The sequence below is a fragment of the Muntiacus reevesi genome, chromosome X (genome assembly GCF_963930625.1).
Source record: "Muntiacus reevesi chromosome X, mMunRee1.1, whole genome shotgun sequence".
Classification (NCBI taxonomy): Eukaryota; Metazoa; Chordata; class Mammalia; order Artiodactyla; family Cervidae; genus Muntiacus; species Muntiacus reevesi.
Window position 1 is genome coordinate 117,608,591 of NC_089271.1, and position 1,153,433 is coordinate 118,762,023.

The 1,153,433-nt window shown below is 40.9% G+C and overlaps 6 protein-coding genes, 1 long non-coding RNA gene, 2 other non-coding genes and 3 pseudogenes across 11 annotated transcripts in view; 8 read left to right on the forward strand and 4 right to left on the reverse strand.

The window, feature by feature from the left end:
* The first annotated feature begins 16,254 nt into the window (after positions 1 to 16,254).
* Positions 16,255 to 585,653, forward strand: GPC3 (glypican 3). 2 transcript variants are annotated; one of them, XM_065916257.1, is made up of 8 exons: positions 16,255 to 16,424; positions 175,217 to 175,378; positions 376,454 to 377,148; positions 431,563 to 431,696; positions 442,427 to 442,552; positions 473,071 to 473,191; positions 524,425 to 524,584; positions 585,150 to 585,653. In XM_065916257.1, exons 2-8 carry the CDS (start codon positions 175,270 to 175,272, stop codon positions 585,317 to 585,319), a joined length of 1,515 nt encoding a protein of 504 aa, XP_065772329.1. In that variant the 5' UTR covers positions 16,255 to 16,424; positions 175,217 to 175,269; the 3' UTR covers positions 585,320 to 585,653. The 2 variants fall into 2 exon arrangements, with proteins under 2 accessions (XP_065772329.1, XP_065772328.1); XM_065916256.1 differs by lacking the exon at positions 16,255 to 16,424 and adding an exon at positions 143,533 to 143,884.
* On the reverse strand, positions 570,116 to 570,219 carry LOC136154890 (U6 spliceosomal RNA). The gene has a single exon (XR_010660595.1). It is a non-coding gene; the product is annotated as a U6 spliceosomal RNA (small nuclear RNA).
* A 48,098-nt stretch (positions 585,654 to 633,751) lies between the features above and the next one.
* On the forward strand, positions 633,752 to 633,870 carry LOC136154814 (5S ribosomal RNA; annotated as a pseudogene).
* Positions 633,871 to 689,169: 55,299 nt separating this feature from the next.
* Positions 689,170 to 796,513, forward strand: GPC4 (glypican 4). Its single transcript, XM_065915765.1, has 9 exons — positions 689,170 to 689,468; positions 761,235 to 761,393; positions 774,930 to 775,321; positions 786,929 to 787,094; positions 792,211 to 792,341; positions 792,426 to 792,572; positions 793,265 to 793,401; positions 793,783 to 793,958; positions 794,064 to 796,513. Exons 1-9 carry the CDS (start codon positions 689,309 to 689,311, stop codon positions 794,264 to 794,266), a joined length of 1,671 nt encoding a protein of 556 aa, XP_065771837.1. The 5' UTR covers positions 689,170 to 689,308; the 3' UTR covers positions 794,267 to 796,513.
* Positions 796,514 to 845,381: 48,868 nt separating this feature from the next.
* On the reverse strand, positions 845,382 to 845,453 carry TRNAP-UGG (transfer RNA proline (anticodon UGG)). The gene has a single exon. It is a non-coding gene; the product is annotated as a tRNA-Pro (tRNA).
* A 27,987-nt stretch (positions 845,454 to 873,440) lies between these two features.
* Positions 873,441 to 874,665, reverse strand: LOC136153644 (aldo-keto reductase family 1 member B1-like). Its single transcript, XM_065915666.1, has one exon. The coding sequence runs from the start codon at positions 874,658 to 874,660 to the stop codon at positions 873,710 to 873,712; it is 951 nt and encodes a 316-aa protein (XP_065771738.1). The 5' UTR covers positions 874,661 to 874,665; the 3' UTR covers positions 873,441 to 873,709.
* Positions 874,666 to 938,150: 63,485 nt separating this feature from the next.
* Positions 938,151 to 938,624, forward strand: LOC136154238 (chromobox protein homolog 3-like). 2 transcript variants are annotated; one of them, XM_065916509.1, is made up of 2 exons: positions 938,151 to 938,316; positions 938,390 to 938,529. In XM_065916509.1, exons 1-2 carry the CDS (start codon positions 938,151 to 938,153, stop codon positions 938,527 to 938,529), a joined length of 306 nt encoding a protein of 101 aa, XP_065772581.1. The 2 variants fall into 2 exon arrangements, with proteins under 2 accessions (XP_065772581.1, XP_065772580.1); XM_065916508.1 differs by having other exon boundaries at positions 938,151 to 938,624.
* A 72,998-nt stretch (positions 938,625 to 1,011,622) lies between these two features.
* On the forward strand, positions 1,011,623 to 1,014,271 carry USP26 (ubiquitin specific peptidase 26). Its single transcript, XM_065916864.1, has one exon. The coding sequence runs from the start codon at positions 1,011,623 to 1,011,625 to the stop codon at positions 1,014,269 to 1,014,271; it is 2,649 nt and encodes an 882-aa protein (XP_065772936.1).
* A 41,146-nt stretch (positions 1,014,272 to 1,055,417) lies between these two features.
* On the reverse strand, positions 1,055,418 to 1,055,516 carry LOC136154996 (U2 spliceosomal RNA; annotated as a pseudogene).
* A 25,130-nt stretch (positions 1,055,517 to 1,080,646) lies between these two features.
* Positions 1,080,647 to 1,153,433, forward strand: part of HS6ST2 (heparan sulfate 6-O-sulfotransferase 2) — a 329,391-nt gene continuing 256,604 nt past the window's right edge. The window contains exons 1-2 of the mRNA XM_065915179.1: positions 1,080,647 to 1,081,074; positions 1,081,930 to 1,082,448. Coding sequence (XP_065771251.1) covers positions 1,080,647 to 1,081,074; positions 1,081,930 to 1,082,448 — 947 coding nt within the window. The remainder of the gene's footprint in view (positions 1,081,075 to 1,081,929; positions 1,082,449 to 1,153,433) is intronic.
* On the forward strand, positions 1,083,153 to 1,128,103 carry LOC136153849 (N-alpha-acetyltransferase 20-like; annotated as a pseudogene).
* Positions 1,147,110 to 1,153,433, forward strand: part of LOC136153394 (uncharacterized) — a 175,720-nt gene continuing 169,396 nt past the window's right edge. The window contains exon 1 of the long non-coding RNA XR_010660391.1: positions 1,147,110 to 1,147,229. This is a non-coding gene — a long non-coding RNA (uncharacterized lncRNA). The remainder of the gene's footprint in view (positions 1,147,230 to 1,153,433) is intronic.

The following is a 1,153,433-nucleotide window of genomic DNA, read 5'->3' on the forward strand; positions in this document are numbered from 1 at the left end:
TGAGAAGAAAAAGCCAGATAATTGCACCGTATCTTCCTTGCATTTGTGCGTGTACTCGGTGGCTGCTACCGTTAACGATGCCTGCCAAGAAAGCCTGATTTACTGGGTGAGGGGGGCTCCTGGCAAAGGCGAGAGCCTCCCAACAGTAGCACAAGGTGCCAGAGGTTAGAACTTTCACATGTGCGCAGAGTGAATATGCTGTGTCTGTATTTCTTTCCTCCTGGGGCCTTAGAAACACTTTCAATCTAGCGGCGAGGTGGCGCGCATGCGCGCGCCGGGTGGGGGACACCCCGGTCCCACGGCTCCGTGGGCCTCGTCGTCTGTCTCCGGTGGGGGGATGGGGCGAGCGCCGCGGGAGCGGGGCCGGACGAGGTGGTGGCGAGTGCGCCCTCCTGGGCTCGCCGCCAGTGGCACCGGCTCTAGCACCAGACGCCGCCCGCCCGCGTCGGAGGTGCGCCTTTAATTAAAAGAGTTCGGCTCGCGGGAAAGAGGGGAAAATGCCGACTGCGCTCGGCCCGTGGGTAACTGGGACTCGGTGGGGTTTTCGCTTTGGCGGGGTGGGGGTTCCGTTTCCTAATTCCTGTGCGGGCCGGGTGGGCGGGGGCGGGCTTTTTCCCTGGGCTATTAAAGGCAGAGGGGCGGGCTTTTCCCAGGGATAGAGCGTCGGACGGAGGGCCGAGGGGACGGAGCGCTCCTCGAGTGGTGACGGGACGGCTGGTGGCCCCGCGTCGTGCTGGCCCCGGGCGCTTGGGGTGAGGCGGGCTCTCGCGGCCCCGATTAATTTCCTGAACGCCGCTTCTTGCTTCTCTTCCTCCTCGGGCTTTCCGCGGGAGGCTGCGCTCGCGCCGGGTCCGCGGAGCGCTCGGGTGGCGCACGCCGCCCAGGGCGTGTGGTGGGGGGACGGGAAGAGGGGGTGGCCGCTGAGGGATCGCCGCGCGCGCCACCTGCGAGGGGCGGGCGCCGGTCGGGTCCCGTGCCGGGGTGGCCCGGGCCGGCGGCCGCAGCAGAAGGGGCGAACCTTCGTTAGGACAGCTCTGATGGGGAGAGTTGACTGGCTGGGTGGGAGGGGACGGCGCGGGCGGGACTTGAGGAAAGCAAAGTACCCTAGTGCAGTTGAGGGGTAGCGGGGAGCGCGCGGGAAACGACTCGCCTTTTCTTTTCCATCACTGACCTTTAGGTTCCAGGAGAACTTTGGGGGTGCGGGATGAGGGGGTGCACGTGGAGGGGGGAAAAGGACTCCCCTCCCCCTTGGCTCGTCTCCCACCAACCCGGGAATGGAGGGGGAGGTAGGCGTGGGCTTGGCGCGTTTTTGGGGCTTTGAATGGAGAACTCCGTTTCCCATGATGCTTTGTTTCTTTCTCTTTAATCGCGGCGGCGGCTGCAGCACGCGGACGGGAGCGCGTGGTGTGAGCCCCTGGAGCACACCCTGGGCGCGCGGGCGGCTCCCGGGCTTCAACGGCAGCGCTAGGTACGTGCGTGAGAGGCGCGGGAGAACCCGAGGGATGCACAAAGGCGAAGGCGGAGGCTTTCTTCGTGGGGGGGCGGGGAGTGTTTTCTTTTTACGTTTTAAAGAAGTGCGAGAGTGGCTGTCCAGGACGGGCGAGGTATACCAGATGAACGGCTCATTAAAGAATGATGTTAACTGGCAGGCTTTCTCTCCGACCCGAGTGGGGCTCAGTGTTGCCAGGTTGAATCAAATACAGTACATTTTTTAGTCCCTTTAGGAGTATTTTTTTTAAGGGGGAAAAAGTACAGGCAGAAAGAAATCTAATTTAAGAGGAAACATGGTTCTCGTTCTCTACTAATTTTAGTCTTCTTTCTCAATAGAATTTAGATTTTTAGATTTAAGTGTAGTTTTTATGCATCAGTTTAAGGAGTTTTCTTATTAAAAACTAGTTTAGTGGTCTGGGGTACCGTGAAGGAAGCCCAACAATTAAAATTCCCTGACTAGTTAAACATAGTACGGATTCTGAGTCTGAATTTTTCTTTTCCTTTTTTGACAAAACTTAACCCATCATGGAAGAGGTAGAGTAACCTTGTGAACCCTTTTCAAATAAGGGCTCATTTCCTTGCTGCATGTTCTTAGGTAAGATAAGCACTTGGGAATGGAGACGGTTTGCTTATGGACGATAATGACATGAAGGGAAGAGAAGCTAATCTGCCTTCTTTGGGTTTAATGGAGAAAATGGGTCCATAAATGTTTAAACAGAACAAGAGCCCTTTGAAATAGATCAAAATGTGACATCTCTAGGCCATCTGTGCATTATGTGAAGAGCGTGGAAGGCTGTGTTTCTTAAACCAGCTTTAAAATTTCTCTCATAGTCTATTAATGGAGTGGGGGCAGGGAATGTTCATTTTATCTAAATCATTTTTTTGTATGGAGCCCTACCTCAAGAAGTGGATAGTCACTCTGATTTTTATATGCTTCTTTCTCTAGATAAACCTCTTCTAAAATCAGGGCGGGGGGGAGGTAATGGACCTGCACATTTTCTGGGATGCAGATACCAAGTTTTCTTAGATGGAGAGGGGAAGTCCAAAATCCGCTTATACATAAGAATTAAACTTTTGAAATTGCCAGTGTTATTTGTGTTCAACTCTGTGTAAATAATTCAGAGTATTAATATTTCTCAGGACTTGGCTGAAACTCCAAAACCTAGCTGGGACTCTCTTAAGTCAAAGAAAAGCTTGTTTCAGGAATATTGACTAGTAGTTTACTTGTTCAGTATCTAATTTCTTTTTTTTGTTTTTGAACCAGGTGAGTCTGAATAGATGAGTAAGGATGGAAAAGAAGAGCTCATGAAAGACACTTTTGCTTTTGTGCTTCAGGAATAGGCCTTGGCCATGTAAAAGTGCTTACAGTGCAGGTAGCTTTTTGAGATCTACTGCAATGCAAGCACTTCTTACATTACCATGGTGATTTAATCAATGGCTACTGAGACCTGTACTTTGTGCATAATGAAGCTGTTGGTGCTTTGGAGCTGTTTCCCATAATGTGTCTCTTGTGTTAAGGTGCATCTAGTGCAGTTAGTGAAGCAGCTTAGAATCTACTGCCCTAAATGCTCCTTCTGGCACAGGCTGCCTGACACACAGCATTGGAAAATATGCCTTGACTAATAATTTGCACAGGACGCCTTTCAAAGGTTTATCTTTGGTTTTGTCCTTGTTTGTTGGGAGCAGAGGGGTGAGGGTTGTGTGCAGCATACTGTTTTTTGCACCAAAGCATAAGATCAGGTCCCAGTAGTACCAAAGTGCTCACAGTGCAGGTAGTTTTGGCAACACTCTACTGTAGTGTGGGCACTTCCAGTACTCTTGGATAACGGCTCTTGCTGATGCTGAGAACATTCAAAGACACTGCTACTTACAGTTAGTTTTGCTGGTTTGTATTTCAGCGTGTCTATATATGGCTGTGCAAATCCATGCAAAACTGATTGTGATACTGTGTTTCTTCTGCGGCCCTGTACTACCTTCTCACGAATCTCCAGTCTTCACACCCATTCATCTATGGGTGGGGATTTGTTGCACTACTTGTGTTACATATAAAGTATTGCACTTGTCCCGGCCTGTGGAAGAAAGGAGGAATTTATCGTCTTCTTTTAATGTTTAAAGGTTGTATGTTCTGATATTTGATCATTGTAAAATGACCTGTTTTGCTGTTGTCGGGTGGATCACGATGCAATTTTGATTAGTATAATAGGAGAAAAATTGCACGGTATCCATCTGCGAACCGCAGGACCCTTGTTGACAACAGTCTGTCGGTACTTAAGTAAAATGTCCTTTCTCTAATTAACTGCAGTTAAAAAATGTTCTGAAACACATCTGGAGTTTTAAAAATGATAACAGTTTTTAAAATAAAATATTTGAAATCATGAAGGTGTATTTTGGCAGTTGGGTGAAGGAGCAGATTGTTACTGAATGTAAATGGACATTTAAATGTAAATTTGCAAAATAAATGATATTTATAGATCTGAAAAAATTTGACTCTTTTTTTCCAAACAAAAATGCTGGTACATTGAAGAAAAAAAAAAATCTCATGGTTGGATGAGATGGGGTCCTAAAGGGAAACTTGTACGTATCTGCTTTTCAAGTGTGCATCTACAGAAAGCAGCAAGACACCTATTTTGGGGGATTTTATGATGCAGACACATATCTGGACAAAATGTGCTCATTTTAAGTACCCGTGCTTATCCATATGAGGGAGATGCAAAGTTATAGATCAACGAAACGCCTACCCTTGAGGAAGTGGGCACACTTGAGAATTAACAAGGTAGAGGGAGCTTGTTGATCCACTCACTTTGGGGTTGTCAGAGGACATCATTTGGTGGAAGGGCCACTGAGATGGAGAAATACTGCCTTGCTTTGGAGACTAGTGAATGTTAGAAACAACGTGGACTTATTAGAATTTGGGGCCCAGGGGTTCTATAGGGTGACTAACCTTGAGCAGAAATTACCCATGTTAGCTGTGTGAGACAGATCACATGGTAGAAAAAGTGAATATTGACTAATAACACAATAAAAGTGCTAAGTTTATTCAGCCAGTCGCCACCCCAAATAAGGCAGCTGGGATCCTGTAGTGCTTCTTGAACGTTAGCACTTGTTAAAATACAGATCCCCAGCCTTACCTCCAAAGATTGATTCAGTAGGTCTGGAGTGAGGCCTGAGGGTTTGCATTTCTAACCCAGGTTAGATGGCTGGAGACCACACTTGGAGAACTACTCAAAACCAATGAAAGACCTGTTTCTAGGACACACGAAGTCAGTTTCTAGTCAACAAAGTGAAAGTGAAGTTGCTCAGTTGTGTCTGACTCTTGCGACCCCATGGACCATATATATATATATATATACATATATATACATATATATATATATATATATACATATAGCTCCTCCATCCATGGGATTCTCCAGGCAGGATTACTGGAGTGGGGTTGCCATGTCCTTCTCCAGGGGATCTTCCCAACCCAGGGATCGAACCCCGGTCTCCTGCACTGTGGGCAGACGCTTTTACCCTCTGAGCCACCAAGGAAGACCTATCAACAAAGGAAGGTGTCTATTTGAAATGTCATATTTTAGTCTTTATTTCTAAGCAAAGAGAGATAAGGACAACCAAAAGGTGGTGTATATGTGTGTCATTCCTGTTGCCATGGAATTTTTGAATTTTCAAACCATTTAAATGTTCCCTTATAACAGTCCAGTTTTATCAAGAAGAGGAGCTCTTACTGAATTGCACTTAGCCTTGAGCTAGTTGCCTAAGGCTTTTGTTTCCTCATAAGAGGAAATAATGATAACCTTGGTCTACCTCAAGGATATGTGGGTTCAGTATATTTTCTTTGGTGGTAGTGGTTTAGGGAATGGATTTTAATTCTTGGTGGTGAAGTGAAATCTTAATGAAAAGAGACTTGGTAGTAAATTCTCTCTTCCATTATTAAGTAAGTGTGTGATTTTTTTAAAAGTGACTAATGCTTGAGGCAATTATACAAGCATAAAGAACTCTACAGATATTTCCTGTGCTGTCTAATGCTTACTACTTTGTTGGTGCCTAATCATAGTTAAGTTTGATGTGGCAGCAAAGCAAAGGTCTCCCTCCCCCCTAATAAAGTAGCTCAGTAAAAGAGGGGATTAAAGCTTATTTGTTATAATCCTTAACACCACCAAACCTCTGCTTTAATAATGCAAGTTTATTGTCTCTAGTGGTTCACTGGTGCTTTAGCAAAGGTGGCTATATGCAGACAGTTATTGCATTTTCCACTTTTAATGGGCATGTGTGGAGGGGCTGTGTTCCTGAGGGGTAAACCACTTGGCCTCTTTGGAGTCTCAGTTCCTTCATCTAAAATCAGGGCAGATCTGGGTGATTCTAGCTTCAAATATTCTGATCTACCTTTGGAGGAGAAATGTCAAATGGCATCCCATGTATGCAGAATCTAAAAGGAAATGATGTGATGCGTATAAACTTATTACAAAACAGAAACAGACTCAGAGAAAAAAACTGGTTGCTGGTTGCTGGAGGAGAAGGATGAGGGGAAGAGATAGTGAGTTCGGGATGGATATGTACACACTGCTATCTTTAAAATGGACAACCAACAAGGACCTATTGTATAGTACGTGGAACTCAATGTTATATGGCAGCTTGGACAGGAGGGGAGTTTCAGGAAGAATGGATACATGTATATGTATGGCCAAGTCCACCTGAACTATCACTATCAGTTGCTGTCCACCTGAAGCTATCACAACATTGTTAATGGACTATACCCCAATATAAAATAAAAAGTTTAAAAAATAAAAATAATCTCTGTTAAAGTTCAGTTCAATTCAGTCACTCAGTTGTGTCCGACTCTTTGCGACCCCATGGACCGCACCATGCCAGGCTTCCCTGTCTATCACCAACTCCCGCAGCTTGTTAATGAACTATATTCCAATATAAAATTAAAACTTTAAAAAATAAAAATAATCTGTCTTTGTTAAAGTTAGACATCTCCAATAATTCTAAAAGTGCTTTGCATTTAAGTCATTTGTTTAGAATTTGAGGGGAAATAGGTCACTTAAATCGGTAGTTATGGAGAAAATTTGTAGAAGGAAATGGCAACCCACTCCAGTATTTTTGCCTGGAGAATCCCATGGACAGAGGAGCCTGGCAGACTACACTCCATGGGGTCAAAAGAGTCAGACACGATTTAGCAACTAAACCACCACAGGGGGAAAATGAGTAACATACCACATACAGCTTACTTATTTCTAAAGATTTACAATAAGTTCAGGAGAAGCACTACAGTATGATTTGCCTTTGATTCAGTTTTTTTTTCCCCAAGGTCATCAGTGTGGGCATTTATTTTCCCCAGACAGAAGAGTCAATGTGGCATCAGTTTAATTAGCACAAACATATGTTGACTGAGAAGTTGTCTATTTGGCAATTCTGTTACATTAGCTTTGAAACAAGGGACTGCATACAATTTAAGCTGAAAGAATCATACTTTATACATCACTGTTGTTATTGTTCAGTCGCTCAGTTGTGTACGACTCTTTGCAACCCTATGGACTATAGCACGCAGGGCTTCACCGTCCTTCACCATCACCCGGAGCTTGCTAAAACTCATGTCCATTGAGTTGGTGATGCCATCCAACCATCTCATCCTCTGTCGTCCCCTTCTCCTCCTGCCTTCAATCTTTGCTTGCATCAGGATTTTTTCTAATGAGTCAGCTCTTTGCATCAGATGGCCAAAGTATTGGGTCTTCAGCTTCATCATCAGTCCTTCCAATGAATATTCAGGGTTGATTTCCTTTAGGACTGACTGGTTTAATCTTGCAATCCAAGGGACTCTCAAGAGTCTTCTCCAACACCACAGTTCATAAGCATCAATTCTTCGACACTCAGCCTTCTTTATGGTCCAACACTCACATCCATACATGACTGACTACTGGAAAAACCATAGCTTTGACTAGATGGACCTTTGTCAGCAAAGTAATGTCTTTGCTTTTTAATAGACTGTATAGGTTTGTCATAGCTTTTCTTCCAAGGAGCAGGTGTCTTAATTTCATGGCTGCAGTCACCATCTGCAGTGATTTTGGAGTCCAAGAAAATAAAAAGTCTGTCACTGTTTTCATTGTTTCCCCATCTATTTGCCATGAAGTGATGGGATCGGATGCCATTGGTCTTTGTTTTTTGAATGTTTAGTTTTAAGCCAGCATTTTCACTCTCCTCTTTCACCTTCATCAAGAGGCTCTTTAGTTCCTCTTCACTTTCTGCCATGAGGGTGATGTCATCTGCATATCTCAGGTTATTGATATTTCTCCCTTTAATCTTGATTCCAGCTTGTGCTTCATCCAGCCTGGTGTTTCTCATGATGTACTCTGAATATAAATTAAATAAGCTGAGTGACAATATGCAGCCTAGATATACTCCTTTCCCAATTTGGAACCAGTCTGTCATTCCATGTCCGGTTCTAACTGTTGCTTCTTGACCTTCATACAGGTTTCTAAGGAGGCAGGTGAGATGATCTGGTATTCCCATCTCTTTAAGAATTTTCCACAGTTTGTTGTGATCCACACAGTCAAAGGCTTTAGCATAGTCAATAAAGCAGAAGTACATATTTTTTCTGGAATTCTCTTGCTTTTTCGATGATCCAGTGGATGTTGGCAATTTGATCTCTGGTTTCTCTGCCTTTTCTAAACCCAGCTTGAACATCTGAAAGTTCTTGGTTCAGGTACTATTGAAGCCTGGCTTGGAGAATTTTGAGCATTACTTTGCTAGTATGTGAGATGAGTGCAATTGTGTGGTAGTTTGAACATTGTTTGGCATTGCCTTTCTTTGGGAGTGGAATGAAAACTGACCTTTTCCTGTCCTGTGGCCACTACTGAGTTTTCCAAATTTACTAGCATATAGATCATAGTCCAGCTTTATTCTTAAGTGGGAAGACTGAAGCTCAGGAAGAAGTGACTTGCTCAAGGTTTTGATAAATAAGCAATTAGGGACCAATATGTTGAGTGCCAGGCTAGATGTCCAGAGGCAGGGAAGAGGACATGAAAGCCAGTCTGGATCAGGAAGTTCTTCCCAGGGGGCCTCAGGAAAGGGGGCCTGCGGGGAGGTAAGCAAGAAGGTCAGTGGAGGGTCTTTTTAGGCAGAGTGGTTTATGTAAAAAGATGAGAGCAGATGGAGGTTCTTCTAAAGAACTATACTTGGTTCAGAATGGCTGGCCTATGTGAGGAGAGAAGTGAGTTGGGGCCAGATCATGGAACCTTGTCCTGAATGGAAAGGGAAGTCATTTAAGAGTTTTAAGCAGAGAAATGACCCACATTTGCCCCCTTAGTAAGACCTCTCTGACAGCAGCGTAGAGACTGGCTTGGAGAGCACTGGGCCCAAAGCCAGCTAGGAGGCTAAGTGGGAGGTGCAGATGTGAATCAGGGCAGCAGCCCCAGCACAGAAGTAGCGGCAGCTTTCTCCTATAAATACATGGATAAATTTAACACAGTTCCAACCAACTTCCAAACTTCATGATGATTCTGAAGTTCATCTGTAAGAATACACAGGGAAGACATAGGTACCCCAATGTTTACTGAAGCACTGTTTACAATAGATAGGACATGGAAGCATGTCCATCAGCAGACAAATGGATAAGGAAGTTGTGGTACATATACACAATGGAATATTACTCAGCTATAAAAAAAGAGCACATTTGAGTCAGTTCTAATGTGGTGGATGAAACTGGTGCCTATTATATAAAGTGAAGAAAGTCAGAAAGAGAAACACCAATACAGTACATTAAAGCATATATATGGAATTTGGAAAGTCGGTAATGGTAACCCTATATGCAAGACAGCAAAACAAACATAGATGTAAAGAACAGATTTTTGGACTCTGTGGGAGAAGGCGAGGGTGGGACGATTTGAGAGAATAACATTGAAACATGTATATTACCATATGTAAAATAGATGACCAGTGCAAGTTTGATGCATGAAGCAGGGCACTCAAAGCTGGTGCTCTGGGCCAACCCAGAGGGATAGGATGGGGAGAGTGAGAGGGGGGTTCGGAATGGGGGGACACATGTACACCTGTGGCTGATTCATGTCGATGTATGACAAAACCAGCACAATATTGTAAAGTAATTATCCTCCAATTAAAATAAATAAATAAATATTTTTTAAAAAGAAAAATGGTGAGGAGGAAAAGGAGTCATGAAGTAGAAATTAACAGATATTAAAACTTATAAAGCAGCATTTTAAAAGTGATGCTAGGAAAAAATAAAAGTGATGGTAAGATAAAAATAGATGCCTGTTGCTGAAATTTCTCTGCTGTTCTACGGATTGAAATATATATAGGTATTTAGATGGTCATTAGGGTGTCATTTCAAATTGGGAAAGAATAGATAGGTTAGTCAGTAAAAGTTGGTTAATTATTTTGAGAAAACCTGAAATGAAATAACAGCTAAAACACTCATCCCACTCATCAGAATAAACCCCAGATGGATAAAGGGCTGAATATAAAAAATGAAACTGCACATTATCTAATTCTCCCTACTTTTCTTTATATTTCAATTTTTTATAACAAATAAAACAAGAATTAAACTATAAAGTACTAAGAGGAAAATAAGGTAACTATATGATTATGAGATTGAGAAAAGCTGTTTTAAGAATAATATTGATGACAAAGAACCACTAAAAAAGATGAATTTGGACACAAAACTTCACATAAAAAACCATCTTAAAATTAAAAAGCAAAAGATAAACTCATAATGTTCAATGTTTAACTATTATATATGAATAGTAAACCAACTTTCTCCTTCCCTACTTACCTCCCTCCTTCCTCCTTCCTTCCATGAATGTTTATTGAGGATCTATTATGTCAGATACCCTCTTAGTGCTAGGGAATCACTATGAACAAAACAAAGTACCTCTTCCCTGGTGGTCCAGTGATTAGGAATCTGCCTTGCAATGCAAAGGATGTGGGTTCTATCCCTTGTTGGAGAATTAAGATCCCAGATGTCTCAGGGCATCTAAGCCTGTGCGCCACATTGAGAAAGATCTCACGAGTCATAACTAAGACCTGACACAGACAAATAAAATTAATAAATATTGAAAAAGTCCCTGCTCTAATGGATCCTTTACTTTAGTCAGGGAAATGGATAATAAACAAAATAAATAATTATTATATCAGGTGGCAAGTGCTATGCAGAAAAATAAGTGAATTTGTTCATTTGCTAGGGCTGCTGTAACAAACTCGGTGGCTTAAAACCACAGAAATTTATTCTCTCATAGTTCTAAAGGCTAGAAGTCCAAAATCAAAGTGTTGACAAGCCCTCTGAAGGCTCCAGGGGGTGATCCTTCCTTGTCTGTTCCTGGTTTCTGGTGGTTGCCCTCAGTCCTTGGTTTGTAGACACATCACTCCAATCTCTGCCTCTATTGTTGCATGATACTGTTCCTGTGTGTTTCTATGTGTCTCTGTCTCTTACAAGAATACCAGTCATTGGACTTAGGGTCTACCCTAATGCAGTGTGACCTGATTTCAACTTGACTACATCTGCAAAGATTCTATTTCCAAAAAAAGTCACATTTACAGGTATAGGTGTTAGGACTTGAACATATCTTTTGAAGGAACACAATTCAACTCAGTACAGCAAGATAGGGGAAACAGTGTTGGGGTTGGTTGCTGTGTTAAAATATGACTATCAAGGGAGTTGTCACTGATGAGGTGACAATTGAGTAGAGAGGAGGAGTTCATGAGGGAATGAGCTATGTGGGTATGGAAGGAAGAGCACAGTAATTATTCTTAATCCACAAAGAAACACTTGATAATAATAGCTGATACTCATTGAACAATTTCTGTGTCTTGGACACTGTAATTATAAATGATTTAGGTGTAGTATCTCATAATTTTCATAATGCTATAAGGTATTAATATTCTACAAGATAAATCAATTATTATGTCCATATTAGAGATGAAGAAACTGAAGCTCAGGAAGGTCAAGTAATTTGTCCAAGTTTGTACATCTGGTAAACTAAGAACCAAGTCCATACCCTACTGTCTGCAGAGTCTAAGCCAACAGAATAATGAATATAAAAGAACCCCCAAGTGATAACTTTTTAGGAGTTCATCCTCAGTAGTAATTAGTGCAAATCAGAACAACAGGGAGATTTTTTTGACATCAACTTTACCACTATTAAAAAGATTGAGGATAAGAGTACCTCCTGTATTACTCTATTCATATGACATTCTAGAATAGATTAAACTAACCTCTGACAAGGAAGAAAAAAAATCAGAGCAGTGACTGCCTTTTGAAAGGGTAGGGGCATCCCAAGTATGAAACGGCATGAGACAACTTTCTAGGGTGATGCAAGTGTTCTATATTTTGACAGGGGTTTGGGTTATACAGGTATGTGCATTTGTCAAAACTCATCAAAGTACATACACTTAAGATTCATTCATTTCACTACATGTTCATTTTATCTAAAAAAGGAATTAAATATTAAATTCTAGTTAATGACAAGCATGCTAAAGCATTTAGGGATAGAGTTAACTGAAGCTGCAACTTACTTTGAAGTGCTTAAAAAGTTAAGATGGACTGATGGATGGATGGATCGATAGATATGCAATAAAGTCAATATAGCCCACTGTTAACAATAGTGGAACTTAGGTGACAAGGATGTGCATGTTCAATGTACAAATCTTTGAGCTTTTCTTTATGTTCAGGAGTTTTTACAAGAAAATATTCGAAGAAGAACATGATTGGTTGAGGGAAAAATGTAGATAACTAAAATAATGACTAATATTTACTGAGTGCTTACTATGTACCGGGCCTATATATCTCTTTATCTCTGTCTTACAGATGAAGAAAATCAGGCCCATAAAAGTTAGATAACTTGCCCAAGGTGACACAGCTTGCAAGTAGGTGATCTAGGCTGTGAATCCAGCCTGATTATAGTGCCCCAGACTGTATATGGAATTAGTAAGTGGGAGAAAAAAAATCTACTTCTGCTTTATTGACTAGGCCAAAACTTTTGACTGTGTGGATCACAACAAACTGTGGAAAATTCTTAAAGAGATGGGAATGCCAGACCACCTGATCAGCCTCATGAGAAATCTGTATTCAGGTCAGGAAGCAACAGTTAGAACTGGACATGAAACAACAGACTGGTTCCAAATCAGGAAAGGAGTATGTCAAGGCTGTACTTTGTTACCCTGCTTATTTAATTTATATGTAGAGTATATCATGAAAAATGCCGGGCTGGATGAAGCACAAGCTGGAATCAAGATTGCCGGAAGAAATATCGATAACCTCATATATGCAGATAACACCACCCTTATGGCAAAAAGCGAAGAACTAAAGAGCCTCTTGGTGAAAGTGAAAGAGGAGAGTGAAAAAGTTGGTTTAAAGCTCAGTTCAGAAAACTAAGATCATGGCATCTGGTGCCATCACTTTATGGCAAATAGACGGGGAAACAATGGAAACAGTGAGAAACTTTATTTTGGGGGGCTCCAAAATCACTGCAGATGGTGACTGCAGCCATGAAATTAAAAGATGCTTACTCCTTGGAAGAAAAGTTATGACCAACATAGACAGCATTTTAAGAAGCAGAGACATTACTTTACCAACAAAGGTCCATCTAGTCAAAGCTATGGTTTTTCCAGTAGTCATGTATGGATGAGAGAGTTGAACTATAAGGAAAGCTGAGTGCCGAAGAATTGATGCTTTTGAACTGTGGTGTTGGAGAAGACTCTTGACAGTTCCTTGGACAGCAAGGAGATCGAACTAGTCCATCCTAAAGGAGATCAATCCTGAGTATTCATTGGAAGGATTGATGCTGAATCTGAAACTCCAATACTTTGGTCACCTGATGCGAAGAACTGACTTGTTTGAAAAGACCCTGATGCTGGGAAAGATTGAAGGCAGGAGGAGAAGGAGATGACCGAGGATGATATGGTTGGATGGCATCACCGACTCAATGGACATGAGTTTGAGTAAGCTCTGGGAGTTGGTGATGAACAAGGAAGCCTGGCGGGCTGCAGTCCATGGGGTCACAGAGTCAGGCACGATTGAGTGACTGAACTGAACTGAAGTGGGAGAATCTTGCTGATAGTTTATCTAATTAGAATGTGGCTGCCCCTGGAGTAGCCTAGATCCAAAGTCCACATACTTTATCCCTACTTCTTGCATTTTCTTTGGAGTGGCTCCCGAAATTTTGGCAAGCACAGCTGAAATACAGAGGAACAGCAGGTAGTGGCAATAGGTAAAAGGTTGTGGGAAATGATGTGGGGCTGGTGGACATGATGGAGAAAGACAACGAGGTCACTTTTGTACAAGTGAGTTTAGGAGGTTTTTGGGACATCCAGGGAGAGATGGGGACAGCAGGACTAGAGCAGAGGACACAGATCTGGTTCTGCTTGTCCATTAACGCCTTAGGAATGAGAAGAGCAGAAAGTGCTGAGGACAGAAATTTATTTAAAGAGCTGATGAAAAAAGAGCATGCAGCCAAGCTGAGGGTCGAAGAAAAAGCAGAAGAAAGTGGTGTCATAGAGATCAACATTTGTCATGTATCCCAATTTCACACCATTTTCACTTAAGAACATCTGGTATTGTGTTGGAAAATACCCAAACAGCTTTATGTAGCCTGTCTTCTATAGGAACATATGAGAAAATATCCTCGTGACTTATATTCACCATATTTTTTTAACAAGACAAAGGAAAAGCAAGTTCACTTTAGGAACCATAACATTGTTTCATGGTTAAGTGCAGGTTCTTTCATATTCCAGTAATTCCTCTTTTTCTCCAAGATTTTTTCTAGCCTTAGATTACTTTGACTATAAACCAGAACACTTTGAATGCTTTAGAAGAAGCAAAGTGTCAAAGGCATCTGTTTTACAGTGACTTCTGTTCTTTTGTTGCTTTGAGTAATTTATGTAAAATTGTGCTTAAAGGACAATCCTACTTAGGCACTCTATGTTGGAGGTCTGGGATGGTTTTTCAACTGACTTGTTGGAAGCAATTATAATTACTATCTATAATATCGGTTTTTAAAGTGTATCAAATTTGATTTTAGTACAGTCATTTGACAAAAGCTTAAGCATCTCTAATTTGCTTAAATTGCTTTGGCTACCAAACCCGGGATATTACTAGTGCTATTTCTAGGAGCTGCTCAAAAGCATCAACTTGGGAAACACTGTTACAGCCATTGCTTCTAATTTGTTTCAAGCATACTCCATGGCTATCTGCATTGAATAATTTGAAAACAGCCATAGTTTAACTTAATGCATAAGTACGCTATTTTAATTTTGACAGGGCTCTTAAATTTTAGGTTGGAGACTGACTGTATTGAAAAGAATTGGAAATAAGTATACCTGTTTTGGGCTTCCCAGGTGGCACTAGTGTAAAGAACCTGCCTGCCAATGCAAGAGATGTAAGAGACATGGGTTCGATCCCTGGTTCTGGAAGATCCCCTGGAAGCGAGCATGACAATCCAGTCTGGTATTCTTGCCAAGAGAATCCCATGGACAGAGGAGCCTGGCAGGCTACAGTCCATGGGGTTGCAAAAAGTTGGACACAGCTGAAGTGACTTAGCACGCATGCATGCACTGTTACCATATAAGGTGCACTGAACTAGGAGACATATTATTCCCACAGGAAAGCTGTGCCTCTAGACTGTGTGCATCGAGCCAGGATAGTGATTACCCTCTGGAGAAGACTTGTTTAAGGGTAAAAGCATATCATCAGTGATTTTTCTAAAGACGAAGACTTCATAATGTCCCCAGGGTTTTAGGTGCTGATTTATGTTATACCATGGTTGATTCAGACAAAATTTAAGTTAGAGATTTATCCTCTTTAATATTGATCATTGGAAGCAGTATTTGAATAAATAGCAATTCTTTCTTGAATAAGAAAAAGATCTTAAATCAGAAACCAAGAACATTGTTTTTGCTTTGTCAGGTTGAGCAACTTTCACCTCCTTTCTTCCTGGCCCAACAGTGTGATCTTCCCCACATTTCAGGCTGTAACTGAAACATGGTTTAAACTTTTACTTGTAGGTACATTATTAACAATAAGCACTTCTTTAAAAAAGTTTGACCCTTGGTGGTGGTGGTGGTGGTGGTGGTGGTGGTGGTGGTGGTGGTGGTGGTGTGTGTGTGTGTGTGTGTGTGTGTGTAGCACTGTGTTTTTAAAGTGTGGTCAAATGAGGTTCTACCAACTGAACTTCAGGGGACTGGCCTATTGTATAATAATCTTCATCTTAGCTCTAAGTACAGATTCTGTAAGATAGTGTCAGCCGCAAATCATCACATCATTCTTAACAAAACCAACATCGCTCTGTCAATTAATGTGTGTGTGTCTTGTGATGGGATAACCAGTCAGTAGGGGTTTTAGCTCTGCTGAATTGATTTTTTAATCATCACCCTAGGCAAGGACTAGTCTAAGCAAGAAAATAATGGCAAAGCCACTATTGAATTCTGGTCTGAGCTTGCTAGTAAATTTGCTATGTGACCTTGGGCATTAAATTAAACTCTGCTAGACCTTCACCTGTAAGAGGTGAGAACCACAGCCTCCTTTCCCTATTAAAGGTTTGTTTCACCCTACAGAGAAATCAAGGAGCCCAGATCCTTGGGCAGTACAAGTATCCAGTAGTGGATATCTCCCCTAACTTTTTGTTGAAGGTTAAATCAGTGATAGGGAAGTCTGGCTGGAGCCAGTTTGGAAAGTTACAGGACATTAATTCACTGCTTGGAGAGCTGATTATTTATTTATTTATTTATTTTTGTCTGCACAGCATACAAGATCCTAGTTCTCTGGCCAGGGATGGAAGGCACAGTCCCCTGCATTAGAAGCATGAAGTCTCAACCACCGGACCACCAAGGAAGTCTCAGACAGCTGGTTATTTTAGAGGAAGGATTATCCAGACTTCATGATGGGGAGACCCTAAATTGAAAGCGTCTAGATTCAATCGTAAAGTGTAAGTGCATATTATTTTTGCAAATTTTTGGGGTGTCTTGGTTTGTCCACTGAAATCCTGACAATTGAACTAGATAGGTAAATACATGCCAAAGCAGATTGTGTGATCTTAAGCAGTTTTCAGGATAGAAAATATCAATTGCTCAAGCTAGAAGGGAAAAGGAATGAACATTCATAGGTGCTCACTATTTGCTGGTTTTTTTATACATATTATCTTATTGGATCATCACAAGAATCCTGGGAAGTAGGAGTTATACCCATTGAGATTCAGAGCAGTTACCTATTGTATTTTTTTAGCTTACTGTAATTTTGGCCAAGGTCACAAATCTATTAAAGTAATAAAAAATTAAATGCCACCTTTTTTTTTTTTGCTTTTCAATTTTTATTTTTATTTAATTTTTAAAATTTTATTTTATTGAAGCATAGTTAATCTACAATGTTGTGTTAGTTTCTGGTGTATAACAAAGTGATTCAGTTATACATATATATGTATTATTTTTCATAATCTTTTACATTATGGTTCATTACAGGTTATTGAGTATAATTCCCTCTGCTATATTGTAGGGCTTTGTTGCTTATCTATTCTACATATACTAGTTTGCATCTACTAATCCTGAACTCCCAGTCCATCCCTCCTCCAAACCCCTCTTGGCAACCACAAATCTGTTCTCTACGTTTGTGAGTCTGTTTCTGTTTCATAGATAAGTTCATTTTAGATTCCACATATAAGTGATATCATATGGTATTTGTCTTTCTCTGTCAACTTACTTCACTTTGTATGATAATCACTAGGTCCATCCATGTTGTTGCAATTGGCATTATTTCATTCCTTTTTGTGGCTGAGTAGTATTCTCTTGATCTTTAACCATTCAGCTGTTGATGGACACTTAGGCTGTTTCTTGTCTTGGCTGTTATAAATAGTGTTGCCATGAACACAGGGGTGCACATATCTTTTCAAATTATAGTTTTGTCTGGATTTATGCCCAGGAGTGGGATTGCTGGATCATGTGGCAACTCTATTTTTAGTTAGTTTTTTTTTTTTTTTTTGGCCATGCCTCATGACTTGTGAGATCTTAGTCCCTCAACTAGGGATTGAATCCACTCCCTTGGCAGTGAAAGCGCAAAGTTCTTACCATGGACCCCCAGGGAATTCTTTATTTTTAGTTTTTTAAGGAATCTCCATACTGTTTTCCATAGTGGCTGCACCAGTTCACATTCCTACCAACAGTGTAGGAGGCTTCCCTTTTCTCCACACTCATCAGAGTTTGTTGTTTGTGAATTTCTAATGATGGCTATTCTGACTGGTGTGAGTTGGTACCTCATTGTAGTTTTGATTTGCATTAAATGCCACTTGAGGGAAACTTTACTTGATATTCTGTGAAAAGTAAACTTGCCCCTACCCCCATCTCTACACACTACTTCTATCACAGTGGTTACTGTGTGACACTTATCCAAATTTATATTATTTATATTTATATTTATATTATTTGTTTATTTGCTCTTCCCTTGTCTATTTTCCCAACTAGAATGCAAACTTTGTAAGGGCTGGGACAACCCCAATATCAGCCTTGTTCATCTCTCTGTCTCCAGTGACTGGCTTGGTGACTGACACAGAGTGGACACTCCATAAATATTGCTTTAGTGAATGAATGAGTTGAAAAAGCTTGTCTGACGCAGAACTCTTTTTCTTTCTACAACATAGCACTGACTCATACGTTTAGAAATGGAAAATTTGAGACTCAGAGATGTTGAAGAACTTGCCCAGGAGGTCTGATATAGGTCAAACCATGAAAGCTGATTGTGGTCCAAAGACCTAGGATTATATTAATCACAGTATCAACTCACACTGGCCCGAAGTTGCGTGTTTGGTTTGCTCTAGAACCATCAAATACTCAGTACAAAGTGTGTGGGATCAAGGACATAAGTGAGGGAGTGGATACAGTTTCCATTCTTGCACAATAGGTCTGGTGGTCAAGGAAGTCCTCCAAGGGTGAGAAACCTGCCAAGTGGGAAGAGCCCTGGGGCCAGACTTGCAACCTTCTGTAGCACTCTGCTGGGAGTAGCCACATCCTTCCTCAAGGGGCTTCCCACTACAGTAGGCAATTCTTGGCTGCATTATTGGTGCCATGCTGAAGCCTTCTCTGTCCTACTGGGTTTTGGGGCTCCCCAAATGTGACAGCTGGTTAGTGGCAGGACAAGTTCAGCTCTCTTGGCTGAAAGCCAGACTCACGTCACAGTGCATACTGATATAGTTTGCTATTACTGCCCAACATAGTAGGAGATGATGTGATCATTATCTGGTAAATATCCACATAGGAGAAGAAGGGAAGAGTGGGTTGTGGGGCTGCAAGAATAAAGTCAGAATCATGAGGTTATGGTCCAGAAATGACCCACAATGGAAGAAAGTGTGTGACCTTGCGGAATTTACTTAACCTCTCTGTGACCCGGTATCCTTATCTATACAATGAGAATATGGGACAGTTTTTAACACCCTTAGTTTCAGCTCATTTTTCCATTAAGTGGAGATAATGAGGGCTAATGTGAAGTTTTCATGAATAATAAGACAGAAAAATTTAGCAAATTCTTGGTCCATAGCAAGCACTCAATAAATGTTAGTTGTTATTATGAATACTAAAAAATAAAAAGGAGTGATTGATGAAAATTAAATGAGTTAATATCTGTAAAGCACTTAGAATAGTATCTGACACATAGTAAACTAGATATTTGAACCTGTTAAATAAGACAAATAAAAATGAAATAGGATACCAAAAAAGAGAGTTTTGGGCAAAGTGGCTTAATCTATTTTGATACCTTTTATCATTTTGGGTCCTTAAATGTCAACTGGGATTTTTCCCTCAATGAAAATATATCTCAGATTTTTATCATTTTCTTCGTAGGTTGCTAAAATCAACTTTATAGGAGCATACTTTATAGTCAGCTTTGTTAAAAACAAAGCAATTTCTTCTAACTCTCACACCAGAAAGGTTCAAAGAGGCCCAGGGAGCCCAAGAGTTAAATGTCAGAAAATCTTTCACGAGAACAAGGAAAAGCTAGAATTATATGTTTCAACAGGTGTTTTATGATGGAAACTCATTAAACTATATGAACACGTGAAAATAATACCCTGCACTTGTATGACACTTTTCACTATTTCCTTCAAAGTGCTTTCATGTCTAGTATTTCAATTGTCCTTGTAAGGTTTTCATGTGGTATGGAGAGCAGGTACTCTCATTTGACATAAGAAGAAACTGAATCCAGAAACTCAACCAGCATTTACTGAGCCCTTGCACTGTGTGAGGCATTTGTGATACAAAGATGGATAAAACATAGTTGTTCTTGTTCAGTTGCTCAGTTGTGTCTGACTCTTTGCGACCCCATGGACTGCAGCACGTCAGGCTTCCCTGTCCTTCACCATCTCCCAGAGTTTGCTCAAACATATGTCCATTGAGTCAGTAATGCCATCCAACCATCTCATCCTCTGTTGTCCCCTTCTCCTCCTGCTTTCAATCTTTCCCAGCATCAGGGTCTTTTCCAATGAGTTAATTTTTCACATCAGGTGGCCAAAGTATTGGAGTTTCAGCTTCAGCATCAGTTATTCCAATGAATATTCAGGACTGATTTCCTTTAGGATGAACTGGTTGGATCTCCTTGCAGTCCAAGGGACTCTTAAGAGTCTTTTCCAACACCACAGTTCAGAAGCATCAGTTCTTTGGTGCTCAGCCTTCTTTATGGTCCAACTCTCACATCCATACATGACTACTGGAAGAACATAGTACCTGCCTTTAATTAAACCAACTCTTGAAATAGAGTATGTTAAAATGCTATCATGGGGTGTATGAGGGGTATGGTGATCAATTGGTATGTGTGTGTGTGTGTGTTTGTGTGCATGTGTGTGCACATGTGCATGTAAGGAGGAGAGAATCAGGGCAGGCTGCACAGAGGTGCTCCTTGAGTTGGGTTATAACATTGGTGTGCTGGTAAATACTTAACAATGGGCTCTCTAGGGAAAACCAAGTCTTGACTTGTGGCATTTGCTTATTTCTGTGCTGTAAATACTCCCACCCTCTTAAAGCTATCAATGTGAAGTCCATGAATGCAGAGCTGGGAAGAGATGTACTGTAGTACATATTTATAGAATATTTCCACCACATAGATGCAATGGATGGAGATAGCATCACAAACACAGATAACAAAAAAATGTGGAAAAATAATTAGGAAGTGATGAGTTTTGAGTATTTATTACCTTTACTTTTGATATAGTTTACTTAATTGGAAATTTATTTAATTAAACTTTGAATAATGGCTGTGTTTAACAACCAGTTCACAAAATTATTGTTTAAAAATCAGCTCTCTTGAGCCTGTGATCTGGTTCCAGCACACCACTGGCAAAGCACGAATTGCTAAGTAAAAGTGGGGAAGGAACATTTCAAGAGGGAGACACATGTGTCAAGGTAGCAAGCATATGAAGCAGCATGGTGCTTTTACCAAACTGGTGAGTCTTCTTAGAAATTGATTTTCTGTGATGCTAATGAATTTTAAGCTTCAGGGTTCCTCACTTGCAGAACCTGCCCCACCCTCCCCCAGAGTCTCCTACCTAATTTTGTATTCTTTTTCTTAAAGAGACCTCATTAGTGGTATAAACTTCAGATGCTGAATTAACTCAATCCCTGAGTGCCCTGTTTAAGAAAGAGCAAAGCCAGAGCTGAGGTTGTTGAGGATAATAGAGAATCTTTTACGTCACATAAAAAGTGGACTTGATCTTTTAGGCACTGATGGAAGTTACCTGCTCTGACTTGTGCTTTACTAGCAGCATCTCTGGCTGTATGTGGAGAATGAGGAGTTCAAACAAACATGCGGAAGTTAGTTAGCAGTCCAGGTGGTTTGGACTAGAGAGGTGGTGGTGGAGATAGAAGGAGGTGGATTGATTCAAAGATATTATGAGGTAAAATCAGCAGGACTTGGTAATGGAGTAGATTATATTGCATGGGGAGAGGTAGTGAGGAAGAAGAGATGAGGATAACTCTCAGGTTTCTGGTTTAGGTAACATGGTGAATGGTGGTTCCACTGAGCAGGACAGAGCCTTGTAAGTAAGGCATACAAAATTCCAAAATTATCAAAGGGCACTCATGAATGGAGGATGGGATTTTCAGTCAGCCAGACTTAGGCTCAAATCCCAGCCCTGACGATTGTAGCAGACCTGGAAACTGAGCAAGTTGTGTAAACAGAGCCTCAGTTTTCTCACCTCTAAAATTTGAGTGTTCTTATGTAAATTAAGTTTGTAAAATAAGGCTCAATACATTGGAAGAAGACTAAATAGGAGGTGGGGAGGAGAATGAGCTGGACAAATCTGTTGTGTTGGATCTGAAGGGCTTGTGGGATAGCCAAGTGGAGAGGTCCAGTATGGCGACAGAGTCCTGGAGATATGACTATTTTAAAGGGCAGTTGAAGAAAGAAGTTTCAATAAAAGAGACTGTAAATGAATGACCATGAAGACAGAAAGAGAACTAGGATATAGTGATGTCATGGAAATCACTGCTGAACCTCTTAGCACTACAACCTCACAGTTAATTGACTTCAACTTTGCCTACTTCCAACCTCCACCACCACCCTACCTTTGCACTATCATTTTTTCCAAAATCCTGATCTTTACCATTGAATCTAGTATCCGTGGTCCATCCTTTCAACATCTGTCATGCCATACTACTACCTCCTTTGTCCTTGTCCTGATACAATACTCATTATACAAAATCCCAACTGTGGCTCAGTACAATAGCTCTCCTTTCCCTGCTCCTGCACCTGGCTGGCTGGACACTGCCAGAGAACATGACATGCCCAAGTGGGGATTGATGTCTTCATGATCTCAGAGGAGTTCACAATGCTGCTATTTTACTGTCCATATTCTGATACTCCCAATTTTCTCACAGCACTAGCTTGTGAGAATGTTAGGGAACTGGTAACCAAAACAGTCCACCTTGACAAGGCATGATGATAACCACTTGTATGAGTTGTCTCACAAAAGGAGGTCCCAATAAGGAACATGGTGCTGCCACCAAAAACTAATTGGGAAAAAAATTAATTGGGAGAATTTGGGAGGGGCCAAAAAGAGGGAGGAGATTCCAGCCCATAATATGTCTTATAAAACTAACCGGAAGTATTCGGGAGGGGTCAAAAGGAGGCAGGAGATGCCAGCCCATAATATTGCCCTGCCAACCTCCCAGAATCCTTTTCACTGGAATCCATCTTGGCTGCAAGATGTACGCACCACCAGGAAGGACCCTGAGTCAGACCAAATGTGGGCACAAGCATGATGACTGACCAGAGACAACCCAGAACCTAAGCCCATTACAATAAAACCTGAGACTGTGAGGCATGTGGCAGAGCAGTTCCCCTGGGTTCCCTCACCCAGGTGCCCCTTCTCAATAAAGTCTCTTGCTTTGTCAGCACACGTGTCTCCTCGGACAATTCATTTCTGAATGTTAGACAAGAGTCCACTCTCGGGCCCTGGAAGGGGGTCTCCCTTCCTGCAAAAAAAAACAGCTGAATTTTCCTGTAACCTCTAAGAAGGCACTGAAGTTATCTGAGAAATAGAGGAAACTGGCAGATTGGAAGAAGGCTACCATCGCTTCTCGGCCTTTTGGCTAAGATCAAGTGTGGAAGAAGGCTGCCAGTCACAACTGTATGCATTCAGGGCATGACTGTTAGGCTGGGAATAAGATGAGCCTGGGCTTATCTCAGTGGCTCAATGTGGAGGAGGGACATTAGCCCAGATCCAGTGGAATAATGCAGTCAGCATCAGAGGCTGATATACCCTGAAGCCATTGAAGTTTCAACTTCAGGGCCCCTTATTTGCACAGACAAATTCCAAGGCCTGTACTTAATGTTTATTCACAATTCTTTAAAAAAAACTCTCCAGGGATTTCCCTGGCTGTCCAGTGGTTAAGACTCACTCCATGCTTCCAAAACAGGCGGTATGGGTTTGATCCCTGGTCAGGTAACTAAGACCCTGCATGCCATATAGCATGGCCAAAAAAGAAAAAAAGGCTCTCCAAATTGTGTAAATAGGGCCCCATCAACCTGAATCCACCTCCGATCTAAGTGTATCAAAGCTGAATAGCTGCTTCTTACTGCAGTCACTGGGCTTCCTTGGTGACTCAGATGGTAAAGAATCTGCCTGCAATGCAAGAGATCTGGGTTCGATCCTTGGGTGGGGAAGATCTTCTGGAGAAGAAGGGAATAGCAACCCAAATGCAGTACTCTTGCCTGGAAAATTCTATGGACAAAGGACCCTGGTGGACTACAGGCCATGGGTTCACAAACAGTCAGACACGACTGAGTGACTAACATTTTCAGTTTTTCAATGCAGCCTCTGGGCTGTTCAAGCCTGCTAGAACTGAGATGCCAGCCCAGGAAGAAGGAGGATGAAGGAAAAATCCTCAACTGATGAAGTTTTATTTATTTAAGTGATATTTTTTAAGGCAAAATATGTAGATTGTAGATCATCTTCAATTCAATAAGCATTGCCTATCCCTTCTCCAGCGGATCTTCCCAACCCAAGAATTGAACCGAGATCTCCTGCATTGCAGGCTGAGCTACCAGGGAATCCCCAAAGAATATGCAAGTCTCCTTCTCAGCTCCCCATTCTTTCTCAAGGCATATACACTAGTTTCTTGTGTATTCTTTTTAGAGATAGATGCACACGTACAAATATGCATGTATATTCTTTGATTTGGCTTCTCCTTTTTTACATACATTTATAGCATGCTATACCCAATGTTCTTCAACATGTTTTTTCACTTTGTAATATGTTTTGGTGTTCATTCCACATCAATCCAAAGAGAGCTACCTAATTCTTTTTAGCAGTCGTAGGCTGTTCCACTGTGGAAATGGACTATAATTTATTTGATGAATCCCTTATGCTGGACATTTTGTTTGCTTTCAACCTGTTGCTATTGTTATCACAAACAATATAGACAGAACTGAAATAGGATTATAACTTGAGATAGAGACTGAACTCATTGAAATAATAATAAAGTTACTTATTTTTTGGCTATGCTGTGCAACTTGCAGGATCTTAGTTCCCAGGGAACTGAGGAATTGAACCTGTGCCCCTTGCAGTGGAAGTGCGGCATCTTAACCACCGGACCACCGGGGAGTTCTCTAAAGTCCTTTCTTGTGCACAGCTGAGCACAACTTAAAACTTGTACTCTTTACAATACTGACCTTGAGGTGTTACAGTGATTAGGTTAGATATATTTATAAAGCACTTAGTATCTAGAATGTGTTCAGCCAATGTTAGTTCTTGTCCCCTTCCTTAGGGCTCACAGAATGAGAAGTGTCTGTTCCTAACTAGAGCCCATCCCTGCCTCTGTGTCCCAGGTCTCCATCCCTTCCATGCCCTCATTAACCTTGTCTGTCAACTGGGTCTGCTATCTCCCTTTCTACTGACTCCTTTCTCTAGCTATAAACATTATCTTATCTCTCCCATCCTAAAGAAAGCCACATTTTATATTTCTTAGGATTAGACTGGGCTGTGAGTAACAGAAAAACCTGACCGAACAATGGCTTAAACAAAATTGAAGTTTCTTGCTCATGTGAAGGGTGTGAGGAGGGCAATCCAAGGCTGATGTGACGATTGTATAGTTATCTGGGACTCGAGTTTCTTCCAGCTTTCTGCTCTGCCATTCCCAGAGTGTGGCTCTCTTCCTCAGGGACCAAGAGGAGGTACCAACCATTGTATCAATATTCCAAGCAGTAAGAAGGAGGACGGGGTAGGAAGAGGCAAGGGGCACACATCAATGATCTTTTCAAGGAAATACGCAAAATTCTACCACACAACATTTCCGCTTATATCCCACTGGCCATGTAGAGTTTCAAGAAAGTCAGGAAATATAGACTTTATTCCAATTTAGATGATCATGTGCCCAGTGGAAGCCAGTCTTTTACAGGGGACAATGAATATTGGTTAGGGAACTAGCGATCTCTGTAACATCTTCTCTCAGCCTTCCTTTCTTCCTTCCCCACCACCCCCATTTTTTCATGGTTTATACTCATCTTCTCCATTTACTCCCCCTTCAGTTGTTTTTTAGCCTTTTGGAAAAAAATTTACTCTTGAATGTGCTTTTCCAAGGTCACTATTTGTTTATCAGTTGAGTTCAGTTCAGTCGCTCAGCCGTGTCTGACTCTGCAACCCCATGGACTGGAGCATGCCAGGCTTCCCTGTCCATCACCAATTCCTGGAGCTTGCTCAAACTCATGTTCATCAAGTCGGTGATGCCATCCAACCATCTCATCCTCTGTCATCCCCATCTCCTCCTGCCCTCATCTTTCCCAGCATCAGGGTCTTTTCCAATGAGTCAGTTCTTTGCATCAAGCATCCAAAGTATTCAGTTTCAACATCAGTCCTTCCAATGAATATTCAGGACTGATTTCCTTTAGGATGGACTGGTTGAATCTCATTGCAGTCCAAGGGACTCTCAAGAGGCTTCTCCAACACCACAGTTCAAAAGCATCAATTCTTTGGTGCTCAGTTTTCTTTACGGTCCAACTCTCACACCCATACGTGACTATTGAAAAAACCATAGCTTTGACTAGATGGACCTTTGTCGGCAAAGTAATGTCTCTGCTTTTTAATATGCTGTCTAGGTTTGTCATAGCTTTTCTTATTTGTTCATAAGTTTATGTATTAATAACTTATTCAATAGACATTTATTGATGCCTAGTATGCATCAGGTACTGGGCTAAATATCGGTGACAGAGATAAATAAATCAAAGTTGTCCTTACCTTACAGAACTCTCATGGTTTCATGAAAGGAACAGAAAATAAACAGAATGATTAAAATATAGACTAGTATGTGACATGATAGGGAAGGCATGAAAATATCTGGAAGCACAAAGGCAGCTAGGATGGTGAAAGTGAAGAAAATATTAGAAAATGACACTTAAACTTGCTATCTAAAATAGGCAGTAGTAAGTCAAGTGGATGAAGAAATCAAGGGTTTCTTGGAAGAGAGTGTCATGGGTAAGGACATATAGCATTCTTAGAATTGCAGGTAGACTAAAATGGTTAGAGTGAGGGTTCATAGGAGGCAGTGAGGAGACGAGATCAGCTGGAGATAGATTACAAAGGCCTTGATGTATATGTAATGCCCCCAAGCTCACTGGGCTTTTTACACATGTTTATGGAGCCCTGTCTTTAACTTTCTCCTGGGTGTAAGGTGCAATGTGGAAAGCTGATGAGCAGAAAGACCTGATTAGATTTCTGTTTGGATAGATGACTGTAGCTACTTGCTGGAGGGTGGAGAGTAGGACAAGATTAGAAGAAATGAGGTCAGCTAGCAGTCTACAACTCTAGTCCAAGTGAGAGACAATGCTCACCTGCACTGAGAGAGAGAGAGAGAATTTGATGGGTTTGAAAGAAATTTAGTGGGGAGAAGGGTAGAATTCAGTGACTAGGTTGCTGCATGGGTACATGAAAAGTCAAGAATGATTTTTGGCTTGGGCATGTAGGCTGATGATGGTACCAGTACTGAGTAAGGGAAGGCTAAGAGGAAGAGTTTGGGTTGGGAGGATAATTAAGAATTCCAATTTGGTCATGTTAAAATTATGAGATGCCTAAGAGACCAATAAGCAGATAAGTTAAGTAGCTAGTCATTTATGGAAGAATAGAGCTAGCAATGTCTAAAATACATGGCTAGAGATATAATTTTGGGCAACATTGGGATCTGGAAACTGAATTCCTTGGTCATTCATGAGATCTCCTTAGAAGAATGCAGATTAAAAAAAGAAGAGAGCATAAGACCAAATCTTTTGGATCTTCAATATCTAATTGTTTGATAGAAGAAGATGAACTTGAGAGGGATCGGCCAGAGAAAACAATGAGACTATAGTTTCATGGAGGCCAAGAGAAAGAGCTCAAATGAAGAGACTGCTAAAAGAAGGAAAGAGTTTCCAGTGCTGAATGTGTGGAAGATGATAACAAAAAGCATGTCCTGTAGACTTGAAGTAATGTAGATCATTTGTGATCCTAATGAGAGATGGTTTTATAGAGTTATGGGTAAGGAGGGTTGATTAGTTGAGCGGAGAAGTGAGTAGAGGGTGAAAAATGGAGACTTTTGGTATAGATAACACTTTTAAGAAATTTGGCTTATGATTGGGAAGATAGTAACAGTAGGACTTGTAAGGAAATGGAAGGATTTAGTGGAAAGGAAGCCATTGCATATATTTAGAAGGAAAAGATAGTTGAGAGTGTAAGTTTCCTGAGAAAGTAGGAGAGGTGAGGTCAGTGGTTCTCAGGTGTGGTCCCTTGACCACTATCACTTGGAGCTGCTTAGAAAGGCAGATTCTTGCACCTCATTTCAGACTAACTGAATCAGAAACTTGAGGTAGGGCTGTATTTTAACAAGTTGTAGTTTAGAGTTCTGTATTTTAACAAGCCTTCCAGGGAATTCTGATATGCACTCAAGTTTGAGGTTCACTGTACCGTAGATAAAAGGGAGAATATCTTTTTCACTGTTACAGGAGAGAATGAGAATCAGAAAAAATACAGATATAGACAGATGTATCAATTTGGTTTGGGGAAGTTCATTCATTCAGCAAATATTCATTAAGTATATAACATGTTCCAGGCACTAAGGATACAGACCAACAAATTTCTGACTTCATGCAATTTACTTTCTAGTAGTAGGAGACATGGGCTTCCTAGGTGGTGCTAGTGGTAAAGAACCTGCTTGCCAATGCAGGAGACACGAGAGATGTGGGTTTGATCCCTGGGTTGGGAAGATTCCCTGGAGGAGGACATGGCAACACACTCCAGTGTTCTTGCCTGGGATCCCATGAACAGAGAAGTCAGGCAGGCTACAGTCCACCGGGTCACAAAGAGACAGACATGACTGAAGCGACTTAGCACGCACGCATGCAGCAGGAGACACAATAAGCTAATAAATAAAGAAATCTATCATAATAAGGACTTCAGATATTCTGAGTGAGCAGGGAAGTCATTACTAGAATGTAAGTTCCGTGAAGGTAGGAATTTTTATCTGTTTTGTTCAGTGCTGTGTCTCATGGCCTTGAAGGATACATTGATTATGTTTGTTGAATGAAAAAATTAAAGAGTTTTGAACTGACATGATTTGGTTTACATTTTTTAAACTCTCAGTATATTGAGAATAGACGTTTGAGATCAACAGTGGGAGCAATGCACCAGTTACAAGCAGCTGTAATATACCAAGCAAGAGTTGATCATGGGAGTTAGTACACAGTGCTAGTGGTGGAAATGGTAAGAAGTAGTCAGTTTCTGAATATAATTAGAGTAGAAGCAGAAAGATTTTCTGACATACTAGATGTAGGGTTGGAGAAAAAGGAGAGTCAGTGATGACTGGACAGGTTGAGGCCTGATAAGCTTGAAGGTTGGAGTTGCCATTGGTTAGGAGAGGCAGGACTATCAGACACATGTGGTGGAGCAGGAGTGGTGCAGGAATGAACACAAGGAGCAGAGGTAGGTTAACTGTAAAGCTAGTGAAGCTTAGCTCTCTCATTTGCTCTGGCTCTAGCAATATGTTAAGAAGTATTTTTAAGTTCTTCTTCCTAAGGAAGGAACTCTGCATTGTATCGGTTTCAGGAACCAAACATTTGGATTTACCCAGATCAGAAGTTCCATTTTGGATACATTAAGGTTGAGATGTCTATAAGACATCTATTATGGACTGAAATGTGTCCCTCCCAAATCATATGTTAAAACCCTAATCCCCAGTGTGGTAGTATGTGAATATAGGGCCTTTAGGGAGGTAATGAAGGCTAAATGAAGTCAAAAGAAGGGAGCCCAAATTCGACAGGATTGGTATCCTTGTAAAAGAGAAAGATGCACCAGAGAATTCTCTTTCTCTCCATGAGCACACAGAAGAAAAACTTGGGCTTTCCTGGTGGTCTAATGGTTAATAATCTACCTCTCAATGCAGGGGACATGGGTTTGATCTCTGGTCCTGGAAGAGTCCATGTGCCAAGGAGCAACGAAGCCCATGCTCCACAACTACTGAGCCTGAGTTCTAGAGCCTGGGAGCCACAACTATTGAAGCCTGGGAGCCTAGAGACCATGCTCTGCAACAAAAGAAGCCACTGCAATGAGAAGTCTGTGCACTGCAGCTAGAGAGTAACCCCCACTTGCCACAACTAGAGAAAGCCAGTGTGTAGCAACAAAGACCCAGAGCTGCCAAAAATAAATAAATCTTTTTTTTAAAGAAAAACTATGTGAGGTCACAGCAAGAAGGTGGTTATATACAAACCAGGAAGCAGTCTCACCAGACACCGAACATGACAACAACTTTCTCTTGGACTTCCGGCCTCCAGAACTGTGAAAAAGTAAATGTCTGTCGTTTAAGGCATCCAATCTGTGGGGATATCTAGTGGGCAGCAGAATATGGGTCTGGAATTCAGGAGAGAGGTCTAGACTAAAGATATAAACTTGGTATCATCAATGTATAGATAGTCATGAAACTATGCATTCATCAAGGAAGTAAAGTAGATGACAACAGAAGAGGTCCAAGGACAGAGCTGTGGTGCTCTCAAATATTAAAAGTTGACTTGATGATGAGAAACCAGCAATGGAGGGTGAAGAAGAGCTGCCACTAAGGGAAAAAGGGAAGCAAGGGATTGTAGTATCTAGAAACCAAGGAATGAAAGTGTCTCAAGGAGAGGGAATGACTCTATCAAATGCTGCCAGAAAGGGATAGAAAGGGGAGGACAGAACATCCTGACAGATTCATCAACACTGTGTGATGGTTTTGCCTCTGATAGCTTCAATTTACTCTGTGAAGTAGGTCAACCCTTGAGAGGCAGCTGTGGAGTGGGGAGTGCTGAGGAGATAGCAAGTGGGGGAGATTTAAGAAGAATGAGGACAGTTTGAGAACATCTTCGGGGAAAATGAAAACACAAGCTGACCTGAGGGAATGAGTAGGATTGTTGGGCAGTGCGGAGTGCCGGTTGGAGACATTCGAAAGGCCGCTGGCTTCACACTTGCTGGAGGGGAAAAGACTGTTAAGGGTTAATAAAGTTTTTTTTCCACCTATTTAAAAATGATAACAGCAGATCCTTGTTTAGGGCCTCAAAGACAGTTTCAAGATAAGAAAGAACAGGATGCTGACAGTCTAGCAGGGGCCACTTGAACCTCAGGGGGTGTCACGTAGCAATGTACAGCTGTAAGAAATCACACAGCTCGAGCTCACTGAGCCAGCTTTCATCCCCGCACTAAGAGCTGCCCCTGGAGCTCTTTGACACTGGGCAGCACCAGGCGACGTTTGGTGTCCTAATGTTGTTCCCACTTCCTGGCTGGCCTCAAGGAGCATGTATACATGTATCTGGTATACGGCAAGGGAAATCGGGAATGAGACCCAGATGACTGTGCTCTGACAGGCTCACAGACGCATCCCGTGCCTTGCTGAGGAGAGAGCACTCGCACGAATATTTCATCCTTTTGGAGCACCGTTCGAAGGGTTAGACATGTCCACTTAGTGAATGTCCAGAGAGAACTGAGGCTCTGAGACGTCAAGTAACTTGCCATTAGACACACCAGCAGGAAGCAGGAGAGCCAGAATCCAGCCCCAGGAAGACTGACCAACACAGTATAAAACAGAGTGAGTGTTTGCCATGTCGGTGCCAGGCCATGCACTAAGCACTTCATTTGGATTATCTCATTTCATCCTCACTACAACCTATTAAGGTTGACACCATTATTAATCTCATTTTACTAATGAGGTCAAGTAACTGAAGCCAGATCACATAGCTGAGAAGTGATAGAGGGCACTTTTGAACTCAGCAGAGGGGTTAGGATCAGGAGAGCTAGTCCCAGTGTAGATAGATGTGCAAAGAAATGGATGTTTCTTGTAAGCATGTGGGTTTTCTCTTAAAGGGCCCTTAGCCCCAGCAGTAATAAGGGCTCTGTAGTCCACAGTGGGAAGAAGGCAATGGCATCCCACTCCAGTACTCTTGCCTGGAAAATCCCATGGACGGAGGAACCTGGTAGGCTGCAGTCCATCGGGTTGCTACGAGTCGGACACATCTGAGCGACTTCGCTTTGCACTTTCACACATTGGAGAAGGAAATGGCAACCCACTCTAGTGTTCTTGCCTTGAAAATCCCAGGGACAGGGGAGCCTGGTGGGCTGCCATCTATGGGGTTGCACAGGGTCGGACACGACTGAAGTGACTTAGCAGTCCACAGTGGAGGACCAGGCTGGAGACCTGAGAGCAGAAAGAAATTTGCACTGGGTGGGGGTGTGGGGAGGGAAATCAGCGGGACGTGAGAAAGTGGAGACAATGAGCCCAGACCACTCTCTGAAGAAGCTTGACTGTGAAAGGAAAGACAGATGTGATTTAGAGCCAAGAGAGAAAGAAAAGTTTTTAAGATGGGGGAGATCTGGGCATGTGTATATCCTGAGGCAGTGGGGCAGGAAAGGGGGATGATACAGGTGAGAAAAGGGGTGGATTGAGGGAGTATCTGATTCAAGGGAGGGACCAGCTTGGGTAAAGAGGAGTGGCCCCTCTTTCTCGAAGACTAGATGCAAGTTAGTGCAGGTGGGTGCCAGTCAAGTTTGTAGATTCACGACAGCTCCCCATCTTCCCCATACCTTATGCCTTCTCTTTTCCCTGTGAGATAAGGTGGTTTGTTTAGAGTGAGGGAAATGCAGATGGTGTCGGGTGCCAGAAAAGTGGCAATAAATGAGCTATGTATATGAATGACCTGCAGTGTGCCAGGCCATTTATGTGCATACATGTCATTCTTCACAACAGCCCGCAGGATAGATATGATCACTCCAGCTTGTCCATGAGGAAGCAGAGATACTCAGAGGCATAGGAGGTTGGGAAGAGCTGAAGGATGACAAAGAGAGGTAGCTGATGCAGGACAGGTGAAAGCCAAAGGAAAGCTCTGGGGCCTGAGCTGAACTGGGCTCTCTTAAATGTGGTCTGGTCCCTGTCTCTCCCGCTGTGCCACTTGCTTCAGCTGTGGTCATCCTCTTGGAAGGGGTGGGGGATGCTGACTGATGATCAGACTGAGGCAGAGTTGGGGGCCAGGCCCACAGACAGAGGCCAAGGAGTTCAGGTGCTGGCGAAATGCAGTTCAAGTGGTCACGTGAGGCCTCAGGGTGAGGGAAGGATGTGAAGTCGGGAGAGGGTGGATAGGCAGGGAAAAGAGGGGTGGGTCACGGTTCTGAAAGTCTGCTGGAAGTGAAAAGAATAGTCTCAGTGGGAAGGCGGGAAAGTGGGGAGAACAGAAAGTCATGGTCCAGTCTGAGAGTGAGATTTTGGAGTTGGACATGTCAGAAGAGGAGGTGTACCCAGAGATGGCAAAGCCAAAGTTATATACATGGGCATGTGTGTGAGGTTGTGAGTGAGACCCTGGAGGAATCATGAGCCTGGTGTTTGGGCGGTGCCCACTTAGATACTGGAATCACTTTGGATGATGGCAACCTCATCCGTTTTTGTTCTCACAGTTGGAGAACCGTGCATTGGGGAAGAGGACCAGGAAGGTTAATGATCAGGAAAGTCGTGCAAACCAGGCTTTCCTCACATCCAAGGTCACCATGGTGGGTTTTAAATTTTTTAATCAATTTGGCCATGCCACGTGGCTTGTGGGATCTCAGTTCCCTGACCAAGGATTGAACTCTGGCCATGGCAGGGAGAGCACTGAATCCTAACCACCAGGCCATCAGGGAACTCCCCGCATGGTGGTTTTTTTAACTGACAACATTGAAATAGTACTTTACCATCTAGAAAGCGTGTCTCGATTGAAATATTCTACTGCATGAATTTTAGGCAGTCTCTTAACGTATTTTCACACCCAAATAGCTTGGAAACAGATTATGTTGGTTTGCACAGAGTTACAAATGCGTTTCAAATCATTTTAAAAAGCTATTTTAACAATACTCTCCTGGTATCTGAGACATAAAGCCTATTCATCTTTTGTTCATTCCTCTCCTGTCCCTCACCTGCATAAACAAACAAACACACACACATCCTCCTTTTCAGATTACATGCCTCTGTGGTGCCTGTTGTCCCAATGAGCTGAAAGACCAGATTTAAGGCTTCTGGCCTAATACTTTTTTCCTACCACATGAGGGCAGACTTTTTAACAAAAAAAGAGGAAACAACTGTTTACCTTATACTATATAGAACTGAAACAGTGCTGGGGATGTATTGTACAATGTGATGACTATAGCCAACAATGCGGTTTTGTATATTTGAACATTGCTAAGAGGGTAGAACTGAAAAGTTCTCACCACCAGAAAAAAGAATTGTAACTACGTGAGTTGATGGATGTTAATTTTTTTTTTTACCGTGGTGACCATGTCCCAATAACCACATATATCACATTATTATGTTGTACACCTTCAACTTAGACAGTGTTATATATCAATTCTATTTAAATAAAACTGGAGGAAAAGGGAAGAAGAAAGAAAATAATGAGAAGTTATATTAAATCCAGATTTTCTGTGGTTTCTAGGCCTTGACAAATCTAGCGGTTTCCTCAAGCCTGCAACACTTCCTGCGCACACTCCATCAGGGGATGAACTGGCTCCTTTCTTCCCTGCCTTGCTTCTTTTCTTCTTTCCTCTATCATTCCCTTACTCCAATAAACAGCTGTTGAACATTTACTCTTAGTAGGGTTGCCAGACAAAATACAGGATGCCCAGTTAAATTTGAACTGCCGATAAATGACAAAAATTTTGTAGTATAAGGATGCCCCATGTGTATACTTGGGGAGTCCTTATACTATAAAATATTTGTTGCTCAGGAAATACAAAGTTAACTGGATAACTTGTGTTTTTGTTTGTTTTTGGCCACACCTCACAGCTTCTGAGATCTTAGTCTCCTCGCCAGGAAACGAACCCATACACTTGGCACTGAAAGTGAGGAATTCTAACCACTGGACCGTCAGAGAATCCCCAACCTGTGTTTTTTGTTAAATCTGGTGACCCTAACTCTGGACCAAGAGCAGTGATGGAAGCTGCAGGGTGGGGCTAGGTCTAAAGGTTGGGGCTCCTGGTGGAGGCACGCCTAAGATATTGAGCGGTGCAGTGCAAAAGCCATGGGTCCATCCAGGAAGATGACCTCAGTAACCTCACCTTCAATGCTGCCTCTTATCTCTTCAGCCTGCAAAAGCCCAACTTGAGGATCTCTTCCCTGGGACAGCTGTCACCTCAATGCCTTGTATCCACACCACTATGATTTACATTTCTGTCTCATTCACCAGACTATCAGGGAACTAGACATCAGAGGTTTTTGTTGTTGTTCACCTCTGTTTCCCAGTGGCTTAACACAGTGCCTGGCACAGAATAAGCATGGAGTGTTGTGGGACCGCAGACAAGGGGCATCTTATTCAGATGGGGGTCATCTAAGCTGAGCCCAAAGGGTGAGTAGGACTTAACCAGGTTAAGTCAGGGTGTGTGTGTGACTGGGGTGGGTATGCAGGTTGTAAGCAGTATTGGAGGTAGGAATAAACATCATGTGCAAAGATCTAGAAGGGAGAGAGTAAGTGTGGCTAGCTTTGGGGAGTGCTACATCTCCTAAGATTTCAGTGCGAACTCTGAAACTCCCATCTTTCCCAAAGCTTTCTACATTTGATCTGACCGCATCTAGGCCTTTAAGTTCTTTCTATGCTTCAAAGCTCTCTCCGCCTTGCCTTCCCCTGCCCCCACACCCATCACCATCCCACTCTCTTGGTTATGCTCACTTTCCAACTAAGCTTATGTTCAGTCACACCAGAATTGAACTCTGAGGTCCTCTGGCCAATCCCAGGCTTTGGGGAAACTGCACACCTCCAACTCTCAAGTAAAAGTCAGGCACTGGCTAATTTTCTTATTTCCTGCTAATCTTGGCCAAGCCTTGACTGTATGATATATGGCAAGAACCTGAGCTGTAGAATCATACAAACATGGGTTTGAATCCTGACTCCTCTTACCATCACTATGACCTTGGACAAGGTCCTCATCATTGAAAATTTGTTTCTTCTTCTGTGAAATAGGAATACCAATACTATCTACCATCAAAAGTTGTTGAGAAAATTCAAATAATATAGGCAGGGACTTCCCCCCTGGTCCAGTAATTAAGACTTTGCACTTCCACTGCAGAGGGCTTGAGGTCAATCCCTGGTTGGAGAACTAAGATTCCACATGCCACGTGGCATGGTAATAATAATAGTAATAATAATAGGCAAAGAACAATAAACTCAAAATGGATCAGGGACCTAAGCAAGACCTAAAACAATAAAACTCTTAGAAGACATGAGACAGAAACTTCTCAACATTGGATTTGGTAATGATTTCTTGGATATGACATCAAAGGCATGGGTAACAATAGGAAGAAATAGACAAATTGGGCTTCAATGAAAAATTTAAAATTAGTGCATCAAAAGATACTATCCACAGAATAAAAAGGCAACCCACATAATGGGAGAAAATATTTGAAAATCATATATCTGATATTTAGAATATAAAGAGAACTTCAAAGACTCAACAATAAAGAAAACAAGCAACCCGATTCAAAAATGGGCAAAGAATCTGAATAGACATTTCTCCAAAGAAAAATACAAATGGCAATAAACATAAAAGATGCTCAACATCACTAATCATTAGGGAAATGCAAATCAAAACTACAAGGAGATACTACTTCTCACCCATTAGGATGGCTACTATAGTGCTTGGGCCTGGTGCACTGGGAGGACCCAGAGGAGTCGGGTGGAGAGGGAGGTGGGAGGGGGGATTGGGATGGGGAATACGTGTAACTCTATGGCTGATTCGTGTCAATGTATGACAAAACCCACTGAAATGTTGTGAAGTAATTGGCCTCCAACTAATAAAATAAAATTAAAAAAAAAAAAAAACAAATCCAGAAAATAACAGGTGTTGGTGAAAATGTGAAGAAATTCGGACCCTTGGGCACTGTTGGAAGAAATGTAAAATGGTACAACTGCTGTAGAATACAGTATGGCAGCTCCTCAAAAAAAATTAAAAATAAAATTGCCATATGATCCAGCAATGCCACGTTTGGGTATATACCCAAAATAATTGAAAGCAGTGTCTCAAAGAGTTATTTGTGCACGCATGCTCACAGCAACATTATTCACAACAGCTAAATCATGGAGGCAAACCAAGTGTCCTTCAGTGGATGAATGGACAAGCAAAATGTGGTTGTAAAGAGGAAAAACCTAGTAGCCTCTCCTTTACTCTCACACTTCTACTAGTTCATAATACTTTTGACACCTGATGTGGTGGTAGGGTGATTTCCCCACTAAGCACTTCTCTGATGCCTCAGTTGGGTATCTTATAATTTCACTCAATTCTGACACTATCTACCTGGAGATAGAGTCAGACCCCACAGGTTAAGTACTCAGTCCCAAGAAACTGCCCCCACCCCCACTTCAGATGCCAATTGCCAAGTAGTAGATCCCTGGGCTACCCACAACTTCTATCCAACATGGCTACAGACTGAAGGATCCCTTGACCCCCTCCTGAAGTTTTATTAATAATTTGCTTTAACGGCTCAGAGAATTCAGGGAAACAATTATGTTTACCACTTTATTAAGGGATATGATAAAAGGCACAGAACAACCAGATGAAGAGATACCCATAGGGCAAATTCTGGGAGGGTCACAAGTACAGGAGCTTCTGTCGCTGCAGAATTTGGGTTCATCATCCTCCTGGTACATGGAAGTGTTCACCAACCTGGAAGCTCTCTTTACCACCTATTATTGGGATTTTGGGGCTTCCTAGGTGGTGCTAGTGGTAATGAGCCTGCCTCCCAATGCAGGAGACGTTAAGAGATACGGGTTTGATCCCTGGGTCTGGAAGATCTCCCAGAGGAGGGCATGGCAATCCACTCCAGTATTTTTGCCTGAAGAATACCATAGACAGAGGAGCCTGGTGGGCTATGGTCCATAGGGCAGCACAGAGTTGGACATGACTGAGCAGCTTAGCACACACACACTGGGATTTTTATGAAAGTTTCATCACGTAGGCATAATCAATTATTAACTCTATTTCCAGCCTTTCTCCCCTCTCTAGAGAAGTGGAGTTGGGGCTGAAAGTTCCAAGCTTCTAATCATGATGAAGTATTTCTGGTGACCAGCCTCCATCCAGGAGCTCACCCAGAGTTACTGCTCATCAGAACAAATGATGCTCCTACCACCTAGGAAATTCCAGGGGGTTTAGGAGTCTTGAGTCAGGGACCAGGGTCAAAAACCAAATATTAGAACACAAGATGTTCCTTGTGCTCTTATCACTTAGGAGTTTGCAAGGTTTTCTGGGGCCCTGTGCCAGGAGCTAGGGGCAGAGACCAATATATATATTTTCTATGACCTTACAGTGGTATATGCATATGATGGAATATTATTGAGCCTTAAAAAGGAAGGCAAGTCTATGACATACTACAATCAGGATGAATCTTGGGGACACTATGCTAAGTGAAATGACCAGTCACAAAAAGACAAATATTGTATGATTCCATAACTATGTGATACTTAGTCAAAATCATAAGTACAGAAAGTGTAATAATGGTTGCTAGGAGCTGAGGGGAGGGGGGAATGGTGAGTTAATATTTAATAGATTTAGAGTTTCAGTTTTGCAAGATGAAAAGAGTTATGGCGGTGGATGGTGATAATGGTTACACAACAAAATGAACATGTTTAATGCTGCTGAACTGTACACTTAAGAATAGTTGAGATGGTAAATATTATGTTGTGTAGATTCTACCATGATAAAAACAATGATCCAGGCAAAGTTCTTGTCACAGTGCCTGCTGCTTAATAGGTGCTGAATAGCTGGAAGCTGCCTGGAGGGCTACAGTCCGTGGGGGTGGCAAAGAGTTGGACACAACTTAGCAACTAAATAATGATAACAAAGCTGGAAGCTTTCTTTATTATCTACCTCTTTTTTATCACTAGGTGAATCCCCACAGTTTTATTTAGAGGACCTACTCCAAACTTTTTCACTTTCCTCAGCCTTCAGTTCTCACTTTCTTTCCTTGCCTTCTATGTTCTTGGTTCTCCTTTTACTTCTTTGACAGTCTCTTGTGTTGCCTTTACTGGCTCATCTTCCTTTTCTTTATTTCCTAAATGTAGATATGGCCTCAAAATCTCATGCTCAAAATTCTTGTTCTGCTTTCTCTCTCTTAGTAATTTCATTTCAGGCTTACGTGAATGACTTCTAAATGTGTATCTCTGGTTCCAATTTTCCACTTGAACTCCAGACCTGATTTCCAGGCTCCCAACTTGGCCATCTTCACCTGGATATCTCAAAGGCCCCGCACATTTAGTATATGCCAATGTTATCATTTCCAATTCTGCTACCCACCCCCACCTCACACCTGTCCTTTTGAATATTTTACGTCTGTTAATGGCATTATCATATTTTCAGGCCCTAAGCTTAAACTCTTGACCTCTCAGAGCTCTAAGGAATTGTCATGCAATCTTTATATTTCCATTCTCACTGTTGTCAGCCAGTTTTATACTTCAGCATCTTGTCCTCCAATAGAGGTAATCACTTTTCCATAAATAGGATGTTTGAGTACTGTCTTATGTAAAGTACTCCCTTTTCCTGATATCAAAATTGTTGAGAGATACAATTCACGAATCTGCTTGGTGAGCAAGGACTTAAAATAAATTGAAGGGAATAGTCTTGAGGGACATTTTATTCCAGCTATGATGGAGCCCGAAGAACTGTCTCTGCTTTGCAGCAAATGGTACCTAAGTTCAACTTTTCACTCCCTCATAAGGTGCAAGATACATGTTGCCAAACTATGCTCATGGAACACTTTTTTCAATGCTGAGTTCTACGAAGAGACATTATTGAGTGTTGTTAACACCATTGGCTGAGTGACAGTGAAGTTGACAGTCTCCTTCCATTTTGAGTTGCTGTAATCAGCTGACATCTCAAAAAAGCAGTCTTAATCCTTGGATCATGGCCTTGCCTTGGCAAAGGGGCTTGCATAACTCAATGAAGCTATGAGCCATGCCATGCAGGGCTACTCAGTATGGATGGGTCATAGGGAAGAGTTCTGACAAAATGTGGTCCACCTGAGGAGGAAATGGCAACCTATTCCAGTATTCTTTCCAGGAGAGTCCTATGAACAGTATGAAAAAGCAAAAAGATATTACACCAGAAGACCATCCCACCAGGTCAGGAAGTGGCCAATATGCTACTGAGGAAGAGTAGAGAGCAATTATTAATAGCTCCAGAAAGATTGAAGCAACTGGGCCAAAGTGGAAATGATGCTCAGTTGTGGCTGTGTTTGGTGATGAAAGTAAAGTCCAATGCTGTAAAAAACAATACTGCACAGGAACCTGGAATGTTAAGTCCATGAATCAAGGTAAATTGGACATAGTCAAGTAGGAGATGGCAAGATTGAACATAGATATCTTAGTAATCAGTGAACTAAAATGGACAGGAATGGGTGAATTTAATTCAGATGACCACTATATCTACTACTGTGGGCAAGAATCCCTTAGAAGAAATGGAGTAGCCACTCATAGTCAACAAGAGAGTCTGAAATGCAGTACTTAGGTGCAAGCTCAAAAACAACAGAATGATTTCTGTTCATTTTCAAGGCAAACCACTTCAATATCACAGTAATCCAAGCCTATGCCCTAATCACTGATGCTGAAGAAGCTGAAGTTGACCAGTTCTATGAAGACTTACAACACCTTCTAGGACTAAAACAAACACACAAAAAGATGTCCTTTTCATCATAGGGGATTGGAATGCAAAAGTAGGAAGTCAAGAGACACCTGGAAACTCTTGGTATCTCAAGGCAAGTTTGGCCTTGGAGTACAAAATGAACCAGGGCAAAGACTAACATAAATGTGTGTTCTTTCAAGAGAACACACTGGTCATAGTAAACACACCTTTCCAACAAGACAAGAGACGACTCTGCACACGAACATCACTAGGTGGTCAATACCGAAATCAGATTGATTATGTTCTTTGCAGCCAAAGATGGAGAAGCTCTATACAGTCACCAAAAACAAGACCTAGAGCTGACTGTGGCTCAGATTGTGAGCTCCATATTGCAGAATTCAGACTTAAATTTAAGAAAGTAGGGAAAACCACTAGGCCATTCAGGTATGACCTAAATAAAATCCCTTATGATTTTACAGGTGTGGGTGATGAATAGATTCATGAGATTAGATCTGGTAGACAGAGTGTCCGAAGAAATATGGATGGAGGTTCATAAATTTTACAGGAGGCAGTGACCAAAACCATCCCCAAGAAAAAGAAATGCAAGAAGGCAAAGTGGTTGTCTGAGGAGGTTTTACAAATAGCTGAGGACAGAACAGAAGCAAAAGGCATGGGAGGAAAGAAATATTCAAATTAATGTAGAGTTCCAGAGAATAGCATGGAGAAATAAGAAGGTCTTCTTAAGTAAACATTGCAAAACTGGGCCAAAGAACTAAACAGACATTTCTCCAAAGAAGACATACAGATGGCTAACAAACACATGAAAAGATGCTCAACATCACTCATTATCAGAGAAATGCAAATCAAAACCACAGTGAGGTACCATCACACGCCAGTCAGGATGGCTGCTATCCAAAAGTCTACAAGCAATAAACGCTGAGAGGGTGTGGAGAAAAGGGAACCCTCTTACACTGTTGGTGGGAATGCAAACAGTACAGCCACTGTGGAGAACAGTGTGGAGAGTCCTTAAAAAACTGGAAATAGAACTGCCATATGACCCAGCAATCCCACTCCTGGGCATACACACCGAGCAAACTAGATCTGAAAGAGACACGTGCACCCCAATGTTCATCGCAGAACTGTTTACAATAGCCAGGACATGGAAGCAACCTAGATGCCCATCAGCAGATGAATGGATAAGGAAGCTATGGTACATATACACAGTGGAATATTACCCAGCCATTAAAAAGAATTCATTTGAATCAGTTCTAATGAGATGGATGAAACTGAAGCCCATTATACAGAGTGAAGTGAGCCAGAAAGATAAACACCAATACAGTATACTAATGCATATATATGGAATTTAAAAAGATGGTAAAAATAACCCTATATGCAAAACAGAAAAAGAGACACAGATGTACAGAACAGACTTTGGGACCCTGTGGGAGAAGGCGAGGGTGGGATGTTCTGAGAGAATAGCATTGAAACAAGTATACTATCAAGGGTGAAACAGATCACTAGCCCAGGTTGGATGCATGAGACAAGTGCCCTGGGTGCACTGGAAGACCCAGAGGGATGGGATGGGGAGGGAGGTGGGAGGGGGATCGGGATGGGGAACACATGTAAATCCATGACTGATTCATGTCAATGTATGGCGAAAACCACTACAATATTATAAAGTAATTAGATTCCAACTAATAAAAATAAATGAAAATAACTTTTTTAAAAAGGTAAACATTGCAAAGAAATAGAGGAAAACAACAGAATGGGAAAGACTAGAGATCTCTTCAAGAAAATTGGACATACTAAAAGAACATTTCATGGAAGGATGGGCATGATAAAGGACAGAAACGACAAGGACCTAACAACAGAAGAAGAGGAGGCAAGAATACACGGAAGAACTATACAAAAAAGATCATAACGACCTGGATAACCATGATGGTGTGATCACTCATCTAGAGCCAGATATCCTGGAATGCAAAGTCAAGTGGGCCTTAGGAAGGATCACTACGAACAAAGCTAGTGGAGGTGACAGAATTCTAGCTGAACTATTTCAAATCCTGGGCTACCCTGGTGGCTCAGATGGTAAAGAAACCACCTGAAATGTGGGAGACACAGGTTTGATCCCTGGGTTGGGAAAATCCCCTGGATGAGGGCATGGCAACCCACTCCAGTATTCTTGCCTGGAGAATCCCATGGACAGAGGAGCTTGGTGGGCTACAGTCCAAGGGGTCACAAAGAGTTGGACATGACTAAGTGACTAAGCAGAGCAGAAAAACCCCACAAAACTATTTAAAAATCCTAAAAGATGATGCTGTTAAAGTGCTACACTTAATATGTCACCAAATTTGGAAAACTCAGCAATGACCATAGGATTGGAAAAGGTCAGTTTTCATTCCAGTCCCAAAGAAGGGCAATGCCAAAAAATGTTGAAGCTACTGTACCTTGGGCTCATTTCATGCTAGCAAAGTTATGCTCCATATCCTTCAAGTTAGGCTTCAGCAGTACATGAAATGAGAATTTCCAGATGTACAAGCTGGGTTTAGAAAAGGCAAAGGAACCAGAGATCAAATTGCCAACATCCGTTGGATCGTAGAAAAGGCAAGGGAATTCCAGAAAAACATCTACTTCTGCTTCATTGACTATGCCAAAGCCCTTGACTGTGTGGAGCACAACAAACTGTGGAAAACTCTTTGAGATGGAAGTACCAGACCACTTTACCTGTCTCCTGAGAAACCTGTATGCAGGTCAAAAGCAACAGTTAGAACTGGATATGGAATAACTGACTGGTTCCAAATTGGGAAAGGGGTATGACAAGGCTGAATATTGTCACCCATTCCAGCTTATTTAACTTATATTCAGAGTACATTGTGTGAAATTCTGGGCTGGATGAATCAAAACTGGAATCGAGACTGCTGGGAGAACTATCAACAACCTCAGGTATGCAGATGATACCATTCTAATGGCATAAAGTGAAGAGGTATGAAACAGTTTCTTGATGAGGGTGAAAGAAGTGAGTGAAAAAGCTGATTTAAAACTCAACATTAAAAAAACTAAGATCATGGTGTCTGGTTCCATCACTTCATGGCAAATAGAAAGGGGAAAAATGGAAGTAGTGTCAGATTTTATCTTCTTGAGTTTCAAAATCACTGTGGACAGTGACTGCAACCACGTAATTAAAAGACACTTGCTCCTTGGAAGGAAAGGTACAACAAACCTAGACAGTATATTAAAAAGCAGAGATATCACTTTGCTGACAAAGGTCCACATAGTCAAAGCTATGGTTTTTAACGGGAATCATGTATAGATGTGAGAGTTGGACCATACAGAAGGCTGAGCACTGCAGAATTGATGCTTTTGAACTGCGGTGCTGTAGAAGACTCTTGAGAGTCCTTTGGACTGGAAGGAGACCAAACCAGTCAATCATAAAGGAAATCAACCCTGAATATTCATGAGAAGGACTGATGCTGAAGCTGAAGCTCCAGTAATTTGGCCACCTGATGCAAAGAGCCAACTCACTGCAAAAGCCTCTGATGCTGGGAAAGATTGAAGCCAAAAGGAGAATGGGGTGGCAGAGGATAAGATGGTTAGATAACACCACCAACTCAATGGACATGAATTTGAGTAAACACTGGGAGATAGCAGAGAACAAAGGAATCTGGCATGATGCAGTCCATGGGGTTGCAAAGAGTAGGACATGACTTTGTGAGTGAACGACAACAGCAACAATCCTACACTTAAATTCTACTCTTAAGCCATTTAGTTCAGTTCTGTTGCTCAGTTGTGCTTGACTCTTTGCAACCCCATGGATTGCAGCATGCCAGGCTTCCCTGTCAATCGCCAACTCCCAGAGCTTGCTCAAACTCAAGTTCATTGAGTTGGTGATGCCATCCAATCATCTCATCCTCTTCTTCTCCTGCCTTCAATCTTTCCCAGCATCAGGGTCTTTTCCAATGAGTCAGTTCTTCACATCAGGTGGCCAAATTATTGAAGTTTCAGCTTCAGCATGAGTCCTTCCAATGAATATTCAGGACTGATTTCCTTTAGGATTGACTGGTTGGATCACTTTGCAGTCCAAGGGACTCTTCAAGAGTCTTCTCCAACACCACAGTTCAAAAGCATCAGTTCTTCTGCACTCAGCTTTCTTTATAGTCCCAACCCTCACATCTATACATGACTACTGGAAAAACCATAGCTTTGACTAGACAGACATTTGTCAGCAAAGTAATGTCTCTGCTTTTTAATATGCTGTGTAGGTTGGTCATAGTTTTTCTTCCAAGGAGTTTGAACATTCTTTGGCATTGCCTTTCTTTGGGAAAGAAAGATGGAATGGAATGGAAAGAAAGATGGAATGAAAACTGACCTTTTCTTTCTTTTAATTTCATGAATACAGTCACCATCTGCAGTGATTTTGGAGTCCAAAAAAATAAAGTCTCTTTCTGATTCCATTGTTTCCCCATCTATTTGCCATGAAGTGATGGGACTGGATGCCATGATCTTAGTTGTCTGAACGATCAGTTTTAAGCCAGCCTTTTCACTCTCCTCTTTCACTTTCATTGAAAGGCTCTTTAGTTCTTCACTTTCTGCCATAAGGGTGGTGTCATCTGCATATCTGAGGTTATTGATATTTCTTCCAGCAATCTTGATTCCAGCTTGTGCTTCCTCCAGTCCGGCATTTCTCATGATGTACTCTGTATATAAGTTAAATAAGCAGAGTGACAACGTACAGCCTTGACATACTCCTTTCCCGATTTGGAAACCAGTCTGTTGTTCCATGTCCAGTTCTAACTGTGCTTCCTGATCTGCATAGAGATTTCTCAGGAGGCAGGTCAGGTGGTCTGGTATTACTATCTCTTTAAGAATTTTCCAGTTTGTTGTGATCCACACAGTCAAAAGCTTCAGTGTAGTCAATAAAGCAGAAGTAGAAGTTTTCTGGTATTGTCTTGCTTTATCTATGATCTATGATGTTTATCTAGGATGTTGGTAATTTGATCTTTGGTTCCTCTTCCTTTTCTATTTTTTTTTCTAGTTAGCAATATTTTATTGTCCATCTGAAATTTGCCAAGAGAATAGATCTGAAAAGTTCTCATCATAAGAAGAAAATAATAGCAATGTGTGGTGATGGATGTTAATTAAATTCACAATAGGTACATAGAGCAAATAATTACATTGTACATTTACAATGAATGCAGTGTTATATGTAAAGTTACATCTCAATTTTAAAAAGAGATCAATATAAACACGGTGGTTGAAGTAGTCTCTGGAGTCACCTGCCCTGAGTTCAGGCCTTGGCTCTGTCACTTACTTGCTGTGTGACATTTCAGGCACACTCACTTGACTTGTAAAACAGGGAAAGTAGTTTTACCTACCGCATGGGTTGTTGTGAGGATTAAGGTAGTTACGCATGCATGCTGAGTCACTTCAGTAGTGTCTGATTTTCTTTTTTGACTCCATGGACTGTATACTGCCAAGCTCATGTGTCCATGGGATTCTCCAGGCAGGAATACTGGAGTGGGTTGCCATACTCTTCTCCAGGGGATCTTTTGGACCCAGGGATCTAACCCACATCTGTTACATCTCCTGCACTGGCAGGCAGGTTCTTTACCACTAGCATCACCTGGAAAGACCCACCACTAGAGCCATCTATATGTAAATCATCTAGGACAGTAATTTTGCACACAGCAGAAGTTATGTGCCATCTGTTAGGATCATTGTTAGGGGGTATGTATGGCGAAGAGGCCTACCTGACATTTTAGGAGTGTTGCCTTTTTCATTTTAATTTTTACTTTATTTTGAACTATAGTTGCTTTATAATGTTGTGTTGGTTTCTGCTGTACAGCAGTGACTCAGTTATACATATTCATGTGTCTATTCCTTTTCAGAATTGTTTCCCACATAGGTTATCAGAGTGTTGGGCAGAGTTCTCTGTGCTATACAAATACAGTAGGTCCTTGTTGATTATTTTATTTTAAATGTTCATATTTATTTTTGGCTGTGCTATTTCTTCCCGGTGGCATGAAGTCTTTCTCTAGTTGCGGCTCCTCTGCCTTTTCTAAATCCAGCTTGAACATCTGGAAATTCATAGTTCATGTACTGTTGAAGCCTGGCTTGGAGAATTTTAAGCATTACTTTGCTAGTGTGTGAGATAAGTGCAATTGTGCAGTAGTTTGAACATTCTTTGGCACTGCCTATCTTTGGGATTGGAATGAAAACTGACATTTTCCAGTCCTAGGAAAACCCTTGCGTCTATGCTCAAAAGACATGTAAATGATTACTTTTAGTAGCAAGCTGCCCCAAACTGAAGGCAACATAAACATTCATCAGTTGCATAAATTATATCTATGGTTGTATGCTGCTGCTGCTGCTGCTGCGTCACTTCAGTCGTGTCTGACCCTGTGCGACCCCATAGACGGCAGCCCACCAGGCTCCCCCGTCCCTGGGATTCTCCAGGCAAGAACACTGGAGTGGGTTGCCATTTCCTTCTCCAATGCATGAAAGTGAAAATGAAAGTGAAGTCGCTCAGTCGTGTCTGACTCTTCGTGACCCCATGGACTGCAGCCCTCCAGGCTCCTCCATCCATGAATTTTCCAGGTAAGAGTACTAGAGTGGGGTGCCATTGTTTTCTCCACTATGGTTGTATAAATATGACATATTCATAAAACGGAATACCAAAACAAAAGAATAATCTGCAGTTACCAAAAAAGAATCACAGATAAATCTCGAAAATGTTGAACAAAGTAAGTCAGAGAACACATGCAGTAAAATTTCATTACTTTGAAGTTCAAAAACAGGTAAAACTAAGTAATATCTTATTGGTTTGTGGTTATGGAGGTAAACACATGTGATAAAAACTCTAAAGATAAACGAGGAATAAATAGCACAAAATTCAGCAGAGTGGCTAGCTCTTGCAGGTGGTGAGAAGGGGATGTTAGGTTGAGAAGTGGCATGGAAGGTTTTAAAGGCATTCTTAAGCTCGGTGGTATATCACAGATTTGCATTGTATTTTTATTCTTTAAACTGTGTATTTGCCTTAAATACACTATTACACGCATGGTATACTTCACAGGTTTTATTTTTTTTCCATTAATTTTTATTAGTTGGAGGCTAATTACTTTACAATATTGTAGTGGTTTTTGCCATACATTGACATGAATCAGCCATGGATTTACATGTGTTCCCCATCCCGATTCCCCCTCCCACCTCCCTCCCCATCCCATCCCTCTGGGTCTTCCAGTGCACCCAGGGCACTTGTCTCATGCATTCAACCTGGGCTGGTGATCTGTTTCACCCTTGATAGTATACTTGTTTCAATGCTATTCTCTCAGAACATCCCACCCTCGCCTTCTCCCACAGAGTCCCAAAGTCTGTTCTGTACATCTGTGTCTCTTTTTCTGTTTTGCATATAGGGTTATTTTTACCATCTTTTTAAATTCCATATATATGCATTAGTATACTGTATTGGTGTTTATCTTTCTGGCTCACTTCACTCTGTATAATGGGCTTCAGTTTCATCCATCTCATTAGAACTGATTCAAATGAATTCTTTTTAATGGCTGGGTAATATTCCACTGTGTATATGTACCATAGCTTCCTTATCCATTCATCTGCTGATGGGCATCTAGGTTGCTTCCATGTCCTGGCTATTGTAAACAGTTCTGCGATGAACATTGGGGTGCACGTGTCTCTTTCAGATCTAGTTTGCTCGGTGTGTATGCCCAGGAGTGGGATTGCTGGGTCATATGGCAGTTCTATTTCCAGTTTTTTAAGGACTCTCCACACTGTTCTCCACAGTGGCTGTACTGTTTGCATTCCCACCAACAGTGTAAGAGGGTTCCCTTTTCTCCACACCCTCTCAGCGTTTATTGCTTGTAGACTTTTGGATAGCAGCCATCCTGACTGGCGTGTGATGGTACCTCACTGTGGTTTTGATTTGCATTTCTCTGATAATGAGTGATGTTGAGCATCTTTTCATGTGTTTGTTAGCCATCTGTATGTCTTCTTTGGAGAAATGTCTGTTTAGTTCTTTGGCCCATTTTTTGATTGGGTCATTTATTTTTCTGGAATTGAGCTGCAGGAGCTGCTTGTATATTTTTGAGATTAATCCTTTGTTGCTTTGTTTGCTATTATTTTCTCCCATTCTGAAGGCTATCTTTTCACCTTGCTTATAGTTTCCTTTGTTGTGCAGAGCTTTTAATTTTAATTAGGTCCCATTTTGTTTATTTTTGCTTTTATTTCCAATATTCTGGGAGGTGGATCATAGAGGATCCTGCTGTGATTTATGTCAGAGAGTGTTTTGCCTATGTTCTCCTCTAGGAGTTTTATAGTTTCTGGCCTTACATTTAGATCTTTAATCCATTTTGAGTTTATTTCTGTGTATGATGTTAGAAAGTGTTCTAGTTTCATTCTTTTACAAGTGGTTGTCCAGTTTTCCCAGCACTGCTTGTTAAAAAGGTTGTTTTTTTTCCATTGTATATCCTTGCCTCCTTTGTCAAAGATAGGGTGTCCATAGGTACGTGGATTTATCTCTGGGCTTTCTATTCTGTTCCATTGATCTATATTTCTGTCTTTGTGCCAGTACCATACTGTCTTGATGACTGTGGCTTTGTAGTATAGTCTGAAGTCAGGCAGGTTGATTCCTCCAGTTCGATTCTTCTTTCTCAAGATTTCTTTGGCTATTCAAGGTTTTTTGTATTTCCATACAAATTGTGAATTTATTTGTTCTAGTTCTGTGAAAAATACCGTTGGTAGCTTGATAGGGATTGCATTGAATCTATAGATTGCTTTGGGTAGTATAGTAATTTTCACAATATTGATTCTTCCAATCAATGAACACGGTATATTTCTCCATCTATTTGTGTCCTCTTTGATTTCTTTCATCAGTGTTTCATAGTTTTCTATATATAGATCTTTCATTTCTTTAGGTAGATATACTCCTAAGTATTTTATTCATTTTGTTGCAATGGTGAATGGAATTGTTTCCTTAATTTCTCTTTCTGTTTTCTCATTATTAGTGTATAGGAATGCAAGGGATTTCTCTGTGTTAATTTTATATCCTGCAACATTACTGTATTCATTGATTAGCTCTAGTAATTTTCTGGTAGAGTCTTTAGGGTTTTCTATGTAGAGGATCATGTCGTCTGCAAACAGTGAATAGAAGATCTTAACAGACCCACCACAAGCATGGAAATCGAAACTCTAATCAGAAATCTTCCAGCAAACAAAAGCCCAGGACCAGATGGCTTCACAGCTAAGTTCTACCAAAAATTTAGAGAAGAGATAACACCTATCTTACTCAAACTCTTCCAGAAAATTGCAGAAGAAGGCAAACTTCCAAACTCATTCTATGAGGCCACCATCACCCTAATACCAAAACCAGACAAAGATGCCACAAAAAAAGAAAACTACAGGCCAATATCACTGATGAACATAGATGCAAGAATCCTTAACAAAATTCTAGCAAACAGAATCCAACAACATATTAAAAAGATCATACATCATGACCAAGTGGGCTTTATCCCAGGAATGCAAGGATTCTTTAATATCCACAAATCAATCAATGTAATACACCACATTAACAAATTGAAAGATAAAAACCATATGATTATCTCAATAGATGCAGAAAAAGGCTTTGACAAAATTCAACATCCATTTATGATAAAAACTCTCCAGAAAGCAGGCATAGAAGGAACATACCTCAACATAATAAAAGCTATATATGACAAACCCACAGCAAACACTATCCTCAATGGTGAAAAATTGAAAGCATTTCCCTTAAAGTCAGGAACAAGACAAGGGTGCCCACTCTCACCACTACTATTCAACATAGTTTTGGAAGTGTTGGCCACAGCAATCAGAGCAGAAAAAGAAATAAAAGGAATCCAGATAGGAAAAGAAGAAGTATTTTTTTTAAGGTACTTTTATTTTTAAGTTCTTTGAAATGAGAGGATGGCATTTTTTTTTCCAGCTAGATAGCTCTTGTCCACCTTCAAAACTCACTTAAACTTTCCTTTGGGAAGCTTCCTCTGACTCCCTAAGATGAGTTATTTAATATGGAATATTTCAAACATACACAAAAGTAAAGAGAATAATATGATGAACTACCATGTAACTGTCTCCTAGCTTCAAAAATTTTTAACATATAGTCAATTATGTTTATTCTAAAGCCTGCCACATTCTCTGCCCCCCTGTTAGATCATTTGAAAGCAAATCTCTACCATCCTATCACTTCATCTGTAAATACTTTGCTAAGAGTCTCTAAGAGATAAGAATTCAAAAAAAGGCACAACTCCAATACGATTTTCCACTTAAAAAAAATTGACAATGACTCCTTAATATCAAATATCCAGATAGTGTTAAATTTTTGATGGCTGGGTAGTTTTTGATTTGTTTGAATAAAGATCTAGGCAAACTTCACACATTACATTTGATTATTATGGTTTTTAAATCTCTTTAAATGTAAGATTTCTGCTCCCCCCACCTTGGAATTTATTTGTTGACAAAATGAGAAGTGGTCAATTTCGTGCATTCTGGATTTCTGGCTGATTTAGCTATCCTCTGCTCATTTCATAAGCCTCTCTATCTTTCCTTTTCCTACCATTTTCTACTTTCATCTATACATTTTGGGGAAATAGATGAGAAAGGATGCCAGGAGGGAATAGAATGAAGATGGGAGTAACCTCTACGTGGATACACCCTAGGGTTCCTTACACTTGATTGGAATCATGAGTTAATTTGCCCATCTCCTTCCAACATACCTCTTGGGGGCCAACATCAGTGTCTTCTTTGATTCTGTATCCTCTATGTTTACACAAAATTTTACACATAGTAGGTACTAAATACATGCTTATTGAATGAATGAATGATGTTGCTCTCTTGTACTGCTATGTGCTACACCTTCTTTTCTAACTTTGTAGGAAGATTAAGAATTTGTGAAAACTTTGATTTCAACCCCCTGGGGTAAGGTATTATGCAAAATTCTTTTGATAGTTACTTTTCTCGAAAAGTATGACAAATTTCATTGTGAAGAGCACTTTATTTATTGTACTTTCCTTTGTTGCCTATTTCCTGAACCACCGTGGTCTTGATAAGCTTGTTTGAATTTAAACACAAAAGTCCCTGCTCTGTAACTTGATAGGAGATTGAGGGGGACTCCCAGCAGACTTGTCTTCAGGGGGAATTGTGGGTTAACGGCTTCTGAGTAATGCATTACTCACCACAGCTTCTTAGAAACTTCTGAACCAAATTGTTACTTTCTGAGATCATTGCTCTGTTCCTTGAATTTCATGGGCCATCCCCTCTTGTAGATTTTCTGACTTCACTCTATGAAAAACAAGCTTCCTTCTCTGCACTTGCTCTAGTATTTCCTCCTGATTTATGGTTGAGGCATATGTACTCTCCAGGGCACATGGCTAAATGTCCCTTCTGTTAGCTGTGTAGCAGGTACTTGGACTTGTATTTATTGTCTGTTTTACTTTGTCACAAACACAAAACGTACCAGTCCCACCAAATAAGGACACTTTTCTATCTGCTATTGGATTTGATAATATTGTACTCATCCATCTGATCCTGTGAATACCATTGATGTCTTTAGAATTCTTTTAGAAATACTTCCTGTTTTCCTAATTCTAGGTAATGAATTTGGTTCATGGGACTTGAACTGTAGTTTTTGTAAAACTGTTATATATTGAACTCGATAATTTAAAATCCAACCAAACTAATCATGCTGTAGCTCTGAGTGTGTAGGGTTTATGAAATTATGTTTGAAATGGTAGGTGATGAAGTCCCTCCCTCATTATTTTTTAATGCAGCAGTTAGATAATAGTGAATTAAGATTTCCTGGAGAGGCAATTTTAAGCCATAAACTGACAGTGAAAGATGAACAAAGACTGGATGATATATTGAAATTATACCTAGTACATAAACTTATATCAAACACTTCTAATCTGGTAAACAATGCAGTGAGTGACAGCAGATGCAATAAAACAGAAACCTAGATCAGTTATCTTAGAAAGATTGCAGTCAGCGGATAAAAATGGGACTGTGGAGTCTTCTGAATTAACTAGCACTGAGAACATGAATCAGTCTTTCATCTTTTATTATTTCATCCTTTTCCTTTGAAGTAAACTTAAAAATAATCTTTTTGCCAACTCCTGAAAATGAAATATTCACTATATCACACTTACTCCTTATTAAAAACTAGTATTAGCATGCCTTTATACTGAAGACATCAAAGAAACTATGGAATATACTTGTATAAACATAAGGAAGCCTGAAGTATATTGTTTATTTATCTATGGAATAAATGCAAAATCATGATACTTCATTGTTGTGCATTTATTGAATCCTACTTGGATTTTTGGAAAGAAATTTTCCTTCCTATTTTGATCCGATCTTTGTTGAATGGATGAAATATGTGGTAATTTATTTATAGCATTTTGAGATCAGCTCCACTTTTCATCCATGATCATGTCCACCAACTAGACCACCGCATTAGTTTTTCCAATGGGCTTGGGTTTTAATAGTTTATTCAACTGCCAAATAGTATCTAACTATATATAATCATGCAAGTACATCTGGATGTTATCTGTTCATCCCACATTTTAAAGTGTCAGTATATCCTGGTACATGTTGCAGACACCATTGACTGCCTTCCATCACCACCTCTTCCACGATAACAGAACCCCAACTTGTACTGTAGGCACTGTAGGTTTCAACAGAGGCTTGTTCCCTTCTAGCTCAGTCTGTAACCCAGCTAAGCTGGCCTTGGTAAATGTTTTAATTAAAACTTATTTTGTTAGAGCAGTTTTAGATTTGTTATTGACTCTCTCTAGCTGGGCTCCAACAACGGTCTTCCTGCTCAGTGCCCCTGGAGCCAACAGAAGGAGACCAAGTTCAGTTAAGAGGCAAAGAAAGCAAAGGAATGCTCTCATCAGAGTGGAGAGGTGCGAGCTTGTACTGTAGAGCACACGTCTGTGGGCAGGGATGCTTTATAGCGCTTTGTCAGCGGGCAAGGGCCAGGATTTCTCACGAGTGGGGCATAGTTGTGCTGCTCATAGCACTCAATCCAGATCCAAGTGCTGGGCGCAATGCTTCTGCACTTGGCCTGCCACCGCCATCTTGGATTGCAGTGTCGTGTGCAACATTATCGGCATCTAGTCTGCTGCCACCATCTTGGGTTGCAACGTCATGTACAGCGCTTCTGCACAGGGCCCACCAAGCTGAGGCATCAGGCACAGCCATTTCACACTAGGACTCTGTTCTGAAGTGCCGGATGCAAGGCAACCCCCCAGGAACAGGTGAAACTAGACTAAGCACAAAGGACAAGAGAAGAAAAAAAGGGCTAGACTTCATTTTATTACCTAGATTCTATTTTTATTTCCTGGAAATTGTTAATGGCCTTTGCCAGTGACAGATTCACTGCAATAGGTACAGAGATTTTTTTGTTTACCTCTGTTCCCACCTATGCACAGCCTCCCTCCCACTCCTCCCCTGTTACCCACATCCCTTCCAGCATGGTACATTTGCTACAATTGTTGAACCTATGTTGTCACATCATTATCAGCTAAAGTCCATAGTTTACATTACCATTCACTCTTGGTGTTGAACATTCTGTGCATTTGGACAAATGCTTAATGACATATATCCATAATCATGGTATCATATAGAGTATTTTCACTGCCCTAAAAATCTTCTGTGCTCTGCCTAGTCATCCCTCTCTGATCCCCAACTCTTGGCAACTACTGACTGATCTTTGTAATATCTTCGTAGGTTTCCTTTCTCCAGAATGTCACATAATTAGCATCATCCGGTATGTAGCCTTTTCAGAGTGTTTTCACTTAGCAATATGCATCTGAGTTTCCTCCATGTCTGCTCATGACCTGATCATTTATTACTTTTTAGCATCACATAGTCCAATGTCTAGATGAACCACGGTTTATGCATCCATTCATCTACCAAAGGACATCCTGGTTATTTCCAAGTTTTGGCAATTAGGAGGCAAGTTGCTATAAATATCGTACAGAAGTTTTTGTGTGGACAAAAATTTTCAACTCCTTTGGGTGAATATCAAGCGGGGAGATTGCTAGATTTTATGGCAACAAAGAGTATGTTTCGTTTTATAAGAAATCATCAATATGCAGGGCAGAAGAAGAGACGCAGAAGTACAGAACAGACTTTTGAACTCTGTGGGAGAAGGTAAGGGTGGGATGTTTCGAAAGAACAGCGTGTATATTATCTATGATGAAACAGACCACCAGCCCAGGTGGGATGCATGAGTCAAGTGCTCGAGCCTGGTGGGCTGGGAAGCCCCAGAGGAATCGGGTGGAGAGGGAGGTGGGAGGGGGGATTGGGATGGGGAATACGTGTAACTCTATGGCTGATTCATATCAATGTATGACAAAACCCACTGAAAAATAAAAAATTAATTAAAAAAAAAAAAGAAATCATCAAAATGGCTATACCATTTTACATTTCCCTCAGCTGTGAATGAGAGTTCCTATTGTTCCACATCCTGGCCAGCACTGGGTGTTGTCAGTGTTCTGGATTTTGGCTGTTCTAATAAGAGTGTACTGGTATCTTGTTGTTTTAATTTAACATTTCCCTGAATACATATGCTGTGGAGCATCTTTTCATATGCTTACTTGCCATCTGTATATCTTCTTTGTTGAGGTGCCTGTTAAGGTCTTTGACCTTCTTTTTTTTTTTTTTTTTTTTACAGGTTGCTTGTTTTCTTATTGAGTTGTAAGTGTTCATCATATATTTGATATAATAGTCCTTTTTTATCAGATGTGTCTTTTGCAAATATTTTCCCCATTCTGCAGCCATGAGAATTCCATTATCCTTGTTAATGACAGCCTTATGCAAGGACATGTGATTTAATTCTGATAATGACACAAATGGAAAAGTCTGTTGGTGACCTTTTGGGAAGTCTTTATCTCAGTCTTAGAAAGAGGCACCAGAAAAGAATGCCCTCTTTCCTGGCCTTTGGAAATTGTTTGAGGACATAGTGTCTGGAGGTATTGTAACCATTCTGCAGCTATGAGAACAGTAGTAGACAAAGAGAACTTCAGAGTAGGAAAATGGAAAGAATGAATACTTGATAGTATTGTTGAACCTGTGAATTGCTGACAGTGCTTTATCTCTGTTTTCCTTGTCATATGATTTAATAAGCTGACAATTGTTGAAGCCAGTTTGGGTTCAGTTTTCTATTAGTCACATCCAGACATCCTACATAAAGTTGATGGTTCCTATATTGCATTAGGTGAAGTCGCTCTCTCGGTTTCCAAGCACTGCACTAAAATTTCACAGCTTCAGTCCCATTAGGGCTGAATATCAACATGAAATAATTAAAACTGAATTACAGGGTATGCTTTCCTATTGTCATTACTTTTATTTTATTCATTAAATGTGTAGCTATCAAAGAAATAGTTGATGTCATAGAAAATTAGGAATTTAAAAAATTTTTTTCTTTTTGAAATTGCAGAATTATTGGAGAAGGTGTGTTTAGCAAATTTGTAATTATACAAAGATAGGAGAGCACCATATGACAGGATTCAGAACTAGTTCAACAGGCTGTAATGATAAGCCACAAACAAGTGAAATGTAAAAGAGAGAAATGTATGTTTTTTTGCATTGAGGTTAATGAGATGTGGGCTAAGGTTGTTTAGGATGTCTGCTTATATGACAAGCATCTGGTGATTTCAGTTCACTGTTATTTCTGTAAGTGCCAAGATTAGGACAAGGCCAAAAAATTACTAAAAGAGTAAATATATAAATCCTTCCTTCATTCAACAAGAATTTATTAAACACACATTCCAGAAATGCATATTAAGAACTGATTGAGAGAAAGGGCTTTGGACATCAACTGGTCTCAGCTTGAACTCTGTGATCTTAGTTAAGCAAGTTACTTCTTGGTGCCTCCATTTTTGTTATTTGTAAAATATGACTAATAATAATGCATGATAATTGAGACAACCAAAATAATACATGTAAAGAGCCTGGAAAAGTATTTAGTAGCAATAATACATTTTTAGCATTTAGCCTTGTTCTAGATCAGCTATGGTAACTGTTCCACACTAATCTGCTTTGTTCAGTTTATATCTGGAGAACTTTGGTTTTGTATCATATTTTGAGAGACTAGGGAGCAACCAAGTAAGCATGAAAAGAGGATCTCTGGAAACAATATCAGACAAGGAATAATACCAGGAATTAAATATTTGACCTCAAAAGGCTTCTTATATTTAAAAGGGAGCCATATAAATCGGGTAATAAATTTATTTTGAGTTGTTCCAAAGGGAACCCTGGGCACAATAAGGAGAAGCAGAATTCAGCTTAATACACTGACAACTTCTAGCTATAACTGCTATGCAACAATTGCATGGCCTAATTGGAAAAGCAGTGACCTCCCTATCATTGGAAGTACTTGGGCAGAGGCCAGATGAGCATCTGTCAGGGATGATACAGGGAATTCAATGAATCCTGCAATTTCTGCAGTTGTGTATTTGACTTGAATCCTTTTTAGCAATGAGGTTCTGATTGAATTTTCATTCATATATCCTTGGAAGGTTTTTTAACCTACAAGAAATATTAATACACCAACAAGAAAACCATTTTGCAGAATTAAAAATTTCAGAACTGAAATGTCCTTCAGAGACTAAATAAATACATTTCTCAATTACTAGTTCCTGAATTAATTGGTAAGGGAATTAAAAATTTGTTCTTATTTTTACATTTTATTAATTTCCTTTCATTATAAAAGAGACACATTAAATAAAATGGTAGAAGAGAAAGAAAAAATCAGTTTCATCACATTATTTTTATGCATAGTTGAACATATATGATTTGAATTTATATATACAAATATAAATATATTACAAAATATATAACATATAAATATATTTTTGCTATTTTAATTGTATAAGGGTTTTATTAGCTTTCTGTGTTGGAGGAAGACTTTTGAGAGTCCCTTGGACTGCAAGGAGATCCAACCAGTCCATCCTATAGAAGATCAGTCCTGGGTGTTCATTGGAAGGACCGATGCTGAAGCTGAAACTGCAATACTTGGGCCATCTGATGCGAAGAGCTAACTCATTGGAAAAGACCCTGATGCTGGGAAAGATTGAGGGTGGGAGGAGAAGGGAATGACAGAGGACGAGATGGTTGGATGGCATCGCCGACGCAATGGACATGGGTTTGGGTAGACTCCAGCAGTTGGTGATGGACAGGCAGGCCTGGCGTGCTGCAATTCATGGGGTCACAAAGAGTTGGACAGGACTGAGTGACTAAACTGAACTGAGGGCTTACATAACAAAATACCATAAATTAGGTGGTTTAAACAGCAAAAATTTAATTTTCCCCTTTCCTAAGAATGCTAGTCATATTGGATTCGGAGCCCACCATACTCCAGCATCATGTCATCCTAACTTAACTAATTGCATCTGCAACAATCTTATTTCCATATATAAGGCTACATTAAGGGTGAGGATTTCAATGTATGAATTTTAGGGGTACACGGTTCAACCCACAACAAGGATCAAACCAATTATAGTGCCATCTATGATGTATAAGAGCACTGTTTTTCTGTATCCTCGATGACATTTAAGCTTTATTATTTATTTATTTATTTTTAAATTAATTAATTTATTTAATTGGAGGCTAATTAATTTACAATGTTGCAGTGGCTTTTGCCATACATCGACATGAATCAGCCATAGGCTAAGTTTTATTTTTAAAAGAAGTTGTTTTGCCAATTAGGTGAAGAATTGCACTGCAGTGATGTTTTAATATATATTCTTTTTCTAGTGAGTGCAAATTTTTTTTATGTTTGCTTACTAGTTGAATTTCCTCTTTTGTGAAATGTCTATTCCTGTCTACTGCCTCTATTTTTTTAATTATGAAAATAATATATTACAAAAGATTTGAAAAACAGAAAAAATAAAAACCGCCCATAATGCCACTATTCCAACACAGCTATTATTATTTTTATTGATTTTTAGGCTATTTTCATATGCATATTTTACCCTTTTGTAGTTGTAGTATACATGTAGTCTTATCTCCTGCTTTCTTTTTTACCTAACAATGTAATATAATATGGAAATGGGTTAATCCTCAGTGCACCAGAATAGCTCATTCAACAATTATGAATTTGAACTAGGCTTTTAGTATTAGACAAATAGAAACTTTTTTCAAGGATATACTATCTGGCCATTAATGGGGTACAAAATAAGAGTATTCCTGATTGCAAGAAAGTTAAAATTATATTTCCGTACCATGGCCTAGCTTTGGGTATCTGGTGCTCGGGTGTCCAATACATGTTAAATGAATGAATAGTCAAGTTATTAGACATCATTTTTATTCATTTTTTTGGTTTGACTTCTCCATTTTCAGAATTTTCTTCATTCTAGGCTCATGCATGAAATACAGCATTAAGACTATACAGCATAAGCATTAATGCATTATCAATCATGCATTTAAGAATCAGCATCATACTGGACAAAACAGAAGTTAAACTAGTATAAGATTCACCATTTAAAAAACATATTTTAAAAGCCATAGTGCAAGGAGGATTTTACAAAATGTCTTTCAAAGTAAACTTGTGTGTATCAAGAATTATGGTTCACAAAAACAAATTTATTTGGTGGACAAAATCCAAACATGGGATTCCTTTTTATCCCTTGTAATAAAAAAACTTCACATTAGAACCAAGTGATGTTACAAGTTGTCATTGACCTATTGTCTGAGATATACTGAGCTAAAATAAATATCTGATGGTGTCTATAATGCTGTGGGTGTATATCGACAATATACACCAAAGATTTATTTCTTTTTTCTTTCTTCTCTTTCCTCTAATTTCATTGGAAATATTTTGCACATATTGTCACTTGTATTTCAGTCTTTATAATTAAACAATAAAATGGAACAGAGTAGAGGTCTCTTCAAGAAAATTAGAGATACCAAGGGAACATTTCATGTAAAGATAGGCACAAAAAAAGGACAGAAATGGTATGGACCTAACAGAAGGAGAAGATATTAAGAAGAGGTGGCAAGAACACAGATCTATACAAAAAAGATCTTAATGATCCAGATAACCATAATGGTGTGATCGCTCACCTAGAGCCAGACATCCTGGAGTGTGAAGTCAAGTGGGCCTTAGGAAGCATCACTACAAACAAAGCTAGTGGAGGTGATGGAATTCCAGCTGAGCTATTTCAAATCAAAAGATGATGCTGTGAAAATGCTGCCCTCAATATGCCAGCAAATTTGTAAAACTCAGCAGTGACCACAGGACTGGGAAAGGTCGGTTTTCATTCCGATTCCAAAGAAAGTCAGTGCCAAAGAATGTTCAAACTACCACACAATTGCACTCATTTCACATGCTAGCAAAGTAATGTTCAAAATCCTTCAATATAGGTTTCAATAGTATGTGAACCAAGAACTTCCAGATGTACAAGCTAGATTTAGAATAGGCAGAGAAACAAGAGACCAAATTGCCAACATCTATTGGACCACAGAAAATGCAAGAGAATTCCAGAAAAACATTTTCTGCTTCATTGATTATGCTAAAGCCTTTGACTGTGTGGATCACAACAAACTGTGGAAAATTCTTAAAGACTTGAGAATACCAGACCACCTTACCTGCCTCCTATGAAGCCTATATGCAGGTCAAGAAGCAATAGTTAGAACTGGACATGGAACAATGGATTGGTTCAAAATTGGCAAAGGAGTACATCAAGCCTGTATATTGTCACCCTGTTTATTTAACTGATATGCAGAGTACAGAATAAGAAATGCTGGACTAGAGGAAGCACAAATTGGAATCAAGATTGCCGGGAGAAATATCAATAACCTCAGATATGCAGATAACACCACCCTTATGGGAGAAAGTGAAGGGGAACTAAAGAGCCTCTTGATGAAGGTAAAAGAGGAGAGTGAAAAAGCTGGCTTAAAACTCAACATTCAGAAAACTAAGATCATGGCATCTGGTCCCATCACTTCATGGCAAATCGATGGGGAAACAATGGAAACAGTGACAGACTTTATTTTCTTGGGCTCTCAAATCATTGCAAATGGTGACTGCAACCATGAAATGAAAAGATGCTTGCTCCTTGGAAGAAAAGCAATGAGAAATCTAGACAGCATATGAAAAAGCAGAGACATTACTTTGCCTACAAAGTCCATATAGTCAAAACTATAGCTGTTCTAGTAGTCATGTACAGATGTGAAAGATGGACAATAAAAAAAGGTTTAGCACCAAAGAATTGATGCTTTTGAACTGTGGTGTTGGTGAAGACTCTTGTGAGTCCCTTGGACAGCAAGATCAAACCAGTCAGTCATAAAGGAAATAAGTCCTGGATTTTCATTGGAAGGACTGATGTTGAAGCTGAAGCTCCAATATGTTTGCCACCTGATATGAAAAGCTGACTTATTGGAAAAGACCCTGATGCTGGGTAAGACTGAAGGTAGGAGGAGAAGGGGATGACAGAGGATGAGATGATTGGATAGCATCCCCAGTTCAATGGACATGAGTTTGAGCAAACTCCAGGAGATGGTAATGGACCAGGAAGCCTGACGTGCTGCAGTCCATGAGCTTGGAAAGAGTGGGACATGACCGAGCGACCAAACAACAACAAATTAAACTATAAAAAGTGACGTCAAACTTAACCTCAAAAGGTTCACACCTTTCTTCTCTGCCATCTTGTCTTCTCAAAAGCTTCCAATTAAAAAAAAGTGATATAAAAATACTGCTTCTCAAAATATGTGGTGAAGGACATTTCTAAATATTTCCAAATTGTAGTGAACTAATACTTTTATAAAATACAATAAAAACAAACTATTAGAAGAATTAAAAAATCAATGTCATAGATAATAAAAATCCAAAAAAATGTAAAGATTCTATAGACATGAAAATTATCTTGTCAAGTTTCTGTAAATAATTTAAAATGCTTAATCTTAATTCCTGTACTTGTCTAGCTATGGACTGGTAATATAGAGTCCACACACTACACTTTGAGTAACATTGATATAAAGCAAAGACCCTCTCCTTAAGGAGTTGAGAATCTTGTTAGGGTGAACACTATGAAAGTAAAAAATTGTATTACAATTTGTAATTGTAATTTTATATAATACAAAATTGTATTATAATCTATGCTATCCCAGGCCACACCAGCCTGGAGTGACATAAAAGACATGCTCACAGTGAGACAGCAGAAAAATTTTATCTTGGTCTCTTTCCTGGTTACTGGTATAAGGCTCCTAAAACCCAAGTCATGTTCTGGGTGATAGAAGTATCTTTTGTTCTATTGAGGCAACTCTAGGGGTAAAGGGGCTCCTGGATGTCTCCTGGATGAAGGCTGGTCACCAGAAAGACCAAGCCATGATTAAGTTCAGTTCAGTTCAGTCACTCAGTCGTGTCTGACTCTTTGCGACCCCATGAATTGCAGCTCGCCAGGCCTCCCTGTTCATCACCAACTCCCGGAGTCTACCCAAACCCATGCCCATCGAGTCGGTGATGCCATCCAGCCATCTCATCCTCTGTCATCCCCTTCTCCTCCTGCCCCCAATTCCTCCCAGCATCAGGGTCTTTTCCAATGAGTCAACTCTTCACATGAGGTGAAGTATTGGAGTTTCAGCCTCAGCATCAGTCCTTCCAATGAACACCCAGAACTGATCTCCTTTAGGATGGACTGGTTGGATCTCCTTGCAGTCCAAGGGACTTTCAAGAGTCTTCTCCAACACCACAGTTCAAAAGCATCAATTTTTTGGTGCTCAGCTTTCTTCACAGTCCAACTCTCACATCCGTACATGACCACTGGAAAAACCATAGCCTTGACCAGACGGACCTTTGTTGGCAAAGTAATGTCTCTGCTTTTTAATATGCTGTCTAGGTTGGGCATAACTTTCCTTCCAAGGAGTAAGCGTCTTTTAATTTCATGACTGCAGTCACCATCTGCAGTGATGATTCGTGGCTTGCAATTTTCAGCCCTGCCCCCTTTCTTTTGAGAAGGGAGAAGGGCTGGTACTGGAGTTAATGGTCAGTCATAAGGTGACATATACCAACCTCATGGGGACAGAAGCTCCTGTTCTCAGGACCCTCTCAGATCTTGCCCTGTGTATCTTTTCATCTGGTGGTTCATCTGTGTCTTTTATCATACCCTTTAATAAACTGGTAAATGTAAGTAAATGTCTTCGTGAGTTCTGCGAGCCACTCTAACAAATTAATCAAACCTGAAGAGAGAGTCCTTGGAATTTCTGATCTATAGCCAATTGGTCAGACAGGTTATAATCTGGACTTGTGACTGACATCTAAAATGTGTGTGTGTGCACGCATGTGTGAGTATGTTTGTGTTGAGGGGAGCAGGGGGCAGTCTTGTGGGACTGAGCTCACCTGTGGGATCTGACATGTCTCCAGATAGATCCTATTGGAATTGAGTTAAGTCTTAGGACAGCCAGCTGGTGGCACAGAGAATTTACTTGGTGGGAGAAAATCTCCACACATCTGGTGCCAGAAGTGTGAGTACAGTAGTAGTGAGAATAAAAGAGATACATAGGAGGAGGACTGAGGTTTTTCCTTCTCATCTTAAAGGTAAAGATGGGTACAACATTGATAGGGGAGCACATATCTACATACACAGAGGTACAAAAAATGTTAATAGTTAGAAGAAGTAAGATGGTCAAAAATATATCAAAACAGCTGTATAAATTATAAAACATAAATCATGATTCTTTCAGCTGCATGACTGTAAAATTCACAGATTTCATGGAAAAAAATGCCATTATCATGTTTAAATAATCACAATATGGTCAGAGTGTCACACTCATCAATTCTCTGGGTTTGCTTGAGTTCCTTCTTGTGGCGTCTCCAGTTTCTCTCCACATCAAAACTGAACCACATTATTTCTTGGAACTCCCAGGAATAAAATCTCATTCATACTCACAGCTTTCAAGTGGTCTTCTTCATACTTTTTCCATTGTCTGGTGACCTGCTGCCAAGACTTTCGATGTAATGAAGTTGTCATTACTGCCAGAGTTTATCAAAGATACTACTGTCCTTATCTTCTAAGTTTCAACTATGGGAAACAAAGGTTTGTCAATGGACCATTAGGTTTAATGATTCATGAGAGGTGCCAGTAACCTTTTTGACTTCTTGGTTCCCAGTCCCATGTATTCGGACAATGAAAGAAATAGCATTATATGTACTATTGACTGACTCAGAGTGATTCCACATCCTGTAGCAGCATCCCAACCTTGAAAGGTGTTAGTTTCCTAGGTGGTACCATAACTGAGTCTTCAGTAACCTCTCCAACGATCTATGAGACCTGCACCTTCGGTGATGGTGTACATAACACCAGTGAATCTCATGGACTTCAACCCAGTTTATCAGCAGCAACACACATTGAGCCCCTGGTAAAGTACCATACTTTGGGGTGACTCGCCATAACCTTAGGGAAGGTTGATTGCATTAGACCATACTTTGGGGTGACTAGCCATAACCTTAGGGAAGGTTGATTACATTAGACCCCTTCCTTTATGGATGGGTTAGCAACTTCCCTCACTAAAGTAGAAACTGTTTCTATATTCACTCTCTCTCTGACACTGCTGGTACAATACTTATGCAATGGAGACTAAGGCCTTTTAGCATGTGTTCTACTTGAGACATGAAAGTTCTCATTCTCGAGCCCCATTCTGAAGACTTAACCATTTTGTCTTTTAAAGCTTTTTAAAAGCTTTGATAGTCTGGTAAAGCTCATGAACCCATTCTCAGAGTAGTATTTTTAAGTGCAACACATCAAATATATAAGATTATTAAGGAAACCAGGATTATATAATATTATATTGTTCCATCTTCCAGCCACTTAGGATTCTGTGAACCCAAAATTAAGAGGCTAATCTAGTTACCAATTTTCTACTTTCATGTTTTCCGAATCCATAACAACAAATCAAGCCATTAGATTCTGCCAGTGAATTGTATAGATAAGAGGCTGGTAAACTTCAGTTTATTAACTACTCTTATGAATAAAGTTTTATTGAAATACATATTCTTCTATTTACATATTATCTGTGGTCATTTTTGTGCTACAGGGGTAAAATTAAGTAGTTGCAACAAGATCATATGTGGCCTAAAAGCTGAAAATATTTAGTACCTAGCTGTTTAGAGAAAAAGTTTGCCAACCACTGGTATAGATCCTGGCCTAAAGGCCAAGCAAGCAAAGTGGACCTGAAGTTGTACTCCTTGAAGTTCTGCGCACTGGAAGGACTTAACTTCTCCACTGTTCTTCTGGGATAGCTCTCAAGGCTGTAATGCTGGAACAATTCACTTCTGGCTGTTGCAGGCATATTATGCAGAACCAGTTTTAAATAAGCCTTGAACTTCCCATGAGGTTGTAGGTATTGCAAAAATAGCTATGAAGCAGGAATAGATATGCTGGGACTTGTAGCTTCAATATCTACTCAGGCCACACTCTGAATATATACTCGATAGCTTCCATTGAAGAGGAAATGCTTCAGGGTACATCTAAGGTTATAGCTAGGCAGCTGACTCTTAGCGTTGAATTCATGATGGGCAGTTGGGTTATAATTAGTCACTTGAAGATCTGTGTTAGAAACTCAACCAGAAACTAAAAGCAACCAGAAACTAGAAGTAAGACATGGGGTGGTTTTAAAGGAGAAAAGTTGCTTCCTTAAGGGAACATCAGTTTGTTTAAGAACTCCAGGGACTCCTTGCTGTGATTCTTGGGTATGGACTTTCCATAAGCTATCATAACATCCCAATCTGCCACAAATGTTTCTGGTACCATTGGGTTTAATGGGTTATAGTGGCCAAGTGGTAGAACCACTCCTTGGATTAGGTGGAGCACCATCCCTTACTCTATGTTCTCTCAAAGATGGAAGATTACAGCATTGTAGGCCAGTAAATGAAAAGAAGCAACCAGTCAAACACGACCTGTGTTATCTACAAAATCCGTCAAAATTCTTTAAATGATAGGGAGTCAAAGATGCAACAACTTTTTATTTACTTTAGGAAGGATATTCAGTATGTCCCAAATCCTGGATGTACCTGCCCCTTCCCACCAAAATTTTACTGATATGTCAGAAGAACCTTGTATTTTGGGGAGAACTATTGCCCATTTTCTAGCATCTGAGGCACCTGTTAATTTTTGCTTTCTGTGTTTAGTCAATATGATGTTATCAGTGGTAAACTAGCATAATGACAGGGGCTTCCCTGGTGGCTCACCGGTAAAGAAACTGCCTAAAATGCAGGAGACCCGGGTTTTATCCCTGGGTTGGGAAGATCCCCTGTAGGAGAGCATGGCAACCCACTCCGGTACCCTTGCCTAGAGAATCCCACAGACACAGGAGCCTGGCGGGCTGCAGTCCATAGCGTCACAAGAGTCGGACACATCTGAAGTGACTCAGCAGCAGCAGAAGCAGCACAATGATGTGCTGTGGGATGGTGAGATGATCAGTGCTCCCTGCAAATTAGTAGCACATGGTTGAAGAATTGACATGATCTGTGGTATTCTGCTTCTGCTATTCTCTATTGCTAACCTTGTCTCTGTTTAAAATTTTGCTATTTTGTATGTCATGGGTTTTTGCATTAGTTTTAGTTTTGTAAAATATTGGATTAAAATATTATTTATCTTGGTTACTGATTTTGAGGGGAGTCCCTTAAATTTTGTGCCAGAGACAACTGCTTCACTCACCTCACCCTAATCTTTGTCCTGATTGATATATAGAGAAAGTGCTTTCATTAGATCAGTAGCTACTTGCCAACTGTATACAAGATCACATCTGGAACAGTAGCCAGATTTAGAGTTGACATACAATTAATGATAATTTAAGGTCACTTTCAGACTCACCTGACTTTTAAAGTAGCCAAATATGAATTAAATCATCACTTCTATATCTCCTATGTTGATTTGAAAGTCACTCAGTCATGTCTGATTCTTTGCGAGCCCATGAACTGTAGCCCCCCAGGCTCTTCTGTCCATGGAATTCTCCAGGCAAGAATACTGGAGTGGGTAGCCATTCCTTTCTCGAGGGAATTTTCCCAATCCAGGGATCAAACCCAGGTCTCATACCTTGCAGGTGGATTCTTTACCATCTGAGCCACTATGGTAACATTTATCTCTACTATTCTACCAGGGAGGCAATATTGCTTCCTTGTTAGGGAGGTGGAGTTCCAAGACTCTATACTTGGCCCTTTCTTCCATAATAGTCTCAAAAGTCCTATCTCTGTGGCTCAAGAAGTCCAGTGGGAATTTTGTCATTTGCTGAGGATATGCATTTCATTTATACCTTTAGGAACTGGGAATATTTTCATTGAATTGGGCTTGGTGGTTTAATTGGGCCTATGGTGAGACTGCCTAGGGTCAAAACTATACTTATATTCTGTCAATCCTTACCCTAAAAGTCTATGGCTGGTGGCCATAGTGTTCTGACAGTCCAGAAAATAGTGTTAACTCAAAATTAGGATCTACTGTTCTCCAAAATGTGGATATTCCCTTTCTGTAGGGAAAATGGCTTCAGTGTCACTGGGGAGAAAATGAGGAGGAAAATGTATACATACTTGTGGTATTCTTCTTTATGGGTACTTGGACTCCTTTTCATTTATGAGATCGTAAATCTATAAACTGACTCAGATATGGTAATGGGGTGAAAGGTCATAACTCTCTATTGTGGTAGATCAAGTCATGTTTCCCTTCACTAAACCAGGAATTTTGTTGTAGAAGGACCTCAGTGGGCTGCACATCTACATGTCCCTAGGGTACCTACTTAGTTATATAATGCCAAAGGACCAGTGAACTACAATTTCTGATTACTCATAAAGGCCCTGCTACCTATCCTGGTAGTTCCCCCCACCACACCATATTATCCTCATTGAGACCAACAGGCTGGTTTTGACTGCAGTATGTCATACTAGCTTCTCCACCTAGAAAGGACCATCAATAAAGCTGTTTTAAAATATGAGTCCTTGCGTATTGAATGGTAATTGTAGAGGGAGCACTGGAGCTGGGAAATCATCATTTTTCAACCATCATAGTAAAGACTGATATAAGCAGGAATCATCAATTGATGCTAAGCCAAAGGGAAATTTTTGATGAGGATCAGAATACTTACACTGTTCTTAAAATATCTCCACAGACTACTTATTAGTTGTTAGAGAAAAAAATATTAAGTGTAAAATGGAAAAATCAGAAAACAACCTGATTGGATGATCAAAATTTACATCACCCATGGAGGTCAAATAAACATCTTATGACTCAATATTAAACCCTATGAATGACACAGCAGCAAGTATGTAGTTTTCTAGCCAGGAATATATAACATGGATCTAAATATGAGGAAATACTAGATAAACTCCAAATGAGGAGCAGTCTATTAAAACAAAAGGAATGAAAGCTTTATTCTTCAAAAAATCTCAATGTCATAAAAGAAAGACTGTGTGCATGCTCCAAACTAAAGAGATGTGACAAATAAATGCAATATCTGATCTTAGACTGGATCCTGTGCTAAATGATAATAAATGCTGTAAAGAATATTACTAATCAATTGACAGAATTGTACTATGGAGGTTGGATCATATATACATATACATATGTGACAGAATTTCCCAATTAAATACTCTACTTCAATGTGGGTAAGTGATATACACATTAATACATAAAAAGACAAGGATCCTGTCTTACACAGAAGTTTTATGCTGGTTTGTGAAAGAAAGTGAAGTCACACAGTCGTGTTCCACTCTTTTTGACCCTATGCACTGTAGCCCACCAGGTTCCTCTGTCCAAGGGGATTCCCCAAGCAAGAATACTGGAGTGGGTTGCCATTTCCTTCTCCAGAGGATTTTCCCGACCTAGGGATCGAACCCGAGTCTCCCACATTGCAGGCAGACTCTTTACCATCTGAGCCACCAGTGAAGCCCAAATGCATGTGATAATCTGTGATTCTGTTACCTATTCAATTCCTAAAAAGCTGCACAAGTTGATCTAACAACATTTGGTACAAAGGAGGAGGAAGTAGTGGAGGTTAAAAACTCAGATCTAGATGACTTCAAGAAAGATGAAATGAGGAACTCTGAAAACCCTCCCTTCTGTAAAAACAATGAAAACACTAGCCAAAAATTGTCAAAAGGAACTTTTCCAGTGTTCCAGAAAATAACTGAAAGCTTCCAAAAATCCAGAGAGCATTTCTTCAAGCAAGTGACTTAATCTTGATAAGAACAGTAAGCTTTGTGTTATTAGAATGTCCCTCTGTTTCCATGCTCCCTCCCCAGTCCTGAGGTAGCCTTAAAAATCAACAGCCCCCAACCACAGTGAAAACCAGCAACTAAGCAGCCACCAGAGGGATCAGAAGGACAAAGAATGTGAACTTTACACTTCCTGATTTCAAAACTTACTATTAAACTACTTTAATGAAGGCAGTGTGATACTGGCCTAAAGACATATAGATCAGTGGAGTAAGAAAGAAAGTCCACAAATAAACCCTCATTTCTAAGGTCAATTGATTTTCAACAAGGGTGCCAGGACCATTCTATGGGGAAAGAATAGTCTTTTCAACAAAAGGTACTGAGATAAATGTATATTTTCATGCAAAAGAGGGAAGTTACCTCACACCATATACCAAAAAATTAATTTTAAATGGACCAAAGAGCTAACACTATCAAACTTTCAGAAGGAAAATAGGTGTAAATCTTCATGACCTAGATTAGAGAATCTAGGCACTTTTTAGATAAGACACCAAAAGCACAAGCAACCAAAACAAAAAACAGATAATTTCATGAATATTAAAACTTTTATACTTCAAAGGGTGCCATCAAGAAAGTGGTGAAACAACCCACAGAATGGGAGAAAACATTTGCAGATCACATATATGATATGTCTTACATACAAAATATATAAAGAACTCTTACAGCTCAACGATAAAAAGGCATTCCAATTAGAAAATGGGCAATGGGGATTTCCCTGGCAGTCCAGTGGTTAAGACTCTTCTTTGACTTCCCTTGTAGCTCAGTCAGTAAATAATCTGCCTGCAGTGCAGGAGACCCGGGTTCGATCCTTGGGTTGGGAAGATCCCCTGGAGAAAGAAATGGCAACCCACTCCAGTATCCTTGCCTGGAAAATATCACGGACAGAGGAGCCTGGTGGGCTGCAGTCCATGGGGTCACGAAGAGTCGGGCACGACGAAGCGACTAACACTTACTTACTTACTTACTTTCCACTGCAAGGGGTGCAGGCTCAACCCCTTGTAGGGGAACTAAGGTCCCACATGCTATGGGGTGTGACTAAATTTTTTTTTTAAAAAAAGAGAATGGGCAATGAATTTGAATATACACTTTCCCAAAGATGATACACAAATGGTTAAAAAGCAGCTGAAAAGATGCTCAAAATCATTAGTCATTAAGGAAATACAAATCAAAACATGATGAGATACCACTTCATACCCACTAGAGTAGCTATAATGGCTAGGGTATTATATAAATATATAAAGGCAGACAATATTAAATGTTGGTGAAAGGAGAACACTGACTCACGCTAGTGATAGTATAAGGTGGTGCAGTCACTATGGAATACAGACTGGCAATTCCTTTAGTGGTTAAGCATAGAGTTATCATATATTCAAGGAACTCCACTCCTAGGTATGTATCCAAGGGAAATGAAAACTGATATCCACACAAAAACTAGTATACAAATGTTCATAGAAGCATTATTCATAGTAGCCCCAAAGTGGAAAGAACTCAAAAGTCCACCAACTGATGAATTGAATAAGTAAAACGTGGTATATACAGACAATGGAATAGTATTTGGCAATTAAAAGTAATGAGGCAACTCAGTAACATGAATGGACCTAGAAATCATCATACTAAGTGAGTCAGACAAAGATAAATATCACATGATATCATTCATATGTGGAATCTAATTTTAAAATACAAATGAACTTATTTACAAAAGAGAAACAAGATTATAGATATAAAAAACAAATCTATGGTTACCAAAAGTGAAATATGGTGGGGCAGGGGAGGAATAAATCGGGAGCCTGAGATTAATATATACACGCTACTATATGTTGTTGTTTAGTCACTCAGTCATGTCCAACTCTTGTGCAACCCCATGGACTGTAGCCTGCCAGGCTCCTCTGTCCATGGGATTTCCCAGGCAGGAATACTGGAATGCGTTGCCATTTCTTTCTCTAGGGGATCTTCCCTGGCCCAGGGATCAAACCCATGTCTTCTGCATTGGCAGGCAGATTCTTTACCACTGAGCCACCAGGGAAGCCTCACTACTGTATGTAAGGTAAACAAACAACAAGGACCTACTGTATAGCACAGGGAATTCTACTCAATATTCTGTGATAATCTATATGGGAAAAGAATTTGAAAACTAATGAATATATGTATATGTATAATTGAATTACTTTGCTGTACATCTGAAACTAACACATTGGATTAACCATAATCCAATAAAAATTTTAAAAAGTAATGAAGCACTGATACTTGCTACATCATTGATAGACCTTGAAAATATGCTTCATGAAAACACCCAGTCAGAAAGACCATGTATTGTTTGATTCCTTTCATATGAGATGTCCAGAATAGGAAAATCCATAAAGGCAGAAAGTACATTAGTGGCTGTCATTGGCTGGTGGGAAGGAGGAGAGGGGAGTGACTGCTACTGCGTGTGGGGTTTCTTTTTGGGGTGATCAAAATTTTCTGGATTTAAGGAGTGGTGAGGCTTGCACAACCTTTTAAATATACTAAAAACCACTGAATCGCATACTTTAAAATGGTGAAGTTTTTGGTACGTAAATTAAATCTCAGTGAAAATATCAGACCTTTAAAACTGCTTGGTACTTCTTTGCAAACAAATATAATGATCTAGAATTCCACTTATCAAATTAGGGACTGAGATGTAAATGCAACTCACTTGTTTGGATTCCCAGCATGAGGCAAAAAAGCTAAGTCTTGTTGTGTCTTAAAAGTATACTCTTTTCTACAAATGAAATTCAAATGGATTGTTGAGAATATGTTTAAATATTGCTTCCAACTTTGCCATTCCTCTTCTCACGTAAGAAAACTATGTAACTCTCTTCAAAACAATTTTGTATGTTTAAGATATGTTTAAAAATAGCAAATTTCAAAAATGGAAAAACCTCTTCACTAGGAGCTGCAATTACTTAAAAATTGTCAGTGCCTACATATTTGAGAATTTTCATTGCATGTTAAAGGCTGATTCATCATAAAGAAAATGGAAACAGAAGAGTGAATAGTACAGGAAGGAAAGACAACAGGAGCTTCCTACATGGAGTCATGGTTTCTTCGGTAATCATGTTCTGATTTTACAAAAACCATTACAGGATCTTAGGCTTTTGGGGTGAAAGAAGGGCAGTATGTTACATTATCCATCTTTCTTCCTTCAAGTTTTGATTAGCGTAGACAAAGAAGTAGATGGAAAGTCGATTGACATTATGGAGAAATACAAACACCCCTCTAGTGAAAACTGTGCTTTCACCTTTAAAGCATTATCATATAGTAGAGTGGTAATAAAAAGTTTCTGGAAGACCATTCCTTTGGGAGCATCTATATGCTCTCAAAGCAGGAAACATAAATCAAACACCTTAATCAGTTCATCTTGCTCTAGCCTACTGCTTGAATTAACACCACTACAGAGGTTCAGCAGGAAGACTTTGAACACACTCCATCTGAGACAACCATAGTGAGGGAAGGCTAACAACTTGCTGAGAAACAGAGAAGTCTATTGGTAAGAAAACCCAAATATTTGGAAGATAAATAATAACAAATATTGGTAAAGACATGAAGAAAATATCCAAGTGAATTGAAAACATACATCTACACAAAAACTTGTATATAAATGTTTCCAGCAACACTGTTCATGAAAGCTAAAAAGTGGAAACAATACAAATGCCCATCAGCTGACTAATGGATAAACAAATGTTGTATATTCATAAAATGGAGTATTACTCAGTCATAAAAAAGAATGAAATCCTTATTCAACATGGAGGAAACTAGAAAGCATTATGCTAAGTGAAAGAAACCAGACACAAAAGGACAAATATCATATGATTACCCTTATGTGAAATGTCCAAAATAGGCAAATATATAGAGACAGAAAGTAGAATAGTGGTTGCCAAAGGCTGGAGGGTGGAGAGTAGAGAATGGGGAATGACTACATAGGTATAGGGTTTCTTTTTTGGGTGGGTGAAAATATTCTGGAATTAGAGAATGGCGATTGTTGCATGCTGTTTTTCAGTCAGTAAGTCGTGTCTGATTCTTTGCACCCCATGGACTGCAGCACGCCAGGCTCCTCTGTCCTCCACTATCTCCTGAAGTTTGCTCAAATTCATGCCCATAGAGTCAGTGATGCTATCTAACAATCTCATCCTCTGCCACCCTCTTCTCCCCCTGCCTTCAATCTTTCCCAGCATCAGGGTCCTTTCTAATGAGTCAGCTCTCAGCATCAGGTGGCCAAAGTATTGGAACTTCAGCTTCAGCATCAGTCCTTCCCATAAATATTCAGGGTTGATTTTCTTTAAGACTGACTGGCTTGATCTCCTTGTAGTCCAAGGGATTGTCAAGAGTCTTCTCCAGCACCACAATTTGAAAGCATCAGTTCTTCAGCCCTCTGCTTTCTTTATGGTCCAACTCTTACATCTGTACATGACTCCTGGAAAAAATGTAGCTTTGACTAGATGGACCTTTGTAGGCAAAGTGATGTCTCTGCCATTTAATACGTTGTCTAGGTTTGTCATAGCTTTTCTTCCAAAGAGCAAGTGTCTTTTAATTTCATGGCAGCAGTCACTGTCCACAATGATTTTGGAGCCCAAGAAAATAGTCTCTCACTGTTTTCATTTTTTCTTCTTTTATTTGCCATAAAGTGATGGGACCAAATGCCATGATCTTAGTGTTTGGAATGTTGAGTTTCAAGCTAGCTTTTTCATGCTCCTCTTTCACCCTCATCAAGAAGCTCTTTAGTTCCTCTTTACTTTCTGTCATTAAAGTGATATCATCTGCATATCTGAGGTTTGATATTTCTCCCATTGAGTACTAATCAAGTTCTGAGATCAGAGAAAATCAGGTACATTCAGGGTAGTGTGACTGTAGGACTGTTACATAGGCTTGCAAATATACTAAAAGACATTAAATTGAAAGAATACATATAAACAAAAACTTGTACACTGATTTTCATAACAACATTATTTATAATAGCTAAGAAGTGAAAACAACTCAAATGTCCATCCACTTTTGAGTGGATGGATATCCACTCACTTTTGAGTGAATGGATGAACAAAATGTGGTATATTAATACAACTAGCTATCATTCATTAAAAAACAAATATAAAACTCTAGATAAAAGAAAGCAGACACAAATAAATGGAGAAATATCCCATGTCCATGGATGAGAAGTATTAGTATTGTTAAAAGGTCCATATTGCCCGAAGCCATCTACAGATTCAATGCAATCTCTATCAAAACCCAATGGCATTTTTTAGAAAAATAGAAAAACAATCATAAAATTCATATAGAACCACAAAAACCCCAAATAAACAAAGAACTTTTGTGTAAGAAAACAAAGTTGGAGGCATCCCATATCCTGATTTCAAAATATATTACAAAGATACAGTAAACAAAACATCATGGCACTGGCATAAAAACAGACACATAGACCAAAGGTACAGCCTAGAGAGTCCAGAAATAAACCAACACAAATATAGCCAACTGATCTTCAATAAGACTGTCAAGACCATTGAATGGGGAAAGGACAGTCCTTCAACAAACAGTGCTGGGAAAACTGGATGTCCACATGCAAAAGAATGAAATATGGACCCTTATCTTACATAATATACAAAAAGCAACAAAAAATGAATTAAAAACTTAAATGAGACTCAAATCCATAGAAACCCTAGAAGGAAAAAGGGGGAAAATCTTCTTGACATTGATCTTGGCAATGATTTCTTAAATATGATGCTGAATGCACAGCCAACAAAGGCATAAATAGACAAATGTTACTATGTAAATTTAAAAGTTCTGAACAGCGAATGAGACCATCAACAAAATAAAAGGCAACCTATGAACTGAGAGAAAAATATTTGGAACTCCCAAATGAGTGAGTTTTATGGTATATTAATTATATCTTAGTACAGTTGGTTTTTTTACGAACAGAGAAGACACAAATAAATGGAAAACATCTTGTGTTCGTGGATTAGAAAACTTAATATTGTTAAGATGTCAATGGTACCCAAAGTAATCTACAGATTTAAAAGTATTTTTTGTGGAAACAGAAAGATCCATCCAGAACTTCCCTGGTGGTACAGTGGTTGAGAGTCCACCTGCAAGTGCAGGGGGCATGGGTTCAATCCCTGGTCTTGGAAGACTCCACATGCCATTGAACAACTAGGTCTGTGTGCCACAACTACTAAGTCCATGCTCTAGGGCCCACGAGCCACAACTCCTGAGCCTGCATGCTGCAACTACTGAAGCCCATGTGCCTAGAGTCTGTGCTCTGCAATAAGAGAAGCGACCACAATAAGAAGTCCCATGCATTGCAACTAGAGAAAGCTCATAGGAAGCAACAATGACCCAGAACAACAACAACAAAAATTTTTTTTAAATAAAGAAAGAAAGAAAAGAAAGATCCATCTAAAATTCATATAGAATCTTCAGGGACTCTGAATAGCTCAAGACAATCTTTGGAAAAAAAGAATGAGATTGGAGGTCTCACACTTGCTGATTTCAAAACTTATTATAAACCTACAGTTATGCAAATAGTGTTGTACTGTCATAAAGACAGACCTACAGATCTTTGGAATAGAACAGAGACCTTAGAAATAAATTTTCATATATATAGGCAATTTTTTTTTACAAGGCTGTCAAGACCATGAATCTCAAAAGGGAAAAAAATCCTCTTAAACAAATGGTGCTGAAACAACTGCATATCCATATGCAAACAAACCAAGTTTGACACTTACTTTATAGCATGTATGAAAATTAACTCAATATGGATCAAAGATCTAAATGTAGAACCTTCATGACATTGGATTTTTCAAAGATTTCCTAGTTGTGATACCAAAAGTACAGGTAACAAAAATGAAAATAGAGAAATACAGCTATGTTAAAATTTAAAACTTCTGTGCATAAAAGGACACAATGAACAGAGTTAAAAAGTAACCTATATAATGGTAGAAAAGATTTGCAAATCCTATGTCTGATGAGGAGGTAATATCCAGAATATATAAAGAACTTCTACAATTGAACAACAGGAAAACAAACAATACAATTAAAAAATGGACAAAAAAATTGAATAGACATTTCTCAAAGATATATACAAATGGCCAACCATGCTCAACGCCATTAGTCACTAGGGAAATGTAAATCTAAACCACAAAGAGATACCAAGTCACATCCCACTAGGATGGCTACTATAAAAAAGAACAGAAAATAAGATGTGGAGAAATTGAAACCTTGGTAGAAGGCACTGATAGTAGAAATGAAAAATGGTACAGATGCTATGGATCTGTATGGTGATTGCTCAAAAAATTAAAAATAGAATTACTATATGATCCATCAATCCCATGATTGGATATAGGTCCTGAACAGTTGAAGTCAGGATCTTGCAGAGATACTTGCACACCCATGTCCATAACAGCATTATTTACAACAGCTAAGAGGCAGAAGAAAGCCCAGTGCTCATGGTGGCACAGTGGTAAAGAAGCCGCTTGCCAATGAAGGAGATACAGGTTCTATCCCTGGGTCAGGAAGATTGCCTGGAGTAGGAAATGGCAGCCCACTCTAGTATTTTTGTCAGAAAAATTCCATGGACAGAGGAGCCTGGCAGACTACAGTCCATAGGGTCACAATGAGTCAGACGTGACTGAGCGACAGAACACACACACACACACACCATCAGTGGATGAGTGGATAAACAAAGTGTGGTATATGCATACAATGGAATATTATTCACCCTTAAAAAGGAAGGAAATCCTGTCACATGATATAACATTGGATGAACTTTGAGTCATCATGTTCAGTGAAATAAGCCAGCCACAAAAAGACAAACAAATATGGTATGATTCCATCTATATGAAGTACCTCAAATGATCAAATTCATAGAAACAAAATAAAATGGTATTTGTCAGGAGCTGAGTTGGAGAGGGGAAGGGGGAGGTGTTGTTTAATGGGTATAATTTCAGTTTTGCAAGACAAAAAAGTTTTAGAGATTGGTTGCACAACCATGTGAATATACTTAACACTACTGAACAGGACACTTAGAAAGTGTTAAGAAGGTAAATTTTATGTTAAGTGTGTTTTTTTAACCACAATAAAAATATTTTAAAAAGAAAAAAAAGTTGGAGGTGCTACTTAACAGCATAGGCAGCAGATTTATTAGCCATTCAAGAGCTGGTATTGGTTCATATAGTTCATAAATTTGAGAAAAGTTTTAGCACAATTATAAGTGATAACATTAAAATGGATTTTTAGCAGAATTTGGGATGTTTCTGTGAAATCATCATTAACAAGGGATTATTAGGCTATCAAAAAACCCAGCTTATAGTACATGGAAAAGAGAGACTTCTGGCCTGAATGGACCACTACTCTGATAGAATGAGACTATTATTATGTTCCAATAAAATTTAATGCCTAAGTGTGCTTGTTTAATTACTCAGCTGCTTAAATAGTAGTAAAGTGATACTGCACAGAGCTTTGTGAAACAACCAAACCCAAACGGTGGTATATATTTTAAAAAAACCAGAAAGGGTCCTTAATCATTATTTTATAGTTCTATATTTTCATGGCAGATGTTGACATTTTACCATTGTTCCAGAATCAAATGTCAAGTTATTCCTGTTCAGAATTTTCCATTTCCATTTGCAAAGAATTCCATCTGCAGCTGTATTTATAAGTGAACTCTCTGCTTGCAAAAGCCCAGCATTTCTAAGCAGGTTTGTAAATAGGTTTTGAAGGAGGACATGCAAGCACTAGAGACCTGCCTGGGTTAATTAATTCTCTTTTCAAGCACTAGAACCTACACAAGTAGGCCAGCTGGAGGTGAATGTTTCCTTTGAAAGAGATAATTATATGCCCTACCAATTGTTTGCTTTTCTACATCTCCCCCAGTCAGATTTCCCAGAATTCATAAACTGTCAGGAGAGGTTTTTCCCTTCCTGGGAAACTGAACATGTAGATAAGTTGAGTTAATTGTGGATAATACAGATAGTTTGAAGGTCCGGATGATGCGTACAAATAATTAAAGAAGAAACTGTGAGCTTCTGTTAAATATACTATATAGAAACTGCTTTGGCTCTATAAAAACAGGACGGTGCTTCAGTTCACGTTTTCTTTCTTTTACTTCTTCTGAGATGCTCTTCCTCTGTTCCACACTATCCACTTTCTTTCCAGCAGAGCGCTGTGCAAAATAGTTCTCTGCCTCACCTGGCAAGAGTAGGGGGACCCTTCCATCCTGGGGGAAGGGAGAGCACGTGACCCCGGCACCAGCAGGGGGCAGCGAGGACTCTGGGATCCCCTCGCACAACTAACTGGCCTTGCCCCTCCAAAGCCCACTTCATCCAGGAGCTGGATTTCCTGAGCAGTTTGCCAGACCAAAGTTCTCATTCTTCCTCCCAGTGTGGAATTTAAGCACACCCGAGAAACTCTCAGAGGCAGGCAGGCTGCTTTTTCAAGTGGTGTGAGTTGGGGAGAAGGTTCTGTGTCCCAGGCTGCCTATTTGGGTGACTGCGTGGACTTAGATGCCAGTCTGAATCTTACTCCCAATACTCTTTTCTTTACAGCTATTTAGTACATGAGCTGTAAAGGTTACAAGTTTCACGTGTTCCTCTTCTGTCATGCCTAAAACCTTGTTTGTTCTACAGTATTGGGCTAGTGGGACTTTATAAAGCTAGAGGACTTGATGTCTTCCCTCTTCCAGCTTTATCTTCACTCAAGGGAAGGAATATATGGGGAACAGGTCAAGAGTGACCTCAGCTTCCTTTGGAGGAATAGGAGGGGCCAGGAGGGGGTTTGTCTGGTAGCACCTGAGACACAAGTTAACGACTTTCTCCACAGAAAAAACAGCAGGGACAAGGGAGCAGATCACATCTGCCTCAGCTTCACAGGTCAGTGCTGCTCTGAGCCTCAGGCTCATGGAGATTTCCTTTTTCATTTAACCAGACCTGCTGCATTAGTGCCACTCTAGAGGCAAGGAGCTCATGGTGTCTAATGTCTTCACCCCTGTCTTGCCATTCAGGGGCAAAGTGTGTGGTGGTTCATAAAAGGGATAGATCAACAAAGACACCAGACTTGCTGGTTGGAGTGGAAGTTAGTCCAAAGGGAGAAACAGTGGGAGGCCCTGACAGGGGCCTCTGGTCTTACTCCATGATGTGGCAGATGAAGGGTGAAGGCCGACCTGACTTATCACACTGGCTCCTTCGTCATGAGTCTCTCATCCTGTGGATCCCAACCTATCACTCAGTTACAGAACTAGAGGCTGGGAGTTCCTGGTGGCTTCCTTTTTCCTTTATTTTTTTATTCTTTTTTTTTTCATTAGTACTTTTTATTTTATTTTTTTTTTCATTCTTATATGATGTACTTTATTTTTTTTTCATTTATTTTTATTAGTTGGAGGCTAGTTACTTTACAATATTGTAGTGGTTTTTGTCATATATTGACATGAATCAGCCATGGATTTACATGTATTTACATGTATTTTTTTATTCTTATAGGCAAGGAACATCTGTAAAAAGGGGGAATTGAGGATGACTGAATCTTGTCATAATTAGTAGAATGAAAGTTTCACAGAGTGAAATGTGTGGGAGCAGGTACCCAAAGAGTGATGCCATCTATGCTGATTTGGAAGCAAGATAGAAGCTGCTCTGTAAAGTTTTCTTATTTAACACCAACATCTCCTTCATAAACCTCTATGGCCTGGGCCTATGAGCTTTAGAAAACTTGCTCCCTCTCCTTTTGAGAGAGTGAAAAAGGGCAGCTGTATGAATGCTTTTTACAGAGACTGCGGACTGGAAACACCATCAGATTTTCCATTTTCCTGGTCCATAATCTATTTCCAATAGAAACAACTGTGTGGCGGCTCCAAGGGAGCTGGATCAGGAGTGATCCACACCTTGCTCCATATGTTGGAAGGCAGCCCAAAAGGAGACTTAGCGGGAGCTCTGTTATATGTCTCCAGAGAGGAAGTAGTGGTGGAGGAAATGTTGCTGCCCTGGGAAGTCTAGAACATTGAATGCTGGCCTCTGCTACCCTGTACCTTTGGGCTTGGCTACTTTTCCTCTATTTTCGTTAAAATAGACTTTTAATTTTAGAGTAGTTTAGATGTATAGAAAAGTTGTACTATCGTTGGATAGTACAGAGAACTCCTGTGTTGCCCACACCCAGTTTCCACTATTATCGACGTATTATTCTAGTCTATTTGCCATAACTAATGAACCCAAACTGGTATATTACTATTAACTAAATTCCACACTTATTCACATTTCATTGGTTTCCCCCTAATATCCTCTTTCTGTTTCAGGATCCCATCCAGGATACCACCTGTATTAGTCTGCTCAGGCTACCATAATAAAATTTCCCACACAGAGCAGCTTGAAAAACAGAAATTCATTTTTTCCGCAGTTCTGTAGGCTGCAAATGTAACATTAAAGTGTTGACAGGTTTGGTTTCTCCCGAGGCCTCTCTTTGTGGTTTGCAGATGGTTGTCTTCTTTCTGTGTCCACACATGGCCTTCACTCTAGGTACATATGCTGTTGGTGCCTCCTCCTTATCAGGACACCAGTACTATTCGGCCCCCACCCTAATGACCTCTGTGCTGTGCTTAGTCACTCAATCGTGTCCAACTCTTTGCAACCCCATGGGCTGTAGCCCACCAAGCTCCTCTGTCTATGGGGATTCTCTAGGCAAGAATACTGGAGTGGGTTACTGTGCCCTCCTCCAGGGGATCTTCCCAATCCAGGGATCAAACCCAGGTTTCCTGCACTGCAGGTGGATTCTTTACCATCTGAGCCCCCAGGGAAGCCCAAGAATACTGGAGTGGGTAGTCTATCCCTTCTCCAGTGGATCTTCTCGACCCGGGAACTGAACCGGGGTCTCCTGCATTGCAGTCAGAGTCTTTACCAGCTGAGCTACCAGGGAAGCCCAAATGACCTCATTTAACCCTAATTATCTCTTAAAGGTCCATCTAGTCAAGGCTATGGTTTTTCCAGTAGTCATGTATGGATGTGAGAGTTGGACTATAAAGAAAGCTGAGCACCGAAGAATTGATGCTTTTGAACTGTGGTGTTGGAGAAGATTCTTGAGAATCCCTTGGACTGCAAGGAAATCAAACCAGTCCATCCTAAAGGAGATCAGTACTGGGTGTTCATTGTATAGACTGATGTTGAAGCTGAAACTCCAATACTTTGGCCACCTGATGCAAAGAGCTGACTCACTTGAAAAGACCCTGATGCCAGGAAAGATTGAAGCCGGGAGGAGAAGGGGACAACAGAGGATAAGATGGTTGGATGGCATCACCAACTCAATGGACATGAGTTTGACTAATCTCTGGGAGTTGGTGATGGACAGGGAGGCCTGGTGTGCTGTAGTCCATGGGGTCGCAAAGAGTCGAACACGACTGAGCAATTGAACTGAACTGATCTCTTGAACCCTAATTACCTCTTTAAAGGCCCTATATTCAAATGCAGTCACAATGGGGATTTGAGATTCAACATGAATTTTGTGGGGATACAATTCAGACCACAACACCACCTCTCCTCTCTTTTTCATTAATAAAAACTTTTATTTTGTACTGGAGTATATTTGATTGACAATGTTGTGATCGTTTCAAGTGAACAGTGAATGAACTCAGCCATACCTGTTCATGTATGTATCCATTCTCCCCCAAACACCCCTCCCATCCAGGCTGCCATATAACATTGAGCAGAGTTCTATGTGCTATACAGTAGGTCCTTGTTAATTAACCACTTAAAACATAGCAATGTAAAAAAAATAAATAAATAAAACATAGCAATGTGTACATGTCCACCCCAAACTCCACTTTTTAATAAATCCCAGTTATTAAAGTCCCACTCCTATCTTTTTAATAAGTTGAGACTGAGCAACCATGTTTCTGCTATTATGGTGGTTGGAAACTGGAATGACTGTCAGATTTTTCATTTTCCCAGAAGTATTTTTTTTATTTAACTATAATTGATTATAGTTAAACAAACAATATCGTGTTAGTTTCAGGAGTATAGTTTCAGGTTATTTTTTCCATATAGGTTTTTTTTTTTAATTGAATATAGTTTCCTGTACTATATAGTAAATCCTTGTTGTTTATCTATTTTTATATAGCGGTGTTTATCTATTAATCCCAGCTTCCTAATTATATCCCTCAAGTTCCCCTTTGGCAACCATAAACTTGTTTTCTATATGTGTGACTCTAATTCTGTTTTGTGACTAAGTTTATTTGTACTCATTTTTAGAAGCCACATATAAGTGATATCAAATGATATTTATCTTTCTCTGTCTGCCTTACTTCAGTCAGTAAGACAGTCTCTAGCTTCATTCATGTTATTGCACATGGTATTATTTTGTTCTTTTGTGTAATTATCAATTGCATACATTAATATGTAACACAACTTTATCCATTCATCTGTCAATGGGCATTTAGGTTGTTTCCATGTCTTGGACATTGTAAAGAGTGCTGCTATGAATACTGGGAACATATATCTTTTTGAATTATAGTTTTCTCCATACATATGCCCAAGAGTGGGAATACTGTATCATATGCTATTCTATTTTTAGTTGTTTTTTTTTAAGTTTCTTAAGGAATCTCCATACTGTTTTCAATAGTGGCTGCACCAATTTACATTCCTATCAACAGTGTAGAAGGTTTCCCTTTTCTCCACCATTTACTATTTGTAGACTTTTTGATGATGGTCATTCTGGCCAGTGTGATATCTTATTACAGTTTTTTTTAAATCACTTAAACATTTTTTTTGGCCACACCATGCAACTTGTGGGATTTTAGCTTCCCAATCAGGGACTGAACCCGGGGCCTCTGCAATGAGAACATGGATTTCTAAACACTGGACCTCCAGAGAATTCACTACCTCATTGTGATTTTGATTTTCATTTCTCTAATAATTAGTGATGTGGAGCATCTTTTCATGTGCCTATTGGCCATCTGTGTGTCTTCTTTGGAGAGAAGTTCATTTTTCTTTTGTTTTCTTTTTGTTGTTGTTGTTATTAAATTGTGTGAGCTGTTTCTATATTTTGGAAATTAAACTCTTGTTGGTTGTGCCATTTTCTAATATTTTCTCTCAGTCCATAGGTTGTCCTTTTGTTTTGTTTATGGTTACCTTTGCTGTGCAAAAACTTATTAAATTTGGCTGGATACCAATCATTTATTATTGCTTTTATTTCTATTGTCATGGAAAAGTGACCTAAGAAAATATTGGTACAATGATTTACGTCAATTTATGTCAGAGAATGTTTTTCTTATGTTCTCTTTAGGAGTTTTATGGTGTCATGTCTTATATTCAAGTCTTTAAACAATTTTGAGTTTATTTTTGTCTATGGTGAGAGAATGCATTCTAACTTCATTGATTTACATGAAGCTGTCCAGCTTTCTCAATACAATTTGCTGAAGAGACTGTTTTTTTCCACATTGTATATTCCTGCATCCTTTGTCAAAGGTTAATTTGACCATAGGTGTGTGGGTTTATTTATGGGCTCTGTATTCTACTCCATTGATCTATACGTCTGCTTTTGTGCCAATTGGATTACTGTAACTTTGTGGTAATGTCTGAAGTCTGGGAGGGTTATTCTTCCTGTTTTGTCCTTTTTCCTCAGGATTGCTTTGGCAATTCTGTCTTTTATGATTCCATATAAATTTTAGGATTATTTGTTCTAGTTCTGTGAAAAATGTCATAGATAATTTCATAGTTCAGTTGAGTTCAGGCACTCAGTTGTGCCCAACTCTTTGCGACCCCATGAACTGCAGCACGCCAGGCCTCCCTGTCCATAACCAATTCCCGGAGTTTACCCAAACTCATGTCCATTGAGTTGGTGATGCCATCCAACCATCTCATCCTCTGTTGTCCCCCTCTCCTCCCGCCTCAGTCATTCCCAGCATCAGGGTCTTTTCAAATGAGTCAGCTCTTCGCATCAGGTGGCCAAAGTACTGGAGTTTCAGCTTCAACATCACTCCCTCCAGTGAACACTCAGGACTCCTTTAGATCTCCTTTAGAATGGACTGGTTGGATCTCCTTGCAGTCCAAGGAACTCTCAAGAGTCTTCTCCAACACCACAGTTCAAAACCATCAATTCTTCGGCACTCAGTTTTCTTTATAGTCCAACTCTCACATCCATACATGACTATTGGAAAAACCAGAGCTTGACTAGATGGACCTTTGTTGGCAAAGTAATGTCTCTGCTTTTTAATATGATGTCTAGGTTGGTCATAACTTTCCTTCCAAGGAGTACGTGTCTTTTAATTTCATGGCTGCAATCACCATCTGCAGTGATTTTGGAGCCCCCAAAAATAAAGTCTCCCACTGTTTCCCCATCTATTTGCCATGAAGTGATGGAACTGGATGCCATGATCTTAGTTTTCTGAATGGTGAGCTTTAAGCCAACTTTTTCACTCTCCTCTTTCACTTTCATCAAGAGGCTGTTTAGTTCCTCTTCGCTTTCTGCCATAAGGGTGGTGTCATCTGCATATCTGAGGTTATTGATATTTCTCCCAGAAATCTTTATTCCAGCTTGTGCTTCATCCAGCCAAGCGTTTCTCATGATGTACTCTATGTATAAGTTAAATAAGCACGGTGACAACATACAGCCTTGATGTACTCCTTTTCCTGTTTGGAACCAGTCTGTTGTTCCATGTCCAGTTCTGTTGCTTCCTGACCTGCATACAGGTTTCTCAAGAGGCAGGTCAGGTAGTCTGGTATTCCCATCTCTTTCAGAATTTTCCACAGTTTATTGTGATCCACACAGTCAAAGGCTTTGGCATAGTTAATAAAGCAGAAAGAGATGTTTTTCTGGTACTCTCTTGCTTTTTCTATGATCCAATGGATGTGGCAATTTGATCTCTGGTTCCTCTACCTTTTCTAAAACCAGCTTGGACATCTGGAAGTTCATGGCTCATGTATTGTTCAAGCCTGGCTTTGAGATTTTGAGCATTACTTTACTAGCATGTGAGATGAGTGCAACTGTGCAGTAGTTTGAACATTCTTTGGTATTGCCTTTCTTAGGGACTGGAATGAAAATTGACCTTTTCCAGTCCTGTGGCCACTGCTGAGTTTTCCAAATTTACTGACATATTGAGTGCAGTACTTTCACAAAATCATCTTTTAGGATTTGAAATAGCTCAACTGGAATTCTATCACCTCCACTAGCTTTGTTTGCAGTGATGCTTCCTAAGGCCTACGTGACTTCACATTCCAGGATGTCTGGTTCTAGGTAAGTGATCACACCATCGTAATTATCTGGGTCGTGATGATCTTTTTTGTACAGTTCTTCTGTGTATTCTTGCCACCTCTTCTTAATATCTTCTGATTCTGTTAGGTCCGTATTATTTCTGTCCTTTACTGAGCCCATCTTTGCATGAAATGTTCCCTTGGTATCTCTAATTTTCTTAAAGAAATCTCGGGTCTTTCCCATTTTATTGTTTTCCTCTATTTCTTTGTACTGATCACTGAGGAAGACTTTCTTATATCTCCTTGTTATTCTTTGGAACTCTGCATTCAAATGGGTATATCTTTCCTTTTCTCCTTTAATTTCATTGGGATCACATTAAATCTGTAGATTGCTTTGGGTTGTGTGCCCATTTTGATAATATTAATTCCTCCAATCCGAGAATATGGGATATCTTTGAATCATCTTCAACTTCCTTTATCAGTGTTTTATAGTTCTCAGTGTATGTCTTTCACCTTTCAGTCAACCAAGAATTCTAAATACATTGAAACTATACTTCGTAAAAGAATAGGCAGCTAAGACATTCCCAGAAGAATAAAAGCAAATAATTCTTTGCTTTTCTTGAAGGACCTGCCCTCCAAGTAATACTAAAGGGAGCTCTTTAGCCTGAAGTGAAAGGATACTCACTAGACAGTAACTTGAACCCACATGAATAAATAAAGAGCACCAGAAAAGTTAGCTACATAGATAAAGATAAAAGACTGTATATAGGTATATAAGCGTATGTATGCATGTACATATATATATATATATAGTTTGTAACTTTGTTTTTCTACCTGATTTAAAAAGACAGCTACATAAAGTAATGATTTTAAATCTGTGTTCATGGACATACAATGTATAATATGTAAAGCAAAAAGGAAGGGAGAAGGAATGGAGTTTTAGGAAAGCATCCTTTTTGTAAACTATTAAAACTAAATTGATTTTAATAAAAACTAGACTATTAAGATTAAGATGTTAATTGTAATCACCAACACAACCACTCAATGTTACTATGCCACAAGATGTTAGTTTATTCTCTTTACATTTATCTGCTCTTTGCCTGTAGCATGATTTGCTCTCTCTTACTCAGTTCCCTGTGTTTTTCCTCCAGTGCTATCAAGTTACAATTTTTACAGAACTGGGGGTGTAGAGTGAGAGAGACATGGTTTATTCTGTTTTATGCATATCTAAGGTAAAATAATTCATTACATCCAATTCTGTATTAGTCACAGGCTATTTTCATCCAAAGTGAATTTTAGTGAAAATAATACTTTTGTGGAATTATCTTTGATTGGTGAAGCAGTTCCAGCTGGAAGCCTTGCCTTTCTGGGCACTCTCTCCGCCTTATTCAGGCTGGCCACAGGCAGACCACATGCAAATGATGTGTCTATAGTCTCAATGGACTTCCACTGTGGCTCAGTCAGTAAAGAATTCGCCTGCAGTGTGGGAGACCTGGGTTGGATCCCTGGCTTGGGAAGATCCCCTGCAGGAGGGCATGGCGACCCACTCCAGTATTCTTGCCTGGAGAATTTCGATGGCAGAGGAACCTGGAGGTCTACAGTCCATGGGGTCACAAAGAGTCGGACACGACTGAGCGACTAAACAGAGAGCAGCACATAGTCTCTCTATATAGTTTGTAGCATGTTTATGAATGTAGGCATTCACTTGATGGAGCCTGGGGACTAAAGAGGGATTTTCAGAGACAGTTTCGGTATACCTACTGAGTCACAGTACAGCTGAGAAGGATCAAATGAATTCATGAAAAGATGACAGTCTGAACATTACACATGAACTTCTCTTTCACAGGTCTTAGCTGCTTTGTGCCAAAAACCTTTGTTGATCCCTCTGCATTTGATGTCCCTTTTTTAAACTTTGCTTTCCTCTTTGCCCTTCTGCAGGTGCTGGGTTAGTGGTTTGGTGTTTTGTTTCCTCTAAAATAAATGCACTTTTTACCCCAATCTTGTCGTGCTCACATGCTGCCCTACATTTTGAAGAGAAAGGAAAAATGTTTATTGGATTCCCTATCTTCCTTCTCTGCCTTCCTTCCCTTCTCTTCAGGCTTGAGAGGTTATCTCCATCCCTAGAACAATGGGCCGTGGCTCATATTTTGTCTGTGAGGATCGGAGGAGTACCTCGAGGGAATCACACTGGGATAGACAGGGCCCAAGACCACCAGGAAGCAGGTAACATTGGAAAGTGTTTGATGTAAAGGCTTCTGTTTTTTCTTTGCTAGAGATCAGGTGCAAAGGCCAGACCAACAGGCAAAATGTGACCACAATAGTCAATCAGTGGTGGGGGTAGGAGTTGTGCTCCATGTCTGTGGCCAAAGAAGTGGAAGTGCCACCAGACAAGCAAGGAATCTGGTTAGATGACATGAGAAATCATGGTAGGTTGACAGGGGGAAACTGTGAACATGTATCGAAGTCTGGATGTGAATGGGATTTCAGTTGTAGGAGGGAAGATAGCAAGGCTGGTGTTGTGGGATTAGAAGTTTAGGTAGGACACCAGAGTGAAGGTTTTGGCTCAGGAGGAGGCATACATCCAGTGACCAGAATTGGAGCACAAGTAGGGCCTGGACCTTAGGACAAGGTGTGTGCAGAGCAGTAAAGAGCACAACTTGGTAAGCTTTCATTCATCCTGCACTTCTACCACGTACCAGGTGCAAGCACTGGGCTAGGTATTTAATGATGACTAAGACAGGATGATTCCAGCCTTGCAAAGTTGGGGAATAAAATGACTTTCCTACTAGCTGTGTGACCTTTGACAAGTCACCGAACTACCTTGCACCCCAGTTTTCTCTACTGTAAAGTGTTTTGAGGGTATGGCAGCTCCCGAATTTCCAGTCTGGGTAGAAGAAGCAGAGGCATGGTAGACTAAGGAACTGGTTTTGAGGACGCTTTCATACAAAAGCAGAGTTTGTTTTTTCTCCAACACTGTATTTGAAGCTTTCAAATGTTTAAAAAGTTGAAAGAAGTAGAGCAAACACCAGACACCCACCACCTAAATTCAGCAGGGATTAACATTTTACTCTATTTGCTTTACCACATATCTGTCCATCCAGCCATTCATCAATCAAGGTAAGTTGCAGACATTGGTACCCTTCACCCCTAAATGCTTCAGCATGTATCAAAATGTCATTAACTATAATTCAGTATTTATTTATGGTACTTTTTCTTTTTGAGGTAAATCTCAAGTGTACTATTAGCTGAGGTGTGACAAACGGATATATGCATATAACCCAAGCCCCTATCAAAATATAGAACTTTTTTACCCTAGAAAGTTCCCTAAAGCTTCTTTCCAGCCAGTTCCCACTTCACCCACCTCGTATTAGTTTCCTACTGTAACAAGTTATTACAAGCTGGATGTCTTAAAACAACAGAAACTTATTCTCTCACATTTCTGGAGGGTTCAGTTCAGTCACTCAGTCATGTCCAACTCTTTGCGACCCCATGGACTATAGCACGCCAGGCTTCCCTGTCCATCACCAACTCTCAGAGCTTGCTCAATCTCATGTCCGTTGAGTCGGTATTGCTATCCAACCATCTCATCCTCTTTCGTCCCCTTCTCCTCCTGCCTTCAATCTTTCCCAGCATCACAGTCTTATCAAATGAGTCAGTTCATCGCATCAGTTGGCCAAAGTATTGGAGTTTCAGCTTTAGCATCAGTCCTTCCAATGTACCCAAATCAGGGCATCCAGAGACACACTCTCTCTGAGGGGTCTAGGAAAGAATCCATTCGATTCCCTTGTTTTTGCTTCTGGTCTTCCTGTCTGTACTTGGTGTTTCTTGGCTTATAGATACACCACTATAACCTCTGTCTCTGTCGTCACATGGCATTCTCCTTGTGGGCTTCTGTCTTTGTCTCTCTTATGAGACACTGGCCATATTGGATTAGGACCCACTCTAATCAAATTATTTAAATTTGATTCTATCTGCAAAGACCCTGTTTCTAAATAAGGTCGCATTCACAGGTATTGAGGATTAGGACTTCAATATATATTTTGGGGGGACATAATTCAGGTGGTGCTAGTGATAAAGAACCCACCTGCCAATGCAGGAAACATAAGAGACTCGAGTTTGCTCCCTGGGTTGGAAAGATCCCCTACAGGAGCGCATGACAATCCACTCCAGTGTTCTTGCCTGGAGAACCCCTATGGACAGAGGAGCCTGCTGGGCTACAGTCCATAGCATCAGAAAGAGTCGGACATGACTGAATCAACTGACAGGCCTAATTCAAACCATAACACATCCCAGATGCAACTACTATTCTGATTTTTTCCACCATTGATTTTGCCTGTTCTAGAATTTCATGTAAATGGAATTATGCAGTATATGTTTTGTGTCTAGCTTCTTGTACTCAGCATGTTTTCATAATTCATTCATTTCATTGCATGTATCAGTTGTATTTACCTTCTATTGCTGAGTAGTATTCTATTGTATGAAATCACCCTGGTGGCTCAGACAGTAAAGAATCTGCCTGCAATGCAGGAGACCTGGGTTCAATCCTTGGGTTGGGAAGATCCCCTGGAGGAGGAAATGACAACCCACTCCAGTATTCATGCCTGGAGAATTCCATGGACAGAGGAGGCTGGTGGGCTACAGTCCATGGGGTCCCAAAGAGTTGGATATGACTGAGTGACTAGCACTTTCAACACTTCTTTCCATTGTATGGATGTACTACAGTTTATCCACTCTTCTGTTGATGGACATTTGGGCTGTTTCTAGATTTTTAGCTATTAAAAATAAAGTTGCTTTGAATATTGATATTCAAGTCTTTTTGTAGACATGTTTTCATTTCTCTTGGGCAAAAACCTAGAGGTGGAATTGCTGGATGATAGGGAGGAAGGAAGGAGGAGCGGGAGGAAAGGAAGAAGGGAAGGGAATTCCATTTTAACAAACTGGGCTACGAGAACAGAACTTGAAGCAAGTTGACATTGAGTCTTAAGAGTTTTGGAGTGGACCTTCTTAAAGCTCTGCTGACAGAACTGTGTCTGTGGCTAGCAATAAGCCTGTAGCTGGGATCAAATTGATGTCTTAACTATGGGTAAAGGAGCTCTTGGAGACTGAAATCAGACCCTTGTGAATGACCTTAGAGATAGGGTCAGGAATTAAGGTTAAATTGTCATGTGTATATTCTATCAGCCCCTTACTGATATTTATGGATAAAAGCTGTAGTGACTGGGATCCATGTGTTTCACATTTTTTTCCCTTTGGCCAGCTGTGCCACTTGCAGGATCTTAGTTCCCTGACCAGGGATTGAACCCATGCCCCCTGCTGTGGAAGTATGGAGTTCTAACCACTGGACCAGGGAAGTCCCTGAGGTTTGTTTTTTTAACATCAGTTGCTGTTTCTTTGTCTAATATATATTTTAATCAAAGATCCTAGAGACTTAGGATAAATCATATTCTGGTTTCTAAATGTTATATTAGTGGCCCTGTTGTGGCCGTGTTTTCACAGAAGAAAGGAGATGGAATGAAGCAGAATTGGAGAGTCCAGTCCTCTAGGAACCACCCCTTGATACTTTCTGGCCACGCTAGAGTTAACTGGTCCTGCCAGACTGCTGGAATGGCTATCCTATGCAGCTGGCTGGGATCCAGTTTTTTGGCTGCAGCCAGCCCTTGCTTCAGACCATGTTTAGTTCATCTCTATGTCTGGTATTTCTCTGACTCTACTCCTGGATTTATTCCAAGTGGGTATCTTTCTTGTTCTTAATGATTTCCAGGGCAGAAGATTCCTCAGCCTCCTCTGACAGCTTATATCATAGAGCTTTATAACACTGTCAAGAAATGCCTATTTCTACTACAACTCATTTCATCCTTTTATGAATTAGTGAAAATAGAGATGAGGCCACCACTGCCTTCTTTCATGGTAGCCCTTATGTTCTGTGCTCTTGTAAAGGAAATTTAGTGCATTAGCTTTCAGACATGTCTGGTTCTCTCATGTCTTCTGCATTGGCAGGCGCGTTCTTTACCACTAGTGCTAACTGGGAAGCCCTATGTTACCTATGAAAGGTTATTCATAGTAGATTTCCTTTAGGATTGACTGGTTTGATCTCCTTGCTGTCCAAGGGACTCTCAAGAGTCTTCAGCACCACAATTCAAAAGCATCAATTCTTCAGCGCTCAGCCTTCTTTATGGTTCAACTCTCACATCCCTACATGACTACTGAAAAAATCATAGCTTTGACTAGATGGATCTTTGTCAGCAAAGTGATGTCTCTGTTTTTTAATATTCTGTCTTGGTTTGTCCTAGCTTTCCTTCCAAGGGACAAGTGTCTTAATTTCATGACTGCAGTCACCATCCGCAGTGATTTTGGAGCCCAAGAAAATAAAATCTGTCAGTGCTTCCACTTTTTCCCCTTCTATTTGCCATGAAGTGATGGGACTGGATGCCATGATTTTAGTTTCTTTTTTCCAATTTTATTAAGATATAATCGAGAACAGCACTGTAAAACTTTAAGATGCAGAGCATAATGATATGATTTTCATACATCATAAAATGATTATCACAATAAATTTAGTGAACATTCATCATCTCATATAGATACAAAATTAAAGAAATACAAAAAGAACTTTTTCTTGTGATGAGAACTCTTAAGCTTTACTCTCTTAACAACTTTCATATATAACATAAGAAGTGTTCATTATATTTATCATGTTGTACATTACATCTCCAATACTTATATATCTATTCTTTCCTTTAAAAACGTTTTAAATTGTAGGACAATTACAACATTGTGATGATTTTTGCCATATATCAACGTGAAATGGCTGTAGGTATACTATGTCCCCTCCCTCTTATACCCCCCTCTCACCTCCCTCACCTTTCCACCCCTCTAGGTTGTCACAAAGCACAAGCTTTGGGTTCCCTGCATCATACATCAAAGTCCCACTTTCTATCTATTTTACATATGATAATATTGTGTAAAGACTTAAACGAAAGACCAAAAACTATAAAACTCTTAGAGGAAAACATAGGCAGGACACTCTCTGACATAGATTACAGCAAGATCCTCTAAGACTTGCCTCCTAGAATAATGGAAATAAAAACAAAAATAAACAAATGGGACCTAATTAAACTTAAAAGCTTTTGCACAGTGAAGGAAACTATAAGCAAGGTGAAAAGACACCCCTCAGAATGGGAGAAAATAACAGCAAATCAAACAACTGACAAAGAATTAATCTCCAAAATATACAAGCAGCTCATGCAGTTCAATACCAGAAAAACAAACAACCCAGTCAAACAGTGGACAGAAGACCTAAAGAGACATTTTTCCAATGATCTTAATTTTTTAATGCTAAGTTTCAAGCCAATTTTTTCACTCTCCTCTTTCACTGTGAATAGAATTTTATGGAAGTATAGTTGATTTACAATGCTGTGTTAGTTTATGCTGGACAGAAAAGTGATTCAGTTATACATATATACACATTCTTTTCATGTTCTTTTCCATTATGGTTTATCACAAGATATTGAATATAATTCTCTGTGCTATACAGTAGGACCTCATTGTTTATTCTATGTATAAAAGCTTACATCTGCTAACCCCAACCTCCCAATCCTTCCCTCCCCGACCCCTACTCTCCCTTGGCAATCACAGTCTATTCTGAATAGACAACATTTCTTTCCAGAGGAAATATTTTAAATTTTTGTTGAATATGTTGGAAGTAAGAATGAAAGAATTGGAGTCTAAAAACATTTTTTATAAGGTTTCTTGCAGAATATAAAGTTTCTTGTAGCCTCAAGTCTTGTTACTCAAATTGCCGTCCAGCAAGATGAACACCACCTGGGAACTTGTTAGAAATGCAGAATCATGGGTCCCAGGGAGACTCACTGAATCAGAATCTGCATTTTAACAAGATCCGCAGGTGTTTGGCATGCACATTACAGTCTGAGAGCACTAGCCTGAAGGTTAGCAGGATGACTTCATGACACTTTAATTTGCCCTGTAATCAGTCTGTAAGTGAGATGGTGACAGCATATTTAATATTGTATTATGTTGAATATTCTCTATATAGATTAATCATAGATGTAAACACAATCTTAAAAATTGAAGCTGAGTCCATTTTAGTATGATTTCTGCCCTTACTTATAATATTACCTTTCACAGCTCTTTGTAAAATCCTATGATACATTTCTTTTCAATGATAATATTTCAGTGGTAATTTGTCATTAAAATGGTTAATGTTTGCACATTCCAAGAAGACACATCTGGTTAGTATACTTTTTAAAAATTCTTGGAATTTTAAATTAAAAGTATGGGTACAATGATAACTTCCAGTTTTTAAGTGAAACTCAGTAGTAAGGAAAACTATTTAGTATTTAGTGTATTATTTGCTTAGTATGCCAAGTAGGTACTTTATACTACTTAGTTAAAAGCTGTTCATTTTCAAAGGATTGTTGTGTCCTTGTTAAATTGCTAAATCACATTTTCAATTTTATGGGACTGCTCCTTCATTCATGTAGAAATTAAGATAAAACGACAGACTGGTTTCACAAATGTTAGGTACATTAATTTGAGCAATATTCAGTAACTATATATTGTATATATTTTGGAGGAGGGACAATATAGTAAACTTTGAAATCATTTTTGAGATATCAACCATATATACGCATTTTGTAAAATCCAAATAATTCTTTTCTTGCCTTCCTATAGCAATATTATGTTCTTTAAAACGTAATATTTTTTATTATGTTTTAAATAATAAAACATATTATTATTATTATTATTATGATAAAAAGGATCCCTTGATTTTACTATATTGCTGGGGATTTTGTTTTGCAATTCAACTGAAAAATCTCTCAAGAGTGATCATTATTAATCCTTGTGTAGGCCAGAACTCATTAGCCAAAGCAGCAGCTGTGTGCCATGTTGTTGTTTTTTAGTTGCTAAATTGTATCCAACTCTTTTGCTGTCCTGTGGACTGTAGCCTGCCAGGTTCCTCTGTCCATGAGGTTTCCCATGGCAGGAATACTGGAGTGGGCTGCCACTTCCTTCTTCAGGGGAATCGTCCCGACTCAGGTGGTGCAGTGGTAAAGAATCTGCTTGCCAATGTAGGAGATGTGGCTTGGACCCCTGGGTTGGGAAGATCCCCTGGAATAGGAAATGGCAGTCCACTCCAGTATTCTTGCCTGGAAAATTCCCTGAACCAGAGAAGACTGGTGGGCAGGTTATAATCCATTGGATCCCAAAGAGTTGCACATGACAGAGTGACAGAGTACACATGCAGGCCAGAACCTGTGTTCATTTTCTTCCTAAGTCATTGTGGCATAAATAGAATGTAGTTTATTTGTGGTTTAAGTATCCTTCATTAACATTGTTTGATAGTATATATGGCCCCATTTCTTCTTGCCTTTGCTCTCTTCTGGCCCATTATTTATAGAAGAATAAGGACAACTTGTTTTTATGCAGTCAGTAAGTCATGTCCAACTCTTTGCAGCCTCATGGACTGCAGCACGCCAGGCTTCATTGTCCTTCACTATCTCCCGGAGTTTACTCAAACTCATGGCCTTTAATGACAACTTACTCTTTAAGAATTACTCTGTTGGGGTAATCCATGGAGATTGCGAGGGAAGGTATAAGGTTTGAAAGAGAATGGTCTTTCTGGTAAGAATGTGGTCAGAGCTGCCCACTAGTATTTTATTGTTGAAAACAGATTTGAGTATTAAGTGCATGGTAAAGGCCAAAATTCTTCACATGATCTGCAAAGCCCTGCATCATCTGGCCCCTTCCTCACTCACTGAGAAGAAACTCTAGAAATATTATAGCTATTTTATTTTACCTGTTGTTCAGTTGCTCAGTCATGTCTGACTCTTTGCAACCCCATAGACTGCAGCATGCCAGACTTTCCTGTCCTTTACCATCTCCCGGAGTTTGCTCAAACTCATATCCACTGAGTCAATGATGCCATTCAATCATCTCATCCTCAGTTGCCCCCTTCTCCTCTTGCCTTCAACCTTTCCTAGCATCAGGGTCCTTTCCAATGAGTCAGCTCTCCACATCAGGTGGCCAAATTATTGGAGCTTCAGTTTCAGCATCAGTCCTTCCCATGAATATTCAGCATCAGTCCTTCCCATGAATATTCCCATGATTTCCCTTAGGATTGTGTGGTTTGATCTCCTTACTGTCCAAGGGACTCTCAAGAGTCTTCTCCAGCACCACAGTTCGAAAGCATCAATTCTTCAGTGCTCAGCCTTCTTTATGGTCCAACTCTCACATCCATACATGACTACTGGAGAAACCATAGCTTTGACTATACAGACCTTTGTCAGCAAAGTGATGTCTGAGCTTTTTAATATGCTGTCTAGGTTGGTCATAGCTTTTCTTCCTACGAGCAAGTGTCTTTTAATTTGATGTCTGCAGTGATTTTGGAGCTCAAGAAAATAAAATATGTCACTGTTTTAATTTTTTCCCCATCTATTTGCCATGAAGTGATGGGACCAGATGCCATGATCTTAGTTTTCTGAACATTGAGTTTTAAGCCAGCTTTTTTACTCACCTCTTTCACCTTCATCAGGAGGCTCTTAGCTTTCTGCCATAAAGGTGATGTCATCTGCATATCTGAGGTTATTGATATTTCTCCCAGCAATCTTGATTCCAGCTTGTGATTCATCCAGTCTGGCATTTTGCATTATTTTGCTTGGTCTATATCTAAAGTTTAAATAAGTTCTTTCAGTAAACACAGAGTAAGAATTCCAAATGAAAAGAAAGCATCAAGTTTTTTGTTTGAATGGCAGTGTTTATCTTTTCTTAGTATTACATGAAATAACAATGTGTCTTATAATCATTGGTGGCTTAGATTCACTGAAACTTAGTACTTGTGATTATTATGTACATCTTAGTGAGTTTTCCTATTCAGTTACCTCAGCCTGGAATCTTTTTCCCCTTTCTATGCATACTACAAACTCTCCAATCTTTCAAGCCCCAGGAGCTGCATCACCTCCTCTGTGAAGACTCTCCTAATATCATCAGCTTGAAGTAATCTATTGCCTTGAATTTGTGTATCATTTAGTCCTATTTATGTACTTCTTATTTTCATCATTTTATTATGGTTATTTGTATACAGGCCTATCCCTTTTTCTAGTCTGTAATTTTTATTCATATTTATATCTCTCACAATGTCTTGAATTTAGTAATTAAATAAACATTTGGATAATAGACACTTGACAGCTACTGGAAGGCCTCTTCTCTTCCATCTTCAAAATGGACCCTTATTTTTCATTTCCAAAATTGAACTGAATCAAAGCATCAGTTCTCATCTCTTTATCTCTTTACACTGAGCTTTGTGCACCCCGCCTCAACTTTGTAAGTCCTCCCACAAGAGAGCCTAAATGTTAATGAGTTTCTAAGATCTTTTTTACCTTGACTGACAATTCCAGGAAACACAGAGATCAGTGGAGGAGGGGATGCAAAAACAGGAAAAGGAAACCAAATAAGAAAAGGGGTATTTGGTGATGATGACAGCCCAACATATTGAAGAGCAGCTCTGCCCAGGATTTGATGGAGCCACTGGCTTAACCTAGAATCTGACTTCATTGTTAGAGTACACATGCTTCTCAGGAATATCTCAGTTATTGGATTTTAAATAAAATCCAAGTTTCTCTTTGATTTTAAAATCTATTGTTAGGACAAAATTAAAGGCAATTTTAGAAGGAAAACAATCACCTTTAAATCTCATACCTAAATACGACTCTTTTGGGGACTTCCCTGGCGGTCCAGTGGTTAAGACTCTGTGCTCCCAATGCAGGGGACATGGGTTTGATCTCTGGTTAAGGAACTAGGATCCTGCATACTGCATGGGCACAGACAAATAGATAAACAAATACTCATCAGCTTAAAAAATGACTCTTTTTAACTTTTCATGTTCTGTTCCACTATTTGTATATACAGAATTTTGTATTCAATTTTTTATATTATATATGTATATGATGTAAGAATATTTATATGTCTTAATGTCATTACAGTATCTTTGTAATTATTACCCTTAATGCTGCTGCTGCACCTGCTGCTAAGTCACTTCAATCATGTCTGACTCTGTGTGACCCCATAGATGGCAGCCCACCAGGCTCCCCCGTCCCTGGGATACTCCAGGCAAGGCAACACTGGAGTAGGTTGCCATTTCCTTCTCCAATGCATGAAAGTGGAAAACTCAGTTGTGTCCGACTCTTTGCGACCCCACGGACTGCAGTCTACCAGGCTCCTCTGCCCATGGAATTTTCCAGGCAAGAGTACTGGAGTGGGTTGCCATTGCCGTCTATCAATTTATATTGCTACTATTTGAACTGAAACTTCATTGAGCATTTTAAACTGCTGATTTGTCTTAATCCCTTTTTATTTGAATATTTTTTCCATGTTTGCTTCCTACTTTTATTTTCTCATGTGAATTGATTGTCCCTTATTCATTTATATACTCATTCACTTGTTCATTCATTCATTCATTTAGCACATTTTCCTTGCCTGATATTATGAGCTTAGTCTTAATGTCATTTTTATAAATTCAGACAAATTCTTTATCTAGAAGAACCATTAAGCTTTTGCTTATCATGTTTGATGGAATTTTTCTATGGTATAATCTTAACCTCAGATATGCAGATGACACAACCCTTATGGCAGAGAGTGAAGAGGAACTAAAAAGTCTCTTGATGAAAGTGAAAGAGGAGAGTGAAAAAGTTGGCTTAAAGCTTAGCATTCAGAAAACTAAGATCATGGCATCTGGTCCCATCACCTCATGGGAAATAGATGGGGAAACAGTGGAAACAGTGTCAGACTTTATTTTTTTGGACTCCAAAATCACTGCAGATGGTGACTGCAGCCATGAAATTAAAAGATGCTTACTCCTTGGAAGGAAAGTTATGACCAACCTAGATAACATATTAAAAAGCAGAGACATTACTTTGCCAACAAAGGCCTGTCTGGTCAAGGCTATGGTTTTTCCAGTGGTCATGTATGGATGAGAGAGTTGGACTGTGAAGAAATTAGGGTGCTGAAAAATTGATGCTTTTGAACTGTGGTGTTGGAGAAGACTCTTGAGAGTCCCTTGGACTGCAAGGAGATCCAACCAGTCCATCCTAAAGGAGATCAGCCCTGGGTGTTCATTGGAAGGACTGATGCTGAAGCTGAAACTCCAGTACTTTGGCCACCTCATGTGAAGAGTTGACTCATTGGAAAAGACCCTGATGCTGGGAGGAATTGGGGGCAGGAGGAGAAGGGGACGACAAAGGATGAGATGGCTGGATGGCATCACTGACTCGATGGGCATGACTTTGAGTAAACTCTGGGAGCTGGTGATGGACAGGGTGGCCTGACATGCTGTGATTCATGGGGTTGCAAACAGTCAGACATGACGGAGTGACTGAACTGAACTGAACTGAACTCTTATTTTAGTCTTTTGTTCATTCATTTAACAAATATTTATTGAGCTCTACTATACGTCAGGTTTTATTTCAGGCCCCATGTGTATAGCAATAGAGAAATCAAATTTTTTTTTGCCTTCACAGTCCTTAAATTCTAGTATGGTCAATAATTCAGAAATAAATAAACAAGTAAATTTATAATATGTTAAAGGATAATAAATGCTATAGTTCAAGAAAAATAATGGTCAGTAATGAGGACAAAGAGTGTTGGGTGGAGGCATTGTTATTGCACATAGGGTGTTATGGGACATTTGAACATGTGTGTATCTGAGTAGACAGCATTCCAGGCAGAGGAAAATAGCAAGTACAAAGCTCAGAAGAAGGACCATACATGGTATGTTCAAGGAAGCCAGCATGTTTAGGCAGAGTGAGTAGCTGAGGTCAGAGAGACACTAGATATCCAGATTATATAGATCTTTGCAGATTATCATAAGAATTTTTTCAATGGTGAAAAATTGAAAGCATTTCCCCTAAAGTCAGAAACAAGACAAGAGTGCCCACTGTCACCACTATATTCAACATAGTTTTGGAAGTTTTGGCCACAGCAATCAGAGAAGCAAAAGAAATAAAAGGGATCCAAATTGGAAAAGAAGAGGTAAAACTGTCACTGTTTGGAGATGACATGATCCTCTACATAGAAAACCCTAAAGTCTCCACCAGAAAATTACTAGAGTTAATCAGTGAATATAGTAAAGTTGCAGGATATAAAACTAGCACACAGAAATCCCTTGCATTCCTATACACTAACAATGAAAAAACAGAAAGAGAAATTAAGGAAACAATACCATTCACCATTGCAACAAAAAGAATAAAATACTTAGGAATAAATCTACCTAAAGAAACAAAAGACCTATATATAGAAAACTATAAAACACTGATGAAAGAAATCAAAGAGAACACAAATAGATGGAGAAATATACCGTGTTCATGGATCAGAAGAATCAATATAGTGAAAGAGTATACTACCCAAAGCAATCTATAGATTCAATGCAATCCCTATCAAGCTACAAATGGTATTTTTCAGAGAAGTAGAACAAATCATTTCACAATTTGTATGGAAATACAAAAACCCTCGAATAACCAAAGCAATCTTGAGAAAGAAGAATGGAACTGGAGGAATCAACCTGCCTGACTTCAGACTATACTACAAAGCTACAGTCATCAAGACAGCATGGTACTGGCACAAAGACAGAAATATAGATCAATGGAACAAAATAGAAAGCCCAGAGATAAATCCACACACCTATAGACACCTTATCTTTGACAAAGGAGGCAAGAATATACAATGGAGAAAAGACGATCTCTTTAACAAGTGGTGCTGGGAAAACCGGTCAACCACTTGTAAAAGAATGAACCTCGGGTACTTTCTAACACCATACACAAAAATAAACTCAAAATGGATTAAAGATCTAAATGTAAGAACAGAAACTATAAAACTCCTAGAGGAGAACATAGGCAAAACACTCTCTGAGATACATCACAGCAGGATCCTCTATGACCCACCTCCCAGAGTAATGGAAATAAAAGCAAAAATAAACAAATGGGACCTAATTAAACCTAAAAGCTTTTGCAAAATGAAGGAAACTGTAAGCAAGGTGAAAAGACAGCCTTCAGAATGGGAGAAAATAATAGCAAATGAAGCAAATGACAAAGAATTAATCTCAAAAATATACAAGCAGTTCCTGCAGCTCAATTCCAGAAAAATAAATGACCCAATCAAAAAATGGGCCAAAGAACTAAACAGACATTTCTCCAAAGAAGACATACAGATGGCTAACACACACATGAAAAGATGCTCAACATCACTCATTATCAGAGAAATGCAAATCAAAACCACAATGAGGTACCATCTAACGCCAGTCAGAATGGCTGCTATCAAAAAGTCTACAAACAATAAATGCTGGAGAGGGTGCAGAGAAAAAGGAACCCTCTTACACTGTTGGTGGGAACACAAACTAGTACAGCCACTATGGAGAACAGTGTGGAGATTCCTTAAAAAGCTGGAAATAGAACTGCCACACGGCCCAGCAATCCCACTGCTGGGCATACACACCGAGGAAACCAGAACTGAAAGAGACACGTGCACACCAATATTCATCACAGCACTGTTTATAATAGCCAGGACATGGAAGCAACCTAGATGTCCATCAGCAGTCGAATGGATAAGAAAGCTGTGGTACATATACACAATGGAATATTACTCAGCTATTAAAAAGAAGGCATTTGAATCAGTTCTAATGAGTTGGATGAAACTGGAGTCTATTATATAGAGCGAAGTAAGTCAGGAAAAAAAACACCAATAGAGTATATTAATGCACATATATGGAATTTAGAAAGATGGTAATGATGACCCTATATGTGAGATAGCAAAAGAGACACAGATGTAAAGAACAGACTGTTGGACTCTGTGTGAGAAGGCGAGGGTGGGATGATTTGAGAGAATAACATTGAAACATGTATATTATCATATATGAAATAGATCACCAGTCCAGGTTCAATGCATGAGGCAGGGTGCTCAGGGCTGTTGCACTGAAATGACCCTGAGAGATGGAATGGGGAAGGAGGAGGGAGGGAGGGTCAGGATGGGGAACACATGTACACCTATGGCTGATTCTTGTCAATATATGGCAAAACAACTACAATAATTAGCCTCCAATTAAAATAAATTACTTAGTTTAAAAAAAGAATAAAAAAAGAATTTTCTTTATTGCTTAGAAGTTTACTTTTTAAAACAGTGCAGTCATAAAAGTTCATCATTTCCTTTTAAATTTCTTTTCCTTGAAAATATCTTTCCAAAGATATAACATGTGTTGTTTCCTAAACCCAGTTTGTTTTTCATTAACTCAATTTTCAATATTTTATCCATCCAAAATTTATGTTGCCTAATGTAAGGAATGTAATTCAACCAAATTTCCCCCCCAAAGTGGCTATAGTTATCCTAGCACTATTACATAAATATTTCTTTCCCAGTGTTTGACAGTGCTTACCTCATTTGCATAGTAAATTCTTATATTTAAATGATTTCTTTCTGTATTGCTTTCCTTTTCTACTAGTTCTCTTTATTTTTCTGTTTTATATTAGTACTGGGTTGTTTTGATTATTATTATTTTATGTTGTGTTCCAACATTTGGCAAGGTTGTACCTTCTCCTTTTTAATCCTTTGCAAAATATTCTTTTGATATTATTGATGTTTATTTTTTCCAAATGAATTTTGGAATCATTTTGTTGAGTGTCATAGCAAACATTTTGGGATTTAGATTAGGAATTTATCAAATCTGATACATTATCATTGAGGAATGGTCTAGTACAATGGGAAAAATAATTTTAGTTGTATTAATATACAACTAACTGTATTTTTACTTGGTCTGGGGACTTGTTCAAATGGTGATTTTACTTTTTGTGGGAATAAGTTAGTGTCAATTAACTTTGTTAATTCGGGGGTTTAGTTAAATTTTGGGGATTTAAAATTTTTAAATGAGTAATAAGTATTTAATTTTAATTTGTTTGGAGATTAATGGCAGGGGAGGGTGTGGCACACCACAAGGTAAAATTGAGAATGTTGTTATTTATACATTCAAATAAAATTTTTGAATGCCTCCTGTTGTGCTAGGTTTGGGGAGCACAACAGAATAGAAAACAAACCCAAATCCCTGCCTTCCTGGAGTTGACAATCTAATCATAGAGTGTTTAATGATCAGTGGTGACAACTGAAATACTAGCTTCCAGGCTACAGAAGATTTTACTGAGAAATGCTAGGAGATTCCTTGTCCAAAATTTAGTGTGCTTTCTGCTTGCTTCATTTAGAACTGGTTCTGAGGTTTTGCCAAGGATGGCTGGGAAAGACTTGTAATGATATTGGGTAATATCCAGAATGTAATATGAACATTGAACCATCACTGAAATATGCTACCCCTGCACCTGGATTGCAGCTGTATCCATGAATCTTTATTCTGAGAGGAATGGGTTTCTTGTTTGGCTTTAGATGAGTTTTGTGATCTCATGCTCAGTGACCCAGGCACTGTTGTGAATGTTGCATTGGGCTTATGTGATTTTTTGGTATATTTCTCTTAACTGTTCTTAATATTTGATTTGATTCTTTATGAGGCTTCCCAGGTGGCTCAGTGGTAAAGAATCTGCCTGCCAATGTAGGAGATGCGGGTTCTATCCCTGGGTTTGGAAGATCCCCTGGAGGAGGAAATGGCAACCCACTCCAGTATTCTTGCTTGGGAAATCCCACGGACAGAGGAGCCTACAGTTCATGGGGTCTCAAAGAGTTGGACAAAACTGACCACGCACACACGCAGTGATTTAGTCTGATATTCTTGATTGGCTATCTACTCAGGGACTTGGAGGGAGTTGAAAATAAAGGACAAAATGCAAAGGCAAATATTAAAAGCCTTTATGGGAGGGATTTTAAGAACAGATGGCATCAGTATGTAGTGGTAGCTGGCATGGGGACGTGGGAAGTTTGAGGGAAGATGGCAAAAACGTCCAAAGTAAGGTAAATGAAGGTTTGTAGAAATCTCCCGGTCACTGAGGAAGTTAGATTTGGCCTCGAAATTAATTAGGCCATGCTCAGTGGTCTGAAAGAATTTCTTTTGGCATGGGTCTAATCTGAGCAGTTTGAATTTCTCAAAAACAACAGTTGTGGTAGAACAGCTGTTATTTTACATCTGCAAATCTCCATAGGACAAACCCTATGCCTTATATTTGGCTATTTTTCATTAATAGGGCTAGAATCCCTGGAAGAGAAAGCAATCTTGGGTCTTGGGATTGAGAGAGTACTGAGCCTTGACACTCTGGAGTTTTAACAGCAGCTTGCAAAAGGGCATTTGGCAGGGAGGGATGTTTGAAGAGGCAGTAAGAGAAGTCAAAGAAGAGGGGAGGGAATCAACAGTAAAGCTGCCTGTGACAAAAGGATAAGCAATTGGATCAGTGCAGAAAAACATGAAAGAAGTCATCTTGGGGTTCTGGCAGAGGAGGCAGAGTTTATTAATATATGTAATTGTCAACAGTGTAACAGTTACCTTATACATGTTATCTCATTTAATCCTCACAGCAATTCTCTGAAGTAGTTATTATCATTACCCCCATTTTACTAATAAGGAAACTAAGGAACACAGAGGTGAAGGGACTTAGCTAAAGTTATCCAGGTAGTAAGTGGCAGAGTCGGGATTCTAGTCTCAGCAGTTTGGTCTTGAGTCTATTCTCTCAACTACTACACTTACACAGTCTCTCTCAGACTAGATGGAATCAGAGCAGGATTTTGACATCATCCCAAGCTCATTTTTTTTTTTTTTAGTTATTACTAATCTGTGTTCAGTGTATGAGGATTTATTTTGTGATTTGGGATGCTTTGGGGGTCCTCTTTAAGCGAAGGTTAATTTTGCTTTTTTTTCCTTCAGAGTGCCCAGTGGAGAAGAGTTGAATCTCTGTATTTCTGAACAAATGCCAGGGTTAAATCCAGGATCACTGGGCTGGCCCATGCTTTTAATGCTCTAAGTGTTTTATTTGTGAACCCCTTCCATTCTTGAAGCAGCTCAATCTTGGATGATCTAATGAGCTTCTATTCGTTCATATAAAAGCAACAAGCTTATAAAGCAAAACAAAAAATAGGAATGTTGAAGTGATTATAAAAGGGGAAAATGAGTCTTGAGGAGAAAAAGTCTTGAGAAAAGATGGAGAAAGCAAAATCAAAACACTCAAGAGTCTTTAGATTACACTCCTGTCTCTTAGGAAGGAGGGAGCTAAAAGTGGGTGAGGGTCTTAATAATGGTCAAGTATAAGGGTCTTCTTGTGTTCTGAGAATCTCTGGCATGAAGTTACCAGGGGAGATACTAGAGCTATAGAACTCTATACTTTAAACAGGGTTGAAGAAGACACCCCAGTGGACTTCGAGGTATCTCTCTTAAGGGCATCAAGTAAAATATATTAATAAATATATCCAAAGACTCTCTTTTCATAAGCTATCTAGATTCTGTGCATCTCTGGATTTACTTTTACTCTAGTATGTGGCACTTAAAAATAACAACTGATTCAAGGAGAATTTATATCCTTATAACATTTAAGGTTTCCATCTAAAGGAAAACATCTACCTTTGTTAATTAAATTAAGCCTAGAACCCTTAACTCTTGTCCTCAGCAAATTGTCTTTCCCTAGGGGTCTTTTGAAGTAGGTAGCAGCAAAGAACAGGCGTTTGAAGTTGGACAGAGCTGTGTTCTGCCATTTTCCTTGCTGTATAATTTTGATGCATCACTACACTTTTCTGAGTTTCAGTTTTTTCATCTGTAAATTGAGGTTTAAGAAGTATCCACCTCCCTGGTTTGTGGAGAGGTTTAAATGAGATTATGTGTGAATTCCCTGGCGGTCTAGTGGTTAGGACTTCATGCTTTCACTGCCAAAGGCAGGGGTTCAATCTCTGGTTGGGGAACCAAGATCTCAAGGCCTAAATAAATAAATAAATATAATGAGATTATGTAAAGCAGTGCCTAGTTCAAGCACTCAAATACCTATGTAATTACCCACAACCCATGACTGCCAATCTATGAAAGAAGAGATTCTGCTCCCCTATGAGCACTTCGGTCTAAATGTGGCTACATTAACTTTACCTGAATACTTTCTAGCATAGTTGAGATAAGGTTGGAACATTTAACAAAATTGTTCTAAAGGCTAGGGAATAACAATAGATCAATAAACACAGAGAATAATAGAAACCAGATCATTGTACTTTACAAAAGACTTACTTTTCAGAACCCCACTTTATCCTTGATCCACAACTATTTCTACAAGATGGGTACCGTCTTAGCAACCCACCACCCAGGAGCATAAGGAGAGAACATCTGGATCTAAGAGCTCAAGACTGACTTAAAGAAAGACAAGCAGTTCATTTCCTTGCATTCATTCAATACCTGTCTTCTTAGTTTTACATTCTTGTCTTTTCGCTCAGGTGATTGATAACTTGGAATAAGCACTGTTTTCTAGGGATACTCTATTCATGTTTTGCCCATAGGAGTGTGTCCTTACCATGCAGACATAACTTGACAACAATTTTAGAAAATAACATAAAATATCATTCATTCATACTAAAAACACATATGTGGTTGGTTGAAGGTGGAGGCTTTTTGTTACATCTTCCAATAGTTTTTATAGTTTTATTTACATGGGTTATATAAATTGTCTTGTGTATTCTTTTTTTAAAAAAATTTATGTGAACCATTTTTTAAAGTCTTTGTTGAATTTATTACAATATTGCTTCTGTTATATATAAATATACATGTATATATATATTTTTTTGTATATATATATTTTTGGCTGCAAGGCATGTGGGATCTTAGTTCTTTGACTAGATATTGAACCTGTACACCCTGCATTGGAAGGTGAGGTCCTAACCACTGGACTGCTAAGGAAGTCCCTCTCTTGTTTATTCTTAAATTTCTTATATTTTGTATTTTCCGTCATAATTTATTTAATACTTGTATCTTATTTTTTTATATCTTATTGAATTGATCAGAAGTTCTAAAATAATATTGAAAATGATAGAAGATATCTTTTTTCTTTTTTTTTTAAAAAGGAAATACTGTTAATAATCTTCAGCAAATATTATTATGCTTCATGTTTAAAATAGATGTTCTGGGACTTCCCTGGTGTTCCAGTAGTTAAGATTCTGTGCACCCAGTGTAGGGAAATAGATCCCACATGCCACAACTAAAGATCCTGCATACTGGAACTGAGAACCAGTGCAGTCAAATAAATAAATATTTAAAAATAAAGTAGATATTCCTTGTCATATTATCATTTTCAAATATATCCTTAGCATATTCATCATTCTATTCCTAATTTTACAGAATGCATATTAAATATTATTATTTGCTCTTTTGGTTTTTCTTGGAATTAAATCTTGATCCATCTGACAAGCACTTATTAAGGTTCTACTCTGTGTCAGGCACTATATGAGGGTGCTGGAGAGACAAAGATGACTAGTATCACAGACTAGTCATAAGGACAAGATGCCAACCATTACGATACAGGGCGCTAAGTCCTAAAAGAGACCAAGAGTGCAGACTAATCCAGATCTTCCCAAGTGATTCACAGGACGGATTGGGTCTGGGATGCAGACAGAGCTTATATTCAACTGGTCCTCACTAAAACAATTGGATCATTTAAAATATTGAAATACTTCCATAGTAAAGCACTGTTGCCTTAAGCACACAGAGCACTCACTCACTGACCCAGCTGTTTCCTGGAACTCACCCCAGCCCAGAACTCCTGGGAATTTACCAACTAAAGGAGTAACACCTGCTACAGTATGACACCACAAGGACCCAGATTTAATGCTACCACCCAGAATCCAAGTACATTCTGATTGGTCAATTCTTGTACCTTATCACTTGATAAATACTGTGAATAGCACCCTTGGTTATGGATGTAACAATATATCCATCCTCTCGACTCTCCAGATGACCAGTGATTTGGGACAGCCAGAGACCCCTTCTCCTCTCCTCCAGATAGGAGCAGCCTCATCTGCATACCCCAATGACCCATACAAATATTTTTATTTTCTATCTATGCTATGAAAAAAGTTGGCAAGCACTGATTTAACCTATTTGTTGTTGTTGTTGTTTAGTTGCCAAGTCATGTCCGACTCTTTTATGACCCCATGGGCTGTACACCAGGCTCCTCTGCCCATGGGATTTCCCAGACAAGAATACTAGATTGGGTTGCCATTTCCTTCTCTAGGGAATCTTCCTGATCCAGGGACTGAACGCGAGCCTCTTGCATTGCAGGCAGATTCTTTACCATTGGGCCACCAGACCTATATAGATAGTCTTATACTAATAGACTGCATTAGTCTCAACCATTGTTGCTTTCCTAGAATCAGTCCTTTATGATTGTGAAGTTTTGCTCCTTTTAAGCTTTGCTATATCATGACTGCTAGGATCTTCAAGATTTTTTCCTTATATTCAGTGTTTATACGGGGCTCTGATTTTCATGTTTTATTTTATCTTTGTCAGATTTTAGGATCAGGACTAGATTTATCATGGAATAAATTAGGTATATCCTAACTTTTTCCATACTTTCTTCCTTGGAAATTTGAAAATACTTATTTATTAGTTTTAAGAACTTCATGTGGTGACAGTTTCTTGATTTATTCCTCAATTATTAATTTATTCAAATTTTCTACTTGTAGTATGAATTTTAGTATTTTATATTTTTAAGAAAAAACCATCCATTGCATTATATTTTAAAATGTATTAGCATACAGTTGTGCATAGCATTTCTTTACAATTAAAAATATTGTTTATCCTGGTTGTTATAGTCCCTCTCTCATTTTTAATTTTATGTGTATGCTTTTCTTACATAGGTTTGCCAGAGGTTCATGTACTTTATTAGCCCTTTCAAGCAACCAGCTCTTGAATTTACTTATTAATTCCACTGTTTTTACATCCTCTAATTAATTTTTTTGCTTTTATCTTTATTATTTCCTTCCTCCTATTTTCTCATGCAATATTTTGCTCTTTTTCTAAAATGTTTCATTTATTTTATTGGCCTTAAATTTTAACAGTGAGAGGTGAAGATGATGCTATTATACATCTGTCAGAAATTCTTTTCTCTGAGCTAGACAGGTGTTGGAGGAAATGGAAAATGGGGGCTGCTAGAAACCCAAAACCAGAGACTACAACAAGTATATTTCTTCGCTTTCCTGAAAGCGTTTCTCCACAGTGGGGCAGTAGGGAGTAAGAAGTGTTGGACCTGGCTTTCAAGAGAGGAAAAGGTTTCCTTCTGTGCTATGAGACCTGGGCATGTTTGTGCTAGGAGCCCTCCACCCAGCCTGCCTGCCGTTGGTGCAGAGGCCGTGCTTGTAACTCTCGTCCCCAGTGTTTGCTTTCTCTGAGTCTTGCTTTCCCTCCTGCTCACCATAGTAGTTAGGAAGCTCACCCTCTAGACTGATGTTTTAACCAAACTAAAATGGTTTGAATCTCTCCAGGAGTCAAGCAGAAGAAACCCTAGAGCTTTGAGCTCAGGCTGGGATGTGGCTGCTGCAGTGTCACCATCATTCCCTCTTATTTGACTCCAGGGTTTCAGCATTAGAGGCTCAGGCACAGCTTGGCTGTCTCATGGCGTCAGGAGGAGTTGAAGGATATGGCTTGCATGCTTAAATTGTTTAGAGATGTGTGTGGAGGAGGAGGCAGAAGGAGGGTAAAAAAAATGGGAGGAGGCTACAGAGATAGGCATTCCCAGGGAACAGAGGAAGCAGGTGCAGGGAAGACCCATGCTTTCCTTCCTGAGCCCATGGATCTTGCCTCTGAATATCCCCCTACATAAATGTGTTTCTTTCAGCCTGGCTCTTGTTATGAATCAGTAGGGGGCAGCAGTCCCAATCCTAAGTGTAGGTACAAACGGAGGTGCCCAGGGCCTGCACAGTCCTGTAAGATCTGACATCTACCAGTCACCCCTTTGCTTCCTGTGCTCTGCCCACACTAGCCCTCTCTTCTGTTCTTTAATGTGCCAAACACTTTCTTAGCTCCTGGCTCCTATACATCCTGGCTCATCTGCCTGAAACATGCTTCTTCTGGCTCTTACCATGGTTGACTCTTTCTCATCATTTAAGTTGCAGCTCAAATGAATCATCACTTACTTAGAGAAGTCTTCCCTGACCACCTACCTTAGTCTCATAAAGCACTGCCCACCTCCACCCCAAGCTACTGTTAGTTCCATTTTCTTGCTTCATTTTCTTCATAGAAAAATCTTGGTTTTTTACTTGCCTGTCTCCGTCACCTGAGTGTAAACTCCATTAGGCCAGGGGTCTTACTGCCTTATTCACAATCAGTGTTTAGTATCTAGTACACACTCAATAGATCTGTTTTGAAGGAATGAATGAACCAATGTACTAAGCATTATGCTAGGTGCTGGTGGCACAAACCCAGAGGGAGCTTATAGCACAGTGGGAGAGGAAGATATGTAAATGAATAATTACTAATGGAAGGCAAGTGTACTGTACCATCATAAGCCATGCCTCTGCATTTGGACAGGTCTGGTTTAAATCTTGGCTCTATCATTTACTGGATGCATGATTTTGGGTGGTTGCTCAAGCTCTCTGTGGCTCAGTTTCCTTATTTGTAAAATGAGGATAATAATAATAATACTTATTCCATGGGATTGTTATGAACATTATACTATGTTATAAAGAGTCAGTATGGTGTTTGATAAATGGGAGTTAGTATATTGAAGCCGTAGACTGTGTTTATAGATGGAGTGTGCTGTGCTTCTAAATTTTTTTGTTGCTTTTGACAATTTTAGCTCTAGTTGCTCTAGTGGAGAGCAGTCTAGACTGAGAAGGAGCCACAGTGATATTCATTAACAGCAAGCCCACTCAGAAGAGCTCAATCCTGGCTGATGGAGCTGGGAAATTCTTCTCTGAGAGAGAGCAGTACTTCCTACTTTCTATTCCATCTTACAAAGCCAGGCCAGTGGAGGGAAATTAAATGCTGATAAATGCAGAGGCACGTACTACTAAAAATTCAATCAAGTGTTAAGATAGAACTGATTAAAAGAGGATTCAGAAGCTTCTAGCTGATGGAGGCTGTAGTTCTTAACCTATCTAATGTAAGATATTATTTTAAATTTTTTGTTTATTTGACACCAGTAAATGCTACATTGCTAATACTTTAAAGGGGAAAAAAGCAATATTTTGTACAGTGCCACTTTGTATTAATTTGAGAGAAATGTACTTTTATTGCATTTGGTTTCCTTTTGGCTCTCCTTCACAATTATGACTAAACATATCAGTTCAGTTCAGTCATTCAGTCATGTCCCACTCTTTGCGACCCCATGAACTGCAGCACACTAGGCTTCCCTGTCCATCACCAACTCCCAGAACTTACTCAAACTCATGTCCATCGAGTCAGTAATGCCATCCAACCATCTCATTCTCTGTCGTCCCCTTCTCCTCCCACCTTCAATCTTTCCCAGCATCAGGGTCTTTTCAAATGAGTCAGTTCTTCTCATCAGGTGGCCAAAGTATTGGAGTTTCAGCTACAGCATCAGTCCTTCCAATGAATATTCAGGGCTGATTTCCTTTAGGATGGACTGGTTGGATCTCCTTGCAGTCCAAGGGACTCTCAAGAGTCTTCTCCAACACCACAGTTCAAAAGCATCAATTCTTCAGCACTCAGCTTTCTTTATAGTCCAACTCTTATATCCGTACATGACTACTGCAAAAGCCATAGCTTTGACTAGACAGGCCTTTGTTGGAAAAGTAATATCTCTGCTTTTTAAAATGCTGGCTAGGTTGGTCATAGCTTTTCTTCCAAGGAGCAAGCATCTTCATTTTCATTTTTTCATTTCATTTCATTTTCATTAAATTCATGGCTGCAATCACCATCTGCAGTGATTTTGGAGCCCCCCAAAATAAAGTCTGTCACTGTTTCCATTGTTTCCACATCTATTTGCCATGAAGTGATGGGACCAGACGCCATGATCTTAGTTTTCTGAATGTTGAGCTTTAAGCCAACATTTTAACTCTCCTCTTTCACTTTCATCAAGAGGCTCTTTAGTTCTTCATTTTCTGCCTTAAGGGTGGTGTCATCTGCATATCTGAGGTTATTGATATTTCTCCCAGCAATCTTGATTCCAGCTTGTGCTTCCTCCAGCCCAGCATTTCTCATGATGTACTCTGCATATAAGTTCAATAAGCAGGGTGACAATATACAGCCTTGATGTACTCCTTTTCCTATTTGGAACCAGTCTGTTGTTCCATGTCCAGGTCTAACTGTTGCTTCCTGACCTGCATACAGATTTCTCAAGAGGCAGGTCAGGTGGTCTGGTATTCCCATCTCTTTCAGAATTTTCCACAATTTGTTGTGATCCACACAAAGACTCTGGTATAGTCAATAAAGCAGAAGTTTTTCTGGAACTGTTTTAGTTTTTCGATGTTGCAACGGATGTTGGCAATTTGATCTTTGGTTCCTCTGCCTTTTCTGAGTCCAGCTTGAACATCTGAAATTTCATGGTTCACATACTGTTGAAGCCTGGCTTGGAGAATTTTAAGTATTACTTTGCTAGCATGTGAAATGAGTGCAATTGTGTGGTAGTTTGAACATTCTTTGGCATTGCCTTTCTTTGGGATTGGAATGAAAACTGATCTTTTCCAGTCCTGTGGCCACTGCTGAGTTTTCCAAATTTTCTGGCATATTGAGTGCAACACTTTCACAGCATCTCTTTTAAGGATTCAAAATAGCTGAACTGGAATTCTGTCACCTCCACCAGCTTTGTTCGTAGTGATGCTTCCTAAGGCTCACTTGACTTTGCATTCCAGGATGTCTGGCTCTAGGTGAGTGATCACACCATCGTGGTTATCTGGGTCATGAAGACCTTTTTGTATAGTTCTGTGTATTGTTGCCACCTCTTCTTAATATCTTCTGCTTCTGTTAGGTCCATACCATTTCTGTCCTTTATTGTGCCCATCTTTGCATGAAATGTTCCCTTGGTATCTCTAATCTTCTTGAAGGGATCTCTAGTCTTTCCCATTCTATTGTTTTCCTCTATTTCTTTGCACTGATCACTGAGTAAGGCTTTCTTATCTCTCCTTGCTATTCTTTGGAACTCTGCATTCAAGTTACAAGTATTGCTGATACTTGAAAGCAGTCAGTGTCTGAACTGAAAGAAACTGTAGGGATTATTCAGGTGAATGCTTCATTTTGTAGAGGAAAGACTGAGGCCCAACATCTTGCATGAGGACATTAGGTTTGAAAAAAGCAGTGTTTTAGAAAGTTTCATCTAGTAACACAGCGAAAAACCTCCTGTTGGTCTGCTACCAATAAAACGTCCAATTTTCTGTTCTGGGCCAGCTTCTCATATTCCTGTTTCATTAATTCAACAAAGTAATTCAGTGGGTCCTATGTGCCACACACTGCTGGTGCTGGGTACAAGCAACATACACACAGCCCACCATACTGTTCAGCTGGCCAACTGAGAGAAATACAGACAAAAAACAAGTAAGAAGGGATGCACAGGATATTGGGGGAGCACCTAGGAAGCTTGCCTAATTCAGGCCGGAGCAGGAGGGGATGTGGAAGAGGGCTGTCATCAAAGGCTTCTAGGGGGACATTTTATCATTCCATCTAAATTGAGAACTGAAGTTTTAACTGGGAGTTAGCCATGTGAATCGAGGTGGAGGGCAGCTATATGTTACTACCAGAGGGGATACCAAGCACAAAGGTCAGTGAAAGAACGCATGGTATGGCCATACACAAGGAATGAAGTACTGATATATGCTACCACATGGAGAAACGTTGACAACATGATGCTAAGTGAAAGAAGTCAGACACAAAAGGCCACATATTGCATGATTCCACTTATATGAAAAGTCCAGAATAGGTAAATCCACGGAGACAGAAAGTAGATTAATTAGTGGTTTCCTAGAGCTAGGGCAGAGGGAGGTGGCTGGGGTTGAAGACTAAGGGGTGTGGGACTTCTTTGGGGGGTGATGAAAATATCCTAAAATTGAGTGCAATGATGGATGCATAATTCTACGAATATACTAGAAGCCATTGAATAGTGCACTTAAAAAAGGGAGAATGTGTTATGCTGTAGAAACTAAAAGACATAATATGACTAGAGGATAGAGAAACAGGGGAAAAAATAGCAAGAGCTAAGGTTGAAGAGATAATATTACTATGAGAAGCTAACAGTTATAGGGCACTATTTGAAAACTATGCATATATTAACAAAGTATTAAAAAACAGCTCTAGAATGTAGGTACTGTAATTACCTCATTTTACAGATGAGAAAACTAAGACAAAGGGAAGTTAACTTGGTTGAAGTTAAACAGCTACTAAAAATGGTAAAGCTGAGATATAAACCCAGCCAGTTTTCTCCCGAGTGTAACTGTTACACTTAACTGTGAAAGCAAGATCTGATCATGAAGGGCTTTGGAAATCACATTCAGTGCTCGGTCGTGTCCGACTCTTTGCAACTCCATGGACTATAGCCCGCCAGCCTCCTCTGTCCATAGAATTCTCCAGGCAAGAATGCTGGAGTGGGTTGCCATTTCCTCCTCCAGAGGATCTTCCTAACCTAGGGATTGAACGTGCATTGGCAGATGGATTCTTTACCACTGGGCCACCTGGGAAGCCCGGAAATCATGCTAAAGAGTATTAATTTTTTTATTGAGGTCCTCTTGAAGTGTTTTAAGCAGAGGTGATAAGATCAGACCTGTGCTGGAAAAGACCAATTGCATTCCTGTTGCAATGTGACCAAATGGATTGGGCACGGGCAGGGGGAGGCGTAGCAAGATCAGAGGTGGTGAGTTCTGTAAGGAGTTGATCTGAACTGAGGACTGTGAAATAAGAATGGCAGTAGCAATGAGGATGAAGGATGAAGAGAAGATAGATTTCAGAAATATTTAGGAGAATTAATTGACAGAATGTGATGATTGACGGTAGAGAGAGTCGAGGTTGACTCAAAGGGTTTTCACTTGGGCAGCTGGCTTGCTGATGATGCTGTTTTCTGAGCTCATAGAAAGATGAATTCAGATTTTTGTATGTTGAATATGTGCTGTGCTGTGCTTAGTCGCTCAGTCATGTCTGACTCTTTGTGACCCTCTGAACTGTAGCCTGCCAGGCTCCTCTGTCCATTGGGATTCTCCAGGCAAGTATACTGGAATGGGTTGCCCTGCCCTCCTCCAGGGATCTTCCTGACCCAGGGATCAAATCCAGGTCTCCTGCATTGCAGGCAGATTCTTTACCACTGAGCCACTGGAGAAGCCCATGTTGAGTATAAGTTCAATTTTAAATGTTGAGTAGGATGTTGGATATTAAGGTCCAAAAATCAAGGGGACATACCACACCAGGAATATAGATTTGGGGAGTTATCAGCCTACAGACGGTATTCAAAGTCATGGGAGTGGGTGAGTGCTCAGAATAATGTGTCAGGTGAGAAGAGAAGAAGGCCTAGGACACATTCTCAAGGTATACCACTATTTAAGTATTGACAATCTGAGGAGATTGAGCTGGAGAAACCAAAGAAGTAGGACCAAAATCAGGAGAACCTGATTTTGTAGAAGGCAAACGAACAGAATGCTTCAAGAACGAGGGAGTGTTGACTGCGTCAGATAATATCTGAGAGCTAATGACGGGAAAGTGCCCATTGAGTTTTGCAATAAGGGATCAGTCCATTGGTGAGTGCAATTTCAGTGGAGAATGGGGAGAGGAAGACTGATTATAGTCATTGAGAGTGATTCATAAGAAACTTGCTTTTTGTCTTTTTTCCACAGATCCCACTAGCTGATTTTTCTACTTGAGTTCCTCTCTGCCTTGTCCAGTCTCTCCAGGGTTTTACTGCACTCTAATCTTGGTAGCTCCTATTGAACACTCAGGTTCCTTTACCTTTAAAGCTCCATTTTACTGGTGATAACTAAATGGAAATAGGCAGCAGATAAAAAAAAAAATCTAAGGAAGGGATTTAAGGCTTCTAGAAATCTGATAACTTTCTTATCATGGTTATTTCCTAGACCAGTATTTTTCTAAAATATTTCCCACAGATATTAGATGATAAAAGGGTTCTGTGATTAAGCATGTTTCTTTTCTATCTGACATTTGAAAGCCTTTAATATGCTTATATACCTTCTGAATCTGTGGGTGCACTGAGTGTAGAATTAATGATGCTGTGTTTCTCAAACTTACTTGACCATGGAACCTTTTGTTGAGAAGCATTCATGAGATTAGTGTTCCCCAGTATACACTTTGGGCAAGTCTACTCATGTTTATAATTCCAAATAACACTCTTCTGATGGCTCTAGAAGTTTTAAAACCCTCTTACTATTACTCTTCCACTCTTGAGGGTGGAGGTCCTACTCCTTCACCACCTCTTCAGAGTCTACATTCTCTTTCTCTTACCACCACCTGAATGAACCCTAATACAGAGGTGCATACAGGATTGGAGAGATTGGAATCTGAAAGCCCAGCCAGGATCCCATTGCAAATGTCTAGTGTTTCATTTATTTATCCATCCATCCATTCATTCAGAGACTAACTAAGCACCTACTGTGTGCCAGACACTGTACATGGTCCTGGAGATATTTCAATGAATTTGACAGCAAAAAAACACAAACCTGCTCTCACGGAACTTATATTCATATTAGCAGGTGACAGACGGTAATCAAGTAGACAAAAATATAGAATGATTTCAGGCATGAAAGGGTGAACTCCTAAACCAAGTAAGGTAGAGGGAATAAGAATAGATTAGTTAAGTCTCAGGAGCAGGTATAGGGCATAGGGAGAGAAAATTCAGTTTGGCAAAGCTGAATGAATGAAACCCAGTCCAGAGCTTGGCATTGCCAGTCCTTTTTTTGCTTACATCTTTCTCCCATAGAGACGCTCTGGGCAGCATTTTCTCTGCTTACTTAAAAAACCAATTGTCTTTCTTCACATCTATTGCCTGGGTAAGGATGTTAAGGAAAGCATAGAACATTCTGAAGGGCTTCAGAGGGGTAGTTTTAGACCTCCTAACTTGACACAAGTTGAAGTAATAACTTACCTTGTGTTTGTAGTTTTCAAAATGCTTTTTCATACAAGGTAGAATTTATTAGCCCCATTATACAGAAAAAGACATTGAAACTTATAGTCCGACTTGCTGAAGATTGTATAGCTGTTCATCCTTGGGATTGGGTCTTGAATTCAAGTCTAGCTGGCAGAACATCTAAACGTTGGTTATATTATTGCAGATTTAAAATTTCTCATGCTCATGAACACGTCTGGATTATTCTTGTGTGTGGGGGGGGCAGTGGTAAGGAGTGGAGAGGGTAGAGAGGAGGAGGTGGAGTAATGATTAACTCTCCTTGAGGGGAAAATGGTCCCTGTTAATGCATTTGGATTGAATGAAAGAGTTGTCAGGGCAAGGGCCAAATAGCGATTAGATCTTTTTCCCTCCGAGTAATCTCCATTCAAGGCCACATAAATTAGAATCCTGAGGGGAGGAACTGCAAAGCAACAAACCCTTTAGTCTCTCTCCCAACTAGTCAGACACTTTGAATGGGAGAATCTGGATGGAGTTCATGTGAAGGTTTAGGTTTGTAGCTTAAAGGCAGATGTGGTGAACTTGAAGAAGGCTCAGAGGAGCTGATAAAAGGAGTGCAGAATAGAGGTTGAATTAAAAAGACTGAAAGAAAAAAAAAAATAAAAAGACTGAAAGGATTGGAATTGTTCTTTGAGACTTGCCTACCTCTCGCATCATCCCTCATAACTTCCTGCTTGCAGTTTGTGTTTCTGAGGTACTGAAATGCTTATAGCATTTCACGTCCCTCCCCACATTTCTACGGCATTTCTCACACCATATCTGTGTATCATGTTGTCCAGTTTGCTCAGGATGTCCTTTCTCCACATACCCAGCCTTTACTAAGAGTCTGCACTTAACCAACTCTTACTTGGTATCTAGGACTGTGCTAAATATTTTAGAGGCAGTGATTCATTTCATCCTCATAGAAACCTTCTGAGGTAGACAGTGTTGCCTCCATCTTCCATACAAGTGAACGGGGTTCAGAGAAGTGTGGTAACTTGCCCAAGGTCACACAGTTGAATCCAGATATTTCTGATGCCAGAGTCTGGCTGCCTATGTTAGTCTGGGTCTTCTGAGAAGCAGAAACCAGTATGGGATTAAAAGTGCAAAAATCTCATTAAGGAAGACCAGTATGAAAGAAACTGGGGAAGTTGCTGGAGAAGGCTGAGAGCTATCAGACTGAGATATAAATCTGAGCCCTGTTGGAAAGAGAGGGAAAGATCTGGTAGGAATATCCTAGATTGCCAGGTAGTCAAAGAAAGATTCAGAGAGGCCTTCACTGTTTTCTTGAGCCAAAGTCTGGTGTTGGTGGATTTTTTCATCTCCCCCACAACAGGTCTGTCTTACTGTTTCTGATGGCCTTAGTCTCTTTGCTAGAGATAGCTTGTGGAAGTGCAGCCTTGTGCACATTCAGAGATGAATTTCAGACTACAGCACCTCAGGCCTTTGATCAAATTATGCTCCTTGTAGTTTAACATCACCTGGGCTAACTTTGTCCCTCCAGGGGACATTTGACAACACCTGGGACATTTTTGATTGCCACAAGTTGGGGGAGGGTGCTCCTGACATCCAGTGGGTAGAGGCCAGGGAGGCTGTTCCACACCCTGCAATGCACAGCACAGCCCCTACAGCAAAGAATGATGTAGTCTAAAATATCAATAGTGTTGAGGTTGAGAAAGGCTGCTTAGTGAGAAGCCTGCAAGGACCATTCTCTTGGCCTCTGTGATTCTTCCCCTCTCCATCATATTGCCTCTGTTGTTGTCATGTCTGACTCTTTTGCAACCCCATGGACTATAGCCCTCCAGGCTCCTCTGTCGATGGGATTCTTCAAGCAAGAATACTGGAGTGGGTGGCCATTTTCTTTTTCAGGGGATCTTCCCGACCCAGGGACTGAACTCACATTTCCTGTATTAGCGGGTGAATTCTTTACCACTGAGCCACAGGGAAGCCCCATATTGCCTCTGCTAGCAAGCTTTCTCTGCCTTTCTGCCTTACCCTCACTCCTTTAGGTGCTCTTCCTCTCCTGCTCTTATGCATTCTTCAGACATGCATCATAGTGCTTATCAAACTGCATTATTGTTGCAGGTTTACTCATCTGTCTCCCTCTGTGGACTGTGAGAACCTTGAAGGCTCTGAGCTGTTTAGTGGCAAATGCAGTAGTATATGACAGAATGTCACATAGCTCCTTTTCAGAACCCATTTACCCTAGTAGCTCCCATAATTCTCTGCTTAATGCTCACCAATATGGCAAATCCCCTTCTGAACGTTTTCACTTGAATGTCCTATAGTAGCTCAAACTCAACATACAGTAATAAAATGTATGCTGCTGCTGCTTAGTCAATTCAGTCATGTCTGAGTCTGTGTGACCCTATGGATTGTAGCCCAGCTCTGTCCATGGGATTCTCTGGGCAAGAACACTGGAGTGGGTTGCCATGTCCTCCTCCAGGGGATCTTCCCAACCCAGGGTTTGAACCTAGGTCTCCTGCATTGCAGGCAGATTCTTTACCAGGGAAGCCCAATAAAATGTATAGGCCTCCTCAAACCTGATTTTCTTCTTATGTTTTCTTCATCTGTGAATGGCCCTATAATGTATCCAACTATTGAAACTAGAAACTTCGGAGTCATATCTTTTTCTTCATCTCCCCACTATCCCTAAATCACTAAATCCTCCCCCAAATTTTACTTTTATTCATATCTCTCAAATCTTCCCCCTTTTCTCCATTCCCAGAGCCATTGCCTAAACATTGACTCTCATCACTTCCTTTCTGCATGATTGCAAGAGTCTTTGAACTCATCACCCTGCTTCCACTCTTTCCACACATCCCCTTCAAATTTACACTCGACACTGCTGCCAGAGTGATAAGTCTTGCATATCTGAGCACATTATCTTCTGGCTTGAAATACTTCAAGGGCTTCTTGTGATCTTCAGGGTAAAGTCCAAACTTCTTATCACAGTGCCCATGACTTTCATGACCTGGACCCCTGCCTGGCCTTCCAATCTTGTTTCCCATCACTTCCTCACACAAACCTTTGCCTCTAACTGTTTCTCAACGGGGAGTGATTTTGCCCCCTGAGGAACATCTGGCAATAACTGCAGACATTTTTGGTTGTTGCAACTCAGGGAAGCGAGGTGCTACTCAAGTAGTAGGTCAGATCTAGAGCTATTGCTGCTCAACATCCTACAATGCACAGGACAGCCTCCCACAACAGTGAATTATCCAGGCCAAAATGTCAATAGTAACTGTATCAACTGGGCTTCCCAGGTGGCTCAATGATAAAGAATCCACCTGCCAATGCAGGAGACACGGGTTCGATCCCTGGGTTGGGAAGATCCCCTGGAGGAGGAAAGGGCAACCCACTCCAGTATTCTTGCCTGGGAAATCCCACAGATGGAGGAGCCTGGTGGGTTACAGTCCATGGGGTCACAATGAATTGGAGATGACTTAGTGATTAAACAACAAGAACAAACTATCAACTACTTACAGTTCCTTGGAAATAGCATGCTGGTTTCACCAGTCTGTGTCTAAAACATGCCTTTCTCTTTTTCATCTTGGCTAACTTCCACCTGCCCTACAAAACTCCAGTTAATTCTCACCTCTCCTGGGAAGCCTTTCCTGACCTCTCGGCCTAAATTAGATGTGCCTCCTTTGTGCTGCCACGGCCCTTGGTGCCTATCCCCTCAAGCACTTATAAGATAGCATTGCAATTATTTTATTGTCTATTCCCTAGACAGATTGAATTCCTTGACAGCCAGTACCACAGTTTATTTATGTTTGTATTTCCTGCACTTGGCACAAGGTACGTTTCAATAAATGTTTATTGCATGAATGAACGACCACATGATCTAAATACATGACTGCTCAGATCCAAAACAGAATAGAAGCTATTCCGTGTTATCATCCTTACCATTTGTCTTTATGAGATGCCTAAAATATTGACTGTGATATTTGGCCAGCAAACTTATTAGAAGTTGACCTGAAAGGATTCCTTCATTTATTAATCATTGTTTCATTGGTTATCTAGTAGGTGCCAGACACAGACACTAAGTGAAAGTGTTAGTTTTAGTTACTCTCGTCTTCGACTCTTTGGGACCCCATGGATTATAGCCTACCAGGTTGCTCTGTCCACGGAATTCTCCAGGCAAGAATACTGGAGTGGGTTGCCATTTCCTTCTCCAGGGGATCTTCCTGACCCAGGGATTGAGCCCAGGTCTCCTGCATTGCAGGCAGATTCTTTTTCATCTGAGCCGTCAGAGAAGCACTACTAAAAGACTTATTTTGATCACGACTGGCAAAAAATGCTACAGGAAAGGTAAGTGTTAAACTCCAGCATATGATAGAATGGAAGGGACAGTATCCTCCAGATGCCCAGAGCAATTTCCAATTGACATAACCTTGGGAGTTATTATGGAGTCTTTGGGCGTCAGAGGAAACCTCCGCTTTCATCCATTTAACAAATATTTATTGAGCACATACTATACATCAGGCACCATGCTGTGTGCTAGAGATGCTGCAATGGAGGGGGCGGTAAGACAAAAATCCCTGACCTGGTGGAGTTTACATACCATTGCGTAAACATTTGGTGAACAAAGATAAGCTGCTCTGTGTGTGTGGGAGAATTCCTGCTGGGTTTATGTTCACCCTTTCTCCTCACCCCTTTGTCCCCCTCCCCCAGGAAGGGCTAGTAATTCTTTTACAGATTCTGTAACTTTGGGGGGAACTGAACTAGATGGATATAACAAATCATTGATGAAACTGTCTTGACCCTTGGGTATAATTGGAGTTTTCCCTTAAACACTTACCTTGCCTTTCAGAACTTTACTGCTATAAATGGAATCATTCTGGTTCTCAGGATCCATGATTAAGCTCCTCTGTTTGCATGTTCAAATCTTGAGGGTGCCCCTTGGGCATTTGGAGAGCATTTAGCACACTCAGCAGCCTCTGCAACAGAAGCCAAAGTGGCAGCGGGAGTGCATTCCATAAAAGCAGCTCTCTTCCTAGAGCCCATAATTAGAATGTGTTAACTACATCCTCTTTGCATCTGGTACAGAGCAATTGAAGGGTGACAGAGGCAGAATGGAAATGGTACCCATAAAAATGTCTCACTATCTGTAAAGGTAAGAAGTTGGTCTTTATTCTCACTTGTCCACTGGCAGTTAGGTTTTTTTTTCCTGCCCTAGATTAGACACCTATGGAATCCGCACTATTTTCAGAGCAAAGCATTCTATGCTAAACACCACAGTTCCTGGCACATCATAAGAATTAAAAAAAAACACAAAAAAACACGACAGCTATCATCATCATTGTCATCATCATCATGTTAGCAGAGAATAAGATAACTAGAAGTAAACACATTGGATTGAGAGGAGTTCAGGTCTGTGATCTGATTTTGTCACTAAATAGTCTTGGGGTGTCTCGGATGCCATGATAAGAAGTGGAGTCTGGCGTATGGAATAGGGAGGAAGGAGGAAGTGGAAGGAATCTGCTCTCAGGAGCAGATTGGGGCTAGGGAGGAAATAATCAAGTTGCACAGTGTTACTAGATACGCAGATCCGCCCTTCACCCTGCTCTGTGCCACAGGAGGCGGATCCATCTGGATTGCATTAATGGGCTCCCTTGCCTCCTGACTTCTGGTTGTGTTTGGCACCAACTGGAGATCAGAGGGTGGACGGAGAGTGAAGTTGGAGTATTTATTCCCCAGGCTCTCTTCTGATGGGCCGTGTACTGGCAGCAGCTGCTTCCCTCTGCTGAAGGCCACAGGTCCTATAAAGCCACACTCTTCATACTGTTCCCTCTCCTTAGCCCTTCAGGTGGGTAACAGCTCCCTGCTACTACTATCTCCTGGGTACCACCCAGTCTCTTGTGAGGTTCCTACACTCTACTTATACCTTTATAAATAACCTCTTTATGAAATTCTCCCAACGTTACTCAATTTGAGTATGCCATCTGTTTCCTGCCCAGACCTTAACTGATAAACCTGGGTGATTCTTGTACTATATCCCCAAACCCAAGGCATTAGCATCATCACATCAGAAGATGTCCCTCCTTTTGGTCCCTCAAACCCCTAGCACAGTGCCTGGCAAATAGAAAGCACATGGTGAAGATTAGTTAAATGAATAAATTAATGGACTTTAGTGGGGAGAGCTGGGTGGTCCAAAGTAGAGAGTTAACTAACTCAGGTATAGTTCTGGTCATCAGGAGTTCTCAAAGGGCCGATCTGGCAAAAGGAGCTGCCTTATGGTGGGGGCATAGGATTTAGGGAGAGCAGAATCCAGCTCTTAGAATAAGGTTGGCAGAAACCGAGCAAGAATAGTTTCTAAGACCCTAGTCGCTGCCTGAGGTTCAAGATAGGGCCCAGATATGGGTGTTTAAGGACAGAAAAAGCAGCACTGCAGACTTAGACTTAATCACTGGAGTTCTGGAGGAGAGTGTCCTGATTGATTGATTTATAGGCCTGGAATCTATTGAGTAGGAGTGAAAGAGTAATTCACTAGGCTGGCATAGTTTGAGGACTCTTAACTAGTCATCCATGAAAGGTATTTATTGGGCTCCTTATTCTGATTTTGACACTTACCAAACAATCTTCAAGACTTAACTCAGTTTTCATTATCTTCCTTCTTGAAGAGAGTGCACAAAGTAGCCAACAAGTACCATTTTTCAGTTTAAAATAATGAGTGATGGTGGGTGTAAGGTTAGGAACATGGGCATTAGAATCAGATAGATTTTTATTAATATAAGAATCCTAACTTGTCCAGCTTGGGTAAGTCCTAACTTTTCTGAGTCTTCTTTGTTTATTTACTTTAAAAATGAAGGTGGCGGTGGTAGTTTTCTCATAGTGTTGCTATGACTGTTAAATAAGATAATTCATATAAAGCACTTAGAACACTTCTTGGCATATAGTAAATACATAGTAAAGTAATTTTAGCACATCATTTATATTAGTACTTGACTTTCTTGTTTATCAGTCCCTTGGAGTTTGATTGGCCCTAGAGCAACTCATAAAAATACATTTCTGAATCTGCAATACTGAGGCCTGTGGCCAATCTTCATGATGCCAGCGCAGCCATTCCTTAGCTCAGTTCTATGTCAGTCACTAGCATTGGCCAGAGGAGAACAGTTCTCTCTCCTCTGGGTTCTCTCAGCTTTCGGTTTGTGCTTCTGTCATAGTGAGCCATGTGAGTGCAGGGTGAGGCACAAGAGTATGAGCTCAGATACACTTTTTGAAGAGTTTTAAAATAAAATTTCATTTGTAATACATCATCCTAGGATGTCAACCTCTTCTGAAGAGTAAGTTGGGCACTTTCAGCATATGAGGGCACCTGCTTCTCCCCTCTTGTTCCAATCCCTGTTCCTTCCACTCCCAGACACCTGCCTCCTGCTCTGAACAAGTGTTGGAAAGCAAATATGGCCGAAATAAATACCATTCAAGCAGTGCCTACCCTGCAGGGAGCCCATAAAAGGAGAAGGCCCCTCTAAACTGGAGATCTGTTTATTTTGCAATTAACAAAAGGTCAGGAGGCCTGGCATAGAATCCAAGTGTTACTCTGCTGTGTTAGCAAGAATTGTGGAGTTTGAAAGTTATTGCTGGGGGTTTGGTATTTTTATTATGAATTCTGGGAAGCCAAAGGTTTCTGGGTAATATGTAAATCACAGCAAAGTATTCTGCCATGGTTTGACCCAAAGTTAGCTCCTTTTTGGTGATATAAAAGGTCAATAGGTCATGGGAGCTCCTCTGTGTTACCTTAAAATGACCCCTCTTGAGGATGTAACAGATTATTAATCAGGAGCCATATCAAGGAGCTATGGCTAAGGAGGAGCCAGCTTTCAACCTTTGATTTAGGACCTGGGAATTTACAGTTCTCTTTCTTCCGCAGGGCCCTAAATTGGCTTGACATAAGTTTAATGGGAACGTTTATTTAGCTGTGGTTCTTTTCATCACAGAGTATTATGGGATATCATCCATGCAAAAAAACTTTTGAGCACCTATTATGCACTAAGTACTGAATTAGAGTGATGAACACACACAAAAGAATCAGAGGACCTTGTCCTCAAAGTACTTGAAGTCCAGTGGGGACACAGACATAAAAACAGAAATGCAGTAAGTTGTTGTGGGTGATGTGATGGAGTGTGTACCAGGGCACAGTGAGACCAAAAGGAAAGAAAGTGAAGTTGCTCAAGTCATGTTCGACTCTTTGCGACCCCATGGGCTGTAGCCTACCACACTCCTCTGTCCATGGGATTTTCCAGGCAAGAATACTGGAGTGGGTTGCCATTTCCTTCTCCAGAGGATCTTCCCATGTTACGGGCAGAGGCTTTACCGTCTGAGCTACCAGGGAAGTCCAACCAAAAGGAAAGAGTGGCCCAATGTAGCCAGGGGAAGAGTGGGGGACAGGAAAGACTTCATAGAGGAGGTAGTATTTTTCAATTGTATGAGCATCTTTTTAAGTGAGAAAAGTGCCTCCCTAAGATTTGCTTCATTGTTGCATTGGCCACAGCATCACTGATCCTGCATTTACTTTAGCCCTCTTCTATTGGCTTGTATCTACTTGTACTTTGAAAATTGGTTTTGAAGTCTTAATTGTAAGATTGTGCATTTCAAATTCGTTGACTTTGCCTTTGAAGCTGAAGTGCTTATGCTCCTCTATCCCTCGGTGAATGCATATATTACGTTGGTTAACAATGAAACATTTCTGTACTACATGTGTCATCTCAGGCCGGAAACGTCTTGGAAGAGGAATCCCTTTGTTGGTATAAGCTGCCTGCCTCATAAGCTTTTAAAGCTTATTACACGAGGTGCATGCTGGGTGGTAAGGGATGATAAAGTATTTGGGCTACAAAACCCAGTTCAGAATACTTTCCTCTTAGCACCAAACTACCTCAAACCCTCAGTCACATGTCTTACCTGCTGCTAGCCAGGTAAGCTCCTATCACCAAGCCTTAACACTCCCTTTCTATTGATGAGACTCAGAACCAGAGCAGCATCATTGCTTCTTTTTTATTCCTGGGGCTCTCAAAATGCTTTTTCAACAGCAAGTCATAATTCCTGTCATATAGGAAACAAATATCAATACAATTATCAATTGACATGTGGTGTGTATGTATGTGTGTATACACACATATAAAACCAAAGACCTATGTAAAACTTCTGAACCTGGCTTAATGCCTACCTGGGAAACTCCAGCTACTGCACACAGACTAGAACTCTTGGCATGATAGGCTCCCACAGGCTTTAGAGATGAAGTGCTCTTAATATGATTAGAAAAATGAAATTCTTATTTAAATATTCTCTTTACACACATTCCTTAAGTGACTTATGGCTCACTTTTTTTGAGCATGCACTTTATAGCTTGATGATCTTAGAAAATATTGTTCAAAAGTAACACATCACAGGTGTCATTGCAATCCAAAGAGATGTCTCAAAGGGAGTGACCGGCCAGAGCATCTTCTAGGATACCTCTAAGTTATCTTATTGATGAGCATTTGAGCTTCATGTTTGAAGCCCAAATGCTTGAAAGCTAACTTAACTTGACATTAGCTTAATAATGTTCAGGAAACCAAAGAAGAAAAACAAAGTTGTTTGGCACTTGGCAAGAAAGTCAGTGCTCATTCTTGTTGTAACACAACTTTCTAGTGAGAACCAAGGTAAATAACAAGTTGGGGAAAATGGTCACCTATTGATCCTAATAGTGAGATGTCAAACCGTGTGTCTCAAATTAAGAGAGAGGGTGAGAGAAAACTCTTCTTCCTTACAACTTGCAAACTACTTGAAAATCTGCCTCAGTAAAATCTCATCTATTTGGACTAATGGGGGTGGGGGCAGGCAGAGCAATCTGAATTAGTGACAGGTTGGAATTCTGGAATGTCTTAAAACATGCCCTTTTATTAGTTGAAGTCTATGTGTACAATAACTCAAACTAACTGCTCACAATGGTTCCCAAGAGAGATTCTCAGAGACTTGCTTTCTAGAATAGATAAGACCCATTTGTTATTAGCAGTTTCCCTTGACTCATAAACCATGTGCTGAAGTCCTTAAAAAGTTTGTTCCTTTAAGGAGATAGAAATGCATTTGCAGTGTGATTTAAAGAATCCTGCCCAGCAAACTTTTTCTTCATGGGGAATACAAAGAGATCTCTCCCTAGAATCTCTCACACACAGTTGCTTGTGGGGTGAGGTAAAGGAGGTTAAGAGAAGCAGAGAATGTAGAGTTGGGAGAAACACCCCTTCCCCACCCCAGCCTCTGTTTGAGTCCTTCTGGTCACAGGAATGGAGATCACTACCTCAGGAAGCTGATCAGTGCTAATGTTTAGAAATGGTGTTCCTTTCCTCTCCATTATTTGAGGGGAGGACAGCTCCTCAAAGCCTCTGTGAGGGTGGATTTGTCACATGAGTATCTTTTGCCTCCCTGCCTCCTTCACTTGGGTGTAAAAGTGGAAAGCTGATCTTGGTTGCCCACCCATCTCCTGTCCTCCCCCACTGCTTCTCATCCTGGAGCCCTGTAATAAAAAACAGGAAACAAACTGTTAGCTGAAAACCAGTCGTGTCCCTTCTTGGGTTATTTGCCTACTCATTAGGAGTTGTGGAAGATCCTAATCCTTCAAGATTTGAAAAAAGGACTATAATTTTGGAATGCATGACAGGCGGTGGCGTTGATATATTTTTGAGAAATGTATTGGGAGCAGCATCTAGTCAAATTACCCTGTATGGACAGCCTGCCTTCCTTCCATCCCAAAATGCACTCACCTTTGCTCTGTTGGGTAATGTAAATACCCAGCTGCCTCTCCATATCTGGGCTGAATGTTTGTGTTCTCTTGTCTGTGTGGCCTTGACACGCCTGACCACATCATGAAGGGTCTGTATTACAATGTAAACTTCAGCAAAGGGTTTGTGTTTGTTAATCTTTGAACAACGCTCACAAAAACAGGTTTAATAAGTGTTCAAATTTTTTTAAATTGTGGTGAAATACACTTAACAGAAACTTTACCATCACAATCATTGTTAAGTATACAGCTCAGTAATATTAAGTATATTCATGTTGTTGTGCTACAGACCTCTAGAACTTTTTCATCTTGCTAAACTGAAACTCTATACTTGTTAACGTGAGAAACTCTCCATTCCTCCCTCTTCCGAGCCCCTGGCAGCCAACAATTCTACTTTCTGGTGTTTTTGTGGCTGGTTTAATTCACTCAGCATAATGTCCTCAAGGTCTATCCAGTTATGCCATGTATCAGAATTTCCTTCCTTTAAATGTTGAATAATATTCTATTTGTATGCATAAATGCTGCTATGAGCACGGGTATACAAATAGCTGCCAAAGCTTCTCCTTCCAGTTCTTTTGGACATATACATAGGAATGAAATGACTGGATCATATGGTAATTATATTCTTAATTTTTTGAGGATAATAAGTTTTTTTTAATGAGACTGAGGAGGCAGAGAAACATAAAGTAGATGCATTATTATATTAGAGTCTCCCCATTTCACCACACATCTATTGGGTACTCACCATGTGCTCAGTGCTGTGTCTGATATAACTTGAGACCTTATGGTTCCTTCTTTTCTCTCACTACAATGTCATCTCCATAAAGGTGAGGATTTTTGCTTATTTTCTTCTTCTTTGCTGCTGAATGCCTGGAACCTAGGATAGCACCTGACATTCACTAATTTTTTTCAGCAAATACTACTGAATATCTAGTATGTATCAAGTACAAAATGATCATGAAAGTCAGTGAGGAAAGCGATGTTTCCCGTCTTCTTGACTCGTGAGCAGAGTGGATGAAAGGAGGCAACAGGGTCTTTCCCCATGACTCTGTACTAAACACTGTCGATACCCTACTTGCGAAGGGAGGAAGGGGTGAATTTAAGACCAAGAGAGAGCAGCTCAACTAGAAATAAAGATCAGTGGAGACAGAAGCTTTTTGTGTTCCTAGACAGACAGCTGCCCATTCACAATACTGAAGCCATATTGAATTAGGAAGAGAGCAGAGAGCAGTACTTGATTATCCAAATCAACTGCTTATCTTGGCAGGGCACAATGAGCTCTTGTCTGAAAAGAATTTTATTTTACTTTTGCATCCAATCAAAGTGAGGAGTTGGGGAGCTGCTATGGCCCAAGCAGTGCTTTCAAATTAGGGGATTTAAGATGTTACCTCATACCTAGTCAGTTCCACGGACAGAAGATTACAGAATATTCCCAGAGTTCTCTGGCGTTCACAAAATGGCACGTTCACATAACAATGCCCATTCAAGGTCCCTCCCCTAAGTTAGCATGAGATATACCATTGCAAAAGTTTGTCTGGTAGGGAAATACCTAGGGTTCTTCACAAAGCCCTCAGAGGATTTGGCAGTCCTGTGCTGGTTCCAGGTATGCAGCATTTCTGATCACTTCTGTGAGCCTCAGAGATTTTCCTTGTCTATTTTCTACTTTTAAAACCACCACCACCACTTATTCCATTCCCTAGGGTCCTTTTCACTTCCTTTGGGGTAGGCTGTACTCTCTCCCGTTATCCTCTTCTTGCGGTAATCCCAGTGCTGATACTTCAAGGGAATAAGAAAGTCACAAATACAGAGAGGAGTTACACAAACTCAAGCCATTTCACAAAGTTCTTGTAATTAGTTCCTGCTTCCTTTCCTCGAAGGTACCCAGAAGCCCCAGTGGTCTGTTTTCTTTTATCTGTGAGGGTGGCACTCCTTCTTGCTTATAGGATAAGGCAACACTAATTAGCCTAGCATTCAAGGTCCTTTATAAGCAGACTAAGGTCTAGCGCTCCATTATTATCTTCCACTTGTCTTCCAGTCTACACAAACTGTCTGCTCCCGTCAAATGGTCTCCCTAATTGTTTCCCCCCAAACTATTTTCATTCCTGTTTCCTGGCCTTTGTTCACATTAATTCTCTCAGGCTCTCTGCTACTCTTTCCTCAGGGCTTGGAGTCTTACCTTTTGTGACCACCTGGGCCCTTTGGGGAGAATTGTTCCTTCCTTGGAATTCCAGTAATCCTTCTAGTGTGAGTCACATCTCTGGATTTAGCACATGGGAGTACATATGTGTACAGGTGTGCTTAAAGGCAGGTGGTTATTCCATCTCTAGGGTTAACAGTACTATGCACTGAGTAGGTACTCAGTAAACATTTATTTTTAATGATGATGTCATGTTCTTGAAGCCTATTCTTTCTTTCCCTAGGTAATGTTTACTAACGTGAATGAAGTGCTGCTGAGACTTGCTCATGTTTTTAAAAAGATGAGGATGGTGATGACTCAGTGGCAAGATCTTTTGGCAGAGAATTCATCTTGAAATACTTGTATTATCCTAGCAACACACATGTAACAAGGGGAAACAGCCCAACAGTCTTAAGATAAAGCAGGAAAGATTTTTAGGATTTTAGTAAGCAAGACTTTCTCTCTTTCTTTCTTTTTCTTTCTTTCTTTCATCAAAGTAATTAAACATTGGAATGAGCTACAGAGGTAGATTATTAAGAAAATTTGGAGGGCTGGACAATTTATTCATTCATTCAAAGGAAAACTGGGAGGCAAAATAAAGGAAGGGGGGAAAAGTTTAAGTATGAAGGATTTGGCATTTATCCATGGAAAACAGAGGAAGGCGGATACAATTTTTTTGTTGTTGTTGCACTTTTTGGTCTTTCAACTATGTATGGCTTCCCCAGCAGGATGAAGAGCCTTGTGGTGGGTGGGGCTCCTTCTTCACTGGGTTGTAGAGCCATCAAGCAGGCCAATAAAATTAAAAAGGCAGCAGATGTTTTTCTCCCCAAAGAAGGGGTTGAAATGGTTATTGAGTAACTGTATTTGTGATAATGTCCATATATATTTAATCACAAAAGGATACAAACAAATGACAATTGTAGCTCTGATATACTTCACCCAAAGAAGTGTTGGAGGTGAGGGGTAGAAAAACCTGCTAGTACAACGAAGGGGCATCAGGAGTTGGAAAAAAGATAGGCTCACACATATAGCAGGATAGGAAGTAAAAGAGTAAAAAGAAATACAAAAAGTCACTGAACGGAAAGCACGAAAACAAAAATAAGACGTTAGTGAGATACTCACTACTAGATAGCAAGTTTGGAAGTTTGCAATTAGATTCTTGGAATTCTAAATTGGATTCAAATTCTTGGAGGAATTTGGCATGTATTACACAAAAAACTGGTGATCAAATCCAATATAGAATATATCAGTCCCAGAAACGTCAGATCTTGGACTGCTCATTGACACAGTAATTTCAGGTGTCCAAGAGTAGGAATCTGTGTTTTTAATAAGTGATTTTGTTGATTGTTGTTGTTATTAAGTTGCTCACTCATGTCCAACTCTTTGCAACTCGATGAACTGCAGCATGTCAGGCTTCCTTGTCCTTCACTGTCTCCCTGAGTTTGGTCAAACTCATGTCCATCAAGTCAGTGACGCCATCCCACCATTTCATCTTCTGTTGCCCATTTATCCTCTTGCCCTCAATCTTTCCAAGCATCAGGGTCTTTTCCAATAAGATCAAAGAAGTTTGGGGAGCACTCTCCTGTAACGTAGTAGGAGTTTCATCAAAGTGTGAAACATCAAATGATTTCACTTGAAAAATAATTCATACAGAAGACATAAGGAGAAGTGGGATAAAAGATTGAAAATTTGATTTGAGGAATAATTATTTTTTTTGCCCTTCTTGCTCCCGAAATGATTAAAGGTAACATAGTTATTAATAATGGATACTATGTGCTTGGCACTATACATGTATTTTATTATTTAATTCCCTACAACAACCCCATGAGGGAGAAGCTACAATTGTTATCTCCATTTTACAGATGAGGAAACTGAGACTCAGGTTAAACTATGAAAGGGTGGAGCTAGGATTCAGAACCTCCGCTGCTCTTGTTTCACGAAACTGTTTACAAACATCAAAACAGACCAATCTAGAAATCCCAGAAACAATAGCAAAAAACACAACTAAGTGAAGAAATTTGGATGAAGAGACAGCAAAGGAAGGAAAGTGGGTGAAGCTGAGATAGGGTCCTGTTTATTGATTCTACATTTGGCTCTGAGCTTTCCAAGGGTCAAAGGGAAAGAGGCAGCATCTCTTGATTCAAAGTATCCATAAGATGAAAGTAAACCTGCTTTTTAGGAGAAACATAAGGATCTCTGGTAGAATTTCCTGAGAGAAGTGTCCCATGTGGGTCCTCAGAGGAGAAATGCTTCTATTGAAAGAATTTTTTTCAAAGGAGAAAGGAAACTTTACTGTATTAATTTTTAAAGCTTGGGAAAGCAAATGTTTAAAAAAGGAAATAATTTGAAGATGGATTATAATATTATTCCCTTGTAAATATGTTTTACAGTTCACACTTTTTATAATAAAAGAACTACATATGGAGTTCTTGTCTTTGGAGATCTTAAAGAGAAAGGTGGCTATTCCTCTGGCGTGGATGCCTGAAGGCAAGGACTGGCTTAATGGGGCCCCCTCCAACTCAGGGGCTGTGATTCTATACCTCTGTCGCTGTGCAAACACTTCTACCTGGGGCAGCTTAACCAGTCTTAAACCTAAAGACTCAGCCACAGCCATGGCAATGAATGCTTCCATTGTGAGTATCCTTTCTGATAAAATAAATGTGTTTTTTTTTTTAAAAAAAACACACACACACATACACACACACACACACACACAATAAAACAAAACCTCCACAACATTCAGGATTAAGACACACCCAAGTAAGACATTTGCAGTAACAAAAAGTTTCACTTAGTAAATGCTTGTCACTGGCGATGGAGAGTCAGCACTTAAGCACCACTAGTTTAACTCTGAGCATTTGCTGAAGTCCTTTGTGTCTTAGATGTCAAAGAAATCTTTTCTAAGGGAGCCATCAGCACCACCTCAGGGGTGATGTTTTAAGCCTAATGTGAAAAAGAGAGCTTCTCTAAAACTTCTTATATGATTAACACAGTTGAATGCCCTTTATGACAAAGCGTGGGGAGTGCAAATAAAATTCTCTTCAGGAGGAGACCTTCGTCCCTGCTTTTTTCTTAAATCATTTCTTAGCAATGTAACACTGGGAAAGAACTTTCATATTTCAGGGGGAGAAAAGCTCAGGGACATATAGCTGTGCGGTTTAAACTGACTCAACTCCTCACGAATCGGGTCAAATGGCTCAGAAGAGGCTTCCTGGCTGTATGCAGTGAGACTGAAACCTGTAAAAGAAGAGAGACAATCGAGTTACCATCATCGTGTGTGGGGGGAAATGTGTTATGTGGCAATAGTTAACCCAATAGCATTTGCCTTTGAGGGTCTGTTTGAATCTTTGGTCTTCCGTGTAGTGTGGCATGTCCAGGAAGAAGTGCACAGGAGGTTTCTCTAAAAAAAGAATGAGATGCTTGCTTCTGCAAAGAGAAGGGTATGGTTATGCTGCTGTCAAATGAAAGACTTCAGCCTTCCAACAGAAGGTGTCACCCTCTGGAGTGCTTGATGGACTGCGACCCTAACAGGTTTCCCCTTTATAAACAGAGTCCAGCCGCTTTGGCCTTATCTACTTGATTCCGAAATAGCTCGTCAATTTAATAGCATTCAGGTTGTTTATGCACACACAAGGCCCTTTGAAAATAACCCTTTTCATGTCGCCAAACAGGCATTTTGAAATCAACTAATTGGATGGTTGTCTGAATTCAACTCGTTGTTTTAAAAATAACCAGTTGTTCCACTGAATTACATTTTTTTTACCCCCAAGCCAATTGGTGTGTGTAGACAGAGTTTGAGTCAATCCAGATGGCTGGCTGCATTTTTGACTTGAACTGACTGGATGTTTTGTGGTCAGATATATACAGCTCTTGATAGCCACTGGGGAAATGGAGTAGAAGGGAAGGAAGGTGTAGGAAAGTTAGGAGAAATTATATCAACAAAAGTTTCCATCTTGAGTGCTGTGGATCCAGACATTTTCTGCAATCAATCCTCCCTCCCCCTCAACACACATGCACACGCACACGTGCACGCACACACACACACACATGCACACACACACATAGTTAAGAAAACAGAAATAAAGTAATAACATCCCTCCCAGCTGGCTCTGCTCACGGCTGTGGGTCTTTTCTTTCTTTATTTCTCTCCATGAATTTCTTCACCGCTTGGGTGGCCTGTGGAGGGATTCTGGCAACTCAGCATCATCGGTTTAGCTCCCTCTTAGGCTAACTTTTCCTTACTGTGGGGAGCTCTCCTTTGAGGGACTTAGTGCTTCTCTTAGTCCGTAAAAGCAAGGCAGGAAGAAGAGGGCTTCAGGCAGACCTGAAACCCTAATTCCAAGCATGAGGCCTGACTCTGACCCATGGAACCACTTTTCCTGAGGGAAACTGAATTTCCTGTAATGAATGTAACCAGTTCTCCCTGCTCAGGCATTACTACTACATTTTGAGAAATTCTGAGTTTTGTATCATCTACGGACTCCATAATTAGCTGTCAAATTCTGCTGGCAGGAGGAAGTGCAGTTCAGATGCTTTCAAAGTCTACTTCAGACTTAATTTAATTTCTTCATCTGCCTTTCTGATAACATGATGACAGTAGAACAGGGACAGCCTTCCCCTGAACCTCCTTACAAGGAAGAAAAGGTTCTTCAAACATTTAAAATCAAACTGCAGGGGCAATTTCCAAAATGCCTTCCACTTTTTTCCCCACAAACTTTGAGTGAATTATATGATACAAACTCACTTTTCTACTGCCAACATGGTGCCTTTTCTACCTTGTGCTAATGTCATTGTTTGCAGTGAATTGAAGAGCAAAAGAAATATTCTGTTTGAAACCTGGCTCTGTCTCTCTTGTCCCCAACTTCTCTCTCTCATTTAGTAAATCTCAAATTGGCGTGCCTCTCAGAACATGTCATTTTTCATGCCTGGCTCTTGAAGGTGCGTACTGAATCCTGTGAGGCTTTCAGAGACATCTGGATAACATTCAAAAGTTTTTGCCTATGACATTTAGGTTTTAAACCACTGCCACATGGCTTGTTGGGATTTTGTAGTATGGGAGGTATTAGAGGTATCTGACTCTCGTTATGGCCCTGTCTTCATTGCTGACCTGCTATCTATGTGACCTTGGGAACATCACTTTACTCTCTGAATCTTAGAGGTTTTTTTTCTCATCAATATTATGGGGGCAATAATATTTGCATGCCTGATCTATCTCAGAGGGCTGTTGGGAAGAACAATCCAGATAAGGTACAGAGAAGCCCTTTGTAAGAAGAATGAAGTCTTAAACAAATGTAAGATTCTCAAAGGAGACAATTTAACTGGGATTATTACTTAATAGGTAGTCCTGAAAACTCGGCCCTGCTTTCCCAGATCAAGAGGTTTGTTGTCAGCTCACAAAATTGCACTGTGTGCTACCATTACTTTAATTCCTGTTTGTTGAATTTTTAAAAATAACCCAAAGTTCAAATTCTAAGGAAAAATGGTATGAGTAGATATATTGCCTCAGTTTTCAGAGTCCATAATAATATTAGCATAGGTTTAAGGAAACTTGGCAGGCTTAAAGTTTTTTTTTATTATTAATGACACTAAATATAATGACTATGTTAAAGTAATCAGTAACATTACAAGTTCTGTTTGCAGCAAAACTAAAGTGAGAAAGTGAATTTCTCCCTGGATTTCAGATTCAGTTCTGCTTCAGTTGTGAACACAACTGCTCATAGAAAGGTAACCTGCTGTTCTTCTCATTTTAGAAGCAAGAACTAAGCCATATCTGTGAAAATATACAAAAGGACAACAGGCACATCCATCCTTTATTCTTTGATGTTTCTGTTTAACCGTCTCAGGGTTTCCCATCCTTGAGTGGTGTAGGGGCAGCTGATAAAGCCCTGATGATTTAGAAGCACACAGAATCCTGCTTTATATTATCATCTTGTCTAGCTGCTCCCATGTGATTAAATGACCTTTTTGCCATAGGAGCAGTTATACTGAGGAAGATGAACTTTCCCTTCCATCTGTGTGTGAAATGTTGTTCCTGCACATGCAGACTATCAGCCAAGAGAATGGCATTCTTTCCGGTTGTCAGGATATCATTGGCCTTTTTCCTCTGAAGAAGAGTCAATTCATAGCCTAGTATCAAGCAGAGAAAAAAGAAAAATAAATATATCATGATGTTTCTGTACAATGGTATGTTAGAAATGATATGAGTATATGTGAGTTTGACTATGAAGTTTAAAACTAGGGTAGATCTGGCTGCAAGCTTAAGTTTGAAAACTTTTTTTCAGAGGTGAATTTGAGCTCCTGTAGTTACATCCAGGAAATACGAGCCATTACTAAGGCTGGGAATTGAGGGTAAGGCCAAAAAAAAAAAAAGGTCTGGAAATGTAATTGTAATTGGGGAGGCCAAACGACAGAGGTTAAGCCCTGGGAAATGGAATGGCAAATCGGTGTCTGAGAATTCCTGGGCCTGTGGCAGGTCTCTTGCTGGACTCTGGCCATCAGTGAACACTGCTTAGCTCTCATACTCTCCACATGGACCTGTTTTAAGGGAGGTTGAAGGAGGACTGAGCAGCAGCCAAGTTTGTGAAGCTCAAGGAGACCCTCTGAGAGCATATGCCTCCTTCAAACTGACGAATCAGGTAAAACCTTGATAATCTGGCTGTCCCAGTGCTGCCATTGAGGTAAGCCTGGCAGTGAACTGAAAACTGAAGATGCCTGCTCACTCAGATGGTTAAAACGTACATGAGGGCAAAAATTTTGCCCTCATCACTATATCACCAGTGCCTAGAACATAGTGACTCTTCTATAAATGTTGGTAATAAAAATATTAATGTTTATTACAAATAAACAAACAAACCTGGCTTTGATGGCCTTTAGAAGAAATAGCCTTAAAGTTCATAGGATAATATGAATACCTACAACATGCCAGAAGCTTTACCTATTTTATCTCTAGTCTCTCAAAGACCTTGCAAGGTTATATTTTTCCTAACAGACAGAAAAGCTGAAAGAATATTATAGTGGACACTAGTATTCTGACTGCCTATATTCTATAAGTAGCATTGTGTTCTATTTGTATTATCACATGGATCTATCTATTCACCCATTCATCAACTGAGGTTAAGTGTTTAATCCTCACTTTGTAAATGAAGTCTCAACCAGGTAAGGCGGCTTATCCAAGGTCCCCCAGCTAGTAAGTAATAGAGCTGAAATTTGGACTTCGAACTATTGAACTGCATAACCTATGCCCACTCCACCATGCTGTGTGGACTTTTGTGATCACTGTGTTGCAACATAAGTTAAAGCAAGTAAACTGGAGGGTGGGTTGAAATCGACTGAGAGGTTGAAGGTACTAGTGCTGAAATCAGATGAACATCCTAGGAAGGGCTAACTTAGCCTTTGACTTCAGAATTACAATGTGTAAATAGCAGACTAATGCAGGAGGGCAAGGATCTATACATTCTAGATCATATGTTAAAGAGGAAGGGATAAATCATTACAGGGCATTCTTTTTAAAAATTAATTAATTGTTTTTCGCTGTGCTGAATCTTTGTTGCTTCATGTGGGCTTTCTCTAGGTGCAGAGAGTGGGGGCTACTCTCTAGTTGTGGTGCATAGACCTCTCATTGTAGGGGTTTCTCTTTTGTGGAGCACGGGTTCTAGGCACCGCGGATTCATTAGTTGTTGCTTAGTGGTCCCGCAGGATGTGGGATCCTCTCAGACCAAGGATCGAACCTGTGTCCCCTGCATTGGCAGGTGAATTCTTATCCACTGTGCCACCAGGGAAGTCCTCCTACAGGGATTCTTGTTATTGTTTTTAAGAAAGCAAGTTTCATGCCATGCTGTAGATCCAGCATAGACTCAGCTTACTGTCTCACCATTTCTGTAGATTCATAGCATAGTATAAAAATTGAATATGATAGAACGTCAAGAATAGATTAGATTAGATTGCATATACTTTGTTTACTAAGGCAGGGAAATATGTAATACAGTTTAGACAGATTTCCATAGAAAGGATTGACACAGGTTTTCAACAGGGAAAAATGAATACTAACCCCCCCTAAAAGTTTATTAGCATAATTTCCAAACAACAAAGTAATTTGTTAGACCCCTGTATACTGAGATTTAGGTAAACAGAGTCTCTTACCTGTAGTACTTTACAGTCTTAAAGAGTCAACATCGAAGCCTCAGTTATTTAAAAATTTTAATGACTCAATTACAAAAATCTCTAATTTAGATTTTTGGAGATAAAGAAAACACAAAAGAAGTATGTCTGTTTATATTTCCACTCTTGCAATATTGCTTACAACAAGCATTACTGTGCTGCTCATTAGGAGAAAAATTAGATTTTAAATGTTGTACACAATATTTTGATTAAAGAGAGTGCTAAGGAATCAACAAATATTCCTTGAGGATCTCCTATGAAGCCATTTCTGGGGTCTGTGCTGTGGATGCATTCAGCCTTTCATTCAGTAAATAGGTACTAGGGGCCTACTATATCCTAGGCACTGCTCTAGATTTTGGGTACAGAAGTGTAAGAACTCTTCCTTCAAGGAGTTCACAATCATAGAGACATAGACTGTCAGAGGTAGAAGGAAGCTTAGAGAGCATGAAGTCGGCCATCCTCAATTTACAGTTAAGGAGGATGTGATTCAGAGATGTTGAGTTGCATATTCAGGGTCACAATGCTCAGAGAGGCAGGATAAGAAGGAGAAACCAGCGCTTTTGACTGCTGCCCCTCTGCTCCTTCGACTATTCCAATCTATTTGGGAAGAGAGGGTACTCTCACATGAAACAACTTCAGAACGATATGAGACAAAAAGCTGCTAACAAACCATATGGAATTAAGCATAAGTTTAACAGCAGTTAGGGAAGGACTGGAGACATCCAACAGAGCTTAAATCTTCTGAGTAATGACATGCAATTTATTTATGGCAGGGGAGACTTGCTGTACTTCTGACATGAGAATGAATGAGATGAAGGCATTCCAAGGAAGCCTACTTCCCTCTGGATCTTATCATCTTGTTTTGTTTTGGTATGTTTGCTATGTTTTGGTACACAGGCAAGCATCTCTTTCATTTACAACAGAAAACATGACATAAATTAGGGGGGAAATAATGGATATAATAAAACATGAAGGTTGTAGAGATCAACCTCCATCCTGTAATTTACACCAAGTTCTACTGAGAGGCAAAATCTCATGCAAACCATATTTCCTGTCTTTTGAGTATTACTTGAATAAGAGTGAGCCAAAGAAGAGTCTTCCTATGGGATAATTTTTGTAGGAGAAATCTTTTAGTTACACATTTATCCTCACATGGGCTACCTATTATTGGAAAGTTTTTATGCCCTGTGAATAGGAATTCCCTATAATTAGGGAATGTGGGAATTTATTTTTGTAAAGAAAAGCATTTCAGAGCTTTATTTAAAAACATTTACTCAGTGACTACCATGGGCCAAGGCACAGTGCATATACTTAGCATAATGCTTCTCAAACAGTTTGGAGTGAAGGGTCAATTTATTTAATATTATTTTTATTTTCTGATATTAATGTGAACTCCTGATCATCTAAAGCTCAAAAGTCATGACAGAGACAAAAAGGTAAACACACATTTACCCAGTTTGGTAAATGCAGTGGTCACCCCAGGTTTTGGTACAGCAAGTGTAGCAACCTCTGGGCTTGGTTGGTAGGGGATGGAACCATCTAGCACTTCTCCTCCCCTCCTTTGGCTGCAGGTCCCAACCAAACTGCCTCTGAACAACACAGTTTCTAATGGATAGACTTTACAGTGACTATAGAGTTACCAGTAGGGTGATGGCCTTTTCTTATGAGATGCTACTGTTGAAATTCCCCTAGACTTGGTACTGTGGGTGAGGCTTGGGAAGTCAGATGGACGAGGCCACTGAAAGTATGAATTGCTCTCCTTGGTGGCTGTTGACTCCCTCCCATATGTTATTGGGAACTCAGGGAGCTCTGGGGGTGGGAAAAGGCCTTGAGAGAAGCAAACATGTGAGCGGGCAGTGGTTAGAGGTCAACTATTGACCCAGGTTCCAGAGCAAAAAGACCCAGAAAAAACTTAACAAATTTACTTACAGATTCTACACAGCATACATCCAAGTAAACATATTACATTACCTAAACCATTGAGTTTTGGGGGACACAATAATTCAAAGCAAAACAAAGTATTCATGAATTGCCATGTGGCACCTAAAGCCATGCCTCAGGCGTCACCAGTCTTTCCATTTAAAGCTACCATCTTCTCAATCACCTAACTACAAGCTCCTTAAATTTTAGTAGAAAATTGATTATCTTATGCAATAGAGACAAAATGTTAGATATACATTTATCTGCCCAATCAAAAAAAAATCAATGAACTAGGGGTATGAAGAAATATGTTAGGAATCTAGATCAATATCCTTTATACATATGAAGACAGAATGGAATAATTTCTTATTTGCAGCAATCAACATGATGCCACAAATAAAAATCTCAATAGTTTTTTTCAAAGTTTTGAACTCTAACTTACAAGAACCTCAGGATATTTTGTGGATTTAGTGAGGGCAAAGTATAGTCCTGGTCTGGGGAGAGGCTATCCATCCACAACTCATAATGCAGGCATCTCAGCTGGGTCTATTAATTTTCCACACACATGGAGCCAAATTCTGCCTAGGATTATTATGCAATTTTCAAAATGGCTTTAAGTCTTTCAACTTACAAAGTTACCATTTACATTGCGCTGGCCTGCTGGCTGGGATGAATGAATGAACACTCTTTCCCAAAGGACCATAATTCATTCTCTGATCATAGCTTATACATTTGGGAGAATTGGGATCAGTGTGCCTGGCGCCTCCCCTCCCCTCCGCCCCACAAAGGAGTCATACACTGCAAGAGAAGGAGACAAAGTGGCTGTGTGCCATGGAGCGCAGAGGTGTGGCTAGGGAGGTGTTGACTGTGAGCAGCACCAGTCTAACATATAAGCAACCGTCTACATGATGTGATTTCAGGTGTACCAAAAAAGGCCTCATTGCCCCTCAGTTTAAACACTCCCTTCCCACTGGCAAATGCCTCGAATTCCACAGTTTTTAGAGCCCTGTTCCTTTGGTTTAAAGCTTTGATCCCTGTGAAAATACCCCCTACCCTGGGTGGGCAGCCCCATTGTATCCCATCAACCATATACACCGGGATGAGTTTTAAAATTTCTTCTCAGAAAGGAGGTTTTGAGGGTGGTGTGAAGGGGAGAAGATCCTGTGTACCTCAGGGGAATGGGGAGGGGAGAGCATCCCCTTGGGGGGGGGTGGTGGCAAGGGGAACTGGGCCCAAGACAAACCATGTGTGCGTGTGTGGCCGTATGCATGGCTATATATGAGCCCCTCCCATGGCGGCAGCTGTTGAACACCCTTTCTTAACCCTCTCCCAGAAACCTTGATTTATGCTGCTTTTGGAGTCATAGAACCAGACTCTCCTCCCAGCTACAGCAAGATAATAGCTGCCGGCTACAGCTGGGAATTCTCGAATTCTTTCAAACTGGAGACTAGGAACGAAAGGTGAAGAAAAGTTCTTCTGGGCCTGCTGTGCTAGGTAGCCTTCCTCTGAGGCCCAAAGAGGAAAATGGGGCCCAATGGTGTTATCTAAATGCTTCCAACTGGGCCTGAAAGCACAGAGCCATGAATTGTGGAAAGTGAACACCGGTGCTCAATCAGCACATCCTTTTGTGTTTCTAGACTGATTGTTTCTCTTTGTCTCTTCCAGCTGAAGAGTAAGGATGAGTCATTGGCCTGACTCCAAAAATGAGGAAGGGGGCCCTGAAAAGTAAGATGGCTGTTTATGTAAAAAGAAAAATAAAACCCAATCTTAATTCATAGTCACCCATCTTGGCAGTTTATGGCAGATAAAGTAACAGCTTTAACACTTTGGTAAAGGAACGGGATTGTGTCAGTAAAACTCCACACACTGTAAACTGGCAGAATGGACAGTTGTCCAGAGTGTCCCTGCAGTCCGCCCTGACCAAAAGCCTATTCTTCAGTGCCTATTCCAGGGCCTGAAATCCCACTGGCAGAGTCTTAGCTCGGGGACTGAAACGTTAGGAAGTCTTTGGGAGTCACTTATTAAAAAAAATGCAACCATTCCTTAAGCCTAGCAAGTTTTATTAACTCCTACCTTAGGTTGGCTTAAAGCCCTCAAGTAACTGCTTGTAGGGGGAGCAGAAGCTTTAAGGCCAAAACCTTAAATATTTGCCAAAACCTCAGGGTGAGTTTGCTTATGACCGAAGTCCAAATTCTACTCTTTCACATAGCACCACACAAGTTTTGCTAAATCCTCATATTCTCAGTACTATTAAAAAATTTTAAAGCTAACTCACAGTTTTATTTAAGTTAATTTATCATAGTATTGTCTACTAACTTTGTCTTAATGAAATCATTGCGTTGGATGTACTACTATGCATGTTCATACATTTCTGATCCACATTACAACAAAAATTTATTAAAGAAAAACAAACCAAAACTTCACTGGTCCACATACCACCAGAGATTCACACACCTCACTTAGGGAAGCACTGCTCTGGCTCATATAAAGTATATTAGATATAAAAGTATATATTAAAAATAAGTTGTAGTCCCTCTCTTCAAGGTACTCAATACCCAGTAGTTGAAAACAACTGTTGCCTTTGTAGTTAGTTGCATGAGCTCTGGAAGATCATGAATTTATGGGAGGTCATGTCTTCCTCTGCGAGGTCATGAAATTCAATCAATGCTTGCCTTCCAATCTGCCCTTTGGTCACAGGGCTCCACAGGTGGAACATATCAAACTCACCAGCCAAATTATGACTCTTAATTGGTGTTTCTTTTAAAGTGGATATGTCATTTGTCAAATGTTCAATGCAGGCGCAGGCCTAGCCCCAGGCAAAATTATGAAGTAGGAGAAAAATGCCAGAGACATAGGCTGCACTCAAATGTTTGTTGAAAAAAGAATGAATGAGCCCTCCGTCCTTGAATCCCTCTCTCCCAACCCCCGCATCCACTCGGTGCCTTTTTAAATTCTATCTCCTAAATATCTCCAGTAGTGTTTTCCCTTTCCAAGTCTCCTCCGCCACAGGACTTTATCATTTCTTGTCTGGATTATTTTCACAGCCTCTTAACTTGCTTCCAATCTGCTTCCTTCTCCAAGTCATTCCCCACAATGTTGCTGTAGAGATATTTTCATAGGGCAAACAAGATCATATCACCCCTCTGCTTAGAAGTTCCTTCAGTGCTTCCCCAGGCTCCTTTGCATGGTGTGGGGACTCATAATCTGACCCTTGCTTACCTCTGCTGTTTTAGCTTCCGTAACTCCCCAGCTTGAGACCCTTACTTGCACCTCCCATCATCCAACTGGGTCATGCTCTCTCCCATCAGAATCTTTGTTCATGTTGCTTCTTTTCCCCTGGCACCCTCCCCCCATTTTCTTTTCTCACCTCAATTCCTACTGGTCTTTCAAGCCTGAATTTAGGATATCACCTCTTCTGGGAATCTTTCTGTGACTTGCCTTCTCACCCCTCAGAACTTTGCATTTGCCCCCATGTTAGCAATTACCACATGCTGGGTTGACATTTTTCTATTTGGTTGTCTTTCCCACAAGACCTGCAGATCTTTGAGGTCAGGTACCATAGGTTAATCTTTGTATCTCATGGTTTGTACCTCACAGTGTCTGGCACGTAGCAGCAATTCAAATATTTGTTATTTAATGAATGAATGAGCCCCTCAGTCACCTACCTTTCCTTTGCCTCTCTTCTCAGCCCACAAGTTATGGCACACAACCTCCTCCTCCATGGCCTGGCACTCACTGCAGAATTCCTGGGGTGCAGGCTCTTCTTTTCCTTTCTTATCTGAACCTGATTCTCCCTAGATCAGAGACAACAGGATCAGATGGTCAACTAATTCACACTGAGGTGTTAAGTCATTTCATTATACAAATACATATTGAGTTCCTACTATGTGCCAGGCATTGTGCTAAGGTGTGTGTGAGCCACTAGAAAGAATATGGGAGTTAAAGATCCTACTTAGTTAAAGATCCCTACTTATGGGTAATGACTAAATGCATTTCTCCTCTGAGAGGTATTTGATTTTCAAAGAACTGGATTTCAAATGATTAAATTTAAGCAGGAGAGGTGGGATTTGGGGTAGGAGACCTCTCAAACAGGCTAGCTCTGGCCCAATGAGTTTGCTGTGTGAAACGGTTTTCTAATGAATTAGGCTGACTTTAAGCCTCAGGTTATCTTGTCGTCACCAGTTCTGCTTTGCTTCATGAAGGGTCACCAGGGGCTACCTTACAGGAGATGTTCTTTTAACATCCTGGGATCAGGTGCCTTCTCTGACTTTGTTTGCCTCTATTAAGTTAAACCCCACGGGCTGTCAGATTTTTAGCTACAGTATTCAAAGATGAGGCAGGAGTGAACCTCCCCCCCCACCCCACCCCTCAGCCAGCGGTCCCCAGCTGCCTTGAATGTGACTATTTGTGGGGTAGGTTTGTGAGCTGCGTTGGGAAAAAGAATCTAGGGAAGCCCCTCAGAGAGCAGGAAGAAGAGGTGGATTTTGTGCGGAGGAGGAAGACCTCTTGGGAGGTTCTGGTGGCCAGAGATGAGCTGGACCTGGCTGGGAGGAGAGGTACCGAGGCCAGGGACCTCCATGCTCCCCAAGGAAGGACGGAGAGGTTGCAAAAATCCTAAAGGGAAAAGCCCACTCGGCTATAGGCCAATGAGCGGCGGGAAGGAGGAGTGAGGCTGGGGAACTTCTCCCAGAGCCAGTCAGAGGGGACGGCTGCTGGGAAGCCAATCAGCGCGCCCGAGCCTGCCGCCCCTCTGCAGTAGTTATGCCAGAGCGCCCTGTGTAGAGCGGCGGCGAGCCGGCAGCTGGGCTGGGCGGCCAGGAGCCACCGCACGCGCTCCGCGTCCTCCTCTCGCGCGGCTCCTGCGGGATCCCAACACTGCGGTACCCCAGCAGTTCCCTCAGCCCCGCGCCCGCAGGCTGACCGCGCGGCCGCCGCCGCCCCCTGGCCGCGCAGTTCGCCTCGCCCCGCCCCGCCCGGTCCCTCCTCGCCCCGCCCCAATCCGGTCAGCCCCGCCCCGCCCCGAGCCACCAAGCAGTTCCCGCCCTCGCCCAGCGCCCAGGTAGCTGCGAGGAAACTTTTGCAGCGGCTGGGTAGCGGCACGTCTCCAGCTCCTTAGGGCCACTGCCAGGCTTGCCGAGTCCTGGGACCTCTCTCGTCCCCGCTGCCACTCTCCCACTCTCTTCTCGCTCCCCGCCAAGCAGGATGGCAGGGACCGTGCGCACCGCGTGCTTGGTGGTGGCGATGCTGCTCAGCTTGGACTGCCCGGGACAGGCGCAGCCCCCGCCGCCGCCGCCGGACGCCACCTGTCAGCAGGTCCGCTCCTTCTTCCAGAGACTGCAGCCCGGACTCAAGTGGGTGCCCGAAACCCCGGTGCCAGGTGAGGAGTCGTCCCTCGCGCGTTCCCCGCGCCGGGCGGTGAGCCAAGGGGCGCATGGTGGCCGTAACCCGAGCGCGCTAGCCCCGCGGGGCCGCGATCGTGAGCCCAGCGGCTGAGTACCTGGGAGTGGTCCCCGCACTCGAGCCCCGGCCGAGTTTCCCGAGGAAGAGAAGGGTATATGTGGACCGTGTCCGCATCTCCCAGGCTTGCTGGGCTGTCAGCGAAGATGCGAGTGGTTGAAACGGCGAGCATGGCCTTCTAGTGGGCGCCCATTTTTGGGGGAGGGGGGCAGGGCGGGAAGGCTGGAGTTGGTTCTCCCAGCCTCGGCGAACTGGCGCCGCACATCTGAGCTGGTGCCTCGGGAATTTGCCACCCTCGCTCGCACTTACATGCCAGAATTTCAGCCTCGGCTGGACCGAGGCTCCAGCCATTCTTTCCCCAACCTTCCCTCACGCCCTCCTTTCTGCAGCCTGGGCTCCCGAGGCTCGCGGGCCCAAGTGCAAGCAAAGTTGAGGACAGATCTCCGAATCCGCAGTGACAGGTAAAGACACGCAGAGGGAAACTTTTGAGTAGGAGGGTCCCCCACATGAGGAGGACTGAGCTTTTCCCCTTCAAAACAGCGTCTCTTCTCTAGGCTGGCAAAATCGTTTCCAAAACCATGCTGCTGGCCGGGGGAGCAAGAGTCCAAAGATGATTTAACTCCTCCCCTTCTCAAATTCATCTGCCTTCTTGACAGACTGGACCCTGAAAGGAAGATGATTTTAGGTGGAGGAAAGTTTCTGAACGCTTGCCTTTTGTTTGGCACAATCAGATCGTGTTGTAAAGGCATATTTTAACCTTCCCTGAGCGCTGCCGCTGTCAACAGATGAATATTAATGGCCTTGTGTGATTGACTGTCCCACGGTTGGAGTCCTAAAAGCTTGCCTTAGAATCCAATTAGGACAAGTTGCTACACTGACAATGCAGGCAAGAAGAGTCGGTTTCAAACAGGTTAATTTATCAGAGGTGCGCTCGAAGAAACGGCTGGTTGTATTCACAAACCGTAAAACGTTTGTGGCCTCCGGGGTCTCTTCACCACCCATGCATCCACCAAGGCGCGCGTCCCGCGCTTCCGAGGGATCGGGGAGCAGCCCTCGCCAAAACTTGGCTCGTGGCTCTCAACAAGTCAGGGAGGCGGGCCTGCTGGTTGGGCCAAGTTGTGAATGCGATGCGCGCCCTGTGGGCGCTGCCGGCGAGCGTTCATTAGCGGGAGGTTACCTAGGCAGCCAGCGCGCCCTCAGCCTTTTCTTTAGGTGGATGAAAAGAGCCAAGCGAGCCTGCTGTTTAGTTGCAAAGGTAATTGGTCACCCTTTTTGGTGACTGAAATGCATTTGCGCATATGTTAAATATTGCTTTGCAGGATTTTGCTCTACGGGAGGGTAAAACTACCTCTTCCACTGTTAAGTGTTAATAACATACCACGTGGGCGTGTGCAGGAGCTCTAAGGGGCAACCTATGAATCAGTTCCACAGAGCTGAAACAGCGGGCGAATCTCTCTCCCCTCGAAGTGCCGTGGTAATTAGATTGCTAAGGCCAGAGACATGTTTTTGTTGATAATGTAAAAATTGGTCCTCGCAGGATGAGCCCCCACAAGATGAATGGGTCCAAGGTTGGGGCTGGGGCCACACTGGGCGAATTTGAAGCCAAGGAGTAAAGATTGTACTTAAAAGAGGAAAAAAAGACCAGAGGGAATGTACAGATACTCACTCATTTAGCAACCCCCCCTCTACAGAGACTCAAACAGGCCCTCCCTTGCCCTCCCCCAGCTCTCTGGCTGCCTGCCTCTTTGCAGCATCTGTATAAAAGTATTGAGAGGGCCCACACACCGTGTGTATGAGATTTGGTCTGGGCTCCCTCCTTCCAAGTTCCCTTACTCCTGGCCTAAGGATGGCCGTATTCCATGTAGAGAACAGGGACTTGTGATGGAGATTTTTCATTTTCCTCAATTATCTCCCAAACTCTATAGGAAAATCATATTCCGAGCGTCTTTACCATATAAACCCAGCGTTCTCTACTTCATTTCTATTTAACAAACATATGCCCTGTTGAGCACTTTCTGTATGGCAGGCACTGTTCCGACTCGCCCTGGAGCAAAGCCAAACTTCAAATATGGTGGATGATACCCACACAGCTACCATATAGCCTGGATTTTCTGGGGGCAGTGCAGATTTCCAGTACCCCTGGCATGAAACCATGTGTCCCAAATGTTAGTTGGGCAAATTCGGTCTTTGTAGATACAGAAAGCATGGTGGAAATCCTAATGTCTGTGTGTGGAAAGAGCTCATCAGTGTTTCAGAGAAGAGGTGATAATGGTGGACTTATATACAATAGCAAGTGCATAATTTCAAAAGGAATAAATGTGTGACTTGCTGCTGTTATTCGGTGGTTGGAAATAGAAAAAGAGCTGCAAATTACTTGATAGTTATGAACCGTCATGATGACCGCTTGACATTTTTTTCCCCTATCTATATTTTAAGCCATCTTCAGTTTGCCCGCTCCACTGTATTAACTGCATTAAAGCTTTCTTTGTCCCAGATAAAATGAGATTTGGTCACAGTAAGGAGAAATCCTCAAGAATGTCCTGTGTCACTTAAGGGGAGCATTTGGGATTGACTGCTAACTTTGACCATTAGCAGAATTGGGTTAGAGTGGAGAAGGTACATTTCTTATGCTAATATGGATGAGACTAAATAGCATTTGAAATCGGCCAGCCTAAATAAATCACTGGTGCTGAAGTACTACACTAGACTTCCACAAAGCTGATCTAAAGCCTTACAATCTCATGTTGCCATTTTTTTTAGTGTTCAAACACACAGGATAGCAATTCTAAATGGCATGTCCCCCAAATCCATAGATCTTTTCATACCCTACTTTTTTTTTTTTTTTTAAAGGATTTGTAACTTGGAAAGCACCACAGATGGAAACCAGGCACACAGTTAGCATTTGGCAGAAAAATCCATATAACTGACTTTCAGTGCAGCTCTTTTGCCCTTATTTAATTTAGAAAAATTCAGAAAAAAGCCAATGAGCTCATAAGTCTAGATGTTTATTTTGTTTTGCTTAACCTACCCACAGGCGCAATCAAGAATGGATACAATTTTAGGCAAGGAAAGTGAGCTAGTAATCAGACAATGATGTTTCCAATTGTCTCAAGGGAATGTTACAGAAGTCTGAAAAAAAATTCCTCTAAACAAAAATCAAGTGTAATTCACTTTATGAATGCCATACACCACTTTTGGGGGGGGGGGTGGTGATGGTGAAGGGAATGGATGGAAATGAGAAAAACAAACCGTGGTAGTGTTGCAACTCCCAGAAGATTGAGGAATCTTGCCTTAGAGGGCCTTGGAAAGTGCAAGAACCAATCCAGAAGGCCAAATGCCTGTATGGGTAAAAGGCAGCCTTGAAGAGCCAAAATCGACTTGGAGTTTCTCAAAATAGATGAAACAACATAAAAATAAAAATCAACATTCTTGAAAAAAGAGAGAGTTTGGTATTCGTTGCTGTTGTTTTAAAGTATGAGAACTAGCAATCTCATCCGGGTTGCCAGCTGTAGCTCCCCAATTAGTTGGAAGCTGTTAGTAGTGCTAAAGCCGGGAGAGAGAATAAGAGGCATGGGAGGGTTTCTCTCCCCTGAGATTGCATTAGACATTTGAATGAGCAGGTGATTTGTTGAAACTTTGGAAAAGTCGTATTACCACGTGCTAACTTGGACTAGTTTGGAGAACTTGCTCAGATGTGGTCTGAATATATTTATTATGCTAATCCTGATGCTTGGTACCAAGATGTACTTAGAGGGAAACATCAATCTGATTGAAGAGATGGCTGCTGATCGGAGGAGCACCTTGGCTTGAAAGGAGTCTCAGAGTGCCTGCTCCTTGGCGCAGGCTCTCTGTTAGGTGTTGGGGGGTGCCCAGAGGAAGAAGACATAGTCCCTTTTGTCAAGGCGCTCACAGTCTAGTGGGGGAGCATACGCGTAAACAGTCTTCTCAGGAAACTTGTAGGATTAAATAGGGTGAAAAGGGCTAGAAAATACCTTCAGGAAATTGGCTGAAATGGTCACAATAGCCAGCCTGGTCAATGGAAAAAGAAACTGAAGAGATGAAGTGGGAGATAGGAAGAAGTCGCTTAATAGGGCCGCCATCTTAAACAGAGTTTTCTTAATTCTTGGAGCAAATTCTGTTTGTGAGCATTAGCAAATACAGGCATAAGAAGATTTCGATGGATGTTAGCTGACACAGATGGTATCAGCTTGGCAATGTGGTTTTTTTCTTATGGGCTGGTAGGTTGTATCCAATGTTTTGATGCAATATTTTTGAGCATTCTGCTGCTTCCATCTTATAGTTGCAATGTTTGCTGTTCACTGTAGCCTAGAAAGAGGCTGCTTATTACCAACCTGGGAGAAAAGAGGTCCGGATTTGTCTGCTATGAGACAAGACAGAAAATATGTTTTCTCCTTAAATGGCAGCTATCAATAGGACCACGCCAACTCTAGTGTTTGATGCATATACAAAAGCATGGGTTTTAAGAGGTATCTTATTACTCATTTCTAAGAAAATTGAAGATAATCACTTATAACTTGTGCACATGATACATCATTTGGAAAGAATTTCACTGGGGATCATATTGCTCAACTGAAAAGTTCTGGCATGCTGAATTTGTACATTTTTGTGAATGCTTCCTTTTACTCTGATCTCTAGCTTTTTTCCTGCATATGGTTATTTGTATGTTTTAGATTATAAGCTCCTTAAAGGGAAAGCACTGCATTTGATGCAGTGTGGAGCCCAATGCTACGAGTACCATAGCATGTTTCGTAAATAATAGATAATAGCATTTCTAGATCATTATGTAGTCTTTGATGAAACTCTCAAATCCTTTCTTAAGCTATATGTCATCTTACTTAAAGTCTAAGTCCAAATTTTTATGAGACATATTGAGGTATGTGGACAAACTTCAAGCTGCATATATTTTGACTGGAGACTGATTCAGGCTTACCTCAGTTAGCTGGCGACTCTTACCGTCAGGCAGGGCTTATTAAGGTTGAGATTAAGGTTGAGTATTCAGAGAACAAATTGAAATTAGCAACATTGTTATGACTGGCTTAGTATCATTAAAGATCAACAGTTATTATAGCACATAAATTGTAAGACATCTCTTAAATCAAACTCTCTTTGATTTAATGTCAGCTAGACCTTTCTCACTAATGTTGACATTACCATATTTGGGAGTTGAGCTATAACACATGCATGAACCTGTTGAAGTACCTCACAGGTTTCTGTAACCTGGAATCAGAATTTGTGCACAGCCTCAATTCCAGAGATCACACCAGGAGCCAGCATCTCGTCAGCCCTAGCTGAACTTCTAAGCGGGTTCGGTGTTTTTTTGTTAATCTAAGGTCTAATGGAAAGTGTGGGCTGAAAAATCCCCCCCTCTTCTGCCCATGTTTAGCAAGTTGTCAGGCTTGAAACAGGATCCCGAGCACTCCATTAAGAAATGAGTACCGGAAAATAAGAGTCCAAGTCATGGGCCCCCAACTGGCTTTAGAAAGAGCATAAAGTAATGGAAATTTATCTCCTGAAACGTAATGACAGTAAAAATGTGATTCACAAAGCATCCTGAAGGTGAGCATTATCAGCAGAGAAAACGTGCCTTTTGAAATGCTGTGTGTGAGCGGAAAACGCTCACCGGAACATTATAGTCTTACTTGAATGCCTGTTCAACAGACAATGTAAAGATTTAGTTCTCTTCTTCAGATTAGGCCAATTGAATATTAATTATCCAAGTGCTAATTATTAGAAATACTCGTTTGCCATTTTTAAATAAAAATGAATCTAGATTGATTAACAGGGAACGCACTTCCATGTTACAGCCTTATTTGAGAGTTTGTATTTTTTTCTCATGAATAAAAAGGAGTCAATGTTAGGACCAAAATGCGTTGCTGGTGTTCTGAACAGTTAATTACGTCTAGTAGCTGAAATTGCATTTATATGCTAGATTAGTAAATCTACTAAGCTCTTTGAAGTATACTTAATAGGCTTATATTGATAAATAATTGATAGGAAGATAGATAAAATACAAGCGAAAGTGGCAGTAAAAAGGGACAGAGAAGTTAAAGCGATTGTAAATGAAACTTCCACCCACTGGATTCCAACCATTCACCTGAAAGTTGAAAGATGTACATTTCTCAGAAGTGGAAATTTTGAGAGTTTTCAGTATTTTTCAAAATTTACATAATGAAGCATGCATTTATTTCTTAAAAATTCAGCAAAACGTTAGAATTTTAATTGGCTTTTTTGAATCTGCCTTTGAATATAAGTTTATTACTGGAAAATTAGAAATCCTGATTATGGTATCTTTAAGGTATGTGTTTGTAATTATTTATATATCCTTATTAGATTGTGATTTTCTCAGGGTTATAGGGGCTGTGTTTTATGTTTGTATCCCCAGTGTCTAGCATAGTGCATAGTAACAAATAACAGGTATGCAACAAAATTTGTAGGCTAAATAAATAAATGGAATTATAAATGTATTATAACCATAAACTTTCCATAAAACCATTATTTAAGTAGTTGATTCATTTTTACTAATATACTAAAATTTCTAAAAAAGGAACTACTTTTTCAGGTCAAAAATTCATTTGTTGCCTATAGGTAAGTGATAAAGGACATTGGTTTAATGCATTTGGCTGTATATAACTCCCTGGGAAAAGTAGAATAGCCAAGACTTACAAGAGGTAAGTAGTTTGTACTTGTTTACAAGGTTATTTTAAGAAGTTAAAAATAAATTTAATATGTCTACATGTACATAAATGCATATTACATCAATGCATACATTTAACTTCACTTTACAGATCTGTATTATTTAGTGTGAAAATAATGCAACTGGTGTCAGTTACAGAATACTAAATATATATATATATATATACACACATATACATATACTAAATGTATATCAGTTTTTCTTCAGTGTTCGTTGTTCCTTACTTATAACATCAAGCTTCATAAATGTACATTTAAAAGGACATAATTCAAAGTGGATTTTCAGCCATGGGAATTTTATTGAAGTAGTATAAAGGGCCTTATGAAAGTCCTCTTAATTTCTGTATGCATTAGGGCATACTTTTAAAGTTGGCTAGCAATGTTCTTGCAGATACAGACCCAAGTAGTAAAGAGGGGAAAAGAGAAAAAGATTATGATTGTTTAAAAATAATATTAGATTTGAATAGTTTCCTTCTTAATTATGATTCTGTTCTCTGTCTCCCAAACTCTGCATACTGGTACTTCCAGTATGTATCATGGCATCCTGGGATTCTCCATTGCTCGTTGTCAAATTTTGGTTTGGGTGATTGAAGCTGAGGAAAACATGGCGAAGACAGGAAAAGTTAGGGTGACAGATACAGGGAGTAGGTAAAAAGTCCTCCCTCTAGTATGTATCAGAAAGTTAGCTCACACATAACAGACTAAAAGGATCGGGAAACATTTGAACATGGAAATTAACATGTGTGCAGAGACAATACAGAGGTATGCCCCAATTACATTCAGCTCCCAGAATTACCTTATTTGTACTTCTTACTTAGTATCCATGATTTTGAAGTTCATTGTTTATGCATAGCCTCTGACAGACCCTGTGCTCATTGAATGTAGGAGTCATGTTTGACTGTCACAGTATCCTCTAGAGTGGTGAGCAGAGTGCCTTGTACAGAGTTATTATTAAAAGTCAAAATGAATGTAAGAATAAACACATAAAGACATAGTTTGGAGGACTTTATCACTGTCATGTGACATCCTAGGATGCCATGTGTGCTAAGTTTCTCAGCCGTGTCTGACTCTTTGTGACACCATGGACCATAGCCCACCAGGCTCCTCTGTCCATGGGATTCTCCAGGCAAGAATTCTGGAGTGGCTGGCCATGCCCTCCTCCAGGGGATCTTCCTGGCCCAGGGATTGAACCCAAGTCTCTTAAGTCTCCTCAATTGGCAGGTGGGTTCTTTACCACTAGTGCCACCCAGGAAGCCCTCAGGATGCTATGTATCTAGAGAAAGGCTGATTTTCTGAATGCATCATTTTCTAAATTGATTTGTAGCAGAGACTGAGGAAGGGGAGTGGTGAAGTTGAAGCATATTTTTCTATTCTTTGTGACCCTGGGAGCCTTGTTGCCCCTCTTGAAAAACTGAAGTTTGACAAGTAGAGAGATTTTAGCTGCAGCTTTATCTGAATGTGGTATTTGTATATGTTTTATGTATATATTAATAGATTATATATGTATAAATAAATGTTTCTGTTATTTTGATAGCAACAATTAATAATTATGTGTTATTTAAACTGTTTGAAAGTTGTGAGTTGCTACTCTTTGCAGTGGGTGGTCTTTCACAATCATACCTTACATTTGTGTCATGAAAGCTTTGCTTTTATATCTTATGTACAAACAATGCAACCACTCATAAGGTGTCTTCAGGTTCTGAGCTCCACAGATCTGCTTGGTTCCAACAGCCCTCATACATATGTGTATACTTGTACATACACACATGTAAAATATCCCTATAACTGCCTACCCTTAATATAGCTTTTCAGCACCTAAGTAAACCATTTTCAGTTGGATTCACCCAAAGTGTTACAGACCTAATTGTCACTGATATAGAACTACTGCTCATTTATTGAGTTCCATCATTTCCCTAAGTACAGAGATATGACCCTTGTTTAAGTTGTAATGGTTAACCCGTACTGTGAATTTGGCTCATTTTGGAGAACTACGTCTAGCGCTGGCTGGATTGCATGTTGAGCTCTCTGGAAATGAGATTATGACCCAAGAGATACTTTTCAAGTTAGGTTACATGGAGTGATTTTATTGGGGAACCACATTTAACTATTTTGAAAAACAGATGGAAATTCTCAGAAAATGAACCTATTAATAATGAACTTTGTATGCTGCTGCATAGTCGCTTCAGTCGTGTCCGACTCTGTGCGATCCCATAGACGGCAGCCCACCAGGCTCCGCCATCCCTGGGGTTCTCCAGGGAAGAACACTGGAATGAGTTGCCATTTCCTTCTCCAAGGCATGAAAGTGAAAAGTGAAAGTGAAGTCGCTCAGTCGTGTCTGACTCTTCATGACCCCATGGGCTGCAGCCTACCAGGTTCCTCCGTCCATGGGATTTTCTAGGCAAGAGTACTGGAGTGGGGTGCCATTGCCTTCTCCGACTTTGTATGCTATCTCTGAATAAATATTACAAGTTTTTCATTCATTCTTCAACCAACATTTATTGAGCACTGATTCTATGCCAGGTACTGAGCTAGGAGCTGATGAATAAGATAAAACCACTGCTTAGGGAGGGAGCCAGTAAGGAAAACTATGGATGTCAAGGCAGCGTGATGAGCTGGGTGCCCTGTGCAGATCTGGTCGCTGTTGAATTATGGAAGAGGGTAACCAGTTGCCTTAAGTGGGCTGTCCTGTAAAGGTATGTGGAAAGGTCCAGAGTTACTAGACAAAATGAGACATTTGTTGTATTGGACTAGTTTGGGTTGTTTGGAGTGCAGATGTGGGGAAAGTAGAGGAAGGATGAACAAGAGAAGTATGTAGGAAATGCTAAGGAGTTTTGATGAACTGTATCCAAGGATGATGAGGAGCCATGAAAACATTTTAAGAAGAGGAAACACCATTCAGTATGGAGGATAACTGGAGAGGGAGTGGTGGCAGGGAGTTTTAATAATGCAGATGAAAAGGCAGGGCAGTAAATAGGAATAGAGGAAGTAGAATAGACATGACTTGTTGACTGGATATGAGGATAGAAGGGTGAGTCTAGAACTTCTAGTTTTGCTGGGTGGTGGGGCCACAGCAGATAATAGGTGCTCAGTAAATATTTGCTGAATGAATGAGTGAAACATAGGAGGAACATGTTTTTGAGGGGTAAAATAATGAGTTTGATTTTGAACAGGTTGAGTCTGAGGGGTCCTTTGATTATTGGGGCAGAAATGCCTGGTAGGTAGTTGAGGTTGTGTTTTGGACCATAGAAGAGAGAGCAGTCAGGGCTGGAGGTGTTTATTTGGACATTATCAGCATGTAGATAGTAACTTAAAACTGGGGATAGATAAATGAGATCTCGGGGAAAGAGTGTATATATTTTTCTGGAGTTCCGGAGAAGCAGGATTGCGAGTCATTAGCATATAGGCTCAAGTTGGAACTCATGGGTGTGGATGATATTTTCCAGGCTTTTGCATGTGACATGTCTTAAAATGTGTTTTGCCAACATCTGGTGATTTTTCAGGAAAAAAAAAAAAGACCAGCCAAAGACTTTAAGAACTCACTTGATTAAAAGTATGAGTATATGTTGTCATAGTACAAGACTTTGCAAAAAAGATAATGTCCTCCAACATACACACACACAAACCTCTGTGTAGAAAAATACATTAGAAGCAACGGATCAGACTTCTATTATTTTCGATAGCAATAATTAATAATTATGTGTGTCATTTAAACTGTTTGAAAGTTGTTGTTAACTCTTAGCGGTGGGTGGTCTTTTGCAGTCATACCTTACATTTACGTTGGTAAAGCCTTGTTTTTATATATCTTATGTGCAAACAATTCAGCCACTCATAAAATGTCAGCAGGTTCTGAGTTCCACAGATCTGCTTGGTTCCGACGTGGAGGTCCCTCTGGCTCTCCTGCTTTGGAGAGAAAGAAAGCTCTAACTGTGTGTAGCTTTGGAGCTCTGGTCTCTATTCCATTTTAGACTGGGCCCTGCTGACGAGTCTTTGAAACATGTGGTTTCAGGCAAATACTAGGAATACTTATGTAATTGGGTTGGTCTTTTCCTTTTTTCTTTCTTTATTTTTAATTGGAGGATAATTGCTTCACAATATTGTGTTGGCTTCTGCCATACAACACCATGAATCAGTCACAAGCATACATATTTCCCTTCCCTCCTGAACCTTCCCCCCGAAGTGTCTACGGAGATGGGAATTTTTTTGGTTGGGGGGGGGGGGTGGAAAGGATTGTATACTTTTCTGTTTCTCTGGCAAAATGGTTTCTTTAATTTCTCTGTTGTTGCTGAGGTTACCATTTTCATTAAACATAAGCTTGAAACTCCTTGTTTTTCAGTAGATTTTTTTGAGTCCTCTTTCTTTGATGGACTAGTTTGGAAGGGCACAGGAGAAGAGCATGGAGACTACAATTCAGAGTGCCTACTGGATGTCACTTGTTTTATGTTTAATCTCTCATGTAATCTACACAGCAAAGTCAAAAGGTAGATGCTGTCATCTCCGTTTTACAGATGAAGAAACTGAGGCCTGGAAATGTTTCCTTTCCCCAAGGTTGTTTAAGTAGTGGAGCCAGGATTTACATCCAGATTAGTCTCACTCCATAGCTCATGCTCTTTCCAGTATTCACATTGTATTATGAGGGGAAAGAATATGGCCTGGATGGATGTAAAGTTTTTGGCCTAAATTCCCACCCTCCTTTGACTTTTGTTATACTGTACACTCTGGCTTCCCCTCCTAATTGTACAACTGATTGTGTCTGTGCTTGTTTATGCTCTTCCTCCCACCCTTTATTAGACACAAGTGTTCCAGGCGGGTTTGTCCTTTGCCCTTTCTTTTCTCTTTGTTCATTCCCACAACCATTCCCATGACTTCATTATCTTCACTGCTTGAATGACTCCCCCATCTCTTTCCAGCCTGACCTCTTCCTTGCTGTCCAATTCAGTATTTCCCAGTTGCCTGTTGGATATCTCCATCCAGAAGTCCTACCAGTGTTTCACTTTCAACACAGTAAAAACTTAGTCCATCATTTTCTTTTTTACCTGCACAAACCTGCCTCTCTCCAGCATTCTTATTTCTGGTGATGGCATCTCTGCATGGTACGCAACTTGAAACCTTGAAATCATCTTTGACTTCTCTTTTTCTACATCTCACATCCAAATCAGATGGCTGAGTCCTGTAAGTCTGCCTCCATCTTGCCTCTCACTGTTATCCTGTTGACATGTGTGCCCTCTATTTAAGCATAACAGGCCGCTGACTCATTACTGAGAGGATCCTGTAGTTGTCTGCCTTCAAGCCTTTACTTATAGACCACCTGACTGTCTTCCTCTCTTTGGTGCCTGTGGCCGTCTTACCCATTTTTCAAGGTGTCAGTGCAATGTCATGTTCTTCATGAATCATTTTATGATTCCCCAAGACTAGATGTGATTGTCCCTTTGAACCGTGTGATCAATGAACTTTTATGGCCTTGGTTCTTCTTTGCTCTTGTAATTATTTATATGCTTGTTTCTTCTTACTAGATCCTTGCTCATTAATGTGTGGCCCTTGGACCAGCAGCATCAGCAGCATCTGGGAGCTTGTAAGAAAATGTAGAATCTGGGTTTCAAAACAGAAAGAAAAAAGCAGAATCTCAGGTGCCACCCCAGATCTACTGAAGCCGAATTTCTATTTTTTTTTTAAAACAGGATTCCCCCCAGGTTACTTGTATGCATATATGAACTCCTTGAGGGTAAGAACCTTGGAGCACTTAAGAGAGTGTCTTGCATATAATAGATCATTGTTCTTTTGACTTCTCCAGTTTGTGCTCTGCTCCAGCTGTTTATTCACTGATGTGAATGGTGGGGTGAGGGTGGAAAGGAGGGTGGGAGGAGGGGGAAGGAGAGAGAGATTCAGAGAGCGTTGGGGGAGAGGGAGAGAATGTAGGGGTTTAAGAAAGTGAGAAGGCGTAGCCTACGGGATCTTTGCTCATTTGCTAATAACTTTACAACTAGTTTGGAAAATAGTCTTTGCTCCCCTATAGTCTAGGCCTTGGCTTAATTTAACATGGCCAGAGGCAGTATCTCTTGTGTTCATTTTGCTCTTACTCTAGGGAACTAGGAACTTCCCTGTAGTTCTTAAGAATCTGCTTGCAATGCAGGAGACCCAGGTTCGACCCCTGGGTCGGGAAGATCCTCTGGCGAAGGGAATGGCAACCCACACCAGTCTTCTTGCCTGGAGAATCTAGGGCTTCCCAGTTGGCATGGTGGTAAAGAATCCTCCTGCCCATGCAGGAGACACAGGTTCCATCGCTGGGTCAGGAAAATGCCCTGAAGGAGGAAATAGCAATCCACTCCAGTTTTCTTACCTGGGAAATCCCAAGGACAGAGGAGCCTGGTGGGCTACAGTCCACGGGGTTGCAGAGTTGGACACAACTGAGCCCATGCACACGCACTAGGGAAGTAATGGTTTCCCACGTTCTCTTTTGCTGCATTCTGGGGTGTGTCTTCTCTGGCCAACTCCCGAAGTCAGAGCGGAGCCTGTGAGGAGTTGCAAAGAGCCACAGGAGAACTGTGCTGTGTTTCAAATAGTCCCTTCTGTTTTCAGGAACAGATTTTCTGCTTTGTTTTCAAACTTCAAAGTCTGTTTCTGAAATAAGGTTTATTTTCCCCCACGGAATTCTGAAGGTTTTATACAAGTGTTAATTTCTAAAACCCAAGTCATTTCTTGCCTTTGAAACTTCAGTGCTGTGGGTCAATTTAATAACGTTGCCTGAAGGTTCTTTTGGCCTTCAAAAGCTGTCAGATTGCCTTTTTTGTTCTTTGAGAAAGTGAGGTTGCCTCATTCACAATGCCTGAAGGTGATGTTGGAATCAACATTTATTCAGTTATTTAGAGTCTCCCCCCACCCCTCAACGATATTCAGTTTTATTTTCAAGTGAGGTCTTGGTGGCCGCAAGATGTTTTACCAACTAACAAATTCCCCAAAGCTCAGGAGCATTCCCTAGAGGACTGATAAGTAGCCCAAGTCCCTCTGACACCCACAGTAAGGGGAAGAGTGAGTGTTCTGTGTGCTCTTGTCTTCCTTTTTTGCCTTCGTCTTTCCCACCCGCACATTCTTTCAAGTGGTGATAGTTTAGAACAGAAGGTGTTTTATGGTTTGCTATATTTATTGAATGGTTTTGTGTTTCTTGTTCTCTTAAAAAGATGAGTGGAATGCTTTGTATTTCCCTCGCTATTTTTAAAGTGGCGTTTCCTTTTCCTATTGCTTCTGATTTTTTCTCCCCTCTTTCCCCCTGTCTTCCTCTGCCGCCTCCACATCCGCTTGCCCTCAGTAATTCTGGAGAGAAAACAGGCTTTGCATTTCTGCCCACATATTGGGTTGGGGCACCTGGTTACTTCTCTTGGGATATTGTGAAATTCACTTCCTTAGTTTGGAAATGAAGAGGTCTAAAATGTGCACTGATGAATTTACACTCCACTTTCTAAGAACTCTTGAGTAGTTAAGAGGCTTCTTGTATAGATAGAACAAGGCTAAATATATCTGACTTGAATACCTCTGATCGTTGCAATATAGTTTACATTCGTTCTTACTTTGTCATAATTCTCAATGAATGCAAATTGCATCTCTGTTCTTCAAAATCTCTTTTCTTACACGGAATGCCTTTCCTTTTTCTCGGGTAAAGGGAGCCCCTTTGAAACACTGCTAACGTGGGGTAAAACTGCCACCTACCTTGTAGGCTAACCAAACTAGTCTGCTTTTCCGTGATGAAGGGATCACATTTCAGGACATTGTTTCACTTGTAGGATTTTAGTGGCCTAGTTTCAAATTTGACTGCAGGTTAGAGAGTGTATTCCAATTGGAGTATTCTGTGGTATTTTTTTTCTTTGTGTTTACACTTTGGGGATCTTGGGTTTGTCCTATATCTATTATCTCTTCCAAGCCTGGCCAAGGTTGTTAGGTTATGCAGTTATGTATAAATATTTAACAAGATAAGTTAGACAAAATGTGCTTAAAGATACTTTAGCCCTCCCCCCAACCTCCTCACCACCGCGGGCCCCAGCTCGGTTTTTGTGTGAACTCACAGATGGTTGCTTTATCTCACATGTTTAGATTTGGAAGACATTCCTTTGCACTTTGCTTGATGGACACAGTGAAATGGAAGCTTTTCAGTCAATCTTGACTACCAAAATGGTAGCACGAAGGAACAGATAACATTAGGCTCCTCTTCCTTTTTTTTTTTCCTGACCAGTTATCCAAACTCCCCTAAGCCAGACGAGTTTTAAGCATGAGATTGTATGTTTTTTAAGAAAATATTTTGGATAAAGACTAATGCTCTCAAGTCCGGAATAACAATTAGTACCATTCATTAATCAGGGGCATGTTTTGACTTTGAGTCCTGGCGAGGAAATATAAACTGTGAAAGTCACACATATATATGAACCTCAGGCAAATTTATGACTTGTCAACCTTTTAAGGTTAAATTCTTAACCCCAAATCGGGGCTGGCTTTATATGTGGAGTTTGACACATTCCTCTGGGCCACTGAACACCCGCCTCCCTGAGCCCTTTGCCTAACAGCAGCTAATGGCCTAATGAGCAAGAAGGATTTCTGCCTCTTATCAGCTGCCTAAACAGCAACAGGAAGGCTGATATACAGAGTATAGGTCAAAACCTGAGTTCTTAAACCAAAAAAACCACAAGGTCAGTTTAAAACTCTGGATATATGGCATCGCTATAGTCATCAATACTTGTCAGTAAAGGAGCTGGACACTTGAGTTCAAACACATAGTTAATAGTTGTCAAAAGCATGAACAGTCTAATTAATTTTGCTAGTAGTCCTCTCCTTTGTTTAGTTCTTCTATAAATAGCCTTCATATAGTCTTTAATGAGCTTTTAGTTTGTGCCTGGAAGTTGTTGTGGTCATGCGGCAGGAGTGTTTGTTTGTCAGATGGTGATGATGATGGAGGCAAGGGTATTTCTATTTTGGCCCCGATTTTGAAAGGGGCTGCCAGATAAAGGTAAATAGATCTCTACTACTACTTTTCTTCCTTTTCGAAATGGAGTTTTTGAATAAATACACACTCAACTTGCCACAGAGTCAGAGAAACCTTTGTGATTCTTCATATTGTACTCAGACCTTTTTAAGGAGAAAAAGAGTCATGGCTTGTTTCTTAGATCCACTTGGAATCCAGGCTCAGACTCGCATAGGATAAATATTTTAGGGGATTCAGTGCCCATCATAGTGAAAGCCCCTTGACTTTCATCTTCCGCATTTGCATTTTTTCAGAGACAATAATGAAAACATTTTTTTTCAGATTCCGTTCCGTTATTGAAAATCCTATTTACATAAACAGGCATTGTTGTGGCTTAGGGAAGAATGTGGGGTCCCATTCTTTAGCTCCTTGTATATCTTTGCTAAGGCTTGTCTAAATAGAAGTAATGACGCTTTAGTCTAAGCAGCTTTTCTCATTTAGGTAAGCAGGGTGGTTTGAAATTTCAGTTTACTAGATAATTGAGTTTCTTCTTCTTAATTATTTCAGGCATGCAGGTTGCTCTCTTGATAGCAAAGACCTTAAAAATCTAGTAATCTCCTCCGGCATCCGTTGGGTAATAAAATCCTGTGCATTTTCAGGGGTTAATTTTCATGACAATTGTGTATCCCCTCCCCACCCACGACCCAACCCCCTCCCCTGAAGAAATTCTGCTATCTATTAGGGCTTTGATCTCCTCACATTTGCAAAAAGCACACTTAAAAAATATGTAAGGATGATGCTGGAATAACTGGATCTAGAGGAAATTTAAATATATTCAGATTCATGCTCATTACACAACTTTCATTTAGGGTTTATAATAGCCTTGTCATATTCTTCAGAAAATCATCTGCCTGACTTTGCCAGACTTGGTTTTCTGCCCTGAATGAAAAACTGAAGATCAGCAAAACTGGAGCCTAACTATCCCCTATTCTATCCTATTTCTCGAAAAAAAGAAAAGAAAGGAAAAAAAATGAAAGAAAAAGAAAAGTTCTCGCAGGTCATCTAGTGCATAGTGAGGTGAGGAAAACCTTTAAAAAAAAAAAAGCTCAGGCTGCCTTCACATCTGCTATTCATTCCCACTGGTGTGACTTCAATTCAGCAAGTTTTTATTGAGCACCTGTGCTGGGGGCGGTGCTAATAATCATTAACATTTATTGAGCCAGGCACTGTGCTAAGCCCTTTATGGGCAACATCCCATTTAATCTTTACAATAGAACTACCAGGTGGGTATGATTTCTCCCATTTTACAGATAAGGAAATAGAGGCTTACAGAGGTTTAGTGACTTGTCCAAATTTGAATAACCACGAAATGAATTAAATCTGCTTAGGCTGGTTTCAGAGCCATGTTTCTAATCACTACTCTTGTGGTGGGCTCAGCATTTCTGGGAATTATTTTTGAAACCAGTTTTGAGAATCCAGTATATGTCAGATACTAGGGGTTTGAAGTAAAACAACAACTCTACTCTCTGTTCTTGATGGGGGAGGCAGACATGGAGACTGATGAGGACCAGGCTTGGAGGGGTCTCTGTATCTGTTGAGGGTAAGGAGGAGGGCATGGGAAGAGCGAAGGCTTGCATCTGTGGGAATGCTGCATCCCAAATGTAGCTCAGCAGACAGGGGTCATGGGCATTTGATTTTCCTGTTCAGTGAAGGTTATCATCTCTGGGTTGATCTGCCTCAGTGATTGCATCAAATGGTTTCCATCACTGCCCTCGTTGCCTGTAGCATCAGCTACCTTGAACCGCTATACTCTTTAGATATACATGCAGGGTCAGCATAGTTTGGGGAGAATTGGCCCCATAGTTCCCATATTGTTTCTACTTTATTTCAGTTCTTTCTTTTAAAAAAGTAAAAATTAAATGAGGCAGATATTCCCGAATCAAATTACTGTGGTCTCAAGAGCTGGTGGCTTTCTGAAGGCAGGTCATTTAAGACTAGCAGCTCGCAGGGAGGTCCTAGATCCAGGCTTAGTTCCTTCAGCTTGATCTGGAGCCCTCCTGGCACTGCCTCTTGGAGCCCACACTGGGCTCTGGAGAGCTCTGTATTTGAATCATCCTTAGCTAGACAGGAGAATGAAGTTACTATTAGCATTTTGAGTTTTTCAGTGAAATCCTGGGATGGGAAGGCAAATCTCCAAATCACCTGTTTGGGTAATTTATTTTTGTTTTTAGTAGCTCCTCAAGAAAGCAAGGAGGAAAAAAGTCACTACTGAGCATCACAGAACCATCTTTTATGTGTTGCAGTAATAACTTAAAATTTCCTCAATTTTTGGAAACATTTGGTTCAGGGCAAAGTGAATTCACCAACGTGTGTGTGTGTGTGTGTGTGTGTTTGAAACAATATTCTTTAGTTTCCAATCTCAGCTTGCCCCACCTCATGTCTCCAAGTTTCTTATAGCTGCTTTGCTTGCCAACTCCTCTCCCATGCACTTTCTCCTTCATTAAATCTCTTCCACAGAAGGTTGCCACCAAGTCTAGACTTCAGTAACACACAAGAGGAGGGCCAATTAGTGAAGATTTTGATTCATATTACATGAGAGTCGGGGGAGGAGGAGGAGGAGGAGGAAAATCTGTCCTTCCCAGTCCTTCAGATACTAAAGTTCTAACACAACAGTATGCTGAAGATGTATAAAGTTACTGGAGCATTTACACAGCTATTCCCCAAGATGACATAAATGCCACAGCACTAGAGCATGTCAGTGTAGACACTCAGATCAGCTGAAGGATAGGAAAAAGGAAAAGATCAATAACATTGCTTCTCACTAAGGGATCAAGAGTGAGGGTTTGATTTTCTTTTGGTTGCATTTTGCTCAGGTGCAATGTGTCTGTTGTACTAACAAGGCAACTGGCTCCCCTTTCCACAGGTTCCTATCATAGGGAAAGTGGAAAGATAAAATAGAGGGCACAGATTATTTACAGTGGCTGAGAAAGTAATTACAAGGTGCAATGGCTTGAAACTGAAATTTAGGTTAGCCATTAGAGCCGGGAGAAGCATCTTAACAGTAAGGGCAATTGGGCATCGGAAAGATTTGCTTGGGAGCTGGTTAAACAGCATCTCCAGAAGTGCTGTAAGACTAGGGTACCTATAAGAAAGACATTGGGATATGCCAGCTCTCTTTGTGGTTGTTCAGTTGCTAATAGCTTAAAACTCTTTTTTTTTTCTTGTATATGAAATACATCTAATTTATCAGACTTAAGAAAACAAACAGGGATTTCCCTGGAGGTCCAGTGGCCAAGACTCTGCACTCCCCATACAGGGTGCCCAGGTTCAATCCCTGGTCAGGTAGCTACATCCCACGCTCAGCAACTAAAGAGCCTGCACGCTGCAATGAAGACTGAGGATGCAGAGCGGTATAAGGAAGACCTGGTGCAGCTAAATAAATAAATACTTAAAAAAGATAACAAACACATTTGAGCACTGAGAATGAGGCATTTGGATTAGTCTGAGCACCCTTCTAACAACTTTTCTGGAATACAAGCCAAGGACTAAGGCAATATTATTTTTTGCTTCTGCAAGACGTCTGTTTTATGGCTTGGGACTAATGCTGTTAAAGTGACATTTGGGCTTTGTCAGTAGGACTTTCTCAAGGCTGAACATAGATAAAATTTGGTTTTTGTCCCTTTTGATCTTTTTTAAAACTTTCACTTTAACTGTCCACGTGTTCTGGGTTAACTCCCACCACCTCTTTCCTGTGCTGAAGGAAGCTCCCACATAAACTCTTTAGGTTTGAAGTAAGAGAATTACTCAAGAAATGTTGCACTTTAAGACAACACCTGATGAAATTGCTTAATCAAAGTAGTAACTCATTCATGATGAAACACTGAGACATTACTAGGCAGAGACTTGGGGACTTCCCTGGTGGCTCAGTGGGTAAAGAAACCGCCTGCAATGCAGGAGATGCAGGTTTGATCCCTGGGTCGGGAAGATCCGCTGGGGAAGGAAATGGCAACCAACTCCAGTATTCTTGCCGGGGAAATCCCATGGACAGAGGGGCCTGGTGGGCTACAGTTCACGGGGTTGCAAAAAGTCAGACATGACCACACACGCATAGGCAGATACTTGTAGGTGGTAGAGAGGAGGGTGTATTAGTTTCCTTGGGCCGTCATAATAAATTACCTCAAATTTTGTGGCTTAAAACAAGTGAGTTTATTATCTCATAGTTCTGGAGGCCAGAAGTACAAAATCAAAGTATCAGCTGAATTCCCTCTATAGGCTGTAAGAGAATCCTCCCTGGCCTCTTCCAGCTTGTGTTGACTCCAAGCCTTTCTTGGCTTGTGGCTGCATCAATCCAGTCCTTGCCTCTGTCTTCACATGGCCTTCTGTTCTTCCTGTATCTCCTCTGTGTGTGTGTTGTTCATAAGGACGTGTCATTGGATTTAGCGCCCACCTAGATAATCCAGGATGACCTCATCTCGAGATCTTTAGTTTAATCACATCTTCAAGACCCATTTTCCCAAATAAGATCACATTCACTGGTTCTAGGGGTTAGGAGGTGGACATCATCCATCATCTTTTTAGGGGTACCATTCAATCCACTATAGAAGAGAACTTTCAGGGCCTCTCGAATCATACCAATTTACCAGAGCTTTCTACTCTACAGGTAACTTGTTCTAGGGAAGCTTAAATTTGGTTGTAACATTTCAGTGTGTTTCGTGAAGGGGATGTGGGTGGCAACTGCTGTTAACCCACTTTCTAAACGGGAGTGAAATGACTTACCTAGTCACGCTGGATCAGAAGAAGAGTTCTGAAACAGAGTAGGCTATCATATTATTATTCAGCATGGACTTGGTGTCTTAACTCTTGGCCTTATTGGATTGGATTTTTTTCTTATAAAAATATATCTTTTTCTAAAGACTTTAACCATAAGAAGGCAATCATTGCTTATTAGCCACTTGAAAAACATTTCAGATCCTTCTCAGGGGATCTGTAGGGTCAAGGTGGTTGGTGTGTTTTCAACCTAGTTTTTGTGGTTTGCAGAAACATCAGGTACAGGGATTTTACAAACCAGAGACATCTGTGAAGCAAAAGGTTGCTTCTTTAGGGTCAGGTATACTGAATCTTGGTCTTTCCTGTGGCTCAGTGGTAAAGAATCTGCCTGCAATGCAGGAGCTTCAGGAGACACAGGTTCAATCCCTGGGTCGGGAAGATCCCAAAGAGAAGGGAATGGCAACCCACTCCAGTATTCTTGCCTGGAGAATTCCATGGATAGAGGAGCCTGGCAGGATATAGTCCATGGAGTTGCAAAGAGTTGGACATGACTGAGTGACTAAACAACAATTCCTTTTCTAGAATGGGCTCAGTGGTTATCAATTAACCTATAGTTGGAAACAGACTCTCAGACTGGAAATTATCTATGCAGTCATCTAGTGAAGCCCAGATTTGAAAAGGCTTTTGGTTGAGTTGTCCTTGGTAGCAGAGCAGATAATAATACTTTAGTCTTGATACACAAGTGTTCTTTCTCCCCCCCTGCCCCAATGTGATTTCATACACAGGGGGAATGGCCTAGCACTTAGATTGGGCCTAGGTTGTTGAAATTCTCAGCTATGCTTCAGGTCTACATGTTTGAAGATTGTATCTGAAAAATAAAAATTGCGCATCTCCTAAAATATGGGATCTCTGCTCCTTATCTGAGTAGAATAGCAATTAGTCAAAGAGCGACTTGGGGAGACAGGAAAATTGCCTTGGTTTAGTTCTGGCAGATTTCTAAAAGATTCTTTATCCCAAGTGGCATATCCTCCAACCCTATTTTGTTTTTATTAGGGTTTTCCCCTGTTGAAGTAATATATGTGGGTGGGAGGGGGGTGGAGGGAAGAGAAGAGGGGAAAAGAGGAGGAGGAGAGAGAGATCTCCATTTTGGGCTCTGAGCACTCTTCATTTTCCCTGGATACTGTTCTACAAGTTGCTCTAGTAACATCAATTGGTCTGATCTAGTTCCTTTAAAATTGAACTCTCTTGAAGTTCTGGCATTGGTTCCAAGTCAAAGGGGAGGGCATGAAGTCCAAACCTCAGTGAGCCCCTTGAGATACAAAGATGAATCAGTTAAGGGTCTTTCCATCAAGGAACTTAAATCTAGCAAAGATAAGGCATGCAAATATAACCATGATGCAAGTTACAGAGTGAGAAATGTCTGTATAAAGGATGTGGAGTGCTGTGGGAATTCAAAGGGTAGACAGCTTGTGGAGGATGGAGGACATCTCTGCTTCCATGAACACTCTTTCCTGTGAGAAGCCAATCCAAAGATAACTCAGAGTCAGTGATACCTCAGTAAAGCTGGAAAAAGTATTTAAAAAGACAACAAAATGAAAAGTAGCCAAAGATAACTAGGAATCATCTTGTGGCAGGGCTCATATCACTCCTCTTCATCTGGCCCCAACCACTTTCCACCAGCTCACTTTTGCCTCTAGCCTTACCAGTTTCCTCAGCAATGCCTGAATATGCCACCCCTTTCACACCCCTATGCACTTGCTCTGTTTTAAGAAGGAGAAGGATGCAGATATATATGTTAGTAACACATCTCTACGGCTTAGATGGAAGAGCGTGTAGAGGCAGGAAGGCCAGTTTGGAGGCTGTAATAGTTTTCCAAGTGAGAAGAGGTGAGGTGATGAGGCAGAGATGGAAAGAAGGGGAATGATGAGGGATATTTAAAAAAGCAGAATCAGTAAGAGCGGGCTTTCCTTGTAGCTCAGTTGGGAAAGAACCTGCCTACAATGCAGGAGACCCAGGTTCGAGTCCTAGGTCGGGAAGATCCCCTGGAGAAGGAAATGGAAACCCACTCCAATATTCTTGCCTGGAAAATCTCATGGACAGAGGAGCGGGATACAATTTGTGGGGTCGCAAGAGTTGGACACGACTTAGCTATAACCAGTGATAGTTGGCTCTAGGGGCTAAAGGTGAATGAGGTGTCCTGAGTGATCTAGAGGTTTCCTGTTAGTTTGGGAGTCCATTTCCTGGACCAGTCTGTGAACTCCAGGGCAGGGACTATGTCCTGTTCATTATTGTATTCCTTGGTTTGGGCAGAGACCCTAGCACAGAGTAGGCATTCAGTAAATGTTGGATGAATGAATTGTTCACCACTTTGGCAGGCTGCATGTAATCAGTGAATTTGTATTCCCAGAGCACATGTTGATGGCTGGTTGGCAATGTGGTCCAGAAAGAACCTCTTTGTGGGAGAGTGTAGCGATCAAGGGATTCAGCCTTTACTGGGCATGAAATGATACGCAATTAATTGACAGTTGGCAGTAGAGATAAAGGTAATTCATTCTTTAATTCTCAGGCTTAGAGAATGGCTTATCTCCAGGGTTGCTTTAAACTCCCAGTACTCCAGTGTGGTAGCAACATTTTTGGCCTGCCTTTTACAGAGGCAGAATCTGTGGCGGCCCCAGGCATGATCTTTGATTTAAAGTCTGAGCTCGTGATACTCAGGTGTGCCCTCTGCAAGGTCATGGTCTTTCAGGCTAAATAATAGAAGAGTAACCTTCATCTGGGTTCCCTAAGACAATTTCTTCTACCAGCAATTCTCACTTCCCCATTGGTTTCAAATGCAGCCATTTCTTTCATCTGTATTCCTATCTTGATTAGTAAGAAATTAATGAGCGTGTAAGATTTGATTTAGATAATGATTAATTAGGGGAAAAGGCACCGTTCTAACAGCAAGTCACTATTATATGCTAAGGAAATTAGTTAATATTTTTGGATGGCAAATTGACTTGTCCTCTGTTTAAAAAAAAAAAAAAACTTTTAAAAATCGTTGATTTTTTTTTTTTTTTTGTTCATTAATAGAGCAATCTGCACTTAATCCTTTGGATAATTCTAATAGACATCTATTATTTTCCCAATAAGTCATGAAGCAACCAGTTTTGGATATCATTCATTTCTTTGCTTACTATTACTTTAATGGTAATATTGCAATATTATTTTTAGCACAACATACCTTTGTTAGCAAAAACATCTGCTGTTCATAAAGCAGACCTTGGCAATAAAATATGTCAAATCATCATCACACACACACACACACACATATATGGAAAAGATTTCAATTTTCACTGTTACTGAGCCCTGACGATTTATTCTCTTCTGTTGCTGTTTGAATATGTTCTATCTGCTTTTAGAAAAGTATGAGGATAAAGGTCCACATTAATATTTCTTCTGTTCTTTAGTGTGTTTTTAAATGTGATTTTTGACAATTTATGGCCATTAGCTAAAATTACAGTGTAGTAAAATAACCAACATGTAGAACATAATAAAGGTAATTAGAGAATCAGATGACTGGAAGTGACCTTGAGGGTTTATTTCGCCCATTTCCCAATTTCAAGCTTTAAGACTAATCTTCCTAGACAGCACCCTTCATCATATTATGCCTCTGCTTGAGACTCAACTGGGGTTCTTTATTGTCTGTACAGTCAAGCTCATAGTCTTTTAACTCCATTCCAGGCCTTTCAGAGTTTGGCCCCTCTTGTCTGGTAAGCTAGCTACACCCCAGATTCTAGCTTTTCTCCAGACAGGTTAGTCTTGCCCCACTATTCCACTGGTGCCAAACACATTTCGCCCATTGGCCTCATCTTTGACTGTTTAGTTTAAGCCCCACCTCCTCCTGGAAGTCTTGTTTGACCCCTAGAGCCTCTGGTGAGCATTTACTTATATAGCAAATGTTGTCTGTATTTCATATTTTAAAAAATCAACTGTATTGAAATATAATTTACAAATAACAGAGTACATTTTGAGTGAAGAATTTTCTGAGTTTTGACAAATTTATATACCCATGTAACTGCCACCCCGATTAAAATATAGAGTATTTCCATTCCCTCAGAAAATATACTGCATATTTTTTCACCTAACCATATATCAGCTTTAACTGTTCTCTAGCTATTTTTGTGTGTGAAAGTCTGGTCTCTTAGCATGAATTTATTTTTTGTTTATTTTAATTTTACTTAACATATATTGAATATTTACCTTGTACCCAGTAGGCTAAGAGCTTCATATGCATAGTGTTACTCAGTCCTTGCAACAACTTCGCAGGGTAAGTGCTGTTGATAATAAGGATTGAAAAACCATGTATAGGTTAAATAATCCATCTTTGCTTGCAAGCTGGTAAATGGTGGGGCTAGGACTAAATTGTAAACTACTTGACCAGAGGGGCCGTAAGTGTTTTGCTCTTTCCTGCCTACTAGTGTCTTACAATGATGTAAGGCCGTTAAAACTTACTGACTTAGAATAAAATCCAATAGAACAGATGCATTTAAACAGCCTCATACACAGTGTTCACTGTCCCCTTCCAATTAGGGACCAGGCTCAGGCCTGGTATGGGGTCTCCAAGTGAATGTGTGTTGACGTCCCAGTACTGGCAGAGGTGGCTAAGGGAATCCAGAGCAGGCTAAAATGTCACGTCTTTGAATGGAGCTAAAGAAAGACCAAGAACTAGGCCTGAAGGAAAGAGTCTGTGTTCTGGGTCAAGAAGGTAAGGCTGGGGAACTTCACTGCTGGTCCAGTAACTAAGACTCCTTGCTCCCAATGCAGGGAATCTGGGTTCAGTCCCTAGTCGGGGAATTAGATTCCACATGCCACAACTAAGAGTTCGTATGCTACAATTAGAGATCCTGAATGTAACTAAGACCCAGAACAGCCAGATAAATAAATAAAAGAATGCAAGGCCATAGGTAGCCAAACCTAAGAGATCACTTTACACAAGAGTACACAGGAGGGAACCTGCTGTGGACCTCTTGTGATTTAGCCACTGGAAGGGGAAGCAACTGGTAAAGGTGCCCAGCTTGAATACACTTGGGAATAATCCTCCAGAGAAGAGCTTCTATAACTCAAATATCCCTTCTCAGTTGGAAGACCCAGAGCCAGACCCAATATGCAAGCAAGACATTGTCTCAAAATAACTGGAAATAAATTAATTCATAGTTCCTTCAAGTGAAGCATCTATTTGTGAATCTTCAAGGTGTTTAGAAATTGATTTTTGTTGTATTTTAGAATATTTTTCAAAGATCAAAGTTAAGAATACAGATGTAACATTTTCAGGGTTGTCTATCTCCACTCCTCCTTTTTCAATCAGACAGTTCTTTACTAGCGCTCTCAGTCTGCAGCCCTCATTAATCACTGCTACATGCACAGGGCTGGCTGAGATCGACAGAGCATCCCAAAGGAGATGGGAGTCATTCTCTGCTCTTCAGGAACTCAAAATCTAGGAAAGGAGATTATAGTATGAAGGTACTTTTTAATCCTCCAAAATAAATGGGAACTAGCAGCCCCATAATGACTTTAATTTTTTTTTTTTTAGCATCTGGGAATGCAAGTTATTAAGCCCTAAAGAGTTGAACCTTTGTGACTTATTTGAATAGTCAATTGCTAAGTCTTCTCCTTATCTCCATCCCAGGCTATACTGCTTGTCTCTAGCCCCATTTCCCAGCTGAATTCCATTTTTAAAAAAAAAAAAAAATGAGCACCTCTTTGACCAGTGTGGCCTACGATTACTTTTCTTTCCCACCTAATAAAGGAGCACTTTTCCCTTAACCTTTTTTTGTTCCTGACATGCTTAAAGAATGCTTTGCTACTTACTCTGTCTTTTGTAGGTTGCATCTTATTTCTTGAATTGGCCTTTCTGCTTTTATTCACACAAGTGTGTACCAGTTCTGTGTGCCTCCTTAGTCATCTGCCCTGGGTTTTACTTTTTATTCAGCCCACTTGGCATTTGGTTCCCAGAGTAATTCTTTGTTTTGTTGATGAGGATTCCTCTCTAAATTCTTTCTGTATTTTCCATCTGTTTTGTGCATTCTTTCTGTCTTGTTTCTTTCCTGTGTTTGTTCATGCATTAAAATGGTCATATTTCATTGTTGTCATTTAATTTAGGTATGTCTAGCTCTCCTGGCCCACTGTTCCTTATGCTATCGTGTGCTGAGGCTTATTTTAACCTGGCCTGTGAGTTACATGAAATTTACTTAAAAGAAAATGTTTTTCCCTTTGGCATTTATTTCTCTCCTTCATGGTTTGGAAATCTTGAATTCCTATCAGTTTATAGATGTTTTATTTCCTCAAATCTATAGCTCACTCTTAGCCCCCAGATCAATTGTACTGGTTTATTGATTAACCAGGCAGTGATAAGTTGGAGGATAAATATTGCTATATATACATTTCTTATATTTGGATATAATAAGTACCTTTCTTCATGACATCATGACCATAAGTTCTCATTTAAGTCCTTTAAAGATTTTGGCTAAACAAATTCTTGAGGTAGTGGGAGTCTGTACAATGATGAGACTTGATCAACTCAGGGAACAGTTACTCCTATGCTTGCTCTAAGCTACTTTGTGAATTATCATATTAAGGCAAACCAAATTGGGGTCATGGTAATTTAAAGAGCCATTCCTGGGCTTCTGTTGGTACATCGAGTGGCAGTTTGTTACCTTCTAGTAAGGCGCTCAGGGCACTTCACAAAGAAAAACTATGAGCCCTATTATTTTATGACTCCCACTGGTTAGAGCTGGTGGGAGAAAAAGCAGTACTAACAGCCACCCTGCCAAATAAACTCCACCATTCTTGAAAACTGAAAATCTTCACCAGTGATGAAACACCAGTTTCGAAACACAAAGAGTTTATCTATAACATTTAATTTTAAGAATGTATGCAAATAAAGGTATTTTAAACACACACTACTTAGGTATCAGTTTACTAAGAAAATAAATTAAACCTTGCTAAATGGACAGGAACTTGGTGTACGGAAATTGGCTGCTATGTAGGATTTTTCATATCTACACATCTGTCTCAACTACCCTTGTTTAAATCTAGATTAACCACATGTCCCCAAGGGGACTCTTTCCTTCCTTGGTCCAGTAAACTGCATGAGTTTCCACTTTTAGAAAAGCATTACACTTTGTAACTTCTTATAGAAGGAACACCATGAGCTAGAGAGCTCTGTTTTTTTTTTTCCTGAAGATAATAATAAAGCCTTTGAGCTTAGACCCTATTTAAAATTGGTTTAAGGCTTGTATATGAGATTGACATTTATAGGAGATAAATCTGAACTCTGTGTCTCCAGACCCCAAATTGTATTTTGACACATTAAATATCACCTTTCCATCCAGTACTATAAATCGCAGTGCTGGATTAGGTTCGGTGATACATATTATCTGTGCTCTCCTTCACTACTTTTGTCAGCAGCTCCCTTGAGGAGGGGGAAGTGGAGAGGTTGAAGTCAATATTGTGAACTCCAACAGTGATGTTATGTGAGGTTGAACTTGATTAATTTCATTCCTAAATTAACAAAACTTGGACACATACATTAAGGCCATGATTAACTAGACTTCATAGGGAAATGAGACATTGTAATAATCAATTTTCTGATAACTTATGGCTAATTAATCCCCCCTACCAAAAACAACACCTCAGGTATTGAAAAACTGTCTAAAATGTCTGAATATGGGGACTTCCTTGGTGGTCCAGTGGCTAAGACTCTGCACTCCCAGTGCAGGGGGCCCAGGTTCAATCCCTGGTCGGAGAACTAGATTCCACATGTCACAACTAAAGATCCCACATGCTGCAGTGAAGATCAAAGATCCCACGTGCAGCAACTAAGACCCAGTGTAGCTAAATAAAAAATAAATATTTTTTTTTAAATGTTTGAATACAGTTTCTAGCCTCACTTCAGTAAGATTTGATGTTTATTATGAAACTTTACTTTGCCAGGGCTTCCCAGGTGGCACAGTGGTAAAGAACTGGCCTGCCAATGCAGGAGATGGCAGAGGCATAGGTATGGTCCCTGGGTTGGGGAGATCCCCTGGAGAAGGGAATGGCAACCCACTCCAGTGTTCTTGCCTGGTGAATCCCATGGTCAGAGGAGCCTGGTGAGCTACAACCCATGGGTTTGCAAAGAGTTGAACACAACTGAACACACCTGCACTTAGGTTACTTTGCCAACCACTTCATGGAACTTTGGGGGTGTCCCCCCTCTGGGGGATATCCCATATACATATTTTGTCAACCGAGCTAATGATGTTGCTTTATTGCACTCATTTATATGCACTAGGTATTCATCTCTTAATCCCTTTAGACAGTCCACGTTTCTCTTGTTGAAAGCTGTACCTATGTAGCACAGTGCTTGGCACACAGGAGATATGTTAGCCTAGGTCCTCTGAGAAGCAGATGTCAACTAGATGTGCAAGAAATTTATTGGGGAAAACACTGGGGAAGGAAATGAGCAGGGAGTTGAAGGATGCTGGAGAAGCCATTTGACTGTGGTGTAGGTCTGACCCCTGTAGAGGAGAGAGGGAAGGAAGGAGGATTGAGTAGAAAGAATGTAAACTGCAGGGCAGTTTTAAGGAAGTTTTGTCAAGGTCAGTGGGGAGTCCTGAAGCCAAAATGCCTGTCAGCACTTTGCCATGCTCAGTCCTTGACTGGGAGCAGCCCCTAAGGATCGTGGCCTAGGTATAATGTGGCAGTCAATGCAGAGTGCAGCAGCTGGGGTCGTTAGTCGGTTATACACCCTGCGGCAGGAGGTCTGAGATGCCCGTGTTCATGGCCACTACAGAAGGAGCTTGACAGATGCTTGTTGAAGGGAAAGTTTGAGTAAAACAGGAATTACAGAAGAAGGGGATTAGACTTAAATATTCATTGAGCCCTAATACTTGCTAGTAGTGGTAGAGGATATAAAATCATGGGACTTCCTCCTGTTTCTCGCTTCTCCTCAAACGTCACCTTGTGAAAGAAACCACCCCTGATTATCCTATATAAATAGAGTCATCCCTGCAGCTACCATATCCCCTATGTCCCTTAGTTTGTTTCTTAAACATTAAAAAGATCAGCAGCTGTATTGAGGTTTAATTGACATACCACAAATATTTTAAGGGTACCCTTTGACAATTTGACATATGCCTACAGCCATGAAACAGTCAATCACAATAAAAATAACGAGCATACCAATCACTCTCCCAAATTTCCTCACTCTCACTTCCTCCTTGCCCTCCATCTTCCCCAACAACCACTGAACTGCTTTCTGTTACTATGAATTTTCACTTTCTAGATGGAACCATACAGTAGGTAATATTAAAATCAGGTTTCTTTCACCTAGCATAATGTTTTGGGGGTTCATCCGTGTGGTGGCATGTATCAATAGTTTATTTCTTTTTATGGCTGAGTAGTATTCCATTGTATGTATATACCACAGTTTGTTTTCCCTTTACTTAGTTTTTTTAAAAATCTGTGGCATTTATCACTACTTGACCTTACATATGCAGTTTGTTGTCTCTCAGAATATAACTCCACAGGGGCAGGGTTGTTACAGGACTGCTATATATCTACAGTGCTTGGCACATAGTAGATACCCAATAAAACATTTGTTGAATGACTCTTACTCCCATGGCTTCAATTTTCTTTCATATACTGATGACTTCTGGAACATACAGGAATGTGTTGAGTCACCAGTGAAGAGCAGAAAACAGCAAAAGGGGTTTTTATCATTGGGAAACTTGGTAGATGGTAATTGTTAACTGAGATACAGAATACAGGAGACTTTGTGTCTGTGCTTCTGGGATATATTGAGTTCAGTTTGGGGTATGCTGAATTTGAGATTCCCATAGAGTAGTTTGAAAATGTGGGATTTGGGAGCTGAGAAGAGAGGTAAAGTCAGGATTAGAGAGTTCAGCAATCATAAGAGTTATAACAGATCATCAGGGTTGAGAGAACTGGAGAATGAGAAGGGGAGTCAACAACATTTATGTGTTAGAAGAATAGGAAGCAAGAAAAGACAGATAAGAGTAGCCATAGCAGTAGGGGGGTGTATGTGGGTGTATGGGGATGTGTGGGGTCAGAGTAGGTTCACTAAAGCAAGGGATGGGGAGAATTTTAAATAGGGATTGGTTTACTGTGAGGACTGCAAAGTGTCACATTGAATAAGGACTGAGAAGAAAAGGTTCTGATTCCCTAATTTTGGAATAATCGAGATGATGATTCATTTGGAAAATCTTTATCAAGATACCAAACTAAAAAAGCATTCTGCATCCTTTGGGAGGCGGTGAAGAGATGGCTCAGAAATTCAGAGGAACAAGAGTTTGGCATTTGTGATAGAGCTAGAATTGTTGGGGTTGTAAGGCATTTTGGTGATTGTCTGCATGTTAATATTAGCAACATGGGATTGGCCACACATACATTTCACTTGGAAATCATAACTGGAAGTTTGAAAATTGCTTCTTGGTTGTGTTCTCATTCATAAATTATAGTCATGAAAAAGAAATTGTAGGAGTGAAGACTGATCTTTTAACAGACAAATTAAATATTGGTGTTCAATGACGTATACTTTGTGCTATAAATTAGTTTATGCAGAATTTATGAGTCAAACCTAGGCAATTAGGCAATAAGTTCTCATGGTTATTCAAAAAGATTCAGTCATAAGGATAACTGGGAGAAATCAGGGGTTATTTAAGATAAACTGTAATTTTAAATAATCAAAATTTTACTGTATTTTAAAAGAAATGCATTGTTTTGCTGTATTTGCCTTGTGTGTGTGACATTCTGCTTACTGAAACATGAAAATCTTATTGGTTTCAGGATCAGATTTGCAAGTGTGTCTCCCCAAAGGCCCAACATGCTGCTCAAGAAAGATGGAAGAAAAGTATCAACTAACAGCACGACTGAACATGGAACAACTGCTTCAGTCTGCAAGTATGGAGCTCAAGTTCTTAATTATTCAGAATGCTGCAGTTTTCCAAGGTGAGTTCTGGGCATCATTTGAGATGTGCTGTGCAATGGCATCATTATTTGGGCACTGGGCTTTTCACATGGTAAGTATAATTTAGAAATTACCATTCCAGTATTAATACTTGATATAAAAACCTCCCAGTGAGAGATTCTGGTTAACGAAAAGCATGGTTTTTAGAGAAGCCACATTACAACCTTTGGGAAGGTGGGTATTGTCAAAAATCATGGTCCAAGGACATTCTGTTTACCTGTATGGAAAGGATGTAGATCTCTGAAGAAAGAGTAAATGGTACTTTTTCTCCACTAGCGCATTAAACTTGTTTAAAACACAAAAAAGTTTACTTAAATACCAGTTTTCTGCACAAGTTAGTTGGCTATTTGTGGAACATGCACAAACTCTTTCTGACCACTGGGACTATTTTCATTTAAGAGGGAGAAACTGGCTTAATGGCTCCACATTTTCTCATCTGTGTGAGTGGCTATCTTTCCTCTCTTTCTGAGTCTCAGTACTTACTATGTCTGTATATGACTGTAAAGGACAGCTAGGAGGATGATGATAGTGGTGATAGCAAATATGTGTGTAGCATTATGTGCCAGGTACTCTTTTAAGTGTTTTACATATATTAACTCATTTAATCCTCACAGTAAACCCTATGAAGTAAGTAGTGGTATTAGTTTCCCCATTTTATGGATGAAAACTCAAGGCACAGAGTGGTTAAGTAACTTGCCCAAGGTCACACAACTAATAAATGGGGAAAGTAGGATTTGAACCTAGACAGCCTGACTCTCTGAGCGTTTGCTTTTAGCTGCTTCATTACATCAACTTTCTGTGAAGGAAAATTAATTATGGATATTGGAGGTTTCTTCTATCCTTCCTTAAGCAGATGGAATGAGCTGCCTTCTTGTCCCACAAGGAGAGAATTGGGGTCAGGTGAAAAAGAAAACCACTTCTGACTACTTGACATTAAAAATCTTTTGATTTATAGTACCTTTATAAGAATTAACCTGTTTGAATTGTAAGGTGGGCTGATTATAGCTTATTTTGTCTGTTGTAGCAAAATACTTATAATTAGCTAAGAAAATTATTCAAATTAGCTAATAAAACATACATTCACAAGAGTTTCTTGGGTTAAAGCCTCAGGGGACATTGGGCTGATTATATGAAGTATAATACAGAAACTTGAAGTATTTGTTAAAGCTATTTATGCAGTCAGATTCTTGTGAAGAGTTTGTTGAGACTAACAATTTGGCAAAAGAATGAATAATTTAAGCTCATTTTAAAAATACATGTACCATTCATGTACTTCTTAGATTAGTTTTGGAGCTGATCCGTTGGGTGAAAGTGGGGTGATGAGGAGTGATGTGACACCGACAATCAAGTCGAAGTAAGGCTGAATCTTACTCTGTGGGGTGTCAAGGTGCTTTTCTAGAATGTAGTATTTGTGATTTGTTTCATTCCCGGAGAAACCAAGCTCACAGATGTTATCTTGCTACCTTTTCCTGACTGGAGCAGGGTGGTGGCGTGATCACACTGGTATTGTAGTGCAGAGTAAGATGATGCGGCTGTCCATCTGAGGACCTTGTATGTCAGCATTCATATCTCCATCCAGTTCTGCATTTTGCATGTTGTGTTTTCTACTTCTGGAACAGCGCAAGTGGAGGAGAGAAAGTTTTGACAAGATTTTGGATTAGCATCCAACCATGACTGCTTTAGAATGCAAGTTGAACACTTGTCATGTGAATAGATGGTAGAGACGGGGGGACAATCCCTATTAGTTGTCCTCTGTCTCTCTCTCTGTCTCTCTCTCTGTCTCTCTCTCTCTCTCTCTCTCACACACACACACACACACACAGCATTTCTCAAATTGTGGGGACAGACAGAAGGACAACCCTAGCAAAAGAACCTGGAGACAACTGATGTGTAAATTCATTGCTGATGCCGCCTTCTCAAGGCTGGTGCCTTGTTACCATGTGTACTCATTTGGTATCTGTTTCATCCTGTCTTCTTATTCCTTTCCTGCTTATTTTTTCTTAGGAAAAATAAACCCCAAAAGAAAAAGTAAAATTTGGTCCTAGACCTCAAGGCAATTATACCATGCTTGTAGAGACATTGCCCCAAATCCTTTCTGTAAGATTGTCCCCTTGTTTGGAGAGACAAGACTACAATCAGGGACTGCTACAAGATGATGTATTATTAATTACTGAGAAAAAGAGTATCTCCTTTTTTTCTTATAACTACTTAGTATTCCAGTTAATTTAAATTGGGAGCACAGTTGCTCTTTCTCTAAAATACACCCCGTCCCCGAGATTCTGGTAGAACAATTTATTGAGAAAATTGCTCCAATACTTCACTCCTGTGAAATTTGATGTGAGCTGTTTTCACCACATGAAGTTGAAGAAAGGGCATCTTGATCTTGGCCTACATCCACAATCTCTTTAGGATTCCTTCACTAGTCCACATTGGGGGTATTAAGCAGTGAGTGCGTTCTGCAAATATGTGCACAGTTCCACGAGCAATCCTTACTGCCTCGATTTGGAGTTTATGTCTTCTTTTGTAGGAAGCCTTTGCCCTCATAAATGAGCCTGGGGCCCTTTGCTACAGTGGTTGGAATGCTCTACTGCTAATGTTGTTTGGATAATGATTGAAGCATTAAAAAAGTTGTTCTTTATTTTCAATCTTTGCATTGCCTCGTTTCCTAAATTTAATTTACTTTGATGTGCTAAGTAAAATGGGGCAGCACAATCGTTTTTTGTTTCTGCTTAATTAATTCTTTTTGAAAAACCCCTTCACTTAAAGTAGATTTCCTTTTCTTTTTTTCTTCACTACCTAATAATGAGGATGATGATGATGATAATGATAATAATAATAGCGATAGTGACAGTTTGTTAAGTGCCTACTATATGACGCTTACTTTTACATAATTATCTCTCATTCAATTTTCCCAGCAGCCCTATGAAGTTCATACTGTAATCATCTCCATTTTACAGATGAGGAAGCTCATTGATGCCCAGCTTTTTCCAAGCCATCATGTGACATGGTTTTCCTTGTTCTTAGTGTGCTTGAGGTAAAACAAAATTAAGAAGTTGTAGGATTTGTGGTCCTTGAGAAGAAAAATGGGATAGAATTCGGAATTTTTCATTATATCTCCACCACCTCTATACCTTCAAGCCTTGAGTTCTGCTTTCTTTGTAGAATTTTAAACTTGTATGGGAAGATCCCCTGGAGGAGGGTATGGCAACCCACTCTAGTAGTCTTGCATGGAGAATCCCGTGGACTAAGGAGCCTGGCAGGCTGCAGTCCATGGGGCTGCAGAGAGTTGGACACAGCTGAAGTGACTGAGCACACATGCACCATCAGGAAATATTTGGGGTATGTCCAGGTGTTTTCTGTAGGTTAGAGGATTCCAGTCTTCCCCAAGCTACCACTGACTTGGAGTGAGAATACTCTTCAGAATGTAGCAACACTTTGCTTTTCTGGAAGTTGCCTCTCTCACAACTGAAAGTCTCTCTACCGGAGAGGAGAAATGGTGGGTAAGCAGAAAACATCTCTGTGCACCTAAAATGAAGCTCCTGCTTATGTAGTTGACTTATCTGCGAGCTCCTGGGTCCTTGTTGAGAGCTTACTACTGTTCTGCATTTATGCACAGAAAAACTTGATTTTCTAGCTTTCTAGTCACTAGTAGATAAGCAGTTAACTAGAAGGGTTTTTTGAAAGACTGCCAGAGGGAAGTACATATGAGGAGCAAGACGTTAACGAATGACAGGAAGAGAAGAGGACATAAAAGTGACTCTGGCACTCATTGAATGTGGCAGCTGGGAGCATCTTATAAAGGGTTATATTGCTACGTGCCTCATAGCCCCTAGATTATAGTAGATCCAACAACTAATGTCCCTAGTGATGGCTATGAATTGATACGGAAAGATCAAGTTATGTTCATTTGTTTTTCCCCTGAATATTTCCATTTTGAATGGCTAAAAATACTTTTGGTGCTGAAAGGCAAAGGAGGACATGCTGGACTTGGAGTCAGAAAAATCTAAATTCTGGTTCTATGTTTATGGGCTTTATGACTTTGAGTGGTTATTTAGACTCTAATAGCCTCAGTTTTCTTATCTGCAAAATGGAGACATTAATTACAGTCCTGCTTCCCTCAGGAGTAGAGGTAATGTATGCGAAAATGTCTTGAAAACTGTAAAACACTATATACATGCAATATTATCTAGACAGCTCGTTTTTGTGGCTGCTTCACCCCACACGGGCCAGATAAATGATGCATTATTATTGCAGACAGTAACCTAGATAAAGATGGAGTTCCTGATGTAATTCAGCAACTTTTGCAGGTGTAGGTGATGCTGAAGCAGCTCTAGTGCACAGGAGACAGAGCACTTAGGCAAAGCACCCTTTGAAAGAGAGATTTATTTTATGCATTCATAGATATGAAGCTGCGCTGTTTGAAATGCCAATACTTCCATGAGCAATCCTTTTCTTCAGCTTCTGAAATCTTCTCAGAAGGCCCCTACCTGGTATATTTTACACACAAATGAGAGGCTAGATCACAAAGGCATTGTTGTGTTCAGGTCATGTTTTCATTGCATTTTCTGGTCCATTCTACCAGGGCAGAGAGGAAGAAAAGTGCTGTCTTCATCCAGTGTTGGAAGGCTTTCTCCTACCTGCTTTCCATGGAAGAGATGAATGGGGCGGGGGCAGTGCTCTGCACTTCTTTTCTTTCTCTGCTCCCTTATTTTCCATTTCCATCTGCTCTTTTTTTTTCCTGTCAGATTCCTGTCTCTCCCACTCCCCCCTAAATAAAATTGTCCTTGGTTAGAACACCCTTTTCCATCAGCTCAGAGCAATTTCTCCAGTCATTTCTGCTTGAAATAACTGTTTAGAGACATTATTCAAGCAAAGCTTTTTTCCTTCACAGTTAATATGTGACTAAATAATTGCTTGAATGTTGATAAACATGTTTTTGAGATTCAATCATTTGTTAATTTAGTTTTTATAACGTGGGGGTTTTAAGTGAGTACTGAGCAATTTTTCTCCATTTCACACTTTTTTTCCTCCTGCTTAGCCTGACAATTCTCATGCCCATGCTGAGCTGCAGTGAGTCCTCGGCACAAACCGCGAGCCATTCTGTCACAACCCTTTCTTTTTCGAAAACAACATACAGGAGAGAATAATTACACTGATGTCTAATCAGGACTTAATTCATTTGCCAGGACCAAATAGAATAACACTGAACTGAATTGGAGAATTTTAGGAACGCAGGACCATGACCATGAGTGAGGTTATATATCCTCAAAAATGTAAATTATTAATCAAACCACTCATCTGTACAGCAAAGCTCTAGTAATCCCATTATAAAAGGGTGACTTTCTCATCAGAGGCCAGAAGATGCTGGCTTTAATTAGTGAACTTTTATGGTGCTGACTCAAAGAGATATTTTGGTTATAAAGTTTTTAAGAATGTGATTAATTATTAGTACTATTGGAAGAACAATTGGAAACTGGGTGTTTAAAGTTATTTTGGGTTTAAACTAAGAACTTTTTGGATTTAATTCAGTTTCAAAATTCTGTGGCTGTAGCAGAGCCAGAGACGGTGCGGGGTGAAGGGAGGGCGGTGTGTGTGTGTGGGTAGAGTTGTAAACCTTTCCTGTGCCCTCTATTGATTTAGAAGTCAGTCATTAGACTGAAAACTGTTTAATAAAAGGAGCTGAGAAATATGACTCAGTGGGCAGGTGGGGACTGTTCCTGGGCCAATAGTGGGGTGAGGAGATTATGCAGATTAACCCTTTACCCTAGCCTGTGCCCCTTGGTTCTGAACTCCCCCCTGGAGCTGCCATCATCACTGCCCACCTTCTCACTAGTGGGCCTGACAAAGCAAATTAAAGGAAATTGTCCCTGCCCTCTAGAAGCTTCCAGGAAAAATACCCCTTTTGCCTGGAGTGATTACTCCCTCCCCTCCCCTACTGGGATTTGTTTACTTTCTGAAAACATATGTTCCTCCTCCTCTTTCTGTCTCACTGAGTTGTACTACCTGATAGCAGAGTAATGAAGCATATGTTCCAGAGATTTGAATTCTCCTGTCAGTTGAGTGGAGGTAGAAACAATTTTCCTTTAAACTCGAAGTGGTATCACAGAAATGAAAAACACCTTTCCTTCTATTGACTGTGAGATGCTTCCAGGGGCTGCTGCACACTGTGGTACTCCTCCTTTTGCTGTCTGCTCTTTCATTCAGTCATCACGTCTTGCTGCTGCTTCCATACTTCCTCCCATCTTTTCCCCACATTCTGTTCCCCTTTGCCTTCCCTAGGTCTCAGTCATATCATTAATCACATACCATTGCCTTCTAGCTCTGTTTCTCTGATTTTAGTTTTAGGCTCCATCAGCTCACATCCAGGCCACCTGCAAAAGCTGAACTGGGTTTCATGTCTTTGATCTCCTCCCTTGTTTCTCAGTTCAGCAGTGGAGTGTAAGTTCAAGATGGCAGGCTCTGGGATCACTTGGGCTGGGTTTGAATGAGTCTAGGTGGCAGAGCGGAGAAGACAATGGCACCCCACTCCAGTACTCTTGCCTGGAAAATCCAATGGATGGAGGAGCCTGGTGGGCTGCCGTCTATGGGGTCGCACAGAGTCGGACACGCCTGAAGCGACTTAGCAGCAGCAGCAGCAGCAGGTGGCAGAGGTAGGAGATGTGGAGGAGAGAAAGTTGAAGGCTTGCAGTAAGAATCAGAAACCTCCTATCTGAATATGTATTTAAGTCAGTGAGAGATGAATGAAAAATTTCCTGTTCTAAAATGTTTTACTTATATTATCTCATTTAGACCTCACACCAACCCTGCGAAGTTGGTACTGTTCATTATTAGCCTCATTTTATTGCTGAGGAAGTAGAGGCTTAGAGAGATTAAGTAACTTGTCTAAAGTTGCATACCCAATAAATAAATGGAACAGACAGTCGTTGAACCCTGGACATACAGCTCCAGAGCCTGTGCCCTTAATCACCACATGTTTTATAGCCACTGGTGTATTTTGTTTCATGGTCAAGGACAATCTCCCCAGTTCTAGCTTTCTTGCATGGGAATTCTATTATATTTAACTAAGTAACATTTGCTGAGCAAGTATCTAGCACATCTGAAGGCAGGCAGGTGTAGGGAATTCAAAGATAAAGACTACTTCATGCCTACTTTCAAATAGCTCAAACTTCAGAAACCAAGACTTTTATACATGAGTGATTTGGGTACAAGGCATCCTATGAGAAATTCAGTAAGAAAAATGTTAGCAGGTTTCTCTATAGGGGCTAGGAGTGGATCCCGGTTTTTTAAGGCTCAAAGCTTACAGAATTTGAAGACCCTCTTAGAAAAAGGAGACAAATGTGCAAAAACAAAATGCCTGTGGTTCTTCTAGAAGGAGGCTTGCAAGTGCGGGTCCCTGTAGTTTGTTTCATTAACTTCATAGGAAATTCACCTCTGTATGGGGCTGTGGGGTTGGAAGAGATTAATTTCAACCAGAGGGCAGAGATTCTTGGAAGAGATTACTTGTATGAATTCTTCAGACAGATGTAGCTCTTGATCAAAGAGAAGGGCCAGTGAGGGAGTTAGGTAAATCAGTACACATCTTTCTGTAAATTTAAGCTAAACTTTAAACATTATTAATTGCCTATTAGATACAAGTCTTTCTGAACTTCCTAGCTAGCCCTTTGGAAAGTAGTTATCCCTTTGGAAAGGGCAAAACACCTAGGCTAGAAGCAGGGGGTGGGGACGTAATGAGACGGGCATGTGCTCTGGCTTCAGGCAGACTGGAATCTCAGTCCCAGCTCTTCTACCTCCTCTCTTTGTAACCAAGGGCAAGTCACTTCTCTCTGAGCATTGAATTAAAGAGGGTTAAATCTAGTGAGGACAGAAGAACAAACCTCTGTGCTGGTCTATAGGAACCAAATGCATGGTAGCCATTGTTTTTGTTATTCCTTCTCATACATTTATAAGCATAATTGTGTATGAAATATAATACCTGTTTTGCAGTATTGAATGTCACATACCTGGCACATATACATTAGAAATGCTTTTCATGTTATAATATCATTTAATTAATATGCAATGCTCTAATATACCCACTCATAATCTTGTCATTCAGAGAAAACTATATTTTCTGAAAATAGCATTTCTGTGTTTTCATTCTTTCTCTGTGTGTATGTGTATACTTAAGACTAAAGAGTATATGTTTTCTCCATGGTCCCCTAGTGGTCTGAATGAGTTAATGTAGCCTCTCGATCTAAGTAGCAATGACAGACTCTGATTTCATTGGGTTGATAGGAGAGGAAGGAGAACAAAAATGATGAAATTAGGATGTTTATCTTGCTTCCCACCTTTGGTTGAAGTTCTTTAGCATTAGTACTGGACTTGATTAACTGAAATGTAATTATCAGATTAGACCAAGTTCTACTGTATTCCCTCTCCTGGGATCCTATGTTTTTTCTTTCTAGCACTTACCGAGTTGATAGTGATATATGATGGTTATTTTATTAACATGAATCTTCTTTACTAGAGAATAACCTCTCTGAAGGTGGGGCTTATGTGTATTCTACCTCAACCCTGTATCCCCCAATGAGATAGTGGACACTCAGTAAATATTTCAGAAACATACACATACACACACAATTAAAATAAGTATTATTAGTAGAAGCAGGTTGCTGTCTTTTCCACTTCCTCTGCAATCACTACCACGATGGCCAGATGGACAGAAAAGTATAAGCTATTGCCTACAGCATTTACTCCAAGGTTTTGTAGTCTACTCAGATGTAAGATCTTAAAAGTCTAGACAGTGGATTGATGCTTTCCCATGGAGATGGAATGTCTTATGTTTACCTGAGCCTCTGCCTCTGCCTCTGGCCTCACCATTCCCTGGCTGGTCTTTTCCTCCAGCCTAACCTCTTCATGGAGAACTGTGAACAAAGTGCAAAGCCAAAGGTGTACATCTTGTGACCAAGAATAACAAGAATGGTGGCATCTATCAGCTTTTCCAGATACACTCTTATATGTCATTCTTGATTACTGTGGGCACTTTAAAGTAATACACCAAACTTTGAGAATATTCTTTTTTTAAAATAACTTTTTAGTATACAAATGAATATACATGTTTATTAGATAAAATGAAATAAAAAGACAAAGAAATGAAACAGTAGAAAATAAAATGACCCACATTCTATCCTCCAGAGGATAACTACTATTAATGTTTTAGTATATAATTTAACATACTTTTGTTCAGTATTGTACAGATATAGGTATGTATATATTTAAAAAATGGATTACACTGCTCTTTCAAGTAATGCAATATAGCCATCTTTCCCTGTAAATATTTCTATAATATAATAGCAATAGAATATTTAGAGGCTACCTAGTACTTAGTCATGCTGTTTTCACATATGTTATTAATCCAACTCTGTCTATTGTTAGAAATTTAGGTTGCTTTCGGTTGACCATAGTAAAATAATGTCCATGTAAGTAAGTATTTATGCATATCTTTATTTCCTTAGGATAAATTCTTAGAACTGGAATTGCTGAGTCAGGGGCTTATGCAGTTTTTAAGGTTTCTCACATTTTCCTGTCCATTTTCCTGACCATTTGCCCTTTTAGAATAACCCCAGTTTAGGTAAAGAAATAGTACTCTTTTCTTATTAGGAAACTTTGTTGATCATTTGTACTTTTTATTTTGTGATTTCTCTCATTAATATTCTTTCATGTTTTAAAAAATTTAGCTATTCATTGTTCTTATTGAAATGCCCTTATTGATTTTAAGAGCTCTTTATATATTCAGGATCATAACCCATTTTATATGTTATAAATTGATTTTACTGATTTGTTAATTCAATATTCATTTTTTATGGTGCTTTGAAAACACTTCCAGTCAAATGTATCAATATCTTCCTTAGGCTTTCAATATAGCCTTTTGATTTTGCCTAATTGATATTAGCCTTAGATGAATCAAAGACATGTTCTATTTCCTATTCTGACAGTAGCTGTGTAAAAATTGGTAAGTAATTTAAAGTGTCTGAATTTGTTTTCTTATGTGTGTGATAACACCCGATCTACCAACTTGCCAGAGCTTTGGAGGACCAAAAGAGGTAATGTATATAAAAATGCTTTGAAAAGTTTAAAGAATTATTGTTGTTATTATTCAGTTATCTTTAACACTGACCATTAGTCTGGATGAGTTCCTGTTTATAATACTGCTATCTGCATTGCCTTTTTTTCCCTGCGAATTTGAGACCTTTCTAACCATTACTAGGATATAATCTTGGTCTAGAATTGCACTGGAGTCTGTGCTCTGGTAGCTGGAAAGGCCCTGGGAGGGTGGTGAAATGTTGCCTGCCACCAGTCTCGGCCTGGAGCATGGATTCTGGGCATCCTTCCCACCTTCCCAGCTGGGAAAATGGGCGCTGGAACTATTCTTTGAAGTAGTATGCGTGTTTACTCCCACATGCCCAGCCCATGATGGGTAGCTAAAGAAACTCATTCAGTGAGGCCAAAGTGCCTGTTCCTGTCCAGCAGAGCAGTAGGTGGGAGAAAACTCAAAGCCTTCTGTCCACACTCATATTCCCTGGGGACTGGAAAAACAGTACTCTTTCTAGCAATTAACATTTGAAACAGACACACTAGCCTATCAGATAAATCAGCAGTTTAGCATTGTTTTGTGGTACATATTCTGGAAAGAGTTGTTTATTAGGAAAACCTTTTTTTTTTTTTTTTTAATAATTATGAAATGACCAGAATTCTCCCTCTCTAAATGCCTCTCTAAATGCTTAAAAAAATCAGAGGCAGGAAAAACAATTAAGTTATCTCATGCATCAAAGTAATCATTAGTAGAAAAACAAAGTATGTTCTTTCTGGCAATCTCTGCCAGATGGTTGAGATGGGAGATAGTGGAAGAAGAGGCTTAAATGATACGCATATTATTTCCAATATAACCTTGAAGGCTTTTGTTTGTATTTTGATGGGAGGGGAAGATAGTGTATACTTGCATAACTTAAGCCTTCTTGAAGGTCAGAGGCCTCTGGATAGCTGGTGAGGTTAGACATTTGAACTCATCTGGGTCACTTACATGAAGGAGAAGCAAGGTTAACTAAGTTTACTGAAAATCTGTGTGCTAGGTTTGATTAATCTTCCTTATGGTAGTGATATGGCTAGGTATTATTATCCCCATTTCACAGACACGGAAACTGGAGTTCAGAGCCATTAAGCAATCTGCCCAAGGCCACATAACCAGTAAGTGGCAGCATTAAGTTTCTAACTTCAAAGTCATTGCTCTTTTCATTGAGCCACACTGTCTCCCTTGGAGGTAGAAGATAAAAATAAGATTTATGAAGTGATAAAAATGATTGTAGAGAGTTTTGAGAAATAGAAAGTGCTGTTAGGAATCTGTACAGTAATGGAGAAATAAACAAAATGCCCCAAGAATGGCCCCCAAATTTTATTTGGCATAAGGCTTCAAATTCCATTGATGTGAAACGATTCTCTGTAGGGACATACTCTGGCGAGTTAATTGTACCCCGAGTATTCTATGGCAGCGCGGCAGCCTTTCCTATTGCCTCATAAAGAATCGCACACACCCCCTTCAGAGTTCATTTTAGTACTTTTCAGGCTGACATCTAAAGGGGCTGCTACTCTGACAAACACAATCTGGCCAGATGTTATTATTTTGCACTACATTTAATTTCTTCCTGCCAAAGATTTAGACTTCTTTTCCCTGATAAAGATCAGGGGAAATTGTCTGGTATTTACAAAATCCCATCCAGGCGTATCTGTTACAATGTTCACTTAGCAAAGTTTATTAGATTATTAGGGCTTTAAACCCTTGGGCTCTTTCGGTATTGAAATTAAAAAAAGAAAAACCCAAACATCTTCAACAAATTTAAGTGGCATAATTAGACCCTGGGCTTGTCTTACAGGCATTTTAGAATTATGAAAATGATTTAAATAGTATTTGCTTCCTGAGAAACTTGCTGAGTTTGACAGGGATGAAAGGAAGGCGGTTATGCTCCTTTGGTCTCCTGAGTTAATGGGGAAAGTGATATCTGGAACTGAAATAAATTTGCTATAGTTGTATGGTGAAATCACTCCCATAAGTAGTTAGCCATACCACACAGGGCCTCTCTTTCTTGGCCCAGTTAAAATGTGGGCTCTACAGTGTTAGAGAAACATGGGGGTCTGTCATTTCTTTGCTCATAAAATCTACTTAGAGGAAACACTTACTTGGACTCCTTGAACTCGAATTCTCTGCTCATATCTTCTATACTAGGCATATTAAGACTATAATAGAAATAGTCAATATTTTAAAGGTATGGTTTGTACACACTTTTCCTCAAGAGATCTCAATGTGCTTTATGTGCACTGATTATATTTTCAAGCATTTCCAGTTGAAGCTTCATGGCACTCTTGTTATTTTTTCTTTTGTGTGAATGTAGACATGGGAGAGTTGAGAGGGTGACCTGTATTCATCAAAATAAGGAACTCAGAACTGATCTGAAGCTTTGCCTATATGATGTACATGGGAGAGAGAGACAGAAGCAGTCTAATTATGCTTATTTGTTTGGGGAGTGGGGTGGACTGGTACTAATTTAGGCACCAGAATTCTGGGCCATCAGACTTGGCATAACAAAGAGAGAGGACTGTTTAAGAACATTGAATGCAAGTGTTAATTACATATGCCAACTTGGGCATTTTCTTCTATTGTATATTTCTTTGGCATTAGACTAGGTTTTTAGCAAATTATTAAAGCATAGTTCTTTAGAGAGTATGTTAGAAATGTCTAACAAATAAAGCAGGACCACAGTTGGGCTTTTCCTCTTTATTTTGAAGGTGGTTAGATGCCCATTATATGAAAACTGTAATAATGCAAACATATGTCTGTACAGTGCTGTAAGTGTAACTGTAAGTGTAGCAGTAAGTGCTGAAATGGCAGAAGTGAAGGCAAGGCAGGAGGTAAATATTTTGTAAAAATTAATGATCTGGAGTGAACTCTCATTAACTTTTGGCTCTGTTAATTTGAATATTGTGATAATTTGACTTGGACTGAAGTTTATGAAAGAATCTGCTAAACAAATTAATAGTGTATATAAGATTTGTGGGAAGGCATGTTTAATTTGCTTGAAGGACTTGAGCAAGCCCATTAATTGAGGCTGCTAATTATAATGAGCTTTGCTTATTAAAGCAAACCTGATAGAAACTCTACTTGGAAACACTTTATTAGCAGTGATTTAGAGTTACTCCAGGTATGGAAAAAAATAATAAAAAGTAGTGTAGTGTTTAAGAGAATAGATTCTGGAATAAATTGACTTTGAGCTTGAATCTTGTTACCTAGGGGAACCCACTTAACCTCTCTAAGCCTCAATTTCCTTAAACAGGGATAATAAATAATAGGACCCAACCGCACACGGTTGTTGTGAGAAGTAAATGATATGATGCTTGTAAAACTTAACTTAGAATAGTGCCTAGTATACAGCAAGTGCTCAGTAAATGTTAGCTGACGTTTGTTATTCTTGGAAAGTAGTTGTTAATCACACTTAACTAACTTAAACTATCCTTTCCTTTATCAGATCAATTTAGTGAAGATGTTCCAGGACAACATCCTGCTTGTTGAGCTAGCCACTCCTAAATTTAAATAAGAGGCCCTCTAGGGACAGTAACTTAATAAATTGCTTTCCATATTCTATAGACCAAACGTACACATGGAAGGGGATGATGGCCAGATTCAAAGGCTTTTTAGTTTCCCAGGAAGGAAATTCTAATTGAGCATATTTTATGTTATAAGCCTAGTTGATCATGAGTTGAGATTGTGAAGTTGTTTTGGAGCCTGAAAAATACCAAGAGTTTATATGTCTGAATATTGTAACATTTCTAATATTATTCCTTTTCTGCTCTCCCGTTGATACTACATAAATTATAGGTGTCTGTTTTGAAAGAAAAGTTGGTAAATATTGGTAAATATAGAATATAAATACCACCCAGAGTCCTAACACCTAGAGATGACCATAAGTTTTCTGGCTTTCTCTCTGCATATATTGAAATACACATATGTAGATTTTCTTACAAAAATGGAATCATACTGCACTCATTAAAAGCAATGCTAGTGATAAAGCAGAGAGCGTACACATTATTTTCAGGTATGCCTTAAAATAGGGCATTAATTGGTAATCATGAGGTGGACTTGAACTTGAAAAATTGCATTTAATTTTACATCTGAGAGTCCTTGATCTGTTTCTGTTGAGACCAATAGAAATTCAGCACAGAGAATATGGACTCAATTATCTTTATAGGTCCATTATTATTCATATTTGATGTCTGTGTGTATAAGTGTGTGTGTGTGTGTGTGTGAGAGAGAGAGAGAGAGAGAGAGGGAGGGAGGGAGGGAGGCAGGCAGGCTGGCTGGCTGCCTGCCTGTGTATCCTGGGTGGAGATTTTTCCCTGTTGTGTGGTCTAGTGACAAGAGCATTGGACTCGGGATAAGAAGATAGCAGCTTGTAGCTCTGACTCCATCATGACTCACTGGATGACCTTAGGCAATTAATTTCATTTCTCTAGGCCTTTGTTCATTTTCTCATATATGAAATGTGGGGTTAGACCAGATAATTTCTACAGCTGCTTGCAGCTCAGAGAATCTGAGTTTTTTTGTTTTTAAGTCAAAGTTGCCTGTTTGCCTGGAAGAACCCGAGGCTCTATGGAGATCTTCCTAAAGAGAGGACAGTGATGAATTTCAACAGTTTCTTTGGTGCCAGATAGACCAAAGCTGTAATTTTTAGCCTATCAGGCATTTGACTTTTGAAAGTGCTAAATCCTCCATTAGGAATAAATGTGGAAGCTTCAGGTTATTTATTGTTATTTACACTTTCCATTCATAACTGTCAGTGTCACAGGCTCTGTCGACATAACTGCGTCAATGAGGTTAGCTTTAATCAGTTTAGTGGCGGCTAAGTCACAAATATATCAAATAGCCAATCATAATGCAGGAGTCCTCTAAAGCCTGACTGAATTATTTATTTTGTTATGATGAAAATGTCTGGGCTTTATTGGTTTTTTTTTTTTAAGAACTTGATTCAGCTTGAAGTCTAGAAGATAAAAGATCAGTGATTGTCTCTTAGATTTTTATTCTGCCTTCCTTCAAGGCTTTTCATTTTTCACAAGTCGTTGTTAACACTTTTAAGTCAAGGTGAGAGAGCTGTGATATTTTTTATCCTAGGGGTTTAAGCATATGTGAAAAACTTTTACCTTTGATTTCTTGTCCCATTTCTGTCATGTGGAAGCTGTGTGACCTTGAACTAGCTGCTTAACCTGTTTGAGCCTCATTTTCTTTGTCTGTAAAATGGGGATAATCTTAGTCTTCTCTAAATCTCAAATTGTTATGAGACACAAATAAGATAATGCTTTAGTAGTCATACAAATGTATGATAAACTTATGATTATCATTAAGTTTAGTGTTATCATTTAGGCCCTCAGTGTGTAGGTCTGACTTGATATAATAGATATTTGCGTGTGTTCATATCAGTCATGTCTGACTGTTTGCAACCCCTTGGACTGTAGCCCACCAGGCTCCTCTGTCCATGGGATTTCCCAGGCAAGAATACTGGAGTGGGTTGCCATTTCCTTCTCTAAAGGGTCTTCCTGACATGGGTATTGAACCCGTGTCATGCTGAAAAATTATATGGAAGCCAATTTTATTTTTTTATTTTTATTTTTTTCCATTTATTTTTATTTGTTGGAGGCTAATTACTTTACAATATTGTAGTGGTTTTTGCCATACATTGACATGAATCAGCCATGGATTTACATGTATTCCCCATCCCGACCCCCTCCCACCTCCCTCCTCACCCCATCCCTCTGGGTCTTCCCAGTGCACCAACCAGATCTGAAAGAGACACGTGCACCCCAATATTCATCACAGCACTGTTTATAACAACCAGGACATGGAAGCAACCTAGATGCCCATCAGCAGATGAATGGATAAGGAAGCTGTGGTACATATACACTATGGAAGCCAACTTTAAAAACTCTTTTTCTGTTTTGCATATAGGGTTATCGTTACCATCTTTCTAAATTCCATATATATGTGTTAGTATGCTGTACTGTTCTTTATCTTTCTGGCTTACTTCACTCTGTATAATGACTTTTGAACTCTGTGGGAGAAGGTGAGGGTGGGATGCTTCAAAAGAACAGCATGTATATTATCTATGGTGAAACAGATCACTAGCCCGGGTGAGATGAATGAGACGAGTGCTCGGGCCTGGTGCACTGGGAGGACCCAGAGGAGTCGGGTGGAGAGGGAGGTGGGAGGGGGGATCGGGATGGGGAATACGTATAACTCTATGGCTGATTCGTGTTAATGTATGACAAAACCCACTGAAATGTGAAGTAATTGGCCTCCAACTAATAAAATAAAATAAAACAAAAAACAAACAAACAAACAAAAAAAACTCTTCTATGTCTTACATTGTATTGTGATAATATTACCCACAGAAAATTTAAAGGTCATTAAAAAAATTAAAGGATTCAACAAACTTAAAATATACTCAGTACTGAAAAATGAGCAATATTCAAATTAAACATGTGTACTGCAAATCATATTAAATACAGTGCTACAAATATAGCTCCAGAGACTCTGAAAAGGGAAATAATTCATCATGATTCAAAAATGCTCAGGACATTTTAGGGGATGGGTTGAGAAGGATTGGGGAATGGGCCACTGGCAGTGGGAGGTCAGGGAGAGAAGACAAGAAGAAAAACATTTAAAATATAGCTGAACAATCCTCTCTGTGTCAACCCATGCAGCTATTACCAACCCCCACTACACACTTATTATTCTTTTTCCAGACATCTTTAATACAGACAGTGAAACTATAGTAGAAATGTGGCTTTGTATTTAGAATGCAGTTGTATGGGCTCTCTAAGAATCACTTTTGTTTTCTTTTTTTCTACCCAGCCATTCAGAGGCCCTGATTACCAGCATAATAGCAAAGAAAAGAGAAATAGTTAGAGCCAAAGCAAAATACAAAGGAAGCAAGATTAGAAAATGAAGAAGCATGGAGGGAGAACATCTGAGTATAGTAACATGGTCACTCATAGGAAGAAACTGTTTCAGGTTTACATACTTCATTATCTCATGTTTAAGTTGAATCATGGCTAATTAATTTTCCTGTGCTAAAGCAGATTTGCAGGTCCTTAGCATGTACTGAGAGTGACACTTACTGAGAATTGAAGAGTTAGGTGGATTTATTCCTGATGGGACTGAAGCTGTGCTCCCCGGAATGATTTTCCAGCCTCAGCTGATTTCAAAGTCCTTGGGAAGCTCATCCCATGGGGAAGTACCAGCCTTAGGACCCAAACATATAGGTTCCAATTCCACCTTGGTCATTCTTCTAGCTTTGGGACCTGCAACCAGCACAGATCTTTTGTCAGACTTGCAGGTCTCTCTGCCACCTTGCTCAGGCCTGCCTGCTCCATGCTCCCTTCCTGTATCCTGTGCTGTGCTGTGCGCTAAGTCACTCAGTCGTGTCTGACTCTTTGTGACCCCATAGACTGTAACCCACCAGGCTCATCTGTCCATGGGATTCTCCAGGCAAGCATACTGTGGTGGTTTGTCATGCCCTTGTCCAGGGGATTGTCCCAACCCGGGGGTTGAACTTGCGTCTCCTGTATCTCCTGCTATCGCCACCTGGTCAAACTAGAAATGATGTGCTTTGAACGAAGGAGGATTTCTGTCCCCTTCACTGAACTGAAGCTCCTCGAGGATCTTCTTTGAGCCCATCTTTGTATCTCTACCTCCTAACTGAGTGTTGGTGGGTAGATGTACATAATAGATTTTCAACACATGTTGGTGAAGCGTTAATATCGCTAAACCTTGGGTTCTCATCTATAAAATGGAGCAGCTGCTTTTCCAATCTATCTTATTTAGGAGAATATGAAGATGTGTATATAAAATTGCATATTAAACCAAACAGCACTATACACTCATTCATGTAAGGGGCTATTACAAATTAGAGTTGTTACGTGTAATTCACATTTTAAAATTCAGGGCTATTTTCTTAATGGAACTTGATCAAATTAACCTTTCTGAAGTGCAGATTGTTTGTCCAAAGAGGTGAGTAGATAACCACATTGGTCTTTTAACTGGATAGGTTGCAGGGGATCCACAAAGCCCCGAAATTGTATATAAAATGTTTTGTATGTGTGACTTTTTTTGGAAGAGAGAGCACATATCTCAAATCATTTGTGGGAGTCTATGTACCCCCACACAGTTAAGAACCACAAGGCTAACTAATCTCTAGATTTCATTCTGCTCTAATCTGATTCTATGAAGAATCCTAGTCTGAATAAATAGATTCAAATTTCTGATTATTTAATGGACTTAAGTAAGTAGCCTCAGTTATTTTAACGGCAGGATTCCCAGATTTAATAATGCCCATTTCAGTACTGATTGTTGGTATATTCTGCTACCACTCAGATGCCAACTTGGTTTGAGGGAAGAACTATTATTTCAAATGTTGCCTCCCATCTACTTTCTCAAGTGTAGTTACTTTGTCCTCACCTATGTTGCTTTTTAAGAGGGGCTGTATTTTGGTCTGTAAAATTAGAAGCTTTACTCTTGTTTGTCAACTGAGTGCAGTAAACATCCCTTAAAGAAATAAAATAGTAAAAGCAAAACTAAAGCCCAGGAGAGGCATTGGAGGAGTTGCACCATTTAGGAGCCCAGCTATGTTTGTTCTGATCATAATGAAGCTACTGTGTACCATTTAATTCTCTTGGGAAGTGATACAGTTAAAGTCCCAACATCTGTAGAAATAGCAAGGTGGATTCAACTTTGTTATGTACACTGAGCTTTCTATTTTCATGAAGAGAGATGGGAGAAAAACTATCAGATTAGGAAGTATGGGCAGTTTTTACACTGAGTAGACGTGGTCTTCCAGTCTGTTTTAGAATCTTATTCATTGCTGGTACTGGAAGGAGAAGACTGCTAACTATGTGGGTGATCTCACCGTAATCTTTGGGAGGAGAGCATCTCTAGCCAATCACTTGGAATGATATAGTGGGAAGAAAAAAAAAACAACCATTGACTAGGATGCTGAAAATAAGAGTTTTTGTTTATGGCTGTGCCACTAAGCGAATAGTGTATCATTGGGCAAGTCTCTCCCTGATCCTGAGCCTCTTGGCCTAGTTATCATCTAGGGGCCTGTTCCAGTGTCAGTTGCTCAGTCGTGTCCGACTCTTTGTGACCCTAAGGACTGTAGCCCACCAGATTCCTCTGTCCATGGAATTCTCCAGGCAAGAAAACTGGAGTGGGTAGCCATTCTCTTCTCCAGGGGATCGTCCCTACCCAGGGATCGAACCTGGGTCTCCTGCATTGCAGGCAGATTCTTTACCATCTGAGCCAATGCTGTAATTATTTTTAATAATAATTATAATAATAGAGTTTCCATTTAATTGTCTACTGGGTGCAACTATGTTAGTGTTAGTAGATCAGTCGTGTCTGAGTCTTTGTGGCCCCATGGGCTATAACCTGCCAGGTTCCACTGTCCATGGAATTCTCCAGGCAAGAATATTAGAATCTGTTGCCGTTCCCTTCTCCAGGGGATCTTCTTGACCAAGGGATCAAACCCATGTCTCCTGAATTGCAGGCAGATTCTTTACTGCCTGAGCCACCAGGGAAGTCCCCACTATATTATGGGTTTTAAAATAAAATTGATTTTCTTACAGTAATCCTGTTAGGTAGGTGGTATTATTTCCATTTTATGGATGAGGAAAACTGAGGTCTAGAGAGGATAAGCAACTTGCTCAAGTGCTGGCATCTGCCCACTCCTTCCTGATTTCTCTTCCCTGCAGCCAATCACCACCAAGTCCTGCTAGTTATTCCTCTTCACTGTCTCTACCATCACTGCCCTGGTTTCAATGCTTAGCTCTAGTCTGGACTTTTAAACCATTTCCTAACTAATGTCTCTGCCTCCAGTTTTATATCCTTCCTCTAGTGTCTATCAGGTTTTAAGAAGTAACTCAGGTATCATTTCTTTTAAGAAACCTTCCCTGTCTACCCCCTCCACTGGATTATGTTACCTTCTTCTGTGTCCCATAGTACCTTGTTTATCTCTGGTCTGCTTCATTAACAATATAATACTAGCCAATATTTAATTATTTAATTTAAATATTTAGTAGGTGTCTACTATCTACCAAGTATAATACTATTCTAAGCTCATTATATCCATTAAGTCACTAAATCCTTACAACAACCATATGAAGTGTAGATACTATTAATAGCATGTTTTACAGATGTTCAGTAAGTTGCCCATGATCACAAAGTATTGTGTACCAGAGCTGGAATTTCAAACCCAGACACACTTGAGAGCCTGGGTTCTTAGTCTCTGCTATATACTGTCTTCTGTCTCAAGTACTGCCTTCACCAGGGAACCTTCTATGGCTCTTTTTAAAATTACTTTAAAAAATAATTTGGATTTCATGAAGTCGAAATTAAAGTTTGAAGCTGAAAATGAACCATTGTCAGGCTCTTTTGATAGACTTCGGGGCTTCCCTGATTGCTCAGTTGGTAAAGAATCCGCCTGCAATGCGGGAGACCCCAGTTCGATTCTCGGGTCGGGAAAATACCCTGGAGAAGGGATAGGCTACCCACTCCAGTATTCTTGGGCTTCCTTTATGGCTCATCTGGTAAAGAATCTGCCTGTAATGTGGGAGACCTGGGTTTGATCCCTGGATTGGGAAGATCCCCTGGAGAAGGGAAAGGCTACCCACTCCAGTATTCTGGCCTAGAGAATTCCGTGGACTATGTTGTATAGTCCATGGGGTCACAAAGAGTCGGACATGACTGAGTGACTCACTTCCACTTTGATAGACTTGAAGCACTAAATTGACCCCAGGATCAGATAATTCTTTATTTATATAAAGCTAAACACTTCAAAACATTTATACTTTCAGGAGATACATGGTTCCTATTTTCCAGGTAACAAAATTGAGGATAGAGTTGTCTTCCATTCATATTCTGATGAGGAAGACCTTGGTCTAGGAGGTGCTTTTTCACATTAACCTTTTCTTTCATGAAGCACAGAAAGTGTTTGGTGTCTAACCAAAGAGGCACTCGCGAGTGATTTACAGGGGCGCTTTGTTGATTCAATCTAGTTATTTGATGCTGTCTCATTTTCTTTTCCTAAACAACTTGTGCATGAGCGTGTCTGAGAGGATTGGATAGAAAAGAACATGCATATCAAGGTTTTATTGCCTGGAGGCTTATGTGAATCAGCACCTTCATTTTACTGAGTTTCTTTTGGCCTCAAGTGCCAGATTTTCTCCATCTTTCTTCGACAATGTCAAGTAGCTTGGTAGGTGCATTAAATAATTTTCATAGTGAGCGCTGCTGTCGTTTATTACGAGAAGACTTTGAGAAAGGGTTCTAATGAGACAGGATTGTTGATTCTCCCTGGGTTTTGACTTTCTAAGAAAGTCACTTATTCAGAAATTGTCCCTCCACTTGGGACTATGCACCACCCTGAGAACATGTCTCCGTTGAAACCCCTCACCCCCAAGAGAGTGTGAGAATGACTTGAGTGGAGCAGGGAAGGTAAATGGGTCTGGCTAGACCCCTTCACCATGGCGCTCTGTGAAGTCCCTGGAGGCTTGGCGAGAGCTTGAGTCCTTAGTTTTTGATATTTTTTCAAATTATGCATGTAATTTTATGAGATGGAAAAGTGTGTGTAGTATTGAGATGTGCCTAATGCAAAAAAAAAAAAAAAAAGCAATACAGAAATATCTATAGAGTAAAAAGTGAAAATAGGAAAGTTCCAAGTCCCCCCTTTGTCCATCTCCCTCTGTCTGACTGGCTATGCTGACTGGAAATACTGGACAGATTGATGTGTGTGTCCTTCCTAAACCATTTCCCATGCCTTTGTGTATATACATACACACTCACTAGTCACTCCTAATTTTTTCCCTATGTAAATGTGACCGTACCATATGTGCTGTTTTGCAATATAAATTTTCACTTCATATATCTTATGATGTCTTTCAAAATAAGTACTGAAAGGTTTAGTCCTTTTTAAAAACAGTTGTGGAGAAGGAAATGGCAACCCACTCCAGTATTCTTGCCTGGAGAATCCCAGGGATGGGGAAGCCTGGTGGGCTGCTGTCTATGGGGTCGCACAGAGTCGGACACGACGGAAGCAGCAGAATGCAAAAGTGTCAGTGAAACAAAGTGAAGACCCAGCAGTGTAAAACCCTGGTTTGGATTCCAGTGAGACCACAAATGAACGGAATGATTAGGGCAAGTTACATAAGTACTCTTGCCTTCAATTACCCATGCACCTTCCAGCAACAAAGAATCTTCAAGGCAGTTGAAAATTAAGTTTCTGGTCTCTATTTTAGGAGAATAGTTATTTGGCTCTTAGTTCTGCTCTGGTAATTCTGTGACTCAATCAAGGGTTAAATCTTGGAAACGTTCAATCCAAGGAGTAGTTGAAAAGCAACTGTTGCTAGGTGTATTCTGGTAGCTGATTTTTTTCCCTCCCTAGGTAACTGAATCCTTCATTGCCTGTGATCACTTCTCTGCTTCAACTCACTTTTTCCTGCCTGTTTCCATGTCTGGGCTAGATTGGTACTCCCTTCTTCCTCTTCTATGTTCCTTTCAGTCAACTATCTGCTGTTAACCTCTTCCCTCTGAGATGTTCATAACAGAAATAAATCCTTTTAAAAATAATAATAATAAATAAATAAAAACAGTTGTGTAATGTTCCTATCCATCCCCTCTCCTGTTGGCACCCACTTGGGTTTGTTATTTGCTTTTTCTCTCTGACACACAGTGCTGAAGGGAATGTGTTTAGTCATATCTTTTCATGCACTTGAAAAGTTATACCTGGAGCAGAAGCCGTCTAGGCTATCCCTAGAAGGAGGACTTTTGGGTCCAAGGCAGCATTTCCAGAGGCAACAGGCCAGCTTTACATTCTGTGTTACCTCCAAACATGCAGAGAGACTCAGCATTTTCCATATGTCACTGGGGAAGCACCTAACTTATTGCTCCAGAGGACTGACCCTGAGCAATCTGCCTAGGAGACTGTCCTCTTTTCAGTGACCCAGAAGTCAAGGAACAGCAAGGACAACTTAACACGGCCGAGCCCTCTTGTCTCAAGTAGAAGACTGTCTTCTAAATCCTGCTGTCATACTATAGGCTGGAATTTTTGGGGAAGTTTTTGGTTAAATGCCTCAAAAACTTTACTTCTCTGTTTTTGTTAGCCAGTCAACAACTATTCAGGAGCGTCTACTGTATGCCATGTACTGCAGTGCATTTTTAGACATGCACATGGGATTATGCAGCTGTATTCCTCAAAAACGTAGTCTTGTCTGCTTATGGATATGTTCTCCATTATTTTTTATGTCTTAATTAAGGGCTCATAGAAGAGATTCTTTGACTTAGATGGAATTTCAGTTGCATTTCACAAATAATATTCTTAAAGTGGGTTAGTTTGTTGTTTGGGTTTTCTTTTTTGTTTTTGTTTTTTGTCTGTTTTCATATAAATCACTCTGTCTATAGAAAAGCATCAAACTGTTTTCACAGAAGGCAGGGAAATAAGTTGTTTACACATCACCATTTGACTGTCTTTACCCTCATCCTCATTAGAAACATCTCAACCACCCAAGTGAAGTTAGTTTAAACCTCCAAGCTATCCATGCAAACAAGACCCCTACAGCTAAGGAGTTTGGAGCAAGAAAGCATGGGGATTGTCTGCTATTTTTGTAGTCTCTCTTCTGAGTTCAGAATATTTTTTCCTGTGTTAATTAACTACCAAGAGGTTTGGTTTTAGTTCTGTGTCCTTTTTCAGTTCTATAAATTAAGGAAGGTGGTTCCATCATGTCACAGTATCTCAGAGTTGACAGGGAGCATTAGAGATCCATCAAATGCAGCCTTCCTGCCTTCATGTGACTCCTCTGTACAATGTATTCTGAGCCAGTGATCATTTGGTCTTGGAGTGAAAACCTCCTCTAATGAAGGAATCCTGCCCTTTAAGAAGCAGCCCATTTCATTTTTGGTCAGCTTTAATTGCTAAATTTTATGTGAGTTCAGGCCAAAGTCAATCTCCTTGTAACTCTTTTGCCATACTGGCCACTCATGTGGATAAGCTTCTATTTGGTGATTAGTCCTCTAAATTGCAGTGCCCGGAATTGCCCAATACAGAGTGCAGAGTAGACTTCACCTCCTATAGTCTACATACGATTCTTTTATTGAGGCAGCCAGCCTGACACTAACTATTGAGTCAATGAGTGTTGATCTTAAAGTCAAGCAAAATTCTCCAAACTGATGTCACCAGCCTTCATCCCATGTTTGGGGTGTTGGTCTTATATGATAATAACATCTTGTCAAATTTCAGCTAAAACTGTAGCCTGTTGAGATCACTAGGGTTTCAAAATGAGTTAATTGTGCCTTCCAGCTTCATGCAGTTTGTAAATTTGATCAGTGTACCATTACGCCATCATACTAGCCATTGATAAAAATGCTGAGCAGAGCAGATCATGTAGGTTCCCCATCAGAAATTTCCTTTTGGATTGACATTAGTCTACTAACTAGCACCTTTGGATACAGCCATTAAAGCAGCAAAGGAACCAACCAGCAGTATTCTTTTCAATCTCTAATAGTCTGTCTTAGACATGACTGTTTCACTTTGTTCTCAACCCTCTTGAAACCCAGAAGCAGTATATCCACTGTTTTCCCTTAGTTTTCAGTCCAATACTCCCATCATAAAAGGAAATGAGGTTACTCTGGCATGACTTGTTCTTGTAAAACTATGCCAGCTTCTTGTGATTGCTTATTTCTTTGCTCACAAATCTGCTTGATGCTGTGTTCTGAAATCCTGCTTGAGACTGATTTAGACTGATGGGATTATTATCTGTGACAGCCACCTACTTTTCCACTTTAAGGAATATGGGAACCAGAGGGGCTTTGTTTTCTGGTTCCCCCTCACCAGTGTTTCCCAAATACTCCTTTCTTTGTCATCTTTTCCTACGCTGGGCTGACTCTCCTTCCCATTCCATCAGAACACTGCCCTCAGTTTTCCTAGGTGACACCTACTTAGTATGCTAATGGGTGCTAATGGACTAAAATGTATTCAACAATGAGTAATCTGTTTGCTTTCTGAGCAGGGCCTAAATCCCAACATGTGATTAGGATGGTGGTAATTTTGGGCATCATGGCAGTTATTAATGTAGTGTGGGAGGCTAAAACCTTTTGTTTCCTCTCAAATAGGTGACTGCCATTTAAACTCCATGTATGGCTTTCTGCCAATTGTTTTGGGGGCAATTTGAAGCGAAATTGATTGGCTAATTGCTTGTGGTCATCCGGCTTTTCAGCTGCCTATGTAGCATCCCTGGAGGTAATTAGCACTTCCAGAATTGGGGGTGAATTGGAGTTATTCATGGTCATGGCTTCTGTTGTGGGAGCTAGGGCAGCAGTAGCTTAGTTATGAGTGAATCAGTTTTACTTTAAAATGATTACTGAGGATTGATGAGTTTCTTTAACAATTTTAAAAAATCCATTATGGAGGAGTTTGATATACAATTGCCTTCTAGAGTCATTTAAAGTGGCCAGTTGGGTTCTATATATTGTGTGATAAACTCATTGGTAGGAAATAGCTTCAAAAATGTTGAGCATTTTCCAAAAGTGACTGGAATTTCAATTGCAGCCCTGTAACAGCACACATAGTGGAATATTTTTCAGCCAGTGTTATGCTAAACAGTATAGAATATATTTTTCATTAAGAATGTCTTCATATGTAAATGTCATGTAAAAAACCACCGATATCTGTCTGCGATCCCCAAATTTAGAATCATCAGCACTTCAAGGTGATTGCTCTCTTTTAAAAACAATGTTCCTGGGCAATTTACAAGGACAGAGAATACCCAAGCAGAGCATCTCAGGATTCTGCCATTTCCCCCCAAACCTGGCATTTGTCAGTGTCAATCAGCATTGAAATTCTACCTGTGGCAGTAGAGGAAAGCCCAGAGTCATCTGCTTATTTCGATTGTTCCTTTTTCATAATTAAATGGGAACCAATGTTATCATCTTTGGAAGATCCAGCTTGAGGGTGATATGCCTTTGCAATGCAGAGAAACAGTGGGTTTGTGTCAATGCAGAGCCTAGGGCTGGGAAGCCTTGGCCCAACCAGCTGTTGTGTTCCAGATGTCCCCATGCTCTTCAGCATGGTCCCCTAGTCCCTCGACCTGCTGGTTGTGGTGTACAGCCCTCCTCTTAGGAATTCTAACTTTCCCCATTTCTGTCTTGGATTCCCAGCCTTAACTGATGCTGGAATTCAGGGAAGGCTAGAAGAAAAGGCAATAATTCCTTTCTTGTGTCTTCCCAACGATCAGACAAGCCCTACCCTGTATTTCAGGATGAGGTTGTAAGAGAGGACGTGACTTAGACTATTCTCTTCCACATTCTTGTTTTAAAGCATCTCACAAATGAGGAACCAGTGCCTGACATCTACTGTGTTCCATCTCTGGTCACAGCTTCCAGCCTGCTTTCTCTACTTCCTGTTTTCAGCAAGTTTGATTTTTTACTTTCACTTGCTTGTCTCTTCTCAGGCTGTCTTCTCTCCCTGACTAAATTGGTCAGATTTTGTTTCCTAAAAGGAGATTACATTGCTCTTTGCTGGAAAAGACAGTCACTGGCATGGTGGGAGTAGGTGTGCATGCGTGCGTGTGTGTGTGCGTGTGTGTGTGTGTGTGTGTGTGTGTGTTGGCAAGGGGTGCTGTGACAGGGTGCATAAGGCTTCTTTTCTAAAGTCTGTTTTTAATCCTAATGACTCTCTTAGTTCTAAGACTCTGAGTTCTAATCCTAGTTTGCCTCTCTGTGATCTTGGGAGATGTTTCCTTAGTGCTTCAGTTTCCCCATCTTTAAAATGGGTGGTAGAAGACTCTATCTCATACACTTCTACTGTGGACCAAGTGAATAAACTCATGTAAGCTTACATTGATGGTTTCTAAAAAGGTCAGAGGAAAAGGTGGGAAGAGGGTAGTGGTGGTGGTACCTTTGTATTCACCCCCCTTCTCTCCCATCAACAGATGGCACTCGGGAAAGTCACTGGTTTCTCCTGAGGGTTCCCTGTTTGACCCAGAGGAAATTGCACAACCCATCTATCCCCAAACCGTTTCTGTCCCCAGAGTACAAGCTAGATCTTCTGCCGGGGGATCAATCAACGAGCTGTCTTTGGCAAGGGGAAGTGTCATGAGAATAAACAGCTGCTCTCTCCGCCCCACAACCCCTCCTGCTGCTAAATGACTCTAGGAAAGAGGAAACCAGTCATCAAAGGCTTCTGCCACCTGTGCACAGCTGGTAGTTCCTGAGGTCACTTGGTAGTGACTGGAGGAGTTTAGAAAGTATCCACGGAGCTAAGTCACTGATATATCCCTTTCCCTAAGGCTCAAAGACTTGCCGTCTTCTCTGTCCTTCATTCCCAGAGTGGGGAACTCCTTTGTAAGCTGGAATACACTAGACTGAGATTGCCCTAGGTCTTCCCTAGTGCTGTTTTGTGAATAGCATCCTTTGAGTGATTCTCAGTGTGAAGAAAAGGAGCAGGACTAGGCTTTCTTGTCTTTCTTCTTCAGCCATCTGTAAAAAAAGTAAGACTAGGAAGTCATTTCCTTTGAGCTACTTGCTGCCAAGTGTCTCTCAGCTAGACTTCCCTTTTCCTGTCTCCAAGGTTACCAAGCCATCTGGCAGAGTACAGGGCCCAAAGGTAAAGCTAGTCCCGTGTTCCAGATGGGGCAGAGTGGCTGGTGACTGCTAGAGGGCAGCAGAGGGCCAGGAGCAGGTCTTTTAACGGCCAGAATGGCCACCAGACTGGCTGACAGAGCAAAGGTCACCAGAGGCCCCTCATCGTTGGGGACAGGCAGGATGGTCCCCAACTAGGCAGATCTGGAAAGCTTTAACAGAACATGACTGAGACACACTACAGAGGGGTCAACCTGGTTGGTATATAAACAGCATGTCTGAGCAGGTAAGGCCAAGGTTTAGTGAAAGGGGAAGGAAGGCACATGGCCACAAATATCAAATCAGTACCAGCGCTGGGTCAGAGTTCTATTCAAGGTTGGAATAGTCAGGGTTTAACAACTAGAACTGGACTGATTCGGCTCCATCATTTATTGAGAGTTTCTCAAGGAGGAACAATAAGACAATCAAGAACATGGATTTAGAGTCACAGAGGAACTAGGGTTAGAATCACTGCTCTGCCATCTATTAACTAATAAGACTTTTGTGGAGTTACTCAGCCTCTCTGCACCACTCTGAAACAGCACACATGATGCTAAAAATGATTTTATGTATAGATGCTAAAGAAATGTTTGTTTAGTGAATCATTTTTATCCAGAGGTTATTTCTAGCAAGATAGAGGTTATTGATGTAGCTCCCTACCTTAAAATTCTACTCCATTCAGTTTAGTACTTGTTCTGTGTCTGAGATGGTGCTGCCCTAGTGCTCAGCCACCTGGGGCCTGATCATTAGGGGAATGTGAAACCAGTTAACAGGGATTCAGGGACCACAGGAGAGGGAAAACACAAAATTCTCTGGGAAGAATTCTGAAATAAATTCATGTGAAAATCAGGAAAACAGATTATTTTTACTTATTTTAAAATGATATCTTTTTTATACTTTCATGGCTCTTCAGTAGAAATGGCGTAAGCTAAAGGAAAACTTAATTAAATGAATAGAAAATTTATGAGTCTTGGGTGAGGCGCAAATTTGAATTCTCTTGTTAAAATTAAGTGACCAACTAAATGCAATGTGGTATCTTGAATTAGAGCTTGGAACAGATAAAAGACATTAGTGGAAAACCTGGGGAAATCTGAGTAAAGGCTATAGTTTGGTCAATAGCATTGTACCAATGTTAACATTTTAATTTTGACAAATGGCCCATGGTTATTTAAGATGTTACTATTAGGGGAAACCAAGTGAAACTAGCTTTGTAACTCTACTGTAAATCTAAAATTATTGCAAGATAAAAATGTTATTTTTTTTAAATTAAGTGGTCAAACTCTCTTACTTTCAATGGCGATAAGCTCTGCTTTTTTAAAAAAATTGAAATGTAATTGAATTACAATGTTATATAAATTTCAGGCATAATGATTCATTATTTTTACAAATTATACTCCGTTAACCGTTATTACAAGATAATGGCTATAATTCCCTGTGCTATATGATATTTGCTTGTTGCTTATCTATTTTATATGTAGTAGTTTGTATCTCATACCCCTAATTTGCCCCATCCCCCTCCATCTCCCCAGTGGTAACCAGTAAGTAGTTTGTTATCTAGATCTGCATGTCTGTTTCTCTTTTGTATGTACATTCATTTGTACTATATTTTAGGTTCTACATATAAGTGATATCATATAGTATTTGTCTTTCTTTGTCTGACATTTCAGTAAGCACAACATTCTCTAGTTTCATCCCTGTCTCTGCTTTTTTGTTTTCTTTTTTTTTTTCATGCACTTTGTTTGAAGATGTTTTTGAAATTACATGGAATTGGGATGGGGGCACTAGGATGCTTGCTTCTACTACATAGAGTTTTGAACTCTGCCCTTTTCCTTAACAATATATACATGCATTTTCACATGTCATTAGAAGTTCATGTTAAGTGTGATTGTTAATATGCATAATGTATTTAACCACCTCCTTACTGACGTACATTTAGGTTGTTTCCAATTTCATGTTGTTTATACCATGTTGTTAAACATACTGGTGTTGCAGTGAACATTTGTGTACATATAACTTTGTGCTGATTTCTGATGTTTCCTTGAGCTAGAGACCTAAGGAAAGTGCATCAAAGAATATAAACTTTTAGTAAGATCTAGATACTTAATACTGTATCACTTTCCAGAAGTTTTATCAATCTATACACCCAGCAGCAGTGTGTAAGTGCCCGTCTCACTACATCCTAATCAACATTGAGTCTTACTATTAAGAACAAGCATCTTTTCTGCATGCACTTGCTTTAACTTGGCTCCCTGCTTAGAATCTGAGTGTCAACCTGTGGTTTAAGAATGACCAAACTTGGCCCCTCCCCCACTCATCCTTTTACCATTTTTGTATATAATTCCTTAACATGGTAGCTAACTGGGACATGATATTTTTAAAGACAATATTGTATTGACAAGTAACTGGAGAGTCTCTTTCTTTTTAACCTTGTTTCCAGGAATATTGTGAAATTCACAGACAAACCTTTTGATTCTTGTTGATGTTTACATGCACACCCACACTTTAATACCACTGAATGATAGGGGTGGGGAAAACAAAAAGTTATCCCTTAGGGAGTCACTGCATACCTGGGATTTGGAGAATACCGACTTGGCATGGCCTAGGTTTGCTAAATGCACCTTTGCCTAGCACTGTATGCTCCTCGCATATAGTAAGCAGCTTCTCAATCAGCAGGACTAATGACTACATTCTGCCTGTTTAACCTGCCGAAGTATAATGGAGGCAGAAGGCATAGAATGTTCTTGGTGGTGGCAGTGTCGTTTCTGCTCCTATCTTGCTGTGTTGGGTCACAGTTGAGCTCAGGGACTTTCTTTGACACCAGTCATTCAGGGGGAGCGCACCCTAGCCCGCAAGCCGGCCTCCTGTTCTGCTATAGGGACTGCTCTCAGAAAACGAGCTGCCATCGCTGGGCAAGTAGTTCTTTCCGCTTCTGTCGCCCTTCACAGTCTTAGCTCCTCTCGTATTTATAAGACTGCTTTAATAGTCTTGTCTTGTAATTACATCTGGAGACAGGAGACAGCATCTTTTGATAGTTCAAGTCCTAACGCATTTAAATTGCTCTCCTAATGCTATAAAAGAGTCAAATTATATATTCTGGTTTGCACTAGACAGCAATAAACGTCAAGGTGCCATCCACTCTGGTATTTAACTCCTTGATGCTATCTGTTTTCGTGCACCTCGCACTGACGGTACACTAGTGTTTGCCCATCTCCAGGCTCGAAAGGATCAAGTTGGGGAGATAAATTTCACTATTCAAAATATATTAAAAGGCAGAGGAAGTTTGTAAACATTACTTTGGAGAGCTAAGCAAAGCAATCAAGTCAAGGACAGGAACCTGATTCAGTAAAGGAAACATTTCACAAGATTGTCATCTACTTTATTTTTAAAGCTGCAATAAGATGTAACGATAAAAAGGCCAATGATGCATTTCAGCCAAGTGATATGAACTCTTGCTAAACCAATTAAACTGTCAGTATACTATGGTTTCACGTTTTCTATAACATACTAGGTCACCTTAGGACACTTAGTCACTTATGACTTTTTACCACTGATGCAAAATCAATTTGGCAATTTATAATCTTACATTTCATTGTGAAAGTATATTATTCTGTAAGAAAGCTGCTGGAAAAATAAGAGGTTTCTGAAGCCCATTCATTCCTCTCCTGTTCAGGTGATGTCATAAAAGAATAAAATCAATCATATTATCTGGTGTTTTGAGACTTCTAGTAGTTTTTGATTTATATGGTTTTTAAAGAAGATGTACCAAGTATACAATTCTAACCCAGGATGCAATTCTGAATGTTAGATAAAATTGCAGACATTAAAAAGTGAGAATTTTGACTGAAGAGCTCATTTTTCATCTACCTCTTTAAAATGTTTGAGTGTATGGATTGAAAGAACCCTTTTGCTTAAGTATCCATATGCCAGAGGGCGGGCTTTTTTGTTTTCCTGTATTTGGAGTTCCTGCTCTTCTCAAAGAGATGGCACAGATGGTTGTTCATATTTAATACCATCACATTTCTCAGTTTATTTTTTGGAAATTGTGAGTTACAGAATGATACACCAGCTTATTTGAGAGTGAGGTGGAAAAAAGAAAGAGGAAGAGTTGGAGGCTTATTATTATTTAACTCTCATTTGGAAATACCTTCCTTTTTTCTCTCTAGGACAAACATGACACCGCTTTTGGGAAAAAACCAATGGCAGTAATAAAATGCACATGACGGATCCTGAGTTTTAGGTGCTCATTAGCACAGAAGCAGACAGAACTTTTCTCATAAGATCATATGGCTAACAAGAGCATAATCAACATTGACTGTACATATAGCCCTTTTCTTCTGTTATGAAGTCAACAAGAGTTTCCTTTAACCTTCCCTTATGACTATTAACCACACTTGTTAATACATCTCCCCATTCCCAAAGCTCAAATCAGATGTGTGCCTCTGGCAATGACAGCTGCAGTAACACTGGATCATTTAAATATGAGATTTAAACCTGAGGTTCTATTCTTTTTTGGTTTAGGTCAGGGTTACAGGGTAGGTAGGGGCAAGGAACTGCATTAATTTTGATTCTGCTTGTGATCAAGCATCTCACGATACAAGGACTGTGTGGTACTCAGCTATCTGTCTACTCCCATTGTCTCAGGTATTTCCACTCTCACTGGCATCTCTCCTGTTTGTGTGTTCTTTTTTATATTCCACTCTGAACACAGAAGGACACATTGAATGAAAAGAGAAACACAGAGTAGAAATTGAATAATTATAATGAGAGTCACTTTGCACTTTCTATCTTGCTGAGAAAGGTATTGGAACTAGGTTTAACTGAGTTTCTGTTGACCAGGTATAGGAAGAAGCACTTACACCTGCACTGTCTCATTTCAGCTCACTACAACCCTGTGAGGTAGATGATATATTCCCTACTTTAGAGATGAGGGCTGTGGTTCCGGGAGATTAAGCAATTTGCCAAGGGCATAATGTTAGGAACAGGTTGAGTTTAGTTTCCAGTTCAAGACTTAGTTTCTAATTCCAGTATTCTATTGGCTCCATCATGGTTATTTATTATTCTTGATATAATTAAGTCTTGACAAGCCAGAATACATAGGGAATGATAGCACACACCGTAATAGGGGTTTAGAATATGAATGAATGTACAATTTTGGCTTTTTTAAAAGTAAGTATAATTCATTGGTATGATACCTGGTAACGTTAGAAAATGCATCTATGTAGGTAAGATAGTGAAGCAAACAATTCACTCGTGATACTAAGACCTATTAACAGTTTGGCTAGTAGACTTTTGTTTTTTAGATCTTTAAATTATATGTATACATTACAAGGGATGGTTAGAAAACATCACCGAATCAGTGGACATGAGTTTCAGCAAACTCTAGGAGACAGTGAAGGACAGAGGAGCCTGCCTGGTGTGCTGCAGTCTGTGGGGTCACAGAGAGTCAGACACAACTTAGCGACTAAACAAAAACAAACATACATACCATTTTATACCCTGCTTTTTAAAAAAACCTAACTATTTTCAGAGCATTTTCTTGTATTATTACATAGATGTCAACATGATTTTAATGGCTATGCAGTACTCTACTGTCTGGATATCCCATAAAATATTTAAGCAATCTATCTTGGATATCTTAATGAGAACCAGTCCTCTAGTTTGATAATGCTCCTCTGATGTCACAAAATACATGGTAATGTGTTTTGTTAAAATGTTCAGGATATGTATTTTATTATTAGTTAGCTATGGTTAAATGTACATCATATTGCATCTTTTTCGAGCTAGTGGTTGCCTTGGACATGGCCCCAAAGTCTAACTTTCAAAGCTTCTGCTTAGACATATGCAGGTAACACTAAAGCCAGTAACCCCTGACAAAGATGGCTGGATGCTTGGGGGCTGAACATGAGGTGTAATTTAAGGTAAACAGAAACTCTTCCCTGGATTTCTCATTGGAAGAATCCTCTGGGTTGAGCTACAGAGGACTATGGTGAAAAGTCAATTGTTTCTGTTTAATCAGTGTTGTGTCTATTAAATTAGTTATGGTGAATTTATTCAATGGAATATTATGAAGCTGTTAACACTGATATTTCCAAAGAATATTTTATGATATATGTTAACACTTTGTAAAGAATGGGATATGTATATGTGTGTGTGTGTGTGTGTGTGTGTGTGTCTGTGTATAATATATAATATATATATAAAATTCCAGTTTGGTGGAAAAAACACATATACATATATGCTGAAATATCTCGGGGCCTATTTTTGGATGGTGGGAATGATAGTTCATTTTTTTCTCTATATTTTTCTGAATTTAAAAAATATAGATTGTTTATTATTCACTATGTGCTAGGCACTGTACTAGTATCTCAGTCTTCACAACAACACTGAAGTTACGATGATTGTCTGTTTGGCTAAGACCACACAGATTGCTTGGGGCCAGAGCCAGGATATGAACTTGGGGTCTTGTTTAGTCGCTAAGACATGTCTGACTCTTCCGTGACCCCACGGACTGTAACTTGCCAGGCTCCTCTGTTCATGGGATTTCCCAGGCAAGAATACTGGAGTGGGTTGTCATTTCCTTCTCTAGGGGATCTTTCCAACTCAGGGATCAAACCCGTGTCTCCTGCATTGACAGGTAGATTCTTTACCACTGAGCCACCAGGGAAGCCCAACTTGGGGTCTGTTTATTTCCAAAACCCATATGACATCAGATAGAAAAGGGAGAAGATATATTTTTAAATTTTTTCTTAATAGTTGAAAACCAAGCAGTCAAAGCAGTACTGGGACAAGAAAATACAGGTCCATGGCCAGACGATAGGGCATTTATGCTGGTGAATCCTGGGAGGTCCTTTGGCAACAGGGGTTAGCCTAAGGGCTCTGCATCCCTGGGGTTAATAATATCTAACCTCTTAGAGCTATTGTGAGGATTAAATGAGGCACTGCAGTGTAAAAGGCACATGGTACATGCTTGCTCAATAATGGTAGCTAGTATTATTATTTCTCTTATTTAGGACCTTGCTTGTTATAGGGATTAGAGACTCCAAGAAGCCTGAGGTATGTTTACCTAGGGAATCCTGTCACATCTTAATAGTCCTCAAACATTCCTGACCAGTTGAAATACCTTTTATTTGAAACTTTCAAATAAATAAGTCCTAATCAGCTTTGTGGACTCTACCAGCTTTCCCCGAAAACTACTCTGCTTTTTGGGGAGTTATTTATTTACTCAATGAAAATAGGGACTTTGTGTAACACAAGGGAAGCAGGAAGTGATTGGTTTGGAGTTAATAGGCAAGCCTTTTCTTTTCCCTTTAACCTGAGGAGGCTTGATTGGGTTATGTTCCTTAAGAGTCTCGGAGGGTCTGGGAATTTTGAGAACAAAAGCTCTGCAGGGAGGCCACCTAAGAGAGAAGGCTCTTCACAAATCTTTGTACATTCTTAGATTTTTCATTCTGTTTTCTCCTCTCTCAGTCCCTAGAATTGAGTGGCATTATCTTGAAGCCATGGAGATTTAAGAAACAACCAAGGTTGGCCTTTCTTTGTTGAGCTTATGAAAGCCATATTTAGTTTTAGTAGGAATGTGTTTTTCCCTTGGGAGGCCCCTCTATACCTGCAGCCATCAGAAATTCCATATTAAAATCCCACATTTAAGTCTTTATGGCTAAAGTCTGTTCTTGCGTGTCTGGACCAAGTCCAGCTGTCAGACTGCAATATTATTGACTTTCTCTTCTCAAGTGAGTGCTTTATATCTGCTGGCTCCATTTCTTTACCACTCATTCTGAAACACCTTGTAATCTGGCTTCTGCCACTGCCTCTTTAGTAAAATTGCTCCCCTGCAGGTTACCAATGACGAACTTTTTACTGAATTCATTGGGGCTTATTTTTCTTTCTCCCCCTTGAATGTTTTTCTTCCCTTGGCTTGTGGCAGTACATGTATCTGTTTCCCTCCCACCTCTCTGAGCATTCCTTCTCTCCTTTTTGATGACAAATCTATCTCTTCCATTCAAATGGGACTATTCTTGAAAGGGGATGTCTTTAGTCTCCCTTCCCCCTCTTCACTCATTTTCATGGCTTCAACTGCTATCTCAATATCATTAATTCTCCAGTTCTCACTTCTTACCAGTGTCCCAGTCCTATAGATCTTAGGGACTAATAATAAAGTTTTCTTTTGTTGTTGCTGTTCCGTTGCTCAGTCGAGGTTGACTCTTTGCGACACCATGGACTGCAGCACTTCAGGCTTCCCTGTCCTTCACCATTTCCCAGAGCTTGCTCAAACTCATGTCCATTGAGTCGGTGATGCCATCCAACCATCTTGTTCTCTGTCATCCCTGTCTCCTCCTGTCTTCAATCTTTCCCAGCATCAGTGAGTCAGTTCTTCGCATCAGGTGGCCAAAGTATTGGAGCTTCAGCATCAGCCCTTCCAATGAATATTCAGGATTGATCTCCTTTAGAATTGACTGGTTTGATCTCCTTGCAGTCCAAGGGACTCTCAAGAGTCTTCTGCAACACCACAGTTCAAAAGCATCAATTCTTCGGCGCTCAGTCTTCTTTATGGTCCAACACTCATATCCATACATGACTACCGCAAAAACCAGAGCTTTGACTAGATGGACCTTTGTTGGCAAAGTGATGTCTCTGGTTTTTAATATGCTGTCTAGGTTGATCACAGCTTTTCTTCCAAGGAGCAAGCATCTTTTAATTTCATGGCTGCAGTCACCATCTGCAGTGATTTTGGAGCACAAGAAAATAAAGTCTGTCATTGTTTCCTCATCTGTTTGTCAGGAAATGATGGGTCAGATGTCATGATCTTCATTTTTTGAAAGTTGAGTTTTAAGTCAGCTTTTTACTGTCCTCTCTCACCTTCATCAAGAGGCTCTTCAATGCCTCTTCGCTTCCTGCCATAAGGGTGGTGTTATCTGCATATCTGAGGTTATTGATATTTCTCCCAGCAATCTTGATTGTACTTCCTCCAGTCCAGCATTTCGCATGATGTACTCTGCAAATAAGTTAGATAAGCATGGTGACAATATACAGCCTTGACCTATTCCTTTCCCAATTTGGAACCAGTCCATTGTTTCATATCCGGTTCTAACTGTTGCTTCTTGACCTGCATACAGGTTTCTCAGGAGGCAGGTCAGGTGGTCTGGTATTCCCATCTCTTTAAGAATTTTCCACAGTTTGTTGTGATCCACACAGTCACTTTGGTGTACTCAATGAAGCAGAAGTAGATGTTTTTCTGGAATTCTCTTGCTTTTTCTATGTCCCAATGGATGTTGGCAATTTGATCTCTGGTTCCTCTGCCTTTTCTAAATCCAGCTTGAACATCTGGAATTTCTTGGTTCACATACTGGCTTGGAGAGTTTTGAGCACTACTTTGCTAGCATGGGAAATGAGTGCAGTTGTGCAGTAGTTTGAACATTGTTTGGCATTGCCCTTCTTTGGGATTAGAATGAAAACTGATCTTTTCCTGTCCTGTGGCCCCTGCTAAAAGAGTTATCCAGATTTGCTGGCATATTGAGTGCAGCACTTTCACAGCATCATCTTTTAGGATTTGAAATAGCTCAACTGGAATTCCATCACCTCCACTACCTTTGTCACTTGACTTCGCGCTCTAGGATGTCTGGCTCTAGGTGAGTGATCACACCATCGTGATTATCTGGGTCATGAAGATCTTTTTTGTACAGTTCTTCTGTGTATTCTTGCCACCTCTTCTTAATATCTTCTGCTTCTGTTAGGTCCATACCATTTCTGTCCTTTATTGTGCCCATCTTTGCATGAAATATTCCCTTGGTTTCTCCGATTTTCTTGAAGAGATCTCTAGTTTTCCCCATTCTATTGTTTTCCTCTATTTCTTTGCATTGATCACTGAGGAAGGCTTTCTTATCTCTCCTTGCTATTCTTTGGAACTCTACATTCAGATGGGTATATCCTTCCTTTTCTCCTTTGTCTTTCGCTTCAACTAAAAGTTGTCTTTTAGAGTCAGGCATTGTGCTCTGTACTTATTTATGGTATCTCTAATTCTCATAACATTCTTCAAGGCAGATAGTCTTAAGTCCATTTTACATAAGAGGAAACCAGCTCAAATAAGATACACGTGTTTGTATTTTTCCATTCAGTCTCCTACCATCAACTGAAACTCAGCAGGTCCAAAAGAGAATTCCTTCTCTGGCTCCAAACTCCTTCTGACTTTAAGTCAGTGACACTCTCCCACTTTCTGTTATATCACTTGCAGGCTGAGAGAGTTGAAAATCAGACAGGTATTTGCTTTGGAATATTGCCCTCCCTCTCCAATAAAACAACACCCTCAAAATCCCCCAAGCCCAAATTATTACAGCTTCATATCTTGAAAATTAAAGTTTAGGCTATCCTACAGATGAGCAGTTCCCAACTATTAGGAGAGCTAAGTCTCATAACTTTCCAATACTGCATGTTCTGGGCTGCCTAGAGTTAAACTTAATTCTCAGCCCCAGGTGTGTTTTCTAGAGTCCTCAAGATACACCTCCCAAGTAGGTCCCTCCCATAGGTGGGGCTAGCCTGGCCTTTGCGCACTTCCCAGTGTACCAGCGGTAATCCCGCCCCTTTCTTCTCTCTTGGACTGGAAAGCCTACTGGAATGTGAGTGATTTAGTGATGGTATTTCTGTAGTATAGGAACAGCTTTCAATGTACTATTTTTTAAAAAGAAAATTACTTACAAATGTTGGTAGTTCAGTATTAGTAACAGCTGATGCAAAACATATTCACAGCTGATCTGTACATACCGATGTGTTGAGACCATGAGTTTGAAAACACACAGATTACCAGGGAAGGTCCAAATGCCCATTGGTGAGGACCAGCTTTCTTCTGCATGTGGTGTATTTGCCTAATATGACAACATTTTAAACTTGATACTACTTAAGAATCAGAGAAGTGAGAAACTCCACATCTTTTTGAAGTCCACTAATAGGATCACCAGGTGACAAGACCTTATTGCAGATTCTTTATGTGCCATTCTTTACTTGGGCTGTTTTTACTAGTACAGCTAGCATCTCTGTGACCATTTCATTTAAAAACAGAAATCTGCCATAGCTGCTACCATTTTTTTATGGGAGCAGTACAGAAGGTCAAAAGTTCACTTATGTTTCGTTCTTATGAAGTCAGGCTAAAGGAAAGCGTAGACCCATTGAGAAATTTTGGTTATCTGTTCCTTACTTCAGTTTCTTCTGTTAGTAAGGAATGGGAATCTGGAATTACAGCGGCATGACTCTTTAATCAGACCTGATCAGGATGGTAGTAACATGTATCAAAAGAGAAACATACTCAGATTAGCCTTTGGTGAATGATCTTCTTAATAAGGAACTTGGAGCATAACTTTTAAAAAATTGGAGAAGCTGGGTGTTTAATCACTGTCATGAAAAGATTAAAAAACTGATGGTGTTTTCCAGGATTGTAACCTATATATAGTTGAACAAACTAGCGACTAGTGGGATCTAGCATGTACTTGGGGTTCAGTGAGCACTTGTGGAATGAATTTGTTACTTTAGCATAAAGAAGATTAAAACGTTCTGAATTATTATGACATTCCCTGTGGTCGTTAGCATAAATTAAAGTTTGATAGGAGTAAAATCTACTTTGAAAAAAATCACTGAAATACTTAGGTTGTAAGAAAAGCTTTATCCTAGGATGTAAAATATCAGTGATATCTCACCAGGCTGCTTTTTCCTTCTTGGACTGTAGGGTGCTTTTCATCTTTGACTTAATATATACTATTCAGGCCAAGGGCAGTAGAGAGGTGATGAAGTTGAGAGGAGGGATCACTTGGAAGCATCAGTCCATCTAGCCAGGGTCTACCATGGAGGACCTTGCATCAGATTTACTTGGGGGGGTGTCAATATTTTCCCAGTCATCCTTGTAAATTTTTATGTTTTATAAGCAAAGAGTTTGGCCTGATGGTTACAGTCTGACCAGCAACCAAGGTTGCCTCTGGTGTCATATGCTCTTCAGAGAAAAATTATTGAATAGAAGCCTAATTATAGCCAGTTTAGCTCACAAATGGGAAATCAGTTCAATTGAAAAATGGTAAGTGCTGACTACGGGTCCAGATTGTGTGTTGCCTTCTGTAGAAATATGAGGTGTGGTCCTTGACCCAGGGATGCTTAAAGGCAAGATAATTACAAGTGAAATAGTAATAACAGTACCAGGCATCTGAGAATCATAGCTTGAGAAAGAACTATGAAGATCATTTAGCCCAAACTTTCCAGTTACAAGGAAGACAGACTCAGATTAGGAATAGAATTTCCCAAGGTCTGCCAAATGATTGGTAGAAATCATAAATATATGCTCAGATCTTCTAATTCTCAGGTACTTCTTTCATTCCATCATTTAGGTAGTTATATGGCATTTGGACAAACTTGCTTTGATCAGTTCTTTTGATGCTGGGAACTTTTTGACAAGACCATTTTAACATGGGCGGGGAGGGGGGACTTCTGCAAAAACCTACAAAACAAACTAGTAAAATGTCCAGCCACTTTTTAAAAATTACCATGTAATGTGCAAAACAGGCATCCTCACCCCATCCCTCAGCTTCACCTCATCCCTTCGCCTGGAGGGTGGAGATCAGGGACGAGGTAGGAGAGGAGGTCAAAGATGGAATGGGTGTCATGGATGGGGTAAAGCTCCAAAAAGGGATGAAGGATGGGGGGGAGGTCAGGCACCATCTGGCAGGCAAAGCACACATTGCCAGGAGTCATGTGTTTCCCACACTTGCTCATCTTTGAAAGGCCATTAATCATGCTGGGCACATTATCTGCTCATTCTCTGAGAATTCTTTTATTTCTTAAACAGTCTGTTTCTTAAAATCTCTGATTCCAAACTTTCAAGGGACAGGAATGGAGTGGGGAAGGATATTTGGGTGACAATATAGTCCTATAGTCTCAGACCCAGGCTTCACTGTTGCCTTAAGTCACTGTCTGTCAGTTCTCTCATTAATATTCCATGTAAAATACTATATGTTTCTACCATTTTAAAAATTGTAAACTTTGATAGGTTCTTTTGAAGGAATAGGACTGTGTAGGCTGTTTTGAGATTTATCCTCTCAAAAGCTAAAGCTAATAAACCTAAATATACATCTAGTTTTTTTTAATAAAAAATGTATGAGTTTCTCACTTTGTCAGTGCAGTTTTTAATGTAAAATTATTTTTAAAAAATTGCCTCTCTAATGTAAAGAACCTAAAGGCATACAAGGACTGAATATTCAAGAATACTCATATAGGAGAAAGTAGAAAATGGAAGTTCCCCCGTAATGTGGGTAAGGATTGAGGAGAAAGTGTCAGGGAGGGAAATGATAAACAGCCCTTAGTAGTCTGTTTTTTTCATGGCTGCATCGTGCTGTCTGCATCCTAACAACTGTGCCAGAATGTCAAACATAAATACAGGATGTCTGGATTTTAGCAAAACATTCGAAAGTTTTCTGTAATATCTTGTGCATAAGATTGTGAAATTTGACTGCATAACCAGTAATTAGGCAAATTCACAGCTAGTTGAGCAACAGATTCAGCGTCAACCTGGAGGAAGATGTTTTAGTGAAGGGCCACAGGACTGTTTTAGCTCTGCCTGGGCATTTGTTCACGCAACAAATACTGAGCACCTACTGTGTTTAAGGCACCCTACTTAGTACTGTGAGGGCTACAAAGGTGTCCGTATCATGGCCCCCACCTTAATGGAGCAAAGTCTTGATTACAATTGATGACAAAGACCGGCTTTTCACTTTGCAGATAACGTAAAGCTGGGTGGCATAGTTTAATATAAAGGATGACAGAATCCAGATTTAAAATGACCTCAGCTTGTAGGAACTCTAGGTCAAAACCTACAAGATGAAATTTAACAGTGATAGATGTAAAGTCTTGAATTTAGGTTTAAAAAATTGCATATGTACAGGATATGAGAGATGTGACTTGGCAGCAGTTTATGTAAAAAGTTCTTGGGGATTTAGCTGATCACAAGTTTAATATGAGCCAACAATGTGGTGTAGCTTATTTTTTTTAAAGCCAAACAATTTTAGGCTGTATTAGAAGCATGTGTGCTGATCAGACCACATCTGGAGTATTATGTTCAAGTATAGTCACCACATTTTACGAACATTGACAAAGTTGAGTATATCCAGAAGACAGTGACCAGGATGGGTCTGAAAATCCTATCACATGAGAAATGGTTGAAAGAAAGACCTGAAGGGTGGGGTGGGGGAGTGTCAGCTTTTGCTTTAAGCCTCAGCTTAGACCCTTCAAGTCTTGGTTAGGTTTCATGGCTGTGTACTTCCACATTCCTCTGGACAACCCCCTTGCCTTTTGCACTAGACTAGGGTTTTGTTAGACCAGGATTCAGTCTTTGTTCACTGTGACATCAGTTGGTCCAGCACTGTGTTTGATGATAAGGTCTGTCCCCAGCAATGCTTACAGAATGATGGAGTTAAATTTCCAAGTGTGACACCTTATGTACAGCTGGGGAAAATGGATAAAGAACTATAATGCCTGGCATCTATAGTCATTAAATGAACAGAAAAGGAATGTCAAAGTTCCTAAAAGTTTTTGAATGATTCTCCTTTAGTCATTTTCTTTTGCCTTCTGCTAGGATCTAATACTAGATTTGCATGTCTGTTGTAACAGAAATCCTGAAAATGCATTCTCTCCAAAAGGAGCATTTTCAAAACCAAGTTACAGTTCAGGCACTAGTATCAAGGAGATACAAATGAAAACAATGAGATATCATTTTTTCACTTGCAGATTAGGGGAAGAATCCATGGTGGTCTTTCCATGGCATTGGTTGAAAAGAGTCAGACATGACTGAGCGACTGAACAACAACAAAGGAAAGAGTGGATAAAAAATAATATGCACTGCCAGTGAGGGTTTAGTTAAATGGACACAGTCATGCATTTCTGGTACAACCCTTTTGGAACAGCAATTTGGCAATTTGTATTATCAAGGGCCTGAAAATATTCATAGTTTGATCCAACAGTTCTACTTCTGGGACTTTCTCCTATGAAAACCATCCTGAATACAGGAAAAAAAAGCCTTATGAACAGAGGTGTTTTCTGATAACAAAAATATTGGAAACAACAAAGTATTTAATAACAGAGAAGTGAATGGTTATATAAAATGTGATATGTCCCTTTGATACAAGGTTATAAAGCCATTAAAGTTTATAGTTTCCACAGGATGTATAGCTGTGCATATAATATGATACAAGCTCATGAAAATAAATAAAACTAAACTTATATGGAGAAAAATCCTGGAAAGTCTTATACTAAAATATCAAAAGTGGCTGTTGTTCAATGTGGGATTATCAGACTGAAATTACTTTTGCATTTGTCTTCTTTTTTGCATTTTCTAAATTTCTTTTTTAAAAATCATTTTTATATCAAAGAGAATTTATAATGAGTCCTATAATATCTAGGAATAGATCCATAGAGTCTAGGCCTTCAGTCTTCCTGCATGTCACCAGTTATATCAAGGGCATTCAGAAACTGTGAGGAAAAAGCAAATCCAAACAACTTCAAAGCAAAATTGATTTTAATTCTAAATTTAATTAAAATTAATTTTAATTCACTTTCATTCAAAGTACATAAATGTACATATATGCTAGGCACACTTGGATCGAGGGTGTGTTAATGAACTTTACAAATAAAAGATGATACAATTCTTACAAAGGAAATAATCAGCATCTCAGATTCTAAAGAGTCAGGTACCTTTTGTAAATGGACATGAAAAAGTGCCTTGTAGTAACAGGCACTTAATAAAGTCTTGAATGACTGGCTCCTGGATGTGAGGAGGGAAGAATGAGAGATTGATTGCAAATGGATAAGATTGAATGGCTTGATGTGTACTGGAAGAATCTAGATATCAGGTATTATCTTGTTAAATCAAAATCTGTTCTAATGGATATTTATATATTGCTCAGATGTATGAAAGTTCAAGCTGTCAGACCTCTGTATACTGTAAAAATGCATCCATTACAAGTAATTTGCACTAACCCATGACTATAGACATTCAATTCAGTCCAGTTTTCCTCTATCAAAATTACTAGTAGGTTTTCCAATATCTGTTGTTTAATTTAACACATGGTTTACCTTCTACAAAGAAGACATGTTCACAGGCACGTTTGATACAGACTTTATTGTGGGCTACATATTAATGCAGCCTGGCCCTGCCTCTTCCTCTAATGAGAGTCTTGGTCCCTGAGTCTCTTGCATTATCATTTTCCCCTTCATTTCTACTTTAAAAAATGGACCATGCAGACCTCAGAAAATGAAATGGTTCTAAATTTGGTCTGTAATATTGGTGGTTGTGGGTGGCAGGGATCAGGATTCTATCAGAGGTAAATAACAGATCCAGTTTCATTGAGGATGTTCAGAATGTTTGAAGACAGTCTAGATTTGAAGAGACAATAGAGTTTTTTTTTTTATTTTTTTTATTAGTTGGAGGCCAACCACTTCACAACATTTCAGTGGGTTTTGTCATACATTGACACGAATCAGCCATAGAGTTACACGTATTCCCCATCCCGCTCCCTCTCCACCTGACTCCTCTGGGTCCTCCCAGTGCACCAGGCCCGAGCACTTGTCTCATGCATCCCACCTGGGCTGGTGATCTGTTTCATCATAGATAATATACATGCTGTTCTTTCGAAACATCCCACCCTCACCTTGTCCCACAGAGTTCAAAAGTCTGTTCTGTACTTCTGTGTCTCTTTTTCTGTTTTGCATATAGGGTTATCGTTACCATCTTTCTAAATTCCATATATATGTGTTAGTATGCTAGAGTTTTTATACATGTTCAGATCTGATAATCCTGTTTTTTGTGTGTATGTGTCTTAGAGTTCTGCATAGCATGTATATCTATTTCTGTGGAATTAATTTTCTTCTCTGTTTTCTTGTATATTACATATTAAGAATAATGAAACACTCTTAAGCAGATGGCTTCCCAGATGGCTGTAGTGATAAAGAACCCACCTGCCAGTGCAGGAGACTTGGGAGTCCTTGGTTTGATCCCTGGGTCGGGAAGATCCCCTGGAGGAGGGCATGGCAACCCACTCCAGTATTCTTGCCTGGAGAATCCCATGGACAGAGGAACCTGGCGGGCTATGGTCCATAGGGTCACAAAGAATCAGACATGACTGAAGCGACTTAGCACACATGCGTTCAGTTCAGTTCAGTTGCTCAGTCGTGTCCGACTCTTTGCGACCCCATGAACCACAGCATGCCAGGCCTCCCTGTCTATCACCAACTCCTGGAGTTTAACCAAACTCATATCCATTGAGTCAGTGATGCCATCCAACCATTTCATCGTCTGTCGTCCCCTTCTCCTCCTGGCTTCAATCTTTCCCAGCATCAGGGTCTTTTCCAATGAGTCAACTCTTCACATGAGGTGGCCAAACTATTGGAGTTTCAGCTTCAACATTAGTCCTTCCAATGAACACCCAGGACTGATCTCCTTTAGGATGGACTGGTTGGATCTCCTTGCAGTCCAAGGGACTCTCAAGAGTCTTCTCTAACACCACTGTTCAAAAGCATCAATTCTTTGGTGCTCAGCTTTCTTTATAGTCCAACTCTCACATCCATACATGACAACGGGAAAAACCATAGTCTTGACTAGACCGACCTTTGTTGGCAAAGTAATGTCTCTGCTTTTTAATATGCTGTCTAGGTTGGTCATAACTTTCCTTCCAAGGAGTAAGTGTCTAATTTCATGGCTGCAGTCACTATCTGCAGTGATTTTGGAGCCCCCCAAAATAAAGTGTGACACTGTTTCCACTGTTTCCCCATCTATTTTCCTTGAAGTGATGGGACCAGATGCCATGATCTTAGTTTTCTGAATGTTGAGCTTTAAGGCAACTTTTTCACTCTCCATTTTCACTTTCATCAAAAGGCTTTTTAGTTCTTCTTCACTTTCTGCCATAAGGGACATGTCATCTACATATCTGAGGTTATTGATATTTCTCCAGGCAATCTTGATCCCAGCTTGTGCTTCTTCCAGCCCAGCATTTCTCATGATGTACTCTGCATATAAGTTAAATAAGCAGGGTGACAATATACAGCCTTGACATACTCCTTTTCCTATTTGGAACCAATCTGTTCTTCCATGTCCAGTTCTAAGTGTTGCTTCCTGACCTGCATACAGATTTCTCAAGAGGCAGGTCAGGTGGTCTGATATTCCCATCACTTTCAGAATTTTCCACAGTTTACTGTGATTCACACAGTCAAAGGCTTTGGCATAGTCAGTAAAGCAGGAATAGATATTTTTCTGGAACTCTCTTGCTTTTTCTATGACGCAACAGATGTTGGCAATCTGATCTCTGGTTCCTCTGCCTTTCCTAAAACCAGCTTTAACATCTGGAAGTTCATTGTTCACGTATTGCTGAAGGCTGGCTTGGAGAATTTTGAGCATTACTTTACTAGTATGTGAGATGAGTGCAATTGTGCAGTAGTTCGAGCATTCTTTGGCATTGCCTTTCTTTGGGATTGGAATGAAAACTGACCTTTTCCAGTCCTGTGGCCACTGCTGAGTTTTCCAAATTTGCTGGGCATATTGAGTGCAGCACTTTCACAGCATCATCTTTCAGGATTTGAAATAGCTGAACTGGAATTCCATCACCTCCACTGTGTTCGTAGTGATACTTCCTAAGGCCCACTTGCAGATGAATTTGATAACTTATTTCTGTTCCTTGCCTGTGTTTCGTTCTTTTTTCTCCATCTCTAGTGTTTTCCCTCCTCTTATTTAAAAATACTTTCTTCTTATTTTCTTGTATCCCCTTTTTTTCTGTCTCAGTGGGAAGCAAACTATTCTTCAGAATTGGTCACTTCCTTTTGATTTTTTTTAAACATCAAATCTCTGTTAAAAGAAAATTTTCATTCAGCATTGAATTGAGATGTCTATAGAACCCCCAAATAGAAAGTATTTAAGAATGGATTTGATATGAATTTTCTTGTAAGATGTCCTAGGTTGGTTGATACTGACAAGAGATTTTCCACTTGATAATCTGAAGCTGTGATCTAGGGATGAGTATACTTAAATGGGTATCTGGATTACTTGAAAGAACAGTATGTACTTCAAAACTCCTTTCTCGGGCCTGGTGCACTGGGAAGACCCACAGGGATCGGATAGAGAGGGAGGTGGGAGAGGGGATCGGGATGGGGAATACATGTAAATCCATGGCTGATTCATGTCAATGTATGACAAAAACCACTGCAATATTGTGAAGTAATTGGCCTCCAACTAATAAAGATAAATGAAAAAAAAAAAAAAAAAAAAAAACTCCTTTCCCTTCAACTGCAGTTAACTTTAGAGTCTTGTTGGTCTGGCAAGTGTTAATAATAGCTAGATCATTTGCCTGCAGATGACTCTATTGGAACTGTAGGTCATTTTAGTGGGGTAAGAGGAGGTGAGTCTTTGATCTCCATATAGATAGAGGATAATTCAGAAAGAATTCTATTGGAGTGATTTATGGCAGAAACAGCACAATTTTATGAATGTTTTCCCCCAGGATGTCCAAAATATGTTGGCAAAACTAAGTGGAAGATGCACTCTTTCCATTGCTCCAACTTTCCTTCGAAATGGGCTTCTTGATTATATGATTTTTCAACCCCTGTTTTTTTTTTTAATAAAATGTTTTTACGAATAAGTAAGTGTCTCCTGATAGTTAAACATGTGAAATATTGGTGCTTGGTGAGGACAGGGGAAAATTTATTTTGAAAGGAGCAGATGGTACCCCATGGGGTGAAGATGATGTGGTAAATTTGCTTTCTTTACCGTGTGCATAAGGTCATGTACAAATGGCCGGAAAGCAAATGAAAGGTACCCTGGAGGCCATTTGCACTTGGATGTCAACTTTCTTTCAGGAAAGGCTATTTTTCTTTATTTTTGTTTTTATATAGATCTAGGCCCCAATGCTGGTTGTTAGTTTCTCTTTTTTTATTGCTCCTTATTTAGTGCTGCTTCATCAAGGGCTTAGGTTTCTCTTTGAAGTATCTGGGTCCTTCCTACCTCTAGAATGCAGCCTCTTAAGACCTTTAGTGATAAACCAGATTTGAGCCAGTAGTCTAGCCAGCATATTTTGCCCAACTGCCTCCTGCCGTCTCGGCATCATTTGAGTCTGTGGGGGTAGATATGCTAGATTGATTACTGATGGGGGTGCATTCCCTCTTTGGTGGTTTTCTTAATCTTAGGAACATCTTCCCTGTCTCTGGGTAGCCAGAGACTATACATTTTCTTTGCTGTTTGCCATGTCTGACTTCTCAGAGCACTAAATTCTAGTCTGACAATAGTCTCACTGCTTCATTTTATCATTCTCTAGTCCTTCCTTGTATTTTCCTTTCTGGTTCCCAATTAGTTTGCAATGCTCTGCAAGAAGAAACCGTGTTTTACAGAATAATTCCTTTATTAACAAGCTGTATGTGGTCCGGTGACATACCTTGATGTCAAACCATTTTTGGTCAAAGGAAGAAATGCTGTAAGAAACACAGGGCTCCACAAAGTCAAAGAAAAAATTATGTCAGACAGATCAGAAAAAACAAACTGGATGTTGATGAGAGTACTAATGTTTACTTTCAGGTTCTAGTATATTGAGTTTTTTTTTCTGAAGCCCTTCAGCTGTACTTCTATTCTGTCCTCTGAATTGTGTTGGGAATTTGCACTTCAGTAATGACATGCATGCCTGCTCAGTCACTTCAGCCATGTCTGACTCATGTCTCAAAGAGACCTTATGGACTGTAGCCCACCAGGCTCCTCTGTCCATGGGATTCTCCAGGCAAGGATACTGCAGTGGGTTGCCATGCCCTTCTCCAGGGGATCTTCCCTATGGAGGGATCAAACCTGAGTCTCCTGCATCTCCTGCATTGCAGGTGGATTCTTGACTGCTGAGCCACCCCGGAAGCCCAGAGCCAGTAATGGCATGGCTATTGCCTGAGGCTAAGGGGCTATGTTGATGGAGAGCTTGTGGTCCCTTTCCCATCCTGACCCAGGCTAGGAAAAGCAGTCACTTCTTGTCTGGTGTCTAGTACTGTTCACATCACCAGCCAGAGAGTGGATTGCCCTGGGGGCCAGGTCATTGGTGCCTTCTTTTCCAGCTGCACCCTTGTGTCTGTTAGCCTGTCTCCTCAGCCACTTCTGCCCAGTGCAGCGGGGTTAGAATCACTCCGAATCCAGAGCCAGATTTAACCCAGTGAGGGAGAGGAAAACTGAATAGTAGAAAGGCAAGTAAAAAAGGGGAGGAGTGGGAATGGGGCAACTTAGCTCCCTCTTGGCTTCCCACAGGATTGCTCTTTCCTTCTAGGGCAGTGAGTTGCTGCAAGGAGATACAAGTTCAGTTGTACCTGAGATGTGCACAAAAAAAAATTGTATAGGAGTTCATTACAGCATTATTGTAATAGTGAACCATTTGGATTGGTTGTGTAGAGTACACTATGACAAAACCATTAAAATGGTGTTTTCACATATTTTTAGTTTCTGAAAAGTACTCACAAAATAATACACATGAAAAAGTAAAATATGCAATAATAGATCTGATCCCAGTTGACTATTTATAGTACACATAGAGAAAATACTATAAGGAATGTACTAAAATATTAATGGAGACTATTTTTGGTGGATTCATGAAACATTTCCTTTTTATATTATATATTCTAAAATTTCTATAATGCAGATTTATAATTCTGTACTCAGAAAAATAAAATGTTCCTTACTACCATCTTTGACCTCTAAATCCACATGCCAATATAGAGAGAATTACTCTTTCTAAGAATAAAAATTATATTTATATTATGGAAGCTTTTTTAAATATAGAAAAAATAAGGAAAAATAGCAGCAATGAAATGTCTTAAAATACCCTTAAAACTCTCTTCCTTTGAAGAGGAGCTTACTATGAAGTATCACTATAGTTTCTGTTACCTAACAAATTAGTGAGGGTTCAGATACAAGATACTTTAAAATAGGTCCTTATATTTTAGATGGCATCTTCGTACATGATTTTTAGAAACCGCAAGGATCTTATACATCCTCTGGCCCAACTCTGGGTAAAGTTAAACAGTAGATTTTGACAGTATTCTTTGCTAGGCATGGCCTAACATACCTAAACTGAGAGAGAGTCTAAATGATTTCTTTCTGGTTATACAACTAGCTCCAGAATCCTGGAGATACCCAATACTTTGCTCTATCAGTTTATTTCCAACGAGGAAAGACATTTTGATATTCCTAGGGATAGTGGCTTTCTTAAAATCATGTACCTCACATTTCTACAAAAGGAACTACCTTTTGTTTTCCTTTCAGATAAGTAGCTGTAACTCAAAAATGGAGACAAATTTAAAATATGTGTGTGTATGTGTGTTCGTATACAAATGAACAAGTTACTTGCTTTGGTGAAATAAAAAGTTGGTGCTTAAGGAAAAAGTTGGTGCCTGTTTTTAAGAATGCTTCAAAATTAAAAACCGCTCTAATATCAAGTGAGTAAATATTTGGTATAAAAATTGACTCAGATTAATGTCTTCTAAGCCTTTTTGCTATACCCTCTTTAAGAAATCTGAATTATTTGACTTATAGTTAATTTTTTATTAAAAGATAGCATTTCACATCCTTTGAATACATCTATCACAGAAATGGTTCTTTCAGCAGATTTATATTATGGTATGTTAACAGAAGGAATTGGTTTGATTCAAACAGAAACTGCTGGAAAACCTATGTGATTGTATTTATAAACAATTTAACAATATATTATTCCAAAGAAAAAGAGAGATGGACAATACAGGACATAATTTACCTTAAAAAATGTATCCCACTTTGTGAAAAAATTTCCGTTTTCCTTCTGGATGGTACTTGGTGTGCCTTTTTGTGTAAGTAGTTTGTTCTTTGACAACTTTGGCCAGTTGAAACTTGATTGGGAGCCTGCTTTGCCCAGTGCAGCAAGCTAGCAGAAGAACATGGATGGTAACTGAGCAGAGAGATCTCCATGAGAGAAGATTCCAGCAAATGGGGAACCCTTAGAGGACCTTTAAAATGGTCCTAGGTAAGATCTTATATCCTGGGATCCATTTCCTTCCTCCTCCTTGTCATTTTGTTGGAAGAGCATTCAAGAAGGAAATTGGTTTTCAGTGATGGTTGGTAAAATGTTTAAAGAAGATGAAGCCTTGTACCTCTGCTTGGTTTAATCTCTAGACCTTAACAAGGAGTGAGGTATTTTCTCAGGCCCCACCACTAGTCTGTCTGGATGGCTTTGGACTCTTAAGAACAAGTGTAGAGCTGATGCTTAGTAATTGTTACCACCACCTGATCGCATTACTTTATTGAAAACACATCCTTTTTTTTAATATAGTCTTTTTGCACAGGGCCCTGTATGTGCCAGGCAATCAATAAATATTTGACTGACTGTTATCTTTTAAATGTAAATTCAACATTTAACATTCAAATATTGAAGTTTCCCTGTGCCAAAACCCAAAGAAATCTCTGCCAGGAGAATGCCTGCTTGAATACTTGGACTAGCTCTCCATAGGTCAGTTGGCATGTGTGTGTTCTGTTTCTATGCCTTAGTCTATGAGGCGTCTAATAACCAGTAGACTGTTAGTCTATTAACTTGTTTAAGAGCCACTCAGAGAATAAGGATCTTCCAATAGCTGGTAGGCAACCTAGAATCCTGAAGTTCAAACTGTTTATTGAACATTCCTTGAACTAGGTTTGGATCATGATGGAGGATTGGAGGTAGATTTTACCTACAGTGATGGCTTGGATTTAGTCTCTATTCTCTGAGATCCTATAATACAGAGTACTGGAATTCATTAAAGAAGACTGATGATATCCAGTCTGAAGAAGACATACTTTGACAACTTAGAAGAAATGGGTGCTGGAGTTGGTTGATTGTACCTGGGAATGCCAGGCTCCTTGAGGTACTGGAACAAGGAGGAGAAAAAGGAGGTATGTGAGTGCAGGAAATAGCAAAAAAACAATGGAAGAGGGAACAGAGGATGATTATAAGAAGGTAGATGTGGCCCCAGGGAAGTAGCAGGAGGTCAATGCACACCCAGCTCCATGTCCCACACTGTGGAGACTGATGTTCATTATAATGAACCAGAGCCATTAAATAGTTTATGTTTCATGTACAGAACTCCATTTACAGATACAAACAAATGTAAGAAATAGCCATACAGCAGTGTGTAAGTATTTAAAAAGTTACTTTTCATGCAGAAGACCTTAATCTGCAAATACTTAACAAGGTCAGACATCGTGGGGGAGACAAAAAAAACATGTGTGTGCCTTTGAGCAGTTTATTTAGCTGAGAAGACCAGACATATACAAATGAAAATTTGACTCTTTCAAAGAGTAGTATAGGCCAGTTGCTTACAGATGGTGACTTCCAGCGGGCTCCAGGGGTTGGCCAGCTCCCTGGGGCCTTGAACAGTCAGGAAAAGTTTCCAGGTTCTTGAACTGGCCTTGGTGGTTGGGCAAGATTTAGGTTGAGCAAACATAATGCAACATCTGCAGAAACGTTGTCGTTTGCCCTCTGAGAAGTTGCAGTGTCTGAGCTGCTCTCATAAACGCCTCCCCAAAAAAGGCCTGTGCACTTAGCAGTAATAGATTGAACCATCAACTCCTTAAAGCACACCTGGTTGATAATTAGCTCAATCACATTGTGTTTCAGTCATTACCCTTGGATTTCCCAAGGATGAGCTTAATTCATCTCCCACATTAAAGTGAGTGCCTGCATGACCAAAACTTGACTGAATAGAATTTCTGTCTCTATTATGTCAATTTAATGCTGTGGTAGTTTTATTGCAAAATAGGTATCAGGTTACAATTTGCCACCCAAATATCTACTCGGAAATTGTTAATGTATGCTGTAAAAAGAGGTCCGATGGCAAAAGACTTTTTTTTTTCCTAAACAGTGCTTCATCTGAAGGAAGACAAAGAGGAAATGAGCTGAAACTCTGAGTTGAGGAATTTAGAGTTGATAAGATCAACTGTTGTTTATTCAAAGACTACTTACTCTGGTTTTATAGCTTATAAATGTATTGATGATGGATACAGCCCCTTGCTTCTCAGATTTTACAGAGTTTACTTTGTGTTTTAACCACACTTTCTTTGCCACTGACCTGCTGCTGGATATGAAGGGATAAACTGGTGGTGCATAGGCTATATTACCAAAGTGGGAAGGGAAGGGGTACCTTTATTATATTGGATTACTAGCCAGATGCCTGGAATGCTCAAATTTACTCACTGGTTGCTATTTAAAAGGGAAAAATACAGATCTAACCCCTTCTAGGAATGGTGCCAGGTGTCTGTACTAAGGCAACCCAACTCCAGAAGGCTATAAAAATAGCCCCCAAGTAGTAGGTTCTGATTTCCCACTGAGCTGACCAATAAATCCAACAACCAGTTAATTAAAAATGCTAGGAGGGAATGTTCGTTCTCCATTACCCACCTGTCCTGTGAATACTCATTGGTTACAAACAGGAGGCTACAACCTAGCATTTCAATGTCTGGATTAGGAAACTTGCTCTTTCCTTTTTATAGTAACCTGGAGATATAAATGGCCTTTGTGGTTGCCTGGTATTCCTGCTTAGGTGTCAAGGTTTATTTGAGGCCAAAGTGATATGGACCTTCTAAAAGATGAACCCAATTATTTTATTTGTCTCAGGGCTTCCTGGCACCATCTACAACAGCATGTTTAGATAGACTACCTCATCTCTCCCTTGTTCAGGCTGTAAGTTTTCTTATAGTCTGCCGAAACCTGAGGGGAAAACTTCCTGTCCTGACTGCTGCTATAGGCAGGATACCATCATAGTCTAATATACAAAGAAGAGTGCTAAAAGTTGGATCTTTTAGAATTTCAACCCGATAAAGCTTAAAATCAATTTGTGAAGCAAGCAAGAACGAACTTGAATCGAGTAGACCATCAATGCCATCCTAACCATCAAAGTTATTAAAAGGGACACAGAGAAAGTATCAGAGAGAATACTGGACTTGGAGTTGAAAGTTCTGGGTTTGAGTCCTGACTGTACTGTGTGGTTTCTCTGAGCTGAACTCCAGTGGTTCATCTGGAAAACGGGCCTAGTAGCACCTACTTCACTGAGTTATTATGAAGAATAAATGAGATCCTGTGTGTCAAAGTGCCTAGCACTTAGTGGATATCCAGTAAATATTATCTGAGTCTGATTTTGTTTACAAACTTAGTGTCCTCTGTTGCCTTAGGTGGATACAGGAAACACACATTTACAGGGAGCTGCTGAAAAGAGGAAAAAGTGGTGGTGGTAAGGTGGAACAGACCCAAACTCATTGCATACAACTTTGGTCACCAGGAACCTTTTTTTCCCAAGACACCACTATTAGTTGAATTATGTCTCTTGGTGTTTTTTGCAGACTTTTTTTTTTTTAAAAACTTAGATGGATTTTGATATAAAATAGAGAAAAGTCATGAAACTTGAGTTCTAGTCCGGGCTCTGCCACTTACAAGTCACTTTCCCTAAGGTCACTTTCTTCTATCTAAAAAACATAGTGGATTGGAGAAGCATTGTGATTCTCTGTTCACACCCTAAATTCATGGGGGTGATTGGCTTTTGCATCTTTAATAACTGTAACTGGAAGTTTTTATATAGAGTGAAAAGTTAGGGGAGAGAGAGACTGCTGAGTCCAAGGGTGCAGAAACTTAGCAAGGACAGAAACTTCTCTTGCCAGTGAGCAGTAATCAGGAGACCTGATTGAGATGAATATACAGATTGCTTTTTTAAAAATTCTTGCTTTTGAGTTGTACTGTGAGCGTGTATTCAGTTTCAAGACCTTGCTAAAGCTGAAGCTCTAATATGATTTACTGTACATTAGCAGGATATGAATTATTATCCTTAATAATATATACTTTATCATAAAGACCACAAACTGGGGCCCTATTATTTGAGGACCTAATGCATCCCTTTTCCGCCATCAAAATAGGTTTGTAAATTGTTATTGGGGCCCAACTATCAACCTTCTAAATAACTCTATCCGCTGCTACCTGGAATTACTTTAATAAGGAATGACAGAGGGACTCAGAGTCACATTACATGAGAAAAAGCTGAGAGACCTATAATTTTTTAGCTTGGGGAATGAGAGTTTCAGGGGGCCATGTTGGCTCAGGTGAAAAGCATGAAGTTTTCTCAAGTCCAATAGAATTAAGTGTGTGTGTGTGTGTGTGTGTGTGTGTGTACACTAGGATTGATGGAGAAGACTTATAGGGAGATACAGTGTGTGTGTGTGTGTGTGTGTGTGTGTGTGTGTGTGTGTACACTAGGATTGATGGAGAAGACTTATAGGGAGATACAGCTTTCTCAAGCCAGGCAATAACTTGCCAGCAATCTAAGCTACCCAAAAAGGGAATAATAGGCTACCTCACAGAGGTGGCAAAATTCCCATGAGCGGTTCCTATTTATAATCCTAGCTAAAGTAAAAAATGAGTCTCTTTGATTGGAAGGTCGACTGTTTTCTAGAATAGATCTGTAGGGATCCAGTGGTCTGGTGCTGTTTCCATACACTGTGACTACTTCCAGGGCTTAGACTATGTCTCATTTGTGTCCTCAGCATCTAGCGTAGGGCCTGGTCATAGAAGGAGCTCAGAAAATGTTTGTTGATTGGCTGATTGAAATTGCACTTGCAAGTAACCAAGTAGATGCTTTTGGTCCTTAGATCAAGTGTGTTAAATTGATTTCCATATAACTATGATGTCCACACTTTTCTTCAGGTGTTTCTATGCATTTCACTCACAGAAATCCACCCATTAACAGCTTGTCATTGGTAGAGAACTAAGAGAGAAGAAACATAATTTTAGCATTTTGGCTAGCCAGCTTTATGCTCAGTCATGTCCAACTCTTTGAGACCCCGTGGACTGTAGCCCACTAGGCTCCTCTGTCCTTGGGATTTCCCAGGCAAGAATACTGGAGTGGGTTGCCATTTCCTCCTACGGGGGATCTTCCTGACCCAGGGATTGAATCTGGGTCTCCTGCATTGCAGGCAGATTCTTTACCATCTGAGTCACCAGGAAGCTCAGTTTTAACATTGAATAAGCATTATTATAGTTACATGCATATATGGTAGCACAAAAATGACTACAAACTCTGGAAAGAATTTAATGCATTTTAATGATGAAAACGTTTATACAGAAAAGTAGAAGAGAGAACAATTTAAATCTTCTTTTGTTTCCTTGAGAGATAAGAGGATGTACCTTGTGATTGTCCTGTGTATACCTTGCAAGAGGCCTCTGAGCCAGTTCTGAAGGTAAGTGTTTGTAGTTCCAGTGGCCAGAGGCCCATGAATAAACAATATAAAACCAAAAGATCGAGATTTTTTTGTCAGCCCTATTATGTTCACAATGAGATAGCCTAAAGAAAGGAAGATGAGTATGCTGGGGCTCCCGCCTTCAACACTGGTTTCATCATTTTAGTCTTACATCACCTGGCGTGATTGGATACTACGTGTTCTTCCTGGATTTGTCAAACTCCATGAGGGTTAGCTCATTTGTCTGGTAAAACATCTTCCCTATCAGATGCCATTGCACGGGTGCTCTAGACCTGCCTCTCATTACTTTATTGATTGATTCTATAATTACTAGTTTGTTTTTTGTTTGTTTCTTTTTCTTCTTTTTAAACTTTTGACTGTACTGCTAGGCATGTAAGATCTTAGTTCCCTGACCAGGGATTGAACCTGCAGTGGAAGCTTGAAATCTAAGCACTGGACTGTATAATTAATAGTTTTTTTTCCATTTATTTTTATTTATTAATTAGTTGGAGGCTAATTACTTTACAATATTGTAGTGGTTTTTGCCATACATTGACGTGAATCAGCCATGGATTTACATGTATTCCCCATCCCGATCCCCACTCCCACCTCCCTCTCCACCCGATCCCTCTGGGTCTTCCCAGTACTAGTTTTTTAAATAAAGCACTTTGAACGATGCCTCATAAAAGTAAGTAAAAATCGTATTAAAGGAGTACACAGGCTAAACTTAGTGGGAAAATGCAATCTTCTTCCTCAAGTACCTCACAGGTATCACAATGACTTTAGAAACTACTGAGAAATGACAGGAACTTCAAAATATAATTTGATTAGAAACCTAGGGAAGATACTGATAGCTCTTTGAAAGACTGGCCCCTGAGAAATATTTGGGCTAGTACCTATTAAAGTAATTAAAGATGCATCTGAAGCTTTGGTTGTGTTTGCCTGATGTCTTATGACTACAACTTTTACCTAACCTAACCTGCATTCTCCTGGCAGCGATTTTCCTGACTAGCCAGTTGTGTGGACGCTTAATTCCTCTCCACGGTATGTAAAAGTTCTTCACAGGGACTTCCTAGGCATTTCTTCCCAAGTATTCATATAGGCAGCTCTCAAAGGTAGTTTATCTCCCTCTTTCCAGCTTATCTTTCCCTCTCTTTTGGTGTGGAGTGGCTTGAGGGTGTCATCATAGGAATACTACTTTTGAGCCACCCTGGTCACCATTTAGAAAAAAAAAAAACCCAAGCATCCTGTTTGGACAGATTGTAGGCTGTGACATTAGACCTTCCTGGTATGCAGAATGGCTTTCATCACTCTCCCACCCCATTCGACAAGGTTAAAGGTCTCAGGAAGGTATTTGACTTGTGGCTTAATCTTGCCCTCACTGCTGAGCAATGATGGGTCATTTTGCTTGAAGCACTTAGGAGGTGCCTGTGAGAGAAGCAAACCAGAGAGGAGAAGTGAAGAGCAAAAGTGAGTTCATTGCAGCATTTGAAATGAAGAGGGCACTGAGAGGAAAATAGAATGTACACTGAAGGCTTTGCTTGTAGCCTTTTTTTTTAAGGTTCTACTTAGGAAGTAAAATGGTGTTTAGTGGTATTTTGTTCAGAGACAGTAGAGGGAATCTGAAAAAGCACTGTAATTTATCTTAGATGAGATGACCCTTAGAGCCAGACACTAATGTCCCTTCTGCCATTTCTGTCTTGACCCAGGATCTGGCATTTTGCATGGTATCACTACAGGTAACCTTGTTGACTATTGAAAACTGTTGTATGCTTTCATGTAAAAAAAATGTGTGTGTGTTACCCAAAAAAGAATTCTATCCTTTCTGGATTTTGTAATATATAAATAAAAAAGCTATAAGTGTTCATGTTATTAATATATTTATGCCAAGGTTAAGTCCCAGTCTAGGTGATTTTCAGCTAAAATGTTTATTTCGGTGATCTTATTAGTTGTTGCACAACATTCAGAACACTCTCAAAAGACAATTAATTTTAGTTCATTTTAAATAATTTTTTAAAATCAAAAGCTTAGAATTTTTGCATAACCTTTGACCAAACAGTAACAGACCTCAGACTTTTTAACAACTATTGAGATATAGACATAATATTTTATCTCTAATAAATATTTATATCTAATATTTATTAGAGATAAAAATTGCTTTATTGAGATAAAATTCATCCCTTTAAAGTGTACAATTCAGTGTGGTTTTTTTTTTTTTAGTATATTTGCATGGTTATGCAGCTATCACTACTGTCTAATTTCAGAATATTTTCATTACCACCAAAAGAAAGCTTATATCCATTTGCAGTCCTTTCCCATTCCCAATTTCTGTCAGCCCCTGGCAACGGCATTATACTTTCTGTCTTTATGGATTTGCCTGTTTTGAACATCTTATGTAAGTGGAATCATACAGTATTTGTCCTTTCATATCTGACTTCTTTCACTTATCATGATGTTTTCGAGGTTCATCCATGTTTTAGCATATATCAGAACTTCATTCCTTTTCATGACTGAGTAATATTCCACTGGGTTTCCCTGGTGGCTAAGACAGTAAAGAATCTGCCTCCAATGCAGGAGACCTGGGTTTGATCCCTGGATTGGGAAGACACCCTGAAGGAAATGGCAACCCACTCCAATATTCTTGCTTAGGAAATGCTATGGACAGAGGAGCCTGGTGGACTATAATCCGTGGAGTGCTTAAGAGTCAGACACGACTGAGCAGACTAACAGACGCAGTGTTCCACTGTATGGATATACATAATTTATTCATCTATCATGGTTTCCCTTTTTTGCATGTCCAGGAATTTATCCTGAGGAAATAACTAAGTGGGTACATAAAGATTTAGTTATAAGGTTATTCATTGTGATATTATGCAGTTAAGAAACTGGAAATAACCTGAATCTCCAACATTTAGGGATTGGTTCAATTATGGGATATTTACTTGATGGAATATTGTACAGCTCTTAAAAATGACATAGGAAAATGTTGACAACTTATTATTAAGTGACAAAATATTGCATACAATGTGATTCCATTTTTATAAAAAATTATTCAATATGCCTGGAAATAAGGTTGGAATCACGGATAACAAGAAACAGTGATTTTCTCTAGATAATGGAATTATGGGGGTTTTACTGTCTTCTTTTTAATCTATGTTTTCTAATTTTTCTAAAATTACATCATAATTATTTATTGAGTACTTTGTACGTGCAAGACATTTTGTGGTGTACATGTATTTTGTAATAAGGAAATTAAAATCAACGTTATTATTAAAAACAATCCAAAAGGGAGTGGGGGATTATGTATTGTGTCCACTCACATGGGCATATACCAGCTTCTGGAGATGTGAAAGGATCTTATAAGCAGCGCTAGGGTGTGATGCCTGAACTCCAAACAGATTAAGATATACTGATAATGACATTTTTATCAGATAAGAAAGACACTGAGTCACTTTTTTGAAGCAGTCCTGTGCATTTCTGCTTCTCAGTGGAATGTCTAGCTATTCTTTCCCTACAGGAAGTGGTTGGAAGTGGAATGCAGAGTTTATTTCCGCCTACATGGTCTGACATTTTGACATTTCCTGAACTGCAGGATGTTGAGCACAAACAATTTGGCTTTTACTGCAAAAATTAATTATACTGCCACTTTCACATAGCGATGGGCCTTTCTTTGTAAGAGGACAAAGCTATTCAAGTGAAGAAAATGAGATGGTTAACAGGATGACGGTAACATAAAGGTCTTGAGTCTGGAGAAAAGGACCTCATTAAGCATTGATTATCAGCGTGGTGTAAACTCTTTGAGAAAGTGTTACTACATTCAGCGCCACTGTTGAGTGAGGGAATTTAAATCTGTGTTCCATTTACATCATAAATGAGATGTGTGTATTCTAATAATAGGCTGGTCTTGCCTTTTGCTGCATCAGTACACACACATTTGTTCAGTTGCTCTGACTGGTTTGTCACATCAAGCCAGTCGTTGTGTGTGTTGACATGCAACCCTTCTGACTGTCTGGAGATGAAGACAATTTGGTCCACCAGGAATATGTATCTTTGAGTTACTTTTGTGGGCAGGATGTAGCGTAGGGTAGAAATTACTGAGTACAGTCAGACCAACCTGAGTTCTAATCTCTGACAAGATCAAGACTCTGAGCCTCAATTTTCTCATCCGTGGAATGGGGATGATAATATCTGTCTCACAGAGTTGATGCACAGATTAAATGAAATTATCTTTTCAATGCACTCAACATATTGCCTGGTACATTGTAAGGGTTCAATAAACTTTTATACTTTTAATGGGTGTGCAAAGGAATTTAGGGAAGAAAGTTGAATTCCTGTTATTTTCCTTTTTTCCCTCTTCAGTACATATCAACCATATCAACTTCCTCATTCCTGTTTTTTAAATCTTTGCCTAAAGTGAATTTTTAAAAATTTCTAAACTGTAAACTTTTAAATGTAAGCTTTAAGATTACTTTATAGCCCAATGAGGAAATCCTGACACTGTCATGGAACAAAACCAAATGCACAAAGACCTATAGCACTCATACCAAACAGAGCTTATGCTTAGTAATCTCGAAGTCATATTTACTTATAGTCATCAAATTTTTGCTTTTTTCTTCTCAGCCTTAGGCCTTTCATAAGGATAAGCATATATCTAGATCTAAATAGATTTGGCCTCTTAAAATATAAGGCTTTTGTGGGGTTTTCTATAATCCTCACCAGAACACCAACCTATTAGTACATTCCTTTTCCCCTCTAACTTGCTGCTTTTAATCTGTTTGGGGCTGAACAACTAGGTTACACAACTTATCAGAACTGCAGATAAATGAAAAATATTCAGCTCTGAATGAGGACTGGGGTTGGAGAGAGAGGGATCTACATTGCTCCTGCTGAAATACATTTTCTTTGATTATATTCTGATTGTTTTTAAACTCTGGACACTGAGGATACCTATAAGGGAGATCTAAATAAGATTTCTTAGTAAAATGTGTGACCCTGTTAACATAGGAGAGGAATCTTCTTTGACTCCCTAAAAGGAGTTATTTAGGAAGCTATATGTAATGACTCTATGCCACATAACCCAAGCTGCAGTGAATTGTTACTTGGGTCAGGTATTGCCAGGGTCACCACAAATAAGCTTTCCAAAAGTGATAGGTGATGTGCAGTCAAATATCTTGGGGAAGGGGAATCTTTGAAATAAAGTCAAATGGCATGTTTACAAGAGTAAAATATTTAGTGCTGTGATAATTGTCTTCTTGATAGACAAAGGGGAAATATTTCTATCCAAAATATCTGGTTAATGTTTGACAATAGACAATAGAATGTCAGGCTAATGTTTCGAGAGTAAACTAAAATTACCAGAAAGCACCTAATTTAGATGTGAAAAAAATTTTGACTTCGTGGTTTGTGCCTTTCCTAATTTGATATGACAAATGAGCAGTTCATCTCTGATATCTTTCGATGAATTTTCTTGGGCTATAGTTTATGTTGAACATGGATTAGGCTTTTAAGTGAATGTGAGATGCAAGCTTTGACAGTTGTATATTTACATACAGATGACTTAAAATTTTCATTCAGGAAGATTCTTGTCTATTAATGTCCTCAAGTTCTCTCTGTAGATACACAGTTACAACATTGTAGCTGGGATCTTGCAGTCAGCATCTATTAGTTGTTTAATCTCAGTATCCCAGTTTCCTGATATGTATTGATATAATGGAATGGGTAACAACCCATTCAAAAGGTTGCTGTAAAGATTAAATGAGAGAATATGTGCCAAGTACCTAATACAGTGCTTGTACATCATAGAAATCCATAAGTTAATATTGTCACCTAGAGCTGGTCTTGGCTTTGATGATTGGTCAAGGAGACATCCACCAAGTGACCTAGCTGTGTCTTTTGCTTGTGATTTGTTAAATCTCTTGAAGACCCAAGGGCTTACTGCAGTCTAGAGGAATGAGGCTCTGAGAAGTGAAGACAGCTTGCTTGCAGAAAATTGCTAGGCAATCATGATAGAGTATTTTTGACTCACCAAAATGAAAACTTCTTAGGGTAATTGGTAAACGTAGTTAGAGGCTGTTTATTTCTTTTGCTAGTGAAACCTTGCTCTTCAGTGTCTCAAGTCTCTCTCTTCCTTAGGATATAGTCTTTTAGAGGAGGACCTATGGAAACTTGCCTGGGATCTCAATGAGCTTAATAAACTTCATCTAGGAATGAGCTGGAGGAGATTCCTTCATCTAGGAATAGGCAGGAGGAGAAGGGGACAACAGAGGATGAAATGGTTGGATGGCATCACCGACTCATTGGACATGAGTTTGAGCAAGCTCCAGGAGTTGGTGACGGACAGGGAAGCCTGGCGTGCTGCAGTTCATGGGGTCACAAAGAGTTGGACACGACTGAGCGACTGAACTGAACTGACTGAGGAATGAGCCATCATTACAATAATAAAGGCTCACTAATCACCGTTGAAAGCCACAGGTTAATTATTGCATAAGGGTTGTATAATGTAGTTTCAGGAACTGAATAATTAAAAAATTTAAAAGACCATTTAACATATCTTTGTTTGACACAGAGCCAGAAAGTAGAAGACAACCTTACTTTAATCATTTAACAGGGATTTAGCAACTCAGGCAACATGTATCTGAAGCAGTTATTAATAGTATATTGTGGTTGCAGTGTTGAAGAATAACATTTCCTCAGGACAATTGGAATTCAGTAATGAAAGCTAAAATTGAATACAAATGGAGGGGAGGTTACTGGGGGAAGAGTATTGGTAATGAGGACCATACAGTGTTCAGAATTTGAGTGTCTAGCTAGATTCTAGAGTATATCCCAATACACTTTTAATTTCTACTCCCATAAAGTTACTTAAAAGATTTCTTTGGCTTAATTGCCCTCTCTTTCATGCCCTTCTTTAGCTTAAATTCCTTATATTCTGTAAAAACTGACTTGAAATTCCCCTGTCTCATTCTGCGTCCTTTCAGTACATACACAGTTAAGTATATATTGCATGTAGAATCCTATAAAAGGGCAGGATGGCAATAATGGTCACATTATATCAGAGACTCATTGAAGCAAATGCCTACCACAAAACCTACAGAGTTTTGATTTGGCCATGCTAAGCTGAGTACTCTAAATGCTCTTACAAATGAAGGGATAGGGAAGATTGTACAAAAGAGGTTATTTTGTTGATTCCAGAGCAGTGGTGTTTCTAAATAAATACCTCTATAGCCTTCTACTATAATTGTATTGAAAAGCAATACAAGTGGGATCTATAAGTATTGAAAGTCCCATAATAAAGACAGTCAGAATAAAGGTATTCTTAACCTTTTGTATGTTTTAAAGTGTTTTTACTGTTCATGGGGTATGTCCAACTGAATGCAGAGTTCCAAAAAATAGCAAGTAGAGATAACAAAACCTTCTTAAGTGAACAATGCAAAGAAATAGAGGGAAACAATAGAATGGGAAACATTAGAGATGTCTTCAAGAAAATTAGAGGTACCAAAGCAACATTTCATGCAAAGATGGACACAGTAAAGGGCAGAAGTGGTAAGGACCTAACAGAAGCAGATGAGATTAAGAAAAGGTGGCATGATGAGACAAGTGCTCGGGTCTGGTGCACTGAGAAGACCCAGAGGGATCGGGTAGAGAGGGAGGTGGGAGGGGGGATCAGGATGGGGAATACATGTAAATCCATGGCTGATTCATGTCAATGTATGACAAGACCCACTACAATATTGTAAAGTAATTAGCCTCCAACTAATAAAAATAAATGAAAAAATTTAAAAAAAAAAGAAGAGGTGGCATGAATACATAGAAGAACTATACAAAAAAGATCTTAATGACCCAGATAACCACGATGGTGAGATCACTCACCTAGAGCCAAACATCCTGGAGTGTCAAGTCAAGGGGGCCTTAGGAAGAATTACTGTGAACAAAGCTAGTGGAGGTGATGGAATTCCAGCTGAGCTATTTCAAATCCTACAAGATGATAATACACTCAATATGTCAGCAAATTTGCAAAACTCGGCAGTGGTCACAGGACTGGAAAAGGTCAGTTTTCATTCCAATCCCAAAGAAAAGGCAATGTCAAAGAATGTTCAAATTACCTACAGTTGCACTCATTTCACATTCTAGGAGGGTAATGCTCAAAATCCTTCAAGCTAGGCTTCAACAGTACGTGAACCAAGAACTTCCAGATGTACAGGATGGACTTAGAAAAGGCAGAGGAACCAGAGAAATTGCCAACATCTATTGGATCATAGAGAAAGCAAGGGAATTCCAGAAGAGCTTCTACTTCTGCTCCATTGACTACGTTAAAGCCTTTGTTGACTGTGTGGATCACAGCAAACTGTGGGAAATTCTTAAAGAGATGGGAATACCAGACCACCTTACCTGCCTCCTGAGAAACCTGTATGTGGGTCAAGAAGCAACAGTTAGAACTGGACATGGAATAACTGACTTGATTTTGAACCAGGAAATTGAGAAAGGAGTACAATATACATGACTGTATATTGTCACCATGCTTATTTAACTTATATGCAGAGTGCATCATGCAAAATGATGCAGTCTGGATGAAGCACAAGCTGGAATCAAGATGGCTGGGAGAAATATCAACAACCTCAGATATGCAGATGACACCACCCTTATGGCAGAAAGTGAAGAGGAACTAAAGAGCCTCTTGATGAAAGTGAAAGAGGAGAGTTAAAAAGCTGGCTTAAAACTCAACATTTAAAAAATTAACACCTATGGCTGATTCATGTTAAAGTTTGACAAAACAACAAAATTTTGTAGAGCAATTACATTTCAATTGAAAAATAAATAAATTAAAACTAAGATCATGGCACCCTGTCCCATCACTTCATGGCAAATAGATGGGGAAAGTGGAAACAGTGACAGATTTTATTTTCTTGGGTTCCAAAATTACTGCAGATGGTGACTGCAGCCATGAAATTAAAAGATGCTTGCTCCTTGGAAGAAAAGCTATGACAAACTTTGACAGCATATTAAAAAGCAGAGACATCACTTTGCTGACAAAGGTATGGGTAGTCAAAGCTATGGTTTTTCCAGTAGTCATGTATAGATATGACAGTTGGACCATAAAGAAGGTTGAGCACTGAAGAACTGATGCTTTCAAAATGGTGCTGGAGAAGACTCGTGAGAGTCCCTTGGCCTGCAAGGAGATAAAACCAGTCAGTCCTAAACGAAATCAATCTTGAATATTCATTGGAAGGACTGATGCTGAAGCTGAAGCCCCAATACTTTGGCCACCTGATGTGAAGAGCTGATTCATTGGAAAAGACCCTGATGCTGTGAAAGACTGAGGGCAGGAGGAGAAGGGGACGACAGAGGATGGGATGGTTGGATGGCATCACCAACTCAATGGACATGAGTTTGAGCCAATTCTGGGAGATGGTGAAGGGCAGGGAAACCTGGCATGGTATGGTCCATGGGGTCGCAAAGAATTGGACATGACTTCGTGACTGCACACCAACAAATTTGTTTAAAAGGTGATTAGGGAAGGACTTTAGATACACATATTCATATATATGTATATGTGTGTGTACACACACAGGCATGTACTTATACATATGTATATTTCTAAATTTAGACTAGCAGACCGTGAAGTCGTTCTCAGCAAAGTTCAGAGCCTGTCTTTATGTAAATGATGGCTCAGCTTGAGACATTTTGTTGGACTGAGGGAACTGTTTTAGCAGAAGATGAATATTATCTTAGGCTATCTGGGGAAGGGTAAATGGGAGCAGCTGTGGAAAAATTTGAGTTATCTAGTGGGAGTCAGGTTAGAAATAAGGTTGTCAGGGGTTAGCTAGGCCTCCCTCCACGCTGTCTCCTGCCTCTGAGCAGGACATTTTTCCATTCAACCCAACTTCTGCATTGTCCCCTGCCTGTTTGCACAATTAGTGCAAGGTCACATGATGAGGTAATGGCAGAGTGAGACAGTAGTATTTCTCTGTAGGCAAAGACTTGGTGTGCAACTTTAGTCTTGTTTAGGGGCAGAGTTGGTGAGCACAATTTAGGTTTTGTAAATGCTTGCTGACTTGTACCCCACAGGCAACTCCTTGTTAATTAAATTGGCAGCTAAGCCACAAAAAGTTGTTTCAAATATCTGTGGTCATTTAAATGGAAATCAAGCAAAATTATTTGTCTTTCATTCTAGGAACAAAAAAGGATGGTGTATCTAAACACATCCAAAGGTGTAAAAAGCACATTTCTAAAGAGCAAGTCCAAATTCAAGCAGGATTTAAGGGCCATGTCGCTCAGTAGCACCTATGAACAGTTTTAGTCAAGGTCCAGATTTAAATGGTTGTTAGCCAGGTCAAGCAAGAGATTAGGAAAGGTGATAGATGAAATCAACTCAGGGTCTGGCACCAGTTACAAAAGGAAGCAGGTCATTGGGTTGTGTTTATAGAGGAAAGAGAATGGATTGTAAGATTGTTATCACTGGAATCATGGTAGGGGAGGGGAGACCCTCATTTGAAGCCTTGGCCCCCAGACTAAAGGAGCCCAGAGTGCTTTAAGGACTCACATTTAATTGGCCATACATTCCACAGGAAGAAGCTCTGCCTCTGGCTACATCCCTTTGCCTTAAAGAAAGGACAAGGAGGGGAGGGGTGGAGGAGAGCCCTCTGGCATCCTGGGAAGATGCTTTCTAAAGCATGTCCAGATTTTCCAGCCTGGTTTCAGGCTTTATACTTAACACTGGCAGATATTTACACACCGTGGTTAACAACTTGGTGAAAAATTTCTTTTACTGTTTCATCAGTAAGCAGTGACATATGGAGTTTATACAATCCGGGTTGTTTGGAGCTGGATGATCCCCTAGCCCCTTAGATGTAAATGTTTTGTACTGCTTTATAGTTTGCAGCAATACTGTCCCTAACCCTAGAGGGAGGGGAAAAAAAGAACTAAATTTTTCACTTTGAGGATCCAGGTAACAAAGTGAAAAATAGAAGTACAGTTTCATTCGCTAGAGGTCTTGGGTATAGTTCACCCTGGTGAATCATACATGATGATCAACATGAATACAAGCAGCTAAGTAGTTTTCATTAGGATCCAATTAGTAGGTGATTTGGTTGCTAAATGTGTTTGCTAATTCATTAACAATTAGGTAAATTAAATTTAATGGAGATGATTTCAATCTGAAAATAAAATGCTGTACATATTAATCTGCACTTTATAGATTAAAATCCATTTGCTGCCTCCCCCATCCCCTTCCTCCCCTCTCTCTCTTTTTAAATCGTACACAGCACACAGGCAATTAGGGCACACAGGGTAGATTGTTTTTCTCATTTAAACTATCTCTTCGCTCTGGAAATCAGTCCTCCAGTGGAGCATGTCTGTCTGTGTCTCTGGTTGAGTGTCAGCAACAAATGGTGCATGTGCACATAATACTGATGGGGATTGTTGGTGCAAGTGAGAGCAGGAAAAGCCCTTTGCAATACTGGGAGGGATTCTGGAAGGTATTTTAGAATTTGAAGGGGCTTAAGGCTTGATTCCGCTGCTGATATTGAATTGCAGCATGACCAAATGATTAACAAACTTGTCTTTCTTGAAATATCTCAGGGCAGAGAGGTTCTCAAATGATTGCAAATTGGTTAATGACTTTAAAAAGCATGGTTTCTTGCTGTAAACATGTAGCTTTGCTGGGTTTTCCTAAACAGTTGGGTATATTTAGGAGGTAGCAATAGAGATCAAGATATACCGAAATTAGAAAGGTTGTTACTTTTTTGGTAAATCTCAGAAAAAGCTCTTCAGTTCAGGATGATTCTTTGAAGACTGGTACCTTGATTTATTTTAAGTAAGTTCATTTCAGCTTTACTATCAGTGATTATAAAAGTTGCAGTGCATTTCCTATTATAACGTTTTGGGTTGTTTTCCTTGTCTTTCTGATTTTTTTCTGATCTTTGAATAGATCTCATTGACAACTTCCTGAAAAAACAACCAGTCTTTTTCCCAAAGGGGATCATATTATGTAATTTTTCCTATTATCAAATAGAAGATTGAATTATCAAAGCTAAACAGGTAGGCAAGGCAAACTTCAATGTGGATTGGTCTTTTCATTTTTAGATATCATATGCAAATGGGATGGTTGTTATTGTGTGTATTTGAAAGCAGTAAGATGCTGTAGGCCTTTGCTCTTTGGATTTCCCTGGTGGTTCAGTTGGTAAAGAATCTGCCTGCAATGTAGGAGACCCGGGTTTCATCCCTGGGTCGGGAAGATCCACTGGAGAAGGAAGTGGCAACCCACTCCAGTATCCTTGCCTGGAGAATTCCATGGACAGAGGAGCCTGGTGGGCTACAGTCCATGGGGTTGCAAAGAGTCGGACCTGACTGAGAGACTAACACTCTCACTTTTCACTTGCACTTTGATCTTTACTATGGAACATTGCGAGGAGAATATGTGACCCAGTATGGTTGGTGACTTGCCAGGGTAGGTTCACATTTCTGAGAAACTGGCTGTGGTTGTACAGTTAACATCAGTATTTTGCTTTCAACTCATGTTAATAGGTTGTTGAAAGTTCAAGTGAACATTGTTGAGGTTGAGTGAGTGAAAAAATATTTAATGGGTTCTGTTAAGTATAAGAGGAGATCATTCAGTGCTGGCTTCCATCAGGCTATCTAATTTCTCCTTGAGGGCCTGACCTGATTTTTTGTCATATGAGGGTCAGATTACTATTTACCTCAAAGTCAGCTACTGTGCTTATAAAAGTTGTGTTTATTTTCTCTCTCAGATATGTGGCCATAAATATTGGGTTAGAACCATCGTTGGATTTTTGTCCTCCTTTTACAGTGCCTTCTCTCAGTGAACTTGTCCTGTTTTCTCCCTTTTATATTCAGTTTTATGGGATTGTATAGAAAAATCTTCATAATATGAAATGGGTGATGACTTTTATCTTTTTGAAGAGTTTAAGCTATGAAAAAGGGGAGAACTTGGAGTTAAGCAAGATAGTGATAGTTGGTTCAAAAAATAATGAGGATTCAAGTAAGGATTACATTCTTATTTTTTTTTTAAATATAGATCTATTCATTGGATTGTCCTTATTGTTTCCATTCATTAACCTTGTCAAGTGATCATTTGACTGATAGACCTCTCAATATCACCAGGTTTTGAATTTTCATTTAGATGTTACAGAGATAATCACTGAGTTATTTGATTTTGCATTTGAAGCGTACTTTGTGGAAGCTTTCATTCTATATATAGATAGACTAAATCTTTACAAAGCCATAGATGGAAATTTGGGTAATTTTCTTATCCCTCAGGATGGGTGAGGGGACAGGGAGACAAAGCACTTAATCCTAAGCAGATAGTTCACTGATGTCTCAGTTTTAAAATGTCTCCCTGGTTGTCCCGTGGCCCTTTCTCTTTGAGGCTGATTCAGTCCAATAAAGCACAGTCATCAAGTGAACACATTTAAAAATTCTTTCATTTATGCCTCTAATTTCTATATTTCTTGTATATTCCCATTTTCCTATATTTTCGAAAATAAACATTCGAGTTTTGTATAGTTTTCTAGTATTACTCTCTTATCTAGCAGTTTATAGGTTGTAAGTTTGTCTTCTGGACTGGAGGCCTTGCCAGTGATGAAAGATAGATAAATGTACTGTATCCTCATTTGTCATACTAAAGAGAACACTTCTTCACTTGACTCCCACAGTCATTTGGACATTTTTGCTGTGTATCTAACTGGACAGAGTAGTGGCATATACTTTCTCACCTTAGAAAACAAAAATGTTGTATAGCTAAAATAATTCTATAGAGTTTTCAACAGCTGCTGACCCATGTTATCAGGTACCATATATAGAATGAAAAGTAAAGGTAAGAAGCACATTTAAGGTGTGAAAAGTCAAGCAAGGCCACAGAAGGAACTTTCTCAATACAATTCTTTTCAGAAACACTTTTTTTAAGTTGAATTATTTAATTTTTATCTGTTGACAGTGAAGATTTGAAATTCCCTAACAATAATAATATGATCTTACTTTTTGTAATGGGCTTCCCAGCTGGTGCTAGTGGTAAAGAACCTGCCTGCCAATTCAGGAGACAGTATGGCAAAAACCACTATGATATTGTAAAGTAATTAGCCTCCAATTAAAATAAATTTAGAAAAAAAGAAAAAGAGATGTGGGTTTTATCCTTGGATGTGGAAGATCCCCTGGAGGAGGGCATGTCAACCCACTGCAGTATTCTTGCCTGGAGAATTCCATGGGCAGAGGAGCCTGACCGGCTACAGTCCATGGGGTCACAAAGTGTCCAGCACAACTTAAGCAATGTATTATTCTTGTAATATTATCTTAGAGTTTACAAATATACTTTCACAAATATTTCATACCACCATCCAAAATAGCAGTAGACAGACAATACTACTTAAAATTCTTTTTCAGATTATAAATACAGTGCATGGTTTTTAAAGAAAATTTGAAAATGCTGAGTATAAAAAGACAATAAAAATCATCCATAATTCCTTCTAAAGATAACAATGAGTCAATAGTTCATGTTTTGGCTTATTTCACTCCAGTCTTTTTCCTTTGCAAATGTGTGTTTTTATCATAGTTTGCAATAGGTTTTATGCACTGCTTTGAAATCCACTTTTTTGCTATGTATTTATTGTGAACCTGCTAGTTCATTAAGTATTCTTCTCAATACTGCATAGTTTCTATTGTATGGATATAGCACAATTTATTTGGACTTCTTCATCTATTTAGATTGTTTCTAAATAGAAACAATAAGACTTTTTCAATAAGAATTCATGCTATGATTAACATTCTGGTACATAAATATTTGGGTGCATTTCTAGTTATTTTATTGGGATAAAATCTTGAAATTTCAGGATTACTGGGTTAAAGAACATGTATGAAGTTATAAAATTCTTTGATGTATTTTCCAAGTTACACCTTGAAAAGTTGTTTCCGTTTAGTCCCATCAGCAGTGTGTAAGGAAAGAACAATTGATGTTATCCCGAAAACTCGAGTCTAGAGAGATTCAAGACTTGCCCAGGGTCATATGACTAATATTACTTGTCCTTTGGTTTTCTGACAGTTCTAGTCTTTCCACTCCACCACTGCTGTTGTGAAGTTAGTGACAGATCTAGAGCGATTTAACTGTACAGTTTGTGAAGGGAAACCTCATGCAGCCATGGCTTTAAAATAAATTTAGTTCTATTATTATTTACAAGCTCTAATGTGTTTGGAATTTGATAAATAATGAGAAGCAAACATGAATGCATGGGTCACTTCCCAAAGGCATTCTTTTATATATGCAATATGTTTTCCGACTTACACCTAAAATATCCACTACAGAGGTTATGCTTAACTGAGAAATGATAGCCTAAAGTGATTTTGTTGTTCTTTTTTTGGTCACAAAGAGGTGGTTTAAACTACTATTCTTTATTAAGTAACAGTTTTTCCAGTTCAGCATCAAGACATTGAAAAGATTACTTCTGTCAGGATTAAATCTTCTCTCAAACCATAATAAGTAACCCTTAGCATCTACAATATGAACTGAAACTTTTGTTGACTCTCGTTTTTGGAAAAAGAAGGAAAAAAACCACATAATTTTTATGTGTTTTTTTATGTCAGGACTTCAGAATGAGATGGAATATAGCAATTAAAGATGGTTTCCCTAATTGGAATAGAACCAAACCAAATGTGGGAAGTAAAACAAACCTCTGCTCCACCACCACCAAAATAAAAACAAAACAATACTGCCAAAAGGAAAAACCACATCGGTAGCTTTTCTTTCTTTCCCATAGCATACACTCAATTCTTAGAACAGCTCGGCACCATGGCTATTTGAGGATGGCCCATTCACAATTTCTAGGTCACCAGGGAGCCATATTTGGACTCTGATGAAGGCCTTTTGCTCTTTGTCTTAGGGAATCAATGCGATGATATCAAGGTATTGGAATAGATAGCTGGGACATAACCTGAAACTAAAACATTCAGATTCTGAAAGCTGGAGTAAGGCTTTATCTTATTTCAGGCCATGTTCTCTTTAGTATCACCCTGGGGGCCCTGTGTAAGTGTTTAATAGGTACCATTGCTTCTGGAGTTAGTAGTATGTTGTTGGAAGTCTTCTTTTTGTATCATTTTATGCCTTTGAGGGGAAAAAGTTTCCCAGGTGTTAATAGGATCTATATTCTGTTTTAGGCCTTGTCATTATTATTTCAAATCATATTATCTTAATGAAATAAGAATCTATGTAATATTAATTTTGTTATGTTTGACAAAAATTAAAGATGCCTGGGAATGGTGATCATGTTACAGTAATTGCCCCAAATGTGTTAATGTTCCTTACTTCAGTTGTTTTGTGTTGGTTGAACAGCTTTCCAGGTAGATGGCAAATTTCAATGGCTTTAGTAATAAGGATCTAAATATTAATATTTCTGAATGTAGCAGTTCTTCAGTGTTTCAGGAAATGACTGTTTTTTCCAGCTTTATTGAGACATAATTGACATATTGTCTGAGTGTAAGGTGAACAGTGTAATGATTTGATATATGTATATATCCCGAAATGATTACCACAATAACGTTAGTTAACACATTCCTTACCTCACATATTATATTATGTGTGTGTATGTGCATGTGGTGAGGACTTGTTAAAATTAATTAATTTATTTGGCATGAACCCCATGGACAGAGGAGCCTGGTGGGCTACAGTCCATGTGGTCACAAAAGAGTCAGTCATGACTGAGCAAACAAACACAAAAATAATCTCCAGGTCTTAGTTGTGGCACATGAAATCTTTAGTTGTAGCATGTGGGATCTAGTTTCCTGACCAGGGGTTGAACCCAGGCCCTCTGCATCAGGAGAGCTGAGTCTTAGCCTCTGGACCACCAGGGAAGTCCTGTGGGGAGAAGTTTTAAGATTTACTCTCTTTGTAACTGTCAAATAAACAACACAGTGTTGTTAACTATGGTCACCATGTTATGTATTACATCCCTAGAACTTTTAGTCATGTTGGAACTCTCTGAGCATGTTCACCCAAGGAAATGACAATTTCTTATCAAGGTGTTTACACCGAATTCAGATAGTGATAGTAGTGGAGGTCTCTGTTGCATAACTGTTATCAGACAACAAAAACTATATTTTGTATATGTGCATCTTCTAAAGTTAGATTCTCAAGATGTCCATGTTATAGTAAGCACCTTGAGACAGATATCAGTTGACAGGTTCATTCAATCTGCAAGTATTTATTGAGCATCTACCAAGTGCCAAGTACTGTGCTAGCTACTGTGGGGGTGGTATGTCAGGTGCAATTTCTACTTTTAAGTGAGGGTTTATAGTCTAGTTGACAAAGAGGTCATGCACATACTATCCCTTTTTGAGCTAAGCCTGAATGATGGAGAGGCTATTGATGAAAGGATATGAGAGACTGTGATATGTATTGTATATATAATGGCCTGACCAAAATCTTGGAGCCAGGAAAAATGAGCCTTGTGGGTGCCAAAGTAACTATTTGGGCTGGAATAAAAGGTTCCTTAAAGGGAATAGTGTAGTGAAGGAGAAAGTTGAAAAGGCAGGCAAGGGACAGAACACCCTCATTTTCATTTCCCAGCTGTTTTCTAGGGCTATATGCCTAGAGCTCAATAAATATGAATAAATTTTAAAAAACTTGTCTAGTTTAAAGCAACACCCAAGGAACAATATCTTGAGTTAATCTGTACAACATGTGGCATTGTAAAATAACCCTTCAGGGTGTCCTACTTTAAACAGCCCCCTTTTTAGTTTCTGCATATATCATGTGGGCCACCCAATGAGACCAGTTGGAAATGAAAGACTTGGATTAGAAAATTTGCCAGAGTGGTTAACATCTCTTTGGATCAAGCTGAGCAGCTGTGTGATTTCAAACTCACTACTTTCTAGTTAAATGATGTAGTATGTATTCCTGAATGTTTGAAAGTAAAAGTTGTTGATCAAATGATCTCATATGTGAGCCCTTCATATGAGACATTCCACTAGCCAGAGGATGGCTCAGAGTCTGTCCTTGACATATTATCTGTTTTTTTTTAATTCTGTCTTGGCCACTGCCTTCATCTGACATATTATTTTAAAAGCAAGACCCTAGAAGTTTACCTTTGAAGTCAATATTCTAAGGCGAATTTTCTGATGCATTTAATTAATGGCAGTGAACCAGAAGTATGAGCAATTACAAATGGCAGATGATGAATAACTCATTTATATGAGACTTAGAAAGTCTGTTTATATTTACATTTGACTATGGGTGAGTCTGTTTTTGAAATTCACTTTCAAACTAATGAAGTCTTACTATAAAGGTCTGACTTGAGCTGCTGAGAGGCTGGCCCAATTTCCTGCAACTGCTCCATGCTGGCTAGAGAACAAAAACATCGCCTGTTGTCCAACATATTACTTACATAGCATCATTCTCAGTGTAACTGATATGACTACCTGAAAAAGTTTACTCTGTGGCTTACGGCTATTTCCTCTTAGTTTGCCCTCAACAAATATGGAAGGGAACACAATCAGAGGACTTGAAAAGTAAGATAGTTGTGTATAGGGAACTGTAGGGAAAGAAATATAAGCATAAAGTGGAAGGATTAAGATTCAGCAACATAAGCACACCTTTAGAATTTTATTTATTTATCTTTGGCTGTGCTGCTCTGAGTCTTCATTGCTGTATGGGCTTTTCTCTAGTTGTAGTGAACAGGGGCTACTCCCCAGTTGTGGAGTGAGGGCTTCCCACAGTGGTGGCTTCTCTCGTTGCACAGCACAAGCTCTGGGGTTCATAGGCTTCAGTAGTTGTGGCATGTGGACTCAGTAGTTGTGGCAAATGGGCTTAGTTTATTGGTGGCATGTGGGGTCTTCCTGGACCAGGGAACCTGTGTCTCCTGCATTGGCAAGGGGATTATTTACCAATGAGCCCCCAGGGAAGCCGAACAAATCTTTAAAAGATTGTATGAGATAAAGGAGTTGCAGCAAAACTAAGATAACGTGACATTTAATGCTCAAGTAGTTATTGGTCAAACCAAACAGAAAAAAGGTTGCTTTGAGATTTAAAAAAATTGGATGGTTTATGCACTCCCAAAATGCAATTGCAGAAGATTAAGGGATGGGGGAGATGGCTATAGAACATGGAATGGAAGGATTGTAACAGTATTCTAGAAAAACAATTGAGGATAATCATGTTCCTTAATAAGAAGGAAATGTTCATAAAAATGTCATTGTGATTTAATGATTTTTTGGGGGTACAAACAAGATCCCTAGTAAACCTTGAGAACGCTTCTTAGGTATCATAATTAGAACTGGATCATTTCTGCACTTTCAAGGAGTCTGCTTCTGAAGATCAGGTTCTATTTTGAAATTATGCTCATTCAGTAAACCATTGTGGATTTAAATCTTATGAATGTGTCTTACTCAATTTTGGGGAAACTATGTAGTTTCAGCCATTAGCTCCTCTTGGTTTGAATAATGTAATGTGTTCTCTATGTTTAAATTGGCTCCTTCCCACCATCACCCATTTTAATCTGTTTTAAGCTTAGCTTTGTTTACTTTTGAAAGTCTTCTTTATCTCTACTGTATTAGAATTTGGCAAATAAGTTCACTTCACCTCATCAATATCCATTATTATTTGACAGACTGATTATATCCTTTCTTAGCCTCGATCTATTTTGACTGAAGTGCCTGAGGTCTGTAATCTGCCTTCCTATAGCACCCCCTGAAGATATCAGCTAAATTTCTCAAGCTTTATTCTGTCTTGTCACCAGGGAGCCCAGGATAGTATGTTGCAACCCAGGTGAAAAAGAATCTTGCTTATACCCCTGGCGCCATTTTGTTCATTTTAATACTTTGTGGATGGTTTATATCTCAGCAACAGTCTTTGGATTTTTGAGGGGAGAGCATATGCAACAGGCCTAGCTAGTATTTTCTGTACTTTGTGTTGGTTGGTGTACCTGGGAACCTGCAGTGTTGTCTGTGATATTTGTTAAATGGCAAAAGAATGCCAAAGGGTAGTGTTTATGCCTGGCATCATTTTAAAATTCATTAGCCTTGCATTTTACTTTTGCAGTAAATTTCTGGGATGGCAGCCTGCCAGGGCCTATTAACTAAAGTTTAGAAGACTGCGTAGTTGAGGTTCCAGCCGCCTGTTACCTGTACAATTCCTGCCAGTTAGATGACTTTCACTAGGGCTACTTTATGAGGGTATAAAAACTTCTTAGCAAATTCAGCTTTTTATTATGTACTGCATAATTCCTATTTCAGGAAGACAGTCTATACCAGGAAATATAAGGGAAAGGAAAGACTTTTAAGTGCTCTCTGTGGGTGCCTTTTAAACATTTTAGCTACTTCGGCAGTTGGCACTGAGTGAGGGGATTAGGCAGTTGTCTTTTATTTTTATTTTTATTTTTTTTTGATAGTGGAGTGCAGTTTATTACACCGGCGGGCCCAAGGCAGAGTCACCTCTTAGCCAAGGACCTCGTCCAGCATTTGTGAAAATCTTTTATACCCCATGTGTACGTGTCCAAACCCACCACCTACCCCATGTGTACGTGTCCAAACCCACCACTTCAATTCCCTTGAGACTTACATACACAAAGGCAGGGTAAATACAACTACAATAACCCCATCATTCAGGTGGCAGTTGTCTTTTAAAGGGGATGATTTTTACATCTGTGATATGGGGACACAAAGTGAGGTGAATCCCCTAGCCATCAGGCAGTTAGGTCAGGCAGTTTTCTTCCAACATTGATGCTGTACCTACCCAAGATTTCTTTATCAATAGCTAGACCCATACTGCAAAATGGAACTGAAGGGAAAAGAGAGGCAGACTTTGAAACCAGTAGGCAAATGATTAGTTGAAGTAGCCAGGCTCACAAAAGTTGTAAAAACTTAGAAATACCATCTGTATCTTCCTTTCTTCCTCTCTTCTCATCTGTTTCCCTCCATCCTCATCCCTCTCAAGGTCCTTTCAAAAGCCCAGAGCAATACAGGAACAAAGAAAAGACAGTTGGGAGGAAGCAGAAATCATTTTAGTTTTCTCCTCTCTCCAACCTCCACTTCAACACTGTTTGTTGTATGAATAGTTTTGAACTCCAGAGGACCATGAATTATATAAACAAAATCAGGAATGTGTCTTTAACTGATGATATTAGATGTTTCAGTGCAATCAAGATACCCACAGAGGCAGTTAGGTAGCCCTCCACAGCTAGTTCTTTTTCTGTAGGAAGCTACCTTTGCATCCTTTAACATCTCCTTGGCATTTATATACCAAGGAGAATGTCTGACACTCAGAGGGAAAAAAAAATGAGGTTCATGGGTACTTGAAACAGAAAATTGCACTTTTTCTTTCTATCATGTTTCTTCAGTCTTTGGAGAAGATATTGTATGATGTGCCTAGAGACAGTTAATATAAAAGGTAACCTGTTATCATCTTCCAGTTCTTTGGATTGAAACCATTCAAGGGACAACGTCTTGTTTGGCATCCTGTGGCTCCCTCTGTAAGGGACTAAATATGTCGGCCCCATTTTCATTGTTGTATGGTTATCTTTCTCTGTGTGAGATAGCACGTTTCTACTTAATGTGTACATGCAGTTGCACTACTTGAGGATAGTGGACTGCCGCGTTATATCACCTAATCACTTCTTCCGTCCTACTTTATATGTGGTTAAAAGTGTATGATCTCTCACATGCAACTTTTTATTCAAGGCTTTTATGTGTTTAAAAGAAAATTCTTCTGGGATTGCCAGTTCCTGGTGATGGTTGTTCATAGTTGCTTGGCATCATCTGTAGGAAAATGATGGTGTATCAAACAAAGATTTATTGTTCACTTGCTATGTGAGCCATGCCGTGTAAAGCACTGAGCACCAGAGTCCCTTGCCTTGCACAGATGATGAAGATCTTAACTTGGGAAGTAGCAGTGGAGATAGGGAAAAGCTGGAGATATCTCGGGTGTGAGAAATATTGAGGAAAAGAGAACTGGTAAGACTTGATGAGTGGATGGATAGGGATGAGCGAGAGGAACGAATGAAAGGTTTTTTACTTTCAGAGCTATTAGTCACTGGGAACTAGCATGCTGATGCCCTGAGTAGAAATGGGGAGATCAGCTGAAGCAGTAAGGATTGAGCGGCAGTCACTCCAGGAGAGACGATGATAACCTTAGTAATGTGTTAAGACAGAGAGGCAAGGTATCATAGGAACTCAGAATATCTTCTGTTTAATATCTTCAGTTTTATCAGTAAAAAGAAATGCTATTTGCTAGAAGTGAAGAGGATAGGATTGGGTTTGGGACTTGGGAAACTTGGAAAGAGTAGAAAATGGGAAAGATTTAGATTGGCTGTCCTGGAAAATGCCAGGTTATCTGCTAGATATCAATAAAAGGCTTGCTTAACATCAACCAGGGCTTAGCTAAAGTTAAGCTTTATTTTATTTTTTTATTTATTTTTATTAGTTGGAGGCTAATTACTTTACAATATTGTAGAGGTTTTTGTCATACATTGACATGAATCAGCCATGGATTTACATGTATTCCCCGTCCCGATTCCCCCCTCCCACCTCCCTCTCTACCCAATCCCTCTGGGTCTTCCCAGTGCATAAGCTTTATTTTGAATGTATGCCATCAACATGGCAAAATTTCAAGATTATCTGGAGAAAGTCATGAAATTAAGAAGCGAAGCAGTGAAAGTAAATGATTTGGGAGTTGGCAAACTGATGATGGTCATTCTGTCATGATTTTGGGGGGACTACCAAGAACACTGGATATTTGGAAAAGAAAAGTGATCACTGAAATCATACATTTTCCAACCATGCATTCCTTTTGAAATGAATGAATTTAATTGTCCTTCCAAATGTTGCTTGGAAAAAAGAGGATCCCCTCCATTCCCTAACTTATTGCTGTTAGAGTGGTGATTGATACATCATCACTAAAAAAAAAAAATCAAAGTTGAATTTCCATGTGTGAGAATTCATTGAAGTTGTATGAAATGTAAAATGGTGATTTCTGTAGTTGCCCAGGACTCTTAGAACCAAAAAAACAGTTCTTCTTCCCCACCCTTTGGAAAGTTCATGTTGCTATTCTGAGCTCATTATTGAAGCAGACTGGGCCATTCCAGCTTGAAATGTGTTTGTGTTGCCATGGTGTGTGTCAATATTCTTCCCATCACGCTTCCAGTTGCTTGTGTTCAGTGAACTCCAACAGGTGTGACTTAATGTAGAATGTAAAGAAAGACGCATGAAAACATCTGTTAGTGCTAGATTCTGTGTGCACTTCAAATGAAGTTATAATCGTGACATTTACAATTACTCACACAAGTTAAATTTGCAAGGCATTCCTTCTAAAAGTCATTAGTTCTTCCTAGGCACCATGCATCTGATCTAAGATGACTATTCTTGCCCAGAAGCTATTAAACCTTGCTCATATTTTCTGAGATGTAGAGGACTGTCATGTTTCCTTCCAGAGACAGCCAGTTTCCTACCATTACATTTCCTCTTCAAGTTTTAAGTGTGTGAAAGAAAAGGATGGGAACAGGGGCGAAGAAAGGTGGGTAGTGCTGAATACCGGAAGAAGCCTTGAGCTCAGTGAAAGGAACTAGGGAAATCAGGCCTAATCTCATCTCCATTCCACTTAGGATCTGTGATAGTTGTTTCTGGAGGCTTTTTAGGTTTCTTAGAACTTCTCCGTGTGTGTTATTAAACCTTGTCTGTTCCCCTATAGTTATTAGCTGTAAAACCCTTTACAAAACCTCAAAAGGGTTTCTGGGCTTAAGTAGATACAGATGGGGAAACTATATAGCTGTGTTCTGCTTGGCAGTGAGCCCAAGAGCAAACCTGAGTCAAAGAATAAGTGCTTTGGAGAGGAGGGGCGGGAGGGAGCCAGCACCAAGGGCCTATTGAAAAGAAACTGAATGAAGGATGATTCGAAGGGCTCCAAGAGAGGGTGCCCTTTTCAAATGGCTCCTTCTTATGAGGTCCTCTCTTTTTCCTCCAGCTGGAATTCATCTTCCATTGCTCTAGACTTCATGTGTATCCCTTTAAAGCAGCAGTCCCCAAGCTTTTTGGCACTGGGGACCAGTTTCATGGAAGACAATTTTTCCACCAGCTGGGGTTGGGGGATGGTTTTGGGATGATTCAAGCGCATTATATTTGTTGTGTGCTGCTGCTGCTGCTAAGTCGCTTCGGTTGTGTCCGACTCTGTGTGACCCCATAGATAGCCCACCAGGCTCCCCCATCCCTGGGATTCTCCAGGCAAGAACACTGGAGTGTGTTGCCATTTCCTTCTCCAATGCATGAAAGTGAAAAGTAAAAGTGAAGTCACTCAGTCATGTCCGACTCGTAGCGACCCCATGGACTGCAGCCTACCAGGCTCCTCTATCCATGGGATTTTCCAGGCAGGAGTAGTTAGAGTGGGGTGCCACTGCCTTCTCTGATTTATTGTGTACTTTATTTCGATTATTATTACATCAGCTCCACCTCAGATCATCAGGCATTAGATCCTGGAGGTTGGGGACCCCTGCCTTAAAGGGATCTGTTATTTAGAATCTTGCATTTGTTGTTGTTATTATTTTGTACTTTAACAGCTAATTGTAAGCATGTCTTATCTTCCCAATTAGACCCTGAACTCCTTGAAGGAGCTTTGTCTCTCCCATGGCATCTGCTCCAGTGACTTGCCCATAGTGACTATTTAATAAAGTTTGACTGGTTGACCAAGTGAATGTGCGCTACAGTATGCCATTTCCCCCATAGATTCTGCCAGTACTTTTTGAGCATTGCCACTATGGGAATAGAGGGGATTTTCAAGATGGAGGCCTGCCCTCCCAGACTTGCCTAGCTAGGTAGGAAGACCAGACACCAAAGACTATTCTACCTGTGATTCCTTAGGCTTCATTCAGTTCTGTGCTTGCGGTGACTTGTTCAGGTGTTTTTCTCATTTCCCCAGTTGCAGCTTTAGCTAACGTTCTCTCTGCTCTGAACACTATTATCAACTCTCCTTCTGCCATTTATTTTCTGGGCCTGGGAACCTAATAATTCAGTATCTGATTCAGTGAGGACTCACTGCCAAACGTGACAGTGACAGTAACAAACTCCTTCCTGGGAGTTAGTCATTTCAAGTCACAAGAGATTCTTAGCGTAAATGATATTATTCAGGCACTAAATGCCTTGCCTAGAAGCCTGAGAGAGAATGATGGCTTCTTTCCTTAGTAGTTTCAACCCTAGAGGAGCCACTTCCATCTCTTACTTACCTATTCCCTTTTCTAGTTCTGATGATTGACTCAAGAGATTTGGGGGCTTGATCTCTAAAAAAAACATGGAAGTTCTTTGAAAATGACTTTAGTTTTATTGAAGAACATTGACGTAGCAGGTTAGTCAGGACTTTTTTTTAATAATCGGGGAAATTCCATTTCCTGTATTTGCTAAGAATATTATGAATGAGTTAACATGTTACTGTAGGTTAAGATAATCTAGAAATGTATCTGGCAAATCTATTTCAATTACCTTCTGGGTGCTTTTAGTGAAAACAATAAATTTCAAAGAATTAGGAGAGTCATAAAAATAAGTGTTATGAGGGGATGATGTCTCGTTTTTCACCTTCAAAATTAAACATGCACTGTGGAATTATGCACTGCCAGGGTCACTGCCTTGCTTGTGGGTATTAATAGCTGCCATAGGTAACTTCTGAAGGAGGTGAGGGGAACATTTCCCATAACACAGAGATTAAAGCATGCAATTTACTGAAAATCTCCTAAATAAATAGCGACCTAATGCTGGATTGTGCATTAAAAGGAATGTTGCTTCATATTTACAATTTGCATATGGATACCCTGTTGAAACTTGTATTTGCATATATAAGGTATTGATTTTGGTTAATGGAACATGAGGTCATTTCTCTTTGGTTTCTTTCAATTTAAGTATCATTTTCTTTCTCTTCTTATTGCTCAGAGAGAGGAAGGCAGAAAAATAGCTTCAGATGATTGTGTCTGGAAATACTGCACATATTCGTCTGTTTTTATTTCAATTTTTCATATTTAAATTGCCTGTATTCCTTAGTAATCTCTGTAGCTGGCCACTTCTTAAAACTAGAAATTTGCATGACAAGTAATATTTATTTTACCGAGCTGCATTAAGTGGATCTAAAATGCCCTTAGACATCCCCGTAGCATTGTCTCCTAAAACCAGTAAGGCCCAGCATCTTTGGCCCATGTGAAGTGGCTTGGTTGAGTTTTTTGTTGTACAATTCAGTAAATTGCCTGGCCCTCCTAATTGTGCTGAAGATTTAATGTCAAAATGGTGCCAGGGCTTAATTAGCTTTGGGCTTCAGGTTTTTGTAACTATTATGTTGGTTGCTTACCAATTACCACATGTTAGAAAAGATGAAAAAGGTACTCCATTTTACTGAGACAATAGAATCAGCTGATTTACATCTGCCTATACATTTTCAAGTAAGCAAACTTTATATAGGTTTTTGTTGCAGCAACCAAAACCCAAACTGATTTCTCCTTCCATGAGTGCTTTTTCCTGTGTGAGATGTTTCTTTTTCTTTCTTCCCTCCTGCTTGATTCAATAACATACACAGCTCATTATAGAGTAGGCACTCCATGGAGAGGATTGCTTGTGACTTTCCAACATGAAATGACAGCATCGATATGCAACTATTTTGTGAAAAAGTGCAAAAGGATTTTGAAACATACCATCTGTAATACTGTAAGCTCAATTACATTGTTTTGTTGGCTTATATATAGAAAAATGAGAATGACTCTTATTGCTTCTCAGTACCAAAATCGCCCAGTGTAATGTTATCTCTTTAGAATTTATGGTTTCCATGATAGGTTTGAATTTTTAACTTATACAGCAAGAAAACATTAATATTAAAATATCATTTCATTTTGTGAGGGATATAAATAAAAAGACATCCCACAGATTGCTGTAATTGAATTTTATTGAAAGAAGAGAACTTGTAAATAGAGCAACAGCTGGACATGTTAAATTAAAAAACAGAAAACACCACCACATTTAAAGTACTTACGTCTAAGAGTAAGTTTATTGTGCCCATATCACATTTTCAGTTCACGAAGATCAAGGACATCTTTTTCCCATTGGCAAGTTATAATCTGTGTAAAACACCAGGTATGTTTCCATAGGCTATATAAATGCAGGGACATTCAGAATGAAAGAAGACCCCAAATCAACAGTAGTTATTTCAGTTTCATTTCATTCACAGTTTGAGAGTTGTGTTTCACACTCATATTTGAGTAAGAAACCTTCTGGCTTCATGAATAAAAATGTTCAACAAAAAAGTTAAATCAAATGTTTGGAAATAGCAACACATTTCTCCATAAATTTTCACCAAAACTTTCGAATTGTATTCCCAAGAAGAAATATTTTTAAATTGGGCAACTTGGCCCATCTGTCAGTTACACTTGGGTTTAGAGGAGACAAGGCTGCCGGAGATGTGAGTGTTGGCTGTTCACAGAGATTAGGTATGGGGCTGAACAGCGAGCAGGGCCAGGTGGAAATGAGAGGCGATGGGAGTTGCAGCTGTTTGTATCTACCCACCATCATGCTATGCCAACAGCTGGAGAACAAATTTGGTATAAATTCCCAGGAGCTACTGTCGGTTAATGTGAGCCTTCCAGGAACACATACCAAATGATAGCCTACTTTCCTAATTCTATTATGGGAAATTTCTTCAGAGTCAATCCCTGTGAAATGGGATCAGGAAAGGTTTTAGCCAAAACCATGAAGTGAGTGCAATTTGGGTTTCCTGCCCTTTAACCTTTTCTTCAACTTTCATCCCTTCTTCTCCTTTCCCCTCCTAAGGTGTCCAGTATTTGATGCCTTTAAAATACTACCCCAACTGTCCTTAGCCCTCCCATCCCCAAACCAGCACCCTGCTGCACTCTTTCTAGAAAATAGCCCTGTGATCAAGGTTTTGAATCTATTGCCCTATGCTGTTCTCGCTCTACCTCAAGTTAGCTGGGTGTTCCTTTTCTTTCAGACACTGTCTGTGGGAAGGAAAATGTGCCAGTAATCAGAGATGCTTAATGTGTTATCTCTCTTAGGAATGTTTTCCTGTTAACTAGGAGTGTGTGTGTGTGTGTGTGTGTGTGTGTGTGGCGCAATACTGGTCGGTGACTGCACAGTGCCCTTAATAGAGAGTGATGTAACATAAATGATAGCGTTTATTAGTTGTGTGACCTTCTCAGCATTCTTCAAATTCCATCACTTGGGTGACCCTCTTCTCTGCCTGCTAACGTTATCCTGGAATAGATGTTTGCGTCCATTTATTTATTGCCTGCCAGAAATACAATTTCAAATTATCCCTGTGGCCCAGTGGAACCAAGAAAAAACTTTCAAGATTATCAAAATGTTCATTCTTACTTAGAGTGAGAGAGGGATAACATTATTCTTCAACATTCTCTTACTATGCTTAAAATATTTTTTCCTTAGAGCATTGGTCAGAGTATTGCAATCCAGATTTATGGCTATTCTATTGACAAGGGGTTATTGCACAAATGTTTTACTTGCTGTTCCTAGGGGCTTATCAAAAATAATTGACTGGATGTCATTTTCTATTTGAGACCAATTACTATTGACCCAGCTGTGCTTATTGTTTTCATTAATGTCTAATAAAGAGTGAAAATGTTGCTGTGTGTTCTTAGAATTGCCATGGGAAGAGCAGTGTTAAGAAGTGAGCAGGTATCTCTTTTGCTTTCCTAGTGCTGCTAAACAGAGCCCATATTCAGTGCCAGGAGATTGTGTGAACAAAAGCATCGCCAGTATGTAAAAATCAAAACTGCCCAAGCTATGTTTCAGGATAACTGGGAGTAGGGGTAGCAGTGGGGAAATATAGTAGACTGATATATGCAATTGTGTGGGTTATACTCTGCATATAAACATCATGGTCCATGTGCAAGGCACCCTCTAGAGTTGTGCAAGTCACAGCCATATGTGGAAGCCTGGGAGGCACTAGAATAGCTTTTGTCACTTCTGTGATTAATATTGTCTAGAAATGAGAAGGCTATAATGTATGAATTGGCACTTTATAAAGGCATGAGTTGCCTGCTATACTTTTGTTATATGGCCTTTTGGTTGGACATTAACTATATCTTCATACATCCTTGTGCTGTCATCTAGGGATGATTGTTATTTCTACGGGGGGAAGAACCTGGCAAATGATATTTTGGTATATGCTGATTAGACAGGAAACTAGATGTGACTTATTAAAAGTGTTCCATTCTTCATAGGTAGAGTGGAAAGTAAACCGTCTCAGTTAGTGAGTGGCAAAGAAATGCCCCTTTCCCCAAAATACTAAGACTATAGCCAATAAAGAGGAAATGCAAGTTTATATTCACATGTAAGACTAATTTATTTATGAGTTTGGTTTAAGAAGCTGAAAACTACACTTCTATAAATTGGGGCTTTCTCCCTTCAGTTTCTTTAAGCATCTCCAAATATATTTAGTATCATCCATGATCCAGTCCCCATTTAAACTAGTACAGAAGACATAATTTAGCTTATCCAACTTTGGGGTTGTTAATCTTATGGAAACAAGAACTCAAAGTTGAAACTTTACATAGTAGCTGGCCAGGTTTCAGTTCTTAGGATCCAAATTTCAGATATGCCTAAGTAGGTTTCATTCTTGGATTTAAATCAAATGATCCCAGTCATAGATCCTGTTTTTGAGGGCCCAGACGAGATACAGATTAGTCACTTACTATGATGAAATTATCTATAAATAAAAATTTAAGGCCCTGCAGTTTTATGCTTATTATCTATACAGTTGCCTCCTCCCAACTGGGTTAAAATGAATATTCCAATCAACATTTTTTCTTCCAGTTTTATTGAGATATAGTTGACATTCTACACTATATATATTTAAGGTATACAGCATAATGATTTGACTTACAGACATCATGAAATGATGTCCATGATAAGTTTAGTGAATATCCATCATCTCATATAGATAAAAATTTTTTTTTAATTTTTCTTGTGATAATCAAATATGGAGTCATGTGATGAACAAGGCCCCTCTCTTTTCTTTCCTGTTGAGATAGTATACATATAAGCATGCTATCAGAATTTAGTTTTTGGAAGCATCTTATCCCTACTAAACCATTCTTCCTCTTTTGGTTATTATTTGCCAATAATATTTGCTGATTTACACCAACTATTCTTATGAACTCTTTGGATTTACTCTCTTGACAACTTTCATATATCACATACAGCAGTATTAATCACAATGTACTTTACACCCTTAGTATTTATTTATTTTGTAACTGGAGTATTGTGCCTTTTCACTACCTTCATCCAATTCATCCTCCCTTCACCCCTCAAATCTGGTAACCACAGATCTCATCTCTTGTTTTCTGCGTTTGTTTTTTCAAAGTATCATTGACCTACAGCAGACACTATGTTAGTTCCTGTTACAGAACATAGTGATTCTGTGTTCATTGCATCACTATTTACAATAGCCAAAATATGGAAGCAACCTAAGTGCTCATCAGTAGATGAATGGATAAAGGAAATGCGGTATACAAATTCAATGGAAAAAGAATGAAATCTTGCCATTTGTGACAACCTAGATGGACCTAGAAAGTATTATGCTAAAAATGAAATAAGTCAAAGGAAGACACATATATGATTTTACTTATATGTGGAATTCAAAAACCAAAACAAATGAACAAATGTAACAAAACAAAGTCAGAGATACAAAGACAAATAGGTGGTTGTCAGAGGGGTGGGAGGCAGGGAGGAGAAGTAAAGAAATAGATGAGGGAGATTAAGAGGCACAAACTTCCAGTTGCAAATTAAATGAATCACAAGTATGAAATGTACAGTGTGGAGAATATAGTTGATAATGAAGTAATATCTTTGTACAGTGACACATCGTAGACTTATCATGGTGATCATTTTGAAATGTATAGAAATATCCAATTAACTTTTTAAAAAGATTTACTGTGTGTACTAGAATATGAAGCTTAAGATACTCTCAATGTTTGGTCCATAGGACCCTCTACAATTCGTAGTTAACATCTCGTGCATGTGTGCTAAGTCGCTTCAGTCATGTCCAACTCTTTGTGACCCTGTGAACTGTAGCCTGCCAGTTTCCTCTGTCCATGTAATTCTCCAGGCAAGAATATTTGAGTGGATAGTTATTCCCTTCTCCAAGGGATCTTCCCCACCCAGCGATTGAACCTGTGTTTCTGCATTGGCAGGCGGGTTCTTTACCACTAGCGCCACCTGGGAAGCCCAGTTAACAGCACATCTACTGTCAAATCAATTCGAGTTAGAATTCTGGATTTACTCGATCCTAGAGAATCCCAGGGATGGCGGAGCCTCGTGGGCTGCCGTCTATGGGGTCGCACAGAGTCGGACATGACTGAAGTGACTTAGCAGCAGCAGCAGCAGCAGATGGTCAACTCTGAAATAGTCCATCTTTCTGAGGCCTTTCCTCATTTCTAGAATAGGAATAAGGATAGACCTTTCTTCCTTGAAATGTTGTCAGGATTAAATAGTACAATATCCGTAAAGCACTTAGCACAGAGCCTAGTATTTAGTAAGCACTCATTAAGTGCTAGCCACTATCATTATTTTTAACTGTCCTGGTAGTTTTCACAATGGTCTGAGTGTCACTTATCAGCTGATCTCCCTTGTTAGGCTGTGGATTTTTCCAGGAAAGGACTATGTCTGCCTGATTCTCCTTTGTATTCCCAATGCCTAGCCCAGTGACTATTACAAAGCAAGCCCTCTGAGTCTCAGTTTCCAAGTCTAGACAAAAGGGGGGTAAGAATGGTACTTACCGTCACAGGTTTGTTATAAGGATTTAAATTATTCACTAGGATAACATATAGATGAAAGTCTCAGTGATTTACACATATATATCAATACTAGGAATTTACTTCCCTTTTAAAATATTTTTTTAATGTGGACCATTAAAAAAAAAGCCTTTACTGAATTTGTTACAATATTGCTTCTGTTTTATGTTTTGGTTTTTTGGCCATGAAACATGTGGGACCTTCGCTCAGGGATCGAACCCACACCTCCTGCATTGGAAGGCAAAGTATTAACCACTGGACCACTGGGGAAATCCCTACTTCCCCTTTTTAATTCAGAGGATTGCCAAGGGTCCAGTGAGATAATGCCGTTACCACTTTGCAAACTCAAAATCTTGACATAGAGGGTGTCTGTAAATCTGTTGAAAGTTTCTTTTTGTCAGGAACCTGGCACCTGCACAGACATGCAGTGTCTCTTTCCCAAGCCTCAGACCTTGTTTTCTAAAGTCGGTCATCATGATTGGAAGAACCCAGAGATGGTCTCCCCTTTATCTCCACCCCCACACACCCAAACCGGGTCCTGGGCTCCCTGGCAGAGCACAGTTCCTCGACAATAGCTTTTCTTCATCAGGTGCACGTCTTGGCATCCTGAGGGACACATTGAGCCAGGGGCTTCCAGTCTGCAATCATTGTTCTCTGGAAGCCCCATGCTAAGGCTCCAATAGCTCTGCTTTCAGACATCCTCTCCTCTCCAGGAAGGGTGCCTGGGGTTCGCAGAAGGGCTGTGTTCTTGGGGAGTATACTGGGAAGGAAGCCTGGAATGCGAGGAAGATGAGGCCTTCTCAGTACATTCCACGGTTTATAAGTTTGAGTAATTATGGGTGAAACAGAGCCTTATTCACTAATGTGTGATTTTAATTTCCAGGGGATACAGTAGATAGAATTTCCAAGACTCCAAGGAGTAGTTAATGGCACTACCAATGAGACTCATTCAGGTTTCCATATCCTAAAATGATATTCTTCTCATTAAGATACTGGCCGAAACCTTTAATTTTCACTCACTCAGGGATGAATCTGGTCCCAATCCAAAGCACAGTGAGAAATGACAGTAGTACCCAGTATGATTGGATCAGTGATGGAGGTCAGGGAGTCCAATGCAGGAGTGGGTGGCAGTTTGTCAGAAATTAACCTGACCTGGACTAATACTGGAGCAGAGGTGTGGAATTGGAGGTAAGGAGTAGGAGCTAAGAGCATGTGCCATCAGGGTCCCAGAGTATGCTAGATGGCAGGCTGAAGGGTACATCATGTGAGAGCTGAGACCCAGTCAGGGTATTGGTTGCCAACCATTACTTTTTTTTGGGAGGGGGGAGTCTGCCCCCAAAGGGCACTCTTTGCAATCCCTCATCATTTTTCCAGCTGGGTGAGCCAGAGAGAGTGTCGTTTGGTGCCAGAAGGTAGCCTTTTCCTATTTTGCACAAAGGCACACAATGGCCCTAAGGGTAATTACCGGAGATGGTGTGAAGGCAAGAATGTCTGTTTGGTGTTAGATGGGATGGGTGGAGGGAAGATTGGTGATTGCTGGGAATTTTCTCTGGATAATGGCGGGGCACTCCATCAGCAGTCCATTTTCCTGAACTGTCCACTTATGAGACTGTCCACATGGCCTGTTCTGTGTACCCAGATATCCATTCTTCTTGATAACAATCTGAGCTCACATCCACCATACCATCTCAGAATATTGTCTGGCAGACTAAAATATTTCCTCAGCTTTGCTCCCCCACTCTTATAACAAGACTTAGCTCCCTTTCCCCCCTTTTATCTATAAGTACTTTTTTTAAAAAAAAAAAACAAGGGCTGACAGCTTTATTGTTCAGGAATAATTGCCAAAAGGCTTAGTGGACTGTACTTGCCAGTAAAAGGTTATTTGCTGGCTTGGGATGTGGGCTCCCGTGCTGTAGACACAGTCATTCCAATTATGTTGTCACGTATTGAGCCTCTGGTTTGTGCCTTGTGCTGTTCTGGGCAAGGGCATAGTGAACAATAGAGGCAGCTCATTTATACGGTGGTATGTTCCCATTTCATATCTGTCATCTGGGCCAAATAGAACCCCGCTCCCCTGACTCTGAGGCAAGGAGTCTTGAACAGCTTTTGCAGCTGAACTCATAGAGTGAAAGGGGTGATGACATTCATATTTGAATGTTTCCTAACTTATACAATTTCCATGGATAGCTATGCCTAGCAGGAGTCAGAATGGCAATTGAAAAATAGTTCTATCAACTTCATATCCAAGTTAATTAAACAAACTTTTATTGATTCAAGAAAAACTGGTTAATCAAGTTCATGATTCGTTCATAATCAATTTAACTTGGTATGACAATATTTGTGGGTGTGAGCAAGAAATGTAGGCAAAACGAGCCAGAGAACAAGAAGAATAGGACAGAAGAAGGAGTATTTGGGGAAAAGAAACGTTTCATGGGGGTGGACAGTGGTAGACAGAAATCTGGGAGTCAATATGCACATAGATACAGAAATGACAGTGGGTGAAACTGCTGAAGATGATCTAAACAAACATTATACAGTAGAGAATTAAAATCTCCATTTCTACTTGCTGTATATCTTTCTTTCCTGAATTCAAAGCATTTCACCAATGCTATCACACTCACCATCACAGAATCCCTTTGAGGCATGCAGTAATTATTGATTTTCTAAAACAGACACGAGTTAAGTGACCTGGCCTGAACCAGAGCCAGTGGAGACAGAGCCTGAAAGTGTTGCAAAGCACCATGGCAGTAGAATGGACTCATTTAAATAACACATGGCTAGTCATGTCTGTCTTTGCTAACTCCTTGGACAATCTAGTTTTTCTTAGTTGAGTTTTAGCCCTGTAAAATTAGTACATGTTCACTCTAGAAATTTTTTTTAAAATACAGAAACCATGAAGAACATAAAACTCAGACTATCATCCTGCCATCCAAAGGAAATTGCTATTAACTTTTTAGTGTATGTTCTTCCTTTTTATATGCATTGTTATACCTTTTTATTACTACAAAGCAATAGTACTGCTACAGAAAATTTGGAAAATTCAGAGAAATATTAAAAAGAACAGTAAAATCACCTGTAATCACACTACCTGGCAATAATTACTGTGAACATTCTGGTATATTTCAGTCTTTCTTCTCTATGCATTCACAAAGAAAAATATATTTTTTTAACAAAATGTGATTAAGCTTATATTCAGTTTGATACTTGCCATATTCCCTTAATATTACATCATGAGTATTTTACCATATCATTACATATTCTCAAAAAGTTTATTTTTAATGGTTGTATAGAATTCACTTTTGTGGTTGTACCATGATTTATTATGGATGCACTATATTTACCGTTTCCACTCACAGTGTATGAGTACCCATATCACCACACTGTTGTCATTGCAGTTTATCTTTTTACATCTTTGCCAATTTGCTAGGAGAATGATAGTATTTCATTGTTTAACTTAAATTTCTTTGAGTATTAATGGGTTTAGCTTTTTTTTAAGCAGCTCAGTTTTTTGACATGTGGCTTTCAACGCCTACTGAATGTACAACTTCTAGTCAAAACCACATATACATGTTGAGGACTCGTGGCTCCAGTTGTGACAGAACAAAGATTGCCTTGCTAATATGTTTTATATAGTACTGGGCTCAGTGCCACAGCCGCTAAATAAATCATAAGCTCACTGACAACCAGGCCCATATCTTAATCATTTCTGCATCTCCCATAGCCCCCAGCCTAATGCCTGACACAGAGAAAGCCTTAATAAATGTTTGTTAAATGGCTATGGAGGTGGAGCTTTTGTGAGGGTCAATATTAGGTTACTAAAATAGTGTTTGAAGTCTTGACGTGTTAGAAAAAAAGAATCTGTGGATTTGAAATTTTAAATCATTGCCCAGGACTCAACCTATCATCTTATTTTATAAGGAACAAGGAAGAAACTGATCCTTTCATACTAGGGAACTTCTTTTTGCCAAAAGAGCTGTTTTGCAACCATAATATCAAATCTATAAACACAACACCATCATGATAGAAGAGAGTCAAAAGCAAAGCTACCAGAAATGACTAGTTGGCTGCAAGGGAAAATGAATGGATGAGAAGAATAGGAGGAAAGAAGAAATAAATGTAGAATTCGGAGCTATTTTCCCTTCACTTGCCTAGTTGGTAAAAAGTTCCAGACTTTTAAAGTCACAAGGACTAATGGAGATTGTTGACTCCTATCCGTTCATTTTTCTGATAAGGAAAATGGGCTTAAAGGGGTGAGCTGAATTGGCCAAGGTGATGCAGCTTGGATAAGAGCATAGCTAGGACTGGAACAAGTGTCTTTTTCTAAGAGATCTTCTTTGACTACTATCCTACTCCCACCCCTAGTTCCCACATCAGTATAATACAGCAGTTTGGATTTCCCCATCCTCCTTGCCAGCTTTGTATTCATAAATCTCTCACTCTCTTTGTTGAGGCATAATCAGCATACAACGCTGTCATAATTCCAGGTGTACACATAATGTTCTGTGTTTGTAAATATTGTCAAATGATCACCACTGTAAGTCTAGTTAACATCCGTCACTGTACACAGTTACAGAGTTTTTTCCTCTGTGATGAGAATCTTTAAGATCTATTTTCTTAGCAACTTGCAGTCACCATACTGTACATTGTATCATGTCTTATTTATTTTATACCTGGAAGTTTTGACCTTTTGACTTCTTTCACCCATTTACCCACCTCCACCCCCTGCCACTGACAACCACCTGTCCTTTATTTCTACGAGCTTGTTTTTTTCAGATTCCACATTTAAGTGGTATCATACAGTATTTGTCTTTCTCTGTCTTACATTTTACTAAGCATAATATTCTCTACATGTATCAACATTGGTGCAAATGCCAGAATTTCATTCTTTTATGGCTAAATAGTATTCCATCACACACACACACACCACCACCACCAGCACATCTTTATACAGTCATTTGTTGATGTGTCCTTGGGTTGCTTCCAAATCTTGGCTATTGTAAATAGTGCTGTTATGACTATCGGGGTGCATGTATCTTTTCGAATTAGTGCTTTTTCTGGATATATACCTAAGAGTGGGATTGCTGGAATGTATGGTAACTCTATTTTTAATTTTTGAGGAACCTCCATACTGTCTTCCATAGCAGCTGCACCAAATTTAATTCCCACCAACAATGTAGTAGAGTTTCCACATATCTTTATTCTTGTGCTTCTTACACTCTACTACAATTATTTGTTTTTAAGTCTGTCTCCTCCGATAGACTGATTTCTTTGAGGACCTAGCATAATGCTCTATCTAGATACTCATGATGATCACCCAAGGTGTGTTGTAACATTTTGGCATTTAAACTCAAAGTGCCTAGAAGTCTTCCGAGTCCTATAAATCTGCAAGGTATCCAGTCAGTCCCAATAGTTACTGCTAATTACTGCTGGTTTTACCATAAGGCTTCAGTTGGAAAGAATAATTATTAAAAATTCTTTATTTTATGTTGAAGTATAAATGATTAACAATGTTGTGTTAGTTTCAGGTATATAGCAAAGTGATTCAGTTATGCATATATATGTATCTGGTCATATTCTTTCTTTTTTTGTATCTGATCATTTTCAAATTCTTTTCCCATTAGGTTGTTATGTAATATTCAGCAGTGTTCCCTATGCTATGCAGTAGTCCTTGTTGGTTGTCCACTTTAGACATAGCAGTGTGTAATAACTATTGTAGAGAAATGAAAACTGGCTGTGGAAGGGGAACATGAAGGAAACAGAGGAGATCAGGGTAAACTGAAGAGGCTAGTGTGTAGAAGGAGATCCTAAGGGAAATGAACAGTTATTGTTAAGCATATGCTGTTGCACTATGTGTTTTAACATGCACACATTTCTCAAAATTGTTCTCACTGTAGTATCACACCCATTTTACAGATGAGAGAAATGAGAGATGTTAACGGTATCGCACAGGGTTACACAGTTATGAAGTAGCCGTGGTAGAATCCAAATTCTTGTTTCTCTGATTTCGAAACCTCTATTTTTCTTTAGGTTTTCTGATACTCCATGGTGCCTCTTTCTATATAGTCAGAGGTCACTAACATTTAAAGGAATAAAACATAAGATGCTTTTTTTAAAGGAGTCAAAAAATTACATGTCACATTCACCAAATATTAATGATATACCTTCTTCTTTTGAGACTTTCCCTTAAATTTCCTTGATAATTCTTAGCCCTTTGGGTTTGCTTATTTATGTAACATTACCTGTGATGTGCTTTACAAGGAAAAGTCATAGGCGACAATGATATTAATGAAAGACTATAGCAGTATTTTTTTTCTTTTTTTCCCATTTATTTTTATTAGTTCAAGGCTAATTACTTTACAATATTGTAGTGGTTTTTGCCATACATTGACATGAATCAGTATTTTAAAGCTTCAAAGCTATACGTGTTATCTTGCCTTATTATTGAAATAGCAGACTGTGTGCTGTTATCAGAAACCTGGCTACCTTGAGCCCCTTCCCACACTTTTGCCCCTCACTCGGCTCTGCCAAACTCCTACCAGCTCCATGATCCTTGTTTCAGCGTGTTGTTTATTTCTTGACTGGCAAAGTTCCTACTTGTTAGTCTCTCTCAACCAGCTGGCAGATAATTAGAAATGATATGTAGCTTGCCAGGATTTGTAAAAGTTGAGGGTGTATTTAGTCCCCTAACAATGAGGAAATCTTGCCCTGATCTTCAAAGAATTCCATTTGAGCTATGTGTTCTCAAAAGTAAAGTTAATACCCATAGCAGTTGATTGCACCTAGTTGGCTGAACGATATGCCAGACTCAGTAAATTTTCTAATAATTTCCCTCCTCTTTTCTAGAGGCAACCTAGCACCAGCTTTAAGGAAAGGCAGGAAGATGGGTCTGTCTCACCCCTTCACCCCTCAAAGACCTTATTAAATTACAGATTCCATCTATTCCCCAAGAGGAGCTCAAACTGAATAAAATATTGAGTCGTTTGGCATAATATCTTGACTTGGCTTTGTTTTAATGAATTTTATTTTCATTCTACAAGAATCTAAAAATTTTCTTAGCAAAATTAAAGACATGTAGCTGGATGAGTATATTGTGGGACCTTAGACCTTGAATAAATAAGCCCTTCAATGCAGCCATCTGCTTAGGTATCCCTACACCTAAATCATATGTGAGTTGTGGTTTTCCATCCTATTTGAAAAGATTTTGAGACATAGATTTTTGTATCTTGTTTTTCTCATGGTCTGTTTCAGTGTTTAAGTCTAAAGCTCTTTCATGGGCAAGAAGTGATTCCTAATGTTTGAATTCTCTTCTAGCTATGCGTTTAAGCCCAAATGATTTGGAGAAGTTTTGAAATCTTGGCAAGATTCATGACATTGAAATTTGCTAAAAAGTACTCAGAGTTGGATTACGGTAGAAACAATGAAAAATTGTGCCAATCTGTAGGGATGTAAACAGAAAAGGAAACGGTGTAGCTGATTTTATCATGAATTTGCATGCAGATAAGGATGAAGCCGTGTATGGGAGAAGAAAAAATAACAGGAAGGGCAAGTAGAACTTATATTAATGTTATTGGAAATGAATCAGTAGAGGAGAAAGATTTTAAAGTAGTAGTATGAAATAATTGGAGGAAATAAGGCCTACTTCACAGAGAGTAGCAAGATGTGTGGGGATAGCTTTTCAATGGAGAGAACAAGACTGATTGTGTGAAACCCATGCAATCTTGATTATAATTAGTGTACTGGGAAGCTGGAAAGTAGATAGATAAAATATTAACTGGTTTACCAGGGGGTGGGGTAGTGCTACAGTATCTAATAAGCTAAGTAATCCACTGATTTTGAAGCATAAATGAAGAAAAATTCTTTGATGCTGTAATTGGAGTGATGTGCATTATGGGGTTTTAGTTAGCAAGGATTTATGTTAAGGCCTTGGCAAAATTAGAAGTCGTGTTTGAGAAGTACCCATTTTGAACAAGTATTCATGTGTGCCAGGGTAAAGGCCTTTCTGGAGGTTAGGGGAAAATAAATGAGGAATAGGATCTTTGAGGGGTGAGTTTTGAAATAGCTCTTTTAGACAAATCAAAGTTCTCTTTTAACCCTGAATGTTATCACTGTTTCACTCCTAATTGGAGATTCTTCCCATGGAAAGAGGAAAGTGTACTAGGTGAAGACTATTCTCATTCAGAATCCGTTGTTGGGCACCTATGCTGAGGAGTTGCCATTGTTGAGGAAAGATGAACTCATCAAATACATATGTCTTGTACATGCTTGAAGGCTTCCCTGATTTCTCAGACGGTAAAGAATCTGCCTGCAATGCAGGAGACCCAGGTTCGATCCCTGGGCTGGGAAGATCCCCTGGAAAAAGGAATGGGAACCCATTCCAGTATTCTGGCCTGCAGAGTTCCATGGACAGAGGAGCCTGGTGGGCTATAGTCCATGGGGTCTCAAAGAGTTGGACACGACTGAGTGACTAACACTTTCACTTTCATACATGCTTGAAGTTACATGATCATTGCACTAGTATTTAAATGCAGCTTCCATGACTCTGCCAACTCAGCTAACATTTCTTGGTACTTAAAGTTGGAAGTTTTTGACTGAGGCCAGCAGCTATTGTAAGGATTACTGAGTAAATACCACATCTCTGTTTGGTAGAGTGATATTAGCTATTGATCTCCACCCCCCTCAGAAATTGGACAGTAGTGATCTTTTCTCATTCTTCAGGGTACATCCCGAGCTTTGGAGGTTCTGATAATTGTGTGAAGTTCTGAACCTTCACTTTTCAAATCATTTTACAAGCGACTGTGGAGAAGCTAATGAGAATCCTGTGAATTTGCTGGGTTTGAACTTTTTTTTTTTTTCATCTTAAGCTCTAAGGAAGGAGCACAGCTAGCTTTATTTAACAAAAACTCTTGTCAGACCATAAAGAAGAACATATCTGGTGAATAGAATTTTAGTATCTTAGAGTTTAATTTCGAGGCTCAAAGTAAAGATTATTGATTTTATCTATTATAATATTTTACACAATAATCCAGACTTGAAAGAAATAGACAATTAAGTAAGTTCCTGTCAGGGACCTGTTAGGTTTAAACCATGGCTTTAAACCTAGGAAAGGGCTGTAATTCAACTCATTGAATTTCAATACCCAGGCAGTTTCCTTGAAGTCATAGGGATCCTGAGATGAGTCAGTCATAATCTCTGCCCTCAAGGGATTTCTAGTCTGCTAGAAAAGAGAATATACAGCCCAGTAATAATCCAAGGTAGAATTTGTCAAATGTGCTAAGACAGGTAAACACAGAGCTCTACAAGTTTAGAAGTGATTGAGGTTACCTTTGAGTGGGGGTAAGGAGATCAAGTAAGGACTGGACCAAAGGATCATGTGACAGTTAAGTGGGTCCTGTCTCCAGCAAGGATCAGGCAGAATGAGCACAGGAAATGAGATTTCTCTGTGACTTTTTTTGCCAGATGGAAAAGATTTTGAAAGTGGATGAGGGGAGCTTACCCCCCCCCCAAAAAAAAGAAAGAGAGGTCGATGAAATGGAAATGGTTACCTCTTAAGCTGAATGCTGGTATTAAACTTTATTAGAAAGTTATGGTGAATTATGGGCATATTATTGTTATATGTTGACAGATCAGGATGGATGTTAAGTACAGTGATTGGGAAAAACATGTATCTCCAAGGTCTCTATAAAATTTGTATTTTAATTTTAGAGTACTTGCTAGAATTGATCAGAAACTGATCAGAGCCATATGGAACTTCAGTGAATTTATTTATTCTGTTGTCCAGCCTAGTTCATCTTGGTTATATGAGAATCCATGTTATTTTAAGGTATTTTCAGTTTCCCTTAGTAATTTTGGGCTTCCCTGGTAGCTCAGATGGTAAAGATGGTAAATGAGGGAGACCCAGGTTCGATCCCTGGGTTGGGAAGATCCCCTGAAGAAGGAAATGGCAACCCACTCCAGTATTCTTGCCTGGAGAACCCCATGGACAGAGGAGACTGGTGGGCTACAGTCCATGGGGTCACAAGAGTCAGACATGACTGAGGGACTAGCACTTTTCATTTTCACTTCGTAATCTGTTCAAGTATTTGACAAGTCTTCTTTATATGTAACTTGAAGTTAACCTAACTCATGTAAACAGTGTTTCATCTTGTTCTCTCTTCAGCAGAGATGGAGATCAGCCATGCCCATTCTCTTCTTCAGGGAGTCTTCTTGACCCAGGGATCAAACCCAGGTCTCCTGCATTGCAGGCAGATTCTTTACCGTCTGAGCTACCAAGGAAGCCCATAGTATCCTGGAAGACTTACGAAATGTTTTCTCCATTTTATCTAAGCATAAATAATTCCACTGTCGTTACCTTTACTTAAAAACTTAACTCCCAAACTTTTTAATGATCTTCTTTTTCTCTAAACATCTTTATTCTGTACATCCTTCCTCCCTCCCACAGATATTTAGAGAGCATGTGAGTCACTGTGCTAAGTGCTATAGCGTATCAGCCCTTCCTTTCCCTATAACACTGATGTGTACCTTGCTGGTTATGGGACCACCTGGCCCTTAGGAGGATAATATACCATAAAGGAAGGGTGTGCCTTTGAACCTCACAGTTTTAATGACTTCGCTAAAAAAAAAAAATACATCGGCATCACTGGAAACGTTGGATTTCTTGTCTGTTTCCAACTGATTTCAGTTTCCTCTAGGAATGCGATCAGCATTGATATTCTTGCAGTCTTTCGGCATGCATGCTTCAATGCTGCTTTTTGTTTGATATGACCACTTCAGTTGGTTTATGTGAAGATTGTGTATCTCCTAGTTCATCTTCCAGTCCATTACCCTTCTCCATCTGTGAGCTCAATGGGAGGAATACCACAGAATCTTTTAGGAAGCAGGTCTATGATAAATTTTTTTCAAGGTAACAAATTCTTCCTTCTGTTTGTTCCTTAATCCCCCTTGGCTCCATCCAACCTCTTCTCTCACCCCTGCCCCATATTTCTTTTCCCCCTAAAACAAGCAGAGAATCTGTGGCCATGAAGTGTCAGTGGACTCTGACTTAGGTTAGCCTGAACTAATTTTGAATTCTTGGTTGTCATGAATGTTTCTGCAGTAATTAGCAGCATCTCTTTCCACTGTTGTTTTTATTAATCCTGATTGACCTTCCTTGTTCTCTCATTTCATGTATTTGAAATGACACCCCTTTCTCTTACTTCATTGAAGTGGCAGCATTGATTTTCTATGCTTCTGTTTTCAGAAAAAACAATCAGACACACATTGTTTCTGTGAGTAGCTGTTTCTTTTGTCTCTTCTGGCTGGTATTTTTAATACAAATTTCCTTTCTTATGATCAAATTCTTTGAACATTAATAGAAGCAGGCATCAGAGAAATAAGCACATAATGTTAATTCTGATTCTGACTCCCATCCAACAAGTCAGGCACTCTGTATTGTGCTTTTTTCTCTTGAAGTGAACACAATCCTGAGTATTAACTTATTGTAGTTTGAAAAATAGTTCATTCTTATTTTTAAGTTATGAAAAATTTCCTGTTTGTAGATATCAGGTCTATGCTAACTGTTGCTGTAAAAATTCTTTATTTCAGATTCAAAAGCTGTGAGCTGGAGAACTGTCATGGAAAGTAGGCAATGGAAAAGTCTCCTCAAATTGGTCCAATTTAAGCCAACTTGTTCCATTTATAAAAACATTATATAGTCAGTTGGATTTCTACTTTCAGTGAGTGCATGTACAGTGGTATCTGAAATTGAGAGCATATGAAATCCACATTTCATATAAGATATCCTTTCTGAATAATGAAAATGAAATAAATCTTCAAGCAGGAATCAGCTTTTAAAGAGTTTTTTGAAGGTATCTATGCCCACTCTGAAGTAAAAGAGGATAAAATACCTCCTTTGGTGAGAGAAATAAAAATACTCCTTACTACAGATGGCAAATGGTAGAGAAATGCCCTATATGTGGAATCATGTGTAATTATATAGTTTTATCTTGAAACATTTTATGGGTTTTGCCTTGCTGGATGTCTATTGTCTTTATCATGTGCCATATGCATATATTCAGTGTATATATATATGTATACATATAATTTGTTTCTATAAATCCACTTAAGTTAGGTGCTTTAGGCTTTTTCTTTGCTTTGTGACTGGAAGGGTCACATATCAAAGGTTTCAAAATAGAGAATATTTAAGATGTCAATCTTTATTTTAAAATATCTGTTATGTGTCAGCTCTTATAAGGAGTAGTTTGAGTAATGGAAGCTTTAGGATGAGTTCTATAGGCACCACTAGTTTAGGTGATGAAGTTCTGTTTAATAAAATGATATTGAATCTTGTGATATCAAATCTTAGAATTATTCATCTGTAACTCATAGGCACAAAACTATACAGTATGTATTTATTAGGGCTGGTTAAACTATAAAAATAAAATATTTTGGTGGCACTTAGAGAGGAGAACATTTTTCAGGATTTCCGAAAGAACGGTTTTGTAGAACTGAGTGAGTTCTGCCTTTTCATGTTGGATATCATTCTGGGTCTCATCCAGATTGGGTCACAAGTTCAGTATCATAAATTTATGATGACTGTAAAACCAAACCATCCCTTCAGGTCTTTGGAGAGAAATATGGAAAAAGTACTGGAGAAAACAAATATGTATTTTTGTTAGCCAGATTGTGTTTAAAGGACGTAAATATTGGAGTATTTGTCATTCACTTCAAAATGGTGCCATTGGAAAGTGAATCTCTGGCAAGAATTCTTCAGTAGCTCCCAAAAGAAAAGTTATGTTTTTGAGGTCGGGTGTATCATTGGGGTGGGAGGAGAATTATTTCCATGTGTGTTAAAGTTAGCCTGTATTTAAAGTTATTTAAAAATGATCACAGTTAGACCTCATTAATTGAGAATTCTGTTAATTTGTAAACAAGATTGCCTGAGGAAGCCTTTAAACTTCCTAAGAGACTAAACTAAATTTCTCAAATACTTTAGAAGTAGCTCCTGCTATACTAATTTCAAATAGTTATTTGCATGTGAGGCAAAAATCCTTGCTAGGCCACGTTTTATTCACTTTACTCTAGGTATGGTATATATACAGTAATCCTTCCTTAAGTCTGAATTCAAAATTGCAGCCTGTAACAACTTCCACCTATGTATTTTTCTCACCATCTCAAGAATTTTGGATTAACATTACAGAAATCTCCATTTATTGTCAGTTGTTACTTAGGAAATGTTATCTAAGGACGTAGTATCAAAACATTTGGATGGAGGAAGGAAAAAATGTCTCTTAATATTTTATTTGTAACATTAGCTGCTTAGTCGTTCAGTCGTGTCTGACTCTTGGCGACCCCATGGACTGATGCCCACCAGGTTCCTCTGTCCATGGAATTTTCCAGGCAAGAATACTGGAGTGGGTTGCCATTTCCTTCTCCAGGGGATCTTCCTGACCGAGGATCAAACCCGGGTCTCCTGCATTGGCAGGTGGATTCTTTACGATGTGGGCAAGTGAATTTATAAAGATCTCACTCAAACTATTGTGGCAGAAGATCCTGGAAAGTTTGCAGTCAGCAGATAATGGTGAATAAAAGTTAATTGTATAGTACCAAATATTATTGATATTCTTTTTACTTATTGTGCTATTTTTCTTGTCTTATTTTGATGAACATTAATGGATAGTTATAAAAGTTGTCCTAGAAGTTTCCTGGCAGTCCAGTGGTTCAGACTCTGCACTTTCAATGCAGGGGGCATTGGTTTGATCCCCGCCTGGGGAACCAGGATCCTCTATGACTTGTGGTGTGTCCAAAAAATAAAATAAAATAAATTTTTTTTTGAAAAGAAGTTTTCCTAGGGTCACTTCTACCACAGTTTCCTGAACTCTAGGGAGTGTGGTAACTAAAGAGAGACTTCTGATGGAGCCTCGAAGGTACTGGGTGTTTATGTTCTGCTCCTGGGACCCACAGTGATCTCAGACTTGGATCTTCCTTTCCTGAGTATCTGAAAGGTGGGCTTTCTCTTTCTTTTTTTATTCTGTTATTCTTGTCAGATGCTGAACTCCTCTAGGCTCCTCTCATCTTGGAAGAAAGAAAAACTTCCATACAAGCCCCACCTTCTGTCCTCAGCCAGTCTAATTCTCACCATTTTAAGTCAGCAGGACTGTGCTAGTTGGTAGTTATACCCTCCACCTACTTTAGTTGGGACTTTTGTCATTTTTCTCACAGTTTTCAGCTCCTTCCAGGCCTGACTTCCCCTGTCACCTCATCTGATCTATTATTAAGTCTCAGCTTGTTGTTTCTCCTGACCAGCACCTTATCTCTTCAAAAGTAGCATATACAAACGGAGTCATTTGTCTAAGCTGGGAAGGTTGGATCCTAGCTCCAACCATGAGGAATGTGAGAGGAGTACAAAAAGGGACCTGGTATTTCTGCTCCTTCCACTGTTGCCTACAACCTACTTGCCTTCTGAGCCAGGACCCTCAGGGTTTGTCCCTGGATTAGTCATTTTTTTTCCTATAGTTTCTTCCAGTAGTCTCACTGGCTTATTTACCCATTATCTGCAGTGACTATTACTTTTTGCAGTGAATATGGTGGAGGCATGTGATGTAAATTGGGACCAAACATTTAAACATCAAAACTGTTCCTTATGTGCTGCCATTCTTGTGAGTCAGTTATATGTTTCTGTCTTTCCCTCACCTTCCAGAAGCTTAAGGGTAAAGGGGGGAGGTAGGAAAAGTGAGAGGGTTTTGTGAAATAAGTCTTGCTTCCCTTTGAATCTGAAAAATAAGTTCTGATTTTTTCCTTTTTTTTTTTTTCCTGAAGCAAAGTGGATTTACCAAATAAGGTGTCACAAATAGGTCTGCTTTGTCTTCCGTAAACCTGGGCTCCTGTACAATCATCCTTGGTGCAAGTGGTTAATTTGGCCTCCTCATACACTTTCTTTTGGAGAACAAGTTTAATCAATTTACCATGAGTGTCCAGTCACATTTCTAAGATTCTACTGGCCTTCCATGTCATGGTTAACTTGTCTTTATTTAGAAGTATATTTTGCCAGGAAGATGTTAGGATTATTATTTTAGTTTCCTTTCAATGCTTGTCTTCTGTGACATCTATTACCTAGGACTTCATCTCTTGCTAAAAGGATGTATAAGCCAAGGAATGACCCCCAGCAACAGCCATGTAGTTCATGTAGTTTTAAAATATTAGTTGACATAAAGGACAGGGGGGAAAGGGGTAATGAAATGTACCAATAATGACTGTGTGGAAGAAACTTTTCATAGCAGGAAATGTATGGTTCTGAATAAAGTGTTACAGATTTTTTAAAAAAATTGTTGATTAGATTTAGCAGAAAGAGGCATTTATACAGTTATCTATTTCTGCATGACAGATCACTCCAAACTTACTTGCTTAGAGTAGCAATGACAATTTATCTCTCATGGTTTCTGTGGATAAGAAATTGGGGAATGGCTCAGTTGAATGGTTCATAATGTGGGTTCTCTAATAGGATTGCAGTCAGATGGTGGCTGGTGCTACATTTATCTGAAGTCTTGACTGGGGCTGGAGGATATATTTCCAGGTGGCTCACTCACTTGGCTGGCAAACTGACGCTGACTGAACATGGAGAGTCTCAGTTCTTCTATATGGGCTTCTCTGTAGGTTGGCTTGAATGTCCTCCTAGCATGGTAGTTGGCTTTTCATAGGACAAATGATCCAAGAGACCAAAACAGAATCCACAATACCTGTTTTGACCTAGACATGGAAGTCCTACATCATCACTTCTACTGTATTTTGTTGCTCAAGCAGGGCCAGATCTGATTCATTTTGGAAGGAGACTCTTCTAGGGCAGAGATACCAAGAGGTATGCGTCATTGTGAGCCACCTTGGAAGCTGGCTACTGCACCATCTACATGAATAAGGAAAAGCCCTCTGAGTACTGAAAATAGGAATGATCACAACAGTGATTCTGGACTGGCATTCTTTCCTGATTGTCTTCTTTACTCTTAGACTCTATTTTGTCTATCTCTTCCTTTCAGTTTACCCTTTCAGTATGTTTCCTCGGGGGCTCATCTTTGCTTTTCCTCATTGCATACACTGTACCCGGGTGACTCACTGGCTTACTGCTGAGGACTTAAATATATTCCTAGTTTCAGCCTAGACTTCTGTCATTACAAGCAGCTATCTAAGGGCATTGCAAACTGAACATGTTCAAAACATAATTGACCACCTTCCTCTCTAAGTTTGCCCTTCCTGCATTCCCTTTCTGGATACCTCATCACTGGACTGTGAACTCCTTGAGACTAGGGCCAGTGTCTTATTACCTTTTTATTTATTTAGTTAGTTATACTAGATCTTAGTTGTGGCACGTGAGATCTTCAATTCTTGTTGTGGGATCTTTAGTTGGGGCATGCAGGATCCTTAGTTGCCTCATGAGGGTTCTTTTATTTGTGGCATACAAACTCTTGTGGCTTGTGGGATCTAGTTCCCTGACTAGGGTTCAAACCCAGGCCCCTGCATTGGGAGCATGGAGTGCAGCCTAGCCACTAGACCACCAGGGAAGTGCCATCATCACCTTTTTAATCCCATGCCTACCTGAAGTAAACATGTGAGTGTTTGCCAAATGATGGTATGCATTATGAAGTCTCTATGGGTATCTTTATGCCTTTGAGAGTAGTGGAATGTGACACTGGTAAAAATGAGTAGATAAAAATTTTAAAAGTATAGGTGATGTATTAGGATTACATGGGCTATATACATATATATATGTAATATATACAATTATAATATTTAAGGGATGTTTCAGGGGCTTATTCATGGATCAGAAGAGATGTCTGAGAGTCATTGCAAATGTTCCTTGACATCTCAATATCCAGTTGTACCAGAAGAGGCCCACTTAGACAGGCATCCTCAGGATAGGAACAAAGCTTTGCCTTTTAAAAAAATTCCCCTTTTATTGGGTACTTTGCCATGTTGCCCTTTGTAACCATTTCTTGCTCCAACTTCAGCAGAACTCTAACTTTCTCCTTTGACCCACATACCTTCCATATAATGCACTAGTTCTGAGATGCTGAGATTGAAATCTCTGTCAAAGGAGAAGGAAAGAGGGTGATGACAATCATGATGATAGTTGACAGATTCAGAATGTTTTCTAATATTCCAAGTACTGTGCTAAAGTGATCTATCTGCACTATCTCATTTAAAGTTCATAACAGCTTAATGGAAAAGATGCTACTATCTTTAACCCCATTTGAGAGATGAGGAAACAGAATCTTTCATCATACAGTGAAAGAGAGATGGATTCAGATTGGGATTGAAGACTTTCTTACTCAAGACCTTTCTGTGGCATCTTCTCCATCCCTGAGCCTTACCTTAATGGTTGCTAGCTATATGTATATATGTATCTATTATAGAGGAGATGTATGTATGTATGTATTATAGAGGAAATAATGTCATTTGTATGTATTATAGAGGAGATAATTTTGCCTAGAGTCATTGTTAGAGAGAACTCTAGGTCATATATGTTGTTTATAAATATACATATGTTGGATCAAAAACAGTATAACTTCTGTTAATACTTTGGTATCCTAATTTGAAACTCTGTACAGTTCAGTGAAGTATCTATGAAAGCTGTTATCACCATTTATGGAAGAGAAGAATGAAATAGCTATGTGACTTGTCAAATGTCATCCACTGAGCTTGGAACTGAGCTGGGACTAGAACCTAGGTCTCCGAAAATCTAGTTCATTGTTTTTTCTTCTTTTTTAGTGTTTCTAGTCATATGTCTAATCATTATTAGCCAGTAGATACACATGAATGCTTTCTGTTCTGAGTAATCTCAAAAGATATTTATTTTTAAAATTAGGGAACAAAGGACTAATATTAGTTGTGAGCTTGAGAATCACCCTCAAAGGTTTTGATGACTCATTTGCCTTCACCCAAGCACCCTCTTTATTCCTTTAACTTAGTTAAAATAAGTATATTCTCCCAGGACCCTGGATAAAAGTTAGCTCCTGGGTCTTGGCATGGGGTGTGCATTAATACAGCTTCTCCCCACAAGGGGGAGCCAAAAATGCTTCAGGGCCTTGGCGACAAGCTACTCAAATACCAAGTTCTGAAAATCCTGCTGCCTCTTGTTTATTTTCTCAGTGAGGACCTCCCAGTACCATCACCAGAAAGGAAAAGCAGATGGTGCTTATACTGATGGTGGTATGTTTGGGTATGGATGTGGGATGTGGGTGGGGGATTTTCATCTGAAGAAACTCAACTCTGAGGAATAAAGCTATTATGAGTCAGTCCTATGCTCTCCTTACCTGTTTCTCCTGCTGGAACTTTGTCCTTCAAGGCGTTCTTTGGCTACCGTACATGTGAATCACATAGCTGCCTGCTGAAGTCAGCTCCCTTAGCCCTGGATCAATAATCTTTCCATGTCATCACACTGGAGCTGTTTCTGCCACCTTCCATTAAGGGAGTTAAAGAGGACCTGGTAAAAAGGCTTCTACTGCTTTCTTCGCAGATGGTGGGTGGATGTGGGGAGGGGGCAGACCCCACAGGGTTATGCCGTTTGCTAGGCTTTAACTTTAGTACTTCAGTTAGGCCAGGAGCAAGAATAGTTGTTGTGGCTTTGACAGATACAGCAAGCATCTGAATTTGCATTTGAAGAATAAATTTGGATAACAACCAGGCATATAACGGGTGGGGAAATGAAAGTTTTTTCTTTACATAAAAAGGAAATTATTGTTTTCATTGACACCATGTGGATCTCTTTTCTATCAGAAATATTTAAGAAATTTAAGTGTGAGAATAACTTTCAACTATAATGTTTCCAAGTGTCAAGTTAATGTGTTCAGGGAACAGAAAGACTCAAATACTCAGTGTGAGTCTCACGTAACATCTGCTTCCACAAGTACTTTGGGGACCCTTTGAGGCAAAGACAGTGGGGAACCTTGACTTATTTGCCAGACATGGAAGTGGAGATGGGGACATCCCTCCCACCTCCCTTTCTTTTTGAAAATGAGGATTTCTGAACATAACCTATCATTTCAGGAGAAAACAAATTATGAGTCATTATAGTTACATATATAAAAATATTCATAAATGAAAAATGGGGTTATTTTTTAGGACAGAGAGAAGCAGGCTATTACCACAATGTATTCTGAACAGTGTAACCCCCCAGCTAAGAGGTAATTACGGAATTTTTAAAATAGTAAAGCAATAATCTAGTAATTCTAAAAAGCCACCCAGCTTTCTCTAGGCATTTAAGAATTACTGTTTGTTTTTTGGAGTGGAAGTAACATCTTTCTCAGTTATTTTTTGGAACATGGCCACTGCTGAATAAAGGGGTCCAGTTTGTACATTGTATTTCTTCTGCATAATTGCACTAAAAGAATACATTGGCATATTGTATGGTTTATAACGAGCTGGAAAAAAACCTCCAGAAACCATCCACAATGAATTAGGTATTCTGAAAACTTTTATTTTTTAAACAGTGATACTATGTTCAGTTCAGTCGCTCAGTTGTGTCTGACTCTGCGACTCCATGAACTGCAGCACGCCAGGCCTCCCTGTCCATCACCAACTCCCGGAGTTCACCCAAACCCATGTCCATTGAACTGGTGATGCCATCGAACCATCTCACCTTCTGTCGTCCCCTTCTCCTCCTGCCCTCAATCTTTCCCAGCATCAGGGTCTTCTCAAATGAGTCAGCTCTTCGCATCAGGTGGCCAAAGTATTGGAGTTTCAGCTTCAATATCAGTCTTTCCAATGAACACCCAGGACTGATCTCCTTTAGGATGGACTGGTTGGATCTCCTTGCAGTCCAAGGGACTCTCAAGAGTCTTCTCCAACACCACAGTTCAAAAGCATCAGTTCTTCGGCACTCAGCTTTTTTTATAGTCCAACTCTCACATCCATACATGACCACTGGAAAAACCATAGCTTGACTAGTCGGACTTTTGTTGATAAAGTAATATCTGTGCTTTTTAATATGCTGTTTAGGTTGGTCACAACTTTCCTTCCAAGAAGTAAGTGTCTTTTAATTTCATGGCTGCAATCACTGTCTGCAGTGATTTTGGAGCCCAGAAAAATAAAGTCAGCCACTGTTTCCACTCTTTCCCCATCTATTTGCCATGAAGTGATGGGACTGGATGCCATGATCTTAGTTTTCTGAATGTTGAGGTTTAAGCCAACTTTTTCACTCTCCTCTTTCACTTTCATCAAGAGGCTCTTTAGTTCTTCTTCACTTTCTGCCATAAGGGTGGTGTCATCTGCATATCTGAGGTTTTTGGTATTTCTCCTGGCAATCTTGATTCCAGTTTGTGCTTCCTCCAGCCCAGCATTTCTCATGATGTACTCTGCATATAAGTTACATAAGCAGGGTGAAGCAAGGTCCGATGCTGTAAAGAGCAATATTGCATAGGAACCTGGAATGTTAGGTCCATGAATCAAGGCAAATTGGAAGTGGTCAAACAGGAGATGGCAAGACTGAACATCAACATTCTCGGAATCAGCAAACTAAGATGGACTGGAATGGGTGAATTTAACTCAGGTGATACTATGTAAATTGAACAAAATGTCAAAAAAATGCTTGTTGGTATTTAGTGTTAATCACTCAGTCGTGTTTGACTCTTTGTGACCCCCTGGACTGTAGCCCACCTGGGCTCTGTCCATGGGATTTCCCAGGCAAGAATATTGGAGTGGGTTGCCATTTCCTCCTCCAGGGGATCTTCCTGACCCAGAGATCAAACCCAGCTCTCCCGCATTGCAGGCAGACTCTTTACCGACTGAGCCATCAGGGAATCCCTTTGTTGGCCTTTAGGCCGAGAGTTAAACCAAAGTTCTCCCAGATACAGAACAGGTCAGTGACTGGACTTTTGATTCTTCCAAGGAGGTCCTTCATAAGGCAGTTCAGCTTCTGTCTAAACCTGCCCTTGAAGACATGCTGGATTAGGTCTAAACCTGTCATTTTATCACTGTGGCCCCAAATCAAGCACTGGTGAGATTTTGTGACCCCATGGCCTCAGTTGCAACTAAAGTAGTTAGTTGTTAAAAACACATGAGGTTGTTTTGTGACAGTGACTATTTTGAACCACGAGCAATACTTTCACCTTTTGGCTCTAGGTTCTGTACTTTCTTCCTAATTGCTTCTGTGGATGTTATTATACGAGTCTAGTTAGGGAGTACAGATTGTTAAGAACTGTGATGGGTTGAATTTTTACCTAATTTGCTGGCAGGAGGCACAGGGTTCCTGGATCAGAGATGAAGAACAGTTCCTTATTCATAGCAGTAGTCAGAGTATTATCATTTTTGCCCTGGCCCTAGTACCTGTACCTAGTACCTAGTATCTGGTCCTAGTACCCACAGATGATGCGAAGACATTCGGGTGGTAATTGCTCACTCAGTGGGTTGAATTACAGGAGAGGAACCCTGAGTTTAGGGAGCTCAAATCTTTTATAGTGGGCAGTAAGTACACTATCCATTTGCTCCAGAGAGACATTATCTTCATTATACTGGACCACATTCAGCTATATCTTCTAAATGAACCCACTCTTTCCTTCAGAGTTAGACACTTTCTCTCTCTTTCAGGGCTGTTTGCTATACATACATCCTCGAAAAAATATTCCAGAACAAAGGCACTCAGTGTTTCTGTTCACAAGATATGTAGAAACATTAGTTGTCCATGTAGAATTGTCTCCCAACACAGACCAAAGCCAAGAGGGCCTCTGAAGAACTGTTGGGTTGCTCCATCTTTGGGAGTTCTGCTGAGAGGACAAAGCACTACGATCATCACCATTACTACTCTTTCTATTGTCTGGAAGAGTATGGTCCTGAAGGTACTTTATCTCCTAAACAAAAAGTCTGGACTCCATACCTGACTCCATGTTTGGCCAAGAGATTAGGGAGGATGTCTCTTGGTTACCATAATTTGTCTTATGATCAGAGATTGGGAACCAGTGGTCCAAAAGTTACCATGTTCCTTTGATTTACCACTGTTCCCTCACTTAAAATACAATAAACTTATCTGACTGAAGCTTTATGTAGCCCTAACTCAGAGTCACAGAGCTTTTAAAAGGAAAGACCATTCTATTGTAAGGAAAGAGGTGGAATTTGAAAGCTCAGGCCAACTCCTAGTACCTGAAGAAAAATCAATCTCCCAACATATCCTTTAATAAGCTCTGGGTCAAGAGGTTAGGAGGCCAGCCAAAAGAACTGTCTTTATATGCCATATTTTCTTCATTTAGGTGGAAATGTTATTTTTAAGCAAGCAAGATGTATAATCTGAAATTTAAAAAAATACTGAATCCTAATACAGTGTGTGTCACAGAGATCCAAAAATTATTCTGTGTCTTTAAAAATTTTTTTGCTTTAAAAAATACATTGTTTCTCTGTTGTCTGATTTTAGGTCTTCCAACCTGAGAGAGGGCTGTATTGCCAGACTGTATTTGATGGACAAAGTTGTAAGGAACCTTCCAGTCTTGTAGCTTAGCCGGACCCCTATGACTAAGTCCTTGCTCTAGCATCTTGCCAGAACTCAGATGGTAGCTGGGGCATCAGAGCTCTGTACTGGGTGGAGCCCTGGATCTCTTCTAACTTCTGCCATTGATTTGGCTATGACACTCTGTGGACAACCTGAGTCTTCTCACAGCCTAGGTGTACTCAATCTAAAGAGAGAGGCTTATAGTATTCTCCCAGCTCTGGCATGCCTCTAGGTGGGTGGGTGGAGTCATCTCTAATTTCTGGAATATGTAAATATTGGAAGTTTGCAGAAGGATGGATCTTTTCTTGATAAGAATACTAACACATGCTTATTTTAGAAAAGTAAGAATATATTGATTTACAAAAAGAATAATTTTTAACCCTATTTTCAATTTCAGTGCCATTTAATGGACCATTTTTGGTCTGTTTTTTTTTGTGTATCTGTGATTTAATTGAGATCATATTGTTGTGTAGTTTGCCTTTTAAACTTAAGCTACCATGAACATCTTACCATTGCATTTGGACTTTACCCTGAAAATGAAAACTCTTATTAAGTGGAGAGCGATTGAAGAGTTTTAAGTAGGTTTCACCAATGTAAGTCTCTCTCTTCAGATCGGAGAGAAAAGAGCCTATTCATACAATTTTGAGTTGGATTCATTCCATTCTTTATTGCTGTCTGCACAGAAAAAGAATGGCTCAGGGTTATAGGCATTAAAGATGGGAGTTATAGATTACTCTAGAGGTTTAGTTATCTTGAGATGCTATGTTATTAGCACTTGCATGTGCAAATTTATATGTTATGAAAATGAATTAGAATGGCACAGATCAAGACATTAATCACATGGAGAGTAATACACCACAATCAAAACTATCAACTACCAAATATCAAATCTCACAAGCCCCAATCAGATATGGGTAGCTATCGAGCCAGGTTTCAGTAGCATGTGTCTCAGTTGTCATCAAAAGCTTTTACTGACTATATTTAAGATTCCTTTCATTCCATGTACCTTCAAAATGATCCGAAGTAGTATATAAAATTAAAAAAAAATAAACATAGGACCTTTAAAATAGAAAAACAGAGACAAACTAAAGGAACCAGAAAGGGTGGATGCCATGAGGTATTTGAACAGGCCAATCCAATAGTCTGTTTCCTAGCAGCAAAAAGTAAACAGGAAAATACATTGGCTTGTATAGTTTGCATTGTTACTGAAGAAAAATATGTATACTTTTCACCAGACAAAATTTATCATGAAAATTATTATACAGACCCTTCTGTGAGAGATAATAGATTATAGCAGACATCTTCAACTACAGTTTTGCCAAGGAACAACAACCCTGTTGAAATGGATAATTCCTGTATCAACCTTGTACATAAAGGGTGAGAATGTGATATTAAATCATAATTCAGTTCAGGCATTTCTTTGGAGACTGAGATAATGTGGTCCAGGTACTTGGCTTTCTGATAATTTAAATTAATATGAGAATAGGACTTAGGAAACACAGGTGATCATCTTGGAACATACCCAGTCAATTTTTTGTCAAAACTTTTGAGTTTTGATTTGAGGTCAGATGCCTCAAATGAACTATTGATTGATGATAGCTTGCGTCAAAAATCATACTGGAACCCTTGGTTGGGTTATTCTAAGACTAAGGGTCTGAGTTGCTTCATGTGTTTTGAGTAGGTGAGAGATAAGGTTTTCTTGAGTGAATAACTTATCCAGGGCCCATAGCGTGGACAGAGTCTTTCCTCTCTCTTACTATTCCCTCTCTAGTAGGAACCAGCTTACCTGAATCCATTTTTTCTTTTCACAAAGTGCCCAACTTCTCTTCTTATTTATCACTGAAGAGTCTTCCACTCTTCCTTTTTCTCTTCAGCAACTGTACCCTGGGGCAGCCTGAAACCGCCGTGTTCCTGGACAACAGCTGGCACAGAATGCAAACACGATTGCATTTCAAAAATAACTCCTGGGATAATTGCAAAAATAGGAAACAATAAGTCATAAAGGACCGGTTAAATTATGAAGGAGCAATATGATGGCATCTTTGGCAGCTCTTAAAAAGATGCTGTTGGAGAAGATTTAATGATATGAATAAATAGTCATTCTATATTTTAAGTGGGAAAACCCTGAGTATGTGTGTGTGAGAGAGAGAGTGTACATATATTTCTGCCCATAGATATAAAGAGAGAGACATACCTGTCTGTCTAGAAAGAGAGACAGACAGACTGAGATGCAAAGAGAGACTATGCAGCTTTGGGTGGTGGAGGTACATTTTTTTTTAGCATTTTTTCTGTATTCTTAAAATATTGTACAGTAAACATGGATTATTTGTGTTTGAACAAAAGACATGAAATGTGAAAGTCCTTGGCATAGAATACAAAGCCCTTCAGTATGTGTTTGCTGTCTTCTTTCTTAGTGACCGCCCATCCTTTGTCGTATGCCCTGAAAACTCCAGTTACACAGCCCCAGTGGTACTTCCCCAAAGGCTTTGGGATCTTAGTGGATTGCCCAGCTCTTAGCAGGTGCTCATTGCCTGTTTGTTGAATGAATAGCAAATGTATTACTCTCCCCTCCCAGTTTTCATCCGAACCTGACTCCTCCTTCCTGGTCCCTGGTACACTTCTTCCCTCACACTTTCCAACTGCTGACAGAGTCATGCATTTGAAATATAAACGGGCAGTTTAGTTCTCAAATGGGGGACCTTAGAGCATACAGCTGGCTGGGGTATGTTAATATGGATTTGGGGAAAGTCAGAATGTGTCTGTGGTTGTTTAACAGTGAACTGATATACATTCTTGCTCTTAAACATTTTCTTACCTCTAGGCAAGCTCATTCCTTGTCTACGTCATGAAATTAGCCCTTCATTTTAGGACTTACTTTGAACATATAAAAGAAGGAAACAATCCAAAGGCATCTTAACTGTAAAAATCCGCAGGATCCATTTCCTTCCCCAAACAACATATCTGGCTCTGTTTTCCCTTCAAAATAAAATCAGTCCTTGAAGAGACAGTACAATTTACACAGCACCACCCAATTAATTTTTCTGGTCAATTTTATTTCAAAAACAATAACTAAACATGGTCCTCTATAACATCTATTCCTTCTCCCCAAGGAGAGATTTTGTGTTACTTGTTTTTGTCTTTGCTCAGCACTTTGGTGTGTGTGAGTTTTCATTAGCTATTCTGAATGTAGGCAAAGGCAGTGTGGTTGGAACAAACACAAATCAAGACCACATAAATTAATAATCTTTTTAGTACCATTGTCCTACATGCCTTTAGAAATTAATTTTAATATCAGCAAACAAGTTTAAAAAAACGTTTCCACTTCTGCAGCTAGTATAGGAAACCCAAACCTCTTTTGGCAATTTTGTGAGTGATGAAGGTTCATTTTTGTCTATGTTTAAATAGCAAGTGTCATATGGATTTATGCAAGGAGACCAAAAAAATTCATGGCAAGAAACCAGCCACCTGTGTTAATCAGTACAGTTTGTGGGAAAGTGAGATGTAAATTCTGACAGGTAGGTCTTTGGCTTCGGCTTTTTGTCTCTTCCTGACTGCTGGTTGTTTGAATTTAAATCTTAAGGACTTTCTTTAGAAAGTATCAGTTAATAAGCATCTCAAATAGGGTTATTAATGAGGAGAGAGTATCTTCTAAAGAGTGCGTAGTATAGAGCATAGACACGGTAAAGCTTCGTAGTTAACAGTGGAGACTTTGGACTTAGACTGAAGTTTGGCTTTAATCTCAGCCCCATCTCTTGTTATTTTAGACACATTATTTATGCTCAATATGTATCACTTTCCTTGTGTGTAAAATGGGGAGAATTCTAGTACTTACATCCTAGGATTACTGTTAAAATTAAATGAGTTAATATTTGTCAAATACTTAGAAAAATGCCTGGACTCTGTAAGCACAATGCACATATGTGCTCCTATTTTTAAATCTCTAGGTTGTGAAATGACAGTATTACTCACATAATTGTTATTTTATTTTATTTAAAATTAGCATACAATAAATTAGCATACGGACTCTTTTGGTGTAGAGGTTTTTTACTATTAACACATGCGTAAATGCAGGTGACCACTATTGAAATGAGGATTCAGAACAGACATCACTTCAAGAAAACTTTCTCTTGCTACTCCTTTGTAATATCCCAGTTCTGTTCTCTATAGCTCTGGTTTTACATTTTAAAGAATGTCACATAAATGGCATCCTATAATGTTGCAGCCTTTTGAGACTGACTTCCCTCACTCAGCATAATGCCTTTGAGATTCATCCAAGTTGTTGCATGTGTGAATACTGTGTCCCTTTTTACTGCCAAGTAGTATTCCATGGTTTACGTGTACTACAGTTTGTTCTTATATTCTCAAGTTAAAGGATATTTGGGTTGTTTTCAGTTTGGGGAAACTACAAATAAGGATGCTATACACAATTGAGTATAAGTTTCTGTGTTAATATAAGTTCTATAAGTTTTCATTTCTCTGGGATAAATGCCTAGATGTGGAATTTCTGGATCATATGATAAGTATATGTTTAACTTTATCAGAAACTGACAAATGGTTTTCCAGAGTAGCTGTACCATTTTGTATTACCACCAGCAATGGATGAGAGTTGCTGTCACTTCAGATCCTAGTCAGCACTTGGTATATTGTCAGCAATATTTATTTTAGTCATTTTAATAGGAGTATTATGGTATCTCAACAGTGACTTTAATTCGCATTCCTGCAGTAGCTAATGATATGAGCATCTTTTCATGTGTTTACTGGTCATATATGTATCTTTTTTAGCAAAATGTCAAGTTGTTTGCCCATTTTTAAATTGGATTGTTTGTTTTCATATTGCTGAGCTCTTTTAGTACAACTTTTAATTTTGAAAAAGTTTACAAATTACAAGAAATTACAAAAATAGTACAGAGATTTTCTATGTACCCTTCACCTAGATTGACCCAATGATAATATTTTACATAACCTTAGTACATTGTCAAAACCAGAAAACTGGCACTGGCATAGTACTGTTAACTCAGGTATAGATTTAATTAAGATTTCACTAATTTTTACACATCCTTTTTCATGTATCATTCTCTGAAATTTTAGTACATGTGTCAGTTCAGATACACATCATGAAAACCAGGATACTAAACTGTTCCATCATGAGTAAACTCCCTTGTGTTACTCTTTGATGACCATACTCTTCCCTCAACACTAGCATGTAGTAACCAGTGATCTCTCTTCTATCACTTTAATTTGGTCACCTCAAGAACATCTTATCAATGGAATTTGACAGTAACCATTTAGGATTTTTTTTTCTCTCAGGATAATGCCCTTGAAGATCTATTACACGAGGTCTCTTCATATACCGTAAATATAAATCTCTTGTAATAAATATGATTTGCAAATATTGTCTTCCACTCTGTAGCTTGTCTTTTTGTTCTCTTTAAAAGTTTCTTTCTCAGGGTTTCTCTGGTGGTTCAGTGGCTAAGACTCCTTGCACCCAAAGCACGGGGCCCAGGTTCAGTGCCTGATTGGGGAACTAGACCTACATGCTGCAACTAAAAAAAAAAAAGACAAAAAGAAATAAGAAATTCAACATGCCACAACAAAGATCCTGAGTGCCCAGCTAAGACCTGGCACAGCCAAATAAAGAAAGAAATAATAAATAAATTAAGATAAAATTTAAAAGTCTCTTTCTCAGAGCAAAAGTTTTACTTGTGATGAATCAGTCCAGTGATCATTTTTTTCTGTGATAGATAATGCCTTAGGTGTCATTTACAAGAACTCTGCCCAAACCCAGGTCAAAATATTTTCTCACATATGTTCTCTTCTAAAAGTTTTATAGTTTTGCAATTTACATTTAGATCTATTATCAATTTGTTTGATCTGTAATCAATTTTGAGTTAATTTTTGTGTAAGACATGATTTTAGGGAGAGGTTCATTATTTTTCAGTCCATGTGTGCAATTACTCCAACACCATTGCAGAAAAGACTGTTTTTGCTCCATTAAATCACCTTTGAACTCTTATCAAAACTCAATTGTTCATATTTGTGTAGATCTATTTCTGGACTCTCAGTTCTATTCCATAGATCTATATCAGTACTGTACTGTCTATACTATTAGAGCTTTAAGGAAGACTTAAAATTGTGTGCTGTGATTGCTTTCATTTCATTTTTCTTTTTCAAAATTGCTTTGCTTGTTCTAGGTATTTTGGATTTCCATAGGAATTTTAAGATCAGCTTGTCTGTGTGTACAGAGAAAATCTTAGAGAAATTTTGGTTGGAATCATGTTAAGTCTATAGATCAATTTGGGGAGAATTGACATCTTTACTATATTATGTCTTCATGTATCTTGAAGCCCTTTTGTTACGTGCATGCACATTTATAATTGATAGGCTTTCTTGGTGGATTGACTCTTGTCATTATGTAACGTGACATTCCTGATCATTCTTTTGGCTCTATAATCTACATTTTCTGGTTTTAAAATAGGCACTCCAGTTTTCTTTTGATTACTGTTGGCATGGTAAATTATTTTCTACCTTTTGCTTTTAGCTTTTTTTTCCATTTATTTTTATTAGTTGGGGGCTAATTACTTTAGTGTTGTAGTGGTTTTTGCCATACACTGACATGAATCACCCATGGATTTACATGTGTTCCCCATCCCGATCCCTCTTCCCATGTCCCTCCCCATCCCATCCCTCTGGGTCATCCCAGTGCATCAGCCGCAAGCACTTGTCTCATGCATCCAACGTGGACTGGTGATCTGTTTCACACTTGATAATATACATGTTTCAATGCTGTTCTCTCAGATCATCCCACCCTCGCCTTCTCCCATAGAGTTCAAAAGTCTGTTCTGTACATCTGTGTCTCTTTTTCTGTCTTGCATATAGGGTTACCATTACTATCTTTCTAAATTCCATATGTATGTGTTAGTATACTGTATTGGTGTTTATCTTTCTGGCTTATTTCACTCTGTATAATGGGCTCCAGTTTTATCCATCTCATACACAATGGAATATTACTCTGCCATTAAAAAGAATATCTTTTGCTTTTAATGTCCACATATTTTGTGAATTTCGCAAATTTCCTTTTGTTAATGATTTCTAATTTCACTCCATTATGGTCAGAAAATCCTGTGTATCATTTCAATCTTTGTAAAAATTGTTGTAGATTTGTGGTCTATCCTGAAGAATGCTCCATGGACACTTGTACAGATTATGTATTCTACTGTTTTTGGAGGGAGCATTGTAGAAATGTTAAGTCTGGTTGGTTTATAGTGTTGCTTGTGCCTTTGTTTCTCTGCTCATCTTCTGTCTAGTTGTGCTATATGTTGATTATTGAAAATGGGTTGTTGAAGTCTTCAACTACTGTTGAATTTTGTATTTCTTTCTTTACTTCTATCATCTTTTGTTCCATGTATTTTGGTTTCTGTTATTAGATTCAGATATGTTTGTTGATGATTATTGTTTTTGACTGCACTGGGTCTTCATTGCTTTTGTGTGGGCTTTCTCTAGTTGAAGCCAGTGGGAGTTACTCTTTGCTGTGGGCTTCTCATTGCAGTGGCTTCTCTTGTTGCAGACATGTGCTTCAGGAGTTGCAGCATTCAGCCTCATTAGTTATGGCACACATGCTCTGTAGTTGCAGCTCGCAGGCTTTAGAGCTCAGGCTCAGTAGTCGTGATGCATGGACTTCTTGGCATGTGGTATCTTCCCAGACAGAGATTGAACCCGTGTCCCCTGCATTGGCAAGTAGATTCCTATCCACTGTGTCACCAGGGAAGTCCACAAATATGTTTATAATTGTTATATCTTGTTGGATTAACTTTTTAACTTTATAAAATGTCCTTTGTGTCTAGTAACAATTTTTGATAGTGTTATTAGTGTAATAATTTAGCATAGCCACTCAAGCTCTCTTTTGATTACAGTTTTCATGGTATATCTATATCTTTTTCCATCCATTTACTTTGAAAATATTTGTTTTTTTAAATTTAAAGTGTGTCTCTTGTAGACAAAATATAGTTAGATTATTTTTTTTTAATATTATTTTATTAGTTGGAGGCCAATCACTTTACAACATTTCAGTGGGTTTTGTCATACATTGACATGAATCAGCCATATAGTTACACGTATTCCCTTTTTATATCCATTTCGTCAATCTCTGTCTTTCAATTAGTGTAACAAATTTCCATTTAATGTGATTAAGAAAGAAAGATAACACTAAGTTGTGTCCAACTCTTGCGATCCCATGACTGTAGCCCACCAGGCTCCTCTGTCCATAGGATTCTCCAGGCAAGAATACTGGAGTCGGTTGCCATTTCCTTCTCCAGGGGATCTTCCCGACCCAGGGATTGAACCCAGGTCTCCCACATTGCAGGCAGATTCTTTACCAACTGAACTATGCGGGAAGCCCCTACTAATACATTAATGTGATTACTAATTACTAATAAAAGGTATCATTTACATCTGTCATTTTATTATTAATTTTCCATGTCATATCTTTTCTTATTCTAGTATTCTTCCATCTCTGACTTGTTTTGTTTTAAATATATGTTATTTTACTATGCCATTTTAATTCCCTTGTCATTTCTGCTGTAGAGTATCTAGTTATTTTCTCAGTGCTTGTCCTATTCTTTTTTTGCTCTTTTTCTTAACAGCTTTATTGAGGTATAATTTACATACTACACAATTCACCCATTTAAAGTATACAGTTCAGTGGCGTTTAGTATTAATATATTCAGAGTTGTACATCCATAATAACAATCAATTTTAGAGTATTTTCATTACCCAAAAGAAATCTTGCACCTCCTAGCCATGACCTCCAGTGCTGCCATTCCCTCTAGTCCTAGGCAGCTACTAACTTACTTTCTGTCGCTATAGGTTTGCTTATGCTGGACATTTGTTTTCTTGGTTTTTTTTATTTTTCCCTCCATTACCAAAGGAAAAACCCTTTTATTTCTAAGGTTTTTTACTTAAAAAAATTTCATTGGCAAATAGTTGATTTACAATATTGTGTTAGTTTCAATTGTTAGTGCTTTACAATGTTGTGTTAGTACAGTAAAGTGATTCAGTTATGCGTATATATATATGCGTATATATTCATTCTTTTTCAGATTCTTTTCTCATGGAGATTATCATAGAGTTATCTTGTTAATTTTGGATGATCTAATTCAGGTTAATATCATCTTAAAATAATATATAAAAACTTCACACCTCCCTCTTCTTTATGCTATTATTTTCATAAATTATGTATTATACATTGTGTTTCCAAACACAGGTTTATAATGTTTGCTTTATGCCCTTGTTTTTTAAATAAAGTTGGAGGGAAAAATAATTATTAAAAATACATTTATATTCTTTTTTATATTTACCTATGGAGTTAGCCTTTACTGGTGTTCTGTGTTTCTTCCTGTAGATTGGGGTCACTGTTTTTTTTTTTTCCAGTCATTACTCTAGAGATTAGAAAATGCATACTCTACTTTTCACAGTTTTTACAATCCATAGTTTATCAACCTAAGCTGAATGCAGAAATCTTCCACTGTATAGATTCCTTTTATATTCTCTTTTTATATTGTATTATTTTATCCAAATATATTGAAAATCTTGCCAGACATTGCTATAATGGTTGCTTTTGATTGTGAAGCATATTTTAAAGAACTCAAGAAGAGGAAAATAGTATATTTTATTTATCTGGATATTCATTATTTTTGTGTCTCTTCAGTCTTGATTTTCCAATTTTCCTTCTGGTATCATTTCCCTTCTCTACAAAGGACTCCCTTTATAGCAGTTCAGTGGCTGTGAATTCTCATAGTTTTCCATCACCTGAGAATGTTTTTTTCTCATCTTCATTTCTTAAAAAATATTTCCACTAGATAGAGAACTATGGGTTGATAGTTCTTTTCTGCAGTTTAAAAAATGTGCTATTTTTTTTCTTACCTCCATGGTTTCACATGAGAAATCCATAGTCATTCAAATTGTTATTTCCTTGTAAGCAATATATTAGTTTTCTCTGGCCAGTTTCAAGATTTTTTTTCTTTGTCTTTAACTTCAGCAGTTTATTATGTGCCTGACTACAGATCTCTTTGGTGTTATCCAGTTCAATGTTTGCTGAGTTTCTTGAATGTGTAAATTTATGTATTCTGCCAAATTGGGGTAAATTTTTTCTTCTATTTATTTATGTTTTTCTGTACACTCTTCCTTATCTTTTTGGACTGTGATGGTACAAATATTAGACTTTGTGTTTTATCTTTCCTCCATAAGCCTATGTTCATTTTCGTTTTCAATTATTTTCCTCTCTGTTATTCAGATTGGAGAATTTATATTGCCTTAACTTTGTCATCTCCATTCTGCCATTGAATGAACCTAGTGAAGTTTTTTTGTTTCTTCAGTTTTTTTTTTTATTGTGTTGCTCAGACCTAAACTTTCTGTCTGATCTTATTTATGCCTTCTATTTCTTTGCAGAAACATACTATCTTTCCATTCCTTTCAAAAGGGTTTATCCTTATTTTTTTGCAGCATTTTTATAACTGCTTTAATATCTTTGATGACTATCATCTTTGTTATCTCAGTGTTGGTGAGATAAGATTGATCATCTTTGCCCTTGTGAGTTGTTTTGTTTTTTGCTTTAATTTAGTTTTTGTATGCTAAGTAATTTTTGATCATATCCTGGACATTTTGTATGTTATACTGTGAGACTCTGGATCTTTTAATATCCTATGGTGATTAGGTTAATTGTATCTTCTAAATATGTTTGAATGTTTGGCATGTGTTACTTATGCATGTTCTTTAGGAAGGTAAAATGCATGGTCTCTGCAGTATATAGTTACCTGTTTTCTAGGTCAAGTGATGCCAATTCATAAAAGAAGTTCTTGGTACATATACACAATGGAATATTACTCAGCCATGAAAGGAACAAAATTTGGTCATTTACAGTGATGTAGATGAACCTAGAGTCTGTCATACAGAGTGAAGTAAGTCAGAAAGAGAAAAAAACATTGTATATTAACACATATATATGGAATGTAAAAAAAATGGTACAGATGCATCTATTTGCAGAGTAGGAATAGAGATGTAGAGAATGGACATGTGAACACGAGGGGGAAGGGGAAGCTGGGCTGAATTGGGAAAGTAGGACTGACGTGCATACAATACCGTGTGTAAAATAGCTAGCTAGTGGGAACCTGCTGTATCAGAGGGAACTCAGCTCAGTGCTCTGTGATGACCTAGAGGGGTGGGAGGGAGGGGATACATGTATACATTTAGGTTATTAATGCTGCTGTACAGTAGAAGCTAACATAATGTTGTAAAGCAATTATACTACAATTAAAAATAATAATAGTGCCTATCTTAGAATTGTTACAGGGTTTAATAAAGCATTTTTTAAAGTTTAAAAAAATAAAAATGAGGAAACTATTTTAAAAATAAATAAATTCAAGGCAATCTATTTCGATAAAATGATTTTGAGGAGTGTGATAATTGTAGAATTATTATAACATTTGTTTTTAATATGCACGTCTTTCTGGCAAACAAAAACTTCCAGGGTCAACTGTTAGGTTTTTTTGAAAATTTCATCACCAAGCAACAAATGTTTCTAGGGCATCTGCTCACTGTTTGTCTGGCAGAATTTTCATGTCAGTATCAGATATAAAGATGAATAATATCTACACTGAGAGAGGTAACCTGAGTTAATATAGGTGGGGGATCTGAGGCACAGAAAGTTAGCTCATCTAGTAAGTGGTAGAACTAGGCCTTGGTCTCAGGTTTTCTGACTCTAAGTGATTTGTTTCTCTCTAGCCCCAGGTTGTCTCTATTAAGTACACAATCTAAGAAAAAAGGATGGCAGGGCTTCAAAGGAGATATAAGGTAACTCTCCATTCCACCACAATTTGAACAGAATAATCAGTGTGCTAATATTCCTGAATGATAGATACAATTGACAGTGCAAGGATTGTGACATTGCTGTTCTTCACTTATTTGGGCCAGTTAAGAATGTGTCAGGATTATATAGAAATTCAAAATATGAATAATTGGTGTAGATTTAACCAAAATTCTTTTTTCTTTCTTATGAAGTCAGAAAACATATTAGTCATTGTAGACATGTTGCTAGCTGGCAGTAATTAGTGTACATTTGCATTTCCAAAATAAGCTGTTTTGAGGTTATCCTTGGTTATTAACTTATCCTCATTTTTAATTATTATGTGTTGAAAAATATGATCTTATAAAAAATGTTGCTTTGTAGATGTGTGACTAGAAAGATCACTTTGCATACACTTGGAAATTTTCATCCTTTGGTTTTTAGGCATAATCTCTTTTGTAGGACTTAAAAAATGTGTTGAGATCCTATTGTGTGCTGGCAATTGGACTAGCTTCCTGGTATATTTTCTCAATCATAACTTTGACCACAGTCATTTTGAGACTCTATTGCCAGAGTGCCTCATCACACTTCTGTACTGTCTCCCACCTACCAGCTAGTTATTCCTGTGTCTGTTTTGCTCAGCCAGATATCTTTTCCCTCTTTGCTACTAGCTGAAGACATAACTGGTGTATTTTTTCTGTGAGAGAAAGTACTTAAGAGTAGCTGGTTCAAGCTAAGTGCCTCAAAGAATGATTTTTTTGTATGGACTTCTCCCGTTTACTCCACTCAAACACAAGTCTCCACTGCCTGCTCTGAATTCCGATGTCTGTATCTTTCTTTATCTCTGCATAATCTCTTTGGCTTCCTGGCTTTTCGGTTGTGCTAACTACTAGTATGGTTTTAGCAAACTTCGCAGTCCCATAATTTATCTGATGGCCCCAGCATTACTGTCTCTCAAAGTCCTAGCATGACATTTTATGGAAAACAAGGCATTCTATTTAGGATTACTTCACACCAGGTTGAAATAGCTGCTTCTGCTACCCCTGGCTAAACTGCATCATCTGACATCATGATCAGTAAGTATTGTACTAATTGGCAAGGAAAAACTGCATTAGCAGCACTACTGTAAAATCAAGTTCAAATAGACTAAATAAAATATATGTCTTATGCTGCCCTTTGTATTCTTGTTACAGTGTCCATTTTTTGCCCTTAGTGTTGAGACACTTGTTTCTCCACCGTTAGATATATTATTAATGGTGACATTGATAACAAACATGGCTTGAAGAAGTGAGGTTTCCATGTTTTAATTCTAAGTGTTTCCTGAGCAGGTATCTAAGTTGTCATTGACTGCTCACTCTGTAGATGGGATTATACGGTTCTGTTCTGGTTAGCTTTATGTGGCCCAAACCTGATTTCTCAGTAACCAGAGGGACAGTGAAGAAAATAACTCAGGCTTAGATTGAACTCGAAGGGCTGATGGAAGTCTTGATGGTAGCCTGATGGAAGCAGTGGTAAAAGTTGATTTTAGAACCATCTTGACCATGGTTTAAATATAAACTCTACAACTATGTATGATTTTGAGCAAGTTTAAGCTCACTGAACCAGTTTTTTCATATAAAAATGGACATAACAATCTAATAGGATTGTTATGAGGATCAAATGAGATATTATGTACAGCACACCTATTGTGCCTGCCACTGATGCACAGAGAGGCTAAGTACTTTGCCTAAGATCACACTGCTAGTAAGTTGCAGAGTCTAGTCATAGACCCAAGTCAGTTTGGTTCCAAAGACTTATGCTCTTTTTACTGTTTTTTTTCCCACTAGCAATAGGGCATGTGAGCTGTTAATACTTAGAAACATAGAACTTTAGGACTGGAAGGAATTCAGACATCATCTATTATGCCACTGATTAGATATTTGAATTCCCTTCACAACATATTTCACAAAAGCCCTCTCAAGATATCGTTGTGCTTCTCGTGAACACTTCTATTTTATCTGTAATTTATCTCATCTTTTGTTATGTAAAGTGCCTGACCATGTTTGTGTTATGTTGGAGAGGACACTATCAGAAAGATATGCAAAGAGAATAGGCACATCATTTAATGAGGAGAAGCCCCTGCCTCCTTCAGTGTTGGTAGCAAGTTTTTTTGTTTTTTTTTTTTTTTTAACTATCAGGAGAGAAAATCACCAAGGCATTCTCCATTCCAGCATTCCTTAGAGCTGGCTTTATCAGTCAATCCTAAAGGAAATCAGTTCAAATATTCATTGGAAGGACTGATGGTGAAGCTGAAACTCCAATACTTTGACCACCTGATGCAAAGAACTGACTCATTGGAAAAGACCCTGATGCTGGGGAAGATTGAAGGTGGGAGGAGAAGGGGATGACAGAGGATGAGATGGTTGAATGGCATCACCGACTCTATGGACATGAATTTGAGCAAGCTTCGGGAGTTGGTGATGGACAGGGAAGTCTGGCGTGCTGCAGTCCATGGGGTTCCAAAGAGTCAGACATGACTGAGCAACTGAACTGAACTGATGTGGGGTTGGGGTTGTGGCACATCAGTTTTAGCAAGAACTGCTTTGACTTCGACCCAGCTCCTTTTTTTTTTTTTTTTTTTTTTTGCTAAACTACCGAATCATCCCAGGTTCCCAAGGGGATTGGGCAGCCTTTTGTTGCCATAGTGGAGATAGCCATAACTTTACAACTTACCCAGATTAGATGTGGCCAACCAGTCTGTTGATCTTGTTAAGCTATTTGGGTAATCTGCTTTTAGGCTTCCTGCAACAAGTATTATATTCTGGGGAGCAACCAGTCTATTTCACTCTTCATTACCTGTCGTTCAATATCAACATCTAAGGAATTCAGGATGTTTGGTTCTGATTGTTGTTGTTTAGTCACTAAGGCATGTCCAACTCTGTGCAACCCCATGGACTGTAGCCTGCCAGGCTCCTCTGTCCATGGGATTTCCCAGGCAAGAATACTAGAGTGGGTTTCCATTTCCTTGTCCTGGAGTCCTGGTTTAAATCCTCTTTGTTGGGATTACACAGGTAAAGCAGCGCTCTGAGGTCTAGTAGTTAGGCTAACTCTGGAAATGCCCAGCTGCTTTAGACCAACATGGGGAGGGTGGGCCTCCATTCTCAGCTCATTTCAATTCCATATCTTGGGGAGGATGCTACTCTGTCTTGTTTGATGTCGTAATTTTAAACCACTTGGAATAATATTCTCCTTTGCTTTAATGTTATACATCCCTGTGCATGTTCTTCAGTAATTGAAAGGGATATCGGACAAATTTGATCTGTCTAGCTTTGACTTATGCTGTCCTTATCTTGGCCTTTGTGTCATTAAGAAAAAAATTGGTATTGATCTCAGACCATACCACTACATTGTGCTGCAATTTTTCTTCCTTGCTAGTGGAATATAAATCGATAAAAGGCAGCTGCTTTAGACGAGGGCCAGATATGGTGCTGTCATTTATATATTGTAAATCCAATGATAGCTGATCAAATCAGTGCCTCTCCTGTTCCAAACTTGACATGATTGAATTGTCAATAAAAAGGATTTTACAGTAAGGGAAGGAGAGCTGACAGTGTAAATGTCTGAAAACCCAATGAAATTCAGTGTAAAATGAAACAATGAGCTAGGATATCATTTTATAATTTCCAATGGGAAAAAATATTTAGTGAATCACAGCTGAAGTTGGGGATGATCATGGGAGGAGGGAAGCAGGAATGAAAAGCCAACTAGCTTGTATTATAATTTTTGAGAAATCTGAAATGCAAATTTGCAGATGCAAATTTTTGGAATTATGCATCATACTCACTGAGTTGTTTATTTACAGAAGTGGTTCAAATACTCTCCACCTCCTCCCTCTTCCATGCACATATTCTAGTGATAAATCCCAGTTGCTGGGGAAAAATAAGCATTTCCTTCCCCAGGAGTCCTACTGACTTCTCACATGTGATTCAGGAACAGATCTGGTAGAATTTAACCCTACATTCTTAAAGTCAAGCAGTAGAGCTCTAGTTTCACTTAATAGGTCCCTAGAAGTAGTCAAAAATTTTAAAGGAAAAAGTATAAATAAGAAGCTCCAAAAGATATAACTTTCTTGGTATGTGGCCCATCAAACTTAGTTTAGGTAACTAAGATCTGACCCCTTGAAAGCTGAAGAAACCCTGCCAGTTTTTCATGAGACCTGATTGATCTATTTGCAAATGTAGGAGCATGGGACTTACTTGTATGTTGAGAAGCATATCTGAGAGAGGCCAGGTTGGGAACTGATAAGAGGATGCTGTTTCATTTAAATCCTGCCAGAGGCATGTTTGCATGACTTTCTTGCCTCTGGACCTGATTAGAGGAGAGTTGGCTTCTGAGAGATGCTTGACTTCTGAATTTTCAACTTGAACACTGTATTCCGAGTTTGATATATTGGAGGGCTCATTTTCCACATTTTCTCGTGATGACGGTTAACTTATAAACTGTAGCAACCATGACTACCACTGCAACAAGTGTGTTCTTGTGTCATCATGAGGTACCTTATAGGAGAGGTGATTAATCCCCACTGTGCATCTTGGGAAGTATTATTTTGACCAGGAGTAAGGTGAGTCTTCTTTCCTGATTTGAACTTGAGACAATTCAAGTAGAATCTAACCTTGTTCCTTTGCTCTTGTTGAGGCACCTCACACCACTAAGAATCCTCTTCCTCCTCCTGTGATATGCTCTTCTCCTTGGGCTTCTCTAATACCGCTCTTATTTGAAACTTGCCAAAGCTTGTTCTTTGTCTCATTCAACCAATTTCTTTCTTCTGTTTTTCCCAGCTTGTTATCATGGCTACCATTTCTAGGAATGCTTGTTCTTTGTCTGATTCAATCAATGTCTTTCTTCTGTTTTTCTCAACTTATTATCATGGCTACCATTTCTAGGAGTGATATACAAACCAGGGACTGTGCCCTTCAAATTACACCTATTATTTCATTTAATATTCACAAAATCTCTATAAAAACCAACCAACTGAATCTGTACAGAGAGCAAAAGAGGGTCAAGGATATGCTAGATTCTTGGTTAACTCCCAGTTTTACTGGACAGGGAAAAGAGTAGGAGTGAAAGAAAGAAATGGAGAAGTAGTGATCAGACAGGAAGGAGGGAACCAGAAAGGGAGGATCCTGGAAGTCAAGAGAAGTTCATGTGACACCCACTATGAATGAAGCTCCCCAGTCTGCCTATCTTCATTCTCAATTTATTACTCATGGCTTAAAACAAAGGTATTGTGAGTGGATTTTGAAGAGTTGCTGGCCCTATGAACTGTGAAGCAAAATTTCAAGTACAAAGTGTACATTTTCTGTCATTGCTTGGCATTGTCTGCCATTGCTTGGCAGATTTCTTTAGTGATCCATGCATAAAACTAAGGTATATCTTCAAGCTCACACCTTCAGCTTTCCACTGGACATTTTTCATTGTTCTTTCAAAGTCAACATGTCTAAAATTTAATCTTTGTACCACCTCTCTGCAAACTACTCATTTTACCCCTCCCCTACCTTCTCCTAGGAATCTTGCGCCTTCCCCTTTGCGTCACCATTGTCTCTAGGGTTTATCCTTTCTCTGTTCTTAATTTTCACTACCTTTTCTTGGAACCTCTTCTCCTAGTTGACTGATCATTGAGGTTATTCTTAAAAAAATTTTTTTTAAATTTGTTTGACTATGCCAGGTCTTCATTACAGCATGGGGGCTCTTTAGATGTGATATGATAGATCTTGTTCCCTGACCAGGGATTGAACCTGGGCCCCCTGCATTGGGAGCATGGAGTTTTAGCCACTGGACCTCCAGGGAAGTCCCTTGTGCATGTGTGCTCAGTCACTCAGGGATACTTGACTTTTTGCAACTCCATAGACTGTAGCCCACCAGGCTCTTCTGTCTCTGGGATTTCCCAGGCAAGAATATTGGAGTGGGTTGCCATTTCCTTTTCCAGGCAATATTCCCAACCCAGGGATCGAAACTGAGTCTTCTGCATTGGTAGGCAGATGCTTTACTACTGAGCCACCTGGGAATCCCAAAGTCCCTTGAGGTTGCTCTTAACCAGTATCGTTGCTTCCTAACCCTCTCTGTTTTATAATAATGTCATACTTACTTTTTGAAAGTTACCCTTATCACATAAAGCAAGCTATTTAAGAGCACAGTGTTTATGGGCAGTGGAATCTGACATAAAGTGAAAGTGTTATTCACTCAGTCGTGTCCAACTCTTTGTGACCCCATAGACTGTATAGCCTGCCAGGCTCCTCTATCCGTAGAATTCTCCAGGCAAGAATACTGGAGTGGTTAGCTGTTCCCTTTTCCAGGGGATCATCCTAGCCCAGGGATAGAACCCTGGTCTCCCGCATTTCAGGTGGATTCCTTACTCTCTGAGTCACCAGGGAATCTGACATATCTGGGTTACAGTTCTGATTTTTCTTTTTATTCGCTGTGTAGTCCTATTCATTTTTGATCTTCATATTGCTTAATATTTCTGCTTAATATTTCTGATCTTCATTTTTCCCCCCTTTAAGAAAATAGGGGTAATGCTAGTACTACCTCCTAGGCTTATTGTGAATACTCAATGAGATAATCCATGTAAGGAGCTTAGCAGAGTGCTAGCACATTTGTAAGCTTTCAGGAGAGAGCTATTATTTTCTACCAAAGAACATAAAATGTCTCCCTAATGCTTACCTCACCACACATAAAATCTTCTGTGTGATTTTTCAGACCTACCAGAAACTGGTCCCCACTGTGACCTCTGTAACCTTGCCTGACTCCCAGAAGATGTGTACATCAAGGTTCTCTGTCCTACATGTGCTCTCATCATGCGTACCTCACTCCCACCTCTGCATTTGCACTCATGCTGTTCTCTCATCCTAAAATGTTGGAGCCCATTCATTCAGCCTTCCTTCACACTCCAGCTCCTGTCCTTTCTCTGGTCTCAATTCCCCCAATTCTCACCATATTCTAATTTCTCTTGTACTCTTGTGCTTTACTTATAGTGTTGTAAAATATGAAGCTGTTCATTTTCTTCCTGTTTTTATGTTTGTTTGTTTTTTTCTATCTTAGTACCTATGGGCAGGGATCAGGTCTTGGCTTTTTTCTTCTGTTCCATGTGACTTGTAACAGTTTCTCTGTATTTGTGCTGTATTTGTTGGGTTTTTTCCTTTCTTTTTTTTTTTTCTTTTGGTTGTTTTAATCAAACTATCAAAGTTTGGATGCAGAGGACATGTTATGTAAAACTTGCTGCCATGCCTTATTTTTTTATGAACTCAGATATCTGGAGACATGGAATCTAAAGCCAAGGTCGCTGGCTTGGGGAAAGCTGAGCACCTCCTTTCTCTCATTTCTAGAAATGTTGGGTTTTCCTGGTGGCTCAGATGGTAAAGAATCCGCCTGCAATGCAGAAGACCTGAGTTTGATCCCTGGGTTGGGAAGATCCCCTGGAGAAGGGCATGGCAACCCACTCCAGTGTTCTTGCCTGGAAAATCCCGTTGACAGAGGAGCCTGGCGGGCTACAGTCCATGGGGTGCACAAAGAGTCGGACACCACGGAGCAAGTAACACAACCAAGACCATCAGGCTGGGTGAAGTCTCTTAAGTCCTCTCTGATCTCCTAGGATTCTGGGATTCTGATAAAACTAAGAATCTGCTCCGAAGACCTTACGGCGTGACTCTCAGCCTTTGCCCTGGCTTGCTGTGGTTTTGACAGAATGTAGCATCTCAAACAAGGCTTACGTGCTGTCCTTAATTGAAACTGTTTGTCCCTCCTAGTGAGCAAACAAGCCTCAGTTGAGGAAACCACGTCAGCAGATTTCATTCCAGGGTGGGGAACTGTTTCTGACAAGGAGCCCCATAAAGTATGTGTGCTTCAGAGAAAAGGGAAAACTGGGTAAACAAATACTCCCTTTGCTGAAAGAGGATGTGGGTTGAAAATCATATTATAGAGGAGGTATCCTGGAGTGTCCTGGGTAACCAGCCAAAAATTTGATCTGGTTTCTCTTAGCATGGGGTAACTCACCACGCCAACTGACATATTTCTCCAGTGACCTCTGCATCTGAAAATGTCCCCTAAAAGCACAGCTATCAGTTCTCCATGCTCCAAGCCTCACCTTTAGCCCTAACAGCCTGCAAGATGCCATTGTGCGGGCATTTCTTCAGCATTTCTCAATACAGGGGCATGTTCGGCTCCTTTCCATTTCTGACATTTTGTGTGATTGAATCCTTCCCTAGAGAACAGGAGTGGCTTTTATATGGCCCAGGCCCTCTGTGCTTGGCAAGCCTGGGCTTAGTTCTAGCAGCATCTTACTGTTGTTCATCCGCTATTTACCCACTGCCCCGATCTGGGTCGCCAGCAAGTTGAAAGTTGCTCCCTCAGGATATTCTAGGGAGCCGAGTGGAAAGAAGAAACATTGGCATGTCCTCCAGAATTTTAACTAACCCGAGAGCTGTCTGCTGATGGGTGCTCCGTGCACCACTAGCTCCAAACCCTCACTAATTATACAAACTCATCAGGAATGTCACCTGGTGTTCTTCTATTTAATGGGTGGTTGTGCACCACACTCCTTTCATTCTGCATTGAAATTATTGACATAATATTGACATTCACGGTCAGGTTAGTTTCCTAATGATGGTCAGAAAAATCAAAGGTGTTTTTTTTTTGTATTTCCTGACTCTACCTATCTTTTCAGAAAACCTGAGAGTGTTATTAATACTTAATGATGCACACAGTGTTTGCGCCAGTACTCCTTTCCCCAGAGGTTAGTCTCAGCGTACACAGGACAGGGTAATTAGGTCTATTGATCTTTGCTACAGCCAGTGTTATCGGAATGGCTATCAACTTTATAAGTAAGATGTGGATATTCATTTTAGTTAAGGAGCTACGACAGCTCTTGCTTCTTGAACATTCTTTACCCTAACAGAGGCTTTCTTTTCCTAGGGCTGGTATTAGGAGCCAGAGTGAATAGGTGCTGTGCCGAGAATGGGAAAACCTTAAACTTAAATAGATTTGGCCTGTGGGGCAAGTTTCAGAAAGTCAAAAACTCTCTTAAGGAGTTCCTGTCCCTGCCATTTAAGTTGACAGGTGAATTCTCTGAAAGAGAGTCTCTCAGGTAAAATGTTCCATATTGAACCCGTCACAGGGGACTCTTCTTTCACTTCACTGAACTTCAAGTGGGGCAGGTAATAGCTTAGCTCATAGCTGGAGATGTCTTAAGCAAGTGGCTTTGATAATGGTATTGGAACTTCAGTTCAGTTCAGTCACTCAGTTGTGTCTGAGTCTTTGCAACCCCATGGACTGCAGCATGCCAGGCTTCCCTGTCCATCGCCAACTCTCAGAGCTTGCTCAAACTCAAGTCCATTGAGTCAGTGATGCCATCCAACCATCTCATCCTCTGTCATCCCCTTCTCCTCCTGCCTTCAGTCTTTCCCAGCATCAGGGTCTTTTCTAATGAGTCAGTTCTTTACATCAGGTGGTCAAAGTATTGGAGCTTCAGCTTCAGCATCAGTCCTTCCAATGAATATTCAGTACTGATTTCCTTGAGGACTGACTGGCTTGATCTCCTTGCAGTCCAAGGGACTCTCAAGAGTCTTCTCCAACACCACAGTTCAAAAGCATCAATTATTTGGTGCTCAGTTTTCTTTACGGTCCAACTCTCACATCCATATGTGACTATTGAAAAAAGCATAGCTTTGACTAGATGAACCTTTGTCAGCAAAGTAATGTCTCTGCTTTTTAATATGCTGTCTAGGTTGATCATAGCTTTTTTTCCAAGGAGCAAGCATCTCTTAATTTCATGGCTACAGTCACTGTTTGCAGTGATTTTGGAGCACAAGAAAATAGTCTGTCACTGTTTCCATTGTTTCCCCATCTATTTGCCATGAAGTGATGGAACCAGATGTCATGATCTTCATTTTTTGAATGTTGAGTTTTAAGCCATCTTTTTTACTCTCCTCTTTCACTTTCATCAAGAGACTCTTCAGTGCCTCTCTGCTCTCTGCCATAAGAGTGGTGTCATCTGTGTATTTGAGGTTATTGATATTTCTCCCGGCAATCTTGATTCCAGCTTGTACTTCATCCATCCTGGCATTTCGCATGATGTACTCTGCATAGATGTTAGGTAAGCAGGGTGACAATATACAGCCTTGATGTACTCCTTTCCCAATTTGGAACCAGTCTGTTCTTCCAAGTCTGGTTCTAACTGTTGCTTCTTGACCTGCATACAGGTTTCTCAGAAGGCAAGTAAAGTGGTCTGGTATTCCCATTTTTTAAGAATTTTCCAGTTTGTTGTGATCCACACAGTTAAAGGCTTTAGCGTAGTTAGTGAAGCAGAAATAGATTTTTTTGTTTGAATTCTCTTGCTTTTTCTATGATCCAGTGGATGTTGGCAATTTAATCTCTGGTTCCTCTGCCTTTTCTTAGTTCAGCTTGAACATCTGGAAGTTCTTGGTTCACGTACTTTTGAAGCCTAGCTTGGAAAATTTTGAGCATTACTTTGCTTGCATAGAGAGGTACATCAACATCTACCCAGAGGGCCAGAGAGTCTGAGTGCTGGGTACGATTGTTTCCTGGATTGTCTGGTGTATAATTGCTAGAGTCAAAGATTATGAGGTCGCTGAACCCCTGAGAATAGCTCACAGGGAGTCAGGACCCCTTGTGTTTATTGCTGACAGTAGCCACCCTATGCTACTTTCTCTTTGGTTTCCCAAGAAGGGATTGTTTTTAAAAAATGGAAGCTCAAATATTCAGGGGCAGTAGGTTCAAACATTTGTCTGACAAGAGATGTGGTGGGGGAAGATGGAGATTCTATTACCAGGCAGTCATATGCCAAGTGAGCAACAGTCTAAAACGTGAGTCACCTCCCAGGCAGCAAGATCAATTCAAAGTCAAGCTAGAAAGATCTGGACTGAGATCTCTTTATATCTCCTTGCCACCCATGTCCACCCTTCATGACCAATTTCCCATAGGGTTTATGGAAATTGTGGCCACTGCTTTCTACACACACCTGTACATCTATATACATAGCCTGAGCCAAGTATATCAAAATCCAAAATCATTTGAGTTTAAATATTAACAACATTTTGTTTCTCAAATGGCTTTGTAATTAAAAAGTAGATCCTTCTGGCTTGAATGATAAATAGTTTTTGAGATTAGACCTGTCTGCCAGGTACTTCTTCACTGGAAGTATCTAAATATTTTTTATATGATGAAGTCTGTTAGATACTCATACATATCTGCTTCTAGGTTGAAAAAAGAAGTAAAATATTTAGATTCCAATGAAATTTCAATAAGATTTAACCCAAATAGCATGAATATTTGTTGAAATTTTGTTCTATTTCATTAGTTTAGATATGGTTTTAGGTTTTTACAATAGCTTGTTGTAAACTTTTGTAATCCCATGAAAGGAAGACTTGGGAATTATTATCACTGTTTCCAACAAAACCTCTTTTCCTTATTTGGTTTTCAAAGTAAAACTTTTATGTGAGACATACATTTTAAATTAGATTTAGGTGCTTTTGAGGAATTTCTTTTAAGTAGCCTCAATATTTAAAGAAGTTATTTAAGCCTGAAATTCTCAAGACACATTTAAACTAGCACCCTAAACTCTGTGATTATTCGGATAGGAATTGTTGGTGGCTACCCGAGGGCAGATTTCAGCCTATGTGAGCAGTTATGTTGAGTTTTGTGACTTCAGAATGGCTAGTTTTTAGAATTAGACCCTTTCCCCTCAATTTAACTTATGTGCCTTGACCAATACTATATATAAATGGTGTTTGATGATAAAAGGGAGTGAGTCACACTTAAGTAGCAACATCAATGCCCATTAAGCAGAATATAAATAACCCTTTCTAGATACGCAATAGAGATTTAAAATGGTCCCATGGGAGCCGAATTATATAGGAGAATTTCCTGTGTAATTATTCTGAAACAAACAAACAAACAAAAACCATCAGTAATTTCAGTTAGAGTCCTTACGTATCTTTAGCCAAATAGAGGAAACTCAACTTTACATTCACTTTACTCACAATTATTTCTTTTTATGTCACTTGTTTTATCCTCCCTTCCTCCCTTCCTTCCTCTTTTTCCTCCTTCCTTTCTTTAGGAATGAAGCTCTGTAATTTTAAGCATGTTAGCTAGAGATGTGTAATTATCTAGAACTGTGTACCAAAGTACAAAACTTACATTTAAAAATGACTCAGAGGTAGAATGACAATGTAAATTATTGTCAAAAAGGGACACTATTGAGAGTGAAAGAAGAGCTAAAACCAACGAACAGGTTGGTTGATCTACAAGGTGTAAATGGAGACGTTAGCAGGTTTGTTGTTGTTCCATCACTAAGTTGTGTCTGACTCTTTTCAACCCCATGGACTGCAGCAGCACTTCCCTGTCCTTCACTTATCTCCATGTCCATTGAGTTGGTGATGCTGTCTAACCAACTCATCCTCTTCTGCTCCTCTCTCCTTTTGCCTTCAATCTTTCCCAGCATCAGGGTGTTTTCCAGTGGGTCAGTTCTTTGCATCAGGTGGCCAAAGTGTTGGAGCTTCAGCTTCAGCATCAGTCTTTCCGATGAATATTCGGGGTTGATTTCCTTTAAGATTTCCTTTAAGATTTAAGATTTAAGGTTTCGTCTCCTTGCTGTCCATGGGACTCTCAAGAGTCTTTTCCAGGACCACAGTTTGGAAGTATCAATTCTTTGGTGCTCGGCCTTCTTTATGGTCCAACTCTCATATCTGTATATGACTGATGGAAAAACCATAGCTTTAACTATACAGACCTTAGTCAACAAAATGATGTCTCTGCCTTTTAATATGCTGTCTAGATTGGTCATAGCTTTCCTTCCAAGGAGCAAGCATCTGAATTTCATGGCTTCAGTCACTGTCCTCGGTGATTATAGATCCCAAGAAAATTAAATCTGTCGCTGCTTCCACTTTTTCCCCATCAATTTGCCATGAAGTGATGGGACCAGATGCCATGATCTTAGTTTTTTGTATATTGAGTTTTAAGCAAGTTTTTCACTCCCCTCTTTCACCCTCATCAAGAAGTAGCAGGTTAATCAGGATATACGGTCACCTTATTCACAGGGAAGACTAGGATGTTAAGGTGTAAAAGGCTTTAGAAAGCATCTAGTGTACATTTTTTAACAGAGGAAAGTGAGACTGTGGACCCACAATGCCTGGTTCTAATCCAGGTCTTCTGGCTCTCAGCCCAGGCTTCTTTCAGTTACTCCCCCTGCCTCACCTCTCTAGCAAGATGAAAGAACAGACAGCATAGAGCCATTTCATTCTCATATTTTCTTTCCCCTAACAGATAACTTTTTAGATGTGAAATTTCTCAGACATGAGACTCACCAGCCCCTCTTCCCTCCAAATCAGTGCTTCACAGTTAATTAAGTGCACTGATTCTTACTGAACCTTCAGTACAAATTCGTTGTGATTTTTCTCTCACTTTCTTGTGGTTTAGTTAGTATGATATGTTCACAAAATCTAAGCCAGTTAGATATTATAGAAGCATTTGGATAGTTTAAATCCAAAAATACTTTTCTTTTGAGAACGGAACCAAGTGAATCCTTAATGGATTTCCAGGCATATTTTTCAGACTAGCCAACATTAGGCAATGGAGTGCAGTTTTTCCTGAAATAATGAACTTGAACTTTTGCATCTGGTTGAGAGTTAAGAATGACTAAAAATCTTTGCTGTTGGCTGACATATTTGAAACTGCACAAAATGTAACCGAAAGAAATGGGCCAGAAACTGAGATTAAAGTTATAAATGTAATACTCATTGTCTCCTCTGGCTTTTATCCTGTGTGTATTCTTTCATCCCTGTGATTGAAACACTAGATTCACTTTCCCTGGTGATAGACAGGCAGTGTAGTGATAACCTCATTAATGAAGAGGATGTGCTCCAAAGATATACTTTGTTGTCAGAAACTTCATCACCAGTGATACAGGTGACAGAGAAAATGTTCAGATGAGTTTAGGGATACACGAACAAAAAAGATATAGAATAAAAATATTGTCAGATTGTAATGGAAATCCGCATGACTGATAGAAGACCCTCAGCACTGACATCAACATCTCACTCCCCTTTTATGTAGAGCTCAGTCATCATTTGTTGACTGAATAGCATTGTTGGATGCCACCACTGAGTCTCCAAGCCAGTTGTTCTTCCTTTCATTCATTTAATGGCTCTGACTGGGCAACTTGGAAGCTGTAGCCCATCATCTCTGGGCTGGCCTGGGATGGAATATGAGGGTATCTCTAGCTCCTTCTCACTACCCCCAGTTTTTCCCTCCTGGTTGGCACTTTCAAACTAGTAAATTGATTACTTTGGAACTTCCTCTCTCATCCAGACAAACCTCTTATATTCAGGCAAGCTAGCCATTTGGCTTCACAAGTTCCAAAGTTTTAAGAAATGATTGAAAAGGAGCCCCAATACAACTAACTTCTTTGTAAGCGAATTTCCTAGAGAGTTTGATGGTGGAGGTATATGAAATCATCTCCGTGTTGCTGGGGGTTTGTCAGTTACTTTCTCGAGTCATTTGTGCATTTCTTGGTCCTTCTACCACCTAATGTCTCATCCTCCTCTCACATACTTTATAGAACTGATGTTTCTCCTCTTGGCCCTCATATTGGTTCACTTTCTAATCTTACTCTTATATGTAGCTTGCAGTTTTTTCTCCATCTTCTGTCTTTTCCTCCACATCATTGACCTTACTTAAATTCAGGGAACAAGGATTTGAGTAGGAAGATGAGAATAACCTGAAAGATACAGTGAAAAACTAACTTTTCTAATGCATTCAGAGCATAATTTCATTTAAATGCATCTTCTTTATTTGTATTTGGAAATACTGAAGCCATGAAAAGTACTATCTTTTTATTATATATTAAGTTCTTTCTGTGTGTTATGCATCTTTGTGTGTGGGAGGGTATGCAGGAATATAGTCAAAACTGTAGGTGCTGATATTATAGATTTGCAAACTTAGAACAGGTATTTGGTTGTTTCCTGGTTTTGTAATAGTTATTGTGTGACAGGTACTTTACATATATTATGTCATTTAATTCTCACTGCAATCCTGTTAATGGAGTCTTTTCTGTCATCTTATAGCTCGTAAGTGGTAGAACCAGAATTTGAATACAGATTTCTCTGCCTCCAAAGCCTCAGTCTCTTTTCATTATTATTATACTGCCTCCAAACATAAAAGATTCTGTTTTTTTTCTATTTCCTAATGTTATAGCATATAAGGACCAGGTATATTTCCCCACTGACCTGCCTGTTCTTATATTCAATTTTTTATATCCAAAAATCTGTAATTTTTTATTTACAAAGCATTCTAAGCTTTGATTTGTATTTTGGGATTGGACGACCCTTCCCTCATTTTCTTTCCCCAACACATATGGATTACTTTGAAAAATTAAACTGTCATTTGAGACTAAGAAGGAAAGGCAGAGTGTGTTAAATTTCTCCTTGTCTTGAGGGCATGTTTTTCATTAAGCTCTCTGCCTTTCTTGCAGGGAACAACTCTTTGGGGCTGGGCTTATGTTTAATTTGTTTTATGTAGACATGGTCTCCTCCCTATTCTCAGGGTCCTTTCATGATTGCTTCAGAGTAGTGTAGCCAAGTCCTGCCAATGGCAGTGCAGTGGTTTGGCCTTCAGTACTTGGCTAGTATTATTGACAGAGTTACTTTCTCTCTGTTCCACACTAAGTATCAGATATTCACCCTTCAACTACATAGTCATTCATTCCTTAGAGGTTGTGCATTTGCTGCATATAACCAGGTATGAAACACAGTGTACACCTTTCCCAGGATATACTTCTTAAAATTTTAGGCTGCAAGACATAAAATTGCTGATACTTGACTTTTTTAAACTGAAAAAATAGCAGTTTAGTATGATTCAACCCCTGGTGACTCAGTGGTAAAAAACCTACCCGCCAATGCAAGAGATGCAGGAGACACGAGGTCAATTCCTGAGTGAGGAAGGTCTGCTGGAGAAGGAAATGGCAACTCATTCCAGTATTCTTGCCTGGGAATCCCATGGGCAAAGGAGCCTGGAGGGCTATAGTCCATGGGGTCACAAAAGCGTCAGAGACAACTTAGGGACTAAACGATAACAAACCTAATACTTTCAGATAATGTAATTTTCGAATGGAAATGTAGAGTAATTCCTCAAGGTATCTAATAATGATGATAATAGGGATAAAGCTAGCATTTGCACAGGGCCTGCTATGTGCCATGTACTTTATATGTGATTTCTCATTAACTCCTCTCAACAAACATAGAAGGTATTATTAACACTGTTAGTATTCTCTTTTTATAAAGGAAGACACTGACCCTCCGAGAGGTTAAGGAATTTGCTCAAAGTCATACACAATCAGTTAGCAAAGCTGGGATCCCAACCTCGGTTTGGCTGACTTCAAAGCTTGGGCTTTTTCCAATGCACCATCACTCTTATGTTGTAATTGAGAATGTGGAATTGTGAATGGTGAGACAGAGGAGTGATAGAGTTCACTGCTGATCACATTCAAAGATAAGCCGTCTTCCATCCAGCTCTAACTTTGGCCTAGAACCTGACCTTATATGTCACTATCTCCAAATCCTAGGCTGCATCTCTTCCCTTTCACCAGTTCAATTCTTCCCTGAGGCATTATCGGAAAGGGAGTTCCAGACAAGGCACCCACTTTTATTTTCTCCCTAGTATTCGCTGGGGGTGAGGGGTAGTTGAAGAGGTGAGGGGAGGATCAAGATGACCCAGTTTGTGTCACTACCACAGCTTTCTGTGCCTAATATTTGTCCTCTTTATATTTCCCTTTGGTTGTCAAGACCAAATGATGGATCAGATAATTCTAACAAAGTTCTATTCTCATGTACTCAGCACAACTCCAGGGCCAATTTTCACCCCCGTGTGCTTGCTTTTGTGTAATCTGGTGGATAAACACTATCTCTGAAAAGCCGATGATGGAACTTGCCTCTTCTGATACTTAACTGATACTTCAATCAAGATCTATTTTAAAAGGACCCAATTTGGTGTCCCAGTAATGGTGATATTCCATGTCTGCATACAAATAATATAATAAGCTTAGTTGATTTTTGTAAATAAAACAGAATGTTTCCTAGAGTCCATTCCTTTAAAAAATATATGTGGCCCCAAGAAAACTGGCAAATAAAGGATGGTAAAAGTTTGTAACAAGTTTTTTATTTTTATTTTTTTACACGTTTTTTAATTATCAGTTTAAAAAAATAATTTTAAAGGAATATTAAGGTATAAGGTTGGGCTTGCCAGGTGACTCAGTGGTAAAAAATCCACTTGCCAATGCAGGAGAGGTGGGTTCGATCTCTGGGTTGGGAAGATCCCCTGGAGAAGGAAATGACAACCTATTCCAGTATTCTTGCTTGGGAAATCCCATGGACAGAGCCGCCTGGTGAGCTACAGTCCAGAGGGTCACAGAGAGTTGGACACGACTTAGCGACTACACAGCAACAGCAAGGTATAAGGTTGCGAGCCAGCTAGAATTCTAGTTCATAGAAGTGCAACTGATCTTGGCACTTGTCTGTTTTTCATGTTAAAAACAACCTGAAATGAGACTTAAAGAAGGAACAAGTTGGAGAGTAAAAGAGATAGACTCAGTATTTTGGCCTTAGTGCATTGGAGGTGCCCCTCAGATACGCAGAGGGCTTATCTGGAGCTCAAGAGAAAGGTCAGGGCTGAAGAGAGATAGGAGCATCCTCAGAAGAGAGCCGAGTTGATACCTGAGGATGTGATGGGTTGGTACAGATGTTTTGGAACTAGTTAAAAGTACAGATTCTTTGGCCTTGCACTTGGAGGTATTTATATGGGACCTGTGTTTGGTGTTGCCGTGGTTTTTGTTTTTGTTTTCCCTTTTGTTTAACAAGCTCCCCAGGCCATTCTGATTTGCAGCCAGGTTAGATCATTGCCTTGTCCATCACCTCAGGGCTTGGCTGCCTCTTTGTTGCCTCCAACAGGGATCATAAAACGTGAACGATTCTTCTCTTGTCCTTTCCAAAGAGGGTAGTTTCCAAAGCAAAGCAAGTTTTCGAGATATATTTAAAGGAACTATGTAGGAAGATCCCAGAGACAATGGAGTCATCTCCACTGCAATCCTGAGTTTAACTTGTTTATCTCTTTAAAGGAAAGGAAATCATTTTTGTGGACTTAGATACTGAATGGGAAGTTATGCACGTTTTCCAAAGTTGCCTAAAGAGTAATAATTTAGGAAAAAATAGGATACTGGGTTGGTTTTATTATGTTAAATAAATAGAATGTTCTTAACTTTAGTGGCTTCCACACTAAAAACATTGTTTTATTTTTTAAAAAAATAAACAGAGGTCTATAGATATGAAAGACACGTGCAGACTTTGGGGAAAATTTGTATTTGGTCAGTAATATAGGATAAATGATAGTTGTGGTTCAAATTAACCTGACTCAAGTATAGATGCCAGGCCATCTTTGAGGTTGAATATTGGATTTTTCCCCTCCAAGCATTGTCTCCAGATCTAACTGTAAGCCCTGGACACTCCAGGCTTCTTGAATCAGATCTGTTTCTCATTTGAAACAGATGGAACCATCAAAAATTTTTCCCATTTGACTGTGCCTGGGGAGAGGAGGATGCTATTCGTTTTGGGCACATTTAAGGTCAGACCAGTCAAACTGAAGGATGGAGGGAGCAGTCTCTATTTTAGGCCCCAAAGTGTCAGAAGGGGAGTTGTCTTCTCAGGTGACCTAGAAGCCCAGAATGGGATCTTTTGGATCATGGTAGGGAACCTGGAAATTTCAGTTGGTCTGAATTCTTGGTTATGGGATTAAAACAAGTTATATCTACTTTGGTTATCAACTTAGTCCAGTATTTTGTCTCGGCTGCATCCTGCTGGAGTCGTGTTTTACTTTGTGAATTTCTTCTCTTGTGACCTTGCATCTTTCACACATCTCCAAGTCTTGTGCTCTTTCTCTCCTTCTGCTCATCTAGACAGATGTTTCCCAGTGGAGCTGGACTGGTCCCTAGTCTCTGGCAGGATCTTTCATTAGATAAGAAACTTGGAAAAATTTTTGCATGCTTGATCAATCACTAGCTTGTAATATGTAGGTTGTTTTTATTGATAAAGTATTATTGTTGCATATTTGGAGGGATTTTTTTAAGAACAGTTTTATGTGTGTTATCTGCTTCTCACAATAGGCCTGTGAGTTAGAGAGGGTAGGGAAGTTTAATACCACCATTTTCCAGACTGGAAACCAAGGTTTTAGATTTATCTCAGTCCAGAGCCCTTGCCATTCAACCTTCCTGTAGATTGAAGAAGACAAGGAGTGATGGAGAAGAAAATATGGATGCATGGGCTTTGAAACAGCTTTGCAGATATGCAGGCAGGGGATCATCACAATTATTAATTTGCCCATAGGAGGAAAATTATTAAGCACATTCTTAGTAACCACACAGTTCATGTAAGACTGTTTACAGGCTAGACTGAGTCACAGATTTGGCTTTTAATTTACTACGTTGTTTTGAATATAACACCTGCTTCTTAAATACCATTAACTTTTTATCTTTTCAAATTAATTTTTATTGGAGTGTAATTGCTTAACAATGTTCTGTCAGTTTCTACTGCACAACAAAATGAATCAGCCATACATATCCGTATAACCCATCTCTTTTGGATTTCCTTCCCGTTCAGGTCACCACAGGGCATTGAGCTATATAGTAGGTTCTCATCATCTATTTTCCTGAGTTGATGAGGGTGTGCGTGTGAATGTATATAAAAAGTAGAGTTCCTGGACTTCTCCCTAGATGATGGAGACCTTTTGTGCTTAGCAATGTGCTTATTTTATATACTGTACTTCAGGTATAGAATACATGGTTCTATGAAATGCTGCTTCTATCCAGACCTTCAGAAAGTTTAATTATTCATCTTATTGTTCTGTTTGTATTGAGTCTCACATTGGGAAGGGGTTATAAGGCTTGGTATTTATGATTAAGAGTGTTAGAGTTTATAATAAGTGTGTTAGCAATGGTCATCAGAAATGGAGATGTCAGCAAGGGCTTTTTTCCCCTCTAGGCCCATTTTATGTTTCTTCATTGTATTCTCTCACTATCTTTGAACACACAGACACACACACACACACACTCACTCCCCTCTAGATGGTTAATTCATTCACGTGCAATTAAACTTAGAATGCAGACTTCCTGGAGACAAAACATAAAAAACCAAAGCTTAAGAGACCTATTAGTGAAGTTCATCTGAGTGCCTGAGGTATAAAGAGTCTTTACAGCCTTGACAAAATGTATCTGTAAGTGTTCTTTGTTTAAGCAAGATGTGCTAATACATGTTGGGTTGTATTTTAGTGTTCTTGACCTTTTAATTAAAATCCCTTGAAATGAAGACTTGAAGAGATAACTGAGATTTAGTTGAAGCTACCCAAGATTAGTATTTGTTAAGGTCATGCCAGTTTTGCTGTCAGTTTTTTAAAAACACACTAGCTATTTCTTTCCTTAGAGAAAAAGAAGTGCTTTTTCCTGCATGATTTTTTAAAATTGTACTAGCCTTTATGTGGATTTACTGGATTCTTAAGCAGAAAGATGCATACATAAGCACAGGTTAGCAAGCATATTTTTATGAAAAATTAGACTTATGAACCTCCATTTTCCAAAGTAGAAAGGAAGAAAGCTACAACGCCATTGCTTAGAATACTTTCAATTGAACCTGACAAAAAGTAGAAAATGTATTTCAAAGACCATCTCTGCATGGGCTAGTTAAAGACTGGGACCACCTATCTATCTAGTTTCTACCGCTGCTTCAGATGAAACGCTCTTGGTGGTCACATTTCTCTTTGAATTAAAAGGAACCCCCTTGGTGAACTCTGTTGCCACATTTTTTTTTCTTGTGAGATATTCCTTACAAGAAAGTTTCAGAAGTCATTGATCAATTCTGCTGTTCCTACTAACCTTGATTACTAGTGCTCAGATCTCCTAGTTCATTTACTGGGGATATTCTTGTTTATTCAATTAGTTGCTTGTAAGGGAAGATGTCATACATGAGTAGACTTCAGATGAAAGCAATAATGGCATCATTGCAGCTTAGACGATTTGAAATCGACACGTAGATGTGCTTAAACAAAAGGCTTACTTCTCCCATTAATTGGCCATTTAAGCCTTCCCCTAGGGAGAGAAGTAGAGTTCAGTTCTGTTTGGGAGTTCTCTCAGACATCGGTGGTCTTTAATGATGCTTTTTAATTTAGTCAAATTCCAAGTCTTCCTAAGTGATCAATGTAAAGAAATAGAAGAAAACAATAGAATGGGAAAGACTAGAGATCTCTTCAAGAAAATTAGAGATTAGAACATTTCATGCAAAGATGGACACAGTAAGGACAGAAACAGTATGGACCTAACAGAAGCAGAAGATATTAAGAAGAGGTGGCAAGAATACACAGAAGACCTATACAAAGAAGATCTTAATGACCCAAGATAACCACGATGGTGTGATCACTCACCTAGAGCCAGACATCCTGGAGTGAGAAGTCAAGTGTGCCTTAGGAAGCATCACTATGAACAAAGCTAGTGGAGATGATGGAATTCCAGCTGAGCTATTTCAAATCCTAAAAGATGATGCTGTGAAAGTTCTGTACTCAATATACCAGCAAATTTGGATAACTTAACAGTGGTCACAGGACTGGAAAAGGTCAGTTTTCATTCCAATCCCAAAGAAAGGCAATGTCAAAGAATGTTCCAACTGCCGCACAATTGCACTCATTTCACATGCTTGCAAAGTAATGCTCAAAATTCTCCAAGCTAGCCTTAAACAGTACGTGAACTAAGAACTTCCAGATGTACAAGCTGGATTTAGAAAAGGCAGAGGAACCAGAGATCAAATTGCCAAGATCCGTTGGATCACAGATAAAGCAAGAAAATTCCAGAAAAACATCTACTTCTGCTTCACTGACTACACTAAAGCCTTTAACTGTGTGGATCACAATAAACTGTGGAAACTTCTTCAAGTGATGGGAATACCAGATCATCTTACCTGCCTCCTGAGCAATCTATATGCAGGTCAAGAAGCAACAGTTAGAACTGGACATGGAATAATGGACTGGCTCAAAATTGGGAAAGGAGTATGTCAAGACTGTATACTGTAACTCTGCTTATTTAACTTCTAGACAGAGTGCATCATGCGAAATGCCAGACTGGATGAAGCACATGCTGGAATCAAGATTGCTGGGAGAAACATCAATAACCTCAGATATGCAGATGATACCACCCTGGAACTTCCTACTGTACACAGCTCCAATTGTTCTTTCTACAATCTTTCCATAATGCACTAGGACATTTTTCTTGCTTTTGCTTTTTAAATATACATCCTACTCTATTATTTGGAAAACCATTCACATGTGCTTTTTTCTTTTGTTTTCTTGTTTAAATAAATGAACGCCTAAACAGATTTCAGAACAAAATGAACCCCCAAAGGCTAGGTTGACAGACACCATAATAACCAGTATCTCAGAGTTCTGCATGCTTGAGTTTTATAATACAGTGGATGAACTCCGATTGAGTGTGGAACCTGGAACTGTTTGCTCAAGTCCCCAGAAATCTAAACACCCTGATTTATAATCTGTAATATCTGGGCTGGTCTATGTATTTATAAAATGTTCTCTGTGTTGAGAAGATGAACATTTCTGTGGAACATTAAGTTCTTTGGTTCTGGGGAATTCTCAGATGGTGAAGTGAAGTGAAGTGTAAGTCACTCAGTTGTCTCTGACTGTTTGCGATCTCATGGACTATACAGTCCATGGAATTCTCCAGGGTAGAATACTGGAGTGGATAGCCATTCCCTTCACCAGGTGATCATCCCAACCCGGGGATTGTCCCAACCCGGGGATCGAATCCAGGTCTCCCACATTGCAGGCAGATTCTTTACCAGCTGAGTCACCAGGAAAGCCATCTCAGATGGTAGACGTGGTCATTTGAAGCCAAAACAGCCATCTAATCATAGGGTGACATAATTATTTTTACCTGTTCCAATTTATTGAATTTGACTCTTTTTTTTTCTTATTTTGTCTGTTAGTTTTTTTTGTACAAACTCAATTTCCCCAAGGCAGTCAATCTTTGAGAGGCCAAAAAAAGAAGGGATTAGAGGTATTGCGGGTCAAAGAAAATGCAAGGTCAGTTGGCCAGCTCTGTTCAGGGTGCTGCCAATTCTAGGTGGCTCCCAGCAAACTGGTAAGAGAGCAGAACCTCTCTGTAAAGTTATTCATGTTCCTTTGGGTTGACATGCTGACCCATCAGGTCACTCTGGAAAAAGTGAAGCCTATCCTTTATCCTTTGAGGCTTCCCTGCTGACTCAGCTGGTAGAGAATCTGCCTGCAATGTGGGAGACCTGGGTTCGATCCCTGTGTGGGATCCCTGGGAAGATCCCCTGGGGAAGGGAATGGCTACCCACTCCAGTATTCTGGCCTGGAGAATTCCATGGACTACAGTCCATGGGGTCGCAAAGAGTTGGACATGACTGAATGACTTTCACTTTTACTTCATCCTTTAGACAGAGGGCTAGATAAAGTGCTAGTGGAAAATTCTGCCTTTTTTTCCCTTAGTCTCAGACTTTTGACCTTTTAGTCTCCAGGAATATGCAACCTGTACAGTCATACAGGGGATTCCCTGGTAGCTCAGCAGTGGAGAATCCACCTGCAATGCAGGAGCCACAGGAGATGTGGGCTTGATCCCTGGGTCGGGAAGATCCTCTGGAGTAGGAAATGGCAACCCACTCCAGTATTCTTGCCTGGAGAATCCCATGGACAGAGAAGCCTGGCGGCCTATAGTTCATGGGGTAAAAAAGAATTGGAACCGACTGAAGTGACTTAGCTCTCTCTCATGCACAATCATACAGAGCCCTGCGCTTAGGAGGGCATAGCTCTTAGTTAAATGTTGTCCACTTGCAATTCTTAATTTTTTAAACAAAGGGATGCCCTGCGTTTTTGTTTGCACTGTTGTGGTTTAGTCGTGAAGTTGTGTCCAACTCTTGGAACCCCATGGGCTGTAGCCCGCCAGACTCCTCTGTCCATGGGATTTTCCAAGCAAGAAGACTGGAGTGGGTTGCCATTTCCTTCTCCAGGGGATCTTCCTGACCCAGGGATCAAGCTCAGGTCTCCTATGCTGCAGGTGGTCTCCTGCATTGCAGGCAGATTTTTTTTTTTTTTAACTGCTGAGCTACTAGGGAAGCCTTGTTTGCACTGGAACCCACAAATTATGAGGACTGATCTGCTTGTACCATGTCCTGCTTTAACAAGTGTTGGCCTGAGATGAAATAAAAATATCCACCACCCTTTTTTGCACACTTTCATCTTCTATATGCCACCCCAGCTCTGTCCCAGTGAAGGAAGCACCAGATTATACTAATTTCTACCTAAGTTTAGAGGACCTAATGGCTCTCACTTCCAAGGACAATTTTCTTTCTAAAAGAAGGTAGCAAAGGGTAGTGTTCAAAGGAATGCATTTTAAGGTCGTTTTTTTGTTTGTTTTTGACCTTTTTAAAAAATATAAAGTGTTTATTGGGACTTCCCTGGTGATCCAGTGATTAGCATTCTGCGCTTCCATTCTAAGGGGTTTAGGTTTGATCCCTGATCTGGGAACTAAGATCCCAGATGCCTAACACTAACATACCTAACACTAACCCTAAGATCCCACATGCCATTCAGTCAAAACAAGTGTGTGCATATATATATTTATATGTGTGTGTATAATATAAATATGCTTATTATAGTTATGGCAAAACTAGGAACAACAGCAACAGTTGAACTTAGCTGTTTACAAAACTCATTATTGCAAATTGTTCCACATACAAAGCACAGGCAGTGTGATAGTGCCTGTGTTCTGTTCAGGAAATGTAAATAAACAAGCTAGATGGATCAGAGAAGTTCCTGAAAATAAGCACGTTCATCCTGTCTCCCATGGGGTTCAAATGCCTGTCCTCAATATCTAAGAGCCTTGGTACTGGCTGTTGGAGGACTGAGCCCTACTTCTTCTTCCCTTGCCAGCATCAATTAAGGTAGAAGTTTTGGGAACCAAAGCATCCAAAAGGGGGAGGTAGTGTCATGCTGAGGGGCCCTTTCAACATGGGCCAGCAGATCTGAAGACATATAGACCAGGATCTCCTTTCTCATGAACACCATCATTGTACCATCTATCTGACCAGCACCTCTTTTAATTATTAACAATCTGATCTTTCAGTGAAGGAAAGCTGGTTTGCTCTGTTATTTTTGCCAGATAAATATAAAATGAAGTGTACCATCTTAATGTGTTACTGAGCTCCAGCTGAATTTGAAGTTGACCTTTCTTCACCTGTGCTAAAGAAGCATTATAAAAAGGGATTTCTTGATGTTTTGACAAACTTAGTCTATTAAGAAAAGATTTGTAAACATGAGATATTGGGAAATTTCTTACAATTTTTTTTTCAGGAAGTAGGAATTTTTTTCTTAATAACATCGAGAGGTTCAAGAGAAGACTTAAGAAGAATAGAACTAAGATTTAACAATCATTTATGTACTTTAGATATAAAAACTAAGAAATTTGTCCCTAAGCCTTTAAAGAAACTCAGGAACATGGGGCTGGTGATCAGAGAAAATTCCAGAAGTTTAGCTTTATGAGGCCAGCATCAGTTCAAGTAAACGTGGCAGTAAATGATAAATATGGTAGAGGTCTGCTGATTCAGTCCTCTCTAGGCTTTCTATACGCTGCGCCTTGTGTTCAGTTCTATGGAATAAAGATGAATATAGTAAGGTCTTTGTTCTTGAGTGCAAAGTCTAGGAGGGGGGATAAACCTGTGCCCAATTGGGATATCTGATTTCAGCTGAGCCCATCTGACTCTAGTTAAGAACATGGATTTTTAATCCTTGGCTCTAAGGGCAGAACCATAAGGAGCAGCAGCAAGGGAATCCAGAAGAACTCGAGTTCTAGCCAGGAAATCAAGACAAGAACTGAGTCAGGCAAGACAGAGTGTCAAGGACAGGCGCAGGATTCCCGGAACTGACTGAGGTATATATATCTCATTGAGTTACTAAAGGCTCCCTTGCTGCAACTGGAGTAAAATGTCAGAGCAGGACTAGAAGCCCAGGGAGACTTGATGCTGTGCTTTCTACGAGCTTCCCTGGTTTCGGAGATTATCCTGAGACGAGGTAGGACTGGGCTTGTCTGTGGTCACTCAAAAGTAGCAGTGATGAAATTTAGTTAGGTTAACTGTGAAGGCAAAGTGGGCAGCATTACGGTTTCTTGAACAAAAAAGAAAAAGTTATCTCTGACAGTCTATAAATTCTACCACTTAAGCTTTTGGTAATTTGAAAAAAAATGTGTCCTCAGAAATCCTAATTTGAATGGTGACTACCCAAGTAATTGAAGCAGTGGATATTAGAGAAACCTCATCTAAATAAGCACTGAACTGATTTACAGGAATAGAGAATGTTCCAGAATTTAAGTAAGCTTCCTTCTAAGTAGTTTCTGTTTTGAATCCCAGATAAGGTATAGCCAGTTCCTAATTACCATGTTTTCACTGAAAACCATTTGTTTTCTCCCAGTGCACCCCTTTCTTGGTATTACTATGGCAAATGTCTAACCTGTCAGTACATTTGTCTTCAGGCACATTTAAGGATTTGTCATATATGGGGGAAAGTGCTATTTTTAAACTTATCCTTAAAAAACTATAAGCTTAGGGTTGATTTTGTACTTTAGCATTCAGAAATGAAAGTTTCTTGATCGTTCTGAAAATGTTTCTCATTGCATTCTTAGTTTAAAAGTATAAATTATTGAAATATCAAACTATTAAGAAATGGCTCTAGTCTATGTCCCTGAGGACTTTTGCATGGAATGTACTTGACTCCATGTACAATATAGATGATGATTGTTTATTTGAGATCCTTATGAGAGGGTTGACTCACCATTTTTCATATCACAGCAGCCCAAGGAAGTAGAATAGTATTCTAGCACATAATGTGTTTTTCAAAAGCTTCAAGATAATTTATATTACATGTAGTATAACCTTTTTAAAACAGATTTTTAGGTCCATAAGTATTTAGATACATACACAAGATAGTAAAGTTTTACTGTTTTTTTTCCTTTTGAAGATTTGAATGAAAAATTACATTTCACTGGATAGTTTTCATGACAGTCTATCTTATCGGACCAAAGCCAGGTTGTTCAGAATAGAAGCTGGAAATTTTCTCTTGTCTCACCCCACCTTGACCAGGCATTGCAACATGAATTTGGAATTGGGACCATGTGTGACCCTTATCCATTTATTTAATATTTAATCCTAGCAAAGCATAAGCAGACTCTGTGCCTTTGTAGTTTTTCATGGCTATGACCACTTTATGTGAATTACCACAAGGGGAGAACATGGTTCCTGACAGGCAGATAAAGGATAGTGTTTCTGAAGGACATTTTTCCTGAGGAATATAACAACTTTTTGAATGTTTCTTGCTTCTTTTGATTATATCAGTTGTTTTCTGGTTGGAATAATCATATACATCTTAACTACTAAGTTTTTAAAAACATTCTATGATCCACACATTAGATTATTTTCAGTTGGCAGATTTTAGGCTGAAGGCACTATTTTGTTGACTCTTGAAACAGAGCTTGATTCAGTTTAACAAATAGTTATCAAATGCCTCCTTGTGTGTCACGCTCTGAGGTAAATACTAAGACACAAAGATGAGAGAGACAAAGCCCCTAGCCTCTAAGGGTTCACAGTCCAATGGAGTAGACAGATAAATAGTTTCAGTGTATTGTGATACACTCAGATGGAGGTATGCAAAAATGTGTGACTGGATCAAGTACAAAGATATTGTTTCTGCCTCTTAAAACTTGTTGGCCTACTTGCTAGTCACCAAATTTTTACATATTCCTTAAACTAGACTAGGAAGCCAGTAGCATCTTCTACTGCTTAATAGCCAACCTTCTGTTCTATGGAAGGGCATTTACAGCAGGTGTGCTCTTGAGCTCAGGCTCTGAGATACCTGAGGCCATTGTGGAGGCATGTTTCCAACCCCAATTCAGGGTAGTTGGTTTTGGCCTTTTCCACAAGGTTGAGAAGGAACAGACAATGAGTGGAAGCAGGAGGAGGGGAAAAAATGGGGAAAGCTGGAGAAGTACTGGGAGGAAGGAGTACAGAAAATAAAGCAGCACAAATGGTAGATGCCTCCGGCCCCCCAAATCTAGGTGCCTTCAAGGCTAAAAAGGTTACTGACCGGGGTGTAGACTTTGTGTATTTTCAGTAAGCTATATTTAGCTGTCTACTCCTCCAGCTCCTTCTTAGCAACTTTCACACAAAGGAGGCCTCCTTTGTGCTTAGGGACATTCTCAAGCACTTAGGTTTTTTTCCCTGGAATTCACAGGCCCTGCTCTGTTCTGTGTTTTATTGCTTTCAGCTTACTTCCTGTTCTTTTGATTAAAACTAAAGCCTCTGTAGAAATGATAAGAAGTTTAAAAATGGAGCAGACACCAAGCAGTGCTTACTGGTGTCCACACCCTGTCCAGGTGCCGTGAATCTAGGGCAGCTGGGGTAAAAACGCTAAATGGAACCAGCTTTCCGCACATGTCTTGTGCATAGGAAAAAGGAGTGCTTTTGAAAAGGCTTCGCTTTTTTAAATTTTCTGTGGAGCTATTTATGTAAGTTTAGAGCTGTTTATTTTTTTTCTTTCATTCTGCTTTGTCGTATGTAGATGGAGGAGAAATCTCCTATATCAGCTTGGTTTAAATGATGCTAAAGGGGATACATTTGCTGAGCTATCAGGGGGCCGTCTGAAAATGATCACCTCCGACAGTCCAAGATGGACCAGCTCTTTCTTTTTACCTCCTGAGGGTTGAAACACTCTCAACTTTATTAACAGGAACTTGTAGGGACAAGCCTGCTAAGCTTATCTAGTTCCAAATGAATACTTTAATTCATCAAAAGCTTACAGCGAGGCTCTGCAGGTTTATAGAAGAAACACCATACAGAAGCCTCTCAGAGGTCCCAGGCAGTGATGTAGTTCTGAAGCTAGAGATTATTGGTTTGCCACACAAATATATAGAGGTTGTTAGTATTTTGAGCAGACTGCAGTTTGTGGCCTGAGGGCTTGTGTGTAACACTGGAGTCCATAAAAGGATGTACCCAGGGAGTAGAATTTGGATATTATGGGTTTGGTGAATTAGGGGAAAAATATGAAGAAAATCTGTTTAGGCATAAGACTTGGACTATATTTACTAAGAGCATCAAACCTGTTATTTCACAGGAAGGAATGGTTAAAATTAAATATGTACATTATAGGTGCTAAGAATTCAAAACCAATAGAATATGACATCACAATCGACATTCACATATTGAATGGTTTTGGATTTTCATTAAGGCCTTAAATTTCTTAATAGAAATTATGTACATATGCCTATACGTATTAACTGTAATAAGGTTTTCTTTATATATATTTTCCCACATACCTTTAATATTGTAGCTGGGTGCTCAATTTTTGGATTTAATTATACTCTTTAAAAAGAAAAGCCCCAGTTTATAATGGGTACAGTATTTTAATTAAAGTGCACTTTTAGCAAGTCACAATGATAAATTTCTTAGAGAGCCAAATAATCAGCTTGTAATGTCAGCTTACTTTGATGCCAGGAGTTGGCTTTTTTTCTGGGTGAGGGGGAACTCGGGAAGAGCATAAACCAAAAGATTATCATTATCATTTTATTACATTACTCTAATTAAAGAGAACACATCAAAAAGAAGATTGCATTTGGCAGCCCTTTACATAATGGGCTTTTGTTACAAGGAAACGTGGCTCTCTCCCCTAGTGTGTAGAGAGCAACCCGGGACACTTCTGGCAGCTGGCCATGGAGTCCGTCCTGGTTTTGGCAAGAACAGATGGTTTTGGGGTCTGTTGTTCACGTTTGATTTCCATGTTACAAATTTTGAATGAAGTCTTTACTGAACCCTTTGTCCTGCAGTCTACAGCTCCTCACGTCAGGGGGCAGTTAGGCGCCGTTCCTGACATGCCAATTGAACACCCGAGTCCTGCCATTTCTTCAGAACTTGGATTCTCCCTGCCTCTGGCCCTCTGCTGGATGGAAGCAGTAAGCGTGGGTCTACTGCCCTCCGGTGTCCGGCTCGGAGAGGTGCCGAATAGCCCTGCTCTGAGCTCTAGGAACCCAGGGGAGACCAATGCCTGAGCTGTCTCTCTGGCTCTTGGGAGCAGATGTGGAGTGCCTGCTTGAGTACCAAATTCTTATCAGGACATGCAGATGCCGTGGTCTGTGGACTTTCTACTTTGGGAAGGACCTTGCGTTCATCCATTTCACATCTTTAATTGTCCCACTCGATACACATTTATTGAGCATCTACTATGCTTTTAATTTTTAATTCAACAGATACTTTTGTTGTATCTGTGTGATAGGCACTTGCCCTGAAGCTAGGGCTCTAGCAGTGGAAAGGACGCAGTGATAAAGAAAAATCTCTGCCTTAATAGAACTCAAATTCTATTGGCAGGTGAGGAGATGGAGGGCAAGGAGACAGCAAACAAGGAAATGTGTCAATAAGGCAATTGAAAATTTGTGCCGAGTGCTATTATGATGTAAAGGTAAGGCAGACTCAAGTAAAAGAGTGAGGTGGGTGGTGATGAGATGTTAGATAGGGTGGTCAGAAAAACCTTTCCAATGAAGTAGTATTTGAAAGGAGAGCTGAATATGGATTTTAAAAGATGGTAACGATAACCCTATATGCAAAACAGAAAAAGAGACACAGATGTACAGAACAGACTTTTGGACTCTATGGGAGAAGGCGAGGGTGGGATGTGCTGAGAGAACAGCATTGAAACAAGTATACTATCAAGGGTGAAACAGATCACCAGCCCAGGTTGGATGCATGAGACAAGTGCTCAGGGCTGGTGCACTGGGATGACCCAGAGGGATGGGATGGGGAGGGAGGTGGGAGGGGGGATCGGGAAGGGGAACACATGTAAATCCATGGCTGATTCATGTCAATGTATGGCAAAAACCACTACAATATATTTTTTAAAAAGGGAAAAAAAAGAAAGGAGAACTGAATGAAGTGGGAGAAGACACCATTGTGAGGGTGCTAGGGAATGGAGGCCAGAGAGGGGAAGAGACTGGTCTAAAGACACAGCTTTTTTCACAGCGAACATATCACTAGAATACATGTGTTTCCCTGACTCCAAAGCAGTGATCTATCTCTGCACTGCATCCAGATAAAATAAGTGGGGAAAAAAATCGCTACTGAGCTTCTATATATTGAGAGGCCACCTGGACCCTGGCTTAAGAGGAGAGACACAAACATGAGTTAGAGTTAAGAGAGAGGCTAAATCTCTAAATGTTTGTGTCTGGCAGCTATCCTTGGCGTAGAAAAGTGTGCAGTGACCTGCATGAATGGCAGTCTTCCTGCTCCAATATCTCATTGTAATCCTGTGGTGTCTGAGAGTAGCCAGGTGAGTGCTAGGTGGCCTGTGTGCCTTAGAGGAAGGGCTTCCAGGGTAGATACCACACTAGGTCATTTGCTGTTTCTCCCCCAACCTCCTAACCATCTCCTCCCCCCAGCAGAATGGCTGCTCCTTGTATTCTCCTAGAGTGCTTGTTGGAAGAGAGGGGCTGTCTCTGCTTGCTTTAAAAGGCGCCAAGTCAGGAGAACTCTGTGGAGGAAAAGTCTCTATTATTCACAAAATGGCAGGGGTGATGCTCAAAGGTCATCAGCTTCAGAGAAAGGGGCAAAGCACTAATGAAGTGGAACCCTCATCCACACGGCAGTCTAGTCACTCAGGATGGACGGAGGAGACACTGCCTTTGTTGAGAGCCTGCCCTATGCGCACTTTCCGGCATAACCTTGGCCCTCCCTGCTTTTTACGACTTAACTCCCATTCCTTTCACGGGGTTATCCATACTGTGTGTTTTGACTTCGGATCTTTCTTTAGAAGAAATAGCCTCCTGTTCTCATTTCTTTTTACATAACGGTTCAAAGATTGGAAGGGAGGATTTTCCTAGTTGACCTTTAAGGTTTGGTTTTCATCTCTTTAAAATCTATTATCATATGTAGATATGATGTCATATCTGACAGCCTAATTGTGGACATGCCTTTGGACACACCAATAGGCGTGTAGTATAAGGGTGTAGCAAGTGACCAGCTTAACCTTTATTTACTTCTGGTTTTTCTGCTGCCAAAGGGGATTTTTTTTTTAAGTGAGCATTTTCGGACTAAAGGAATTTCTAGCAGAAAACGTGTCCTTTTGAAAGATAAGGATGTTTCATCTCCTGTAATAACATAGCCTTTTATGTCCCCCCACCTCCAACTTGGAGAATGACACATATGACAATCAAAGAAGAAGATTTTGAAATGAAATGTAATGAATATAATTGGAGGTCAGCTTTTAGAATGGTTAGTGTGAGTGTAATGAATCTCCTGAGGAAATGATCGGCCCCTCTTCCCAGGGAGAGATGCTACTTGTGGCTGGTAGGAGAGGAAGAGGTTCTTTCTTTGCCTCTGACGCTTGCTAATATCCAGGACATCTTTGCTGCACATACTTCTTTCTTGGGGCTTTATCATTCATTTTCATTCTCTCTCCCTCTCTTCCTCCTTTTTCTCTCTCATAAATCAGCTGGTATATGTGTGTGTGTGTGTGTGTGTGTGTGTATGGCTGATCTCCACTTCTATGTAATCCAGCCAATTGACTCCTCACTTATCAGTTAATAACTAATAGTGCACTGATTATCCTAGACTTCTCCCTGTCCCGTCTGGGGAGGAATCTGCCCTCGTTGACCTCATTCCATTGAATCTCTTGCATCAGCATTGTTTTGGAAATAAGTAATAGCCTTGGGGAGCTTAAATAAAAGCCATAGTTAAGCAGGAGTTCCCTTAAGCTTTTAGCTGACTGAGAATTTTTCCCTTTGGGAAATTCTTCCACCAAGTGTGCTCTGATCTCATTTACAACTTTATTTGGTAAAGTTGAAGAATAGCAATTTGATCCATTTGTGTTTTTTCAAATGATAATAGCTTGTATTTGCAGGGTCCTTTAAAAGCATTTTTGTATTTGTTTCATTTTTCTCCTGTAACAGCCCTGTGAAGGATATAGCATCATCCTGTTTGATGGTGAGGCAGCAAGGTGTAGTTGAAAGCCTTTCAGACTCAGAATCAAAGGACCTGGTCTCGGTTGGCGGTCCATGGAGGTGACAGGTGTCCCCTGAAGACTCTGAAAATAGGTTGTTCTCTGATAATTAAACTTTAAACAAGATGCAATAGATCAAAGCAGAGAGGTGTCACCGGAAGGTATTAACATTGTTAAAGAAGTGATATGTCAAGGAGAACAGAGGCTGGAGAGAGTAATTGAGGGCATTCTGCAGAGCCTATCTAGTTCTGTCTAAGGGCCAGTTCCTGTAGCAGGTTTATTTTCATTGTGGAGACGGTTCATTAGATTACAAAGACCTGATACCACTGAACAGGATTTCACTGACTCATCTGGTAATGATTCCGACTCACTAATCAATCCTCTGATTATAATTCATCTTTTCATGTAGCTTGTCAGTGGAGATATGGCCAGAAATATGAGAATCTAGTGTCACTAGTAGTAATAATTCATATTGCAAATGAATACATAGGGATTCTGGTTGCGTATGCCAGTTACTTGGGATCTTTCTTAGCATGATCAGGTGAACACTGGGACACTGACAAAATAAAATTTGTCAAAATGAAGCCTCTCCACAGTGGTTACCTGGTCATTTGGCTTTCCCTGATGACACCCGTCATTATTACTATGCACACATTCTTTTGAACATATAGGGATTTTTTTGTACTTAAAGACTGTGCAAACTTGAGCAAGTCATTCCTCTGCTCTGAACTTGGTTTCAAATCGGGAAAGGAGTATGTCAAGGCTGTATATTGTCACCCTGCTTATTTAACTTATATGCAGAGTACATCATGAGAAATGCTGGACTGGATGAAACACAAGCTGGAATCAAGATTGCCGGGAGAAATATCAATAAACTCAGATATGCAGATGATACCACCCTTAGGGCAGAAAGTGAAGAAGAACTAAAGAGCCTCTTGATGAAGGTGAAAGATGAGAGTGAAAAAGTTGGCTTAAAACTCAACATTCAGAAAACTAAGATCATGGCATCCCGTCCCATCACTTCATGGCAAATAGATGGGGAAACAGTGGAAACAGTGACAGACTGTATTTTCTTGGGCTCCCAAATCACTGCAGATGGTGACTGCAGCCATGAAATTAAAAGACACTTGCTACTTGGAAGGAAAGTTATGACCAACCTAGACAGCATATTAAAAAGCAGAGACATTACTTTGCCAACAAAGGTCTGTCTAGTCAAAACTATGGTTTTTCCAGTAGTTATGTATGGATGTGAGAGTTGGACTATAAAGAGAGCTGAGTGCCGAAGAATTGATGCTTTTGAACTGTGGTGTTGGAGAAGACTCTTGAATCCCTTGGACAGCAAGGAGATCCAAACAGTCCATCCTAAAGGAAATCAGTCCTGAGCATTCGTTGGAAGGACTGATGCTGAAGCTGAAACTCAAATACTTTGGCCACCTGATGCGAAGAGCTAACTCATTTGAAAAGACCCTGATGCTGGGAAAGATTGAAGGTGGGAGGAGAAGGGGCCGACAGAGGATGAGATGGTTGGATGGCATCACTGACTCAATGGACATGAGTTTGAGTAAACTCTGGGAGTTGATGATGGACAGGGAGGCCTGGCATGCTGCAGTCCATGGAGTCGCAAAGAGTCAGACACGACTGAGTGACTGAACTGAACTGAGCCTTGCTGTCTGCATTTTTTGAGTGCTTTGGAAACTGAAGAAATGTAAGGTGGTAGTAGAATGATGAGGAGGAAGGAAGATAACAGGTTTGAGGTTTGGCATCAAAAGTAATTTGCCTGCATATATATGGAATCTAGAAAGATGGTACTGATGAACCTATTTGTGGGGCAGGAATGGAGATGCAGACATAGAAAACAGACTTGTGGACACAATGGTGTAAGAGTGGGAGGAACTGAGAGAGTAGCATGGAAACATATACGTTACCACATGTAAAATAGATAGCCAGTCGGAATTTGCTGTATAATGTGGAGCTCAAACCCGGTGCCCTGTGACAACCTAGAGGGGTGGAATGGGGTGGCATGGGGGAGGGAGGTCCCAGAGGGAGGGGCCATGTGTATACCTATGACTGATTCATGTTTGTGTGTGGCAGAAACCAACACAACATTGTAAAGCAATTCTCTTCTAACTAAAGGAGAAAAAGGTAATTTGCCTAACATCACATATCTAGCTGACGGCAGCCATAAGTAGCATATGACCCTCACTGTATTCTAGGCACACAGGAGCAAGAGATGGGGCCAGAAACCAGATTTAGGATAGGATAGGCTAGAATCCCATGGACAGAGGAGCCTGTCAGGCTACAGTCCATGGGGTCGCAAAGCATCGGACACAACTGAAGTGACTTAGCACACACACAGCAGGATGGAATAGGACAGGGTAGGGTAGGTATAAGTTGTGAAGCAGGGGACTGGCCTTGCTTCTACATGGCATTTCAGCTTCTACCACTCTGTTTAGTCCACCTTGTTCAAAACTTCTTTGTGCTGGGGGGAAATGGTTAACTGAATTTCCAGGGGTTCTTCACCACTTGTTTAGTGTTCTTTGTGTTTAAAATCAAAGCCTGATTGCTGGAAGAACTAAAGACCAGATTTTTTTTTTTCAGAAAAAAAATTCCAAAAAGTTAGTTTCATACAGTCATTCACTCTGCCATGGAACCCTCAGAACCTAGCTGGAATCCAGGAGTGTTTCTTTTAGATGGTTTTGCTGAGAGAAAAATATGTACATTCCCATATCAGGATAATGATACACAGTTGTATATTAATCCTCATTCCTTTGATATTGATAAATGTTAGTAGCTCCAGTCTGTTCTTCCTGGGTGTAATTTTATGAGGTTCAGGTAGTTGTGGACCAGAGATTCAAATGGCCCTAGTTCATAAGGATTATAGGAAATCCTATAGAAATGGAATTCTGTTGGGAACCCACTGCTTTGTGATTATATTCTATTGCTATAAACAGTATTAAGCATCAAGTTATTGGTCATCAAACTTGATGTAGTTAAATAATCACTACAGGTAGAGACCTATGGTAATTCCCTTGTTTTTGTCCACCTACCACATGGACTGTGTATACAGTTATAAACTATTCGACTTGAAACTTTATTAGTAAAGATACATGCTTGATTGTGTTTAAAAATCCTGTTGAAACTTCACACATACTTTATAAAATATGTATTCTTTATTTTGACAGGATTGTGTTTAAAGGACTCTTTTGATGATAGACATTTATCTTTTCTAGATCTTTTGTTCCTGGCTATTTGCTGCAACTTTTATAAGTCAGAGGGCTTATTGATCTATAGATTTTATATTATGCTGTGCATGAATAGCTATTGCTATATTACTGGAGAAACTGACTGCTGTATAGTCTGGGTGAAACATATTGATTTTCATGGACTGTAGTATTCTTCACAGAAAGAACATGTTGAATTTTAATTTCCTGAGATTGTCAACTTGCCTTGCCTGTCAAGAAATTAATCTGAAGTTAGTGTTTACTGGTGTGATAGCAGTCTTTTACTTGCTCAGACATCATGTCATCTTATTACATCAGTATCTTTTATAGGCATTGCCAATCCTTGTATTCAGAATCTCATCTTTCCTTTTAATGGAAAGTAAGTAACCAGTGCATACAAAAACCTGTACCTGGCACATAATAGGCATTTAATTTGAGATATTTAATGAGATATTGCAGATACCTGCTCTAGTACCAAGTTATCTATATATTCACATCTGTCTGTCTAGCTATCTGTATCTCATTTAGTCCTTAAAATGAATCCTGTGAGGTAGACACTACTCTTTCTTTTTCACAGGTGAAAAACTGAGGCTCAGAGAGGTCATTCAAACTCGCCCATAGTCACACAACTGGGAATACATAAAAAATGGTAGAGCTATGGTTTGGACCTAGTTTACCTGATTTTAGAGTCTACTTCGCTATACTACTTCCTACAAACAGACTGGGACTGACTTTGAGACATTCAAATCTACCCTGTCTCTGACAAATAGCAAAATAAGACCCTCCCATTTCCGGAAAGAGAATTATATTTGGTGGGAAGGTCTGTACTCAAGCAGTGCTGTCTGTCAACACCTATCCATATCCAGAAGTAAAGGCCCTAAGGGAAGTTTCTCCCAAGGAAATTCTCAGGCTGGTTTGTTCAAAGACGTAAATTTTAAATGGAACCACCTCAACATTTCCTACTGATTTATTGTTTCCTGAAGGGGAAAATCCAGTGGTTACTTAAAAAACAAAATAAAAGTCAGAAACCCTAATGCAAAAAGGAATGATTGTCAAGAAGAGGCAAATCCATGCAGACAGAAAGAGTAGGGCTTGCCAGGGCTGAGAGTGGGGAGAAGGGGAATGAGAAGGGACTCCTAATGTGTCCAAGGTTTCTTTTTGGAGTGGTTAAAATGTTTTGGAATCAGATGGCAGTGATGGGTATACATCTTTGTGAATATACCAAAGCCCACTGAATTGTATACTTTAAAGGGGTGAATTTTATATTATGGGAATTATATCTCAGTACTATTTTTAAAATGGAAACGGAACATCTGCTTAGAACATCCCCTAAGTGTTCATAGTGCTCTGAGATGCCTTTTTGTGGCCTATGACTTTTGACCAAAGATCAGTGAGTTACTTTAAAATCAGCTCTGCCCAGGGGCTTGTCAGCATGGACTCTTAGTTACCAGTGGAGATTTTTAACTCTGATTACAATTTTCCTATGAAAATCAGAGTACCAGTTTGGGTCCCTGACCCTCTGCAGGATATCCAGGTAAAGGCTATGTTTTTCTCCTTAGAAAAAAAAATGTGAATAGTTAAAGTGTAACTTCCCCAAATAACATGATTTATCTTAAAGTGCAGCAATTTGCTACACGTGCGGTTTTCAGAAAGCACTAATCAATTCCAGGTCAGAATCAGTTAAAGCGCCCCACAAATTGATAGTGAGGTCTTAAAAAGGCCCAGCAGCTTTGGAACGTTAAATTTACTTGCTGTAAATTTGGAATAAGAACATAAAGAATCACTTTCCAGCAAAATGATGAAAATTCATCATGTACATTATGTGTTTCTTCAGAAGCACACTATATTAATTTTCCAGCTCAAATAAGTGGAGGAAGTAAGGTTTCTTGTTACCAAAAAGTTGCTGTGATGCTTAGAGAGGCAGACCAATTCCGTTAATGAATCCAATCTGCTCTGACTTGTGATACTGCCTAATGTGTCCTAAAAACCCTCATGTTGATAAATGTCATACAAACCAGTATTAGGCTTTTTACCCCTAAAACAAGACTGAGAAGGTGTTTATAAAACTTAGTTTCGTTTCCCAAGGATCCGAATGCTTACAGTCAGCTCTTGATTATCCAGGCCAATCGTGGAGAGCAGAGGCATGTCTCCTCTGAAAATCTCTCTTCGCCTTTGGTGTATGTGTTAGCCCTCATTTGACTCTGAGGGCTGCATAAGAATGAAAGAAGGTGGAAAATAAAAAAATAAAAAAGTCCCACTGGTCAGCATCTCTCCTCAAAACCTTCTTCAGACTTCTGTCCCAGTCTAGGCTATGCTGAAGAATTATGGCATCCCCACTCAGCCCAGAGGGGCCTTCTCCTAGCTAGATGAAAATCATGAAGTGTTTTCATGTTTAAAAGGCCTCCTGCTTGGTTGCAGGCCCACAGAGAGAAGTGAAAAGAAGAGCAAGGCAACATCAGCCATTCTTTTACCTGCTTTGCTTAACTTTGTTAATAAGCATGTGAAAGCAAGGTAATCCACCCTAGGATGCCTGAGATTTGCTGGCTTATCTTTGTTGCCCTGTCAAACACAGCTTTCCATCTCATCTTAAAGCGCCCCCAAACGCTTTGCAAATTTACGCTGTGGTCTAGAACTGCTTCACAGCTCCTGAAATGCAGTCTCTGTTGTTGTGAATGATGGCAGCTATTAAATAAATCCTGGAGATGCTGCCCTGAAACTCAGATCAGGAAAGGCTTGTTGCAGCTTGCCTTCCTGTGGTCCCAGCACCTCCAACTGTAGGATCCCTGGCTCTCTGTGGTTCCTATCTGCTTGGACTCTTCCGACCAAACTGAGTAGTACCTTGACACGTTTTTTGGCCTGATGTCTGCTATGGTGGCACAGGTCTCTTGGTCCCCTCCTTGCCCACTGATTCTTTGACATCTGCCAGACTTCTCTGGTGGCTCAGTCAGTAAAAAAAATCTGCCTGCAATGCAGGAGACTACCTGCAGTGTAGGAGACCTGGGTTCAATCCCTGCATGGGGGAGATCCCCTGGAGGAGGAAATGGCAACCCACTCCAGTATTATTGCCTGGAAAACCCCATGGACAGAGGAGCCTGGCGGGCTGCAGCCTGTGGGGTTGCAAGAGTCGGACACAAGTTAGTGACTAAACCACCGCCAGGCTCTGCAGGCCCAGCAAACTCTGAGGGCTGGCCTCTGCTAACCCATCTTTTTGCTGTCTGAGTTGAAAGCTTTGGCAGCCAGTTTGCACAGATGTGTAACACCTATTCTTGTGACAGATCTCTGTTACCATGGGAGCTAGGCACAGGAAGTCCATATACCAGACATCCAGTCTGAATTTCTATGGTCATTTCTTGGTTGTCAGTGCTAATGGAGGGAAGCAGGGGCATTGGTAATCTGATTGAGTGGATGATCCCAAATTCATTTATGTTTGATGTTGGAATGGACATGCAGAGTCCATCAGCAGCCATGGATGGATAAGCAGACTACTCTGAGTCTAATTAGGACTTCCATCCTCTAGTAAGATGCTAGGAGAGTATAGAGAAGAAGAAATGGGGAAAGGGGATGGAGAAAAACGGAGAGAGAGAGGATGGGGCAGCATGTGGAATAGGAAATGTGAAGAGATGTACTGAGAGGAGTATGTCTATGAGTTAAAGCAGGTGGAGCTCTGAGAGCTTCCCAAGGTAACTGGATGGTTCTGCTGGGCTCTCTTTTTCCTTTTGATCACTAACCAGCAACCTCAGGTTTGCATTTCTATCATGGTTTCAAGCGTGATTACTCTTAACAACTGCTTCTCAGAGAGAGAGCCACCTTTTTATTATACTTTCTGTAGAGATGAAATTTAGCAAGTGGTGGTAATTATGGTTAGGTCCCCAGCTCCTAGCAGAGAGTATGAGCTTGCAGGGTTCGTGTATGCACCATGATGTTGCTTTGGGGCTGGGCCAGGGGTTAGGGCTAATACTGTGTCTCACACAGAGAAGATGGAAGGGAAGGTCTGCCCTTTCAGTAAATAGGATTCCTATGATGACTTCTGGGGCTTCCCTGGTAGCTCAGCTGGTAAAGAATCCACCTGCAATGCAGGACACCCCAGTTCTATTCCTGGGTCGGGAAGATCCGCTGGAGAAGGGTTAGGCTACCCCCTCCAGTATTCTTTGGCTTCCCTGGTGGCTCAGACGGTAAAGAATCCGCCTGCAATGAGGGAAACCTGGGTTCAGTCCCTGAGTTGGGAAGGTCCCATGGAGAAGGGCATGGCAACCCATTCCAGTATTCTTGCCTGGAGAATCCCCATGGACAGAGGAGCCTGGCGGGCTACAGTCCATAGGGTCGCAGAGAGTCGGACATGACTGAGTGACTAGCACAGCACATGATGGCTTTTAGGGCTGTCTCTTCTTAGAGCAGTTCCTATTTTGGGAATGAGCTCTCTGATGAATCTCTCGTTTGCATGATTCAGGGAGGTCTTTGCAAATGACAGTGCTTCTGACTCAAAAGGAGTTCTTAATTTCTGTCCTCAGACATGCGTGTAACATTAAAGCCCCCAGGAAGCCTAAATAAACTGTTGATGACATTGCAGAGGTTGGATTTCACACCAGGCAAGGTCCTTCTGGACAAGACTCGCATCTGATTCTCTTTGGGGCACTTGGCACCCATAGCACAGCGCAGACCCTCACTGTACATGGGAGCAGAAGCCAAACAAGCAAAGTAGCTCTTAGCTACCTTGCATTTGCCTGGCCTCGGCCAGCTCCTCACTACCAACCTGCCTCTTCCCCACTTTCCTGTGGCATACTTACACCTAGTTTCTGCTTCATCAGCCTTGTCCAAAGGGTTTCAGAAGAGAAGTCTAGTCTAATGTATCACTTCCTCCAAGCAGTCTAGAGTTCGCCTTTGCAAATAGAAGTCTGCTAGTAAAGACAAGGGTGCAAGTTATTATTTTCTCAGTTTGTTGGAAAAGTGTTTTATTGGTCTCCTGTCATCCTGGCCTTAAAGTCATTTCGTGGAGTCCCCAGTTGCTTCATTTTGAGCTGTGACACCTGGCCCAGCTTTAGCCTCTATGATCCCGGCAGTATACCCAGCCAGCTGTGACAGTTGCCATCTGGCCTGGCCTTTCACTCCTCTTGCATCAGGATTGACTCATGTGGCAGGAAAACATTCCCATTACCTTTTTGTGGATGAGGCATACCAGTGGATTTACTTCTGTAGTGAAGGAAATGAGACCGAGAGAGATTTCCTTCTAGCCTATGTTGCCAAAGAACATCACTGTGAGGCACTTGGGAAAGAAAATATCGAGCTACCTTTGTAGATTCAGAGGATCAATTCAGAGAGAAAATAAAAAAAAACAGAATTAAAAAGAAACACTATGTAAGGCTGTAATTGGAGAAGGAAATACAATATCGCTCATACCGAGAACATCATTTCTGCAATAATTTTCAATAAGTCAGTGAGAACATTGTAATTCTACTGGGATTTGAGATATGAGAAAAATAAAGAAAATATCTGGAATAAGCCATTATGGAGAAAGGTCCCCAATGAGTTGCTTTTCACTATGACTATACTCTAATGATGCTAACACAGAAATCCTTTGGAGCCTCCTTTTTGGAAGTTTTGTTGAAGTACTGCAGTTCATTGTTCTCTTTCCCTTGTGGGGTAACAACACCCCAGGTAGACTGCAAGGGGTTTGATCAAGGTGGTGATGTTGCCTATCAATCTCTCTTTAAATCTCTGGCAACAGAACCTGCTTGTTTCCCAGGAGAAGGAACACATTTCTGAAGGGTGGCTATCACTGAGACCACAGTTCCAGTGTTGCAGAAGCAAGTTGGTCGGTAATTATATGTTCTTATATAGATTGCTTTCAGAGATAGGTAATTATTGTGAAACTGACCAGCTGGAAATCACAGTTAACTCAGGTCTAGACTTCCCAGGCTACCTGTCTTTCAGAAAGGGTAGTCTTGGACATACATTGTTTCTCTTTAATATTATAAAACAGAAAAGCAATTAAAACAAGATATGAGTGAACCCTTTAGAAAAAAGAATCTGTTATTAAAACAAAGTACAAAAGCAAATATTGTATCTTTTAAAAAGCTTCCTTGTGGAGGGACAGGTAAGAAAAGGGATTGCTCTGAAACAGTTGTGGCAGGGTTAAAGAGAAATGAACTTTACTATTGAATAGTGAGAAAGCTATAAACTGCTCTTTTAGCCTCCAAATAGCTTTCCCTTTTTCTTTTCTTTCCCACTTTTATAACTCAGAAAAATGTATTGACCCTCCATAGCTTATAAGATCAAACCTAAACTCGAGCATGGTGCCTAGGTCCCTTCTCAACCTGGCCTCAGTCTGCTTTTAGCCTCCTCTTCCATATAGTCCCCACACCCATCTCATCTCATCTATCTACATGACATTCATATAGAGGTGCCATGTACAAGACATCGCTAGGTTCGTTGTGATCTAACACACATCATTTTACTTTGGTGGGGGCTTTATTAGTTTACCATGCATCCTACATGAGCTCCATTAAAATATTATGAGGTGCTATGTACCTGGGCTGGGGTTGTAGCAATAACCTGGAGGAAAAAAAGGAGTCTCGGATGTGGTGGGAAAGGGAAGAGTTGAAACGATGAGGGAGTTTGAAAAAATACCATTAACTCACAAAAATGATGGGTATGATCTACCTCCTGTTTTTAATTTTTAGTGATTTTTTTTTCCAAACTCCTATGAACTCGTCTAAAATTATGCAAGATGAAATTGGCTAAGCCAATGAAACTTTGCATCATTACATGAAAATGTACATATGAAATAATGCTATTAATAATACTTAACATTGAGTATTAATATATTATGTGCCAGGCACTGTTCTAAGCATTTTTATAAATATTTTATCTTGTAACCCTCAGAACAACTTTCTGAGGGTTGGTACTATTATTTTCCCAATCTTACAGGTAGAGAATCCAAGGTAATGAAAGATTGAGTGACTGACTGAAGGTCACCCATCTAACCTGCAGCAGAGCCAGGATTTGAAAGTACATGTATTCTGGCTCCAGAGTTCATGCTTTTAACTACTATAATATATACGTCTCTAAATGGAAAAGAATGTCAAAAAGTATGTAAATATATCTATGCACATATAGATACATTGACAAGGACAATTCAAATGAATAGATTTAAAATTAGACTCATTCTCTGGTTGTTGTTGTTCTGTTGCATCTGACCCTCTGCGACCCCATGGACTGCATGCCAGGCTTCTCTGTCCTTTACCATCTCCTGGAACTTGCTCAAACGCATGTCCATTGAGTTGGTGATGCCATCCAATCATCTTGTCCTCTGTCGTCCCTTCTCCTGCCCTCAATCTTTCTCAGCATCAGTGTCTTTTCCAGTGAGTCAGTTCTTCACATCAGGTGGTCAAAGTATTGGCGCTTCAGCTTCAGCATTAGTCCTTCTAATGGATATTCAGGATTGATTTCCTTTAGGATTACTGGTAAAGAAGTTTAAATTCATAAGAAAAGGAAAAGAGTAAGAATGGTATAGTGTCAGAGAGGTCAAGGGAAAGCAATTTAGGAAGGAGGATATCAACAGTGTCAAATGTCAACTGAATTAGTAATTAACTGATTAACTTAATAACTTTAAGTCACTTAGGTTCCTTTGTAATTGTTTTCTCGTTGGTAAAAATTGTTGTTGCCTTACAGCTATGTTTAGAAGATTATTGAGATAATGTTTAAAAAGTCTTTGTCATTTCCTTTGATAATAAAGACTTTTTTGAAATACCCCCACACTATTGCAAACCATGTCCTAACAAATAAAGCTAACAGCAGAATATGTGTGAATTTTCCAAGTCTTGTGCAGTAGTCTGAGGTGTTTTATGGGTTCCCTGGTTTCTCATTGGTAAAGAATCTGCCTGCAGATGCAAGAGAGATGAGTTCAATCCCTGGATTGGGAAGATCCTTTGGAGAAGGAAATGGCTACCCACTCCAGTATTCTTGCCTGGGAAATCCCATGGACAGAGGAGTCTGGGGAACAACAGTCCATGGGGGTCACAAAAGAATTGGACATGTCTTAGCAACTGAACAACAACAAAAGTGTTTTATGTCCTTCACTTCTAGTTGAGTGGCAACATAACCTGAAATGACTTGATATTCGGAGGGAGTAAAAGCAAGCATATTCCTAGTTTGGTATCGTGTAGAAAAACCAATTGATTGTCTAATTTTTCGTTTTTAGCATTGTGCACAGCGTGAACCATCCATGACGTCTAGTTGACGTCCTTTGATTTTTCATTCATCTGTTAACTCATTCATCCATTCATTTAGCAAACACACATTGGGAACCAGGCTTCCCTGGTGGCTCAGTGGTAGAGACTCCACCTGCCAATGCAGGAGCTGCAGGAGACTGTGGGTTCGATCCCTGGGTTGAGAAGATCCCCTGGAGAAAGAAATGGCAACCCACTCCAGTATTCTTGCCTGGAATATCCCATGGACAGAGGAGTCTGGCAGGTTTCAGTCCATAGGGTTGCAGAGAGCTGGACATGATTGAGCAACTAAACAACAAAATTGGGAGCCTCCTATGTAACCAGAATCTATCTAGGTGCTGTAGTTAAGATGAATGAGACACATGGTTCTTGCCCTTAAGAGCACTCATATGGAGAGATAGGTTTGTAAGTGTAGACTGTCATTACACCTTAGTGAGTATGCTTTAATATAAGGAGTAAACACAATGTACTCTGGGTGCACGGAAGAGAGAGAGAGACTAAGATAGTCAGGCTTGTTCTTTTTTTTAATTTAGTTTTTTATTGAAGGATAATTGCTTTATAGAATTTTGTTGTTTTCTGTCAAACCTCAGCATGACTCAGCCATAGGTATACCTATATCCCCTCCCTTTTGAGCCTCCCTCCCATCTCTTTCCCCATCCTACCCCTCTAGGTTGATACAGAGTCCCTGTTTGAATTTCCCGAGGCAGGCTTGTTCTTATTCAGTTGCTGACTCGTGTCTAAATCTTTGCAACCCCGTGGACTGCAGCATGCCAGGCTTCCCTGTCCTTCACTATCTCCTGGAATTTGCTCAAACTCATGTTCATTGAGTTGGTGATGCCATTCAACCATCTCATCCTTTGTCACCCCCTTCTCCTGCCCTTAATCCTTCCCAGCATCGGGGTCTTTTCCAATGAGTCAGCTCTTTGCATGAGGTAGCCAAAGTATTGGAGCTTCAGCTTCAGCATCAGTCCTTCCAATGAATATTCAAAGTTGATTTCCTTTAGAATTGACTGGTTTGATCTCCTTGCTGTCCAGGCTGTTGATTCTTTTTCATTAAATTGGAAGTTTGTATAATCTTTCTCTCTTTCCAAGTGACCAAAATAGCAATAAGTTGAGAAGTAGAGAAGATAACTAAAATGTCTTAATCTTAGCAAATACACACACAGCACAGACTTCCAGACTCTAAGGTCCCGTGCCTTTGTAGGCAATTGCCATACAAATGTTCCACCACCTTTATTACATTTGCATCTGGCCAAACTCATAGCCAAATACTTTTGATGTCAGCTCTGATCACATATATAAGCCCAGTGCCTTTGTCACATCTTTATATAACTCCTTTTCCCAACTGCTATTTCTTGCAACACCCATGGGCCCTATTCTGTCATATTCAAACCAAGCTTTCAGAGGCCGTCAGGCAGTCCCAGGTCAAGAAAACAACCTGGTATTTCCAGTCGAGTCTTGCATGTCTTTGACTACTATATTTAACTAAGTTTGAAGTGATTTTTTACATTTTTACCAAGTGGGAGATCATGATAATGCTGTAATAGACATTATGGTCATCTGACCCAGGCCCAAAAGTAGTTGATTATTAACCTTAAATTCTCAGTTGTTTGTATTATCAAATAATCACATGATTGTTTCTATTAATGTTACTTGATAGGAGTTCATTATTAATTTTGTTTCCAAAATATTTATCTATAATGGGAAAAAATTCTTGTGTGAGTCTCTTCTCTTTTTTTCTTCTTTTAAAACTTTTATTTGGTGTAAAATTGTCTTACAATTTTGTGTTAGTTTCTGCTGTATGGCAAAGTTAATAAGTCATAATTTTGCGCATATATATATATATATATATATATATCCCTTCCCTCTTGAGCATCCCACCCCTCTAAGTCATCACACTGGGCTCCCTGTGTTATTCAGCAACTTCCCGCTATCTATTTTGCACATAATAGTGTATGTATGTCAATGCTACTTTCTCAGTTTGTCCTACCTTCTTCTTCCCCTTGCTTTGTCCACAAGTCTGTTCTCTACTAGGTTCATCAGTACCATTTTTCTAGATTCCACATATATGTGTGAATATGAGATACTTGTTTTTCTCTTTCTGACTTAACTTCACTCTGTATAAGAGGCTCTAGGTTCATCCACCTCACTATAAGTGACTCAAACTTGTTCCTTTTTATGACTGAGTAATATTCCATTGTATAAATGCACCACAACTTCTTTATCCATTCATCTGTCAATGGACATCTAGGTTGCTTCCATATCCTGGCTATTGTTGCAATGAACACTAGTGGACATCTGTCTTTTAGAATTGTGGTTTTCTTAGGACATGTGCCCAGTAGTGAGATTACTGGGTCATATGGTAGATTTATTCCTAGTTTTTTAAGGAATCTCCATACTGTTTTCCATACTGGCTGTATCAGTTTACATTCCCACCAGTGGTGTAGGAGGGTGTCCTTTTCTCCACATCCTTTCCAGAATTTATTGTTTGTAAATTTTTTGGTGATGGCCATTCTGACCAGTGTGAAGTGATACCTCATTGTAGTTTTGTTTTGCATCTCTCTAATAATGAGCAATGTTGAGCATCTTTTCAAGTATTTATTTGCCATCTGTATGTCTTCTTTAGAGAAATGTCTGTTCAGGTCTTCTGCCCATTTTTTTTTGTTTGTTTTGTTTTTTCCTTCATATTGAGCTGTTTGAACTGTTTATATATTTTAGAAATAAACCCTTAGTTGGTTCATCTGCAATTATTTTCTCCCATTCTGAGGGTTGTCTTTTTGTCTTGTTTATAGTTTCTTTGCTGTGCAAAAGCTTTTGAATTTTATTAGGTCTCATTTGTTTATTTTTGTTTTTATATTCATTAAACTAGGAGGTGAGTCAGAGAGAATCTTGCTGTGATTTATGTCAAAGAGTGTAATGCAAATGTTTTCCTCTAAGAGTTGTATGGTTTCTGGCCTTACATTTAAGTCTTTAATCCATTTTGAGTTTATTTTTTTATGTGATATTAGCAATTGTTTTAATTTCATTCTTTTACACGTAGCTTTCCTGTTTTCCCAGCACCACTTATTAAGACTGTTTTTTCTCCATTGTTTATTCTTGCCTCCTTTGTCAAAGATGAGGTGCCCGTGTGTGCATGGGTTTATCTCTGGGCTTTCTATAGTGTTTCATTGGTCTATATTTCTGTTTTTGTGCCAGTAACTTACTTTCTTGATGACTGTAGCTTTGTTATATAGTCTGAAGTCAGGGAGGTTGACTCCTCTAGCTCCATTTTTCTTTCTCAAGCTTGCTTTGACTATTTGGGATCTTTTGTGTTTCTATATAAATTGTGAAATTGTTTGTTCTAGTTCTGTGAAAGATGCCACTGGTAATTTGATAGGGCTTCCCTGATGGCTCAGATGGTAAAGCGTCTGCCTGCAATGCAGGAGACCCAGTTTTGATCCCTGAGTTGGGAAGATCCTCTGGAGAAGGAAATGGCAATCCACTCCAGTACTCTTGCCTGGAAAATTCCATGGACGGAGGAGCTTGGTAGGCTACGGTCCATGGGGTCGCAAAGAGTTGGACACAACTGAGCGATTTCACTTTTCAGTAAATCTATAGGTTGCTTTGGGCAGTATAGTCATTTTGAAAATATTGATTCTCCCAATCCAATAACATGGTATCTCACCATCTGTTTGTGTCATCTTTGATTTCTTTCATCAGTGTCATAGTTTTCTGCATACAGGCCTTTTGTCTATTTAGGTAGGTTTACTCCTAAATATTTTTTTCTTTTTGTTGCAATTGTGAATTGGGTCATTTACTTAATTTCTCTTTCTGATTTTTCATTGTTAGTGTATTGGAATGCAAGGGATTTCTGTGTATTGATTTTATATCCTGCAACTTTACTAAATTCACTGATTAGCTCTAGTAGTTTTTTGGTGGCATTTTTAGAGTTAGGTTGTGTGTGTAAGTTATAACTAAACTGTAAGCTAAACTGTAAGCAACTAAAGCCTAAGGCTGTCTGAAGGGCTATTAGTTCTTTCTTTCTTAGTGCTTCTTTTCCATTTTGCTTTTGGCTGTTTGGTTCTCATCCTATTGTCTTTATAAAGAAGGGGTAATAGGTAGATTAGATAGCTCATGTAATCATTCTCATATAATTCTCTTGTGCTCCAATGAAATGCTCGAACTCAACATTCTCTCCTGTTTGTGATTCATTTAAGTTTTGTGGAGGAGAAATCATAAATATTCAGGAGTTAATATGTGTCACCACGAGATGGCTGTCTTCAGTAGTGTGCAACCCTTTTAAAAGGAGGATTTTGAGAGAGTTTTCAGAGGGTTTTGAGAGACTGCAGCCATGAAATTAAAAGACGCTTACTCCTTGGAAGGAAAGTTATGACCAACCTAGACAGCATGTTAAAAAGCAGAGACAATACTTTGCCAACAAAGGTCCATCTAGTCAAGTTATGGTTTTTCCAGTAGTCATGTATGTATGTGAGAGCTGGACTATAAAGAAAGCTGAGTGCCGAAGAATTGATGCTTTTGAACTGTGGTGTTGGAGAAGACTCTTGAGTCCTTTGGACTGCAAGGAGATCCAATCAGTCCATCCTAAAGGAGATCAGTCCTGAATATTCATTGGAAGGACTGATGCTGAAGCTGAAACTCCAATACTTAGGCCACCTGATGCAAAGAGCTGACTCATTTGAAAAGACTCTGATGCTGGGAAAGATTGAAGGTGGGAGGAGAAGGGGACAACAGAGGATGAGATGGTTGGATGGCATCACTGACTCAATGGACATGAGTTTGAGTAAACTCTGGGAGTTGGTGATGGACAGGGAGGCCTGGTGTGCTGTGGTCCATGGGGTCTCAAAGAGTCAGACACGACTGAGCGACTGAACTGAACTGAACTGAGAGAGTTTAGCTGATAGGCCACTGTATTCTTTACAAACAAGTTTTTTGTGGTCATGGACATTATAACTGGCTCTTATGCAAGATAGTTTCAAATGCTTCTCCCTGCAGAAGAGACAGTAGTATGATAGAACAAAAGACGGGACTGATGAGCTTTGGGTTTTTTAGTACCTTCTCTTTAAGTTTCCTCATCTGTGAAATGACAGGCTTGATAGTTACTAGGCCCAGACCTATTTCTATACCAGACTTACTCTGGGAACTTGTTAAAATGTGAATTCTTGGAACCAATGCCTAGAAACTCAGAGTTTATGTATTTGCAGTAGGGCCTATAACAAGCACCCCAGGAAATTCTGGTATCATAGATTTCTAAACCAAAAATGTCTAGGAGACACTGAATTAGATGTAAGCAGAATTGATAAGAGGATCCTTATAGTAATATTTTCACACTAGGCTTTTGTTTTCTGGAATTAGAGTTCTCAGTGTCAGGCCTAACTAGAACATATTGGTGAGGTTGTGGGTTCAGCCAATGTGCTGGAGTCAGGGTTCCTATTTCTAACCTGGGAAGGGGAGGTGAGCACTATGATGCCATGATTTCAGGTCAAGAAATTGGCCTCCGAGGGTCTGGGGCAGATAGGAAAAAATGAAGAGAAGTAGAAGCCAACCTTTTACAGGAGTTGGTCGATTTGGAATGCAAGTAATTCGTGAATCAAGAGGAGTAGATACCAGGGAACAAGTGGAGAAAGAGAAGGTGAGACTGGAGAATAAAATCTCAGTTCTTAGAATGGCTCACGGTCCATGCATTAGTAAAGGTAGGCTGTGACTGTCGACTTTTCGCACTAATTTTGGGTATACGCATTGCTATAATGCTGTAAGAGGATGTGTGCAAGCAAGTGCATGGACTGTGGGTGGAACAGAAATGTTTTTTACGTCATAAGGTATTAGAGATGCACCTGGCTCAGTATTCTGTGCTTTGAACTATCACTGCAGGGGCTGAGGAAAATGATCAATCAGAAAGGGATGATTGCCAGACAGTGTGAGCAGAGATAGGAAGATGAAGAAGTATCAGAAGGAGCCTGGGATGTTCAGCTCAAAGGATCCAGAGAGATTTGATAACACAGAATAATGAGGAATAATGAAGGGTTCATGGCATTAGTAAATTTAAAGGACATGTTGATTTTCTATGTATAAAACAATGATATGAATAGGTAGATTTTGCTCCAGTTGAAAGCCCAGAGAATAAATGGATTATACAGTTGTTTGCCTTAATACTGGCAGTAGAACACTGTGGATCTCTGCATAGTAGGAGTGTGCCAAATGGTGTCTGAGAAAGGCTGAGGCCGGAGGGATGTGTTATGTCATACCTGGGGTGGCCAGGAGGGGGAGCAAGTCATTTGGTTGATACCTCATAATCTGTGATAAGATTCTTTGAACAGTGTTTTGATCAGAAATAGCAATAAGTTTAGTTTATAATATCTCCTCTGTTTTCTGCTATATATATATATTATGAGAATGATATATTTAGAGTAGATAAACTATAAAAATAACTCTATAATGACAACCCTAGAAGTTTAGTGTATCACAAACTGAAAAAGGCTTCTTTGATTCAATGGAAAAGGTTTCTTTGACCATTGTTCACTGGACTTACTTGATATTTGCCATGCACACCACAGTTTTCCCCTTCAGGGAGGCTTTTTAGTTTCCATTAATTTTGTGGTCTTATCCTTTCTGCAGGTAACCTTTAAAAATAGTTCTGGGCATGCATCTTTCTTTAAACCCCAAAACCAACACCCCCTTTAATTTTTTGTTTTGAAATAAATATAACTGTCATTCATCTGATATTGTGAATTATGTCTGTGAGTTTCAGAAATGTTCAGAGGTGCTTCTAAATAGGTTACTTTTCTATTTCCAAGGTATCTTTTTCGAAATGATGCCCTCAGTTTTGCTAAAGTCAGCCATGTAATTAATTGTTTATATTCAACCCTGTAATTTCCTTGTCAAAATACAAATACTTTTGCATTGTTGGGGAAAGCTTTAGTAGTCACTGACTCCTGCAAAATGCCATTTTTTGCAATCTTTTATGCTGATCTGGATTTTTCTTAACAATTAAGAGAGTTAAGCAAGCTAGACAAAGTATATGGTCTTGAATTCTGATGTTAATAAGATGGTCAGCCTTATCTACCTGTTTTTTATACCAATCTTACCATATGTGGTAATAGGTAGTTGGGGCATGACAGCAGCTTGAAGCAGCCTCCCCAAGCACCTGAAAATATTGAAAATGAAATTTCCCCCTAAGAGGTAAGCTAGGAAATCAACAAGTTATAAAGGAGAACAGAGTTATGCAAATTCCCTTTGAAGAGAGTAAATTATAAAAGAAGGGCATCATCACATATTATTTGTATAATTTTTAAAGCATACATGTAGAAGATAAGACTGGAAGCAAATTGGCAAAATTTACCTATTGTTGATAATAGTTCTCAGGAATATGGGTGATTATTATGCTGCTTCTTTGAATTTTATTTTTTAAATTTCAAAGAGAGAGAGAGAGCAATACTGAGACAGAGATAGGCGGATTTAATGGCTCCTGGGGAAAAAGACCAGACAGTAGCCTGATTGACCGTGTTAACACAGCTGAAGAAAGAATATGTCAATTACACAGTGGGAGTTAGGGGCTTTTGGTCTTGAAAGCAGAGAAAAAGGAGAAAGTCACAGAGAAAGCTAGTAGCTCTGATCAGCCCACTCTACCCAGGTGAGAGACTGCCTTGTATGGCTCTGGAGTGGGCATCACAGCAATGAAGCAGCGTGGTTATGAGTGATGTCCCATAATCAGACTGATTAGTGTTCATGTCTCATGCCTAACACTCCCTAGTTTTATGATCTTGGGCAAGTGGCTATATGTTTCAAAGTCTCAGGTTCAGTCTTTATTTTAATAATGTTTCTTATCACATAGAGCCTTTGTAAGAATAAAGGAAGATAATTTATATATTTAGCACAGTGCCTGGCACATTGTAATCCCTCAATAAATGTTAGCTATTGTTGTAACGTGTTATTATAAAATCCTAGTTATAGAGATATATCTTAACATGATGTCATTATTAAACATTCAAATCTTGTTTATTAAGCAAGTCTTAGATGATAATTTGGCTTCCCATGTTATTTACCAGGGAGATTAGTGAGGATCTGTCACGTTGTAAATTATATTTATCATTAGTAATTTATACAGTGGCATTTAGCTTTGATAGAGCAGTCTTAAGAGGGTTTGATACTATGTGTTTAATTAATTGGAGACACTGTCAAAATTAAGTTTGGAGTCTCCAAAGCCTGGGAATTTAAAAAGTTTACACACAGCCCTTTGTGAGCTTGGTTGATGTGACTCTAAACCTGAGAGTATTACTCAACTCTGGACCTAGTGAGGTTTCTTTGAAGCCAGTCTTCAGCATCCTCCAGCCAATTAACTCCCTGTGTTTCTATTAAAAAATTCCACAGAATAAAAACAAAAATCACATGCCCTCTTTTTATTGTGTGAAACTTTAGTAATAGTGAATATACCATTTCAAATTACTCTCTTCTTTCCTTCTCCAAGGAGAATCAAGTCTCCCATATTTGGCATTAGAGAGAGGTGCTTGAGAACTTTGGAACCATACAGACCTCACTCTGAATTCCAGCTATGCACCACTTACTAGCTGTGTGGGCTTGGGCAAGTTAATTTTGTTCTCTGATCCTCAGTTTTCTCATCTTATAAAATGGGAACAATAATTGTAATGCCTATATCATAAGGTGGTTGTGAGGCTTAAAATGAATTAATAAATGTAAAGGGCTTAGAATAGTGCCTAGTTCAAATGAATGTGTTAGGCAGATGTTGGGCTTCCCTGGTGGCTCAGGTGATAAAGAATCTGCCTGCAATGTGGGAGACCTGGGTTCAATCCCTGGGCTGGGAAAAACCCCTGGAGAAGGGAATGGCTGCCCATTCCAGTATCCTTGCCTGGAGAATTCCATGGACAGAGGAGCCTGGTGGACTACAGATCATGAAATCTCAAAGAGTCAAACATGACTGAGTGAATGAATGCATGCATGCAGATATTAGTTGTTGTTACTGGTGTCATTATTGTTGTTGTTGTTAGAAAATTGTCCATTAGTCGTCATTATAGAACCAGTCTGTTGTTGTTCAGTCACTAAGTTGTATCCAACTCTTTGTGACCCCATGGACTGCAGCACACTGTCCTCTACTGTCTCCTGGAATTTGCTCAAATTCATTTCCACTGAGTCAGTGATGCCATCTAACCATCTCAGGAGGTAGTAGAGGATGAGATGGTTAGAACCAGTCTGCTGACATGTTAACCAATGATACTCGACCTGGATTGTCAGTGTCAGCACTCACAGGGCTGTCATGGCATTCCTGAAATTAACTTTAATTTTAATTTAAAGAAAAAAATTCACTTGGCATTTATGGTGATAGGGTATGATCATAATATTAGCCGAAATGAGCTAATGATAGAGACACAGTTCCAGCTAGGTTGGGACCAATTATGGTGGATCTTTTCACCAGGCTGCTGTCAGCAGCATACCTTTCTCAACATTGGTATGTGCTGGCAGAACACCCAGCACCTTTCTTTGTGATCAACACTGACAAATGTCTGCTCAAATAAATTAATATTCTCATCTGGCCTAACACATTTTGTGGAAACAAGTTGGCAAGCCCAGCGTATGAGCTGACCCACAAAACCTCTTAGCTTAAAAAAAAAAAGTATTGTATATGTTGTTGTTTAATCACTGTTGTGTCCGACTCTTTGCAACCCTATGGACAGTAGCCCGCCAGGCTCCTCTGTCCATGGGATGTCCCAGGCAAGAACACTAGAGTGAGTTGCCATTTCCTCTTCCAGGGGATCTTCCCAACCCATGGATCAAACCCGCATCTCCTACATTGGCAGGCAGCTTCTTTACCACTGAGCCACCTCAGAAATACAAATATCATTGTACTTGTAGTCTAACGAGTATTGAGAAATGGCAGATAAACTTTTGTTTTTTCCTTCTGTGGCCACATTTATTGACCTCCACTTGGTGTTTTTGAGAGGCCCATAGAAAGAAAACTGAAAATTCAGTAGTGGAGGAGGAAAATATCACGGGGAAAAGGGGCATCTTATAATTTGTCAACATGAGTACTGGTCACAGGGGCATCTTATAATTTGTCAACATGAGTACTGGTCACTTGTTCCACAGTAAAAACTCAGATCCAAACAGTCCTGAAAAGCCTAAACATATAGCACATATAGCTCATAATGGGTCTATCACAGGCCCCTGCCATTGTCCATAGTCTATTCTCTATGTCTGCATCTCCATTGCTGCCCTGCAAATACATTCACCATTACCATCTTTCTAGATTCCATATATATGTTAATATATGATATTTGTTTTTCTCTTTCTGACTTACTTCACTCTGTATAATAGGCTCTAGGTTTATCCACCTCATTAGGATTGACTCAAATGTATTCCTTTTTATGGCTGAGTAATAACCCATTGTATATATGTACCACAGCCTCTTTATCCATTCATCTGTCAATGGACATCTAGGTTGCTTCCATGTTCTAGCTATTGTAAATAGAGCTGCAATGAACGTTGGGGTACATGTGTCTTTTTCAATTTTGGTTTCCTTGGGATATATGCCTAGTACTGGGATTGCTGGGTCATATGGTAGTTTTATTCCTAGTTTTTTAAGGAATCTCCACACTGTCTTCCATAGTGGCTATATCAGTTTACATTCCCACCAACAGTGCAAGAGGGTTCCCTTTTCTCTACATCCTCTCCAGCATTTATTGTCTGTGGACTTTTTGATGATAGCCATTCTGACCGGTGCGAGGTGATATCTCATTGTAGTTTTGATTTGCGTTTCACTAATAATGAGCGATGTTGAGCATCTTTTCCTGTTTATTAGCCATCTGTATGTCTTCTCTGGAGAGCAAGCTGGAATTTATAGCTCAGTTGAGGAGAGTTAGGTCAGTGGAGGAGGACACAGTGCAGTTGTGCTGTTTCTTCCTTTGCATTGGCATCGGGGCTGCCCGTACTCCTGCAAGGGGAGCCCCAAGCATGATTAAGGGAAGTGCTAAGCAACAGGATCAGAAGGTCGCATTAGAGAAAGTAACTGTAGCTTATATTTTAGAGATTGTCTTTAAAATGCCCAATCACAAGATCAGCTTTTTCCAGGCATGTTGCCAAGTTACAGCAATGGACTAGTTTTCAAATGTCCATTTAAAATCAGCTCTCTTGAATGTAGCACTGTGGCAAAGGTCCTTCTGGCAGGAAGCCACTTTAGACACCAGATCACTCCATGCATTATTTTAAAATAGTGCCCAGACCTTTTAGTAATTTAGGCACTATTTTCTTTGAATCCAGAAAATGTCAGTGTACCAGAAGCAAACCTAAGTGGTGCCGCCTGGCCGACAACTTTTTTTTGCACAGATGTTCCCTTCTTGGGGCTTGAGCCTTGGTATTTGTTTATATTGCCCCCGGTCCACCTACCCCATGGAACTATCTTGATTCAATCCTTCTCCCTATTCCCTCCTAGATTTAAAAATTAGGTTGAGTTTGTGGAGGTTTAGGAATAGAAGAGTTAAAGGGAAGGAAATGCATTGTGGCCTGTTGAGGATGACACTACTAGAATATAAAAGAAAATCATCCTGCTGTGAGGAGGTGCCTGTGCTCAGCCCCCCACCCCCTTATCTGGAAAAGGGGGGAGGGATTGCCAAAGGCTGCCAGAGAAGTTTTCCAAAGACATTTCTAAAATCATGAGCTTGGATCTTCTTTAAATAAAGACCTGCAGTTTGCTAGAAGCTCATGGACAAATGGCCAGTCAAGGTGGCCCATGTCTGGGATGCTGTAAGTAACTGAAGTACCTCTGAGTGGCTTATTTCCTGTTTTCTCACTCAGGACCTGGGATTCTCTCAGTGATTTTAATATTATTGCATATGATGGTTGCCAGAGGTACTCAGACAACACGAAACGGGAAGCTGAATCAAGCATTTATGTTTGTGGGAATGCTGCTTGTCTTTCTGAGAGGGTACCTTTCTTCTTACAGTTTGTATCGCCAGCTCTCCATTTTTATAACTCCCTGTTAAGGGCATTTTGTTAAAATAATGGGCTGTTGAAGATTGTTCGGAATGTCAGATTCCATTAGGTCCCCTCGTCCTTAGTCATTAACATTGTTCAACAGTACGACACTGACAGCCTTCGTGACTGGTGATGTCACACTTCTGTGGAAGGAGGGTGGTATACTCTTCTTGTATGCATGGCATTCAGCATATCCTTCATATATCTTAAGAAATGTGCCCTTTAAAAACAGATACAATTGTGTGTTTAATAAAACATGTTTCTGTAACTAATTTCTTTGAATATGTACTAGAAGTTTTGCCTCTTCAGATAGTTGCCAAAGCCCTCAATAACTGCTACAGACCAGAATTCAGGTAGCAGTCAGGCCTCAAAATTTAGCTCGTTTGGTGCGAATAGGTACCAATTAATAATTTATGCATGCCTAGAGAGGTGATGATGGAGGATGGGATGGTTGGACGGCATCACCGACGTAATGGACATGAGTTTGAGTAGGCTCTGGGAGTTGACGATGGACAGGGATGCCTGGCGTGCTGCAGTCCACGCGGTCACAAAGAGTCGGACACGACTGAGTGACTGAACTGAACTGAGAGAGATGAGATGACCTGCTTCATAGATCCTACTGATACTGTAGTGGCTTTTTTCCTACTGCATTTCACCATTCTAGAGGTCACTAGAACTGGTTCTTCATCCAAAGATTAAGGTGGAGAGGAGGAAGTATGGAAGAGGAAAGAAATCACAGGCAGTACTCAGTTATGTTCACATGTATTTTTGGATACATAACAATAATTTTCTTGTTAAAAAAAAGAAAGGTAATATCAAAAAAAGAGATTATCAAACATCTAATTTTAGAAGAAAGAAAAGTGATTCATGAGAATGTCCATGGAGTCACATTTACTTACTCTCAACTTTTTCCTGAAGGAAGAATTATTTCATTTAAGTCCTTGATGCTAAGTAAATTGCGAAACACTTCCCTTTTTGCATGTAAACATTTTTTGACTTTTTGAGAAGCATCCAGCATTTATCAAACCCTCCGGCAGTCAAGTCATAATTGCAAATCATAGTGGTTGCTCCAGTGCCTTGATGTCCTTGAGAATCTGAGGGAAACATAGACTACCTTGCCCAGCTTCACCAGGGATGTCTTCAGATATTACTGTAATTTTTTCCACCTGCTGGCTTTTTTTTTGGTCAGGTTCTAACCTTAATCCTATAGATCCACCGCTTCTCCTACCCTATTCTTTCACATAGACACATACCAGATGAACACACAGTGTGAGTTAGTTCTAATGTGGAGGCAGAAAGCATTTTATAAAGTTTATAGAATATAATCAGTTCAATTCAGTCGCTCAGTTGTGTCCGACTCTTTGTGACCACATGAATCGCAGCACGCCAGGCCTCCCTGTCCATCACCAACTCCCGGAGTTTACTCAAACTCGTGTCCATCGAGTCGGTGATGCCGTCCAGCCATCTCATCCTCTGTCAGCCCCTTCTTCTCCCACCTTCAATCTTTTCCAGCATCACAGTCTTTTCCAATGAGTCAGTTCTTCACATCAGGTTGGAAAGTATTCGAGTTTCAGCTTCAGCATCAGTCCTTCCAATGAACACTCAGGACTGATCTCCTTTAGGATGGACTGGTTGGATCTCCTTGCAGTCCAAGGGACTCTCAAGAGTCTTCTCCAACACCACAGTTCAAAAGCACCAATTCTTTGGCGCTCAGCTTTCTTCACAGTCCAACTCTCACATCCATACATGACCACTGGAAAAACCATAGCCTTGACTAGACGGACCTTTGTTGGCAAGGTAATATATAATAGCAGCTTGCTAAAGTGAAATATTCCCTCCTTTTAACAAGCTCAGGGGAAAGCCATGTGGTTAATCTTTGCTGGCATTCCTGGCCTTCCTCCCTACCTTTGAATTCGACTGAAGTCACTGTGGTGATTTTGACCTTCCTGCCAAGTCTTTGGCAGCTCCCAGAGCCCGAGCAGCATTCTCCCCCTGAGTTTATCAAGCCAGCCCTCACCTTCCCTGTGTTGCCTGACCTGGAGTGTCCTGCAGGAGGCTGATTCCCAAGAAACCATCAAGATCCTGGCCCTTGAATCCTGTATCTGCCAGTAGCACTTCGAAGGAATTGTGAGCTCAAGGGAGGGCCTGGCCTTTTTGCAAAGGCTAGCTTTTCAATTAAATACCATAGTTTTATGATTAGAGCTGAGAGCTCTGAGATTTCATACCCATATCAATAATCCCAAGGAAATGCATAGTATTGACCTTTTTCTCTTATTTTCTTATAATTTCCATTTCATTGTGGCTATAAGACACTGCAGGCTATGTGTTTCTGGGGAGTTATTGTTCTCTGTAAGTAGTTGGATTCATTCTGGCTTTTTCCTTGTTCTCACATCCTACTCAAGTTATGAAGTTATTTTCCTAAGATATCCTGGAAACCCAGTATAGCGAAACAGCTGAAATATTTTTTAGTGTTGAACTGAGAGGGAGAAGAAGGTAAAGCAAGCTACTCATACCTCAAGGAATTATTGCATGGTGTTTTAGTGTGTAAGCTCTGGAGTCAAAGTGCTTGAATTCAAACCTTGGCTTTTCTACTTACTGACTATATATCCTTTGGTAAGTTACTTAACCTCTCTGTGCCTCAGTTTTCTCATTTTTAAAATGGGGATAATAGTATACTCACCTCATAGGGGGGTTCTGATAATACATGAAACACTGCAGTGTTTCATATCTATGAGGTATTTTATGTTTTTCAACATATATAGTAAGAAGATGCTCATTCTTACTATACATAAAACTAATCTTTAAGTGCTATGAAATAGGTTCCTTGGAAGGAGATAGTAATAATGGCAAAAAACATTGCACAGATAGTCAGGAGTCCTATGTTTTGCTGCTGTCACCAGCTGCTGCATAGCTCCACGACTTATGGCCGGAGTTTCAGTTAATCTCATCTGTGAAAGTGGGTTAGTAATAGTTCCCTTCACTACGGTTTGCATACATGAGTGTGGGCAGCAAGGGCATGAAACACTTCAGTTATGGTGATTGTGTTGCCATGTATACTATGTATATTTAAGCTCCAATATTCTCGGAACAAAAAATTACTTTCTTATCTATAAGATATTTTATGCTTTTCAAAGAAAATAGACCATCCAGTATTTTATCACAGCTGGCTACTGCAAGCCTCTAGGGCATAAGGACCATGTTTACTTGGTATATTCACAGTGCAGCAGATAGTGTACATTTAGTTAATGTTAGGTGGAAAAAATGTAATTTTATACAAGTGCAGTTGGTCTAATGAGAGAAGTAAAATGCCTCAAAAATGGTCTTTAAATAGTTTTCTAGCAAGTGGTTATTGTTGTTGACTTCACATAATGTCAGGGGCCTGTGATAATTTAGGTTTCAAACAAGTTGAAATTTGATTCAGACACATATCTTTAGAGACTATGTTATAGCTCAGCAGGAAAAGCCATAGCCCAAGCCTCTGAGGCTTGGAAACTCCTATTCCAGATCTATCTTATCTTTCACTCGAGAGTATACTGTAGCCGTTTGACTCTATATGTGTAAAAAGTGAAAAATTGTTATAACAAGTGCTCTGTGAATACTTGTTGAGTGTATGAGTGAACAAGACCTTGGCAGAGTCTGAATAAATTTAAATCAACTCAAATTTGGTACTTCTCATTAGTGTGAGAGGAAGGAGGATGGGACTGCATCTTCCAGTAACCATGGGGAAGAGGAGTCTGTTTCTTTAATAGTCACTAAAGTGTTGGCTGTGAAGCACTTGGAGCAATATAAAGTGCTATGGAACTTCCTAATAACAGGTTACAGGCAGAACTCTTTTGTTGCATGAACTACTGACAATTAACTTTTCTTAGGTTACTCATTTAGTGTCTAAGTGGTTAAAGGAGGAAAGAAGACCAAACAAGAGTAAAACTGTATCAAACAAATACATTAACTGTCCTAATATCAACAGAAAAATCCCCTTGTTGTGCTCTTTCTTTTCAATATATAATGGTATATTGAAAAGAAATATACGTTTTTATTAGATAAAGGTACTACCAGAATCTTTGCATTTAAACCTTTAAATGCAGCTATTCCCTCTTTATGCAGCAAAATCTTTCATTCAGTAGTTCCATAAAAGACTATTTTTATTTTCCTCGTGTATGGTTAGTAACAGTAGGAAGTTCAGAAATTCTTTATCCCTGATTCATGGAATTATGGTTCAGTTCAGTCACTCAGTCCTGTCCAACTCTTTGCGACACCAGGGACTGCCGCACGCCAGGCCTCCCTGTCCATCACCAACTCCAAGAGCTTTCTTAAACTCATGTCCTTCGCGTTGGTGATGCCGTCCAACCATCTCATCCTCTGTTTTCCCCTTCTCCTCCAGCCTTCAATCTTTTCCAGCATCAGAGTCTTTTCAAGTGAGTCAGTTCTTCACATCAGGTGGCCAAAGTATTGGAGCTTCAGCTTCAACATCAGTCTTTCCAATGAATATTCAGGACGGGTTTCTTTTAGGATGGACTGGTTGGATCTCCTTGCAGTCCAAGGGACTCTCAACAGTCTTCTCCAACATCACAATTCAAGAGCATCAATTCTTCAGTGATGAATAAAGAATTCTTCAATTCTTCATCAATCCGTCTTTATAGTCCAACTCTCACATTCATACAAGACTACTGGGAAAACCATAGCTTTGACTAGATGGACCTTTCTCAGCAAAGTAATGTCTCTGCTTTTTAATATGCTGACTAGGTTGGTCATAACTTTTCTCCCAAGGAGCAAGAGTCTTTTATGTTTATGGCTGCAGTCACTATCTACAGTTTTGGAGCCAAAATAAATAAATAAATAAAGTCTGTCACTGTTTCCATTGTTTCCACATCTATTTGCCATGAAGCGATGGGACCAGATGCCATGATCTTAGTTTTCTGAATGTTGAGGTTTAAGCCAACTTTTTCACTCTCATCTTTCACTTTCATCAAGAGGCTCTTTAGTTCTTCTTTGCTTTCTGCCCTAAGGGTGGTGTCATCTGCATATCTGAGGTTATTGATATTTTTCCCAGCAATCTTGATTCCAGCTTGTGCTTCATCCAGCCTGGCATTTCTCGTGATGTACTCTGCATATAAGTTAAATAAGCAGGGTGACAATATACAGCCTTGATGTACTCCCTTCCCGATTTGGAACCAGTCTCTTGTTCCATGTCCAGTTCTAACTGTTGCTTCTTGATCTGCATACAGATTTCTTGGGAAGCAGGTCAGGTGGTCTGGTATTCCCCGCTCTTTAAAAAAATTTTCCTGTTTGTTGTGATCCAAAGGGTTTGGCGTAGTCAATAAATCAGAAGTAAATGGTTTTCTGGAACTCTCTTGCTCTTTCTATGATCCAATGGATGTTGGCAATTTGATCTCTGGTTCCTCTGCCTTTTCTAAATCCAGCTTGAACATCTGGAAGCTCATGGTTCACGTACTGTTGAAGCCTGGCTTGGAGAATTTTAAGCATTACTTTGCTAGTGTGTGAGATGAATGGAATTGTGTGGTAGTTTGAACATTCTTTGGCATTGCCTTTCTTTAGAATTGGAATGTAAACTGACCTTTTCCAGTCCTGTGTCCACTGCTGAGTTTTCAAAATTTGCTGAAATATTGAGTGCAGCACTTTTACAGCATCACCTTTTTGGATTTGAAATAGCTGAACTGGAATTCCATCACCTCCACTAACTTTGCTCGTAGTGATGCTTCCTAAGGCCCACTTGACTTCGCATTCCAGGATGTCTGGCTCTAGGTGAGTGATCACACCATCGTGGTTATCAGGGTCATTAAGATTTTTTTTTTTTTTTTGGGTATAGTTCTGTGTATTCTTGCCACCTCTTCTTAACATCTTCTGCTTCTGTTAGCTCCATACCGTTTCTGTCCTTTGTTGAGCCCATCTTTGCATGAAATGTTCCCTTGGTATCTCTAATTTTCTTAAAGAGATCTCTAGTCTTTCCCATTCTATTGTTTTTCTCTATTTCTTTGCATTGATCACTGAGGAAGGCTTTCTTATCTCTCCCTGCTATTCTTTGGAACTCTGCATTCAAATGCGTGTATCTTTCCTTTTCTCCTTTGCCTTTTGCATCTTTTCTTTTCTCAGCTAATTGTAAGGCCTCCTCGGACAACCATTTTGCCTTTTTGTGTTTCTTTTTCTTGGGGATGGTCTTGATTACTGCCTCCTGTACAGTGTGACGAACCTCTGCCCATAGTTCTTCAGGTACTCTATGAGATCTAATCCGTTGAATCTATTTGTCACAAAAAGAAAATTTCACAAGCTGAGAAGATAATAACCAAACCTAGAATGTCTTAGTGATTTTTTTTGCTTGGCTAAGACATAAGCCATTCTTGTGACTTTTTTTTTGAGCAATCCATGTCCCATAAACTCTTTGAGGGGGGAAACTTTTATTTTTACTAAAATATTTTAGTTAAGTAGAATGGTTTGGTGAGCTCTGGGGACTTTAATAAAATAATTGTGGATTCTGGGAGGAATTACATATAAAACTTGACTTCTGTGGATACTGTCAGACTTTCTATTGTAAAGAATAAACTACAAGATCTAAGAACATGACCCCGATGCCTCTTTTTGTAGGAGTCATTTATTAGCCATGGAAACCTTGAATATGTAAGAATATTTCCTAATTAATCAAAGATTGGCTTCTTTAAGTGAATACCTGGGAGACAGAAAAATGAAAAAAAGACTAAAACTTGAGTCTTAGAACTTACTCACCAAGATGAAGGGTAAGGTATGGTCTAGCATGAAAAATGCTGGGCCACGAGATTATCACATAAGAATCAGAGTTATTCTTGGTGTGTCCACAGTAAAATTATTTCCAGGAGACATTATTCTTAAAGTCAACATCTGGAATTCCCTTATATTCTTCTGTTAAGCCACTTTCCTGATTTCTCAAGGGTGGCTTGTTCCTGAGTCCAATGTGAAAGCAGACATATTCTAAGCCATGGTAAAGTCAGCCTTGTTCATGCCTACCCAATTTTAACATTGTTATATATACTTGACCAATGTTTTAAGATATAATAAAAGGGCAGAAAGGTAAAAGGTTTTGAAAGGATCACATATGCAGATTGAATCTCAGGCCCTGACAACCATAAGGAAAGACAGTGTTGGGCTGCTCATGAGCCCTGGGAAGTGTCTGGCATTTATGAACACAAATGTTTCTATCATTGCTACTAAAACTCAAACTCACGAGAATACACTGTTGAAATAATATTTTGTCTTGAAGTAGTAGGTATGGCTGCTCTTTTTCTCCTTCTCCTTATTTATCTACCTACCTATTTATTTATATCCTACCGTCTCCTGAAAAGAATTTAAAGTACTCTACAAAAGGGCACATAGTAAAAGCAAGATCGAATGCAACTAAAATACATGGGAACAATTAGGCAAAAGGAAAAATACAGGTAGGGAAGTAAGATGCAACGAGGACTAGGGTTGTGACACAAAATGCATGACATGAAGTTTACTATGCTTGATAGAGGTAGACCACAAATTTGGTCTATGCTTTCAACCAACATATGTGAAGAGAGCAAAATGATTGACTGCATGAATGTACAGAAGGTTAAAACAAAGTAGTTTTTCAGAAAAGCTAATGGAGGGTGAAGAATAAGAACTAATTGGGGCAAAAGAACTAATGGGGCAAAAGGTGGTCAACTGTTGCAAGAGTCATAAATTTCCTAGTAGCTATGGATGTTCATCTTTGTTTCTGGAGACCCTTTGAGTGAACCATTTTAATTGTCTTCTCTGGTCTGGAATAGTCTTTGGGGGAAAATTGATCGTATCTATCTACGTACCTATCTATCCATCAATCTGTGAAATGATATATATAATTGCCCTTAAATATGTTTCCTTCATGTTTTCTTTCATTTATTTCTTTATTTCCAGTTCATGTACCTTGTATTGATATTTAGAAGTCTAACATGTGAGACTTAGAATGCAAGGCTACATGCATTTACAGTCTGGTCATGGACCTGCACCAGCCAATAGTTCATGTGTAATAGCAAGTTATTTCTAAGCTTGTCAATTCTGTCTAAATTAGTGTGGAGCATACAATTCCAGAAAAGTTCAATAGAAATTATAGCAGAACTTCTAGTATCCTCTATATTAACTACTGTGAAAAATGTGGGAGCCTTTCTTACCACCTAAACTTGTATTTTTATGTGGTTGATATTTTAAAAAAATCATTCAATATTCAAAAGTAGCATTGAAATGTGTTACCTATTTGGGTATTTTGGTCCATTAACTTTTTCCAGTGGTTTTTCCAATTAAAATTACATTGATGCCATATGGCATCTATTTGTATGCTAAAACTCCCTAACTCTTGAAAGAAATGTCAACGCAGATTGAGCAGAGGGAGTGAGTTCAGTGGTTCTAGTCACTAGTTCCATCAAGTACTAATTTTCATGGTTCAGTTTTTCTCATTTGAAAGATTAGTATACTTTTTTAAAGAACAGTTTTACATTTAAACAAAAGTCAAGCAGATAATGCAGAGGTCCTATTTGCTTTCATTTCCCTGCACACAGTTTCCTCTATTATTAATATTACTAGCATTAATATGTTATATTTCTTGTAATTAGTGATTTAGTATTGATATAATTATTTACTGAAGTCCATAGTTTATGTTTTTTTCATTTATTTTTATTAGTTGGAGGCTAATTACTTTACAATATTGTAGTAGTTTTTGCCATACATTGACATGAATCAACCATGGATTTACATGTGTTCCTCATCCCGATCCCCCTCCTGCCTCCCTCCTCATCCCATCCCTCTGGGTCTTTCCAGTGCACCAGCCCTGAGCACTTGTCTCATGCATCCAACCTGGGCTGGTGATCTGTTTCACACTTGATAGTATACTTGTTTCAGTGCTACTCTCTCAGAACATCCCACCCTCGCCTTCTCCCACAGAGTCCAAAAGTCTGTTCTATACACCTGTGTCTCTTTTTCTGTTTTGCATATAGGGTTATCGTGACCATCTTTTAAAATTCCATATATATGCATTAGTATGACCAACCCAGATAGCATATTAAAAAACAGAGACATTACTTTGCCAACAAAGGTGCGTCTAGTCAAGGATATGGTTTTTCCAGTGGTCATGTATGGATGTGAGAGTTGGACTGTGAAGAAAGCTGAGCATCAAAAAATTGATGCTTTTGAACTGTGGTGTTGGAGAAGACTCTTGAGAGTCCCTTGGACTGCAAGGAGATCCAACCAGTCCATCCTAAAGGAGATCAATCCTGGGTGTTCATTGGAAGGACCGATACTGAAGCTGAAACTCCAGTACTTTGGCCACCTCATGCGAAGAGTTGACTCATTGGAAAAGACCCTGATGCTAGGAGGGATTGGGGGCAGGAGGAGAAGGGGACGACAGAGGATGAGATGGCTGGATGGCATCACTGACTCCATGGGCATGACTTTGAGTAAACTCCGGGAGCTGGTGATGGACAGGGATGCCTGGCGTGCTGCGATTCATGGGGTTGCAAAGAGTCGGACATGACTGAGCGACTGAACTGAACTGAACTGAACTGATACTGTATTGGTGTTTATCTTTCTGGCTTACTTCACTCTGTATAATGGGCTCCAGTTTCATCCATATCATTAGAACTGATTCGAATGTATTCTTTTAATGGCTGAGTAATATTCCATTGTGTATATGTACCATAACTTCCTTATCCATTTGTCTGCTGATGGGCATCTAGGTTGCTTCCATGTCCTGGCTATTATAAACAGTGCTGCGATAAACATTGGGGTGCACGTGTCTGTTTCAGATCTGGTTTCCTTGGTGTGTATGCCCAGGAGTGGGATTGCTGGGTCATATGGTAGTTGTATTTCCAGTTTTTTAAGGAATCTCCACACTGTTCTCCATAGTAGCTGTACTAGTTTCCGTTCCCACCAACAGTGTAAGAGGGTTCCCTTTTCTCCATACCCTCTCCAGCATTTATTACTTGTAGACTTTTGGATAGCAGCCATCCTGACTGGCGTGTAATGGTACCTCATTGTGGTTTTGATTTGCATTTCTCTGATAATGAGTGATGTGGAGCATCTTTTCATGTGTTTGTTAGCCATCTGTATGTCTTCTTTGGAGAAATATCTGTTTAGATCTTTGGCCCATTTTTTGATTGGGTCATTTATTTTTCTGGAATTGAGCTGCAGGAGTTGCTTGTATATTTTTGAAATTAATCCTTTGTTTCTTCATTTGCTGTTATTTTCTCCCATTCTGAAGGCTGTCTTTTCACCTTGCTTATAGTTTCCTTTGTTGTGCAAAAGCTTTTAAGTTTCATTAAGTCCCATTTGTTTATTTTTGCTTTTATTTCCAATATTCTAGGAGGTGGGTCATAGAGGATCCTGCTGTGATTTATGTCAGAGAGTGTTTTGCCTATGTTCTCCTCTAGGAGTTTGATAGTTTCTGGTCTTACATTTAGATCTTTAATACATTTTGAGTTTATTTTTGTATATGGTGTTAGAAAGTGTTCTAGTTTCATTCTTTTACAAGTGGTTGACTAGTTTTCCCAGCACTACTTCTTAAAGAGGTTGTCTTTTTTCCATTGTATATCCTTGCCTCCTTTGTCAAAGATAAGGTGTTCATAGGTACGTGGATTTATCTCTGGGCTTTCTATTCTATTCCATTGATCTATATTTCTGTCTTTGTGCCAGTACCATACTGTCTTGATGACTGTGGCTTTGTAGTAGAGTCTGAAGTCAGGCAGGTTGATTCTTCCAGTTCCATTCTTCTTTCTCAAGATTGCTTTGGCTACTCGAGATTTTTTGTATTTCCATACAAATTATGAAATTATTTGTTCTAGTTCTGTGAGAAATACCATTTGTAGCTTGATAGAGATTGCATTGAATCTTGAGATTGCTTTGGGTAGTATAGTCATTTTCACAATATTGATTCTTCCAATCCATGAACACTATATATTTCTCCATCTGTTTGTGTCCTCTTTGATTTCTTTCATCAGTGCTTCGTAGTTTTCTATATATAGATCTTTCATTTCTTTAGGTAGATATACTCGTAAATATTTTATTCTTTTTGTTTCAGTGGTGAATGGTATTGTTTCCTTAATTTCTCTTTCTGTTTTCTCATTGTTAGTGTATAGGAATGCAAGGGATTTCTGTGTGTCAATTTTATTTCCTGCAGCTTTACTATGTTCACTGATAAGCTCTAGTAATTTTCAGGTAGAGTCCTTAGGGTTTTCTATGTAGAGCATCATGTCGTCTGCAAACAGTGAGAGTTTTACTTCTTCTTTTCCTATCTGGAAAAAGGAATCCACATCATTTACTTTAAAATTTACTCTGTTTCACAGTTCTGTGGGTTTTAACAAATGCATTATGTCTTGTATCCTCTATTAGTATATCATACAGAACTCTGTTACCATCCTAATAATATTTGTGTTTTACCTATTTACTCTTTCTCCCCGCCTCTCCACCATCCTCAAATCCCTGGTTACTGATCGTAGTTTTCCAATAGATTTGCCTTTTCCAGAATGCCAAATACTTGGAATCATATAGTATACAACTTTTAAAAACTGGCTTCTTTTACTTAGCAATAAATGATCTAAACGTCTTCCAAGTCTCTTTGTGGCTTGATAGCTCATTTTTTTTTATTGCTAAATAGTATTCCATTGTGTGGATATACCACTGTTTATCCTTTGAAGGGTATCTTGCTTGTTTCTAGTTGATTATAAACAAAGACTCTGTAAACATTCATGTGTAGCTTTTTGTGTGAACTTGTTTTCAATTTGATCCAACAAATATCTAGAAGCACAATTGCAGGATCATAATTTTATTTGTAATAAACTGTCAAACTGTCTTCTAAAGTGACTTTGCTACTTTGCATTCCCATCAGCAATGTTGTGCTGCATCTTTGTCAGCATTTGGTATTGTCAGTGTTAAGGATTTTAGCCATTCTAATAGCTGTGTATTGGTATCTCATTGTTGGCTTAGTTTGCAGTTCCCTAATGGCATAAGATATTGAGCATACTTTCTTATGGTTATTTGCCATCTACATATTTTGATTGATGAGATGTTTGTTCAGATCTTTTGTCCATTTTTAAATGAATTGTTTGTTTTTTTATTGTTAAATTTTAACAGTTCTTTGTTTGTTTTGGGTATAAGTCCTTTATCAGATATATTTTGCAAATATTTTCTCACAGGCTCTGATTTGTTTTTCCATTCTCCTAACAGATGTTTGTCTCTTCATTCTTTTAACAAAACAAGTGTTCTATATTTTAATAAATTCCAGCTTGTCAGTTGTTTATTTCATGTATTATACTTTTGATATTCTATCTAAAACCTTATTGCTAAACTCAGAGTAATCAAGACCTTTTCCCATGTTATCATCTACAAGTTTTATAATTTATATTTAGGTCTACAGTCATTTTTGAGTTAATTTTTATGAAGAGTGTAAGGTCAGTATCTAAGGTTTATTTCTTTGCATATAAGTGTCTAGTTGTTTCAGAACTATTTGTTGATAAGACTCTTTTTTTCATTGAATTGCCTTTCTTTGTGCCAGTCTATTTTGAGGTTTTGTATTCAGTTCCATTGATCTATTTCTTTATTCTTTTGCTAACACTCTGTTGTCTTGGGGGCTTCCCTGGTGGCTTAGACAGTGAAGAATCTGCCTGCAATGCAGGAGACAGAAGAGACCCAGGTTCAAGCTCTGCGTTGAGAAGATCCCTGGAGGAAGTCATGACAACCCAACCAGTATTCTTGCCTGGAGAATTCCATGGACCGAGGAGTCTGGCAGGCTACAGTCCATGGGGTTGCAAAGAGTCAGACACCAGTGCATGACTAACACTTTCGCTTTATGCCGTCTTGATTTCTGTAACTTTATAAGAATTTCTTGTCCCTCTTTGAAAATTTATTTTGGTCTCAATATTTCTCATGTATCTGATTGTAGGTATAGGCAATTTGAGAAAACAATAATAATTAACAATTTGATTGTCTAGTAGTTCTTCTTTTTAAAATTTTCAATATTGTATTAGTTTCAGGTGTGGAACACAGTGATTCAGTATTTTTTTTTTCAGATTATACTCCATTATAAATTATTACCAAAGGGGAGAGGGAAGGGACACAGTACAAATTAGGGGTATGGGATTAATAGACACAGTACTATATATAAAGTAGAAAAGGAACAAGGATATACTGTATAGCACAGGGAAATATAGCCATTATCTTATAATAACCTAAAGAAATTCTTGAACTTGGGTGTCCCAGTCCTGTGATTTTGTAATTCTTCAGTGTTGTGATGTCTATTCTGGGTCTTTTGTCTTTCCATATAAATTTTAGTATCGTTATCCACAAAATAACCTGCAAGAATTTTGACTGGTATTCCATGGAATGTATAGATCATGTCTGGAAGAATTTACTTCATAATAATATTGAGCCTTTCGATTCATGAACAGAGAATATCTCTCCATTTATTCTTATACATATTTTACTAAAATTATAGCTAAGCTTTCCATTGGGGATGCTAATGTAAATGATATTGTGTTTTCCATTTGAAATGCCAGTTCATCATTGTTGGTGTATAGAAAACAATTGACTTCTGTAAATTAACTGTGTATCCTGCAGCCGTGCTATATAAGCTTATTAATTCAAGCAGAGTTTTATATCAATTCTTTGTGATGATCTATATAGACAAGCATGTCATTTTTGAACAAAGACAGTTCATTTTTCCCTATCCAATCTGTGTATATTTCATTTCTTTATCTTATTTTAATGTGTTAGGTAGGACTTTAAATACAATATTCAGTAGAAGCACTAAAAGGAACATCCTTGCCTTGTTCCCTGATCTTAAGTTAGGGGGCAAGCCTCTAATTTCTCACCATTAAGTATGATATTAGCTGTAAATTACTTTATTAAGTAGAGAAATTTCCCCTCTATTTCTAGTTAACTGAGAGTTTTTCTCAAGAATGGTGTCGGATTTTGGTAAATACTTTTTCTGTACCTATTGGTACAATCATGTGATTTTTCTTCTTTATAGCCAGTTAATATGATGGATTACATGAACTGATTTACTAATATTTTATTGTGGGTTTTTGCATTTATATTTGTGAGAAATATTGGTATCTAGCTTTCCTTTCTTATGTCTTTATCTGGTTTTGCTTTTAGGGTAATGATGGTCTCATAGAATGAATTGGGAAATGTTCTCTCTGCTTGTATTTCCTGAAGGAGATTGTATAGAGTTGGTATTCTTTCTTCCTTAAATGTTTGATAGAGTTCACCCGCAAAACCATCTGGACCTGCATTGCTTTTGGAAGTTTATTAATTGATCACTTAATTTCTCTGATGAACAGAGAATAATTCAGTTTGCCTATTTGTCATTTTCTAAGTCTTGGTGGTTTTTGTCTTTTAAGCAATTGGTGGTGCATTTTATCAAGTGTACCAAGTCCTGGGACATAGAGTTGTTCATAATATTCATATATTACCCTATTGATATCCATATGATTATTAATAATGACCCCTCTTTCATATCTAATATTAATAAATTGTATCTTTTGTTTTATTCTTGATTAGCCTGGCCAGATATTTTAAAATTTTATTTATCTTTTCAAAGGACTAGCTTTTTGTTTCATTGGATTTATCTATAGATGTTTATTTTCAATTTCACTGAATTTTGCCCTAATTTTTTATAATTTGTTTTCTTTTACTTGCTTTAGGTTTATATTGCTCTTAATTCTCTAGTTTTGTTTGGTGAAATCTTAAATTATTGATCTGAGATCTCTTTTCCTTTTCTAATAAAAGCATTCAATGCTACAAATTTCCCTCTAAACACTGCTTTTGCTACATCACACAAATTTCAGTAAGTTGTATGGTCATTTTCATTTAGTTAAACATTTTTAAAAATTTCTGTTGAAACATTTTTTGTCCCACATGTTGTACTGAAATGTGTTGTTTAATTTGCAGAGGATTGGATATTGTCCTACCTTTCTGTTACTGACTTGTAATTTAAATTCATTGGGGGCTAAGAACATTATGTGTGATTTCTGTGCTTTTAAATTTGTTAAGGTGTATTTTATGGCCAAGTGTTACAGTCTGTTTTGCTGAATGTTCCAAGTAAGCCTGAGAATGTATATTCTGCTGTTGTTGGATGAATTATCCTGTAAGTGTCAATTAGATCTAGTTCATTGATGATGCTAATCAATTCAACCATGTCTTTAGTCAGTTTCTGCATGATGGATTTATTAGGTATTGATAGATGGGTGCTAATGTCTCCAACTATAATTGGAGGTTTGTATATATAAGAATTATGAAAAAAAAATAATTATGTCTTTTTGGAGAATTGACCCTTCAGATTATGTGACACCCTTTTTTATTCTTGATGATATTCCTTCTTCCAAAGTGTGCTCTGAAACTAATTTGGCTATTCCAGTTTTTTCTATCTGGTGTTAGTATGATATGTCTTTCTTCATCCCTTTATCTATATCTTTATATTGAAGATGTGTTACCTTAGACAATCTATAGTTGGGTTTTATTTTTATGTTTATTTTGATCATCTCTATCTTTTACTTTTTGTATTTAAACCATTCACATTTAAAGTGATTAGTGAGGTAATGTGTTAATATTCACCATTTATAAATGCTTTTGTTTATTGCACATATTATTTTTTTTTTTTGGTTATTTTTAATCTTCCTCTCTTTTTTTGCCTTCTCGGGCTTTAACTGAAGCCTGAGATATATGATTCCATCTTTTTCTCCCCTTTTAGTATATCAATTATGCTTCATTTTGAAAATTTTTAGTGGTTCCTGTCAAGTTTGCAATATGCTTTCTAAACTACTTTAAGTCCACTTTCAGGTCTACACTAAATTACTTCACTGGTAGTTCGAGTGCCTTATAATATTCATTTTACTTATCCATGTACTATAATCACCGATACATTATTGCTGTTATTACTTTGAACAAAGTTATATGTTAAATCATTTTTTTTTTAAAGAAAAGGTTTTATTTTACCCTTATATAAATTTCTTTTCTGATGCTCTTCCTTTCTTTATGTCGATCTGATTTTCTGGTTTATATACTTTTCTTGAAAAACATATTTTTAACATTTTTTTGCAAGCCATGTTTACTGATGACAAATTTCTTCCATTCTTGTTTGTCTGACAAAGTTTTTTTGTTTTCCTTTTTGATGGTAATTTTGCTGGAAAGAGAATTCTAGGTGGTTGTTTTTTCTTTCAATGCAAGATATTTCCTTTTACTCTCTTCTTTCTTGCATGATTTCTGATGAGATGTTCAACGTAATTCTTATTTTGTTCCTCTATAGGTAAGATTTTTTTTTCTTCCTCTGGCTTCTTAGAAGATTTTCTCTTTGTCTTTGATTTTTTACCATTTGAATATGGTATGCCTTAGAGCAGGTACTTTGGTATTCAACCTGCTTGTAATTCTCTCTGAGTTTCATGAGTCTGTGGATGGTATCTATTATGAATTTTGTGAAATTTTTGGTATCATTTCCTCAAATATTTCTTTTGCTCTCTTTTGTCTTTCTTCTCTTTCTAGAATTGCAGTTATACATATTTTAGAGTTTTCGATTTGTCCCACAGTTCTTGGATGTTCCTTTTTGTGTCCTGTTTGTTTTTTTCTCTCCATATTTTCATCTGGGAAGTTTCTATCACCATTTCTTTAAGCTCACTGGTTCTTTCCTTGGTTGTTTCCAGTATACTGATAAGCCCATGAAAGGCATACATCATTTCTGTTCGTGTTTTTGATTGCTAGCATTTCCTTTTGATATTTCTTGGTATTTCTGTCTCTGTATTTACATTATCCATATGTTCTTGTATGTTATCCATTTATTCTGTTACAGCTCTTAACATATCAATGCTAGTTATTTTAAATTTTGTGTCTGATATTTCCAAAATCTGTGCCATATCTGAGTGTGGTTATGATAATTGCTTTGTCTCTTCAGACTGTTTTGTTTTTTTTGTTTTTTTGCATGGCTTATAATTGTTTGTTAAAAGCAGGATATAATATAGGGTAGTGGGAACTGAGATAATTAGACTTTCAGTGAGAAGTTTTATGTTAATGTGATTTGGAGTTTGGCTATTTATTGTTTGCTGTAGTCATAGATGCCAGAGACTTTAGTTTCCTCTGGTGTCTTTTTTTTTCCACCTATTTTTGGTGGGTTTCTCTAAGAACTCCTTCTTAAATAGAATCTCTGTCTTTCTGATGTTAAGGTATGGGAGGAGTTGAAGTGATGTATGATATTACAATTAATCAGTCTTTTAGTGGCCTTAAGTCCATGGACTGTAACCCTCATAATTTTTTCAGCCTTTTTTCCCTCCCTTTAGGTGTTCCAGAAAGGCTAGAGGGGACTGGAGTTGTCTAAGTGCACTTCCTCTATTTATTCGGCTCTGGTAAAGTTGTGTCCCTTGGAAAACAGGCATTTGTTATGGAGAATGCTCATGGTATATTTCTAAATTATTGCTTTTCCTCTGCCAAAAAAACAAGATTTTTCTTAGATATTAACCATGAGAACTCTGTGTGTTTTCTTGAGGTAAATCCCATGGGAATGTGGGAGACCCACAAAATTGGGTACCCAAGAGTTTTTAACTCTCAAGTCAGTTCCCGTTCAGGCTCTAGCGATTTGTCTGAATTACTGTGTGAGTCTTCTGAGTAGTTTATGACTTCAGTGGTGTCTGCTCCAGGTTAGCAAATCTCAGCTGTGGTTCGCTGTATTTGCCTCTCTTTCCAGATTTCAAGGTAACAGTTTGCCCTGTGACCTCAGTTCCCTGAGAAGTCTAAGAATAATTGGTTTTCAGTTTGTTCATTATTATCTTCTTGAGAATGGGAATGACAATTTATAATTTCCAAGCTCTTTACATGTTGTAGCCAAAACCAGAAGTCTCCCAATATCCAGTTTTCAAGACTGGAGCATGTGGAATTGGCAGGGACATTGGTGTTAAGAATGACTACATTCAAATTTAAGCCATGGTATTCATCTAGAGAGATTATCTTGTCTGAGTCACTTAATCTGTCTGAAACTCAATATCCTCACCAGTCAAAAATAGTTCTAAATACATAGGGTTGTGTTAAATTTAAATAAGAGAACATATGTGAGCAGGTTCATCATAGATCCTGGCATGTACTTTACAGGTATCTCATAAATGTCAGTTTTCTTTTTACATTAAGGTACCTGTGTTTGAAAACAAAGACTGTTTGGAGTCCAACCCATTGTGTAACATTTATCCTAGGAATTTAAAAAGTTCTTATGAAGTCTTTGCCATTCTTACAATGCTGGAAAAACTACCTTGAAAAAAGTAACTTGCCTCTATAAGATTGCTTTATTTTTAAGACCTTGAAGGGAAGTCAATGGTATTTATTCCTCTCTCCAAACTGCAAGTATACTCTCCTTTAAAAAAAAAAAAGAAGAAGAAGTCCAGTCTTCTACTGAAAAGACCCTTGAAAGCACATTTTTTTTTTGGTCTGGGTCTGAATAAAGAAACATCTGCACCAAGTACTAAGGACAGTCATTTTGCTCTGGCGATAGGATATACATCCTGGGTTGGAATAGGGGAGAAGTTATTGATTCATTTAAAGAGAGGTGATAGTTTGATTGCATACGTTATATATCAAACCATATTGGAGAGTTGTGTCCCTTTTGGAGCAACATAATTTAAGAAGGAAGTTGATAGCAGTCGAGTGTGTCCAAAAACGGTGACCAGGGTAGTGATGGGGGCATTAGTAAATCTAGAAACCTTGCTATATTTGGATGTGTATTAATTTATTAGATGTATTTATCTGTATCATCTATCTTTCTATATAGTGTTAAAAATAGAATATTTTCTGTTTGGTGCCAAATTTTTCAGAATATCTCTGATTTTACATCGTTCCAATTTTTCCTGGATATAATGCTTGACTTCTTCCCAGGAAAGAGACAGAGGAAAACCTCTGCTAGCGTTAAGTGTACATTATTATCTGACCAAAAAAAATCAGTGGGCTGGACATTTGTTGCAGTAATTCTAGCTCTTGGTTTCATTTCAGGAAACCTCAAGTTGCCAACTTCAAGCTGAGCATCACTTTTCACCTAGTGTTGGTTCCTATAAGTCCCCAAGGTGTCTTTGCTTGAGTAGTTATGATTTGGGCTATTGTCCTGTGATATAGAAGTAAGGGGGTTGGGTAAAACCCAGAGATGTGCTAAGTGGTTTCTGAGATGTGAAAGTTGGAGCAGGGAGCACATGTGAGTTTGAGGTTGAATATGAACCCCTAGCCCTTTCCCCCTGCAATATGTGTTGTTATTAGTATTTCTGGAGAAGAGTTCATGATCTTTTATAATTTTCTTTTCCTATTGATTGAGCAGTGGTAGTAACAGAAACTTAAAACAGTTATGGCATATAGTGTATGGAATTTCACTGTCATATATCTTGCACATTAGAGAATAAATTGCACTGTGCCAAAGAGGAAATTTGCCTTGTAGAGAATTCATTTTAGGGTAGCTTTGATGACTGAGATCCACAGGGTAGCATCTCAGCAGCCGTCATCCTTCTCTGACCTTGTGCAGCCCCAAGACAGAGGTGAAAGTACAATTGGCTTTAGCTGCAATTTCTCCCAGTACTTTTCCATTCGGAGAGGGGAAGCTGATAGAAATATAACGAACTTAAGAATGAACTTGACTTTCAAAGATTTTTGAGAACGTGTGTGTTTGGCCATACGGCTGAGGGCAGCTAGAGTGGGAGACAGTAGTTTGAGTTGACTACTTCTGCTTTGCATGACTGTGGGAAAGTGCTTAAATTCTGCTTGCCTCAGTTTCATCATCTATAAAGTGGGGATTGCAAAACCAAACTCAGAAGATTATGGTAAAAAGCGGATATTGTAATATACTTGGAAATGCTTTGTAAACGCTATGCATGCGTTTTCAGTTGCTCCAGTCGTGTCTGACTCTTTGTGACTCTAGGGACCATAGTCTGCCAGGCGCTCTGTCCATGGGATTCTCCAGGCAAGAATACTTGAGTGGGTTGCCATCCCCTTCTTCAGGAGATCCTCCCAACCCAGGGATCGAAGCTGCATTTCCTGTCTCCTGTGACTCCTGCATTGCAGGCGGATTCTTTACCACTGAGCTACCAGGGAAGCCCCACTTATAAGGTATATGGTATAGCATTTAAGGGCTTCCCTGGTGGCACTGAGCCACCAGTAGTCATATACAGGTGTGAAAGCTGGACCATAAAGAAGGCTGAGCATTGAAGAATTGATGCTTTTGAACTGTGGCATTGGAGAAGACTCTTGAGAGTCCCTTGGACAGCAAGGAGATCCAATCAGTCAATCCTAAAGGAAATCAACCCTGAATATTCATTGAAAGGACTGATGGTGAAGCTGAAGCTCCAGTACTTTGGCCACCCGTTGGGAAGAATTGACTCATTTGAAAAGACCCTGGTGCTGGGAAAGGTTGAAGGCAGGAGGAGAAGGGGATGACAGAGGATGAGATGGTTGGATGGCATCTCTGACTCAATGGACATGAGTTTGAGCAAGCTGCAGGAGTTGGTGATGGACAGGGAAGCCTGGTGTGCTGCAGTCCATGGGGTCACAGAGTCGTACACGACTGAGTGACTGAACAATAACAGGTGGCGCTAATGGTAAATAATCTACCTGCCAATGCGGAGTTCAATCCCCGGGTCCGGACGATCCCCTGGAGTAGGAATGGCTACCCACTACAGTATTCTTGCCTGGAGAGTCCCATGGACAGAGGAGCCTGGTGGGCTACAGTCCATGGGGTCACAAAGAGTTGAACATAACTGAGGCAACTTAGCATGCACACACATACCTTATACTTTCAAGACAAGGATAGTGTATTATTTATCTCCATCTACCTAGCACTCATATACCCCTAGTACCTAGCACAGAGTCTAGTATTAATAAAGGATTGGTAGCTAAAATTAATGATTAGTTTTAAATCTTCAAATTTCTGAGGATTTTGAAGAATTAATTGACTGGTCCTTTGGATTGCATTAGAAAATCTCTTGAGTTCATTCAGTGTTTAGATTCAAGGATTGAGAACAGTGTATGAGGTTAAGACTGTTATAGACAAGCTTTCCAAGAAGTTCTTATTATTCTAAACAACAAAAGTCACAAATGAACACTTAGCAATTGATGAAAATGAAGATTAACTTTCTCAAGTGGGCTTGGAAACCCAGTACAATTGCTTTGGCATCTGCTCAACATTGCTGCGCATGGTCATAAACCCAAGGGAAGAATCTAGTATGCATGTTCTACCTTGTGAGGGATCTGGGGCAGATGGTGGTGGAACAACCTAGAGCTCACTTCTGCCACAGATGACTGAGATGTTTGGCTAAGTGATCCCAAGGAGCAGATGGAATGCAGTCTCTCTAGGTAGTCTGAAAATGGTAATAATTTGATTTTTCAAGGCTGAAATGGCATCATTTGGGGGTACATCTGTTGTGGACCTCTGTTCTTTGGAAGGAAATGAAAGAAAGTGCTAAGTTAATTTTAAAAGTCTTGGGAAACTTGATTATTTTTGTTTTTAAACTATGTCTTATTTCTTGAAAAATATATTATTGTTGTTTTCCTTTCTCTCATAAGAAATGCAGAACTCTGATTATTTGAGATAAATTGTGTCTAGAGGGCTTCAGTTTGGAGAAAATGGGATGGTGACATTATTACTTTCTCTCTCAAACCAGTGACACTAATCAGGCCTTATGCCAAGGGTTAGGGGCAGCAGATGTAATCCTGAACCCATAGTCTCTGTAGAGTGGATAAGGCTTCCAAGCCATGTGGAAGCTGAACTTACCAAGGAAGCTTAGCTATTATCCTTCCAGATGTTCAGCTTGCAAATAGGAGAGGTGTTATTTTCAGTATCAAATGTATAGATAAGTACATACCTTGTTTTTTTCATCCTCATACCCGTTTAGGGGATAAATTCCATTTTCGGGTCTGGCAATTTGTCAGATAGCTCCGTTTAAAGTTATCTACCAAAATGATTAAATTGGTGATAGCTTTTATTCTTGGCTAAGAACTTGCCTTTCCTCCAGAGATGAACAGGCTTAAATCGTTATGTCAGTTTATATAGTATATGGTTTGTTGTCAAATATTTATCTTTGTCTAAAAATGAAATGTCTTGAAATACAATTTCTTTTTAACTGAATAAATCAATGAGAGAAAAAGAACTTCTCATTTAGCCAATTTTTAATCGATATTTTTATGAGAGGCCAGAATGTTAACTGAATCCTGACTTTTGTCATTTGAAATATAATTTGTGTATTTAAGAATTTATGTACACATCAAGGTTTGGACTTTCATGTTCAGAAAGGAAAATTGATTTATAGGAGCAAACAATTGCAGGAGTAGAGGCACTGCCAGAAGTAAACATGAGTCAATTATTTAAGGCAAATGGGACCTTAATCATCACAGCAATAGAGAAATCTCAAATTCAATTAAATACTGGATTTTCATGCTTTAATTTGTGGGCATTTCTATATCTCTTATTTTACAGAGGCCTTTGAAATTGTTGTTCGCCACGCCAAGAACTACACCAACGCCATGTTCAAGAACAACTATCCGAGCCTGACCCCACAAGCTTTTGACTTTGTGGGTGAATTTTTCACTGATGTATCTCTCTACATCCTGGGTTCTGACATCAACGTGGACGACATGGTCAATGAATTGTTTGACAGCCTGTTTCCAGTCATCTATAACCAGCTAATGAACCCAGGCCTTCCAGAGTCCACCTTAGACATCAATGAGTGCCTCCGAGGGGCAAGGCGTGACCTGAAAGTGTTTGGGAATTTCCCCAAGCTTATTATGACCCAGGTTTCCAAGTCACTGCAAGTCACTAGGATCTTCCTGCAGGCCCTGAATCTTGGAATTGAAGTGATCAACACAACCGATCACCTGAAGTTCAGTAAGGACTGTGGCCGAATGCTCACCAGAATGTGGTACTGCTCTTACTGCCAGGGACTGATGATGGTTAAGCCATGTGGTGGCTACTGCAATGTGGTCATGCAGGGCTGTATGGCAGGTGTGGTGGAGATCGACAAGTACTGGAGAGAATACATCCTGTCTCTGGAAGAACTGGTGAATGGCATGTACAGAATCTATGACATGGAGAATGTACTGCTTGGTCTCTTTTCTACCATCCATGACGCCATCCAGTATGTCCAGAAGAACGGAGGAAAGCTCACCACCACGGTGAGTACCATTCTACAGCTTTCCAGGGAATTGGATTCTATTGGGGGTGTGGTGGCATGGCCAGTAGCAGGGGCTGATGGAGAGAACTAAGAAAAATATGGGCCAGGATGATAGAGGGCCTGAATGTTCTCACAAAGCTGGGCAGTGCATTAAATCCACAGGTATGGAGTCCAAAGCCTGGCTTTGCATTTTAGCTCCATCTACTTTCTTGTTTTCGGACCTTGGTTATGAGGCTCTGAATGAGCCTCATATTGCTGATTGATAAAATAAGGATAAAACGAATATCTTCTTCATTGGGAGTAACATGGGTTACAGTTCTTCAGTAATTATTAGTTATTATTACCACTGCTGTTAGTTAACAACATTCTTGACAATCCTCTAAGGCATGAGCTATTATCTCCATTTTGTAAATGAGGGAACTGAAGCTCAGGGAAACAAACTTGACTGATAGCACCCAGCTATAGTTAATGAAAGAGCCGTGATTCACAAACTGATCAGGTGTCCTTTTAATTAGGTTATCACGAGCTTCTCTGATTCTGATTTCACTCTTGTGCTCTTCATCATATATGTCACATTACTATTTTGAGTAGTTGATTTGTGATGTTAGTTTTGATTTGCATTTGAGTAGTGACTTTAAAAGGAGGAAACCCAACTAGAACCCACTAACTAAAGCTACAAATGAATGAGGCAAAACATTCATATTTTCCAACAGTTGTTTTTGCAGCCTTGATTTATACCAGTGTAAGCCTGATGGTATTTGTATTGGGGTGGGACAGTTCTGTGAGGGAGCAGCTTGCTTGGTTTCAGTCAGATATTATTAGATACATTGTACCTGCTAAGCTAGGATACACACATTCAGAACCACAGGAGCACACACTTTTCAATACAGAAAAGTACAGCCAAGAGCTATCAGTTAGATCTCACTAAGGTTACAGTGACTGATTCCTGAATGTTGCCAGCTTTGTTGAAGGAGGTGGCAGAATCATCTAATACACTAGCCTTGTTGAGATCCTACCACATTTGAAGTGCTCTGCTGACCAGTTTACATAATATTATGTCACAATAATCCATGGGATAGATCCTAATATTATCCCCATTTTACACAGGAGTAGATGAAGCCAGCTTCAGAGCCGGCTTAAGAGTATATATTAAAAATAACTAAGGTCATGGCATCTGGCCCCATTACTGCATGGCAAATAGAAGGGGAAAAGGTGGAAGCAGTGACAGATTTCCTCTTCTTGGGCTCCAAAATCACTGTGGACAGTGAATGCAGCCATGAAATCAGAAGATGATTGCTTCTTGGCAGGAAAGCTATGACAAACCCAGACAGTGTGTTGAAAAGCAGAGACATTACTCTGCTGACAAAAGTTCATATAGTCAAGGCTACGATCTTTCCAGTGATCACGAACGGTTGTGAGAGCTGGACTGTAAAGAAGGCAGAAGGCTAAAGAATTGATGCCTTCAAACTGTGGTACTGGAGAAGACTCCTGAAAGTCCCTTGAACAGCAAGGAGTTCAAACCAGTCAATCTTAAGAGAGATCAACCCTGAATATTCACTGGAAGGACTGATGCTGAAGCTGAAACTCCAATATTGTGGTTATCTGACACTCACAGGTGACTCACTGGAAAAGTCCCTGATGCTGGAAAAGATTAAGGGCAGAAGGTGAAGAGGGTATCAGAGGATGAGATGGCTGGACAGCATCACTGATGCAATGAATATGAACTAGGGGGAACTCCGGGAGATGGTGAGGGACAAGGAGGCCTGGCGTGCTGCAGTCCATTGGGTTGCAAAGAGTCAGACACAACAGTAAGATGAAGCTTAATGGCTCAGCTGGGAAAGAATCTGCCTGCAGTGTGGGGGACCTGGGTTTGATCCCTGGGTTGGGAAGATTCCCTGGAGAAGGGAAAGGCTACCCACTCCAGTATTCTGGCCTGGAGAATTCCATGGACTGTATAGTTCACGGGGCACAAAGAGTCAGACACAACTGAGCGACTTTCACTTCACTTCAGAGAGCCTAAATACCTTGCCCAGACATCAAAGCTAGTTAAATGGCAGTAGGGAAACTGGGATTCCAACCCTGGCTTGTTGCCTCGCTTGATTTATGCTCTTACCTTCTATACAGTGCAACTGCTGTGTAGTCTGAACCATCGCTTACCCAGAATGTGGAGGGCAGATTGGGCCATTTAGCCCTGTCTTTAAGCTCTGCAAGTACGAAATGATAGGGGTAATTGGTTTCTTTGGCGAATTAAACTAGAAAGGAGAACAAAAAATGATGCAACCCACAGGATGGCTACTCACGGAGCTGCTCTAATTGTCCCATTCAGAATGTTAGCCATTTAAAACACATTTGCTGAGAAAATATTTTATAGTAAAATGAACAGAAATGTCCTAACGATAGTGTTCTTCAGTGGTTAATTATTCCTCTGATTGCTTTATAATTCAAGGCCAGATTCTTGGGCCTTAAACAAAAGTATATCTCAGAGAACTAGAAAAATGAAAAGCCGGTGCATTCATATGTTCATTTCACCTGATGTTCCTTGAGGGCCCTCTATGTGTCCGACACAAAGCAAGAGTGCCAGGGGTGTGGCAATGTCTTCAATAAGAGGAAAAATAAGAAGATAACATTAAAGACAGAGTATGGGGGTGTTTAAAGTTTTCCTCTGATATTGGGCACTTGACAGCAACATTTTGACAACTGATATTGGTCACTTTGACAGCAACATTTTGAAAACATGTTTTCTCCTCTGGTTATTTTCAACACAGAAAAATAGGGTGGGGAGCTGGTAGTGGATTGAGTCCACTATTTTGATCAGGCTCTAGACATGAAAGTTTATTTAGTGAACATTTCTTGAGCATCTGCTCTGTTCATGGCACTTTGCCAGGTGCTGGGTACTCAGTTGCCCCAGACATAGTTCTTAAGTCTTTAAAAGGTCAGTTTAGCTTTGCTGACAGACGGACGTGTAACTGAATAATTTTCAGCACAGTGAACATCTCACTATAATGTGAATGTTAGAAGGTCTGAAAGAGATTATCTAGTCCAGTCCCTTTGATTTACAAATGAAAAAATAAAGTTCAGAGAGGCTTGCCCACAGTTATATAGTTAGTGGAAGAGCCAGAAGTGGAGTCCAAGGTCTGCTGCTGCTACAGTCAAGCACTCTTTCCACTATACTGATCTGTCTCCCATAAGACCCTCCCAGATTTTCACTCAAAAAGCTCGATTAGGATTCTGCAAAGACATCATGAACTTAAATTGAATAGCTATTTGGTGGTGCCAAACCTGCTGTGTGTTAGGTGCACGTGGGCCCGTCTGTGTGTGTGCACACACAGAGGGAGTACATTTCATGCCATTATCATTCAGGAAGAAAAGCCTTGACTGTCAAGAGGTGCTCAGTGATGCAGTCAGTCCCTTTCTGTTTTGGCCATTAAGGGCCTGATTGCTCCCAGCTCCCAGCTGGTTATGAGAGCGTGAAGTCTGTCTTCCCCAGGGAATGCATAAACTAGAGCAGAAAGCGTATGTAAACTCTGCCTTGTTGCTGTTTTATGATTGCCAGCTCTAAGTAATGTATACCTAATGGTGGGGGTGGGGAATCATTGCCCAGGTGTGATCCAGCTATAACCTGTATGCACCATCAAGGGGCTGGGTCATTTATGGGTGGTGAGGGGAAGTGAGAGCTGGGTGGATTGCAGAACCCTATTCCTGTTAACAAAACTACAGAATGCCCCCAAGCCTAAGCTCCTTGAAAACTAAAGCATTAATGAGATTCTGCAGCAGCACCTTCACCTTCCGGCTGTGATCAAATGTGAGACCCAGTCAGTTGGTTCTGATTGAGGTTAAGTTGTGGTGAGAGACCTCTTTGAAAATCAGCTCTTCCAGAGCTCTGTTAGGACAGCATTTCTAGCTAGCTATAAGCTATGCATGAAGTCCACCATGGGCTTACCCAATGGCTCTATGGTAAGGAATCCACCTACAATGCAGGAGCCATGAAGTCTGCCAAGCAGGGACTTTGCTCATCTACCCCAGATCATGAAGGACATTTTGGTCTTATCTAAGTGAGTGGGGCACTGTGAATTTTTTATAATTATGGCCTATTAGTGTTTTAGTTTTCCCTAAGATATTTTTCCATTCTTCAGACTACCAAGTGAAGACACGTGAGCAAATGTTAGGATGTTGTTCCTTGCTGCAGTGCAGTACTCTTTCTACAACATGTTTCTAAGTGCCAAATGGATAGTGAGTTTTTCTTAAATTTGTTTTTAAGTGCCAGGAAGTTTCATGTTATTTTTTTTAACTATTTTATTTTATTTTATTGGAAAGGATATTTAGTAATATCCTTAGGATGCCATTTTTTTCCATTTATTTTGATTAGTTGGAGGCTAGTTACTTTACAATATTGTAGTGGTTTTTTCATGTTATTTTAACCCAAAGAAGTGAATAAAAAATAAAAAGTGAATAAAAATAAAAATAATTGTGTGTGTATATGTGTAAGAGAGAGAGAGCAGAGGTGAGAGGAAGGTAAGGAAAGAGAAAAGTTTTACTGAAAAGTATTAATGATGGAACTGTAAATAGATCCATCTTGATTCTTCATCTACATTTGTGAACTAGGTTAAATATCATGGCCCCAAGTGAGTACTGAGTAGGTCTTTAATAGTATTGGGGCATCATTTGGGTAGTATTTGAGAGTGTCATTTTAAAATTTATCGGCACATTATTGAATTCCATACCTTATGGATGTGCTCAGTCCTTCAGCTGTATCTGACTCTTTGCAACCCCATGGACAGGGTTCTCCAGGCAAGAATACTGGAGCAGTGGTTGCCATTCCCTTCTCCAGGGGATCTACCTGACCTAGGGATTGAACCCGGGTTTCCTGCATCGCAAGCAGATTCTTTACTATCTGAGCCACCAGGGAAGCCCAATAATCAGCATATTGGATGTTTATTGCTAATTCAGAAAGTTTCCCAAGAATCTCTATGATTGTACTTACTTTATTTACCCCCCTAAAGTAATTGCTCATATGTCCTCACATGGCTGTTACCACTTTTATTTTTCCATTTTTACTTACATACTTTCTTTATTGATTCATCGCAGAGTTTCTCAGCATTATTGTTTCCTCTACCACAATTTCATTACCTTGACTAGTTATATGCTTCATTGGATGTTGTCCAAAACTGCAACCTTTTCTACCTTCTCTGTTTCTCCCCTTCTTTCCTCACTTCAGTTCAGTCACTCAGTCATGTCCAACTCCTTGTGACCCCATGGACTCTTCCCTGTCCGTCACCAACTGCTGGAGCTTGCTCAGACTCATGTCCATCGAGTCAGTGATGCCATCCAACCATCTCATCCTCTATCAGCCCCTTCCCCTCCCAGCATCAATCTTGCCCAGCATCAGGGTCTTTTCCAATGAGTCAATTCTTCCCAACAGGTGGCCAAAGTATTAGAGCTTCAGCATCAGTCCTTTCAATGAATATTCAGGGTTGATTTCCTTTAGGACTGACTGGTTTGATCTTGCTGTCCAAGGGACTCTCAAGAGTCTTCTCCAACACTACAGCTCAAAAGTAACAATTCTTTGGCACTCAGTTTTCTTTATGGTCTAAATCTCACATCCATACATGACTACTGGAAAAACCATAGCCTTGACTAGATGGACCTTTGTCAGCAAAGTAATGTCTCTGCTTTTTAATATGCTGTCTATGTTGGTCATAGCTTTTCTTCCAGGGAGCAAGCATATTTTAATTTCAAGGCTGCAGTCGCCATGTGCAGTGATTTTGGAGCCCCCCACCATAAAAAGTCTGTCACTGTTTCCATTGTTTCCCCATCTATTTGCCATGAAGTGATGGGACTGGATATTAAGATCTTAGTTTTTTTAATGTTGAGTTTTAAGCCAGCTTTTTCACTCTCCTCTTTTACTTTCATCAAGAGGCTCTTTAGTTCCTCTTCACTTTCTGCCCTGAGGGTGGTGTCATCTGCATATCTGAGGTTATTGATATTTCTCCCAGCAACCTTGATTCCAGCTTGTGCTTCATCCAGCCTGGCATTTCGCATGATGTTCTCTGCATATAAGTTTAATAAGCAGGGTGACAATATACAGCCTTGATGTACTCTTATCAATTTGGAACCAGTCTTTCCTCACTATGATATTCATTTTAGCACTGTCTGAAATAGCATTCATCTCAGGGAACATTTAGTGAGTGTCCAATTGTGGAACCACTAATAGACACAGGAGGTGCAAGAAGTGGCTGGAAAGATGACAGTGACTGTTGCTGTCCTCAGAAATTGGTCAGGAGGTAGCAGAGCTGGGATTCAAAGCTGGATCTGTTGGACTCCAAAGCACATGCTTCTCACAATTTCTCTACATTGCTCTTTCAAATAGGTTCACTCTCTTCTCACCAGAATTTTCATTCCTTTCCCACAGGCTATGTGGGTCTTGATTATCTTATTTAATATCCTGTATTACTCTCTACTGTTTTTACAGCTGCACAATCATTTTGTGAATTCATTCTCCCTCCTTGGAGATTTCTCCTATACTATTCCTCAATCAAGTACTAAAAAAAATGAGATTTTTCGTCTTCACAACATTTAAAGGCACAGAATAGTTTCTAGGGGAAGAATGAATGTTTTTGTAGGTGATAGAAGACCCAGTCACATGGTGAAATGATTTTACCTAGAATCTGTATGGACTGTGCCAACGATGAGGTATAGATTATCTTGCAGCTGCAGTGTTTGGAGTCTGCCTGTTGGATCAACATACAGTTTTTAATGCATTTGTCTTTGATTCTGGACCTCAGTGCACCCAGGTCTCCATTATGGAGTCTCCTTAATATTAGTAACACTGCCTACTGAGTACCTAACATATTCCAGTATTCAGGTATATCCATTTTCTTAGGTAGAGTTTCTGAAGGTATCTTCAGTGAAGTCGGTATTTATTTATGTGTGCTAGGAAGCTCTGGGGAAGATTCTCCGTTGATCCTCGATAATAATTCATTCTATCAAATTCTTATATTTTGCTGTCTATGTGAGTGACTGTAGCTCATCAGAATTTCCAAGATTAGCCCTACGCTTTTGAAGGCTGAGGTTATTTCTCAGGTGTCAGAATGTCAGTGTTTTTCTCCTCACACCATCACTTTGGACTTTCATTTTTTAGTTTCATATAGAGATACCTTGTCTGAATTCATACAAGCTGTTGTCAGTAGCAAGTGATTTCAAAGTGATAAAAACAAGTGAATGGCTCACTGCCTAATTACTGTCTGCAGGTCAGCATCTAGAATGGTAGTAGGCAGCTTTATTTGCATGAGGTCCATTTCTGGAGAGAGAAAAATGTTTACAGGATGACATCATTTTTTCGTTCACAATAAAAATAGCTTTAGTGATTCCCATGGGGAAAATATATAGTTTTAAAACATAGAGTACCTATTTATTGACAGGCCAAATACAAATGAAAAAATCTACATCACTTTCAGGCACCTAATGTTAATTTCGGTACAAGTTTCAAACAGTGGTCACACAAGGGAAGCTCTTTATAGTGCTTCATCTTGAAACTATGTATATTATGGGTCATATTAGGGAATCTAATGGGCTCCTCACAAATCTAGAATTACTTGCCTTTGCCTTGGCAAGAGTGGCAGTGTGATTATATGTTCTGAATCTTTTGAAAGAAATCTTCCCCCCTTGCTGTGGTCTCTGGACTAATGTGGTAAGAAAATGTCCTCAAGAACTGTGAAACATCTGAGATTTTTACCCTGGTTGCAAACTAACAAGTTACGCAGCCAGTTTCATGGATGCTGGATAAGGACAGGAGCCACTGGCTCAGAGATGCAGCAGTTTCCTTCTCACAATGAGAGCAGTAGCCAGAGTATCATCATTTGTGCCAGGTCCCCAAGCCCCAGCTCCCACGGGGAAAGGTAAAGAGGACCAGATGACTCCTATGCACACAGTGAGGTGCATTACAGGAGAGGAGGCTTGAGCTTCAGTTCAGTCACTCAGTCGTGTCCGACTCTTTGTGACCCCATGGACTGCAGCACGCCAGGCCTCCCTGTCCATCACCAACTCCCGGAGTTTACTCAAACTCATGTCCATTTAGTCAGTGATGCCATCCAGCCATCTCATCCTCTGTCAGCCCCTTCCCTTGCTACCTTCAATCGTTCCCAGCATCAGGGTCTTTTCAAATGAGTTAGCTCTTTGCATCAGATGGCCAAAGTATTGGAGTTTCAGCTTCAGCATCAGTCCTTCCAATGAATATTCAGGACTGATCACCTTTAGGATGGACTGGTTGGATCTCCTTGCAGTCCAAGGGACTCTCAAGAGTCTTCAACACCACAGTTCAAAAGCATCAATTCCTCAGCACTCAGCTTTCTTTATAGTCCAACTCTCACATCCATACATGACTACTGGAAAAACCATAGCCTTGACTAGACGGACTATGTTAACAAAGTAATGTCTCTGCTTTTTAGTATGCTGTCTAGGTTGGTCATAACTTTCCTTCCAAGGAGTAAGTGTCTTTTAATTTCAATGCTGCAGTCACCATCTGCAGTGATTTTGGAGCCCAAAAATATAAAGTCTGTCACTTTTTCTATTGCTTCGTCATTTACTTGCCATGAAGTGATGGGACTGGATGCCATGATCTTAATTTTCTGAATGTTGAGTTTTAAGCCAACCTTTTCACTCTCCTCTTTCACTTTCATCAAGAGACTGTTTAGTCCTTCCCTTTCTGCCACAAGGGTGGTATCATCTGCATATCTTAGGTTATTGATATTTCTCCCAGCAATCTTTTTTTAAAATTATTTATTTTAATTGGATGCTAATTACTTTACAATACTGTGGTGGGTTTTGCCATACATTCACATGAATCAGCCATGGGTGTACATGTGTTCCCCATCCTGAACCTCCCTCCCCATCCCATCCCTCAGGGTCATCCCACTGCACTGTCTCATGCATTAAACCTGGACTGGCGATCTATTTCACATAATATACATGTTTCAATGCTTTTCTCTCAAATAATCCCACCCTTGCCTTCTCCCACAGAGTCCAAAAGTCTGTTCTTTACATCTGTGTCTCTTTTGCTGTCTGCCATATAGGGTCATCATTATCATCTTTCTAAATTCCATACTGTATTGGTGTTTTACTTTCTGACTTACTTCGCTCTGTATAATAGGCTCTAGTTTCATCCATCTCATTAGAACTGATTCAAATGCATTCTTTTTAATAACTGAGTAATATTCCATTGTGTATATATACCATCAGCTTTCCATTCGTCTGCTGATGGACATCTAGGTTGCTTCCGTATCCTGGCTATTGTAAACAGTGCTGCAATTGTCTCCCTGCAGTCTTGATTCCAGCTTGTGCTTCATCCAGTCCAGCATTTCTCATGATGTACTCTGCATATAAGTTAAATAAGCAGGGTGACAATATACAGCCTTGATCTACTCCTTTCCCGATTTGTAACCAGCCTGTTGTTCCATGTCCAGTTCTAACTATTGCTTCCTGACCTGCATATAGACTTCTCAAGAGGCAGGTCAGGTGGTCTGGTATTCCCATCTCTTTAAGAATTTTCCATAGTTTGTGGTCATCCACACAGTCAAAGGCTTTGGCATAGTCAATAAAGCAGAAATAGATGTTTCTTTAGGAACTCTGTTGCTTTTTTTGTGATCCAATGGCAATTTGATCTCTGGTTCCTCTGCCTTTTCTATTGAACATCTGGAAGTTCATAATTCATGAACTCTTGTAGCCTGGCTTGGAGAATTTTGAACACTGCTTTACTAGCTTGTGAGATGAGTGCAATTGTGCAGTAGTCTGAGCATTCTTTTGCATTGCCTCTCTTTGGGATTAGAATGAAAACTAACCTTTTCCAGTCCTGTGGCCACTGCTGAGTTTTCCAAATTTGCTGGCATATTGAGGGCAGTACTTTCACAGCATCATCTTTCAGGATTTGAAATAGCTCAGCTGGAATTCCATCACCTCCACTAGCTTTGTTTGTAGTGATGCTTCCTAAGGCCCACTTGACTTCACATTCCAGGATGTCTGGCTCTAGGTGAGTGATCACACCATCGTGATTATCTGGGTCGTAAAGATATTTTTTGTATAGTTCTTCTGTGTATTTTTGCCACCTCTTCTTAATATCTTCTGCTTCTGTTAGGTCCATACCATTTCTGTCCTTTATTGAACCCATCTTTGCCTGAAATGTTCCCTTGGTATCTCTAATTTTCTTGAAGAGATCTCTAGTCTTTCCCATTCTGTTGTTTTCCTCTATTTCTTTGCGCTGATCACTGAGGAAGGCTTTCTTATCTCTCCTTGCTATTCTTTGAACTCTGCATTCAAATGGGTATATCTTTCCTTTTCCTTTGCTTTTTGCTTCTCTTCTTTTCACAGCTATTTGTAAGGCCTCCTCAGACAGCCAACCATTTAGCTTTTTTTGCATTTCATTTTCTTGGGGATGGTCTTGATCACTGCCTCCTGTACAATGTCACAAACCTCTGTCCATAGTTCATCAAGCACTCTGTCTATCAGATCTAATCCTTTGAATCTATTTCTCATTTCCACTGTATAATCATAAGGGATTTGATTTAGGTCATACCTGAATGGTCTAGTGGTTTTCCCTACTTTCTTCAATTTCAGTCTGAATTTGGCATTAAGAAGCTCATGGTCTGAGGCACACTCAGCTCCTGGTCTTGTTTTTGCTGACTGTATAGAGCTTCTCCATGTTTGGCTGCAAAGAATATAATCAATCTGATTTTGGTATAACCATCTGGTGATGTCCATGTGTAGAGTCTTCTCTTGTGTTGTTGGAAGAGGGTGTTTGCTATGACCAGTGTGTTCTCTTGGCAAAACTCTATTAGCCTTTGCCCTGCTTCATTCTGTACTCCAAGGCCAAATTTGCCTGTTACTCCAGGTGTTTCTTGACTTCCTACTTTTGCATTCCAGTCCCCTATAATGAAAAGGACATCTTTTTTGGGTGTTAGTTCTAGAAGGTCTTGTAGGTCTTCATAGAACCCTTCAACTTCAGCTTCTTCAGCATTACTGATCAGGGCATAGACTTGGATTACCATGAATATTGAATGGTTTACCTTGAAACCAGAGATCTTTCTTTCGTTTTTTAGATTGCATCCAAGTACTGCATTTCAGACTCTTTTGTTGACTATGATGGCTACTCCATTTCTTCTAAGGAATTCTTGCCCACAGTAGTAGATATAATGATCATCTGAGTTAAATTCACCCATCCAAGTCTGTTTTAGTTCGCTTATTCCTAAAATGTCAACATTCAGTCTTGCCATCTCTTGTTTGACCACTTCCAATTTGTGTTGATTCATAGACCTAATATTCCAGGTTCCTATGCAATATTGCTCTTTACAGCATCAGACCTTGCTTCTATCCCCAGTCACATCCACAACTGGGTGTTGTTTTTGCTTTGGCTCCGTCTCTTCATTCTTTCTGGAGTTATTTCTCCACTGATCTCCAGTAGCATATTGGACACCTACTGACCTGGGGAGTTCATCTTTCAGTGTCCTATCTTTTTGCTTTTTCACACTGTTCATGGGGTTCTCAAGGCAAGAATACTGAAGTGGTTTGCCATTCCCTTCTCCAGTGAACCACATTCTGTCAGAACTCTCCACCATGACCCATCTGTCTTGGATGGCCCTACATGGCATGGCTCATAGTTTCATTGAGTTAGACAAAGCTGTGGTCCATGTGATCAGATTGGTTAGTTTTCTGTGATTGTGGTTTTCAGTCTGTCTGCCCTCTGATGGAGAAGGATAAGAGGCTTGTGGAAGCTTCCTGATGGGAGAGACTGAATGAGGGGGAAACTGGGTCTTGTTCTGATCGACGGGGCCATGCTCAGTAAATTTTTAATCCAATTTTCTGTTGATGGGTTGAGATGTGTTCCCTCACACAAACTTTTAGGGATCTCCGATCTTTTCTAATAGATACTAAGACTGTCCACTACTTTCTCTGACAGAGACACCATTACTATCTTCCAAGACTATTTGCTATAGAAAGATACTTGATACAAATAGTCTGGGGGCGGGGAGGGATGTGCCTCTGTTTATAAGACATGCAGAAACACAAGAGGACCATAGAGAATTGTCTTGCAACACATGAGTCCCCCAACCTTGGATGGCTGCCAAAACTTCTCAAGTTCATGATGCTTCTGGAGGGTCTGTCAAGGAAATAAGAAGTTGCTGAAAGACACTTAGCTCAGCCTTGACTGGTTAGTCAAAAGGCTGGATGTGTGCCAACTGTTGGAGGCTAGCAGAAGGAACATGGAAGAAGAAACGGCAGCTGTTTTCTCAGCTCTTCAGAGAATACTTTAAAAAGTATAAAAGGGGCATTTCAGTAGTTGCCTCTGGTTAGGAGTAAACTCGCCACTTTGGGCCTCCACCTACTTACTACTCGATTGCTGTCTCTTTCAGTCTCCAAGCTCTTGTTTCCTTTCTTGCTTGTTCAGGCTCTGGGTTTGGGAGTTTTGCATTGCTAAGTAGCTTACCTGAGAGTTTTCCCTTTTACTGCAGTTCTATGATGAAGCAAGTGATAACCACAGAGTAGTAAGCAGATGCTTATCCATGTCTGTGGGATTGCTGTGGAGGACAGATCTGTGCTTGGAATCAATTCAGAAAGGTTAGAAAGTCAGGAATATTTGTTCAAGTGGGCAGAAGTCTAGGATGAAGTCACCGATGACCTGATATTCAGAGAATCCGTATGTTCCCATGATGAGAATGAGGGAATCCAAAATGCCTTTTTAATGTTGGGTTGCCCGGGAATCAGAGCAGAGGGAAAGCAGCCTTCTATCTGGTGAGGGTAGTAAAGCTCTCGAATACTTGCTTCTTTTTTTTTTTTTAATTGCAAAACCTTAAACACCTCAGAAAACATGGAGTCATGTACACAGTGTGATTCCTCTGATTCTTTTTTACGCACTTGGAATAATGTTACTGTTGGCAACTGTAAGGCTACATCATTGACTCACAATAGTGCTGCAGATGGCCTCTGCTATGCATTTTGCTGTGTTTCTCAGGTCTCAGGCAGAAAATTCTTTCCACTTGGCCCATTTCTTAAAGGGCTGTCCCTTCACCCCCACATTAAAAATTAAGCATGTATTATGAACATCACAGAAGCATTTTTAAATGAACTTACACTGTAGTATAGTAATTTCCTCCAGGGAAGGGGTAGTTATAATATTTGCTGTAATAAAGAATTTCACAAAAGGCCACAGTGACAGAATTTGGGGCAGATTTCTTCCAGTGTGTTACAGCCTTCATAAGATAAAACACAAACTTTCATCATCACCAGCAGCCACAACTTTCTGAGTCCTGGTACTGGGTACTGTTCTAGGTCTTTCTGTTTGCCATTATTTTCCTTACTGGGGTGACTGCTAATAGAGTAAGACAAATAACCTTTGTTTTGGTGAAGGTACAGAGTTTTTAATGTCCTTTAAAATGTCCCTTTGGGGATAGGGATTCAGAATGCATCAGTAGTAGTGTAGTGTTAGTCACTAAGTTGTGTCTGACTCTTTGTGACCCCATGGACTGTAGCCTGCCAGGCTCCTCTGTCCATGGGGATTCTCCAGGCAAGAACACTGGAATGGGTTACCATTCCTTTCTCCAGTGGATCTTCCTGACCCGGGGATCAAACCCAGGTCTTCTGCATGGCAGGAAGATTCTTTACCATCTGAGCTACAGGGAATGCATCAGACTTCTCAAAAGGAATGATAGAATGGGCATGAGGGATCTTACTGGGGAGATGAAAATGTTGCCAAACAGGTTTGTCATGGTTGTACAACTTCATAAATTTAGTAAAAATCATTAAATTGTACACTTGAAATGGGTGAATTGTATAAATCCAAAATTACACCTGAATAACATTGTGGAAAGAAGGACTTTGTAAAATTGAAAAACTGTAGAATTAGCATATAAAGCATTTCAAATACAACAATGTATCAGCATATTATAAAAGACCTAGTAAAATGACACATGTATAAGTATTAATCATATCATTCCAATAAAGTACTCTCCTTAAAGACTTTAGCCATTTTATCCCAGTTGCCTGGCCTCAACCCCTGACCACCCTCTCTTCTAAGCCTATAAAGTAAACAAAAACAAGTAAAAGCAGTACTAGAAACTAGAAGGTAAAAAAAAATGTTTCTTTGGGAAGTGCACCCTCCATCAAGGTGGCTTTCTTGTTTTATATGGAGGGGGAGTGGGAGGTGGGGGACGGTTGAGTCTGACTTCCTATTGCCCAAATTCAAATCCTTTCTGAAGAACATTCAGAAAGTGAATTAATTTTTCCTATTTTTCATTCCACTCAGAATGCCTAAAACAGATAAAGTAGGAAACAGAGTCATTATATTTGGGTGCTGTCTATTATCATTTACTGACTGAGAGTCTATCTAAGCCTTTCTGCTTTTTGCAGATAATTAATTTTGTTCCTAAATGTAGGAAAGAGTGATTGTAATCAGTATGTTTGTACTTTCAGCCACAAATAGAGCCCATCAAAGATATGCAGTCCAAATAAACCTCATAAAATATGCAGCCCAAGCAATGCTTGAAGTGAATGTTGTATCTTTTTTTTTCCAAAGAAAAAATTTAAATGTATGGTTTTTAAAAGCCGTTCTTGGTATTCTTGTGTAGTTAGTAGATGAACCCCTCTTTTTCTAACTCAAACCTACACTGTGAATTATTTTTATCCATTAAATTTCATGAAGTAGAGCTGAAAGAGACTTTGATTTGGCCCAGAAATCACCTTGTCAGCATACACATATCTCTGAGTTCTGGGTGCAGGTTACTCTTATGCTTCTAGAAAATTATGAATAATCAGATCAAAGTTCAAGCCTCAGGTTCATGCAATAAAACCTAAGAGCGTAACGTTTGTGAATGAAGTTGAAGTCCCCTACACCCTCCTGAAAGACTTTAGCCCCTTTTCCCCAGTTGCCTGGCCTCTACCTCTGACCACCCTCTCTTCTAAACCTATCCCTCCTCCCTCTTCTTCAAAATTATACCTTTCTCAGTGTCTTGTTCATTCAGGGCCTGCATTTGGTTTAAAATTATGTTTAATCACGGTTTAGTCATCACAGGAAGTCCATTTCTACTTTTACTACTTCTCTAATGTGTTCCCTCTCCTGAGACAAACCCACTTCACTTAACAAAATTTTATATCACCAGAAAACTCTTCAAAGGGGTTTTTAAGGCTGGAGATCTCAGTCACCGTGACACAGCTGTAGGGGGGACCATTTAAATGTGTGAGAGACCCTTCAGTGCTTCTGAAATCACCTGCTATGCATCGTACAGGGGAAATAACATCAGTTCAGGAATCAGAATATTGATATAGAGTCTATGCCTTGTGCTACCACAGGAGACTGATGTTGGAAAAGCAACTTAATCTGTACAGTGAAGAATGGAATGACGATGAAAGTGATTATTTATTAAGCACTTGCCATGTGCCACACATAGTTCTAAGCCCTTTACGTGGATTAACTCATTTAATGTTTGTGACAATCCCGACAAGGAAGGAAAAATTATCCTTAGTACAATTTTTCCAGGTTAAAGAACTGAGGCAGAAAGACTGAAGTAGGTGACAGCTACAAGATTGCTTTCTCCTGCAGGAGCTTCGTAGGGTCTTCTCTTGCCCAGAGCCACAACCAGTCTTCGAATGGGAAAGTGGAGCCTGGCTCCCTCTGCAGGTGGACACAGGATGACTTATTTGGTAGAAATGAGGCAGTATGTGGAGCCAGGGAATTGCTAAGGGTCTTTCATTCCTGCCTGCTCTCTGTTATCATTCATCCTGTTTCCTATATGTGGCCTTGAAAACAGCATGGAAACCATTTTTATGGGCTTAGCTTTTATTCTCTGCATTTCCCATACTTAAATAAATCCTAATTAGATTTTTCTAAATCTGTTTAGAGCTCAGACTTCCCCCCAGGATCAGGGTCTATTCCATTTACCCTTTAAAAAAATCCATTTTTGATAAGCTTAGGTTTAAGAGATACTTTGAAAGATAATGGCACTTAAGGTTCCCCCCTTTCAGATCAGAAATCCAATGAAATGCTAAGTTCTGTGCCTTTCTTATTAAACCCTGCAATGATCTCTTTCCAAACAGGAAAAGGGATTCCATAGTAATTGGGTTTCTGATTTACTCTACTGCCCCATTCTGCTGAACAATTCTTAATGTAAAGTGAACAGGTTTCTTGACTATAGCAACCTCCTAAGCAGATTTTTGTTTTTTTAATTATGAACACTTTATATTACCCGTGGACAGTCTCTTCACAAGTTTTCTAGACAGAGTACTGTGGACAAAAGAGCAAGAAACTAAATTAGTGCCTTTACTCTGATTAAAAATAAAACAGTAATTGTGATAAATTGTCATAATCAAACTTGACAGATGGAAGTTATAGAGTGTGTGTTATATTTCCTTCCAGCATGAAAAGGATAGTAACAAGCCCTGGATCACAGAGGGTGAAAAGAATACAGTATTTATGGGAAGGTTTCCCTCACACATCTGTGTGTATCAAGTTTTAAAGTCTGTTTCTTCCTCCATCATTTCTTCTGAATCTGTAATCCATTGATTTAAAAAAAAATTAATGCATGACTCAAACTGCTCTGCTGTGAAAAGCTCCATTCAGAATTGTCTCAGCTTTGGTTATCATTGACCAAAGACTCTTTAAGAAACCAGGGATAATAAATTGCAACATTCATTTTAATGGCACCATAGAGATTTTTAAGAGCAAAGCTTTCAAGATGGAAAGCCAGGTCAATACCTTGCACAGGAATGGGCCAGCCTGGTATTGCAAGGAGCAGGGTAAAAAAAAGGTGCTGTGATGTAGTAGAAGGAACACAGGCTTCAGGAGATATGGTGTGAATCTGCTCAGCCAGCCTTTATCTTAGTGACACTGGGCATAGTGTATAATCTCCCTATTCTTAGTTGTATCATCTGTAAGATGGGGAGGAAAATGCCAACCTCTTAGAACTATTATGCAAATTAGCAGTGATGCCTAGCACCTAGTAGCACACTGTAAAATCTGACGTGCAACATGATCAATTTCACATCTGTGCTAGCAAGTGGCCTTTTCTTCCTCGGGCTTTCCTCACATGGGGGCATTCATCTTTGGGATCCTCTCATTAGCAACACCATCATTGATAAATATTTACTGAGCTCTTGTGACGAAAACCCTATGACAGAAGCTGGTAACACAAATATTAGGCTGCCGTTCAACAGATGAAACCAGTTGGGTTGGAGCAGAATTTCGGGATTCTTTTCCTAACACTAGGCTAGCTCTTTCAGGTGAGGTTGCTTTTCTAGGTACTCCACATGTCTCCTGAGGACTTGAAGTTCCTACAGGGCTTTTCATTCATTCATTCATGTGTTTCATTTGTTTGTTTGTTTTTAATTTGGACTGCGCTGGGTCTTCATTGCTGCACAGGCTTTTTTCTCTAGTTGTGGCGAGTGGGGATTGCCCTCTAGTTGTGGTGCACAGGTTGCTTATTGCAGTGGCTTCTCTTTTTGGGGAGCACAGGCTCTAGAGTGCGTGGGCTTCAGTAGTTGTGGTTCCCAGGCTCCAGAACACTGGCTCAGGAGTTGTGGCATTTGGACTTAACTGCTCTATGCCATGTGGAATCCTCCCAGACCACGGATCGGACCCATGTTCTCTGCATTGGCAGGCAGACTCCTCTCCACTGAGCCACCAGGGAAGTCCTTGGTGTGGTCTTGAACAAGTTTATTCAGCCTGTATGGCTATAGGCCTCTCCTTCCATTTGTCCAACATTTGCCACTAATAACCAGGAGGATTGATCATGTTCCCCCAGGCATTCAGGTGAGTTGATGCCCAGCCAGGCAGATCAAGTTGAACACATAAGTTTTCCAGCTGCTCAGAGAGGTCTTCACAGAAGACCCATGAATAAAGGGCAGTGTGATATGTCTAGATTCCTGATGGGGATTTCTAGCATTCATTGAATTTGCTTGGGTTTAGTGCTGAAATATTTGGGAGTGAAGGAGGACTCAAGCTGTGTTGATGGTCCCTTTGTTCTGGGGTGTATCTGGTGCAGTATGATGCTAAATTGCTTTTGCTGAGCACCACTGTTAAATGATGATTAAATTTATGTTGGTAGAAAAATAAATAGATCGGCTATACCTCAATACAAAATAAAAAGTTCAAAAGGAAAAAATGAATAGGTACCTAGTACATGTCTTTGGGATTATTTAATGATATACTCTTGTTTTAGACATTATACTTTTATGAAATCCCCCAATTTTGTCTGTTCTTATCCATCCTGCCTACTCAGAGTCTCTTCCCCCGCTTTGTAGTGAATGGCAACTACCTTTATGATTTGGGGGATTTGGGTTATCACTCTATTTCTTTGGACATAGGGAAAGGAAGAAAACAATAGGGCAGGAAGTGAAGGGATTTTTTAGGAGAGAAACAGGAACATAGGAAGTGAATCAAACCATTTGAAAATGATTTTTTCTTGGCACATGTCATTTGCAGTATTTATTTAATATAATCATTGCTCCACTCATGCTGGCACAATACAAATAAGTCATAAATTCTAGATTTAAAAAATACGGTATGTATCAACATTTTCTTGATTGCATCAGTTTTAGCATGTGACTACCATTCTCTCCTCACCTCTAATCTTACATAGGGTAGGAGTTTCATTTTTCTCTTAAATCAAGCTAAAGGGGAATGGAGTCCCTCCTTGGGATAGTGAGGAGCCATCAAAAGTATTGTTCAGTCACTAAATCACGTCATGTCTCTTTGTGACCCCATGGACTGCAGCATGCCAGGCTTCCCTGTCCTCCAGTATTTCCTGGAGATTGCTCAAACTCATATCCATTGAGTCAGTGATGCTATCTAACCACCTCATTCTTTGCTGCCCTCTTTCTCCTTTTGCCTTCAACCTTTCCCAGGATCAGTATAGAGAGCATGAATCTCCATCTACAAAATCAGAAGTATAAGAAAGTATATTTTAAATGCTTTTAAAAAAAATAGACTATTTTAAAGCACTTTTTAGGTTCACAACAAAATTGAGCAGAAAGTACCAAGATTTCTCATATATCTCTTGCCCCCTTAATATCCACAGCCTCCCCCACTATCAACATCGTGCACCCAAGTGGTACATCTGTTATAATTGATGAGCCTACACTGATATGTATCATTATCACCCAAAGTCCATCCTTTATATTAGGGTTCACTCTTGGGCTTCCCTGGTGGTTCAGAGGTAAAGAATCTGCCCGCAGTCCAGGAGACTTGGGTTCGATCCCTGGGTCAGGAAGATCCCCTGGAAAAGGAAATGGCAACCCACTCCAGTATCCTTGCCTGGAGAATTCCGTGGACAGAGGAGTCTGCTGGGCTACAGTCCATGGGGTTGCAAAGAGACACGACTGAGCGACTAACACTTTACTTGGTGTTATACATTCTATCGGTTTTGATAAATGTACAGTGACATGTATCTACCATCACATTATTACACAGAATAGTTCTACTGCCTTAAAAATTCTCTGTGCATGCCTATTCATCCCTCCTTTTTGCTCCACCCCACCCTTGAACTTCTAGCAACAGTTGTTATGTTTTACTGTCCCCATAGTTTTGCCTTTCCCAGAATGTCATGTAGTTGGAATCATACAGCATGTAGCCTTTTCAGATTGTTTCCTTTCTCTTAGTAGTATGCATTTAATCTTCCTCCATGTCTTTTTGATAGCTCATTTCATTTTAGTGCTAAATAATATCCCATTGTCTGTAGCATCTTGTATTTTTAAATCAATTTAATTTCCAGTTGAAATCCTTGTTCCCACTGAGTTAGTTAAATCCCACATCGTTACTTTTTTTTATTTATTGAGATATAATTCATATAGAATACATTGTATATTATCAAGTGTGAAACAGATTGCCAGTCCAGGTTGGATGCATGAGACAAGTGCTCGGGGCTGGTACTCTGGGATGACCCAGAGGGAGAGGATGGGGAGGGAGGTGGGAGGGGGGGTTCAGGATGGGGAACACATGTAAATCCAAGACTGATTCATGTCAATGTATGGCAAAAACCACTACAATATTGTAAAGTAATTAGCCTCCAACTGATAAAAATAAATGAAAAAAAAAAGAATAAAGAGAAATGAGCTATCAAATCACACACACAAAAAAAGAATACATTTACCAATTAACCCATTTAAAGTCTACAATTCAGTGGGTTTTAGTATATTTGTGGAGTTGTGTAACCATCACCAAAAATCAGTATTAGTTCAGTTTTATCTTTCCAAAAGAAACTCTGTACCTATAAGTTGTCACTCCCTATTCTCCCTCCCCACCACCCACCTAAGCCCCTACCCTGAAAACCACTGATCTACTTTTTGTCTCTGTGGACTTGCTTGTTCTAGACATTTCATATAAACGGAATCATGCAAGTCCAGCCTTTTTTGTCTGGTACCTTTCACATAACATAATGTATTCAAGGTTCATCCATATCGTAGAATATTTCACTACTTCTTTCCTTTTTATGCCCAAATAATACTCCATTGTATAAATATAGATGGGCTTCCCCTGTGACTCAGTGATAAAGGATCCACCTGCAATGCAAGAAATGCAAGAGACGTGGGTTAAACCCCTGGGTCGGGAAGATCCCCTGGAGGAGGAAATGACAATCTACTCCAGTATTCTTGCCAGGAAAATCCCATGGATAGGGGAGTCTAGTGGGCTACAGTCCACGGGATCTCAAAAAGTCAGACACGATTGAGTGACTGAGTACAATGATTATTGATGTTGACTAATTTTCTTGTGATTGTTGGCCAAAGAAGATGTATATCTTCTTTGGTGAAAGGGTCTATTGAGATCCTTTTTCAATTTTTAAATTGGGTTATTTGTCATTCCATTGTCGAATTATAAGGATTATTTGTATATTCTTGATATGAGACACTTATCAGATGTATGATTTGCAATTATTTTCTCCCATAGTGTGGGATGTTTCATTTTTCTAATAATATCCTTTAAAACATTAAAGTTTATAATTTTGTTGAAGTCTAATTTATATATTTTAGTGTGTATGTCATATCTAAGAATCATTGCCTAATCCAAAGTCATGATGATTTAAACTTATGGCTTCTTCTAAGAATTTTTTAGGCTTTGTTCTTACATATAGATGTAAGATCCATTTTGAGTTAATTTTCTATATTTGGTGTGAGGTAGGGGTACAACTTCATTCTTTTGCTTGTGGATATCCAGTTATCACAGCTCCATTTGTTGAAAACACTGTTTTTTCCCCATTGAATGGTCTTAACAATTTTTTCAAAAATCAATTGACCATAAACGTATGGATTGAACTTCCAGTGAAATGGCAAGAATGGACATTTCTGTCTTTTTATTAATCTTAAGAAAAAAAGTCTTCAGTCTTTCCCCACAGAAAGTTAGCTGTGAGTTTTTCATAAATGCCTTTTATTAGTTTGAGGAAGTTCCTTTGTATTACTAGTTTGTTGATTGCTTTTATTATCAAGGTATATTGATTTTTTAAATCAAATTCCTCTTCTGCATTTAATATATGTTTGTCTTTTATTCTATCAATGTAATAAGTATACTAAAGTGATAACAATAATAATAATTACACTAATTATTATACTAGATGTTATACCTCCCTTGCATCTCTGGGACAAAGATCACTTGGTTGTGATATATGATCCTTTTAATATATTGGTGGGTTTTGTTTTATACCATTTTGTTGAGGATTTTGTTATTTATCTTCATGAGAGATATTGGTCTGTAGTTTTCTTGTAGTCTTTGTCTGGTTTTGTTGTCAGAGTAATATTAGCCTCATAGAATGAGTTGAGACATGTTCCCACCTCTTATGTTTTTTCAAAAGGGTTTCATGAGGATTGGCATTATTCTTTAAATATTCGGTAGAATTTGCCAATAAGGCAAATTCTGGTCCTGGGCTTTTTTTTTTTTTTTTTATGGGAAGATTCAAATTGCTAATTCAATCTCTTTGTTATGAATTGATTCAGATTTTCTATTTCTTCTTGAGTCATTTTTGCCATTTTAGGAATTTGTCCATTTAGCATCTATGTTATATAGTTTGTTGACATACAGTTTTTCTTAGTAATTCCTTAAAACGTATTTTATTTATGTAAGACTTATACTAATGTCCCCTCTTTCATTCCTTATATAGTAATTTGACTCTTTTTTTTGGTCAACCTAACTAAAGGTAGATTGAGCTTGTTAATTTTTTTCACAGAACCAACTTTTAATTTTGTTGATTTCTTTACTTTTGTATTCTTGATTTCATTAATTTGTGCTCTAACTTACTATTTTCTTCCTTCTCTTTTGACTTGTGTATCTAGTGCATTTATATTTAATGTAGTTACAGATATGCTAGGATTTACATCTGCCATTTTGCTCTTAGTCTTCTGTATGTCTCATGTATTTTTTTGTCTGTGTTCCTCCTTTGTTTCCTTCTTTGCCATTAAATGTATATTTTTTAGTGTAACATTTTCATTTCTTTGAAGATTTTTTTCCACTTCTTTTGTTATTTTCTTAGTAGCTGTTCTAGGACTTACAGTACACAGCTTCAATTGTCAGAGTCCACTTAGATTTATACTAACAATTCCAGTGAGATATTGATATACTAGTGCTTTGGTTTTTTTCAATGCCCTGTCCACTCTGGTGGCCAAATAATTGTCTACTTGTTGTTCTAGAGTTTGAAAATGATTTGTTATCTGGAAAAGGCCCTCTCACAGTTCTACTATCAACTCTGCCAACTAATTCTGAGTCTTATTTTGCAGTCATCTACTTCTTTTGTGTTTAGTCTTCATGGAATTTTAATTTTCCTTTCTCCCTACAATTCAATATACTTTGTACTTTCCTTTGGCGACATTGTATCTCAGTGTGATTTCCAAGTTAGTACTGCTCACTAAAAGCATAATGTAAGCCACATAGTAATTTTAAATTTTCTAAAAGCCTCAGTAAAAAGAAGAAATAGGTAAAGTTAATATTTTTATTTAGCTTAGTTATGCTCCCAAATTAGCATTTTGACATATAATCAGCATTTTAAAAATTGTTAATGAGATATTTTACATTTGTTTTTCATCTCAACTTGGACTAGTCACATTTCATGTGCTCAATGGTCACATGATACAGATTGGCCAGTGTAGTTCCAACCTCCCCTCTGGGAAGGAATGCAGTGACAATGCCAGTCCCACCCCAGGAAGGCCACTTTCCACAAATAAAACTAGTTCAGTTCAGTTCACTCAGTCGTATCCAACTCTTGGTGACCCCATGGACCGCAGCACACCAGGCCTCCCTGTCCATCACCAACTCGCGGAGTTTACTCAGACTCATGTCCATTGAGTCGGTGATGCCTTCCAACCATCTCATCCTCTGTCGTCCCCTTCTCCTCCTGCCTTCAATATTTCCTAGCATCAGGGTCTTTTCAAATGAGTCAGTTCTTCCCATCAGGAGGCCAAAGTATTGGAGTTTCAGCTTCAACATCACTCCTTCCAATGAACACTCAGGACTAATCTCCTTTAGGATGGACTGGTTGGATCTCCTTGCAGTCCAAGGGACTCTCAAGAGTCTTCTCCAACACCACAGTTCAAAAGCATCAATTCCTTGGTGCTCAGCTTTCTTTATAGTCCAACTCTCACATCCATACATGACTACTGGAAAAACCATAGCCTTGACTAGACAGACCTTTGTTGGCAAAGTAATGTCTCTGCTTTTTAATATGCTATCTAGGTTGGTCATAACTTTTCTTTCAAAGAGTAAGCGTCTTTTAATTTCATGACTGCAGTCACCATCTGCAGTGATTTTGGAGCCCCCAAAAATAAAGTCAGCCACTGTTTCCCCATCTTTTTGCCATGAAGTGATGGAACTGGATGCCATGATCTTAGTTTTCTGAATGTTGAGCTTTAAACCAACTTTTTCACTTTCCTCTTTCACTTTCATCAAGAGGCTCTTTAGTTCTTCTTCACTTTGTGCCATGAGGGTGGTGTCATCTGCATATCTGAGGTTATTGATATTTCTCCCAGCAATCTTGATTCTAGCTTGTGCTTCATCTAGCCCAACGTTTCTCATGATGTACTCTTCTAAGTTGTCCTGCTGAGAAGTGCTCACAAGTAGAAGAAAGTAACTCAAAAGAAAGTGTGTGGTCTCTCTGACACACAACTTCTCATCCAAAGCATACTTGCAGGCAATGAAAAATTAATTTGTGGGAACTAGTGAATATTTCGAGGAAGGTATGGCAAACCACTCCAGTATTCTTGCCTGCAGAATCCCTGTAGACAGAGGAGCCTGGGGGGCTACAGTCCAAGGAGTTGGACATGACTGAGCAACTCAGCACAGCACAGTTAATATCTCAGTTAATGATAGTTTTTTGTGTGTATAGAAAATAAAATGTAGCAACCCCTAACATTCTGGGGTGGATACCCCATATAGGATTGAATCAGGCCTAAGCAAGGGGAAAGCCACACAGTGACTGTACAAATTTGACCCATTTCAAGTGCCATTTTGGGTGATCCAGTCCCTCCAAACACCTCTCCCTCCTGATGAGTGTATTTTTCATTGTTTTGACTGGTGTTTAGGAGGTCGTGAGATGAATAGAAACATCTGTATATTTGCCCAAATCTCTCCCTCTTTTCTTTTGTCCGATTTGGATGATTACAGGTTTCTTGTCCCTTGAATATTGCTTATTCTCAGATTACTTTTGGTTTTTAAGGAAGAGTTACCGCTTGTTCTCTCATTTAATTCTTAACTTTTCTTGTTTCATATAATTTTATTTATTTATTTTTGGCTGTGCTGAGCCTTTGTTGCTGTGTGGGCTTTTCTCTAGTTGTAGTGCATGGGCTTCCCACTGTAGTGACTTTTGTTGTGGAGCATGGGCTCTAGATGTGCATGCTTCTGTAGTTGTGGAGTACGGCCTTAGTTGCCCCATGGCATGTGAGATCTTCCTGGCCCAGGGGTTGAACCGCATTGGCAGGTGGGTTCTTTACCACTAAACCACCAGGGAAGTCCAATTCTTAACTTTTTTTAGCCATTCAATTTGATATCTACCCTTTTTGCCTTAGGTTTGGGGACAGTCCAGATAACTTTAGGCCTCTTGATTTTTTATAAGGTTTTGCATGTTCTCGCTGGCTTTGATAGTAGTGCCTTAGGATTCATGTTTCCTTTTTGTTAATTCCATCTGTCTGCCATTCAGACTCTTTGCCCAGATGCTGCTGTCTTCTTGTCTAGGTTCTGTCATCAGGTCCCTGGGCTCGTGTTTTCTAGATCCTTATCTGGATCCCTGAAACTTGTGGCCCGAATCTAGTGGCCATCAGGCTTGCCTGGATCTAAATTACTTGCCTGTTTCTCCTTCCTCCCTTCACTCCCCTCTCTTAATACAGCATCTAAATTTCCTTGCTTAGATTATTAGCCAGAAACCTCACTCCACACCCATGCCAGCCAACCCTCCTGGGCTTGGCCTTGGATTTCAAAGTGACAGAAGAAGAGGAAGAAAGAAATACTCCTTGAATGCAACTTTCAAGGAAATACACAGCTTTTAGGAAGTAACAAGTGAAGACTCTATATGGGGAGCTTAACTCTGCAAAATTAAAGACCCTATTGGATAAAAAAAGAAAGAAACCTATCAGCCCAGCAGCTACGAAGAGTTAATCATAGGGAAGACATTTCCTTGTTTTATCTGTCAAGCCAGAATGGGGAGATTTAGTTGATAGAATGTGGTAGACAAATCAGCAGGACAGAGAAGTGAGGATTAGAAGCACAGCAAAGTAAGCAAATATGATATTACTGCCTGTTGTAAAGACTGGAAAAACAAATAGTAAGTGGGTATTTTAGTAGCATCTGTAAGTTCTGGGATCAAAGGAAAAATCATAAATACTTCAAGATGTTTGCTTTGTACTATTTGGCTAATTGGCCAAATGTAATATCAACTTATAGGGGAAAGTAAAACACTGAAGTGTAGAAATATAGACAAATAGCCCAGGTTAGCACAAGCATACATGTCCATAAAAGAAGACCATAAAAACCTGGAACTTCATTCTTGGGATTGGCCTCGTGTCAGTTTTAAAAAGCTGAGGTTCTGCTCTGTCAGGGATGTCACAGGAAGTATCCTCCGAAACCACAAGCTTCCTTTACCATCTGTTCTCAAAAACATCCTTGGGAAATGCTGACTGTGGGTTAGGACTTTTGTTTCTGTTATTGAAACCTCCTGATCTCTGATCCTGGGAAAAGTTCTCACTTGGTCTATCTTCCTTCTTTGTCCTGTAGGTGGTATAAAGTTATGCATTTTTTTCAGTTATACATATATATTCTTTTTCATATTCTTTTCCATTATGGCTTATCACAGGATATTGCTTATAATCACCTGTGCTGTACGGTAGGATCTTGTTTATCCATCCTATATATATATATATATAATAGTTTGTATCTGCTAATCCCAACCTCCCAACCCCCAATCCTCTCTTGGCAACCACAAGCCTGTTCTCTATGTCTGTGAGTCTGTTTTTGTTTCATAAATATGTTCATTTGTGTTGTATTTTAGATTCCATGTATATGTGATATCATATGGTATTTGTCTTTCTCTTTCTGACTTAGTTCATTTAGTATGATAATCTCTAAGTCCATCAATGTTGCTGCATATGGTATTATTTCATTCTTTTATGGCTGAGTAGGAAATGGTAATACACTCCAGTATTCTTGCCTGGAAAATTCCATTGAGAGAGGAGCCTGGCGATCTACAGTCCATGGGGTTGCAAAGAGTTGGACACGACTGAGCACACACTCACAATATTCCATTGTATGCATATATCACACCTTCTGTATGCCTTCATCTGTCAATGGATATTTACATTGTTTCCATGTCTTGCTTATTGTAAATGGGCCTGCTTTGAACATAGGGATGTACCTTTTCAAGTTATAGTTTTGTCTCAGTATGTGACCAGGAGTGTGATTGCTGGATCACATGACAAGTCTATTTTTAGTTGGTTTTTTTTTTATTTTTTTAAGGAAAATTCATACTGTTTTCCATAGTGGCTGTACCAGTTTACATTTTCACCAACAGTGTAAAAGGATTCCTTTTTCTCCACACCCTCTGCAACATTTATTATTTCTAGACTTTTTAACAGTGGTCATTCTTTTTCTGTTATGGGGTGGTAACTTAATGTAGTTTTGATTTGCATTTCTCCAATAATTAGTGATAATGAGTATCTTTTCATGTGCCTATTGACTATCTGTATGTCTTCTTTGGAAAAATGTAAATTTAGGTCTTCTGCCCATTTTTCAATTGGGCTTTTGTTTACTTGTTATTGAATTGTACTAGTTTGTATGGTTTGGAAATTAAGCCCTTGGCAGTTGCATCATTTTCAAATACTTTCTGCCAGTCCTTTGCTTGTCTTTTATTTTGCTTATGGTTTCTTTACTGTGCAACAACTTGTAAATTTGAGTAGGTTCTATTTGTTTATTTTTGCTTTTATTTCTATTGCCTTGAAAGACAGACCTAAGAAAACATTTGTACGATTTATGTCACAGAATGTTTTGCCTTTGTTCTCTTCTAGAAGTTTTATGGTATCATGTCTTATATTTAAGCCATTTTGAGTTTATTTTTGTATATGGTGTGATGGTATGTTCTAATTTCATTGATTTGCATGTGGTTCCCTAACTGTCGTAACACCACTTGCTGAAGAGGCTATCTTTTCTCCATTCTATACTCTTTCCTCCTTTGTTGAAAAGTAATTCACATAGTTGTGTGGGTTTATTCTGTTCCATTGATCCATATGTATGTTTCTGTGCCAGTACTACACTGTTTTGATTACTATAGCTTTGTAGTATTATCTGATGTATGAGACGGTTATATCTCCTGCTTTGTTCTTTTTCTTCAGGTTTGCTTTGGCAATTCTGGATATCTTATGGTTCCATATAAATTTTAGGATAGTTAATTTGAGTTCTGTGGAAAATTTCATGGGTCATTTGATGTTGTTGTTGTTGTTTAGTTGCTAAGTTGTATCTGACTCTTTTGTGACCCCATGGAGGACCCCTTGCCAGGTTCCTCTGTTAATGGGATTTCTCAGGCAAGAATACTGAAGTGGGTTGCCATTTCCTTCTCCAGGGGATCTTTCTGTCCCAGGGATCGAACGGACATCTCCTGCATTGGCAGGCAGATTCTTTACTACTGAGCCACCAGGGAAATTTGATACAGATTGCATCAAATCTATAGAGTGCTTTGAGTTGTGGCCATCTTAACAATATTAATTCTTCCAATTCACAAGCATAGAATATCTTCCCATTTCTTTGAATCCTCTTTCATTTCCTTTATTAATGTTTTATAGTTCTCAGCATATGTCTTTCACCTCCTTGGTGAGGTTTCTAAGTATTTTAAAATGATATTTTAAAGGGGATTGTTTGCTTACACTCATTTCTGATATTTTATTGTTAGTATAAAGAAATGCAACCAATTTCTGTGTGTTAATTTTGTATACTGCTACCTTGCTGAATGTATGAGTTCTAATAATTTGTGTGGAATCCTTAGAGTTTTCGATATATAATATGTTTCTTCCCTACTAATTTCAATCCCCTTTATTTATTTTTCTTGTCTGAGTGCTATGACTAGGACTTCCAATACTGTGTTGAATTGAAGTGATGAGAGTGGGCATCCTTGTCTTACTTCAGATTTTAGAGGGAAGGCTTTCAGCTTTTCACTGATGAGTATTATATTTGCTGTGGGTTGTCATAAATAACTTTTATTGAGTTGAGATATGTTCCCACTATACCAACTTTCAAAAAAATTTTTATCATGAATGGATGTTGAATTTTATTAAATTAAAGCTTCTTTTTTAAACCAACTTTCCACTTTATATTTAGAGTCAGAAATAACCCTCAAATATCTACTCTCGTCTCCTTAATTTGAAGATGAGAATACTGAGGCATATGATTTGGGGCAGAGGATTTTCCAAAGATGAACCAGTTAATGTCAATGTAGGGTGTAAAACCTATGGTTTCTGACAAACACGCCAGTGTTCTTTCTAAAATACTATCTGATTCTTTGATAGGACATAATGAGTATGCTAACTTTCATTATTGGACATGCAAACACATTTGCATCTTTGAAAGTTCACAGCTTGAAGGTTCATATGGAGGGAACTTACTGCATATTCTCCTACCAAAAAATATTCAAAATAACATCTAAGATGCTTCTTGATTCTCTTTGTTTCTTGATTATAGGATTCCTAGACATCACAATAAATGCATTATGAGTGTGGATTTCAATGCACAGACTCTTATGAGCCTTTTCCCATATGATCTTTTTAATTTTATTTTTAATTTATTTTTTAATTTGAGGAAAATTGCTTTACAATGTTGTATTGGTTTCTGCCATACAACAACACAGATCAGCCATAATTGTATATTATGAGCATTTTTATGTGAAGAAAATTAAAATAGGCAGAGGATGAAATTTCTTGCCAAGGTATTCTGGATCTATGTGTTTATAAGTTACCTGAGAAATTCTTTATGCGGAAGGAATCAAATATAAATTTGCAGTTTAGACTTGGAGAACATCTTAAAGATGGCTTACTATATAAATAGTGAATAGAAACCATCAGTCTTGTTTCTCTTAGACTCTTGCAGAAGTTTAAGCAAATCAATATGAAAGTGTTGCTCAGAATGTGCTCCAGTTATAGCCAATTAAAGGTCAGCATATATAATTTACACAAAATAGATGAGCAAGAACAAAAGGTATCTGTTGTGCCATGAAGAATGATTCTATTTCATCTGCAGATGAGTACTACAAAGGTCATTGAAAATGCAAGATGCAAATCATTGTTTTTTTTTTTTCAATAAAACATTTGTTTTAGGTTTGGTCTTTCAGCCAGTTTTATTCTCTTGTTTGCATGCATGCCATAGTCATTAGGACAATTGAATTATAGAATGACCTACACCATTAGACTGTTAGGCTGCTTGATTGAAATTATCTTTATAATGGAAATCAGAGAACACTTTTAACCTTGTTAGAACACCACTGTACCGTTGATTAATATATAAAGCAAGTCATAAATTTCATACTGAGCTATTTATTTCCAGACTATCTTGTGAAAGCAGTTTGGGCTATATTACAGAAACTTTCTTCATACCTTTGTCTAGCTGACACTAATGATCCTGATTATTTCTAGGACTTTCAAAGCATCAGTGTTAATTAAACTAATGCTTAAAAATAGGGGTAGAAAAGAACATTTGACTGTTATATCTTCAATGTTTGACAATGTGTGTGGTACTTCTTTTGTTAGGTGGTTAATTTCAGAAAACTGACTTCATTTGATAAGGTTTTTCTCCAGAAGCAAATACTTGCCTGACTCAGTGGTAATAACCAATATTACCAAGGTCACAACTTTATCTATATATCTAATGAGTGTTTGTTGAGTACTTTAGGTATGTTCCGTACTGGACTGTGTGGTATGAATAAAAAGATTTTTTAAAAAGTTGGCTCCTGCCCTCAAAAGAGTTCATGGTCTTGTGAGGGATACAATTGATAGAAATAGAGAACATCCAATGTACAATCTAAGGACATAGGTGAAGAGGCTTCTAACCTGGCTTGGGAAGCTGTCACAGAGAACTTCCCCGTGAATGAAGGCTCTTCCAGCCAGTGAAGAGGCGAGCACCAAGTTTGTGGGGAATAGTTGATTGTTGACAAGGAGCCACAGAGGCATGGAACTTAGGTAGAGACTAAGGAATATGGAAGGAAGAGGGTCTTTCTTACCCACGTCCAGAACTCATCCTATGGCCCAGACTTCTGTCCTAAGCAGTAGCAGGCCACCCAGATCCTGAGACCTTGGATCAACTCTGGAAGAAAGGAATCTGATCTACTGTCTTTCCCCAAGGCCCACTGTAGCTGGCTCCAGCAGCAAGAGGGCAACATGGAGGCTGGGGAGGTCAGGCCTCCCACTCGGAACCAGTCACCTGCATATATGGGAGGTTTGCAAACAGGAGCTTGGACGTCTGGGTGGGCCTGGATTGTTTCCAGAAAAGAAAACAGAAAAGGTTTGTGGGGAAGGGAACTGGTCTTGTTTCTAAAAAAACCACTTCCTGTAAAATTATACCTTTGCTTTTAAAGACTCTTATTAAGGGAAGTAGGACTAATTAAGAAACCTGAACATCATCAATACTTTTTCTACTTGAGTTTTATGAGTAGTAATTTTTTTTTAAAAAGCACTCATGAAGTCACTGGTAGAAAAGCTAATGTACAGCTTTTCAGCAAATGCCCTTGAAGACTCAAGTTTTATTCAGTCATAAATTGCATACAAATAGCTAATTGCTAGCTTCCAGAATAAAATGTATTTATTGTCTCAGATTGGATACATAACTTTAAAAGTCAAGCCATAGCCAATCTTTGTTTTTAGAGAACATTGCTAAAGGAGATACCAAACCAAATGGCCTGGGTGATACCATGCTAAAACCTCTAGGCTGGGTTGGTGTACTTTTAGTTAGTGGAAGTAGAATTGGGTAAACTCATTGAGTACATGATGGTTTCAAATAAACTATGCAACAGCATAGGATGATTCCTGGTTCACTTGAGAATAATATACCCTAATAGGTAACTTTATTTCTTGTCTAATGTCCTTCATCTTCTGCTCCTTCTCTTCATTGCTTTCCTTCCCCCCCTTCCTTCTCCTTCCTCTTCCTTCTCAATTCTTCTTCATCAATAAAAATGTAATAGTGAGAACAGATTGCAATTTCCTTTTATGGGAAGACCTGCGACATGGTGTTTTATCTCCAGAGGCAGATCTTTAACTGAAGAAGTGAAGGCAGAGGACGGTCATTGCGCCACAGGCCACAGAGGCCACTGGCATAGGCGTGTAGCAGTTTGCTTCTGGGGAGAACTAGGGCTAGCCTTGTGCCTTTTTATTGCGTTTAGGACAGTTTTCAGGTCTCAAAGTGAAAACTCAATAAAACTTTCAGAAGCAAATAAATAGAACCTAGAAGGCTTGTTTCCCTGGGGATGGGGAAGCACCATATGTCAGTCTCATACTTTTAATAAAAAGGCCATGGCTTCATCTAAATCATAGTAAGTGTTTGCTTTTCAGAGATTTTCATTGAAATGACAAATGTCTAACTGTTTCTTATGTACTTTTCCCTGACCAGAGAAAAACCCAGTTCAAAATAAAATGCCCACAATAATTTCCTATTGGACAATTTCCTGTATGATGTGCTATCATTATCTAATCTATTTCTGAGGGAGTAGTTGTAACAGTTGTTTGCCCAAGAGGCATTGAAACCCAGACTGTGGTTATAGTTGTGCTGTTTGCAACCCTTCGAGCTTGTTTAGTCCATTCATATTCTTGTACCAGTGAGGAACCAGAGAACCAGACTGGAGAGGAAAGATGCATATAGAGGAGAACAGGAAGTTGGAGATGACCATGGTAAAAGGGAGTTAAGAGGAAGAACATAAAGTATGTTCAGAAGTACCCTCTGTCAGTTTTTAAAATTTTAGGTAAGATTAGAGAGTAGAGTGACAGGGTGGGCATGCAGTATGCATTGGCGGGAAGAGAATTGCTGGTTTTTGAGTCCCTTTTATATACCGAGCTTAGTGCTGGGCACTTTATATAGATTATTTCTTTTAACCCTCACCACAGTGACATAAAGTGAAACTTATTATTGTCCCTATTCTACAGATGAGGAAGCTGAGCTTGAGTGGAGTGAGATCACATTTATTTTCTTTCCATTTAAGAAAAGGCAGGGAGGGGACTTCCCTGGAGGCTCAGTGGTTAAGATTCTGTTTTTCCATGGCAAGGGGTGGAGGGGCAGGTTTGGGTTCAACCCTTGGTTCAGGAACTAAGATCCCACTTGCCATGTGGTACAGCAGAAAAGGAAAAAAAAAGACTAAGCAGGAGACTTAAGGGCTCAAATGAAGCACCTTACCTCCCGGCCCATGTTGTGAAGTCTGTAACCTGAGAGTGAATACAAAGACTGACAGGTCAGTCATGAAGTCAATAGACAGAGAGAGGCAAATCAGAGCTAAGGAATTTAGATCTGAAGGGAATTCTTGATAAGAAGAGCACCTGAGTGCCAGCATTTTCATTGGACAACATACAAGGCCACCCGGATAGGGAATGATTTCTTTGGAAGACACATTTCAGGTAAATTCCTCCTTGCAGAGTAAACAGAAAGATTTGTGCGCATGGAGGTGAGTGGGGCAATGGAGAGGAGGACTATTTGAACACATAAGAGTAAGACTAAAGACAGACAGGAGAGTGACTATCTGCTGAGAGGGGAGCCTGTGAGAAGAGGATGGCAGATTGATACATCAGAGAGGTGAGTGACCAAGAAAGTGAATGAGTAGGTGACTGCAAGCTTCCACGGAGCTCCTCATAGCTTTGTTTGCTCTTTGGACATTTGGGTAAGGACTCTTTTTATGGTGTGGTCCATAAAACTGAATGCTGACTTCATGCAGTCATTCTACTTCATGTGTTTTTCTTATGATTATTTAATTAGTTGCTTTTTAAACATTTATTTTTACTCAGTAATCTGGCTTCCCTGTCTCAGAGTTGATATTTGAGGCGGTGTCAGAAGGGAGACCTACTTAGTGACCTTTTGCAGGGGAGCTGGAACCTGCATGTCTTGTGTTCTTTTGTTGCTAAACTGCCAATGTTTGGATCAAAACAATCCACTTCTGATTCATGTATGTTATTAGCTCTGGCAGGATAGCAAGACGTGAGGCAGATATTATTTTATATGTTAGAGAAACATAGATAAGGAAACAGAATGAAGAGACTGTCTTTATTCTTTATTAGAAAAGCAATCTTTTGTGATACATCTTAGCAACAAGCAATGAGTTTTTAATAAAACTGAGCAGATAGAGCACTCATATGTCCAGCCTTGCTCCCCCTCTTTGGCTCCAGAAACATATGATTTCATGACACTAGCAAGAGGCCTGCTGATTGGTCAGTTGATCAAAAGTTGCTGAAGGCAAGTCAATACAAAAAAGCTACTCATCATCTTGCCTTTTCCCAGTAACTCTATTGGACTTCCAGTGTCCACTTGCCTGTTCTCCACAACAGTGTTACTAACACTAGTGCCTGTACCTTTGTTGTAAAGGGTGAGAATCTCATTTTGTTTCTTTTCCTCTTATTAAAAGACTGGGGGCTGACTCCTTGGAAGATCTGGAAGAATTATTATCACCAGCTATGTGTAGCAAAGGGTTGCTTTTCTTTCCTTTTTTCTTTGGTCGCTATCACAGTAATTCATTTTTTTTTTATCACGCTTGCCCTCCTCTGGACCTGTCTTAGAAGCCCTGCTCTTACTCACGGAAAATTGACTTAGAAATGAAGCAATTTGATTTTTCTTCAAGTAGACCAGTATGTTTCAGGTGTCCCCAATCTGAGTGGGTTTGCATAGCTGCCATTCATGCTGTGGAAACAGCATAATTGCCTCTACCAGTATTTTGTAATAGAAGTCACTAATTTTGTGCAGACAATTCCCACATGGGCAGAATCCGATGCTACAACAAGGATTTTTGCTAAAAAGTACCTTTCCTCCTTGGAACAAACTTGTTTTGCAATTCTCCTGTGTTATGTAGAAGCTAAATGATTTGTCTTAGGGGTCTATAGCTGACCTGAGAGTATTTCTATTAACAATAATTCTGGGTACTATCGAAGGGCCTTTGAAATCAGTGGGCTATTCTCTGTGCTCTGAACCCCAGCTGCCCAAGGTAGTATGTTCTCCTGACAGGTTGCAGACTCTCTGATCTGATGGTGCCCATCAGGAGCTCTGTGTATGCCCCTCAAACTTCTGTTTATTTTTCATTATTAGTTGTCACATCACTATGTTAAACTATGAAACCTGTTAAAAGATCATGATACAGCGAGCAAGCTTCTTGTCCAAGTCTTACTTAACTTTATTATAGCGGCTGCAAAACCATGAGGGGGGAGAAAGGCAAAATGATGGGCAAGGAAGGAGACAGTCTCTACTTTTGAAGGGAAATGACTCCTTTTTCCTGGCACCAGACCTGCTCTTAGAGTCATAGGATTTTAAGATGCCACAGTTGGGAGTGCTTATTTAATCCAATTCCCTTCATCTTGTAGATGAGAAAGCTGAGGCCCCAAGAAGCCCTTACCAAGGGTGCAAAAGTCCCATTGGCAGAGCTCGGGCTAGAATAGGCCTTGGATATTCACCCTACTAATTCAGTAACTCATAAAGAATACGAGATGGGTTTTAAAGTTCGGATCTGGGGTACCTAAGACACATTTCAAGTAAGTCCTTATTACTCTTCAGCATAAAGCAAAAATAGGTCCCATTTTTCAATCACCATGTCCAACTGGACAATGTGGGTGTCACTTGAGACCATTTTTGTTGTTAAGAAATATAGGAAACACTTGGCCAGGGTTATTTCTGTTGCTACTCGTTTTCTCCATCTTCTTGAAGACCACAGTTTCTTAAGTATTAACTTTGAACTTGGTGAATCTTTGATTCTAAGTTACTCCCAAAGAATTTCCTCAGTAGGGACTATAAAGAAGCATGTTAGAATTTGGAGTGTTAGGTCCTGGTTTAAAGGCCCTTTTTGGTCCCTTATTAGCTGTGTGGCCTTGGGCAATCACTGAACTTCTTGGAACCTCTCTTGGTAAAAATAGGCATAAGATCTTCACAGACCTGGTTATAAAGCACCCATGTCATAATGTAATATGGACAAGTGCTTTGTAAAGAGCAAAGGGCTATAACTAACCACAATGTTAGGTATTAGAATGCTTACCATACAGATTTCCTGAAACTGGTCTGGAATATCGTGCATTCTTGAATGATCTATAAGCAATAGATCCTTCAATTTCAATAATTTCTCAACTATTCACACTTTTAGGGTGGAGGAGCACAGATAATACAAAATAGCAATGCATTTCGATCCCATTTCTGTTTGAGTTTTATTGTATTTGGGAAAGCTTCTGAAATCTCTTGGCAGAAAGTGAAATTCAACCGAGATGAATTCTGTGGGCACATCCAGCACTTCTAAAAGCTGGCCATGTGTAAATCCGTGACCTTCTCTGGACCTCAGTTTCCTATCTGTAAAAGGGAGAATTGACCTAACTGATTGCATGGTGCCTGCCAACTCTGACATCCATGTGTCCATGAGTCTAAGCACATTGAAGGCAGTGGGTGAAAGCCCATTTTAGATGATGCCCAAAAGTTCTGTGGGGTGACTGGAGTTGTGCAAATACTAGGGAACAAAAGGAATCACAAGCTGACAAAACGGCACTACCTCATTAATTTTTTTTGATATATGAATTTTAAATATGTATTTATATTTGTTTTCAAATATATATTCACACCCTGATTTAGATCAATGGTTTACTCATTAGATACACATAGATAAATAGACTTTAAAATTTGAGGCTCTATATTACCTCATTAATTTCATAGGCAAGGACAGAAGCCAATCCAGGGTGTAGGAAAACCATGACTGACATTTAAGGAAGAGACCAAAAGAAGAGATTGGAGGAAAAAGTGAAAATAACATCTATAGGCAGAAAGGGTTAGAATGATAGCAGTGTTCAACGCTGCTGTCACAGAGGAAACGCGCAAGATGAGTCTCTTTGTGCTATTTCTGTTCAGAGGTCACAACTCTTCTCAATTCACCTGATTTTTTTTTCTCTCTTTTCAATCATGTCCTTTTCAAAATTCATCTCAGCAGTATTTCTGAACCCTTCTGATTATATCTTTTGCTAAAACCAATCAGCAGAGGTCTGTCTACAGTGCAGGGCAATCAGCAGAGATTCCAGGTATTGGTCAGAGACCATGTCTTTATTTAGATGGACTGTGGCTAGTGGGTTTGGCTGAAGTTACAGTAGGAGCAATCCTGGAACAGTGCCGCTGCCATCTATCAGTACATGGCTTCCCATACAATTTTAGGAGTAGTGCCTAGCAGTACAGTGGTTTTTGAATATTTGCATGAGAAATGGAGTATATAAATAATGTATGTTGTACTCTAATATTTTTCTTTTTAACCCATCTAATGCTCTACCCCTTCAGCCTCTCAGAATTTAACAACAGTGATAATCAGAGTGAGTTAAAGAAAATCCAAAATTTGGCTCTCCTGACATATTGTACTATGTGGTGGTAGCCTGTACCTGGGATAGCACGGACATTGCTGTATGTGATTTGGAGTTCTGTGACAGAGTAGTAGGTAATGTTGCATGATAGTCAGCCTCAGTTACATATTATGCATTTCCAGTTTTACATACTATGCATTCCCATTACATACTATACATCTTACATTAGACTCAAGTTTTAACTGTGCATAGTGAATAGGAAGTGAAAGCGTTAGTCGCTCAGTCATGTCCAACTCTTTGCCACCACATGAGCTGTAGCCCTCCAGGCTCCTCTGTCCATGGGATTCTCCAGGCAAGAATACTGGAGTGGATTGCCATTCCCTTCTGCAGGAAATCTTCCTGACCCAGGGATCGAACCTGGGTCTCCTGCATTGCAGGCAGATTCCTTACCCACTGAGCCACCAGGGAAGCGCAGTGAATAGGAACAGACACATGAATAGCAACAAGCTATGAGAAATGAAGATGCATAATTAGCATCAGGTAAGTGACAGACTATAAAGGGGCTAATCAGATTATATCCATGTATTTAATATTATTATTTTATTGTTGAGTCATAAGAGTTCTTTAGCACTCAGAATACTAGGTGCTTATCAGATATATGATTTGAAAATATTATCTCTCATTCTGTAGGTTTTCTTTTCACATTCTTAATAGTGTCCTTTGAGGCATGAAAGTACTTAATTTATATGAAGTCCAGATTATCTATTGTTTTCTTTTGTCACTTGTGTTTTTAGTGTCATATCTAAGAAATCATTGCCAAATAAACCCAGTGTCACAAAACTTTATGCCTATATTTTCTTCTAAAAGTTTTATATTTTTAGCACTTAAAGTTTTTATGAGGTAGGGTTCCAAATTCATGGATGTGTTACTAAATGCAGCTTGTTAGAATTTTGTTGAGGATTTTTTAGTCTATCTTCATAAGTGATATCTTTCTGTAGTTTTCTTTTCTTGTGATATCTTTGTGCAATTTTGATATCAGGCTATTACTGGCTTCATAGAATGCTCACTACCAGAGGTTCAGTCATTTTCTTGAATAAATACTCCTTGGATCTTTGCAGTCCTTTTGTTAATTTCTCGAGCTATGAAAATGTTGATGCTGACATCTTTTTGTCAGTTTTTTCACAGCTTTTTTGAAGGAGAGATTTCTCCGAGATCCATATGCATAAATTTTTGCTGATGTCCTATGATTGGTATATTAATACATATGTTATGTAACATTTTATTGCTTAATTTATTATTCATTCAACAAATATTTATTAATCACCTAATAAGTAGAGAGTTTTGCTGAGCACTGGAAACTCAGTGATGGACAAGACTGCTTTTGTCTATGTCCTTGTGAAGCTTACACCTTTGTGGACAAAGACAGCCTGAAAGAAGTAATATTACAATGCTGTGTCATAAGTACCATGATCAGGGAAGCATAGAGGGCTGTAGGAGATTATAGAATTAGATCATATCCAGACTTTTGGGGGCAGGAAAAGTTTCTGGAAGGAAGTCAAATGTAAATTGGAACCCAAAGAACAAGGGGATGGTTTCCAGGCAGAATGTGGAGCATGTGTAAAGAGCTTGTGATGCTATGAAAGAACTCAGCATAGAATGTGATGGGAGGAGGGTGACACAAAGCTGGGAGTTTTGCAGGAACAAGATCATCAAGGATATTGTAAGTGAAGGTAAGATATATATTTTATCCTAAGGGCTATGGGAAGCCACTAAGGGCTTTTAAGCTGAGTAATGACATTATCTTTGCTGTGATGCCAGCACTCAGAACACATTTTGTTGTTTTGTTGCTAAGTCATGTCCAACTCTTTGCAACCCTATGGACTGTAGCCCGCCAGACTCCTCTGTCCATGGGACTTTCCAGGTAAGAATACTGGAGTGGGTTGCCATGCCTTCTCCAGGGGATCTTCCCCACCCAGGGATTGAGCCCGCATATCCTTCATTACAGGTGAACTCCTTAGCACTGAGTTACCTGGGAAGCTCTCCAAACACAGTAGATAAATAATGCTTTATTTACTATAAATACTTTGTGATTTACTTATAAATTATTGTTTTCTGATTATTCTGGGTGTTAGTATGCAGGAAACCTTTGGTGTCAGGACTCTTTTTCACTCTTAAAAAGTATAGACGCCTCCAAAGAGACTTGCTTATGTGAATTATATCTATTGTTATTTATTGTGTTAGAAATTAAATCAGGATTTTAAAATACTTATTTACTATTTTATTTAAAGAATAACAGGGACTTCCCTGGTGGTCCAGGGGCTAAGATTTTGTGCTCCCAATGCAGGGGACCCGGGTTCGATCCCTACTTAGGGAACCGGATCCCACATGCTATAACTACAGATCCCCCATGCTGCAACTAGGAGCTAGTACAAGCCAAATAAATACAAATGATTTAAAAAAATAGTAAAGTCATCATGCTCACATATTTTTTTAAGAAAATAGATATGTTTTCCAAAACAAAATCCTTTAATGGGATGAGTGGCATTGTTTTACATTTTGTAAATCTCTTTCTTTTTACTTAATAGTAGACAGCTGGATTATCATATCTGCTTCTGCACTCAATGTGATTAAACTGATAAAAATTTGATCTCACACAGATAAACAGTTGGAAAAAGAGCAGTGTTCTAATATGCTTTTAAGATAACTAAAGCTATATTTCTCTGATATTACATAAAAATTTGACAAGTGACAGTTTCTTAAAGGTTAGCTGCAATATGGAACCTGAAACATATCAATTAACTTTTTATTTTCTGTTAAAAAAAATCTTCCTTGCAGTTGTAGTGGATCTTTAGCCATTGTGTGATTTTGTATCATTTGAAAAATGGTGGTTCACTGAGTTATGCAGATCTGCCAAAGGTTAACACACTTCACTGTACAATATCAAAATACCATATGCATTAATATCACCACAGCCTTATCAAAAGCTGTAAAGCTCATAGTGAAAGAATTAAGTTTTACCAAATCCTGATTTTTACTTGATAGTGAAAGCTTTCTTTTATTGAAAGACTTTATTGGGATTTCCCTGACAGCCCAGTGGTTAAGACTCCACACTTCCATTGCAGGGGGCGCTTGTTTGATCCCTGGTCGGGAAACTAAGATCCTGCATACTGCCCAATGCCACAAAAAAGAAAGGTTTTATTTTTTAGAGAAGTTTTAGGTTTCCAACAAAATTGAGAGGAAGGTACAAGAGATTTCTTATATGGCCCCTGACCTCACACATGCATAACTTATTTTTTTTCTTTTTAAAAAATTTTTACAAGGATGAACCTACACTGGCACATCTTTATCACCCAAAGTCCATAGTTTATGTTAGGGTTCACTAGATATTATGTGTTTTATGGCTTTGAACAAAGTATAATGACATATATCTATCAATGTAATATAATACAGAGTACTTTCACTCATCTAAAAATCCTCTATCCTCTGCCTATTCATGTCTGCTCCTACCCCCGACTCTGACAACCACTGAATTTTTTTCGTTGTCTCCATAGTTTTTCCTTTACCAGGACGTCATCTAATTAGAATCATGTAGTAAGTAGCCCCTTCATATGGGCTTTTTTCACTTACTAATATGCATGTAAGTTTCCTCCATGTTTTTCCTGGCTTGATAGCTAATTTATTTTTAGTGCTGAATTAAATCCCATTGTCTGGCTGTATCACAACTTTTTATTCATTTCACCTACTAAGGGACATCTTGATTGCTTCTGAGTTTCAGCAGTTATGGAATAAAGCTTCTATAAATATCCTTGTGTGGATTCTTGTATAGACATAAGTTTTCAGCTCCTGTAGGAAACTAGGAAGGAGTGTAATTGGTGGGTCATGTGGTAAGAGTGTGGTTAGTTTTGTAAGAAACCACCAAACTGTCTTCCCAAATGGCTGTACCATTTGTATTCCCACCAGCAATGTATGAGAATACCTGCTTCTCCACATCCTCATCAGCATTTGGTGGTGTTAGTTTTACAGATTTGGGACATTCTAAAAGCCAGAATAATTCTACAGTCCTTCTAATAGGTGTGTAGTGGTATCTCATTTTAATTTGTTTTTCTTTTATGACATATAATATGAAAGATATTTTCATATAATGTCTTTATTTAGGGGGCTTCCCCAATGGCTCAGTGGGTAAAGAATCTGCCTGCAATACTGGAGACCCAGGACCCTCCAGTTTGATCCCTGGCTTGGGAAGATCCCCTGGAGAAGGAAATGGCTACCCACTCCAGTATTCTTTTTTTTTTTTCCATTTATTTTTATTAGTTGGAGGCTAATTACTTTACAGTATTATAGTGGTTTTTGCCATACATTGACATGAATCAGCCATGGATTTACATGTGTTCCCCATCCCGATCCCCCCTCCCACCTCCCTCCCCATCCCATCCCTCTGGGTCTTCCCAGTGCACCAGCCCTGAGCACTTGTCTCATGCATCCAACCTGGGCTGGTGATCTGTTACACCCTTGATAGTATACTTGTTTCAATGCTATTCTTTCAGAACATCCCACCCTTGCCTGTATTCTTGTCTGAAAAAAAATTGCACGGACAGAGAAGCCTGGCAGGCTACAGACCATGGGGTTGCAAAGAGTTGGACATGACTGAGCACATAAGCATCTTCATGTTCATTAGCTATTTTGGTATCAGTGATTTCCTATAGCGAGTGAAGAGGAATTCCCTTTCCTTGTATCCTGTGAAAGAGATTGTAGAGAATTGGCCTAATTTCTGCTTTAAATGTTTGGTAGAATTCACCAGTGAACCCATCTGGGCCTGGTTCTTTCTGCTTTGGAAAGATATTTATCATTGATTCAATTTCTTTACTAGGTGTAGTTGTAGTCACATCATCTAATTCTTGTGTAAGTTTTGGCAGATCATGTCTTTAAAGGAATTAGTCCATTTCATATAGGCTATCAAATTGGTGGGCATAGAGTTGTTCATAGTATTCCCTTATTTCCTTTTAAATTATTTTCATTTCTGTTATTAGTAATCTGTGTCCTCTACTTTTTTCTTAGCCTGACCAGAGGATTATCAGTTAAATCAATTTTTACAAAGAACCAGCTTTTGGTTTCATTGATCTTCTCTATTGATTTCCTGTTTTCAGTTTTATTGATTTCTGCTCTAAGTCATATTATTTCTTCTCTTCTGCTTACTTGAGATTTAATTTGCTTGTCCTTTTCTAGTTTCTTAAGGTACAAACTTATGATTTTAGAACTTGCTGGTTTTTTAATTACATATTTAATTCTCTACATTTGACTCTGAGCACTACTTTCACTGCATCCCACAAATTTTGTTAAGTTGTACTTTCATCTTTTAGTCTTCTTTGACCCAAGTGTTATTTAGAAACATGTTATCTTATCTTCCAGTATTTTGGAATATTCCAGTTATGTTCCTGTTATTGATTTCCAGTTTCATTCTTTTGTGGTCAAAGGGCAGATATTATATGATTCCTTTGCTTTTAAACATTTTAAAATGTGTTTATAGCCTAGAATGTGATCCATCTTGGTGAATGTTCCATGTGTATTTGAGAAGAATACATATTCTGCTGTTGGTAGATGACATAGTCTATAGATGTCAATTATATCCAGTTGATTGATAGTGTTGTTAAGTTCCACTATGTCCTTACTGATTTTCTGCCTGCTGGAATTTGTTTATTTCTGAGAGAGGTGTGTTGAAGCCTCTAACTATGATATGGATTCATCTATTTTCCCTGGCAGTTCTATCAGTTTTTGCCTCATGTGGCTTAATGTTCTATTGTTATGTACATACATGTTAAGAATTGTTGGAGAATTGACCTCTCTATCACTGTGTAATGCCCTTTTTTATCCCTGATAAATTTTCTTACTTTGAAGTCTGCTCTATCTGAAATCAATATAGCTATTGCCTGCTATCTTTTGATTAGTGTTAGCATGGTACATTTATCTCCACCCATTTACTTTAATTTATACAGGTTTTTATATTTAAAGTAGGTTTCTTGTAGACAACATATAGTTAGGTCATGTTTTTGATCTACCCTGAAAATTTCTGTCTTTTAGTTAATTCATATAGACCACTGTCATTCAAAGTTAATATTTATGTATGTATTAATGTTTACTATCTTTGTCATTTGCCGCCCTTGTACATTGTTCTTGGTTTTGTCTTCCACTCTTCTCCTGCTTTTTGTAGTTTTAACTGAACTTTTTATGTGACTCCATTATTTTCTCCTTTCTTAGTCTATCAATTTTAGTTCTTTTAAGCTTTTTTTATTGGTTGCCCTGGAGTTTGCAATATACATTTACAACTAATCCAAGCTCACATTCAAATAACACTATACCACTTTGCAGGTAGTGTGAATACCTTATAATAACAAAATAATCCCAATTCCTTCCTCTCATTTCTTGTATTATTGCTGTCATCCATTTCATTTATATATAAACATGTATATATCTTGAACAAACTGTTATCTGTTAGTTTAGAGTAAGAAAAGAGATTTTGTTTTTATTTCATCTTCACTTATTCCTTTTTCAGTGCTCTTCTTTCTTCATATAGATCCAAGTTTCTGAGCTATATTATTTTCCATCTCTCTAAAGAACTTCTTTTAACATTTCTTGCACGGCAGGTCTACCAGCAACAAACTGTCTTAATTTTTGTTTGTCAGAGAAAGTTTTAATTTCTCCTTCACTTTTGAATGGTAATTTTTTAGATTACTCTCAACTTTCTAGATTGGTGATTTTTTTTCTCTCCACACTTTATTTTTACTCCACTCTCTTCTTGCTTGCATGGTTCCTAAGGAAATGTCAGCTATAATTATTATCTTTGTTTCTCTATAGGTAGGATATTTCCCCCATCATAGATTTCTTTCAGGAATTTTTCTTCATCTTTGATTTTCTGTATTTTGAAAACTGTATGCCTAGGTGTGGGTTTCTTTTGGGGGGGGGCGATTTATCCTGTTAGATGTTCTCCAAGCTTTCTGTATCTATGATTTGGTGTCTAACATTAATTTAGAGAATTTCTCAGTCATTACTATTTTAAATATTTCTTCTGTTCTTTCTTCTCCTTCTCATAGTCCCATTATGTATATGTTACACCTTTTGTAGTTTCCCACAGTTCTTAGATACTCTATTTTTTTTTGTCTCTTTTCTCTTTGCTTTTCTGTTTTAGAGCATTCTGTTGACATATCCTCCAGTTAGAGATTCTTTTCTCAGTTGTGTCCAATCTGCTAATAAGCCCATCAAAGGCATACTTCATTTCTGAGTAGTTTTCTGTTTAGTGTTTCTTTTTGGCTTGCTTAGAATTTCCATCTCTGTGCTTACATTGCCAATCTGTTCTTGGGTACTGTTTACTGTATCCATTATTAATAGGTCATAGTTGTTTTAAATTCCCAGTCTGATAATTCCTACATCTTGCTGTCTCTTTAATTTGTGCTTTTTGCCTTTTAGTATGCCTTGTAATTTTCTTCTTGATAGCTGGACATGATCTATTGGTTAAAAGGAACTGCTATAAATAGGCCTGTAATGATATGATAGTAAGGTGTAGGGAAGAGGAGGTAGTCTACAGTCGTATATTTAGGTCTTAGTCTTTTAATGAGCCTAAGCCTCTGGAGCATAAACCTCCTACCTCTTTCTCAGTTTTTAAAATTCCACCTCCACTATTAGGTGGGACAGGATGGCTAGAGTGGGCTGGAGTTGGGTATTTCTCTTGCCCAGGTGAGTTAGGTTCTGAAAATACCCTATAGCATTAGGCTTTAGTTAATTGGTTTCTGCTAAGGGCAAGCTTTGTTGAGAAGAACAGAGTGCTCTGGTATATTTCAAAATGCTTTCTTTCCCCTTCTCCATGCTAGAAGCATGAGGAATTTTTTTCTCAGACATTTAGTATGGGAATCTGGTCAAACTCCGGAAGGTAAAATTCACATTGTTGGGGTGCCTTTATGACTAGGTATCTCTGGAGAGTTTAATTTTCAAAGTTGTCTTTGTTGAACCTCCAGCAGTTTGCCAGTTAGTTTGTTTTACCTACTCCAACCCCGGGTTCCCAAAGCAGTTTCTGCTCCTAAGTCTGTGCTTTGTTAAGCCCTTACCCCCTGTATTTGTTATCTGTTTCTCTCATCTTGGCAGTAGTAGTTTACCATCTCTTTTCTCCTCTCTTATAGATCTGGAAAGAGTTGAATTTTTAATCTGTTTAGCTTCTTACTTGTTTTTTGGATGGAGTGGCAACTTCCAAACTCCTTATATGTGGAACTGGAAGCCCTGATAATGCAAATTTAATCATTGGTTACAAACTGTCCGTTGTTTTCTTTAAAGTAATCAGCTTATTTTGTTCCTTTCCAAGGGTGAACATTTAATAAAATTTTTACTGTTTCTTCAAGTGCATTCTTAAGTGAAATTGGCCTTTTTAAAAACTGGAAGTGCTTAGCAGTGGGAAGTACAGTGACTGCTATTAAGAGTTTGGTGCTTCTAACCAGACTCATGCTAAGCTGCCAGCAGTTTTACCTACTATATCTTTTGTATCATGAATGTAAATGCCCTCATAGTTTTTTGAAGATAAATCATGAATTTCAGCATTATTCAACACAGTATTTTCACACTGCTCATGTTTTTCCCCCAAATTCTCATAGATCTTCGATGATTAGTTATACTGGATGGATATAAGCTAAATAGCAAGTCCAGCTCATGACTGTAGATTTGTCCATTTGAAAGGCAAAAACTCAATTCTGTTGAGGAGGTATAACTCCATTTTTATGTTTGCAACTAAATCTTTAATTTGGTGAGTTACCTTCTTTTATTGGAAGGTGGTGTGATTTTTTTTTTCCTACTGAGTCTTCATCCCATAGACATTGAGCAAATATCAACCCTACGGTGTTTATTCGCTTATTCATTTCTTCACCCCATGTGTACCTCTCCAGCTACTGCAATATAACAGCTTACCCTAAACTATGCTTCAGTTGTTTTTCCATTTCTATTTTGAAAAACTCTAACAAATCATCTTGACTTTTAAAGAGCTCATAACATCTTTTAAATATTTAGCTCCTTTTTTTACTCCTTTTTCTTTAAACTGAATGATTTTCAAGATGACTACAACTTAGCTCACACTACAATCCTATTCTGAAATGTTGAATTATACACAGTAAGATGAATTGTTAATGTATATAAGGTCAAAGGAATGAGGTTTTGTTGTATTTTTGTTTATAGTTAATCTTAATACTTTTTCAAAAAGTGTTTATTATTGCAAATAAGACTACAGATTGTAGTTACTTCTGTGTTTTCACATAGATACACAGCTTCTAGATTTTAAAATTAAATGATAATGAAGTTACAAAAATTATAGTAGGCATAACCTAAGTAGATAGCCAATGAGAGCTCTAAGGACTGAGAATAAATTAACCTCTGAAATAAAATATATTTGTGCCCTAAACCTGCTATCTAGACACACATATTCCAGAGCAATGATGTCATTATACAACATGACGTCTCTGGAAAATTATCCAATATATTTGTGAGGGAATAAGAGGGAAAAGACCAAGTTAAGTCTTAGTACTATTATGATAATAGATTTGACCTCTAAGACTTCCTGAGAGGGTCTCAGAGAACTGCTGTTATAGGAATGAATTTGTTGTTGTTCAGTCGCTCAGTCGTGTCTGATGCTTTGCAACCCCATGGACTGTAGCATGTCAGGTTCCTCTGAATTGGAAGAGGTCAAAACTGGAGGTTGGGAGGCCAATTAAGAGGATGTCGGGCTCATCTGTGTACTGGTGGTTTTCCAACTTGAAGTGTATCAAAATCCCCTGGAGGATGGCCAGACTCTACTCCCAGGGTCTTTGATTCAATAGGTTTAAGGTCAGGCCTTAAAATTTGCATTTGTTAACGAGTTCCCAGGTGATACTGACCCTGCTTGTTTTGGAGCCACACTTTGAAAACCACTGCCCAAGGACCTTGCTGCTCATCCCAGACCTCACCCCAGATATACTGTGTGTGTTCGAATCTAAATGTGTAGGATTCCCAGGTGATTTGTATACATATCCAAGTTTGAGAAGCACTGCTCTAAGAGGCAGTTTCAGTTCAGTTCAGTTGCTCAGTCGTGTCCGACTCTGTGACCCCATGGACTGCAGCACGCCAGGCTTCCCTGTCCATCACCAACTCCCAGAGCTTGCTCAAACTCATGTCCATTGAGTCAGTGATGCCATCCAACCATCTCATCCTCTGGCATCTCCTTCTCTTTCCCCTTCAATTTTTCCCAGCATCAGGGTCTTTCCCAATGAGTTCTTTGCATCCGGTGGCCAAAGTATTGGAGTTTCTTGAGGCAGTTTATGGTATGGAGAAAAGCCCACAAGTTTAAAAGTTATATGAGAGAAAAAAATAAGACTTAGTGGCTGGACATATAGAAGTCAGAGAGAGAGAGAATTCACCAGAAATGCTTTCATTTCTTCTGGCTTGAGCAACTGAGTAGGTGATGATTCCTATTCGCTGGGACAGGGAACACAAGCAGATGAGTACATTTGGAGGAGTGGTGTTTGAATTCAGTACTGAGTTTATTGACTGCATGGAGTTCTCTTTTAACCCCCACAATATTGGCCATATGTGATTAAACAATAAAGTCCTAGGCTCCCGGTGCTGGGAAGGGATTGGTACTACATAAAAAACTTTAGGCACACATGCAGGGTTCTATTTCTTCTCAGAATCCACTTATGGCAGTTATAAATTAGTAAAAAAAATGCAAGTCTCTTCCACAAAATGATTTTTAAAAACCTGTCTCGCCTCCTCACAGCATTCATTCCCATGGACACAAGTAAGCAGGTTAGAGAGACAGAGTAACTGGCGAAGATCATGTACCACCCATCAATAATTGGAACCCTGAAGAACAGAAGGGGATATTCCAGGTGTCTCAAGAGCAAAACAGATCAGACCGTGATGCATGAATGTGGGCAAACTCAGTATGGCTCCCTTTCAGAGTGGGGATCCAGTCTCACCAAACAGTTTCACTAGCTCCCCAAAGTCCCCCTTTTAAAGAACTCCTCCAAATATTACTTACAGGTAGCTATGTACCTGAGCAGCTGGGCCAGGATTCTAATTCAGAAAAAGGGTTGCCTAAGGTAAGCAGTTCTGCCTTATGGAATGAATGAGTCAGTTTTCTGTCTGGATGTGGGAGACACTTCACTTTCATCCATTATTTTATTTGATCTGCACACTACTGCCAGGTACAGCAGGCATTATTATCTTCAGTTTTCAGATGAGGAAGCTGAGTTTGAAGGTGATTAAAGGACTCTAGTTCTAGAGTTATTGAAATGGTAGGAGGATGCACTGGGACTGGAACCCAGGTCTCCTGACTCCAAATTGTGTGTTCTTTTCACTGTAAGTTCTGTAGTTCAACTAAACAGCAGACTGATCTATAGGACACTAGTTCTGTTTTTTAAAATTGCAGCTTATTTAAAGAGCTGACCTGAATGAAATGTTCAAACAATGGCACCTGATTTTTTAAAATAGCTTGATTCAGAATACATTACAGATTATTAGTGAACTTTTATTTTAATGGTCAAGCAATTAATGAGGAGTCACAGCAAATCTGTGGGAGCATAAAATGCTCACATTGTCCCCAGTTCTGTTCATTATCCTCTGTACTCTCTATTCTGATCAATCAATAGCTAATTAATAATGATGTGCTTCCCGAAGTACAAGGCTATAAATTAATTTAATACTCATATGCATATATTCTGGAGGAAAAATGAGGGGAAACTGCCTGCCATGCCCATCTCATTGTAAGAAAATGTATGTAATGATTACAAGCATATAATAAGAATGGTTGGCCCAGCCAAATGTTTGTTCATTTCTGTTAATCAGTATTCATTTGAGCTACTTCCATGCAGTTCGTGGAAGCAGTGCAATCAGTTGAGTAGTGTGGCAGATTTAAATCAGTAATAAAAGCCCTGGGGAAATTAACAAGACAAAACATTAACCACAGACTAAACATTAACATATATTAGCATTTTTATTATACCTGTAGAATTGTTAAATGGGCATGGTTGCTACTGTTTAAAAGTTTATGTCGTATATCACAAAATTTCAATGTATATTTTGTTTGAAAACTTTTAAGATTTAATTAAGTGGAATTGAACAATGATATGATAGACAATTGAACAAAATGAACTGAAGTTCATTCTTTTAGTTTAACTGGAAACTTTCAGCCTTTCCACACTACCCTCTCCCCAGCGCCAAGGTTCCCTAAAACAAAGGCCACACATAATATTCCACCAGAGCGGACTGCAGGGTCAGAATCAATATTAAATTGTATAACCATATAGGGTATTTCATTTTTAATTCTTCAGAATTCTGCTACATCCATCGACAATGCAAGACTAAATTTATACAAATTATTTAGCAAGTTCTCAGAGAAACACTCCTTGGGACCACAGTCAGCAGCTGGATTCTAGCAGAATAGTTATTCTGTCATTAAATAAAGCTGAAAAGGTCCCCTAGAGGTCCTCAAGTCTTGGTGGCCTCAGGCACAGCTCTTGAGAGGAAAGAAGCTGTACTGCTCACTGAGGACAAGTCAGTGGGATATCCATCTTCCCAATTAGAAGCGGTCAGATTGCTGAGGGCAGTATATGTCGTCCCTGGCTCAGCTTCCGCCACTGACTCAGTGAAGGGAACTTTTCTCTTTTAACTTCTGCTTCTTCCTCACCTTCCTGCTCTTCCTTCTATTATGGACCATATAAGTTAAAGCGTGCATGTGCACACACACACACACACACACACACACACACGCCACCCCGCCACCCCTCCTTAGCTGCTTTTTGAAAAAGAGAATGTAAAGTCATACATCTGATGTTTAAATCAAGAGCAGTTAGCGCTAGTTAAGAGTAGGGGAGAGTCCGAGATACTCATTAATGTAGGCCATTATAGTTAAAAGCTTAAACCTCTTGAATTCTTGTAGCCATAGGATTAACCTGGAATTTCCATTTGGGGAGAAACTGTAAGGAATATACTCATGCCAGATACCAGAGCAGACCTGGGTTAAATTGTAGAAATTACAAAAGATTTTGTAGCCAATTCAAGAATCTGCCTTTAGGAGGCAGGGTCCAGGGATATCCTGCAGGCAGTAAGCAGCAGGCTAGACCTACTTGAGAACCACCTTCCCACATCCAACAGAACTTGACATTCGGTGCTTTGGTATGGTTATGAAATGAATCTTGTCTGGCAGGTCAAAGAGTTTAAATCATTCCGTGAGCCATACTTTCTGAAACTTTGCTTTAAATTGGGTATCACTTTTCTATTGATCTTTAAAAACGAGCCCTTCCTTGAAGTACAGTTTTAGAGGTTTCATAACCATTACCTTTCTGCAGTTATGGGTGGGATGTCCACATGACTATGGAACCAGGCCATACCAAGCCTCAGAGTCGATCCTTTTGATAGAAATCCATGGCATAGGGGGAAAAAGCAAAAACAGAAACATAAGTTTTAAAGTCAAGCAGATCTGGGTTCTAGTCCCCAGCTCTGCCATTTACTAGGAATTTGACTCTGTTTTAGTTCCTTAAATTTTGTGAGCCTTGGTTCCTTATCTCTAAGATAGGGTCAATAATATCTATATTATATGCCTCAGAGTACTGTGGTAGGATGCGCTGGATAGACTAGAGAATGGATGGAGAGGTTTTCTGTGAAGCACCAGGCTGGAGTGAGATACTATGTTACAAATGCAAGGCATTGGTATTGATGAGAAGCTTACAACATAGACTCTCTTTCTCTGCTCAGCTGTCTGGAGGGAAAGATCAAGTCTGAGTATTTTGTCACCTGAGAGTTCCTAGAACCAACAATGAATGGGAGCCTGAGAATGAATTTAACCAGTAGAGTATCTGCGTTTCTTGACATGTCGATTATGGGGTGTATGTGTGAATTGCATCAAACTCAAATGCTTGGCATAGTTTCAAAATCTTCGGTAAAGTACTCTACTGGGAAAGGAATCCCCACCTTTTCAAAGGAGCCTAGAATAAAATATGGCACTTCAAATACCACATCTTCTTCTTTTGAGACTAGAGTTACAGGTGGATTGAAACTATCGGAGGTCAAAAGGAAGTCCTTCTCTCAGTGACAGGTAGAAGTGGGGTTGTAGGCCACACTTCCTGATGTCCAGTCTACTGGGCTCTTACTTACAAATACCTTGCTGGGCCCAGCAGTGTATTTTCTTCATGTATGTGCAAAGCCAGTGCTTCTGGACTCTGGTTAGAGGGAAAGATCAAGTTTGAGTTTTTTGTCACCTGAGAGTTCCTAAAACCAACAATGACCTGCTGGCCTGGATATGGTCAGAGACCCTGGCTTCTTCTAACACTTCGGGTCTTATAACACTTCAGAGCACTGTTACTTTCCCTGCCACAGGTTCTGGCACATAAATAAAGGCACCATTAGGAATCACAGTTCATGGAGAACAAAAAGGTTTTATATTCCTGGGCTACTGATAGAGACACCTTCGTATCCAATAAATTCACTCCAAGTAGATTTAAAGGTAGTGGTATCCTTGACTAGGTACATTAGTCAGTGAGAAGAAATTGGACTGCACTTTTTATTTAAGAGTCTAAAACTCCTGGGCAGGATACTGATTTCTCAAATGCCACTTGGGAGGCTGACTTCTTTAGCAAGTGCAGCTAGAGAGTAAGAGCCAGGTCTCTCAGCATAGCCTGAGGTTTCCCAAGTAGGAAGCTGAAAGGACCTCTTTAATGTGAATACCACATCTCTTTGTAAATTATGTTTTCTTTTTGTGTCTACTTCTCAAAATAAGCTCATAATATTCACCTACAGCTCACACAGTGTGGAGGAGAAAGATGTGGAGAGAAGGGCCCAAAGGGGGGTCTACATTTGACAAATGCTTTGTATATGAGAAGAATTTGCTTCATGGTAGATTTGTGGAAGAAAATACAGCCTGTCTGATAAGATGTGGCAGATTTCAGATGGGGTAGTGGGGGTGTTGGCAGGATACCATTGTTTGCCCCTTACCCCACACAGAGCCTTGGGAAGTCGGCTTGATAATGCCACATTGGGTGGCTTGGGAAGAAAGGTCAGACTGCAGGCTTATTACATTCTCATTTGTTCTTAACCTTCCTACTTTTGCTTCAGCTGTCCCCCTTTCCAGTAGATTGGGAGGGACTCAAAACTTTAAAGTCTTGCTGGGGTCCAATTAGTATTCACTGATACAAAGGGCAGACTTTCAATGGCGAGGGAGATTTCACAGCTGTGGGTTGCGAGTAGGCAAGTTACTGTGCAAGATATGTGAAAGATTTTGATTTTAGTGCTGGATTTGAAACAGGTGTCGATGAAGAAAGTGTGTCCTGTGCTCCTGAATGTGCTGATTAGAATACTTGGATCTCTGAAATAAACTCTAACATTGATATGTGTTCACAGAGTCATAAACAGATATTTATGGAAGGAAAATCAAGATTTTGTTCCATGAACGTTCATCTGCAATTTAACAAAGAAATGCCTATGTGTCTAAGGACGTAATTTTATGATGCATAGTCTGCCCTCAGTTATTTGTGACTGCATTATGTAAGTTATTAGAACTTAACTCCCTGGTAGAGCCAGGCAGCCCCTACCTAAAGTACCCTACCAGACTGCCACCAAATGGGGCAAATTCAGAGAATACAGACTCTTCATTTGAAGTTAATTAGCCCAAGTCAAGTGGCATTACATAAACACATCTGAAAAATTCAGTGTCATACATTCCAAAGCCAAATGGAATGTTTTAAAATGTCTGCAACTTTTGTTTTATTCTCATTAAGATAAACTATTGAGAAAAGGTAGTCTGAATATCATACTATATAGGCGCTGTCTTTCATAAACGGAGGTGATATTACTGCGATTCTAGATTTTTTTTATACTTCAAAAATTCATTTATATATGGATAACTTTCCAAAGCTATACCAACTACATGCTATTTGTCCCTTTATTAAGAGATTGATAACTTAGTGAATATGATCAGGACCATCTTCAGAAATCCAAAAGCTGGGATTAGCACTCAGAGCCCGTGGCCTCTCGGTGGAATGGTATGCCAGATCAGATACTAGGATTTTCCTTCAATTCACTTCTATTATGTCTTTACTAAATGCCTAACAGTGTATAAAATCCAGTGTGAATTCCATGGAGGTATAGAAGTTGACAAAGATATAACCTTTGTCTTCATGAGGTTTCTCTAGTATTTTTCCTAAAGTATACAGTCTATATTTAAACCTTGTCTATGTTTTTGAGAACTGGAAGTTCTTTCTTATCACCCAAAACATAGAATGTAAGCAACTGGAAACCAGGCATCGCCTTCTTGGAAGGCGATGTTGCATTAGCTTTGAAGTCAGACATGTGCTTTCCAAGTCAGGCAGTGAATCCACTGCCTGTTTGTCTCAGGCAAGTCACATAACCTTTCTGAACCTCAATTTCCTCAGCTATAAAATGGAAAGTCTGAATCTGATTATGAATTGAAATGCTCTTTGCCACGCTAATGGTGAAGAGCTCACCTGCCAATGCAAGAGATGTAAAGAGATGTGGGTTCAATCCCTGGGTCAGGAAGATCCCCTGGAGAAGGAAATGATACCCCACTCCAGTATTCTTGCCTGGAGAATCCCCTGGACAGAGGCGCCTCATGGGCTACAGTCCATAGGGTCACAAAGATCTGGACACGACTGAAGCGACTTAGCACGCAGTGAGTTGCCCTATTAAAATAACACACAAGGAAACGAAGCTTAGCGTCTGGCACAAAGGGAAACATATGTTAATATTCATACTTACTTATACAGAAGTTTATTCAGGCTTTTGACTGAGAGTGAACAAATAACAAATCTACAGATATTTTCACCAAATAAATCATTTAGATTTGAGATAAGAAAGCTGATGCCATTTTTATCATTGCTATGAGTGTAATAGCACTAAGCTTTAAATTTGAATGCTGTTCACCTGAAATTTATATAATTTTAAAAAAAGTTAGCAAAATGCTCAGAAGAATCAGATCACTTTGTGTGCAGGAGGCTGCTCTCCTATTAACAGACTGCTCTGTACATCTCCCACACACCCCCTCATTTCCTACATCAAGCCTTCCTAAACTTGGCAGTTTCCATTTGTGCACTTCCTAGGGATAAATATCAAGTGCCATTGAAAGATATCAGTAGCATAAGTCCTGTGTAGAGGGTCCTTTCTAACGTGGGCTTCACTATAGAAATAAGGCATTTTCATCTTAGGAAATCTGTGAATAGACTGTGCTCAAAGTGCCCCCGCCAGTCTTCAGCCTTCCTTTCCACAGATGGTTCTTTGCCTTAAAAGCGTATCACCTTTTTTGACTCCAGTAATAGGTTCGTTCTGCTCTTTAAAAAGAAATTGGGGAAGAAATTGAAGTGCTTTTCAGAATTTGTTTCTACTATCATATCTGTGAAAGTATCATATAATTATATTGCATTTCTTTTTTCAGATTGGCAAGTTATGTGCCCATTCTCAGCAACGTCAATATAGATCTGCTTATTATCCTGAAGATCTATTTATTGACAAGAAGGTATTAAAAGTTGCTCGTGTAGAACGTGAAGAAACCTTATCCAGCCGAAGAAGGTGAGAGGGTTTTTTTTTTTCTTCTCTATTTCAGCATACAATTAGCAATTGTGTTTTAAGGTCAAAACCCACTGGAGTGAAGCTTCTTAAATACATGTTATTTAGTTCTTCTGAGTAGAGCATTCAATTAATTAAATTCTATCCTCTGTTAATGTTAAAAGAAAAAAGATATTGTATTATATCCAAACCATATTTAAATGTAAATTTACCATATGTAAATATCCAGTACAGCAACACGGAGTGGAATAGATTTCTCTAGATCTTTATTGATTAAACAAAACCTTTTTTATTTATGATCTGGTCTCACAATTCCATGGCTTGGTTTGTGTCTTTCCCAATTACTGACATTGAGTCTGCTGTGAGTTCACCAAAGAGAACCTGGCAAGACATTCTGATTTGTACACACAGTGTGCGCTCTACACACTCTTTTTTTTTTTCTACACACTCTTAAGAATGATAAAAAAAGGATTTGGTTTCAGTTCCTTAAGACAGCAGTTGAGGGACCAGATTAAAGTTTCTTATTCTCTTCATTCCTCCCTCCCCCATCCAGATTCCCTCCTTCCCTATTCTAGTTTCATGCTTACCAATAAAGGGTAGAAACTGGATTGGGAAGTTCAGTGCAAATCTTGAAGAATTGATTTCCCCAAAAGGACTGCACCAGTAGCCAACCCTTTGCCACTGGCTCAGGAATAACTAGACATGAGTTTAGCCTTGTGATGACTTTGAGAAGATTGAGAGAGATTGGCCTAGGGATGGAAAATTAAGAGATGAAATAAGTAACAGTCTCAGATTTGGGCTAAATTATTTCTTTCATACCCACTTACTACAGGAGATTTTGAAATGGCAGCTCTTAAGCATATATGACACAGTTTAGAGTGAGAGAGGGCGGTAAGGCCACTTGAGAGACCGTCCTCCAAAGTATTTCAGGAAGTCCCATTTTTTTGTTGACTTCCAACCTAATACATTTCTAGTTTCCCTAGAGCAGCAGTTTTGAAGTATGGTTTGAGAACTCAGGGAGTCCCAGAAACTCTTTCAGAGGTGTGTAAGATCTTCCTTTTACTAACTTCATATCTGTCTGAAGCTGGTTTTTATTCATACACTTCAGCCAAAATAATATATGTAACACAATGAATACAGAAGCCAATGCAGAAATTTAGCTGTCTCCTGTTCAGCCAGGCAGTGAAGATATTTTGCAAAACCACAAAACCTTTACTGCTTTTCGCACTTTTTTCATTAAAATGATATTTATGCTAATATATCAAGACTCGTTGTTGTTGGTTTAAAATTAATAATAAATAAATTAAAAATTTTTTCCTGAGTTTTATTTTCTAAAACAGTAGATGTCATTAAATATACATCGTGTAAACAAAAGCTCTTCGGGGTCCTCAATAATTCTTTTTATTTTTTTTTTGCATCCCCCCTCCCCCTCAATAATTCTTAAGAACCTTTTGGGTTGTGTTGGTTATCTAGGGCTATATAATAAAAAGTGACAACAAAACATAGTTATTTAAAACAACAAACATTTATTATCTCCCAGTTTCTGTCAGGACTTTGCGGGCAGCTTAGCTGGGTGCTCGTTAGTCTCAAAGAAATTTCAGTCAAGGTGTTACCTGGAGCTGCAGTCTGCTGACAGGTGAGGGGAAGCAGGAGGGTCCACCTCCAAGGGGACTCATTTACACATGGAACAAGTTAGTTGATTGGAAGGAGGCCTCCGTTTCTTACCACACGGACCTTCTGAGTGTCCTTACAACACGGCTGCTGACTTCCCCAGAATAAGTGAGCCCTGGAAGAGAGCAAGGAGAAAGCCGCAATATTTCTTACAACCTAGTCTCAGAAGTGATATACTGTCATTTCTGATGTATTTGATTTGTTAGAAACAAGTCACCAGTTCTAGTCCACATTCAAGGAGAGGGAAATTGAGCTCCACCTCTTGAATAGAGGAGTGTCAAAGATTTTGTGGACATATTTTTTATTTTGGCAGTGCCACAAGGCATGCAGGATCTTAATTCCCCAACCAGGGATCAAACCTGCGCTCCCTGCAGTGGAAGTGTGGAGTCCTAATCACTGGACCACTAAGAAAGTCCTTGGACATATTTAAAACCATCTCAGGGGTCCTGGCACCAGAGTACTCAGAACCATTTCAACATAGCAAAGGGGTTCTTTGGGAAATTTTTGTCTTTCTGGGAAGACGAAGTTAAGGCATTTTTCAAGGCCCCTTTTAGCTTCTGTCTGTCCCCTGTCCATTGTTCTTCGTTGCTTTCACTCTGCCCAAACCACCTGAGAAATTAACATTACTTGTTGATCTTTAACTAGCGGAAACCTCTTGCATATTGCACTGAAATGAGGAATTTATATAATATTATGTATTAATTATTTATAAATAATACATAAAATGAAACAGAAATTGTAATATGTTTGTTTTCGTTATATTAATTTTTATTTACAGCATAATATAAATTAAATTTATAGTACTGTGTATATATATGTGTGTGTGTTTGTATGTGCATGTATGGGTATATATATTTTTTTATTCTTGCTGCTGCTGTTCAATTCAGCAGAAATTTGGGAAACACCTATTGTGTGCCAGAATGTACATTGGGCACTGAAAGTCAAAACATAGTTTCTGCTCTCCCAAGTCAGTCTAATGTGGAAATAGACTTAAGTACCAATAATTTCAAACCAGTTTTCTAAGTGCCAAAGAATGTGCAGAGTCTATGGAGGCAGCCAACAGGGGAGGACAGAGCTGTGCCCAGGTAGAGTGGAGGTTTCATGGGAGATGTGGTATATTAATTTGTAACAGAATCACATGTAAAGCTTTTTCAAAATAGCACACTATGCCAGTCACATTTTGAGTTTACCCCGTCAGCCTAAACACACTTATAAGTAAATAGGAGGTTTATTAAGATCCTGCTGCCTTCTCTCTTGGGCTCTGTGAGATCTATTCCCTTTTGCCTCATTGGGGAGAGCTCTATGGGTGTTGATTCCTCCAGGGAAAAGAAAAAAATTGGTAAATGAGTTCCTGGCTGAGCACCCAGATTTGGCACTTTGTTTAGACTCATTTTTGACTTTGTTGCTAACCCCCAAAGAAAAGAAAGGGTAGTGAGAAAAATGGCAAAACCTGTAGACTTGAGTTAAGTTGCAGTCAGGTAGGACTCCTTGGGTGTTGGAAACATGAGTTCACCGCATAATGCTTCTTATCTTTTTTGCAAACTGAAGCATAACTGAGATGGAGCCCTTCTTTCTGAATTCTCTGCCAGAATAAGAAAAGAAAACAACAGGAGAGTGTCTGATTTCATTTAATTCTCTCAAATAGGCATTGTAAACCCTCTTAGGGAGAGTGCAGAATTGAGGGTTAAGATGCTCTCTTGCTAAATGCACTGCCCCCCTCCCTGCAATCTGATGTTATTAAGAGGGCTTGTTTGGGCAGAGTGGTAGTACCTTTGTAAATTTCTCTGTATGTAAATTTCTCTGCACAGCATTTCACACTGTCCAAAAAAATATATGTGCCTCCAGCACCGCTCACACCCATGCTCCACAGCCATCCTCTGTGGTTGAAAATCTGATAATTGGAAAGGAACCCTATTGTAGCTTTCAGTCTGTGGAGGTTGTAAGCAAGCTGTCTGAATCTGATTGTGAGTTGAAAAGCTCCATTGCCTTATTAAAATAAAAACACACAAAGAAATGCAGGATTCCTTTGGTAGCATTCAGAAATCATCCGTTTGTTTTGTCTGCCCCCAACTGGGTAGTTTGCAACACACAACTAATCTTAGAAATTGCTTAGTTCAATTTAAAGGCAATTTGATAACCCAACTGGTGGTCTAAGTATGGGATCCTTGCAGACACAAATATTGAAAATATCTGTCATCAGATTTCAACCCGTGAGGATAGGACAAGATGTACAAGTAGGACAATCAGAATAAAAGAAATGATATTTTCACAGCCCTTTCTAACTCGAATATTTTCAGCACATCTCAGATGTCAGCCTGTCCCTCCTTTGCTCTATCGAATGTCTCTTTTACCACATCCCCTATGATACTGCTTACCTTGTCATTTGCATATCCCCACAAAGTTTGGTATTTTATGACCTGAGCACTATCTCTCCCTTTTCCAAACACAAAATCTGTAGTTGAATATAGTCCACTCAGCATCTACATACCAAGCTTCTGGCTCAACTGCTAACCTGTGAGAAAGTCACACCCTCCTTAAATTACATCTATATATTCCAGCCTTCCTTGTCCTGCACTCCCCCTCCTCCCTTTTTCCTCTCTGACTTGGTCTAAAGGGGCAATGGATTAGGTGACACTAGTAAATGACCTAGAAAGGAAAGAACAAAAGCTGATCTCAGCTCCCTGGTCCAAAATCAAAGCTTACTCCCACTGCCTCTCAGATTGCTGCTCTGGTTTGACTGGGCAGCTTTGTAAGCTCGGTGGTGCCTTCCACCCTCTGAACAAAACAACAAAACATGTCTTGAATGAATCAATGAGTTTCAGGTCTGGTACAAGTCATTCTGCCCTAAATAGGACTCTGCTGCTTTTAACATTTGTCAACACCATCTATGTTGGTATAAGGATTAGGCTCTGATAAATAGGAGGAGCTCCTAGCCTAGTTAGGGAGACAGAGACACACAATTTTGATACATTGGTGGGTGAGTACCCAAACAGAGCTATGTACAAAAGAATGGCAACATCATAGATGGGAAAGTTAGCAGCTCTCTTGTGAAAAGGTAACTCTTAAGGTGGACCTTGAAAGAAGAACAGAAATTCTACAAATGAAAGAAGGAAAAGAGTGTATTCCAGGCAAAGGGAACAATATGAGAAAAACTCTGGGCTAGTTTTTGGAATGGTAGAAAATGATAGTTTAGGGTCAGACTGTGAAAGGTTCTCTGCAGCAGAATTAAGCACGATTCTGCATCATTCCAATGATAATTATTTTAGTTTGCATACTTTTTTGTGTTCTCATTTTTTTTGAGCTCATATTATTTTATATTAAGAAAAAAAATCCTTAATGATAAAGGAGAAAAGTTCAAGATCTGTATCTGGGGATGAAAGGCTGTTTTTACTTGCAGTGGTTTCCAATTAGTGCTGCTTTGATGCCTGGCCCAAGCAAATCATTGCAAGAAAGCTGAGGGAATCCCCTCCCCCACAACATAAGAAGGGGACGTTCCTCTTGAGGATGGTGGGAGACCCCAGGGAAGATCACGTGTTCCCAGCTGCAATATTTCAAAATAGTTCGTGCATGCAAAGGGGCCCTCTCCTTTAGTTCCACATCTAACACATTGAAGAGACTCTTTTTCCTGAGTAGACTGCTGTGACCAAGCATTGGGTTTGTCCCAAGCGAGAGCCTATGGCTCCACTATTTATATGTCAAATGATATGTTTGACATGTATGATTAGAATAAAGTGGAATTGGAATCAAAGAACATTCCCTTCAATTAAATTGTTTTTCCCATTCTAGGCAACTAATTGTCCAAACTTTTTTCTTTTTTTTTTTTAAGCAGAGACAGTTCAGTTGAGCAGACTGCCTTATTTCATGAGTGTAGATTTTTTTGTTGTCTGTCATGGGCTACTGGCACAAAGAAAAGAAATCTGAACTGAGTCATACATGGGTAATTAATATGTCAATTTAGTTTTAGGTATTTTTCTTTAAAGAAATGAAATATTCAGTTCATCTCCTTCTAAATTTACTAGTATAAGCAAGGAGACAGAAAGTTATTTAAGAAAAGGTAAAAGTAAAATATACTTAGTTCCCATGCCAGAACAGGTGCAGGAAGGAGTGACAAAGAAGAGGAGAAATAGATGCCCAGTAAACCCAGCAGGCAGTAAACTGCTTTTGTCCTACTCTACTACTTTGGGGGCTGTGGTGTCATCAACTCTCCATCAGTTTAGAAAGTCTTCTATCCTGAAAAATATAACATCTGGTTTTCTTTTAAAAAATCAAAGTTTCTTTGGAAACCAAGGTTTATTTTCTCAGTCTTTTGGAAGGTTTTGCATGAAGGCCTGCCCTGCACCGAAACACTGTGTGTGGGGACTCAGGAGTATTGGCCAGTTTTCTAGATGTGCTAGAGCCCTGCTCTTTGTTCTTATCAAGCGGCTACTGCCTCATCCCACAGGTCCTGGGAGTTACTTGAGAACAAGCATTTATTTCATTATTTTGATGTTCTTTGTATATCAAACCCACCCTGGATTCTTGGTGGATTCGAATGGGGGTAATATACACTGAGAACCAAAAAGAACTCAGTGGATAGCCTATCAAGAAGAATAGGTTTTAGAGAAATAAAAGTAAAACTTTTCTGGAGAGGAAAGTCTAGAAAGGAAATACATCCAAATATTAACAGTGATTATCTCTGGCTGGTAGGACTATGAATAAGAGATTTTTTTTCCCTTCTACATTTCCATGTTCTATAATATTAGCAGTGATTATCTCTAGCTGGTAGGAGTATAAATAAGAGATTTTTTTCCTTTCTGTATTTCTATATTCTATAAATTCTCAATAGTGAACATGTATTTCTTTTATAATGAGAAAAAAGCAGCAGGCTTCATTTTCTAAGATGGAAAGAAATAGATTTTAACTACTCTTTGCAGCTCTTACAAATTTCTTTTCTCACGCCTCACCCTTATCTTTTTTTCAAGTCCATCCAAACTGGCTCTTTCCCAGCTCTCCTGACTCTCTCTTTCCACTATTTCAAGGAGTATCTCTCTCTTGTAGATAAGCCCTCTCTTTCTCTAAGACATATTTCACCTAGTAGCTTTTCTGGAGTTATATCTCAATAACAGCTTTATTGAGATATAATCCACACACCATACAATTCATCCATTTAAAGTATATAATTCAGCTGTTTTTACTATATTCACAGAGTTGTACAACCCTCACCACAATCAATTTTAGAACATTTTCGTCACCTTCAGAAGAAATCCCATACCCTTTAGCTATTGTTGCCCAACCCTCATCTGCCCCAGCCCAAAGTAACCACTGATCTACCTTATGTCTCTCTACATTTACCTGTTCTGGACATTTCACATTAATGGAATCATATATTATGTGGTCTTTCATGACTGGTTTCTTTCACTTAGCATAATGTTCTCAAGGTACACATCTGTTATAGAATGTAGGAATACTTTTTTCATTTTAAGACTGAATAATATTCCATCATATAGAATATGTAATTGTTTATCTATTTATCAGTTGATGCACATCTGTCTTGTTCTGCCTTTTGCTCTTGTTAATAGTACTGCTATGAGCAGGTGTGTACATGTACTTATTAGGAATATTTGTTTTTAATTATTTTGTGTATATACCTGTTACAGTAGTGGAATTGCTGGGTCATGTGGGAAGTCTATGCATAACTTTGTGAAGAACCACCAAACTATTTTCCACAGTGGTTGCACTATTTTGCATTCCCACCAGCAATGTGTGGGAGTTCCGGTTTCTTCACTTCCTGTCTTTTTTTTATTATTATAGTCATCCTAGTGAAGTGGTATCTTACTGTGGTTTTGATTTACATTTCCCTGAGGATTAACCTACCTTTTTATCTTAAAATTTTTTTGTTTTTGAATCTCAATTCTTTTTTTAAATTGGCATATAGCTGCTTTACATTGTTCTTAGTTTCTGCTGTATAGCAAAGTGAATCAGTTATACATATACATATATACCTCATTTTTAGATTCTCTTCCTATATAGGCCATTACACAGAGTCTTGAGTAGAGTTCCCTGTGCTATATAGTTGATTCTTATCAGTTACATATTTTATGCATGGTAGTGTATATATGCCAACCCTAATCTCCCAATCCATCCCTTCCCTCCTCCCTTCCCCCCTTGGTATCCCACCTGATGATTAATGTACCTTTTAAAACTCAACATCAGGTTCTTAGACATGAATCCTTGTGAAGGCCACCACCACTTTCCTACCAAGTAAAGACCATCCAAATTGCTATACCAGATTAGTCCAGTGATTTACCCAGTCCAATAGCTAGCTAGTCTCTGGAAAAGAGTAACAGGAAAAATATTTAGGGAGAGAACATGGTTGTACTTTTTAATACCCACTTTAACAGATGAAATATTTATCTTGTGCATATAAAGTTATCTGGAACTTGAAAAAGCTTAATTATCTTGCATACATAAGTTTATCTGGAATATAATATATATTTATATAGATTATATATTTATATCCTACAGGCTCATAATAATGGAAATAAATTGCCAAATGGCTAATATTGTGGGATATTATTCTGTGCCAGGTACTATGCTAAACACTTTACATGCATTTTCTCATTTAATCATCCCAGCAACCTATCATTTGCTTTGTTTTAAAATAAAGAAACTAAGCCTCAGAGAAGTTTAGTCTGTCTAGTAAGGTTTTCCTGCTAAGTAAGTGAGGGAATAAATGGCATTCAAAACTCATATGAATCAGACTCCAAAATCAGTGCTCTTAGCTACTACTCCTAATAGGTTTTAGTGGGCTGTCCTGAGAACCCAACCATCATTATATCATAGCTCCTAGATGATACTGTGTTCTAAATTAAAAATAACTAATTCAGGAACAAGTTTTAAAAATACAGTCTCTTAGGTCCATCGTGTATGTCCTACGGAGGTAATGAGTACTATGTGAAGTAAGATGATCTTTTATTTCCCCAGGTTACCTTGTTCAAGTGTTAGAGAGATTCCCTAAGTTCTACAATTTTAAGGAGCCAGACATTATTTACATTCATTGTGGCTTTCTTAGACTTTTATCTTGACCCAACCAAGTAATATCTTTCCATACTAAAGTGGGAGGTCAGGTTTATCACAGCCCTTCGTCCCCTCAACACTTAGATAGACCCTCCCTGAATCTGCTCCAGTATGTCAATGATCTTTATGATCAGCCAAGAAAAAGACTCCAAGAGTTGGGAGGCTGGAAGCAGTTCAGAGTGTTACAATGGTTTTGCTTTTTTTTTAAACTTCTAGAGAAGTCAAATTGGAAGGCTTTGCTATGAGTTCAATTTTTCTTGCTAGCACTATGTTAGTGAGAGAGAATTTGGAGGTAGGAGGAGGCCTAAGGGAAACTTTAAAGGGAGGGCCATCACTTCTCATAGACTAATAGCCATATTCCATTTCCTCATGTAAGGAGGGGAATTACTCGGCCTCAGCCTTTAGTCTTTCAATTTCCACTCTTGGGAACCATATTATTACCTTGTAAAACGGAGCATCTCCCCTATTAGCGTTAATTGAACCCATCTTTTTCCTCTGTGAGAAACTATAATGTTGACTTTTATGTTCAGAGCCCTATACTGAGCCTCTTCACTTTGGAGATTGACGAAGTGCAGCCACCAGGAGTAGGCTATGAGAGAGTTTGAGCATAACAGGAAGTAACTCTTGGGTATCAGGAGTTATATATGTCTCAATAACCCTTCCCCAGTTGTTCTGTCCATCACCCTGGCTTTACTGTGACTCGAGCCTTTCTGAAGATGTGCCAAGTATTGTAAGCACACATTCTCTCTCTTCCTCTGAATCATTAGTTGAAATGAGTCGTCTTATGGTAATAAAATGGAAAATGGCATTAAATGCAAGAAAATAATTTCCACCAGTCTTCCTCTTTTAGCCAAATCTGAGAACAACCCCCAGAAGGCATTTCTGGGCTCTCACTAGTGTCTAAATGAGATTCAGACCTCTGGCTTCTCCAGAGGCCTATATATCAGGTCAGTCCATTCTTAGCCTGGAGACAATATTGAATAATTACTCCACTGCCAGGAAATTCCCTGGTGAGACTCTCTAAAAACTTAGTGGAGACTTAAGATAAACTTGGATATAGAGGAAGTACTCTTTAACTTCCTTTCTATTGATACTAGAAATATTGCTTTAGAAAATAGAGAGTATTTTATTTTGGTTTGTTTACTACTGGACATCTATTGCATAGATATTTTAGTATTTCTTTATAAGCATATACACTTCCCTCCAGTCTATAGTGTCTTATTTTGTATGTTCATGTATATCTGAAAGAAGACAATAGGCCAAAAATTTTGCAGGGTATTTATGGGTGTGTGTTTATACATATTTGCATATATAATATGTTCTCTCTCTCTCTGTCTCTCTCTTTCTCTCTCACACACACACACTCCTATAACATGAAAGCCAGAGCAAATATATAATAAAATATACTAGGAGCCTTCCCAACCCCCTTATAGGAACCACAATATACAAACAAAGAACAAAGAAACCTTCCTCCTCTAGCAGATGTGAGTTTCTCTGATGACATTGTCAGAATTTCATAGAGCTTATACTGCTCTGAGCACCCCGCGATTCTGATCTGCAACTAATAGCCAGAGTCTATATGGAAAGGGGCCATCTCTAGGGTAATAGCATTGAAAATTACAATCAATGCACTCAATTACACTCAGAAGCCAAAAGATATGTAGCGCTTCAATGTGCCTTGTAATCAGCACCTTTGAGAATGTAGGTAACAGCATCTGAATGAAAAATGGAAGCTGAACGTGTTAGAAAATGGATGTTAGAATTAAATCATCCTTCTGATAGGAATAGCACCTTATATGGCAGGCAACTTTTTTTTTCTAATATCATTTTATTGATTTAAAAAAAAAAACCTAAATTGTGACCTTGTAGCCAAGAATGTCTTTTAAAATCATTTATTGCTCTAATCAGCCTGGCAGAGCCTTTCTGTCATGCTGATAAGGAAATTAAACTTTCCTCATACTGGGTTTACTTGCGTCTTATGCACAGATGTTTTGTTTTTCTTTCAGGGAACTAATTCAGAAGTTAAAATCTTTCATCAGCTTCTATAGTGCTTTGCCTGGCTACATCTGCAGCCATAGCCCTGTGGCTGAAAATGACACTCTTTGCTGGAATGGACAAGAACTCGTGGAGAGGTAATCTTTTTTGAATGTTACATATAGCAGTATATGAGAAATACTCATCATGTGCTCATATCAGGCTTAGTTATGCCTTCTCTCCATTAATTTCATGAGAAAAATAATAGAAAAAAACATACACATGAACATCTATGACATGGCACATGCTGTCTATGACTTACAGCCCTCATAGGACTTACAAACTTTGAAGCATACAGAGAACTATGGATTCAGGAACATTTTACAAATTGTAAGCATAAGGCAAGTCTTTCTTCCGTGGGTCTTTGGCTTCTTCCACCTTCTCATTATGTGGGCCCTTATTGATTGATTGATTTAAAGAAATCATGTTTGTATTAATGTCTGTTATTTATGAAAATTAACTATATATCGAGCACCATGCTAAGTGCTTCTATGTGTTAACTCTCTTTATCCTTATGTCAATCCTATGAAATTGCATTATTTCCCCCTGTGTTATAGATGAAGATGGAGAATAGAAGAAAGGGGAGGGAAGGAGAAGTACCGTTTCACATCATTTTTATTGAAATGTTTGATTCTTTAAGTGTTTCTTAGTATTATCTGTACTAACATTTGTCATCTCTGAAGAATTTGCTTATCGCTGGAAAGGAAATAATATGTATTCTTTTTCAACAAATATTTACTGAGCATTTTCTAAGTGCCTCTCATGTAGAAGTAAACAGAACAGGCAAGTTTTCCTATCCTCAAGGAGCCTTCATCCTAGTGGGCTAGTGATATTCCTGACCGCCATTGCTTTGTATGTGTAAAAAATGGCTTGCAATTAAAGAATTAAATCAAGAGGGTAAAATGCTTAGGAAACTCCATAATGGGGTTGATGAACATGCTTTCAAAAATGTTTGTGCAAGGGGTAGCATATTGTAGAGGGGAGTATAGAAGAGACCTGGATGCAAGTTCTGAATCTTTCACTGACCAGTTGTTTAACCCAAGGCAAGTGACTTGAGGCAAGAACTGAGGTGGTTGGATTAAAGCACCACTAGTTCCGACAGCCTGTGTGTTTTATTTCCTTATCCATTCATTCATCCATACTGTCAACATTTATGTTTTGAGATTTATGTTTATGATTATGTTTTGAGATACTATGCATTAGGCATTGAGGTAGGTGCTAGGGGTATGAAGATGAACAAGATGACAGGCAAGGTACTTGCTTTGAGGACCTTTACATTCTTGCAGAATCCAATATCCAGACATAGGATAATTAATCATGATGCTAAATCATGATGCTTTGGAGCCAGATGAACTTGGGTTTTCATCTCAGCTCTGCTACTGACTCTGTGTGGCCTTGTGTGAGTCACTTAACCTAGAAAGTGTCAAGATCCTCTCTGTAAGGAAGGGGTATCTCCCAGTATTATTGTAACTAACAGGTGAGGTAGAGCCCCTAGAAGGCAGGCACATACTGGAAGCTTAGTTTGTGTTAGTTCTCTTCTTTCTACCTTCCCCCACCACCCCTCCTCTTCCCAGAGCAAAGTAGAACATAGGCCTGAAAACAGCTTGTTTCTCAACTAAGCTTTGTACTGACCTGGAACAATGAGAATGGGATGTATATTCATCACCCTAAAAGTTCTATCAGGTACTGAGTAGAATCATGAAAATGTATCCAACTGTTGTGACATATTCATTTAAATTATCAAAGAGAAGCAGTTGGTATTTGGCTTTATAAAAAGCAGATGCACCCATGGCAGATTCATGTCAATGTATGGCAAAACCACTACAATGTTGTAAAGTAATTAGCCTCCAATTAAAAATATACACTTATATTAAATAAATTTGAAAAATAAATATAAAGCAGATGCTTTAAAATAGGTATGCTGTTTAGTCGCTTAGTTGTGTCTGACTCTGTGCGACCCCATGGACTGTAACCTGCTAAGCTCCTTTGCCCATGGAATTCTCCAGGCAAGAATACTGGAGTGGGTTGCCATTTCCTTCTCCGTTAAAACAGATATAAATGACATCATATTTCAGAAAGAAAATTCCCACAGGTTCAGTATGTGGTTCTTGCATAAACTTGATGAGAAACCATCCCAATAACTTACCCACTGGTATATTAAGATGGTGAAACATGAACAATTTTTCACTTGTTTAGAGCAGCATAACCATGGTATTTTTTAATTAAAAAGCAAATTTTAGTTTATATTTATTTACTACTATAATCATTCATTCATTTATTTACTTACCCATTTAACAAATATTTGAGTACCTACTATGTATCAAGCACTAATATTTGTTTCCTCCTTGTTGTGATCATTTAGAGCAAATGTTGTAACCGCACTGGATATATCTTCTGATATATCAGATGATCCAGTTTTAGTTAATTCAAAAGAGTTTCTTCTTAGGCAGTCCTATGTTTTTTGAATTAGTGGGATTTTTTAAAATTGAATTTTACTCATATAAACTATTCATATTTGGTATACTTTCATGAAGGATGTTGTCCTGAAACTGAGAAAATCCTTTTCTATCAAATGGTGGAATCCAAAGTCTGCTAACTTTGAATGAGTCCAGAAGTTAACCAAGGGCACTTTTTGCACCATTAAAATAGCTCTGCTAAACAAAAACTTTTCTGTTTAATTTGTCAGCTTTTAATATCTTAGGATATTGAACAAAATAATAAATATCATAGTATGGAGGAAAGCCTTTATTTCAAGCTCTTATTTGTTACTTCTGCAAAACCTATTTTTTTCAAAGCAACTTTTATTGTTAATATATATGATGCAGAAAATGAAGGAAGGAAGAGAAAGAAGGTGGGAGGAAGGAAGGAAGTCAAATGTTATTTGTAGACAGAATACGGGTAATGTAATCCAGGAAGTGCTTCTTCCATGGTTGGCAACCTTGGCTTATCATTAACCTGTACTTTAATCACTGACCCAATGCAATGATTGGAGAGGGAAATGGCAACCCACTCCAGTATTCTTGCCTGAAGAATCCCAGGGACAGAGGAGGCTGGTGGGCTGCCGTCTATGGGGTCACACAGAGTCAGACACGACTGAAGCAACTTGGCATGCGTAGCATGCAATGCAATGATGGGAGCAGGAAATAGTCTTAAACTAGGTTTTTACCAAATTACTCAGGAATATACATTTAATAAAATGAAGTTCTGTAGCCTGAGCATATGTGTGCCCATTTATAAAGAGTAGTTTTGTGCTGCATGTATCATCTATAGTTACATCCCCTCTCTGAGGCTTTTCATTGAATTTCTCATTTAGTCTTAAGTAACAGTTGCCACTTCATATTGTAAAATGGGTTGTGACTTTGTTATCTTTATAGGTTGGGTTTGTGTTCCCTTGAAAATATTTTACTTTTAATCAAGAAAATTAATGAAAATCAAGGATCCTGAAAAAAAATAAGACTTCTCAGTGGAGACACATGATTAAAATGAAAATATTGATGTTGAAAATCCATATCAGTTGGGTTATCATAACTATTTATACCCTCCCACTGTGGATCTACCTGTTTCTCAACTTTTAAAAAGTCACTGTCTCTCTAAACAGAGCCATACCTCACATCATATCTCTTCTGAATAAAATTAATCAAACTATGCAGGAAAAGAACGTTTTCACAAATCTTGTCTCAGGGAGTATCACGTAAGCATCATTTGTCTTCTCACCTCCTCCTCCCTCCACTTCCTCCCCATCTTGGCTGGAAATAAATATTGGCTTCCAGGATTTCACAAAGACGTCTTCAAATTAGCAAGCTTGACTCATTTGAGGTATACTCCATCATGAGAGCCAGCATGTATCCTACAGGCAGAAACCTCCTACCATTGCCAAAGGCAGAAAATCCTCCATCTTTTGCCTTTGTAGAACCACAGAGAATTTCAATTAGAGAATCCCTGAGACCAAGATAAATATAAAGGTGCCCACAGAAGTAAGCTAACACGGGGTTTAAAAACAGCTAAATGTAGGCTTTGCCTGCAGTGATGCTGAAAATACCCGTATGAAGAGTGAACAATTTAGCAAATACATTCTCAAGCACCTTTTTAGAACTGTTAGGCCAACTATCTGGCTGAAATTTTCATTCTTCTTTAAAACGGTTTGATACTAGGTAAGCCCCGTTTTATTATTTAATCGTTTATTTTAAATTAGCATGCGAGAAATTATTTGAACCTATACATGTTCAAAAACCTTAGAAAAAAATGCTGTTTTTTTCCATTTAACATCTGATCATTCAGGTTCCTTCAACAAAAATTGAGCACTTAGTATGTACTAGGCCCTGTGGGGCATCAGTGATAGGTATTAGAAGCCAGTGCCTGCCCCTCCTGAGGGGTTTACAACTCAATGAGGAGAAAAATAAGGGAAAAAATCAGCCATCCTTTTTTCTCAGCGGTCCAGAGAGAGCTCCCCTCAGAGGTGTCAAAGCAGAGGCTCTACCCATCTGTATTGGGTGTCTTTTCCTGCATAGTTCAATTAAGTTTATTCACAAGAGATAAAACTGAAAGAATATGAAATATGGCCTTGTTTAGAGTGACAATCACTTGCTTGACTCTTTAAAAGTTGAGAGATCTGTGGATCCATAGCGGGAGGGTATAAATAGCTATGGCAACCCAGCTGATACTGATTGATATTTTCTTCAACATCAATATTTTCATTTTAATCAGGTGTCTCCACTGCAAATCTTATTCTTTTTCAAGATTCTTGATTTCCATAAATTTTCCTGACTAAAAGTAAGGAACTTGACTAAAAGTAAAGAATTTTCAACGGAACAAAAACCCAACCTATAAAGATAACTATGCATGCTTGTGTGTATGTGTGTGTGTGTGTGTGTAGGTGAAATTCATATAATATAAAAGTAACCATTTTACGGTATACAATTCAGTGGCATTTAGTACATTCATAGTGTTGTACAATCACCACCTCTCTCTTGTTCTAAGACTGTATCATCACCCCAGAAGAAACCTTGTACCCATTAGTGGTCATTTCCCATTCTCCCCTTCCTCCAACCTCTGGCAACTAAACACCTGCTTTCTATCTCTAGATTTGCCTATTCTGGATATTTTGTATAAATGGAACAATTCACTTAGTATAATGCCTTTTAAGGTTCATCCAAGTTGTAGCATATACCAGCACTTCTTTTCTTCTTATGGCCAATAATATTTCATTGTATGCATATAGCACATTTTGTTCATCCAGTCATCAGTTTTCCACCTTTTTTTTTTTTTTTCGGTTGCACTTTGTTGCTGTGCATGGGCTTTCTGTAGTTGTAGTGAGTGGAAACTACTCTCTAGTTGTGGTGTGCAGGCTTCTTATTGTGGTGGCTTCTCTTGTTGAGGAGTACAGGCTCAGTAGTTGTGGCATCCGGACTTAATTGCCCCATGGCATGTGAATCTTCCTGAACCAGATATCGAACCTCTGTCTCCTGCACTGATAGGCAGATTCCCATCCACTGTACCACCAGGGACGTCCCTCCATCCATTTTTATGTTAACCCTGAGCAACTACTGCTCTGGTTAGGCTTTTCCCACCACCTCTGAATCAGCTTGGCTCACCCTTAACCTTGAGGTTAAGAGAGCCAAAGCTTTAGGTCTTCCATCCCCATCATACTTGAGCAGCATTTCCGTGCTAGGCTCTCCTCCACCTAGCCTCATCTCCATATGCCTTTGCAGTCATTCTCCTCTGAGTCCTTTTCTCTCAGTGTTGTATGTCTGCTCAGCTGGCTTCTTCTACAGTCAGCATACCTCCTCCAGGAGTTTCTACTTCCCTGGAGACTTTGACATTTATCAGTTCCACATATACAATTATTTGTGCTTTGTGGCATGATGCCTTAGTTCCCTCTCTGATCCAGTCCTAGCTGGGTTTGCTGCTCCTCTGCCATGTCGTTGGCCTCCATGGGCCTGGATCTAGATGTCAGCCCCAGAATTTTGCTGTTCTCTTTTGGCTGATAGATCTGCATAGCCACTTGTATTCATTGCGTATCATTAGCCATTTTGCATTTCCTCAGTATGACGCTGGGACTCTCAGTGGAGTACATGGGGCACCTGGCATTAGAGAATAAACTCCATGAGATCCGCAGGGTCACGCTGCAGTGAAGGTACGTCCTCTGCCTCCTACATAATCTTACTTCCACTTCACCTGAGAAATTATAGACACATACTCTTACTGCACATTTTCCCTTGTTTCCACTGATCAGACAAGTCTTCCAATGTTTATAAGACCTCTCCAGGATTTCTCTGCTTAATTGGAAAGGCAGAAGCAGGAATATACAAAGCAATTATTTTAATTCTTGAGGAGTTTTGTTCTTGTCTCGAAACCTTCTGAATGCTTCAGAAAAGTAGGGTAATGAGACTATTTTTCTTCTGCTGGATTGGAGGGATAGACTGTGTCATAGCAACAAGTGGGAATGAATGTGAGAAACATTAACACTCAATTTCTGACATCTACAAAATAATTTTTTAAAATTGAGATGAACAAAATGGCTGACTTTTGCCCTATAGCAGGAAAGATGAGGGAAAATAGTTGATTCTGTTTTTATAATGCAGTTATTTAAAGAACACTGTTTTGAGGTAGGGGGAGGGGCCAATTTGTAACACTAAAAGGTTTTTCACTGGTTCACAGAGCAAAATGGAAAGACCTTCAGAATCTTCAATCTGGTAATGAATGATTAATTGCAGAGAAGACCTATGTGCGGAGTGTATAGATATTCAGACATACACATTTGCACAGCTCATTCCAGTCACATCAGGCCAGCAGTATGCAGCAGTTGCAACATATAGCTCCCATACTTTCATGCTAAAATAAGTTATTATTATTGTTTGCCTTCTGTTCGTTTAGGATTATGTTGTAGTTTTTGAAGGCTCAAGGCCGTATACATAGAATTTTAAATATGGTATAGCCAATGAAAATGTCGATGGAGAAGCAAATATAAGATTACAAGACACGGAGCCAAGAGGGAGTGGGCAGAGGAAAGAAAGTAAACAGTGGATCGTGGAAATAATATTGAATGATATTGAGACAAGTCCTAAAGTCATTTGCTTCTGAGCTGGCTTAGGCACAAGCCAGACTAAACTCTTGCTGAAGCCAGGGCTTACAGCTCTTCTCAGCAGCCCCTGTTGTGATGGTTGGAGGATTAGAATCTGAGGTGCAGTCTTCAGTATCCCAGCTCTTCTCATTGCTAGTTCTTCCTCTGCCCCCTATCCTATAGGAAGCTCTGCTTGTGAAAGGCTGGTAGGAGGGAGAGAAGGACAAATAGGGATTTGGTTCGGGTGTTTTTTTAGACCAGGAAAATTATTTTGTTTGGAGCACTGTCTACCTCCACAGCTTCTCGGTCCCCTTCAGACAGTTTTTGATTTCATTTTATTCAGTTTTCCTGGAAGCAGAAACATGACACTTCAATTTTTTCTGATTTGACTGTGTGTCCTAGAATGAAAGTACTGAGATATAGCTAGTATAGCAGCTTACATTTTCTACTTGCTTTAGGTAAACATAATTGTTCATGGAAAAGTTTTGAAGGAAAAATAGATTACATAGAAAATGGCTTAACTTGGCGTAGCATGAAATATTTGTGTCAGTGAAAAGATTTTTTATAATCCTGATAAGGTAAGATAAATTTGGCATGCACCCCCATGTAATAATTCCTCTAAGGGCTTAGATTGGCATATTCTCCATCATATATTTATTTCAAAACTTGTCTCTAGTGATAGCTATTTTTCAGGACCTACTCCATGGCAATACAGTGACATTTATCCCTTAAGATTATAGTGTCACATACAGCAGCTCAACCTGCAGAATTGAGTGAGAAAAACCCAGCTTATCCTAGTGACTAACAGCATAATATGATCTGCCACATTCAGGATGGGCTTGTCAACTGTCAAGTCTAAAGTAGTGAGAGGAGACACCCTCACGCTCAGCACAGATGTCTGTAACCACCTGTTGAAGGCTGGATGACTTATTCTTGAAGCAGAGTGTGCCCTATTAGTACTTATGCCAGGCCCACCCATGCTTAGTTGGATCATCTCATTATAAGAAGAGCATTTGGGCCTCCAAGACAGGTCCTTGCACATCCATACCCTCACCAAACCAATCTCACCACACAGCTTCCTCTTTGAAATGTGATTCTGAAGGTGAAGTTAGGCCTGTCTGCTATTACTGTCACTGCTCCATGCACTGCTCCATTTTTGCTTGGAAGGCTTAGGAGACGAATCCATGAAGGACTAAAATTGCTTTTAAGAAATTATTTATTTAACACATCAGGGCTTCTGTGTGCTTGAGGTATTATTGCCTCCTTCAGAGTAGGCAACTTTAGTAGGTCATGGACTGACTTCACTGGGGCCACCAGTCCTCAAAATATTTTTTGACATCTTCTTTAGGAAAGGGTCCCTGAGAGCTCAGTTGGTAAAGAATCCGCCTCTCAATGCAGGAGACCCTGGTTTGATCTGCTGGGGAAGGAATAGGCTACCGACTCCAGTCTTCTTGGGCTTCTCTAGTGGCTCAGCTGGTAAAGAATCTGACTGCAATGTGGGAGACCTGGGTTTGATACCTGGGTTGGGAAGATCCCCTGGAGAAAAAGCCTTGAGGGCATATGGTCAGTTTCACAGTCTGCAAGTTGTTGGTGTTCAGCCCACTGATTATCAGTGATACAGACAGAGAATTAGAGAAGGCCCTGAGAGGTTAGGATGCATGAGCCAGGTGATTGGTGCGTGTCTGGAAGAGTGAGTGCAGTCACTAGAATGATACAGGTGAAGGTTTTATTCTTGGTTTAGACATTGACTGTGTGCTTCTGGCAGGTCCTTTGACAGCACAACCTGTTCCCTTATTTTGAGGTGGGCATAATTGTACCTATTCTGCAGGACTGTTGTGAAGGGATATGCTGACACATGAGTACACAATAGCTGTTGTTGATATTGGCACACCATTAGAGTGTGGTTGAGCAGGACAGGTAAACATCCAGGGCCATTCTTCCTGTCAAGGCAAACTGGATTTGGGGTAAATATCTAAGTCTTTTGGAACCAAACTGTTGAGTGGGGAGGCTGCTTAAGCTGCGTTATACCATTTGGGATCCATTCGGGGTAAGAGGATAAAAGGAGCTGTGTATTTCTTGTGACGCTTAAACTGGTTTTACATAGACTTTCCAGAGAGGCATTCCAGAAATGTTTTAAGTAATGTCATAATCACCAATGGTACCCAACACAGCTTTGGCTGTATACATTCTGATTGATATTTATTTACAAATTTGAAGTCTGCCACTGCTTTCTATTCACCCCTCTGAGCGCACGTAAGGAAGGTGGTTTGTTTAAAACAAGGCTGCTGGGCGGGACAAGTGCCCTGGCCTTTTCTGTCTGAAGTGGACAGTCAGTCCTTGAGTGATCGCAGTGTTGCTTCATCAGAACACCTTTGACTGACAGAAGCAGAACCCACCTGAAACATTTTCATCCAGGTGCTCTGACCCAGAAGAGTTATTTCTGGCAGTCGCTGAGAATCAAGAAAATGGACTCTTGAGACTCCGAGTTTGAAGGACATTCAGAGGCCTGTTAGGGGAGCCTCTTGGGAGGCTCTTGCCAGTGGCTCTGCCCTTAGATCCCTCTGGCTGCCTTATTGTTGGGGCTGTTGTGGTCGTGCTATAGATTTTACTCTCTGCAGGAAACGATTGGCAGGTGCCCCTTCTTGACTGCCACTTGCCCCAGTTCTTGCCCTAGGGTAAGCTTTTGGGGGCTCCCTTGCAAGAAACTCAGCTCTGCGGGGGTTTTTTTTTTCCCTTTTCCTCCTATACTTAAGAAAATGTGAAATATTGCTTGCGTTTCTCTGGTGATTTTTACTGATAAAGTCAAGCAGTTAGGAATTAACAAAAAGCACCCAGAGGCAAATTGCAAAGTTATGGGGGCAATTGTAAAAAGCCATGGGGCAGTTATTTCAATGCACAGCTTTGGGGTCAGCAAGCTTGGGTTTGGATTTCTCCTCCAGTAGGTATTAGCTCTTTCTCTTCTCTGAGCCCATTTCCACATCTGCCCATTGGAGTTAATAATTTCTACCTTTAATGAATTGTTGACAGGATTCAGAGAGATTGTGAATACAGAGTACAGTGCCCGAAACACAGTAGGCCCTCAAGAAATGGCAGCTGCTATTGCTGTTCTTCAATAAAATGAGCCTATAAAGATGGTCCTTCCAGTTCTTTACTGGAAGAGAGATGGAGCCCTGTATGACTTCAATTCCCTTTAGTGATCCATTTCTGAAGTCTTTTACCAACAAAGGTCTGTCTAGTCAAAACTATGGTTTTTCTAGTAGTCATGTATGGATGTGAGAGTTGGACTATAAAGAAAGCTGAGCGCCGAAGAATTGATGCTTTTGAACTGTGGTATTAGAGAAGACTCTTGAGAGTCTCTTGGACTGCAAGGAGATCCAACCAGTCCATCCTAAAGGAAATCAGTCCTGAATATTCATTGGAAGGACTGATGCTGAAGCTGAAACTCCAGTCTTTTCCAACCTGATGTGAAGAACTGACTCATTGGAAAAGACTGTGATGCTAGGAAAGATTGAAGGCAGGCGGAGAAGGGGATAACAGGGGATAAGATGATTGGATGGCATCACTGACTTGATGGACATGAATTGGAGTAGGCTCTGGGAGTTGGTGATGGACAGGGAAGCCTGGTGTGCTACAGTCCCTGGGGTCACAAAGAGTTAGATACGACTGAGCAACTGAACTGAACTGAACAGGGAGACTGCTTTACCCACTCCTTCTCATCTTTAACTTTTTTTCTTCTCCCTTCTGCAAAAATGTTAAAATCCTCACCCTTGCCCCTGTTCATCACAGGTGGTGGGCATTTGGGTCCACTGGTGATAAAGTGAGAGTTAATTACATCTATGGATATATCCTGGACTAGACTTCCTACCTTCAATATCTTGTCTCATAGCAAAGGCCGTTTCAATGGTTCCACCTAGAACATTTTAACAGTGATGCACTCAGGTAATCTTTCTATTTTACTTACATTAGAAACCAGGAAGGGTCAGGTTGCAGAGCAAATGTAGTTGCCCAATTCTCTGAAGTCCTTTCTGTCACCCTTGGGTTAACCTTTGTGGAAAAAGAGAGAGGTCATTAAAATCAGTCGTGATTGCCCAATTTCTCAAGCCAATGAATGTTACTTTTGTACGTGAGTGTGCCTTTGATCCTTGGATTTGTCGCCTCTGTAATGAAGTTTCATTTCCCTCTGAAGGAAAATTTACTTTTATTTGTAGCTCTGGTGTCACAGGAGCTTCTACATTTTGCCTCCTGGTATTTTAGTGGTCCACGTGTCTCTGAATGGATGGACCTTAAACCACCATAGTTTGAATTACTCGATGGCCCATTTTGTCCCCCTTCTTGCTTCTTGGCACAGCTTCAGGCCCAGAGCTGGGATAAGTCCCTCTTTAAAGAGGGCCAGAGTAAGCTGATCTCACCTAAGGTCAGGGTACACCAGCCTTGGGTCAGAGGGATGTGTAGAGGGTTATGCTACAAAAGAACTCAGGCTGGGGACTTCCCTGGTAACCAGGTGGTTAAGCCTCCGAGCTGCCAGTACAGGGAGTGAGGGTTCGATCCCTGGTCAAGGAACTAAGATCCCACATGCCATGCAGTGTGCCCCCCCCCAAAAAAAAATCAGGCTGAAAAGCTTAATGACCAGGACCAAAAAGGGCCTGAAGGAGCCAGAAAAAGCTGTTGGTGTGGCCTACCCCTCCTTATCCTTGACTCAATGGCATCTCCTCTGAGGAGCCTGAATCCTCCTGCCCCAAACCCAGTCTGAGTTAAGACCCTCAGCACATAGGTGTCCCTCTGGCACATTTCCAGTGAGCATGTTTTATCTAATCTTCCACTAGAAGACAAGCCCTATGTCTTCTCTATGTATCCTCACTGTTTAGTTGTACCTGCCATAGAATTGACTCTCCATACTGTTGAAGACTGTTGAATTCAATAAATGAACCAACAAACATACTTGTTGGTAACAAACCTGAGTACCAGATCCAGCTTGCTCATGGTATATGTGTCTGCCTTTGGACAGGTTTACTTTACCTCTGTGTTTCATTTCTTCCTTCTTTGAAATGGTAAAATTAATGCTTCCCCTGCTGACCTCATAGGGTTGTTGTGAGCCTCCAATAAGCAAACACATATGAAATATCTTTGAAAATTGTGAGGCGCCCTCCATTTACTAGGTATTAATGTAGAAAAGTGCTTCCCAAGTGACTCAGTGATAAAGAATCCGCTTGCCAATGCAGGCGATGCAGGTTTGTTCCCTGGGTTGGGAAGATCCCCTGGAGAAGGGAAAGGCTACCCACTCCAGTATTCTAGTCTGGAGAATTGTATGGGCTATATAGTCCATGCAATCGCAAAGAGTTGGACACGATTGAGTGACTTTCACTTCACTTCACTTCACTTGGGGAAGATCATCTGGAGAAGGAAATGGCAACCCATTCCAGTATTCTTGCCTGGTGGGCTGCAGCCCATGGGGTCAAAAAAAGTCAGAGACAACCTAGGGACTAAACAACAAAAATGTAGAAAAGTAGATCAGACACGGAGGGAAGTTTTACCTTGAATAAATGGCATTATGTGTTGGCTAATTAGCACAGCATTACTGGACTCTCTTTATGAGCACACAGCTTTGAGCAGCTTCCTGAGTATCTCTCTCTCTACGCATCTCTCCAGAAATAGTACTTTAAAAAAATTGGGGACTTCCCTGGTGATCCAGTGGTTAAGACCTCACCTTCCCATGGAGGAGGGGTGCAGGTTCAATCCCTGGTCAGGGAGCTAGGATCCCACATGCTTTGCGGCCAAAAAACCAAAACATGACACAGAAGAATATTGTTGCAAATGTAACAAAAACTTAAAAAGTGGTCCACATCAAAAACATCTTTAAATTCCTTTTTTCCTTAAGCAAATCCGCCTATTCCCACAAACTTCTATTTTTATTTTTATTTTTTTATTATTTTTTTTTTATTTTTCAGTGGGTTTTGTCATACATTGATGTGAATCAGCCATAGAGTTACACGTATTCCCCATCCCAGTCCCCCATCAAACTTCTATTTTTAAACAAGTCATTCCACAGTGCTGAATAAACTGATTGGCCCTGCTTAAGGAGATACTTCGTGGGATTTGTAGCATCAGTTTAAATTAATGAAAAGTCTCAGTGACAGACTGTTTTAAAATAAATGAAGCTTTATTACATTCAAACACATATAACAACACCACTGGGAATAGAACTTGAAGAAAGCCTGCATCAGAGAATCAAAGTAAACAAATAGGGATCGTTGATAATGAGGCTATTGTTGTAAGAATGTCCTGCTGAAGACCAACATCCTCAAACTGGCTAACGTACCCCTGATGAAACCCATTAATTTTAGAAACTCTTCCCCTGCTCTTCATAGATTTGAAGAAAGTCCAATTAAAACCCCCTTCGCATGGCTTCTGGATAACCCAGCTTTTCTAAACCCCAGTGGATGGCATTTAGCAGGAGTGCTCTGTGCTCTGGTTATAACAAATAGTGATCCCGAACTGCAAACACCCTCTGGGCCCTATGGTGATCAGCTTGGTCAGGTTTGCCCAAGACTTTCTAATTTGGGCACAAAATGTCCCAAGTCCTGGGAAATTTCTCAGTCTCAGGCAAAAAGGGACAATTGGTCATCTCCTGGTACCTATGCCCTTAAGAAGCATAGGGAAAAGGCGCCACCATAGGAGGTTTACACTGGATGGTTGAAGTGTTGCTGGGGAACTGCAGATCTGTTGGGCTTTCAGCCTTCATGGTTTAACTTCTCTTACCTTTTCTTGCCTGAGGCATTCTGAAACCTTCTCTCTTCCCTTTGCCCCCTCTAATTCCTGTCTGAGTGTGCAGTGAAACTTGAGAAAGTAGGACTGAGTGGAGGGGGCATAGCCCAGGGGTAGAGCATTTGACTGCAGAAAGTAGGACTGAAACAGTGAAAGTCTTAATCATGAGAATGGCTAACATTTCTATAGTGCTTATCATGTGTGCATTAAGTATGTTAACTCTCACCACAGCCTTCTGATCTGGACGTGATTCTTGTTGTTCTGTCGCTCAGTTGTGTCCAAGTCTTTGCGACCTCATGGACTGCAGCATGCCAGGCTTCCCTGTCCTTCATCATCTCCCAGAGCTTGCTCAAACTTATGCCCATCGAGTCGCTGATGCCATCCAAGCATCTCATCTTCTGTCATCCCCTTCTCCTCCTGCCTTTAATCTATCCCAGCATATAGGTCTTTTCCAACAAGTCAGTTCTTCGCATCAGGTGGTCAAAGTATTGGAGCTTCAGCTTCAGCATCAATCCTTCCAATGAATATTCAGGACTGATTTCCTTTAGGATTGACTGGTTAGATCTCCTTGCTGTCCAAGAGACTCTCAAGAGTCTTATCGAGCACCACAGTTCAAAAGCATCAATTCTTCGGCGCTCAGCCTTTTTTATTGTCCAGCTCTAACATCCATACATGACTACTGGAAAAACCATAGCTTTGACTATACAGACCTTTGTCTGCAAAGTAATGTCTCTGCTTTTTAATATGCTGTCTAGGTTTGTCATTGCTTTTCTTCCAAGGAGCAAATGTCTTTTAATTTTGTGGCTACAGTCACCATCCACAGTAATTTTGGAGCCGAAGAAAATCAAGTCTGTCACTGTTTCCCCACCTTTTTGCCATGGAGTGAAGGGACTGAATGCCATGATCTTCATTTTTTGAATGTTGATGTTTAAGCCAGCTTTTCCACTCTCCTCTTTCACCTTCATCAAGAGGCTCTTTAATCCTTTTTGCTTTCTGCCATAAGGGTGGTGTCATCTGCATATCTAAGGTTATTGATAATTTTCCCTGCAACCTTGATTCCAGCTTGTGCTTCATCCAGCCCAGCATTTCGCATGATGTACTCTGCATATAAGTTAAATAAGCAGGGTGACAATATACAGCCTTGACATACTGCTTTCCCAATTTGGAACCAGTCTGTTGTTCCTTGTCTGATTCTAACTGTTGCTTCTTGACCTGCATACAGATTTCTCAGGAGGCAGGTAAGGTGGTCTGGTATTCCCATCTCTTGAAGAATTTTCCACAGTTTGTTGTGATCTACACAGACAAAGGTTTTAGTGTAGTCAATGAAGCAGAAGTAGATGTTTTTCTGAAATTCTCTTGCTTTTTCTATGATCCAATGGATGTTGGCAATTTGATCTCTGATTCCTCTGCCTTTTCTAAATCCAGCTTGAACATCTGGAAGTTCTCAGTTCAGGTACTGTTGAAGCCTAGCCTGAAGGATTTTGAGCATTCTTTGCTAGTATGTGAAATGAGTACAATTGTGCAGTGGTTTGAACATTCTTTGGCATTGCCCTTATTTGGGATTAGAATGAAAACTGAGCTTTTCTGGTCGCATGGTCACTACTGAGTGTTCCAAATTTGCTGGCATATTGAGTGCAGCAGTTTCACAGCATCGTCTTTTAGGATTTGAAATAGCTCAGCTGTAATTCCATCACCTCCACTAGCTTTGTTGATAGTAATGTTTCCTAAGGCCCACTTGACTTCACACTCCAAGATGTCTGGCTCCAGGTGAGTGATCACACTATCATGGTTATCTGGGTCATGAAGATCTTTTTTGTATAGTTTTTTTGTGTCTTCTTGCCATCTCTTCTTAGTATTTTCTGCTTCTGTTAGGTCCTTACTGTTTCTGTCCTTTATTGTGCCTGTCTTTGCATGAAATGTTCCCTTGGTATCTGTAATTTTCTAGAAGAGATCTCTTCTAGAGATTGTCTTCCTCTATTTCTTTGCATTGTTCACTGGAAAAGGCTTTCTTATCTCTCCTTGCTCTTCTTTGGACCTCTGCATTCAGATGGATATATCTTTCTTTTTCTCCTTTGCCTTTCGCTTCTCTTCTTTTCTCAGCTATTTGAGAATAGCTCAGTCAACCATTTTGCCTTTTTGCATTTCTTTTTCTTGGGGATGGCTTTGATCAGTGCCTGTTGTACAGTGTTATGAATCTCCATCCATAGTTCTTCAGGACATGATTATTACCCTCATTTATTGATGTGGCTGAAAGTGAAAGTCACTCAGTCATGTCCGACTCTTTGCAACCTCATGGACTGTACAGTCCATGGAATTCTCCAGGCCAGAATACTGGTGTGGGTAGACTTTTCCTTCTCCAGGGGATCTTCCCAACCCAGGGATCGAACTCAGGTCTCCCGCATTGCGGGCAGATTCTTTACCAGCTGAGACACAAGGGAAGCCTCAATGATAAAGTTAAATAACAACAAAAGCCACAGCACTATTAAGAGAGATGGGATCCAAAATCAGGTAGTCTATGCTCTCTTGTCCACAACACTGCCTGTCACATTCTTGGCTTCTCTTCTTCCTGTTCTTGATGGAAGCCCTGATCTAAGCTTGTTCTCCTAGTCTAGCACACTTGGGGCAGGTGTTCTGTCTGGCTTTTCTTGGCCTGTGCTGCTAAATTCTAACCTTCCCTTGGTCTCTCCCCAGTCCTGGCCCAGGAAATTGCAGTACTTTTTCTGCCTCTTGCACCATGCTTCTCAGCTTTCAGATTTTCTTAGGACTGGAAGGTGACTGGAAGGGAGAAAGAGCCAATGACCTTCACCTCCCTCAGGCCAGTCCTCCATCCCATCTCCCCTACACCATGGCTCCTATGATAACACCATTACCTATGAATGTGGAGCCCATGCAAGTAGAGAGCCCTTTAGCCCTAGACTGTAGATCCAGCTTGGCTCTTAACTCTACCACAAACTGGTCTGTGTGACCTTGGGCAAGTCACTGGCTGCCAGTCTTTTATTTGTAAAATGGAGTTAGACAAGATGACCTCTAAAGCTCTTTGCAGCTCTAACAGTCCATGAGTTTCAGTGGCAAGGGTGTTTGAGGGAGGGGGGAGTCTGAATGGAGGAGGATTGCCCTAAAGCCTCCTTGATGACATTGAATATCCAGTTCTTTCTCTGATGGCTTCCCAAACAGACCAAAGTGAAAGCAATTGAAAAAGAGCCCCGGGGTGTAATTATTCTCATTAGAACAGATCCTTCGGGTATCTTTGGGGCTACAGGGGGCAGGTAGGTTGGCTGTTTGAGATGTTGTCAGAGTTCTCAGTTTCTGATATTGGAGAGTTTGGGGTGAAATTCACATAATTAAGCCTTCAAGAAATTGCCACCCCCATAGCACCACACGACCCCTGTGGAGCTTCTGAGCCAAAGAAATGGAATTCAGTGTCTGTTGCTCCAAATAATATTTGACACAACCACCCAGAATGAAAATGAGACGCCCTCAAACCACAGAGCTCTATCAGTGTGGGGAGAGATCCATGCAGTGGCTGCCAGGGGCTGAAGGGCAGGTCAGAGCAGAGGGATACAAAGTAGCAGAGAAAACCCAAGGGAGGGAGACAGTTCTCTCTTTGCTGAGACCCTCCGGGCTAGAGAGCTAGGGTAATTTTTGACCTAGCTGTCCCTGTGTGCATTGCTGTGAGCTTTTATTAAGTATTTACGTAGCAGTTTATATTTCACCAAGTGCTTTACAGTCACTTTTATTTGGCTGAGTAAAGTTTTCCTGGAATCCCATCTACTTTATGATCAGGAGAGGCACTTCTTGTTTGCTTAGCACTGCGCTGCACACAGCTTCACACAATAGGCCCCTTGTTCCGGCAGGAGAGCAGGTGCAAAGAGTTGAGGGACCTGGAGGCACCTGCAACTACTGGGGCGGTTGGAGTAGGGGTGGTTTACACTTCAGTTCACCTTTCCTTCCCTCTGTTACTCTTGAGTGTTATTTTATTGCTGGCAACTGAGAGCAGCCATGCGAGACTTGGGCCCGCCAAGGGCAGAGCTATTCTGCTATGGGCAGTGGTAGGGCCGGTGACTCTATCCTAGTTCCTCTGGCCATGCCCACCTTGGGCACTGTCTTTCACCAGGGGAATACTGGGACACACTTCCACCAGAGTGTGTTTCCTTCTGCTCCCCAGGGCCCTGACTGCAGCCTGCATCCTGGGCTCTGGGACCGAGTTTAAGAGAAGGCAGCAGAAGTGGCAGTTCCGCTTTCTTCAGGTCAGACTTTGTGAGTGCCCTTGGGCAAGTCTAACACCTTCTTCTTGCTAGTTTCTTCTCCTTCCCATCAGCCACAGAGGCGCCCTCTGCTGGCTCTCTGGGTGTCGTGGTGGAGGCTGGTGTGTGTGTGTCCTCAGCTCTTGACGTGGTAGAGCTGCACTTGCGTTCGCAAGCATCAGTTTGCAGGGAAATCCCACACAGTCACTAGTTGAAGATTTCATTTGCTGAGGGCCAGATTTGCCAAAGAGCAAACCAGAATCTGGTCTGTGAAGTCCAAACTGGGGATAGTGGGCTTAGAACACTGGACAGTTCAGTGTCTCCACCTCCCAGGGTTCTGTGACTAAGCACGGGGCTGTGTAGATGCTTAATAGGCAAGTGCAGAATAGAAGGTGTTTGCATTCTGTACTGACGTGTGCTAAGTCGCTTCAGTCGTGTCTGACTCTGTGCAACCCCATAGACGGCAGCCCACCAGGCTCCCCCGTCCCTGGGATTCTCCAGACAAGAACACTTGGAGTGGGTTGCCGTTTCCTTCTCCAATGCGTGAAAGTGAAGTCGCTCAGTCGTGTCTGACTCTTCGCGACCCCATGGACTGCAGCCTACCAGGCTCCTCGTCCATGGGATTTTCCAGGCAAGAGTAGTGGAGTGGGCTTTGGTTAAGGTTAAGGTAGCACAAAACTCTTCTTCTTACTTCTAAGCTCAGATACCTTTTTGTCACTGGGTTGTCATTCCCTTCTCCAGGGGATCTTCCTGACCCAGGAATTGAACCCATGTCTCTTACATCTCCTGCATTGGCAGGTGGGTTCTTTACCACTAGCGCCACCTGGGAAGCCTCTGTACTGATGAAAGACAGCAAATCCTTTCTCTGACCCCCAAAACTGAGAACCTGGAAATTTCACCATCAGATGTGAAACCCTCTCAATGTTATTGCCTTGACCATAGCAAATACAACATATGAGTTCAAAGAATGGCTTTCACAACGGTAAAATCTTCTCAGAAGTGGGCCAAAGTTTACACCATTGGAATAGGATTTGTGATGCCAATTGATATTATGTACTGTGGGTGGGCTCAGTGTGGGAGCTCAGTAGTTGGTCCCAGGCGACGGGACACAGGCTGCGGGAGTGAGTGGTACTTGGGCTGTGGCAACTCTCCTGTTTGGCTGGCCCAAGTGGGCAGTGACCCACCACTTAAATGATGGTGTTCACTGGGGCCTCAGGCAGGAACTCTGCTATCCCCTACCTGGCCATTCTTTTCCAAAGTGCTGCGATCTGGAGGCTTGGGACATGGTGGCAGGTTTTTCTGGCCGGGCCCAGACAGAAGTCCAGTATAAGGCAGTTCCTCAGTCACTGGCTCCAGATTTGGGGGGAAGACCCCAGGGGAACAGACTGACAAGAGCTGGGCAGCTTTGTCTTTATCCAAAGATCAGCTTTGGATGAAGTCTTCAGTCTCAGTTCATTTCAACAGAGGTTTATTGGCTGCCTGTTGTGTGCTGGTCACTGGGTAAAGCAGAGGACTGACTCTGGGGTGAATATAAACACAGAAGCCAGGATGGAATTTGGCCATATGGCCCAGGAAAATATACCTGACAGGACAAAGCCATGCCTGAACATATAGGGTTCACAGGATCTCAGTAGGCCTAATCCCATGCACTGAAGATTTGTTGTTGTTCAGTCGCTAAGTCATGTCTGACTCTTTGTGACCCTATGGAGTGCAGCATGCCAGGCTTCCCTGACCTTCACTGTCTCCTAGAGTTTGCTCAAACTCATGTCCATTGAGTCGGTGATGCCATCCAACCATCTCATCCTCTGTCATCCCCTTCTTCTGCTTTCCATCTTTCCCAGCAGCAGGGTCTTTCCCAATGAATCGGCTCTTACCAGGTGTCCACAGTATTGGAGCTTCAGCTTCAGCATCAGTCCTTCCAATGAATATTCAGGACTGATTTCCTTTAGAATTGACTGGTTTGATCTCCCTGCAGTCCAAGGAACTCTCAAGAGTCTTATCGAGGACCACAGTTCGAAAGCATCAATTCTTCAGCACTCAGCCTTCTATATGGTCCAACTCTCACATCCATACATGACTACTGAAAAAACCATAGCTTTGACTATACGGACTTTTGTTGGCAAAGTGATGTTTGTCCTCTTTAATACTCTGTCTAGGTTTGTTATCACTTTCCTTCCAAGGAGTAAGTGTCTTTTAATTCCGTGGCTGTACTCACCATCCACAGTGATTTTGGAGCCCAAGAAAATAAAATCTGCCACTGTTTCCACTTTTTCCCCATCTATTTGCCATGAAGTGATGGGACAGGATGCCATGATCTTAGTTTTTCCAATGCTGAGTTTTAAGCCAGGTTTTTCTCTCTCCTCTTTTACCCTCATCAAGAGGCCGTTTACTTCCTCTTCACTTTATGCCATTAGAGTGGTATCATCGGCATATATGAGGTTGTCAATATTTCTCCTTTCATTCTTGATTCCAGCTTGGGATTCATCCAGCCCAGCATTTTGCATTATGTACTTTGAATATACGTTAAATAAACAGGGTGACAATATACAGCCTTGACAAACTCATTTCTCATGTATGTTGTTTCATGTCTGGTTTTAACTGTTGCTTCTTGACCTGCATACAGGTTTCTCGAGGATTAAGGGCCTGTAGAGGACTGTGTCTTAGACAAGAGAAACTGACAACAAAACAGTGACAGGAATGTTGAGCTTTCTTTTAAAGTATTTCAGTAGTACCCATTCATGTAAAAACAGCTTATCCTTTGCTCGCAACCTTTGGCAGTTCATGAAATAAGGTTCAGCAAGACATCCAAAGCAACATTTAGGAGGCTTTTCTTTGTGAAACACAATGCAAGAAAAAAATCCACAAGTTACACTCTTCTCTAACTCAGACTTGCCTCTCCCTGAAAGTGGTCTTGAGTCTGTGAAGTGTGATTGTAGGTAGAGTTTGAAAGTTCTCTTCTTCATTTTGAAGATCCTTGCATTAAAGAATAGATGTTTGTTCTGGATCCCACAGGGACCTACGACAAACAAAGCAGTGTTCTGAAGAGAAAGATTTGAAAAAGTGTGTGGGTGTTTCCAAGAGCCATCTAATTCATTACTTGTGACAGTTACATGCAAAGTGGAAGCAGAATATTTTCTGTCACAGAGAGCAGGAACATGAAATGTGGAGGGAGGGGAGAGTTAAAAGGCTTCTGACACCCAATGTTGATCACTCGGGAAACGTGGCTGTCTGCCTTGGGGCACAGGTCAACAATGTCTTCTTCAATGGACTGAAATAAATTCGGAACTGTTTGAAGTCCTAACCATAAGTTCCCTGCCTCAAATTCCCCATCCCCTGGCAGTTTTGTGAGGATCTCTCTGCTGAAGAGTAGTTCCTTTCAGTCAGGCCTGCCTTCTCAGTGCTGGCTACTCACCCAATGGAGACTCTTCCATTTCTCCAGTTCTCTCAGTACAGGGATGAGCAGACTTGAAGCTTCCCCTAAGTATTCATGGCAAGATTTATTCATTTTACTTCAGAAAATCCTTTTCCAACTAACACTTATTGAACACCTATTTTGTGTTGGATACTTTCACAAAACAATACCAGTACTCATATAAATGTATTGGGCCCTCTTCTAAAGACTTAAGCTATATTATCTTAAATTTGCTAACATTCATTCCATCAACTAATCCTCAAAACAAATGTAGGTGGCATTATCCCTATGTCAGAGATAAAGACACTCAAGTTCAGCAGAGTTTAGTTACTTGTCAAAAGTCACACAGTACCAGCCTTTGAATGTATGTCTTGATTCCAGGACCAGTGCCCTTTCCACCATATTATTCAGCCTTTCTAAAGTATACTGTCTTTGTTGTCTCAGTAAACTATGTAGACAGGACTGAATTTTAAAAATAAAATAATTATTGATCATTATTTTCAACATCAGTTATTTTCATACAATGTTCTCGTGTGTGTGACCTGTTCTTTGACCTCTTCTTCTTGGCTTTTCTATTTGGGGGAGGTTGTAGCTCTGATCACATTCCATCAGCAGTGATATCAATAATAATTTGAATGACTGTTTGGTCTCTCTGGGACTCAGTTTGCCCATCTGTAAGAAGGGTGCATTGAACTAAATGATTTCAAGGGTCCTTTACAACTCAAATATTTTTGAGTTAAAATCTAACTTTCAAAAAAAAACTAATAAAAGGTAAAGACCATTTCCTTTTGGTTTAACTCCAGTGGGACAAGAAAACATCTGGTTTCCTGGGCTACATCTCTGGGCTAGAAAGTAAAAGTCACTCAGTCATGTCTGACTCTTTGGAATTCTCCAGGCCAGAATACTGGAGTGGGTAGCCTTTCCCTTCTCCAGGGGATCTTCCCAACCCAGGGATCGAACCCAGGTTTCCCACACTGCAGGCAGATTCTTTACCAGCTGAGCCACAAGGGAAGCCCAAGAAGACTGGAGTGGGTAGCCTATGCCTTCGCCAGTGGATCTTCCTGACCCAGGAATCGAACCGGGATTTCCTGCATTGCAGGCAGACTCTTTACCAACTGAGCTATCAGGGAAGCCCACTCTCTGGACTAGAGGGACTCAGTAAATGAGTTTGGGGTGATTTAATGATAAATCACCATTGCACACCTTGCTCTGCTACATCTCCACTCCCAATTATTGAACTTTGAATTGCCTTTTTTTTTTTTTTTTTTTTTTTTTGCTGTTTTTGTAAATCTTACACTGGCTCGGACTCCTCTCCTCCTTGGTATGTTCCCCTCAAGGACACCCCTCAGAGAACCCTTCAGCAGCCCTGCCCCCCCTGGCTTGGTGTCCTGGCTGCCCGTGGTCAGGGCTCAAGGCCCACGAGGCTATTCTCACCAGCGTTCCCACACATCAGGCTCTGCCTTTGCTGCGGTTCTCACAGGAATCACTTTTGCTTCCTTATTTACTTTTCTCTCTCCTTACCTCCAGGCTCCTCTGTGGAGTTTGCCTCTTCAGACAAACATTCAGGCATTTTCTCTTTACCTCCCCATCTCTGCAGGAGGCTGCTCCCCACAGCGGGTGATATCAACGTCTCAAGCTTTCCTCACCATCTGGAAAATATTCTTTGCTTCTTGAGGTTTAAATGACTTCTTGATTATATTCCAAGACCAATCTTTTAGTCTCTCTTCACAGTGAGGTTTGAAACTAGGCTAAAAGCAGATTCTAATATAGCTATTCTCTTATATAGGTAATGTCCACTAAATGAGGTATAAACAGACTTTCAGCCTCCTGATTTCTACTCTAAATTTTGCTTCCTTTCTGTTGCAATATATCTGTAATTTCTGAAAGGCTATTGTTTGAGAATCAAAGTAGTTCTTGGAGTCTGGTGGTCATATCTGTTTCTGGTACTCTCCTGCCTGATATTTGCTCTCAAGTGGTACTGCTATACCAACAATTATGAAGACCATTTTTCTTTAGACTTGTGCATACATAAATGAGAAGCAAATTGCTGCCTTCTTTATTAAACATATTTATAAAACTCAGCAATTTTCACTTTTACTTTATTTTTCTGTTCATTTATGTAAATGAAGACTGCATCTTGGATAGAAAAAGAAATTTTCTTAGGCCTGTTGATAAGGTGGGTTTTCTACCCTGTGTTCTAGTTTGTTTTAAAAGCTATTTATGCTCTTTAAATTATGCCATTTTTTCACAGTGATTATTGCAGTTGGAGTGCTTTCCAAGGAAACAGCCTGATAAATCACTGTTTAGGCAAATGGCTACTTGCAATACTGGATCCTTTCCATAAGATGGCGCACTGAGAATGTGAGATCTGTAACTTACTTGTAGCTCATCTAAAACCCCAGCAGTAAATGAAACAAACTTCTGTGAAATTAAATATTTGGTGGGGGGAGGGTCCAAGTTGGTTTTTCTAAGACTTGCTTTCAAATACTTTCCAGTAGTCTAATGCCTAGAAGAAGGAGGAAAGTGAATTTTCTAGCAACTTCTCTCTCCTGCACCAGTACTAGCACTGTTCAAAATCACCAACGTGTATTTAAGGAACCTTTTAAAGAAGAAATTTCTTCAAAAGGTGAGAGTTGTGATACTAACTACCTGTGCTGCTGGGAAAATCCCTCCCTGGGTCTCAATTTCTTCATCTACACCATCAGTGGATTGGACAAGGGTGCTTCCTATTTGAATGTTGTGTATTTGAATCCATTGATTTCCTTCCACTCAGCTAGCACAGAACCAGGAAGAAAAGATTGCCCATTTTACACGTTCGACTCTATTCCTCTTCTACAGATGCTCTCTTTGTGTCAGTTGTCCTAACACCATCACGCCCAGATGTCCTATTTTCATTAGGTTCCTTTTCTCTTTATGGCTTTTGCAAGGTGTCCCCCTTCCATCCCTGCCCAATTTGCCTGAACAGAGACGTGTCTTCCTTTCACTTCACAAATCAAATTTGCTATTTTTGTGCTAATAAGCAGGTACCACACTGGATGGGGGAAGAAGACACCACAGGTAATGCTTTATGGGGACACTTCTAACATCACACATAACGTGTCCAGTTAAGAAGAGTTTAGATTTAGGAGGCAGGAGCTTCTCTCTGTTTTTCCTCCTCCACTGGCCAGTATTCATTGCCAGACCATGTCAAAGCTTTAGGAAAAGGCAGTGTTCTGGAGAGAGGACAGTTAATCTAATTAGAGATGAGTGTTGCTAAGCAGATAACCCATCCTTAAAATCCCCCATGGCCAACAGTGTCCCCATTCCTGACACTCTGGGCAGTCTGGGTGAGAATTGTGGCCGCAGTGGCTCAGCCTCATTCAGAACCTGTCAGGAACCATTGTACACCAGAGGCACAGAGGGAGTGAGTGAAAATAAAATGCTGGATGAATGAATTAATTAATGCAACTCTACAGAGACACCCCTAACGGAGTCCCTCTGAGCTTAAAGCTTGAAGCATGTATGTTACATAAAATTCCCTGGGGTTACATTCCATATGTTGTATTGCTACATGGCAGGGAGGCCTTCGCCAGCATTCATTTTCCTATTGTCCTTAGAGATTTCAGATCACCTTTGGTGTTTGTCTATGCGGTGGTGGTGGAGGAGGATTATTTATATGTCCAACTTCAATACCTTATCTTTCAAGAATGCAAATATTTCGCTGAATGGTGATGCAGTTGGATCTCTGTTTGGGAGAAGAAACTCCATACACAAGGCTCTCCCCAAGGGCTTTTAAAGGGCAAGCCCAGGAATCCGCTGATTAGGTAAAGAGAGCTGCTGTGGCAGGCCCTGTTGTGAGCCTCGTAGACCATCACCAGCAGTTGGCTAATTGTATCATACCATGAATTGGGCAGTGTGAAATGGAAACGTCAAATATTTAGTCAGCGTGGATTATTTCTAAGGAATGATAGCAGTGGAGCGGTTAAGAACAGAGGCAGCTAGACATAGACTCAAAAGGTCAAACTCTAGCTTTGCTCTTGAGTAGCTGTGTGACCTTCGGCAAGTGGCTTCACTTCATGCCTGGGTGTTTTTATCTGCAAGAGGGAGCTGATTATAATACTGACCATCTTGTATGGTTCTTAGGAGGACTCAGTGTGGTGATGCAGGTTGTATTTTTCCTCAGTGCTTGGAACAGTATCTGGCACAGAGAAAGCACTCATTACTGCCAGCTGGTGTTACTACATGCACTAGGAGGGGCTTTGGGTGGTACACAAGAGAATTAACCAAGCCTCTGCCTTCAAAGAGCTCGCAGACTATGCGGGCTGGCAAATGGAGTGTATGTGGAAGGAGCACAAGCCACTCAGCGTGGTATCCACAATGCATTTGGGTGCAAGAGCAACAGTTCAGAATGAATCCCAGCGAGGCCCTCAACTCCCATCAGGAGAGGACTTTAGGCATCTTCTGGGAAGGTGGGCAAGAACTTGAATGGCTTTTTTGCCTCTGTTTAGAGACAGGGTCCACATAATACACATTCAGTCACATCCTTACTGACCGTCTTTTTGAAATAGGTTAGCATTACCTCATTGAAGAGTAGGAAGCATATAGGCTGTGTTTAACCTAACAAAGTACAGTTTGTGACCTGATGATAACCATCTGAGGTGTGAAGGAATTCCAGGGTGACATTGTGTGTATTGGCCCAAACATGTGTTCTCATAAGGGATCACCTTTAAGCTGGGGTTCTAGTCATGGCTGACACAACTCTTAATTAACAAGAAGAATTTCCCAGAGGCTCTGAGTGAGGCCTAGGACTTAGACCCACTTTTTATTTTTCTTTGGTTTGTTTTTTTTGTTGTTGTTGTTGTTGTTTCATGTTGTTTTCTTTTGCCTTAAAAATAACTACTATATAAATTTTCACTCATTAAAAATTATTTTAAAGATTTTAAAGTGTAAAAGATATAGAAGGACATAAAAAAAGTAAAATTTCCCCCAATATCTTACTTACTGGAAGTAGCTGCTTTTACCATTATTTTTTTTTCTCATTAAATTTTTTAAGTGTCTCAAATTCTATGACATATTTTTAATCAAGTTGTTTCCATTAAAAAGTACTGATTTTAAAGACCAATGACTTAGAACAGCCACACAGAAAATGAATGGTCCACAAAATATTCTCCTTTCCTTCTGGAGGTTTATAATGCCCGATTACCATTAACTAGTCTTTCACTATTGAGCTTAAATGGCCAGTTGAGACAAACAGTTCTGAGGCCATTCTTCCTCCACTGATTAAGATGGCAGGTATTGAGGATGTTGTTCATTTAGCCTTCTGAGCTCTCTGGGCAGACTTGGTGACCTTGCCAGCTCCAGTTGCCTTCTTGTCTACTGCTTTGATGACACCCACAGGAACCATCTGTCTTATGTTGTGAACGGCAGAATGGCTCAGAGGAGGATAGAGAAGCTCTCAACATACATGCACTTGCCAGGAACCCTATCAATGATGATAACATCACCAGATTTCAAGCATTTGGGGCCATCTTCAGCTTTGTTCTAATTTTGTTCTTTTGATGTCCGCATAGTATTCCATTATAACACTCAAGAATTTTAAGATTCTCTTCTACATTTTGTCTGGCTAAGGAGAAAAGGGTAGAGGTGTGAGAAACAGAACATAATATTGGGGATGGGGGAGAGGTGTTCACATGCCTAAATGGATAGAGGAAGAGCAGAGTTCTTGAATAGTTTTAAAATAGTGCCACTAAATTTAAAAATAGGGCCACTAAATTTTAACAGATGTAGACATCAATCGAACCAGTACTTTTGGTTACTGCTTTGTGGAGTAAATAAAATAAAGTTTTAGGTCTAAGCCATAAGTCAGCTCTTCCCAACACTTCTGTAACCAGAAACCATGCTTAATTTACTAAGTCTTTTGAGGATTTAAATAGCACATGGATAATGCAAAATAGTGGATGCTATTTCAACTTTCAAAAAGTTTGGCAAGCTTTTAAACTCAAGGCTGTTTTTAAAAAGTTGAGTCACCATGGGATTGGGGAGCAGTGTTTACTCCTGGCTCCTTATCCAAGACTTGGAGGTAAGAAACAAAAAAATAGAGCTGAAAGGACATTTTTCTGAATGGTAGAAAATAGACAGTAGGACCACAAGGGATCAGCTATGGGACTAATTTGACTTAATATTTATAAATGATTTGGAAGGAGGAGTACAGGGCAAAGTCACTAAGTTGGCAGATGTCTTTACACTATTCCACTGAGGATAATAAACTTTAGAAGGAGACTTGTTTTGTAGGAGTGGGCAGGCTTTGATAGGAACAAGTCCAGGGACATGTCTCTAGGGACACGTTCCTAAAGTTCATTTTAGAACTGCTTATCTCTTTACCTATGAATCAGGTCTCTGTTTCAGGTATCAGTAGATATAAAGAAAAAGAAGATGGAGTTGGTGGTCATCAAGAGGGAGATGATATTTAAACAGGTAGCATTATATACAAGCACACAAAAGGAGGCTAGTGGGGAGCTGATTCTCACCAGATATATAAGCAAAGAATTTCCCATTGCATTTCTTTAACATAGCCCCCAAAGGCATTTGGTATGTGGTGGGTGATCTGTATATTCACTGGAGAAGGACATGGCAACCCACTCCAGTATTCTTACCTGGAGAATCCCTTGAACAGAGGAGCCTGGCGGGCTACAGTCTATGGGGTCACAAAGAATTGGGTGCAACTGAAGTACTTCACACACACACACACACACACTGTGTATTCACTAACTTTTAATGTTAGGTAAGCTAAATATGTTAGGCTACCATTTTATTTTTTTTCATTTATTTTTATTAGTTGGAGGCTAATTACTTTACAATATTGTAGTGGTTTTTGCCATACATTGACATGAATCAGCCATGGATTTACATGTGTTCCCCATCCCGATCCCCTCTCCCACCTCCCTCTCCACCCGATCCCTCTGGGTCTTTCCAGTGCACCAGCCCCGAGCACTTGTCTCATGCATCCAACCTGGCTATCATTTTAGAAGAAATGCATTCAAATGTTCTCTTCAACGTTCCCACAAGATATTTTCCTTCTCAGAAGATGACTTTTAATTATAAAAGTCAGACCTAGATTTCCTGACCTCCTGTGCTATCATGCATGGTAGCATCAAAGCATATCCTTAATATTGGCAGAAGTATTATATTATAAGGAAGCATCTACTAGATCAGTATCTTCTGAAGTTGTGAAATTTTCAATAATAAAGAGATAATGAGGTCTGCCCTATCTCCTCACAGTGTGGCTGAGAAGCTCAAATGAGCTGAGTGATACAAAACAGCTTTGTAAAATGCTGTGCAAAAATATAATGGTGTTAATTATTCTTTGCATGTCATAATTTGGGATTAGAAGTATAAATTGATTAAATTCTAGGAACTTACCCTTAATAGATATTCATGAAATGTACAAAGATCAACATACAAGGATGTTCTTTGCAGCATTGTTTATACTAGCAAAATATTAGAAATACCTCACTTGTTTATCAGTAAGAGATTGGATAAATAATTTGTGATCTAGCCATACAGAGGAATAAAAACAAAGCAGCTATTTATGTTCTGACACAGAAATGTATCCAAAATATATGTTAAGTGATAAGTTGCAGATTAGCATAACTAGTATAATTCCAGTTTGGGTTAGACTTGCATGTTAGTATATGCCTGTAAAGGGCTTCCCATGTGGCTCAGTGGGTAAAGAATCTTCCTGCAATGCAGGAGATGAAGGCAGATGTGAGTTCGATCCCCATGTTGGTAAGATTCCCTGGAGGAGGGCGTGGCAACTCACTCCAGTATTCTTACCAGGAGAACACCATGGACAGTGAAGCCTGGCAGGCTAGGTCGCAAAGGGTCGCAAAGAATTGGACTTGACTGAGTGGCTGAGCACGCACGCATGCACGCATATACATGTGGAAACCTCTAGAAGAATATATATCAAACTTAAAGATGATTCTCTGTCAGAAGGATAAGATGATGCAAGAACTTGTGCCGTATGCTTTATGTCTGTATATTTTAATTGTCTTCAATGAGCACTGTTATTTTTATAACTAAAAACATGAGTAAAATATATGAATTTGCCCTTAATTCAACTGCCCTATTGTAATTTTTTAAAAAGTGTATAAAGTAGGGGCAAAAGCCTTGCAAATTTTTCCATTTCTTTAAGAAAATATTCCACTATCAGGATGAGGAAAAAGGAAAAAGAAAGAGATCAAAACCTTTTCCCCCTTTGATAACAGTGTTCTGGTCTTTCTACATGAGAAAAGATAAAGGAGAAAATGAAATCTGTTTCTTGTTTTTGTTTTGTGTTTGCCTTGTTTTGAAAGATGAGTAAATGTACAGAGGTCTGGAACCATGAAGCCAACAAAGAAACCACCTCAGTAGTGAATTACTGTTCCAGTCGAAATTCACAAAGCCCCACACTGAAAGACAGCATTGCCCAGGATTGTAAATAGCCCCCATTCTTATGCTGGTGAGGATGTCCATAGATAGCTTGAAACTTCAATCTTGAAGCAAAAACCTATGTCTTATCCTGGGGGACCATGTTAAAACCTTCCCTTGAGCTGCTGGTCTGCCTCCCTGTGGAGAACAGAGATGGAAGCTGACAGGCATAATTTATGCTGCAAATGGGTTGGGAAAGCCTTGTCAGGAGGAGACGGGCTGCCCAGACCTGCAGGAAATGATGGGAGGAGGAAGTGGAGAAGGAGGAAGAAGTAAAGAACATGCAAGAGTCTTTATCCTTCAGATGACTAAAAAGCACACTCAGAATGAACGACCCTGATGTGTGCTTCCCTGGCCAAGACCTAGCCACCTTCCTTAGAGCTCTTCTGAACTCTACACTAGACGGAGGGCAAAATAAGGGCAGAGACCTTGTCTCTGTCTTGTTCATTGCCGTATCCCCAACACCGAGGAAAAAAGAAATGGTGAATACTTGTTGACTTTTGAATGAATGTTCTCCTATACAAGTAGACTCTATCTGGACTAGTCTACCTTGGTACCACGCAGTCCTCCCATGGGCTGGAAGGCTAAAGGTAGCTTGTAGTCAGCTCGACCATGTGCCAAATACAGTCAACATGCACTTTGCTTGGAACTCTCTTGTGACAAACCTTTTCTTTACCTTCATATTTCCAGATACAGCCAAAAGGCAGCGAGGAATGGAATGAAAAATCAGTTCAACCTCCATGAGCTGAAAATGAAGGGCCCTGAGCCAGTGGTCAGTCAAATTATTGACAAACTGAAGCACATTAACCAGGTATGTGTGTATCCAGCAAAAACAGATATGGCAAAAAATTGAGCGACGGGTGATGTTGAGTGTTCAAACTGTGTTCTTGGGCTTTGGGAAAGGCAGCCATGTTCATTTTCTTCAGTCTCTCCCCTAAAAAGGACTTCTGACCTTTGTTTTTCACCCCACTTTTAAATTATAAAGAAAATATTGCAACATAAGAGAAAGCTTGGAAAACAGCAGGAAAAGTGTTTGTCTCAACCCCACTAGTGCATCCTGTTTTCATTTTTACGTATTCTTTTTTAATATTTGATCAGAAAATCACACATAGACTTTTTACATAATTGGAAGTATATTAGTTATTTCTGCATCTTAAAATTAACACTGTATTGGAAACACTTTTTCATGTTGCCACAAATCTGCATACTAATCGTCTTTTGTGGCCCCAAAAGATTCCTTTGAGTGTTAATTATAATTCATTTGCTTTTGCTATGCATTCAAATTGCTTCAAATTTTTACCATTAAATAAAGTGACCTCCTGCATAGTGCTATCTCCTGATCTTAGATCAATTTCTTAACATCCTGGAGTTATGGGGTTAAAGGATATGAGCATTTTACTGCATGTTTCCAAACTGCTGTCCAATGGGGATGTGACAGCTTTCACTGCCACCAGCAAGATACGAGAGGACCAGCTTCACTGCATTCATGCCAACTTCTGACTCATTGCCATGCACAGAGCACCCACAGATTCCCTTGATTTGTACACAGTTTTTCTTCTCAGGAGTTTAGTAACTGAGACACAAATAGAAGTTAGTTGTACCATCTGCTTGTGATTGCTTTGTGACCACAGTTTTAAAAATGCCATAAAAAATGCCACCAGATACCAGAGTGGCAGTGTTCCTACCCTATGGTCCATGGGCGGGAGGGTCCTGGCACCACTGACTTCTATTCGTAGCTGAGGAAGGACTTAATGAAATTCAACTCCTTCTGCAAGGACAGAAGTTTCTGTAGGATGACATTGGCATGATTTTGTCTTTTCCTGTGAAGTTTAGCAGTGAAATCTTTATGGTTTCTAGGAAAAATGTTTGGAAGGGCTTCCTAATAGTGACGTATTTCATGGCGAGTGGCATTGTGAAAGTATTTACTACACTTTTGAGTGAGATTCCTCCAGAGCCTAATAAAGTGCTCTGCTCTCCATGAGCACTTAATAAATAGTTGTTACTGCTTCTGAGCACAGAATAGTGGCAGTATTTGCATAACAGATCCTTCTTTTTGGTGAACTCACAACCTTCCTAAGTTCTATAAAGTCTGGTTACATAGAGGATGTTTCAAAACACATCTCTGAAGAATTCAGAGCACAGCGTAAACCTCCCATTGTTGATGATGTGCTTTACCTGGGGACAACGGCAGTGTTTCTTTGAATTATTTCTAAATTATCTCAAACCAAATGTGTCTGGGTGACTCCACTCGACAGGTTAGATCCAAGCACTGGTGAGGCCAGAACCTCAGGGTCCATCTCTGTGCCCCTCATTTTAAATGAAGAATAGTGTCAGCAGATATCTTTGGTCACCAGACGTGAAAGAATACCTCCTATGTGCTCAGCCAGGTGCCAGGGAGTTTGAGGATTCAAAAGGAGTCTGGCCTATTTTCATACCTTCCTTGGAGGAGAAACACAAGCATGTTTAAGTACAAAGAAAAGGCAGCCAGTAATGAAGACGAGCTAGACAGTGATGTTGCTCATCAGTTTGGGGGTGGTTTGCTTAGGCCTGAGGTGGGCTGGGCTACTGTGAGAAGGATTTCGTAAGAAATATCAGAGAAAGACCTGTGGATGGAGCCCCACCCTGAAAAAGGGAAAGCTGCATCAGAGCATATGATCTGGCAGTCACTAAAAGTGACTATTTATAGCAAGCCCCTCAGTAAAGACTTTGGGTGTTTGATAGTAATGCTCTGGGAGACCATGTCATATAGTGAATAGAACATGGGCTTTGAATCCACATGGATCCCAATTCAACTGTGGGTCTTACTAGATAAACAACTTTGGGCAAGTCATTCAACCTCTCTGAGCTTTAGTTTTCTCATCTGTAGTATTTAGAGTTAGCAAAATAGTTCCTTACAAGGTTATTATGCGTACAAGAAATTATATCTACATATCTATGGCTATTCATATCCCATTATATAAAATTTATGTATAATTATGCATTTTACATATATGCATACACACACACACACATATACACACACAAATATATAATTGCATGTGCATGACACAGTTAAGGTGATTATTATAGTCAGGATTTCTTCTGTAGTCAGGACTTGAGTGAGTCTGAAAGAGAGCAGTATTCCAATACTTTTTCCCAGTGTAATTCTGCCACCCAAATTTTGGGTGGATCAAAGAGATCCCTTTGATACATCTTTCTCTCCCATGTTGTTTCCTTCTTTCTCGTCATTCTAACTTTCAGCCACAAAAGGTGAAGCCTCTTCACAGGTAGGGAGGTGTATATTGTCAGTGTCGGAAAAGTCACCATTATAATTACTTTCTCCTACCTTTGCCATGGACATATATGTGGACATTTTTGGTTCCCTTATAAATACCATTGAGCAACCAATTAATTCTCATTGATAGACCAGTTTTACCTGTTTAAGTTGAGCTGTTAAAATTGGTTGGGCTCCAAACACCCACGCTGGTTTTTTCTTGTCTCATCTGTATTGCTTTACATGGCCAAAACATATCTTCTTTCAGACCTTCAGTAAAATTCATATTTTGGCCATGGTTCAATCTGAAAGTGAGACACTTTAGGGAAGTCATAATGAAGAATGGGATGATGATGATAATGTGCTGTATTTGTATAGCATTGAACCATATTTCAAAGTGCTTTTATGTCCTAAAAGTCTAACTGCTCATATTGGAAAAAAAATATCAAGCCTGGAATTGTATAAGATATAGTACTGTCAAAGAATCATTCTTTTCAGGAACTCATTGTTACCCTTGGGTATTATTTCATCCTCACTGCCTCCTGGGAGTTAAGTGATAATGTTTGTCCCTTTTTTATAGCTAGGGAAACTGAGGCAGAAAGTCATTAAGGGCTGTGTGGGCATGCTGCCAAAACATCCAGTAAGTTCAGTTGAAAATTCGACCAATCATCCAGATGTTGTTTCCTATTCACTGCCAAACATCTGGATTCACTGAATGCCTGGCTACATTGACCTAAAGTTTTAGTGATGAGGAGGTAGAATCAAGTTAACTTGCCTCAGTTCACATGTAAGTGAGTGAAGAATCCAGGAGTATAATGTTATTTTCCTAAGCTCCTAGCTTGGTGCTGCAACTATTAAACTACAGTAGGATGCTCCAACACATGCAACTGTAAGTACAGAGATGCTTTTGTCTATGCATGCATGCCCAAGTGTGTCCATCCCGGTGGACTGTGGCTAGGCCATTTATGAGCACATCCCCAAAGACCTCTTCACTTTCTTCCATGGAAATTCTCAGCTGCCTCCTTTCAAGTTATGGTTGCTGTTGATAGGATTTGAAATAATATATTCACTGAGGGAATAATGTAACATTATTTCCGTATTGACAGTCCCACGATGTAACCTGGAGGGGACATGTTCAGGGTCAGGTCCGGGGCCCCTTTCCTGGGAAGGCCTGCAGGTGTGGAATGTCCTCCCCTCCTCCTTCCAAACCAGAGTTCTTGTGTAACATTCCCACGATTGGAAATGAGGACCCTTTTATTTCCTTTTCAGTTTCTAATTTGTGTGTGAGGATTTATTGTCTTGTGTTAGGAGAGGAATTGAACTCTTAAGTCCTCAATGTCAGTCCTGGACTTTGCTGGGCCATGCTGCTTTAAAAAAAAATTGTGTTTTTCTTAATATCCTGCTTCAAGCCTCCTGCATGGAGAGAAGACCCCACAAATACCAAGAATGATCATGATACACTCTTACCCACAGGCCACTGTGGCCTATGTGTCCTCTGACTCAGTTTGTTGGTAAGTTTCTCTCTAAGAGTCGCTGTGTCGTTTAGAGACCTTAAACTACTACAGAAGCTATTGTTTCCAAGAAAAACCTAGCTGTTTATTATTTTCCCTCAGTTTCAGTTCGGGTTCAAATGAAATTCCAGAAATTGTTTTCCTGCCTGTTGGAAACAGTTGAAGCCAGAGAAGTCAATACCTGCTCATTTGATGTCAGAGCTTTTCATTCAAAGTTGGATACTCTCATCTGTTTGGGATGGTTGAAATGTCCTGCTGAATGGTGGGGGTGTGGACGAGGTGGCCTCTTAAGATTCCTTCCAGCCGTGTGATTCAGTGATTTGTGGCTCAAGGTCAGGCTTTAACCCAGCACCCTCTTGTGAACAAGTCTTGTGACTTTATTCTCTGCCCTGCCACTCTTTTATAAACACCCTGTTCCCAAGTCACCCCTTTCTACTTTGTAACCTCTCATCTTTTCAGAGATTCTTCCCTTCCCACCAGTCTTCCAGCCTGGGCAGATGGAACTTAAACTTGCCCTTCCCCCTACCCAATTCTTCTGTTCTCCTGCCTTGTTCTCATGAGGCCATGAAAACATTAAACTACAAAAACACTTTTGCATTTATCACCCTCCTCCAGAACCAGATAGGTGATCTGTCTTCAGATCTTGTTAGCCATGTGACTCCATATGAATGATAATAATTCTACCATCAATTTGCACAGCACAATTCAATTTGTAAAGCTCTTTTATGAACATTACCTAAATTGATCTTCACAATGACTCAGAGAAGCAGACATTATTACCTAGATTTACCAGATGAAGAACCTATGGGCACTGGACGTCTAAGTGACCTTCATATAGTAAGTGGTCAAACTAGACCTAGAATCAAGGCGGACTGATTTCAGTCTCTGTGCTCTTTCCTTCTATGTCTTTGAAGACACAGCATGCCTTGCTATGGTTAGCATGAGCCATATATAAATGATGTGCAGAGAGAAGTACAAATAGCAGAAACTCCTTAATTTGTCTAACAATTTCCAAGTCCCTAATGTAGTAATGTCTATGATCTGAAGCTCTAAAATAGGCAGCAAAGAAAAAATAAGGATGCTGTTTACCAAGCGTCCACTGGGAAGAATCTTAGAAAACTGACCACAGTTGTATATGGTGTGGAAACTGAGGCACTTTGTGACATAGACAGCAGACAAACTTTCTATTAGCTATCTCTAACTCATAAAATGATTTTAAATGGCCAAAGAAAATTTTAAATGTAGAGCAGACAGTGGAATGTCTCCACTTCCATCCCCCTTCATAAATACCTGAGAAGTATTTTTAAGGTGCCTAACAGATTGTTTTGGTATCGTGAAAAGACACTAACTTTGAAATAGAAAGTTGCAGCTTTAATAAATTAATTAATAAAGTTGGTACATGTCAGAAAAGTACCCAGAGCATACCTTAGCATGTAAGTTTTAAAAATCTTTAAATGAATCTCAAGCATGATCAAAAATTCTTTGAGTAACTTTTTTCATAGTCTTCTCACAATAAAACCAGTGAGAGTCATAAAATGCTGGCCTATTCCAATGGTTGCTAGAAAAGCTAACACTGATCTAAAATTTCTAAACCAAAGGAGAAACCTTTTGAGAGTCAAATTTAAATAAAAGGCCTTTCCAAATGAAATTATGTCCTAGTGTTTCTCACACTTATTCACATACATATAGTGTAGCAGAACTCTAATAATTGCCATTTCCATATGGAGTCAGAATGTGTGTGTGTGTGTGTGAAAGACAGAGTATCTACAATGGCATATTAACAACAGCCAATGAATGACTTCTGAGTTATAAAAGAACAATGTGAGTTGGTCTTCAAATACCGGACCTAGACTCTGTGGAGCTAAACATGATTTCATGAAGTAAAAGGGAATTAGCTGATACATTCCAAAACACATTTATCATTAAAAAATCTTCTGTCATTTTGCTTAATAGCTTGAAAAATAATTACAGTGTCTGGTGGCTTTGGGGAGCATGTGTTTTTAATATCTTAATTACTATGTACAGTTTAATAACACTGCACCAAGATGAATTCCCAAGTATTTCATATTAAATTTCTTGAAAATGAACTATTTGCTTTTTTTTATAAGATACAGGATTAAAGGTACTTAAATTGGGTCATGTATTTTAATCTTTGCACATTAAGTTAAATTATTCAAAAACAGATGATAAGTCAAGAGTGGTAAGCCAAAATGTTGTTGATAGCAGTCTTGTGATTGTGACTTAGCAGTGAAAGGAAATACATGATCTTTTTTCATTGCAGTATTATACTCTTTTGTAAGATTTTTTTAGTACGAAGTATTGGAAGTGTTAGCTATGGAAAGACAAGTTATATATATGAAAAGGAAATTCTATTCAAACTATAAAGGCTATTGGGTTTACAAAGTTAGAAATATATTTCCGAAATATCTATGAAATCCATAGAGTCTCTTATTTACATCTACCTGCTGGCCAAATACAACACAGCAAAAATAAATGCTTACAAATGATTGCTCTCTACCCCCATAAACCTGTATTATAAGCAGTATATTGGTGTATGTATGTTCAAATACTATTTGGAAATTCAGAGACAACTTTTATACTGATATATTTATGAATATATATGTATCCTGCCTCTGGATTGTCAGCTCCTTAAGTCTGAGATCATGCATACAACTCTGTTTTCTATAACACCTAACATAGTGGCATATACAGAATAGACCCTCATATACAGTATTTTATAGATCAATTCATTTAAAGAAGTTAATCTTTGTTGCCCTAAATTTATTTCTGAACTTTGATTTAATTTGAGGTACTTTTCACATTCAATATTAACCAGTTTTTGTGCTAAAGAAGAGGGTTATGTAAGTGCACTGTTATAGTTTGCAGGGAAGTTTCGGTCATAAGGGTCTAGCCCTTTGATTTTATAGACAAAGAAATGAAAACCTAGAGAGAGAAATGACTTGTCCAAAGTCACACTGCTAGTAAATGACAAAGCTGGGCCTAGAAAACAAACAGATTGATAGTTTGTAGTGCCTTTGCTCTGCTTCCAAAGGCCCTTGTGTAATGCAAAACATGCTTGTAAACACGCAAGCACATTTTCTTATACAGAACTCCCAACCACAGCAGAAGCCCCTACTGACGCAGTTCATCTTTGGAACAAAAATGGGCCTAACAAGAGACAGGAACTTGCTAATTATTTATCTCTTGTCATATCTATTAACTAGTGTTTGGTCATAACAAGTACACTTCAGTGCCTCCTGCCTCATTAAACCCAGTGAGCAATGGTTGCACGTGGGTAGGGGCCAGGGCAGGGGCCTCTCTGCTGGGCTCACTGGACCCAAACCGGGCAGAGTCAGCAGGACCTATTGCTCGTGGTTTTATGCCCACTCACACATTCTGACTTGGGCTCCTGTCCACATTCAGGATTAGTCATTAGTCATCCTTTCACTCTCATGCTCGTATCTTAACTCCTCCACCTTCCTGGGTACCCTATAATGATTTATCCAGTGCTTCTCCCTCCTTCCAGAATGGCAGAATTAGCATCATATTAGTCAGTGGGCTTATGTGCCAGTTAGCTCAGTTGTCAAGGCAGTGTGTTCAGATTCTGTTCCACGGGGAGGAGAGATGTGGGAGACGTGCCGTGGCGGTTATTCTGCGTCCCCCATTCCTATTTTAACCAGAGTGTGTCTAAAATCTGCTTTACATATGGGTCTTCTAAATAAGATTTCACTTAAACAAAGGGCTTCAACTGCTAAAACAATAAAAAGTCTGAGTGCCCTTGAAGCTAATATTAAAGGTTTAATCCCATATGGAGTCATTTCTTCATATGAGCATTCACTCAATGAATGTACTAAGTATCTACAATACACAAGGCAGTCACAGAATGCCTTCCAATCTCCATCTGCCACTCCTAAAATGAACTGTTAATTAAAATGGAGACAACATGGAAAGTATGAATGGGTTGGTGGAGACGTTATTCCTATTGGAAATGATGTTCCCATTGGAAGGCCCATTATTCTCATATTGGTGAGCCAAAAGTATCTTCTTTGAAGCTGAAGACCAAAACAAAGTTTTCCTTGCCCATGTCATTAGGATTTTGACAAAATTCAATGGGAATAAAACTAACTTCTGAATAGAGAGTAGATACTTTTGCCCCAGGATGGCAGCCCTATATTAATTGGCTCAACCAAAAGTTTGGCCTTACTCCTTTATACACATGGTTATTGAGACCTAGGGCTTCCCCGGTGGCATTAGTGGTAAAGAACCAGCCTGCCAATGCAGGAGACTTAAGAGACATGGGTTCAATCTCTGGGTCGGGAAGATCCTGTGGAGGAGGGCATGGCAACCCACTCCAGTATCCTTGCCTGGAGAATCCTATGGACAGAGGAGCCTGGTGGGCTGCAGTCCATAGGTCGCAGAGTTGGACACAACTGAAGTGACTTAGCACACACACTGAGACCTAACCTTCAACTGTAAACTCATTTGACATATGGCCAGGGATGTTTCCATATTCTGTGTAGGCTCAGTGTTAGTATTTAGTGAATGTAAAATAATAATAATGGGGTCAGTTCTGTGTGCCTAACTATATGCTTTCTTTAGATAGCAACCACGGTAATTTTGCATAGCAATTATTGAGTGGAATATTTCCAGCAGAGTTGTAATTAATGTTCAAAGTAAAAATTGTGTTATTATTCATATGTACTTCATTTTCTTGGATAATTTCCTAATATAGTTAAAGATGGTCTTATTTGTTTAGTTGATCTGTGTTATTTACTTCATAGTCCATATCTTGCTAGTTCATCACTTTTCAAGGTAGTAACTATTCTGCACTACGGGTAAGTAGTTGACAAGACCAAAACAGCTAAGAGAATTCCCATTGTGATATGTCCTAGATAATGACGCCCAATGTCAGATCAGTTTATATCCCATGGCACTGAAGAGTTTTCTGGTTATTCTCGTGGTATCACTATTAGCAAATTTTGAGTCATCACAACAAGCAGAAGAAGAGCCAAAAGACTGGAAACAGGCACAAAGTTTTACCCTCATGTTGAATAAGGAGGGGCAGTTGGATTGTGGAAACCACACATCAGGGAACCTGGTATCACATCTTCCCCGAATTCTAGACTAGAATCTTGGAGGCTGTGAGCTTCCATACACCATGATGATAGTTACTAGGAGCCACTTTGGGCTCACTCAGAACAAATCATACCACTTCCCCATACTTACGTGTACATGTGATATTGATATGGTATACCTAGATTTCAGCAAAGTGTTTGACAGAAACTCCTATGATCGTTTTTAAACAAGTGACACAAAATGTTGGCTAAGTAATCATATGGTTTGGTGAATGTGTAGCTAATTCAGCATCATTCCTGAAGAGTGTTTTCTTAATGTGTCAGTGTTAGCCTGGAGAGAGGCTTTTAGCTCTTTGCTTTGACCTTTACTGCCTAAAGTTTTTACCAATGACTTACTACAGACAGAGAAGACATGCATTTAATATTTAGTGATGACATGAAGCTAGATGGGGTTAGCCGATGCATAGATAACACAATGAGGATCTCAAAATATCTCAGTAGGATAGAATGGCAGAAAAAACTAGCAGGGTGAAATGTTTCAGGGAAAAATGGGAAGTATTACATGAAGATGCGCAAACATGATTTAGCCACTCTTTTGATGTTGTGGCCATTATTGGGGGTTGGGGGGAATGGAGGCAGGTAAATATATACATATGTGTTGGAGTAGAGGAGGGAGAGCATGCAAGTAAGTAACTAGAGAAATACTGTCGATCCTGTTTAAAGGTTCAGAAGAACTCTTTGAGGATTGTAAGCTTCACTATTCCACATGAGTTTTTAATAAACCAATACTACCTGCTTCCGTTGTAAAGTCTTATTGGTATGGGACTTAGAGTCATAATGAGAAATTGGAGAGCCTCAACACTATATAATCTAGTTTGGGGGAAAGTACAAAGGCTTTAGAACCAAACGTAGATCTATGTTTAAGTCCCAGATGTGTCACTTTGTGATTGCCTAGCTTGTGGCTGAATTATTTAACCTCATTGTACCTCAAGTCCCCTAATCTGTGAAATAGCTATACTGCAATCTATCTTGAAGGTTTAATAGAAGTGTTAGAGATAATCCATATAGTAGCACAGTAAATCATTGGTCTCCAATCTCTTTGCCACCAGGGACCAGTTTCGTGGAAGACAGTTTTCTATGGAGCGGGGGTTTTGGGGAAATGGTTTTGAGATGATTCAAGTGCATTACATTTACTGAGCACTTTATTTCTTTTTTTAAATTAATTTATTTATTTTAATTGGAGGCTAATCACTTTACAATATTGTAGTGGTTTTTGCCATACATCAACATGAATCAGCCATGGGCGCACATGTGTTCCCCATCCAGAAGCCCCCTCCCACTTCCTTCCCCATCCCATCCCCCAGGGTCATCCCAATGAGCACTTTATTTCCAATCTAATGCTGCCACTGATATGATGGGAGGTACCAGTCTGTGGCCTGGAGGATGGGGACCCTTGCAATAAATTATAGTTACTCTCTTTCTTCATACTATGATATCTGAAGAGTTAGCATAAAGGAAAGTCACAGGTAACCTTTTAAGTAATTTGATTCACTGTGCCTCAGTTTGTCAGTTTTGGGAATGTAGAAATTATAACTTTTCTAGGTTGAATTATTGTTTAAATGATTTTAAATATAATTATCTCAACTGTAAAGATTCTTGGAAAAATATGTCTAGCCAATCCTTGACAGATTTTTTAACTATTTAAAGTTCAGTTTGACTCAAGGCAACTGAATGGAAAATGAAGATGATAAATTTAAAAATTATATATACATACATATGTATTAACATGTTCATATGTGTTTGTACACACACACACATATATGAAGGAGTGTGTGTTTAAATTAAGTTCCTTAGATTTTTCCAAGTTTGAACTCTGCCCTAAAGTGGAGGATCTATAAATAGGCAGGGTATCCTTAGAGTATAGCTTAGAGACCATGATCCAGAAGTCCGATTTTAATCTTCAGCCCCACCAGGACCTTTCATGGGAGGATGGTATCAAGTGAAAAGACTTCAGAGATATAAAGTTCAGGGCAAATTAATCTGCATTCCTTTTGAACATCTTGCTCTCTGGTTGAAGATGGTGAGTAGTTCCTATATTTAAAACCCAGCTGACATGTTATCCTTATTGGCAGATGTCTCACAGGAGGTATTTAGAATGATTTTGAGTGGCATATAATATGTTCATGAGTGTGTGTGTGTGTGTGTATTTCACATGCCGACAGACCAGAAAGAATTCACAGGGCTCGGGGCTACTGAGCTCTCTTGAGACACCATCACTTTCAGCTGTCGGGGTGATGTCACAAATGCCAGGAACACTGCCTAGGCCCAAATTCCCAAAGCTCAATTTTGCATTACAGAGTCTAAGGCAGACAAGACCCCTTCCATGGGCTCTGCCATCTAAGAACCATGGAATTTATTTGCTACAGGCTGGGACCAACCGCCACTTGTTGTCAGGCAAAAAGAGACCTGCCCCCTGCTGCCTGAGCCTTTATCCCTGCCTGGGATACCATGGAAAATGGGGAAGGAATCCAGACTCATTAATGGGCTGGTACAAAAGATTAAGCCAAGCTAGAGGCAGTTCGTTATAGCTGCATATGGATTCTTGAAGGCAGTTGAAGGATCTCCAGACTAGAATCCAGTGGTGCTGTTGCCTTTGTTCACCAGACCCAAGTATATGATAAGGGTATCCCTGTAGGGAGCAGTTTTCTTACTGCTAGTTTCTATTTTACAGAATGTCATTCCCCTGGCTAGTGTAGCAAAATTGGCTGATCAATAATTGCAATCTGATAACCCACAGTACCAATTATTGTTAAAGCTACAGGTTTTATTGTTAAGAGGCTGAGATGGAGCTCAGGTCTAAGCTTCTACTTGGATTAACAGCCTTTGTTCTTATCTGTTGTTCTTGGAAATCAGTTAAACCATGATTGCTTCTATGACTCCTTTTCAAAATGAAACTCAATCAGGACAAAAAGTAAAACATATATATAATTTATATAATATATATTTTATATATATGTATATCTCCTCACTGTTCATTTAGCACTTATTTATTGAATGCACACCTTATGTGCAATGCTGAGTCTGGTGGGCTCTATTGTTAAGATTAGAGAATCCCTCCTCCTTGTATAGACTTCTCACACATATGTGTATCATTACCATTTGAATTCATTTGTTCACTATTGAGCAGCTCTATGTACTGGAGGTAGGGGCTGTGGACAAGGATATAGCAGTAAGTTTAAGCACAATTCTTGCTTTCAAGGAGGGTGATGAAAACATACCTGCATAGCTATAATCCAACACATAGTGCAAGTGTCACTAGACAAATATAAACCAAGTACTCTGCTCACCCAGAGAGAGAAGGATTAATTTCAAGACTTCATAAATAGGTAGCCTTTAAGTCTCTATGGCCTTGAAAGATGAGGAGAATTTTGACAGATAGAGGTTGGTAGGAAGGATCTTCCTGGCAGAGAAATGTGGTATGCACAGTGGCACAAAGACATGAAAGTGCATCGATAGCCAGAGTGGAAGAGGATGTAAGTAGTGAGAGATGAGACTGAAAAGATGGTATACTGCAAAATTTGGGAGGGTCATGAATAGTATAGAGAATCTGAATTTCCCTCTGTTAGCAATGGAAGTTGGGGTAGAGAGAGAGGGGCATGCAAGTAAGTAGCTAGAGAAATACTATCTATTCTCTTTAAAGGTTCAGAAGAACTCTTTGGGGATTGTAAATTTCACTATTGCACATGAGTTTTGTGTCTTTTTTGAAGTCAAAATTGACATTTTAAAAAATTTATTTATTTTATTTTACAATATTGCATTGGTTTTGCCATACATTGACATGAATCAGCCATGGGTGTACATGTGTTCCCCATCCTGTACCCCCCTCCCACCACCCTCCCCATCCCATCCCTCTGGGTCATCCCAGTGCACCAGCCCTGAGCACTCTGTCTCTTGAGTTTTTAATAAACCAATACTACCTGTTTAATAAACCAATATTCCCTGAGCCAGTGCAGGGGCTGGAGCCAGAGTGACGAGGTCAGATCAGTGTTTTATGATGCTAACTCCACGAGAAGCATGAAGGGTGACTTGGACATCAGAAATTGGAAGCAAAGAGTTCAGTTAAGCTTGCTCAGGTTCACGAGGCGAAGATGCAAAGCTTGCTACTAAAAATCATTCACCTTCCTTTCCACTTCCTGATGGAACAGTTCAGGGGATGAAAACTGCTCTGTACCTAGTCGAGCCAGTCATCTTCTGGCTATTACCCAGGACGTGGGGAGGCTGGAGCGTGCATTGGTTCGGGCTTCAAGAGTGAAGGTAACGTGGTGTGACCTCACAGCAGACCAGTACCTTACTCAGGTCTCACAGAAGATAGATTATTTTTAATTCTGGTATTTCATTGAACCTGAAGTAGAAGTTCTCACAATAGAGTATTTAGAGTCCCTGGTGAATGTGTTAACTATTACTTTTTAATCAATTTGTTACACACTTTTTTATTCAGGATTCCAATTAAAAGTGGCTCCTTGGTTGTTGAATGTAGAGCGTCATCCATTCACTGAAGCCTCAAAAATTACCAAAACTGTGAGAAAGAGTGAGAGAGATTATAGTGGTTTTTCTTCAGCTGCCACCGTGGGTGCTTAGATGTGTTGGAGAGATGACTGTGTTTCGTGACAGCCTCACAAAGAGGAGGGGGGGACCCGAGGGAAGCGGTGACTGTTCGCCTTCTCCAACCTCCTTAAAACACATTTTCCCATTTGGTACCAACTCCTGTGTCTTTCTAATTATGGCAGCTACTTATAGTTTGTGCTGTTTCCCTAGAGCGGTCTTGGAGAACTTGATACACTTTATATATAGGGCTCTGCTTGTTCATTTTACTCAAACGTCTGCTGACAATGAGCTGACCTGACCTTTCACTGAGGCTGGCTGGCAGGCACTCGATACCACTTTTTCTCTCCACCTTAGCACTCTTGTGCCCTTGCTGGTCAGAGCAGATACAGAGAAGGCAGGCAGTGTAAAAGCTTTGTCTACAGCACTTCCACAAGGGTAGAGTCTTATCTGCCCCACTCACCACTGTATCTTCTGCTTCTAGAACAGTGCCTGGCACATCTTAGGCAATGACTTTTTATTGTGTGAATAAGTATTCTGTTGCAGCTTTTGAACCAGCTGTTTAACTCCAGTGTAGGGAGTCTGTAAGTTTTATCCTACGCCTGTTTCACCATGGAATTTTGGGAGCAGAAAACTTGCTTTCTGGTTTCACAGGTACACAGACAGAGGGGAAATTCTGACCTAGAATGGACTATGTGCAATGTCTCACTAGTACTTGATTGAGATGATGAGATTTGGGACTTTTCAGCTAAGATGATTAATGAGATTTTTGGACTTAGAGTTGAGTCTGTAATGGGTTGAGACTTTATGGAATATTGGGATAGGGCAAATGTATTTTGTTCATAGGGAGATAGTGTGCATGCATGAAAGAGAAAGCAGGGGCAATCTTTCCAGCATTAAAGAAGTTATTAAATATTACACTACAGTTTAACCTTTAAAGTATGTACAGAATATGCTAAATCTGCCAAAACCATCTAGAATAGTGCTTCCTTCAATTTAAAATTTTATTTTACTTTTTCCAGTTTTATTGAGTATAATTGACATGCAACATCGTGAAAGCTTAAGATGTACAATGTGTTGATTTGATATACTTCTATATCATAAAATGAGGACCACCATAGCATTAGCTAATATCTCCATTCAATCACATCATTACCATTTCTTTTTTATGATGAGAACATTTAAGATCTCTCTTTCTTCACTTTCTTGAGAAACATGGTGGAATTATACCATGTCCACCCATGAGTCCTCCATTTCATTCGTTCAGAAGTTCCTTAACTTGGCAGAACCTGGAAAATTCGTGATCTCACTATTCTGTCTTCCTTTGTTGCCCTTCATTTGGTGGCTATGCCATGGTTCCCATCCAGTGCAATGATTTTTGACAGAGACCCCAGGCTGTAGCCTCCTCCCTGCTACTGTGCCTACTCTGTCTCTCTAAAATACAGTTTTGAGAGGAGATGGAAAACCTACTTTATCTGCCAGAGCCTGAGTAATAGGAACTTTCATTTTCTGGCTGTTTTCTTTCTACTTCAAGCTCAGCTTGTTGAGGTTTGAAGAGCTAAGATGAAATTATAATTCATGTCCCTGTTTTATTTCTCAACTCATCTTCCTGGATTCTGAAGACTGTGATGGTTCCTGCCTCAGTTACATGTAGGAAACTTTCTTATTTGCAGGCTACAGAAGTGAATCAAGTGATCAAAATCTTTATCATCATCTATCCTGTTTACACATATTTCTTGTGCTTTTCTATAGGAAATTTCTGTGAGGGAAGACAAATGGGTCTGTGATCTTATCTACTCTCAGCATCATCTAGTCCTGCTCTCTCTTCCCTGGAGCCCGTCAATCACCAAGTGCTTTCGTGTCATTCTTTGTAACCTTCTTTGTCTGAGATCCTTTTCTATCTGTATACCATCACCCTTACTCCAGGCCTGCCTTACTTCACCGCCAATCCCCTGATGGGCACAGTGACTAGAAAAATCAATAAGACACTCACTGCCCTTGGCTTCTAGGGATGGGCAGTCTTTTTTTTTTTTTTTTAACATCTTTGTTTTCTTATAGCACTGAAGTCTCCAATATGACTTTACATTTCACTTTATATTTTTCTTTTGTTGATCCATTTGTACAGCTTCTGTCTCTACCACAAAAATACTTGCTTTCCTTTTATAAGTCCCCAAATATGGGACTTGACTCCCACTTATGCCATGCTTCCTTCTCTGAGGTGGGGAACCTCTTTGCCCACAACTGCTCATTCCTCATCTTCCTATCCACCCGCTCTCATGTTCCATATAATTTAAGATTTTTCTTATAGGTTGATTTTTTTTCTCTATGCCCTTAGTGATGATTCTGTCTTTAATAGAGAGTTAAAAAATGATTCCTAGAGAAAGACAGTGATCAAGACTATATAGCATTTATCGAGTACTTGCTGAGTGCTGGTACTACTGGGTGTTCCAAAACATCTAATAAGAAGCACCATGCTTGCTATATGCTCCTTCTAGATTTTAAAAAACTATAATCTATAAATGCTTTTGGTTTGAGAACCATACTTGCTATGTGCTCCTTTCTAGATTAAAAAAAATCCATAATCTATAAATGTTTTTGGCTAGTGATAATGAACAGCAGCACTTTTTTTTTTCAAAGCAAAAACACCAGAAGTTTGGAAAGGAATTTGCAAGTTGTGTTGTAATGCAACTGATCTCTTTCTTCCTGAGAAAGTTGGTTTCTTGCCAGAGTGTTCAATTCAGGCCCACGCAAACTGGGTGTATTTATAGAGGGCTGAAGGAGGAAGAAAACATGATAAACTTTTCTCCCCAGTACAGCAGACAATGGTAAACAATCACCAGGTGAATACCATGTAGCACACAACTTGGAGAATCAAATGCCATCTTGGTATATGGCAGCCAGACATCTACTAGGTTGAAGGGGTCCCCCTTGCCCCTGTAGGCAGACAGTCGCGGTCTGGAGACTCAGAAATGCTATTCTGGATGATGGCAAGCCTTCAGAGGTTTCTGTGAGCACTTGTAGTGTGGGGGACATCTAGGGGAATATACTCCCTAAAAGTGCCTCCAAATTCTTAATATAAAATGTTAAGAAAATCAGAATTTCTGCATTTAAAGTGCTTTAAGGGGCTTCCTTGTTGGCTCAGATGGTAAAGAATCTGCCTCCAGTGCGGGAGACCTGGATCAGGAAGACCCCCTGAAGAAGGGAATGGCAACCCACTCCAGTATTCTTGCCTGGAGAATCCCATGGACAGAGGACCCTGGTGGGTTACAGTCCATGGGGTCACAAAGAGTCAGACACAGCTGAGAGACTAACACACACAAAATGCTTTAAAGTGTATGAGGCTCTTTAATTTACATGGCCGTGTGTATTTCTCACAAATATTCTGTGAGCTGGCTATCATTCAGTTCAGTGCAGTTCAGTTGCTCAGTCGTGTCCGACTCTTTGGCACCCCCATGAATCGCAGCATGCCAGGCCTCCTTGTCCATCACCAACTCCCAGAGTCCACCCAAACCCATGTCCATTGAGTCGGTGATGCCATCCAACCATCTCATCCTCTGTCATCCCCTTCTCCTTCTGCCCTCAATCTTTCCCAGCATCAGGGTCTTTTCAAATCACACATCAGCTCTTCACATCAGGTGGCCAAAGTATTGGAGTTTCAGCTTCAACATCAGTCCTACCAATGAACATCCAGGCCTGAGCTCCTTTAGGATGGACTGGTTGGATCTCCTTGCAGTCCAAGGGACTCTTCAAAATCTTCTCCAACACCGCAGTTCAAAAGCATCAATTCTTCGGTGCTCAGCTTTCTCTATAGTCCAACTCTCACATCCATACATGACCACCGGAAAAACCATAGCCTTGACTAGACAGACCTTTTTTGGCAAAGTAATGTCTCTCCTTTTTAATATGCTGCCTAGGTTGGTCATAACTTTCCTTCCAAGGAGTAAGCGTCTTTTAATTTCATGGCTTCAGTCACCATCTGCAGTGATTTTGGAGCCCCCCAAAATAAAGTCAGCTACTGTTTCCACTGTTTCCCCATCTATCTGCCATGAAGTGATGGGACTAGATGCCATGATCTTAGTTTTCTGAATGCATTAAATATTCTCTTTTACAGATGAAGATATTGACACTCAGATTTTAAGTGACTAAAAAGGTTGCATTTACTCTAAGTTCTGTGATCTTTCTTCCACTCTTTGGAGGGAAGAAGAACCATTAAAATAGTCTCAATATATGGCAGGTCATTGGAAGTAGCCTGGAACCAGTAGCTCTACCTCTAGCAATTCTGCCAGGGCAAGAGTGTGACAGTCCATAAAGATGTGTGTATAGGATACTTCATTGGTGGTGTTTGCATGGAAAAATTAAAAGCAGCCCACATGTCTATCAATAGGAGATTTATTATGTGAACTATGCCATTTTTATACAATGGAATAATCTGCAGCCATTAAAAATATTGTTAAAATTTTGTTATGGATATACTGTGAAGTACAAAAAGCAGATGATGAGACAGTACTAAAGTACAATCCAATTTTAACAAAAAATTAGCACATGTATAAAGGTATGTACAGGGAAAGAGTCTGTAAAACTACATATCAAAACATTAGCAATAGTGGGTTAGTTTTCATTTTATTTTCTACTTCTCTGTTCTCTTCCCAAGTACTTTTTAAAAATCATCTTTAAATCTGAAAAAACAGTGTTCTGAGACACAGATTACAGTTACCCTACCCATCACAGCTATGTCCACTTCTCTCATTTTTCCCATTAACCTTCATCTTTTCAGACTCAGGGTGTCAGTGATTTTCATCTGTCATCATATGGCTTTGCCTTCTTCTCCACCTTTCATTATCTTACTTCCCCTTCTCTGGACATTTTCCTGTTACATTTTGCCTTTAATACACCATCAGCAGAAGGTAATCCCAAATATTCTGGGAATAAGGTACAGTAGCACATATATACCTCTAAAATCAGTATTGCAGCTTCGAAGCAACATCTCTCTTAGTGGGTTGCTAGGTGCAGACATTCAAAAGTTGAGCTTTCACTGGGAGAAGAGTAGTAAAGAGTTGTGGACGCTGGTTGTTTTGACTTAACTCAGAGATGTATATGTGGTCTCCATTTCATGTTGTCTGCTACATCAGCATCCAGCTAAACCCCAAACTAAGTTTGATTTGGGGAAAAAAAAAAAAAAACCTTTCAAATCTACGGAATAAATGTTGATTCCAAATATAATATCCAGACTCTATGAAATAAGACAGCCCTAATCTCTCAGAGACCAAAGATAAGGCCATCTGACAGCTTTGCAATGTCAGAGATTTTCAGTCATTCCTTTACACACATGTAAAACCTTCAGACTTTCTTGCGAAAATAATCTTTATTTCAAAAACTAGCTTTGAAGTTTGAAAATCAAAGCAGACCAGCTGTTTCTCAGCACAGAGAGGACTTTTCCGAAACTGCTAGAAAGCTAATAAGGATTTCAAAGGCCAGTGATAACTTAACTCTAACACCCAGAGTAGAGGGGGCACCAGGGGTGGGTACAAGCTGTTTACTGCAACTAACACATTAACTAGGGAGTCTGCCAAGCCTACCTCTTGTTTTCCCCTCTTTTCCTTTCTCTCGGAATCTGTTTTTCTACTTCCTTTCACAATCTCCTGGCTTCTTTCTTTTCCTTACCTTTCATTTTTTCCCTTATTTTTCCAATTTTTCTCTTATCTCTCCCTCCACATCTTTTTATTTAACCACCTTATTGCCCAAACTTGCTGTAGCATAGACCTGGACTATATTTTAACCATTTATTATATCTTTTGAATGGAGTTTTTTCCCCCATTTTTCTAGAGGAGATGAAGTGAATATTTTATATTTATTCCACAAAAACAAATAAAAACTAGACTAAATCAAGTGGTTTCTTACTTGTGTGTGGCCCCCATTGATTTTTTTCCCCTCTGTGGGTCAGTGGCCCTTGGTAGAATAAAGGTCCCCACCCTTGCACTAATGGGTCTTGCCAATTTAATTCTTCTTCAGAAAAGGAGATGAATAACAGTATGGACAATTAGTTACTGTGGGTGGGAGAAGGAATTTGACTGGAGGCCATTTTCTTTGGAAAGAGATAGGAAAGCACAAGAGGTTGCAATAGTTTTACTTGTGAAAAATAGAGGGTATGAAACAACTTGGTGGAAAGTTCAGCCGAGAACAGGAACATCTGGGGCTTATTCATGGTTTTTCAGAAGTTTTTGAAGTTTTTTTATTAGCTGGGTTGACCTCAGATTGAGGAGGAGATTTTTCAACTGTTAAACAGTTTTTTCTTTGCATTCCTAAAGTCATATTGTGCTCAGCTTGTTAATATCTGCACAGGGGGCCTTGGGCAGAGTCGCCAAGCGGCATGCTTTTGGGACATATTTCCCCAGAGCTGGTATTTCCCTTTCTTGTTGAGGATTTGCATGTGTCCCTTTCATCCATGCACACAGCAGATTCCTCCGCAAATAATTGCATTTGACATCACAGTTGTTGGAGAAGATGCAGGGGAGGGGGGGTAAAATCCCCATTTCCCCTACACTGAGACAGCTGGAGGGAGGAAGCAGGTTAGACAGGGAAATACATAAACATACCTGGAATGTAGCAGCAGGTAATTCTGTCTGTGTTAGTCATGTTAATAACTTGCGTGTTGGAATATCAACGACATAGATTCCAAGATGTCTAGAATTCAAAAAGGGGAAAAAAAAAACCACCACAAATCGACACCTAGCATCCCACTGATTTACTGGGCCTGATGCTGGAAACACTGGCAAACATGTTTAGTTAGTAACAATGGAGCATGTTCCAAGGCACTCTCCCCTAATTTTTTCTAGGGAAGGATTGTAGGTCACTTATTTGGAGCTTCTGGTAGCCACAGCAAGAATATCCTGCAGGGAGACCACCACCCACCCCACCCAGCTCCCGATAGGCTGAGGGGGAGGGGATGTCATTAGTAGAGGTTCCTATTGTTTGGGACCCTCAGAAAGGCAGACTCTCCAAAAAAAAGTGTTTGTTCAGGACATGACAGTGCTGAGAAAAGTGAAAAATAATCTATGCCCTAACACTATGACCAGAAATAACTTTCTGTGTTAGAAATTAACCAGTACTGCCTAAACAGAAGCCTTCATTCTTAATGTCTGCAAAATGTTCTGTGGCTAAAACTCTTGGAGGTAAGTCAGTGATTTTTTTTCTATTGACTGCCAGGCCCACAAAGGTTTCATGCAGGCAAAAGAATTCAAACAAATTTCCAAAAATTTGACATTTAAAAATTTGGGGAATTATTCTGACACAGATGTTCTGTGTTCTGTGTTGGGTTTGTGGTCTATGCCAGGGTCCTTGATTAACAGCTAGAAGACATAGACAGTTCAATAAATCAACACATAATTCTTGAGCTCCTATTCTAAATGCTTATTGTTTATTTAGCCACTGAGTACCAGGCACTTGGCTAGGCCCTGGGAATCTGTAGAGGCACAAAGATGAATCAGACACAGTTCCACCCTCAAAAAGTTGTTGGTCTCATAGAGGAGACAGACAGAGACACAAATAATTACAATACAAGGCAGAATGTGATTGAGTTTCAGACAGGCCCAAACAAAGTGTTGTGGGAGCACAGATGAAACAATTAGATTCAGCTACAGGAATTGGAGAAGAATCTGTGAAGGAAATGACATATGAGATGATTCTTGGAAGATACATAGCCTTGTGTAACCTCCTCAGTTAAAATTCTAAGAGCATAGCATGGACAGAGCATGGAGGTGTGAAACTGTATGGTGTATTTGGAAGACGGGGATTAGTGAAGGTACCTGGAGAGGGTTGTGAGAGTTGGGGGACTCCCTGGAAGTGTAGCTTGGGCAGTTATGAACTTGAGTTAGCAGCCTGAGAGAAAAGCCTAACCACAGATTTTTTTTTAAAAAATCTGAACCGTATCATCCCTTTGAAGCCAGGTCCCTTGGGGACAATATTAGAACTCTGCGTCTACTCTTAGGATCCACAGTTAAATTTAGATGCAAGGTTTTCATATATATCTACACTGGAAAACAGAAAGACATACATAGTATATGATACAGTATGCATGGACACCAGCTGAGGAGTGGAAGGAGGAAAGCACAAGATATATTATTGGTGATTTATTATTGTTGAGGCCAACTTGGAGCCTTGGTATATCCCCCACCCCATTCAAATATCACACCCTTCCTAGATAAACACTGCCACAAACCACAAACAGACTTCATTTATCAACACTAATGGCTGGGAAGGAAGGGAACAGAGGAGAAAAGGCTGGTGGGTGAAGGAACAATCAATTCATTTTTAGGTTGGAGAATGAGAAAATTAACTGATCATAAATTCCAAGTGATTGGTTTTTCTCCTGTTTTATCATGAATAAAGGATCTGTTCACATTTTTAAAGTAACACCTAATAGTACAAAATGGAATAAGCAGGTAGACCAGATTCCTTCTTTGTGTTTGTAAAGGTGTGAGAATAGTAGTTTGTCTAACTCACATCTGGACTCCCTAGGGGACAAAAACCCTTCTCGTCATGTAGGAATACATAAATATTTGACACTTCCTGCTGTATTGAAAATAGATTCAATTAAAATATCTAGTAATGACTCATTTTGATGACCAGGTGCTTACACATCCTTATTATTTTGCCTTAAAGAATTTAATAGATTTGAAAGACAATCCCTGGGTGAATTTATGTTGCTCCTAGTAGAGTTCCTTTCTGGGCATCATTGTGTAAGTCATCATGGATAGCCTGAGAGAGGAAGCCCTGGGGAGAGTATACTAAGAGTGAACTTCCTTACTCTCCCTTCGGATCTGGTTGGCTAAGGCATCTACTGCCTTTTAGAGCATCATTCTTCCCAGTACATTTCCATTGCCCTACACTACAAACACCAGTGCACCTGTCTTGTACTGGAAAGGAAATAAGTGTCAAAGTGAGAACAAAGTAAGGACAATTGGCTCATTCCAAGTTCATGTGGGACTGGAGTACAATTGCTCTTCCCAGCATGTTGGAGGAGTGAAAGGCAGCCACATGGGGAAGGAGTATTAAATTGTGGCTTGTGTCCAGATCCATTCCAGCTATCATCCCTTTAAATCACTCCAAAATAATGCCAAGTTCATATTTAGAAGTGAATTTTCCAAAGAGCCTACCTTCTGAATAGCAAGGGGAGATCTACTAGTAAAACCATGTAAGTCACCCCCGGCCCCCAGTCAAAATTAGATTGATGCAAATGCAAAGGGTCAGGGCTCCAGAAGTTTCTGCTTTGAATAAGAAGTGATGCCAAGGTTGCCAAGACTTTGGGGGCATTATAGGTCCCATGGCACTTCTTAAAGGAGAGTTTGTCCAGATCGCCTTGGCCAGAGTTCACATCTGGTAATTGCATCTGTTGACATTGGCTTGCCTTGTCCTCGCTCGCAGCCTGTCTCAGACCCTTGCATAGGGTTGCTATATGCTGTTAAATAGCAGTTGCATCTCACCCAGTGGGAAATGCATGTGGAAATCCTTCAGGGAAAGTGGTGCAATAGAAATGTTGGATCGACAGTGTTTTTTCTTTTGTGAGCCAGGAAGTGTTAGTCTAAGAAGCAGATTCAAATACTGTGCAGACTAACCGTTAATGTGTGCAGCAGAGTAAGAAACCACCATTTGCAAGGCCAGATATGTCAGGGATCAACAAGACCCCTTAGAGATAGGGAAATGAAAGCAATGTTTTTTGAAATAATCTTGGGGCGTGCCCTATAAGTTCAGAGTAACATCTAAAGAATTTTGGAGTTTTCTGGAAAGTAGAAAGCTTCTATTGGCATGGGTCTCTGCAATTTACAAAGTCCTTTTTATATACACAAGCACATTTAATTCCCATAACCCTCTGAGATAGGTATTACTGTTATCCTAATTTTATAGCACAGGAAACTAGGGATTTGTGAGGTTCAGAGATCTGCCGAAGGTTTCACTTCCAGTAAGTGGAGGAAACAAAGGAGATAGGAATCTAGGTCTTCAGACTCCAAATGCCTTACTCTTTGCAGTATACCATAGTGTAATGAATGTGTTGGTTGTGGTTTGATAAATCATGGGTCTGGCATATCATCTTAGGTATATTTTAAACATAGAGTTACTAAATTTATTGGGAATTCTGGAAAACCCAGATAGTTTTGACACCTCAGAGTTAGGACCAAAGTTTCAAAGTGTTAACTCTTTTTTATTTTTTTTTAAAGAAACCTTTCTAAAGTAGACTTCCTTACCTTTCATGACTACATTATACTATAGATAGAAATGCTTTAAGGTGTCGCTTCAGTGTCCAAGACTCTTCTTGGCTACCTCTGCCTTTGGTTCAAGGCTTTACCTGGTGGCTTAGTGGTAAAGAATCTGCCTGCAATGCAGGAGACACAGGCGATGCGGGTTTGATCCCTGTGTTGGGAAGATCCTCTGTAAAAGGCAAGACAACTCACTCCAGTATTCTTGCCTGGAAAATCCCATGGACAGAGGAGCCTGGCAGGGCCTCAAAGAGTCGGACATGACTAAAGCACTCACACACGCAGTGCATTTGCCTGATGCCAAGTCTTCAAGTCCTTACAGAGTAACTCAAATAAATATTGACTAGCTGGCCTATTTTCATTTTCTGGTCACTTCTGCATTGTTAGATAAATAATGATATTTTGCATCCATACAAGAGTGAGTATAGATTGGAAATCACTAGTTCTACAAGTAAGTAGCTCAGTTATCTCTTGGGATCTGTCTGTTCCAATATAAATTCATTACTATGAAATACTGACTGTAAGAGCCATGAGTATGGAATTAGGAAAGAGGAAGAGAAAAGAGCTCATGCAGACTATAGAAGGAAGAAGTGTGTATAAATTGAGCAAAACAACACATTTCCAGGGGGAACAACATAAAACAAATATTGAAAAAAACTGAAAGACATGGGATGGAAAAGGGAAATCTCAGAGGAGTAGTAATTGAGTTTTTAAAAGTATCAACTTGAACTTCCTGTAGTTAATGTGTCTCCTGGCTAATGGCATGATTACAGTGGCTGAAAGCTAGGATAAGAAAGGAGTCTGGGAAGATACTGCTGGCTTCCTATTGGGTTTTGATTCCAAGGGCAGGCATTTTCATTAAAGCTTGCTTTTCTCCTTTGTCACATTGACTGGCATTTCTCCCGTTTTTACAAAGAGATTTTTAACCACTTTAGTGAAATATAATTTACATTTAATAAAATTCACCCATTATTGTTCAGTCACTCAGTTGTGTGCAACTCTTTGAGACCCCATGGACTGCAGCACACCAGGCTTCCCTATCCTTCACCAACTCCTGGAGCCTGCTCAAACTCATGTCCATTGAGTCGGTGATGCCATCCAAGCATCTTGTCCTCTGTCGTCATCTTCTCCTGCCTTCAGTCTTTCCCAGCATCAGGGTCTTTTCTAACGAGTCAGCTCTTTGCATCAGGTGGCCAAAGTATTGGAGCTTCAGCTTCATCATCAGTTCTACCAATGAATATTCAGAATTGATTTCCTTTAGAATTGACTGGTTTGATCTCCTTGCAGCCAAAGGGACTCTCAAGAGTCTTCTCCAACACCACAGTTCAAAAGCATCAATTCTTCGGTGCTCAGTCTTCTTTACGGTCCAACTCTCACACTAATATATGACTTACTGGAAAAATCATAGCTTTGATTATACAGACCTTTGTTGGGAAAGTAATGTCTCTGCTTTTTAATATGCTGTCTAGGTTTGTCATACATACAGTCCGAAGAGTTTTACTAAATGTATACAGTTGAGCAACCATCACCCCAATCCAATTTGGAACATTTCCATCAGCCCAACAATTTCTCCATGCCTGTTTGGAGTCACTTTCCATACTCATTCCCAGCCCTAAGCAATCACTAAACTGTAGATTTACCTTTTCTGAATATTTCATATAAACACAATTATATAAAATATGGTCTTCTGTGTCTGCCTTTTGTTCACTTAGCATAATGTTTTTGAGGTTCATATATGTCGTAGCATATATCAATATTTTGTTCCTTTTTATTGCTGAGTAGTCTTTCAATGTCTGAATATACACCCCATTTTGTTTATCCATTCACCAGTTGTTGGTGAATGTTTCCAGATTTGGACTACCATAAATAATACTGCTATGAACATTCATGTAGAAGGCTTTGTATGGACATATGTGTCATGGTCTGTGTGCAGATTGGAAAAGAATTTCCAGACACAGTATTTCAGAAAGGAGTGAGTTTATGAAAAACAAAGATTAAGAGATAATCGGGGCACTGCGAGCTCAGGAGGCTGACCTCCTGACAGACCAGGGAGAGCTGACTGTTAGACAGCAGGCTGGCTCAAGGGAGAGTTGACCCGTTTCATAGGCTAGCAGCTGATTTTTATAGCTTCAAAACAAATAAAATTCCTGCTGGAAGGGTGGCATTAGGTGATTGGTTAGGGTGGGCATTTTTACCTAATATGGGGTCAGGGAGCTGGCCAGTTTAGATCAGGGTGGCTCATGGCAATGGCTGCTGTGGGGTTCAGTCATTTCCGGAGATGACCTTATTCTGGGCTCCATGTCTGTGGCCTTGGAACAAGGCCTTGCACCTGTGACCTTGGTATGGGACTGCACAATATGTTTTAATTTCTTCTGGGTAGATACCCAGGAGGGTCATATGATAAATAAATGTTTACCTTTTAAAAAAACTCTAAATTGTTTTCCAAATTGGGTGTACCATTTTATAGTCCCACAAGCAATGTAAGAGAGCTCTAATTTGTCTGCATCCTATTCAACACTTGGTATTGTCATTCTTTGAGTGTAGACTTTTAAGTAGATGTGTAGTAGTTTCTCATTGTGGTTTTAATTTGTGTTTCCCTAGTGGGTCATGGTGGTAAGCATCTTTTCATGTGTTTCTTGGCAACTTGTATATCTTCTTTAATGAAATGCCTGCTCAGTCGTTTTGCATGGATATTTTATAGTTTAAATAAGAAAGGAGAAGGGGAAAAATGTGACTATGCTAGGAGATTATACCCTCCTCTCTTCTACGTATTAATTAGCTTGTTTCTCTTTCAGTTGTTTTGGGGTTTTTGTTTGTTCTGTTTTGAATAAGTGAAGGACTAAAATGGTCCATAATAGTTCCCTGGGTTAAACAGAATTTCTGAAGACACTGATAATCTTCTAAGTAGAGTTTCTCTGTAGTGTGTGTGTGAAAATCCCTCAGTCGTATCCAACTCTTTGTGACCCCATGGACTATACAGTTCATGGGATTCTCCAGGCCAGAATACTGGAGTGGGTAGCCTTTCCCTTCTCCAAGGGATCTTCCCAACCCAGGGATCAAACCCAGGTCTCCCACATTGCAGATGGAATCTTTACCAGCTGAGCTACCAAGAAACTTACTGTAAATGACTATGGGCGACATATTACAAAATACTTTTGCATGTATCATCTCATTGATTCCTCACAGTTGCTCTATTAGGTACTATAGTCAGTCCTCTACCTGAAGTTTCCACATCTGTGGATTTGACCTACCTCAAATCAAAAGTATTCAGGAAAAAAACATTCCAGACATTTCCAAAGAGCAAAACTTGAATTTGCTGACCATGGGCAATTATTTAGAGAGCACATTACATCACATTTACAGCTGTATTAGATATTGCAAGTAATCTATACATGATTTAAAAGTATACAGAAGGATGTGCATAGGTTGTATGCAAATACTTTGCCATTTTATATAAGGGTTGTGAGCACCTGAGGATCCTGGTATCCACATGGGGAACTAGAATGAAAACCCCATAAATACAGAGGGATGACTGCATTTTAATCTGCTCATTACAGATGAGACTGATTAAGGAAGTGACTTGTACATGTGTAATCAATTGGTAAGTTGGTAGAGCTGAGTTTTGACCCCAGGTCTGGCTCCCAATCCTCTACTCTTTCCACTCTATCAGGCAACCACACATAAAGATCCACTCTGGTTTTTTTGTATCAGAATTTCAGCAAAGCCCAGATTAGTAACTTCAGGATATCACTTGTGGGAATAGCTGCTGGATAAAGTTGCAGGAAGCATTTCCTCCATTACCTGATTGAATGGTTTTGCCCATTTTCCCTTGGCCCAGATGTTTGGATTTGGGTATTATGGACAACTTGATTGTAATCTGGAAACAATGAGGACTCAGAACATCTGTTGAGAGGAGGAAAGCTAACAGATGAGATGGCATATTCTGATTGGATATTATTTTAGGAACAAGTCAGTTTACATAAAACTAATTAAACAATGTTTGATAAAATGCTAAGTTGTAGGATCAAAATATTGTCCAAAAATTAAATGGAGAAATAAGAATACTAGTGTCTATAATATTGGAGAGATTATTGTTTAATTTTTTATATTCAGTGGCCTCTAAGGTTTTAAGAATGTTTTATTGTTGGGTTTGGGTAACAGTTCTGCATCATTCAAGAGCACACTTTTAAACATTTTGTCTGTTTTGCCTCATAAATCACTGAGAATGCAACAGAATTTCAGTATTGTAATATTCATATGAAGACTCCCAAACTGATTCACGTAGTCAGATACCACATGAACACAGAGAATCACATCCTTTGTTAGATGATATGGCTTGTTAGGGTTGGAAATTGTGGTTGTTATTATTACTGGGGTATGCAAAAGAAATATAAAACACAGTGCCTTCCCCTAAAGATCTTGCAAGTATTGAAGCTGTCAATGTTCAGGCATAGAGAATAATTAGGAAATGATATAAGTCAGAACCTAAGAAACTGCTAAATGGAGCACAAGAACATAAAAATTGTGACAAGAAAAGGATCATTGGAAGCTGAGTGCTATGGCCAAAACAACTAGCACAGTACTGCACTCTAGTTATTTATCATCAAGTATACTAAAGTTTGGGTTTCCCTGGTGGGTCAGATGGTAAAGAATCTCCCTGCAGTGCAGGAGACCTTGGTTCAGTCCCTGGGTTGGGAAGATCCTCTGGAGGAGGGCATGGCTACCCACTCCAGTATTCTTGTCTGGAGATTTCCATGGACAGAGGAGCCTGGTGGGCTATCATCCATAGGGTCACAACAGAGTCAGGCACGACTGAAGCTACTAAGCAGCAGCAGCATACTAGAGTTTAAAAATTACTTAATACAGGTTAATTGTAGAAATTTAGAATTTACATAAAAGTAAAAATAAATTTAACGACTTCACTTTCACTCTTCACTTTCATGCATTGGAGAAGGAAATGGCAACCCACTCCAGTGTTCTTGCCTGGAGAATCCCAGGGACGGGGGAACCCGATGGGCTGCCGTCTATGGGGTCGCACAGAGTCGGACACGACTGAAGTGACTTAGCAGCAGCAGCAGAAATAAATTAATTTACTCCTAATCCTACCACCCAGAGATAATCACTGTTTGGACACATACTAACTGTATACGTGTTACCTTCAAACTAGTAAATATTAGCTGCTCTTTAAATAAATGGACAAAAACTCCTCTACCCTGAAAAGCAGTCATTATCATTCATCTGCTCTAGCAATATACCTCTGAGTGTGTTCCCCAGAAATTTTATTGGCGTGATTTAAAAAAAAAAACAAAAAACGTTCTTTCAACAGATGGAAAGATGCTCAAAATCACTAATCATTAGGAAAATGCAAATCAAAACCACAATGAGATCCACCTATTTGGGTGCCTTGTTGTTGTTGCTTAGTTGCTAAGTCATGTCTGACTCTTGCGACCCTGTCAGGCTCCTCTGTCCATGGGATTTCCCAGGCAAGAATACTGGAGTGGGTTGCCATTTCCTTCTCCAAGGGATATTCCTGACCCAGGGATCAAACTCTAGTCTCCTGCATTGGCAGGTGGATTCTTTACCATTGTGCCACCAGGGAAGCCCATTTAGGTGCCTACTGTCAACAAAAACAGTGAATAACAAGTGTTCTCAAGACAGTGGAGAAACTGGGATCCTTGTGCCCTGTTGATGGGAATGTAAGATGGTGCAACTACCATGGAAAACAGTATGGTGGTTCCTCAAAAAATTAAATATTAAATTACCATATGATATAGCAATTCCATTTCTGAGTATATATCCAAAAGAATTGAAAGCAGAATCTCAAAGAGATATTTGCACACCCATGTTCATAGCAGCATTATTTATAATAGTCAAGAGGTAAGAGAAACCCAAATGTCCATCAGTAGATAAATGGATAAACAAAATATAGTATGTACATGCAATGAAATATTATTCAGCCTAGGAGGAAATCTTCTCACTTGCTACAACATGGATGAACCTTGCAGGCATTATGCTAAATGAAATAAGCCAGGCACAAAAGGGCAAATACCATATTATTATACTTACATGAAGTATCTAGAGGAATCAAATTCATAGAGACAGAAAGTAGAACATTGGTTGCCAGGGGCCGGGAGAAGGGAGAAATGGGAAGTTGTTGTTTAATGGATGAGAAGTTTTAGTTTTGCAAAATGAAAATATTCTGGAAATTGGGTGCACAGCAACGTGAGCATACATAACACTAATGAACTATATATTTTTAAATGGTTAAGATGGTAAATGTTATGTGTATTGGACCACAATTTAAATTTTTTTCAGAAGCATTCCATATGCTCACATAAGGATTAAACAAAACAGTGGATGAAATCAAATTTGTTTACATCAGGACTTAGAACCTTTACTATGCTAATATGCATTATGACACTTCATGAAGAGATGTAGCATAATGTGTTTTCCCAATTTATCTGACCATGGATCTCTTTTTCCACGGTATTATGGAACAAGGGAAAATATATTAAGGATTTAACCCTAGGAAATATTGCTACAAAGTGTTGGTGAGTTAATAACTTACCTCTCCAATAGACATTTTATTTCAGGAAGATACCTGAGATGATCAATGTTTATCCCAAAGGAATGTGTCTCTGGAGTTGGAATGTCAAGCTCTGCAAGTACCTAAGAAGGAAAAGATTTGGGGATACAGTGCCACCCAGCACCTCTCAGATCTCTGCTTGTCCACAGTCAACTCTTCTGCCTGCTTGAAAGTTCAGCCCTGCAATTTGGCAGTTGAGAGAGGAGGCCATCAAGCATAGAAAGTATTCTTAGGGAGGGGACAATCTTTAGTATCTCATTATAAAGTTTCATGGTTTCATTAAGGAATCCAGTCATTCTAGTATAGACAGCAGGCCCTCCTAAGCAGGAACTTCAATGCAGTGCTGGAACCTTTGAATGAACAGGATTCAGGTTAAGGGAAAGACAATTCTCTGGGTTGAATATCTTGCTGTGTAATTCAAAACGAGAGGTTGCTAGTAGGTTTAAATGTAGTGTAGTTAAGTTAAAGGAGGATGTCATAGTTAAAAGCCAAGAATTTCCTCTAGGAACAGGTGAAAAAACAGCTGACATTCCCGATTGTTTTTCTAAGTGTTTAAAATGACTTTTCCAGACCTAAAGCCTGTAAGCATTTTATTAACATTTGATTAGCAATTATTCCTTACTGTGTTGAAGCTAAAATTAGATCAGGTTTCCTTGCATTGCCACACACACAAAAAAAATCCTGAGTCCCCAAAACTCAAGTCTCTTTCACAAAGAATCATTCCAAAATAATTTCCCCTTTTCCTGTCCTTACCTCTTCTTAACATTCTCTAAAAATCATAGCCTGTCAGAGCTAGAAAAGACTTGGAGCTCATGCAGTCCAAACCCCTCATTATATATGTGGGGAAACCAAGGCTCAGAGAAGGGAAGAGATTCCCCCAAGACCCAGAGAGTGTCAAAGCCAAGAAGACCTGCCTGTCCTTTGCGGTACACTGTGCTACCCCATTAGAAGATGATCTGCAGGGGCCCAATATAGCTATGACTCCAGATCAAACTTTTTTATAATTTATTAGACAGGCAAATAACAAGGGTTTTTATTTGAAAGCCAAAATGCAATTTCTCTTAGGTAATACAATTTGTAGGCCGAACATGAAACTTAAAACCTGAAATAAATCAGCGTTCACAGCGTGTAAGAATGTACAGTCAACTATAATGTGACATTTTGTTTTATGTGTAAACATATAGCAATTAGGTCAAATATATCCACTGGAATTACTTGGTGGCTTTGATTTGTGCAGATGCCTATAGCAGATTTATTCACATTCTGAAGGGAATTGTTATTGTGAATTATCAGGTTTTATAGGAACTCTGTATTTGTAAATGATACACAGGCTATGTAGCTTAATAAAAACCAGGAAATAGTTTACTTGATAGCAAAGTTTGGTAAGAATATAATATGGATAAAATGTATGTTGTGTAAAAAATGGGGGTGGGGTACTTTTTGGTAACCTTTGTATTCACTTGCTAATTAACATACTGGTGTGTATGTATTTAAGGTCATGTGCCATTAACCAGTTTAAGAGCTATCAACAATCAACCAGTTATTAGGATGACACTTCTCATGTCAACCTTGGGAGTCATAAGTCTGTAATCTATGGGAGTCGCACTTAGTAGTTCAGATGGTTAAGAATCTGCCTGCAATTTGGGAAAGCCAGGTTCGATCCCTGGGTTGGAAAGATCCCCTAGAGAAGGGAATGGCAACCCACTCCAGTATTCTTGCCTGGAAAATTCCATGGAAAGAAGAGCCTGGTGGGCTACAGTCCATGGGGTCACAAAGAGTCAGACATGACTGAGCAACTCACTTGGGAGTCTGATGTCAACCAGAGCTTTATTTCATTGTTCTCTTCAGGGATTCTTAGTATATTATATTAGAATAGTTAGAATTGGGACATGTGGCTTTCGATAGCTTCTTGGGAGAAGCCATGAACTACATAAACAACCTCAAAGCAGGTGTTGAGATAGGTTCAGTCTAGTTGTTTTAAGATAGCTAAACTTTATCTGTACAACCTCAGATGCAAATGTTATAAACAATAGTAACAACAACAAAAATAAAGGTGGTGTTAACTATTGTTAAAATGCCTAACCCATCACCACTAGAAGCCAATCTGATTAAGCCATATCTTCCCCTTGTCCTAGACTCCAGGTTCCTAATATGATTGACAGATGTCAATAAGGTACAGTGGTGCAAACAAGAAGCCTAGTAGGCAGCTCTTTCATAAAGAGAATTAGTAGCTTCGTAACTGTGTAGTACTTGGAATAAGTAGTACAGAATGGCTGTACTCCTACAACCAATGCCCACAGAGCAGTCTGTTAACTCAGAGCCCAGGGAGGCAATCCCCATAGAGAGATTGTCCACAGAATCATTTGTTTTCCTTATATGTTTGAAATGTATTTAGAATTTACCATTTTTCTGTTTGTGTAAAAATAGGTTCCAAAATATTACATGTGGTGTCTTAAGTTACCTATGGATTGGAACAGATAAAACTTTGAATCATCCAACCAGGTTTCGAAGTAGGCTTTTGTTGAATTTGTACTTATCAGAAAGCTAGCACTGTTAGTTTAAAGGAAAGAGTGTAGCCATGTTCCAAAAGCATCAGATGGCAATATTTCTCTTGTAAGATGAAACTGGAAATATGATGGAAATTTCAGAAATATAACAACCTCATTTGCCAAGTTTCCCACTTGGTATCCAGAGAGTCATTCGCACAGCACTATTACTATTAACAGTAGGAGTGAATTCAACTCCCCCAGGAAACCATAACTTTCCAATACATTATTCATGGTTTAGGAATCATTTTCATTTTCTACCTCAAGAATTTAGCCAAATGACAACTATTTACTGAATTCTTTTTCCCAGTGTTTCATCATGTGCTAAAACTCTACAGGCCCTTGTCATATCAGGACTAGCAATGTTGCTTCTCCTTGATGGCCCTTCTCCTCGTATGACTCGCTTTCCATGGTCTGAATGAGTACTGAAAGCAAATCCATGAGAGATTCTTGTGGAAGATTGAGGTCACTGAGACTTTGGTGTAATAAGATAATTGATATGTTGTGCTGTGCTTAGTCGCTCAGTTGTGTCCGACTCTTTGTGACCCCATGGACTGTAGCCCACTAGGCTCCTCTGTCCAAAGAGTAGAATTATTCAGTGACCTTTTCAATTCTAGCAATAGAAAGTTTATTTCTAAATTTGGGGTTGCAAATTTTTCCTAATGAGTTGTTTCCATTTTTTTTCTCTCTCTATTGAGAAATAAAATACACATATTACAAAATTTATCTTATTAAAATGTATGGTCTACTAGTTATTAGTATATTGACCAAGTTGTGCAACCATCACCACTATCTAATTCCAGAACCTTTTCATCACCCCAAAAAAGAAAACCCATATTATTAGCAGTCACTCCCCATTCTCCCCTCCCCCAACTTGTGGGAACCACTAATCTACTTTCTGTTCCTATTAATTTGCCTATTCTGAACATTTTATATAAATGGCATCATATAATGTATGATCCTTTTAACTTACTTATTTCACTTAGCGTGAAATGTGTTCAAGGTTCATTCATGTGCAGTATGTATTAGTGCTTCATTCCTTTTTCATGACTAAGTAATATTCCATTGTGTGGACACACTATATTTTATGTATCTATTAATTCACTGATGGACATTTGGGTTGTTTCTACCTTTTGTCTATTGTGAATAATACTGCTTTGAACATTTGTGTGCAGGTATCTGCCAGAATCCTTGATTTCAGTTATTTTGGGTATATACCTAGGAGTGAAATTGCTGGGTCATGTGGTAATTATATATTTATAATGTATATAATTTTATTAAGGTATATGTAACAATTTAACTTATTGAAGAACAATGAAACCATTTCAACAATGACTGTACCGTTTTACATTCCCATAAGCAATGTATAAGGATTTCCCTTTTTCTATATCCTAACTTGTTATTTTCTGATTATTATTGTTGCCATCTTAGTGGGTGTGAAGTGATAACTCATTGTGATTTTTGATTTGCATGTCAGTAATGACTCATGATGTTGAATATCTTTTAATTGACCATTTACATATCTTTAGATAAATGTTTATTCAGATAAAAATTGGTTCTCTTTTCATTTTTTACTTATGAGAGTTTATTAGATAATCTGGGTACAAGATCGTTATCAGATATGTGGTTTTCAAAGAATTTTCTCAGTCTGTGAGTTGTCTTTTCTTTTCTTTTTTTTTTTTGATAGTCTTTTTTGTCACACAAAAGTTTTTCATTTTGATGAAGTCCAATTGATTTTGTTTCTTTTGTCACTTATACTTTGCCTCACTGAAATTCACAAAGATTTACCCCTGTATTTTTTCCTAAGAGCTTTATAGTTTTAGGTCTTATATTTTGGCCTTCAGTCAGTTTGAGTTAATTGTTGTATATGAGGTAGAGATCAAAAATCATTTATATGAGGTAGGAATCAAAATCATTCTTCTGCATATGGATATCCAGTTTCCTCAGCAGCAGTTAGTTTATAATGTTAAGTCATTTATATCCTGTTGGTAATCTGTCTAGTTGCTCTTGCCATTATTTAAAATAGGATATTAATATCTATAGTTATGAATGTGCCAGTTTTTTAAATTTATTTTCTAATTGCAGGAAAATTGCTTTACAATATAATTTATTTATTTTTGGCTATGCTAGGTCTTCATTGCTGCTCAGGCTTTTCACTAGTGGCAGTGAGTGGGGACTACCCTACTAGTGGTGCATGGTCTTCTCAAAGTGGTGGCTTCTCTTGTTTTGGAGCATGGGCTGTAGGGTACGTGGGCTCAGTAGTCATGACTCCTGGACTCTAGAGCACTGGCTCAATAGTTATGCTGCATGGGCTTAGATGCTCCATGGCATGTGAGTTCTTCCCAGATCAGAGATCAAACAAGTGTCTACTGCATTGGCAGACGGATTCTTTACCACTGAGCCACCAGGGAAGCTCCTAGTCATTTTTAAATTGCTTACTTTTCCTTTCAATTCTGTCAGCTTTTACTTCATGTCTTTTCAAGTTCTGTTGTTAGATGCATATACATTTATAATTGTAAATGATTGTATTGACCCTCAATGTTTTTAAAAAATGAACTTCTTTGTCTATAGTACCAATTTTTGTCTTAAAATATTTCTTATCTGATATTAGTATAACAATTGTAGCTCTTTTTAAGTTACTCTTTGCATAGTATATTTTCTTATCTTTTTACTTTCAACCTATTTTTATCTTTGAATGTGAAGTGTGTCTCTTATAGGCAGTTTATAATTAGATCTCTGCCTTTAGATTGGAGAGTTTAATCCAATTACAGTTAATGTCATATTGATACAATAGGATTCACATCTATCATCTTGCTTGTTTTCTACATATCTTATGTCTCTTTCTCTCTATTTCTCCATTACTGCCTTTTGCATTAAATATTTTCTAGCTTGTAATTTAATTCCCTTGTCATCTGTTTTATCACATTTAAAAATTATTTTATTTGTAGTTTCCCTGTGGATTACAGTTAACATCTTAACTATAACAATTGGGCTTCCCAGGTGGCGCTTGTAGTAAAGAATCCACCTGCCAATGCAGGAGACACAAGAATCGTGGGTTTGATTCCTGAGTTGACCAATCCCTGAGTCAAGAAGATCCCTTGGAGGAGGGCATGGCAAGCCACTCAAATATTCTTGCCAAGAAAACCCCACAGACAGAGGACCCTGGTGGGTCACAGTCCATGGGGTTGCAAAGAGTCAGACATGACTAAGGGACTGAGCATGCACATTGATAGTTTGGATTAATACTAACTTAATGTTACTACTGTATAGTTTTGTTCCCTCTCTCCTCTCTGCTGTTATTACCATACACCTTATATCTTTATAAGTCCATCCATGCATAATTGTAATTATTGCTTTATGTAATTGTCCTTTAAAAGAAATAGGAGGGACTTCCCTGGTGGTCCAATCGTTAAGATTCTGCACTTCTACCCCAGGGGGTGTGGGTTCAATCCATTGTACAATTGCATGCCACATGGTACAGCCAAAGAAATAATTAATTGAAAATAAAAATAATAAAAGAAATAGGAAAAGTATTTACCAAGTAAAAATTTAATAATAATAATCTATGGAGTTACTTTTTCTAGTTTTCTTCATTTCTTCCTACAGCTTTTGGGATATTGTCTTGTATCTTTTCATTTCAGCTGAAAGGGTTCCCTTTACCATTTAATGAAGATATGTTTAATAGTGACAAACTCCTTCACTGCTTTTCCAGAAATGTCTTCAGTTTTTTGAAGGACTGTTTTGCTGGATATAGAATTTTTGCATGCATGTAAGTCATGTCTGAGTCTTTGTGACCCTATGGACTGTAGCCCCCCAGGCTCCTCTGTCCATGGGATTCTCCAAGCAAGAATACTGGAGTGGGTTGCCATTTCCTTCTCCAGGGGATCTTCCTGACCCAAGGATTGAACCCACAGTCTCCTGCAGCTCCTGCATTGGCAGGTGAATTCTTTACCATGGAGCCATCAGGGAAGTCCATAAAATTCTTGATTGACAGGGTTTTTTTTTTTTAATTTTTTTTCAGTGTTTTGAATCTCTTATCCTACCGTCTTCGGCTTCTTGGTTTTTGATGAGAAATTGGTTGTTAATCCTATTGATTATTGCTTATACATGATGAGTTGCTTCTCTCACTGCTTTCATAATTCTCCCTTTGTCTTTGATTTTAAATACAGAGCTGTTAGAAATAGTAAGTTTGGATAATTATTTAACATAGAGCTGGAAAGTGGAACTTCACAAAGCAATATAGGGAATGATTTGCTCCTCTAAAAAGAAGGTAGTATAGACAAAAGTGAAGGATCTATTTTCCCAGCTGAGCTGATAGAAAATATTTTTTCTGACTTGTGTAACTAGAATAAGAAATAGAAGTCAAGTTGGGGGTAGCCTAGACTAGGGTCATGTTTGGGAAAGGAGAAGAATTTGTTTAGCAGTAACAGAAGCTTCCTGTAAACCCCTATGGCCCTCTAGGTTTATATTACTAATTAAGGCAGTTATGCACTTGTTTTCCATGAATTAAGGTATCTGCATAAGTGTGAGTACCTAGGTGTGTAAATTTGTTGAACACTTTGTCTCTGATGTTGTGGGTGATGTATTTACAGCAGAAAGTCTCTGCACTGTTAACTGACAGATAATTATGCTGGAATTTAGTTCAAACTTGTAGAATCACTACATATAACATCACTGATGGTTACAGTACTTATTCCTGTCTCTTTCTGGAACCATGAAAGCACAAGATGTCGACCATGGTAGTCCCTAAACATAATTATTATGTTAAAATACAAAGATTATAACCAGCCTTCCAAGCCTAATCTTCGGGACAGCAACATATTTGAAGTTTCAATTTAGTTGAAAGCTACCATACCTTAGGAATTTGCCATTTATTTTTAAAAAATGCATAAGTGTAATGAGAGTAGGAAACAAAATGGAATTATGTGTAACTGAATGCAAATGCAAGGATTTCAGTATGATTAAGCCTCTCTAAGATGTTTTCAACCAGAATTATTTGGGAATAGACAGAAAGAGATGAATGGGAGAAAATAAAGAAGTACCAATACTTTGGCAGGTGAATTTATCCACCTAATTGGAAATGGATAAGATGAGGACTTCAGAAGGTATTATTCCACTGCTTTTTACACCTTCTAGAGAAGAACTGCTTTTGGACTATATACTTCTTGAAAGCAGGCTTCATGTTCTATTATTAGCTCTTACCCATGCCAACCTGGAAATTGGCTGCCAAGTTCTCAGGAGCCACGCTGTCCTCTTTGTAGCCTGTGCTTTGACTACTACTAAGGATCCAAGAGAAAGAACCTCATCGCCCTCCTTCCTGTTTTTATTTTTTATTTTTTTTTTATTTTTTTTTTTTGCGACCCCATGGACTATACAATCCGTGGAATTCTCCAGGCCAGAATACTGGAATGGGTAGCCTTTCCCTTCTCCAGGAGATCTTCCCAACCCAGGGGTCAAACCCAGGTCTCCCACATTGCAGGTGGATTCTTTACCAGCTGAGCCAAAAGGGAAGCCCCTGTTTTTAAAGTCATTTTGCAAATCACTTTGCCTCTCTCCTACCTGCTGTCAACTGATTCTCCTGTGATATCCCCAAGGATTAGGCAGCACTGGTGTGTTGAAAAGCTGTACTAACAATTGTCTGTGTGGGCTTGCTGTGCTCATCTGTAAAACGGGATTGGACCATATGATCTCTCAGGTCCTTTCGAACTCACTTACCATTCCGGGTCTATGACCTGGTTCCCTTAGTAACAGGTTGAATATAATGCTGACTACTTCAGGGTGCTCAATACGCCTAATATCTCCATTTCTTACATTGGACACCATTCTCTGAGAGGTAAGTTGTCTGCTTCCCAACCATCTCCTTACCTGTTGCATGGGCATGTGAGCTAATTTCTTCAAAGATGAAAATTACCATGGCTGTATCCAGAAATGTGTTGAATAAATAGGATGTTCAGAATGTGTGCATATTACCTGCTGTATCAAAAGAGGTTAAACATTGTGGGGGAGGGAAACAGGTGTTTATTTAACAAAATGTTAATATGACTAAAAAGAGTCTCAGAAGATGGTGGAGAAGTCCATGTTAGAACTGATAAAGCCATTCTTACGGAGCTCAATGAAGAGAAACAAATAAAGGTGAAATTATAAATATGTGTTGGCTGCAACCTGTCATAAACTGTCCTTTTCTCCTCCCACACTTACATTCTCCTATTCCTGCTACTCTACCACTACCATCATCACCAAATAGTTGTGTGAAATAGAGAAGGAACTCGGGTAAGATAGCCAGCCAAGCTCTTCAGTTCTAGTAGCAAGCAAAATGTACATACCCCATCCACCAAAGAGCCAACAAGGAAAATAATTCATCATAATCTCTGGGACATATACATCACCAAAACAGCACGGAATCAAGCTCTGCCCAACAATGAGTACAAATTAGCTGGACTTAGCTACATGGTGCTCTTCCCAAACCTTGTGGTTAAATCGTAATGAGCTTTTTAGGAAAAACAAGGGGCCTGTCTGAGAAATGGATTCCTAGGCAGAGCCAATAGGAGAAATGCTTGATGAGATTTGGAATTTAAGAATAAGAAGCAATGATTAGAGAAACCCAGACGGGGATGAAAATGATTATATCTGTACTAGACTCCAACTCTGCTTATGTACTTCAGAGAAGTGAAATTAATCTAAGATGTGCTACCAAGTGGCAAGTATTTCCATATACTAACTGAGTGAGTGTTTTATTTAGGGGATGAAAGGTGAGTGTGAAGGATTGTTTAGCCAAATGCTAAGTAGCAGTTATTTCATAAGTATATACAATCAACCCAGCAGATAATTCTGCAGGTGGAATTTCTATAAGTATTTGTGTTTTGTAAATAAGTTCATTTGTATCTTAGTTTACATTCAACATATAAATGATATCATATGATATTTGTCTTTGGGTTACTTCACTTAATATGGTAATCTATGGATTCATCTATGTTGGTGCATTTGTGTTATTTCATTCTTTTAATGACTGATATGCCTTTGTATGTATGTATGTGCATATGCATACATATGTATTACCACATCTTCTTTATCCATTCGTTTGTCAGTGGGCATTTAGGTTGCTTGCATGTCTTGGCTATTGTGAATAATGCTGCTATGAACATTGTTGAAGAGCACCATTCTTTTGATTCATTTATTTCAACCTTTAAAAGTATGTGATTAGATATGATTAATGGCATATTTAGTCACTAAAAAAATAAAAAATAAAATAATTTTACTCATGTTTTCTCTTTCCTATGGGAGCCTCCTTCCCTCTTAGGAATCTACAGCCTAAAACTTGGAAAGGGAAGAGTTTAAAGTTCTCTGATTTCCAAGGAAAGAATAACTAGAAACTCAGAATCTAGTTTCTCATCAAGTCTCAGCTAATTTACTTGTATCGGAGACACCAGGCCATTTATTACGCTTCAGAATAATACAATGAAGCCTTAATTATCTGAAGCATATTTGAAATTCATATTTTTCTAAGAGTACACCAGAGAAGGAAAATGGTTTTCACTGAAAACCTATTTATCAACCCTGATCTAGACCTCACCTTTAAAGGCAGGAAGCTCTCACAGGAAAACTAGAGGCATCTCACTAACCCTTGGTGGGCCTCCTTCTGAAAGATAGTGAACCCTCTACTCCGGCCATTGAGGTTGACTCTTAAAGCCCTGTGCTTGATGACATAGCTGCTGTGGTTCATTCATAGAGGTTATTTTTAGAGGCAAGAATTCTCATTTCCCAAAAGTATAACCACAAAATATCTATTTGGAATGAATCCCATTTATACACTCGGACAACAGTAAATGTGCAGGTCATGTCTGTGTAACCTCAGTTCTCTGAGGAAACGTGATATCCTAGTATACTCCCACCCTGGGACCTTTACCCTCCGTCAGTGGCCCTCCAACATCTAACAAGGTGATTCCTTTGGAAACCAAGTAGGGCTATGGGGTTTCACAGATGTCTTCAAAATAAGTTTTCGTTCCAGAAAAAATGATATATTTCATCCCTGAGACTTTTCGCAATTTAAAACTGACATGGAGCCAGAAAGTCACTCATCTTCAACAATGGTGGTGGCCAGGGTCAAATGCCTTCTGAGGAAAACTGGACTTGGCGGCCTGAAAGGTTACCCTGCTGGATTTGCATTTTGCGGCCACACTGGCAAATCAGCTCAATCTGGCCAGCTCCTGGAGGCTAGGCCAGCCTTGACTCCAGCCTTAGAACCAGAACTGTGTATGTGTGGCTTTTGGACCCCTAAAATGAGATTTATTCTAGTAATGCTAGAGACACTAACAGAGGTCATTACAGAGCACAGAACTGGCATCCATTAGGCCAACTAATCTAGAAACAGAAGACTCATCTGGGGATTGGAAGAGGCTCACCAGGTGGCCTTAAGGAACCATGTTCAGCCCTAGTGCTTTGGTTGGTTTTGGCTACATCCTTTCAATTACTTGGTTCATTTGCTTAAAAAGATTAATTTCCTGCCTTCCTCTTTCACTTTATCCCACTTTATCAGAGGAGGGGGCTCCCTCAGCCAGGGGGGAGCAAAGGACCTGCTGGCAGTCAGTCACTCAGTGTATCTGTACATCTGTCTAGCCTCAGTATATCCAGGGTTCCCTGGCAGGAATCAGCTAAAACCATGCGAAAGCAATAGCAATGGCTTATCAGACCAGGGTTGAAGAGAGGGAGATTGAGAGAACCAAAATTCGATGAATAAATTGCTTGTTTATTTTGTTAGCCCTTTGGTTCATTCATTCTTTCGATCACCAAGCATTTCCTAAGCACCTGTTATGTGTCAGGAACTGTGCTAGTCCCAGGGCCATACCCTTTCGAATTTAACACTGAAGTACAAAAGCCCTCCTCCCTGGCCCCGTTCCAAATCCTAACCACCTTAAAGTACCTACACTTGAACTTTTTCAAGGTAAAATGAGTACATTGCCTCACATCTCCCTCAGCTCCAAGTTCTTTATTTATAAAAATGAACCTAATAATACTTGCCCTGCTGCCTTACAGGGGTGCAGGATGGTTCCACTGAGAAAATAGAAATACCTTTAATTATAAAAACAATGAAATGCTGATAGTAATGACACAATAACTAAGATTTATTGAGAGCTTATAGGCTTCCCGGTAGTAAAGAATCTGCCTGCCAATGCAGTAGACATGGCTTCGATCCCTGGGTTGGGAAGATCCCCTGGAGAAGGGATTGGCAACCCACTCCGTTATTCTTGCCTAGACAATTCCATGGACGGGGAGCCTGGTGGGCTACAGTCCATAGTATTGCAAAGAGTCGGACATGACTGAACGACTAAACAAGTGTTCCCCAGAACAAGTCTTACCCAGGCCATAGCTGACCGTTAACTGGAGCCAAAAATTCAGAATTCATCCTCTTCAGAGATTCAGATCTTATAAATGTATTATTTTAATATAAAAGTTAATACACTATTGTATAACCACTTACTATGTGCCAGACACTAAGCTTAGTGCTTTACATGGATCACCTCATTTTATCCCCATGATAATGCAATGTAGGAGATAGGAATAGGTATTATTAAACATATTTTATAGATAAGAAATATAAGACCCAGAGAGGTGAAAGAATAACTTGCTTATAGTAACAAAGCTAGTAAATGATGAAGTCTAGATTTGAATACAAGTTTTCTTTCTCTAGAGTGAGCTTTTTAACCACCATGCTTTGCCTCCTCTTGGAAAAGTATAAAACTCTACAGTTCTAAGCTATTAGTAATATTATTTTAGATATTTTTATTTTAAGGCAGTGGACAGTTTCCTAAAACTGCAGAGAACCATTTCTACCACTGGGAGGGAGCCCCACAGGAATAGTTTTTTGTTTTGTTTTGTTTTGTTTAATTTCATCCCAAGTTTGCTTCTCTCACATCCTGGCTTGTTTTACTCTCCAGGTACTTACTGAATTGGGAGGACTTATTTTCGCACGTTTCCACTCTACATTAACAAACATCAAGTAAGAATCAGGGAAGCTAGACGTGGTAGAGAAAGCATGTGCTGTGGGTAAGAGGCAGAAGTGGAAGCAATGCCCAGGCAAGAGTGTATCCGGGTGTGGGTGGCCTTCTGACTTGACAGCACATGAGACACAGCCTCTGACAGGTCCCATTGCTATTTATTACCGCACATTTCTCTCTCTGCATGCATCCTTAGTGCACAGACCCTTATCTTCCTAGGAGCATCCAGAAGGCTTTCCCCAGACTCTTAAAAAAATTTCACCCACCCTCTCTCCTGGTGCTTCAGTATTTGACCATGGAGTGTTATTTGTTTTGCTTCACAAGCCATTTGTAATAAGCTCTTCATGGTGGCTACTGCTTCTCCTCTTCCTCCCTTTCCTCATCTTTAAGATCATCACCATCAACCTCAGCAACAGAGTTAACACGTTTGAGCCTTGCCAGGCAATGTGCTAAGCACTTTATACCCATTCTTCTATTTATTCATTCGTCCATTTAATGAATATTTAGGGAATGCTTACTTTGTACCAAACACTGCACTACACACTGGTAATCGAAACAGACGGTTGTTTCTTCTGTTAGTGGGGGTGCAACAGGGGACTATATAATTACAAACTGTGGAAAGTTCTATGAAAGAAAGATACATGGGACTGTGAAAGGTGAAAGGTGCTATTGAATTTAAATCTTCAACAGCCCTGTGAAATTAATGAATACCATTATCCTCTATTTTATAGGCATGGAAACTGAAACTCAAAGAGGTTGAGTGACTTACCCAAAGTAACACAGATAGTAAGTGCGCTGAGTAGAGATTCAGATCCATGCTGGTCAGATTCCAGAGCTCACACTCTTAAGGGCTATACTTTATTGCCTCTCCAATGTGTGAAGTGCCTATATAGCCATTCATTCTAGCCCTATGCACTTTGGTTCTGGCTTCTCCTCAAACGTGTGGAGTCACAATTGTTTCCAATTAGTTGTGGCTGTGGTTTGGTGCATTAGTTCAAAGAAACTGTGCACGCAAACAGAGGTCACGTGCCCTAGGTCTCATGGATGTGCACAACGTATAAATAATAATGGCATTCCTCCAAAGCTGGGATTCATTGGAGCCACTACATTTGTTTCCCATTAGCTTATGCTACTCAAATACAAACAGTAAAGCATGTATTTACATTGCTGTGGACATGGAAAGCCGAGCCCCCAAAGCATTCCTTGCAGGTTGTATAACGCTGAGCACCCAAATAGTTCAAAATCAGTTTTGTAAGCCCAGCTCAATAGCTTTGAAAAAGGTAACCTGGATTCCAGATATTTTGAAAAATGCCTAGAGAGAGGTATGTGAGTGGCCAAAAGAGACAAAACTAGCTAAATCCTCAAAATATGTTCCAAGCCCCATATTTGTAGTATCTACTTTGTTATTTATCCTTTATTTTTAAAATGCTAAAGTGCTTGAAGTCAAGAAAACTCTTAGCCATGTAGCAGCAGTGATGGAATTCTTCATTCTATTCTAACCAGCTGTCTGAAGCTTTTCAAAACAAACGTGTTTGTGATAAGACGGTTTGGTTCTTTAAGACGCAGGAGATGCAAGGCTGGGAAAACAGCAGGAGGTATCTGATGTCATTATCTTCCCCTCTACCCCTGTCCCCCCCAACCAGCTCTCCCAGCCAATAAAAGAAGGCTTTCCCATTACGGTATAGTTCATGGATAGTGTCTGAGAAAATGAGATTGAACTGAAAATTATCTTAGGTAAAAAAGTCAAGATGGCAGAAAATGTGAATGAAGGCCCCATTAGTTGTTGTCTTTACCTAAGAGAGCATAGGGGTTTTTTTGGTTTTTTGTTTTTGTTTTTGTTTTTGTTTTTGAAGACCTGTGGACTTGGAAGCAGAAGACTATTTTTAATGAGGACTCTATCACTTGGTGCTTGGTCTAGTCTTATCTCCTCTCTGAGCCTCCCTTGACATGGGAAATGGGGATGGCAGTCTTCCTTGTTTATACAAATTGATAGTGTGGATTTGAGGATTACATGAAAGAACATATGTTAAGTCCTAGCAAAGTGTGTGACTGATAAAGTTCATATCTTTACAATCAAGATAATTCCAAGAGGCACATTACTTATACCATATAGGCAGATCAAGAATTGCAGCTCTCTCTGGTCTAATTTCAACATATTTGATCCCCCTAAGAACAACAAGTACGTCGTTTGATCTTTGTTCTCCTGTCAACCAAGCATGAAAAGAGCTTTGGTCAAATCACACTGTCCCATGCCGCAGTGCTCTTTTGTTATCTTGAATATGGTTTTAAGAACATGAAATTGCTGTACTCTAGAAAGCCTTTTTTGCTCTTATGCTGTGGTTCTAATTTTCTTAAGTTATTATTCGAGGCTTGTTTCCTTTTATCACACAACCCTGAGTACCTGTTCCAAGGAAACTTAAATATTTCCCTTTGCAATCCTGAAGTCACTCACTTTACACAAGAGTATTTTCATTAACTACAAAGACAAAAGGTCATGATATCCATACCTAAGTATAAAGGAAATCATCAGATTTTTAATAAAATGGTTTGAAGAACATGCATTAAGGATTCAGACACCTGTGGAGCTGAGGGGACTCTTGTACAAAGATGGTTTCACTGGGTTTCTGGGAGGTGAAGTAACACCAGAGTGAAAGTGAAGTCACTCAGTCGTGTCCGACTCTTTGTGACCCCGTGGACTGTAGCCTTCCAGGCTCCTCCATCCATGGGATTTTCCAGGCAAGAGTACTGGAGTGGGTCGCCATTTCCTTCTCCAGAGTAGCCCTTCTTAAACTGTGGTCTGTGGTTCACTCACAGGAAGGTGGGGACAGGGCAGGGTGGGGCTGTGCTCCACCCCAGACCTACTCAATTAAAAGCTCTGTGGGTGGGGCCTGGAAGCTGGAGTTTTTAACAAACATCCTAGGTGATTCAGATGGAAATTGAAGACTCACTCTGATGGTGTATAAAAATGTACATACCATTTGACCCAGTAATCCTACTAATGGGAAACTAAGAAAATAATCCAAAATATGGAAAGAACAATTGAATACTCCTGATGGTCCATCTTTATTTATAGGAGCAAAAGAACCAGAAGCAATGTAATATTTTCAAAGTTAGGAAAATGGTTAGGTAGATTTTGGTAGATCCCTGGAGGGCACTGTGTAGGTGTTTTAAACACATTCGAAGAATTACACTGGTCACATTTATTCATTACAACAATTCTAGGAGACAGGCATTTTCCTCATTTTACAGATGAGGACTTTGAGGTTTAGGGAGATTAAGCAGCAAAGTTAGTAAGTGGAAAAAAAGAAGTTAATAAGGGGAAAAGCCAGGATTCTAACCCGAGTCAGTCTAATTCTAAAATGCAAGTTCAACTATGTAAAAACACAGCCATTAGAAACAAACCCTACCCTCATAAACCAAACACTGGTTCTTAAAGTTTGGAAATTGGAATTTCCCCCTTATATCCCTTTCTTTCATCTTTCTATTTTAATACTTACATAATGAAAATATGACATCATAAAATAAAAAGTGATTGTATATTTAAGCAACTGTGAAAGTTTCATGTGAGTCAACAGAGTAGCAAGGAGAGTAGAAAATAGAAAAAGCTGCACAGTGGAAAGGTCTCATGTACTTCTCACTAAGGCCGGCCGAATGATGCAAGGCAGAAATGTCAGGTTTAGTGAATGTTTCAGTGGGGTCGTGGAGCAAAATCATCAGACCAGTGTTTTAATAAGATAGTTAACATTAATAATCATTATTCTGAGCCCTGGCTTTTAAAAAGCTAATAGGATATTGTCCTTTGAAAATGGCAAACAGTTAATCAAAAGCATTAGGCACCTAAAGTTAACTGTACAAGGTCCTCATAACTTTCCTTTCATAAAGTGAGCATTCAGTCTGGAAGACATTGTAAAGAGTGAGAGAGGGAACGAAAAGGTCAATATTGTGAATTGTAATTAGCTGATTTGATTTCTGTGCCAAATTCCAGGCTGTACAAATCCACAGTCCTCACTGGCAACTCCTCATCTCTGACACATTACCCTTCTTTCAACACTCTGGCGCTTCAGAGTCCTTTAAGACTTTTGCATTAACAATAGCTTTCTAGGTTTGGATTGGTTTTGTTAATGTGTGAGGGTTAGGCTCATCAGCAACGTCTGTGTAATATGGTTGGAAAGTGTGCTGTAATCCTTCTTCAATGCTGAAGTTGTCACCCAAGTGGGAGTAATTTAAGAACTAAAGAAGTAATTTTACTGGCAAAGTTTTAAAGTTTTTTTTTTTTAATTGCACTTAAAAAAAACCTGAAATACCAGAGAATACTGGAGGCATTGTACACGAGGTTGGAAAACAGCCTCTCAAAGATTAGCTACAGATCTTAGCCAGGGTCGTCCAAAAGCCTTTAGCTATTCATTTACAAGTTTTTCTATAATTCATCTATGCTTTGGCTTTCTCTTTTTTCATGAGGTTGTGGAAGTAGCTCTTAGAGAATTAAATATGCCATGCCACTTCCTTTTGCTTCAGTTCAATAGCACTGAAATGCTATTGAGTGCCTATCATGTGCCAGGGCAGCTCAGTGGTAAAGAGCCCGCCTGCCAATGCAGGAGATGTGGGTTCGATCCCTGGGTCTGGAAAATCCCCTGGAGGAGGAAATGGCAACCCATTCCAGTATTCTTGCCTGAAGAATCCCATGGACAGAGAAGCCTGGAAATGGAAAGCTACAGTCCTTGGAGTCACAAAAGAGTTGACTACAACTTAGTGACTAAACAACAACTATGTACCAGACACTGCCTTAAATGGTATGGGGTTCAAAGATACATAAGGCATTCACTGTCTGGTGGTGGAGTGAAGCCACATGTACAATAAATAATACCAGGTTGCATTCATAAAGTGCTATTTGGGAGGTACAGATACAGGCAGCAGTGCTGGAAGAGGGAAAGGGAGAATTATAATGACCATCTGTGGTGGCCAAGAAGGCTTTATTAAGGAAGTGACATTTGAACTTGGCTTGAAAGGATGGAGTGCTTTCAATAGACGGAAATGAAAACAACTCACATTAGGTGCTCAATTAATGTTTGCTGAAGGGATTAATAAAAGGCACAGATGTGAGATGTGCTTGAGAAATAGCAAGTCCACAAAGCTGTATCTAACCACAGATTCCCCTTATGTGAACAATTCTAATTCAGGTAATCCATGACATGCATGAAAGAAGTATTTTTCAAAATTGACCCTAAAACATGTATGTCAAAAGCAGTTTTCCCGTACATTTCATAATGGTAATGGAAGAAATTAGGGTGGTTTGGTCAAACTGAAATGACATTATCGTCTAGGTTAGTAGTACTCAAATAGTTAATGAACCCTGGTAGTCCATGAAACCCAAGGATCCACACAGTCAAAATGACTTGCACAACAATACTAAATATTACTTGCCTTTTTCACTGTGCTGATATTTGCACTGATAGTACAGAAGCAGTAGTGAATACAACTGCAGTACCACAGCATGAATCAAGGCAGTGACACCAAATTATACTCATAATCATTACACTTGCAAGAAAATAAAAGGCACTCCACTTGAGAATATCATTGCTAAAGCAGTAAAAATGATTAAAATATTAAACCTTAACAATTGAGTGTACTTTAAAAAAAATTTTCTGTGTTATGACATTTGACTTAGATGTAAGGTACTTATGCTACAAACTGTGTTGATATGTGTCTCAAGGAAAAGCATCTGTGAGATTATTTAAGCCATGAGCTAAATTAGCCTTTTTTAATGACTGACAAACTATGGTTATGCAGGCTTAAGTATTTGTTAGACATTTTGTTTGAAAGGAACAAAGAGAGCCTGACAGTTAAAGGAAATACTGACAGTGCTTGTTGCCAAGGATAAAATTCAAACTTTAAAGAGTAAATTAAAATTTTGGAAAACTTGTATCTATCACCATGACCTTGAGAGCTTCCCAATGTTTCAAAGACTTTTTAAATGAGATTGGAGGTGATGTTAATGAATGTGATTTTTAAAATATCATATAATGAAAGGTGTCAACATTTGGGAGACCTGCAGAGCTCAGTGAACCAATATTTTCCAGATGATCTGTGCATGAGGAGACAAAATGGGTAAAAGGCCCATTCAAAATTCAAAACATACCAATGGATTTTAATGTAACATAACATGAAAAGTTTACTTATATGGTTTCATATTCAACATTGCAAGTAACCTTTCTCACTTGTTGAGTTTTTATGTAGTTTCAATGAAAAATATCCAGAATTATCTAAAAAGTCTACTCATAATAAAATACTTCTGTCTTTTCCCATTACATACCTGTGAGAGGCTGGATTTTCTGCAAATGTTTCAACCGAAACAACATATAGCAACAGATTGAAGAGAGAAGTAATATGATAATCCAGGTATCATATGAAGCTAGGTATTAAAGATATTTGCAAAAATGTAAAACTATGCCAGCCTTCCTTCTAATGGTTTTATGTCAGGGGAAAATATATTTCTTTTTCATTAAAAATGCTATTTATGTTAACATGTTATGGGTTTTTTGTTTGTTATGTTTAAATTAGTTTTTAAACATTTCTTTTAATTTCTCAGTTGTAATTTCTGAGATGGTAATGTTGATAGATACAACTGTATAATCAAAAGTTCCCTGATATTCCCAATAAGAGTATAAAGGGGTCCTGAAATCTAAATGTTAGAGAACTGCTGGTCCAGCTTATCCCAGCCTTTGTGTCTATATTATACATTTAGATGCGTAGGATGGGGGAAACGGTAGAGAAGGAAATGTGTTTAGAGTTTGATGGTGGAGACGGTGCTGGAGTAGAAGATGATAGAGAGGTTGACTTCACTGATACCATTAGAGGCTGTTGGCCAGGAAAGAACCAGCTTTTTGTTGTGGATTTTTCTTTGTTTGCTTAGAAAGAGAAACAAACCTGCAGAGTCACATTTCTCTATGGTATATAGCTTGTTCCAAGTAGATGATGGTGTAACAGCTAAATCACAGGTGGGGAGCAGAAAAGTATATTTTGCAGGGACAGTGAACACAGACAGTGAAAGTCACGGAAACCAAAATGTGCCTGTGCATTTCTTTTCTTGGATACCTGTTCTGCAATTCCAAAAGTCTCACTTTCTACATATCCACATCTTTTGTTGTCCATTATTTAAAATAGGAGGTGGACTGATATGTAGGACTAAACATGGATGGTGGGGCAGAAGCTACAGTAGGAATAGAGGGTATTGGAATACAACCTTGGAGAGAGATGGTGAGGAAAAATAAAATTGCCCTTAGAAGACCACACTCATGCTGTGAGCTGGGCTTCTGAGTCTGTGGTGAGTCTTTTGGGAGGTGGAAGTCACCCTAAAATTAAAAAGGCATTGACTATGTGACTGAAAGGCCAGATACTGCAGAGCAAAACAGGCATGCCTATTATTAGGTATATGATCTACAATAAAACAGAATGAATTTCAAAGCATCTTATTGAAACTGTAGAAGATGGAGATATTTTTTAAGTTTTTCAAGTGGTCAGGGCATAGTATGAAACAATCAATTATAAGTATTCATCCAAATGTATATAAAATGTCACTGCCATTTTCTTCATGTGGTGGGATGCATTTGCTGCTTTAATTAAGTGAATGTAAATATAGATATAGTGGGCTTTCATAGGCATCTTTTCTGAACTTGGTGTTCTCTCAGCCTATAAATATGCTTTGCCTATCCTGGCTTAAGTTCCTCATCAGTGACTTCTCCCACGGAGGCTTAAGACATGGGAAAGTTCTGATACAATATTCATTCTGGCTACTAGTGGTAGAAGTAGAGTGGAAGAGTAGATAATCATGTCAAATGCTATGGAAAGGTCCAGAAGTATGCAGCTCTAAAGAGTACAAGCAATGTATGTCTATATGAGTTTGAAAATGATTTTTAAAACTTTCTGTGTAGCTCTTTTTCACATTTTTTTTTTTCACATTTTAAAATGTCGGGCCTGGTGCGACCCAGAGGGATCAGGTAGAGAGGGAGGCAGGAGGGGGGATCGGGATGGGGAATACATGTAAATCCATGGCTGATTCATGTCAGTGTATGACAAAACCCACTACAATATTGTAAAGTAATTAGCCTCCAACTAATAAAAATAAATGGAAAAAAAAAGTCCAATTTAAAATGCTTCCCGTTAACAACACACTGTCTTAGACCTACCTGAGAAACATAAAAAGTTGCTGCAATCCTGGTTGTTTTCTTTCAGCTCCTGAGGACCATGTCTGTACCCAAAGGCAGAGTTCTGGATAAAAACCTTGATGAGGAAGGGCTTGAAAGTGGAGACTGTGGCGATGATGAAGATGAGTGCATCGGAGGCTCTGGCGATGGAATGATGAAAGTGAAGAACCAGCTCCGCTTCCTTGCAGGTAAGTGATTAGTGCTGGTTCAAATCTGAGCTAAAATGGTGATGCTTGGGAATGATATACCAATTGAATCTGCTCTTTATAACTTCACTAAAATCTCTGTAGCACACAATGCCATCAAGGAAAGGCGACACTTTAGAAAAATGAAGTTTTCAGGTAGCTTTTTAAAAAAATCTCTGGACCTAAAAGGGTAACTTCCCGTTTTTCATTGTCTAAAATGAACTGACTTAAATCAGTTGGCTTTGTTTCCTACTGGAAATTTCCTTGGTTCTTCTCAGTTATAAAAAGAGATGCAAAAAGAAATGCAATCTTGAGAGACTAGTGAAAAACCAACGATGGGGTAACTTTCAAAGAAAAGACATTAGGTGACCTTCTCCTCTTAGAATGTCATATTTGGTTTTTCCCACTGGTAGTTTAACACTGGTAGGCTATGCTACATAACTGTACAGCTACATGAAAACAAGTAGAAGAAAAATAGCTGATGCTGCCAAGACGGCAAAACAACCATAACAAAAAATATTTTTTCTCAAGCCACATTTGTTTCGATTAGCCCGATGTACAAAATGCTTTCATATGGATAGGCATTCTTGTTTCCATTTATACAGAGAGATAAAGTACTGTATAAATACAAGAAAATCGGGGCTCAGAGAAGAAATGAGATTCATCTAAATGAAAGAGCTAGAAATCCAACTTGGGTCTTAAGACTTCTGGTGTCCGTTCTTCCTTCTGCAATGCACAGTCTTCTCCTTGAAGTCCTATTGCCTGTGACCTCTGAGACCCTACAAGTTCCTCTTTCTGTTTCAGCCTCTTTCCTTCCCTGTTTCTTTCTAATGCTGTCCTGAAACTGAGTCTCTTCTTAAGCTTCTATGTTTTCTCACTTCTCCAGAGAAAATATGTATCTTATTTACTTTGGCGATTTCATTTTTTTTAATGATTTCTGTAAGTTTTTTTTTTTAAATTCTGGCCAAAAAAATATAACATGAAATCTACCCTCTTAACAAACTTTTTCAAATCTTTTTTTTACTGTACCAAGTCCTTAATTGCAGCACACAAGAATTTTGATCTTCATTGTGGCATGTAGGATCTTTAGTTGCTGCATGTGAACCCTTGGTTGTGGGATATAGGATCTAGTTCCCTGACCAGGGTTGGAACCTGGGCCCCCTGCCTTGGGAGCACAGAGTCTTAGCCACTGTGTCACCAGGGAAGTCCCTCATAACAAACATTTAAGGGTACAGTATTGTTATTAATAATAATATGCAGATGTACAGCAGATCTCTATACTTCTTCATTTGTATGACTGAAAATCTGTCCCCATTAAACACTAACTTCCCTTTCCCCCTCCCTCAGTCCCTGGCACCACCATTTGACTTTCGGCATCTAGTTTGGCTACTTAGCTCCCTCATAGAAGTGGAGTCATGTAGCCTTCTATGACTGGCTTATTTCACTCAGCATGATGTCCTCCAGTTTCATTCACATTATAGTGTATGACTACAGGATTTCCCTCTTTTTAAGGCTAAATAATGTTCCACTGTATGCCTGTCCTATGATTACTTTATTCCTTTAGCCATCAGTGGACATTTAGCTTGTTTCTACCTCTTGACTGTTGTGGTTAATGCTGCAGTGAACATTCTTTAAGTATTATACCACTGTGGGGATAACTCATAAAATCATTACCTCCAGTCTTCACTGGTCTCCTGAGCTACCTTGCCAGATCTCCAGCTGCTTACTAGCTTTCTTCTTCCTGACTTTCTCACCATTACCCCTAACTCTATGTATCATAAATCAAACTTAATAATAGACCATCTCAAACTGGTTCCTCCCTTAATATCATTATTTTTCTAATGCCACTACCATTATCCCAGTCACTGAGGCTTAAAGCTGAAGTCATCTTTGACTCGTCTCCTTTGCCTTTCATATACGGTTGGGCACCAAATCTCTGTAGATGATTTATCATTTTTTTCTGCTTCTCTCACTGTTTCCTTTCTATCCTCCTTTCCTCACATCCCCTACCTGTGCATATGCTAAGATCAGATCGTAAGTGGTCTCCAGGCTTCTAGGCCAAGCCAGGAGTATTGAGAGCCTTAGGCTAACAGATTAGAGAACAAAGAATCAGAGACCCAGGCAGAAGATTCCACCAAATTCACCTTGTATAGCTGCCAGGTTAATCTTTCTAAAGCATCTCCTACCTCTTCCTAGCTCAGCTACCTTCATCCTGTCCCCGTTGCCTGGAAGGTTATGCTCAGACTCCTTAGCAGAGTTCTGAGGGCTTTCTGGTCTAGCCTAAAGTATCCTTCCAGTGTCATTTCCCACCACTAGCCCCACAGCAACCCTACACTTCGGGAAGAACAAACCATACTCATCCCCCAGGAGCATGAATTGACATACTGTTCTTATTTCTGTCTTCAAATGTTCCCCACCTTTATTTCTATATACATACCCTTTTATTTTCTATTGAATTACACCCATCTCTAAAAGTGAATTTCAAGTATTATGCAGTGAAAATATTTTTAGGGGTCGAGTAAACTTGTATTTGAATTCTGGCTCTATTCCTTATGAGCTAGCAGGACCTGAGTCAGTTCTTAGCCTCCTAGCTAAATCTGCATTCTCTCATCCATCAAAAGATCCATCCATCATTAAGCAACTAGTTCAGGATCAAATCAAGGGAAGAAGTTTGTGAAGCATCTGTATCTGCAGCACACTAGGTGCTCCGTAATTGTTCGTTTCCTTCAATGAAATCTTTCACAACCATCTCATTGTATACTTATCTCTGCCCTCTGAATTACTAAAACAAATTCTGCCAATACTTTCAAGAAATAGTCTGCACTGGCTCCCAAGTTCCATTCCTAAGGCATAACATGGTCACTTAGAGCCTGGCATCCTACAGAAAGAATGTTGAGTAAACATAATAAGTAAAACCCATAGAAGGTTTTGTTTATTGGACACTTACCATGCTGCAAGTGCTGTGCCAGAAATTCACACACGTTGCCTCATGTCATTTTCACAACACCACTATTATCATTCCCACTTTACAGATGAGAAAACTGATGCTGGAAGAGGTAGAGTAATTTGCTTAAGGTCATGCAGTGGCTAAGGTCAGAGTCAGGATTCAGAGTCAGGTAGTCAGCTTTCAGAGGCCATTTATTGGACAAATCTGCTTTGCATTTTGCTCCCCCCGAAAAGCTTTTTGGTCAGCTAAAGGTTGCTTTGATGACTCAGCAAACTAGCAACTGGTCCCCATGCTGATCCTTAGTACACACCACTGTTCGTGTTTCTGCAAAAGTCCCTGTTTATCCCTCCTCTTGCTCTCCTGCCTATAAGCCACTTCCCTATCCATTTCAAAGTGCAATTCCATGATTCCATGGTGACTTAACTTTTTTAAAGAGTGTTTGGTGTGGGACCTTGTCAAGGGCCTTTTAAAAATATAAATAGATTACATCTACTGGTTTCCCTTTGTCCAAATGCACATTTATCCTCTCAAAGAATTCTAGTCAATTAGTTAGGCATGATTAACCCTAAGTGCTTTGTCAACTGTAAAATGCTACACAAATGGTGGTTAATTTAATTTACAGGAAAAATGATGCTTTACTCCCAATAGGGTACACTTGCCTAACATGTTCAGTGATCCTACCTGCCTGGAGTTCCTTGGGTCCCCTTTGAAATGCTTCTCATGAAGAGGAGACTCATTGGCAGTCTGCCAGGCTCGTGGCACAATAGCTATTTGGAACAACAAGCTATACACTTTGGTCAGCTATTACACAATTTTTACCCAAAATCTGGGTAGATGCCATCTGATCCTGGTGATTCATCAACATCCACTTAGTCAACTAGACTTGGAACACTGTGTGTACGTTTACCTCTATCTCATTTAGAGCTTCCAAATTCCTTCCTCCAAAAGACAACTTGAAAATAAAAAACAAGGCTCAGAGTATGTTCAGACTCTCTTCTGTCTCCCATTTGTCCCCAAACAGTTCTTTTGCACTCTAGCCAGCAAGCAGTCCTACTGGCTGCTTTCCCTGGCTCACTTATTCCCATCTTTTGATGCACTGGAGGAAGTGCAGGACACTGAGCTTCTATTCTTGGCTTTGCTTCTAACTCCCATGTGTCCCGGGGCAAGCCCCTTCCTCTTTTGAGAAGTCAGTTTCTCCATTTGTAAAATGAAGAGAATGCCCAGACATCTCTCGCTGGCCATGCTAGTGCCAACAGTCTGTGATGATGTTCGTATATTTGGCTTTAGTCCCTGGCAACATGCTTACTGGAGTCTTTCAGGGACACCTTCTTCTGACCATGCAGATTCCTTGTGTTCTATTCTTCTCCTGAGCTATTTACACATTAAAGCAGATCTTGTTTTCTCTACACTAGCTCCTTTGGCTTTTCCAGTCAGACAAGCCAGGCTTCTTACCAAAGGCTGCCCACACCTGGCCCCTCGGCACACTTGTAGGCCAGGATGCTCATAAGAAGTTCTGAGCAGTATCCAGGCCTTCTGTGCTATATTCACTTTTAAAAGTCTTCATCCTAAAGTTTCCCAAGTGTTCTCTTTTTTTCTATAATTCTTCTTTCTGAATTTGGAGTCTGACCCTTCTTTCCGCTAGTTGAATTTAATTGCTGCTGAGATGACCACTAAACGGTGTCTTCTTACCCACAGTTGCAGCTGACTTATTTCTTTCACTTCACAAAACAAGCCTAATATGTTTTCCTTTTGGAGGGTTACCTCCTTTCTCAGCCTGTTTCATAGTGTTGTGGCTGTTAAATAAAATAATCCATGCAAAGCACTTGGCACAGGGTCTGGACCTAGTAAACACTCCAAAAATGTTACCTACTGTTCAAGCACCTGGTATGTTGCTGTCGCTACTGACCTATGGGAACTCCAAGAGCCTGCAAATGTAGATCAGAATTAATCACCTTATTTTTTTGGTTTATTTAAGACCCATAAAAGGTAACTAAAACCAAGTAACTAAGATTCTGCAATCTCCCCTTACCCCATGCTGCTCCAAGTGGGGTCCATGAAGTCGTAGCATCTGTATCAGCTGGGAGCTTGTTAGAAATGCAGGATCTTAGGCCCCCACCTCAAAACCTACTGAATCAGAAGGTCATGCTATCACAATCCCTAGGTGATTTGTTTACAGTTGTTCAGTCAGTCAGTTCAGTCGCTCAGTCATGTCCGACTCTTTGCAACCCCATGAATCACAGCACGCCAGGCCTCCCTGTCCATCACCAACTCCCGGAGTTTACTCAAACCCATGTCCATCGGGTCAGTGTTACCACCTTCTAATTGAACTCTTGTGGCATTTAGGCTTAATACTTGAAGCATCCAAGAAGCCACTCACGTGTCCCTGCATTGGGCTAAGTATTCTAAGGAGTATGAGAGAGGCCCAAGGCCCATCATCTCTGTGATAGGTTAGGATACTTTGGTTCTAGTCCTAGCATATTTACTACAGGGGGACCTTGAGCAAGTTATGTAGCTGCTCTGAGCCTCAGTTTCTCCAGCTATAAAATGGGGATAATCATACTTGCCTACCTCAATGGATGGTTGTGAAAATCAAATGTGATAATAAGTATGTAAGTGCTTTGTAACCTATGAAGCTCTACAAATATTTATAACAACCAGAAGACTGTTGTTATTATTCCAAAGTCTCTGGAAGCTCTTTGGCTTTTTCAGCAACCCTAGTTCAGCATGTATTTTCTGAAAAGATTGAATTTAGCGAATGAGTTATAAAGCACTCGTCGCATTGAACACCCATGTTCAGACTCCCTTCCAAAGATAGATCATCCATGATGAACCTGGTGCAATAAGATAACTGTTTTGTTGCCAGGTTGCCATCAGCATTGTTCCTAGTTTTTGGCCTTGTCAAAGCTCTTATTGTAAGCTATTTGGGTAGCTGGCGACTCCCAGAGCTTTGGCTGGGGCTGATCCCTGAGAAGCTTTGCAAGCTCTGGCCATGTGTCCCTGGCCAAGACATGATGACTAAGCATCTTAAGCATCTGCTCCCTGTCCGCCAAGTCTCACCCACAGAGAAAACACACACACATGCCCATGCGCACACATGTACACACACACACACACACACACATGTAGGTATGCACATGTGCATACCTGCTGTTGGAAACACAGTTGAAAGTTATGCTCACAGAAAAACTCCCAGCAAGAAGTACCTGTCTCAGAGACATCTGTGTTACCACTCCCTCACCCCTGTTCTCCCTGGACCTCTTCTTGCTCCAGCTTGTGCTATTCTGTGGGTACAGCCAAAGCATGCTGGCGAGCCTAACATCTTTATAACAGCGAGTCAGAAAACAAAGATACTCTTGTCTCAAGCTGGGCCAAAGAATGGATACTGCGAAAGTTGATTTCTTTGGATGAGGAAAGCAGAAACAGACCATAGAATATAGGAACATTCCTTGTGGCTCCATGGGAGGCAGAGGGGCTTCAGCTGGTTGGTGGCAGCATGAGGAGAACAGGTCGTCGAACATACCTTGGGCCTAGGACTTGAACCAGTACTAAAGCCAAAGGGCAGTTTCCTGCCATACTCAACCAGCGTTTCTTGTGGAAATATTTGCCCTCAAGAAACATTCAGTCTCTTCCTGTCAGTGTGAGGACTGGAAAGAGAAAACTTGACACTTGTTCCCTGACTGGAAGTGAAGGTGAAAGCCAAGTCTCAGCAGGTCCCTTTTGCCATTCATCTCTGTCTTCCCCAACTGTTGGGAGGGACAGAAGCTGTCTGCTTCCCCACTCCTTCCAGTCACCCCTTCCCAGCAGTTCTGGAGAGAAGCTGTGAGCCCCATGAATCTCCGCACCCCATAGTCCCTCCCTATAGTTACTTTACAATCTGGAAGCAAAAGAGCAATGACTCTCCTTTTTCTAAAAACAGAGATTAGAAAATATTTTTAAGCCAATGATTTTCATTCTTTTTTTTTAAGTGGATCCTTATACTCTGATTCCTAACACGCTTGTGCACATAGAATAAGGGAAGGATGCTTCAGTGGCTTAACTGTTCTTCTGAACTGTCAAATCAAACCCTCACAAATGTGGGCTGGTAGTCACGTGTTTTAATAAATTCATTGACTGGGTGGTTTGGTGAAAAGGGTAAAATTAATGGAAGAACTCTAAAATGGGCCTTTGATCATGGGTAACATCTGCAAATTTTTCATGCTTTAGAACAAATCATATTGCCTGCTGAAGAATGAGTACAGGGTTTGTAGGAGAATGAAATGTCCTCGGATTTTTTAATGGAAAAGTGATGAAGTCCTGTTCAGAGCTCAAAATATATGCGGATTTATACCACCCTGCTGGTAACAAGCCCAGGAATAGATTATGGCAGTGTTCCCACAATGTATTCTATAGTTTGAATGACCTGATCTCACTTCCTTTGCACTCCTTGGAAACCCTGCAGTCAGATCTTTGGCACTTATGTTGAAGGTTGCTAACCATTAAGTAATCCACTTCTGCAATTCTCAGCTAAGATCCTGTAGTGACTCCCTTCAGCCTTCTTCCTTGGGATATCAGTCCCTCAACCATGAGATCTCAGCATAAGTGGACCCCCTGTCATTTACCCTGGGAGGTAGGTCCCATCTGATGGGTGAATGGGACATTCTCCTACCCTTTAGGCTGCTGAAGCTTGAGATATCACGGGAAGGAGGGCATTTCATGTATGGAGTCAGACAAACTGAGTCTCAGTTCTGCTGTTACCTCCCAGTGTTGGACTTGGACAAAGTCACTCAACTCCTCTGAGCCTCATATTCCTCACATGCAAAAATAATCAAATATTTCCTGATCTGCCCACTTCATAAAGTATTGAATGAAACACATGTGATGATGAATATAAAAATACTTTATAAACTATAAAGCAATTACCCATTTAGGGTAACATTATTAATATTATTTGGTACCATGGGGTCATAAGTGAATTTTATTCATCAAAAGCCTACAGCTAAAATTATAAATTAAATTCCCAATGTTCTGGCCAACAAATTTCACTATAATGTGCTCCCTCTTTTTTCATCCCCAGGGTAGCATTTTCAGTTGCTCATTAACTTGTTTTTAGCCCAGTAAGAAGGTATTTAAACAATGACAAATATGTCTGCTGAATTGTGCAAATAACCAGTCACAAAAGTAGTAGTCACCTACATCTTGAAAGAATCTCAGCTAGTTATGTTTTGTTTTCTTTGGTGTTAGTGGGGCAGTGAGTGCAGGGGAGGACAATGAGTTGGGTAGGGTCATGAAAGGGCCCCTGATTCTTTCCATTCTATCTTGCTCTTAGCTACAAGCAATCTGCTTTCATGCATTGATCTCCTCTTTTAGAGATCAAATGCCATAGGGAAGCTGAAGGAACCAAAGCTCACTATAATAGCACTTTTCTCCCAGACACAGACCAGGTGGTTCAGGCTAACACATGGACAAGACAGCCATTCCCACCTCACCCCAGAGCTTTGTGCAGTTCCCATGGCTCACGCAGAGGGATTTGGATGCAAACTTTCTGGCCAAGAAAGTTGACATTACTGGCCAACTGATTAAGTGTACCCAGAAAAGGGCCATCCCCATGCCTTAGTGTTGACTAGGGAATTACTTCAGGTAAGCTGGTGGAAGATGAGAATAAGGAAAGGTAAAAACTAAAGTTACCATCTTGTTATTTTAAAGGACACATGTTGGGGTTCACGTTTGTGGATCTACTGCCCTCTGAACCATTAGGCCCTGAGGCTTTTATCAGGGGAAATGCTATAATGCTTCTGCTTATTGGTAGACCTTCCATACAACTGTAAGAATTGGGGGAGTGTTGGGGATAGTGTGAGCAATTTGTGACCATTGTATTATATTTTGTCATCAATTTTCAAATTAAAAGCAAACAGTTGACTATATGAATGTGGCTAAATGGGGTGATTGATTTTCCCTAGAGGAAGCCATGTTGGCCACTTGAGTGACAGCCTCAACTAATTGCTGTGATCTGGTGTGACTAGAAAGGAATAGGAGGGGGAGGTTCAATACTTACTAGTAGAAAAGAAAGAGCAGAACCAGCAGGAAGGTGGCCAGGCCAGAGCCTCCACCTGAGCTCAGATAGAAGTGAAGGGAGCCTCACTTCATCCCCAAGGGATATGGGAGCACCAGCTGTGGGTCCTTCAGTGGGAAGTGCTTTCTGCAAGAAGAAATATCCCATCAGAGAGAGAGATTCAATGTCTAATCAAACCTGTGTGATGGCCCTGCATTCTCCTGATGAACAATGGACTCTAGAGGGAGCCAAATCAGAGGAGCCCAGGGGAGCAAGGAATCATGAGCCTGCAGAACAAGGGAGAAGCTGAGAGCACGTGGTGAGCACAGTCCCAGGGCCTGCAGGTGGAGATTAGATATGAAGCCCGACTGAGGTCCCGTTCTTAGAGGAGGGACCCAGAGTCATCAGCTGCCCTACAATCACTGACTTCCACAAAACCCCTGAAACTACATGCATGCACAAGAGTGCACACATGTTATCAAGTCTCTTTCCAATTCATTCAATGCTGTCTGTTAATTTTGTTAATATGGCGAAAAGAATAGAAGTACAGCCATCACCTCTTTCTCTCTCTGATTTGCCTGGGCCAGGGACAGGAGAGTTCCAGTTTCCTTTGGTAGGAATGACATTACTGGCAGTTTTTATTTTGTTAGTCTTTTTGAAAGGAAATCTTCTTACAGACCCTGCCTATGTACACACCCATCCAAGAGATGTTTAATGATCCAGAAAAATGATCCAAAGCACTAGTAGTTCTTGATGTTTCTAGACTTACTTACTGCCTTTTGATTTTTTTTAAAAAAACAATCCTAATGGATATAGGTGATGGTAAATAAAACCTTTAAAGATGAGAATGGGAATACCTGTGCAGACAGAATCTTAATTTGTAGCTCATTGGTGGACTTAGGCAATAATATAATTACCAAGTAAACAAAAGTGGAGTCAAGGCTATTCTGCAAATTCTGGTGTCTGAGAACAGTTTCTGTTAGAACAGGGGGCAATCTCATTAGCACATTCAGGATGGCTTTCCGAATGAAGTGGTTTCCTTGATTAATGATGTGCCTCTCAGAGGTTAGAAAGCAAGTCTTTGCCATCAGCAATCAGTCACCAACCTCTGCTTCCTTCTCCTGCCTTACCCCACAGTTGTCATTCAGTAGGTGTTTGATAAATACTTCAGTTATCCATGGGCAAGGTTTACTTGTCAGCATTTGCTTCTTTTTGCATCTTACTTGGTAGCTTTCACCCTCGCTGGTTCTTATATTGTGTGTGCACTGAGTCGCTTCAGTCATGTCCAACTCTGTGCGACCCCATGGACTGTAGTCCGCCAGGCTCCTCTGTCCATGGGATTCTCCCGGCAAGAATACTGGAGTGGGTTGTCATGCCCTCCTCCAGGGGAGCTTCCCGACCCAGGAATCAAACCCGAGTCTTTTGTCTGCTACATTGGCAGGCAGGTTCTTTACCACTAGTGCCTCCTGGGAAGCTTCTTTCATTAGCTTCCTCAAAGTATCCTTCTAGCAATGGAAGCTGTGAGCCAAGAGACATGAGATCCCTCTTCCAGTCAACACTGGGGTAGGGCCTCCTGTGAGGGGGAGGACACACTGTGTGAGACGTTGTGAGTCTGTTGCATCCTGAGGAGAGTGAGCAGGATGGAGAAGAAGCTGCAAACAGGGTCAGTGGAAGGACAACTGAAAAAAAGTCCCAACGTTCAGTCTCTATAAGAGGAGAATTAGGGAGCTCTTCTACTATTTCGAGGTCTTGCATATGGAAGATGAGAGTAGATCTAGAACCAATACTTGGAATTTATAAGGAGATATATTTTGATTGACAAAAAGGTTAAACTTTCCACTTTAAGCAATTCCTCAGTGGAATGGATTGCTCTAGGAAATCAGCTTCCTGACTCTGGAGATGTTTGACTAGAGAATAAGTAACCATATATCTGAAGCTGAAGCTCTAATACTTTGGCCACCTGATGCAAAGAGCTGACTCATTGGAAAAGACCCTGATGCTGGGAATGATTGAAGGCAAAAGGGGAAGGGGGTGGCAGAGGATGAGATGGTTGGATGGCATCACCGACTCAATGGACATGAGTTTGAGCAAACTCCGGGAGATAGTGAAGGACAGGGAAGCCTGGCATGCTGCAGTCCATGGGGTCACAGAGTCGGACACGACTGAGTGAATGAACAACCATATATCAGAAACATTGGCTTGGTGTGAGGGTAGAGTGGAGTGTCAGAAAGTGGATAGATACCTACATTAGGGGCTCTTGACTTCCATGGTCCTGAATAGCTCTGAGATGCTGTGGTTTTACGATGCAGACATGTAAGTAAAACAAAAGAGAACCAAGATGTTGGAGCAAAACAATGAGGCAATTTTTGGGGCTCTGGGAAGGAAAGAGGAGTGGAGAAGAGATTCTCTGGTTGTATTTGAGCACCTGTCACCAATTATGATTTTCTGCAACTATTTTCCTAAGCAAACGGATCCTTACAAATGGCAGACTTTTCCAGGGAGCAATTCTTTTCAACATCCTGTCTGTCACTCACAGCCTCTAGATTTGTTTTACTACTATGAGAATACAGCTCTCGTTTCTCCCCAATTATTTCCAGGCTCGTAGCTTCCTGCCTCGTGTTAGAAAAGCAAACTGGGATACGGACCCTCCTCCAGTTACAAGGCTTTATCCTTAATGACTGAATGGTCAACATCAAGGTTATCCAGTCCACCCTTATCTCCTCCACCACTCTCTCCCTTCCAACTCTGGCCTCAAAGAATAGGCCAGTACATTCAGGTTCTCTGGTGAAGAACCAGAATATTTTTTAGTTTGCTTTTTTGTTGCAATTGTTGTTCCTCCCAAATCTGTCATGGACCAGTACTTTTGTACAATATAATAAAAGGAAAGGATAAAAAGGCCTACAAAAATAAAAGCCACAGTTTTTAATTATGAGACTCAGCAGATCTAAAAAATCTGTCAAATTGCTATAAAAATGTCTAAGTGCTGATTGCAACTTCTGGACTTAGCTCCTCGCAGACTGGCAATAAAGATCAGCAGACCCCACTCTGAGCGGGAAGAAGTAACCTGCTGTCTCTGCCTCGAATCGCTCCCTACCCTTGGACCCAGAGGTGGAATAGACTCAAGCAGCAGTCTAGATGGGGGTGGGGGCAGTGGGGTACTGCTGCTGGCATGCACTGGCTCACATGAGCCAACCGTTCTTTTCAGAATTTTCATGACTCAGTTGTTTAGAATAGCTATTATTAAAAATTAAATTCTATATAGCTATAATTATATTCTATTAAAAACAAGCCATTCAAAATTCATCAGATCCTGGTTATTTTAGTACTTTTACCATTGTTGTTGTTCAGTCACTCAGTCACGTCTGACTCTTTGCGACCCCATGAACTGCAGCGTGCCAGGCTTCCCTGTCTTTCATTATCTCCCAGAGTTTGCTCAAACTCATGTCCATTGATTCGGTGATGTCATCTAACCATCTCATCCTCTGCCACCCCCTTCTTCTCTTGCCATCAATCTTCCCCAGCATTAGGGTCTTTTCCGATGAGTTGGCTCTTCATATCAGGTGGCCAAAGTATTGGAGCTTCAGCTTCAGCATCAGTCTTTCCAACAAATATTCAGGGTTGGATTCCTTTAGAATTGACTGGTTTGATATTATCTATGCCTTTTTGACATTATCTGTGTCTCCTTGTGCCTGAGTGGTAGAAGTACTCTATACTCTTCCCAACTCTGTGTGTAGTGTCTTCACATCATTAGCTTGAAATTGACCATGACAGAAATATTTACACCCCAGAAATCACTGAAAACTACAAATGAGGGCTTGACTTATTGTTTTGTTGATTGTCTAGAAACTAGAGTCAAGAAAGTGATGGGAAAAAATGTTAGCAGTGCAGATTAAACTTTAAATCGGGTTGTCTCTGTAGCTATTATGTTGTGAATAGATAGCACAATACATCGAGAAACTATCCTTCCACTATTTGAAAACTATTATCCAATTTAGCAGAAAAGTCACTCCTGTCATTGATGAAGGAGTGATGTTCCCACATAAGTCTTTGTTATTTCATTTTTGTCCTGTTCCTTAATGTAAACCAATATATCAAGTGGTGTTCTTGCAGGAAGTACACTTGCTTGTCAATTGCAACCTTGGTCTGGCTACAGATGCCAGAATCTGGCAAAAGTCAGTGAAAGCATTCTGTGAAAACCAACTGGCTTTTTTTGGAGTTTAAAGAATATTGATAGGTTTTATGATATGTAAATTGTATGACCCACATCCTTTATTCCAACAAAATTTAAAATAAGCCAACATGCATGGTTTTTTTTTTTTTTTTTTTTGAGAGAGAGCTAGTTATTAAACATTTACCAGCACATCATGGGGTAAAGGGAGTGCTTTGAAAGATTATTTTCCTTCCTTCATCTTTAAAGTTTCTAGGTTTGAATCAATAGCTCTTTCTACCACAAATGGGAGAAAATTTCTCTCTTCCAAAGTTATGCTGGCAAATAAAAGAGCCCCTCATTTTCAGTTAGTCTGAAATCTAAGATGCCTTTGGAATTCCTTAGGAATCCTAGAATTGGAAACTTGGAAACTATTAACCAGATGTATAAAGTTGTTTTTTTTTCTTCCTCAAAAGCCCTTATTCCCTGTTGAGGTTGATGGACTGCCATTGAAATCTCTCTGCTAACCAATGGAAATCTCTTCAACTCCATCCCAAATCTAGATGGGAGTCTTGTAGGCCAGATCATGGGGCACCAAAGCAAGGACCACTTTCAGAGCTGAGTCTCCCTATATTGGCTGGTATTAAGACAAATGAATACCGTGTGCTGGTATTAGCCCTGGTTTCACAGGCTGAGAGTGGAACTCCTAATATCAGGTTACATTTTGTTGGCTTGGTAATAATTTTTTTAACCACCAACCATATGGGCAGAGGTTGGAAGGAAAGCTAAATTTGGAACACACCCCCACTCTCCCTTTTAACATTTCTTTCTTGTTTGTGCCGGGAGGCAACATATTACTCATACTCACATTAACAGTACCGGTTGCTGTAGGACTGAGGAATGAGATTCTCCCACAATGCAGTTGGAGCAGGGTATTGGAGATTTTCTACCCAAGTACGCAGCAGTGCAGTCAGAACGTCTGTGCTCTGCTTCTGCAGATATCTGAACGTGTCTGTGCACACAGCACTAGAAGACTAAATCAATAATGAAAGGATTTCATGTCTATTGGCTCATAAGTGCTTTATCATTTTTAGTTGACATCCAGAGAGAGCACTTTTCTGCTCTAATATCTTTTTGACTCAGGCATTTTAGAGCATGGAGCCATGAATTCTCTCTCCGTTTAGTTTTTTGTGTTCTGGCTTTCCTTCTCTCCATCCGCCACTTCATGAAGATGGATTAGGTTTTGGTAGTGGTAATGATTTGGGCAGTATCTGTAGAAATAATGCACATTGCAGTTCCAGGGCTTTCTCAACCTGAATACATAAGGCATACTTTAACCTAAAACAGGATGTATGGATACGTCTAATAAGTAAAACAAATCAACAGGACCTGGGACTGAGTTGGCATGCTAGGAGCAGGCACCAGGAAACCCCAGGGAGATGCCATGGACAGAGTTATTTTGCTTCAAGTGGAGATTTCTAACATTGCTTAACTTGTTTTATTTTTTGCTGACAGAAGCTGATAAATTTTAAAACTTTATTAAATCCATAAAAAGAAAAAAAAATAAAACAGGAGTTTTAGCATCTCAAAGGAATTTAGAATCAGATTCAGCTTAAGGAATGGAAATTAGTCTACCTTCCTTCAAGGAGCTGTTGTAGTCTCCCTACGAGGGCAACTTGAAGTCAGAAAGGCATTCTCCTTGCTGTCCCTGGATTCCAGGAAACAATGAGCAGTCATGAAGCCAGATCTCACAGCCCAGCCTTTCTCAATCAGGCCCAGCCTCCCCCTATAATCTTGTCTCCCGCTAATCCCTACCCCACCCTATGTTCCAACTACTTTGAATTTCTCTCTGTTCCTGAACTTGCTGTTCTGCTCTTTAAGGCCTGCCTGGGCCTTTATAAACCCCTGTATTTGCGACACACATAAGCACTTAGCTCAGTGTGTGCCCCTCGGTGGGTTCTAATAAATGTTGGCTGCTAATACTCTGCACATGCTGGGTTTTTAGCCCAGAAAAGTTTCCCCTTCTTTACCTTTAAAACTCAGCTCAGATGTGCCTTCCTCCACAGTGAATCCTTGCCCTCGGCAGAGTGCTTTGTTTTGTTAATACCCATTCTAGCCGTTATGAGCTTGAAGTCATGTAATTGCTAGCGCCCGACACCTAACTGGTGCTCCGTGAGTTTTTGTTGTGTGACCCTGGCCATAGAGCTATGAATAAGCACAGTCCCTGCCCATGTAAGCACCTAGTCCAGTCGGGAGCATGGGGGACAGACACTGAACTAGATAATTATGATGTGATGTGATTAAGGTACTCGTTGCTATATGCACCTGGGGTTGTGGAAACACAAAGGAAAAGCTTCAAACCCAGACAAGATGGTCAGAAAGTAAGCTGAGTCTTAAAACAATGTGTAAGAGCCAGGGGAAAGGCAGAAGGCACTGCAAGGCAGGAGGATAATATGAGAAAAGACATGGAGGTGAGAAAGAGCATGGTGGTTCTGGGAACAATATGCAGCGTGATGGGCCACAGCAAAGAGAGGTGAGAGGTGAGGCCAGAAGATTAGTTAGGGTCAGAGCATGAAAGCCTCCTCTGCCTTGTTAAGGAGCTTGGCCTTGATCCTATAGCAGGGTCTATAAATTCACAACATATGGGTCATCAGCCTCCCCACCCCCACCCCTCTCATGGCAGACACTGATAATCAATCACAGCACCCCATTCCACTGGGCCCAGATGTGACCTCATAATCCTTCTCAACATACTACTGCGGGACACACCACCGAGAGATCAGAGGTGGCACTCTGGTCGGCTGGTGTAAGATTTTCCACCTGTGTGTGTATGAAGGTTGGGAGTTTGGGAGAGTATGAGTTACGGGAGAATTATGACATGGTCAGACTTGCATTTTGGAAATCTCTATGCACATTAAGAAGAAGAATCAACAGAGCCCAATTGTTTAGATGGGGCAAGATGAAGAAGAAAGAGTAGTCAAGAACCAGGTGATTGTTCCCACCTTGGGCAAGTGGGCAGATCCCAGTGCCATTCAGAGAAAGCATGAAGGAGGTAGTGATAGATTTGGCATGATAACAAGAGCTCACTTTTTTTGAGTGTTTACTATATACTGACTAATCATTTTATGTGAAGCAATTGATTTTCTCCTCCCAACAACCCTGTGGGGTAGGTACCGTCATTATTTCTGTTCTGCAGATGAAGAAACTGCACAGAGAGTTATAAAATATTAAAGACCTAACAAAATCAGTGACACTGAGAGAGATCATTAGGGCAAGAAAAGCTGAAAACACATCACTGAGTCATTTGGATGAATATAAATAGAGCCAATCAAGTCACCAGGCACCCATGCCAGGGTTTATCTGTTTGTCTTTAATCTTTTGGAAACCAAAGCATTTATCATTCTTGGAAAAGGACCGCTTTGATGTGTACAAATCCATCCAGCCTTCAACACATCTGTTCTACTCACAGGGCAGACTTCAGTAGGAAAGTGAACTCAGTCTGTCAGTTCAGTCGCTCAGTCATGTCCAACTCTTTGGGACTCCATGGACTGCAGCACGCCAGGCTTCCTTGTCCATCACCAACTCCCAAAGCTTACTCAAATTCATGTCCATCAAGTCGGTGATGCCATCCAACCATCTCATCCTCTGCTGTTCCCTTCTCCTCCTGCTTTCAATCTTTCCCAGCATCAGGGTCTTTTCCAATGAGTCAGTTCTTCACATCAAGTGGCCAAAGTATTGGAGCTTCAGCTTTAGCATCAGTCCTTCCAATGAATATTCAAAACTGATTTCCTTTAGAATTGACTGGTTTGAATACCTTGCAGTCCAAGGGACTCTCAAAAGCCTTCTCCAACATCACAGTTCAAAACCATCAATTCTTCAGTGCTCAGCTTTCTTTATAGTCCAACTCTCACATCCATACATGATTACTGGAAAAGCCATAGCTTTGACTAGATGGACCTTTGTTGGTAAAGTAATGTCTCTGCTTTTTAATATGCTCTCTAGGTTGGTCAGAGGTTTTCTTCCAAGGAGCAAGCAACTTTTAATTTCATTTAATCAGTCACCATCTGCAGTGATTTTGCAGTTGAAGAAAATAAAGTCTGTCACTGTTTCCATTGTTTGCCCATCTATTTGCCATGAAGTGATGGGACCAGATGCCATGATCTTAGTTTTCTGAATGTTGAGTTTCAAGCTAGCTTTTTCACTCTCCTCTTTCACTTTCATCAAGAGGCTCTTCAGTTCCTCTTTGCTTTCTTCCATAAGAGTGGTATTATCTGCATATCTGAGATTATTGATATTTCTCCCGGCAATCTTGATTCCAGCTTGTGCTTCATCCAGCCTGGCATTTCACATGATGTATTCTGCATATAAGTTAAACAAGAAGGGTGACAATATACAGCATTGATGTACTCCTTGCCCAATTTGGAACCAGTCTCTTTTTCCATGTCTGGTTTTAACTGTTGCTTCTTGATCTGCATACAGATTTCTCAGGAGGCAGGTAAGGTGGTCTGGTATTCCTGTCTCTTGAAGAAGTTTCCACAGTACTGTTGAAGCCTAGCTTAGAGAATTTTGACCATTACTTTGCTAGCATGTGAGGTGAGTACAATTGTGCAGTAGTTTAAATGTTCTTCGGCACTGCCTTTCTTCGGGCTTGGAATGAAAACTGACCTTTTCCAGTCCTGTGGCCTCTGCTGATTTTTTTTTAAATTTCTTTGCATTGATCACTGAGGAAGGCTTTCTTATCTCCCCTTGCTATTCTGCATTCAAATGGGTATATCTTTCCTTATCTCCTTTGCCTTTACTGTCTCTTCTTTTCTCAGCTATTTGTAAGAGGCAGGCAGAATGAAATCCACAATCACAGAAAACTAACTAAACTGATCACATGGATCACAGCCTTCTCTAATTCAATGAAACTATGAGCCATGCCATGTAGGGCCACCCAAGACAGACAGGTCATGGTGGAGTGTTTTGACAAAACGTGGTCCACTGGAGAAGGGAATGGCAAAACACTTCAGTGTTCTTGCCTTGAGAACCCCATGAACAGAATGAAAAGGCAAAAAGATAGACACTGAAAGATGAATTCCCCAGGTCAGTAGGTACCCAATATGCTACTAGATAAGAGTAGAGAATAAACTCCAGAAAGAAGGAAGAGACAGAGCCAAAGAGAAAACAACACCCAGTTGTGGATGTGACTGATACTGGAAGTAAAGTCTGATTCTGTAAAGAACAATATTGCCTAAGAACCTGGAATGTTAGGTGCATGAATCAAAGTAAATTGGAAGTGGTCAAACAGGAGATGGCAAGAGCAAACATCGACCTATTAGGAATCAGTGAACTAAAATGGACTGGAATGGGTGAACTTAATTCAGATGACCATTTTATCTACTACTGTGGGCAAGAATCCCTTAGAAGAAATGGAGTAGCCCTCATAGTCAATAAGAATCCAAAATGCAGTACAATCTCAAAAACGACAGAACGATCTGTTTGTTTCCAAGACAAACATTCAACAGCACAGTAATATAATTCTTTGCCCCAACCACTAATGCCAAAGAAGCTGAAGTTAAACAGTTCTATGATGACCTACAAAACCTTCTAGAATTAACACCAAAAAAGATGCCCTTTTTTTCATCATAAGGGACTGGAATGCAAAAGTAGGAAGTCAAGAGATATACCTGGAGTAACAGGCAAGTTTGGCCTTGGAGTACAAAATGAAGCAGGGCAAAGACTAACAGAGTTTTGCCAACCAAACGCACTGGTCATAGCAAACACCCCCTTCCAACAACACAAGAAACAACTCTATACATGGACATCACCAGATGTTCAATACTGAAATCAGACTGATTATAATCTTTGTGGCCAAAGATGGAGAAGGTCTATACAGTCAGCAAAACCAAGACCAAGAGTTGACTGTGGCTCAGATCATGAACTTTTTATTGCAAAATTCAGACTTAAATTGAAGAAAGTAGAGATAACCACTAGACCATTCAGGTATGACCTAAATCAAATCTCTTATAATTATACGGTGGAAATGACAAATAGGTTCAAGGGATTAGATCTGATAGGGTGCCTGAAGAACTATGGACGGAGGTTCCTGAAGAACTATGGGTGGAGCTTCATGATATTGTACAAGAGGCAGTGATCAAAACCATCCTCAAGAAAAAGAAATGCAAAAAGAAAAGTGAATTAAAACAAGCCTATCCAAATGACAACCTATATGATTTCGAAATGAATCTTCAGAAGCAAAAGGCAAATGAGAAAAGGAAAGATAGATCCATTTGAATGCAGAGTTCCAAAGAATAAGGAGGAGAGATAAGAAAGTTTTCCTCAGTGATCAATGCAAAGAAATAGAGGAAAACAATAGAATGGGAAAGACTACAGATCTCTTCAAGAAAATTAGAGATACCCAGGGAACATTTCATGTAAAGATGGACACAATAAAAGACAGAAATGAAAAAAAAAAGACAAAAGTGTTCTTAATGACCCAGATAACCACAATAGTGTGATCACTCACCTAGAGCCAGACATCTTAGAATGTGAAGTCAAGTGGGCCTTAGGAAGCATCACTACGAACAAAACTAGTAGAGGTGATGGAATTCCAATTCAGCTATTTAAAATCCTAAAAGATGATGCTGTGAGAGTGCTGCACTCAATATACCAGCAAATTTGGAAACTGCATTGGCCACAGGACTGAGCAGGTCAGTTTTCATTCCAGTCCCAAAGAAAGGCAATGCCAAAGAATGTTTAAAGTACCACACAACTGCACTCACCTCACATGCTAGCCAAGTAATGCTCAAAATTCTCTAAGCTAGGCTTCAACAGTACGTGAACTGAGAACTTCCAGATATTCAAGCTGGACTTAGAAAAGGCACGGCAATCAGAGATCAAATTGCTAACATCTGTTGGATCATAGAAAAAGCAAGGTAGTTCCAGAGAAACATTTATTTCTGCTTCATTTACTATGTTAAAGCCTTTGACTGTGTGGATCAAAACAAACTGTGGAAACTTCTTTAAGAGATTGGAATATCAGACCACCTTACCTGCCTCCTGAGAAATCTGTATGCAGGTCAGGAAGCAACAGTTAGAACTGGACATGGAACAACAGACTGGTTCCAAACCAGGAAAGAAGTACGTCAAGGCTGTATGTTGTCATCCTGCTTCTTTAACTTATATTCAGAAGGCATCATGCAAAATGCTGGGCTGGATGAAGCACAAGCTGGAATCAAGGTTGCCGGGAGAAATATCAATAACCTCAGATATGCAGATGATACCACCCTTATGGCAGAAAGCAAAGAGGAACTGAAGAGCCTCTTGATGAAAGTGAAAGAGGAGAGTGAAAAAACTGGCTTAAAACTCAGCATTCAGAAAACCAAGATCATGGCATCTGGTCCCATCACTTCATGGCAAATAGATGGGGAAGCAATGGAAACAGTGACAGACTTTATTTTCTTGAACTCCAAAATCACTGCAGACAGTGATTGCAGCCATGAAACTAAAAGATGCTTGCTCCTGGGAGAAAAGCTATGACCAACCTAGACAGCACATTAAAAAGCAGACATTACTTTGCCAACAAAGGTCCATCTAGTCAAAGCTATGGCTTTTTCAGTAGCCATGTGTGAATGAGATTTAGGCTATAAAGAAAGCTGAGCACTGAAGAATTGATGGTTTTGAACTATGGTGTTGGAGAAGACTTTTGAGAGTCCCTTGGACTGCAAGGAGATCCAACCAGTCCATCCTAAAGGAAATCAGTCCTGAATATTCATTGGAAGGACTGATGCTGAAGCTGAAACTCTAATACTTTGTGAAGGACTGACTCATTGGAAAAGACCCTGATGCTGGGAAAGATTGAAGGCAGGAGGAGAAGAGGACGACACAGCATGAGATGGTTGGATGGCATCATCGACTCTGTGGACATGAGTTTGAGTAAGCTCCTGGAGTTGGTGATGAACAGGGAAGCTTGGCGTGCTGCAGTCCATGGGGTCACAAAGAGTTAGACACCACTGAGTGACTGAACTGAACTGAGTGTTCATAAATTAAAAGAGCATGATTAGAGGGGTATTAGATTTTAAAAGAATACCTCACGATGAATTGTGCTGTGTTTTTCCAATGATTAACCTTTTCTAATTTCAATGATGATATGCAGTGTACATTTGTGTGTATGTAAATGTATGTATTTGATCCATTTGTTTAGTAACTTCTTGCCTTCCAAAGCACTTTTTCATTCCCCATTAAAGTGTTCTAACCAGGAATCTAATTGCTTTAAGGAATAGGCTATTTTGATGGGTAATAGATTTGTTGGTATTTTCATCTTAGCTTCATGTCTGGCTATCTGGGCTGCATCAGTGGCATAGTGGCAACACTACCAGGAGACAACCACTTTGTCCGGGAAGGAAAAAAATGTCCTTGTCTATGACCTGAGCAGACAGCTCTACATTGGTGTCAAATAGTAGTGAGGACTGTGCAGTCTGTATCTCCTGATCCCCAGACTAAGTTGCCTATTAACACTGAACTCAGATCATGAGACCATGGATGTGCTAATGATTCCAGTGTCATCTGGAACTTTTTATAGCTACAAGTGTCCATCTTTTGCCTGAACATACCAATCTCATTACCACCTACTTCTCTTTGATCAGATCATTCATTACATTTGCCTGTGATGCCCTCTGTTCTCCCCTCCAGTACTTAAATCCTTCTCCACAAAACTCATGTTTGATGGCCTCAGTCTTCCATGTCTCTTCCTTTTCCAAAACCCTGGATCCACCATTCTGCACAAAACAAAAATCAACTAGCAGATTGTGATTTACAAACAGCTTTCAAATTCATCATCTGATTAAACCCTCCTGACAATCCTATGTGGCTTTAATATTAGCTTGTGCAGGCTCAGAGAGTTGGATTACTGGCCCAAGGTCAGTACATGGTAAGAACTAGAATTGGAGCCCCCAGCTCTTTCTGATGACAAAAAGCATTTCTATAACTACCTTGCTATGTGACCCAGCACATGTAACTGATGAATATTTGTTGATGATGATGGTAACAGTCCTCTTATGCCAGTAAATAGCCATTGACTTTCTCCATGGACTTAATGCTCAAAATCAGAACAGCCTCAGCAGGCGTAGTTCAGGGTCTCTCCAGCCTTTAGGGACTAGGTCGTGAAGGGATGAGCAGAAAGCATGGTGCTCAGGCCAGTTTTGTTGGACTACTCTGGGCTCCCTCTCCTTTCTCTCCCTCTATAACCCAGTATCTTTCTCATGAATCACAGTTCCTCTGGGTGCCTGAGTCTGGCCCTAAAGCAGGGACCATAGAGCACATGGTGTTCGAGCAACTCCATGCTTGGGAGATCTGAGTTCACGCCTCTCCGCTCCACTTGAGACCTATAATTATTGACCCACAGCACATTCTTGTGCTCTGTGACCATCTGGCCTGAGTATGTCCTAGGCTATCATTTGCTGGGGCAGCAGTTGGTTTAGACAGCTTATCCTGAACATATCTTTGGAAACCTGCATAATCTTGGTTCTGGGAGACTGAGCAGGCAGCCAGGCTAAAGGCCCCATGTTGCTGTTCTTGGGCCCAATGCCCCAGCTAAAATAATACATTTGGAATTATTCATTATCCCTTCCATGCAACTCTAAATTTTAAATTGCATACTTGTGAGTGAGCCTGGCTTTTTGTAGGTCTTTCGTACATTAGAGAATTGCATGTTACAGAGATTCAAAATGATTGTGGGAATGAACTTCATTCTAGCAGTAACAACAACAACAATAGTCAGAAACATAGTAACACTCAACACTGGTAATTCTCTCTGTGATTACACTGGCCTGAATATTACCACATTTAATCTCTACAATATCCTATGAAAGGTTGGTGATATTATATCCCCTGTTTTACAGATGAGGAAAATGAAGCTCAGAGTAAGTAAATGTCTTAAGATTATGCAACTAATAAATGGTTGAAACCAGATTCCAACCCATGCCTTTTTGGCTCCAAAGGCCATGAAATTCTTAAGACTAACCTCTGCTCTGCCTCCTCCCTTCTTGCTTCATAGGACACTTGTCTATGCCATGTAAGCCTTCAGTTGGCAGCCCATGAGACAGGTCCACAAACAGGTCATGACCAGGATTCAGCACTAAGGTCCTGAAACTGGTCATTCTATCTATGCTGTGCTCCACAGGCCAACCCTGAGCCTCCTTGTTCTTGGTTCTCCCAATGAGAAAAGGTAGACACAAGAATGCAAATAGCGTGCATGGGAGGACCCCACTAAACTGGTCAACTTGGACTTTTGTAAAAATATAAACAAATCTGGTCTAGTATTTATTTCTCTTTTCCTTGGGCCTAGACATGCTCACAAAATCAGTCTGTTTTTCTGGCCAGCCAGAGGTTGGACGTGTTCCATGAAGAAGAGATCAGTTTTAAGCATCTACAACCTTGGCTGAAAAGTATAAATTTGTTCACAGAAACGTCTGGTAAGAAATGACAAAAAGTCTAAAATAACTTGAACCGGTGGTTATCTTTGGCTCATGATGTGGTCAATAAATATAGATAATCTCCACTTTATAAAGAATGTTGCATTTATTAATGTGGACCTCTATGGAGTTTCATTTTAAATATGAGTTGATGAACCGGTCTTTTTTTTTTTTAGTAACAGCTATTTTTAAGATATAATTAAAATACCTATATAATCAATCATTTTAAGTGTAGAATTCAGTGGTTTTTAGTATATTCAGAGAGTTGCACAACTGTTACCACAGTTTGAGAATATGTTCATTATCTGAAAAAGGAACTCCATGCCCCTTAGTCATAGCCCCTTATCCCTCCCAGCTACACCCGCCCCCCACCAACTCTAGGTAAGCACTAATCTACTTTCTGTTTCTATGAATTTGCATGTTCTTGAAATTTTGTATAGATGGAATCTTAATACATGTGGTCCTTTGTGACTGGCTTCTCTCATTCAGCATAACACTTTCAAGATTCATTCATGTTGAAGTATGTATAGTACTTCAGTTTTTTTATTGCCAAATAGTATTTCATTGTATGAATAAATCACAATGAACTGTTGATGGAAGTTTGGGTTGTTCCCACTTTTTGGCTATTATAAATAATGCTGCTATGAACAACATTTTGTGTGGATATGTTTTTGTTGCTCTTGGAAATAAAACTAGGAGTGGAATTTCTGGGTCTTATGGTAAGTCTTTGTTTGATATTTTGAGAACTGCCAGATTGTTTGTCAAAGTGACTACACCATTTTACATTGTCACCAGTGGTATGTGAATGTTTTAATTTCTCCACATCCTTTCCAACATTTATTACCTTTTCTTATTATATCCTAGTGAATGTGATGTGCTATCTCCTTGTGGTTTGGATTTGCCTTTTCCTGATAACTAATGATGTTGAGCATCTTTTCATGTGTTTATTGGCCATTTGTAGATCTTCTTTGTGGAAAAATGTCTATTCAGATCCTTTAACCATTTTAAATTATTTTCACTGTTGAGTTGTATTTATATATTCTAAATACAAAACTCCTATCAGATATATGACTTGCAAATGTATTCTCCTATTCTTGAGTTACCTTTTCACTTTAAGGTATTGTTTGCAGCACAAAAGTTTTTCTTTTTGGTAGTGTCCAATTTATTTTTTTATTTTTTCACTTGTGCTTTTCATGTCATATGTAAAGAATCTAAGGCCTAATCTCAGGTCAGAAAGATTTACACTTCTTCTAGGAGTTTTATAGTGTTAGTTCTTACATTTAGGTCTTCGATCCATTTTAATTTTGGCACATAGTGTGAGATAGGGATCCAAATTCATTCTTCTGCACATTCTTCTGGATATCCAGTTATGCCACCACGTGTTGAAAAGGCTAATCTTTCTCCATTAAATGACCTTTATACTGTCATCAAAGTCAGTTTATTACAAATGTGGAAGTTTATTTCTAGACTTTCAATTTTATTTTATTAATATATACCTTTGCCAGTTCCTCACTGTCTTGATTACTATATATGCAGTAAGGTTTTAAACATGGAAATGTGAGGCCTCCAAATTTGTTCTCCTTTTTCAAGATTGTTTTGGCTATTGTGGGTATTTTGAATTTCCTTACGAATTTTAGAATCTGCTTGTCAATTTCGAGATTTGTAGATAAATTTGGGGGAGTTGACACCTTATCAATATTAAGTCTCCCAGTCCATGAATGGGGTGACTTTTTACTTATCTAGGTCTTTAATTTTTTTCAGCAGTGTTTTATAACATTCAGAATATAGCTTTTGCCTGTCTCTTATTAAATGTATTCCTACATATTTTATTGTTTTTGATATTATTGTAAATGGAATTGTTTCCCTAATTTGATTTTCTGATTGCTCATTACGAGTGTATAGAAATACAATTGACTTTTGTATATTGATCTAGTAGTCTGCTACCTTGCTGAACTCATTTATTACTTCTAATATTTTTAGTGATTTTCTCAGAATTTTATACATGCAGAATTGTGTTGTCTGCAAATAAAGATAATTTCACTGTCTCCTTTCCAGTCTGGATACTTTTTATTTCTTTTCTGGCCTGACTACACTGGCTATAACTTCTACTACAATGTTGAATAGAAAAGGCAAGATCTGGCATCCTTCTTGTTCCTGACCTTATGGGGGAAGCTTTTATACATTCACCCTTAAATATGATGTTAGTGCTTGGTTTTTTGTGGATGCCCTTTATCATTTTGAGGAAATTTCCTACTATTCTTAAATTGTTAAGTGCTTTTATCATGAAAAAATGTTGAGTTTTGTAAAGTCCTTTTTCTGCATTTATTGAAATAAGTATGTGGTACTTGTCTTTATTCTGATAATATGGTGGTGTATTATATTGTTTACATTTTGTATGTTAAACCAACCTTGCATTCCTAGGATAAATCTCACTTGATCATGGTATATGGTCCTTTTTACATGTTACTGAATTTGCTTTGCTTATATTTTGTAAAGTTTTGTGCTTATACTTATCATGGATATTGGTCTGTGGTTTTTTTTTCCCTTTGTGTTATATTTATAGCTTTAGTATCATGGCCTCATATAATAAGTTGGTAGTGTTTCCTCTTCTGCTTTTTGGAAGAGGCATGAAGGATTGTTGTTAATTCTTCCTTCAACATTTGATAGAAAAAGCCATCTGGGCCTGGGCTTTGTCACTTTAGATTTTCTATTTCTTCTTAAGTCAGTTTTGGTAGTTTGTGTATTTCTATTAATATATCCATTTCGTCTAGGTTATCTAATGGTGTTGGTATACAGCTGTTCACAATATTTCCTTATAAATTTTTTCCCATAAGGTTAGTTGTAATGTTCCTTTTTCATTCCTAATTTTAGTAACTTTTTTCTCTTTCTTTTCCTTATTCACTTGAGCTAAATGTTGGTCAATTTTTTGATATTTCAAAGAACCAACTTTTGGTTTTGTTGATTTCGTCTATTGATTTTTCTGTTTTCTGTTACATTGATTTTGGTTAATTTCCAAATGACTTTCTTCTTTGATCTAATTTATTTATTTATTTATGTAGAAAACATAAACCTAAATAAACTATATCAAAAAAGAAATCACAAAGTAAATTAGAAAATACTTTGAGATAAATGAAAATGAAGATACAACACACTAAAACTTAATGGATTCAGGGAAAGGAGTGCTGTGCCATGACCTACCCTTCAAACTTCCCTTCAACCTTCCTTTCAAACTTCCATTCCCTTCCATTCAAGCTTTTCTCTTCCCTTGCCTATCCTTTCGTACCATTCCCTATCCTTCCCTCCCCTTCCCTATCCTTCCAGTACCTTCCCTATTCTTCCCTTCCATATACTTCCCTTCCCTATCCTTCTCTAAGTTTCCCTGTCTTTCCTTATCCTTCCCTCCCCTTGCCTCCCCATCCCTATCTTTCACTATTCTTCCCTCCCCTTCCCTATCCTTCCCTTCCCTTCCCTCCCCTTCCCTATCCTTCCATAAGTTTCCCTATCTTTCCTCATTTCCCTATCTTTCCTTGTCCTTCCCTTTCCTTCTCTCCTATTCCCTTCCCTTCCTATCCTTCCCTCCCCTTCCCTATCCTTCCCTATATTTCCCTATCTTTCCCTTCCATTCTCTATTCTTCCCTTCCCTTCCCTATCTTTCCCTATCCTTCCCTATCCTTCCTTTTCCCTTTCCCTTCAGAAGAGACTTCCTATAGGTCTGTTTTTAACCCTAAAATCAAATGGTAATTGTGAATCACATGCCCTCTTCTCAGGGACATGGAGGAAGGATCTTTGACTGAACTTTCCACTTCATGGCTTATCTAAACTTGCAGCTTTCAATCCTTCTGCCACGCCTCCCAGGCTGAAGCAACTGATGTAAACCAGCACAGAAGTGAGGGGATTTTGAGTACTTGAATGTGGTGGTTTGTTATCCTGTTGCTGAAGCCGTAAGAGCCCAGAAATACTCTATTTGACCAGTATTCTCAATCTCCTCAGTGACAAAATCAGATCAGCTGTAGAAAATGGCTATTGATACACCTGAAAAGAAGTAGACAGTCTAAATGCGTAGAACACAATGGCTGACTCTGAGTGACTGGATGAAGTCAAACGTGATGCCTAAATTGTCTGTTGCTATCATTTATGCCATTTTTAAAAGCTGGCTGTACCTCAAAAAAAATAAGTTCTGGAACTAATTTCCTATTTTAAATGGTGTTCAATATTGCCTTTTGTCAGTGAAAATTTCTCACTTGTAGATTTATAAGGTAATGCAAATAAACATCAAAGAAATAAAAATATTATGATCAACCAAGATGTGGGTTTCAAGACAAAAAGAAAGAATCCGATCTCTTTTCATTATTCTGAATTCTCATGATACTTATGCCATGCACATATGTGTAAGTTTATAAAGCTATGCAATAATAAAAATCACAGACATTCACAGTAGGTAAGTTTAAGTTTGAAACACAGGAGAACCATTTCTTATGAGATTTTTTTGGTACTTATTACATAAATGCTCTTAAAACCAACCACAAAATATCCTGTCTCTAAGTACTAAATTTGGGTACACACTGGCTACAGTAATATAAAGATGGCCAAAGACCAGATTCTCAGACCTGGACTGTATATCTAATTCTCTTTCAGTAAATCAAGCTAGTAAAGGCAGTGAATCTCATGCTGAGAAAAGACAGAAGCCCAAGCTCAGTAGGGCCTAATTCTACTGAGAGCTGAGACATTGGATGCCTTTAAGAGAATCCTTTTGTTCAACTTAAAATGAGTCATCCACAGATGTGCCCATTTCATATTACATTCACTAATATCTCTGTTTTAAAACGTTCTTTTTGATACAAATGTGTTAAAGCTGATGTTTCTAGCGTAACCAAAATTTATGTAATCTAAAATAACTTCCATCTGCTAATACTCATTATGCAATATGAAGATGGCTCTGAAGAGCTTACTGTCTGTATCTATAGGGATACTATGCAGATATGGCCACATGTGTCTCACATTTAACCATAAAATGGATACCAGCATCCATTCAGCACAGAGTAATATGAAATACAACATTTAATTCCCAAATGCTAATTTTGCTAAGAAAAATATAAAACCTTTCCAGTTGGAGAAGAATTTATCGAATCAGGCTTCAAGGCTATTATAATTGAAGTTGTATCCTTACTTCAATTAAAGTTCCCATCAACAGTGATGGTGAGGAACTAGGTTCATGGCAGTGGGCTCTCCTGTGAAGAAAGGCAACTTCTGTTCCCAGCTCCAAGGAACTGGGATCATGGTTTTCTAAGTCTCACGCGCACACATACTAGCAACACATAGTTGGTCCTAAAATCTTCCTAGTGTTTGGCTGTAGACAGAAATAGAGCAGGAACACCACAACTTTGAAAGGATTATAGCTCCAAGGTTAAAAGCTCATCTGCATTGGACAACTGCTTTAAATTTGTTCATTCATTGAAGGCGGGAGAAGGGGTCGACAGAGGATGAGATGGTCGGATGGCATTACCAACATGATGGACATGAGTTTGAGTAGGCTCCAGGAGTTGGTGATGGACAGGGAAGCCTGGTGTGCTGCAGTCCATGGGGTCACAAGGAGTCTGACATGACTGAGTGACTGGACTGAACTACTCATTTTTTTCATGGCCCTCTACAGTTTCATCCTACTCAGCCTTTCCCATCTAATCCCTTGCTTCTTCTCACTCAGTACAGCCAAATTGTTTCCTGAATATTTTCCATTTTTCCATGCCTCTGTGCCTGTCTATATACCATTCGTTTTCCATCTGAAATATTTATATCTGTCCTTCCACTTCCTCCTTCCCCTTAATCTCCACTTATCCATACCTACCCATGCTTTCCAGCCTCCTTTTCAGTGCTTCTTCCCTCATAAAATCTCCGCCACTTTAAAACATTCATACCCAACCCAGAAGTGCTCAGTTCCTCCTCTAAACTTTCTCTGTACCTGACTGAGATAATATAACATAGTAGATAAGAACATAGCCACATACAAGTTTTTTGGACAACCACGCTTCTCTGAGTCTCAGTCCCTAAATTTGTAAAATGGAGATATCACTACTTCATAGGATTCTTATGAGGGTTAAATGAAATTATGCGCGCTAAGAACCCACATGGTAGATGCTCTGTCAATTGTAGCTGGCCTTAAGGACAGGGACCATGTCTTGTTCAACTTTTGTACCCTCAGCACTTAGCACTGTTCCTGGCCCAGAGTGGGTACTATGTGAATGTTTCTGGAGTCAGTAGGCACCCCTTTAATAAAGGGAACATGGTGGAGAGGGAGGATGTGCTTTCTAGACATCTGGGAGGTAATCTACTGGGTCCGTCACTTGCCTTCCACTAGCTTCCTTGTTAGTCTACAAAAGGGAGCTGCTCACTGTGGACTGTAGCAGCTTTCTCTCTGCTAAGTTGGCCATCAGGTTGAACAATACAAATTGGGTGTTCGGTGCTTCATTCTAGCCTTCTGATTATTCTCTGAGGATTTGTTCTCCTATGTCTGACCTGGAGCTTATCCTTTGTTAAGGATTGAACTCATTCAGAATTTTGCATTGTTAGGTTTTTAAACCAATTTCAACTGGTTTGGTAGCTTGTTTATTGTTGGCCAATATGACTTCTTTTCTCTCAAAATCTCTTTGAAAAGTTCCATAAAGTTTTTGGTACATTCAAAAGAACATGAAAGGTTTTATGTGTAAATAAATGAGAAATGCTTTGGTTTCTCTTAAAGTGCTTCTCTGGTAAAGTCAAGAGGAAAACATGTGTTGTAAATGGGCCCCAGTTTTTATTTGTTGGATTTGGGCCTCTCTGCAATCCCTTTTTGACAGATACATGGAGCATGTTGAATTCCAAGTTGACTTTCAATTAAACTGCGTTTCTATATTTTCTTTTAAAAAGTATTCTTAGGGAGATGGGGGAAGATCTTTAGTGCCAGAGACACTGGTCAATAGCTTGACCACATTTTCAGGAGATAAAGGCAAAGATAAATCCAAATGAGGATAAGGAAACTCAAATGGAAGAAAAGCAAGCAACTGAAAGGGCTCTGATATGGACCATTGGTTTGACAGCCAAGGAGAATGTGAGTTTTGTCCATCACAGGCAAAATGTGCAACTCTTAATTGTGCTTTCAGAATTGGAGGATGCTACTCCAATGGGATGTGGCCATAATTTTTAGTGGTCAGAGTCTTTAGTCTGTATTGTTTCTCTTCTTAGAGCCAAGGTAAGGGTCTCATGGCAAGGCAGATTGGACATGCAGTTCTGTGCCACCATTACACACTTAGGTGCACTCTAGGAAGGGGAAAAGACTGGGTCCACCCAGGAAACTCGGCATTCAATCTACGGTATGGTACACAGTATACACTCCAAAGTACTTGAATGAAGGGAAAGAACTAGCCTGATAACAATGTGTTCCTTGCAGCTTCCTGCTGGCATCAGTGCAGGAGAAATAAGGGAAATACTGACCTTTTCTCTGCCCTTGTGACTCTTGAGCTAATTCCTGCTTGGGTGTCGCTGAATTTCAGAAAAAGGTGGAAGGAAATGGGAAGATTCCCTTTTTAATTTTATCCTATCTTTCCTGTCTCTGCTTGGAAGCTACTGACATCTGGACAGACTCAAAGGTTTTGGTTTTGTTCATTATTCATCACTTTTGTGGTCTAGAAGTCAAGCTTGAGCTAGATCACAGGGCACAGTGGTGGTTGCCTCCTTGGGCCCTGTGTACCTGGTGGTGAGAGGTAAGGTGGAGCTGAGGGGATAAGGCCCTCTCTGTAGGAAGAAGAGGCCCGAGGTCATGTTTTAACCTCATGTCTGCTCACCTTCTGTAGCATAAACCAAATTGGTGAGTATTTTATTTGCATAGGATACCTGAAGCTCTTCAGGTATGTTATATTCATTTTGATACCTCATTTTGTGGTGTTCATAGGTTTCACAGGCTTAGCTGCAGTATAGCTAAAGATTTTGGAAGAATGGAAGACTAGTGATGTCAGTGCACCTTTGACTTCCATACCACCATGTGGGTAGAGTTTGTGTGTGTGTGTTTTAATTAAAAATTGAATTCAGAATATTGTAAAGCAATTATCCTTCAATTAAAAAGAAATTTTAAAAAATCGAATTTAGTTCTCAGTCAGGAAGCCAAAAAAAAAAAAAAAAAAGTTGAAAAGCCACAATAAGTCCTAGTGCCCCATGTTACGAACAGAAGTGCCTTCATACAGGTCAGGCCCCATGTGTCCTCTCCAGAGGAGAGCCACCCTGTTGGAGCCTGGAGGCGGATGATAGTTCTTAAACTACACGTAGGAATCCCTCACTGCCACCGTCAACACCTGCACTCTAGACAAATGACTCACTCATTGTGCTAGAAGACATATCACAATCCTCAAAAGAATCCATTGGGCCAGCAAATACACATTGCGGGGTGGGTATCATCATGGAGCCTGGCAAGCTCTACATAGAAAAATGATTAAAAGGAAGCATTCTGGCCAATCCAGTTCTGAGGCTAATGGCTTTATTTGGGAAAATTAGTCATTTTTTCACTTCTTACCAACAAATATTTATTGAGATCCCACTAAATATCAAGGCTTCTATGAGGAACTTGACATAAATGCTCTCATGTAATGTGCTCAGCAGCTAGTGGGGGAGGTAATTAGGCTCCCTTTAGAGATGACAAAACCGAGGATAAAGGAAGTCAAGTGACTTGCTCAAAGTCTTACTGCTGGCGAGGGGTGGAGTTTGGATTTGCTCTCAGGTCTGTCTGTTCCTCAAAATCTCCCTTTGCTGCCTGTGGCATGCCAGGAATGCTTTCTCCTTCTTATTTCACGGTATTTCATAGATCAGTTCTCCCAAAAAGCATAAATCTGTTAAGGGCTCCATAGTTACAAAGGTTCCTTGAGGATGGGCTACTTGATGATTTTTAGTGGCCACCTTCAAAGTTTTCCAAGTCCCTTTCTGGTTAACTGTGTGCAGGTAGTTGATGGCATGGGGAAAATGCCTTCATCTGCATTAATTTGGGAAGGTGCAAGGGCTTAAGACAAGGTGCTCAGAGAGAGAGAGAGATAATTTAATTCAGCCAGTTATTTCAGCTCAACTCACACATTTTTACGACATACCTCCTCTGTACCTCACACACATTATTAGACACGATGAGGATGAAGAGGCCACATGTGATAATATGTGCTCTCCAGGAGGAAGGAAGGTATAGAAGCAAAGAGTTTGTACTTAATCCTGGGAACAGTGGGAGGCACTGGTGATTCTTGAGCAGAGATGTGACGACTGTTCCCAAGGTCTGCTTTCATTCACTCCTGCAAGGCTACCTTGGAGGTCAGGAGTAGAGCCCAGGGAACTGACAGAGCACAGGGTGGTGGGCGTTGGGAAAGCCTGACTGCACGCTACTGGGGTATTAAAGACGTGACAGTTTCTGCATCTTTGCTTAGCACCTCCCATACATGTGAAATCCCACAGTTGAGTGGAAAGGATATAAACCATCTGCAGTAACATATTTGTTTAAAAAGGAGACACCAGCATGAAGACTTAGCAACTTTGAACCAGTTGAAAGAAGAGCAGCTGCCTGATATTTTTGTAGTGGTTATATTGATTGTTCATCTTCCATTCTTCTTGTGGTTTGTGTTACTAACATATTTGTATTGGTTCTGCCAAAAGAATCCTTGAGAGAAGAAAAATTCATAAATTATTTTGGAGAGATTTAAATCTACATAAGAATTAAAGTCCCCTGTAGCTTTGGTCCACTGGTGTGCACAATTGAAGTACATAAGATTATGTGTGCATGTCTGACTCTGTGTGACACGATGGACTGTAGCCCGCCAGGTTCCTCTGTCCATGGGATTCTCCAGGCAAGAATGCTGGAGTGGGTTGCCATGCCCTCCTCCAGGTGATCTTCGTGACCCAGGGATCAAAGCCATGTCTCTTAGGTCTCCTGGATTGGCAGGCAGGTTCTTTACCACTAGCACCACCTCGGAAGATTCAGTTCAGCTCAGTCGCTCATTTGTGTCTGACTCTTTGTGACCCCATGGACTGTAGCATGCCAGGCTTCCCTTTCCATCACCAACTCCTGGAGCTTATTCAAACTCATGTCCATAGAGTCAGTGATGCAATCCGATCATCTCATCCTCTGTTGTCCCCTTTATGAGTGGCCTTTTATATCTTGAGGGCCTGGGTGAGGGGCCAGGAATCTCCCATCCCTATTTGCCTTTTTCTGGAATGTTTACATTTTGGAGGTACCCGCTCTGTGCCAGACACCATGCTAAGTATTCTCACACAACATTACAGCAACACTGTTTTACAGGTGAGGAAACTATGGTCCAGAGAAGTTATGTAACTTGCCCGAAGTCAGAGTTTAGTATATAGTTGGTTCGTTATTGACATCTCTGTTTCTGGCTCCCAGTATAGGACTCTTACCACTATAATATATTACCTTCCTCCACGATCTATCTTGCATTCCTAGAATTTACACAGTATGCATCACAGGAAAGGGATGACAGTCTCTGATTTGTTCATGAGCACTCATTGTCACTTAAACAAAACCCAGGGCTCTGCAGAAATGGGGCTTGAGACTGTTGTATTGTGATGGGGAGAGGGACATGTTAAGAGAATTGGGTACTGATGGAGCAGTGCTAACCCAGGAAAGTTGCCCTGATCTGCTACAAGACAGCATGAAGTCAGCAAATCTCTTGAGAAGACAAGGAAGGACCATGATGCAAAGGACATTAAAATGGGAAGAGATACACTTGTCTTCTCAATTTTGTCCCAGGTAGATGTGTAACAACGTGGGGCTATCTGATTTCTTCCTATTCCTTCTGCGGATCCAGGATCCATCTCCCCCAAGGAGCTTGTGGACTGGTAACAGAAATCAAGGTTAATAAATGGTCTCAAGGCCAACTAACAGTGGCAGGTCACTCGAGGGTGGGTCAAAATCTAAAGATTTGATTCTGGGATCTCTTTAAGCTCCTGAACCCCTCTATTAGGTTACAAATTCATAATTTGGCATTGTCCCAACCTCTCAGCACACTCCTCCCAAGTACTTCTAGAAAAAGTGTTGGTATGGGAAATGAAGTCTGGATAGTTGAAGTGAATAGTTGGTCAGAACCCCACCCCTACATTTTTGAGGGCTGTGACACAGGACACCCCATCTTTAGAAATGGTCATGGTACACACATAGGAAATGGGATATAGAACCGGACCTGGCTAAATTACATACTTACAGATGCCTGGGCCCAGAGTCCTGGCTTTGGAGGAATAAGATTTAGGGAAGCCTTGTCAGCAAATGAAGGGTTAAGTAGACTGAACTGCCTGCAAAGGAAAAAGGAAGTATTTGAACTTTGTTATTTCAAAAATTGTTGATGTGCTAGCCTATTGCTTTTTACCAGTAACAAAGCTATGAGGAGTGACAACTTGATTTATATCTGAAATTTAGTATCTGGCATTTCAAAACAGTCACAGGAACTTTATGCAAGAAAACATTTCATATTTTTAGTTACCTGTAACCGCCTCTTTACCTTCTCATTTGAGCAGACTTTGTGAATCAGATTATTTCTAATATATGCGACATTAAGTACAACTAATTGCATGTTCAAACTCAATCTAACTATCTAGACACAAATCAATTGGACTGACTTTCTAAAAAAGAAAGTTGAATTGTCTTGTTTCTATAGCATTGGATAGCCAGCTTGCCTCTTTGATCCTCCAGGTGTTTTGGATTCTTGTAGCTCAGCTTCACTTATTGGTTCCTAAACAAAATTTAGGAAAAGAAACGCAAAAAGGCAAAATGGTTGTCTGAGGAGGCCTTACAAATAGCTGTGAAAAGAAGAGAAGCGAAAAGGAAAGATATTCCCATTTGAACGCAGAATTCCAAAGAATAGCAAGGAGAGATAAGAAAGCATTCCTCAGAGCCCAATGCAAAGAAATAGAGGAAAACAACAGAGTGGGAAAGACTAGAGATCTCTTCAAGAAAATTAGAGATACCAAGGGAACATTTCATGCAAAGATGGGCTCAATAAAGGACAGAAATGGTATGGACCTAACAGAAGCAGAAGATATTAAGAAGAGGTGGCAAGAATACACAGAAGAACTGTACAAAAAAGATCTTCATGACCCAGATAATCACAATGGTATGATCACTCACCTAGAGCCAGATATCCTGGAATGTGAAGTCAGGTGGGCCTTAGAAAGCATCACTATGAACAAAGCTAGTAGAGGTGATGGAATTCCAGTTGAGCTATTTCAAATCCTGAAAGATGATGTTGTGAAAGTGCTGCACTCAATATGCCAGCAAATTTGGAAAACTCAGCAGTGGACACAAGACTGGGAAAGGTCAGTTTTCATTCCAATCCCAAAGAAAGGCAACCCTAAAGAATGCTCAAACTACCGCACAATTGCACTCATCTCACACGCTAGTAAACTAATGCTCAAAATTCTCCAAGCCAGGCATCAGCAATATGTGAACCATGAACTTCCAGATGTTCAAGCTGTGGTACATATACACCATGGAATATTACTCAGCCATTAAAAAGAATACATTTGAATCAGTTCTAATGAGATGGATGAAACTGGAGCCCATTATACAGAGTGAAGTAAGCCAGAAAGATAAACACCAATACAGTATATTAACACATATATATGGAATTTAGAAAGATGATAATGATAACCCTATATGCAAGACAGAAAAAGAGACACAGATGTATAGAACAGACTTTTGAACTCTATGGGAGAAGGCAAGGGTGGGATGATCTGAGAGAACAGCATCGAAACATGTATATTATCAAGTGTGAAACAGATCGCCAGTCCAGGTTGGATGCATGAGACAAGTGCTTGGGGCTGGTGCACTGGGATGACCCAGAAGGATGGGATGGGGAGGGAGGTGGGAGGGGGGTTCAGGATGGGGAACACATGTAAATCCATGGCTGATTCATATCAATGTATGGCAAAACCACTACAATATTGTAAACTAATTAGCCTCCAACTAATAAAAATAAATGAAAAAAAAAAAAAAAGCAGAGGAACCAGAGATCAAATAGCTAACATCTGCTGGATCATCGAAAAAGCAAGAGAGCTCCAGAAAAACATCTATTTCTGCTTTATTGACTATGCCAAAGCCTTTGACTGTGTGGATCACAAAAAACTGTGGAAAATTCTGAAAGAATACCAGACCACCTGACCCACCTCTTGAGAAACCTGTATGCAGGTCAGGAAGCAACAGTTAGAACTGGACATGGACCAACAGACTGGTTCCAAATAGGAAAAGGAGTACGTCAAGGCTGTATATTGTCACCCTGCTTATTTAACTTATACGCAGAGTACATCATGAGAAATGCTGGGCTGGATGAAGCACAAGTTGGAATCAAGATTGCCGTGAGAAATATCAGTAACCTCAGATATGCAGGTGACACCACCCTTATGGCAGAAAGTGAAGAGGAACTAAAAAGCCTCTTGATGAAAGTGAAAGAGGAGAGTGAAAAAGTTGGCTTAAAGCTCAACATTCAGAAAACTAAGATCATGGCATCTGATCCCATCACTTCATGGAAAATAGATGGGGAGACAGTGGAAACAGTGTCAGACTCTACTGTTTTGGGCTTCAAAATCACTGCAGATGGTGATTGCAGCCATGAAATTAAAAGAAGCTTGCTCCTTGGAAGGAAAGTTATGACCAAGCTAGATAACATATTAAAAAGCAGAGACATTACTTTGCCAACAAAGGTCCGTCTAGTCAAGGTTATGGTTTTTCCAGTGGTCATGTATGGATGTGAGAGATGGACTGTGAAGAAAGTTGAGCATTGAAGAATTGATGCTTTTGAACTGTGGTATTGGAGAAGACTCTTGAGAGTCCCTTGGACTGCAAGGAGATCCAACCAGTCCATCCTAAAGGAGATCAGCCCTGGGTGTTCATTGGAAGGACTGATGCTGAAGCTGAAACTCCAGTACTTTGGCCACCTCATGCGAAGAGTTGACTCATTGGAAAAGACCCTGATGCTCGGAGGGATTGGGGGCAGGAGGAGAAGGGGACGACAGAGGATGAGATGGCTTGATGGCATCACCGACTCGATGGGCATGAGTTTGAATAAACTCCGGGAGTTTGTGATGGACAGGGAGGCCTGGCATGCTGTGATTCATGGGGTCGCAAAGAGTTGGACATGACTGAGCAACTGAACTGAACTGAACTGAAACAAAATTTAAATAAACCCAAACTCAGCCTATTCAGGGATCAGAAACATATTTCAGTTGTCTTTTTTTGCTTTGTTCCTGACCATTTCTCTCTCTTTGGTCCACAAACTAGGACTTATGTATTATTTCAGTCAATTCCCTCGATAAACCTGTGAAGGCAGTGGTATTATGTTTGCTTTTTAGATTAGCAATCAAGAGCTCAGAGTTTTAAAAATGTGGTCACATAGCTAGTAGGTGAGGGATCTGGGAGACTGGGTTAGGAACCTGGGACCCTCAGTCTCTGACACTGCCCTTCTAGATCCTAACATTCCCAGGACAGCTTCATGATGGTGATCCTCATTTCAAACTAATCTAGTGGAAGCAGACTAGCATCTCTCCAGAATGGACCTGGCCATTCAAATTCCATCTGAGTCCTACTTTACCACATTATCTATATTGCAGATGGAGACTAAGGCACAGACATCAAGTCATTTATTCTTTGTTTTTAAATTTATTTATTTTAATTGGAGGATAATTAAAATATTGGGCATAGGCATACATGTGTCTCCTCCATCCTGAACCTCCCTCCCACCTCCTCATTTATTCTTGATCTTGGGGAAACTCAAGACTAGAACCTCAAACCTCTAACGGAAACTGAACCAGGTGGCCTTCTTATTTTAATGCTGCTTGGGAAGGTTTTCGTGACTCCTTCACCTTTTTGATTTTACACAAGTATTCCAAGATGCCCAGAAGTTTTCCAGGGCCTAATTTCATTCTTTAGAGTTCTTTTAAAGTTAAAACAGAAAGTCTATACGTGTGTGCAATGTGTATATTTTAGAACTTTGTGTTTTATGTACTATGGCTTTCAAGCCATAATATTATGAATTTATACAGGTTTTCATAATCACTCAAATGGTACAGTTCATGCTTTTGTCATCAAAAATAAACTAAATTTCCTAATGGAGAATGCACTTAGTCTGGAACAATGCCAAAAAGAGTCCAAAGAAGCCACTGAAGTTTGCTTCCCCAAATATGTGTTGATGAATTATCAGGTAGGTGTTCAATTAAAAATACAGAACTGATTTTTAATTCCTATTGAAATCGTCGCAAGTGCTCCAAGTTCTATCACTTGTGCACTTTACATGCCTTCTCCATTATTAACATAAAGAAATTAATGTCTTACAAGCTTCAATACTTGATGCCATATGCGTCCTGAGGATATTTAAAGGGAGAAGAAATGTAAATAGAATGAAATTCTTAAGCAAGATTACTGATATGACAGGACTAAAGAGCTTGGGAGTCTGTGAAAAGTGCCTCTTTTCTTCCCTTTAATAAGTCCATTACTTGCACTTGGGCATATTTTAAGGTCCTTTTCATGCTGAATCTAGAGTTGAGCATGCTTTGCATTTCAAGCTTTGTCTATGAATTGGTAGAAGCCAAAGTTATTTCTGCTTTAAAATAACAGGAGCCAGGAACAGCTAATCTCTTTTCATTCTGAGTTCTTGACATTATTTTACTGGACAAAGTTTGTGTTGGCTACAAAACAGTCCATTCATAACATCTATGAGAAGGAATTTAGGTAAGAATGAAGAGAGATTGTAGGATGTATAAAGACTCCCTCTCCTGAGGCCATTAAGAAATTCCAAATTGGTGCTGTTTTGAATAGTGACATTGCATTAGCCTTGCTAATTTCAGTCATTCAGGCTGATAGTCTGTTTACCAATCTACTTGGATGAAACCTTCCTGTAACTACCGCTTCTTACCCAAGGTGAGTTGGTATTTTTAGACAGCCGTGGGGGCGCAAGGAGGGGGTAGGTAGTGAGAGAAGTTGGAAGGTGATCAAGGCTAGCACAGTAGAGCCTCTCAGCCAGAAACTGTTTGGAAAGTGGTGTATGTGTTTAATGCCTCAGTAAGACATGTCCTACATTGTTGAAGTAAATTTACTTTCCTTTCCTTAAGGAGGAATGAGAATATGAGATTTTGTCACACCCTTGGCTCGTTGCATCCAACCTCTTTGATTATCTCTGACTTTTGTCTGTATCTCAATAATCAGGACTGGCAAAATAATCCATCCACGTGTGTTTGTTTTTAAGTGGGCATATATTTGCTCTTCAGTTCATAAAATGTGCAAATAAACTGACAGATAATTAGTGGCAAAAACTCCAGGGGATAGGGAACTCCTTTTGAAGGGAGACTACATTTAAATGACATTCTCATAAATCTCTCTGGACTAACTGGCATCTCGCATCATGCTGGAAAAATGTACACAGGGACATCTTGGGAGCCTCGCAAGCAGAGAAAGTAGAAAGATTGCTGAGTGTTTGAAAGGGTTTAGGGTTTCATTTGAAGAGCAGCTGCACCCCACCACGCCTGTGCTCAGATACACCGAACACCAGTGAAGCGGTGCGCTGGAAATCATGCAGTGACAGAGAACCTCGTGGGAGAGGGAAGGTGACCCTCCACGCCTGCTCACATCCGGCCCCAAGTTACTGACCTAGGTTTCCTGTCAGTCAGTGACTAAGACCAAAGGACAAGACAAGATCCTTCCCTGAGCTCCATGGATCATCACGCAGTAAAGATGAGAGAGAGAGAGAGAGGAGGGGTAGGGTGGGGGGTGGAAAAGCAGGAGAGATTTACTTAGGTTCTAGAGCAATGTCCCTCCAGAGAAAGGTCTAATATTTATGGTTTTCTCAAGTAACAAAAAATAACACACTTGTCGAGCACGTTAAGGTTTAGAAATCACATTTACATATCTTTTCTCATCCTTACTTAAGAAGCAGCAGCACAACTTTGGTGCTCAGTAACCAAGGATTCTCTGCTTACAGGCAGAATTGGAAAGGTGCGAGGGTCAGGCTCCACCTCTGCCCAGAACCCCTGTTGCACTCAGCTCCTGCCTTTCTTGTGGCACTTCCCCCATTCTAACCTGGATACAGTGATTTTTGTTCCTGTCTCTTCTTCCTGACAGGATAGAGAGGTCCTTGAGGCCAACGACTGAGTTTTCCTCACCTCTGTATCCCCTGTGGCACCTGGCAGAGTGTCTAGCAAACAACAGGCTCCCAGTTCATACTTCTGGTCTGCTCCTCCCCAGACGGAACTCCTGGAGGGTGGGTGCCGTCTGTGAGAACCGCCGCGCCGGGCTTGCATGGTTTTCAGGACATCAGTAAATGTTCCTAGTGCTCAGCAAGTAATTAGTTAATTACACTGGACTAACCCTAAAAACACAAACCCTTCCATTCAGCTGTGGCTGCCACTGTCCACCTCAAGGGGTTATCAGTGATATCACATTTAAAATGACATCTTTTAGAACAACTCTGGTATTTGTAACAAATATAAGGACCCAGAATTTGACACATTTTCAGTCCTATTTTCTGCCAAAAGAGCACTATGGAAACGGCAAGGGTTAGAAGAGGTTTTAGGGAAAGAGAAAAAAGTCACGAGGTAAACAAGGCAGGCTGAGAGAGACTGGGGGGTGAAGAATGCTGCCTAAGTCTGTATCCAGGGCCCCGTACCCTCTACATTCTGCCTGCCTGCCTAGGGCATGAGAAAGGTGAAGCCAAAAAAAGAAAAAAAAAAATCAAATTGAAAAGGAGGCCTCCTAAACTTGGTCTTAGGCTTAATACTAAGGGGGAAAAAAAGATTTGAGGATTACTTACCTTGTTGTTAGTCAAAAGGGGGCTTCGGATTTCTCCCCTGGGTGACCTAAGCTGTAATCTGTCTCTATAGTCCTCTGTTAATACTTCTTCCATTTGTGAGGAAATTATAGTGACTGCAGAAGCTCGACTTACTTCCTCTAATCTCTTGGCAGAGAAATTAAAAAGACAACAGAAATTGCTGTCCAACTGGAATACTGCATGACATAGGGGGAACTGATTGGGACAAATCAATGGAAGAAAACAATCTCTATTTAAGGAGAATGCATCTTTAATCATGGTAATCCCTTTAGTAAATTACTTTCTCTGGTGACATGGCATACCTAATTACAGTTTGCTCATTTTGATTCCCCCTTATAGTGTTCCTTGCTGCTAATGCGGTGGTGGATTTGCAGGCTGAGCAATGAACTTATTAGTGGCATTAAAAACTCAGCCAAGTGGGTCTCAGGACCAAGATGTCACCACTTTTAGAAGTGAATCAGAGATCACAGGACAATTTCACTTCCTCAGATATAGTTTCCATCTCCTTAATGATCTGGATTCTCTGCTCTGAGAAGTATTCTCAATATCCTTCAAAAATTGTGAAAATAAAAATGGAATACAATAGTAAAATGGGTATAACCAAAGACCATACTGACAGCTTATGTACTAGGATATGTTCCGCAATCCAGTTTATATAGTTTAGCATAATATTAGGGTTCTTTTGTGTAGCGGGGTGGTGGGGGGTACTGTGCTGCACAGCGTGTGGGATCTTAGTTCCCTAAATAGATATAGAACCTACGCCCCTTACATTGGAAGTGGGTCATTGTGACTCCCGGGTCTTCTGTGATTGTTGTGCCCAGACAGATTTGTTATAACTCAGAAGTACCTCCTTTCTTTTAAATGAATATCTGTCTGTTTTAAAAATAGCTGTTGCAATAGGGTGATAAGATGATTTTTCCCCAAAGATGCTTTAATATCATCCTATATTATTGATGGGCTTCCTAGGTGACACTAATGATAAAGAATCTGCCTGCTGATGCTAGAGATGTAAAAGATATGGGTTCTATCCCTGGGTCAGGAAAGTTCCCTGGAGGAGGGCATGGCAATCCACTCCAGCATTCTTGCCTGAAAAATCCTATGGACAGAAGAGTCTGGTGGGTTACAGTCCATAGTGTTGCAAAGAGTCAGACACAACTGAAGCCACTTAACACGCATAAACATATTATTAATATCCTCTATGAGCGACTGAACTGAACTGAATGTCATCATTTTAAGAAAAAAATAAATTAATCTCCTTACTCTCAAAATCTTCTCCAACCCAGCTTTCCCAACTTCTGTCCTACTGTCCTGCAACTTATCTCCCATGCATAACCTCCATCCCTACTTGCCAGTGTTATTCTCGGAATATTCCTGAAAGAAAGACACCATATTTTCAAAGGTGTATGTCAGAGGATGTTCACTACAGCCTTGTTCATGCTGTATAGAAATTAAAAACAAACTAAATGTCTATCAGTGGGAAAATGCCTAATAGCACCATTACATCTATTCATACTAAGGAATTTCTCACACTGATTAAAGGAATGAGGCAGTTCTCCATGTATTAACATTCAAAGATTTCCAAGACCTTGCAGCATATGCATAGAAAATGCATTTACTGGTAATTACCTCTTTGGAGTGTGGAAAGGGACATGTTGAAAAGGTGGCTGGCTTTTTTTTTTTTTTTTACTCCATATATTCAGGTATTGTTTCAGTCTTTAGCTTCAAGAATGTATTCATGTGTTGAGTACTTCAAAAATTAACAAAATAAAAGGAGTCTATCAACTGTGTGGAGGATGGTTTACATGAGAAGGAGACCAGGGGAGAGGTCAGAAGAATGTCATCTAAGCAGTAGTGGGAATAAGCAATGGCGCTGGGAAGGGGAAGAAGTCACAAAATATTAAGGAAGCAGAATTCATGGGATGTGAGAATTAATTAGACCTGGAGGATGAAAAAGGAAAAGATCTAGGGTGACTTGTGGGTTTCTGGCTTGGGCAACTGGATGGCTCAGTTCACTTCAGTCGCTCAGTCGTGTCTGACTCTTTGTGACCCCATAGACTGCAGCACGCCAGGCCTCCCTGTCCATCACCAACCCCCAGAGTTTACTCAAACACGTGTCCATTGAGTCTGTCCCCTCATCCTCTGTCGTCCCCTTCTCCTCCCGCCTTCAATCTTTCCCAGCATCAGGGTCTTTTCCAATGAGTCAGTTCTTCACATCAGGTGGCCAAAGTATTGGAGTTTCAGCTTCAGCATCAGTCCTTCCAATGAATATTCAGGACTGATCTCCTTTAGATGGACTGATTGGATCTCCTTGCAGTCCAAGGGACTCTCAAGAGTCTTCTCCAACACAACAGTTCAAAAGCATCAATTCTTCAGTGCTCAGCTTTCTTTATAGTCCAACTCTCACATCCATACAAGACTACTGGAAAAACCATAGCTTTGACTAGATAGACCTTTGTTGGCAAAGTAATGTCTCTGCTTTTTAATACGCTGTCTATGTTGGTCATAACTTTTCTTCCAAGGAGCAAGCGTCTTTTAATTTCATGGCTGCAGTTACCATCTGCAGTGATTTGAGAGCCCAAGAAAATACAGTCTGTCACTGTTTCCACTGTTTCCCCATCCATTTGCCGTGAAGTGATGGGACCAGATGAGATCTTAGTTTTCTGAATGTTGAGCTCTAAGTTAACTTTTTCACTCTCCTCTTTCACTTTCATCAAGTCTCTTTAGTTCCTCTTCACTTTCTGCCATAGGGGTGGTGTCATCTGCATATCTGAGGTTATTGATATTTCTCCAGGCAATTTTGATTCCAGCTTGTGCCTCATCCAGTTTTCACGTACTGGATGGCTAGTTGGAGCTAATCTGAACTGGGGTGAGGGTGGGGCAGCAGGGGCCCACTGGAAGAAGAGCAGCTAAGGGAATAGAAATGCTGTGTTGTTTGTGGCTTACTGAGTCTGAGTTGCCTGAAGGACATCCAAGTCAGAACAGTTCGCTTTCCAGAGATGTCTGAGCAAGAGATAGATTTGGGATTCTGGGGAAAGAGAAAACCAGGGCCACAGGTGAGAACATTCAAGAAGGCTTATCAAGTGAGAAGTGAGGAGAGTCAAAGAAGGAGAGAACACCTGTCTTTAAGAAAAACAGCCCCCAGAGCAGTCTGAGAATGATTAGAGGAGGGACCTGAAAGGAAGTAGTATCAGATAGTGAGGGGGACAGCAAGTTTCAAGACAGAGTAGCCAACTAACAGTATTGGACGATGCAGAGAGCTCAAGATGAGAAACTCAAAAAAAATCATTGAGGGATTAACTGTAAACTGGTATGAGGGACCTTATGGGTAAAGCTCCATGACTGATAAAAATGGTCTAAAATTGAATTACAATGGTTGCACACCTTGCTAAATTTACTAAAAGTCATTGAACTGTATACCTGAAATTTACTTGAAGTAGGTGATGTGGTATGTACTCAATAAATTTCTTTAAAAAGTAAAAATGAGGGGGAGGACAAAGTATCTATTGGAACTTAGTTTGAAGCAAGCTGTGATTCCAGGGAGAACTTTCCAGTCTAACCTCTTCTTCCTAATTGGTCAGAAAAAGTCCCATGAAATAAAGGCAGGAAGTGCACATTGCTGATGCCACATCCTGATCTTTCCCCAATCTCTTGCAACATCAAAAACTCCTTTATGTGTGTGATTTGCTTTTCACCAGGCAATAAATACTACCACCCTATTCCCTGTCTTCCTTCAGATGATTGCAGTATAGTTGCTGTGTTCATTATTTGACATCTAACATATTAACTTCTAGCATATATTTCCATTTTATAGTGCCAGGCTATAGGGACCTGGTTCTGATCTGTTTTTGTTGTTGTTGATTGCATTTTAGTGTCTTTAAATGTGGCTTCTTTATTGCCCCTGCAAGGCCTTTCAGTCTGAAATCTCATCGTTCATTTTCTAACACCTCTCTTATGCTTATAGCCTGATGCCTCATTCTTCTCAGTCATTTCCCTTCTTAAATTGATTTGGCCAATGAGATGTATTTGTCTTAGTTAACAGGCACATTTGCCTTATTCTGTAGACAGGTAAAAACAATATGGAAATCTTCTGCCCCTTCTTAGTTATAAGGAACTAGGGCTGCCCTTGACCCTATGTATTTTTTTAAAATATGGAACACTTCATGAATTTGCATGTCATCCTTGTTCAGGGACCATGCTAATTGTCTCTGTATCATTCCAATTTTAGTATATGTAAAGCAAGCACGACCCTATTTATTTTTTATGTATTTATTTTTTTAATTGAAGTATAGTTGATCTACAACATTTTGTTTCAGGTGAATGGCAAAGTGATTCATACACACAACACACACATACACACACACATATATATATGCATACTTTTTTTCAGGTTTTTTCCCATTATGGTTTATTTTTGTTGTTGTTCAGTCGGTAAATCATGTCCCATACTCTTGCAACCATATGGATTGCACCACGCCAGACTCCTCTGTCCTTTAGTATCTCCCAGATTTTGCTCAAATTCATATCCATTGAGTCAGTGATGCTATGGTTTATTACAAGATACTCTTTTCTTCCTGTGGATCCTGAATGATACCACTATGTGGCTGCACTGAGCTAGGTGTCTACCACCTGCAAATTACTGACAATTGTTTCCTATTGATAGGGAAAATTTTCCATGGAAACAATTCCTAAGATGCTTGCTCTGTCATCTATATAGACAGCATCCTCTTATGGCCATCCCATACCATATATGCATGTTTCATAGTGTGTGAGTTACTCAGTCATGTCCAACTCTTGCGACCCCATGGACTGTAGCCAGTTAGGCTCCTCTGTCCATGGAGTTTTCCAGGCAAGAATACTAGAGTGAGTTGCCATTTACTTTTCCAGGAATCTTCCCGACCCAGGGCCAGGGATCAAACCTGGATCATCTGCATTGCAGGCAGATTCTTTCCCGTCTGAGCCACCAGGGAGGCCCATGCCCATTTCATATTGCCTGATAAATAGTCACGTTATTTCTGAGACTTGGCCTCTATCTTAATAAGTGGGACAGATTTTGTGGGGAGTTTTCTCCTTACCCTAGGCAGGTCAGTAGTTACTCCCTTAAATTTATGTCTTGGTTGATAACTCTTTGGCAAACTTAAAGCCCTCGTCTGAGCTACTCATGGTCTCCAGAAGACACTGATCCCTTTCTTTGAAAGAGAGAATCCAAAGCAGTCTCTTTAGACTCCTCTCCAGACAGTGTCTGTATCAAAGGGAGGAATGCAAAGGTCACTTGAACCATCCCTTCACCTTTTATCCCTGCCATGAGACCTAGAAAGACCTGAATGAAACCCTAGAATCTTGGGGTTGGAAGGGTCATCAGAAGCTATTTACCTTCACCTCCTCATTCTATGTTTGAATCCCTTCACCAGTCTCTCTACCAAATGGCTGTCCAAACTCTCATGGATCACCCCCAGAGATGGATCTCACTGCCTAGGGGCAGCCTACACAATTGTCAGATTGCAGTAATTATAGAAAGTTCTTTACCTCTTTTAAGTTCAAATCATTTTCCCCTTAGAAGAAGGACAAGGCTGTGAAACAGGAGTACTAAAATGGCATGGCTATGAAGCAAGAAGAGTCTGAGATGAGAAAGAGAAGGGAAGTAACAACAGTGGTATGCCTGGTGTAGGGGAGTGGAGCAGTGGCAGATAAGTAGGTCAGTGGAGCTGGCCGGTGGGGGTGGGGCAATGAAGGAGACAGAGCTGAGAGGCAGGAACGGTGCTGAGGGTAAACAGGAAGGCCATGGATATGTTGATGGAAGATTAAGGAGATACTAGAACCTCTTCTAAAACAAATGGAACCCAGGTTAGAGTTTAAATCAAAGTGCAGAGGAGCAGAAAACATCTTTAACATTCGGAATCCATCAGAGGATTCCAACCTTGCCCTTTGCCTAAGGATATGGAAAAGATCACTGTAGAGACAGGAGAGAATGTTTAGTAGAGCAACAACTAGACAGAAGAAAAGGGAATAATTGGACAGAGGAAATGAGTTTAAAGAGCAATGGAAAGAGAAAAGAAGTGAATAGAGAAATGGAAAGGGGGGGGAATGAAAACACAGAACTTTTAGGTTAAGGAATTGTATTTCTTCTCGTGCCAGCACATAATTGTATTTTCCTGGCAGCCATTCCACAGACCTCTGCAAGGAGAAGGGGTGCTGGCACGTGTGACTATAGGGATTGAGGTCTTACTGCTCTGTGCTTTTACAGCCAAGCAAGGGACTTCATTAATGAAGATGTATTTTGATGTTGCAGGGACAGGCACTGAAATGTCAATCACCAGCAAACAGCTCCTCATTTGGGAATTGGTGGTGATGGAAAGGGCAGGGTGTGGTCCAGCGGTGGAAAGATTCTGGGGCAAAGGCAAGGGTCAAAGGTATGGGAAGCCAATGACAATGGTTCCAAGTGAGAAATAAATGGAACCTGCTCACCAGCAATCCTGTTTCCCACCCAGCGTGGCACACAGAATGCTGGCGTGTGTCCCTTGCTTACATAGTAAGGCATCGATTTCCAGACAGTGAAACAGACTAAGAAGCAAATCTTGTAGATTCCATCCACACTGAGTACAGTGAACTGATGCTGTGGGTAATGAGAACTGGCTATTGAAAGGAGGGTTTTGGTATCTAAAGGTCAGGGTTTGAACGCTGCCATGTCCTTCCTGGGCCGCCCACACTGTTGGCCCTGCCTTTTTCTTATGTTCATCATTGTTCAGTGGGACTCCTTCCACTAAGGAAATCATCAGTTGATGAAGATACACTCCTCAGGAAGTGTATCTACTAAGGAGGTAGGCTTTCACCTTCATATTCTCAGTAGAACGGGGTTACATGTTCACTTGTGTAGCCATTGATTCACTCATTCATTCATGGTTTTTCAACGTCTCTGCTAGCTCAGTACCAGGTGGGAGCTAAAGAGAGGAGTAAGATTCATTTCTTCCTTTGATGGGGCTCCAAGTCTAGCTGAGTGACTAACTCTACTGTGTATGCTACAGATTGAAATTAGCGCTATGATAGAAATACAATCCAATTAATAATCAGAGAGAGAAGTGATTCATCTGGACTGGGGTAATAAGGGAAAGAAAGCTTCCTGGAAGAAGTGCCATGTAAGTTGAAACCTGAGAGAGAGAAAAAAAAGAGATACCATCCCAAGTTGAGGGAACAGCATGAAGAAAGGCATGGGAACCTCAAAGCACTTGCCACTCTCAGCAAATGATAAATGGGGTGGTATGACCACAGTATATGGTACTTGGGGAAACATATGGGCAGTTGAAACTGGAAAGCAAGACAAGATGAGTTGAAGAAGCTCATGAATGCCCATACTAAGGAACTAGGACTTTACCCACATGCAGTAGGGAGACATCATTGGATTTTGAGCAGAGAGAAATGTGATTCAACAGGTGATTGAGAAAAAGGGTATATGTCTTATTTTTACTGTCACAGAATAGAACATATTCTTTCTTCCTGGACAGCAGTGGGCCGTTGGAGAGCAATGGACATCTTGTTTAGCTAGGGCCCTGAGGATTGTGGTGGGAGGGGAGAAAGCAGAGGGAGAGAGGCTGAGAAGAGGAGAAATGGTCACTGCCCAAAGACTGAGGAGGGGGGACTTCCCTGGCAGTCCAGTGGTTAAATCTTCATGCTTCCACTGCAGAGGGGCATGGGTTCCATCCTTGGTCAGGGAGCTAAGATCCCACGTGCCAAGCAGCTCAGTCAAAACCCTCCACATGGACACAGGAAGTGGTACCTTTGTGAATGGTGGTGTTCTGACAGTCCAGACCCAAAGATGGGAAGGGAGGAGGGAGCCAGGATGACACTGTGTTCTTCCAAGTAAATTGACAGGAAAATAGACTCAGTTCCCCAAATCCCATTAATGATGAGGGGGGCATTTCACAACTGGAGAGTTTTTAGGAAACAGCTTCAGATAGAACAACGTAGAGAGGCTTTTCATCTTTCATTTATGAGGACACCTGCCTCCTGTTGATTTCTGGCCTGTAATGTTCCTACACCCAGGCTGAGTGTTTTCAGAGACTTGAGCGATTTTGACCCATTGGCTATTGTTCTAGTAACTTTCCTTTGCTGTTGGATATTGCAAGCAGTTTAGTTCTCAGGTACATTTTTTGTAAGATCTACCATGGCTGATTAAAAATTGAAGATTACCAGATTTGGGGTTTTCCCATTCAAATCTGTCTAAAGCCCTATGCCAAATGCTATCAAAGAGTTTTTTATTAAGCATCTTGGAGCACGGGTTCCAAGGGACTATTAGGCCATTCCCTCATTCCTAACTGCTCCCTCAGCAATTTGATTTGGCTACAAAAAGTGACATTTTGTATCTTTCTTCTACATCTTCAAAGCCCAATGATGCATACCTCTGTAGCTGCATCATGTTTGAAATTTATATTATAAACAGAGCTCTGTGAATCTAAACCATTAAGTTTCTTAAAGTAATGAGGACAGAGTGTATTTACTCCTTCATTGATTTTTTTAAAAAATGCATTTGTGTGACTCACAAAAGTAAATGTAAGTTTCCTGCAGTTGTATGTACATTTCTCTTAAAATAACCTCAGATTAAAATTCTTGACAAAAATTGCCCTCTTCCTTCACTCCCAATTGAGGAGCCGTATTTGCAATTCTAAGGTAGTGCTTAAATATCCATTTAAATTTTTTGGACAACTTGAATTTCAAAACATACCTTTTGGAGGTGGGTGCTTTGGTATCAGGTATACTCACACACACTCACTCCTCTATAAAGTAAAATGCCAGAGGGATGCTGCATGCACACTCCCCTTAGGAACTAGGATGTACACGTAAATGCCATTATCTTTTGGCTTCTATAGTTTTTTAATCATGGTGAAATATATATCAGAAAACACTTGTCTTTTTAGCCATTATGTATACAATTCACAGGCATTATTTACACTTGTAATGTGTGCAACCATTACCACTATTGCCAAAATTTGCCTAGTCTGCCTAGTTATATTTATAGAAATGGAATCATATACTATGTGGTATTTAGTGGCTGGCTTCTTTCACCCACAGTGTCAGTTTCCAGGATGAAGTTGTTCTGTTCAGGTATTTAAGGTTCATATAATCTTGTAGCAGGCAGCAGTACTTCATTCCTTTCTATGGCTGAATAATATTCCATCGTATGGGTAGACCACGTTTTCTTTATCCATTAATCGATGGATAGACATTTGGGTTTCTTCCACCTCCTGGCTGCTGTGAATAATCTGCTATAAACATTGGTATACAGGTATCTGGTATCTAGTACAGGTTGTTAATGCATCAGGGATAACAAGAATACAGCATTTCCAGGACCATCTTGAATTGGATCTCTGGAGGCACCTTCTAATGAAGCTTGGTTGTACAGGTGTTTGCTGGTAGCTCTGCTACAATATACACAATACACAGTTCTGACAACAGTGCTTCATCTTACTCACTCTCAAACTTCTCCAAAGGCTAATCAGTATTGAGTGAATCCACATCATCTCCCACTCTCTTCTCAATTCAGTACTATCTGGTTTTTGGCCCAACCCAACCACCCGATTGAAAGTTCTCTCAAAAATCTTGCGTTACCTTCTTGTTGACACTTTGAGTAGCTTCTTCTCAGTCCTTACTTTCCTTGACCTTTCTATAACGTTCTGCTGTGCTTTTCCTGCTCTCACTTGCCTTCTTGAAGCCTGTTTTCTTCATCTTCTCCCCTGGCCCTGGCTGAATCATGGCTCTGTCACCAGCTTCTCATATTCCAATGAGTCTCGGGCCATTACTTCCCATGGGAAGGAAAGGCTTTGAGGAACTGTGATTCCTGTGGAGCCCTTAGGCAGCCTCAGGTGAGAAGGGTCTGAATCTCTGAGAGTAATAGTTGTGACATTCCTGTGGAAGGTGGTGATCATTCTCAGGCTGGTGGCGGAAAGCCAGCACCCACACCACCCACCCACAGTGTCAGTTTCCAGGATGAAGTTGTTCTGTTTCGGGGAATATGACTTGACTCGTGATGTACCTCAACAAGTATAGCACTGGCGCACATCATAATAAGATTCTACAGCAAAATGACAGTTTCCAAATGTATTACATGATGTTCTTCTTTGTTCCTTTCTCAGTGGATGGACACAAAAGTGAGACATAGTTAGTGGCCGAATCCCATGGACACCATTTTGTATTAGACACTAAGCTTTCTGAGCCCCGTTTAAGGGCAATTACTGTGGCATTCCTCTCCTGACAAGGAAGTTGTCATCGCAAGTTACTTTAAGTCATTAATCAGGAATATGTGGTCAGAATAGCCCAGCTTTGATAGTATACAAAGCCTGGGTGACCCAAGTGTCCCATGGTGCTCTTAAAACCAATATACTAACTACCCCATACAGCAATGAAGAGTGGTAGTGAACACGTGATTCTGAGGATCTGGGACATAACCTGAAAGTCCTAGTAAATGGGAGATACTTTATGAAATCTTAACTGAGTTTGCAAATAACACCCTTTTACTCCATCATATAGCCTTGTATGTCCCAGTATAAAATAGTGTGCTTTTCCCTCTAAATCCCTGGAAAGAAGCATGCCATGGCCTCATGTCCCCACAGCCCACTGCAGTATAATCTGAAGGTACACCCAGCCCAGATTGAGAAACAGAGCTTATAGGAAGAGAGGCCAGGCCTCTCTCCATTGTATTCTTTCAACATCCTAGCAGTGTACCTAAGGGTATTTGTAGGCTGGAATTAGCTGTAGGAAATGAAGTGGGCATCTCATTGCCCCAGCCCTCTTCCAGAAGCAGTGACTAGATTGTTCCCAGAATTTGCAGTCACTTAGTTGGTGAAATTGGCAGCTCACTTATTTGTCACGAAGGCACGTTGTGAAATGGACCCTAAAAGGAGTCCCATTAGACCAATTAAAACCAGAGGCCTCAAGTGTGCCATTTCCCTCGTCTGATCTATGAAGAAGAAAATCTCCGACTCACTCCCAGAGACCTGAGGTTCATTAACAAAGTCATTTTCCTCTGCTTTCAAGTCTTAAGTAGTCATTTCACACCTGAAAGTTCACAAAGGTGGTGGTGGGGGGCGTTGATGTGGCAGGAAGGAAGGTTGTATTGAGGGGAGGACAAGGAAAACCAAGATCAATTAGGGATTCAGAAGCCAATGGCCCAAAGGCTTCTGTGGGAAGGGGCAGCAGAGTGTGCAATAGTACAATTTCTAGTGATTTCCCCAGTTTCAGCCTCGGGGGCCTACCAAGCAGTGCACTGCTGGTTTCACATACTTATGTCCCAGGGCCCAACCATACACAGCAGATACAAGACGGGGAGAGCAGTGTTGCTCTGTTGCCATATTAGGGCCTGGATTGAAGCCTTCTGCTGGTGAAGGCTTGGCAAAGAAGACACCCCCTGTTCGGCTCAGTAGCAGCATTTGCTCCTCTGGTATTGCAATGACAGTTCTTCTCTTGGGCTGCCCCTGTGAAGTCCGCCAGTTGGGGTGGGTGAGGCCCCTTTATCAGAGACTTGCCCTGCTTGATGCCCATGCCACCAGAGGGTGAGCGTTTGAATCTTCTTATATGTTCAAGACCCCAGTGGCTCTGTAAGGGCCCAAAGGCTTGTCTCACTGGCTGACAGATTTTCCTTGGCTGCCTGTGCACGCCAGCTTGATGTACCCCAGCAACTTCTCCCCCAGGGCTTAGTGTTTACGGCCTCTAGGAGATGTCAGGGTTTAAAGAAAATAAAAACAGTCCAACATGGATTTAACTCTTGCCAAGGTCTCTTATCCACCATTAGACCAGCTTAAGGAGAAAGAGGATTCAGAATTTGGTAGCTGGTGAACATCACTAGGAAGGCTCACACCCCAGGAAAAGCAACTGATTGCATCTACTTGCTTCCAGGTGCTCTGGTGGGGCAGCCAATCTTGGCTGCTGTGGGTAGAGGAATGATGGCGGCTTGAGCAGACTGTGCTCCTCACTGGGCCCCAAGAGTCTTGGAATCAGAGAGAAATAAAACTAGAAGGAAATTTAGAGTTCATCTAGTTCAGTACCTTGATTTAGCAAACTGGGGTGACTGAGGCCCAGGAGAGGTGACTTGCCAAAGGTGAAATAGTAACTCAGAGACTGAGTCAGGTCTGGAACCCAGGGCTCCAGACTCCCAGGATGGAGGCATCTTCCTTAGGAACTCCCCTAAGAGATTCTGAATAACTAAGAATGGGGTTGGTGGTAGTGGTTTCAGTCACTCAGTCATTTCTCTTTGTGACCCCATGGACCGCAGTATGCCAGGTTTCCCTGTCCTTCACCATATCCCAGAGTTTGCTCAAACTCATGTCCATTGAATCGATGATGCCATCCAATCATCTCATCTTCTGTTGTTCCCTTCACCTCCTCCTTTCAACCTTTCCCAGCATCAGGGTTTTTTCCCAATGAGTCAGCTCTTCACATCAGGTGGCCAAAATACTGGAGCTTCAGCTTTAGCATCAGTCCTTCCAATAAATATTCAGGGTTGTACCCCAGAGTAAGTGCTTCATCCAATCCAGAAAACTTTTTCCATACAAAGCTCAGGCCTAAATGACTGATGATAATTTAAAGGGATTATCTAATCTGCAACACAAAGGACAGAAGAGCAAAATGAGAGTCGTGGCTGAGTGTGTTATTAGTACAGATTGTTGGGTCTAACCCTCTGGGTGTAGTTAAACTGATGACAAATAGAAACAGATTTTTGAATTTAGCATGAAAATCTCCTTGCTGGCCCAAAAGGTTCTCACTGACATTCAACTGCAAGACAAAAACAATTTATGTACATTCTACACTATGTACCTAACCAAACATCACTGATAAACATAAAAATATGAGTGATTTAAGAGTATGGTTTGTGGTGATCCCCATAATGCATCTGGCATGTAGCAAAATAAGATGGTCTTGGTTTGGTGTAGATTTAGCTTCTTCGTAGGTTTTTGAATTTTTTTTTTTTTTAATATTTGCTACTGGCAGATCCCCAGATACTGTTCCCACAGGCTTCTTGTTTTTCCCAAGACAAGATGTCTGACAAGTCTCTCCCACCCACTTAGGGCTGTCCTCCAAACTGTTAACAATGATCTTTCTGAAAAACACAAAACAGATTGTATGGATTCCTTACTTAAAAACCTGCAGTGGCTCCCTATTGCCCACAGAATAAAGTCTTATCTTTCTTATCTGTCAAGATCTGGCCTTTATTTTCTTGTCCTTGCTGCCTTACTCTTTATCATCCAGCAAGCAACACATGCACAAACACACACTCCACAACAATGAGCATTCACGTTGCTTCCCTCCATAGAGGCTACTGGCTCGCACTGAGTGTGCCCTCTCAGCATTCTCAGGTATTGATGATTTGACTCAAGTGCAGCCCTCTGCCTGAAATGGGTAACCATCTCATTCAGCCCGGCCACAGTCCACCCATGCTTCATGGCGCAGTTATAACCCAATTGTCCAAAGGAGCCTTCCGGTAAGCTTTTATTTGGAATTTTTCTCTCTTCCTTCTTTGTTTTTAAAATTTATATTTTGGCCGTGTTGGGTCTTCATTGCAGCACACAGGCTTTCTCGAGGTGTGGTGCAGCCTTAGTTGCACCGTGGCATGTCGGATCTTAGTTTCTTGACCCGAGGTCAAACCTGCACCCCCAGCATTGGAAGGTGGATTTCTTTTTTTTTTTTTTTTGGCAGTATAATTGCATTACAACTTTGTGTTAGTTTCTGCCGTACAACAACGTGAATCAGACATCCCCTTCCTTTTGAACCTCCCTCCCAACCCCCATCCCACCCCCTAGATCATCACAGAGCACCAGGTTTACCACTAGCTAGCTATTTTATACATGGTAGTCAAGGTACTCTCTCAGTATGTCCCACCCTCCCCTTCTCCACCCCATGTCTACACATCTATTCTCTCTGTCTGCATCTCTATTCCTGCCCTGCAAATAGGTTCATTTTTCTAGATTTCACATATATGCATTAATATATGATATTTTTCTCTTTCTGACTTACTTCACTCTGTATGACAGACTCTAGGACCATCCACATCACTACAAATGACCCAGTTTCATTCCTTTTCATGACTGAGTAATCTTCATTGTATATATGTACCATATCTTCTTTATCCACTCATCTGTCAATGGACATCTAGGTTGGGAAGGCTGACTCAACCACTAGACAAGGGAAGTCCCTTCTCTCCTTTCTAATCCCCTGGTGTTTCATTTTTGCCTTTATCTGAACCCTTTCGACTTTCTGCCAAGTGTCTTGTTGGTTTGTCTGTTGGTCTGTAATCCCACCATAGTGTGGATTCCTAAAGGCAAACTTTAAGTCTTTCTCCAATCTTCTAGCTCAATGCTTGGGACATAGTAGTCTGCTGTTCAGTTCAGTTCAGTCGCTCAGTCATGTCCGACTCTTTGCGACCCCATGAATCGCAGCACGCCAGGCTTCCCTGTCCATCACCAGCTCCCAGAGTTTACTCAAACCCATGTCCATCGAGTCGGTGATGCCATCCAGCCATCTCATCCTCTGTCGTCCCCTTCTCCTCCTGCCCCCAATCCCTCCCAGCATCAGGGTCTTTTCCAATAAGTCAGCTCTTCGCATGAGGTAGCCCAAGTATTGGAGTTTCAGCTTCAGCATCAGTCCTTCCAATGAACACCCAGAAATGATCTCCTTTAGGATGGACTGGTTGGATCTCCTTGCAGTCCAAGGGACTCTCAAGAGTCTTCTCCAATACCAAGTTTGTTGAATTAAACTGGATTATATTTCCCCTGTCCAGGAATGTCCAAGCTTATCTTAACCAAATCTCTATTTCCTCTGTGTCCCATAGTGCCTCCTTGTCATGCTAAGCTGTCCTCTTCATCTCTATTCTTCATGATGGTGGCCCAGGCTCAGAATGTATCTTTGCTGGGACCCCCATCGGTATCAGCCACAGGAGCCTGTCTATAGGACTGAGCGATAAAGCTTTACTGCTGCTGGGTGGGAAGCCTCGGGAAACCCACAGCCACAGCTTAGGAAGCACAGGAAGGTATTTTTCTGAATATTCCTAGGATCATCTGGAGGTAGGAGACTTGGCCCAGCTTTGTACCAGGTGTGTGTCTGATGGCCTTGGCCATCATTGCTGATTGCTTCAGGAAAATAGAGCTGATAATAAAAACCATTTGGGGTCCCAAAACCTAAACCTCTTTTCAGTATTTCACAAAGCTTAAGAAGGCTACTTAATCAACTATGTGCTTGGTTGTATGTGAAAACATTGACTTCTCTCATGCGCTTTTTCCTATTGATGTATAGTTGATTTACAATGTTCTGTTCCTGCTCTATAGCAAAGTGATTCAGTTATACACATATATACACCTTTTTTCTATTTTCCATTATGGTTTATCACCAGATATTGACTACAGTTCCCTGTGCTCTATAGTAGGACCTTGTTGTTTATCCATTTTATATGTAGTAGTTTGTATCTGCTAATCCCAAACTCCCATCCTACCCCTGCCCTCCCTCCTCCTTGACAACCACAAGTCTGTTCCCTATGTCTGTGAGTCTGTTTCTGTTTCATAGATAAGTTCATTTGTGTCATATTTTAGATTACACACATGTAAGTAATATCATATGGTATTTGTATTTCTCTTCCTGACTTCACTTAGTATGATAATCTCTACATCATCCATATTCCTACAAATGGCATTACTTCATTCCTTTTTATGGCTGAGCGATATTCCATATATATGTGTGTGTGTATTTATACACACACCAGATCTTTATTCATTCATTTGTGGATGAATATTTAAGTTGCTTCCATATCTTGGCAATTGTAAATAATGATGCTGTGAACACTGAGGTGCGTGTATCTTTTTGAATTATAGTTTTGTTCAGATATACACCCAGGAATGGGATTGATGGATCATATGTCAACTCTGTTTTTAGCTTTCTGGGATATCCTCCATAATGTTTTCCATAATGGCTGCACCAACTTATATTGCCACCAACAGTGTAGGAGGGTTCCCTTTTCTCCACACCCTCTCCAGCATTTGTTATTTGTAGGGTTTCTAATGATAGCCATTCTGACTGGTGTGAGGTGATATCTCATTGTGGTTTTGATTTGCATTTTTCTAATAATTAGTGATATTGAGCATCTTTTTATTGCCTGTTGGCCACCTGTATGTCTTCTTTGGAGAAATGTCTATTTAAGTCTCAGGCCCATAAGACCTAAGTTGGGTTGTTGGGGTTTTTGTTGTTGTTGCGTTGTATGAACTGTTTGTATGTTTTGGAAATTAAGCCGGTGTTGGTCACATCATTTGCAAATATTTTCTCCCAGTCTGTAAGTTGTCTTTTTTCTTCATTTATTTCATCTGGTTTTTAGTTCTCATTGGCAGGATATTTTCACTAATTGAGTTGTTTTTTTTTTTTTCCCAAGAAGGAACCCATTACTACTCAATCACTGCAGTATATTTGGTATATAAAATTTTTCAATTTGTGTATGGTATAGCTCCATGTGAGGTTCAGAGTTAGCCCTGTGTTCAAAGAACACCTCTGCCACTTACCAGATGTGTAAATATGGGCAAAAAAGTAACCTGAGCTTGAGCTTCCTCATCAGTAAAATGGGAATTATAATACCTATTTCATAACATTGCTGAGAGTGTTCAATTACATGAGATCATGTATATAAAAGGTACTTAGCACAGTGCCTGGCACACAACGAGGACTCAATAATTGGTAGTCATTTTTATAATTTCAAAACATAGATCCTAGATATAGACATAACAAAAGATGTATTGGGTGGTACAAAGATGAGAAACTGCTGGATTTAAATAATTCCTGGGTGTACCATAACTGCTATAGTAGACAAAAGTGTGTAGTGTTCATGGATTATTTGAAGAGCAAGATAAATAGTAGGGGAACTGAGTGGTCACAGTAGTAGATGTTGTTTGTTTAATCCTGATGTTGGGCAAGGGGAATATCCGGAAAATGAATCTGAAAGCACTGCTGAGAGGGCTCTCATTCAGGTCAGTCCTAAAAATACTCCTCTTCATTTAAGTTGAGAAGTTGCCGTGAGACTCAAGGCTGGGCTTTCAACAGATCCAGCCATATGTGTTCTCAATGCTGGTGAAATCTGATCAGGCCCTATAAGCCTGCACTGTCCTTGCCGACTGACAGCTGACCTCCGCCTGCTGCTCTGCACCATTCACCTTGCAGACAGAGGTCTGATTTCCAAGCAAAGCATTGCTCTTTGTTCTTTTTCTCTTTGATTTTCTTTGTATCTAGTTATTTTGGGGGGAGAAGGAATGGAGATTAGTCTGTTGATTTGCTTTTCCCTCAGTAAGAGGGTTCACGGGAAATTTTGATTTGAATTATTATCAGCAATGAAGAAGAAACACTTTCTCAGCTTCAGAAGAGCACAATGTGGTCAGATTCCTATATATTGAAAGTTAGGACATCATTTCTTTGTACAGCAATGGAAAATAATTATAGTTCATTACAAAATAGAAAAATTATTTGTATTGAATATGATAAGCAAAGGACTCAATGAAATATGCATTCAGATTAATAGGAAAAACATCAATACCAATTAGATAAGAAGGCAAAGGATATGAACTGTCCTTCATTAGAAATATAATTAGTGAACAAAAAAAACGTTCATCTATTCTAGTAATTGCACGTGTGCTCAGTCGTGTCCAACTCTTTGCGACCCCATGGACTACACCCCACCAGGCTCCTCTATCCATGGGATTCTCCAGGCAAGAATACTGGAGTGGGTTGCCATGCCCTCCTCCAGGGGATCGTCCCAATCCAGGGAATGAACCCGCATCTGTGTCTCCTGCATCGGCAGGCAGATTCTTTACCACTGCGCCACCTGGGAAGTCCATACTGGTAATCAGATACATGCAAATTAAAGAAACTGTGAGGTGTCATCTTATACAGACTACAATATCTTTTTTTATTGAGACATAGTAAACTTGGTTCCCTCATCATTGCTAGTGGCATTATAAACTGCAATAGCCCTTTGGAAAGTAGCACTGCGGACTGTGTAATCAGAGCCTTTGGCTTTGATCACCTTGACTTTGCTGTCTGCTCTCAGCAATGCCAGGTGTTAACAGCAGCCCTGGTCTTAGGCCCTGCTCTGCACACATCCTGGACCAGCTGAGTCCCCACACTTTCTTCCTGTGACTTATTGCATGTTCCATCCGCTGTAAGAGGAGCTCTTCCTTCCTCTTCCTTCCTTCCTTCTGCAGAATCCTAGTCATTTCCTCTGTGCCTGTTGCTAGGCATCTCCATGTCCCCAAGAGATCTTTCTGGCTCCATTGGCCACAGGACAGTTGGCTGCTGAAGTTGCTCACAGCACATCACCTTCACAAGATATTGAAATAGAAACATTGGTGACCGAGTCTAGAAAAGCCAAAGGAAAAGATTTGCACTCTAAATCTGGAAAAGCAAATCTAAAAGAAACTGAGCCCTGGGCCAACCGTCTTTAATTTCCTGATACACCACTATCAACTTATGGGGGACTTTTGAGTTAGGCCAACCCCGGTTTCTTTTCAGAATCATGAAGATATCTCATAAATGGTAGGCAGTCAAAGAAGGACTGTTACCCATAGGCCTCTCCTTAGTCTTAATTTACTTGATATAAGTTTAAATCCTATGCATATCATGTGTGTGTGTGTGTGTGTTGGCAGTCAGAAGTGAAAAGACCCTATAGATAAAAGAAGAAATATTTCAGAAAAATAAAACAACTTTCAATGGCAAACTACCTTACTGTCAACTCTAAGGCAAGGCTCCCAGGGGTGCAGGACACAGTAAAGGTACCCTGGGGGTTCACCACATCCCCTCCCCCACCAACACACATACACATGAGAACACGCATGTTACCCACATGGCATAGCCTTGCCACCAGCAGACATGACAAGGGCCAGTGTGCACCCCAGGGTGTGGGTGGAGCCAAAGGCAGGAGGGGAGTGGCCAGCTTGCGTGCGCCTTGCTGGTGTGCTCTCTGGCAGGAACACCACTAGCCCTCTTCCTCGGGCGGGCCCCCAACTCCACACCCATGTTTTCTTCCCATCTCCCGGCGGCCTTCCTTTCAAGGAAAGGAAGAACTCAAAGCTGTGCTAACCCAGCAGTCCAGACACGTAACTGGGCCATGAAGAGTGCACACCTGAGGCCGTTGGTGAACCTGCATTTAAAGTCTTTCTTCTCTCTCGGCAGAACTGGCTTATGATCTGGACGTGGACGATGCTCCTGGAAGCAAGCAGCATGTGAACCAGAAGGACAATGAGATAGTTGCCTCTCACAACCTTGGGAATGGCCATCCTCCCCTGAAGCTTCTCACCAGCTTGGCAATCTCTGTGCTGTGGTTTTTCCTCCTGGTGCACTGACTGCCAAGCTCACAGTATATGTGCTGCCCTTCAGCACCCTGTGGTCTCCCTCTATAAAGGGAACCACCTTTTTCTTTTTCCCTATTTTTTTATCTTCTGTACCTCCTTCAGCCATTAAGTAGAAGACTAACCCTGCGTTACGTTTTCGAAAATCACATGGCATCTCCGTAAGGAGGGCAAATTTTAGTGGTAGTATAGATTCTTTTGCAATAAAGAAAATCAAATTGTGCCAAATTATTTTCCTATGTTTGGCTGCTAGAACATGGTTGCCATGTCTTTCTCTCTGTCTTTCCCTTTGCATGAATTTCTTTGGAAAAAAAAAATAATAAACACTCAAATAAAAATGCGTTGAGTCTTTTTTGTAAGCCCTCATACATGGTGACCATGAAGTGCTTTCCTCCTCCTCACCTAGCTTTCTATTCCATATAAGAAAATCCCTCTCCCTCCCTATCTTTTGGGTGAGTATCAGTCTTGGCCCCAAGCTCCAGTCAAAGCCAATCCCTCCCAACACACACCCCATCCATAATCTCCACTTAGATAGGTTAGAAGGAATTCCCTGATAGTCCAGTGGGTAAGACTCCATGTTCCCAACACAGGGGGGCTGGGTTTGATTGCTGATCAAGGAACTAGATCCCACATGCTGCTACTAAAGCTCCCGCATGCTGCAACTAAGACCCAGCGCAGCCAAATAATTTTGAAAAATAAATGGGTTAGAGTGTCTTGCCTATGAAACTAAAGACACATCAAAATAGTCCCCCCATCTCTCTTTACAAATTTCACTTTGCTGAAAACGTTTTGCCCAACTAGAAATCCTCTGTATGGATCATGTACATTATTCTTCCTTCCCCCCTACCCAGAGAGGGGTCCCCAAGGGTACAAAGGAGTACTTCCCCCAGCTTCCTTGCTCCCTGTCACTCTTCCCCAGGGGTTGCCACATGACAAGGCCAGGAGTTGTCCTGGGTCAGGTCATAGGGGTTGTTGTCAGGAGACCCAGGATTATAGGAAGCAACGCAGCTCTTGGCCTCAGACAGGTTCCTTCAACAGTTGTCTTTTTTCACAACTAGGCCTTGCATACCTGTTGGCTGTCAGGCACTCTACCAGCTGCAAGATGATAGAAAACCAAACAGATTGGATCCCGCTCTCATGGAGTGGAAGGTCTGGCACCAATACTAATTCCAAAACCAACTTTCTGTCCATTGTAGGCCCAGTATTATCACTGAAAACTGTGTTTCACACATACACCAGCCCAATAATGATGCCGATGCTGCTCTTTGAGTGTTCTCCTGCCAAAGAACCTCAGGAATGACTGACTTGACATTGTTTCCAAGGCCTGGCTTATTGCCCATTTGCCAGATCTGGTCACCAGAAACATTGTTGACTCTTTTTATAAGTGGGACCTCAACACCCACCTGAGGGCAAGGAGAAGCAAAGCTGAAGGATGAGGAAAGAGAGGAGCTGGGCATACAGTCGGAGTGTGAGCCAAGGTCAGGGAAGGGCTGAGACATCCCCTTTGACTCTGGGAGGCGGTCCCAACCAGGAGCTCCCATTTCTGCAGGGTGACAGGAGGAAGGGGGGGGTCATTTCTCACAACTTATGGGTCAACAACACACTTTCATCAGGGTCTCCTGAGGAGCACAAGTTCCTGGTAGCCATGTTCATCCTTTGCAGAAATTTTTGCAAATACAAATTGGAAACTTCTGGTTTAGCATTTCCTTCACTTGGTTTTGGTCAAGGCAGAATCAGTGGTGTTTGTTAGCATCTTTCAATGATTTGTAGTGGTTGGTAAAACTTGAACGGGCATTATCTTTTAAACATCATTATTTCTGTATTTGAGTAAGATTTATGAGAATCATTATTCTTTGATTCATGAAACCTAAATACTGCAAAAGTTTGTTCCTTGGACTCAAGAGTATGCCAGGCTACACTACCAGCAGACCAGAAGGCTCAAAAGCCCAGTTAGCGCCTAATGGCTGTCCCTGTCACTTGACAGCAAGGTTTTAATTAATGTGGCAAAAATGTGACCCTGAGATTGGGTTTTATGCCTGCAAACAGAAGGGCACCATCTTAAAGTCCTTTTCTCCTCTCTAGGAGACGAAAGGGACTGTTTTTGAACATCTTTCACATTCACTTCCCTTCTTTAGTCCTCAGTTTCCCTCTTGTAAAAGGGACAATCCAGTCCAAATGTCTAGCTTATTTTTTGCTCTGATTTTGTGGCATCATTGGTCCCAAAAGGAAGTAAGTGCCGGTCCCTCTGCCCTGTGATGGAATTATGCATGTGCTGTTGCCACGTGCCTCTCAAGACGTTGCCAGCTTCAGGTCATATTTGATACACTTCAGTTCCCAGAACATGACCCAAGCCAGACAGTGTTTCTGTAATCTCGGTACACCACCACTACAATTCATGCCCACTGAGTGATGACCAACAGAAGACTCTATATAAAGTCCAAGGCCTTCTGGCTTCAGCTAAATGGTCGGAATTAGAATAACCACTCACACTTACAAAACATGGAAAATCCACCATCTCCTATTGACATTTTACTTTTACTCAATGGCCTGTCTCTCTCAGCATTTTATCCATGCCTTTTCCTATTTCTCTGTATTTATTCTCCTAGTTCAGAATCTAGTTTCATAGCTAGTTGCTAGTAGCTTTATAACTTTGAACTGTTTATCTTACCTTTGCTTTAAACATCCTACATGTATTCTGTTAAGATGACAGTTTTGTCCTTAGACTAAGCCTGTGTACATGTGTGCTAAGTCACTTCAGTCATGTCCGACTCTTTGTGATCCTATGCAGTGTAACCTGCTGAGCTCCTCTGTCCATGGGATTCTTCAGGCAAGAATACTGGAGAGGGTTGCCATGCCCTCCTCCAGGGAATCTTCCTGACCCAGGGATCGAACCCATATCTGTTTCCTGCATCGGTAGATGGGTTCTTTACCACTAGCACCACCTGGGAGGCCTTAGACCAGGCTCAGTAGTTGGAAAGTTGCACCATCTTGGGAGTTTTCAGGCCTCTTTCTCGTTGGATCCATGTGTGAACTTCCACCAGCTCAACTCTGATATTTTGAACAAGGTTAAATCATGTAACAACATACTGAATCCTTAGGTTGAAAAGGGCCCATTAGTTCATCCCACAACCCGTGTTTGATTAGCACCTAAGGCAGAGCTCCCACAAGGTTGCAAAGCAGACTATTTGGTTGCTGGACACCTCCAATTTTTAGAAAGTTCATTTTTTTCAAAAGAAATATACACAAGTAATCAAAATCTAATTGTACATCATCATGTAAAGTTTAAAACATGACATTTGTCTCATGATTCTATACCCCATAGTTAGTATTAAATATTGATTGAAATATTTCCACTTATTTTTCTTGCTTTGTATGTATATATTCACACACATGAGATTATAATGAATGTATAAGTCTATAATATGAATCAGTCTTTGATAGGTTGAGCCTAAATCTGCCTTCCTGTAATTTCTACCCATTGTTCTTGGCTCTTCCATAATGACCAACATGAGAGTAAAAGGATACCACTTTTCACACAGCTGTCTTTAATAATTTTCAATCAGTGACTCTTGCCTCTTCTGGGCTGGATTTCTTCAACTCATTCACCTGTTCCCTGCTCCAGTGGGTCAGTGGTCCTTTCATGCTGTTGTACTGATAGCTGAGCTCAAGGTGCAGCTGGAGCCTGTGCAGAATGGAGCATGGGTTTTCAAGTTTCAGCAAAAGCCCGAGACCTCCACCTCCTTAGAATGCAGACACTTAGAGGCCACGTCACATTCCTCATGAAGGATGGGCTTGTGGCCAACTGAAACCCCCAGGTGTTTTTGCATGAATGGCTGCCAAGCCAGGTCTCTTCCATCCCATACTCATGTAACTGATTTTTTTAAACCAAATTCCAGGGGCCTTTGATTTTACTTGTCTAGATATTGGACCAGACAGTATACACTATGTGTGTGAGAGAGAGACAGAGAACAAGAACAGGGGGAGAAATTTTTCTTCTTGCCAAGGCCATACATTTTTGGAAGTCTTCTTTTGGAATAACTGTTGAGCCAGTTTATGTACCATACAGGAAAATTAGCCTCATTTCTTTATAGTCACACCTTGTTTGGAACCAAAAATAATGTTCTTCAGCTTGATCACCCACCTCATTCACTGCCAAGTAGCTTTTAGCTGTTTCCAAAAATCAAATTTGCCTCCAAGAAACAAAGGCCTCCCTGAGAAGATTCCAAAGAATAGGCTATGGGATATGGAGGGGTTTTCCCTCGAAGAAAAGTTCTACAGTATTTGAGGACACTGTACATCTTGGAAGGACACAGCATTAGTTTGAATATAAAAGGTCTGCTAGGTTTGCCAAGGAACCGACAAAATAAGCTCATCACTTTTTATTCATTTTTATATGTTTGGAAACAAATACATTGATTTTGAAAGTTTCACATTAAAAATAGATGGAAAAGAACAAAATGGCAGAGTAGGAAGACACAGAATTCACCTCCTCCCCAACACACATCAAAAATAACTCTACATTTGGAGCAATCTCACTGAAAACTAACAAGACTAACATAAAGGCTCTTCTACAACCAAGGCTAAAAGAATCCACACAGAATCAGGTAGGAAGGGAAGAGAAGTGATGGAGTTGGGACCTTTGTCCCTGGAAGGGGACACAGAATGGGGGGAGGGGGTGAAAAATGCAGAGATCATCAGCGGGAAGGGAGCAGTTCCAGCCACACATTGGGCATGGAGGCCTGGGAAGATGAGCCCCCTTAGCTACTTTGAAAATCAGTGGGACAAACAGGAGGGCTATAAGAAACCTAGACTCCGCTAGTGAAGTGCATGCATACACTTGCTTACTCCTGAAACAAGGCAGAAAAAGAGTGAAATTGTATGAGATTCTGTCTAGTTTCCCACGACCACTCCAACGAGCACCCTAGACTGAGCCACACGTTCACTGTGCCCACTTGCTTCACAATGCAGCTCTACACTAGGGTAAAGGCTGCCATGAGAGGAGTGATCAGTCATGAGGGAATGTGCCAACCCAGACCCAGAAGAGCATCTGAACAGCACAGGGGCAGACATTACTGGTACTTACAGAGGCAGCACATCAGAAGTGGCCCCAGACTCTGACTGGTCAGGTGGCCACAGCCCAGGCCAGTAGACCCACACTATGCACCCATACCTGGCCCCTCTTCCTGTATGGAACCCTGCTCCCTCTAGGGCAAGGGTTCTGGTGCTGGGAGGAGGGAAAGCACACACTTAGAAGGAATGGAGCCAGCTTGGACACAAACTTTAGGGCTTCTGCTCCAGCAACGTGGGACCCAACCACCACTCTAATAGGGTGTTTTTTGGCCACTAAGCAAAGAAGTAGACCATATTTGGCTCTGGTTCTAGCCCCTCTATCTCCAGCCCCACCTCCCACCATGGTGATAGCTGCCAGCACACCTTGGGTGAAGACATAACTCACATGCATGTCAGATCCAGCTCTCCCACCAAAGCCACTGGGCACATGCAGACTGCAGAGGGATACTCCCACAGAAGCACACACCTTCAAGACTACAACAGGTAACTCTTTCAGTTGCCTAATTTCACAGAAACAGAGAAAGTTAAGCAAAATAAAAAGCAGAGAAATTTGTTTCAATTGACAAAACAGGAGAAAATCCCTGAAAAAAGAACAAGTGAAACAAAAATAACGTACCAGATAAAGAGTTCAAAGCAGAAGTCATAGGAATGCTAACTGAATTAAAGAAAAGAATAGATGAGCACAGCGAAAATTTTAACAAGGAACTAGAAACTGTAAAAAAAAAAAAAACAAACTCAGTCAGAAGTGAAAAATAATGTATAATAATAACAATAAATGAAGTGAAAAACATACTCTGGTGGCTCAGATGGTAAAGAAAAACACACTAGAAAGAATTAATAACAGACTAGGTGGTACAGAAGAACACATAAGTGATCTGAAAGACAGAAGAGTGGAAAGTGTTAACTGCTCAGTCAGGTCTGACTCTTGGCAACCCCATGGACTATAGCCCGCCAGGCTCCTCTGTATATGGAATTCTCCAGGCAAGAATACGGGAGTGGGTAGCAATTCCCTTCTGCAGAGTATCTTCCCAACCCAGGGATGGAACCTGGGTCTCCCACATTGCAGGAAGGTTCTTTACCATCTGAACCACCAAGAATAGTGGAAACGATCCAGTGATCCAGTAAGAACAGCACAAAGGATTTCCCTGGTGGTCAGTGGTTAAGAATCCACCTGCCAATGCAGGGGACACAGGTTTGATCCTTGGTATGGGAACATTCCACCTGCTGTGGAACGACTAAGCCCTTGCACCACAACTATTCAGCCTGTGCTCTAGAGTCCGAGAGCCACAACTAAGGATAGTCCCCACCCACCACAACTAGAGAGAGCCTGTGTGCAGCAACGAAGACCCAGTGTAGCCAAAACATTCACAAAACAAAACAGCAAAAAGAAAAACAAATTTTAAAAAATGAGAATAGTTTAAGGGACGCCTGAAGCAATATAAAGTATACCAACATTTTCATTATAGGGGTCTCTAAAGGAGAAGAGAGAAAAAGGTGAAAAATATACTTGATGAAATTGGAATGGAAGAAATAAAACTGTCACTATTTGCAGATGAACTGATACTACATATATAAAACCCTACCATATAACTACACAAATCAGCCATAATTATACATATGGCTGATTTGTGTTTTTGTACAGCAGAAACCAATATGGCATTATAAAGCAATTTTCCCCTGATTAAAAATAAATTTAAAAATAAATAAAAGTTGAGAAAAATAAAATTAATGGCTAATGAAAATAAGCAAATCCTAAAGTCTTCACCAGAAAGAGAAATCAAAGAAAAAAATATCCTGTTTAAGACCACATCAAAAAGAACAAACTACCTAGATATAAAATTAACCAAGGATGCAAAAGGCCTATTCTCTGAAAACTATAAAACACTGATGAAGGAAATTGAGGACAATACAAAGAAATGGAAAGACACCCTGGGTTCACTGATGGGAAGAATTAATATTGTTAAAATGTCCATACGCCCAAAGCAATCTATAGACTTAATGCAATCCCTTTTAAAAAAAATCTCATATTTTTCAGAATTATAAATAACCCTAAAATTTATACAGAACCACAAAAGATCCCAGATTTCCAAAGCAACCTTGAGAGGAAAAAAAAATCAACAAACTGGAAGTATCATGCTCCCTAACTTAGACTATACAACAAAGCTACAGTAATTAAAACAGCATGATACTGTCACAAAACAGACACATAGATCAGTGAAACCAATAACCCCAAAATAAATCAACTCACCTATGATCAATTAATCTACAACAAAGGAGGCAAGAATATACAAACGGGAAAAGATAATTTCTTCAAGAAGCGGTACTGAGAAAACTGGGCAGCCACATGTAAAACAATGAGATTCAAACATACCCTCATACCACATACAAAAGTAAACTCAAAAGGCTTTAAAGGCTTAAATGCAAGAGGGAAACCATAAAACTCCTAGAAGAGAACAGAGGAAGACTACTCACTGACATAACCTGTGGCAATATTTTCTTGGATCGGTCTCCTAAGGTAAAAGAAATAAAAGCAAAAATAAATAAATGGGTTTTGCACAGAAAAGGAAACCATTGACAATACAAAAAGACGACCTATGGAATGACAGAATATTTGCAGGTCATTTGAATATTTGCAGGTCATTTTGCAGGTCATTTTGCAGGTCATTTGAAGGTAATATACAAAATATACAAATAGCACAGACTACTCAATATGTAAAAAAAAAAAAACTATCAAAAAATGGACAGAAAGCCCAGATAGACATTTTTCCAAAATAGACATACAGATGGCCAACAGAAACATGAAAAAATGTTCAACATCACTAATTATTAGAGAAATGCAAAACAAAATCACAATGCAATATCACCTCACATCTGTCAGAATGGCTACCATCAAAAAGTCTACAAATAACAAATGTTGGAGAGAATGTGGAGAAAAGGGAATATTGAAACACTATTGGTGGGAATGTAAATTGGTAAAGCCACTATGGAAAATAGTGTTTAATATGAAGGTTCTTCAAAAAAATGAAAATAGAACTACCACAGGATCAAGCAATTCCACTCCTGGGAATATATACCCACTAAAATGAAGACACTAATTTGAAAAGATAAATGCACCCCCAATGTTCATTGCAGCATTATTCACCATAGTCTTGACATGGAAGCAATCCCTGCTTTTATGGGGATTCACATCTATTGGGGAGACAAGAAATTACAATATAAACATTAGAATAGAAGTATACACAGGATGTGAGGGAGAGCATAGAATGGGGAACATACTATGGTCAATGGTGAGGGAAATAATCCTTGAAGAAAGTGTAGAAGAAAGCATAGAAATTTCCTGGTTTTCAAAGAAAATGTAGAAATGCTACAGATTACAAAGGAGACAGAGTGTCTTCGGCAGAGCAGTGTGACATAGGTCCATAGTGGATCATGCACACAGCTATTGCATTATTGGCCATTGTGGGGCACCATGGGACTCCAGGGTGCCCATCCATGAGACAAGAAACTCATGTGGAGCATACACAGAGCATGCAAGGACGGGCACAATAAAGGACAGAAATGATAGGGACCTAACAGAAGCAGAAGAGATTAAGAAGAGGTGGCAAGAATATATAGAAGAACTGTACAAAAAAGGCCTTAATGACCAGGATAACCACAATGGTGTGGTCACTCACCTAGAGCCAGACATTCTGGAGTGTAAAGTCAGATAGGCTATGAACAAAGCTAGTGGAGGTGATAGAATTACAGCTGAGCTATTTAAAATCCCCAAAGATGATGTGTCAAAGTGCTACACTAAATATGCCACCAAATTTGGAAAACTCAACAATGGTCACAGGACTGGAAAAGGTCAGTTTTTATTCCAATCCCAAAGAAAGACAATGCCAAAAAATGTTTAAACTACTGCACAATTGTGCTCGTTTCACATGCTAGCAAGGTAATACTCAAAATCCTTCACACTAGGCTTCAACAGTATGTGAACTGAGAACTTCCAGATGTATAAGCTGGGTTTAGGAAAAGCAGAGGAACCAGAGATCAAATTGCTAACATCTGCTAGATTGTAGAGAAAGCAAGGGAATTCCAGAGAAACATCTACTTCTGTTTCACTGACTATGCTAAAGCCTTTGACTGTGTGGATTACAACAAACTGTGGGAAATTATTCAAGAGATGGGAATACCAGACCACCTTACCTGCCTCCAAAAAAAACCTGTATGCAGGTCAAGAAGCAACAGTTAGGACCAGACATGAAACAACAGACTGGTTCCAAATTGGGAAAGGAGCACGTCAAAGCTATATATTGTCACCCTGTTTACTTAATTTATATGCAGAGTACATCATGTGACATGCCAGGCTGGATGACTCACAAGCTGGAATCAAGATTGCTGGGAGAACTATCAACAAACTCAGATATGCAGATGATACCACTGTAATGGCAGAAAGTGAAGAGGAATGAAAGAGTCTCTTGATTAGGATGAAATAATAGTGAAAAGGTTGGCTTAAAATTCAACATTCAAAAACTAAAATCATGGCATCCAGTCTCATCACTTTATGACAAATAGATGGGATGGGGGAATGGAAACAGTGGCAGATTTTATTTTCTTGGACTCCAAAATCACTGCAGAAGGTGACTGCAACCATGAAATTAAAAGACACTTGCTACTTGGAAGAAAAGGCATGACAAACCTAGACAGAGTATCAAAAAATAGAGATATCACTTTGCCAACAAAGATCCATAGAGTCAAAGTTATGATTTTTCCAGTAGTCATGTACGGATGTGAGAGTTGGACCATAAAGAAGGCTGAGTGCCAAAGAATTGATACTTTCAAACTGTGGTGCTCAAGAAGACACTTGAGATTCCTTTGGACACCAAGGAGGTCAAACCAGTCAGTCCTAAAGGAAATCAACCCTGAATATTCATTGGAAGGACTGATGCTGAAGTTGAAGCTCCAATACTGTGGCCACCTGATGCGAAGAGCCAACTCATTGGAAAAGACCCAGATGCTGGGAAAGATTGAAATTAGGAGGAGAAGGGGATGACAGAGGATGAGATGGTTGGATGGCATGGCCAACTCAATGGACATGAATTTGAGCTAACCCTGGGAGATAGTGGAGGACAGGGAATCCTGGCATGCTGCAGTCCATGGGGTTGCAAAGAGTCAGACGTGACTTAGTGACTGAACAACACAGAGCACCATGTAGTGGTTAGAAGCAATAAGTATTTACAGCCAGCAGGATGAGTCTATCTCAAAAGCATAATATGAGCAAAAAAGCAAGAAACTGAATGGACTATATTGCATCTAATCTTTGCAATGAATGAAGATATATTCACAGAAGACAATACACATTTTACAAAAAAATGCACACACACACTAAAAAGCAAACACTGAGCATGTTAGAATGGTTGCTCTTGCACAGAGGGGAGCAGGAGTGGGCTTTGGGAATAAAAAGGAATAAATAAGTCAAACAGAGCAAGAAAAAGAGCCTTGTCTTGACTAACTCTGATGATATACAGTGAACTGAGCAGTTATCTTTAACTCAACCTTTTGGACCCGAAGTCACAAACAAAACCAAACTTGAAGAAGAGAGGGAAAGAGGGAGGCTTTGAATTTTGGGAGAAACATCTTTGCTCTAAGGCCTGGCACAGAGTAGGTGCTCAGTAAACACACATTGAGAGAATGAACAAATGAGCAGTCCACACGTTCTACCTCAAGCCACTTGAAACTATTGGCTAAGCAAATGTGCTTTCAATCATGTGGCGTGCGGAGGTGATTCAGAAGTGACCCATAGAGTCCCCAAAGTCTCAGTTTGAGACAATATATTTAAGAGCTCCTTCAGACAGATAATTATTGCTTTCTTTTGGGGTGAAAATCCCATTTCCAGTACCTTTAGGCAATGAAACTGTAATATTTATTCTGCTTTATTAGAGTCTTGAGCTCATAGAGATAGATGATGAACATTAACTCCCTCATTTTACCAATGTAGAAACGGAGGCCCAGAGAGGCTAGGGGACATGTGTAAAGTCATACAGCAGGTAAGTGCAAAGTCAGTACTGACTCAACCAGAGCCTCTCCCATCACGTTATATATACCCTGTCAGCTGGAAAGAGCAGAATTAACAAATGGTTACACTGGAGAGCTAGAGTCAAGGCCGAAGTTTCCTGAAATCTGTGTGTATACAGAGTTAGTTACACTGATCTTCATTTTGATCCTAGTGTGAGTTTAAAAAAAAAAATCTCTTATCTAACAAAACACATTGCCCTTCCAAATGAATGCGTTCAAGCCAGGGCCTGCTTCTAGACGCTTTGTGTTGCCCTTACAAATTGGAACCTGGGGTGCGGGAATTCCATCCTCCTCAGGAAGACTCCCTGGCACAACGGCTGCATTGTTCTCCTCTCTCACACTGTTTGGTTTCGTGCCTTTGCTGTAAGATGTTAGGTATTTATTTTGTTTTGTTGGCGCTTTTGTAATCAGTCTAGACATGGGCCTACATGGAACCATCCAGGAGGCAGATAAATCTCCCACGGTGGAATTGGGGAACCCCCTTGGTGCTGTTGTCTCAGGGAAGGAAGGGCGGCAGCTCCTGGTCACCCAGCTCCCCAGCCAAAAATTCATGAAAACGACCACAGGATGGGCTGAATTCACTAACAGAGGAGGTAGGAAGTGTTCCATCTCTGAAAATATTCCCAGTCCCATAGTAATTCTCACTTGGTCCTTGGGATGAATTTGCTGCCCACATTTTTGTCTTAGCCAGTGCACTAAACGCTGTCTCACTGGAGATGAAAAATCTCTTTTTGCTTGGATCACAGAGACTGTGTTCTTACATGTCTCCACAATGGAGGATCTGGAGATCTGACTTAACCCTAGATAAACAAAGATACATATTAAGAGAAAAATACAGGGGGAGGGCAAAGCTGACTCAGATTGAATAGAGGTGGGTTTTATTTCGACTCTCTTGATGCAAACTGTTTTGGATTCTTATACTATCACAGAACAAATAGAAGCATGAAAACTGTTTCACAATTTACAGGGCTGACTACTTTTGCCATCAGGATACAGTGCTGATAGATAGTAACAATTTTTTACCCTTCTGGAAATTAAAAAATGTACACCCTTCCCCTATAGCCTCCCCCAACACCACACTGCCAACAGGAGAAGCTTCTAGGGCATTGAGAATTCCAAATAAAAATGTGTCTTAGGCTTGCAGTCAATAAAATAATTTAGCCTAGGATCTGCCACCGCACTGAGGTCTACCTCTTACACACGGCAGCACCATAGATGTTTGTGGCATGAACATCAATTTGACTGGCCACATCCCTGGCAGATAATGTGGAAACTATTCACTTTCCCTTGGACAACAGTACCACAGATTCCCACATCTATACAGTGAGGCCACCAAGCACCAGCCAAATGGAACATTGACCATAAGCTTCAAGTCTGACCTGCTACTGATGGAGCATGTATCAGTAACCTAGGGCACACTTAACTTGGAATAATATTGTCTTGTGTTCTGCCATTTTGCCAACAAGAAAGTTTTATTCTCCCACAGTTTTCTAGAACTTGTTTGTGGTTACAGTTGCAAAACTACTACAGAGCAAAAGTATTGTTTAGGAGTAACACCAAAAATAACGGCTGCTTCCACATGGCCATGAGACTGTTTAAACTTCTCCTTATCCCTATTTAGAGTGATCAGAGTCCTCCACCATCAAAGAGTCAATGCTTTCCCCATATGCCTTCCTTCAGTGTGTTTCACTGTATTTTAATTCTGGGAATATCAGGAAGCTGTATATATATATACACAAAACAAAAATGGCATATTTAGTTTTGCCAAATCTGTAATTATAAAGAATTTACCACATTATAACTTTTTCAGTCTAGAAGCTGCTAGTTAAAGGTTGTCTTTCCATTATAATGAATATTTAAAACACAGTTCTGGCTCCCAACAAATTAGAATCTGTCCGAAATATATTGCCACACCCCTCCTTTCCAAGGGTAAACTTCCATCTCTTCAGTTCCTTAAATTTGCTGATAAACTTTGGTATTCCCTGTGCCATCAAAATGGTTATATCTAAAAAAAGAAAAAAAGATGGTTATATCTAGTGTTGATGAGCTAAGTCCCTGTGATTTCAGATGCCCCTTTAGTCCTACCTCACAGAATTATATAAAATCTATGATTCCCCAGCATGGGTCCCTCACCTGGTTTTGAGAAACCTATAGAAAACTGAAGAAGTTTTAGTTAGCAACTTCTCACTGCCTATCATCAGGTCAGCCAAAGAGTATAAATAAAAACATTTTGGTAGATTTTTAAAGTTCTCATAAGGGAGAAAAATATAACTTTAGGAATTGATGGATGTTATATAAACTTATTGTGACCACTCATTTATCTATACATATATTCATCACGCTGTACACCTTAAACTTAGACAATGTTATATGTCAACTAGAACTCAATAAAACTGGGGAAAAAAGAATATTAAGTATTGCTTTAAGCCCTGTACTGCTTACTGTCAGGCTTGTCCTGAGGCTCACATAGGGAAACGGACAGGAAAGTCTTTTAAATGGCTTGACATAGCCACTAGAGGTTTTTGAAAAAAGAACTATCACATTTTTGGTGGGAAGAGAGCACTGTGGTTTGCCCCATGAGAGCAGGAAGCTGTCAGCTCTCTTAGGTCTTTATAACTGCCTACCGTCACCTGACTTACACAGGACCCTACCTGTCAGGTTGAGAGCTCTCCTCGGCCTCAAATGGGCAGTGGTCCTCATATCAAAAGAATCTCTTAGAGACATCACTTGAAAAGGTTTACAGCTTCAGAACCTTTGCCCTCCTCATCCTCTTCCAAGCATTTCACACTTGAAGTTGAGAGGACACCTTCAGAAGGAAAAGAATAAGATGGATATGAAGAAATGAACACTCTGGCTTCTTTTGATCCCAAGAATCAATGTTCCTTTTGAAGGGAACATTATTGAAAACTCACGAATGACCAAGGCCAAGAGTTTACATGACCACTGCAAAACATTGTTCTTAATCAATCCTGCCTGATCTCTTGTTTTATTTCTCCTGAAAGAGCCTTTTTAAAGCCTCGCCAGTGGTCTGATTCCACCTGACAATGCAGTAAAAATTCGGTCCCCTGTCTTTTGTATTTAGGGGCTCAGGTCCTGTTAGGTATTTTCCAACATCTCTCTCATTGGTCACTCTTGCATTACCCCCTAGCTAGAGCAGGATGGAAGGCCCAAGGGGCTGCCTATCCATGACAGTCACCTGAAGGAGACAGTCAAGTCCACTTGAAGTCACCAGTCAACTCTTGGTCACAGTCTACGTTTTTCAGAATGCTTATGTCCATTATAAAGCCATCAGTGGTTCAGGGATGTGTGTGTACAGGTCACAGCCCAGCAGGACTTTGGGAGGAGAATGAGGAGCCTCTAAAGATGAGGTTATAAAGAGCCAAACTGTGAGGAAAGCTTAGGCTTCCCAAGAATTGACCAGAACCGCTGAAGCTTGTGCGCCGAGCCAGCTTCAAGCTGACACGAGCACAAAGGTATTCATGTTTTCCAAGGGCCTGTCAGAACTTCAGTTGAGTTCAGTTCGGTCGCTCAGTCATGCCTGACTCTTTGCGACCCGATGGGCTACAGCAGGCAGGCTTCTCTGTCCATTACCAATCCCTGGAGTTTACTCAAACTCATGTTCATTGAGTCAGTGATGCCATCCAACCATCTCATCCTCTGTCGTCCCCTTCGCCTCCCGCCTTCAATCTTTCCCAGCATCAGGGTCTTTTCAAATGAGTCAGTTCTGCACATTAGGTGGCCAAAGAATTGGAGTTTCAGCTTCAGCATCAGTCCTTCCAATGAATATTCAGGACTGATTTCCTTTAGGATGGACTGGTTGGATCTCCCTGCTGTCCAAGGGACTCTAAAGAGTCTTTTCCAACACCACAGTTCAAAAGCATCAATTCTTCGGCGCTCAGCTTTCTTTATGGTCCAACTCTCACATCCATACAAGATTACTGGAAAAACCATAGCTTTGATTAGATGGATGTTTGTTGGCAAAGTAATGTCTCTGCTTTTTAATATGCAGTCTAGGTTGGTCATAACTTTTCTTCCAAGAAGCAAGCATCTTTTAATTTCATGGTTGCAGTCACCATCTGCAGTGATTTTGGAGACCCTCAAAATAAAGTCTGTCCCTGTTTCCACTGTTTCCCCATCTATTTGACATGAAGTGATGGGACCAGATGCTGTGATCTTAGTTTTCTAAATGTTGAGTTTCAAGCCAGCTTTTTCACTCTCCTCTTTCACTTTCATCAAGAGGCTCTTTAGTTCTTCTTCACTTTCAGCCATAAGGGTGGTGTCATCTGCATATCTGAGGTTATTGATATTTCTACATGCAATCTTGATTCCAGCTTGTGCTTCATCCAGTCCAGCCTTTCTCATGATGTACTCTGCATATAAGTTAAATAAGCAGAGTGACAATATACAGCCTTGACGTACTCCTTTCCCAATTTTGAACCAGTCTATTGTTCCATGTCCAGTTCTAACTCTTGCATCTTGACCTGCATACAAATTTCTCAGGAGGTGGACCAGGTAATCTGGTATTCCCATCTCTTAAAGAATTTTCCATAGTTTGTTGTGATCCACACAGTCAAAGACTTTGGCATAGTCAATAAAGCAGAAGTAGATGTTTTTCTGGAACTCTCTTGTTTTGATGATCTAATGGATGTTGTCAATTTGATCTCTGGTTCCTCTGTCTTTTCTAAATCCAGCTTGAACATCTGGAAGCTCACAGTTCACATACTGTTGAAGCCTGACTTGAAGAATTTTGAGCATTATTTTGCTAGTGTGTGAGATGTGTGCAATTGTGCAGCAGTTTGAACATTCTTTGGCATTGTCTTTCTTTGGGATTGGAATGAAAACTGACCTTTTCCAATCCTGTGGCCACTGCTGAGTTTTCCAAATTTGCTGGCATAACAAGTACAGCACTTTCACAGCATCATCTTTTAGGATTTGAAATAGCTCAACTGGAATTCCATCACCTCCACTAGCTTTGTTCGTAGTGATGCTTCCTAAGGCATCACTTTGCATTCCAGGATGTCTGGCTCTAGGTGAGTGATCACACCGTCGTGATTATCTGGGTCGTGCTTTTTTGTATAGTTCTTCTGTGTATTCTTGCCACCTCTTCTTAATGTCTTCTGCTTCTGTTAGGTCCATGCCATTTCTGTCCTTTATTGAGCCCATCTTTGCATGAAATGTTCCCTTGGTATCTCTAATTTTCTTGAACAGATCTCTAGTCTTTCCTATTCTGTTGCTTCCCTCTATTTCTTTGCACTGATCACTGAGGAAGGCTTTCTTATCTCTCCTTGCTATTCTTTGGAACTCTGCATTCAAATTGGTATATTTTTCCTTTTCTCCTTTGCCTTTTCTTCTCTTCTTTTCATAGCTATTTGTAAGGCCTCCTCAGACAACCATTTTGCCTTTTTGCATTTCTTTTTCTTGGGGATGGTCTTGATCACTGCCTCCTGTACAATGTCACAAACATTGGCCCATAGTTCTTTAGTCACTCTATCAGATCTAATCCCTTGAATCTACTTGTCTCTTCCACTGTATAATCATAAGGGATTTGATTTAGGTCATACCTGAATGGTCTAGTGGTTTTCTCTACTTTCTTCAATTTAAGTCTGAATTTGGCAATAAGGAGTTCATGATCTGAGCCACAGTCATCTCCTGGTCTTGCTATTGCTGACTGTATAGAGCTTCTCCATCTTTGGCTGCAAAGAATATAATCAATCTGATTTCGGTACTGACCATCTCGTGATGTCCATGTGTAGAGTCTTCTCTTGTGTTGTTGGAAGAGGCTGTTTGCTATGACCAGTGCGTTCTCTTGGCAGAACTCTATTAGCCTTTGCCCTGCTTCATTCTGTACTCCAAGGCCAAATTTGCCTGTTACTCCAGGTATTTCTTGACTTCCTACTTTTGCATTCCAGTCCCCTATAATGAAAAGGATATCTTCTTTTGGTGTTTAGTTCTAGAAGGTCTTGTAGGTCTTCATAGAACTGTTCAACTTCAGCTTCTTCAGCATTACTGGTCCGGGCATCGACTTGGATTACCATGATATTGAATGGTTTGCCTTGGAAACGAACAGAGATCATTCTGTCATTTTTTATATTACACCCAACTACTGCATTTCAGACTCTTTTGTTGACTATGATGGCTACTCCATTTCTTCTACGGGATTCTTGCCCACAGTAGTAGATACAATGGTCATCTGAGTTAAATTCACCCATTCCAGTCCATTTTAGTTTGCTAATTTCTAAAATGTCCATGTTCACTCTTGCCATCTCCTGTTTGACCACTTCCAATTTGCCTTGATTCATGGACCTAACATTCCAGGTTCCTATGCAATATTGCTCTTTACAGCATCAGTCTTTACTTGCATCACCAGTCACATCCACAACTGGGTGTTGTTTTTGCTTTGGCTCCATCTCTTCATTCTTTCTGGAGTTATTTCTCCACTGATCTCCAGTAGCATACTGGGCATCTACCAACTTGGGATATTCATCTTTCAGTGTCCTATCTTTTTGCCTCTTCATACTGTTCACGGGGTTCTCAAGACAAGAATACTGAAGTGGTTTGCCATTCCCTTCTCCAGTGGACCACGTTTTGTCAGAACTCTCCACCGTGACCTGTCCGTCTTGGGTGGCCCTACACGACATGGCTCATAGTTTCATTGAGTTAGACAATGCTGTGGTCCACGTGATCAGATTGGTTAGTTTTCTGTGACTGTGGTTTTCAGTCTGTCTGCCCTCTGATTGAGAAGGATAAGAGGCTTGTGGAAGCTTCCTGATGGAATGGACTGACTGAGAGGGAAACTGGGTCTTGTCCTGATGGGTGGGGCCATGCTCAGTAAATCTTTAATCAATTTTCTGTTGAAGGGCGGGGCTGTGTTCCTCCCTGTTATTTGACCTGAGGCCAAACTATGGTGAAGGTAATGAAAATAATGGAGACCTCCTTCAAAATGTCCCATGCAGGCACTGCTACACTCAGTGCCCCCAACCATGCAGCACGTAACCGCTGACCCAAGCCTCTGCCGAGACTCCTGGACACTCCTGGGAAAGTCTGGGTCAGTCTCTTGTGGGGTCACTGCTCCTTTCTCCTGGGTCCTGGTGTGCACAAGGTTCTGTTTGTGCCCTCCAGGAGTCTGTTTCCCCAGTCCTCTGTAAGTTCTGGCAGCTCTATGGTGGGGTTAATGGTGGCCTCCTCCAAGAGGGCTTATGCCATACCCAGGTCTGCTGCACCCAGAGCCCCTGCCCCTGCAGCAGTCCACTGCTGACCCGTACCTCCGCAGGAGACACTCAAACACAGTTCTGTCTCAGTCTCTGTGGGTCTCTGGGTCCTGGGGTGCACAAGGTTTGTTTGAGCCCTCTGAGCATCTCTGGCAGGTATGGGGTTTGATTCTAAGTATGATTTCGCCCCTCCTACCATCTTGATGGGGCTTCTCCTTTGCCCTTGAACATGGGGTATCTCCTCAATGTCACTCCAGCACTGTGCAGCTACTGTTCCAGTGCCTGCCATCTTGCTGGGGCTTCTCTGCCCTTAGACATGGGGTATCTCCTCACAGCCGCTCCAGCACCACGCAGCCGCCACTCCAGCACTGCACAGCCACTGCTCCAGGTCTAGCCACCCACTGAATTCAAATGAGAGCTTCAGGTACAGAGTTGCTTTGACCTGCAGTGAGGTAGGACATCCACCTGCCACCAGAAGGAGCCTGCAGCTCACACAACAAAGCTCTGTGGTGACTTCCTCCTCCCTGCTTGGCTCTGCTGATCGCTGGTTCTCCTTCCTGGCCAGCAGCCCATAGGCCCTGCCCCTGTGGCTTCAGAGGACACTTTTAGGCCTGGTCTGTGCCCTGAAGGAGGGACTCACAGATCTTCTCACGTGGTCTGGCCCAGGCCCTTCCAGAAGCTATACTACCAGTTGGGATGGAGTCCATCCACCAATGCAGCTCAGCCCAAAGGTCTTCTGAGGGTCCCATTTTGCTTTTGACCTTAAGCTCTAAAAGGCAAGGTGGAGTACCAGAACCTGACATCCTCAGAGGCGCCATCCATCACGTCTCTGTAATTCCAGATGAAACCGAAGGCTTCAGAGCCGGCAGCCAGCCAGGCTTGGTTTCATGCGCTTCCACATTCTTCTTCTCTAAGATGTTTCCGGAAGCTGCAGAGCTTAGTGTTTCTGATCCAAAAATCTTCTGGCATTTTTTATTTGTAATAATTCCAAACCCACTGAACATTCTTGTAACAACTGAGATTTGGGAGCGAGAGTGGAAAAAAAGGATCAGTGAGATGATGAGGGGCCTACTCACTGTTAGATGCTAGATTTCAAAGGGAAAGGAATTTGATGGCCCTGTTTGAGCTCCCAGGAAGTGTTGATCTCCTGCCTGAGACTCCACAAGGATTTTTTTATTGTGGATCAGGGTAGTGGCAGGTATGGGACTCAGGGCTATGATCCAGCAAGAGTCTGGCAGGTCTGGGAGGAAGTGCCCTGATTCCTCTCAAACCTGGGTACCTTATTCTCAGCCTGTCCTCCTCTACACACTGTAGCCAGAGGCAGAGCAGGCAGGCCCTTGAGGTCAACTAGTCCAGTCCCCTCAGCTAATAGAGGGGGAAAGTAAGGCCCTGGGGTGAGGGACCTTAGGATTGTTCTAGAGCCTAGGGCCTCCTGGCCCCAGTCCAGGGCTCTCTTGGTCCTAGCCCATGAGTAGGATCAAAAACAAAATCACATCTGCCAAGTTACAGTCTAGAGCTTTCTCCATCTTACAGTCCCTGACTTCTTATTTCTAACTCCTCCTATCACCAGTCCTTGTGACAAGAATCAGACCAATAAACACCTTTTAGAATTCTTAAATTGCCTGGAAACTGGAAGACAGGTGCAAGGGCAGTGAATAGAGAGCTTACTAGAATCAGTGTTTCCTATGAGTCCTAACAGACATGAATTTTCCTTAGAGAAACAGATGGAGATTCATTTCAAGGGCCATAAAGAAGAAAAAACACATTTGCTCAAATGGCATGGTCTTTTTCTTCTGCAATGACTCAAGCTCAGGCTCCTGCCCTGTCCCCAGAGAGCTCACAAATGCGCATGTCTATAGATCTGCCTTTCCCGTCCGCTCAGCCCTTATTATAGGGAGGGAGGATTCAACCACTGATTCCAAAAACTATTTTCCAAGAATAACAGCATATCTGGCCCAGCACAAGGCTTTCACTTCCACTTGCTGGCAGAATATGGAGGCTGGGCATTCCCTTTTATCCATCCCCATCACTGAGGCTTGGCCCAGGCCCTTTGGAAATCTCAGCTCTAGGAGGGGTTCACACACTCAGTTCTTAGAACCAAAAGGAGACGTTGACAAAAGCAGAGCAGTGTAAGTGAAGAGAAATCAATACCCTCCCTACAGTAGGAGCTAATTGGATTGGAAACATAACTCTGGCAAGACTAAGTCATGGGGCCACAAGGATTTGGCTCAAGTAGGGCCTCAGGAAACCTTCTGCAGAGGCCTGCTGGCTCCTGGAGTATAGAGAACCCTGCCTAAGAGGTTGTAGGGAGAAACTGAGCTCCTCCAGACACTGTAAAACCATCTGACCTAGGGCAAACTATATTTGCATCTTAAATCTATTGTCACAGAATACCACGGAGCTATCTACCAGGCCTTTCTGAGAGGTGAATTCCCATAGAGGGAACAGATAATATTAGCAGCTCAGAAAATCTAATGGGCCTGGGGGGAAGGGGATGTGGAACAGAACTTGCAATCATTTCGCTTAAGTAAACTTTGAGTTTTTAATCCTACATGGGTCCCTTTCCTTACATTTTTTCAATCATGAGAAAGAGGTTAGATCTTATATTTAACTTTGAAATTTTGGAACAAAATCTCTTCCTTGGTCAAAATCTCCGTTTCAATTTTCTCCAAACTAGTTCTTAAACTGTCTAGGGGCAAGAGGGAGTGTTGAGGGTGGTATAAGACTTCTTTGCAAATCATATGAAGGCTTAGATTTCTCTATTAAAAAATAGCATAGATACACTGATAGGCAACCTCTCTGATGGCTCCCAATAATCCCTTGATAGTCACATCCTTCAGTAACTGTTTCCCCTTGAGTGGAGGCTGAACTTAGTGATTTGTTTCTAATGAGTAGGATATGACAAAAGTGGTGGGATTAGGTTAGAAATAGATTGTGGCTTCCTTATATATATTTTCCCACAATAATAATAATAAAGGACTGTTGCTTCCATCTTTCTGCTCACTCTCTTGTTCACTCACTGAAGAAGCCAACTGCCATGTTGCACTATACACTATAGAGAAATTCACATGGCAAAAAATGAATGTCTCTGGACATTAGCTAGCAAGGAACTGAAACTTGCCAACAGTCGTGTGAGTGACTGTAGAAGCAGACACGCCCTAAGATGAATGCATCACTGGCCAATACTTGGTTGCAGCCTATAAAAGAACCTAAGTCAGACCTATGTTCCTGACACATAGAATCATGGGATAATAAATTGTTGCTTTTTAAGCTGCTAAATATGAATATAGGGCTTCCCTGGTGGCTCAGCCGGTAAAGAATCTGCCTGCAAGCGGGAGACCTGGGTTGGATCCCTGGGTTGAGAAGATCCCCTGGAGGAGGGCATGGCAATCCACTCCAGTATCCTTGCCTAGAGAACTCCATGGACAGAGGAGCCTGGCAGGCTACAGTCCATGGGGTCACAAAGAGTCAGACATTACTGAGCAACTAAGCACAGCACAAATATGGGTGATATTTGTTACACAACAGTAAATAACTAATGTATACCCACGCACAAATATTTTGCATGGATGTTCAGGGGATTTCAGAACATCCTAAATCTCATGCCATGGCCCTTCTAAGTTAACTCCTTGTTAAGAACCCCTGGACCAGTGATGACCAACAGAAATGCAATACAACCCACACATATATTTTAAATTTTCTAGGAGCCATGTGTAAAAAGTAAAAAGAAATAGGTAAAAAAAAAACTTCAATAGCACGTTTAGTTTAAACTAGTATGCCTCAAATATCATTTCAGCATATAATCAATATTATTTGTGAAGTTTTTCCCTTTTGTTCCAAATGTTTGAAATCAGGTATGTCTCCTCAATTTGGGCTAGTAACATTTCAAGTGCTCAATAACCACAGGTGGTCAGCGGTTTCTGTAAATGCAGTACAGCCCAGGACTAATATGAAATTCACATAATGAACAAATATTGGCTTCTTTGGTCACTATAGCACCTGCTGCCTTAAATGCCTGGCACTGATAGGGAAGTTAGCAGGGCTTACTGCTATTGAAAAAGCCCAAGGGGTAAAGATGGTAATATTCTCCAAATTGCTTTATAGATCCAAAACAATTCCTGTCAAATCCCAGCTAGCCTTTTTTGGCAGAAATTAACAAGTTGAACTTAAAAATCATATGAAAACATGAGGATACATAATAGCTTAAAAATATTGAAAAATAACAAAGCTGTATGAATCACATTTCCCCATTTTAAAACTGAAGACAAAGCAACCAAAATCAAGACAGTATAGTACTGGAATTGGACTAACATATAAATTAATGGATACTGTTTGGTGGTGCAAGTGGTAAAGAATCTACCTGCCAATGCAGGAGATGCAAGAGAAGCGGGTTCAATCCCTGGGTAGGAAAATCCCCTGGAGTAAGAAATGGCAACCTGCTCCAGTATTCTTGCCTGGAAAACTTCTATGGACAGAGGAGCCTGGTGGGCTACAGTTCATGGGGGTCACAAAGAGTTGGACATGACTGAACATGTATAGACCAATGGAACAGAATTGAGAGTCCAGAAATCAACTTATACACTGATTTTTGACAAGGGTGCCAAGATCATTCAACGGGGAAAGAATAGTCTCTTTCAATAAATGGTGCTAGGGAAGCTGGATATCCACATGCACAAGGGTGAAGATAGACCACCCTCAACCTCACACCATATATAAAAATTAACTGAAAATGGATCAAAGACTTAAACATGAGAGCTAAAACTATAAACTTATTAGAAGAAAACTTAAGAGTAAACGCTATGACATTTGATTTGGCAATAGTTACTTAGATATATCATCAAAAGCACATGCAACAACAACAACAAAAAAGATAAATTGGACATCACATAAAAATTTTAAAGATTGTGCTTTAAAGGAAACCATTAAAAAAATGAAAAGACAACTCACAGAATGGGAAAATAAAATTTCAAATTATATATCTCATAAGGGACATGTATCTAAAACATATAAAGAATACTTACAACAATAAAAAAGGCAAACAACTCAATTTTCTAATGGGCAAAGAATCTGAATAAGCATTCCTTAAAAGATATACAAATGACCCATAAATTCTTTAAAAGATGCTCAATACCACCATTAGCCACTAGGGAAATGCAAATCAAAACCACAATGACATCCTACTTCACACCAATTAGGATGACTATAGTTTTTTTAAAAAAGGAAAAAAATAAGTGATGGCAAGAATGTAAAGAAATTGGAACTCCTCTATATTGCTGATGGGAATGTAATCTTGTGCAACTATTTTGGAAAACAATCTGGTAGTTCCTCAAAATGTTAAACATCATATGACTCAACAATTTGACTCTTAGGTATATATCTAAGAGAATTGAAAACATATGTCCCCATAAAAAATTTGTTCATGGTTTGGCAGTTTCTCAAAAGCCAAACATAGAATTACCATATAATCTAACAATTCAACTTCTGGGTCTAAATTCCAAAGAATTACAAGTAGGGATACAACAGGTATTTGTACACCAATATCTATTTCAGCATTATTCAGAATAGCCAAAAGGTGGAAACAATAAATGCCCATCAATGGATGAATGGATGAATGAAAATGGTATATCCATACAATGGAATATTATTCAGTCACAAAAAGGAATGAAGTAATGATATGTGCTATAACTTCAGTATGCAAAGACATAGAGGAAAACAACAGAATAGGAAAGACTAGAGATCTCTTTAAGAAAATTAGAGATACCAAGGGAACTTTTCATGCAAAGATGGGCTCAATAAAAGACAGAAATGGTAGGGACCTAACAAAAGCAGAAGATATTAAGAAGAGGTGGCAAGAATACACAGAAGAACTGTACAAGAAAGATCTTCACAACCCAGATAATCATGATGGTGTGATCACTCACCTAGAGCCAGACATCCTGGAATGCAAAGTCAAGTGAGCCTTCGAAAGCATCACTATGAACAAAGCTAGTGGAGGTGATGGAATTCCAGTTGAGCTATTTCAAATCCTGAAAGATGATGCTGTGAAGGTGCTACACTCAATATGCCAGCAAATTTGGAAAACTCAGCAGTGGACACAGGACTGGAAAAGGCCAGTTTTCATTCCAATCCCAAAGAAAGGCAATCCCAAAGAATGCTCAAACTACCGCACAATTGCACTCATCTCACACGCTAGTAAAGTAATGTTAAAATTCTCCAAGCCAGGCTTCAGCAATACAAGAACCGTGAACTTCCAGATGTTCAAACTGGTTTTAGAAAAGGCAGAGGAACCAGAGATCAAATTGCCAACATCTGCTGGATCATCAAAAAGCAAGAGAGTTCCCGAAAAACATCTATTTCTGCTTTATTGACTATGCCAAAGCCTTTGACTGCGTGGATCACCATAAACTTTGGAAAATTCTGAAAGAGATGGGAATACCAGACCACCCGACCTGCCTCTTGAGAAACCTGTATGCAGGTCAGGAAGCAACAGTTAGAACTGGACATGGAACAACAGACTGATTCCAAATAGGAAAAGGGGTATGTCAAGGCTATATATTGTCACCCTGCTTATTTAACTTATATGCAGAGTACATCATGAGAAACGCTGGGCTAGATGAAGCACAAGCTGGAATCAAGATTGCCTGTAGAAAAATCAATAACCTCAGATATGCAGATGACACCACCCTTATGGCAGAAAGTGAAGAGGAACTAAAAAGCCTCTTGATGAAAGTGAAAGAGGAGAGTGAAAAAGTTGGCTTAAAGCTTAACATTCAGAAAACTAAGATCATGGCATCTGGTCCCATCACTTCATGGGAAATAGATGGGGAAACAGTGGAAACAGCGTTAGACTTTATATTTTTGGGCTCCAAAATTACTGCAGATAGTGACTGCAGCCATGAAATTAAAAGACACTCCTTGGAAGGAAAGTTATGACCAACCTAGGTAGCATATTAAAAAGCAGAGACATTACTTTACCAACAAAGATCCGTCTAGTCAAGGTTATGGTTTTTCCAGTGGTCATGTATGGATGTGAGAGTTGGACTATGAAGAAAGCTGAATGTCGAAGAATTGATGCTTTTGAACTGTAGTATTGGAGAAGACTCTTGAGAGTCCCTTGGACTGAAAGGAGATCCAACCAGTCCATCCTAAAGGAGATCAGTCCTGGGTGTTCATTGGAAGGACTGACCCTGAAGCTGAAACTCCAATAGTTTGACTACCTCATGCGAAGAGTTGACTCATTGGAAAAGACCCTGATGCTGGGAGGGATAGGGGGCAGGAGGAGAAGGTGGCGACAGAGAATGAGATGGCTGGATGGCATCACTGACTCGATGGACATGAGTTTGAGTAAACTCCGGGTGTTGGTGATGGACAGGGAGGCCTGGTGTGCTGCAATTCATGGGGTCGCAAAGAGTCGGACATGACTGAGTGACTGAACTGAACTGAACTGACAACTTCAATAAACTTTAAAAATATTATGCTGAGTAAAAGAAGTCAGTCACAAAAGGTTATGTATTAGTTGATTCCATTTTTATAAAATGTCCAGAACCAGGGAACTCAAGACTGAAAGTAAATAATTTATTTTTAAAAAATTTTTAACTTTTAACTTTTATTTAGTAAACTAATATTATATCTTTCTCATGTACAGGTTCAGATTCTTTTCCATTATAAGTTATTATAAGATATTGAATACAATTCCCTGTGCTATACAGTAGAACCTTGCTGTTTAGCTACTTTATATATAGTAGTGTATATCTGTTCATCCTAAACTGGTTTATCCCTCTCCCTCCCCTTTTCCCTTTGGTAACCTTAAGTTTGGTTTCTATGTCTGTCTGTGACTCTGTTTCTTTTTGTTAATAAGCTGATTTGTATTGTTTCAGATTCCATATATAAGTGACATCATGTAATATTTGTCTTTCTCTGACCTTCTTCACTTAGTATGACAAACTCTAGGTCCATCCATGTTGGTGCAAATGGCATTCTTTTTTGTGGGTGATGCCCATGCCCTTCCATCTATGCAAGGCAGAAATGGATTTTTCCCTGCTGGCTCTGCACACTTATATATACACATCAAGTCTGCTCCTGAGAGACTGATTCCTCTTAGGGCCTTCCCCTGTGGCCCATGGAAGCATGGACTAGAAAGAGGTACCATCCAGTTATAGGCATTGCCTCCTCCCTGTTCCCCACACAGAGGCCCATCTCTGTTTACAGAATTGTCTAGAACAAACTTGTTGGTCTTCACTTCTGACCTCCATTTGACTCTGTACCCTAGCTCCTCACCCAGCCTTTGACAACCTCTTTGGAATATACACCTATGACAACCAGCTTACCCTCTCAATGCCACCCTTTCTTGCCTTTAGGAGATATGGTAGGATGAAATAAGGCACCTTGAAAGATATCTGTATCCTAATCCCCAGAACCTGTGAATATATCCTTAGATGGAAACAGAATTTTGCCAGTATGGTTAAAGTAAAGGTTTTATAGATAAGCAACAAGGAATTTACTGTATGGCAGAACAAACTATATTTGATAATCTGAATATATATATATATAACTGAATCATTTTGTTTTACACCTGAAATTAACACAATATTGTAAATCAACTATACTTCAATTTAAAAAATAAAATAATAATAAAGTGAAACTTGTTCAGTCGTATCTGACTCTTTGTGACCCCATGGACTGTAGCCACCATGGGCTCCTCTGTACATGGAATTCTCCAGGCAAGAATACTGGAGAGGTAGCCATTCCCTTCTCCAGGGGATCTTCCTGATCCAAGGATTGAACCTGGCTCTCCTGCATTGTAGGCAGAGTCTTTCCCATCTGAGCCACCAGGGAAAGGACTCTAAAAGAGGGAAATTATCTTGGATTATCTGAGTGGACTCTAAATGCAATTGTAAGTGTCCTTAAGAGAGGAAGGAGACTTCCCTGGTGGTCCAGTGACTAAGACTCAGTTCCCAATACAGGGGGCCAAGATTCAATTCCTGGTCAGGGAGCTAGATCCCACATGCCTCAGCTAAAGATTCCTCATGCTGCTACTAAAAGATCTGGCATGCCACAAAAAAGATCGAAGATCTTGCAGACCCTGCATAGCCAAATACATAAGTAAGTAAATTTTTTTTTTAAAGAAGGAGATAGATGAGATTTGCTAGACAGAAGAGGAGGCAATGTGACCTACCAGAGCGGAAGATATTGGAATGATGCAGTCACAAGCCAAGGAATGCTGGCAGACACCAGATGCAGAAAGAGGCTAGGAAAGAACTCTTCCCTAGAGACTCCAGAGGTAGTACAGCGCTGCTGGCCCCTGATTTTGGACTTCTGGCTTCCAGAACTGTGAAAGGAGAAATTGTGTGGCTTTCAACCACCAAGTTTATATTAACTTGTTGCAGCACACACAGAAAACTAATACAGGAGGGATGCGCCTCAACTTCAGGCAAGACTCCTTCCTGCTTGAGGATTTCACTTGGCCCCTAAGGCAAAGTCTATTCCCTGTGTGACAAACCAAAGAGGGGAGACAAACAGGGCCAACATAGGCCTTGGTTCCTTAGAGTGAGACTTTGAGGCCCAGGAATCCTGGGGAAGCTCAGGGAAGAAAGTGGATTACTTTATCTCAAGTCACAGAAATTCAGAGCTTACAGAGGACACAAGAATGGTGAAATGCTTTGTAACAGCACTGAGAACTCCAAGCTAACTCACTGGCAAGGCCTTACTGTGGGGAACTCGGTTCTGATGCCTCCAAAATCTTCCTGGCAAGTGGTTCAGAAAGTGCTAACCAGAAAGTATTTTGCATAAACTTATTTATTAAATACAAACACTTCCTCTTGGCCCTGGTTGCATCCTGGTGTCACCTGGGGAGCTGTGAAAAATCCCAACACACAAGTCACAACCTAAACCAACTAGATCAGAATCTCTGGGGATTAGACCCAGGTATCAGTATTATTAAAGCTCTCCAGATGGTACCAACGTGCAGCCAAGGTTGAGGACTGCTGCCCAAGTCTTAACCGTCAGCCTGTTCCACTGCCTTGTATAGTGCAACCCTTGGAGGTCAGGATAGAAGACAACAAAGGAAAAGGCTCGTTGAACATCTCACCTTCAACCTAGCTGAAAAGAGGGAGAGAGAGGCAAAAAGTAAGTGGAACCAAGAGCTCTTCAGAGGCTCCTCCAAAGACCTCTACACAAGAACCCCAGGAGCGCCTGCAGACTGGAGAACCTCTCTCTCTGGGGGGGCATTACAGAAGCATCTAATGGTTCCTTGGATTGTAAGTGAACTTAGAGTCCTGGGACTGGCTTGATTTAAGATGACACAAGCCCTAGATGAGATAGGGGCATCCCTGGACTCAGTTATCCTGATAGGAAGCTGCTGTAGGGTGTTGTCAGGGGCATGACTTACCTCCTCCAGCAGAAAAGACTAAAGACAACAAACTCTCCTTCCTTCTGTTTCCAGAGTTTTCTTCCTAGAATAACTATGTTGACTATACAGAAATCTGAGTATTCACTGCCATTTCTGTGAGCTATCTATCATTTACAGTTGGTTATCATGTCCTGTCCGGAGAAGGAAATGGCAATCCACTCCAGTGCTATTGCCTGGAAAATCCCATGGACAGAGGAGCCTGGTAGGCTACAGTCCGTGGGATCACAGAGTCGGACACGACTGAGTGACTTCATTATCATGTCCTGTAGAGCTGAGTGTAAAAAGTGTCACATGAGTCTGCTCAGGTTGTGAGGTTTGATCAACACTAAACTTTGTTTGCATGCATGCTAAGTCACTTCAGTCATGTCCAGGACTCTTTGAGACCCCATGGATTGCAGCCTGCCAGGCTTCTCTGTCCATGGGGATTCTCTAGGCAAGAATACTGGAGTGGATTGCCATTTCCTTTTCTTCCTGCCTCTTGGCTTTGTTGAGTCATGAATGCTGTCCATTAAGTAACTGACGTTCATAGCAGAGTTCCATGCCTGAGAAATTTGTGACCTTGGAAAATACCAGTCTAGCTTCAGAGGTGAGGAAGATGAGCCCTTAAGGAGACCTATCTGAATAAAACATGACCAAATCTGCACCTTTCTTGTCTGTGTTTTACAGCTATCTGATCCACAGTACCAACAGTGCTGGTTTATTGTGGAAAATATAAATGCAGTAGAGCAGCTGGGAGTCCAAATAATGAAAAGGTGGATTTGAGTCTTCTGTAGGTAGCCAAGAAAAATGGAGCTGAAGCAATCCTTGGAGAGAAAGGGGGCTCAGTCAGGAATGTGTGGGAAAACCAAACTCCTCTGTGTCTCTCCAGCCCAACTTGAGAGAAGAGAATGTGTCAGCAAAGACAAGTTTCAGGACTCTCCCAGGGAGCTCAGTGCAAGCCAAGGGAACTGCTTGGAAGTCACTGTCCAAGAAGGAACACCAGGACTTTGAAGATGGAGAAAATCATAGGATCTGGCCTGGCTCCATCCAGCTCCTGACTAGATACAGCAAGTACAGCCACCTTGGGCCCACTGCTGTGTCCTGGGAGAGATGAATCAGAAAAAAAGGATCCCATGGGGGAGCAGGGGCAGAGGGAGGCTGGGGGTGGTAGCAGCAGGCAAAGAAGCAGAGCATGTAAGAAGCACTCATCTCTTTGGGTTACAACTTTCTGGCATTCCCCTCGGCTGAGGTAAGGGGCTTCCTGTTAGAAGCAGATGAACAGCTCCTGGCATGTTTATACAACTAGTGATTTTGTTGTTGAAGAAAGTTTCTGTTAATCAAATAGAGTATATTTTGCTCAGAGTTTGGATCCTTTTGAAAATAAACATCTGATCTTATTTCACTAGAAATCCACTGGTTGATGTCTGTGGAGAATCTCTTGGGAGTTTTTCTCTCTTTAAATGCTACATCAAATAGATTTTATTTGGGAATTTTTATCCTCTTCCCCAAAAACATTTCATTAAAAAAAAATCCAAACTGCAGCCCCAAACCCTGAACTGAATGAGAATCGGAGGGTTCATGTCTGCTGGTAGGACTCATTGGAGCTTTGAAATCACATTATATTTGATCCCCATTATTTTTCCTCCTGAAACTTGAGGTTTGGGGAGCTTGACATACCACATTTCCTTTGAAATTCAAGGGTGTACACATTAACAGTAAATCTTTCCTTGTGGACATAACCAATTTTAACTGATTTGTTTTGTACCCGTGAAAAAGAAATCAACTCAAAGTTCCCAGAGCCTAAATAAATAGAAGTGGAATTGGTACATGCATTTTTCAAATGTTTCAAACACTTCAATAACTATGGAAATATCAACAATACAATTCAAAATAACAATGAAGAAAAATATAATCCGAATATGTTTGTGTTTAAACTAACAGAGCCCTCATACACCCAAGAGAAACATTATAATGAAGTTAATTAAGAATTAATGAAGTTTACTAACTAGCAATTAATAAAGCTCTCACAATGTGACACCTGACATTTAGTTCCATGATTTCTTTTTTCTGGTTCCAGATGTTTTTTAACTATAAAAACAGCAACAGCCCCATAAATGATGCTCCTCTGTCTTTTTAACAGACATTATTGATCAATGCACATATTTTCCCACTCTGTGACTCCTAGTAAATGTCATTTTTCTTATTCCTTTGATGTTTGCAGATACATTTACATTCAAACAAATACACAAAATCCCAGAGATCACTACAGGAAGATACACTTCTTTGGGAATACGTATCAGCTGCGGGAGGTTTTCAAAAACACTAATATGTAAGTCAGTCTAGCCTAACATGGAGCTTCATTCAGCCTCATATTCAGTCTTAGACATAAACATGGGGGCAACAAAATGCCTGGCTTGACTGCAGTGATCAGAGTTCCAAAACACAACAAATTAGTTTCACACCAAGGGAAAGGTCATTGCTTTAATCCATGTCTTTGGGGAATGTACACAAATGTCATTCTTCCCAACCTACGTAATTAAACAGTTTAACTGGTGTGGCCATTCACTGTTTATTTTCCCATTGGGTAATGGAAGGAGTTAGCATCACATGACAAGGAGAGGATACAGGCAGTTGCAAATGTGTTGATGATTCTCCCTCTGTCTCCCCATCTCTCCCTCTTTCTGTGCCAAGTGGCTTTCCTTCTCTCTAAGGAATCCACAAAAGGCTTGCCTCAGCCCCCAGGGCAAAATTCAATATCATAGAGCCTCTTTGCCAGTGAGGATTGGCTGCCCTGGCTTTCCTAGCCCCCTACGAGTATGGCCACTGCATTTAGCTCTGTGACAATTGCTAAATTCACAAAGTCAGGCATCCTCCTGGATAGGGAACTATTCAGAACTCAACTGGGAGGTACAGCATATGGGAGGGTGGGGGAAGAAAACACAGGATTGGAAGTAAAATCCACTAGGGTGACAGTCCTGGCTGCAGCAGCATATGACCTTGGAGACCTTTTCACGCCCTTCAGAAGTTCATTTTCTGCATCTCTAAAATGGGAATAATAGTACCTAATTCATAGGGTAGCTGTACTGATTAGATGAGAGATCATACATGAAGCATGCTTAGTACAGCCCTAACAGGAATGAAGTGCTCAATACATGGAAACTCTGTCTCTATGTACAAAGGAAGATTCCAGTGGTTGCATTTTCACCAAAGGAGGGGCTATGATTGGCACAGGGCTTGTGGAAAGACTTCTGAAGTGGCAGGCAAATTGCTATTTTCTGTCCTAGGTGGTGGTGACAAGGCTAAGAAATTTAGTAGCTACTCACTGGGCCATACCTTTGTTTTATGTGATTTTCTGTATCTGAGTTTCATTTCATAATAAAAAGATTACAATCAAGAGGAACAAATATTTGTTTAGAAAGGAAGGGGGGGAGGAAGAAAACCAACATGCGTGAGGAGAGGGAGATGAGGGGAAAAAAAAAATACAGGAAGGGAGAATGGAGTCTCACCACACCCACCTGAGGTCAAAGGGATGCACAGAGCCAGCCAGGCAGGCAGGATCAGAGGGTATCACAGTGGCCCGGCTGCCTGGAAACAGGTGCCACACAGAGCCCCCCAGCGAGCTGAGGGCCAAGGGCCAATGGCAGGGAAGCAGCACCTAGAGCCCGGTATGGCGAGGAGAGTGGGTCACCAGAATGAGGCACCAGGTGAGCAAAGCCCTGGCAAGAAGGTGCCCTGAGCTACAACCTCTTCAACTCCCCTTCAAGGAGGAGAGGAAGTGGGTTCTCTCGGCCACCTCCTATCTGCCCTCTGACTCAAGAATATAGGTGACTTCCTGTGTCACCCATGGAAAGGCCTCTTGTGGCTCATCCTTTTCACTTGGGTGCCTGCTGACTCCTTGCTCCTCGTTCCTCCCACTGCCAGCCCCTCACACACCAGCACTTCCCAGGGTGTGGACTGAGGCCTCTTCAAGCCTCTGCCTTCCCCCCTGGGGAGCTCATCCAGGCCATCTCTGCCGGGGCTTCCAGCTCTCTTGTTCCAGTTCTGGTCTCTTCCTCAGGCCTCAGACTCTATTGCTAATCGCTCAGGTTGGCCTTCACCCCCAGGCTGTCCAGAGGCACACAGGTTTAACCCGTCCCCGTGCTTTCAGTTCCTGCGCCTCACCTCGCTCCGAACTTTTCAGCCTGCCTCCTGCACTCGGCCTCCCCCTACATTTCCACACTTCATCCTGTCCCTGCCCCGATTCCCAAACAGTCCCCACCTCTGGAACTCCTGTCTCCTGTCCTGATGGAGACCTCACATCCACCCTGTAGAGTTCAAGGCAGATGTTGCTGTTGGGGTACCAGCCCCTGAAGTCCCTTGAATGAGCCCTGTTCCCTGTTACACCAGATACCTTGCTGGTTCCATCCAAACCAGGTTCTAACGCCAACTGATAAGCTTGGTGCTCTTTTTCTATTTGCCTAGCCTTCTAGAGAACGAATGAGACATCCATCCCACAGAGAGGCGCTCTCTGAGGTCAGAGGTCCTGCTGAGATGAGAAGATTATGGGGGACACTATTCAATGCCTTGACTACCTCTTAGTGCTATGCATCTGGCCTCCACAGTCACAGAGTCTAGCTCAGTCTATGCAGGAGGAGGAGAGAAGGGTGCTGTAGGAGGGACATACTATCTATGGACACCAGCTGAAAGATGCTCATTCAGAAGAGTAATATTGCTTGTGTTAAGGAAGATTCTACAGCTGTTACTGAGCAATACCATGGCTTACTGGCTGAAAGGTGATGAGAAAACCAACAGATCCTAGACACAGCTCCCTTTATCTGTGTGCTACAAAGAGCCAGAGACTGTCTCAAATGTCAGTGGAATGACCAGAGAGCCAAATCTGTATGTGGACCCATGTGACAATGAACTCTAGTCCAAGAGGCACCAGCTCAGGACCCATCCTAAGATCCCATTCTTCATAACTGTACAGCACCTACTACTAACCTCACACCCCTCCTTCTCATTTCTGATTCCAGCGGTTCCAAAGTAACAACAGCCTAATCAGCTCTTCTGCCAGTCCTACGCTTGCCAGCCACAACCCCTGCCAGGTTCTCTCTAGAACCTCAGACAAAAGAACTGAGACTTACTATTTTCTCTCCTCACTGATGTCTTCCCTTGACCTGTTGAATGGATGGATTTATTTTCGCTTTCCCCACCATCTGTTCTGCACCACTAAATGGCACCCCATCCACTTACTCACATAAACCAACCAAGGCATTATTCAATTGTGAACATTACTGCTATGAATATTCATTTCCAAGGCTTTGTTTGAATACCTGTTTTCAGTTGTCTTGGATGTATACCTAGAAGAGGGATAGGTCACATGGTAATTCAATGTTTACTTACTGAGGAACCACTGAACTATATTCCATAATGGCTGCACTATTTTACATCCCAAGTGATACCCGAGGGTTCCAATGTCTTCCTATCTTCACCAGCACTTGTTATGTTCCTATTTAAAAAATTGCAGCCATCCTAGCGGATATAAAGTGGTACTTCACTGTGATTTTGAGTCACATTTTCCTGCTGACTAATGCTGCTAAGCATCTTTTCCAGTGCTTCTTGGCCATTAGTAGGTTTATTTCTCCACAAATCTCCTCTTCCTTTGTTTTCTCTTTTTTTTCTCCTACTACTCTCTTGTTTCCCTTCCTCCCTGCTTCTTACTCCCCTTCTTCTTAGTCTCCTTCATGGACTCCTACTCTTCTGTCTGTTCACCTCTAAAACTGATCTTCCCTGGGGTTCCATCCCAAGTGCTTTTTTCTCCCCACTCCACCCACTGTGTTTGGGTGATTTCATCTGCCCATGACTTCACCTCTGTTTCCGCACTGACAACTTCCAGACCTTCATCTAGAGTCTAGCCTCTTTCCTAGGCTCCAGGCCCATACCTCCAGCTGCTTTCCCAGTGGCTTCACTTGGATATCTCACAGCACCTCACACGCTTGGCTTCTGCTCGGACAGCACTCACCCCATCCCTACCACTCCAGACCTGCTCCTCCTCCACTCACGGGCCCAAGTGCCACGGGCCCAAGACCCTGCAGTCTTCTTAAGCCCCTCATCCCAAATTTCTCACCAGTCACAACAGCCTATAGATTCAGTTTTGCAAATGTTTCCGAATAGACCAGAAGCCCAACAAAGACTTAAAACGTTGAATTATTTATTGACCTAGCACTCTAGGTGATAAAATACTCAAAGAGATCATGTTCAGAAAATGTTCCCAGTTCAAATGAGTAATTGACTTGCCTGAAATCTACCCCCTAGATCAGGTATGAGAGGTGAGGACCCGATTTCTGGGTTCGATATCACTTCTCTCCAGGCTAGCGACCCCTTCATCCCTGGTCTAGGCCCGCACTGTCTCTCACCTAGACTATGGCAAGTCTCCTCACTGGTCTCCCCATCTCCAGTCCCCCAATCCTGAAACTGATTCTCTACACTGACAACAGGGTAACCTTCCAGAAGCACAGCTCTGATTATGCTGCACCCGTTTGAAAGACTCTTCAGTGATTATCCTTCAACAGCACAAACGGGCTAACATCTAAACTCACAGGCAAGCATTGAAGATGCTGCATGATTTGGCCCGTCCTGAGTCTTCCAGACTCATTTACTGTCCCTGCAGCTGCCCCAAACCACCTGCCACACCAAGAACACACTTGATGATACCCTGACCCTTTGCACACATTCTGGTTCTGTCTGTCTAGGAGGAGCCAGGCCTCCCTTCTTCCCTTCCTGCTCCACTCCCTCAGCCATTGACCCACTTGGATTCTCCAAGATCCAGTATAAACATCATCTCCTCCGCAAAGCTCTATTGAATTGTCCAGGATAGAATCAATCACTCGATTCCATTTCATTCAGCTGACACACACTCAGCTCCCATTACATGTCATGCAGTGCTAGGCACAAGGATACAAAAATGAGAAAGTCTACAGGTCCTGCCCTAAAGGAACTCACAGAATGGCTGGGGAGCCCAGGTGAGAAAACATCACAAGACAGTGCAGTAAATGCTGTGGGTCTGCACCAAGGGCCATAGAAACACCTAGGAGGCAGTCAGTAAACCTGTCTGGAGAGGTCAGGATGCAAGGAAACATGAGCTGTGTTTCAAAAGAGACTCCAATGTGAGACTGAAGATGCAGGAGAAGGGGGACCTCCCTGGTGGTCCAGTGATTAAGACTTGAAGCTTCCAATGCAGGGGGAATGGGTTCGATTCCTGGTCAGGGAACTAAGATCCTGTATGCCACATAGCATGGCCAAAAAATAAACAAAGATACTGAAAGAATGCAATGAATTGAGTTTGATGTAGGATGTGTTGAGTTTAACAGACCTCTAGACCATTCATCCAGGAGGGCATATCAAATGGGCACCTGACAACACTAAGTGTCTGAAGGTCAGAGAAGAGTTGTGAGGTAGTAGGGGGAGGACGGTTCTGGAAGATGTCAGCACTTAATGGTGGTAGATGCCTTGACATCAAATGGATGGTAAGTCTGGAAGGAGGCTGGTTGCAGATGGTCCTTTTACCACAGATTGTTGCAGTCTCACCTCTCACTCCCTCTTTTTCAAAAAAACATTTTTTTAAATTTTTTGGCCATGCCAAGCAGCTTGCAGGATCTTAGTTCCCCAGCCAGGGATCGAACCCATGCCCCAGCAGTGAAGGCATGGAGTCCCAACCAGTGGGCCATCAGGAAACTTCCTCTCATCCCCTCTTTGTGTAGCTCAACTGCTAGGTTGAGTGCAATTCAAGGGTAGATGTTGACGTCTGCTTATGTCAGCATCACTCCATCTCCTCACACCTAGTTACTGTCTGGCATACAGGAGGTGGCCAATACCTGGTTTTTGAATACTTGAATACTAGTCACTGAAATCAGGCACAGCTGTCCAGTGACCACAGCCGTGAGAGAGGACTAACAAGACAGTGACATTAGAGGCTGTTTTCAGTGACGCTATTAAGGATCTCAGAGCCTTTGAGATGGGACACAGAACAGGCATGGGGGAAAGGGCAGCAGAGAGAAGAAGGCATCAAGAAACAGAGGCCAAAGTTTCTCCAAAAAGGCTTACAAACAATCAAGACCAACACTGTCATTTTGTCACCAGCATCATGTTGGAATCAGTTCTGACACAATCAGATCAAGGCCAGAGTGAAGCATGTTTCTGGAAAAGCATGACAAAACAGGATTTGGTAAATAACATGTACATTTCACTTCTAGTTGTTGGGAGTACTGAAGCCGGGCAGGTGGCAAGGAGGGAGTACAGGGGAGACGCTGCTTCTGTGGTTGACATTTGGCTATCAGGTCAGGAGAAGATGGAGGAGACGTACCTGACCTTGCCCAAGCATCTCTCAACTTGTGTCCAATGCACTGGACCAATGGTTTTGACAAACACTGGAAAGCAAAGAGGTGCCCTGCCAGCTGGGTGAGGGCTGATGAGGACCCAATGTCCTCTATCTCGGTTTGGGGACTCATTACTTGGTGCCTGAGTAAGATGGCAATGATGAGAAGACAAGACAGTGCCTCGATGTAAGCCTTCAACCCACCCAGGTGATAACTTCATTTGCAGTTAGTACTCTGCTGTATTTGCTTTCTATCACATGTTATCCATTTACCCATCCCTCAATCCATCTTATCTTTTGGATTCACCTCATAATAAGCTGCAGACATGAGTACACTTTACTTCTAAACCCCTAGCATTCATGGCATTAACTAGAGTGTAAAATGTGTTTATTGTTCTTTCTTTGAGGTGAAATTTACACCCAGGAAATGCACAAAGCTTAAAAGAGCCACTTTATGGGTTCATTTTGATGAGTATACACCTATGTATCACAAGCTCCCATCATAGCGGAAAACTTGAGTTATTTCTGCTCCCTTTGGCAGACTCCTCTGTTGACTGTATTCTCAGGACATCTGATTGAGGAGCTAATATGTTTTTGGAGGATGCTAAGGTGACATTTGTAAATGTAGCAGACAACAGAGTAGAAAGAGCCGGTGAGCTTTATGGAGTACAATGGAATTCTAAACGCTCAAGAGTGCACAATTTCCTTTAGGGTAGAAGGAACTTGCAGCTGCAGTAAACCTCAGAGGTTGGGGATTGGGAGTAGAGAAAGGGTCTGGGAGTAATCAGTTTGAAAGCGTACAGAGTCGAGCTTCATTCCCACTCCAGTAAATCTAGAATTGCAATAGTTTTGATAGGTTGTGTAAATGTTGACCTTTGGACTCTCAAGGGGAAAGTGGGGATGGGCCAGAAGAGAATGGCTAGCCATGTGGAGTGTCTCCAGAAGGCAGGTCTCCAAACTGGGGACCCTCAGGACTTTGTGAAGCCCTTGGTCCCCACCCTCCCAGTGCTGCTCATCCAGGATATGATCTCTGCCACAAGCCTAACCACTGACTTCCAGAATGCTCTTACTGCTGCTGCTGCTGTTGTTCAGTTGCTAAGTCATGTCCGATTCTTTGTGACCCCATGGACTGCAGCACATCAGGCTTCCCTGTCCTTCACTATCTTCTGGAGCTTGCTCAAGCTCATGTCCATTGAGTTGGTGATGCCATCCAACCATCTAGTCCTCTGTTGCCCCCTTCTCCTGCCCTCAATCTTTCCCATCATCAGGATCTTTTCTAGTGAGTCGGCTCTTTGCATCAGGTGGCTAAAATATTGGAACTTCAACTTCAGCATCAGTCCTTCCACTGAATATTCAGGGTTGATTTCCTTTAGGATTGAGTGGTTTGATCTCCTTACTGTCCAAGGGACTCTCAAGAGTCTTCTCCAGTACCACAGTTCAAAAGCATCAGTTCTTTGGCACTCAGCCTTCTTTAGGGTCCAGTTCTCACATCCATACATGACTACTGGAAAAACCAGAACTTTGACTATATGAAACTTTGTCAGCAGAGTGATGTCTCTCTTTTTAATATGCGGTCTAGGTTGGTCATAGCTTTTCTTCCAAGGAGCAAGCATCTTTTAATTTCATGGCTGCAGTCACCATCTGCAGTGATTTTGGAGTCCAAGAAAATAAAATCTGTCACTGCTTCCACTTTTTCCCCATCTATTTGCCATGAAGTAATGGGAACAGATGCCATGATCTTAGGTTTTTGAATGTTGAGTTTTAAGCCAACTTTTTCTCTCTCCTCTTTCACATTCATCAAGAGGCTCTTTAGCTCCTCTTTACTTTCTACCATTAGAGTGGTGTCATCTGCATATCTGAGGTTGTTGATATTTCTCCCGGCAATCTTGACTCCAGCTTGTGAGTCATCCAGCCGGGCATTTCTCATGATGTACTCTGAATATAAGTTTAATAAGCAGGATGACAATATACAGCCTTGACGTACTCCTTTCCCAGTTTTGAACCAGTCTATTGTTCCATGTCTGGTTCTAACAGTTGCTTCTTGATGAACAGCTTCTAAAAAAACAGCTGAAAGTATTTTTCAGAAAGTCTATGTATCCAAACTCCCCCCCCCCCCACCGCCACCCAGTTTGAGTGATTCAGAAATGTCTGGGCATTATGGAAGGACTCTTGCCTTCGTGAAAACTGAAAGCTGAGATGTGTAAGGCCAGTGCTTGATAAAGCAAGCAAGGCACCCCTTCTCTTCTCACAGATTTGTCAAGTCCCAGGCTTCAAATAAGAGGCCCCCACCTGGTCCAGCTATCTTTAGTAATGCCCTGCTGATAGCCTGAGCTAACCAAGTGGGTCAGATGCCACAGTCAAGGGCAGGGACCCTCTCCTCCATGGTGGCTACAGACCCACAAAACCAATGTCGATTGTAGGTCACACACAGTTATCAAAAGCATCTCCTGTTTACAGTGATTGCTTCTTAAGGAAGGGTAAGGTGCTGGCGCTCTGTTTTTATCTTCAAGCAACCCACAGCAGATAATTGAGAGAATGGACCATAGCACTCAATTCAACACTGAATTCTATTTTCCAAATATGCTTCATTCCTTCCAGTGGCTATTTAAGAAAAAGACAAAGGGCATGTAGGAGAATGGGAATAGCAGTACAGGAAGAAGACAGTTGGGAGGGACGTGGAAGATAGAAGGCGACTGAAAAAAATGATAAAAGGAAGAGTCAGGGATTGGCAGTGGGGGAGGGCAGTGAGGAGAGGGTGCTGAGAAAAAGAAAAAAAATGGCAAGTAGAAAGATCAATCAGTGTAGTACACAAAAGGGACAGAAAGATACAAAATGGGAGAGAAAATGAAACAGAAAACCAGAGTATCAGCCAGGCCAACTCCTTAATTTTATTGAGGGGAAAACTGAGGCCCAGAATGGGGAAGTGATTTGGCCAAAGTTTTGCTGCCAGTTGACTCTTGAGCTGAGGCTAGGACTCCAGTCTCTAGACTCCCAGATCAGGAGCATGGCAGCCTAGGTACCAGGCTTTCTGGGAGAGACTGGACATTATTCACTCAATCAAGAAGTTACATGATGAATCTGAATCTAGGAAGGAAAACAGAAAGCCTCAGATCTCACCAGACTAAGTCAGGCAACTGCAGATCATCAGAACCAGAAGTTCCAGGTCCACAAGGTACTGAAGAGTGTCGGGTGCTTAGAAGGGGCTTCCTGGAACTGCTGGGTTGACTGAGGCCAATGGGCCCAGTCCTAAGTGGCCCATGGATGGATTCCCTTCACTACAAGGAGGAAACAAAATGGGCTGGATGTCTGTTCCTCCTCAAAGTTCATCTACATGTCCACTGCCAGTTCTGAGCACAGAGGTGGAAATCAAAAAATGTCAGAGGTTCCTGGGAAATTGGAGGCAAGATGGACTAAGTCTCCCCCAGTACAAGCTGACCCCTGGCTCACTCTGGGTCAGACTCACTCAATCCACTCCACCAACTCTAGACTGAGAGAGATCCAGGCAAAGTTCAGGTTTATCTTTCTGTTAGGGCCCCTCAAGGCTGATTGCTCCAGATAGTACTTCATGGTTACCCCAGAGTACTTGGCAATTCACTAGCAAACTCGATGTAACCTGTCCCCCTCCCACAGATTTACAAACTTTTGACTGAACTTTGCCAGGGCTGGATATAATTAGGCATGGAACCAGAGGTTCCCAAAGTCTGCTATATGCCTACATATATACCCATATGCATGTGTAGAAAATGCTTTTGATCCACAAATCTTATGTAGAAAAGCAGCTTATGATGGAGTTTCTTAAAAACCCTCTTCTATGAAGCATTTATCCTCTTCAGGGATAAATCTGGATTTAATTCCCACTTAGCCTCATCAAACCACACAGGCAAGTTTCCTCAGTCTTCTAGTGTTCTGGTTTAAGAACCCTATGGGTGTTCCTTTAGTTCCATTCTGTCACCTAGGCTTACAGTAGGATGATGTGGGGAGGCTGTGGTGAACATGACAAAGAGGAAATGCTGTGAATCAGTAACGTTCTAGGCGGCAGAAATAGCTGAGTACAGTGACTAATACATAGTAGCTGCTCAATAAATATTGTTGCCAGAGTCCTTTGACACCAGCCGAACTGCTAAAGCCCAGAGAGATTAAAAGACTTATCCAGGATCATAGAGCAGGTCAGTGACAGAGACTCCACTAGGTCATGGATGATTCATATGAAAGAGGAATATTTTAAACACAGGAACCTTCTAACACTTCTAATATATATAATTATATATGCAATACAATGGAATACTACTCTGCCATAACAAAGAATGAAATAATGTCATTGGCAGCAACATGGATGGACCTAGAGATTATCATACTGAGTAAAGTAAGTCAGAAAGAGAAAGACAAATACCATATGATTTCACTTACATGTGGACTCTAAAATATAACAAAAAGGAACATATCTATGAAACAGAAACATTCACAGAGAGCAGACTTATGGTTAGCAATGGATATTGGGGGTAGGGGAGGGAAGGATTGGGAGTTTGGGATTAGCAAACTACTATATATAGGACGAATAAGCAACAAGGTCCTACTCTATAGCACAGGGAACAATATTCAACATCCTGTGATAAACCATAATGGAAAAGAATAGGAAAAAGAATATCTATCTATAACTGAATCTTTGCTGCACAGTAGAAATTAATACAACATTGTAAATCAACTATACTTCAATAAAATAAAAAAATTAAGTACTATTTATTCTTACCACTAAAAAAATAAAAGAAATTAGGATGTGGGAATTCCCCAGCCATCCAAGAGAGGTTAGGACTCAGCTCTTTCATTGCCGAGGGCCCAGGTTCAATCCCTGGTCAGGGAACTAAGATCACACAAGCCTCATGGCAGGTCAAAAAAATTAACAAATAGAACATTAAAAAATACATATATATAGTAACCTTCTAGAATCACAGTCTCTTAGAATGACCAGTGTGATCGCCCTGCAGTCAGCATCCAATGACAAGCTGAAAGTGCTCAGAATTACCACCCAGGGATTTTAGTCCTGCCCCCTGGTACCACATGAAGCAGCCAAATCCTTCCACTTGATAAGGATTTGAAGACAGTCAATGGAGCCTCTGTAAATCCCTGGTTCCTTCAACCACCCTCCACGTGACACTCCTTCCACTCAAAATCTTCATCGCCCTCCTGTGGATTCACTGAAGTCCCTGTGATGCCCCAAAGTGGGTGCACCCTCTGAAGGGGACTTACTCTGCTCCTTCCTCTGGATGTTATGAGAGCGTGCTGCATCTCTCAGCACTCACATGGCACTGTTTGCCCTTCTTTAATCTGTGGTTAGCTCAGACTCCCCCAAGATCTTTTTTATATGATCTCTTATCAAACTGTCTCCTTCATCTGAAAAACAACCAAATATTTATAAACTCTGTACTGCACTTCATGTGGGTCCCACTTTTTAAGGTCTGATTCCTGGAGGAAGATGCCATCACATTCTTCTAGGCCAGAAAACCTAAGTCTAAATGGTAAACCTTCAGTGAAGTATTCTTCCACAACCTTAGTTTTTTTTCCTACCTCACATATTTTCATCTATGTGTACAACCCCATGGACTATGGCCTGTCAGGCTCCTCTTGTCCTTGGAAATCTCCAGGCAAGAGTACTGGAGTGGGTTGCCATTTCCTCCTCCAGGGGATCTTCCCAACCCAGGGATTGAACCCGCGTCTCTTACATCTCCTGCATTGGCAAGCAGGTTTTTATTTATTTTTTTACCAGTAGCGCCTCATGGGAAGCCCATTTTCATCTATATAAAACTTAAATAAGGATCATTTCCACAAACTATTAGAGCTTACTGGTTTAAAGATAGCATACATGTGTTCAGCAGAGTAACGTTTATTTAGTGAATACCTCGAAACTTCACTGTTATTAAGGGGAAGAGGCATGACTTGAACCTAGTTCTGACTAATCCCAAAGACCATGTCCTTTCATTTAAGCCAGTGACTCTTAACCGTGGCTGCACATTAGAAATCAGCTGGGGAGCACTCAAGCCTCCCAACACCCAGGCCCCACCCCAGCCAATTAAAGTGGAGTCCCTGGAGGTGGGCTCCAGGCAGGGGCAGGTTGTAAAGGCTCCCCAGGTGAATCTAATATATAGCAGTAAAACCACTGCTTTGTACCATGCTGTTTCCAAGGTATATTAGGCCAGCATAGATGTGAAAACAACTATTAGGCCCTCTGTATATTTGTAGCACTGGTTGCTTCAAAAAGCAAGAGTGAAGTAATTTAAAGGCAGTAACAAACGAATAGTGCTGGAGTGACTAAGCCTGCAGTCCCCTGTTCTGATGGGGGAGCAAGGGTAGCCACCTACACTTCCTTATAACTTCCCACTCCTTGAAACTTCCGCAGCTGATTTCTCCGAGTCATGTGCTTTCCCTGTTCACTGCGTTTAGTTCTAAAAGCTGGCCTATCTCCTGGGTGAGCAGACTACAGGTGAGTCCTAAACATTTGTAGTTGTGGCGGGACATTTCTGTGTCTCTTTAATGTACGAGGACAAAAGTCTTGGGTTTTCTGTTTTGCTTTTCCCTTTCTGAGTAGGTTGTCCCAGATGGTGCCTGAGAGGTTTGCCTGGGGAATCAAAACTCTATAATCCTTCCTGTACCCCTCTGGTGGGTCTTTATACGATGTTCGCAAAATTAGGAACGGACATGATGCAACGAGGAAAATAATTCGTACATTAGCCGGAGGTGCAAATCCCCAAAGAGCCCATTGCCAAACTAAGAAAACTCCAAGTCACTGGGAAGCTGTAAAACCTAGCACTGTGAGAACAAAGGGCCCAGGCATATGGAATAGCTTATCAGAGGCCGGGCAACAGAGCCCGCGTGAGAACAGCGCCGGCTCCAGAGACAGACACCTAGGTCTGTTCAAGGAGAGGTCAGGAAGCGTTGGGGATGGAGAGAGGGCTGAAAGATGTGATTCAAGTAAACCCTCCAAAGATGGAAAAGCTGGCCTCAATGGCTCCTTCCTGTGCTTAATACACTTTCTCATTTTCCTGGGGGTGGGCGTGGGCACGCTGGGCCATTTGCTTCTTGCCTGTGGCTCCTGCCCTTCCTCCAGAACTGGAAGACATTCTTTGCAAATCCTGGGTGTGTGCTTCCCCTTTTACAAGCAGTCAGGGCTCTGGGAAGAAAATGGATCTCTCTTCAAAATCATAATACCATGGTAAAGGCAAAAAGGGTCTCTTCTCATAGCCTTCCCAGAGACTCCACTGTTATAACCCCTAAGTAGAAAGGGCTTCTGGGACAGTTTCCACACACACACGTCGAGCGCTGAAGAGAATGAAAGCAGAGACCCAGTTTAGGTCTCTAAATACACATGTTCCCATGGACTGTGACGAAAAATGGGACTGAGTGGTTTTTTTAATCTCTTTATCCTGTCTTTCCTTTTCTTTCTTTCTTTCTTTTTTTTTTTTTTTTTTTGGCCTTGAAGGAGTCAGGTAATCTAATCTCCACAGCCCTCCATTTTTCCCCAGTTTGCCTGGGCAGCAGACACCACCGAAGAGTCTTGGAAGATAAACAGAATGTGTCAACACATCCAAAATGTTTCCCTCACGTGGCTCTCAACTCACACTTCTTTCGAGCATTGGAGTCATGCGACATTTCCATGCAAAGCAAGTCTCAAAATAGCAAGCAGTAAACAGAGCCAGGGAGCCTGATGTAGCCCTGCCCCGTGCCAGCCCTGGGCCCTGCTCCCATCCACAGGGAAGCCAACTCTTTCCCTCCTCAGACAGAAAAGCCAGGCTACAAGGTCAGATAATCAATGACAGGTGTCACGCCCCATAATAAACCTGAAGGAAACAGACAGACACATACAGAAACCTCCTGACTTGATTGCTGCAGGAGCAGCGTTGACTGGTACCTTACAAAGAAGCCCGACATGTGGGCCTGGATCCTTCCATCCCAGGTGCCCTTGGATTGGCAAGGAAGGTGAGAGAGCGGAAGGGGCCCCAGGAACTGCTCGACTGGGGAGACTCTAGCCAGCAGGGACTGGACCGAGACACTGGCAATGTTTATTCAGCTTACAGCTTTCATTTTTCCTAAGTCATTTCAATGAGTTCAAGGAAAGAAATCACTCTACTGGATTGAGTCCATCCCTAAATATTTGGGACACACACTGAAAGGTTAGAAGCAAACTCCTGCAAAGAAATGATTGCTGGAATGAGGGAGTTGGCTACCACAGGAGGCCTGGGACGAAGGCCAACCATGACCCGGGAGGGAATCAAGCGCAGTGAAACGATCCATGAAGTTTCTTGGCATTTTCAAGCACTCCTGGAAAGAGAGTGGCTCATCAACTTCACTGAAGAATCTCCGAACAAATAGCTCCACTGTCTCTGGGTTTCCTGGCCTCAGAAATGGGCTGGGCAACTTGACTGAACACTGGGAAATGAACATTTTGAGTCTGGCATCTGAGGCTTTCTACTGGGGTTCAGGGTGCTTCAAACAACTTGCTGTGATCTTCAAGGTTACCCAAGTGCCAGGCAGAGCCCCAGGAGAACAGGTTTTCTCAGCCCTACCTGGACCTACATCTCTTAGCCTCTATTGTTGTGTAGGGATGGATTTGAGTCAAGCATGTCCTTTGTCTCAAAAACAACAAAATGAAAAACCAAACCTATCAAAACTATTCCAACGAGGCGGTGACTAATTTTCCAAAAGAAACTTCCTGAGAAAAAGAGAGAAGGGACTAATAGAGTCAGCATCCTATTAGATTTAGGCTTCCCTGGTGGCTCAGATGGTAAAGAATCCACCTGCAATGCAGGAAACCAGGGTTCGATCCTGGGGTCAGGAAGATCCCCTGGAGAAGGAAATGGCAACTCACTCCAGTACTCTTGGCTGGAGAATTCCATGGACAGAGGAGCCTGGCGGGTTACAGTCCATAGGGTCGCAAAGAGTCAGACACAACTGAGTGACTAACACACACATTGTTTATTCTAAGAGTCAAGAGCAAATTTCCTGTTTTGGAGAGCTTGGGCCACACTTTTGGGCTTCGTTATTGGAAACCTAGCATCAGCAAGAGGAGGTGGTGAGCACGTGCTGTGGGAGTTCTCCGCCAAGAATCAGGGACCCAGGCCCGGACCCTGGATCCAGTCCTGGAGGCCAAGGTGGAGTCTGCTACATAGAATGGACTGGGGTTGCTACAAAGGGGAACAAAAAAGGGGGTTGGAGAACGAGGACAACCTGGATGCCCACAACAAACCAGGGTAGAGGCCAGGACGTGTGCAAGACACAAAGCTGGAGGGGCTCCACAGACACCGGCCCCTCCAGGCCTGGCTCTGCTTCCCAGGCCCCTGGCCCTGTCAGTGGAGAAAGGGTGCCGTGAAGGAAGGATGCACCCCTGGTGAAGACAGTCACGTCACCCGCATGTTATGGCACATTGTATTTTTTGAAGCATATACTCCTGCTTCCAAGAAAGAGATCATAGTTTCATTTGTGGGAGCAGAACCCCCAAAGTACCCAACAAAAGACCAGAAACGAAGAGGTCGGCACAAAGACCTCTCACCAACATTCCTTCGAGCAAAGCAAAGCATTACCACAGGGCTATTTTCATGGCAAGAGGCTCATACGCACCTTTAATCCTGAAGAAGCAAGATGAAACACCCTACAATTTCTGTTTCAAATCCATGTTTAAATTTTACTTTAAATGTTTTATGATAAGGAATACAAAGTCTTACTTAGTGTACCTTCTAAGGATTTCTTGTCCTGAAGCAATTTGTAAATGTTGCAGGGTGTCAGAAGTCGGTTTCAGTGCAGAAAAGAAGCTGTGTTCTGAAATCCCAAGGGGCACAGGGCTAGAAGGAGGCCCTGGGGCCATCTGATGGGAAGAGGAGGTTTCTCATTGCCCTGGAGTCTCCCCAAGAGTTTATTACTTAAGATTGGGAAACCTTGAGCAATAGGGCTTTGGGATTTCACCTCAAAATCCTCTAGGCAGTAGATTGCTCACTTTGGGGTGCTGCTGTAACATCTCAAAGTAACAAGGGGTGGGTTAGAGCGTCTCCAGCAGACGCAGGACGAAGCTTGAGCAGGTCCTAGCCTCCTCAGAGGTAAGTTGAGAGTGCTGGGCCCAAGTCGGAGTCAGCAAACTTTTTCTGGGAAGGACTAGCTAGTTAACAACAGGAAATATGTATCACATATGGTCCCTAGCATATTCTTCTTTCTTTTCATTTTTTAAACAGCTTTATTGTGATATAAACTGTATATCATGCAATTCAGCCATTTAAAGTATATCATTTAGGGACCTCCCTGGTGGTCCAGTCATTAAGACTACACACTTCCACTGCAGATGGCATGGGTTCAATCCCTGGTCTGGGAACTAAGATCCCACATGCCATGGGGTGTGGCCAAAAATTTAAAAAACAACTATCATTTAGTGGTTTTCTATGCATTCACTGTGTTATACAATCATCACTATAATTTTTTCTTGTTTATCACCACAAAATTAAACAAATCTATATCCATTAGCCATCATTCCCTTTTCCCCATCATCCTAAACTCTAGATATGTTGGCCTATTCTGTTCATTTCATACAAATGGAATCACAAAATATGTGTCTGGCAAATGGCTTCTCTCACTTAGCATAGAGTTTCCAAGTTCATAAATGAGGAACATGTATCAGGAATTCATCCCTTTTTTTTTAACCAAATAATACTCTATTGTATGGATATTCCATACTTTGTAATTCTTTCCTCAATGGACAGTTGGATTAGTCCCTCCTTTGGGTTATTGCTAATAATGCTGCTATGACATTCCTGTACAATGTCTGTATGGACTTGTGGATCTATATATTCAATTCTTCTGGATATATACCTAGGATTGGATATATACCTAGGTGGAATTGTTATGCCATAACAGTAACTTTATGTGTAATCTTTTAAAGAACTTCCGTATTTACGAGTTGATGGCACCATTTTCCCATTGCACTAGCAATATACAAGAGTTCTAATCTATTCACAGTTCTCACCAGCACTTGCATTTGTCTTTTTGATCATTACCATCCTAGTGAGGGGCTTCCCTGGTTGCTCAGTTGGTAAAGAATCTGCCTGCAATGTGGGAGGCCTGGGTTTGATCCTTGGGTTGGGAAGATCCCCTGGAGGAGGGCATGGCAACCGACCCCAGTATTCTTACCTGGAGAATTCCCATGGACAGAGGAGCCTGGCGGGCTGCAGTTCATGGGGTCACAAAGAGTCAGACATGACTGAGCGAGTGAGTGTCAAGTATAATCTCTCTGTGGTTTTACTGTGTATTTTCTTAATGACTCTTGATGTCAAGAATCTTTTCAAGTTTTTTTTGCATCAACACTATCAAGAGAGTGTAAAAACTACAGCTATACCACCCTGAAGTCACTGAATCTCATCTGATCTACAAAGCTAAGCAGGGTTGGGCCTGGTTGGTACTTCAGTGGGAGACCACCTGAGAATTCTGGATGCTATAGACTTAAAAACAAAACTAGACTTGGCATCTATCTCCAAGCTAATTTTAAAGAATTCTGGAAGTTCCCTGGTGACCTAGTGGTTAGGATTCTAGATTTTACTGCCGTGGCCCAGGTTCATGGTTCCAGGTCATGGAACTGAGATCCAGCAAGCCATGTGGCATGGCAAAAACAAAAAAAGGTGCTCCAATAAGAAATCTGGAACTCTTGACAAAAATGGAAAAATAGAAAGTTTCAGTGAAGAAAAAGATGTAAAGAACCAGATAGACATTTAGGGGGAAAAAAGTGTGGAAAAAAATAACTCACATGTGGGAGAAAACATTTGTAAATCATATATTTGATGAGGGTTTGATATCCAGAAGGATATTTTAAAAAACTCCTAATACTCAACAACAAAAAGACAAACATCCTAACTGAAATGAGCAAAGGACTAGAATAGACATTTCTCCAAGGAAGATATATAAATGGATTATAAGTACATGAAAAGATGCTCATCAATAATCATCAGGGAAATGCAATTCAAAACCACAGAAGATACCACATCATACCCAGCAGGATGGCTATAATTTTTAAAATGGAAAATAATAAGTGTTGGCACAGATGTAGAGAAACTGAAACCCTCATACATTGCTGGTGGGAATATAAAAAGATGGAGCCTCTGTGGAAAATAGTTTGCTGGTTCCCCTAAAGTAGTATTGCCATATGATCCAACAATTCTACTGCCAGGTATATACCCCAAAGAATTGAAAACAGGAACTCAAACATGTATTTGTACACCCACATTCATAACAGCATTGTTCGCCATAGCCCAAAGGTGCAAACAACCCAAGTGTCCATCAGCAGGTGAATGAATAAAGAAAATCCATACAATGGAACATTGTTCAGTTTTATAAAGAAATGAGGTTCTAAAACATAGCTGCAACTTTAGATGAACTTTGAAAACATTATAAATTATATAACCAGACATAAAAAGTTTATATGGTTCCGCTTATATGAAATATCTAGAATACATCAATTCATAGAGACAGATTAGATTAGAGGTTACCAGGAACTGGAGAGAGTCGAGGATGGGGAGTTATTGCTTAATGGGTACAGAGTTTCTGTTTGGGGTGGTGAAATATTTTTAAATTGATAGCTGTATTACCCTGTAAATGTAATTAATGCTATTGAATTGTACACTTAAAATGGCTAAAATGGCAGTCTATGTTATTTTGAATGGCAATAAAATATAGTAAAAAGAAGTACTATCTTTAACCCATATATAGTGAATATAATAGTAAAAATGATTTGGGGGGTTAAGAAGCAAGTCCTTGGGTCAGTTGAAATAAGGATTTCCAAACAAAGAAAGGAAAGGAAAGTGACCCTAATTATCAGGAAAACAAGAACTCCATCTGTAGGAGGAGAGAACAGAAGCCTCCTGGCTTGTGTGGGACCCCTGCTGACTGTCAGTCAGGAGGAAATGCTTCAAGTACAAATATGCATGGGGTCTTTCAAGGGCATCCAGTCTGGGGTTTGGGGACCTTGCCCTCAGTCCTTTTGACAGAATGGCAAAGTTAAAAGTTCAGGCTACCAGGATGCCCAAACATGACTTGTGAGACCAGACCAGTAAAAGCTGGCCGAGAGCTATCAGTAATCTTGGTGGGGGCAGGAGGGGAGGTTCCTACTCTTAACTGATCTCAGGAGCTGCACAAGAAAGCATTGGCAGGAATACAGTAAGACAATGGAACTGCAGAGTACAACAACTTCCATGGCAGCACAAAGAGGAATTTGAACCTCTCAGGACCCCGGGACCATCAGAAGTCCAGGGGTTAGAGATCCAGATCTGAGATTGGGTGGGACTCAGCCATATGCTCTAACCATGCAATGAGTCTATGTACTGGATGAGCCAGCACCTTTGCCAATGGGTGTTTTGTGAACAAGGTTGGCACCTGGTTACCACTCAGGTCCTGGACTACCCCATAGTCTAAGGTGGCCTGAACAAACAAGAGTTTCTCTATTCATTTTCATCTCTATCTCAGATAAAATGTGTACCTTCCCATTGGGCTCATCAGACCAAGTGAATCAGAGTTCCTGTGCTCCTCTCCCAGATCCCTTAGCTTTACCATCAGTCAGACTCCACCACTTAACTGCTCACACCTGTCTATTTGGGGCTGGGCATATCCTGGGACCAGGGTTTTGCAGCACCAATGGACATAAAGCACTTTTGGACAAAACTGATATTTGTTGTACATTCTCTAGGTTTTCTTTTCTTTCTTTTTTTTTTTTTTTTTGGCCACGACACACAGCTTGAAGGATCTTAGTTATCCAACCAGGGATCAAACCCCGGGCTCTCAGCAGTCAAAGTACCGAGTCCTAACCACCAGGAAATCCCTAGGTCTCCGAATTTGAGTCTTATGCTTGCCTGAATGAGTTCCTGACCTCTCTTGTCCCCACCTTGTGGTCCCCAAGAACTACTTTCCACTTCCTTCTCCTTTTCATTTTGGGAAGGGTTCCAATATACCCCTCTGCTTTTTCTCATGGCTTACCCTCAGCACCAGATTTGTGTGGACCCTGACCCGGGCTCTCTGGGTTTTGCCCAACTGTACATGCTGTCCTGGGCATTTTTAACTCTAGTCCACCCCCCTGCTCCAGCAGCCCAGCTCCAATTCAACTAAAGCCTGATCTTTCCCAACCCATTCAATGATCAGCAGCTGCCTATGGTTCTAGCTCTGAGAGAAGCTGGTCCCTGACCAGTGGTTGAACCCAGGCCCCCTGCAGAGGAAGCACAGAGTCCTAACCACTGGGCTGCCAAAAAATCCCCAGTACCTTCTTTCTCTTAATGGCAATGAGACCAAGCTGTAAGCTTAGTCCTTTTAAATAGAAAACACTTCTCTTAAAGGTTGTTCCAGGAATTATAAAGCGATAATGAACATCCCAAGAACACATTTTACCCCCAGTTACTTTTGGAGCTAAACATGGTGACAAAATATTCATTGGCAACAGCAATGGTTTACCCAATAGACAAATTCATCCCATGCTTAGGATTCCTATGAAGCTAGGCACCCCCCAAAAAAGTAGCTGAAAGCATTTGAGGTTTGGTATTTCAGAAATAGAATTGAATTATATAATCATTATGGAAAAAACAACTTTGTTGGGCTTCCTTATACTTATTTTCAGTTTAATGTTATTTTTCAATTGATTAACATATAGCATCAGGAGACATCATAATCTCCTCCATACCTAGGGTCTCCAAACATTTTTATAAAACCCTAGGTGGCTATTTCATTACAGAGTTCTGTGGATTCCCCATAGTCCCTTTGGGACTACCTAGGCAACAGGGACAGGGGAGAAAAATGATTGAGTTCAGTAATGGGTGAGATCCAGGTTGGGACATTTGTTTCAGGCATTCTCTTGGGTGCATGGGCTGAATAATTGAAATTCAAAGCTAAAGCAAGGCTAAGACTAACAGACATTCAGATTCAGGTTTCAGCGAGTCATAGAAAGGCAACTTAAGTTCAAAGAACAGGCATTTGGCTCTATTTTTTCTTTTTATAAAGACCTCTTATGAAAAGAAAGTTAATTTCTGTGACTCATAAACAGAAGATCTCCAAAGCGCCATAAGGTTTCTATGCAATTATGTCAGAAGAACGTGATGAGAAAATAAATAATTCCATGCTTCCTGCCAGTATATCCATGTACACAATGTGCAGTCCATAAGAGCACGGTTAAGGAATAGTGTTAGTTATCAAGGAAAGAAGAGGGTTCATTCTGGTTAATAACTACAGCATCTCCATGTGCACCAGGGCACCCATTTTGATGTTGTCTGTGATTGGCTGCTTAGCCACATGCCAAGAACATCTGTGATATTGCCCCACACCTGGGAAACAGTAGCTCACTCTCCAGCCCACTGGTACCAAGTGGGGTTGCTAAGCAATTACAGAAGTTAAGTTATCTGAGGGTTTCTGGGTTTGGAAAACCTAAGTGACCCTCTGCATCAGGAGGAGATGGGAACAGCTAGTACCCTCCAGGGAAGGGTACCCTCTATCTTACAGCACCAAGATAGAAAATGGAGACTCAGAAAAGAAGACTGGGGCACATGTCCAAGAAAGACTCCAGTATTGATGCACCCTTTTACTTGTACGTGTTACTACACCATCACAAAGGGGAAAATCCCTTCTGCAAACATGAGAAATGTAACCTCCAAAGCAGATGTTAATTGTACTTATGGGTTCAAAGAACATAATAATTGCAGTATTCCTAGCATTTTATTCTTATAAGTTATTTCTGAAATTGATGCCAATAGCCAGTGACCCCAAGGGAACTCCAGGCTGACTGCAACCAACCTACCCTCCACCCAACTTTGGAGTCTAGCCTGCTCCTTCTTTCCCAGAGCTTCCTAAAGGAAAAAGACAGTGAGAGGGGCCAAGAGGTGTGGAACTCTGAGCAGCCAAAGTAGTACAGGGAGCCAGGACCTGGGGAAGACAGACAAACCAAAAAAAGCCAAAGAGACAGCAAAAGAAGGGAGAATCTCAGCTTTGTCCAAAGATGGATCCTGTGCCTGATCCAACTCCAGCCCTGAGAATGGAGTGAAGGAGCTAGCTGGGGCCCTGCCTCCATATAGCTTCCCAGACCCCTACCGTTTGCCAACCAAAGATCAACTCAGGCCTATTCCATCAATTCCAAGTTCATCTATTCCACTGTCTACTCTACCTTTCCACTTAGATGTCAAAGAAGTTCCTCAAATTTAACATGCCAATACCCCAATGCTTGACCTGTGTCTACAACCCACCCACAACTTTCTCAATCTCTCTAATGCAACTCTGTTCCTCCAGTTGCATAAACCAAAATACTGGGCATCATTTTTGATTCCTCCTTTTCTCTTAAGCCCTCAACCCAATCCATCAGCAAATGCTATTGGCTCTACCTTCAAACTCTATGGAGAAGGGAATGGCAGCCCACTCCAATATTCTAGCCTGGAGAATCCCATGGACAGAGAAGTCTGGCAGGCTTCAGTCCATGGGGTCACAAAGAGTTGGACGTGACTGTGTGACTAACATTTTCAACACTTGCAAACTCTATCTGGAATCTGACCATTTCCCATCTCCTCCACCTCTACCATTCTGGCCTGAGCTGCCATCATCTCTACCCCAGGACTATATCAATAAGCCCCCTCCACGCTTCCACCTTTATCCTCCCACACTCTCATCTAAACACAGCAGCCAATAATCAAAAAGTCTACAAATAATAAATGCTGGAGACGGTGTGGAGAAAAGGGAACACTCCTATACTGTTGGTGGGAATGTAAATTGGTGCAGTCACTATTGAAAACAGTATGCAGGCTCCTTAAAAAACTAGAGAAACCATGTGACCAAGCAATCTCACTCCTAGGCATATAACCAGAAAAGATGAAAACTCTAATCTGAAAAGATCCATGTACCCCAATGTTCAGTGAAGCACTGTTTACAATAGCCAAGACATGGAAGCAACCCAAGTACCTACCAATAGACAACTGGCTTAAGAAGATATGATACATCACAGTACTATATATATAGCACAGGGAACTCTGCTCAATGCTATGTGGCAGCCTGGATGGGAAGGGAGTTTGAGGGAGAATGGATACATGGATATGTATGGCTGAGTCCCTTCACTGTTCACTTGAAACTATCATAATATTGTTAATTGGCTATAACCCAAGACACAAGAAGATGTGGTATAGGTAGATGTAGATACAGATATAGAGATATTCAATAGAATATTACTCAGCCATAAAAAAAGAATGAAAATTGCTATTTGCAGCAACATAGATGGACCTAGAGATTATCATACTTAGTGAAGTCAGAGAAAAACATACCATATGATTTCATTTATATGTGGAATCTAAAAAAGTGATACAAATGAACTTATTTGTAAAACATAAATATAGATATAGAAATTCAGATATAGAAAACAAACATGGTTACCAAAGGGAAAGAGGATGCATCATTAGGGGTATGGGATTAACAGATACACATCTGTAAACAATAAAGATTTAATTTTCTATACAGCACAGAGAACTAGTCAATATCTTATAGTAACCTAGAATGGAAAATAACCTGAAAAAATAAATACATATAAAACTGAATTACTTTGCTATACACCTGAAACTAACACAATATTGTAAATCAACTCTACTTCAGTTTTCTTCAAAAAAAATAAAAGGAAAAATAAAACACCGCATCCAGACTGAACTATTTCAATTGCAGATCAACCCATGTCATTCCTGCTCAACACTCTACCACAGTTCTTCATTTTATCCCGAGTCAAGGCCAAAGTCTTAACCATGGTCCACAAGGCCCCATGTGATCTGGTTTCCCATCATGTCAGTGTATATGGCTCCCCCCCACACACATTCTGCTCCAGCCACAACTTGTAGATTGTTTCTCAAAACTGCTAGGCACAAGGACTTCCCTGGTGGTCTGGTGGCTAAGACTCCGTGCTCCCAGTGAAGGGGGCCCAGTTTTGATCCCTGCTCAGGGAACTAGATCCCACATGCCACAACTAAGACCTTGTACAGCAAAATAAATAAATAAAAATAAATTTTTAAAAAGATTCACTAATAAAAAGAAAACGAAAATGCCAGGCACAATCTTACTTTAGAGTCTTTGCTCAGACTGTTCCATCTTTCTGGAGTTCTCTCTCCCACCTGAGATCTACATGGCTCACCTCCTCTCCTCCTTCAGTTTTCCACTGAAATGGAATCTCATTGAAATGACTCCTTGACTCCCCTGTGTAAATTGAGGGCCCTTCCCCCAACACTCCCCTTCCCTTTCCCCTGCTTGATTCCCCCTAGTGATTAGCATTCATCATTTAGTTAGTTTAGCTTTTACTTTCCCTAGTGTATTTGGATCTTGAGATGGGAAAAGTTAGGCTTTCTTCTCTGTGGAAGGCATTTCTGGCCACAGGAGACAGGGGCAGGAAACAGACTTTTTCCCCCAGAAATAGTCCTCAGTGTCAGGGGTCTCCTATGCCTCCAGGTAGAACTGGCCCTGCCAAGGAGCTTGGGGTGGGATTGGCCCCACTGTTCAGGGCAGATCACCACTGAGAAGGACCGAGATGAACAACTTCTGGGCTCCCATTTGGTGGGTTCCACAGTTTGGGTAGGTAAGCTTTGGACTATGACTCTCCAGGCCCAGCCCCAAACCTCCTTTGTCACCTATTGCCATGAGTCTGTAAATTCTGTTGGAGAAGGGTCCCTCTCTTAATTTATTTGCTGCTGAATCACCAGCACCTAGATCGGGGCTTAGGACATAGTAGATGCTCAATAAATACTTGTTAGCTAAATGAATGAATGAATCAATGAAATGACCAAGTATACCAGGGAGAACTTGCTCCCTGCCAGCCTCCTAGTCACTGCTATTTCTATATCTTTCTCCCCTATCCTGTTGGCTGTCCCTGGCTTGGTTCCCCCAAGTCCTTTCTGTCTGTCTTCTCCCTCATACCACTCTTCTGCATTGCCTCCCTATTTCCAGCCCCCAACCCAAGTCCTGCCTGGACCTGTAGCACAGTTGGCAGGGCCACTGACAGCCCTCATCTCCTGCCTGCTCGAGGGCCTACTATGTGCCAGGCATCATACTGAGTGCATGCTACACACTTTCTTTATTCCATAGGACGACACATCTGTGAACAAAGTCAGCGATCATCCACCTGCCCTCAGATGGAGCCTCTTCCCTCAGCTCAAGGGAACGGATGTTTCCCTGCCCTTCGCACGCTGAATGCTGAGCTGGCCCACTGTCCTATCTCAGCCTTGCCTTCCACAATCCTTCACGAGAAACCTCCCAGCGTCCACCTCACTCCATTTGTTGTAAGACCCCAGTCTGACTTCTCAGGATACCTTGCACTGAGGACACCTCGGGGATAACCCACAGAAGAACAAAGGCCTGGATTTCAGCTGCCAATGGTAGCTAATTTTCCCAGAACCCAAATTCTCATCTTGCTGATAATTATTCTCGTCTGCTGATAATCCAGCCCCAGGGACCCACTTCACTACATACTGCATTCTCTGTATATCTGATCTCTAACCAAAGATTGGAAAATCCTTGCCTGGGAATGAAGTGAAAAGCATTTTTGGAAATATTCAAAACATGCATCTCAGTTCCTCAATGAGAACCAAAGCTAAGGATGTGACGTTTATAGGACATGTCAGTGGAAAAGATTACTTTTCTTAAAATACATTTGTTAAATGATAGGTAAAACAGCAAACGGATGGGAACCTACAACTGGGAGACATCACAGGAAGAGGGAAATATGATTTTTATTATAAACATATGCATTTTATTATTTCTCCCAGTGAGGATCAGGATTGGGAATCTGCAGCTGTGAAAGGGCAAGGAGACAGAAGTATTTTTAGACCTGTCACTTTAAAATATACCTTCTTCTGCTTTGCTGCACTGTTTCTCTAAACAAGGCCCTCTTGCAGCCTGAGTACAGCGAAGATGAATACACATATGAAACAGATGACTAGAAGGCAGTTCCTCTTACCCTGGCAAACACTGTCTGAAACAACTTGGCTTGTCACCACCCCCAACCAGGACCAGCTCATTCCCCAGGCTCAGGCATCTGGACCACTGTCCCCCATCCCACGCCACTCCCATCCCACCATCCCCCACAAGTCTAGTCCTAGCTGGTACCCAGTCCTGCTGGTTCTTTCTCAAAAAGTCTCTTCCAATGAGTATGAACATGTGAAGCCACTGCTTAATAGCCTGTGTGCTAGAGACATATTTCTTTGCATCTAGGCCATTTTCCCACGAGGCAAGCAAGAGGGTTTTGTCCCAGTTTACAGAGAAGGAAACTGAGGCTCAAAGAGGTGAGGTTTCTTGCTCAAGTGGTGAATGGGCAGATTGGAACCCAGGTGTGTGGTTTCAGAGTTCTGGCCTATGCCATAGCTGTGCTTTCTTGCATCCTCCCTGCCTCCCCACTCGCCCCACCCTGGAGGAGGACATGGTAACCCACTCCAGTATTCTTGCCTGGAGAATCCCATGTATGGAGGAGCCTGGCGGGCTGCAGTCCGTGAGGTCTCAGAGAGTCAGACATGACTGAAGTGACTTAGCAAGCACTTGAGTCTTCCCAGCCCTCAGCCTAGGCTAAGCATTAACTGCTGCATGGCTGCAATGTCCCCTTTCCACAACTCCAAGTCCTGCACACAAAGCCACAGGCATTTGCCACAAACAATTCTCTCTTTGGGAAGCTCCCGTCTCTCCAGGGCCCTCTATATTGCCCAGGTATCACATTCCAAAGCCCTCACTGTGGCACTGAACTCTCCCTGAGCCCAACTCTAACTCCAACTTGTCTCCAACAATTTCCCTTCCTCACTTCATCCTCATCGATCCCACACCTGCCTCAGCATCTTTGCTCACACTCTAATCCTCCACCGGACCTCCTTCCACCCACTTCATCTCCTTCACAAACCTTCACTGGTGACTCCGTAAAGCTGTGAACCCTCTCCCGCAATAAATTCCACTGCTTGAGTCTATGTCTGTCATAACACTTTCTAGATGTACTGTGTCTCTCTTCTCCCCACAACAAGCAGATGTACTACTTCTCCCCTGTCTGCCTGGCACCATATTGGGTACAGGATACGGGGCTTGTAGTTTCTGACCAGTTTTGACTTGAGTCTGTCTGAAGTGAAGTGAAGTGGCTCAGTCATGTCTGACTCTTTGCAACCCCATAGACTGTAGCCTCTCAGGCTCCTCCGTCCATGGGATTTTCCAGGCAAGAGTACTGGAGTGGGTTGCCATTTCCTTCTCCAGGGATCTTCCTGACCCAGGGATCGAACCCAGGTCTCCTGCATTGTAGGCAGACGCTTTTACCGTCTGAGCCACCAGGGAAACCAAGCTAATGGGGCTTCCCCAAAGAGGCAGGCTTATAGGAAGGGATGTGACTCATATATAAGCCACTGCTTTGTCCACAGCAAGGGCCAGCATCTCAGAGACAATCAGAGCTGGTTGTTCAGAGCTGAAAGCACGGGATCAGGCCTTTCAATCAATGGTTCTGCTTGTGCCATTAAGTTAAGCAGTTCCTTCTTCCCTGTGGCATCCAGAACCAGAGGCCTGACGCAAGTGGGAGTGACAGGCACTTTATTACTGACATGTCATCACCTACATGGGACTGCTCTGCCAACAAGAAGGCGATTTCTCCAGCCACTTCACAAATGACTGAATTATGGGCTTACTCAGTCTTTCATGCTGCCAGGCTCAACATTTTCGTTTACTCCTCTCGTTACCCTTGGCATGGTTTCCACACTGGGGAAGGCAGAGCACTCCCAGGCTCACGTCTCCTCAGGGACTCTTAAAAAATACGCTGCTTTGAACCGAGGATCTTCCTTGGTTCATAGAAATCGTGCTCCCTCCCTGCCCATGGGCCCAGGCCACTGTTGGGGTCTCAGGCCTGTGGAGAACATTGGAGAACTTTTCCACCTCTTGGCCCTTGATTTCAAACCATTTCCTAGTGAAATACTGTCATTTTGGGAAACAAGTCTGTCAGGAAGTCATTTCAGGCAAAAATCAAATCCACAGCACTCCACACAAATAACAAACAGCCTGCAAAGCCCTTCAGTGGGACTCAAAGAACTGCCATTTGGAAGGGAGTTCAGGAAGTAGAGCATAAACATCTGGCGTTCCAAAGGGCTGGCCTGGGGGCTGCGTGCAGATGGGAGAAGCCATGGGCCCTGGGCCTGGCCTCTCAGTACCTTCTCTTTGTTATTTTTTTCACAACTGATTTTTGGCCACCAGGGCACTGAGTCACCAGACCTCAATTAACACTGGAAATACTACTCAAACAGATTGACTGTTTATCAAGGTGATGGGCCATTTTCACTGACTATTTCAAGTATTTATTTTTTAGTTAGCCAAAGTGTTAATTTCCTTACCATTTCTTGGCATCAATTGTCCTGAGAGGTCTTTGAATCTTCAGAGGGTCACTTTTGTCCTTCATTTCCAAGTCACGCTGGCTCCTTAGGCATTTTGCAGAAATGGATCAACTTGGTCCAGTCCTGAAACCAGTGTGAAAACACTCTGACTTCTGGAGTGTCTCAAAAAGAAGACGACGTTAGCAATAGTAGACTCTTCTCAAACCACCTTGAATTGAAAGAGCGTGACATGTTTCACAAATGTTAACTACTTAAATCACCCAACACACCTGCATCCTGAATAAGAGCCATCCAGATAGCTCTCCCTGGATGAAATGTAGTCCCATCTAGAGTAAAATTCCCATGCGGAAGCTATAATTGCTGGAGTTGCAAGTTGATGGACAGTTTTTGGTTAACATCCAACATTTTGCTAACATTGTAATGGGATCTTCATTGGAGGTCCCATTGGATCAAGAGCTCCACCCCTCATCTAATTGGAAAGATGATGCCTCTAGGCCCGTGTTTCTCAAGTGTAACCTATGCTCTGTAAGTTGCCTTCACTTTTGCACTAGCTGGTTTAAAATCTAAGAACAGGATGTGCTGATGGCTGGGTGAGAAATCCAGGCAGCACAAAAAGCAAAGAGAAGGTGGAGGCAAAGGCTGACTGAATTCATTCTGGTTTGATGGCCCCAAATTCCCCGGATGTCAACTAAGAAAATTGGGAGTGCTACTATTGGGTTGGCCAAAAAGTTTGCGTGGGAAAACCCTGCAGGAACTTTTTGGCCAGCCGAGTACCTCACTGCTGCCACCAGGGGTGGGCACAAAGGCATGCAGCTGGATCTCAAGACTTAAAGCAACGTAAGGGAATCCAGCCACAGGCAGAAGAGAGAAGTGACCAGAGCAGAGACAGATGTGAAACCTCGCAGAAAGCCATCACACCAGACAGGGCCTCATGTCCTCTTCCCATCACTCAATGACATGTTGAGAATTTCCCCCAGTCCACCTTAATCTCCACCAAAAGCCACTTTTCCTGATACCCCTTCAGCAAAATGGAAGAGTTCTGAGGTTCAGGAGAAAGTGGATTCCTAGGGGGTTGGCCCCAGGAGAGTTACTTGCTTGTTTTTAACCAAGGCTCTCCCTGAGTTGGGGAATCTTGACTTACTTGGTAGCTGACCTTGTAAAGACTTCAAGGCTACTCTGCAATCTTATTGTTGATAGGAGTCCTCTGTACTTCCCATTCACCACAATGACTAATCCAAACCTTCAGTTCAGTCGCTCAGTCGTGTCCGACTCTTTGCGACCACATGAACTGCAGCACAGTCCATCACCAACTGCCAGAGTCCACCCAAACCCATGTCCATTGAGTCAATGATGCCATCCAACCATCTCATCCTCTGTCATCCCCTTCTCCTCCTTCCCTCAATCTTTCCCAGCATCAGGGTCTTTTCAAATGAGTCAGCTCTTTGCATCAGGTTGCCAAAGTACTGGAGTTTCAGCTTCAGCATCAGTCCTTCCAATCAACACCCAGGACTGATCTCCTTCAGGATGGACAGGTTGGATCTCCTTGCAGTCCAAGAGACTCTCAAGAGTCTTCTCCAACACCACAGTTCAAAAGCATCAATTCTTCGGCACTCAGCTTTCTTTATAGTCCAACTCTCACATTCATACATGACCACTGGAAAAACCATAGCCTTGACTAGATGGACTTTTGTTGACAAAGTAATGTCTCTGCTTTTTAATATGCTGCCTAGGTTGGTCAGAACTTTCCTTCCAAGGAGTAAGCATCTTTTAATTTCATGGCTGCAATCACCATCTGCAGTGATTTTGAAGTCCAAAAATATAAAGTCAGCCACTGTTTCCACTGTTTCCCCATCTATTTCCCATGAAGTGATGGGACTGGATGCCATGATCTTAGTTTTCTGAATGTTGAGCTTTAAGCCAACTTTTTCACTCTCCTCTTTCACTTTCATCAAGAGGCTCTTTAGTTCTTCTTCACTTTCTGCCATAAGGGTGGTGTCATCTGCATATCTGAGGTTACTGATATTTCTCACAGCAATCTTGATTCCAGCTTGTGCTTCCTCCAGCCCAGCGTTTCTCATGATGTACTCTGCATATAAGTTAAATAAGCAGGGTGACAATATACAGCCTTGACGTACTCCTTTTCCTATTTGGAATCAGTCTGTTGTTCCATGTCCAGTTCTAATGGTTGCTTCCTGACCTGTATACAGGTTTCTCAAGAGGCAGGTCTTAGCACTCTTCAAATCCCTGGCCCCAGCTCTGCCGCCTTCACTCTTAGCAGGATTCCTGGCAGATGTCCTCACCAAGATACATGCCATAATGTATGAACTTTTTATTCCTTCCCTTGTGTTCAAACTTATTTATAGGTACATGTTTCCAAACCTACCCTTTCTTCATTTCTTCCCCAGGGTCAGCAACAGGTGTCCCTCCCCACTTCTGAGTCCTTGCTACCTGGCTCATCATGTCTCCTTCCTATGTCTTCAGCCTTTCCCTCTATGTTTGCTTCCTATCCCCAACCTAGAAGTATGCAGAAGCCTCAATTTGGAGAAGGTCATCTTCTACCATTTGCCTTTTAAAGGTGAGATTACACAGGGTTCTGTCCTAAGCTTGCTCACAATCTCCCTATTGATCTCCCGCACTCCCATGGTTCAGACACTCCAAAACACCAAATATCCCTCAAGTAATATCCACAGCACAGGACTTCCCTGGTGGCCCAGTGGCTAAGACTCTGTCCTCCCAATGCAGGGGGCCCAGATTTGATCCCTGGAAAGGGACCTAGATCCCACATGCAGCAACTAAAAGTCTCCAAATGGGAAACTAAAAAGAAAAAAAAAGATTCCACATGCCACAACTAAGATCCAGTGCAGTCAAGTAAATAAATAAATGTTCAAAAATATCCACAGTTCTCTCCCATCACTTTCTTATGAGCTCCAGGCCCCTATGTTCAAATGCCTACTGACGATAGCTCCACCTAGACAGCCCACAGGCTTTCCAAACTCGGCATGTCCAAACTGAAGATATTTTCCCCACCTCCCACTCTCAAGCTCTTTCTTTACCTATAGCAATGGCATCCACTCAGACACCTGGATCCAAAACCTGGAGTTGCCATTGATAACTTTCTGATTTTCCACATTGCACGGGATATCTCCCTGTCCATTCTGCTTCCTTAATATCACTATCTGTTAATTCCATCCCCTCTCTTCATATCTTGAAATTTGCTCAGTCGTATCTCACTCTTTGCGACCCCATGGACTGTAGCCCACCAGGCTCCTCTGTCCATGGGATTCTCCAGGCAAGAATGAAGTGAAGTGAAAGTCACTCAGTCGTGTCTGACTTTTTGCAACCCCATGGACTATACAGTCCACGGAAATCTCTAGGCCAGAATACTGGAGTGGGTAGCCTATCCCTTCCTCGCGGATCTTCCCAACCCAAGAATCAAACTGGGGTCTCCTGCATTGCAGGTGGATTCTTTACCAACTGAGCTATGAGGGAAGCCTCTCCAGGCAAGAATACTGAAGTGGGTTACCATTTCCTTCTTCAGGGGATCTTCCCGACCCAGGGATTGAACCTGGGTCCCCTGTGTTGCAGGTAGATTCTTTACCTTCTGAGCCAGCAGGCAAACCCATGTCTTAGTAGTCCTTTATTTAGTCATATCATGTCAATTCTACCTACTTGACAGGTCCAGTGGCTTTCTTTTTTTATTTACCTCCCAGTTCTAATAGTCAACTAACTTGTATCCTTCCTTCATCTTGGCCCCTCCAGTCTGGGCCTCCAACTGTGAACACAGCCAACTACTTCCTCTATACTAACAAAGCACATTATCTTGCTGCCACTCTGATACTCTCAATAGCACGAATTTTTTTTTTTATTAGTTGGAGGCTAATTATTTCACAACATTTCAGTGGGTTTTGTCATACATTAATATGAATCAATAGCACGAATTTTATGTTGCAATTATTTGTTTACATGTCAGGGAGTCTCCCACTGGATTTAGAGCTGCTTGAGGACAGGCTCTCACTTTAATTTGACTCACTTTTAATTCAGAGCAAATGAATACATTTGATGCTGCTTGGCTGTCTCTAGTAAAAGGGCAGCAAAAGACACTACCAGAATAGCTAAAATTTAAACAGGCAGATAAGATAAACAACAAGGACCTACTGTACAGTACAGGGAACTGTGCTCAATATTTTATGATAATCTGTAAGAGAGAAGAATCCGAAAAAAAGAATATATATTTGTATATAACTGAATGACTGTGCTATACACCTGAAAGTAACACAGTATTGTAAATCAACTATAGGTCAATAAAAAATAAAATGTTTTTAAAATAAATAGATAATATTGGTTTCAATTTTTTAAATTTATTTTTAATTGCAGGATTCTTGCTTTACAATGTTGTGTCTGTTTCTGCCATACTCAGCTGTTTAAATTGGTGGTCCAATGGTTAGGACTTGGCACTTCCATTGCAGAGGCACAAGTTTGATCCCTGGTTGAGGATCTAAGATCCCACATGTCATACTGTGTGGCTAAAATAAAATAAAAGGTAGATAATACCAAGTATTGGAACTGGAATTCTCTTACATTGCTAGGCAGAGTATAAATTGGTACAAATACATTGGATAAGTATATGGCAGTATCATAAATATAGATATATATTGTCTTATGAAACAAGCAAAATTCACTCTTAAATATATTCCTAACATAAATGTATAGACACATGTACCAAAGAGACATATACAAACATGTTGATATAGCACTATTCATAATAGTTTCCAGTTGGAAACATAAATAATTATAAGCAATAGATCAAATTCTTTGCAGCACTGAGAAGCAAAGAACTATTTCTATTAAAACAACAGCAGCAACCTAGATGCCCATCAGCAGATGAATGGATAAGGAAGCTGTGGTACATATACACCATGGAATATTACTCAGCCATTAAAAAGAATTGATTTGAATCAGTTCTAATGAGATGGATGAAACTGGAGCCCATTATACAGAGTGAAGTAAGCCAGAAAGAAAAACACCAATGCAGTATACTAACGCATATATATGGAATTTAGAAAGAGGGTAATGATAACCCTATATGCAAAACAGAAAAAGAGACACAGATGTACAGAACAGACTTTTGGACTCCATGGGAGAAGGCGAGGGAGGGATGTTTCGAGAGAACAGCATCGAAACATGTATATTATCTAGGGTGAAACAGATCACCAGCCCAGGTGGGATGCATGAGACAAGTGCTCGGGCCTGGTGCACTGGGAAGACCCAGAGGGATCGGGTAGAGAGGGAGGTGGGAGGGGGGATCGGGATGGGGAATACATGTAACTCCATGGCTGATTCATGTCAATGCATGACAAAAACCACTACAATATTGTAAAGTAATTAGCCTCCAACTAAGAAAAATAAATGAAAAAAAAAAAAAACCAGCAGCAACACATGGATAAATCTCACCAAAAAATACTGTTGCATGCAAGAAGTCAGACAAAATAATCCACCCTATAGAATTTCATTCATATGAAGTTAAAAGACAGACAAAATTAATATATGGCATTAGTTGTCAGATTAATGACTAACCTTGGAGGGGGACTAAATTACTGGAAGGGGACATTAAGGGGGCTTCTATGGTGCTGGTCATGTGCTGTTTCTTGATCTGGTTACAGAGGTGTATTCAGATTGTGATAGTTCATCAAGCTTCACTTTTCATGTGTATACTTTCTTTAAAAATTTACTTTAAATAAGTATATCTTGAACTACATAACCATCTTTTCAACTTTTAAGAGTTCTTCTGTTTTTGAAAATGTTTACATATTTCATTTATGAGTTGCCTCTTGAAATCCTCTCCTCCATGTCACAGTTTCTATTCTCATCTCTTTTGTGGTCTTTTGCTGTTTTCTAAACTGGACTCTCTGCCTTACATCTGTCTCTCCTCCCACCACACATACACGTAGTTCATTTTACATACTATTAATAAAGCCCACAGCTCATCACATCCTACCCTCTACTGAAAAGACTTTAGTGGCTCCACTTCAAGGAATCAAAGGCATTGAGATGTAGCAACTGATGGGAAGATGGAAGCCTGGGAGAGAGGGAAGAGTCAGCAAAGATTCTCGGCAACTGGGTGACCTATGGGTAGTGTCCTAAACAAAAATAGGAAACACAATGAGTGAGCTCTGAAGGGAAATGATGAGCTCAGCTTAGAATACAGTGAGTTTGAAGTCAGCGGCTAACAAAATTGAGTGGAGCTCTGACAATCTAATGAAAGACGGACAAGCAGTGAAGAGTAGTGAGTATCTCAGGTCAAATCGATACAAAGGGAGACTGATTCTAGAGAACAAGGAGTAGATTCTCATCAGATAATTTGAATCTGAAGGAAGTTCACCTCGGCTATAGTTGATAACACCTGAAAATTCTAATCAATGCAGCAAATGTTAGCTCAGCTCCGCTAACTCAGAGCCCCACTCCTCACCTCCTCCATGTGCAGTCGGTACTGCATGGTCAGGACCTGCAGCTGGACAGGCCACCCAAGAGTTGCACTGGCTCCCCGTGTCCTGCAGATCTGCCTGTGTGGCCTGCCTAATCCACCACAAACTCTAGGGCTGGGACTTCCTCCCATCAGTCTCTAACAGCCAGGAGTCAGCAGAAGAAACCACAGCCCTATCCCAAATCCCCAGCCACTCCCCAGGTATTTAGGGTTGAGAAAAGACACTGTTCCCTCTACACTATTATGCCTGCAAGGACAGGGTCTTGAGACCCTTCTGTGGACCTCATCCTCAAAAGGTACCACCTCTCAGCACCATGCCCTTTTAGATCAAAGTTCTCATTTTTCAATCTGTCTTCAGTAAGCTCACCAACTCTTTATTCTTAAACCCTGAACAGCACTTTTTCAGTGTTTATTATATATTGCTATATTGGGTTGGGAGGAGCAGGTTATAATAGATCTATAGTATGTTTCTGTTTTAGTTATAAGAAATATACATATTTCTATGCTTAGCACATTGGATATATATACACATTAAAAAAAACTGGAAGGAAATATATCAAAATGTTAACAGGTTTACTTTCTTCTTTGTGATTTCTTATGTCATGTCATTTTTAAATGCATGTATATTAATTTTTTAACTAGAGGTAAATTTTCCAATGTCCTTTTTTATTCAAAAATTGAAAACAGTTTCCACTTCCAGTATGGTAGAATAAGTCATTAACAGAACAACCGCCCTGAGGATATTAACTATAAACTCTGAGGAAAATGACAAAAAAAAAAAAAAGGAAAAAAAGAAATCTAGAGATTCTAGAGAGTGGAAAAAAGGGGGCACATTCTGGATGGAAGCTGAAAAGGAAAGCCTGGAATATGGGATGAGTTTCCATCTTTACAGCCTGACCTTGAGCACAGACTTCATCAGAAACTCTGCCATCTTTCTGGCCTGAAAAACCAGATGATGTCAGAACCCAGGGTAACTATAGCCATCTGAAAATGCCATGGGAATCCTATAAATTAGAGAAGCAGAATAGGAAGTCCCCATATTCCATGCATAAACTCAGCCAAGGTTTCTGGCTGAACCCTGGGCCCTGGAACCATGCATTCCTGGGGGCAGACTCAAGTCTTATCACAGTTAAGACTAAAAGATTTGAACTGCTAATTGAGCTGTTGACCTCCATAGGTGAGGCAGAGTTTGCAGTCTGAGGCTAACCAAGTTAATTGCTTACTAAAACAAAAAAGTGTCAACCCTTTTTGGAGGAATATAGTATGATCTAGAGTCTCCACAAGCTAACAATTACAATGCGTGGTATACAATCTGAAATTACCCAACGTACAAAAAAAAAAAAAAAGAAAACAAACCAAAAAACCAGGAAAATGTGACCCATTGATTCTCAAGAGAAAAGATAACCCATTGAGTTCAACAGAGATGACCCAGATGCTGAAATTATCAGACAAGAACTTTAAAAGAGCTATTTTAACTATAGTCAATGGGGTAAAGGAAAATATGCTTATAATGAGTGAGGAAAAAAAGGAAATCAAGAAAGAAAATAGAAACTATGTTTTTTAACCTAAGAAATTCTAAAACTGAAAGATACAGTAACTAGAAAGAAACCTCAATGCACTCAAAGCAGAATGGAAAGACAGAGAAAGAGTCAGTGAAAGGGAAGATAGATCAGGAGAAATTCTCCAATCCAAAGGAGAATAAAGGTCAGAAAATAAAATGAGCAAAACCTCAGGAATCTGTGGGACATTATCAAAAGATCAAATATATAGGTAATTAGCCCAGGAGAGAAGAAAAAAAAAATTAATAATGGCCAGAAATTCCAATTTGGTGAACCTCATACAGAATAAATATGAATAAACTTATGTCTAATGCAGCATAATCAAGTGGATGAAAGCCAAGGATAAAATTAAAATCTTGTGTGTAGCTAGAGAGAAACAAAATATTATATATGGGGGAATAATTATTCAAATGACCATGGTCTTTTTATTGAGAAACCATGAAGGCCAGAAGGCAGTGGCACAACATCTTTAAAATGCTAAAGACAAAATATTGTCAACCCAGAATTCTGTAACCAGTGAAAGGGTTCTTCAAGAGTGAAGATGAGGGACTTCCCTGGTGGTCCAGTGACTAAGACTCCATGCTCCCAGCGCAGGAGGCCTAGATTCGATCCCATATGCTGCAACTAAGACCCAGAGCAGCCAAATGAAAAAATAAACATTTAAAAAAAGAGTGAAGCATGTGAATTACATGGAAGTAGTAAAGTAGTATTAGTCACTCAGTCATGTCCAACCCTTTGCAACCCCATGGACTATAGCCAGCCAGGCTCCTCAGTCCATAGAATTCTCCAGACATACTGGACTGGGTTGCCACTCCCTTCTCCAGGGGATCTTCCTGATCCATGGATCGAACCCAGGTCTCCTGCACTGCAGGCAGATTCTCTACCATCAGAGCCACCAGGGAAGCTCTGAATTACATATAGAACTCAAATTAAATGTACGAAATTAATAAAAATTAAATTTTATTGAAATGGGATGGACAAAATGAAAAATATGAGATATTTGAAAACAATTACAAACATAATTTTAAAACAATACTAAAATAAAAATCCACAATGCTGACAGAACTGTGGTTAAAATTGTCACCTCCATACAAAGTTAATGCAAATTGGTTTAACCTCCTTGAGAAGCAACGTGTTTCCAAGAACTAAAAAGAAATGTTGATCTCACTCTTGAAAATTTCATTCACTGCAAAAACTAACAAGTGTATAAAGGTATTCGATTCAGTGTAATTAGGAACAGTGTGAGGCTGAAAGCAACCATTCCCATTAAGAGGGCAATGATTAGCAAATGACTGTCCATTAATGGAATAGAAAAGACTATTAGGAAACTATTAAAGTATATTATGTGAAAAATAAACAATGTACAAATGTGTACTGTGATGTTAAGCAAATTATAAAATTACATGTTTATCATGAGTATGCACATACATGTATTAACTCCTTTGAGAACACTTATTGAACACTTAACATGTCCCAGGTGAAAAGACATGATCCCCTACTTTCAAGGAGATTCAGTCTAAGTGGAAATTATACAAACAAACTGAAAGGTGTAATTCTTAAAATACTTTTGTGAGGGGGAAGGAACGTGAAAGAAAGCCTGATGAAGAAGTAAGGAAATACTTCACAAAGGGGCTAAGACGTTTGTAGACCATGACAAAAGAGAACATGAAAAAAAGAAACCACTTGTATTAGGGCAGAGAAATTGGGAGTCATTTATCTCTGTACTTCAAATTTTCTTGTGTTAAATGTTTCGATATTTATAGAATTGAAAAAAATTGAAGATGTAAAAACTGAAGCCTTCTATATTCGGCTACTGTGGGAAAGGTTTATGTGAAATAAACCACAAATACATTGTAAAAATAAAGAAAGTAAATTTTTAAAGAAAATAAAAAGGCTTTCTGGTCATTTTCCCCCATTCTCACTTTCCTCAGGGACAGGCCAGGCAAATCCCCTGAGTGGGCAGCAGCATCTCCTGGCCCCCACCCAGGTTGACACCATACTTAAAATATCCACCCCAGATGGTCATCAACTTACCTACTTTCACTGGGATGATTATTAATAGTCTGGAGTCTTTGTGGGGGGTTTTTGTTTGGTTTGTGTTTTTTTTTTAACCTGAAGTTAGGAAGTGACCATGCCAGAACTTCTCAGATTCCCATGGCAGAATTCCACAGTAGTGGGTTGAACGGTGCCCCCCCCCACTCCAAATATACGTCCATATCCTAACATCCAGAAATTGTGATTGTGATCTTATTTGGGAAAAGGGTCTTTGCAGAGGTAATTAGGCTAAGGATTTTGAGATGAATGCATCCTATATTTAGGAGGAGCCCTCAGTTCAGTGACAGGTGGCCTTATAAGAGAAAGACAGAGGAAGATTTGGGACACATAGGGGAGAAAACCATGTGAAGATGGAAGCAGAGATTGGAGCCATGCAGACAAAAGACAATGAATGCCTGAAGCCATCAGAAGCTAGAAGAGGTCAGGAAAGTATGACAGTTAATCTCATGTGTCAGCTTGGCTGGGCCCTGTGATACTCAGATATTTGGTCAAACATTATTCTGGGTATTTCTGTGATGGTGTTTTGGGTGAGATTAATATGTACACTGGTGGAATTAGAATAAAACAAGTTGTCTTCCATACTCTAGATGGGCTTCATCTAATCAGCTGAAGGTCTGAATACAGAACAAAAAGACTAGACTCCCCTAACCAAAAGACAGTTCTCTAGGAGATGGACTTCTGATTTGAACCGAGACCCTGGATCTTTCTGGTTCTAGAGCAGACTATCTTCAGACTCAAACTGGGACATTAGCTCTCCTGAGTCTTCAGCTTGCTAGCCCACTTAGCAGATTTTGGAATTGCCAGCCTCCATATTCCTTATAAATAATCGATCAGTACAGCAATGGATCAACAGGTCCTATTGCTTCTGTTTCTCTGGAGAACCCTAACACACGATCTTCCCCAAGAAGCTTCAGAAGGAACATGGACTTGCTGATACCATGATTTCAGACTCGGCCTCCAGAACTGTGAGAAAATACATTTCCATAAAAAAATACACTGTTTTAAGATATCCAGTTTATAGTAATTTTTTTTTTATCACAGCTGTTAAGACTCCAAGACAGTTACTGTGGCCTCTGACTTTTTAAGGACCTGGGTCAGGGGAACTTCAGAACATTTGCAGAAATATAGACTTCCCTTTTGATATTTTTAAGCCCAACACATGAGTCAGGGGCATGTGAAGAAGTAAGAAAAGCATAGTGTCACAGAATCACACAGACTAGAATTCAAATTCTGGTTCTAGCACTTAACACCTGAATGGATTCAAGAACCTCACTTATTTTATATATAGTAGTATGTGTATGTTAATCCCAAGCTCCTAATTTATCCCTGCCCCCCACATTTCCACTTTGGTAATCATAAGTTTGGTTTTCAATATCTGTGAGTCTGTTTCTGTTTTGTAAATAAGTTCATTTATATCATTAAAAAAAATTGAATCCACATATGAGTGATATCCTATGATATTTGTCTCTCTGACTTAGCATAGTATGATAATCTCTAGTTGTATCCATGTTGATGCAAATGGCATTATTTTGTTCTTTATGACTGAGTAGTATTCCATTGTGGGGCTTCAAAGCCAGGGAAACTGGCGCTAGTGGTAAAGAACCTCCCAGCCAATGCAAGAGATATAAGAGACACGGGTTCAATCCCTGGGTCAGGAAGATTCCCTGGAGGAGGAAATGGCAACCCACTCCAGTATTCTTGCCTACAGAATCCCAAGGACAGAGGAGCCTGGTGGGCTATAGTCTATAGGGTCACAAAGTGTCAGACACGACTGAAAAAACAGCACAGCACAGTAATCCATTGTACATATGTACCACAGGGAAAGAATCAGTATAACTGAGTCACTGTGTTGTACACTTGAAACTAACAACACTGTAAATCAATTACACTCCAATGAAATTTAAAAGAAAAAAAAAGAACGTCACTTAACCTCTACAAAGCTAATTCCTCATCTAAGCAAAACCTCCTATCTTTCTGGGGTCCTATGAGGAATAGAGGCACCCTTGGTAAAGCACCTGGCCCAGAGTAGTAATTATAAATTGTTTTTCTTCTCCTCCCCACCTCCTTCCTTCCTTCTCTAATTTGAAAGCTCTGCAGACAACGCTTCTTCCAATCCCACCTGGCCTGACATCCCATGACTACAAGGAAAATGCCTTGATCCGATTTTCCCAGCATTCCCATTCCTGCCTCAGTGCTTTGCATGCCTTTGCCCCACTTACCAAAATCCTCTTCCTCCTGAAAGGCACAGCTCAAGCTCTCCTGCTCTAGGAAGTCTTCTGTCAACACCCAGTCCATGGTCCTCCCTCCCTCCTCTGACTCTCAGTGAGGAATCACTTCACACACTGAGCTTCCTCCCTGTCTAGCCAGTTCCCACAGGCACTGCGGGAATTGAAGAGCATTTCCCACGGAAACGACATTACAGATAGTAGCCAGACTAGCAAAAGTGTGTGCAGGACCCTACTGGGCTTTGTGCTTCTGGAAAGCAGGCCCCACATACATTCCAAGTATTATAAATATGATCCATTAGGCATAAAGAGACACAATATAGATGGTGCCCCTCTGTTCTGGCTGCACCATCCTCCAGCACCACCTCCTGGGCTCGTATCCATCCAGAGCTGGGCACCTGGCACAGCGGTGAACCGGTCTGACACGAAGGAAGTGCTTCTCAGACCCAGCAGGGAGGAGGGGGTCCCCATGCCCTGGTTTGTGGCTAGTGGCAGGGGCTGCAGGGGGCAGAGGCCTGGAGGAAGGGCGGGCCTGGCCCACACGGAGGCCACAGGGAGCCCGGCAGCTTTCCTGGGATCCGGCTGCCTTTTCAGCCCCAGTCAAAGCCTGGACCCAAGTCAACTGCTTGCTCTTCAGTGGGTTGAGGCTCAGAGACGGGCCGTCCCTCCCTCTGGCTGCAGTTCAGCTCTAAGGGGTGCTTCCTCGGGCCCACAGGGAAGTAGAGAGCTGCTCATCACTTTGCCTGGGGCCGGAAGGACAAAACTGTGGGCTAGGTAAGCTTATTTAACTCCTTCGTGCCTTCTACCCAATCCTGAAACTAACCAGATCAGCATCACCTGGGAGCTTATTAGAAATGCAGACTGTCAGCTCCCACCCCCTCCACCTACGCATTCAAAATCTGCATTCTAATAAGATCCCCAGGTGATTCCTCCCCACGTTAAAGCTTGAGAAGCACTGCCTTAATTGTTCAAGGCAGAAGGGCAGGAAACCTAGATTTGCAATTTGATGACTGAGGACAGCAATGGTGGATTTCAACCATGGTCCAAGCAGAAAAACTTGAGCACTAAGACTGGTGTGGGTAAAAGCCAAATTCCCTACAGCCGAGCCCAGCCTTCCAGAAATCCAGAGGTGGAGATTCCAGCTGAGAGAAAAGGGACTTGTGATTGTGATGAGTGTCCATAAACCAGTGACTGCCAGTATTTGTATTTGTTTTGTATTTACATTTCTCATCGTCTCAACTAGACTACAAGGGCTAAAATATCAAGAAGCACATTGTATATGTATGAGTGTGTACATCATAGGAGAAAAGTGGTATATCATTAATGAGCACAAACTCTAAAGTAGGCAGACTTGCCTTGTGGGCTCAGAATTTCCAGTAATTTACAACGTGGTCTTAGCCATGGCACAAGCCCTTTGGGAGACCTTCAGTGACTCGATTTCCTCATCTGTAGTATTGAAGTGAAAGTGAAAGTCACTCAGTCCTGTCTGACTCTTTGCAACCCCATGGACTATATAGTCCATGGAATTCTCCAGGCCAGAATACTGGAGTGGGTAGCCTTTCCCTTCTCTAGGGGATCTTCCCAACCCAGGGATGGAACCCAGGTCTTCCAGTACTAGTGAAAACCTACCTCCCAGGATTCTTGGGAGGACGAAAGATTGTACCCAGTAAATAACCCGGTCCTCCAGGAAACAGTCACGCCTTCCCCTTTGAATCTCCCTACCCCCAGTGCCTAGCTCCAAGCCAGCACATTTTAAATGCTAAATTAAAAAATGCTAGGTGATTGATCACCCCAGTGTTCCTGAATAAAATGCATTCTCAATAAATAACTCTAGCTTTTTTCTTACTGTTGTGCCAAATTTCAAAGCAAATCATCCTTGTTATGGAAATTTGGGCAAAACACAGGAAGGTCCTAATGAGAAGTCTAGCTCCTTTCCCTACCACCCTCAGTCACCCGGAGGCTCCAGCGAATTCGAGATTTGGCTCCCCTAGGAACCCAGAGCCATGGCTTTACAAAGGGTGCTGAAGACTGTCCCGTCGAGGATGGCCTAGCAAATGGAATTCAAGAAACTGCCAAAGCCTCCCTTTGTGAGCTTCCATCCAACTGGGATGAGGCTGTGTCTGTCAGCTGATGGAGGCCCTTTGTGCTTAACACCAAAGCAGCCTAATTAAGGCTGCTGAGGACAAGTAACTAGGGGGATTGGGTAGACCTGTGTAAAACTGACAAAACGCAAACCCACCTGAGTGGCTAGTTGCCGTCGTGTGGTAGTTAAGGATTTGAGCAGAGTTTCAGGCCAAGGATGACGTTGAGGGGGAGAACTTCAAATGCAAGAAGTGAACAAATAACAAACTTGGCTTTTGTTCCTAAAAAAAAAAAAATCTGAAGAATTTTGCTGTAATACCACCACTCAGTAACATAAAATGTTGATGCTAACATTTTAGAGTATTTCCTTTCAGATATAGAATGAATATGAAAGTCATAATAATTATGTTATTTCTGTTGTTTTACACAAAAGTTTGTTGCCTCTGAAGACAATGGGCCAGCTGGATTTCCTTCCTTGCTGAGATGTGGGGGTTCTGAAAACCCAGACCTTGAAAGCAGCCAAACTAAGACATTTCCCTGGTCCTATGGCTCACCTCTGTCACTCAGATCACCAAGTGATATGTGTTGCACAATCATACTTTCAAAGATTCTGTGCACAATAGAAAGTCACGAAATAAAGCCGGGCAGTTTCCACTTTAATTCAGAGAGAGAGGAGGTACTTGAAATTGAGCAGTACACATTCTCTCATTATCTAGGGGAGTGGAGAGCCTGTTAGGCAAACAGGAATCCTTGCAATCTCACTGGTCCTAACAGTAGTTGGCATCCCAAATGAGGCAGTGACAAAGCTCTAAGGCACCTGACCTTCAAATAACTGAGGATTTAGAAATCAGAATTCTTGTTCAGCCTTGCTCTGTGGCCACTGGGGCCAACATACTCAGATGCAGCCTGGGATTCTGACAGCTCTGAGCCCCTACTCCTCAAAGAATTTGGAGATGTGAGCCTGACCCCCAGGCTTTCATGATCTGGATAAATGCTGTTTCTCTTCCCTCTTTTGTCCAAATCTTATTCATGATCCCGAAGGAATTAGGTTTGATGTAGAAAGGCATGCTTTCAAACTCTGATTTTGGTCACTCGTAATATATATGAGGTCTTGGCTGCTGCACTGAACCCCTCAGATCCTCAGTTTCCATACGTGTAAAATGAAGCTAATGATATGACTTCTCTGCTTGGTTTAGTGTGAGGATTCATTGAGACAGCTTCCAGAAAGTTTCCTGAGCCCAGGGAATGCATTCAATCAATGAGAGAGTGGGGGATTCCCTCCTCTCTGTACCTGAGAGACTCCATTATTTCTTCAACTAGTCCAAAATATACTTCTCTTTCATCTCTTCGCCAAATCCTTGATGCTGATTTCATGTCTGGAGTCCAGCCTCTTTTGCTGTCAATTGGTCCAAACCGCTGCTACTAAACTGGGTACATCTTTCTCCCACCTGCAGCTAGGACCTGGCTCCACTGTATAGCCCCTCCCAAACTCATCCCTGACTTCCCTGTCCTTTCCTTTCCATGGAGAACTTTCATTCACTTAGCCATTTCTCCTTTAACATCATTACTGGGACAACCTCCCAGTTTCTATTCACTAAGCCATCTTTCTTCATTTAAATCCCACTCACTTCAAAAGGCTTGCTTAAAAAATAAAACCAGAAAAAAACCTAGTAATCAAACTCAAGCTAATTCTTTACCAGCTGAGCCAGGAGGGAAGCCCAGTCAAACTCAATGGGTAGGGAAGAAAGTGTTTTTCCCCCTCCCTGTCAGTCAGAGCATAGTTACCCTGAAAAAAAAATCAACATTTTTTTTTTTAAAGCTGATAGCCTGTGCTGGGAAGGGTGTGATGAAAAAACACGATCACGTGCTGTAGATCAGAGTATATATCAGTTCAACCCTTTGGAAAGCAACTGGGCAAGATTTACAGAACATAAACATGTTCCTGCTCGTTAACCCCGTATTTCAATTTCTAGGAGATGACTTTAAAGGAAACAGTAAGAAATTTGAGTAAAAAGGCACTATACTAATATTATATTCATTGCAGTGTTAGTTAAGATAGAGTAACATTGGAAACCACCTAAAGGGCCAACAAGAAAAGTGTAAAAGAAGTGACAGGGAATGCCCTAGGTGTATTCCACAGGTATTAAAATAATAATTATGAAGCATCTACCTAGAAAAGTTTATAATATGAAAAGCAAAGTACAACAAAGTGTGTGCGTGTGTGTATGTAGAAATAAATAGGGAAAGATTTAATTAAAAAAAAAAAAACAAAACAGCCAAGTACTACCAGTGTCTGTGTTGAGGAATTGTTAATACTGAATTGGGAGGGATTTTCTTTTTCTCTACTTTTCAAAGGTTCTGTCATGTGGTTATATTACTATTATAAATATATAAAAATTACATTATGTCACTTTATATTTATATGTTACATTATGTTTATAATATATAGCTGAAGTTTCCCTGGAATTAAGAAGTTCAGAACCAGAAGTTCCCAAAAAAGGACCACCACAAACAAACCCAGGCCGGGTTGGTCAAACCACCAAGAAACCACTCCCCCAAGGGACCCTATTTTGGGCTCCACTAAATCGCAAAGCCAGAGCCTGGAAGGTGAGCTAGGTCTGTGCTTTCCTCAACGGGGAACACTTGCTATATCTTGGGCTTTGCAACCAAACACCTGGAGGATGGGGAATGGGAGGCCGAGAGGAGCTCAGCCCCGGGGCTGTCCCTTCCCCGCCCCCTGCCCAACGCCTGGGGGCTGGGAATTCGAAGTGAAGTCTGAGAAGAAAAAGCGATGACTCCACACTCTTAAGAGATGGTGAATTGGGGCAAATACTTCCCAGGAAGAAAGTTTTAGTGGCCATTTGTAAAACTGAAAGAAGCAATTCAGGTGTGTGTGCTCCCGCAGTGATTGGGAATTAGGGCTTTTTCCAAGCCATGGACTGGATTTGGAAGACAAAGGAACTGGATCGGAGCCAGAGTGTTTTAGGGCTGGAAGGGACTCACAGAGGATGCCAGAAAGGAACAAAAGTTTCCTGAGTGCTGGCTACTATGTGCCAGACACTTTAAAAAAAAAGTATCTCTTTAATCCTCAGGATAGCTCAGTCAGGAAGGTATTATGGTCCTTGAGTTTCCAGGGAAGGGAACTGAGGCTCAGAGAATGTCTGTTCAAGGTTAGGCATCGGCCAGTGGCCAAGCCAAGAGGCAGCCCTGCAGCTGTCTGACTCCAGAGCCATGCCCTTTCCTCTAGGTCTAGGCCAACCCCTTTCTTTTGAAGATGAGGAACCTGAAAGTCAGGGAGGGAAAGTGATTATACCTTGTAGGAGAGCTCATCAGAAGGAGGACAGGACTTGAAGCCCAGTCTTGTGATCACCGGCTGGCCAGGCGCTCTCCACTCCCCCCACCCAGGGCTGCCACCCACCTTTGCCTTTAGGCTTCTGCCCAACCTGCTGCTTCTATTCACTTCCCCTTTCCAGGACAATTCCTCCTTGATTGGGAAACCCAGGCTGACACAATCTCTGGGATCTTTGCAATTTGGGACTTATTAACATCACTATTATTTTTATTTTATTTGATTGTTCACTTCTGTATTTTCTCCCGGGCCAGGAGTATTTGTGGCAAAACATTATCTGTGAAGTAAAGAACATGTAACTGAATATAGAAAAGCTGTTTGCCCTGGGGCTTTATGTTTGAAACCAAAGGCAGCACGACCATTGAGTGTATTATCTGGATGATATCTAATACCACTGCTTTAGAGTGTGAGAATGAACCCTTTTCTTAACAGAAAAAAAATCAGAAAAGAATATTGACCTTCCTAATGTTTCCCAGCACAAAGAAATCCATCTACTGTAGATTCCAAGACAGACCAGACCAATATGTTGACATGCTGGGCTCAGATTTCATTCCTGAAAATCTGGAACCTTATGCTGTATAAATAACATGATCTTTTCCTTCGTTCGAATCACGGGGGAAAACAATTGCTGGCAGATCTCAGAGTTCGCCCTCCCTGCTAACTGTCCCCACAAGTCCTAACTTGCTGCCCGCAAGTCATGACTCGCATATTTTCATTTGAAGAGTTTTGAAACGTTCTGGAAACCATAGGGGGAAAGAGAACCAAATCCTCCTGAGACATAGGGTAAGGGGCACATTTTTTTAAGAAAAAGAACATAAAAGGAAATGTCTTGCATATATAAGGGTATATTGAAACAGTTTATGGAACTTCATGGTACATTTTCTGGCATTGCCTTGTCAGATACAGAAGCACTGTTAGATCTGTCCTCATTTTCCAGAAGAGCAAACTGGTGTGCAGAGAGGGAATATGCCCAAAGCCATAGAAGGAACTGGCTAACTTTGACTTCTAGTCACATTCTCAGTTCTCTGTGCCAATCAGAAGAGCTAAATACCATATTTTAGTCTTTGTAGAAGAAATTTCTGCCTAAACGAGTATCATTTCCTGGTTAAAGACTTTTATATTACCAAAGTGATTATTACAAGTTGTTATCATTCTAAACCTGTTTACACATCTTAGTGTTACATTTGTTCCTATTTAAATTACAGCCATGGGAATTCCCTGGTGGTCCAGTGCTTCCAATGCAGGTGGCACAAGTTGGATCCCTGGCTGAGGAACTAAGGTCCCACATGCCGTCGGGCATGGCCAAAAGTAAAATAAAATAATAACAAAATAAATTAAGAGTTACAGTCAAACCCTCTGAAAAAATAACAATAAGTTAAAAGTTACAGTCAAACCCTCTGAAAAATTTCTAGGTTACTCAAATAACAGAGGAGTTGAGGGGCACTTGCCATGTCTTATTCTTCTCTATAGTCCCAGAGTGCTTAAATAAGGCTTAGTACTGTGCCTTGCACTTTTGGTCATTTATAAAAAATCAGTTGAATGAAATGGAAATTAGCTTATTGGCCCATTCCTAGGCTGTTACCTGTGGTACATTTTCAGAGACTATGGAATATACTGTAGAGATAGAATTTGGTTGGAAGCTGAGTGACCCTGAGTGAGTGATTCCAATAAATATCTTGGGAGCGGAAACAAGGTCTTTGACACTCTACTGATTTATTCCATGCACACTTACTTCCCTCTAGTCCATTCTCACCAGTATGTCTTTTTTTTTTCCACCAGTATGTCTTCCAGTATGTTCCCCTGGTCATCAAGTCCAAACACCTAAGGTGCTCTGTGGCCTACTGTGATGACAAGTCCATCACCCAGGTGATGGGTCACCCAACTCCTGCCCACCTCTGCCCTGTGCTGAAGCCACAGCTAACTGCTTTTAGTCTTTTCTCCCCTACCCCCACCATCCAAGGCCAGACTTTTCAACGTCTCAATGCTTCTCCCCTGAACACCCAACTCTCCACTGTTCTTGGCTAGTGAACTTCTACTCATCCTTTATTTCTCGTGTCCTCTCCAGGAATCTTCCCTTATGTCTGCATTCAGAGTGCAGCATTCCCTTTCCTGTACTCTCATAGCACCCTGTACATACATAGCACCTGCCCACTGACTTGAAATACACTGTTTAGATGTCTGTTTCCCCTGTGAAGTATGATTTTTTGAGGGCAGGGACCAGATCTTGCTCATTTCTGAGTCCTTGGTGCCTAGCACGTGAACCTGGTCAGAGTAGCTTGGACCATTTAATGATGTCTAAACTTGCCTGAGGAGTTTTAATGGGTGGACCACAGCAAGAGTGCAGTAAGGATGTTCTCTCTTGGTGGAGGAGGAGTCAGAGGGAAAAGAGGAGCATTTCTGGGGCCTCCCCATCTCCTTATAAGGACAATATTTTTATTTTATTGAAGTGTTAAGGTAATAGTCAAATGTCGCTGTGCCCCTTGGCCCACGGGAACTGAGTTCTCAGACCAGGGATTGAACCTGGGCCACAGCAATGAAAGCCTGGGATCTTAACCATTAGGCCACTGGGGAACTCCCTAAGGCCTAGTTTTCTGTAAGCTGTGAGGGCAATAACTAGCTTTTAAAATCTTATCAGACATTTCTAGATCTGGGATGGGAGACCTCATCTGTCCTACAAAACCTCTCAGATGGACCAGTTGTCTTATTGAATGATGGAGGAAGCTGGATATTTCCATGAGTCATGGTCAGTTACTACCTTAAAAGTGGTAAGATCATGCTTTCAGGAAATAGGGTTTTATTACTTTTGACGAAGTAGTAACAGTAAGAAAGTGTTCCCCCAAAAGGTTAGGTTCCCCTTTTTGAATGAATATAAGGAAGTAAAGTGAAACAATCAGGTTACCATAAGCAAAGGATTCCAAGTAGATGCTTTCAAGACATTTGGTCTCTTTAGTAGGGCCGGGTACCATTAGCACACATTTGATATGACTTTGACTTTCAACCATATTTTCATAGATGTTCCAAACCAGCACTATCCAGTAGAACTTTTTGAAATGATGGAAATATTCTATATTTTTCCAAAATGGCAGTCACGAGCACAAGTGGCTGCTAGGCACTTGAAACATGGCTGGTGCAACTAAACTGAATTTTAAATTTTTCTTAATTCCAATTAATTTTATTTCTAAATAAATATGCTTAACTAGTGGGTAGCATATTGGACAGTACAATTCCAAAGTAAATCTCAGTCCAGTGAAGGCCCCAATCACCTTGCCACTTGTAGATCAAGATCAGTTTGCTTCTGGCAAACTTACTTTTAACAAAGCAATTTTTATTTATTTTTATTTTTTTGACTGTGCCACACAGCTTGTGGGATCTTAGTACCCACAGGGGTTTAACCCGGGCCCAGGCAGTGAAAGCACCGAGTCCTAACCACTGGACACCAGGGAATTTCCGTAACAAAGCAATTTTTAGAACAATTAATATAAACGCTTTCCTGAAAATTTAGACAATAAGGAAAAGGGAAAAACTTCTTATCCCTAATCTCAGCATTGTTACAACCACTGATACATTTTGGTACATATTTTTCCCACTTTGCCCAGCTTGCTCATTAGCACCTTGGCCCTTTTGGCAGTCAGAAGGTGGGCTCTTCAGTGGAACCTAGGGACCCTTGGGGGTAGCCATGACTGGTAGCCTCACACAAGTACTTCTGGAGGGGTAAGCAGAGGGGCCACGGCTGTTGCCTGTGGCAGCAGCAACCATCATGATGTCCTAGTTTTGACTCTCCACGTGGAAAGGTCTTCCGTGTGTTCCAGACTCATGTTCTGTCCTATCCAGGTAAACACTGGAATATTGGAGCTTCAAGGTCCCTAGCAATGAGCTAGTCCAACCTGCTTAGAGTGTAGATAAAAGACTCAGGACAGAGACTGAAAGAGATTGGGCCCCTGACTCTTGATTCCAGTCCAGCACTCCTTCCTCTCAATCACCAGTCTTTACAGCAGCTTCCCAAGTCGTGACGGGCCTCCTCCTCCTCCTGGTACTGCCATACCACAGCTGCTGAGGAGAAGCAGGAGAAAAACTGAATGTGAGGCACTTGTCTTCTCCCAGATCTCCTCTGTTTTCATTTGCTCGGCAAAGTAGGAGCAAGTGCCCGTAACTTCACCTGGCCTCTGTACTTTGGGTAGCCCCAATCAGATAGCAAGGCCACCGTCACATCTCCTCCAGGCCTGCCGCCATTGCCATCATGAAATAAAGCCTTGGTCACCTGTTCCCACCATCCCCTTCTCTCCGGGCCTTTTCAGAATGGCCTGTTTGAAACCTGAGCCCAGTTCTTTCCCACACAGGAAAGAAAGGTTCCCACAATGGAGGCCATCTTTTCCAAGACTTTCCTGGCACACCAGAGGGAGGGCCACATTCCTCCAGAAGGCCAGTCCTGGCCTCAGGGAGGGTGATTTGCCCACACAACTCCTGCCTCTTAGGGGGGAGTCCCTGAACCTAAGGCACACATTCACCGCTCTCTCTCTATGCCCTCAGAGTTTCTCCACGAGCCCTGGCCATCATGCGGCCTCTAGTAACTTGGAAGTCGGGACCCCATCGCTGCCTTCCAAATCCCCTAGCCCCATTTGCTCCCAGTAAATTTAAACAACTGCATGAGTGGGTCTAAACTCCCCTTTGTGCTATAATTAGGCTGGAACAAGGCTCACCCCAGGACAGAAATACTGTATGGGGCAGGTTATAGACTGCTGCTGGTCCCCACAGTAGGGAAGGAGCGACCTTCTGAATAGGAGGATTAACACATTAGCACATAGATTCCTGCTTCCGGGGAGGGTTGAATTCTAGGATAAGAGCTCCAGTTTGTAGAGGGGGGAGGGGAAGGGGAAGCCGGCGCACTACAGACTTTGTGTTTCCTTCTCGGGGTACCTGGGGAGTCGGCTCAGGAATAGGCCGACAGGCACCAGTCAGAGGTGCAGAGCCTCCCCAGTTCCTCCCCAGTTCGGGGTTGTGCCTGGAAAATGCAGAAACCCAGGGGAGAAAAGTCTCTCCTGCCAGCGCCCCTTTCTCCTTCCCTGTCAGATAGTGTTGGGGCAGCTGGCAGGCTGCAGAGAAGCTCAGAAAACAGGAGCGCTGAAGCTAGCCACACAGGAGTACCCGGAGGAGCAGCTGTGTGGTCTCGGGCAGGTGTGGCACCCATCCGGGCTTGGGTTTCTTCATCCACACAAAAGGGGATATTAACATTCATCTCACAAGGTTGTTAGGAAGATTACATGAGATAACATAAGAAAGCACCTAGAAATGAATAAGTAACACCTAGCAGGCCCTCAGCAAATGATAAGGGCTCCCTCTGCAACATCCTCTCTGCCACCCACGTGGGCAAGAATTTCCTCAGCAGATTCCCTACTGAGTCTTCTGTTTGACTCAGTTTTCAGCCCCTCTCCTTGCCCATGAGCGCACAGGGCAGAGGTGGTCGTGTCCACCCTCCTACCTCTCCTTCAAAGGGCTCAGCCCTGGAACATGGTCAGCCCAAGTTGGTGATAAGCTCTGCCTTGCTTCTTTCACAAGAACTCATGGAAAGGAAGCTCCTGATGTTTTCAAGGGCCATAAGGGAGGTGATGGTGGCTGGGAGGGCCCACAGGGTCTCTACAGCCACTTATGGCAATGCATTGAAGTGGGCTCCAAGCCAGCAACAGACAAAGCCAACAATCAAGGAGCCTTAAAAAAAGTAAAATAAATTTTTTTAATTGAAAATATTAAAAAACTCACAAATAATCAAGGGGCCGAGGTAACAGGTGCATTTAAATGAGAGAGAAGTTGGGACATTACCAACTTTCCAACATTACCAACAAGCTTTCCACTTGTCCCTCTTAAGAAAGATGGGAAAAAAAAAAAACTTAAAAAAAAAAGCCTTGAAAAACTTTTGAAAACCAAAGAGAACCTGATAATGAAGTTTTTCTCAAATCTAACAAAAACAGCAAAGAAACTGGGCAAAGAAATGCCTGGGTTGTTGAGTTACTAAAATAAGGAAAAGTTTTTATAGTGTAAGATTTGAAGGGAGCAAAAGATGTTTCCGTCCCCAGACCTGCTAGACAGCCACGACTCTGCGGCTTAGATGCAAGGTATGGTGTGGAACAGCATAAAGGATGCTAACAAAGCACCACTTGCCTGCAGAAGATTTGCCTTCCCCAGAATAGCACGGGGTCAGTACATTTTCATGGCTTCTGTTTGCCCTATTTAGCTCAAGATTGAGATGGTTGGATGGCACCACCGACTTGATAGACATGAGTTTGAGCAAGCTCTGGGAGTTGGCGATGGACAGGGAAGCCTGGCGTGCTGCAGTCCATGGGGTCGCAGAGTCGGACATGGCTGAAAGGAACTGACTGGCAGATGAGGCCAGAGAATAACCCACTGAATGTCTGTAAGTCTCAGTTTCCTCATCTGTAACTGTGGGTGGGTGACCCTAATCTACCTTCACCCCAGTGGAGCTCTGACATCCGAGTTTTCATCTGAGATCTTAACATTCAGTGAGTACATATGTTCCTGTGGTAGGCTGAGGCTTTGCTCATTTGATTAAGTCCAGGAAATGAAATGCTTTGTAAACTATAAATTAATACCCACACCCCCTTTCCCCCCATAAAGTATCATGATTGAAAGTAGTACTCAAGAGTCTTGAATGCTTTGTTTAAACTAAATATTCATGTAAGGGCTGAATACACTTAAAACTTAGATGGAACTCAACATACAGGCTCTAAATCTGCCTCCCCGAGTGCACATCTCCAGGTTGAGTCTATCAGGCCTGAATGGCTGAATTCTGCCTGTGAAAAACCACTCTTTCAGGTCAAGAATACTAATTTCACATCTTTTACTCTTAGAGTAACTTTAAGGCATTGGCAAACTGGTGAAAAATGGTTTGGAGTTTGTAAACATCTTGTATTTACTTGCCAAGCTTGCTTGGTGGTAGCTCTTCATTGGGACAGAAGAATGGACTTGCCTTGGAGAGTAACTGAACAGGTGGGATGCTAGAGCCAGAGGACCTGCCTGGCACCCAGAAAGCCCAATAACAGAAGGAAGGTCCAACACCTGGAGGGCCCAACTCCCTGAGGGTCAAAGCAGGAGCATCTCAACTCACTCCAGGAAGTATTAATTCTTGGTCTGGAGCCATGCCCCCTACAGGAGACAGACTTGGGGAACCCTATTTACATTTCTAAGGGAAGAAATCCTCATAGTACCAGCTGGCACTGGCATTGGCTCTGGACTCAACAGTCACCGAAGTCAGCATGCCAGGATCTCATCTTTAGTCACTTTGAATCATGGGCAGTTAGGGCTTTGGTTTTGCAAATTTGGGCAGAGAAGCAGGATATGTGGTTAGGAGGACTAAATCAGAAACTTAAACACTTACCCACATGGAGAACTCATTACCTTAGCAGGCAACCCATTTAGATTTTAACAGCTCTAGTGGGTTAGAAATCTCTTCCTTATATAGCATTGAAATCTGCATCCTCGTAACTTCCACCCTTTGTTCCCAGTTTCTCATTCAGAAACCACATGGACTAAATCTGTTCTCTTCCCCCAAGAGGCCTTAAGAACATTGTTCCTTGACTCTCAGATTTGGCTGGGCATTGGCTATAGTGATAGGCAGTTGTTTAGATAGATGCCTTTCCATTCTTATGATTCTATGTGGGAAGGAAATAAGGAAATTGATCCTAAAAGGAGACATGACAGTTCCTAAGTTACAAAATTTCTTGTGGTTTCACTAGGAATCCTTCCTGACTCCAGGTATGCACTCCTCCACACCTACCCCTCCCCACCCACAATAAAAAGGCTCCCCTGAATTTTCATTATCAACCAGAATGTCCTGCTCTGGCTAGTATGATCAATGACTCCTTATCCAACAGAAGCAAATATCACACAAATCCCTTTACTGTGGTGGAAGCAGTAGCAGCCAGAAAATATCTGAAGTTTACAGTATTAAACATACCTTAAAAAGTCAGGCTTTTCAATATAGACATCCCAGTCTCCCTACCCCCACCCCCATCCCTCCTTCCCCTTCCCCACCCCCTTTCGCTTTATCACTTTTTAAAGATTTTTAATTTTCTTTTTAATTAGAGGATAATTACAATATTTTTATGGTTTCCATCATACATCAACATGAATCAGCCTTAGGTATACAGACTTTTAACAGGCAATTTGGAGACTTCCAAATGGAAGTGGTCCACCAGTTTTAAGACTTGGTGCTTCCACTTCAAAGAGGTGCGGTTTCGATCGTTGGTTGGGGAACCAAGATCCCGCATGCCACATGGTGTGGCCAAAAGTCAAAAATAAATAAATAAAATTTAATTTTAAAAAATAGGCAGTTTGCTGTCAAAGACTCAGTTCCACAGAAGGTAATCTGGGCTCATGTTGGAGAAGTAAGCAAATCCAATCTACTGAAGGAGATGACTGAACCATCACGCTGAGCCACCCCCCCCCCCCCATCTGCTCACAGGCTGGCTTTCTGAACCAAACTGCCCTTGGCACGCTTGCACTTCGTGGTTCCTTTTGCCTTGTCTGAGCCAGCCAGGGTCACCAGTGAATGCCACTTAACACTACTTTAGCTGGGGCTTCTAACTAGCGTGTTGATCAAGTCCCCAAAGTCAGACAGTCAGTAACTTCTATTGAGCCTCTGCCCTTTGCTGAGTACAGTTCTAGTCGCCTTCAGAAGGAAACAAAAGAAGTAAAAGCCAGGGCCCTTGTCTGGGATGGATTTACAGGCCCATTAGCGACTCTCTTGAGAAGAGACTTAAGGACACTTAAAAAACAACATACAAATGGGTATAATAGGGAGGAGAGTGAGCCAAGCAGAGATTCTAAGTTCCTTGAGGGAAGGGCTCTGCCTTTGTGTCCCCCCAGGAAGGGCCTCTCCACTTCCTCATTAACCTTTTGTTTGGAGCAATTAAATAAACCTCAAGGCTGGTCGGCCTCCACTTTCTCTCTGGTCTCAGGCTCAATGATCAAGTTGACAACACTAGGGACTTCATTGACTTCAGATGGGAGTATTTCAATATCTTGGTGAGATGGCTGAATAGGCCTTTGGTGTCTTGTATATCCATGTGGATCTCGGCATTCCATCGAGGAGAGGAATGATAAAGCTTTTCTCTGGAGTATCTTCCCCTACTGGCTCCTGCTTTGTAATAATAATAGCAGCTGCTAATTACTGAATATCTACCCTATGCCACTTTACATATGATATTTCATTTAATACAACAGAAAGGATTATTATTAAGTTTAATGAAAGCAGTACTATCAGTATTTCACTTGTTCAGAAATATTAATCTGCAAAAACAAGAAAGCCTGGGTCCAACCTGGAGTTCTTATGCAGAGTGGTGAAAAATAAATCTGAAGAGGACACAGGAAAAACAAAACCACAGGAATAAAACATGCTGAGTATACAGATGAGATTCTCCTACAAAATAAGTCATCCCAGCCACATTTCCCTGTAGCAAAGTGCTGGTTAAAACTCTAGGCAGTGTTACATTTATTAAAGTAATATTTAGATCAACAGAAATTGACATAGATCTTTCATGGTTTTTTGAAATGGATTTAAAAAAAAAATTCGGTATGGCACACTGATGTAAAAAATGAAGGGAACTAATATTTGTCATCTGTATATTATGTTCAAGATACTTTCAAGCTTCACAACCCTTCTTTGAGGAATGCCTCATTTTTATTCCCATTTTTCAGATGAGGAAACTGAAGCCCAAAAGATTAAATATCTTTCCTGAGATCATGTATGAACAAAATGGCAGAGTAAGGATTCAAACACAAGTTTACCTAATTCCAAAAATATCAATAGGATTCTTACCTCTACATCATGTTGCTTCCTAGTAATGAATGAGTTAACCCAGATAATGAGACAACAGAGGAAAAAACTCAGTTGCATCCATCCAGCCCCAGGCTAAGTGCTAAGCAGCTCTCTGCCTCCCTTCGGGTCCAAGGAAGTGCCCCTAGCCCTGAACTGCAGCCAGAGGGATGGCCCATCTCTGAGTCTCACCCCACTGAAAGGCAAGTGATTGACTGTCCAGGCTTGGGTTGGGGCTGAAAAGGAAGCCAGGAAAACCACCAGGCTCCCTGTGGCCTCTGTGTGGGCCAGGCCCGCCCTTCCTCCAGGTCTCTGCCCCCTGCAGCCCCTGCCACTAGCCACAGACCAGGGCACGGGGACCCCCTCCTCCCTGCTGGGTCTGGGAAGCACTTCCTTCGTGTCAGACCGGTTCACCTCTGTGCCAGGTGCCCAGCTGTGCTGGTGGCCTCTCTCTGGACACCTGTTGTCACCTGTCAGGGTGGTCCAGTCCCAGACATGCCTGGCAGCAGGCCCTGGTGGACAGGCAGCCTTCCTGGGACGGAATGGATGGATACGAGCCCAGGAGGCGGTGCTGGAGGATGGTGCAGCCAGAACAGAGGGGCACCATCTATATTGCTTCTCTTTATGCCTAATGGATCATAATTATAATACTTGGAATGTATGTGGGGCCTGCTTTCCAGAAGCGCAAAGCCCAGTAGAGTACTTTAGTTTCCCAACCAGTCTCTCACACGCACAGGAAGGCACGCAAGCACACTTTAAAGAGCAGGCCGAAAAGTGTTATAAATAAAATTCTAGAACATGAGTGGGAGGAATAAACAGGAAAATTTCACTGTAAGAGATGAAAATGCACCAACTCCTTGTAGGATGGCTTTGCTCCAACAACCCACAATTGTGCTGTTAACCAGAAAGCGGGAGAGATCTCTCTTGTCGCTTTGCTCAGGCTTTTTCTCCTTCTCCTTGTCAATACACATTAGTGATGGTGTAAATATGGTTGTTTCTCAGGGTTAAGCTAACAGTAAGAAAAAGAAGGCAGTCTTCATTAGTACAGTGACAGAACACAACCTGATGGGTCACACTGACATTACAGAGCATCCTTCCCACCCAGCCAGTCTGGGCTCCTGACTGCCAACCCCATGGGCTCACTCAGCTCACTTGCTCCTCTCTACCTGTACCCACTCTTTGCGCAAGCTGAAATGTCCCTCACAGCTCTCCCTCTGCTCATCCCCAAAGCCTCCACATCCTCTAGTGCTTTGTTCAAGATATTCTGATGATCTGACAAGCCTTCCACCATCTTCCCATCCCTTTAGGGGTCTCGCTGGTGTGGATAACTAAATCCAGCCCCAGAAGGTCCAGCCACTTGACCCCTCCTCTGACCATGAGGACCACAGGCTATCTGGATCTAATACATGGCCTGCTTTGTGAGTTAATAGCTCAGTCCTCACCAAAAGCAGATGCTCCCAGAGGCCAGGCCAGGGCTGTGGCTTATTCCCTCTTCATAATACATGCTTAACTTTTTTCAAAACTTGAAAAACAGAGAAGTTGTCCAGGACATGGTCCCTATTTTGATCTCTTTCATCAAAGCATAACTTACTAAATGGCTGCATATATGATTCTTAACTCTCCTGACAATTCCTCTATCAGTTCATTCTTCTCTTACTCACACAATCCCTCCTCTACCCCAACCCTGGCCTTTGGTTCAGTGGTTGTGATGGGCCAGTAATTCATATATTTCAGGCCAGGGTAGTATTTTCAAAATAACACAAGAGCCAGCTCCATAGTGCTAGAACTTCTTTCAGTTCTTATATTGTACAAGCCCAGGAAATACACATACGGAGGTTGCTAGGAAGTAAGAGAGATTTTTTTTTTTTCCTTTGGGCCTCCACGAATTAGAAATAAAAGAGCCCATGGGGAAAGACGGGTTCTGGAAGGCTCAGAAGAACTTTTAGAAAATCTGCTAAATAATATTTCTGTCTGCTGTTTGTAGACGTGACTCGCTTTGAAACCATCTGTCATGCAGTCCTTTGGAGAGAGTTGAGACGTATTTAAATCTGTGAAAATGAGTATATTTTGGTATATACCAAAGCAGTGTCTTAATGGGTGCCTGCTGCACATTGTCCAGTGCATTCTTCCAAGTGTGATTTTTATCCAATTGTCAAGTAACATTTAGAAGAGAGTTGAAAGGGAGAGGGCGAGGAACAGCCAGGTCCCGGGCAGTCCGTAGCTGTGCTTGTTGCGGAATGGGGGAATGGGCGGAGAGGCTGCCGGGCAGGTGGGAAAGCCGCGTTTCCTCAGGGGTCTGGGGTGGAGCTAGGGAAGGGGGAGGGCTGTGGCCAGCTGCTCCTCTTTCCTAGGAAGGGGCTAGCTTTGTGCAGCCAGAATGGGGCATGCTGACAGCCCAGCACTTCAACCTTTGTAACATTTCTGTTTTCACTGCTGCCTTTGGTCCCTCTGGGTAATATCCTAACTTAGCAGCGCCCAAGATGTCTAAATTTCTGGCAGCAGCAGCAACTGTTGCAATAAAAAAAATATTAATAATTGAAAATCATCAAAAAGGGCTTCTTCATGTTGAGTGGAAAAGGTAGATGTAAATAAAAACTCCTTTCTCCCAACACCAGGAAGACTAATTCTTGGTGTTTCACATATGCCTTGGCCTTGTTTGCCCAGTTAAATTGTAAATTTCTTGAGGGCTAGAATCTTGTTTAGAGCAAAAATCAAGCGTCAGAACCAGAAGGAATTCCAGAGCTCACATATCAGAGATGAGAAAATTGAAGTAAAAAAACTGGGCAGTGGATTTCCCTGGTGATCCAGTGGCTAAGACTCTGCATTCCCAATGCAGGGGCACAGGTGTGATCCCTGATCAGGGGGCTAGACCCCACATGCCACAACTAAAGATCCTATATGCCACAGTGAAGAACAAAGAGCCCATGTGCTACAACTAAGACCCTGAACAGCCAAACGAATAAAAAAAAATTTTTTTAATGGGGCAAAACTGACATAAAAAAAGAAAGTGGGAAGTAGCAAAGTTAGGACTCATCAGAGATGTCCAGATTCACGGTCCAATGGCTTCTTACTATGGCATTCTCCAAGATCTGCCAAATACAGACTCCTCAACTACTGTGCCACAGAGGGCAGCAGGCTAGAAACTTCTCTTATAATAGCTGGATACAATCCATGATAAAGAAAGTATGTCAATACCCCAAAGAATTGGAAATCGGTACTCAAATACATGTGTGTGCATGTTCATAGCAGAGGATGAATGGATTAACAAATTGCAGTATATATGCACAATAAATACCCTTATAAAAATCTCTTTATCCATCTCCCTGCTTATTTGTTTAGGATAAATTCCTGGGCATGCAAAAAATGGAAAGCCAAATGTTCATCAACTGATAAATGGATAAATAAAATGTGCATATTCATACGATGGGATATTATTCAGCCATAAAAAGGAATGAGGTACTGACACATGCTACAGTATGCATAAACCTCAAAAAATTATGCTAAATGAAATGAGCCAGATAAAAGAACTAATATTATATGATCCCACTTATATGAACCGTGGGGGTCACAAAGAGTCAGACGTGATTTAGGAACTGAACAACAACTTATATGAAATGCCCAGAATAGGAAAATTAATAGAGAGACGGAATAGATGAGAGGTTATTAGGGCCTAGTAGGAGGGAGAGATGAGGAGTTATTACTTAATGGGTAAAGAGTTTCTTTGTGGGGTGATGAAAAGGATTGGACCTAATTACAGGTGGTCCTTGTACAACATTGTGAATGCACCAAATGTCACTCAGCTCTTCACTTTAAAATGGTTAATTTGGGGCTCCCCTAGTGGTCCAGTGGTTAAGAATCTGCCTTGCAATCAAGGTCCACTGATTTGATCCCTGGTCTGGGAAGATCCCACATGCAACTAAGCCCATGCTACAACTTCTGAGCCCGAGCTCTAAAGACTGCAAGCGTCAACTACTGACCCACTCACTGCAGCTACTGAAGCCCACGCACCTAGAGCCGGTGCTCTGCAGTAAGAGAAACCACCACAAAGAGAAGTCCACGCACCACAACGAAGAGTAGCCCCCGCTTACTGCAACTAGAGAAAGTCCACATGCAGCAACAAAGACCCACCACAGTTTAATAAATGGCTAATTTTTTTGGGGGGGGGTTTGTCATACATTGACATGAATCAGCCATGGAGTTACATGTATTCCCCATCCCCATCCTGATCCCCCTCCCACCTCCCTCTCCACCTGACTCCTCTGGGTCCTCCCAGTGCACCAGGCCTGAGCACTTGTCTCATGCATCCCACCTGGGCTGGTGATCTGTTTCACTATAGATAATATACATGCTGTTCTGAAAATAAATGGTTAATTTTATGTTACGTGAATTCCAAGTCAGTTGAAACAAAAAAGGAAGCGGGGAAAAAAAAGCATGTCAGCATCTTAGCTCATAAGTCTAGGCCATGTCTGACTGCTGACTGCCCCCAGCACCACACATGGTCTCACTGCTATGTAAATAGTGTTGTAAGGATAGCCTGGCAGTCAAGGGCAGAGCTTTACTATCAGAATCAGGCATAGTTCTCAGCTCCGCCACAGGCCATCTGGGTGCCCTCGGGCAAGTGATTTAATCTCCCTGAGCCTTAGTTTACTTATCTGTAAAATGAAGATTCAGAACCTACCTCACGGAGTTGCCACAAAGTCCAAATAACACATAGCAGGTGCTCAACAGGTGGTAAATTATATTTTTATGGAGGCTGTAGAGATGAGAAGAGTTCAATAAAGAGTAGCCGTTAGCTAAGGTAGGACAGTAACCTCTTCCACCAGCCTGAAAGAAACAACAAAGGAGTCAAATGAGTATTAGACCTTAAAAGTGCAACATCTAACAGTATTCAGCTCGGAGGATGTGACCATCCTAAAATATGTGTAATATTTTTGAGACTGTAAAAGTCACACATATTTACTGTAAAATACGGAGAAGTTTCCAAATTTTATGTATACAAACACACACACCTCAACCCATCCACTGAAAAAAATTATAGTTGTGGCTTGTATTCCCCTCTTGTATAATGTACATAAAGTACATACATCTGCAATGTATATATAGCCTGATGAATTTTTACATGTGTATACACGCATGCAATCAGCACATGGATCAAGATATAGAACATTCTGGCACTCCCAGAAGGTTTTCTTGAAATCCTTTTTTCATAAATACTGCCTGTGATGCCTGCTCAGCCGCTTCAGTTGTGTCCGACTCTTTGGGACCCTACGGACTGCAGCACACCAGGCTCCTGTGGCATGAGATTCTCCAGGCAAGAATTCTCTTGGAGGGGGTTGCCATACCCTCCTCCAGGGGATCTTCCTGACCCAGGGATCGAACCCACATTTCCTGTATCTCCTGCATTGCAGGTGGATTTTTTACTGCTGAGCCACTGGGACGAGAAAGTCCCAAATATTGCCTACCACCAGCAAATTTTAAAAACCATATCATTTGTACATATGTATTAAAAGTAGACAATGGATCTGTACTTCAAAGGAAGTAAAGTTAGGAGTCAGAGACATGAGAGCATTTATTTTTAAGTAAACTCTTTATTTACTTATCTTTGGCTATGCTGGGTTTTCATTACTGAGTGCGGGCTTTTCTCTAGTTGAGGCAAGCCGGGGCTACTCTCTAGTTGCGGTGCTCAGGCTTCTCATTATGGTGGCTTCTCTTATTGCGGAGCACCGGCTCTGGACACATGGGTTTCAGTAGTTGCGGCTCCCGGGCTATAGGGCACAGGCTCGATAGCTGTGGTGTGTGGGCTTAGTTGGTCCGCGGCATGTGGGATCTTCTAGGACCAGGGAGTGAACCCATGTCCCCTGCATTGGCAGGCATTCTTAACCACTGGATCACCAGGGAAGTCCCACATGAGAGCATTTAAATTGGAGATTTGACATGAAAATAAATTTCTCTTGCTACATTGTGTAGCTGCCTCCTTACCTTGACCCTGAAGAGTCAAGGGCAGAAAGGAAAAGTTCTCTTGGAGGCAGGGGAAGTGGAAGAGCAGGGAAGAGCCTCTTTATCATTTCTACCAGTTCCTGTGCATCCTCTCCCGACCCCCACTCACCAAGCCGCATGCATGCTGTGTACTTGGAGAATTAAGAAAACGGTCTGGCCGTTTGAATTCTGGAAAGTCAGTCTGGGTAAGGGACGATGTCAGCAGAGAGGGACATGGGAAAGGCCAACCCCCCTGTGCTGCCTGTGCAGCCTGGATTCAGCGAGGGGCTCGGAATGTCTGTCCAGGTTTAATGGTTTCCTTGCTCATTTGAATGTGTTATTGTTAGAGCAGCAGCAACAGCAGCCGTTCTGTAGACTTTACCCATCACTGGTTAGAAAATGACAAATGTCAAACTATGTCTGACCCTGACTCTCTTCAGCTCTTTTTATCTGTGGTATCTCTTTGGAATAAAAATGCCTGCTCCCTGCTGGGTCTTCTTAAAAATGCACATTGTCTCTTCACATAAAAGCAGGGATGATGGTGCTAGGGAAAAAGAAGAGGAGGAGACAAAAAAGAAAAGAAAAGAAAAGAAAAGGCATTCATTCAAACTTCTCAGGTTTGAAGTGCAAGTCCAAAAACCTGTTGGGCTAAACTGACACTTCATTAAGAACTTCCTTCTGTCCCTTTAAAACATTCTGCAGCTTTCTAATGGGGCCTTGGTTTTGTCGCTCAGTGTCCCGATCCTCACAGAGAAGGAACTGGTTTTAGAATGTTCAGGGCCAGTGTTGGGGAGAGTGCCCTTCAGCACCAGATGCCTTGTCTATTTTTCCAGACAAGGTGGAGAATGAATTTAAAGTGCACTAGGCAGGATCACATGTCCCTGGGTGTCCTTCGCCACGTTGAGCCATAGTGTTCCCTATACCTAGGAACCTGTGTTCTCAGGTGAATCCTGAGTAGAAGCACGCAGCTTGGACAAACATCATTACTATGACCACTGTTCTAGTCAGAACCTATGTTTTTGCCTCTGACAGTCTTTTGCTGGCTTGAAATTTCAAACCAAAAAGGGAAGGTCAAGTTTGAGGTGGATTTACTAAACAAACGCCAAGGTCCCTTTCAGATCTCACATTCTAGAAGCCTCTGCTCAGACTAGAAGCCTGTGCTGGTTTCCTGCCTCCATATGACCTTTTTGTGCAATTTTCTCATCAGCTAGGTGAGATGTGGAAGTTACAGAAACAATTTTGAAAAACAAATGTTCCAGAATGCTTTCACAATCTAAGTACCAAACACTGAGTTATTAGTATTTTTATTTAATCAAAGTGATATGAAGAAATAATATTCTTTACATGTATTAAGCATTTATGTCCAGTGGGTAAATTAGAGAAGGAACTCTCCCAATTATATTGAAATACACATTTTACATCTAAAGCTGTAGGTCAAATCATGGTCAACAAGCTAAAGTAATGAGTATCTATGGCAACAATTTTGCCATCACATGGAAATGTACCCACTGAAAAATGTATCCACATTTCCCCCAATAATTAGAAATCCTCTTTATAAATTAGACTATAAATAAGAGCTTAGGTGTACACAATGCCAAGACCAGAGACCAAAGATCTCTTTCCCATACAACCCCTGGTTTTGTTCTACAAGCATGAGACATTAGTTGGAATTTATACAGACGCTACAGACTTTATGAAACTTTTGTCCCAGTAATAAAGTATGAGAAAATATCAATACCAGTGAATATGTGATTATTGCCTAAAAATGTCCATGTTACTCTCTGGGCCTCAGTTGTCTCATCAGGAAAATGGCGATAATAAGAAACATCTTCCCTATAATGAGAGAGTACTGTATGAAAGTAACTCAGATCCCTCTCTGCTCTACAACTTGTATAATTTATAATTCAATGCTAATTATGGACCAGTACAGTGGTAATTCATGTATCCCAATACAAAATTATTAGTCCAATTTATTGTCATGCTAAACAACATTCAATGCTGATAAGGCTGGATCAGAGCAAACTGTGAAGTAGATGGAATTTATAATAACCACTGGGCTTCCCAGGTGACTCAATGGTAAAGAATCCACCTGCCAATGCAGGAAACACAGGTTCAGTGCTTGGGTTTGGAAGATCCCCTGGAGAAGGAAATGGCAACCCACTCCAATATTCCTGCCTGGGAAATCCCATGGACAGAGGAGCCTATTGGGCGGTAGTCCATAGGGTCGCAAAGAGTCAGACATGACTGAGTGACTGAGCAAACACATTATAACCATAATAACAACAGTATTAGCTCATGTTGATTGAGCCCCAACTTTTAGGCTCCATGAGAGAAGAGATGTTGTTTTATTCATAAATATATTCCCAAAGACTAAAAGAGTGTTGATCTTCTAAAAACGGGTTGAATGAAGGAATGAGTGAATGGACAAATAAACAAATGCTTTATACCAGGCTGTATGCTAACTGCTTTCTGATTACTTCAATATATTTGTATTTTATCCTCCATGCCTGGAGCTGAGGGCACTAAAAGGAATTTGACATGCCCCAAGCCAAGAGGAATGCTTTTCATACGTTTTGGTGTGTGTATGTGTTTGTACTCAAATGTTTTACTGGCTTTATTCATAATCACCAAAACCTGGAAACAATCTAAATGTCAACTAGGGAATAAGTTAACAAACTGTGGTACATCCACACAAAGGAAGAGTACTCAGCTCTGCTGCTGCTGCTGCTAAGTCGCTTCAGTCGTGTCCGACTCTGTGCGACCCCATAGACGGCAGCCCACCAGGCTCCGCCGTCCCTGGGATTCTCCAGGCAAGAACACTGGAATGGGTTGCCATTTCCTTCTCCAGTGCATGAAAGTGAAAAGGGAAAGTGAAGTCGCTCAGTTGTGTCCGACTCTTCACGACCCCATGGACTGCAGCCTACCAGGCTCCTCCGTCCATGGGATTTTCCAGGCAAGAGTACTGGAGTGGGGTACCATTGCCTTCTCCGGTACTCAGCTCTACAAAGGAACAAAAGATGGTTATGGGCAACTGCATGGAGGCATCCCAAACGCACAGTTTCCTGTTGTAATCTTCACAGAGTAGGCATGATACATGAGAAAAGGGAGACTTGAAGAGGGTAAGTTACTGATCTAGGGACACACAGACAGGCAATAGCAGAGCCAGGATTTAGCTCTCAGGCTGCCTGAACCTTTAGCCTTGCCTTCTTCACTGGGGAACCCTACCTTTCTTCTGTCTTATATTTATTTTCTGCTCTTCATATAGAATACCCAGATGAGAATTGTTGGGACTTCATCACTTGGTTGAAAAGAATTCCAGGGCCTAACCTGCCTTTTTTCAGTCCAATCTATGCCTCCTCGCTTCCTCATTTCAGTCTTTTGATTCAACTTACATTATCTTTTCCCAGGGTATTGTGCCGCCATTATCTGGCACTGTATTTCATGACAGTCATCCAGATGAGCCTGTACTCGGTCAAAATGTTGTCATCACAGGCCTCAAAATCCCCACTCCTCTTTGCCCACTCCTCTTTCCTACTCTTCTTCCCCATCCTTCATGGTCCAAAGGGAGACCTACCTTCTCTACTCACTTGCACATCAGCCTTGCACTGTCTTGGAAGTTTTCCTGGGCATATTTTGGGCTTGGGGTAGAGTGAGAAGTGACTGTGTCATTGAACTTGGACTCAGAGGGTCTTGATTTAAGACTCAGAACTGGTTTCCCCACCCATGCATTATGGAAAATAATTCAGGCTTCACAGATAATACATGTGGAAGCAATACCTAAACTCTGCTGCACTAAACAAATGTGTTATTAGCAGGAGATTGCCTTCCCATGGAATTCATTTTTCACCAAAGAGTGTGACACTTGGAAATCATACTATAGGAAGGTTGACTTTGTGATAGTCCCTGGATGGATGGATGGAGGGAGAGGCTGAAGATCACTTAGGCATTGGCTCTGCAGTCCAGACAAGACGTAATGGAACCTGGACAAGGGTTGATGGAGGTTAAGTGGAAAGGAAGACTCAGTTTGGGTTTGTTTTTTTTTTTTTTCAGTTTGGGTTTTTAATGGAGAGAGAAGTGTGTAACAGTAGGATAACAGTAGGCAACACTGGCACAAACAGGGAAGTATGGTGAGGTACCTGGAGCTGGTGATTAAATCTGTAAACACAAATGAGCTCTCATAGAGAAGAGAAACTAAGGCAAACTTCAGGTACTAGAGAAAGAATACCGAAGGGAGATAAGGAAGAAGGAGACAGGAACAGAGCACACCCATCAACTTCTTCAAAGTCGCTGATCCTTCTATTACTGGTACTTCTGTAAATCTGCAGAGGGACCAAGAGGAAGAGTGGCATCCATGGAACAAACAGCAAATTAGGATGAGTGTCCTAAGGGCTGTGCATTGTCTTGTGTTTTTTTTGCTACTGTCTTTCTCCACATGGATATGGATCCTACCTCCCCAAGCAGGGTGCCAGCTTCACAAAGGTCTCTGGTCTTTGGAGTTTCTAGGGCCTTTGCAGGAGAAGGCAATGGCACCCCACTCCAGTACTCTTGCCTGGAAAATCCCATGGACGGAGGAGCCTGGTAGGCTGCAGTCCATGGGGTCTCGAAGGGTCAGACATGACTGAGCGACTTCACTTTCACTTTTCACTTTTATGCATTGGAGAAGGAAGTGGCAACCCACTCCAGTGTTCTTGCCTGGAGAATCCCAGGGATGGGGTCACACAGAGTCGGACCCGACTGAAGTGATTTAGCAGGTCCTTTGCAGAACCAACTTTTGCACACAGGAAGTAGTCAGAACACAGCACTTGGTTGGTTGCTTTCTTTTTTTCTTCAAGTTTTCATTCTTTTTTTTTTTAATTAATTAATTTATGACTGTGCCAGGTCTTTGCTGCTGAAGGGGCTCTTCTCTAGTTTCAGCAAACGGACTCAGCTGCTCCACAGCACGTGGGGGTCTTCTCAGATCAGAGGTTGAACCTGTGTCTCCTGCACTGAAGGCAGATTCTTTACCACTGAGCCACCTGGGAAGTCCACTCGGTTGCTTGAAAAGGGGCAAGGGAGGAAAGTTTCCTGGTGAGATCTAGGCTGAAGACAGGCTTAATTTGTCCAGTAAACTTTTAAGAGTTCTGAAGTAATCACTAACATTTAAGCAACAGGAGATTTCTGGGAATTCCCTAGTGGGAATCCCTAGTGGTCCAGTGGTTAGGATCTGACACTCACTGCCGTGGCCCAGGTTCAATCCCTGGTTAGGGAACTGAGATACTGCAAGCTGCACTGTGTGCCCAAAAACAAAAAATCAGATTTCAGATACAATTCTAGGTCTTTTTTCCCCCTGAAAAACTGCCCATCAGGCAAGAGGCATTCAAATGAAAAGCCTAAAAGACCTTTTGGATGCTGCTGGGGGTAGGGTCAAAGAATCCTGAAAGAAATCAGGACCTCTGCTAAGGCGCAAGTGTGGTAGTCATTTTGTATAGACAGGGCTCTGGATGCTCAGAAGCGGGAGCCATCAGCTCTTTTGTGTGGGGGGATGCAAATCCATGAAGGTTTTCCAAGAAGAGGTGCTATCTCAGCTGAGTTCTGTTTTTATTTTTATTTTTTAATATTTATTTGGTTGCACCGGGTCTTAGTTGCTGCATGCGGGATCTTTAGTTGTGGCATGCGAACTCTTAAGTTTTGGCATGTGGGATCTAGTTCCCTGACCAGGAACTGAACCTGGACTCCCTGCATTGGGAGTGAGGAGTATTAGCCACTGGACCATCAGGGAAGTCCCCTCAGTTGAATTTTTTTTCTCAGCTGAATTTTGATGGATAAGTATGAACGACTTGTCCAAGGAATGGAGGGGAATGAAAAAGTATTCCCAGCAAGGGCAGGGTGAGGATGCAGGCATGATGGAGAATGGTGATGCATTCTTGTGGGGCCAAGCACTAGATACAGGGTAGGGAAGGGCCAGTGAGAAAGTTGGTGATGGAGACTCTGGCCCAGTAGCAAAACTCCAGAGCTGTCGAGTGACTTGGCAATTGATCTGGAAAGTAATACGGTACGATGGGGGGAGAGGTACAAGGTTAAGCAGGGGAGGGATATTGTTCAAGTGATGTGAAAGGCTCACTGTGATGGCTGTGGGATGGCTGGGTATGGTAGGGGAGAGACTGGAGGGCTGCGAGACAATCAAGTATTAAGGAAGGAAGCGATGTCCTACTCCTCATCCGCATATCTGGCAACCAAAGCAGCTCCTCAGTGGGCCATCTCTTGGCCATCTTATCCCAAAGCTGAGAGAGTGACCGGGGCTCGAGTAGTTTTTGGGCTTGGAAGCCAGCAGCAGTGAGTATATACTTTGTTCTTTCTGCCCGCCAGTGAGTGACCTCAGTGCTACCTCAGGAGAAATGCCTCACCTGGAAAAACCAACTCTATCACAATACAAGTCAAATACATTTTGGCTTGTTTATCTCTCCTCCCTCTCAGGCTGGGTTACATCTGGCATGTAGTAGGTGCTCAATGAACATTTATTGATCTGAAATAGAGACATTCATATGGGATTCGGGCTTCCCAGGTGGTGTTAGTGGTGAAGAACCCACCTGCCAACACAGGAGACATAAGAGATACGGATTCAATCCCTGGGTCGGGAAGATTCCCTGGAGCAGGGAATGGCAACCTACTACAGTACTCTTGCCTGGAGAATCTCATGGACAGAGGAACCTGGTGGGCTACTGTCCATAGGGGAGCAAAGAGTCGGACACGACTGAAGCAACTTAGCACACATGCACGCATATGACTAAAAAAGTTGGCTTAAAACTCAGCGTTAAAAAAAACTAAGATCATGGCATCTGGTTCCATCACTTCACGGCAAATAGATGGGGAAACAGTGGAAACAGTGGCAGACTTTATTTTCTGGGGCTCCGAAATCACTGTGGATGGTAACTGCAGCCATGAAATTAAAAGATGCTTGCTCCTTGGAAGAAAAGCTATGAACAACCTAGACAGCATGTTAAAAAGCAGAGACATTACTTTGCTGACAAAGGTCTGTCTACCCAAAGCTATGGTTTTTCCAGTAATCATGTATAGATGTGAGAGTTGGACTACAAAGAAAGCTGAGCACCGAAGAATTGATGTTTTTGAACTGTAGTGTTGGAGAAGACTCTTGAGTCCCTTGGACGGCGAGGAGATTAAACCAGTCAATCCTAAAGAAAATCAGTCCTGAATATTCATTGGAAGGACTGATGCTGAAGCTCCAATACTTTGGCCACCTGATGCGAAGAACTGACTCATTGGAAAAGATCCTGATGCTGGGAAAAATTGAAGGCAGGAGGAGAAGGGGACGACAGAGGATGAGATGGTTGGATGGCATCACTGACTTGATGGACATGCGTTTGAGCCAGGAGTTGATGATGATCCAGGAGTTGATAATGGACAGGGAAGCCTGGCATGCCTGTTCATGGCATGTTCATGGGTTCGCAAAAGGTCAGACACAACTGAGCGACTGAACTGAACACATATGGGATTCAGTCAAAGGCCTTACATTTTTTTCAGTCTTGGTTCAGTTACTTAAGAGCTCTGTGGCTGTAGATAAGCCACATAACTTCAGTGAGACTCAGTTTGCTGATCTATTTTCAAAATCACTAAAATTTTCTATGAGTATGAGCGTGTGCCTAGAAGCACTCTGCAAACTCTAACATACTGTTTAACCCAAAGTGGTGTATCCATAAAATGGGATACTATCCATCCACAAAAAGGAAATGCTGACACAAGCCACTACATGGATGGATCTTAGAAAAGAAACAGATGCTAGACACAAAAGGCCACATATGACATGATTTCTTTTATGTAAAATGTCCAGAATGGGCAAATCTATAGAGACAGAAAGAAGATGAGTGGTTGCTAGGGGTTAGCAGGGGGAAAAGGGAATGGACTTTAATTGCTTAATGTGTTTTCTTTTGAGATGCTGAAAATATTCTGGAACTAGTTAGTGGTGATGGCTACACACCATGGTGAATGAATTAAATGCCACCAAATTGTACACGGTTTTTTGGCCACACTAGGTGACTTGCAGGATCATATTTGCCTGACCTGGGATGGAACCCAGCCCCATGAGTAAAAGCGAAAGTCCTAATCACTGGACCACCAGGCAATTCCTGGTTAGTGTATTTTATCTCAACTTAAAAAAACAAACCCCAAAGGCAATATGAAAGTTGATCATCCTAAGCAGTTGTTGATTCCTGCATTCTACCTGCAGCCCCCAGTCCATTTTTTGGTATTCAGAGAACTTACAGAGTAGGTGCATCTCCACTAAGGAGTGCAGAAAAACTGGAATGGGAGTGAGGGGGATGGGGAGGAGAGCTACAGGCCATCAGAAAAGGGAAGCTAGATGGTATTTGTTTCGCAGATTGCCAGTTGTTCACCCTGTTTGTATTTAAATGAAAGGAGGCTTTGAAGTGGGAGCTGCCTCTGAGCAGGGTTTGGGGTTCCTGCCTCGTGTGGTAAAGTTCAGACTTGTCCAGATTCGTTTCTAGCCAGAGGTTACCGTTTCTGGTGGAAAAGGCTCAGGTTTTGGTTAATAATACATAAACAGGAAGAGCTAAAGTAAATTGGGGGACAAGGAATGAGTTCACCCTGTACTTGATGTGAAAGGAAGTTTTCTATGACTTGGGCTGCAGAGTTTGGGAGTATCTTTTTCTCATTTAAGGTGGTTGGGTTTCATTTTACTATTAACGTTGGTCCCACCTCAGGTCGTATTCTCTTTGGGAAAGAACATCTTTAAGCAAATGCATCAGTGAGTGAAAGTTAAAATTGCTGGGCTAAGTTCTAGCAATGCCTTGAGGACCTGATGATTATCAGTTTAAGGAAAACCTGGACCATTTGAAAGTCCCTCGAAAATGGCATGAAATTAATTTGTACTGGAGTTTGTTTCTGCCAATCCACAGAAACTGGAAGTCCCACTTACAGATGGGTCACAATCCCGTCTGTTTATGCTGATGATCTCCAAGAGTTAATAAAATGTAGAAGAGTCTATAGTGAGCTTTCAAAACAACATCTAGCTACTTTCTACAGCTCCCCACAGCCAGCCACATCAACCAGGTTTACAAACAACAGTGGAGGGGGAAGTCTCAACAAACCCTATGAGGGTGATAATTGTAATGATGGTTCATATCTTCACCCTATGTAATTTTATGGGAATTGAGAGTCTAGCCAAATAATAAGTTCCAGCCCCTTTTATCTGCCCAGTTCCCAGCACACTCCCGAGGTGTCTGAGGCACTTCTCACCCTAACCTCTTACAGCAGATTGTAACAATAACAAGGGTAATGACAAGTTCCCAGTCTGCACAGTTCCCTTCATTAAGGAGCCCTGGGAGCTTCAAAAACATTCATTAATGGAATCTGACGAAGCTTAGAAGGTGGGAAGACTCACCCATTTCCAGTTTTCAGGTGGCTACGTGGAGACGGGGTCCTAGAGAGGTCTGAGTTTCTGTCAAGCGGCTTAAGGGCAGAGGGGAACTCGGTGGTCCTTGGCCACCTTTATTCCATGTGACCTGGGAGTCATCTCTGGATCTGGGGGCACCCCCAGCCGCATGCCAAGTGACTTTCCTTCTCTGGGCCTCAGTTTCCCTTCGTGCAGAAGGAGATTTGGGGCCAGAAGGTGAGTTTGGGCCAGAAGGTTTTCAAGGTCAACCCTGAATCTGCCAGCTCGCCCCCCTGCCCTGCCCGCGCGGCAGTTGGGGGTGGGGGGGTCCAGAAACTCCCGGTTTAGGGTTTGATTAGACTTGTAGCAGAACCAGCTTGGGGGTGGGGGTGGGGGGTGTGTGGGTGGGCTGAGAATGCCTGCCAGGTTTCCAAACAGGTGAGCACCGTTTGATGGAAAGCAGGTCTGAGGAGGCCAGGTGAGGCTCTCTAGGGCCAGCTCGTAGTCACAAGTCCCTAGGCTGCCTGCAGCAAACAATGAGATTAATGCCAGCGCTTTCCATTCCTAGCCCAGGAGCTGGGCGGTGAGGAGCGTCCTCCTGGCTGCGGGGCGGCAGCGGCGGGGTGGGGTGGGGTGGTGGGGGATGGACTGGGAGGGTAGGTATGGAGACCAGAGGGCTCGGTCCGGCTTTGGCCCGCGGGCAGCGGGTCAGGTGGCGGCGCGCGGAAGGCCGAGGACTCGGACGTGGGTTCCAAGTCCCAGCCGCTCGGCCCGGTCCCCAGGGACTTGGGCCTTTCGACCCTGAGAAGTTAGCCGGTCCTCTCCGGGTGGGGGGCGGCGGGCAGGCTCCCCGCCTCCCGGGAGGAGGGAAGGAGGGAGGAGTCCGGCGGGGCGTGTCGCGCGAGGGAGCGCCGCGCGCCCGGCGCGGCCCCCTAGGAAGTGGATTTGGTTGCTCCGGATCCAACCCCGCTTCCAGGTTTTCTCCCGTCCCGGCCCTGCGTGCTCCCGCCCGTCTCCGGCCCCCCCCCGCCGCCCGCCCCCTCCCCCTGGGTGCCGCCCGCTGGGCCAAGTTTGTCGAGCGTCGCCGCGCACGCCGGCCAGTCAATCAGCGGTAGAGCTGAAGAGGGCACAGCCGCGCGGCCGAGGCCAGAGCGAGCCGAGTCGAGTCGAGCCAGCGGAGCGGACCTGCGCCGGGCAGCCCGAGCCGCGCGCCGCGAGCGCCCGCCGCCGCCCACGCCCTCCTCGGCCCCCGCGGCGCCTGCCACCTTCCCCTCCTTCCCCGCGCCCCTGTCCCGCCGCCGGCCAGCTCGCCCGGATTGCTGCCCCCGCGGAGCCCGGAGGTCACCGACCCGCGCCTCCGCTCCCTCTGGGCCGCGCAGCGCCTCCACGCCTTCCTCCTCCTCCTGCTCCCCGGGCCGGGCGCCTGGCACCGGGGACCGTTGCCTGACGCGCGAGGCCCAGCTCCACTTTTCGCCCCGCGTCTCCTCCTCCTGTTCTCCTTCTCCAACTCCTCCAACTCCCTCGCCCTCTCGACTCCGCTCTCGAGCCCCCGTCTCCGAGCCCGCCCGCCCGCCACTTTCCGTCCGGTCCCAAAGGTGGGAGCGCGTCCGCCCCGGCCCGCACCATGGCACGGTTCGGCTTGCCCGCGCTGTTCTGCACCCTGGCCGCGCTCTGCCTCGCGCTGCTGGCTGCCGAGCCCAAGTCGAAAAGTTGCTCGGAAGTGCGACGTCTCTACGTGTCCAAAGGCTTCGACAAGAACGATGCCCCCATGCACGAGATCAACGGTAGGTGGGAGCCCCCGGGAGGCGAGCACCGAGACGGGCACCCCGGAGAAGGGGCCGCGGCAGCCCCCTTGCCCCGCCGGTCTCCGCGCCGCCGGACGCAGGTAGCCGAGACGGAGAAATGGACGGGCGCGCTGGAGCGAGCCCCGGCGCAGAGCGTGCCCCGCGGCGCGGCGGCCCCCGGTGCGCGGCGGGCGGAGGGGCACCCCGGAGTTGCCCGGTGTCACTCTCGCGCTCTGCTTTCATCCCCCAACCCCCTCCCCCGGTCTCCCGGGTCCCAGGAAGCCCCAGAGGACTCTGGCCCGCAAAGTGCGTGTCACCGGCTCCCTCGCCTTTTCCGGGTTGAACTCCTTACTGGGCTCCCCGCTTTGTTGTCGGGGTGACTAGAGGTTGGGTGGGGTGGGGGCCGCCATTGAGGGGGGTTTCTAGAGCTTGCCAGATTCCCGGGGGCGCGAAACGTGGAATTTGAGTTGATGTTTCATTGATTTTCTTTAAACCCACTCCCCGCCTCTCCCTCCCCTGACATGGATGAGGACTTTTAGTAGCTCCAGCGGCTTTAGAAGTGGCCTTTAAAAAGAAAAACGACTCTCCAGCCCTCCAAACCCTGACTTTTGGGAACTCTCCTGCTTTCCGGAAGGTGTTGGACGAGAAGGGTATCCCCCCCTTTCTTTTTTTCTCACCTCATTTTAAGGGTTAATTGCACTTTCAGTTACAAACCTTGGAAACCTGGATCTCAGTTTGGAGATGGTTATGCAAATAGAGACAGTTTAGCCAGTGAAAAAGTTACCCGGATTTCGGCGCTGGGGGTGCGTGGAGTGTTTGTGAAAGCCCTTCTCCGAGCGCCAGGGAGGCAGCTTTGCGTCGGGTGCCCTTCGGCCCTCCTCACCAGGCGGGCGGCGGTGGCCGGGCCGGTCCCCTCTGGGTGGCACTCAAGCATTCGCAGAGAGGCCAACTGTTCCGCGCAGCCCCGCGGGCCGCGCCGGGGCAGGTAGCCTGTTCGCCCTGAGGGTTCAGAAGGAATCACGAATCTAGCTGGCCGATGGCCAGCTTAACCTAACGGAGAAGTGAGCGATTCGAGCCCCGGGGGCCAAGCCTCCATTCCGAACCTTTCATGGAAGTGAGCAGAGCGCGCCTTTGCCTCGCGGTGTTGGTCACCCGGGTGGGGCGGGCAGGGGGGCGGCAGCCCCAGAGGAAATACTGTAATTTCAACCAGGCGCTTCCAAAGGCTTAGGAAGACTCGGGGGTCATTTTTTGGAAAGGGCTATTAATACCCTTGGAGATTAAGTGCAGTCATCAATTACACATAAATTACAAAGGTAATTGAGGGAAGTTGCTGGGCACTTTTAAGAGTGTGACCGGCGTCTATCTAGAAATAGAACCCAAGAAATCGGTGGAGCAGCCTAGGAACCCACGGCACCCGGGCAGTTATCAAGTAACTCGCACATTACTGATTAGAGACTGTTTGCCCTTGAGCTGCTTGTCTTTTGGAGAGCTCAAGTCTGTCTTCCCAGCGGCACGAGTTTATTGGCTGGAGAGCCCTAAAAAAAGCCCTCTTTCTTTCTCCTCTCCCTCCCGCCCCTCCTGAAAAAGTAAAGTTAAGCCAGCAGCCACTGAAGCTTGGAGGCTCCACAGGTCAGACCTAGGGTCTTTGTGCCCTGCACGGTTTGGGCCCCGGGGCCCAGCGGAGATGATTGGCATGAAGGTTACAGCTGTCATTCCCACGTTTTGAAGGGATAGATGCAGCGATGCACTTAATGGGAATGTGACAAGTTTTCATCTGCCCATGCAAAACAGTATGTGCCTTTGAGGTGCACTGGAGGCGTTGGGGGAGTGGGTGGTGAAATTGCTCTCCCCACCTTCTCCAGTTTTGCTCTGTGCAGCCTTGCCAGGGAGGGACATCTTTCCCAGTCAGCATCTCAGGAAAAAGGAAGTTTGCAGGGTGCTCAAGGACAGTGCTAGGTGATCCCTTCAATTGTCATGGTCCCCAGAAAACACCTGAGGAATATTTTTGCATAAATGTTTCTCTGGACATATCCCCCCATCCTAAAGATAGGAGTGTTATTACCAGCAGCAGGAAATGGAAGCTAATGTGCTCACACCCAAAACATTTTATTCTTTTTGTCTTGTCCTTCATCTCCCTCCCAGGGCTGCTGCTTTTATTTCCCCTTTTGAATGACCTACTGGACTGCATTCTCCCGAGGAACAAAGGAAGTGCCTTTTTAGCTGGAATCCTTGGAAGACCACCAAGGACTTGAGCTCATGCAGTGCAATTTCGCACCACTTTCAACAATAACAAAAATGCATGACTGAATGGCTCAAAAATGTGGAGTGTTAGAGGCATTCATTTGAGTCTAGGACACTGTCACAACACAGACAGACCCAAGTAAATACCTTTAGATGGTCAGTATAGAAACAGGGGTAATCTTTACTATCACCCTGGCCTCTCCAGATGCTTACATTGTCCTTGTCTCTCCTATGCTCCACTCAGATAATTTTGGTCATTTGGGAGAGCATAGTCAATGGGGTGATTTGAATGAATTAATTGTCAGGCACTTTCCTTGGTTGAGGCGGGAGGTGTGTGTATTTTCTTAAGTGCAAAAAGTTCGCGATTGTTTTCCAGGCAAAGGGTCGCGGTGTCTGAGTGCCTAGCCCCAGGCTTAGTCCAAGTTGAAGGTTTGATTCCCAGCGGCCTTGTACTTGCCTTCTAGAGGTTTGAACAGGCTTTGGGACTGCTCCACGTTCTTAAGGACTCTCAGTCTTTTAAGATCATAATTAAGATAATTTGATGTGCTCTCAAGGGTGTCAGGGAATATATCAGGCTGACAGGGCCTCCAACCTAGGTCTTTCTTGCATTGCCTATCCACTTGACCCCTGTACTTACCAAATAATGGGCAGCTCAAATGCCATGATCAAAAGGGGTCTTTAACACAAAATATAGATTTTTGTTCAGCTTTCATTGGGCGTATCTTCTGGAGCACGTACTATGTGCGATTTTCCGTGGAGGCACTCGGCATCGTGGAGGCAGCAAAGAGGACAGGAGGGCTCTGCCCCTAGGACCTTCCCAGGTAATAGGGAGAGAAGCTGTGTATACACATGATGGGAATACAACATGGTGTGTGATAAGTACCATATGAGTGGTGCAGATGAGGAGAAAGGAGGGCCTGGGGAGTTCAAGGGAGAAGGGATTTGGGACTAGGGTATTAACTCACTAATGGTAGTTCAATAGTTAAAAAAGAAAATAATATTTATAATGAAAAATTGTAAAATCTTAGCATTCTCATTGTGCCTCCCTCCTTAAGGACAGGATAAAGGACATGCAATAGTTGGCGTTTTATTACTCATCTAATCATTGCTTGAAATTATCTTGAGGAGTGAGCCAGTTTGGTTAGAAACCTTAAGCTTGCCAAGGTGAGATCGAAGGCTACCAAGGAGAACTTGGCATCATAGTAGTGATTTGGGAGCTTTTGTTTTCCTGTTCCCATTTACGTTTATGACCAGTGCATCTGTGAGTGTGCTCACACACTCATGTGTGTATCTCCAAGGGAATCACATAAGCTATGCTAGGATTACCTGGGAGAATGTGTGTTGGAGAAGTAGGAATACTTTCTGCTATTGCATTGAATATTACATGTAAGACACGCAGCGTGTCTTCAAGGTTGTATTCCCTTTTACATACTTTAACTCTGTGGGTTAGATTTTGCTGAGAACTTGTGATTTTTCTCACCTGTCAGTATAGAAATTGTCCCAAGTTTCCTGGACATGCTCAGAAAAGAATTTAGGAAAAGTTCTAGCTTACGCAGCCCAGTCTCTAGTTAGAACATACAAATATAAAATGTTTGATTCAGCATAATTACTATTTTCCTTTTTGATTTGACTCACATTGGGTTGCATGCAATTTCAGGATTAGCTGGAGACTAGACTGAGGAATGAAAAAGGAAGTTTTCTTTTGTTGTCTCAACAAGGGAAGCAGCATCAGTGTTCATCTAAGTCACTTGGCTCCTGAATAACATCATCTGTTTTAGCACTGAATTGGTTGCAATATATGTTTTCCAAAAATGCATTTTGGCCTCAGTGAAAAGATGGGTGGCTATTAAGTGCTTTCTTTGGGCCTGGTCCTAAACATGATCATCCCGACTCCCATAGAGGGCTGGTTTTGGAAACATAGGCTATGAGAGAACCTATACTTGCGCACTCAGTGGTGTTTGACTCTCTGTGACCCCATGGACTGTAGCTCACTAGGCTCCTCTGTCCATGGGATTATCCCAGCAAGAATACTGAAGTGGGTTGCCATGCCCCCCTCCAGGAGATCTTTCTGATCCAGGGATCAAACCTGTCTCCTGCATTGGCAGGCAGATTCTTTACCACTGAACCATCTGGGAAGCCCATGAAAGAATCAGTAATTAACTAGTTAAAGGCCATCACCACAGCACTATGCTGATGCTCTACCCTAATGGAGACAATCTAATGCTAACTGTAAATTGTATTTCCTGGGCCATGGGGAGCCAAAGATAGCTTCTGAGAAGGGGATAGTCACACTGTTTCTGGAAGATAACTAGTGGCACTGGGAGTTCAGGGTTGGTGAGGCAAGGGGGATAAAGGTAGGGAAGCTGTTTTAAACTGTTCTTAACTGGTCTACCTGCCTCTTGTCTGTCCCCCTCCCCTATTCCATCCTAAGTATCACCAGCTTCCTTTCCCTTCAGCAGTGCCGAGTGGACGCATTCCTCCGCTTTGAGCTTCCCTGGCTTCAAGCATCTCAAATGATGGTTTCATTGAGTCACTCCTGAACCCCCAGGGTTATGTGCCACCTTCTTCTGAAACCCTGGCTTGAGTCAGATCCGTGGTCTTTGCACCCAGCGGTCTTGCATCCTAGTTCATCGTGTGTGCAGGCACACGTGTGTCTTCTTGCCTCAGCTCTAAGTGATCCGAGGGCATATAGCAGCTCCTGGCATTTCGTGTGCCCAGCGGTGCCAGGTATAGGCGTGCAGTGCAGTATTTGTTAAAGAGGTGCGTGTATGGTGGGGGGGAGTCACATAGACAATTAGATCGCGTTGTCTGGCAGGACACCAGTGCTCTCATTGGATTATGCTGCCTTGATGATAGATAGATCTTCATTCTGCGGTCTCTTGCTCTCCTGGGAAACTTTTGGGTCTAAACATTCTGAAAAGAAGTAAGTTTAGAGTAAACCCTCCTAGAAATGTTATTATAACTTGGAGACTGTTTTTACTCTTTGATGGGACTACTCGTCTTTACCACTTCATTAATAACTGAGTGTCATACGAATTTTTCAGAAGGATTCGGAATTCTGATTTTCTTCCTGGTTTCTTTAAGAAACAAACAATTGAGACTTTTGTGATTAGGCAATTTAAAGCAAATGGAGAAGAGTAATTTAACATCTTAGACTCAGCATATAGAGCTGTTTGATGCACATCAACGACCTTTTAAAAGAATCTTGTTTGTTGTCTTTACCAAGGTGAACAGCACAGGCTTCAGGATATTGATAGGTTATATCAGCTGGGACTTCCCTGGCGGGCCAGTGGTTAGGACTCCATGCTTTCATTGCCAAGGGCCTGGGTTCAATCCCTGGTCAGGGTACTAAGATCCCACAAGCAATGCAGTGTGACCAAAAAAAAATGTTTTTTATATAAGCAAACACACTAAAATGCGAACAGGTAAAAACTAGCATTTTTCAATTCCACTTAGTTAAACATCTGTTTCTTACTATCGAGAACATGAAAGTGCAGAAAATTCATGAAGCGATTCCATCCTGGAGGTAATTTGAAATATTATATTTAAGTTCTGATGCATTTAATTCAGCAATCTGGTGAGAGAGAAAAATCAAAGAGATCCATCAGCCAGGTATTCAACTTTTGAAAAAGAAACTCTAACAAATGTTAGAAATTAGGAAAAAAATTGAATGGAAGAGTTAAAAAAAAAAGTCAATAACCTCCAGGAAGCTTGGAAACTATGTAAAAACATCTTATTGGAAGCCCAGATAAATGTGTGCCAAACATCAAAAAGACCAGCTGCTTGGGGGAAGAAAAAAAGAACCCGGCATGACTAACTGGCAGAGTAAAAGAGGCTGCTTCAGGGAAAAAGGCATCTTTCACAAAATGGGAAGAGTTTAGGAAGTCCATGAGGTGTAGCAGGGCAGGTACAAACTAGAAATTAAGTGAGCTGAAAGAGAATCGGAGGTGAGCCTTGCCAGCGACTTGAAAGAGGGCTCAGGTGATGATAATGGTGAGAAGGATGGGCTAAGTGAGTCCAGCCTCAGAGGAAAAGCAATATGACTTCTTTAAGGGGCAGCCATGCCAGATTAACCTCCCAGAGTTCTTTGAGAGAAAAGAACCAAGTGCACACAGGGAAACAGACCTAGTTTAGGCTGTCAAGAATTAGGCAATGGGATTCCAAGGCAGAGTATATTCAGGAAATTAATTTAGTTTGGGATAGGTGAGAATGTTTGTTTATTGAAAAGAGGAAAAGGGAAGGGAGGGGTAGAGGGAAGAAACCCCACTATCCTAGGTGGAGTAGTTTACATGGAAAGACCATGGTTTCTTAGAAAGAGCAGGTCTAGCCCAGCTCTGTGACAAATTAATTATTTGATCCCTTTGGTCAGGTTCTTTTGCCTCCATTTGAAAAATGGGTGTGGGGTTGTTAGAAGACTGGATTACATCAGGGATTCTCAACCCTGGCCATGCTTTAGAACCACCTGGAGATCTTTTAAAATCCACTAGTGCCTGGGCACTATCCCCAGGCCAATTAAATCATACTTGCTGGCTGGCAGTAAGGCAAGGTAAGTTTTCTTTTTTTTTAATTTTAATTTTTTAAAATTTTTATTAGTTGGAGGCTAATTACTTCACAACATTGCAGTGGGTTTTGTCATACATTGACAGGAATCAGCCATGGAGTTACATGTATTCCCCATCCTGATCAAACTTTTCTTTTCTTTTTTTCCTTTGGCCATGCTGCCCAACACGTGGGATCTTAGTTCCCCTACCAGGGGTTGAACCCTCACCCCCTGCGTTTGAAGCCCCTTGTAAAATTTTCAAAGCTCCTCAGGGATTCCGATGAGCAGCTATGGTTGCGAAACAGTGCCCTAGATGATCTGAGGTCCCTTCCACCTCATATTCTGTGATTCTGAAGTTTCCAATAAATTTCATCACAAACTTATCTCAGAAGAGTGCTTTGATTGAGATCCAGTGCATGTTTGTTTTGATTTTGGTTAACTTGGTTTTAAGAGAAGGATCTGTTAAACTTGGGGAAAATATTTTGTAGTCAAGATGCAAGTACATGCCATCACCAGTGATGCTTTGCTGATGGTTGAGAAATAAAGACTGGGACATTGAGAGTACTTTGGAGAGATTTAGACAGGAATCCAGCCTTGCTGTTGTTTATTGATTAACTGTCAGTGTGCTGGGTGATACTTCTTCCCTTTATCTTTATTGGTAAAATAAAAAAAAATCTCTTTATCCCTTACTTTAATGTCCTCTTTGCCATGTGTTTATTCTCTTCAAGTATCTTATCAAGAAATAGAAGTACAGTAAATCCCTAGGCTTCTGGCCGGCATAGTCATCCAGAACGCAGCTGGGAATGTGGAAGTAAGCAGAAAAGCTAAATGATGGAAACAGCTGTCATAAAGCCCATGCATTCTACTTGGAGAAAAGGCCTTCAGAAATTTATCATCCCTGATTATTGATTGAATGCCTTTTGTATCGAGCAGAATGCTAGGTGCTGGGGATTCAAAGATTTTGTTCAAAGCCAGAATCCAGCTTTTTGGAGGCACTTATATTCAAATTCGGTAGATAGGGTTTATAGGTGAGAAGATAAAAAGCTTAAGTTACCTGGCTTCCCAGTCCAAAACTGATTAGGAGTAGGCATAGGGGTAGACGGTAGTGCTGGTTGGAGAGTGGATGGGTCAGAGGAATGGGTAGGTTTAGAGGCTTGACATCTGGGAGGAGTGAGAGATGACAGTGTGAAACAGGTTGGGTGGCCAGAGGCTGAATAGTAGACCCAGAACTTGCTGATCCTTGGCAGTTGGAGCCCTATTAGGATGGGTGAATACTCAGAGACACCTCTCTAACATAACTGTTGAGGGCACTGGTATATTTCAGGGCAGTATTAAATAATTGTGTTTGGAATATTCTGATTTAAAAGTTAAGAAAGTATATATGTGTGTTTGTGTATGTTTGACTATACCGCATAGCTTGTGGAATCTTAGTTCCCTGACCAGGGACTGAACCCACATCTCCCTGCAGTAAAATTACAGTCTTAATCATTGGACTGCCAGAAAAGTCTCAGAAAGTATATTTTAGAAAAAGTGGATGCCTTCAAAATACAGAAATTGCCCTTGAAAGCATATTGCCTTTTTAGAGCACCTAGTTTCCTGACAGTGCTGGGTCAATAAATTGGAGTCAATTCTGTGTGTCACTTTGTTGTTTTCTAGGGGGGAAAAAAAAGGCTGTGTATCTTTCTGACCCAGGGGTCAAACCTGGGTCTCCTGCATTGCACACAGGTTCTTTACCATCTCAGCCACCAGGGAAGCCCATTAATAATTCAGGGATTTACTCACAGCCAGAACTTTTTGGTTGGTGATTTTGTTGCTCTGCACTTTGTCTTCTAAGCCCCCTAGAACGTCCCAGGAAGATTTTGTTCTTATACTCTCACCACCTGCTAAACTCACCTTGGGAAACTGACATTCTGACCTGAAGTTATCAAAGGCAAGGGTTGGTTTTGAGTTAGAGGTGACAGGTTTTTTTTTTTTTTTTTAATTGAGTGTAGATATTCCTTTTTCATCAGCCAGATTTTCTTTCTTTCTTTTTTAGAATTTATTCTTATTTATTTATGCTTGGCTATGCTGGGTCTTCATTGCTGCACAGACTTTCTGTAGTTGGGGCGATCAGGGGGCTACTCTCTAGTTGTGGAGTTTAGGCTCTAGGGCACACAGGCTTCAGTAGTTGTGACATACCAGCTTAGTTGCCCCATGGCATATAACATCTCCCCAGACCAGGGATCAAACTCATGTCCCCTGCATTGGCAGATGGATTCTTAGCCACTCGACCACCAAGGAAACCCGTGACAGGTTTAAATATGTGTATGTTGGTTTCCCTTTTAAACATTCACCGGACTAAGTAAATGGATAATCATATATAAAGAAACAGTAAAAGTTAAGGACACGGGTACTATATTAAAAGTGAGGACACATTTGAGGGTTCCCATCTCTGATGAGGTGGCTGTTTGAACCTTTAAAGAAAAAGAAGCCGTTCCTGACGGATCACACGTGCTCTGAGAGGCTGTGTAGCTCCAGGTTCTATCACACTGCCTGGCACATGGTAGGTGTTAGAGAAATGTTTGTGGTTGACGAATAAGTTCAAGCATGATTTGTGACTTTGGTAAATTCATTCGAGGAATGAATCATTTCTATTCATCCATCCCTTTTAATTCAATTAGTTAATTTTGACTATTTTAAAATTTCTAATACATTCAGTACTGGATGCCTAAGTGAGAAAAATTAATAACCTTTAAAAACAAAACCAAAAGCCATCTTGTAGTGTTATTTTTCAGTTCATCCAGAGATGGGAGCTAAGTATTTCATGTGCTTTGTTTTAATCCTGGTGGGACAAATGGTTGCTGCTGCTTACATTGTCTGCTCCAGACATTAACAGGAACTCCACTGTACCTGTCGAGGTGCTTCTAGAGAAAAAGAACCATTGCTCCTGTTCCTTGCTTTGGCTCCTCAGCCTGGTATTCATGTCCTTCCCCTTCCTCAGGCAGCTCAGGTTGGGCCCCAGGCAGGATTGCCTGTCTTTGTCTAGTGGAGCTCAAGGTCACCTGGTTCCCGCCAACCCCCCAGCCATTCTTTTCATGCCAGTCCTTTCTCCTCCCAGCTACTTTGTCCGTTGGCTTTTGCAAGCCTCTTTAAGCCTGGCTTCTTCTTGATGTTGGGCTTCTGTCCACAGGAGCAGCCTGGGAAGTGGTTTCTCTTGGACTGCAGAGGTTTCCTTAGTTCTCCAAACTCTTGACGTCTGCATCCCAGCAAGCATCAAGCCACAGGAAAAATTTTTTCCCTTCAGTTATTGTTTCTATTCCACCACCCGGGTTTGTCTCCATTGAGTTTTCAGTCTGGTGTTTGGTTAATGAAAACAAAGCACTGTGTCCTTGCAAACTGCAGTGTGAAGCGTGTGGTTAACAGTTAGTACTTGCAATGGTCCAGCCTGAGTGGGAGTATCATTTTTCTTGGCAGTCACTTCACAGAAAGTCCTGCCTCTTTGGTGCCAGAATAAGCAGTCATTACATTCCTTACAATTTATAGTCAAATTATTATCTACTATTGTTAAAATTGCCTTAATTATAGAATATTTCCCCATGCAAAGATTTTAAAAAGCAACGCAAGACAACTTTTCACTGGTGTACTTCAGAAATGGTCCTTAAAAATCACTCACTGACTAGCATGTCAGAAGCTATGATGAGGAATAGTTTTTTTGTGTGTTTATGGGGAGACTTTTTTTTTTAAGGGGAGGCGTGTGGTGGGTTCACTTTAAACTGAACCTGAGCTAAATGCCCCCAGCTGGCTGGTTTGTTAATATTCTGCCTTGTTTATCTTGAGTTTGGAACTAATTTATTTTTCCCCTGCCCCTTCAGGTCCCATGGGCCTGGATACATTCTGGGAAGAAGGCTCTACTGGTGGGAGGTGGATTGACCATTAAGCCGTGTGGCGATGGGAGAAGATGGTCTTGTATCTTTCAGTTTGGAGGGCAAATGAAAAAACCGGAACCTTCCAAAATAAGAGACTGTCCATTTTCTTATGATCAGAACACAGATTAAGATGACTGTGGGAAATGTTTCTGTTTAGATTCTTTCAGAATCTCTGCCTTTGGGCTCTGCTTTCAAGATGTATCCAAGAATCTGTCCTCCTCTTTACCACCCCGATAACCACAGTCCTGATCTCATCCCCCATCACTTCTGCCCTGGATTATCACAGTTAGCTCTGACACATCTCTGCTCTGGCTCTCAGTCCCTCCTCCTCCCCATCAGTCTATTCCCAGCACATCAGCCAGTGTGATACTATTCTGTTAAACCTCACTGGGATCTTAGCACTTTTGCTCAAAGAGCTCCAGTGACTGCCCTTGCCACCCAGACAGAAAGCCAGAGCTTAAGGAGCCTTATGGGGTCTGCCTCTCGCCCCCTCCCATGCCAGATGGCACTGTCTTCCTTGTATTTTCTATTGTTGTCTCCACATGCTGGTCATTCTTCCTTCTGGGTTTTGCTTACCTATCACTTTCATGGGGAAGTCTTTGCTGACTTCTGTGTGAACTAGAATGCCCCCCTCCACATAAACTTTGTCTCTCTCCCCCCACTGCTTATTCAGATCTCACAATCTGACCCAAGGGCAGGGACTGCCTATTTAGTCACTGTCCTATCTACGCCTGGTATCTGGCGCATTGCCTGGTACTTGGGTGTTCATTGAATGAATGCATGAGTGAGTACTCCTTGCAAGTAGCATGCTGTTTACCCTCCAAAAGCCTTTTCCTAAGAACATCCTACTTGTGAGTGTGAAGCTACATACCTTACCGTCCCTCTGTAGAAAGAGGGTGCATAGGCTGAAGGTTTATTTAACAACTGTTTACCAAGTGCCTCTGAATTGAGGGGCGTCATCCTGGGCACTGGGGGTAAGGCGGTCACCAGTGCCTTATACAGGCCTGGCTTTACATGCATGGGGCTCACAGTCTAAATGAGGAGACTGATATTGACTTGACAAATCTCCAGATCAGTATTTAGTGACAGCTGTGATAAGTTCTTCCAAGGAGAAGCCCTTGGGCTTGGGTGAATGATGATCAGAGTGAAGCAGAGTGTTTTGGGACTTTAGAACCTGCACTTAGGCCCATAGGCCTCTTCTCACTTCCTAGGAGGTGTGCGTTTTACACCGTCACCCCCCCCCCCCACACACACACACATTTGAATGGCAGGGTCTTGAGATGTAAGTCTGGAGCACTTGGGGCGGCACAGGGGAGATGGGCCTGCATTAGCACTCTTCTCTGGTTTTATCCCTTGGCCATCATTTTAGAGTTGGGGCTTCCGTAGGCACCAGGAAATGCAGAGAACTCTTGTGTCACTTGGCACAGTTGTCTTCTGTCCTCGGAGTGCTCTGCAGAGGAACCACTAGATACTCTTGAGTACTGAACCCTCCAGGTTTCTATGAAAGCTCAGTGTCCATTCTTAATCCTGTAGAGACCACAGAAGTGCAAATTAAGAAAATTTATTGAAGTATAGTTGATTTACAATGTTTAATTTCTGTTGTGTGGCAAAGTGACTCAGTTATACATATTCTTTTCCAGTATGGATTATCACAGGATATTGACTATAGTTCCCTGTGCTATACAGTAGGACCTTGTTGTTTATCCATCCTATATATAATAGTTTGCATCTTGTTTTTGTTGTTCAGTCTTTCAGTTGTGTCTGACTCTGTGACTCCATGGACTGCAGCACACCAGGCTTCCCTGTCCTTCACCATCTCCCAGAGCTTGCTCAGACTCATGTCTGCTGAGTCAGTGATGGCATCTAACCACCTCATCCTCTGTCGTCCCCTTCTCCTGCCTTCAGTCTTTCCCAGCATCAGGGTCTTTCCCAGTTAGTCGGCTCTTCGCATCAGGTAGCCAAAGTATTGGAGCTTCAGCTTCAGCATCAGTCTTTCTGATGAATATTCAGGCTCGACTTCCTTTAGGATTGACTGGTTTGATATTATCTATGCTTTTTTGACATTATCTGTGTCTCAGTGTGCCTCCATCATGTCTGACTCTTTGAGACCCCATGGACTGCAGCTCGCCAGGCTTTCCTGTCCTTCACTATCCCTTAGAGTTTGCTCAGATTCATGTCCATTGAGTCAATGATGCCATCCAACCATCTGCTAATCCCAAACTCCCAATTCTTCCCTCAGCCACCCCTCCTCCTTGACAACCACAAGTCTATTCTCTATATTTGTGTTTGTTTTTGTCTTGTATATATGTTCATTTGTGTTGTATTTTAGATTCTACATATAAATGATGTGGTATTTGTCTTTGTCTGGCTTATCTCAGTATGATAACCTCTAGGTCCTTCCATGTTGCTGCCAAAGGCATTATTTCATTCTTTTTTAATGGTTGAGTAATATTCTCTGTGTGTGTGGAGGAGGAGGGGGGCTTCCCTGGTGGTTCACTTGGTAAGGGATCCATCTGCCAAGCAGGAAATGTGGGTTTGATCCCTGGGTCAGGAAGATCCCCTGGAGAAAGAAATGGCAACCCACTCCAGTATTCTTGCCTGGGAAATTCCATGGACAGAGGAGCCTGGTGGGCTACAGTCCATGGGGTCACAAAGAGTTGGACATGACTTAACTAAAACAACAACAAATGTGTGTGTGTCTGTGTGTGTGTGTGTGTATACAGCACATCTTCTTTATCCATTCATCTGTTGATGGACGTTTAGGTTGGTTAGATGTCTTGGCTGTTGTAAATGGTGCTGCAGTGAACATAGGGGTGCATGTATCTTTTCAAGTTAGTATACTGTTGTCTGGGTATATGCCCAGGCATGGCATTATAGGATTATATGGCAACTCTGGGGCTTCCCTGGTAGCTTAGATGGTAAAGAATCTGCCTGCAATGTGAGAGACTCAGGTTCGATCCCTGGGTCGGGAAGATCTCCTGGAGAAGAAAATGGCAGCCCACTCCAGTATTCTCGCCTGAGGAATTCCACAGACTGACCATGGGATCACAAAGAGTCAGACACCACTGAGCAACTAACACTTTTCACTTTTTCATGGCAACTCTACTAGTTTTAAGGAACCTTCAGACTGTTTTTCCATAGTGGCTGCACCAATTTACATCCCATCAACAATGTATGTGGGTTCCCTTTTTTCCACACCCTCTCCAGAATTTATTATTTGTAGACTTTTAAATGATGGCCATTCTGACTGGTGTGAGGTGGTGCTTCATTTCAGTTTTGACTTGCCTTTCTCTAATAAATTGAAATGCTAGGTGTTTTTTTTTTTTTTTGACCCTAGGTGTTTTTTTTTTTTTTTGACCGAGTGGCTCAGACCAAAGCCCTCTGGCCCCATGGTGACTGTTCCAGTAGAATCTGGTTCAGCAGAAATGGATCCGATGCTCCTGCCAGTCGGCAGCAGGATTCCTTAGCTCTCCAAGCCTTTATGAATGGCAACCAAGTGTGCGTGTCTCCCTGGCTGTGTGTCGGGGGGAGGGGAGGTGAGCATGGAGACTGGCCAGGGAGATAGGATTGTAAGCGAATGCAGCCTGAGTGATAAGTGTTCCCGCAGTTATCAAGGGGACAGAATGGGAAGGAGCCTTCCCTCCCGTACCCGTGCCCCTCAGAACAGGGTTGACTCCACTTCAGAGTTTGATACTATTTTATTTTTTAAAAAGTTGAAATAGGATCGATAGTTTTCAGAATTTTTGATGAGTGCTCTGGATAAAAATAGGGCCTTATTTTTGTTAGTATGTTCAGAAATTCCAGGCTCTAATGAGGGACCCTGAGGCTGAATTATGTACAGGCACCCCCTTGCATGCTTGGCAGTTTTACGTGCTGGTACACAAGTAGTCATGAGATCCCAGTATTACCAGTGTTTTGCAGTGTTGAAGGCTGAAGTCCCAAGTTCTTGATTTAATGCAGTGAACTGACTGCATCTGTAGTAGATAGGTATATATGTTTGTATGCAAGAACCAAATCTTGTTTAGATGTGCAGATTTACGTGTACCCTTATTTTATATATGGATTAAAATATGAGGCTTTTGCTATATGTCCTATTCTAAATAACATAAGCTTGCACTGTCACTATATAAGGATAAATTGCCTGATTAAAAATAGACATGAGCATTTTGTTTCTTGTTGTCCAAGCAAGCAAATGGTTCATATGCTATGAAGTACCCATGGTGTGGACTAAGATATGTAGGTTCATGCTGAGGCAAACCAATCATTAGCTCTCTAAACATAGCTTTACCTTTAGGGAGAAGTGATTAATTGTCTCTGCTTCCATTTTAAAGCAGACACAGCATGGACCGTTTTTGCCAATAACCTAGTGTTTCTCTTGGAGCCCAGAGATTTTCTCTTGGTTCCTTCTAAGTTTAAGAATGAGAGATTCTGGGATGAAGGAAGCTGAAGCTAAGCTTGTTTATCTTTGCTGGGTCTGTAATAAAAGGGCTTGCTAAGCAAATGAATAAGTACATTAGGAGATGTTTGACACCTGCATAGGATAAGGGAGTTATCACCAAACACCTCAAGGACAGCCATTTTCATTGAGACCATTGTGTTCATTACAAATATGTCTGTTTATTGAAGTAGGTCTCTAAGTTGCTTTAAAACTTTGGCAGGGGTGTGGGAAGTCACTATGTGTTTAAAAAGTGATAAGTCTGCGTTTCTTTAAAATATTGTATAATTCAACCCATATTCCCTCCAATTAGTCAAATTTATAGAAGGCATTTCTATAATTGACCATAGCAACATGAGCGACTAATGGCAGTTCTGCTGTTAGGGTAGGATATTTGTTTTCTTTCTTGAAATCCCAGCAGCTGTTGTATCCTCAGAGTTTGCAGAAGGGAAAAACAGCCCCCCCAAATTGAGATGTGTTTTTCATGTGAGGAATGCAAGCTGATCACTAAGAATAAAGGGAAATGATTGCATTGGCATAGTTATTAATTTCAGAAATGTCTTTGAATCTGTGCTATATGCTGGCATGTTATGCCAGTGCTTTGTGGCTTCCTGGGGTGACATTTAAGAAATGTAAGACTTAGATTGTGTATTTTGCCAAATATAAATTGCCTCTAATATTAAGTGTTTTTCTTAACAAAAATTTGTTGTAAAGGAATTTTTCACCATTTTCAATTTACTTGATGTGTGATCAAAACCTCAATTTTTATCATTGTGTATATTTAGTAGTGTACACTCTTGTGGGAGAAAAAATGCCAACTGTAGACAGCTTCCTTAAGGTATGTCACTTATGATAGTCATTCTTGGAAATGAAGGACAATCTTGATCGTTAATTTTAGAAAGGAAGAATAGGGACTGCCCTAGTAGTCCAGTGGTTAGGACTTTGCTTCTGCTGCAGGGGGCATGGGTTCAATCCCTGGTTGGGAAACTAAGATCCTGCGATGCTGCACAGAGTGGCCAAATAAATAAATAAAAACTTAAGAAAAAGGAAGTATAGGGCATTTTACTCCAGCTAAATGTAAAATACTGGCAGTTTCTTTAAATACCACATCACTCTAGTATGTTTCTTGGTTATATTGAATTCTGTCCACTGAAGCAGTTGACTTTGTGCTTTTGTTCCTTTTTAAACAATTTATTGTAACCTTGATGGGACCTTTCTGACCTCCTTTCTCTTCTCTTCCTTTCCTAATATTTGTTTTGTTTAATCAGTCAATATTGATATATTTTTCCCATTAAAAAAAAACAGCCAAGAGGCTAACATGATTTCATCAGCTTTCTAATTGCTTTACTAATGGAAATCTGTTGGTCCCTTCAACATCAAGGGTGCAGTTTTAAAAGGAGCTGGTGACCGATTCTTTAGCCATATGTCTTTAATTTTTAAAAATCTGGAAGGGCCTGAAATTTTGAGAAGTCACGTCATTTTCTTCCAAGGCTTTAAAATTTTTATTGTAAAATAAACCCTACCTGCTTAAGATCATTTAATCCATATTCAGTAAGATTCCTACAAGCATAGTGATCATTATTATTTTAGTTACCATAGATAGCATGTACTGAGTACTCGCCTTGGGTCTTTTTGGAAAGCATTATGTAGATTAACCCGTTTTATATAAATAAAATTAAAAGATACATGATGAAAGGAGAGGGCAATGAGGATTTCTAAAAGAGAGGCTTATGCCAGTGAATGGGCAAGCCAGTAGGCTTTCTAGGTAGCTTTTATCAGCCAGTGGGAATTTGCTATATGACTCAGGGAGCTGAAACCGGGGCTCTGTGACAACTTAGAGGAGTGGGATGGGGTGGGAGGTGGGAAGGAGGTTCAAGAGGGAGGGGACAGATGTATACCTATGGCTGATTCATGTTGATGTGTGGCAGAAACCAACACAATATTTATTGTAAAGCAATTATTCTTCAATTAAAAATAAAAACAAGAAAAAATATAAATCAAATCACATTGAAAAAAAGAAAGCTGACAGTTCTTAAGGCAAGACATTTTCTTGTTGTTACTAAACCTAGAAAGAATTTATTATAGAGGTTCTTAAGTAAAAGACATCAAACAGTGTAATAATCAGTGTCGTCAACATGATTTCATTTCTTGTACTGATCTCCCATAAAACCCCAAGAAACAACATTTGAGAAATTCAGTCTGGCTTTTGAATCCATGGGATTATCTTTAGTTGAAAGAATTCAACTCTTCTGTCATTCTAGATGACTGCTTCCTTTTCGTGTATGAATTCATATCTCTTGGTTTCTGAGTCAGAGCTCTCCTGTAATGGCCCCTGATAGCAGCCATTACAGCCACATGCAATGTTCAGAAAACCAGGAAGAGTTACACTCCAAGGGAAGTGAGAGCCTGTGGGCTGAAGCCACTTTAGATCTAGGGATTGAAACCATTTGAGGGAGGCTGGACAGCATCTTTGATTCTTCAGCCATTTTCCTTCTCCCTGTCCTGATTAACTCTGCTCTCAGGACTTTGTACCTGGCCCTCAGAATTGTCACAGTGTCATTTGGTCTCCAGAAGTGAAAGTGTTAGTCACTCAGACACGACTGACTCTTTGTGACAGCATGGACTGTAGCCCGCCAGGCTTCCCCTATCCATAGGCTTTTCCAGGCAAGAATACTGGAGTGGGTTGCCATGCCCTCCTCCTCCAGAGAATCTTCCCAACCCAGGGATCAAACCCAGGTCCCCCTCATTGCAGGCAGATTCTTTACTGTCTGAGCCACCATGGAAGCCCATTGGTCTCCAGAGATACTGTTTATAGTAGGCTAATTTTTTTCCAATTGAAAAGATGATATGACAATAATAATAAAGAGTAACTTTTATGTCCTTTTCACATCATAGTTCAAACCCTATTCACATGAACATATTTTTATGTGATTGAAATTATAGTGCTTGGTGTATCTGCTGTTTTCTTCCAGTTTTATTGAGGTATTGTTGACATACAGCATAATGATATGACTTACATATACCATGAAGTAATTATTACAAGTTTAGTGAACATTCATCATCTCATGTAGATATAACATTAAAGAAATAGAAAATAACTTTTTTCTTATAATGAGAACACTTAGGATTTACTCTTTTAACAACTTTTATATACAACATACAGCTCTCATGCTGTACATCACATCTTTAGTACTTAGAACTGGACATTTGTACATTTTGACCACCCTCATGCAATTCCTCCTGTATCTGCTATTTGAAACAGAACATGAGAAGTGCTTCTGTAGTTCTATACAGTTCAGATTTTCTAATGGCCACATAGATGTCTGTGAAGTTGATGCACTAGAATCTATTTTACATGTGTCATACGAATGTGTAGTTATTTTTGGTGGTTTGTAGACGCACATGTTTATGTGTGTTGGGTATTACATTGAGTGCAACAGTGATCATCTACATACTTTTGTGTTTGGCTTCTGTGGAAGAACTTCCTTCAGTTAAATTTTATGTAAATCTGTTTTTTTTTTTAACTTTCAGAAAACTTGGGGGGAAAGAAAATGACACATTGCTCTGGTGTCTAAAGCCTGTTGACAGCACACACCAGACTCCTTTGTTTCAGGTGTGCAGGGAAGAGAGAAGAGAGAAAATCTGAGGTTTAGCCTAGGGACTTGGTCAGCTCTAAGAGTTCAGTTGTTTTTTCCGGCATTTCCCAGATGTACTCTCTCAGCTCTTGCCAGGAACCTACATGTACTTTGCTTCCTAAAAACGTAGTTCAGCAATATTTCGAGAAACAGCTCAAATGTTGGCTGCTTGGGGGGTTGGCGATTAAATCTGAAGGAGAGAGAATTTTTTGCTTGCAGGGCCTTTTTCTGTGGTTCTTATGCTCTTTGACTGGAGGAAAGTTTCCCAAATGTTTGTGCATCCTACTTTAAAAAAAAAAAAAGGCGTGTGGGGGGGAACCCAAACAAAACCCATCCTAAAAACATTTGTCATCTAAACAGAACTTCCTAGAAAGCAGTGCCATTGTTTCTCAAAGGAGGGGCTCGTAATAACCCTCCTTCTCACTCCTCTCCCAGTTTTTGACAATGAAAAGATTTTATGACTATTAGTTGTGAAATGGCTTAATTCAGCTTCTTATTCTTTATGGAAACTAACTTTGCTATGCCTAGTGTCTGGCTCTGGTCAAAGGGCGTTTCCTCTGTCATTGGCTTCCACGGTTTGTCTGCCTTCAGCTTTGTGATCGGGAGGGTACAGTCTCGCCTTTTAAAATGTCTGCTTCATCTTTTATCTTTCAACAGGTCCTGGAAGAAAAATCGTCCAACGGCTTCTTTCCAGGGTCAGTTTTTGAAAGATCCGGGGCTTGCTTTATTTTGACAGGTGGCTGGTGAAAGAGGTGCTTACAGGGTGGGGTAAAGGAGGAGGGCAGGAAGAGGAGAATGGTTGGTTGTTGCTTCTGGGGCTTTCTGACACAACGGCGAATAATTAGGATGCTCTTTCTCCTCAAATGGGGCGTTGAAAGAGGAGTTTGCCAACAAGTCCTCCAGTTGGAAGACAGCTGTACCCTTTTTAGAACCATTTTGGGGTCTTTGGGAACAGAATTAGGATCTGTAGAAGATGCAACTGTGTAGATTAATTGGCTGCAGTGATGCACAGGAGTGATGATTCAAACGATTCAAACGGTGTCCTTCTCCCGAGGACCTGTCACTTTGGATCAGTCCCAGAGGCCAGGCCAGCGTGGTATCTCAACGACGCTGGTGTTCCGGGATATCTTCCAGTAGCCCTGACTTGCTTTAGCCACGCTTGCTTCAGTTTATAGCACTCCTGGGGATGGCTAATTACTGACTGCCTGCTGGATAAGGTAGTGCCTCTTTGTTATAACTGAAGCAACTCCCCAGGTCATTTAAATTTGGGTTATTTGTTGCTTCCAGAGATGGCCATTTGTAGGGTTCATGGGCCTTTGTGATGTCTGAAGCGTTAGAACTATGCGTGGATTCCTTACATCTTCTCTCCTGTACCAAAAACTGCCCTCACCCCTCTTTCTACTGTACATCCAACTGTTGATCACTTCAGCTTCTCCTTCCTGAGCCATCAGTTCAGTTTATGTCTTGTTTCATTTGCACAACCCAGAATTATACAATAATATTCCAGGTGGTTGGAAGAAAAGGAAGAGAGTATTTTCTTTTTTGATGCCTACAGCCTCCCCAGGTTCAGGAACAGTTTCATTTTTGGTGTTTTTGACTACATTTAACAGATTAAGTCCTGTTAATAATTAAGAACAAGATGTAAGATGTAAACTGGTCTAAAACATTAACTAGTAAAACAAGTGAAGCTCAGACAGTTCAGAACTGAAGGGATTCGAGATCCAGGAGGTTCTTTTCCAGACCCCATTTTCTTGCTCTAGGCCAGTTCGGGCTTCCAAGTGGCTTTGTGGGAGGATATAGAGTGATCAGTTAGGGTGAAAGCAGGGAGCAGAAGATGGTCCATGTTGCCTTTTTGTACTAGAACACTGTGATAACAAAGGCCTCTTGGAAAGAGGGCCATCTGTTGAGGCAGCATAAGCCTTCTATCGTGAAGGAGGATGCTTGTTCCATGGGGTTTTAGGAATTCACTGTAAATTAAAGAGCCTTGATATGAAAGAAGATGGCTCAGTTTCCTAAGTGAAGGCAGGTGCTCGCAACAACAGTAATAATAAGTTTGTTTTTGTTTTTTTAATGGAGGGGTTTAATAGCTTTTAATTCCTTTGCTGACCTTTTCCAAAGTTCTAAGCTATTTCATTATGCTATTCAATTTCAATATTTACATTAGACTTTAAGCCATTTTGTTTGGTTTGGTTTTTCCCCTCAGCGGACACAAGCTATAACATAAGCACAGAAATATAGTACTGCCAGGCAGGAGAGAGCCTTCCTTGGACCATGTGTGACTCAGGAAGCCTGGGTCCTTTGCCCTGCTTGGCCCCTGACCAGCAGAGTGATGGGCATTCAATAACTCATCATATCAGGGCCTTGTTTGTCCCTGGTGTTCATTAAAGGAGGGCATTTAACTAGATGATCCCTAGGATCCTTTCCAGCTCTGATACTCTATATTTCACTGCAAATGTGTTGAGAGCTGATGAGATGATCTGGAAGATGAGAGGAATATGAGGAAAGCCCTTTCCTCATTGCATATGTATTCTTGAGTACAATAAAACCTTGAAATGAGCGGTTCTGGGTAACTGAGCCTTCTGAATGGTTTTTGTCTCCTTGCTCGCTGTCAGCTGTCATTTTGTACCGCTGTCAGCATGCCTGCTTTTAGCAACTCCTGTCCGTACCCCCCCCCCGCCCCCCGCCTTCTTGGCTGCTTCCCTTGTGGTCTTAGGAACCGTAGCATTACGCTCATCAGGACTCTGTGCCAAGTAAGCATACAGAAGCCACGGGGGGAGGGCCTCTCCTATGACCCTAGCCCACGGACTTTGGCCGATCAGAGCCTCTGGAGGCTTATTTTTAGGTTCCAGATAGGCTGTGTGTCACTCTATCCCTGTTTGTCTCAGGCTAGACATTAGTGTAGTTAATAATAAGCACATTTCTTCTCTAAGCTAACCAGTAAGAGTAGGTGGATGAGAGGAGGCTAGGAGGAACTGAGACTGGAAAGGGGCTGGGAAGGCGGTGTGTATCCCAGGGCCTTAGCCAGACGGCTCATCTTATAAAAGATCAAAAAAGTGGTTTGGAGAGTGAAGTAAGTCACAAAGAGAAAAACAAGTTGTGTATATAAACACATGTATATGGCATCTAGAGAAATAGTACTGATAAACCTATTTGCAGGACAGGAGTAGAGACGCAGACATCGAGAACTGACTTGTGGAAAGACACAGCAGGGCCGGAGGGGGGGTTGAACCGCGAGATTAGCAGTGGTATACACACGCTACCGTGTGCAAAACAGAGAGCTGGTTGGGGTGGGGGGCGATGGAGAGGTAGGAAGGAGGCTCAAGAGAAAGGGTATATATGTATGCGTGAGTGTGTGCTAAGTTGCTTCAGTCGTGTCTACCTCTGTGACCCTATGGACTGTAGCTTGCCAGGCTCCTCTGTCCATGGGTATTCCCCAGGCAAGAATACTGGAGTGGGTTGCTGTGCCCTCCTCCAGGGGACCTTCCTGCCCCAGGGATCAAATGCTGTCTCTCCTGCAGCTCCTGCATTGCAGGCAGATTCTTTACTGCTGATTGACTGGGAAGCCCTGTAAAGTAATTATTCTCCAATTAAAAAATTAAAAAAAACATTTTTTTAAAGACTAAAAAGTGGTTTGGGGTGAAGAGCTAGGCTAAGGAGCTATTTGAGAAAGTTGGAGTCACATTGTAGCTTGGATGCTTGGATTCTAAAGAGAAACGTGCCTTGGGCGTGCCTCTCTGCTTGAAGCAGGATGCTGGCAAGCGCAGGCTGCCCCAGCAAGTGTGTGTATGTTCAGGGTTTGCTTGTCTGGCTGGGGCCTGGAATGTTTCATGCGAGCTTCTGAAAGGCCACAGACATCCTGCTCCCTGTGACTCAGGGCGTAGTCCCAGAGTGGGAATTTGAATCGAGTTAACCCTTCAACAAGTTCAACGGCTAGCCATTAATGTCCTGATATGCTTCCTTATTCTGAAGTCGAAGGATTCATCATTATGGCACAGTAGTCTCTCTGGCCATCAGGCCAATAGCAGTACATATAACCCACAGTCAAGGGCGCTGGCCACACAATGTATTTTGTGGTCACTACTTCTACCCATTGAAGTCTCTGCATCTCTCTTAGACGTTTGCATCCGTTTGCTCTGATACCCACAGTTGGACAACTCTACTGCTTACCCATAGCATTTTGCGAGGAAGGAATAGAAGGACGAATGTGTGGACATTCGAATAATGAATATTCGTTCACTTATTCTGTAAGTGTTTATGCAACATCGTCTATGTGCCCAACTAAGTGGCAGTTACTAGGAATATAAAAAAGACCGTGTCTCAGTCCTCAAGGAAATAATCCTCACCTATTAAAATTGGCTGTCAGTTTTATTACTTCTCCAGGTCTGGAAGCTCCTTGAAGTCAGGCACCCTTTCTTGCTCAGTTCTATAATCCCCCAGTTGTGCCTTGCAACACAGTACAGGGGCTTCATAAGTGTTTATTAGCTTGATCTGAAAAACACCCAACATTTTGCCCATGAAAAAAAAAAGGGCTTACATTCCCAGAAGCTTTTTCCAGACCATCATCTTTGGTTTGATGCTTTCTTTGATCTAACACCAGCAGGCATGTTAGTCTTTGAAGCACACACTGCCCTCGACAACAAGTGGACTGAAAACACTGGTCACTATCGGCCAGGTACCAAAAGGGTCCTCTTTTTATTTTGAAGCCTTCAAAGTAAGGACTTCTGCCCATTCGTACTCCTGGATAAGTGCACATTCCAGCCCACCACCAATCTTGTTATGCCCAGAGTTGCTAAAGTGCTTTAGCCACAAACATGTGTATCTATTGAAAAGATTTGATGCCATCTACTCAGCTGTAGGAAAGCCCAGCAGAAGAATTGTCCCAGGAAGAATAAGGCTTTTAGACCACACAGCAGTGTTGGAAAAAACGTCTAATCATCTAGTTCTTGAGCTTAAGTCTAGCGTGAAAATAATATAGCTAGGGATAATTTACGCTGAGGGTAAATGGGTGTTCAGAGTTAGCAACTGAAGAACTTACTGAGGGAATTCAATTCAAGCATTGGAGCCCTTTGATTCAAGCATAAGTGCTGCTACCTCACAGGTCACATGATTAATAATCAGCAAGCCTTTCGAAGCACAATGATAAAATTAAATCCAGCTCTCATTTACAGGAAATGCTGCCTCTAGTACAGATTATAGACTTATTAGGTTTATCTGGCAAGGCCTGTCCTTTAAGTGCTATATAATTATTCCTAAACCTTTCAGGAAAGAATTTGAGAAATAATATTTGAAACCCATAAGCTATAATTCACTAACAAGGTGGAAATTTCATTTAGTCGTCTGTGCTTGCTTGCTTATTTATTTATTTTATTGTTCAAAAATTAACCTTTACTCACCAGAATTGCTTCCAGTTCTCTGCTGTTTCCATTCTGGCAGACAACTATAAATAACACAGAATTAATATCACTACAAAATGCTTTATTCGCAGCATATAAGTGAAACCCACTGCTGTTTGCACGGGGCATGACTGCAATAACAGGAAATGCTGGGAGACAAAAGGAGACACTCTCAGCCCTCCCCAAGGATAACTGGAGGCCTTCTCCCATAAAGCTACTTGGCCCTCGTGAATGGAGGCCGGTGTGTTTTGGCCAAGGATGATTTAGCAGACATCTGTACAAACAGGCTCCTGTCAGGACACAGCTGGTCAGAAGTCCACGGCAGACTCGAACAGCCCTTTGGCCAGCCGCACAGGTATCTGCCTTCATGGGCTGCAGGTCCCAACCTCTGCTACCACTAGCGGGCCGGGGTGCATGAAATTTCTTGATTGAGCCCTCAGAGGGAGGCTCTGGGGGCTTCTGGCTGCTGTCCCCCTTCGAGGCTTACAACAGAATCTGGCCTCTAATCGCCATGAGAATCAGCTTGGGGTCCAGAAGCACCGGGTGTGAGTTCTTTCTTCCTAAAATCAAATTTCTGCCTAAAACGAGCCCTCGTCTGAAACACATAAACTAAACGGAGTAGAAACTGGGCGAGGGGTGGGGGGTGTCCTTTGTACTCAGAGAATAGGTACTTTTACTTCAAATGTGTCAGCGTGAATTAGCACTATTAATGCTTTCACAACTCAGCTAGTTATTGAGCCAGTCCTTAAAACAAGGGAGGCGAGGGGGATTTGAATAGACAGATCTCTGACTTAATAGCCACTTCTCAGGTTGTTCTTTAGGCTCTGAGCATGTGCACCTGCCTCCCATTTCCATTAACGTCATTAAGAGCTGCGTATCGTGTGTAATACAGGACCATCAGGGTTCTTTATGACTGTTCTTTGAAAGGGAATAAAATCATGTTCTTTTCATTCTCCCTAAAACATGACGTGTTAAAATTAAGAGCCGTGGTGCTTTTGCCCAATTACTTTTGCAGATCAAGTTTCTTGATAATCGCCTAGGAGTGAATTTTCATTTAAACAAGCAAGTTGTGTATTCTTTGTTTAAACATTTTCCAATTCCATTTGTGTCCCTGGTAGAATCCTCTGAAAGAACTGCTGAGATTTAGGGGGAAAAAAATCAAAGAACACCCCCCCACCACCAAACACAAGTAAAATGGGTGCCAGTGCCCTTACTGCTATTTCACAGCCCACTACCTCCCCACGGGGCCCCCATATCAAAAAGCTGCTGCACAAAGCTGAAACCCCTATCCTATCCCTTCTGCCCAACTATTGTTTTAGAAATGGCCCTTAATTTTAGCATTAGCTTAATAAGATAAGCCATCGACAAATCACACATGAGGGAATTTTGGCTCCCTCACTTTTGGAGATGTAGGTCAGAGCAGCAGAAGGACCTCAGCAGTTAAATGACCTGTATTGTGACTAGTACTGAACACCTATTCTGAGATAAGCTTCAGGGAATATTTCATCAACTTCATAAGTATCTTAGAAGACGATTATTTTCTTCTTCATTTTTCTGATCAGAAACTGAGCCTCAGTTTTTATAACTGTAAAATAGGATACTACTTTAAGGGCTTCTGATAATGACAAAATAAAACAATATATGGAAAGATGCTTCAAGAACCATATGAACCATACCAGGCGCCATTATTGAGACAGCTACTTCTGATTACGCATAGGTGCTTGGAGTTAAAAATGAAGCAGGGCAAAGCCTAACAGTTTTTTCAAGAGAACACACTGGTCATAGCAAAACCCTCTTCCAACAACACAAGAGATGACTCTATACATGGACATCTCCAGATGGTCAACACCAAAATCAGCTTGATTATATTCTTTGCAGCCAAAGATGGAGAAGCTCTATACAGTCAGCAAAAACAAGACCAGGAGCTGACTGTGACTCAGATCATGAGCTCTTTATTGCCAAATTCAGACTTAAATTGAAGAAAGTAGGAGAAACTAGTAGACCATTCAGGTATGACTTTAGGATTATGCAGTTGAGGTGACAAATAGATTTAGGGGATTATGTCTGGTAGATAGAGTGCCTGAAGAACTATGGACGGAGGTTTGTTGTAGCATTGTACAGAAGACAGGGATCAAAACTATCCCAAAGTAAAAAGCAAGATGGCAAAGTGGTTTTCTGAAGAGGAAAATAGCTGAGGAAAAAGGAAAGGCAAGGGAGGAAGGAAAGATATGCCTAACTGAATGCAGAGTTCCAGAGATTAGCAAGGAGAGAAGTGGAGTTGCTAAGTTATGTCTGACTCTTGCAACCCCATGAGCCATATCCTGCCAGGCTCCTCTGTCCATGGGATTTCCCAGACAAGAATACTGGAGTGAGTTGCCATTTCCTTAAGGAGAGATAAGAAAACCTTATTACGTGAACAATGCAAAGAAATAGAGGAAAACAATAGAATGGGAAAGACTAGAGATCCCTTTAAGAAAATTGGAGATACCAAGGAAACATTTCATGTAAGGATGGGTATGATAAAGGGACAGAAGTTGAAGAGATTAAAGAAGAGGTGGCAAGAATACACAGAAGAACTAAAAGAACAGAACAGAAAAGGTTTTAATGTCCTGGAGAACCATGATGGTGTCCCATCACTTTATGGCAATAGAAAGGGACAAAAGTGGAAGCAGTGACAGATTTTATTTTCTTGGGCTCCAAAATCACTGGGGATGGTTGGTGACAGCAGCCATGAAATTAAAAGACACTTGCACCTTGGAAGGAAAGCTATGACAAACCTAGACAGTATATATTAAAAAGTAGTGACATCACTTTGCCAACAAAGGTCCATATAGTCAAACCTATGGTTTTTCAAGTAGTCATGTAGGGATGTGAGAATTGGACCTCAAGAGGACTGAGTGCCGAAGAATTGGTGGTTTTGAAGTGTGGTGCTTGAGAAGACTTTCAGAGTCCCTTGGACTGCAAAGAGATCAAACCAGTCAATCCTAAAGGAAATCAACCCTGAATATTCAATGGAAGGACTGATGTTGAAGCTCCAGTACTTTGGCCACCTGATGTGAAGAGCCGACTCATTGGAAAAGACCCTGATGCTGGGAAAGATTGCAGGCAGGAGAAGGGGACGACAGAGGATGAGGTGGTTAGATAGCATCACTGACTCAATGGAGATGAATCTGAGCAAACTGTGGGAGGTAGTGAGGGACAGAGGAGCCTGGCGTGCTGCAGTTCATGGGGTCACAGAGTCCGACATGACTTAGCAGCTGAACAGCAACTTTCAAGTAAAGATCACAATCAAATGAGCCCAATCTTTTGACTGTTTCTGATGTTTAACAACAGAATTAAAATTTTTAAATCATTTCTGACATTTCTCCTTAGGTCACCTCAATTACATTTTTAGACTCCTTTTCCCCAACCTGCCACCCCATGAAAATTGATTTGTAAATATCACTGCAGGTCACCCTATTTGTGAGCAATATTGTGTCCTTAAATGAAATGCTCTACTACAAAGTCAAAAAGGACATATTCCTGTGAGGCAGAGGTTGTGTCGCCCCAAAGTACATTTTCTTTATTCACTTACAAGTTGGAAAGGTGCAGGGACTTGGTAAGGAAGTAATCCTAGGCTCTTGGAGTCATCAATTACCTGTATTAAGGTACATTCTGATACTCTATTGCACACAGATGTGTGTTTGTTACAAGTCCTGGCTTAGGGTTCTCTGGCCCTGATCTGGGTTCAGAAGGGCTGCTGAGGGGATCCTCAAGGGCAGTGCCTCCCAATAGGCTCTTAGAGACTAGAGAGAGGGGGACTTAGTCTTTTCAAGCTGGATCCAGTTGGTCTTCCTGTTTTCCAGGGGTTGGGGTTATACCCCTGTGCCCAAGATGTGACATCTGTGCTAGGAACTTCTTAAAGTGAAAGTGAAACTCGCTCAGTCATGTCCAACTCTTTGTGACCTCATGGACTATACAGTCCATGGAATTTTCCAGGCCAGAATACTGGAGTGGGTAGCCTATCCCTTCTCCAGCTGATCTTCCTGACCCAGGAATCGAACCAGGTTCTCCTGCATTATTGGAGGTGGATTCTTTCTCCCACCTGAGCTACCAGGGAATCCCAGGATCTTCTTAGGGCTCCTGGTTACTGGTAAGGTCTTTGATGACACCCTTGGGGAGTGATGTCTGACCTAGGACCTTTCAAGTTTCCTACATGTACCCCAAGGTCTGAAACCTTCCAGAAATGCTTTACATGTGCCAAAGATAAGGGCCAGAGTCTGCTTTTGCCTTGGGCTCTCCCTCCTACTCAGGTAATTGTGCATCCTTAAGTAACCTTTCAAACTGAAGACTGACACATTTATAGCAACCCTGAAGTTCCTCTCATCTCATGGTCTCCCTTTCCCCTTTCAAAGTTTGAACTTTGAGATCCAGGGTGGCGGCAGGGGTGGGGTTGTTTTTTTCTTTTTCTTTTTTTTTTTAAGAAATGAGTTTAATTCACTGAAGATTTAACAACAGGGTATGGCCCTGCTCCCAGCTTCAGCTGAAGGACATGGCCTTTGTTTGACAAAGATCCTTGAGACTTATTAACTTTTTAAAAACTGATAGCATGATCCCTTCCAGGAAAAAGGAGAAAGAAAGATTGTATGGGTCCTTCTCATAAAGGAGTCAGAATTGTCCCAATCAGTTAGGGCTTTTTTATTTTGCTCATGGCCATTTGCTGTAGGTGGTGGATTCCTATGGACACATTAAAGTGCGATTCTTTGTGCATTTTTAGTTCTATGAAGAAAATTCTCATGTTGCATGTTCACAATAATAAGCTACATGTTTTTGAAAGGGCTTTTTAACTTTAAGAGCACCTCATAATATTTTTAATGGACTTTATTTTTTAGAACAAGTTTAGGCTCAGAGCAGATTTGAGCACAGAGTACAAAGAGTTCCCATATAGCTCCTGCCTGCCCACATGCGCAGCCTCCCCCACTATCAACATCTTGCACCAGGGTCCTACATCTGTTACAATCTGAGCCTTCATTGATATATCAGCGAGCCTGCATTATCAGCCAAAGCCCATCCTTTCTTTACATTAGGGTTCTCTGGTACATTCTGTGGGTTTTTGACAGGTGTATGACGACAGGGATTCACTCTTAATATATCACATGGAATAGTGTCACTGCCCTAAAAATCCTCTGTGCTCTGCATATTCATCCTTCCCTCCTCCCTGCTGCCCATCTACCCCACCCCCAGCCCCTGGCAAGCCCTGAACTTCCAACTGTCTCCATAGTTTCGCTTTTTCCAGAATGGCCTATAATTGGCATCAGATAGTATGTGGTCTTTTCAGATTGGCTTCTTTCAGTTAGTAGTGTGCATTTAAGCTTTCGTCATGTCTTTTCATGGTTTGATAGCTCATTTCTTTTTAGCACTGAGTAATATTTCATTGTCTGGATGGACCACAGTTTGCTTATCCATTCACCTACTCAAGGATGTATTGGTTGCTTCTAGATTTTGGTAATTATGAATAAATCTGTAAACATCCTTGTGCAGGCTTTTGGGTGGACATAGTTTCCAGCTCATGGATAAATACCATCTAGCATGGTTAGTTTGATAGGAAACTTCCAAACTGTTTCAGAGTGACTGTGCTGTTTTGTATTTCTATCAGCAATGAATGAGAGTTACTTTTGTTCCACATCCTCACCAGCACTTGGTGTTGTCAGTGTTTTGGATTTTAGCCATTCTATTAGGTGTGTAGTGGTATCTCATTGTCGTTTTAATTTGCAGTTCTCCAGTGATGACATGGAACATTTTTTCAAAATGCGTTTTTGCCATCTGTGTGTCTTTGGTGAGGTGTCTTCTTAAGTCTCATGTTTTTAATCAGGTTGTTCATTTTCTCATTAATATTTTTTTATCCTATGATAGATGTTCATTTGTTCTCTTCTAACTGGCAGCTGGACATTTTAATTTTGGTTACATATCTCACCTAAGATGTAGGTTTTAAGGTGGATCATACCTGGTAAATGTTCCTCCTGGGTTTGCTGAAGGATTCACTTTTATTACCACGATTCTGGTGAAAGGGCGAGTGAAAAGTTAGTGATCAACTCAGTGTACAGCTGCCAGTTAACCTGTTGAATGTATAAATCTGTTGAATGTATAAACTTGTTGAATGTATAAACTTGTTGAATGTTTAAGCCCAGTTGGTTCTGTTATATTTAACACAGTGTATTCCTTCTTAAAAATCACTGTGCTATGCAAAATCGTGCAGTAAAACCAGAGGCCTTAATGGGAATATTGGGGTTAGGGTACAACACTAAGTATCTTCATCAGTGGCATATTTAAATAGTAAGAAACCTAATAAAAACAATAACCTAGTTTTGTACATTCTAAATGGTTTAAAAATATGTACAAACTACAATAAATATGAACCACCTCAAGTCTGCATGGGGGTTCAGAAGGGTTCAGCCTGTGACTTGTGGTGAAGTGGTGAGTGGAAGGTTATCTGAAATCAGATGGTAAATGAATGTGAATGGGTGTGACTCAGTCCAGTGAACTAAGGGAACTAGTTGATGTTTGTGTGTTTATGTGTATGCTTGCATACACGTTTTGTGGATTCCTACATGATTTGTTTCAGCTGGTGGAATTGTCTGCTTTCTTTTGTTTTTTTACCTAGGATTTCTTGATGAAATCACCAGTGAAGGAACCATGTGGGGGCTATGAAATTCACATTATGCCCAAATTGTTTCCTAATATAACAATTGCAGTGGAAGAAATTTACATTTTCAAAATAAGCATTGTAACCTATTAGTCAATTTCTTGAACAGGGTGTGTGGGGGGGGTGCATTTCATCCTCAGAGTAACTGCTCACATATGACCTCCTTTGTCCAGCTGCTCTTGAGGGCCCACCGACCAGGGCAGTTATCACCAGTCATTCCCTCCATGAGGGACCTCTTGTGCTGCCTGGGGAAGCTGGTTGGCATGCGAAGAGTGATTTCTGGTTTTATATTGATGGGAGAATGCTGGGTTGTTTAAGACCTCTGGCTTAAAAACTCAAAATTGCTGCTCTGGATGAGGCATTGGCCAGCACTGAGTGGCGAACAGGCTTCGCTGGAGCTGGTCTAAGTAAGGCTGGCTGCATATCTGAGCCCTCAAATAGACTGTCTTCCTAGAGTAATTAAAAACATATTGAAAGCTGGTCTTCTTTGCAGTCTCTGGCATGGATTGTAATAGGACTGGATTCCAAGTGTCTCTTTTCTGTGCACTTTTCCCCTTATGGATTATAGAAACCATCTCTTGCTAAGGAGAACTTTCAATCAAGTCAAAACCTCGTTTTCCAAGGGAAAACAACACCTTAGAGAGGAATTTATTTTCAGAAATAGATATTCACCTTGCATATAGACAAGTGCTCTAACACCACCACCATGTTGCCCTTCTGATTTGGGAAATAAATACATTATTGTTAGTTTGGAGGGAGGGATTCTCCATAAAAGACAGATGCTCTGCTCTATGTGTATTTCCAATGATCCCCGCTCACTAAAGATGCTGTGGCTCTATCATTCTTGGGAAGCTTTGGGGTTTCCTGTAGATTGGCTGAGACAGACAGGTAGGTCCTTAGCCTTAAAACTTCCTGTTACCTGGGAGCTACATCAAAGGTATGCTCTGCTTGATTGGGAATGGGTCCTTGGAATTAGGAGCTAACATTTTAAAAAGGTTTTGTGAACAAAATTCAGGACCATCCCATCTCCGGGTCAAAGCCATGTAGTTCTCCTGGAGCCCCATGTTTCTCTGTTATTACTTGCTCTTTAGAACCACTCTCTTGTCTGCAGAAACTCCATTTCAGCACTGCTTTTCATGTGTTTCTCCTTTCATCCTTACAAAACATTGTAAAATTACTCTTCTCCCCCTAATTTTCCACTTACAGCACTTAGCTCCAAGTCCCTTGCACTGGATCAAGCAACATGCAGTTTGAACCCAAAACTTCTGTTTTTTAACTCTTGTTATTGTTGTGTTAGATTTCATATAATAGAGAATCTACTATTTTTCACCCATTTCCTTCTTTTTTCTCTTTTTTGGCCATACCACGTGGCTTGTGGGATTTTAGTTCCCTAACCAGGGGTCAAACCCACGCCCTCAGCAATAAAAACGCAGAGTTCTAGCCACTGGACCTCCACACAGGTTGCCATTTTAACCATTTAAAAATGTCACAGTTCAGTGACATTTAGTACATTCCACAACATTGTGCAACAGTCAACACTAATTCTTTTTTCATGTGAAAAGTAAAATCCTGTATCATTCTTCATCTGACCCCCTGCCTTGGCAGTCATTGATCTGCTTTCTGTCTGTAAGCATCTTGTCTATTCTGGATATTTCCTATATATGAAGTCATACAATGTTGGAACTTTTGTGTCTGACTTCTTCACTTAGCAAAGTTTATCCCCACAGTCGCATCTATTGGTATTTTGTTCTTTTTACAGCCAAATAGTAGTCCATTGTACAGACATACCACATTTGTAATCCATTCCTCATTTGATGGATGACCTGTGGGTTGTTTGTACCTTTTGGCAATTTCAGCAGTGGTACTATGAACATTGATGCACATGTTTCTGTCTGAACACCTGTTTTCATTTTTCTTGAGTCTATATGGAGGAGTGAAGTTTCGTCATATGGTAATTCTGTGTCTCACTTTTTGTGGAGCTGCCAAACTGTTCTCCACAGTGGCTGTGCTGTTTCACACTCCCATCAGCAGGTGAGAGGTGCACACAGGTCTTTCTGAAGCCAGAGGCTGTGTTCATTTTCTTAGGCCATAAGTCCCCAAAGGTTCCAGCAGCCCCTTGCCAGGTGTTCCCTCCAGCCAACAACAGAAGCAGGTTTCAGAGGGTCTTGTGTTGTGAGGGGAAGTTGTTGGTAATTACCACTTGGGCTTGGGGAAGAGAACAGGTGTTAGCAATCCGTCAGTGACCATCCTCTTCCTCCGTGTCAGATAGTGAAGAGTGTAGGTGCTGAAACCACACACTATGTGAGCTGCCAGGGAAGCCCAAGAAATACCCAGAATGGGCAAATCAGTTACTACCTAGGATTTAGGGAGTGATAACTGTGGTATCTTCCCTGGTGGCTTAGATGGTAAAGAATCTGCCGGTAATGTGGGAGACCAGAGTTTGATCCCTGGGTGGGGAAGATCCCCTGGAGAAGGAAATAGCAACCCACTCCAGTATTCTTGCCTGGAGAGCTCCATGGACCGAGGAGCCTGGTGGGCTACAGTCCATGGGATCACAAAGAGTCACGACTGAGCGACTAACGCACAACTGTTGTATGGAGTTTTTAGGAGTCACAAAAATATTTTAATATTGACCTTGGTGATGGTTGGAGTAATTATACTAAAAACCATTGTGTGGTATATATATTTTTTGCCAAACTATGCAACTTGTGGGATCTTGGTTCCCTGAGCAGGGATTGAACCTGCATTCACAGCAGTGAAAGCACTGGACCACCAGTGAATTCCCTGTGTTTTACTTTAAATGGGCAAGTATTATATTAATATCTCATTAAAACATTAAAAACCAGAGTTGGCTCTGGAACCTCTCTGCTGCTTATTAGCTCTGGCCTGGGACAAGTTCATTAGTGCCTCTGTTCCAGGGTTCATATGTGTAAAGGGTGATAAAATAATAGGTTGTACCTACCTCATATCAAAGGGGCTAATATACATAATATAGTGCTTGGCATGGTGCCTGACACATAACCAGTGCTCGGTGCATGCTGGTAACTATTAATATTAGCATTATAAAATAGTTTTTGAAGATCCAACTGATAGATGGTGTTCATAATGGGACAATGAGGACAGGAAATAGGTAGAATTCCTCTTAAAATTTGAATTCTTAGTTCAGCCCCACTGCTAAGGGCAATCAGCAATGCAGGACCGCGTAATGAGGCAATAATTCGGATAGTAATGGGAGATGAGGTCATGTGGCAGGGGGTGTTGGGTAGACCTAAGGGCTAGAAAAAGAATATTGGTACTGATGTGGGAAAGGAAATTGTATTAAAAAGGCTGCTCTACCTTCACTGACAACACATGTTGGGAGGTCTTGGGCTCTGGGCTCCAGGGCCTCTGACCCCCTTGGAATTCTCTCCAGTTCCTTTAGAGGTCACGATCCGATAGTTGGAGGAGTTGTCATGTGGAGGAGTCATGGTATAGAGTAGCTCCCTTGGATAGCTTTGCCTAATGTATCCCATCCCCAGGAGCCTGTGAGGTGGTTCAGTTCAGTTCAGTCGCTCAGTCGTGTCCGACTCTGCAACCCCATGAATCGCAGCACGCCAGGCCTCCCTGTCCATCACCAACTCCCCGAGTTTACTTAGATGCTAGCAAAGAAAGCAGCCACTTTTCAAGAGCAACGGAGGAAAAAGCTGGAATGGGATGGGAGGCAGGCACCTAAAGGACAGAGAAGGACCTATGAGTGAAAAAGAAAGCTGAACAAAATGCCAAGCTGCTCCTGCCAGTCCGGTTGCTCTCAGGCTGAAGGGCTTCCAGAGAGAGCCAAGCCATCGTCTGTGTTCACACTTGCAGGCTCCAGGCATGGGACAGCCTCCCGCAGGAGGGGCACACAAGAGCCAAGACAGCCACCCTCCCCCCAGTACTTGAGAGAGACTCAGAGTAAACACACAAAGGGACTGAAGATCATGTCCAGAGAACAAGCTCACAAGTGCCACAGGCTGGCTGTAAACCGAGTGTATCAAGTGCCCAGAGAGTCAATATGGTTGTGTTTAGGTTCACCGGGTGCCTTTCTTCTATCTCTGCGCCTCCTTTCCATAACCTGGCATCCTGCATGGACTGATCATGTTTAACAGCTGGGAACACCCTGGGTTCCCGACCCGCCAAGTGATTTGTCACCAAGAGATGGTTCAGCATTGCTGTCTGCTTCTGCAAGGGTATTTGTGTTGGATTCCATCATCGGGGTAGATTGCCTCTGCCAGCTGAAGCCACACACGCACACGCCGTGCCCGAGTCCAGGCCCCGGGCCATCGTGGCAGATACATTGCCAGGATGCCGGCGAGTGTGAAATGCCATTGGCAAGGACCAGGGGCTGGAGCGTGCAGCCCTGTTCCCCCAGGGGAGGTGGTTGTGGGCTCAGATGTACAGCTTCTTTCTGCCTGCTCGCCAGCCCCTCCCCAGCCTGCTGTCTGTCCATCAGCTGCAGGATCGCCGGCCGGTGCCCGCGGACTGCTCCTTGGCACCAAGCCAGTGGCGAGCTCGGAGCCTGTGACTTTGAGACTTGGCCCTTTTCAGTTCTCTTTGTTTCGAAAGAAGTTTCATCCTGGCTCTCTTCAGTGGCTGCGAAGGATTAGGAGAACCCCGGGGAGACTTGGCTATAGGACAGCTCTCAATGCTGTGCTGGGAAATTTGAAGAGGGGCCATCTCTCTCTGTCTTAGTTCAAGTGACATTCTTCTCTACTTTCCTAAATGGGTTTTTACTGTTGCAAACCCTACAGCATAATCCCTGCATGTACTTTTGTGATTTTGCAGCTATGGAGGGGATTAGACCAGTATCTGGACCAATAAAATATGGTAAGGACTGTTGAAATGGACAACATGAAGGAAAGTTCAAATCTCAGTGCTTATTTTTAACAGTTGAACTAGTTAGAATCAGTGCTAACTTTTCCAGGTTAGCATTTCTCATTCTTTTTTAAAAAAAGAAAATGAGAAGTCTGCTTTTCAGTGCCTTGATAAAAGAAAGAAGGGAGGCTTTGCTCCCCTGAACAGAGCTTGACAATCGGATCATTAAATGGCCAAAGACTATGGTATCCCCAAGTACAAGTGGGCCATTTTCCAGAATGTGTAACTACTTGTACTTTTCCTGGTTTAATATTCTTAAGAAATGGAAATCGCCTCAGTTGTAAAGTGGTTTTGTATTAAGTTTTTTTTATTAGTGTCAATGACTTTTAGCTTTTTTAAAAATGCTATTTACTTCATGACTATGAATAACTTGTGTTCTGAGCATCTGATTATTAAAATAGTTGGACAGATTTTTCCATTTTCCATAAACTGCCCTTTGGTGTAAATATGAGATAAATGCCTCTCTCCACCTTGTTAACCATGTTTCTTTTGGTATCTTGGGGAGAACTTAACTGTGAGCTGCTGCTGTTAGATTTATTACCTTGAGGACACATTAACAAATCAAAAAGCTGTAACCGACTACATATATACATACCAGAGGTGTGGAGTTCAGTTTCTGTAATCCCACAATACACAAATGTTGGCAGAATTTCCATGATTGTATTAATCCTGTGAGTTACTCTGTCATGCATGGTAGCTGATATTTACAAATTGAGGTCTGGAATGGTCAGAAGCTTTGAAGATGTTTTATTATGCAGCATGTGAAAGTGTAAGTGTTTTAGACTCTTGGCTAACCGGGCAGCAAAAAGTACACAGTCTCCTAATAGGGTGCAGCAATCTCCTAACAAACATGAAGGCTGCTGGAGAGTTTTTATAGCCTAAACCAACAATGTTTGGTCAAAGGTTTCACCAAGGTCTTACTCCCTGTGGATGGGTTTTTGATATCTGCTGTGAAATGTTAGTTCATTTCTATGTCATCTACCTACCTGTTGACTGGCTTGCTTAGTCAGTTTCTATATTGTGAGCTCAAATGGAATAGGATAGCCCTGCTACAAGGAGTTCCTGGGTCTTTAAGGGCTCCGCTTGATTAATGGGAGAGGATTTGAGCATAATTAGGAATCACATTGTGTTTGAAGACTGGAAGTGGAAGCCCAAGAAGGGTCACTGATTTGTCCTCAAGGTCATAGAGTTAGATTGAGTCAACCTTGCTTCCTTGCAACATATGTAACAGTCTGTATAGAGGTTGCTTTTGTGCGGGGGTGGGGGGGGGTGGGGGTGGGGGGGGGGTTGCGCCTTAGATACTGTCACCCTTTAAAGGTTTTTGTGATCAAAGAAAGCCTTGGCTCACCCTGGCCAGCTCTTTGTGACTTTCCACATTTCTGTTTCCTCCATTCACCTTCCACCAGTTGTCTTTTTCTCCCATCTACCTTCTCCCTTCTTGTTCCTTTCATTTTGTTGTTGTTGCCCTTCTCTAGGTAGTGTTCAGTAGTTTCAGAACAGCAGATGATATTCCAGGGACAAATGAATTACCCTTTGGTTTGTCTAAAGAGTAGGACTTTCTTTTTCCTTTGGTGGCTATGAGGGGAGTGTTTGTTCTAGTTTCTCAAAGCCTTCCCCAACCACAGCAGTCTCATGGATTGGAGTATTTTTTCCCCCAGCTCTACAAGTCGTACTATGAAAGTCACCATGTTAAAGTGTACAATTCAGTGGTTTTTAATATAGTCACAGAGTTGTGTGACCATCACTAAGTCTACTTTAGAACATTTTTGTCACCCTCCCCAAAGAAACCCCTTTAGCAATCAGTCTCCCTTTAGCCCCCTGCTTAGTCCTAGGTAACTACACATCTGCTTTCTGTGGACAGAGGGGCATCCTGAGGGCCCTGTCTCCAGTCCCTTCCCTATGATAAGAGGAGTCATGGACAATGACCTTCCTGATTTTTGCCCATTCTCCCTTAATAACCTGGAGATGAGTGTGCCGTGTATTCCAATTCCTATTCTGTAGGCTCCACAGTCAGACTTTGCAGAGCCTCCGTTTCTGATGTCTGACTTCCTGCAACCTTGTTGTCAGATGATGGCATCCCCTTTGCCTTGGAGCCCTGGTAATGGGAAAGCCCAAGCTTCCTTAAGGCAGGGACTTGGAGACCCCGGCTCTGAGCCCAGTGCATGCCTGCCACATGGGAGATGCTCAGTGTTGACTAAATAAGTGAACTTATGCACTGATATTAACGAAGATAAATGCCATTGTGTGTGTGTGTGTGTTTTCTTTAAATAACCCAACTTTGGAATCATTTTTAAAATAGCATGTAAAGCTGTCGTCAGAACACATTTGAGATGTATCTCATTTTGTGTACTAGTGAGACATGGGTATTTTTCTCTCAACCGTTTTGTGTATTGTCTTGTGAGTCTGGTGCTCTGTTGGAAGGGGGGGGAAACCGAAGGTTTAGAGGATACAGTCAGACTAGTGCTATAGACATCAGTACTCCATGTAGCTGCTTTGGTTCTTTTTAGCATTGTTCTCCTTTATCTGAGGATGAGCATCTGGTAAGGAATGCTTTTACTTGCCGTTGAGGACATGCATGTTGTGCATTCAGAAAATAAGTGGTATTGAGAGATTCTATCTCAAATTCCTCTGAGTACCGTAACAAGGGGCCTGGCGTCCAAGTTGAGAAGGTGTCAATAAAACATTAATGGGGAGAGTGCAGGAGTTCAGGGCATTTTGAAGCTCAGCACATGTTCGCATCCCTCTAAAATTGGTGAAGACTCCAAAGGGAAACCTGGAGGATCATGTGGTTTTAATGTTGTCCTGCAATAAGATATGAAAAGCCACACACTAAGGAGCACAATATTGAAAATTGCTTTGAACTTGCAAAGCTCGCTATCTCAGCTGTCCCGGCAACTTTCAAAACGTGATAAGCAGGAATGCAGCAGTTCCAAAGACATGTGCTTGCTCTTAAGCAAACGCCTCAAATGCTCCTAATTTGTACCAGAGACCTTATCAAAGGCCTTGGCAAAACTTCCAGTTTGGCAATTATGAGTATTAGTTGAGCTTAACCTCTGAGGCGTGGGATGGGGGTGGGGAATGAGCATTTCATGCAACTCTTGTCAAGGCAGGTGGACAGGGAATGGAAAAGGAATTGAGAAGCAAAGGGGCAGGAATTTGAGAGGACCCTCTTTTTTGAGCCACTAGAACTTTCCCTCCAAGAACACTGTCCCCACCATTCAGGCTGAGAGAGCTCATGATTTATTAATAATAATGTTAACCCCATTGGTCAACACTTGTCTTCGTGTTAAGCTTTGGATTGTCACTGCTCCCACCCTTAGGCTCCATTTAGGAGCCTGATACCGCTAGGAATCAAGCCTTTCTAAAGAAATTGCTTTCATTGTTCACTCTTATTAAAACTTTTTAACAATCCAGAAGACAAATTTCGTGTTAGGAAAATAAGTGATGCATATCTGGATGTCTGTGACCTTGAAGTAATGACTGGTTTTCCTAGAATTAGAATCTGTATTTCTTGAGAAGCTTTTAAACAGATTGTAAAAGAGCAGGTCAGAGGAATATTTTCAGAGATACAAAGTATCTTTAACTTTGCAAATACAATGGTCAGCAACAAAAAATAACTCCATCTTCCTCAGGAAAGCTGAACAAATAATGTTTATCAGTAAATGGAGGCCACAGTTCTTTTTCTCTAACATGTGACAGGGGAATAAAAATCTTTTACTATATTTTGGCATTTAGGAAAATGTTATAATTTGCTTTTTGGGGGAGTGTATGTGTGTGAGTAAGGAGGGAGAGCACATTTTCCTTTATACTATGTGTTTCAATCTTTATTCATTTTCAGAAAATGGAAGAAATGGGAAGAATTTTGAAGGAACTAGTAAGTTAGGTGTTGCTATTGAACCAGAAACCACATTTGCTTGTATTTTCTCCATGAACATCTGAGAGTTTTGGTTGTCAGGAGTAGTTCTGAAGCTGATTGACTTGGGGGGGGGAGGTCGTTGGTCACAAGTAGGGGTAGATGACTCGGAAGAGAGGGGCCCGAGTGTTAAGCTTGAAAGTGGGTCAGGAGGTTTCGTTCCAGAAAATGAACACCAGCATGTTATGATTGCCCTTAATTTACACCCTTAGGGCCTCCTTAAAAAACAAAAAGACATAAATTGAAAAGCAAAACTTGGGTTTCGTGGAGATTCCTCAAACTGTTGAGCCAGGGTCTGGGTAGAGTGGCCTTGGGTGTTGAGGAAATGGAGGTGCTTATTTAGGGTAGGTGGCCTCACACCTTGCTTTGAAAACACCCGCAGCCCTTGGCTCAATCTTAGAAAGACTTTTAGAATGTCCTGGAAAGCAAATTATCTTGGGGCCTTAGTTTCTGTTGGGTCAGTGAATTGTCTCTCCCTGTGAGAAACCTTGTAACTCATATAATGGCCTAAGGGTTTTCTTATATTTATACGAACCAATTTGGAAAAAGAGAACTCAACTCAAGCTTGTTTTTTTTCTATCAAAGAAAGGGTATGCCCATTAAAGACAAGCTTTGTGTATGAAGATGGCTTTATTTATATTTAGAAATGATGGCTTCAGGCTTCTCTTTGAGTTTATTTAGATTCCAAAACCTGAACGTGTTTCAGCACTAGGGCAGAGGGACACTGACACTTCCCCACGAAAGACAGTAGTGATTTGAGTAAAGCAGAAGTTTGAGTAATGTGTGTGTGTGAGAGAGAGGTTTTAGTCCTGCAACTGAAAGTTATTTAAAATAATGAACACCGTAATTCAAAGGGCTGCCTTAAGAATATCAGTGAGTATGAGCTGCTTCTTAGCAATTTTTGTAGTTCTGCCCTGTCTTGTTTGTTGTGGGGGTCATGACAGACTCTGAGAGCAGAGATATTGAGGCTAGTTTAGGCCTGAAAGTCAAATAAAGTAGGCTTTTAATGAACAGTTTCAAAATTTGCCACAGTTTCCAACTACATTTATTATTTGAACACGAAGATGGCTTAGGACTTTTAAGAAAAATGATGTTCATAAAACACACTGAAGGGGAACTTGCTGAAAGACTAATTTCATATATGTGCACACACACACAGCAGCTAAATTGGGATGCCACAGCTTGATGAATTTTTCAAATATTTTAGCAAAGGTTTCAGAGCACTCATGAAACAAACTAAGGATTGCTTGTCATAGCTAATAAAGTTTGCTTGGATCTCACTTAATTTTTCTGCTTCACTTCACAAAGTAATTGAAACTTCCTTTTTGCTTCGAAACCCCCGCCCCCTACCTCAAGAGTTAGTCTTAAAAGAACCTCTCTTTTGGTTAGCAATTGTATGGAATTTTTCTGAATGTAGGACTAGGTCCTTAAATAGTTACTGAGCTAGTGGTCATTCAGTCCTCGAAAGGGAAATTAGTTAAATCTGTAAGTGGCTTCTGGAGGCTGAAGAACATCCAAGGAGGAAAAAATGGCTTATTACAACTGGAGCATTTAAAGCATTTCTTGGGTAAGACTGGAAGTATGACCCAAGTCGAAAAGTGGAGATGAAACTTTGGAACAATGAAGGTGGAACATTGTTCCACCTGGAACAATGAAGGTGTGAAAAAAGGATCTCCAAGCAACCTGAAGAACTTAGGTATGGGAACTCTGAATTGATGCAGATGAATCCAAATGATGAGCTTTCCCAGTGTTCCAGCGTCTGCTTGTTGCCTTCTTTATTTCAAGTGGTTCTCTAGAAAATTGCTTTTTTCCATCAAATAAACCAACCCAGAACCTTTAACCAACTCTTGCAAAATAGCCTCTCCCTCCCTCCCTTCCACCTATGGTTTGTTTTGGGTTGACAGTAAAAGACAAGACAGATTGTTGACTTTACCAGGAAATTTGGGGAGGGGAGCGCTGTGGACAGATTTTGCTGCTGTAGATGTGAGGTGAACAAAATCCTCAGATTGCATGTCCCATATTCTCAGGGCAAAAACACTTATTTTGGGAGCAATGTGGGTGGGTTTTGAGGCGCTTTTCTGTTTTTGTTTTAAAGCATTTGGTAAGAAGACACTTGACTTTGAAATTTTACTTTCATACGTACTGGCTTGAGAACTCTGACCTCCCACCTCCACTCAATCCACCTTGTCAGCTTTCACTTTTAACTAAGTAATCAACTGGTTGACATAACTTGCTTATTTTAAAAGCAATCATATGGGAGTAATTTGGCCTTTTTTTTTTTATCAAGTCGAGTGTTAATTATTTTGATCTGCCTCTTGAATGGTGGGTTGTTAATAGTAATATTAGTCACAGCTGGGCTGTGAGTGCTTGATTCCAGATTCCTTGGTTGAATGTTTCATAGGTCACTAAACAATTTTCTGATGAAAATGATTTATTTAAAGCCTAATTCTTGACCTCTCTCTTCCCCCAGTGCCTTAGGATAATTAAATGCTCAGTACTGTACCTCTAGTTACTTGCTGTTCAAGAATTCTTCATTTCAGTGTTCATATAATATGCAGAAAGAATTATGTATCCTAGAAGGAAAGCTTTGTAAATACTGGGGGTGTTTAATTCAATTTAAATTCATTTAGGAGAGACTAGTACCATGGATGGAGTGACTGCATTATAATTCACCATGCAAATGAAGCATTTGAAGAAAATTTGACATTCTTGACTAGGTTTATTGTCATTCATAATAGTATATTAGGTTTCTTAGCTCAAATGGTCTAATGTGTATACATTTAATATCATTTAAGACAGACTTTGGTTATCTCATGTAAGTGACAGTGGCTCTGTGAGAACTATAACTTCCCAGAAATATAAGAAAAAACAGGAACTAGGGTCAAAAGCCCCACAGGGTATAAAAAGGTCATAAACCTTTCTCAAAGGAGGCAAACTTAACTGATAAACTAGTTTTTGAAGAGCACTTTATTACATGAAGGAATGTAGTAACAGGACTGAAAGCAAACATATAGCAGTGGTAAAGGTTAAATCAGTTGTATGTCCTGCTATGGGGGGAGATTAAAGGATGCGGTTTTGTATAAAATTATTTAATTATAAGTAGACTAAAAATGTCCTGTTTTTGCATATCAATAAAGTACAGATCTTCCTCAACTTAACAGTAAGTTGAAAATGCATTTAATGCACCTAACCCACAGAGCATCATAACTTAGCCTAGTCTACCTTAAACATGCTGAGAACACTTAAAAATAGCCTACAGCTGGGCAAAATCATCTAGCACAAAGCCTATTTTATGATAGTGCTGGAAATATCATGTAGTTTATTAATTACTGTCCCAAAAGTGGAAAACAGAATGGTGGTCTGGGTACAGTGGTGTATGGCTGGTTTCCCTCGTGAATGCATGGCTGACGGGACCTTCAGTGGCAGCCACTGCCTGGCATCACCTACTGTATATCCCTAGCCCAGCAAAAGATCAACATTCAAAGTTTGAAGTATGGTTTCAAGTGGAAGAATGGTAAGTTGAACCACTCTAAGTTGGGAACGGTCTTCACTGTATTTTATGACATCTTGCACATATACATGTTTAAGTAGGAGTTGGGCTTCCCTGGTAGCTCAAATGGTAAAGAATCTGCCTGCAATGCAGGAGACCCAGGTTGGATCCCTGGGTCGGGAAGATCCCCTGGAGAAAGGGAATGGCTACTCACTCCAGTATTCTTGCCTGGAGAATTCTATGGACAGAGGAGCCTGGTGGGCTGCAGTCCCTGGGTCGCAAAGAGTCAGACACGACTGAATGACTAAGCACACATAAGTAGGATTTACACTTGGATATGTGAGCAAAATCAAGGAACCATGTCAAAGTCTAAAGATCCAATTTTTTTTTTCTTGCCACACCAGTTCCCCAGACCAGAGCTTGAACCCCTGCCCCCTGCATTGGAAGCGCAGAGTCTTAACCACCAGCTTGCCATGGACGTTTGCTCTTATATCCTTTAATATTGAAGTAATGTTGTCAATATTTTCTTAGATGACAAAATTACCATCTTCTTGAAGATCTTGAGAATGAAGCTCTAAGTGAATCAATAAAATCTTTTAGATGATAAGTAATGAGAGGACAAAGATGTTGAAACGCAAATACTTAACAATACTTTTGTGAAATGAAGACATTCCATTAGACCTTGGTGTGGTGGGTGGAAAGAATGTGATGTATTCAGCATGGATGTTGGAAGTTCTGTAAAATATGCTGCATCACTGGCCCTGGGGATTCCAGGTGGCCCAGTGGTAAAGAACGCCTGCAATGCAGGAGATGCCGGTTCGATCCCTGAGTCAGGAAGATGCCCTGGAGAAGGAAATGGTAACCCGCTCCAGTATTCTTGCCTGGAAAATCCCATGGACAGAGGAGCCTGGTGGGCTACAGTCCATGGAGTCAGACATGACTTAGTGACTGAGCATGCACGCATCCTTATCAAAGGGTTTGGTTTGACCACTCAGATAATTGAGATTGAAGGATGGTTTGACCATCCAGATAATTGAGATAATTGAGATTAAATTAAGACTTCAGATGCTGCCAGGAAAAATAATAGCATATACATTTCATCCCCAGTTCTGTTTCAAGATGATTCACAGTTGGCAGACAGACAGCATAGAGTTTAACCACTAGGCATTTTTTTTCAATCCCTTTTATTTGAAAATCTCAGCAAATACTTTACTTGAAATATTATAGGTGAGGGAGGGGCTCATTTTTCTGGTCTGCCCAGCACAGTCCAGCCAGGTTCACACCTGTTGCCAGCGTGATTGTTAATGGTACCTTTTTTCACTCTCTTAATGTGTTCTGGTGTGGGCTGTAATTTACGGTCACCTTAAGGACAGGAAATGGTATATTCACAAAAAGAACTCAATAATTTAAAATGATTTAAGAGTCTTGCTCAAAAAAAAAAAAAAATGGGTAAGTGAACTTGCAAATCTTTTCTAGACGTGACTTAGCATAAGGTTGAGGAACGAAGCAGCAGCAGGTTGATGTCCTGGCAGGTTCTGTGTATGTCGGAAGAGCACTAGAGGCAAGAAAGCCATCTAGATGATGTCTAGAAAGAAACACTCAGAATCGATTCTGATGACATTCCAAGGCCACCATTATGACTAGCACTTCTGTCACTGGCTGCGCACGCAGCTGCAGTAGGTGCAGAACAGTCAGGGCTTATGTCCTGGGAGGGGTTTTGTGGGCTCTAAAGTGTCTTCCTCCCTCCATAGTGCTTCTGCCTGAGAGTTGAATATGCAACTGCCTTCCTCCAGGACTTGCCAGTGTTTTTGTTTTTGAAATGACCAACAGGGAATCTTTTCTTTTTTGTGAACCTCTTTCCAGGGAACAACAAAGAACAGCAAAGAAGTGCTCTCTTCTGCTTTATTTGTGCATTTAAAAAAAAAAAAAAAAACTGGTTACGATACTATAGGGCGAAACCATGAATTATGGTTTTGTGCTCAGTGATCAAATATCCTCAGCCTAGGGAACACCATAATACCCAAGTTGTATAGCAATATCCAAATAGTGCAGAGGAGGTGTTTTTTGGATCAGATTTATGTGTTTATTATGATGGCATGTAGTTTAGTGGACTTCGAGCTGGGAGACTGATTTCCGGGCTACATTGGATGACCTTGGATAAGTCACTTAATCCCTCTGTGCTTTAAGTCCCTTTTCTATTTTTTGAGGCTTAACACAGCTATAGAAATCCTCTTCTGGGGTTGAAGGAGTGAACTGCTGGCTTCCAGGAGATGTATTCACTCACTCAGCCTTGTGTCTCACTTGCTAAAACAGGAGAGGTCATGGAGGGCTTTGTAAGTGCCTTCAGCTCTAACCCTTGCCCCAAGCAGAATGAGATTCCGAATGCGGAAAGTTCCCTGGACAGGAATGTGCAACCTAAGTGCAGTGGGAGGTAAGAGGGCCTGGAACTGGCCTGCCTGCAGGACTATTTTTAGTTCTGGGGCACTAGGGTGGGTCAGCTCCTTTTCCAGGGCAGTGTTTTAAACTAGAGCCTTGAGTGGCAGGCCCCTCTGGGGAAGCTTTAAATTGGGCCAGGATGGGGTCCCAGTCCAGCCCTGGCTGATGATAGGAAAACTTAGTTTGGGCAGCAGTGGTAGGGCAGTTACAAGTTATTTACAAGCAGAGTATCTCAGTTGAGAAACCTGGATTACCTTGGAGCAGTCAGAAAGTGCTTCTTAAGCAGTGTGGTTCAGAGAGACATGACAGAGAGAATAGGGCAAGGAGCAAGGACAGACCCACAGATCCCCGTATTTTAAAAGCACCTTCGTTCATTAAGTCCAGATTTGAATCATCTCAGCCTGCTTTCTGTGGAGCCCTGTCCCCTTGGAGTTCGTTGTCAGAGAGCTTCACCTGTGGACCTTTATGGTCATCCTGCTGTCAGTGGTGATTAGAACACTTTTTAGGCTTTTCTTACCTTAATCAATTGCAAGCGATTTGGCCTCAATTCTTTTCGATATTAAATAGAGAAAGACCATAGTGTATTAGACCTGGAGCTAGCCCGAAACTTAAGTTCGTTGCTTGGACACAGTTTATGAAGTTGGTCCTAGGGACTTACCTCTGTCCTGCTAGGCTGGCGGTGAGAGTAGATTAATCTGGCAGTGGTCTTGGGAAGAATGTTTTGCTTTAGTTAACTACCGTTTAACTCATCACTGCTTTTCAGTTCTCTACCCTTTGATAGAATGGGAATCATTTTCTGTTTGTCTGTGGTAGAAGTTTAAAATTCATTTCCAAAGCACAAGTCTGTGAAGGGGCTCCATTTATTTGTCTAGAAATGTCCCCCCATTAGCCTTGGCAGGCCTCCAGCCTTGCAGACGTAATGGACCGAAAACTCTGCTAGTTCCCAGATTTCGGCATTCATACATTGGAATGTACAAACTGAACCACCCCCACAGAGGTAGACAAAACTGTAGTCTCATAATTTACAAAAACACAGCTACTCTATTTGGCCTGCTACTATATGCAGAATGTAGAAGTTACCTTTGAACTCAGAGAAGTGGGCTTGGAGAAGAGAAAGTACACTGCAGAAGGAATTCAAAGTGATCAGGAGATCTACCTAAGAACCTCTAAGGACTTCCGTTGACTAAGAAATCAGAGGGTTAGTCTGAAGGCCGTTTCCAGCCCTCCTATTCATTCACACATTTATTGAGAACTCAGACAGGTGCTGGGGCCCTAAGGACACTCAGGAGAATAATAGAAACTGTTGACTGCCAGAGGAGCATTAAGTCTCGGAGCTCATTTGGGGACTGATGTTCCTCAGCTCTGCCCTGCGCTGGAAGTCCCTGGGTGCCCCTTGAGAAGCAGAATCGTGGGAACATAAGATGTTAGAGCTCTTTTGAATGTTAGAGCCAGAGGGGAGGTCAAAAATCATTTAACATACAAGGTCATTGAGACTAAGACAGCCAGTTAACTTGCCCCGCTTCACCCAGCTGCCTTGTTGCAGAGCCAGTTCGAAGACCAAAGGCTTCTCATCTTTATTGCTCTTCAAATGATACTGTGCTACTTGTGCTCTCTTTTTGGCCTCACTAGAACTTGGGAGACTTATAAATCCATAGAAGTTTGGGAATGTCTCTTAAGACCAACAGGTTGGGAACCGCTGAACTGAACCATTGAAAACATATGTGTGTGCTTTAATGGAATGACAACATTTGGCACTTTGGTCTTGGAACTTAATGTTATGATCTGAAATGCTTTTAAACTTGAGTCACCTCAGCGCATACCTGATCCATGCGTGACTTCATTACATACTTTTGACCTGAAATACATAAAGCTGATAAGGACTTGAGAAGGCTGCTCTGATAGCATGTAAACAATTGGAGGGCTGATGAATGTCCTGCTGTATCCTTGCTGTCCAGCTCTTGAGGGATTGCTTCTTAACATTTCATCAGCCAGTCATTTGCCATTTCTGATCTTACTGTCTAAAAAGCACACCCTCTAACCTAACATCCAGTAGAGGATGTTGCTCCATCTTTTTGCAGGGAAAAAGCATGTGAAACAGCTGCAACTATTTAGGAAAGATGAGTAATGCAGAAAATAGTGCATATTTGCAGGTTTTAACAGACTTGTTTCCTTTTCTAACAAAAAATAAAGGAAAATAATCAGTCTGTAGGTTTGGAAGACTTTTGAAAATAAAATCACTCTAACTTTGGTTTATTAAATGATGGAAATTCTTAAGACTTTCATGTTCTGAAGAGATTGACCACTCAGTGTTTCTATTGAACATCAGAATAAAAAGGGAGTAATTTGAGTATGAAAGATCAGTAAGTCAGAGGGTATTCTGGCAAGAAATCTCAAATTCAACAGGCTTTCCAACAGATGGTTTTGACATGGAAGCTTGGTAGGATATTGTTATAACTGCAATGGAAATGGGAATGGGTGGGGTGGGTTGGTGGAATAATCCATACTAGACTCCGAGCTTCTTTAGGGCAGAGAGTATGCTTATTTTTTTCCTCACCATCTGGCACCATGCCTGACACATACTGGGTCCCCAGTAAATGTTCATTGAGTGACTAGAGAAAGAAAACTTGTGGAGATAGGTACAGTAAGCAAGGTAGTGACCTGTGAAAAAGTCACTCAGTCGTGTCCGACTCTTGGCGACCCCATAGCCTACCGGACTGCTCAGTCCATGGAATTTTCTAGGCAAGAGTACTGGAGTGGGTGGCCATTTCCTTCTCCAGGGGCTCTTCCCAACCCAGGGATTGAACCCGGGTCTTCCGCACTACAGGCTGAGTCAACAGGAAAGCTCAGGTAGTAGTGAATGACTAATGATACTGGGATAAAAAGGGGAAGTTTTAAAAAGGTGGAAGCCATAGGTTGTATCTATAGGCAGTCACCAAAACTACAGTTGAGGTAGAATGAAAGATTAAGAAAAAACTAATTAGAGATGTTGAAAAAAATCACTTATTTGTCTTTGGGGCTAAAATTCTGCAGCTGTAATCAGGGGAAAAGCTCAGCCCAGCAGCCTGAGTAATGAATAAAAAGAATTTTTCAGAATGAAAATAAATCAACAAGCTCTGTGACTCTCCAGTGGAAGGCCAATTGCTGCCTCCCAGCATCTTTAAGAATGACATTTTATTCACCCAAGCCATTCTCCTCTAAAATGAACTGATAATGTTTGCCTTAGTAGTATCTCTTGTTAGAGAATGAAACTGCCTTAAATTTCTTACTCGGGTTTTAGCTGTGTCAGAAGCAGTGGATATTCTTAGATTTTCAACAGCATTCATATCTGGATGTCTTTGGGATAATTTGTTGTGTTCTGATCCGGAAAGTTGATTATGTGTTTCTTTTACCATTTCTGAAAGATGTGATTCACACGAGAGTTATTAAAAAACGAGGAGAGTGTTATCGGATTCTTATTTACTGCTTCATTCCAGTTTTATAAGTGTGTGTGTGTGTGTGTGTGTGTGTGTGTGTGTGTGTGTGTGTGTGTATGGAAGTTCAGAATGCTCTGGCTAAATTCTAGGATGAAAACAGGAAGTAGTGACTATATTTAAGTGTTTTCTTATTTGAGGGATTAAAACCCATGTTTTAGAGTTTGTTCTGTTTTGGTCATCACTCCCAATTTAAATGGCATTGTTGTTTTCTGGTGGCTAGAGCAGCTTGTGGAGACCAATAACTTGTGTGAAACTTGTATGTGAGGCCATTTCAGATGGTATTCTTAACTCTAAGATGTCTCTGGGTGGCATTCAGCATACTCTTTGGCTTATCTGACTGACTCAGTAATTCCACTCCTAGGTACATACTTAAGAGAAATGAAGCCTTTTGGGCACAAAAAAGAAAAACAAAACACGTAAATTTGGGGATTACTGAGATTTTAGTGTTGTAAAGATGGTTTCCTATTTAATGTTTGTATCCAGTATCAAAATAAAAACCTTCTATAATATTTGTGACAACATGATCCACAGTTGTCACAAGGTGGAAACAATCTAAATGTTCATCAACTGATCAACGCATAAACGAAATACAAGCCTACCTCATTTTATTGTGCTTTACTTTATTACACTTCACTGATACTTGCGTGTTTTTTTTTTTTTTTAATATACAAATTGAAGGTTTGGCAACCCCGCATGTTGACTAATCTGTCAGTGCCACTCTCTTGATGTTAGTTGCTCACTCCATGTCTCTCTGTCACATTTTGGTAATTCTCACAATATTTCAGACTTTATATTTGTTCTGGTTGGTAGTCTTTGTTACTATTCTAATTGGTTCTGGCATTTTTTTAGCAGTAAAGTATTTTAAAATTAAGGTCTGTACTAAAGAAGGAATGTAAAATTAAGGCATAGCACAGTGTAAACATGGGGTTCCTGGTGACTCAGGCGGTAATTCAGTTTATTGTGGTGGTCTGGAACCAAACTTGCAGTATTTCTGAGATATTCTTCTTTGCTATATCCATACAATGAAATATTATATAGCCATAAAAGGAAATGCTATATAGCCACAAAGAGGAATGAAGCACTGATACATGTTACAACACAGATGAACCTTGAAATCTTCATGCTTTGTGAGAAAAGCCAGTACAGAAAGACTGTATATTATATGATTCCTTCTGTATGAAATATCCAGAATAAGTAAATCCATAGAGTCAGAAAATAGATTACTGGTTCTCTAGGGCTGATGTGTGTAGGCAGTTGGATGGCAGAGAGTGATGGTGACTACTAATAGGCATGAGATTTCTTTTAGGGGTGAGGGAAATGTTTTAGAATTAGATAGTTGTGCTGGTTGCAAAACTCTATGAACATACCAGAACCCAGTGAATTGCACACTTTAAATGGGCAAAGTGTATAGTATGTGAATTATATTAGGATTTTTAGAAGTTGGTGGGGTGGATGTGGAAAGAATCATGTTAGTGTCATTTCTGATGTCCAGTTCTCAAATGGCTAATGTCAGGGTTCACCTGACTGATGGGATTCAAGAATTACAACCTGGACCACAAGAGATCAGAGTGCTGCGGCAGCTGCTGCTTCAGCCATGTCTGACTCTGTGCAACCCCATAGATGGCAGCCCACCAGGCTCCCCCTTAACCAAATAAGTCGTGCCACCTTGCACAAGTTCATCCACATTGGCAGGGAACTTCATTTCCTCTTCTGCAGACTGAGGAAACGTGATCTCAAGATCATTAAGTCCCTTCTAGTTTTTAGTACTTGGAAACTTTGATAGCATTACTAACATACAAGCGTATTTCACCGTTTTCCATTCCCAGAGAATGAAGGGTGATGTTGGGAAATGAGCAGTGGAAAAAACAGCATATCCTTTTATAAAAGGATTGAGGATGTCTGGAGAAGGGTGAAAGAAAGAAATGGAACTTGACTTAGTCTCTTTGAGTTGCTATAACAAAAATACCATAGATTCGGTGACTTAACAGAATTTTTTTCCCACAGTTCTAGAGTCCAAGACCATGGTGCCAGGAGAGTCTAGTGAGTGTCTAGAGTCAGTGTCTTGGAGAAGGAAATGGCAGCCCACTCCAGTATTCTTACCTGGAGAATCCTGTGGATGGAGGAACCTGCTGGGCTGCTGTCCACGGGGTGGCACAGATTCGGACACGACTGAGGCGACTTAGCATGCATGAATGCATTGGAGAAGGAAATGGGAACCCACTCCAGTGTTCTTGCCTGGAGATTCCCAGGGACTGAGGAGCCTGGTGGGCAACATCTATGGGGTTGCACAGAGTCTGAGGCGACTGAAGCGACTTAGCAGCAGCTGCAGAGTCACTGTCTAGTGAGAGCCCCTGGGATATTTTTATAAGGTCCCTTATCCCATTCATGAGGGCTCCACCCTCATGACCTAATCACCTCCCAAAGGCCCCAGCTCCAGATACCATCACACTGGGGGGTTAGGTTTCAACATAGGAGTTTGGGAGGTGGAGGTACACAAATATTCAGCCGATAGCAGAGCTATATGTTTGAAAAAAACAAATATGGTTTTTCAGACTGTTGGGCAAGGGCACGAATGTCAGGGTAATTCGTATTAGTGATCCAGGCCAGGAATTGACAATAATTTACTCATGCACCCCTTGGCCTCTCTGTCATGGCGTTTCCAGCTCTCAGTCATTCCTCAGTTTTCTGTCGCTCATCACCATTTGTTTTTACCAATAGGAGCATCATCTCTGGCACACAACCCCCCCCCACCAAACTCCTTCTGCCCTTAGGCTGGCTTGCCTGACTTGACTTACCTGTTATTTGTTTTATTTATTTATTTTTGGCCAAGGGGCCTGTGAGATCTTAGTTCCCCCACCAGGGATGGAACCCGCACCCCCTGCAGTGGAAGCACAGAGTCTTAACCACTGGATTGCCAGGGAAGTCCCTGACTTAACCTGTTCTTTGTAGTGGGAGGCAGCTATGAAGATCCACAGCAGCACCCATTCATCCCTCTGAGAGGAAGCAAGGAGGGTACAAGCTTTTTCTGAAAAGTCATCATCATGGAGGTTTTCAGGAAATAAAGCTTGTGTGAGCGAGCCATCCCAGGGGACCGTTTTCAGGACGTCTCTCATCAAGGAGGCTCATTCCCCTCAGAAATGCTGGCAGCATGTAGGCTTTCCACCCCTTCTTTAGCAAGCCATTACTCAGTATCCAAATCAGGGCCCTTTAAAATTGTAAAACCGTGCTGAACTTGTTCTTACCAGCATAGAACATTTGTATTGTGTTTGTGTTACATGTAGGGTACAGGTTTGGCAAGTGGCATTTGGTCCTGGCAGTAGAACGAGAAATAGTGTTACTGTTGGCTCCAGCTTCTTCCCTTCTCTGTCCTTTTTCTTCATGGTTTTGGTTTCTGTATTGTTTCCCTTATGGTTCAGCTGGTAAAGAATCCACCTGCAATGCGGGAGACCTGGGTTGGGAAGATCCCCTGGAGAAGGGAAAGGCTACCCACTCCAGTATTCTGGCCTAGAGAATTCCAGGGACTGTATAGTCCATGGGGTCGACTGAGCGACTTTCAAATTGTGTTTAATTTGTTTAGGGGTCTTTTCCTTGCTGAGTCCTGCCTTGTCACTTGTTCTCTTTTGGGAGAGATGAGCAACTTTGGCATGGGTACTGTAAAATGAATGAATGAGAAAACTTATGCAATTTTGTTTTCCAGAAACTTTGATTATTTTGGTCTTTGATATTACCCAGGTTTTCTTCCATTTCATTTCCCTGGAGTACTTCAGACAGCAGTGGTGTTTTTCCTGGTGTGTGCTTCTTCTAAAGGCATGTGGTTTGAGAGATTGCTCCACTTCAGGATCTTATTTTTGCTTTCTTCTTGGATGTTTCAGATCAATTTCCTTCACTAGGATAGGGTTGTCTTGAGAGAAATAAAGAATGATCTGAAGTGCAGATAGCAGAGTGTCTCTCCCCAAATGAGAAAGTAGGTGTTTGAAGAAATAAGCCCACTTTGAGAAATAGACCTTATTTTCATGTTTACTTAACTCTTCTCTTTTAAATCTTCTGGGAATTAGCATTTTTGGTAATATGAATCACAGCCGTTTGATGTCCTTTGAAAGGAAAAAGCAGCACTCTGGTCAGTTGTATCTCTGGTATGGACACCACACTCAGGTGAAAGGAAGAGGAATGTTTTGTTGAAACATACATTGTTAAATCTAAGGATTTAAATGTATACAAAAGAAGCCAGTTTTCCCTAATGAATTGCCCCACTGATCTCTCTCTGAACACATCTAGAACTTTTCGTGAAGCTCTTGGGTTGTAGCCTCAGACAACTGTTGACCTTACCCTTGTGACATTAAAATGTTATGTGTTGGTTGTGTTGCTTCCTCTAAAAAGGAAATATTTGCGGTTACAGATTTTTCTAGATGATTATTCTCTTACACATCAAACAAACTTATAAAATGTTCTAAACATCTCTGTGAAAATATCTTGGAAATATTTATTCTCTTGCCTAATTAAATAAAATTATAAAAATCATAATTAATTAGTTAAAGAAGACCCAGGGCCATCATGTAAATCATTTAATAAATGATGCTCCAACGTGGTCATGTCCTTAGGGCTTTTTGAAGGAACTCTTTGCCCCTAAGCTAAATGGCCCCATACTGTTCTGCCTCCCTTTTCAGCCGTCACTTGAGCTGTCATTGATTTGGGTTCCCTCTTTGTCCTTTTTCACCCAAGGCAGAACTGAACGCCTAGAAATCAGACAGCAGCAGCAGAGTGGGTTAAATAGGCAACTGGAATATTTGTGTGCAAAATAAAGGCTATGTCCCAGAGGGTGGCTCCAATATTCTACAGTAAATTTCACAGACTTTGTCCCTGCACCCCACCTCCACCCCCCATTGTTGTTGTTAAAGTCAGGCTTCTCTTGCTCATTGGGTTGTCTCAAAAGTTGAAGCAATGTGTAAGTGAGAGATTGCTATGCTTCTGGGGTTGTTTATTGAATGAGTTTAATATATGAGGAGTCAATAAAAAGAATACTCTTAAAGCCTCTTTTAAAACTTTGGCATTCTGCTTATCTCTTTTGTATCTTTGAAGGTTCAGTGCCAGTATACGGGAGCACGGGTACATGGTAAATGCTTTCTGTTAGCACCCTCCGTAAATTGTATATTCAGGGTCCCATTTATTCAAATGCATATTCTCCTTGCCTCACCAACCCGGCAAGCTCTGGTTTATTAGATGAACAGGAATTTTCTCCTTTGCCAAAATATTTGGTGTTCTGTCTCCTCCATCGGGTTTATTTTTGTAAATATGCGTTGGCCAGCCTACTTGATTCGGAAATGAGCCCTACTGGTTTCTACTTCCCAGGGTCCCCTCTGGAACCCTTCTTATGAATAGGAATTGCATTGACAAGCACCAGTCTCGGGCAGTGGCTGTTTGTAAAGATGGCCTACACATGTTGGCCGAAACAGTTTCACCCTTGAGTTACTTCAAAACTGACTGGTGGATACCATCTGGTCCCAGTGATTTATCTACTCCTGGTTTGTGATTAGATGCATAGCATCGTGTTTACCACCATTTGATCTAGTACCTCTGACCTGCCGAGTTCAGTGTTCTGCTTTGGGAATGCGAACCGCCAAGACAAAGAATTCATTCAGTCTCTCAACCCGTCTCCTTTTCAGCTCTGTGACTGTGATTAAGTGAGTCCTTGGATGCTCTAAATGGCTTCCTCTCTTTGATAGAGAGAAAGAGCCTCTTACTCTGTTGACTTGGCAATCTCTTGCAAGTTGCTCCTGCCTAATTTTGATTTTGTGTCTAACCTGCATGTCCCAGTCTGGAATTAGCTTTTTATTTCATCAAGATACCTTCACTTCTTTTCTACTCTGGGCTTTTAGCTGTGCTGAAGTTTCTCTCAGAGTTCTCTCTCTCTCTCCAGCCCTCTTTCCAAAATATAAGTGCTTGGGAGAACTTAACTCTGAAGTAACAGGTAAAGGACTCTTCCCTTCACCCCCGATTTTCAAACTAGTCTCCAGACATCTAGCATGTTGTTTACTTTTTGAACTCTTTTTTTCTTTAAATCCCTCAATAATGCCTGGTTTTGTCATAACTTCTTACTGTAAAATGGGGGTGGGTGGGAATCCATGCATTGTGTTTTGCACTTTTCCTTTCCTCTCCCGATGAGTTGTTGAATTGCATAGGGCTGTGATCCCCATTATATACTCTTTATCCTGTTCCTCAGTGCCAGAGTTCTGTATACTACTCAGGATCAAGGCCAGGGTATGTCAGACCCCTGTTCTCCCCTCCCTCCCTGCATATCCCCCCCCCCCCCCCGCCATAAAAACACTTGTTCAGGAAGCATCTTTTTATCTCTCCAAACCTTGCCTACACATCCTGGCAAGTAAGTATTATGGTGATGAATTTTCCTTTTCTCACTCATGTCCATAAACCTTAGGCACAATTGTGAGGGATAATGGAGGGAAATCTATGGTCCCAGTCTAAAACCTAGTAGAGGAAGACCTGTTTGACAGAAATAGCAAAGAAATAAAGCGAGTAGAAGGAGGTGATCAGGTAATAAACTGACAGACGCTCTGAGGTCAATATACTCTCATCAGTAACATCAAAAAATCAGCACTTAAATGCACCACAATTGTGCAGGGAGCTGTCATTTCCATCTTTGTTCTCCCTTCCTTTGATGTGATAGGGAACGAATTCCCTTCATCTCAGGGTGAGTGGTTTTTTTTTTTTTTTTTTCCTGGTTTTTATTTGACACACATTTATCCTTAGATATTCTAAATTTCTGAATCATTCACCTTTATCTTATAGAGCAGAGTGTTCTTTCAACAAAATGATTGGCTAGTAAGAAAGAACTGATCATTTGTCAGGATAGTGCAGTTAACTTGGTACGTACTCCAGGCATGCATATTCTTTTTTTAAAGTAAGATGCTTATTTAAGTAAGTAAATAGGAGGGTCTTATTTCAACCTTTTGATTTGTATTTGTGAGTGCAGGAGTCCTAGAATGCAAATGATTCATACTTTACATGTAAGAATACTTAGGTATTGATGCAGAGTTGATTCCTCAAAATATTAGGCTAGGCTATTGCTGGTATTTCACCCTTTTGACCTGAAATAATGGCAGCTTCATATGAATCAACCTTAATTATTTTTTTTTAAATCTCCCAACAGTATAACAGTCATTTTAAAACTAAAGAAAAGGTTCTCTAACCTGTAATCCCAGAGTGATATTGCTATAGCCTGAATTTTTACCAAGGGACAGTCTGTGTTTTGGCTAAATTAAGCTAAATTGCTGGTTTTTTCTGTAATTTTTAGAAATAATGGTTTCTAAGCCTAATAATAGTAGCTGTAGTAGTAGTAGCAGAAGTAATAATCACAACAGGAAAATACTCTTCCTTTAATTAAATATAGTTGAACCCCAAGGCATAGAAAGGATCCCCCTTCTGAGAAATACACAGCCATTCCTTGGGGTGGGGGTTTATAGTTACAAGATCCCCCAGGAAACCAAAATCCACAAACATCCTAGCACATCGTTCCACATGCTTTAACTCATCTGTAGATTATTTATAATACCTGAGTTCAGTTCAGTTCAGTCGCTCAGTTTTGTCTGACTCTTTGCAACCCCATGAACTGCAGCATACCAGGCCTCCCTGTCCGTCACCAACTCCCAGAGTCCACCCAAACCCATGTCCATCGAGTCAGTGATGCCATCCAGCCATCTCATCCTCTGTCGTCCCCTTCTCCTCCTGCCCTCAATCTCTCCCAGCATCGGGGTCTTTTCCAATGAGTCAGCTCTTCGCATCAGGTGGCCAAAGTATTGGAGTTTCAGCTTCAACATCAGTCCCTCCAATGAACACCCAGGACTGATCTCCTTTAGGATGGACTGGTTGGATCTCCTTGCAGTCCAAGGGACTCTGAAGAGTTTTTTCGAACACCACAGTTCAAAAGCATCAATTCTTCAGTATTCAGCTTTCTTTATAGTCCAACTCTCACATCCATACAAGACCACTGGAAAAACCATAGCCTTGACCAGACGGACCTTTGTTGGCAAAGTAATGTCTCTGCTTTTTAATATACTGTCTAGGTTGCTCATAACTTTCCTTCCAAGGAGTAAGCAAGCGTCTTTTAATTTCATGGCTGCAGTCACCATCTGCAGTGATTTTGGAGCCCAGAAAAATAAAGTCAGCCACTGTTTCCCCATCTATTTCCCATGAACTGATGGAACCGGATGCCATGATCTTAGTTTTCTGAATGTTGAGCTTTAAGTCAACTTTTTCACTCTCCTCTTTCACTCTCATCAAGAGGCTCTTTAGTTAACACAATGTAAGTATTATATAAATAGTTGCTGGACATTGAGTGGGCTTCAGCTTTTGAAATGGCCTTTCCTCACTACATTGAAACTGATTCCAGAATATGATTGAAAATCTTGAACTGTGGCAATGTAAAAACTGAAGCTCCAATACTTTGGCCACCTGATGTGAAGAGCTGACCCATTGCCAAAGACCCTGATGCTGGGAAAGATTGAGGGCAGGAGAGGAGGGGCAACAGAGGATGAGATGGTTGGATAGCATCACCGACTCAATGGACATGAGTTTGAGCAAGCTCTGGGAGATGGTGAAGGATAGGGAAGCCTGGCATGCTGCAGTCCATGGGGTCACAAAGAATCGGACATGACTGAGCGAATGAACAACAATGCATATGCTCCTGTAACATTGGTTGTAGTTTGGGATCATGCTACCTTGACTCAGAACGTAAGATTAAATAGATTTTATTTTTCAAGTGAAAAATAAAAATACAATTTTTCAAGTGCACAGTTTATGGTTCTATGAAAAGGGACAAAGAAAGCTATTTTCTATTCATTATTGCTAGTTACCAGTACTCATTTAAGTACACTAAAATGTTTTCTAATTCAAACAGATAAGCACACAGTTATCTTTAAAAGAGATGGACATTTAATATCACTTGGCATTTGTTTTCATCCTCAAAGACAGTTTAAAAAATTGCCTCTCTTGGGTTACTGTGGGATCTGGAAAAACTACAAACTTGCACAAATATATGTGTGTCTGCAAGGAGAAGGTTACTTTAGTTTTACTTTCCTTTGAAGTACCTTTAAGAACCACGTACCATTGTTCGTTTTTCACATAGGATAAAACATCTTCAAGGAGAGGAGTCGAAAACAAGTATATTAAAGTGACATACTCTTTTCTGTCAGAAAGTCCCAGTATGAAACTGGGTCCTTGAATTTTGCAAAGGAGACTGTATTTATTGCCCTTCTTTTCTAAGAGGGGCCATTTTAATAATTTTGCTATCACTTCAAAGACTTTTCACAATAATTATAGCCAATAATTGCAGTAGTAATGCAGTATGCCATCTGCAGACTCTGTGTAATGGAAACTAAAGAGAAAAACATGTCCCTCTGCTTGATGGGGTTACCGTGAACTTGAGGCCCTGGTGCTAGCATCAGCTTTGGGTGGCCCTCCCAGTACTCAGCCTTGGGTCCTATACCAGTTTCCTTTTCTTTCCCTGGACCCATTTCTCTTTAGTTCTTGCTGTCTCTCTCTCCCCTACCCCTGCCACCAGCACCTCCCCCATCCCCCTTTACGGATGGGTCGCCTACTCAGACTGGAGGAGTAGTTGGAACTTCTTTGGGATCAGATATTTGACCAGATCATTTGCTTTATGAGGGAGTAGTTGGCCAATGACCCCAAAGATTTATGGAAAACAAGTTGGATATTGAAATAATGAAACAGATGCTTACTCTCCCATTGCTCCAGGCTGTGGAAAGCTGTTTGATGCCTTGAATTTGTGAACATCAGGCCTCCAGACTGTGTCCTGGCCAGATTCAGATTCTGATGCTCTGGTGGCTCTCTTAGGTCCTCTGACTGTTCTTTAGTGTCTCCAATGGCAGCTCTAGGGCAGGAACCTTCCTGTCTTCTTTGAGGCTCAAACCAGAATGGCCTCTCTCCTTTCATCCCCACCCAAAGCAAAAAATGGGAACAGGAAACCCCTTTATACCTAGTTTTCTGACAGTTCTGCAGGAAACAGGGCCAGATCACCTCCAATGTACTAGTTGCTTTCTGGAACATTCATATCTATCTCTGTGGCCCTGGATCTGGCAGGCCTATATCTGAGGGTGGTCAGGAATTGAATAGGCCTGTGGGGACTTGAACACAGCAAACAACTGGCTTTTCTCTTTTCCTTGTCACTTGCTGGCAAGGGCAATCACTTTTCCATCTTCTTCTGTAAGGAAGTAAATTTGTGTTTGTGTCATAAATAAGTAATCACATTAATCCGTTAATTTAGTGCCCAAGATCTGCCCTTGCTTTTCCTTTCTCTGTGATACTAAACCAGAGGAAAATGGTAGGTGACTGGCATGGCAGCCCAGCCGAAGAATTTCCTAACTGATACCTTACATTTAAGTACCTTTTTATTGGAGTTTCAGAGCCCAGAACAAACAGGGATTTTTTCTTAGCATGGTAGAAAGGAATTGTATACTATCTCAGTTCCTTTGCTGTTTGGTGTGTCAGTCACTTGAGGGCATAGAAGCTCCTCTCCTGAGACCACAGCAGCAAAAATTGAATGGGGTGTCAAACCAGTGATTTATTGACTGTTGGATATTAAGGTTAGGGAAGTTCATCATCAAGGGATCAGGTTTAGATTCACAGACTTTTCAAAAATCAAAGCATGAACATTGTCTGCAAGATGGGGTTTTAAAATTAATTTGAGTGGTTAGTGACCTGATTTGGCAAGCCAAATAGCTAAAGCATTTGTGTGAAACTTTTCCTTTGTGGATTTTGCTTTATTGACCAAGAAAGGCAGCAGAAGTAGATCCTTAAGGAATTTGCTCATTGTAAGATTTTGCTTTGAGTCTAAACTAATATATTCTGTTACTGTTGAGGACTCAAAAAATGGCCACAGCGTATCTGGCAAGGTATTATATATGAATATGTAACTCTCTCCCAGCTTGTCAAAAGGACCTACTATAAGGCACATCTCTTGAAGCCTCAGTGTAAGATGCATGAGTTGTGGTGGATTTACCTGGGATAGAATCACCTCTTCTGTCTTTTGAACTTGAGTTGTTTCTAGATAAGATCAGAAGACCGCAGAGAGAGATCTTTTGGGGAGGGGATGGAGGAGTGGAGTAATTCAGAATATACAGTAAGAGGGAGAGAGAAAAAGACTATAGAACAACAATAAAGTCCACGTCAGATTATCTTGTCATTTTCAAGAGGGTGGAGCCCCAAGCATTTTGCCTTCTGCACTGAGGAATGGCGTCTGGCATGTAAGACACAAATACTAGATTAAGCGCCCCCAATTTTTTGTGCTGCCAAATTGGGTCAAAGGTTAGTTTTGGAGAAGTGAATCAATCCTTTGATATAGACTTGGGAAAAATTTTAGGACAGGGTTTCATTTCCAGATAGTCTCTTCAGGTGGACTGGTTGAAGTAGTAAATATACTGAATTTTCTAATTCTAATGAACAAATAAAATATAATTAATCAACAGGTCTGAGCCCAAAGGAGAGATTCTGAAAGGTGAGATTGGGGAGTTGGTTGGTGTCAAGGAGACAGCCATTAGAATGAATAGGGAGATGACCATTAAAATAAGTCCCAGTTAGACCTGGGATGCCTCACTTATAAAGACAGGCAGGTAGACGATATAATAAAGAATGGGACCATGGAAAGTTAAGCAAATTTAATCTTCTAGGAAGGCCAAGATCATTTCTATAAGCAAAGTCTCTGCTTGACTAATGACCTTGTGTTTTCCCAGAGACTAAAGCATATGTGGATGAAGGGAAACCAGTGAACTTGATCTATCTAGGCTTTCAAAAAGCTTCTCCTGGGATTGCACCAAGCCAAGGCAATGTAAAATAACTGGTATCACCATAGAATTGTGGGACTGTTTCACCAAGTACTACGATTGGCTTAGAGGCAGGATGCAGAGGGTTAGGGATAATAAGTCAAGTCTCTGTATAGCTACATTAAAGTGGCATTCTCTCCAAAACTAGGATGAAGAAAATTTTTGCTTAAAACTTTAGTAAATGGCCTAGGAAAGGAAGTGTACTTTACTTTTGGCAACAAAATGGGAATGAATTCTAGTGGACTGTCCCAGGCGTGGCAGGCCCAGGTGTGAGGATACTAGATAATGGTGAAGAGGAGGGTTTTTTTGAGGGTTGGGGAAACCCTCAAAACAAGGGCTCTGCCTTTCTTCCATCTGCCTGTGCTAAGATGTGCAAAGGCTGAGTCTTTCTCTCATGTTATAAAAATGAACCCCTATCGTGCCCATGTCCATGGGAATGGAGACCAAGAGTCCTTACATGCAGAGCTGTAGTGTTCTTCAGTCTCTCAGACATGTCTGACTCTTTGCGACCTCATGGACTGCAGCTTGCCAAACTTCCCTGTCCGTCACCATCTCCTGGAGCTTGCTCAAACTCCTGTCTATTGAGTTGGTGTTGCTATTCAACCATCTCATCCTCTGTCAGCCCCTTCTCCTCCTGCCCTCAATCTTTTCCAGCATCAGTGTCTTTTCCAGTGAGTTAGCTCTTCATACCAGGTAGCCAAAGTATTGGAGCTTCAGCATCAGTCTTTCCAATGAATATTCAGGGTTGATTTCCTTTAGCATTGATGGGTTTGATCTCCTTGCTGTCCAAGAGACTCTCCAGTACCACAGTTTGAAACAATTCTGTATTAGGGTAACCTGTAACTTACTGTGACCCTTAACAAGAATTTTGTGAAAGTGGATTTTAAGGGTTGTAATGAAGTGCAAGCTAATCTATTTCATTGATATCTGGCTGGAATTTTTAATGTATTTATTTATTTATTTGCCTGCATCAGGTCTTAGTTGTGGCATGTGGGATCAATTTTCCTGGCCAGGGATTGAACCTGGCCCCCCTTCACTGGGGAAAGTCTTCTGGCTAGAATTTTAAACACTGGTTCATGTGGCTTGAAATCTGTTGTTAGAGAATCATTTTTCTTTATGTGAGTTAGTGAACCTTGTTATCATTCAAAGTAAAAGCATTCTAAATAGCCATTTGGAGAAATATCTTTGGGAGAATTCCTAATGAATGACTATGTTGTTCTTTAGGTATATTTTCACTAGAAAGTAGATTTACTGAAAACCTATTTGCACACTATTCTGGAGAAAGGAATTTTAGGTATGTCTTGAAAAGGGGTGAGTAAAGAGAAGCTTAGGAGGGTTTTTATTTTTCTAGTTACCCAAGCTGAAAAGAAGCATGGAAAAAGAAAATATGTTTAAAATATTCATGACCCACACGACCTGTGACATGTCTATAAAACAAAAGGTATTAATATTTGTATTAGATCAAGTGTCTGGTATTGATAAGCCTCCCCACCAACTACATTTCTTTAAGATAAACTTTTAATTTTGTATCGGAGTATAGCTGATCAGGGTTTCCCAGGGGGCTGTAGTGGTAAAGAATCCACCTGCCAGTGCAGGAGACAGAAGAGACACGGGTTCAATCCTGGCTCCAGAAGATCCCTGGAGGAGCGCATGGCAGCCCACTCCAGTATTCTTGCCTGGAGAATCCCATGGACAGAGGAGCCTGGCAGGCTACACAGTCCATAGTGTCTCACAGAGTCGTATACGACTGAAGCGACTTAGCACACACACACACATAGCTGATCAACAAACAATGTTGTGATAGTGAACAGTGAAGGGACTCAGCCATATATATGTATGTATCCATTCTCCCCCAAACCCCCTTCCCATCCAGGCTGCCACATAACATTGAGCAGAGTTCATGTGCTATACAGTAGGTGATTGTTGGTTATCCATTTTACATACAGCAGTGTGTACCTGTCCATCCCAAACTCCCTAACTATCCATTGCCCCCATCTTTCGCACCAGCAACCATAAATTCAGTCTCTGAGTCTCTTTCTGTTTTCTAAGTAAGTTCATTTGTATCATTTCTTTTTAGATCCCACCATAAAAGATATGCTCACCAACTGCATTTTTCTCCTACACATGGAATAAAGTTGGTACCCAGATGTTGACCCTTTCTAATCTTGCTGTGAAACCTCAATGACTGTGGCAGATTATCTTAGAATGAGGCTCTCGGGGGATTCTTTAGAGATGAGTGGGAAATAATAAGGAAAATCACTCCCTGTTAGAAGTGCGGTGTTCAATCAGCCCCTGGGAGGAGGGGGAAAGGAACATAGTCAGTGTTTTTTCTGAGGATGCCTTCTCCCTTGCCTTTCTCTGAGGTCTGATGTGCTTGCCTGCAGGAGACTGCTCACAGGGACCATCTTAAGACTTACACTAGGGGTGCAGAGGAAGGACAAGATGCTGGTGGCCAGTATCGCCCCATCCTGAGACTCCTCTGAGCCTGGTCTTAGAGATGTCTGAGACCTTTGAACTGTCTTAGAAATGGCCTTCCCAAGGCCTTGGTCTACCAGGAATTCAGACACACAGCGTGGGTACATAGGTTCCAGAAAGAAGTACCATTGGGCACCAAAGAAAAAAATGTTCTAGCCAGTAGTGTATCCTCTCTAGGCTACCTTTTATTTGTAGTTGAATATGAAATAGGCATATTTGGTCTCCAGCCTTCTGTTAAATGATGAGCCCAATGGAAATCATAGATTAGTATTTGCAAGAAACTCTGAAATGATGCTACCCGACTCATTGACATGAAAGCTCTTTGTTACTTGCAAAACAAGTAAGAGACCTTCTTTTCCTGCCTCCTGCTCCCCCTCCCCTGATCCAAGATCCCCAATACATTTCAGTGAGCCTTTTATTAGAAATGACTGCTTATGTGGTATTTACTGGATCCTCAGAATTGTTGAAGAGATTTGGCTTAATTGCCAGTATTATTATTCCTATTGAGTCCTAGATCTGGATGAAGTGGTTGGAAATGTGCAAAATAGATGCAGTCACTCTGGCTGCTCTAAAGTAATGGTAACATAAGGTCAAAGTATGCATTTCAGGCCATTCACTCAGTTTGGTTGATGTGCCTTACTTTAGTAAACCTTTGGTACAGTTAAAATGGGGTTTTAAGATTGTCGGATAAAAACTTAGGTTCATAATTTGCTTATCAGTATAAAGCAATAAAAAGCCCTGCTTGATTTCAATCTGGAGTGGGTTTTAAAGCTGTTGCAAGCTCCCTGAAATGAAGTGTGGAGTTTGAAAGTAGCAACCCTAACTCTTCCAGCTACACTTACATGAAGTATTCTTAGAAAAATATAATAAAACTGACGTTTGAAATGTATGTGTTTCTGATTGGCCTGCTAGAGAACCTTGAAGGATTAGTGGACCTAAAAATAATTGGCAGCTAAGCCCTCCAGAGCTATATTTTGGCAAGGTTTTTCAAAATGCTCACTAGCTGCATTTCTCCTACTGATTGGTAGGCGATCTCAAATCATACATCTCCATAATGACTATAATTTATGTGCTTTATTATTAAGGTTTAGGTCAAGTGACTTCAGGCTTTGGATGTGCAGAGCACTTTACTTTCAGTCATTTCACTGCTGCTTTGCAAGGGAGGAAGGATGGATTAATATATACATTCCCTCACCCCCCTGGGATTATTAAAACCTTTAGAGATTTTGTTTCTTTGTTCCCATGAAGCAGAGCATTGTACATTCCTCCTGGGGTTCTTAGGTAACCTGGAGGGGCTGGAGTTATGCAGCAACCTGTGTTTTAGCTCACTTTGTGGCTCCATGAATTTAGATCGAACAACTGAACAGAAACTATTTTGGCAACCCTTGAGACCAATGGCTAGGAATTATTTACTTCAGAACAAATAAAAATTAGGAAAAGAGTAAAGCAGCAATTGAGGGATTAGGAAAATTACCCCAGCAAATAATAGCTTGATGTGATTCCCCAATATTAGGATTAAATCAAGTGTTTGATGTAATATTGATGAAAGGCAACTCCCCCACATATTTATCCTTTTTACTTTGAAAACTGAAGCTTGCTTTTTAAAAAGAAAGAAAAAAAACTTTATCCTGGAAGTGTTCGATTTACAGAATTTGGGAAGATTGAGCCCAGAGTTTTCCTGTACCCCACATCCAGTTTCTCCCATTATTAACATATGTTTCTGTGGTACCTTGACACAATTGACAAACCAATATTGATGCATTATTAACAACCAGTACATTTTTTAAATTAATGGTTTCATTGAGATACGATTTATAACCCAAACAATTCACCCATTTAAAGTATACAATGGCTTTTAATATACTCACAGAAAATTGTGTGTTTATCACCAACATCAATTAGAACATTTTCATTATCCCAGAGAGAAATCATACCTTTAAACTTTCATTATCCCAGAGAGAAATCATGCCTTTAAGCTTTAACGCCTTCCTTACTTCTCACCCCTGACCGCCACCCTCCCCCCTCAGCTCCAGGCAACCACTTTCTGTCTCTATAGATTGACCTAGGCTGGACATTTCACATAAATGGCATCATAGAATATATGGACTTTTGCAAGTGGCTCACTCACTTAATATAGTATTTTCAAGAGTTCACCATATTGGAACACATTTCAGAACTTCTTTCCTTCTTATGGCTGAATAATATTTCATTGTTCAGATACATCCCATTGTGCTTATCCATCCATTGTTGGACAATTGGCTATTATGAATAATGCTATTAACATTTGCATGTAAGTCTTTGTGTGAGTTCCTTTGTGTGTTTTCCCCTAATGTTTTTTTTTTTCTGGTCCAGGATCCCAGCCAGGGCACCACATTACATCTCGTCATCATGTCTTGCCTAAGACAAGGCTTTGCTTCTGAAGGCCCTTTAGATAAATGAATGTCTGTACTTACTTGTCATCAGTTCCCTGTCACTTATGCATGCCACTCAACTTCTAATTGATAATGCTCTCTCTTCTGGCTATCTTTATTCCCCTAAATTCCACTTCCAATAAGAAATTTCCCTGTAATACCTGGAAGAAAGAAGATGCCCCTCTTCTAGGCCCTCTCCCTCACAAAGTACAAGTCATCAATGAAGTCTCTTCCTGGAGAACTTTAGTAGCTTATCAGTATAATAGATGTTCTTCATTTCTGTCTTGGTTTTATTATTCCACTGTATTCACAATGCTTCCCTCTTTACAAAGGGCTCAGCCTCCAGTGGGCAAGTGACTTTCCCTCAAGCTTACAGTGAATCAAGTAGGGCTGAGACTCAAACCCATATTTCCAACTCCCTGTATCAGTCTTCTTATCCCCAGACTACCATTAGACCTGCAGAATGAAAGACTCAGATAGTATCAAGTATTTGGAAGTTTTAAAAATTCACTTCTTTAAAACTGCTTGTCAGGAGCTAAGTTTTCGTAAGCCTCACCAAGGAGGTGAAAGAATTAAACATTGAGAAATATAAAACATTAATAAAGGAAATTGAAGATGATTCAAAGAATTGGAAAGATATTCCATGCTCTTGGATTGAAAAAATTAATGTTGTTAAACTGGTCAAAAAGCGATCTGTAGATTTAATGCAATTACTATCAAATTACCCATGAAATTTTTCATAGAACTAGAACAAATAATCTTAAAATTTATATGGAAGCACAAAAGATTCAGAATTGCCAGTGGAATTCTGAGAAAAATGCACAAAGTAGGAGGCATAACCCTTTCAGACTTCAGACAATTATACAAAGCTACACCTATCAAAACAGTGTGGTATTGGCACAAAAACAGACATCTAGATCAGTGGAACAGAATAGAGAGCCCAGAAATGAACCTACACACTTAAGAGACAATTAATCTTCAACAAAGGAGGCAAGAATATACAATGAGGAAAAGATTTTCTTCAAGTGGTGTTGGGAAAGTTGGTCAGTACATGTAAATCAGTGAAGCTAGAATACACTCTTACAACATACACAAAAATGACAAGATACCATAAAACTCCTATAAGAAAATATAGGCAAAAGATTGTCATAAATTGTACCTTTGTTAGGTCACTCTACCAAGGCAATAGAAATAAAGAAAAAATAAACAAATGGTACCTAATCAAATTTACAAGCTTTTGCACAGGAAAAGAAACCATAAACAAAACACAAAGACAACCTACAGACTGGGATGTAGTATTTGCAAATGATGCAACTTACAGGGGCCAAATTTTCAAAATATACAAATAGCTCCCACAATTAAATAACAAAATCCCCAAACAACCAATTTTTTTTTAAAGAAAGGACACAATACCTAAATAGACATTTCTTCAAAGAATACATACAGATGGCCAATAGGCACATGAAAAGATAGTCCACATTGCTAATTATTGGGTAAATGCAAATCAAAATTACAATGAGGTGTCACCCCACACAAGTCAGAATGGCCATCATCAAAAAATCTACGAACAGTAAATGCTGGAGAGGGTGTGGAGAAAAGGGAACCCTCCTACACTGTTACTGGGAATGCAAATTGTTACAGCTACTATGGAGAATAGTATGAGGGTCCCTCAAAAAACCTAAAAAAAAAAAAACAAAAACAAGCTACCATATGACCCAGCACACCTACTCCTGGGCATATATTCAGAAAAGATAAAAACTCCTAAAAAGATACATGCACCCCAATGTTTATTGCAGCATTATTTACAATAGCCAAGACATGGAAGCAAAGTGAGTATCAATAGACTTGGTTTAAGAAGTTGTGGTATTTATATATAATGAAATATTACTCAGCCATTAAAAAGAGTGAAGCAATGCCATTAGCCACAAATGGACCTAGAGATTAACACTTAGCCAGAAAGAGAAAGATAAATACCATATGATGTCACTTATATGTGGAATCTTAATACAGTGCAAATGAACATATCTATGAAACAAAAAGAGACACAGATGGAGAACCAACTTGTATTCAAGGGGGAAGGAAGGACTGGGAATTTGGGATTAGCAGATGTGAACTATTATATGTAAGATTGGATAAACAAGGTTGTTCCCTATATAGCACAGGGAACTATATTCAGTGTCCTGTGATAAATTATAATGGAAAAGAATATACATGTATATATATGTGTGTGTGTGTGTGTGTGTATAACTGAGTCACTTTGTTCAATAGCAAAAATTAAATACAACATTGTAAATTAACCATACTTCAATAAAATTAATAAAGCAAAAACCCAGAAACAAACAAAAAGCTGAGTTTTCTCCAAATTCCTTTCTGCTTGAAAGATTTTTGCAAAATCAGAATCTCTTACATTGGCAGTTTTTCTAAGTACTTTCCAGTCGGTTCTTCTCAAATGCCCCTCACTGCAGTGCTCACCCTTAGGGTGCAGTTTGTATATTTGTTATTAACCAAAGGCATTTGGTTTGCGTTTTGAGGAAAATCAGTTGGGCATCAGAGAATGTCTGCCTTCCAAATTGTGCTGGCGCAGGCAAGCCTGAGTTTTCTGCATTGTGTCCCATACACTGGCTGCTGTTTCCTCCATTTAGAACTCTGGCAGAGTAATCCTGAATAGACTTTATTTTGTCTCCTACAGGTACAGAAAGCTGATACCCTGGTAGTAATTACAAGTATTCCTGTATAACCATCTCCCTCCAAATGTGTGAGAATCTGAGAGACATTTTCTTGACTTCTAGTTGGAGTTCAAAATGAAATTACAGTTAGAAGTAGTTAGGTTTATAGTAAATAGGCTGGGAACCTAACCACCATTTTTAACATTTTCTATAGGTAGGTGGGTTATGAATAATTAGAAGTAAATGGACGTTAGCTGCACCTCCTCTGTACATCAGAGCCAGCTTTAGTGGGAGGAGTAAATGAAATAAAATGAGAAAGCCCAGTTTTGCAGATTGCCTGCCACAGATCCGTGTTAAAGGATGGACTGGATTCCTCATTTTCAATGCCTGCTTCTTTAACCATTGATTTGAAGTGCTGCAGGAAAAAAAAAAAAGAGCCAATCCACACTCAGCAGGATTGAGTAGTAATTTATTGTGATTGTCTTTGTTCAGCTTTGAAAAACGAAGGCATTGATATTAGGACTAAGGAGAAATTACATCGAGCTGGTGTGATTGAAAAAAGTTTGGCTCTTTCGAGTGATTTTTTTGTTTTTAATGCCGCAGAGTTAGGCTTTAAAAGCACGCTTCATTGACTCTCATCCAAACCTCTGAGGACAAGGCTAAGGGACCTTTTTTCTTTTGAGGGCCACTGACCCACAAAGAAAAAAACCTAATCAAGGGCCATGTACAAAAAGCAACTTAATTTAGGTGCTTCCTTAGAAATCCATAAAGCCTTCAATACACCTGCTTTTGAACTTAAGAACAGGGAACTCTCAACAAGTATAACAAATACAAAAAGTCCTTCAGTTTCTCATTATGTGCTGTTAAAAGAGGTGGAGTGGGTTAAGAGAGAATAAGATGAGAAGAGTGAAAAGGGGTGAAAGGCAGACAGAAGAGGTAAGGGACCAGAAGAAGGCTATGAAGAGCACAGCCAGCGTCCCAGAAGCAGGAGGTTGAGTTAGGGACGTAGAGGAGGTAAATGATGGCTGTAGATCATAGCCCTGTTTACTTGAACTATTGGATGGACTAAGACTCCCAAGTCTTCTGTGGCTCTAATGCTTCAGGCTTTGAATCTAGAATTCTTCAGAAAGGGCGTGTGTCAGAAGCTCCTCTCATGATCTCACCCCCTCTCCCACATTGGATCCTGATGTCCCTGTGCCCTACTCTTTCAGCCTAAAGACCAAATTGGAACATCCTTCTTAAATGAGAAGTACATAGGATCACCAAGTTTAGAGGAGATCTCCAGAAAAAAAAAAAGGCATTTCTCATTCAGACCCAGCATTTTAGAAGCAATCTCCAACAAAGTGGAATGTCTTTCCATCGATACATATGGCCTGGCTTTGAATCATAGAAATCATTTTTGGGTGTTAAAGTAGAACTATTTATGTTTTAAAAATCCAATGAGTTGCTTGAGTTCTTACCAGTATGCAGAACTGTAATTTCTTCTTCAGATGCACCAAGAATTGTCCCTTTTCCTCCCTTGGAACTTCTCATCAGTCAAAACTGGTTATGGCACCAAATCCCTAGTAGCCCAAGTATGGTTTGGGATTTAATTCACAAGTGTGTCTTGGACAGGGCTTCTGGCAAGAATGTCACATTACATTTTCAAGTAACACCTTTTAGAAATGCAGACAGATTACGTGGTGTATTCAAGGCTCAAATGAGCAGAAGTGGCTCTGTGATGATTTGTAGCCTGTGAAAATCTTAAAAAGTAGCTGCTCTCTTATTATAATTCATTTATGTAGCTTTGTACATCCTAAGTTCTCATTGTATTTCAGTTCATTTTCTATGTGGGGTGTGAGTGTGATGTGGATTTTTTTAAACACAGTTACAAGTACTCTAACTTGTACTTGCTGTAGTAGTTGGGGACCTTTGCATTATTTTTTGTGTGAAGATTGTGTTGCGGGGGGGATCCTCCACCCTAAAACCAGGAGACAACTGGGTATCTCTTTGCTAATTAGATGTCTCAGTACCAAAGACCTGCTGTGAACTTGTTAAGCCAGTGAGGAGGCAGTTTTGTTTTTGGTTGTAACAAGGTGTTTCCAGAAAACTGGACTTCTTCCACTAATGAGATCTAAGATGTTCAGCAACCTCACAGCTCTAAACTCTTTCACATCCTTCCTTAGCCCCCATCCCCACCCCAAAGGTTTCAAAATGGCAAAAGAAGCATTTTGTAGTTTCTGGATGAGGAAGTTATTTGAAGATTGTTTCCCTTCTCCTCTTCTTTAAATAGCCCTTTAATGCTGCAAACCCGTTTTTGTCTGGCAGTAACACTCTCCCTACTTTTTAATTGCCAGGAAGGAAGAATGATCAGGAATATATCTGATTATGTAATTATTTGCATCTGTGCAGTTGACAACACTAGTGTTAGTCAAATAAATTGCCAATACCATGTTATCTGAAGTCTGCCCCTGCCACAAGGCTACTTTGCTATCTGTCCGAGGTGAAGACTTATTTCCTCTAAGCACCCGCAGCCAAGAAGCAGCAGTGGTCGGCTCCTGGCCCAGTTCATGTCCACGATTAGTGTTGTTACACAGATTTTACTCTTCGTTCCTCATCCCTTGTTTTATTATTCACACTTAACCATTGAAAGGTTCATATGTCTTCAGTATCCCCCTTCCTGAGTTCCTGAGACCTTAGGGCTTTTCAGAACCCTTTTGTCTATCATGGAACATTAACTGCAACAACAGGAGGAACAGTGAAAATAAATCCTTGTAAACCAGTAGAAAATTATACAAGGGTACCCATACCACACAATTAATATTGGCATAACTAATGTGATGGTACCTGGTAGGATTATTTTTGAGTGGCACCGTATCTGTCAGTCATTATAAGGGAAAGGCATGGTCTGTTCGAAGGGTAAATTTTGGTCTGTGACAGAGGAACAAGGCAGGAAGTGAAGTTTGGGGTTTATTAAAAAGAAGCTTTCTAGACTCTCATGTCCAAACCACAAACAGAATGCTGTTGGTGTAGGGGAGGCAGATGGTTTGTGCATTGAGCTGCTATGGAGTGAATGTGTCTTGGACATTTTCCTTGACTCTTCAAGCTACCTGAAGATTACATTTATTGAAAGCCATTAGTCTGTATTTGGATGAATGAGTGACTACACCACACACAGTCATAAGGTCAATCTTCTGGTGTCTTAATACCTGTAACAAGAAAATCTTGACATCTGGGCTTTTGCAGGAATATCACAGACAGAGATGAAGCCAAGCATGTGCACCTAAATCAGCCTCTTCCCTCTTGAACTTGATTTATGTTGGAGATTGATTGTCCTACATTTTCTCTTCCAGGTGATCATTTGAAAATCTGTCTCCAGGGTTATACCTGCTGCTCTCAAGAGATGGAGGAGAAGTACAGCCTACAAAGTAAGGAGGATTTCAAAAGTGTGGTCAGCGAACAGTGCAATCATTTACAAGCTGTATTTGCCTCCCGCTACAAGAAGTTTGATGGTATGTATTGGAACTTTGGTCTTAGTAAGTGTAGTCATTTACTTATTTATTTATAGCCATGTTGCTTGTAGGATCTTATTTCCCTTACCAGGACATTGAACCTGGACCACGGCAGTGAAGTACTGTGTCCTAACCACTGGATGGCCAGGGAACTCCCTTGAATTCACTTTATACCTTTTTGTCAAGCTACATCCATGAGCTGCCAGTGAAATTTGTACAGTTGGTTCTCCCTGAGCGCCCTTCTTCTCTCAGTGCTCATTTTCTCTCAAGATGCTCTCTTTCCTGGATCCCAGGGGCAAGTGAGCCTTACAGTTTTAGTGCTAGAATCCTTCCAGATACACTCGGATCTGTATGGTATGGTAGCCATTATGGAAATATGGTCACAAGAAGCCAAGGAAGAGATTAAAGTAGTTTAAATGCTTTCATTTATTTTCTTGGGTGAACACACAATAGTGTTGTTGACGCAAGTCACTTAAAAAAAAGCTTTCTAATAAAAAACAGGCATCTGAAAACTTAGCCAAAATAACCATAGATATTCTGCAGATGCTGGACTTCAAATTTAATTTCAAAATGGCTCCCCCAAAGCCAAGCCTGTAGAAGACAGGATTAAAGCTCAGCTCTCGAGTGTCCATGCAGCGGCGACCCAGAGGTAGCTCTTGGGCTCTAGTCTTAAATATACTGGGCTCCATCCAGGGCCTCATTTTAGCTGGAACTTCAGTGGTTCAGATGGTAAAGAATCTGCCTGCAGTGCAGGAGACCTGGGTTTGATCCCTGGGTCGGGAAATCCCCTGGAGTAGGACATGGCAACCCACTCCAGTGCTCTTGTCTGGAGAATCCCCATAGACAGAGGAGCCGGGTGGGCTGTAGTCCATGGGGTCGCAAAGAGCTGGACATGACTGAGTGACTCACACTTTAAATTTCACACTTGGTCTATCTATGTGACACTTGATCTTAGCCAAGGCCAAGAAGCAATGGTCTATCCACGTCAAAGCCACGAACAAACCCATTTCAGTCCCCTGTGCCAAATAGGGATTCTCAGATGCACACTTCATCTTTTCAGAGTGAAGAAATAGCCAATCCGAGTTAGATGAGAGTGACTTAAACATACCTGAAGCAATGTAATAGATAACAGACTTTTCAAAACTAGACTTACATGGTCCCAAACACCTCAGGATTCCTTTTTCTGGTGCTGTTCACTCAGTCTGAAGATTGTTGTGAAGTAGACTTAATTTTAATAGAAATGATTTCCTTTGTGCCTGTTGTAAAGGCCATTCTAATTACATAGTACCTTTGAAGCATGCTTTTCCTGACATTCTGTGTGATGAAGAAGTACAAGGCAAATTTTCAAGATGTGAAATGTCTTTGAGCATTTCTGCAAAGGGCTCATTACCATGGTGAGAAGTGGGACTAAATTAGATTTGATCTAGCTGATAAGGCAGTCCCCAGTTAAAGAACAGGTTGTATTTCAAATGTTGGCTTTGAGATTCGTTACCTGAAACTGATAACTGATTTAATAAGTGTTAGTAGGTTCCAAGGCTACATGACAAATGCATAATTAAACTGTAATATAGGTGAACTAAATTTTTCTATGCACCAATTTTTGTGCCCACTTTCCCCAACACTTTGTATGAGGAATTATGCTTAGTCTGTATCTCCTTTGCCTAAATAGATGGAAATAATTTATATATTTCTGTATCCTGTTGACACCACGTGAAGATGAGTGTTACTGGCAAAAGACATTATTAGACCACCTGTGTCTCCTGGTCACTAAATTTATCAGTATGATCATTGAAAAGAATGGTATTCTCTTGACTATGGCATTTCCCATTCAAGACAATAACTGAGAAAAAACTTAGGAAGATAGTCAGACAGTCATTTTTCAAAACATGAGATGCTAGTAATTAAAAATTACCACTTGGGGGTTTACTAATGGGACTTAAAAGGGAAAATTCCAGCTCTTTAGAAGTGGCTAGCCTGTTTGTCGGAGAAGGTGATGGCATCCCACTCCAGTACCTTGCCTGGAAAATCCCATGGATGGAGGAGCCTGGTAGGCTGCAGTCCATGGGGTCGCTTAGAGTCGGACACAACTGAGCGACTTCACCGTCACTTTTCACTTTCATGCATTGGAGAAGGAAATGGCAACCCACTCCAGTGTTCTTGCCTGGAGAACCCCAGGGACGGCGGGGCCTGGTGGGCTGTAGTCCATGGGGTTGCACAGAGTCAGACACGACTGAAGCGACTTAGCAGCAGCCTGTTTGTAGCCTGCTGGAGTGGAGATGAGGCTGTTAACTTCCAAGGTCACCACCTCCAGATCACCGCATTTCTTATTAGACATGTGTCCTGGTGTGGAGCACAGACATTTAGTGATTTCTCTTACTGATGGGCCTGCTGGCTTTGCTATTCTTTCCTCCACATTCCGCATGATTTTATAGCATTATTCGTATGACTCCAGTGTGTAGTTTTTAAAAAGCCATGCAAAGAAATTTATCAGTGTTAGCATATGTTTTTTTAAAAAGTAGAGAAAAACAGTTTCTCTTGCCCATCCCTACCAGCCTTCATCTTCAATATATGTGTTTAACACTGTTTCTTTGTCAGTTTCAAAACTGGCCATGAAAAATGATTATGAAACTCCAGCTTGTTTCTTCTGACTTCACATTAGACTATGGCATAGACAATAAAGGTAGGTGACATAGATTTAAATTATTTTGAAGGTGTAGTAGCTAAAATGTGTTTGACCTGCAGATCAGAACAGAGCTTGGATATTTTGCTTCCCCTCCCCCCCAAGTTAGGTCTTCTGAGACAGTTAACTGCTTCTATATGGTAAAAGTTGATTGGTAGCCAAGAAACCATAATCTTGTGGTGGGTGCTGCATTTACTGATTGATTTTTAAGGTTGGCAATTATGACCTGCCAGTACTCCACAAGGCCTAAGATGATGTTGAGTGAAGTTGTACAGGGGTGATTTGGTCACCACCTTTGTAAAAGCCAAACCAAGGGTTATTGATGTGAATGGAAGGCAGGAAGTTGAGCAGAGTAACAAGATGGCGACTGGAAAGACAAAATGGGGCAGCAAGGTGGCACAAAGAAGGCTAGTGATAAGTACTGAGACAATAGTGAAGGACACATGGGAACAGGGGAGGTCAGACTACTTCAAAGAAGCATCTTTGGTCATCTCCAAGCTTACAGTTTAAATTCAAAGTGGCTATCCTGAGCTCAGGCAACTTCCTCTATCATCAAAACCTCAGTCATGTTTATGAGATACCATGTTTTTCTAAAGCAGGAACAAGTATTTTTTCTAAAATTTCAAATAAAAACCAGGTTTTTTGAGGCTTTTCAGGAATTCACCCTTTTTAACCAGAAAGCATCCCATTATCATACTGCCTCAGTGAGCTCTAGGCAGAGTCTGAGCACCAGCTCTGGCGTTTTGGAATCAGTTAGTCCCCTTATCTCTAAGGTCCATTGTTCTACACCTCTAATTTTCTATCCTTTGCACCTGTACAGTGCATAAACCAGTTTTTAAGTTGTAAACTCTACTCTACCCATGTGTGTTTTGAGACCTGACTGAAGTACAGAACTTCCTTAGGCATCAGTTCCCCCACCCACACCCCCTTTCTCAGATACCCCATATATTAAACCAATACCTCTGAGTTTAGGACTCATCTTTGTATTCTCCTATACTTTAATCTACTCTTTGACTTAGAATGTTCAATACCAGAAATCTACTATCCTGGGCTAGAGACATGGAGCCAGACAGAGTTAGCTGCTCCCCCTCTTGGTCAATTCTGGGAATTTTTCTTTCTTTCTTTCTTTTTTTTTTTTTTTTTGAAGTATAGAACTGCTAATTAACATAGCTGAATCAGTTGTCTCATAAATATGCTAATCAGATACTTCGTTCAGGGGGCTTTGAAAGAATTGCTTGGCAAAAGGAATAGAAATAATAGAAGTAGGGCATAATCCGTGTTTGGGGACCACAACATAAAGACCCGCCCCCAAATGTCACATTTTGTGAGGCTAGTTGTTTTTAAAAGAATCAGAGCTAAATCAAACAACCCAAATAGATTAAGAAGATTAGAGCTGCCATGTTAAATGTATTTTCAAATGACATAGTAAAAATGATGGTAACAACCACAAAGATAGATTCTTGCTTACAGACTCCCCAAATCAAATTATTTGTAGGTTGTTTTGCAGGTTCAAAAAGACTTTTTAAGGAAATTGCAATGTTGTCTGATGGTAATCCCTTGGGGAAACTGCTTTCATTTGCCATTGTGGGAGCAAATGTAGCAACTTTGGGCAGGAGGTGGAGCCTACCGAGTTATCAGCCTGGTTCTGCTGTGAACCCACTGTGACCTGGGGCAATTAACTGGTCTCAGTTTTCCCATCCATAAAATGAAGGGGTTGAGTTGGATGCTCTGTAAAGACCCTTTCAATTCTACAAATTCTGTGAATCTTCTAAACATGTGACCAGACCAGCTGCTTCAGTGAAAGGTCTTACAAGATGTTAATTAGGCGTCTGCATGGTCCCCTCTATTTTCCTCCTATCATTTCTTAACCCTCCGCTACTTTCACCAGGTCTTTGAAAACCCTCTCATGGGCCTGAAGCTTGTTAACTCGAATAATAGTAGAAATGTTCTGAATTAGCTTAAAACGCACATAAAAGAAATAATTGTCTCTCCCATCTATCTGAAGAGTGCTTCATGTCCTGCTTTTGTGAAATGATAGAAAACAAGAGGGCTGGAGAGTTTAAGTGAAGGGTGGCCACTCTTCAGATTGAGCCAAATTTGTGTTTTAATCACTGACTAAAAATTTTCCATGGTTCATCCTGGCCATTACTTCATTAGGCCAATAGGCAAAGCAGTGTGGAGATTCAGCGAGTTGAAGGCATTCGAATTCACGTGCCTATGAAAAACAAATATATAGCCAACTAAACTTCATGGCCATTAGCTAAGCTGAAATTTCTGAAATTTTCCTGACCCCTGACCATAAGTATTTTTCAACTGCATAGTTCTCTTACTCTCCTTTGCAAGGCCATACCAACTTACTAAAGACTTCCTGGATCTTTAGTTTAAGTCTTAGATATCCTTAAGATAGATGTGTCATAGAAATGTGTAACATACCCAAACCATAGTGTTGTTTTTAAACCTTACCTCGGGTTTCATTCATCAAGATGTCTTTTTTAAACTTGTTGCTTCTTAAAACTTATATTAAAGTACAGCAGGCAAGATGAGTAGCCACAAAAAGTACAGAAAAAGACATGAGGCCTCTGGCCTTCCTGCAAAGGCAGTGTTCCTTTCAGATCATACTGTGCTTGGAAAGCACCCCTACTCTGTGTTTTCCAATTGTGTTTTCTTTCTTTGGTTTTTTCCCTCCATGCAAGAGAGACTAAAACGCTGGGTATTTTTCCTAATTCTTTGATGATCTCTCTGTGAAACGTGACTAGAACGAGCCACTACCAGTTTACTGTAATCAAATCAAGAGCTCAGACAAAACACACACGTTTCTGTATTGACAAAGGTTTTCTGCCTTTTGAGCTGTTATCTCAGGTGTGACCAATTGTGACTGTGGTGTTGGCTCTCTCATTGAAAATGCCTGTGCAGCTTTCAGAGCGCCCCCGAGCACTCCCTCTTTGGATCTCTGCTATTAGCTGTGGTTTCAGCAAGAAGCAGCTGATCTGTTTGGAGGCAAGTAAATACACAGAAGAGCTTGAGCCAAACTGCTTTTATCTGTTTTTGTTGGTTCATTGTGCTTTGAGCCTGGGAGTTGAGAACCTTGTTGATCATCTCTGCTCGCTCTTTTTTTCCATGCGTCTGTCTGTCCTGGCAAAGAAAAGGGCTTATTTGATCTAGCAGTTATTCTGATTGACTGAGAATTCCCAAGCCATTCAGGCCTTTCTTGTTCATTGTCCTGGCTCATCTCTCTCTCTCTCTCTCTCTCTCTCTCTCTCTCTCTCTCTCTCTCTCTCTCTCTCTCTCTCTCACTCTCATAATAAAGGGGACTCAAGCAGGGAGTGCTACATGGGCACACCTTTTCTGTAGGTCACTTTGGCAGTGTGTCCAACGTATCACATAGGTTCATTCATACCCTTTGATTCAATAATTCTGCTTCTAGGTATTGATCACAAGGAAAGAAAAATCTGCATACAGCTTTATGTACAGGAATGTTGTACATACATTAATTCCTGTACATACATTAATTACTGAAAAATAGGAAATCAGTCTAAATGTCCCATAGTGATTACATTATGATTTGCCCATATAGTGTCATAGTATGCAGTTGCTAAAAATGATATTTCTGGAAGTATTTTAATCACATCGGAAGTGCTAACCATACAGTGTTACGTGAGAACAGGGTATAAATACAGTATGACTTCAACCGTGTGACAACACATTCCTTCATAGAAAAGACAGGAAAGAAATTCAATAAACCATTGTTCTCTCAATGGTGGGATTATGGGTAATTTTTATTTTCTTCATACCTTGCCATATTTTCCACATTGCTACAACTTCAAAGGAATAGTTTGTAGGAAAAAACATTATTTTTTAACAAAAAATGTAAGAACTGCTTTGGTGTTTTGCCACTTTTGGGTTATTTTCAGCATCATGATACTCATTGTAGACAATTAGGAAAAAGTAGAAAAAAATGCGTTGAAGCATTTAAGTTGGATGAATATGATAAGGGAAAAAGTCATTTTTGAAAGCATGAGGTGGATTACTTTTCTGATTATGTCACTGCAAAATTAGAATGAACAAAATTGAGAATCATTGAAAAGCATCATGCTGATTCCCCAATATCCCACTATCACCATTGTATACCTCATCTTTTTTTGGTCAGGTAGATAATGTATGTATGTAAATAGAAATCAGAATCATAACTGATTATGTTACTGTGCATCCTCATTTTTCATTTCAAATTAGATCATGAACAGATAGACCATATATGAGGCTTGTGTATAAGGTCATATCATATAATAGATAGACGTGGAGGTTAGTATATGGAGTACTTGAAACACTACTCCAGCCTCTTTCTTTTCTTTTCTTTCTTTTTTTTTTTTTGGTTGGAGGTTTCTTAAACCTGCCCCCATGGGCCCTTCTCAGCGAGAAGGGATACAGCTGTGCTAAGGTGACTTGGCTAGCTGGTGCTGGGAGGATCATTACTAGAAATGGAACAAGGTCCAGGGGAAGGGCTTACAGCTCTGAGCCTTGTGTCCTGGGCCAAGTTACCCCGGGGAGAGAGAAAGGAAAGGAGCTTTAGCATTCAACATGCATTAACTGCTGAAAGCAACCTTGGGAAGAAAGGGCTGCTCCTACTGTGGCTGGGTCCCCCAGCCCCTTTCATATGTTAACAGCCCCTAATAAGGGCCGCAGCTGGCAATGGCCTTGTCATCCTAGGAGAGGTCCATTGTTGGGCGATAGCTGATGAACATTAGTCAAGTACAAGTCCTTTTAGTGCACCATGCCCTCACTAGCAGGCACTCCTGAGGAGGGAGGTTATGCCAAGCTGGAGGACAGTGCCTGTTAAAAACTTAACATGGATTTGGCCAGAAAAGCAAGACAGAGGAGATAGTCAGAAGCCAAAGTTTCAGTTTGGTTTGGTCAGTAAAATGCTTGTTTAATCTGCCCCCCCCCCGCCTCCATTTGTAGATGCCTGTGTTAGCTGTTCTTCATCAAATACTTAAGATCTTGGGTGAAAGCATGGATAGCTATAATTCTCTGAGTTTTCTTAACTGTGAGAAGTATGATTTGTAGCATTTACCAGAAGGTTTCTTTCTCAGGAATTTTGTGGATGTGGTAACTTACTGTTTGCACACCACACCAGGGCTGTGAAATAAGGCCTTTACAGTAAAAAGGAAATTAATCCTTATATGTAAAAGGCAGCTTCCTAGTAACATAAATACAAGGGAGTAATTTATAGCACCAAGCAAATGGATTGAATAGAAAGGGCTCCCAGTCTCTTCAGGTCACGGGTTAATTCTAGAATGCATTCTAACTCATTAATCAATAGCCAGTCGATTGTTTATAAAGTAGTAACTAATGGCATTTAATAGCAGAACTGAAGGCCTTTTGACCCATTTCAAGAATTTTGAATGTTTATTTGATGCAAGACAAGTGGCAGTGGATAGAAGTTCCAAAAGCACACGATGTTCTTTTTGTAAAAGACAGGATATTTACATAGAAAACTTTTATATGGAAAAGTTTTGCCTTTTCACTCTGGTAGTTTTTCCCATCTTGAATGGGTACTACTGACAAGAAGAATAATCACGTTTAAAAAAAGGAATAATCACATGTTAAAGGTGGAAAATAGTCCCAGTCTCCCAGTCTCTTAGCTCAACCCTTGCACTGAGCTGCTTCTGGCAAAGAACATAGGTGAACTACATGGGGGTGGGGCATTGACCTACTGTTTCTGAATTCCTAATTTTCCTTTCCCTAACTCTTTGCCTTGATCTTTTTGTATTGGGTTAACCAAAAAATTTATTTAGTCTCTCCATACTGTCTTGCAGGAAAACCTGAATGACCTTTTTGGCCAACGCAATATATATGTGTGTGCTATATATGATATTCTGTTGTAATATCATGTGTAATCTCTTCCTTGGATTTCTCCATCCCGTGTTTTTCACTCAGGAGTTGCTCCACTCTTGTGGATGTCTGGTACATTTTACAGCATTGGAAGCTACAGCCATTAAGCATCTTTATCTTTGGCTAAATTGCTCCCAGTTTTATAAGGTCTTGAGTCTTAACTGTTCTCCAGCAGCTTTGGCTTAATTTATGTTCCCCCAAGATCGATAATATTTGACTCTGCCAAGAAAGATAAAAACCAGCCTTGAAAGTTTTTTTTAAATGATTGTAGATATAAAGAAACTCTAAAGGTGACAATATCATTTCATATATCACGAATGGTGTCCATTTATTGAGCAGCTATTATGTGCGAGGCATGATCCATAATGAGGGGAGCAGTGATAGTCCCATTTAATGGAGGAAGAAGCAACAGGCTCGCTGAGGTTTAGATCTTCTGTCCCATCAGGGTCACACAGCTCATAAATGAGAGGTCTCATGCCTTTCCCGCTGTGTGATGTTGCTTTAGATCCTGGCATGTTATACTGTTTATTTCCATTCCTGTGTTAAGTGGTCATTCATGAGCCCTAGGTGTAGCAGATGTTTGATCCTTAGAACATAAACCCTTAAGCCCCCAAACTGAAAATTGAAGGAGAAATAAACCCTGATCAGAGACGCCATATTTCTCAAATGCTTATAAACTGTCTCCTCTCTGACTCTTCTTTCAGACACCAATAGCATCACTTAAAACTGACTCCCTGAGCAGCATTTTTCATGAACATAAGCAGTTCCTACAAGGGAGATTGGATTTCCAATTAATTCAGCTTCTGATTGTGGTGGAACTCTGGTTGACACTGCCCCTGACTGGTTCTGTTTTAGCCACCAGCTGTCGTATAATTGACTTTAGGCATAATGTTTATGAAAGAATGATTGCTAGGTATCTCAGGCCCTCACGGTTTTTCTTCGGGAGTTAAGATCTGATTTGAATAATGGGGTAGAAAGTAGAGATGAGCTTTGCAACAATGAATGAAGTTGCTATTGATAGCTGGGGACTATGTCCTGAATGTCTAGTTTGTGTTTGGTACCCCACTGTAGAAGGAAATGTAGGAAGAAAGGGGGATGGAGATGTAAAGGAATCTACAAGAACATATGAGAGCTGCCCGTTAGGTAAGAGGAACAGATGCAAAAGCTTTCCTCCCCGCTTTTTTCCTTAGAGCAAATTGTTATGCTTTGATTGGTATTGTACCTAATTGGTATGGATTTTAGAATCTAAATTATATCTGCCATCCTTAAAAGATCTCTTTGAGACAAAAAACATAGGTGGAATAGTCCCATTTACCAGGCTGATAAGAACATGTCTGGGGCTTCCCAGGTGGTGTTAGTGATAAAGAAGCCGTCTGCCAATGCAGGAGACATAAGAGGTGCAGGTTCGATCCCTGGGTCAGGAAGATTCCCTGAAGGACACCGCAACCCACTCCAGTATTCTCGCCTGAAGAATCCCTTGGACAGAGGAACCTGGTGGGGCTCCTGCATGGGGTCGCAAAGAGTCAAGCACGACTAAAACGACTGAGCAAGAACATGTCTAAGGAAGGACCCCTGGTGGTCCAGTGACTAAGACTTCACACTAACAATCCTGCATTTGATCCCTGGACAGGGAACTCGATCCCACATGTTCCATCTAAAGAGCCGACATACCACAACTAAGACCAAACACGGCCAGATAAAAACTAAATATTTTTTTTTAAAAAAGAACACATCTAAGGAGAAATGAGGTTGAGTCTCTTGGATCACTTGACTTTTGTTCTGTTGACTTCATAGGTGAGAAATAGATGAATATTAAAAAAAAAACTTGCTATATGAAATGAAAGATTAAGGATTTTATAGATGTTTTAAAAATCTCTGGTGCCTCCATAAAACCATGTGCAGAAAGTAGCAGGATAGTAAAGGTGAATTGGATGGAGAAAATTCATCTTCCTAGAAATTTTTATTACAGTCTGCTTGGGCAGGAATGTTAAGATGCATGGCAAAACCATGTGCTTTGATTTGAGCACATAGCAACCACTTGGTACATACTTGTCAAATTGCATAGTTTGGAGAGATCAAATTATCAGATTTCTAACTCCTTATATCAGTGTTACAGTATTTCTATATATAATCCACTCAGCCTTTATATTTGCAAGTTATGGTCACACTAAAGAATCTTTTAAAATGTGAAGAAAAGGAAATCAATTTTCTGAATGGTTAAATGAATTAGAGCCTAATATGTATGTAGCACCAAACTAAACTCTGAAAAATATAAGCTAACATCACACACACATGCACATGCACACACACACACACACACAAAACCTTTCTAGACAGAATTTGAGTCCTGGGAAATAAAGTCCATTGTGGTATTAGCTAGAGAACATGCTGTGGTAAAATCAGATCCGTTCTCCATTGGATCATTGATCTTGTACCTCAGTGTAGCTATATAAATATATCTACACTGACCCGCAGGCTTTTGACACAAATGAGGAAGTCTTCAGAATGTTTTATTTTTACCATAAAATTTTCAGTGTCTTAGTGATTCTTTGACCTCGAACACTTTTAAGCCTAAAAAAATAAACTCTGGCCTTTCATAGTAGTATTCAGTTAAAACCAAGCTATCCATGCCATTCTGCCCCCACCTTTAAAAAGAGCATTCATTAGAAGTGTGAGTATTCACTAATAAAAAAAAAAATAAAAAGCAACGCACAACTAATAAAAAAAAAAAATAGAAATGTGAGTATTCAGAATTATTTAATGAGTCATGAGAGCACAAGTCAAATCATTCTCAACTTCCCATTTCTACAGTAAATGATGTGTGCCAATTTATGAGCAATATAGTAAAAATCCAGTATAGGGAAGGACCTATGCTTGTCTTTGCCATCCACTCTTTTGGATGGTTGAAATATTAGTAGCACTGGGTTGACACAAGTTTTCCATATCGATATCAGTGACAAGGCTTTATTTTTCCAGTATGTGAGAGCCAGCACCACTTGGCAAAGGATGCTAGTGACTCAAGGACGGTATGGCAAGTGGACCAGCTGACGTTTAATGTCTTTTCTCACCCCAACTTTCCCCAACTTTGAAGTCTAAGAAAAATGCTACCTCCATCCTGACTCTTAGTTTCGAGATACTTCCACATAAGGAAATTCACCCCTAACCACCTTCAAGAAGTGACCCCCAAGAATGCAACAAAAAAAGCGAAAACCCAATTTATTGGAAATGTATTTTCTTCTAATTAAAGCATTAACCCTTACCCTGAATGCTTCACATTCAGCACAGTTCCTGAGCTGGTGACTGCTAGTGCGAGGCAAAATGGGACAAGTTTCACTGAGACTCTTTTTTTTTTTAATTGATTTATTTTTTAATTGAAGGGTAATTGCTCTACAGAATTTTGTTGTTCTCTGTCAAACCTCAACATGAATCAGCCATATGTCCCCCACTTCTTGAACCCCCCTCCCATCTCCCTCCCCATCCCACCCCTCATTGAGAGTCTTGATTCTCAAACTGCAGGGTGTAGCAGAGTCCCAGATGGCTGCCCCCTTCCCCCCGGGGTTTCTGATGCAGTAGGTTTAAAGTGGGATCCAGGAACTTGTGACCCAGGGATGTCAATGCATGTCTATACTATGGGACCACAGTTGAGAACCATTTGGGATCTTGCCGAGAATGAGAGTCCTTCCCAGGTACCTGATAGCTGTTACTCTTTTCATATGGTTCCCCTAGCTCCTTCTGTACTTTATGTCCTTTCAGGGAGAGAATTTTGGTAAAAATGCCAGGCTGTACAGTATAATGGGGATTTCCCTTTACCTCACTGAAGAAAACCCAGGAAATAAAAGGTAAACAGTAGAGAAGGGTTTTGTAGCACTATTGAATTTTGATAAGCTCACTAATGTTCTTCTGGCTTTGAAGGAGTTGTCTTATTTTTCTTTCTGCTCCGCGTTCACTTGGAGGCAGCTTCTTTCTTGATGCAGTCCTTACATTTTGCTTTGGTATTTATTACATTTCCTGCTTATAAAAGTGATACCATGAGGTGTTTATTTTTATACCAGACATAGATTCTTTCAGAATGATTAATGTTGCAGAAGACTGTTAACTCCTCTTTTCAGTGAACTTCCTGAGAAAAGATTCAGGAGAAACTAATTTACTATTTGTATTTAAGAGATTAAGTCTTTAACATTTAGGCTGTGGGAGTGTGTGATGGCCAAAAAGTAAATCTGGGAAGGGGTATTCTTTTTTCCCTATTTATTTTCCTGTGTTACCTTATAAATATACCAGATCTGTGGTTGAATCTGTTATGCATTTCATTTCTGTCTTTCTGGACTGGAAAGAATCTCCTGGTGTTATTGTATGAATCCTTTAGGAACCCAAGGCCACCTTGGTTACCCCAGTTTATACTGATGTCACAGGGAATACCTGAGAACTTCTTTTCTTGCTCATGTGGAGTGTTTCATTATGTTTCTTGGCCTCAAGCATTTCCCAGGCAGTTTTCTTATATGTCATGTAGATGTAAGAAGGAGAAAGGCGGTTAAAATCATGTCTAAGTAAACAGCACATCTTGAAAACACCTGTCCTGGTGTCAGGTTACAATGAGGAGGCCTTATTCACTTCAGTTTAGATTCTTACAGTAAAAAGTTTAGGGAAACTTTACATGTTCATTTTTGTCCAGTTCTTTATTTACCTTGTGACTGAGAAAAGGAGGGAGGGAGGGAGACAGTTTTATATTGAGTCCTGAGAAATTATTGGTTTAAAGTTTCTTTTTTTATGTAAGTGTCTTTGTGACATAGGTTTCCTTTCATTGACAAACTATCAGAGATGCCAAATTCCCCCCAAAGAAATCCACCCTATATACAAGCATGTTTTCCAATTTAATATCAGGACTTTTTTTTTCAGTTTTCAGATTTATCTGAAAAGCACTCCCATTATTTAATTATTGAGAACCCTTTCCGTTTTGGTTTTGTGTCTAGAATTCTTCAAAGAACTACTTGAAAATGCGGAAAAGTCCCTGAATGACATGTTTGTGAAGACATACGGCCATTTGTACATGCAGAATTCTGAGCTTTTTAAAGATCTCTTCGAAGAGTTGAAGCGCTACTACGTGGCAGGGAATGTGAACCTGGAAGAAATGCTGAATGACTTCTGGGCCCGCCTCCTGGAGCGCATGTTTCGCCTGGTGAACTCCCAGTACCACTTCACAGACGAATATCTGGAGTGCGTGAGCAAGTACACAGAGCAGCTGAAGCCCTTTGGAGATGTCCCTCGGAAACTGAAGCTCCAGGTCACTCGTGCATTTGTGGCAGCCCGCACTTTTGCTCAGGGCTTAGCAGTTGCAAGAGATGTAGTGAGCAAAGTCTCAGTGGTAAGTACTATTTACATTCTATGTTATTGTTTTGTTTCATGTTAAAAAACAGTCCTCTTTTCTTTCTCTCCCCTACACTTTGTCCTGATACATGAGCATTGTATTGCTATAAACAATACAGTGATGAACATCTTCATATATTGTCATCATTCTTTTAATGGTTTCCTTGGTAGCCATTCTTAGAAATGTGCACTACATGCTCTTGACTTAATGGCTTTGCAGAATTATCAGGAAAGAGAATGAAATTGTAGTATGCAGGAAAGAACAGATGCAATGAACCATGTTTTCCTCATTTGTAAATTACAAGAATCAGATGAGACCAGTATTTTTCACATTGTTCTTTAGAGCCAGCTAAGTGGGTACCTCAGGGGCCTCCTTGACAGGAGACAAGGGAGATGCAGACTTAGTGGACAAGATTCTACATCTGTGCCTTTACCTCCTGGCTGCCCTAGGAAACCTTTGCTCTCAGTTTTATGTAGTAGGGTTTTTTGGTTGGTTGGGTTTTGTTTTTGGTTTGTTTTTTTTTTTTTTTGGCTGCACCAAGTGGAATCTTCATTCCCCAACCAGGGTTCAAATCCATGACCCCTGCAATTGGAAGCATGGAGGCTTAACCACTGGACCACCAGGAAAATCCCTGTAGTAGGATTTTGAGCAAAATTTCAAGGAGGGAAAAATTCTATGCCTCCTTCACCCACCGCCTCCCCACGGTGAAATTTGAAAACGTTTTGAAGGCCTTTCTGCCTCTACCTTTCTGTGACTCAGTGCCAGTGAAGACAGACTATTCCAGAGCAAAGTTATCTGTGTAGAACTGATCTTAGTGCTATTACCATTAGACCCTCAAAGGGTCATACCCAGACAACATGGGCAGACCAGGATTCATGCCCCCCCTGATTATAGAGGAAACTTAATTTAACAGAGTGAAGATAAAGAATTATATATTGTGAAAATTAGGTGCTTATCAGATGTTTTGTTTTAGCATTGCATGGTGTATTAATTGATTGGTTGCATTCATTTTTACAGTTGTGTGTGTTCACATTTCCCAGCCATAAAATAACAGGAAACAATTCTTTATAGCACATTGTTCACTTCTTTCCCTCCTGATATTTTCATCATAAATTGCAAAAAAAAAAAAAAAAAAAAGAAATGTTGGGGCATAGGAAAGTTGGGTTAGAGCAAGTAGGGAGATGATGGTTATAATTAAAGGAATAGCCTGGTTCCTGAAATTCTGCCCACCCCAGCACCCATTATTAATTTTGGAGATGCTCTTGTCAGAGCCCCTAAACAATGCATAGTGAATCCAGATCCAAGTTATTGACATCATAGTCCCCCTCACACATCTGCCCTCTTTCAGCAATTCCTTGCATTTATCCTAAGCTGAGTAGCCAGTAAGGCACTGCTGTGTGATTCTGAATGTCTGTGTGCATGTGCATGTGCGTGCCAGAGAGAAAAGCAAGGACTAGAAAACCCTTTGCAAGTGTTTTAAAGTGGTTTCTTTACATTAACCTCCCCCTTCTCTTTGAGTTTATTTCTGTGAAGAAGGACCAGGCTGACACAAGCCCGCTGTGGTGTTGGCCTCACTTGGCAAGGTTGGGACCCCTTAGAGAACTGAGATTCCAGAATCCCTAACTGGAGGAGGAAGGTGGCGGTCAGAACAAGGAAGCAGGTTAGAAGCTTGAGGGCTAGAAGGCTAGTCTTCGTCACGCCACCTCCCAGAGGAGAGAGAAATGAACATTTGCAGCTTCCCTGTGTTGCATTTGTCTTGACATAGTTTTCAGAATTAACTGTGGGCAATAAGTAAGACTGACCATTACCACCCCCTACTTACATATGCAGTAAACAGTATGTGACCCAAAAGGAAATAATCACAATTTCCAATGTTGCTTTTGATATGAATTTTTTTTAAGCAAGAAAGAAATTTCTGTGTACCTTAGTTTTGAAAAGTTGTTTAAGAAAGTTGCTTTTCAAATATGACCCTAGATTTTTTTCAGAATTGATCCCTATTCTGTATTCTCATGTCTGCCTGAGAGATATTTGCATTATTTTGTGAGGATGCAGTGAATACAAGCTGTAAAGCTCAATTTACTTTGAGTAAAACATTATTTGCCAATTGTTTAGTGGAAAATACTGTTATGACTTAAAACATTTCTTATTAAAATATAGTTTATTTCCAATGTTAGTTTCTCATGTACAACCAAGTGATTCAGTTATATATATATACACACACATACACATATTTTTCATATTCTTTTCCATTATGATTTATCCCAGGATTTGAATATGGTTCCTTGTGCTATACAGTAAGATCTTGTTGTTTATCTATTATATATAGTAGTGTGTATCTGTTAATCCTAAACTCTTAATTTCTCCCTCCCCCATTCCCTTTTCCCTTTGCTAAGCATAATTTTGTTTTCTATGAGTCTGTTTCTGTTTTATAAATATGTTCATTTGCATCATCTTTTAGATTCTACGTATAGATACTACCATATGGTATTTGTCTTACTGTCTGACATACTTTACTTAACATGACACTCTCTAGCTCCATCCATGTTGCTGCAAATGGCATTATTTCATTCTTTTTTATAACAGAATAGTATTCCATTGAACAGGTACCACATGTTCTTTATCGATTTGTCTGTTGATGGGCATTTAGGTTGCTGCCATGTCATGGCTATTGTAAATGATACTGCTATGAACATTGGAGTGCCTGTATTTTTTCAAATTAAGAGTTTTTGCCATAAATAAGCCAAGGAATGAGATTGCAAGATCATGTGGTAACTGTTTTTGGTTTTGTAAGGAGCCTCCATATGGGGCTTCCCTGATAGCTCAGTTGGGAAAGAATCCGCCTGCAGTGCAGGAGACCTGGGTTCAATTCCTGAGTTGGGAAGATTTCCTGGAGAAGGGAACGGCTACCCACCCCAGTATTCTGGCCTGGAGAATTCCATGGACTCTCTAGTCCGTGGAGTTTTAAAGAGTCGGACACAACTGAGCGACTTTCACTTTCACTTTCCATATGGTTCTTCATAGTGGCTGTACCAATTTACACTCGCACCAGCAATGTAATGGGGTTCCTTTTTCTCCACGTCCTCTCCAGCATTTATTATTTGTAGACTTTTTAATGATGGCCAATCTGACTGGACTGAGGTGGTACCTTATTATAGTTTTGATTTGCATTTCTCTCAACAATTATTGAAGGTGAGCATCTTTTCGTGTGCTTATTGGCCATCTGTGTGTCTTGCTTAGAGAAATGTGATTATTCTAAATGTTATGCTTATAATTAGAAACCTTAAAAAATAATATTTTGCTTCACTACTGAGCATCTTCTCAACCTAAGGACTGACTTGAAATCAAACTCTTCAACTAGGTTGAGTTGTATCTAAATTATGTAATAATAAGACACTCAAGTATGAAATCAGTTTCTAAAACTGCCAAAACACAAATTATGTAAAAATCTATCATCTATGTAATGTTTCTTTTTAGAAGGTTGTAATTTCATTACATTTGTTTTTGGACTATGACTACCAGTTCAACAGAGATTTTAATTTAAGGTGTAGTGTGTATTTAAAATGGAAGATGTTGAAGAAACTACATTTGATAATAAAATAAGTAAGCTCTAACAGTTTGGGGACTCAGGGAATATTTTTTCATATAGATTCCCACCCCTGCCAACTGTTAGCCAATTGTACTTTACAGGTGGACTAGAACAACCCAAGAAGTAAATATTTCCTTCTTTTAATATCCAGTAGAATTAATTACCTTTTTAAAGAGACCCACCTCACCCATTTCATCTAACAAGAGGTTTGTAAAGTCAAATATGAAGACCATTGCGGTCTTGGGGCTAGTTATTGCTTACTTAACTCAGAGATGTTCCCACTTTCTCTTCATGAACATATGCCCTGCTTTTCCAGTTTTCTTGAGCAACAAAAGGGTTGCGGTTACGTGTTGAGCAATGATTTGATTGTCACTAAGCCTTTTAAAGGTCATTAGCACCAGCAGGCTTAACTGACGGCAAGAGAAGTCACTTCTTAAAGTATACTTGCCTTGCTTCAGTTTTTCTGGGCACAGACATCCAGAGATTTCAGCTTACTCCATTGAGCTTTGCAATTCAAACTGCAGAAAAGTTCCTTTAATTAGGAACAGATGGTTCAAGAATACCCCGGTGCTCCACATCTTTGTATTACTTATTCCGTCTTTACTTGTCATGGTTCATGATACATTTCTTATTTACCTGCTTGCAACAGCAGTTTTGCCTGGAAGGATGAAGTCTGTTGTGGTCTTTCAAAAATGCACAAGTGGTTACATGCACCATGAAAATCAATAGCTCCTATGCCAAAGAGAGTTGCATTCTCATGGTTTCAATTAACACTGACATAATGGGGCTATGTCTACACCCCCACCCCAAACCACGGGGACTATAATTAGAAATCAGTGCCTTAGCATTGTGATGTCTAAATTACTATCCTGCCTTGAAAATGAGATCCATTGATCCCTCTTCATTTCTGTCGATTTGCAATGCACCAACACCTACAAGAGTACTATACAAACTATTTTTCCATTTTCCCAAATTGTTATAAATGTCTGTTTTTAAAATGAGCAATACAAAAGAGCTTTTAAGCGTACATATATATTGAGCCCTTAAGATTCTTTTTCAGTCACAGTCTTAAAGACTAGAATTGCAAAGAGGAAGGAGGGATGTATATATATTCTCTACACTATAATAAATACAGAGGTAGAGATGAGGAAGGTAGGGGTATGGGAAATGTCACAGAGTGAAGATTCTCAAAATGGTAATAGAGTCTTTTACAAGGGGGAAATACAAGGATACTTCAATTTAATCACTAAGTTGTGTCTGACTCTTTGTGACCCCATGGACTATAGCCTGCCAGGCTCCTCTGTCCATGGGATTCTCCAGGCAAGATTCCTGGAGTGGGTTGCCATTTCCTTCTCCAGGGAATCTTCCAGACCCCGGAATTGAACCTGCATCTCCTGCCTGGCAGGCGGATTCTTTAACCACTGAGCCACCTAGGAAGCCCCTTGACTTATCATTAACAAGTCTAACTAAAAGCACAACAACACTTATTTTCAAGCATTTCTGTAGTTGCAGTTTTACCTACCATGTGGCCTAAATACTCTTGAATGGATTCTAGCTTATTTCATGCTTTTTGTTACATCTTTGAAATTCTACTATTAGGGAAATAGGAGCATCTTCACCTTCTTTCTTTGCACGTGTGTGTATTGAATCCAAAACTAGTTGGGAAATTGTTGAATAAACCCTTCACATCTCACAGCGTGTTTGGGTTCCCCATCTTTTTCTTTAACCATAATTTGGAAAACGATTTCCTGTTATTTTTATTTGGTGCTTATGTTACCAAGCAACAGATAAAAATCTAGACCCTTTCTGTTTGTTCAGTACTATTGGCAGCACAGGGGAAAAAATGTTGTAGTGAATGTATGTTAGGAACTGGAAGAAACTAGGAGGAAATGTGTTTTTAACTTGAGTGCCGCATGTTGACTGCCATCACTGTGTAATGTGGCTGAAGGCTCGTTCTGAATTACTGAAATGAAATCCAGGCTGGGTGAAGAGCTCAGCTCCAGCATTTCTCTTTTTTCAAGCGGCTTGCAGTAGTTTTTAATGTGGTATTTTGAAAATGCAGGTTATTTAGTAGAAAGTCCTGATCTATATTAAGAGAATCTTTGCAGAGAAAAGGACATTTCTGCAAAAAGCTTTTTATAGCAGAAATGGCGTGCAGATGTCATGTTAAATATATATTCTGAGGAAGGTAGGAACGAGTATTGTCAAGAGTCTTTACTAAGTTAAAGAGTCTTTACTAGTTAAAAAGGGAAATGAGGATCCCCCTGCCCCACCCTGATGGACTTTTACCATAAAACAAACTAGCAGCTAAGATCTAAATGCTTGTTTATCTTACCATTTAGAAACACCTTAGTCTTGAGGGGCTTCCCTGGTAGCTCTGTTGATAAAGAATCCACCTGCAATGCAGGAGACCCTGGTTTGATTCCTGGGTTGGGAAGATCTCCTGGAGAAGGGGTGGGCCACCCACTCCCATATCCCTGGGCTTCCCTGGTGGCTCAGACAGTCAAGAATCTGCCTGCAGTGTGGGAGACCCGGGTTTGATCCCCTGGGGGAGGATATGACACCCCACTCCAGTATTCTTGCCTAGAGAATCCTCATGGACAGAGGAGCCTGGTGGGCTACAGTCCATGGGGTCACAAAGAGTCAGACATGACTGAGCAAGTAAGCACAGCATAGTCAGTCTTGAGGATTTCCTAAGGCTTGTAAATTGGCTATTAATATATTGTCATTATGCTCAGTAGCTCAAATGGATTTTGATTTGCATTAATAAATATTGAGTCCAGATGATGTTCCCTTTCTATCTTTTAGGTCCCCCAAAGTAAACAAACTAAGCCATCCCATTCTTCTATAAATAATGTCCAAAGCTGCTTCTTATGCTCAGCCAGTAAAGAATTCACCTGCAATGTGGGAGACCTGGGTTCGATCCGAGTGTTAGGAAGATCCCCTGGAGAAAGGCATGGCAACCCACTCCAGTATTCTTGCCTGGGGAATCCGCATGAAAAGAGGAGTCTGATGGGCTACAACCCATGGGGTCACAAAGAGTCGGACACGACTGAGCAACTAAGCACATGCAAATAGTATGTCATGTTCTAGTAGAGACCGATCATCTCTGCTACATTTGGCTGCTAGTTTTTCAAAATGTGAAAACTTTGGCAAAATATATATTATTTTTGGTTTTGTTCAAGTAGCCTCTTTTCTCTCCATGTCTACCAGTGTTTACTTGAGCTTTTGAGTTCTTTGTATCTCTACTACTGGTGAACATTTTCTTTCTCACCCTGTAGCACCTTGAAGCATTCTAAAGATACAGCATCGAGTGCATGAGTCATTAATCTTTGTTAAAAACTATGTCATCTCATCCATAGTGTCCAGTCATACACTGTTCCATGTAGAACAGTTGCATCCTAACTTGCTCTCCCACCTTAAAAGCTGGTGAATAAATTTGAAGCCTGCAAATTCTCATTAGAAAATATTCAGCCCCAGAGCTGAGATAGTCACTGTGTGTGGATACCCTATGCTAAATCATGGAGCTGTGGAGAAGGGCCAGCCCCATGGGCTTCCCTCAAGGTTCCTATGTAATTTGTTACTCAAAAGATACACATTAAGGAAATTCAATGTACCTGCTCCCAGACAAAACTGCCCGAGTTCAAATCTTGGCCATTTACTGGAAGATCTTGTGTCTATTCCTTACTCTCTTTGGGCCTCTGCTTCCTCATCTGTGAAATGAGATGATAATATTCATCTCCTATGATTATTTTGAATCTTAAATGAGTTAATATGCATAAAGTACTTTGAATGGAACCTGGCACACATAGTAAGTACTCAATATCATATAAATCTGTGAAATCCAATAAAAGGTATCAGAAAATGAATTCTGACATTGAAGAGAATATTTTTCTCTTGAATGTTTACACCTCAATCTTCATGATCATGGTGGTTTAGTTGCTGTCCAACTCTTGCCGACCCCATGGACTGTAGCCTGTCAGGCTCCTCTGTCCATGGGATTCTCCAGCAAGAATAGTGGAGTGGGTTGCCATTTCCTTCTCCAGGGGATCTTCTGACCCAGGGATTGAACCCAGGTCCTCCTGCATTGCAGGCAGATTCTTTACCAACTAAGCTACGAGGGAAGTCCAACATAGAAATTGAATTAAGCATTCTCTCTGAGACCTTTAACCCATTCTTTATGTAAGTGGTTCACAGCAGGAAGAGAGGAGTGTATAGTTTTCTTGTTCTTTCCAAATATCATTTTGAGAAATAACTATTAACTAAGAGAGGTCTGAAATATCTGACTTTTATAAAAGCCATCATGACTAACTCCCACCCAACTCCTACCCCAGCCCCAGGGATTCTGGAAGCCACAGGTGGACCCAAGAGACCCTTCTAAATAAAAACAAAACATATCAAATGTTAGTCAAGAGCTGTGACCCAAAGGAATAATCAGATTGATCATTTTAAGTGGCATGCCATGCCATAGAGAATCAGTACATAAGTGAGGATTAAAGAAAGATCTTAGAGTATGGTTACCCCTTTTGTTAATTCCCACGTGGCATGATCTACCACTCAGCCTTGGGTCTTCTGGAGTAAATTACTTCAGTAAGTAAGTTCTTTGAGGACTTCAGAGGAGTAATTGATTTTGAGTGTTATAAGGGAGTAGAATGTGAATGAAGTTGATTTTATATTCAAAATTAATTAATCCCCAGAACAAAGTATGACTTAGTCCACAGTTAAATCTGCCTATGGGTGAAAGATTTGCCCTTGGAATCTTGGCAAGACCATTGAGAGCTTGTAAGGGAGCATGGTAGTCCAGAGTCAAAAAGTAGAACTTGTCCTTGTACTCTGGATTCACCATCCTGAGCTTGGTCAGATCAGTGAGAGTGGGGACCCAGCACCTGAGGTGGGGTGGTTTTATCACTTCTTCTGGGGGCACTTATTTTGGGGGAATGAGCATTGCAGGGGATCCCTATTTCTGTAGTTCTCATGACTGTTTTAAAAGCCTTTGTCTTTTACTGGGGCCTCATCCCACACAAGGGGTTTATTTCCCAGATTCTGAATTCCCTTCATGTAGAACACTGCATGGTGGTCTCCATAGTGGTTGGAAGACGAAAGACAGATTTTCTCTAACTTTGGTGTTTCAAATGTCCGTTCTCATCCTAACTTTCTTATAATTTCCCCGTCTGTCTTCTCAGTCTGGTATTTAGTGTTTCCATAGCATGTTAGAGCTGAGTTACTTGTGATCATTTTTAGTAGTTACAGAAGAAATCATGTGCAGAACATGAGCCAGTACTTAAAGTATGAAATGGAAAACCTCTGCCAAACCCAGCTTCATAATCTTCCTTTCATAAAACTCTACTGTGTCACTTGGTTTGATCTCTCTTTTTAAAACTTCAGCCTCCATCAGCCTATTTAAGGAAAGGATAGTACTACAAGGCCTACTGCCTAAATGATTTAGCTTATAGTTGAACCAAGGATACAGTGAACCCATCCTAGAATTAAAAAAGAAAGAAGGGGAAAGGACCTCTTTGACCAAAGTGTTTCTTGAGCACGGTTACGGAGTTTAAATTTTTGCCTATTTTCTAATGGTCTATACCATTTTGAAATTTCTTTTGTGTTTTCTATAGTCTAGAAATTCCTACTTGCCTTGCTACCTAATCAGAAATGCATTCCAGAAAAATCTCTGGCCCATAGTAGGTGCCCAGCAACTACTTGTTGACATTTTAACTCTTTTTACATTGTTTTCTGCTACAAGTCCTTTTTTTCCTAATAAGCATTGTAATGAAAAAATGTCATGCACTAGCCTGCTTTTCACAAGACATTTTTTTATAATAACTCTTTACTTCTCCAAAATCCAGCCGTTTTAGCAGCCTCACCAGTGTGGAACCTAATTAAAGATCAGAAAACAAGCAATGTTTAACATTTAAGTTTCATATTAGGAAGAGGCAGCAGCACATGACAGATGTGGGAAATGATTTCGGTGTTTGCTAAGGTGCAGTGCTAGAGTCAGATGCACCAAAGTGGCTGTCCACAAGTCAATTGTTCTCTCTGGCTTTGGTTTTTTCATCTATTAAATGTGAGAGCTATACTCAGTTATCTCTAGGGTCTCTTCCAACTCTAAGACTTCTATGATTCTCTGACCACCTCCTCTCCTCCCTCCAAGCTTGTTTGTTCCTCTGTCAAATGAGAGAGTGAGAAAGTATCAAAGTCCTAAGTCTCTGTAACTTTAAAGGCATGCTCTTGTTTTCTTGTCCAGAAAACCTAGCTTTCCAGCATGGCTATTCCTTAAGGGTATTGGTTAGCCAAGATTTTATTGTACATTAATACATGGTTAAAAGGACCCATTTAGTGCCTAGGAAAACATTTGGCACTGGTTAAAACTGTGGAAAAGTCCTAATTCTTCCTAGGGAGCCTTGACTTCAGTGTATACAGTTACATCCTGTTGGACAGTCGTCCCCCTTTACACTTGAGTTCTGTTTGAGATAAGAGAGTGTGTGTGTACATCAGATAGGAGCCTAACAGTGTGAAGTTTTTCTCCTGACAGTGTTAATCCCCCATTCCTGTTCCTAAGGCTACTGTTGATAAGTGGTATCCAAAGTTACACTCCAGAGCAGGTGAAGTGCACTGCTGCACTGCCTGTGTCCCAGCATCTGTTCCCTGCGGTGGTATCTGCTTTCACAAGTGTGTTTGCAGAACTGGTTGGTACTGATAGAGAGGAATGCAGTAATCCTCTGATACTGACTCCAAAAGGGGAGGGTGGGGCCGAGAGACTGAGAAGACAGGACCTCTTGGGGAGCTGCCAGCTCGTGATCCTGGCCATGATCCTTTCTAAGCATTGATGGAAATGAGTGACAGGGTGGGATCAGCTCTTCTATGCCCAGACAACTACATCCTATAGAAGGAGAAGGATGAAACTAAGTCTATCTGCAGAGGCCGTCGAACTCCATCCGATTTCAGTGCCACCTTCATCCTTGCTGCTTCCCTTGCTCATGAACTTTTAGTAGCTGTGTCCTGCCGTATGGTGTCGTTTCTGCCTGGTGTCCAAGCCCCTTACTGGCCATATACGCAGTCTGTCCTATACGCAGGCAACTTTATTTCCCAGAATTCCTCAACCCCACCCACAGTCTGCTCCATACTATGTATGCTTTTGTTGATTTCACTCTCCCTTCCTTAACTGCAGTATTCTCCCTTCATTTGATCATTTCAATCTAAACCGCTTGTGATCAGCAGATGCAAACTATTGTACCTAGAATGGATAAACAACAAGGTCCTATTGTATGGCATCGGGAACTCTATTCAGCATCCTGTTCTAAAACATAATGGAAAAGAATCTGAAAAATATAAATATATGCACAACTGAGTTCTGCTACTGTACAGCAGAAATGAAGCACAGCGTGGTAAATCAACTATACATCAATAAAATTTAAGGTATAAATAAATCAACCCCTTCTTCAGAATGTAACTAAGTCCCACGTCTTCTCTCAAGTGGGCCCTAAGCACTCCATGCTGCTCCCAAGCCTCAGACAGCTTTCACATAACCCCAAATTCAAATTTATTCATATTCTTCCATGTAGGATGCATCCGTTTTGCCTTCTGTGCAGCTGTGGGCCCAGAAAGGAGTACGCACAAGCTACCCTTCTAAACCTTGATGGGGGGGCTTACATTTGAAAGGGCGGTCTAGCAGTTTGAAAAGAAGACGTGCTCAGATTACAGTCTGGCATGGCACACCCAGTGATGGCCATCTAAAATGAGTGGGAATAGTTGAGTGTGTGTGTGTCATATACAGCTGAGTTGCTGAATGTTCATTCCTACCTCCCCATGCCTTCCTAGCATACCCTTTTTCTTTATGTAATCTTGCTGTAATTCACCTCTGCAGTAAGTCTGCCAGGCCATGCTACATGTGATCCATTGTGACTCACACGTGAAATTCATGGCCAAGCCTTCAAAGTCAAGTTGATAGATTTGCAATAGATATGCAGTTGCTGTCTCTATCTTGGCCCCACCATTGTCTGTTTCTTCTCCCAAATTAGGTGAATCCCACCACCCAGTGTACCCACGCCCTGGTGAAGATGATGTACTGCTCCCACTGCCAAGGTCTTGTGACTGTGAAACCCTGTTACAACTATTGCTCCAACATCATGAGAGGCTGTTTGGCCAACCAAGGGGATCTTGATCTCGAGTGGAACAATTTCATAGGTGAGCAGGTGATTAATGTGTTTGTGTCACTCCCGGGCTTCCCAGGTGGCCCTCTGGTAAATAACTCACCTGCCAATGCAGGAGACATGGATTCGACCCCTGGGTTGGGAAGATCTCCTGGAGGAGGGCATGGTAACCCACTTCAGTATTCTTGCCTGGAGAATCCCATGGACAGAGGAGCCTAGTGGGCTACAGTCCATGGGGTTGCCAAAAGTCAGACACGACTGGGTGACTAAGCACCCACGCACGTACATCACTTATTAGGGATAGCTCATCTTCCAGCCACAAGAAATGTTTTATTTTTTAATTAAAAAAGATTTGTTTTTTTTGGCTGTGCTGCATAGCTTGTGGGATCTTAGTTACATGACCAGGGATTGAACCCCTAGCCCCAGCAGTGAAAGTGCCAAGTTCTGCCCACTGGACCAGTAGGGAATTCCCCAAGGGATGTTTTAATTGTCAGTGATGGAATTTCTGTTCATTATAATAGTGATTCCCAGAGTTCTGATGGTACTTACCACTCTACGAGTAAATGTTCCCTTGAACTAATGGTGGCATTTCTGAAGACAGTGGACACCAAGCAAATACCAATTTTCAGTAATGAGAAAGTGCCTTTTTGACATTTTCCCCCAAAGATTAGTTTTAGTTCTACATCATAGGCTCATATCCATGTGTAAACGCTGGAGTGCAGCCATCACTGACCTGTGAAAGGAGCTTTTCAAATGTTATATTTGTGACATTGCAACTGAAACTTCTGCATACCTGCCAGATACCGCTTAGATATTTGGATCAAGTGCAATCTGACTGTGGAAATTTAGCGGTTATATTTCTATAGACGATTTAACAACCATAGACTGCTCTGGTGAGAATGGAAGGACTTTTGCCCTGAGAATTTCAGAGGTCAGTGTTCTCACCTACAACTTAAAACCTGGAAAACCTATTACTAGAACCCAGACAGTGATGGAAGTGACCTAGCCAGTTTCCAAGAGGGTTAAGTATGATTTGTGGGAAATGACAAATTAGGGATAATTGAAATATCCAGTCATCAACTCCCTGGATGCCTGCTTAATGCATATGGGAATCCTGGAATGTTAGTGGCAGGTGTTGAAGCTGCTATCTGTGTGGCTGCACACACAGATTATCAGTACCCCAAAACAAACTCCCTCCCATCCCCCAGTTGCATTTGCATAATTGCAAATTTTGAGTGTCTTTGTCAGTACCTGTTTTTCACTTATTTGTCCACATCATGGGCACAGGTATGCAATTTGCTGAGGGTTTTTTGTGGGGAGGGGAATAGGGGGATTTGAGCTGGGGAATGCTTTTTAGTCTGCATGAGATCTAATTATATTAACTCTGAAAGTGCATCAATAAATTGGCTTCAACAGATTCTTGAGAATACTGACACAAGGAAAAAAAGATGTGAATATTAAAACACCACAGCACAATTGTAGGCTAAATAGTTCAAAGCTAGAAGACCTGAAAAAAGTCCACGCACAGAAAAGCAGAATCCCATGAAAGAGAAGGCCTAAGACCAGAAACACACACACACCAGTGGCACATCATGCCCAGAAAGAAGCATGGGAGAAATTGTTACTTGAAGATATGTCCAAATCTAAATTAAAGTTGAAATACTTTTTATTTTCTTTCTTTTTTACTCGCCTTCTCACCTCCACCCGCAAATGTCATGTTTGCGATTCACTTTTGCTTAATTCATTTTTAAGAAACAAGATGGTTTACCTTTTCACTTTTCCCTGTAACATCTAATGCACTAGTTCTCTGGGTAAAACAGTAACACTTGCACACAGTGATCTAGGTTGGCTAACTTTTCTACAGGCACATCATGAATAATGTACATTATTCTGTTATTCTGACATGTCTGGGAGAAATATAATGCATAAATTTGTCTTAAAATACAAATTCTAGGGACTCCCCTGGTGGTCCAGTGGCTAAGACTCTGAGCTTTTAATGCTGGGGCCCTGGGTTTGATCCCTGATTGGGGAACTAGATCCCACATGTCACAACTAAGACCCTATGCAGCCAAATAAATTAGTAAAAATAAACATTTAAAAAAGCAAATTCTATATATTTTTCCAAGAGCTTGCAGGTCCATATCAAAACCATACTCTGGCTTCCTTAATTTACATATTCAGCCACTTACTATAAATCAAGGAGGACTTCAATGGCTGCTATTCTTGCTGTGTGTTTTACAAATTACATTTGATATCTTCAGAAACAAAATCAAACTCAAGTGGAAATTGGTGGGATTTCAGAATCATTTTCCTCATTTATTTTAAATTATATTTTTTTGGAGGGAGGAGAACTATAATTCTATCTAAACTGCATTTTTAATGGGTATTTTATTCTTTATTTCTAATAAGCTGATATAAAAGGCCAAGAGAAACAGACATTGTTAATCTCCAGTGCTTTTTCATGGATTTTCACAAGGGTTTAATTAATTTGCTCTGTGGTTGTCGAATTCAGTCCCAATTTACATGCCTGTGCCATAAGTTCAGTGTTTTTGTTTTTTTTTTCTTCACAAGGAATTTTTCCTCCTTTAAATGACTGCAGTTAATGAATGGTCAAGGGCTTTTTCCCCCTGCTTATTTAAATCAGATCATGGGGTTAAGTTGGAAAACTGCCTTTTGTTCATCCAGTCTGGTCGTGAGGCTAAAGATGTGGGGTCATGATTATCAGCAGCACAGACCAAAAGGAATCACTTTTTCTTGTGAGAAGGGGCTGCTTTGTTGCAGGGTGGGAGGGAGCTGTCATGAACACTGAAATGCTGCAGTCAGACTAGAACCTTTAAAGAGACTAAGGATGAGTTTTTCAAATCTGCTTTTCCACTGTGCCCTCCTCTCTCTCTTGAACTGCACCTATTAAACTGTCACCCACCTTGATAAAGGTGGATCCAAATAGTTAAAACACCTTGGACTTGGTTTCTGAGCAGTTATAGGAAACCCTCTTTTTGAAAAATAGTGCCCCCACAACAAAAGTCAATTTCTGGAGAATCATAAATTATGTGTAGGTGCAACTTGCTCTCCATCATATACTACCATTGTGCTAACATTCATTTGACTCCCAGCCAACCTTATTCACATCACATGTCGCTGCCATTGGGAATTTAGTATAAGGGGGTGGAATTGCTGGCTAGGCCATCAGCTAGTTCCTGGCAGGAGCTGGTCAGCTGTCCCCCAAAGGGAGACCTGCAGCCTAGATTCATCAGAAGCAATGACACTGGATCTGACATTATCAGATCATGGAGGCGCCCAGTGGATGGCTTAGCAGGACCTGTCCCAGGACTGAGCAGGGACTTTGGTTTCCAGGCTGCAGGCTCTGGGCAAAACACAGCCTCACTCACATTCTTCAGCGACACCACACGCAGTGCTGGTATGACAATTCCAGCCCCACTCCCTTCTCAGGCCCTTGTGCATGGCCAGCCGGCCTGGAGTTGACAGACACCAAACAGCCAGAAGAATCGGGGTTTATGTTCCCTTTCACAAGCACGTTCGTGACCTGGCCTTTCCTTGCCACTAGGGAAATAAGTAGTGATGGGATGCACTGTTTCCTTCCTGTGTAAACCTCTGCATTTGGGATTTTTCTCTGGAGCTGGCGACTTCTTGGCTCTGAGGGTTTGTGCTCTGCAGACATGGTGGTGCTGATGCTTTGACAACGAAGAACACGTTTAGGTTGTGCTCCACTTGTTTACAGGACTCCCCTTTCACTAGCACATCAAATGCATTTTTCCTTTCCTGGAAAAGTGGTATATTCATGCCAGCAGGCTTTCCTTAGAGGTTGGGAGGGTCAGTTTTGGTGATTACCACAACGTGACCTAAAACTTCATTCATGATGACTTTCCCCCCAAATGTGCATTGCTCGGAAGTCTACTCGTGGTTTATGACATTGGAATTCTGGTTGAGAGAAATGAGCTCGAGCTTTAAAATGTTGGGTCACATTTGTTCTTGGGGGAGGTGAAAGGTTGCTGACCACCTAAGAGCTTAGGTAGAAGTTCAGCTGTGGCCTATGCTTTGAGAGGGACACACTCTGTTCTAGAACCTTGCCCTTCTTTCCGGCAGCCGTCCTTAGACTACCTGAAGGCTGTGGAGTATGTGGGCCTAGCTCTCCTTTAAGGGGAAAGAGCGCATGGAAAAGTTCACTGCTTGCCATAAATGAGGCATCCTTTTTCTTATTTGGAGATGACCTTTCCAGTTTCTTCTAATTTTGCACAATAAGTATCAGGAAAAACTACTAACTAAATCCCAAGAACCATGGATGACAAGAAAACCAGTACAGGGGGTGTTTTTCTTTAAGAGATTCAACATGTCCTAAAAAATTCTAGACTTTTCCAAAATGTAGAAATGATTTGCTGAGTAATTAGTGAAGATACACATTGTAAACACAGATTTTGTGCCTTATCTCTGTTTTTTTCATTTGAAAAAAAAGTGGCACATGTTTTTTGCTTTAAAATAACTCGGGACCCTTGTATTTGAAATTGGAAGTTTATCTTAATACAAAAATTGCATTTTACAAAATGCCATTATTTCTAAAGTCCTTAGAATTCCTAAGGAGGCGCCTAGAATTCCTAGGAACACTTTCATTTATATTGTCTAACTGTCTACCCAAGCATCTGAAAGGGTTTCATTTAAAAAATGAAAGAAAAGAATTGATATGCCAGGATTTGAGCTGATTTATGTTTTTGAGTCTTGTAAATCGAACATGAAATGGGAAGAGTCGTGGAAATCCCTGAGCGAGCCGGCATGTTATTCTGCTCCCAGCCTTAGGTGTGTCAGGCAGGAGCTACGTCAGAGCTATGCAGTGACAGCCACTGATACGTGGAGGGATGAATTATCAGTGTAATAGAACGTTCCCAATTGTGTTTTCTTGCTGGGGAATAAAGTCTTCATCTGGCAATTTCCCACTCTAGAGAGCTGGTGGTATATAGTGACTGAATGCAGTTTTGTGTCATAGAAAAAGATACAAAAGCATGAATTAATGATGATCATGCCTCCCCCTCCAACACCCCCCACCAAGGGAAACAGACAGTAAAATAATCAGACTGATCACTCAAGGCCCAGCTAGTGATTTACTTTGCTGTATGGTTCTACCCCAAACCTCATGTTAGATGCCATGCTGATGGTGGCCGAGAGGCTGGAGGGCCCTTTCAACATTGAGTCAGTCATGGATCCCATCGATGTGAAGATATCAGATGCTATTATGAACATGCAGGAGAACAGTGTGCAGGTATCTCAGAAGGTAAGGAAGGCAGGTCCTGGATTGGAGAGGCGGGGCCCACTCTAGCCTGCTATGCCTCACGTGGCCACATTTATGCCCATGCAGGTTTTCCAGGGATGCGGACCCCCCAAGCCCCTCCCAGCCGGTCGGATATCCCGATCCATCTCAGAAGGCACATTCAGTGCCCGCTTCAGGCCCTTCCATCCCGAGGAGCGCCCCACCACAGCAGCTGGCACCAGTTTGGACCGATTGGTGAGCCCTGGGGCAGGAATGACTGTGTTTAATGGCAAAAAATGAAAACATTTGCTCAGAATATAGTTTGATTTGGAGGATTCCAAGCACGGGGTCTTTTCAGGTGAAACTTTTCCAGCAAATTGCACAGGGATGTCAGTGAACCTGCTTTTCTGATGTCCTCGCTCAGACAGTTCATCCATAGAGCTAGAAAGTGGGGTGCTCTGAGGCTTATCTGAACACCTTTTATGTCACAGTGCGGCTAACTCATAGGCTGGATCCTGAGTCATCAAAGCCCTGCAAGCAGATATTGTGTTTTTCCAGTGTATCTCTGGGGCGTGGGACCTCGTAGGCCCCAGATGGTAGCTCTAATGAAGAACAGGAATGATCAGTGGGTGTAGGCACTAGGCAGCTGTTTTTTTAAATGGCAACTTAATTCAGAGCTTGCATTTCACCTGTTAATTCTTTTGGTGATTTTATACATTTTACATAGAAGTACTGGGGCGACCAGTGAGGTTGTTCGGGTTTTCCCACAAAATGGTGTAGGAAAACCTGAATGAATTTTTGGCCAAGTCAAAATCTGCATTTTTTTCCTTCAGACTACAGAGAGACTCTGAAGATACTTTTGACATGATCTGAAGGCACATCTGTAGGTAGTTCTGGGTTTTTACAGAGGTGTGTTTTTTTTTTTTTTTTTCCTCTCTCTTAATGAGGTTACTGATGTCAAGGAGAAATTGAAGCAGGCCAAGAAGTTCTGGTCCTCTCTTCCTAGCAATGTCTGCAACGATGAGAGGATGGCTGCAGGGAATGGCAATGAGGATGACTGCTGGAACGGAAAAGGCAAAAGCAGGTGAACCATCATTGGGCACGTGTGCAGCTTCTCCCTGCATGCCTGGGGAACTTTCAGAGAAGGTTTGCTCGGTTGTTTCATCAAGGCGTTGTGAAGCCTTTCACAAGCAGGTGGCAACAACATGGAACATTTCTAGGCATTCTTAGGAATTGGCGTAGAAGTGTCGGGAAGGCCCCCAGCTATTTGCAGAGAGTCTCAGGGCAAAGGTTTGTGCCTGTGGTTATATGATAGCATTACTGCTGCAATCAAGGATTGAGTTGTTCTAATAGTGTCCTATTTTTCACTGCTAGCGGCAAATACTAGAACCTAGCAAGAATCTTTGCCAATCTTCAGCAGCTTTTGTTTTACTGATCCTCTTAACGAGGTCCTTTCTCATTGCAGGTACTTGTTTGCTGTGACAGGAAATGGTCTAGCCAACCAGGGCAATAATCCAGAGGTCCAGGTTGACACCAGCAAACCGGACATACTGATCCTTCGTCAAGTCATGGCTCTTCGAGTTATGACCAGTAAGATGAAGAATGCTTACAATGGGAATGATGTGGACTTCTTTGATATCAGTAAGAATGTGTGCTTCTAAAGAACAAATTGTTATATGTTTGTTTGTACACCTTGAGATGAGAAAGAGCAGAATAAACATTCCCTTTTTTTCCCCCAAAAAATAGGTGACGAAAGCAGTGGAGAAGGAAGTGGTAGTGGATGTGAGTCTCAGCAGTGTCCTTCGGAGTTTGAATATAATGCAACTGACCACTCTGGGAAGAGTGCCAATGATAAAGCCAGCAGTGCTGGGGTCCCCGCTGGGGCCTGGCCCTACCTCCTCACTGCCTTCTGCATCTTATCCCTGGTTATGCAGAGAGAGTGGAGATAATTCTCAACCTTAGAGAACAAGTGTTCATCGTCAGTTACAAAGGCACTGGTTATCACTTTTATACCATCCTAGTGACTTTGCTTTTTAAATGAATGGACAACAATGTACAGTTTTTACTATGTGGCCACTGGTTTAAAAGATGCTGACTTTGTTTTTTCATTCAGTTTTGTGGGAGAAGGGGACTTGTACGTAAGGTCAGTCTGGCCTCCTCAGAATCATGTTAAATGTGGCTAACAGTGTAGGTACAGAACTGTAGTTAGTTGTGCATTTGTGATTTTTATCACTCTGTTTGTTTTCTTTCTGTTTGTGGGGTTTTTTTTTCCTTTCAATATGATCTCACCTTGTTTCTTACAAGAAAACCAGGGTCCTTTCTTGGCATGTAACATGTACGTATTTCTGAAATATTAAATAGCTGTACAGAAGCAGGTTTTATTTATCACGTTATCTTATTAAAAGAAAAAGCCCAACAAGCAGTATAATTGCCATCTATCCCTGTTGTTTTAGTTGCCTTATCTGGAGAGAAGAGGAGGTGTTGTATTTTTTTTTTTTTTCTGCAATGTGAAGGCACAAGAGGGCTTCTGAGCCACTTGTCAGGTTGTGTTCAGGCATCAATTCAAGAAGAAGGTTATACTTCATTTATAGCTGGTGACTGGAAGAGGCTGCAAACTACCCATTTTGGTTGAGTTGGGTTGTATAAACTTCAATCACAGATCAATCCATTTCTGGAAGCCGCTTATCCATCTAGAAGATTCTTGATCTCCCTTGAAAGATGTAAGGCATTCAGGGTATCCCAGGGTATCACACTTAATTTGGGGGTAGGTTTGGTTTGTTGTTGTTTTTTTCTCTTAATAGAGGCAAGTTAGCAAGCCACTGTGCTGGTCTTTGCGTCCACACTTGACCCACTTTGACAAGATCAGGTGTGTTGAGGGTGGTATGGCCATAGACCACCCTCTTTGAACTGATATCCCACCAGCAGAATTAAGTGTCTAGCAATCTCACTAGGTCCCTCTTGTTCCAGATTCCAAACCCAGTCATAGCCGTCTGGGGGGCTAGCCAGAATTGGGGTACAGCCTGGGTTCAGGCAGTAAGTATCAATACTCAAGCAAAGTTTTTGTCCATGCATGTGTAATTTGCATTTATTTGGTTTTGGATCCCAGTGTTTTGTTCTTTAAAAAAGATTCTAAAGTGTCTTATTGAGTCTTTTTCTTGCCCAGCCCTGCCCCATCTGAAAGCCAAAGGTCTTGCCATGGTTCACAGCTGTGTGCTACCCTATCAGCCAAGCACTCCAGTTGGGGAGCTCTGAGTGTCCAGATTTTTCTTCTCATGTTGTTGGGCGTTTGGGGGGGGCAGGGAGGAATGGGAGTAGGTAAAACTGAGAAGAACACATCTTCGGGGTGACCTTTAACCACGCAGGTGAACTGACAAAGGCCATTGACTCTTGTCCCAGACCAAAGAGTAACCACTGCCTTGGCCCCTTTGGGGCTGTTTCCTTGTGTCTTTACCAAATGACAGCTCATAAAACTGTGAGAATGTAACAAATCCCATTAAAAGGAGTTCCAGAAGTCTTCAGAAAGAATCAAACTCTGCAAAGGCTCTTCTTGCTTTAGACAGCCATTCAGATCCCAACCAATTCCCCAAAAGCTGAAACCCACAGAGAGGTTGTTTGTGTTATTGTTCAATCTTCAGTTATAAGAGTAATTCTCTATTTTTATATTGAAACGTAATTACTTGATAGCTCAGGGTCTACATTTCATTCAGCTTTTTACACCAAATTCTGCAGAATGGACAAAATGGAATATTGGGGCTGTTATAAACAGAGGCTTAATTTTATTAGAAGTAGCCAGTTATTTATTAAAGCATGATGTTAATAAAATAGGCATATTCTGGCTCATGTGTATAAGTTTTGTTTCTTTTAAACAAATCACAGAAGACGTAAAATTGAGAAGGCGCTCCATTTATGTATGAGGAAAAATTGATTGTAAATAGCTAAGCTGCCTTGTGAGAACTTGGAAAATGTGCTGATACTTAGTAACTACCTCAGTTGTGAGGAATTTCCTTTTTAGCTTAGACTGCTATTACTTTTACTTGGTAGAAATCAATCTGGTCTCCAAAATGTGGCTCAGAGTTATCCCCATAGACCTTGTTAGATTGTTTTTAATTTAAAACCTTGAACTCTGCCCAGCTGTTTTCTTTCAGTCAAGTTCTCGAAACCAATAACATTTTCCGAATTAAATATTCTTGAAGGTTCTTCTGGAGTCTAAATGATTTGTTTTCTTTCTTTGCAATTTTTCCTGTTACTCTTTTATTATTTAAATTGTCTCTTGCCTTTGAACTTGAACTATGAAATAAACAAATCATAGATTTTTCCATTCAGGTCTGACTGGATAACTGTTGGCTTCCAACCAGCTGGCAGGCTCACACCCCCACCCTCCCCAAAACAGGAATAAAGGCAAGTTGAATATTTTAAAAATCTTAAGAGTTCAGTATATGAGGTAGAAGGAAAGCTTTGTGAGGAGACCTTACTTTTCCAAAGCCTCAGTTAATAGCATGTGAAGAGTTTGCGCTTTGCAAAGTCATTAATTAATTACTGGTTACTTTCAAACACTTCACTCACTCTGTACCTTAAGAAACATGTTACAACTCTTAGATTGTATTTTATTTCAAAACTAGTAATTAGCACCTGTTATTTTGCTAAAACTGTACAAACAATTGGCTTAGATTTTTGAACTTTAGTTTCCTGGCTGTTAGAAGCCTAATAGTATACAAATAATTTTTTACGAAAATTAACAGTTAAATCTTTAAAGTGAAACTTACTGTATGTGATTACAAAACCACAATAAAAATAGGTATAGATGGTGCTACACAAAATTCTACTTCCCCTTTTGTGTTGGCAGAATATGTCTATTTGCATAGCTCAAAGGCAGTTGTGTTAATAACAGTATCTACTACAGGAAACGTCTGTGTGTGTGTGCACTCGCTCTCAAGCAAAGACCACACTATCAAATACAACTTTCTTTTTGAAATTAAAAAAGCACTGAGAATAATCTTCTAATTAGAACTTAGTAGGAAAAATGTAATTTGGCATTCCATGATATACTTTAAAAATTCAGTTTCTACCTTTAAACTCCTGATTGCTTTCTTTTAAAAATCCTTCTATATATGTGAAAAATACCTGAAAGATAACATGGTAATAACAGGAATTCAAGCCCATCAGTAAAGCTAATGGCCATGTAATAAAAAATGGTTGTCTAATTGAGGTTTTAAGTAGGTTGTATATTGACCAGGTTTAAAAACAAAAACTTGTACTACAGAAGTACAGAGTGAAAGTTCCTGTCTTGTTCTTGCATTCATCTGCTCATTATCCCTACACCCTAGATAAACTTATTAGTTATTTCTATATATCTTCTTCCAAAGTTCCTTTATACAAATATAAGCATATATGAATAGAGATTTTTCTTTTTTGTCTCTTTACCTGAAAGGTAGAATATTATGCCCAATCATCTCATATTTTTTTAGGTTTCTCATAACTTTAAAAAGTATTGAGAGGAAGAGGAGACCCTAAAGGACTCCTGTTCAAAAGGCATGGCTTCTCTGTGCTACCACAATTTGGATTTTTACTGAATTTTGGCCCAGATTAATCTGAGTAATTTTTCAAGAAATAAACATGGAATTGATGAGGAACAGTTTGGCCCTGTAGTGCTGTAATCCCAGAGTGCACAATTAGGATGCTCTCTGTGCTTCATTAAGGTTCATTTTTGGCACTTTGTTTCCGTATCATCACCAGCAAAGAAGACCTTGGGCAAAGCGATTGGATAGATCTTCTTAAAGCACAGCACATTAATACCACTGTTAATGCTTGGAAATGGTTCAAGAAGGAAATGTCATGCCCTAGAGTGGACTCATATTCTATTAAAGTACTCTTAATGTTTCCTCAAGCTCAAATGCCTTGAAATAGCATCAGCCACCACACAGGAAGGAGATGAGAGTGTTAGGAAAATGTGTAACTAGATTGTCTGGGATACCACATGAATTATCTGTCTAGTGATCAGGGAATCATTAGGATATGCACGTGTCCAAGTTCAGTTTTCACGTAAGATTAAGTTTTTACTCATCAGAGTATGAAGTGACTTCTAAATTCAGAAGTAATCAGAGAAATTCCAGAATTCATTTTTCAGCTTGAGGGTCCATGTGTGGGATTAAATGCCCAGTTTTACTCTTTTGATATTTCTTCAAGAAATATTACGAATTCTGGGGGGGGGGGGGAGTATAGGATCATTGGAAAGAAGATTTTCATGCATCAATCCTGCCCAGTTCATGCTGATAAAAGGTGAAAGGTATGGCTAAAGAATTGAAGAAACAGCACATGTGTGATGACCCAAGATGCTTTTCTAAAGGGTTCATGGTCTGGGACTTACTTGGCGGTCCAGTGGTTGGGACTCCACACAGGAGGCATGGGTTCAGTCCCTCGTCAGGGAACTAAGATCCCATATGCCTCTTTGGCACAGCCAGAAAAAATAAAAATCATTAAAGAAAATAAAGGGCTTGTGGTCTAATAGACTTTAATCAAAGTTCCCTGCACTTTGGAGAAGTTTTGCAACAACTTTCTTGCCCTACTATGGGTTGCTGTGTTTCTTACCAGAGAGAGTTGGAAGTCCTGTGTGTTTGTGAGTATAAACAGAGTTGTATCTACACACAGAGGTGCATTTGTGTATTTTCAAAAACCCTGTCACTTAGGGCTGCCTTCTCCCTGCTGGCAGTGGTGTATGCTTGGGGATCGCAGACAAGTTTTAATAATAGCCTAAGGGAAACATAATTAGGAAGGTAGGTCTCTTGCCAAGGGGAAAAAAAAATACACGCACATATAAAATGCATTCCAGATAGAATTTCTTAGATTTACCACTGCCTGGGATTTGCTTTTCTGCCCCACGGTCGACAGCCTCAAGCTGCCCGTAACCCTCTCTTCATGGTGACTTGCTGCATGGGTCAATTTGTGCCAACTTGGCCAGAAAGAAATAGTCATGGTCAGCGGGTGGCTTTCTGAACACACCCTCGGATCTCAACTCTCTGACTGCAGTTAGACTTTAAAAGTCTTTAGTGGCCCTGCTCTCACTTCTCTCTTTTTGTTGTTATTGTTCAGTCACTAAATTGTGTCCGACTCTTTATGACCCCACGGACTGCAGCACACCGGGCTTCCCTGCTCTTCCGCATCTCCCAGAGCTTGCTCATACTCATGTCCATTGAGTCAGGTGGCCAAAGTATTGGAGCATCAGCTTCAGCGTTGCTCCTTCCCGTGAATATTAAGAGTTGATTTCCTTTAGGATTGACTGGGTTGATCTCCTTGCAGTCCAAGGGACTCTCAAGAGTCTTCTCCAACACCACAGTTCAAAAGGATCAATTCTTCAGCGCTCAGTCTTCTTTATGGTCCTACTTACATCCATACATAACTACTAAAAAACCATAGCTTTTACTATATGGACCTTTGTCGGCAAAGTAATGTCTTTGCTTTCTAATATGCTGTCTAGGTTTGTCAGCTTTCCTTCCAAGGAGCAAACATCCATGGCTGAAGTCACTATCCACAGTGATTTTGGAGTCCAAGAAAATAAAATCTCACTGCTTGTACTTTCCGCTTTTCTATTTGCCATGAAGTGATGGGACCAGATGCCATGATCTTAGTTTTTTTAATGCTGAGTTTTCAGCCAGCATTTTTACTTCTCACTTAAGTATAAGGAAAAATTGTGTTTACTCTGTTGTTGGAGTTCTGAATACTTTGCAACAAGTTCTGGCAGCAGCAATGAACAGAAAAACAGCACATTGACTGTAAAAAAGTCATTCTTTGTACTTCAGTTAATTCACCTGCAGTGAGGCAGGATGAACCTGTGTGCCTGACACTAAAGCTGGGCCATGGCCATGATCTCACAGGATCTTGAAGAGTAGAAACCCTTCCATTTTGCAGGTGTGTCAAAGGGATAAGTTGGGTGACTTGTCCAAGGGGTGACAGGTAAGAAATGCAAAAACAAGAGCTGGAACAGGGCTTTGTCTGCCACAAGGTCCTACTTATCTTGGGCGCTATTTTTCCTTCTGTTACCCTTTCCCCCCTTATTTCACATCTGAATAGGAAGGAAGGAATGGTGCTTGTCAGGCTTGCTGCATGAAGAGCTCTCCCAATCCTGTGGAAGGGCCAGGGTAAGGGTCACGGCAGACCTTGGTTGATTTGGCTGACCCTAGTACAAGGCGAGGAGTCAAGGGCCACCTGGAGACAAATCTTGTAACATTTTTCTAACCACACAGTGGCTCCTTGCTCAGCTGACTTCAAGTCAGAAAGAGCTTTGATGATAGTGCAAGGGGACCTTGTGGTTGTAAGGAACTGGCATTAAGTTCTGTGTCTTTGTCTGCCCCAGGACAGCATCATATGACCATGTATGAACTGGCATTGGGGGTGCTGGACAGCTGCCTTGCTGAGAAGGGACTCACTGAATACCATGGTAATGAAAAGAATACCATGATTTATGTTGGAAAAGTTCACACCTGTTTAATCAACTGGAGTTTTGTGAGGAGGTAAATACATCTTGCAATAAATAAGGCACAGTGAATATTATCTGGGCTTCTTAAAGAGCTCTTGAGAAGATTTCAAAGTCATACCCGGATTAGAGATAGGACACAACCGAGCTTACAGGGACTATTCCAGCCTGGGGAGTGTCATAAAAGCTTCCTCCTGCTGTACTAATCTTCCTGCTGTTTAGAAATAATAACATCTGAAGACAATCTGTGCTTTAGGGTCCAGAGATTTTTGACTCACCTTTTGCTACCTAGGGCAAGGTGGGGTGGGGAGGAGAGAGAGAACCTGGGAGCTTTGGTTGGTTTCCTGAATACATGTCCAAGCGTGCCCATCAAGCAGTATGTGCTATAAAGCTTCGGAAAAGTCCTGCTCTAGCTGTATTCTGATTCTGGTGTTTGATCTCTTGACACAAGGTCCAGAGAGATGTCATTGAAAACCAGCAGGGACCGAGGGCTCTGCCTCCAAAAGAAAGGCAAGTGAAGGCCTCACTGGTCTATGGAGAGAGGTGCTGAGAGGCCACGTGACCCCCACCCCCAGATGATGTGGGAAGAGCAAAGTCCTAGGACTCAAGGCAAACTGTCTTAGAATGTGTAAATGGTCCGTTTTGAAGAAAGAGGAGTTCTTCCTTTACTCAATGAATAGTGACTTATGTAATTGGTTAAACCAAGGTGCTGTAGGCTGATGATGAACAAAATGGTGGTTAGGAGTGGTGTGGAGGCAGCCACCTTGGGGGCTGACAGAGGTTGGTGTTCACCTTGCCCCTTGGGCCACTGGCCTACACACAAGTCAGAGCTGGATGGATCCTTATGTGCCCCACATTGTGTAATTTGCCCTCTAAATTCCCTTTTGGAGAACTGCAATTTATGTGCAATCAAAGTATTTGAAATTCCTTGTAGTATTGAACCAGACTCCAAAGATGAAATACCTAGAGATGTCCGCCCTTGGTGAGCAGAGGTCTCTAATGGCTCTGGGTATATGGGCCTCCCAAATTACATGGGATTTGAGGCAATAATCTGATTTCTGACACATCTGGCCTTGCTCTGTGTTGGAGGACAAGAGGGAGGATGTAAGTAAGATGGAGTCCTCCTCGTCAGGAAGCCACTGGGGAGACAGCAATGTAGGACTAACTGTTCTGAGCATGGTAGTGTGATAGGTATGGATAGTGAGCAGGTGGAAAGGAAAGGTGTGTGAAGCACAGAGACTGTTTTGCTAGTACATGGTGGGGCAATGGTGGGGAGCGGGGACTTCCCTGGCGGTCCAGTGGCTAAGACTCAAACTCCCAGTGCAGAGGGTCCAGGCTCAATTCCTGGTCAGGAAACTGCAAGGAACCACATGCTGCAAGGAAGATCAAAGATCACATGTGCCACAACCAAGACCCAGTGCAGCTAAATAAATAGTTGTATAAAATTCAAGGAGGGCACAATCTAATGCAAATTATTGAAAGGACTTGACCTGTTGCCCAGTGTGTATAAAGAAGATAAACTAAGTATGAAGTTGCCCTTGGGTTTGACCACATGCTCAGCACTATATAGCCTGAAAGGGCTACACTATGAAAGGACTCAGTTCCCTTCATAACTCGTGCACTCTGGCCTCCCCCAAATGATCTTGATTTGGAACTCTCTGGTAATGACAACCCAGTTCCACTCACGGGGTACTTTTTGGATGTCCAGGCTCAGAATGCAGTCAGACACATTCAAAGTGCCCCTCCCAGCCCATCGGATATTTGCATTTCGGCCACCCACCTGCACATGTCTTCTCCATTTCTTTGAGCACTGCCTCCAGCTCACCTGCACGGCCAGGCCCTCCAGAGCTCCCAGGTATATTCGGCCACACCCTTCTGCTCTGGCCTCCTGGCTCTGGAGAAAGACACAAGAGAAGCATCCCAGGAGTCTGGTTCCCCAGATACCATCCTGCACAGACCTGGGATTGCAAGGGAGTGAGAAAACATCCTGAAACATTAGACAGCCAGTGAGGGGGATGAATGGGCCAAATATCTTTCAGGTTGAAGGAGGAGCCCTGCCTGCTTGCCTCCTGCCATCCCAGGTGGCTTATGTCACTTGACCACTGGGGTAGTCAATCACAGTTTGAAGACTAAAAGTCTCCACTTCTTCCTGGGCTTTTCGCATCTAGACTTCGGGTGCTGGAAACACAGTGGTGTTCCAAGGGTAAGGAGTGCTCCTCTAAGGGATGAGGAATCAGGAGCTGCTTCATCCATCACAGGCCTTTGCCCAGAACAGTGGCTATTTTCAAACCTTGCTCACCACGTTCCGTGGCCACTAAGGCCTGGAGGCGGGATGACCGCCTTCCCAAGGCCTGCACAGAGCCCCACCTCTGGCAGGGGACCCAGGTTAGAGCCTGTACAGGAAGGAGCCCCAGCTGCAGGACCTCTGAGATCCTGGCTCAATCTGCCCTCTTGGCACCCTCTTTGTGGGCTGCACGCTATCCACATTTAGAACGGAGCTGGCCTGGACACCGACCATTGCTGAGTGATAGCAGGAAAGCTGCATTTAGATCAAAGCCTTAGGCTTAGGTTTTCTGGAAAATGAGCAAGGAGAATGAAACCTGATTCTTGCAGGCAAGAAAAGATTCTAACTTTCTAATAATGTTGGTGTTCAGTCGCTAAGTCATGTCTGACTCTTTGCGACCCCATGGACTGCCGAATGTCAGGTTCCTCTGTCCTCCACAGTCTCCTAGAGTTTGCTCAAATTCATGTTCACTGAGTCAGTGATGCCATCCAACCATCTCATCCTCTGTCACCCCCTTCTCCTTTTGCCTTCATATTCTAATTTGAGGGTTCAAAACAGAGGAAGATCCAAAGTGTCCCCTGACCTCCCATCACCCCGACCTTTTACTGTTCTCCATCCCCAAAACATGCCTCATCTCTACTCTTTTCTACCAGGACCTCTAGAGGAGAATTCCACACACTAAGCCTTCTATCTGGGAGGCAGGCAGGCAGAAAACTTAGGCGAGCACCTGTCCAACCTCTTAATTACTCATCCCCACCCCACTTCTCTCCACCTTTCTCCCCAGTTTCCCACCAAACTGAGTTCCTTGAGAGTTGCCATCTCCTTTGTAAAGGGCTTCCCTGGTGGCTCAGCGGTAAAGAATCTGCCTACCAATGCAGGAGACGCAGGTTCAAACCCTGGGTTGAGAAGATCCCCTGGAGAAAAACCCATTCCAGTAGTCTTGCCTGGAGAATCCCACGGGCAGAGGAGCCTGTCGGGCTACAGTCCATAGGGTCACACAGAGTCAGACACGACTGAACAACAGCAACAGTCCTGTTGTAAAGAAACGCTTTTCTCTCCTGGTCACGTAATGAAGCTTCCCCAGCTTCTGTGATTGCAGAATTGACAGGGAGAAAGGAAGAAGCTGTGCAGAAGTGTTTCCCAGGATCAAAGTCCCATCTGTATCTCCCTGAAGAATCCAAGCTGCTCTTGGAAGACCAGTATGGGAGGATGGGTGATGCTGAGTAATCCCCTGTTCTGTGTTTCCTGTAATCTTCTGGCCTAGACCATGTGGATTAAAAGAGTGGTTTTGCCATATCTCTATAAGATGTTAAGAGGACAAGATCCCATCAAAGACTGTGGTATTAGTTAAGTCCATCCTGGCTCAGGTAAGGATAAATCCAACTCAAAACAATATAAACAACAAAGGATTTATCATCTCATATAACAAGAAGATATGATGTAGGGATGCTCCAGGAATGCTTATTTCTCAACATTATTATCAAGGATCCAGAGCCTTTCCATCTTTTAACTTTGAGCTGTTGAGTAAGAAAGCTAAGCTAATCAAGATTCGTGCCCTGGGCATAGTCCAGTCTCATCTGAAAGACAAGGCCACAGGGAAGAGGATGAACACTAAACTACCCTGAACAAATTAGGGGCTGATCAGCAAGGAAGAAGAGAGGAATGGCTATTGGGTAGGCAAATAACTGGGTTGGTTACACTAGTAGGCACATAGGGCACTCTTGCTGCATCCGGGGTGGCGAAGTGCATGGTTGTTGTTGTTTGGTTGCTAAGTCGTGTCTGACTCTGCAATCCCGTGGACAGCAGCAAGCCAGGCTCCCCTGTCCTCCACTATCTCCACTATCAGATTCATGTCCATTGAGTCGGTGATGCCATCCAACCATCTCATTCTCTGTTGTCCCCTTCTCCTCCTGCCCTCGATCTTTCCCAGCATCAGGGTATTTTCCAATGAGTTGGCTCTTCACATCAGGTGGCCAAAGTATTGGAGCTTCAGATTCAAAAGTGCATTAGGCATCAGCAACTTTGACAGGGATAGAAAACTGCACGGAGCTTCAGGGATTCCAGAATGCAGAGCTACACAGACATAAATTCACCTTCTAGACATACCAGCTCAACTCAATTCCCAGGGTCTCTTCAAGGACTTCCAGGTCAATCTTGAATCCTTAGTGATTCGTTGTCCTCTACAACAGTCCTGCCAAGCGGTTGCCCAACCACTGCTTGAACAGCTCCAGTGACAGGGATCTCACTGCTTCACCAATGGTGTTATCTCTAGGCAGCTCTGAGTATTAGAAAGGGTTTTCTGCCGACTCCAGAGTGTCCACATATGTACTGTTTGCTCAGTGATTAGGTGGCAAAGCCTTTGAAGTTGCTGTCAGTGTTTACTGGAAATGGAAGTTTTCAGATGTTTCTAACTAAAATTTCCTTGCAGATTCATAAGTGTTGCCAAGAGATACTTTAAAAAATAAACAATTGAGTAACTCTGGGAAAATTTTGGCTTGTCTGCATTAAGATCTGTAGATATTTTTCATAATTCAAACCCATTTTTGGCTTGACTGGTTTAAATTTTAACAAGAGGTTAGACCATAGCATAACCTAATAACTAACATTTGGGGGGGGGGAGTGTTTTAAGGCAATGCCTTGTGGTATTAGCTTTAAAAGTAGTCTTTGTATGTGAGTCCCACATAGCTCCTGCCCCAGTTAGATTGGAGAAGCCTAGCTGAACTCCTTGTTGTCCCTGTGGGAAGAGGAGGTCATCTCTTGCTGTGAGAGTAAGATAGTGTATTTGATGTGTTCACATGAATCCAGATGAATGGGAAATAGCAATGGCTCCTGCCTTGGCCATGCCCACAAGGACTTGGTAGCAATGATGGCTGTGCTGCAGCAGGTGGGAGTGGGGGACAATGTCTCAAGGGGATTCTAGGGTAGAGATTAAGGTATGTTTTGTCCCCTAATAACTGTTCTTCTCTGGATACATGGATCGCCACTCCCTGATCAAACCAAAGGAAGTTGCTCAGGCTCACCAGAGTCATAAATTCTAGTCAATTGTTTTTAAATCTCAATATGATGTTATGGAAAGATTTTCTCTATGTCCAGCTGGGAAGATTGCCCATAAGTGTGCCTGCATTGTCAGAGACATGATATTTTTTTTAAAAATCTGAAGTATAGTCAATGTACAGTAATATTATATAAGTTATAGGTGTACAATAGAGTGATTTATAATTTTTAAAGGTTATACTTCATTTATAGTTGTTATAAAATATTGGCTATATTCCCTGTGTTTTACAATGTATCCATATAGCTTATTTTATACTTCATTCTGTACCCCTTCATTGACCCTCATCCTCCCCTCACCCCACTGGTTACCACTAGTTTGTTTTCTATATCCTTGAGTCTGCTTCTTTTTTTTTTTTTTAATATTCACTACCTTGTAGTATTTTTTCAGATCTACATTTAAGTGATAATCATACAGTATTTGTCTTTCTCTGACTTATTTCACTTAACATAATGCCTTTCCAATCTATTCATGTTGTTGCAAAATTTCATTCCTTTTCATGGCTGAGTAGTATTCCATCCTATATATGTACTGCATATTTTTTATCCATTCATCTGTTTATGAACACTTAGGTTGTTTCCATGTCTTGGCTATGAACATTGGGGTGCATGTATCTCTTCAAATTAGAGTTTTTGTTATGAAATAAAAAGTAATATTTCAAGGTTGATTCCCCAGTGAGTCACAGGAGCAGTGAGTGGCTAACCTCTTGAGGGAACAGCCTAAACAGACCCTATTGGAAAAATGAGAACATGTCTGTTAAAGGAGAATGGCCACGTGTGACTACTGGAAATTGGGAGCTATTTTCTGAAGGTTGGTTCCACAGGCTATGTCAATCTCTAATGTTACCCCCTCTTTCACCACTCTCCAGATTCATGTTCATTCCCTCCACCACCAATTCTGAGGCCACTGTCCTTGTAGCAATGCTACTTCCTTTGACCTCCCTTTTTTGGGACTGGCCACCCCATGTTCAGATATGGGATTTGGGTTTGGTTTCAGCTTTGTAGAAATATGATTAAGGCAGAGTTATACTTCTCTAACAGTGAGCAAGAGCTTGACATAGCCTGTGGAACCAACTTTCAGAAAATTGCTCCCAATTCCCAGTAGTAGGCCATTCTCCTTTAAGAGACAAGTCCTCATTTTTCCAATGGTGTCTATTCAGGCTGCTCCCTCAAGAGGCTAGCCACTCACTGCTCCTGTGGCTCACTGGGGAGTGTCTTCCTAGGCTGTGGCACACTTGGGGGCCCATTTCCTAACTCTGATGATGGATATAAATTTTTTTAATAGCCAGAAGTTGGTAAAGGCCAAGTCTGATGCCCTGACCAAAGGACTCGGTCACTAACCAGACCCTTCTGTGTATTATATGGGTGCCAAGGAAGTCAGGTTCTCGTGACCTCAGTGTCAAGGTAAGTAATTTTGCTCAGAAATGAGATGTGATTATGATAGGAGAGATATTTTCTCATATGGCTCTCAGAAACAGGTTCTGAAGGCAGGTCACATTAACAGTTGCTTCAAGTTTGTACTTGAGAGGAGCCAGCATGCTTGGAAGTGTAAGTCCTGCTCTCTTATTAAAAGTCACAGATTTCATGACCGTATGGACACATGGCGGCTGGTATGAGGCTGCATCAGGAGGTCCTATCAACTGGGTGGTCTTATCCAGCCCACTTTAAGGTTGGCTGTTGTCATCTTGTCACCCCTGACCTGCTTCTCTGGCAGTTACCACTGGTGTGATCAGTGCTCAGACCCGTCAGAGCCTCAATCTGTGTGATCTCTCAGGGACAAATTCTGAAACTCAAAAAAATTAGTGAGAGAAGCCAGGTTTGTCCCAGGCCCCCTCTGCCTCCCAAGTATCAGTCTCTTCCTACCCTAGGGGCTCTGACATTGACAGGGAACAATGTCTTCAGTGGAAGACATTGTCATTGAGGGATTTGAGGTGAGGGTGGCAAGGAAGGGCAGGGCCCTGGAGGCTGCTTCCAAGTTCCCCAAGTCACTCATTGGCTCCAAAAAAACACCAGCCACTGTGCTGTTTCCCATCCTCAAAAGAACGTGCCACCAAGATGGTCTCCAGAACCTTGTAATGCCTGGCCAAGAGAAAGATGGATTCCATTTAGTCTATACTTTCAGCTGCTTCCCTTGAGGGAAGGCCTGGCCCGTTCACTTCACTGCGTAAATAACAGGCAGGAGGAGCCTGTCTGGTGACATGGGCCAGACTTCTCGGGTCCCTTCATGGATTGCAGATAAACTAGGACTCAGGGTGGAGGGCACCATGAGTGGATACCAGTCAGACCACCATGGCCCAGGCAGGTTGATTATACAGGCGGATCCCAGCTCTGGAGAGGGCTGGGCTGGTGAGGAATTGGAGACTGTTTCAACAGTCGACCTAATTTGAGGCCTAAGTAAAAATGTGTGTTTGGTAAGAGAGACACTCATATTGGAAACAGGTGGGGCTTGGGCTTTTGCCTACTCTCGAAAATGGATTGTCTGAGGCCCACAGTGCTTTTCTGGCTCCAAAGTCTGTCTGTTTTGGGTTTGGAGCTTCACTAAGGATGAGGCCTGCTTGAGCCTCTGTTCTGAAGGGGGCTCCTTGAAGGTTACCAAGGATATGGGGTTTTCGTCAAGTTGCAGACCTTGCCCCACAGTGAAGAGCAGCAGGAAGCCCAATTTCTGTCCTGTTGGTCATCATGTGCACCTATGCTTCCTGGCGGCAAGTGAATAAGCAGCTGCAAAACTAACTTGGAGGGGACTTCCTTGGTGGTCCATTGGTTAAGATTCTGAGCTTCCAATGCAAGGGGCACAGGTTCCATCCCTGATCAGGGAACCAAGATCCCATATGCCACGAGGCATGGCGGCATGGCCAAAAAAAAAAAAAAAAACTTACTTAAAGCCCTGGCTGTACACCAGTTACAGTGTAAATATGTAGGAGAGACAAAGATGGGGCTTACATGCTAATACAAGGCAAAATATGCACAGGAAATGATAACAGTAGAAGGTAACACAACTGCCAATCAAGCACTATGGTCTAGGGCTCTCCAGACTGTTCTCTCAAAGCTTACTATAGTGCACTGAGAGTGTTTTATAAGTAGGGCTGATTCATTAATGTGTCTGTTGGTGCATTTATTAATTCAATCCATAAACTCTGCTTCCATGGAAAGAGAGGTCATTCACACAAGAGTATGTGTGTGTGTGTTTTTTAAGTGAGGGCTCCTGGTTCTTATTTAAATAATGAATTTCCTTTCTTTTCTCTCTGCAAACCATACTCTCATCTTCACCCTGTAGTGAATGTATATTCAAGTGCAGGCCGGAATCAGTCAGAAAGTGATCTGTCCAAGTGTTGCTATGTAGAAACAAAAAGCTGTTTCCATTCATATGCCCAATCATCCATAATACCCTGCATCTCATCTCATCTTTAATATTTTATCATTTTTAAAGAGAAACAACACTCATCATTGTATATTAGTTACAAGTGGTCAAAGTAGAGCTTAATTGGAGTTTTTGTGGGTTGGCGCAATTGATGTGCTGGTTCCACGAATGTGAAGGTAAAGCTCAGACAGGTTGGAAGGAGGGCATAGTGGGGCTCCCACCACCACCACCAACCCATTCTGGACACTTCCTTTGGATCAAAATGACCATTATGTTTAGGTAACCCTTGGGTGTTTGAATGCAATTTCTGAAGTACTACCTGCTCTAAATATCAGTGTTTTGAAGACAACTTAATGGATTACTTTAGCTGGGATTACCTTACCCACAGCTGGGGAGGGTAGCCAAGGGGTTGAGGTGGCCCTTATTGTTAGCGTCACTTTTGATTGTAGCTTATATTAAAAGACTATGGATACAATGAAGAAAATAAATTTAGTGTGAGATTTTCCAATGTGTTGGGCCACATTTGGCCATCTATGGAATTACTGGGGAAATTACCTGCAAGATTTTACACAGTGATCTCAAATATTTACTGGCATGCAGTGAATACAAAATCACGGACATATACAAATCCTGATGAATTTGCAGGTGGATATCTGCTGGGTTTTCATCAGCAAGCTAGACGATTCTCTGAATTCAGTTTCCAACTGGGAAGTTCCAACCTAGCACTTTGTTTCATGTGAAAACATGAACAAACTTGGTGTGGCTTTCTGGCTCTCACTGAAATGCCCTGGAGCCTTTCTGCCTCTCTGCAGTCTGCGGGGCTGAGCCTCAAGTCGGACTGCATGGCTCTGAATCCAAAGGCGATCTGAGATTGGAGGCTATTTAGTTTATGACCATTTGGGGGTCTTAAACCCTCATGAAACTGAATGGGTCTTTTTAATTTTGTTGCTGAGTTAGTGGGGTAATTGCTTCCAATTCCATTTCATTCTGGCTGGGGTCTCATGCTCTTGTTTTTGTTTCTTGAGGATTGTACTTGATTTTCTCACTTGAATCCTATACAGGTGCTGTCCACAGTGCTCTTAGGGGACCATTCTTTGGCCATTTTCTCTGATACCTAGTAAACAACTAAAAAGTCCTGCTCCTAATCAGTGACTGGATGGAGCCGGAGCAGGGAATTTTTATCCCAGTCGTGAATCTTTCAATGGACTCTCCTGTGAAGCTCATTCTTGGAGGACACCTCCTTGTTAAGGGAGGACCACAGAGCTGAAGGGAATCTGCACTGGATGTGACCAGAGGGAGCGAAGACAGTGTTAAGCGCTTGGTGGACCTTTCAGAAAGATTTCTCTTTGCATATCTGTGTGGGTGAAAATGTCCATGTGAACATGCTTTGGTTAGCATGAAGTCACCAAAGTTAACCTAAGTAATGAACTTAGAGACCCTTCGAAACCAGACCTTTTCTGGTCTCTTTAGGCCATACTGAAATCCCCATATAATTAGCCATTCATTTTTAAATCAGAAGAAATGAGTCATATTTGTAGGTAAAAATGTTGAGAAATAAAGAGGAAAGGGAGAAGGTAGAAAAAGATCAGGTACAAGCATAGTACATGTGCTTCAAATTTTTTATTCCTGAGACTCTGAAAAGAGAAATGAAGTTTTGAATTGACCAAGTCTAACTGGACATGGAACAACAGACTGGTTCCAAATAGGAAAAGGAGTACGTCAAGGCTGTATGTTGTCACTCTGCATATTTAATTTATATGCAGAGTACATCATGAGAAACACTGGGCTGGATGAAGCACAAGCTGGAATCAAGATTGCTGGGAGAAATATCAATAACCTCAGATATGCAGATGACACCACCCTTATGGCAGAAAGTGAAGAAGAACTAAAGAGCCTCTTGATGAAAGTGAAAGAGGAGAGTGAAAAAGTGGGCTTGAAGCTCAACATTCAGAAAACTAAGATCACAGCATCCAGTCCCATTACTTCATGGCAGATAGATGGGGAAACAGTGGAAACAGTGGCTGACTTTATTTTTCTGGGCTCCAAAGTCACTGCAGATGGTGATTGCAGCCATGAAATTAAAAGATGCTTGCTCCTTGGAAGGAAAGTTCTGACCAACCTAGGCAGCATATTAAAAAGCAGAGACATTACTTTGCCAACTAAGGTCTGCCTGGTCAAGGCTATGGTTTTTCCGGTAGTCATGTATGGATGTGAGAGTTGGACTATAAAGAAAGCTAAGTGCAGAAGAATTGATGCTTTTGAACTGTGGTGTTGGAGAAGACTCTTGAGAGTCCCCTGGACTGCAAGGAGATCCAACCAGTCCATCCTAAAGGAAATCAGTCCTGGGTGTTCATTGGAAGGACTGATGTTGAAACTCTAATACTTTGGCTACCTGATGCAAAGAGCTGACTCATTGGAAAAGACCCCGATACTGGGAAAGATTGAGAGCAGGAGGAGAAGGAGCAGAGGATGAGATGGTTGGATGGTATCACCAACTCAATGAACATGAGTTTGGGTGAACTCTGGGAGTTAGTGATGGACAGGGAGGCCTGGCATGCTGCAGTTCAAGGGGTCACAAAGAGTCAGACACAACTGAGTGACTGAACTGAACTGAACTGAATTAGGTTTTCTGATTTCAGAACAGGTTAAAGTGGGGTTTCCTTTCCCAACTGTAAGCTAGAATTGAAATTGAGGCCAACTTTGTCTTCTTAGACTTAGAAAGTATCTTCCAGGCAGAGTATTTTAAGGCACAACTTTCCTCATAACTCATCAGTATAAACAGAAATGTTTGAACAAATGCCTTCTTCATTCCATAGCAAATAAGGTGCTGATAAGATACAGGAGTAAAAATATAACCACCTGTTCAATAAGGAGTTCCAGAGGGGAGAGAGAGGGGAGAAGAATGTGTGTGTTCCTGTGTCCTCAACCCAAGGACTTTCCTAGTGACTCAAGTTACTGAAAGAGAAGTGGGTGAGTCCAAACCAACCTTTCATAACATTTGCTGCTTTCTTAGAAATAAACTGCAACCAAACATCAGGCAATGTTCCTTGGGCATTGTTTGAGGGCTAGTTTGCAAAAGTCAAGTGAAGGAATTGTTTGAATCTTCTTTGAAAAGTATCATGTAGCTTTTAAGAGATTTATCAAAGTCAAGTAGCTTCTGAAACAAAGGGGGGATGTAGTATCTTTTTTTTCTCGGTCACATAGCATTTGGGGATGTCAGTTCCCCAACCAGGGATGGAACCTATGCCCCCGGCAGTGGAAGCTCAGAGTCCTAATGACTGGACCACCACGGAAGTCCCATGTAATATCTAAATTGTATAAACCTAAGTCATTTAGGGGCTAGAAAGCAGCTGAAGGTGAGGCAGCGTTAGAGGAGCCAGCATTTTGCATTCACATTCCCTTCGTCTTCTTCGCCTGCTGTTTAGTCACTCAGTCATGTCTGACTCTTTGCAACCCCATGGACTGTAGCCCGCAAGGGTCCTCTGTCCATAGGATTCTCCAGGCAACAATACAGAAGTGGGTTGCCATTTCTTCCTTGCCTAATTTCTCAGTAATGGATTTGTCAACAGCAGGATTGACCTAAAGATTTCCCTGAGAGCAACGCCTTGTTATTGAGCAAACAATTATAGTAAGAATGTTGAGATTTGGGCTCAAATTGTATTTTGTTACACCGACTTCCTACAGACTTCAGGTGAGTATGGTATGTAGGGCTTTAACGTGAAATGATCTCTATGAAGGATTTCATTTTCCCAGGATCTTTGGATGAAATGAATACTGATCCACTATTGTTTTCTCCCAGGGCTTATCTGGAGGGAGAACAGAGGGGCTATAGAAGTGTGTACTCCTCTCTTTCTTTGGGGCAGAGATCAAGCAGATAAGAGCGAGGGATCTTCAGCCAGCAGGGATTCCCCTTCAAAGAAGGAATGTGAGTAGGTCAACTCTTCCAGCTCTTGAAGGATTTGAGTGAGAATTTGTATGTATTTACATGTATAGAATTGGACACCTAGCCCTCTCAGCTTGGGCTTATACATCAATTTGATCAAGGGATTCTACTTAAACTTCTCTTGACAAGGAATATTCACCCACACAGAGCTGGAGGGTCCCACTCTTCCCCCCAACCCATGCTGCCATCAACCAATTCCCTGGAAGAGTAAGGCACCAGATGCAAACCTCCTTAACTGTTACCGTCCACCCACATTTCACCGTTTTGTTGATGAGAGTATCATGGAAGACAGTACAGTTTAGAACACACGGAAGATCAGCAGAACTTTGAACATGCAGGTAAAGAAGAGTATTCATTGAACCAGAAAATCTGGAGCAGGGACTTTGCTGTTGTGTGAGTGATGAAGGAATTATTAACAAAAGTCAGCATCAGAAACCCACTTTAAGCTATTCTCAGCTGTTGGTTTTATTTCTGCTTAAGAAAGCTCTTGCAAAACATAATCCATGCTGTAGGTTCAGTCATTCTCAGTACTTTCCAAGATCTTCATGATGTCCCATATTTAACACCCCCTCCAGGTGTTGTTATAGAAACATGAACACTATGGTCCGTCCTGCTTCCCGTCATCAAATACTGCTCTTTGACTAGAGCTGCTCAGAGGTTTCCTCTTTAACCTTTTCAAGCCCAGTGGTGTGTGGGCTCCACATTCTTTTCTAAATATGCAGAAGCCACCTGTTTGAGAATGTGGTCCAGAATATTGCTGGGGCTCAGTGTCAGGTTCACCACTTTGCCGTTTCCGGAATCCACCCATATGTGTGTCTATATTTAGTCACTACCATCAACATTTTCCATCTCTTACATGTTTAGCCAACTTTTGTGTGGGTTGTTGCTTTGACCTTGCAGTGAAGTTCTAACCGTGTATGGGACCCAAAATAAATAATTAAAAGATCATCTGTTCACTGCAGTCAGCAACCTCCTCAACCTATTTCATTTCAGCGATGGTTGGGACCCAAGCCAGGCATACTAGAGAGACGAACAACTCCTCTCAATGGCTTTGGGTCGCTGAGAGTCTTGTACCTGCAACTTGGGTTTTGCACTTTAGCAGAAATGCTTGCCCACAGATGCACAGCAGGGCCCCCATCCTCTCTAAGAGGGGTGCAGGTGACATGATGGGGACTGGTCACAGATGCCTGCTGCTGCTGCTAAGTCGCCTCAGTCGTGCCCGACAGAAGCCCACCAAGCTCCCCTGTCCCTGGGATTCTCCAAGCAAGAACACTAGAGTGGGTTGCCATTTCCTTCTACAATGCATGAAAGTGAAAAGTGAAAGCGAAGTCACCCGGTCATGTCCAACTCTTAGTGACCCCATGGACTGTAGCCTACTAGGCCCCTCCGTCCATGGGATTCTCCAGGCAAGAGTACTGGAGTGGGTTGCCATTGCCTTCTCTGCACAGATGCCTAGGCCACAACATTCTAGAAAAGGCCCAACCCTCTACCCATTTGAGTGGGACAGAGATTGGTGACAGAGACTATTTCTGGGAAATTCACAAGAGGAAGGAAATTACACAGTGTAGATTGCTTTATTTAATAATTTTCTCTGTAAAATCTGCTTCAAATGAACACCCTGGTGGTCTAGTATTTAGGACTCCATGCTTCCACTGCAGGGGGCATAGGTTCGATCCCTGGCCAGAGAACTAAGATTCTGCATGCCTCACGGTGTGGCCAAAATAAAAATAAACTAGCTCTTTCTTAAAAAAAAAAAAAAAAAGGAACAGCCAGGAAAGATTAGCAAGGAGAGGGGATGTGGCAAGTTGAGCCTCCAAAATCAGGGGCGTGTTCTGGGAAGGGCCTGAGGAAGACTCCATGATGAAGTCAGCTTATTTCTGGAGCTCTGCATATGGCTGGTCATATGTTAGCCTCCTGTTTAACAGCAGAATGGTAAAGTGGGTTATAGAGTAAGCCGTGGATGGTCAGCTCCACGAGGGAGGGGCCCAGTTTGTCTTGTTCAGGCACTTGTCCTGGAACAATGCCTGAAACAGATTAGGAGACCAATAATTATTTAAATCCATAACTATACATAGTATCATAAGGTAGTTTAAAGAACAAGACATTAATAAACTCATTGGTCCCCTTTGAAGATATTAGGTAACTAAATCATTTGAAAAATGGTGAATAGTAAGAAGAATCAAGCATTTATCTTTCTTTTCTATATAAACCATACTCCCAGGGGAACAATATTATGAGGGGAAGATTTGTTTTACTGAAAGCATTCCAGCTAATAAATGAGGAGAGATGGACAGAATTGAGGTGTCAAGATTTTGTATCCACTAATAAATCAATGAATGCAAACCTTGATCATCAGTTGCATTAGCATCATAAGAAGAATGACCAGGCATCAATTGCTTCCTGATGAACTTCAAGCCACCACTTATGAAGGAATCAGTCAAAAGAATCAAACGTGAACCTGATCATGCTTCTAATTCTAACTTCCAATAGACAGGAAATCTAGGAAACAAGGCAGTACATTGCCATGAGTAAAATCCAGGCTGGGAAGCTGGACAAGACAAATGCAAGCGGGAAAAAAAATAAGAGAGAGAGACAGAGAAAAGGGGAATCTGAGAGGTTTTAAAACTCTTAAGAAATTTATTGATTAATTGCCATGGATGAATTGGAGGTTGATCTTGATTTGAACAAATAAATTGTTTTAAAATCTTTTTAAGGGAGTTCCCTGGGCTTCCCTGGTGATTCAGATGGTAAAGAATCTGCCTGCAATGCAGGAGACCTGAGTTTGATCCCTGGGTTGAGAAGATCCTCTAGAGAAGGGAATGGCAACCCACTCCAGTATTCTTGCCTGGAGAATTCCATGGATAGAGGAGCCTGGCAGGCTACAGTCCATGGGTTGTGACTGAGCTTGACAAGCTCAGAAGACTGCAGCTTGACGAGCTCATCTGTGCTCAGTGGCTAGCCCAAGCCACAGAGCAGTGGGACTAATTTTAGTTCCCACCTGCTGGTGGAAACAGGGCTCTGAAGATCCTACCAGGCTTGATTGGAATTAGTATATGCTCCATTTCAAGACCAGTTAGCAAATCAGCTAGATAAAAATATTTGTAACTTCCAAGGGTTCTGTTTCAGGATGTAGGAGCCCCTTGCACCAAGGCTAGGGGAGGCTGCAGCCTGGTGAGTGGCTCAGAGCTGGACACTGTTGGCATCTTTGAAAGCAAAGGGCAGTTAGAATTGTTAGTCTAAACGGGAATATTAAAGTGGAAAAAGATGTCAGCAAGAGCCAGTCAAGCTCATTGGAGAGCTCATTCAGGGTGAGGAGAGAGAAAATGAAATTTGCCCACAAGAGAGCCATCCTGACTTACTCCACTGATGGAGGTGTAACTTCGCTAAGGGTTACAGTCTAGTTTGGTGATGGTGCATCCCATGATTTTCTGAATTGTACTGGTTTCAAATTGATTTCTTACCTCACTGGCTTATTTATCATTTGGTTTCTAGCCCCTATCTGCTTCCCTCAAAGGACTGGAGGCGGCTTTCTTCTCTAGTGAATTTTCAAACAGGACCATTTTGAAAGACCTTTTCACACTGCCAGCCGCAGCGGGGGCCGGCGGGGCTGCGGGAGGCAGGCTGGGCCCCCAGTTCTGGTTACTGAACTATTCAATATGCCAAGTATTTACAGGGCACCTGTGTGCATAATTCTCTGGCTACAAAAGAGAAAGAAAGGCTGTTTCTGTCCTTTCTCCTTGGCTCAATCCACTCCCAAGGCCTCGGGAACTCGAAGGGGTGGGGAGCAAAGGTGAGAACCCTAGAACAAAAGGGGACAAGTGGCAATTAGGAACTCAGGAGCCTCCTATAGACACTAAAAGACGGCTGGGCCCTTTTAGACATCGCCGCCCATACTTCCCAAACTGAGACCCGCAGACCCTTAGGGCTCCAAGACAGTGTGCTGGCCGTAGGGTAGGACTTGAAACCAACGGAGAAAACGTATGTCTTCTTTTTCTTTAATTTAATTTATTTTATTTTTTATTTATTTATTTTAATTGGAGGCTAATTACTTTACAATGTTGTGGTGGTTTTTGCCATACATTCCCATGAATCAGCCATGGGTGTACATGTGTTCCCCATCCTGAACTCCCCATCCCATCCCTCTGGGTCATCCCAGTGCACCAGCCCTGAGCGCCCTGTCTGTTGCTTAAAGATATTAAATAGAACGTGAAGGCAGGGAGAGAATTTTGTTTTTCCTTTTTTAGACTTGTTATTTCTATATTAAAACAAACACATGGGCATTTATAAAATGAAAACGTGAGATTTCAAAGAAACTCCCTGCTTATGGCAGACTGCTTCAGATTATGCTCTGAGCCAGCCTCCCCCAAACCCCTCCCTTCAGTGTGACTTGTATTGGGTGATATTTCTGTGGGGAATTTTAAGGGCCTCTAAGAATTATAACTGTACATCCCAGTGCTGCCCAAGTGCTGTATCACTGTGCAATACAATGTGCACCACATGTGTTATTTCAACTTTCTAGTAGCCACGTTCAAAAGAGAAAACGGACAGGTGAACTTGACTCTGGGAATAGATTTCCCTTAAGGTGACATACCCCAAATATTGTTATCTCAACCTGTAATCAATATTTTAAAAATTAGTAATAAGATAGTTCACCTTCTTTTTTTTTCACATTAAGTCTCCGAAATCTGGTGTGTATTTTCCACTTACCACACATCTCAATCCAGACCAGCCAGCTTCCCAGGGTTCAACAGCCACACGTCATCAGTGGCAACTTTGACCCCACTAGCCCCGGGCTGACCCCCTGTCAGAGCAGAGAGCCCGACTGCCAAGAATGGACTGCGCGGGCCTCACCTTCTCATTTTGTAAATGAGGAAATAAGGCCAGGACCGGAAGGTACAGTTTCTAGTCTGCCTTCCTAAACTTTCCCAGAAAACTTTGCATTCTTATGTCAGATCTTTACCCCTTTCTTCCTTTACAGTGTGACTACTCTCTTGCTTGGAGAGCAGACACACACACATACACACACATGTACACCCACAGAGCATTTGCTCACATGCTTTGCCTTTTGCTTTCCACATTCCCTTCCTAGTCCCACACAAACCAAACTGCTCTCTCCTGTGGCCTGTTGCCCCGAGGTCCAGCCTTCCAGACAGCAAAAGCAGACACTCCAACCCCAGGTCAGAAGTTCATAAGTGCTAGTGACTTCACGTGCAAAACCCTCTCCATCCCCACCCTGTCTCACTCCACACACATTCCCACATTTTCAAAGAGGCCTTCTGGAAATCACGCCTTATCACACTTTGTGGGTAACAACGAACCAGGGCTGTGGCCTTTTGGGGTGGGGTGGTTCAATGCTATTCCAGGAGCCTGTACAGTCATTGTTCCAATCAGTGAACAAATCCAGTGACTCTAAAGAAGAAAAGGAACTCACCCACAAGCCCTCTCCCCAAGCATAAGCACTGCCCGTAGGATTTCCTTCCTGCACGGGGCCTTTTGATGGGCCTGAGACACTTCGGAGGAGGGCCAGCTGGGACCTGGACCACAGTGGCCGTAACCTTGTCTCAGTGAGTTTCCCACAGCTTGGCTGCTCGCAAGGGCTTCCTTAAGGAAGGGGAGTCCCCGCCCCTCCCCCAGGCAGCCCCTCCTTAGAGACGTGCACTTGCCAGGGGGCTGGCCCTGAAGCTGTCAGTTGTGCACACAGGAGCCCAAGCAGCCTGCGGAGGTTCCTTGACCCCACTGGCCCCGGGCTGACCCCCTGCCAGAGCAGAGGAGCCCGACTGCCAAGAATGCACTGGAATCCCGCTGAGGCTGGAGCCGCAGCCGCGAAAATGCGCGGAATGCCATTTGTTCAGACACACTGGCCTTTGCACAGAAAAGCTCTTTGGGCTTCAACAAAGGTAGGATGCATTGTTTCAGGACTAAGGGTCTGATCCAAGTTCACTTCAGTCGGTCTTAAAAGGAGGACGCCAGCTCATTAAAAACAGAGCAAAGCAGCGGTGCTGCAGAGATGACTTGAACTTGACAAAGTTCCCACCCGGTCTCAATTTTGATACTGATGTCAGATCTCGTGTTAAAAAGAAAAACCGAAAGGAGAAAAAAAAAAAAGCCCTTGGGCTGTTCACAAAATGGGTACTCTCATAAAGATAATTCCACTGTGATCTACAGTGTAAGGAAAAGATTTAGAAATGACTATGATTTATAAAATGATTTTTGTAATTTAAAAATTATCATTAGAATTAATTTTCATTAACTTGATGGGATTCCATTTTGGTCATGGTGGAGGGGTGTTTGCTGGTGAGAGGTATGTGGTAAAGTAACATCAGAACTAGGCTGGGGCTGTCTAACATTTACCTAATACTTTCAACTTGACACAACTTTTTAGAAAAGTCTTTTTTCTACATAATTAAAATATAACCTTCAAGGTAAGCAAACAGGTATGGGCTGTTACTATGGTGAGATGAGGAAACTGAGGCAGCTCACCAGAAGGTGAAGGGACTAGCCCATGCTGACAAGGCACATCCATTAAAAATAGTGTTAATAATACAATCATCATTTTAACATTATTGTTACTGGGTTAATAACACAATCATCAGGGACTTCCCTGGTGGTCCAGAGGCTGAGATTCCACACTCCCAATGCAGGGGACCTGAGTCTGATTCTTGGTCAGGGAACTAGATCCCATGTGTCACAATGAAGACTGAAGATCCCATGTGGTGCAACTAAGACCTGGTGCAGCCAAATACATAAATATTTTTAAAACGACTCACTCTTTCAAAAAAAATCATCAATTATATCACACGTTATAGCTTACTGGAATGCAAAAGTAGGAAGTCAAGAAACACCTGGAGTAACAGGCAAACTTGGCCTTGGAGTACAGAATGAAGCAGGGCGAAGGCTAATAGAGTTCTACCAAGAGAATGCACTGGTCATAGCAAACACCCTCTTCCAACAACACAAAAGAAGACTCTACATGGACATCACCAGATGGTCAACACCGAAATCAGATTGATTATACTCTTTGCAGCCAAATATGGAGACGCTCTATACAGTCAGCAAAAACAAGACCAGGAGCTGATTGTGGCTCAGATCATGAACTCCTTATTGCCAAAATCAGACTTAAATTGAAGAAAGTGGGGAAAACCACCAGACCATTCAGGTATGACCTAAATCAAATCGCTTATGACTATACAATGAAAGTGAGAAATAGATTTAAGGGAGTAGATCTGATAGACTGAGTGCCTGATGACTATGGATGAAGGTTCGTGACATTGTACAGGAGACAGGAATCAAGACCATCCCAGGAAAAAGAAATGAAAATAAGCAAAATGGCTGTCTGAGGAGGCCTTACAAATAGCTTTGATAAGAAGAGAAGCGAAAAGCAAAGGAGAAAAGGAAAGATATTCCCATTTGAATGCAGATTTCCAAAGAATAGCAAGGAGAGATAAAGCCTTTCTCAGCGCTCAATGCAAAGAAATAGAAGAAAACAATAGAATGGGAAAGACTAGAGATCTCTTCAAGAAAATTAGAGATACCAAGGGAACATTTCATGCAAAGATGGGCTCAATAAAGGACAGAAATGGTATGGACCTAACAGAAGCAGAAGATATGAAGAAGAGGTGGCAAAAATACACAGAAGAACTGTACAAAAAAAGATCTTCATGACCCAGATAATCACGATGGTGTGATCACTCACACTCACCTAGGGCCAGACATCCTGGAATGTGAAGTCAAGTGGGACTAGGAAGCATCACTACAAACAAAGCTAGTGGAGGTGATGGAATTCCAGTTGAGCTATTTCAAATCCTGAAAGATGATGCTGTGAAAGTGCTACACCCAATATGTCAGCAAATTTGGAGAACTCAGCAGTGGCCACAGGACTGGAAAAGGTCAGTTTTCATTCCAGTCCCAAAGAAAGGCAATGCCAAACAATGCTCAAACTACCACACAATTGCACTCATCTCACACGCTAGTAAAGTAATGCTCAAAATTCTTCAAGTCAGGCTTCAGCAATACATGAACCGTGAACTTCCAAATGTTCCGGCTGGTTTTAGAAAAGGCAGAGGAACCAGAGATCAACTTGCCAACATCTGCTGGATCATCGAAAAAGCAAGAGAGTTCCAGAAAAACATCTATTTCTGCTTTATTGACTATGCCAAAGCCTTTGACTGTGTGGATCACCAAAAACTGTGGAAAATTGTGTAAGAGATGGGAATACCAGACCACCTGACCTGCCTCTCGAGAAACCTGTATGCAGGTCAGGAAGCAACAGTTAGAACTGGACATGGAACAACAGACTGGTTCCAAATAGGAAAAGGAATACGTCAAGGCTGTATACTGTCACCCTGCTTATTTAACTTATATGCAAAGTACATCATGAGAAACGCTGGGCTGGAAGAAGCACAAGCTGGAATCAAGATTGCTGGGAGAAATATCAATAACCTCAGATATGCAGATGACAGCACCCTTATGGCAGAAAGTGAAGAAGAACTAAAGCACCTCTTGATGAAAGTGAAAGAGGAGAGTGAAAAAGTTGGATTAAAGCTCAACATTCAGAAAACCAAGATCATGGCATCCAGTCCCATTACTTCATGGCAGATAGATGGGGAAACAGTGGAAACAGTAGCTGACTTTATTTTTTTGGGCTCCAAAGTCACTGCAGATGGTGATTGCAGCCATGAAATTAAAAGATGCTTTCTCCTTGGAAGCAAAGTTATGACCAACCTGACAGCATTTTAAAAAGTAGAGACATTGCTTTGTCCACAAAGGTCCGTCTGGTCAAGGCTATGGTTTTTCCAGTAGTCATGTGTGAATGTGAGAGTTGGACTATAAAGAAAGCTGAGCACCGAACTGTGGTGTTGGAAAAGACTCTTGAGAGTCCCTTGGACTGCAAGGAGATCAAACCAGTCCATCCTAAAGGAGATCAGTCCTGGGTGTTCATTGGAAGGACTGATTCTGAAGCTGAAACTCCAGTACTTTGGCCACCTGATGCGAAGAGTTGACTCATTGGAAAAGATCCTGATGCTGGGACGGATTGGGGGCAGGAGGAGAAGGGGCGACAGAGGATGAGATGGTTGGATGGCATCTCCGACTCAATGGACATGGATTTGGGTAGATTCCGGCAGTTGGTGATGGACAGGGAGGCCTGGCTTGCTGTGATTCATGTGGTCGCAAAGAGTTGGACACGACTGAGCTGAACTGAACTGAACTGAACTATATAGCTTATGTGCATGTTCAGTCACTTCAGTCGTGTCCAACTCTTTGGGACCCTATGGACTGTAGCCTGTCACGCTACTCTGTCCGTGGAATTCTCCAGGCAAGAATACTTGAATGGGTTGCCATGCCTCCTTTAGGGGATCTTCCCGACCCAGGGATTGAACCTGGATCTCCTGCATTGCAGGCAGATTCTTTAGCCACTGCACCACCTGGGAATCCCTATCACTTATATGTAGAATCTAAGAAAAAGGGGGGATACAAATGAGAAGTAGAAGTGCAGATGTGGAAACCAATGTATGGCTACCTGGGCATAAAGGAGGGGAGGGATAAATTGGGAGATTGGGATTGATATGTACAAATTACTACATAAAATAGATAACCAGTAAGAACCTACTGTATAGCATAGGGAACACTACTCTGTGAAGACCTTCATGGGAAGAAAATCTAAAAAGGAATAGATATATGTGTATGTATAACTGATTCACTTTGATGTACAACAGAAACTAACACAACACTAAATCAACTATATGCCAATACAAATTTTAAACCCAAAATACAATCATCATTATCATTATCATCATCCTGCCAATAACATCTGACACATACACTGCCTCCTTCATGCTAGTTACTGTGGTAAGGGTTTTGAACATATTTCCTCATTGCACTAACCATAGCTCTATGGAAGAAGGTGTTGTCATTCTTCCCAGTTTATAAATGAGGAAACTGCAGCACACTGATATTCAGTACCTTGTCTAGAGTCACACAAGTTAGTATGTGTCAGAGCCTGTATTTGAACCCAGACCTCTCCAACCCCTAACCCTCCATCCCATCACCTTTTCTCCTTAGCAGAGTGGAAAGAGCATTTGAGAAATATGGACAGTAGTAATTGCAGCTCTGTCATGTTTGACTCCAATGCACACTCCTTCTTTCAGCATTTATTGAGTGACTACTATATGTATGGTTGTGTGTGTGTGTGTGTGTGTGTGTGTAGGGAACATGGTGGTGGGGGCAGAGGTTAAAGAGAAGAGATCATTAAGAAATTTGCTTATTTACTAATTATGAATTTATTTGTCCACTGTTCCTGTCCTCATCATGTTTATGCTCCAGAGTGGCAGGCAAATGTGTAAAAATCTAATGAGGTGGAATGCTAAGGCGCTGGAGGGAGGTACCAGTAATCTGGGCTTCCCTGGTGACTCAGTGGTAAAGAATCTACCTGCCAATGCAGTAGATGCAGTTTTGATCCCTGGGTCAGGAAGATCTCCTGGAGGAGGGCATGGCAACCCACTCCAGTATCCTTGCCTGGAGAATCCCCATGGTCAGAGAAGACTGGTGGGCTACAGTCCACAGGGTCACAAAAGAGTTGGGACACGATTTAGTGACTAAAACAACAACAATTGGTAACCTACTGGGGGAGCCAGTCCTCAGCTTAATGCAAGAAAGGCAGGAAGGGATACACTTGCCCCTGAAAACAGCCTAAGCGTAAGGCAGGGACATGGGGCCATGTGACCAGAGCAAGGCCAGGGAGAGCAGGAAGCTGCATGTGATTGGAACCTAGGAAGCTTGAAACAGTAAAAGGGGGGTCCAGAAAGGCAAAAGGCAATTTAGGGCCAGATGCTTGAATGGAATGCTGAAGAGTTGAACTTTTACTCCTTGGGTGATGGGGAACCATTGAATAATTTTGAGTAGAAAAATGGGAGGAGGATATAACATGCTATGCTTTTTTGGGGGGGTTAGGGAGGAGTCAGTATGGCCACTCTTTGAGGCATGCAAGGTCTTACTTCCTGGGCGCCTGCAGTGGAAGCACCAAGTCTTAACCACTGGACTGCCCGGGAGTCCCTGACTTGCTATGCTTTTTAAGGGAGCATGCAGGAGAGGCTGGAGGAAAGTGCCTTCACTAAGAATGCTGGAAGAATATCCTGAGTTCCAAGTGGAACGAGAGACATCAGATGATACTTCCTATCAACTACAGCATGCGCCTCGTTCACCACCTCTGAGATTCCAGTTTGGAGGAGTAAAAGCATGGCCACGATCTGTTAACTTAGTTCTTAGGAAGAAAAGAACAGGTCCTGTTGGAGGGCATTCCACCTACAGCAGAAGTTTCCTAATGTTACTGTTAACACATTATCACAAATGCAGTGGTTTGAAATCACACAGATTTATGATCTTCAAGTTCTGGAGGACAGAATTCCTAATATCAAGGAATTGGCAAGGCTGTGTTCCTTTGGGAGGCTTCACCAGAAAATGGGTTTCATTCCCTTTTCCAGCTTCTTGAGGCTGCCCGCATGTCTTAGTAGAAGATGCCTTCCTCCACTTTCAAAGCCAGCAACCCAGCATTTTCAAATCTCTCTGACCTCTGCTTTCATTGCCATATCTCCTTCTCTGACTCTGAGTTTCCTGCCTCTCTCTGTATAAGGTCTTATAAGGTCTTTATAATGACAATGGGTCCACCTGGATAACCTCGGATCACCTCTCCAACTTGAAATCCTTAACTACATCACATGTCCCAAGACTGTTTGGCCATGTAAGATAACAGGCTCTGAGGATTAGGCTGTGGACATCTTTAGAGTGGGCATGGTATAGCCTGCCATGCCCATGCTCCTTTAAATCATCTATTTCTCAAGCACCTTAGAGAAAAATGGCTGTCCATCAACTATAGCTATTTAGACTTTTTTCCTGGTACTTGAAATATCAATAACCTCAGATATGCAGATAATACCACCCTTATGGCAGAAAGTGAAGAGGGAATGAAGAGCCTCTTGATGAAAGTGAAAGAGGAGAGTGAAAAGCTGGCTTAAAACTCAACATTCAAAAAACTAAGTTCATGGCATCCGGTCCCATCACTTCATGGCAAATAGATGGGGAAACAATGGAAACAGTGACAGACTGTATTTTCTTGGGTTCCAAAATCACTGCAGATGGTGACTACAGCCATGAAATTAAAAGACACCTGCTCCTTGGGAAAAAAGCTATGAACAACCTAGACAGCATGTTAAAAAGAAGAGACATTACTTTGCCAACAAAGGTGCATCTAGTCAAAGCTATGGTTTTTCCAGTAGTCATGTATGGATGTGAGAGCTGGACAATAAAAAAGGCTGAACACCGAAGAATTGATGCTTTCAAACTGTGGTGCTTGAGAAGACTCTTGAGGGTCCCTTAGACAGCAAGGAGATCAAACCAGTCAATCCTAAAGGAAATAAACCCTGAATATTCATTGGAAGGACTGATGCTGAAGCTGAAGCTCCAATACTTTGACCACTTGATGTGAAGAACTCACTCATTGGAAAAGACCCTGATGCTGGGAAAGATTGAAGGCAGGAGAAGGGGACAACAGAGGATGAAATGATTGGATGGCATCTTCGACTCGATGGACATGAGTTTGAGCAAGCTCCAGGAGTTGGTGATGGACAGGGAAGCCTGGCGTGCTGCAGTCCATGGGGTCACAAAGAGTTGGACATGACTGAGTGACTGAAATGAACTGAACTGAAGACTTTTTTCCTGATACTTAAGGAAACTCTGATGGAGACACCATAAGGCCCACAAGTTCATTTGGATTTTTCATAAGACGTTACAGAAAAATCTGAAGAACTTTGTAAGCAATCCATTATAATGCCTCCTACAGGAAGATGCTATGCTTGGGTTGGTTCCCAGAGGGCTGCAATTACTGAAGTAAATCTTCAGGCCAAATTAGGACTGCCCTTGCCCTCAGTGAAGTGAAAGTCACTCAGTCATGTCCGACTCTTTGTGACCCCATGGACTGTAGCCTGCCAGGCTCCTCTGTCCATGAAATTTTCTAGGCCAGAATACTGGAGTGGGTAGCTGTTCCCTTCTCCAGGGGCTCTTCCAAACCCAGGGACTGAACCCAGGTCTCCTGCATTGCAGGCGGATTCTTTACCATCTGAGCCACCAGGAAAACCCACCCTTGACCTCAGCGTTCCTGTAAAATTTGTTCTCAAAAACCACCTTGCACAGAAGCCTGGGAGCTGGCATTCCCTGCCCAGCCCTGGAGCTGTCACAGGCAGTGAGGAGTTCACACGGTCCCTGGGAGCAGTTCAGCAGTGCTGTCGCCCAGGGGGACTGTGAGGTCTTGTTATCTAGGGAATTCTGGGACTGCAAACTGGTTTTCTTGTTTCACCTAAGGAAGAGCAAATAGAAAAGCTAAATGAGATGATGAAAAGAAAAGTTCAAAAAGAAAAAAAAAAGAAAAGTTCACTGTATCTCTGCATGAGGGCAAAGTGCTTTTAGCACTCCGTGTGAACCCTTCCCATCTTGTGAGGGGGTTAATCAAGAGCCGTCTGGATACATATCTTGACTGTATGCTGGACCCTCTAATGGAAACTCCATCCATCTGAATTTCAGACAAGGGTTGAGTTAAAGCTTTTTTTTCCATGGCTATGAATAAATGAGCAAAAGCATGGTGTAAACTAGAATGTCTGAGTGAATGAAAGAGAACAAATGTCTCAGCACCCCCACAAGCACCACAGATGTGTTCACTGACAAAAAAAAAATAATATGCTGATTAAAAAGCATTCTGTGTGAAAATTGACAACAAATTGTTCATTATGCTATCGACAAAGCATTGACCTGTGAGGAACTAAAACCTTGAACTGCTGTTTAAAATCTCCTTTGACCACGTAGCAATACACTTGAATCAGTAATTTACTGGACACGTTTCTGAATACTTTTGCCACTCTCGGAATATGTTTAACTTTGACAACATTGGTTGCCAGTGGAGAGCATAACTTCTTGAGATTAAAATGGATCCTATCCAGAACCAGGACCAGAGTGTGCCCACTGGGTTTGTCAAAAAGATATTAAAACACAAAGACAAAAAATAATAAAGGAAATAAGCCACATAAGAAAAGGGAGATTGGGCTTGCCTCATTCTCAGTTGAACTGTATAAAAACCAATTGGTCAAATAAACATGGATTTTAAATTTAAAAAAATGATTCAGTGGATCCTCCAAAGAGTTCCATTTAATCGTTTTGTTAGGCTGAACCTGATGACTGGATGAAAATAATCTTGGAACCAGCTTGTGGTGTCTGGCACACCCCATCTCTGCTTTGGATCACTTTGTGTATGCATAGAATAAGCTTTAGGGCTTTAGCATTCCTTGATGTTTAGTTTAGTTATTTTATCAACTGCTTTCAAAGGGACTTTTAAAAGACTTCTTTTACCACTCCACACACCACCCAACCCCGGCCTGTTTCATGGCATTATTATTATTATTTGAGCTAAGTGTGTTTTGAATATATTGCAGCTGAGCCTCTGGAAATAAAATGGAATGTTTTGAATGATGTAGTGTCCAGGGCCTAGACTAGCCTTCCCCAGACAAATACCTATTGATCTTTGGAGTCAGCTGCCAATGGCCATGCCTCCATTGCCCAGGAGGAACGGGCCTTCCCTCTTGTCTCTGCCCTGTGACTTCTCCCATAGCCCCCATCACACCACCCGGCACATGATTTGTGTACCTGTCTCTCTTCTTCAGAGATGCTTAATGCCTCCAAGGCAGGGGCCTTCTCTAATTTTTTTCCTAAAACTTTTAACAACTATTTCAATCACACAAGTAATACCTCAAAATGGTTTCATTGTAAAAAAAAAAAAAAGGGTAAATAAATAAATAGAGATAAAAACAACATTTCTGTTCATTCCCTTATTCCCATTCTTTTCACAGCTATCCAAATCCTTCCATTTTGTTTTTTAATTTTAATTTTATCATTAATTGTGCTTATAAGCACCTGACATTAAATTTACCATCTTAATCATTAAGTATAAGCTTACGTATAAAGTGGTAAGTATATTCACATTGTTGTACAACAGAGCTCTATAATGTTTTATTCCTGCAAAACTGAAATGCTATGCCTATTTAACACTCTCTCCCCCACTGCCACCCAGGCCTGGGCACTTTTCTACTTTCTGTCTCTGTGAATGTCATTACTCTAAGTACCATATATAAATAGAGTCATACAATATTTGTCCATTTGTGACTGGCTTATATCACTTAGCATAATGATATCAAGGTCCATCCATGGTATAGCATGTGTCAGAATTTTCTTCCTTTTTAAAAAATTTAATTATTTTTGGCCATGCTGCATGACATGTGGGATCTTAGTAGCCTGACCCAAGATCAAACCCGAACCCCCTGCACTGAAAGTGCAGAGGCTTAACTGCTGGACCACCACGAAAGTCCTAGAATTTAAGGCTGGATAATATTTCATTATTCCATTATATGGCTGTATATTTTGTTGATCCATTCGTTCATCAATGGACATTTGGGAAGCTTCCATTTCTTGGCTATCGTGAATAATAAAGCAGTGAACATGAGTGTGCAAATATCTCTTTGATCTGCCTTGAATTATTTTCTATGTCTACCCAGAAGTGGGACTACTGGATTACTAGATCATATTTCTAATTTTTTAAGGAACCATCATATTGTTTTCTGTAACAGCATTTTACACACCCATCAATAGAAAACATGTGTTCTCTTTTCTCTGCATCCTTGCCAACACTTTTTTTCTGTTCTTTTGGTAGTTGCCATTCTCATCAGTGGTGGTAGTTTAGTCGCTAAGTCATGTCCAACTCTTGCGACCCCATGGTCAGTAGCCTGCCAGACTCCTCTGTTCATGGGATTCTCCAGGCAAGAATACCAGAATGGGTTGCCATTTCCTTCTCCAGTTCTCATGGGTATGAGGTGGTATTTCACGATGGCTTTAGAGAAAATAATTCTCTAATGATTGCTGATGCTGAGCATCTTTTTGATGTTGGTCATTTGTATATCTTCTTTAGAGAATTGTCTGATGAAGTACTTTGCCCACTTTTAATCAGCTTAGCTTGTGTTGTGGATTTGTGTTAGATGTATGACTTTCAAATATTCTCTCACATTACACAGGCTGTCATTTGAGTCTGTCAATTGTTTCCTTTGATGCATAAACATTTTTAAGTTTGATGTAGTCCCGTTTGTCTTTTTTTGCTTTTGTCGCCTCTGCTTTTGGTGTCATATCCATCCAAGAAAGCATTGCCACATCCAATTTGTTGAAATGTTTCCTCTATGTTTTATAGTTTTAGGTCTTAAGTTTAGGTATTTAATCCATTTTGAGTTAATTTTTGTGTGTGGTGTGAAGAAAGGGTCAACCTCATTCTTTTTCATGTGGATATCCAGTTTTCCGTACACTATGTGTTGAAGGAAATAGTCTTTCCCCGTTGTGTTTCCTTGGCACCTTTGTTGAAGATCATTTGATCAATATATGCAAGGACTTATTTCTTGGCTCTCTACTCACTGGTCTATATGCCTTTATGCCAGTGCTACAATGTAACGATTGGTATTGCTTTGTAATAGGTTTTGAAATCAGGAAGCATGAGGCCTCAACTTGTCCTTTTCTCTAAGATCATTCTGGATATTCTAAGTCTCTTGAGATCCCATATGAAGTCTAATGGCAATTTTTGTATAAATAGAAAAATCTAACATTCATATGTAATCTGTGGTTTTCTTTAGAATATTTTTTTAAAAACTTAATGAAATCAGACCAGGCAGATTTCTCTGCTTTTGCCATGCAGCAGCCTCAGCCTCATGGTGGTACATGTTGAACCCTCCCAATTCTTTTAAGCTGTTGCACAGTCTTCAAATGCTATGTAACTGTCTCCTGTATGTCTCAGGTGGCTTCCCACATGGGTCAGAGATAAAGAACCTGCCTGCCAACGCAGGAGACATAAAAGATGAGGATTCTATCCCTGGGTCAGGAAGATCCCCTGGAGAAGGGCATGGCAACCCACTCCAGTAATCTTGCCTGAAAAATCCCACGGACAGAGGAGTCTGTCAGGCTCAGTGGATGGAGTCACAGAGTCAGACACGACTGAGCGGCTGAGCACAAAAACATGTTTGGTAATGGTTTGATAGTAATAGCTACTGTGCTAACCTCTAGGTGTCAGAGGGGAAAACATAGGTAATAGGATACAGCTGTGAACAAGACGGGCAGGACATCTGTCCTCAGAGTGTTTACATTCTAGTTGAAAGAGAGAGATAGTAACCCAAACTGGAAGATAATTTCTGATTATGGTAAATGCAATGAGATAAATAAAAAGATCACATGATGACATTGTCTAAAGGTTGGAGGGATCTTGAATTAGTTATGGGTTGTGGAAGGCTTCAAGGAGCCATTCATGTGGCATGTAAATGTTGAATGACTGAATGAATGAATAAGCAAATGAAATACTGACTGAATAAATAGAAGCAAGTTGGTTTCTGGTATGAATATATGCTTATCATTTCATACTATATGAATCTCTGTACAGCTATAGCTGTTCTATAGAGACTTAACTGTCTTCTAAGAATAGATCATGGGGGTGGGTAAGTCCAGAAGTCCCCAGGTTAGATGATGCTCTAACTCAAGAAGGGGCCTAGCAGAGTCAATGATGAAGATCGAGATTTTTACTCTTGGGTAACTTGAGGCTTTGAAGCTCCTAGGCTTCAAAGGAAAAGGGCCTAAGGAAAAGGCCCTTTTCCTTGGGGGAAGGTTTGAGAGATGAGGTACCATGAGTTTAGTGTGGATAATGCCAGTTGTCTACCAGCACCTGGCACAGGCAATTACAGGATGTGCATCTACAAGGAAATTTGAATTTGGAAAGAGGAAAGAGCTCACAGGAACAGGAAACAGTGAGGAGGAGCCGGGGTGGCATCAAATCTTCCCAGAACAAGGAGGCAGAGCTGATGTCAGAGCCAGAGGCAATGTGCTCAGTGACACCATTGCCTTTTTGGTGCTGAACTCACAGGGGTGGCAATAGACCTTGGGTGGCCAGGCCAGAGGGTGTTCTATGGCTTTTCCCCTAGAAGGGTTATAGTAGGAACTCTTGGCCATAGATGAGACTTCTCCCTTGATAAGGTTTTGTGTGACAGCACCCATGGGGATTTGGCTGGGTTTTCATGAATCACTCTCTCGACAGGGGATTCCTGTATTTCTTCTTATATCCTAAATGGAAGTTTCATGTCCATATATATATAGAGACATATATATTCTCTGAAAGTCCATTGCATGACAATGGCCTTTTGTGTGTATTTCCCAATACAGTAGATCCTCTACATATGAACCTTCAAGCTTCAAGCTTTCAGCGATGTGAACGTTCATTTGCATGTGCAGTCATGTAAGTTAGTTCACGTGTCTGGCATGTATTGTCACATGCGTGCATCTTCTACAAGTGGTTGCACTTTTGTGCACTTTACTGTAAAGTACTACAAAGACTACCGTAGTACAGTATTTTAATTTCAAGCCCAGCATGTCTGGAAGCAAACATAAAAGCAGCAGTGATATAGCTGGTACTACTATACTTTTCAACGTACTGTACTATAAGATGGGCTTCCTTGGTGGCTCAGACAGTAAAGAGCCTGCCTGCAGTGTAGGAGACCCAGGTTCAATCCTTGGGTCAGGAAGTTACCCTGGAGAAGGAAATGGTAACCCACTCCAGTATTCTTGCCTGGAACATCCCATGGATGGAGGAGCCTGGCGGGCTACAGTTCATGGGGTCATAAGAGTCAGACACGACTGAGCGACTTCACTATGTATTATTTGTGTGAAAAGTATTATAAACCTATTATAGTACAGTGCTATATAGCCAACTTGTTATTACTAGTTGGGTATTAGGCTAACTTTCTTGGACTTACAAACAAATTGGACTTAGGAATGGGCTCTTGGAATGGAACTTGTTTGTATGTAGGAACTTATTGTAGTCAGGCACAAATTCAAACCTCTTAAAGGAAGATGCCGTTGAAAGACCTGTATTGGGGATTACAAGTCCTAGGTCTCAGCCTATGACATTTCACATGCTGCCCAATCTCCCTGGACTGCAGTTACCTCATCTGGAAAATGACTACATGACTCCAGCTGCTCCTTTCAGCATGAGATTCAATGATGATATAACTCTTGCAAGTGTGGACATTCCCCTGGGACCCCTGGTGATTTTGGTGCAAACCGCAGAGGTCAAATGGGCCCAAACCTCTTGGGTATGGAGGAGGAAAGATAGTACATTATTTACAAGATTTCCTAGATTCTGAAGTAGTTGGGTTTGTCAAATATGCAGTGATGAAGGAAATTAGAAACATAAGGTTAAAAATGAAGAGATGACAGTCTCCCCTGGCGGTCCAGTGATTAAGACTGTGTGCTTCCAATGCAGGGGGCCCTGGCTGGTCCCTTATCAGGGAACTGAAATCCCACAGGCAGCCGAAAGGGAAAAACAAACAAACCACAAGAAAAACAAACAAACCACAAGAAAAACAAATGTCAAAGGACAAGAAGGAAAGATCAAAAGATCAAAACATTGGAGCTTTATTCCCAAGTTGCAAATTACAGCTGTTGGGAATGTCCCCCATCGTCCTCATCCCCCAACTCGCTGTACCCCTGCCTCCACTGCTCCCACCCCTGGGGCACTTCCTACCCTTTAGAGACTGTGCAAGCAAGTCAGCTGGATCCTTGGACCCAAGCAAGCCCCTCATCTATTTGCCCCATTTCCTGATTCTGGAGGACCATACTTCAGTCTAGAATCCCATGGGATAGCTCAGTGAATGCGGTGGTCAAAGTTTTGGATATATTGAGTTTTTCCATTTGGGGTCCATGTGCTTCTGATGGTTTGAAAATCTGTTGAATGTTATGTAGTAATCAGACGGCTACAGAGTTAGATCTGGTTCTTTTCACTGCAGATGCATCTGCAGTAACATTTAATAAAACTCTTTTGTCAACGTAATGAAGCAGAAAAACTAGAAGGATCGATAGCCCCCACCGGGGTGGGGGAGTTATGTGCAGGGAATAGAAGTTTCAGAAATAGTGTTTTAGAGGGTTTTCATCTTTGCAATATGTTTTTTTTTTTTTTTAAAGAATGACAGTTGAGAATGTTCTGCTTGCTATTTTGATGTCACTTAGGCTAGAGTATGCAGCCAGTGGTGGGGGCCCTAAGTAGGACCCCCATTCCATGTAGGTCACGGTGTTGACACTGTGAAATTGAGGAGGGGGACAGAAGCCCTGGGTTGTGGAGCTGCAAATCTTGACCCCATCCAAGTGGGAGGCCCGAACCCCCAGACGACAGTGAGACCCAGAGGACTGAGTCCTGCCAGAGTCACCTGTACTCACCAGATGGAACTCTCTACAGGGAAGGCCCTGCTGTCCAGGGCATGGCAGCCACAGGAAAGGTGAGGCCAAGGGAAGGAAGTGGGTCCTGTCTCCAGGAGCAGCTGTGAGGTCAGGTGTGCACAATCCCGAGGCAATAAGGAAGTGGCGACTGGTGACCAGAAACCCTATGGATCAGAAAGTACTGGGGGAGCTGCCAGATGGGGAAAGAAGAAAAGCAGGAGATGATGGGGTGGGGAGAGAATGCTAATGAGATGAGAGCACAGGGCGAACGGCAGGAGAGAGATTCCTAAGAAGAGAGAGACAGCAGGTGTTGATGATAGAACTCAAAGAACGTAGGAGCAGACTCATTTATCTTTTTAAAAATTTATTTTTTAAAAAATTTTATTTTATATCAGAGCATACTTGAAGAACAATGATATGTTAGTTTCAGGTATACAGCAAAGTGATTCAGTTATATATATTCTTTATTTAATTCTTTATTCTTTCATTCTTTCACCATGGAGATTATTACAGAATATTGAACAGCGTTCCCTCATTTATCTTTTAATCTTTTTCCTTCCCTTGGGTTGGAGAGACTTGGCGGGGTGTGGCTTCAAGGCAGCCTGGCCAACCCTGCTCTCCTCCCCCATCTGGCCTGAGCCTGCCCTGACCCCGAGGCTCTGGTCAGAAGGGTCTCTCAGTTCTGACCTCTTGCTCTGTGTGCCCTCCCCCTGCCCACTTCCGCTTCCGCCTCCTCCTGCCCTTCCTCCACTTCTCCTTTCTCTTTCTTCGACTTTCCTCCCACTTTGCCAGCACCACTTCCCCTTGAGCTGGCCTTTGGTCCACCACATGCAGGGCCTCGAACCAAGGGGAGGATAAGACAGGACCTGAGGACTCCATGTTATGGCGACAAAGTTCCAGTTCAGCACATGGCCTGTGCTGCCATGGTCAGCAGGAAGATAGGTTTTTCTCTGCAGAGCTGACAACCTCTAGTGCCTGTAGGGTTTGTCAAATGGAGCTCTCACCTCCTGGGGAGATCCCCTGGGCCTCATGGGGAGATGCTTCTGACCGTCGCCTCCCTGGCTCCCTGCAGATAGGTTTGGAAAAGGTCATGCTAATGGTATTTTGTCTGTTGCAATAAGATTTGTAGACAGGCCAGATTGGCAAATGATGGGGGGAAATCCCCCCAAACAAATTACAATCCACTTCATGTTTACTAGCCCAAAGCGAATGTGCTTTATAGACTCCAAATGTGTAGCTCAAGGTTGCCAACTCTTTGTGCCTCCAGCTGACTTCCCAGGGCTCAACCCTCTCAGTAACCTGTGGCTCTCCAGGCCCCCATAGGAAGTGACAACTGTAAGGAAATTTGCCAAAGGGTGGCAAAAACGAGGACCGTTTCTGAGACCTCAGCCGTAAAGAGTGGACGAGCGTATTTCTAAGCACTCCTCTCAAAAAAAAAAAAAAAAAAAAAATCAGGACCCACAGTGTGACCGAGATCAAGTGCACTGACATCAGTGACCAGAGGAATAATTGAAATTTGGACTATGTGTTTGCCAGAATTATGACAACCACTACTTTCCATAAGTCTGGAGCAGGACCTTGGCAGGACTGCCAGGGTCACTTTGGAAACCTGGTCTGTGCTCCTCCGGCTCTGTTCCCCACCCCCACCCCCTCCCATCCTCACTTAGCTTTTGGTAGCATTTCGAAGCCTTGGTAATCACCGAAGGCAAATGATAGAACACAGATTTTGAAAAAGACAGCTTTGTTGTTGCCAGCATCACGGGCACTATCTGTTAGAGTTTGTTGTTTCTGGACAGGGATAGGAAGGGGGAGGAGGAATTTGATCTAGCCCTTCCAGCTAGAACTGTGTGAGCTGTGAGACGTGGATCCTGCTGCTAGGCCAGTCGCTGCCAGACCTAGAGTGGGCCCTTTGTTGGGCTTTCTCTGCACACGGTTCCTGGGGCCCACTGCCCCCATATAGAGGGAAACACGGGGATTCAGAATGCTTCCCAGTCCCCTCCTGGCTTTCTTGCCATGTAGTTTAGATGCTTTAAAAGCAAAAAAATAAATAAATAAAGAGCACAGTTGAAGTTCCAGAGAAGTTCTTGAGAAACACTACATTGTATACAAAGGGTTTCCTGGTATAGCAGCAGGTCAGGTGTAGAAGAAAGTTCTAGAAAGTCTGCTGCTGTGACCACTCTAGGATCCTTTGATGGCAGTGTATCCCACAGAAGCAAAAAGTCGATGCTTTCTTCAGGAAGAAGAGGTTAGTCATTTGTACTGATGTTTTGGTTTTTTTTTTTTTCATTTATTTTTATTAGTTGGAGGCTAATTACTGTACTGATGTTTAAGTGTGAGATGATAAAGATTATTTCAAACTTGTCATCCAACTGGGATGTGTGACATGCTATGTATATTGTACATGTCTATGTATACAGGTGTAACTCAATGACAACCTGAACTTGAGGTCCTGCACAGAATTGGGGATACTTCCTAAGAATCTGGTATTTCTTCAGAGAAACACTAGGTGGCATGGAGAACTTAATAAATAGAAAACACCAATTTCACAAATGGGAAAGTAGAAAATAACCTTCTCTTTCAATTTGTAGCAATTATAAAACCTCCCCATCAAAGTTCAACAGGAACACATCAGGAATATGGCTAATGTTCCTTCTTGAGGCATTCCCAGAGAGAACTGGGCTGAAGGAATTCCTTCCCCAAATCTCCTCTTATAATCTTTTCTTGAGTATCGCTTTATAAACATGATGATAAATTCAAAAATATAATTGTTACCATGACCAGATTCCCTAATAGAAAACAGTCTATTTCTGTCAGTGTGGACGTGTTTTTCATTTGAGAAATCCTGACAGACTTTTCTCCTCCCTCTTTTCCTTTATGAAATCAGCCAAGGGGTTGAGGGTAGGGGCATGGGGAAAACAAAACCGAATCTCATCACTCTTCTCCAAACATCCCTTTGGATAAAGTAGCAGGATTTTCCCTGCCATTTGGACATTCACGTGTTTGCTTTCCTGTGTTCAGGGCTGGAAAGAAGAGTATCTTTCTCATAATGCCAAATGTGAAAACATAGGGAACAGGTGTCCGAGTTCAATAACTATGTCACTTCTGACAACACCGCATCCTCTCCTTTGCTTAGCAAATCCTATAAGGACAAGCAAAGCTCCGTTACACGAAGACATTCTCGGCGCACCAGGTACTATTTATCAGAGCGTGACTTCTTTAAAAAGGGCCTCTTCTGTCCTTCTAGTAGTTGAAAGTCGTAAAACACACAGTTTCCAGCCACTTAGTAATACCATGGTCTTCCCCTGCCAGACAGGCAACAGGCTAGTAAAGGCAGGGATCACAATTCTTGCTACTTAGAGCAATGAGAGCAGTGCTTTGCAGATTTAATATAGTCCAAGAACAAGAGTCAGCCAGAAAAGTGCATACTCCCAAAGGCTTCAGCTCTGTGAAGGGGAGCTGTCTTGTCATAGCTGACACCAATGCTGGAATAGTTGGACATCTCATGCTTAGTCAGAGGACTCACAGGAAGTAATCAAGACACTCCAGTCCAGGTTCCATAGAGACAGTGATCAGATGCCTGGGGATGTGAACATATGACTTCCCTCTCCCCTTGACCAGCTGTGTGACCTCTCTGACTCTGAGCCTCTGTGTGCTCACCTGTGAAATGGGCATTATAACAGTGTTGTATAAAGAAGCACATTAAATGGGAAGTCCCCTGGAGTTGGGGGGTGCCAGGTCATACTGCAGTGTTATGATTCCAAGCAGCAGCAGAAGAACCCAGATGACAATGCTCTTGTCTTCTGACTTCAAGCAGAAGCAGCCAGAATAAGCCAGTCCAGTTATGCAGACGAATCCCAGCAGAGTGAAGCTACATTCAGAAAGTGTCTCCTTCCCTCAGGTTGTTTTTTTGTGTTTTTTTTTTTTTGTATTTTAAAGTGTCTCCCTCTTACTCCCCCAGAAAGGAAATTCGGCTCACAAGATCTCTTTCTCTTTTTTATTCTTCAAAGTTTATGTGTTTTATTTCTTGGCTGTGGTGGGTCTTCATTGCTTTGCATGGGCTTTCTCTAGTTGCGGCGAGCAAGGGCTGCTCTTCATTGTGGGGCTCAGGCTTCTCACTGCCATGTCTTGTCTGGTTGCAGAGTGCAGATTCTAGGCTCGTGGGCTCAGTAGTTGTAGTTCGTGGGCCCTAGAGTGTGCTGGCTTCAGTAATTGCAGCACGTGGGTTTGGTAGTTGCAGCTCTCGGGCTCTAGAGCATGGGCTCAGTAGTTGTGGCACTACTGAGGCTTGGTTTTTCTGCGGCCTATGAGATTCTCCCGCACCAGGGATTAAACCTGTGTCTCCTGCATTCATTGCCAGGTGGATTCCTATCTACCGCAGCACCAGGGAAGCCCAAGATCCCTTTCAATCCACCTTAAAGTGCAGATTTGTATAAGTCCACTTTTTGTTAAATAAATCATGCTAATTTCCACAGAAAAGTATGTAAAATACACACACACACAAACAGACTTTAACAGGCATTTAAAGCAGAAGGAATATTTTCTTCCTTGAGGATTTTTGGGACAATGGTGATAAAAACCATTGTAACCAACCTGGTTGCATTTTCTCTGAAATTTTGAACATCTCTGTATGTCATGTTCCCTCTCTCCCTGGGAATGAAGGGTCTGCTAATACAATACACCAAGGATTATAGCCATTTTGTTATTGTACTGCACTCCTTAGAAGGGATAGATTTGTTTACAAATTAATCAGGTAAATCCTTTTCCATAAAAATGACCATGTCCTAAATGATCAATTTTGCAAATGTGGATTTTTTTTTTCTCGAGGAAGATTATCCTTTCCCCCCTCTCAGTGTATTATGAAAAGTTTGAAATACAAAGCAAACTTGAACTATTGATATTTTCACAGTGAGCATCCATATCCCAATCACCTAGATTTTGCCACCAATATTTGACTTTTTTCATTTAATCATGAAACATGGAACTATCCATCCCTCTCCCATCTACTCATCCATCTTATTTTCTTGATGCACAAATGTGGCTTTTGGCCTAATCCAACATTTGAATTTGTTCAAAGTGCTATCCATCTGTTGGGACTCTTGTGAAGCTTGCACTCTTCTCCCACTTACTTAAAAAGAGACATCGATGTTCACCTGAAGACTCCATCTTCCCTGATGAGCTCACTCTGCATAGATACATGGTGCCCTTGTGATGCCTCAGTCAAAGAAGGCAGTGTGCCTCTACTGATGGACTATGAACCATGGCTCAGTGAGCTCAAGGTCAAACTGGCCCCATTCTGGGCTGTGCCTGTGCCTCAGACTAAATAAAGGGTTTTCCAGGACCCTAGTGGCTTGGATTACCATGAGGGCCTGGGTACCAGCATGTACATACTTCCTCTGCTTCCATCCCATTCTCCTTGGAGTCAAATTAACTTTCAGTCGCACCACCATTTCTCTAGGTTAGGCATGGGCAACCCACAGCTTGTACACCAAAAGTATCAGGCTTTTATACATTCTCCAGCCTGCAAGGATAGCTGACAACCTCTCCTGGGTGTTTGAGCACCCTTCATCCTCCATTTTTATACTTTGATCTTGTTTCCCGGGGCCCTTTTTTATCTTGTCCGCAGGAAATGTGTGATGTCGCTCTGATGATCTACTCAGAGCTACACTTCCCTCAAATACTTGAAGCTCTAAAAGTATTTCTCAATAAATTTTTTTCATTTTCACATTGTAATAGACCTCAGATAAGAGGATATTACTGAGTACAAATTAAAGGCATGTATACTAAGGTGTGAGTGGCTGATAAACTCTTATCCTCCCAGAGATTAACTGCCTTTTATTTCTTTAAAAATTTTTTTTTTCATGTGATGTGGCATGTGGGATTTTAGTTCCCTGACCAGGAATCAAAACTGCAAGGAATCCCTGCCTTGAAAGTGTGGAATCTTAACCAATGGACCACCAGGGAAGTCCCCTTAACTGCATTTTAAAAGAAAGAAGTACTTACTAGCTCAGATGGATCTTGGGATGGTAGTATATGTGGGAAATCATCATGAGGCCCCTCACAATGACCCTTGTCTGCTTCTAGACCTGTGCTCCCTTGGTTCCCTTCACTGCAGTGTACACAGAACAAGAATGTGTGACATTTGACTCTTTTCAGAGAAATTGCCAAGCCTTGCTCTAGTCCTTCAGCTCAAAAGGCATACTTTTCCTTTTGAGTTGAGCTTGTTTTCCTGTGCCATTGCCTTGAGTAAATAACATCCTAAAGTATCTTAGATAGTTTCTGGAAAGTTTAGGAGTTCTCTAAACGTGGAACAACAGATGCACAGAACATCTGGGTGGTAGGCTCTTTGCAATGCTTCAAGGGTCCCATTGTCCCTGACAGCTAGAGTCCATCTGCCGGGGTGGGCATCTGGAAGCTCTTAAAGTTAGAAAGTCTTTTTTTATTGGTTTATCTCAAATGAACTTTTGGGGACCTAGATCCTCATATAGTGCTCGAAGCTTCTGCCCAAATTTCCAGATCTTCACCATGCACCAAATGCTTGTTTTTTAAAAAATACATTATTTCTATATTAGAAATTTTTATTCACATTTCACTGACAAAGCCATAACATATCCTATAACAAGTAAATTGTAATAAACTCCTGATATGTGATTTTTAAAGAACTCTTATGTATATAATCTTAGTTGATACAGCAGCACCTGTGGATAGGCAGGGCACATATCAGCTGGAATATGATTAATCTTGTTTTGTAGAAGTGGACAACACAGAGATTCTATCCAGACCTCATATAACATGCCAGCCCTGGAGCTCAACATGCTCTGTCTTTCTAGGATAGTTCTCAACCACGGAGCATTCTACTAAGTTTGGACATTATTAAGCTCAGTTCTTGAGGAAGAATGGATATTATAGATATTCACTTTTTAGATGAGAAAATGGAGGCCCAGAGAACTAAAGTGACTTGCTCAAGGTCACACAGCTAATGAGGGTCAGAACTCAATTTCAGATCTTCTCACTCCTACTAGATATAGGACCACACTGATTGGATTGATGGGGAAAGCCAACTTTTGAGAGCGTTGCTTGTGTGAAATGGAACGATTTGAATTGGGGGCTGTAGGTATATGGTCTCAAAGACTGAGCTTTGGGAGTGGCATTTCCATTCTTCCTCAAGAACTGAGCTTAATAATGTCCAAACTTAGTAGAATGCTCCGTGGCTGAGAACTATTCTAGAAAGACAGAGCATGTTGAGCTCCAGGGCTGGCACATTATATGAGGTCTGGATAGAATCTCTGTGTTGTCTACTTCTACGAAACAAGATTAATCATATTCCAGCTGATGACTCACTACCACACATCTGAAGACATCAAGGATTAATAGCACTACAAACCACTTGGCCAAAATAATCCTCAACTTGGGTCACTTTGTGAATCTCAGACCAATCCCTCCACCCTTCTTATCAGGCCTGAGGGTTCACATTCTTTCTACTTTCTCTTCAAGTAAGTGTGAACTCTGATTAGTGATAAAAGTCAGATGCTGAGAGCAAACTGGGCAAGTGCCAATTTCCAGAGTCCTCTCTGATGACTCGGTTGCATCCTGCCTTTCCAAGAACCTCTCACCCACATTCAAGCCAAACATCTCAGAGGGGTTTAGAGCAACACTGCCTCTGCTGTGGTTTCAAAGAGAACTTTAAAACCAAACCCAATAGATGATAAGGACCTACTGTATAGCACAGGGAACTCTACTCAATACTCTGTAATGACCTATACGACATCACTTTGCCAACAAAGGTCTGTATAGTCAAAACTATGGTTTTTCCTGTAGTCATGTATGGATGTGAGAGTTGAACCATAAAGAAAGCTGAGCGCTGAAGAATTGATGCTTTTGAATTGTGGTGTTGGAGAAGACACTTGAGAGTCCCTTGGACTGCAAGGAAATCAAATCAGTCAATCCAAAAGGAAATAAACCCTGAATATTCATTGGAAGGACTGATGCTGAGCTGAAGCTCCAATACTTTGGCCACCTGATGTGAAGAACCAACTCACTGGAAAAGACCCTGATGCTGGGAAAGATTGAGGGGAGGAGGAGAAGGGGATGACAGAGGATGAGATGTTTGGATGGTATCATTGACTCAATGGACATGAGTTTGAGCAAACCCCGGGAGATAGTGATAGACAAGGAAACCTGGAATGCTACAGTCCATGGAGTTGCAAAGAGTTGGACATGACTGAACAACAAAAACTGATTCACTTTACTATACACCTGAAACTAACATAACAATGTAAATCAACTATATTCCAATAAAAAAAAAAAAACCCAGTTTCTTATTGATGACCTTTAAAGCATTCTCCTATTGGGTTGTTGAAATGGAACAAAAACAGGAATTATTGCTTATATTCAGGCTGGATCTACTTGTCATCAAAATAATTGGTTGAAAATTAAAAATGCAGCTAAAACTTTTTTTGGGTGTCATGTAGCCAAAAAAATCACTGAAAGAGTCAGTATTTACATAGAATCGGAAAACTGGTTTGATCCAAAGATGCAGCTTAAAGGAACATGCATGGTTCGTCAAACCGAATGTTTAAAAGAAAGTTGCTTCTTTCAGGTGGGTCAGACAAAAGATAAGATCACACCAGGAAGAAAAGACTTCTTTTTAAAGAGATGGAGTTATCAAAGCCAATCGAAAGAAAAGATTTAAACATCCTACTCAACCCTAAAACCCAACTCCTGCCACTCAGCATCAGAATCTATTTTGATGCTGAAAATCTTGTAAGATCGGAGTTGATCTGTGTCTCAGCATCTAGCGGCAACCATTGAGTCAACCAGTGATCCAAATCATTCAAATATCCTGCAAGAAACTCGTCATGGAAAGCTTCATTTTTTTTTTCATCAAAAATGTCTCAGCTTCCTTTGGACAGAAATGGAAAGTGACATTTCAAAGTTTAATCCCTTAATATGTAGTCTGGTTCTTTCCAAAGGTTGCAAGATTTCCAAGTTCTGGAATTCATAACTAACCATATGGAAACAGAATGTTCTACATAGCTTAGCTTCCCAAATATTGTCAGAGCATGAGTGACTCTCGTTGACACTGGGCAGGACCATATGTGCAGTCATCCCTCTTTAGCTGCACTCTTTGCCAGGACAAACCCTTTCCTCTCATAAGACTAGTGTCTTTACTGTGCCAAGTGCATTGGATGTTCAATATCTTCCATCAAGACTTTGCCCTTACCACTCCCCCTACCTCTGCTCCACAAAGAGTGCCTTCCCTGTTTATGTTTCCAGATCCGATTCCACCAATTCTTTGATAACAACAACCAAGAAGGCTCTGTACAATTTCTCCCAGCTTGTGGGATTTATTATCTATATCATACAGGTTGAGACTCATGTGTCCATTTTCCAATCACGACACACTGCCATGGCTCAACTCCCAAACTAGCCTCTCAGAGAACAACAGCAAGCTTGAGAGTCAGATGGAAGTCTCTTCCATTTAGGGCCCCTCCACTTTCTAGCTGTGGGAACAGTGTACCTCTTCCAGCCTCCCTCATTTTTTTCCTATAACAGAAACCACAGTATCTGTTAATATATTAAAGGGTTAGGAGAGAATATTTGCAGTGTGCCAATAGTATTATTACACCTGGCACATAAAAATTGGGTACTAAATAATAGATATGTATGTACTTCACAATATCTATCCTGCACAGGGCACACAATGGGTAATGGATCATGACTTGATGACTTCACACATTAAAAAAAATTTATTTATTTGGTTGGGTTGAGTCTTAGTTGTGGTTTGAGGGCTTAGTTGTGGTTTGAGGGCTTAGTTGCCTGGGGGTGTGTGGGATCTTGTTTCCCTGACCAGGGATCGAACCTGATCCCCTGCATTGGAAGGTCGATTCTCAACCACTGGCCCACCACGGAAGTCCTGACTTCACACATTTTAATGCAGTATCCTTGAGACTTAGATAATAAAATAAAAATAATTCTAGGGTTATGAGACTGGGAAAGGTCATAAGAAGTCATCTTACTATGATGTATCTGTTGATATGGAAATATATTCACTATCTATTATTAAGGCAAAAAGACAACTTCTTAAGTAGGATGTTTGGGATCTGTATGTATTTGTGTCTGTATGTATATGCACATACATATAAACATGTATGTGTGTGTGTGTGTGTGTGTGTGCACGTGTGTGTGTGTAGTTTTTAAATTGGAAAGTGTTCACCAAAATGCTAAGAGTAGTTATCTCTGATTTGTAGGGTTACAAACAGTCTTAATTGTCTTTTTGCCTATCAATTTTTACATTATGAATATGTTCTACTTGTGTAAATAAGACATAATAAGTGATTTTCAAAATATCCTATGTATATATAATTAAACTATGAAAATAGGTCGGGTCTGGGAGATAGGAAAAATGCAAATATGAAAAAAAAAGGAGTTGTGGGATATGAGTGCTTTCTCTCAATAAGAAATAGTTATTTCTTATTGTTTCACTATGTTTATAATAGAATTTTTAGTTTGTAGAAATCATTTTCTAAATCATTCCTATACTTTTGAAAAAGTGAAAGTCACTCAGTGTAGTGGATAGCCTATCCTTTCTTCAGCAGATCTTCCTAACCTAGGAGTTGAACCAGGGTCTCCTGCACTGCAGGTGGATTCTTTACCAACTGAGCTATGAGGGAGTGCTAATCAGTTTCATTTCTACTCAATAAATAATTGGCTGCTCTCAACAGGCAGTATTCTGAAACAGGGGTCTTCTTCAGCTCCCAAGAATTACCCACAACCATAAATGGGCAACCTATGTCTTGACCCATCTGTTATGTAGTTTCTTGCCTGGTGGACCCCAGTGATTTAGACTCTGGTGCTCTGCATCATGTGGATCCTGCTAAGACTTTGTGAATTATCCTGTGGCTATGAGGATTAACAAGTTCTTGTCCTGGTGGCCAGGGTGAGGACATAAGCCTCTGTTTGTGTGCATCAGCCTATGTCTTGGAGGCTAGAAACACAGTGCCTACAGGTGAGTGAGTAGCCCTGGGATGCAGACTGTTTTTTCTCCATCATCTGATCTTCTGTCCTAGGCAGTGTGTGTCTCTCCATGCCACCTTGTCAGGGTTGCCAGCTCAGGACTGGGGTATGGACTCTGACTCTCATCCCACGTGGACACACAACCTGGATTCGTAGCAGAGGTCAAGAAGTAAGTAGAACCAAGACAAGGAGACACAGGGTAGGGTTGGAGGGGTCTTGTTCCTGTCCCTGTCAGCTTCAGGAACAGTTAAGCACAGTGTGTGTGTGTGTGTGTGTGTGTAAGTGTTAGTTGCTCCGTCATGTCTGACTCCTTGAGACCCCATGGACTGTACCCCTCCAGGCTCCTCTGTCCGTGGAATTCTCCAGGCAAGGATACTGGAGAGGGTTGCCATTCCCTTCCCCAGGGGATCTTCCTGACCCAGGGATCGAACCTGGGTCTCTTGCACTGCAGGCAGATTCTTTACCATCTGAGCCACCAGGGAAGCCCTATGCAATAGCAGATGTATTTTAAATAAATTACTTATCAGAAACAAAGAAAACCAAGCTCATATGGGATTTAACCCAGGACCTCTCACACCCTAAGTGAGAATCATAGTCCAATGTGATAGCACATGTATAAGATCAAGTGGCTTGTCTGGGATTTGAACCTAGGACCTCTTACACCCAAAGCAAGTATCATGCCGCTAGACCAACAAGCCACATGTGTTTGGAGGTCTCACCTGGAATTTTAAAGTCATAAGTATCCAGTTAACAACAATAGGAACAGAAGGCATTTACTGAGTGTTCATATGTGTCAGACTCTCATCTCTGCAATGGAGCTAAACAGTGAGATTATATACTTTGTATACTTGTTGTGGAGGCTCTCTCCAACCTAATGGTGCCTTCCCAATTCCAAACAAAGAAGAAAGTAACACAATGAATACAGATGAACCCTGAGTTAAGCAACCACTGACAACTGTTCCATGTTTGTCAGGAAGAGGCAGATTTCTGGTACCTTATCTCCTTGTTTCATTAGGTTGTGTTTCTGCCAGGAAAATCTACATCTTCTTTATGAACACTTGCTTTAATCTATTCTGTATGATCATTTTAGAAAATAACTCCAGAGAACAAGATTTCAGCTTCTGGACCAAGGGTGAGCATAGTGGGTGGACAGACTTCCCAACTTGCCTGATGAGGTGGATGGAAATGTGGTCTGTGTTACTATACATAGTATATACAGCTGCTGCTGCTGCTAAGTTGCCTCAGTCATGTCCGACTCTGTGTGACCCCATAGACGGAAGCCCACCAGGCTCCCCCATCCCTGGGATTCTCCAGGCAAGAACACTGGAGTGGGCTGCCATTTCCTTCCTCCAATGCATGAAAGTAAAAAATGAAAGGGAAGTTGCTCAGTCATGTCCGACTCCTAGCGACCCCATGGACTGCAGCCTACCAGGCTCCTCCGTCCATGGGATTTTCCAGGCCAGAGTACTGGAGTGGGGTGCCATTGCCTTCTCCGAGTATATACAGCAGGGAGTATGATTTCCTAATAACAGTAAAAGAGAATGTGTCCTCGGAGATACACTGCCCACTAACAAAGAATTGTGTCATAGAAAATGTAAGTAACTATGTTATAATAAGATTCCTACACAATGTTCTGATTATCTATCTTGATTTTCAGACTGATAAAGAGTGTGAGAGTTTTCAGTAACAATTTAAGGTGTCCTATATTGAACCAAGATCTTTCACAGTGTGACCTGGAAAATGATGGATCAAAAGGGGTAGATTCAGTCATCATGGATCAGTTTCCTTTGGTGAGGGTGTGTGTGTGAGAGAGAGAGAAAGAGAGAGAGGGAAGAAGGGAGAGAGGAGATATATCTAAGGATATGGAGAGTCATTTTGTTTAGAGAACGTGGCCTGAAGCTTATAACAATGCCTTAACAAATCTCCTGGCACTGGAATCCAAGCATTGATTTTCATTAAACTTTGGAGCTTTTGCAATTCTCACTGAGCTGAGGTCAGAGCTGGCGGAGTAGGACCCAGCTGTGTGCCCTAATAACCACAGCCTCTGAGTCTGTATATGGTCTTAATGGCCAGGGAAGCCTCCTCTTCTTCCTCCCTACCGTGACTGTCATTGCTTCAGAAATGCCCCCCAAATGGCACTAAATGATGTGCAAACACAGCAGCTGGACTGCTAATCTTTTTTCGAGGCTTCTTTAATGGTGCCTTCATAGCCCCTTGGAGCAAACTCAATTTCTTTCTGTGCACGCTATTTCCACTTCTACAATTCTAGAAGAAATCATTTTGGCAAACACACTTTTTGAGTTGGATGAGAGGTAATTTATACAATTGCTTACCTACTATTGACAACAGGCAGCAACTCCAGTCACAGGACGAAAGATGGCTATTCATTACTCACAGTGGAGACACATAAATGGATCTGGAGCCTTTTATGAGGCTTGTAGCAGTGAACTTGGGGCAAGCAAATCTTGTGTGTTTGAGGAGTTAGGGAATAGAAAACCAGAAGTCACCTCTTTAGACCTTCACCTTTACACTGAACACCACATCTGAAGAGAGACTCAAAAGGGTCCAACAGAGAGAATAAAGCTTGAATGGTACAAATGTCAAATACCATATGCTGAAGTAGGCACTGCCAGAGCATCCATGCTAAGATTGTAGCTGTGGTCCTGATCTTGGAGGGTAATTAGGCAACTGAGTGATGAGACATGTTTATTTTCCCCAATGGACCAGTCGGCCCACCTTTTATGTCTCCTGAGGGAGCCTGTGGTCACATCCAACAGAATTCCAAATGTGTTCAGAAAATGTTGCTTTATACTTCAGACTCAGTAGAGAATTTAAAAAAGAGAGTGAAAAAGTTGGCCTAAAGCTCAACATTCAGAAAACTAAGATCATGGCATCCAGTCCCATCACTTCATGGCAAATAGATGGGGAAACAGTGGAAACAGTGGCTGACTTTATTTTTCTGGGCTCCAAAATCACTGCAGATGGTGATTGCAGCCATGAAATTTAAACACGCTTGCTCCCTGGAACGAAAGTTATGACCAAACTAGACAGAATGCTAAAAAGCAGAGACATTACTTGGTCAACAAAGGTCTGTCTAGTTAAGGCTATGGTTTTTCCAGTGGTCATGTGTGGATGTGAGAGTTGGACTATAAAGAAAGCTTAGCACCGAAGAATTGATGCTTTTGAACTGTGGTGTTGGAGAAGACTCTTGAGAGTCCCTTGGACTGCAAGGAGATCCAACCAGTCCATCCTAAAGGAGATCAGTCCTGGGTGTTCATTGGAAGGACTGATGTTGAAGCTGAAACTCCAATACTTTGGCCACCTGATGCGAAGAGCTGACTCATTGGAAAAGACCCTGATGCTGGGAAAGGTTGAGGGCAGGAGGAGAAGGGGACAACAGAGGAAGAGATGGTTGGATGGCATCATCAACTCGATGGACATGGGTTTGGGTGGACTCCGGGAGTTGGTGATGGACAGGGAGGCCTGGCGTGCTGCGGTTCATGGGGTCGCAAGGAGTCGAACACGACTGAGCAACTGAACTGAATACACATATACATACATATGTATATATATTATATATGTATATGTATACATATGTATATATACATATACTTACATACTTATGATCCTTCATGGGTGTGCCACACACGCACACCCATGAATGGATCATAAGCTCTTTTCTAGGTGTGTTTGCTCTAAACCAGGACTGATGCAGAAGCTGAAGCTCCAATACTTCGGCCACTTGATGTGAAGAACTGACTCATTGGAAAAGAGACAGGCTGGGAAAGATTGAGCGTAGGAGGAGAATGGGCCAACAAAGGATGAGATGGTTGGATGGCATCAGCGACTCAATGGACATGAGTTTGAGCAAGCTCTGGGAGATAGTGAAGGACAGGGAAGTTTGATGTGCTGCAGTCCATGGGGTCACAAAGAGTCAGACATGACTTAGTGACTGAACAACAACAATTGGTTTACAGCAACAGTTGCCCATTAGAATCCCCTGAGAAGCTTTGAAAATTCCCTAATGTCCAGGTCCAGCCCAGGCCAACTGACTCACAATTGCTGGGGGTGGGACCCAGAAGCCAGTATTTTTCTGAGCTCCCTAGATGTGCAGCCAAAGTTGAGAACCAATGCTTTAAGCGTTTAAAGCTAATCAAGGCAATGGGTTTCTAGTGCATATTGGAATCATCTTGGAAGCTTGTTACAATGCAGATTTACGGGGGACTTCCTTGGTGGTCCAGTGATTAAGACTCCAGACTTCCACTGCAGGGGGCATGAGTTTGATCCCTGGTCAGGGAAGCAAGACCCTGCATGCTGCACAGTCCCCCCCTAAAAAAAGAAAAAGAAAAACGCAGATTCATGGGTCTGGGTTTGGGGCCTGAGATTCTGTATTTTCAAGAAGCTCCCTAGGTGATTCTGAGGTTGGAAATCCATGGGTCACACGCTGAGAATCCTAGTTAGAGAATTCTTCCCTGGAGTTTGTGTGTTTCCCATGCCTCATTCATTGTTTAATTTCATATTGGTCCTCTCCTTTCATACAGATCCCCCTTTGCCAGTGAGTATGTGGGAAGTTCTGGTCCCTGATGGTAATCAGGCTGATAAATTCAGACACTTCACCTTGTCACTTCCAGAAGTACCCAGTCAATATATCCAAGAGGTGCTAGAGGCATACGGTCGGGGGTGAAGGTGGACAGAACAGGAAGAGAGGGGAAAAGCTGGCTCGAGTCTAGTAGGTGCTGGAGGGGGAATGAGATTTGGAGTTGAGAACTTGGTCTCTTAGACAGCCACCATTGGAAAGATCAGCCCTGTAGCACCCCATGCATTGCTGCCAAAAAAAAAAAAGAAAGAAAGAAAAGGTAGAATCTACTCAAACTAGGCCCAGATCATGGGGTCGCAAGGGTGCTTTCTGAGTGGGTCCAAGCTCTATCTGGCTCTGCCGAAGGCACCTCCTCCCTGCAGCACTGCTTCCTTGCCCAACCTGTTGGGCTGACCTCCAGGAGAAAAGTCTGAGTATTGCTGCTGATGAATTTCTCGAAGATAAGAGGAAAGGGATGGAGTGGGAGAAAGCATGACCACAAGAAAGAGATCCCCAGTGAATTTCCTAACTGCCTGTGATGTTAGAGAGTTGTCCATTCTCTGTAATTTACTGCTCATTCCACAGACCCACTGGATGTAGAATGAGAGTACACAGCCTTTGATGTCAGGAATTAAGCAAATTGTGACATGGAAAGAACAGCATGGCGGGCCCTTATTCCCTACCCTTTAGCAATACCCCTGTCAGTCACCTCTGCTGGGGATGGGGGAGCATGACATTAGGGAAGGCTTCGCAGAGAAGGTTGTGTGTACCTGGGCCTTGAAGAAGATGGGGAAGGATTGCCATAACAGAGATGGAAGGAAATGTTTCTAAAAGCAGGTGTGATATGTAAAATGCTGGAAAAGGTGATTACTGGATTATCTGAATTTGCTGCTAGAACCCACGTGGTGGCTGCTGGGAGTTACTTGGTTGTTTTTACCAAGTTCATTTTTAAATTGTAGTTGGCATTTAGCCTCCTCTGACCAATCAAGAAACAGCTCTGGGTTACTCTGTTGTTTGTTTACCCTGAAATTTCTAGAATGTCTGCAACCAAGTACAAACGTAAAAAAAAAAAAGAAACAACCCTGGAGCCTTCCCACCAGTCCAGTCCAGATGCCAGAGCCCCCAACACTCGTGTCCACTCCAGCTCTGATATTTCCCCCTAGTGCCCACCCGATAGCACCAGGAGAGAGCCCGTTACCGGCTGGCGTGGGGAAAGAGAATCAGGAAGGCCTCATGCAGGAGGCTGCACTGGAGCGGGGCCCTGGGGGCAGGGGCACTGAAGGGAAAAGGGGGAGGGGATATTCTAATGAGAAGAACCATACAAAAGGGACGATGACTCTAGTAATCAGTAAAACATGAACACTGCGGCTAGAGGGCCATGAGTTCAAACGATTCTGACCATTTCCTAGTTGTCCTCACGATCCCATCCCCCAGTTCGCTCACAGCCCATCCTCCCTGCGGTGTGAACGCACCCCCAGCTGCTCATGCTCAGTGAGGTAGTTTCCATTCTGTGTATCTAAACGTCAGTGGTTGCACAACCCCCTCCCCACCCCACTTAGGGCACATGGTGAAACAGGCCACAACTTACTTGTTGTGAGGCCTCAGGTACATTGTTTAATTTCTTTGAGCCTTCGTTTCCTGACTTGTAAAATGGGAATATTGAAATTCTCCCCTTATATACAGTTGTTGTAAGGATTAAATACAATGCATAAAATACGTATAAAATTCTTAGTATGATTCCTAGAATATAGCAAAGTCTTAACGTATTCTCTCACGATATTATGCCTTTGACTATTACACTTTGGTAATATGAGATGAGTGCATAATAGAAATTGATTTTGCTCTGTGAAAAAGAATTAGAGGATTTCACATTCTTACAATGCAGTTAGAGAGCAGTTTTGCGGACTCCGAGGGTCAACCCTTTTCATAACTCATTTCTCACTTCACTCGTTCTACAAATATTTATTGAGCACCTATAATATGCCAGGAAGCATGCTAACTGCTGGGAACATGGGGAGCAAGACAAAGTAACACCCTTACCACCCACATGGGGCTTGCATTCTAAAAGAGAGTAAATATACATTGTCAAGTGGAACAAGTTCTAAGGAAAAACTCAAGTAGGATAAGTAGATGGGGAATATGGGGTCTGGGGCATTGAGTGGGCAAGGGAGGACTAATATAGGAAGTGTCTTGAAAGCTCAAGAGACTGAGCCATGGGAATATTTGAGCATTCCAGGCAGAGAGAAGGGCAAGTGCAAAGACCTTGAGGCTAGAGAGCGCCTCATGTATTTGAGGAACAGCAAAGAAGCCTTATTATTTTTGTGAACCACAGTGTTTACTTTAAGGGATACATGGCTCTCAATATCTGTATGTTTCTTTCAAAGTTCTGAAGACTGAAGGTCATGGAGAAGACAGCTAATTGTGCAGCCTAATGATTCTTTGTGAATTCTCCAGCCCCGGTCATGCTGCTCCATTTGTGTGCCATTGGCCTTTAGATCATGCCTGCCTTTGCTGTAGGCATTTAACCTGGAATACCTTGAAAATGTGATGGAGTGGGGAGAGGTAGGAGGTGGGGAGCCTTTCCTTGACTCTCACTCTAAGGCTAAGGACCCAAATGAATGTACTGGAATTTTATGGATCAATGGCATTCCTTTATTCATCCTGCCAACTCAATAAGCGTTTACGACTTACATTCTTTAGGTATAACTGGACTAAATTCTGGGAAAGATAAAAATAATTGTAAGACAATAGGCCCATCCATCTTGAAACCATTTTGGAAACATTTGGGATAAATCGGAATTTTTTAGAACTATATCATCCCATTCTTAGGACTAAATGAAGTGAGAAGACATACATATACAAACAGCTAATGAAAGAGTGATTAGTGTTAATAGCCTTAGACAATTGTAGTAAAAACAGCACAATGCAGTGCATGATAGTGTGCTAGATACATTGTTCAAATGACTATAGCAATTGGTCAGAGGAAGCTTCCTGGAAGTAGAGAGGCTCAGACTGAGCCTGCACATATATGCAAGGGTGGAGAGGAAGAAAGAATACCTTTGCTCAAGAGAACAAAATGCCAACCCTTTGGAAATGCTCACTCCTGGAAAAATGTAGGCTAAGTCAGTCCTGCTAGTTAGCCCCACTCTCTCTGCCATTACAATCCATGGTCTAGACCCATCATAATTTTTTTTTTTTTAGCAGATACATAGTACTTTTCATTTTTTTCCATTTATTTTTATTAGTTGGAGGCGAATTACTTTACAATATTGTAGTGGTTTTTGTCATACATTGACATGAATCAGCCATGGATTTACATGTGTTCCCCACCCCGATCCCCCTCCCACCTCCCTCTCTACCCGATCCCTCTGGGTCTTCCCAGTGCACCAGGCCCGAGCACTTGTCTCATGCATCCCACCTGGGCTGGTGATCTGTTTCACCCTAGATAATATACATGTTTCGATGCTGTTCTCTCAGAACACCCCACCCTCGCCTTCTCCCACAAGGTCCCAAAGTCTGTTCTGTACATCTGGGTCTCTTTTTCTGTTTTGCATATAGGGTTATCGTTACCATCTTTCTAAATTCCTTATATATGTGTTAGTATACTGTATTGGTCTTTATCTTTCTGACTTACTTCACTCTGTATAATGGGCTCCAGTTTCATCCATCTCATTAGAACTGATTCAAATGAATTCATTTTAATGGCTGAGTAATATTCCGTGGTGTATATGTACCACAGCTTCCTTATCCATTCGTCTGCTGATGGGCATCTAGGCTGCTTCCATGTCCTGGCTATTATAAACAGTGCTGCGATGAACACTGGGGTGCACGTGTCTCTTTCAGATCTGGTTTCCTCAGTGTGTATGCCCAGAAGTGGGATTGCTGGGTCATATGGCAGTTCTATTTCCAGTTTTTTAAGAAATCTCCACACTGTTCTCCATAGCAGCTGTACTAGTTTGCATTCCCACCAAGAGTGTAAGAGGGTTCCCTTTTCTCCACACCCTCTCCAGCATTTATTGCTTGTAGACGTTTGGATAGCAGCCATCCTGACTGGCGTGTAATAGTACCTCATTGTGGTTTTGATTTGCATTTCTCTGATAATGAGTGATGTTGAGCATCTTTTCATGTGTTTGTTAGCCATCTGTATGTCTTCTTTGGAGAAATGTCTGTTTAGTTCTTTGGCTCATTTTTTGATTGGGTCATTTATTTTTCTGAAATTGAGCTGGAGGAGTTGCTTGTATATTTTTGAGATTAATCCTTTGTCTGTTGCTTCATTTGCTATTATTTTCTCCCATTCTTAGGGCTGTCTAGACCCATCATAATTTTATAACATTTCCAACCTCTAAAATCTTAAGTGTTTTTGCTTTCCATGTAATCAGTAAACTCTAATCCTCAAAATAATAGTATCTGCAATTTCCCAAGACCATGGGCCTAAGGTAAAAATTGGTCTCAGTCCCAGTTTATGTGAAGGATTCCAACTTGCCATAGGAAGATGGATGGCCTTTTCCAACTTGGATAGGCTTTGAAGGCAGAGGTGTTCAGTTCAGTTGCTCAGTCGTGTCCGACTCTTTGCAACCCCATGAACCTCAGCACGCCAGGCCTCCCTGTCCATCTCCAACTCCCCGAGTTTACCCAAACTCATGTCCATCGAGTCGGTGATGCCATCTAACTATCTCATCCTTTGTCATCCTCTTCTCCTCCCTTCAATCTTTCCCAACATCAGGGTCTTTTCCAATGAGTCAGCTCTTCGCATCAGGTGGCCAAAATATTGGAGTTTCAGCTTCAAGAGCAGTCTCTCCAATGAACACCCAGGACTGATTTCTTCTAGGATGGACTGGTTGGATCTCCTTGCAGTCCAAGGGACTCTCAAGAGTCTTTTCCAACACCACAGTTCAAAAGTATCAATTCTTCGGTGCTAAGCTTTCTTTATAGTCCAATTCTCACATCCATACATGACCACTGGAAAAACCATAGCTTTGACCAGACGGACCTTTGTTGGTAATGTCTCTTGCTTTTTAGTATGCTGTCTAGGTTGCTCATAACTTTCGTTCCAAGGAGTAAGCGTCTTTAAATTTCATGGCTGCAATCACCATCTGCAGTGATTTTGGAGCCCAGAAAAATAAAGTCAGCCACTGTTTCCACTGTTTCCCCATCTATCTGCCATGAAGTGATGGGACCAGATGCCATGATCTCAGTTTTCTGAATGTTGAGCTTCAAGCCAACTTTTTCACTCTCCTCTTTCACTTTCATCAAGAGTCTCTTTAGTTCTTCTTCACTTTCTGCCATAAGGGTGGTGTCATCTGCATATCTGAGATTATTGATATTTCTCCCAGCAATCTTGATTCCAGCTTGTGCTTCATCCAGCCCAGCATTTCTCATGATGTACTCTACATATAAGTTAAATAAGCAGGGTGAGAATAGACAGCATTGATGTACTCCTTTTCCTATTTGGAGTCAGTCTGTTGTTCCATGGCCAGTTCTAACTGTTGCTTCCTGACCTGCATATAGGTTTCTCGAGAGGCAGGTCAGGTGGTCTGGTATTTCCATCTCTTTCAGAATTTTCCACAGTTTTTGGTGATCCACACAGTCAAAGGCTTTGGCATAGTCAATAAAGCAGAAATAGATGTTTTTCTGGAACTCTCTTGCTTTTTTGATGATGCAGCAGATGTTGGCAAGTTGATCTCTGGTTCCTCTGCCTTTTCTAAAACCAGCTTGAACATCTGGAAGTTCACGGTTCATGTATTGCTGAAGCCTGGCTTGGGGAATTTTGAGCATTACTTTACTAGCGTGTGAGATGAGTGCAATTGTGTGGTAGTTTGAGCATTCTTTGGCAATGCCTTTCTTTGGGATTGGAGTGAAAACTGACCTTTTCGAGTCCTGTGGCCACTCCTGACTTTTCCAAATTTGCTGGCATATTGAGTGTAGCACTTTCACAGCATCATCTTTCAGGATTTAAAATAGCTCAACTGGAATTCTTTCACCTCCACTAGCTTTGTTCATAGTGATGGTTCCTAAGGCCCACTTGACTTCACATTCCACGATGTCTGACTCTAGGTGAATGATCACATCATTGTGATTATCTGGGTCATGAAGATCTTTTTTGTACAGTTTTTCTGTGTATTCTTGCCACCTCTTCTTCATATCTTCTGCTTCTGTTAGGTCCATAACATTTCTGTCCTTTATTGAGTCCATCTTTGCATGAAATGTTCCCTTGGTACCTCTAATTTTCTTGAAGAGATCTCTAGTCTTTCCTATGCTACTGTTTTCCTCTATTTATTTGCATTGATCCATGAGGAAGGCTTTCTTATCTCTCCTTGCTAGTCTTTGGAACTCTGCATTCAAATGGGTATATCTTTCCTTTTCTCCTTTGCTTTTCACAGAGATGAATAGGGCATTTTTTTTCAAGTTTGAGCAGAAACATACCTACAAAGGCCCTGACACCTAGGCCAAATGGCTTTGATTGGCTTGATGCAGTTGTTTCTCTTATGGGCTTCCAAGCTGAGTGGATGTGGTGGCTATATCCATGGCTGCTCTGCCACAAGGAATACTGCGATCCAGTCTCTTGGGCTAGGCTGGATCTTTGCGTTTAATTACAGCAACATACTAAAAATGGACAGGATTTTTACTTTGTTTATGTTAACTCATCCCATTCCTTTTGTTTCCTTCCTAGTTCTTTTCTCTGGAAGACACTTTTAGAAATCCATGTTCTCGGGATGATACCTAGGATGGTGAAGTCCAGATATTAGTGATGGCTCATCTGTATTTGTCCCATTACTACTTATGACCTTTTTTTTTTTTTAAATTGAAGTATAGTTGATTTCAATGTTGTGTTAGTTTCAGGCATACAGTAAAGCGAGTCAGTTACACATACATGTATAAGCTATTTTTTTTTTCAGATTCTTTCCCCTTGTAGTTTATTACAAAATATTGAGTATAGTTTCCTGTGGGTCTATACAGTAGGTCTTCGTTGGTTATCTATTTTACATATATTGATGATAATATGTATGTGGGCTTTTGGTTTTAATTATTTTTAGTTGTACTGTGTCTTCATTGCTGCATGTGGGCTTTCTCTAGTTGCAGCAAGCGGGGGCTACTCTTTTTTGTGGTGTGCAGGCTCCTCATTGTGGTGGCTTTTCTTGTTGCAGAGCACAGGCTCTAGAGCATGGGCTACAGTAGTTGCAGCTCACGGGCTCTAGAGCGCAGGCCCAATCATTTTGGCACACAGGCTTAGTTGCTTTGTGGCATGTGGAATCTTCCTGGACCAGGGATTGAATCTGTGTCCCATGCATTGGCACTGTGCCTATCCACTGTACTACCAGGGAAGTCCAGGCCTTTGGTTTTGAACTACCTAATCTGGGTGAGGAAGCCAGGATCTATTGATGACTCCCAAGGGAGGAAGTCATAAGTTCCCGTGGTGGAGATTTTGGCCATGTTAATAACACTAATGATAGCTACTATTTACTGAATGCCTACATGGCACCAGACTATCTGCTAATCTGATCTTTCCAACAACTTTGTGAACTAGGTACCATTATTATCCCCTTCTTTACAGAAAGAGAAACTGAAGGTCAGGGATACTAAGTGACTTGCCCAAGTTTGTATAGCTAGTGAGCCTTGGGGCTTCTGAAGGTTGGTCAGGTTTGGGTTCTGAGTCCTAGTTTGGTCTTTTTAATTTACATAACAGCTTCATCCCCTTTTCTGAAAAATCGTATGCTAAAACCCCTAACTCACATAGTGGCTGTGAGGATAGAATTAGACAACATCCACCAAGTGTCTAATGAGGCTTGGCAGACAGTAAGTGCTTAGTAAATGGTGTGTTCGTACATGTTAAGTCACTTCAGTCATGTCCAACTCTTTGTGACCCTATGGACTGTATCCCGCCAGGCTCCTCTGTCCATGGGATTCTCCAGGCAAGAATACTGGAGTGGGTTGCCATGCCCTCCTCCACGGGATTTTCCTGACCCAGGGATCGAAGCTGGGGCTCCTGCAGCTCCTGCATTCCAAGCAGATTCTGTACCGCTAAGCCACTGGAGAATAGCTGCTCTTATTAGGAACCCGATTCCCAGGTTTGGAGACCGGGTGCCACAGTGGTCTAGATGATGAGTCACAAATAACGTGCTGGTTTCCCTGAGCTGCCAGAATGCACATCTGTTTATATCTCCTTCATCTGATCAAGCACGTCACATGCTCCAGTGCTAATGTGGGAATGTGTGCCAATTCTATTAGCTTGGGTAAATTGGGCGGGGAGCCCTGGACAATTTAAGGCATTCATGTGATATTCCTATTGGAATTTGTTGTGTGTTTGCGAATTGGTCCTACAAGAATGTCGTTTCTTCAGAAATCCAGTGGTTGATGCAAAAGACCCCAGGCTCTAAAGTGCATTCGGTGATTCTGATTGCAGGTGAGAAAATGTCGCCTGACATGGGACATGAATGCCTTTCCATATAATGAGTTTGGTCCCTTTGCTGGGCAGCTCCAGGCCTCCAGAGTATTCAGGCCTCTGTCTCACTCCATCAGGAAAAACACGTTCTGTGGCCCGTTTACCTGGTATGAAGGGGGAGAGCCTGTGCCTGGTATGTGAAGAAGAGGGTGTGGGACCCAGTGGGCAATGGGAAGCCAGAGGAGAGGAGCAGGCTGGAGAAGGCCTGGGGTGCATCTTGAGGATGAAGTGCCACCTCTGTCTATTATGAGGGTGATTACATGAAGAATCCAGAGAATGACTTTGATTAAGGGTATAAAGGAAAAAAGAAAGAAAAGGCTGTTCTAGTCTGTTATCTAATAGCAGATGAACTCTTAAGGGCGTTCTGGACTGCATGTCTGTGTCCTCTCAAAGTTCATATGCTGAAGCCCTCACCCTCAGTATAAGATTCCTATTGGAATTTGTGAGTGGGGCCTTTGGGGCTAATTAGAAGGCACTTGTCTCCAGATCTATGCACTACCACAGAGAGTAATGCAAATCTAGTACCTGGAGAACTGAGTGGAGACTCATGATCATGTTTTTTTCCTTCAGCATTGAGACTTCACTTAACCAAAAACCTGGAAATGATACATGACACTGGGCAAAGCAGATTGAATCATTAAAACCTTCTATCACTGACCTCTCCTTCCTTCTTGCTTTCTCCTCCCAACTAATCAGATACATCTTTCTTTTGAAAAAAAAATTATTTTTATTTGGGTGCGCCAGGTCTTGGTTGTGGCACACGGGATATTTTGTTGTGGCAAGCGAACTCTTAGTTGTGGCATGTGGGATCTAGTTCCCTGACCAGGAATTGAACCTGGGCCCCCTGCATTGAGAGTCTTAGCCCCTGGGCCACCAGGGAAGACCCCACTTCCCCTATTGCCAAGTCAAACGCTTGAGCCTGTCTCTTGCACATTTATACTCCTCACCTCACCAATGAACTGCAGTTCATTCATTTTTTTTCATTCCATACATTGGGCACCTACTCCCATGTGGCAGGTGCTGGGTGAGGTGCTGAGGACAGGCCCGTGAAGCAGTCACGTGTCCTCCCAGACCCACTGCTGTCATCAAGCTCTTCTGCTTCCTGTCCTTCACTCCTGCCACTGCCTCTCTACACATGCCTGCTCCGCTATGGAAACATCTTCTCTTCTCATCTCTGCCAATGTGCGCTTCTCACCACCTCTAAAAACCCTATTAAAATGCAGACTTCCCACACGTGCCCCACACGTTGAAATAGCAAGCAGGAGCCCAGGAGGGTCCGCTTTGCACAGAAGGCTGGAAGATCTGTAGTCAGACACCATCTGTCTAGAGCCTTTGTGTGTGAGCAAAAGAGAAAACTTCCAAAGACTTCACATGTGCCGATTGATTTCATAAAGAGTCATACTGTAGGGATGAGAAACCCAGTTGCCGGCTAGAACAATCCCTGAAGGTGAGAGACGTAAAATCAAGCAGAATTTTTGTTATCATGAATTTTGTGTGTGTGTCTTTGGTGGAGTGGGGGATGGGGACTTCCTCTGTGTATGCAGGTTACATTGATTAACCAAAACTTTAGCCGTCTTTGGTATGCCCTATTACTGGCATGAATTGCTTTGGAATAAGTGGATAGGTCTTATCAATAGAATCACATTTAGACTCAGTGATACAAATGTAAATCTGAGATGAAAACCATAGCCTATGATATCCATTCAGCTAATTATGTACTGAGTAGCTACTCTCTGTCAGCCAAGCCTGTCTCTAACTTATGTGGGGCCCCGGGCAAATGTACAAAGGGAGTCCCGCATACTATATGGCTGGAGACTTTCAAGTTAAGCTAACAGTGTTTCATAAAATGTGTTCTGTCCTCCTACTTTGACAAATAAAGCAGACCTTTGTAATGATCTGGAAGTTCAGGTTCAAATTTAAAATTCTTAGGGGACTTGCCTGGAGGTCCAGTGGTTAAGACTCTGCTTCCAATGCAGGAGGCACAAGTTTGATCCCTGGATGGGGAACTAAGATACCATATGCCGAGGGTGGCACGGCCAATAAAATAAGATAAAATTCTTGGATTCTTCAGCATTTCATGCCAAACATGACAGCACAGATGAATCGGTTGTGGGTCCCCAGTCCCCAGCTTGATCTTCTGATTCCCTTTCTTCCATCGCCTGTTATGAATTTTCTCATTCATGTTTTTTGATGATCATTTATATAATTCTTTAAAAATGCTTTTAATTTTGAAACAAGTTCAGACTTAAATGCAGAAACCTTTCAAAGAGCTCCTGTATATTCTTCACTTGGGTTTCATTCTTTTAAAAATAGCTATATAATATTCCACTATAAATACTCTATTTATTTTTTTATAAAGACTTTAAAAAGCATTTACCTCTAATTTCCCCATAACACTTAAAGCTTTTACATTTCTTTTCTGTTTTCTGTTACAGAAATTTAAGCAAAATATATACTTTGTGATTTATATTATTCATTGAGTTAAAAACTACAGTCATACTTCAGATTTACATTTTACCAGTGCCTTTTCAATCTGTGGTCCGTAATTTCCAATTGCCTGATTTTCAGAAACAGCTATCACTCCTGACATTTCTAATCAAATTTTCTTATTGAAATTCCTTTCATTCCTCCCAGATTCCTGAAGCCAGTCTGTTTTCTGCCCCTTTGCAATGTAGGAGAAAATATCTGAGTTCTCCCAAGCCTGCTTCTGCTCAGCTGGGGCACTTAGAGTCAGTCTAGATTCAGGGCTTCACAAGCCTCTGTCCAACTGAGCTGACAGCAGGACTGAAAGTTTAGCTAAAATGACCTACAACTTCTGAATCGGTAACGGGCTGTGTTTATAAGCATCCATTGATGAGTGATCCACTGACACACCCATAAACACACACACACACTCAGGGAGACAGAACATGAGCTAATAAGGCCTGCAGGGCACATCTTTGCTTCAGGTAGCTTTAATGCAAAAATGGATTAGCCACAGATGCTTAATTAGAAGATGCAATGAATGGTAAGCCATTTAACTGAGGGGTTTCTGTCTGTGTTTTGAGCATGTCCCACACTTGCCTTTCCCACCCCAACTCTTCATTGTAGTACTCAGCGTGCACCATGGAAGTTTGCTCCATTTCCCAGAAGACCATGGGGTTCACAAGTTAATGCTTTGGCCCATTGACTGCTCATAGCTGCATGTCACCAGAACAGGGTTAATCCATAGGATACTTTCTCCTTCAGGACCACGTGACTATCTTGCTGAAAATCTACTCGTTTCTGGCCTGTTGTTTTGTTAACTGGCACCCAACAAAACAGGTGCTGAAAACACATCTAGTCCTCGCTACACACTTCTTCCTTCATGAAGGCAAAATATCTAGACGAACAAGAAGGCAGGAGAGACTGTCAGTCTTTTGGAAATCCCTTCCACTCCATCATTCTAAGATTCACTCATGGTTTTCCAGTCCAACAGAATCTCCAGCTTTTTGTACATTTAATCCATATGTTTCTGATGCATGTAGGTTTAAATTACTACAAGGTGGATTTAGAAAAGCAACTCATTGTCAAAGATCCCTCAGGATCCATCTATTTAATTCCACACCAGATGTTTCATTTTCCCAGTAGGAAATAGACTTTGAACTTGGAAAGTTCACATTCTGTTTTCTACTCATCTCTACACTGTGAGAGAATTTTCAAATTGGTCAAGTGAGCCTCTTCTCTCCCAGAGCAAGGGAGCACGGTTTACATTGTGTGGACTGTCAGTGGACTTGTGTTGTGTGGCAGGAAATCTGCTCAGCTTCGAATTCTCCTACATAGTCAGAATGACCTGTGGGAAGTCACACCTTTTGGGGCCCTTTGTTTCCCCCATCAGGAGACAATCACGCCTTGACTACAATATCAGATGATAGAAAAGAGATGTTCAGAATGTTGAGTTGGCTGAAAGAAAGAAAATTACATACTCCCCAAGTGGCCTGCCATCACAGTAATTTGACTTTTTAATTCCATGCAGTGAGTTAGGACCTATGAGATTGAGCCTTAAATTTGATTGTGTCCCATGTGTTCATATAGACTTCTATGGTATTAGAAGAATCCTTAGAGACACCATCTATCCCAACTGCCTATGTGGGCCAATAAGATTTTTAGAAGCATCCTAACAGATTGACACAAGGCCTGCGCTTGAATACTATCTTCCCAGGAGGTTTAGTACTGTCTGACCAGTCTGTTCTTTGTTGAAACCACTTGGTCATTAGCAATATCTTTCTTAAATTAAGCTGGAATTCATGTATGTGTGTGTTTTCTGCCCTTGCTCCTCACTGGTTGCTCTGGAGTCACAAAGATTAAGCCTTTGCTTTCATCCACAAGATGGCTCTTCTGATAGTGAAGACAGCTTTCATCATGTCTCCCCTGCTCCAGAGAAAAGTTATTTTCCTTAGCATCCAATTATACCCCCATCCCAGAAGCTCTTGCTGAGAGGATAAAGGTAAGAGTTCAGGGATCTTGGGCTTCCCAGGTGTCTCAGTTGTAAAGGATCTGCCTGTAATGCAGGAGATACAGGAGACTTGGGTTTGATCCCTGGGTTGGGAAGATCCCTTGGAGTAGGAAATGGCAAACCACTCCAGTAATCTTGCCTGGAGAATCCCCCTAGACAGAGGAGCCTGGCGGGCTACAGTTCATGGGGTTGCAAAGAGTTGGACATGACTGAGCGCCTGAGCACACACCAGGGACCTTGACCATGTTCCCTGATTCCCCCAGGAGGAGCTCTGGGATCTCATCCAAATAAGCCTTCCTGTCCAGTCCTGAGCCAAGGGGATCAGAAGTTGAGATGCCCAACAGACCCTCCTTCAGCTCTCCCTCAAGTACCCTGAAGGGCCAGGAGGATATTGTGTTAATGACTTGCTGTCTGTTTTTATAAATAAAGTTTTTTTGGAACACAGTCACACCTTTCTTTTCTTTTCTTTTTTTTTTTTTTTAACATAGTGCCTATTGGCGCTTTGAGCTACGATGGCAGTTGAATTGTTAAGACAGAGACCCTCTGGTCTTGAAAGCCTTGACTTTTTACTACCTGGCCCTTAACAGAAAAACTTTGCTGACCTCTGCTTTAGACCATAACTGACAATTCCACAGGTTATGTGAAAAATCTTGATCCTAAACATGTAATACAGTGACTTTGCTGAAATAAAGGCAAGCAAAAAAATTTTATGGAATAAATACAAGTTAATTCTCCAATTATGTATGTCCTTAAGTTATTACTCATCCAAATATTGTTGACCCATCAAAAGAACACCCAGTTATGCACAATCGTAATTAAATTCAGTCCTCTTTGATATTGTGCTGACTTTCAAAAGTATAAAAGCCATCACTTGACACATTTTCATTGCTTTTATTATAAATTATAGTTGTCAAAGTAAGAGATAGAACAATTTTAATAGTTTGCTGCCTTGACTTATAATTTAAAATTTTTAGACATGTGATATATGGGCCTTTGTTTGTATTCTTTGCTTGTATTCTTGGTCCCCCAAATGTCAGGGGAGCACACAGAGGCTTTGCAATTATATCAAAAATTAGGTGTCAGGAGCCATTTTTTAGTGTATTGGGGCCTTGTGTTCTGAGCAAAGGCTCTGAGAGGTTCTGCCCGCACCTTATGAGTACAGTCAAGCCTGCCCTCTGCAGCCACCCCAGGGCACTGAGAGAGAACCCAGCAGAGTAAAATGTTTCCAGAGTTCATCCATACTTTACCGTATATATCAGTACTTCATCCCTTTCTAAGGCAGAATAATACTCCATAGTGTGAATAGATCACATTTTGTTTATCTTTTCATCTGTTGATGGAGATGAGTTCCTTCTACCCTTTGGCTATTGTGAATAATGCTTTGATGAACACAGGTGCACAAGTAACTGGTCAAGGCTCTGCTTTCAATTCTCTTGGGTGTATGTATACCTCAGAGTAGAATTGCTTGCTCACAGAGTAACACTATATTAAATCTTTTGCAAAACCACCATGCTGTTTCCCACAGAGGTTGCACCATTTTACATTCTCACCAAGGGTCAAGGAGATGGCTTTGACTAGTCCTGGAAGGAGAGCTGACACTACCAAAGTCACATGTGTCTAGAAAAGGTACTAGCTGGTACTGGTTTTACAGCCAGTTCTCCTTGTTTTGTCTTTATGCTCTTTATAAATCTTGCTGAAAATTAAGTGCCCTTTCTCCTTTTATATTTTTATTTTAAATTTTTATCTATTTGGCTGCACTAGGCAGCCTCTTAGTTGTGGCATATGGGATATAGTTCCCTGACCAGAGATTGAACTTGAACCCCCTGCATTGATAGCACGGAGTCTTAGCCCCTGGACCACCAGGGAAGTCCCATGCCCCACTTTTTAAAAGCAAGTCTTAGCATGGCAGCCCCACCTTAGAAGTCTCACAACCCCCCTAAGATTTGGGGGCACCCCCATGGCACCGAGAAAGGAGATCCACCTCTCCAGCTCCACTTGCCCTACTTGGTAGACTTGGACTCCAGGAAGGGGCAGGCTCTGGGTTTGTTCAGCCTTTTGCCTGGCTCCCCTTTGGCCCTGGCACCATCAGCAACTGAATGAGCCTCTCCCAGGGCCTGGAGCAAAGCCTTCCCAGCCAAGTGTAGCCAGGCAGCCTGAGACAACACCTCCTCCAGCTTTCTGGTCTCCTAATATGCTTTGCATTAAAACACCCATTTTGGCTTTGCCTTTGAGTCAGTTCTCAGGGGAGTAATAAAAGATGAACCCCTAACATGTAGCCCATGGAGACGTAGTGGACTGAGAAATGACTACAGTTCATTCAATTCAAGCCCTTTTGGCATTTTTTCCCACACCCCAACGTTGCCTGCAGTGTTGTGTGTCCCTCCTCAGAGGGACACCTTGGAGGTTCAAGCTCCTCCATGATCTGGAGGTGCAATTCCAGCAGACACCTTCCCCTCTCTGGGTCTCAGTTTCCCTATCTGCTGAACAAAGAGGGTATCTGCGAGGAGCACTTCCAACTCTAAATATCATTCAGTGTTTAATATTCAGACAGAGCCTGATTTCAACCAATACATTGGTCATCCACTCTGTGCAATAGAATGGTGGACAATACTTTGGAAGATATTTTCTTTCCTGGGTGAAATCGTATGACATACATGTCTTTCATAATGATACCAATCTCACCTCTTCCAAAACAGTTACACCCTTAAATATGTTGTAGGAGAAGGTTTTCTTTGCAGAATCTTACTGTGACTTTTTCTGAGGCAGAACATTGTGTTGAGGTTGGTGGGGGGAGTGGGAAATGGGGGTGGGAAATGCTGGAGTGATTAACCAGATAATGAACCCCGTCTGCTTTTAATCAGCCCCTTCCTGTTCTCCCAGACCTCTAAACTTTTAATATTAATGGAAACAGATTTGAATTCTGGAAAGAGCTATTCTGGAAAATAATTGGATATTTACTAGGTGAAAAGTGAAATTGCACAGGCATTTCATAGGCTTTGGTATTTGACAGGTGCCATTTTTCTTTCCAATGTGTTGCATACCTCTGTTTTATAAACCAATATGGATAGTGGCATAAAAAGATTACAGGTTTACATGGTGGTAAGGCCTGGGAATATGTTCAGGGTGGGAGTGGGTGGGCAGAGAGAGAGAACTTCAGCTGGGGACAAGGCTGAAACGCCTGCATTAGTAGGGCAGAATTATTTGAAGGTGAAGAGTGATATGTCTTTAAAAGAGCCAGAGCCATGCTTAGCAATGGAGGTTGCACCCAGAGAAAGAGAGAGATTTTACTTATGGAACTTACTTATGGAAGCCTGACTCCTTCCAGGAAGGTAATGCCTCCCTTGGCTTCAAAAAGGACTTTGTAGGACTTCACTGGCGGACCAGTGGTTAAGACTCTGCACTTCCACTGCAAGGGGCACAGGTTTCATCCTTGGTCAAGGTATCTAAGATCCCACCCCTTCAAAAAACACAACAATACAAAACACAAAGGACTCTGTAGTTAGAGGGAGCGGGAAAGCACTGGAAGGGAATGGGGAACTTTCCTTAAAACAAAGTGCAGACCCATCCAGGGTTGCAGGCAAGCAGAACAAGGCAGATCTGCTGGGAAGGAAAGGAGGACTGCTGCAAGGGAGTGACTCAGTCCCCTTGGGGTCTTTCCCTTAAAGGCCTCAGACTTCAATTGTCACTGCTGTGAGTCATGGACCCCAAATTTTCCCTCCTGCTTTGGCCCTCGTGTGGACACAAGGCCCATTGGGGTAATTCCTCTAGGTAGAGTTGAATCTGGTAGACACTTTTGAAAGTTATTTTTCTCTAGGGGAGGGAGAGAACCAAAAGGAAACACTTTACAAAGAATACAGTTCAGTTCAGTCGCTCAGACGTGTCTGACTCTTTGCAACTCCATGAATCGCAGCACACCAGGCCTCCCTGTCCATCACCAACTCCCAGAGTTTACTCAAACTCGTGCCCATCGAGTCGGTGATGCCATCCAGCCATCTCATCCTCTGTCGCCCCCTTCTCCTCCTACCCCAATCCCTCCCAGCATCAGGGTCTTTTCCAGTGGGTCAGCTCTTCACTTGACGTGGCCAACGTACTGGAGTTTCAGCTTCAGCATCAGTCCTTCCAATGAACACCCAGGATTGATCTCCTTTAGGATGGACTGGTTGGATCTCCTTGCAGTCCAAGGGACTCTCAAGAGTCTTCTCCAACACCACAGTTCAAAAGCATCAATTTTTCGGCGCTCAGCTTTCTTCACAGTCCAACTCTCACATTCATACATGACCACTGGAAAAACCGTAGCCTTGACCAGACGGACCTTTGTTGGCAAAGTAATATCTCTGCTTTTTAATATGCAAAGAATACAAGCAGTCCTCAAAACAGGCTTCCCAGTAGATATTTTCCTGAGGCAGCCAGGTGGCGCTAGTGGTAAAAAGAACCCGCCTGCCGATGCAGGAGACATAGGAGAGGCAGGTTTGATCCCTGGGTCGGGAAGATTCCCTGGAGGAAGAAATGGCAACCCACTCCAGTATTCACCATCATTCACTCACAGTCCCAGATAGCTGGTTTATTTTGATGAGAGTCTTAACGTTCTGGGGCCTCATCAGCTTCATGTTAGTCTTCACACAGCAATTGTCATCTTATTTCCACCTGGGAGGTATGTACACCCAGTCATCTTTTCTGTTTTGGTCAAAAATTGAACAGGCTTGTTCTCAAATCCTTTTTTTTTTTTTTTTGTTCTCCCTGAAGTCACTGGTTCTGGTCTACAAGCTAAAAGATGCTCCTTTGTTTAGCATCAATTGGCGAGATGAGGTGGGTCTTTTATTTGGGAGCCCGATGTTGGTCACAGGGGAGGCTGGCAGGGAAGTCTGGACTGCTCAAGGCAAATGGAACAATGGAGCCTTACACCTAGTAACAAAGTAGCATATTTAGGTTTCAAAGGACAGGGAATGGCTTTGCAGGACTTTATTCATGTCCTTTAAGGAAGACACTCCAGGAGCATCACGGAATTTTCTCAATCATATAAAAAACTTTCTTCTGTGAAGGAGTCTTGGATGGATGGTCATATGTGCCATTCAGCCTTTCAAATTTGTTTAGGTGATTGCTTGAAGCAAAATATTAGGAGTTTTAGCTTCTGCAAGTTCATGAATAATAGAGTGTACTTTCAGCACATCATGAAAATGAGGCCTTTTAGACCAATTTTCTCGCAGATGAGGAAACTGAGGCCAGTATAAGAGAAAGAACTTGTCAACATCACTCCATAAATCACTAACAGAGCCAGGACGAGCTGAGTGCTAGGGCAGTGCACTGCCAGGGAGAACTTTGGGGAGCCAAATTAAGGCGATAGAATTAAGCTACCCAGCTCACACAGAGATCCAACCCAGGACCAAGGACAACTTAATATTGTCTTCTAATCCAAGATTCTAAAGGAACTGGTACAGGAGCCCGAGCAAGAAAAGATCCCTTCATTCCCACCAGGATCAGTCCCATCACCTGGTTTCCCTGGTTGAAGCTAAAAGCTAGTCCATGGTGGAAAATTCCTGTTACTTACTCTCCCAATTACTGCTTCCACTCTGCTAAACTTATGCCAGACACTGTATTTGTTCCATAAAATTCACAGAAGGTATGTCTGGAGTGAATTAGGTAGCGGAAGAAAAGGAGAGGGGAAGAGGGAGAGGATGGACTTTCTTGAATCCATGGGCCAGCTCAGCTCAGCTGAAAGCAATACGGCTTGTGTTTTGCTTGGGCTCTACATCCTGGGGACTTCTCATCTTCAACAGATTACCCAGAGAGACTTGCTGTTGACCAGACACCCTCCAAGGACCACCTCCCCTAGTTTGCAACTTTCTTGTTCTGCCAAAGCCCCTTTGAAGTTAACACCGCCCATTTTATACAGTTAACCTATGTGCTAAGGATTCACTTTGTGGACCATCTATGGCAATTATTTTTATTACAGTGAATGTGCATAACATAAAATTAACCATTTTAACATGAACAATTCAGTGGCAGTTAGTACCATCATGATGTTTTGTAACTACTACCTCTCAGTTCAGTTCAGTTTAGTCACTCAGTTGTGTCCGACTCTGCGACCCCATAGACTGCAGCACACCAGGCCTCCCTGTCCTTCACCAACTCCTGGAATTTGCTCAAACTCATGTCCATCAAGTCAGTGATGCCATCCAACCATCTCATCCTCTGTCGTCCCCTTCTCCTCCTGCCTTCAATCTTTCCCAGCATCAGGGTCTTTTCCAAGGAATCAGTTCTTTGCAACAGGTGGCCAGAGTATTGGAGCTTCAGCATCAGCATCAGCTTCAACTACTTCCTCTATCTAGTTACAAAACATTTTTGTCACCAAAAGAAAATTCCCTAACCATTAAGTAATAACTCCCCATTCCCTTCTTCCCTCAGTCCCTGGCAAATATAAATCTTCAATTCTTGCTCTATTGATTTACCTTTCCTGGAGATTTCATATAAGTGGAATCACATAATATGTGACCTTTGGTGTCTGCCTTCTTTCATGTAGTATAATGTCTTCAAGGTACATCAAAGTTGTAGCATGCATCAGCCCTTCATTCCCTTTTCTGGCTGAACAATATTTCACTGTTTTGATATACCACAATTTGTTTATCTAGTCATCCATTGATGAACCTTTGAGCTATTTCCACCTTTTGGTTATTGCAAATAGTGCAGTTTATGAGTACATGTGTGTATATTTGTTTAAGTAGCTGTTTTCAATTTTGGGGGTATAAATCTAAGAGTGGAATTGCTTGGTCTTATGGTAATTCTGTGTTTAACTTTTTGAGGTAATGTGTAATAAAATTTTAATATCTTTCTGTCTTCTCCTGACCACTTTCTGGGCCATATTCTCCCACTCCACAGCTGGTGGATGTCAGGGGATATTCATTGGTTTTAAAATTAATCTATTTAATAAAAAATTAGCCAAATATAACTTTTCAAGTAAATTTTACTGCAAATTCGTCATAAGATGCTTTCAAAATCAAACAGGAAAGGATTTTTGGATTGTAGAACAGCATTATCAACAAAAACTTTTCTCACTGTCCAGGATGGTAGCCGTTAGGCACATGTGACTCTTGAGCACTTGACATGATGTGACTAGTGAGCCTAAGGCAATGAATTTTAAATTTATTTTTTAAATTTAAAATTTAAATAGCTGCATGTGCCTAGTGGCTACCACAGTTATAAGCTGCATCCCTCATCTTCTATAGTAGAGCAAAAACTGAATCTTATCCCCAAGTAGTAGTTATTTTTCACATTAGTGAAGGGAGATAGCCTTGGATATGCTTTTTAAAAATATTTAGTTATTTGTTTGACTGTGCTGGGTCTTAGTCATGGCACCAGGATCTTCAGCTGTGGCATGTGGGATCTAGTTCCTTCACCAGGGATCAAACCTGGGCCTCCTGCATTGGGAGCATGTATTTTAGCCACTGAACTACCAAGAAAGTCCCTAAATATATTTTTCTTTATAGATATCAAGCATAAGTACTCAATGCTGGTAAGATTAGTACAAAAATGGTATTTTTTAACAGTGCTGGTGGCAGTGTAAATTTCTTTCAACTAAAATTCATTTATTCATACATCCATTCATTTATTCATGTTCAGTAAATGTTTTGGTTGGATGCTTCCATGTGTCAGGCTCCATAATATGCACTGGAGGACACAGAGATGACCAAAAACATTATCCCTCCCCGCAAAAGCTCGAAGTCAAGCAGCCAGGTAAACACAAAATTGCAATACAATGTGATGAAGGAGCTTACATATGTTTTTTTCACTTAATCCGGCAATAGCCCTAATAGTGAGTTAGGTATGATTTCTCTATTTTACAGACAATGAAGCTGTGACTTCAAGAAGTTAATAAATTGAGAAATGTTGCACTGTGAATGCTGTAATTGAGATATATACAAGGTCTACTTCTCGTACAAATAAGGGAGTAATTCATTATGCTTGCAGTGGAAGAAGGGAAATTTTGAGCTGAATTTTGAAGGATAAGTAAGAGATATGCCCAACAACAATCCACTTGGCTCTATGTCTTTAAGTTTTTTTCCACATAATCTGACTCAGTAACTCCATTTAGGAGAATTTATCTCACAGAAATATCCAAAAGTAAGGAGAAAAACTCTATATAAAGAGGGTGTACATGTCTCTATTATTTATAATAGTGAATGATTGCTCTGGGTCTTCCCAGTGCACCAGGCCCGAGCACTTGTCAAAAACCGCTACAATATTGTAAAGTAATTAGCCTCCAACTAATAAAAATAAATGGAAAAAAAAATAAAATAAAATCAATGTAACAAAAAAAATAGTGAATGATTGGAAACCATCTACATGCTTAACAATGAGAGGATAGTTAAATAGATTACAGTCCCTCTACTCTATGGAACATTGATGCTACCAATGAAAAAAATTTAAATGATAATTAAAAAGACTATGTAGCAATATCAAAATTACTTATGGCATGATGTCAAGAGATAAAAGCCAGATACCACACTGTGTATTCATTATGAATGCAATTATGGAGACCATGATTACATATGAACAAAGCTACAATGGACACACACACACACACACACACACAGAGTTGCTATCAGGCTGTGGGGATCAGGATAAGGTTACTTTTCCTTATTTTTCAAAGTGTTATTTAATGTTATTTTATCTTTTACTATAAAATAAGGGGACATTTTAAAAGAGACATCAAGCCTGGTTTTTAATGTGACTTTTATTTGTTCCAAATAGTCATTTTCACTGGAAAATTTGAGATTCCTTTTAAAATAGATCAAATATGGAAAATATTGTGTGGTCCCCTCTGTCTTAGCCAACTCAGACTTAGTCTCCAGGCAAGGCAATGAAAAAATAAGTTGAGAATTGTTTTTTTGCACATGTTTTATTAGTCTTGATTTTATCATGATGCACAACAGAAATCACATTGCTGTCAAATATTCGCTGATGTTTATGAGGCCATGGATTTGGAATAAGAGAGCTAATGAGCGACAGTCATTCCATTTTCAAAATGCCTCTCTCCTGGGACTAAAGTTGGGTTCTAAGTGTATTTCTTTTTATTTTATGTGATGACATTAATATAAATCCAACTCTCAATTTGGTAATGGGCTGCTGCTGACAGACAAATGTGGAAGAGGGAAGGAAGTCTTTGTTGTTCTTAAGTTGTTGGGATGAGATAGCTGTCCAAATATAACCTCAAGAATGCTGTCACCTTGGTGTGATGCAGGGTAAGCCCTGGAGGCACAATTTCCGTTTACTAGCGGGACTGTCTCAAGTCTGAGATAAGCAATACAGAGGTACTATTTTTATACAGGGTTTATTTCTCATCCAACAAGTAAGGTCGACTATGAGACCCAGCATGACATAGTGGCTAAGGGTTACACAGACCGAGACTTAAATCTTGGCACCTCCATTGGTTGGCTGTGTGATCTATGTTTCAGTCTTCTCATCTATAAACAGAGAACAGTAATAGAGGCACTTTATCGAGTTGTTCTGAGGATTATCTGAGACAATACCTAGTGCTTAGCCTAGAATCTGGCACACACTGATAGCTTAATAAATGATAACTGCCATTATTAACATGCATATGATACTGTGCTAAGTAATAAGTCGTTTACTTGTCTTTTTCCTTTACTACATTATAAATTACTTGACATCAGGGGCTCTGTGTGACTTGTTCACCATCATATCCCCTGTCCCTAGCACACAGTTTAGGACTCCATAGTTGCTCAAGAAAAAGTTGTGAATGTTTCATATTCTTTTATGAGCTGGTTCGTCAGATGTGGCCACACGAGGAGACATAGGACAGACTTGGGGAAGCAGAGTTTATAATACTCACAGGTGCTAGACACAGGAGGCTCAGCACACCCCATAGGGCTACTGGGAAAGACACCAGAGTGGTCAGGAGGCAGGAGATAGGAGGGAGGGGAAGGTAGAGGCCTTGGCCTTCATGTTGGAATTTCTGGGGTGGGGGAGGGGTGCTGGTGGGGAGAGTGGGGAAAGGTAAGGCTGGGCAGAGGACTTTCAGAGGGACTGCTGAGCTAGTTTGAATACTTCGGTGGGCTTTGGGCTATAGGGGTGGTCCCTACCTGTCTGGCACCTGGCCCTGGGGTGATTAAGGCAGAGGAATATTGTCTCCTAGGATGTAAGGGCCAGACAGAGATACCACTTTGGATTGGTTAGTTTGAAGATCAAAGACATACTCCCAGCTAGGTTCTTTCTATCTCTAAGAATGGCTAGCCCCAGAAAGGGCTGTCTCTCCCCAGCCAGAAAAATTTTTTAAGATGTCAAAACATCTTAGCATACAAGAAATTTAAAATATTTACAATACAGTGGAATTAACTTAATGACTGCCTAGTGAATTTTGGAAATACCAGAAAGCATGAGATGTAGCCCATGCTCTTCAGGAGTTTACAGACATTGTGGGTGGGGCAGAGGGTGCAGGGAGATGTGGACAGGCAGCTAGGGGTTTCAGGGAATAGGAACTCATCTTAAAACTAGAAAAATGCAGGGGACAAGGGTTCAACCCCTGCTCAGGGAACTAAAATCTTGCATGCTGCATGGTGTGGCCAAGATAGAACAGAAAAACAAGTTTTTTAGTACTAGTTCCACTTACTGGCTATGTGGCCTTTGGAATGTCAGTCAACCTTTCTGAGCCTCAGTTTCCTCAACCTTAAAAATGGAAATAATAATAATAATGATAATAACAATAATAAAGTGCTCAAAGTGAATGTCTGTGATGTAAATTTATGTGATAAGTATATACAAATTTATGTGGTAAGTGTATACTTTGTAAACTGAAAAACAGTATACAGAACTAAAGAGGTGTTATTATTCTAAGTATATACTATGCTAGGAATGATAAGTTTCAGACATGTGGGCTTTATTCTCTATAAGAGGTATGAAGTGTTAGTCGCTCAGTTGTGTCCGACTCTGTTACCCCGCGGACTGTAGTTCGCCAGGCTCCTCTGTCCATGAAATTCTCCAGGCAAGAATATTGGAGTGGGTAGTCATTCCCTTCTCGAGGGGATATTCCCAACCCAGGAATCAAACCCGGGTCTCCTGCATTGCAGGCAGATTCTTTTTTTTTTTTTTTTTCAAACTCATAAGAGCACTTTTTATTTGAGGCAAAGAAAAGTCTAGCTGAAAGGATTACAGTTCCAAGCAATCAAAACCCCACTGTTAGAGGCACTATTCTGATTTCGTAAATTCAATTTAGAAAAGAGTATTTGGGTTGCATATTCCCCAGTTCCCCAGACTAGAAGGGCAAAAGAAAACTGAAAAGACTTCTACTAATCTACTGATTCTGCTCTTTCAACCCAACACCAGACTGGCCGAGCCCTCGCTGACCCACCACTGAGGAACACGGGCCAAATTACGCTACACATAAGAGAAGTGAGGTGGGAGACGGCAGGTCACCTGGGCAAGGGAAGGCACCTGCAGCTTCAAAACTCCTTCAAAACTCCTCGTGAAAGGGGTAATCCCTGTGGGAGGCACAGCTCACCAAGGCACAGGCCCTCCAGGCCCTGTTGTAGCTGAGCAAGGTGTTCATATCCTCCTTGTCCAGTTCAAAGTCAAAGACCTGGAAGTTCTCAGCAATGCATTCAGGCGTCACTGACTTGGGGATCACAATCAGGTTCCTCTGCATAGGGAATAGGATCAGCACCTGGGCTGTGGTTTTATTGTGCTTGTCTGCAATCGCTTTGATCCTGGGGTCCTCCAGTATGGAAGGGTCCTCGGGTTTGACCCAGGGCCTGTCGGGAGAGCCAAGGGGACTATAGGCGGTCACCACAATGCCTTTGGAGTTGCAGTACTGGATTAACTTCTCCTGAGTGAGGTATGGGTGGCACTCGATCTGGTTAACTGCCGGCTTGTATTTTAAGCCAGCTTTGTTTAAGATCTTCTCCACTTGGAGATGGTTGAAGTTGGAGACACCAATAGCTTTCACCAGCCCTTCATCCACCAGCTCTTCCATGGCTGTCCAGGTATCCACGAAATATTTCTCACTGGGAATCACATTGCCGTCCTCATCCAATGGGAAGAAGTCTTTCCCAGGCTTGAAGCCCGTGGGCCAGTGGATGAGGTAGAGGTCCAGGTAGTCCAGCTTCAGGTCGCTGAGCGTCTTCTGGCAGGCACCTTTCACCAGGTCCTTGTCGTGACACGTGCACCACAGCTTGCTGATGATGAAGAGGTCCTCACGCGTCACCACCTTCTCCTGCAGCTTTGCCTGGAGGGCCAAACCCACCTCATTCTCGTTCTGGTACACATGGGCACAGTCAATGTGACGGTACCCAAGGTCAATCGCCACCTTCACAGCTTCTGTCACTTTGCCTGGAGGGGACTTCCAGGTGCCCAGCTCCAAGATGGGCATCTTGACGCCAGTGTAGAGCACGATGTGGTTGGCCATGACTGCTTGAGCTCCGCTGACCAGGATCAGAGAACCGTGCCAGGCAGATTCTTTACCAACTGAGCCACCGGGGAAGCCCTTTCAGCCCCTGAACTGTGGTAGAAACACCAAACTGATTTACCTGGAGGATTAGATGGGCAAGTGGATGCATAGATAGGCACAGAAGAATTAGTTCCAATATTGATTTGATTAATGAGCAAAGGAAAAGCACAAAGCATATGTGTTGTGCGTGTGTGTATGTGTGTGTGCGTGTATGAGCCTTCCTTAAGTAGAAGCTTCAGAGCTTTGAACCCAATTAGTGATCTGTCATTGTTGTTGGAGTCACTAAATTGGCACCTTGGGTTTGGCACCAAGAGGAGCACATCAAATGGTTCGCCAGTTCATGGCACCATAGAATCCTAAGCTGTGGTAGAAACTATTTTTCTGATATGTTCAGAGAAGAACAAAATATAATGGTTATATGCAAATCAGTCTCTATTTGAGCATAACAGTTTAAAATGCTTGATTCTGTGGGGGAGGAAAAATAATTTTCTCTTTACCCTCCTAGATTCTTGGCTGGCACCCCCGTAATAAAAGATGGATTAACAGGAGAAAAGCAAACAGAAGTTTAATAACATGTATACTTTTTGTCTACATGAGAGAGAGCCAGAAATCTGAACAACTTCCCCCAACGGCCCCAGCTACCACCTTAAAAATTGTCTCCAACTAAGGCAAAAGATTGGGGGTGGGGAGAAGGCCAGCATTGGGAGGTGACCAAGAAAGCACAGTAAGCAGGGTAAGATTATTATGCAGATTTAAGCCCGAGCTTTCTCCATTGATAAGAGTTTCTAGGGGTTTACAGTCATTTTTCTCTTCCTGGTACAGTGATGGAAACACACTTACAAATGGAGATTTCTCTCATAGATGGAAATGTGTCTTACAAAAGGTTAACTTCTACTTGGTTTTCAGAGCTTTTCCTGTGTCTGCTGAAAAATAATCAGCTCAAAATAATCCTTATGCCAAAGACATATTTAAGGGTGTCAAACTATGCTTGCCTTCAATTCGGTTACTTTCAATTTTCCTTCTTTCTTTGATTAATTGGGTTGTGAAACTATTGTGTTGTAAGACAAACACAGTCTTGGGGTCAGACAGTTTGGGGTTTAAATCTCAGCTCTGTGTCTTATTAGCTGGATAATGCTGGGGAAGGTTCTTACTGTTCTCGTAGCCCTAGTTTCCATCTGAAAAATAAGAAAAGTTTTTGTGAGGATTTAATGTGAAACTGTATATAAAGCAACTGACACCTAATAAGTATGCCAAAAATAGTAGGCAAAAGATAAAGTATGTTTTGGTTGTCTTTTGAGAAGAAAAAAAAATCACTGGAAAGAGACTGGCTCTTCCAGCATTGACTCATGGGGCCTTTATGAAGTCTTTGATGACAGCATTTTTCATATATGTTGATCAACAAACACATTTTCACTATGAGAAGAGTACAAGTATCTTCACTGGTCTGATTGGGGTCAGTTGTTTTCCTCCACATTATAAACTAACTCAGATTTTTTGTGGAAATAAGTTTTTCTTTCAATTGATTTCTTATTGAAATCTAGTTGAAGTCCAATGTCATGTTAATTACTACTGTTCAGCACAGTGACTCAGCTATCCACACACACACATATATACATTATTTTTATATTCTTTTCCATTATGGCTTATCACAGGATATTGAATATAGTTCCCTGTGTTATACAGCAAGACTTTGCTGTGTGGTTAAACCATTATATGTATACATACCAGTTTGCATCTGCTAATCCCGAACTCCCAGTCCAACCCTCACTCCCCCCCACCCCCTTGGCAACCACCAGTCTGTTCTCTACGTCCCTGCTTCTGTTTCTGTTTTGTAAACAGGTTCATTTGTGTCATATTTTAGATTCCACATATAAGTAATATCATATGGTATTTGTCTTTCTTTTTCTGAGTTACTTCACTCATTTATGTTGCTGCAAATAGCCTTATTCCATTCTCCTTTATGGCTGAGTAATACTCCATTGTATATATGTACCACATCTTCTTTATCCATTCATCTGTCTATGGACATTTAGGCTGTTTCCATGTCTTGGCTATTGTGAACAGTGATGCTATGAACATAGGGGTGCTTGTGTCTTTTTGAATTATAGTTTTGTCTGGGTAATATAATTGCATTTTTATGTAACTTAATAAAACATTTTGTTTTCTCCTTCTTCTGCCCAGGTTGGTTCTTTGATCCATTCTAAACAATACCAGCAGATTAACTGTCCTGAAATATCAAGTTGAAAGTAGCATTTCTCTAGTCAATAGAGTCCAGTATCCCACTGCCCCCATGCCCCCTGCCACTTCCTACCAAATTCAGAACTTCCCAGCTTGGCAGTCAAGGTCACATATGGGACCTTTATAGTTTTTTTTTTTTTTTTTTTTGGACCTTTATAGTTTTATCCTATGTTGCTCTAAACTAAGGGATCAGTAAATGTCTAACAGTCAATTTCTGTTGACCTTAAACAGAGAGCCAGATATTTCTCCAGCAAAGATGGGTTTGTTCAGGATCAGCAAAGAGTTGGAATTCAGGGCCTGCAACCACAGTGTCCAAGGGAAGGAGAACACTTTTATGGAGGGGGAAGTTGGGAAGGCTTGAGTAAACAGAGTCCATGGCTTTTCACTGGCTGAATCCTCCCCTGGAAAGAAGAGATTTTCTTCTTCCTGTTGGGCTCTATCATCACAGGGCATGAGAGCTCCCCCTTCTGGTCTCTCAACTCTTTAATGGACCTTTCTGCTTATTAATCTTTACTATTTCCTGTATATATGTGCTTTCTTGGAAAGTGGTTTGGAAGAGGAGAGAGTACAGGAAAGAAAAAGTAGAGAATTACTATGAGGATTTCAAAATGTGTACATGTGGTTATATATGCATACACACACATGTGCATGCATGTGTGTGTGTGTTTATATAACCCAGCCAACTTTTCTCGTGCTCTAGGAGGATTTCTTCTTCTATGAAAAGCAGCTGGAAAGAGCCACTTATGTACTCTATGCCACTGTTAACTGAACTACCATTATTCCTTCAACTTGCTTCAATCTGTCTTGCCTCCACCTTTTGGCTCATATTATCTTCTCTGTTTACGGTCTTCCACTTTCTGCCCTGCATCCATCTCTAATCTCTACCTATGAAAATCCTACCCCGCCATCAAGGTCAGGTTCCATTTCCACCTCCGCTTCACACTCCTTCCCCCTCTTCTGAGTTCTTCATGTACTGCCCATGCAGTGTCAACCCCTTCTAACCCTGCATTTTGGCGTTTTGTGTTTCTTTCCTGATAGCAGGGCTCCCAAAGACAGTTGTTCAGGTAGTGCTCTGAATTAAGGTACCAGGCCAAGGGCCAGAGAGGGGCTGAAATCTACCTGCTAAGATGGATTGGGAGCACTTGGTGGGAGAACTATTCCTAATTTACATAGATATACAGTGCATGCTATCAGCTGTTAGATGAACAGTTCCTCAAGGAAGATAATAGATCATGACTATCTTTGGGCTTCCCTGGTGGCTCAGGTGGTAAAGAATCTGCCTGAAACGCAGGAGACTCAGGTTCGATCCCTGGGTCGGAAAGATCCCCTGGAGAAGGGAATGGCAACCCATTCCAGTATTCTTGCCTAAAGAATTCCATCGACAGAGGATCCTGGAGGACTATGGTCCATGGGGTTTGCAAAAAGTTGGACACGACTCAGCAACTAACACACACACACAGCACTTTGACCAGTGCTCGCTGGAAGCCTCCTTGTAGGCATCAAACACTGTGACTCTTTTCTCTCCCTCTGATGGTTAATTTTATGTGTCAACTTAACTGGGTTAAAGGATGCCCAGACAACTGGTAAATCCTTACTTCTGGGGACTTCCCTGGCTGTCCAGTGGTTGAGACTCTGTGCTTCCAATGCAGGGGAAGCAGATTCAAACCCTGGTTGGGGAACTAAGATCCCACATGCCATGCAGTGTGGCAAAAAATACCACATTCATAGAAACAGAGTAGAATGGTGGGTTATTAGGGGATGGGGGAAAGAGATATTGGGAGATGTTGGTCAAGGGGTGCAAAATTTCAGTTATGCAAGATGAATTGGTTCTGGAGATAATATGCAGCCACATGACTATTGTTGACAATAATATATTTCCCACTTGAAATTTGTTCAGAAGGTAGATCTGAAGTGTTCTCATCACTCACAAAAAATGATTACCATTTGAGGTGATGAATAGATTTCTTGACTTGATTATGATGAATATTTAATAATTTATACTATGTCAAATCATGTTGTACCTCTTAAATTCATTTAATTTTAGTAGTCAACTATCACAATAAAGCTGGAAAAAATTTTGATATATATAAATTAAACTACAAAAATAATGGAAACCATCCAAATGTCCATTAGCTGGTGAATTGATAAACAAGATATCATTTCTTCTTTAAATGCTTAAGAGACCTTTAAATGTTTAAGAGATTAAAATTAAATAGAAATGCCTAATACAATTTACCAGTGAAGCCATTCTAGGTTTGGCAGTGTTTTTATAGGAAAGTTTTTAATTACAAATTCAATTTCTTTTATAGATATGGGGCTATAGAGGTTAATTACTTCTTCAGTAAGATTTGATGGTGTCTGTCAAGAAATCATCCTATTTTATCTAAGTTGTTTAATGTATTGGATTAAAATTTCTATGATATAAAAAACAAAACAACAAATGTGGTATGTCTTCAAAATGAAATATTATTTAGCTACAAAAAGGAAGTACTAATACATGTTACAGCATGAATAACCCTTGAAAATATAGTAAATGAAAGAAGGTTGTCAAAAAAGACTATGTAATGTATTGCTCCATTTATACAAAATATCTAGATCAGGCATATCCACAAATGTAGAAAGCAGACTAGTAGTTGCTAGACTAGACTTGTCAGGGTCTGAGTGGACACAGGAATGAGGAGTGAGTGATTAATTAGAAGGGTTTCTTTTGGGGGTGATGAAATTCTTCTAAAAGAAGATGGTGACAATTGTTGTATTACCTTGTGAAGGTACTAAAAGCTACTGAATTGTACGCTTTAGAAGGATGAACTTTATGGTGTGTGAATTATATCTCAATAAAGCTGTTATTTAAAAGAAGAAATGAACATAAATGTCTTATCACTCCAATTCATTTCCAGCACCTTTCAGTGCTTACATATATATTTATTTTTATATTGTGATCACTGAGTGTCCAATATTTTGTTATACTTTTACATTTATAGTAGTCCCCTCTTATCTACAGGGGATATGTTCCAAGGCCCCCAGAGGACACCTGAAACCATGGATAGTACCAAATCCTATGTACACTACGTCTCCTATACATACATAGATACAATAAAATTTAATTTCTAAATTAGGCACAGTAAGAGATTGCATGCTAAATTGCTTCAGTCATGTCCAATTCTTCACAAACCTATAGACTGTAACCCGCCAGGCTCCTCTGTCCATGGATTTCTCCAGGCAAGAATGCTGGAGTGGGTTGCCATGCCCTTCTCCAGGAGATCTTCCTGACCCAGGTATTGAACCCATGTCTCTTATGTCTCCTACATTGGCAGGAGGGTTCTTTACCACTAGAGCCACCTGGAAAGTCCAGTAAGAGATTAACAACAACAATAATAAAATAGAACAATTATAACAGTATACTATAATCAAAGTTATGTGAAGGTGATCTCTCTCTCAAAATATCTTCTTATACTATGCTCACCCTTCTTCTTGTGCCAAGATGCCTACATGCTCAGATGGAGTGAAGCATATGATAGAGGCATAATGATGTAGCCTTAGGCTACTATTGACCTCCTGACAATACCTCAGAAGGATGAGCATTTGCTTCCAGTGGTCCTGGATTATTGAGCCGCTGCCATGTCAATGGTTGGATGTCAGGAGCATATGATGTCATGGCTGGAGATCCTGGGTGGCATGGAGCAGGATGGCATGAGATTTCATCATGCTACTCAGACCAATTACAATTTAAAACTTTTTAAAAATTAATTAATTTATTTTAATTGGAGGTTAATTACTTTACAATTTTGTAATGGTTTTTGCCATACATACATTGACATGAATCAGCCATGAGTGTACCTATGCTCCCCATCCTGAACCCCCCTCCCACCTCCCTCGCCATCCCATCCCTCAGGGTCATCCCAGTGCACCAGCCCTGAGCACCGTGTCTCATTCATCGAACCTGGACTGGCGATTTGTTTCACATATGATAATATACATGTTTCAATGCTATTCTCTCAAATTGTCCCACCCCCACCTTCTCACACAGAGTCCAAATGTCTGTTCTGTACATCTGTGTCTCTTTTGCTGTCTCACATATAGGGTCATCGTTACCATCTTTCTAAATTCCATATATATGTGTTAATATACTGTATTGGTGTTTTTCTTTCTGACTTACTTCACTCTGTATAATAGGCTCCAGTTTCATCCACCTCATTAGAACTGATTCAAATGCATTCTTTTTAATAGCCAAGTGATATTCCATTGTATATATGTACCACAGCTTTCTTATCCATTCGTCTGCCAATGGACATCTAAATTTCTTCCACGTCCTGGCTATTGTAAACAGTGCTGTGATGAACATTGGGGTACATGTCTCTTTCAATTCTTGTTTCCTCAGTGTGTATGCCCAGTAGTGGGATTGCTGGGTCGTATGGCAGTTCTATTTCCAGTTTTTTAAGAAATCTCCACACTGTTCTCCATAGTGGCTGTACTAGTTTGCATTCCCACCAACAGTGTTAAGAGGGTTCCTTTTTCCTCGCACCCTCTCCAGCATTTATTGCTTGTAGACTTTTGGATAGCAGCCATTCTGACTGGCGTGAGATGGTACCTCATTGTGGTTTTGATTTGCATTTCTCTGATAATGAGTGATGTTGAGCATCTTTTCATGTGTTTGTTAGCCATCTGTATGTCTTCTTTGGAGAAATGTCTGTTTAGTTCTTTGGCCCATTTTTTGATTGGGTTGTTTATTTTTCTGGAATTGAGCTTCAGGAGTTGCTTGCATATTTTTGAGATTAATTCTTTGTCATTTGCTTTGCTTGCTATTATTTTCTCCCATTCTGAAGACTGTCTTTTCACCTTGCTTATAGTTTCCTTTGTTGTGCAAAAGCTTTTAAGTTTAATTAGGTCCCATTTGTTTATTTTTGCTTTTATTTCCAATATTCTGGGAGGTGGGTCATAGAGGATCCTGCTGTGATTTATGTCAGAAATTTAAAACTTATACATTGTTGATTTCTGAATTTTTCCATTTAATATTTTCTGATAACTGTTGACTACCGTAGCCAAAGAAAGCAAAAACAGGGAACAAGGAGGAAATACTCTAACATTATTTCACATACATTTCAATGTGCTGTGTTAATTGAATTTATACGCTTGCAATTTTTAAAAGAAAATCTTATCAAAGTGAAATGCATATAAATACAAAAAAGCACACAAACTATATGAGTATAAGGATGAATTTTCCCAAAGTAAATACACTCAACTGTTTGTAATTTTGCATAACAAAAATAAAGTGCATCATGGTGCCATACCATAGCTTGCTTCACTCTTTCTCTATTTGGTGGTGAGCAGGGAGCTTTTGAGTTGTTTTTGATATCTGAAAATTATAAATAACAATGCTATAATCATCTTTGTAAATATTACCACTGTACTATGTTATTAATATTTCTTTAGAGTATATTTTTCCAAAGCAAAAATAATGGATCAAAAAGTATGTCAAATACCAGTAGACTGCTTTTTCTGAAAATGCAAATTAATTACTAGTTTCACCAGCAATGTGTAACTGTACCTAATTTACCACAGCTTCACGAACAATAGGTTTTATCATTTTAACCTTTACTCCTCTTGTTTATAAGGTGTATAATAACACTTTACATAGATTTTAATTTCTCCTGTGTCATGGCTAGGGTGACTGTTCTATTTTCTGTCAGGTAGTTTATTATCTGTAGTCTTCACCTATAAGCTGCCTAGCTCCTTTGATCACTTTTTTAGTGGCATCTGAATGCTGATTTAATATCTTTTTTTCAATTATAAATATGTTTCAATGGTACAGTCTCACCAATTTTGTTTCCACCTTTGTGTTTACATCATGCAGCTTTAAAAATATTTGTTTTGTTTTATATCATCACAAAATATCTATTAAAATGTGATAATGAAAAAAAATGTGATAATGGATACCCTCCATTTATTTGGTAACAGTGATCCTCCTCTTCTTTATCTGGGGTAAAAATGTTAGTGCATTTTCTTCTCAATGTTTTTATTTTATTTAAGTCTTTGAATTATCTAGAATTTATTTTATTCTATGATTTAAGCTATGGATCTAAGTTCCTTGTCCCCATACTGAAATCCATTAATTAAGTAGTGACTTTTTTTTTTTCTACTACTCAGTTTCTGGTTTGCTGAAGGTTGAGTTATTAACCAATTCTATTCTGGGATATTAATATTTCCTATAGCATTTAAAAATCAAATATCATATAGTTTTGATAACTTGTTTAAAAATCTGAAAGAACAAGTCTATTGTAATTGTATCCTTCTGACCAATTTTTCTAACAACTTTGTCAAAGTCTAAAACTTTTTTCAGTGGCTTTCATTTGCACTGCATTACATTTATATGCAGACTAGCTATCTTTATGCTATTTGGTCTCTCAAGTATTACTTCTCAGTAAATAATAGCATCCTTATTCATGTCTTCCTTTATTTCTCCCACTGGTATTTTATAATTTTCTTTCAATATATCTTTATTCCCTCAAATTAAACGAATTACCCAGTATTTAATACTTTGTTATTATTTTGAATCCCCTTTTTCATTATATTGTCTATCTATATGTCACTCTTACTAGGAATGTAACTGACTTTTGTCAGTTATCTTATATGTGTTGATGAACATATTTATTATTTTTAATGAATTTTCTGTTGATATCTTGGACTTCTTTATATAATCCTGTCATTTGAGAGGAGTGATATTTTTATTTCTTCCTTCCACATGTTTATAACCCATTTCTTCTTCTTCTTCAATCACATTTTATTACAAAGTTAATTAAGACTGATGAGAGAGAAATCTTTGTCATATTTATGTTCTTATGGAGTGTCTCCAGTGTCTCTGGCTCTTGGTTTTATTTTTATTATTACCTTTTTACTGAACAAATCATTTTTATATTGTGATAACAGTACATTGACAAACAAATATTTCTAGTTGTTTGCATATGGAACTTTCTAATGACAGTAAAAATTCAGTCAGCTATTTCATGGCTTTGGAAAGAACTTAGGCTCTTGATTTCAGATGTGTATATAATCATCCCATTAAGAAAGAAAACCTTCCATACCTTTTAATTTTGTTTAACCAATGGAACTTATGACTTTTAAGAAATGTCTTCTCACCATCTTTGGAAAATCAGGCCTCAGCTCAAACAGCCCCAGAGAGGATTTCCTTGAAAACTTAATCTAATGTGACCACTCACCTCTGGTCACACTCTATCATATCACCCTCTCTCCTTTTTGGCAAAACACATGACACCATGTGAAACTGTTCTAATTAGTTATTGACTTACATGTCTCTCACCCCATGAGAATGGACGCTCCAAAAGAGCATGGCTTTTTTGACTCTTCTCTGGTGCATCTCCAGTGCCTAGAAGTGTCTGATACATATTAGACTCTCAATACATATTTTTGAAGGTCCAAAAGTGAAAGTGTTAATCGCTCGGTCGTGTCCAACTTTTTGCGATCCCGTGGACTGTAGCCTACCAGGCTCCCCTGTCCGTGGAATTCTCCAAGCAAGAATACTGGAGTGGGTTGCCATTTCTTTCTCCAGGGGATCTTCATGACCCAGGAATCGAACTCAGGTCTCCCACATTGCAGATTCTTTACCATCTGAGCCACCAGGATATAAATGAATATACAAATGAATGTAATTTTTAGACTTTATCCATTAATGTCATATCTTATATTACAGTGTTCCTAAGTGTATAATACTTTTGCACCTAGCTCATAGCAGTTTTGCGTATTTTATTCTTTTTGTGATAATATTGCTTGGAATGTTTGTGCCTATATTCATAAAACCAACCTATCATTTTCTTTCTTGATATTGTTGTGTTTGAGCATTTAAATAAATATCATATTGAGAGTGCAAATTAGTGCAACCACTATGGAAAGCTGGTATGGTGGTCACTCAAAATATAAGAATATACATCCAGTATTCCACTTCTGCTTCTTTATTCAATGAAAATAAAGACACTAATTAGAAAAAATACATGCACCCTTATGTTCATCACTGTACTATTTATAATAGTCAAGATGGAAGCAACCTAAGTGCCCACTGACAGATGAATGAAAAAGAAGATGTGGTATATATATATATACAATGAAATACTACTGAGTCATAAAAAAGAATGAAGTTTTGCCACTTGTGACAAAATAGATAGGCCTTGAGGGCACTATGCTTAGTGAAATAAGTCAGACAGGAAAAAATACTGTATAATTTCATTCATATATGGAACATAAAAAAGCAAAATAAACAAAACAAAAACAAACACCTAGATACAGAGAATAGACTAGCAATTACCAGAAGGGAAAGGGAGTGGGGGAGGGTGAAACGGGTAAAGGTTCAACTGTATGGTGACAAATGGAAACCAAATTTTTGGTGGTAAGTATGTCATAGTATACTCAAAAGTTATAGTACGTGACTTCCTTGGTGGTCCAGTGGTTAAGAATCTGCCTGCCAATGCAGGAGACTTGGGTTCCATCCCTGTTCTGGGAAGATCCCACATGCTGCAGAGCAACTTAGCCCAGGCGCCACGACTGCTGAGCCCATGCCCTAGACCCCATGCTCTGCAGCAAGAGAAGCCACAATCATGAGAAGCCTGTGCACTGCAACTAGAAAGCAGCCCTTGCTCTCCACAGCTAGAGAAAGCCCTCACAGCACAAAGACCTAGCACAGCCAAAAATAAATAAGTGAACATGTTAAAAAATAAAATAAATGTTTTTTAAAAGTTGAAGTATACTGTTGTGCACATGAAACTTATATAATGTTATAGACCAAAGTCACCTCAATTAAAAATAGATAAAAACCAGACTTACTTCATAAAACAAATTTGATAGTATGCCCTTTTCTGTATTTTTGGACAGATTGTTTAATAATAACAGAAGGATTGTTTCATGGAAAACTTCTCCAGTGAATCAATCAGAGCCAGGTGCCTGATTTTATATTATTTAATCTTTTACTTACTTTAATTTCAGCTTTATTGAGGTATAGTTGACAATATTTCCTTTTCTATTTTTTCATCTATGAAAAATCTACTCATGTTGCATCTCTGCGTCATAGTTGGCATTGCAGATGTTTATGTAGGTCCACATTCATCACTACTCAGTTATTACTTTCTTTTTTAAAAAGATTTATTTATTTATTTGGCTGTGGTTGGTCTTTGTTGCTGTGAGAGGGCTTTCTCTAGTTGTGACAAGCGGGGGTTACTCTTCCTTGCTGTGTGTGGGCTTCTCATTGTGGTGGCTTCTCTTGTTGCAGAGCACAGTCTTCTAGGCACTCAGGCTTTAGTAGTTGAGGTGTGTGAGCTCAGTAGTTGCAGCTTGTAAACTCTATAGCACTGGCTCAGTAATTGTGGTACATGGGCTTACTTGCTCTGCGGCATGTGGGATCTTCCTGGATCAGGGATCGAGCCAGTATCCCTTGCATTGCAAGGCAGATTCTTAACCACTGCACCACCTGGGAAACCCCTCAGTTGTTACTTTCAATAGCATGTAGCTGAGAATCATAACTCACTGAATCTAATCATTCACTCATTCAACAAATATGTTTTGAACCATTTTCTCTGTGCTGGTGGCACAAAAATGAAGACGACACAGTCTCTGTTTTCATGGACTCTATGGTCCAATTGTGGAGTGTGCTGGTTAGTCTGTGTTTACGGGGCCTTTATCCCCATTCCAATCCATTCTCTGCCCTTCTCTGCCTTGCTCTGTGCCCTGGAAGACTGACCTCTATGAAAGCAATTGCCAAGGCTCTCCGGCCTTCTGGCCTCAGGTAGGAGTCCATCTTTTGGAGGAATGGCAGGAAATGAGAGGTCACGAGGTAGGAGAGATTGGTGTATTTCTCCCCTCGCTTTCTACCTTCTGGAAGATGGCTGCAAAACCAGGCACTAAATTTCACAGTCCCCTTTGCACCTAGGCATAGTCATGTTCTTTGGAATACAATGGAACGTGAGTTGACATGGTCTGTATTGGTTCCAGGCTGAGACCTCTGAGAAGTGATGGAATTTTTACCTCTCTCTTTCCTCTTCTGATGGCTAGGAGCAGAGAACTCTGGGGTCCTAGGAGAATGGTGGAAACACAAAATGGAAGAAACTTGGCCTCTTAATTATTGCAGACAAGAAAGCTGCCCACCAACCAGGAACATCCAGTTTCTACTATTCAATCAGTGAGAAACAACGTGTAATTTTAATGACTCTCTTAGGTTACTCCCAAGTCAGGGAGCAAATGCACAACTTGGAGGTATCCTTTAAATGTTTTATTTTCCTTGGACAGGTCTGTACTGTCCTTCACCTTAAAGTGGAAATATTTGGTATGTAGGTAGCAGGATTTGAATCCAGGTTTTCTGATTCCTTTTTTTTTTTTTTTTTTTAATCCACGAGTCCCATTTTTTAAAATTTAAATTATTTATTTATTTTACTTTAAAACATTGTATTGGTTTTGCCATACATTGACTTGAATCCGCCATGGGTGTACATGTAAACCCAGAGGCTTTCCCGTGCATTAGAATTGCTAGTAGAAGATGAGACAATAACTTCTCTCCTCGTCTCTCACTACCATCGCCATTAAAACAAAGCAATGAAATCTATGACCCTTTACATAATTCAAAAAAATCGTGAAAGGTGTAGTAGGTGGTTTAGGGTCATTGAGATTTTATTGAATTCCGGGATTTTCCTCCCTTCAATTACCTTGGTAGTCCCTAGATATAATAGCTGTCTGGATGATTAAGAGATTTGGAAACAAAGATGCAGGATAAGTCAGATGAGAGACAACCTTGTAATGCTGCTGACTTGTTATATAATTGTCCTAAGCCTGAATGCTGGTGGTACCAAACAAGGCTTTGTTGTTCTCAGAAATTTTGCGAGAGCAACTCTGGCATAACATCTTTCACTTCCCAGATAAAATATAGCATTCCACAAGCAATCCAATTGTGGGTTTAGGGAGAAGGTTTTTTTGGGGCCAGAGAATGAGCATCCGGTGTTGTGTTTTTGCAGTGAGATCCGTAATTGTGTGTTCTCAGGGGAAGAGGTTCAAGAAGGGCATCTCAGAGGGACATGCCAGCCCTCCTCTGTGACTCAAGGATGTATGTAGAGGGCCAAGTAAGGCCTGGGCTTCCGGGAAGACAATCACTTGCATGGTGGACTTCAAGGGGCATCAGAGAAGCCTCCCCTCACTACCTGCTCTCTCCCCTCTCCACACCGATGCCAGCAACTTCACCTGAGCATACTCAGGGTAAAGCATTGCACCGTCAAAAAACACGTCATCCTGGTCCCAGTACCCATCCAGCTGCTAACTCCTCTATATGGATGAGTGTCTCAGTTCCTTTCCTTTCCGACCACAGAAGCCAGGCTTGGATTGCTTTGAGAGGAAGGGTGAGTCGGGATGAGGGCTGTTACCTGCCCAATTCACATTTGACTCAGCCATCTTGGACCCGGTTCCTTTCGCATCATTGGAATTCTCCTCTGCACATCATCTGCTCCACAAAGGCTTTCCGATCCTCAGCAGGAGCCCTGGAGACCTTTGCAGGAGTTGTTCCTTGCGGCAGGGTGAGGTCTAGACCCTTAGTGGGCCCTGTGTCTAGGAGGGACGGCCACGGTGCTGGCAGAGGCGGCTGAGAAGTGGCCTTCTGGCTGGGGACCCAGAGCTGGAGCTGCTTCCCTCCAGGCCAGGGCCACCTTTCCCAGGCCTCTGCCACTCAACCCCAGAGGGTGCATCTTGCTCTCGGGAAGATGAGGCACTTTTGGCCTTCCTTGGAGGAGCTGGCTACTGAGAAGGAGAATGGGTCAGGAAGTGGAGGACAAGTGTTCAGATTCCAAAGGGAAACTGTGGAGTCCAGAAGGAAATCAATGATTTGTGGGTATGATCTCATGTGTGTATAAGAAATAAATGATACCTGACTTACAGCAGGTGAAAGTTAGAGAAGAAATGGAGGTGGTGCTGGTGAGGAGGGACACTGAAGCTGTCCGAGCTCCCGAGGAACTGGCCTGTGTGTCTTCCCTCCTGGTCCCCAAGGCCCAGAACTTCTTGGGCCATCAGTCTGCCAGGGCAGGCCTGGCCAAATCCCAAAGCAGGCAGTCACGCTTTGCTATCCCTCTCCCTGCCTCTGCCTTCAGGTCCCATCCCAAACCCCTGCACCCCTTCCCTGGCTCTTCTCCTTTTAGCATTTTGAGGCCAATATTTCTGAGTTCTCTCTAAAGCCTTACAGGAAAGAACCTAATGCCTCATTCAGACTTTAGGGGCTGACATTCTTAAGTGGCATCCTACCCAGGGAAATTGCCTATTTTAAGAGAATGGTGATCGGACTTCCCTAGGTGTCTAGTGGCGAAGACTCTGACCTCCCAATGCAGGGGTCCAGGGTTTCATCACTGGTTAATGAACTAGATCCCATATGTTGCAGCTAAGACCCAGTGCAGCCAAATAAATACATTTTTAAAAAAGAGGATGGTGGAGGCAGGGGACAGCGTTCCCCACCAAGCTTAGTGAATCTCTAGTGGAGGAATTCCAGGACAAGGGAGATGAATCACAGTGTGCCTGGAAGGGTGAAGCCTGGCACTGGGAACCAGGAAGGGCAGCCCAAGAAATGCCATCCCCAGCAGAGGGAATTCAGAGCCATTTTCCAGCACATGACCATGTGTCCTGGGTGCTTGCCTGGCCCCAGAATGCACCTTTCTCACATCTTGGCAACAGCAGCCACACTTGCTTTCTGTCAACTCCCATCCGTGTACACAATGATACTTCAGGCTGAGACTGTTTGAATGAAATCCAAACAGTCTGCCCTGCCTTAGATCAAAATTCAGACAAGGAGGAAAACTCTCAAAGCCTCACCTGTTTGTGGTTAATCTTCACCAATCAGAATCCTACCCTCTAAATGCAGTTACGGAGAATGAGCGTCTCCAAACGGAGGGGGAATCTCCTAATCCCCGTTTCCCAGTTCCACCAGCTAAAGCGAGCCTAACAGAGAAGACGACTTTTAATGGAGTCCCACAGACTCCTAAACAAATGTCAGGTATAACATCAGTGTGTTTAGGAAAGTCACCAGAGACCATTCTTTGGAAATCCATTGTGTAAACTGCCAGCTAGCAGGCCTTCCAGGATCGTTTTGAATGCGTTGGGTCTTGTAGATGAAGACTCTTCCTCAGAGATGTCAGACAGCTGGAACCATCCTCCTATTGATAAGAAAAAAAAAAAAAGAGGAATCATGAGAAGAGAATTATAGCGCAAGAGCTGAATGTATTCAAAGACAAATTAAAATTCGGAGTCAGCCTGGAGAAACATATGGCTTGAAAATCACCATTTCAACCTCTGTCAGGGAGTTTTCCATTCTCTATGCCAGCCCCTTAAGTGCATCCCTGTGGAACCAAACAGGAGTTCCCAGGCCCAAGTCTTCAGGCAATTGTGTGAATTAATTGCTTTCTTGTTTGGTGAAGAGAGTAAGCCATTATTTACACTTGTCTCTCTCGAGCCTCTGGGAGATGCAAAATAATTGTAGTTCCCAGCAATGTGATTAAGTTGTGTCTAAGAGTTGCCTGGCAGCTAGAGCTGAGCAGAAAAGTGAGGAAGTACTTTGTTTCATTGGGTGTTTAAGTTGGAAGAGTTCACACAGTACTTTCCAGTCAAACAAAGGATGAAGCTTGAAGGACATCTTTGAAATATATTGTGAAAGCTTCTTGGGGCTTCAGGTTGGTATCCCCAGAACTGGCTGTGACTTATTAGCCCGAGGTGCACCTGGGAGGAGCATCGTTTTACAGCGGGCTCTTTTGGACTCTCCAAATACTCAGCGCCTCTAGGAATGGAGTGGCCACCCAGGCTTTGGCAGCCAAGAAAAAAATCTGGAGGCCTCTCATGAGTGGGGACTGTGTAGAAGGGAGAGGGCATGGGGAAAAACAAGAGAATAAACATTCCCAAAAGCATGAGGGAAGAGTCCAGAGAATTCCTGCTTTTCTATATATGACTACTTGAAATTTCAGTGTATGAACATTTTCTTTTTTTCATTTCATAATTTCTCAGTTGAAAACTCAGGGCAAATTCCCATATTGTAGGTTGAGAATTCAGACTCAGCCAGAAAGCACATGGTCATCAAGATGGGAAGAGCACATTGTCTTCCATCTTAACTCTTGACTTTTGTTTGGGCGAATCAGGAAAGGAATTCCTCTCAACTCAACTGACTCTGTGAAGGAAAGAAGATCACTGGAGTAGAAGAAGAAAGAGCACTTGTCTAGCCATCAGAAAACTTTGTTTTAGTTCCAGCCTTCTCTCTCCTTTGGATTTATGACCTTGGGTCAGCCACATCCTTTCTTGAGGGCTTCGTTTTCTCATCTTTAAAATGAAGATGAGAACTGGACTCCTGGTCCAGTGGCTAAGACTCACAGCTGCCAATGCAGCAGGCCTGGGTTTGATCCCTGGTCAGAGAACTAGATCCCATATGTCACAGCTAACAGTTCAAATGCTGCAACTTAAGATCCTGCATGGCTCAGCTAAGACCCAGTGCAGCCAAATGAATAAAGAAATATTTTAAAAAACAAAATGAAGAGATTCACAAATATAGAGAAGATTCTTGTGGTTGTCAAGGGGGGTGAATGAGAGAGGAAAAGATTGGGAGTTGGGATTAGCAGATGCAAAGTATTATACATAGGGTGGATAACCCACAAGGTCCTACGGTACATACACCATAGGGAATATTCAATATCCTGTGATAAACCATAATGGAAAATCATGTGAAAAAGGATGTGTATATACATATGCATAACTGAAATTGCTTTGCTGTAAATTAACACAGCAATGTAAATCAACTATACTTTAATAAAATTTTTAAAATAATTTTTAAAAATAATTTTAAAAGAATGAGATTAATCATCTTTCAAACTATTTTCTAAGAATCTGTCAGCTCTGAGAATAAAAGCTGTCATCTCAGGTCCTATATGTTCTATTCAAGTTCGTTTCCTCTGTTCAAAGGTCATGATCCCACCGGTTTAGGGCCCATATTCTTTCTTGTTTTGCATTTATTCCCATCATCCAGTAGATTCTCTTTGGTAGGGAGCTCTTCATGAAGACACCAAGAATATTTTTAATTAAAGTATAGTTGAATTACAATGTTGTGTTACTGCTATAACTCAGTTTTATATATATATATATATATATATAAATATAATTTTTCATATATTTTACATTATGATTTATCACAGGATAGAGACTGTAGTTCCTTATCTGTGCTATATAGTAGGACCTTGTTGTTTATCCATTCTATATATACCAGTTTGCATCTGCTAATCCAAAATTCCCAATCAAACCCTCTGCCTGCCCCTTCCCTCTTGGCAACCACCAGACTATTCTCTATGTCCCTGTTACTATTTCCATTTCATAGATAATTCATTTGTGGAAGACACCAAGAATTTGAACCTATTTATACTCTAGACCAGCTTGTTGTTGTTCAGTCAGTTGTGTCCAACTCTTTGCAACCCCATGGACTGCAGCTCACCAGGCTTCCCTGTCCTTCAGCATCTCCCAGAGTTTGCTCAAACTCATGTCCACTGAGTCCATGATGCATCTAACCATCTCATCCTCTGTCATCTCCTTCTCCTCCTGCCTTCAATCTTTCCCAGCATCAGGATCTTTTCAAATGAGTCAGTTCTTCGCATCATGTGGCCAAAGTATTGGAGCTTCAGCATCAGTCCTTCCAATGAATATTCAGGATTGATTTCCTTTAGGATTGACTAGTTTTATCTCCTTGCAGTCCAAGGGGCTCTCAAGAGTCTTCTCCAACACCACAGTTCAAAAGTATCAAATCTTCAGTGCTCAGCCTTCTTTATGGTCCAACTCTTACATCCATACATGACTACTGGAAAAACCTTAGCTTTGACTAGATGGACCTTTGTTGGCAAAGTAATGTCTCTGCTTCCTAATACGCTGTCTAGGTTTGTCATAGCTTTTCTTCCAAGGAGCAAGCATCTTTTAATTTCATAGCTGCAGTCACCATCTGCAGTGATTTGGGGGCACAAGAAAATAAAATCTGTCACTGTTTCCACTGTTTCCCCATCTATTTGCCATGAAGTGATGGGACCAGCTAGCATCTTGGATTAGTCTAGCATGATTGTCCTATCAAGGAATCCCCTCAAAGGTATAAGTATACTATGGCATTTTTTTGAACATTTATGATTTTATTAGACTGCTATTCTGCATGAATTATAAGTGCATTTCTAGAAGTAATCTGGTGCTAAATGATTTCAGACACACTGAACTCCCGATTGAGAATCTGGTACAAGTGTGTTTAGACTTAGGCAGAGCAGAGATTGAAGCCAGGGTTCTCTGTACCTCTTACTAGTTGAGTGACCTTAACACATGTTACCAGATCTCCCTAAGTGTAAACTTCCTCAATTAGGAAAATGGTTGTTGTGAGAATTAAACAAGTTGACACAGATAAAACACCTGTACAGTGCCTGGGACATAGTATTCCAGCAATGTAGCCATGGTTGTTCTTGTGACTTTGCCTGGCTAATGTCAAACCTCCACCTCTATGTTTGCAGTGGTATGGGGTTAGAAGTACCTACTTTCACACTGTTGAATGTTTGCCGCTGGATTCTCTGCTTCCCTCTTGCCCCTCCCCCAGCCCTGTCCATTTGTCTCCCACTTATCTTCCTCTTCCTCCTTCCTCTGTGACCTTTAGGTTTCCTCCCTTCTCTCCTTTTCTCCACCTCCTTACTCCTCATACACCCACTCTCACACAAGCATCCTTTGTACCTGTCTTGGCTGCTTTCCTACTTCAGTCTAACTCAGGATGTGACCTTAACGTTCAGAACAATAGCCGTTCCCTCATAGAGCCCACACCATGTGCTTTACACACAACAACTCAATTCATCTTCACAATCCCAAGAGGTATATTAGTAGCCCTGTTTCAAAGATGAAAGCATGACATACAAAGAGATTACGTGAGCTGCTCAAGGTCACAGGACCAGTAAAGGGTGGAAATGGGATTCAAGCCCAGAGAGTTTGGCTCTGGGATCTGAGTTCCAGGATCTGTGCTCTTAGGCAGTACAGGATGCTGCCTCCGTGAAGTAAAGAAATGGGAGGCCCTAGTGTCTCCACAGGTCATCCAAACAGTGAACAATGTACTATTGAAGACTGAATAGGGTTGGAGTGTCTGTCCTTTCCAAGACTGTCATCTGCTCTGAGCTGAACCTCTGCTTCTGTAGGTCATACCAATAGGAAGGAGATGGGGGGAGGTAGAGTGGTGAAGTATAGCAGGTTGTCAGTAATGGTCCCAATGAGAATAAAAACAGTCCTTCAGGGGACTTTGCTGGTGGTCTAGGGGGTAAGGTTCTGCACTCCCAATGCAGGGAGCCCAGGGTTTAATCCCTGATCAAGGAAATAGATCTCATATGCTGCAGCTAAGACCCAGTACAACCAAATACATCAAAACAAATATTAAAAATAATAGCTTTTCAGTCCAAACTTTTCCCAAGCTGCAACCTTGAGCAGGCCCCACATGCTCACTTACAAGCACCAGGAAGCTGAGGTTTCCACTTCTGGGAGTGGGTCTCCCTTGCTGTCCTGCCTTGAATGGACCTTGCCTTTCCTGTTGCTGCCAAGGCAGGTCTTGTTGAGGTAACTAAGGGCTTTCCTGCCACTAAGTTAACAGCTATTTTAGTAGACCTCTGCACCACTCGGTTTCCTCATCTGTAATTGGGGATTACACTGTAATTGCACTACAAATGGGAACTGCAGTGCAGACTAATTGTGTGAACTGAAAGAAGGCAAGGTGTATAAAGCACCCCTACTATTGTTCATGGCTCAGAGTGGGAGCTGTTAATAGGCTTCCAAAAGGATGATGTTTACTTTTCAGGTTTTTTTGCTGGCCCAACTTATTCTCTACCTGACACCACCCCTACTCCCAATTCCTTGTGGAAATTCTGGTCCTTGGGGAGAATTCTTTGTCCATCTGGGGCATCCTCTTCTCCACCTTCATCAGTCTCTGGTGGAGCTAAGAATTGTAGCCTTTGACTTCTTTTGCTTGGGAGCTTAATCCAAGTGTCTCCCCACCCCCTATGTGACAAAGTGTGTGGCATTATCCAAGTCATTTCTCTTTAATGAGCTTTAGTTCCCACTATGCTAGTTCATAGTTCATAACTTGGGGACCCTGGAGGTTGTGGGGAGCTCTGTGCACATTTACAGGACCAGAATTATTCAAATATCTGATATCTGTGCTGAGACAGTGTGCAAGTCTTTTTGGAAAGTTATATGCATCTTTGAACATAGTAGTTGCTGCAGCTTCTGGCAATTTTCTCATTGGTTAGTTCTTTAAATTGGTTCAGACTTCATCAGTTCTGTTCAGTGAGTTGTTTCTTAGTGTAAGAGTCCTTAATTTATCTGATGATGGGACTTAGCTCATTCATTCTCCAAATTCATTAACCTCTAAAAATGGAGTCAAGAATTGGAATTAGAAGGCAAGGGTGATATTTCTTTTATAGCAATTTGTTAATCCTTCAATTATTTGAGGAGGTCAGGCATTGAGCAATCAGGTTCTGGTGAGGGGGTTGAGGATTCCTCTTTATACAATGAAATTGCTCCAGGGGAAATTTTTCCTTGCACAGAAGTGGGGCCTGGGATCTTAGAAACATCACTCTTCACTGTTCCTCAGTTTATTTCTAACCCTGTAAGTAGAGCAGGGGTCAGCAAACTATGGCCCATGGGTGAATCTGGCCTACCACCTGTGCTTGTACACCTGTTTTGCAAACTAAGAATGGTTTGTACATTTCTAAATGGTCAAAAAAATATCAAAAGAAGACTACTTTGTGACACATGATAATTATGTAAAATTGAAGTATCAGTGTCCACAAATAAAGTTTTGTTGGAACACAGACATGCTCATTCATTTACATATTATCGAGAGCTACTTGCGTGCTACAACAGTGGAGTTGATTAATTGTGAAAGAGACTGTATGGCCCACAAACCTAGTAGCTGGCCCTTTAGATAAAATGTTTGTCAACCCCTGAGCTAGATCATCAGCCCTGGTGTCACAGACTTGGAAAGAGGTCCATGAAGACTCAAAATCCTGGCTATCTCTAAACTAGCAGAACAAGCTGAGAAGGGGACTAGCCACACTTCACCTCCAGCCTTCCAACCCTACCCTACTCCACCACAGATTTAAACCTCTAACAGGCAGAAGGCAGAAAATGTCTAACTCCTTCAACAGTCCCGTGTGGCCAATTGTTTTGAAATGTTCTGCCTTAAGGCTTACAGGCAAAGGGGAAGATCTCCAACCTGTGGAGCCCACTCTGCTTCTGTTTCCAGAGACAGAACCAAGGGGCCTTATCACTCTACGAGTAATTTTCTGAACCTATTAGTATGAGGCAGCCTCGAAGAAAAGATTTGAGTCATTCTGACAGCTTCCCAATGACCAAAGGACAAACTTCCAGCTTCCCCATGACCAAAGGACTTTTGACTTGCTGACCAATGTTTCATCTTCCAAAGCACACATCTAGGGACTTCCCTGGTGGTCCAGGGACTTAAGACTGTGCTCCCAATGCAGGGGACCTGGGTTTGATCCATGGTTGGGGAACTATATCCCACATGCTGCAACTAAGAGTTCTCAGGCTGCAAGTAAAGATCCTATGTGCTGCAACTAAGAGCTGGTGCAGCCAAATAAATATGTAAAAATAAATATTCAAAGCACGTGTCTCAACCCCAAATCATCCCTGCATCTTTGTGCAGGTATAAAACTCTCAATCTTTCATGAAAAAAAAAGAATTTTATTTTAGAAATAAACCTTTGAGGTTTAGGGGAAAAAAGGCAGAAAAGCTGCTTTCAAGAGCCAAAAAAGCAATGTATTTCAAAGCATAATGACGACTTCCTCTGAAGGCCAGAGTTAAGGAGAACAGAACACAATGGTAAGTTGCACACCCAGCGCCTGCCAGGTCTGCAGCTCCCTGCCTGTCTTCCTCTCTTTTCTGCTGCCCATCTTACCATTTCCCTCTGGCTCTCTCTTTGGACTGATTTTATCCTCTCCTTGTTTCTGGCTTTGGCCCTTTCCCCTTTTCTTTCTCTTCCTTATGACTCAGTCCTCTCCCCTCAACTTCTGTGTCTCATCTCCCTCTCTCCCTGTCTCCTACACCTAAGAATGTCCATAATATAAAATGGAAGAAATTCTTTTAACTACTCATAAATAGTGTTTATGGTTTCAAGTCTTAATTTTAAAAGCAGCTGAATGAACTGTCATCTATTTCTCAAACTGAACAAAACTGCTTCTTGCTCATTGGTATGCCCCAGTGGCAATACTAATGGTGGCTACCATTAATTGAGCACTTATTAAGTGCTGGACACCTTGTTAGGCACCAAAGATGTTATTAATTCATTTGAAACTCACAAGATGAAATAGGTGCTATTGGGGTGTGTGTGTGTGTGTGTGTGCAGTTCACCATATTTTGATGAGGTAAAAATAGATTCTTTTCATTGAGATGCTCTTTTTAGCTTAATTTTGGTGGTATTTTTAAACCTAATTAAATATCTTAAGAACATTTTAAAATAAACAGAATTACAACAAATTCCTGAGGGGTTTCCAAGTGAGGACAAGGGCTGAAAACTTCCTCTGTGCTCTTTGTTTTGGACCCTGTAGCAGGTCCCTTGTAAATCATGTTCTTGACTCCAGAAGGTACACCTCAGATAAGGAAGGGGGAAAGAGATTCCACCCCCCAGTTCCAAGCTTTGTTTTAAGCTTTCCCATGTCAAAATCCTTTAACTGATATGAAGTTAAGAGCTTCTGAATAAAAAGGTCTTTCTCTATTCATTGGTCCCTCTGTTTGTGACATATTTTAATTTCCCTGACCTAGTGGGATATAGGCTAATGATTGACTTACATGACCCCTTTTACTGACTAGTTCTGAAATGTAAGTAAAAGAGGCTAGAATATCACTTCCCTGGATGCTGCTCCTTGATAGCCTTTTGAGTTCTCTTTCCTCTGGCCCCCTAGCTACTGCCTTGGCCTCAGTGCCAGTGAAGCACTTGCCTCTGCTGCAAAACCTAAGGAGGTACCCAAATCTCAGATTTTTTTTTCTTTTTTTTTCTTTTATTTTTTTTCCATTTATTTTTATTAGTTGGAGGCTAATTACTTTACAATATTGTAGTAATTTTTGCCATACATTGACATGAATCAGCCATGGATATGCATGTATTCCCCATCCCGATCCCACCTCCCACCTCCCTCTCCACCTGATTCCTCTGGGTCTTCCCAGTGCACCAGGCCCAAGCACTTGTCTCATGCATCCAACCTGGGCTGGTGATGTGGTTCACCCTAGATAATATACATGTTTCCATGCTGTTCTCTCAAAACATCCCACCCTCACCTTCTCCCACAGAGTCCAAAAGTCATACACACTGAGGAAACCAGATCTGAAAGAGACACATGCACCCCAGTGTTCATTGCTGCACTGTTTATAATAGCCAGGACATGGAAGCAACCTAGATGCCCATCAGCAGACGAATGGATAAGGAAGCTGTGGTACATATACACCATGGAATATTACTCAGCCATTAAAAAGAATTCATTTGAATCAGTTCTAATGAGATGGATGAAACTGGAGCCCATTATACAGAGTGAAGTAAGGCAGAAAGATAAACGCCAATACAGTATACTAACGCATATATATGGAATTTAGAAAGATGATAATGATAACTCTATATGCAAAACAGAAAAAGAGACACAGATGTACAAATCTCAGATTTTAATGCAGTATTTTTACTTATTTTCCTTTATTAAAATATTTATTTGTGTTTCTTTTTCAATGTTTGTTATTGTGGTAAAAGTCACATGATAAAAACGTACTATTTTAACCATATTTAGCTGTACAGTTTGGTGGCACTAAATACATTCACATTGTTGGTCTACTCTCCCCCCCATCATCCATTTCCTGAATTTTTCACTTTCCTAAACCGAAACTCTGTCCCCATTAAGCACTAACTCCCCATTCTCCCTCCCTCCCAACACCCAGTCCCTGGGTCCTAGCATCTACCGATATACTTTCAGACTCTATAAATTTGACAATTCTTGGTACCTTGATAAGTGGAATCAAACAATATTTAACACAGTATTTATTTTTTTTCTATTCTTCTCCCAATTTTATTCATGAAGACTTGGTAGTGTCTCTAGTAAATCATCATGTGACATTCAAATGTATAATCATTTTTATGTATGTTCATCACAGTTTTTAATGCATATAAAATATTAATTGTAAATATTTTAATGTCATATATTTTATTTATTTTTTTTTTTGCCTTACCCTGAGGCATATGGAATCCTAGTTCCCAGATCAGGGATCAACCTTGCACCCCTTGCAGTGGAAGGGTGGAGTCTTAACCACTGTACCCCCAAGTAAGTCTCCCTTAATGCAGTATCGCTAACATCCAACTTAATACAAAATAATCTGTGATGAACAAAATGTCAAAAACTTAAGTAGAGGATCCAACAGTGCTGTTCCAAGTCATATTGGAGCCTGAGGCAAAAGAAAAAGTGTGTGCCCCTGTATACATGTTTTCATGTATTTTGAAAGGCTTTTTTCCCCCAGAAATATATTTTTTAAATGTCATTGGTGTGTTTGTTTCAATTAAATCCAGAAAAGCTAAAATATAATAAATTCTGTTTGGGATATAATTAAAATATTGAAGCCTAGAATAATGTACGTTTTGAAATACCTAGTTTAAATTTTTCAGTGTTTTTTTTTTTTTTAAACTCTCTTAGCTTTGTGAGATTGTGCTCCTCTTTCCTTTGTTTGGGCTGAAAATTCAACCCACAAACCCAATTTAATTGCTATCTATCTGGCTCTGGGCTGGATCCTGGAGATGAGACAAACACGGTGGACAAAGTTGCAGCCTTGAAGGAGCTGATAGTCTCCAGGCTGAGGTGATGCCCTCCAGGGCTTCAGAAGAGGGAGGCGCCTCAGCAACTTCTTCAGCTTGAGGAGATTTCTTGGAACAGTGGTGGTTTTGCTGGAAACAGAATGTGCAAAAACCTACCACCTGAAAGCGGGAAATTCCTTGGTCATAGCATGTAGTATGTGTAGAGGGAAATGAAAGGGGATGAGATGGGAATGGGGGGGGGCAGAAATGAAGAATCTGGTAGAGCAGTTGAGTTTGGGCTCTGGAGTCAGATTGCTCTGGGTTTGAGTCTCAGCTTCACCCCTCCCTTGCTGAGCAAGTCATGTTGCCTCATTTTGCTTATTTGTAACATGAGGGAGTGCCAGATGTCCTCTGCCTGCTCCTCCAGGTCCTTCTCCAACTTGCTCTGTTACCAGGAAAAGGGTCTTATCAATTGTTTTTCTCTTTTTCTTTGTGGCCATGCCATGTGGCTTGGACCAGGGATGGTACCCTGGCACTGATAGTGCCTAGGCTTGGCCACTTGCATGCCAGGGAATGCTCCAGGAGAAAGGTCTCAAAGGATGGCATCAACAGGCTCCCATCCCTTCTGGCTTCTGTTTGGATGGTGCCAATGGGCATCAGTAACAGGAGGCTGGAGATCAAGAGGAGTGTGAAGGCAGTGTAATTTATTCACCAGGTTTCCTCCTTGCTTCAATGCAGCAGGTTGGCTGTGTCCCTCTCCCCATAGCCACCCACAGCTTCTTTCAGGTACGGGTGACACTTTGCTCTCATCCCACCCCTCAGTAAGTAAGGGGCATCATCTCTGGTGCTTCGGCATCTTTTGTTAATTACTCTAATGCTACCCATACCTTTGCAAACATTCTCTTCGTGAAATTCTCCTTGCTTACCTGTTTTGAATGTGCCATCTCTTTTTTGCTGGTTATTGGCACACAGTAAGTGCTCAGTAAACTTTCGCCCTCATACCATACATATGCCTAGACTCTTCGATGGTGATGTCCTGCTGGAAGTCTCCATCTTTTGCAGAGATCTGCCTGGGGGCCCTGCGTTAGCCTTGTTGTTGTTGTTCTGTCGCTAATTCGTGTCTGACTCTTGGTGACCCCCTGGACTGCAGCATGCCAGGTTTCTCTGTCCTCCACTATCTCCCGGAGTTTGCTCAAATTCATGTGCATTGAGTCGATGATGCTATCACCTACTTGCCATTAGCCTACTTGTCAGCAAAAGAGAACAAAGGATTCTCAATTCAAAGTCAGCAGCTGTGCAAGGATGAATGCCAGGACTGGCTTCCCCAACAGGCCGTTTCTGTGATGCCAGCCAGATAATTATTCCAGGCAATTGCTCCTGCCATTGTCCCCTTGGACCAGGTCCATCACTTTGTCACCTGGTTCAGAGGCTTCAATGAGTAGTGTATCAACATTCATTATAAGTGACTGTGTTTCCACTTCAGTTTTTGTTCCTGTCTTTGGATTAGTGCAGGTCAACTCCTCCCTGAACTCAGTCTATAAAATAAAGACCTTGGCTGAGGCTCCGTCTGGCCCCCTCGTATTCGCATATGGGAGGCTGGATGTGGGCGTGCAGCCCTGCCAGGGTGTCTGAGGCAGTATCACTGGGCATTTTATCAGGGACCTCCTGGGATGGATGGTTTTGTTGTGTTGATCAGTCGGTAGAGAGTTGTATTTCTGAGGACAGTGTTACATAAAGCTATAATTCATGGCCTTGGCAGAGATAGTACATTAGCTTTCTCATCCTCCCTAAAGCTGCCAGAAATGCCAATCCTATCCCCTCTCGGTTCACTGTTGTGTCATCCCTGAAGATGCCGTTCCGAGAACAGTGCCTCTAATTTATCCTGTAAGCTTAGAAAAGCTACCAACACCATTCTGAGATGAAACACATCCCTTCTTCTGGGTGATTTTAGTTACCCATGAGGTGTGAACTTAACACCTGCTGCATGTTGATTCCAAGAGGCTCCGTGTTTATCATCCACGTGTCTGTTTTAGTCACTTCTCATTAAAGCAGAGCATGGCAACCTTGGTATTAGAAAAGCCAGAAGCAGACCGTGCCGCAGGTGATCTAAACCACAAACAGGGGAAAGGGAATGTGAATATGACATGAACTCACTCACATCACACTGAGTGAAGTGAAAGTCACTCAGTCGTGTTGACTCTTTGCGACACCATGGACTATACAGTCCATGGAATTCTCTAGGCCAGAATACTGGAGTGGGTAGACTTTCCCTTCTCCGGGGGATCTTCCCAACCCAGGGATCGAACCCAGGTCTCCTGCATTGCAGGCAGATTGTTTACCAGCTGAGGCACCAGGGAAGCCCACATCACACTAAAGTTTCTACTTAACCGGCAAAATCCAATAAATCTTTACAGATCTTTTAGTACCAATCTCTTTATTTGACAGATGAAGAAAATGGGATGATTATATCAGTCATCACTGGCGTTACTGGTAGCAACCTTTTCGTAGTTGTCGGTTTCTCACGAAATATAAATACAGCAGTGAACTTTATAAGCAAAGAAGTCACTCTTTGTATTTTTTTGATCACATGACTTATTTGCATAGAGTAAATTTCCAATTACCACCAAATTTCAGTTAATGAAATCAGAAGAAACACCATGAGAATCTGACAGGCCTTGCGCTGGAGAAGCCATGCGAACCTCACTCATGGCTGTATCCACTTATGGCAACAGTTCAGCGGTCCGTATGGTGCTGCCTCTGATGTGCAACTAGGGGAGGGTCGGCTGCAGTCTAGGGAACCGCACGGCCTCCCCTTCCTCTTCTCTGCTGATAAAGGTGCAGAAGAGGACAAAGACCCAAAGGTGGGAAAAGCAATAGCAAAACACATAAGCCAGTGCTGCTCGGCTTCTGGCCAGGTGCAGCCATATGTCTGGCCAAGTTAATTGGAGAGCGGAGAGACATGTCCCAGCAGTGTGGGTACTGAAACCACAGCTTTATTGCCCCTGCCTGTCTGTGAGAGAGTCTAGGTAGGTGGTGTTTGGGTGATGGCTTCAGTACCCAGCCGTTCAGGTCCTTCACTGTCCCAGCCCTCTAATGGGCCCTCCATTCCCATCTCCAGACACAAAGCCGAGGCCCTGGGCTTTTGGCCTGACATTTCTCTAAGTCAGATTTATTTGAAAACACAGGTATCTATACACATGATTCAAAATGCAGGCATATGAAAAGTAAACAGTCCCCCTTAATTGTGGGGAAGGGAATCCTGTTCAAACAGAAAGCATAGTGCCTGTCCAGTTCATCTACGCTATCATTAAAATTCCACTTCAGCCCATCACTGACAGTGATGCGTTTCTAGGCAAGCCCCTTCATTTGCTGTGTCACCACCATGTCATCCTTCCACTGTCTGCTCCCTTTCCGGAGTTGATGGATTTGGATTTCAATATGTGCTTCACAGCTATACAGGTTTGGAACCACAGTGGTATATTTATTTTTACCTGTTTCATTTATTTTTATGGTGAGCTTAAACAACTCTACTGGGATCAAAAGACTCAGAAGCTCCTGCACATTTAATTCTATCTGTGTCACTCCAAGTTCACTTGTGATCTTAGCCGATGTACAGACCAGGTTCCTGCAGGGGCTGTAATTAATGCGTACACACCGTTTCACTTAACATTCGTGTGTATACACATTTCCACAGCTCAACAAAGGTCTGCAACCTTGTCATCTTTAACGGCCATAGAGAATTCCACCGCAGAACCACAGCACTTGAGAAGACCTCGAATTTGCATGTTTTCCTCTTTGTGGGCAGCATTTCAAAATGTATTGGCTGTGAAAAGAGTGTGGCTACACCCAGGCCACAGATCAATAACCAGACACAATACAAATTAAGTCGCACTGAAACGAAACCTCACCAAGTTGAAATTAATCAGTATATATTGTTTCAGGGTACTCTATTCTCTCCTGGCTTGGGCCCCTGGCCTTTCAGGTTCCAGCCATTATTCACTTGGCTAAGTATAGAAGATACGATTTGAAATAAACCTGAGCCGTTTGAGAGTGCGATTCTAAGTGAGCTTGACTTTCATCTTTGAGACCTGCTGGGTTCCTTTGCTTGGAACCTTTCCATTTGTCCCACAGGGAAATGGATCTGTGTCGTTTGCCTCTAAGCATTCACATCTTCCTAATTTCCTAGCTGTTGTGGTCTGACAAAGCTTAAGCGCTGACCTGAAGCACTGGGAGATGGCGCTGTTACACACTGCCAACATACCACAGCATTTCATTTATTCATGTTGCCGCTGCTTAATCTGAGGATTGCCAGGAATATTCTGCTATTGGCATCATGGTACTTTTTACTTTAAAGTAGAGCTTTTCATTTTCGGGATCTATTTGTTTTGTATCCCTTGTGAGTTAGAGCTAGTAACTGCATTCATTTTCCTCCCAGTGAGGGGTAAGTATATTGTCTCCCGCTGAGGATAGCCTAGTTCCCTGGATGTGATTTTTTAAGATTCTAGTGCAGCAGTAACAGCTTTACCATTTTGAAATAGCCAGAAGAAAGACTTTATCATTAGCAAGACAGGTCAGGTGGCTGAGAGAAGATACTGATGGGTTTGTTCAAAAGAAACTGCTCAATGCCAGGGGCTGCACCATGTCCATGATGACTGAGCGCTTCATTTCAGAGTGATGCAAGAAGTAGAGAACAGTACTGCTCTGTGCTGAGTGTGGTCCCAAAAGATACTCACCCACAGTCATCCCCAGCAGCTTTCTTTGTGCTTGGTATCTTTAAAGAGCCAAGCGACCTAATGAGGAGGACCTGGTGTCCTTTCCCAAGATGAAAACTCCTGATAGACCATCAGCAGGACAGACAATTTTACCTGCAGGCTTCACCAAGTTCTCAACTGGCTCACATTTACAAGTTACCTGTCTAGAGTTAGGAATGCATTCTATGGGCAGGCTACAGAATTAAGTGAACTAGCATGCATAAAAACCAAGCCATGGACTTGGCCTCCTTTTAAACCATAATCTAAGCAATTGAATTCACCAGTTGCTGCTTACAAGCCATCTCTGCTATTGGAAAAACAATGCATGCACGATTCCTAATGATAACAGGATGCAATAAACCAATACAGTGGATGGTCCAGGAAATTGGCCTTTGCAAGTCTGAAGAGGCAGTAACTCACGTTAGTCCTTCAGATATCTAGGAAGCTCTGTGTAGCCTGCCTAGGAACCTTTCACTAACAAGATTTCACTAATAAAGTCTTCGTCTTTTGTTTGCTTATTGATTCATAAATGTATTTCTTCACTGATTCATATAGTCATTAATTTACCAAATATTTATTAGGCACCTTATGTGTGCCAGGTGTTGCACTTGGCTTAGAGGTTACAGAGATAAATAAGGCAGTTTCTATTCTGGAGAGCGTCACATATAAATTAATACTACCGAGAGTGTTAATAGCCTCGGTAGGGAGGCCAGAGGTCCCCAAGTGGCAGGAGCAAATAAAACTGCAAGTGGCAGACTTTTTTTTTTTCTTTTCTTTTCTAATCCTGTGTTGTCATGACGACACCTGTCCACCTGAACTTAACTTTATCTCAAACCTTGAGCTAACCAATGCGTTTCTCTCATGGAAATGTCTTCCTTAGGTTATGTTAACGAACTATGTATTTGTTTAGAAAACTGCCTTTCTTCAAGATTCATGTCAATTGTTTTATAGCCAGGGATGACTCACGTTGTGCCAATGCTATCTCAAAATGCATGTTGTGGGTGAGGGGCCTGGTGCAACACTCTCAGTTTTGAGGTGCTTCCTTTCTCTAATTTGGAGAAGGCACTGGCGACCCACTCCAGTACTCCTGTCTGGAAAATCCCATGGACGGAGGAGCCTGGTAGGCTTCAGTCCATGGGGTGGCTAGAAGTCAGACACGACTGAGCAACTTCACTTTCACGCATTGGAGAAGGAAGTGGCAACCTGCTCCAGTGGTCTTGCCTGGAGAATCCCAGGGACGGGGAAGCCTGGTGGGCTGCTATCTATGGGGTTGCACATAGTCGGACATGACTGACACGACTTAGCAGCAGCAGCAGCTTTCTCTAATTTAGTGAACTCCCATATAATCTTGGACACCAAGTCTGTGACCTTCTCTCTAACCACCTCCTGCCCCAAAATTGAAGTAGTCACTTCAACTGTGATCCCTAAGTTCATATATATGCCTTGGTTTTAGCATTTATCACTCTATAATCTAATAATAGTAATGTGTGTGCTCAGTTACTCAGTCATGTCTGACTGCGACCCCATGGACTGTAGCCCACCAGGCTTCTCTGTCCATGGACTTCTTCAGGCAAGAATACTGAAGTGGGTTGCCATTTCCTTCTCCAGGGCATCTTCCCAACCCTGGGATCCTGCATTGGCAGGCAGATCCTTTACCATTGCGCCACCTGGGAAGACCTTAATAATAGTAACACGATTGTATTATGATTATTAGTAGTGGTAGTGAAAGATTGCTGCTACTTTGTGAATGAAGCCTGGATTCTTGGCCTCTAGAGGAGAGGATTTCGATCCCGGGCCAGTGATGAGGTTTGATACTCAGAGCTTTTGTGTAATAAAGTTTTATTAAAGTATAAAAGAGATAGAGAAAGTTTCTGACATAGACATCAGAAGGGGACAGAAAGAGTGCCCCCTTTTACTGGAGAGGAAAATGGCAACCCATTCCAGTGGGTTGCTATATATATGTATATATGTGTGTGTATATATATATATACACATACATATATATACACACACACATATACATATATGTAGCAAAATGATTTCCACAATATGTTTAGTTAACATCCATCACCTAACATAGTTACACATTTTCCCCCTTCTGATAAGAATTTTTAAGACCTAGTCTCTTATTTTTATTAGTTGGAGGGTAATTACTTTACAATATTGTAGTGGTTTTTGCCATACATTGACATGAATTAGCCATGGATTTACATGTATTCCCCATCCCGATCCCCCCTCCCACCTCCCTCTCCAACTTTCAAATATACATTATTGTTAACTACAGTCAACATGATGTACATTCCATCTCCAGAACTTACTTATCTTACAACTGGAAGTTTCTACCTTTTGACAGCCTTCAAACAATTCTCCCACCTCTTGTCTCTGGCAACCACCAACCTGATATCTGCTTCTATGAGTTTTGCTTTGTTTTTTTTAATTCTACATATAAGTGAGATCAAGCAGTATTTGTCTTTCTCTCTCTAACTTATTTCACTTAGCATAATGTCCTCAAGTTCCATCCATTTTTTTCAACTATGTGTGGCATACTTTCTTTATCCACTTGTCTGTTAATGAATACTTTGTTTCTATGTCTTGACTATTGTATACAGTCCTGCAATGAACATGGGGCATTCATTCAATACTTATTGTGTATTTTTGAGGGTTTCCCAAGTGGCTCAGTGGTAAAGACTCTGCCTGACAATGCAGGAGATGTGGATTCAATCCCTGGGTTGGGAACATCCCCTGGAGGAGGAGATGGCCACCCACTCCAGTATTCTTGCCTGGAAAACTCCATGAACAAAGGAGCCTCATGGGCTACAGTCCACGGGGTCCCAAAGAAATGGATACAACTTGGCAATTAAGCATGCACTCACACGTACTTTGTGCTTTGCATTATTCTAGGCATTGAGGATACAACTCTAAAACAACAGGCAAAAATTCCTTCCATCCTAGAGCTTATCTTTAAAGAGCTAAGGAGATGCACAATAAAGAAATGAGCTTTATATGATACAGCAGAGGGTTATTAAGTTCTTTGGAGAAAAGTAGGAAAGGGATATAGGGAATGGAGTTCAGGTTGTAGAGAGAGGCCTTGGGGAGAAGGTAACATTTGAGGAGAGGGCAAGTCATGAGGATACAGGGGGACGAGTGTTTCAGTAAGCCAGTCAGTGTGGCTGGAGCAGACTGGGAGGGATGGTAGCAGGAGGTTAGATTGTATTAAATCTTGCAAACTTGAGTAATGTATCTGGCTTTTACACTGAGACAAGAAGCCACTAGAAGCTATAAAATCATGGATGCTGATTATAAATTTAGCACTCAGACTTTTGGGAAACTCCTGCACTGAAACAAGCATTCATATTTTCAAATGTCAACAATAAAATAAATTTTAAAAGCATTTTTTTGTAATCAGTGAGTTTAAAACCTACTTTAAAAACCTTTCATGAAGTTAAAAAATTAAGAGGTCTTCATGAAAGTCCTTATTTTAGAATATTTTGTTCCATAACTCAGTGTTTCCGCTTATTATGCCTTGCCCCTGATTCTAACACTCTCTACACTCACCTTTCACCCCAAATTTAGAAAGCTGTGTGAGAGATTGAAGATGAACTGATAAGAGTGTGAACTGTATCCCAGAAACAAGTTCCCAAGGAAAGGGGCAGGGAGGAGAACAGATGTAGAATGACTTCACAGGGAGTGGGTGTCTGGGGAATCTTGAGAGAGAAAACACTTGCAGAAGAATCGTTGTAGCACCTTCTGAATCTCCTGAAAAAAACTGTGATGAGACTTTTAAATAAGTCAGTAAATAGGACAATTACAAGATCCTATCCTTGAAGACTCTTACTGCTTAAAATTTATGAACACTAATTAACATGGATTTCAGCATGTTTTTTAATACAAACAAATTAGGAAAATAAAATATAGCTCGTGCATGCTCAGTCACCTCCGACTCTTTGTGACTCCAGAGACTGTAGCCCACCAGGCTCCTCTGTTCATGGAATTCTCCAGGCAAGAATACTGGAGTGAGTTGTCATTTCCTACTCCAGGGGATCTTCCTGACCCAGGGATCGAACCCACATCTCCTGCATTAGCAGGTGGATTTTTTACCACTGAGCCACCTGGGAAGCCGCAAAATATAGTTCACACCTTCATATTTAACTCTCCCTAAACTCACTAGAGAATTTACAGAACTGGCAGGTCTCTTCTGGGTATTTCTCCAAGCGGCCACTGAGTGGCAGTCCAGGTAAAATTATTGTAAAGCACAACCTTGCTGAATCCACTGTTAAAAAGTGGAATTTTAAGCAGTAACAGAATAAGGATGAGGGTGAAAATGTTTTCTGCCTCTGGACTCCGCAGCTCTCTGAGTCCTGCCATGGACCCTTTGCAGAAAAAGGCAAGGTCATTTGTCACTGGCCCATCATTATTGAAGGTCACATGTCTTTCATGGCCCCTCTGGGGAGTGTCTGAGGGTGTTGTGAACAGGTATGGGTTTATGCATATACGTGTAGATCATGAGCATCCATCTGTCAGTGCTGTTCAAATGGCACCTAGAGAGTTTCTCATTTAGCTGCAAAATGTGCTCTTTAAATAGAATTAAACCAGTTTATGAATGCAGCCTTACAGTATAATATTATATAGCCGATTGTGTTAGTTGAGTACCAAAGCTAACTTTGTTGGACTTAGGAACTAAATGTACGTATGATTGTGCTCTTGACGGAACTCATTCATATGTAGGGAACCTATTGTAGTAGGTTTAAGAAGAACAGGGATGGTATGAAATCACCCTCTATGCCTGTGGAATGAAGGCCTGGGGGAACATAACAGGATGCTGAGTCCCATTCAGTGACTCCGGGAAGTTTGTGGTCTTGGAGTTAAAACAAAGCAGTCAGCAGAGCTTGTTGTTTTCTCTAGCTCTAATGGGCTGCACAGATGCAGGTCCAGTGCTGGTGGAGAGGTGATATAACCAGGTGGGCAGTTTACCAGGTGAGAATAACAGAGGAAGATGGCTACAAAGAAACTGAGGATGTGTACAAGAGTGTACTAGAATGATGGGCCACAGAATTTAATGCCAGGAGGGAAGTGAAGAAATGAGGGGCTGAGAAGCAGTGAAATGATGGTAAGATCAGTAGACTTTAGGGTCCTTGTGAGGTTTGTTGGGATTGTTGGGTTATGATTCTAAGGCAGGTGAGCTGGAGAGTTAGGAGATGGTGCCCTGAGCGGGAGGCTTGAAAATTAGATTCTGGGGTGAGAGGCCGAGGCAACATGGAAGACAAGATCATTGGTGGTTAGGAGTAAGAGACCAGAGTGTAGGAAGGATCATCTATGAGTAAAGGAAAACCAATAAGAAAGATGACAGGTACAGAGTTTTAGAGAGATTGTGATCCTAGAGCTAAAATTGAAAGCAGAAATATGTAGTTTGGGCCTTTTGGAAAAGACAGGACTCAACCAACACCAAGCAAAATCATCTACAATTTCTGACAGCATCACTTTCAGTATCTGTTACATTCCCTATCCTTGCCACGTCTTGACTAAAGCCAAGACCTGTTCACTTTACTGCTCTCATACACATACCCTTTGCTAACATGTCTGTAATATCCAAAGCAAATACTTTCATTAGAACAGGTTGTTGTCGTCTAAAATCTCCCAAGGCATCAATCCAACTTCCTGAAAACATTTGCATGTTTTCAAATATGATGTACCCTAGGCATTCACAGACTTCACTTTGAGATCTCTACCTTTAGGAGAAATCCAGGATGCCCATGCCATGTCATGATTTGCCTTTTTGCAGAGGCACAAGCTTGAACTTCATTTTCTATAACCCAAATGCGCCAAGTCAGACAATGGTTGACCAACTCTTGTTGAGCTTGAATAATCACCCAGCTTCCACAGCTAGGAACAGGAACTCCTATGAAGTCAAAACAATTTCACTACTCCCACTTCCCATGGTACAAACGGCCTCCAAAAGAAAACCAGCCTCTAGTGCTGGCAACGAAATTGAGCAGAAGTGAAGAGAATTGAACAAGGCTATGCTTCTTTTGCATATGAGGCTTTATGAGGGAAATCACATACTATGGTGATATTGGGGGATTTCAAGGACCTCCTGTCCAGCTGAATAGAAGAAACGTGAAAGTGTTAGTTACTCAGTTGTGGCTGACTCTTTGCAACCCCATGGACTATAGCCCGCCAGACTCCTCTGTCACTTCTCGGCCTTTTGGCTAAGATCAAGTGTAGTACAGAAGAAAGGCAATCTGCATATTCTTTCTCACACACTTCTATTCTGTGTGTGAACAGGCAAAACCTGCCCTCACATCCATACTCCCATTAACTCCCAACTTGTACTCTTTGTAGATAAAGTACAATAACAAACATTCACTTCACGTGAGAAAAATTGAAATCACAAATAGATGGCGCTTCTCTACACCTTATAACAGTACGTTTCCCTCTCATGGAGATTAGGCTAAAACTAGAAATTTTGGTGTCTGGTCAAACTTGTTCAAATAGGATTCTACCTGTACAGACAAATCTCACAAAAGCCAAAGAAAAATTTAGGTCAGATGGACGAGGACTTTAATTATCAACTGTGCATGTTTTCAGATCTGAAAGCCTTTTGTGAAACCCCAGGCTGCCTGCCCCAGGTAACTACTCTATTATTGAACTGAGCTGGAGAAGACCTCTTCAGGGAGAAATTATAATTGGAAGTGTCTTTTATCCTAAACTTCTATCCTACAAGACAAAATCCTGGGCACAAAGCCAAGAACCCCATATATTTAGAATATTTTTTAAACCCTCAAATGAGGAAACATGTTTCAGTGTGAGTTTAATATTCAGGATTCTCATGAGACAACATTTTTAAAAGGAGGGCAAATAAGAGATACTTAGTTTTATTTTAATGATATCTCTGCGGAAATCCCTAAGGTCCCTTCCAGTCCTAAGATTCTGTGATTTGAGGTCTGGTGAAACGATTTTAAAGGACTTACTGAAGGAATAACTGCAAATGAGCTACCTTGGAGGGATTTTTAATGATCAATTGATGTGCATTGTAAGAAGTTTAAGACCACATCTTGAACTACTTTGGTATCCATCATAGGGTCTAACAGAAACTTAGATCTATAGAATTTTATCCAAGAAATCCTCTTGTTGACAGATTACTTAAGAATAATGAAACTGGGGAAGGCATTGCATTATTTTTTGTGAGAGATCATAATGATGAATTATAGACTCATAGATCTTCAGAGCTTAATGAGACCACTGGGATCATGTAATTCATGTTTTCAATGTTTAAAACCATGAAAACTTTTCTTGAAATAGAATATATTAGTTTGTAGTGGGGACGGGGATCCTGGAGATCTAGACCTCTGCAGAACACAATTTTTAAAATTACTGATCTAGTCCAACACACTCAAGAGATCTGGCAACCAAGACTAGAGAGGGAAAAGGGTACACAGGAAATAAGTGCTGGAGTCCTTAACTCTCCTTTGATTCATGGATTTTCTTGGGTTATGTGGCAGACACTCGGTTCTTAATGAGGTCCTATATCCATGATCATTTGATCACCACAACTGTATCTGAACTGAAATATTTCCATTCACCCCATCTTTATTTCTTTATTTCTTTGGAGAGAGAGGAAGAGTAAATCTAAATTCCATGGGATTGCACAGTGGAAACTAACACAACATTGTAAAGCAATTATACCCCAATTAAGAAATAAATAAAAGTAAATAAATGCCATGGGATATTTGTTCTGGAATTCAGGTTTCTAATGACCTTTCCAAATCATGTGAAATCCAAATCCCCATATTGAAAGATGACATCAGGAAGCAATATTAGTGGGTTTACTGTTCTTTATTCTGAAGTTCATAACTACTGAAATTAAAGAAAGAGAAGTCTTCATTGCGCATATTATAAAGGGAGATTAAGACAAATTAAAAGGAATGAGAGTTCTATGGGGGCAGGGTTATTCCTTATTAGATCACTTCTGTATTGCCAGCACTTAATACAATGTCTAATAGATAGTGTGACAGTTAATTTTATGTGTCAACTTGACTGGACTAAGAGATGCCCAGGTAGCTGGTAAAATAAGATTTATGGATGTGTCTGTGTGAGTGCCTCTGGAAAAGATTAGCACTTGACTCAGTAGACTGGAAAAAAGACTGCCTTCACCAATGTGGATGGGCATTATCCAATTCATTGAGGGCCTGAATAGAACAAAAAGGCAAAGGAAGCGTACATTCCCTCTCTACTTGTGTTGAGGCATCCACCTTCTCTTTCTTTGTGTTTATTTATTTGACCGCGTGGGGTCTTAGTTGCTGTATGTGAAATCTTTGGTTGCAGTGCATGGACTCTCTCTAGTCGTGGTGATTTGGCTTAGTAGTTGCAGCCCGGGGGCCTAGTTGCTCCATGGCATGTGGGATCCTAGTTCCCCAACCAGGGATCAAACCCAGGTCACTTGCACTGCAAGGAAGATTCTTAGCCACTGGACCACCAGGGACGTCCCAGGATCCATCTTCTCTTGGCTTCAGACACTGGTACTCCTGGTTCTCAGGCTTTTGGACTCAAGCTGGGCCTTAGACCATTGGCTCCCCAATTCTTAGTCCTTCAGACTCAGACTGAATTGTACCACAGGATTTTCAGCTTCTCCAGCTTGCAACTGGAAATGATTAAGTTGGAGGAGCAGGAAGAAAAAAGATAAACTCAAAATTCCCTGGGTTGGCAGTTTGGACAGACCTCAGCTAGTGGTTCACCTGGTCTTGGCTGGGTTTTCTCTTAGAATTTTGGTCAGCTGGTGGGTGGGTTTCTGGCTGGCTGGTCTAAGATGATTTACTTCAGTTGGAGTGGCATGTTTGTTTTGTGGTCTCTCATCCTCTAGTAAACTAAACTGGGCTTGATCACAAGGCAACCAGCAGGCTCTAAGAGAAGTGTGCAGGATCTCTTAAGGCTTAGGCTCTGAACAGATACACTCTGCCTTCGGCAATATACTATTGGTCAAAGTAAGGTTCAAGCACAGCCCAGATTCTAGGGGTGTAAAAATTAACTCCACTTCTTGGTGAGAGGAGCTAAAGTCATATTACAAACAGCGTGGAGAGAGGGAAGAAAGGATTATGGCCATTTTTGTAGCTAACTACTAAGGGGTTACTAAGGGCCTTTGAACATGCTGGTCTCTTTTCCTGTAACTCTCTTTTCTTCACTCTATCCATGGCTGATCTTTCTTGTCTTTCAGATCATGGATTAATTATCACCTTTTCTAAGTGGTCTTTCTTCAAGCCTGTCCTGCTATCATCTAAAATCATTTTTTTCCTTTTAAGTACTTATATCACTTTATAATAGTATTTTTCTCGATTACACCACTAGGACAAGAATTCCATAAAGTCAGGGAGTAAGTTTGCTTTTTTTACCATTGTGTCAAAAGTATTTAGCCTAGTAACTGGCCCATAGTGCATGCTAAGTCACTTCAGTCGTGTCTGACTCTGTGAGACCCTATGAACTCTAGCCTACCAGGCTCCTCTGTCCATGGAATTTTCCAGGTAAGAATACTGAAGTGGATTGCCATGCCCTCCTCCAGGGGATCTTCCCAACCCAGGGATCGAAATCCCCCTCTTATGTCTCCTGCACTGGCAGATAGGTTCTTTACCACTAGCGCCACCTGGAAAACCATAGTAAGCCTTCAGTAAATACATGTCCAGTGAATGAACTGAATAAAAGAACAAAGTGATATAACTTATCCAATTGAGGAAAAATTGAGCATTTCAGAGGAGGGTAGAAGGGTTGGCCTGGCCATTGTGATAAGCAGAACATAGAAAAAAATCAAAGGAGATCAGTAAAAAGGCCCATTGAGCTCTGACAACCTGCATTATGTCCTTACAGAGTCCTAATGAAGTGCTCTCTCCCTGGAAGGTCCTTCATACCTGAGGTGAAAGCATTCAGAGATTTGAAAGGACCTTGAAGCCTAAGAAGACTTATTTCCAACCAAGAATGTGGTTTGCCAAAAGATCATTTTTCTCATTCATGAATGTGTTAAAAATAAGAGCACTAGACATACAATGGAAATAGAATTTTTTAATTTGTTTAACAAATCACTATCACCAGAGGAATAAAATAATAAGAAATGAGGACTCCTTTGGGAAACAGGACATATATATTTGTCATACTACAAGGACACCTGGAGCATGGTATTTCAGCATCAGAGTATTGTTGACTAAAAAGATGCACTGTGTGAGAGATGTGAATTAAGTTTTATTAGGGGCAAAATGAGGAATGCAGCCCAGGAGATAGCACCTCAGATAACTCTGAGAGACTGCTCCATAGAGGTAGTAGGGGAAGGTCAATATATAAGATTTTGGTGAAGGGGGAGTTCAATGCAATCAAGTGCTTACTTTACAAAAGGTTTTCTGCTAGTCATGAGGAGCTGATGTCACCATGAAGGGGTTTAGTGCTTTTCTAAATATGAAGAGATTCAAGGATTGGGATCATGAAATCAGAACCCGAAAATATCTATCTAAAGACCTGTTCTACCAGTTTCCCTGGAGCACAGAGTGCCTCACTCTCCAGCCTGGACTCCCTTCAGGGCACGTTGAAAGTCAACAGCAGCAGCACAGGGTTCAATCTCCACAGAGGCAGATGGCAAATGCCCTTGGCAAGCACCAATTTGTAGTTAATAGTATTAATCCTTTAAGTCTTGAAGCTTTTGACATTCAAGTCACTGCAAATCTACAATTTTCTTGAGGACCAGTCCTGTTCTCAGCCCTGCCTTACTGGACTCTAGGGGCATTCTTACCTAGGCCGATTTTGCTCCACAAGGATTTTGACAATATCGAATCCTAAAGGAAATGAACCCTGAATATTCACTGGAAGGACTGATTCTGAAGCTGAAGCTTTAATACTTTGGCCACCTGACACAGAGAGCCAACTCATTGGAAAAGACCATGATGCTGGGAAACATTGAAGGTGGGAGAAGAAGGGGGATGAGATGGTGGATGGCATCACTGACTCAATGGATATGGATTTGAGCAAACTCCAGGAGATGGTGAAGCACAGGGAAGCCTGGTGTGCTGCAGTTCATGGGGTCACAAAGAGTCAGACATGACTTAGCAACTGAACAAACACACATTTTTGGGCATCCCTGGTGGCTCAGTGGTAAAAAAAAAAAAAACAAAAAAAACAAAACTCACTTGCCAAGGCAGAAGATGTGGTTTGATCCCAGAGACGGGAAGATGCCCTGGAGAAGGAAATTGCAACCCACACCAATATACTTGCCTGGGAAATCCCACGGACAGTGGAGCCTGGCAGGTTACAGTCCATGGGGCGGCAAAGCAGTCAGACACAGCCTAGTGACTAAACAACAACAACACAAACAGTTTTGTTTTTTACAGCTGGGGGAAAGCTATTAACATATAGCAAGGTAGAGACCAGGAGTACAGCTATAATCCTATAATACACACTGGGGACAAGGTGATGTCTTGTAGGACATCAGCTGCAAGAAGTGTCAGCCCCTCTATTGAAGCATTGTTTGCAAATAGGCAACCCGTGGAAACAAATCAGTTCAGTCACTCAGTGGTGTCCGACTCTGCAACGCCATGGACTGCAGCCCATCGGCCTCCCCTGTCCATCACCAACTCCTGGAGTTTACTAAAACTCATGTCCATTCAGTCAGTGATGCCATCCAACCATCTCATCCTCTGTCGTCCCTTTCTCCTCCTGCCTTCAGTGTTTCCTAGCATCAGGGTCTTTTCAAATGAGTCAGTTCTTCACATTAGGTGGCCAAAGTATTGGAGTTTCAGCTTCAACATCAGTCCTTCCGATGAATATTCGGGACTGATTTCCTTTAGGATGGACTGGTTGGATCTCCTTGCAGTTCAAGGGACTCTCAAGAGTCTTCTCCAACACCACAGTTCAAAAGCATCAATTCTTTGGTGCTCAGCTTCCTTTATAGTCCAACTCTCACATTCATACATGACTACTGGAAAAAACATAGCCTTGACTAGACAGATCTTTGTTGGCAAAGTAATGTCTCTGCTTTTTATTTATTTATTTATTTATTTATTTTTGTCTCCGCTTTTTAATATGATGTCTAGGTTGGTCATAACTTTCCTTCCAAGGAGTGAGCATCTTTTAATCTCACTGCTGCAGTCACCATCTGCAGTGATTTTGGAGTCAAAAAAAAAAAAGTCTGTCACTGTTTTCACTGTTTCCCCCATCTATTTGCCATGAAATGATGGGACCAGATGTCATGATCTTAGTTTTCTGAATGTTGAGCTTTAAGCCAACTTTTTCACTCTCCTCTTTCAATTTCCTCAAGAGGCTCTTTAGTTCTTCTTCACTTTCTGCCATAAGGTTGGTGTCATCTGCATATCTGAGGTTATTGATATTTCTCCTGGCAATCCTGATTCCAGCTTGTGCTTCATGCAGCCCAGCATTTCTCACGATGTACTCTGCATAGAAGTTAAATAAGCAGGGTGACAATATACAGCCTTGACGTACTCTTTTCCCTATTTGGAACCAGTATGTTGTTCCATGTCCAGTTCTAACTGTTGCTTCCTGACCTGCATACAGATTTCTCAAGGGGCAGGTCAGGTGGTCTGGTATTCCCATCTCTTTAAGAATTGTCCACAGTTTGTTGTGGTCCACACAGTCAAAGGCTTTGGCATAGTAAATAAAGCTGAAATAGATGTTTTTCTGGAACTCTTGCTTTTTCGATGATCCAGTGGATGTTGGCAATTTGATCTCTGGTTCCTCTGCCTTTTCTAAAACCAGCTTGAACATCTGGAAGTTCACGGTTCATATATTGTTGAAACCTGGCTTGGAGAATTTTGAGCATTACTTTACTAGCATGTGAGATAAGTGCAATTGTGAGGCAGTTTGAGCATTCTTTGGCATTGCCTTTCTTTGGGATTGGAATGACAACTGACCTTTTCGAGTCCTGTGGCCACTGCTGAGTTTTCCAAATTTGTTGGCATATTGAGTGCAGCCCTTTCACAGCATCATCTTTCAGGATTTGAAAGAGCTCAACTGGAATTCCATCACCTCCACTAGTTTTGTTCATAGTGATGCTTCCTAAGGCCCACTTGACTTCACATGCCAGGATGTCTGGCTCTAGGTGAGTGGTCACACCATCATGATTATCTGGGTTGTGAAGATCTTTTTTGTACAGTTCTTCTGTGTATTCTTGCCACCACTTCTTAGTATCTTCTGCTTCTGTTAGGTCACTACTATTTCTGCCCTTTATTGAGCCCATCTTTGCATGAAATGTTCCCTTGGTATCTCTAATTTTCTTAAAGAGATCTCTAGTCTTTCCTATTCTGTTGTTTTCCTCTATTTCTTTGCACTGATCACTGAGGAAGGCTTTCTTATCTCTCCTTGCTATTCTTTGGAACTCCACATTCAAATGGGTATATCTTTCCTTTTGTTGTTTTTGCTTTTCACTTCTCTTCTTTTCTCAGCTATTTGTAAGGCCTCCTGAGACAGGCATTTTGCTTTGTTGCATTTCTTTTTCTTGGGGATGATTTTGATCCCTGTCTCCTGTACAATGTCATGAACCTCCATCCATAGTTCTTCAGGCACTCTGTCTATCAGATCTAATCGCTTGAATCTATTTCTCACTTCCACTGTATAATCTTAAGAGATTTGATTTAGGTCATACCTGAATGGAAACAACCTAAGTGTCCATCAATAGATGAATGGATAAAGAAAATGTGAGTTATATAAATATTTATGTATAGATAATTCAGTCATAAAAAGAAAATCCTGCCATTTGAAGGCAACATGGATGAATGTTAAGGGCATTATGCTAAGTGAAATAATTTAAACACAGGAGGACGAATTTTATATGATCTCATTTACATGTGAAATCTATGAAAAAAAAACCAAGCTCATAAAAACAGAGATAAGATTTGTGGAGGCCAGAGATGGAAGTGGGGACAGGATTGGGAAGTGGGGGAAATTGGGTAAAAATGGTCAAAAGGTACAAAAATTCCAGTTATAAGATTAATAAGTTCTAGGGGATATAATGGACAACATGATGACTATAATTAACAGCAATGTATTGTGTACTTGAAAGTTGCTAAGAGAGTAGATCTTAAAAGTTCTCACCACAAGGAAAAAGATTTTTGGAACTATGTGAGGTGGTAGATTCTAACTAAACTTCTTGTGGTGGTTATTTAACAATACATGTATTTAACAATACATGTATTGTATACTATAAGCAAATACAAGTTTGTACGTCAATTATATCTCAATAAAACTGGATAGCAAAACACTATACCAACAACAACAAAAGAGTTAGCCAGTCCCCGATGTCAGTGGTGCTAAATTTGAGAAATTCTACTGTCGAGGAAAAGACCCAGAATGAAATACATCAGTGGCTATGGAGAAGGAATTCTGACATTAACTATAACATGGATGAACCTTGAAGACATTATGCCAGACAAAAAAAGCCAGTCACAAAAAAGACAAATACTATATGGTTATACTTACTTGAAGTATCTAGAATAGTCAAATTCATATAGACAGAAAGTAGAATTATAGTTGCCAAAGGCTGTAGGGGAGGGGAGGAGGGGAGACTGGGGAAATATTTACTGCATATGGAGTTTCAGTTTTGGAAGATTAAAAAAAGAGTTCTGCAGATGGGTGGTGGTGATAATTGCACAGTAATGTGAATATACTTAATGCCACTGAATTGTACAAATATTGTAAAACGTTTTTAAACTTTAAAATTTTTGAATGTTATTGGCATATAGTTGATTTACATCGTTGTGTTAGTTTCAAGTATATAGCAAAGTGATTCAGTTGTACATATATATTTATTCTTTTTAAGATTCTTTTTTCGATTCATAGATTTTAAAAATTATTTTGGCTGAGCTGAGCAGCATGTGGGATCTTAGTTCCCTGACCAGAGATGAAACCTGTGCCCCCTGTATTGGGAGCACAGAGTCTTAACCATTGGACTACCAGGGAGGTCCCAAAATGTCTTTTTAAAATGAGCAAAATATCTGAATAGACATTTATCCAAAGAAGATATACAGATGACCAACAAACACATGAAAAGACAATGTGATTAGTCATTATGGAAATACAAATCAAAACCACAGTGAGATGATAGCATTTCATACCCAGTAGACTGACTAAAATAAAAAACACAGACTTGCAGTTAAAAGGTAAATAAGTACCATGGATGTAATGTACAATGTGATTAATATAATTAACACTGCTATATGCTTTTGCTTTGTTTTTTAAATTTTTTATTATTAATAATGTTATGTCTTTATTTATGGGCTGTGCTGGGTCTTTGTTGCTGCTGTGGGTTTTCTTTAGTTGCAGGCTTTCTCTTGTTGTGGCAGTGGGGGCTACTCTCTAGTTGTGGTGCGACAGTTTCTCATTGCAGTGGCTTCTCTTGTTGTGGAGCACCAACTCTAGGGCACACAGCTCAATACTTGTGGTTGGTGGACTCAGTAGTTACAGTGTACAGGCTTAGTTGCTCCAAAGCATGTGGAATCTTCCCAGACCAGGGATTCAACCGATGTACCTTGCATTGCAAAGCAAAGTCTTAACTACTGGACCACCAGGGATGCCCCTGCTGTATGTTATATATGAAAGTTGTTTAGAGAGTAAATGCTAAACAAGTTCTCACTACAAGGAAATGTATATTTTTTCTATTTCTTTAATTTTGAATCTGAGATGATGGAACTTCACCAAACTTACTATGGTAAGTTTATTCCATAGTGTATGTAAGTGAAATCATTATGCTGTTCACCTAAAAACTAAAGAGCCTCTTGAGGAAAGTGAAAGAGGAGAGTGAAAAAGCTGGCTTAAAACTCAACATTCAAAAAACTTAGATCATGTTATACAGTCTCATCACTTCATGGCAAATAGATGGGGAAACAACGGAGATAGTGAGAGACTTTAATTTCTTGGGCTCCAAAATCACTGCAGATGGTGACTGTGGCCATGAAATTAAAAGACGCTTGCTCCTTGGAAGAAAAGCTACGACCAACCTAGACAGCATATTAAAAACCAGAGACATTACTTTGCCGACAAAGGTCCCTCCAGTCAAAGCTATGGTTTTTCCAGTAGTCATGTATGGATGTGAGAGTTGGATCATAAAGAAAGCTGAGCACTGAAGATTTGATACTTTTGAACTGTGGTGTTGAAGAAGACTCTTGAGAGTCCCTTGGACTGCAAAGAGACCCAACCAGTCCATCCTAAAGGAAATCAGTCCTGAATATTCATTGGAAGGACTGATGTTGAAGCTGAAACTCCAATACTTTGGCCACCCTGATGCGAAGAACTGGAAAAGACCCTGATGCTGGGAAAGATGGAAGGCAGAAGGAGAAGGGGAACAACAGAAGATGAGATGGTTGGATGGCATCACCGACTCGAAGGACATGAGTTTGAACAAGCTTTGGGAGTTGGTGAAGGATAGGGAAGCCTGGCACGCTGCAGTCCATGGGGGTCGCAAAGAGTCGGACATGACTGAGCAACTGAACTGAATTGTTCACCTTAAACGTATACAGTGCTACAGGCCAGTTATATCTCAAATAGACAAAAAACAAATGACAGCAAGGATGTGGAGACAGTGGAACTCTCATACCATGTTGCTGGGATTGTAAAATTGTGCAGCTGCTTTGGAAAAAGTCTGACAGTTTCTCACAAAGTCTAACATATAGCTACCATGTAACCTAGCAGTTCCACCCCTCAGTATATACAGAAGTGATCTGAAAATAAAGCACACAACTTGTATACAAAGATTTTACAACAGCATTACTCCTAATAGGCAGAAAAATGGAAGTAACCTAGATGTCCATTAGCTGATGGATGGATAATCAAAATGTGATATATGCCACAGTGGATTATTATTTGGCCATAAACAAGAATGAAATACTGACATATGTTATAATATGGATGAGTATTGAAAACATTATGCCTAGTGAAAGAAGCCGGCCAGAAAAGAACATATTTTGTATGGTTCCATTATGTGAAATTTCTGGTGTAGACAAATATTAGAATCGTAAAAGCAGACTAGTGGTTGCCAGGGCCTGGGTGGAGAGGGAAATCGTGAGTGACTGTTAATAGGTAAAAGTTTTGTTTTGAGGGTGATGGATAGGTCCTAATATTAGTGAGGATTATTTTACAAATTAGTAATATGCTAAAGAAAACACTGAAATATACACTTTAAATGGATGAATTTTGTGGGATATTCACTAGATCTCAATAATGGCTGTTATAAAGCAGTGATAGACAATACTGTTTTTAGAAAATTGGGGGAAAAGTTACAATTCAGAATCCAAAACTGGTATCATTGAATTCCCAACAGAAAGTTGGAAGACATTTAACATAGACTACAACATTACTACAGTAAATTAGCCATTGACAATTTGGGTCCAAATTCTAACACAGATCATAGAGCAGAAAAAACAAAATGAGCAGATTTCCCTCAGATTCAGAAAAATGTTTATGTGTAGCTGGCAACAAAAATCAGTGTCAGCAATGCAAAGAGACAATTGGAGACAGAAAAATTATAATGCATGATAACTTGAAAGATGGTGAAAGATGTATCACCATAATAAACCTTGTCAATGGATTAAGACTGGTGTTCACACTCAACTAATATTAATACTAGTGTTTGGGTTTTTCTTTTTATTTTTTTCTGTTCTCCCACCACTGAAATAATTGTAACTCATTTGCCTCAGAGGGCTTCCTAAAGATGTAGCCTTCAGGGAAACCCAAGGGCACTTATTTCCTTACACTAAGCTGGAACAAAACCCCAGCTCTTCTCATTTCCAGGTCAGCCTCTATACTGACCTGCCTCTGTTTTATTGAACATCTTTATACAACCTATTAATACACTTCTTAATTAAAAAAAAAAAAAAAGCATGAGAAGATTTCCTTGGTGGTCCAGTGGTTAGGACTCCACATAGGGAGTATGAGTTCAGTCCCTGGTAGGGGAACTAAGATTCCCACAAGCCAGGCGGCATGGCCAAAAACAGGGGAAAAAAACTTGGGAAACAATCACTAAAGTTACATTTTAATGTTTGAGAAATAGTAGAGTGAGGTAGTCAAAATCCACTGGCCTCAGGATGAAACAGATCTGGGTTGTCTCCCGACTTTGGCCATGACTAGCTGTGTGCCCTCAGAAAGCTTTCTTCAAGTCTCTGAGGTTCTGTTTCTGCATTTTTTAAATGCAGTAATAATAAGACTTACTTAGTGGGGTGGTTGTGAGGATAAAATGAGTTAGTGCATGTACAATGCCACGAATATGACACTGGCACAATAAAATAGAACCGTGACGAACATAATTGTGGGCTGTTTGGAGCCAGGTTGTGTCTCTGTCCACCAGGGGGCTATTCAGAGGACCCTGAGGATGGGATGAGAGTCAGTAGTCTACAAAACCAACCTTTCTTTTTTTTTTTTTCAACATTTCTTTTTTTTTTTTTTTATTAGTTGGAGGCTAATTACTTCACAACATTTCAGTGGGTTTTGTCATACCAACTTTTCTTTTTTTAAAAAATTAATTAATTTATTTTAATTGGAGGCTAATTACTTTACAATATTGTGGAGGGTTTTGCCATACATTAACATGAATCAGCCATGGAAAAGCGAGTTTTCAATTCCCTCCCCTCGAAGCTCCCTGGCACATTGAGACTGCCAGCCTCCCTCCCCCCGTGCTGGCTGTTCTGCTTCCAAGCTCCCACTGCTGGAACAACCATTTTCCACTCCTACACAGCCTATTTTAATAAAAAGAACCAAAACATTGCTCTTTCAAATGTTTCTCTCTCACCTTCCCTTTCCTCCTGTCCTTACCCACTTCGCTTCCCTCCACCAATGTGCACTCCTCTGGGTCCTAGACACTCCCGGTACAAGAGGACTGGGGCTGCCAGAGCCTCAGGCTTTTCTCCATGAAAAGATTTAGAGAAGTGATTTTCAGTCTTGAACTTGACATTTCACCCTTCCTTGTCCCTTTACGTCCAACAGTAAGGCCTGAGACATTGACAGTCAACCTTTCTCTCTCTCTCTCTCTCTCTCTCAGTCAATCTCCCCTCCCTTTCTCTTCTAGGTCAGTATAGCTGCTGACCTGGAAATGAGAAGCCCTGAGTTGCTATTCCAGCTTAGTGTAAAATAAGTGTCCAATCCCTTTTGGGCTTTGGTTTCCTTGTCTGTAAAATGAGGGTTTAGAGACAATCTCTAGGGACTTCTCTAGTGATCCAGTGGCTAAGACTCTGCACTCCCAGTGCAGGGGCCCACGTTCCATTCCTGGTGGGGAAACTGGACCCCACATGCCCAAACTAAGAGGTTGCATGCCACAACTAAATAGCCTGTGTGCTGTGTGCTTTATGCTGCAACTAAGACCCAGCATGGCCAAATAAACAAATAGAAAGAAACAATCTCTAGGAAGACCTCTTCCTCTATAAGGCAAACAAGTTCCACATGTATGTGATATTTGCTCATTAAAGAAGATGACAAGTAGAAGCCAAGTATTTGAAATAATAAATACCTGCCCTTTCTAAATATTCTTCTTTAAAAAAAAACAACAAAATATTACATGGGAAAACACCTTCTTAAAGGAGTTTTGCAGTTCGCTGGGTGGGGATTCCCAAACCAAGATTTCTTAACAAAAAAAGTATAGATACATCTATATGTCTAACTGAATCACTTTGTTGTACACCTGAAATTAACACAACATTGTTAGTCAACTATACTCCAATGTAAAATAAAAATTAAATAAATACATGCTAAAAAAAAGTTCTCAACAGGAAAATAGTGCAGCCATAGTAGAGAATTACCAGTTGGAAAAGAAGGGGAAACCAAAGTGGCCTTTGGCACTGCTTTCTGGGGTTACTGGAACCCAGCAAACCTGGTGGAAATAATCACTGACATCTATAGGTATGGAACCCATAAACTGCTAATATAGAGCATGCCTGCCCTTTAAATTTGTTATGACAGTCACTATTTCATTTTAATAGAGGGTGATGTGACAATGTGGGACCAGTGGACCATAGAGTCACTTGGTCCCCAGCAGGCCTTAATGAGATTCATTGTATTCAGGCAATACCTGTGCTGGGGAAGGAATAGAAAGAAATGGAATGGAAGCAAAATGCTAATATCAGGTGAGTTCCTCCTTGGCATTTTGTATGTTCTTGATACAAATTACTCCAGTAATTTATTCATAGAAACCAGGTAAAGAGTCACAATAATGACAAATGCCGAAGAAAAGAGGGACAATGGGCAGTGCACACTGGTCCCCAAGCAGGACCAGCATATCCTTACCTGACTTCCAAGAGTCTTTGAAGGATTGGATGATTTTCTCCTCAAAGACTTTCCAAATCAGAGGTGTTCTTTTTCTCTCTGTTCCTGACCGTCTGTCTCTGTCTCCTCTGTCTCCCTGTCTTCCTTCAGGGCTACACTGCTGCCTGAGCCTGAATTTCCAGCGGGTCCTCACCTTGTAGGCAGTCATATGATGTTATCCAAGCTGACTTATTCCTCCTCCTTTTAGGAGAGGGAAGTCACTTGGGGCAGGGAGTGGGCTCAGAGAGATTTTACTTATAGTTTATTGCAGCTGTCCATGTGGCTTCAGTTGACTGCTGGAAATGTTGAGTTTTCAGTGTGTGACACCCTGCAAAACAGCAGAGGGCTGGCTTCTGAGAGTCGTTTGCCATTCTCGGTGGGTTTTGGAAGCCTGCAGAGAAAATACCAAGATGTGAGGCCAAATCCATGACTCGGAATATTTAAGAATCTGAAGCAGCAGCAGCAACATAGCCGGAGGTACCAGTTCTGTCTGGAATTTGTCTCTGACAGCAACGGGATAGAAATACTGTGAACAACATCCCTGGCTGGCAGGCAGTCTAGAAATGCATGTAAAATATGCCAATGGTTGGAGAAGGAAATGGCAACCCACTCCAGTATTCTTGCCTGGAAAAGTCCATGGACAGAGGAGTCTGGCGGGCTGAAGTCCATGGGATTACATGACTGAGCATGTGTGCACGAGGGTGGAGGGAAATGGGTTGGTAGCAATAAAGTGATAGAACTAAAAAAAAAAAAATATGCCAATGGTTTCTAAAGCAGATTTGGATTTCTTGTTCTCCACAGCATACAGAGCAATGCCTAAATGAGAATTTCCATTCAGCACAAGGCCCCTATAATGGACTTTTATTAAAATCTTGTTTTTTGTGGCTCTTTCCATTCCCAGTGTCCGGCCCACAGAAATGGAATCAATCAAAAGTACTAATGATTGTATAACTGCCAGGTGACCTCTTGCTTGGTATTTTGTATGCTGTTGATTTGATGAGTGACTGTTCCCCTCCTAGTGTTTGTTAACAGAGAAACCTTTCAGAGAACCTCCGCATATGAATTGACGCTATAATTATCTCTGGCTATCTCTGCAACTTTCCCTGGTGGTTTGTTGGGTTTACTAGAGTCACGCTATGACTGTTGGTGGGAATGTAAAATGCTGCAGCTACTATGGAAAAGAGTAGGACGTTTCCTCAAAAAATTAGAATTTCCATATGATCCCACTCTAACGGCAGAAAGTGAAGAGGAACTAAAGAGACTCTTGATGAGAGTGAAAAAGGAGACTGAAAAAGTTGGCTTAAAACCCAACATTAAAAAAACTAAGATGTTAGCATCCAGTCCCATCATTTCTTGGAAAAATAGAAGGGGAAAAAGTGGAAGCAATGACAGATTCTATTTTCTTGGGCTCCAAAAACACTGCAGACGATGACGACAGCCATGAAATTGAAAGATGCTTGCTCTTTGGAAGGAAGGCTATGACAAACCTAGACAGAATATTAAAAAACAAGCATCACTTTGCCAACAAAGGTCTGGATAGCCAAAGCTATGGTTCTTCAAATAGTCGTGTATGGATGTAAGAGTTGGAGCATAAAGAAGACTGAGCACCAAAGAGCTGATGTTTGAACTGTGGTGTTGGAGAAGACTCTTGAGAGTCTCTTGGAAAGCAAGGAGATCAAGCCAGTCAATCCTAAAGGAAATCAACTCTGAATATTCATTGGAAGGACTGATGCTGAAGTTGAAGCTCTGATACTCTGGCCATCTGTTATGACAGCCAACACATTGGAAAAGACCCTTATGCTGGGAAAGATTGGAGGCAAAAGGAGAAAGGGGCAGCAGAGGATTAGATGCATCACCAACTCAATGGACTTGAATTTGAGCTAACTCCGGGAGATACTGAAGGACCGGTGAGCCTGGTGTGCTGCAGTCCATGAGGTCACAAAGCGTCAGACATGACTGAATAAGAACAACAACATCTGATCCAGCAATGTCACTTTTGGGTATATATCCCAAAGGAAGTAGGATTTCAAAGAGATATTTGCACACCAATGTTCATTGCAGTATTATCCACAATAGCCAAGAGGTAAAGCAATTCAAATGTCCACCAGTGGATGAATGGATAAACAAAATGTGGTATTTGCATAAAATGAAACATTAGCCTTAAAAAGGAGGAAATCCTGTCACACATTACAATATAAACTTAAGGACAATGTGCTAAGTGAAATAAGCCAGTCACCAAAAAAAAAAAAAAAAAAAGATGCAAATATTGTACCATTCCATCTGTATGAGGTATATAAAGTAGTCAAGCTCTTAGAGATAGTTTGCAGAATGGTGGTTTCCAGGGGCTGGAGGAAAGGGGTAACGGGGAGCTGGGTAGTGGGTATTGATTTTCAGTTTTGCATGATGAAAAATTCCAGAGATGTGTTGTACAGCATCGTGAATATATTTAACACTACCCAATTGTATGCTTCAAATGGTTAAGACGGTAAATTTTCTGTTACAGAGTTATTACTACAATTACAATTTTTAAAACTATGAAAAATAAAAACAGAGCCGCACTATGAAGTTTGTTTTTATGTGAGTTGTAGTGCCCATTTTATTTTGAAAGCTCCCACAGTGTATTAGCAGGAACCTCAGAATATGGCTCTTCCCAATGTGTCTGATCCTGTGGATGGTGGGGGTAGCCCCTTAAGGAGTTTACACTCTGTCCCTGGGTCAGGTGTGGCCGGACTGACAACTCCTCCATGTGCATTCTGAAGGCCTGGCTTTCAGAAAATTCAGGCAAAAGATGCGCATAGAAAGACTCCAAATCTGACCAAACTGTTCTGATTTCCAACAGTGACACATGACACCATGAATGTTGTTGTTTAGTCAGTAAGTTGTGGCCAACTCTTTGTGACCCCATGGACTGTAACCCACCAGGTTCCTCTGTCCATGGGATTTCCCAGGCAAGAACACTAGAGTGGGTAGTCATTTCCTTCTCCTGGGGATCTGCCCGACCCAGGGATTGAACCTGCATCTCCTCCATTGACAGGCGGATTCTTTACCACTGAGGCACCAGGGAAGCCCGACACCATGAATAGAATCAGGGATTACAAAACTGGAGTTTCATTTCACTCTTCTCTCCTAATGTGCACTGAAGCAGTTCTGCATATCACTCTACACACCTTTTGGCTCTTTGTTTTGTTCTAGAGGTTCGTTATGTTTCTGCTTTTCAATTATTTGCCTAAAAGTGGTTTGGACCCACATCTCGGGGAAAATGTGGTTAAGAAAAATAATTGTTAGGGTCTTCCATGGTTGTCCAGTGGTTAGGGCTCTGAGTTTCCTCTTTAGAGGCCATGAGTTTACTCCCTGGTCTGGAAACAAAGATCCTACAAGCCACGTAGCATGACCAAAACAAACAAACAAAAAATGTTAAGTGCAAATAAAGTCTTGGTGTTTTTTCTCACCATGATATTAGTTCCTTAAAATGATTGGAAATAATCATATTCCTTTACTCCAATGTATCTTGCCCCTCAATTTAGGACACCACAAATAGCTTCTCTGTGCGCCCTCAACTTTCCTTCAATGTTTCCCCCTTCTCCTTTAAAAATTTTTCTCTTTTCTTTTTCTCTCCCCATTTAATTTTCCTTCCTCCATTTTTCTTGTTTATTTTGGTTTATCTCCTTTCATTCTTTCTCTTTCTTTCCCCCCTCATCTCTCCTTTTCTCTCCTTTCTCTTTCCCTCTACCATCTCCACTAAGCTTGCATCCTCTCCCTTCCCCACTTTCTTTTCCCCTTTTCCTTTGGCAGTCTTATCCTCTTTCCTTTTCTCTCCCTTAAACTTAGGAAGCTTAAAGGAACCTTGGAAAGGAAGGAAATTAGCACTGAACTAACACCATTGTATCCTCTGAAGCAAGATAGACTGCCCAGGTGTTGTGCTTCCTTCTTAGAGGCAGGCATAATTTCTCCTTTACATTTGAGAATATACCCTGGTCTGCCACAATCCACTAGACATCTAAAAACTTTGCTGAAGTGGCATGTTCTCTGAGTCTTCATTGGGTTTTTCTCTTATGCTCTGTATACAGGTATCTTACCAAGGCTCACAATGCACTTGCTACTTCTTCCTTATCAGGTTCAATTAATATGATGTCATCATTACTGCAAACCAATATGATGTTCTAAGAAATGTCCACATCCCTTTGGACCCTATTAAGACAGAGGACTAGAAACTTATAGCCTTGGGGTGAAATCGTAAATGCATTCTATTGTCCTGTAAGTTTCATTTAAACATGATCTGTGTCTGGTAATCTTTCCTTATAGGATGGAAAAAAACATATTGTCCAGATTTCAGTAACCACACACTATGAACATGAAAGTATTAGTTGCTCAGTTGTGTCTGACTCTCTATGACCCCATGGACTATAGCCCACCAAGCTCCTCTGTCCATAAGATTCTCCAGGCAAAAATACTGGAGTGGATTTCCATTCCCTTCTCCAGGGGATCTTCCCCACCAAGGGATCGAACTCGGGCCTCCTGCACTGCAGGCAGATTCTTTACCGTCTGAGCCACCAAGGAAGTCCATGAATATGTAGCTGTGTTAAGTTATTCTAGAAAAGATACTATGGGGACTTCCCTGGAGGTCCAGTGGTTAAGACCCTGTGCTCCCAATGAAGGGGGCACAGGTTCGATTCCTGGTAGGAGAACTAAGACCCTGCACAGCATGGCAAAAAGATAAAGAAAGGATACTATGTCTGGCACAGCACAGCAAGTATTACTTGATTGGGTGTGCAGGAGTCTGCTGTCATTCTTAAGGACCTGTCTAGTTTTTGTAGTGTCCAGTCTGCTTAATTAAATAGGGATTTGATGGAACAGCCACTCCTACATCATTTAGGTGTCTAGGGGTGGCACTGATCTCTGCCATTCATCCCGAGAATTTTAATTTACCCTACTTCTGGGTATTTGAAGGCAGTTTCAGTAATGCATGCTGTCTTATAAGACAGAAGTCTCTTGATTCTGCAAGCAAGAGGCAGGCACTAGATTTTCACAGGGAGGAGTGGGCTATTTTGCAAGCCTAGAGGGTTCAGAAGAATCTGAGGAGCCAAGATTTTTGCAGGCATGATCCCAGATTCACAGTCCAAGTTTTAGGGTCCCACTCATCATTCATAGCCCCAACCTCAGCACCCCAAACCTGTTGGGAATGAGATTTAACCTTCTCTGGAGGTCTGCTACTCTTTTTTTTTTTTTTTTTAAACTTTTTGGTCTGGAGACACGTGGGATCTTAGTTCCCTGACCAGGGATGGAACCAGTGTCCCCTGCAGTGGAATTATGAAGTCTATAGCCCCTGGACAGTCAGGGAAGTCCCTGCTACTTTTATAATTACATTTGGGGCCTCATATTTAGCTGCTTTTCACATGAGGAGAGGCTTAATGTGAGTTGATTTAACTATAGCATCTTTCCCCCTAGAACCAAGATTGAAAATAGCATGAAAATGTTGAATTGAAGATTGATAGAAGGGATTCTCAGAGCAAGGGTGGGGATAAGGAAAGAGGAGGCAATAGAGATGACAGTGGACAGAAAGTCTACAGAAGAAAAACTTGACAAGCTTGGCAACTTTTTGTCCTGTTGAAGTGTTAGACTCCATTTGCAGCTGTGTGCTAATGAGTGAGGCTGTCACAAAGCTCCAGCCTTGATGGGTGAAGAAACACCAATCTGCAGCCCTGTCAGGAGCCCTGTGGGAGATGAAGCTTTGTTTACTGAACAATCTAGGACAAGGGGACTCATACCTTCACTACTAGAATTCTTGGCCTAAGATCTGAGCAAGTTGTGAGGACAGTAACTTATCCCTGACTCTAGAGCCATAATGAGTCATTTACCTTGGGTTGCATTTTTTTTTCATTTTCATAAATGAATAATTGCTCTAGAACTCTGAAGAAAGCAAGTCTGTGCCATATTATGGACAAGTGAGTACCTTGAAATGCTCTGTTGAAATTGCACATTAGGAAACAGCCAAGGTGATATGTCTCTCACTAGATTACAGAAAGGACTGGGAGACCAGCATGAAGTGATCAAGTGGCCTTACTGTCTCTATAGAAGAGTATATACAGGGGCTTCCCTGGTAGCTTAACTGGTAAAGAATCCACCTGCAATGCAGGAGACCCCAGTTCAATTCCTGGGTCAGGAAGATCCCCTGGAGAAGGGATGGGCTACCCACTCCAGTATTCTTGGACTTCCCTGGTGACACAGATGGTAAAGAATTGGCCTGCGATGTGGGAGTCCTGGGCTCAGTCCCTGGGTTGTGAAGATCCCCTGAAGGAGGGCATGGTAACCCACTCAAGTATTCTTGCCTGGAGAATCCCCATGGATAGAGGAGACTGGCACACTACAGTCCATGGGGTCGCAGAGTCAGACAGGACTGAATGACTAAGCACAGCACATGCAGGGAGCAGAAAGGTTATGTTTATGTCATGGTTTATTGTCGTCGCCGTTGTGCCAATCAAGAAGAGCATATGCACCCACTTAACCATTTATGACGTCCATCCTACCAGCTCCAGCTATTTTTCAGCACTCTCCCAGACTACTACAACAGTTTCCTAACTGATCTACCTGTCATCAGTCTCATCCCCTTTGAATCTTTCCTTGAAACTGCCCCAGATAAATATTTCTGTATCACAAACTTGCCAACACCACTCCCATCCTTAAATCCTGATTGCCTATAGGATGAAGTTTCTTGACATGTCTTATCAGGATCACCACGTTTTGACCCCTCCCTAAGAAAGCCTTCCTCAGTGACCAATGCAAAGAAATAGAGGAAAACAACAGAATGGGAAAGACTAGAGATCTCTTCAAGAAAATTAGAGATACCAAGGGAACATTTCATGCAAAGATGGGCTCAATAAAGGACAGAAATGGTAGGGACCTAACAGAAGCAGAAGATATTAAGAAGAGGTGACAAGAATACACAGAACTGTACAAAAAAGATCTTCACAACCCAGATAATCATGATGGTGTGACCACTCACCTAGAGCCAGACATCCTGGAATGTGAAACCAAGTGGGCCTTAGAAAGCATCACTATGAACAAAGCTAGTGGAGGTGATAGAATTTCAGTTGAGCTATTTCAAATCCTGAAAGATGATGCTGTGAAAGTGCTGCACTCAATATGCCAGCCAATTTGGAAAACTCAGCAGTGGCCACAGGACTGGAAAAGGTCAGTTTGCATTCCAATCCCAAAGAAAGGCAATCCCAAAGAATGCTCAAACGACCGCACAATTGCACTCATCTCACACGCTAGTAAAGTGATGCTTAAAATTCTCCAAGCCAGGCTTCAGCAATACGTGAACTGTGAACTTCCAGATGTTCAAGCTGGTTTTAGAAAAGGCAGAGCAACCAGAGATCAAATTGCCAACATCCGCTGGATCATTGAAAAAGCAAGAGAGCTCCAGAAAAACATTTATTTCTGCTTTATTGACTACACCAAAGCCTTTGACTGTGTGGATCACCATAAACTGTGGAAAATTCTGAAAGAGATGGGAATACCAGACCACCTGACTTGCCTCTTGAGAAACCTGTATGCAGGTCAGGAAGCAACAGTTAGAACTGGACATGAAACAGCAGACTGGTTCCAAATAGGGAAAAGAGTACATCAAGGCTGTATATTGTCACCCTGCTTTTTTAACTTCTATGCAGAGTACATCATGAGAAACACTGGGCTGGATGAAGCACAAGCTGGAATCAAGATTGCCAGGAGAAATGTCAATAACCTCAGATATGCAGATGACACCACGCTTATGGCAGAAAGTGAAGAAGAACTAAAGAGCCTCTTGAGGAAACTGAAAGAGAAGAGTGAAAAAGTTGGCTTAAAGTTTAAGCCAACTAAGATCATGGCATCCGGTCCCATCACTTCATGGTAAATAGATGGGGAAACAGTGAAAACAGTGGTTGATTTTATTTTTCTGGGCTCCAAAATCACTGCAGATGGTGACTGCAGCCATGAAATTAAAAGACGCTTACTCCTTGGAAGGAAAGTTATGACCAACCCAGGCAGCATATTAAAAAGCAGACATTACTTTGTCAACAAAGGTCCATCTAGTCAAAGCTATGGTTTTTCAGTAGTCATGTATGGATGTGAGAGTTGGACTATAAAGAAAACTGAGTGCCGAAGAATTGATGCTTTTGAATTGTGGTGTTGGAGAAGACTCTTGAGAATCCCTTGGACTGCAAGGAGATCCAACCAGTCCATCCTAAAGGAAATCAGTCCTGGGTGTTCATTGGTAGAATTGATGTTGAAGCTGAAACTCCAATATTTTGGCCACCTGATACGAAGAGCTGACTCATTTGAGAAGACCCTGATGTTGGGAAGGATTGAAGGCAGGAGGAGAAGGGGACAACAGAGGATGATATGGTTGGATGGCATCACTGACTCAATGGATATGGGTTTCGGTGGACCTTGGGAGTTGGTGATGGACAGGGAGGCCTGGCGTGCTGCAGTCCATGGGGTCGCAAAGAGTCTGACACGACTGAGCAACTGAACTGAACTGAACTGAACTGAATAGCTCACATATTTATTGAGCACATACTATGTGACAGTAGTGTACTAAATGCTTTATGAGCATCATTTAAATTTAGACTTCACTTGGTATCAATTTCAAGTCCTAAGAAGTATGATTATACTGTAATTTTACAGATGGGAAGACTGAACCATAGAATCCTTAACCTCCTTGTCCAATGTCACAAGACCTTGGTAGAGTTGGAAATTGAACCCAGATCTTCCTGATGCCAAAGCTCACGGCCACAACCCACACATCTATATTTCCTGGTGCTTCACTTACTGCTAAATCCGCCCCCTCTTCACTCTTGGAGAAGGAAATAGCAACCCACTCCTATATTCTTGCCTGGAGAATTCTATGGACAGAGAAGCCTGCTGGGCTAAAGTCCATGGGTTCGGACACAACTGAGCGACTAACACTTTCACAACACCAAGCTGCCTTGTTTTTTCTTATACCCTAATGCCTTGTGTCCTTGCCCACACTGTCAGATAGGTAGCTTTTTGTCTTCCCACTGGATCGTAAAATTCTTTCAATCAGAAACCATTGTCTTATGCACCTTCAGATTTATATTAGTTATTTGTTGTCACACAACAACATTACCACAAGCATAGCAGATTAAAGGAACAAACACATGTATTATCGCAAAGTTTCTGTGGACCAGGATTCTAGGTACAGCTGAGCTGGATCTTCTGGTTGAAGTCTCATAGGACTGGAATCAAGGTGTCAGCTGGAATTTCTGTTTTACCTTAGGTGGGACTGGGAAAGGATTTGCTTCCAAGCTCATATGGTGGTTGAGAGAATTCAGACTTTTGTAGGCTGCCAGACTAAGTGTCTCAGTTTGTTGGTTTTTTTGGTTTTGTTTTGTTCTGTTTTCAAGGTCACCAATATTTTAATATGATTATTTTAAAGAATCTCAATTAATGCCAAAAATTCATGGTGAATAAAATAAGAAAATTTTCAATAAAAACAAGATCTCAGAGTGCTATGCCAAGCCATATTGGAGACTAAGGCAAAAGGAAAAATGTGCACCCCAATATTCATGTTTTCATGTCTATTTAGTGTTTAATTACAATAAAGGGTATGGAAGAATACCTTCTACACATATGATTTTTCCAGAACATCAGAGTAGTTAAGAAATATTTACAAAATGAAAAGTATTATTTTAACTTTAAATATTTTATTTATGCCAATCCCAGAATTTGTTATCATTTTACTTTCCTGGACTGAATGGAAGCAAACTCATTGATAACATTTTCATTAAAGCCATTAACCAGTTTTAAAATACATAAAACCGGATGTAATACAGATTTTCCCTTTTGAGTCATGCTCTAGTATGGCTCAGCACTGCACTGGCTGGGTTAATAACCTAAAAAACCAGCCTCAAACATCATAAGGGCTCTGTAAATGGGAGTAGAACATTCAATAATATATACACTTTCAGCTCTCCTTCCCTGCTCCTTTGACTTGTAGTTTCTCTTTTCTGTTTGTTATAGGTTGTCAGCCAGGAGATGACCCTCAGGTCCTTCTCCATAAGGCAGCCCAGAAGATGGCAGCTTTCTTCTTCAGAGTCAGCAGCAGGAAGCATCTCTTTTAGCAAGGCAGGCATTAGAATCTTGATTACTGATAATCAGTAATCACGTATCCATAATCACACATTCTGTCGCCTTTGCTGTATCCTATTTGCTAGAAGCAGGCACAGACCCTGCCAACACTTGAAAGGAGGGAGTCACACAATGGTGTGAACACCAGGAGCTGGAGTTCATGGTAACCACAATATCTCACCATCTAGATTTAGAGCTGCCATATCACACAATTTCCTGGAGTTTTGCATTATGACAATCTTTTATTAAGTGCTCTGTAAATATTCATTGTCTGAAAGCACAAATAAACCAAAATTAGACAATTTCTGGTACAGAATTAATTGGATGTAACATTATAGAAAGAGTTTCAACATGGGAATCCAGAGTGTCATCAATCTGGGTCTCAGTTTCTTCATCTGTTATATGGGTGACTTTTTCACTCTCCTCTTTCACTACTGATCTTTCCAGTAGTCTTGTACAGATGTGAGAGCTGAAGCTGAGCATCGAAGAATTGATGCTTTTGAAATGTGGCCCTGGAGAAGACTCTTGAGAGTTCCTTGGACTGCAAGGAGATCAAACCAATCAATCCTAAAGGAAATCAACCCTGAATGTTCATTGGAAGGACTGATGCTGAAGCTGAAGCTCCAATACTTTGGCCACCTGATGTAAAGAGCCAACTCACTGGAAAAGACCCTGAGAGGGCAGGAGAAGAAGGGGACAACAGAGGATGAGATGGTTGGATGGCATCACCAACTCAATTGACATGAGATTGAGCAAACTCTGGGAGATAGTGGAGGACACAGGATTTAGTGGAGGACACAGGAGATAGTGAAGGACAGAGGAGCCTGGCGTGCAGCAGTCCACGAGGTCGGAAAGAATTGAATACAACCTAGCAATTGAACAGCAACAACAAAAATGTGTGGCAAAACCCAGCTGATCTCTGAGGTCTTTTTCATCTTTAAAATTCCAAAGGTCTAGAACATCTGTATTTTCTCTCTTTATTTATCTCTAATTTCTACATGACACAATAATAGCTAATATAGAATTGACTTGTGCTAGGTATTGTTCTAAATGATTTGTGTTCCACACTCTCACAACACTTTGGGGTAGGTCCTTTTATTTTTCCCCATTAAACAGATGAGGCAGCTAACATCAGAGGGTTAAGTAACATCAGTCTGGCCCTAGAATCTATGTAGTGACCACTAAGCAGTACCATCTTTCTAAAAGACAGAGACAGATCGGAGAGTAAAGGAGAGGAAACTCATTTTCAGGGCTTGGCTGGTTGTATTTAAGATTTCCTTTTCTTTCAAGTTTCAAATCTGAGGTTTCAACACCACAAGTCTAGGGAAAGGAAGACTAGACAATTGCGGCAGCTCTTTCTTATACCTGGAATCTCCCCAGAGCATGAAAGGCGTATTGGTAGAGCCAAAGCTCAGCTCAGCCAGCCAGGAGCAGTGGGAGGGAGAAGACTGAAAAGCTCCAACAGGGAATTAGAAAACTCAATGCAGAATCCCTCCTCCCTCTCCTGCTCCAGGCAGTGACTGGCGGCACCCGGATCCCTATGGCCATTCTTTATCTGCTTTGGCTGGACAATGCCCCATCCATGTTTGGAATTTCCAAGTAGAAAGACAAATAAGTAGGGGTCAGGCTGGTGTGGATGGTGGGAGGGAGCTGGATAAGAAAGGCGATGAAGCAGAACATACCCAAGAGTGACAGTTCTTATTCATTAAATTATCAACTCCCTGACAGAACAGACTGAGTTGCAGTAAATCCTTCTTAGGCCTGAACTGGACTGGCTTAGTCCTGACACTTTGCTCTATAAGTCATTCTTTTATTTCTCTACCAGGTATAATCCTATATCAAAGAGCAAGGTGAATTCTGCCTTTTTATTACTTTCCTGTGAAGTGGTGGTTTCTGGTGCCGGGGAATATCTAGGGCTAAATCATGCATTGTGATCTCTCAACCCCTTTCTATCTAAATTAAATAGAAAGTTAGAAGTATGGCAAGTTGCCTACTTTGTTCTACCCTTGGAGACTACATTTTAGCTTTTATGGAACAGAATCAACAATTTAATGGAGAGAAATAAAAATTTATGTCTTTAATGATCACCTTGGAGAAAATGAAAACTCTGTCAATCTCCTTGACCCAGCATGCAGACACAAAAGGGGATGTGTGACGAAAGCTTCCTTTGCAAGACCCCCTGGGTATGGAGTGGGCTCTGGGACTCTGGGGCCCCACCGCCTTTGAGTTAGCAACTGTGCCTGGACAAATAATTCCAGAGATGCAAGGTAACTTGCTGCAGTGCTTCCAATCATGCTGCCTGCTTTTTCTTCTCACATCAGAATAACTTGCAGAGATTTCAATTTAATGTTGTCATTCAGTTGCTAAGTCGTGGCTGACTCTTTGTGACCCCATGGACTGCAGCACACCAGGCTTCCTTGTCCTTCACTATCTCCCCGACTTTGCTCAAACTCATTTGCTAAATTTAATGGGGGGAAAGAAAATACAGTAGAAATTCCTTCTGTTTGGGTAAGTTGTTAGGAGGTTTTAATGATAGAGAATTCAGAAAGTTCAACCTAGTCTAACAGTTAAGTAACATTATAAGGATGTGGACTCTCAAGCTAGACTGTCTGGGTTCAAGTCTGGAAGCTCCTGTTTGCTAGCTGTGCAACTGTTGGCAAGTCACTCAACCTCTCTGTTCTTCAGTTTTCTCATCTGTACTATGAAGATAACAATGGTATCTGTATTCACAGGGTTTTTATAAAGTTTAAGTGAGTGAAAATTTGTTGTGTTTAGAATTGTGCCTGGCAGATAGTGATCATTAAGTGAAAGAAAGTGAAGTCGCTCAGTCGTGTCCGACTCTTTGCGACCCCATGGACTGTAGCCTACCATGTTCCTCCATCCAAGGGATTTTCCAGGCAAGAATACTGGAGTGGGTTGCATTTCCTTCTCCAGGAGATCTTCTCGACCCAGGGATTGAACCCGGTGTCCTACATTGTGGGCAGACGCTTTACCGTCTGAGCCACCAGTGATCTACACTGAAATGTAGGTATTGTTATTCCAATTATTGATATGGAAACTGAATCTCAGACAGGTTTACAGGAGTATGTTTCAGATCATTTTCAAAATCAAATATATGCCCTCCGCCTCGGATGTGACCGGAGCTTGAGGCGTGCAGGGCCGGAGGAGACTCTGCAGACCTGGGACCCAGGGCAACTCAGAGGCTGTGACTAATAGCTCTTCAAGTCTGCAACAAAAAATGGCCTCCAATAAAACTATGTTGCAAAAAATGGGAAAGAAACAAAATGGAAAGAGTAAAACAGTTGAAGAGGCAGAACCTGAAGAATTTGTAGTAGAAAAAGTACTGGACCACCGTGTAGTGAATGGGAAGGTGGAGTATTTCCTGAAGTGGAAGGGATTTACAGATGCAGACAAGACTTCGGAAACTGAAGAAAATTTAGATTGTCCAGAGTTAATTGAAGTATTTCTTAATTGTCAAAAAGCTGGTAAAGAAAAAGATGAAACAAAAAGAAAATCTTTGTCTGACAGTGAATCTGATGATAGCAAATCAAAGAAGAAAAGAGATGCTGCTGATAAATCAAGAGGTTTTACCAGAGGTCTTGATGCAGAAAAAATAATTGGTGCCACAGACAGCAGTGGGGAATTACTGTTTCTCATGAAACAGAAAGATTCCGATGAGGCGAACTTGGTGCTGCCAAAGAGGCAAACTTGAAGTGTCCTCAAATTGTAATTGCTTTTTATTAAGCATTCTTATCCAGAAGATGAGGCTCAATAATTGTTTGCATCGTTTCTTATATATATTTATATATGTATATAAAATGTAGGTCTTGGTTTTTTTATTTATTAGTGTGAAGAAATAACTACATTTTAATGAAAATCAAGTTTGATATGTTCATTTTGAAGTAGTATTGGGGAAGTTACATTTTTTTTTTTTTATCTGTAGCACTGGTTAATTAGAACAAATAAAAGCTTTCTGTAGTTGCTTCCTTCAGCAGAAAAGAATTTGATACTAGGTTATATTATTTTCTCAGCGTTAGAGAACAACCTTTCTAAATGTTGGGGGAAATCTCCATAATCATTACTCAATCAGAATTTAGAATTTGCATTAACTCGTATATGCCTAAGGCCCATTCTAAGTTTCTTGTATTTGTATAAAATACAAATGTAAATGGTTTGGGAGGATTTTTTTTGTTGTGGTTTTTGTTTTGCTAAATATATTTAAACAACAGCCTTTCATAACTGTGGATAAGCAAGCCCATGTTTCTGGAATTCCATCATGTTAAGCAATATAAGAAATTCCTTCAACTTAAATTGAATACTTAAGTCTTAAACTTTCAAATTAAATAATTTTGTAATTAATTAGACAAATTAAGCAATTTAAATTGGGTAATTTTTTAAAGCATCCCTGGTGATGGACAAGGAGGCCTGGCGTGCTGCGATTCATGGGGTCACAAAGAGTCGGACACGACTGAGCGATTGAACTGAACTGAACTGATCAGAATCTGCATACTTATCTGCATAAATGCAGTTTTATATGCAGAAACCCTGGAAGGAAAATTTTTATCGCTAATAACAACCTCCCCAACCAAGTGAAAAAAATAGAAAAATTCTGGTATGTTTTAATCAGCAAAGCAAAACTTAGTTAAATGGACACTTGATGATTCCTTTTGGTGAACCATTGTTTTACAAGAAATTAAAGTCTCTGTGCTATATTTAGGAAAGATTGTGATATACGGGATGTCTCAGATTTATTCATGGAAATCTAATCAGATAATTTTAAGATATTGGCAATTTGCGATCTACAGGAATAAATGAGTGAACAAACTTTTCTAATCTATGCTTGACCTGCATGTTTTTTCAGACTTCACCCCAACCTATTCCTTACATGAAGGCTCAATTTTCTCAGTATTTTGGGTTACTAGTTCAGCAGATGCCAAGAAAAACAATACCTTTGTAGTAATCAGAATGTTATTCAACTGTATGTTGTTTACTTTATTGTAAATACTGGTGAACAGTGGTCAATAAATAGTTTTATATTCCTTTTTAAAAATAATCAAATATGCTTCGTGCAAAAGTGAAGATTTCTAATAATTAGTGATGCTGAGAAGGAAGTTCAAAAGGGAACGGATGTAGATATATATTTATATACATATATGATTCATTTTGCTGTGCAGCAGAAACTAACACAACATTGTAAAGCAACAATACTCAAGTGAAGACCTCTTCCATTACTCCCCAGTAGTTTTCTCTTTGTAGTCCCATGGGATTTTGCTCCCCACTTCCTTGGAGGATGTGGACCTTGAACAAACTTCTCCTGATACCAGCCTTTGCATCTTCCCTAGAGCAGTGAGTGCAGGGGCCTCCAGCACTGTTAGGGGAAGCACACTGATTGAAACCGCCCACCCTGGCCAGGCACCATAGTAACCATTCGCATGAGTTGTTTTATGACAGGAGGTCCTGATAAGGAATACGGAACTTATAAGACCACCACCAACCGGAAGTGTTTGGGAAAGGTCGAAAGGAGACACTGCGTGTCCGTCCACTTCTCAGAATCCCTCTCGCTAGCATCCATCTTGACTGAGCAATGCGTGCACCACCAAGAAAGACTCTGAATTAGAATGATTGGCCAAAGACCACCCGGAAACTAATCCCATCACCATAAAACCCGAGACTGCAAGCCAAGCGCAGGGCAGTTCTCCTGGGTTCCCTTACCCTCCTGCTCTCCACCCGGGTGCCCATCCCAATAAAATCTCTTGTTTTGTCAGCACATGTGTCTCCTCAGACAATTCATTTCTGAGTGTTAGACAAGAGTCCAGTTTCGGGCCCTGGAAGGGGGTACCCCTTCCTGCAACAAATGGCGACTCTGGTGGGGACATCTTCTTCACTGAGACTGACATCCTGACCACTCTGGGTACTCAGGGGCCAGCTTGCCTGCCAATGGACCAGACCCAGCAGCCGCAACTGGGACCCTTTTGTCCCTGGTCTCCTCCTGACGCAGACAACTGGCCAGAGTGTCCTGACCAGTAAGGAACAAGAGACTTTATTGACCTCTCTCCCCTTCCCTCTCTCTTTCCTCTCCTTAACCCTTCCTATCCTTCCCATTTTTCTAGTCCCCCGGTCCTGGATGCAGGAATCTGGTTGAAGGGCCTCAGCTTGAGCTGAGGATTGGAGACTGATCACCTCCTCTTGGCAGAGAACTTGAATTCTGGTTTTGATTTCTGATAGGGCCATGTTCCAGTCCTCCCTTATCTGGAGGCCCAGGGAAAAGTCCCGTAATGCCCGGGTATCTGCAGGTGGCAGGAGATGTCTGTAAGGCCCCACCTTTTGCCCCTGTCTCCTGCCTCCTCCCCCTTCTTCTTTCAACCTGGCTTCCTTTCCTTCCTTTGAAATCTTTGAAGACATCTGAAGTTCTGTGTCTCTATAGAAGGTTTCCTGAGAGACTGTATTCTTGTATTTAAGGGAGTGTCTGATGTGCCAGGTTTATATATGTGTGTTTTAACTCTGTGTTCTGTGTTGTGATTTTTGATGGCCATTTTGCTTTGTCTGGCCACCATTTGGTTTAGACCTGCCACCATTTTGCTAGAACTTGATTTTCTTTCCCTGTGCCTTGAGACCAGGGCTCTCAGGAACACTTACCTAGACCATCTCTAACTCCTGAGACTGAGGGAAAAAGGGAAAAGGCCTTTGAAATTTTTATTTATTTCAACTTTTTTTATAAACTAGTAAATTTCATATTGTAATATCTAATTCATGACTAAACTTAGAAAATGAAGCTAGATTTTGCACTGTGTCTGTCTAAATATGTCTTGTTATGTCTTTGTCTCTGGGTAATATTTTCTAGGTTAATTTGTAAATGAGCTCTATTGAATTGGCTTAAAGAAAGGTAAGCACTTACAAATCAAACAATTTTAAATTAAACAATAAATTCCAAGTTCATGTGAACTGGGAAATATTCAATATTAAATACCTGATATTAATGTTTGTTTGTTGACCTATCTAATATAGACATGTCTTAGAGTAATTAATATCAAGTAGAATATTTTCACTGTACCTAGGTTTAATATAAGTTAAATATTATATCTGTTACAAGTTTGTCAACAATGAAATTACCTCGAGTGAAGAAACTTCTAAAAACAATGTAAATGAGATATTATTATTATTATTCTTTAGGAATATCTGTCTAAAATAGTCTCTCAAGATTGGCATAACTTGAATTTCTAAGGGTTGTGCTAAGTGTGCTAAGGGTTGGAAGTCTATTGAATAGTTAGGTCATTTCCAAATAAAATAAGATTTTGAAACATTTACTACTAAACACTGATATCCTTTTACAGAAAAACTAAAGAGATTTGGGACTATAAATGAATAATGTTTGGTGCCATCCTAAAATGTTCTAAGAAAGCAAGGGTTTTAGAAATTATCACTGGTATTTATGCTCACCAATCTATAAAGTGCTAATATAAAAGTTAGCTCTTGGTTGCTAAAGGAAAGTAGGAAGTGTGTTTTCAGTAAAAAAAAAGGGGGGGGGAGTATGAAAAAGTACTAAGAAGAGTTATGCTGATCAGGATTTTCTAAAATTGGATTACAATTAGTTAGATAAATGGATTTTGTTAGGAATGACAGCCATAAGAAAACTGGTTAGAGCCAACTAGGTCCAAGATGGTGGAGCTGACTTTCACTTGACCTTGAATCTTGGTATTTACACCCATTGTGACATATCAACAAGTTAAATGATACACCCATCAGTTCAGTTCAGTTCAGTTCAGTTCAGTCGCTCAATACACCCATCAACATTGACTAAATCTGACCAAATGTTCTAAACGCTTTTAATTGATCTTTTCGATAAAACTTCCTAAATTGAATTCTTTTGAAGTTCCTTTGACCTCTAGCTAACTTTGGGGTGCTTCAGAGGGCCCCTGAAACATCCCAAAGAGAGATATTAAACTGTGTTTATTTGGTTGGTTAAATTACATGAAAAAGATTGTCAAATGAGTAATAAAGCTGCTCATGTTATAATGTATGGTAAAATTACTAATACAGATATCTAGAAATTATATGGAGTTCTTAACATTTTGATATGTCCTGGTATTCTAATGAAACCTGATGACGTCACGAAAGTTAACAAAGGACTGAATGAACCAGCGAATATGCTTATAACTTTTATGGTTTCTATCTGAAAAATTACAGGTTTGAATCTTGTTTTTTCAGGGAGTAGGGAAAACCTTCTTCTCAAACTAATTATGAAAATAATTTGGTAAAATTATATGTTATAAACAAAGCAATTATATTTTCTCTGTATCTGACTCCTCCAGAAATTTGAAACGCTTAGGTTTCCAGTAAGTTTATCAAATGAGCTAGGAAGATTATCTCACTAACAGGTACAAAAATCTCAAGGAATTTTTGAGACCTTAAAAAGGGAAGAATTCACCTAGATTTTTTAGGCAAAATCTGTGATAAGCCTTTGGTGTGAGTTTCCCAGCCCTGTTTTATTTTAAAATTTCAGTCTGAGATTCTATAAATGTTTCAGCAAAATAAAAAATAACTATGATCAATTATAGTTATATAAATCATCAGACCAAAATTAGTGAGAACACACCTATTTTGCAAACAAGCTAGCCTTAATTTGGTTATATTTGATAAAAATGAGGGTAATTTTGGGGAGAAAAAGATGTTTCAATAAATGTTAAATCCCAGTTTGTTAATGGAGGTCTACCAATGGAGGTAGTAAGACTCATTTCTTGGATAGTTCTTTGCTGTTATGTGATATTAATGTAAAATTTAATTGAATTCCTAAAGAACACCTTAAGTTTGTTTCTGAAGCTTATCTCAGTAATCTATCTTTGGATGAAGATCAGATGCCTCATGACCTGCAACCAGGACTGGAAAAAGACATAATCTAAGGAATTGTCTCCAACCTAGATGGAAGGACTTTTTTATCAGGAGAAACTACACTACACCAGGATGAGAAGACAATGACATCAGAGGTAGACAGCTTGCCCAAGATGCTGGACCTGATTTGTATGATCATTTATAATGTTTTCTTGACTTCTGAGACCTTTGCATATAAATCAAATGCTTTTCTATCATAGGCCTGATCCTATGCTAGTTTTAGAAATCAATCCAATTGTTGGGTTTGTGGCCAATTACCTGTGTCTAGTTCTGGGTTACCTTAGTAAATTTCTCTACTACAAGGCTCTAACTGGTTGACCTTGAGAAAAATTACTTAAAAAAATAAAATTATAGTCATATTCAGGTCACTGTGATATTACTAGATGGGATCTCCTCACCGAGCCAATTAATAATGCCTGCTCTGACTCTGGCCATAAATTTGAGCTTTTTTCTATTACTCGAGCTCAATCAGAGCAACAAGAAAAGTTTCAGCAAAGGAGGAAAAAATCTCCCACAATTGTGGGATGGATTTATATAGATAACACCGGGCTATGGTAATTTAGGTTTAAAGTTTCCCCTGTGTTGGAAACAATTAAATCATACTAAGGATAATCAATCTAGTAACACTAGACTTAGAGACGGTGGTGCCAATATATAATTTCCCTGGAAGATAAAGATTCTACAGAGTAGACTAAGTCAGATGACCTGAGATATACTGGGCTACATCTAATGGAAGCTCTTAAGTCTTACTTGTGACTTTACTAATACTGCTGGCTATGTTATTTGTATTTCACCTGTTTTACAAAATTGCTGTTTCTTACACTGCTAAATGTGTGTCTGAGGCCTCTAATAGAGATCGATGATGGTAACAGTGTAACTCTAGATATGGGAAGAAGCAACAAGAAGGAATGTTTTCCTGGACCAAGAGGCTAGTGAGACAGATGGTCCAGAGAATTTTGGATACTGTTTTATGGCCTAGTCCAGTAACAGCACATTGAGTGGCCTGTCAACAAAAATCTTTGCCAAACCTGAGAATGGACATTCTCAGCACCATGGGATAAAATGGTCATGAAATGCCCCCCTCAAAATCATGGTCAAGTTTATGAGCAAAAACGGGCTCTGCCAACTGAAGACTGACACTTGCCATCTACATCTACAAAGATTTAATCATGGCCACTGCAACTGCTGACTTTCAATGGCCTTGAAAGGAGTTCAGGGTGAAAATCAGGAATGAGGCACTCCGTGCTCTGAGAAAAACTGTCAGAACAGGCCTTCAGATAGTTAGATCTTTTCAGGAGAAGATTTTTTTTTTTTTCAGGAGAAGATTTTATGAGTCCCAATTCTTGCATCTTCTCATACCTAGAGAAACACTGACGTCATTAATGGTGACATCTGCTTTGGCTATTAAGGAAAATTTTACAATTAAAAGTCAAAATGGAGTAGCTATAGTTCAGACATCCTGGGAAATAACTAGGTGACATTATGGGTGTAATTTCAGATTAGACGTTGTATTGCTAAACACTTGAGTTTTCTGAGTCATGTCAGGCTTAGATGCCACCATTCTCAAAACGATGTCTGCTGGAAGCTAGTAACTGCAACCTTACTTTTTATAAAACTAGGCAACTGGCTACCTGGCTACAAGTCTCCCCGAAGTGCCAGGTCCAGACTGGGTTTCAGGACTATCCTTCTAAAAAGAAATGAGATTTATTTTGTCTATTAAAATTCCAGTTATCCCTCCTCCAGCTACTAATTGGGTCTGTTACAACAAAACGGCAGACCAAGGGATTGAGATTTTAATTATACAAGGCTCAGATCTAGGACTTGGAACTCAGGAATACTTCCAATTCAGTGTCTATTCTCCAAGCTGAGGCAGTCCTATGCCCCATTTTGACAGGAAGTTATCACAGTCATAGCTTCCCTGTTCCCTAAATTAAAACTGAGCAGGACTTTGGCGCTCTGGAATACAGATCTGTTCTCCATTTCTTTTCTGTAGAAATAAGGCTTTAGCCTCCTTGACCTTCCGTGAGTTCCAAAGGGTGGATTCAAACAATTGCTAATCAGGGAAGGGAGTGGATATAGAAACAGAGGAGAAACAATCAAACGGTGGTATAGCCTTGAGACAGGGTCCTGGTTCCTACTCAAAGAAATATGCATAACAATGTCTTTGAGTTCTACAGAATTGGAGCCCCCACCCAGGTGGAAGATGGTAACTTCAGATTAAACACAAGATTCCTGGAGCACAGCTCTGTTGCTTCACCACCAACCAATCAAAAAAAAAAAGGTCACAAACCCTGCAGCCTCACCCCAAATGTTGCCTCCTGTTTCTGGGGACCAGTGATGACCATCCTGTTAGGTCTCCTGTTTGGCCCCTGTCTATTTCATCCCTGAGAGGAGCCAACAGTTTCAAACTAAATTGCTGTTATTACAAGGGTGAAAGCTGGTTTCAGATGTGGAACACCCCAACTTAGATCAGGTAGAGAGAGACTTCTGCTCTGCTAGGTAGGCCTACACCCAGGCACAGCAGGAAGAAGTTACAGAAGAGAGACCTCCGCCCCAATTCCCAAGAAGCATCTTGAGTATGAAGTCTCTCAGGGGGGAGTTATTAGGGGAAGCACACTGATTGAAACCACCCACCCTGGCCAGGCACCGTAGTAACCATTTGCATGAGTTGTTTTATGACAGGAGATCCTGATAAGGAATACGGAACTAATAAGTCACCACCAGCCGGAAGAGTTCGGGAAAGGTCGAAAGGAGACACCGCCTGTCCATCCACTTCCCAGAATCCCTCTTGCTAGCATCCATCTTGGCTGAGCGATGCGTGCGCCACCAGGAAGGACTCTGAGTCAGAATGATTGGCCAAAGACCACCCGGTAACTAATCCCATCACCATAAAACCCGAGACTGCGAGCCACACGGCAGAGCAGTTCTCCTGGGTTCCCTTACCCTCTTGCTCTCCACCCGGGTGCCTTTCCAATAAAATCTTTTGCTTTGTCAGCATGTGTCTCCTCGGACAATTCACTTCCGAGTGTTAGACAACAGCCCAGTTTCGGGCCCTGGAAGGGGTCCGCCTTCCTGCAACAGCACCACATAGCTCAGTATAAAGGAGTCTCTGGTTTTGTCACTTCTCGTCTTAAGACTGCTTCTGGAAAGCTGTAAGTTACCATAGTAGGCACACATGAATGAATCGACCATATTCTCATTCATTCTATAAAAGAACTTGGGCTGCTGACTCTGTTCTGAGTTCCTCCCAGAGAAACCACATTGTCTTCTTCAAGCAGGCTGTGCTGTGCATAGTTGCCTAGCTGTGTCCGACTCTTTGTGGACCCCATGGACTGTAGCCCACCAGGTTCCTCTGTCCATGGGGATTCTCCAAGGCAAGAATACTGGAGTGGGTTGCCATGCCCTCCTCCAGGGGATCTTCCCAACCCAGGCATCGAACCCAAGTCTCCTGCACTGCAGGTGAATTCTTTACCATCTGAGCCAACAGGGAAGTCCCTTCCTCAAGCATATTATGTTTAATTACAACCTCGTTGTAGACTTTACAAATTTTGCTAGCCAGCTTGATATTCAGCAACCTATATAATCCTAGGTGCTGCTCCTCACTCCCAACTATCCAACTAGACCTATGAATACTTACTTCCCTCAGATGTTACCAGTTGGGATCCCTACTCTGGGCCCTGGATTTTATGGAATTTTTCTGGGGCTTCCACCTCTCCTAAGGGCATAATAGTGTTGTGCGGCCACTCTTTGGGTAGCAAGAGCATAGTGGACCTAGCAGGGATTTTGGGGTCGGACATACCTGAATTTTAAGACCAAGTTGACATGTTTAATAGCTGTGGATAGTTGGGCAAGTTCACCTAATCTTTCTGAACCTCAGTTTCCTCATATAGAGACTGGAGACAATAAAACCAACCTCAAAGTGTTGCAAAAATTAAATGAGGTGATGAATATAAAATATTCAAAATGTCACCCGGCACCCAGACCCTTAGGGAAATTTGAACTCCTATTTGTTCTAAGTTTCGAGAATCACAAACTACACATTTTAATGAACAGCATTATGATTTCTCCCTGGAGTTCCTTAAAATCCTTGGATGGTTATTGCCTGGTCCCATTCCCCTTGATTGATCTACATTGATATAGTTTGTAAATTAGGATCAGAACATCTTATGCACTTAACGTATTCTAATCTGGTACATCTATGTGATCTGATTCAAAATCCAGTATACAGGGGAAAGGAGAAGGAAAGCAGCAAAGGGGAAAGTAAAAAACACATTTTCTGGACTGTGGTAGATATGTTTCCAAAGCTTGCTGCTACGTTATCTACCATCCCACATGCCCTTTTGCAGTGTGGTCTTTCCATCCCTCCCATTGACAGTTGAATTTTGACTAGCCTGGTGACCTGTCTTGACCAATAGAATGTGGCGGACATGATGGTTGCATCTTGAGTGATCTTCAGTTTCTGTCTTCTTGTATGGAATACTTCTTGGAACCCAGCCATCATACTGTGAGAAAGCCCACGAAGGCTCATAGAGAGACTGACATGAAGGGAAACCATGGCCCTCAACAAACAACCTCACCTGAGCTCCCAGCCAGGAGCCAGCATGAATTGCCAGTCTTGTGAAGAAGGTAATTTTAGAATCTCCAGCAATTCCAGAGTCCTAGTCAATACCACATGAAGTAGAACCATCGATCAATCCACACAAAAAATAACAAATGGATGCTGTTTTAAGCTCTGATGTTTTAGAGGTGTTTGTTATACAGCAATAAAGCATCTGACACTGAAACATTTAGTAATCATATTGTGTCCGTGTACTTTGTTTGCTGTGCTGTGCTTAGTCGCTCAGTCATGTGTAACTCTTTATGACCCTATAGCCTGCCAGGCTCTTCTGTCCACGGGAATTCTCCAGGCAAGAATACTGGAATGGGTTGCCACTTCCTTCTCCAGGGGATCTTCCCTACACAGGGATCGAACCCACATCTAGCTGGCAGGCAGATTCTTTAGCACTGAGCCACTTGGGAAGCCCTTTTGGATTGTTCATCACTGATAAAAAAAATCTTCCTGCTAATAGAGGTGGGAATCATTGAGCTCCCTGTGAGACATTCATACAGAGGGACAGAGACCTTCTGGAGGACAATGTATATCTTTTTGTGCCATGACTTTGGATGCTGCAATTGATTTTCCTTAACTTTGCATCAAAATGTTATTTCTTGCTCTGTTTTGGGTACAGACAGGAATCTGAGACCTATCAAAGAAGCATGCGTACAAAAATCCTAATATAAATGGCATGTGTGAAGCATAATTCTTCATTTATTCGTTCAAAAGTCATTGCTTCCAACTGGTTACAGGCACTGCTTTTACATGCCAAACAGGTTCTTCCTCTCTCAAAGCTCAAGTGCTTTATTGGTGTGAAAATTCTAAAACTTTAATATACCATAGTAAGACTAGAGATTTCTTTCTTGTTTCACCATTATGGGAGGTCTCAGCTCCTGGTTTCATTGGTTTGAATCTATGATTGTACAAATGTAATCTGGCATCTTGTACAGTTAAGTAAGGCCTTCAACAATATGCTCAATTAGAAATCATTATTTGGCATTGAACCCTGTGATGACCTAGATGGAAGGCCCTCTCCTTAGCAACAGCATTTACTTGGCAAATGCTCTCATTCTGTATCTAGCCACTAAGACGCATGAAGGGAAATGGAAACTATTTTGTAGACCGACCCTAAATGACAACCTTCTCTCAGAAAACAATCTTAATCACCAATTATTGTTCAGTTCATTGTGTTTAGATAGGAAAAGTATCTGATCAGAGGTAGCCAGAATTTTCAATTGCTGTTAACAAATTTTGAATAAGAGCAAATTGGTTTTCAAGGCAAAGGAGCAAATGTTCAGTTGATCCATTGTTGCAAATAAATAATTAGAAAATTGGACTAGAAAGTAAAGGGTCCTCAGTGAAAAGCCACTTGAAAACTGACTCTATTCACTGCAAGCCCTGGGCTCAACTATTTCTTCACTTGACCCCTCTAACCTACTTTTTTTTCGTCTAAAGGATATTTACCCCAAATGAAAGTGTTCAAAGAATATTCATAGATAAAGAAAGCCTGTGATGCAGGCCACTGCATCCCAATTTCATTTAAATTATAATTCATTATTTTTTCCTATACTAATTCAAGAACTCATTGTTCATTATTCTTTCATCATTCTGTGATTAGAACAACTTGTATCTGTCCCTTGTACATTGGCCAGATAATGAAATAATCATTTGTGCATCTACACAGTATTTTACACTTATTGTTCACAGTCGAATTCACTCTGTAAAGCCATTTTATCATTCTCTAACAAGGCGGGGAATCTCTAAAGCATCTGAATTTATTTATTTGACAAATATTTATTGGGTACCTACTATGTGCCAGGTATTGGAACAACAGGCAAGAATCCTCATCCTCTTGGAACTTACAAGCTAGAGAGGAGAAACAAGAAGTAAATAAATAAGTAAAGCACATGGTGTCTAAGAGGGTTAAAAAGTGCTATAGAAAAGATAAATAGAGACCGGATGAAGAGTGTTTGGCAGGAAACGTGTGTAATTTGCAGTAAGATTATTGAGGAACGCCTATTGATAAAACAGTTTAAACAAAGACGAGAAGGATGTGAGGGAGGTGATAAACTATGTGGATACTTGACAAAAGCTTTCCAGGCAAAGAGAATAACAAATGCAAAGGCCCTGAGGCAAGAAGAAGCTTAGATGTGCTTGAGGAAAAATAAAGAAATCCTTTGTATGGAATGCAGTGAGGAAGAAGGGTAGGAAATAAGGTAATGGAGGAGAAGGATGTTGTTCAGGAGTGCTTTGCCCTTTAGATGAGGAATAAATTCTATAGCTGGTTATAATCTTACATTTTAACAGGATCGCTGTTTGCTATCTTGAGAACTGACCACAGGGCAGTAGCATCAAGAAGAGGAATTAGGAAGCTACTGGAGTAATCTAGGTGAGATGTGATGATAGCTTGGGTCAAGGTGGTAGCAGTGGATAGCAATGAGAAGTGATGGCATTCTGTAGATATTTTGTAGGTAGGAACTGCAGGATTTGCTATCAGATTGTATGGGGGGCGTGAGAGAAAGAGAAAGCAAGGACTCCAAGATTTTAGCCTGAGCTACTGTTAAGTACCGAGTTGCTGTTTACTAAGACAGAAAGATTGATGGAGGAGCTAGTTGCACTGAATGAAGTTCATTTTGGACCTGTTAAGAGTGAGGTTGTGGGAGGGGGGATCGGGATGGGGAATACATGGGGAATCTATGGCTAATTCAAGTCAATGTATGACAAAAACCACTACAATATTGTAAAGTAATTAGCCTCCAACTAATTAAAAAAAAAAAAGAGTGAGGTTGTTTGTTGCAGGGCCCAGAGGTGAGACCAGGTAAGAACCACAGGATTGGAGATTTACCAAAGGTAGCCAATATTCAATTCATGTATCTCTCAGTTTATCGCACCTAATTAGCACACAATAGAAGGTTAGTCAGAGTAGGGAAAATAGAAAAGGGGAGGCAGCAAGGAACCTTTCTGAGGAGAAGCCCAGGGAGGAGGTGACTCTGCGGGAGCTGCAGTCTTGGGCTGTACGACAGCTTGAGAAGGCCTCTGGAAACCTCTGAACAGTGGTCCTCCGGGAAGGAGCCTCCAAGTCCCTTGTCACAGTGGTCCCATGTTAAGGGTAAGAGTTACTTTAGGATGGTGTGGGGGTGGTGGTCTATTTTTTCGTTTTTTCTTTATTTTTATTTTCTGTCTTTTTTAAAACTGAAATACCGAAAGTCGTCCAGTTGTGTCCGACTCTTTGCGACCCCATGGACTATACAGTCAATGGAATTCTCCAGGCCAGAATACTGGAGTGGGTAGCCTTTCCCTTCTCCAGGGGATCCTCCCAACCCAGGGATGGAACCCAGGTCTTCCACATTGCAGGTGGATTCTTTCTTTACCAGCTGCGCCACAAGGGAAGCCCAAGAATACTGGAGTGGGTAGCCTATCCCTTCTCCAGGGGATCTTCCCGACCCAGAAATTGAACCGTGGTCTCCATCGCAGGCAGATTCTTTATCAACTGAGCTATCAGGGAAGACCTGAAACTGAAGTAGAGTTGAGTTATAATATTGTGTGGGTTCAGGCATACAGCAAAGTGATTCCATTAGTTATATATATATTTTCAGATTATTTTCCATTATAGGTTATTACAAGATACTGAATACAGTTCCTTGGGTTATATAATTGCTTGTTGCTTATCTATTTTATGTATAGTATTTTGTGTCTCTTAATCCCATACTCCTTATTTCTCTCTCCTCTCTCATTCTGTAAGCATAAGTTTCTTCTCTGTGTCTGTGAGTCTCTTTCTATATTGTTATATTCACCAGTTTGTTTTCTTTTTTACATTCCACATACAAGTGATATCATACAGCATTTGTCTTTGTCTGACTTAGCTCACTAAGCATAATACCTTCCAAGTCCATCCATGTTGTTGCGAATGTTAGAGTTCCCTTCTTTTTTTATGACTGAGTAGTACTGCGTTGTTTATATGTACCACATCTTTTTCCATTCCCTTGTTGATGGACATGTAGGTAGCTTCCATGTGCTGGCTATTGTAAATAATGCTGCAATGAACATTGGGGTGCATGTATCTTTTCAAATTGTGGTTTTCTCTGGATATATACCCAGGAGTGGGATTGCTGTGTTAAATGGTAGCTTTATTTTTAGCTTTTTAAGGAACCTCCATACTATTCTCCATGGTGACCACACCAATTTACATTCCCACCAACAGTGTAGAAGGGTTCCCTTTTCTCCACACTCTCTCTAGCATTTATTAATGATATTTATAGACTTTCTGATGATGGCCATTCCACCAGATGATAACTCATTTACATTTCTCTAATAATTAGTGATGCTGAGTATCTTTTCATGTGCCTATTGGCCATTAGTATTCTTTGGAGAAATGTCTACCTAGATCTTCCCATGTTTTGATTGAGGTGTTTGCTTTTTTTGGTATTAAATTGTATGAGCTGTTTGTATATTTTGGATATTAACCTCTTGTTAATCTCAGCATTTGCAAATATTTCTCAGGGGAGAGGGTCTTGGCTTTTACCAATTTCTCCTTCTGTTCCAGGGCATTGTCCAACAAAATTCTTACCTAAAGTAGTACTCCTTGTTTATCACTTTAAGACACTCAGGGTTCTACAATGGATGTTTCAAAACTGCTATGGAAGTTCACATTGGCCACTGTGGCTCTATTCTGAACTACTTAGGGTCATTTAAATAATATGAGTTTCACACAGATGAATAGGAATCATAACACAAATCACATCATAACAAAGGCACCTACTAGACCTTCAAGAAGAGATATCTAGTAGGCAATTGCGTATACGTGACTGGAGTAGAGGGGTGAGATCTGGTCTCGGGAGTCATATTACAGAGTCATCGTTCAAGATGGCATTTAAGATATGAGAGCAAATGAGATGACTCTAGGGATCAAGATGGATAGAAAAGAGACTCAAAGCCTGAGCCCTTGCATTCCAAATGAAGGGGAATCAGGAACCAAAAAGAGGTCCTAAAACAGTGCAGTTAGTTGCAGCTGTTTGAATGTTGCCACCTGGAAATGGACAAAACAGTGTATGTCTAGAATCTTGGTCACTAACTGATGCACTAACAAAGACTCTCTAATGGAAGGGAAATAAGTAAAGGAAATAATTCTTTGTCTTTAAAACACTAGAATTACAGATTTTTTTGAACTCTAAGGTACCTTAGAGATCATCTAGTTTAACTCTTTCAAGGTGCACAGGTGGAAACTGAGGTAAGGGTCTAGCAGGGCTGTTAAATATCTGGCTAGAACTCAAGCTGAAGTTGCTTGGGAACTGTCCAAGTCTCTGAGGAAACTAGGGCGCCATGGATGAGAATGTTCCAAAAGATGCAAACTTTGAGAGGCAACAAATCAAGATTTCCTCTCAGTGTCAAGAGTTGAGGTAAATAAAAGAATTATGATATCAGAGAGGAATATTGCCAGTGTTTCCACTTCTTTTTTATAAATCTGTTTCTAGTCAATTAAAAAGACATATGTTTTGCTCTCTGGATATCACATATTAGAATGTAAAGACAGATTTAATTGTTAGAAAAGACCAGAACCTTCATTTCAGTGCTATAGTGAGCTACTATTTCCCTCAGAAACTTCGTAATCACTTATTCATCAAGATGTTCTGATGTTGAGTGTTTTCTAGGTCACAATATCACGTGTCATTGTATGCTAAGAAATCGCCCATTGGTGAATGACAGTGTCAATTTAAGCTTGTTCTTTTTTTTTTTTTTTTTAGTGTGAAAAATAAAAATAAGCATTAACTCTCAGTCCTCTGCTCACACCAATTTGCCAGCCTGTGGTAGAAGGAAACTTATTCAATAAATCACCTTTCTCCCTTACATTTGAAACCCTATAATAATCCATTTGTTCAGTGTATATTTGGGCTTATTTTTAAGATTTTTATCATATCCCATTAATTTGTTAGTAGTCTTACTACAGTAACACAGTTTTTCTTACCATATCCTTGGAAAGCATTTTAATATCTGGTAGAACTAGTCATCTCTCATTTCTTTTCTTGTTCAAAATGGTTTTGGAAATTTCCTCATAATTATTTTCTAGATGAATTCTAAATAAATTTTGGAGTTATATATTCAAGTTTCAGAGTGAAATATTATATTAATATATTTTGGGGATTATATTGAGTATTTAGATTAATTGACTTTTTAAATCTATTTACTTATTCTTATATAAGAATGCATGCATGCTAAATAGCTTCAGTTGTGTCTGACTCTGTAACCCCATAGACTACCACCATGGGGTTGGACTCATGGGGACAGGCTCTTCTGTCCATGGGATTCTCTGGGCAAGAATACTGAAGTGGGTTGCCATGCCTTCCTTCAGGGGATCTTCCCGATCCAGGGATTGAACCCAGGTCTCCTGCATTGCAGGCGGATTCTTTACCACTAGTGCCACCTGGGAAGCCCCTTATATGAGAATATGTATGCCTTTTTCATTTACCAAAGTTGTCTTTTACGGTTATCAGTAGAGTTTTATAACTTTTTTTTTCTCATATAGGCCTTGTACATATCTTGTTAACCAGGTCAAGGAATTTAATCTTTACTACTACTTTTATAAATATGAAGTTTATAAATTTATATTACTATATTATAATTATAAATGTTACTGAATTTTTATGAACAATGCTAACCAATTACCTTATAAATTATCTTCTAATAATTTATCATTTCTGAGTTTTTAATGATATGTAGTCATTTTATGTGTTACAGTATTTTCCGTCTTTCCTATTTTATATATTTTATTTTTTCTCTCAATGCAATGGCTAATACTTCTAGAACAATGTTAAATAATAGTCAATAATAGTTTTCATTGCTTTGTTTTTTATTTTAATGAAAATGCTTCTGTTGTTTTAAAATTAACAACCTTTTGTATGACACAGTTAAGAAAATATCCATCTGTTTCATATTTTATTAAGTATCAAATCAGGTATAGAAAAATTTTCTCATTTGTCTGTTTTGGCATTTATTAAGATAATCACATGCTGAATCTTTTTTCTTTTGGTTTATTAATACATCAAATAATATTAATACTTAATCTTGCATAGCTCTTTCCTTTCTCAGGAAAAAAAATCACTGATTATATGTATTATAACTGGTTATATGTATTACATGTACCATATTAATAAATGTGAAGATGGATTCTATTTGCTAATAATTAGGGAGTTTATATTAATATTCCAAGATAGGATATACCTGCATTTTTCTATTTTGTCTGAATTTTCTCATTTTGGTATTGGTATTATCTTTTTCCATTAACCTCTCCCCCACTCAACACACAGAAACACACATACGCTTTTTAAAGTCAGATAGCTAATGGGTGATCTATTTTTTTCCCCCAAACAACCACCTTTCAATTTTTTTAACCTATAAAATATTTGTCTAATGAACATACAATGGTAAAAAGGCTTGTTTCCCCCTTGGAAAACTGTAGTCCAAGTTGCTGAGAGTCTTACAGTGTTAAAAGTTGTTTGGTTTTTTTTTTTTTTTTTTTTGGTCTTTTTACCTTTTGATCTCCTTCACCCAATGTCTCCCACCCCCATCCTAATTCGTACTTGTTCTTTTGATACTTGTTGTGAGAGGTGGTTCAGCCTATCTGCCTTCAAGAAAATGCATTTCTCTTGGCAAGTCCAAGCTGGCATCTTATGAAACACACAGTAAACAAGATGGTGCTCTAACTGCTCATCTTCTCCTTAGAGTAGCATGTGATGCGAGACTACGAAGAGAGCATTGATTTTTAAAAATAGAGTTATGGCTTAGGTAGATCCTAGCATTTCTTTCTTTATTATTTTTTTGGCTGAGCTCTGTGAGCACGTGGGATGTTAGTTCCCCAACAATGGATGGAACCCACCTCCTGCAGTGGAAGCTTGGGGTCTCAACCACAGGACGGCCAGGGAAGTCTGGTCCTGGCGTTTAGAGGTTCAGAGCTGAACTGAGCTCAGAGAGGCAATCGTATGAGGCCGGGGTTCCCATATGATTTTTGCCTTCTCCCTGTGAATGCTGACATAACCACAAGTAGCCCTAAACACTTCTGAGACAGACTGGAGGGAAAGCACTCAATTTTCCCTTTTGGTGGTCTCAGATTGAGCTGGCCATAGCCTCTTCATTCCTATCTCCCAGAGAAAGGGACACAAGTAGTCTGAATTGCCCAGGGAATTATTTCTGTAACCTCCTTGTCAGAACTAGGCCAGTCTGAGCCTCTGCTGGCCAATGGTCAACTAGTCAAACTATAACACACACTGCAACAGGCCAGGTGAGGGCAGCAAAGGGCTGATCATGGAGCAGGATTCCTGTCCGGTGTCTAATAATTAGCCCAAAAGGCAGATGCAAAGAGAGGCCACATCTTTTTTTTTTTTAAAGTTAAACACTGTGACCTTTTTTTTTCCCATTTATTTTTATTAGTTGGAGGCTCATTACTTTACAATATTGTGGTATTTGCCATACATTGACATGAATCAGCCATGGATTTACATGCGTTCCCCACCCAGATCCCCCCTCCCATCTCCCTCTCCATCCCATCCCTCTGGGTCTTCCCAGTGCACCAGCCCTGAGCACCCGTTTCATTCATCCAACCTGGGCTGGTCATCTCTTTCACCCTTGATAGTATACTTGTTTCAATGCTGTTCTCTCTGAATATCCCACCCTCGCCTTCTCCCACAGAGTCTAAAATTCTGTTCAGTACATCTGTGTCTCTTTTTCTACCTTGCATATAGGATTATCATTACCATCTTTCTAAATTCCATATATATGTGTTAGTATACTGTATTGGTGTTTATCTTTCTGGCTTATTTCACTCTGTATAATGGGCTCCAGTTTCATCCATCTCATTATAACAGATTCAAATGTATTCTTTTTAATGGCTGAGTAATATTCCATTGTGTATATGTACCACAGCTTTCTTATCCATTTGTCTGTTGATGGGCATCTAGGTTGCTTCCATGTCCTGGCTATTATAAACAGTGCTGCGATGAACATTGGGGTGCACGTGTCTCTTTCAGATCTGGTTTCCTCAGTGTGTATGCCCAGGAGTGGGATTGCTGGGTCATATGGCAGTTCTATTTCCAGGTTTTTAAGAAATCTCCACACTGTTCTCCATAGTGGCTGTTCTAGTTTGCATTCCCACCAACAGTGTAAGAGGGTTCCCTTTTCTCCACACCCTCTCCAGCATTTATTGCTTGTAGACTTTTGTATAGCAGCCATTCTGACTGGCATGTAATGGTACCTCATTGAGGTTTTGATTTGCATTTCTCTGATAATGAATGATGTTGAGCATCTTTCATGTGTTTGTTAGCCATCTGTATGTCTTCTTTGGAGAAATGTCTGTTTAGATCTTTGGCCCATTTTTTGATTGGGTCATTTATTTTTCTGGAATTGAGCTGCAGGAGTTGCTTGTATGTTTTTTAGATTAATCCTTTGTCTGTTACTTCGTTTGCTATTATTTTCTCCAAATCTGAAGGCTGTCTTTTCACCTTGCTTATAGTTTCCTTTGTTGTGCAAAAGCTTTTAATTTTCATTAGGTCCCATTTGTTTATTTTTGCTTTTATTTCCAATATTCTGGGAGGTGGGTCATAGAGGATCCAGCTGTGATTTATTTATTAAGAAAGCCAAGGTTGCAGGGATGATATGAGGCTGGGAGTGAGTGGAGGATGTTCCAGAGAGAAATGAGGGCAAATCAGAAGCACTAGCAAATAAGGAAATTATTCGTGCATGGGAGCCAAGCTAAGACCAGGGAAGGAAATTTCTGGCATCTATTTTTTTTAAAAGCACAAATACTTTTACCTGGAATAAAAACTACTATTTAGGTAAAAATGAATACCACTTTCCTATTAGTTACTATCTCTTAGATACTGCTAGGCTGCTAAACGTTTATTGTTGTTCAGTCACTAAGTCAGGTCTGACTCTGCGACCCCATGGACTGCAGCATGCCAGGCTTCCTTGTCCTTCACTATCTCCCGGAGTTTGCTCAAACTCATGTCCATTGAGTCGGTGATGCTATCTAACCATCTCATCCACTGCTGCCCCCTTCTCTTTTTGCCTTCAGTCTTTCCCAGCATTAGGGTCTTTTCCAATCAGGAAATGACAACCCACTCCAGTATTCTTGCCTGGAGAATCCCAGGGACAGAAGAGTCTGGTGGGCTGCCGTCTATGGGGTCGCACAGAGTTGGACATGACTGAAGCGACTTAGCAGCAGCAGCAATGAGTTGGCTCTTCCTATCAGGTGGCCACTGTATTGGAGCTTCAGCATCAGTCCTTCCAATGAATAGTCAGGGTTGATTTCCTTTAAATTGACTGGTTTGATCTCCTTGCAGGAGACTTCCAAGGGACTCACTCCCAAGAGTCTTCCAAGGGACTCTCAAGAGTCTTCTCTAGCACTACAGTTCGAAAGCATCAATTCTTTGGCGCTCAGTCTTCTTTATGGTACAACTCTCACATATATACATGACTACTGGAAAAACCATGTGAGTCCTAAGTCACTTCAGTTGTGTTCAACTCTTTGCAACCCTATGGACTGCAGCCTGCCAGGCTCCTCTGTCCATGGGATTCTCCAGGCAGGAATACTGGAGTAGGTTGCTGTGTCCTTCTTCAGGGGATCTTCCTGGAAGATATGACCATATGGACATTTGTCAGCAAAGTGATGTCTCTCCTTTTTAATACACTGTCTAGGTTTGTCATAGCTTTCCATACAATGAGCAAGCATCTTTTAATTTCATGGCTGCAGTCACCATTCCCAGTGATTTTGGAACCCCAGAAAATAAAATCTGCCACTGTTTCATTTTTTTCCCCATATATTGGCCATGAAGTGATGGGACCAGATGCCATGATCTTAGTTTTTTTAATGTTGTATTCTAAGTCAGCTCTTTCACTCTCCTCATTCACCTTAATTAAGAGGCTCTTTTGTTCCTCTTCATTTTCTGCCATTAGGGTGGTATCATCTGCATATCTGAGGTTGTTGATATTTCTCCTGGCAATCATGATTCCAGCTTGTGGTTCACACAGTCTGGCATTTCACATGATGCTTCCCTGGTAGCTCAGATGGTAAAGAATGCCTGCAATGTGAGGGACCTGGCTTTGACCCCTGGGTCAGGAAGATCCTCTGGAGAAGGGAATGGCAACTCACTCCAATATTCTTGCCTGGAGAATTCCATAGACAGAAAAGCCTTGAGGGCTACAGTCCATGGGGTTGCTAAGAGTCAGACACGACTGAGCGAGTTTCATGCACACATATTCTGCATAGAAGTTAAATAAGCAGGGTGACAATATACAGCCTTGATGTACTACTCTTCTTATTTGGAACCAGTCCATTGTTCCATGTCCGGTTCTAACTATTATTTCTTGACCTGCATAAAGATTTCTCAAGAGGCAGGTCAGGTGGTCTGGTATTCCAATCTCTTTAAGAATTTTCCACAGTTTGTGGTGATCCACACAGTCAAAGGCTTTAGCGTAGTCAATGAAGCACAGCAGATGTTTTTCTGGAACTCTCTTGCTTTTTCTATGATTGAACAGATGTTGGCAATTTGATCTCTGGTTCCTCTGTTTTTTGAAAATCTGAAAGTTCTCAATTCACATACTGTTGAAGCCTGGCTTGGAGAATTTTGAGCATTACTTTGCTAGCATGTGAAATGAATGCAACTGTGCAGTAGTTTGAATATCCTTTGGCATTGCCTTTCTTTGAGATTGGAATGAAAACTGATCTTTTCCAGTCCTGTGGCCACTGCTGAGTTTTCCAAATTGGCTGGCATATTGAGTGCAGCACTTTCACAGCATCATCTTTTAGGATTTCACTGGAATTTTATCACCTCCACTAGCTTTGTTCGTAGTGATGCTTTCTAAGGCCCACTTGACTTCGCACTCCAAGATGTCTGGCTCTTGGTGAGTGATCACACCATCGTGATTATCTGGGTCATGAAGATCTTTTTTGTATAGTTCTTCTGTGTATTCTTGCCACCTCTTCTTCATAACTTCTGCTTCTGTTAGGTCCATACCGTTTCCGTCTTTTATTTTGCCCATCTTTGCTTGAAATGTTCCCTTGGTGTCTCCAATTTTCTTGAAGAGATATCTAGTCTTTCCCATTCTATTGTTTTCCTCTTTTCTTTGCTTTGTTCACTTAAGGTTTTCTTATCTCTCTTTGCTCTTTTCTGGAACTCTGCATTCAGTTGGGTATATCTTTCTCTTTCTCCTTTGCCTTTGCTTCTCTTCTTTTCTCAGTTATTTGTAAGACCTCCTCAGATAACCATTTTACTTTGTTGTGTTTTTTTTTTCCTTTGGGATAGTTTTGGTCATTTTCTCCTGTACAATGTTGTGAACTTCCATTCACAGTTCTTCAGGTACTCTATCAGCTCAAATCCCTTGAATCTGTTTGTCACTTCCACTCTATAATCATAAAGGATTTGATTTAGGTCATACCTGAATGGTCTAGTGGTTTTTCCTCTTTCTTCAATTTAAGTCTGAATTTGGCAATGAGGAGTTCATGATCTGAGCCACAGCCAGCTCCTGGTCTTACTTTTGCTGACTGTATAGAGTTCCTCCATCTTCGACTGGGAAGAATAAAATCACTCTGATTTTGGTATTAACCATCTAGTGATGTCCATGTGTAGAGTCAGCTCTTGTGTTGTTGGAAGAAGGTGTTTGCTATGACCAATGCGTTCTCTTGGCAAAACTCTGTTAGCATTTGCCCTGCTTCATTTTGTACTCCAAGGCCAAATTTGCTGGTTACTCCAGATATCTCTTGACTTCCTACTTTCGCATTCCAATCCCCTATCATAAAAAGGACATCTTTTTTTGGTGTTAGTTCTAGAAGGTCTTATAGGTCCTTATAGAAACATTCATATTCAGCTTCTTTGGCAATAGTGGTTGGGCCGTAGACTTGGATTACTGTGATGCTGAATGATTTGCCTTGGAAATGAACCAAGATCATTCTGTTGTTTCTGAAGTTGTACCCAAGTACTGCATTTCAGACTTTTGTTGACTTTGTGGGCTACTCAATTTCTTCTAAGGGATTATTGCCCACAGTAGTAGATATAATGGTCATCTGAGTTAAATTTGCCTATTCCCATTCATTTTAGTTCACTGATTCCTAAGATGTCAATGTTCACTCATGCCATGTCCTGCTTGACCACATCCAATTTACCCTGATTCATGGACCTAACATTCCAGGTTCCTATGCAATATTGTTCTTTTGTGTGTGTGTGTGTGTGTGTGTGTGTGTGTGTGTGTGTGTGCATGTGTTCTTTTTATTTTTATTTTTTTCCATTTTATTTTTATTCATTGGAGGCTAATTACTTTACATGAATCAGTCATGGATTTACATGTGTTCCCCATCCCGATCCCCCCTCTCGCCTCCCTCTCCATCCCATCCCTCTGGGTCTTCCCAGTGCACCAGCCCTGAGCACCCGTCTCATGCATCCAACCTGGGCTGGTGATCTGTTTCACCCTTGATAGTATTGTTCTTTATAGCATCAGACTTTACTTCCATCACCAGTCACATCCACAACCGGGTGTTGTTTTTGCTTTGACTCAGCCTCTTTATTCTTTCTGGCACTATTTCTCCACTCTTCCCCAGTAGCATATTGGACACCTACCAACCGGGGGTCTCATCTTCTGTTGTCATATCTTTTTGCCTTTTCATACTGTTCATGGGGTTCTCAAGGTAAGAATACTGAAGGAGTCAGCCATTCTCTTCTCCAGTGGACCATATTTTGTCAGAACTCTCCACCATGATCCATCTGTCTTTGGTGGCCCTAGTGGCATGGCTCATAGCTTCATTGAGTTACAGAAGGCTGTGATCCATGTGATCATTTTGATTTTCTGTGACTGTGGTTTTCATTCTGGAGGCCATGGGGTTGTAATTTTTGCTTCTTCTTTCTGCGCCCTGATGGATGAGGATAAGAGGCTTGTGAAAGCTTCCTGATGGGAGAGACGGAGTGTGAGGAAAACTGGGTCTTGTTCTGGTTACACACATGTGTATACATACATGTGGGCTTTCTTGGTGGCTCAGTGGTAAAGAGTCACCTGCAATGTAGGATACACAGGAGATGTGGATTTGATTCCTGGGTTGGGAAGATCCCCTCAAGAAGAGAATGGCTACCCATCCAATATTATTCCTTGGAAAATTCCAGGGACAGAAGAGCCTGGAGAGCTAGTTCATTGGGTCACAAAGAATTGGACACTACTGATTTTATCTTATATGGGTTTCCTTGGTGGCTCAGACCATAAAGAATCTGTCTGCAATGCAGGAGACCTGGGTTCGACCTCTTGGTCGGAAAGCTCCCATGGAGAATATTCATACACACATATATGTACAAATATATTTTTATGTAGTATTTAAACTCTTAAATCAATACATGGATAAGGATAGGTAGAGAAGAGTCAAGGCCTGAGCCCTGGGCACTTAATTATTTAGAAGGGAGAAAGAACCAGAAAGAAGCCCTGTAAAGGAACAGCTAGTTGCTGAAGTATAAATAAACATATGGATGTTTAATACATAAGTATAAATATAAGTATAAATAAATATATGTATAATATACATTTCCCTATATTTAATATCAATATATAACCTAGTATCATGCATAACATATTTAATTTATAACTCTAAAAAGATACACAAGGTAGGTCTTATTTTCCATTTTTAATAGTTGAAGAAAGTAAAATCCAGAGAGATTAAGTAATTTTCCCAAGCTTACAGTATATAGTTAGGCTGATGGACAAACTCAGAACTTTCTGACTCAAAACCAACACTTTCTACAACATCATATACTATATGTCTTACAGTATACTGCTATGAATTTATCCCTTTCATCTAGATTATCTAATTTGGGAGCATAGACTTTTTCATAGTATTCCCTTATAATTCCATTTATTTCTGTAGTGTCAGTAGCAAAGTCCTCTAGTTGATTTTTGTATATTTAGTATTCTTTTTTTTTCTTGGTCAGTTTAGCTAAAAATTTGTCACTTTTGCTAATCTTTCAAATAACCAACTTTCTACCTTGTTGATAGTCACTATTATTTTGCAATTTCCATTCATTGGTTTTTCCTTTAATCTTGATTATATTTTTCCTTTGTTTGCATTCATTTTAGTTGGTTCTTCATACTTTACTTCCTTATGGTGAAAGTTTAGGTAGGCTATTGATTTATTTCTTTTTTAATATAGGTGTTTACATGTGCAAAGTTATCTCTAAAAGTACTGCTTTTCTTGCATCACACAAGTTTTGTTATGTTGTATTTTAGTTTCCATTGGCCCATTGTTATTAAGGTGGGTGTTCATTTTCACATATTTGTGAATTTATCAAATTTATTTATTTTATGAACTTGTAACTACATCCCATTGTTGTTTTGTGAAGATACTTTGTCTAATTTCATTGCCTTTCAATTTAATAAGACTTGATTTATGGCCTTTATATGGTCTATCCTGTAGTTAGTTCCATGTGAATTTCAGAATAATGTGTTTTTTGCTGTTTTGGGGTGGAGTGTTCTATAGTTTGTTGTCTAATTGGTTTATCATATCAATCAAGTCTTCTCTTTCTCTGTTGACTTTTGTTCTTCTATTTATTCAATCCATTATTGAAAGCATTAATGCCTTCAACTATTAATTTTAAATTGTTCATTTCTCCTTTCAGTTTTGTTACTTTTTGCTTCATGTACTTTGGGATTCTGTTGTTAGTTACATTCACATTCGTAAATGCTAATAACTTCTGGAGTGATTTCACCTTTTCTCATTAGAAAAAGTTCTTTGTCTCTAGTAATAATTTTTGTCTTTAAGTCTATTTTGTCTGGTATTAAAAATAACTGTTCCAGCTCTCTTTGATTATTATTTACATGGTATATCTTTTTCACTTTTTTTACTTCTCAACTTATTTCTGTCTGAATGTAAAGTGTGTATACTTTAGATAATATATAGTCAGATCACTTTTAAAATCCACTCTACTGACCTTTGCCTTTTCATTGCAGTGTTTCATTTAGAGTGCAATTCATGTGCAATTAATTCAATTATTCATAATTTAAGGTATATGTTTGTCATTTTAATATTTACTTTCTATGTCTCCATTACTGCCACTTTTTTTTTTATTAATGATGAGGAGTGACTGCTTAATAGGCATAGGGTATCTTTTGGGGATGAATTTTTTTAAAGTTTGGAACTCAACAGTGGGGATTGTTGCACAACATTATGAATGTACTTAATGCTACTGAATTGTATACTTTAAATAGCTAAAGCAGTAAATGCATGTTATTTTTACTTTACTACAACAAAAATACTTGGATGCAATCTCAAAAATGACAGAATGATCTCTGTTCGTTTCCAAGGCAAACCATTCAATATCACAGTCATTCAAGTCTATGCCCTGACCAGTAATGCTGAAGAAGTTGAAGTTGAGCAGTTCTATGAAGACCTATAAGGCCTTCTAAAACTAACATTCAAAAAAAGAAGTCCTTTTCATTATAGGATATTGGAATGCAAAAGTAAAAAATCAAGAAACACCTGGAGTAATAGGCAAATTTGGCCTTGGGGTACAGAATGAAGCAGGACAAAGGCTAATAGAGTTTTGCCAACAAAGTTTGGTCATAGCAAACACCCTCTTCCAACAACACAAGAGAAGACTCTACACATGGACATCACCAGATAGTCAATACCAAAATCAGATTGATAATATTTTTTGCAGCCAAAGATGGAGAAGCTCTATAAAGTCAGCAAAAACAAGACTGGGAGCTGACTGTGGCTTAAATCATAAACTCCTTATTGCCAAAATCAGACTTAAATTGAAGAAAGTAAGGAAAACCACTAGACCATTAAGGTATGACCTAAATCAAATCCCTTACAATTATACAGCAGAAGTGAAAAATAGATTCAAGGAAATAGATCTGATAGAGTACCTGATGAACTGTGGACGGAGGTTCTGACATTGTACAGGAGACAGGAATCAAGACCATCCCCAAGAAAAAGAAATGCAACAAAGCAAAATGCCTGTCTCAGGAGGCCTTACAAATAGCTGAGAAAAGAAGTGAAAAGCAAAGGAGAAAAGGAAAGGTATACCCATTTGAATGCAGAATTCCAAAGAATAGTAAGGAGAGATAAGAAAGCCTTCCTCAGCGATCAATGCAAAGTAATAGAGGGAAACAATGGAATGGGAAAGACTAGAGATCTCTTCAAGAAAATTAGAGATACCAAGGGAAAATTTCATGCAAAGATGGGCTCAATAAAGGACAGAAATGGTAGGGACCTAACAGAAGCAGAAGATATTAAGAAGAGGTGACAAGAATACACAGAAGAACTATACAAAAAAGATCGTCATGACCCAGATTATCACGATGGTGTGATTGCTCACCTAGAGCCAGACATCCTGGAATGCGAAGTCAAGTGGGCCTTAGAAAGCATCACTATGAACAAAGCTAGTGGAGGTGATAGAATTTCAGTTGAGCTATTTCAAATCCTGAAAGATGATGCTGTGAAAGTGCTACACTCAATATGCCAGCCAATTTGGAAAACTCAGCAGTGGCCACAGGACTGGAAAAGGTCAGTTTGCATTCCAATCCCAAAGAAAGGCAATCCCAAAGAATGCTCAAACGACCGCACAATTGCACTCATCTCACAAGCTAGTAAAGAAATGCTCAGAATTCTCCAAGCCAGGCTTCAGCAATACGTGAACTGTGAACTTCCAGATGTTCAAGCTGGTTTTAGAAAAGGCAGAGGAACCAGAGATCAAATTGCCAACATCTGTTGGATCATCAAAAAAGCAAGAGAGTTGCAGAAAAACATCTATTTCTGCTTTATTGACTATGCCAGAGCCTTTGACTGTGTGGATGGCCACCCACTGTGGAAAATTGTGTAAGAGATGGGAATACCAGACCACCTGACCTGCCTCTTGAGAAACCTGTATGCAGGTCAGGAAGCAACAGTTAGAACTGGACATGGAACAGCAGATTGGTTCCAAATAGGGAAAGGAGTACGTCAGACTGTATATTGTCACCCTGCTTATTTAACTTCTATGCAGAGTACATCATGAGAAACGCTGGGCTGGAGGAAGCACAAGCCAGAATCAAGATTTCCAGGAGAAATGTCAATAACCTCAGATATGCAGATGACACCACGCTTATGGCAGAAAGTGAAGAAGAACTAAAGAGCCTGTTGATGAAATTGAAAGAGGAGAGTGAAAAAGTTGACTTAAAACTCAACATTCAGAAAACTTAAGATCATGACATCTGGTCCCATCACTTCATGGCAAATAGATGGGGAAATGTGGAAACAGTGACAGACTGTATTTTGGGGGGCTTCAAAATCACTGCAGATGGTGACTGCAGCCATGAAATTAAAAGATGCTTACTCTTTGGAAGAAAAGTTATGACCAACCTAGACAGCATATTAAAAAGCAGAGACATGGAGAAGGAAATGGCAACCCACTCCAGTATTCTTGCCTGGAAAAGTCCATGGATAGAGGAGCCTGCCGGGCTGAAGTCCATGGGATTACATGACTGACCATGTGTGCACGAGGGTGGAGGGAGATGGGTTGGTAGCAATAAAGTGGTAGAACTAAAAAAAAATAATAATAAAATAAAAAGCAGAGACATTACTTTGTCAACAAGTTCCATCTAGTCAAGGCAATGGTTTTTTCCAGTAGTCACGTATGGATGTGAGAGTTGGACTATAAAGAAAGCTGAGTGTCAAAGAATTGATGCTTTTGAACTGTGGTGTTGGAGAAGACTCTTGAGAGTCCCTTGGACTGCAAGGAGATCCAACCAGTCCATCCTAAAGGAAATCAGTCCTGAATATTCATTGGAAGGACTGATGATGAAGCTGAAACTCCAATACTTTGACCACCTGATGCAAAGAGCTGACTCATTTGAAAAGACCCTGATGCTGGGACAGATTGAAGGCAGGAGGAGAAGGGGATGACGGAGGATGAGATGGTTGGATGGCATCACCCACTCAATGGACATGATTTTCAGTAAACTCCAGGAGTTGGTGATGGACAGGGAGGCCTGGCGTGCTGTAGTTCATGGAGTCGCAAAGAGTCAGACATGACTGAGCGACTGAACTAAACTGAACAACAAAAATAAGAATAAGGATAAATTAAGATATTACCAGATAAACACAAAGAAAGAATTTGTTGCTAGCACAGCTGCCCTTACAAGAAATTTTTTGGCAGTTCTTCATGCTAAAATTAAAAGATAATAGAGAGTAACTTGAATCCACATGAAGAAATAAAAGTATCAGTAAAGGTAACTATATAGGTGTTAAAGTATAAAGGGATTTTTTTGGTAACTATATTTTTCTTCTATCTGATTTAGAAGATATCTGCATAAACAAATAATTATGAATATGTGTTAGAGGAATCTCAAAATCAGTAAGCTAAGTGAAAGATGTCAGACACAAAGCTCACATACTGTGTGATTCCATTCATATGAATCTTCTAGAAAAGGCAAATCTATACAGACAGAAAGCAGACTGGTGGTTGTCAGAGGCTGAGGGGATGGGGAATGGGAATCAACAGCTTAAAATGTTCTGGATTTCCTTTTAAGGTGAAGATATTCTAGAATGACATAGAAGTGGTTGTTGCACATTATAAATGAACTAAATGCCACTGAATTGCTCACTTTGAAATGTTAAATTTCATTATCTGTTATGTGAATATCACCTTAATAACAACAACAACAAAAAATCACTAAGAAATTTTTTTAACTTTTTGTTTTATATTGGCGTGTAGATGATTAACAACGTCGTAACAGTTCAGGTGGACAGCAAAGGGACTCAGCCATACATACACATGTATCCATTCTCCCCCAAGCTCCTCTTTCATTCAGGGTGCCACATAACTTGAGCAGAGTTCCCTTTGCTATACAGTAAGTAGGTCCTTGTTGGTTATCCATTTTATTTTTTTATTTTTTTAATTATTTTTTTCCATTTATTTTTATTAGTTGGAGGCTAATTACTTTACAATATTGTAGTGGCTTTTTGTCATACATTGACATGAATCAGCCATGGATTTACATGTATTCCCCATCCCGATCCCCCCTCCCACCTCCCTCTCCACCCGATTTGAGCAAGCTTCAGGAGTTGGCAATGGACAGGGAAGCCTGGCATGCTGCAGTTCATGGAGTTGCAAAGAGCTGGACACAACTGAGCGACTGACCTGAACTGAACAACAAAAAAGGCAGCTCCATACTGGTATGGATGCAGGGGATTTAAGAACCACACTTTGGTCATCCAATCTTAATCAAATAATTAGGACTTCCAAGGGTTGAGGATTTTAATTCTTCTAACCTGTTCTCTCCACTTGAAGGCCTCTGGAGAGTCCAGTAGAAAAAATTGAAATAGCAGACCATACCATCCCCATCACATGCCCTAACTGCCCAAGGGCACTTGTCTGGTTCAGATCAATTAGTTCACTCCATCCACCCCTCCAGTTTCCTGTCACGATGGTATATTCCTGCCCAGTATCAAGATTTTGATACTTGTAGTGATTTTGTAGTGATTTTGACCAATCCGGTTGATTGTTGCATGTTACCTAGGTTACCAAGTTTGTTTTCAACTTCTAGCTTGACTTTAAACTGCTCTGACCAGTCAGGAGGTAGGTATGGGTTACTATGTTGCTTGTTTACTCTGAAATTTCTAGACTGTCTGCAACCAAGTACAAACCTGAAAAAAAAAAAAAAAGCCCGGGAGCCTTCTCACCTAGTCCAGCCCAGTGCTAATGGATCCCAGAGCCCCCAACACTCGTGTCCACTCCAGCTCTGATATTTCCCCCTAGTGCCCACCCGACAGCACCAGGAGAGAGCCCGTTACCGGCTGGCGTGGGGAAAGAGAATCAGGAAGGCCTCATGCAGGAGGCTGCACTGGAGCGGGGCCCTGGGGGCAGGGGCACTGAAGGGAAAAGGGCGAGGGGATATTCTAATGAGAAGAACCATACAAAAGAGACGATGACTCTGGTAATCGGTAAAACATGAACACTGAACACTGCGGCTAGAGGGCCATGAGTTCAAACGATTCTGACCATTTCCTAGTTGTCCTCACGATCCCATCCCCCAGTTCTCTCCCTGCGGTGTGAACGTACACCCAGCTGCTTATGCTCAGTGAGGTAGTTTCCATTCTGTGTATCTAAACGTCACTGCTTGGACCCCCCACCCTATTTCATGCCCCTAGTGCATTTGTTTGTGCAGTTGTCAAGTGGGCAGCTCTTTAGGCTCACTTTCGCCCTCAGATGGATTCCTAGCTCAGTATCATCTCCATTTCTTTTTTCCAATTTTAGTATATGTGCTTCCTAAGCAAGCCCTCTCAAATATAGTTGCTGTGGGGAATTAAAGTCGCAGCTGAGAGATTTGATAGCTCACTTTAATTTTCCCCTATTGCACTTTAATTTTACCCCCAGAGCAGAAATGGCAGCAAAGAACTTTCTAGAAGGAAGCAAATGCAATGCAAAGCTGCCTAGGACCATTGAAATAGTTTGAACTCACGGCTTGAACCAATCAGAGAGTCTGGTTTGTGTCTCTCTCTGGGTGGTATGTCCCGTGCTTCCCACAATTCCTGCAACCCCAGTTCAAAGGTAAACACGTGAAGCGGGAATTCTTTCCACCAGTAAGAGTGATGCTTGGAATACTGGCACGAGTTCCACATACAGAGAAAGAGGGAGTGGATAGTGTACCTGTCAATCACTCTTGCCTCGGCCAGTCAGGATCTTTATAGCTGAGACCGTCAGCTGGCTGGCTATAAAAGGAGTGCACTTGCTTCTCACCACCCTTTTTTTCCTGGGTCTCTTGGTGGGTGCGTAGTGAGTTGGTCGTTTCAGCGGTGAGGCGGTCCTCAGCGGTGAGGCCGTCCTCAGCGGTGAGGGAAAACAGCCACTGCTCCTAGGTGAATAAGGTTAATTTTTATTTGTCATTGCTAGTTGACTATTTACAATGTGCTTTTTATAGAGGAATATACTTTAATAACATTGCAATTGATAATATACTTTAATAGTTTGCAGGTATTTGGAGTTTTAGCCGAACTTGGACACAATGTTGTGCTTTATGGTACAGCGTGATAACTCTTTAATATTTTACTTGTTTTAAATATTGGTCTTGGTTCCCTTTCGTAAACGTTGTTAAGGTACGGTTAGCCGAGCAGGTAGAGGGGAGTCTTGGGGCTGCCAGGGAGCTGATTTTGGCTTTTTATTTTAAATCTTTGCATGATTGGTGTCATTGTGTATTTAATTCTTGGTCTTGGTCCCTCCGTTTCTGTTCTTTTCAACCTGAAAAGGAGAAACTTAACAAACTTGAGAGGAGTTGTGCATGGGATTGGGACAGTTAGTCACTTTTGGTTACCTTTGAGAGTAATTTTTTGCTTATGTGTCACGTCGGCGTGTGTGCCTGCGTGCCGGTGTGTCTGTGCGCGTGTGGCTATGCATGCGTGCGTGCGTACGTGCGTGCGTGCACGCGCGCGCCCACACGCATGCCCACTTGAGTGCTTCCGTGTTTGCTCATGCGTGCGTGCGTGCCTGCTTGCGTGCCGCCATGTTTGCTCATGCGTGCGTGCCCTCTTGCGTGCGTGCCCGCTTGCGTGCCTCCATGTTTGTTCTTGCGTGCGTGCCCGCTTGCGTGCCTCCATGTTTGCTCATGCGTGCGTGCCTGCTTGCGTGCCTCCATGTTTGTTCTTGCGTGCGTGCCCGCTTGCGTGCCTCCATGTTTGCTCTTGCGTGGGTGCCCGCTTGCGTGCCTCCATGTTTGCTCATGCGTGCGTGCCCGCTTGCGTGCCGCCATGTTTGCTCTTGAGTGCGTGCCCGCTTGCGTGCCTCCATGTTTGCTCTTGCGTGCGTGCCCGCTTGCGTGCCTCCATGTTTGCTCTTGCGTGGGTGCCCGCTTGCGTGCCTCCATGTTTGCTCATGCGTGCGTGCCCGCTTGCGTGCCTCCATGTTTGCTCATGCGTGCGTGCCCGCTTGCGTGCCTCCATGTTTGCTCTTGCGTGGGTGCCCGCTTGCGTGCGTGCCTGCTTGCGTGCCTCCATGTTTGCTCATGCGTGCGTGCCCGCTTGCGTGCCTCCATGTTTGCTCTTGCGTGGGTGCCCGCTTGCGTGCCTCCATGTTTGCTCTTGCGTGGGTGCCCGCTTGCGTGCCTCCATGTTTGCTCTTGCGTGGGTGCCCGCTTGCGTGCCTCCATGTTTGCTCTTGCGTGCGTGCCCGCTTGCGTGCCTCCATGTTTGCTCATGCGTGCGTGCCCGCTTGCGTGCCTCCATGTTTGCTCTTGCGTGTGTGCCCACTTGCGTGCCTCCATGTTTGCTCATGCGCGCCTGCCCACGTGCATGACCGCCTGCTTGCCTGCGTGTGTGCCCATGCGTGCGTGCGTGCGTGCCTGCGTGTGTGCCTATGCCTGGGTGCCTGCCCACATGCATGCCTGCCTGCGTGTCTGCCCAGACCCATGTGCCCATGCCTGGGCATGCATGCACATGTGTGCGTGTCTGTGCACGTGCTCGTATGTGTGCCAAGGTGTGCATGCACATGCCTGGGTGCCTGCCCACGTGCGTGCCCACCTGCTTGTCTGTATGTGTGCCCATGCCTGCGTGCCTACCTGCATGCCCAGGCCTGTGTGCCCGCATGTGTGCCTATGCCTGCGTGCATCCCCACGTGTGTGCCTGCGTGCATGCCCATGCTTGCGTGTCTGTGCATGCTTGTGTGTGTGCCCATGCATGCATGCCCACGTGTGTGCCACTGCCTGCGTGCCTGCAGACATGTGTGCCCGCCTGCTTGCCTGCATGTGTGCCCATACCTGTGTGCCTGCATGTGTGGCCTTGCCTGCATGCATGCCCATGTCCATGCCCACCTGCGTGCATGCCCGCGTGGGTGCCCATACGTGTGAGTTCTCATTTGTGTCATTAAATTTTGGAATCAATTCTCTCAGACGCTGATTTAATTAAAAAGAAAAAAAAAACTTCTGACATTTTAAGCTTGGAAATGAGGAAATCAGAGGTCTGATTGGCACTGGGATTGTTTCCTGATGACTTTAAATAGCTTTCAGTCACCGTTGGGGCAGTTTTATGTTTTTGTTTAATGTGCTTGTGTATTTGATATTGTATTTGACCAAACGTGGTCCTGGGGTTTTTCATGTGCTTTCCTTTAAAAGCCTGATCTTATTTGCACTCGGTGTCTTACAAACACGGTGGATACCCCAAAGCCTCTCTTCAGCCAATATTGGATGCAGTTTGGCCTTTAAATTTAAGTAACAATTGTTTGTTCATTCTCTTTGCATTTCAGTTAAGTTTCCTTGTTGGGAATTTCATAGTTTTCTTATGAAAGGTTTTGTGAAAATTTAGATTTACAGTCAGATTGCGTGCTTTTTATTTGGTAATTGTGTGTTTGGTATAGTTTTATTTGTCTACATTGTGCTTTTATAGCCCATTTCATAAATTTCTTTAAAAATAAACATTTTGGGGTACTCAGGATTAGAAACGCAGGATTTAATCAGGCAGAGTCTTTAATGTTTTACGATAGTGAATGCACTTAAGTGTCTGTTATAGGCTGCCTTGTAGTGCGGTTTGGCACTTTTACAGAGGAATTGTGTGTTTGGTATCATTTGAATTCATTAAATGTAGATCCTGGTCCTTTTCACAAACTTTGTGTTAAAAAAAAAAAAACAAAAAACCCCGTATGTTGTCTTCAATTCACAAATAAGAAACAAGTTTTCTAATCAATAGACTTATGGTATTTTCAGTGTAAAACTACACACCTGAACAATTTTGAGTGGCCACGAGCTTGGTTTAGGACAGTGGATGCTCAAAAGTGCCTGGTACTGGCCAGAGTTGAGTGGCGTTTTCGATTTTGTCTCCTGTAAAATCACATGTTGAATATGAGGTTATTCCATAAAATATTCTGTCCCTATCTCTGGCAGATATTTGCTTTGAAAGATGTGAGACATTTAAAGATAAAAATCAGGAAAGCAACGGGGAGATGGAGGGCCTTGTGTTTCCAGGCAGTGAAGTCATATTGTGCAGTGTTGAGTTTTATTTCACAGGCTCAGTGTGCATTTAACATAATAGTAATTTTAAAATTTAGGTCCAGTTCCTCTTTCCCAGGTCCTTTTCCCCCTGTTATTCCACAGGGGGGAGATGATTTGTACAGGTTCTGTTCATAAGCAAGAAGGACAGCAGTGCTGGGTACCAGGGTAGTCAGGACCAAAAACAGCGGGAATTCCAAGTCCCGCCCCGACGCGCTGCCTCCCCCTACTGGCCACCCCAGCGGAGGTTTTAGTGGAGGGTCCTGAAATCTAAATGGTAATGGTTGCTTGTGCCTCCGTTACCTGGCATGTATTTATGGGGTGAATTAAGTGAAAGGAAAACCCTTGTCTCTCAGAAACCCGAAGACCAAACTCAGAGAGGAACTCAATTCTTGCTTTGAGGTAAAATGATGCTGTTAGTGAATTTGTCTGGTTTGTTCTTGATTTCTACCTGAATTATGTGTATTCAGTATCTCGGTGACTGCTGGACACCTTTTTTGGTAGAACACTAGTGATTTCCGAATATTCTCTTCCTGGATTATGTTTAGAATCAGAAAGTTGGATTGTTGGTAGGATTGAAAGCTACTTCTGCCTCTGTTACATGACATACTGAGGTTTTAGGCATTGGGACATTAACTAGCATCACAAATACCACCGTTTCAAGTTCTAAACCCCATTGTTGACTGTGGGATTTAGGTCCAAGGGTCAGGCTTGAAGGCACCTTTATTGCATCTACTTTGCTCATAGGAATCCTAGAGGGCATATTTTCCAAAGAACACATCCACGAAAGCCAACGTTAGCAATGATTACATTTCTCTCATTGCTACTACCTTGAAGGATCTGTGCTCAGCTTCAGACAGCAGCAATGTTATTTAATGGTTTGGATTATTCATAAAAGTACCCCTAATGATACTAGCTGCTTTCTGCTGTCTCTGATTTTCTAACTAACTGTGTTACTGATTACTTACACTAATACCTCATGAAATGTTGTTGTGGACTATAGTGAACAGCTCAGCGTCCCATTTCAAAGGTTTAAGTCTTTAGCTATGGTGTTGAAAATAAACAGATCAGTTTGAGACACACACACCCCCATAGAAGATAAGGGGCATTGCCTTTTAGCCTAATATTTCATACTTTCCCTGTGATGTTCGATTAAAGCAGGATGAACTGTGGTTCATTTTGAAGGGGCACTCAGATCTCTGCAGTAGCAATCTCATCTGATCTTATAGCCACAAGATGAGTGCTGTCCCTTACATTATATTATATTTCACTCTGCATGATTGGGTACCCACCAACCATTTCCAAAAGTTCCTCTGGATAAGGGGGGAAAAGGGATGTTTGTTCCAGCCACTCACCTAAGTAAGTTTGCAAGTTAAGTAACTTTCCTTCTGTGGGGCTAAGCTGCCCACCCTCAGGCAAGTCTCCTTGCAGATTTGTTAAGTTGCTACCTTTTTGAGGACCTGCTGTGGAAAAGTCCACTACTGATAAATCTGTGGACTTGTAACATGAAGAAAAAGGAACCAGAACCAGAACCAGCCAGATGAATAAGTGCATTGCTGTGTAGTGAGAGGTGAGGGGTGTTGGGCAGAGGGGAACTCTGCTGTCTCCTGGCTCATTACACAAGGTGTTGGACCCCTTCCCTGCGTCTCTAGAGATAGGAACTACCAGCAGTGGCAGGGTCACTCCTGGACACTGCTGCCTAACTCGATGGTAGAGACTGTTTCTACAACTAGTTGTTTTCATTAAGCAGGAGCATGTTTTTACACATACTTGTCTGTATTCCTCTGTACACTGTGAGTGCTACTGTTACAGAGACATTTGGCAAAATCAGACTGCTTGAATTTCAAAGAAACCTCACTTCGACTTTTTAAAACCAGAATTTTGACTTTTCTTTTTATTCTTTTTGGAAAGCGAATAGCAGACAGTCGACATATGGAATGAACTAGATTGTAGAAGACAAACTTCGGGAGTCAAGAGTGCAGGGTGCTGCTTAAATTCCTGTTTCAACAGGTATGAGAATGTGGATCTGAATGTAATTTTAGAGCCCAGCTCTATCTATGGAAAATGGGGGAGGGATGAGATTCATGGACCAAGTGGGGAGCAGGGAATGTTAGTCTGCCAGCCTACTTACCCTCATTGTGACATTTGGTAGGAGTCCTGAAGGCATAGGCCAGCAATTAAGGTAATATGTAGGTCATACTCTTCCAAATCTTTACCCTTCCATACATTATGGGCATTTTCCTGCTCCTACAGACATTATTGAGACCACATACCATGTTTCATACATAGTAAGCCTTCAGTCTCTAAGTTTGAGAGAGACTGCTCATTTTCACTCTAAGACAGGTCTGGTAGTTCAGCTGACTTCTAACATATTCAGCACTTGGTGTCACTGTTAAAAATTTTCAACGGATTCAGGTATTGGAAGCTGGGGATAAGATTTGAGATTTGCATGCTTAAGTCTCCCTGACCCCTGTGTTTCCTGTTCAGTTGCACCGTGGGATGAATGGGTTTGAGTGAGGTGATCATGACAAAAGGTGCTAATGTTACTGGGTTACATTTAAGCTCCTCTATAACAAATGCTCTCCCTTGTCTATGTCCAGGTCATAGTCTCTGACTTCTAACATATTCAACACTTGGTGTCACTGTTAAAAATTTTCAACAGATTCAGGTATTGGAAGCTGGGGATAAGATTTGAGATTTGCATGCTTAAGTCTCCCTGACCCCTGTGTTACCTGTTCAGTTACACCGTGGGATGAATGGGTTTGAGTGAGGTGATCATCACAAAAAGTGCTAATGTTATTGGGTTACCTTGAAGCTCCTCTATAACAAATGCTCTCCCTTGTCTATGTCCAGGTCATAGTCTCTGTCAGTACAGTGGCCAAACCACAAGGCTTGATTGGTAAGAATTCCCCATGTTTGGTGCTGTTTTTCCCAGATTGCTCTCTGATGTTTCTTTAAAACATGTAAAGGTCTTGTATGTGAACCTGATTTCACCTTTGCAGGTAATTTTCTGACAAGGTTAGTAGTAGCTGGATCTGGATTCCTTTCTGGTGAGTGATGAGATTTCATATTAATTTGGGATTGAAGCTTTCAGAATATTGGAATACCAAATCACAGCGTGGGACATCTTCTAATCACAGTTTTAACATTTGGAGTTGTTGCTCACTCTGGCGTACATTTTGGAATGCAGTCTTCCTCTGCAGTCTAACAATAAGCCTTATAAACTAGAGTCATGTGTAAATGCCTGCATTATGTAGCTCTAATGCTTGGTACTTTATAACTTGCCACTTGGATTGCTTTGGAGCCAGTCAGATCACAGTTCCAATCTGCTTCCACCAGCAACTGTGTGTAGACATAAATACTAGAGTGGGTAGCCATTTCCCTCTCCAGAGAATCTTCCCGACCCAGAGATCGAACCCGTGTCTCCTGCACTGCAGGCAGATTCTTCACCATCTGAGCCACCAAGGAAGCCCACACTTTTAAGAAGTTCTATCCAAAGTCCAGAAGGAGCTGATGAGGTTGCCACATTGTGGTTGGACCAGGCAGAATGTGCAGAGAACTCTAGTAGAATACTGCATTAGGACTCTGGATAGCTGCGAGTGCCTCAGGAGAGTCTTGAAACTGCTCGATCCCCAAAGAGCAAACCTGTGAGCTTCTGCTAGAGTTCTTCCAGAGTTAAGAGTGGAGGTTCTGCTCTCCTTACCTGGGTCTTTCTCTAGCTGATGATGCAGTCTTTACTGTCTAGAGAAGGACTTCCTTAGAGGAGGCAAGGCAAGAGGGGTCAGCTAAAAGCACAGTGCGGTGAACTTCCCAGGTGGCCCAGTGGCTCCCAATGCAGGGTCAGGGAACTATGATCCTACATGCTGCAATTAAAAGTCCACATGCTTCAACTAAAGGTCACACATGCCTCAACGAAGATGGAAGAACTCACGTGCTGCCACTAGAGGCCCGGTGCAGCCAAATAAATAAATCAAAATATTAAAAAAAAATATAAAAGCATGGTGGGAAGAGAGTAGAGGAGAATGATTGTTTATAGTGCACAAAGGCACATGTGTAGCTTGCTGGTCAGGGAATAACTTTTCTAAACATGATCTTTTCTCAACAGGTCCACTTTCACTGTTTCCACCTGGGCTGATCCTGGTGCCTCTCAGGATCTTTGTGGAGGTGAGGACATTTGACAGTCACAGAAAAGTGTTTTTATTAATACGTCATTTTGATTCACAGAATAAGCAAAATGGCTGCAGGTAAAGATTTTCACAGCTTGCATGAGTGTTAATTAGAAACAACTAGAAGCCTTGGATGTGAGTGTCACTTGTTTAATTTAAATATCTTTGCAAAGAAACTGGTCCTTACTCAGTTAAAGTCATAGCTGGCATCCAGCCATAAGGAAACCCCCAAACTCATCTGTTCCTTGGACTTTTGACCAAAATGGTCACCCCACACACACCTAGTAAGTATAAGTGTAGATCATTTGGGTACTTCAACACAGTGGGAATTTTGATTCCTCATTGGAGCAAAAATCTTTCCAGCTACCTATTTCAGCATCTCTCATTTTTGGCTATTCTATAGACCTGTTTTCTCCATTTATGTATGTAGTTAGGTTGGAAATGTCAAGGGACCACAGGGGAATGTTTATGAAATTCCATAAAAATATGCTTTCGCAAGACTAAGGTTTATTGGTATTCCAGAGGAGCTAGCTGGTAATGACTTCTTTTCCATCGGCGTCTGCTCCTCACCTCCTCCTTCTCACCTTGAACTTTTGCTTGAATCTAGGAATCAATTTTGTCTAATTTCCAAATGTTACTTGTCGGTGGTTTGGCTGGATTCATTACATACACATACACACACACACACACACACACCCAGAATGGAAGGTAACTTGGTGCATTTTAATGACATAAATACTACCCTTATCATGAAAGTTTTTATTCTCCCTTCCTGTTATTTTGTTTTGTGATTTCTCAGCAGAATCAAGAGATATAATGATAATTTTATTAAAATGAGAGGTTCCCTTAGCAGAACCATGACCCTACTGTCTCATTTCATGGTAAACTCTACTTGGCATTTGTAGGCATTTGTGGGAATTCACATTTTTCATGGAGTTCTAATGAGTCAAAAGTGATCCAGAAAAGACTGTCCTTTGGTCGCTGACCGTCCAGCGGTGGGCCTGGCATGCACTCCCTGCAATCCCTCTGTGCACAAAGTGGGTGCACAAACCAGCCCCAAAATAAAAGTTTGTGTTGTTTAAAAAAAATTTCTATCAGACTTATACAAGTATGACACTGAAAGAATAAAATAATTCCATGAGGTTTACTCATCAAAATAATACTTCCCCCAGTCTACCACCATTCCATTTCCTGCTCACCATGTTTACCCAGAAGTGACACGTGATTGTGCAACTATAGAAGTAAACTGGTGCTGAAAACTGCTCAGAGAATCCTGAGAGCACTAAAAGGATTTTAGGTGTAGTTCTTTGGCCACTTATTGTCTGTTTTTCTAAGGGGAGAAGAATCGGAGCGGATAATTCCTCGGAAAAGGAATCAGAGAGGGAATGACAAGTAGGAAATGGTCTCTTACATTCAGGGTTCTGCAGCCCAGCCCAGAGATGGGGAGAAGGCTTGAAACAGTAGTACTGTGCTCCGAGGGTGAGGATGAAGCAGTCAGAAGGATAGGGCTTTTGGTGTGAAAGGTATCATGAGCATTGTGGGTTCAGGGGGTGTCTCCTACCCCCTTTCCTCTTCTCAATCCTCCCTGTGCTTCGGCATCTCCTCAACTAAACAAGTAACATAAAGGATATTACAGATTTGGAAGTTTTATTACTGTGGTCTGAGATGTAACTAGCAAATATGGAAGGAGATGGATATATCAGGAGGCAAAACCATGACTTATTGCAAATACCAGTTTTCCCTACACATCTTCTTATACACACTTGAAGCATTGTACTGGGGACCCTTAAATCTCTACAATTCTTAAATGCTCTTCCCATGTTACTGCAGATATGCAGAGATAAACCAATCCAATTCCAAACTCCTCATTTTCCAGTGGGCTCAAGATGCTCTGGAGAAAAACGAATCAAATATATAAACTAATTCTGAGAACTGAGAAAGGTTCTTTAATGATGGTCTCCTTACAGATGGTCTGACTATGAATTGCCTATTGAGTACTTTCCAGGTCACACGCTTTTCCTTCACTTGTTTCCATACTGCCTAAGTTGACCTGTCTCCTTCATGATGTGTGTTTATATACCTAAGACTGAACTGTCATTTTTCCAGGTTGAGAAACTACCACTAAGAAATTAGTATCTAAAACAACTACAGTGGAATCCAAATATTCTGCATTTTGGTGAGTATAATAACTTTTCAAGGCTAAAAGGAGCCATTCTCAGGCTCTAGATGATAAAAAGATGATCAATACTACCATCCTTTCCTCATGTATCAAGAGCCATCAATCTTTCTGTCACTGTAATAACAGACCAAGAAAGATGACAGTGTTAAAAGTGTGGAGCTAAAAAGTAAAAGTGTGGAGCTACCAGTTCTTTATTCAAGTGTTTGATAAATAGACCATAGATGGCATATATATCTAAATGAAGCATTTAAAGCAGTTAATTGATGCATCTCAAACTGAGGTTGCCTTCAAATCTCATCTACATTGATATCTTTGCCCACTAAAAATCATCTTTAAATATTACTTTGATTAGTTGAAAAGATGGTAGTATCGATCTTCTCTTTCTTTTGCTTATTTTGGGCTAGTTCTGTGTGCTGAGATTCAGTGCCTTTTCTTCCTCTACTTTTTTTGTTTTCTAGGCCAGATCTTTGTTTTCTTAGTATATTCTTTGTGAGGTTTCATGGCAATGACACTTGTGAACGTGATATGGTTTGTGTCTGTCAGAAAGCGTCTATTCAGCTAAATCCTGTCTCTCTTCTATGAACACCAGCAGGCCATCTAGAATCTGCTCTCAGCTTTGGTTTTCTTCATCCCTTCCCTGCTTGGCTAGACTTTATCATGTTTCAGCTTTGATATATGTTTTCTAATTCCACAAATTCCTCTGCTCTGAGCCCTTAAGAAGCATACAATTCCTATATGCCAATCCACCTACAGGAACTGTCCCTAGAAAATCATCCAGTTAGTCTGTTAACTCTTTTATACTGGTACTCCTGGACTTCTCTTCTAATCTTGTCTAGGTTTTTTTTGTTTGTTTGTTTGTTTTTTTGTCTTAATTTTCAAGAGGTGTTTTCCTACTTGGTATTTCCATACCCTTTGTGCTTCTTAATCACTTCCTGCTCATGGCTCCTTCAGTGAGTGGAAGTGGTCAACCCCCTCTGATTATTGAGTTCTAATATATCATTATTTCTTATTATTTCAAGTTCTCCATGATCTTGGTCACCCTTTATGATCTTGTAACAACTTAAACATCCTTGTTTGTACAATACACTCTTACAGAGTATGTAGACTCACATGTATTTCCTTTATTTGTCCCTTCTGGTCTTAAAGATCTGGCATTTCCCTATCTGCACAGGCTGACTTATAAGATCTCATAGTTAATTTTAAGAACTCTTCCTTTGAACTTCACCTGTTTTCATTCTTCCACTGCTGATGTTCTTTGATGTGGCTGATTACTTAACTTCTGTGAACTTTAATTACTCTAAGTATAAAATGGAGACGATGGGATCTGCCCCAGCTTCTTAAAGCAGCTGTTATGAGAGAAGAAGTTAAAGCATTGTTGAATACTGGGTCCTCAGAAATATCACCAGAATAACTTGTTGATAAGGACAAGTTGAGTTCATCTTTACTGTGGTAAGGAAGAGTACTATTTTGAAAGCTAAATGGGGATAATTATGCGGTTTGGGAATATGATTACCGGTGGCTATTGGAGTATGGCAGATTGATTAGGATTAGGTAAAGTTCATGACATAATATTATACTTTGGATTGGTGGACACAACAAGGCAAGGTTTTTGAGACAAGGGTATTGATCTCAATCCTATCTGCTGAAAGTCTGTTCACGATTCATATGAGTATCTTTGGGACATCTCTGGAATGAGCCACAGAATTATTTGCAATGTCTTTCTTCACGAGCAAGCATTACCTGGAATTGTAAAGTCATGTTGATGAATACAGTAGAATAGTTAAATTGTTTGGTAAGACAGCTGAAGAGTAAAATCATGTTAATGTAGGCGGTGAGCTGTGAGGAGGTTGAAGCTTTTAGTGCTTGGGATACAAAAGCACTTTGTAAATGATAAGTACTATATAAATGGTGGTCATATTCATAAGGGAAGTGTTTCACTTGTTTTTTATTCTTATGCCTTTTTATCTAAATGCAGTCTTTTTCTGCTGAAACTCAGTAGAAAGGGGAATCTGTATTCAGAATGACTAAACATCTGATATGTTATTTAGCTCTTTCATGCCTGGGACCAACCTTGAAAAAGTCGTGTGTAATCTCTACAAAATTTTCCTCAACCCTTTAAAGCAGCTAATTACAAGAGATAATGAAGGCAAAGTCAAGGAGTTTTAATTCAGGTTAAACCTTCAAAATAAGATAAAACATTTGGGGGCAAATATATGCCAACATGGTGAGTGAAGCAAAACTCCTCACTTGGCCAGTCACGAGTCAGCCTTTTGCCTTCCTTATCTGAAAATAAAATATTGAATAGTTCGTTCTTTATAACTTCCATTTTGGCCTAACACTGGCTCACTCGTTACCTCCAGCTACGTGGTATATAGACTGTTTTTAAAAACTCATTGGGCATAAACTTTAGGATAAGTTGTTTAACTCATAGACTAATGTAGGTGAAATATCGTAGGAATACTAAATTTAACATTGGACTAGCAGTTAAAATATAGTTCTCCCAAGAGAGTTATTGCAGGTCTGTAAACTATAGGCAACATAAATATCAGATCAACACTATTGATTAGTTCTCTTTTACTTCGATAGTCAGGTGTGAATTATTTTTAATATATCTGACACTGTCGTAGAATATAAGTGGACACAGAGGAAAGAGCACTGAGGTATTTGACCATTGTTGTACCAATGTGAACCATCGTGAAATAGAAAAAGTTAGTTTTCAAAGACTACATAGCACTTTTCCTATCTCATAGTACTTTTTTATCTCAAGTAAAAGCAATGAAGAAAATAGATTTGCTTAGGATTCAGAGTGCATTACATACTTGAAATAGACTCACGACAATGCCAGACATGGAAGAGAGAATTAAAAAACATGGCAAGAAATGATCCTTTTCTCAAGGATCTTACAATCTAGTTAGAGACACAAAACTAACTTAAATTCATTTCATCTGTATAATGAGTTAAGAGGAAGGAAACATTGCCATTTCAATAGAGAAGTCTTAGAAAAGGTCAATGGTGGGGTGCTTCTTGCTTTGGATAGAGGAAAAGGATAGAGGAAAAGTCAGAATCCACAGGGGCTTCCCAGGTGACACAGTGGTAAAGAATCGCCTGCCACTGCAGGAGACATGGATTCTATCCCTTGATCAGGAAGATCCCCTGGAGAAGGGAATGGCAACCCACTCCAGTATTCTTGCCTGGAGAGTCGCGTGGACAGAGAAGTCTGGCAGTCCATGGGGTCGCAGAAGAGTTGGACACAACTGGGCACACACACACTCCCACACGCACACAGAATCCGTAAAGGAGAGGGAGAGCACTCAGGAGAAAGGTGTGAGGCAAGCGGACAAAAGTGGGAGGGCACAGACAGACCTGGGATCTTTAAAGTTGAATTGCTGATGGAAACCTGCTGCTGCCACCAGATTTACATCTTTCTCGGCTGTGGTGCAGCTTGGCCCTGAGTGTACAGATGCTTTATTGGATTATTATGTCTGTGACACTGCAGCTATGTCATACTCAGCCATAGGACCTGACAATATAATGATGTTCTATTTTTACTTCTGTCCCAAAAATGCCCCACAAGTGCTGAAATTATGACCAGAATATTAATTTCTTTGCATTTGGACTAGAAGTAAAAGAACAGAGAATAATTCTCCATTCAGTCTATAAATCTCCAGAGTTGTTTAGAAATGTTTTGTGTTAACAGTTTAGGCTGAGTTTTGCATTAAGTATTGCACGCCTCCCCAGAGGAAGTGGTGAGAAAAATATCTGATCAGAGCATTTCAGTGTGGTTCAAGGCTATCAAACAGATGCTCGTAGATACATGCAGGTACAGTTGTAACGCTGATTATTTTGCAAGGTCAGAAAAGGAGTGGCTGTTTTGTGCCACATACGAGTTGCTTTCCTGAGTATAGAAATAAAACCGGCTACTTCATCCAAGCTTCTCACAGAAGTTTTCTTGGTGATCTGTGTGTGTACCAGGAAATTAGCACACAGGACCATTTATATTCTTCTTTATATTGAGTTCCTGATAAGATCAGTTAAGCCACGTTCTCAGTATTCTTCCCTAGTACTTGGTCCATAGTCTCAAACTGTCATAGACAGGTGGGCCCTTGGAGATCACTGTGTAAGTGAAGAAACGTCAGTGTAGTGAGATAGTGACCACATGGACTGTGATTGAGCTGACACTACCATCTTGTCTCCTGCTTTCTGTGGTGCACCTTTCGTCTCTTCCCAGACGTCCTCCATATGTTTACATATGTATTTGAAGTGAGTGCATGGAGAAGGAAAGGAGCAGTGCTGGGGTGCCTGTTTGTGGGGAGTGCTCTCCCCCACCCACTAGGTGCGCTGCACGCGTGGACACACACAGCAGGGCAACCACATGACAGCCTGTGTCACCTGGAAGGCCAAGAGTTCTCTTTGTGAAGATGTGCTGTATTGCTTTAACCTTGTGGGGTGGGACACAGGTCAGTTTCATAATCCGTTGACATTGTATACCATCTCTTTGGGAAACAAAAGGCTTTTGCACATATCCATAGCCATACAGTTCTTAGGAGTTCAGGGGCCAACCTCAGGAGTCCAACATATTACCCACGGTAAGAATTCCTCTTCATGTTATAAGCACTTATTTCTTTATTTGATCATAAGACATTTGATTGCCTGCCATGTACTCTGGGCCCTGTGCCACTTCCTTGCTAAGTAGCCCCGTAAACTTGGGGTCACCTCCCCAGCTCTAAGTTTTGTGTATAAGATTAGTGTGTTTTAATGGATTGATCTCTAAAGTCTCTTATCATGTTTTATGTACTCAGCCTTGTTCTAAGTACAGATAGGAATGCACGGTCCAAGCATCTAATAAAGCAGAACAGTGACCAGGATCAGGCAAAAGCAAGAAGCAAAGGGAAAAGGGATGACGGCTCCTGTTTAGTCCTTTGAAACAGACACTTAGGCAAAGAAACTATTTCACTGGTGTGTGAGAACTATAGCACTGAGTTTATCTCTACATGTGGCCTCTATGTAGTAATGAATGCTCACATCATTAATCCGTTTGGGCTATTGCAAAATTTTTTTTTATTTTGTTGATGAGTTGCTCTTAAACTTTTAAAAAACTCACTCCTTTTCAACCAAGTACTTAATGGGTCAAGTTACTGTTATTGGACTGCAGGAGGCCAGGGAGATGGTGCCCAGTATAAGGAAGAGCGGAGTTTCACACAAACTTTTCCAAGTAAACTATATTTAAAATGTTTATGTTATTATAGGCTCTACTGAAAACATTTCTAAAGCTCTTAGTAAACTTGTCCCTAGGCCGCTTGTGTCTGTATTTATTCAGCCTTCAAATAATTCATTTGCTCATTTCAGGCATGTGTTTGTTTTATTTTTTTCAACATGATTTAATTTAACTGAGACTTCAAGTTTGTATCAGGATGTCCAAATAAGTTCATTAATTCTGGGAGATTTTCTCCTAACAAGTAGAAATTCATCAACATCAAATAATGACATATTAAAGTTATTAAATTTGAACATATCTTTATGCTCACCCTGGAGCTTTAATGTGTCAGTCAATAATAATCAAATGCCACCCAAACACTCATAATTTTCTGAGAAGAGAAAATTAGTTGGTTTTAATATGTCTGAAAGATAAATCAGACTATCAATGTTTTATCATTCATATGAGAAATTTATATAACTCACATTAAACAAATCAGATCAACTGGAAAATTAGAGTAATTAAATGTTACAGGAGAAAGAATTTTATTAGAAGAGTAACAAAGACACTCATGCTGCTAAGATCATACCTAAAAGAGCAGCGAGAAAGCGCAGACAGATGAGGGTAGAAGGTGTAAGGAAGGCACAGGTTTCCTGGAGTTCTTAGGAGTGAACAGGGAGAGCCCAAAGTAATTCGATTCATAACAAGTAGCTGGCTAAGCTAGAATACGCCAGCACACTGGAGAAGAGGACAGATACTATAAATGTTGACTTTACTTCCTTTAATTTAAATTTAAAATATTTTGGAGTAAAAAATAAAAATGCTTTTAAACATAGTTGCTTTTGTGATGATGATCAGGAGCCTTCTCTGCCATGTTTCTCTACCCTTTCTCTAATACATGTTTTTATTTTTTAATATTTGTTTTTAGTTTTGGCTATTTCCCTGTCTACATATACTCTCTTAATACTCATTGTTTAAATTTTTATCTTAGGAGATTGCATATTGTATTCTGCTCTAATGGCTCATTTACCCCAGTCTCACCTTTAGCTTCTTTCCCCCCAGGTTACATCACCGTTTCTCTACTATATTAGCTACTGTACTTTAACATTCATCTCTTGTTGCATCAAGAGTCCATACTTAACAAGGAGATGTATATTGCACATGTGTCCTTCACTTCATTTCTTTCCCTTTTACATTCTGCACTCTGTCAAGCATACCTTTCTTTTACATTATCAAGGTTGTTAAAAGCACACTATTTTTTTATAGCCACCTTGTTTTGTGGGCTAAATCATTAAGTAAATTCCTAAGAAAGGTATGCATAAGGCAGAGTTTCTGAACTATTAACTATTTGAAAATATTTTTATTTAGACCTCACACTTGATTGGTACTTGTATAGAATTCTGTGTTCAAATCTGTGGGCCCAGAGTTTTCTTTTTAAATTTTTCTTTTTTCTGTCTTTTTTGTATCTTCTATTAGATAGATATTAGGTCTCCTGGACCAATCATCTGTTATGTTTGTATTTCTCCTTACCTCTATCTTATACTTTTGCTCTGTATTCTGGGAGCATTTTCTCAATCTTAAGAAACTTATGATTCATCAGACACCCTTTTCTAGGCCCCAGTGAACTCCTTACTCTCTGTTACCTGGGTCTTTCATGGGACATATTCTTAATAGGCTCTCTGAAGTTTCTCACTCATAATTATGACTCTGACTATGGTGATAGTAGACACAAATGTCATTATTTCTAATCTTAGTTGTGTGCTCTAAGAAATGAAATATAAACCTCCTTTCCTCTCTGTCTTCCCCTTAATTTCTCATGAAAATATAGTTTCTCGTTCCCTTGGAATATCATTATGCAATATAGGCATCAACTATAAACTTTTCTATTTGCCAACACATCATGAGGGTTGCCTTTCATGCTGTTCATGCCTGGGATTTGAATAGAGTTTATTTTGTGAACTTGTTCCACATCTGATTTCTATACCCTTTCCTCTTGAATCTGGGTAAATAAAAATAGTACAAGATCATGCATTAAATGAGCCATTTCAAAACATCTCAAGTAACAAATAGAAAAAGGGAGGAGGTTATTTGTGTAGGAGTCTGCCTATGCAGATAATTACAAATTTAAAAATCTACAGTAAGCTCTATTCCTTTGAGCTGCAAATCAACTCATTCTTATTTGGCAGAAATAAAGTGAAAGCCACTCAGTAGACCCCATGGACTATATAGTCCATGGAATTCTCCAGGCCAGAATACTGGAGTAGGGAATCTTTCGACCCAGGAATCAGACCGGGATCTCCTGCATTGCAGGCGGCTTCTTTAGCAACTGAGCTATCAGAGAAGCCCTAACTGGCAGAATGCCCCCCAAAATACCACCTTGATGATCCAAATAGTTTTTGCTTTAGTATATGTCAACAAGTCATAGTTTTTGCTTTAGTATATGTCAACAAGTCACTTAATTTAAGCTCTGCACTGCACTTTGCTCCTTGAAATATGTAGCATCCCTTCTGTCACAGAAATTCTTGAGACTTTTCCTGCAGTAATGTTGCTTTGTGCAAAATGGAAACTTTCCAGATGACGGACTCATCCAGCCTCCTACTTGCTGCAAGACTCCTGGCACACTCGGCCCTACCAGTTTCTCCTGCCTGGTAATTAACCAAATCCTTCATCTTGAACTGAGAGTCTGTATTGTCACTGGGTACAAGAAATAGGTGAACGAAATAGGTTTTTCTCAATATTTAAACTATCTCATAGTGCCCAAAGCAAGATTGTGAAATAAGGGTCAGGCTTCTGATTTTAGAGCTTGATCTTACAATTTGGTGCTAGAAGGCTCTGTTTCTTTGAAAAACTGTTTCTTGTATTTTCTTTTCCATTCATTGTTCACTTACGCTTCTCTTATTAGGGCCAAAGTTTCATATGTTATTCCTCACTTCACAGCCTGTGAAAGCATACCCAGATTATCTTTTTGGAAGTGACTGTTTGTAGGGGGACAAGTCTTTCATACTTAGAAGTGACTAAAATAAATAAGACCTTCAACATGCTTTGCTGTCCATTCTGCCTTATTGGATCATTCATTATGTGTCTCTCTATATCTGGATTTATGAAGCAAAGAGGACATTCTAGAAGACAGTATGTTAGCAACTGAGAAACCACCAACTTCAATTCATTAATTGCTTCTATAGTCTCCTTTTAACATGCTTCAAGGATTTTCCTAGAGCAAACTTTTGTTTGTGGTTAATATTTAAAAAAACCAGCATAATTGTCTATTTTTACTATATTCTGAGGCTGAACATTAAACCATCCTAGAGGTGTTAAGATTTAGATATGGTTTGCCTTTAAGATTACCCCAGTACATTTGTTAATGAACCTTTTACATGATACAACTTTAAAAACATTATTAATTTTTTACTCTGATCCTAAATGCAGTGTAATAATCTACATAGTGTTTTTAAGCACTCAAAGCACCTGTAAGAAGAAAGATTTTTACAGTCTGGGAAGAAAAATGTAAATTTTTAGTATTTCGTTAGTATTGGAGGAAAAAGGCATTTTAAATGTTCATATTGTGGTAGGCGGGCTTCCCTGGTAGCTCAGCTGGTAAAGAATCCGCCTGCAATGCAGGAGACCCTGGTTTGATTCCTTGGTTGAGAAGATCTGGAAAAGGGATAAGCCACCCATTCCAGTATTCTTGGGCTGCCCTCGTGGCTCAGATGGTAAAGAATCCGACTGCAATGCCGGAGACCTGGGTTCGACCCCTGGGTTGGGAAAATCCCCTGGAGGAGGGCATGGCAACCCACTCCAGTATTCTTGCCTGGAGAATTCCATGGACAGAGGAGCCTGGCAGGCTACAGTTCATGGAATCACAAAGAGTCGGACATGACTGAGCGACTAAGCACAGCACATTGTGATTGTGGTAAGTGGTGTTTTTTAAAAATTGTGTGTAATTTCAAGGCAAGATCAAGATCTGTTCTTGTTGTCAGTTTTCTGTGCTCTTCCACCATTTTGCTGAACAGAATGCATTTCAACAGAGCAGAATGGTACTATTGGGGATTATTAATTAGGACCTCTGCGTGTCATACTGTCTCTTGCTGCAGCAGAAGAGTGCTTCAACATTTAGAGAAGTGATTGCATAAAACCCAAAACCTCTCATACACTAAATCTCAGTTTTACTGTAATACTGAATTCCATTTTGATTAACACCCCCTTCTGTCATTCAGCATTCAACACCTTGGACCTGGGAATTGCTGGGTCACAGAGAAGGAATTGGCGATGGCCTGTTGTCATTCTTGGGTGCTCTTAACACTAATCTGTTGAACAGGATGCATTGTACCAGAGTAGAATGATAGCAGTATTAGGAATTATCAGGACTTCTATACTTCTAAGGAGAAGACAATGGCAACCCACTCCAGTACTCTTGCCTGGAAAATCCCATGGATGGAGGAGCCTGGTGGGCTGCAGTCTGTGGGGTTGCTAAGGAGTCAGACACGACTGAGCGACTTCACTTTCACTTTTCACTTTCATGCATTGGAGAAGGAAATGGCAACCCACTCCAGTGTTCTTGCCTGGAGAATCCCAGGGACAGGGGAGCCTGGTGGGCTGCCGTCTATGGGGTCGCACACGACTGAAGCAACTTAGCAGCAGCAGCAATACTTCTAAAGGCTTCTTTCTTGTATCTCATATCTTGGATCATTCTTAGCACCCAAAACCGTAATTATTAGTTTTGTTGAGTGCTTAGTATGTGCCAGCCAGAGTGAGATGAGCACTAATTCTCACTGTATAAATGTGACATAAGGATACTGAACCTTAAAGCAGTTTAGTTATTTCTCGTCAAGTGGATTCAAACCCTGGCAATTGGACTCTAGAGACGATGTTCTTAACAACTAGGTGTGCATCATGAGGTCTCCCGCCACAGTGCAATGCTTGAGGGATTCGACTTTTATAAGGCTCAGGGTTTCTAAATTTTTTAGTTTTATATTGCTAGCTGACCTGCCCTGCAAGACATATTAAAAGAAATTCTTCAGAAGAATGAACTTGACTTAAGTAGAAAATCAGATCTACATTAGTAAGAAAAGTGTTCAAGAGGGATAAATAAGGTGAAATAAAAAATTTTAATTAACATTAATTTATTTGATAGGTAACTGTTCAAGTAATGCTAAGAGAATATTTGGTTGATTATAGCATCTGGATAAAGTGAGGCTATTGATGGCAATATTATTAAGGATAGGCATTTGGAATTGGGAATACTCTTATAAGATACGAGCGTGACTTGTGAAGAAGTATGGTGTTATTAGAAAGTCAGATTAGTTGTAAATACCTATTGCAAACACTAGGAGAATCACTAAATTTTCTTTTAAACTATTGTTGATATTCTACAAGAAGAGGTAAAATGTACTTATAAAGCACTTGATTAAAACCAGAAAAGGCAGGGATAGAGAGGAAGAAAAAAAAAAGAAGAGCAGGGAATAAAAATGGTTACTACCATAGTAGATATTAATTTATCTATATCAGTAGTCACTTTAGAGGCAAATGATCTAAAAGTGTCAATTAACAGATTTTCAGAGTGAATGAAACTATATGTTGTCTATGAGAGACCCATTTTAGATGTAAATATTCTGTAGTTTGTAAGTAAAGAGATGGAGGAAGATGAGTAGCTGTATTATTTTTAGACAAAATAGATTTTGTAACAAGGAAGATTATCAGGAATAAGAGGGAGCATTACATAGTGAGAAAAAGGAGAAAGCTCTCCCAGAAAACATTACGAAATTCTTAATGCATTTATATCTCACATCAGTTTGTCAAAATACATAAGGCAAAACAAGTAGAACTTCAAGAAGAAATAGACAAATCCTCTATTATAGTTGGCAGTTTCAGTGCCCTCCTTTCATTAATTGATAGATGAAGCAGGCAGAAAGTCAGTAGTGGCATAGTTGACCAGAAAAAACATCATCAGTCAATTTGATCTAATTGACACTTAAAGAGTACTCCATCCAACAACAGCAGAATACATATTCTCAAACTCACATAGAACATTCACCAACATAGATCACATTCTGGGTGATGAAAAATACCTAAACAAATTTAAAAGAATAGAAGTCATGTAAAGGATGTACTTGGACCACAATAAGATTCAGTTAAAAATCAATAAAAAATAGGAGTTCCACAAATATTTGGAGATTAATCAACACATTTCTAAATAACATATGGATCAAAGAAGAAGTTTCAAGATAAATTTTAAAATATTTTGAACTAAATAAAAAAGGGAAATAAAACTTATCAATCAAAATGTGTAAGGTTGCAGCAAAAGCAGTGCTTGAAGGAAAATTTATAGCATTAAATTTAGAAAAGATTTAAAAATGATTCAGCTTACATGTTAGGAAACTGGAGAAAGAAAAGCAATATGAGCCTAAACTAAATGAAAGAAAGGAAATAGATTCAATAAAAATTAGAGGAGAAATCAGCGAAATTAAAAATGGGAAAATAATAGAAAAAATCAATGAAATTAAATCTGGATCTTTGAAAAGAGTAAAGTTTGGCCAGGGTAGTGAAGATTAAAAAAGGGAAGACACAAACTACTAATACTAGAATGCAAGAGATGTATCACTGTTGATAATGATGGGCATTAAATCTAAAACTTTTCTAAAATAGCAATCTATTTAAAACAAACAATTTTAAATGAATCATTATTAAGGGTTTACTGAAGGATATGGATTCTCTGCAGATTATAGAGTGTATAAAAAGGCTGACCTCACAAAAGGTCTTGTTGAGTTTAGGGATCAGTAGGCTTCCAGAGATACCTGGGAAGCCTACCCTTCTTTCCCCTTCACCCTTCCCTCTTCCCACTGGTAACCACTAGTATATTCTCTAGGAGTCTGTTTCTTTTTTTGTTTGTTTGTTTATTATATTCACTAGTTAGTTTTCTTGATATCATAAGTGATATCATACAGTATTTGTCTGACTTATTTCACTAAGCATGATACCCTCCAAGTAAATGGCAAAATTTCATTTTTTAAAAGGCTGTGTAGTATTCTATTCTATATATATATATATCCATGACGTCTTTATTCATTCATCTATTGATGGACATGTAGATTGTTTCCATATCTTGGCATTGTACATAGTGCTGCTATGAACATTGGGGTGCATCCATCTTTTTCAATTAGTGTTTTCCTTTTTATGGGTATGATTGTATGCAATTTCAAATGTTATGTGTCCAAAATCTCTGCCTCTGAGTCACTGAGCTGTTTGTGTAGCTCCTGATAAAGAGAAATCCCTCAGTTGTCTATTTCTAGGAATCTCTAGCTCTCTGTTTTCAGAAAATTCATATGGGTCAGAAAGGAGCGAGAGTAAGGAATGTCAAGAGGTTCAGGCAGGAGAAACAAAAGATCCAATGAACTGCCACCACATCTTCCATATTGGCAGCAAGGGATTACAGAAGGGAAGAGGTAGAAAATGGCAGTGCTCAAATATTGGAAAAGAATAGCCCAAGTGTTCACAGTTTGATAGCACCTGAACTCTACAGGGTTCATTCAGGTCATAATCTTTTTTTAAATTGATGTATAGTTGATTTACATTGTTGTACCGATCTGCTCTGCAGTAAAATGACTCAGTTATACACATGTATACATTCTTTTTAAAATATTCTTCTCCATTATAGTTTATCACAGGAGATTGGATATAGTTCCCTGTGCTACACAGTAGGACCTTGTTGTTTATCCATTCTATGTATAATAGTTTACATCTACTAACCCCAAACTCCCACTCCATCCCTCCCCCTTTTTCACTACCTCTCCTCCTTGGCAACCACAAGTGTCTTCTCTGCATGAGTCTGTTTCTATTCTGTAAACACGTTCATTTGTGCCATCTTTTTGATTCCACATATCTGATATCATATGACATTTGTTTTTCTAACTTACTTCACTGTTGGTGGGAATGTAAGTTGATGCAGCTACTATGGAAAAGACAATGGAGGTTCCTCAGAAAACTGAGGATAGAATTACCATAGGATCCAGCAATTCCACTCCTGGGCATATACCTGGACAAAACTATAATTCAAAAAGATACATGCACCCCTATGTTCATAACACTGTTTACAATAACCAAAACAAACAACTCAAATGTCCATCGACAGATGAATAGATAAAGATGTGGTACATATATACAATGGAATGCTACTCAGCCATAAAAAAGAATGGGAAAAAATGCCATTTGCGGAAACATGGATGGACCTAGAGATTATCATACTAAGTGAAGTAAGTCAGACGGAGAGTGTCTAATCTTTAAAAAATGACTGTCAAATGTGACTGAGTACTTATTCATTTCTGTTCAGCATGGGCAATGTCCTTAAAAGACAGCTGCGGGACCCTGATTACACTGTTTTGCTTATTAGATCCTATGACTTATTCCGATGAAGAAAGAACAGATCTCACTGGTAGCAAATCATACTTTCAGCCCCAGTGAGCATCACCTCTGATCTAGACTGAATTGTGTCTATAAAATTCATATGTTGAAGCCCTAACCACCAATGTGACTATTTAGAGATAAGGCTTTTAGGAGGTCATTAAGGTTAAATACAGTCAAAAGGGTGAGAGCCTAGTCAGATAGGATTAGTGGCCTGGTAAGGAAAGAGAGATCTCTTTGCATGCGCACACTGAGGAAAGGCTATGTGAGACCACAGTGAGAAGGTAGCCGTTTACAGGCCAGGAAGAGCGATCTCACCAAAAAACCAAGCCTTGCTTCTGAAACTATGAGTAAATAGATTTCTATTTTTTAAACCACCCAGTCTCTGGTATTTGTTATGGCAACCCAAGCTGACTAAGGCATCCTCAATTCTTCTTTCTTTAGCCATGGAGGATCAGTGGGAGCAATAAGTAAAGTATTGCCTGCATATAAAACACAGATAAAGAAATTCCCTGTGTGGAAGTCTGGCATTTACAGTTGTTTAAAGGGCAATTTGGCTTGTCTCTTTTGTGTCTTAATAGCAGAAGGACATTTCACATAATAATTCAACTCCATGACTCACTCTAATCTCTGTCTCTGAGTGGGGGTTTGCATTCTTTGCTTGTGATTTACATCGCCTGACACCTAATGTAATGACTCCCACTGCAAGGGCCATTGCTGCATCTGTGTAGCTCCAATCTGTCACTGGCAACGTTCTGAGAGCTGGGGTACCCTCCATTCAATCATGAAACTAGACTGAGTATAATTAATTACATCCTTTACCCCCAGCCCCACCAACTGCAACACATCACTTCTCTTAAAAACTCAGTCAAAGCAATATTTTTTCCCATACCCTCCATCCCCATCTTTTCAGTAAATGCAGACATGGTTGTGCAATCAATCTTGAAACGTTAAACTTTTTTTTATTTCAAATATTCATGAGCATATCTCTGTTGCAGATTTTAAATGCATTCTTTTAAGAATGTCATTAGTACCTGAGCTCTCTAACTGGGTACTACACGTCAGGAAGATCTTTGAAACTGGACTTTCAGCCACCTGTATGTAAGCAGCGGCCATCTCTGTGATTGTCTTTTAGGACTGTAACAGATGCTTTAGCTGATAAATAACACCCGTAATTTTATTGTCAACATTGCAGTTCCGTGACAGTACCTAAGCACCAGTTATTCTGTGGGCTATGTTAAATGGGGTAATAGAATGCAGGACTAGGATTTCAAGGGTAAGATTTGATACGATTGTTTAGGTTGTATCATTAGGCATTACACCAAATAATTTATCCAAGTGGATGGTCTTCAATTTTCAAGTCACTCAGATTTTGAGTGACTGATAAATTAAGAGAATGAGGCTCATTATGGGCGGTGAGAGGGGAAAAAAATGTGCATCAGAAGCTTGGAAAAGAACAGACTCTCAAAACCAGCTAACCCTTAATGCATTCCAGTGAATTGTTAAGATGCTATTATGTTAAGAAGTTTTCTGCTTTCCTATAAATGTCTCTGAGAGTATTTTCTGTTGGCCATTAAGACAGAGCAACGCAAACCAGACAGCAGTTGTGACTTGAATGCTCAGTGCTGTAAAACTATTATGTGAATCCATGTTCAGTTTACATATGGGAGATGATGGTGCCTCAGTGCTGTTTGCATCATTAAAACTCAGTAGGGAAAATGTAAAGTGAGTGGAAAAGAGGAAGGTAGAAAAAATTAATTGGAGCTTTGAGACCAAGGACATACCCACCTGTTCAGCTCCATCTAAAGTTAAAGAAATAAATGCTGTCTAGAGGACTCAGTCGCTTCTTTTGACTCTCTGGAAGGCTATTAATCTCTTGCCCACATATAGGAAGCATAGCCCCTGGAACAGACTCCGGGCACTAGAAAATAGAAATCAAAATAAGGCAGAAGTTCTTGGAGTTTATCTAGGACAGTTTAGTTTCCGAAATAATGAATATCCTCATTACCCCAACTCTCTCCTTCAACCTAACATGATTCCTTGTACTTTAGATCTCTGTATTGCTCCTCATCCCCAGAATGTGTCCCCTTTCCTTTCACATAATGAGTAGACTGGAAGGGGAGAGAGTGTACTTAGGAAAGGAGACTCTGCGCTTAGGTAAGTACTTAGGTAGGAAATTTAAGTTCTAGTCTTGGCTCAGACACTTAAAACTTCTCTGACCTGAATGTCCTTATGACAAACTTGACTGAGAGTAAGGATCTTTTGTATCTCATCAGTGCCAGCAGTTCTTAAGTCTGAGCATTTACCGGCCTCAGAGAGGTTCCTGCTCTGTGGCCCACTGGCATGTAGAGGGATGGGGGATTTACTTACATCTAGGAAATAACATTGACCTGGCCCCTGAATTTTCACATTAAAAGATTAATTCTACTTATCCGCCTGTCTCAAGGATGAATCTGTTTTCTATCAACAGTAAAAAATATTAACACGGTATTTTTCTCTAGTCATATTTTTGTTAAGACATGAGTTTATACTGTATTCAGGGTTCATATCCTCCTTTCTTAATATATCCATGTCATGGGCTTCTTACAGTGACCATATACCTTGAACCAAGTAATGTACACATAGTCTATTAGTGGAGTCACTTTAAATAAAAGTGTCAGAAAGAAAAGCAATTCAAAGTAGCTTCTAAGCAAGAGAGGGAATGAATGGCATATTACTGAGGAATCTGATGGAGGCACTTGAGTTCACCTACAGCATTGACTTTCATTCTATTTCTCAGCGCTGCTTTCTCTTCTCCTGTAAGTCTTGGCTCTTACCTGGCACAAAGAGGCCCTATCCGTGTGGTAAGAGGACACAACTGCCAGTGTTCCCCATTGTCTATATTGTAAGACGAGAGGTTTAGGCTCTGTGGCATCCAATTGTCTCCACATAGCTCATGTGCGTCACCTGTACCAGTCTTGGCGGACAGGGATCTTGGGTCGCCATGATGGGCAGGCAGTGCTCTGATTTCTGGCTAACAGACAAAATCAGCAGCCGTTCTCTACACTATTCCTAGTCTGCTCAGCGCTCACACACCCTCAGTGAGATGAAATATAATCAAGCTGATGTTTCCAGTGATACCTGTGGAGGGACTTCTCTCTGCAATTGTGAAACTCATTTTGTGAAGTCTTTAACTGGAATAAAAATCAAATTTTACGTTTTTCCACCTTTTTGGTAGTCACAGACATATTCACTCCCTTTTCTATGTTTAAAAGTCAGGTAATTCTTGGGGCTTCCCTGGTGGTCCAGTGGTTAGGAATGCACCTTGCAATGCAAAAGTCAAGTCATTCTGAAGCCTTGTAAATATTCAGACCCACTGTGTTCATTCAGTTGGTCATACATATGGCATCAGGTGCCATTTGCAATCCGAATATTATTTCATTCCCACGCAGGGGTGCTGTCTTAGCTCCTTAAATGGATAACCAATTGTCTACTTCAGTCTCTCTTGAACTCAGACCCCACTGTCATAAATCATTTTTTCATTGTCTATCTCTGGGACCACATCTTGGGTTCACTAAATTCCACATCCTAGTGACTCTTGGCACCATACTCTCCATCCAGAGGAGCTGTTAACTGCTCTCGCTTTTTTTTTTTTTCCCATTGCCTTCTGCTTGGTGATGTGGAGCTCTCATTTCTACAATTTCTTCTCTCTATATTTAACTGCTCCCTTATTGACAGCCAGAATCCCATCTATTTCATACTAGAAGTGAATGTGAATGTGGAATAGAAACTTAGACTATCAGGAAACTGTTCATTTTAAGTAATTCTACTGGCTTACATAAGTAGGAGTTTAATTATTTTCATTATTTTTCACATAAGAGCTTTATCTTGGGTTGTCAAAATTTCTTAAGGCTTTTCAACATGAATATGGAATTAATGATTAAAACTATCATTTAGGAAGTTTTGACTGCATGTAACAAAATGTTCACTGCATGTAATGCCAATTGCAGGGTCACATCACAGAAATTGTGTTGGTTGTAAATTCATTCCTTGTGTAATAGCTCCAGCTCATTAAGGATCAGTGCTCTTACGAGCTTTCATATTACTCTGCCACCCTGAACTTGTAGCACAACTTTTCCTTTCCCAACCGCTGGACTTAACCCTCATGGTATTCCATGTCCAGTGGTCCTGAGCTTTTAACGGCAAGGAACAAAACAGAACTTCAGTAGCATAAATAAATATGATGGTTATTGCAGTGGCTCAGTGGCATCTCCAAGGAACCATGTTTTTAAGAAATATTTTCAATTTTCAATTCTGGTTGTATTTTATCTTCTGGTGGTTGTCTCTTGGAATTAATAAGGCTTCTTTATTGCAGCATTCATCTTCATCTTGTTGTTTCATGAGATAAGAAGGCTTCCTTATTCTATTTATGTTCAGTTGGTAAAAAGGGAAAGTGTGAATGTTAAATGGCAAAATGGGTCTTTGCAGGTATCCTTTTTTTATCAGCTACACAAACTCAGTAGACTCCTGCTTTGTTGTTCAGTCGCTTGGTCATGTCTGACTCTTTGCGACCCCATGGATTGCAGCACACCAGGCCTCCCTGTCCATCACCAACTCCTGGAGTCCACCCAAACCCAGGCCCATTGAGTCAGTGATTCAATCCAACCATCTCATCCTCTGCCATCTCCTTCTCCTGCCTTCAATCTTTCCCAGCATCAGGGTCTTTTCTAATGAGTCAGCTCTTTGCATCAGGTGACCCAAAGTATCAGAGTTTCAGCTTCAGCATCAGTCCTTCCAATGAATATTCAGGACTGATCTCCTTTAGGATGGACTGGTTGGATCTCCTTGCAGTCCAAGGGACTCTCAAGAGTCTTCTCCAACACCACAGTTCAAAAGCAACAATTCTTCAGCTTTCAGCTTTCTTTATGGTCCAACTCTATGGAAAAACCATAGCTTGACTAAACGGAACTTTGTCAGCAAAGTAATGTCTCTGCTTTTTAATACGTTGTCTAGGTTTGTGTCTCAGTGGGTAAAGAATCTACCTGCGATGCAGGACACCCCCGTTTGATTTCTGGGTCAGAAAGATGCCCTGGAGGGAGGGTATGGCAACCCACTCCAGTATTCTTGCCTGGAGAATCCCCATGGATAGCAGAGCCTGGCAGGCTACAGTCCATGGTATCACAAAGAGTCAGACACGACTGAGTAATTAAGCACAACAGCAGGTTTGTCATAGCTTTTCTTCCAAGGACCAAGTGTCTTTAATTTCATGGCTGCAATCACCATCTGCAGTGATTCTGGAGCCCAAGAAAATAAAGTCTGTCACTGTTTCCATTGTTTCCCCATCTATTTGGCATGAAGTGATGGGAATGGATGCCATGATTTTCGGTTTTTGAATGTTGAGTTTTAAGCCAGCTTTTTCACTCTCCTCTTTTACCTTCATCAAGAGGCTCTTTAGTTCCTCTTCACTTTCAGCTGTAAGGGTGATGTTATCTGCATATCTGAGGTTATTGATATTTCTCCCGGCAATTTTGATTCCAGCTTATGCTTCATCCAGCCCGGCATTTCGCATGATGTACTCTGCATATAAGTTAAATGAGCAGGGTGACAATATACAGCCTTGACATACTCTTTTCCCAATTTTGAACCAGTCTGTTGTTCCATGTCCAGTTCTAACTGTGCTTCTTGACCTGCATACAGATTTCTCAGGAGGCAGGTCAGGTGGTCTGGTATTCCCATCTCTTTAAACATTTTCCACAGTTTGTTGTGACCCACAAAATCAAAGGTTTTAGCATAGTCAGTGAAGCAGAAGTAGGTGTTTTGCTGGAACTTTCTTGTTTTTTCTGTGATCGAACGGATGTTGGCAATTTGATCTCTGGTTCTTTTTCCTTTTCTAAATCCACCTTGAACATCTGGAAGTTCTCGGTTCATGTACTGTTGAAGCCTGGCTTGGAGAATTTTGAGCATTACTTTGCTAGCATGTGAAATGAGTGCCATTGTGCAGTAGTTTGAACATTCTTTGACATTGTCCTTCTTTGGGATCGGGCTTCCCTTGTGTCTCAGCTGGCAAAGAATCCCCCAGCAATGCAGGAGACCTGGGTTTGAAATCTGGGTTGGGAAGATCCGCTGGAGAAGGGAAGGGAAAGGCTACCCACTCCAGTATTCTGGCCTGGAGAATTCATTCCATGGACATAGTCCATGGAGTCGCAGAGTCAGACATGACTGAGCAACTTTGATTTCTTTGGGACTGGAATGAAAACTGACCTTTTCCAGTTCTGTGGCCGCTGCTGAGTTTTCCAAATTTGCTGGCATGTTGAATGCAGCACTTTAACAGCATCATCTTTTAGTGTGTGAAATAATTCAGCTGTAGTTCCATCACTTTCACTAGCTTTGTTCGTAGTGATGCTTCCTAAGGCCCACTTGACTTCACACTCCAAGATGTCTGGGCTCTAGTGTCTGTTGATAATTGTGTCAGATGTCCTCAACAGTCTGGAAGGGGGATTGGAAAGCCATATGGAAGTAAATATAATGGTAGAATTTCCAGAACTGGCAAGGAATTAAGCTATGCTTGCAGTCACCTTATCTGTGCTGTCCCATATAGTAGCTATTTCAAATTATGTACGATGAAATTTCTAGACTTCAGTCTCATTAGCCACGTGCAAATGTTCAATAGCCAATGTGGCTGGTGGCTGCCATATTAGACAGCATAGATAAACTACATCTCTACCTCTGCCGAGAGTTCTGTTGGCCAGAGCTCTACTAGGTGAAGTAGGTCAGTGAAGGGATTGGTTGGTGCCCAGTCTTCACAGTTGGCTAGTAGCAAAGCAAAATCCAGACATCTGGTCTCTTAATGTTCTGATCGGTATTCTTTTAAGTAGACAGCATGGCTTCCATACATTTCTGTCATTCTGCTTAATATTGCTTCTTATTTTCAAGAAATTATACCTATAGCGTGTTGTTCTTCTGTGCTTTAGTGTCTGTGAGTGGTTGAAAATGCTGACATGGGTACTCTGGTGTGTTCACTCATTAGGCATGGAGCCACCTAAGATTCCAGTATAGCAAAGACCTAAATGACAGTAAAGAAGTTGCTGAGAGTAGTTGAGAATTGCAGTGACAAAGAAATTTGTTTTAGCTTTAATTCTGTTTTACTTTCTGTGATGGCTGAAAGGCATTGCCCCTTTAAGAAGCCAGATGATAAAATCACGTGTTTCTGAGCCTTGACTAAATGATGAGGACTAGCTAGAAGCATACCCTTTGAAAAGCTTTTTAGATCCTCAGCCTAGAGAAGGACTGGAATGGAAGAGAAATGTACAGAAGCTAAGATGTTGTAAGAGTAATAAAGAGAAAGTAGACTGTTATCACCTAGATTCTTTGTAATAGCCAGATGTAAATGGAAACCTGATTTAAAGCATGGGTAAATAGCTTTGGGCAATACAGGGGAACAAAAGAAAAGGCATTAGAAAAATAGGGAATATTAGAAGTAATTAAGAAATAAGAGTGACCATGTATTTGAATTTTCTCTTGGTCATCATTTATTTAACTGGGTCATTCCAAGAATAGTAAATGAAAAATATTAAACTGAGTGTCTTATTATTTAACTAAAAGTACATGAGAACATAATCTGGTTTATTGCTGTCATTCTTGATTTCTTAATGTAAATTAAATTGGTTTGTCCGTGTTGCCTCAATTAGCCATCATTTAATTACCTTGAGGCTATAACCAGAGGTGAAAGTTAACATCTCAGAAGAGTAAACATCCCCTGCCAGTAGCAGGCCTTCATTTCTAACCCCTTTTTATAGTGAAAAAGCCATAACACTGAAATCAAATGCTTGGCAGCAGCCCACTCTATCACATTAGTTAGGACATGTCCAGTATTCTAGAGCATGAGCCTCAGTTTTTTCATACCAAAGAAATCCAACTTTTCACATAACTCATTCCCCTAGTTCATTCAGCTTCTGTGCATGTTTTTCAAGCCCTCAGTAGGAAAGTAAGTAGCCAGCATAAGTACCTAGAGATTGGAAAGATGGTGATTACTTCTAGATACGTGCTTTCTTTCTTTTCACTTTCCCAGTTCAGTACATACAGTTCAGTCACTCAGTTGTGTCCAACTCTCTGCGACCCCATGGACTGCAGCACACCAGGTCTCCCTGTCCATCACCAACACCCGGAGCTTGCTCAAACTCATGTCCATCGAGTCAGCGACACAATCCAACCAGCTCATCCTCTGTCATCCCCTTCTCCTCCTGCCTTCAATCTTTCCCAGCCTCAGGGTCTTTTCCAGTGAGTCAGTTCTTCGCATCAGGTAGTCAAAGTATTGGAGCTTCAGCTTCAGCATCAGTCCCTCCAATGAATATTTAGGACTGATTTCCTTTAGGATTGGAGAAGGAAATGGCAACCTGCTCCAGTACTCTTGCCTGGAAAATCCCACGGACAGAGGAGCCTTGTAGGCTGCAGTCCATGGGGTCGCAAAGAGTCAGACATGACTGAGCGACTGCACTTCACTCACTTCCTTTAGGATTGACTGGTTTAATCTCCTTGCAGTCCAAGGGACTCTCAGGTTTTCTCCAACACCACAGTTCAAAAGCATCAGTTCTTTGGTGCTCAGTTTTCTTTATGGAAAAAGAGAAAGCTTTCTTCATATATTAAAAAAAATAAGGTTTCACTTATCCAAAAGACGTAAATGGAAATCCTTACTGTGTCTTGGAAAAATGACACACAGGTAATAATCCATGGAGAATCTGACTTGGGTAAAGATTGATGCTTGATTCTGATTGGGTAAAGATCATGATAAAATAGTTTAGAATGGTGGGCATGGCACAACAGGGATTTGGAGGCAAGAGGTTCAAAAAGTCGTGGGATATAAACTGTTAGTTGAGGCTTTGTTTTGAAGAGTTGCTGGAATGAACTGAAAAGCTGTTCGCAGCTTGTAACTTTCTGGGCCAAGTCATTTTGGGTAGGAAGGTCATATTGATGAAAATAGTGGAATAAAAGACTCACGCGAATATAGACAGGAAGCTGTATAGGGTATATGACTTTGGTTCTCAGCACTTATCTACTGGGGGAATATATGTGTCCTGCCTCCCATCAGATGTTTATGTTTTTTAAAGTTAGCAGAGATAAGAAGCAAGAATTGAGGAAAGAGGGATAGCACTGAGTTGGGAGACTGGTGGACAGATTCATGAGAGAGGTAACATTTGAGCTATGTATGCCTTGATCGTTGGTTATAAGTTTAGAACATTTGAGTGGCAACCTAGTGTTTCTACAGGCTAAAGGCTACTACTACTTTGGAGAAGGGAACGGCAACCCATTCCAGTATTCTTGCCTGCAAAATTCCATGGACAGAAGAGCCTAGCAGGCTACAATCCCTGGGATCGCAAAGAGTTGGACATGACTGAGAGACTTGAAAGGGGCTTCCCTGATAGCTCAGTTAGTAAAGAATTCTCCTGCAATGCAGGAGACCCCGGCTCAACTCCTGGGTCAGGAAGATAAGCTGAAGAAGAGATAGGCTACCCATTCCAGTATTGTTGGGCTTCCCTTGTGGCTCAGCTGGTAAAGAATTCGCCTGCAATACTCGAGATCTGGGTTCGATCCCTTGGTTGGGAAGATCCCCTGGAGAAGGGAAAGGTTACCCATTCCAGTATTCTGACCTGGAGAATTCCATGAACTGTATAGTCCGTGGGGTCGCAAAGAGTCAGAAGACTGGTGGACAAATTCATGAGAGAGGTAACATTTGAGCTGTCTGCCTTGATCATTGGTTATGTTTAAAACATTTGAGTGGTAACCTAGTGTTTCATGCTAAAGGCTACTACTGCTTGGTTAGTCATGTCTTCCTTTCTTCTTTAAGAGTTCATTCAGGGCTAGTAAAGTCATAGTCCTATGGGTGGAAAATGAAAGCAAGTTCAGCACCCACCTCCTTTTTAAATTGGAGTACAGTTGACTTATAATATGTTAATTTCATGTGTATAGCACACTGATTCAGTATTACATTTTGAAGGATTGTAGGCCCTCTGAGGCAAGGTGGTATGTTTTCTTGACTGTGCTTTTTTAGAAATGAACTCATCATTTGGAGCAGAGCTTCTTAACTCTGCCTTTTTCACTTGAGGAGTGCTTCCATTAGCACCACATAAACATCACTAAAATATCAGCAGAGAAAGAAGGAATGAGGTGCTTTGTTGGACTCTAGGGATGCTGTGCAAGGATGCAAGTCCAGAGCAGCTGCTCATTTTCTCATTTCAGCTTTGTGAGTTCCTTTTTGTTCCAAGATGAGTAAGCTGAGAGAGGAGGTTTGCTTTTTCAAACAATGAGTTAGAGTCACTGGAAGCAGGAGCACTTTGATTTTTTGAAGTGTTCTCTCTCTCATACATAGGCACATGCAGGCATTTTTGTTAATGGCAGCAAAGAGGGAAGAAACTGGTATGCAGAATGAGGGACTGCTTTAAGTAGGGAGATGAATGAGAATTGCTGTTTTAGAAGGATTGGAGGTATGACTTAGGTTTTGGGAATCCATTCCTAAGACTATTTACAGACAAGTTAAAATAAAGCAATGAACAAGTTAAGGCAACTTTGCATTTCTCCTGTTCAGGTGAACTAACTTTAGTTCAGGTAGTTCAGGTGAACTAACTTTTAGTTCAGGTGAACTAAAAGACAGATGGTTAATCCTTGTGAGAAGGATGATTTTTAAAGGTATGAGAAGAGATTTTAATTCCAGCACTTGCGGCATCTAATATATTTTTGAGTTTGTTTTCCCCAAGAGTGGCTCTGTAAAGTTCCCTCATAGCTCTTCCTAGGCCTGACAGTGTCACATTTATCCATAACCAAGCTGAAGATGTGTTGAAATTGCTGCCCTCCTTCTCCTTACTTTAGAAAAGGGTCTTCCCTAGTGACTCAGGCGGTAAGGAGTCTGCCCGCAATGTGGGAGACCCAGGTTCAGTCCCTGGGTCAGGAAAACCCCTGGAGAAGGAAATGGCAACCCACTCCAGTTTTCTTGCCTGGAGAATTCCACGGACAGAGGAGCCTGGCGGGCTACAGTCCATGGGGGTAACAGAGTCAGACATGACTGAGTGTCTAACACTTGGACTTTCTTACCTTGGAAAGGAAAATGCTGTAGCTCCCCCTTGTGTTGTGTGAGACCAAAAACACCCTGCTTGATCCACCTCAGCAGAATCCACTCCACTAATTATCCTAAAAGTATCTCCTCAAAGCTTTTTGGGGATGGGACTTTGCTATTTGTTGTACACAGGAAAGAACCAGGGTACCCAGCTAATCTGTGGTTTCTCTCCTCACTCCCTACTTTCTGCAGTGTTCCCAAGGGCCTCTTCCATGGAGGGTCACCTTTTTCTGGCAAACAGTTTGGGATGATTTTCCTCATGAGGTTGTAGTCCACTTATCTGCACTTAGTCCATCAAATCGTGTACAGTTTCATGTCCAAATAGAGCAAGTGGAACTTGCTTTCACTGTGGCCTCCTCTTGCCCTGTGATTGGGGTCACTTCATTCTGTATCCTGACTTTTCAGCTTGAGCAGGCATTGGTTTCTTTGCCCTTCCACCTCCAGAGGAAACATGTCAAGTATTCCCAAGTCTCTCACATTCTAGCACATGAGTTTGGAATTAAACATTTAAGCTGCTTAATAAGTGTGCAAGCAGTGTGAGATGCAGCCACACATCTCTTTGGGAAGTGATTCCCCAATCTTAGTTCCTATCCCACACTTGACTTCCATGTGGGAGTAGGGGGAATGCCACAGTGCTCCTTATTAATGACTTTCCTTACTTCAAGTTATATTTGATAACTAATTGATATTCTACATAGGTATAGCAATTCTTATATCATGGTTTTTTTTTTATTTACTGATTTTGCATCTTTGGCAATATTGCAAGAAAAGAGGACAGCTCTCATTTTATAGGTCATTTAAAAGTTATTTAAGTTAAATATACTGATTATTTCAAAGATTAACAGTTTTGCAATTATATCTTGAGGACAAAACCGTAATAGAATTGCTTCATTTAAGTGTGTGTGCCTTTGAAATTCTATAGAAGGTAGTTTTCACCTGTTCAGTCTCCCATCTCATTTAACCTGGTCTCTTCATGTGATAGCTTGATGTTCCAGTAACAGTTCCAGCCCATTTAATTTTACCCCTTTCCTGTCCTGCCGGCCCTCATCTTAAAACTCTGGGCACTGTTTTCTTAAGGAAAGTTCTTTGATCGCAACCCTTGAAGGACTCCTACTTGTCCAGCTTTATGATTTCCCTTGGGAAAGACAGTTTCACACCACACTGACTGGAAAGAAATTGGAGTACAGTTGATGAGTACAGAATGATGAGTATGCCCACTCGTCATTCTCTGGCACCTGTTAACTTGTGGTCAGTTCATGTGAAGCAGCCATGCAAGGTAGCATAGGCTAAGTGACAGTCTTAAAAAAGTGAATACTCTGAGTTTCTGAGGCATGAAAACTCAGCCCTAGCACTCATCCTGAATGAACTGAGACTTGGACTCGATCTTAAAAGGAAGAGTAGAACTAAGACAAAAATAGGGAGATTATGTGTGAACTTCAGGCAGAGAAGAAATGCCATAAGAAGCTGAGATGGCAGAAAACCCATGAACTCTTACATAACAGTAACTGAAAGTGTGTGTGTGTTAGTCACTTCAGTCATGTCCGACTCTTTGCGACCCCGTGGACTGTAGCCCACCAGGCTTCTCTGCCCATGAGGATTCTCCAGGCAAGAATACTGAAGTGGGGTGCCATGCCCTCCTCCAGGTGATCTTTCTGACCCAGGAGTCGAACCTGTCTCCCACGTTCCAGGCAGATTCTTTTCCGTGTGAGCCACCAAGGAAGCCCAACACTAACTTTTTCCTTGAACTGCCATTTTTCAGTATATTTGTCTTACAACCTGTCTGAGGTCAGGAGTGCCTTATTGCTTCATCTTCACGTTTTGTCCATAGCTGATGTCCATATTCGACTAGGTACCAACAAATATTCTGGTATCAATGTAACAAGTGCACTTTGTCATGAAAGAGCACTTTCTTAATGAAATCATATTTAATTTATGGAAAAGAATCTGCATTCTGTTTTCCTAATCAACTATGTCTTATTAATAGCACTAACATAACCATTTTAAAAGAATGAAAAACAACAACAAAAAGCTCTGCTAAACCTGTCTCTGAGAAAAGGTTCAAAGCTTGAGTAGTTCATGGGAACAATTTGCTAGTGGAGCTTTCTTCCCATTTTAGTCCCGGCCTCCTATGGGGAGATTTATGTGCAGTGTATGTCAAGAGGCAAAATAATGGCATTTCTTTGCTATACAATGACTCGGACATTTGCTGAGTGCAGAAATGCACCTTTAAACCAGAGAAAGAAGCAGTCTGCCCTGATCCAATCATTTTGAAAAGCTCTGTGCACTGAAGCTGGGGCCAAACATAATGACAGGATTTAATTGCTAATGCCCTAGAGGCAGTGTGCCTCTTGATGTGTTGACCTTTAACCCAGACTTGGGAAGTTGAAAAAAGAGAGGGGATGGTTTTCCCTTCCCCCTCCCCCATCTGATCCTGCCTGCCTCTAACCCTGTCCAGAGACTCGTGTAACTTTCATCTCTCCACCCCCATTCCCATTAGTTACTTCCAGCTTTGGGGCCAAGGGAGAAAGAATGGAAGAACGGAAAGGAAGAAGGCAGTAGAATTTGAGAAGGAAGTCTACAGGCAGTTGACAGCTGCTCAGAAGCCCGGGGCAGAAGTACAGCTACAGAAGTAGGGGCTGAACTCCTGGTCCCCTGATGCTTCCACCCCACACCCAGCCCCACCCCCACTATCTCCTGAGATTTAGGCTATGTCTCCATGTTTCTGTTCTCCACTCCCATTTCACCCTTTCTAGCCCATATTTATAATCACTTCCTTCTGACACCTGACTTTTCCTTCTTCAGTTCAGTTCAGTCACTCAGTTGTGTCCGACTCTTTGCGACCCCATGGACTGCAACACGCCAGGCCTCCCTGTCCATCACTATCTCCCGGAGTTTACTCAAACTCATGTCCATTGAGTTGGTGATGCCATCCAACCATCTCATCCTCTGTCGTCCCCTTCTCCTCCCGCCTTCAGTGTTTCCCAGCATCAGGGTCTTTTCAAATGAGTCAGTTCTTCGCATTAGGTGGCCAAAGTATTGGAGTTTCAGCTTCAACATCAGTCCTTCTGATGAATATTCGGGACTGATCTCCTTTAGGATGGACTGCTTGGATCTCCTTGCAGTTCAAGGGACTCTCAAGAGTCTTCTCCAACACCACAGTTCAAAAGCATCAATTCTTCGGCGCTCAGCTTTCTTTATGGTCCCACTCTCACATCCATACATGACTACTGGAAAAATCATAGCTTTGACTAGATGGAACTTTGTTGGCAAAGTAATGTCTCTGCTTTTTAATATGCTGTCTAGGTTAGTTCTTTCCTTCTTACTTGGTTATTAATGGCAAAATCTTGAGCCAAGCTAAATTCATAACTCTGTCTATTACACATCTGCATCATGGCAGCCGGACAGCTAGGTATAGCTGCAGAAAAACTCAAAACACACCCATTGGTTTTGCTGTAAATTCACAACCACCAGCCTGAAGGTGGACCCTTTGTGCTGCTCAGCAGGTTTACCAGTCCACTCACTCTCTTGGTTTGCTTGTTTACAAAACGTTTGCACCTTCTTTCTCTTCTATCTTGAAGTTTCTTCACTGATCTCCAGCCATGCTGATCTGCTTTCTGTTTATAACTTATGTTAAGCACACCTGAGGGCCTGGAGCACCCTGCATCTAAGTGTTTGCTTCCTCACTTCCTTCAAGGCCTTGCTATGTGATGTCATCCTTATCAGTCCGGCCTTCTCGGGCCACTCTAGGGAAGGCAGCAAGTACATCCCCATCAAGCCTGGGGCACACCCTGTCCTCTTAACTTTATGTTTTCTTCGACAGTTACCACCATCTGGTATTCTGTGTATTTTATGTTTGTATATTATTATCCCTCTGCTAGAATGAAAGTTTTATGAAATCTTGGGGTTTTTTTTTTCCCATTCTTCTATAGCTAGTGCTTAATCCAGTGCTTGCTAATGTGCCATACAAGTTTGTTTCAGGAATGAATGAATAATGAATGCCTGTTGGGTTTTGAAAATCCCCTCTTCCCATTTCCCAAAAACAACGTATTCATAACCATGTTTTTTTGTATGGTGACCATGGTTGCTAAGCCCAGATTAAAACATGCCATCTAATTGGTGGAGGAAATACCTTTTATTTTGCACTGTCTTGGGAAATTCAATGTGCTTATTAAGTATATTCTACCTAGAATCATAGTCTTATAGCATAGAGTCCTCAAAGGAAAAAGATGATCATTTTTCAGTTATCTTACTGGCCCTGATAGTGTATTTGGCTTATCCTAGGACACTAAGCTATGTTTAGTTTAAAGTAAGTGTGAGTTGAAGTTGTTGGGTGTTTTAAGCCCCTGGATGGGCTTTGTGACCCAGGAGTCACTGGAAACTCCAGTGACCTAGGAGTCACTGGAAACCTCTGGTGGTACCCGGCCCCATCTTCCCTGCTTAGCACATTCAGTGCCTAGCACACCACCTCATGGGTCCTGCATCATTTCTATCCAGTAAGGCTTGCTTGAGTAACTGGGCAGGATTTCTCCCCATATGCCAGGTTTGCCTTTGTTCTCTCCCTTCAAATTCTTGAAATAATGACAGCATGAATGGTGGGAATAAGGGATACAGAGGGTAAATACTCTAAAAGCCTCACAAGTCCTCATTATATTATCTTACTATAGAATGAATAACCTGGGTTTCCAGGTTTTCAAGTTTGCAGGCATTCTCCCCAAGGACCAGTTTCTTATTTGCTCTGCAAAACAGTAGGTTGAGCCTCATCATTTTGCAGAGTTGTGGGTAGGGCTTGAGAAATCTCAGTCCAAGTGATCTTCCCACCTGTGGTATGTGTTAAGCTCAAGAAAATGGCAGTGAAAGGATATTTTCCCAGATTCTCCCACTGGAAGCAAGGCCCCTTTAACTGTGATGTTTACGCAGTGATGTTTGGAATCTAAGATGTTTAGTGACAGTGAGTGCTCACATCCTTTTGTCCCTGAGAACACTGACACAGTACTTGGCATGAAGCAGACACTCAGGAGCTCATAATCAGCATAAGACAGGTGCTTAGCAAATACTCAGTGACCAAGAAGATCAATGTAAAGTGAATTAGTAGAGTAACAACAAAGCAGACATTTCTACCTGGAGTATTTCTACCTTTGAATCAAGTTCTTGACACTGTAGGCCATGTCTCCAAATATGTAGGAATAGTGCAACTTTATGGGTTTCTGGCTATACTTTGAGATCAGCTGCTAGCCCAGTGTGTTGCACTAGTAGATGATTAATCAAACTTAATGTACTGAGTTTGTGGACCAAAATGAGAGAAAAGCACCTTGACTTTAATAACTTTTAAATGTAGTTGTCATCCATATGTTTTGAATTTGGTGAGGGGCTGGCAAAGGAGGAAGAGTATCATACTGCTGAAGTTTACTTTAGGCTGTATAGAATAGTCACAAAGTTCTCTCCAGATGAGTTTTAAAGAATTGATACATTTTAGTGTAAAATCTTCCCCCAAACCTACCAATCAGAGGAAACCCTAAAAGCCTTTGAGTAATGAGGCAGAATCGAGAAAGGAGATTTAAGCTAAAGATGTGCTAGGAAGTGAGCAGTGACCATTAAACTGTATCAGCAACACAGCCCTTAATCTTCATTTCCAGTGCTCGGTGGACTCAAAGAAGTCTCCTTTATTTGGGAATGAAATGGAAGCAAGTTGAACTGGGAAGAACTTAGTATGACAAGTAGAGCCATTGTTTTGGAAACACATCTCTACACTGTGTTTCTGAAAGCAAAGAGTGGAAATGCCATGAGAGTCTAGATCATCTTGGCTATCATTTGAAAGAATGAATAACCATTTTTGATAAATACAGATCAACTGGGATCACAGCATTTTGAAATGCAAACTAGAAGTGGTTCTGGGGTTGTAGTTTCTCTCAAGTGGTTGAAATAGGAGCAATTAAGACTTTTTGTGGAGAGGAATAGTTTAAACTCTTACTTAGCACCAATAGTAGGACAGTGAACTATATTTCAAGCACTTGAATTTGCAGTTGTGCTTCAGAGTTTTTATGGCCCCATTTCCACCATGATAAGCATAATCATTCTCACTTGGATTCATATGCACTTTTTTATATGGATGAGTGCAATCCCTACTTTAGTAAACGTAGGTTGATAGATAAAATACTTGATAAAACAAAAATCTCATTAATGTATGCTTCACCAATTTTGAGTTTTTGATAATTTGGATAGGAATCAAGCAGAAGGTTCGTTTAGTATTATTCATAAAGATAGGGTTTGTTGAGCAAGTTAATAACATAGACAAGATTGAGGAATAATATTTAACTATGTAGGGAGAAAACATAATTTCCAATCAATTCTTGGACATATGCTTTCTGATAAAAAACATTTGTAGTGCTAAGTGCTGAGCTATTCATTAATTCAGATTGGTTCACTACAGAGTTATTCAGAAATTTAAATTTTTGAGTGATTAAGTACATCTAATCCTTCCCGGCTGGTTTTGAGTACAGGGAGCTAGCTAAGGTTATATGGACCCTGTGGCCAGAGCTGGAGTTAGTCAATTCTTTGACACCTGCTTTAAGCAGTGGTAGTTAGGCCCCCACCCTACATGGGGTAGAATGTATGGACTTACTCTGGTGCTACATGTAAGAAAGGAACATAACAGGATTTGGAAGGAAGTAGATTCAACTGTCCATCTGTTATTGGGTTGAGGGCTGCATAGGGCCTCTCACTTTCTTATTCACTTATTGTGGTTGGCCTGTGGGGTCATTCTGTTACAGGGGGATTAGCATATCATATACATACACTTGAGACACTGTTCATTATGCCCTTCAGCTATGTACTGAAAGTCTTCCAAGTGTTTAATGATTTCAGTTGAAGTGTGGAAATTAATCAGGATAGAATCTAGTATTGCAGTGGAAAAGATATTTAGTGTGAGAGTAAGGTTTGAAGTCTATCCAAGCATTTCTCTGATAACTTAAATAATTTTTCTTGATTTATTTTTCCATAGAGGCCTCGCTTTGGGAATCAAGACTCTGCCCTCATGCAACCGTGGATAGCTCTTGAAGCATACTGGTTTTATCACTAGAGAGCTGGATTATCCAGAGCCCAAAGAGAGTCTAGGATAAACACTTGAAACAGGATCAGAACTAAAGAACTATTTCTTTGGTGTTGTCTTCAGAGGCGAACTTGCCAACATATTGGGACGTTAATATTGTCAATAATTCAAGATAGGTGTATTTTATTTGTAGAAAAACCATGGTTCCTGTGGTAGCACATGGTTTTGTCCAAATATGGACCAGGAAGAATGGGATGCTTAAGCCAAAGAAAGCAACTGTTGAAGCAGTGGAAAAAAAGAAGAAAACTAGATTGGTGGTCTATTTCAGTAATGGAGAAAGCACAACTTTTGAACTGAATAATAATATTAAAAGCGTGATCATGAATTCCTATGGACAAAAAGTGAATCACCTGTGTTTAACTTTCCAAGATAATAGCTTCTTGTTTATGGAAAGAGCATCCTCTACAGATGTCAAAAAATTGAAGGCATTCCTGGATAGAGTCCATCAAGATGATCTTCCACCACCCATAAGACCTGATGTGGATAGCAGTGCCTTTGCCAGCACAACAGTACAGAAGACAGTTGACGAGACTTCATTTCAGAAAGTGGGTAAGAAGTCAGGTAGTCAGTCTTTTAAGAAAGAAAAAAAGTGTTCACCTTCATCCACATCAGAATCACCAATATCTACCTATGAACAGTTGTTAGAAGATGGATATGGGAAGAGAATGAAGAAGCCCTCATTGGATTCCCAAAAAGAGAGTAGCTCTGTGAGAAAGAGGAGATCCAAGACACACCCATTAAGATATGTAAGCCCCAGTAAGAAGAAGGAACTGAAGTTAAAAGGGTTAAAACAGGAGAATAAATTAGATTTAGACTTTTTATTTAAGATCAGTCCTTACCTACATGGCACTAATCTTTTCACAAAACTATCTGAGAATATATATTTCACATTTATGTCAGAAGCAAAGTATGATAAGAATGACCTGCTTTTGGACAGACTCAAACTGACTCTTGACTACTACCCAGAGAAACTATGGCAAGGCCTCCCCAATTTGGGAAATACCTGCTACATGAATGCAGTTATACAGTCTTTATTTTTGATTCCATCATTTGCTGATGATTTACTCAGTCGGAGTTTCCCATGGTGTAAAATTCCCCCTGATGCACTTAGCATGAGCTTGGCACAGCTGTTTGTCTTGAGAGATGTTTATAACGTTAATATCAAGAAGAGGTTACTTGAGAATGTTAAAAATACCATTTCAGCAGTTGCAGAGACATTCTCTGGCAACAAGCAGAATGATGCCCATGAGTTTTTAGGTCATTATTTAAATCAGATGAAAGAAAACATGCAAAAATTAAGCACAATTGGGAAGACTGAAGTTAAATCTGAGAAAGAAAATTCACCTCAACCGTTTTTGGTTGGCAGTGCAGCCAAGCAAGCCCTCTTTTGTCCTGTCGTCACTAATTTCGAGTTTGAGTTGCTGTGCTCCATTACTTGTAAAGCCTGTGGGCACGTTGTTCTGAAGACAGAATTGAGCAATTACCTCTCTATCAATCTTCCCCAAGAACGGCAAGCACGTCCCTTTTCTATTCAGTCTAGTTTTGATCTTTTCTTTGGAACAGAAAATCTTGAGTATACATGTGAACAGTGTAAACACAGGAAGTCTTCTAAAGCGTATAAATTCAGTAGACTACCTAGGGTCCTTATTGTTCATCTGAAGCGCTATAACTTTATTGAGTTTCGGTCCTTAAAGAAGGATGACCATGAAGTCATTATTTCCAAAAATTTAAAGATATCTTCCCATTGCAATGAAAATACCAGACCACCATTTCCTTTAAACGAGAAAACACATCTTATGAATCTCAGAGTTTTAAAAATCTTTCGAAACATAAATTCTACGGCTATCAGTAAGTTGAGAGCTTCAGCAAAGATGGCCTTGGAATTCATGCGTTCTTTGCCTTCACACATTGTACTGGACGAAGAGTCCGAACCACAAAAAGATGATGTTCATCATGAAGGTTCAAGAGGAGAAGAGAAACAAAACGACCATGGAAAATACTCTGTACTAAAGATACTAGATTCCGCATGGGCAGACTCAGAAGATGCAATAATCATTGCAAGAGAGCTGTTAGCAATGGCCTTAATTATGAATACGGAAGATGGCTCATTTTCTCTGAGAGATATAACCATCAGCAACCCAGATATATGTCAGAAAGTGCCTGAAAATCCAAAACTACTGGACGAGAGAATCAATACATTTGCAGATTTTCAGGCTGTGGCTGAGACCACCGAAGATAACGATGAAAAAGCCAAAATTTCAGAAGAACTTTCCCCAGTGGCTGAACAGACCCCAGATGAAGAAAGGATGAAAATCTATGAACAAGCCCTTTGGCTGGCACTGCTTCAAAGCTTTCCAAAGCCAAAGATTCGAAAGCAAAAGTGCACAGAGAAACTCAGACCAAAGGAATCAGGCATCCAGGGAACCAAGGCGAATGTCCCAGGTGCGTCGGGTCCCAAAAAAAAGTCTGGAAAAAAGGGCTCTTTGGGTAGAGAAAAGACAGAAACTGCATCCAAGAAATCAAAAGGAGAAGCTGAGATGGAAGATCCTCGGGGCTACCGGCTCATTGGTGTTCTCAGCCATCTTGGGAAGAGCCTAAATTCAGGCCACTATATCTGCGATGCCTTCGACTTTGTTAGGCAGGAGTGGTTCACTTTCAATGATTTGCAGGTGTCAAATATCGAAGAGGCCTCAATGCAAAAAGCTAGACTTTCCTCCGGGTATGTTTTCTTTTACATGCATAATGAAATCTTTGAAGAGCTGTTGGAAAGGCAGAGCTCCCCACCTTAAAGCACAGAGGCAGGGAAGACCTCTCAAGAGTAGGAAGAAAAACAGACTTAAATTGCACAAATCTGCTTGACTGCCTCTCTGGCTATCACTTTTTCCATGGAAGGAAAACTTTCAGCTCTAGCCAAGCACAAAGGAGCAACTAGCATCCAGGACCAAAGTTCAAGCAGAAACACTTACTTGAAAATAAATCTTTGTTCTAACCCTGATAGAGATACCTTAGCCCACAGTTCTGGCTGATAAACATTCATCTCCCCTAGTAGACTAGAACTGTGCTTTCCATATTCTACTAATGCAGTGAATTTTGAGTGTGGTCCTCAAACCAGTACTATAAGGAACATGGAAGGACTTGTGAGAAAGGCGGTTTCTTGATTCCACCATGGACCCACTAATTCCAAAACTGAGGAGAGAGGCGGCAGTTTGATGGCGAGCTTCCAGAAAGTTGGAGAATCACTACCATAGTGTGTAGAGTATCTTGGTGTATTTTCCTGTTGTATATTTGAATTGTTTATATTTTGTAAAGGAGTTTGATCACATTTTTTCTTATATTCATTCATACCTTTCCTTTGTAAGTGTATTAATATTAACATCAAAAGACACAAAATTACTCTTCTGCTGATAAGATTCAGCAGTTTGATGGGAAAAAGCAGTTTCTGAAGTTCTGGCAAAACCAATGAAAAAACTAGTTGCTGAAGTCCTGGCAATACAACAATAGTTGCTAGGGTCCTGGCAATAAATTCTAAATGAAGCCTGTAGTTTATGCATCCTCTTGGGTGTACATAGATGAGATTGAACACCATATCAAGTCTACAGATTGTTTGGTTAACTTTTCCTTAATGCCAAAAGGGCTATATACCATCAAGCTTAAACCCTGAGAATGGAGAAGTTTATTTGCCCGCAAGAAATTCAACACGTTTTCCTGTTTGTCTGCTGGCACAGTGTTCTTGGATATCTCAGACCACCATGCCATTTTCTTCAGAGGGACACTTGCACTGCCTAAAAGGAATACTGGTGACCAGAACTTTACCTGAAATCTTGACCAAGCTTCACTCAACTTTATAAGACTAATTCCAGATTTCTTTTACTTACTTTATAGTATGGTGGCCTTATTCATCAATGAGTAAATCATACATGTTTTATTTTTTTTCATACATGCTTTAAAATGTACTTGTAGGATTTCAAAGTCTTGTTACTGATTTGATACAGTGTCAAAAAACCTGTGCCTGGATATGATCTGCTTCTTGGTAAAAGCCTCATGGATCCTGAGGTGGTCATATTCTGTTGAAGTGCCATGTAATTCAGGGATTTAGTAATTCTGATATTAAGCTTGTGCCATCTCTGTAACTTAGGTTTTTGCCATCTTTGAGGCAGTGAACGTGTAATGCCTTGTACCTTTGCTATTAACAAATGATTTGTACTGAGAGACTTTCTTACATCATATAAAAGGATTGAACTTTCAGTCCCACCTTTTCCAGCATGGGTGAGCCCCCCTTGTGGATGGGATATGGTTCTAGTATGGCTGTATTAATCCAAGAGCATGTTGATGCTGTCCATTCTGGAGGTCCTTAAAAGAGGTGAATGAGAATTCAGTGGTGTGAGAAAGTTTAAAACTGGCCTCTGAGAGAAAAACCAGATTCTAAAGTTTGCGGAAATAAGTTTGTTCAGAACACAGCGTGTCTAAAAAGAGGTCTGAATGGAAGCTAAAGATTGCTGAGGTTGGCAGGGGGATGTTTCCTAGGTTGAATTAATTATCTCTGTGGAAGGTGTTGAAGACACAATAATGAGATTTCTTCAACTTGTGTAGCACCTCAGCAGCTGGAGCAGCTGAAGGATGGATTTAGAGGAAGAGAGTGACACTCTGTTTTCCCAATTTCAGATTTTTTGCTTCTAATAAAATAGTTAAATCTGAACCTATTTTTGTTGGCATCAAAGCAAGAGTTTTGTAAAGAGTGAGGGAAAGTAATTTTCTTTTGAAAGGAGAATGAAGACACTAGTAGTTTTAAGAGATTAAAATTTTTTGGTGTGGGGTATAGAGTATTGTACATTCTGCATATGTTGCTCTTCAGCTTGTTGCACTTGCAGATGCAGGGCAAAGGAAAAGGTGAAGAAGGTTGTGGTATCCATGAGAGTAAGGCTCTGTCCTCTGGGACAGATAGTTTGGGTGGAATCCATCACTGTTCTGTGAGAAGAAATTCTTGGTGCATAATGAGTGGCTGTACACTGTCTACCTATTACACTGTTATTTCAAATAAAAGTTAAAAATTCTTAAGTGACTCAATGACTACTTATTATGGATTTTAATTGGTTCTCTATTTTACAGATCAGGTTTCTGGATAATCTGTGGATATAAAAACTTTCTTTGACACTCTGTGTTAGTTTTCTACTGCTTCTTTAATTAACCACAAGTCTTCCCTGTTAGTACAGTGGTAAGGAATCTGCCTGCCGATGCAAGGGACATGAGTTTGATCCCTGGTCCGGGAAGATCCCACGTGCTATGGAGCAACTAAGCCTGTGTGCCACAATTATTGAGCCTGTGTTCTAGAACCCATGTTCCACAACAAGAGAAGAATAGCTCCTGCTCCCCACCACTGGAGAAAAGTGTAGTAACGAAGACCCAGCACAGCTAAAAATAAATTTAAAAAAATTTAAATTACTACAAAACTAAGTGGCTTAAAGCAACACAAATTTATTATCTTAGAATTCTGGCAGTCAGGAGTCCAAGAAAGGCATTGCTGGGCTAAAATCAAGATGTTGGCAGGTCTACAATCCTTCCAGATCCTCTAAGGGAACAGTCTGTCTTCTTTCTCAGCTTCTGGAGGCTACCCACATTTCTTGACTCATGGCTTCATTCCTCTACCTTCACAGCCCACAATGCTGCACTGAGTCCTCACACTGCCATCTCTGGTTCGCCTACATTCCTTTGCCACTTCTAAGAATCATGGTGAGACTAAGTCAAAATAATTCAACATAATCTCCCTATCTGAAGGTCAGCTGATTAGCACCCTTAATTCCCATTTGTCTCCTAACAGTATTGTCACAGGTTCTAAGCATTAGGATGTGGACATCTTTGGGGGACCCTTACTCTTGCCACCACACAATAGTAGAAGGTAATGGAAAACACAACGACAAAGAGTAGAATGATTCAAGACACAGACCCCTGGGAGATAGTTTTAGTAACACCACCAGGTGAAGAACCGAAAGCACCTCAGGTTTAAACCAAGGATGAAGTAAAATTGTAATCTGTAATTAGGCAAAAATCTTGAGACCAGTTACAGAAACAATGTCTATAGTAGCTTTGCATATTTTCTCTATGTCTATTATATGAGTGTGTCTGTTTGTATATACTCAACCATTTTCTTTTTCTCTATCCTGCTTCCTATTTTTAATTTTATATACAAGTTATTGGAAGTTCATTTTACAACTTAGTTTTTAAAGGTAACAATATTCAATGACTGCCTGACTGAATTGGAGGGATAATTAACAGATCCCATGATGGATGCAATGACTTGGGACTGAGTCATCTAATTTGGGGGGAATGGTGAACACATAAAAGGATTGATGTATCTATCGGGTAGAAACATGGGATCCTGCTGCTGCTGTAAAAAGTTCAGATGTACATGGGGGTACATAGGGAAGCTGAGTAACGAAGACATGGGCGGTGCCAGTTAACAATGCACTGCCTCAGCCCGATTCACCCTTCAGTACCTGATCTGTGACAGTGGGCAGAATTCCTCTAGGCATTTCTCCTTTATAGTAAACACAGGTTGACCTTTCTCAGTAGAGGGTGCATGAGGTACACAGCAAGTGAAAGAGGTTCTCTTGCCATTTCCAGTTGTCGATGGGGGTTAGCACTGTGAGCTGTGATGTGAGAGAATCTAGGAGGTTCACAAACCCAACCATGGAACCAGAATGTAAAATCCCTGAGACTTCCCAGTTCTGGCCTGGCCCACCCTGGAGATGACTAGCTGCTGTCCCCACCTGGACACCATGTGCCCTGACTCCCTTTGATCACGTGCTTTTCCCAGGTTTGGATTCCACAGGCCTAATGCCCAGCCCCCTGACACAAAGCCACACACACAGCGGGCCTCCTGCTTCTCCAGCAAACTCTGTCCCTCTGCAGGGCTGAGTTGCTGGCCATTGGCGTTAGCCCTCCTTGTTAGTGACTAACACTTTCACTTTAGTTTCACATGTACTGCAAAGTGATGCACTTATATATGTGTGTATGTAGACATTCATCCTTTTTAGATTCTTTTCTCATATGAGTTATCACAGAATATTGAGTATAGTACCCTGTCTTCTACAGTAGGTCCTTGTTGGTTTATCTATCGTCTAGGTAGTAGTGTGTGTATGTTCATCCCGAGTTCCTGATTTATCCCTCCCCCCACCACATTTCCCCTTTGGTACCCATAAGTTGGTTAAATTGCTTTTGCAGCATAAAACTTACTGCATAAAATGAGCAGGTTTCCAAGAATGGAATCTGACAGCTACTCCTATTTCCCTGTTCCAATTCTATGTCTAGAGCTCACCAACCCCTGAAGCTTCTGGAAGGCATCTCTGCCATGGTAGCACTTATAACGTTCACAACCAAGATTCTCAGTGGAAAGGCATACTTCCTTGCCTTTTCCTTGCACATCACAAAATTTCCTGTCATGGAAATGCAAGATAGATGGATAGATGGGTTGATAGATAAGTAGATGGATAGATAGATGAAAGGAAATGGCCACTGATTTTGTGTTAGATTTCAGGAACAGTGGAATGTCATAAAGTAAGACTATAGGCCAGAGGTCAGTAGACCATAGTCTGTGGGCTAAACATGGCTTGCTCTCTATTTTTGTAAATAAAACATTTTTGGGATACAAGTCCTGATGATTCATTTACATATTTCTAACTAGAGCAGCCCAGGGCAGTAGTTGTGAAAAGGACTGTAAAGCCTAAAATATTTACTATCTTGCCCTTAAAAAATGCCCTTCCTTTAGGCTTCCACTCATGCTGCTTGAAATCCCCCATTAGGAAGACATCATTTGAGGATGTTCCTATTGCTGTTGGAGCAAGGCAAGATGCAATACTCCACTGTTCATGGGGCCAGATGCCTTTCTCTCCCCTATTTTAGCCTAGGGCAGAAGTGAACACAGGGATAGCAGCGGGGAGAGAGGAAGCTGGGGTATGGAGAGGTGCCGCAGGACAGAGGGTGTGGATGTGAACACAATTTATCCACAGATAAAGATGGAGAAGATACAGATGGAGAAGAGGGACCACACGGTATGACAGACTTATATGGATCCCATTCCTTGCAATATCTGTCAAGGACAAGCCCAAACAGAAGAACGGCGTGGCGAGCACCAGCAAATATCAGAAGGATACAGAAAAGGTTCCAATTGAAGTGAATTCAGTTAGCCTCAATGAAGATTAACTGAGTACTTCTTCTATACTAGCCAACAAAAGGTGGATAATCTACCTCAGAAGAGAGGCCTTGATTTATTTCTGTCAGTGAGGCTACCAAGCTTGAAATAGTAGCATCAACCTTCTCCCTCAACCACCACATATTCAACCAATCCTCCATCTCTTCCTCTTCATTCATTCCCAGTGATATCAATCTAGACCGGACTGCAATCAACCAACTCAGTCAACTCATAATCTTCTGAGTCTGGGATGTATATATAAACATGTAACTGATAAAACCCACAACACAAAAAAGAGCAACTAAACTTTGAAAGGGAAAGAATTTCAGAGAAGCTGGATTCCTATTGTCTGGGCTGATTAGAGAAAATTTAAAGACATACATGGCAGTTGAGTTGAGCCTTGAAAGTTGCACAGAATTCAATTATGTGGAGAGAGGGGCATCTCAAGTGAAGAAATGGGTGTAGCAATGGCATAACATATGGATTGTCTCATTCTTATATGACAACACACAGTGGGCCTAAAACAGAATCTATGGGGAATGCATGTAAATCCATGGCTGATTCATGTCAATGTATGACAAAAACCACTACAATACTATAAAGTAATTAGCCTCCAACTAATAAAAATGGGGAAAAAAAAGAATCTAAAATTCTGCTCCCTAAGGATGAGGCAGGTCATGAAGAACAGCGACCAAAGCCTTACCCAAGCTATGTGATCACTAAACAACTGGATAAGCTGATTAATGGTCTCTTGTATCCAGAGAGACTGTTCCTTATGCTAAAGATAACACAACAATAGGGAGGAGAGAAGTAAGTGACTCTCACACACACACCTTGCAAAATGGCACTCGGCTGAAACAAAAAAGAAAGGAAGGTGACGTCCAAGGCCATATTGAGATTGTATCAGAAGATTTTACAGGGACTTCCCTGGTGGCCCAGTGGTTAATACTCCGTTCCTTATAACATGCCCAAGAACCTCCACACATCATACAATGGTCCCACAAAGTATATACACTTCCAGTTTGAAGAACAATGAGTTCTGGGATCTAACACATAACATAATGCCAATAGAATTGTGTTAACATAATACTGTATCGACTTGAAAGGTGCTGAGAGCAGATCTTAAATGTTCTCACCATAGAAAAGAAATGGTAGGGGCTTCCTCGGTGGTTTAGTGGTTAAGAATCCACCTTGCAGTGCAAGAGACACTGGTCTGGGAAGATCCCACATGCCTTTGAGTAACAAAGGTCGGGAGCTGAAACTACTCAGCCCATTCACTGCAAATACTGAAGCCCATGTGCCTAGAGCCTGTGCTCTGCAACAAGAGAAGTAACTGCAATGAGAAGCCTGTGCACCGCAATGAAGAGTAGCCCCTGGTTCACCGAAACTAGAGAAAGCCCGCATGTACCAATGAAGACCCACCACAGCCAAATAAATAAATCTGAGGAAAAAAAAAAAAGAATTACTAATTATGTGACAGGATAGAGGAGTTGGCTAAAGCTGTGGTGTCATCATTTTGCAATATATAGGTGTACCAAATCAAAAAGTTGTACACTTTATAAACGTATTCAATGTTTAATGTCAATTATATTTCAATAAAGCTGGGAAAAAAAAGAAAGAAATCCCTCAACCCTTTTGTGTTCCAGGAAATGACTTATTGTAAAGAGTGTCTATTCCCATAGGATGTAGGTAAGGCCTGGGTTGGCCCCCTTCTTTACCTATGACAAGGCCAGATACAGACCCTCCCAATTCCCATTCTCTGTCTCATCAATTGAATTGAACTATTTGTTTCCATGGGCTTCCAGGTGGCACTAGTGGTAAAGATCCCACCTGCAAATGCAGATGTAACAGATGTGGGTTCGATCCCTGGGTCAGGAAGATGCCCTGGAGGAGGCCACGGCAACACACTCCAGTATTCATGCCTGGAGAATCCCATGGACAGAGGAGCCTGGCAGGCTACAGTCGATGTGGTCACACAGAGTTGGACACCACTGAAGCAACTTAGCATGCACACACATGCATGGGCGTGCACACACACACACACACACACACACACACACATGCACATTTATTTCCATTAACCAATCTGGACATAATGTTGGCTAGTTTGACTTGACCAGACAGTAGTCAAACTTCTCTCCTCCACACAGATCCCTGAACTTTGACTTGCTTTCAGCCTCAGAATGCAGAACAGCTCCTCCTTAACAACCCCTCCTGAGAATCGGCTGACCAGCAAGAAAGATGTTCCTTGATTAACTGCCTGATTATGCCACAGGCTCATCCCACTCCCCCACGTCGGTTCTTTCTAGCCAGAGTTCCTTGTTCCTATAAAAGAAAAACACTTTATCTTTCTGGCTTATTTCACTCTGTATAATGGGCTCCAGTTTCATCCATCTCATTAGAACTGATTCAATGAATTCTTTTTAATGGCTGAGTAATATTCCATGGTATATATGTGTATATATAGAATACGTGTAACTCTATGGCTGATTCATATCAATGTATGACAAAACCTACTGAAATGTTGTGAAGTAATTAGTCTCCAACTAATAAAGAAAAAAAAGAAAGAAAAACACTTTCTGCCTGCCCTTTGAGGCACTTGCATATCTCCTGTTCCTATTGCAGTAGCCTCCTCCTTACCTCGGTTTCTTCTGACCTCAGTTAGGTGTTTTTTTTGTTTGTTTGTTTTTTTGACACAGTCTTCTTTCCTCCATGATGTAGCAGGAAACTGATTTCTCCTTGGTAATCAAGATAAACCACCCCAGTTAGTAGACGAACCCCTCTTTACACCAGTTTGTTCAGTGACACAAGATCAAAATGGTCAGTTGGCACTTCCCACCTCCAGTTCCCTGAAGCCATTTGTGTGGCCCCGGGAGGAAGCATCCTTTCCTTGGGAACTAATATCTCCAAGACAGTAGAGCTCAAAATTCCTAGTGTGGAAAACAAAAATGCGGGAAGTGTGGTACTGGGTGTAATAGTAACAGGAGCTGTTCCCACTGCCTCTCCCACTCCTTAATTCCTGGACTTCAGTGTTCTGGGTATGGCAGACACATGACGATCTGTGATTTCAAACATAAACTGCATCCTGGGAGGCTGAATCCCATCCTAGCAAGGTGTTTTCTCCCAGTTGACACTGTGAGTCTTCAGTAAGCCATTTCACCTCTCAATCATGCCAGGTGCTTGTGGGGTAATGGAGGGTGTCATAAGACCAGTTATTTCCATGGATACAAGGTCATGGCTGCACTTCCTTCCTGGGAGACAAGTTCCCTGATGAGATGCAAGGTTGGATTGCCATATGTCAGATAAGGCTTTCTGTGAATCCAGGGGTGGTGGTGCTGGCAGAAGCTTTACCGGCAGGGATGACAAACCCATTTCCAGAATATATGTCTACTTCAGTGTGGACAAATATTTATTCCCTCTCTGGGAAAAGAAGGGTTTTCCAGGTGGCTCTGTGGTAAAGAATCTACCTGCCAATGCAGGAGACGCTCTTTCAGTCCCTGGGCTGGGAAAATCTCCTGGAGGAGGAAATGGCAACCCACTCCAGTACTCTTGCCTGGAGAATCCCATGGACAGAGGAGCCTGGTGGGCTACAGTCCATGGGGTCACAAAGAGTCAGACGTGACTTAGCAATTAAAACAACAGTGGGAGAAGAGGTCCAGGGTAACCCATATGCCCACAGGCAGGTTGCTCGTCCTGCCAAGGAAAGGCGCCATATCCGGGGCTCCGCATGGATCTTTGCCATCAGCAGGTTACACGCTCAGCAGTAGCTGTAGCCGGGTCAGCCTTCCTGAGGGCAAGTCTGTGTTGTCCTGCCCATGCACAGCCTCCATCACTGCCACCACGGCATCTTTCTGTCCACCTGCTATCTTCACATCCCGTGCCCATTTGGAGTCACCGATCCACATGCCTCTACCCTAGACATCCTCGCGTCTACACCTGACCGCTGACCCACGGTACACCACACCCCTGACAGCTGCCGGAAGCAGCCACGAACTCACTCCTTTTCTCTTGCAATGTCCCTCCGACGCCCTCTACTGGCAAAGCCCAGCATCGTGCTCATTGTCAACTGGGGATGTTAAGTGAATTCTGTCCCCTATCGCATAGCGGTATGGACCTGGGAATTTGGAGCTAAGATACAATACATTGATAACTGGCACAGATTCTTCACTTCAGTGCCATCAGGCCTCTGATTTATTTGAATTATAATCCTGTGTGACTGTTGAGGTAGTAAATTTCTGAGCCTCAGTTTTCTGACCCTTGGAACATAGTTCAATGTTCAGGGCTTAATATTTTATGTTTTCTGCAACATATTTCCAAAATACTGGAAAGTAAGTATGTCCATTTGGAATCTTGCCTAAAATCCTTGATCCTTCCTTTTTGTACCCCCACAGAACCCTTGCTTCACTTAAAAATTTTAAAACAAGTTATACATTCATTCTACAGTCCTGGATACCCCCAGAAAGGCAATTGGGGTAACTCATCTGCGAACTTGTGGCTTTGTCTACTGAAGCAAGGAAGATTTGGGGAGGTTTTATACTAACACACCAGTCCACTTTGCTTCCAGTTGTTCTGGTGCCGAGAACGTTGACTGATTTGCATTATGAAAGACTAGTTGGTGGTAATGGAAGTCTCAGAAGCTGGCCTGATGCAGCAATTATTTTCTACACCTGCTACAGGGTCTCGGGCATTGTGGGACTCAGCAGTGTCCTCTAGTACAGAGTGTACATTCTTGCACATGATGAGTGTCCTTTTATCAGGGTCTAACCAGAGGGCTGAGGGTGGCAACAAACTGTCCATAGGATTGTCCCCAATTCACACAGCCTCTGTCTGATTTTGAGGGAGATGGCTTTCCACTTTGTTACATCAAACATGCAAACCCTCAGCCTCTCTGGATGCAACAGCTTGGTTCATGGGTACTGTTACATTAGACCACTTTGCTTTGGTTAAATTCCTTCCATCGTTCATAGCCCACCTTTATGTCAGCTCGTTCAGTCTCTGAATCCTCTGCATTTATTAATATTAGCAACTCCATTCAGTATTCCCCCCAAGACTGCCTTTCCCCAGCACTCCACATTCTACTCACCTCTTACTCTTGCTTCTCTCTCCCTCTCATAACCTTTCTTTAGAGCCCGTGAAAACTTTCCTTTTCTCAGTAGGCTGGTCTCCCCAACACTTGATAGTAATTGCACTGTCAAGGTGAATCTTTATTTACTGAAGCTATACTCCCCTCTCACTTGTGGCATTTGGAGTCTTGTGATGAAGAGACAAGAACTGGATTCTGAAATCACTCCTGAGTCTGGTAGGTATAAGGCATATTTCATTTAGTCATATTTGGATTTTGTTCTAATGGCTGTATTTCTTTTCCCATCTGGGATCACACTCACAATTCTGAGGGAGAAGTTGGAGTTCAGCAAAGAGAAGTACAAGTAGTAAATGAAGACTTTGCTGAGCAGAAACCATCCTTTAGCAATAATTATATCCATTATTGAAATGATTATCTTCTCTATAGGATTTTCAGTTTTCTCTTCTAGAAGCTTCTGATTTTCTTTTTACCCTTTTCTTTTTACGAGCAATTATCTGTAAGTGCAACTGAAGTGCCAATGATCTGAACTGTTACTAAAATTGAAAACTACACAGTCTGAGGAATAAATGTTAAAATTGATAATACCTTTTATACGCAGTCTCTGTGAGTTTTGTTCTTGTGTTAGAGGTGCAATTTCCATAAAGAAGGAAAACAAGCTACTGTGTTTGTATTCATTATAAACCACCATACTAAGCATTCTCTTCGTGAGTTGCAATCCAATGGTCACTAAAAGAAACCTTCCCTGTGTCTGCAATTCTGCCCCACACTGGCTGGGGTTGTAGTCAGAAGTGTCATCACAAATGTTTACTTCCATAAGAGGTAAACTGTGAAGCTGCCTTACCTTGAAAACATTATTTAATGACTGTGCCTGTTGGAGAAGTTTGAACTGTGGTGCTAGAGAAGACTCTTGAGAGTCCCTTGGACTGCAAGGAGATCCAACCAGTCCATCCTAAAGGAAATCAGTCCTGAATATTCATTGGAAGGACTCATGCTGAAGCTGAAGCGCCAGTACTTTGGCCGCCTGATGTGAAGAACTGACTCATTTGAAAAGACCCTGATGCTGGGAAAGATTGAAGGAGGAGAAGGAGAAGACCGAGGATGAGGTGGTTGGATGGCATCACCGATTCGATGGACATGAGTTTGAGCAAGTTACAGGAGTTGGTGATGGACAGGGAAGCCTGGCGTGCTGCAGTCCATGGGGTTGCAAAGAGTCAGACACAACTGAGCGACTGAACTGAACTGTGCCTCAGCTTCCTAATCTGTAAAAAGCACAAAAATTAATTTCTTTATCTATGAATGATTGTGGGGATGAAAAGAAATATCTCGTGTGAAAATACCATGTATAGGCTTAAAGGTTAAATAAGTAGTAAACACAGAGGTACCTGCATTTTAGGTTTGCCTAATGGTTACAGAACCAAATCTGAGTCAGGTGAAATAACCAAAGAGCACAAAACCTTTCCTTCCCAAGTTGCTGATATCTTAGAATTCTAAAGCAGTGGTCCCCAACCTTTTTGGCACCAGGGACCGGTTTCATGGAAGACAATTTTTCCAAAGACTGGGGGAAGGGGATGGTTTCAGGATGATTTGAGTTCTTTATATTTATTATGCCACCACTGATCTGACAGGAGGCGGAGCTCAGGTGATAATGGGAGTGATGGGGAACAGCTGTAAATATAGATGAAGCTTCCCTCACTCACCCACTGCTCATCTCTCCTGCTGTATGGCCTAGTACCAATACATGGCCCTGGGGTTGGAGACCTCTGTTCTAAAACTCTTGCCTCCCAAGGAAATCCAGGCATTAAAGTCATGTTTTCCAGCTTGGTAAGCATTTACTAATTCTAAAATAATCCATGCTGTTTCCATTTTCCTCCTCCTTCCCATCCATCTTCCCTGTGTCATCTCTCGCACCTCAGTACCATTTCTCTATGGAGTTAGAGGCAGTTTCTAAGCAATTTGCTTGAGTCTGGCTTCCTGGGAATTCTAGATAGGTCCTAACCAGTGGTGTGTTGGAGCCAGTTTGTACTGCTGCCAAATGTATATGCACATTCCTTCCCAACTTCACCACTGATGATATCCATTGGTACCTTGAACTTGGCCATGGTGGGAGTTTTCACACCACAAAAACTGGCAAACTTTACAAATCAGGTCTTTGCTTTTTGCCTTTCAGAAAGTTGGTTGTTAAACATTTAGCAGCACGCATATCTCTTTTGGGTTCTCATTTGCTTAGGGAGACATTGGATCTCTTTCTGAAGCAGATAAGTGTATTTGGCTGCTTGTAACCAAAACCCCAACTGAGCAGTAGTGTAACATACTTGTTTCTAGCAGGCATTGCTGAGGATTGTCCAGCTTTGCCTTCCTTAACACATTGGCCTGGTGGCTCCTTCTTTCCATCCAGTTATTGCAGCCTCCAGACAATACATTTTGCATGTGGCTCCCAGTAACTTCAAGTCCAGGCAAGCGTGTGTGTGTTTAGCTTTTCAGCCTCTACGGCAGAGTGAAACAAGAGAATGGGTACACGCGTATGTATGACTGAAGCCCTTTGCTGTATACCCAAAATTCTCACAACATTGTTTGTTAACCAGCTATACCCCAATACAAAATAAAAAGTTTTAAAAAAAGATGAATGGAATTGGGCTTTCAGGGTAGAAATCAGCACCAAATCCACTCATGTTTATTGCTCCCCTGATATTAACAAGATTCAGAGTCAGTACAAAGAATAAGTTTGCATCTGCATGCAATGGGCAGATGCTTTTACTTTCTTTCTTCTAGAAACAGCTGTGGTCCCAAATCGATTCCATGGAACATACCTTGCTTTCCTATAATACCATCCTCGGTTGTATGGCATTACTTACACGTGATGACTTTGTTTCACATTTGTGACTGGGGTTATGAGTCTTTATAGAGGTCATCACAGAGCCACTCAGTGCTTTTATTTATAATCTTCTGTGGGATCCTTGGTCTGAAGTCTCCTGTCAGGAATCAAATATCCTTAGATGCTGGCATCTGCAGTCCTGGCCAGATGCTGATGAGTTTGGTAAGCCACATCTCCAGAGCCTCTGACCCCTATTCTCTGAGTCCACTTCCAATGCAGGGTTGATCTGGTTTCCCACTCTCCAGAGGAAAGTTATTATGAGAAAATACTTACTGTTAATGATGACCAGTGTTTGAGCTTGCTCTCCAAGGTAGATGGTGATTTATAAACTTATTATGGAAATGTTCAAACGTTGAAACTTTGAAAAGTTGAAAAGTAGCACAGAGAAACTTTGTGTTCTCATCATCGACCCATAACTATCAATTGATGGTCAGTCAAGTTTGATCTCTGCCCCTTCTCCCTTCCTATCACCATGGGATTATTTTGAAGAAAATTCCAGACATCATAATATTTCACTTGAACATGGGTGAATATGTACAGGAGCTTGCTTTATAAAAGAAGGAACAGAAACCTTTATGAATGACTTCTACTGAAGATGCAATTTACAGTGAGCAGCTGCCTAAAACAGAGATATTTTCCTTCTTTTTAGGGGTAGGGTAAGTGGAGGTACAGAAAGAAGAATGGTGTAAAGTCCTTCCTCTAATATTTTATAGAAAGCTTTGTCCTTTCTTTACATCATACATATTTGTCATCTCATCTTGGTTATAAATGAGCTAAGGAGAGAATGCTTATCTTATTCACATTGGATCATCAGCATTGCAAGGTTTGGTTGTTTTTCAGAAATTCCAGACCTGTGTCATTTTTGTTTATTCAGTTTTCTATGGTGTCAGCCTCATCTACATAGTTTGGTCTCAATCATCTGTTACATATCAGTGTTTTGAATGGAGTTAGTTCCTGGGCTCCAGCATTAGAAAATGAATTGCTGGTATGGGGCCCTTGTTTACAATTCTACCTCTGTGTTCTGCCACTTTATTAGACCATCTTAGGCTCGAGTATCTGGTAATAAGTTGCCTTCTTTATGAAGAAAAAAAATCAATACCTTGTTAGTGGTGTTTTTCCAGATGAAATGAACAGATTAAATCAACTTTTACCTTATTACAAAGTTTCTTTTTGAACAGTTAATGGGGGTCATGAGATCCCAAGAACTGGGCGTCTTCTGGAAAAATTTAATGACCTGGTTTCGTTTGAGATGAAACAGCTCCCATCTAAGTTACTTTGTTCTCTATGACCCAATCCATAACTGGAGGCTGTACTGATGAAGCCTGGCATTCGCCTTCCTTCCAGGCAGCTGGTGATGAAGTAGGCTAATGGTCAAGTAAAGTATCTTATGCTATTGAGCGTTAGGATCATACTTCATATTTTGCAAAGTGCTTTTTCATTATTTATTCCTCACAACCTACCTATAAGATCTCCTGGCTGTCTTATCTCCCATATTGTGGCTGAAATATGACTAACCTATGTTCATAAATGCTTCAGGAAGCTGAAATGAATGCAGGTACTTGCTGACATACAAACACCCAGCATTCGAAATGGCCAGCCTACACGGCCCTTGGGAAGGGGGGATGCAGCTCCCCCAGAGAGTGGGAAATAATTCCATTTTCCTGTGTGTCCAGAGGTCCCTGGGACTGCAGGTATGAGAGTTAAGAAGGAGGGCAGTGAGGGCGAGTGATTATACTCTTACTGCTGTTCAACAGAGAATTTCTCTTTCCACAAACACTGTTTACCAGGGCTTCTGCACTCAGATGAGTTCACCTGATGCCATGTTGCTCACACCTCAGTTAAGGTCTATCATGGCTTCTGTGATTGGGATTATTCAATGAATCTTGAATTCCTTTACACACAGAGACTGCCCACATGCGTGCTAGGGATGGTCATGTTTTGGAGTAGCTCCGTTTTTCTTTGTGTTGAGCTACTTATGCTGATACTTCATCACATTCTCTTCCAGAGAAGTTTCTAGAACAGAACAGCCTTGAAGTGATTTGGTGACCTAAGTAAGAAAGGACGGCTTCTGTCTGCCATGGTGATCACGAATGGGAAATAAAGTTTTAGTCAGAGCCTCTTTTTGCTTGGTACCATTACGTGCCATCTCCACAAGACTTAGGTTGCCATGGCTGCAGACTGCTTGTAGTGCATGGCTTATGCCATCAGTCCAGCGCTTCCTGCTACCTGGAGCTTATTGATAATTATAGCCAAACTGAAACATTAAACTAGAACAAGGAAAGGAAGACAGAAATCTATTTCCATTGTAAATATAATATGCATATGCAAAGATGAATTCTCTGGTGATTTGGCCTCAGTTAAATGTAAGTTAGACTAGTTAGTTTCTAGAGGTACAAGATTTGCAGCCAGTAGAGTCTCAAAAGAAAAAAAAATCTTTGAACTGAAAATTTTTTTCTAATGATACTGGGATTCCCTGGTAGCTCAGCTGGTAAAGAATCCACCTGCAACGTGGGAGACCTGGGTTTGATCCCTGGGTTGGGAAGATCCCCTGGAGAAGGGAACGGCTACCCACTCCAGTATTCTGGCCTGGAGAATTCCATGGACTATATAGTCCATGGGGTTGCAAACAGTCAGACATGACTGAGTCACTTTCACTTTCACTTTCTAATGATACTATCGATTATGAGCCATATGATTTTTTGAGAGGCGAATTTTAACAGAAAGCGCACTGAATTAGATGTCAAGAGACTGAACTGCACTCAGGTCCAGTTCTGATACTGACTAGCCCACAAGTGGTTCCTTTGCCAAGCCACCTGACCCCTCTGGACTTGTTTCTTCCTGTGTCAAGTAAGGGTGATGAGCTAGATTGATGCTAATGTTCCTTTGCAATATTTTCAGCTCTGTTCTAAGAAGAAACAGATATTAACATACCAGCTAGTGACAAACATGGCTTATTGCCAAAAGGCGGACAGAGGATCTTATCTCAGAGAATGGCACTGGAACCTAGTTCTCCCCCCCTTTTTTTTTTTCTGATTTCTCTCCCAGAAAATCATTCCCCTTTGTGTATCTGATATTTGCTCAAGACATGTACATGCCACACTTAGATCCAAGTGCCTTAACAACAGATATATTGAGATCTTCTCCATGTTTTGCAGCTCTCCCCTATTGCTCATCTAATAACCTGGCTACTGGAGTTCTTACCCAGGTCCAATTTAAAGTCTTACTCCAACTTTCCAGTTGAAAGCTGATTAGGTGGCCGCCTGGGTTACTAGGGATTGGCTGTCTGTGGCTTTGCAAGCTGTTCACAAATGTTATTTCATTGGCAGCACCGCTTTATTGAAGCAAGTGAAGAAAAGAAAAGGGCGTGTGTTCACTGAAAACGAAACCACCTGCGGATCTTTCCTCTCTAGGAGTATGAAGAATAATCACTACCTTTCTCAGAGATACTTGATAAAACTAGAAAGTCCAGTCAAGAGAGGAGCCTAATAATGTCTTTTGACCATTATTAATGACTGAGACAAGGATTGCATAGACATATCTAAGACAATAGAGAAAATCCTAAATACATTCTTATCTGTATTATGATTAGAGCTGTAATACACTTTATAGTTTGATTTCATTCAATTGTGGACTCTTCAAAGCAGAGACTGAATGGATTATCAGATGGGACTAGAACAGTTTTTAAACATAGTAAATGGCATACTAGTTGTCCTTGAAAGAAAGCCAGTCTTCCAGGTCTACATTGCTCCAGGTTGGGGTTTGAGGGCCTAGTGTTGGTACCTGAGATGAGGCACTGAAGCCCATCTGTTCTATGTGTAGAGAGGAGAATAAACTCATTGGCACTGCCTCAACCACAAACCCAAATCTGAAGCCAGGCAGAGAGACATTGCATCCATGATAGAAACATGAAGGAACCTGTCCAAGGTACAGAATTCAGGTAATTAAAATCTGGAATTGATAGCTAAATAATTGCAACAGGAATCAGTTTGATCTGTGGGTGGAGCAGCATGTTTTAGAGGCACTTGGCTGGCTCAGGCATCTATTGTGAAATATCTGTCAGAACTTCCCTGGTGGTCCAGTGGTTAAGAAGCCAAGCTCCCACTGCAGGGGGCTCAGGGTCTATCCCTGGTCAGAGAACTAGGATCCCACATGCCAAGCAGCAAAAAAAAAAAAGTCAAATTACTTTGAATAGATAAGGTAAATGGAATACTGGGTCTAATTGTGTTAAAAGTGTGCACTTGGTGGCACTTTTGCAACCATCAGTACATTTAAGTGATTTCCAACCTCTCTTCCGGGAGAGATGGGGGGAACCAGGATGATGTATATAGAAGCACTAGGGTTAAGAAGAAACATCCTCTCTCCTAACAGTTTAGAAGGAAAGGAATTACAAAAAAATTCTGATGCTCTTTTGGAATAAATTGGCCATGTTCCATTCAATCTAGAGTGTTTGGCATGTACAGTAAAAGCACTTTAGAGTAAGAGAATAAATGAGATTTATGGAAAAAAGGGGAGTGAGGGGTAAATGATAGGAACATAATAATTAAGGTTGCAAAAATATCCAAAAGGCAGGAAAGAGAAGGTGGTGGCCAGGGAATGGAGAGAGATTGAAGAAATTTTCATAGATTGGATATTTGAAAAATATTTCAAAGGATATTTCAAAAATGCTTTGATTGCCTTCAACATCAGAAATGACTTAACTTCTGAAATAACAAACTTGTTGGATTATGAAGAGAAGACATTGGCACTTCTCAGCCTCTAGTTGCATTCAGCCACCCTTTAATAGGTATACTTAAATAACTTTCAGTATGGCCAGAAAATGGAAAAGTACTTTGCAGTTAAGATTGCGGCAAATCTGCATCTAAAGTTCCTGAAAAAGGTTTATGAAATATCAAATGAAGACAGGAAGTTGTAGAACAGCTAGCATAGTCTGATTCCATTTTAATAAAAAGCCAGTAAATGTATAGAGAATAATCTGGAAAGAATACAGCAGCATAACAACTGTAGTCATTTCTGGGAGACTTTTACTTTCATCTTTCTTCATTTTGGGATAACATGACTTTATTAAATATTGTTAAATCGTATTAGTATATTTGGACAGCAGGAGGAGAAGGGGACGACAGAGGATGAGATGGTTGGATGGCATCATCGACTCAATGGACATGGTTTGGGTGAACTCTGGGAGTTGGTGATGGACAGGGAGGCCTGGCGCACTGCGGTTCATGGGGTCGCAAAGAGTCGGACACAACTGACCGACTGAACTGAACTGAATATTTAAAAGTATCAAAAAAACTCCAAATTAAAAAAAATTTAAATATTGAACAGGAGCTATACAATAGTTCATTTTATTTATTTCTTTTTAACTCAACGGAAGTTGTCTTTCTCTTTTTGGCTGCACCACGTGGCATGTGGGATCTTAGTTCCCTGACCAGGGATCAAACCCACATCCCTTGCACGGAAGGGCAGAGTTTTAACCCTGGGCCACCGGGGAAGTCCTCAACTGAAGTTTTTACAATCTAGTCTAAGTGAAGAATCATTTTGTGGGAGGGAATATGAAATGCAAGGCATAAACTGTTCAAAGATGTGTGTGTGAGCTGTCACTTCAGTCACGTCTGACTCTGTGTGACTCTACGGACCATAACCCACCAGACACCTCTGTCCGTGGGGTTCTCCAGGCAAGAATACTTTAGTGGGCTGCCATGCACTCCTCCAGGAGATCTTCCTGGCTCAGGGATTGAACCCACATCTCCTCCATTGGCAGGCAGGTTCTTTACCACTAGCGCCACTAGGGAAGCCCACATTTCTTAAATTGTGCATATGTATTTTTGATTATCTAAATTTATATGTGAAAAAATTTATATTGGTCACTTTGATTTAGACCAAGGGCTTTACTTTTTATCAGCAACTAGGAAGATTTTCTTCTTCTCTGTGGTGAGAGTTTGCAGGAACCTGGAATGCAAAATTTGTAAAGTTGGTATACAATATTTAATCCATGCAAAGAATTTGGATAACATGCATACAACCTTATTGAAAGAGTTTAAAAAATAGTCTTTTATTTTTTGTGTTTTATTTCTTTCTCTCTCTTTTTTTTTTTTTTTTTGGCAAGGATGAGGACATTACACATAGTTCCTAGAATTTATGGTATTGAAGGATATAGAAATCTCTAGACCTTGAACTTTTATTCTGGAGTTTTACACAATATATGCAGTTGTTTATATTTGTAAAGTTTTCTGGGTTCAAGTTCTTTTCACAAATATCTGGCTGTCACGAAATACAAGACCCAAAGCACATTTAGAATCACTTACCTGGAAGGAGTTTGAAGTTCCTCCAAATCCTTTTCATATCTGTTGTACTCTATTGTTCATTGATACAGTCTAAAACATAATAGAAACAAAAAAGTGGCTGCATATGAAGCATTAAAATTTACCCTGACTTTCTGATCCATGAACAAACACTACCATGATAAGATCAAGTAGAAGCCATGGGAGCTCTTTTGCCTCTTAAATGCTAGAACAGGTCCTGCATCTAAAGTGGGCAATGTGACTGTTACGGTGCTGTTACGGTTTTCTGCTTTGATGACCCTTCTTAGAGGAGCAATTTTATTCTCTGTAGGACCACCTGTGCAGTTGGGGTACCAGTGGGGAAAACCCGGATATCTCTACATTCCTAAGCCAATTCAAGGTGCTTGTCAGTTGGTTCAGTTGCTTAGTCGTGTCCAACTCTTTGTGACCCCATGACCTGCAGCACACCAGGTTTCCCTGTCCATCACCAACTCCTGGAGCTTGCTCAAACTCATGTCCATCGAGTCAGTGATGCCATCCAACCATCTCATCCTCTGTCATCCCCTTCTTCTCTTGCCCTCAATCTTTCCCAGCATCGGGGTCTTCTCCAGTGAGTCGGCTCTTCCCATCAGGTAGCCAAAGTATTGAAGCTTCAGCTTCAGCATCAGTCCTTCCAATGAATATTCAGGACTGATTTCCTTTAGGATTGACTGGTTTGATCTTACTGTCCAAGGGACTCTCAAGAGTTTTCAACATCACAGTTCAAAAACTTCAGTTCTTCGGCACTCAGCTTTCTTTATGGTTCAACTCTCACATTCATATATGACTACTGGAAAAACCATAGCTTTGACTATGTGAACCTTTGTCTGTAAGGTAATATCTCTGCTTTTTAATATGCTGTCTAGCTTTGCCATACCTTTTCTTCCAAGGAGAAAGCGTCTTTTAATTTCATGGCTGCAGTGAGTTTGGAGCCCAAGAAAATAAATTCTGTCACTGTTTCCATTGTTTCCTCATCTATTTGCCATGAAGTGATGGGACCAGATGTCATGATCTTAGTTTTTTGAACATTGAGTTTTGCTCATGTCAGTAGTTAAAAAGAAATTATAAGTGAGATCCCCAATGATTCTGATTTGTTATTTGTTTATTTCCATGCACTCTTATCAACTCATGAACTATCTCAATTCAACTCGAGACCTGAGTTGGCTGATGAGATGACTCTGGGTTAGACTCATAGGTGAGATTACTAGAATGATTTGTTGTATTTGTGCATTTTATTGGCTTGTGAACTAATTCAAACATCACTGAAGCCCTTAGTCAACTGTAGCATGATTGGTGTGGAGGTAATCTAATTGCTTTTCTTTTATGTGACCTATACACATGCATGTGACCTGTAATGGCAATTTGAATAATCACCTTTGAAGCCTTTGGATTTGGGTTTGTCTTCTCAACACACAGTGCTAACTCCAATATCACAGTATAGGAATTACTGACTGTTACCAGGCAGATCATGCAATAGTTTGGATTTGGGTTGTATTTCTGAGCTTCTGTTGCATCTTCTTCACATTTGTGTCCATTTCTTGTCAACTTGCTGCTTCTTATTCAACTCCAAATGTTGATAAAACCTATAGTACTTCAATCAACTTGACCAAAGAATAGAAGTGGCCTGAAGCCCTGAAGATTCACTGATTTTTCTCAGTCTCTCCCATCAGTCAGACACAGCAGCCTTACAGGATGATGGAAAGGCCCACTGTAGACTCTGTTCTAATATCAGCTTGGGGACTACAGGTTGTGCAGTCAGGGTGTCAAGCTCAAAGGATGTAGAATACAGTTTTAACCGGGAAGCAGGGTTTTAGCCAGGAACCAGATTGGGCTTTTCTCCCCTAGGACCCAGAATAGATGGCTTTGGGAACCTGGAGTTAGAGGTAAAAATGAAATCTCGCATGATTCCAGATGAGTGGTTACCCCAGATGTTTGTAGTTTACAGAACTCAAGGGGAAGAATATTTCTACTAGAGGAAATGGGAAGTGTCATCTACAGCTTCTGTATAACTGTTTGCCCTTGATTCTTTAATTTGTATGTCGTATTTTGCCTTGGTGGTATTTAAGGTTAACCTTAAGTCTATAGATTTCTGAATCTCAAAGAATCACAGCAGCTCTGCAGAAGTCATGAACTTCACCCTGACAACTTCAACCCAAAGAAGTCCCATGACTTGGGGCCCCAGACTTTGGACTTGGTTTGAGCATGGGGTGGTTTTCATTGCTTATAAGGTGTGCACTTGTGCTTATGCAAACAATCCTGGAATCTTAAGTATGGGGAGATATCAGAGTATGTATATACTGTATTTGTATCCCACACAGTGCAAGGCAGTGTCTCAGGCTGATTGGTCCTTTTTTGTGATAACTTCCTGCAACCTTCGTTTTCTGTGTCACTAAGTCCCTGGACATAGCTACCTTGTTTGATTATTTGTCAGCTTTCCCTCGTTGAACCAATCTCAACATTTGTCTTATCAAATTTGGAATTTGGGACAGGTCCACAAGACTGAATGATAGCCTGCTGAATCTCATTAATGCTCTTTTATTACAGAGAACACTATTTAGAAGAGTTATTGTTGATTTCTCCTGAGCTCTTCTTGTTTCTGTGCCTGTGAAGCGGTTTTCTGCTTTTTTTTTGTATTTTATAAAATGTTTATATTTTCCCTGTGATTAGTTGTTGTTGTAAGCTCCCACTTGTAAATTTTTATTATTCACAATGACTATAAATGTGATCAAAAAAGCTTGTGGTCTGCCAAGTACATTATCCAATGTTTCAAGGCAGAGCTTTGAGTTATAGAACCTAATGCACTGAGAGATTTGGTGGCAAGATGTGGACTCTCCAGGTTAGGATTGAAGTTATCTCCTTTATGAAGGTAAAAAAGTTAGTAGGTAATCCAATACCTTCCTATGAGAAGTGGTCCCTTTGGCCACTTCTTGAAGGCCATAAATAAATATTTGGGCATTGTGGGGGTGGAAGGGACATCTTCCACCCCTGCTAGAGGAATGACAGACTCCCAGAGGCCCATAGATCACCAGCCCAGAAGTCAGGAGAGCATGGACTGGAAGCAAGGGGTGCAAAGTTAACCCCTGGTCAAGCCTGCATTCAAACTCTGGTCCCTAGAGTCTGGAGTGTTTATCATTACACCACACTACCTGGTCTTATAAAGTCATAGTAAGGGTACAGAATCCAAAGAGGTAAGTTAGTAACAGGTTGCTTTTGGCATTGTTTGTTCCTAAAATTTAATACTCTTTCTACTGCTTGTATAAAATTTCCTGTCAACTAAAACTGCATGCCCTCTGTACAGCTTGCCATGGTTTCAACATTCATCAAATAGCTTTATCACTGTGGTCAGGAAACTCTTTCCCCATGGGAGAGGAGAGCAAAACTGTGCCGGTCTGTCTTGGCTGCAGCTGTGCCTGCTGGGTGGGTGGGCATGGGTCACTTCCTAGGATTTCCTGATGACTTGGAGTTGCAGGTGTCAGCAACTCCATTCCAGCTATTTAGTCTAGAGGCCCCAAGCCGAGCGTCCCCTGGTCTTTCAGAGCAGCTGGGACTTATCTCCTTATTATATATTACCCAATCTATGTTAAGGAGTGGGCCACCCATTAGCATAGCATCCCCATAATGTGTGCCCCTCTCCCCAGAAAGTCTCTGAAATGTTGTTCTGAGGGGGAATTTTGTAAGGGACTGAAGGGTTAGGTGAGTAGATGGCTGGTGACATTTGGGGTATTGCTATTAACCTGACTCCATTTCAGAACACCTTCTTGAGCTTGCAGAGCTTATAGTGAGAGTCTGGTAATGAATTTTGCCCCATTCAGATACAGCTTGCACTACCCATATCCGCTGGACGCCAGTGATGAGGGAGTGTCGGCCGGAGGTGGGAGGAAGCTACCCAAGCATTTGGTGTCTGCCCTTGGCCTCACTGTGACAGTTTTGTGAGTTAAGGTAACCCTGGCCTGAGAAAGCCTGGGGCACATCAAGGAGGGAAATGCTGCTATTGTATTTCTATACACGGTTAACTGCCACAGATCAAGGAGAAGTTTATGTCTTTGTTTCCATGAAAGCAAGGAAATTTGAAACTGGGGAAGTCTTTAGGAATATGAGTGATCTCAAGGAGCAGAGTAGTAATTGTTCTCATTTATTGAGGTCTTTATTTTAGTTTATTTTGGTGCCAAGTTCTGTGTCACTCACTCTTTGCAGCATCTCATGTAATATTCATTGCATGCCCTGTTGGTAGAAGATATCATCCTCTCAAGTAATATTTACAGGTAAGATGTGAATTCTGACTGGGAATCTATGTGTCTTACCAAGGCCCCAGGCCCTGAACCACTAGTTTCTGCTGATTTTAAAAATGAGATGAAGGTTTCAGAAGGTAGAGAAGGCCTGGTCCTCTGGGCCATTTTACAAGTGAAAGTAATGAATGCCAAGGTCTGCACCACCACGGAGCTGGGCAGTCTCCTTGAGTGCCTCACCTCCCTACCTTTGACTCTATACTTAGGCGACACTCAGCCTTCTCACTCGCTTAGTCCTCAGTTGTGTCCGACTCTTTGCGAGCCCTGGACTGTAGTCCGCCAGACTCCTCTGTTCATGGGGAATTCTCCAGGCAAGAATACCGGAGTTGGTTTCCATGCCCTCCTCCAGTGGATCTTCCCAATCCAGGGATCGAACCTAGGTCTCCCACATCATAGGCAGACTATTTACCATCTGAGCCTCCCAGGCCAAGTGTCACTAATTTAGAAATAATTTTTTGTCTTCAAAATTCACTTTACCCTAGACCTTCTTCCAAGATATTTGATTAGAGGAAAGTGAAAGAAAGTGAAAGTCACACAGTCGTGTCTGACTCTGCGATTCTATGGACTGCAGCCTGTCCTGCTCCTCTGTCCATGGAATTCTCCAGGCAAGAGTACTTGAGTGGGTTGCCGTTTCCTTCTCCAGGGGATCTTCCCGACCCAGGGATCAAACCCAGGTCTCCCACATTGCAGGCAGATTCTTTACCAGCTGAACCACAAGGGAAGATTAGAGGAAGTCCCTACCAAATTAATGATATTGACATTTGACTGAGTGTAAGGATAAATACTCCAGTTTAGGAAACTGTGAAATTGACCTGAAGGACTGAATTTAATGATGAATCTACAGGAGCAGGGAGGACTGACAGGAAGATACTGGAGTGCATCCCTGTTGTGTGTCTGCGTGTGTGCCACTCCACAACCTGCCTGTGTAGCCCTCAGTATTCCTTAAAGGCATGTTTACACAGAAGAGGTGCAGACATTGATCATAAACAAACCCATCTTGGAGATCAAGTATAATAACTGGAGGTCAAGCCAAAGTGAGCATTCACTGGCAGGAGAGCTACCAACTACAGAGACTTCCAGTGTGGATCAGATCACCAGCAGGATGGGGAAAAACACATTTCCTTCAGGCTCCTGTCATCCACACTGTTGAGTATTTTCCTCATGCTGCACACAGGGTCTAGAAGACCTATCAACTTTCCCCCCACCTTTCTGAGGCCTGGTGAAGTCAGACCAACAATGAAACTGAAGACACACTAGTGAAAACCAGAAACTCATCGCGTTACCTTCTCCAACCGCCAGAAAACCCTTTTAGTGACTCTGATGGGCTCTATGATAAGCAGTTAGTATCCATCATCTTCTTTTACACTCCTAGTAATCTGAAGAGCTAGGTGCTATGTTATTTCACAGAGAAGTTAAGCTGATGGCCTAGGGACACACACGGCTCGTAATTTCAGAGTCAAGATTTGACAGCAAGTGTTTATACAGCTCGTGTGCTCTCACCTACGTAACATCTACATAGTCATGGGGCTTTGGGGGTGGGGTGGAAGAGTTTTGAAACATTGTTTTAAAAATCATGTTAATTAATGAGACTGTAGAAAATAAAAAGGGATAGAAGAAATTCACTTCATTTTTGCCATCTAAACCCCTAAACTTTTAGTATTTTGTAGTATGTTCCTATGGGCTTCCCTGGTGCCTGTAAAGAATCTGCCTGCAATGCAGGAGACCTGGGTTCCATCCCTGGGTCAGTAAAACCCAATGGAGAAGGGAAAGGCAACCCACTCCAGTATTCTTGCCTGGAGAATTCCATGGACTGAGGAGGCTGGTGGGCTACAGGTCATGCAGTTGCAAAATAGTTGGACATGACAGAGTGACTAACACATGCACATAGTATGTTCATACAGTCCTTTATTTGCTGTTATAGTTATTTATGTATATATTTTCATACACTCTACCGTATACACAGTTTTCTATATTTGTACTCAATGCATCATAGTGTTCTCTATGGTATTTATTTTTGTAATCTAAATTTTTTCTTTAAATAACAGCATTTTATTCTTTCTGCTTATAAAAGTGGTTTGTTCCTCACTAAAGAGAATTCAAAATTCAGAAAGGCACAAAGAAGATAATAAAGAATCAGCTGTAATTTCACCATGCAGAGAGAACCGTTTTAATGCTTTATTTTTCATTTTTAAGACAATTAAATATTTGGGTTTATTTCCTTTCAGTCTTGCTTTTTTAAAACATATCCACATACTTTTCTTTCTTTTTTTTTCCACATACTTTTCTTTAAATAAAAACTGGGATCACAATGTGCATGCAATAATTTGATCATGCTTTTTTTCACTTAAAATACTATCAACAGTTTCATATGCTATTAAAACACCATTTAAAATGCTTGTGTGACAGTATAGCACATAAAGAGCCGTTGATTTATTAAACTCATTATCTAATTGTGAATCCTTTGTGTCTTTCCAGTTAAAAATAATTTTTAGATGCTATCTCAATAAGTATTTCTTCAAATAACCATTTCAAAATTTCTGATTAATACCTTAGGATAAGATCCTAGTCAATGAATTGTTGTTCAAAGAGTATAAACTTTACAGAAGCACTCTATTCATATTGTTAATTGCTTTCATGAATGGTTGTATCAATTTATTCTCTCATCTCCAAGATAAAGTGTCTGTCCGTTTTAATTACTGCACAGTTTACTATTTTTGATCCATTCTTATTACAAATATGGCTCCCATGAACATCTCCAGACCAGGGTATTAAGGCGCCGGACCTGGGTGGAATTCCTCTTTCACTTACCAGCAGACCTTGCACATTGGAGCCTCAGTTTCTTCATCTGCAGAATATAAAAATAATGGGGCCTCAAAAGGTTGTGATGTGAATTGACTAATTATTAGTTCAGTCAAAACAATGTGCCCTTTGTCTGCATTCTGAATTTTTCAGTTCCCCCATTTAATAAAAGTATTTGATCCATAATCTATTCTGATTTTATGATCACTGAGCTTTTTTCAGCTCTGAGGTTCTATGAACTAAAATGGAGAAATTTGCAACAATCACAGACAAAATCCACTTACTAACATATCCTTACCATGTTTGGCTATCAGAATACATTTAAGAGGATTTGTTAAAAGGCAGAGTACAGGTGAAATAAGTAGATTAACTTACAGTATCATGTAAAATGAGTTCATTTTCTTTTTTCTGTACTCCCAAGTAAGGAATGAAAAGTAATCAACACAGAAGCTTCAAATATAACTATCTAAGTTGTCATTTAGTGCCAGTTAGCTCAGTGGTAAAGAATCTATCTTCCAAGCAGGAGACATGGGTTTGATCCCTAGGTCTGGAAGAGCCTCTAGAGAAGGAAATACAACCCGCTCCAGTATTCTTGTTTGTGAAACTCCATGGACAGAGGACCCTGGCAGGTTACAGTCTATTGGGTCACAAAAGAGTCAGACACAAATTAGCAACAAGTTGTCGTTTACTAAAATTCCAATGTTTTTGTAAAACTTTTCTCTATCTTGTCTTTAGCGCGCTCTCTCTCTCTCTCTCTCTCTCTCTCTCTCTCTCTCTCTCTCTCTCTCTGTGTGTGTGTGTGTGTGTGTGTTACTCACTTCATCATGTCCGATTTTCTGAGGCTCCATGGAATGTAACCTGCCAGGCTCCTCTGTCCATGGGATTCTCCAGGCAGGAATACTGGAGTGGGTTGCCATTCTCTTTTCCAGAGGATCTTCCCGACCAAGGGATCAAACCAGCATCTCTTGCATCTCCTGCGTTGGCAGGCAGGTTCTTTACTGTCTGAGTTACCAGGGAAGCTCCTGTCTTTAGGTTCGGTTCAGTTCAGTTCAGTTGCTCAGTCTTGTCCGACTCTTTGCGACTCCATGGACCGCCAGACCTCCCTGTCCATCACCAACCCCCGGAGTTTACTCAAACTCATGTCCATTGAGTCTGTGATGCCATCTAACCATCTCATCCTCTGTCATCCCCTTCTTCTCCCACCTTCAATCTTTCCCAGCATCAGGGTCTTTTCAAATGAGTCAACTCTTTGCATCAGGTGGCCAAAGTATTGGGGTTTCTTTCTTTCTTTTTTTTTTTTTATGAGAAAAGACCAAACCCATGGAGCTTATTTTTTTTTCCCCCAGTGGGTTTTGTCATACATTGATATGAATCAGCCATAGAGTTACACGTATTCCCCATCCCGATCCCCCCTCCCACCTCCCTCTCCACCCGACTCCTCTGGGTCTTCCCAAGGCACCAGACCAGAGCACTTGACTCATGCATCCCACCTGGGCTGGTGATCTGTTTCACCATAGATAATATACATGCTGTTCTTTCAAAACATCCCACCCTCACCTTCTCCCACAGAGTTAAAAAGTCTGTTCTGTACTTCTGTGTCTCTTTCTCTGTTTTGCATATAGGGTTATCATTACCATCTTTCTAAATTCCATATATATGTTAGTATACTGTAATGGTGTTTATCTTTCTGGCTTACTTCACTCTGTATAATGGGCTCCAGTTTCATCCGTCTCATTAGAACTTATTCAAATGAATTCTTTTTAATGGCTGAGTCATGTTCCATTGTATACATGTACTACAGCTTTCTTATCCATTCATCTGCTGATGGGCATCTAGGTTGCTTCCATGTCCTGGCTATTATAAACAGTGCTGCGATGAACATTGGGGTGCACGTGTCTCTTTCAGATCTGGTTTCCTCGGTGTGTATGCCCAGAAGTGGTATTGCTGGGTCATATGGCAGTTCTATTTCCAGCTTTTTAAGAAATCTCCACACTGTTTTCCATAGTGGCTGTACTAGTTTGCATTCCCACCAAGAGTGTAAGAGGGGTCCCTTTTCTCCACACCCTCTCCAGCATTTATTGCTTGTAGACTTTTGGATAGCAGCCATCCTGACTGGCGTGTAATGGTGTACCTCATTGTGGTTTTGATTTGCATTTCTCTGATAATGAGTGATGTTGAGCATCTTTTCATTTGTTTGTTAGCCATCTGTATGTCTTCTTTGGAGAAATGTCTGTTTAGTTCTTTGGCCCATTTCTTGATTGGGTCATTTATTTTTCTGGAATTGAGCTTCAGGAGTTGCTTGTATATTTTTGAGATTAATCCTTTGTCTGTTTCCTCATTTGCTATTATTTTCTCCCAATCTGAGGGCTGTCTTTTCACCTTACTTATAGTTTCCTTTGTTGTGCAAAAGCTTTTAATTTTCATTAGGTCCCATTTGTTTATTTGTGCTTTTATTTCCAATATTCTGGGAGGTGGGTCATAGAAGATCTTGCTGTGATTTATGTCGGAGAGTGTTTTGCCTATGTTCTCCTCTAGGAGTTTTATAGTTTCTGGTCTTACATTTAGATCTTTAATCCATTTTGAGTTTATTTTTGTGTATGGTGTTAGAAAGTGTTCTAGTTTCATTCTTTTACAAGTGGTTGTCCAGTTTTCCCAGCACCACTTGTTAAAGAGTTTGTCATTTTTCCTTTGTATATCCTTGCCTCCTTTGTCGAAGATAAAGTGTCCATAGGTTCGTGGATTTATCTCTGGGCTTTCTATTCTGTTAATTTCCTTTAGGATGGACTGGTTGGATCTCCTTGCAGTCCAAGGGACTCCCAAAATCTTCTCCAACATCACAGTTCGAAAGCATCAATTCTTCAACACTCAGCTTTCTTTATAGTCCAACTCACATCCATACATGACTACTGGAAAAACCATAGCCTTGACTAGATGGATCTTTGTTGACAAAGTAATGTCTCTGCTTTTTAATATACTGTCTAGATTGGTCATAACTTTCCTTCCAAGGAGTAAGCATCTTTTAATTTCATGGTTGCAATCACCATCTGCAGTGATTTTGGATCCCCCAAAAATAAAGTCTTTCACTGTTTCCACTGTTTCCCCATCTATTTGCCATGAAGTGATGGGACCAGATGCCATGATCTTAGTTTTCTGAATGTTGAGCTTTAAGCCAACTTTTTCACTCTCCTCTTTCAGTTTCATCAAGAGGCTCTTTAGTTCTTCTTCACTTTCTGCCATAAGGGTAGTGTCATCTGCATATCTGAGGTTATTGATATTTCTCCCAGCAATCTTGATTCCAGCTTGTGCTTCCTCCAGCCCAGCGTTTCTCATGATGTACTCTGCATAAAAGTTAAATAAGCAGGGTGACAATATACAGCCTTGATGTACTCCTTTTCCTATTTGGAACCAGTCTGTTGTTCCATGTCCAGTTCTAGCTGTTGCTTCCTGACCTGTGGGCTTTTTCCTTTCTTTGTCTTTTAGCCACCACCATTTTGGACTCTTTTTTCCTATTCTAACTACCTAACATTCCCTCCTCAAGAGATGGAAGGCCCAATTCTTTGGGAGTAGGGGCATCGAAGTCTCTCTGGCTACTTCCTGCTGAGCTGGGATGGCGAGGGGCATTGGGCCTCCCCCTCCTGCTAGCCTCAAGCCTCAGAGTCCTCATGGTAGTGTCCATGTAAGGGTGAGTGATATTTTCTGGGGTCAGGTGTAGTTTTATACATCCTTGTTGTACTGGTACTACATGTTGTAGCTTGTTGACCTGGGCAGAGACAAAATGGGTTAGACAATTGATAATATATGGAGCAATCATAAGCAGCATCAATATGGTGATAACAGGGATTAGTAGGGGTATTAACCAACTCCAATTCCCCCTCTCCAGGAGAAGGATCCCCCAAGAGAGGTTGTAGCAACCCCAAGAACTCTCCAGCTCATTCTTTGAGATTCTGAAGGATCTGAGTGTTTTTCTTGAGGACTGTGAGACTTTCTTTAACTTGGTTGGAGGTGTTTACCCAGAAACAACATGTCTCATTCAAGATGGCTCAAGTCCCTCCTTGTTCAGGGATCAGGGGATCTATCTCCTGTCTATTTGGAGTACAACCCATGCCAAGCTCTGTTGGCTCTTTAGAGCTATTCTGAGAAGTCTTATCCCCAGAAACTTAATTTCGGCAGTGTTCATTAGAATGGCACTCATCTGTAGTCCTGAATAGGTATCTGAGATCTCCCATGGGCTCACAGGTGTATTGAGTGTCCTCTTCTGTTTTCTTCCATGGCTTGACTCGTGAGTAGTGAATCCAGGAGTCATGTCCTTGTACCTTGACTGCTGGGGTGGTAGAAAGTATTACAGGGTAGGGGCCCTTCCATGTGGGCTGGAGTTGAGCCTTTGGGGACCCATATTTCCAGACTTTAATTAGGACTTGAGTCCCTGAAGCATATAGTGGTGGCTCTTTAGAAACTTTGGGGTCCTGTTTAACACCCCACAAGCATGTATCTTTTTGGAATTGCCAAATGGTCATGGTATAAGACCAGAGGGTCTGAGCCTCTGGATCTAGGAAGAAGTCATTGACATAAATGAAAGGTCTCCCATATAGCATCTCATAACGACTAAGACCAATCTGTTCCTTAGGGGCAATACATGTGCAGAGGAGAGCTATTGGTAAAGCCTCCTTCCATCCCAGGGAGGTCTCCTAGGTTATCTTTTTTATTGCTGATTTTAAGAATTGGTTGGCTCTTTCTACTTTTCCTGAAGACTGAGGCCTCCAGGCACAATGGAGATAATAAGTAATGCCCAATGCTTTGGAGGCCCCTTGGGTGACCTTAGAAGTAAATGATGTCCCATTGTCACTTTGTAATGACCTTGGCAGACCAAATCTCAGAATGATTTCATGGAGCAGTTTTTTTACTACCTCCTCAGCCTTCTCAATTCAGGTGGGAAAGCCTTCAATCCATCCTGTGAATGTATCTATCATGACTAGTAGGTATTTATACCCTTGAGAAACTGGCATCTGGGTGAAGTCCATCTGCCAGTCCTCTCCTCAGTAGGCCCCACGCTATTGGATGAGTTGGGCCAGCTGGGGTCTTTGAGCTCTTTGGGGGTTGTTTAATTGGCAAGTGGGATAAGAGGAGACCACTTGCCTTATAGTTGTTTGGAGGCCCATTCCTCTCAAAGACCTTTCTAGTAATCTTGGGAGGGCCTTGTCCCCTAAATAAGTGATGGCATATAAGGAGTTAACCAACTTCCATTGGAGGTTCCCAGGCAGGAAAAAAAAAAAAAAAAGAGTCTCTCCTTTTGGAACCACTCCATATGACCTTCTTGAAAACCCTCACTCTAAGCTTTAAGAGTCCCACCTTCAGTATATGAAGGAGTTTCTGGCAAATTAGTCTGTGGAACTAAGGTGGCCACCCCTATTAGTTCGTGGTTCTGTAATGCTGCTCTCTTAGCTGCCTGATCAGCTGCTTGGTTCCCTCGTGGAACTTCTGTGCTCCCTTTATGGTGCCCTTTACGAAGGGAAACTGAAACCTCAGTGGGCAGATGGACTGCCTCCAAGAGCCTAAGGATTGGATCATCATATTTGATTGGGGACCCTCGGGTGGTCAAGTAGCCTCTTCTTTTCCAAATAGCAGCATGTGCATGTAGCACCAGAAAGGCATACTTGGAGTCAGTGTAAATGGCTACTCTTTTTTCTTTTCCCAGCTCTAAAGCTCAAGTCAGGGCTATGAGCTCAGACAATTGGGCTGAAGTACCTGGTGGCAAAGGTTTAGCCTCTGTGGTCTCAAAATTGGAGACTACTGTATATCCGGCTCTTCTCTTCCCATCCAAGACAAAGCTGCTTCCACCAGTGTACCAGATTTCCTCAAGATTGGTCAGAGGATCTTCTGACAATTCCTCTCAGGGCTTTGTCCATTGGTCCGAAGTTTCTAGGCAAGAGTGAAAGGGGAGAGAGCCTTCGGGGGTAGGCAGGAGGGTAGCTGGGTTAAGAACCTCACAAGGAAATATAATCAGGCCTGGATTTTCCATCAGCACTACTTACTATCTGAGGATCCTTTGATCAGACATCCATAAATGGCCTCTCCCATTCAGGAGTTGTTTCACTTGGTGACTGGTAAAAATAGTTTGTCCCCAAGAGAGTTTTACAGCATCTTCTATCAGGACCGCAATAGCTGCCAGATTTTGAAGGCAGGGAAAAATCTCTTTTCAAAAAGGGAGTAGGACACTCAGGGACCACCAGAAACTGGTGGAAAAATATTTGTCCATCCCAGCAACAAAGAAGCACTCGGGTGAATCTTTTCATAATTGTTTTTCCTGTAGCACTCAAAATGGTACATGTTTGAGAGGAGAAGACTCCAGAGTAGGAGGTCAGGACAGAGTAGGTAGCCCCTGTGTCAACCAAGAAATTCTGGGACCTACCTGCCACATCCAGTTTCACCCTTGGCTTCACTCCCATGATGGTTATCTGTGACAGGCAGGCTGACTGGAGGGGGCCGCTTCAGTCCTGTTGAACAATCCTGAGGGAAGGCTTGGCACTTGACCTTGAGGCCGTTGGGTCCCCAGGGCAGAGGGCCGCCCAGTGCCCCAACTGACGGCATTTATAGCAAGCCATTTTAGGAGACTTGTTATGGTTTGGACACTCTTTGGCCCAATGCCCCACTTGTCTACAGATAAGGCATTTGCCTGGTGCCTTGTCCTTCAAGGACTCGGGGTTTGCCATAGGGCTTCCCTGAAGGGCGGCCAGCATCTGGGCATGCCTTGTCTCTTTCCTCCTCTCCCTTTCCTGGGCCTTGGCCTCCCTCTCCCATTCTCTGTTATAAAAGGTATTGGTGGCTATCTGGACCATTTCATCTAAAGAGGCAGCAGGGTCTTGCTGCTATAGCTGTTGTAACTTTATCCTGATCTTTGATGCACACTGGGACAGGAATTTGTCCTTTAAAATCACCTGTCTCTCGTAAGAGTCTAAGTTCAGATTGGTAAACTTTTGGAGGGCTTCTTTTAGACTTTCCAGAAAGGCAATGGGGTTCTCGTTGGGCTCCTGAGATACTGCTGAGACTGGGCACAGTCCCACAACTCATAGGCTTCCTTCTATTTCCATGGGTGGACTTTCTTAAGGGTGAGTCTTTCTGAAGCTTATTCTACACAGTATTGTTGCAACCTGAGAGCTGGGCGTCCCTGGGTCAGGCTGTAGATCCCCAGGCAGGTTGAGGCATGACAACCTCCTGGAGATCGAATACCCAGGCAGGCAAAGGCATGTCGACCTCCCAAGAATTGGGTCCCTCGGCAGGTCAAGGCATGTCAGCTTCCTGGGACCCCTGGATTGGCAGCTCCCTGAGCAGGTTGAGGCATGGCAACCTCCCAGAGACCAGATCCCTAGGCAGGTGGAGGCAGGTCAACCTCCTGGGACCCTGGGCTGGTGGATCCTTGAGCAAGCTGAGGCATGACAACCTTCCAGGGACCAGATCCCTAGGCAGTTTGAGGCAGATCGACCTCCTGGGACCCTGGGCGAGTGGATCCCTGAGCAAGCTGAGGCATGACAACCTCCCAGGGACCAAATCCCTAGGCAGGTCGAGGCAGGTCGACCTCCTGGGACCCCAGGCTGGAGTTGGGCATCCCCAAGGTCTCCAGTGTGACTAGCGCTGGGTAGGATTAAGGAGTTGTAATCTTAACTCATTGCCACTTTGTCCACTGCAGATGGGAATAGATACCATGATGTAAAGCAATCTAAGCCTGTGCCCTGAGACTGGGAACCTGGCAAAATAGCCATAGGCCTTATCCTCTTATTGCTCTGAAGGAATGTAACTCACTGATTTCTTCCCTTAGTCCTCCATAAGAGCAGTTTAGGGTGTTTCCCATGGTAAACATTTCATTGTCATAGAATAATAGAAGTAATGACAAAGGAGTGGGTTATCTGGTACTGTTAGGGAGTATTTTAATAATAAGCTGGGTCGAGTGATGTTGCCTACAAAGGGGCAGGGTCCTGGTTGTAGGTGTTAGTAAGTGGCTTAAGAACGAATTGATAAGAGGCAACAGACCAGATGTTCCATAAAAGTGGAATGGAGATTTGATCTAGGGATATGTTTGTAACTTTAGGAGAAGGATAGTAAGGCTTTGGGCCCAAACGGCCTTCAGGGCTAACTCCCAAAGTGGCAAACATTGTCCCTGGAAGCTCAATTGCCCTTGAAGGGATGCCACCAACAGATGGACTTCTAGCAGGCATTGTGTGCCAGTCACCTGCCCTAGCGGGTTCACTGAGAGATGTTGTTGTTATACATGTTGTGGGAAACATGGAGGTGAAGGCCTGAATCTCTAGAGGGATTGGATTTCCCTCCTAAGGGTCAGCTATTTTCTGGCTGTCCCGCTAGAAGATTGTATAGGCAACACTTTGGGCCCAAATGGAGCTCAGGAAAAGAGAATGAAACAGGAGGGAAGGGGGCAGGGCACAACTTTTGAAAGAATGACATAGTCCAAGGTCATAACATAAACCCATTAAAATCAAGTGGGTCCAAGATGGCAGACAAGTCAAATTCAACTAAGCCTTGATCCTCAATCTGCAAGCTAAATGACACACCCAGAGGTGACATGACAGTTCCAAGGCACTATCAAAAGACCAAAAAGTGGGTGGTTCCCCAATCGTTGGAATGATCCTCCCACTCATTAGCATATGAATTCACCCAGCTCACAAAAACTAACCACACATTTCATGGCCACCACATACACCCTCTATGATGGCACACACTCTGTGGACTGTGCTTCTTTCTGAATCCGAACAAGTCTACCTCTTACCTATCACTGTGTCTCACTGAATTCTTTTTACAATGAGACATCAAGAACCTGAGCTTCATTAGGTCCTGAAACCAGGCACCATGGGCTTTGGCTAGGCTCAAGTTCTGGTTGGACACAACTGAGTGACTAAGCATAGCACAAAGTTCCTGCCACATGGGTTTGAGTCCCAATGTTAGGTAAACGGTTTCAAACACAATTTTCAGAAATTGAAAGACGATGACCTGCCCAATCAAACAGTGGAGAGAGGAGCTGAAGGACGGGAGGAAAAAGCAGAGGAACCCCTTTCATAACTTGCCAGAAAAACTGCTAAATGCCTGACCTGCACCCACAATTTTCATTGGCCTGATCCTTGGCACAAAGGAGGTTAAGGACAGAAGGACCCTCATGCACTTGGGCAATAGCTACTAGGGCACAGCAGATAGTGGAGCCTTGAGGATGCAATGGGGAGTAGCCCCTGCTAGAGTCACTCAATTGCATGCCACTCGCCTGTTCACAGGGGGTTCAAGGAAATAAGAAATGAGAGACTGTAAAGGAATTCAGATTTTGTTAGCAATATGTCCTTCCTGCCATAGGGGTGAGGACTTCCTACCTTAACTGGAGGTCTTCTGGAATCTGAGATTGAGCCACATGAGCTTTCTGCCAAGTTTGTTTTTGCTGCCCCAGTTTCCAGCATGCTGGGTTTCTTGTCACTTCCACTGCACTGGGTTTCCTTTGTGTTCAGCTTCCACCACATGAGCTTTCACCAAGTTGGGCTTCTGCTGTGCTTGGTTTCCACCTTGCTGGGCCTGAGCTGAGGTTGTTTCAGCCAGGTTAAATCCGAGTCGTGGCGCCAGATATGTCAGGGGAGTGTGTAATTTCCTCAGTTCTGTCTTGCCACAGCAAAGATTTGAAATGGCAGACCAGTGTTACAGCTCTGTTACAGCTCAGTTCTATTTGGCAAGCAAAGGATAGTACACCCTTGAGGCATGTGGGCAGGCCGACCCCAAAGGGGAGGCCTCAATCCGTCTTGGCTTCCTCTTCTTATATGTTTGTCTCCTCCCTTCTTTGAGCCTGCCCTATGCAAATTGGGCTGGCCAAGAAGGGGCGTGTTTGTTTTAGCTGAAGTTCTCACTCCAGTCCGTGGATTTTCTTTTGTTCCATTTTCGCAGGCTTTTCACTTTCTTCGTCTTTTAGCCACCACCATTTTGGACTCCTTTTTCCTGCTCTACCTACCTAACAAACCCATGCAAGCATGCAGCTTGTTTAACCCCATGTGCCCCGGAGCCTGCTGTGCACCCGTATCACCCGTGGTAACTGTGTGTGTGTGTGTGAAAATACAGAGCCTCAGGTCCAACTGCCCAGATATTCATAAGTTGGGCAGGGTCTGCAAATCAGCACTGCAACAAACTGTCCAGCTGATTCTGATATGACAGATCCACAGACCAGCCCTTGTCAACCACGGACAAACCTCAGCTTGTGCAGCTGGGGGACTGAGGCCAAGAAAGGCTAAATGGACTTGCTCAAGGTCACACAGCTGAATTTCCAGAAAAGATGAACACGGCTCTTTGTTTCTCCCAATTTGAAGGTGAATCAGGTAACTGCTTAACAGTCAAAACTGAACCGTAGAAGTGCAACTGTTACCAAGTCCAAGCTTGCTCTGCTCTCCACATGATAGACCAATGAATCTGAGAGACAAGATGTTGAGGGAAGGAAGAGACTTTAATTGGGGAGCCAGGAGACTGAGAAGACGGCAGGCTAGTGCCTCAAAATAACCATTTTATTGGGGTCTGGATGCCAGGTTCTCTTATAGATCAGGGACGGATCAGAGGAAGCAAAGAAAAAAGGCTATTAATCTTGCAAATATCTCCTAGAAAGGCAAGCTTCAGGCAGGGGATGTGTTGTTAACTTCTTCCTTCCTGCCATCCACAGGTGGGTAGGGTTCTGAACAAAGGAACTTTAGTCTACCAGTCAGGCCGAAGGGCATGATTCCCTGAGTCAAACCATTCTGTATGATTATAATAACAAAAGCAATGAAAAGCAAGTCAAAGAAACATTTCCAACATGGAGCTAGAATTGGCTTCCTCCCTGCAACATAACCAGAGCTCAACCTCCCAGGGGAGGCAAAACTAGAGAAAATTTTGGGCTGGGAGGAGAAGGAAGAAACCAAATGTTTAACCTTTCACTTTGGCACTATCTGAGAAAAATTTTTTCCAACTAATTTTGCTTATTTGGATGATGGGCCTAAATTCCATTTTCATCCGTTTTCTCCACCCTACATTGACTCTCCCAAGTTTTTTATACTGTTCTGGGGCACAGAACCTTTTGAGAGTAATTATCTGACTTTATGCAATATCAAGGGAATATTTATTAAAATGACATAGTGACTGGATGCAAAATTGTATCCTGAATTGGATCCTAGAATAAAAAAGAGACACTAGTGGAAAAACTGGGGAGATCTGAATAAAATTTGTAGTTTAATGAATACTAATTTATTAACATTAATTTCATAGCTTTGACAAATGTACCATTGTTATGTAAGATGCTAACATTAGGGAGAACTGGATGATGGGTGTACAGGAACTCTGCAACTTCTCTGTAAATATAAAACTGTCGCAAAGAAAAGATTTGTTTAAAAAATGAGCTTAGGTAACAACAAACCAGAACTGTCAATGAAGCAAAGACAAATTGCTAATCAGAGTACTGATTCCCTCTCCCACTGGCGGAAAATCCTTTTGGAAGCTGACTGCTTGATTTGTGTGAGAAAGTCACTTAGGAGAAAAAGTCTGTTATCTCCCAGAAGGTAACCTGGCTGAGTTGGGGAGAAGAGTGTGCTTTAATTTCAGGAGAATAAAATAATGATTTCCTTCTCTAAGAGCACATTTTGTCTGTGCAGTTTTCACTGAGGTAACTGTTTTCTATTTAAGTAATCAACAAAAACTGGAATAACCTCAAAGACAGCAAATTCAGGGTCCCTCTGGGGTTTGTATACAGTAGTTTATATACAGTATTGGGATTAAACTGGATGCTTTCTGTAGTAAAAAACATTTTTAAAAAAGTAATATTTTGTGAAGGTTGGTCATCTTCATTGTGCTGCATTGGTCCCTGTGGAGGAGGTGCCTGCGCTTGATATTGTAGGATGTGAGAAGTCTTCAAATCTCCTGTCCCCATCTCACCTTCCTGCAACAGTACCTGAAGCATCCCCTTCATTCAATAAACATTTTGTTGTTATTGTTGTTGATTAGTTGCTCAGTCGTGTCCAATTCTTTGTGACCCCATGGACTGTAGCCCACCAGGCTCCTCTGTCCATGGGATTCTCCAGGCAAGAATACTGGAGTGGGTTGCCATTTCCTCCTCCAGGGGATCTTCCTGACCTAGGGATCGAACCCACGTCCCCTGCATTGGCAGGTGGTTTCTTTAACACTGAGCCACCAGGGAATAAAGCCAGGGAATAAAACATTTACTGGGTATATTAATAATAACAGCTAAAACATAAGAAATAAAAATTATGGGCCAGGTGATGACCATGAATGCTTTTAACTTTGACAACAACCATGCAAGGTAAGAATGAGTTATTATTTTTGGTTCTGTAAATGGGAGTTCAGACTATATGGGAAAATTGTCCAGATCTGACAGGAAGTGTGTGGCAGAGCTAAATGTTGAGCCTGGTTTTATCTAGCTCCTCTCACTTTGGATCTCATGGAAAAATGCTTTGCACTGCAGTGAACCATGCCACAGGGGCAGAGGGCAAAGAGCAAAGAGGGGAATTATATCTGTGTGCCGATGGGAATGGAAGCCAGGAGCAATGTGATTGGTTGGAGTCCTAGATTTCAGAGGCAGCTGCAGAGTGGTGGTCATCTAAGTTGTGGGAGAAAAAAGGCATCTCTAAGGGAGACAAGAGGAAAGGTGAGGCCAAAGTCTTCAATCTGCCCACATGTAGGCAGCAGGAGGTGGAGAAGGGGGTTGTTAGAGAGTAAGCAGAGGCCAGGAGAGGGAAATATTGGGGATGCATATGCAGAGAGAATTTCAAGAAGTCATCAAATGCTCTGAGAGCTTAGATATGATGGAGAAACAAGAAACATTTAATAATTTGCAAATTTAATAATTTGCATCATATCAGTTCAGGCCAGTACAATAGGAGGATCAGATCCATATTCAGAGGAGTTAGGAGGCAGGGAGCAGAAAGGCAGGAGAGGGAACAAGGTCAGGGTGCATGCCCTACCCGTTCGGCGGGGGATGTAAGGAGGGAGGGAAGACGGTGTCATTTTCAAAGCTGAGAAATGCTGAGAGGTGGAGGATCCACGGCTGAGTGAGAAAGTGATGATGCACAAGGAGGAGGAGGAGGACCATTGATGCGGGGAGACCCAGAGCAAAGGGATTGCAGAGGGATGGAGGGTGCCAGGCGCCAAAGAAGGAGCAGGTGGTGGCTCCTGGAGGGACTGGGAGCATCTGTGGAGAGGGCCTCTCTCAGAGAAAATTCTTTCCCCTTCCTGCTGTGTGCTCCCTTCTCTCCCCCAGTTTCCAAGGTCTGCAGGAGACTGGATTCTCAACAGCTGGGGCAGTCTGAGGGCACTGTCTTCCTGGGCACTAGGTCCATGGGTGGAGTCAAAACAAATGTTGTTTTGCTCATCATTTGGGGCTTGTTTCAGATCAGAGGTGCGATTTCACCAAGGGCTTCTGCTTTTAGTCTTTTATCAACACCACAAAATCACATTATCCCACTGATCATTAGATTACTCTCACTAACATCATAATCACATTGCATAGCCACAAATACATCACTATTCACTTAGGGTAATCAGTTTTAATGACACTCGCTTCAGTTTCTTTCATAAATCACACGCTTTTATGAGATAATGGAGGAGAAACATCTAATTTTGAACTCGGACAAATGAAAAGTGAATGCATGTGCTTTTAAATGTATTTTTGTTGACTTCCCATGTCCATTACTTAAAGGGCAAAGACTATCTCCTGACTTCTCTTTTAGAAATAAATGAGGCAAAAGTACAGTGGATTTTGAATACCAAAGCATTCACTGGAATGTGTTGCAAACAAATAATAAACATAGCTCCTCCTTCGTTGGCTTTGCACAAATCTCAGCTGAATAGAAATCAATGGTGGGAAGCAGTGTGTCTGATAGTCTCTGAAAGTGGTAAGGAGGAAAATCTTAACACCACCCCTTTACAGGAGTAGAATCAGACTCAGCTTGCTGTGTTGTCTGTGGAAAATAGAACAGCAATTTCTTCCATCCAACGAACATATATTGAATTCCTACTATGCACCACACCAGGTACAGAGATGGATAAAACATTTTCTGTGGCACCTGCAGAGAGAGCTTCAGCAGACAATAGCCTTGTCCCACCCATTTTATGTTCCCCTTCCATCCACCTCTGTGAATGCACACCCAGAGATCCAAAAATGCATGGATTTTATGTCCCTCACCACCCCCTGCCCACATCTCTGCCAGGGAACGGCCAGCTCTCAGGAGTGCCCCATGGCAGGTAATTGAGCCACCCTCCTTGGTGGGCCTGCCCTGAGATCCCAACCCTGTGACTTCCTGCCTTCCCTCCCATACCCTACCTGTCCATCAGGAGACACCAGATCCTTGCCTCAGGCTATCCTTCAGAGGATTCCCGCCAGAGACAGGGGCTCAAAGAAGAAGTTTTTTTCCTGCTGGGTCAAACAGAAGTCAGCCTGAAGACAGATACTACACTTGATCTTAGCCAAAAGGCCAAGAAGCAATATAGTGAAAATGAGTATACCACCCAAAGCAATCTATAGATTCAATGCAATCCCTATCAAGCTACCGATGGTATTTTTTACAGAACTAGAACAAATAATTTCACAATTTGTATGAAAACACAAAAAACCTAGAACAGCCAAAGCAATCTTGAGAAAGAAGAATGGAACTGGAGAAATCAACCTGTCTGACTTCAGACTATACTACAAAGCCACAGTCATCAAGACAGTATGATACTGGCACAAAGACATAAATGTAGATCAATGGAACAAAATAGAAAGCCCAGAGATGAATTGGCGCACCCACGGATGCCTTATCTTTGACAAAGGAGGCAAAAATATACAATGGGGAAAAGAAAATCTCTTTAACAAGTGGTGCTGAGAAAACTGGTCAACCACCTGTAGAAGAATGAAACTAGAACACTTTCTAACACCATACACAAAAATAAACTCAAAATGGATTAAAGGTCTAAATGCAAGACCAACAACTATAAAGCTCTTGGAGGAAAACATAGGCAGAACACTCTCTGACATAAATCATAGCAAGATCCTCTATGACCCACCTCCCAGAGTAACAGAAAGAACAGCAAAAATAAACAGGTGGGACCTAATTAAACTTAAAAGCTTTTGCACAATGATGGAAACTATAAGCAAGGTGAAAAGGCAGCCTTCAGAATGGGAGAAAATAACAGCAAGCAAAACAACTGGCAAGGAATTAATCTCCAAAATATACAAGCACCTCATGCAGCTCAATACCAGAAAAATAAACGGCTCAATGCCAGAAAAATAAATGACTCAATCAAAAAAAGGGCCAAAGAACTAAACAGACATTTCTCCAAAGAAGACATCCAGATGGCTAACAAACACATGAAAAGATGCTCAACATCACTCCTTATCAGAGAAATGCAAGTCAAAACCAGAGTGAGGTACCATCTCACGCCAGTCAGAATGACTGCTATCAAAAAGTCTACAAACAATAAATGCTGGAGAGGGTGTGGAGAGAAGGGAACCCTCTTACACTCTTGGTGGGAATGCAAACTAGTAAAACCACTATGGAGAACAGTGCGGAGATTCCTTAAAAATAGAACCGCCATATGACCCAGCAGTCCCACTGCTGGGCATACACACTGAGGAAACCAGAATTGAAAGAGACACGTGTACCCCAATGTTCGTTGCAGCACTGTTTACGATAGCCAGGACATGGAAGCAACCTAGATGTCCACCGGCAGATGAATGGATAAGAAAGCTGTGGTACATATACACAATGGAATATTACTCAGCTATAAAAAAGAATGCATTTGAGTCAATTCTAAAGAGGTGGATGAAACTGGAGCCTATCATACAGAATGAAGTAAGTCATAAAGAAAAACTCCAATAAAGTATATTAACACATATATATGGAATTTAGAAATATGGTAACAATGACCCTATGTGCGAGACAGCAGAAGAGGCACAGATGTAAAGAACAGACTTTTGGACTCTGCAGGAGAAGGTGAGAGTGGGATGATTTAAGAGAGTAGTATTGAAACATATTTATTACCGTATGTGAAATGGATGCATTTCACAGTCCAAGTTCAATGCACAGTCCAAGTTCGATGCATGAAACAGGGCACTCAAAGCCAGTGCACTGGGACAACCCAGAGGGATGAGATGGGGAGGGAGGAGGAAGAGGGGTTCGGGACAGGGTTCTAGTATCCATGGCTGATTCAAGTCAATGTATGGCAAAAACCACCACAATATTGTAAAGTAATTAGCCTGCAATTAAAATAAATAAATATTTTTTTAGAAAAAAATTCAACTTGAGGAAACCACATTCAAAGAGAAGTGTGTGCATCCAGTCTCTGGAATGATGGTGCTTAAACAAACCAACCAAAAAGAAAAAAATAAGAAAAAAAAAACACCAAACCATCCCGCATTTTCTGCTCTTGATCAGAAGCAGACATAATATATAAGTTCATTCACTAAATCCTGCCAGGTGCCAGGATGAAAGCAATTAAGTGGTGAAATGGGAGCGTTGAGGAGGCAGTATTCTCTGTGGCGTGTGCATAGATGTGTGTGTGTGTGTGTGTAGTGGTGCAGTTGGTCAGAGAGTCTCAGAGACATTGTGCAGTGCTGGTGTTTGAGCTAATCTGTATTGGTGAATTGGGATCCCAGGGAGAGAAGAGGAAGAGGGACATCCTGGCAACCTTTCCCCATGAATACACTGTCCTCTGCCCTAGCAGTATCTTTCTCCAAAATCACATGCAAACTCTGTATGGCATAGGAAGCTCTTTAAACTATGGTGCCAGGCTGCTGATGGGACCTATTTGGTCCATACGCTTTGCCTCCCCAAACTTCTTTTAGTACTTCCACAACATGCTTTTTCACAGTTCCTTTCCTTTGCATGTACTACTCCTGTCACCTAAATGCTCAGCTTGGCAAGGCGACCCTTGTCCATCTAGTACCCAGAGCAAAAAATGGCACCTTGGCGACAACCCCCAGGTGTCTTTCTCTCTGGAGCTGCTGCTGCCTTTTCCTGGTGTGGATGTGCTCTGGCAAGCTCAGTGGGCAGGGACCACCCCTCTCTTCTGATTGACCTCATGGGTATAATCCTGCTGCCCAGGTCTCTTCCATGGACAGATAGCTCCTAAGTCAGACAGGCTGGGACCTGGGACCTTTTGCTGCAGTGCTGCAATGCTTGCACCTGGACAAATGTCTCCTCAAGCACCAAAATACAAAGAAACTAAAAATAACTGTATGCCTGTGCAGTTGGGGCAAATTCTGGACAAAAAGATACAAAGAGACCGAAAAGCTTAATTTTCACTTTTGAAGAGCTGGGAGAAAAAACAGGATACCACATGCCCCCTGCACACAATACCACCAAAGAGGTGGGCAAACCACCTAAGCCACCCCTCTGGCCTGGTCCCTAGACACCCCTACGCTCACCCCATAAAATGGGAACAAGGTTGCCCCACCTTGGTGAGTGAGGAAGCAAAGGAACCTGTTCTTGCTCCCTCCTATTACAGTAGGGGCATCAATAAAACCTTTCCTGAATTTGTCTGGCTTCTAGTCAATTTCTATTTATTAAGGAGTCCAAGAACCCTGGTCGGTAACTTACATATCCACTCATTTCCACCTATAGAAATGTTGAACCCTTTTGTTTTCAGCCTTCCAATGCCAACCACTGTGGGGAAAAGGAGTACTGAGGTATGATGAAATTCTCCTCTGGTCTCATCACGGATATGCAGACTAGAATTTTCTGTTAAGATTACCCCAAATCTAAGCCCTACACTTTGTTGACCTCTTTATCAAAATTGCTTTTGGATAATTAAGAGAAAAGTTGGCCCTCATTACAAAAATCTTTTAAAAGCTTATGCCTTTCAATCTCAAATCTTGCCCATGAAACCTTTCTGGAGTGAATACAAACCTTTTGACTAAGACCTGTTTGTTGCCCCATCCACTTCAGCCTTTATTTGAGGCGCCTCATTATGTCTTCCTCCACAGCATTATGCCTTGGCTGAATCAGAATTACAGCAAAATAAATTAGTTATTATGGAGTTGATATGATGGGCCTAGAAGAAGGAGGCTGGAACGAAGCCTTTTGAAGGACTATTATTCCCCATTGTAATAGGTTTTATGCTATTAAGAATTAGCACACAATGGTTTCTACAACTGGATGAACTACATAAGTGCTAATGTCAACATCAGACATCATTTAGAAGAGATATGGAGAAGCATTTTCTGTTTGTAAATGTCAAAACCATTTCTCATCCATCAGGTAATAATTTTTCAATTTTCCTTTCACAAATATAGTATATTGTCAGTGCTACTTAAGTCATAATTGACTTCACAGCTATGAAACCATGGGAAGCCAAAGGACCTTCATTATAAGATAGAACTTGAAAATCTGAATAAGATACCATTTCCCTCAAGAACCACAAGATCAATACACGACTGCAGCAGACGGAGCTGAACCTTGCATTTACTACAACATCTTGGCTTTGGAAGAGTGCCAGATGGCAGTGAAGTAGGTCTTAAGTGACCATCAAGGGCTCAAATGGGTTGCTTAGTAAAAAAAACATGGTGCTTTCAATTAAATGTCAAAGACAATTACATGGGAACCATCAGAGAACTTCAGAAGTAAGACAGAAAGATTACATTTCACTCACCTAACACTCCCATTACCAAACTTCCCATCTTTCGGCATTTTGGCAGAAACTTAGTTGCTCCAGGAAAGCATGACGTTCTACATTCATGGAAAGGCACAATCAAAGGGCTTTGGAGTAAATGTCAGTTTCCAAATAATATGTGGGTGATTTAAGATCATGGAAATGTGAAATGGCAAGACTCTTCTTTTGATCTCTCAGCCAACACCTAGAACTCTTGAAATTCTTGAACCTGGCCATCATTCTTATGGTAAAAATAAAATATACCAACAACCAAGTCCCTTTACTGCAGAACTGATGAATCCTTTCTAGTGTTTTCACTGGCTGTTTTTACCCTTTCCCCCAGTCCCAACAATCATCAATTATTGGTGAAATGCCTCCAAGCTATGACAAACTCAGGCTTCAGTCTTTAGCCATCAGGCTGGAGTCTCCTGGTAGTTTGGAGAGCTGTTAGCTCTCTGAATTCGTTCTAGAAGTATTGGACTACAGCCAACATAATCTGTGTTTATAGCTAGACCAGCTAAGGAGATTTTATTTATGTGCAGCCCAGAGGTTGGTCCACCACCTTCAGAGAAACTAAGAAGTAGGTTCCTACCATGACCAGTCCAGGACAAACTTAAGAAGAAAGGCAAGTCTGTGTTTGGCATTCCTTTATCCATCCTTTAGGGGCTCCCATCTTTTCTGTATCCTAGGCCTAGTTACCTGCTGCTGCTGCTGCTGCTAAGTTGCTTCAGTTGTGTCCGACTCTGTGTGACCCCGCAGACGGCAGCCCACCAGGCTCCCCCGTCCCTGGGATTCTCTAGGCAAGAACACTGGAGTGGGTTGCCATTTCCTTCTCTGTAGTTACCTGAGGAAGCACCTTAGATGATTAAGCCATAGTTCCCAAACTTCCTCAAGGGAATGTTAGATCAATGAAATATTAACAGGCATTTGTGAACAACACACTCACTGACAAGAATGGGAAATGATAATGTGCTATATCCCTCCATGGGAGGTGTGTACAATGCCAATTAGCACTAAACACTTGAAGAAGCCTTGCCATTACAAGTCTCTGTTTATTTTATTTAACTCGGCTTTTCCTGCCAGTATTTGACCATGGAACACTTCCTTTCATGTTGTAGCTGATAATGTATTGTGAAACAAGGATTCCCTAGAGTTCAGCTATAGATTAAGGAGAACCTCCCAAAGGTCATGCAAGCATTTTGATACCACTTGGAAATTTTGTGGGAGTAAGACCTTCCAAGCAGATTTACGATTTCATGTAACTCATTTGTGCAGAATTGTAACTTTCTTTATGTCTCTGTGACAGAGGTCAACCTGCTTGTGAGTCTGCATTTCCACTGAGGAGCAAATTACTAAACCTTACCCCTTTAAGATGACTCAGCATCTTCTGGTTGAAAACTTCATCTCTTGTGGGTAATTAATGACTCATTTGCTTTTGCATTTCAACTCAGTCCATTAAAAGTTCAATACCAGAGCTTTCCTCCACTCTCAAGAATTTTCTCCTGCATCCCTCATCATCATCTCTTCCCCTCTTCTCTTCCTCTTCTCTTCCATTTCTCTCGCTTGTCTTCCACCTCCTCTTGAGGACTGTGCTGTTTAGCCAGAAGAAACCTCCTTCTACAGATAAATGCTTTACCTGTATTGCATATTGCATGCCAGAACAGAGTGTGTCCCTGTGAGCCCACCATACCCTTCAGAAGCATGTGGAGAAATCATGCTAATTATTTAAATGTCTTTTCCTTCTGGAAAAAGAATAACAGAGCTAAAACAGCAGAGAGTGGTTGGCTGGACACTCTCATTAATCCAGGTAGCTGGAAGAAGTAAATAAACATCTTTTCCAAACATGTTTTAATATGGGAAATGGAGCAAAACTCAGTACATTGAATATTTTCATAGCTATCAGCCATAATGCCATGCCATTGTGGGGGTGGGGTGTGTGTGAGAAAAACATCATTTTAAATTATTTTTCATTTTCTCATAGGAGGCTTTGATCCAATTTATTTATAAAGCTGGTGAAAAGCTCCATACATCTAAGATGACTGCAGATTGAACAGTTTGGAAGGTAGTTGTGATTTTGCTATAAAGATAAGTTAAATTAACCCACAGGAATCTGTTATTTATATGATGCACTGACTTCATTATTCTCTAAAATGCCCGCTCTTTGTGATCATATCTATTTTATGTTCCATGCGGTTGTTCACATAGTAAGTTAACAAACGTGATGTTTTTTAAAAAACTGTTTAAGGGAACTGATTTTTTTTTTTTACAGGCCAACTATCCCAGCAGGCATGGAACCTGTGTCTCACCACTACCTTTCTCATAATCAGGGGAGCGAGCCAAACCTCCATCCTCAAGTGGGGAGGAAGCAGCCAGTGCAGTTGGACACTCTTTTTTTTTCCCCTAAAACATATTCCCTCTTTCAACAGATATATTTTATCAAGTAAAATCTAAGAGAACATAACAGTAAAAAAGAATTATTAATAAACAACTTCTATCTACAAAATTCCACAGGCTGTATGCATTTCTGGAGCAGGAATGTTTTTGCCTCGGCAAAGCTGTGCAGTTATGGGAGGATGTCCAATGTTTGAAGCAGCACAATAACTGGGGGTGTTGAGAAAGTGAGCATCACAGGGCCTCCCATTTCCCCCCACCCTCCCTGGGTGGGTGTCTCACCTGCTTAACCACATATTGGACAAGGATCCCAGAGACTGGGATCTTCACTATCTATCAGAAAAACAAAGACTCAAAACCGACCTTCTGAACAAGGTTCCTCCCTAGAAGAATGTTGAAATGTTCTAAAAACTCTGAAGCCTGAGCTGGGTCTGGTCAGCAGCATGTGTTTTTTTTTTTTTTTTTTTTTTTCCATTTATTTTTATTCGTTGGAGGCTAATTACTTTACAATATTGTAGTGGTTTTTGCCACACATTGCCATGAATCAGCCATGGATTTACATGTGTTCCCCATCCCGATCCCCCCTCCCACCTCCCTCTCCATCCCACCCCTCTGGGTCTTCCCAGTGCACCAGCCCTTGAGCACCCATCTCATGCATCCAACCTGGGCTGGTGATCTGTTTCACCCTTGATAGTATACTTGTTTCAATGCTGTTCTCTCTGAACATGCCACCCTCCCCTTCTCCCACAGAGTCTAAAAGTCTGTTCTGTGCATCTGTGTCTTCTTTTCTGTTTTGCATATAGGGTTATCATTACCATCTTTTTAAATTCCACATATATGTGTTAGTATACTTTTGGTCTTTATCTTTCTGGCTTACTTCACTCTGTATAATGGGCTCAGTTTCATCCATCTCATTAGAACTGATTCAAATGAATTCTTTTTAATGGCTGAGTAATATTCCATATATATATATATATATATGTACCACAGCTTCCTTATCCATTCGTCTGCTGATAGGCATCTAGGTTGCTTCCATGTCCTGGCTATTATAAACTGTGAGCAGCATGGTTAATGACCCAGACTTCAGGCTCAGAGTGTGCTAGATGAATGCCCATCCCAGCTCTAGGACTGGTGGGCTGTGTGAACCTGGGTGAGTGATTTAACTTCAGTCTTGTCATCTGTAAAGTGAAGATGAGAAGAGTTCATTGATTTGAGGCTGTATTTAGGTAAGAAACACAAAGTCTTTGGCACTTAGGAATGTTTCAACATGTTAGCTAGTGGATAGAGGTAGAGAGTAGCGAAGAAACACTCAAATCTTATATATGATCCTTAATAAACTCGAGTCCAAGGCTGCTTTGGGATTGTTTAGAACTAATAGAAATGCGAGTACCTATGAAGACAGGCCTGGGCCCCTTCCTGACTGAGTGGGCAGCCCAGACTTACACATCCAAGAGGATGAAGAACCCAAGTGACCAGATGGCGTTGCTTTTACTGTCTCAGAGCACCTATATTCATTTTGGACCTGCAGTCCATGCATGGGTTTGTTTAGGAAGCTTAACAGTTCTTGAGTTTGACTATAGAATCCATGTTGACTTTTCTCCAGAGAAGGCTTTTAGAGTTCATCATATTTCTCAATGGGCTGCTCTAATCTCTCAAAGAATGTTTTGCTTCCTCCCTAGAGACTTTCTTTTGGGCTTCTCTGATCGCTCAGTTGGTATAAAATGCGCCTGCAATGCAGGAGACCCTGGTTTGATTCCTGAGTTGGGAAGATCTGCCAGGGAAGGGATAGGCTACCCACTCCAGTATTCTTGGACTTCCCTTGTGACTCAGCTGGTAAAGAAATCGGCCCGCAATGTGGGGCACCTGGGTTCAATCCCTGAGTTGGGAAGGGCCCCTGGAGAAGGGAAAGGCTACCTACTCCAGTATTCTGGCCTGGAGAATTCCATGGACACAGTCCACGGGGTCACAGAGTTGGACATGGCTGAGCGACTTTCACTTTCACTCCAGAGACTTTCTTTGTAGATTCAGATACCTTCATTATTCTCTAGTTCCAGCCACAATGGTGTCTCTTGAAGCCTAGACCTATTCCCCCTCCTTCCCTGTACTGTTTGTTCTCTTGACATCAACCTCACTCCCATTTCCAACCTGCCTCCTCACAAATCTCTCTCCAAGGCAGCATTTTTTTTTCTTTTTCTTTTTCATTTATTTTTATTAGTTGGAGGCTAATTACTTTACAATATTGTAGTGGTTTTTGTCATGCATTGACATGAATCAGCCATGGATTTACATGTGTTCCCCATCCCGATCCCCCCTCCCACCTCCCTCTCTACCCGATCCCTCTGGGTCTTCCCAGTGCACTTGTCTCATGCCATTTTATCCAACCACACTTACTCTGCTCCTGGGGCTCTGGTCAACTGCTCTCTGCTGCCCCCTCTTGTTCAAACTGATGGGGACCTAATAAGATTCCTTTCCTGCAGATCATGACCTGGGCAATCTCCACTGGGAAAATAGTTGGCCCTTTTGCGGTTCAAGAAGGCCTTGTGGTGTTGGCTCACCCCTGTAGGCATGTAATTACATGGCCTTATTTCCAGAACTCCAGAAAGGGCTTTTGAAATGGAGGATATTCTCCCACAGCTTCATGCCTAAGATTTTGGACTCAGAGAACAATCCATTTTAACTGGAGATTCTGATCCGTGTGGAAATGTACATGGAACAAGGAGAGTTCTCACTCACCCACACTGTAGTTTAATGAAGGATCTGAGGGTGGGTTTGGGGAGGATACTGAGCCCACAAATAGGGAAGTAGATGGATTCTTAGGGTTGTAAGGATAGGGAGTAGGAGGAGGCAACTGATCAGAAACTTCTGCTCTTCTACTTATTCACAGGGTCCATTCGGGCCTTGCTATCCTCATAAGCATGTTGTCATCATGAGTGCTTCCTGCTTTGTCCCTTCATTTTATCCCTGGCAATGAAGGGTAGGGGGAGAACAAGGGGCATCTGATGAACATGCAGCACTAGCTGCTTGGCTGAGAATGTGGGCAAGGAGAGGGGGATGAATTCACGCCCAGTGAGCACTTGCTGTCTACAGGTTACCAAGAATGTCCACATCACATCAGCATTGGTTGTTGGAGAGGGACAGAAATAAGCCACTGAGCAGAGCCATGGTATCTGTCAGAAGAAGCGAGTCAGAACCAGCCAGAAGTCATAAAGCGAGCTCACTCAGCCATTCTGTCCTCTTCACTGGTGTCTCCCTTTTGACAGATGAAGAAGCTAAGAATCAGGGTAAGTGACTCCCCCAAGATCCCACAACTAGTTTATGGTAGAGCTGAGTTTGGGTTCTCTTCCGTCCAAGAGAAGTCACACACCCTTCTTGTGCCAACGCGGCAGATGTCTAACTTCGCTTGGGTACATCTATAAGGTGGGTGTCAGGTGTTACGCTAACCATACATATATTTCCAGAAGAACTCAAATAAGAAATTTGGAACATACAGAACGGGATAATGATTCTTCCTTACAAGCTGCCAATATAGGGGGAAAAAAGGAAAAGAAAAAAATCAGGAAAGAAAAAGAAAGAAACCAAGGTAGCTGAAAGGCATACTACTTTTTTGGAGAACTCAAAAGATAATGATATTCTAGCTCGAAATTTATCTTAATGAGGAAGACTCAATCAATGGAAAGAGACAGATGGGATAATTTAAAGTTCAACTTTCCTCCGTCTGTTTCTTTGTATAAAAGAGAACCAACTTTTTGATCATTTTTTGCTCAGCCATAATATTCTGCTGCATAAAGAAGATTGAACACCAAATATCACATTAATATGTTATTGGCATCTTTCTTTTTTCATATCTTACATGTTGATTGTAAAACCATCCAGAGAGAATGATAGCTGTAATATATTACAGTTTCTCAACCTCAAATTAATTTCATAACATCGCAGTAGAGCCAAATATCCTCTGCTCCAAGAAGTAGCTCAAAGTAGGTAATATTCTTTTCTTTACTCCTTTAAAACCCTAGTTATGGTTATTTTCTTTACTGGGTGACATATCTAGACTTTAATTCCTTATGATCCATTACTTGCTTCAGTAATCACCACCTCCTTTGAAGTGTCCAGTCTTCCAGTAGATGGACTGAGTGCCTCTGCCAGTGCCCCCAGGGTGAGCTGCACAAAGCATAGTGTGAGCGGGGGAACTGTGTGTGAGCTGTGAAATCCATGTCTCCAAATGGCCATTTCACATTCAGAGTTCCAGCTTGAGTCACTGGGCCTGTGTCGACACAACCTAAGCCAATGACCACATGAAGAAACAACTTAAGGTGATGTTCAATGACTATGAGAGCATGAATCCTTCTGTCCCCCCGCCCAAGCTCTTCTATCTGAGGAGAGAAGATGAGAGTACTCTGTTGCTTCTTCTCCATCACTTGGGGGAAGGAGTTGTGAACAAAGGGACCCGGCACCTTTTCCTCTCACCTTTGAGTCTCAGGATCTCTCTGGCTGCCATAATCAAAGGATCAAAAATGGATTCCATTCTTCCATCTCTTTCCTCTAGGGCTGTACTGTCCAATATGATAGCCACTACTCACCTGTGGTCATTTAAATTACTTAAGATTAAAGTGAATAAAAATGCCTTATTAAGTTCAATTACAAATTAATTCCTCAGTCACAGTAGCCACATTTCAAGGGTTCGGAAGCCACAGGTAGCTACCGGCTATGACTTGGGGGAGGGCAGATGAAGAATATCTCTATCATTGCAGAAAGGTCTTTTTGACAGCTCTGCTCTGGACCCTCACTGATTCCGATCTTGAAGGCAAAGCAGCATACTGATCAGTTGCAGTGAGAAGGGAAGATATTTCAGGACAGAATTCGCAGGGACAAATATTTATTGTTTTGGTAGGTAGAATGCTCTAGGAAGAGAGGATCTGTAAATCTCTGGTTTTCTTTAGTGATCTCAATTTTATAAGCATAACCAGAAAGAATTTAGGATATTCTAAAAAATTTCTTGACAACTGTGTAAAGTAAAATTAAAAAATGAGGTAGAAGGACAAAGTAGATTCAATGGCTACAAACACATAGTTAAATCATTTCCCACATTTCAATGCAGAAAATACTTTCTTAAAGCAGTGACCTAATTGATTTGGAAAATATGATGACTCTTACTGTAAAATAACCTATAATTATGGATAATAATAACCTCAAGTTCATGGCTTGAGTTAATGTGTTCATTTAACCAATATTTATAAGCACCTGCTGTGTGTCAGGGAATTTTCTAGGCCTCTGGGATCTAACAACAACCTAACAGAGATTTCACTCCCCACCCCACCATGCAGAAGCTCATATCCTAGTGAGTAGAAATAGAAAGCAAACAGTAAATATCCTAAATTAGTAAATATATGGAATATTTGGGAGTGATAAATTCCATGAAATAAAAAACAGCACAGTAAGGGACATGCACAGTCCTTGATGGTGATGTTAGTGGTTTGGACAGGCGGGGGGTTAGGCTTGTTCTCCTGGATCCTTAGGGTAAAATCCTTATTTTATAGGCATACAAAATAAAGCTCAGATTGGTCACAATTCATTTACACACACAGGCTTCTATCATAACATTTGTCAGTAAGGATGTGGCAAGATGCTCTTGTACAATATCCAGGGTGTTGCCTTATTGGAGGGCAATATGGCAGCATCTATCACCCTCCTCTGTCCATGGAATTCTCCAGGCAAGAATACTGGAGTGGGTAGCCATTCCCTTCTCCAGGGGATCTTCCTGACCCTGGGACCGAACCTGGGTCTCCTACATTGCAGATGGATTCTTTACTTCTGAGCCACCAGGGAAGCTCTAATACTTTTGGTCATAGCAATTCCACTTTCAGATTGCTGCATCAGTTAGGGTAGGCTGGATCATTTTTTGGTAACAAAAAGTCCAAAACTTTACCGTCTTATAGTAAAAAGTGTTTAGTTCTGTATGTACACATGTTCACCAAAAGATCTGATCCTCACAATATGGATGAACCTTACAAACACAGTGTTGAGTGAAATAAACTGGACATCAAAGAGGACATAGTGCATATGGTGGGCAGAATCTCCTCTAAGATGCCTGGAGCCCAGTGGGCACAAATATGTCCGTAGTTATTCAAACACTAATCTAGGCACTACTGTAAAGAAATTTTGCAGATTTACAGTCCCAAAGCAGTGACCCTTAAGATAGGGAGATTATCCAGGTGAGGCCCAACCTGGTCAAATGAGTTCTTCCAAAGCAGAGGATGTTCTTTAACTGCTGGCAGAAGAGGAAGTCAGAGTTAAAGTACAGGGGGACTGACATGAAAGAAGTTCTCTGCTGCTGGCTTAAAGGTGGAAGAAGCCTTGTGACAAGGAATGTGAGTGGCTTCTAGTTGCTGAGAACGACCCCCAATTGAGAGTCATCAGGAAAATGAAGACCTCAGTCCTATGACCACAAGGAAATCAATTCTACCAACAATTGGTAAACTTGGAGGATGAACCCAGCACCAGATGAGACCCAAGTCCTGGTGGACACCTTGATTTCATCCATGGGAAGCCCTGAGCAGAGAATCCAGCCACACTATGCCTGGATGTTTGACCTAGAGAAGCTGTGAGATGATAGTTTTGTGTTGTTTTAAGCTGTGGAATTTGTGGTCATTTGTGACAGCAGCCACACAAAACTAATACACTGTATGCTTCAATTTATATAAAGTACAAAAGCAGGCAAAACTCATATACACTGATATGTTACAATAGTTGCCATTTTGGGGAGTTTATTGACTAGAAAAGGGCACAAAAGAGGATTCTGGGGCAATGATAATGTTTTTCAATATGAATGTCAATTATATGTGTGTTCAGTTTGTGAAAATTCAAGCTATGCATTTAGCCTATGTTCCCTTTTCTTTATGCATATCATACTTCAATACTGAAACATGCATGCAAAACACACATTTTGGTTTTTTACAAAAAACCCACATAAAACAACACTATGTATTTTTTTACGTCTATTCTTATATCACTTGCGTACCAAAAAGTCCCTTAACCTACAAAACAAACTGAAACCAGCGATTTCCCTGAGGGAAGGCAGTGGGATTGTATGCGAATCGAGAGAATTTTTGTTTTTTCTACAATATTTGAACTCGCATGGAGCTTGCAGTCATGAATGACTTGGATCATTAAAAACACGAAGGTGAAAGAAAGAGTATGGGATTCCAAGGTGGCCCAGTGGTAAGGACTCTGCCTGCCAAGGCAGGAGATGAGAGTTCGATCCCTGGGTTGGGAAGGTCCCCTGGAGAAGGGAAGGGCAACCCACTCCAGTATTTTTTCCTGGGAAATCCCATGGACAGAGGAGCCTAGCAGGCTACAATCTATTGGGTTGCAAAGAGTCAGACACGACCTAGCTGGGCTTCCCTGATAGCTCAGTTGGCAAAGAATGTGCCTGCAATGCAGGAGACCCCGGTTCGATTCCTGGGTTGGGAACATCCACTGGAGGGATAGGCTACACACTCCAGTGTTCTTGGGCTTCCCCGGTGGCTCAGCTGGTAAAGAATCTGCCTACAAGCTGGGACACCTGGGTTCAGCCCCTGGGTTGGGAAGGGCCCCTGGAGAAGGGAAGGGCAACCCACTCCAGTATTCTTGGGCTTCCCCGGTGGCTCAGCTGGTAAAGAATCTGCCTACAAGCTGGGACACCTGGGTTCAGCCCCTGGGTTGGGAAGGGCCCCTGGAGAAGGGAAAAGCTACCAACTCCAGTATCCTGGCCTGGAGAATGCCGTGGACTCTATAGTCCCTGGGGTCGCAGAGTTGGACACAGCTGAGTGACTTTCACTTTCACTAGGGACTAAACAACAACAACAAAAGAGAGAGTGAAGAACATGTAGTGACCCAGTGTCTTATCTGAGGAGAGGACTCCTTGTCCACAGTGGAGGCAGACATTCCCGCATGACTGGGACACTAAGACACATCTAGCCATCTCTCTGGCCTCTTCCGTAACAGTAGCTGCCATTTGTTGGGTACTTCTTCTCTGCCAGGTCCTGTAAAAGGTGCTTTATATACATTTTTTCTTTCTTTTCTCATGCATACTTTACAAGATAGCTGATTTTCCCCACTGTATTGACGGGAAAAGTGAGGCCCTGCTTGCCTGAGGCCACAGCTAGCAAGGAGCCAGATGGAGATCCAAATCCTGGTCTGAATCCAGAAAGTGTATTCCTTCCACTGCATTTTCCAGCTCCTCCAATGACCTCAGTGATTCTTCGGCTGGGCTACATCACTGTATTATGATTCATTTATTCATTTAAAACTCTGAGTCCTTAATGCCTCAGTGGAGGTAACACCTGAGGTGTTCCCCAAATTAGGTTCTTCCTCCTTATGTGTTGAAATGCACCTCCAGGCATGGGTGGGACGTCTGGGAGAGTGGGGCTGATATAGAAGGAAAGAAGCAGTGTCCTAGACAGGACTGACTTGAACTGGATTTTGAACTCTCAAAATTCCCCAGGGTGGCTGGATGCCTAGGGTGACTCAGTCTCCTCCTGGGGGGCTCGGCTCAGCCTAGCTTCAAGCCACAGACGTTATGATGTGGATCTGAGCTTGCTGTCAATATGATCCCCCTGTATAGACTATATTAATAACCTTGGTGCAAGTGCTGTAGACATGGAAAGTGAAATCCTATCCCTGTCCAGGAGATTCCAATCCTCAAGGCATAAGGGCCAAGCCATCCATTGAATTGCAAAAGACTTACAATGAAGGCAGCTGACTCAAGCCTGGACTTGACTCGGAATTCACTGAATGCCATGTGGAGACGGAGCCTGCTCTGCAGAAGCGCTCAGGTTACGGAGATAAAAGAGCAGCCTACAGCACTGACCACAGCCTTTGCAGCAGACTTTTGAGAAGGAAGGGCAGGAAAAGGACCTGCGCAGACCACTTTGCCTTTGGGGGACTTTTTTTACATTCTTTGACATGAAGAGTGGTCTATAAATACTCCAAGAGTGACTCCCTTATCATTTCAGATCCGTTTCAGGGGTCTTACAAGGAGGTACAGTTCAGCCTGAATCTCCAACTCTACATTTTTTTCAATCTAAGTATTAGGCTACAAACTCTATTGTATAATAGAGCTCAAAGAAGGTTCAGATAATAAAGTAATGCCTTTAGAGTGAATAGTTTATATTATACTCATTCTCCTTCAGTTGATGAAATCTGGCTGTATCAGCTACACAGGTTTTGATGAAATTAGTGTTGAATAAAAATTTTCCCAGTTGATATCCAATATAAAATGTCTATATAGGATGTCATGGTGGAGCATCTAATGCAGATGATAAATCACAACTAGCCATACTTCCAGATGCATTCCACAAAGAAAACAGCCTCTCCTGCATTCTGGGTTTGCATCATCCTGGCAAATTGTTGTTGTCGTTGTCCTTGTTGTTAGCTTGCTACTGCCACAGCATCTTGCATCTCAGCTGGCAGAAGGTTTGTCCCTGATTAGAGAGCCAGGAACTGTTCATCGAGCAATTCCTTATATGGCTGTCTTCCAGAAGACTCTGGAATACCAAAAGTCAGTTTCTGCTTTGACTTGCTAAAAAATCACTGGCAAGATCTGGAACCTTAGAAACGTTTAGGGTGAAACGTTTAGAGTGTGTTTTATTTCACTCAAACTGTGTCTTGTCCTGCTCACTCTTCTCCCTGCAAAAGGCACACTAGAGTTTGTATCAACATCTACAGCCCCAATAGGACAAATAGTTAATTTTTTAGACCAAGTCAAAAAGCTGCTTTTTGTAGGGAGAGGAGTGAGCAGGACAGACACAGCTAAAGTGAAATAAAACACACCAGCTTGTTGACTTGGTCTAAAAAATCAACTATTTGTCCTAATGGGGCTGTTGATGTGGATACAAACTATAGTGTGCTTGTGAAACCACACACTGCTCACAGTGTCACACTCTTGGTGCCACAGGTGGAGGGTGGCATTTGAAATTGGGCAGAGCTAGGACACTTTAAAAATTGTTTTAATTCTATTGAAGCATAGTTGATTTACAACGTTGTGCTAGTTTTTGGTGTCCGCTAAAGTGACTCAGTTACTGATCTTTCTATCTATAATAGTTTGCATTTGTTAATCCCAAACTCCCAATCCATCCTTCCCCCGTTCCCACTCCCACCTTGGCAACCACGTCCGTTCTCCATGTCTGTGAATCTGTTTCTGTTTCATAGACATGTTCACTCGTGTCATATTTCAGATTCCATATAAGAGACATCATATGGTATTTGTCTGTCCCCACCTGGCTTACCTCACTTAGTATGACAATCTCTTGGTCCACCCATGTTGCTACAAATGGCATTACTTCATTCTTTTTTTATGGCTGAGTGGCATTCCATTGTATATATGTACCACATCTTCTGGACCTAGGATACTTTTTGTACAACCTCATTAACAAGGAAGGGACTGGGTCACTGGGCACACACACAGGCTGTATTTCCTTACATCAATGGTAAGCTCTCTGAGAACGTAGACTGGTGTCTGTTGAATATATTGGGGTACCAGGTAGGATATAGTTAGTGCAAAGAAAGCATTTTAAAATCATATATTGTCAAGGGAGGGAACAACTGACATCTCTTGAGCATCTACTCTATGGCAGATCCTCTGTGAAAGGCCTTGTGATTACCTCGTGTTGGCTTGCGTGCTTGGGGGTATCAAGGGAGTGGTCAGCAGTGACAACTCCACATCAGTTGTGTGCCCTTGACCAAGGTCCTTCAGCCCCACCAAATGCCATTTCCCCACAGATAAAGTGAGGGCAAGAACAGCTGCCTCGTTGAGTTATTTTGAAGGTCGAGTCAGTGTCCATGAAAGTATTTGGTAAACCAAGAAGCCTTAGACCAAATATTATTGTTATTGGGCTCTGAGGAGAAGTTTTAAAAATGAAGAAGCCAAGGTCCCAGCCTTTCAGAAGGTTATTGCATAGCAGAGTGGACAAAGTTGCTTAAGACACTTCCCCCAAAAATAACGGGATCAGATAGTGTGGGTGATGTCCCAAGGTTGTGTGTGCATTGTTACCCGGTTTGCAGTGTCTGCATCTATGCTTCCCTCTTTACTATTAACAAAGTTCAGGCTCTGAGCCCCTGACCTCAATTTCCTTCAGTGTCCTCAGAGCATAAGCCCCCACACACACCATGATCTCTCTCTGCCTAGGATGAGGACCATCTAAGTTTCCTGATATTCGATTTGTGGACAGGATGACTCACTCTCCAGCTCATGCCTAGATGTCTTGGAGCTGGATGAGCATCACTGGGACACTGGACTCACTGTGGAGACTGACAGATTTGGGTTCAAGTCTCAGCTCCACTGGGCTTCCCAGGTGGTGTTAGTGGTAAAGAACCTGCCTGCCAATGCAGGAGACGTAAGAGACACAGGTTCGATACCTGGGTCGGGAAGATCCCCTGGAGGAGGGCATGGCAACCCCACTCCAGTATTCTTGCCTGGAGAATTCCACGGATGGAGGAGCCTGGCAGGATACAACCTGTGGGGTCGCAAAGAGTCGGACACGACGGAGCACAGCAACACCACAGCACAGCTCCACTACTTCCAAGCTGGGTGACTCTAATCCTGAACCCCATTTCATTCTTCTGTAAAATAGTGTACAACAACCAGTACAGCAGAAGTAACCACCTCACTGGGCTGCCAAGCATGGTTGTTTTTAAATCTATTTATTTGGCCATGCCAGGTCTTAGCTGCAGCATGCAGAATCTTTTAGTTGTGGCACATGACCTCTTAGTTGCGGCATGTGGAATCTAGTTCCCTGGCCTGAGATGGAATCTGGAGCCCCCCTGCATTGGGACTGCAGTCTTAGCCACTGGGCCATCAGGGAAGTCCCTTGCTGAGCATGTTAATTGAGAGAGGGCATGTGAAGTGTTTAGCCAAGTGCTTGACACATAACAGGTATGGAGTCAAGGAGGCCTTCCTGGCATAGTCTGCTAAGCATTCTGGAGTCAGCCTACAGGTGACATCACCATGGCCCGCCATCCCTGACCATGGTGCAGAGCACTGGAACTGGCATCCTTGACAGAATGTCACCCTTTCCTCAGTTGCTCCCCATCACAATTCTAACCCTTTATTCACTTGTATCAACTCTTCTGACTGCGGGCTGGAATATTGTCTTCTGTGTCAGCTAAATATTTCACAAGATGGTACCCACTAAGGCAGCTTTTCAGTGTGGATGAATGTTCACCGTGTCTTTCACCAAGTTCATTTCCCTCTGGTGCTCTAAGCTTGTAGCCTTCTGCATTCTCATGCCTTTTAGTGAAATCTGGATTCTGAAAATACATACACAAAAAAGTAAATCCTTTTCTAGGTTTTGCTCTCAAGCCCAGTTAAGTCTAATCTGGCTCCCTCTGATTAAAAATTAATTTTCACTTAGGCGGTGACATGTATGATTTCTCTAAACTAATTTTTCTCTTTTCCTGGGTTATTCTTATAAAACCTCCCTCTTCAAGCCCATTTGGGTGACAAAGAGATCCTTTTCCTGGGAGCCACTTTGCCCTCAGAGGCTAGCTTCCTCTAAATCCTCCAGATTGCTCTGAGATATAATTTTCAGCTTTTGTATTTTATTATTTAAAACTAGAACTCCCACAGAGACCAGCCAGGAGATCAGCAGTGGGCGTGCTCCTCTCTTGCAAAGATCCCACAGTAAGCAAACAAGTGGGAGGCTGTGGGACAGGCAGGGCCATTCTTGCTTTTGTTATTATCATTATTAAAACCTATCTAGGGTTTTTGTGTCAGTGGGAGGTCAGTTCTCAACACTTTTCCCCAATCCTTCAGTTTTGACTTTCCTTTCCAAGTCAGCAGAAGCCCGGGAAGGTTTCTTTTCAAGTTTCTCTCTTACCCACGTGATCTAAGAAAGGTGCCTCCTCTAAGTCCTCCTTTGGCTTTTCTGACTCAGCCCCAAGCTTGAGGTCATCTTTGGTAGAGCATTTTACTCGCACAAAGGCGAGAGAGAATGCGGTCCCTCCTCAGCTCTGCTTGGTAGCTGGCATAACTTAGATCACAGCAAGTTCCTGCTGGGACCGGTCTTTGGTCTTAGGAATCATCTGACACAGCCCCTCCATTTACCAAGGTCAGGAGCTAAATCCCAGAGAGGTCAAGAGACTAGTCCAGGGTCACACAGTGAGCTGGAGGCAGAACTAAGACTCAAACATTGTTTTCTTTGCCTCCAGCTTGGCGCTCTTTCGACTCAGCCACGGGGAAAGGGTGTTGCTGGCCCAGCTCTGGCTCGCGCCGGATGAACACAAAACTGACCGTGTTTTTCATGACCGCTGTGGTTTGCCCAGCTGATCAAGCCGAAACTGCTCTGGCCAAATCGACCATCAACTTTTGAAGTGAAGAGAGTTGAAAATTACTGTCAATAACTTATAGAGTGGGGCTGGCCCTGTAAGTTCTGCACCTACTTAACACCCTCCAGCTCAGCTCCCCAAGCATCTCCTCCACTGCCATTATGCCTGTTTCACGGTGTCTCCTGGTGGGGATCATTTTCCCCCCCTTTTGTAGATGTCTCCTGCCAGGGTTCACGTGGACACGTCTCATTCCTCAGTGTGATTAAATGGATCATTTTATCCTTTCGTCACCCAGGGGAAACCAGCTCCGGAAAGCACTGGAGAGATGTGAAGGGAGGGTGAGACAAGAAGGCAGGCAAAGAAAATGGGGTGGGGGCAGAGCCAGCCCCACCCCCATCATTAAATATGTATATGTTACTGTTGTGGGAAATATAAACCAAGAGCTCAAACCAAAGATATTTAGAGTCGAAAGCGAAGAGAAATGGACATTTACACAAGGTGTACTCTTTCTAGGAACTCAACTGAGTACCTCCCACAGATTGTTTTAGTGAACTCACATTACAGCCGAGTGAGGCTGTTATAGCCCCATTTTCAAGGATGAGAAAACTGAGGCTCTGAGACGGCTCAGAGAGCCCTGATGAAACCCCAGGGCAAGGTGCTCTCCAAACCCATGCCCTCTCCTTTTTAAAATAAACTCATTTGAGATTGGCTTCCTCTTTATTCTACCCCTAAGCCAGCTTTAGGAAGGTACCTGGTCAGGCTATTTTATGAGTGGAGACTGAGGCCCATATAAGAGACATGACTGTGTCAGGAGTGGAGTCTGACCTGCTGCCCCTCGTGGTTGCCAGGCCTTGGCTCGCCATGGCTTTCAAAGTCCTGCCTGAACAGACTCCTCCAAAGGCTGTCGGTGAGAAATGGGGGTTTCACTGTTGGGGAAATGGTGGGCAGTTCTCACCAGGAGAAGGGCGGCCATGGGTCTGATGTTCAGAGTTGACCATGAACCCTGGTCCAGTGCTTCTTTCTCTTGCCTTTGCAGCATGCATTCATTCAGTATACACATTACCCCTACATCCTCCTCCTCTTTTAACTCCTTCAACCCCATGTGTTTTTTTTTTTAAAGACTAAACAGATAAATTCAGTGCTTCATGGGAGAAAAATAGACAACCATTGAGAGTGCTGTCTATAACACACCGAACCTGTTTAGAATATTAAAGTCAAATTTCGGAGCAGTGCTTTCATGAAGCAATGCTGTTCATTCAGTTTGGAGAGATGCAGAAAAACAGCAACGAAGTGACAACAGTTTGCATGTCTTCAATCTTGGTGACAAAAATCACCTATAATTGAGAGTATGAGCTTTTTTTTTTTTTTTTTAAATTAGCAACAGCTGGAAAGACAGCTTTGAGGCAAATGCTCGGGGTAAGGGGAAAGCATATTTTCTTAGTGTTTTATACTCTATAAAGAATGCCAGCACTTTAAAAAATAAATTTATTTACTTCAGTTATTTGCCAGCACTTTATCTGACATTAAGTTTCCACTGTTTCTGTTTCAATTTGAACAGGGGACCCTGCTGTTACCCCTGTCACATAGGCTCAGGACAAGTCCAGCTGCTGATGGCCTAATGGGTCCCCACCATGTGGCGTTACAGAAAGCGGGAAGGACTGGGCTCCGCCCTGCGACGAGGCACTGAGAGTTTGGCAGCACTCTGGCCCTTGAAGAAGACAAGAAAAGCAAGTGACTTACCATATTAGAGCAGGACAATACCCTTAGGGCACAACACCATGGTGACTTCTTACGAATAGGGCAACTGAGCCCAAGAGCGAATAGGTGTCTTCCTCGTGGTCATACAGGGTCCTGTTCTCGGCAACCCAAGTCTCTGGTCTCCCAGGCCAGGGCTCTCTCAAACACTCCCTACCCTCCTCTCAGACACCAGCAACCAAATGCGTAACTGGGAGCACACTGCTTAGTATGCAAGCCAGCCTGACCTTTATGCTCCCAGAACTGGCAACCTTTTGTGGAAACCATGGGAGGACAAGGTTCTGGATAAATGATGAAAAGAACGGCCCACTGTGGAGACAACCAGAAGCCCTGCTCAGACTGCAGAGTCCTCCCCTCATGTTCCAAGTCCTGAATCCCAGATATATACACAGACGACCACTCAGGCTGCCCTAAGAAAGAAGATGCAAAACCATAGACCTGTTCCTCATCCCAGTCTCCAAAAGAGGGCTGATTTCAGAGTATGAGCATGTGTGCTAAGTCGCTTCAGTTGTGTCTGACTCTTTGCGACCCCATGGACTATAGCCCACCAGGTTCCTCCCTCCACGGGATTCTCCAGGCAAGAATACTGGAGTCGGTTGCCATTCCTGACCCAGGGATCGAACCCGCATCTCTTATGTCTCCTGCATTTCAGGTGCATTCTTTACCACTAGCACCATCTGGGAAGCCCTTCTAGACTATCAGGATCTTTGTTACTCAATTCCTGAGGGGAACCAGTTCCTGGAAGATGGGCCCAGCCCAGCAGAGCAAGAGGTCTTGGAATGTCCTACGAAGGCCCAGGCATGGCCTCAGGAGAACGTGGCTCTCAGGACACACACGGGAAGAACTCCCTCTTCTTTGCAAGAATCCTCTTCACCCCAGGAACAGTCCTCTGAGACATGTTCCCTACTCCGCCGCAGACAGTTTCTTCTCACTTTTAGGAACCCAGATATATGAAATCCACCACAAGAGAGTAATTCCTTTATTTTTCTTACAGGATAAGGGTAGAAGAGCGTCTTAGAAATGCAAACACCCTCCAGTGAGCTGGTATATATAGTTACACTAGAATACACTCAGGTGGCTCAGTGGTAAATGATCTGCCTACCAATGCAGAACACTCGGGTGATGTGTTTGACCCTGGGTCGGGAAGTTCCCCTGGAGGAGGAAACGGCAACCCCCTCCAGTATTCTTGCCTGGAGAATCCCATGGAGGGAGGAGCCTGGCGTGCTACAGTCTGTGGGGTCGCAGAGTCGGACACGACTAAGTGAATGAGCGCACGCATCCAATCTCAGAAGCCGGACTTCACAGCCTCATCCTGCTCCTTCTTTGTGCAGAGCAAAACTACCAACCTGACTGCCCCTTCCTCTGAGAATCAGATTGACTGTGTGCATGTGTTCCTCTTTATGACCTAAATGAGTAGATCCTGACTGTTTCCTGTACTGGTTACCAGCGCCCCACCGCCATCCAAGGCACCTTCCCATGTTCCAGTTCCACTGATATCTCTTAGAGCAGGAACTCCAGAGTTCTTAAGAGTCACTGGGGGCATGAATGTGTTCTAGAAGTGTTTCTCTGGGGACCCACTGAATGTATTGGTGGGCGGGAGGTGGTCCTCATATGGCACCATGAAGAGAGCCACCTACTGAAGAGACCAAAGGAGTCGAATGGGTGGCCTGGGAGCAGGCAGGGGCAACTGGCAGGTTGAGCTCCTCGGCAGTCCTCATGGCTCCCCTGGCTCTCCCCTCACCTGCCCTTGCAGATGCGTCCCACAAGCCTGGGGGCATCTGGGGAGCTCTCTGGGAGGCCAAGAGGTCTGCCTTGAAAGTTGCTGCATCTGACTCCTTAGTCTGACTCCTTCACCCATCAGCTGATCCCCCCATCCCTCGCCGGGACACCCAGATAAGTGAAATGCCTGAAATGCAGGATTCTCAAGAATCCTTCATGCTTGCCACCAGACGAAGGGACTCTCACTGTCCCCAGTAGCTTGGGGGCCACATGGAAGTTCAACCAGGACTGGGGACGTCTGGGGAGGAGGTAAGGGCAAGGGGCACAGCTGTGAAATCTCCTGAGAAGGGCCTCTGCCTTCACTGGCCCATGACTCAGTTGGCACATCTGAGCTTAGAGCAGGAGGTAAACACTGCCTCATATTTGGAATTGCTCAAACCCATCCCTGGGAAGCCCTGGTGGTTCAGCAGTAAAGAATCCACCTGCAATGCAGGAGATGTAAGAGATCGGGGTTCAATCTCTGGGTCGGGAAGATCCCCTGGAGGAGGAAATGGCAACCCGCTCCAGTATTCTTGCCTGGAGAAATCCCATGGACAGAAGAGTCTGGCGGGCTACAGCCCATGGGGGTCGCAGAGAGTCGGATGTAGAGACTAAACATCAACATCAAAGGCCATCCTCACAGTGACCCAGATGGTCAGAAAGGAATTAGTCCTATTTTACAGCAGAGGAAACTGAGGCTCAGGAGTGGCAAGTCATAATCCCAAGGCTGCCCAGCAAGCAAATGACAGAATCTCAGGTCTGGAGACCAGTCCTCGCTGCCTTACTGCACAGAGAGAATAGATGAGGGATGAACAGAGCTCAGCAAGGGATCAAATGTTCTAAGGGAGATCCTGGGAGCGCCTGTCTCTGGAGGGACTTACTGCCACCCCCAGGACTCCACTCACGGGCCCCCACCTCCCCAGCAACACTGTTCTGAGACACCAGTGCCAGCCCGAGCTCCATCTGCAGAGGTGGGACTGGACACCGGTGGACACTCATTCACAGAAATACCAGTTCCCAATACCTGATCAATCAGATGGGAATAGTCAGAGTCCTGAGTCCTGGGACCTTGTTCTAAAGGGACATTCCTTCTTTCCTTGCCAATCCTCACAGTGCTGAACAGAGCCTTTCCGGACACTTGGCTTGAGGGCGCTCTGCACCTGTTTATTAAAAGAGGTGGTGTTAGGAAATGGATGGCTTCCTGGGTTCAAACCCTCAGGCTCCGCTGTGTGACCTTGGGCACATGCCTTTCCCTCTCTGGGCCTGCTTCCTCATTTGTCACATCACCTTGGATTAGATGCCCCCCTCCCCCATGTAGTATTTAATCATGTGCCTTTCTTTTAACGAATCTTATGAGTGAAGCCTTCCTGTAGACACGGGGCTTGATGCTGGGGATTGAGAAAGAATAGGGAAGTAAGGACCAGTTCCTGCTCTAAAAAACTCAAATTCTCATTCTGAAACGTTTTTGGGTTTTTTTTTTTTGGTCATGCTTTTTCCTTCATGCGGACTTACCTTTTCAGAAAATGCCCCCGCTTCCGCTGGAGAATGGAAATTGGCAAGGAGAGAGGGAAAAGGTCCAATTTGCGCCTTTGCTATTTTAGGGGAGGCTGAAATTACGAGCCAAAGTGTAGTGATGTGCTCACTAGGGTGACCTCCGTCCCCCCAAACCGGAGAAAAGCCAGGTCTTTTGCTTAAGTGGTTTGAGCTCTTGGGCGTGAGGCATTATTACATAAATTCAAGCTCGCTCCTGATCCTTAGTACCCTGAGTTGCCTGAAGGGGGGAATGGCACTGCCTGCGTGTGCAGCCGGGGCGCTCGGGCCGCCGTTGCAACCGGAGCGAGGAGCGCCCGCCCGCACCACCTGTCCCCGCCGGCATTCCAGAGTAGAGGCCGAATTGGCAGCAAGCCGGCCCGGATCAGTCGCCGCCTCAGTCCGCGCGGGCCCTCCTAGGGGTGTGTCTCGCGGATTCAACTCCCAGCCGCTCCTGGACGAGCCCCTAAAGGCTGCTGCTTCTCTGGCGGGAGCCGCGCGCGCCCCTCTCTTCGCGCTACTGCTCCGAGGCCGCCGCAGGCGGATGCACGACCTCAGGAGACGCTGGGACCTGGGCTCCCTCTGCCGGGCCCTGCTCACCCGGGGCCTGGCCGCCCTGGGCCACTTTCTGAAGCACGTGCTCGGCGCGATATTCTCCAAGATTTTCGGTCCCCTAGGCAGGTACGTTTTAGGCGAAAGCGGGACTCGCGCTTCCGGGCCAGGGCGCGCGGGAGCGGTGCGGGAAGGAAAGCAACCGCGAGGAGAGGAAAGGGCGCAAAGTTCCGGCTGGCCCGCGGCGGCCGGGCTCGGGGGCTCGGGAGGGGAGCGGCGCGCGTTTGGCTCCGCTGCGGCTCCTTCCCCGCGCTTCCGCGGGCACCCTGAGCGCAGCGTCTCAGCTAGCAAGTCGGGCTGCTCGCGGACCCCCTTCCCCCAGGGGAACTCCGAACGCCGGGCTCTGAGCTCCCTCGAGGCGGCCCCCAAGGTGGGCAACCCGATGCGGGCAAGAGCAGGGCTTCGGCGGCGCACGGTGAAGGAGCCCGAGATCGGGCAGGCGAGGAGGTGGCGGCGTGCGCGCCAAGGGACTGGGGGCAGAAGCCCCGGGGAGAGTCCGGGGGGCGAAGCGGGATGGGGATGGGAGCCACGGAGCCACCGAGAGTGGAACGAGATGCGCGGAGGCTCGGACCCGTGCTACGAGTTGAGGAGTGGGGCAACCGGGGCAGGCGGGGTCCCATGGGGACGAAACCCCGCGGAGCCGCTCCAGAGAGCCCCGGTGCGGGGAGAGGGCAGGCGGCCAGCGGTAAGGAGTCGGGGGGTGGGGGGAGGAGGGGTGTGCGGCAGAAGCCACAGCGCTGAGCCTGCCGGGAAGGAAGGAAGCGGGGAAGGGCGCCGCCGCCGCCGCCGCCGCGGTGGAGTACTCGGTGCCGAAGGGAGGGGGAAAGGGGAGCAACCGCGGCGCCAGGGGAGGGGGCGGTGCGGGCGCGCGGCGAGCGCGGGCTGAGCTGCGGGATTGACGTAAGGAGCTTGGGTTTCCCCCAGCGTCGGGAACATGGATGAGAAATCCAACAAGCTGCTGCTGGCTTTGGTGATGCTCTTCCTATTTGCGGTGATCGTCCTCCAATACGTGTGCCCCGGCACGGAATGCCAGCTCCTCCGTCTGCAGGCGTTCAGCTCCCCGCTGCCGGACCCGTACCGCTCGGAGGATGAGAGCTCCGCCAGGTTCGTGCCCCGTTACAATTTCAGCCGTAGCGACCTTCTGCGTAAGGTAGACTTCGACATCAAGGGCGATGACCTGATCGTGTTCCTGCACATCCAAAAGACCGGAGGCACCACTTTCGGCCGCCACCTGGTGCGCAACATCCAGCTGGAGCAGCCGTGTGAGTGCCGCGTGGGTCAGAAGAAATGCACTTGCCACCGGCCGGGTAAGCGGGAGACCTGGCTCTTCTCCAGGTTCTCCACGGGCTGGAGCTGCGGACTGCACGCCGACTGGACCGAGCTCACCAGCTGCGTGCCCGCCGTGGTGGACGGCAAGCGCGACGCCAGGCTGAGACCGTCCAGGTAAGTGAGCGCCCGCGGCCGAGCGGGGCCCCCCGGAGCCGAGCCGGGGTGCTGACCCGGCCCGGCGGGCGGGCAGAGGATCGGAAGGCGCGGCCGATCGGTGCGGGTGACCCAGGGAGCACCTCGGCGTCCCTGCAGTGGCGCCCGGGTTGGGCTGGGCAGGCGTCTGGCGCCCTGGCGCGTGGGAGCACGGCGCTGTGGCGGCTCGTCCATTCCTACCCGGGACGGCTCCTGTGTCTGCATACGGGTTGGCCTGCTTGGCGCCTCGGAGTGCGCGGGGGGAAGCGGCCGGGAGGCCCGGGACGAGTGCCCCCCGGCAGCCGCCGGGACAGAGTACCGAATGTAGATTCCGCACTGGAGCGCCGGAAAGAGCCGCGCTTTTCATGTAGCGTGCCTAAGCCCCTCCAGCCTCTCTCTTTTCTCTGCACCCAGCTTCCCAAGCCGCCTTTCTCTTCTTTGACGATCCCGCATTCTTCCCCACCCCACCCCGGCCTTTCCCCTCGCTTCGACTATTCGCCTCTCTTTCTCGCTTGGGATCTTGTCAGCTCCTGGCCGCTTGCTCTTTCCGTCTCCCTCCGTTTTCCTTTCTCACTTTGCTTCCCGTCCTTTCTTTAACCTTTTATGTTTTTTTTCCCCCTCTTCCTTCCGTACTTTTGTCGCCCCGCTCCTCCTTTCTTTCCGCTGGCTCTACTCTCCTTGGGCGAATGAATGTCCCTCTGCGGCTGTTTGCGGACACCCAGAGAGAGCTTGCGCCCCTGGCCACTGGCTGCACGCGGGGCATCCCCTGCGCCTTGCGAGTGCAACCCGAAGGGCGGGTTGGGACGCTGCTGCGGATCCGGTGTGGGGCTCAGTCTTGAGAAACCTCTCCTGATTTACAAATTCCTGAGCCCTAGAGCAGGGCGCTGCCAGTCCACTTGCTGGGAACCTAGGGCTGATGCTGAAAGAGCTGTTTTATGAAAAGCCTGTCACTTTTGAAGCGAGGGCATTTTCCTCCAGCCAGCTGCAATGCCTGGTTGCTGGCGGTCAGGGAGTGCCATAAACGGGGGAGTAGGAAGGACTCTTTGGGGTGCAGTTGCCCCAGTCAGGGCTCCCATTCCGCTGGTCTCTATAAAACAGAGAGGGCTGCTGCAGGGGATTCCGGGAATGGATAAGGTGAGTTTAGTTGACATGACCATGCTCTCTGTCTCTCCACCGAGCTGACCACAGGAGGTTGCTGCTGCTACAGAGGCTGCTTCCCTGGACAGATTCCCCATTCCCTTCTCATGGGGAGGGCTGCTCTGCTCCAGACACTGTCACCTTTTGTTGGTACCTCTCGGAATGCAACAGCCAATGTGGGTTTTTCTGTCCAGCCCCAGACGAATGGAGCCCTCCAACTTTCTGGTCATCATTGAGATTTAGAGGAAACCTTACTCCCTACTTACTTTCCCATCCCTCAGTTTACAGTGTCCTTTCTGAATGCTGGAATTCTGGGAGAATCTGTTGAACTTTCATTTCCCTTCAGCACTAACTTCCCCTGTCCCCAACCTCCTAAGCAAACCTTGACCTTAGGAAGGTTGCCACGTCAATCCATTGTGAGAATTGTGTAAGCCATTGTCACTACAAGACTTTAGGGTTGAAGATGTTCACAAACAATTTGGCAATATTGAAAATAATTCCTCTTGCTGATGGAGCCTGTAGGTGTAGTGAGAGGTGCTGATATAAAAAAAAAGCTCTTGAGGGCAAAAATCGAATTCCACAGCCATGGCTGTGGCAGAGTAGGAAAAATGAAGTCTTGGCTACTATGGACTCCCCAGCCCTCTCTGGAGTTCCATGAGGCACATGTGCCTTTTAAAATCCCTTTGGACAGGTAGTGTGACATAGTGTGTAAACACACATTATTATCATTGTGATCTTGTGTATTTGATGGTCACTGTCCTCTGGCAGATTCCTTCAGAAAATTTCCGTAGGATAACGAGGACCCCTCAAGGGGAGGGCTTAGCCTCTTGGACAGTCCCCAGTGGAAGCAAAATTATTTGAAATGAAATACGATTTCCTTGGTCATCAAAAGGGTGATACCACAGTGCCATCTAGTCTAATAAAGGAAGAATCACTTTCTAAAGAGTCGGAGTTACTTGGATCTTCTGATATTCACCAAAATGAAGTAAAATTTGCTAGAGAAACACGTGGCTACCCCAAGGGTACTTTATTTCCTTAATTCCTACCCACCTCCAGAAATCTTCATCTTAAAGAGTAGTCATATCTGGAGGGTTCCCGAATTTCCCAGGATGCTGACTGCTTACAGGACCAGTTCTGTGAACTCTGCTAATCTCTGTGAGAGAAGGTGTGCACAAGTGTGTGACAGTGAGAGTGTGTGTGTATGTTGAAAATTTAGAGACAGAAGCATCTGTGCTGGCAGTGATGTGTGAGGCCGGCGAGCTGGTCTCAGGAGACAGAGAGTCAGCCATGGGGAGTTCCTGTGTGGAGTAGCCTTCCATGCCAGTTGCTGGTGGGCTGTGTGGTCCGCTGAGCTGAGCAGAACAGCAGTTCCGTCTGTTAGGCCTGGGAGTTCTGACGCCTGGGCCTCAGTTCCAGGCCAGCCGTGAGCCAGCTGCATGACCTTGGACCCGAGCCTCTCCCAGCCTTGTCTGTGTGGAGAGTGCATTCCGGTTCCTGATGAGCTTTGCCATCCCTTATCTCTGCTATGTCTCTGCAAAGTTGTGCTGTCGGTAGCAAGAAGGCAGAGTGGACAGAAGTCTCCCCATTTATCAGATGAGACAGAAGCCCAAAGGGGTTGAAGGACTTTCTCAAGGTCATTGGACTCTTCAGTGATACAACAGGGCTCTTGCTCCAGCTTGGGCTGATTCCACAGCCCTGGCTCTGTTGACCGCAACTTCATGAGCAAGGTTTTTTTTTTTGTTTTTTTTTTTGTTTTTTTTTTTTTTTGCGAAAGCACAGTGAGGTATTTCATGTGAGTCATTACCACAAAGTGAACACTCCATGGATGCTCACTGGTGTTATTATCACCTACATCATCGCCGTTTCCAGTCGTTTTTACACACGTGTTTGAATGAGTGATTGGACCAGGGTTGCCGCAGGCATTGGGAGAGAAATAGAATTCTACCTCCCTGAAGCTTTATGCTCACCAGGAGAAGGTCTGGTGGCTGGGTGGCAAAGGGGCGTCTCATTGCCAAGGCGGGAATCACTGCAAAGCTGAGCAGGGTGGGAGTACTCTGGGGGCCTGGTGAATAAGCATCAGGAGGAGCCGTCAGCAGCTAGAAGGGACACCTTCTGATTCGCTATATCCATCCATGCTGGGGTGGGGGAGGCGGGCATGAGAGGCCACCGAGCCTGCAAGCCAAGACCTGAGTCGTGCTCCCACTGCTACATTCTAGAAGTGCTCGGGTGATATATAACTGCTGAGTGCAAACGGCTGCCATCACGCTGCCTGGAGAGGACAAAGAGAGAGTGCTTGGCTGGCAAAAGGCACCAGTTTATTAAGATTTGTGTTTGTTTAATAAAAAAAAAAACAACACCTGGAAATTGCATTTCATGCCTCTGTGTGCGAATATGTTGTTTAGGGGCCAGAGCGAAATCCCGCTCATTCAAGAATTCCCAAGACTGCTTTTGAAAATGTATCAAAACATGGCTGCTGATCAGTTCTTCTGACTCCCAGATTCTGCAGGCTTTTTCTCAGACCAAATTCCCCCTGTTTGTAGCCAACTCTAGTGCATCCCTGAGTCTGTGGGAGGACCTCAGAATTGGGCATTGAGAAAGTGCACCAGGCTCATTCTTCCCCGGGGCACTGTGCTGGCTGGCACACTAGGGTGGCAGCTGGCGGCGGGAGAAGATCAGCTTCCTCGGCTACCCAAGTCAGAGAATCTGGTCATCATATTCATGGTGCATCTTAGACATTTAGCGTCTTTACATTTTGCAGCAGTCATAGGGGAAGAGTAATTAATTGTCACCTAGAATCCACTAGGTTATCACTGACAGGAAAGGACTATATGGCATTTCTATGGAGCATAGCTTTCTCTCTCTTTTGTCTTCCTTGTGGTCACTCCTTTTTAATACTTGTAGTAAAGGATTCCTTTTCTTTTCCTTTGGCTTAAAGGTGGCTTTATTTATTTATTTTTGGCCGCATGGCTTGTGAGATCTTAGTTCCCTAGCCAGGGATCGAACCCAGACTTCATCAGTGAGAGCACCAGGTCCTAACCACTGGAGTGCCAGGGAATTCCCAAGCTCTATTTTGACACAGCCATGTCTTGGTAAGAAGTCCATGGTGCATGAGCCTGCTCATGGCTCAGGTGCCCATGCTCCACTCCTTCCCTCATGCAGTGAAGCAGGACGATGAGATTGGCATGTGGAACAGGGCGAGACAGCGGGTGAATGGATCAATTTAGGCAGCGGTGCGGTCCTTCTGGTCCCTCAAGCTGTAGGCCACTGGGTTCTCACAGGCGTAGCTTCAATTAGCCGAGGATGCTAAGAGCTGTTATTGCCTCCTGCCCTGCACACATGTATTTCCCAGGAGAGGGGGAGAAATTCACCGTGATAAATTAACATCTTTGCCTGGGTGGCAAATACGTTGCTGGCATCCCAGCCAAGCTCAAAATTCTCAAGGTGGTATAAAAAACTATTTGGAATTAGATTTTCTTAATAGTAATTTTAGATTAGTGCTGTTATGTGGCAATAAGAATGTTAGAGCTTGTCTTTTCTAGATATCTGTCGTCAAGTAGTATGAAATGACTTTAAAGAATAGTCACCTCTTCTATCTGTCATTCGTGAAGTGAAATTTTGTGAAGCTGCCCATTATATTCCAGGAGAGACGTGTCATCTTTGCTCTCACAGAACTTACAGTAGAACAGAATAATTTGGTGTTTTAGATATTTAATAAAGAAGATGGGTTTTGTTTGGAAATGATTTGAATATCAATAACGTCTTCAAAATGTCATACCTTTATTGCAATACGTTTTAAAAACAGAGAAAAGTTCATCTGTTTATGTAACAGTTTAGGTCTAATCAGCAAGCTTTGTGGAGTAAGTATTATGACCTCTGCCTAGTGCTGGCAGTTGGTGGAGATTAGAGCCCAGACAAATCCCCAAAAGTCGAGGTCACCGTCTTCAGCCTCAAGTTCATGATGGCAAAAATGTAGAACTATGTAGCATAGACAGGTGGGGAGTGGGGAAGAGCCAGTGATTTGGCAAGTCCACCCCCACTCTGTAAAATGGGAGACTTAAACAAGTCGCTTTCTAAGGCTCTTTTCTTTCTAAAAGATGAGGAGCAGGCCAGAAAAAGGAGAGATCTGTTTGGAAAGGTTTCTGAGAATAGGTGGCTTGTTTTTGGGAAGAAACTGGCTTCTTAGGAGACGCGGGTTTCATCCCTGGGTGGGGAAGATCCCCTGGAGGAGGAAACGGCAGCCCACTCCAGTATTCTTGCCTGGGAAATCCCATGGACAGAGGAGCCTGGTGGGCTATGGTTCATGGGGCCCAAAGAGTCAGACATGACTTAGGGACTAAACAATGAACAAACAACAAAATTTAGAAGAAAAGAGGCATTGTGGGTGGATGTGGCATCTTCACGGCATCTCAAGGTCAAGTCCCCGAGAAGGTTCATGCCTGGGGGAGGGTTAGGGAGCCTCCTTGTAGAGGTCCTGGAATGGCAACCAGAAGGTCGCACCCTAGAGGTATGAGAAACTCTTGCATGGCAGGAATGTAAGAAGCACAAAAGTAAATGTAGTCAAGTTAAAGATAGAGCTCTGATTTTCAGTCTGGAGTCAACATGGTACCACTGACAAAAAAGAAGAGGTTGAGAAGGGGCTCTAGTGAGTGCTGGGAGGGTATTGAGAGTTGTGACGAGTCTAACTTGCCTAGGTTTCTACTGGCCAAGGCTTGCAAACAAGTGAGAACTGGAGTTCTGAACAGGTTAGGGCTTAGTTGTATACGTAGGAGTCTGTGAACCCAGTTAATCTGAATTCACAGTTGGCAGTATTACTTAAATGATTGCTGCAATTTTGATGTGGGGATCTTAGCCAAGGAAAAGACTGTTTGAATAGAGGAAAAGATCGACAGTTATGTTTATATAAAAATGAGAAATGTTTATCTGTCCAAAAATAACCAGAATGAAAAGGCATGTGTCAAACAGATGAAAATATGCACAACAAATAAAACAGACAAAAAGCTGACATCTTTCCTGGAAAAAGAGCTCCAATGAATCGAGCAGAAAAACAAAGGCTATGACCAGAAAATTTTGCAACATGGAACCAAAGCTAGTTTACAGAAAGGGAAAAGCTTAGTTTTTAGTTTCTAAACTAAAGAAAAAGCTTAGTTTCACTAGTACTAAAGAAATGCAAATTTCAATTGTATATAGGAAAAGCTTTTTGCTTCTCTAATTAATTAATTTCTCAGATTGAAAAAAAACAACTAGGTATACATCACCACCGCCACCAAACAAAAAAAGGGTAGTAGTCAGTGTTGACAAAGGTGTGGTAAATACCATCATTCATATACATTGTTGATGGAAATGTAAATTGAAATGATTCTTTTGGAAATAAAATAGATAAACAGAGAACATTGGCAGTATTTCTTTGACCCAAGATTTCTTTCCTGGGTTTCCTGAAAAACCGTCCTGTACATGTCTTTCTATCACTCATTCATTTATTTATTCATTTATTTACAAATATTTATTGAATATCTCATCAATATGCTATGTGCTGGAGGCACTGTGAGGAACCAAGTGGACATGGTCCCTGGCTTCATAGAATGGGAAAGGTAGACATGAAACAAATAATTCATTACTGAAAATTGTGAGAAGTGCCATGAGGAAAAAACAGAGGGTGACATGATAATGGTATCCTAGGAGGCTACCATTATTCGTAAGTTACTTGGAGTTATTTGTAAGTGTAACAAATTGGAAAAATCTGAACAGTTTTTAAAATGATGCTTTATTATGGCTTTGATAAGTTACACACGTCTGCTTTTTGGTTTCTAAAGACTATTGGCTGGTTATTTCATTAGCCTCTTGATATTCTGGGAGTCCTTAATGAGGAAAGCAGCCTTGGCTAAATAAACTCTGAGACTGAAAGGCAGAGGTGATAAGTTAGACATCGACTGTTGATTTTTCTGATGATTGGCTGTTATCACATTCCAAAGAATCCACAGAACTCTTACACTAGTACAGTACAGAGATATTTGAGTGGATTGCCATTGCTTGTTCTCTGTTTAAAAATTAAATGAAACAGGAAATTAATAATGGCACACAGAAATAAAAGGCTTACTCTCTTCAGCCAGAGCCACCCAAGATAGCCTGGACTTTGAATACTCATGAGCCTCTTTTCAAGTGAGCTGATACGAGAGCTAATGGTCTGATTAGAAGAGCGAAGTCTTGGGGTTGGGAGAAGGACTGTAGCTTCTAAACGTCCACAACTGAGGGCTTAGATCAGTTAGTGCATGAGCTGCCCTTATCCAGGAGAGAAGTGGAGTCCAGTCTGCTGCAGCAGCCTCCCCCTAGAGCAGTTTCACTTCATAAGAGCATTGCCCCCGGTTAACTGTAAATTAAGTTGACTAGACCAACGGTCGCCAACTTCTTTGGCACTAGGGACTGGTTTCATGAAAGACAATTTTCTCATGGACTGGGGATGGTGTGGGGATGATTCAAGTGCATTACATTTATTGTGCACTTTTTCTATTATTATTTTATCAGCTCCTCCTCAGATCATCAGGCATTTGGTCCCAGAGGTTGGGGATCCCTGGACTAGAACACTGCATTCCTCAACTGCTCTGGGTATCTGAGGGGCCACTAAATACAGTGAGGTTCAGAATCTTATTGTTGAAACTCCACAAAGACTACATTCTAGGGACAAGCTATTTTGACAGTGTAAAGAATGTGCTTCGCAGTTGGGAAGCTAATATCAACATTCTGTGGCAAATAAGATGAGATATTTAGTCACTGAGATTAGGAGAAAAAAAAGGTATAGATGGGAATATTCGGTCTCCCATTAAAGTGTAATGAAGATTCCAATTAATGGTATATGTCTTATAATACAATGTCATTGTAAGCTTAGAGAAATATTTGTCTAAACTTTTAGTAAAATATTTATTGGCAGAGAAGCTTTCCTAGCTTTGTAGGTATTGGACTTTGCAGATTATTCAGTTGGTCTTATTGCATGCCATTTGTTATTTCTGCCATTTTGCCTCTAAGAACAGTGTTGAAGACTTTGACACATTTCAGAGCATTACACTAAATAAATCTGTCTTGCACATTCCACTGTGCTTTTTCTGGAATATTATAAATATTCAAATATAGGCACACATGCAAATTCAAAATAAAATTCAATAATGCAAATTCGACATAAATTCCATATTTATAACTTAGCAATAGCTTTGAACTTGTTATCCTATGATATAATTGTATCAAATATGAGCTCATGGGAATTACCAATAAATATATTTTTCTGATTAAACTGTGGGTTCTTTTTTAGTCACAATTTAAGCTTCAATTCTGGTATATATTATAAGAGAATAATTTGCACTTCATTTACTCTAAATTGTCAAGAATCATGTTCTTTCTCGATGTAGATGTCTGCAAAGAGGACTTCTTATTCAGTTTGATTGGTTTTTTAATTTTACCAGTGGAGATGCCCTACTGAGCCTAAGAGAATTGGTCTGTTTCTGTGAAGAGTATAGTTCTAATGAATCACTTCCATGCACATTTCGGAAGGAATACAGAGCAACTGAAAGTGTGCAATGCATTGGTTTACATCAAATGAATTAGGCTTGTGTGCACTGTTCCTTGCATTAATTGACCTTTCCCCATAACTGTATAGTATCAGCTCAGATTCACTCATGGAGATCATTGGACTTTTGCTAACTTCTTACAAGAGACTGAATGCAAGTAGAGTGTTTAGAAACTGGCTAGAGTTACCAGGTTACAGCCAGGATACATGGAGGTACTTTTTTAAAAGTCCTTTTGATCTTGGCAGCCAACTCCTCAGTTACTACAATAAATAGAAGTTGACTAAACTCACCAGTTAAAAGGCATAGATTATATCAACTGATGAAAGTACAAAATCTAGCTATATTCTGTGTATGAGAGACAAAGCTAAAACATTAGGACACTGATAGGATTGGAACAGATATTCTATGCAAATACTAACCAGAGGGAAGCTGATGTAGCTAAATTAACTAAGGCAAAACCTTTTGGGGGGATAAACAGGATCACTGGATAATGATAAAGTGTTCAGTTGTTCAGATAATAATTCTAGACCTGTAGCACTTAATACCATAGTTTTGAAATATGTAAAGTGAAAATGGATAGTGCTATTAGGAGAAATTGTAAAATCTACTAACCTCTTTCAGTAATTGCAAAATGAAATGAACAAAAATGAGTAAGGATACAGAGGATTTGAGCAACATGCTTAACAAACTCATTGTAGGAGACCAGCATCCAATTAGAAAAATACACTTTCTTCTCAAACACATACAGAACATTTTTGAAAACAGACCACATACTAAGCCATAAAGTTGGCCTGAAAAGCTCCAGTAGGTAAATAACTTACAGCCCATTCTATCTGACTATGCAGTACTTAGGAAGGAACAAGAGATCAGGCCTTGTGGCTCAGCTGATAAAGAATCTGCCTGCAGATGTAGGAGACCTGGGTTCGATCCCTGAGTTGGGAGGATCCCCTGGAAAAGGGAAAGGCTACCCACTCCAGTATTCTGGCCTGGAGATTTCCATGGACTGTATAGCCCATGGGGTCACAAAGAGTTGGACACGATTGAGCAACTTTCATTTATTGTCAGTCTTTCACTGACCACATCAAGCTTCTTAGTTCACATGCAAGAGTGAAGAACTCCATGTTAGCATCTATATAATGTATATCAAAGATTCAATACCTAGCATATGATATGTGCTAAAGAATTATGGCTATGATTATTACTCATGGGCTTCCCTGGTAGCTCAACTGGTAAAGAATCCGCCTGCAGTGTAGGAAACTGGTTCAATTCTTGGGTCAGGAAGATCTACTGGAGAAGGGATAGGCTACCCATTCCAGTATTCTGGCCTGGAGAATTCCATGGACTGTATATATATATATATATATATATATATATATATATATATATTGTCCATGAAGTCTCAAAGACTCAGACACGACTGAGCGACTTTCACTTTCACTTATTACTCATGTTTTGTTGTCTTTACCCGTGTGAGAAACCCATGTGGAGTCCTCTGCAGAGAGCTATACAAATATTTGCATTTGACAGATTATGTAACAGTAATGGAAGAACTTGTCCTTTATGAAAAAAATCTCCTTTATGTATAAAATACTCAGACACATTTCTCCAAAGTTCTTTTGGGTGAACATTCACAAGGCCCTTTCACACAAACATGCAGATAGCCAACATGCTCATAAATACATGCCAAATCAAACTTTAGAAAAATCATATCTAAGCTATATATATGCACACACATACACAGTATTTGTAGCATCTGCATTAGACATATTATCTGTACTACGGTTTGCAAGCTTTGGGTCAAATCTTGTCTCCACCTGTTTTTGTAAGTAAAGTTTTACTGGAATATAACCGAAGAAAAAGTGGAAAACTTCAAGACTCAGGCAAAGAGAAGTGCTGTAAACTGATGGTTTGACCTAGGTATCTAGGCCTGACTTTCTGTGAAGATGTATTAGTGTTTGGGGATACCTACTGAGCCAAGCCCTATGCCAAAGGCATAACATATATTTCTCATTTAATCCTCAAAACAACCCTCTGACATAGGTGTGTAAAAAACCCATTTGAAGACAAGAAAACAGATAATTGGATGAAATATATAACTTGCCTAGATTTACATCCTAGTCAGTATTGGAGTTGGCATTTAAAACCAGCTGAGACACATAGCCTGTCTGATATGTTTTAATGTTCGTTAAATTCTTAGACAAACCTCAAAAAGCCCTTGCCATCCTTTTTTATTTATTATTTTTATTGATGTATAGTTGATTTACAATATGTTAGTTTCTAGTGTACAATAAAGTGATTCAGTTATATATATATATATATATATATATATATATATGTTAAGTATATATAACATATATCAGTTCAGTTCAGTTCAGTTGCTCAGTCGTGTCCGACTCTTTGCAACCCAATGAATCGCAGCACGCCAGGCCTCCCTGTCCATCACCAACTCCCGGAGTCTACCCAAGCTCATGTCCATCGAGTCGGTGATGCCATCCAGCCATCTCATCCTCTGTCATCCCCTTCTCCTCCTGCCCCCAATCCTTTCCAGCACCAGGGTCTTTTCCAATGAGTCAACTCTTCACATGAGGTGGCCAAAGTATTGGAGTTTCAGCTTCAACATCAGTCCTTCCAGTGAACACCCAGGACTGATCTCCTTTAGGATTGACTGGGTGGATCTTCTTGCAGTCCAAGGGACTCTCAAGAGTCTTCTTCAACACCACAGTTCAAAAGCATCAATTCTTCGGCACTCAGCTTTCTTCACCGTCCAACTCTCACATCCATACATGACATGTATAACATATATATATGTGTAATATATAATATATATACATGTGTAATATATAACACATATACATGTATAATTTATAACATATGTATATATTCTTTTTCAGATTCTTTTCCATTATAGTTTATTGTAAGACATTGAATATGGTTCCCTGTGCTATATAGTAGGTCCTTGTTTATCTATTTTTTATATAGTAGTGTGTGTCTGTTCATATCTAAACTCCTAATTCACCCCTCACCCATTTCCCCTTTGGCAACCATAAATTTGTTTTCTATATCTACAAGTCTGTTTCTTTCTTGTAAATAACTTCATTTGTATTATTTTTTAAGGCTCCACATATAAGTGCTATCATATGGTTTTTGTCTTTGACTTACTTCACTTAATATGATAATCTCTAGGTTCATCCATGTTGCTGCAAATGGCATTATTTCATTATTTCTTATGGCTGAGTAGTATTGCACTATATAAATAGCACATCTTTATCCATTCATCTGTTGATAGACAATTAGGTTGCCTTGTCTTGGCTATTGTGAATAGTGCTGTTATGAACATAGGGGTGCATGTGTTTTTACAAATTAGAGTTTTCTCTGGATATATGCCCAGGAGTGGGATTGCAGAATTGTATGATAACTCTTTTAGTTTTTTAAAGAGCCTTCCTACTGTTTTCCGTAGGGCTTCCCTGGTGGCTCAGCAGTAAAGAATCTGCTTGCAGTGCAGGAGATGGAGGAGACACGAGTTCGATCCCTGGGTCAGGAAGATCCCCTGGAAGAGGACATGGAAACCCACTCCAGTATTCTTGCTGGAAAAATCTCATGACAGAGGAACCTGGTGGGCTACAGTCCATAGGGTCCCAAATAGTTGGGCATGACTGAGCACGCACTTTTCTCCATAGTAAAAGCCTATACCCTCTTTTTTGGCTATGTGTCTAGACAAACTAAGTGGAATGGAGACCTGAGGTGACTGTCTGCAAATAACAGGTTCCAACATGTTAAGGCACCTTTAACAATGTTTAATAAAAATCACTCTCTAAAGGTAAATTTTGCAGCTCTTCTTTTTCCCTCTTAAATAAGGATTTAGATATCCACGATATTGTAAATGCTTTCAACAATGATTTAAACAAAATAATTATGTTTTTTTTGGGGGGAGAGAAAGAATTTAAGTTAGAGGAAAAATTTTTTTTCCAGATAAGGAAAATGAAGACCTTAATGTATTTTAAATTACACTCCATGTGGACTTAAATTATGGTGCATTCACTTCACAAGATTTCTAAGAGGACAAGGCACTTTACTTTTTGAATGTTGTCTGTTGCCTCATTAGCCATGTCAGTTGCACTGCTCTGTCCATGGCCTGTTTCTGTGAATGACCATTGTTTTTTTTTTTTTTTTTTTTTTTGCTCATTTTGGTCTGAGTAGACACAGCTCTTGGAGGGTAGTGTGAATGGGTTCAGCCAGGGCAGCTCATACAATCTTAGATCATGAGGAGCCAGTGAAATAAAGCTTTTTCTCAACTTCAAGTGAGGGGTCCGAGAGAAAATGAATCTTGAAACCAGTGCTTATCCCAGGGGCTCATCATGTAGATAATAACAGTGTATTTTATTACTGAAATAACCAAGTGAGGGTAGCACTTTCCATAGGAGTGACCATTCTCTCTCCTTTGGAGGAGGCAGCTTTAGAAAAGAGCCATCTGAGAAAATATGCAAATGAGCATGGGCTGCCAGGCTGGCACACAGTGCAGGCAGCAAAGAAATTAGGTTGAAGGCTTGGAAGGATGGTAAAAAGATGCCCAGTACAACCGGAGGAGAGTTTGACCTTGGGATGATGGCCAATTCAGCAGAAGCCTCACGGCTGAGACTTTGTAGAAGATTAACTGGCACAACATCTTGAAGGTTGAAAAACCGTTAGAGCCTATTTGCCATGTACACTAGAGGCAAACGTATTTATTGTTTCTGTGATTGGTTTTGCTGAAAGTGGTACAGTGAGTGTAATACGCCAACTAAAACTCATTAAAAAGTGAAAAAGGTGAAAGTGTTAGTTGCTCAGTCGTGTCCAACTCTTTGTGTCCCTGTGGATTGTAGCCCACCAGGCTCCTCTGTCCATGAAATTCTCCAGGCAAGAATAACTGGAGTGGGTACTTCTATAGGGGATCTTCCCTACCCAGGGGTCGAACTCCTGTCTGCTGTGTCTCCTGCATTGCAGGCGGATGCTTTACCATCTGAGCCTCCAGGGAAGCTCAAAACTAATGAAAGCTGTGCTGAAATGAAGCTTATTGGGGTGAATGATGCACAGTAGGCTATTTATGAAAAATTTCTTCAATGGACATGAATCTGAGCAAACTCCAGAAGATAGTGGAAGACGGAAGAGCCTGGCATGCTGTGGTCCATGGGGTCGCAGAGTCGGACACGACTTAGCGATTGAACAACTTCTTCAATAAAAATTTTAATGGACATGTAGAAATCATTTTATGCATAAACTCACTGTAAGATTAATGAAAGATAATTAGACAAATAGAATACAGAGCTGAAGACGGGTATTAAAAGATACTTTGGAAAAAAAAAAAGATGCTTTGCATTACTGGACAAAAAGATCTGTGCACATGTCCCCTTTTAGTTGAGGATCCATGCTTTGCATCTTTACTCTAAATTTGTTCTTTGTGACTTGGAAGCAAAGCGAAAGAAAAAAATGGTATCATTTTAGCATTAGTATAGCATTTTACAATCTGGCAGCTTTTGTATTTATTGCCATATGAATGTACATTAAATCTGCATCTCCCTCTCATTTATATGTTTATGAAGTTATAAAGATATACACATGCGCACACAAAATAATTAAGCAAGTGATATGTGTTTGACAATGTTTGGTGACTTAATGCCAATTAGAGAGGGTTATTTTTTTTTACACCTTGCTCTTCTAATCCAATTGCTTGCCTGCTTTTTTGGTTTATGCATTTAAGGAAAAAAATCCATTTCAAATACCAGAATTTTCATACATGCAGCTTTGAGTGGGACTTCTATTTATTCCAGATGGCCTTGAAAAATTATTATTGAGAGGTTTAGAGACCTAGATGTCACAAGATCCATCAGAATGAGACTAAAATCACACTTTTTGGTTTTCAACTGTTTTTCCTGTTCAGGAAGGGGGTATATTTTTGACTTGGGGGGAGCTGAAGGTATGTGACTGAGCTAGACCATTGAATGCAGCCAAATTAGCTCAGGTTATCTCTCAGGGAGGGAGTCCTGTATTGCAGTCACCTTGCCTGACTCTGTTGGAGGGAAGCAGCTCATCATATTCCAGAGTTCACCTGAATGCTCTGTTAAAGGCTGCATACAGGATTTGTGTGCATGGAAGTGAGCAGTTACACTGACAATCTCTCTCCTTTGAAAAAATATGGCTGGATTGGAATGAACAAGATGGTGATGCTCTTCATTGAATGTCATATTTGTTTTTTTTTTAAGCCATAGTGATGCAACCATTATTCATTGTAGGAAGGTTCTGGTTCCAGTATCAGAGAACTGGGTGTGGGGTCTCGGTTGTGACCTTTGGCTGGGAACATCTCTAGAGAATGTCACAGAGGTCAGATTTCCATTCACACAGCAAAAGAAGCCAGGGACCACAAACATCCTGCTCTTCTGATTTGCTGAGATCTGACTCCAGGATGCAGCATTTTCCGATTAACAGAGAGGAGCTCTTGTATGCAAGGAGTCTGCTAAGATGGAGATATCCAAGTTCCAGAAAGCCTGAAGTCTGCACAGCTATATCATTTGGTTTTCGATGACATACTTTGGTGGTCTCTGAATTTCTTAGCTTAGTGCAAGAAACCTGAAGGAAGAAAACAACTGTTCTCCTAGAACTTTGAGCAGGTAGAAATAGTGAAGAAATAGTAGGAGTTTTGATTGAAATGTCAGAAGCTAAAGTTGGGTCTGAGAGAGAGAAATACTGCTGGGAAAAGAAGGTAAACTCTTGCTGTAATTAAGTGACAGATCGCCTTTTAGTGACTCTGACCTTGCCCTCCTAGAAAGAGCTTTGGGGACAGTGTATCCGCATCTACTTCAGGGCCCTAGAGGAAGGCAATGGCCTTGTGCAAACTGGCAGCTTTAATAGTGGGCACCTTAGGTGTCTGGGCCGCTGGTGGCTTTCAGTTAGTAATTCTGGGACACCATGGTTCTGCTGGAACAGGAGTGAGAGCTAGTTTGGGGTACCTCTTATGATTTGCATAATTCACTCAAAATTCATCCAAGCTGTTGCTTGTAGCAATAGTTCATATTTTTTTTTATTGCTACAGGGTAATCCGTGGTAAGTATGTACCACCGTTTGTTTCACCATTCAGCTGTTGAAGGACAGCTGTTGATCTGGGCTGATTCTAGTTTTGGGCTATTATGAATAAAGCTGCTATGAACATTCATGTATAGGCTTTTGTGGGATGCTAAGTGTTCATTTCTCTAGGATAAATGCTCAGGAATGCAACTGCTGGGACGTTTGATAAGTGCATGTTTAGTTTTGTAAGAAACTGTTGAACAGTTTTCCAGAATGACTGTATGTCATTTCACATTCCCACCAGCAATGTATGAGTGATCCAGTTTCTCCTCATCCTTTCCAACATTTAGTGTTGCTGTTATTTTTACATTTTAGCCATTCTGATAGATGTGTAGTCATATCTCATTGTGATTTTACTATCCCTTTGCCTGATGGCTAATAATGTTCAACATCTTTTCACATGCTTATTAGCCATCTGTAGGTCCTCTGTGGTAGAATGTCATTTGCCTGTTTTCTGATGGAATTCTTTGTTTTTTTTTAACTGTTGAGCTTTGGGAGTTACATATTCTTTAATATTACTCTCCGTTAGATATGTTGCTTGCAGTATTTCCTCTTGGCTCATTGCCTGTCTTTTCAACTTTTTCCCATGGTATTTGACAGAGCAAAATTTGTAATTTTGACGAGGTCCAATCTATCAGTTTTTCCTCTCATGGATCATGACTCAGCATCAAGAATTAATTGTCTAATATGAAAAGATGCTCCATAATGCTAATTATTAGATAAATGCAAACCAAAACTACAATGAGGTATCACCTTGCACCAGTCAGAATAGCTGTTATTAAAAACCCTACAAATAGTAAATGCTGGAGAGAGTGTGGAGAAAAGGGTACCCTTCTACACCGTTGGTGGGAGTATACACTGGTGCAGTCACTCTGAAGAACATTATCAGTTCAGTTCAGTTCAGTCGCTCAGTCATGTCCGACTCTTTGTGACCTTATGAACTAAAGCACAGCAGGCTTCCCTGTCCATCACTAACTCCTGGAGCTTGCTCAAACTCATATCCATCGAGCCAGTGATGCAATCCAACCATCTCATCCTCTGTCATCCCCTTCTCCTCCCGCCTTCCGTCTTTCCCAGCATCAGGGTCTTTTCCAATGAGTCAGTTCTTTGCATCAGGTGGCCAAAGTATTGGAGCTTCAGCTTCAGCATCAGTTCTTCCAATGAATATTCAGAACTGGTTTCCCTTAGGATTGACTGGTTTGATCTCCTTGCAGTCCAAGGGACTCTCAAGCATCTTCTCTAACAGTACAGTTCAAAAGCCTTAATTCTTCAGCACTCAGCTTTCTTTATGGTAATATTCTCTCATAATGGAGAGCATTATGGAGGTTCCTTAAAAAACTGAAAATAGAGTTGCCATATGATCCAGCAATCCCTGAGCATAAATCTGGAGAAAACCCTTAATTTGAAAAGATATATGCAACCTTATATTCATAGCAGCATTATTTACACTTGCCAAGACATGGAAGTAGCCTAAATGTCCATTCACAGAGGAATAGATAAAGATGTGGTACATATATACAATGGAATATAGCTCAGCTATCAAAAGAATGAAATAATGCCATTTGCAGCAACATGGATGGACCTAGAGATTATCACAGTAAGTGAAATAAGCCAGAAAGAGAAAGACAAATATCATATGATATAACTTATATGTGGAATCAAAAATATACAAATGATTTTATTTACAGAAGAGAAATAGACTCATAGGCATAGAAAACAAACATGGTTACTAAAGGGGAAAAGGGTAAGGGAGGGATAAATTAGGAGTTTGGGATTAGCTAATACAAGCTACTATATATATTAATAAAATAGATAAGCAACGAGGTCCTACCGTATAGCACTGCTGCTGCTGCTAAGTCACTTCAGTCGTGTCTGACTCTGTGCGACCCCGTAGACGGCAGCCCACCAGGCTCCGCCGTCCCTGGGATTCTCCAGGCAAGAGCACAGGAGTGGGTTGCCATTTCCTTCTCCAATGCATGAAAGGGAAAAGGGAAAGTGAAGTCACTCAGTTGTGTCCTACTCTTAGCGACCCCATGGACTGCAGCCCACCAGGCTCCTTGGTCCATGGGATTTGCCAGGCAAGAGTACTGGAGTGGGGTGCCATTGCCTTCTCCACTGTATAGCACAGGGAACTATATTCAATATCTTGGAATAAACCATAGCAGAAAAAATATGAAAAGCATTTATGTGTGTGTGTGTATATATATATATTTAACTGAATCACTTTGCTGTACACTGGAAGTTAGCACAATAGTATAAATCAACTACACTTTAATTTACAAAAGGAATGGAGTAGACCTTGTTGTTGTTCAGTTGCTAAGTTGTGTCTGACTCTTTGTGACCCCGTGAACTGCAGTGCAACTGGCTTCCCTCTCCTTCACTATCTCCCTGAGTTTGCTCAAACTCATGTCCATTGACTCAGTGATGCTATCCAACCATCTCATCTACTGTCCCTGCCTTTCCTCTTGCCCTCAATCTTTCCCAGCATCAGTATGAAAAGGTAAAAAGATATGACACTGAGTAGCCCTAGATCTTGGAATTTTTCTTCTATGTATTATCTAAAAGTTTTACAGTTTTAACTTGTATTAAGTCTGATACATTTTGGGCTTCCTCAGTGGCTCAGTGGGTAAAGAATCTGCCTGCAATGCAGGACACAGGAGACGCAGATTCAGTCCCTGAGTCAGAAAGATCCCCTGGAGGAGGAAGATGATAACCCACTCCAGTATTCTTGCCTGGGAAATCCCATGGACAGAAGAGTCTGATGGGCTACATTTCACGGGGTCTCAAAGAGTCGAACGCGACTGAGTGCAGCACAGGGTTGCCCAATTGAATGTCAATTCAGATCCTTTGCCATTTTTAATTATTATTTTCTTTTTAGTATTAAGTGTTCTGTATACATTCTAGATACGAGTCCTTTATTGTACCTATGCTTTGCAAATAGTTTTCTCCCATTCAATGGATTGCCTCTTCACTTTCTTCATGATGTTCATTGAAGCATTGAAGTTTTACATCTTCATGAAATCCAGCTTAACTAATTTTTTCTTTTGTCTCTCATAAATGTTTTGTGTAACCTAAGATCACAAAGATTTAGCCCTCTATCTTCCTCTGAGAGTTTTATACTTTTATATCTTACATTAAGATTATGATTTATCTTGAGTTATTTTTTGTGTTTATTGTAAAAAGGGGGTCCAACTTTATTCTTTTTCACGTGGCTGTTGGTTGTCCCAGAATCATTTGTTAAAAGACTTTTTCCTTTATTTATATGTGTTTCTGGATCCTTAATTCTATTTTATTAATCTAGATAGCTCTCTTTATGAAACACCACATGGTCTTTGACTGCTGTTGCTTTGTAGTTAGTTTTGAAATCAGGAAGTGTGAATCTTCAGTTGTTTTCTTCTTTCTCTAGAATGTTTTGGCTATTCTGGGTACCTAGACTTTCAGTGTGAATTTCAAAATTAGCTTATCAATATGTTGAATCCATAGATCAGTTTGGGGGAATATTACCATCTGAACAATATTAAGTTTTTAAATCCATGAACTTGGGCTGTCTTTCCATTCATTTGGATGTTCTTTAATTTCTTTCAATGTTTTGTAAGTTTTTGGATTATAAGTTTTATGCTACTTTAAAAAATTTACTCATAATATTTTACTCTTTTTGATATTTAAGTATAATTGTTTTTTAATTTTATTTTTGGATTGTTCATTGCTACTTATAGAAAGACTGCTAATTTTTAAATATTGATCTTCTATACTGCATTCTTTCTGAACTCAGTTTTTAAAAAGTTGTTGCAATTTTTTAGTGGATTCCTTAAGATTTTCTATATACAAGATTATGTCATCTGTAAATAAGCACTTTTACTTCTTCTTATCCAATGTGGATGCATTTTATTTATTTATGCCTAAATTCCCTGGCAAGAATCTCCAGTACTATGCAACTGAAGCAGCTAGAATGGACTTCCTTGTTTCCCACCTTGTGGGGGAAAGCATTCAGCCTTTCATCATTAAACATGATGTTATGTCTGGGATTTTTCCTAGATGCTTTTATCAGGTTGAAGATGTTCACTCTCATTCCCAGCTTGATTAAGTGTTTATTATTATCTTTGTATCAATGAATGGGTTATAGATTTTGTCAAATTATTTTTCTCTACTGTGATAATCATGTATTTTCCCCTTTTATCTTTTTGATATGGTGTTTTATATTAACTAACTCTTGGTTGTTAAGCCAACTTTGCATTCTAAGGGATAAATCCCATTTTGTCATGGTGTACAGTCCTTCTTATATATTTCTGGATTGGATTTTCTAGTGTTTCCTTGAGAGTTTTTGCATCTCTGTTTCTTAAGGATATTGGTCTATAGTTTTCTTTTCTTATGATGTCTTTGTTTGGTTTTAGTGTCAGGGTAATACTTACCTCTAACCATCTCATTCTCTGCCTCCCCCTTCTCCTTTTGCCTTCAATCTTACCCAGCATCAGAGGTTTTTTCCAATGAGTTGGCTCTTAGATAAGATGGTTAGATGGCGTCACTGTCTCAATGGACATGAGTTTGAGCAAACTCTGGGAGATAGTGGAGGACAAGGAAGCCTGGTGTGCTGCAGTCCATGGGGTCGCAGAGAGTCATATATGACTTAGTGACGGAACAACAGCAGCAGCAAAACCTCATAGGGTGTTAAATGTTCTTGTCTCTTCTGTTCTTTGAGTTTGTGAAACTTGGTATTAATATTTTGGTAGAATTCACTAGAGAAACCCTTTTGGCCTGGGATTTTCTTTGTGCTAAGTTGTTAAACTATTTATTCAATGACTTTGCTTTTTTAATAGTTGGATTTAGATATTCTTTTTCTTTTTTAACAGTTGTGTCTTTCTAGGAATTTGTCAGTTTTGTCTAAATTATTCAGTTTGTTGATATACTGTTGTTCATGGTATTCCATTATAATCTATTTTATTTTTAAAGGATGGTATTACTGTCCCTTCATTCTTTTTTTAAAAAATTAATTTATTTTTTATTGCAGGATAATTGCTTTACAGAATTTTGCTGTTTTCTGTCAAACCTCTACATGAATCAACCATAGGTATATATATTTCCCCTCCTTTTTAAAACTCCCTCCTATCTCCCTCCCCACTCCACCCATCTAGGTTGATACACAGCCCCTGTTTGAGTTTCCTGGGCCATACAGTGAACTCCCATTGGCTATCTATTTTACATATGGTAATGTAAGTTTCCATGTTACTCTTTCTATACATCTCACCCTCTCCTCCCGTCTTTTCATGTCCGTAAGTCTATTCTCTATGTATGTTTCTCCATTGTTGCCCTGTAAATAATTTCTTCAGTACCATTTTTCTAGACTCCATATATATGTGTTAGAATCCGGTATTTATCTTTCTCTTTCTGACTCACTTCACTTTTTATAATAGGTTCTAGGTTCATCCGCCTCATTAGAACTTATTCAAGTGTGTTCCTTTTTATGGCTAAGTAATATTCCATCGTGAATATATATGACAACTTCTTTATCCATTCATCTGTCAATGGACATCTAGGTTGCTTCCATGTTCTACTTATTGTAAATAGTGCTGCAGTGAACAATGGTATACATGTGTCTCTTTCAATTTTGGTTTCCTCAGGGTATATGCCTAGGAGTGGGATTGCTGGGTCATATGGTGCTTTTATTCCTATTTTTTTAAGGAATCACCATACCATCTTCCATAGTGGCTGTATCAATTTACATTCCCACCAGCAGTGTAAGAGTGTTCCCTTTTCTCCACACCCTTCCCAGCATTTATTGTTTGTAGACTTTTTGATGAGGGCCATTCTGACCGGTGTGAGGTGATACCTCATTGTAGTTTTGATTTGCATTTCTCTAATAATGAGCGATGTTGAGCATCTTTTCAGGTGTTTGTTAGCCATCTGTAAGTCTTCTTTGGAGAAATGTCAGTTTAGGTCTTTTTCCCACTTTTTGATTGAGTTGTTTGTTTTTCTGGTATTGAGTTGTATCAGCTGCTTGTATATTTTGGAAATTAATCCTTTGTCAGTTGTTTCATTTGCTGTTATTTTCTCCCATTCTGAGGATTGTCTTTTCACCTTGCTTATAGTTTCCTTTGTTATGCAAAAGCTTTTAAGTTTAATCAGGTCCCATTTGTTTACTTTGGTTTTTATTTCTCACTCTAGGACGTGGGTCATAGAGGATCTTGCTTTGATTTATGTCAACAAGTGTTCTGCCTATGTTTTCATGTGAGAGTCTTATAGTTTCTGGTCTTACATTTAGGTCTTTAATTCATTTTGAGTTTATCTTTGTGTATGGTGTTAGGAAGTGTTCTAAATTTCATTCTTTTACATGTAGCTGTCCAGTTTACCCAGCACCATTTATTGAGGAGTCTGTCTTTGCCCCATTGTATATTCTTGCCTCCTTTGTCAAAAATAAGGTATCTATAGGTGCATGGGTTTATTTCTGGGCTTTCTATCTTGTTCCTTTGGTCTATATTTCTGTATTTTGTGCCAGTACCATTCAGTCTTGATGACTATAGCTTTGCAGTATTATCTGAAGTCAGGAAGGTTGATTCCTCCAGCTCCATTGTTCTTTCTCAAGACTGCTATGGCTATCCGGAATCTTCTGTGTTTCCATATGAATTGTGGAAATTTTTGTTCTAGTTCTGTGAAAAATGCCATTGGTAATTTGATAGGTGTTGCACTGAGTCTGTAGATTACATTTGGTAGTATAGTCATTTTCACAATATTGATTCTTCCAACCCAGGAACATGGAATATCTCTCCATCTGTTTATGTCAATTTTGGTTTCTTTTATTAGTGTCTTATAATTTTCTGTGTACAGTTCTTTCATCTCCTTAGGTAAGTTTATTCCTATATATTTAATTCTTTTCATTGCAGTAGTGAATGGGATTGATGCTTTAATTGCTCTTTCTGATTTTTCATTTTTAGTGTATAGAAATGCAAGTGATTTCTGTGTATTGATTTTGTATCCTGCAACTTTGCTAAATTCACTGATTAGCTCCAGTAATTTTCTGATAGCATCTTTAGGGTGTTCTATGTACAGTATCATGTCATCTGCAAACAGTGAGAACTTCACTTCTTCTTTTCTGATCTGGATTCCATTTATTTCTGTTTCTTCTCTGATTGCTATAACTAGGACTTCCAGAACTATTTTGAATAATAGTGGTGAAAGTGGACACCCTTGTCTTGTTCCTGATCTTAGTGGGAATGCTTTCAGTTTTTCACCATTGAGAATAATGTTTGCTGTAGGCATATCATATATGGCCTTTACTATGTTGAGGTAGATTCCTTCTATGCCCATTTTTTGAGGAGTTTTAATCATAAATAGGTGCTGAATTTTGTCAAAGGCTTTTTCTGCATCAATTGAGATTATCATATAGTTTTTATCTTTCAATTTGTTAATATGGTGTATCACATTAATTGATTTCCATATATTGAAGAATCCTTGCATCCCTGGATTAAACCCAACTTGATCATGGTGTATGAGCTTTTTGATGTGTTGCTGAATTCTGTTTGCCAAAATTTTGTTGAGGATTTTTGCATCTATGTTCATCAGTGATATTGGCCTGTAGTTTTGTTTTTTTGTGTTGTCTTTGCTTTCGGTTTCAGGGTGATGGTGGCCTCATAGAATGAGTTTGGAAGTGTTCCTTCCTCTGCAATTTTTTGAAAGAGTTTTAGAAGGCTATGCATTAGCTCTTTAAATGTTTGATAGAATTCTCCTGTGAAGCCATCTGGTCCTGGGCTTTTGTTTTTTGAGAGATTTTTTATCACAAGCTTCAACTTCAGTGCTTGTAATTGGGTTGTTCATAATTTTTATTTCTTCCTGATTCAGTCTTGGAAAATTGAACTTTTCTAAGAATCTGTCCATTTCTTCCAGATTATCTATTTTATTGCCATATAGTTCATAGTAGTCTCTTGTAATCCTTTGTATTTCTGCATTGTCTGTTGTAACCTCTCCTTTTTGATTTCTAATTTTGTTGATTTGATTCTTCTCTCTTTTTTTTCTTGGTGAGTCTGGCTAAGGGTTTGTCAATTTTGTTTATGTTTTCAAAGAACCAATTTTTAGTTTTATTAATCTTTACTATTGTTTCTTTCATTTCTTTTTCATTTATTTCTGCTCAGATCTTTGTGATTTCTTTCCTTATAATAATTTTGAAGTTTTTTTCTTCTTCTTTTTCCAGCTGTTTTAGGTGTAAATTTAGGTTGTTTTTCTTGTTTCTTGAGGTAGGGTTGTATTGCTATAAACTTCCCTCTTAGAACTGCTTTTACTGTATCCCATAGGTTTTAGTTGTTGTGTTTTCATTGTCATTTGTTTCTAGAAATTTTTTGATCTCCCATTTGATTTTTTCAGTAACCTGTTGGTTATTTAGAAATGTGCTGTTTAATCTCCATGTGTTTGTGTTTATTCCAGTTTTTTTCTTGTAATTGATATCTAGTCTCATAGCGTTGTCATCGGAGAAGATGCTTGATACAATTTCAATTTTCTTAAGTTTACTGAGGTTTGATTTGTGACACAAGATGTGGTCTATCCTGGAGAATGTTCCATGTGCACTTGAAAAGAAGGTGTATTCTTCTGAATTTGGATGGAATGTCCTGAAGATATCAATGAGATCCACCTCATCTAATGTATCATTTAAGACTTGTGTTCCCTTATTAATTTTCTGTTTTCATGATCTGTCCACTGGCGTGAGTGGGGAGTCCTATTATTATTGTGTTACTGTCAATTTCTCCTTTTGTGTCTGTTAGTGTTTCATGTATTAAGGTGCTTCTATGTTGGGTGCATAGATATTTACAATTGCTATGTCTTCCTCTTGAATTGATCCTTTGATCATTATGTAGTGTCCTTCCTTATCTCTTGGAATCTTCTTTAAGGTCTATTTTGTCTGATATGAGGATTGCTACCCGAGCTTTCTTTTGCTTCCCATTTGCATGGAATAGATTTTTCCAGCCTCTCACTTTAAGTCTATATGTGTCTTGAAGTCTGAAGTGGGTTTCTTGTAGACAGCATATGTATGGGTCTTGTTTTTGTATGCATTCAGCCAGTCTGTGTCTTTTGGTTGGAGCATTTAATCCATTTACATTTAAAGTAATTGTTGATATATATGTTCCTATTGCCATTTTCTAATTGTTTGGGATTGATTTTGTAGATCTTTTTCTTCTCTTGTATTTCTTGACTATATAAGTCTCTTTAACATTTGTTGTAAAACTGGTTTGATGGTACTGAATTCTCTTTAATTTTTGCTTGTCTGAAAAGCTTTTTATTTCTCCATCAATTTTGAATGAGATCCTTGCTGGGTACAGTAATCTTGGTTGTAGATTTTTCCCTTTCAGCACTTTAAATATATCCTGCCATTCCCTTCTGGCCTGCAGAGTTTCTGCTGAAAGATCAGCTGTTAAGCATATGGGGTTTCCCTTCAATGTTACTTGTTGCTTTTCCCTTGCTGCTTTTAATATTCTTTCGTTGTGTTTAGTCTTTGTTAGTTTGATTAGTATGTGTCTTGGTGCTCTTCTCCTTGGGTTTATCCAGTGTGGAAATCTTTGTGCCTCTTGAACTTGATTGGCTATTTCTTTTTCCACGTTGGGGAAATTTTCACCTATAATCTCTTCAAAAATTTTCTCATACCCTTTCTTTTTCTCTTCTTTTTCTGGGACCTCTATAATTTGAATGTTCGTGTGTTTGATATGGTCCCAGAGGTCCCTGAGACTGTCCTTAGCTATTTTCATTCTTTTTACTTTATTCTGCTCTTCCAAAGTTATTTCCACCATTTGATCTTCCAGCTCACTGATTCGTTCTTCTGCTTCAGATATTCTGCTATTGATTCCTCCTAGAGTAATTTAAGTAATTGTGTTGTTTGCCTCTGTGTGCTTATTATTTAATTCTTCTAGGTGTTTGTTAGTTAATTCTTGCATTTTCTCCATTTTGTTTCCAAGGACTATATAAGTTTCCAAGGTTTTTGATCATCTTTACTATCATTATTCTGAATTATTTTTCAGGTAATTTTCCTCTTTCCTCTTCATTTATTTGGACTTCTGTCTTCCTAGTTTGTTCCTTAATTTGTGCAGTATTTTTCTGCCTTTTCATTTTTTTTTAAAAGTTGTTGTGTTTGAGGTGTGCTTTTCCCAGGCTTCAAGGAAAGTTGAATTCTTTCACTGAAGAAGGTTGAATTCTCTCTTCCTGTTGGTTTCTGCCCTCCTAAGGTTGGTCCAGTGGTTTGTGTGAGCTTCTTATTGGGTGAGATTTCTGCTGAAGTTTTGTTTGTTTTTCCTCTGATGGGCAAGGCTGAGTGAGGTGGTACTCCTGTCTGCTGTTGATTGGGTTTGTATTTTTGTTTTATTTGTTGTTTGGATGAGGTGTCCTGCACAGGGTGCTACTGGTGCTTGGGTGATGCCAGGTCTTGTATTAAAGTGGCTTCCTTTGTGTGAGTTCTCACTATTTGATACTCCCTAGGGTTAGTTCTCTGGTAGTCTAGGGTCTTGGAATCAGTGCTCACACTCCAAAGGTTCAGGGTTTGATCTCGTTTTGCGTAGTTCTTTATATATTCTTTTCCACTGGTCAAGTCCTTCTTTCTGTTCTCAGCTGGTGTTCCACATGCATTTTTGTGTCTGAAGGTGTATTCCTGATGTATCCGTGGAGAGAGATGTACTACACTTCCACCTACTCCTCCACCATCTCGTTCTCCTTCCCAATTATCCCTTCATTCATTTTTTGATTTTAGTAATTAAGTCTTCTATTTTGTTTGTCAGTTTAGGTTAATATTTGTCATTTTTGTTTAATCTCTATAGAGAGCCAACTTTTGCTTTCACTGATTTTTGTTTTTTCTTAACTCTCAATTCCCACTGTAGTCTGTAATATTTCTTTTCTTCTGCTTGCTTGAGGTTTAATGTGTTCTTTATTTTTAAGTGTTTTGCAATAGACAGGTTATTGAATTGAAATCTTTCTCTTTTTTTAAAATATAAGTATTTGCAGCTCTATAATTTCCTCTAAGCACTACTTTAGCTGCATCCCATAAGTTTTGGTATGTTTTATTTCATTTAAATTATCTCAAAGATTTGCTAATTTCCCTTGTGCTTTCTTCTTTGAACCATTGGTTATTTAAGAGTTCATTGTTTAATTTCCACATATTTTTGAATTTCCAAATTTTCTTCTTTACATTGTTTATAATTTTATTCCATTGTAGTCAGAGAACATATGTTGTATGACTCATTCCTTTTAAATATATTCCATATCCTAACATATGGTCTATCCTGGAGAATGTTCTATGTGCATTTGAGAGGATCATATTCTGCTGCTGATGGTGAAGTGTTCTGTAGGTACCTGCTAAGTTTTGATGATTTATTGTAGTGTTTAAGTCTTCTATTTCTTGCTGATCCTTTTCTAGTTGTTCTACCTGTTATTGAAATTGGGATACTGATGTCTCCAACAATTATTATTGTGTTTTGTATTTGTCCCTTTAAGCCTGGGAATTTCTGCTTTATGTGTTTTTGGGCTCTTGTTAGCTGCAGGTCTATTTCTGATTAATATATTTTCCTAATGCATTATTCCCTTTGTCATTATAAAAGTTCCCTTTTTATCTCTAGTAACATTTATTAAAGCCTGTTTTCTCTGATATTGGCATAGGCAACCCATACTTCTTATGGTTTTTATTTCCATGATATATCTTTTCTCCTCCCTTTTTACTCAGATTATTTCTATTGTTAAATGTAACATGTATTTCTTGTGGATAACTATATTTGGACCTTGTTTTTTCTAAAAAAAAATCCATCTGACAGTCTGTGTCTTTTGATTGGAATATTTCACCCATTCATATTATTGATAGCTTGATTCAAGTCTGTAACATGACTTATTTTGACTTAGTTGAAATCTTTCCTATGAACTAATTCATTCAGTATGTACTGAGTACCTTTCTATATAGCAGGCACTGTGTCAGGTCCTGGAATTACAGAGCTGGCAGTACCATAGCCACTGACTTTAGAGAGTTCTCAGACTAGTGAGGAGAGATAAATATTGATAAATAGAGTGATCAGTGCTGTAATAAAGGGGAACACGGGTTACTGTGATGATGGAGAGAAGGGTATCTCAAATCAGGAAAGACTCTGCTGAGGGAGGTGACCCTTGAGCTGTCTGCAAGGATCTCCAGAGAAGTGACAGGGTAGAACCTCAGCAAACAGCATGAGTAAAGGCACAGCTACATGAGGGAGCAGGGCTTGTACTTAGGAGCTGGGATGAGATCTGTGCTCTCAGAACTAGATAGAAGCCAGGGCACAGAGAGTCTTGCAGGGTGTGAGCCTATTTGGACTTTATTCTGAGAGCAGAGAGAAGGCATTGGGACATTTTAAGCAGGGGAGTAACATGCTTTAATTTTAACTAATTCACTTTGGCTGCTGTGTGGAGAAGGGACTGGGAAGAAGTAAGAACACTCAGCAGGGAGCCCCGTTGGAAGGCTGTGGAATTGTGCTGGGAAGAGGGCTTGGTAGCTTGGCTTGGAAGAGTGGCTGCGGGTGTGTAGTGAAGTCAAAGTTGCTCAGTTGTGTCTGACTCTTTGCGACCCGATGGACTATAGTCCATGGAATTCTCCAGGCCAGAATACTGGAGTGGGTAGCCTTTCCCCTCTCCAGGGGATCTTCCCAACCCAGGGATCAAACTCACGTCTCCCATGTTGCAGGCAGATTCTTTACCAGCTGAACCACATGGGAAGCCCAAGAATATTGGAGTGGGTAGCCTATTCCTCCTCCAGCAGATCTTCCCGACTCAGGAATTGAACCAGGGTCTCCTGTATTGCAGGCAGATTCTTTACCAACTGAGCTCTCATGGGCGTGTAGAGGTGAGAAGATTCAGGAGATATTTAGGAGGAAGACTGGAAAGAATGTGGTGACTGAAGGCTATGGATAGTGAGGGTGAGAGCTGGGGCAAGGAATTTCCTCCAAGGTTTCTGGCTTGGACAGACTGGTGGATGAACTGTGATGGGCAAGGGGATGGGGGATGAGGCTACTTTTATACACATGAAATTTGAGGAGGCTATGGAGTCACAATGTTGGATGCCCAGAGACAGTAGATTTGTGGCTCGAGAACTCAGGGCTGCAGAAACAGGCTCAGAGTCACAAGGTGCTTATCTCATTAGCTTGTTTAAAGTAATTTCTAAATATGTAAAAAAAAAAATTTAATTTGCAATATATAGACAAATTGTTCTTACTAGTTGATGATAGTGGAAAGAATGAGACAAGACTATTGGGAACAGATTGACAAGAGGAAGCTATGCAGAATGGTGTGAAGGCCTTGCTGACCTCCATCTAGCAGCAGGACTGTGAGTGAGAGAGGGCCAGGGCATCTATCATCCTTGCCATTTGGATGCCCATTATTTCCCATGGCATGTACCATGCATTGGGGAACAGAACAAACGCAAATTTTTGCCACGAAGTACGTTCACTGAGGAATAAATACCTGTCTTTATTTTTTCTTCCATTTCTCTACGACTCTGCAAAAGCTTAGATTTCTCTAGATCACAGTTGTTCAAGGAGAAGTAAAGAGTGAAAGTTTTAGGGTAAGATAAATAACATTATAAACACTGTCTATAAGTGGTCAAATTATTAATGGAGACATTTATTCTCAGGAATCTAGAGTCAGCTATTCCACCTTTTTGAAAAAGGGGCTTTATTGAGGTATAATTGATATACAAGAAACTGCACACATTTAATGGATACAATTTGATGATGAGTTTGCACATAGGATTAGGGTTCTCATTTCTGTGACATCATCGCCACAGTCAAGTTATATAGTCACATTCATCAACTCCGAAAATTTCCTTGGGTCCCCCTTCTTATGTGTGTGGTATGGTAAGGACATTTACCATGAGCTCAGCTAAGTCATCTTTACCCTAGGATTTGGAGTCATGCAGACTTGAGCTAGGTGATGGCTGTTTTACTTACCACTTGTGAGACTTTGGGCAAATCACTAAATCTAGTTCTGATCTTTGATTCCCTCTTTGTAAAATTTGTAAAAGCTTCATGGGATTGTTCTGAGGCACAAATGCTATAAGGTAAGTGAAAGGACTTTATAAAGTATAAATTGCTATTTTGGTATTATTTATCATTTAGCTTTATGATTTCATTGTAAAATGTCAAAATGTTATCAGAAAAACTGAGTGTTGTTAATATCACAATGTATTGCTTTATTTAAAAGCTACTCATTTAGTCCATTTTTTTCTAATAACAAAGAATATTATTATGTGGTTATCAGTTATCTATGTCTATGGTCCACATCTCAGACTAAGTAAGGATTGATTGTGTCTAGCTTTTCTCCATTCTCAGAGGAATATATATGAGGGTGTCTATTTATAACTCATTTGCCATTTCAAATATTCTTATATAAAAACCTAAAATGTTTAAACTTCCATGACTTCGTAGCTATCATTACTCTTCCCTTTAGCTTGAAATGCTTTAATGGTCCCCAAACATTTAGATTATCTGATTTTTGCATATATTAGATGAAGCTTGGAATCATTAGTGTTTTCAATGTGTTCTATAAATATTCCTGGTTTCCAGCCTGAGCTGGAGATATTAAGAAGAGATGAAATTCAGCTCAAGTGCATATCCAAAGGATTTTGAGATATTTTAGTTTACCTTTGATGATGTGGGACAGGTGAAGAACAAGACTTTACCAAATGATAATTTTTTTTTAAACTGGGGAATAGTTACTGTAAGGAGTCATGTCATCTTTGCAAGATATTCAATCTAGTGTTGGATTCTAGAGGGGAAAATAACATTTTTGCAGAAATCGGGGCACTGCAGAAATTTTATGGAGCTTTGTAGACATTTTCTCATGCCTTGATATCTGTTTTTTTATTGTACATCTGAGTAATCTATTTACAAATGCTGTTACATATGGGGAGGGCCTGTGGTAGATGGTCCTATCCCTTGGAGTGTGGGTTCCCAGGTTCCATTCCCAGCTCAGCACAGTAACTCTGGACAAAGTCCCTGAAGTGTTCTCTGCTTCTGTCTCCTTGATGGCAAAGTAGAAATGAATACTTACTATCACTGAACTCATGAAGATGCTAAATTGATAATCAGATCATGCCTTAAAATCACTTTGAGTTCTACTGAGAAATATTTTGTTCTCAAAATAAGTTGAGTCTCTGGTTTTCTATGTTTAAATATATTGTCAAGAAATGAATCCCTGGGGGAGCAAAACACATAGACCATAGTGACATTAGCAAACAGAGATGGAAAAGATGGCATTGAAGAAAGCAAAGAGGACTTTCTAGTCAGGAGGGAACCATTGAAATGCTGCTCAGATTTAGATAAGGACCATGGCCTGGTTGCTTGATGGCTTTTGCTCTCTTGTTGGTAATGAATTTGAAGGGATGGGATAAATGGAAGCAACCACTGGTTGAGTCAAAGTGATATGCTCTCTATCCGCCTAATAAGTTTTTGAAGAAGTATTTAATTGGTCACATGCTATTGCTACTTAAATGTCTCTTTGACTTTACGCCTTTCAAAGATGTGACCTGTAAGGCAGCAGATAGAAATGATAGCTCATCAGCATCTAATGCGCCAATGATGTACCTTGTCAGATATTCTCCTACTTCCTCCTTCCAATTACACAATTTGAAAGAAAGAAGCCCCAGGGTCCTGACTAAGTCATCGGTATGTCTACTTGAAGGATGATGTGGACTTCTCATTGGCTGAGCAGTTTGAAGAAAGGTCTTCTGCATTCAGCCTGAGCCTGTTCAAGCAGGACCCTGGCTGGCTCTTGACTCTAATATGAAAGTAGGAAGATGAACTTGTAGCATGTGACTATATCAGACATGGCATTCACCACACCATTACCTTTAAAAAAAATTTTTTTTTGTAATAGCAGATGTGAGCTCTCTAAGGCCAGGGACTGTCTTTCTTGTCTGTCTCCCAGAGCCTTTGTCTATAGTAATCGATTAATGTTTATTGAATAAATAGAATATCTTTCAAATACCGTAACTCCAACCTGTCAAAAGCCAAACCCAATTTTGTCTTTCAGTGGATGGCCAGCTTTCATATGAACCTGAGTGCTTTCTGAACAGCACTTCCCAACTTAATTCTGTGGACATGAATCAACTGGGATCTGGTTAAAAATGCAGATTCTGAATCAATAGGTCTGAGGTGGAGCCTGAGATTCTGCATTTTTAGCAAGCCTCCCAGGTGATGCAGGTGCTGTTGGTCTGTATACTGCACTTCAAGTATCAAATGTCTAGACCAGGTCTCTCTGCCTCATCTGCAAAACAATCTATCATCAAACCTTGTTGAGATGATCTCTTCTGTCCCAATTCTGACCATTAATCTCTGTTTCTGTTGCCACCAATTTATCTGAAGCCTTTATATTATTTTGCAGGGATTCATGTCGTAGCTTTCATCTAATCTCCCTGGCTTTTCCCCCTCCACAGCATTCTCCACACTGCAACCAAGGTGATATTTCTCAAATACGTTTCTGATCATGTTTACCTTTGTGACCTTCTGTGCAGGGTAAAACATCAACCCCTCTGTTGCTACACTGTCTTTGTATTAGGTGGGAGCAGCAGCAGGAGCAAAAAATGTGAGGCTTGAGGAGCCAAGGGCTGATAGTGATGGTGGACCAGTATTAGGGACCAATTCATGCATACAGGGCTGCCTACAGGTACTCTTCCATCCATCCATTTATCCATCCATCCCGTTATGCTGTATGTATGCTTAGTCGCTCAGTCATGTCTGACTCTTTGCGACCCCATGGACTATATATAGCCCATCCATTTATCCAGCCAATCAGTTATGCAGCCAACCAGTTGACCACCCATCCCTCCATCCATCTGTCCACCCATCTGTCCATCCATCCATCCATCCATCTGTCCATTCAGTCAGTTAGGCAGCTGGGCAGGAACCCAACATGTTAGGACCATTGGCTTTTGGACCAAAACAGTCAAATAGGTGTTTGCATGTCATTTATGGTAAAACCACAATAACTTGGTACCCATTGTTTCAGATTCTTTACCAGATGAAAGTTTTTTGAGATGAAAGGCACCTCAAAGTTTTCCTGTCTAAATATCTGTTACTCTGGGCCCATCAATCCAAAATCCCTTGCCCCCATTCTTTTTTCACTTGAATTACTGACAATTTTAGTGTACACTGAATAGCAATTTGTTACAAATCCCATACCATAAAGATTATTTGCCATTGGCTTTTTCTTTCCAATTCCTCTTGCTGTGTTTGATCCAGGGTTTGGTAGATGGTGAGTGTGTGCAGATTCTCAGTGAGGTGTGGGCTTTGTTGACACTGAACCCATCTCAGCCGTGGGATGTAACCGGTCCTGTCACGTTGCCAGGGTGGCTGTGGCTACAGTAGAATGTCACATTGCCAGGATTAGGGCTTTTTGTTTCGGCCTTAGCAAAGGAGCCCACCTGTGTTTGCTGATTTTAGGAGATGGGGAGAGGAGGAGGGAATTCTTTTTTTGGTGGGTGTATGGGCAGGAGCAATCTATCACAGGAATTCTTAGGTCACGGCTGCTTTTCCATTCTTCAGCCAGCACCCTCTCTGTCCCCATTCTGGCTCCCATCTCAGGAGAGAATGCTGAGCTCTGTTGACATTGGGTAGCATTTGTTTTCTTCCCACTTTAATTTAGCAACTCATCACAGGGGTTGTTCTTTGTTCATCTTTTCTGGGTTTTTTGGTACACTGACTAATGCTTACAGCTTGCCTACTCGAGAGAGAGAAGTGCAGGGAAGATCAATCAAATGAGATCTTAAAGGGTAAATCAGTTTTTCAAATGTGTTCAGGCAGCTTCTGTTCACTTCAGTGAGAAGAAGTGCTTCCAAGGACAGAAATTTACCCAGTGAAGTGCCTCCCAAATGCAGCAGAGCAATCATGCTTCAGATGGCTATTTTGCAGCCTGAGCGTCCGGTTCTGCTTAGATTTCAAATGACCATTTAAAACTCAAGCGTGAGGGGGAAAATGAAGTGCATTTGACTTGAAGGAATTTGCTAATGGAAGATCAAAGTTTTAAAAAGTGTACCTTCACATGCATTATTGGAGGGTTGTGAGGGGAGGGTGGCAAAGAGAAACCTTACAGAATACCTTTTTTCAATCATTTCACATTTTCTTTAGTTTTTCAAGAAGACTCAGGAAATATTTCATATAAAATCTACACTGTATTTCAGGGAAAAAAAAGAACTTGTTGCTTGGACTTTAGAACTCAGTGCTGCAGTCCCGTGTGTTCATAGAGGTCCCAAGTGAAATTTTTTACCATCAAAATTGACTGATTCAGAACAGAGTGTTTTTGACTACCTGGTAGCAAATTTGAAAATGTACATCTCATCTTTTATCCTTTAAATGGCATCAAAGTATGGTTGTGCCTACAGAATAAAATGAACATTCGGACACTTGCGTTAAAAGATCAGCCTGTTTTTACATAGTGACCTTTGGTGATAGGTCCTTGCACAGGTCTAATCTGCTGGCTGTTTACTATGGGGCTTGATCTAAGGATTTCCCCGCCCCCCCCCACACCCATTACACACATCTTAAAGAGTCCCTGCCACTGCCAAACCAGGAAAAACACACTATTCCCATGAGCCCTTACATGCTAAGTTACTACAGTCCTGTCTGACTCTTTGTGACCCTATGGGCGGTAGCCTACCAGGCTCCTCTCTCCTTGGGATTCTCCAGGCAAGAGTACTGGAGTGGGTTGCCGTTCCCTTCTCCAGGGGATCTTCCTGACCCTGGGATCGAACCTGCGTCTCCTTGCATCTCTTGCATTAACAGGCAGGTTCGCTACCACTAGCGCCACCTAGGAAGCCCATATAAGCCCTTAAAGAAAACATAATTGGGCAGATCACTTTGTGAAACACCAACCGACTTAGCCCACCAGCCAGTAGGAATTATTCCTTCATCATATGCTTTTCTAGACAGGTCTTGTTCCCCTCAGTTAGCAGGAAAATTCAGGACTGACTCCCTAAAGAAGCAGCATGGCTTTACACTCAGCCCAAAGGCTTTCTTGCCTTCCGCAGGTCATTTGTTCTGAGCTGTGGTCATCATTTGCTTCCAGCGCAGGAGTGTTAAGCTGAGGGGGACTGTTTGGCTGGCTGCCAACAGGAGGTAGGGCTTTATTTTTTTTTTTTTCAGAGTTAACAGAGCAGCGCAGGGCTTCACTGAAGACCACCCAGTAAAGGAGACCATGCCTTACCTGCGCACATTCCCAGGAAGCAGCAGATGTGCTTCAGTGGAAATTTACTTCTGAAGGCTTTCTTGAGGGGAAGAGGTGAGAGAAATGCCTCCTGTCTTGAAAATGGGGGCTGCCCATGTGTTTTATGTGTCGGGTCACACCTACAGTTTCATGGGACAGAAGATTTCTGATCCTATGAAGCTGGAAAATTGACCTAATCCAGCCTGTTTCTTCTGCCAGGGGCCAGAGAGAAGGTCATGCAGTTAGTTATCAGGGGCTTGGGACTAGCACTTGGGTTTCTCCACTGCCTATCAGGTGCTCTTCATCATACTCTAATGTTTCTTCTCTATGGTTGTATTCCGTCCCCAGTGATTTTCCTCTGGCCTTACTTGCTTTGCACACAGGTATTGTAAACTCTTATTAGAAGTTAGCAGCAAGAGTGACATTCTATGTTATTATAGCCATTTGCATTTTACTGAGTTATTTCATGGCTTTCTATCTTTACCATAGCATGTGGGTGTGGCAAGGGGGATGGGGGGGATATCCTTCATTGTCTTTATCATCAGTGTCATTATTATTAATACTGTCATCTTCATTCCATCGGAGAAGGCAATGGCAACCCACTCCAGTACTCTTGCCTGGAAAACTCCATGGACGGAGGAGCCTGGTAGGCTGCAGTCCATGGGGTCGCAGAGTTGGACACGACTGATGTGACTTAGCAGCAGCAGCAGCAGCTTCATTCCATGGGCTTCCCTTGTGGCTCAGCTGGTAAAGAATCTGCCTGCAATGCAGGAGACCTGGGTTCAATCCCTGGGTTGGGAAGATCCCCTGGAGAAGGGAAAGGCTACACACTCCAGTATTCTAGCCTGGAGATTTCCATGGACTATATAGTCCATGGAGTCGCAAAGAGTCAGACACGACTGAGCGACTTTCACTTCATTCCATGGATGAGGAAACTGGGGCTCCGGAAGGATAAGCAGATGGCTCAAGGTCATACAGGTGGTGACAGAGCTGAGATGACAGTCCCTGACTTCTGACTTCCTCAATGCCATGTTATTACACATCAGTGTGCGTGTGTGCTCAGTCATGTCCCACTCTTCATGACCCCGTGGACTGTAGCTTGCCAGACTCCTCTGTCCATGGGATTCTCCCAGCAAAAATCCTGGAAGGGGTTGCCATTTCTTCCTCCAGCGTATCTTCCTGACCCAGGCATTTAACCCGAATCTCCTGCAGCTCCTGCATTGGCAGTGGATTCTTTACTACTGAGCCACGTGGGAAGCCCTGTTACACATCAAAGCAAATGTGAATCTAAAGGTAAATCTCGAGAAAAACAACATTGACTAGATGCTTGCAGGAACATCATTTCACTGCTGAATGCCATTCACTACATGAGGGAGATTGAGTTTCCTAGAAACCCCAAGTCACTGGGTGATTTTACCTACAAGGCTTTGCTGTAGTCTGGGCCCTGAGGACTGCTTTGTACTGAGTCTTGGTTATAGTAACAGAGGTAGCTAAGGTTCAACAATGGGCTGATGGCCAATAGCAATGCTTTCTGTATGACCAATGAGAGGACTCAACCAAGGAGGATATGAGACTGGCCCCAAAAGGTAAGTCTGTTAATGGTCCAGTAGCTAATGTGGGAATTAGCTGTTGTTCCGGGTAATGTGTCTCCAGTTCAAGCTGGTTACAGGGGAGCCTCAAAGACTCATTTTACTTGTCTCCTCTGTGGTCTGCTGCAATTTTCTCCTTTCTCAGCACATCTCTCCTTTTAAAAATTTAATGAGAAATTGTCATTTTTGGAAAGCTGATGATTTTTACCCTGGCGTAGAATTGTTTCTGAATGTTGATACTTAAAAAAATGTAATGGAAAAGAAGAAAAGCCCTGCCACTTGTGTGGTCCCTTTCATGAGTCCGTACCAACTCTGTGTGTAGGGGTGTGAGCTCAACTCAGCAGACCTTTGGGATGTCCACTGAGGTTCAAAAGACAAAGATTTGGTGACACCAAGAAATTGAATCTTCTTGGCATTAACTCTGGGCCCTTCAGGTCAGGGATAGTGTTGTTGGTGAGTTGGCTGCCTGGAAAATGGTCCTGCCATTCCTCCGAGTTTCCCTTTGTGGATGAATAGGAAGGTTCCATCTACAAAGTTTTATGATGTTAATTTCACATAGTTCATGTGGAAAAAAAGCCAAACAGGCAATTATAGGTAAACCACCCTGCAAGCAAACATTAACCTCCCTCAATAACATTTGGCAGTTAGGCTGAAATTTTGCAGACTGTGGTTTTCCTCAGTTTTGAACATGGAGTCTTCAGATCCAGACATGAGTTAACGTGAGTTGGTGCTTGTCAGACGAAGGCCCTTATTCACCTTGCTTGGGTGGTTGATGAGAGTAGTAACTGTCAGTGGATTCCACAACTCCCTGGTCAATTTCAGCATCTATTTGTGGGTTGTTAAGCTGACAATCTCACAAAGAAAGTACACTCTTAGGGATGTAATTGTTAGCGACATGATGGCACCTTATAATGTTTCCTCCCTGTGGGAGAGTAGAATAAGGTAAACGTAAGAGTCTGTTTTTATTATTATTCTTTAATATTGTAATTAAAAATTTTAAATTGGAATATAATTGCTTTACAATGTTGTGTTAGTTTCTGCCATACAAAAACGCAAATCAACCATAACTATGTATCTGTCCCCTAACTCTAGAGCATCCTTCCCACTCCCCCATCCCACCCTTCTAGGCCGTCAGAGAGCACCAAGCTGAGCTCCCAGTGCTACACAGAAACTTCCCATTAGCTATCTATTTTACATATGATAGTGTATACATCGATGCTACTTTCTCCATTTGTCCCACCCTCTCCTTCCCCCGTGTCTGAAAGTCTGTTCTCTGCATCTGTATCTCTATTCCTTACCTGAAAATAGGTTTATCAGTACCATATTTCTAGATTTCAAATATATGCATTAATATGTGATTTTTTTTCTCTTTCTGACTTACTTCACTCTATATAATAGGCTCTAGGTTCATCCACCTTAGTTCAACTGCCTCAAATTCATTCCTTTTTATGACTAATATTCCATTGTGTATATATGCACCACAACTTCTTTAGCCACTCATCTGTCAGTGGACATCTAAGTTGCTTCCATGTCCTGCCTGTTGTAAATAGTGCCGCAGCGAACACCGGGGTACATGTGTCTTTTTCAATTATGGTTTTCTCAGGGTACATGCCAAGTAGTGGGGTAGTGGGATTGCTGGGTCATATGGAGTTTTATTTTTGGTTTTGATTTTATTATTGAAGGAAAGTGTTCACATTCTAAGGTGAGGTGCTTAGTCAACGAGTTTTATTTAGTTCAACTGAAATAATCCCACAATGACTTAATAAGCCTTCATGGGTGGGTAAAAGGACAGTATTTCAGAGCAGGCAATAAGAAGCCTGAGAGAAGGGGAGAGGCAGCAGATAGTGAAAGGTTGCCAATAGGAGCTGTGAATGACCTGGGATTCTTGGCTTTCAGAGGAGAGGAATTTGATCCGGGGCCAGTGATGAGGCTTGATTGCTCAGAGTTTTTTGTAATAAAGTTTTGTTAAAGTATAAAAGAGATAGAGAAGGCTTCTGACATAGGTATCAGAAGGGGACAGAAAGAGTGCCCCCTTGCTAGTTTTTAGCAAGAAGTCATATACCTATTCAGTTCAGTTTAGTTGCTCAGTCGTGTCCAACTCTTTGTGAGCCCATGGACTGCAGCATGCCAGGCCTCCCCATTCATCACCAACTCCTCAAGCTTGGTCAAACTCTTGTCCATCAAGTTGCATCCAACCATCTCATCCTCTGTTGTCCCCTTCTCCTCCCACCTTCAATCTTCCCCAGCATCAGGGTCTTTTCCAATGAGTCAGTTCTTTGTATCAGGTGGCCAAAGTACTGGAGTTTCAGCTTCAGCATCAGTACTTCCAATGAACACCCAGGACTGATCTCCTTTAGGATGGACTGGTTTGATCACCTTGCAGTCCAAGGGACTCTCAAGAGTCTTCTCCAACACCACAGTTCAAAAGCATCAATTCTTCTGTGCTCAACTTTCTTTATGGTTCACCTTTTTTATGGTCCAACTCTCACATCCATACATGACTACTGGAAAAACCATAGCTTTGACTAGATGAATCTTTGTTGGCCAAGTAATATCTCTGCTTTTTAATATGCTATATAGATTTAATACACCTATTAGCAGGCTGCTAATTAGAGAAAGGAAATGTCTCAAAACTCAGAGAGTGGCACTAGGCCCCTCACCCACAACATTCATTTTGAGATAGCATTGGCACAAGGTGAGTCATTCTGGGCCATAAAACAATTGACATGAATCTTGAAGAAAGGCAGATTTCCAAGTTTCATCACATAGTTTCATCACAAGTTTCATACATAGTTTCATTAACACAGCTTAAGAGAACATTACCATGGGTAATGGTTTGTTGAGCCATTACTGGTTCTGAGTCTTGGGCAGAACTGACTTGAAGAAATACAGATTCTAAGGTAAATGCATAGTTTATTAACATAGCTTAAGAAAAACATTTCCATAAGAAAAATGGGTTGGTTAGCTCATGGTTTGAGAAGAGTTAAGTTCAGGTGGAACCAGGTGTGGCAACACAGAATTTTGAAAGAAACCTCCTTTTAATTTTGTATAGAGAAGGGAAAAAAACCATCTGACACTTGTAGTTTGTTTCCTCCTGCTGCTTAAGAGAGGAAAAAAAAAGTCTGACACTTGCAGTCTATTTCTTCTGCTTGGGGACCCCTAGCTTTCCTGCCTGTTACCCTCTCAACAGAATACAATCATATTTGACTTGGTGGAACAGACTTTTTACGGGTAATATTTTTCTCAATCCCAAGTCAAGGAATGCTAGGTCTTTTCAGTTGCTATATCCTCATACAGGCCGTCGTATTGGGTTAGGTCTCATAACTTGACTAAGGGTGGAGGACTGAGTTTTGAAGGATTCCACCTAAGGGTCGTAGGGTCTGGTGTTTCACCAAGATGTGCAGGACACAGAAGCAAGAGGAAAAGCCGTGGATTGAGAGTTTCCATAATGGGTCAGTGGAAGGGACAAAGTTCACCAACTGGAAGGGCACAAAGATAAACATTTGGATTTGACAAGAAGATTCCAAGAGAAATCATGGTGCAGGTTAAGAGGGTTAAATTCTGAGCACAAACCACAGATGATCCTGACTTCTTTGTTGGTTGTAAACACCTTTCCAGCCCCATACAGAGTGGAGTGCAGTGGCCTGCATAGATTAAGCTATGTATTATATATTGAGTTGACTTGAATGGCATCCGGGAAAGGGAGGGGATGACTCAAGTGCCTCTAGAAATCCTAACCTGGGCCTAACATCTGGGCAGCTGGGAATCTGGGATGGGTGTGTGAACAGTAGGCTGTCTAGATGTAGAACATGTGACTTCCAGAGTGGGAAGGTCCTGTAGATCTCATTGGGACCAATCCCTTCAAGGAACAGATGAGGAAACAGAGGCCCCAAAAGGGGAAATGACTGACCAAGGTCGTCTACCAGGTTAGTTGCACAGTCAGCAGTAAAAGGGAAGCCCTCTAATTTTCAGTCTAGGACTTGTTTCCCCTTTACACTTCATCGGAACTTTGCAATGGAGATCACCCAGATGAGGGTCAGAAGACTCAAAGAATTAAAGTGACTTGCACATGGTGATACTAGTGACTGGCAGAAGCCAGAGTCTGTCTGATTGTAGTCTGTGGGCATCACTACAGGAGCATGTGATAGAAGGAGTCAGAACTCCTTCAGAGAGATGCTTAGCAAAGGCTGCTCTAAGGAGGTTGCATGTGAGCCAAAAGCATAGAGAATATAGGGAGGAACTAGCCACGGAAAAGCTGGAGGAAGTCCAGGCTGAAGGAATGGCAGTTGCAAAAACTCTGTGGTTGATTCGCTCTAAGAACCATGAGTGAGATTTTGGCTGAAGCCCTTTATGGAGGTTATTCTTTGAGACCCACTGCTGCTGCTGCTAAGTCGCTTCAGTCGTGTCCAACTCCATGCGACCCCATGGACGGCAGCCCACCAGGCTCTTCCGTCCCTGGAATTCTCCAGGCAAGAACACTGGAGTGGGTTGCCATTTCCTTCTCCAATGCATGCATGCATGCTAAGTCACCTCAGTCGTGTGTGACTCTGTGTGACGCTATGGACAGCAGCCCACCAGGCTCCTGCATCCACAGGATTCTCCAGGCAAGAATACTGGAGTGGGCTACCATTTCCTTCTCCATTGAGATCCACTAGGCAAGTCTTACTTTGTTGGTATATATAACTCAAGAATTGGCCTCAGAAGTTCAGTATCACAAAATGTCCTTTAAAACTTGTCTGTTATCTGCTGAGTTTTTGGTAAGAGCAGGATGAATCAATGGAGTATAATAGGGGGCCAGGAGCAGTGGGAATGAAACTAGTTAGGAATGGCCTGTTAAATGCCTGTAGGACCAGGTTATTGGTAAAATACTGACAAATGTTTCACCTCTAAGACTTTCAGTATACGTCATGCTGCAGGATTCCTAGAAGTATTTTTTCCGCTGTTCATCAGAGGCTCATATTTACAGAGGCAAATGGATCAAAGACAGGGCATTCCTGGCTGCTAGAAACATGAAACCATCCCTGTGTGGGCTGGGCCCTGGAATGAAGCAATGTAAGACCAGGATGTTACTTCCTGCTCTGGAACTGACTTGCCTTTCACTTTGCAAGTTTTAATTTTCTGTTTTCTGTGTGATACATAGAAAGTGTCCACTCTTTTCTTTTTCTTTTTTTAACACAATTGTGTAACTTCATTGATGGGATTCATGAAAGTATTAACAAAATCCAAATTCTCCATAGTGTGGATTATCAGAGTGTTCTTTGGTAGTGATTTAAGGAAAAGTGTGTTCTTTGAAAGAGTGTGTATAAGTTGCCTTGCACTTTGCCTAGGGATAAAAGATAATGGAACCCAAATCTTGGCTCCTTATTCCCCCCTCCTTTCTTTTTCTCCCATGGTGATAATGCTTTTCAAGATGACATTCTTTGATATTCAGTGTCTGCCACATACAACTGGTGAACGAGAATTAGTTCTGAGATTATTTGCCCCAGCTCCAAAACAGAAAATATTTTACTAAAATAGGATCCTTAGGGACTTAGCTGGTGGTCCTGTGGTTAAGACTTCCCTTTCAATGCTGGGGGTGCGGGTTTGATCCCTGCTCAGGGAGCTATGATCCCACATACCAGGTGGTCAAAAAACCCAAAACATAAGACAGAAGCAATATCATAACAAATTCAATAAAGACTTTAAACATGGTCCACATCAGAAAGATCTTAAACATTAATAAACAAAAAAATAAATAAGATAGAATCCTTAGATTTGTTTGGATCTGCTGTTTATTCCTAACTGAAATTCCAAGAATTGTTAGTGACAGTCAAGATTCATAGCAACCAGTTTTCCCAAGAGTTAGGAAAAAGAAGAAAATTCTTATATTATAAGGTTTAGGTCCAAACTTGAAGGCTTTCTGGGTCTTGGGATGGCAAATAGTAGAGTGACTGTGAATATATTAGGAACTCTGGTTCAAATCATCATTGTCTAGCCCCTGAAGAGTGGAGTTTAGGTGGGATGGGTGGGTGTTTCTCATGTCCTCATATACTAACACCTCTGTAGCTATTTAAGTGGTGGTGAAATTGTGCTGTGTGAAATACAACTGCACAGAGGATCTCACTACAGGCCAGAGGTGGTCACAAGAAATCATTGCTGCTGCTGTCATGCTCCATATACAAGACTAAACCACAAAATGAAGTCATGTCCATTTTTGCCTTTGAAAGGTGGTTGGAGGGAAACCAGAATATGAACTATCGCCAAGTGAAATATAATGCCACAGGGGAAGAAAAGAGAAGATACTGTAAACATAAAATGATGACCAAACTGACCATCTGGGTTACATATTAAACCACAGCTCTCCATTTGTTATGGTTTGAGGAATGACTTCACAGTGTGTGCCCCTTCTCCTTCCTCAGCCTCAGGAAAGGGGTTTGGTTTTCATAAATGTGAGTGAAAATTTTGCCTTAACTTCAGAAGTTTTTTTTTAAAGTTCAAATCAATAGTTTTTAGTAAAAGACCCCGTGTTTACTTACGCTTTACATTTAGCCTTACTGTATGGTCTTGCATTGCTAATTCCATCTTTAGCCGTGGGAAATACACCACTGTGTAGCCACTGGGCCATGAGAGAAATCAAATCAATGCCGAGTTGACAGTTGAAAAACCTCTCTGCCTGGGTTCAGGAAACAAAAGCCTGTTCAACTCACTTTGGAAAACCCCCAGGCATCGAAGTCCTGGCATTTTCCTATTTTGAGACCACTGAGTATAGCCCTGTTTTGATAATCATTTAAAAGTGTTTTACTTAATTAGAGCAGTTTGCTCAGGCAGAAAATCATATTTATATGTTAACCTGGCTTTAATACCTCATAGCTACCCATTGTCTCTAATCAGAAAAGACAGGCTGGTGATTGGCTTCATTCTGGTTGGGGTCCAGCACACTGAAGGCTTTGGAAGTACCTAATCCCGAACCGGGGGTACCAATGGAGTTCTTCTGTGGGTCTGGCTTTGAAACATTTCCACTCTTTCTAATTTGGGAAAGCAATAATGCAAACAACCCAGCTCCTTTGATGAGAGGTACTCGAAAGCCCTCTCCTAGCTTTTTTTTTTTCCTTCTCTCTCTCTCTCTCTTTTTTTTTTTTTTTTTTTTTTTTAACTTTTTGGGATATGTAATTTATATACTGGGCTTCCCAGGTGGCGCAGTGGTAAAGAATATGCCTGCCAATGCAGGAGGCACAGGAAACGTAGGTTCAGTCCCTGGGTCGGGGAGATCCCCTGGAGAAGGAAATGGCACCCCACTCCAGTATTCTTGCCTGGAGAATCCCATGGACAGAGGAGCCTGGTGGGCTACAGTCCATGGGGTCTCAAAGAGTCAGACACGACTGAGCTTACATGCAATGAAAAGGAAGGAATTCACATACCATGCAGTTTACCCATTTATAGGGTACAATTCAATAGTTTTACGTTCACAAAGTTGTACATCCAGAAACAGTAAATTTTAGAATGTTTTTATTACCCTCCAAACAACCCAGTACTTCTTAGCCTTCACCCCCAGTCTTCCCTTTTCATACAGCCCTGACATCCACTAATCAACCTACTTTCTGTCTCTGTAGGTTTTATATGAATGTGATGATAAAATATATGGATTTTTGTGACTAGTTTCTTGGTTCATCTATGTTGTAGGATCAATCACTACTTCATTTCATTTTATTGCTGAATAATATTCCATTTTATGGATGTATCACATATTATTTATCCATTCATCAGTTGATGGATATTTGGATTGTTTCAGCTTTTTGATTTTTGTGAATAGTGCTTCCATGAACATTTGTGTGCAACTATTTTTTGTGGGTCTATGCCTTCATTTTTCTTGGATATATACCTCGGAGTGGATTTGATGGGTCATATGATAACTCTGTTTATTCCTTTGTGGGAAGTCTAGGCCATTTTTCTAAGTGGCTGCACCATTTTGTATTCCCACCAGCAGTGTATGGGGGCTCCAATTTCTTAACATCCTTGCCAACACTTGTTATTATTGATCTTTTTCATAACCATTCTAGTGGATGTGTAATAGTACTTCATAGTAATTTTGACTTGCATTTCCTAATGACTAATTCTGTTGATCGTCTTTTCTTCTGCTTATTGGCCATTTGTATATTTTTCTCAGTCTATTCAGAATCTTTGCTCATTTAAAACTTGAATTATACAACTTTTTAGTAATGAATTATAAAACTTTTTTCTGTATTCTAGATATACATCTCTTCTCAATAATGGGATTTGCAGAACTTTCTCCCATTCTGTTAGTTGTCTTTTCACTTTCTTTATGGTATTCATGGCAGCACAAAAGTTTTCAACTTTGATGGTGTTCAGTTTATTTTTTCTTTTGTTGTTTATGTGTTTGGTGTCATATCTAAGAATTCATTGCCTATCCAAGGTCCAAAAATTTACAACTACCTTGTCTTCTGAGTTTTATCATTTTAGCACTTACATTTCTGACTTTGATCCATTTTGAGTTAATTTTTGTATATGATGTGAGGTAGGAGCCCAGGTTCATTCTTTCACATGTGGATATTGACTTGACCCAAAACCATTTGCTGAAAAGGCTGTTTGCAGTTCCTTACCCCATCCCACAGTGGCCTCAGTCTGGTGACTTCTAACAGAACAGACATGAGATGAGCTGTCATTGGTGGCATAAGCATCATAACCACTCTCCAAGTTTTTACCTGTGATGACCTATTCAGTTTCAATGACATTAACTTGGATCCACTTAAAGAAAGTTATGGGAGTCCTTAGCCAGAGTAGCACTTGATTGTTGCAGGGATAGGTGGTAGAGCGTTAATGGGTCACATTATGGGTAAAGCAGAAGACTCAGTATCTAGTGAAAAATGGTATGGGTATGTCACAGCTCTGCCTATAACCCCTGAATTTTGATCCCTTGTTTTGGTTGCTAAACTCATGGGGTTATTACAGTAGATTTCAGAAAGGCACAAGACAAGAATGTCTACATTTTTTTTCAGTATTTCACTGGAAATCCTAGACAGCACAGTAAAGCACGAAAAATTAAAAGCCATGAGAATTGAAGAGAAACAAAATCGCTATTTTGCACAGACGTGATTGTACAAATAGGAAATCCACAAGAATCTTCAACTGACTGCTTAGAATTAGTAAAAGTTAAGCAAAGATGCTGAATATAAAGTTAGCATAAAAATCAGTTGCATTTCTACATGAAAGCAGTACAATTTAGAAAAATATGCCATTTGGCATGGTATCAAAAACACTAAATGCTTAGGAAAGTAACAAAAGCTGTGCAAGACTTCTGTGAAGATTATTGAAATTTATTGACAAATATTGGTGGCTCGATGGGTAAAGAATCCGCCTGCAATGCAGGAGACACCAGAGATGCAGGTTCGATCCTTGGATGAGGAAGATCCCTTGAAGGAGGGCTTGGGAACCTGTTCCAGTATTCTTGCCTAGAGAATCCCATGGACAGAGGAGCCTGGCAGGCTACAGGCCATAAGGTCACAAAGAGTCAGAAGTGACTGATCACACACAAAATTGAAAAATATCAGAGATGACCTGCTCAAGTGGAGACATAAACTGCACATGTGGATTAGAGAACTAGCTATTATAAAACTTAATTCTCCCCAAATTGATCCACAGGTCCACTGTAATTGCAATCAAAATCCCAATTATTTTTGTGGTATTTAAGTTGATTTTTAAACACAAAGAAATGTAAACAGTCAAAAAGAGACAGGAAATTGAACAACCACAAAATGGCTTAACTTGCCCCTCCAGATGTCAAGCTCTAATAAATCAGACTGTGTATTAATATTGGAGTAGTTGTGTACACCAGTGGAACAGAATTTGAGAAACAGATCCAGAAATGCATGGACTTTGACATACCTTAGAGGAGGCATGGCAGATCAGTGGTAAATGGATAGACTTTTCACAAAAGGAGTGGGACAGTTGGATATCCATAGGAAAAATGTTTCCCAGATTACTATCTAATCATACAAACAAAAAAAACCAATTCTAGATTTATTAAAATCTTAGATGTGAAAAGCAAAGTTAAAAAAAAAAAACCCTTGAAGATAATATATAAGAGTGTCTCTGCGACCTCAGGGTAGAAAAGAACTTATTAAACAAGTCATTAAAAAGTGATAACTGTAAAGGAAAAGTTTTATATTCAGCTTCATTGCACTAACTTTCTTCATCAAAAGATACCATAAAGATAATAATAAGACAAGTCACAAATTGGAAAAAGATATTTGCAAAAAACATTACACATGGTTGACTATCTAGAATACACAAAGAAGTACAGCTGGAAAAAAAAAACAAAAAAATAAGTGAAAGACCGATAAGTGAAAGTGAAAGGGAAAGTGAAGTCACTCAGTCGTGTCCGACTCTTTGTGACCCCATGGACTGTAGCCCACCAGGCTCCTCCATCCATGAGATTTTCCAGGCAAGAATACTGGAGTGGGGTGCCATTTCCTTCTCCAGGTGATCTTCCCAACCCAGGGATTGAACTCAGGTCTCTCACATTGTAGGCAGACGCTTTACTGTCTGAGCCACCAGGAAGTCCGAAAGACCCATAAGTACTGTACAAAAGGAGAAACTAAATGGCAAATAAATATTTATTTGGCTATATTAGTATTCAGAAATATAGATTAAAATCATATTAAGACATCATTGCACCATAAAATTAGCAAAAATTAAAGTGTCTGATATACTATGGTACTATGTATATACTTGATATATACTTGTATTTACTCCAATATACTTGGTACTACAGCAGTGGAGTCTGACCCACTTCTGTGGTGTGTAAGGTCATATAAGTAGATTTGACAGCATCTACCAAAAATCGAAATACTATATGCATGCCCCTGTGACTCAGCAATGACACGCCTAACTATAGACCTTAGATGTTGCATCATGAGACACACATCAAAAATATTCATAGCAGTATAGTTTGTAAATGTTTATCAATAGGGTCAGAAATGTTGATCAGTATTACCATGGACAACTAGTGGTATGTTCATACAATGGAATAGGAAACAACAGTGACAACAAATAAGCTCAGCTACACATGAGGCTGACCCACACAGTACTGATTGAAAAAGGCAAATGACAAGAGACCATGTGAAGTATGATTCCATTTATACATAGTTCATAAACAGGAGAAATCAAAGGAGAATAGATGATAAATCTGTAGCAAGAAGTAAAGAGATAATGACCATGAGGTTCAGGATGTGGAGACTTCTGAGTGTGCAAGGGGTGTTACTTGCTGCAAAGATCCCAGGACTTCAGGGCTGTGATCAATGTCTTGTAGCTAAACTTCATGACCACATGAAGCCTTTCCTTCATCATCTTTAATTTTTACTATGGGTTAAAACGTTGTATTCTGTGATTAATTTGTAAAGTGGGTATATCAATTACTATGACATAAAATATTAATACACAGTAATGTTTTTAAGCCAAGAAGCAGAATGAGGGTAAAAATGCTTTTTAAAAGTTTATTTTTATGAAAACATATAGATTTTGAAATATTAACATTTCATCTTTTTGTACTGAGAAATAATTGTCATAAATCCTATGTAATAAAAATTGATATTATGGTGTAAGAAAAGCAGTTGTTTTCCCACTGAATTGTTTCTCCACTGGCTTATCACCCTTGTTGAAAATCAATTGACCATAAATGTGAGAGTTTATTTCTGGCTTCTCAATTCTGTTCCATTGATCTATAGGTCTATTCTTATGCCAGTTTCACACTGTCTTGTTTAATGTTCTGCAATAGGGAAATAGAAGTCTTTCAACTTTGTTCTGGTTCATGATTGTTTTGGCAATTCTGGTTCTCTTCTATTTACATGTGAATTTTATGACCAACTTGTCTATTTATGTAGAGAAAGCTAGGATTTTAATAGATATTGCCTTGAATCTGTAGGTTAGCTTGGAGAATATTGCTATCCTAACTGTATCAGGTCTTCTGATTCATGATTATGGGATGTCTTCTTATTTGATCCTTTTAATTTCCTTCTACAATGTATATTAGTTTTCAGAGGATATATTTTGTATTTCTTAACTTTATTCCTATGTACTTTGTTATAAGGATGTTATTATAAATGGAATGGTTTTCTTAATTTCATTTTCACTTTGTTCATTGCTACTGTGGTGGTGGTGGTTTAGTCGCTAAATTGTGTCCAACTCTTGCGAACCCATGGACTGTAGCCTGCCAGTCTCCTCTGTCCATGGGACTCTCCAGGCAAGAATACTGGAGTGGGTTGCCATTTCCTTCTCCGGGGGATTGTTCTGACCCAATTACTGAACCTGGGTCTCCTGCATTGCAGGCAGATTCTTTATCGACTGAGCTATGAGGGAAGCACTCTTTGCTACTGTATAGAAATATAATTGATTTTTAAATGTTGATCGTGTATCCTGCAATCTTCCTGAACTTGTTAGTTTTACTAGATTTTTAGTGCATTCCATAGAATTTTCTATATATGAGATCATGATATCTGCAGATAGATAATTTTACTTCTTCCTTTCCAGTCAGGGTACCTTTTATTTCATTGTCTTGTTTAATTGCCCTGCTTGAAAATTCGAGTACAGTGTTGGGAAAATGTGGCTAAAACAGACATCCTTGCTTTGTTTCTGATCTCAGGGAGAAAGCATTCAATCTTTCATCATTTAGTATGACTTCGTGGATTTTTCCTGGGTGCTTTTTGTTAGGTGGAGGAAATTAATTTTCCCACCCTGCCCTTTTAACCCATGGATTACCACCAGGGTGGATTTAGGATGTCCTGCTACTTGAGAAATTGCAGCCTTTTTCTTAAAGCTTGCTCCATTCTATCCCTCTAAGGGATGCATGATTTTGGAAAGACCACAACTTCCTAGTTCGAAGAGGACCCTCCTTGCTCGTCACTCTACATATAAATTCACCTCCATGTTGGATGGCAAAATAAGCTTTTGGATCCTTCATTCCCTGCAGACCAGACTGCTTACATTATTACGCTACAGGTGACAAGCACATTTCATTTCCTGGATCATTCTGATGTTTTGGTAGTAGCTTCCTGAAGCAAAGGGATCTGAGGCTGTGTATAGTCTCCGTGCTGTCATAATTTCATTAGTGATGTCTTGTAGTACGGAAATGTGCAAATAGATACAGTCCCTGGCGTAGGCTCTGCCGGTGCCTCAGTCCATCCCAGTATCTCTTTTTCAATCTTTGTCCTCCTTGCTCCTTCTTCATAATTTGATCATGCTCCTTTATGCAGCCTTCTCTTGCTTGGTTCTCTGTTACACATCAGTATTCCAGGTCTCCTATAAACTCTCTGCCCTTCCCTTCTCTGACTCTTCTGTCAACATATCCCTCTAGCTTTCTAAATTGTGCCTTGGTTCCTTTTCTGTATCTTCTATGTTTATACTTAGCATGTCCCACCTTTCCTCTAGTTTTCTCATCAAATGGAGTATATTTGTAGTGGCTATTTTAATGCTCTTTAATGCTAATTTTGGGCTTCCCTGGTGGCTCAGTTTATAAACAATCTGCCTGCAATGCAGGAGACCCGGGTTCTATCCCTGGATCAAGAAGATCTCTTGGAGAAGGGAATGGCAACCCACACAAGTAATCTTGCCTGGAGAATCCCATGGACAGAGGACCCTGATGGGCTACTGTCCATGGGATGGCAGAGAGTCAGACATGACTGAGTGACTAACATTAATGCTAATTTTATGATTTCTGTCATGTCTGAGTCTCTTTCTGTTGTTTTTTTCCTCCTTTCTTGAGTTCTGTCTTACTGCTTCTTTGCATGTCCGATCACTTGTATTAGATGCTGCATATTACCCATTTTATATTGCTGGGTGTTGGATTTCATTGTATTCCTTTAAATATTATTGAACTTTGAACTGGGATGCAGTCACTTGGAATCAGTTTGATCCTTTTGAAGCTTGCTTTATGCTTTCTTAGGAGAGTACCAGTGCAGCTTCTAGCCTAGGGCAACTTTTATCCTGTTACTGAGGCAATACACAAATGAGGGCACTAATTAATGCCCCCTGTATTACAAGATCTTTCCTCTCTGCTTCTGCCCATTTGTGTGCTTCTGGCAACAGTTATTCCTACTTTATTTTTCAGTGATTCTTTCCTTGGTCTTGGGTAGTTTCTTCCCCATATATGAGCAGATCAATACCCAGATGAGGACATGACGGGACACTTCTGAAGACTTCTGGAGTTCTCTCCTTTGCAATGGTAGTGGTATTTTTTTCTCAATAAGTTCTAACTACTTCGATCTCCCTACACTATGATCTCTGGTTCTTCAATACATAGAGATTACTGGGCTGTTTGTATTCTCCTTCCTCGCACTGTAGCAGAAGAATCCTTTCCAGGCAGTAAGCCCAGGTAGTTGTCATGTTTGCCTTATTTGTTCTGCTTCTCTCAGCGATCACAATCCTGCACTGCCTGCTGTCCAGTGTCTACAAAACTATTTTTTTTACATATATTTTGTCCAGTTTTCTAGTGGTTTCATTTTGATTCCTTTTACTCCATCACGGTTGGAAGCAGAAGTTGTTAATACCTAGTTGAGTTGTCAGATTGCGTTTACGGTGGTCCCTCAAGTGTTGATGTTTCAACTAATTAAAATGCAGAGTAGCTTATATATATTTTCCTGAAGTCAGTAAAGAGAGGTGTGTATAAAAGGATACCTTTTTGAACCTAGTAGTAGAAGTATCTAGAAGATAAAACATCTTGTTTTCTAAACTCCTGAAAGATGTAAAGCCATTTAGAGAGAGCACTGACTCACTCGAACAAAGAACATCCTGGTTAAGGTGATATTTAGCAGCAGAAGTGACTCATTGGAGACTATGCAAGGCATCCAATTACTCTAGGTCCCAAATGGTAAGAACTGAAACGTATCTGTCACTAGCCTTGTAAATGGAAGAGGTAGAGTGTAGGTTGAGGGTCCTCACATCCCTGATTTTTTGTATGTCCCCCGTTCCTGGACCTATGTTCCCTTTCTCTTTCTGAATACTTAGAGACCCAGATGGTCTCAGTGATCTCTGGATAATAAGAGCTGCCGCTTATCCAGTACTTATTATGCACTTTGCATTGTAATAAGTACTTTATATATTCTTCTTCCCTGAATCTTCACATTATGCTATCACTATTACCATTTTAGAGGTGAAGCAACTCAGATACGGAGAGGTATAATTATGTACTTAAAGACTGTAGAGCTAGTAGTTGGCTGAGTAGGACTAGAACCCATACCTTTTGGATGCTATAATCTGTACTTTTGCCTTCATGTCTCTATCTGAATTGTTAAGAAAGCTGGGGCTTTCCTGATTTTCCATATTAATTTCTGCATCATCTGGCACTCTTTCTACCAGCACCCCCCCATATCTCTTTTAGGCTACGCCTGGCCCAGGAAGAGCAACGATGTTACTCAATAACAGGTATCGCTCAGTCTCTAATACATTCCACATTTTGATTGAGTTCCACCTTGCAGTTCGAGGTGATGGACTTCCTTATTGTCTTCTGCTCAGACTCTGCTCATTTCTGCTTATAAATCTCATGTTCTTTCAAAACTCAAGACTTGGCTTTTTCACGTCATCTTTCTTGATGGATATGCTACAGTTAGCAGCACTTGCTTTGGATTTGGTTACATTGGCCTTTTTTACTTTCTCATGTGGTACACTGACTTGGCTGTTTATGACATGTTACCCCTATGTTTATATTATAACCTACTCCAAATTCCCAGTCATACTCATCGAATTCTTAATATGAGCAAACAATGAATTTAACATTACCCTTAATAAGATAGAAGGGCTTCCCTGGTGGCTCAGAGGTTAAAGCATCTACCTGCAATGCGGGAGACCTGGGTTTGATCCCTGGGTCAGGAAGATCCCCTGGAGAAGGAAATGGCAACCCACTCCAGGATTCTTGCCTGGAGAATCCCATGGAGGAAGGAGCTTGGTAGGCTACAGTCCACGGGGTCACAAAGAGTCGGACACGACTGAGCTACTTCACTTTCACTTTAATAAGATAGGCATTCTTTCCACTCTTAATGTTTGTTATTCCTCCAGTTACTTAGTATGAGGATCTGCTAGGTGACAAAATAAGAGTGATGCTCCTAGAGAAGCAAAAGAGGCACCTGAGTTGGGTAAATAGTTTTTGTCAAACTCATGCACTGCACATTGTAGGCATGCAGAATCACTCAGTCCATTGCTAAGCCCTAAGGCAACCACAGGCCTATGTCCCTAGGCAGAAAGGACAGTTGCTAGCAGCAAGAGGAAACAGGTTAATCTAACAAGTACAACCAGCTGCTAGATAGTTGTTTCAATGTCAATATCATCCTTGAGAATCATGTTACAACTTGGTATGGTAATAGATATTCCTAAAGTCCCCAACGGCTTCCCTGGTGGCTCAGACAGTAAAAAAATCTGTCTGCAATGCAGGAGACCTTGGTTTGATCCCTAGGTTGGGAAGATCTCCTGGAGGAGGGTATGGCAACGCATTTCAGTATTCTTGCGTGGAGAATCCCCATGGACAGAGGAACCTAGTGGGCTACAGTCCATGGGGTCGCAAAGAGTTGGACATGACTGAGCGACTAAGCACAAAGTCCCCAAGACAGATGTATATAAAGTCGCCATCAAATGCCTGACACATATAAAACACTGAATACAGTGCACACACACATATTTGAATGAAAAAAACTATTATAATAATTATATATATATATCATCACATACATCATACTTTAAAGAAGTCAGAAGTGTAAAAAAGACATTTTATCATAATTTCCATGCAAGTCGTTAGAATTTAAAAATTATTTTAGTTCATTGAGAAATACCTTCAGTTATTACAATGAATACTACTTTCTCCAATGAGGTTAGAAAAATTAGGAGCCATTGTATTTAACAAAATAAGAATTTCTTCTCTCTGCACGGTCAGATTAATGAACACACTTAAAATAAAATAATGCAATTGCTACCTTCTTGGCGGCATGCTCTTTGCACTAAATTTAAGTGACAGTAAAAGGTAATGGGTTAAGGAGGAAATTTTTAGTTTCTTAGTTTATTGGAGTGGTGAAACGCAAAGGATCAGGGTTGGAATTTGAACTGAGTGAGAAGAAGGAAGAGGTTTTGGTTTTATAGGTAAAATAAAGTTGACTGCACTTGAAGTGAAATTTGAGAAGATATTTTCACTTAGTTTTCTTGGCAGTATTCTGCTTCTCACATTAAACTGGACTTCCAGCTCTTCGGCCCATGTTATCCCTTTGAAAACTGCATCATCTTTTAAAATGTAGCATGTAACTTTCCTAATCATCTTTTTCATTACAAAAATAGGTCTATTTTTTCTTGGTAATTTGAAAGCTGCTGTGATCGTTTTGTGATGGATTTCACAAGTGTCACCTGTCATTCCCTCGGAAGCACCCCAGCATTGACCTGCTGGGTGCTAAAGTGACTTGGAACATCCCCACATTAGGCAAAGCCCCAAACACATCAACGAGAGGAGCTAGGTCACTGGTGAGTTGTGGATGAAGCTTCTGAAGTGAGGTGGAAGGAGGACTGGATTTGCAGTCTAAAGGCTTAGTTTCTAGACCTGGCTCTGTCTCTGACCATTGGGAAATTAGTCTCAAGGTATGTGTTTAGGAAACACAGCAACCCATATACCTCTAGTAAATGGACATCCTCTTTGGTGGCATCTGTTAGACCCCAACACCATCTTCATTCTTCTCCACTCTTGTTCTCGACTTCAGTCAGACTCTCTTGGGGCAATGCCCCCTCCACCTTCCCCACTGCCGCTCATGACTGGGAAGAACTCTGTTGGATTTCATGAACAATGCTATCTGTCTGGCATTGGAACTTATACTGAGCCTTTGCTTCAGTCCTCCCTATTACTGTGACTTCCCGGGAGTCTCTCACCTGAGAAAAGATCGGTGGCGCCTCAGACCCCTAATTTTGCACGCTTGAGCCCCGGGAGCCATCTGGTCTTCTCATCCCACTTAGAGCAATTGCACAATGCTCCATCGCATTTCCTTTCATTTACATGACACAGAGGTTTTTTAGTTTACTAAGCACTGATGGACGGCAGTTGTTACGATGTTATAAAAATCTTAAGAGTAAGACCATTAAGTACCCTTTGTCAAGTGATTACTATGAGTCAGGCACAAAACCCTTTGACACATAGACTTGAGGAAGCATCCTCAGAGAAGCTGAGAAATTTGTCCATGGTCAGGCTAACAAACAGCAGAGCTTGGTTTCAGAGCCTTGGTCCTCATTGTACCACATCTCACTGCTTCTTCAGGCGCTGATGTCTCTAACTGTGCCCATCAACGCTTCTCCAAATGGCATGTATATATGCATCACCTGAGAAGCTTTTTATAACATTTATGTATTTGGCTGTACCAGGTCTTGGTTGTGGCACATGGGATCTTCGATCTTCATTGTGGCATGCAGAATATTTAGTTACAGTGTGTGGGATCTAGTACCCTGACTAGGGCTTGAACCTGGGCCCCCTGCCCTAGGAGCATGGAGTCCTTGCCACTGGACCACCAGGGAAGTCCCTCATCTGGGAATCTTGTAAGATGCAGATCCTGATCCAGTATCTCAGGGATGAGACCTGGGGTTCTGTGTTTCTACCAAGTTTCCAGGTAATGCCAATGCTGTTGATTCAGGGACCACATTTTGATTAGCAAGTGGCCACTATCAGAAATCTAAGAGGATTCCAGAAGATTATAACATGATTGGGCGTTTTTTCTTTTATTTTTTTTATCATTATTTTTTTTTAATTTTATTTTATTAGTTGGAGGCTAATTACTTCACAACATTTCAGTGGGTTTTATCATACATTGACATGAATCAGCCATAGATTGGGCGTTTTAAACAAAAATATTGTTGAAGTGATATTGCAGGATAAAATGTGCTTTTTGCTTCTAAAGATTGTATCGAATATGATGTTCAGTTCTATTGACAAGACGTTCTGTTCCTTCAATTAACAGATGTTTTGTTCCTTCAATTAACAAAATCTTTGCAACAATTTCGGTGAGGGAATGCACCATGTTATAACGCTTTCTCTGTACTTAAGACTTTAGCAAGACATTGGTGACATTCTAAGCAGGGGTCTTTGAATGTGCTTCAGGAAGTTTCTACACTTTCTCTGCCTAAGATTATATACAAAATCATCCATGTATGTGTATATGTGCATCTTCTGACAAAGACTCTGAAACTGCTCACCACACTCTCCTTGGACCTGTGAAGTCAAAGTAAGCGAAGAACCCCTACTCCAGCAGAAATGTGCACTCCTTTAAATGGTTCTGGAACTTCCCTGTTACCAAAGCCTTGAACAAGAAGGGTACATTAGTAATATATGCAATTTATTTGTATCAGATGCCGTGAGGCTGCTGACTACATAATTGAAGCCTTTTGAAAATGCCAGTTGATAGCTGTAATTAGGTAAAAATAAAGGCACTAGACCCTTTAGATAACTTTCCTAATGACTGTCGGTCAAAGCCCAGGCAGAAGTACTCCCTGAGTTCCCTAGAGTTGAAAGCCAGTGACCTTTAGCATCCACCGCCTTTGTGATTGTCATTAGAACTGGACATGTGACAGCTTCAACCAGCAGCATGGTAGGACTGAGGTCAGCCTGTACTTAGCCAGCTTTCTGCACTTTCCACACCTGCAACTACAAAATGAGCAGGATCAGTATTGGGTTGTTAATCACCAAGATGTAGAGAATTAAAAATAAAAAACAATAGATGCACGTGGGCTTGTGGCACTCTAAGTGCACCAAGCCATTCTAATAGTTCAAGCTAGAAACAGGTCTGATCCTGATAACGGCCATCAAAGCCTACTCTTTAAACCAGTCCTGTATGCGTGCATGCATGCTCAATCACACCACTCGTGTCTGACTCTTTGCAACCCCATGGACTGTAGCCCACCAGGCTCCTCTGTCCATGGGGATTCTCCAGGCAAGAATACTGCAGTGGGTTGCCACTTCCTCCTCCAGGGAATCTTCCCCACCCAGGGATCAAACCCTCATCTCTTGCGTCTCCTGCATTGGCAGACAGGTTCTTTACCACTGAGCCATCTGGGAAGCTGCTAGTCATGTATACATTTCCATAATTTTCATAGAGGTTGAGTGCTTGGGAGCTATGGCCCTGGAGTCAGACTGCGTGGATTCAGGTCTGAAATCATTCACTTAATAACTGTGTAACTGTGTGACCTTGGAAATGGTACTTGCCCTCTCTACATCTGTTTCTTCTTGCATCATGAGCATAATGGTAGTAATAACAATATACTGACCTCATAGGGTTGTTTTGATGATAGTTTTTTTTTTTAAGAATGTGCTCTTTAAAAAATTTTTCTTTTATGTTTGGCTGCACTGGGTGTTTGTTGCTGCACCTGGGCTTTCTCTAGGTGAACTGGGGCTACTCTCTCATTGCGGTGTGGGGGCTTCTCATTGCAGTGGCTTCTCTTGTTATTGCTCGTGGGCTCTAGAGCATGAGCTCAGTAGTTGTGGCGCATGGGCTTTAGTTGACCAGCAGCATGTGGAATCTTCCAGGACCAGGGATCGAACCCGTGTCCCCTGCATTGGCAGCCAGATTCTTAACCACTGGACTACCAGGGAGTCCCTGTTTTGAAGATTAAATGAAATGATTTTTATAAAGCACACAGCCCAGTGCCTGACACACAGTAAATTATTATTCTCTAAGTCCAAATTCATGGATCCTTTTTCATAGGAGCACTGGGTATGAGGAGTTAGTGTTGCTTATAAAACCTGAACTCTTGAAGTTAGCAGGGGAGAAATTAGAAATCTTTGTGTTGGAACTTCTCTGGTGGCCTAGCAGTTAAGACTCTATTTCCAATGCAGGTGGCACGAGTTAGATCCCTGGTTGAGGTACTAAAATTCCACATGCTGCAGCAGCGCAGCCAAATAAAGAAACATACTACAAAATAAATAAATAAATATAATCTAACCATTAAAAAAAGAAATCTTTGTGCTACCTATTGTAGTCTTTCTTTCCACTCATCACCGATTTACTTCTTCATTGGTGACTGTTCTAGCTTTCATGATAGATGTTTCTGCTTCATTTCCTCCACTCATGTAGCAGTCACACATTTGATCTTTTGATTTTTATTTTTCCAGCTGTATTGAGATATAATTGGCATAATTGACGCTGTGTAAGGTTAAGGTATACAATGTGATACTTTTATTTTCATATATATTGCACAGTGATGATCTTAATAAGGTTAGTTGACACATCCATAACCTCATAGAGTTTTCTTTTTTGTGTGTGGTGAGAGCATTTAAGATCTCTCTAAGCAACTTTCAAAGACAGTTGACCCTTGAACAACATAGGTTTGAACTGCAAGTGTCCACTTATAGGAATTATTTTTCATTAAATATTATTAGAGGATTTTCACTAAATTGTCTACAAACTGTGATTGGTTGAATCCGTGGATTCAGAACACGCATATTGAGGAACCTCGGATACATGGGGCTGACTATAAAGTTATATGTGGATTTTTAGCTTCATGGAAGATCAGGGCTCAAGTTGTTCAAGGGTCAACTGTATACAATACAGTATTGTTAACTATAGTCACCGTGCTGTTCACACCTTTAATCATGTTCTTCTTGTGTGTGTCTCCACTCAGAAGACTTCAACCTTTGACACACTCATTTCTGACCATATCCATATCTTCTGTTCTCTCCTCCTGAATCTGCTTTTGGTACCCTCAAGACTTGGGGGTCTTCATGCCCTTCCCTTTTCACTTAGTATAGAAGTTTCTCCCTGCTTTTAGTTGCCCCCTCATTATGGGTTAAGCACTCAAAAAATTGGTGAAATAAACCCTGCCTAATTGCAATACATCTTCACAGATGAGATTCTTCTAAGCTTCTTTGGTGGTTTAGTCACTAAGTCATGTCTGACTCTTGCGACCCCATGGACTGTAGCCCACCAGGCTCCTCTGTCCATGGGATCTCCCAGGCAAGAATACTGGAGTGGATTGCCATTTCCTTCTCCAGGGGATCTTCCTGACCCAGGGATCTAACCCAGGTTTCCTGCATTGCAGGCCAATTCTTTACCCACTGAACCACCAGGGAAGCCCGTAAACTTCTTTACTGCCTTTATTTTAATTTTGAGGTAGAGGGAGGTGGTGCTACAGCACAGAAAGCAAGTTTCCTTTAAATCTTTTGTTTTGAAATTGAGATATAATTGATATTTAACATTTATTAGTTTAAAGTGTATAGTGTAGAGATTTAATATTTGTCTATATTGCAAAATGATCATCACAGTAAGTGTAGGTCTTCTACTTGTATTTCTAGTGCCCAGAACAGAGGCTTGCACTAATAACGTGTTCGATTGATGTGTAATGGATAAAAATAAATTGAACTGATGATTGAACTGGACTCAAAAACTAAGGTTCACTCTAGCCTGAAAGTTGATTCCTCTGGTTTCAACCATGGCAGGTCTGGCTAAGTCTCCTGGAGGGAAAATCCTTTTGTTTTAACCACCTCTTTGTGGTTGAGTAGTATAGGTTTTCAGTCAAGTCCTGGGAGGGTGTCAATTTTCTGTTGTACTTACCAGGATGTTATAGGATTTCAAATAAGCTCCAAATAATATGTCTCCAGGAGTTGAGGTATAGCCACACTTCCTATACATACCGTGGTCTAAACACCTGTTACTTTTTAGAACAGGGATTCTTCTTTTTGATGCACAGGATTTCTTCACAGGGTGGCTATTAGGCATTGAGAGGGGAGCATGTCAAACCTCAGCTTGCCTTAGAAGGACTCGAGTTACAAGGTGGAATTCCTCAAGAGGTTAGCCTTGCAGTGTCAGTACACACTCTACCAGTGATTGAAGACAAGACCATAGAACTCACTGTTCTCCTGATTAGGGAGAAGAGATTGAAAGCCCCAGAAACTGGGTTTTGCATTCCAGTTTGCTAATTAAATGTAGATGTTAATTCCTTAAATGCTTGCAATTAGTAATTCTGGTGATTTGTATTGGTTTTTGTCAAGCAATCTGTTCGGGGAGCTTGAAGCAACTGGGGCATTGCTGGCTCTGGTGAAGTTTATTTAATTTCTTTTATGAGATTCTTCATCTTGGAAATGGGGTTTTCAAATATTATTTTCCCAGGCATCATTACTGATTTTCTGGGTTTTATTTCAGGAATGGGACTGGTTCAGGGTGCTAGGGAAGCATTTTGCAGTGTTCTGTATTAATGTTGTAATATCCAAAAAAATTGGCTGATTGTATGTGGTGTCTGAGATGTGGTACCTTATTGAAAATGTTCCAGATTTTGACAACATGAAGGGTTTATGATCCTTGATTTATATTTCAAATGATTTTATTTTCTTTCAATTAATATTTCATGCAATCTTTGAGATTCTATTTTGCTTTCTAGTGTCATTTCAATGCATTTCATTGGCATTTGCTATCGTTCACCATCTTTGCGAGCATTAAAAAAAAAAGCAAATACCTTCTTTGTAGCCTGGAATCTCTCTTCATTTTAAAATTGAACATGAGCCTTGGTAGCAGCAGTTATTTTACAGCTGCTTATTACTTGGAGGAATATATCTTGCTAGTGGGTTTTTGAAAAAAATCCTATCCTCCCAAATGACTCTTTCCCGCCACTTTTAAAAAGTATTCTTACTCCTGTGGTTTCATTCTCTTGGAATGTTATTCAATTCCATCTTCTACTTGATCTTCAAGGCCACGGCCTCTAAGAAGCCTCTCTGACCTTTCCTCCTTCCATATTTGAAATGGATGGCTTTGTCACTACATATGGGTACCATGGGGCTTCCTCACGGCCTCTCTTACCATCCTTGCTAAGGTGCCAGTGAGCTCCTGGACATCATTGCCGTTGGACTGGCGGGGACTTGAGAAAAGCCAGTATGTGGATTAGATCTGATCCCAGCAGTGACTTGCACAGTGCCCGGCACATGCATGTTTATTGCATGAACAACCTTTATTATATCGAGCTGATCCTTTTGGAAAGCACTGCTTAAATCAAATGGACTGTGTGAAATAAGATCTGACCATCAGTAGATAGAGCTGAAGGGTTAGAGGACTTAATTTTAGCCTCAGACATGCTACTGATTAATACTGTGACCTTCAGTTATTTCACTTTCCTGAGTCAGTTTCATCATTTTGTGCATTATACGTGTTAATAATACTCAATGTAGATAATTCAAAAGGTTGCTGTGAGGATTAAAAGTTAAGTTCAGCTCAGTTCAGTCACTCAGTCATGTCCGACTCTTTGCGACCCCATGAACCGCAGCACATCAGGCCTCCCTGTCCATCACCAACTCCCAGAGTTTACCCAAACTCATGTCCATTGAGTTAGTGATGTTATCTCACCATCTCATCCTCTGTCTTCCCCTTCTCCTCCTGCCTGCAATCTTTCCCAACATCAGGGACTTTTCAAATGAGTCAGCTCTTCTCATCAGGTGGCCAAAATATTGGAGTTTCAGCTTCAACATCAGTCCATCCAGTGAATATTCGGGACTGATCTCCTTTAGGATGGACTGGTTGGATCTCCTTGCAGTTCAAGGGACTCTCAAGAGTCTTCTCCAACACCACAGGTCAAAAGCATCAATTCTTTGGTGCTCAGCTTTCTTTATGGTCTGCATATTTCATGGCCACAGTCATGATCTACAGTGATTTTGGAGCCCCAAAAACTAAATTAAAAGAGGATTGAAAGAGTGAATATGTAAAAACCTTTTAGAAACTGGAAGTGTATATACACGTAGTAAATCTCCATTTTGAGAGCCTCATTTTTCTTCATCTGTAAAAGATATTAATATCTACCATCCTTATTGGGTTATTGTGAGGATTAAGTAAGATAACATGAGATAACGTGTATGGACGTGTTTACCATATAGTAGGTGTTTAATCAGTGTTGCCTGGATGTGAATTCTCTTCTGTGGACAGTCCTGATGTGGGGCTTTCTCTGCTCTTGTAGAATGTGTGTGGAAGTCAGGCTGCTTGTGTCTTGAATTAGACAACTTTTTTTCAGCCCTGCTAGCTCCAACTTCCTACTTGAAATGGATACATTTTATAAAACACACAGTAGTTAAATTTGCTAGCAAATATTTCCAGGTCTTTGAATGGCAGCCAATAAGAAAGGCTAAATGTTATTATTTTCAGAATTCATGTCCTTGATGTGGCGGAAATATCATATTTACTTGCACATATTCCCACCTCGGATTTTGAGTAGAAAACAAAGATAACTGTTTTCCCCTCTGAATTTCCCGGTGGAAGGTGTTATTTTCTATTGAAACAATGAGGGCAGCTGCCAGCAAAGGAGGGTGATTTTCCTTTGCCGAGGTAAACCAAGGGTTAAAATGACAGCGTGGAATAGTCAGGCCGTTGCCTTGGGCTGGAACTTGAGCAGATTCCTTGCAATCACTCACTGCTCTGCCCCCTCCAGCTGTCTCTCACCTCTCCGCCACCATAAGAGGGTAGGTGTTCCTTCAGGACGATTCACTGCTTCTCTCCTTCTGTCCCTGTGTTTTCCACCCACATTTCCTTCCAAGAACCTCTCCACCTTATGGTTGATGTTTCTTTCCGGAGACCAAAGGCAATCAAATCTTAAAACTAAAATTCAGTGGATAAACAACAAGGTCCTACTGTATAGCACAGGAAACTAAACTCCATATCCTATGATATGCCATAATGGAAAAGAATATGACAAAGAATGTATGCGTGTGTGTGTATTACTAAATCACTTTGCTCTATAGCAGAAATTAACACTTGTTAATTGTAAATTGTTGATTGTAGTTACTACTGCAATTAAAGAAAAAATTCACAAGGAAAGGCAACCCTAAATGTAACCCCCTCCATGCTGATTACTTGAAAAATAAGCTGTTATTCTGTCTTCAGATAACAAATAACCTCATTTAATGGTTTTCCACTAAAAGAACTGTTAAAAGAGAAAGGAATGTCTGGAGATCCAGATTCCAGTGAACATAGCACCCGATGCCTGTGGCACTCTGGATGGGTCTCAGTTCTTCAGTAAACGGGGACTGGTATCTCAAAGGTTAATGAAGTTTGCCTAAGGTGGCAGTGGATTAGGCCTTCCATTCTCACATAAATTACCCATCCTCCAGTCCCCTTTGTCCCTTGACATTTTCACCACAAAGGAGCTAGGGGTGCTCAGAGGATTACCTAAGCAAGCCCATATTTATCACAGGATGGGATTATTTGCCTGCATTTTGGGAAGGAGGTATTTCAGGATTTTCTCATTACTGAAGCCCCTTATTGTGGGAACTGTGCTGCTTTTTAAATCCCCTGTATTGAAATGATCAACTAGTAAAACTTTCAGTTATAGCATGTTTTCCGAAGAAGTTGAGAGTTTTCTTTTAATGACTCTATCTTTGAATTTTGAACTTCACATCCTTTTGGAGACCCCGAGGCACTACTTTTGTGGGCCAACAGGAAACAGTGTTAGTGTAAAACCAAGTGGCCCTTGCTCGTGCTCTGCCCACCCCCCACCTCCACTGACTTTTGTGATCTTAAAAGTGTGCTGAATGTTGAAATAAAACATCCACTTCTCATCTAAGCCTTGGACTGTAGACTTTGACCTTAAGGGTGTTTTTGTACAGATATATTACAGCCCCATTTCTATCAGCCAAAGAAAATGAATCCATTCAAGGTCTCCTCTGCCATCCATCAGTGGCCTCCAAGAGGAGCTTTCCAGAAAGATCTGTGTAAATTGCAAGCTAACCAGTTACCTAGTCCTTTATAAAAATCTCAGACATCTTGGATGCTGCTGACACAAATGGACAGAGAGAGGAAGCAGGTGGCTGGGTTCATTGCTTTTTTCACATACCAGCCTGTTACCCTGTACAGATGGGGGACTTTGGGACTGCTCATGACCTCTCAAATAGGGTTGGGCACGTAGACACCAGGGCTCCATGCCAGAGAGCTAATCTCTAACTTAGGATCCTCAGACCCTTTAAATCATGAACTTGAACTTTGAACTGAAGGGAGCTTGAAATACAAGCTCCATTCTTAAAATCAGTTGAACTTTTCCTCCACTCTCTACTTCTCCTAGGGACACATTAGCAACCTGTAGTCCTGATATTACTGACAAGATGGCAACACATGCCACCCACTGGGACCATATTCTACAACCTGGACTCCCCACGCCCAACACCTGCCCTCTGCCCCAGGCTTTGGCACTCTGTGAACTTTCATGGCTTTGTTTGTGAATCATGCTTCTTGTTAAGAGAGTAGCCAACAGCTTTCTTGTTGCTAGGAAGTGGATTTCATTTCCTCTCCTCCTGCACTTCCACTTTGTGAATCGTGGCCCTCTCAGGGGTGGCAGAGGTGCAGACAATGTTCCTGACTCTCTGCTACCCACCTTCTGCCATGGGTGTTTCCCTTCTGTAAGAGGCGATGGTGGGAGAGCCTCTCCCACATGGTGAACAGCCAGAAAAGTCCAGGGAAGCCTTTGACAGTCACCGTGGCCCAGATGTTGTGCTGGACGAAGACTGAGTGGGGATTTGGGTTTTCCATTCTCACATAGCCAGTTCGAGGGGGTGGAAGCACAAGGTGTTGCAAAGAGTTGGACACAATTGAGCAACTTTCACTCACTCCCACTATAAGCATGGATGGGGTTCAGAGGACTCCTGAGTGGAGCAGTTGTCCTCTCTTCAGTAGCACTGGGGAGAGGATTTGCTCTGAACCTTGAAAGAGAGAGTTCCCATCAGCACCTCCAGGAGGATCTGGCATCCCTGGCAGTGTGTGTGGAGGTTTTTCACCATGACCTGTCTCTTCGTCTTCTCTTGCACCTTAAGGAAGGTGTTTCACAATTGAAATAAAGTTGTATTGATGGTTCTGCTCATCGATTCAGATCTTTCCTTTTTTGCAGGGGCAGCTCTAGGATAAATTCTTCCTGCCAGTTTTTATGGATCACTTGTTTGTCTAAAAGTTCACATGGAGAATTCCCAAGATCCGAGCAAGAATTCTGGGCAAGTGCCGTCTTGGATTTAGGGCAGTTCTGCAGCTTCAGGGTTATTGATAAACCAGGCAGAGGGCAGTGTGCAAAGCTTATGGCTGCTTGGGGGAGAAACCTGGTGTGCAGGAGCTACCCTTAGGGAGTAGGAGGGAGCTGTAGAAAGCTGTCGAGTGTATAAAGATGATGTCTCATCACTCGGGTGGACAATTTGCTGTTAGGTCAGTGAAGCTGTGGATTCACGTTGTGGGAGCCTGATTGAGGGCTACTCAAAATTTAACCCTCGATCCAGGTCAGTTTTTTCCTTTCTGAGTTCTGTAACCAAATTCTTATTCTTGATTATTAAGCAGACTGACACTTCTGTTCTTAACCAGTTCATATGTTTGCTTAACCGATGGCTGCACACTGTCATTAAAGCTATTCTTTCATTCTGTCACTCTTATTCAATCAACAAGTGTGTTTTGAAATCATGTCTGTGCTGGGCCTATAGTGTCCATAAGTACGAATGGATGCTCCAGGCAGATGCAGTTTAATGAAGTTTGCCACTAAGGTTTCTGTTTCTCTAGTATTTAATATCTTTTCATAACCAGAGGTCTGATGGCAAGGAGAAATTAATGGGAATGAGAGCTTTGGAATAATACAATATTTAAATGCATGAGCGAGGACCCAGAATCTCTTCTTATTGCTACCCATGGAATAACTTAGTTTCTTGTCTTCTCCGGGGGAAATTTAAGAGGATAAGCAGGGATAGAAAGGGCAGCAAGCGTATGTCATCAATACCATAGAAAGAGTGATCTGGAGCATCCTGTTCTGGTCATGAAGTTTTGTGGCAGCAGCAAGACAGCAAAACAGAGGCATTGGTACCTTGTATAGACTGGTCCCCGAATACCCGGTCACAAAATGGCCATGTTACACATTTCACTGCTTACCAGCTTCTGCTTCCTTTCTAATTTTTTTTTTTAATCTCTGAGATGTTTGATTTTCCTTTATGCAATTTGGAGAGATTGCAGGAGGTGATGCGCTAGGTTCGAAAGTGGCTTGCTCTTCACACGAGTCAGCTGTGAACTCAGTTGTGCGTGGCCTTTACTCCTGAGGACTCACTGAAGGAAGAGCTGGGCCTCTGCAGAACTTTGATCAGCTTGTCCAGAAAGAGAGCATTTTATTGTTTCATGGCTATTTTTTTTTGTTCAAAGTATCTGTGTTGTAAAGTGTCTTTATATAATGTATTTCTGGAATAATCTCACAATGATTAATTTTTTTCCTTACTTTCAAAAACACAGCCATCTTGGTAGCTTCTGTCTTGGTCCATTCGGGTTTCCATAACAAAACACTAGAGACATTCATTTATCACATTTCTGGAGTCTAGGGAGTGTTAACTTGTGTGTGTGTGTGTGTGTGTGTATGTGCACTCACACACACACGCACATACTCAGTCATGTCTGACTATTTGCGATTGCATGGACCCATCAGGTTTCCTCTATCCATGGAATTCTCCAGGCAAGAATACTGAAGTGGGTTGCCATGTGCTCCCCCAGGGGATCTTCCCAACCCAGGGGTTTGAAACCGCCTATCCTGCATCTCCTGCATTGGGTACTGGTAAATTCGGTGTGTGGTGAGACTTCCTTTTTGGTTCATAGATTGCCATATTCTCTTTGTGTTCTTGCATGCCAAAGGGGTCTCTCTGAGGTCTATAAAAGGGCACTAATTCCATTTTTGAGGGCTCCATCCTCATGAGCTAATCACCTCCCAAGGATGTCACCTCCAAATACTATCACGTTGGGAGTTAGGATGTCACATATGAATTTGTGGGGGGAGAGGACATTCAGTCTTTAGCAGCTTCTTGTGAACTTTTTGTGGTTGCAAATATTCAACTATTTTAAATAATAAAATCTACAGAGTTCATATGATCATATTAAGGGATTCTGTTCAATTACAAGATTTGTTATGTTTTCAAAATATTAATACCACTGAGGCACTTGATTTCTTTTGGTACTACCAAAGCCCATGGGTTTTCTAATTCTGCCACTAATTAGCTGAGATCTTGGGTAAGTCACTTCCCCTCTCTCCCCACTCAGTGTCCTGATCTGTAAAAATGAGGGGTTTCTTAGTCTCCTCTAAGTCCCTCACCAGCTTTAACATTTTAAATTTAAAAAAGCCCATAGAAGACAGGCTAGTCTTTGGAATCTTTTCCACATTGGCAGTTAAAACAAATGGAGAGGTAGCTGAAAGACTGACTTTAAAATCTAGTACAAGGACTTTACCTTTATGAGATTTTAAGCTGATTTCTTGATTAAGACTATGATCTATTCCTCGTTCTCTGTGCCAGTAAAGGACAACTAACTGATATGGGTCGTTTGAAGGTCTTTCCCACCCCCACTCCCACCGCCTGTAGTTGTAGGCTCTGTGACTCAGAGTGATATTGGAATGTATTCATATCTTTGCATAAAAAACTAATCATGGTGAGAGGTGCCCCCTAGAAAGGTGATGGGAGGCAAGGGAAGAGAGTGGCCAGGGTGGAAGGGGCATCTTCATGCTTTTGGCAACTTAAGTAATATTAAGTTCCCCAAGAGTTTATCATACTTTGGAGGAATGATTTTAAAATTTATAAGACACTGCTGTACAACTATAAAGCGACTTTTCATTCATTTGCTAATTATATTGTCAATAATTGATTTCTGAGACCCTTAAGATGGCATCCTTTAGTGGGGATTCCACTCAGGACTCCAAGTTCTAGACTAGTGAATGCTCCATGGATAATATTGCCATGAATATGATCTCTTTTCTGGTAGAGATTGTTCTCCTGAGATGCCAGATCTCAATCCTGAGGAATCAGAGCACCTTTTGGAGTTATATTGCGGAGCTGAGGACATGCTTGTCCACGTTGATTAAACTGATGTATTTCTTCTGCTTCCTAAGTGACTGGTTTATAAATGGCATGTGGGATCTTAGTTTCCTGACCAAGGATTGAACCCACATCCTCTGCCTTGGAAGATGGATTCTTAACCACTGGGCCACCAGGGAAGTCCCCTCCATTTTCTCAGTAGGAACTTGAATATTTTCTTGAAAACACTTGTAGATCACGCTTTTATTACTACAACTACGGTTATCAGAAGTGCTTATTGAATGAATGGTAAACTGAACATCATAAAAGAATAAGGAAGGGAAAGCTACTTAACTGATGGTTTGGGGAAAACTGGTTATCAAATAAATAAACACAGGCTCCTAACCTGATGTATTATATGAAAATAGATTCCAAATGGCATGTGATTCAATTATTAAAGAATAACTTATTTTAAAAAATCAAATCACAGGGGAAAAAAAACAGCTGAAAATTCTTGTGCCAGGTTGTGTGCTAACATGAAGTAGCTTCTTTAGTCACCACATCAAACCTATGCAAATCTGTCCAAGAGGAATTTTTGCAATGATGGAAATGTTCTACAATAACTCCAGGAGCCACTAGCACATGTGAATATTAAGCACTTGAAATATTTTCTAGTGTAATCAAAAAGCTAATGTTTTAATTCTGTTTGTGATTGATTAAAATGTCAGTAGCCAGGTATGAGTACTTTTATTATTCTCACTTTACATATAAAGAAGCCATGGCTTGTAGAGGCTAAATAATTTTCTCAAGATCATAGAGCTGGCAGATGACAGAGCAGAGATTTGCTTCTGAGGCCAGTGGCCTTATCTCTTTGCTATTATATGGCTATCACTTAGAGGGTGCCCCTCCTGTTGTGTCCCAATTTGTGAAGAAACACCTCCAGTACACTTGCAGTTAACCAGGCAAAGAAAGAAAGTGATAAGTGCTCGATAAAGGACAATAGTCATTAAAACAGAACGAACCTGGTCCCCAAATAGTATTATGGCTCATGGAATAGAAGAAAATATATATAGATTTGAAAATAGATAAAACTGAATCATGTAATTGAAATTTGCTAAGTGATCAGAATTAGTGTTCTCACCAAAAAAGAAAAAGAGAAAAATATGTGAGGTGGTGGATGTGCTAATTAACTAGGAGAGAGGATTCTTTTTAATAATATATACATATACCAAATCCTCATGATATAAACATTAAATATCTTACAGTATTGTCAATTTACTCTCAATAAATCTCAAAGGAATTTAAAAAGGGAAAAAAGAAAATAGATGTTTGTGTTTTATATTTATATTCATATATGTATATAAATTGAATGCACGGTAAACTGGACATCATAAAAGAATAAGGAAGGGAAAAGCTACTTAACTAATGGTTTGGGGAAAACTGGTTATCAAATAAATAAGCACAGGCTCCTAACCTGATATATTATATGAAAATAGATTCCAAATGGCATGTGATTCAATTATTAAAGAATAATTTATTTAAAAAAATCAAATCACAGGGAAAAAACAGCTGAAAATTCATTTAAGAAACCATCTGTTATGTGGTAAGTTCTGAAAAAACCTTGAAGGAAAAAAAATACAGAAAGGCTTATGAATAATAAAAATAGAATAAAAAGGAAAACAGATTTGGGGAATATATGCAACAAATAAGACAGAAAAAGGTACTAATTAGATTTTCAGTAATAAAAACCTTAAGACACTCAGGTAAGTTAATGGAAAAGAATATGAACAGACAATCAACACATCAAGGGATGCAACTAGTGAATAAAACTTATGGGGAGCAGTTGAAATGCGGCTTTTCAAAGAGGTACTAGTTAAGTGATAACAAGGCAGCATCTTATATCTTTTGAAATTGCAAAAATTTAAGAAAATAATTCTCTGTTGGAGGGAAGGTGGTAAAACTGATGTATTTATGATGTTGCTTGTGATAGTCCAAGTTATTCTGATATAGAAAGCATTTTTGATAAAACAATCAAGAATCATCAAAATGTTTATTCTCTTTGACTTAATGATGCCCTCCTGAAAATGTTTCTGAAGAAAAAAATCCCTAAGGAAAAATTTACCTACTTCCACCACTAAATCTTTAGAGTGAAAAAAAAGTCTACATATTGAATTTGTGAAGATTAAAAATTATAGTATTAGTCCTAATAAGGAAAGAAAGGGAAGCAATAGAAAATATCCAGTCATTGGTGGAGATGGTTTAGTAAATTATAATACATATATTCTATGGAATATTATGCAGCTTTAAAAATGGTAATTGTGGCCACTATGTAGCAATATGGAAAATGGTCACAGTGGCAAATGAAAAACAGTTGGATGCAGGGCTTGCCTGGTGGCTCAGACAGTAAAGAATATGCCTGCAATGCAGGACACCTGGGTTCAATCCCTGAGTCGGGAAGATCCCCTGGAGGAGCAAATGGCAGTCTACTCCAGTATTCTTGCCTGGAGAATCCCATGGACAGAGGAGCCTGGCAGGTTACAGTCTTTGGGGTCACAAAGAGTTGGACATGACTGAGTGACTAACACTTACACTTTCTTAAGTAATATTTCACCTGTGTCCAAAGATATACATGCATATGGACCTGGACTACAAAGGAACTCAGGGAAATGAAAACAATCACTCATTCATGTTTGATTCTTTGTGATGCCATGGACTGTAACCCACCAGGCTCCTCTGTCCTCCACTATGTCCTGAAGTTTGTTCAAATTCATGTCCATTGAGTCAGTGATGCCTTCCAACCATCTCATCCTCAGGGTCTTTTCCGATGAGTCAGTTCTTCACATCAGGTGGCCAAAGTATTGGAGCTTCAGCATCAGTCATTCCAATGAATATTCAGGATTGATTTCCTTTAGGATTGACTGATTTGATCTCTTTAGAGCTGAAGGGACTCTCAAGAATCATCTCCAACACCACAGTTCAAAAGCATCAATACTTCAGCAGTCAGCCTTCTTTATGGTCCAACTCTCACATCCATACATGACTACTGGAAAAGCCATAGTTTTGACTATATGGACCTTTTTCAACACATGTCCTATTTAGCAATGAAATAAAAATATAGAAATGAAAACACGAAAGACAGTTGCAGACATGAATTACATTCGTCAAGCACTGATGCTTATTGGAAGCTGCCCCTCTCCCCTCTTTGCCCTCAGACTCCTTGTTTAGTTGAGCAGCAAGTGATTGGAATCATCTGACCTTCATTGGAACACAGTCAGTAGAAGAAAATACTGCTTTATGCAAAGAGATTTATTCTGTGATGGTTGGCAGGAGAAAGGATGTACAAAGACTGTGTGGGCAGACTCAGCAGAGGTAGTGGGAATGAAAGAGGAGGCCATCTGGTAAAATGTGCTGTGGCAAATTAAACTGCAGATTATGAACATGAAATACCAGAAGAAAATCCAAATGCAGTAGACTTGGAAAAAGCCCAACTGAAGCACTATAAAACACATCAACTACAGACTGACAATATGCCGTTCATAAGCTCAGATATGCCCATTACAAAGGAGAACATCATTCAAGCCAGATTTTGCAGACCACATTCTATGTGGATTTCCCTTATGGGAAAAAAAATCAACAAACTATCCCCTGCTGCACACACAAAGATGCCTTAGACAG

What these genes read in the sequence shown, in the direction of transcription:
- GPC3 (XM_065916256.1), top strand. Translation starts at nt 143,710, where the DNA reads ATGGCAGGGACCGTGCGCACCGCGTGCTTGGTGGTGGCGATGCTGCTC. An exon ending in GAGGAAAGCTCACCACCACG is followed by an intron (nt 377,149 to 431,562) that starts GTGAGTACCATT and finishes TTCTTTTTTCAG; the next exon opens with ATTGGCAAGTTATGTGCCCA. An exon ending in ACCTTATCCAGCCGAAGAAG is followed by an intron (nt 431,697 to 442,426) that starts GTGAGAGGGTTT and finishes TTTTTCTTTCAG; the next exon opens with GGAACTAATTCAGAAGTTAA.
- USP26 (XM_065916864.1), top strand. Translation starts at nt 1,011,623, where the DNA reads ATGGTTCCTGTGGTAGCACATGGTTTTGTCCAAATATGGACCAGGAAG.
- LOC136154238 (XM_065916508.1), top strand. Translation starts at nt 938,151, where the DNA reads ATGGCCTCCAATAAAACTATGTTGCAAAAAATGGGAAAGAAACAAAAT.
- GPC4 (XM_065915765.1), top strand. Translation starts at nt 689,309, where the DNA reads ATGGCACGGTTCGGCTTGCCCGCGCTGTTCTGCACCCTGGCCGCGCTC. An exon ending in CCCCATGCACGAGATCAACG is followed by an intron (nt 689,469 to 761,234) that starts GTAGGTGGGAGC and finishes TTTCTCTTCCAG; the next exon opens with GTGATCATTTGAAAATCTGT. An exon ending in GTGTGCAGGTATCTCAGAAG is followed by an intron (nt 792,342 to 792,425) that starts GTAAGGAAGGCA and finishes ATGCCCATGCAG; the next exon opens with GTTTTCCAGGGATGCGGACC.
- LOC136153644 (XM_065915666.1), bottom strand. Translation starts at nt 874,660, where the DNA reads ATGGCCAACCACATCGTGCTCTACACTGGCGTCAAGATGCCCATCTTG.